Here is a 1,117,968-nt window from a genome sequence, read left to right on the forward strand (position 1 = left end):
CCACCTGCCCCAACCCTTCTGCCCCCGCTCAGCCCATCCCCACATACGCTCCCTGTCTTGCACCCTCCCATCCCCACTCTCCCCCGTCCCTGAAACCCCTCTGTCTGGAGAGCAACTTCTCTTCACCCCTGTTAAATCAGAGGCAGCTGAGAACATGCTGTGGGATCTGGCAGAGCTGGGGTCAAGCCTGGCTTCACCACTCACTAGATGTGCAGCCTGGGGCAAACTCACTGAGCCTCAGTTGCCTCATCTGTAAAATGGGCACAGCGACCTTCCCTCTCCAGAGGACTCTGAGGACGGAATAAAACACTAGCGCTCACCAGGCCGCTGCCCCAGGCCCCTTGCTGTGTGAGCTTTCAGCCTTTATTTCCTGTGACCCTTAGGAGGGACGGACTTCTCTGAAGAACACACTGCAGCCAGGTCGCATCGGGAAGGGCCTTTATGGTTCTCTGGAACAGAGGCTCCGTGGGGATGAGCCCGTCGCCGCCTGCTCTCTGGGGTCACAGGCCCGTGTTGGAGGAGAAGGGGGGTTAGGTGCAGAGACCGGGGGGTGGGGCAGTGGGGCGTCCAAGTGTTTGTGACACTTGGTGATCTTGGGACCCTCCCTGCCCCCACAGCAGAGGGGGTATGAGGGAGAAGGCGAGAGAATTCAGGGCACCCGCAGGTGGCAAGGAGGAGAGTCCCCCAAGGGGGTTGATCAGGGACGGCCCACCTCCCCCCCACTCTGATTACTGAGAACACACCCAGGCCATGGAGTGCTGGACGCCTCTCCCACCCCCGGCTTCCCAGGGGGTCCTGAACATCCCCTTCAGAGTAGAGCCGATGACAAGGTCAGGGCCCACCTGGGACCCCGGACACAGACCAGGCCTGGCATTTTCAGGGAGGCCAGTGGAGGGTGTGGCCCTACCTGGGTCCCGCCCCAGCCCTCAACCTACCTCTACCAGCTGCAGGCCAGGATGGAGACCTTCTGCTCACCCCAGCAACCCCAGCCTGGCGTCACCAGCACCTCGGTCCCCACCTGGGCCTCGGGGCCTGGAGGACCCCGCTTGACCACCTGCCCCTCCGCAGTCTCCTGGGCTGGGCCTCACTTTCCTCCACCCCTCTGGCTTCCAGAGCTCAGGCCTGTCCTATCCCTGAGCCCAGAGCTCGTCCCCTGCCTCCCCGAGCCTGCCCTTCCCTTTGGACAAGCAAGATGTTGCTGAAACAGGCTCCCCCTCTCCACCCCGCCACGAGCAGGGAGGGGCTCAGGGACAGCGGGTCCAGCCCTTCCTTTATTGATGGAGAAACCAGACGGGAAAGCCCACTGCACCTGCACGCCCTTCCCTGCGACCCCACGTCCAGGACCAGGGCTCCTGCCTGCTGCCTGGGAATCCTGGCCCCTAGAGACCTGGCTCAGGCCCCTCTTGAGTGTCCCACCCCTGGCGGGAGGGGGAGAGGGTGGAGAAGAGGCAGGAGGGAGGTCCTGCAAGCCTCCTCAGTCTAAAAAGGCTGTGGCTGTGTTGAAAACTAGAGCACCCCACCCTGGGGGTGCCCCCTGTACGCGGAGCCTCACCTGCCTCCTCCCTCCTGGGAGAACCGCCACCTCTGCAGAGTCTGGTCAGGCTGTGCCCCTGTGGGTCCTGCTGGGACTCGGGCCCTGCCCTCTGCCCCGTCCGCAGAGGGGCCGGAGCCCCCGACACCCAGGGGGGAGAGCGGAGCTGCACGAGGCACCCCCAGCCCTCGGCTGGAGAAGGAGATGCACTGGGAGGCCGGTGGGTGGGCAGATGGGTGGCAGGCAGGGAGCCTCCGAGAGGGCAGCGTGGTCAGGGCACCTCCGGGGGCAGCAGAGGCGTGTCTGAGTTCTGTGCCGAGACGCTAGCGGACTCTGGTCCGATGAGCCCCAGGCCGTACAGGTTAAGGATGGAGTCGGCGATGATGCGGGCTGTGCGCTTCTGGTAGCCGCCCGAGGTCACCATGAGGATGGGCAGCTGGCGGCCACGGACTATCCGGAACACCAGCTCGTCCCGCTTCACAACACCCTGGGCGAGGGGTGGGGTACGGGGAAGACGGGCTCAGGCAGGCCCGGACCCTCAGGGTAGCGGAAGTCCTGCTGTGGGTCTAACCCTGCTCCGCACTGCTGCTGCTGCCCCAGCCCCTCTGGCCTCAGGAGGAATGCCCGCGCCGCCCATGTTCCCGCTGCTGAGTCCCCAGAGCAGACCTGGCCCCCGCCCAGGGTCAGGACGCACCTGCGGACTGATGGCCAGCCCCCCGAGGCGGTCGCCCTCAAGGATGTCCGTGCCTGCGTTGTACACCACCACGTCGGGCTGGTGCTCCTGGAGGGCTTTCTCCAGGTTCCTCTCCACCTTCCGCAGGTACTCATCGTCCTCCGTGCCCCACTCCAGCTCCACCTTCCGCCTGATGGCCTCTGAGGGCGGGGGGAGACAGCGATGCCCCAAAGTGTAGATGGGAAACGGGGTTGGGGGGGACTGCCTGCTTTCCCATCTGACTCTAGCACTGCTCAGGTGCTCATCCACCCAAAACTAAGCTAAAGGAGCATGAGAGCTGCAAGGGGCCCAGAGGACAGTGGGTGCCGGTGGGGGGGTGTCATGGATGAAACACTGTGCTGGGGATTCAGGGACCCACGCCGGGTGCCTGAGCTCACTGCCTCCACGAGCACTCGCCTGGAGACACACATACCCCACATGCCCTCAGGTCTGAATCCAGTCCGCTCGAGATTCAGTTCAGAAACGGGTCCCTGGGGCCACAGTGTGGCTGAGTTACCCCCAGCAGAGCCGCAGGCGCTTCCTGCATAAATGTCCCCTCCCCACAAGGTGGGCCAGTCCCTTTGTCTTCAAAGCTTCATGGAAGAGTCTCTGCCTTTTAATTGATGAGTTTAACCCACTTGCATTTATTTAACAATGGTCACATTTGAACTGATTTCTGCCATCTTATCTTGTATTTTCTACTTCTATATTTTTCTGTTTCTTTTTTGTCCTTCCCAGTTTTTGACCAGACAGCTGCATACCTAGGAGAAAGTCCTACTTCACTCCCCAGGCGGTCACCCCAGTAGGGGGTTCACGCTGTGTTTATTGGGGGTGGGGGTGGGGCAGTTACGTGGTCTTCAGTGGGTCAAGCGACCTCTTTGGGTCTCAGTTTCCTTGTCTGAAATGGGGATGGCCTCCCCCTGCCTCAAGAAGTGAAGTGATGTCTGCAGGGCCCAGCACGCAGGAAAAGCCTGGCAGACAGAGCCTGGTCCAGGGGGACACGCTGGGGTGGGGGAGGGCACTCACGCTTGGCGAAGCGGTCCCCAGGGTAGATGTGGCGGTTGTACACGTCCATGATGTACACGCGCTTGTCGCCCATGAAGTCACGCTCGTGCCCGTTGCCCTGGGGGGGCACACAGAAGCCGCTCACGGCAGGCAGGTGCCTGGGACCAGGCCAGGACCCCCCCCCCAGCACACCCCAGGAAATGCCCCCTGCGCCTAGGGCTCGGGGTTGTCCTGGGGGTGGGGAGCCCCACTGCATGGGGCCAAGTGTCAGAGGTGGCCCAGGGAGGGGGGGACCCCAGCCCTGCCAGGCACTCACCTGATGGGCATCAAGGTCAACGATGGTGGCTTTGGAGATGCCCTCCACTCGGTCAAACAGGAACTGCTCAGGGCAGGAGAGGGGAGAGGTGAGGACTCTTCCGCCCCTGGGCCAGAGGGCACAGCGCCCCAGGGACCCCGGCCAGCAACAGGGTGGGCTGGGAGCGCTTCAGTGCTTGTGGGAGACCCAGGCCGCCGGGAGGTCTGTGTGGCTCAGAGGAGCCTGTGTGTGTGTCTGCAGAGGGGACCCCCTCCAGGCTGCAGCCGGAGCTCTATCTTGCCATCTCCGCCTTCTTACAAGGGCCCAGCCCTAAAGCCACCTCCTCAGGGAAGCACTTCCTTCCCCTGCCCTCCCCTCCCAACAGGTCTCCTTGCATCTCCCTCTCCAAACGGCCAGGGTCTACCGCCCCCTCCTCCCCATTCGTTCCCGTGCCATGTGCAGACAGGAGCCGCGGGCACCACGCCGACTCCCAGCCTGACTCCGGATGTGGGTGCTGGGGGAGCATTGGGTTCTGACAGCCATGGGGGCCACGGCCAGTGCTGCCCCTTCAGGCTGTGCCCTCATCCCCTCCGGCCCCGTTCCCTGAGGGTGAGGCCCACAGACAGGGCTGGGTCCTCAGCAGATGCCAGCCGCTGTCGCCACCATCAAGATCTTGATCCCTGTCTTCCCCCCGCTCTCCTGGAGCAAAGCCCTGTCTCCTATTAATAATCTAGTGGCGTCCTATAAGCTGCTCTCCTCCAGTCCCCTGCCCCTGGAGAAGGCTGTCGCCTCTGGACCGGTCACAGGCAACACAGACAAGCAGGTGTCACGTCTACGTTTGAGTCTCAGCCCAGCTGAGGGACCCAGGTGAGCGCTCTCCCATTTGGGACCTCGACTCCCTTCACAACAACGCGGGGTGAGAACACCAGACGGTGGGGGGATTCCAGGGAGGCTCTTGGGGGCGATCACTGCCCGCCCCGCCCGCCATGTGCGCTCGGACGCACCTTGATGGCAAGTGTGATGTCCGCGTAGGCGCAGAAGCCCCCGCCCCGGTCGCTGGAGCAGTGGTGGAAGCCGCCGCCTGCGAGGACAGTCGTGGAGTGGGCAGGGCCGGGCAAGGGCACGCCCCAGGTGCTCCCTCCATCCTCCCAGGGACAGCTCTGAGCCTCCAGGCTGCCCAGGCAAACGGACCCCCCCGGGGCAGGTCACCATCCCTGGGTCCCTGGGTCGGGGGCAGCTCTGCCATCACGGCATCAGAGTCGCCGCCAGCAGGCCAGGCCGGACCCCGGGGCACTCACCTACATTGATGGCCCAGCCGCGGTCCACCGCCAGCTTCCCCGCCTTCGAAGACAAGCACAGGGTGAGGCAGGGGTGGCCGCTCCCCTCGCTCACTCATTCGCGGACTCGCTGCCCCGTGAGCAGCGTCTGTGGCCAGCTCCGAGGTGCGGATGGGCTGTGAGGTGGGGTGCAGAAGGCACCGCCCCGCCCCCAGCGAATCCCCGACCGGCTGGCTTATGAGATGCACAGTGCGTAATGCGTGTGTGCTCAGTCATGTCCGACTCTGGGACCCCACGGACAGTAGCCCACCAGGCTCCTCTGTCCATGGGATTCTCCAGGCAAGAATACTGGAGTGGGCTGCCATTCTCTCCTCCAGGGGATCTTCCCCACCCAGGGATTGAACCCACATCTCCTGTGGCTCCTACATTGGCAGGTGGATTCTTTACCACTGAGCCACCTGCAGAGTGTAAACCCCTGTGTAACTGTGTGAGGGAACTGGAGGAAACCGAAGTTCAGTTCTCAGGCTTGCGCATGAGCTGACAACGCTTCTCACATGGCTTGCAAAGGGAAAACAGACAAAATTTTGCTCATGGAAATACTGTTGCTTTAGTCTTGAAATTCTGTAGGAACTCATCATTTTGGGGTGAGCAGGAATATTCTAATAAATTTCAAAAGTGCACAAATTTGCAAAGCTAAGAAGAAAATTATAAGGGGTCAGCCAGTGTTGATCCAGGTCTGGGTTAGATCACTGTACATTTAAATCATTTCTGCTTCTTTTCCTCACTGTCTGTGGCTAATTTTCATCGGAAAGACTGATGCTGAAGCTGAAACTCCGATACTTTGGCCCCTGATGTGAAGAACTGATTCATTGGAAAAGACCCTGATGCTGGGAAAGATTGAAGGCAGGAGGAGAAGGGGACAACAGAGGATGAGATGGTTGGATAGCATCACCAACTTGATGGACATGAGTTTGAGCAAACTCCAGGAGTTGGTGATGGACAAGGAGGCCTGATGTGCTGCAGGCCATGAGGTCACAAAGAGTCGGACACGACTGTGTGACTGAACTGAACTGACACACACGATGTGAAACCCAATTTTGCCTCAAGTGTTGGTGACTGCCACACCCCCGATGGGGGTGAGGGGCACCATCCACCGCTGAGGTCACAGGGGTTTGTTTTCATCTGAAATGTGAGAAGCTCAGAGCCACGGTTTTAGGACACACTCTGGGTGGGGGGTGGGTGGTTAAGGACACCTTTTACACACCAGCAAACACGCTAACAGGGGGTCTTGGGTGGGGGGAGCAGTGAATTCTATAGGAGAAGCTTTGGAAGAAAAGAGTTCCTCCTGCCGCCTTGAAGAATATTTACGACTTTGCTCAACTACTCAGTGGGCCAGGCATTCGGGAGGGAAGACCCCAGGTGGGCAAAGGCCCAGAGAGGGGAGGAGCCGGGGCGGGGGTCCCGCCCAGCCATTGCCCCCCACCCCCCACCTACCATTATGGTTCCTCCCGTCTGGGTCCGCAGGGGCTTGAGCACCTTCCTCTGCACCAGGAAGTTGGGCAGGAAGATGACTGGGGGGATCTCTGTGATGGTTGCAACAGCAAAGGACCACTGCAGGAAGAGAGGCGGGCTGTTTGGCCTCCCTCTGCCCAACGGGCCCAGAGGCAGCAGATTCCCTCTGGACCAGCTTCGGGGCACCTGCGGGGCTCTGGGCAAGTGCAGCTCCTCGGGTGAGAAATGGGGGCCCCTCCACCGTGGCTGAACTTCAGGCTCAGCACAGAGATGCTCACAACAGGGTGTTCTCCTAAAAGTGAAGTCAGCACAAGGGCCTCATGGTCCAAGGCCCTTGGCTGCCCTCTTGTGTCCAGAAGGAGAACTGCAGGGGACGACCAGTCACCACTGAGCCTACCCAGAACTGGCCTGACCCACACCCCGGGGCAGCAAGGCCCTGTGGGGGCACAGAGGGAGGATCTTCCTTTACAAGGTCACAGCAAGTCATCGACAGAGTCCGGACTGGACGCCCAGGGCTCCTGCTCCCCCTGAGCAGCACGCCCCTTCATCCACCGGGAGTCAGCAGTCCCTTCAAATGGGGCCGCATGCTCTCGTCCGTCCCCTGCTGCCGAGGCAGGAGGGTCTGGGGCACCCAGATCAGGATACAGCCTCCCTACAACCTCCCGGGCCCTGCACAAGTGTCCATGCACCCCAGTCTGGACCCTCTCCTGCCTGGCTGGGAACACCCACGATCCAGACCCTGCTTTCCACCAGCCCTAGGCAGAGCCCTGCAGGGACCCTGGCACCTGGCAGATATTTCCCAAGAGCCTGGGGAGGCGCCAGGGTGGGAGATGGAGCTGGTCTGTCCTCACAGACACACAGCAGCCTGGTGGGGAGGTGCTGACCTGCAATGTGACAGCTTTGCTGGGGGAGGGAGACCATGATCTGGTTGGACAGCTGCAAGACCCGTGTGTTTGTGTGTGTGTGTGCGCGCGCGTATGCACATGTGTTCATGTGTATGCACGTGTGAGTGAGCGGGGGCATATGTGTGCACGTGTGTGGAGGGGGCAGACCCAGAAATGGGAGGGCAGGGGCTCCACCTGTCTGTCACACCAACCCCAGCAGCAGCCCAGCACGTGGGAAGCAGGGAATGACTGTTCCCTGGAAGGGAGCGATGAGCCCCCGAAGGGAAACATCAACCACTGCCTCCCTCCCACCCCCAGCAAGCCAGCAGGGGACAGAGAAGGAAAGAAAATGAAGCCACCGCCCCCCAAAAGGAAATTAAGAAAGCAATTTCATTTATAACGACATCAAAAAGAATAAATCAACCAAACAGGTATAAGACTTGTACAGTGGAAACTACAAAATGCTGCTGAAAGAACTTAAAGAAGATCTGAATAAGGGGAAAAACATCTGTGTCTGTGGGTTGGAAGACCTAACCTTGTGAAGATGGCGGTTCTCTCCTAATTCATCTACAGATTCATAATCCCTACCCAAATCCCAATAGCATTTTTTGGTTTTTGGTCTTTTTTTGCAGAACTGGAGAAGCTGTCCTATAACCCTGGGGGTCCCATTTCCCGGGGACCTTTGGAGGCTCATCCCCGAGTACTCTGTGCACGGGGGTCTGTGTCTCTGCCCTCACAGTCTCAGGGCACCGTGGGGGCAGCAACAAGGTCCAAGTTGTGCCCAGACCCCTTGGGGCTCCGGCCACAGTTTCCGGGACATCCTTGGCTTCCAGACCCCACACCCAATCTGAGCACAAGAAAGTCCTACTGTTCCAGCTTCACAACAAACCCCGAATCCTTCCAGGTCCACCCCTGGCCACAGCTGATTCCAGCCTTGTCCAAGCACCCAGGCTCCCTCACTAGGATCACGGCAACCACCCGCTTCCTCTTGGGCTCCTGATTTCGTCCTGATAGCCCGGTCTCATCTATTCCCATCACAGCTGCCAAGCAAGCTTTGAAGACCTAGGTCAGATCACGTCCCCCTGCTTGAAACACTCCTGGGCTCCCACCACCCTCAGAGCAAAGTCGCAGTGACCACAGGCCCTCGGTGGTCTCGCCCCTCATCAATTTCTGACCCCGCCTCCTACCGTCTCCCTTCCATTCCCTCCAATCCAGCGGTGTCATTGCTGCTGGGACACTTCTGCCTCAGGGCCTTTGCCCCTGCTCCTTCTGCTCACTCAGAATGCCCTCCCCCAGATGCCTGCCCAGCCCACTCCCTCACTCTCCCCTTTGGGAGGCTGAAGCCCCCTCCCCCTCCAGGCCTGAGTCTCTACAACTGTCTTCCTCTGAAATGCCACATCACCTATTCATCACTCTTTGGTCTCAGCTCACACCTCACCTCCTCTGTGAGGCCCTCCTTGATTACTCAGACTACACAAGCATACCTCTGCCTAGTGACCCTCTTTCTTTTTCTTCTGTCGCACTTGGTGCTCTCTGAAATGCTTTTATACTGTTACTTCTTTATTTTCAGTCTTCTACCAGGAAATGCAAGTCCATAGCAGCAGGGAACCTTGATTATTGTGTTTTTTTTTACACCCAGTACACAGTCAAAATTCCATATAGAGGTGTTGCATGACTGAATACTTCTTCACTCTAGTAGGTCATATGGAAATCATCATGTTTCTCCTTTTGCTCTAGCCACCAGGGAGCTCCAGATATGTAGCTCGGCCATGGCCTCTTGGCTACGTTGGCATATCTGAATTCTCCTCCTGCCCTTGACCTCAGTTTTCTACTTGAGACTCTACCTGTGAATATTTGTTCATATTATCACTTAGCACATAGAAAGCTGCCTTCAGGGTGCTGGGGGGCCCAAGACCAGGCATGCGGTCAGCCCCCCATGGTTCCCTGAAAAGCCCTCCAAACAGATGGAACCCTGGAGCCCAGCCCCCGCCCAGCTTTCTCCGGGCACTGGCTCCAGCCCGGGCCCCCTCCGTCCTGGCCTTCCCCTGGCCCCACCCTCACCCTCTGGACTCTGGCAGGCCTGTCCTCCTGGCCCCACCCCTAGGCTGTGGACTGTGACCACGCACCTCCTGGTCCCGGGAAACCAGAGCAGACAAGCGCTGGGCTTCCTGCCAGGGCCTCACACACCTTGCTCTCCAGGGAGGCAGGTTTCACCCTCTTCCTGGTAATCTTTCAGGAGCGCATGCTGCCACGGCTCCATCTAGAATTCTCACAGCTAGGGCTGGCGTGCGGGAGGACGAGGGGCAGCAGGCATGACCAGGAGCCCAGGAGACCCTGCTGGATGGCCTGTCTGGGGTCTCCCCGGGGCCTGCGGGACCTCCTGGTGACCTCGAGCAAGTGTGGCCTCTTTGCAGGCTTGTCCATGGGGGGGAGTGGAGCCTGGCGACTTTGGGTGTCCAGTCTGGCTCTAAGATGAGTCTTGCTGGGAGCCCAGTGGTAGGTGTCAGGGTTCCATGCTCCTGGGAGCAGAGAACCTGGGGCATCCTTGACCCACCATGTTCTGATGCCGCCCCCAGCCCAGCCTGTCTTCCGCCCCGACAAAGGGGACCAACAATGCCTCCGCCCTCAGAACCACACTGATGAGAGCCACGTGGCTCCTCTAGAAAGAGGTCATCACAGGCGGCCTGCAGGCCGGATTCACAAATCTTCCGATGAGTTGCTACATTAAAAAATCAGGAGCCGTTGCTCCCTGATCGGGATTTCTGTCTTCTCTTTGAAAGCCAGGCCCACGGAGGAGCTGGGCGGCAGCCAGCGCCTGGGAGGGGCCGGAGCTCGGGTTCGCCCCGATACCACCCACCACCCACCTGACCACTTGTGTACGTTCCCACCTGGGCCCTGGGGTGCAAAGACTAGCTTTCGGCGCAACAGTTTCCAACATATCTCTAGCAGTAGAAGCCCTTGAAACAGAATCTTCAACTTCAGCCCAATATAAATATAGGCCAACATGGAACAGATGTGGTTGGATGGAGACAAGGAGCTGGGGTCTCCCACCCATCACCCCAGCAGGTGTCTTGGAGGCCTATCCACAGAGCCCAGATGGAAAGTCACTGAGGCAGAAGCCGCAAACCCCAGCGAAGGTTCGATCCCCATCAAGTGGCCATCCATGCTTTCATACTCCCAGGGATGGGGGCTCACAACCCCCAGGAGCAGCCACGGGCATCCCTGGTTCCTGCCCTCCTAGGACCCCTCACTCCTGATGGGGATCACAGACTCACACGCTCCCCCTGCACAGGGACAGGAACGGAGCCGCTCGAGACTGAGCAACCCCTCCTCCCAGCTGGCAGCCCCCAGGCCCCGTACCTTCAGCTCGTTGAGATAGCGTCTTGTGTGTACCACCAGCAGGTCTTCGTCCGAGGCCTCCCGCGCCTCCACCAGCATGCTGTCTGACAGAAGCTTCTCTTCTGGAACCACAAAGCGGGCACCATGCACCCCTGCTGGCCTCCAGCCCCAGCCCCTCCCATGGGCTCAGACATGGCCCCTGGCAGCCTCGCCCCAGGAGAAGGTGGCCCCTGCTGGCTTGTGGGGGGGGTCTCAGAACGGGCCACCTCTCATGCCAGTGTGGAAAGAGCTGCCAGGCCCTCGGGCCAGGGGGCATAGGATGTTGTGCCCAGCGATCCTCGTGTGCCCCAGGCCGCTGAGAGCCAGGGGGCAAGCTCAGGCGTGGCTGGGCAACTTGCAGAGGCGGTGGCACGGGGATCATGAATGCTGCGTCTCAAGGTGAGAAAAGCTCTTCTGACTGAGTCTCCTCCACCTTGGGGTGACATCATGGGGGGCGGTGTCGTGTGTGGGGGCCTCTCTTTTAACACTGGCCTGATCCTTGCTCCTCTCCCTTTTTTTAACCCCCTCACAAGCAGCAATCAATTTCACAGTCTGTCACAACAGTAAGCTGCCTGAGCTGGAATACACTGCTACTTTCATTGCATTTATTTTTTTACCGTGACCTTCTATTTATGGCAAATGAAACTGGCTTTTTCCATTGAGATGACATAATGTTCCCTTTTCAAACAGGCTTATTTAAGTTTTTAAAAATGAAGGCTAGGTCGATAAAAACTCTGATGTAAATAATGGAACAGGTGGTATGAGGTGATGGCAAGGTCCCAAGAGTGCTTTGCCAATGACTGATGTTTGGGAAACACCACACTATGTCGTCACCCCACACACATACACCAGACAAAATTCCCTCCTTTTTGCAACAGAAGAAATGAGACAGAGGGGAGGAAGCGCTCTGTCTAGGGCACTGTGAGAATGGATCCATGATGCTCTGGTTCTCGGGAAGCTGCAGGACAAGGTCAGAATCTACGGGACCTGTGCTAATATGTCACTCTCGGAAACCAACCCTGGTAGAAACCAGCTTGTTGTTGTTTAGTCACTAAGTCGTGTCCGACTCTGCGACCCCATGGACTGTAGCCTGCCAGGCTCCTCTGTCCATGGGACTTCCCAGGCAAGAATACTGGAGTGGGTTGCTATTTCCTCCTCCAGGGGATCTTCCCAGATCAGGGATCGAACCCGCGTCTCCGGCACTGGCAGGTGGATTCTTTACCATGGAGCCACCTGGGAAGACCCTAGACACCACCTGGTTCCTTACATTTCCCGCAAAGAGCTCCATGGAGAGCAAGTATCCCCCCGCCCGGAACATTTCATGGCTCCCTACTGCCTTCCCCCAAAGGACCAGCTCTTCTCTACGCAGTACCCAAGGCCCTTCACCACGTGGCCCTGCCTCCTCTCTACCCACATCCTCATCAGAGAAAGAAGCAAACTCAGAAAGATGGTCGGCTCAGAGGGATGGGGACAAGGCACCCTTAAGTGGCATTGCAGGGTGACATGTGAGCCCAGGGGCAATCTGCAGAGAGCCTCAGGCCTGCTGCGAGCAGAGAGGGAAGGATCTCATTCAGGGAGGCCTTGAATGGACCTGGAGGTCCAGTGGTTACAGCTGCGAGCTTCCATCCCCAGGAGAGAACAGTCAGGGGGAAGTCGGCTGGCTCCGCCCTGCCCCCCACCAGAGGTCGTCCCAGGGCTGCACACGTGTCCTCTATTCTACATAATCTTTCTTTGAATAAGCATGCCTGCTGCTACTGCAGGTGGAAAATCAGTATCACCTGCCAGAAACAGAAGGTAACCAAAACTAAAAACAAACAAAAACAAAAAAATACAAAGGCAACAGTGTCATTAATCTCCAATGTGACTATTTTCTGCAAGGTGCAGGGCCAGAGGCTCACTCTAGATTTGTTAAAGAGGAAGATGGGCTTAGGTGTTAAAGGTGGGCTAGCCCCAAAATGAAACATCCCCCAGGGTGTGATCAAAGGCATTGTGTGATGCAGAGATATTCAATGCTTCATCCAGTGCCACGTAACACTTCATGTAATACTTCCTACTTCCTTCAGTTAAAGAACCCCCAATATAGGAAACTGGAATATCATTTTTTTTTTTCACCAGTCTACTGTGATGCTTGAATTTTCAACCCTGGATTACAAACCACGGTTGAAACAGCGCACTCCCCACAGCATTACCCTACTCAGGGGACCCGCCATAAACGGGATGAGGCTAGAGCTCTGAGGTTCAACCTTTCTGGGCCCAGCTTCCTAGATTTTTCATCAGTGGGGTTGGAGCAAAGGTGGTCCAGCTCCAGGATTCTCGGACTTTGTGGGGTATGGACAGTGCATCCCTCCAAATGTCAGCTTCCCTGGCTCCATGGCAACCAGCTCCCCTGCTTCTGGGTCTCCAGGGGCAGAGACAGGGCTTAGGTCCCCAGGGAACGGGAGCCAGGGAAGGTGTGCTACGGGGCCAGGTCGAGCTCAGAGGTCTGTGTTGGAAAGATCCTCGTGACAGCACGGGTGGAAGGCAGTCTGAGGGTTGAGACTGGAGCGGGGAGGGTCTGAAGCTTGCGTGAGGGAAAGGCAGCATGGGGTGGTGATGGCAGGTGGGCTGCAGGGAGCAGACGCAGGTCCCAGGGGGGCCTTCCATACCTTTCAGGAAGCTGATCACCTTGCCCCATTTTCCTGCGTCAAAGGGGTGCAGCTTCTCCAGGCCCAGGAAGGTTATGTTGTAGCGCGGCGAGTACACGATGGGCCAGCGTGAGTCCGGCACATGCTGGTACAGCTGGGTTGGGTGTGGCCTTCGTGGTCACGGGCACAGACATGCACAGACAGGAACAGCCTCAGTGTGGGAGCAGCTGCACCTTGGCACCAGCAGGCACGGACCAAGCACACAGCCCTGACCCAGTACCACTAGCTCCCTTGGCGGCAGAAAAAGGGCCACAGCAACAACACTAAAATAGTGGCTCCTTACTGAGCTCCTTGAACCATCGGGTCCAAACCTGGCAGCAGCCCGGGGTGGGGGTAGGCACCACCATCTCACCAGAGGCTCAGAGAGAGGACCAGGGGTGCCCCAAGGTCACCCTGATCTGTGGAGCAGCCTATGAGCACCAAGTGTGTAAGCCTCAGCACCTCACCTCCACATGACAACAATTACAACCAACAGCTGTGTGGCCTTAGGCCTGGTTTTCCTCCGCTGCAAACCGTGCGGCTGTCTGTCGGGAGGACTGCGATAACGCACTCAACAACCGAGCAGAGAAAGCGCCCTATCCCTGTCAAGCGAGGGGGACAGTACCCAGAAACAGCAGCTCAAGGCTCTCGCAGGCTGCGGCCCAACCCGGAGCCAGGGATGGGGTCACCTCGGGCCCTCCGCGCCAGCTGACCCCCATCACACCTTCGCAGCCGCCGCACAGGGCACAGAGAGCCGGCTTGGCACCGTGGGGGCCTCCGCTCCGCTGCGGGGCCCCGAGGACAGACGCCAGAGCCGCCGCGCATGTCGCGGGCCCCCGTCCGGCCAGCGCCCCGTGCGCCGCAGATGAGTGGCGCTGGGCTGGCCGCGGCACGCGGGGCGCTGACCCGGGCCAAGCGGCCCGAGCGCCCGCCGTACCTGGGCCCGCACCTGGCGGGCTCGCCCGGCCGCCCGCGCATCGGTGCGCCCGCCCGCGGGGACCCCTGGGAACCCCCGCGGCCTGGCCAGCGCCCCTGCCCGCGCCCCCGCCCCCGCCGCACTCACATCCCGGGGCCGGGCCCTCCCTGCGCCGCCACCGCTCCGCGACCGGGCGGGGCGGGGCGCGGCCCCGCCCAGGACACGCCCCTGGCCTCGGCCGCCTCCGCTGGGGGCGGAGCTCGGAAGGCTCGGCCCCGCCCCGCCCCCACTCGGGCCTGCGTCACAGAGGGTCGGAGTCCCGCGCCGAGTTCTCAGGCGGCGCGGACGGAGGCCACGCCCCCAACGCCCTTCAAGCGCCAAGTCCTGCCTTCCGCGGGCAAACATCCATTGAGATCTCGCCCTGCTCGGAAGCCTTGCCCCTTAGGGGGAGGGCCGCTAGTCGCAGAATTGGAACGGGAGCGATCGCCCCGCCCTGGGGGCGGGGTCATGTTGTGCCCCGCCCCCAGCCTCCCGGCCTGTCTTCGCTGCCCCAAAGCCGGGAGATCCTGGGAATTAGGGACGCCCGGCTTCCGGGCGGACTCCGAGGCGGAGTCGCTGTGTGACCCCAACCCCAGCTGGGCAAGTGTCTGTGCTCTAGAGTCTCTGTTTCCACTAGCCAGATGAGCTCAGGGGCCAGGTGTTCTGGCCTTGACATTTCCGACTTAATGCGATGCATGACCTCTCTGCCTCGAGGTCCCCCACGCCCACTGCCCAGCCTCGTCCGGCAGCTCTGACTTGAGACAAGCGCTGCGCACACAGTCCTTCAGCCTCTCTGAGCCTCCGTGTCGTTATCAGTAGAACCAGACTGGTGATCCACTCTTCAGGGTACAGTTGTTTATCTGCACATCCACCCCTCCTCCACCTCGGGAAGCCAGAACTAGCCGGGCAACAGCTGAGTGTCTCTTGGGGCTGCGCCCTGGGAGGAGGCCCCAACAATAGAGCTCCAGAAGATAGAGACAATGGGCTTCTCTGTCGGCCTAGCCGCCCTGCCCAGCACACAGAAGCAGCTGACCCCAGGGCTGCCAGGCACAGGGCGGCTGGGATCCCTGCTGGCTGTGTGAGAGCGTAGGTGTGACGGGCCTGTAGGTTGGGGGTCCCCATGAAGGGGAAGGGCACGGACGTTTGAGGTGTCCTCCTCGTTCCTGTCACCTGATTACATGATAGCACTGAACTCTCAGAGCTCCCCTAGTGGCTCAGACGGTAAACAGACTGCCTCCTACTCAGGAGACCTGGGTTTGATCCCTGGGTTGGGAAGATCCCCTGGAGAAGGGAAAGGCTACCCACTCCACTATTCATGGACAGAGGAGTCTGACAGACTACAGTCCAAGGGGTCACAAAGAGTCAGACACTGAGTGACTAACCCTTTTCACTTTCACTGGACTCTCACAACCTAATACTGCCGGGGGACACCATCATCACCCCAAGCTTATCATGAGGTCACTGAAGTTCAGGTCTGGTTTAAGCCTAGACCCAGCCACCAGCCTGCCAGTGCTGTGGCCTTGGGCAACTGGCCCTTCATTTCTTTGTCTCAAGGTGAAGTGATGCCTGCCCTTCACCCCATGGGGAGATGGAGAGAATCCAAACAGATAATCGTGCTGATTATTATTTAAATAGCACGGAACATATGTTAGGCTCAATTCTAAAAGCTTTATGCTCATTTGATCCTAGGAACAAACCTAGGATTTGATCCAAACAGCAATCCTAGGAGTCGAACTATGGCTATCCCTTTTTACAGATGAGAAAACTGGGGGCACAGAATAAAGTACTTTGCCCAAAGGCTGGGGATGTGGACAGATAACCTATTAGCCACAAAAAGAAACAGTTCATATTTAATAATAACAAGGGAAAAAGTGCACACAGTGGTCCTGTGTCTTTGGGAGAGGCGGGCTTCATCTCAGGGAGCTTGCTCTGTGGTTTGCGAAGTCATGTGGCTGAGCCTCTTGTGACAGAACAAAGATCTGGGGCAGACTGAATTGGGTCCTGAGGCCAAAAGAGTGGGCAAGAGGGTTTCAGGTTGTGTCCTGTGTGGCTGAGGAGCAAGGTGGCCTGGGGAGCCCTGGGGCTCGGGAACACTGTCGAACGTCCATGCTAGCCTGGACCACTTTCCCACACTACTACTTGCTGGAGAAATAAACTAAGTTATTTGTGCTGAGTGTTTGGGGGCCTCTTTTTACAGAATCCTACTCTGTCCAAGACAGCCCCGCAGGCAAGATCTAAAAGCTTTTGTCAGGTTGGGAGGGCCTTTGGAGAGCAGCAGGGACGTTTGGACACCCTGGGTGGAAGGAAATCATCGCTCCCATCTCTGGACTCCTAGCAGCAGTTGGCTCCGCCAGAGAGGATGGGCCCCAAGGGAAGTCACTCCACAGCCGTGGCATCTCATTAGCCCACAGCTGTCAGGCCTGTCACTCGAGGGCCCCAGAGGGCCAGCAACAAACAGCGCACATGTTCTCGGGGTGTCCCACAGCTGCACGTGTGGAGGGACACACAGTGTCCCCACAGCCATAGGCACACACCCACCACATCACACCCAGATACACACACAAGCACAGGTGCGAAGCGGATGCAAACATACTAACAGCGTGGTCCGCCACGCCCCGCCCGTGGTCCAGTCACCCTGGCCAATTCTTTGGTTCTCCCAGGACGGGTTTTGTGGATTGTCCCAGGAGGAAGGTGGCAAACCCTACAGAGTGCCCCCGTGGACTCCTGACCCTGGAATGGAGAGTTCTTCACCCCGGTGCCTCTGCCCCAGAGGGGGACGTTGCTGGAATACAGCTCTTGGAAGAAGAGAAGCAGGAGGTAGGGAGGAGACGCAGACATAGATGTGTTACATGTTACTTCTAACATGCGTGAAACACAGATCTGTAAGCCCATAAACACCTATGGGAACATATTCACAGCTCCCTGGACTCCAAACCTGCTCCGGGGGACTATTAAGGGCTGGGCCCAGGGGCCACCAGCCTTCAGAGACCCCCTTCAGCCCTCACTTAGAAAGTGGGCTTCGGTCCAGCTGGTTCACACCAGCAGAGCCTCCGCTCAGAGCCTTCCCTGTCTGCGCTCCTACTATTTCAGAGGAGTGGTTCCTGCTCCTGCCGTCTCACCTGGACCCCACCTCCAAGCTCACCTGCCCCATAGGAGCTGGCTTCACACCAGGTGGGCCGGCCGAGAAGGGTATGGGGCTGCCTCTGGAGAGAGCTTCAGGCTCTCAGTGAAGTTACAGCTTCTGGCCTTTAAAGCCAGCAGTACTCCCAGCCCACCTCCCTCAGCCCACCTCCCCCAGCTCTTTCCCTGAGGATGAGAAACAGGCCCAGAGAGAGAGGGCGTGGGTTCTATGAGAGTCCTCATGGGCAACAGCAGTTCATCACACACACAAACACACACACACACACACACACACACACACGGAACCATTGCACATTTGTCTGGAGTGCAGGAGACTTTTCAAGGTTTTCTTTTTCAATACAGAAAAACATGAAGAAAATGAAAAATGGCTTGGAATGCCACTGCACAAATAATCCCAGTGGCATCTGAAAAATAAAGTTAATGTATGCACACATTTAGAAAATTTAAACAGTTCCCAAAAGATGATAAAATAAGAAATAAAAGCTTCTCTACCGCAGTCCTTCTCCTGGGAGATGATTCCTTTTTTTGCATTTCCTTCCTGAGTACTTTGGTAAATCAGCATTTTTACTGACTAAAAGAGAATTGCTCTCTGCCCACTGTTGTGTACTTTGCAAGTGTTGCACCTGAGTGACGTCTCTGAAGATCTCTCCAGACCAACACGTCCTGGTCTCCACCTCTCGTTGACTGGCTGTATTTCCGTGGCGAGACTGCAAGTGTGTTCATTTCCTGTTCCTTTGCTCTTACAAAGCTCCGGCCGCAGCTCCTCAGTGTACCTGGATGCGCAATATTTCCAGAGGGTCAGTTGGAAGTAGAAACCCTGGGATGAAGAGCATGTGCGCTTTTAAATCGGGCAGAGGTTGCCAAAATGCTCTTCAGAAAGGTGCCACCAATTTACACTTTTATCGACAGTATAAGAGAGAGTCTGTCTCCCTACACTCTTACTAATTTTGCCAGTCTGAGGAGTGAGAAGTCATATGTCAGTGTTTTCTTAACAGCTTTATTGAGATGTAATTCACCTGCTAAACAATTCACCCATTTAGAGTGTACAATTTAATCATCTCAATATATTGAGTGTCATGCCACCATCCGCATAATCAGAACATTTCATCACCACTCTCCAGCAAAAAAAAAATCTGTAATCACTAACAGACACTGCTGCATTTCCTCCTGTCCCCTAGCCCCAGGCAACCACTAATCCACTCTCTGCATCTATTGATTGGCCTATTCTGGACCTTTTATAAAATCAAATGATGTAATATATAGACTTCCGTGTCTGACATTTCACTGAGAGTAATGTTTTCGAGGTTCACCCATGTCATAGCAGGCCTCAGGACTGCATTCCTTTTGTGACAGAATAACATTCCACGATAGGAACAGAGCACGTTCTGTTTATCATTTATCAGATGATGACATTTGGGTTCTTCCTATCTTTTGGGTTTTGGGAATACTGTTGCTATGCACATTACGGTTCAAGATTTGTGTGCATCTATGATTTCCTGTCGCATGAACTTGGGCAAACTCCGGAAACAGGTGAAGGACAGGGAGGCCTGGTGTGCTGCAGTGATGGGGTTGCAGACAGTCAGACACGACTGAGCGACTAACACTTTCACACTGTAGGACCCAGATGGCACCACAGACTTGCTTGCTGTGGGTGTGGAACCCACACAGTGTCACTGGTGGGCAGAATTACAATTGGTGTCAGAACCTTACTGTTGACTTGCGCTCTTTGTTAAGCGTGGGAAGGTAGTCCATTGTCTGGCATGTGGATTCTAAATAGATTTTTCTAGTTTGTCATTCATTTGTTGACTTCATTTACCATATCTGGTGACATTCAGGAATCAAATGTTTCTATGTTTTGAAAGTTACAAACTTTTTTCTCCTTAGGCTTATAACCAGCTTTGGCGGGTCTTCCCCACCATGATTATAAACTTATTCATAACTTCTTCAGGAATCTTCACGGCTTTTCCTTCCCCTCCCCCTTTTATTGTCACATTTAAGACTCTGATCAGTATGGGATTTATTCTGGTGCCAGGAGTAAACATCCAACAGTCTTTCCAAATGCTGAAGTAATTATCTCAGCATCATTGGTTGAAGAACCCTTCTTGTTGCCACTAGTGTGAAATGCCACTTTACCATAAATTACACGTTCCTGGGTGCCAAGCCTGCTTCGGGACGTGACAACCACTGGTTCTCAATCCTGGCTGTGCAAGAGTTCCCTGGAGGCATTTAAGAAAATACAAAATTAAACACTGGTAAATTTGAAGTTTTTAGAAAGGAAGAAGACACCAGTATCCAGGTGCCACCCTGTTGGATCACAAGCTCTGGGTATAAGGCCCAAGTATTGTCTTTTTGTTTGTTTGCTTTTTAGAAGCATTTTAGGGGAGTCTAGCATGAAGCCAGGGCTGAGAACCACTACTCAGCAGTGCCCCACTGATATGTCAAGCTATTTCTTTCCCACCAGACTGTGTCTTTTTAGGGCTGGCCCCTGTCCCTGCTCTTCTTTTTTCAAGCTAATCTTGGCAGTTATTTACAGATGTACTTTTCCAGGTGAACTTTACTATCATTTTGTTGATTTGGGGAAGTGGGAAGCCTGTTATTCTAATTTGAGCCACACTGATCTAATATTCCTGACCCAGATAACCACGATGGTGTGATCACTCACCTAGAGCCAGACATCCTGGAATGTGAAGTCAAGTGGGCCTTAGGAAGAATCACTGGGAACAAAGCTAGTGGAGGCGATGGAATTCTCGTTGAGCTATTTCAAATTCAAAAGATGATGCTGTGAAAGTGATGCACTCAGTATGCCAGCAAATTTGGAAAACTCAGCAGTGGCCACAGGACCGGAAAAGGTCAGTTTTCATTCCCATCCCAAAGAAAGGCAATGCCAAAGAATGCTCAAGCTACCGCACAATTGCACTCATCTCACACTCTAGTAAATTAATGCTCAAAATTCTCCAAGCCAGGCTTCAATAGTACATGAAGCATGAACTTTCATATGTTCAAGCTGGTTTTAGAAAAGGCAGAGGAACCAGAGATCAAATTGCCAATATCCACTGGATCATCAAAAAAGCAAGAGAGTTCCAAAAAAAACATCTACTTCTGCTTTATTGACTATGCCAAAGCTTTTGATTGTGTGGATCACTATAAACTGTGTAAAATTCTGAAAGAGATGGGAATACCAGACCACCTGACCTGCCTCCTGAGAAATCTGTATGCAGGTCAAGAAGCACCTGCATACAGTTAGAACTGGATATGGAATGACAGACCTGTTCTAAATTGGGAAAGGAGTATGTCAAGGCTGTATATTGTCACCCTGCTTATTTAACTTATATGCAGAGTACATCATGAGAAATGCCAGGCTGGATGAAGTACAAGCTGGAATCAAGATTGCCGGGAGAAATATCAATAACCTCAGATATGCAGATGACACCACCCTTATGGCAGAAAGCAAAGAAGAACTAAAGAGCCTCTTAATGAAAGTGAAAGAGGAGAGTGGAAAAAGTTGGCTTAAAACTCAACATTCAGAAAACTAAGAACATGGCATCCAGTTCCATCACTTCATGGCAAATAGATGGGGAAACAATGGAAACAGTGAGAGACTGTATATTTTGGGGGGCTCCAAAAACACCGCAGATGGTGACTGCAGCCATGAAATTAAAAGATGCTTACTCCTTGGAAGAAAAGATATGACCAACCTAGACAGCATATTAAAAAGCAGAGACATTACTTTGCTGACAAAGATCCGTCTAGTCAAAGCTATGGTTTTCCCAGTAGTCATGTATGGATGTGAGAGTTGGACTATAAAGAAAGCTGAGCGCCGAAAACTTCATGCTTTTGAACTGTGGTGTTGGAGAAGACTCTTGGGAGTCCCTTGGAAGCAAGGAGATTCAACCAGTTCATCCTAAGCATTCAGTCCTGAGCATTCACTAGAACGACTGATGCTGAAGCTGAAAGTCCAATACTTTGGCCACCTAATGTGAAGAACTGACTCATTTGAAAAGACCCTGATGCTGGGAAAGATTGAAGGCAAGAGGAGAAGGGGATGACAGAGGATGAGATGGTTGGATGGCATCACCAACTTGATGGACATGAGTTTGAGCAAGCTCCAGGAGTTGGTGATGGACAGGGAGGCCTGGCGTGCTGCAGTCCATGGGGTCGCAAAGAGTCGGACACGACTGAGCGACTGAACTGAACTGATCTAATCTTCAGCCAACAGATATTTACTGAGCATCTACTATGTGCCATGTAGAGGAGGAAGTGGCAACCCACTCCAGTATTCTTGTCTGGGAAATCCCATAGACAGAGGAGGAGCCTGGCGGGCTACAGTCCATGGAATTACAGAGTTGGATATGATGGACCCCTTGGGCATGAACATGCATGAAGATTCCCAGGAAAATGCTGAGTTTGTCACTCAGGCTGTGTCATCTTCCCAAGCCCGAACTGGATGCCAGCAGGAGGGGTGGGCATGACTTTGTGGTCCCAGAGGGTTAGCAGGATTTCAAGGGGCTTTCTCCCCATTGAAATATTTCACACAGTTACAAATGTGGAGAGAATTATACAAAAGAGCCCCAAGTCCCATCATCTGGCCTCAGTAACAATCAACTCGTGACGAACTTGTTTCAGCTGTATCTTTGGCTCCATTCTGAAGCAAATCTCAGGCAACATATCCTGACATTCATTTATTGCAATTAAAAGAGATAAGTCCCCTGATGCCTCTGGGAAGATACTGAAATGTGTTTCCTAACCAAGCAAAACTAAGTGCAACCCAAGTGTATAAATGAACATTGACCCCTGCTACATGAAAGTCATTTACTTCATGCTGGTCAACTGCTCTTTCTATCACACTTGCCAAAGCAGGTCACGTGGTCAAGCCTGTCATCAGTGGGGGCAAGCACTACCAAAGCATATGGATGTTAGGAATCGAGAAAAAATGGGGCCATTATAACCGTCAATTGACCACAAGCTGCATCCTTAGCAGATGGGAGCATGATCTCCATGGCAACCAGCAGGGACCACTCCTGATGCTCAGCTGGTACCAGGATGACACCTCAGTGGAGCCTGCTGACCTGCCCCCAACACACGAGTCAGCACCACATTTAATCTCCTTGGGATGTCAGTGTGTCCTGGGTTTAGGAAGAGAGGAATCTTTGAATTGCCAACCTAGAGGAATGGGATCTGGAAATAGAAATGAAATTGAGGGATAAAAAATTACAGATACTAGCATTTGAGAGAATGAGAGAATAATGGCCTTAGGTGGAGTGCAGAGGGGCGGGGAATGCACTAGAATGCCATGAAGAAATGTCCAATGTTGGAGGGAAAAAAACCCTCCCACCTCCTTGGACTTGCCCGTTTGTTGGTCAGCAGGGCCCTTAAATAGCAACCGGCATCACCTCCTCATTTCACAAGCCAGGAAGCAGAGCCCAGGGAGGGGAAGTGCCTGGTCTGAGGTCGCTCACTTGAGCTGTGGCAGGGGCGAGGGCATCCCGAGGGTCTCTGCTGCACTGGCTGCGGCTGGGTTTGCGGCAAACACGCCAATTGCTTCTTAATTGGAGGCTCCTGCTTAATTAGCTGCTTCCTGAGCAGCCTGTGCACCCCGTCTGGAAATCTCAATCAACACCATCTCCTCTAATTGGTGTGACTGTGCTCTGCTCATCTTTCCACACTGAGATGTGCTTCCTGGTTTGGGGGGGGGGTCGGTTAGGTAGGACGGCTGGGGAGGGGACGGGTGTGCAGGCAGCGCTTGGAGAGGGACAGCTGTTCTCTCCAGCCTCTGCTCTGGGGACTTGGGGGCACTTGACAACTTCACACAAGGGGCAGGAACTGGGAACGGGAAGACTGCCTTCAATCCTGGCTTTGCACTGACTCCTCCTGTGTTCTTTTTTTTTGGCTGCACCCTGAGACACGTGGGATCTTAGATCTTAGTTCCCTGATCAGGGATCAAACCTGCGCCCCCTCATTGGAAGGCAGAGTTTTAAGCACTGGAAGGCCAGGGAAGTCCCTTCCTGTATGTTTTTGAGCAGATCGCTGTCCCTCTCTGGGCCTCAGTGGCCACTTAAGGTGTCCCCCAGATTAGGGTTACCAGGTTTAGCAAATAAAAGTGCAAGATGCTCATTTACATTTGAACTTCAGTAAATAACAAACACTCTTAACATTGGTGCGTCCCTGCAATATGGAACATGAAAGAAAGTGAAAGTGAAAGCGAAGTCGCTCAGTCCTGTCCGACTCTTTCCGACCCCATGGACTGTAACCTACGAGGTTCCTCCATCCATGGAATTTTCCAGGCAAGACTACTGGAGTGGGTTGCCATTTCCTTCTCCAGGGGATCTTCCCCACCCAGGGATTGAACCCGGGTCTCCAGGATTACAAGCAGACGATTTTACCGTCTGAGCCACCAGGGACTAAAAAAATTTCATTGTTTATGTGAAATTCAAATTTAACTAGGCATTTTATATTTTATCTGAGCACTCTACCACACATGGAAAATTCTATTCCATTCTGCTCTATGGAGGCGGCTGGATGCAGCGCTCAGAGCAGAGACTGGGGTAAATGCTGATCTGAGTGTAAAGCCCATATACCTGGCATCCATTCCTGTGTAATCTCGGGTAAGTCATTTCACATCTCTGAACCTTAAATTTCTGAATTATAAAATGGACATGTTACTCCCTTGTTGGTTCTCTCTCAGGACTGACGTCAGCATAAATGAAAGGACATTAATTAAAATCCCCTTATAGACTGAAAAATGTACTGCAATCTTGAACGTTTATTAAGAAGCTACTCCTACAATTTATAAAAGAAAATAAAAGAAGCTACTGTATGTAACACACTCTACCAAATATGAGAGATGGAGGTAACAGTGCAACTGGGAAGACATTTGTGTACGAAAAGGAAAATCCAAGACTATCTATTTTTCCACAGAATCCTTCCATAAAGGGAAATTCCATCATGCATGTGAATTATGACTGCCATGAACTGATAAGGAATTAGATGGTTGAGGGAAAAAATAATCTGTGCAGTCTTGGGAAAGAGTCACACCTGGACTTGATTCCAGAAAGAGCAGGAATAAATCCTGGGATACACTGGGCTTTCAAATGCACCTTTGGGCCGGGACCTGACTAATTCAAGGTGATTGAGCTAATCAGTTTGGGTGGAATGTTCTTATCTTTCCTGTGAGCCTTGGAGGTATCCCTGCTGTGAGGGAAGAGAAGACTAATTCCTACCTTCCAGAAGCCTAGACTGATTGGATGTAGGTCAGGGGAATTGCTTGCCTAGCACTCCCTGATGTCAAAAGGACCCATCTTGGCCACCCAGAGTATGGGAGAAAATAGTTGCAAATTACATAGTGGCAAGTTGGAACTAAAGAAGGTTGAGTGCAAAGAATTCTTTGGTTCAGGACTTCCCAGGTGGTGCAGTGGTAGAGAATCCACCTACCAATGCAGGACATCCAAGAGATGCAGGTTTGACCCCTCCATCGGCAAGATCCCCTGGAAGAGGAAACAGCAACCCACTCCAGTATTCTTGCCTGGGAAATCCCATGAATGGAGGAGCTGGACAGGCTATAGTCCATGGGGTCACAAAGAGCCCAAAACAACTGAGCAACTGAGGACCCACAAAGCGCATACTAGCCTGTCTAACCAATTGGGATGTTCCTGACTGAAGACCCCATGCAAGAATGGACATGTAGAACCATCAGTGGAGAAATCACCGCTGGGCCATCCTGACTGGGGCTCAACACCAGGCCTAGTTGTGTGTGTTGGGGAGAGGAGTATATAGGGTACTCAAACTAAGAATGCCCAGCGCGGTGGGCATGATCTGGGGACAATGGCTCAACACGAGATTAGGAACCTAAGATTTGAACAGTGTGGGACAGCGCTGTGGCCAGAACACTGGCCCAGGGCCAGGCTGCACAGCACTGGGGCTCCACAGAAACTCACAGTGTGGCAGGGACAGAAGAAATCCCAACCAAATTGCACCCTGAGAGAGGCTGGATCCAGCTCTCTCTCTCTTTTTTTTTTCTTTTTTATTTATTTTAATTGGACCACCTCTCTTTCAAGAGTTCCTTTGAATTGCTGGATTAATTCTTTGCCATCTTGCAAAAAGTCATGCTTACCTAGTATGTGCAGACTCAAGTCTGTTTTAGTTTGAAAAACTAGAGGGGGACTTTATTTCCACCCCCAAGTTGCTAAAGAAAGCACAGGTTACCCTTAGTTTTGTTATTTAGTCTTTTGCCTTCTTCTTTTCAATGCGTCACAGTCCCTACCTGAGGCTTCTTTTCTCCTTTTCTGGTTTGCTCCTAGCTCTGCAAAAGCATGGGTGTGATTATTGGGATAAGGTTTAATGATCTCTCACTTACAATGGAAAGGGGAAACTAGGTCAAATGCGTTGAAGATAGTTAATTCCAATTTGTTTCCCAACCTCGGCATCCATCCAGGACGGCCAAGCTGATCATTTGTCAGTACTCCCAGATTCCTCCTCCTCATCGGCCAGTTTCCCAGGAAGCCTTGGTTGTGCTGGAAATTTGTGCAGGGGAAGGGAAACTTGAGTCCGGGGGGCTGGCAGAGAGGCCCTCTAAGGGCCCTGTCTATATTGTCTGTGTATTAGAACTCCCTTTTTTCATGTTTTTTATTTTTTGTCTTTTTAACAATTTAATTTTTTAACAAACTATTTTTTGTGTTTGAATTTTTACAATGCTGTCTTGGTTTCTGCCATACAACAATGCGGATTAGCCATAATTGTACATACATCCCCTGTCTCTTGAGATTCCCACTCCTCCCCTCGCCCCACCCTTCTAGTTCCTGACAGAGAGCCAGCCTGGGCTCCCTGTGTTATACAGCAACTTCTCACCAGCTATCCATTCTACACACGATAGTGGGTACATGTTGACGCTAGTTTCTCCATTCCTCTCCCTCCTTCCCTGACTGTGTCCACGAGTCCATTCTCTACATCCGTGTCTCCATTCCTTCTTTGCAAATAGGTTCATCAGTACCATTTTTCTAGATTCCATATATATGTGCTAATATATTAATCCTATATTTGTTTTCCTCTTTCTGACTTACTTCACTCTGTATAACAGGCTCTAGGTTCACCCACCTCACTAAAAGTGACTCAAATTCATTCTTTTTATGGCTGAGTAACATTCCATTGTCTATATACATGTACCACATCTTCTTTATCCATTTATCTGTCGATGGACATCTAGGTTGCTTCCTTGTCCTGGTTATTGTAAATAGTGCTGCGGTGAACACTGGGGTACATGTATCTTTTATAATTGTGGTTTTCTCAAGTTATATGCCTAGTAGGGGGGTTGCTGGGTCACATAGGACCTCTTTTTTTATCTACTGTCCTTTCAATACTCACTCTTTCTTTTATAGAATCCTTCGAATTGACTGGGATAAAAACTTGGCTGCTAAAACCAGAAACAACAGCAAGCTTAAATCAGCTAGAGTTTTATTTCTCTCTCTCATAAAAGTCAGTGTGGGTGATCCAGGCCAGGTAATGAGTGTACAGATATCTCTTCAAGGCACTGTTTTCAGCTGTTTTCTATATATTCCCAGAAATGAAATTGCTGGAACATGTCAATTCTATGTCTAACTTGCTGAGGACCCACCATCTTGTTGTTGGTAGCAGCTGCACAGTTTTCAAAATGTTTTCTCTTTATAATGAAAACTCTGAGGATTTATTCTCCTAATAAGTTTCCAATACGCCATGTAGCCGTGGTCACTGTAGATATCGTGCTGTACATTACATCCCTATTTGTTATTTCTCATACAATTAGAAGTTTGTATCTTTTGACTACCTTCCTCCAATTTCACCCCCCTCATAACCTGAGGAAATCTGATCACTTTTTCTGGTTTTGTTTTGTTGTACATTCCACGGGTAAGTGAGATCATACAGTGTTTATCTTTCTCCGACATTTCGCTTAGCATCATGCCTTCAAGGTCCATCTATGTTGTCAAAAGTGGCGGGATTCCCTCTTTTATATGGGTAAACAATCTTCCACTGTGGGATATATATACTGCTTCTGTGCCATGCTCAGTCATGTCTGACTCTTTGCAACCCTATGGACTGTAGCCGCCAGGCTCCTTGGTCCATGGGATTTCCTAAGCAAGAATACTGGAGTGGGTTGCCATTTCCTCCTCCAGAGGATCTTCCTGATCCAGGGATCTCAAACCTGCATCTCTTCGGTGTCCTGCACTGACAGGTGAATTCTTTACCACCGTGCCACCTGGAAAGTATATATATATATATGCCACATTTTCTTCAAGCATTCATTCATGGATGGACACTTGAGTTGCTTTCATTTCTTGGCAATTGGAAATAACGCTGCTATGAATGTGGGGGTGCAGATACATTTTCAAGTAAGTGATTTCATTTCTTTTGGATATATTCCCAGAAGAGGAATTACTGGACCGTATGGTAGTTCTATTTTTAAATTTTTTAGGAACCTCCATACTGTTCTCCATACTGGCTGCACCAGTTTGCACTCCCACCAACAATACACAAGGGTTCTCTTTTCTCCATATCCTGGCCAATGCTTCTCAGTTCTTGTCTTTTTGATGATGTCCATCCTAACAGGTGTGAGGTGGTATCTTACTGTGTTTTTGCTTTGCATTTCCATAGTGAATAGTAATGATAAGCATTTTTCATGTACTTGTTGGCCATTGGTATATCTTCTTTGGAAAAATGTCTATTCAGATCTTTTGCCCTCTTTTAAGTTGGATTATTTGGGAGGTAGCTTGCTATTTTGTTGAATGAGCTCTTTATGTATTTTGGATATTGCTTTTGTGTCTAGCTTCATTCATTCAACATCATGCCCATAGGACTTGTTTTCATCTTCACGTTTGACGTTAGTTTGTTCTATTTTGCTGCTGACTGGTACCCACTTTATGGATATACTACAATTTAGCTATGAGTCCTACTCTAATGGGCATTTAGGTTACTTCCAGTCTGAAGCTTGTATGTAAACCTGTGAATATTTGCATATGAGATTTTTGTGTGTGTGGACATATCGCTTTAACTAGATAAATACCTAGCTGAATTGCTTGGTCACAGAGTTTGTTTCATTTTATAAGAATCTGTCGAACAAATCTCAGAGGCCATTGTACCCTTTCAAACTCCCACCAGTGAAGGATTAGTGTTCCATTGATCCACAGCCCTGAGAGCATTTGGGATTGTCACTGTTTATTTCAGCTGTTCTAGTGGGTGGGAAGTGCTATCTCATTGTGGTATTATCTTGTATTTCTCTTATGACTAATGACAGTGGGCACTTTTTCATGTACTTATTGGTCATATGTGTATCTTTTATGAAATGTATTTTCATTTTTACCTACTTTTTATTTATTGGACTCTGTCTTTTCAGTATTGTTTTGTTGCATTGTTTTTCTGGTCTGCATATTCTAGAAAAATTCCCTTGTCAGAAGTAAGTTTGCTGATATTTTTTGTCAGTTTCATCTTGCTGATTTTTTTTCACTTTTAAAGACAGCTTTGAGACATATAACAAACTGCACATTTTTAAAGTGTAAAATTTAATAAAAGTTGACATATGTACACCATGAAAACCGAGAGTACAATCAAGGCACTTGATTGTATCCGTCAATCCATCACCTCAAAGGTTTCGATGCCCCTATGTGATTCCTTCTTCTGCACCCACCCACTGATCTCCTTTCTCTTCCCGGAGATGAGTTTGCACTGTCTACATTTTTTTTATACATTTATCATACCTGTTACCCTTTTTGTGTTTGACTACCTTCAATCAGCATCAGTTCAGTTCAGTCGCTCAGTCATGTTCGACTCTTTGTGACCTCATGGACTGCAGCATGCCAGGCCTTCCTGTCCATCACCATCTCCCAGAGTCCACCCAAACCCATGTCCATTGAGTTGGTGATGCCATTCAACCATCTCATCCTCTGTCATCCCCTTCTCCTCCTGCCCTCAATCTTTCCCAGCATCAGGGTCTTTGCCAATGAGTCAGCTCTTTGCATCATGTGGCCAAAGTATTGGAGTTTCAGCTACAACAACAGTCCTTCCAATGAACATTCAGGACTGATTTCCTATAGGATGGACTGGTTGGATCTCCTTGCAGTCCAAGGGACTCTCAGGAGTCTTCTCCAACACCACAGTTCAAAAGCATCAATTCTTCTGCGCTCAGCTTTTTTCACCGAACAACTCTCACATCCATACATGACTACTGGGAAAACCTTGACTAGACGGACCTTTGTCGGCAAAGTAATGTCCCTGGTTTTTAATATGCTGTCTAGGTTGGTCATAACTTTTCTTCCAAGGAGCAAGCAATTGGCATAGCTTTTTTTTTTTTTAGAGATTTCGCTTACCCGGGTATTAAGAGCTGGCTCGGAACCCCGCCCACTCGGAGCTGCTTCCACTCTGCTTCACTCAGACTCCCTCAGACTCCCCCCTCCCTCAGACTCCCTCAGACTCCCTCAGACTCCCCTCACTCAGACTCCCTCAGACTCCCCCCTCCCTCAAACTCCCTCAGACTCCCCTCACTCAGACTCCCCCCTCCCTCAGACTCCCCCTCCCTCAGACTCCCTCAGACTCCCCTCCCTTAGACTCCCCCCTCCCTCAGACTCCCTCAGACTCCCCTCACTCAGACTCCCTCAGACTCCCCCCTCCCTCAAACTCCCTCAGACTCCCCTCACTCAGACTCCCCCCTCCCTCAGACTCCCCCTCCCTCAGACTCCCTCAGACTCCCCTCCCTTAGACTCCCCCCTCCCTCAGACTCCCTCAGACTCCCCTCACTCAGACTCCCCCCTCCCTCAGACTCCCTCAGACTCCCCCTCCCTCAGACTCCCTCAGACTCCCCTCCCTTAGACTCCCCCCTCCCTCAGACTCCCTCAGACTCCCCTCACTCAGACTCCCCTCTCCCTCAGACTCCCTCAGACTCCCTCAGACTCCCTCAGACTCCCCTCACTTAGACTCCCTCAGACTCCCCCCTCCCTCAGACTCCCTCAGACTCCCCTCCCTCAGACTCCCTCAGACTCCCCCAGACTCCCCCCTCCCTCAGACTCCCTCAGACTCCCTCAGACTCCCTCCTCCCTCAGACTCCCTCAGACTCCCCTCCCTCAGACTCCCCCCTCCCTCAGACTCCCTCAGACTCCCCTCCCTCAGACTCCCCTCCCTCAGACTCCCTCAGACTCCCCTCTCTCAGACTCCCCCCTCCCTCAGACTCCCTCAGACTTCCCCCTCCCTCAGACTTCCCTCACTCAGACTCCCTCATCCCTCCCCCACGCAGAGCTCCCTCTCCTCTGCCTCCCTCAGCATTGCTATTTTTAAACTCATCCATGTTTCTGTAGGGATCAATACCCAGTGCATTATCAACATATATGCCTTGTGTGGCCATACCACAGTTGTTTTTATTCACGCCCCCCCGCTGATGGATATTTAGGTTGTTTTCAGTGTGGAGCTAAATCAGCCTGAGCCACCGTGAACATCTGGATCCAGTTCTTTGTGAGACATAGCCTTCCACTTCTCTGGGTAAGTACCTAGAAGTGAGATTGCTGGGTATATGTTTCACTTCTTTAAAAATGCCAAGCTGATTTCCAAAGTGGTTGTACCATTTCACACTCCCACCAGTTTGGGATGAGGATTCCAATTCCAACATATTCTCATCGCCATTTGGTTTGATCCATCTTTTTCATTCTACCCTTTGTAATAGCTTTGTAAAGGTATCTCATTGTGAAAATATTTGCAAATATTTTCTCCAAATCTGTGGCTATCTTTTCATTGTCTTACCAGTGTCTTCAATGAGCAGAAATTTAAAATTTTGATGAAGTCCAGTTTATCTGTTTGTTTTCTTGTACGGTTTTGCTACTTAGAAATCTCTGCCTGCCCCAAGGTCATATGGGTATTCTCCCATGTTTTCTTCTAGAAGATTTATGGTTCCGACTGTATCTCAAATTATTTTTTATGTTTTTGTGCACTACTCATTAAAAAAGCTCGTGGTTCCCATTAAATTACTTTAGCTTTTTTGCCAAAATTCAGTTGACCATGTACGTGAGGGTCTATTTCTGACTCCGTTTTGCATCATAAATCTGCTTGTTTATTCTTAAATGTCAGTACCATAAAAGCTTGATTAGTTTATGAGTCTTGAAATTAAAAAGTGTAAATCTTCCAACTTTGTCCTTTTTCAAAATCATTTTGGCTCTCCTGATGCTGGGAAAGATCGAAGGTGGGAGGAGAAGGGGACAACAGAGGATGAGATGGTTGGATGGCATCACCGACTCAATGGACATGAGTTTGAGTAAGCTCCGGGAGTTGGTGATGGACAGGGAGGTCTGGAGTGCTGCGGTTCATGGGGTCACAACGAGTCGGACATGACTGAGCAACTGAACTGAACTGAGACCCTTTTCAGGGATTTGAGGATCAGCTTGTCAGTTTCTACTAAGCAGCTGGTTGAGTTTTTTTCTTGGATTTGTGTTAAAATTATAGGTGAATTTGGGGATGATGGACATCTTACAGATTTTTAATCCTCCAATCTGTGAAAACAGTGTATCCATCCATCTATTTAAATCTTTTGAAATTTCTCTCAGTGGTGTTTCATACTTTTCAATATAGAAATCTTGCATCTATTTTATTAGTTTCTAAATATTAATATGTGATGTTATTATGGTATTACAAACAATGTCCTTTTATTTTTTTTTTCTTGTTGCTAGTATATGTAAACTCAGGTTTTGTATGTTGATCTTATATTCTCTGTAAAGGAGCAAAATTTGCCAACCCCAAATGTATTACTATCTCTCTGGAGCGCAGATTATTTTGAGTTGAAAATAAAGGCCCTAAAGACTCTGGAAGAATCTTTGACATTCTCCTAACTGCCTAAAAGGCTTCCCAGGTGGCACTAGTGGTAAAAAAAACCTGCCTGCCAATGCAGGAGATGTGGGTTCGACCCCTGGGTCAGGAAGATGCCCTGGAGAAGGGCATGGCAACCCACTCCAGTATTCTTGCCTGGAGAATCCCATGGACAGAGGGGCCTGGTAGGCTACAGACCATGAGGCTGCAAAGAGTCAGACATGACTGAGTGACTGAACACACACACACACACACACACACACACACACACACACAACTGTCTAAAAGAACATAGATCAAGGTCCTGTTACAGGAAGGGAGCTGTCACCACAGTTAACTATAGATAACGTGAGCTAGGTGTGTAGGAAGGAGGAACCCAGCAAAGTCTGTTGGTTCAAGTTCCTCTCAGTGTTGCATTGCCTCTACTGATCGAGAAATCACTTGTTTACCAGACATTTGCTTTTTCATTGTCTCTGTGAATTGCCTTCCTGCCCTTTGAGGTCCCAAACCTAGTACTACCTCCAGCATCCTCTCTGTATTTAGCTGAAGGTGGTATTTAAGGTGAGGCTTTCAACTGTTTCACTAAATTAGTCCGTTTTCCTGGGTCTCTCCCATGTATACATATTATTAAACTTTTGTTTGATTTTCTCCTGTTAATCCATCTCAATTCGATTTAATGCTTAGACCAACCAGAAGAACCTAGAAGGGCAGAGGAAAATTTCTTCCTCCCTAACACCTACAACCTTGTTAAATTCATTTACTAGTGTTTTGCAGATTTTGCTTTTTATGATTCTTTGGGTTTTCTGTATGCAGAATGGTGTTGCCTGCGAATAGGAACAGCTGTATTTCTTCCTTCTAATATGTATTATTTTTTTCTCTAATTTGCTGCACTGGCTAGAACTTCCAATAGAATGTTGAATCAACGTGATGAGATTAGATATCCTTGCCTCGTGGCTGGTGTGAAGAAAAGTTTTCCACGTTTCATTATTTAGCAGTTCAATAACTATGTGTATTTCATAGATGCATTTTATTAGTTTTCTTCCTATTTCACTGAAAACTGTTATCATGAGTGGGTGTTGAATGTCCTAAACTGCTTTTTCTGCCTTAATGAGATGGTCATATGATTTTTGCCTTTTACCTCCTTAATGTGATGATATTTACTAATTGTTTTTTATATTTATTTATTTGTTTGGCTGCACCAAGTCTTAGTTGTGGCATGTAGGATCTAGTTCCCTGACCAGGGATTAAACCCGGGCTGCCTGCATTGGTAGCATGGAGTCTTAGCCAGTGGACCACCAGGGAAGCTCCCTGATTGAGTTTTGGATGCTAAACAAATCTCACATTCCTGGGACAAGTTTTCTTGGTCATAATGTGGTATATTTTTATATATTACTGTGCCGGGAGCCAGCTCATGAGATCCCCACTCATGACAGAGTCATGAGGAGAAGGACTGACGAGCAGAGCAACTCAGGCCTCAGGGATTCTCGAGAGGCTGCCTCAGCGCTCAGCTTAAAAATGACATCTCTCTTTCTGACGCTTGCTGTAATAAACCTCTTCTTATTTTCTATGACTTAGGCAAAAGACCTTTCCTGATTCCCTTCTAAAAAAGATCATTCTGAAACCTCATATCAACAAGGCCCCTGAATGGTAGCACCCTAAATAAAATTATCTGAGATATAGAGTATGCTGATCTAAATTCCTTTTGCTAACATATTGGTTTGTTTAATAAATGTACCTGTGCCTTTGGAGCTAATGTGCATGACTATTCCTTAATAATAAAACAGCATTGAGAGCCTCCGCACAGAAAGCCCCAATGGGCACAAAACCCTTCTCAGGAAAAAAGGCTTGTTAGGAAATATAAGAAATATTGCTTTATGAAGCTGTTACTTAGTCTATATTTACTCACCATCTTTTTACTCTTAACAGCCTATATAATAAAAGCATAATAGTTAAAAATTTATATAAATAAAAGTTTAGCTTTAATACAAATAATAAGACAATTGTAGATTCAACTGATGATTCTTACTTAGAGCTGACCTTCAGCTTGCTGTTCTTTGACTTTATGGAACTACATTCTTTTCTGTTAAGCTCAAGGCATAGAGTAAATTACCAAAAACAGGTTTTACCTTAAAACTTCCTGTGGATGAATTCTTTCCTGATGTGCCCTATACAAAAGTGTTCTAATTGATCAACCTTTATCAATAGAGAGTCACAAGGTGTTAGCAGGCCACCAAGGCCAGAAGATGATGTAAACAAAATGAGGCTTTTTGGTAACTAAAGACATGCAAACGGCTTCGATGAGGGTCGAAGCTGCTGGCCCATTGAGCTAACTTGATAGGCCCATTAAGATATACCCATTAAGCTGAATCGGTATGTCCCTTAAGCTGAATTGGTATGACTCTATACTTTACATTTGTTTCTATGTACCACAAAAAATATAAAAGCTGTCTTAAAAATAATAAAGTTGGGAGACACTTGGAAACACCGAGACTCGTTGTGTCTTCTCATTCGCATCGCCGACGCCGTCCATCCTGAGGGAACTCTGGACCCGCTGGAGCTGGACTCCGGCATTACTGGATTCTCTTTTCCAATATTCTGTGTTTAAAAGAGATATTGATCTTCACTTTTCTCTGCTTGTATAGCTTTGTCAGAGTTTGGTATCCAAGTTACATCAGCCCACTAAAAGGAGTAGAGAAGCGAGTTCACTTCCTCTATATTCTGGAAGAGAAGGTGTAAATTTGCATTATTTCTTCCATAAATGTGTGCTACACTGTCCCCAGAGAAGCCATCTTGAGCTGGATTTTTCCTTGTGGGAAAGTTTTTTATTGCAAATTTATTTTTTTTAAGTTAAAGGGATCATTCAGACTTTTTATGTCTTTTTTGTATCCATTTCACTGAGTGGTGATTCGCAGGGAATTTGTTACTTTCATGTAGGTTGTCAAATTTATTAGCTTAAAGTTGTTCATAATATTGAATATTTTAACACCTCCTTCAGTAGACAAAAAAAAATAATTGAAACATCAGTAAGGATATAGAATATTCAAGCAACACTATCAACAAACTGTCCTAATTGATACTTAAGGACTATGACACTGAACTCTTGCAGAATACACATCCTTTTCAAGTAGTCATGAAATATACATGGCACATAGTCCGCATGCTGGACCATAAAATAACTCCCAGCGAGTGAAAGTGGCTCAGTCGTGTCCGACTCTTTGCAACCCCATGGCCTCTGCAGGCCAGAATACTGGAGTGGGCAGCCGTTCCCTGCTCCAGGGGATCTTCCCGAGCCAGGGATCGAACCCAGGTCTCCATCATTGCTGGTGGTTTCCTTACTAGCTTAGCCACCAGGGAAGATAAGTTATTTTTGACAACTATTAGAATGGATGCTATTTTTAAAAATCCAGAAAATAGCAAGTGTTGGCAAGGATGTAGAGAAATTGGAGCTCTTGTGCATTGTTGGTGGGAAGGTAAAATGGTGCAGCCACTATGGAAATCAGTATGATAGTTTCTCAAAAAATTGAACATAGAATTACCATATGATACAGCAATTCCACTTCTGCATATACATCCAAACAACTGAATGCAGGGTCTTAAGAGAGATTTTTACAAATATGGGCACAGTAGTACTGTTCACAATAGCTAAAAATGTAGAAGCAACCAAGGTGTCCATCAACAGTCGATGGACACACTGCGGTCTCTGAGACAACAGAATATTCAGCCTTAAAAAGGAAGGAAATTCTGATGCATGTGACAACACAGATGAACCTTGAGGACATTATGCTCAGTGAAATAGCCTGCCACAAAAAGACGAGTACTGCATGATTCCACTTACATGTGGTACCTAGAGTGGTCAGATTCATAGAGATAGAGTGTAGACAGGTGGTTGCCAGGGGCTCAGGGAGAGAGGAATGGAGAGTTAGTGTTTACTGGGGACACAGTTTCAGTCTGATAAGATGAAAGGAGTTCTGGAGATGATGGTAGTGATGGTTGCACAACAATGTGAATGTACTTAATGCAGTGAACTAAGCATTTAAAGATGGTTAAGAAGACCATATCTGTTATGTGTATTTACCACATCATTTTTTTTTTAATTAGAGAGTTCCCCAGTGGTCCAGTGATTTAAAGCTTTGCCTTCCAGTGCAGGGGGCAGGTTTCATCCCTGGTCAGGGAAATAAGGTCCCACATGCCGTGGGGTGCAGTCAAAAAAATCTTTTTTAATTAAAAGGAAAATTAAAAAGCTATCCAGAAAATCTCAAGAATCTTTTAAATCAAACCATTTCTCAAGTGAGTCAGTGGATAAAGAATTTTCCTGCTAGTGCAGGAAATTGATCTCTGGGTTGGGAAGACCCTCTGGAGAAGGGAATGGCAGCCCACTCCAGTATTCCTGCCTGGGAAATCCTATGGACAGAGGAGCCTGGTGGTCTACAGTCCATGGAGTCACAAGAGTCGGACTTGACTCAGTATGCACTCAAAAAACAAAACAAGGGAAGATTCAAAATATTTTGAACCGAATGGGAGTGAAAACACAGCATGTCAGAATTTGTGGGTAGTCCAGAACCAGTGCTTGGAGGAACTTAGTAGATTGTTCTATTCGCCAGCTTGACTGGGTCTGGGGGCGCCCAAATATTTGATCAAACAGTGTTCTGAGTGTGTCTGTGAAGACATCTGTGGGTGGGATTAATGTCTGAATCAGTAGACTGAGTACACTGAATTGCCCTCCCGAATATAGTCTAATTAAGTGAAGACCCCAAGTGGGAAAAAAAGCTTGAGTAAGAGGGAATTTTGTGACCTGAGTGCTGAGCTGGGACTTGGGTCCTTTCCTGCCCTTGGGCTGGAACTTGCCTCTTTGGTTCTCCCAGTTCTCTGACCTTCAAACTTGGACTGGACCACAGCATCGGCCCTTCTGAGTCTCTGGCTTGCAGACCACAGATGTTGGGATTTGCAAGCCTCCTTAACTGTGTTAATTCCTTATAATAAATCTCTTGGAATGTACATATGTGTTTATGTACAAACACGTACACATTCTGTTCTGGTTCTCTGGACGGCCCTTATTAATACAATCTAAGCAGTTGTGTCAGGAAAGAATGAAGGTCCATAACCAGTTCTCTCAGGACAGGACGGAAGTCGAGGTTACTTGACCAAGGCCCATCAGCGGTGGAGGAGCCAGGGCGGGTGTGCAGACAGCCAGGCTCGGGTTGGAATCAAGTCCTCATCCTCAAGCTAAGCTGTGTCTTGGTGTCCCCTCCTGCCGTGGGCCTGTGTCCAGTGTGCAGAGAATAGACAGGGAGGGAGGGCGGCAGAGTTTAGTCCGAGGGATGGAAGGAAGCTGTGGGCAGGTGGATCCTGGGTTGACATGGGGCAGAGGAGTGAGCAGCTGATTCAGGTGGTGGTGAATCCTTCGTCCCTGGAGGTGCTATGGCTTGTCTCCACTTACAGGTGAAACCTATCATTCACGGTCGGACCGGAATTTCATGGCCACTCTTTAAGAAGCTACCATGTTCTGCCTAATTGATCATGTTTCTTTAAAAAGTGATATTATTCACAATTTTCTGGTCATTGGTCTAAAGACCATGAAGATATTTTAAGCAGGAACATGATTCATTTCCCTGTCTGGAAAGAAATAATTACTATATATAAAATAAATAACAAGGTCCTACTGTAAAGCACAGAGAACTATATTCAATATCTTATAAAACCTATAATGGAAAAGAATCTGAAGATATATATATATGTAAATATATGTATATATATCTGAGTCCCTTTGCATACACCTAAAACATTGTAAATCAACTGTACTTCAAAAAATAAATAAGGTCAGTTTGTTGTTTTGTTTTTTTTTTAAAGAAATAAACCAACAAGCAAAATGCTGTTGCCCTTAGATGTGTGGAGTGTTCTAACCTCACCTTGATCCCAGCCCCCAAATACAGGAACATGCTCTGGGGCCAGGGTCTTGGTCAGGCTCTGTGGGATCTCAAGCATGTCACTCTGCCTTTGCAAGTCAGCATCCTCGCGTGTAAGATGGGAACAATCACTAAAGCGTGTATGTGCTGGGCCTCCTGAAGACACACTCCCAAGTGCTTTGCCCTGTGCTTTGATGTTTAGTGAGGATGGAAAGATCACAGCTGACAATGGCATCTGGAAAGTTACCCACTGAGGTGCACACAGGGTGTCATTTTCTCCTGCCTGGGAGGAAAAGACCCTCATCTCAGAAGCCCAAGTTTCTTAGGATGTCAGCTCTTCAGCATCCAAATGCAGCCCATTTTTGCTGAAAGATACTCACAGTTCTGTGACAGGCAATCGTCTCATCCCACCTCTGGGAGCAGACACTGGCTTTGGAGAACAGCAGAGCAGTAGCTCCTTTAAAATCTTTTTTAATGACTAATAGCCTCTTCTCTGTGTGTCCATAAGCTGACCTGAACAAAAGCAAACTGAAGCTAATTAGTGTGGAAGAGATAATGCATATGGGTCCAGTTCCTGTTCACGTGGACATCTCACACTCAAAGTGAGAATGCAAACAGGAAAAGAATTCTGATTAAAAAAAATATATATCATTGGGAATATCCTTAGCCCTGACCTGGATGTCATGAGAACTGAGTTTTAAGTCCTGTTCTACCAACCAAGTGGTCATATGCCTTTTCAGAAGCCACTGGTCTTGCTCAGTTTTCAGATCTGTGAAACTGGGTTGATTTTACTTGTCTAGTACTAGGAACACTGTCTGTTCTAACATTGGTCTTTGACCCGGGACCCTTACACAGAGCTCTGAAATCCCTTGGAATTTCCTGGATGACAGGAGTGACTTTGTTGTTGTTGTTATGTTTTGGCTGCACCGCACTGCGTGTGGGATCTTAGTTCCCTGGACCAGGGTTATCGAACCTGGGCCCCCACTATTGGAAGCATGGAGTCTTAACCACTGGACCCCAGGGAAGTTCCTTTTTAAATTAAAAAAAAAAAATTTAAACAAAAGAAATTTTTTTTTTGTAATTTTAGGAGTCTTTGGTTATAATGAGGCGATACTTGGTGGGCTCCTGGATGGCTTCAAGATGGGGGCTGGTCTGCAGAAAGACCAAGCCAGGATTAGAAGCTTAGATCATTCAGCCTCAGCTCCCTAACCTCTGGGAAGGGGAGAGAGGGGCTGGAGATTCACTTAATGGTTAATCATACCTATAGGATGAGGCCTGCATTAAAATCCCCAAAGTATGGTGGCATGTAGACAAGTTCTGGTTCCCCATCCTGTAAGCTTTCTGAACCTCCTCCTTTTAGGTTTTCGTTCTGGCTTCCTCACACAGGCATGACTGATCACATCACTGACCATTGGCCAGCCATTCACATTCCAGCCCGTCTCCCCTCCTTGAAATCAGTCCCCTCCCCTCTATTCAAGCTTGGTTCCCCTGGTAACCAGCCCCATCCTTAGATGCTTGCCCAAGTTACCTCATCAATAAAAGCCCAGTGGAGGTGGAAAGGGGCTTGTTATGAATAACAGGATGCCGATTTCACCTTTATGGCTCTGAAGCTGAAGTTAAGAGGCCAGATATTATAACAAATGATGTTCTTACTGCTCTCATGTCCCAGGAAATTCCAAGGGTTTTGGAAGCTTTGAGCCAGAAGCTGTGGCCGAAGACTGGTTGTATATGAGAAATATATTTTCATCATCTGAATGACCAAATATATATGTGCTCTGCCACTCAGTGTAGTGTCTGACTCTCTGTGGCCCCATGGACAGCTAGGCTCCTCTGTCCAGGGGATTTCCCAGGCAAGAATACTGGAGTGGGTTGCCATTTCCTACTCCAGGAGATCCTCCTGACCCAGGGGTCATCGGACTCCCATCTCTTGCATCTCCTACATTGGCAGGTGGATTCTTCACCACTAGCACCACCTGGGAAACCCCCTGTTAAGTCAGAGTAGTGCCCTGGAAACAAGTTGACACAGCATTTCATCCATCTCTGTATCCCGAGTCAGTCATCAGAGAGGCTTGTCCCAGGGTTCTCAACAAGCTGAATGAATAAGCACTCCACTGACTTTGTCACTGTTTTCTTTTTCTCTGGAAAGGATGCTGTCTGCACCAACAGATGTCTCAAGCTAATCTTTCATACAGTTACAAGAGCTTAAAATGATGTTCTTGACATGGTATTTCCTCCAAACTATTACACTCATGTAAAATTAGGCAAAAGTCAAGAGCATCCCTGCTATAAAGTTTCACTATAAATTTAATACAGGTGTCAAATACTACTTCAAGAATTTAAAACAAAAGGTAAAAATTCCCTAGGTTACCACCCTACCAGAAAAATCATTAGCGTTTTGGTATATTCTCTTTTTCATTAAGTAATTTTTTGACTGGATTTTTGGAAGTTAGATTTTTAGAATATATTAGACTCTTAGAATTTAAGGAGATGTAGAAAAATACCCATAATAATAAAATAAGTGTCTATTGTCTCCAAAGTCATAATCAACAATCACTCATATTTATTTAACTTTTTAAATTAAAGAAATAAACTGTTATAAAGTTGACTCTTCTTACTATCATGACTTGGGTGGGAATCAACGAACTCAAATCAGTCAGTCCTAAAGGAAATCAACCCTGGATATTCATTGGAAGGAGTGTTGCTGAAGCTGAAGCTCCAATACTTAGGCCGCCTGATGTGAAGAGCTGCTCATTGGAAAAATCCCTGATGCTGGAAAAGATTGAGAGCAGGAGGAGAAGGAGAAGACAGAGGATGAGATGGTTGCATGGCATCACCGACTCGACGGACATGAGTCTGAGCAAACTCATGGAGATAGTGAAGGACAGGGAAGCCTGGTGTGCTGCAGTCCATGGGGTCGCAAAGAGTCAGACACAACTGAGCGACTGAACAACGAAAGCAACAACAAAGCTGGCTCTGATCACTATCGTGACTTGGGTGGGAATCCTTCCTGTATAAGTACTAGGTTCTGTCAGTCCTGTTCCATCTTTGCCTGCTCTCTGCTTAACCTGTGGGACTGGAAGCTTCCAAGCTATCTGCCCAACCCTTTTGTCTGCTGCATTTGGAGATTGTAAGGGAGGAGAGAGAAAGAAACTGTCCCTTCTGCACCAGCTCTGCAGGTTGGTGGTGCTTTCAGCTGTGGCGGGAGAAGGACCTTAGGCCCCTGAGTTCATGGTCGAGGGAACGGCTTCTGACGGGTGAGCAGTACCTGTGCGTTCTTGGCATCAGTCCAGGGGCAGAGACAGCCTCCTGATGTCTGAGTACTATTTCCTATTGTTCATCCCCTTCAACACACTTGAAAGCAATTATTTGCATTAAATACCTTTCTGCTCAATATAGCTAGAACAACTTCTATTTTCCTGACCAGGCATGGATGGGTACAATGCTATTGATTGGCATGTTTGTAAAATTTATACATAAACAGCATCAAGCTGTACATAACATTCTGCATTTCCTTTTTTAAAAAAATTAAGTTGTTTATAAATTATGCAGATACAGAAAAGTGTTCAGTTTCACAAAAGGGTGAAAGTGAACACTCATGGGACCGTCAGTCAGGTGAAGAAAAAGAGCATTCCTGAGAACAGAAAGCCCCAGTGTTCCCTGACGTCGTGCCTGCTTCACACAGTGCTGTGATGTTATGATCTCAAGGTCTCAGTCTGTAGGTCTGGGTCATCCTTTTTAACTGTTGTACAGCATTTTACCCTAAGAGTGTACCGTAGTGTACTTATTCATTCTCTCACATAGTGAAATTAGAGACACTTCCAATTTACTTATATTCACAAAAAAATTCTTGCAATATATATCCTTCTTCACATCTGCTTGTACACGTGAGACTTTCTCTGTAGCTGTTTTGTCTCACTGTGGGTCACAACCTATAAGCGGGGTGAGAGGTGAATGTAAGGGATTTCAACCAAAATTGTGTGTGTGTGTGTGTGTGTGTGTGTGTGTGTGTGTGTGGCAGAGTTTTATTAAAGTATAAAAAGGACAGGGAAAGCTTCTGGCATAGACATCAGAAGGGGGACAGAGAGTGCCCCAGATTTCAACCAAGCTTTTTTTTTTACAGCTTTATCGAGATATAGTTTGCATGTCGTAAAAACTCATGGATTTACAGTTCGGTGTTTCGTGGTATTTCGGAGTTGTGCAACCATCACCATGTGCTAATTTTCTTTATTTAGTTAGTTTTTGGCCCCTCAGTGTGGTGTGTGTGATCTTAGTTCCCCAACCAGGGATCAAACCAGTGTCCCTTGCGTTGGGAGTGCAGAATCTCAACCACTGGACCCCCAGGGAAGTCTCAAGTGTGTGTTAGTCACTCAGTCGTGACCTACTCTTTGTGACACCATGGACCATAGTCCGCCAGGCTTCTCTGTCCGTGGATTTCTCCAAGCAAGAATACAGGAGTGGTTTGCCATTTCCTTCTCCAGGGCATCTTCCGGACCCGGGGTTGAACCAGGGTCTCCTGCATTTCAGGCAGATTCTTTACTGTCTGAGCGAACAGGGAAGCCCAGGGAAGTCCCAAACCACCCTCTAAGTTTAGAACATTCTCAGAACCCCTCAAAAAAACCTTAGGACCATTAGCAACCATTCTTCATTTCTGTTCTCCATCCAAGCCTCCATTGCCAGGCAACCACTAACCTATGTTTATGCTTCTGTAAATTCTGGACATTTCACATAAATGGGATCATATGATATGTGGCATTTTGCGACTGGCTTCTTTCACTGATCATAATGCTTTCAAGGTTCACTCATGTTGTAGCACGTGTCAACACTTGCTTCCTTTTTGTTGTCGAATAGTATTCCATTGTATGTCAAACCCCACTCGCTTATCCACTCCTCAGTTGATGGACAATTGGGTTGTTTCCCCTTTTGGGTTACTGTGAATAATTTTATGAATGTTTGTATACAAGTTTTTGTGTAGAGGAATGTTTCCATTTCTTTTTGGGTATATACCTAGAAGCAGAATTGTTGGATCATAGGCAACTCATTGGAAAAGACCCTGATGCTGGGAAAGATTGAAGGCAAAAGAAGGGGGTGGCAGCGGATCAGATGGTTAGATAGCATCATCAAGTCAATGGACGTGAGTTTGAGGAAACTCTGGGAGGCAGTGAAGGACAAGAAAGCCTGGTGTGCTGCAGTCCACGGGGTCATAAAGAGTTGGACACGATTGAGCGACTGAACACCAACAACAGGGGCTTCCTTTGTGGCTCAGCTGGTAAAAAAATCTGCCTGCAATGCAGGAGACCTGGGTTCAGTCTCTGGGTTGGGACGATCCCCTGGAGAAGGGAAAAGCTACCCACTCTAGTATTCTGACCTGGAGAACTCCATGGACTGTATAGTCCATGAGGTCACAAAGAGTCTGACATGACAGAGAGACTTTCACTTTCATCAACAGGGCAGCTCTATGTTTAATTTTGCAGGAACTTCCAGGCTATTTTCCAAAGTGTCTGCACCATTTTGCATTCCCATCAGCACTGACTGAGGGTCCTTTGGGCCCAATGAGGCCTCCAGAGTTGATACAAAGATCATTTTAAAGGCAAGACATTTGAGAGTCACAGTTGCAGGAGGAGCCTTTTCAGAGCTTCCTTCATTTGATTAAAGGTAGAAACTTCTGGAATGAGGATGCCATAAACCTCCTCTCTAGGGCTAGAAAGAAGAGAATGGAAGATCCTCGTACCTGCTTGTGTGTTGTGCCAAGTCTCTTCAGTTGCGTCTGACTCTTTGTGACCCTGTGGACTGTAGCCCGCCAGTCTGTCCGTGAGATTTCCCAGGCAAGAATACTGGAGTGGGTTGCCATGCCCGCCTCCATCCCTTCCCAACCCAGGGATCGAACCTGCATCTCCTGCATTGGCAGGTGGGTACTTTACCACTAGCACCACCTGCTTAAACAAACATCACAAGCTTTCTAATTTCCTGTTTGCTCCTCTGGAAACCCATCTGTTATTCCATGGAAGCATTTTCCCGTATCCTTCTCCCCTATTAAGTCTTCAGCTATTTAGAGATTATGTTTTCTTGTGAACTTTCAGTACCTATAAAAGTCTATCTTTTTTCTTGCTACTCTGCCCCCATTGCTGAACCTAACATGGCAGGGGAAAGTTTTTCCTCCCCTCTGGTTCTGGTTCCCACATCCTCGCCAACACTTGGTATGTCTCTTTTTTGGTTATCACGGCCATCCCAGTTGACGTGAAATGCTATCTATCGTGGTTTTGATTGACATTTCCCTGGTGGCTAATAACATTGGACATCTTCCCATTGGCTGTTTGTATATCTTCTTCAGAAAAATACCTATTCACGCCCTTTGCTCATTTTTTAAATTGGGGTATTTGGCTTTTTTATCATTGAGTTGTTATCCAAGAACTTTTGAAAGAATGAAATATAGGGGAAAAGGCTTAGAACTATGTCTGGCACATATTAAACACCCAAATGATGAAATATGAAACAGAAGATATCAGAATGGTCACCTGTAGGAAGGTAAATACTGTTTCATGAAACTTTCGTTTCACTCACACAAAGTACTGTGAAATGGGTTACATGTGATTGTGTTGTTTTGTTTTTTAACTGCACTGAGCAGCATGTGGAATATTAGCTCCCTGAGCAGAGATCGAACCCATGCCCCCTGCAGTGGACTTGCGGAGCCCTAAACACTGGACCACCAGGGAAGTCTCTGACTTGTGTTTCTTATACTGTGGGTTGCACTCAAAAAAGTTCAAATTCTATTAGCAGGTGCAACCTATTATATACAGGATGGATTAACAACAAAGTCCTACTGTATACCACAGGGAGCTATATTTGATGTCCTGTAATAAACCATAATGGAAAAGAATATGTAAAAGACTATGTATATTCAGAACTGAGTCACTTTGCTGTACAGCAGAAATTAACACAACACTGTGAATCAACTATGCTTTGAAAATTTTTTTAATTGAGAAAAAAGTTCAAATCTCATATTCTAAGGTACATACTTATGAGATGAATTGCTAGGTCTTGAACTATGTCTGTGTTCAAGTTTACTAAATACAGATCCAAGATCCCTCCCCACCATTCTGAAATAAAAAACAAACCCCCAAAACCTCTCAAATCACTTTCCCCATAAGTTCTCATCAAAGTCCTTTGCAGTGAAAACTGACATACTTGTGTTAAGACTGTTTAAAGTCTTCTGTCCATTCAGTGTGAATTTTGATGTTTTATTTAAGAACAGTCCAAGTGTTGACAGTAGGTGCTGTTCCTGGATTCATTGGGAGTGGTGTTGTAAAAATGGGTTTCTGCACCTTTTACTTTTCAAACTAAATGAAAAACAAAAAATTCTGAAACAGGAGCTTCCCTGGTGGCTCAGTGGTAAAGAACCTGCCTGCCAATGCAAGAGACATGGGACTGATTCCTGGTCCAGGAAGATCCCACATGTGTCGGAGCAGCTAAGCCCATGTGCCACAACTATTGAGACTGTGCTCTAGAACCCAGGAGTTGCAACCTTGAAACCTTTGCACCCTGTAGCTCGTGCCCGACAGCAAGAGAGGACACCACAATGAGAAGCCCGCCTACTGCAACTAGAGAGTAGCCCCCTCTGGCCACAACTAGAGAAAAGCCCACACAGCAACAAAGACCAGCAGAGCCAAGAATAAACACATAAATTATTTTTAAAAATTCTGAAACATATCTGGTCTCAGATTTTCAATAAGGATTTGCAGACATATGTACTGAAAATCTCCTCCAATTGGCTGAAGCAATTTACACCTCCACCAACAGTGCAAGAGACTTCATTTCCCCTATCTTTGCTCAGACTTGATAGAGTCAGACTTTAGAAGTTTGGCTGATCTGATCAGTGAGAGAAGACAGCTCATTCCTTTTTTATTTTGCCTTTCCCCGGATTCAGGGAATAGGCAGATCTTTCTCCGTGTATTGGTCACTGGGACTTTCTCTCCTGGGAATTCTCTGTTTGTATGTTTATCTTCTCAGTATGATTTCTTTAGCTCTCTACAAATGGACTCTAACATCATATTCAAGCCCAAATATGCCTTAATGGCACACTGGTTATTTTGAGTTAAAATTACTTAGGGCTTCGCTGGTGGCTCAGATGGTAAAGAATCTGCCTGCAATGCAGGAGACCCAGGTTCGATCTTTGGGTCAAGAAGATCCCCTGGAGAAGGAATGGATACCCACTGCAGTATTCTTGTCTGGAGAATTCCATGGACCGAGGAGCTTGGAGGGCTATAGCCCTTAGAGTCACAAAGAGTCAGACACATCTGAGAGACTAACACGTGAGATAGATGTTAATACAAGAGGGAACCTGTGACCCTCCTCTCTGCCTTCCAGAAAGCAGGAAATAAATCTCTCCTGTAAAACGGTCACTGCCTGCATCTGGAAGTGGAAGGAACGCTTATTGCCAGAAATAGGGGATCTATGGCGGAGAGTCTATATAAACAAACCTGTTACTTCTTTAATTTACCACCCCAAGGCCAAACTCTGATTAGAGTTCCCAAAGCCTCACTTCCTTTTTCCTGTCAATTTCTCTCAAATTTATTGTTTCTTTGTCTAAAAAATATATATAAGCTGCTTGCTTTGGCCACCTCTTAGGTCCCATTACTATGAAACCTCTATGAGCACAAATTAAAATTTATTTATTTATTTGTCTTATGTCCATTTTATTATTAGCTCAGCCACAGGAACTCAATGGGAGAAGAGGGAGATTTCCCCTCCCCGATAGACACTGCCTTCCTCAGTCCTACAGAAAGCATTCTGGGCCCACAGAGTGAAAATGGGAGCAAAGAACCGCATCCCCCCCATCAGCTACTTAAACTCTGAGTTCATCAGAGTTTCTAATGGATGCAAAACCTAAACTATCCACTCAAGTCACGTTATGACTTAAAGGACATTACAAATTGACACATTCTAATGTGCACCTTTGTGTTGTAAATATTGTGATATTGTCAACAGTTTAGGGACTTCCTGTGAGTCCAGTGGTTAAGACTCTGCACTTCCACTGCAGGGGGCGTTTTTGTTTTTTTTTTTTTTTTGATCCCTGGTCGTGAAACTAAAATCCCACATGCCCAGGCCAAGAATCACAAAAACAAAAAACAAAAAGAACCCCCAAAACAATTTAGCTAAAGTTACCTGGCTGTTCTCTGAAATGATAACAAGTGAACCTGCTGCATGGGCAGGGAGGGAGAGTGCAGCTTCATACAGGAAGTCATCCTTGCTCTGACGCCTCTCGGCCGGAGGGCAGACAATCTGAGACCTGCTGCAAGGTTGATACAGCTGTGGCTTCTTCGCTTCAGTGAACATATGGAAAGTTATGGGAAAACCTAAAGTTCCTCTTGATCACTGCATTGGTGAGTCTGTGGGTAAAATGAAAGTTTCCTAATGTATTTTGTTTCCTGGGTTTGAATTTTTACTTATGTATAATGTAAAGCTCACTGGGATGAACATAGGGAGTGTGGGGACTGTGGCAAACTGGGGAGGTTGAAAATCCTTCTTTCAAAAGATGTTGGCCACTCATCTCTGGCAGGTCATTACCCTGTGGAAAGATGAGTCCCGTGTTGCCAGCACTTCTGATTTTTTTTGACTTCTGATGTTTTGAAAGAAATTATAAAGCTAGATTTTTATGTAGAAAAAAACCTGATTGTTAAATATTGGGAAACAATTCAAAGGAAAGAAATCTGGGTAGTGTTTTCTGAGGAAGAGGAATGTCCTCTTTGTGGAATAAGTACTTAACTACATAGTGTCCTAAGCCCTGTCCTAATGCTACATGTCTTATCAATCTCTGTGCCTTGGAGAGCATGAGGAACTCCATGTTATCAGTGAAGGTGTAAGCAATTACCTTCTCAGGTCCATGCAGCCAACAGGGAGCAGGGACGGCATCTGACCAGCATTTGCACAGGCCTCAAAGTAAGCTGTGCCTGAGGATGGGCTGGGGGCTGCCCACAGCATGAAGGTTCATTGTCCAGAGAGATTCTGAAGACAGTAACAAGATGGACTGAAGGTTGTCTGGTTTCCGTAACCACCATGCACAGGCAATATTAATGTCAGTGATAAAATACACACTGTATATTTATCACTCATCACACAGGGCTGAAATACACAAATGCCTAAAGCCTCTGTAGGTTTAAGTTCTAAAGAATTACTGTGGCTACTGTTAAGGGTTTTTTAAAATCCTTTTGTTGTTGTTGTTGTGGTAAAGTTCATATAAAGTTTATCATCTTAATGATTTTTAAAAAATAATTTTATTTATTTGTGTGTTTTTGGCTGTGCTGGGTCTTCCTTACTTCACGGGCTTGTCTCTAGTTGCAGTGTGCAGGCTTCTCATTGTGGTGGCTTCTCGTTGCAGAGTACAGGCTCTAGGGCATGAGGGCTTCAGTAGTTGCAGCTCTCGGACGATAGAGCTCAGGCTCAATAGTTGTGGAGAACTGGCTTAGATGCCCCGCGGCCTGTGGGATTGTCCCAGATCAGGGATGGAACCTGTGTCTCCTGCACTGGCAGGTGGAATCCTCACCACTGAGTCACCAGGGAGGCCCCCAAAACTGCAAATTTCTTTTTAATTGCATTCTTATTGAGTAAATGGACCCGTACTCCCTGATGTTATTTATTACTGCAATAGGCAGATATGTAAGTATGTTTTTAAAAAATATACTAATATAATTAAAAAGAATAATCTATTACCTTTCCCTTTTTGGCTACAATATTTGATTTTTAATAAAAAATAAAAATGTTTTTAATTAAAAAATCAAAAAAATAATTTTGTCTTATAAAGGTGTGTTAGAAAAAAATGTTCGTCCCTAAGAGGTTTGAGGCACACTACGGGAGGTTATGAAATAGCCAGCTGTGTCCAGACTGGAGGAGAGCGCCTGAGAGGTGGAAGGAGGAGGTGATGCTGGGAAGCAGGTACACCTGCGGGGGGGCTGAAGATCACGGAGTTTAGACTCTTCTGCCAAAGGCCTCTGGGAGGCTCTGGAGGGTGGGCCAGGCAGGCGTGTACTGTGATCTGTGTCGACCACTCTGGTACCAGTGTCTGCTGCCTGGTGGTGGGCAGGGCCCATCTGGCAAGCCAGGGTTAGGACATACTCTCCTCCAGTATTTTTCAAATTTATTTATTTGACTATGCAGAATTTCCACCTTTGTTATAGCATGCAAGATCTTGGTTGTGGCATGTGGCATCTAGTTCCCTGACCAAGGATCGAACCCAGGGCCCCTACAGTGGGAGCACAGAGTCTTGGCCAGTGGACCACCAGGGAAGTCCCCTCTCCTCCAGTTTTCGGTGGCCTGATGTCAAGACTCCCTGTGTGTCCCTCCAGGGCTGCAGATGTCAGGCTTGGTGGCTGGGATAGCACACGTGCCAGAACTTCTGAGGGACCTGATGGTGTGGAGCGTCAGTCAGCTTATCCTGCCTCCACTGTCCCATAGTGAGGTCTTTGGGGAAGAAGCAAGTAGGGGGGTGAGAATGAGGGCTTCAGTGGCCCAGGGGCAGAGAACTGGCCCAGGCATTCCCTGATCCTGGCAGGGGATGGACGTGGCAAGTGTGAGAAAACCGTCCCTCATGAGCATAAAGGCACAAATCAAAACTAGATCCTGTGAGCAGGCAGCATGTCTGAGCATTGGTAACAAGCAGCAATTTCTGTAATTAAGCGGTGCCATTCTCTTGAAGTTTTAGAAAGCATTTTGCCAGAGTTGGAGCTATTCCATTGCTCCCAGCCTTTTTCTTATTTTTTTTATTTCCCCAAATGCTGAGGTTTCCAGCTCAGAGACGGTGCTGAAGGCCCACAGTGGGACTCCCCCCACCCTTTTACTCAATCCTCAGTGACCAGAAGCTAGCTATGGCCTCATGCCGCAGGAAGACCACTGCTGCGGGGCTGGTCCCGCAGATGGATGGCATGGGGGCAGGCAGGCGTGAGTGAGGGTGCTCTAAAGAAGGACTGTTACCCCAAGAGGAACACAGACAACGCCTGGGGGGAGAGAGAGCTGGACGGGGAACCGAACCTGTAGATTAAAAGCTCATTTCAACCCAATGCAACATGTGAACCTTACTTGGATCCTGATTCTGAAAGAACTGTGAAAAAAGAAGCTGTGACAGTTGGAAGTTTGAACTCTGATTGGATATTTTATGACTGAGGAATTACTGGTCGTTTTTTAGATGTGGTGATAGTTTTGTGGTTATCGTGTACATGTAAAAGGGTCCTTATCTTTTAGTGATACACACACTGAAATAGAGATGAAATGGTAAGATGTCTCGGATTTGTTTCAAAATGGGATGGGTGGGGGCTGGGGTAGCTGCAGAAGGAGCAAGGCTGGCTGGCGGGTGGTCCCGCTGGGGGCTTCATTATACTATTCTAGCAACTGCTGTGAATGCTTGAGCTTCTCCACTGCACCATTTAAAAAATATACTTGTTGCAAAAAGGTGGGAGATAGATTGTAATATGACAACATGCCAATAGAAGCAGGTTCCTTGCCTTTGAAATCCCCTCTTGACTTTTATTCGCTCCTGGAGAAAGGTCCTTGTCGGCCAGGGCCTGGTCCTCTGCCCAGGAACAGAGAGCGCGGGCCTTGGGCTCCGGAAACAGTGTCTCCTGGTAGATTCACGGCATCCTATTGTTTCATTGTATTTATTTTATGGCTACTATTTGAGCCACTGATACTGCGTTCCTATTTACAGAACTGACAAAGTCTCCTTCTTAAATAAATGTGAATGCTTTGATTTGAAGACAAATAGGCAGAAAAAAAAAGAAGACAAATAGGAAATACCAGTACAAGTGGTTCTCAGATCTGCAAATTTTTTCCCAGTGGTAGGAGACAACAGGCATGGCACACACTGGTAGAAGTCATTGTCCTATCTCATTTTATTTATCAGGTAGACAAATGTGGGGTCCCTTCCTTCCACGGGGCTCTCTGTGCCTGCTCAGGCCAGGCCCCCTGTCCCCCTGAAACTCAGATAAAGCACTTGATACCCAGAGAAGGTACCCAGAGGCAGGGCGTGGACACAGCCCACACACAAAGGCAGGTGCTGCTTAGAGTCTGGGACCCAGACACCGTCCCTGACCAGGTTCATGGGCAACTGCGCGGGGGTGGGGTGGGGTGGGGTGGCGGTGGGCAGGGCTAAGGACAAAACAAAGAGCAAAGGGAAATGTTCTGTCCATCATTTTGTTGCTTCCGGTTGGTTGTTTTCCTCGGGGGAAATTTCCTGAATGCCTTCAAGTAAGCATACGGGTGGTCAACAAGCTATGTCTACCCAGGTTATTTTGTTAGGCCTGTTTGTACGCTTGCTTTTCCGTTTGTGTACTTGAACTTTTTTCTTTTTAGGTAATTGTAGATTCACATGCAACTTTTTTTTTTCAGTGTTTATGTATTTGGCTGTGCTGGGTCTTGGTTGTGTCATGTGGGATCTAGTTCCCTGAACAGGGATGGAACCTGGGTCCCCTGCATTGGAAGCCTGGAGTCTTAGCCACTGGACTGCCAGGAAAGTCCCTCCCATGCAGTTTTAAGACACAGACAGAGACATGTTTGAGACATGTTTAAGAGAGAGAGATCCTGTGCACCCGTTTCCCAGTCCCCCACAATGGTGACTTCTTGCAAAACTATAGGGAACTCTTTCAATATCTTGTAATAATTTATAATGGAAAAGAACTTGAAAAAAAATAAATGAGTCATTTTGCTATATACCTGAAACTAAGACAATATTGTATCGATAAATCAAGTATACATCAATTAGAAAAAAGCCCATATGACATATTGTAACCAGGATTTACCCTGCAATGCAGGAGACCCAGCTATAATTCCTGGCTTGGGTAGATCCCCTGGAGATGGGATGGCTACCCACTCCAGTATTCTTGCCTTTGAGAATACCATGGACAGAAGAGCCTGGCAGGCTACAATCCATTGGGTCGCAATGAGTCAGACACAACTGAGCTACTAACATGTTCACTTTTTCACAGTCAAGACACAACATTTCCATCACCATAAAGATTTCATATTTTATAGCCACATCACCACCTACCCCTCCCCTGTCTGGCTTTCACCCCTGTCAGGCTTTCACCCCTGTCAAGCACTCACCTGTTCTCCAGTTCTATAATTTTTCCATTTTTAAGAATGTTATGTGAATGGAATTAAGCCATATGTAACCTTTTGTGATTGGCTTTTTTCCACTCAGCATAATTTCTTCCAATTCCAGTTACTGAGTGTATCAGCTGTGTTTTCCTTTGTTGCCAAGTAGCATTTCATGGTGTTGATGGGCCCAGTCTGTTTAACCATCACCCATGGAAGGACTTCTATGCTGTTTTCAGTGTTGGGTTGTTCTGAATAAAGCTACTTTGAACATTGTATGTATGGGCTTTTGCAAAAACTAAGCTTTCATTTTCCTGGGATAAATGTCCAAGATAAATTACATTCACTTACAGTCAAGATGTTTTATCTACAAATCGTCATTACTAATTTCTCCTCCATAATCAGATCTGGAAAGGTGGGGTCATAGAGATTGATGCTTCCCAAGGCCCAGATGGGCTTAAGATCCCTGATGGCCCGCTGAGTCCCTTGTATTTACTTACCTGCTGGGCAAGGCTCCTGGTTTGCCAATTTAAGTGGGCAGATTGGAACATGACGGGTTATATCATGAATTTCAAATGTATACACACGTGTATTTGCTTATATATGCATAAAATCTGTCTAGAAGCATATCCAGCAGAAAGCACTGATTGCCTCTGGGAAGGGAACTGGGTGAGGGGGAGTAAGGGGGAGTCATTTTTACTATGAGCCTTTTCAGCCTTTTTAGCTTAAACCATCCGTTATTTACTAAAAAACGAATCAACAAAATATGCAGGCAAGAACGCTAAGAATTCCTCACAAATACCCACTCTGGGGCTGTTTTTTTTTCATAAACTCATTTCTTTACACAAGAAAACCCACTGGAATTTCCCCTCCCAGAGCCCTTAGCTCCACACAGGGAAGAGCCCAGCTCACAGAGATCTCTGGTCTGGGGCCTTTAGGCCTTGAGTGAAACTGAAAGTGAAATCGCTCAGTCGTGTCCGGCTCTTTGTGACCCCATGGACTGTAGCCTGCCAGGCTCCTCCATGCATGGGATTCTCAGGCAAGAATACTGGAGTGGGTTGCCACGTCCTTCTCCAGGGGATCTTCCGGACCCAGGGATCGAACCTGGGTCTTCCACACTGCAGGCAGGCTCTTTACCATCTGAGCCTCCAGGAAAGGCTTTGAGGGTGATCCCCAAACACCCCTCCTTACTGTCTCAAAGCTGGACGGTCCCTGAGGGGCAGGCTCAGGGCATCAGGGCCTCTCTGAGACCCAGTGAGATGTCTTTGCCCAACACAGGGGCCACCTCCTCCTAGAAGCCTTTCCCAGCAGGACTGATGTTCAGCCTCTCCCTCCACCCTCAGACAGGGTCATCAAAGGGCCTGAAAAGTGCAAGTGTTAGCTGCTCAGTCCTGACTCTTTTGCGACCACATGGACTATAGCCCGCCAGGCTCCTCTGTCCATGGGATTCTCCAGGCAAGAATACTGGAGCGGGTTTCCGCGCCCTCTTCCAGGGGATCAAGGGGCCTCCCGGGTTACAATTCAGGGCACACTTCCTGGACCCTTCACACATGGAGCCCCTGGGCACTTGCTCCGCCCTTTCCTGACCTCCCACTAGGCGGGGGCCTCCCCGCAGGAGCGTTCTCTCTCTCTCTGTTGAGGGCCAGGAGGGGTAGGGTGTGCTCCAGCGGCGGCGTTGTCGTGCTAAATCTGCCCTTTGAGTAACCTCCCCATGGTTTCCGGAAGACAGCGGGTGCAGCTCAGAGAACAGGGCTTTGGGGTCTGAGAGCCTCGGCGCTGTCCTTCGTGGCTGAGTGGCCTTCCGGCCAACTCACCTTGTTTCTTCTCGAGAACTGGGGATCACAGTGCCTCCCTGGGGGGAGGAAAAAGGGTCCAGGACTTCAGCAGATGGCTTATACTTGCGGAACTGGGCGCCTCTTCTGGATGCCCAGGCCAGGATGCCTACGCATTCCGGATTTCCTGGGAGCCTGTTCCTTCGCGTGTTGATGGGAGTCTCCCCCGACCGGGCGCGAGGTCTCAGGAGCCTGGCCGACTTGTTTGTCGGACCCTGGCCAGGCTCACTGGCTAGAGGCGCTGCACGGGGCCCAGTGAATGGCTGCGGGTGGCGGAGAGGAGTCTGAAACCACGGGTCTGGACGTGGAGGCCAGGAAACCATGCAGGGCTTCTCACGTGGTCGAGGGGTGTCCTGTAGGCCGGCGCCCCACCTTTTCTCCCTGCCCATGGTGCCTCCGGCGCAAGCCCCATCTCACTCACCCACCCACTGCGGGGCCCCGGGCGCGCGCCCCAGCCCCTCGCTCCGCCCCGCAGGGCCCTGGGCTGGGGATGGGAGCCCGGCCCCTTCAGTTCCCGCGCTCAGGTCCCGCCGCGGCCCAGGAAGTGGCCCCGGGCCGCGGCCCTTGCCCCGCCCTCTCCCTCCCGAGCTTATCACCTGCCGGCCGGGCGCGCGCGACCGCGACCAGGGACGGAGGGCGCGAAGGGAGCGCGCGGGCCGCCTGGCACCGGGTCGCGGGAGGTGAAGCGCGGCGAGGATGGCGGCTGGGGGCCGGGGGCTGCGGCCGCTGCTGCTCCTGCTCTCGGGGCTGCTGGCGCTGGGCCCCAGCGCGCCGGCGGCCAAGCTCAACATCCCCAAGGTGCTGCTGCCCTTCACGCGGGCCACGCGCGTGAACTTCACGCTAGAGGCCTCGGAGGGCTGCTACCGCTGGTGAGGCGCGGCGGGGCGCGGGGTCGGGGCAGGAGGCAGGCCTTGGACGCGGGCGGCCGGGTGGGCGCGCTGCAGGTGCGCGAGCGCGGGGAGATGGCCGCGGCCCCGGGCAGGTCCGGCGGGGCCTGCGGCGCGCGGCCTTCGGGCCGGGCCGGCGCCGGTAGGCGGGGAGCCGCGCGTCCCCCGCAGGCCCGCGCAGCAGGTGCGCCGGCGCGCGCTCTCGGGCCCTGGGTTGGCGGCCGATCGGCCACTGCCCCGGCTACTGGCCGCTCGTGACCCGGCGGCGTGCGCGCAGGTCGCCGCCACTGCGCATGGCGCCGCCCGGCCTCGGCGCGCTCCGGCAGGAGGGGGCCTGCCGGGGCGCGGGCGTGCGGTCGGGAGCCCAGCGGTCGCCTGGCCTCGCGGAGGGCATCTGGCGGGCGCGGCTGAGCGCCTCCGAAGGCCTATCGGTCCGGGGCTTCCGGAGGGACCCTCTGCTAGGGGAGAGGGTCGCACAGGAGAGCTGCTGGGCCCGGGATGCGCGTCCACGTGGTAGCACTCCCTTCTCGTTCAGTCTCCGGGAGGGGTAGCCTGCAGAGCCCTGGGTTGGGGACGCAGGCAGCTTGCTGGAGTTTGGTGGCTCCTTCCTGGTGCCGGACTGGTGTGGGAACCTGGCTCGTGGGGAAGCCGGGAAGGTGTGCGTGGGAGTTGAGTCAGCAGTGCAGCGTCTTGGGAAGGAATGTAAGCCTTTGATGAGAGATCTTTCGGACAAACCCTTGGTTTTAAACATATGATACACCTACACTGGAGAAAGAAATGGCAACACAGTTCAGTATTCTTGCCTGGAGAATGCCATGGACAGAGGAGCCTGGAGGGCTACAGTCCATGGGGTCACAAAGAGGCAGAGAGGACTGAGCGACTAACACTTACTTACACCTACATTACAGATGAAAGATGCAAAAGAATGGCTGGTGATTCACCCCAGGTTGCCCACAGAGCAGGGTTGGCCAGGATTCCTAGCTTGCTGCGGGCTCAGGAATTCTGCACCTTGTGGGGGGTGTGATCTGGGAACCCCAGGAGCTATTGAGACTAGGGGTCCACCTCACCCCAAGGTGGCTGGGTGATATGGTCCAGCCACTCCATCCCTTGGATGGAGAAGAAGGCAGCCTGAAGTGGCCTCCACTCAAAGCAGGTTCATTGCTAGCAGGGCGCTGAGTGCTGGGTGTGGCCGAGGCTCTACCACACCTCCCTGCCACCTTGCTGGAGATGAAAGGGAGGGGGTGCCACCCACATGCTGCACCCTGCTCCCTCTTTTGGTTGCTTGTTTCCAGGCTAGACGGTGTAACAGGTGTGATCGCATTCGAGTCCAGAGTGTGTTGAGTCTGTGGGGCCAGTAGTCTGTGCACATGGAGGGAGCGTGGTGCCAGGGCTCCGACTGCTTCCTCCTGAATCACTCAGTCCTGTCCAAATCTTTGCAACCCCATGGACTGTAGCGCGCCAGGCTCCTCTGTCCATGGCATTCTCCAGGCAACAATGCTCGAGTGGGTTGCCAAATGCTCCTCCAGGGGATCTTCCCAACCCAGGGCCTGAACCAGCATCTCTTGCATCTCCTGCATTGCAGGCAGATTCTTTACCTACTGAGCCCCTGTGCGTGCGTTACTAGTACCTATTCGTTTTCTGAAGGTCGCCTCCTGAAATGACAGTCCAGGTTAGCCAAATGCATTTTCAGGCTAGTGCCTTCCGCACCTGGTGGGTCGTGTTTCTGGCTTGGTATCAGAGGCTGATCTTCGCTCTAACTTCTCTACATCCCTGTCCAGGGCCCTGACTGTTGTCGGGGGATCAGCTGTCAGTCCAGACTTTGCCTGAGACTGTGCTCATTCTCTGGTTGAAGTTTTCTCTTGATATGCTGCTGCTAAGTTGCTTTAGTCGTGTCCGACTCTTCGCGACCCCATGGACTGCAGCCTACCAGGCTCCTCCATCCATGGGATTTTCCAGGCAAGAGTGCTGGAGTGGGTTGCCATTGCCTTCTCCGTCTCTTGATATGAGGGCAAGAAAAAGGAGGCGTACTATTACAAACAGCTGGCTTCAAATGAATCCCCTTGAATGTCCTTGCGTGCTACTTCCTGAGATTCTAGAGCTGTGTTTTTGTCTTTGAAGTAACAACTGTTTTTTTTTCCCCCAACTGCTTTTTTTTTTTGGAAAAACTGATGGATTTTAATTTACCTATCTAGCTTCTTAGGAGGAAGGGGGAAGAAAAAACTGAAAAAAAAAAAAAATTTCCTAATCTCTGATGCATCAGAGAAGCGCTAAGTACCTTATAACTTGTTTTGAATTTGATCCATAGTTTTTATTGCAAATGTGTGACTGCTTAAAGTGTCTTGGAGGTGTTTGGTGCTGTGATTTCTCCCTTAATGTCACAGGAAAATCTTCTGTTCTTCAAGCGTTGGAAATGTTTACTTTCAGTCCGCTCTTCCTAGTCCAGTCAGGTGTTGTTTTAGTTTTTGAAGAGTCTCTTCTGGAACTTTAAGAGTGGGTGTGCCGGCAAGCTTTCTATCCGCTGCCTTCTTCACCCAAAGAGGTCACTGTGAAGTCTGTGAGGTGGAGAACAGACAACATGAAAACCCCCCAGGACCCTGGGGGAGTTTTTGCTCAACCTTTGAATTTTCAGCCCAGCTTCCAGTTCACTGGATCATCGCATACCTGAGCCAGGGGCTTTAAGTTTACTTTTCCTGTTTCTTGATTTTATAGCATCAAATACTCAGGCAGTTTTAAGGTGAGGAGAGCTATAGAGATTATCAAGTCAAAACTGTTCACATTTCAGTCCGAGCCTCAGGAGGGAGGTGCTCTGGGGGACTGAGTGATGGTCTCCATCAAGCAAGAGCCCATGGAAGGGGACAGGGGACAAGGAATGGTGCCTTCTGACCCACCCTGTTTGGGGATTTGCAGCCTCTGGCTAATTGGCCAGACCTGACTGAATCCCTCCCGTCCCACCAGCATTGCTGGTTTTGTGACAAGTTCCTGATTCTTTTTTGATATTTCCTGTTATTGCTTGGGTGCACACTCAGTCAGTAAGTCGTGTCCAGCTTACCCATGGACTGTAGCCTGCCAGGCTCCTCTGTCCATGGGATTTCCCAGGCAAGGATACTGGAGTGGCTTGCTGACCTGGTGACCGGGGCCTGGCTCTGCCCCCCGCCCCAACCTGCCCACGGGTCCTGGTTCCCCCATGGGTGCTTGAGTCCCCCCTCCAAACCCACAGAAGGAGGTGATAGCAAGTGTGTTTACTGAGTGGACCTGCTTCCTGGGTGGTTTTCGTCCTGCTTCCCTTGCCTGTCCCTGACCCTCACCCCACTCTGCTCTCGCGGTGACTTCCGAGGTGACTTCCGCCCTGTCGGCTCTCCGTGTGTGTGTGTGTGTTGGGGGGGCGGTTAGCCGGTGGGTGGAGGAGGGGCTGTGTCTTCCTCTGCCCCCAGCCACCTCTTCTTTGCACAACCATCACTTCTCCTTTTTCCACTCCTGACCTCCCCTGTCCTTGGGTTCCCGGGTCCGGTTAGACACCCTCAAGATAAATTTCATTTCTGGTGCCAACACGTTGTTTCCACTTTTTCTTTTTTAAAAAAAATTTGGTAAAATACACATATCATTAAAGTGACCATCTTTAAGTGTCCAGATCAGTGACATCAAGTGCATTCACGTTGTTGTGCGGCCATCACCGCCATCATCTCCAGAACTTTTTCATCTTCCCAAACTGAGACTCAGTCCCCATCATCCGCTAACCCTCCTCCCCACCTCGAGCCCCGACATCCACATTCTAGTCTCCTTAACACCCTGTGATATCAGCCTGTTTTCTTCTTCACCCCCATCCCTGGAAGTAGCAACATTGTTTTGACTCATGTTTGCTTTTATGGTTACTGAAGATGGATCGCAGATGATACAGGCTTTCTGTTTACACTAGTGCCATACAGTTTCCTCCTTAAATACTTTTTCAGGACTTCCCCGGCGGCCCAGTGGTTAAGACTTGCGCTTTCACTGCAGGGGTGTAGGTTAGATCCCTGGTTGGGGAACCAGGAGCCCGCATGCCCCAGGGTGTGGCCTAAAGGGTGTCCTGGCACTTTTAAGACTTTTTAAAGTACTTTTTCAATAAAGAAGAATCAATTAAAAAAAAAAAGTAGGAAAATGATACAGGGTAACGTGCATGTAACTGGGTGTAGAAAGAGGGGGGCTGGGAACTGGGGAGGGTGCAAGTGTCCACGCAGCTGCCGTGGGGGGCGTGTGGCCAGACGCCCGGTCCAAAGGCAGGGATTTGGAGTACTGCAGGTGGCGGTGGCCAGGCAGCCAAAGAGCAGAACCAGTTTTTCTGCTAATTCCTTTGCATATTTTGCATGTTATTCCCCACTCAATCCTGAAAGCAAAATACCTCAGGAGTGACCACCCACTGCACAAATAGGGAACCAAGCGGAGCCGAGTTCAAAACCAGGTCACAGGCACTTGCCTGGTGGCCTAGTGGTTAAGACTTTGCTTTCCAATGCAGAGGGTGTGGGGTTGATCCCTGGTCGGGGAGCTAGGATCCCACATACCTCATGGCCAAAAAAGCCCCCAAACATTAAACAGAAGTAATGTTGTAACAAATTCAATAAAAACTGGAAAAAAAAAAAAGGTCCACTTAACAAAATCAAGTCACAGATTCATGCCTCCTCAGTCCTGGGATGCCCAGGAAATATGCCAGGCCTTCTCATCAGTGGCTGTTTTATACAGGTTCCTTCAGTGGAGTTTTAGGAAAGTGGACGGCACATTGAGAGGCAGTATTAAGGATGCAAGTGGGGTCGGGGTGATTGAGGACATGGAGTCATTTTTTGCTGAGGTCTGTCAGCCTGGACGCTCCTGTGGGCAGCCACAGGTAGAGGGGGTCTGCTGACTCTGTTCTGAACAGTCTGGGTGCATTTATCACAAGAGGGGAGGGTGGTGTCCGGGCCAGGGGTCTAGAGACCAGCCTCACTGAGGTGTTTCTAGGAATGTATCGTTGGGCAAGTCACTTCCCATCCAGGCAGGTGTTTCCTTGGGTGTCATATGCGAGTTTCAATGAGATTGTTGGAAGGCAAATAAAATATTTGTGCTGTGTTTTGTTCTGTGCCTGACACATAATAAATGACATGTTTTTTTCTTTTTAAAAAAATATAGTACCAGTAGTTTGAATGAAATGAGACAACACGTCTTGAAGAATTCAATCAGGGGGGTTTCACTTGGCTAGACTCTCCTGAGTTGCCTGCGTGTGACAGGAAATTCAAACCACAATAGTTTAAATAAAGTTTAAATAAACTTTGAAGTTATGTAAAGTTTAAATAAACTCTGTTTTGGCAGGGTTCAGTGAGGTCAGCAGAGCCTGGTCTCAGGTCCTAGGTCTGGACCTCTGCCCGGTGCTCCCTAGGGTAACTAGACAGCAGTTCCAGCCCTGCAAACCCCGTCAGGTCTGGCGGGGCACACTCTGGCTCTGGACCCCTCCAGCCCGGGTTCACACTGCTGACTGACCAGGCCTCCCAGTGTCCCAGGAGCCTGGGTGCCCCGGAACCTCATGGTCTGAGGGTGGAGAAGAGCAGCACCCGCGGTAAAGCTGGGCGCGTTACTGAGGAGGGGGCAGAGGCTGGGCAGCCAAAACCCAACGCGAGTCCTCTGTGGGGATGGCACCCATGCATGCACATTTACCCGGCTCTGTGTGTGTGTGTTGGGGGGGCGAGGACGCTATGTATACCCTGGGTTTGCTCAGCTGGGGTCTTTGACTGGAGCTGCTGTGATCTGCTGGGGGGAAGGGGTTATCTTGCTGGGATGTGGGTGAGAAATTCTAGAGGAAAGGAAGCAACCCTGCCACAGGCCGCCAGCACTGCACCCCGGGCCCCCCAGCCGTGGGGCGCCCCCACCCCGCCTCCTGTGCAGGACTTGGGGGAGGGTTTCAGAACACCTGGGTACCTTCCAGTCCACTTAGGACATTTGGTAGAATTAAGTTTATAGTTACAGACCTTCTCATAAAGAAAACTGCAATCCTGTGTTGCCTCACTTGTAAATTCTGTGAAACATTTAAGGAGGAAATAGTACAAATCCTTTATAAACTCTTGCAGGAAAGAGAGAAAGAACAGTCATTTCCTAGCTTATTTTTATGAGGCCAAATTTACATTGATTGCAAACCAGGCACAAATATTACAAGAAAAAGAAATTCACAGACCCAGAGTTCAAGATTCCTTAACAAAATAGCAAGTCAAATCCAGAAAAATATAAAAAGGGTAAAGTATTATGACCAACTGGGGTGGTTCCCAGGAATGCAAGGTTGGTTTAATACTAACCAATCAGTGTAATTGCTTGACCAACAATGAACAATTCTTCTATCAACCAAATGAAGAAGAAAAGCCATATAACGGTCTCAATATGTGCAGAGCACTGAAGAGTCACTTATGATGGAAATTTGCGGCAAATTTGGAGTAGAAGAGAATCCATAATGAAATGAAAGTGTTAGTTTCTCAGTCGTGTCCAAATCTTCGCGACCCCACAGACTGTAGCCCACCAGGCTCCTCTGTCTATAGAATTGTCCAGGCAAGAATACTGGAGTGAGTTGCCATTTCCTTCTCCAGGGGATCTTCCTGACCTAGGGATTGAACTCGGGTCTCCCGCAATGCAGGCAGATTCTTTACCATCTGAGCCACCAGGGAAGCCCGGCAACCTAATAAAGGGCATCTGCAAAAACTGGCACCAGGGTTGTACCTGCGTGCAACAGGGGCAAGAAATGAGCGTGCTGTGGACTCTGTCTTTACAGTCTCCGAGGGAGTCTGATGGGGCAGAGGGTCATGCCAGCCGTGGTCTCCGGGCCTTTGCACTCACCTGTGCTTTTGCCAGAATGCCCTTCTCGCAGTTATTCAGGGACCCCGTGGTGGCACCTCCTCCTCACACTTCCCCCCCGAGTGAGGCTCCCTTCAGCATCCAGGTGGAAACCGCAGCCTTTCCCTTCCCTGTCTTCTGTTTGTCCACAGCCCTGTTTTCTGAGATCTCACCTTCTCTTACTCATTTGTCTGTTCTTGTGCTCCTCCTACCAAAAAGGAAGCTCCATGAAGGGGGGAGTTAATGTATAGCTGGTACTTTGTTGTGTTCCCAGAGCCTCGAAAGTACCTGGAACATTGCACGAAACCCAATAAATATGGGTTTGTGAATGAATAAATGAGTTCATTAGGGACCCCAAGGAGGACCAGCTGTGGGGTCAGCATAAGCTCAGGGATGGCGGGGGGACCTAGGGGGAAGGAGCACTTTGGAGCAGAAGTCAAGCCTCAGGCTCCCGCCAGCGGTGAAACGCACCTCTGACCTGAATCTTTGTCTTTGCTTGGGGCTCTGAGGATGTCTGTCTGTGGTTGGGCGTGGGGCCCTGCCAGCAGGGATCAGGGTCAGGCTTCATTCAAGGAAGCGGATGGACAGGTCAGGCATCAGTGATCACAATCTAGAAGGACCCATGTTCTCTTCCTTCCTTTAAAAATCAAAAGTTCTTGTGGCTGGAATCTCACCAAACACCTCAGGGCCAGAAGCCCTTCATTTGGGCACCTGCTCCTGGTTCCTGAGTTTGAGAGCTTTCTATGTGCGAGGCCCTGTGATAAGATGTCTATCATCCTATCTAATCCACCCCAACCCTTTGCAGCAGGTATCATTTTTCTTCCTGTTGTACAGATGCAGAAACAGAGGCCCAGAGAGGTTGAGTTGTTTGTTCAAGGTCACACAACTGGTGTGTGGCAGCGCCCTCCTGTCCTGGGCCTTCACCTTCTCAGCAGAGAGCAAGGCCATCTCGCCAGCAGCGCCTGTGCCAGGAGCCTGGGGAGGCCCTTGCAGCTCCTCCTGCGGGCCTTGGGGCGAGTGGGTGGGCAGAGAGGGTGGGCAGGCCTGCTGACTGCCGGCTGAGATGCACGAGACGACAGGTGGACAGGCGGAAGCGGCTCTCATCCTTTCTGAGCAGTGGCATCAGTGCATTTAAACTGGGGGCAGAGCCTTTCCTGGTGACCCAGTGGTTAAGCATCCGCCTTCCGATGCAGGGGACGTGGGCTTGATTACCTGGTTAAAGAACTAAGATGCTACATGCCATGGGTCAACTAAGCCTGTGGGCCGCAGCTAGAGAAAAGCCTGCACCCTGCCACAAAGGACCGGTGCAGCCAGCATAAACAGAAATTTTAAAATAATTAAAACAGCAATCAGAAAAACTAGGGGCAGAGGAAGGCTCTTGTGCAGAAAAGCCATTGAGCCTGAACCTGCTTCTTTGGCAAACACGAGGCTGTATCCAAATGACCTGGCTGTTGGGGCCGGTTCCCGCGTGGGCATCTCACCTTCTGCCCCACGTGGACCCTGTCTTCTCTGTCGAGTGCCCAGCCTCTCTGAGCCCGCCAGGGTCAGGCCGGGGAAGCCGTTGTGGCCCACTTGGCATCTTTCTCTCTTTCCCTGCGCTCCTCACCTGGGCCCTCCCCAAGCAGCGTGGGCACAGCCTGGTTGTTAGAGCTCCGGCCAGCCTTGTGGAGGCCACTCGGTCATCGTCTGAGATACCCTGGAGCTGGCGGCTGATGGACAGACCTCGCCCCTCGCAGCTGCCCCAGGAATGCACTCTGGTATTTCCTCCCCAAACTTCAGCCACTCAGCCACTGTCAGCGGTGTTGCCTCTTTAATGTCCTGCCTGTACTAGAGCTTACTGTTTCCTTCAAAATGACTACCTCTGTGAACACTGGAGATGTTCCTCAGTATTAACATTTGGGAACTCATACGTTTGATACATTTGTTTCTCCTGAAACAGTAAAGATGAATGTGTGCTGATTAAAAGACATAAAGACTCAATCTAAAAATAGTTCATCTGTGGTGCTGTGTGTTTCTGGGGAAAACACGTGTGTAGTGTGAGGACTGTCTGATCTGGGGTCACACAGACATAGCTATAACCACTGGCCCTGCCACTTATGGCTGTGTGGCTTTGGGGAAATTACTCAACCTCTCTGAGTCTCAGTTTGCTTTTATCCACACATGTCTACTGGAGGGTTAAGTAATCTGATGGATCGAAGGATTCAGCTCTGGGCTTAACACAGGGTAGACAGTTCCTTTCATTATCTTCTGTGCCCTCCCTATATTGGTCAGGTTCTCCAGAGACCCAAAATTAATAGGAGATATATATGTGGCTTCCCAGATGGCGCTAGTGGTAAGGAATCCACCTGCCAAAGCAGGAGACGTAGAGACATGGGTTCAATCCCTGGGTCGGGAAGATCCCCTTGAGGAGGGCACGGCAACCCACTCCAGGATTCTTGCCTGGAGAATCCCATGGATGGAGAAGCCTGGGGGGGCCACAGTCCATGGGGTCACAAAGAGTCACGACTAAAGTAACTTAGTATAGATGAATGTGGGCTTTTTGTTCTAGTCAGGCCTCAACTGAGTGGGTGAGGCCCACCCACACTGGGGAGGGTAATTTCCTTTACTGGTCTACTGGTTTAAGTGCTAATCTCATTCCCAAACACCCTCAGACACACCCAGAATAATGTCTGACCCAGTAGCTGGGCACCTCATGTCCCAGCCAGACTGACACGTGGAATAAGCCACCGCACGCCCCCAGCACACTTCTGTTTTTAAAAAGAACCGTGTCTGGGTCTCTCTGCATTTGTCGCACGCAAGGAGCTCCTGCCTGTCATCCCCTCTTATCTCCACTCTCTCTGCCTGGCTTGGGCTGCAGGCTGATTAACCATCATGTCTGTGAAGGATGACCCGTCCTCCCTCCGTGGAGGAGGTGATTCTTCTCTTGCCAGGTCCCGGAGGCAGAAGCTTTCCAGAACTGCATACACATGCTCAGCTCTTCCCTTCCCAGCCCAGGAGGGAGCCAGCCTCCTCTGTGGGCAGCTCTCAGGTTGACCCAGAGCTCTGAGACGCAGACACAGCACTTCTGAGGGACTGAGACATGATTCGAACGGCAGGAAACATCCACATTTGGACTTGGACCCCTGTGTCCTGACCCTGGTCCTCAGAGAGGCCCTAAACCAGCCTCTCTTCCTTTTGAGCCTCAGTTCACTCTGGGGGCTGTGGAGGCTCAGTTGGTAAAGAACCCGCCTGCAATGCGGGAGACCTGGGTTGGACCCCTGGGTCGGGAAGATCCCCTGGAGAAGGAAATGGCAACCCACTCCAGGATTCTTGCCTGGAGAATCCCAGGGACAGAGGAGCCTGGCGGGCTACAGTCTGTGGGGTCGCAAAGGGTCACGACTGAGAGACTAACACTTTCACTTCAACACTTGACTCCTCCGTAAAATGAGGGCACAGCACCTCGTTAAATTACATCTAACATTGATGGGAAATACTGTTATTTAGAAGTTAGAATAACACAGGAAAGAACAGAGACTAACACAGTGAACACCCATATTCCTAGGGTCGGAATTAGGCATTGTTAACAGTGTGTGTGTTTGTCTACAGTTTGGCTTTTTTTCGATAAGAAGACGTTATGGGTAGAGCTGCAGCCTCCCTTTGCTCCCCCTCCTAGTTTTCACCCCCCCCCCCCCACAATCCCACTCAGAATTTGGGTTCCAGGGGTCCCTTTCCCTTTCGGATCCCTGAGGAGCACCTTCGAAAGTGCTTTTTCCACTGACTCACGCCAGACTGACTGACACTGGACACCAGGCCCCTGCTGGGCTCTCCGCTCTTAAAGGCACAGCCAGAGCACACGGGCCTCCAAGCATCCTCCAAGGGAACCAGAATAACCCTCTGCGGGGGACAGAAACACCCCTCCAGCCTGTCTTAAACCCTCTAGGTGGTTGGGATGAGCCCGCCAGCTTCAGATGTGGGGTCCTAGGGCCGGGTGAGAGGGGGTGGTGGTGGTGGGGGTGCGCTTTCCAGCCCCCCAGCTCCCTGTGAGGGTGGACCGTGGCTCCCTTGCCCTGAGTTCCCCTGCGTGAGAGCCCCCATCTGCTGGCTGGACCCTGCCGCAGCCCTGGGGGTGGGGGTGGGGGCAGCTGCACTGGCTGCTCTGTGTTATCTCCAGGCTGCACTTACTGCCCTTGTACCCACCCTAAGTGTGAAGAGGAGGGGCTTCTTTAAGAGCCCTTGGCCCAGGCTGGGATTAGGCCCCATCCCCAGGGCTCTCCTCCCCCTGAAGGCCTGCCCCGGGGCCACTCACTGTGAATGCAGGGGCCCCAAGGATGATTGGGATGTTTGGGGTTAAATAATACATGTCATTAAAATTAAGATCAACCAGTGATCAAACTCACCCCCTGCAGTGAAAGTGCAGAGTCTTAACCACTGGGCCACCAGGGAAGTCCCTTCCTACTGCTGTTTAATAAGGCAATGAGGACATTTTAAATGTGATTTGCTGTGTATTTCTTATCGGACAGGGCAGCTTCGGCTGTCCCTGTACCTAGCAGAGCCCCCAGCCCGGGAGGCCCTGGATGAGGGATGGGGTGCTCCCGGCCAGGCTCTGGGGGCTGCAGGCATCTCAGGGGCCACCCATGGAGGGCCTGGGCATGGGAGGAGGACTTCAGGCCCCTTGGACTTAAATGAGGGCAGTCTGCTCTTGTCTGCATTGATTTCTTTACTGGGAGAGTGAGATTAATTCACTGCCCTGAGGGAGTGAGAAAAGAGCTTGTCATCCCTGTTCTTGAGGAGCCTGAGGTTCGGGGTTGGGGAGGGATTTATAGCCTAGATTCCTGGCTCCCAGGAGCCATTGAACAAGGTACACTATGTTGTTTCTCAAAGTTAGAAGCAGAAAACGATGAACTGTCTTATTTTTTTAAAACAGACTCTTAAAAAGAGCAGTTTTAGGTTTATTAAACAATTGGAGCCCAAATTACAGCAATTTCCTGTATATACCCCCTCCCCGCACAGCATCCGCCACCATCAACATCCCCCGCCAGATGTGTGCACGTGTGTGTTCAGTTGTGACTGACTCTTTGCGACCTCATGAACTGCAGCCCACCAGGCTCCACTGCTCGTGGAATTTCCCAGGCAAGATACCAGAGTGGGTAGCCATGCCCTTCTCCAGGGGATCTTCCCGACCCAGGGGTCAAAGCCAGATCTCTTGCATTGCAGGCAGATTCTTTACCACTAGCACCACTTGGGAAGCTGTACCTACATGGACACCTTATTGTAATCAAAGTCTGTATATTATGTTACTGTTCACAGTTGGCATTGATTCATTGTAGCCAGCCAAATGTGTCGTGACTTGTATCATTAGAGTATCATACAGAATAGTTTTACTGTCCTAAAAATTCTCTGTGCTCAGCCTATTCATCCCTCACTCCCTTTGTCATTGACTTTTTTTTCTTTTAATGTGGAACAATTTTAAATTTACAGGAAAGTTGCAGAGATAATACAGAGAGTTTCTCTGTACCTTCACCCAGCTTCCCCTACAGTTACCATCCTTCAAGACCAGGAATGTTGAGAAAAGGGCAACAGTAGCGCTGGTGCTTGAGTTAAGTAAACCCTAGATGGCTTGGGTTGCATCAGTGTATCCACGGAGCTCCCTTCTTTGCCGCTGGATCTGAGCCTGCGCCCTCCGTCACCTTGGTCTGCTTGGTCTCTCAGATTGGAGCTCTGTGTTTTCTGTTCTTCTTTCCACGTCAGGTTTTTTGTTTTTGTTTTTTCAAAGTGATGTATAATGCTGTGTTAATTTCCACTCAGTTTTATGTGTCTGTGTGTACGTGTGGGGAGGTCTGATGCCCTTTGAAATCATCTTGGAACAACAAAGCTTCTGCAGTTCTGTGGTGTGGGGCGAGGCTGTGCCCAGGACCTGCTCGCTCCTCCCTGTCTGGGCTCCATCTCTGTTGTCTCCGTTGGTCTCTGAGATGCATCCTTCTCAGGGGATGTCTCTTAGTGCGGGGACCACAGGTGCATTTCCCTGGGGGCTTAGACCTCTGTTTCCCTCAGCCCTGCGTGAGGTTCATTCTCAGAGTAGAGGCGTTGCTACCTCCCGCTGTGTGCTGGGTGTTCGCACTGTCTGAGCATCCGTGCGGAGCTTGCATTGACTTGGAGATGTCTGTTGGGTATATTTCACGCCATTGCCTTTTAACAGCAGAAGTTTCCTTCTGAGTAAACCAGGACACTGAGGCTGCAGGCAGTGAAAGCCCAGGGCAGGGGTGGCAGCCTTGACTCGGCAGTGCCCACTCCCTGCTGGGCACCACGGGGCTGCACACAGCCCTGGGGACCACAGGTGCCCTTCCCTGGGGCCTACCCACCTGGAGCGCACCGAGGGCAGCCCTGACTGTGCTCTGCAAAGTGGGAATCAGATTAGAACGTTCACCTGCTCAAGATGGCCCAGGGGCTGGTCGTCGTCCTCAGAATAAATCCTAGCTCCTTCCTGGGGCCTCCAATGCCTGTTTGCCCTCAGCACCCCGTCTCCTTGCCCTCATCATCCCCCATCTTCCTGACCTCAGCACCTTGACCTCAGCATCCTTGACCTCCCGAGTGGCCCATGCTCACCCAGTGCTTCAGTGTCCACTCTGCTCCTCCTCACTCTCCCCATCTCACCCCACTGGAAACTGCTGTTACCCCAGGTCTCAGGTGAGAAACCTCACGCTAACCCTGGGTGCCTACTTGTCACGCTGTCCCTTCAGCCGGTTACTCCAAGGCCCAAGTCTCCGTGGGAAGTCACGGATTCTGCAGACCCATCCGTTTGAATGTTTACCTGCCCCTCTGCCCGCCTTCACTTGGACCTGAGTGTGCTGGGCCATTGTGCCTGTCGTCATGGCTCCCGTTGGCAGGCTCTGGGTTTGCAGAGCTTTTTGGGGATGGAGGTGACCGTCTGGGAAGCTGCCGTGTGCCCGGCCCAGCCTAGAGATCAGCAGGTACCTGGCCTGTCCTCCTCCCTGGGGACTGTAGACACTCTCCCCACTGAGAGTTATTTCCAGTTCCAGGGAATTATCCTGTCAGGACTGCTGAATGCAGGGGTGTTTCCAAGTATCCCGGCTCCTGTGGGATGAGCTCGGGGCGGGCAGAGCCTGTTCCCAGCAGAGGGGCTCAGCCGCCCAGCTCACCTGAGTCTGAAGCTGGTGGAGCTGTGAGTCTGGGGCAGACGGAGGCCGTGGCTCTGGCTTCTGGTCGCAGCCCTGCCGCTCCAGTGCCTCTCCAATGCCTCTCCAGTGGCTCCAGGGAGCGCGCTCTCATCTTCCCGCTGCAGGTCATCGACCCGGCCGGAGGTGGCCAGCATCGAGCCGCTGAGCCTGGACGAGCAGCAGTGCTCCCGCAGGGCAGTGGTGCAGGCCCGCCTGTCCCAGCCCGCCCGCCTGACCAGCATCATCTTCGCAGAGGACATCAGTAAGGGCTTCTGGGCCTGGCCCTGGCTGGGATGGGGGAGGCGGGGAGGCGGGGACACCCTTCTGAGACCTCAGGCTGCTGGGGCTGTGGAGCCGGTGGTCCGGCACACTTTCTCTTCTCTTGTTGGGTCACAGGACGCCTGTAGAGTGGGTGGGGGGGTCACCAAGCAAGCAGCACCCAGCCCAGTCCCTCCTGCCAGTGCCGTGTTCCACTTTCCCTCCCATGGAGGAGGGGGGCTTCCATTTCTAAGTTGTTACTTGTCACCAAAATAACTCGTAATGGACATTGATTCAAAATGAAGAGATTTGTGCAACGTTCACTTCCCCATGTTTAATTTACCATATTATGGTCATAAGGGGCTTCCCAGGTGGCACTAGTGGTAAAGAACCTGCCCTCCACTGCAGGAGACGTAAGAGTTTGATCCCTGTGTCAGGAAGATCCCCTGGAGAAGGAAATGGCAACCCACTCCAGTACTCTTGCCTGGAAAATTCCGTGGACAGAGATGCCTGGCGGGCTACAGTCCAGGGGGTCACAGAAAGTGCTCAGAAAACAATGAATTTTCCATTGTGCTTTCCCCCACTAAGATGGCATGAAAAGGTTCCCATTTTATTGTAGGGTTATTTTTAATGGCTGAGTAACTAGCATTCCCCATACTGGATATTCAGATCGTTTTCTGATGTTTGTTTGTGTTATATAAGAAAATGTTACACAAGAGAACAATTTTGGGTTCTTTCAGGTTATTTCCTGCCAAGGATAGAGTCCCAGCTTTACTGGGTCACAGCCTATGTAAATATTTTTAAGACTTTTGATAATGAGGCTGAATGACTTTCTCAGAAAGTTAAGCGTGTACAAGTAGTTTTATATGATGCCTGGGGAACAGTCGGAATGATTTTTTATCACAAGCTGTTAATTTTTTACCCTAGAGGATTCTCCAGGTAATGCCATTTATGTCTCTTATTGATGGAGCAAGCAAAAACATCTGTGTGGGTGTGCACACACTCTTATATACCAGAGTGAGAAAGGCATGGCGACCCACTCCAGTGTTCTTACCTGGAGAATTCCATGGACAGAGGAGCCTGGTGGGCTACAGTCCATGGGGTCGCAAACAGTCAGACACGACTGAAGTGACTTAGCACGTAGTTGATAGTGTTATGCAGAAACGGTGTACACACACACAAATGCACAAACTCGGAGTGTAATTCCTGATCTCAGGGCAGGGACAGGCGTTCAGAGCAGCATCGTCCTTTTGGGTGCTAACTCGTCATACCAGAGCCCTTGTCGGGGAGCTCAGTGGTCACAGCCTGAGCAAAACTAGGAAGTCTAGGAACAGTGTTTTGCCACCGTCTTAAAAAATCATGTATTCACTCATTTATTTGGGGCTGTGCTGGGCCTTGGTGGCTGCTCTGGCTTTTTCTGTAGCTGCGGTGAGCGAGGGCTGCTGGCTGGCTGCTCTTCTCCCGGCTTCTCAGTGCGGTGGCTTCTCTGGCTGTGGAGCATGGGCTCCAGGGCGCGTGAGCTCAGTAGTTGTGGCTCCTGGGCTTAGCTGCCCCACAGCATGTGGGATCTTCCCGGACCAGGGATCGAACTCGCGTCTCCTGCATTGGCAGGCGGATTCTTGACCCCTGAGCCACCGGGGAAGCCCCTTGCAGCTTTAAATGCTGGTGCCTGGGGTGGAAAAGTACAAGATGGACAACAAATGTGCCTGCAAAGCCCTTACTTCCTGGATGTCTGGGGTGACTCTCAGGCTGAGTGAGGCTCCAAAGGGTGCCTTGGTTCTTCCAGCCCTGTTTTTTGGGGGTCGTTGGTCATCCCCAATCTTTGCCAAAGCATGAGACCACCCACCCTGCAAGGCGCTGGAGGGGGTGTGGGCTTCCCACTAGCTGACCGTGCACTCCCGCCTGCAGCCACCGGCCAGGTCCTGCGTTGTGACGCCATCGTGGACCTCATCCACGGCATTCAGATCGTCTCCACCACCCGCGAGCTCTACCTGGAGGATGCCCCGCTGGAGCTGAAGATCCAGGCCCTGGACTCAGAAGGTGAGGCCACCGGGCTCTCCACCCTCCCCTTGCCCGCGGCCCACTCTCTCCTGGGGGGCTGCTCTGGCCAGAAGGGTGACGCGCCACAGGTCAGGACCGCCTCTGAATGGACACCAGGCCCCTGGGAGCAGCAAGGCTGCAGCCCCGACACCACAGGGCCTGGAGGTCGGCCCTGTACCTGGACGGACTCTGGGGGTACAGCTTGTCTTTGGGAAGCGACAGCATCGTCTGGGCAGCGGTGGGAGCTGAGAGCGGCTCGCAGGGTCAGTGCCGTGACCAGCAAAGGCCTTGAGGGCTGGGCTTGGCTTCCTCATCCAGACTGCATGTGAGCATGTGTGCCTGTGTGTGTGTGTGTTGTGGGCGATGGATGCGTCTACGCTGCCAGCCCCATGCACCATCTTTCCCTTTGTAATAGAGCATTGACTTGTTCCAGGCTGGGATTCTTCTTTCAATGTCTGTTTTGCTGGGTGGCAGACTGCCCCGGCTGTAGGCCGACCTCTTAGTCAAGGAACAAAGGGAGTATTTGTAGGTGGAGGTTTTGTTGAAGGAAGTAGGTCAGGCCCAAAGACATCTTTTCAACAAAGGAGCTTCTAAAACTTGCAGTCCAAGTCAAGTCTCACCTTGTCTTTGAAATCTCTCCTGATCGCTCTTGCCCTGCTTTTAGAAACACTTTTCCAGATTGGGGTTTCTCGGGCTCGTGGGGTTGACATTTGGGGCAGATAAGCCTTTGCGGTGGGGGCTGCCCAGGACATGCATGACAGGCTGGTCAGCAGCGTCCCTGGTCTCTGCCCTGGATGCCAGGGGCACCCCCTGAGCTGTGACAACCAAGACTGTCTCCCAGCCATCGCCAAATGTCCTTTGGGGTCAGAATCCTGTTTTGGAGTGTCTCCAAGCCGTCTTTCCTCTCTGCATCATTCATCTGGTGAGCTGCCCAGCTTCTCTGAACTGCCCTCTGATCGGTGAGACTGACATGGAGATGCTTACCTCGTTGTGAGGACCGACCTGGTGAGCGGATGGGAAGGGTCCAGCCCCGCCTGGCGTGTGGTGGGTGCTCAGTCCACTGGGTGTCAGTGGAGTGGGTTCTGCCTCCGGAGTTCTGATGGGTATTGGGGTGCAGCTGGGGTAGGGGGGCGTCTCAGGCTGGGGGTCCATGTGTAGGTGAGGCCCCACGTGCACCCCAGAAGGCGCTGTCTGTAATCACACGGGGGGCAAAGGGTGAAGGGACCACAGGTTGGGGGAGCAACCCCATGGGGCTCAGAGGCAGGGCGTGGAGATCACAGGTCAGGATGGTTTCTTAGAAGCTGTGATGCTTGAGCCTCGAGAGGTGAAGGGTCTGCCAGGTGGGGACCCTGTTTCATCCTTGAGACTGAAATTGGAGAGGCCATACTGCTGTCTCCTGCTGCTGAGTTTTTCCTGGGCGCTGGGGTCTGCGCCAGGGTCTGGGGTCTATTTTTTTGGCCTGAGGCCATCTGCAGGGTGCCTGTCTTGGGTTCATGTTTTTCTGATCTTTCCCAGCCTGCAGGCACCTGGTGCCTGGGCAGCACTGGGCGGCTCTGGTCCCCCAGACGCCCCCACCCCCGTCCTGACACCCAGGTTCTGCTCAGACCACCTCCCATCCCCTTCTGGATCTCTGCTTTCAGAGTCCCAGCCCCTCTGGTCACAGCCCCCCCACCCCCGCCTCCCCGTGATATCCTGTCCTCAGGGGCTCCCAGGGTAGGGTGAGTCCCTTCCCTGTGAAACCCCTCAGCGCTTCCCGACCCAGCCTTGGGCTGCAGGCACTTTTCACTCTGCCTTTGGGCAGGGTTGGGATCACTTCATTCCCTCTTTGACATTGGACTTTGGTCCAGCAAATGTTCGTTCATGTTTGCTTAGCGTTTTCCAGCTGCCCTCCTGAGACCAAGGTGGGGGGTGCCAGCTCCAGAGACTGGGTCCTGGCATTTCTTCATTACTGTGAGCACTTGGCTCACAGTAGGGCTAATAGATACTTTTGAAACAGACAAGCACCCAAGCCGGCAAATTCCTGCTGACCATGTGGGTCCTGCAGCCTGTGTTGCAGGGAGGCACCCTTGCTTGCTGTCCGCTCTGAGAAGTCACACTGAGACCGCTTGCTGTCTGCTGTGGCTTCATTTCGTCTCCCAGACGTCAGGGCCAGCTTCACGCAGGGCTGTGTGCTCCACAGGGCCCCAGGCTTGATTTAACGCTACACTGCTGCCGTCTTGAAATTTTAACGCGTTTCTTTTCGCGCTTGTGTGTGGTGAGTGGGGTCCGCTGGGACTTGGAGCCTCAGGGACTTGAGATCCTACTTCCCTGCCACCTCCTTGCCCCCTGGGTTCCCTGCCGCCTGTGCCCTGTCCCCTGGTATCCTGGGTCCTGCCGGGTCTCCCTCCTAGTGCTTGCCCCATGACGACAGCCACCTTCCATCCCCCTGGGCTGGACGCATGCACACCAGGGTGTGTCAGGTGGAGCACAGCCAAGGCCTTTCCTGTCCCAGGACCCGTCTGGTCCAGCGGCTGCATTTTGGCCAGAGTGAGCCTCTCCCCTGGCCTCACTCGGCTTCCGAGCACATCTGGGCACAGGCTTTAGAGGTTTAGCATGGGGGTCGGGGGGACGGGAAGGAGAGACGTTGACCCCATTTCCCTGGGGCCTGCTCAGCCGGGACGAAGTGTGTTGGTTCAGTAGCTGGCAGGGGGGACCCCAGTAGCTGGCATGTCCGAGTGTAACCCAAGTTGCGGGGCAGGGACTCTGGGTGCCTCTGAGGGTCTGCCCTCATGTTGGGGTATCTGTGCCCTTCAAGGAAGTGCCCCTTCATCCGGCCCTGGGTCTGGGGCTGCCTCTGCCTCCTTCCAACCGCCCCAAGTCTGACTTGCCTCCTGGCACCTTCCCTGCCTTTGGGATGAGGGCCCCGAGTGAACCAGGGCCCTGCAAACCAGGCGCTGACCCCACGTGTGCACCTCCACATGTGGGCAAAACTTCCAGAAGCCCACGGGCGCTTTCTGCTCTAGAAACGGTCCCACAGTCATCCCTCCCTTCACATCTGAACATGCAGACGGGAAAGGATTTTGACACTGAAAAACAGAGCTCCAGCGTAGCCACTGAAATGGATGAAGACAGGGATTTCCTGTCGCCAAATTCCAGGTTAAGAGACCCTCGGAGGCTCCTCTAGCCTTCGTCTCCTTGTCCTCAGAAGGCCGTGGTGAACTGGCTGACACCCTTCTGGCCCCTCGCTGGGGGCACTGTCTCCTTTCGGTCTTCTCAACAGCCCTAGACCTCAGAGGTGGGCTGGAGCAGACTCTCAGGCCTGTCTGACTCTAAATGCCTTGATCTTCGCACTGTAGAAAGAGCTTTTTGAGGCCCCCGAGGCTCTGTTTTGGGGGCTGGCCGGCTGGGGAATATCCATAGATGATTGAGGTGGAGCAGGAGAGACAGTAGGGTGTGGTGTGGAGTGTGGCAAGCCGGCCGGAGAGGCTGGGCCAGCCGCGGGTCGCTAGAGGAAGAAGGGCCCAGGCCGCTGGATCTTCGGACTTGTGAACTTGGAAGTTGGATAGATACATTGCATTTCTTCATTTGAAATTATGGGAACCAGTGGAAAGGGGTAAGATCAAAATCACCTGGGGTAAAGGCAACCGTAGCTCCTGGCAGGTCAGGCCTTTGAGCCCCAGTTTTCATCTTCTGCCCTGTTTCTGAGTGTCTGTGTAGCAGCACTAGGCATTGCCCTTACCCTGAGAAGGTGTTTACAGAGAGTTTCAGACCCTCCCTGAGTCCTGCTCCTCCAGAAATCATCGCCTAGTCACGTGCTGGCTTCCGCCTGTTCTCATGTCTGGTCCAAGGCATGCCGACGGCAGTCAGGACTTCAGAGCGGAGGCCAGCTGTGCGAGGCCCCCCTCCTCCACCCGGGACCAGGGGTCTTGGCATCTCGGGGAGGAGACAGGATGGGCACGTGAAACCAGACACCCGGGGTTCCTCTCCCAGCATGGGGAGGTGACGGGGGGTTGACTCACAGTCTCAGGAGCCACTGTCTAGACTGAAAAGCACTTACCCACTCGAGGGGTGATGGATGCAGAGGCGGGACAGGCAACAGGAAGGACACAGTGTGTCCCTGGGAGACCTGGGCTTGCAGGAGCTCAGCCCCACTCGGTCACGTGACCCTGATCCTTTACGCCTCGGTTTCCCCTCCAGGAGGGAGGCTGGAGATGGGGCCCCCTCCTCCTTGGGAGTTAACTCGGGTGCACCCCCCCCACCCTGCTCCACTCCTGCAGGAAACACGTTCAGCACCCTGGCCGGGCTGGTCTTTGACTGGACAATCGTGAAAGACACGGAGGCCGACGGCTACTCAGACACCCACAACGCGCTCCGGTAAGAGGCACCTGCCTTTGAAGGGAGGCGGGAGGGAGGGTGGGTTGGGGACTTTCACCCTCTGTCGCTGTTAGCGCCCCCGTCAGCGAGGATCCCAGGCCGGTCCCCAGGCTGCCGGCCAACGTGCACCAGGACAGATCAGTGTTCAGCCCGCACAGCTGTGCAGGAGCCTTGTCCCGGGGTGTGTTGTGGGGGCTGTTGTTGAGGATGCTGGGCTGTCCAGCTGTGGCAGAGACAACTCATCCTGATAACCGGAGCTGTCACGGGGTGCCGGGGAGGGGTGGGGGGGCCCCAAAGTGAGGTAAGTGGGTAACATTTCCAGCTGGGAGGTCCCTCCAGCAGTGACAGCCTCCAGGCACAGGAGGCTGCCTGTCCCAGCACAGGGCGGGGGGCCAGTACTGCAGACAGACGGACCCCTTGTGAGATGGACTCGCTCCTCATCTTGACTCGGCCGGTCCTCCCGACAGCATGTGGCTTATGTTCCACTGTTTGCTTGCCTCAGATTGGTAAGGGGTGGAGCTGGACTTGAACTGTTCTGATCTGTGTGAATCCTCACTGCGCCGAGTGGTGGCCACTGGCCCCACCCAGGCTGTTCACACTCACAGTAGGGAAGATGGAGGGTTCTGGTCCCTGATGCACTGACCACATCAGATGCTCGTTAGCTGTGTGGCTGGTGTTACCCCACACTGGACAGGGCAGACAGAGCGTTTCCATTGGTGGAAGTTTCTGCTGGCCAGCACTGGTGCGCTCCCAGAGCCTGGGCTAATATCCCCTGATATGAGGTGGCTCAGTGGTAAAGAACCCACCTGCCAATGCAGGAGACACGTAGACGTGGGTTCGATCCCTGGGTTGGGAAGATCCCCTGGAGGAGGAAATGGCAACCCACTTCACTATTCTTGCCTGGGAAATTCTGTGGACAGAGCAGCCTGGTGGGCTATAGTCCATGGGGTTGCACAGAGTTGGACGCGGCTGAGCGACTAAACGACAACAACAAAATGCTGCATTGTGTTGTGTTGTATTAAATACAATTTTGGGAGGAGGAAGACTTACTTTTTAAAAATTTGTAGCAATTTTCAGCCTAAGAAAAGTTGCAAGTACAATACAGGAAATGGATTCCCCAAACCATTTGAGAGCAAGCAGCCAGCCTGGTGGCTGTGACCCCGAATTATTTTAGTGTGCATTTACCACCTCTTAGGACATTTTCCTGCATATCGACGAGACAGCCATCACAGTTAGGGAATTAACACTAATGCCTGCAATCACTAGACCTCATTCAAGTTTTGCCAGTTTATCCCATTTGTAGCAAAACACGCAGCTCAGGGTCACCTGCCTCAAGTTGTCCTGTCTCTCCTAGTCTCCGTCAACCTGGAGACTTGGTCCAGTTTCTTGGTCCTTCTTTGACTCTCGAGATGTGGGACTTGTGAAGATTGTAGTCTAGATATTTTGTAGACCTTCCCCCATTCCAGGTTTATCTGACGTTCCTTCTGATTAGACCCAGAGCTCTGCATCTTTGCAGGAACATCACCAGAGGCGAGATTCCGCATTCTCACTGCATCTTATCATAAAGCAGCACTGACTTTGTTCTCTGTCGTCCCTCGGGCAGGGTGGTATCTGCCTGGTGCCCCACTCTGAAGTCACTTTCTACTCCCTTGCAATTAATAACTTTTTTATGGGAGTTATGAGTCTGACCTCTTATTTACACTTTCAAAAGTCCAGCTCAGGGCTTCAGGAAGCACTGGGGCTCAGCTCACGGCCATTTCCACAGCAGACACCCTCACACCCTGACACATGTAAGCCAGGTTGCCCTCCTGGCTCAGAGCTCTCTGGGGGCTGGGCTGTCAGCCTCCACCTCCTGAATGAGCTCTGGAACTCCCAGTGTCTTGTAAGCCCAGAGTGCAGGCTTTAGGTCAGAGAGACCTGGCGTCCAGTCCTGACCTTGTCGTGTCCTGCCTGTGGCCGTCATCAAGGACAGTGACCACCTGAGCACCAGCTTCCTCCTCCAGCAGATGGAGGCGTCAACCGTGCCCACTTCCAGGGGTGCCAGGTGGGGAGCATGTTGACGGGATGAGAGCCCGTCTCCAGGCCCTGCACACACTAGGTGTTCAGGAATTGCTGGCTGCCTGCCCTCCTCCACCAGCCCTGTTTCCTGCCCTGACAGCCCCCGAGCTTCCAAGCACTGGACGTGAGCCGAATGCTGACCCAAGTCCAAGAGTGCTAAGAGTGTTGGAACCAGAGTGTCTTGGACTTTTATTCAATTCAGCATGTGATTATTTACAATAGCTAGGACGTAGAAGCAACCTAGATGTCCATCGACAGAGGAATGGATAAGGAAGTTGTGGTACATATACACAAGGGAGTATTACTCAGCTGTAGAAAGGAACGCATTTGAGTCAGTTCTAATGAGGTGGATGAACCTAGAGCCTGTTATACAGAGTGAAGTAAGTCAGAAAGAGAAAGACAAATATCATCTATTAACGCATATATATGGAATCTAGAAAGATGGTACTGATGATCCTACATGCAGGGAAGAAAAGGAGACAAACATGAAGAACAGACTTGTGGACACGGGGAGAAGAGGAGGGTGGGATGATTTGAGAGAATAGCATTGAAACCTACACAGATGTACCTGGTGGCTCAGACTGTAAAGAATCTGCCTGCAGCAGGAGACCTGGGCTCCATCCTTGGGTTGGGAAGATCCCCTGGAGAAGGACATGGCAACCCACTCCAGTGTTCTTTGGCTTCCCAGGTGGCGCTAGAGGCAAAGAACCCACCTGCTAGTGCAGGAGACGTCAGAGACACAGGTTCGATCCCTGGGTGGGGAAGACCCCCTGGAGAAGGAGATGACAACCCCCTCCAGTATTCTTGCCTGGAGAATCCCATGGACAGAGGCGCCAGGTGGACTACAGTTCATAGAGTCGCAAAGAGTCACAAAAACAACACTACTGAAGTGACTAAGCATATACATTACCAAATGTAAAATAGATAGGCAGTGGGAGTATGCTGTAAGATGCAGGGAGCCCAAACCTGGTGCTCTGTGACAACCTAGAGGGGTGGGGTGGGGAGGGAGACGGGAGGGGGGTTCAAGAGGGAGGGGGCGTATGTATACCTACGGCTGATTCATGTAGATGTATGGTGAAAACTATCACAATATTGTTAAGTAATTATCCTCTAAAAAATAAAACAAGATCAAAAAAAAGAACCAAAACTTTTCTGTATGCGAAGAAAAAACATTTCAGCACGCAATACCTTGTGAAATGATGAGGAAATGAATCACCGCAGCGCTGGGCAGATCTTGGGGAGGATGAACATGTCTGACTGCTCTCGTTCGGGCGGAATGGGGGGCTTATTTATAGATCTCAGGCTGTCAGGAAAGACTCAGGCTGGCCCCGCTTGCTCTCCCTCACTCCAGGGGTTTCCCCCATCCCGAATTCTCCCTCCCTTCTTCCCACAGCCTAACTGGAGGGTTAGGGTAGGATGCAATGTGATCCCTTGTTTTCCTGACACTTGAGGGGTCATTGCTGAACCATTTCCCAGATGCAGGAGCTGGCCGGGGAGGAGACTGGGACTAGTGGGGAGCCCTGGCTGGGCCTCTGATCTTGGGGCTCACCTTTCACGTCTGTGAGACCAAAGCTTTGAGTGAGTGAAAGTCGCTCAGTCATGTCCAACTCTTTGCAACTCCATGGACTGTAGCCCACCAGGCTCCTCTGTCCATGGGATTCTCCAGGCAAGAATACTGGAGTGGGTTGCCATCTCCTCCTCCAGGGGATCTTCCCTACCCAGGGATCAAACCTGGGTCTCCTGCATTGCGGACAGATTCTTTACTGTGTGAGCCACCAGAGAAGCCCTCAGCTAAGTGGGCAGTCCTCAAATTTCAGTGCCTGCCTTTGATCATAATCACAGCTGGATGTTTATAAAATGCAGGTTCCCAGGCTTCGTGCAGACCAAGGGCCAGGCCAGGGACTGAGATCCCAGGTGTTTCCTGGGGACGCTGGAAGTTCTGAGGCAGGATGTTCTGGGGACGGTTTTCTAGGCAACACCCACTGGGTCATTTATGTGGTGCCTGGCAGCACACGGAGGAGCCACCTAGAGGGAGTGTGTGAGGTTCCTGGTTCCACGCATCAGGGCTGAGCACACGCTCCTTTTCCAGCATCCTGACATTCCTGGAGTCCACCTACATCCCCCCCTCGTACATCTCAGAGATGGAGAAGGCGGCCAAGCAGGGCGACACCATCCTGGTGTCCGGGCTGAAGACGGGCAGCTCCAAGCTCAAGGCGCGCATCCAGGAGGCTGTGTACAAGGTGGGCACAGGCAGCCCTGGGCTCCGGGGCGGGATCTGGACGCCTGGGCCCCTGGCGTGTCTACTAGCGGAGAGGAGAGGCCGTATGGGGACCAGGGTCTGGTGTGAGCCGTGCTTGGGAACGGTGGCCAGGGTACCCGCGCCGCCATTGCTGCACTCCCAAGGCGGCCCCTCAGTTTCCAGGGAGGCCCAGGAGCCATGAGGTTGGCGTTAACTGGCTTACTTTCAGCGGCTCCCCTGCCTGCTCCCCAGGCATTCGGGGCCCCCAGTGTCCACCGGCCACTTCACCTTGTGCCCCGTCCTTGAGCCCCAACTGCTGGCTGCTTTCCAGAAAGATCAGGTTCCGGGGTGCGCTGCCTCCTGCTGTGCTCTGGGGTGGTAGCTGGTTAAGAACTTCTTGGCTGGTTCTGGTCCTGTGGAACCTGAGAGCCCGTGTCTGGGCACCAGAGCCAGGCATGGAGACGTGTCGTCTGGCAGCAGCTGCCAGAGTCAGGGCACCAGAGATGGGTGCTTCCCCCCTTCTGTAAGAGCCAGGTGGGCTCGACTGAGGCTGGGAGTGTGCGGTGCCGCCCCTGCCCCCCCCCGAGAGCTCTCTGGGGCCCCTCTGGGCAGGCCGACGGGCCTCTTTCCCAGAAAGGCTGGGCTTGTTGGTCTGCTGTCTGTGCAGTGCCCTGGGTGGGGGGGGTTTCTGCCAGGAACGGTCTCTCCAATTGTAACAGTCCTGTGGGGTCCAGGAGCTCAGCACCCCCACCTCAGCCCCCAGCATGCGGTGATCTGGGGTGTTTCCTGGGTGGTAGCTACAAAGCTGGGTGGAGATATGAGAACTGCGGCACCGGTGGGGAGGAGTGGATCTGAGCTCCGGGGCATGGGTCCCGGAGGGTCCACTGGCAGGAACGAGTCTAGTGGGCGATGAGTCTCTGTCACATCACATCTGGGCATCTCCTTTCTTCCTTCCTTTCTTCTTCTTTCCTTCCTTCCTTCCTTTCTGATATTTTGGCCCCACCACATGGCTCGCGGGATCTGAGTTCCCTAACCGGGGATTGAACTCATGCCCTCAACTGCGGAAGTGCTGAGTCCTAACCCAATGGACCACCAGGGAATTCCCTGGGCACTTTCCACGGGCTGTGCCTGCTCTGGGCCCCGGGCGGTGGGTTTCTGCACAGCCGGGCCCTTCAGGGACATCTGCCAGTCCCCACAGCCCCTCTGGTCTTTTTTTCCCATAATTACATTTATTGATTTCTGGCTGTGCTGGGTCTTCATGCTGTGCGGGCTTTTCTCTGGTTGCAGAGATCGGGGGCTACCGTCTGGCTGCGGTGCGCAGGCTTCTCCCTGAGGTGGCTTCTCTCTCTGCAGAGCCTGGGCTGTAGGTGTGTGCGCTTCAGGAGCTGCCGCTCGCCGGCTCTAGAGCACAGGCTCAGTGGCTTTGGTGCCCGGGCTTGGTGGCTCCGTGGCATGTGGGGTAGTCCCGGATCAGGGATCAAACCCGTGTCTCCTGCAGATTCTGGCAGATTCCTCACCACTGAGCCACCAGGGAAGCCCCCGACTCAGGTCTTTAAGACCAGAAGTTTGGGGAGCTCATCTCTCAGATGCTGGTGGAGAGAGATGGAGAGCCTGACGTGAGATGTGAACCCTTCCCTCCTCAGGGAGAAGCCCGGCTTTGGGTTCCCTGTGAATGTGGTCTATACAAGGGGTGGGGTTTCTGATGAGACTGTCCCAAGGGCCTAGTTGCTTTGATGTGGTTTCCCTGCTGTCTGTCCCATGTGAAGGGGTTGCTCTGCCAGTTTTTAGGGGTTTTAGAGGAAATTGTTGCATGTGTAGCTGTAGACACGGTGTGTCCATGGGAGGGGGTGAGTTCAGGGTCTTCCTACATCATCACCTTGAGTGGGAACCTTAACTTCCTGTTAAGCGAGGATGCATGTAACATGTCAGAGGTGGTTCATAGAAAATCCAAAGAGATCTACAGACAGATGCAGAACTAGCCCGCATCCAGGGATGACCACTGCTCGTCCTCCAGGGAACACATGTCTGCATTTCTGTGGACAAGGATCCCTTGCTTTGCCCTCCATTTTCCCCAACTCTCAGGGTGATGAGCAGCTCCAAGACAGTGGAAGGTGCAGGCCCCATAGAGTCTGATCGCCCGGAGGTGCCCTGGACTCCATGCAAGTGGTCTGCCCCCGATTCCAGAGTCTGTCATGATGCTTCATGAGGAGGGAGTCTGGGTGGGGATGAGAGGTGGGCTGGCGGGGGTGGCCTGAACAGTGGGCGCTTGTCAGAATGCAGCTGTTCCTCCTCAGGTTTGCGTGAGGGCTCCCCACCTCCCCGGCCTTTGGGGCTCTTGCGTGGAGCCCCCGAGCCCCTGGCGCCTCTGTCTCCATAGCCATCACTCCTGGCTCCTCGTTCTTCTGTGTACTTCTTCCTATTTAAAACTGACCTGCAGGCTCCACACTGTAATGTGCTGTGCTCGGTGTATTTTGACACTGACCTCTGGACGCCTGCCCTCTCTATACCACAGGGCTCCCCTGGGGTTTGGGGCGTCCCAAGGTGTTGCCTTGTGTTCTCGGCCTCACCTGCCTTCAGTGAACAGACTGAAAAGCTCTAAAGGTTCTGTGTCTTGCCCACACTGACCCCCACTCGGGCTCACCTCCCCTTCTCTCTCTTCCTCACGCTAGAATGTCCACCCCGCGGAGGTCAGGCTGCTGATCCTGGAGAACATCCTTCTGAACCCAGCTTACGACGTCTACCTCTTGGTGGGGACGTCCATCCGCTACAGAGTGCAGAAGATCCGGCAAGGGAAACTTACAGGTGTGTCCCCACTCAGCGCCGCGCTCCGGCAGCCTTTTTATTGTGGGGAAATAGGCATGACGTTTTAACTATTTTTTAAGTGTGCATTTTAGTGATGTTGGTTACATTTACCAATACATTGCTGTACAGCCATCGCCACTGTCATCTCCAGAACTTTCTCCTCTTCCCAAACTGAAGCTCTGTGCCTGTTAAGCACTAACTCCCTAGCCCCCTTCTCCAGCCCCTGACAAGCACCCTTGTACTTTCCGTTTCTATGAATCTGACTGCTCTCGGGACCTCATGTAAGTGGAATCATGTAGTGTCTGTCCTTTTGTGGCCGGCTTATTTCACTGAGCAGAGCATCCTCAAGGTCCGTCCGCACTGTGGCGGGTGTCACAATGTCCCTCTTCTCAAGGCTGAGTGCTAGTCTGTCGTCTGTATAGACCACGTTTCGGACATTCATCCTTCGATGGACACTTGGTCTCTTCTGCCTCTTGGCTGTTATAAATAGTGCCTCTGTGAGCAGAGGTGAACAAACATCTCCTTGAGATCCTGCTTTCAGTCCTTGAGGGTATATATCCCTTTGTTTGAAGAATGTCAGAAGCCATGAGCTTCTGTCGGACTGGGTTTTATTCCTGGTCTGGCACTGGCTTCTGGGCGGCTTGGATGAGGCACTGCCCCGCTTTAGGGCTCAGTGTCTCTGTCGGAGCCCTCATGGCCTTTCTGCCTGTGTCGAGGGCAAGACGGATAAATGAATGTGCATTTGTTCCAGAAACTCTAAAGCTCTGTGTACGTGTGATGCATTCTTGGTGGTGAGTGTTCTTAATGCATCACCAAGCCTGCTAAGAATTATCATCATCATCATCATCATCATTTTGCTTAGTTTACACACGTTTCATGGTCAGAGCCCAGGGCGTGCAGGCTTGTGGGTACGAGAGTGTTCCATTCAAGGCCTGTGGGCTGCGAGGGGTGTCCGAGCAGGTGCCTCCCCCAGTTGCTGGCTTCCTGTCTGATGCAGGGAGCAGTTCAGAAGCATGTAGCTGCTCCAACATCGGCGCAGCCTGGGCCTGTTCCACAGCTGGGTCTGCAGATCAGGGCAGTGGGTCTGGTCCGTCATTACCGTGTGGCTGGTGCTGCCGGCCTGGGGAGGCCTCGGAGCGAGGACAGCCTCTCCTGCCTCGGGTCCAGCTCTCTCCCACTCAGGGTGCCCTGCTGAAGAGCATGAGACTGGGGGTCCTGAGCATCCCCGCGCGCTGGGCGCTCAGCGTCTGGCTCTTCTGCGAGTGTCAGCGTGGAGGCGGGGTGTATACAAAGCTGGGCAGGGTCCTGGCCAGAGGCTGCCATGCACCCCAGGACCTGGGTGTGGCCTTCTGAGACTCTTGAAGGGGAGATGGCTCAGGGGCAGAGTTCTCGGGATCCTACCCCTGAGTGCTCAGGGGGAACGCAGTGGGAACAGGTTGAAAGGCCAGAGGGCACCTGGGGGGTTTCTTGACAATACCGCCTTCCCCTGAGCACTGTCGTGAAGCACCTTGTGACCGGATGGAAGCGGTCTGGAGATATCTGACCGTGGTGAGCGTTTCCCCGGTGTTGTGCTTTTCACGTTATGACCCAACAACGCTGTGACCTGGATTTCAATACGACCCTGTTTTACGGATGAGGAAACTGAGGCACAGATGCCCAATAGTCACAAAGCTGTCAGTCCTTCGCCTATAATATCACGCCTGCAGGATCGAGGCGTCCCGGCCCAGAGGGAGGGCGAGAACGGCTCTCTGTCCTCCCAGGGCAGGGCGGGTGGCCTCTTTGCAGGGGTGGGTGAGGGTGGAGAGGTGTGCCCCCCTGCCCAGGGATGTTGGGGGAGATTTAATAAAGCGGACTCCACAGCTTACCCTTCAGTGTCACCGATGGACAGCACATCCCAAGACACCCAGAGGACTTTTGGGCTTGGTCACCGACCTCCAGTAGAAATCAAAGATGGAACCCAGAAAAGTTAGCCCCGGAGAGGAAGTAGTTAAGCTGCCTCCCTTGCATCTGTAGGGTAATGAGATGGAAAATGCCTCTAAAAATAAACACACCTGCATGATTGATGGCGCCAGGCGCCGGAGCTGGCGTGCCTTCCAGACAGATGCTTGGGGAGAACAGACGGGGAGGAGCCAGCACTGGGCCACTGTGAACAAGACATCTGGGTGGAAACGCGTTGTCCATTTTTTTTTTTTTTTGGATGAGTTGTTTTTAATTGACACAGAATTCACATTGCTGTCATTTTTAACGGGCTGCCAGGCAGGAAAGTCGGGGGACGGCGTCATGACAGGTGACCTGGATTTCGGCGAGCCCCGGTCTTGTATGACATCCCGCAGAGGGCTCAGAAAATGACACCCGGAGGGCAATTACCCCAAATCCGTTCTTCACGTTTTCTTTCCGTCTTTCTTCCTTCGAAATGTCATGTTCTTTCTTTTCTTTCCTATTTTTATTTCCTGACGTCTGCCTGCCTTCCGTTAAGTGACAGGGTAAGCTCAAGTGTTAGCCGCTCAGTCACGTCCGACTCTGCAACCCCGTGCCCCGTGCACTCTGTCCATGGGGTTCTCCGGATGTGAACACTGCAGTGGGTAGCCATTCCCTTCTCCGCTAAGCGGTGGCTTGCTTTCTCACGAGCCTGTTTGTTTATGGAACCCCTGCTCTGTCTGTGGGCACTGCCGGGGGGGGAGTACCGCAGCGGTCGAGGGGCGGCCCAGGGCCCACCCACCTGGAGCTCCAGTGACGGCCTGCAGTGGAGCAGGTGAAGGGGGCGAGGGGCCTTAAAGAGGGGTGTCTGTGAGGCCCTCCTCGGTCCTCAGTGCACTGATGCTGGAGTCGCAGGCACACCTGGTGCAGTAACCAATTGTGAGAACAAGGCGTGGGGAGGAAGTGCTGGCTGAGGAACGTGGTGTCTAAGGAGACCTCGGTGACAGGAATCCTGGAAATTCCTGGGGTAAATCGTGCTGAGGTTGAAAGATGGATGGGCGTGGAGCAGGGGTTCCTGTCCAAGACACAGCTATTAAAGGACCCACTGCACCCTGAGCCGTGGCTGCCCAGAGTGTACGCTGGGCTGCCTGCAGGGCTGGGCTCAGAGGCAGGGCCGTGTGCTTCTCCTCGTCCTGGGCTTGGACCCACCTCCCCTGGAGCTCCGTGGTCATCCCTGCAGCCTACACAGGGTGGGGGTGAGGGTTCTGGCGATCAGAAGCACGTCTGGAGGATCATCCAGGGTCGCCAGGGGTCAGAGACCGGCTGCCCTCCTGGCCACGGAAGGGCAGCCTGGGGCTGGCCCCATGCCCTCAGCGGTGGTAGCTGGGCTGGGCTGGGGCCAGGAGCAACTTCCTCTGTCTGTGGACGGACAGGCATCTTTCACGATTGCAAAGCCCTCCCTGCTCGTACCTGTGACAAGTAGCGAGGTCCTACAGTGCAGGAGGTGCTGAAGCGGTTCACCAGACAAGCCACTCGTTTTCGTTGTCTTAGGGCTTTGTAAATAGGGTTACATCTTGTTGTGCAAGATCCTTCCAGAGTCAGTTTATTTATTTCCCAAAAAGGGCCTTTTTCGTTTGGAGAACCTTAAACAAGGGAGGAAAATAGTGCTTCTAAAGTAGCACCAAGTGATTTTGCTCAGTGAGCAGTGTTGCCTTATTCTTTTGTCATGACGTTTCCTCGATGCAGGGCTTCCTTGGCTCAATGGTAAAGAATCTGCCTGCTGATGCAGGTGACATGGGTTTGATCCCTGGATCGGGAAGATCCACTGAAGGAGGAAATGATACCCCACTCCGGTATTCTTGCCTGGGAAAGCCCATGGATAGAAGAGCTTGGTGGGCTACAGTGCATGGGGTCACAAAAGAGTCGGACACAATTTAACGTCGAAACAACAGCAGCAATCCATGCACTGCAGCTGTGGTCTGATCCCTGGGTGCATTGTTTGCAAGCGTCTCGGCCACCACTGGGCTGTGTGGACCGGAAGTGGGCTGTGTGGACTGGAAGGGCTTCTCCATTCCAGGTGTGTCAGAATCCCCTGCCAGGCCTGTGCTGGTCCCTCCCATGCAGTCTCCTCCTTGCTCCATCCCCCACTCCTCCCAGCTCCCCGAGTTTGGTTCAGCAGGCCTGGGATGGGGTCAATTATTTGCAGCTTCCCAGGTGAAGCTGATGGTCCAGGGAACACACTTTGAGAACCCTCTGCTCCAGGGCAAATTCCTGGGGACTTATTGGAACACACAACCGGTACCCCAGGGCAGGTCCTTTCAGAATTCCTGGGAGTTCTGAAGGATGTTCTGGTTGAAACACCTCTCGGATCCTTGTCCTGGACGCCTCCCGGGGCAGCCCCCGCCTGGGACACCTTGGTGAGCATGGAAGCTGACTGTGGTCCCTGTCTGGAGGGCTGGAGCAGGCCTCACACACAGGCTCAGTGAGTGGGTTATCTGATAGGAAATCCTACAGACGGGGGAGAGGGCGTGTCCGAGTGGTCCTGCTCTCTGTGGCCTGCACCCCAGGTCTGCTGCCCGCCACTTAGGGGCCCCTAGCAAGCTTCCAGTCTTGATTTTTGCAGGTCCCCCAATGCTCACGTGAGGGTTTCAGGGGCGTCGTGGGATAAAACAGGGTGAGGTGCACATGAAACCTCTAGCAGAAGGTTAGACACCGAGGTCATGGGTTTGTAGAACCCATTATTTCCCAGGGAAATTGTTTTCCATCCTGGTCCAGATTAGATGAGTTCTCTTCCACAATTCAACACAGAGAAGAATACCAATGGATGGTCAGGACAGCAACATAGAGAATTCTTTGCAAATTATAGACCCATCTCTTGAAACCCAATGGGGCACCACAGACCAGCATCTCTTTGCAGACCCCGGAAGATGACCAGGTCCAGTGAGCCCTGCCCTGGGCCCCTCAGTGCAGAAGCAGCATCGCTTACTTCTGTGACAAGCAGAAAAGGGTCTGATGTTGGTATCCTGCCAGATGCTGGCAGTTTGAGTCAGAGGCTGCGCTTAATTTAAAAAAAAAAAAATCTGCTCGTGGCATCCACAGAAAACTGATTGCCTCTGAAAATTCATGGAGAGTGTCAGCTTTGTCCACAGGCATGGAGAATACTATTAAAATTTAAAGTGTTGAAAAAAAGTAGGCAAAAAAAAAAATCAAGCAGCTGTACTGACAGCAGGGTCCAGGAATTGCAGTGGTGGGGGTGGGGGGGGGGGGGAGAGACATTGACTTTTAACATTTCCTGTCTTGGCCCTCTCTGCCCGCTTTGCTCATCCCTGTTTCTGGGTGGCCAGAACTCTCAATGCCCTCCGATCAGTACGAGCTACAGCTTCTGAACAACGTCTGGGACCCACAGGGAGCCCCGGGCCGGCCTGTGGCAGTCTTGGCCCAGGACACATCGACGGTCACCGCCATGCAGCTGGGACAGAGTAGCCTGGTCCTCGGCCACAAGAGTATCCTTTTCCTGGATGGAACGCCTGCACCTGTGTGTCCTGCACAGACGTGCTGTTTGGAAGTCAAGCCACTTTTCTCCCTGAAACCTTGGTGAGGCTAAAAATAGCCCTGTTCTCCCTCAAGGTCTGAAAATCAAAAGGACCAAAATAGCACCGTGTCTGAACAGAATCACTCACCTCCGTGCAGGACTCCTTAGAGAGGCTCCAAGGTGGAGGCGGTGGCTGGTGCTGAGCCCCCTTCCCCGCCTCTGGAACTTTCTCTGGTCTCATCCTAGGGGCCTGGTCTAGGCTGTTCCCACACCAACGTGTGGGTTGTCATGTGTCCCGAACTTGTTCACGTGCTCCAGGTGGTCTCCAGGGTCCCTGTAGAGGCCCCCTTTTGCGTGGAGGAAGTGCCCTGTGGCCACCCATCCTGGAAAAGACCTGTGCTCCGCAGGGCCTTGGGCAGGGGCCCTTCCCTCCTTGCTTCTGCTTGCGTGATGTTGATAATGCTGGAGCCGCAGGAGCCAAACTGAAGCCTGCCAGCTGGTTCATTGCTCCTTAATTCAAAGTCCAGGTATCCGCATGCAGGGAGCTTCCCGGTTACCCAACAGCACAATCTACGTGGTGGAGCCCGGGTACCTAGGTGAGTGTGCGCGTCCTGGGTTGTCTGGGATTACAGGAGGTAAAGAGTCCAATAAAAGCAACAGCCTCCCAGAAAATGGCCTCACTTTGGCCAGATCTGCTGGCTGGGAGGTCTGGGCCATCAGCTCCCACCCTGACCCCCAGTCCTTTCCCTGTCTGTGTACAGAACAAGCGGAGGGAGGGTGGGCCAAAGTCCAGCAGGTAGCCAGCTCTTCAGGGAGAGAAGCAGGACAGAATCGAGTGGGGAGGGCTTTGTCTCCTGGTTTTATACCTGGGCTCTGCACAGACCGCACCATGGCTGCAGACGCTGGCAAGATGTCTTGGAGGGAAAGAGGGGAAAGCTGGAGGCCGAGAGAGGAGGGGAGGAATTCCCAGCCACAGAGGACCCAGAGGGGCATAGCCAGGCCCGGGGGCTTCCCAGGGGTAGTGCTCAGAGTGTAGACCTACTGTGGAGTCAAGGTACAGACCTACTGTGGATTCAGAATGCAGACCCTCTGTGCACTCAGAGTGCAGACCTACTGCGGATTCAGAGTGCAGACCTACTGCGGATTCAGACTGCAGACCCTCTGTGCACTCAGAGTGCAGACCTACTGTGGATTCACAGTGCAGACTCACTGTGCAATTAGAGTGTAAACCTACTGTGGATTCAGAGGGCAGACCTACTGTGCGTTCAGATTGGAGACCTACTGTGCACTCAGAGTGCAGACTCACTGTGGATTCAGAGTGCAGACCTACTGTGGATTCAGAGTGCAGACTCACTGTGCAATTAGAGTGTAAACCCACTATGGATTCACAGTGCAGACTCACTGTGAAATCAGAGTGTAGACCTACTGTGCACTCAGAGTGTAGACCTACTGTGGATTCAGGGTGCAGATCTATTGTGGATTCGGAGTGCAGACTCACTGTGGGTCAGAGCTGGGCCCACCATGGATAGGGTCAAGTTTGAATGGGCCCTGGAGCCATCAGTAGCGAATGTTCAGGTTTGGTCCAGGGCATCTGAGATCAGCTCGGGTTCTGACGGCTCAGGCCTGCTGCGGGCATTAGATCTGCCAATCACGGGCGCTGGTCCCTCCCTGGGAGGCGTGCAGGGGAGTGGCCGTGGCCACGGTGCTCACGGGGCCTGGCTTACCCTCTTCCTCAGCCGTAGGCCCCTGTGACCCCAGTGCTGAGGCTCTACGCACCTGCCTGTTCCATAGGGTTCACGGTCCACCCTGGTGGCAGGTGGGTGCTCGAGACTGGCCGTCTGTACGAAATCACCGTTGAAGTGCTTGACAAATCCGGCAACAAGGTCTACCTGTCAGATGTGAGTCCCCCTTTGGGCCTGATTGGGGGTGTAGGGGTACATCTCCTGGAGCAGGTGCCTGAAGAGCTGCCTCAAATCACCGGGCCCCCCAGCAGGCGGGCTGAGTTGGGGTGCTTCTTACGGTACTGCTGGATCCCTGGGAAACCCTGTCATGGGGAACCTCGGGCATCTCAGGGCCCCGTGAGTCTGCATCCTAAGGCCCAACTTCCATCAAGGTTGGAGCAGGGAGAGGAGGCCACAGGCAGCAGGGTCACAGAGGCAGTGATGGTGGTGGGGGGTGGTGTCTACTATCTGCCCTCCTGCTCCCTCCTTGTTAGCCCAGGGGCCTCACCACCGAGGATCCATCCTTCCTGGCCCTACAGAGGCTCAGGGCCAGAAATGCCTTTGAACTGTCCAGAGGCCCCTCGACTGAGGCCAAGCCCAGTGGCTTCCTGGTTCTGGAAAGAGCATCACACATACGGGCAGAAGGCGAGGTGTCTTGGCCGCATTTGTTCCTTTGTGAGCAATTTGCAGGATCGTGAGGATATCCAGACCTTCCTCGTGGGCTCTGAGGTTTCCCTTTGGCCTCTTGGCAGAAGCCACCACCTTCCTTGTGTTACTAGACTCGCTCCATCACCGTCTGGGGGGAAGTTAGCTCTAAGGGATACCGTTATCCTTCTTTGTTTCCTCGTTGGGACTACGGGGTCTGAGAGCCAACTGTGGCTTCGGCAACGAGCACCGGCTCGTCGGGTCATGAATGGAGGACAGGCTGGGAGGGGCTGAGGCTCAGGGCTCAGAGCTCAGATTCCTGCTTCGTGCGGCTCATCAGCCTGGCCCGACTGCTCTTTGGGGGCCACATGGCTTCTCTCCCACATCCTGACTCCCCTGAGTTGTCCTGCAATCTCCTCTCACCATCCTGTGCTGCCTTCCAGAACATCCGCATTGAAACTGTGCTCCCTGCGGAGTTCTTTGAGGTGCTGGCTTCTTCCCAGAATGGGTCGTACCATCACGTCAGGGCGACAAGGAGGGGCCAGACGGTCATCGAGGCAGCCCTCACCTCTGTGGTGGACCAGGCAAGTTGGCATCTCCCTGGGCCACCTCTGGGCCCTCTGCAGGCAGAAATGTCAACCCAGGGTGGACATGAGCCAGAGGAGTCGGGGCCCCAAGAGTTCAGTACTGTCATGGCTGCCATGGGGGTCCCTCCTACTCTAGGCTCCCAGTGGCATCGGGTGGGGGCTTTGGCCTTTCCATGTCCCCTGTCCTCTGTCCCTGCGGTGGACCAGAGCCCCTCTTCCTCTGCCCTTTGCTGGCTCCTGAAAAAGCCATCCCTCACCTCTGGGACTGGATTTAGAAACCCTTGTTGGGAGCAGTGTTGGGCCTGTGTGTCCAGTTGTGCACTGACTTGGACCCACGAGTGTTTCTTTGGCTGTTTTCGGTCCTTCAGAGTTTTTAAATTCCCACCCGTTTTTAAAAGGCGAGTTGGTTTCAGTGGGAGCAGATTCTACTGATTGGAAGCTCGGTGTAGAGGTTCTCATCTCCTTACTGCACCTCTCCTGGGCCTGGTGGAGGCCGCTGTGGCCTGGGGACCAGGCAGAGATTCCTACTGAAGCAGCCACTTCTGCTCTGGGGGCTTTGGGCGAGTGGCTTTCATGTCCCATGCCTCCGTTTCCCATCTGTAAAGTGGGGATAACCACGCCCATCCTGGCAGGAGTGCCATGAGGATGCAGTCAAGCAGTGTTGACTTGTGTGGCTGTTAAAGAGCCACTGAAAGCAGTCTCCATGGAGACAAAGAAGGCTGCAGGGTACCCGGCGTCTTCCTTCCCCCTCCCCCACAATCTGAGGGGGGGCGGGGTCTGCTTGAGTGCTGACCCGGCTGTCATGTTGGTGTATGACTCCCTCGCCCCCTTGCAGGATGGAGGGGTCCATACCTTACGGGTGCCTGTGTGGAACCAGCAGGAGGTGGAAATCCACAGCCCCATCACCCTTCATCCAAGCATCTTGACGTTTCCATGGCAACCAAAGGCAGGCGCCTATCAGTACACGATAAAGGTAACTGGGAGACCCTGTCTGGGTGACTTTCTTTGGGTGTTTCCATGTGTTGGGGCTTTAACTCCATTCTGTTTCTGTTAAATTACCTTCTATTGGTTGAAAGAATTTGAAATCAAAGTCTTTATGCTTTCTATATTTTCCAAGGTTTTCTATCACAGCAGGGTATTTTGGTAATTAGGAAAAAACCTTGAAAAATAGAAAAGAAAACATGATAAAGTCCTGAACATGGATTTAACTTTCACATGTGGTTTTTATTTTTCTTAAAAATAATTGCTTTCTGGAAGCAGTGTAAATATCTTTAGAGAAAACCTTGGAATTGGCGGGGGAGACGTCTCCAACTCCAGCGCATATCTGGTGTTCTTGGTCCCTGAAGTTCGCGTGTCCCCCTGGCATTAGTGGTGGGCCCAGTGCCCTTTGGGGCTGGGGTTCGTGGGGGCCGCCCTCCATTCACCCCGCTGTCTCCCTGCAGTGAAGACAGGTGTCCTGTGCTCTGGGACCTGCTGTCCCTTCCCTCAGCTGTGTCACCTTCCCGGCCCCTCTAGGGTTTGGGGGTGGTGGCCCCTGATGCGGAGGCTGCTGGGCTGTCCTTGACTTCACGGCAGATGCCTGGAGCAGGCAGGGTGTGTGTAGGAGGAGCAGGGATGTCACGACTCTGTGGCTGGGGTCTTCCCACTGCAGCCTGAGCTCAGGAGGTGCCCCTGGGTCCTGGGGCCACTGTCAGGGGCGTGTGCATACACGTGTGTGTCAGTCAGAGGTCCGTAGAATATGGGGGCCAGAAAGAGACAGAGCAGGGAGAGCGAGGGGTGTGGGCAGTGCCAGCTGGACGTTGGCTGATGCCTTGTGTCTCCATGCAGTGATGCAATGCCAACGCGTGTGAGCGAGGGTGTGTGAGAGAGAGAGGGATGGAGGGGCAGGGCAGGTGGGCTGACCCAATGATGCCTTCCCTCCCCAGGCCCACGGTGGCAGCGGGAACTTCAGCTGGTCCTCCTCAAGCTCTTTGGTGGCCACGGTCACTGTCAAGGGTGTGATGACCACAGGCAGTGACACGGGAGTCAGTGTGATCCAGGCACACGACGTGCAGAACCCGCTGCATTTCGGTGAGATGAAGGTGAGGCCTGGGTCGGGACGGTCACAGGGTGGCTTGGGGAGTGAGCGGAGCTGCCGTCTTAACCAGCCTCAGGAGTAGTTCAGAAACACCCTTTAGTCATCAGTCTTGTTCTTGACCGGAATTGTGGTGAGGGGGGTCAGGGGTCAGGTCCAGCCTGGCCCCTGAGCTCATGGACAGACCCGGGAGACAGCCATCCTCTCCTACACCGGACAAGGGTGGGACCACCAGGATTCTGAAGGGAGGTCAGAGGATTCAGAAACACGAGATACCCCGAGGACTCATTCTAGAAGGCCTTCCGACCCAAAAGCTGGGACTCTCTGTGTCACAAAGGCCTCTGGGTGCTGGGTTGTAAACTTATAGGGAGAGGAAGCCCCCAGACCCCAGGGGACTGGCCTGCTCCTTTCCTCTGGTTCCTGTTCAGATCCGAGTCAGGAGTCCCCACCATGGGGACCCTACACCTGGCGTCCGTCCCAAGTGATGTGGGACCAACTCAGCGCCGGCTGAAGGTGAGAGTGATCACCTACAGCCGAGCCCTGGACAGCCCCGCCTGGTGGCCTCCTGACCGCAGCGCATTCCTGACCGCCTGACCCTGATCTCAGCTGCTTTTATCACTCCATTTAGGGCCAAAATTGAAGCTCCATACATAGCGTGTCCAATCCCAACCTTCTACATTGTTTGGGACATTAACACACTGGTCGCCCTCGTCTTTTTATTTTGATCCACATACACCTACCTAAAGATCCATCTAACTCTCGTGAGCATGCTAAGTCATTTCTATCATGTCCGACTCTTTGCGACCCCATGGACTGTAGCCCGCCAGACTCCTCTGTCCATGGGATTCTCCGGGCAAGAATACTGCAGTGGGTTGCCATGCCTTCCTCCAGGGGATCTGCCCAACCCAGGGGTCAAACCTGTTTCTCATATGTCTCCTGCACTGGCAGGTGGGTTCTTTACCACTAGCGCCTCCTGGGAAGCCATAACTCTCATGTAAGGAGGGTTGTAACCAAGACAGCTTAGCTGTAGCATCACTTCCTAGTGTTTGGATGATCTGTGAGCAGCGAGCCCCTCCTGTGGCCAGAGGCTGATTCATCTTGGTGAATGTGCCCCGCCCACCCGCCCCGGAGCCCAGAGCCTGCTTGCAGCCCCTCACTGTGTAGTGGTCAGAGCCTGGCTTCCGGGACTGCCTGCCTGCCTGGTTCAGACTCACCTGGCTGCAGCCGGGCAGGCTCTCACCCCCCACAGCAGGTTCCTTATCAGGCAGAGACATTGGTGACCTTCTTGACAAGGAGGCTGGGAGGATGGGGTGAGCTCATTTGGCTCTTGGAACAGAGCCTGGTGTGTGGGTGGTTTTGTTTGGTGGTGACGCCTCTCACTGTGTGCTGCCCTCTTCTTTACCTCCCCACGATGCGCTGAGCTGTACGTGCCTCAGGGCCTTTGCACAGACTGTCTCTTCAGCCAAACTGGGTCTGACCGTCTCTGACACGCTCCCGGGTCAAGCTCATACGTCACGTTCCCAGGGAAGCCTTCTCTGCATCTCTGCCCGGAATGTCTCTCTGCCCCCTGCACAAAGCGTCATGTCCCCCAAGCGCAGGCTTCTCACTTGCGGGTCCTGAGTGCCCACATGCAGGAAGCAAAGCTGAGGAGCAGCTTTTCCTCCTCTGTGTAGCTGGCTGACCATACCCCCCACCCCTGTCCTGCAGGTGTACGTGATCGAGCCCAGCGGCATGGAGTTCGCCCCGTGCCCTGTGGAGGCCCGTGTGGGCCAGAGCCTGGAGCTGCCGCTCAGAATCCACGGCCTCATGCCGGGCGGGGCTGACGACGTGGTCACCCTGAGCGACTGCTCCCACTTCGACTTGGTGGTGGAGGTGGAGAACCAGGGCGTGTTCCAGCCGCTCCCAGGTAACGCAGCTCTGTGAGCAGCCGCCGACTGGCGGGGTCACCGCTGATGACGTGGGTTCTCAGCGTGGGTTGCCCAGATTCCTAAATTGGGAGCTGAGCCAGCGGAGGGGTCACAGCCTGAGAAATGGCATTTGTCCCCTGTCCACCCCCAGCTACGGTCTGCTCTGCACCTTTCTGCCGTGTGGCCCGTGTGTCGCTCGGCTTTCTGAGCCTCAGTCTCCACATCTAAAATGGGCGTCCTCCTCGGTAGACTCACATGTCGTGGTGTCTGTTGCAGTACCTGGAATGTGGCAGGTGCTCGGAATACACTGTCCATAGGGGTTCTGATGAGTGACAGAATCGCAACACCTTTGTGATCCCATGGTCTGCCCCTCCAGGGCCGTTGGAACCAGGCCCCCCCTGCCCCCCACAGGGCTGGGTGGTGAAATTGGTGGTGATGACAGTGGTGGCACTTGGTTATAGAGAGTCAGCCTTGCCGGGTGTGGTGCGTGTGCACTTGGCGTGCATGACCTCACCAGACGTCAGAGCCACTGTGGGAAGAGGGGCTGTGGTCAGGCCACGTGTTGGACAAAGAGACCGAGGCCGTGTCACTGCCTAGGGTCCCCCGAGGTCCCAAAGCCAGGTCCTCAGGATGGAATGCAAGGCTGGGTGTGTGCAGCACTCACCCAGAGCCTTAGTGCCCGGGAAACGAGGCCTCCCGGGGGAGTCGGCCCACGGAGTCCTCTAGGGTTGCAGGTGATGCAAGCCACGGACTGATGGTGAGTCCACCTAGGCAGGGTGAGGGTGTGGGGAGCAGTGTTCGTGGGCATGCTTGTGGGCTGCGTGCACACACAGCGGCCTGAGGTTGCGGAACCTCTCAAACCCTGCATCCCTGGGGCTTTGGGGCACGTGGACCTCATTGGCCAGAAGTGGGGGCCACCTCTGGTTTCTGAGCAGAGGAGTGACCACTGGATCCTCGTAGGGTTTAGGAAACTCGACAGTCAGAGGTGTTTCTGGGCTCGTGTGTGGGGCCACCATGGTTGTGGTCATTCACAGAACTGTTTGAAGGCAAAGCTGCTCAGACGTCATGGAACATCCCGGGACATCACCGTGTTCACATACTTCCCCGTAGCTGCAGTTGCATCTTCTCAGACTGTCCAGGGGAAACCAGAGCTTATGGGTCCTATGTCTTCAGAGAAGCCACTGTTTAGTGGGGAGGCAGACATCAGCACAGCCTTCCCAGGTGGTTCAGCGGTACAGGATCTGGCTGCCAAAGCAGGAGATGCGGGAGACCTGGGTTTGATCCCTGGGTCAGGAAGATTCCCTGGAGGAGGAAACGGCAACCCACTCCAGTATTCTTGCCTGGAGAATCTCATGGACAGAGGAGCCTGGCAGGCTGCAGTCCACAGGGTCACAAAGAGTTGGACACAGCTGAGCGACTGAACAACAACAACAATACATCAGCAAAGAAGAAAGAGGCTCATCCTCCTGAGAGGGGCCTGCTGCCCTGTCCCACCCCCACACCTCCTGGAGGGGCGTCCACGGGCTGCAGCGACGAGCTCCGGGGAACTGAGGAGAGGACAAGGTTGGGGTCCATGGTCCTGGTCCCAGCGCCGCCTTTGTCAGAACTGCCGACGGGCTCTACTCCAGATCTGTGCACTTCTCCATGTGTACATCCACCTTAGGGGGAAAAAGAACCCTCAAGAAATACTGACCTGTAGTTATGTGTGTGCGAAAGCATTCAGGATGAAGTGCACCGATGCTTGAGGCTCACTTTTAGATGCATAAGGTGTGGGACGGACTGTTGGGTGGGAAGGGGGTGGGGCGACAGGCACCCAGAGGAGCAGAAACAGATGTTCGCTGTGGAATCTAAGGGGCGGGGTGTGCCGCTTCCCCACATCATTCTTTCTAAATGTTTGGGGGAAAAAACTGTAAAATATCACCAGAATGGCTTTTTTTCAAACAAGTGGAAAATACCAAGTATTGGCGGGGATGTCACACGGCTGCTGGTGGCAGCGTGAGTCAACACAGCCATTTGGGGACGGATGGTTGGTGAAAGTGATGAAACTGAGCATAAACGCTCCCAGGCAGTAAGGACCAGAGGAGAAGTCCCGCTCTCTGTGGCACGCCAATCAAAATGCTGAAATGCATCCCCCAGAGAAATGCCACATGTGCTAATGGCAGCTCAGTGCGCCCCTCGTGGCCCTGCACAGCCGACAGCACGTTAGAAGCGTTAAACGCCAGGGCCAGGTGCGATGTACTCCTGGAATGCAGTGTCTCAAGTCTAATATTAACATGATGCACCGCGTTAGCAAAATAGAGGAAGAAAACCGTGTCATTATCTCAATGGAGGCAGAGAAATCAGGGCACAAATCTCAAAACCTTTTTATGATAAAATCAGCCTGCAAACTGGAAATAGAAGGAAATGCCACGAACTTAATAAAAGCCCTATATGAAAACCCACAGCTGACATCATACTCCGTGGTAAACGGCTGACAGCCTTTACCCTAAGATCCAGAACAAGACAAGGTCGCCCGCTGTCACCACTTCAACGTAATAGCGGAAGACCTAGCCAGAGCTATTAGGCAAGAAAAGTAAGTAAAAGACACCCAGACTGGAAGGGAAGATATAAGCTTATCTGTTTGCAAATGATCCAGTCTTAATATGTGAAAACCCTAAAGATTCTACCAAAAGAACTCTCAGGAGTAAAATGAATGTGGAAAAATAGTATCATGTGGAACCCCAAAGATCCAGAATAGCCAAAGCTATGCTGAAAAAAGAACAAACTTGAAGAGCTCATTCTTCCCATTTTCAGGACTTATTACAAGTCCTGAGTCATGTCCGACTCTTTGTGACCCCATGGACTGTAGCCCACCAGGCTCCTTTTTCTATGGGATTTCTCAGGCAAGAACACTGGGGTGGGTTGTCATTTCCTTCTCCAGGGGATCTTCCCGACCCAGGGATCAAACCTGCATCTCCTGCTTGGCAGGTGGATTCTTTACCACTGAGCCACCTGGGAAGTCTTATCATAAGTTATAGTGATTGAATCAGAGTGGCGGTTGCACAGACTTAGAGACCAGTGAAATAGAACAGAGAGCCCAGAAAATACTCCGAGTATACTCAGAAATACTCTGGAAATACTCTGCCAGTATTGAGCGGGAGAGGGCCAGTTACCAAGGACTTCTGCCAGCAGTTCCCTTTGTCTGAGTTCCAAGGCCAACAGGATTCGGCTGTGCTCTTGGAAGTCTGCGAGCAGTGGTTTTCCTCTGGGGTGGGGCACGAGGAGGTGCAGGTCATGCTGGTACTTGATCCCAGTCCAAGAAACAGGGCGTGTTCATTCTGTGGGGAAAAATGGTGAGCTGCATGCTTACGACGTGCATGTGCTTTTTGGTATGAGAATTTTACTTAAAAACGGTAAGTTAAAAAAATTGGATTTGTATCAAGCCCGGCATGAAAGAGGGCGTCAGCCCGTTGGGTCTCCCCTGACAGAGGCGCGTGCTCGCTGACCTCTGGTGCTCCCGTTGCAGGCAGGCTGCGTCCGGGGCCTGACCACTGCAGTGGCGTCACGGTGAGGGCCGAGGCCCCGGGCTACACCACGCTGCTCGTCAGCTACAGGCACGGCCACGTCCACCTGAGCGCCCGCGTCACCATCGCCGCCTACCTGCCCCTCAAGGTGAGCCCCAGGCCCGCCCTCCTCTCCTCCCCGGCGCGAATTATCCATCCACCCTGGCGAATGCGTGTTACATCGTCAGTTGTTCAGAGCAGCCGTCGGAGCAGCTCCAGAGGCGCTTTTCAGTCAGGATTCAGGAGTCTGTAGCAGAGCAGGGCCTGAGGGCAGACAGTGAGCGCTGACATCCATGTGGATGAAGTGATCCCACGGGGATCCAGACGGAGGAGCTCCTGGCCCACTCTGGAGTCACCCTGCAGGGTCTCCACAGGGCCCTGGGGTGGGGATGGTGGCGCTGGCGCATTGTATGGATTCTGGGGCCTCGGGGCTCTGGGTCCAGCCTGGATGTGCCCCTCACCTGACGCCAGGTGAATGTCAGTGTCTGGGTCCCCTGTGCATACGCATGCAGAAGGCATGAAGCGTGTTCCTGCTCAGAGCATGCCGCCTTCGCTGTGACACCAACTCCGGAGTCTGAATCCAGGTCCCACACCAACTCTGCAACTTTGGTTTAATTTCTCAGGGCCTCAGTTTCCTTGCCTGTAAAATGGGGCTAATACAGCATCTGCCTTACGGGGTTGTAGTGAGGAGGAGGATTTGAGCAAAACCAAACGGGCTGAGAACCGTGCCTGAGAGGTAGCAAATGCTAAGTAGGGTTAGTTAATGTGTGGGCAAGAAAGACCTGGCCCTTCCTCCGAGGTGAGGTCATGCAGCCTCACACAGAGACCCGAGCAGGGTGGGTCTGTGCCTCGGGCCTGTTGGTGTGGGGTATGTTTTCTTCTCCCCCTGCCCCACTAGAAGCAAGCTCAGGGACATTAGAAACCGTCATCTCTGAACCCCTAGCCCTGGGCACAGTGTCTGATGCAGGGCAGACAACAGCCAAGGGTTGCTGTGGATTGCTTGTTGAGGGGTAATCGACAGATAATACTGTGTTAGTTTCATTAGTGCCACACAGTGACTTGATACTTGTCTGTACTGTGAAACGATCACCATGATGAGCGTACTTAACATCCATCACCACACATAGTTACGTGGGTTTTTTTTGGCCTGTTCCTCTTGTCCTCGAAAGGTACCATCCTCTATATCCTGTCCTGCACCTTGCTCCTTTACTTGGAAAACAAAGCAGATAACTTGCAGTTCTCTTCGCCTACACATAAGAAGGTCTTTGCTTGCTATTTGGTCATAAAGATAGACCAGTTTATCACCCCGCTAATAAGTGTTTGGGCTGTTCCCACGCTTTCCCCTCTTAAAAAATAATGCTGCAGTGTGTAGTTCTGTGCCTCAGTTAGTATATTCATGGAGCCCTATCTTCTGAGTCCATTCCTAGAAGGAATACTGCTCAGACAAGGAATAAATAGGCCTGTGATTTTAGCAGACCCTCTGATTTTAGCAGACATTGCTGAATTTCCCTCTGTTGGGGTTATGCCATTTTCCTATCTTCCCCAGCAGGATATGAGAACACATTTCTCAGTAATACTGTATTTGAAAGTTGCTGAGAGAACAGATCTTAAAAGTTCTTATCGTCACGAGAAGAAAATATTTGTAACTTTGTGTGGTGACAGCCGTTGACTAGACATACTGTGGTGATCATTGACAATCTATGCAACTCTCAAATCACTATCTTGTACTAATGAAGCTCATATAATGTTATATGTCAATTATATCTCAAGAAAACAGCTACCTTTTATAAAAGAGTATGTGTTTAGGACTTCCCTGGTGGTCCAATGGCTAAGACTCTGAGCTCCCAAAACAGGGCATCGATCACTGGGTTTGATCCCTGGTCGGAGAACTAGATCCCACGTTCCAAGCTAAAGAGCCCATGTGCTGCAACCAAAAAATTTTTTGCACAGCCAAAAAATAAAAAAGTACGTGTGTTGCTACAGACTCATCAGCAATGTGTGTGCTCAGAGTTTTGATTCTTGCTGATGAGGCAGCAGAGAAGTAGTATCCAGTGTAGTTGTAATTTGCTCTTCTTAAAATATTTTACTTTTTTCTGCATGGTTTTTCATTTCTCATGTAGTTGAGATCACACTACAGATACGAGGGGAAACAGACATGCCCTTCCTATGATGGAGCGCATAGGCCAGGAGGGGAGACAGACACCCAGACAGATCCTTCCTGGCAGGACAGAGAGGACCAGAGAGTGAGCCCCCGCCCCCCAGGCCTGCTCCTCCCGGAGACACGCCGACTCTTCTGCCTTCTCCCACAGGCTGTGGACCCCTCCTCTGTTGCCTTGGTGACCCTTGGCTCCTCGAAGGAGATGCTCTTTGAGGGTGGTCCCAGACCCTGGGTCCTGGAGCCTTCCAAGTTCTTCCGCAATGTCACCTCAGAGGATGCGGACAGCATCAGTCTGGCTCTCTTTGGGCCCCCTGCCTCCCGGAATTACCAGCAACACTGGATCCTCGTGACTTGCCAGGTCTTGGGTGAACAGGTGAGAAGGCGGCCACCCCCAGGCCTACCTTGTCCAGAGGAGGGATGGAAAGTCATGTCCCTGAATACCCTGCTGTGCCTTGCAAACTCATTTTGCCTAATCCTCAAGATAGCCCTAAGACACGGCTGCAGGCGGTTGTACCCATTTCACAGGCAGGTAGACTGAGGATCAGGGCAGGGGGTGACTGAGTGAACGCCAGGTGGGCCGAGCAGGGTGCAGGACTCTGATGCATGCTGGCCAGTCCTGGGAGGCTGCACAGCACCCCCCGACCCGTCTCTGGGAGCAGGCCCAGTTCTGTTCTGTTTGTAGGGGCCCCAGGGCCCCCGCCAGAAGGTCCGTCCGTCTCCCATGCGTGTATCACTGGACGTTGTAAGCCCTTGGGATGGGTTATCACCTCCATCTGGATTCTGCAGAACAGCACCCTGAGTCCAGGGGCTCCCCGAGTCCAGGGGTTCCCAGTGGAGTGGGGGCTCAGAGCCTGGGTGTGCGATGCATTTTCTGCCCTGCCAGGTCATCGCCCTCACGGTGGGGAACAAGCCCAGCGTCACCAACCCCTTCCCGGCGCTTGAGCCCGCCGTGGTGAAGTTCGTGTGTGCGCTGCCCTCCCGGCTCACGCTGACGCCCGTCTACGCCAGCCCCCAGCTGGACCTGTCTTGCCCGCTGCTGCAGCAGAACAAGCAGGTGGTGAGTGGCCCCCGAGGGCTGGGCGACGGCCGGTGCTGCCCCTCCCTAGTCGGCACACCCGTCGTGCCCGGTGGGCGCTTGTCTGGGGGTGACGTGGGGTGCCCGGGACCTGTGCTGTGGCAGTGTCAAGAGAAAGGGAACCTCCCCAACCCCAGACTCGGCCACTGCTCTCATCCCTTGCGGCAAGAGCGACGTATATAAGTCTGGCCTCTGGAAAGACCCGGCCTCCTGGGTCCACTGTGAGGCCGGAGCTGGGGGCCGCTCAGGGCCCAGCCCAGTCTCATTCACGTGCGTCCGCCTCCTTTGAGTGATGTGGGGTGACAGTGGCCTCCAGGGTTACTAAGGGCATAAGGGGAACTGGACACATGTAGGTGGTCAGAAGGTGGCTTACGCGCCTCACCTTGCTCCCTGCTTCAGTCCTGCTGCGGCTTCCTGTGCGCCCAGAGTGACAGCTAGAATCACACCCCTGCCTCCTGAGGCCCGCAGGCCCCGGGACCACCCGTCACCTTCCCCGCCCCACCTCCGTCCCCTCTCGGACCTGGGGCGGGCCTGTGGTCTGGCTTGCTGTTCCCTGACTGGAATGGTCTCCTTCTGAACTCCCAGGCCCTCTCCTGCCTGCCTCAGCTCTTCACTCACACGTTACCTCCTGGGAGGGCCTTCCTCAGCCTTAGACCTCATCTAATGTGTGTCCCCGGGCTTCCCCGGTGGCTCAGTGCTAAAGAATCGATCCCTGGGTCGGGAAGATCCCCTGGAGAAGGAAATGGCAACCCACTCCAGTGTTCTTGCCGGGAGAATTCCTTGGACAGACGAACATGGCGGGCTACCATCCATAGGGTAGCAATGACTGAGCATCTAAACAATGGTAAAAAAGGGTGTCCCCAGCGTTTCCTCCTTTGGTTTGCTTCCCCACCCCCACCCCTGCCCCCAGGCACCTACATCCTCATGCTGTAGAATTTGCATGAAGGCAGACCTCAGAGATCGCCTGGGTTTAGTTCTAGATGCACCAATACAGCTTGAATATTGTGATAAAATGAGTCACGTGAACTTCTTGGTTCTCCGGTGTGTTTAAAAGTTATGTTTGTATTATCCTGGAGTCTATCAAGTGTGCAGTAGTGTTACGGCTAAGGAAAACCACGTACAGACCTGAATTTGAAAGTACTTTATTGCCAAACAATGTTGACCACCATCTGAGCCTTCAGAAGTGAGTTGTGGTAGTAATTTCAAAGGCCCCTGATCACAGATGCCCTAACAGATACATAGAGTAATGATGAAAAAGCCTGAAGCGCTGGGAGAATTACCGAAACATGACCTGGAGATGCAAAGCGAACAAATGCTGTTGGAAAACTGACAGGCTTGCTCCCTCCAGGGCTGCCGCTCACCTCCAAGCCACTGACCGGTACAAACACAGATTCCCTGCGGCTCGGTGCATCCGAGCTGTGCCTGCACTCATCTCCCTCTCCGGGGTTCCAGAGCAGGGCCCGGCTCGGGCTGGGAGGCGGGGGACAGTGGGCTCGTGTCCCTGTCACCCTCTGCTCTTCCTCTGCAGAATCACGTGCCTGGGGACCCCGAACCTAGGCGAGGAGGGCAGGGCTGGGAGGAGGTCAGGCGTGGAGAGCGGATGCCCCTCCAAAGTCCCCTCAGTCCAGCTCGTGCTCCCGCCAGGCTGGCCAGACCATCTCAGTTTCAGAGAATAAGATAATCAGATCCCCGGGCGTCCATCCTGTCCTTAAGCACTGGCCGCTCGCCAAGTGAGCCGCATCTGGCCGTCTGTCAGCAGTGACCTCGGAGTCAGCCCAGGATTGTCTCTTGGTTGAAAGATGGCGATGGGGCAGCGAGCACGGCTCTGCGTGGGCTTTCGTGTGTCGTAGATCTTGCTTGAACAGAGGACTGCCCTGAAATCCATCCTCCCTGGGACTGCAGAGCCCGCAGCCAGGCAGACAGGGCCTGATTTATGGTCTCGCAGGGACCTGAGGAAGACGGATCCCTGCCATGTATCCCGGTGCAGTGTCAGTTTCGCTTTATGCCCCTCCGGAGCCAGGGGCTGCCCAGGACGTGTTTGCAGAGTAAATCATTGGTGACACCGGGTGCTGAAACAGGGCTGACCTGCCACAGTGACAGACTGGGGAGACACTCCAGCCTAACCCCGGGCTCCTGAGCTGGGCGTCGGCTGGGAGTGCCGAGCCGGGGCTCGGATGGAGCCACTGCCCTACTCCTGCATTTGGGGGAGAGAGGCTGCACAACATCCAGGGAGGCCTGTGGGCTTTAAACTCAGACCAGACGGTCCACCCCAGAACCTGTGTGACCTTGGGCAACTGACTCAGCATCTCTGAGCCGCCTCAGCCTCCCCGTTTGTGAATTTGCGGGTGGTGTTGCCATCGCAGGACCAGTGAACTTGCAAGCATGCTTGACGCCTGGTCCCCCTGCCTCGGCACTGCAGATGCTTCAGGCCAGATCCTCCCTTCTTGGGGGGGCTGTCCTGTGTGCTATGCAGCACCCTGACCTCTACCTCCTGGTTGCCAGCTTAGCGCCCCCTACAGTCTTAGCAACCAAAAATGTTTTCAGACATCACCAAGGTCCCCGTCGAGGAGCATGGGCTGGAGTTGGAGGCCAGGTTGTGTAGGACTGTCAAGGGCACCTTGACAGCAGTAGCAAGCATCCCTTAGCAAGTCACCCCCAGACGCTCACCAGGACCCCCGTGAGCCCACAAGGTGCACCGTGTGTCAGGGACAGGCTTGCCCAGCCAAGGGTGTGGCCACGTGGGTGACCTCGGCTTCTTGCAGGTACCCGTCTCCAGCCACCGCAACCCGCTGCTGGACCTGGCCGCCTACGACCAGCAGGGCCGCAGGTTCGACAACTTCAGCTCGCTGAGCATCCAGTGGGAGTCCAGCAGGCCATCGCTGGCCAGCATCGAGCCCGCCCCGCCCCTGCAGCTGGTGTCCCGGGACGACGGGAGTGGCCAGAGGAAGCTGCATGGTGAGCGGCTGCCCCGACCGACGCGCTGGGCGCAGAGAGGGGCGGGCAGCTGTGGGCGAGGGGCTGGGACCCCCTCTGTCCAGGGATGAAGCCCAGGGAGCATCAGGACTCTCCTTTAATCCTTACATGCCTGTGAGGGAAGAACGGACTCTGGGAGGTGGGGAGAAGCTCAGGGCACACAGTGGCTGAGCTCAAAGCCCACGTTGTGCACGGACCCGGCTGGCGCCCAGACCCAGCTGCTCCGAGCTCCGAGACTCCCTGAGGCTGCGGCTGGAGACCCTCAGTGGCCAGGACCTGAGCCATCCCCTCCAGCTCCTCTAAGCCTCTCTAGGAAGCTTGCTCAGGGCCCGTTAACTCTTAAAGGTGCACACGGTGTACCCTGTCCCCTAATTTCAGGGCGGTGGGAGACTTCAGGCTACACACCAGGTAGAGGGAAGGAGGGGCTGCGTCATAGGCAGGAGCCAGGTCCCAATCCAACGTCGGCTTCCCTCTCACTCTCAGGCTTGCAGACCATTTCGGTTCACCAGGCCTCGGGCACCACGGCCATCTCTGCCACCGCCACTGGCTACCAGCAGCCCCACCTGGACACGGCCAGAGTGAAGCGGCCGGTACTGATCGGGGCCCCGGGGTGGGCCGTCCTCCTGCCTCCCCCACACTCTGCCTGGTGTTCCCCGGGTCCTCAGCTGGCCCACTGACCAGGGGGCACCTCCTCGCTGGCCTCCATGCCTCAGTCTCCCCTCCTGTGCTCCCTGCATGCTGGTGATGGAGGGGTCCAGCTGAAAGGCAGAGGGGCTCGCCCATCTAGACTCTTCTCCCCTGCTGCCCGATTCACAGCCCCTGCCGAACACACCCGAGTGGTTCAGCCCCGTCCCTTTCAGCCCGCAGCCCCCACTGCCTGGAACACCCCCCCACTTCCCTGGGGCATGAGGGGGTCGTCCACCCCGCGTCCTGGCAGATTGAGGGGCGGCTGATTTGACAGGACTAGGGGAGGTCTCACTGGGATGCGGCTCAAAGCTCGATGGGTGTTGCTGGGCTTGTGTCCCCGAGACAGCGAGGTCCCTGGTGTGATGCCAGCGTCTGGGGCTGCTCTTCCATGGGGGGCACTCGTGGGTCTGTCTGGCCCTTGGCCTCCTGGGTCTGACCGTGTGGCCTTGCCCCTCAGCACGATCCCCTCACGCCTGTGTCAGCCTCCATCGAACTCATGCTGGTGGAGGATGTGAGGGTCAGCCCGGAAGAGCTGACCATCTACAACCACCCAGACGTGCAGGTACGGCCGCCCCATTCCCCGCCCCACCGCCCCCCCGTCGCGACCCCTGGGGACCCCTCACCTCTGACACCAGCCCGGCCCCTCTGCAGGCGGAGCTGCACATCCGAGAGGGCTCTGGCTACTTCTTCCTCAACACCAGCAGTGCGGATGTGGTCAGGGCGGCCTACCAGGAGGCCCGGGGCGTCGCCACGGTGAGTGTGGGCTCCGCCCGCCTGCCTGCCTCTGCACGTCAGCCGGTGGGTCATGTCGGTCACGGCACAGGGTCTTCAGAGCCTCCCAGGGGTCACTGCCGACACCCTCGAGCTACCTTTGGGGTCCGTATTGTGTCTCCACAAACTACCCACGCTGTTAGCTACCTAATGGTTCCCGTTAAGTCGGCCTTTCGGGTAAGATGGAAATATAATTACATAAGCGATACTGTAAGAACCGGAAGGAATGCTGCCTTGACGGACACATCGGCTTTTTCTGTTTCTCCACGTTCCTTCCCTGACCCTCCACCCTCCACGGAAGGACTGAGGCTTCCACGGTCCTCAGGGCTTTTATTCAACTTTTCTTTTTCTCCATATTGTTCTGTAGGCTGGATGATGATGATGATGATGATGATGATTTTTTTGGCAATCATTTGTACTCAGCCATTCTCTCCTTGTGGGGCGTTTGGACTGTTTAAATTTTTTTTATTTTTTAAAAAGTCACCCTATGGGGCTTCCTTGGCATCCAGTGGTTCAGACCCCACACTTCCAACGCAAGGGGCACAGGTTCAGTCCTTGGTCAGGGGACTGAAGTCCTGCATGCCACGTGGTGATGCCACAAAATACAAAAAATACAAAAATAAAAGGGCTTCCTATGGCCATGACAAAGAGGAAAGGCAGACCAGCCCAACGTCCTAACTGTCTGTGTATCAACACGGTGAGCTATTATACGGTCATGAAAACGGAACTGTGTCTAAAAGGAAACCCTCAGGACTGAGTGTGTCAAACCATGGATGTGACGCGCGACCACAGGCAGCCGCGAACCAAGAGACCACGACACTGTGCGGTATCCCGGCTTCACAACTTTGCTGTGGGCTTTGGACCACTCGGAGCCTAAGACCTGCCTTCCCCTGGTGGAGGCTGGTTGACAGTGTTGAAGGAGTTTTACAGTCATCCCAGCGCCAACAAGACTTTGTCCCGGACTCGAGAGAGGCTGGGCACTTGGTGCTTGGCGCACGCTGGGGGTTGAGGCAGGTTCACCTGCAGTCTTGCCACCTGCATTTGCTTTTGGCACTGCCTGTCTGTGCGGGGGAGCCCTCGCCACTGACAAGAGCATGAAACACACATTCCGGGGAAGGCTGCCGTCAGACTTCGCCTTCACAGAGACCTGGTCCCACCAGCTCCTTCAGAAATGCAGCCTGGTGCCTTGCCCATGGCTTTGCGGTACATTTGTGTCCTAGCCTGGACACCTAGCTCTCTCAGCCGTAACTCCCTGCAGCTCCCTTTCTCTGACTTCCTGCATCCGATGACTGTCTTGATGAGGGTCACAGCATCAGTTGCTTCTGAAGTGGAACAGGTGTAGAGTAAGTGAGGCAGGTGAGCGGGATGCAAGGAGGACACTGCGGAGAGCTGGGCTAACCAACACCAGATGCTTTGCTGTAGTGTTGGAGGGTATTTGGGCATGGTGGGGACTGTGGCAAACTAGAGAGCAGAAGCTGTGGCTCAGCGATAGCTGTGACTTCTCATCGACCTTTAGTGTTTTTAGTAGCAGCTTTATTGAGGTGTAATTCACATACCATGCAATTCACCCACTTAAAGTCACAATTCAGTGGGTTTTAGTATATTCATAGATAAATGCGACATCACCAAAGTCAGTTTTAGAGTATTTTATCATCTCAAAAGAAAAAAAACCAAACCATAATAATCACCTCCGTGTTCTTCCACACACAGACACACATGAAAGTATGTTGGATTTTTAAATGTATTTGTGTCTCTGTTGGTGCACTCGGGCTTTCTCTAGTTGCGGCAAGGGGGGCTACTCCCCAGTTGCGGTGTGCGAGCTCCTCCTCGCAGTGGCTTCTCTTGTTGCAGAACACAGGCTCTCAGGCCTGTGGGCTCTGGAGCTGCCCTCTTGGCTCTAGAACACAGGCTCGTGGGCATGTGGGCTCCGGGGCTTCCCTCCTGGCTCCAGAGCGCGGGCTCTCGGGCATGTGGGCTCCGGGGCTGCCCTCCTGGCTCTAGAGTGGGGGCTCTTGGGCGTGTGGGCTCCGGGGCTTCCCTCCTGGCTCCAGAGCGCGGGCTCTCGGGCGTGTGGCCTCCGGGGTTGCGCTCCTGGCTCCAGAGAACGGGCTCTCGGGCGTATGGGCTCCGGGGCTGCCCTCCTGGCTCTAGAGCGGGGGCTCTTGGGTGTGTGGGCTCCGGGGCTGCCCTCCTGGCTCTAGAGCGTGGGCTCTCAGGCGTGTGGGCTCCGGGGCTGCGCTCCTGGCTCTAGAGCGCGGGCTCTTGGGCGTGTGGCCTCCAGGGTTGCGCTCCTGGCTCCAGAGCGCGGGCTCTCAGGCGTGTGGGCTCCGGGACTGCCCTCCTGGCTCTAGAGCAGGGGCTCTCGGGCGTGTGGGCTCCGGAGCTGCCCTCCTGGCTCCACAGTGCAGACTCTCGGGCGTGTGGGCTCCGGGGCTGCCCTCCTGGCTCTAGAACACGGGCTCTCGGGCGTGTGGGCTCCAGGGCTGCCCTCCTGGCTCTAGAACACGGGCTCTTGGGCGTGTGGGCTCCAGGGCTGCCCTCCTGGCTCTAGAGTGGGGGCTCTTGGGCATGTGGGCTCCGGGGCTGCCTTCCTGGCTCTAGAGCGCGGGCTCTCGGGCATGTGGGCTCCGGGGCTGCACTCCTGGCTCCAGAGCACGGGCTCTCGGGCATGTGGGCTCCAGGGCTGCCTTCCTGGCTCTAGAGCGCGGACTCAGTAGTTGTGCTGCACAGGCTTCATTGCCCCTCGGCGTGTCGGATCTTCACAAGTCAGGGACTGAACCCATGTCCCCTGTATTGGCAGAAGGATTCTTAACCACTGACCACCAGGGAAGTCCAGTATATTGGATTTTGTCCAATATTTTTTTCTGTGTTTCTTGAAATAATCATGTAGGGGTTTTTTTTCTTCTGTTGATATGATATGTTACATTAGTTGGCTTTCAGATGTTAAACCAACCTTGCATTCTAGGATAAATGCTACTTGATCATGATATATAATTCTTTTTATGCGTAACTAGATGCAGTTTGCTGGTATTTAATTGAGTGTATGCTCATATTCCTGAGAGATACTGGTTTGTGGCTTTCTGTGATGTCTTTGTCTGGTTGGTATCAGGAGCTCAGCCTCATGGAATGACTTGGAAGTGTTCCCTCTTCTAATTTTTGGAAGAGTCTGTAGAATTGGTAACAGCTACTCTTGGATGTTTGGTACAATTAACCAGTGAAGCCACATTGTCACGGGCTTTCCTCATGGGTAGTTTTTTATAGGAATTCAATCTCTTCACCTCTTATTGGTCTGTTCAGACTGTCTGGTTTTTTTTGAGTCAGTTTTGGTAGCATGGGAGTTTCTAGGAGGATTGTTTTTTTGTTACATTGTTTTTATGACTTTTTTTTACCTTCCCCCAGTGGGCAACCTTGGTCTTTAGCTCTCTTGTGGAGCTACAGGATAACACACCTGTTTTTCTCAGAGGCAGAATCACGGATGTCAGGGCCTCTTGGGTTTATCGCCGTAAATCAGAGCAAGAAAAAGCCGTCCCTTGGCGCCTGTGGACAAGTGTATGTTGTTAGAGGGAGTCTGGGTGCAGCTGGATACCTGAGATCATAGGAAGCTCCCCCGAGGCATTGTTATTCCTTTCGCCCAAGAAAGAATAATCCCCTGGCCATTCCTCTTCCTTGTAAATGAGTGGTCACCATCAGATCCTTCCCATTGAATGGAAAACCTCAAATTGCAAATGATTCCAACTGCTTGAAATATGTGTTGCTTTGCTTTATCTCTGGAGATTAAAAATAACTCCCCTGTAATCTAGAGGAGGGATGTGTCCAGTTCAGAAAAATGTGCGCAGTGCCAACAAAACTTGGACTCATTTTTACTCACACTTAACCTTGAACCACACATTTTGAGCGAGCCCTGAGAGCAGCCCAGGGGCCAGAGAGAGACCTTTCCTCCAAGAACAAGAGCCTCTAAGAGTCTGTGATGGACTAGGTAGGCTACTGCTGCAGATACTGAGTTCCCTGTCCATGGAGGCATTCAAACCAAAGCTGGCACGCTTGTCTGGAAGACTCAAGAGGGGATTACAGCATCAGAGTCAAGTCTTCCCAGAACTACGAACCCCCGCTCAGTCCTGCAACGTCCTATGGTGTACGGTCCCTGTTGGCAGCAGACTTTAGGCCTGTCCCTGCCAAGGCAAGCATGATGTCCCCCGTTTAAAGATGGTCCCAAAGAGCTCGAGCGAGAGCTAGAGCTACAGCAAGGAGTCCCTTGAACTGCAAGGAGATCAAACCAGTGAATTTTAAAGGAAATCAGCCCCGAATACTCACTGGAAGGACTGAGGCTGAAGCTGAAGTTCCAGTGCTTTGGCCACTTAATGTGAACAGCCGACTCACTGGAAAAAATCCCGATGCTGGGAAAGATTGAAGGCAGGAGAAGAGGATGACAGAGGATGAGATGGTTGGATGTTATCACCGATGCAATGGCCACGAACTTGGGCAAACCCCGAGAGACGGTGGGGGACAGGGACACCTGGCGTGCTGCAGTCCCTGGGGTCACAAAGAGTCAGGCACGACTTGGTGACTGAACAACAACAAAAGATCTAGAGTGGTTCTCTCTCCACGTGGTGGACGAGCCTTTGCCCACATCTCATCTTCTGTGGCTCTTGCTGAGAGGGGCTGATCCCTGCCGCAGACACGACCCTGTGACTCATCTAGGACTGTGTGCGGGATGTGCCAGCAGCGCCCGACAAGGCAGGCCCCGCCAGGATCGTGTTTGCCCAGAAGGTGTCCTGGAGTGGCCTCGGCCCCCAGGGTCTCTGCTTCCCCCGACCTCGGCCTGCGCAGACGCCCCTGCGGCTCCTGATGCAATCGGACGCCAGTTCCTTTGCCTCCTCTGCCAAGGGCACGAGGGATTTTTCATGGAGTGTTGACAGCCGATGACGGGTCCTTGCGGCATCTCAGAGCGCTCCTTCTGAAGGACGTTTACACGTTTCTGCAGCATCTCCCAGCTACTAATTAGCAGCATTCTCATTTCCCTTAATCACAGAGACAAGGAAGCCCACAACAGTTCTTCAATTAGCTCAGAGGAAATGTTTCTTTCTTTCGCCATCGAGGCCCATTCAGAGGCAAGAATGGCTCATGGGTGTGTGTCGGCTTCTGTGCGTCTGGGGGCATGGGCCTGGCGTGGGCGCACCTGGGCTGCTGCGGGGTGATGGTGCCCACAAGACGCTCCCAGGGCTGCACGGGCTCCCACGGCCCCAGACCCTCTGCCAGGCGCTTCTGTTTCCTTCTCGGCTGGCTTACTCATGGGAGGGTTTACCTGATTTAAACTCAGGGTTTCTTTCTTCTCGTCACTTCTTTACATTTCACATCCTGCCTCCTTGCAGAAGCCGTGTAGTAATTCTAAGAGCGGTGGGAAGGAGCCTAGCACTCAGGCCTTTCATTAAGGCAGTCACTCTGCAAAGACAGATTCCCGTCATGCACCAGCCCAGTTCAGGCTCTGGGGACTCAGCAGGGAGCAGTCAACCAGAGCCCCTGCTGTTAGGAGCCGACCCCTCTCCTGGGTCCTGGGATGTGGGGCTGGTCCCTGTGATGCTGTACCTCTGAGGAGTTGCTTCGGGGGGGAGGTCCTTCCTTGAGACGGGGTGGGTGGTGGGTGGCAGCTATGTGGCATGAACTCGGGTGTGTCCCACCTTTTTCTGGAGAAGGGACAGTGGGCAGAGGAACTGGTCCCCAACCCGGCCCTGTAGGAAGCCTTGGGGCTGGACGGAGCCCTTGGATGGCATTTTTCATCTCAGTGTGACCCTGGCCACCCCCACCAGCCTCGAGGGTGTCTGTGTCTGCTGGGAGCACAATCCTCACCTCTGGCGTGGGCCTGGCCACCACGAGACGTTGCTGGACACACACAGGAGACAGAAGCCGATGGCACCGGTGACATTTGGAGATATCCACAGGGTCCTTGCTCATCTACAGATGCTGCTTGTCAAGGGACAAGCGTGAAGTGTGACGGGCCTGGGGAGCGAGGAGCCGTGACGACGCATCAGCACCTTGGGGCCTGGCAGGCGCGGGCAGACGTTCCTGAGCAGAGCTGCCCCTGGCTCCACGGCAACTTCTTAATGAGCAGTGACGGGTCCCCAGCTCCAAAGAGATGACAGGGCTTCCTCTGGGCTCCCAGGGGGCAGTGTCACCCCTGAGGAAGGAGAATTGGTTCTGGGGGTGGATTCGCTCACCTCCTTTCCTGCACACATATCCCCCCTGCACGTCCTTCAAGAGGCAAGTGGGTCTGGAGCCCGGAGAAGGAGGTGGTGACGCTTGCACAGTGGGTGTGGGGACAGGACCCCCCCCACCCCCGACCCCATGCCACCGCCAGCCTGCCCCCTTGCCTCCTCCAGAGCAGTTTGTCTCCAGAGTGGCGGGCGGGCTCCCCCGTGGGGCACCCTTCACCATGTGGTGAGCTGGCAGGGGCTGCCGTGTGGGCAGCCTGCAGGGCCATGTGGTCCCTCTGTGGGCTGCCGTCCTCTGCCCTGTCACCTGGGAGGTTCCTGGACATCCAGCTGCTGAGAAATCAAGTGGAAGAGAAATCGATTTCCTCACCATCGTTTATATCTTTGTTTAAAACGTGCAAAATGGCTCTTTTGAAGGAGAGACAAAAATGCCTCCCTTGCACGCCCACCCCTGCCTCGCAGGTCTCTCCCCGTGGGTGCAACGAGCCATCATTTCTCTGCCTCCTGAGTGACGTGCTGCTCCCGATGGCGGTGACGTTTGCAGGGGGATCAGGTCGGAGTCCTCGCTTCTCCCTGGGATGTTTAAGTGGGTTCTCTTTGGGGGACATGTAATCAACCAGGTGAATCATCCACCACAGAAGTGGCGACTCGTGGCCCTGACCGCCTCCCATCTTCAGTGTATTTGATGCCAGGCTGGCTGGCTGTTGTTCCGGGTGCCGGCAGGGTTTCTGCTCTGGGATTTTTACTGAGCGACCTGGGTCCTTATGTGAAGCACCCTGGGCATCCTTCATCTCTGCTTGTTCCCCCGAGCCCCTGAGCCTCGAGCCCCTGAGCCCAGCGCTGCAGGCACAGTTAGCCCGGCCTTCTCCGGCCCAGTCCCCTGCCCGACAGCTCCCTTCTGGCTGCTGGTGGCATCCGGCTCTTGGCCGTGGCCGAGTGTGGGAGAAGGCACCCTAAAGGGGCACTGTGCTCCCTCCCCAGCGCCGCCCCTTTGAGGGTTCCTACCATGGGTGGACCTGTCTCAGTGTATGTCCACTGAGGGGGGTGGACTAGAATCCACACTTCCCAGACAGATAAGGGTCCCTGGGGTTTGCAGACTTCTTTCTGAATTCCGGTCTCGATGAAGCCGGAACTGAAGCCGAGCTGATGGAAGCACAGGTCTCCATACGTTAACCGGCACCTCACAGCGGTGGCCCTGGATCTCAGTGCAGATAACACGCCGCAGGGCTAGGCCAGGCTCGAGGCCCGAGGTGGCGGTAGGTGACACCGCAGCCTTGGGGCGGATGCACAGGAGGGCTGCCTGCTGACCAGGTGAGAGCGGCAGAGCTCCCCCAGAAGAAGAGGGGCAGGGGGTGAAGGTTCCCACCTGGACCAGAGGAGCCTTGGCCATAGAGGGACCTTTGGAGGGGGCTGAGGCTGAGAGGGAACCAGCAGGTGGACGCAGGGGGAGAGCCCAGATTTCGGGTGAATCGTGCAGCCCTGAGGGGCAGGCGGGTGCCAGCTGGCCGGAGGGTGATGGCTGTAGGGGAACGTCTTTCGCCGTGAAATCAGAGCCCTGGGCAGGGGCCAGATATGCCAGGGTTTCATAGAACATAAAACTCACTCTGGGTAGCCTTTGAAGGCTTTTAACCTATTTGGTTGTCTCCTGACATTTTTTTCCCCCCTACATGTTCTTAATATTAAAACTGTAGCTTTGCCAATACGAAACTGTTCGCTGTACCCACCCCCTACCCCCAGTGAATATAGGCCACACACTGCAGGCAACAAAGCCAGGCCAGATAGAGGTGGGAGGCCGTCACAGGTCCACCCGCTGGCTCCGTGACATGCCTCCACCTGCCCAGCCCCCAGACCACCCAGTTGAGATGCACTTCTAAGCAATACAACAAATCACTGCAAGTCCATCTGCAGCATGAGAAAGTGGTGATGATGCAGGCTGTCTGGGGAGAGGTTCTTCTGAAAGTGGCATCCCTGGAAGGAAGTAGAGAGAGAAGAAGGCTTAACAGGAGGCAAGGAAAGCTTGGAAGACAGGAGTTCAGATGAGCTCATTCACTCTGAACATTTTACACCGGCTCTACGTCAAATATAGTGAAAGCGTGTCAAAGTGTGAGTCGCTCAGTCACGTCTGACTCTTTGCCACCCCGTGGACTGCAACCCACCAGGCACCTCTGTCCATGGGATTCTTCAGGCGAGAATTCTGGAGTGGGCCGCTATTTCCTGCTCCAGGGGATCTTCCCAACCCAGGGGTCGAACCTGGGTCTCCTGCATTGCAGGCAGGTTCTTCACCATCTGAGCCTCCAGGGGACCCCTCAAACACAGCAGAGGTAGAGATAAATGTGGAGATGGGTGAGATTCGAGGAGCTCACAGTGAAGACGTGGTGGCCTCGGTGGCCCATTCCCAGCTTCTGAGAGTCTGTGAGTCCAGATTAGGATTCCTCAGTGAGGGCTTCATGTGGAAAGCAGCCACCTCACACCCTACCAGCATCACAGGAGACTTCTCTCACAGGATGAGAGGGGATCTCTCACAGGATGCTCCTCTCTGATGGGAGCTGCAGGGGCAGGTGGCCTGGACAGGCGATATGGGACCCTGGGTGTGAATCAGCCCTCCACCGAGCTCTGACCACCCCGCCTTGGAGCAGCTTCTGTTTCTTCTCTGTAATTTGTGCCAAGTTTCAATAAATGCTCCTTGAAATCTACCCCAGCACTAACATATTACTTCCCAAGCCTGTCGCCCAGCTGGCAGTGGGGGCTCACGACGAGGGGTGGGCAGGGCCACCTTTGAGTTAGGGTTTTCCGAGCAGCCGTGTGACCGCACCCCACCCCCACCTTGCAGGTGAGCCCTCTGCTCCCCGGCACCTCCACCGTCATGATCCACGACCTGTGCTTAGCCTTCCCCGCCCCCGCGAAGGCTGATGTCTACGTCTCGGACATTCAGGAGCTGTACATCCGCGTGGTGGACAAGGTCAGTGTCAACCTCCCTGTATGCTCCCTCTTTAGCTGCACAGGAGCCGGGAGCATGGTGGGGCTGTGGGGGGTGCTTTCCTCGTATCTCCCCACCCCTTGAAGCGCTGTCTCACCTGACATCCTGGGCTCAGTGCAGGGCGGCCTCTGGGGGTGTCCATCTTCATCTCGGTCGACACTCATGAATCCTGGCTGTAAATACCCCTGGAAGTTGTCCTCACGTTAGCCCCGGCTTGGGGATTCCTATTCTCTGGCTGCTGCAGGTGACTAGCCAGCCAGAGCATAAATTTTCTCCTCTGTCTGTACTTTTTGGATTCTCAGAAATTCAATGGCAGATGAATAAAGCGTATGAATGCCAAGTGCTTCTGCAAAATGAATACATAATAGATCTAGGCTTTTCTTTAATGTGAAGAAGGATTTTATATAACTCAAATACATGAAGTGATTGCAGCAAGGTTTCCAGAGGAATGCTGTCAGGGTCCTGTCTTCCTGAAGGAGAGAAGGGTTGGTCATTAAACGGGGCATTCACGCAGCTTAGACTTCTTCAAAGTCACTATTCTCTCAGCCTCGGATATGCCTTCTCTGATCTCGTTTCTGCTGGTGAGTTGCTTCTAGACTTGTGTTCTTTCACTAAGCACTTTTGACTCATGTTTCCCACAGTTTTCACCGCGTGCAGTATGTGCTGCCAGGTGTGAACTGCTGGTTCAATGAGCACTTATTAAGCCCCCACTGTATGCCTGTTGCTATCCTAAGCTGTGGATTAGCTCTCTAACTAGGCCCTTAGTTCTTTTTACTGAAGTAGAGTTGATTTACAACGCTGTGTTATTTTCAGGTGTACAGCAAAGTGATTCAGTTATATAGACACATATATATGCTGTGCTTAGTTGCTTCAATTCAGTTCAGTTCAGTCGCTCAGTCGTGTCCGACTCTTTGTGACCCCACGGACCGCAGCACACCAGGCCTCCCTGTCCATCACCAACTCCCGGAGCTTACTCAAACGCATGTCCATCAAGTCAGTGATGCCATCCAACCATCTCATCCTCTGTCGTCCCCTTCTCCTCCTTCCTTCAACCTTTCCCAGCGTCAGGGTCTTTTCCAATGAGTCAGTTCTTCGCATCAGGTGGCCAAAGTGTTGGTGTTTCAGCTTCAGCATCAGTCCTTCCAGTGAATATTCAGGACTGATTTCCTTTAGGATGGACTGGTTGGATCTCCTTGCAGTCCAAGGGACTCTCAAGAGTCTTCTCCAACACCACAGTTCAAAAGCATCAATTCTTCGGCACTCAGCTTTCTTTATAGTCCAACTCTCACACCCATACATGACTACTGGAAAAACCATAGCTTTGACTAGATGGACCTTTGATGGCAAAGTAATGTCTCTGCTTTTTAATATGCTGTCTAGGTTGGTCATAAGGTAGGACACTTCAGTTGTGTCCTACTCTTTGTGACCCCATGGACTGTAACCTGCCAGGCTCCTCTGTCCATGGAATTCTGCAGGCAAGAATACTGGAGTGGGTTGCCGTGCCCTCCTCCAGTGGATCTTCCCAACCCAGGGTTCAAACCCAGGGATTGAACCCAGGTCTCCTGCACGGCAGACGATTCTGAGCCACCAGGGAAGCCCAAGAATACTGGAATGGGTAGTTTTTCTAGGGGATCTTCCCAACCCAGGGATCATACTGGGGTCTCCTGCATTGCAGGCAGATTCTTTACCAGCTGAGCTACCAGGGAAGCCCATATATATATTCGTTTCCATTATAGGTTATTGTAAGATATTGAAGATAGTCCCTGTGCTATTGGTAGATCCTTATTGTTTATCTACTTTATATACAGTCATGTGTATTTGTTAATCCCGTCCTCATTTATCCCTCTCCCAGATGTTCTGTCAGAGTGGGATGTGACCTTTATGCCACATTTATGCTTTGGGCAAAGCATCTGAGTATCCCTCGAGGCCCCCGGAACACAGAAAGCATGTAAACAGTTTCCGGTTGTTGGTAGGCTGATAGTCTGGAGGTCATCGTGGGCCTCTGGGTGTGAGCTTGCAGAGAGCTATAGGCACCACAGGTGGTGGCATTGGTCATTCAAAGGCCATCCCAGAGTCTCTGTCCTCCACGATGTAGGTGGAGATAGGGAAGACGGTCAAGGCGCATGTCCGCGTGCTGGACTTCCACAAGAAGCCTTTCCTGGCCAAGTACTTGGCCTTCATGGACCTGAAACTCCGGGCAGCCTCCCAGATTGTCACGCTGGTGTGAGTTCTCGTGGGGTCGGGGGTCAGGGGAGGGCACCTGAGGGCAGCAGCAACGGGTCTGCCAGGGGGAGAGGTCCCAGCCCCTCCCTCTGCTCCAGGGCCCTCGATGAGGCCCCGGACGACTATACCGCCTCCTTCCGCGTCCACGGCGTGGCCATCGGCCAGACCAGCCTCACCGCGGCCGTGACCGACAAGGCCGGACAGAGAATCAACTCAGCCCCACAGCAGATTGAGGTAAAGCCGTTCCTCCTTGCGCCTCGTGGGCCCGGCCCAGCCCCTGGTGCACATCAAGGCCCTGTGGGGGTGGGAAGGGGGAATATGGTGTTTTTTGTGATCGGCTGGGACTTTTAGGAAAGTGAAAGTGTTAGTCACTCAGCTGTGTCTGACTCTGCAACCGATCCCCTGGACTCTAGCCCGCCAGGCTCCTCTGTCCATGGAATTCTCCAGGCAGTAACACAAGAGTGGGGAACCATTCCCTTCTCCAGGGGATCTTTCTGACCCAGGAATGGAACCTGGGTCTCCTGCATTGCAGGCGGATTCTTTACCATCTGAGCCCCCAGGGAAGGCCCCAAGTGGAGAGGCCATATTAACTGCTCTCCGGGCTTCTCTGATTAAAGGGGGGGGCCTTCCCCTGTCCTGGGAGTCTGGGAGCCCAGGAGTGAGGGGGCTGGGTTACTTCACTCTCTCTGGGACTCAGGGGGCCTGGTGTGGCTCAGAGGAGGGGAGTGACTTGTCCCAGACAGGGAAGTGGCTGCGGGGAGAGCAGGTGGGTCTGGACTCGAGAGTAGAAGCACACATGGATGGTTGGGGCCCTGGAGGTAGCAGGCTCTTCGTGGGAGCCCTGGAGCAGCCGTTCTGGGTAAGGGAACTTGGGGGCCCACCTGGGCTCGGCTGTGACCTGGTGCCCCCATGGCATCAGGCTGAGACAGGAGCCCGCGGCCACCGGGGTCAGGAAGTTGTGTCCGAGTTTATCCTTTGGTGGCAGCACTAAGCTGCTCCTGCCACGTCCTGTGTGGGCTCAGCCTCGCGGGCTGGGGGCTTTGTGCTGGTGGGTATGGGTGCTGCTTCAGGATGGAGGCGCGCCCTTCTCCTCCGGGTGAGAAGGCCACCCTGCATGCCTATACTCAGGCAGCCCTACGGAGACCACACCTCACGCACATGTCACCCCTGGGCTGACTGGCACGTCTTCAGGCAAAGCGGGGACTGTGGGGTTGTAGGAGGAGGACGTGGGGGCTTTGCCCTGCCACAGAGACAGAGCCTCTTTGTCCTGCCCCCCCGAGTCCCCCTTTCCTCATCTGGAAAATACGGAGGCCATGGGAGTAGAGAACTATTCTAGATGATTTTTCAGTAGAAATCTGGAAACTGTGCTAGAGTCAGCCTTCCAAAGGGGAGCTGGGGAACCTCGAAGGCAGCAGGTTGGAAACCTGGACGTGCGCCAGACTGTCTTGGGGACTTGCTGAAACGCACGGCAGGACCCACCTCTGATGGGCAGGTCCCGGGTGGGCCGGGGAGCGGGCGTTTTGGCAGACCCCACCAGAGCGGAACACGCCCCTGAGAACCCTGGAGCCTCAGGCCCAGGGGTACGTGAGGTCTCCCCCGGGGCTGGCTGGGACCCCAGGCCCTCATTGGCCCCCTTCAAAGGCAGGAGTCTGTACGTCTGTACACTGTGTTCCCTAGTCCCTGGAGTTAACGGTTGACCGCGCCTGGCCGTGTGAGCCTGGAACACAACAGCCTGTTTCCCTATTGTGTCTCCACGTCCAGGTCTTCCCCCCATTTAGGCTGATCCCCAGGAAGGTGACGCTGATTATTGGGGCCACGATGCAGGTAGGAGTTCAAGGCCACGCCCCCACCACCACCTGGGGCTTCAGAGCAGGCTGTGGGGGGGAGTTCCAGGGTGTCGGTGCCCTGGCCCCGGAAGGTGCAGTGTGGGCACCCATAGGGGGGCTGGCTGACGGGCGGTGCTGTCTCCCCCTCCAGATCACCTCCGAGGGTGGCCCCCAGCCACAGTCCAACATCCTCTTCTCCATGAGCAACGAGAGCGTGGCGCTGGTGAGCAGCGCTGGGCTGGTGCGGGGCCTTGCGGTGGGCCGTGGCGCCGTGTCGGGGGTCGTGCAAGCCGTGGATGCTGAGACCGGCAAGCTGGTCATCGTGTCGCAGGTAACGGCAGGGCCGCAGCAGAGGCACCCTCCACGTCCGCCCTCTAGGGTGGGGGTGCTCCGCTCTCCAGGCGGCTGGCGGGGCGCGGAGCCACGGCAGGGAGGTCCCCCGTCTGCTGGGCGTGGGCTCTGCTCCTGAGGACCACCCCTCTCCCAGGGTCTTGCTTCTGCCCTCGGAGCCTGCAGCACCTGCCTGTCACCTTCCCCTCTCACCAGGCCAGACCTGCTCTTGGCACCCCCACGGTTGCCCTTCTCCAGACTGAGGGTCCCTGAAAGTGAAAGTCACTCAGTCGTGTCCAACTCTCTGCGACACCAATAGTCCATGGGATTCTCCAGTCCAGAATACTGGAGTGGGTAGCCTTTCCCTTCTCCAGGGGATCTTCCCAACCCAGGGATCGAACCCAGGTCTCCCGCACTGCAGGCAGATTCTTTACCAGCTGAGCCACCAGGGAAGCCCAAGAATACTGGAGTGGGTAGCTTATCCCTTCTCCAGGGGATCTTCCTGACCCAAGAATTGAACCGGGGTCTCTTGCATTGCAGGCAGATTCTTAACCAAATGAGCTATTACTCCTTAAGGCGTGGAGCCCCAAGCTCTCCCGCCCTGGGGACATTGCAGTGCAGGATGATGGTAGCGGTTGTGACAGCAGACCCTGTTTTCTGTGCCTCCCTGAGTCCTCTCAGGACCCTCTGCTCTGCCTGGATGCAGCTGACCCACACCATACACGGCTGTTCTAGGGCTGAGCCAGTGTTGCCCACGTCAGAGCCCTCCTGCCTTTAGTTCACTCATTTCCGGCAGGGCTTGCGGACGTTCTCACAATAGAGGTGGGATGCTGTGGGCACTGACACGCTGGGGGGCTTATGGTGTGTGTTTTTAGAGGCACATGCTGGCTTGGCTGCCATAGACCAGGGTAACTGGGCACCAGCAGTATTTCAGACCTGGATTGATATTTCCAGGAGAAGAAAACCCGAGTCATTCACTAGTATCTTTGCTCAGCTAAGGGTTAAACTATCTCCAGGCCTCCTCGACAGAGTGGGGGATATTTCCTAGCAGCTTTTCTGGGTCGGCAGAGATGCTGGAGGCCGAGTCAGGGGGACCTCATCTGGGGGGCCCCCCATCCTCCCACCCACCCCCACCTCACGTGGTGGTTCTGGCCCCAAGCAGGTGGTGGCGGGTGTCTCGGTCTGCTCTTTTCCTTCTTTCCTGGGGTGGCACTTCTGTGGGCCTCTGGGAAGGACAGAGCAGAGCATGTCCCCTCCTGGGAAGGGCTCAAGGTGCCTGGATTCTGCCCCATGTCTGCGGCCGGCAGTGACTTGCAGGAGCATTGACTTGGTGGTCCAGCCATGCTGGAGCCCCAACTCTAAGAGAGGGCTTCCTTCCGGGTGATGTGACTGTGGACAGAAGCTGGTCCCTGACAGTGGACCAGGAGCACTGCTGAGTTCAGAGCATCTGAGCACACAGCTCTGGGCGCTGGGACCCCCTGCAGGGGGTGGGACTGACCTTGACCCAACCCTGAGTTCATTGATTCACGCCTTTCCCAGCAGTTCCAGTGTCTCTCCAAGTATCCTGGTCAGACCGCAAAGTCCTTTTGAATCACAGGGTGGATACTCCACGTCTATCAATTTTATAAAAACAAGAAAGTACCAGGCATGTTGAGAGTAAAATCAAGCACCAGGGAGGGCCTACTTCGTTCCTCTCTAAAGAAAGGGTTGCAGCCTCAGAAATGGGAGTTTCAGGGAGGGACCCATTGTTGGCATGTGGCCCCTGAGCCCTGCCAGCCTGAGCCCCAAAGCCCTCTTCCCAGGATCTCGTGGAGGTGGAGGTGCTGCTGCTCCAGGCTGTGAGGATCCGCGCGCCCATCACAAGGATGCGAACAGGGACCCAGGTGAAGTTCCCATCACAGGGATGTGGGCGGGCACCCAGGTGAGGTTCCCATCACAGGGATGTGGGCGGGCACCCAGGTGAGGTTCCCATCACAGGGATGCGGGCGGGGACCCAGGTGAAGTTCCCATCACAGGGGTGAGGGCGGGCTCCCAGGTGAGGTTCCCATCACAGGGATGCGGGCGGGCACCCAGGTGGGGCGGAACCTCTCCAGCTCCTGTCTGTGTCTCTGGAGCAGCCTCCGGCAGGTGTCAGGATCTGAGACCTAGTTCAGGATGAGCCTGGGGGAGCTGCTCCCAAGACGCTGTTTCCTCTGCTAGGATGATTCTGCAGCCCCTTGACCTGCTGAATTCTGTTTTTCATCTGGTCCAGCTTCACTCCCTGCCTCTCCTGCTGTGTTGCCCAGGCTCCCTGTCCTTCTCCCCCGTGCGCCAGCTCCCCTTATGTGTGGTGCCTACCCCTTCAGTCCCGCAGGGGTGACGTCCGTGTCTCCACCAGTCTGTCGCCTTCCTGCACCTAGAATAGCACCTGGCGCCTCCCAGGAGCTGGGGTTTGGATGGCGTGCACCTTTCTCAGTGCTTTGTACGTCATAGTCCATGTGGTGGGCATAACAGCCCCCCAAGGTGGTCCAGGGTCATCTCCGCATCACAGACGAGGAGGTGCACACGTGGCAGGCTTAGGGCGTCTGCTGAGGCCACGCAGCTAGGGAACTTTGGAACTGGGCGCTGACCCACAGCCGGACTCAGGTCCATGTTGTTTGCCCTTGGAACAGCACTTGGTAAATTCAGAATGTAGGAGACTGAGTCCACCCTTTGTGAGCAGGGGCCCCTACTAGACTGAGAAAGACAGGAACAGGGTGAGCTGTCCTGCCAGGGGGGCTGCAGGCCACCCAGAGCTCTAGGTGGTCATTCAGGAACGGGGTCCCTCGGCCAAGGTGCGACTGCCCACAGCCCTGGAAGGACGGGCGGGGAGGGGCTGGCGCTGTGCCGTGCCTGCCGCTGATTCGGGAGGACTTGATCGAAGTCCCCCTTGTGCTCAGGAGACAGGGCAGCAGTGGGCCCTGGGGGGCAGTCCTGAGACACAGGGCGTCCGGGGGCTCCGGCCATGGGATGGGGGTGGTCACAGGCCTCGCTTCCCCCCACAGATGCCCGTCTACGTCACTGGGATCACCAACAACCAGAACCCTTTCTCCTTCGGCAATGCCGTGCCGGGTCTGACCTTCCACTGGTCTGTCACCAAGCGAGACGTCCTGGATGTCCGGGGGCGGCACCATGAGGTACTCACCGCCCCCCAGAGACCCCACCCTCCACCCTAGATGGCGGTGAAGTGGGAAGGTTCTCCCCACGCGTGTGCCTGTCACGCCCTCGTGAGGCTTCCTACTCTACAGCCACCCTGTCCCTCCCTGGGGTCCCTCCTCGCTCCAGCCCTTCGCGTGTCCAGGAACCCGGCCTCCAGCTCCCCTCTCGTGGGTCCCAGGACAGGCTGCAGCCTTTTCATTTTAAGCTCCTTCTTGCCGACCAGCCGCACCGCCCAGGGGCTTAGAGGCAACCTTTGGGTGGAAGGCAGCAAAAATGACAGCCTGCTGGGAAAGTCACGCAGGTTCCAGAATGTCATGGGGTCCTGGTTGGGGGTCCCCAGTCTGTAGCTTCTGACCCCCTTTCTAAGATGTCACCTGGCACTGGCAGCCCTGGAGTTTTCTCCAGGTTTGTCCCAAGGCCCTACCCCGTCCCCTTAGGCTCTCCAGGGGGGCCCTGGCCCCTCTCCAGGTCTGTGCTGGAAGGTGCTGGAGAGACACACCGCCCCGTGTGTGTGAGCTGACACCCGTGCGTGGGGAGGGGGGACATGCCCGGGTGACCCCGTCGGTGGGCTGTGCACCGGGTCCTGGCCCTGTGATTCCAGGCAGTAACCCCAGGTGGGCCTCGGTCACACAGGGCCTGAGTGCGGCTGCTTCCCAGGGTCTCTCCTTGTCTTATATGTGGACAGTGGGGGCCTGGGGAGGAGGCTAGACAGGGGGTGATGAGGTCTCTTAGAGGTTGCCTGAAGCTCACACAGTGCAAGACGAATACCGCACCCCCCCCGACCCTGTGGGACCAGATCCTGTCCCCAGACCGTCCCCACGGTAACTTCTTCACAAATACCCCATAACAAGGGCTCTGTGGGCAACACCCCAAGCCTAGCATCGTCTGGGTGATCCGCCCTGAGCCCCACAGCCAAGGGTCTGAGAAGTCCTGCGTGAGAACGCTGGCGGGTCCAACCTCTCCCGCGGGCCCTGGAAACAGTGTGAATCGCAGCGTGGAGCGCCCCACGCATGTGCTGGGGTTGGCAGGCCCCGACCGGGGCAAGAGGGCAGCGGGGTGACAGCAGACGGGCGGCTCGGGGAGTCTGGGGCACCTGCCCTGTGGGGGAGCTGGGCCCGGGCCCCCTCGGGACGTTCCGTGTCTGTCGCAGGCGTCGCTCCGGCTGTCCTCACAGTACGACTTTGCCATGAATGTGCTCGGCCGGGCGAAGGGCCGCACCGGACTGAGGGTGGTGGTCAAGGCCCTGGACCCCACAGCCGGGCAGCTGCTGGGCCTCGCCAAAGAGCTCTCCGACGAGATCCAGATCCAGGTGAGGGTCGGGTGGGCAGGGGCCGCCGTCAGTGGGGGAGCGCTGGGCAGCCCAGGGTCCTGCTCCCCCGGGGCCGTGTGGGCACACGTGGCGGGAGTGGGGGCTGGGGCCTGCCCCTGAGGGGTGCCCGGCCTGCAGGGAGCTGTGGTGAGGCTGGTGGGGCCTGAGCTGGGGCTCCGAGGTGCTGTGGGAGCCCAGGGCTGGGGCGACCCTGGAGGGGAGGGGTTTGGGGCTGGGAGGGCCTGGCAGGGGAAAGTGGGGGACTCGGCCCGTGCAGAGCCCTGGAGGTTTGCAGTAGCTCTATGTGCTTCCAGAGCAGGAGGTGACTCTGAGCTCAGAGTCGGGGTGCCTTCTGGGGGGAAGAGGCTGGAAAATCTGAGCTGGGCATGCGTCTAATCACTTTTGTTTCACAAGCACTCGTGGAGGACAAGACGGAGGCAGATGCACGCCCCCCGCTTCCTGGGCCGGCTCCTGTGAAGCCCGCGGGGCGGGGGGGCGGTCCCAGGGAGCAGGCAGTGGAGGGTCCCGAAAGGCCTCGAGGGCTGTGCCCCGGGAGACAGAGGGTGTGACCCCATTGTTCACAGATGGGACCCGAGCCTCAGGACAGGGGCGGCCGGCCCGCTCAGGGCCCCTCAAGGGGGCAGCGGCAGGATGGAGCTGTCTACCTGGGCCTGGCCCCGGCTCTCTCTTGGTCCCCTGCCCTGAGCATGTTTAGCCTCAGGGACCCCCTTCTGCTGATGTGAGACTCAGTGATGTCCTCACCTGTGCGTGTGTGCTCACTCGTGTCTGACTCTTTGCAGTCCTGTGGACTGTAGCCCGCCAGGCTCCTCTGTCCATGGGATTCTCCAGACAGGAACACTGCAGGGGGTTGCCATTTCCTCCTTCGGGGATCTTCCCGACCCAGGGATCGAACCCAGGTCTCCTGCATTGCAGGCAGATTCTTTATCACTTGAGCCATCCAGGAAGCCCTTAAATGTAATGTCTGGGCCCCCCTAAATTGCAAAGAAAGACTGAAAGTGACTCCTAGATATCATGAAGAAAGACACAGGTTCAAACCCTTTCTTCAAGAGGAAACAAGCCATTTCTAGGTCAGGCACATACCCCACGCAGGGTGAAGAAGCACATTTCAGAGAGGGAAGTGCCTGTCTGCCCAGCCCCGCCCCGACTCCTGCCTGCATGTGCGTAGGGACTCACACACACACACAGACACAGAGACACACACAGACTCACAGACGTACACAAACACACAGACACATACACACACAGATACAGAGACACACACAGACTCACAGATGTACACAAACACACAGACACACAGACACATACACACACAGATACAGAGACACACACAGACTCACAGACATACACAAACACACAGACACATACACACACAGACTCACACACACACACAGACACAGAGACACACAGACACATTCACACACAGACACAGAGACACACACAGACTCACAGATGTACACAGACACACAGACACACAGATACATACACAGACACGTACACACACACACAGACACAGAGACGCACAGACACACACACACAGAGACACACATAGACTCATAGACCTACACAAACACACAGACACATACACACATAGACACAGAGACACATACACAGACTCACACACACACACAGACACAGAGACACACAGATACATTCACACAGAGACACAGAGACACACACAGACTCATACATACACAAACACACAGACACATACACAGACACAAACACATACATGCACAGACACACACACACAGACACATATGCAACAAACACTCACTGACTCACACACACATACACAAACACACAGCTACACACACAGCCACACACACACACACATACACACACACAAACACATGTTCTTCCCAGCTGAAAATAAAGTGAAGCGAGTTCTGACCCCTGACCTGGAATTAGAGACAGGGCTTTGTAGCTCCGAATTCTGTGACCTCAGTCGGGTCATTTAGCAGCTCTGTGCCTCGGTTTCCCTGGCTGACATCAGGTAACTTTAAAGCACATCAGAAACTCACTCAGAGACGCTGGATCCAGCCCACAGAGGTGTTCTATTTGGCTCACTCAGTGCTTCAAAACAGTTTTTTATTTGTTGCCAACGTTGAAAAATAGGAAGATTTTGTCTAAAAGCCCAGTGTGCGGCTCGTCCTGGAGACGTGGAGTGATGCCATCGGCCAAACTGGCAGGAGATGAGAGACAGGCTCCCACTGGTAGAGCTGAGCCCCCAGGTCACAGCCCCTAGACCCCCTCGTCGCCCTGACCCTGAGGCTGTTCACCGTGGTGCTGGCACGGGTGCTCCTCGGCGGGTCACGAGGCAGGAGAGGAAGGCCCCCCTGTGTCGGGGGGACCACAGGGGTTACCTGCCTGGGAGCGGCTCTGTGTCGGGGGGACCACAGGAGTTACCTTCCTGGGAGCGGCGGGAGGGGCCTGTATGGGTGTGTGTGTCCTGTGTGATGCACAGCCACAGAGGCAGCTTCCCTCTGGGAGCCGTCAGCCCAGCGGACGGGCTCACCTGGCTCCAGAACCCGGTGCAGCCCCCGAGGCCGTGCCCCGTGTAGGGAGCCCCACCCCTCCCATAGTGTCCCATGCATCCCCAGCTCTGAGGTGAGCGCACCAAGGATGCTTCCCTCGGGACCCTTTTTACTGAGAAGGGAGGCGCGCCTGAGTGTGTGGTCAGAGAGCAGCTGCTGGGAGACAGGGGACGCGGGCCAGTTTCCTCTTCAGAAATCACCCATTAGGTTTTAGACACAGGCCCTCAGAGTGTCCAGCTGGCCTGATCATATCAGAAGCCAGCGGGGAGCCCCAAGGTGTGCTCAGCACCCAGGCTCAGGTGTCAAGGGTGCCAGCAGCCCGAGGGTCCTTAGAGGGCCTTAGAAGGGTGTGGGCGCGCTGAGCTGCATGCAGAGAGGGGTCTGGAGTCCCTGGGGGAGGGCTGCCTCGTGGGCTCGGAGCTGCCAGGGAGGGGCAGGATCAGATCCCCCCCCGACATCCTCAGGTGCATCAGCCGCTGGCCGGAGGTCACCAGGCACCCTGTCCCGGTTCTGTGCGGATGCAGCAGGAGCCTGGCAGGCAGAGAGGGTGCGAGGTGGGGCTGAGGGGGTGCCTGGGGGGTGGTTCTGGGAGGGGCCGATGCGGAGGGCATGTCTGGCTGGGGGAAGGAGAATTCAGACAGGGCCTCCCCAGCCTGGCAGCATCGCCGAACAGGACCCTGGGCCCATTGCTGCGTGTGCCGCCTTCCACACACGCACCCTGAGAGCTCGGGGGTCTCGCGCCCCCGCCCCGTGAGGAGCCCCAGGGGCCTCCCCAGCGCAGCTGCTGCTCCTGCCCAGCGTGCCCTCAGCCTCGTCACGCTCAGCACTCGCTGCCACACCCCAGCTCCTAGCGGGGTGGCACGCCTCGGCCCACAGGAGACACGCCGACCCTGCATATGGTTCCGGGGGTCACAGGAGAACAGACTCGCCCTCTCCCCCAGGTGTTTGAAAAGCTGCGGCTGCTGAGCCCTGAAATAGAAGCGGAACGCGTGCTCATGTCACCAAACTCATTCATCAAGCTCCAGACAAACAGGTACATGGCTCCGCGTGGCTCCATGTGGGTCGCGAGGCTGCGTGCACATCCGATGGCTCGTTTGTCAGCGTCGAGGAGCTGCGAGTGCCTAGGGCCAGCCGCACCGCCCTGCCGGCCTCCTCCTCCTCCCGCTGGCAGGGACGGCCCCTGCTCGTTGGAGCGTCTCCCCATGGGCCCTTCTTCTCCTCCTCGCGGCCCAGAACATCTCACGCTTTCTACACAAATCCGCTTCTTCAAAGGCGGGAAAGTGCCAGCTTGGAGGGGTTCAGTCTCTCAAATGCCCCGTGTCTTTAAGACTTGCCACTCAGTGTAGTCTGGGAATTGGGACATCAGCTGGGGGGTGGCTCGTGAAAAATTCAGATCTCGGCCCCTCCTGCGTGGTGGGGACACCTGAGAATGCTGAGAAGCGGGTTCTGAAGCCTGTGGGCACACTAGACTCTTGCCCTGTGTTCTAAGGCGGTGCTTTGGGTAGCGATGCCTTGTGTGTGAACTGCAGTTGCAAAGTCGGGAACTGCAAGGACATTGGAGAAACACACACACACACACACACACACACGGTGGGCACACAGCCAGAAGTGTCAGTGCCCGGCTCAAGAGCTGGACTCTGGATCCAAGACGGATGACAGCGGTGTCCTCGAGGAGTCTGGTGGGGGAGAGGGGAGTGTTGTGTGAGAAAGGTTGTAATGGAATGAAGCCAGAGCCACAGCCCAAAGGAGGGCCTTCCATGCCAGGATTCTGGGGAGGCACGGCCCCTGTGGACATGCAGGAGTCAGGTCTCACAGGATGCGTAGGAGTCCTGCAGGTTAAAAGGAGGGCATTGATGGAGGGGGCAGGTATTTGAGGCAGAAGCAGTGACATTTGCTTAAGAAGTCATCTGCGGAGGATTTGTGGGGCTGCGGCACAGAGGGTGACAGGAGGGCGGGCCTGGGAGCTTTTCTTTCCTTCCTTTCTTTATAACATCATGAATATGTAAAAGAGTAAAAGAGACTGCGTCATCTGTCTTCTATCGGGTGCACATTATCGGTAACATTATCGGTAGTTTTCCAAACCGCATTCTTATTATAGCAACGGCCCGTTTTTATCTGGTTATTGGCCCGTGGAAATAGGACAGTGCAGGGCCCTCGCTCCCGTTTCACAGCTGAGGAAGCCGAGGCTGGGAGAGGGGACAGGCCCCTCTCCATGACCATCTTGCCACTTGTTGTCTGTGAACACGGGTGTGTTTTTTTTTTCCCAAGGGATGGCGCCGCCTCTCTGAGCTACCGTGTCCTAGACGGGCCGGAGAAGGTTCCCGTCGTGCACGTTGATGAGAAGGGCTTCTTGGCATCGGGGTCGGTGATCGGGACGTCCACAGTTGAAATGACTGCCCAAGAAGCTTTCGGGGCCAACCAGACCATCATTGTTGCTGTCAAGGTAGGGTCTCATCCACTTCCTTTTTGGAATAATAAAAGCAGTAGTACTGTTTTCCCTTCCCTGGTGTGCAAGTAAAGATACTCGCCTTCCAGTCAAGAAATTGTAAGAAAGTATTAAAGGTCCTAGGTGAGACTATAAAGAAAGCTGAGCACCGAAGAACTGATGCTTTTGAACTATGGTGTTGAAGAAGACTCTTGAGAGTCCCTTGGAAAGCAAGGAGATCCAACCAGTCCATCCTAAAGGACATCAGTCCTGAATATTCATTGGAAGGACTGATGCTGAAGCTGAAACTCCAATCCTTTGGCCACCTGATGGGAAGAGCTGACTCACTGGAAAAGACCCTGATGCTGGGAAAGATTGAAGGCAGGCGGAGAAGGGGATGACAGAGGATGAGATGGCATCACTGACTCAATGGACATGAGTTTGAGCAAACTCTGGGAGATAGTGAAGGGCAGGGAGGCCTGGCGTGCTGCAGTCCTTGGGGTTGCAGAGAGCCGGACTTGACTGAGTGACTGAACAACAATAGGTGAAAAGCTGCAGCATCTCCTGGGTATCAGAGCAGAGATCCTTGGAAATGATTGATGGCAATGAACTCCTTTCATAGATGAGTAACTGTGGCCCAGAGCCGTCCGAGGTTTGCCGGACTGGCACCCTGGTGTCCTGACTGGCCAGCAGAGCCTGGATCAGCAGACACCGAAGAGGGATGAACTCAGCATGTGCTGTGTCCTGCCCCAGAAAGCACTCGGTTAGAGACAGCACTGGGAGGGTGAGGAGGCCCGTCTCACAGGCGTGGAATCGAGTCGCCGAGTGCTGCCCGGTGGCTGGGAGTCGGGCTCTGGGCTCCAGCGCACGTCAGCCTGCCCCGGGTTGGTGCCCTCTGGCTCCCCCTACACCTAGCATGCCCGTGTCCCCCTGCCACTCTCTGCTCCTTAAGACGGGATGTTCTCCTCGGGCATCCCCTGGATCGGGTCCCGGGGTTTATCCTGAACAGAATTTTCTTTGCACATCTCATCACAACCACGATGTAATCCTCGCTGACAGAGCAAATACGTGACCTCTTGAATATTAATATTTAGACTCTTCTTGGGTCCTGGGCCTCTTTCCTTATTAGTATCTGTTTCAAGATGGGTGTCTAGCAGGGAACCCTCAACCCTAGTTTCCGAGTAAGTGAAAGTGACTGATGACTAGTCCTGTGTCACCAGATGGTATTGAGTGCCAGCTGTGTGCCCATCCCTGGAAACGGGGTCTTTGAGGGGCTGACTTTTTGGCCACGATGGATTTTACTGGAGATAGAGAATCAAGGCTGCCGTCTAAGGAGCTTGGGTTCCTGGGCTCCCGAAAGCCATCATCCCTTCCTTTCCCATCCCCCCTTTTCCTGGAGAACCTCTAGGCACCTCTGCAGCATGCTGCTGCTGCTAAGTCACCTCAGTCATGTCTGACTCTGTGTGACCCCACAGATGGCAGCCCACCAGGCTCCCCCGTCCCTGGGATTCTCCAGGCAAGAACACTGGAATGGGTTGCCATTTCCTCCTCCAATGCATGAAAGTGAGAAGTGAAAGTGAAGTTGCCCAGTCGTGTCTGACTCTTCACGATCCCGTAGCTGCAGCCTACCAGGCTCCTCCATCCATGGGCAGGGGCCCCCAGATACCAGTGCCGTCCGAGCGGACATTGTTTCTACTCTAAATACCTGGAGAGCCAGGTCCTCCCATGTAGCCCAGCATTCGAAGCCCAGGGGATATTTTTGCAACATGAATAATCTAATTTTTCACAGTCATGGACTCTGACTCTTGTGGGTCAGATTTCCTTGGAATGAGGCCAGCGGCCGCAGGGAGGAGGAGGGCCAGCCTCTGGGGTGGGACCCTCTCTCCATGACCCCAAGTCGGTCTAGCCCCCTGGTGTCCTGCGCTGGGGAGCAGCTGGAGCAGGCACCGGTCCTCGGGAGAGGGCTCTCTGGGGAGGCGTCCCTGGTGCAGCTGTCACCGCACCTGCTTGCTGTCCCCAGGTGTCCCCTGTTTCCTACCTGAGGATCTCCATGAGCCCCGCCCTGCACACCCGGAACAGGGAGGCTCTGGCGGCCCTGCCCCTGGGAGTGACCGTGACCTTCACCGTCCACTTCCACGACAACTCCGGAGACGTCTTCCACGCTCACAACTCCATGCTCAACTTTGCAACTAACAGGTAGGCGGTGGGCCCCCCGCGTTCCCCACGTGGAGTCACGTCTCCATCAGATCCAGATCTGACTCACACAGGTGACTGATGACCCTGCAGAGAGGTCAGCACTGCTGAAGGATGAGTTCGTCACTCATAGTTCCCAAGAGCGGGGAGTTCACCCCACTCTCAGGACCCTGGGAGAAGCACCGGGCTCGGCCAGGCACCAGGAGTGAGGGAGCCGTTGCCGAGAGTCTTTATTATCATGAGACACAAAGTCATTCAGCAGGGACGTCCCCTAATGCCCAGGAAGCGGAACCCAGAGGTTGGGGCCTGTGGCTGGAGGTTTGTACTAAGATTTTGTGGAAGCTGGGCTGTGGGGGAAACGCAGACAACCCTGGCCCTGCGGTCAGTGGATGCTCGGCACTCGCTGCCCCCTCTACAAAAGCCGATCGGAGAAGGCGCATGCCTTCCAACACTCAGGTGCCAGCGAGGACGGAGTCCCAACGGTCACTGACCTCTGCTGTGTGCAGGCCCACCTACATGCCATCTTGCTGACTCCTTGCTGTTGCCCATTTGTAGAGGCCCAGAGAGGTCAAGCCACTTGTCTCAGGCCACCCAGGCAGAAATTAGGGTTTGAATACAGGGTCCCATTTTCCCTGCAAGGGCAGTTCTTTTCAGCTGACACTTCGGGAATAGAACTGCAGCCTCAGGCCGAATATGAGGGAGGAGGGAGTGGTCTCCACTGAAGAGAGCCGCGGTCCCAGGCTAGACCTGCCCGCCTGTGAGTCCACTGGAACAGCAGTTCTCAAAGTGTGGTCCCCACACAGCAGCATCACCACTGCCCGGGAACACTTAATGCACGTTCTCAGGGCACCTGGGTGTAACAAGGCCTTCGGGTGATTGTCAAGCCTGAGGACCACCATCCCAGGGGATGTAGGCCAAGCCAGGAGGAGCTGAGAGGAGCCTCAGACCCAGAAGGAGGCAGTAGGGGCACAGCAGGTCATGACCAGGGGCTGGTGACCACTGCAACTTGGGCTTCCTGCAGGCCCTGGAGCAGACGTGTGCCCTGCGCTGAGCACACCCGGGGCCAGGCACTGGGAGAACGGGGTTTGGAGTCGGGCCTGGGTCAAGCCCGGCTCTGCCCTTTCTGGGGCCCGTGAGCCCCTATGGATGGGTTGCCCCTCCAGGCTGCCGTGTCTACACCTGTCGTGTGGGAAAATGACCTCGTCCCCAGGGCCACCAGCTGAGGCCTCTGGCCTGCGGGGTGCTCCGTGCACACAGCAGGGAGTCTGCAGCTCTGGGGCACAGGCCGCCCCTCGTCCAGCTCCCTGACTCCCCCGTGGAAGTCACGTGGGCCCTTCCGTGGCTGGCGCATCCGTCTCCAACAGAGCGGTCAGGCCTCAGGAGGCGGGGGCGTGGGGAAGGAGGCAATGGAGCAGGGGCCCTGACCCTCCACTTGCTCAGCCCAGCCGACCCTCCCAGCCCGCAGGGGCTGTCGTCCCTGAGTGCCCGCGTGTGCCCGCATGCCTGGCGCTGACCTTAGCTCTTTCCAGCTGCTGACCAGGTTTGCTGCTCATGTCAAGCCCACTGTGATGTGGGTACACGGTCAGCCCCACTCAGCAGATGAGAAAGCAGGTGGGCGAGGGCGATGTCCCTTGTCCCAGTTACTTGGTTGAGGGCCTCCTGTGCCCCCAGAGTGTCCTGGTTCCCGACTCAGGCAGGCTAGGAGCACAGCTTCATCACCTCCTCTGGGCCTCGGCATCCCCGTGGGACGTGGGGGTGCTGAAGCTGGCCATCCTATCTGGGCCGTGGATGGTGGGGAGTCCGTTTGGTATGGCCTGCAGGCCCCTCACCGAGAACAGCTGCTCCATGAACCTGAGCCGGGCGGCATCAGGGCTCAGGGGGCAGGTGCAGGGCCCGGTGCCGGCCCCTCCCTAGGAGCTGGGGCAGCTCCCAAGACTGACAGCCACGTCTCCCATGCCCAGGGACGAGTTCGTGCAGATCGGGAAGGGCGTCGCCAACAACACCTGCGTGATCCGCACGGTCAGCGTGGGCCTGACACTGCTCAGGGCGTGGGACGCGGCGCACGGCGGCCTCTCCGACTTCGTCCCGCTGCCTGTCTTGCAGGCCATCTCCCCCGACTTGTCTGGAGTAGTGGTGGTGGGGGATGTCCTCTGTCTGGCCACGGTTCTGGTCAGCCCGGAAGGTATGAGGGGTTCCGGCCGAGGGAAGCATGTCTTCGGTTGGGAGGCGGGAAGGGCTGCTCTGCCCTCCGGGGCCGGTGCGTACGTGGAGCTTGGTGAGGTTCTGGAGCGGGCATCGGAAAACCGCTGTCCCGATCGGGGCCATCCCACGGCCTCTTTCTGCACTGGGCTATAGTTGGTGCTCAGCCACACCCCCCAGCTCCCGTGCCAGTGGCTGTTTTCATCTGCGTGCCGAGTGGGAACGTCAGAGACAGTCAGGCATGCCCAGCCCCAAATACTTACCGTCTGGCCTTTTACAGGGACCTGGTGGCTCAGATGGTAAAGAATCTGCCTGCAATGCAGGAGACCTGGGTTCCATCCCTGAGTCGGAAAGATCCCTTGGAGGAGGGCATGGCAACCCACTCCAGTGTTCTTGCCTGGAGAATCCCATGGACAGAGGGGCCTGGCGGGCTACGGGCCAGGGGGTCGCAAAAGAGTCGATAGGACTTAGCAACTAAACAACAATAACAACAGACTCATTTTCAAATGAGGTTACACACTGCCTCTAAAGTAAAGCAAGTGTTATTTGCCGCAAATAGAAGGTGGTGGTTGAATGTTCTCAGCATATTCATTATATAACGAGGCTGGCTTTTCACTAAGGACCGCCGTCGAGTGACAGCTCAGAGTCTGCCACCTGCTTTGTTTGTGTAAAAAGGATTTCGTAGCAGGGTGGCTGAGCGGGGGCGATGCTGGGGGGTGGCACGCGGCGGGCCAGCCCTGAAGGACCAGCAGCTGGATCATCCCAGAATGGGAAATGACCGTGAGGTTCCCATTGAGGGGGCGTTGGGCAGGGGCCCTGGCCACTCAGGGACCAGGTGGCCGTGGCCAGGAGCCGGGGGAGGGGCGGGGCTTGCGGCAGCGGGGACACTGCCCGGTGACCCACGTGAGACGGGAATGGCTGGAATGTGAGGCGTGGGAAAGATGGTCACGTGCAGTTTCCCCTCCCAGGAGTCCCCGGGACCTGGAGCTCGTCAGCCAGCAGCATCCTTCATGTCGACTCCAAGACGGGCGTGGCCTTGGCCAGGCAGGCAGGATCCGTGACCATCTTCTATGAGGTCGCCGGGCACCTGAGGACCTACAAGGAGGTGGGCTTCGGGGCACACGTGTTTGACCCCCTGGGGGTGGAAAGCTCGGCTTGCCTGCTGACTGCTTCTGTTCTTCATGTAAGAAGCTCCAGCGCCTGGCGAGGCAGTCGGCTGGGGGTCACGAGCCTGGTTGGGGAGCAGGCCCCTCCTCGCAGGCCGCCGGCCCCCCATCCACGGCGGTGGGAGGACAGAGGCGGCCTCTTGGGGGCGTCCCTGCTCCCAAGCCGCCTCGACGGAGCCTCGTGGGCAGGACAGTCCGCGTGGGCGTCCCCCGGGGAGTGGCAGCCGTGGGCGGCCCCGTGCAGTGATTTGCCATCACCGGCCAAGCCAGCCTCCCCCAGCGAGTCACCTTTCGAGCCTTTGTGGAGGCGAACAAGACTGCTCTCTCTCCCATTTATCTCCAGCCGAGAATGAGTCAATGAGCGGAGTCTGGCTGCGTTCCACACGTCTCATTTTCCCAGCAGCGTGTGCTCCGTGGAGCCCAGCAGTGTCACCTAATAGCGGGCATGTTCAGCGCTGTTGCTGGGCCGAGCTAGTATAGACAGAGCAGTGCCCCCACCCCGAGAAGCCCTGGGGGGCGGCTGGACAGGCCTGGGAGAGGGGGACTGGCAGAGCAGGGCACCACCCTGCAAACGTGTGCAGGCTGTGAGAGCCAGCTCTGGGGCTGGAACTCAGGGTGTGGGGCAGCGGAGGCTGGCTTTGCGGTAGGATCACAGTTTAGTCGCTCAGTCGTGTCCGACTCTTTGCAACCCCATGGACGGCAGCACACCAGGCCCCCCTGCCCATCACAACATGCGTTCAATTCCAGGTAGCTCCTAGCGTGGTTAGGCGTGCAGGCTCTGGGGCCAGGCTCTGTGGGTTCAAATCCCAGCTGGGCACTGACAGGCGGTGTGACCCTGGGCTGTCGTTGAACCTCTCTGTGCCTCAGTTTTCTTACTGGCAAAATGGGGCTGACGTAGTTGTGTGGAATAAATGAGTCGTTCACGGGTGTGAAGCCCTTAGGATGGTACTTGGCGCATAACTGGTGCTTCATGGATATGAGCTGCTGCCATTGTAACTTAGGCCAGATGCAGTAGGGATCATCAGAGATTTTTTTAAGGCAAAGCATGATGTCCATCAGAGATACGTTTGGAAAGATTGCCTGGTGCCTGGCCGAGTCCGGGAGCCCGAGGGAGGGGGCAGTGAGGCCTGGCGCCCCTGAGTGGGACAGACTAAGGGTAGGTTTGGAGACACTCAGGAGGGAGGGTCATCGGAGCTTAGCGACCATTTGGGATGAGGAATGAGTGTCCGGATCCGGCCTGGGCGACAAGAGGGGAGCGAAGAGGGGAGCAGGGAGGAAGGGCGGAGCTGGGGGAGGGTGACGGGGGGTTTGAGGTGGCTGTGGCTCCTCCAGGTGGGGCTGGGGACCACTCATCTGGGCAGCTGTATCAGGAGCTCCAGGGCTGAATGCTGGAGACGGTGAAGGGTGGGGGGTGTGGCGGGTCTGGAGCACAGATGTGGGTCCTGAGGCCCTAGAGGCGGTGGGGACGCACAGGGCCTCCCGGAGCAGGAGCGAGTGGAGCTGGGCCTGGGGCCTCTCCCCGGGGTCGGGGAGGAGGCGTTGCATGGGAGGGGTGAGCGGGGAGAGACCACCCCTCAAAATGCCTATGTGAGCCTGCAGTTTGGTTAGGCCGGTTCATCTTGAATAAATGGCACTGAAGTAAAATAGATCCTTCTCTCTTCGCTGAAAGATTAGTTAACCGAATTGACCTATGGAGAAGCGGTCGTAGCTGTCAGGGGAGCCAGAGTCCTCAGTCCACCCCCGACCGCCGCGTGATTTCAGGCCTGACATGAACCCTGCCCCGTGCTGGGACAGGCAGCTGGCTCCACGGGGGCGTCCAGCCAGCCTGGGGTCTAGCCCAGTTCTGCCCCCATCCAAGCAGATCGCCTGGCCACGGAGCCTCAGCCTTGCCCCTGGTACCATGGAAATGGCAGTACCTGATCCCAGGTGCTCAACGAACTGCCCCTGCTTCCTCCCCAGATTGTGGTCAGCCTGCCTCAGAAGATCGTGGCCCGGTACGCCCGCCCCGTCCAGAGCAGCTTCCAGGAGGTCTCGACCTCCAAAGTGATGGTCACCGTGGGAGACCGGAGCTCCAACCTAAGAGGTAGTGAGCGAGGGGCTAGGAGGCCTGGGGGGCCCTGCCAGGCTGGGGAGCGGGCCCTTCAGATGGGATTCTGTGCCCTTCCTGCTCAAACTTGCCTCCCGCACTCCTGGGAGGGCATTCAACCCCCCACAGGTGGAAGCAGTGAGGGATGCTTCTGAAGGCCCAGTGCTGAGAAACTGCCTGTTTCTGGGCTTGGTGATGCAATGTCAGCCCCGGGCACCCAACTAGAGAAAGCCTCACCCTAGCACCACACAGCCCTGAAGAGCTGGCCTAGCAGACCTCACCGCTCATTCTGATTGTCATAATTCTCCCAAGTCCTGCCTCCAAGTCCTAAATGCGTGGAGCATTCAACCTCCTCCAACGCCCACAATAGCTTTGGACAGCAGCTGCCAGAAATAAGTGCGTCCACATGCTGTGCTGTGCTTAGTCGCTCAGTTGTGTCCGACTCTCTGTGACCCCATGGACTGTAGCCCACCAGACTGCTCCATCCATGGGATTCTCCAGGCAAGAATACTGCAGTGGGTAGCCTTTCCTTTCCCCAGTGGATCTTCCCGACCTAGGGATTGAACCTGGGTCTCCTGCATTGCAGGTGGATTCTTTACCAGCTGAGTACCAGGGAAACCCAAGTACATCCATACAGGTTGTTTTTTTTTAAAAAAAAAAAAAAAAAACAACACCACTTAACCGCTAGAATTAAATACCAGTGCTGTCAATCTGCTGCAGCTTTACTACATCGTGGCGACCTCTCCCCACTCCAGGGCAAGTGGACAGGACTGTGCAGCTGTCCAAACAATGCTCAGGGTACCAATGGGGAACTGGTGTCCAGGGATGAATTCCCATTTCCCCTGGTGGCTCAGTGGTAAAGAACCTGCCTATCAATGCAGGAGACGCAGGAGTTGAGTGTTTGATTCCTGGGTCCGAAAGATCCCCTGGAGGAGGCATGGCAACCCACTCCAGTATTCTTGCCTGGAGAATCCCATGGGCAGAGGAGCCTGGCGGGCTGCAGTCCATGGGGTTGCAGAGAGTCAGTCAGATACGACTGAGCATGTGTACACACACACCTGCTGACAGGAGCAGATGACACGCATTAGTGGGCCAGACCCAGCTGCCCGGCCTCTGGACGCTCTCTGGACGCAGGCTCTGAGCAAACGCTGAAATGGCCCGTTCCCTCAGCCTTTATAAGCTGTGGTCATCAAGAGGGATGTGGGCGCAGGTCTGGTTCTCGGAGCAGCCAGCCCCCGCGTGGTCTGTTCTGGCGTCCTGTGCTGGGCTCCGCAGGCGAGGGCTGAGGCGGGTGGCTCCGGGGGCCTGGGTGTGGCGCCCCTCACCCCCTCCCGTCTGCAGGCGAGTGCTCCCCCAGCCAGGCGGACGGCATCGCGGCCCTGCACCCAGAAGCCCTCCTTGGCTGCCAGCTGCAGTTCAAGCAGGACGTCTTCGACTTCCCGGCACATGAGATCTTCACCGTGGAGCCCGAGTTTGACGCCGCCCTGGGTGAGTCTGCAGGTCTGGACGTGAACGTGGCCTGCACGGCGGGTGTGCCTGTGATGTGTCTGGCTCACGATGGCCGTCTGTCCGGGGGAGCCCGGATCCGTCAGGAGCCTGACCTGGGGATGGATGTGCTCATCCTGACCTCTGGGTCACTGCCACCTTCGGGAGGTTCGCATTCCTATGCCAGGTGCCGGCCTCCCCTAGCGGCTGCCTCCACCCAGGGAGAGGACGCAGTTCAGAGCTGAGAAACCCGGTCCAAGGCCTTTCCTGCTCTTCACAACTCAGAGCTTGGAGGCTGCTCCCCTCGAGACCTGGGAAGGAAGGGTGGTGCCCTGCACTGCCGGCATGATGAGGCTCGGCGGCGGGGGCTCCGCGGAGGCAGGGCCCTTATTCACTCTTAGAGTCCCGGGCATCTCTGGAGTGTAGCTGCTCCACAGACCTGCTGCCCGGAGCCAGGGAGCTGGCGGCCGGCCCCATGGGCTGACCGCACGGGGTCACCATCTGGCTCTGAAAGGAGGGCCGCCCTCACAGGGAGCCGTGGCAGCTCAGGACAGTGCCCGTGACGGGCCTGCGCTGTGCCCAGTTCGAGCACACGCCAGGTCCACAGGCCCCCCCTGTCCACTCCGTGTCTCTGTCCCTCTGGCTGCTGTCTAGGATCCGGGGGTGCACCTGCGGGCACGCTGTGTGCAGGACCGAGCTCAGGGCTTAGCACCGAGTAGGCCCTCAGCTGTCCCAGGCCCTGTGGATTTGCCAGCTCGGCCCCACACGGGGTCAATGTTATCCCCACTCGACTAAGGACACAGAGTCAGCCAAGAAGCCGACTCGCCTGGGGGCTCCCAGCTGGTGAAGGTGAGGGAGGAGGAAAGGAAGGGAGTGGCCTCGAGGCGCCTGGCTGGCAGGAGCACAGGGAGCCCCCATCCCAGGAGTCCTGGTCTCCAGCTCACGGAGCCTCCCGAGGCACCCTCAGCAGTGTTCATTCCGCCCAGTTACCTGCTGTGGGCCAGGCATGGACCCCAGATAGTCCCAGCCAGGCCACCATAGAACCTCCTGCAGCACCCGGGGCGTCAGCCATAGAGGGGTCAGCCCTGCTGGACGTGGGGCCAGTGTTGGGTCGTGGTGTCAGCTCACCCTTCCCTCACCCCCGCTCTGAGCTAGCTTGGTGGGGTCCCAAGATTCAGAGATGGACCTAGCGCTCCTGTCCCAGGGGAGTCCGTGGATGGAGGATTCTAGGACACTGGGGAGCTCTGGGCCCAGAAAGGGGGCCCAGGGTAGGCGGGGACACTGAAGAGGGACTTCCCAGGAGGCCCCTGGAGGAGGGCATGCCTCACCTGGGCTCCAAGGGATGAATAGGAGTCCTCCAGGGAGAAGGAACCGCGTCAGGGCCTGGGTGGAGAGGGGGCCGGGTGGAACGGTGGCCCTGTCTCCACAGGCCGGTACCTGTGCGCGGTGACGATGCTTCGGCTGACGGACAGGCAGCTGAAGCACCTGAGCCTGAAGAGGACGGCGCTGCTGGTCACAGCGTCCCTCCTGGGCAGCGCCCCCTCCGCGGAGCAGGTCAGGGCCGAGGTGCCCTTCAGCCCGGGGCTTTACGCCGACCAGGCCGAAATCCTCCTGAGCAACCACTACACCAGCTCCGAGGTGAAGGTCTTTGGCGCCATGGAAGTTCTGGAGCACCTGGAGGTGAGCGGTGAGCAGGCGGGAGCCAAGGCCTCCGGAAGGACTGGGAAGGGGGAGGACCAGCTGCAGCCGTGAAGTCCTGGGCCGCCTCTCCTTGAAATGAGCACAGAGTTAGACACTCTTGACCATTCTTTTTTCCCCAGAGCAGAATCGCTGTCTCTTGTTGTTGTTCAGTCATTAAGTCGTATCTGACTGTGACCCCGTGGACTGCAGCACGCCAGGCTTCCCTGTCCTTCACCATCTCCCAGAGTTTGCTCAGAATCATGTCCATCGAGTTGGTGATGCCATCCAACCATCTCCTCCTCTGTCATCCCCTTCTCCTCCTGCCTCTGTGTCTCCGGGCATCAGGGTCTTTTCCAGTGCTGTCTGTCGGCCCATCTAATTGTGTGAAGGGTCGTGGCTATTCCTGTCCTCCGCAGCATGTGCTCAGCAAGCACGTCACATGTCCATGAGTGAATTCAGTGCAGGACACGTGGTGACCGAGAGCAGGGCGAGAAGCTCTGACCCCTCACCTATTGCAGACCCTGCACACCTGCGGACAACAGGTCCGCATCTCTGGGCCTGGGCCACCCCGTGTGCTGAAGGGTGGTGTAGGACGTGGGTTCCGGGGCCCGGCAGAGTGGGAGGAGCCCGGGGTGCTGAGTGCAGGGCTCGCCGGCGTCTCATCGGTCTTCTCTCGGTAGCCTTGGCTCCAGAGTGAGACAGGGATGAATTTGCTGCTGACTGGGGAGGGTCTGCTAGGCCCTGGGCTGGGCTGCTGGCATGTGACAGCCCATTGACAGAGCTCCGGCTGCCCCCTCGGAAAGCGAAGTGGAGTTTGGGGATCGCTCATTTAGCACAGCATTATTTAGAAGGAGCTGTTGATTAGAATTCCGTGATACTGATTTGTCCTTTTAAAAAACACCCAGCATAGACAGCGTGCTCCTCTAACTTTGTGGGTTGCGTGTCTGTCAGCTGGATGTGCCCAGCTAGCAGGGCAGCACAAGTGTCAAGAAGAAGTAGGGGTGTACCCCTCGGCCCTGGGGCTCCCCGGGTAGCACAGTGGTAAAGAACCCACCTGCCAATGCAGGACGCAAGAGATGCAGGTTCGATCCCTAGGTTGGGAAGATCCCCTGGAGGAGGGCATGGCAACCCACTCCAGTATTCTCGCCTGGAGAATCTCACGGACAGAGGATCCTGGCAGGGTGCAGTCCACACGAGGTCACAGAGAGTCGGACACGACTGAGTGACTGACCCAGCAGTCACATCCTCAGCCCTGACGTCTCTCCCAGGTGAAGTCAGGGTCCCCGGCCGTGCTGGCCTTCGTGAAGGAGAAGTCTCTGGGGCTGCCGAGCTTCATCACCTACACAGTCGGCATCTCAGACCCCGCGGCCGGCAGCCAGGGGCCTCTGTCCACCGCCCTGACCTTCTCCAGCCCCAGCACTAACCAAGCCATCACCATCCCAGTCACCGTGGCCTTCGTGATGGACCGCCGAGGGCTGGGTGCTCGTGAGTCACGGGACAGGACCACCGGGGGAGGATGGTCAGCGTGGTCCAGCCAGGAGCGGAACCTGGGAGTCTGGGGGCTGGAGGAGCAGAAATGCACATGCCCCCCAGAGTGAGCGACCAAGTCATAGTCACGCGGGCTTTGCTCCTCTCACCCTCCATCTGTACTCACAGGGCAGCTGGAGGGGCTCTTGTTAAATGTGACTAGATTGTACCCCTCCTCCTTTCAACACCTGGCATCTTGAGCACGGCCTTGGCTTTTGTGCTCCCGAAGGTGTGGAAGCTGAGCCTCCTCCCTGCTCCAGGGGGGTGGGTTCAAGCAGCCAGAGATGGACGGGGCTGGGCCCTGGGCTAACTGGGCTGTGACACAGCCCCTCACCCCCTGAGCACGGGCATAGCACTCGGGGCTCTGTGGGCGCTTTGGTGACTGTGTCCCTGGACTGCAGATGGCGCTGGGCTCTTCCAGCACGTCCTGGACTCCTACCAGGTCATGTTCTTCACGCTCTTCGCCCTGCTGGCTGGGACAGCGGTCACGATCATAGGTGAGCTGGGCGCGCTGTGTCCCCCCTCCATCTGCCCTGCCATTCCCGCCCCCGTGCTAATAGCCCCCCGTGCCTCTCTCAGCCTACCATGCAGTCTGCGCGCCCCGGGAGCCCACCACCACACCAGCCCTCTCCCCGAGAGCCAGCCCTCAGCACAGCCCCCACTGTGAGTAGCTGCCGTGCGGAGTGGTCTGGGGGTGGGGGGACCCTGTGTCTCATGAGGCCTGGCCCTGGGCATGAGTTGCAGCTGGGGTGTGAGCCCCAGAGGGCAGGTCCGGGCACTGGCGGGGGAACAGGAGCTGGTGGACGTTGGTCCTGGGCAAGGAGAGCTTTCCCCGGGGCAGACCAGGCAAGGCGGAGGCACTGGGGCCAGGGACCCTGTGTCTGCCGGTGTGTGCTCAAGCGGCTGGTTCCTACCCACTGGCACCGCTTTCTCGGGCTCTCAGCATGGGGCGGGTGGGCTGACTCAGAGGTGAGGGCTTGGGCGGTCCTGAGGAGCTGATGCTCCGAGAAGAATTGCATGACTCACTCCTCTTCATAATCCAGCTGTCTCTGTGGTCCTGAGGCCCTGGTGACCCCGCGAGTGGCGTCCGCTGGGGCTGTGCAGTATACAACCTGCACCGCTGTACCTGGTGGCCCTGTGTCTCCCGATTCCCTTTCAAGGGTTCTCTCCTCTACACAAAGAATCCTTGAGGGGTTGTCTACTGACCTACACGGGGGCATGGCCTGGCTTCAAGGGGCCTGTGAGTTTCTTGAAAGAGAACACAGCTTTGTGTATAGATGCATGTTGCTGGGTAACAAAACCTTCCATGTATCCTGGACCGTAGAATCACAGCCTTCGTCCAGGCTACCTCTCGGGCCCATGACGCCCAGGGGAGGCCGTGGACTGCTCGACAGCTCGCTTCCCTGTGTCGACTCTGATCGACAGAGTTGTCCTGCTGTTGACTGTCCTGTTGTTGCCCTGTTGATCCAGCTGTCCTGCAGTGGGCGCTCGCCTTGCAACTTGCATCCCCTGGCGCACGCCTCCCTGTTTTGTGGGAGCCGTGCCGGGGGCTTCACCTTGCCTCCTGAGCACTCCAGACCCACCCACACACGTTGGAGTCTGTTCCTGCAGCTTTCACTGCCCAGAGGGACAGGCCCCTTTCCCCGAGTGCCCCCTGGATGGGACGTGGCCCTGGGATCCTGTTCTCTGACCGGCAGGCTGTGCACTCTGGGAGGTCGGGAAGTGGCCCAGGCCACTGCCTGTGCAGCTCGGCAGGTCCCTGTGGACCCCACCTACTGGCCCCGGGAGACTGGGCCACTTCCTGACCATCGTCTGGCGCGGGCCTGCAGGGTCTGGGTGTGTCTGTCTCCCTTTGGCTGACCGTGTCTCTCTTCCCGCCTAGATTTTGCTGCCTCATCGCCAACACCTTTCAACGCACTGCCTCCTGCCCGCCGAACCAGCCCCGCCTTGGGGCTGTGGAGCCCATCGTATCCATCCCACTAGGCAGCGGGCCGAGACCCCGTGCCCCCACCGCCCCTGGGAACAGGCCTGCTGGGTCCAGCCTGGAGCAAACCCTGGCCCCAGCCGCCATTGCTGCCATCACCGCCAACTCCTGCCTGTAACTGGAGTCTAGGCTGTGCGCACGAGCTTAATCTTACATGTAGGAATTTAAGTTTGTTGTTTGGGGTTCTTTTTGCTTTTATTGTTGTTTTGTTTTACTCAGAGTCTTGCAGAGGCAAAGACTTTGGCTCACTCCTCGACCTGTTGTCTGGGGTTTCTCGAAGCACACGCAGCTTTTATTACTTTGGAGTCTCTAGGATCGCATCGTTCTCAGGACTTAGAGCAGGCGGCAGTCTGTGGACCAGAGGTCTGTAGATGCTGTGACAACAGTGTTCTCAGGGAAAGGACTGGTCTGTGATGTTTTTTATTAGTGTGAATTCTTTTCTCTCTGGAAATCCGACATTTCCCCCTGTCCAGCTCCTAGTGAGAAATGATTGGAGCGAATGGACGCGAGTGACCGGGGCCACCCCAGGGCTACACAAGGAGCCTCAGGGCTGGGACAGGGCGCCCAGATCAGCCTCAGGGGCTCCTGAACCTCCCGGAGCTGGGAGCCTTGCCTCCTGCCCCCATTGAGGGCCGCTGTGAATGGACAATCTCCTCTGTGGTTCTTTGTTTTCCCCAGTGGTGAACTTGGCCTCCACCCCGGAGGACAGCCCGTCCTGCCTGTCCCAGCTTCACTATCAGCACAGGGGCTTCAGAGTCGGAATCAGGGAGGCACCCTTGACCTGGATACAGGCATCACCCTTGTGCTCGGTCCTTCTGCCCACGCACAGACCCGTGTTCTCCGTCGCTCCTTCTGTACGAAGCGGATCTGAGCCTCCGCCGCCCTGCGGGACGGCCTCCCTCAAGGCAGCTCCCCAGATGGGCCAGGGAGGAGGCGGCTCGGAAAACGGCCTCCCGCCCAGCCCTCATCCATGCAGCAGCTGAGACCTCCGGGATGCGGCCCTCCCATGGCCGGGGAGCCGGGCCACCCCCAGGAAGACCCAGAGCCCGGCATGAGTGGACACTGCCATGGGGCCTCCAGCTTTGACCCTGAGCCGTACGCCTGAATCTGCCTCAGTCCTTCGGGGCTGGACCACACAATTTATTTTTTTAAAGCTAGAGACAGGAAGAATTGTGCCTTGCGTATTACTTGAGCTCAAACTGACAACTTGGATGTAAATAGGCACATTTCTACTTGGTTTATTTAATAAAGCTCCTTTTAATTTCTTAACATGAGTGTGATTATTGCCGGAATCCCATGCGTCCTGCCCGGAGGTGACCCAAGCCTGGTGTTGCTGCTTCCTGTCGTGTGCATCTGGGGAGCGGGTCTGTTCTATGGACCTCTTGTCTCTGGCTGCACACCCAGGCGTCCCTCCCCTCTGAGGGATCTCTGTGACCATCACCAACCCCACTGCCTGACCCTGGCTGGTCCAGCCCTGAGGATGGGGACAGACCTGGTTCTACTATGTCTCCAGAATCTGGTCTACAGGCAGACCTAGAAAGCATGTAACTGATACCATATGCCCCTGGTGGCTCAGATGGTAAAGAATGTGCCTGCAATTTGGGAGACCCAGGACAGAGGAGAATGGAGAATCTCCTCGAGAGAGATTGTCTAGAGAATCCCATGGACAGAGGAGGTTGGTGGGCTACAGCCTATGGGGTTGCAAAGAGTTGGACACAATTGCGTGACTAACGCACACATATGCACACGTTCTCAGCACAGGGCCTACCTGGCACACGGCACTCAATACAAGTCAGCACAGCCCTCAGGCATGCCCCCTCAGTGACACAAGACGGCTGCCAGGATCCAGGCATCACATCACGACTGGACATGGCAGTGTCCAGAAGAAGCACAAACTCTCCCTCTTTCTAAGGACTGAAGGCTTCTCTTCTGGAAGGCTCTTCAGCTGTTGCTCCCACCTTACCTGCTGGCCAGAGTCGGCTCCCATGGCCCTTCCCAGCCCCTGGAGGTGAGGGCCACTGATGATTGTTCCTTCAGGAAACAATCACGTGTGGTATTCCTTCAGGGTTGACTGGAGGTCGGGATGTCGACCCCCTCAACTTCTTTCAGATGAAAATGGAAAGGTATCAGGGTCTGCCCAGCTGGTCTCCTCCCTGATCAATGGGTTTTCCTCCCTTTGCCTATCTCAGGTACTCCCTGACAGAGCTGGATGGACACCCGGGCATACTGCCAAGAGGGCTTTCTTCTCCCCAGACATCACCGTCATCTTAAAGCACATGCTACTGGAAACAGCCAGACCCGCCTAGAGGCGAGGGCATTGACAAAACCCAGTGACTTGCCTCAGTTTTCTGTTCCCAAACTAACCAAGCAACTTTCACTCTCTAAAGGGTGCCAAAAAATGCTTTTAGCACCATTTAGTGCTAAAAATATAGTATTGCATATAGGTTTTTTTTCCCCCTCTAGAATTCCTAAGTTTGGCCAAAAAAATAACTCTGTTTCTCTCTGTCTCCTCCTATTTTTCTGTGTCTGTGTGTGTTGGGGGCGGGGAGAGGGCTGTATTGGACATGTTACATCTCAAGGTCCGAGACATCAACTCTGAGACAGACTACAGCCTGGGCATCCAGGTGGGTGGGAAAGGCGCAGAGTTTACAGGTGAGGTGGCCGAGGTGCAGGCCCCCCATCTGGGGTGGGAGGGGACTCGTGTTCCCCCGTCTGCAGAGTGGCCTTCCTAACATCTGGCTGCCTCCCTACCCGCCAACCCGCAGTGGCACCAGGATAACAGGTGGTACGTGGGCTGCACGTTTATCCCAGCCCTCCGAGGCCGAATGCGTCCCGCCCCGTGGAGGTCACGTGACTCACTTTGGCCAGTGGCGTGTGGGTGGAAGTGACCACGTGTCCATTCAGGGCCTGGGCTTAAAGAGGCCTCACTAGTTTCCTCGCTCCCTCCGTGTGCTTCTGCTGTTGACAGACTCACAAGGAGGCCCAGGGCATCTGAGAGGACCTGAGACAAACGTCCCCGTCTCCAACTGCCTGACCATGGGCGTGAGTGATGGCAGCTACAAACACACTGACGTTGGGGATGGTTTGTCCAGCAGCGTTATTGCAGTAGTAGGTGACTGATACAAAGTGTGGCATGAATTCCCTTCTGGCTGAACCCTGTGGGGCAGCTTTCTGCCGCTTGTCTCAGAGTCTGAGTGACATGGCTGCGGCCTGGTGACCCCTTCCCTTCAGCCTGTTGTCTCCTGGGCTCTGCCTGGAGCTGCCCTTCAGCCCATTCTGCTTGACGGGGCTTCCTGGTGGCCTTGACAGGAGCTGGAAGGGCACCTCGTGTCAGCGCCCCCACCAGGCACTCAGGTAGGTGCCTTGGAGGCTAATCACGCAGGGCCTTCCTACCCTGAGCACTGGTTTCCTCCTCCTTGGGCTTCTGTTCTCATCTCATCACCCTAGTGGGCCAGGTGACAACCAGGAGCAAGAGAGGAGGTGGGAACACAGAGCCCCCTGGGGCTGGGCTGGGACGGGCATGCAAGCCACTGCTCTCCAGTCTCTTGAACAAAGAAAGTCATGAGTCTAAATCTAAAATCATGGCTCAGGAACAGGCTACCTTGGCTGGGGCGTGCTGCAAAGTCACGGTGTGAGAGGAGGGGTCAAGGTCATTAGGAGAAAACAATCATGGGTCGTTCTTTTTCTTATTGTTCAAATCCCTTATTGTGCAGACAGGAAAACTGAGGTCGAGAGACAGGAAGGGACTAGCGGGGGCCACCCCTGAGTAGTATACCAGGCCCTTCTCATGATGGTCAAGGTCCCCCCTTCCACCCGGAGTAGTGACCCAGGACACGGACTCATCAGGGGATGGTGTGGGCCTTTCCCCCGTGACTAATTCTCAAGGAGCCCGTCTGGAGCCACAGTTTTAACATCACATGAGGTGAGCCATCTCAGCTAAAGAGAGAGCCGGGAAGAAAACCAAGGCAGAACCATGGGTTTGGGGACTGTCTATTCTCTTGTTGGGTTTTATGTTGTATGTAAGTAGCACATAAACTTCCGTGGGGAGGATTTCATTAGCAGACTCATCAGGTGACCACCTTCACGTGGGGAGTATTTACTGAAAGCAAATGGGGACAATCATAAGCACCAGGAATGTGGTGGCCCATTTTCTCATTGCTCCCTGGTTCCCAGGTACCATCGCCCCAGGGTGGCGTTAGCTCCCCCCTTGGGTCCTCCTCCACGTAGCGGGGTGTGTCGGGAGGCCAAGGACCTCAGAGCGCCTGCCTCTGCCTCTCACCAGCAGGAGGCCATGACCTTGAGGACCTCCTGTCCACTCCGGAGGCTCAGCTTCCCCATCTGCACAGTGGCAATAGTCACACGGCCTCCTCCTCCATAGGTGCGCAGTGTGGATTCGATGAGCTGTTGTATTAAACCCCCTGCGTGCTGGAGAGCTCCGTAAACGTGAGCTGCTATTCCTTCGTCTCCCTGGTGGTTGGAGGCAACCGCCCCTGCTCTCTTGGGGGCCGTGAAACCCCGGAGTCCCTGCTGCCACTCACCAGGCCAAGGGAATCGAATCACAGTCAGGTGCAGGCTCACAAACAACGGGACAGCCCAGGCACGTGGCCCCGGGAGTGCAGGGCTGAGGGTGGATGGCCTCGCCCACAGGACTCCACCTGCCAGGTGGGAGTGGAGCCCAGCGGGGCCCGTTCTTCTGCTTTTCTAGAGACTCCGAATTCCAGCTTGGGGGAGGTAAAACCTTCCAGCTTATACATATTGGTAATAAAGCTTAAAAAATGTATTTTTTTTAGAGAAATGAACTTGTGGGGGCCAAAGAAACCTGCTCTCAGGCCACCAGCTTTCAGTCTCTGAGTTTCCTCATAAATGGTAAACATTCTGGCACGTGCGTGCCCCCAGCCCCTTCTGTGTCCCTGGTAGACATTGCTAATCACTTCCAGAACTCTCTCTTGCTCGGGCAGGACTCTGCCTTGGACTCCCTACAGTCCAGCATTCCGGCAGCCACGGCCAGTTAGCTGGTATAAGCGGAAGTGAGGAGTCCCACCTTGCCCGCTAACCTACTCCCAAGCCGCTCATTTCAGAGGCAGGAAAGGACTAGTTTTAGCTCACCCATAACCAAAGACGTGAAAGGATCAGCTTTTCTCTGGCAGCTGACGAAGATAGAGGGACTTGGATAAAGGATGTTTTGTGTGCTGGAGTGTGTCATTTTTTTTTTTTTCTTCAAAAGTATAGGTTTGGGACTGAAGCATCTTAAAATGCAGAAGACGTAGGCCCCGCTTCCTGCCCCTACTGCCCATCGGGTCCAGGTTGAGGGCATTGATGGGCGGAGGCAGGGTGTTTGTGTAAATGTAGTACTTTATTTTCAGGAACCACTGAAACGACATTCGCCCCCACCCCCGCCCCGTGGGGGAGGGGAACAGGAGCTCATGGTCTAAATCAAAGGAAAATGATCAAGGCACCCAAGTCGGAGGCAGACTCCTGTCAGCTGTCAAGCCAGTAATTTTGTTCCCTAAGCCAGGAGGGGTGAGCTGCTGTTACCACCTCCAGGAGATGCTGGCAGCCTTTGTCAACGCCCTGCTTCCCCAGGAGCTGGCAGGGTGGGAGTCGGCAGGATGAGTCAGACAAGGCTTCTCTCTGGAGGGGCAGCGGGACACCAGGCAAGGCTCAGAGCTGCTCCTGTGGGTGAGGCGTGCTGCAGCCTCAGCGGAGGGATGCTGCTGTGTTGGCGGAGGCTCCTAGGAGGAGGGGAGTCAGAACCAGGCATGGGACATCGTCAGAGGGGCTGCTATGAGCCCCAGGTCAGAAACTGCTTTTGGAGGAGGAAATGGCAACCCACTCCAGTATTCTTGCCTGGAGAATTCCATGGACAGAGGAGCCTGGCGGGCTATAATCCACAGGGTCGCACTGAGTCGGGACATGACTGAGTGACGGGGCATATCAGAAACTTCCAGCCTCCTCTGGGGGCAGTATTGAGCAGTGGGGAGGGACGCATTGTGGCCTGGGTTCAAATCCTCACCCATTAGGAACAGAGTTATGGCCTATTGTTCTGGGTATAAAAAAGCTCTTGGCTCCCAAACTAGGGAATGCAGGGAAATGCTGATTTGGGGTGATGGGTCAGTGCAATCAAAGAAGGCCTCCTGTCTCCCCCAGGCCTGTAGCATTCCCCAGGGGTATGCGTGGCTGGGTTGAGATGTTCTGAATTCAGGACACATGGAGAGAAGTCAGTTAATAAACTTCTAAAGTTAATTCTTTCCAATCTAACTGGACTCTTACTTTTTTAAAGTTTCTCACTTTTCAAATGACAAAATGGATAAAACTCACTTTCAGTACAATTTCACTTAATTTCAGATTCTGAGTAGGTTATTTCGTATGACAGTTAAAACCTATTATACCAAGTCCTGGTATAAAATATTCTAATTATGGGTCAATCCTCGTTGTATTTCAACCTGTTAAGTGTTTCATATGTTCTATGTCCTACTCATAAAAGTATACCTTTAAACGAAGGATGAAAAGCTGCAGATGTCACCTTGGAAAGCGTGGGGGAGGACCGAGTTTTATCGAGATGCTATGAGGGAGCACACGAAGAGCTGCAAGCCACCCTGTGTGTGGCAGGGAGCCTGCCCCGCGCCGGCCAGGTGCCTGAGTCGGCGTGTCGTGGCAGAGGCTGCTCAGAGGGTTACCCTGGGTGTCACTGTGTGTGAGAGAGTGGAGTCCCCCCGGTGACAGTTGGCAGGATGACTGCTCCGTCCAAGGAGAGTGGGCGAGATGTATTTGGGGAAAACACGTGCCCTCACCTCACCTCTGCCCCTTGGCCCTTTAGCCAGGCTCCCCCAGACTTCCGGTCCTGACTGTCCAGCCAGGCCCTCCCCCTCCCTGGGCCTCAGCATCCCCCTCGGCTCTGATCAGATGCCCCAGCTCCAAAAGCCTGCGGGTCCAGGAAGGGACCAGACCCAAGGCCCGGGCCCTGCGTGCCAGCTTGCCCGCCGCAGCCGCATCCGCAGGGAGCACAGCTGCTACCCTGGGGCTGCCCTGCTCTTGGCAGGCGGGAGGTGAAACCGCAGAGACCACAGCCGGGTGGGGCTGGGAGGCCAGCTCCTCTGCAAACCATGGCCTAATTTAACCAGCACGCCGTGGCGAGGCCCTGAAGGGCAGCGCTAGCCGCCCCGGCGTTTCTGCCTGATTCAGAACACCTAAGCCGCCTTGGCTCCTCCCACCCCAGTGGGGTGATGCTCCGGTCAGCCCAGGCTAGTCGGTCAGCCTGCCCAGCTGTTGTTCTGGTCTCCCTTCTCTGCCGGCCTGACTCCCTGCTCCAGGGCAGAACTCTCCTCTCTGCTGCAATTTCCCTTCTTCCTCTTCTCCTCCTGCACCCCTCTTCCTCCTCCGCCCCCTGCATGCCCCCACTTCCCATCCTTCTCTTCCTCCCCATCTTTCTCCCAGCAACACCCTACAGCCTCACTGTGCAGACTCTGGCCCTCAGATGGGCAGCATGGGTGCCCCCCGGGAGCCTGTTAGAAAATGCAGCCCCTCAGGCCACACCCCAGCCCTGCTGGGTCAGGGCCTGCAGTTCAACAAGCCCCCCAGGTGACTTGTGTGCACTTCTCTAATTACAGAGTAATCAGAGTTCATTAAAGTGGCAAATACCGCCAAGAAAGGCAGCATCACCTGTGGCCCCTCTGCTGATTGCTGACTCTGCTTTTGATTTGCCCTGCTTTCTTCCCAAGGTTTTTTTTTTTTTTAATATTGGCGCATAGTTGATTTATAGTGTTGTGTTAGTTTCAGGTGTACAGTGAGGTGATTCAGTTATACATATACCCACTCTTTTTTGGATTCTTTTTCCCATATATAGTATTGCAGAATGTTGAGTAGAGTTGCCTGGATTAAATGTTAATCCCAAACTCCTAATTTGGCAAGGGTTGCCAAGAGGAGGGAACAGCCCTTGCAAAGATGACCAGAGAGACAACCAGGAGGCGGGGGGTGGGTGAATGTGTGTGTCTGTGTTGGGCAGACAGTGGCGGTTCCAGGGGAGGGCATTGCAGAGGTCAGTCAGGAGGGGGCTGCGGTGGCGTGGCTCGGACAGGGATTCTGCGGGTCTGCTGTAAACATTTAAGCGAGTGACATTAAAGGCTGGACCAGGCCACTGTTTTCCATGAGCAGACCCTGAAGTCAGAAAGCCTGGGTCCAAATTCTGACTGCACTTCTCATGTGCTCTTTTACTGTGAGCAAGCCAATGAACCTCCCTGTGCCTCAGTTTCCTTACCCCGAAAACGGAGGCCACAGCAGTGCTTCCTTCGTTTGAGCTGATGTGAGATTAAATGAGGGGATCCATGGAAAGCACTGGGAAGCACTGCTGGTGTGTAAAAGGCCAGCTGGAGCCCAAGGCCGGGTGGCGCACTGCTTTGAGCCTCAGCTTCCTCAGCAGCGGTGAGAGCCACCCTCTCCTGCAGGGATGCTTGTAAATATTCAACAGCCAACCGACGGGCATGTGCCTGGCCCTCTGCCTGGCAGGCTTGGCTTCTCTCGTGGAGCTGGCATTGTAATGCGGGTGACGGGAAAAAGCATAAGCAGAAAGCACGGTTGCAGAGATAGTGCTAAGTACCCCGAGAAATACCAGACAAGGTGGGAGGAGACAGGATGATGGCGGAGGGGACCCTGCTTCCGTTTGGTGGTCGGAGAAGGCTTTCCTGCAGCGACGTTTGAGTTGAGATCTCAGAGCCAAGGAATCGGCAGAGATGGGCAGGAGAAGTGTTCCGGCCAAAGGAACAGCATGTGCAGAAGCCCTGAGGCAGGAACGCACTGGGCCTGACTGTGGAACGGAGCAGGGGCAACGTGGCTGGAGTAGGGTCCCAGGTTTTAGCGAACAAAAATGCAGGGCACCCAGTTAAAGATCCGAACAGCAAAAGATTTGTTGTTGTTGTTGTTGTTGTTCAGTCGCTCAGTTGTGTCAGACTCTCTGCGACCCCATGGACTTGCAGCACGCCAGGCCTCCCTGTTCTTCACTATGTCCTGGAGTTTACCCAAACTCATGTCCAGTCGGTGATGCCACCCAACCATCTCATCCTCTGTCATCCCCTTCTCCTCCTGCCCTCAATCTTTCCCAGCATCAGGGTCTTTTCCAATGAGTCTGCTCTTCGCACCAGGTGGCGAAAGTATTAGAGTTGCAGCTTCAACATCAGTCCTTCCAATGAGTATTCAGGACTGATCTCCTTTAGGATTGACTGGTTTGGTTAAAAGGATTTTTTGATATAAGTATATTCCAAATGTTGCATAAGTCATTTGTTGTTATCTGAAATTCCAATTTTACTGGGAACCTCTATTTTATCTGGCAGTCCTACACTCCAGGGGAGGAGTTTGGAGGGGGGCTGATTCATCAGCCTGATAGAGGCTTGGCTGGCCTGGGGAGGTGGTTGGATTTCTTGCTAAGGATCACAGTTAACAGGGCTGAGGCCTTGGCCTCCGTGCTGGCCCAGGCACTAAAAGGGGTGGGCCTTGCAGCTCAGTAGGGGAGCTATCAGGGACCCGGGAACAAGAAGTTCGAGCCACTCGCTGTATGGAGAATTCTCCAAAAGATGATTCATCTCAAGTCACAGACAGGAGCCTGGGCTGCCTCGCACTCCCGGGAGGCGAAGACATCCCTCACAGAAAGGACAGGGAGGGGAGGCGGTCGGGGTAGTAGGAGTGATGTTAAAATTAGAACCACTGTGTTCTCCTAATTACAGAGGCAGTCGTCGCCCTAGGAATCCGTAATGGGCTTCCTTGCAGCCTTCTGGAAGGGGGAGTCCACCATGTACGTATTCACGAGGAACCGGGAGAGGGTCTCAGGGGACGCTGTGTACCCAGTAGGGGCACAGCGGGGAGGGCTGGGTCTGGGTGTGCATGCTGTTCTGCAGCTGATGGCGTGAATCCGTGACGTCAGGCCTCTCTGCTCCCTGTGGGCCTCGGGGGATGGATGGGGGGAGAGTTAGCTGCAGGAGAGACTCCCAGAGGCGGCATCTGGGTCTCGCACGCGGGCTCTGCTGGCCTCCCCGGGCTCAGCGCTTGCTGAATGAATGAATGAAAGAAACAAAGAAGGAATGAATGAGGGCACTTTGGCAACCCCTCCTTCTCATGGCGGGGCTATTTTAAGCCTCCTGCTAGGCCCTGTGTGGGCACCTCCACACCACGTCACCGCAAACAGATTAAAAGGCACCCACATGCCTCATTAAATAGAATTTATATATAACTACACGGCAGTGAGTGGAGATGCCATTGACTAGTTAACTGAGGTTCTGTTCTGTGGACACTTCATTAAACATTTATTCATTTTGACACCTTAGTACGTCTTTTCCCCCCATCCTCCACCCCCCACCCCCATCTGCAAAACATTGCTGGGCCCCCAGCAGCCTCCTGGCTCCCGATGCTCTGCCGCATGGCTAAGCAGGTGGCCTTGTCTCGGGATCTCAGCGCCCCCACAACCTGTCTGTAAGAGGGGACAGTGGATGTGGTGACCACCTGGCACGTCCTCCCACGCAGAGACTTGTCAGAGCCCTCCTGCTTCCTTCAGAGACAAGGGGGTGAGAGTCACTGCTGCCCCCCAGAGGGCCATTGACGGCCGTGGGCGCCAGCATCAGCAGCTGCTTTTATCCCCATTTTACAGGTGAAAAGGCAGAGGCTGGGAGGTGAGGACAACCTTTTGGGGTGCTGGTCTGCCTGAGGAGATGTGGACCAAAGCGCATCACACATCCTGGGGTCTGGTCCATTACCCTTCAGTCCTGACTGTGTGAAGGAGATGCTGACGGGTCTTCAACGCCCCCCCCACCCCGGTGTATGCGCTGTCGGGTCAGACTCTTTTTGACCCTATGGACTGTAGGCCACCAGGTTCCTCTGTCCATGGGATTTCCCGGGCAAACATACTGCAGTGGGTTGCCATTTCCTACACCAGGGGATCTTCCCAACCCAGGGATTGAATTCACGTCTTCTGCATCTCCTGGCAACTGGAGTCTTTACCACTGAGCCACCTGGGAAGCCCAGGCCTCTGTAGTGAAAGTACCAAATCCTAACCATGAGGCCACCAGGGAACTCCTCTATAAATATTTTTGTTTAAAACAGTAAAGAAAAAAATTAAATATGTGTTTCGTGTATACCCAGTAACAGCAAAATTCATGAAGGCAGCATTTAAAAAGAATTTTTATTGAAGTATAGTTGATTTACAGTGTTATGTTAATTTCTTCAGTACAGCAAAATGATTCAGTTATACATACATATACATTCTTTTGCATGTTCTTTCCTGTTACAAGTTATCACAGGATATTGACTATGGTTCCCTGTGCTAGGCAGTAGGACCTTGTTGTTTATCTGTGCTGTGTATGATAGTTTGCCTCTGCTGATCCCAAACTCCCAATCCCTCCCCTTCGGCCCCTCAGCAACCACACATCTCTTTGCTGTGTCTCTGTTTGATTCTGATTCATAGATAGGTTCACGTGTGCTGTATTTTAAATTCCGCATTTGATAAGTGATATCATGCAGTATTTGTCTTTCTCTTGTCTCTTTGCTTTGCTTCATTTGATAATCTCTAGGGCATTATTTCATTTTTTGGTGGCTGAGTAATATTCGATTGTGTGTATGTGTGTGTATATATACATATCACGTCTTCTTTATCCATTCCATGGACATTCAGGTTGATCTCCATGTCCTGGCAATTGTAAACAGTGCAGCTATGAGCATAGGTGTGCACATGTATATATCTTTTCAAATTATAGTCTTTATTCTGGATATATGTCTAGGATTGGGATTGCTGGATTATATTGCTACTCTATTTTTAGTTTTTGAGGAACCTCCATACTGTTTTCCATAGTGGCTATTCTCACGAACAGTGTAGCATTTATTATTTGTAGACTTTTTAACGGTGGCCATCGTGAAGGCAGCATCTGAATGACCAAATTGAGGGTTCCATGGGGTTGGGCTGCAATTAGCATACTGTGTGCTGTTCAGTCGCTAAGCTGTGTCTGACACTTTGTGACCCTATGGACCGCAGCACGCCAGGCTTCACTGTCTCCCAGTTTGCTCAAATTCATGTCCATAGAGTTGGTGATGGCCAACCAACCATCTCATCCTCTGCTGTGTCTCCTCAGACAAATCAGCCCACCTCTCTGGGCCTTCCCATTCTTGATAAGGATTGCTAATGCAGACAAGGTCCAGTGCTAAGGGTCTAACGCTAGAGATTCCTTTTTCTGATTGTCTTCCCCTTCTTGGAAGGGGAGGTCAACGCCTTCCATATAGGTCCAGCAGACAGTGGACCAAAGGCACTTGGAGGAACAGGCCCATGTCCTGATATTAGGTTCTGTGCACACAGGCGCTAGGAGCCTGGCACTGGGGATGAGAAACGCAGTGAAGGGCTTCAGTTCTGTGGAAGCTGTGTGCAGGGGCTCTGAGTCACCGAGAGGAGCAACGTTGTAGGACCAACTCAGGACCGGCTACCTGCTCCTACAGGGTGAGACGCCTGAGGAATGAGGATCCTTCCTGATTTGCAGAAACAAAGTGATTGACAAGGTGACTTTAATCACCAAGCAGCTTTATCTAGAAGAACCACAAATTGCTCCTCAGCTACTCAGAAAGAGAGGGGCTTGATGGCCATCTCTGAGGATTAGCAGTGTGGAGCACCAGGACAGGGGAGGTGGCTGGGAGGTGGTCAGCAGAGACTCCAATCCCCAGGGAGCTCTTGCGACACCTTAACTCTCATAAACATGTGCTCCTGGACATCTTGAAAATCCTGTTTGAGTCTCTGCCCTTTTTATTATTTTTGGCCATGTCATACATCATGTAGGATCTTATTTCCTGGACCAGGGATCAAACCCATGCCCCCTCCAGTGGAAGCTTGAAGTCTTACCCACTAACCACCAGGTAAGCGCCCCCCGCCCCCCGCTACCACCCAAGTCTTTGCCTTTTGATAGGAGAATGGAAGACATTAACCTTTATTGTACTGTTGGCTTGTTTAGACTTCCTTGGCCATCTTATTTTAATTGTAACTCATCATGATTTCATTGTGTTACATTTTTAAATTGATCACATTACCTATTTCATTTTTCACCCCTCAACTGCTTTGAAAATTATGCCTTCTGTCTCTGTTTGCCTAGTGAATAATTGTATATTTTTAACACACACACTTAGTTTTCTAATAATGTTTATTATTTAACAGTGTCTCTGCTCCAGCCTGGTCTTTGTGAATGCTGATACATCCCTGAGGCAGGGATTAGGGAGTGGGGGAGGGGCCGCACAGGGTCGTATGCATGGACCCTGTGCCAGGCGTTGTCTCCATGTTTCTGCATATGACCTTCATTTATCCTTAGAGCAGCCTGGAAAGGAGGGTTAGTCCTCCCATTCACGGATGAGTTAAGTGAAGCTCAAGAGCTGAAGATGGTGGTCCAGGGCTTATCAGCAAGTGGGTGGCCAAGCAGGATTTCTAAGTCCTGGCTCTTTCTGCCATTTTTTTGTCTGTCTGTCTGTACGGTCCACCACTTGTCTGTACTTCCTCAACAAGGAGTCAGTGAGCTGGGGTGTGGAGACAGAGTCAGAGGTGAGTGTGCAGGAGAGAGAGGGGAGAGCCCTCCTCCTGGTTGACTGGTGCCTGCTTCTTGCCAGTGGATTTGGGGTGTCTGAGAGCCCCACCGAGCCCTGGGGGGCACGCCCTCCTGCCCACATGCTCTGGGGAGGACCGCTGTGCTGATTTGGGGTGGGGGCTGCCTCTCTCTGTCACTCATTCATCAGATGCTTCCTGAGCCCTTCTGGGTGGCAGTTCCTGGGAGGGGAGCAGTTCGGGGATCAGAAGGAATCCAGGCGAGGTGAGAGAGAGCCGTACAGAGGAAATAGGATACCTGGAGAGTCTTTGTTTCTTATTATTATAGCCATATTTTGAAAAGGTAATACATGCATGGAAGACAATATCTGAACTTTACAAAAGGCTGCGGAGTCAGTCTTCTCTCCACCCCAGGATGTTGTTGTTATATAAAAGGTAAAATATACACGAGGAAGTATAAAAAAATCCAGCGGTGCCCACCTTTGGCATTATCTGGAGCGCATCCTTCTGGAAAGAGTCTGTACAAATTCATGCACACGATTCCGCGTGCTCCTTCAAGTTTTGGTGCTGCTGGGAGAGACCCACACCTACTCTTCTGAGCCTGACCCTCATCACTTCCTTTATCCTGAAGGTCACCCTTGTTGCCCATAGAGAACAACCTTGGCTGAGGCCACAGACACTCTGTGAAAGGGATTTCCCTGATTCCTTGGAGCTCGTGAGTGGGTTTGTTGTGGGATAAACTCCTGAGTTTGGAATTGTCGGGTCAAGGGAGTGTGCACATGAGAGTGGGGGACGGCTTGGCGCCCCAGCTGTCTTCAGAGGAACATGCTCTCCGAGGAGCGCGTGCCCTGTCCCCCCAGCTCTGACAGGCTCACTGCTTGTCCCAGAGCTCCATCAAACTGAAGACTGTCTTTTAAACACAGCAGGAGGAAGAGCCTCGAGAGAGGCCCCAACCCTGGGGGGGTGGGGAGCTCCTAGGTGGGCTGCATGCTGAGCCTGGAGAAGCTGGTTACCCACCTCCCGGCCGCCCACCCACATCGCCCCGCTTCAGATAAGACATGGGAAGAGTGGTCAGGCTCCTTAAGTGAAGCCGTGCTAACAGATATTGTGGAGTGTTTTTCCTTTTAATAGCTTCAGTGAGACATAATTAACATACTACACAGTTCTCCCTTTTAAATTGTACGAGTCAATGGTTTTCAGTACGTTCACAGAGTTTTACAATCACTTTTGGAACATTTTCATTACCCCATAAAGAAATCTTCATCTACCCACTAGCTACCCACCCCCTCCCCTCAGCTAGCACTATTCTACTTTCTCTCTATAGATTTGTCTATTCTGGACCTTCCATGTAAATGGAATCCTGCAATAGGTGGTCTTTTGTGACTGACTTCTTCTCCTTAGTGTCATGTTTTCAGGCTTCGTCCATGTAGCAGGTGTCAGTATTGTATTCTTTTTTTTATTAATAAGTAAATATTCAGTGTGGACAGACCACTTTGTATCGATCAATTGATGGACATTTGTTTCCATCTTTTTGCTCAATGCTGTTATGACATTTGTGTACAAGTTTTTGTGAGGATGTATGTTTTCAATTCTCTTGGCCATATATCTAGGAACAGAATTTCTGGATCATATAAGTGCTTAAATGTTTGAGGAACTGCCAGGCTATTTCCCAAAGCAGTTGTACTATTTTAGATTCCCCCCAGCTATGTATGAGCGTCCACTTTCTCAACATCCTTGCCAATGCTTGTTATTTTCTGTATTTTTAATTTTAGCTAACCTAGTAAGGGTGAAGTGGTATGTTAGCTTGGTTTTGATTTGCATTTCCCTGATCACTAATGATGTCAAGCATCTTTTCATGTGCTTATTATATTATTTTGAGAAATGTCTATTTAGATCTTTTGCCCATTTTACATTGGGTTATCTTTTTTAAATTGTTGAGTCATAAAAGTTACTTATTCTAGAAACAAAAGTCTCATCAAATGTATGACTCACAAAAGTTTTCTCCTGTTCGGAGGATTGTCATTGCAATTTCTTGACTGATGTCCTTTGAAGAATTGGCAGGTGGATTCTTTACCACTGTGCCACCTGGAAAGCCCTCCTGATGGTTTTGGTTTCATATACAAGTCATTATGATTTTGATTTGCAAATCAAATAATGCTAGTTGCTATAGCAACTAATGCAGAGAAGGAAATGGCACCCTACTCCAGTACTCTTGCCTGGAGAATCCCATGGATGGAGGAGCCTTATAGGCTGCAGTCCATGGGGTTGCTAAGAGTCGGACGTGACTGAGCGACTTCACTTTCACTTTTCACTTTCATGCATTGGAGAAGGAAATGGCAACCCACTCCAGTGTTCTTGCCTGGAGAATCCCAGGGACGCAGGAGCCTGGTGGGCTGCCGTCTATGGGGTCGCACAGAGTCAGACACGACTGAAGTGACTTAGCAACAGCAGCAGCAGCAACTATGAAGCTGAGCATCTTTTTGTATGCTTATTGGCCATTAATATATCTTCTTAGGTAAAATGTCTGTTTATATTTTGCCCATTTTTAATTGGGTTGTTTGTCTTATTAAGTTGTAAGCGTTCTTTCTACAGTCTACTCACAAGTTCTTTGTTGAATGTACATTTTGTGAACATTTGCTCCCATACTTCTTTTCTTTTTCTTAACAGTGTCTTTTTTTTTAAGTAGAGGGTTTCCTTTTCAAAGGAAACTACAAGTGAAAGCGGTCTTGAGGCCTCTGCAGCGGTTAGTTCTGTGGTGCCAGGTACGGACTGAGAAGTAGCACATGGGATTACAGTAGGGGGTCCCCTGATTGACGGACTCTGACGCCAGGTCAGGGGGGGAGTGCTAACCAACGCTCCCCCCACCCAGGGCTGTGACTGGGAGCCGGGCCCTGGGAGCCGGGATCGTCACCGTGACCTGATACACATCTGCCAGGATGTGGGGCTCTTCACATGGTATGTGGGCTGTTAGGTCCCTGAACAGGGATCAGACCCCTACCTCCTGCAGTGGAAGTGAGGGGTCCTCTAACTACTGAGCTGCCAGGAAATTCCCCTTAAGTGTCTTAAAAAAAAATTTTTTTTTTACAATGTTGTATTGGTTTCTGCCACACAACAACTCAGATCAGCCACAACTACACACATTCCCCTTCCCTCTTGAGCCTGCTCGCCTCCCCATTACACCTCTCCAGGTTATCACAGAGCACCAGACTGGGTTCCCTGTGTGGTACAGCACCTTCCCACCAGCTCTCTGCCCCACACGTGCTGGTGCGTATGTGTTGATGCTACTTTCTCCATTCGTCCCACCCTCTCCCTCCCCCAAAGTCCACAAGTCCATTCTCTACATCTCTGTCTCCATTCCTGCCCTGTAAATAGGCTCATCAATACCATTTTTCTAGATACCATATATATGCATTAACATACTCTATTTGTCTTTCTCTTTCTGACTTACTTCACTCGGGATAACAGGCTCTAGGTTCATCCCCCTCACTAGAACTGACTCAGATTTGTTCTTTTTATGGCTCAGTAATATTCCATTGTATATAGGCAACTCAATATCAGGAAAACAAACAGTCTAATCAAAAAATGGGCAAAAGATCTTAACAGTGTCTTTTGAAGACCAAGTTGGTTTTTTTTTTATCATGATAAAGTCCAATTTATTGATTGTTTTTCTTTTAGAGTTCATGCTTTTGGTGTCATACTTAAGAAATCTTTGCCAAATTCAAGGCCATTAACACTTTCTCCTGTGGCTTTTTTCCCTGGAAGTTTTATATATTTAAGTCTCACGTTTAGGTTTATGCTCTATTCCCAGTTAATTTTGTAGATTCTGTCAAGTGTGAGTTTTCATTTTTTTTGCAGTTGATATCCAATTGTGTCGGCAATATTTGTTGAAAGACTATTTTTTCCCTTAGTAGGCTGTCTTGGTATCTGTTAAAATCAATTGACCACATATGTGGGGGTCTATTTTCACACTCTTTTCTCTTATATTGACCTTTTTGTCTAGCTTTACACCAGGACCACTTGGTTTGATTACTCTTCTTTATAATAAATCTTGAACTCATGTGGTGTGCCCCCTCCACCTTTGCTCTTTTCGGCAGTTTGAATGGGGCAGCCTTTGTTAGATGAGACTTTACTGCATTGAATACCAGAGTGAACCCAGTCACTGTGATGATCAAAAAAGCCCCCCACCAAATTTCCAAAAGTTGTGATTGGGGGCAGTACCACCCCCCAGAGAGTCTCTTCCTTAAAGGGACAGGAATCAGATTAGCATCAGTAGCACTAAATGATAGAGGAAAATGGTAGAAACCCTTCCAAGTTTTGAGGAAATTGTTTTTAACCTGGAATTCTATACCCAGAAAAACTGTCAATCGCGTGTGAGGGCAAAATACATCATTTCAGACACACAAGGACTCTGAGACCTTCCCACAGGCTGTCTCTGGGAGAATTGCTAGAGAATGTTCACAGCAAAATACAAAATGAATCCAAGAAAGAGAATACATAAAATCCAAGAAAGCATGGACCCAATCCAGCAGGGAAATGCCAAGAAATCGCCAACGATAGCCACATAGCAGGCCAAGGAGGCACCAGGCCAAATTATAATGGTGAGTCAGAGAGCTCTCAGAAGGGTTTTTAAGGAGAAAAATGAATATTTTACAACAAAGGGTGATATTTAAAAGATAGATGGTCTCACTGAGACGCATTCATGGATAATAACAGTAAAAGTTACTAGATGATTATAACATGCCTCCTCTTCCCCTCTCTCCTCCAAACTTTTGTAGCCTCTATTTTCTTTACAGCTCATAGTAATATGTTTTTTTCCTGTCCCTTGGCCTTATATTCAGGTAATGATAACACTGGAAAACCCTATCACTGGTTTTTCAGGTTTAGAATCTCTCCACACAAAGCAAGGGGACATTCACTAGGGTGACACAGGGTCGGGAGGTGGGGAGACGAGCTTGGCGCAGGAGGCTTGCTGGCCGAGCTCTCAGGACCAGCACCAGGCCTGGGCAGCGGGAGGGCTGGCCGATGGGCCCATCCCAGCAGAGGCCTCCACGAGTCCCGTCAGCAGTTCTGGGGCTGGGAGCACTCTGCAGAGCTGGCCGACTGTGGACAAAGGCGCCGGGCTCTTGTGCCCCGGCGTGGACCAGTCACGGCCTGGCCTCAGGGAAGCAGGGGCGTAACCTTGGACGCGGTCCAGTCCATGGCCACAGGGCAATGTCCGAAGAGGGACACTGCCGTGAGCTGTCAGGTGCTGACGTGTCTGGCGGGTGGGGGGTGAGAGCCCCATCCTGAGGCGGGGTCCTGTCGACTGCTGCAGCGTCCACTGCACAGGTCTCCTTTGTTGTCCCCTGAGGGAATTCAGACGAGAGGCAGTGTCTAAACAGGATGACCTGTGTGTGTGTTCGCTGCTTCGTTTTGCAGATGTGTTAATGAAGTTACCTGGGTTACCTCTCTCTCTCCACCATCTGCCACCTTGCCCATCAATGCTCTGACATCATTGGCTTGCGTGGGGAGACTGTAAACGACGTCTGGGTGGCTAAGAGTCCAGAGTCTAATCCTTCGTCCAGAGGGAGGTCAGTTAGCTCACTGCATCTGAGGGCCCGTGGGGGCGGGGGGCAACATGGAGATAAAAACATGAGGTCAGCTTCAACCCAGAACTGCTGCAAGAGGGTGCTGGGGTGGGGTGGGGACAGGCATATGGCGGTTGGGTAGGGGGACGGGGGAAGCTGCTCTTCACCCTCCATCAGCTCCCCCCCCCCACAACCCTCACTCAAGTGCCACAGGATTTACACCTGAATTTCCTTCATCCCCAAACTGGCAGTGATCCCAAGTGTGTGACCCGAAGCTCAGGTCTCGCAAATAATTCATGAGAAGCCAAGGCCGTATCCCTTTTGGGAAGGCTCCTGGTATTTTTATAAAGGGAGGAAATATTAGAACCGGCCTGCAAAGATGTTGGTATATTTTCAAAATATAAACTGAAACGATAAACACATTTTACACACACAAGCAGGATGTAATTTTGCCCTAGAAAAAATAATTACAGGATTTATAAAAACAGCATTAATTTCTAGAACATCACAAGTAGCCCAGGAAAAGCACTTGGTGAACTTGAGGACCTCGAAACAGCTCCCGCTGCCATTCTCTCTTTCACAGGCCATGCCCAGGGGCCACCGAAGGAGGCCTTAGGGCCCTGGAGGGTCAGGGGTCTCTCTAGGCAGGGTCCGTCATCTCAAGGTAATGGGGTATCAACAAATGGTGTGGGATACCAAGTTTTATCAAAGCCAGTGTGATGCCAGCCTCAACAAAGAGACACTATACCATCAAAATGTACATTATTACAAGGTTTTTAGAAACTCATGAGATGTAGCTAAAGCTTTACCCAGAGGCAAATTTATAACATTTGCCAGAAAACAAACAGTGGAAAGAACTGAACCCTCCAAGAAGGCAGGAAAAGAACAAGGTTAGTCCTAAGGAAATTTAGAGTATGAAAAGGATAAAAGGTGATTAAAAGTCAAGAAATAGAAAATACTATCGCTGGGCAACCTGAGGCTCAGAGACTAAAGGAATTGCTGAAAGACTCGGGGCCACTGTAGAGGTGGGTCTTGGGACCGCAGGCCCGTCACACCAGACCCAGGGTGTGAAAGGAAGGTCCCTGCCCGGGCCTTGGGAGTTGGTCCACAGCCGCATTGTGGAGGCCTCAGGGCTGCCAGCCCCCTAGAACCGTCTAGGAAAACGGACGGCCTAGGAAACTTGTCCTGTCCTCCTAGGAAACAGAACGAACCCTGCGTTTTTATCACACTTGGGAAAAAATACCATAGTGCTTCTGAGTTCCTTATTTTGCTATTCACAGCCCAGTCGTCGGCTGAAAATATGTAGGAACGTCTGTTTTGCCGAATTTCTTGGTGAGATGTGGATCTCAGAACGACCGAGGCGGCGGCGAGGGAGCGCGAGTCGCAGCCCGGCGGCGGCGGGCGCGGGCGCGGGGCGCGGGGAGTGGGGCCGGCAGGCGGCGCCCTCCCTCCGCCGCCGCCTCCCGCCCGCTCCTCCCGCGCCGGCCGCCGGGCTCGGGCTCCCGCTCCGCCCGCGCCGCAGCCGGCACTTTGCAAACTCCTCGCCCGCCCGCGGCGGCCGCAGCTCCGCGCCCTGTCCGCCCCTGTGCGGCTGTGGGGCCGCGGGCGGCGCGGAGGCGCTCGGGGCGGGCGCGGGCGGAGGCGGGAGCCGGGCGCCGAGGCGGGGCCGCGCCGGGCCCCGCGCGCCGCGCCCCCCGGGCCGAGCCCCGCGCCGCGCCGCGCAGCACAGAGCCGCCGTCCCCGCCGCGCAGCCACGGCCGCGCCGCCGCCGCCCCGCCGCCCGCGCGCCTGAGGCGGGGACCATGGCGAGCGCCGCCGAGCCCCCCGGCCAGGCGGCCGAGTACCTGCAGGAGCTGACCCGGATCGTCGCGGCGCAGCAAGAGCTGCTGGCGCGCCGGCGGCGGCGCATCGAGGAGCTGGAGCGCCAAGTGGCGCGGCTGAGCCGCGAGAACGCCGGCCTGCTGGAGCGGCACCGGCGACACCTGGCCGGGTGCGCCCACCGCCCCGACCCGCAGCCGCTCGGCGCCATCCCGGAGCTCGGCGGCCACCGCGACAAGTAAGTGGGGACCGGGGGCGGCGGGCGTGTCGGGGGCGCGCGAACTTCTTAGCGGCCCCCCGGCGCCCCTCAGGGCTCGGCGTGGAGGGTGCCCGGCCGGGGGGCACCTCGGGGTACCCCCGGCGGGGTCGCGGCCCGCCCTGGGACGCGGTCTCTGCGGGACTGAGCTCCCCGGGAAAGGGGCTCCGGGGCGCTGTCCGGCGCTCCCGCGCGCCCGGCTGTCCGCGGACGGCCGGCTCAGGACTCGGGATCCAGCGACCCGGGAGCTCGGATGCGAGATGGTCTCGTCACAGAGGGCTGTCGGGGCGCAGCCCGGGGCTCTGGGTGGCGAGTCCGGAACCCCTGACCCGGAGACGCCAGACCCGGAGCGCGGGGGCGCAGCAGGCGCGGATCCCGCCCTAGAACGGGCCTGGGTCCCTCGTGGGTCCCTTCCCTCGGGGAGGGACTCTCTGCTGCCTCCAGCCCGAGACGCGCGGAGCCCTCCTCCCTCGGGACGCCTCCGTCTCCGGGTTAATAGCCTCCTGCCTGGCCCTGGGATTACCCGGGGCTATTTCGGAGCGAGGATTAAGCCTGAGACGCGAAGGGGCAAGAGTGCCCGGCCGCGCTGGCCCCGGCGTCCCTGCCGCGCGTTTGTCTCCCGTGGGTCCGAAGTCTCGTGCGCGGCCTCGCTCCGCGCAAGTCCCGAGGCAGGGAGCGCGGGGCTCGGGGGACGCTGCGGCTCGGGGCTCCTGGGGGGTGGGGTTCCTGCGTGCTTTGCGCCCTGTCTAATCCCTCGGTCCCCGTGTCTTTGGGACCGCCTGGCCCCCACACCATAGACTGGGGCGGAGGAGAAACTGTGGGGGGGGGGTTTGGGGTAGGGGGTGGGATGCCAGCGGGAGGCAGCTTCAGGGAAGGTTTCCTGGGAGGTTAGGGGTGGGCAGAAATGATGCAGGAAGAGTTACCCGGACTCCAAAATCCTTCGGGGGAAGGGCTACTGATTCCCAGGCGTCCAGGGGACACGGGGTTCTCTGGTCACCCGAGACCCTGTGTCCCCCTGCCCTGGCTGGGCTGTGCAGGCTGAGGTCGTGGGACAGAGAAGCTTCCCTGCTGCCTGGCTTCCTGCGTGGCCCTGGGCCGTGCTCCTGGCTCAGTGGGCCCTGGAGGAGGAGGGGCGCCTGGGTGGGTCAGGGCGTGGGTAAGCCTGGTGGCTCTGTGGTGCCAGGCCAGTGGCAAACTTCTTTCTGTTTGTGTGCTGGGAGGGAAGAGGCAGGATGGAACAGCTCTCAGCTGGCATCACTAGAGAAGGAAGAGACCCCCCACGCCACCTCTGTATCTCTGCCCCTGGCTCTCTGGTATCTCCGAGACCCCCTCTGTCACTCCGTCTCTACTGTGGTCACCTGGTGCTGGCTACAGGGCCTGAGCCCTGACCGCCCCAGGCAGGGACTCATGGAAGAGCCGGGGCCTAGAGGAAGTCGTCAGAGGCTCAGCAGGCAGGGCCCCGGGCCACGCTGCCCGCCTGACCGGGCACTGTCGGGAGGTGCCTCGCAGCAGCATCCAAGGGCTCATCCTTCCCCTTCAGAGTCACTTCTGGTGACCAGGTGTGGCTGGAGGATGCTGCAAGCCTGCTTGGGGACCCCCGCCCCCCAGTGCTGTGCGGGCGGCAGGCTTGGAGGGAGGGAGCTGGGGGTGCTGATGCAGGGCTTGGGTCACACGTCCCCAGCCTGACTTCAGAGCCTGTGATCGCATCTTTTTCAAGAGAGACGGTGGCAACACAGTTCTGGGTGGAGGGGAGCGTCCCAGGCTGGACGGTGCACACAGGGGCCTAGGGGTCATGCTAAGAAGCAGATGCTGACTAGTGGGTCTGGGGGCGGGCCGGGCTGGAGGGCCTGAGTGTTTCACAAACTCCTGGAGGTGGGGGTGCTGCGGCTTTGGGGCCACATGTGAGGAGTCAGGAGTCAGGCTGGGAACCTCGAACATATTGACAGGACTGGGGGTCTTCCCCATCCATGTCTTTCCCCAGCCTTTGAGGAGAGAGGGTACTGGAGCCCCCCCTCTCTCCACGGGGCCCGTGCCCCGGGCTGGTGGCACATACATACCTTCTCCCTTCTGGGGAGGGGGGGGTTGTTCCAGCCCCTACAGTGTGGGGGGAGTGAGCTGTGGGCTGCTTTCCCAACCCAGATTTGAGGGGCCCCTGCCCATCCGTGGAGAGAGGTGATTTATGCCTAAGGAGCAAGGGGGTAACCAACCCCCTGAGAGCAACCGGCTTTTATTCAGTGTCTACTGGATGCAGAGCCATTGATGATGTGCTGGAGACCCAAAACGGAGAGCAGAGAAGGCAGGCAGGGGGTACACAGCGCAGGCAGGCGGCCAGGCCCCAGGGGCTGTGGGACAGGTCTCCTCTCTTAGCTTCGGGGTGTTTAACGCACAGAAACAGGGATGATACAGTTGCTCCCCAGGCTTTTTCTGAGGATTAAGAGCAGATAAAGGGTGTGCAGGAAACCTACACAGTAGGTGCTTAATGCATGGCACACTCTTTCCTTGTCAGGCAGGTTCTCATTTCGGGGGGCCAGGTAAGCACAGGTCGGTGGGTGAGACCTCTGAGGGTTGTGGAGTGGGGGCATGGCACCCTGGGGGAGATGGTCCAGAAGGTGGGGTAGGGTGGGGGTCGGCTGCCTGGGGTAGAGACCAGGAGGTCTGTACCTGGCTGGCCTGAGCTGACGGGCAGTGTGAGCCCCCACCGTTGAGACTGCTTCCTGCTGGGGGACCCGCTCCACTTTCCTCAGTGCTAGTACCCCCACCGTCTCCCAGGCCCTGCCCCCCACTTTGCAGACCAGGGCCCCTGAGGTTGAGGGTCCGGTGAGCAGGCAGGCTCGGCTGGGCCTGGCTTGAATCAGCAAACCCTGGGCCCTTGGCCGCTGGACAGGGTGCCCCCATCTGCCTGGCAGATGCCAGAGTCCTGCTGGGGAATGTGCAGACGGAGGCCGCAGGACAGGCTCACACTGGATGCCAGTTGTCTCTGGACCACCTCCCCCAGGCAGTCCCCGGGGGAGTTCCTGGGCATGGGGGATACCTTTCTGCCCAAAGAACTTTAACCCTTTTCTCAGGAAGTCCTCTTTCCATCATGGCTGAAGGTTGTCATCATGAGTCTCAGCTTTGGGGAAAACAGAGTAATAACCGGAAAGGAATAGGATGCTTTTGGATACGTTGGGTGTTTCACTGCTTTTTTTTGTGACATCAGAGTTCACATCCGGGGAAGGCAATGGCACCCCACTCCAGTACTCTAGCCTGGAAAATCCCATGGATGGAGGAGCCTGGTAGGCTGCAGTCCATGGGGTCGCTAAGAGACACGACTGAGTGACTTCACTTTCACTTTTCACTTTCATGCATTGGAGAAGGAAATGGCAACCCACTCCAGTGTTCTCGCCTGGAGAATCCCAGGGACTGGGGAGCCTGGTGGGCTGCCGTCTATGGGGTCACACAGAGTCGGACACGACTGAAGCAACTTAGCAGCAGCAGAGTTCACATCCAGTGTTCAGTCAGCTCCATCCTAATGTTTCTAGAACCGGCCCCTCCCAACCCTCCAGGAATTCCGGCTCATAATAGATGCTCAGTAGATCCTGCTGAACATGGGGGGCTTGATTAGGATCCACGTGTTCTCCATTAGAAAGTCAGCGTGGGCTTTAGCGGGCACAGCTGTGCTGGTGAGCACGCAGACCCAGACGCATGGGAAGCAGGTGCGTGCGTTACTGCTGCGTCCACGAGGGCACCCTGTGTGCCCGCCCTGCTCCGGGTCTTTGCGTCTACCAGCTCCTTTCGTGGGCCCTGTGCTCCCACAAGGCAGGGACGGTGGCCTCTCCCATTTTACGGATGTAGAAACTGATGCTCAGAGAGGTCCCAGGACTGGCTGTGGCCCTCCCACCTGTCCCGTGTGGAGCCAGGAGTGGGGGACCCTGCTCTCACCCCCCACCGCCCGCACCTGCCCTTCATGGTCCCCAGTGATCAGACATCCGCCCGTCGGTCCTGCATGACCCCCAGCCCGCAGCGCTGGAGGAGGCCCAGCGTGCACGGTGCTTGTCCCGCCTCCTGGGCCCTTGACACCCAGGCTGGGTTCTCAGCATCACCTGAGGCTGCCATGAGGAGGGGCCCAGGGTGGCACGGGACGCTGTCTCCCAGCCTCTGCGCCTCAGAGTTTCCTGTAGAAGTCAGCCTCGGCCTGGCAAGGCTCGGAGGCCTGGTGGAGCTGCCTCCCTCAGCGCCGGCGTCCCTTCCAGCCCTCGAGGGCTGTGCATCAGTGGAGAGGACGTTTCTCTGGAGCTGCGAGCTGGTGACTCACTCTGGGGGAGGTTTACAGTGGCATTCGGTCTCTGCTGACTTTCCAAACGGGTGCTCCTCCGGTCCGTGCTGACATTAACCATGACAAGGACGCATCCATTTGGGGGAGAGGGAAGGGGTGCCGCTCGAGGGTGACCAGTGATGAGGGGTGGGCTGGAGTCGGGGACCCGAGCAGCTTACGGGCAGATCCTGGCTGGGAGCCTCCGAGAGCACATTTATTTTCAGAGCGGCCAGGGAACCCCAGACCCTGGCCGCAGGGTCGGAGGTCCTGGCCACCTCTGATTCCATCTCCGGAGCCTCGCACAGGCCGGGAGAGGCTGAGCAGGCTTTTCTGCTCTGCAAGGGCGGAGGGGGCGGCCAAGGGAGATACCGGGCTCACGTACTCGGTCAATGATGCTCTTGTTCTCCCAGCTGAGTAGCCAGTGCCGGGGAGGACGTCCCCCCGCGGGGAACGGGGTGCTCTGTGCCTGCAGGGCCTCAGTCCGGCTGAAGAACACGTGTTCATGTCCTAGGGAGTAGGGCGAGCCGTTCTTTCTCAGGCAGATGGTCGAGTCCGCAGAAACAAGGAGATGCTTCTCTGACGCTGTCTCCCGGCCGTCCGATAAGCTAAGCCAGTGATTCTGTTACAACCTGGAGGATAAATCCTGAGATAAATCTGGTTCAGGCCTCTGAGCCTGCGGAGACCTCAGGGCTGTGCCAGTGAGGTTTGCACTCAGGAGTTTGGGGTCAGGGGCAGTTTTGGTCAGCTGCGTGACTGTTTGTCAGCTGCTTTGTCGACGACATTGTTTTGACAGCTGATCTCGTGGTTTTTTTTGTTCCCTGCTTTCTGCTGTTGTAAGAAAGAGCCAAGCTTTGCCCGACTTGGGGAGGGCACCGTTCTGAGCAAGTCAGGGTGTCATCTGTGTAATTGGCCACAGAGCAGCAGGAACAAAGCGCCCGGCCGGGCGTTGGACAGGCTCTGTGAGGGGGACTGAGCTGACCTCACTGAAACGGAGCAGAAGCTAGAGATGAGATCACAAGGCAGCTGGGGCCATGCTCGTGGCCGGGAAATTCAGGGGCCTTCGAATCTTCCGCAGCCCCTCCGCCCACACCATATAGACGCAGGTCAGGCTGCTGCGGAAACTGCCCTGACTTCAGAGCGAGCTTCCCAGAGTGACAGCCTTGCTATGAATCTCCAAGGCCGTGGACCTTCGGTGTCCGAATCCTGCTCTTCCAGGAGTGCTGTGTTGGCGGGAGATGCCAAACCAGTTATTACGGATGCTGAGTGCTTATGCTTTACTGAGTAAAGAGCCGCAGCCTTGAGATTTTTAAACACCTCCTGCATCCACGTTCCCTGGCCTCATAGGGACTCTCTGGGCAACCCCATGATGACGCCTGCTCGGGTCTGCAGGCCCCCGTCAGCCTCGGGCACCTCCCAGTGGGAGGATGGATGGAGTAAGGCAGGCTTTGCCCCGGGTGCCCCCAAGCCAGTGGGCTGGGGAGGCAGCCCTGCTCCAGGAGACCAGGTGGTGGGATTGCGGGGTGCCTGGTGCTGCAGGACACCAGGGACGCTGGCTCGGGGGAGGGATGGAACCCAGAGAGCCCTTGAGGGTTGCTTTATTGTGAAATTTCCAAACCTATGGAAATGTCGAAAGGACTGAACCAGGCAGAACACCGCACCCCCCCACCTCCCCGATTCTACAGTGAAGGTTTTGTAGTTTGTTCATGACTTGCCTGTCCATCCGGGAGGCTGTGTGGAACCAGTTTGAGGCAGGAGCCGGGCCAGGCACCGCAGACCTGCTATCTCCTTGTCCCCCATGACTGCTCCTGGTGACTCAGCCCTGCCTGGTCCTTGGTCTCGAGCAGCGGCTCCCCCACGGCCTCCACGTGGGCAGGGTCAGAGACCCTGGGCTGGGGTGAGAGAGGGGCTGCGTGGTGTGCATGCAGCCCCCAGCAGGAGGCAGATGGCCAGCCTTAGGCGTCAGCCTCCAAAGGCTTCCTGGAGGAGGTGACGTTTGAGGCCAGCCTTGAAGAGCGAGAGAGAGGAGGGTCTCATGGCAGCAGACGGCACACGTGGGGGCACCAGGACAGGAAGTGGGTGCATGGCCTGTTTGGGGCTGGGCATGCTGCCAGTGGTCGTGCCGGGCCTGGGAGTGGGGACAGAGGGCCCGGTGAGGCCCGGGTGGGCACAGACAGCCCAGGGCACTTGCTTAGAACCGACTTCAGCCTTGTGGGGTGGGGGTGGGGAACAAGGCCGCTCACCCTCAACCGAGCGGTGCTTTGTCTGAGCCTTGTTGTGAGATGCTGAGCTTTCCTTGGAGGAAGCGAGGTTCACAGAGGAACAGGCAGCGATCCTGCGCTCTGGGCACCTAGACTCCCGAGCGCTTTGACGCTGATCAAGCCCTGGTAATAACGAAGCCTTTCCCGGTGCTCCAGCGCCATGACCCGTGTGGGCTACCGTCACCCCATTTTGCAGATGTGAACGCTGAGGCTCAGGTTGCTGGCGGTCGCCAGGGGCAGAGACAGAATTCGCATCCCGGTCTGTCTGCCTCTAGAACCCAGGCACTGTGGCGCCATACCTGTTCCCTGTGCGGTGTCGGTGTCTGGGGAGATGTTTGGGGCTGATTCTGGCTGTGCGTGGTCGGCTCACCCAGGCTTTTGGCTCCAGGAGACGGGACTGCCACAGCACCACCGTCCATCCTGGGACAGCCCTGCCTTTTCTCTTTGAGTGTCGGGTTTGGCCTCTGCCGTGTTCTGGTCTCCTTGGGGAAGTTACTTTACCACCCGGAGCCTGAGTCCTTTTCCTGCAAAATGATGGGGGTGGTGGCCCGCACTGGTGGGGTGGTGGCGGGCAGGAGGTGACGCGCGCAGGGGAGGGACTCTGAAGCTGTCAGGCACCAGCTGGGCTGGTGGTCTGCCTGGAACTGGTGTGTTTCCCCAAGCACATGGTGAGGACGTGCCGGCCTGCCGCTGAGGCCTCTCCAGGAGTGTTCAACCTCAGGATGCACTGGGCACGCAGGCCTTTGTGCCCCGCCCTGGCTCTGCCCCCCATCTTGTTGGCTTGAGGGGCCTGTTTTCTCTGCACAGAGAGTGTCAGACCACACGGACCCTGAGGCCCCTGGGCAGCCCTCTGCCTCCCAGGGGACCGGGCCCACTGCGGGCAGAAGACGGGGCTCCCGCGGACCGCATCCTGGCAGCAGACCCGGCTCTCGCGGTAGGTCATGCCTGCCAGGTGTCCGGGAGGGCAGGGCTGGCCTGAGGTGCCCTGTGAAACCCCAGCGTCCTCCTGGATGGCCTCAGCCCCGGCCCGTGGTACCAGGGCGCCTTACGGGGTGAGGGTGTGAGATCTGGGGACAGGCCTCAGGGCTCCCTGGCAGCCTGAGGCTGACTGTGAATGGGCGGGTGGCCCGTGAGGTCAGCCTGGGGTGAGACCCCACCCGAGGTCCTGGCCTGGAGGCCCCGCTCCTTCTGCTCCCCTTGGAGGCTGAGGGGACTCTCTCCGAGCCCTGGAGGGGACAGTGGTCACTGGGTCTCCCTGTGGGGTTGCCTGAGTGGACAGTGTACCTGGCGTGGTCCAGGTGCCTTGAGGAGACCGGTGTGTCTGCAGTAGAGGGACCGAGAGGACAGCGAGGGAGGGGAGGGGGAGGGGAGCTGCAGGCAGTGGGTGTGCAGGACCGGCAGCTGTGGAGGCCCTGAGGGGGAGGGCGCTGGACAGGACACCTGGCTCCGGGGGAGGGGGAACCAGTGAGCAGGGGCTGCAGGAGATGCTGTAGGACTTGGGGGTTCTGGGAGTGAGCCGGGGCACAAGGGTTCTTGATACAAGGAACAAGCCCCATCCTGTCTAACCCCCAACAGCTGCCTGTCCAGACAGAAGGGAGAGCTCGTTGCTTAACCAGAAAGATGAAGGTCCATCTAGTCAAAGCTCTGGTTTTTCCAGTAGTCATGTATGGACAAGAGACTTGGACCATAAAGAAGGCTGAGCACCGAAGAATTGATGCTTTTGAACTGTAGTGCTGGAGAAGACTCTTGAGAGTCCCTTCGACTGCAAGGAGATTCAACCAGTCAATACGAAGGAAATCAACCCTGAATATTCATTGGAAGGACTGATGCTAAAGCTGAAGCTCTGGTACTTTGGCCATGTGATGAGAAGAACTGACTCATTGGAAAAGACCTTGATTCTGGGAAAGATTGAGGGCGGGAAGAGAAGGGGACGACAGAGGGTGAGATGGTTGGATGGCATCACCAACTCAATGGACCTGAGTTTGAGCAAGTTCTGGGAGTTGTTGATGGACAGGGAGGCCTGGCATGCTGCAGTCCATGGAGTCGCAAACAGTCCAACACATCTTAGTGACTGAACAACAACAAGGAGCCCAGATGTTGGCCTTTGTTGCCGGCGGTGTCTCTGGACTGGTGAGAGAGTGGGGCTGGCTGACCCCCTGGACCCTACCTCCAGCACCCCTCACTCACCCCTCCAGAGAAGCAGCCCGGGCAGGGACGTTTGCCTCCCCTGGGGTGGCTGCCTGGGGTGGATGTTAACGAATACATGTTGAGTGAATGAATGAATGAGCAAGTCAGTGAATGAATGAGTGTTCCAGTTATCTGCGGCCGAGTAACAGATTGCTCTAAAATCTAGAGGCTTCAGGGAAGCCCTCATCATTAGAGCTGAGACGCTGCAGGGCGGGGCTGGCACGGCTGGGTCTTCTACTCCCTGTGCGGTCGCTGGGAGTTACTCAGTAGCGTCCAAATAGTGGGCGCACTAGTCTGGAGCATCCAGAACACCTTCCTCGGGGATCTGGGAGCCAGTGGAGACACCCAGAAAGCTGGCCCCGTGGACCAGTGTCCACACCTGGCCTCTCCAGCTCGGGGGTCTGAGGCCTGGAGGGAGACCTGAGGCTTCTCGTGGCTCGGCCTTGGGGATCCCACGAGGTCACTTCTGCCACCTGCTATTGGTCAAGCAGATCCCAAGGCCAGTGTCAGGCAGGAGGGGACTGGACTTGCCCCTCACTGGGGGGAGGAGCAAGGAGTTGCAGCCCTCCTCCCTCCTGCACTCGGGGTGCCCAGGCCCCGCGCTATCTTGTCCCCCCGAGCCGAGAGGGCCACGCTCTGTGTGGGCTCTGGCGCCGATCCGGCCCCTGGTGGGTTGCTCTCCGTGGTGCCAGGCGTCTGAAGGGCGTTGTCCAGGAGCCGGGCACCTGGGCTCAAAGTACTTCCTGGGCCGGCCTGACCAGATCCCCACCTACCACGCCGGGAACCTGCCCACGCCCGTCTGCACCCCCTCACTCTGAGCTGTATTTTTAACTCCGCCATATGGCGAAGCCGCCAAAACATGCAGGGAGGAGGGCGGCGGGAGGGGGGGTGGTTCTGGAGGAAATGATCACGGCTGATGCATTTGTGATAACTGCGGTAATTAAGAGCACACCCTTGCTCCACTGCTCCCCCAGCCTTGCCGGCGCCCTGAGCGGCCTCACTCCTGCTGGGTAGGGGCCGCCGTCCCGCGGGGACGGGGCCGTCACGTGCTGGGGGCTGCTGTTGCGGGGGTGTGCGGAGCTCCTGCCTGCATCTCAGTGAGCCCGAGGAGCACAGCCCTCCTCTCTCTCCGTTCCTCTTCCATCCTGAGACATCTTGGCCCAGACAGCATTTCCCCGCAGGCTCTCTCTCGCTCATAAACCTGCCCCAGGTGGGGTGGCCACTGGCCCTGCCCTCTGCTGCTCACCCCGACACATGCAGTTTTCACGTTCCGTGCCTTCGCTCACGCGGGTCCCCCTGCCTGGACGCGCTTCATCCCTGCCCCTGGAGACCCCTTGTGTCCCGTAGGGATCTGCTACCGTCTTGGGACTCCTCGTGGTTCTGATCCACGTTAGAATGAGTCTTGTCTTCTGCGTGTGCCGCAGCCCTGGGTCCCCTGGAGCATCCCATCCGACCTGCTCTGACGGTGCCCTGCTGGGAGCCCTGTCTCTCCCCACCATCGGGCAGGCTGCACCGGATCCTGGCTCCCTTCAGATGCCCTCCCAGCAAATCACTTATGTTTCAGATGAGATTTTAAATGAGAGCCTTCCCGGGTGGCTCAGTGGTAAAGCCACTCCTGCCAGTGTAGGAGATATCGGTTTGATCCCTGGTTGGGGGAAGATCCTCTGGAGAAGCAAATGGCAGCCATCTCCAGTGTTCTTGCCTGGGAAATCCTGTGGACAGAGGAGCCTGGCGGGCTACAGTCCAGGGGGTCACAAAGACTCAGATGTGGTCGAGCAACTAAACAAGAAAACAGAAGAACATTTAAGTCCACAGTTGACACGTGAACAAGTCCAGGGGCTCCAGAATGGAGTGTGTGCACCCCCGGGGCAGTCAGCACCATCCTTGGAGGTACAGGGGGCTTCTGTTTCCACTGAGCCTTGAATGTCATCCTGTTTTTTTGGGCAATCTTTTGTGACATGTGCGACGTTGCTGCAGTTGTGCCCACACATGATTAATAAAGACACACAGATGCAGTTATTGTGTGCAGGTGTGCCCACTCTCTTTTTGGGCAAGGAGGTCTCAGCAAAGCCTAGCGCCTGGGATCTTCACCTGCAGCTGCGCTTTCCCTGCTTGTCTCCTGGAGTCGGCTTTCCTGGCATGCGGTCTCTGCTGGGAGGTGGGCTGAGTGCCTGCTGCGTGCTCCCTGACCCCTTTTTTAAATCTGTGTGGCCTCCCTCTTCCAGATGAGGAAGCTGAGGCTCAGAGTGATGGAGCATCTTTCCTGGGGTTGCACAGCTAGGAAGTGGCAGGGCCAGATGAGACCAAACCCGTGTTCTGTTCTGCTCCGTGTTTGTGGTCCTGAGAGCCACCACCAGCCGTGCCCTGGGGCTCTGCCCGGGGGGTGGGCAGTGGCGGCGATGGGAGGGTGGTCCTGCTGGCAGGGTCTGGACAAGGCCCGCAAAGGCCCCTTCCTGTGGGGAGGGCTCAGGGAGCCCCTTCTCTCTCGTCCCCAGAGAGTTGAGAGCTCCAGGCCAGGAAGAGAGGGTGAGGGTGGACCTGCAGGACAGTGCCGAGCAGGACCGGCATCCGTGGGGTACGACCTCTGTATGACAAAGCCTGCCGATTCTGGTCCGTGAGGGAGAGGGCAGCTGGGGAGGAGCTGATTTAAGACCGTCTCCCTGGATTGTCATTCACCAGATGCCAACAGCCCCGTGCCCTGAGCTGCAGGAGACGGGGTGGGATGGAAGTGGGAGAGGTTGCCTTTGTTCTGTCCTCACCTCAGCCTGTCTCCTCTGCCTGGCCTGTTTTGAGTCTGGAGGGGCTGTCTTTCCCTCTCCGCTGAACCAACACTCCAGGTTCCATCCAGCAAGAGTTTCAGAGCCTTGTATGTGCAGACGTGTGCAGGGTAGGGGGTTAGGGGCGCAGGGAGGTGCCTCATTGCCTCTGGGGAAGCAAGTGCCCCCTCTGCCCCATGCAGGGTGTGGGGGCAGGTGTCAGGGGCAGGTACAGCCAGCCCCAGGTGGGCGTGTATCCCTCTTGCACTGCCCTCGGGGCTCTGCATGTCCCTCTAGGAAAGCTTGGTTTCTGACGTCTTTCAAGGTGACAGCTTCAGCCAGAGCTCACCGGTTTTCTCCCTGAATAGCTCTCCTCTGCTTTCATTTGATTGAAGCAGACTGTGCCCTCCCCAGCTTGCAAGTTCGTGGGGACCTCTCTGTACACCCAGCTGGGGCAGCTGAACCCCTGGTTTAATGACAGGGACCCCAGGCGGAGTCTGGACTGCCCTGGGGCCTGCAGGCTCAGCCCAGCATGGCCACAGTGCAGGCGGAGCTTGGCTCTCTGTCCGTGAAAGGCTGGTCTTGGTGCAGTCAGACCCACACTGCACTGGGGCGCTCCTCACATCTGGGACATCTCCAGGGCCATCTCCAGGGCAGGTGTGTCTCAGGCTGCTCTATCCTATGAGGAGGTTGGGGGCCGGGGGGGCCGCTCATGCCCCAGTTTGCCAAGTGCAGTTTGATTAAAACAAATTGCTGAGCTGGGAGCACGCTGGCCTGAGTTTGGGTCCTGGCCCCATCCTAGCAGGCTGGCAAGTTTCCTTACCTGGAAAAGTGGGCGTAAGGAGAGAGAGAGGCCTTCTCGTAGGACAGAGCTCGTCAGCACAGCACGGGCGACCGAGAGAGCTCCTTCCACAGTTCTCAGTCCTTATTATTTGGCAGGTTGTGGGGAAGATGGTGAAAGAGGTCTTAGAAGTGGAAAGGGGGTGATCCCTGGCCTGGATGGGGAGGATGTGTGACCCAAATAGCTGCCTCCCAGTATCTGCTTTCTCTTTATTAGAACTTCTCATTTTTGGTGTGTTTTGTGTTTTAATATGGCCACAATGCCAGGGAGAATAAAGAATATCTTTCCCAGCCAGTTAGATATGGCTGTGTAACTGCTCTGGCCAGTAGGAGATAAGCAGAAGTGTGCAGTTTCCAGGAAGTGTCTTCAAAAGGAAGAGGTGGGTCCTCTTCCCATTTCTTCTTCTTCCTATTGGCTGGAATGAGAAGGTGATGGCTGGAGCACAGGCGGCCGTTTTGGATTATGAGGACAATGGTTGCACTGTAGGGATGGCAGGGCCAGTGAGCTGGAAGGGGCCAGGGCCCCTGACGCTTGGGGAGAACTGCCCCATACAGCCTGGACTACTCACCTCCAGACTCTTACATGAGCCACGAGGGCTGGTTACTTCTTACAGTGTGAGATATAGAGGTGGCGGGTCGGGCAGGCCCCCCTGGACTGTGACCCTCAGGGGACGGTGTGTGTCTTGTGACAGATAGGGCACTGCCTGGGCTGCTGGCAGAAGAGGCAGAGACAGATACAGACAGAGGAACAGACGGGGAGACAGACCATCTCTTCTCTCCCCCGTGTGTTGAATTTGCCACAGACTCATCATTTATTCATTCATATAACTAGCACTTGCCAAGCCTCGTGTCTGCCTGTACAGCGTGGGGGATGCTGGAGCAGAGACGCTAGGGTCAGGGGGATGCAGGTGGTCAGCCCCCACAGGGGATGCAGATCTGATGGCAGATGGAGCAGGGAGGGCGCTGGGAAGAGAAGGGGTGCTGTGTCCCGGTCAGAAAATGCCTTTCACTACTGTCGAAGGTGCCATTTCTGCAGTTTGATGTTGAGACTAATGAGATTCGTTATAGAGATCGGGTGAAGCAAGACTGGCCTCGGCCTGGGATCACAGACAACAGGGTATGTCTTTACAATTTGCCTCCAGCTCTACCTACACACCCTCAGCACCCCAGGTGTCCCCTCCCATGCGTGCCCCCTGCCCCTTGGCTCCTGAGTCCCTCCACAGCAAAGCAGGAGCCCGCGGATGATTCTGCCTTGGTTCAGAAGCAGTTTGCGTTTGGAGAGAGGAACTGTGACAGGCAGCGGGGTGAGGGTGGGGCACAGGGCCCGAACAGAGGCCTGGAGGGCAGAGCAGGTTGCGGGGCGGCCACTCCACAAAGGCGAGTTTGGACCCAGGCTTATGGGGTCCCCCTGACCGCCCGGCCCATGTCGCCGGCTCAGCAGCTGGGGCCGGGAGCTTTGGGCTATTTATATCCACTCCAGCAAATCTTCTGATCTCAAGGATCCTTTCCAAAGCCTGCGTCGTGCTGGCCTCTTGCATGCTGACCGGCAGCTCAGGGACGAGGGCCGAATGCAGAGCAGGGCCGGCCTGAAGGGCCTCCTCGTCCACCCCCTGCGCGGGCTTTGAGCATTCGGCCGGAGCCGCTGGCTAGTTAGCCCCAGGCTTGGGTCTCTGCGCTGGGAAGTTGTTTCTCTGTCCTTAGGGCAAGGAGAGGCTGGCAGGAAACAGGTATTACTTGAGTACCTACTATGTACAAATAAAAAGTACACCCCCCCACCCCCGAAAGGAAAGTGAAAGTTGCTCAGTCGTGTCCTACTCTTTGTGACCCCATGGACTATACAGCCCATGGAATTCTCCAGGCCAGAATACTGGAGTGGGGAGCCTCTCCCTTCTCCAGGGGATCTTCCCAACCCAGGGATCGAACCCAGGTCTCCCGCATTGCAGGCAGATTCTTTACCAGCTGAGTCACAAGGGAAGCCCAAGAATACTGGAGTAGGTAGCCTTTCCCTTCTCCAGGGGATCTTGCCAATCCAGGGATCGAACCCAGGGCTCCCACACTGCAGGTGGATTCTTTACCAACTGAGCAACCAGGCAAACCCTTTCCCCTTGAAGGAGGTTGTTCATCTTTTTTTTTTTTTTAATTGTGTTAAAATGTACATAAAAGCTACACTTTAACCATTTTTAAGTGCATTTCCGTGGCAGTAAGTACATTCACACTATGCAACTGTCACCTCCAGACCCTTTTCTTCCCAAACGGAAAGTCTGTCCCCAGGAAGCAACTGGCCCGCCCCGCTGCCCCTGGTCTCCCACCACCCACTTTCTGTCTCTGTGAGCCTGACTCCTCTAGGGACCTCGTGTAAGAGGAGTTATACAGATTATGTCCCGTGTGACTGGCTCATTTCACCGAATGTAGCATCCTCCGGGTCCACCCGTGATGTAGCCGCGGTCAGAACGTCCTTTAAGGCTGACCAGCGTCCTGCCGTCGGCGTGGACCCCGCTCTGCCCGTCCGCCCGCCTGTCGGGGTCCTGGGCGTGCTTCCTCCTCTTGGCTACCGCGATGACGCGGCCATGGATGCGGGGTGCCCGTGCCTCTCTGAGGCCCTGCTCCCCTCCGGCGGTGGCGGTGCTGGGCCGTGTGCTGACGTGGACTCTCAGACCCAGGAGCTCAGCCCCACAGCACTGGCGGGGGAGGTGCTGGCGTCTCTAGTATGAGGGGGTGGCAGGGCAGTCCAATGCCCCCCACCACGGGCAGCTCTGAGCCCCAGCGGTGTGTGGCCGGTCCCTCCCTCCCTTTGCGGGGCCCCTGAGACACCAGCAGCCACCAGCCTGTCCTGCACCTTGCTCTCCTCCTCAGCACAGCCTGTCCTGGGCCTGTGATGGTCGCCTGCTGGTTCCCTCCATCGCTCCGTCTTGAAGCCCCCGGGGCCAGCACACAGGAGGCCCTTGGGAAGGATCCCGAGTGACCCGCGGTGGGTGGCTGGGCGTTCTCTCCCTTCCCTGCTGGATCTGGGTAGCCTGACACCATCTGCACCGTCGAGGGGCCCAGACCCACCCACTGCAGAAGGCGCCTCTGTCCTGGAGCCCATAGCTGCCCGGCCCGGCCCTCAGGCTGACGGTGATGGATGGCTCTCCGCCGCTCTGCTTATTAGCTCACTTCCGAGGGCTCTTGCGGCCCTGGACTCAGAGCTGCTGTGTGGGTTTGGAGCTTCTCAGAGGCAGAGACCCCACTGAGGGTGCAGGCGTGCCCCCGGGAGGCCCAGGACGCACACAGCCTCCCTCTCCTATTCCGGCCTCCACGCAGGCCTGAGGAGGCGTGTTCATAGACACACCCGGTGCCTTGATTACCGCCGCCGCCAAGCTCCTTCTCTTCACCTCCTCTCCGGCGCTGCGTCCGTCCTGGACCCCCCCACCCCCCCGGCGTCACTGGGTCTCCGTCCCTTGGCGTGCAGAACCCACAGGGCTCCCGTGGACACGTCGCTTTGCCACCAGCCACTGCCATGGCCGGCGAGGTGGGGGGCATGGCTGGCCTTCTCTGGAGAGGTGCCTTGCCAGATGGGGTCCTCACCTAGAGGGCCCCCAGACCTTACTCCGCCCCTCTGACTCTAGTGACCCACGGTGGGGCTGCAGAAGCTGGTGGTCCCGCCTCAGGACAGGACATCTCTGGGGCAGCCATACTCCAGGTGCCATGGGCTTGGGCAGACGCCCAGGCCCCGTTCACCCCAACAGCAAGGGCGTGTTCCCCAGAAGGCAAGACCGTGGCTGCACGCCCGTGGGGGCATCGCCGCCCTCTCATGCTCTTTGTCCGCCCTTCCCACCCCTCCCAGCTCTCCAGCTCTTGGGAGGGGTGGCTTCCGGTGGGTGAGCTGAGAGCAGCAGGGGTGAGGGGTGAGGGTCGTGGGGTCTGGGGGTGCCCACCACACTCAGCAGCCCGCCCCCGGGGACCGGGACAGGCCACTCCCGAGGCTTCTGGCATCCACGTGCTCCGTGCCGCCGTGGGCCGTGTAGCTGTCTGTTTCCATGCCCACGTCACCCACCTGGGGGACCTCAGGGTCAAGGTCGGGGTTGGCCTCTGGGTCATCTCAGTCTCCGCGTCCTCGGCCCCGGCTCCGTGCCTGGCACAGGACAGGGGCGTGAGCTGGACGTCAGGCAAGGGGCCCTTGTGGGTCAGGTAGACGGATGCAGAGCGGACGCCTCCAGGGACACTGGTTCTCAGACCGCCTGGGATGCCGGCCCTTGGGACAGTCCGTTAACGATGCCCCAGGAACTGGGGCTTTCAGCCTCCTTTGCCACCGGGTCCATGTTCTGACCGAAAACCGTCACTCGACGCAAAATCAGAGAGCAGGTCTTGCCTCTTACTGGATGGAAGTCAGCGAGGGTGTCACGAGGACAGGTGCCCGTCGGTGATTAATAGCAGATTTTACTCACCACCCCGTATGGATCTGAGTTTCTGCATCTCTGCACAGGCTCCCTCCAGGACTGCCCTCCCCCCCAAAATGTCAGCCTGGGATCAGGCAGCTCTGTACTTCTCTGCTGGCTTCCAGGTAGCAGACAGCATCAGGCCAGAGAACATGGTTAACACGCATCATACGAATGAGGGCTCCTGGCTTGAGGACTGCCACGTTCCTGCCCTCCGCCCTCCCCTCCTCCCTTCTCCCCACCCCTGCCAGGGTCCTCCAGGGCTGGGGGGCCCAAAACTCCACCGGGTCTGAGATCCAGCACCTGGTCTTGCCTCTGGCTGCCGGAACGCCGAGCCTTCTCCCTGCCAACACGACTCTTCTCTAATTAGTCATATTTTGAAAGCAGATCTGCTTAATTGCAAGCAGTACTAAATATTGGTGTATAAATAAAGTCATTAATAACTGTATATGCAAGGAGTCCTCCCACCGAGTGCCGCAACAGCTGGGCCCCTTGGATGATCCCTTGGGCAGCCCCAGCTGGGGGGTGGTGTCCCGCCAGCCCCCTGCTGGTGTCGATCAGTGAGCAGAGGTGGCAGCAGGTAGGGGAGAGTGATGGGGCGGGGGGGACTCTAAGTACTGGAGGAGGTGGTTCCAAAGCGCGGAGAGAGTAACGGGTCTCCCGAGATCAAGTTAACGTACGCTCAACAGTCACGGCTTAAACCCAGTGGTCATCCTCACCCAAGCCCGGGGGACCACGGCGCTGCCTGAGTCCCAAGCGTGGAACGCAGACGATGACGTCTGTCCAGCACACGGGGTGGGGTTGTGTGTTTCTGAGCACGTTTGGCAGTGTTCACTGAGCACCTGCTCTGTGCTCCATCCTTCCAGTGGAAGCGTCTCGGGCCAGCGCCTGCGTGGCTGAGGGTAGCGGAGGGGAGGCAGAGAGCTTGGTAGGGACGGGGGGTGGAGCTGGCTAGACGCCCAGGTTTGGGGACTGTTGTGAGCAAAAGCCCAAGACTCACACGTGGGCTGGAGGTGAGGTTTGGAATCCGGGAAGACCCCCTAGGTTTCTGGCAGTGGGTAGTGGTGCCCAATTCTGTGATCGGGCTGCGGGGCGGGGTGCAATTCTGGGGGTGGGTGGCTGGGAGATGCTTCAGTTCCCCTATTGGCTGTGCCTCGTGATGGCTGGAGCGCCCCCCCCAACCCTGTCATCGTCTCTGGATCCTGCATTTTTTTAAACTTAAAAAAACATAGTTTTTTAAAAGAATATTTTGGGTTTTTCAGGAAGATTGAGCATTCAGTGTGGGAATTCTCACACACTCTCTGTAGCTTCTTCCCCTGTCATTAACACCTTGCATTAGTCAGGTGCAGTCATGACAGTCGGTGAGCTGGTGCTGCTACATTATTAGCAGTAAAAGTCCACTTTGCTGAGAGCTCACTCTCGGTGGTGTGGGTTCTGGGGGTCTGGACAAGTGTGAAGACACAGAGGCGCTGTCACCATGTCGTGCAGACAAGCGTCACTGCCCTCCTATCCCCAGGCCTCCCCCTGTTCGTGCTGCCTCTGACCTTTCCACTGTCTCCGCAGGTTTGCCTTTTCTGGAATGTCGCAGAGTCGCAATCATACACGGCCCTGTAGCCTCTGCACATGGGCTTCTCCCACTTGTTGCCACCGTGGCTTTCCATGGCTTGATAGCTCATTTCTGTTCAGTGCTGAGTAATATTCCATGGTCTGGATGGACTACGCCTTATGTATCCATCCATTCACTGAAGGACGTCTTGGTTAGCATCCCTGTTTCACAGCGGAGAACACTGGGCCCAGAGAGGTTGTGGAACTTGCCTGTGAACACACAGCAGATCCCCGGGGCAGGCGCAGGGAGGGAGCAGGGGCCACTGCCTTGGGGGGGTCCTGGGGGGGCCCCCTGGGCTCAGCAGCTCCTCTCCTCTTCTGCTGCCTTCGCAGTGGGTGCCTGTCGCCGCTGTACGCTTGGCTCCTCTCTACTGCCCCGGCTATCTGACGTGCCTCGCCACGCATCCCCTTGGGTTTTGTTCCTGGTCCAAGCTCTGGCTCCCCAGCATGGCCCAATCCCCCAGGGGGCAGGGCACTGCTGGGAGGTGCCCCCATTTAATGGGCCCTCCCAGCTCAGCCTCCAGTAGCCTTTGCTGGCCATCTACCAGCACCCCCAGCAAGCAGGCGCCAGGCGGTACAGACCCAGGGCACAGATACGCCGTGGCCACCCCCAGGCAGCGATCTCCCTAGACATGAGGCTCTCGATGCTTCAAGAATAGAGTTGCTTAAGAGTATCATTACATTTATCACCCAGCATGCACTTGCATCTTGCATTTCAGAAATCCATCGCTGACTTTTCCTTATCTAATATTCGATGGATGTAATTTTCATGATAATGGAGTTGAATTTCGTTTTCTCTCAAACAGCACTGAAATGCATCTTACCCTCAAGTATTGCTGATGTTCTGTGTGACCCTGCTGCGAGCTCTTCCCACCCCCTCCTCGTGGCACTGACCGCCTGTAGCCACCTTGCAAGCTGAGTGGGCTGCAGAAGCATCTGACACTTTCCGGGACTGAGGGGTCACTTCTGGGGAGGAGCCAGGGGTCCCAGGGGGTGTCATGCCCTTTCTCTGGGCGCCCCTGCAGTCTCTGTGAGGTCTGACATCTCTTCCACTCCTGGCATCGGGTCCCGTTCCCTTTGATGACTGCTTCGACCTTCTGTGCCTCAGTGTCCACATCTCTGTAATGGGGATAATAATGGAGCGTACCCCTTAGGGCCATTTGGGGCTTATGTGGGTTAATGTTTACAAAGCCCTTAAGGTAGCATCTGGTCTGCAGTGAGTGTGGGGCTTCCTCTTTGCTGGTGCCTCTGGGCTTGTTAAGCTGTACACTGTCTGAGGCCAGAAATCCCCCCATTTGGGGGACTTTGAGGTCTCAGGCCCAAGGGAGGGTTTCTTGGTGGTTTTTTTTTAAACAGGTTTTTTTCTGATGTGTACCATTTGTCAAGCCTTTATTGAATTCATTACAATATTTAGTGAATATTTTTATATTTGTTTTTTGTATACTTCTTTCTTTATATATCCTGGAGAAGGAAATGGCACCCCGCTCCAGTACTCTTGCCTGGAAAATCCCATGGACAGAGGAGCCTGGTAGGCGACAGTCCATGGGGTCGCAAAGAGTCCGACGGGACGCAGCGACTTCGCTTTCTTTCACTTTCTTTATATATATGTTCTTATGTTTATATATTTGCTTCTGTTTATGTTTTGGTTTTCTGGCCATAAGGCCTGTGGGATCTTAGTTCCCCAACCAGGGATTGAACCCGCACCCCTTGCAGTGAGTCTTAACCTCTGCACCCCCAGGGAAGTCCCACCATGTGGTACTTTTGTCGAACCTGCCACCTGGCCTCTAATTCTGTGAGGTCCGGGAGTTATTCCTCAGCCCCCCAAGCAGGAGAGGCCGCCTTGGTTCGGCCACTTGATTCAGGAATCATTTGTAGTCCTTATCAGGACCTTTGTCTTCCTCTCCCAGGCTCCAGCTCTTTCACTCTTTCGGATACTGGTGGGTAAACCCTGTGGTTTCCATCCTCTGGGTCCTGCCTGTGACAGTCAGCTTCTCAAGATTTTCCCCCTACATCTTTCAGACTGAGAATCACAGCAGCTTTGGTTCCAGCAAGGCTGGGTTCTTTCAGTAAACTTCATTCATTCAAGAAATATTTATTGAGCACCTGCTGCGTGTGCCAGGCATCATCCAGGTGCTGCACAGTTACGACAGGGCACAAAACAAGAAAATCCTTGTCCGAACAGGCTTACACCGCAGTGGAGAGAAGCAGAGAAACTGAGATGAAGCTGGATGGTGTTTAGCGTGTTAGAGAGGGGCTGTGGAGGAAAACGTAGGAGCAGCAGAGAGAGCTGTTGGGGGGGATGTTGTTGGGATTTTAGACCAACAGGAAGTCAGGGGGTGAGCTGAGTGCTTCCTGGGGAGAGCTGGCCAGGCAGCGGGCACAGCTGGTGCAAAGGCCCTGAGGCAGGCTGATGGAGGAACCATGAGGAGGCCTGTGGGGCTGCGGGCGGGGGGAGTAGGGGTTCAGGACAGACGGAGGATCCATGGGGGCTGGTAGGAGTCGGGCTTTTACCCCAGGGACGGGGAAGCCATGGGCGTTTCTGAGCAGAGGAAGGACATGGTCTCGATTTGGACCACTCTGGATGCTGCAGGCGGTCAGGCCCGAGGGGGTGAGGACAGAGGCCACTGCGGTGGTCCAGGTGAGCCGTGACGGGGGCTGGTGCGGGCAGCATGCAAACCCAGGCACCTGGCTTTTCCTTGTTGCTGTTTGCTATGTCCCCTGTAAGTTTATGACGAGCTCTAGAAAGACCGAGAAGGAGGTGTCCTCCTGTACCTTGTTTGTGCCCATGTGGAGCCAGGCTCTAAAGCAGCAGCCACGGTGGCGGCCGACAGGACGCTCATCCACAGTAAAACAGAGTCTCTGAACCTGGATGTGAGGCAGGCGACGCTGCAGGAGGGCCCTCCCCGGACAGAGGGAGATGCCCAGAGAATGTCAGCCATGCTTGGCAGCTGGAACTGGAGTTCCCCAAGGGCGCACAAGGGTTCTGAGGACACAGGACACGGTGCCCAGTGTCTCACCGTCGGGAGCGGCCCCGGAGGAGGGCGTGGGGAGGACCGTCTTGAAGGGTGCGGGCCTAGCAGAGAGCGGGGGCCCTTCCAAGGGGGGTTTAGGAGCAAATTTTATATGTGTGTGTGTATATATGCACATTCTTTTCCATTATGTTTTATTACACAATATTGAACAAAGTTCCCTCTGCTGTACAGTATAACCTTATTGCTTTTCCTTTTTATATACAAAACCTGATACCTGCTAACCACAACCTCCACTCTATCCTGCTGTCGGGGTGCTCTCCTGTGTTCCCCGAGCCCCCCTGCCCTCATGGGGGAAGAGATGTCTCATGACATCTCATGAAGCCCCTCATGGGGTCCTCACGTATTGGGGAGACCCCACCCTGTTCCCCCTCAGGAGCGTCTCTGATTCTCTCCAATGTACACCTCACAGTTTCATGGGCTTCACTTGGACAGAAGGTTTTGCTGAGAAAAAGTTAAAACCATAGAAAGCCTGGAATCCTCTGCCATCTGCGATCCGATCCAGCGGGCAGATCACCCTGAGTCGGGGTGGCCCAGAACAACCGCCCAGCTGACAACAACCGCTCCGTGGAGGACGGTGACCCCCCCTCACCTCCCGGGCCAGACCACAGAAATGGGGTGGCCGCCCCCTCCAACCAGCCGGGCTCACCAGAGGAGGGGTCAGCCCCTCGGACGAGGACCCTGCTGGCCAGGTCGCAGCCCCTGTCTCATACCTGCTGGCCGGCCAGAGCCTCTGAGACCCTCAGCGTGTGAGAGGCAGCTGTGGGGTGAGGACTCTGCACAGACTTCCGGCAGGAGCACGAGACCGTTCTGGAGGTGGTGGTGGTGATGGACACTCATCGGGGTGAACACATGTGACGCCCCTGAGCCGGACACTTCCAGGCGGCCCAGACGGTCAGCTCCACGGTTGAGTGTGTTGTTGCTACTTAGTCGCTCAGTCGTGTCCAGCTTTTGCAACCCCATGGACTGTAGCCCGCCAGGCTCCTCTGTCCGTGGGATTCTCCAGGCAAGAATACGGGAGTGGGCTGCCATTTCCTCCTCCAGGGGATCTTCCTGACCCAGGGATCAAACCCATGTCTCCTGCATTGGCAGGCGGGTTCTTTACCACTGCACCACCTGGGAAGAATGTTATGAGTATCTGACCACAATAAAGTCTGTGTGTGTGTGTGTGTGTGTGTGTGTGTGTGTGTGTGTGTGTGTGTGTGTGTGTGTGTGTGTGTGTGTGTGTGTGTGTGTGTGTGTGTGTGTGTGTGTGTGTGTGTGTGTGTGTGTGTGTGTGTGTGTGTGTGTGTGTGTGTGTGTGTGTGTGTGTGTGTGTGTGTGTGTGTGTGTGTGTGTGTGTGTGTGTGTGTGTGTGTGTGTGTGTGTGTGTGTGTGTGTGTGTGTGTGTGTGTGTGTGTGTGTGTGTGTGTGTGTGTGTGTGTGTGTGTGTGTGTGTGTGTGTGTGTGTGTGTGTGTGTGTGTGTGTGTGTGTGTGTGTGTGTGTGTGTGTGTGTGTGTGTGTGTGTGTGTGTGTGTGTGTGTGTGTGTGTGTGTGTGTGTGTGTGTGTGTGTGTGTGTGTGTGTGTGTGTGTGTGTGTGTGTGTGTGTGTGTGTGTGTGTGTGTGTGTGTGTGTGTGTGTGTGTGTGTGTGTGTGTGTGTGTGTGTGTGTGTGAAACAAGCCTCACGGGGCAGGGGCAGCCGGGTGTCACCGAGAGCCCCAGGCCCCGCCGAGAGCGTGGGGCCAGGCACGCCCCAGAAACACCCGTGGATGAAAAGCGCAAAGCGGCGCTGGTTCGAGCCAGGCTTGGTCCCCGCCTGCCACCTGGGGCAGTTACTCACTCAGTGGAGCCTGGCCTGCGACGCGTGGGCGACGGCTGGTCACGCAAAGGTGACAGCTGGAGACGTGGTGACCTTTCCGGTGCGGGTCCTGGCTGTGGGGCAGCACGTGACCCACATCGTGCAGAGGGGCAGGTGGGTGCTCGGGACCCCCTTCACTCAGCGAGAGACCCTGGGCCCCGCCCTGAGCCCCAGGCAGAGGGCCAGGCCGGCTGCTGGGCCACAGGTCCCCTCCACACCCCTGTCCTGATCCAGCCTCCTAACTGACCCTGTGACCAGGAAGTCTGGTCCACTGAGCTCCAGCAGAGGTGGGGAGGGAGAGGAGGAGAGTGGCTGAGACGGGAAGGGGGTAGGTGTGCCTCTGGGAGGCGCTGGGCCCACCGGAAGCTCCACCCCAGCAGTGATGCGGGTGTTGGGAGGGGGGACCCTTTCTGGGTCAGTGAGGCCCCGAAACTGTCCTGCATGTACGTGGGGAGCTGGCTCGTGCCGGGGGGAGCGCAGGAGAAAACACGAGGAGGAGCCCCCAGCCAGGCCTGGGCACACCGAGATGCTAAATCTGCTTCCTAACCTACATCCGCATCTCGCTGGACCACGCCCACGTCACTTCCTCGGGCCGAGGACTCACAACCGCTGCGGCGTCCAGCATGGGAAAGAGAGGACCAGCTGAGCCTGAGGGCTGCTGCGCCAGCCGACCACGGGACGAAGGGCTCCCTGATGTCCGGGGCCTGCAGGCCGCCTGTCCACAGCCAGTCCAGAGCCTCCTAGCGATCGCATCGAGTGTCTTCCTGGAGCGACCCCTCCCCAGGGGGTGCTTCCTGGCTCCAGATAGGGGCAGAGGCTGTGGCCTCATCTGCCTCATCTCCCTGCCTTGCGACTCCCAGCGGCATGCGCGCGCTGGTGGAAGCCCTGGTTGGGCAGGTGTGCTGGGCCAGAAGACTGCGGGGGCCGAGGCCAGGCAGGCCCCCTCCCCCCGAGCCAAGGCCCCTCAGAAGTTCCAAGAACAGGTCCAACCATCCGGCCAGTCCAACCCCTGCGGGCCTCGTCTCCTCTGTTCAGAACAAGCCCCCACCCCCAGGACACCACATAGAAGTGTCCGGATTTGCAGCCCTCCACCCCTGCGGAGGTGGCTTAGCAGAGCAAGAAGTAGCCAAGAGCAGTGGGGTTCCATCCCACCTCGCTCGTACCCCCATTGTAGACCCTGGAGCCCCCCGCGTCCCCACCGTGAGACCTGGGGCCCAGCGGCCAGAGGCTGGCCTGGCCCTCCGCCTGGGGCTCAGGGCGGGGCCCAGGGTCTCTCACTGGGTGAAGGGGGTCCCGAGCACCCACCTGCCCCTCTGCACGATGCGGGTCACGTGCTGCCCCACAGCCAGGACCCGCACCGGAAAGGTCACCACGTCTCCAGCTGTCACCTTTGCGTGACCAGCCGTCGCCCACGCGTCGCAGGCCAGGCTCCACTGAGTGAGTAACTGCCCCAGGTGGCAGGCGGAGACCAAGCCCGGCTCGAACCAGCGCCGCTTCGCGCTTTTCATCCACGGGTGTTTCTGGGGCGTCCACGTGCCTGGCCCCACGCTCTCGGCGGGGCCTGGGGCTCTCGGTGACACCCGGCTGCCCCTGCCCCGTGAGGCTTGTTTCACACACACACACACACACACACACACACACACAGACTTTATTGTGGTCAGATACTCATAACATTCTTCCCAGGTGGTGCAGTGGTAAAGAACCCGCCTGCCAATGCAGGAGACATGGGTTTGATCCCTGGGTCAGGAAGATCCCCTGGAGGAGGAAATGGCAGCCCACTCCCGTATTCTTGCCTGGAGAATCCCACGGACAGAGGAGCCTGGTGGGCTACAGTCCATGGGGTTGCAAGAGCTGGACACGACTGAGCGACTAAGTAGCAACAACACACTCAACCGTGGAGCTGACCGTCTGGGCCGCCTGGAAGTGTCCGGCTCAGGGGCGTCACATGTGTTCACCCCGATGAGTGTCCATCACCACCACCACCTCCAGAACGGTCTCGTGCTCCCGCCGGAAGTCTGTGCAGAGTCCTCACCCCACAGCTGCCTCTCACACGCTGAGGGTCTCAGAGGCTCTGGCCGGCCAGCAGGTATGAGACAGGGGCTGTGACCTGGCCAGCAGGGTCCTCGTCCGAGGGGCTGACCCCTCCTCTGGTGAGCCCGGCTGGTTGGAGGGGGCGGCCACCCCATTTCTGTGGTCTGGCCCGGGAGGTGAGGGGGGGTCACCGTCCTCCACGGAGCGGTTGTTGTCAGCTGGGCGGTTGTTCTGGGCCACCCCGACTCAGGGTGATCTGCCCACTGGATCGGATCGCAGATGGCAGAGGATTCCAGGCTTTCTATGGTTTTAACTTTTTCTCAGCAAAACCTTCTGTCCAAGTGAAGCCCATGAAACCGTGAGGTGTAGGTTGGAGAGAATCAAGAGATGCTCCTGAGGGGGAACAGGGTGGGGTCTCCCCAAGACGTGAGGACCCCATGAGGGGCATCATGAGATGTCATGAGACATCTCTCCCCCCATGAGGGCAGGGGGGCTCGGGAAGCACGGGAGAGCCCCCCGACAGCAGAAAGCTTCTCCGTGCGCTGGAATATCGGGGGCTGGTAGCGGGTGTGGAGCAGCCTCCGGCTACCCTGGGGTCTCCAGACCACACCCTTGGGCCTGAACAAGTGGAACAGCCCTCAGAACCTGCTGGGGGTGTTTTGTTGCTTCCACAAGAACAGCCCTCCCCAAAGCCTTGGGATCCTTGAGTCTGGTCGGCAGAGTAGAGGGGCGGCATGGCTGCGTCCAGCAGAGGCCAGAAGCCCCAAGTGCAGAGAGCCCTGCCCCTTCCGGTGGATCTCAGCCCCAGCCCAGGCCCTGCATGCAGTTGGCACCTTCACAGGTCCGCATCTGCTTGTGGGTGCGAGTATGTGCGTGCGTGTGCTGAGGGCTGGAATCATGGGCAGAGGAAGCAGATGCTGTTTCCTTGAGAAGACAGAGGGGGTCCCAGCTTGGCGGCAGACAGTTCTGGGGCTCGTCGGTGCCTGAAGATGGTGCAATGCCTTTGTGAGGTAGTGAGCCTCCCGTTGCTGGAGTGTGTGCGAGCAGAGCGGGTGAGGAGTGGAGGCTTGATGGGGGTCCACTTGGGTCTTGGGGCCTTGCTTGACTGCAACTCTCTTCCACTTTCTGCACCAGGGGCCTCTCGGGAGCCACGGGTGTGCTCATTCAGAGCCTGGGTGCCATGTGGCCTCAGTTTCCTCATCTGATAAATGGGGGTGAATATGGGACCTACCTCTTAGAGTCCAAGTGAGGGTGCGTTACTACTCATGAGGCACAAACTTTCTTCTTTTAGTAAAACTCTCCAGACTCTCCGGATGATGTAAGTTGGAGTGGGGTCAAGCTTGGGGTATCCGTAGGACCACCTGCCGCCAGTTTCCCCAGAAGTGAGGGCAGAGCAGAGAGTTGGGTCCCATCCCTGGCAGGGGGCCCAGCCCCCAGAAGTGTCAGCTAAGGAGACAGGGGAGCTGGTCTCATTTGGAAAACTGGCCGATGGAGGTCGTCCGGTGGTCCGGTCTCGCACAGCCAGGCTGTGAGGGCCACAGCCCTGGGTGGAGCTGCCCAGGCCATCGGCTATTAGGCGCTCAGTCCAGACCAGGGCTCAGGCTCCCTTCTGCTGAGCTGGCGGCACAGTTTCTGCCTGGGAGCTGGCGGGGTGGTCCCGACCTTGAACTTCTCTGCGTCAGTCCATGGGGAGCAAGCTGAGCAGACGTCAGCTGTGCCGGCAGGGACACGGCTCACGGCCACCGTCACAGCCGCCCTTGGCGTCCTGGGGGCGGAGACGGAGCAGCTGCGTCTTTATTATTTTTTTTTAATATTCACTTATTTATTTTAATTGGAGGCTAATTACAGTATTGTAGTGATTTTTGCCATTCATTGACATGGATCAGCCATGGGTGTACATGTCCCCCATCATGAAGCTCCCTCCCACCTCCCTCCCCATCGCATCCCTCAGGGTCATCCCAGGGCATCAGCCCTGAGCACCCCGTCTCATGCATCGAACCTATAAAACTCCTAGAGGGAAACACAAGCAAAACACACTCTGACATAAATCACAACAGGATCCTCTATGACCCACCTCCCAGAGCAATGGAAACAAAAGCAAAAATAAACAAACGGGACCTAATTAAACTTAAAATCTGTGTCTTCAGCAGAGGTGGTGGGGCCTGTTCTCCTGGCAGCTCGCTGATCTCGTGTGCCTGAGGGCCTACTGAGAACAGGGTTCAAGACCCGCGCCCCTGGGGGCAGGCCCCGCCCTGCATGCACCCCACCCCAAGTCTGCAACTTCCCTGTCCCTCCAAACAAGCGCTCCGCTGAGCCCTAGTGGCCGTGAGCAGACAGGAATCTGCTCGGCTGTTGGTCACCAGCGCCAGGGGCTCGTTCCTCGGCTGCCCGGGCCGCCTGGGGCCCTGGCTCCACGTTTGCAGGTAGAGCGGCCAGCGGGCTCGCAGCCTTATGACAGCTGGCCTCAAGGTCGGCAGACAGAATCCAAACAGAATCCCTCCACGTCTTGCTGTCGTGTTTTCACAGCCAATGCCCCAGACCCCCACCCCAGCCGCCCACGACCAGCTCAGATTCCTGGGAGACCCTGGAGAGAGAGGCCCAGCCCCGGAGGGCGTCTCCCCAGAGAGGGTCCTCCAGGCCCGCCTCGGGTGGAGGTTGTTGTTGGAATGGTGTGGGGTGAAGAGACCCGCCCGTGAGCAGGGCTGTTTCCCAGGGGACCTGGGCTCTCCCATCCTCTGAGCCCACGGAGGAGGGGGCCTGCAGGCCCTTGCATGGCCAGCTCCTGCCGGCAGGGTGACCGAGTGACCTCGCCCCAAGCTGGGAGGGTCGGTCATCCTCTCTGACCCCAGCATGGGGGGAGAGCAGGGCCCCAGTGCCTCCCTGGAGAGGCCCCCAGTGAGGGAGGGGCTGGGCAGCCCAGCCCTGCTTCTCTCGGTGGCCCCCTCTGAGCCCTCCAATGTCATGGAGACACCTGGTGAATATCCTGAAAATCAAACGCATGGACACGCAAGACTGGCGCGTTTCACTGGACCCCGGGGCCCTGCCCCAGGCCAGGGGGCTCAGAGCCGCCACTTTCCACACGGAACCCCTTCCTCCCTCTGGCCCCAGAGCCTGGGCAGCAGTGCCTGTCTCGGCGTGGCGGCCGGCACACTCCGCACATCTCAGAGTAAAGCCCATGAGGAATGGCCATGGGAAGGGAGGGAGAACTGTCAGCTTTCCTGGGGAGAAGCCAGGAGGCCCGGCATGATAGGGTACGTCTCTCATTGGCTGTAAACGCTGGAGAAGAATCAAGGAACAGTGGTATGTTCTGTGTCGTATCGAGCACAGCCAGAGCTGCCTGGTGCCGGGGACTGGGCAGCTGGCTTTGGGCATCGGGCGCCCATCGGGCAGCTTGGCTCCATCCTTGCCGTCGCTGCAGACCTAACCTGCCAGGGATGTTTTTTTTTTCTTTTCTTTTTCCCAGCCGGACCAGCCCCCAGAAGGGATGATATGGAGGTGTTCCAGTAACCCCTCCTGTCCCGCCATAAGGATGTATCCCTGTCAGCAGCACCCGGACCAGATAATAAGGAGGAGAAGTAAATTTAGAGAAAGTTCCTAGCCTCTTCCAGGAACTGGGCTGGGCTCCTGGGGAGGGAAGGCCCGCGGGCTTCCTCCTGCTGGGGGTGGGGCTGCGGTGCGTGAGACCCGGGGGTCCTACCACCCAGTGGGGGTGGAGGACAGGGTCACTCTGCTGGCGCGGGGCCGGGCACCCACACCGTGCCCAGGAGCCCCGCAGCACCGAGGGCAGTGGAGACGCCTGCCCCGGAGAGGGACACGAGAGAAGTACCGGGAGCTGGGGAGGCCCACGGGCGTGCGCCTGGTTCTGGGAGAGCGGGTTGGGGTCTTTGCGGAGCCTGGGAAAGGGGTGCCGTAGGGGAAGGCGTGTGCAGGGGCACAGAGCGTGGGCGTGGCTGGCACGTGGAGGGACAGTTCTGCGGGTGGGTGGGTGGTGGGGGCGCACAGGGCATGGGGCACAGAGGAAAGGAGGGGCCTGGGGGGAGGTGGGCTCCATCCCACAGCGGGCCGTGGGCTGGAGTCTGTCCTGGGGGTGGGAATGGCCCCGAGATGCCTCCGCTGGGGGGAGATAGGCCGGTGTGCGTGCGGGAAGACCGCACACGAGCACGTGCGTGCGCGCGCGCACACACAAGCAATCCCTATCGAAGTTTTAAGGTATAAAATTAAACATAAGTATTCAGGAGCTAGAGGAAACTTGTGTTTTGTAAAAACTCCATTCAGATCCCAGGAGTCACATTGAGAGCATCCGTTTCCCGCCGCCCCCCCCAGACTATCAAATAGCGCCTCCCCACCCCCCACGCCCGCCCCCGCGCGGAGCCCCCGGCCCGGTTACCTCATCTCACAGCACCTCAGCCGGGGTGCCTGCGCTAGAATCACCCCTGCTTTACAGGGGAGCCACAGAGAGGTCAGGCGCCCGGCCCGGGGCCACACAGCTCCCTAGCGGCGGGCTGGGGTTTGAAGCGAGCCGAGCGCCCCAGAGCCCTTCCCGAGGGAGCCCAGCGTCTCCTACCTTTGTTTCCCAAGGAGCTGACGGGGTTGTGAGGAGCCAGAGCTGCAAGATGAGCAGGCAGGCTGCTGCGGGCCTGAGGAGTTTCCCTAGGGGCTGAGAGCCGTTCAGGGAAAGGGGGAAGGAAGCTTGGGGGTCGGGCCGGCCGGGTGGGACGGACCCCTCGCCCTGTGACACGCCCACCCGGCCGGCCCGGCTTGGGGGGCTAGCTCTGGGAGGCTGGTGGGCGGGAGGGTGTGCAGCAGGGGGTGGGGGGCCCCGGGGCCGGCCCTCCGGGGACCTGAATCCTGGTCAGCCTCGAGGGACCCCGCGGGGAGGGCAGGACCCCCAGGGCCTTGGTGCTTGTTTCCGTCTCCCCGCGGCCCCGCATGGCTGTGATGGCAATCCCGTCTGGTGGGTCTGAGTGAGAGTTCGGGAGTATCAGCAGGTGCCTCCAGGGGCCACCAGGGCCTGGCTGACACGTGGCCGTGGGGTGAGGGGCGGGGTGGGCCTGTTCTCCAGGTGTGTTCCCTGGAACCCCTGAGGCCAGGTCACCCGGGGAGGTTCTGAGACGCAGATTCCCAGGCCCCCACCCCAAACCTGCAGAGTCTGGGACTCTGAGGGACGCTGCCCTGGAATCTGCATTGTCCACAAACATCCCAGGTGATGCTTTTGTTTTTATTGAGATAAAACATACATAATATAGACGTTACCACTGTGACCGTTTTTAAGTATAGAGATCTGTAGCACTAAGCACGTTCACCACCATCCATCTGCAGAACTTGTCTTCCCAAACTCTGTCCCCGTTAGGCACCACCTGCCCGCCCCCAGCCCTGGCCACTGTCCTCTTTCTGGGTTTGACCGCTCTAGACCCCTCATATAAGTAAGGTCGTATATGGTCTTTGTCCTTTATGTCCGGTTTATTTCACTTACCATAACGTCCTCAGGGTGCATCCACATTGTCGTGTGGGTCACACCCTGCTTCCTTGTCAAGGCTGTGTAATATTCCATCACGTGGCTAGACCACACTTTGTTTACCCCGGCTTTAGGAGTCAGGAGGAGCTGAAGTTTGGGAAGCCTGGGAGTTGAAGTTGAATGAATGAGTCCGCTGGCAGTTCACGTTCTCCTCCTTGGGCTGACCTGTCATGGGTGGGAAGGGTGGGGATTTCCTTTAGCTTTTGTGTCTCATATCATCCAGTCATGTGATATGTGTGCTCGACCCAAGCTGGTTTTGTGGAGAGGCTAGGCAAGTCGCATTTTTTTTTTTTTGGAGTATAATTGCTTTCTAGTGTTGTGTTAGTTTTTGCTATACCACGTGATCAGCTATATGTATACATATATCCCCTCCCTCTCAGACCTTCCTCCCAGTGCTTACTGTATGCCAGGTACTGTTCTGTGTATTTTACACATATGAACGCAAGCTTCAAGTCAATGCCATAAGTACTATTTCTGTTCTCACTTGACACATGAAGAAAGCAAGGCACAGAGAGGTTGAGTCACTTGCCCTAAGTCACACAGCTAGGATGTGGTAGATCCAGAGAGAGTCATCTAGAGGCAGCGGCTGAGCCGGCCTGAGTGAGGCTCCAGAGAAACTGACTTTCTAGTTAAGAACTAAGCCGTGCAGAAGAGAAGTCAGGGATGGATTTGGGAGCAACATTCCAACAAGGAGGGAACAGTCTGTGCTGTGCAAAGGCCCTGGGGCAGGATCCAGCTTGATGAGTTTGAGAACGAACATTTGAATGAATGAGTTCCCCTTGGTGACGTCCTCCCTGTCAGAGCCCTGCTGAATGGTCTGTGGCTGTGATATTGGTGCCACTAATGATGGCTAACACGTCAGAAAAATCAGCTTGTGCTAACTGCTGTTATCGTGTATGTTGCGTATACATCAAGGGGCATACAGTCCTGATACCATGTTGTGATGCTCAGATCTTGGCGAACTGAAATAATACTCTAGCCTCAGAAATTAGCAAGCAACTTATCTAAGGGCTGTTTGGGGCAAGGCGGAGGGTGGGGGGTTGATCTCAGAATCGACACCTCTCTGCACAATACTATGTTTGCTGTGTGAGAGTGTGTTTCTGTGCCAGTGCTGCCAACTAACATTGCAGAGTTATTTGTTTTACAATCTGTACCTGTGCTTTCCGTGTGCCAGGCACCAGGCTGAGCTCTCGCAGTTACAAGAGAAAAACAGACAGACATTCTTAGGGAGTTGTCAGACTGAAAAGAAATTGTCCTTGGCACCACAAGGAGAAAATGTGCAAGGGGCTGCATTTAGCCTGAGTGGCCTGGGAGAAGTGCCGGGGAAGTCATGTTTACGCTGAGGTCTAAGGAAGGAGCCTGGCAGATACTGAGTGGAGGGAACAGTGTTCCAGGCAGAAGGAACAGCATGCGCAAAGGCCCTGAGGCACACATATGTTCACTTGTTTGGAGAACTCAGAGGACAGTGAGTCTGGAGCATGGAGGGCTGGGGTGAGAGGATAAGCTGGGGAGGGAGGGACACATAGGGACACATCGTGTGGCTCCTTGCAGGCCCTACAAAGGGGTTCTGTAATGTTTTAAAACCAGATTATTTAAAAAAAAATACTAAGGCAAGCTTTGCAAGTCAGTAAGATTTTGGCTTTTCAAAATTCCAAGGTCTATTGCAATATGAAATCAGTGAAAGTCATTGCTGAATTCTTTTTTTTTTTTTTAATGTTTATTTTTATTTATGTGCTTGGCTCTGCAAGGTCTCACTTGCGGCATGTGGGATCTAGGTCCTTGATCAGGGATCAAACCCAGGTCCCCTGCATTGGGAGTGCAAAGTCTTAACCACTGGCCCACCAGGGACATCCCCATTGCTGTAATTCATGTCTGCTTCTCACCAAGCATTTCACGCATGCAGCCCTACATTCTGACACCCACACCCAGGTCATCATTACTACCCACGGCCAATTGACACAGGGAGGCTTTGCAGGTATGTGGCTTAGCCAAAGTCACGCAGGTAGTCTCAGGGTTTGGGCCCGTGCGGCCCCCGGAGCCTGCGGAGAGGAAGTGTCTGCAGAGGGGGAGGCTGGCTGGGGGGCCAGGACATGGAGCAGCGCGGCCTGGTCCCTGCACGGGAAAGCTATCTGCAGAAGCCTGCCTGCTCTCTGCTATGTCATCCCCTGTCTGCTAAATGAGGATCTTTAGTGAACTTGAAGCTTTTGGCAAGTTCTTATGACAATGTGTTCCTGTGAGCCGGGCGAAGCAAAAGCAACCTCGAACTTCTTAGCAAGTGTCATCAAAACATCAGCTTATTCCCAGATGTTGCGCCCTGGGATGCTCGGTGGGGCTGCGAGCAGTGAAGACTGACTTTTCAGTTCATTTATTAGCGGGAGTCAGGCTGCCTGGGCCTGCTGGGTGAATAATCACAGCGCTTGCTGCCGAGTCCCCAAGAGTGAGGTCAGCACCGACGGCAGGAAGATGTGAGGGCTCCTGCTAGAGGGGGCGGCTGGTGGGGGGACAGGGCAGGGGCCAGGAGGGTCAAGATGGACCGCTGACTCCAGCTGCCACCCCAGCCTCAGTGGGGGCCCTGTCCGACCCTGCGCTGTTGTAGGATTACCCTGTCTTAACCATCTAGTGCGCTGAGCTCTCTCAGCTGCTCTGTCTTCCCCATATCCCTACCTTATTCATCAGCATGCCTGGGTGGCCCTCCCTTGGAATAGCCCAGAATCTGACCCCTCCCCACCGCTGCCTGGGCCACACCCCCGCTGGCCTCCTAAGTGGTCTCCTGGCCTGGCCCTCAGCCACAGAGACCTGGGTCGGCCCTCGTCCCTATCTGCTCGGTGCCCATGGCGCCTACCTCACCCAGGTCCCTGGGCACAGGCCCTGCACCTACTGTCCCTGTCGCCCTCCACCATCGGACACTGCCTGTCCTTTGCTCCTGCCCCCATGGCAGTGTGAGCTACAAGCAAGCGGGAACCCTCGTGCCTAGAATGAGCCCCTGTATGCAGTAGTCGCTCAGTAGTTACGTGTTGCAGGAATGAACAGTGATCTGAGTATGGTTTGATCATTTCGCACGTGAGTAAATTGAGGCATTGAGAGATTCAGTAACTAACCCGGGGCCACACTGGGTCCTAGATGGCAAGTGGTTTGGGGCTGAAACCCAGGCACACTGGTTTCAGAATCTACATTCTTAATTTCTAACTTATTGTTCATGTCCAACTTTAAAAGTGATGAATTAAAACATCACCTAGCCTTTCTAGATTCTTCTTGTATCCTGTGCATTAGATCGTCAAACCTTGCTTCTTTTTGGTTCTCTGTCCTGCCTCCATTCCTTTGCACATGCTGTTCCCTCTGGTTAGGATGCCCGTTCATTTAGAGAACTCCTATTCATTCTTCAGAACCCAAGCTAAGTTGCTCCTTCCCTGAACAGAGTTCATTTCTGTCTCATCCTTCCTTTCATTGCCCTGTGGATATTCCTTCATCAGAGCCCCAAGAAGCCATATATTTATGTGTCCCTCTGAATCCCCGTTCTGAGTCTGTCAGCAGCGGGGACTGTGTTTTATTTTCTTTGTCTCTCCCAGCCTGTGTCTCACACATGTTAGAAGCCTAATAAATATTTGTTGAATGTGTGACTGGAAGTGTTTCTGGCGCTTGCAGCCTGCTGAGTGAATATATGCATATCGAATCCTATTTGATGAACTCTCATTTTCACTCTGCCCGTATGTTCCAAGGAGAGAAAGATGGGTCCAAATCGTAACAACCTAATAAAATCCTATCTAGTGATAACTCTCCATGTCATTCATTTTGAGGGAAATGCTTCTGGTGAAACACTGTGCTGTCTTTGGTGTGTGAAACACATACATTGAATGTTATTCAATGTAAAGTTACATTAAATCCCCAGGATCAAAAGATACCTTGGGAACCACAAAGCAAATTGGTCAGAAGCAGAGTCTATTTGTTGTTGTTGTTGTTCAGTCGCTAAGTTGCGTCCAACTCTTTGCAACCCCGTGGACTGCAGCACGCCAGGCTTCCCTGTCCCTCACGATCTTCCAGAGTTTGCTTAAACTCATGTCCATTGAGTCGGTGATGCCATGCAACCATCTCATCTTCTGTCGTCCCCTTCTCCTCCCGCCTTCAATCTTTCCCAGCATCAGGGTCTTTTCCAGTGAGTCAGTTCTTTGCATCAGGTGGCCAAAGTATTGGAGCTTCAGCTTCAGCATCAGTCCTTCTAGTGAATATTCAGGACTGATCTCCTTTAGGATGGACTGGTTGGATCTCCTTGCAGTCCAAGGGACTCTCAAGAGTCTTCTCCACCACCACAATCCAAAAGCATCAATTCTTCGGTGCTCAGCCTTCTTTAGGTCCAGCTTTCACATCCGTACATGATGACTGGAAAAACCACGGCTTTAACTATACGGACAGAGTCTACTTGATTGTGTCCATGGGGCAGTGACAATCCCGTGGCCATAAATGAATGTGGCCATAAACGTGTGATGGTGTTAGCCAAGGGTCCTAAGTGTGGACTGAGGGAAGCAAAACCCTTTCTATCGCATGAGAATTTGACCTTTGGCAAACTTCCTACTTGTTTTCCTGGGAACCAGACAAACGCAGTCTGTCTTCTGTGTCGCTAGGCAGTGTCGCTTGAGATAGAATGTCTCCTGGTTGGTCATTGCACCTGGACAGGTCGGGGCCCCGAACGCCTGGCGGGCTGCCGGGCTGGAGCTCTGCGAGCCTGATGGCTCTCGTGCTGGCTGTGTCCTTCGGGAGACTGGACGCTTTGCCGGTGGAGCTGTCAGTGGAGATCCTGGGTCCCCATGGGGCATGAAGGTTTCCAACCAGGGCAGCCCCCACACCTGCCTGTTGTGCGTCTCATCTCCTTGCACCTGGGCGGTCCCCGAGATGGGGGTGTGGTGAAGACAGCCCCCAGGTGGCTGAGCGGAGGAGGACCCCCGCTGTACGCGTGTCTCCGTCCCGAGTCCTTGTCCGTGGACGGTGGCGCAAGACAGTCGTGTGGTTCTGAACGTGGAGTGAACCCTAGACCGCGCTCTGGTGGGCATCGAAGAAGCGGCTCCAGCGTTTGCCGAACACTAGAGTGAAGAGTAAGGGGACGGTGCTGACTGGGACACCTGGGGGTCTCGAGGGAAAAGTGGCTGGGCTGAAGGCCGAAGCCTCCCTGCTGGGTGCAGGGCCCCTTGCCCCGCTGCTCCTGGGAGGGCAGGCATCCTGGCCGCGCTGAGCCTGGGCCCTGGACCTGCTGAAGACCTTTCTGAGGGTCCCTTCCGCAGGGTCCCTCCTGCCCGGATGTGGCGAGCATCTTTCTTCCTGCTGGACCTGGAAGCCAGGGCACAGCCCGTCTGCTCCCTCCCTCTGGCTAATCAGGCTGTATCGGGAGAACTCCCAGTCTGGGTGGGGAGTTAGAGATGCTAGGTCTTATTTTTTGTTTAAGGTTGATTTCTCTTTATTTTTGGCCACGCTGGGTCTTCATTGCTGCACGCAGGCTTTCTCTAATTGTGCTGAGCGGGGGCTACTCTTGCTTGTGGTGCGTGGGCTTCTCGTGGTGACTTACCTTGTGGAGCACGGGCTCTAGGCTTGAGGGCTGAGCTGCCTCGTGGCCTGTGAGTTCTTCCTGCCCCAGGGATGGAACCCGCGTCCCCTGCGTTGACGGGCAGATTCCTCACCACTGGATGGACCACCAGAGAAGGCTCCGGGGTGCTAGTTCTAAGGGTCCCCATCGCCCCCTTGTTCCATGTCACCCTGGATGCCACTACTTCCTACCTTCCCCCCACTTATACCTTGCAGCGGTCTCAGCAGGCTTCTTATTGTCTCCATTTCTCAGATAAGGAACTAGAGGTTCAGAGAGGTTGCATAACTTGCTCAAGGCTGCCCAGCAGCTCTGTGGCTGGGTGAGGACTCAGCCCCACCGCACAGCCTCGGAGCCCAGCTCTGAAACCACCCCAGGGTTGGCCTCCCCCTCCCTCCCAAAGCTAATTAACGTCCTGGGATTCTGAATCAGCATCCCCTTGGTAGGCGGCTTCAGGCAGTGAATTTCTAGGGCACAAGATGTCCTTCTCCTTCTCTCCTTCTGCCGGAGTCTGTGAACTCAGAAAATGCCGAAATGGGCCAGGTGTGAAGTTTGGACTGGGGCCCAAAAATTAATAAGCTTTTCCTCTTCCCTCTAATGCCTTTGTTTTGACTTCCTCCACAGACTGCCACCGTCTCCCTGGTGTCCCTGGCATACCTCTCGTGGACAGAAGCTTGGACTCTGGGATCTGGTGTGACGGCCGGGGAAGGTGCGGGGCGGGCTGGGCGGGAGACGGTTTCCCCCTTTCTCTCCTCAGACAGAGCCGGACCACCCGCCTCTCCTATCCGTCGTCCATGCCCAGCTTCCTCTCACCCGGCAGGTCAGCCAGCCCCGAGGAATGCGGCTGTCCTTCACCATCTCCCTGACTTTGCTCAAACTCATGTCCTTTGAGTCGGTGATGCCGTCCAACCATCTCATCCTCTGTTGTCCCCCTCTCCTCCTGCCCTCCATCTTTCCCAGCTTCGGGGTCTTTTCCAATGAGTTGGGTCTTTGCATCTGGTGGCCAAAGGATTGGAGCTTCAACTTCAGTGTCAGTCCTTCCAATGAAGAAATTGGAGAAATTGGAACCGTCCAAGTTCCACACTGCCGGCAGGAATGCAAATGGTGTGGCCATCATGGAAAACAGCATGGCAGGGCCTCAAAAAATTAAGCACACAATTACCATATGACCCAGCAATTCCACTTCCGGGCATGGACCCAGAGTAATTGAAAACAGGCTCTCGAACAGATATCTGTTCGCCCATGTTCACAGCAGCCAAATGGTGGAAACAACCCAAGAGTCCAGTAACAGATGAGCGGATAAACAAAGCGTAGTCTCTACAGGCAGTGGAATATTATGCAGCCTTAAAAACGAAGGCAGTTCTGACACCTGCTGTAACATGGATGAACCTTGAGGACATCACACCAAGTGAAATAAGCTAGACACAAATAGACAAATACTATATGATTCCACTTACCTGAGGCCCCTAGAGGAGTCAGATTCATAGAGACAGAAAGTAGATGGTGGGTGCCAGAGGCTGGGAGTTAGTGTTGACTGGGGAAGATTCAGTTTGGGAGGATGAAAATGTTCTGGAGATGGTGGTGGGGCTGTTTCACAACAGCCTGGATGTGCTTAATGCCACTGAACTGCACACTTAAAGATGGTGAGTTTCATGTTAGGCATCTCTGGCTCAGACAATAAAGAATCCACCTGCAATGTGGGAGACCCAGCTTCGATCCCTGGATTGGGAAGATCCCCTGGAGGAGGGCATGGCAACCCACTCCAGTATTCTGGCCTGGAGAATCCCATGGACGGAGGAGTCTTGGGGTCTACAGTCCATAGGGTCACAAAGAGTCAAACATGACTGAGCAACTAACACTTTCCCTTTTCATCACAATAAATAGACAGTCCTCTGGGGCTGCAGGGGTGTGAGCTAGGCTGGCTGCCCCTCCTCCCCCCGCTGCTCTTCTCTGGGGGCTCCTGTCTCTGATAGGGGCAGAGAGGGTGGGAGTAGGTCTGGGCTAGTCTCTGGAACACATTAAGTTGCCCGGTTAGGCAGCTGCCGGGCCCTGAGGTCCTTTGTGACTCTCATCACCGTGGGCCGCCCAGCCCTGCCTTCCCGACCGTGAATCTCTGGCGAAACATCCCATCTACGGCCAATGCTGGTGCGGGGGCCCCTTTGGTTCAGTCCCTGAGCTGCAGTGGACTCGGTGTCATGGCTCGGGAGGCTCCCCCCAACCCTGTGTCAGAGTGTCTGTTCCTAGAAGCCCCAGGAGCACGCCGTCTGTGAGCTCGCGGTGGTGGGGGGTCCTAGACCCAGTACTGGGTGGGGAATGGGGCCCAAGGTGGCCGGTGGGCTGCAGGAGGGTAAGCTCTGCTGCTTACAAGGTGGAGGGCCTCCCCACGCGCCTCATGGAGATGCTGTGGGGGCTGCGGGAGGGGTCTGTCGCTCCTCTGCCCTTTCTGTGGCTTCTCCCGCAAGGTCTTGTGCCCATCAACCTCTGGCTGAGCCGGAGGGGTCTGCAGAGGGCAGTGGGCCGGCAACCTGCGCCCTGCGTCCACCCCAGGAACCGTGGGCAGGCGGGCAGGCGTGACCCTATTGGCGCTGCCCCGGCCCATGGGGCCTGACCCAGCACTCCAGGGGGCAGAAAAGCCACCCCACCCCAACAGCTTCCCTGGCCCCTGCTGGAGGCCTTCCTGTGGCCTCGGAGACAGACGCTGTGGCCGCTGCTGGCGCCCTACTCCCTGGCCTCCCTTCTGTCCTCGGCCTCCCTGCGGCCCCCACATCGTCTCTCCCCCATGGGGTAAGCCGCTCCCGATGCCGGTTTGAGAAGCAAGCCTTCCTGAGCTGGCAGCTATTAATAGTAACAAGCTTGGCAGCCAAACCCCATCCGTGCAGATCAGGATGCAGGGACGTCTGTGGGGCATGTGGCCAGGCACCAGCATGGCTGATTCAGCCATGAGCCCACGATGCCGGCGTCCAGGTGAGCCGCGCCCTTCCCAGCTGGACAGAAGGTCCTGTTAAGGTTGGACGTATCCAGCTCTGCTTTTCGGGGAACTGCTCCAAGACAGTTTAAAAACCTGAGGAGTAAGTCAGCTCTTGCCTTGAGGCTGTCCCTCGCTTTGCAGAAAATAGGCTTCACTATTAATTAGTCACTCGATTCAGTAATTATTAGGATGTCTGCCCCCCTGGGCACCCAGGTGTTGGAGAAGGGCCACCTCTGATCCTAGCCAATGTGTCCAGGTTTGAAATCTGGGGCTCTCAAAAGACGTGGCCCTGAAGCTGAGTGGTGCTGTCCCTGGGGTCCGGCCGCCCTGGCCCAGGCCCCACCTGGCTGGGTTCTCTCTCTGCAGACGCCTTCACGTCCTGAAGGCGCCTTCCTTGACCCCCTTGGGCGACGTCAGATTGGCTGACACACGCTGGGAGCAGCTGCGGGGTCTCGCTGAGTGAGATGAACGGTGACCTGCAGGCAAAGACTTACCATTGTGCTCCCTGGAGGGGCCCTGCTGTCCAGGGGCCACGTGGCTGGCAAGGACCGTCCCTCGGGCCGGGCAGGCCTGAGAAGGGGCGGGGCCTTGGACGAGCATCGGTGCTGCTACAGAGCAGAAAGCTCGAGGGTTTGGCGGGGGCTGCCTGTCTTGAATTATTTAACATCTTAATGAGTCCATTTCTCACGTCCTCCCTGCACTCCCCCAGGACCCGCCGGGCAGGCGGTGAGGCTGTATGAATATTAATGAGGCAACACGCTGCTCCGTGTGTCTGCTCCGTGCGCCTTCCCACCAGGGCGTGGCCTCCCGGATGACCGCGGGGCCATCCCAGCTGGGCCACCAGGGCCGCGGAGATGGTCCCAATGTTGGAGGTGGGGGTCCCTGGGGGTGACATCACAGTGAGCAGCTTCGGGGGGCACTCCTGCACCCGCAGAGTAGGCGCCGTGACTGCTTGCCAGGTGGTCCAGGTCTGCCGCCCTCGGCTTCCTCTTGCCAGTGAACTTGGTTGTTCTCAGTGCCTGGGGAGCCTTGAGGGGGTTCATGCTGGAGTTTGGGGGTGTGGCGTGGTTTTCAAGGCCTCTCCTGCTGCTGAATAAATTGTAGGAGAGTTCAGTAGGTTCAGTTCAGTCGCTCAGTCGTGTCCGACTCTTTGAGACTCCATGGACTGCAGCACGCCAGGCCTCCCTGCCCATCACCAACTCCCGGAGCTGGCTCAAACTCATGTCCATCGAGTCGGTGATGCCATCCAACCATCTCATCCTCTGTCGTCCCCTTCTCCTCCCACCTTCAATCTTTCCCAGCATCAGGGTCTTTTCTAATGAGTCAGCTCTTCGCATCAGGTGACCAAAGTACTGAAGTTTCAGCTTCAGCATCAGTCCTTCCACTGAATATTCAGGACTGATTTCCTTTAGGATGGACTGTTTGGATCTCGTTGCAGTCCAAGGGTCTCTCAAGAGTCTTCTCCAACGAGGGGCTGCCAAATGTCTGGGCAGCTGGTATGTGGTTTAGAGAGGGGTGCTGCTGGCCTGGCTGTGGGGAAGAGCAGGGGGCCTCAGGTACAGTTTGGGGGTGTTGCCAGGGGCCTCTGATCACGGCACGTTGCAGGTGAGAAAGAGAGAGGCAATACGGGGAATCCGGGGGTTCCAGCGAGTGTCTGAGTGACTGGGGTGGGATGGGAGTGGACACGGTGTGGGGGGAGTCCTCCTGCCTCCACTTCCCCCCATCGCACACCTGCTGCTGGACGAGTCATGCTAGAGCCTGATCAGGCCACCCTCGCTCAAGAACACTCAGTGGCTCCTTGTTGCCTGCAGAACCTGAGCACACCCTTGAGGATGCACTCAGGGGCCTCCCACAGACAGCCCTCCCTGCGCCCTACTCCTCAGGAGCGGACGGAATGTGGGCGCCTCTTTTCCCAACTTCTGCTCCTTTTGGTCTTTTCAGGACTTACCCCTTCCACCATCACTGGAGGTCAAACATCTTGTTTGTCATAAATCGGCCCAGAAGCTGCTCGTCCGCCGAGACTTCCTTCCCCTCCTGATGGGAGGCCCCGGACTTGCAGCTCGGCCTGCTGCAAGGGAGGGAGGGGTTCTTAGAGGGGTCGTCTTAGCCTTTTCTCTCTTAGCAGCTGGCTCCTTCGTCCATGCGTCTGTGTCATTCCTTCTCTGTTGAATGAGCCCCTGCTGTATACTCGGTGCCGAGCCCAGCCCGGGGGCGACTCAGGGCCACAAGGAATGGCCCAGGCTTCCAGGACGAGAAGTCACAGCAGGCCCAGCCTGCACTTGTCCCCCACCCCTGCCCTGAGCGTCTGCATCATGGGTGCACCTGGAAGTTCCTGACCAGGGGGCGCCAGGGGCTCTGCTGGGCCGGGCTCCCCAGCATGGCCCCGGGAGGGACCCCCACAGGTGAGAGGTGGCAGGTGCACCTTCCGTTTGGGTGATGAGCGAGGGAGCGTGCTGCTGCTTCTAGAAACCTCGACCCCTGCCCCACCCCGCGTGAGCCGGTCACTCCGTTCCACCTCCGTCCTGCCCCTGGCTCCCTGAGGGAGACCCACTCAGTGTGGCCTGGAGCCAGGTTGTCTGGTGGGCATGGCGCTTAATTTGGGAGCTTCTTGCTCTTTTCGGGCAAGCGGTAGTGTTTTTTTTTACATTTGAAGTGTGAATGAGAGTAAATATGAAATTTTTTTTTTCCAAAATAAATGTATTTCAGTTTAAAACGTGAGCCAATGTAAAGGAAAATAACTACGTAAGTAATAGTGAACACGCACGGGACTGGGGAAGCGGCTGGGGCGGGATGAGCTGGAGCGGCTTGGAGTGGGGTCCCGGCTGCATGTGCTGCTGTGGGGGTGACCCTGCAACCTGCGTCGTGTTCCCTCTGTCTGGTTGGAGAAAAGGAAAACGCGCTAAGAATGCAATGAAAATCCTCTTTAGGTACCTGTAATTCGGGCTTCCCTCTGTCCCCACACGAGCCCACGCTGTCCAGGGAGCTGAATGGTTTGCTGTGTCCCTCGCTGTGGACGGTTCTAGGTCAGGGAACCCACAGTCAGTGGAGAGAAGATCAGGAACTTGGGTTAAGGGCAGGCGTGGAGGGAGCTAAGCATGTGTGTGCAGTGTGCTGGGGGACCGCGCCCCGATTCTCCGAGATGCCCCCGTCCCCTGGACCCACTCCGCTCACCTTCACCCAGCTCTGATGCTGGGAAAGATTGAAGGCGGGAGGAGAAGGGGGCGACAGAGGATGAGATGGTTGGATGGACATGAGTTTGAACAAAGTCTAGGAAATGGTGAAGGACAGGGCAGCCTGGCGTGTTGCAGCCCATGGGGTCGCAAAGAGTTGGGCATGACTAAGTGACTAACACCTTTTTTGTCGCTAATTAAATCGATGTGTCCTTGATTTCACGGGGCAGCCAGGACATGTGGCACGCTCTGTCCTCCAGGTAAGTTCACGATGGCGGGTGGTTTTTTCCGGGACTTCTGCTTCCTCCTCCCCCGCTTCGTGTCTCCGTGCTGTGAGCCTCCCTCTAGGACTGTCTCCTGGTACCGATGGCTGTGCCGCCTGCCCTGCGGACGCCAGGGTAGACGATGGGGAGTCAGGAGTCCCCTTCGCTCGCATCCCGCCTCCCCCAGCCTAGGGGACGCCCAGCTGGCATGTGCAGCTCAGAGCATTCAGTAGGCGCTTGCACACCCATGCCGTGTCCTCAGACATGTCCCATGGTCTGCTCTGAACAGGACGGTCTCAGGGCATGGAAACATCCATTCACCTACTCCCTCGATCACCCAGTGTTTACTTCAACCCCAGGTCTATCTCAGAGCACAGGAGCACAGGCTAGAATCTCCCCTTTAGTTTAGAGTCGTTAGAGGATGTCGGGGGCTTTGCAGCATCTGGGGGTCCAGAGGATCCAGGTCCGTGGAGCCCTGGAGTCTGCTCCCGGGAACACTGCCCCGCTGGACCCCGGCCTAGGCCGCCCTCCCCCTGCCGGCGTGACTCGGTGGGCTTCCCTGCAGGACAGGAAGTGAAACCCCATGGTGGCCTCGCCGAACTTGCTCCCGACACCACGAGATGGGAGCAGGCAGGAGTTGTGGGCCAGCAGCGCGATGGGAACGTGGCTGCCGTCCAGCCCCGCCCCCGTGAGGGTGGCCACTGTCCTGGGTCTTGTGTCTGACCCTCTCCGCGCTTTGTTTTAGTATGCAATGCGTGCTGAAGAGCTTGCTTCGTTTTGCTGCTTTTAAAGCATTTTCTTAAGCTGCGCCTGCACACAGGGAAGGCCCATCTCCACGGCACGCTCACTGAGTTTTCTTTTTTAACTAATTAATTAGCATCTGGGGCTGGAAGGAGTCTTCATTACTGGGCATGGGCGTTCTCTAGCTCTGGCGGTGGGCCCTATTCCCTACCTGCAGTGGGGGGCGCCTCATTGCGGTGGCTTCTCTTGGGCAGCTCGGGCTCCCGAGCGTGTGGGCTTCAGGAAGTTGCGGCACGCGGGCTTGCTTGCTCTGAAACATGTGCAGTCTCCTCAGACCAGGGATCAAACCTGTGTGCCCTGCCCTGGCAGGGGCATTCCTACTTCTGCTCTACCGGGGAAGTCCTATGCTCACTGAGTCTTTATGTTCATATTGGAATCAGAAGATGATTGCTTCTTGACAGGAAAATTGTGACAAACCTAGACAGTGTGTTGAAAAGCAGAGATGTTACTTTGCCAACAAAGGTCCGTCCAGTCAAGGCCACGTTCTTCCTAGTGGTCACGTCTGCTTGTGAGAGCTGGCCTATAAAGAAGACAGAGTGTCAACGAATTGATGCCTTTATACTGTAAAGCTGGAGAAGACTCCCGAGAGTCCCCTGGACAGTCAGTCTTAAAGGAAACCAACCCTGAATACTCACTGGAAGGACTGATGCTGAAGCTGAAGCTCCAGTGCTTTGGCCACCTGATGCAAAGAGCCGACTCATTGGAAAAGACCCTGATGCTGGGAAAGATTGAGGGTGAGAGAAGAAGGGGACGATGGAGGATGAGATGGTTGGATGGCATCACCGATGCAATGGACAGGAACTTGGGCAAACTTCGGGAGATGGTGAGGGACAGAGAGGCCTGACATACTACAGTCCATGGGATTGCAGAGTCGGAACCAACTGGGTGACTGAACAGAATAAAAACATGCATGCGTCTCCCACAGACATGAAGGCAGAAAACATCCCCAGCACCCCAGAATTCTCCGTGGTGGCCCCTTCCAGCCACTAGCCCACCCCCATCGCTGACCTGACCTGCACCAGAGTGGACGAGCTGTGGGCATTTTGTGTTTGCGTTGTTGGAGTCACACAGGATATGTGTCCCGAGTCTGGCCTCTCTCCTCCAACGCTGTGTGAGAGGCACATGTTTCTGTGTGTAGTTGGGTGCACACTGCTTCCCTTTCACTGCCGTGGGGTGTTCTGTGACTTCAGGGCACATGTGTACACATTTGTACTCAGGACTGGGATTGCAAAGGGCATGCTTTCGGAGAATCGAATTTTCAAACAGCTTTGTGCTTCCCCACCAAGGAAGAAGGAAAGATCCTGTCTCACGTTTGACTTTCGTCCCTTGTTGGGTGCACAGCGGGACCTCCTTGTGGTTTTCGTTTGCATTTTCCTGTCTGTCAGAAGTTTCCCAGCTTCCAGAATTTGCTTCTGGTGAAATGTCTCTATAGGCCGTTTGCTAAATTTTTTTTAATTGTCTGTCTTTTTGTTACTGAGCTGTGGAAGGTTCTAAAAAATATATGCTGTGGGTGTGGGTTTGTTGTGAGATTGACGCGTGCGACTGTGACTCTGTGGGTTGTCTTTGCTCTCTCAGTTCAGTTCAGTCGCTCAGTCATGTCCGACTCTCTGCGACTCCATGAACTACAGCACGCCAGGCCTCCCTGTCCATCACCAACTGCCAGAGTCCACCCAAACCCATGTCCATTGAGTCGGTGATGCCATCCAGCCATCTCATCCTCTGTCGTCCCCTTCTCCTCCTGCCCCCAGTCTTTCCCAGCATCAAGATCTTTTCCAATGAGTCAGTTCTTCGCATCAGGTGGCCAAAGTATTGGAGTTTCAGCTTCAACATCAGTCCTTCCAATGAACACCCAGGACTGATCTCCTTTAGGATGGACTGGTTGGATCTCCTTGCAGTCCAAGGGACTCTCAAGAGTCTTCTCCAACACCACAGTTCAAAAGCATCAATTCTTTGGTGCTCAGCTTTCTTTATAGTCCAACTCTCACATCCATACATGACCACTGGAAAAACCATAGCCTTGACTAGACGGACCTTTGTTGGCAAAGTAATGTCTCTGCTTTTTCATATGCTGTCTAGATTGGTCATAACTTTCCTTCTAAGGAGTAAGTGTCTTTTAATTTCATGGCTGCAATCACCATCTGCAGTGATTTTGGAGCCCAGAAAAATAAAGTCAGCCACTGTTTCCATTGTTTCCCCATTGATTTGCCATGAAGTGATGGGACCAGATGCATGATCTTAGTTTTCTGAATGTTGAGCTTTAAGCCAACTTTTTCACTCCCCTCTTTCACTTTCATCAAGAGGCTCTTTAGTTCTTCTTCACTTTCTGCCATAAGGGTGGTGTTATCTGCATATCTGAGGTTATTGATATTTCTCCCGGCAATCTTGATTCCAGCTTGTGCTTCCTCCAGCCCAGCATTTCTCATGATGTACTCTGCATATGTACTCTGCATATAAGTTAAATAAGCAGGGTAACAATATATAGCCTTGATGTACTCCTTTTCCTATTTGGAACCAGTATGTTGTTCCATGTCCAGTTCTAACTGTTGCTTTCTGACCCGCATACAGGTTTCTCAGGAGGCAGGTCAGGTGGGCTGGTACCCCATCTCCTTCAGCGTTTTCCACAGTTTTTTTTTTTTTTTTGCTCTCTACGTACAGTGTTATGGTGATAGAATGTCTTAATTTCAGTAAAATTCAATGCATGTCTTTATATAATCTTGATACACCTCCTTTATTGGTGATACACCTTTTTTCACACCACCTGCGTTTTGTATGTTTTGAAGCCCGTCTCAGGCCCTGTGCTTAACTGGCACGTCTGTGGTGGAGATCCGCTCCCCTGGCAAGATCCCCACCGTCTAACAGGAGGAGATAGACTTGGAGTCCATCAGTGACATCCTTGAGTGAAAAGGGGGTGATGGGGAAAACCCTTAGGACATTGGGGATCTAGAGGAGGGTCCCCTAAATCATTGTGGGGGAAACATGGATGGCTTCCTGGAGGAGGTGACACGTTGGGCAAGGGGGTGGGCGAGAGGGGTCCCTCAATAGAGGGCAGAAAGGTCTAGAATGCCCTCCCCCATCTCCCAGGTCACTCCAGCCCTTTGCGGGTAGCCCCCGGACTCTGGGTTGCTGCCCTGGGCCAGAGTGTGACCTGGGATTTGGGGGTGTCCTAACAAGGGCCGAGCTCCGTGCCTCCAGCTCGAAGCCTCTGGATTGGGAAGGGGGTGGGACTCCCAGGAACCCAGCCCTTACTCTGTGCCCAGAAGGGGACAGCCAACCCCGTGAGAGAGGGGGAGGTCCATGCTGACATCAGGGCCAGTGGAGCGTCCGTGAGAGGAGGCAGGCTGCGTAGACACATTCAAGGATAAAAGGAAATGAGAAAGATGGGACAATGGAAAGACAGAGGGAAGGAAGGACAAACAAGTTACCCAGCACAGAACTGTGGTTTCTGTAGAATAGTGTTCTCTTTAGGAAATGCGGGCTAAAATCTTTAGGCATGAAGTATCATGATCCTGGTAACTTTTTTTTTTTAGCAATAAAAGTATACAAGTAAGTATTCAACTGAGTTTTCATGGTATCAGTTTGAACCATGAAATTGCTAGCTTCAGAGGTCAAAATGGTTACATATCAGCAATTTCTGAGCTCTTTTTAATCGGTCTCTCTGTTTGAAAATTTTTGTAATATGATGATAGGAGAAAAAAAAAAATCCCACCTCAAAATTAAAACAAAAAAACTCAAAGAACATAATGAAAATTTTGCGTAATTGCTTCATGCTATAAAGCAGCTTAAGAACTCTCAGTTGGAGAGCTCAAAAATTAGAAGATGAAAAAAAATCTGGATGAGATGAAAAGGGAGATTGAAGACCTAAGGAAAAGAATTGAAGATCAAAGCAGTATGTTTAAGGGGCAGATAAATACATCAGGAGCAGTGAGGAACAGAAGAGGCACTGCTGAAATGGAGGAAGTGTCAAAAAGGAAGACGAGATAAGCAGAGTGAAAGCAGCTGGAAGCAGGCGGAGACGGAGGTGGAAGCAGTCAGAGAGAGGCAGTGGGCAGCGAGGAAGCCCTTGTGATGCTCGGAGCAGAGCTGAGGGTCCTCGCGCTCGGACAGAAGAGGTGCCCAGTGAGGTTACTACCACCAGAGAAGTGAACGCCGTACCAGCAGGTCGGATGGGCCCACAGTGTCCTGGAAACATTTCATCAAATCCTCACGCCAAGATGCGGCCACATCAGACCAAAGGAAGAAGCGCCCGGCACCCTTGCAGAAGGGGCGTGTCAGCTGCAAGGATAGAAACACGAGGCTCACCTCGCCTCTGCTGCCTCGGTGCCGGAGAGGAGCGGAGAGGGTCCACACGGTTCTGAGCTGGGGGTCAAGGGTGTGCTCCTGGAGAACAGCGTGCGCACTCAGCCCCACTCTTGTTTGTGTGTAAATGCAATAGGCAGACTTTCTGAAAGATGGACCCACGAGAGAAGGGCATTCAGTCTGCAGGTGATTCAGAATGAAGAAGCCAGAGAGGAGGTGCTGATAAAAATTAAAAGACTGGTACTGAACATTTGATTCATCTATTTACAGAACGAGTGGGGAGTCCAGTTTGAATAGAATGTGCATTGGATAACCTGGATGATGTAAAAATAATAGTGGAACTCAGCAAAGTCGGGGGCGGGGATGGGCCGGTCTGTGGAACGTCCTCACCTTTCACCTGCTGTGTGTGGTGCCCCCAGCTCACCATGTCGCATCGCCCTCCTGCCCTTGGTTGTTCTCCTCTGCAAGCCCAACAGCTCAACGACACGGGGACTCTTCTCTGTCCTGTCCACTTCTTCATCCCCACTGCTTCCGAACAGCACTTGGCATATAGGTTGCTGGAAGGATGGGTGAGTGGGTGGGTGGATGGGTGGGTGGATGAGTGATTGGATGGATGGATGGATGGATGGGTGAATGGATGGATGGGAGGGTGGGTGGGCAGATGGGTTAATAGATGAATGAGTGTGTATATGGGTGAATGGATGGATGAGTGATTGGATGGATGGATGGAAGAATGGATAGATGGAAGGATGGATGAAAGGATGGGTGGGTGGGTGGGTGAATATATGAATGGGTGTGGAAGTGGGTGAGTGGATGGATGGATGGATGGATGAGTGATTGGATGGATGGAGGGATAGATGGGTGAATGGATGGATGGGTGGGTGGGTGAATATATGAATGGGTGTGGAAGTGGGTGAGTGGATGGATGGATGGATGGATGAGTGATTGGATGGATGGAGGGATAGATGGGTGAATGGATGGATGGGTGGGTGGGTGAATATATGAATGGGTGTGGAAGTGGGTGAGTGGATGGATGGATGGATGGATGAGTGATTGGATGGATGGAGGGATAGATGGGTGAATGGATGGATGGGTGGGTGGGTGGGTGGGAAGATGGGTTAATAGATGAATGAGTGTGTAAGTGGGTGAATGGATGGATGAGTCATTGGATGGGTGGATTGAGGGAAGCATGGATAGATGGGTGGATAGATGGAAGGATGGGTGGGTGGGTGGGTGTGTGGGTAGATGAATAGATGGACAAATGGTTGGATGGATAAACGGGTAAGTCACTGGACAGTTGAGTGAATGGGTAGATGAATAGGTGAGTAGGTGGGTGTATGGATGGATGGATGGGTAGACTGATGGGGTGGCCAGGAGGCATCTCCTGTCTGACTAGGAGGCATGGTTGAGCTATGTGGCAGCAGTTTTATATACTCGTAGGTCTTGGTACAGGTGAGTGTTTCTGGTCCTGTCTGGGGTTCTGATGGGCTGAGTGGCTGATTCTCGTGTGGAGGAGAATTTGTGGCACAGAATGGTCCCTAGTGTTGCAGGGTGGCTTGATTTTGAGCTAGACGCTGTGTCACCTTACTGCTCTGGTCTTACCGTTCAGGATGGGAGTGACCTGGCTCCACCCTGGGAAATATAAGCAGGAAGACGTTTTCTGTGCAAAACCCGTAACTTGGGTGGAAGCGGGAGAGTGTGCAGCACACAGGAGCATGAGAAGGGTCAGGAGCTCCTGCCGCGTGTCCCAGCCCTAGGGGGCTACCACACCCACGCATCACATGCAGTCCTCACAGACCTTCTGAAAGCTGAGCATCCTTGCCCCCATTTTGAAGATCAGAAAACCGAGGCTTGATAAGGACCCCCCACCCAGCTTCCAGTCGTCTGGGCAAGTTTTCTCAGCTCTCTGAGCCCCAGTTGCATCAGCTGTAAAGCAAGGATGAGAACGGCCCCTGCCTGGCAGGTTTGGGGTGAGGGAACTCGAGGAATCATGAGAATAGTCTGGAAGGGCTTTGCAGATGTCCAGCCCGAGGTGATGCTGCTCCTCTCAGTCCTGACTCGGGATTGCCCTGGAGCTGGTGGGCACAGCTGCTCGTCATGATGCCAGGTTCCTTTCTGTCACGGTGGCTCTGATGCCCAAGCTGCTAGCCAAGGGTTTTATTTATCACTGTCAACCCGGAGGCTGCGGGAGATGCAGGAGGCAGCGCCCACTCCCTGTGGCCCTGCCTGGGCTCCATGGGGACTGTAATCTCCCCTGACCAGCAGGGACTCATCACTGTGTCCCCTTCTGGGGGGAAAATGCCTTCCTCCTCACTTCTGAGTCTGGACAATACCCACCTGGAAGGGGTTCCACTCGTGCATGGGGGTTGGGGGAGCGGGCACCTCTCTGAGTGGGAGCCCGGGTCCACCACCAGTGAGGATGGGACATGGACCAGGGGACCAGGGCGGAAGGCTGAGCGTGGGGCGGGGGATGCCCCCCCGGGAGCTCCTATAGATGTCCACCTGCATCCCTGCCTGTTCCTGAGTGTATTGCTGACAGCTGGCACGTGGTGGGCACAGAGTAGATACGAGAGGATGGAAGCAGGGGGCAAGGGAGGGTTGATTTTTAGACTTGGGGCCGTGTGACCAGGGTCAGCCCTCTGCTAACAGGAGCCCCTGCCTGTCAGTTTCTTAGATTCCTTAGTTATTCAGTAAATGTGTTCCTGGACTTGTAGGTAAGCTACGAGATCAGCCCCCTCCCCCGCATCATCCTGATTCACATAACCATAGTGCGTGCACGCTTGCTGCCGCTGCTAGTGAGTCTGTGCGTTCTCGGGGTGACTGACCCTGACACCTCTGTGTGAGGGGTGCTCTCTGTGTCCCGGGCACTCTGTTCGCAGCCCTGTCTCCTGGACACCTGGAGGGCAGATGTCTTCAGATAGGATCGGGGCCTCTGCAGTTTGTGAGGGTCCCAGCTAGGAATTTGTCCAGTGCATATTGGCAAAGGGATGGGCATGGGGGTGCTGGGGAGACGAGACCCCCCCTTCCAGGGAGGAGTAACAAGGGTCGATGGGCAGAGGGGTGAGTTGGTAAAGGAAACCAGTGGGACTGCTGCAGCGCCCAGGGATGGGTGGCAGCAGGGAGCCGTTACTACTGTCCGCCTGAAGGGTGTGTGTGGGCATTCGCGTTCCTGTGTGTGTGTGTGGCACGTGTGGTGTGAGAGGGGCCCAGTGACACACTGCAGCTCCAGGAGACACAGGTGGTGCACGGTCATCGTTTCCAATTTGGGGAGTCCAGAACACTGTTAACATCGGGGAGACTTCCCGCCACTCTGTGCGTGGACCTTTCACAGGTGAAACCACTTGGGCAACTGCTCGCTGATGGTAAGGGGTGGGAGGCTTGTGTCCTGAGAATTCCATCAGGCTGACTAATACCCCACTGTGTCTGTGTCTGATCTTCTTGGTGGAAGGCTGCTCAGCTCACTCCTACGGCTTGGCGGTAGGGAGTCCTGTTCAGCCACGAAGAAGGACATCCTCCCGTCCTGACAGCAGGGAAGAGGCTGGGGAGCCTTACGCTGAGTGAGATAAGTCGGGGAGAAAGACAGTCCCACTGACATGAAGAATGTTTAAGACACCAGAGACTGGTAGTTGCCGGGGGCTGAGGGTGGGGAAGGGAGAGATGCTGGCTGACAGGGGCTCACTTTCCTTTATAAGATGAATGCGTTCTGGGGTCTAGTGTGCTGCACGGGGACCGTGCACGTGTGCTCAGCCATGCCTGACTCTTTGTGACCCCCTGGACTGCAGCCTGGCAGGCTCCTCCAACCATGGGATTCTCCAGGCAAGAATACTGGAGTGGGTTGCCATGTCCTTCTCCAGGGGATCTTCCTGAGCCAGGGATCGAGCCCACGTCTCATTGGCAGGTGGGTTCTTTACCACTAGTGCCACCTTGGAGCCAGATTTTAAGTTTTCTCACCACAACCCCTGCCCCCCCCCCAGAGAAAGTTAGCTATGAGGGCGGACGTTTTGATCAGTTTGATTGCGGTGTTTCACAGTGTACATTTCTCAGATCATCGCGAGCACTTTCAGTAGAGTGAATCTTGCCTGTCAAGGCGCACTTCGTAAAGCCGGGGTGGAAGAGTCCTGCAGGGCCGCTTTTGCTGTCTGCTCCAGTTACCTGTAGGGAAGAGGGTCTGGTGGGGGGACTTGGACCCTGCACCGCGGGAAGGAAGCCCTCGGGGGCCGTGCTCAGCCTGGCAGCCTCGGCCGTGGGGGCAGCTGTCCCGGAGGGGGTGTCCCTCTAGTCCTGCAGGCCCCCTGGGGCAGCGCGTGGGAGTCCCGACAGCCACCGCAGGCTTTGATAAAGGACGCCGGTGTGACCCTGAGCAGTGATGCGAGACCACCCCATGGGTGAGCTGACCGCTGACCGAGGAGCGGGCCTCTGCAGCCTGGGGGTGGTGGCAGGGACCCGAGAAGCCGGCCAGCAAGCAGGTGTTGAAGGACAGGGGCGCTGGCGGCCACCCGCTGGGTTCTCAGGAGCCCCGAGCCACCTGGGCAGGCCCCTGAGCGCCAGGCCTCTGTGGCTTCCGCAGCAGGGTGGGCTTTGGGGCCCACCTGCGGGGTGTAGCATGCAGGCCCATGCAGCCTGGGGGGCCTGGCTCAGGGGGGGCCGTCACTCTGCAGAGAGTTGTGTGTGGCCCCCACCCCCGATGCCCCCTGTAAGGAGTGCTTGCCGCACGCTTCAGGATGAAGGTTGACACGTATCGTGTTTTCTGAGTCCTAACAGCCGATGGGGATGGGGGTTGGCAAGGGGACGGCCCGAGTCCTGAGCCGCACATCTGCCCTCAAACCCCTCCAACAAAGGCCCATCAGGTCTTCCGCCCCTCTGAGAAGGGGCAGGCGCCACCTCCTCCAGGAAGTCCTCTTGCTCCGCAGCCCCCGTCCACCCCGCAGCTCTGGTGACACGGGGCTGCTCTCAGTCTCTCCCAGCCCCACCAGCAGGCAGCACATGGCTGTTGAATGCACGAATGACCAGATGCACTATTTTAATGTCAATATGAGATGATTGGATGGCATCACCAACTCAGTGGACATGAGTCTGAGCAAGCTCCGGGAGTTGGTGATGGACAGGGAGGCCTGGTGTGCTGCGGTCCATGGGGTCACAAAGAGTCGAGCACAGTTGAGCGACTGGACAACATCACCACATACATGATTTTATTATCAATGCAAGACAGGAACACAGAGAAAGTTTGGAAAATCCAGGCTAAAAAACAAAACTCCCCGGCCCGTCAGCCTACACGAGCCCTGCTGTCATCACTGCGTGTGTGCCCTTCTAGAACGTCTTTCCATCCGCGTGCTGTTTTCTCACCCGGCAGCAGAAACTGTGGGATTCTGCTTTCTTTCAGAATGGTGACCCCCTTGGAGGGTACGGGGCCTAAGCTTTCACGTTCCTCTCATCACAGTGTTTTGGGGGTGGCTAGTCTTCACCCCACCTTACGGCCGAGGAGCGCCGGCGTGGACAACGAAAGGGACTCGCCCGGCGTCTCACAGGAACACGTGAGTGCCAACAGCTGGGGTTGGAGCCGGAATCCAGGACCACGGCCTGTGTCCGGGTCCGACTCCGAGAGTCCACCAGGCCGCCCCCACTGTCGGCACACAGGCCCAGAGCCACAGGACAGGGCTCCCTGTGGCTGCAGAGGATTCCATCAGGCTGGCACTGTGTGGGCGCTGCGCCCCCCTCATGCCAGATGCCGGATTCGCCTCTGACTCTGGCCAAGCACCTCCCTGCCCCTGCCTGCCCCAATGGGCGAGTTCTCGGGCTGGGCCTCCGCGGGGCCTGCGTGGTGCTGAGCCATGGCCGGGGCCTCACAGAGCCCCCCGGGAAGATGTGATCAGACGCCAAGGCTCAGGCCTCGGAATTGCCGATTAAACGTTTCATGTTTACAAGAAGGCAGGGCTTATGCTTTGAGGGGAAGCAAAGCCCACAGATGGGCTATAACAGGCAAGAGAAGCAGCGAGTAAATTAACTTTTAATGCTCGGATAAGCCGGCTGACCACGGGGCTGAATTACACATGTCCTCTGTGGGGGGATAAGCGGAAATTGTTAGAATCAGAGAAACAGGCAGGCCACTTGGCTCGCTGTGTTCTGGGCAGGCTTGGCATGCGCTGCTCTGCTCTCCCTGGGAAGGGGGCGCCATCTCTGTCATTTCAGACATGCTGCTCCGACTGGAAACACTTCTGGGGCCGCAGAGCAGAGTCCCTGCAGCGGAGAGGCTGGGCGGGGGCCCGGGCTGCAGGCTCTGGCTGTGCTACCAGGGCCCATCTGGGGCAGGTAGGCTGGAGGCCGGCTGGGGCAAGAGAGAGGGTGGCTGGCCACTAGAGGGTTCACCTGAGCTTAGAGGCTGGACCTTCCCAGCCCTGACATGACACCAGGTCCCCCCAAAGTTTCCTCTAAATCAGCTGCTCAGAACATTAGCTCTTCCCACTGCCACACAAGGTGCCTCTGGACCTCAGTGTGCCCACCTGTAAAATGGGCACACAGATCCCTAGCAGGTTCGGATGTCAGACACCAGCCACACCCGGCAGGTCACCTCTTTTCACCTCAGTCTCCTTATCTGTAAGATGGGGCTCCCCCTGCTAACTGCCTGGTGCTGTGAGGACCTCGGCGCCCGGTCTGGCTACTCCTTGAGGTGCTGCCGATGGGGACGGAACAGCTCCATCTTGGAGTCCCTAGTCACTCTCTGTCTAATGACGCTTGAGGCCCCAGGGACCCTGTGCTCTGGTTGCAGTGGGTTTCCAAGTCACGTCTGTGGCTTCGCCCTGGAGTTGGTTTGAGCTGTAAATGCTGGCCGAGGGTCGGGGGGTGCTGTGTAGAAGCCCCCCGCCCTGCAGGAGATGGGCCAGGTGCTGTTTCCTGTCTCTAGACTGGAGATAAGGTGGATTCACGGAACGAGCGCCCGCTCCCTGCTCCAGCTCGGCAGGGCCCCGCAGCGCAGTCCAGCCTGGCAGGGCGCCGCTTTCAGGAAGCCCTCGTGGCTCTGTGGACGCGCCTGCGGGGGGCAGAGTTGAGGCTGTAAATCCCACCTGCACAGGAAGCAGGCACGCCCGCTCTAATGAAGGGAGACGAGGGCTCGATTGCCTCTCCGGGAAGATTTCTGTGGGTCCCGGGAGACCCACCTGTCTCCGCAGCACAGGGCGAGGCTGCCTTTGAAGCACCTGCGGTCCCAGCCTGTGATCCAAGACGTCCAGCCGGGTTGCCCTGCAGGTCCAGGTGGGGGTGCCCTGGGGGTGGGAGCCCTGTCTGCAGCAGCCCTAGGAACCCCCCCACTGATGACCCCATGTGTCTCTGCCCTTGATTCTGGGCTGGGTCTGCTGCCCTCTGTCACCTGCCTGGACCGCTCCTGTGGACGTGCACGGTCTCTGGATGGAAGATGGAAGCAAGGAGATCTGGGGGGCTGCTCACAACCTCCCCCACCCTGCACCTCCCCCTGCCATTGACTAGGAGGCGGAGCTGAGTGACAGGCGGCCAGGACCGCAGGCCTGATTCGGGGGGCAGGGAGGAGGACTCGGCCAGGGACCCACGCTCTCCGACCTTGGTACTTCATGCCATGTGATGCCAGCCCCCGTGGGGCAGCATGGCCTGGGCTGCACCATGGCTGGGGCACCGGCTGGCGGGCATCAAGGCTTGGGGAGACCTGGGGCGGAGGCTGGGCCTCCCTGCTGTCTCCACCGCTCCCCGTCTCGCTGACGATGCTGGTGTCATCTCGAGGTCTGCTGGGGGCTGTTGACTGTCAGAGCCTCTCCGTGTGACGTGGGCGTCCTCAGAGCCTGGTGGCCGGGCTCCCACTGTGAGTGTCCAGGGACAGAGAGAGACATAGAGAGATGGCCATGGTAGTGCGTCCGCCCCCACCATCAAGGTGCAGAAGGCGCAGAAGAGCATCTCCACTGCAGGACTCCCCTCGTTGCCCTTTGGTAGCCACACGCGTCTCCTTCTGCCCCCATCACATCACCCCTGGCAACCACGCATTTGTCTCCATCTCTGTAAGACTGTGATGTAAACGGACGCAGACTGCACATAACCTCTTGGGACTGGCTCTCTCCATGCTGGCTTGTGGCCTTGGGACCCATCCAAGTGGTGTTCCCTCTCGGGCGGCGTTCTGTGCTGTGGACAGTCCAGAACCTGCTTAACCGCCAACCACGGAAGGCCATCTGGGTTGTTCCTAGTTTTTGGCTATTACAATAAAACTGCAGTATACATTTCTGTAGAGATTTTTGTGTGAACAGAGGTTTTCATTTCCTGGGATAAATGCCCCAGAGCGTGATTGCCGGTTCGCGTGGTAATTGTATCTTTAGTTTTATCAGAAACCACTGCCAGCGTCTTTTCTGGAGTGCCTGCACCACTGTCCTGCATTCCCAGCGAATTCTCTCCAGCGTTTGGCGTTCCGCTCATTTTGACGTTCAGCTTTACCATGGGCGTGCGGTGGAACTCCCTGGTTTTCACTTGTGTTTCCCTAACGGCTGGTGATGTTGAATGTTTTCATGTGCTGATCTGTGCCACCTGTCTGTCTGATTAGGTGAAGTGTCCGTGTCTTTTGCCCATTTTCCAGCTGGGCTGGTGGTTTTGTTCGGTTGAACTGTGTGCACTGTTTCAATAATCGGGATAAATTTAACCACCACTCCTTTGTTGGGTGTGTTGTTTGCAAATACTCATCCCCGTGGATAGCTTGTCTTTTCACCGTCTTTGTAGAATCTTTCACGAGGCAAAATTGTTACACTCCCTGAGTCCCAACTTACTTTTCCTTTTCTGGTTGTGCTTTCAGTGTTGAGTGTAAGGCTTGCCAGTTCTAGGCCTTGGTTTTCTCCTGATGGTTTCTGGGTTTCCGTGGTTTTTTTGTGTTTTTGCACGTTAGCCCATGATCTGGGCAGATTTCACTCCTGTACGAGGCGTGAGGTTCGGGTCAGTGAACCGTGGGCTCAGTTGTCCCCCAAGAACAGTGCGCTTCTGCTAGTGTCTCAACGGCAGGCTGTACAGAGCAAGTTCTCTCTACGTGTCTGCGGTGATTTTTGTTCATCTGCAAAGGACTATTAAAATGCAAGCTACGATTATAACAGGAATGGTGATGGTAATTATCGTTATTATGGTCTTGGGCTTTGGGGTGGCTGGCGGTTTGTGCATGGAGTTCGTGTTTGCCTGAAGGGCCTCTTTCATGCCGATTAGAAATGGGTGGTTATTACAGACAGTTGGTCTCCTGCCTGAGTGTGGTTGTCTTTTGCTTTGTTTGGTTTTAATCCTTCGACGGGAAGTCAGAGCCCGTCTGGCTCATGACGGGGATGGGGTTGAGCCGTCCACGGGCCTCCAAGTGGCCTGTGACGCAGCAGCGGACGGACCCGTTCCCGGGCATCGCTGGTGCCGTGCAGCTGCTGCTCCGGGAAATGCGTTTCCTGGGGCTGAGCCTGGGAGTGGGCGACAGAGTGCTGAGGACGGACACGCAGTGCCCCTGCGATCGAGACAGGGCCCTGGCAGCCGGGCATATGTGGTGAGCGCCCACGGGTGTCGCCAGACGCTGATGAGAGGGTTGCTGGCGTCCGTCACGGGTGTGGACGTTCCTGCAGCTCCCACCCCTTTCACAGGGGCGTCGGGGCTGCAGGGTGGGGACACCGTTCCTACCGGGCAGTGGGAGGGACTGGGCCTTGCTGTCCTGGCTCATTCCTGGGGTCCCGCGCCCCCCAACCTCCAGGCTGGGGTGGCCGCGGGTCACTTGGCACCAGGCCCTGTGCTCCGGGGTCCACAGCCTGTGGGCAGGGTTCCCCACCCCTGCCAGGAGTTGTTATGAAAGTGAATGGCGGCTGGAAGGTTATTGCCTGGAAGCACGTTGTTTTGTTTCATTTTGTTTTTCTCAAAGATATGTATTGATCTGGGGAAGGTGGCGAGTGCAAGCGGATGGTGAAACACCAGGGCAGGACTGGGTGACCTCAGGAAACTTCCAGCCCCGGTGTCCAAGCTGCGGAGGTTTAATAAAAGAGAGGAGAAATATAATAAGGGAGCTGAATGAGTGCGCTGTCTGGGAGGGAGGGAAGATAGTGTCCTGCCCTTCCGGTCTCTCTGTCCCCAGGGAGGAAGCTGCAGCCCTGGACACAGTGACCGAGGCTGGGCTGGAGGGAGCATCACAAGCCATCAGGGTGCTCAGCCGGCACTAAGGTCAGCCGTGGTGCCGTCCTCCCTGAGCTCCGCCACGTCCTGGCTCTCAGAGAACTGACGGCTCATCCCCAGATGCTCACGCTTGTCTCAAGATGCCTGAGACGTCTCAGCCAGGTTCATCGGCGGGTCCTCCCCGAGTGCCAGGTGCTCCAACCCAAGCCACCAACTCCCCTTCTGAACTACAGAGTAGGCACGCCTTTTAAACACGCATGCATGCGTACTCCGTCGCTTCAGTCGTGTCCGACTCTTTGCAGCTCTGTGGACGATACCCGCTAGGCTCCTCTGTCTGTGGACTTCTCCAGGCAAGAATGCTGGAGTGGGTCACCATGCCCTCCTCCAGGGGATCTTCCCAACCATGGATCAAACCTGCGTCTCTTGTGTCTCTCGCATTGGCAGGCGGGTTCTTTACCACTGAGCCACCTGGGAAGCCCTTTCCCCAGATTGTCCCATCCCCCCAAATGAGTATGCGGGTGTGATATTTTCAGCAGTTGTAAACCCCCTTTTAGTTGGACTTTTCATTTCTTATGAGGACTGTATTTATACAGATTCTGTCCCTGTTCGTTCCTTGATCACAATTCACGGTCTAAGGAAATCTCTGTCCCAAACTCAAGCTCCAGGGTTATCACTATTTCCACCCACAGCAGGCACGGTGCTGGGCCCATGGCAAGGCCCTCGCAGTGCGGACGCTCCAGGGGTGGCGGAGAATCCACACGCAAAGAGGATGTGACTTCAGGCTGAGCTCAGGGCAGCGTGGCGGGGAGCACATTTCTTGAGGCGGTGATGTTTGATTGGATCCGGAGTGAAGAGGGGAGCAGGACAGAGCAGGACACGTGAGGTTCTGGCAAAGGGAGTGGTGGGTGCAAAGACCCCAAGCAAGAGCTGTACTGGCTGCACCCGAGGTCCCGCTGGGGGAACAGCTGACCACGACGCCAGAAAGAAGGACAGGAGTCTGGGGGTCGGGGGCAGGAAGCGGGAAGGTTCAGAGAGAGGGGCGTGATGGGGGTGCGGGGCGGGGAGCGGGAGGCTCAGAGAGAGGGGCATGATGGAGGAGGCTGGAAGGAAAGGGGATTGCCCATCCTCCGCTGGGGCCAGAGTCCATGGCAGGACACACAGGCACACCTCTGCGACTGCACTGTGTGTGTGAACTTTGTTGTAAGTGATGGGAAGCCCAGTTTAAACAGATGCTCCAGGAAAGCTGGGAGAGAGGAGAGGATTCACGCATTGGTTCATGGGGTTGAATTCCAGGGAAAGTCTGGCTTCGGGTGAGGCTTAATTCAGGTGTCAAATTCGTCAGCCCGGGGTGTCTGTGTGTCTTTCTCCTGCCTTGGCTCACTAGCGCCATGCTGGGGGCTTCTCTCCCACACGCCCACTCTGCTTATAAGTGCCTGCTGTGTGCCACATGCCGTGCTCAGTTCTAAGTGTGCAAAGATGTGTTAAAGGTGGGCTGTGGGGCCGACTTGTGTAGTTCAATTTACATGCACCCTCGGTGTGGACGTTGGGCCCGGTCACAACCCAGGGCCTCTCTGAGCCTCACATCTTCACTGCCCTACCGGTGGGGCTCACCGCGTGTCTGTGAGCTCCCGGCCAGAGCTCAGCTTCAAAATCAGTCCCCATGAAAGGGAAGTTCCTCTCCTTCAGACAGAAGGGAGGGGGTGGGAGGGGCAAGAAATGGAGGGTGAACTTGACCCCCTGATGCAACGACTCCCAAGTAAGAAAGCAGAGCCCTGTTTTTTTAAAGTGAAGATGTATTTATTTGGCTGAGCTGGGTTTTGGTGCTGCCACTGGAGGTGTGTCCAGTTGCGGCAAGCAGGGGCTACTCTCTCGTTGCGGGACGCAGGCTGCAGGGCCCGCCGGCTCAGGACTCTCAGTACATGGGCTTAGTTGCACGTAGAATCTTCCCGGACCAGGGATCGAACCTGCGTCTCCTGTATTGGCAGGCGGATTCGTTACCACTGGGCCACCAGGGAAGGCCGGCTGTGCCTTCCTGAAGTCGCATCTAAGGACACAGTCGTAATATTCTTGTTGAAAGACGTTCATACTCTCAAAACTTGCTCGTGAGCCGAAATTGCACCGTGGGGTGAACTTCTTCCCAGACACAGGTCGTCTGGGGCCTCGCTGTCCAGCTTGAGGCGGCCCCGGGTGGTTGCCTGCTGCTTGGGGTCTGGCCACCCATGTCCCCTTGAGGCTGCCCGCCCACTGAGGCAGCTGTGGAACCTTCCAGAGAAGCTGTGATTGTTCCCCAGTGTCGCTCGCGGTGAGGAGGCGACCACTAAACCCTCTGCCATGGCTCTGACGGGACTGGTGATCACCTGCTTTAAATCCTGCTGAGGGTGTCCGACTCAGCTAACGCGGTTTACACAGGATGATGGCAAAGCCAGCTGCTCCACTGAAGGGTGCCCCCCGTGGGGCTGGTCCACTGGGGCAGGCACCCTGGTGGCTCGGGGCTGACCACGGAGGCTTGGTTTTCAACCCGTGCTGATTCCGTGGGAGGTGGAAGCCCTTTAGCAGAAGCAGGAGACAGAACTCTCCAAGCGTCGGGGAGGGCTGAGAGCCCAGGGCCCTGCTGACCACGCAAGGCTCTGGGAGGGTCCTCTGAGCCCCCAGGAGGCCCCAGGCTATCTCCAGCCCAGAGAAGGGCTTGCAGGCCCACCCTTCCGGGCTCTGACCTCCCGAAGGACCAGGAGGACCCTCTGTCCAGCTGGGCGAGGCTGCCCTGGGTCTGGTCCGCCGGGCCTGAGACCCCGGGCAGACTTGGATGCTGAGATCACCTCTGCCCCAAGTGGGGTCCCGGCCAGGGGGGAGGGCTGCCAGACCCAGGGCTCCGGGCCCCACTGTGCTGGTGGGTAGTGTGCAGGGACATGAAGCCCAGCTCTCCCACGTCCTCACACACGTGATATGGCCAGAGGACATGAGACAGTTCCCCCCAAGGTGCCCCTGAGAGGAGTGTGGGCTCTTGTTTCAAGGTAACTGATTCGGAGCTGGCACGTATGGGGAATTCTCAAGTCCCTGGAAGTTCTCCAGTCTTTGTGAACACTGTGTAATTCCTTCCAGACTTCTCTTGAGAAAAAAAAAAAAAATTAAAAATGCCAGGGAGTTGGGTTCAGTTCAGTCGCTCAGTCGTGTCTGACTCTTTGCGACCCCATGGACTGCAGCACGCCAGGCCTCCCTGTCCATCACCAACTGCCGGAGCCCACCCAAACCCATGTCCATTGAGTTGGTGATGCCATCCAACCATCTCACCCTCTGTCGTCCCCTTCTCCACCTGCCCTCAATCTTTCCCAGCATCAGGGTCTTTTCCAATGAGTCAGCTCTTCGCATGAGGTGGCCAAAGTATTGGAGTTTCAGCTTCAACATCAGTCCTTCCAATGAACACCCAGGACTGATCTCCTTTAGGATGGACTGGTTGGATCTTCTTGCAATCCAAGGGACTCTCAGGAGTCTTCTCCAACACCACAGTTCAAAGGCATCAATTCTTTGGCGCTCAGCTTTCTTTATGGTCCAACTCTCACATCCGTACATGACTCCTGGAAAAACCATAGCTTTGACTAGACGGACCTTTGTTGGCAAAGTAATGTCTCTGGTTTTTAATATGCTGCCTAGGTTGGTCGTAGCTTTTCTTCCAAGGATCAAGTTGGGTTACTGCTGGCCTTTCAAGGAAATCGATTGGGTTCTTTTTTCCTCCTCCTCCTGGAAGTAACAAGGTGGCGAGGTTTTCTCCCCAACGCCGTTTGCCTGCAGTGTGGTGGGAAAGCATGCGGGGTCTCTGGGTCACAGGCGACCTCCCCAAGGGACAAGGGATGGTGTTTATCACCCCTGTTCATATTAATAGATCCGGAGGTGGGGGGACAGGGGGACACACCATCCTCCCTGGTGCAGGCCTGGAGCCACCACGTGCTGACCTTGGGCAGGTCGCTGAGCTCGTCTGTACAAAGGGGACGGTGGCAGTGGCCACCACCCCACCCCCACCACCGCCGAGAGTTGTGTGAGCAAAGGATGAGACAACTGATAGAGACCTCAGATCAGAACACGCAGCCCATCACCCCGCCCTCGTGAGTGCTGATCTCAGTGATTTCTGCTGTTCTCGACACCCCCGGGGCCCGGTCTAGCGGGAACCCACTCCTCGGGACTAAAGTGCTCTTCTGGAGTGTTTTACCCAGCACTTCTCCACTCCAGATCCTGCCGGGCTCCCTGTGACCTAGACCTTGGTCCTCACCTCTTTCCTTCATTCAGCAGCTGTCCACGGAAGACAGACCCACCGTGTGCAGCCCTGCCTGCCCCAGCCCGGCCCCCAGCACCTGGGCCAGCTGGAGACAGAGATGGACCCCCGTCCTCAGACGACTCAGCCCGGGTGGAGGGATGAGGAACGTGTTAGGCTTTCTTTTTTCACAGTGTGGTTTGGACGGGGAGGGTGAGTCCTCCCACCGACAGGCGAGGAAGTGTGGACAAGTGGCAGCCCCCGCCCCGGGTTCTGGGTGACTGAACACGTGTCCAGAAGGTGGCTGCCCTCCCATCTCCCCCCAGAAGCCTCGCTCGTTGTCCCCCTGACCCTTCAGCCTGTGCCCCGTTGGGGACCCCTGTCCCCTCTGTCCAGGAACCGGGCCCTGAGAGGCCCTTCTGGGCTTTGCTGACGTCCACCCCAGGGCCAGCACCATGCTGGGCTTTGCACGTGCTTCCTGTGAAATGATGTGCAGGGACAGACAGAAACACACACACGATGTGGGAGCTATTTAACCTGCAAAACACAGTCTGCTCTCCACCAGCCAGCCACGAGGAGTTTCCTTGTTGTGGTGTCTGACTCCTTGTGACCCCATGGACCTCAGCACGCCAGGCCTCCCTGTCCTTCACTGTCTCCTGGAGTTTGCTCAAACTCATGTCCATCGAGCCGGTGATGCCATCCAACCATCTCATCCCGTTGCCCCCTTCTCCTCTGTCCCTCGAGGAGTTTCCTGTATATGCCTTAATAGGGAGGAACAGTCAGATCTCAGCATCCTGACTTCTCCCAGTGGCTGAAGGGATCTTGGAGACGGTCACTTCTGCCTTCTCCCCTGCCCCGGGGCAGCTGTGCCAAGTCTGAGGGCAGCCCTGCCACTCCTCACCAGCTGGGGGTCCCCACCAGACACACTCTGGTCTCCCCCGGAATTCCAGATCTTACTGACAAGGACCCACCCCCCGCCATCCCTGGAGCCGGATGGGGTGTCTGCGGGAAAGAGGTTCTGGGAGACAAGCGAGGCCGGATGTGCAGAGGATCTGCCAGAGCCTGCTTGGACACCTAATTCACATTCTCAGCGCGTCCTCCCTTTCCAAAGATCATCCATCTGAAGGAGTTCATAATTCTCACCAAGGGGACAGCAGAAGCATTTAATGTGCGCAAGGCTTTGATTGGTACATTTATAAGGTTCCGGTTCGCTGCCTTCAGCCTGATCCAGGGCTATCGATTGTTTGGCCACAGATATCTTTTACGACTGAACGTTTACTGAGGGAAACCTCTCAGGCTCCTCACCCCTGGAGTGGGAAGCCGGGCTGACCATGCGGTTCCACACGCTGGCCCCGGGGGTGCCCAGTGCCAGCCTCATCGGTCAGGATGGCCTGGCCAGGCGACTAGCAAGTGCCCTTCCTGCTGGTGGCATCCTGACTCCGAGTGCTCACACGCTCTCGCTGGGAGGTGAATGCTCTTTGGGGAAGAGTTTAACAAGGGCAGCGGAGAGAGCCATCTGGGCTCATTAGACTTGAGTCTCCCGTTAGGACGCGAGGGGAGAAAAGAGCATTCTCGTGTGCCTCACTTCTTTGTTCAGAAACACTGACCTCCCCACCGGTCTCACCTTCATCCTGCTGGGCCTGCCCGCTGCCCTGCCACACTCCCCACCCAACCCCAGTGCCTCTCTGCGTCCTTCACACACCGTGTCCCCTCAGCCCAGCTCAGCCTTCCCACTGAAGGGACACATTATTCCCTGAACACTAGTTTCCCGGACGCACGTTTATCCCATGTCTGCTATGCACAGATGCTCTGCTCGGCTTCAAGAATTCAGTGGCAAAGGAGGGGAATTTACCTGGGGGTTCATCCAGGGCCTGAGGAACCCTGAAGGCAGACTGGGCATTATCTAGGGCAGTCAAGGGCTGAGGGGAGGGGGACCTCCTTTTTTTAAAAAAAACAAATATGTATGTGTATCTTTGGCTGTGCCGGGTCTTCACTGCTGTGCAGGAGTTCCCTCTGGCTTCGGTGAGCAGGGGCTTATTCTCTTGTTGCAGAGCACGGGCTCTAAGGCACTTGGGCTCCGTGGTTGCATCTCATGGGCTCCATAGTCACAGCTTCCAGGCCCTAGAGCACAGGCTTCACAGCTGTGGCTCTTGGGCTTAGTTACTCTGCAGCATGTGGGATCTTTCCAGACCAGGGATTGATTACCTTGTCTCCTGCATTGGCAGGTGGATTCTTTGCCACTGAGTCACCAGGTAGCCAGCAGGAGCTCGGGGTGGGGACAGTGGTCATTCTGCCCATTGACTCAAGGCCAAACCCTGCCCCTTCCCACGCAGCGCCTTCCTGAGCTGCGGTAGTCAGAGGACTTGAGTCTGAGTCCTGCTAAGAGCTGTGTGACTCGGGCCAGGGGCTTCCCCTCATGAAGCCTTGATTCTCTCATCTGTGAAATGGGCTGGGAGTGGGGAGCTGTGCACATCCTAGGACCAGCTCTCAATGTTTTGGGGACGTGTGTCAGTTCAGTTCAGTCGCTCAGTCGTGTCCGACTCTTTGCGACCCCATGGACTGCAGCACGCCAGGCCTCCCTGTCTGTCGCCAACTCCTGGAGTTTACTCAAACTCATGTCCGTTGAATCGGTGATGCAATCCAACCATCTCATCCCCTGTCATCCCTTCTCCTCCTGCCTTCAATCTTTCCCAGCATCAGGGTCTTTTCTAAAGAGTCAGTTCTTCACATCAGGTGGCCAAGGTATTGTAGCTTCAGCTTCAGCGTCAATCCATCCAATGAATATTCAGGACTGGTTTCCTTGAGGATGGACTGGTTGGATCTCCTTGCAGTCCAAGGGACTCTCAAGAGTCTTCTCCAACTCCACAGTTCAAAAGCATCAATTCTTCGGATGTGTGTAATGCACCTGAAATGATGCTATTGTGATCCGGGCTCAGTGAACCTGCGCTGCTGTTTTCTGTTTATAATCATTATTACTCCTTTTGCGCTAAGCTGATGATTTGTGGAGGAAGTGGAGGCTAGTGGGTAAGGTCACAGGCTTTGCAATTAAACTTGGGAGTCAAGTAACTGCCAGCTCCTCCACTTGCCTGCTGTGTGACCTTGGGCAAGTCACTTAACCTCTCTGAGCTGCAGTTTGTTATCCACAAAATGGGGAGGCTAATTTTAAGAGGGCCTTCCGATATGTGCTTGCGTTTGTTGGCCTTAAGACAGGCTGCGTACGTGAGTCTGCTTGCCCTGGTTGTGCTGGGAGACGAGGTGGAACTGGGCGGAGAGGGCGAGAGAGGTGGGCGCGGGGGAGGCTATGAGCTTGCTCTGTGCACGCGCCTGCTCTGGTTCATTTGCTCCAAGGAGCACGTGTTGCTTTTGCAGGTACAGCGAAGCAGCCCTGGCAAGCAGAAATGTTAAATGAAATAAAGTACTGTCTTCTTCCCAGGGCACAGTGAGGATTAAATGAGCCAATACCTGCAAAGTGATCAGAATAGGGCCTGGTATGTGGTTAAGTGCTGAGTAAATGTTAGTTGTTGTAATAGTAATAATAAGTATTATTTCGAGCGGCTCTGCAAAATCATGCGCATCGATCGTGTCACTGAGAGACGTGAGGTCCTCTTTAATACTGGGGGTGTGGGGTCCCCAGGGATGCTGAGAGTCACCTGTTCCAGGTAGGAAGTGGTCTGGTGAGGGCACCGGCTTTTGTGAATGGCCCCCATGCCCCCACCTGGTGCTGCCAGTCTGGGGGCTCCTCTGCACTGGGGTGGGAAAGGCAGGTGTGCCCCTATAGTCTGGTGCCTCAGATGCCCCCGGGAGTCCGACAAGCCCTGAAGGGCAGACAGGGAGTGTCTGGATGGAGACTGAGTCAGGTCCAAGCACTGGTGCCCACAGCTGTGACTTCTAACCCTCCTCCAGCCCTGGCAGGTTGGAAGGCAGGGGACTGGACGTGGGGTGACTCTGGAGGGCTGGGGGCTTCTCCTGGGCTTTTCCATTCCTGGTAGCAGTGACCCCCAGCACTGGCCCAAGGAGAAGCAGGAGGATGTGGTTTTATTTTAAGATGCAGAAGCCCTTGAAAGAGGCACGTCAGCAGTTCTGAGAATGGATCTCTGTAGATGTCGTTTGTATAACAAGTGTCTAAATCATCAGAAATGGGGAAGAAGCTGCAAATGGGGATGGGCAGAGATACCCTGGAAGCAGACTCCTTGCGGTACTTGTCTCAAGTTTATGACGACACCCTTGGGTTTGGGATTCTTGGAAGAGTGGGAGAAAGGAAGTGGGAAACCGGTGGGCATGGAGCTGGCGCTGATCCATGCCTTGCGGGGCCTAAAGCGTAGAACGTATACAGCTCGGGTGGTGCTTTTTAAGAAAAAGAACCCAGGATTAGATGTGTCAGATCTAAGATGGGGCCAAACAAGTGAGGGCCCTGGGGTTTCAGCATCCGTTGCACGCCGGGAAATCTGCCCCTGGTGGGAACCAAATCCAGGGTTTCAGTAAGATGAGCTTTGTCTGCGTGTCCGTCTGCCCCCCTGGGCCGTGTGACCTTGACCACCTCCTGTCTGTGGACCCTCAGAGGGTGCATCTGAGGGCCCCGTAGGTGCACATGGGGAAGACAAGACTGAGGACCTCCTCCCCAGGGAGAGATGAAAGCCGTGCGGCAGTTTAAAGACTCCAAGTCGGCCGCCGTACCATATTTAAACGCTGTTTTGACTCACGCTCCCATTAAGGTACTTAATAGCCGCCTAATGCGTCCCGTATTTTTATTCTTGTTTTGTAGCTAATTGCATATCATGGGAAGATACCAGTACTGTTGTAAACCCTCCCGTCAGGCCGGAGCGGCCCCCTCTCCATCGGTGGTGCTCCACCTGCTCCACCACGACCTCTGGGGCTCTGGCCTGGACTGCGCATGCGCCCGTGTGTGTGGGTGCGTGGGGGGGAGGGGGGCATCAACGCTGTGTGGGTTTCTCTTTAGAGCTTCTTCTCACCTTAGTTTGTGCTGAACAGACACACGCGTGCGCGCGTGCGTGCACACACACACACACACACACACACACCAGCCTCAGTGCCCAAGCTGGTGCCTTGGTTTGATGGCTTTGGTCCTAGCTCGTCTGTGGCCCACCATCATCCAGATCAAAGTCAGCTTCAGGTCTGCCTTGACCCAGGGGCTCAAATGATGACCTCAGGAGCTATCTTAACTCTGCTGTCTGGGCCCTGGCAGACCCCTCAGAAGGGAGAGAGCATCTCACACACAATAGTTCCTTTTTATTTTATTTTTTGGCCACACCAAGTGGCATGTGGGATCTTAGTTCCCCGACCAGGGGTGGAACCTGTGCCCCTTGCTTTGGAAGCACACACACAAACAAGTGTGTGGTCTTAACCAGTGGGCCACCAGGAGAGTCCCTCTTCCACAATAGTTGTGTTGTAAGTCCTGGCGTGGGTTTGCTGGACCCAGGTCACACGTTCATCCTCAGACAGGTTACTGAAACAAAAGCGGTGAGCTCTGTTGACTGGCGAGATCTAGGGCATGTGCTCACCTTGTGGTTATTCTGGTATTATAGAGGGTTAACTTCGCCTAAACCACATGGACTAGGAAAGGCCGGGTGCCTGGGTGAGGGTCTTCAAAATAAAAAAAGAGGTATTATTGGTGTCAGATGAGGAGACAGGGGGCAGGCAGGAAACGTAGTCACCCCCTGCCCCCCACCCCACCCCCAGGGCAGTAGACACACTGGGATCTGAGGGACGTGTTCACCCCACACCGAGTGGAAAACCCACTCAGAACCCTGAGAACCAGCCGTGCATCCAGGGCTCTGGGGCCTGGCACTGAGAGCGGATGGAGACAGGGCCTGAGGCAGGCAGAGGCTGTCCTGCCCCAGCTGCTGGCCTGGCGCGCTGAGGTGCCCGGGGGCTGGGTTGGCATGGAGTCCAGACATGGACAGGAATGAGCGCCTCTGGCGGAATCCTCCGGGGAGCTTGTTAGAATATAGCGTCTCGGGCCCGCCCCAGACCTCCTGTATCACGGTGCGAACGTTCATCAGGCCTCCAGGCGGTCGATGTGCCCTGCTAGTCTACAGACTCACCTCCTGGGACGTCCCTGGTGACCCGGTGGTTAACAGCCACCCTACAGTGCAGAGCACACGGGTTCCATCCTTGGTCGGGGAACTAGGATCGCACACGTTGAGGGGCTACTCAGCCCTCGTGCGCACTGAATCGAAAGACTCCGGGTTCCACAGCTGAGACCTGACACAGCCAAATACACTAAAAACAAAACTCATTCTTGTCTCTTAGCCTCTGCATTCAGGGGTGACGGGACTTACGTTAGGTCTTCTGGAGTGCCTCTGTGGCCAGGTGTGTGGAGGAGCCTTAAACATATCCATGCTCTGTGATGGAGCCAGTATTGCTACTTCTGAGACCTTACTGTACAAAATCACCAGAGGCAGGGACAAAGGATGCTGTACCCCAAGATCATAAGAAACTATCATGAACAATTACACACCGATAAACTTAGAAGAAATGGACAAATTCCTAGAAACATACAACCTACCTTGGAGGGTTCAAGAAGAAATAGAAAGCTTGAGCAGACAACAATAAACATGGAGCTGAAACAGGCGACTCAGAAACCACCTCCCAACAAAGAAAAACCCAGGACCAGATGTCTTCGCGAGTGAAATCTACCAAACATTTAAAGAAGAGTTGATATCAGTCATTCTTAAACTCTTCCAAAAAACAGAAGGAACACTTCTGAACTACTTTCATGAAGCCAGCATTACTCTCATACTAAAACCAGACAAAAAAACTTAGAAATCGAGCCACCATAGGATCCGGCAACCCCGCTTCTGAGTATGTACACAAGAGAACTGAAGTCAGGTTCTCAAGGCGGTATCTCCACCCCAATGTTCATTGCAGCAGTGTTCACAGTAGCCAAGACGTGGAAGCAACACGCATGTCCGCTGACTGATGAATGGGCAGACAAAGTATGGTATATATGCGCCATGGACTACTAGTCAGCCTTCAAAAAGGAAATCCTGGCATGTCACACTATCAGTAAACCTGGAGGATGTGATGCACAATGGAAGGCCAGAAGGACAAATTCTACATAATGACGTTTATATGAGGAATCTACAATAGTCAGACCCCGGCTTCCCTGGTGGCTTAGTGGTAAAGAATCCTCCTGCCAATGCAGGAGAAACAGATTCTATCCCTCGTCCAGGAAGATCCCCAGTGCTACGGCGCAGCTAAGCCCGTGCGCCTATACTCCTAAACCTGTGCTCTGGAGCCCGAGAGCCACAACTGCTGAGCCCACGTGCTGCAGCTACGGAGGCCCATGCACCCTGGAACCCATGCTTCACAACAAGAGAGGCCACCACAATGAGGAGCCCGTGCACCACAGCTAGAGAGTAGCCCCCGCAGTAAGACCCAGCACAGCCCAAATAAATACAGAAATTAGTTTAAAAGAATAAGATAGACTCATAGACGAGAGTAAGGAGAGTGGTAGTTGGCAGGGGCTGGGGAGAGGGGGAGGTGGAGAGGTGACGGTCGAAGGGACAAGGCTCCAGTCATGCATGAAGAGTGAGTTATAGAGCTTTGCACAACATGAGACCTGTAGACAATAATGCCACGTTATATACCTGGAACTTGGTTAAGAGGGTTGGCCTTCTATTAAGTGTTCTTATCACAAAAAGACAATAAAGAGGGTGGAGGAAACTTCTGGAGGTGATGGGTATCTTTATGTCATTGTTTGTGATGATAGTTTTACAGAAGTATTGTTGTTCAGTTGCTCAGTCGTATCTGACTCTCTGCGACACCATGGGCTGCAGCATGCCAGGCCTCCTTGTCCCTCACCGTCTCCCAGAGTTTGTTCAAACTCATGTCCATTGAATCGGTGATGCCATCCAACCATCTCATCCTCTGTCGTCCCCTTCTCCTGCCCTCAATCTTTCCCAGCATCGGGATCTCTTGCAGTGAGTTGGATCTTCGCATCAGGTGGCCAAAGTTTTGAAGCTTCAGCTTCAGCATCAGTCCTCCCACTGGATATTCAGGGTTAATTTCCTCAGGATTGACTGGTTTTATCTCCTTGCTGTGCAAGGGACTCTCAAGAGTCTTCTCTAGCACCACAGTTCAAAAGCATCAATTCTTCAGCACTCAGCCTTCTTTATGGTCCAACTCTCACATCCGTACGTGACTACTGGAAAAACCATAGCTTTGTCTAGATGGACCTTTGTCTCAAAGTAATGTCTCTGCTTTTAATCTTATCTCCAGAGTCATTAAGTCATATACATTAAATACATGCACCTTTTTCTATGTCAATTATACCTCAATATGATAGTTAAAAACAAAAAAGAGAGAAGATGCAAAGGAAACTGATCTGGTCTCAGGAGCTGTAGGCCTCATGGACAAGGCCATGGGGACATGTTCACAATTTATATTAAGTGAGCAAAGCTGGCACAGAATGATACAAACTGCATCATTTTAACTGTATGAAAGTAATGTAAAAAACAGTCTAGAAATAAACATGCAAATATATTACAGTACCTGCAGGTGGTAGGATTACAGATGATTTTTACTTATGTTAAGCTTTTCTGTATTTCTTTCACATAAGAAAACAATGACTGATGATTTCAGAATCTGAATTTGTATCAGTCACAGTGATTAGTTGCAGATGACAGAATCTACTCCTTCTGATTTGAGCAGAGGGAGGACTTATTCCTGGGTGTTAGGACTCAGATTCTAGGACTAGCAGGGGACCCCACAGCCAGGGGCAACATGGCCTGGACTGTTGCTTAGCCCCATCTGACCCTGTTGGCATGGAAACCCCACTGTCTGTAATGCCCAGGGCCAGACCCCCCTGTTCCCTACCAGCCAGGAGCCCCGTCCCCCCACCGCCCTGTATTGTTCACTTCTACTTCTTAAATCTCATACAGACATCTGTCCAGAGGAACTTAAGCCACCAGCCGAACCCTAGCTGCAAGGGTGTCTGGGAAATTCAGATTTCAGTTTTCCAGAGGCTAACATACCCAGGGCAGGGAAGGACGGGGTGGTACACTTGTTGAATGAGTCGGTCTGCTGGACTCACCACAGAAGTGAAACCAGAGGACAAAACGATCACTTGTAGCCTTGACCCTCTGAAGTCCACACGGCGGCTCAGTTATCCGTGGTGGTATCATGAGGACCGCAGGGGCTCTCTCTCAGTCCAGGGAGCTCTGGCTGCAGAGGCCCTCACCCCAGCCTCTCACTTCCAGCTGCCAGCACCCCTGTGCCTGGGGTCTTCTCTTGAGGCTGGCGACCCCTGGCCTCCCGTGTGGCAGGCTGAAATGTGGAGACTTGCTGTCCCCCGGGAGCAGACTCAGCAGGACCCCAGCAATCTTACCCCTTGGGTGGGGAGTCTGCACTGGCCCCCAGGGCTCCCTGGTGGACCGATTCTTGTTGCCCACAGTGGGGTCTTCCACGGTGGGAGGCAGGTTGATCACAGCCATAATTAATCCCCTTCTGTTCCTCTTCTCACTTCCCTACCCGCTAGTCTTCACCTCTCAAGCAAACTCTGGTGCCAGGAGAATCCTCATCTCCAGGTATGCCTTGAGCACCCAAACTAAGGCACCTCTGACCCGCCTTAGGTGCACGCATGTGAGGCCTCGTCCCGGCTCTGGATGACCTGCTGGGGAGTCCCCTGGGGGTGGGTTAAGGGCTTTGAGACCACTTCTGTGACCTCACTTCCGTGTGTGCCAGATTGGGCAGTCACCCTCTCCCTGGATCCCATGCCCGTGGGTGGGTGGCCAGAGGGCTCTGGAGTGCTCCCGCCGTCTACTGCCCAGTCCACCTGGTGCCACAACCACATGCACACACCGGCAGCATCTGCCCAGGGCCACCCCCCCCCGCCCCTTCGTGCCATGCATTGCTCCTTCTGTCCTAGGACCGGCAGCGGTATGCCACGCGGTTCAAGGGTATCCTTTGAACATGCTGTCCTTTGTGTAAATGTGATTTTGCCGTCTGAGGCTGTTAGTGCATGAGGTTTGGGCTAGCTCCGTCATGGGTTCTTCGCACAGCAGGCTGGCGCACCCTGGGCCCCGGGCATGGGGACACACTCTCCTCTGTGGACGTCACCCTTCCCTCTGCATTTGGCAGGGAGCTTCAGGCAGCTTTACTGACCAGCTCCTTGGACTGGGCATCACACTTCCTCACCAGCCCACGCTAGCTTTTGCTTCAGGCTTCCTGAGAACGGCAACAGCTTGAAGACTCTCCAGCCGACAGAGGGCTGGTCTGATGTCGCGAACCCTGGGGCAGGCAGAGAGCACACGGGCTGTTCCCATCATCAGCCAGGATCTGGGTGTTGTGGCTGCACCACTGGGCGCTGATGCCCACTTGGAAGAGAGTCCAGGATCCTTCTGGATGGAGCAGCTGAGGCCTGGGAACCGCCTGTTGTCTTATCGCATCTACTGAGAGCGAGGGACAAGCTGGGTGCTCCCAGGAGGGACCAGGCACCTTGGCCTGTGACAAAGGATCTGACTGTTACAGCGGACCGTTTGGCAGTTACAAGTCTGCCAACGGCTGGGCAGTGAGTGGGACCTCGCGGGGGAAAGAGTGGTGTGAGGTGGACTGTGGCCTTCTCCCCGGGGCCCTCAGCCTCCAGGACCCTCCGCCCTTCGTGTGCACAGCTGGGACATGCTGGCCCCGCCAGGCTGCTGGAGCCGGCTCGGACAAGCCGGCTCGGACAACCCGCCTCAGGGCCCGGCCCGGGGCTTGCCTCAGGGAGGGCTGAGAAAGGGGTGTGTCGTCTTTGGTGGCGCCGAGAGCCCGCGACACGGAGCTGCTAGACGGCCACCGCAGCTCGGACACTGCCCTGCGCCGGCCGGCTGTCAGTGAACTTGAAAGGCCACCAGGACGACATCGTCACCGGTGCAGCAGACAGAGGGCAGGGGCGCAGGCTGGTGTCCCGAGGTCAACAAAGCTGCCTCAGCAGGAGAAGCTGCCCCCTGCCTTCCATGCCCAGGGGGGCCGGGCAGCCTGTCTGCACGATGACTGAAAAGGCCGTCGGCCGTCTGACTTAGGGCTGAGTGTGTTTCTCCTTCTCAGGCGCGCTGGCAGTGAAATCCAATTTGTGATGCTTGGGGATTAGAATCCCCCAGGGTGCTTGCTGGCAGCCCTTCGCTCCAGCAGATCCGGGAAGCCCACCGGCCTCTTGAGCCCTGAGCTGCGTGCAGTTTAATCCCAAAGTCCCTTTCCCGTGGTTTAGAGCGGAAGGCTTTGCTGTTGATGGACGCCTGGGTATTTCTCAGTCTCCATGAAAGTTCAAGTGCGCGTGATACAATCTAATTGTCCGGTTTCTTGACATTCAGGCTTGTCTCCTTTGTAAAGCAGTGGAATTGATTTCTGGGTACTTGAAAATACAGCCGAGAGTGGGGAGACACGCCGCAAATACCAAGTGAGGGCTGCAAGGCAGGTGCCGCACCCACACGCATTCGGTGGTTCAGTCGTAGGGGCTGCAGCCTCACCGAGTTCTGGAACCATAGCCCACCCCCCAACTCTAGGGTTGATCCCAACCTCCTACAAAAACAATTCCAGTCGAAGTGATGGGCGTGATGGGGGCGGGATAGGAGCCCCAACGTGTTCAGGGGTGGCCCTGGGGCTGGGCCAGGGGCAGTCTGCGAGGCTGGAGAGGGGGTCCTGGGCAGCGGGACTCACGGGCCCCATGTCCACGGTGCGTGTGTGGGCCCCCTTGCCCCACAGTCTGCATTCTGAGGGTCTGTTCTCTCTCGTTGCAGGTCAGAAGGAGAAGACTCGCGCAGCATCAGGTAGGTGTGTCGTCAGCCTGTCTGTGCGCCTGTCCGTCTGTCCTGGGCAGGTGGCATCAGTGAAACCATGTGCTTCTCCTTCTCTCTGACACGGTCTGGGTGGGTCGAAGCCCTGCCCACTGCCCAGGCACCTTGGCTGCTCTGTGCCAGCTCAGCGTCCTAGACTGAGAGCGCCAGCTTAAGGCCTGGGCTTTCCTGGTCCCAGAGTGACCTTCTCAGAGGTCACCCGGCCTGCTGGTGGTCCTTCCCATAGGGGCTAGTGGTGGCCAGGTTCACCTGGGCTGTGATCTATGTAGGACCAGCAGCTTCTCAGCTCAGAGAGCCCCTGGGGCCAGGCTGGGTGTGTGGGGCAAGTGTTTGGGGAGTCCGGAGGGACGGGCCCCCTCCTGGGCTGCAGTGTGTCTCCTGGGTACAGGCAGCAGATTGATGGCACCCTCACGGGGCTTGCAGCCAAGAGCCCTGTGCCTGCCCCTCCCCAGCACCGGGGGCTCTGACTGGACCCAGAGGGGGTGTTTGTGCCTCAGCCCAGGGGCGGGAGCAGCGGAGTTCAAGGCTTGAGCTGGGGGCCAAGGAGGCCATGGGGGATGGGAGGCAGAGGCTGGTGGTGAGAGTCGGGGTGAGGAGGAGACACAGAAGGTGATTAAGAACCACAGGTCCCCCAGGCCCACGGGTATGGCTGGGACTCCAGGTGCCTCCCCGTGACCAAGTGGGTAGAGGAGGTGCTCGTGGGGCTGCAGCTGGGAGTGTTGGGTGGGGAGGGGTCCTCTGGGCAGATCCGGAGGCGGAGGTGACGGTGGCTGCGTCCTGGGGAGGCTCCCTGGAGTCAGAAGCCCCTGCACTGGGCTGCGGCTTAGCCCAGGAGGTGCCGGCGGGGTCCCGAGCCTGGGAGCCAGAGCGGGGGCCGCAGAGGGGGCTGGGGCTGATGGCCCTGAGTCAGGCAGGACGCAGAGGCACCCTCAGGGGGCCCAAACAGAGCGCCACACGAGGAAGAAAGACGGGTCACCCCAGGCCTGAGGGGCCGGAGGAGATGCCGTGAGAGACAGTGTCCAGGAGATGCAGGGGGCGGCCTGGTTGGGTGTTCTGGGACTGCCCGGTGTCCGTGAGAGCCGCCTGCAGCTCTGAGAGGGGTGTTCACTGGCTGCTGGTGAGGAGGAGGCCCAGGTGCTGTCCGTGAACAGAGCAGGTGCAAAAGAGCGTGGACGTCACATGACATTTCAGTTAAGGAAGTCAGATAGAAGAATGTGATTTCTTGCTTAGAACATTTGCATTAAAAAGCCGGGACAGGAGACGGAGGCAGCTAGTAGAATGTCCCCTCAGGAGGTGGGGCAGGGCGCAGGGCAGGCAGGGAAGGGCGGCCGCCAGCCTCCTCTGAGTCCTGGGACAGTTGCTGGGCTGTGGACTGGACCCGTGGACGACCTCTCCAGAAAACTCATTAAAAATCAAGCACCCTTGGCAGGGAGTGAGGGTCCTGGCCATGGGAGTGTGCAAAGACGTCAGAAGTGGATTGGCAAGGAGAAGGGAGAGTGAGGTTCCACCAGCCCCCACCACCAGTGTGGGATCTGAGAACCTCCCCTACCCCCATCTGGCACATTCACCGAGAAGGTGCTGCAGCTGAGATGGGGCTGCACTGCGGTCCCCAAGAGACCTGTGGGTTATTCTGGTTCCCAGTGAGTGGGGGTGGGAGGTGTGTGCAGGGGGAGGGGCCTTGCAAGGGGGGCCAGCGAATGGCCCTGAAGAGCTCGAGAGCCAGTCTCACCCCCCACGGAGGGGTGGGGGGTGTCAGGAAAGTGGGATTTGAAGGCCGTGGTGCTGGAAGCAAGCCCGTGGGAGGAGGATTATCTGTGCGGGGGAGGTGGGGACGCTCATGCGAGGACCCAGAGCCACATGGCTTGGCTGCCTGGTTTGAACAGGAACGGCCTTGGGACACGGGGGGCGGCATGCGGAGTGAACATATGTTCCCAGCTCCAGCCAGACGGTTCTCGGCAGGACGCCTGGAGCGAAGGAGCTGGGCAAGGAAGAACCCGGATGGCTGTGCGGGCAGAGCAGGCTACCTTTCAGCTCTTCTGTGAGGACCCCAGCCTGACGGCTCCAGTCGCGTGCTTCTGTGCACTCCTGGCTCGTGGGTGGAAGCTGTCAGGACGTGAAGGTGCCGGGTTCCGTCCTGGGCCAGGCTCCAGCCCGCGTCTCATTCCGGGGCTCCCGACGTGGGCCTCAGGCCTCGGCACACATCGCAGCCAGTGCTCTGGCGTGGGCAGAGCACACACACACGGCCCTCCGTTTGCTGAGGACCAGCCACCCCCGGACCACTCAGCTCTGACTCGTGATGGGCCCTCTGTTCTCCCCATGCTCGGGGACTGCCCCGCAGGACAGCTGCGGAGCTGCATGTCTGGGGAGGCATGCGGTGGGACGTCTTCTGTCAGTGCACCCAGACCCTGAAGGGCGGCCTCCCTGCAGCCCCCCTTCCCCACCAGAAGGAGTGCTCTGAAACCTGGACCCCCTGCTTCTCCCTCCACCATCCCTGTTGCCCCTCCAGTGCCTCCCACCCGTGCAGCCCGGTTTTCCACTAAGTCCCCCTCGACCTGCTCCCGCCTTCTAAATGTGACCACTGACTCCTTGCCTGCCTTCTGGCCTGTGGGTGTGACTCCTGCTGTTTCCTCCACCCTCTCCCGGGGCGAACCTCTGCCTTCTCGGAACCCCCCACAAGCTGCTGCCGCCCTGAAGCTTTGAGGGGGGCCGAGGCTGATGTGCTGTCCTCTTCTCCACTCCTTGAAGCTGAAAGTTCAGCCTCTGTGCACCAGTGCTGAATCGAATCTCAGAGACAAGGCTTTGGGGCTGAAGTAGAACAGAACAGCTTTATTGCTTTGCCAGGCACGGGGGAACACAGTGGGCTCCTGCCCTCGAAAACTGTGTGTCCCTACCTGGGAGGGTTGGGTGAGAAGTTTTATAGCAATGGTTCAAGAGTGGGGTTGCTGATAAGATGAGGGTGTGTGCAGGGCCTACACTCTGTTAACCTGGCCCCAGGTGGGCTCTGGATGAACTTCTCTGGTTCCTTTAATGTGATCTCTGGTGGTCTTCTCTGGTTTGAAGAATGCTGACATCTTCCACTGCTTGGGCTTTAGGTCCGTGAAGAGCTCAGAGAGATGGTTACGTGTATCCCTTGAGAGAAGCCAGGACCCTGCTCCAGGGTGCATGGCCATTACTTGACTGCCTGTCCCTGTCCCTGTGTCCCCTCCCTTCCCTGTTGGCAGCTGTTTGAACTGCCCTTTGGAACTCAGGGAAGGTCGTGGAGGCTGCACAGAGAGGCTCCCGTGCCCAGGATGCCCACCGGGTCCTGCTTGGCTTTCACACTTGACTTCTATGGCTGCTGCGCACCCTTTTAATACCCAGGTTCTTGTTGCTTTGTGTCCTAGTGATGTGAGCCCCTGTCTGACTCACCCGGGCAGAGTTAGGAAACCAGGATGAGGCCTTGGGTCATTTCCATGTCGGGCCAGCACCTCCAGGCACACAGCAGGCCCCAAGGACCTTAGTGGAATGAATTTGCCTTGGTATCACCTGGAGACACAGCACATCTTGCATAGAACAGGGAAAAACTCTTTATTCTGTTGGATTCAGGACCCATAAATATTTTCAGACCGTGAATTTGGAGGAAAAAGAAAAGTGGACCATTCATCTTGCTCAGTGGAGAATCCTTCGTGTCCCCACATCCACAACAAACCCTCACTACAAATAGTGGGCAGAAGGGGCCGCCTTTGATGTCTGGGTTTCATTTGCATGGCTAAGTGAGGTGTTGATGGATGCTGTGAGCTCTTTGCTAAATGTTAAGGAACTGAATCCAGGGAGAACCCCTGTTCCCCACCCTCCTTGGGGTGCCTTTAGACTCAGACAATCTGAGGCACCGCCTTTCTGCTTGGATGTCTCAGCCTCGCGGAGCAGCCGGCAAATGTTCTACCAAGAGAAGCCTGTTTGAGAATTTGCCTGCGCTTCTTTTCCCCGAGGCGAAACATTTGCAAGATCAGATGTATTCGTTTTCCACAAATGAAATGACTCATTTTTTACCATTTTGCAAACGTAGGACTTTGCTCCTTGTGCCCGGGGAGCATGTGTCTGCTTTTCACTGCATTCCAGGGGGAGCTCCCGAGGACCAGACTTGGAATCTTTTAATGATTTATTTAGGGTGAAGAAGGAGAGATTTGCAGAGTGTAGAGTTTGGAAAGAATGAAGAGTTGCATGGAGAGCCCAGGAGTGCTGATACGGTATTTAAGATGCAGAGGCTTTCTGCAGGGTAAAGCGTTATCTTTTCTCTCCCTGGCTCTCATCAACCCCTTGAAGTGAACTCATACTCACTGGTAGGAATTAAGTATAATACCATTTAACGAGTGTTCACTGTGGGTGGGGTCTCACCACATCTGAACTGACCTCACCTCTGCATGTGAATTGTTAGCCTCATTTTGTATTTCTAGGAATTTGTTGTTTTATCCAAGTTATCTAATTCGTTAGAGTACAGTTGTTCCTGGTACTCTCTTATAATCCTTTTTATTTTTCTACAATCAGTAATAATGCCCCCGTGTTTACTTCTGTTTGAATAATTTGCCTACTCGTGTTTTCTTAGTTTAGCTCACAGTCTGGTAAGTGGCTTATCTTTCCAAAGCACTAGCTTTGGGTTTTGTTGATTTTCTCTGTTGTTTTGCTGTTCTTTGTCTCTGCTCTAATCTTTATTGTGAGCTTCCTTCAGCAGCTTTGGGTTTAATTTGTTCTCCTGTTTCTAGTTTTCTAAGTTGCACAGAGTTAGGTTATTCATTTGTGATCCGGTCATTTCTCAGATGGAAATGTCCTGTTTCGTTTTCCTCCATCTCTAGGTTATTTCTAACTTCCCTTATGATTCCTTCTTTGACACGGGCTCTTTTAAGTGTGCTGTGTACTTTCCACAAATTTGTGACTTTCCCACTTTTCCTTTGTTCTGGGTTTCTAACTGCATCCCACTGTGCCTGGAGAAGGTACTGTGTACATCTGTCTTTTAAAGTCTGCTGAGACTTCAGCTGTGCTCTAACACACGGTCTGTCCCAGAGAAGGCCTCTTGGGAACGCGCGTGTTGTGTTGGTTGGTGGGGTCGCATATGTCTTAGATCTAGTTGGTTTATTGTGTTGTTCACGTTCCCCCTTCCTCACTTCTGTCTGGTTGTCCTATCCACCCCTGAGATGGGGTATTGAAGGCTCCGACTATTGCGTAGAAACAACTATTTCTCCCTCAGTTCTGTCCATTGTTCCTTCGTATCTTTTGATGGTCTGCTGTTAGGAGTGTAAGTGTGTGTGGCTTTGTCTTCCAGCTGTTCTGAATGCACAGTGTCTTCTTTGTCTCTTGTAACCTTTTCCGATTTGAAGTCTATTTGGGGCTTCCCCGGTGGCACTAGTGGTAAAGAATCCATCTGCCAATGCAAGAGACTCAAGAGATGGGAGTTTGATCCCTGAGTCAGGAAGATTCCTTGGAATAGGAAATGGCACCCAACTCCAGTACTCTTGCATGGAGCATTCCATGGGTAAAGGAGCCTAGCAGTCTGCAGCCCAGGGGCTGCAAAGCGTCAGCCGTGGCTGAACACATCCTCATTCAGACTCGGTATCTGGTGTCAGCACAGCCGCCCTGCTCTCCTGTGGCTGCTGTTTGCATGGACCATCTTTTTCTGTCCTTTCATGTTCAGCATTTTCGTGTCTTTGGAACTAGAATGAGACGTTTGTATCCTTTCTGCCAACTGGTATTCTGTTTGGAAATTTTAATCCATTTACATTTAAAATAATTACTGATAAGGAAAGCTTACTGCTTTTATTTTAAAGTTTGTTTTCTGTGTGCTTTATGCGTTTTTGTCCCTCTTTCCCAGCTTGGCCATCTTCTTTTGTTTTGAGCTGACTTTGTGGTGAGCCATTTTAATGCCCTCCTCATTTCCTTTTGTGTATATTCTGTGACTCTTTTCTTTCTGCTTACCACGGGATTGCATTTACCATCCTAAAGTTATAATACTGTAATGCCAATTTATACCAACTTACCTGTAACAAGGTATAAAAACTCTGCGGCTGTACAGCTCTGACTCCATTCCCTGTCAGTTACTGATGTCCCAGAATTACATCTTTATGCATTGTGTGTCCAAACACAGGCTAATGGTTGTTTGGGTTTTTTTTTTTTTTTTTTAGTACTTTAAGCTCTTAAATAGAAAAGAAAAAGTGGACCTACAAAGTGAAGTTACAGTAGTACCAGCTTTGCTAATTATCTGTGAGTTTACTTTCACCAGAGATCTTTATTTCTTCACAAGACTTTGGGTCACTGTCCGGTATCCTTCATTTCCACCTGAAGGAAACCCCTCATTGCAGGCAGGTCTGGTGGTAAAGAAATTGTTCAGCTTTGGCTTCTCTGGGAAGGTCTTAATCTCTCCCTCAGTTTTGAAGGACAGTTTTACCACATATAGGATTCTTGGTTGACAGCTTTTTTGAATACATCAGCCCATGCCTCAAAGGTTTCTGATGAGAAATCTCCCGATATCACTGGTGAAAATATGAAAGCTATCTTCCTTACAGCTCTGTAGACGCTAACAGTGTATCTCCAACCCAGGCCAGATCCCTCCTCTCCTATGTAGTTTTTCATACACGTCACTTCCTGGAGCCAGTAGCTCTTAGAGTTGATAATAAACGAATCCCCATCTGTTCTATTCTAATTGTTTCCTCTGTGTGGGTTAGTTGGATTGTGAAGGAGAAATCCTAAAATCTTGCCTCAACCTCCCAGGTTTCAAATACCGCATATTTGACGTGGTAACAAAAGAATAAAGATACTTATCATGTCTTATCATTTCCCTATAGTGTCATGATGCCAGCCGAGTTGTAGTATTAGAGACCAGACTTTTAAGGAGAAAGAATTTAACATTTTAAGTGTAGATGTTATGAGGTCTTTAAAAGTAAAAAATTATTACAGATTTTCAAACTAGAAATGAAAAGTCCACTGAATTATCCTACAGTTTTCATTTTGAATGAAGTAAATATCAATCTCTAATAACTCACATAAACAAATAACTGTTTGGGTCCTTTTGTTCTTTTCCAAGAGTAAAGAGGTCTTGAGACCAATTAGTGAGAAAATCGTTGTGGCTCATCCCCAGCTGTGATTGGTCCATTTCTTGCTCTGACCTCAAAAGGCGCTGTTATGATTGTTTGCAGGAAACCTGTAGAGGCCCCTGCTGGGCCCTGGTTTTCATTCTTATGACCCAGGATGCTGCCTCTGGTGACCTGACAACCTTGGCTCCACACTTAGCTTGCGTTTTCCTGTTGACCCCCGTTTTGTTTATTTTTCTTTATTCTCTACTCTCTTTTAAAAATTTTTTCTTTGTTCTTTTTCTCTTACATTATTTTTTTTTTTTCATTTTTAGTATAGTTAGTATAGCTAGAATTGTTGGTATAGTTAGTGTGAAAGTGAAAGTCGCTCAGTCGTGTCTGACTCTTTGCGACCCCATGGACTATGCAGTCCATGGAATTCTCCAGGCCAGAATACTGGAATGGGTAGCCTTTCTCTTCTCCAGGGGATCTTCCCAACCCAGGGATCGAACCCAGGTCTCCCTCATTGCAGGCGGATTCTTCACCAGCTGAGCCAGTTAGTAAGCACAGTTAGCACTGTTAGCATCACTAGTCAGTTAGCATTGCCCGCATTGTTAGTATAGTTAGTGTTGTTTGTAAGCGTAGTTAGTGTTGGTATCTTCACCTAGTATAGTTAGCAGGTGACCATGGTACAGGGCCTCACAGAGACCTGCCTGCTGACAAGGAGGTTCCTGTGGACTCTTCCAAGCTCCTCAAGATCACTGGCCAGTGTAGCTTCACCAAGGTGACACTGGCCCGGCTGGCCGTCAAGGTCCTTAAGGAAAATCAGGAGAGCTCCTCTGCCTCCAGGCACTTTTCCATGAAGGTCTCACATTACCAAAGTTCATACAGTTATCCGTGGGGACTGACTGGAGGAGACCCACGGGGCCCTTCACAGGACAGACAGGCCTGGGGCACATCGGGAGCTAATCTCCACCTATAGGACGGCCACCAGGAAGGGATCGAGTCAGGGACCTAAAGCCAGGAAACCTCCTCTCTGATGTGTGAGAGCAGCAGGCGTGGCCTCAGCAGGAAGTTCATAGGCTGAAAGCTGAATCCCTACTTCTGCAGCCCCCATACGCTGCCCTGGAACTCTTCCTGGGCTAAAACTACAACAGCCGCTTGGTGCAAGCATGGAGTCTGGGACTGTGGCCACTAGGTCCCTGCCTCCTAGGGGGGAGGACTTTGCGGAGCTGCGGCAGCAGGTACTGTGTTGGCTCGTTTGAGCATGAAAACCTCTTGGAGAAAATGATGATCATTGACCCTGGTGACAGAGGACTTTTAGAAGACGTCCTGAGAAATCCATCCATGGGTAAACACAGGCCATACATGAGCCACCCTGGGACAACAAGGACCCCCAGGTGACAGAGGTGATGAGAACCATGGGTGTTGAAGGGGATGAGATCCAGGACTCAGAGTGATGGTCACAGGTCTGGTCTCAGCTCCAGGAAACCCAGAGTGCAGGGCCCACCCATGACTGTGAAGAGCCAGGGGCACACAGGGTGGAAATGTGGAAATTGTGCATCACCGTCTTGCACCAACACCACCCCGTTTCCTGGAGGACCGAGGGGAACTTCTGCCCTGAGGTCTGTGTGTATAAAGACCCAGAGGTTTGTTATAGGATAATAAAGCACCGTGAACCAGCCAGTGTGGGAAATCAGAAAAGGGGGGAGGGGTGATCCCCAAAGAGGCTTGGTCTTTCCTCTGCAGCTGGCTTTTCTGACTGTCATGCAGGAGTCAGGCCTTTTCCCCTTTCCCCATCAGGGAGGGCCCCTGATGTGTGAATTTGAGCACAGGAAACAGTAGGCATAGGGCTGAAGAAAGCAGGGTGTCAGGCACACGCAGGGCAGAAATGGGGAGTTGGGCAGGACCACCCCCCAGAGGTGCACTGTGCTTGGCGGCTCCAAACTCACGCCCCCAGCTCAGGGCCTGGGAGCAGCAGGCCACGGCTGCCGCTGCGCACCGTCATTACTTCAAGCTCGGTCTCACAGGGAGGGCTATGGGTTTTTCCTAAAGAGCGGGATAGCCGTGAGCAGGCTACCGTAACACAGTTGCCTGCCACCGGACAGGACACATCTGGCCACAGGTGCCCCGGGAGTTCGGCAGGGCGGGGGGAACCTCAGTCACTTAGGGATCCCCACCAGCAATTTGCCAGCAAAACTCAACAGCAGCCAGAAGCCCAGGGTATTTAGCTGGTTCCTAAATTATGAATTGCTTAATGCAGTTTGTCTGGTCCACACGACAGTCTCATAAAATAGGACCTCTGGGTAGAGAGGGTTGGGGTGGTGGGAGGGAACATTAGAAGAGGTGGGGCTGAGGGGTCCCTGTGGCTCCCAATAGCCTTGTCCACTTCCCAGAGCACTGAATACCAACCTTTAGCTGGTCACACAGCCGCCCAGGACTACAGAGTTCCCATTTCCTTTTGCAGCGAGGCTGGCCGTGCGAAGCTCCCTTCCTTCAGGACAGGAAGGGAGGAGATTTGTAGAGCCTCTAGAATGTGTCCTAGGAGAGAGAAGCTGGCTCCTTCTGCCTCTCCCTCGGTCGTGCCCCTGGGAGCATGAGCTCTGAGGCTGGCTCTCATCCTGCCCCCGTGTAGACAAGGTGCTCCTCACGGATGACGGGGCATCAGGGAGAGGAGCTTCCGGGACCAGCCCTGGACTGTCTGCCTCCAGACCCAGTGGGAAGGATGCGAGCTTCCATTTGCCACTCAGCTGTGGGGCTCTCTGTTACCATCTCTGAGCCTTATCCTAGCCCAAACAGCAGTCCTCAGGGGACATTTCTCATTCCCTTGGATCTGGCTACTCTCAGGACCATGGCTGTCTGACGCTTGCCACCCTCACTCCCGTGGGTGACGGCCAGGCTCAGCTCCCCAGCCCACTCTCCCCGCTGGGTGCTTCTCTGGAAATCTACGGCGGGAAGATCGATGCTCCTGACTGAAGGAGTCAGCAGCTGATGTCTTCTAGGGGCACCACCCCCCGCGCCCCAGAGATGTAGGTTGTTTTGAAATATGCTGCACTGACTCTTTCCCGGCTAATAGCTGCAGATTCTAATTAAATAACCCAGGGAACAGGCCGTCTCACGCGTGGTGTAACTTGATTATTGCTGGAAAGATGAGTTCGGAAATGACAACTTCCCTGCTAGGCTGACACGTATAAAAGCTTAATTTGAAAAACCAGCCAAATTCCATGCACAGTATGAAAGCAGAGGCTAGACCTTGGCCAAGCCTTGGTCTGAGCTGTCCGTTTGGGGAGACGGATCTGTAGGGCCTCCTGGGTGTCCAGTCCTGTTTAATTTCTTATGTGCCCTCTAGTCACGGCTGTGATTTTAGATGGAGAGGAGCCCTAACATACATTGGTCAACTGTGCATGCTCAGCTGCTTTAGTCGTGTCCAAGTCTTTGCGACCCCATGGACTATAGGCCGCCAGGCTCCTCTGTCCCTGGGATTTTCCAGGCAAGAATTCTGAAGTGGGTTGCCATTCCCTTCTCCAGGGGATCTTCCCAACCCAGGGATCCAACCTGTGTCTCCTACGTCTCCTGCACTGCAGACAGATTCTTTACCACTGAGCCACCAGGGAAGCCCATACATTAGTCAACAGATGGAAGACATGATAAAAAAAAACTGTACAGTTGATTTGTTCACTTGTTTAAGTGATTGCAAAGTGTCATGTCAGGCTGGCTTAAAATAGAATGTATTCATAGAAAGCTTGCCTTGAGCACCTGCCATGTACTTGATCCCAGGTCGGGGGCTCGGGGAACTGTGAGGAGGGAGCCTGGGTGTCTGTCCATGAGAGACAAAATAATGCCAGATGAGGAAGCCAGGAGGTGGGGGGCTTTGAGGTGAAGTAGGGACACATCTCAGAGAAGGCAATGGCAACCCACTCCAGTACTCTTGCCTGAAAATCCCATGGACAGAGGAGCCTGATAGGCTACAGTCCATGGGGTAGCTAAGAGTCGGACACAACTGAGCGGCTTCACTTTCCCTTTTCCCTTTCATGCACTGGAGAAGGAAATGGCAACCCACTCCAGTGTTCTTGCCTGGGGAATCCCAGGGACGGGGGAGCCTGGTGGGCTGCCATCTCTGGGGTCTCACAGAGTGGACACGACTGAAGCGATTTAGCAGCAGCAGCCGCAGTAGGAACACAACTGGTGGGGGAGGTGGGCTAGGGTCTGGGGTGGCCTTGAAGCATCACTGTGATGTGATGTGGTGAGGACAGGGAAGGGTGTGGGTGTGCTTGGAACAGCTTGCATGGTGGCTCAGAGGTGTGGGGAGTGGGGGCATGTGACCCTGTCCCTGTAGCAGGCCTCCATCCCCCTTCCTCTGTGATGATGGGAATGGTGATGAGAGCAGCTTAGTGAGCCCTCCCAGGTCCTGTCAGTAGTTCTTTATTACAGATGAGGGCACTGAGGCCCAGAGGGGGCATTGGCTGCCCAAGGTCACACAGCAGGAAACCTGCTCTGATCCAGGCCGCACAGTTAGTGTCTTTACGGCTGGCTCTTGGGATGGACGTTGAAAGCAGTCTGACCCCAGCGCTCCATCGGATGCTAAGTTGTCCTCAGGAAACACCTCTCAGCGCCCACATGCACACCCCTGGGGACGGGGCTCGTTGCCTATCCTGAGAGCAAGCTGGGCCTCCCAGGGACTTGGCCTGAGATGGCCCAAGGGAGTCCCGAGGCTCTCTGTCCCCTGCTGAGTAGCTCTGGCCCCCTAACTGTCCCTGACAGGGGCCCAATGGAGGTGGCAGCCGTGAAGCCAGGCATGCTGCAGAGCTGAGGAAGCAGTGGGCGTGGTGCAGGTATATGCCGATGGTCAGGTGGTCACTCAGCAAACACTGGTTCAGGCCCTGCAGTGTGGCCAGGCTGGGCGGGGCCGGGGTGTCCAGCGGTGAATACAGCACAGCCCCTTGATGCAGTGCTCAGAGAAATGGGCCCTCGTGCCCCCACCCTGCTCCCCCAGAATAATAGCACTGAGGCTGCAGCTGTGAGTCTCAGAGGAGGGTGAGGGGAGGCCAGCTTGGGCACTGGCCACGAGCTGGACGGCCTGGGCTCTGTGATCAGGGGGTCACATCACCTCTCCATGCCTGTTTCCAACCTACAGAAAGGGGTGATGATACTGGTACCCGCCACCCCCCCAGATTCCCATAAGTGGGCTCTGACCTCTGGAGCATGAATGATGGTCTCTGAGGCGTGCACAGTGGGTCCGGCAGTGGGTCAGGCTGCCACTCCCCTCACAGCAGGCTGTGCCTATTCAAAGGAGGAGAAGACTAAGGCTGAGAGGAATTATGAGACCAGCTCGGGCTCACCCTTCCTCAGGCTGTGCTGGTGTCCTCTCTCTGTCCAGCTGTCCTGCATTCCCCTGGTCTGTCTGTCCCCTGTGACAACCCAGCAAAGTAGGTGCTAAGAATCTCTGAGCAAATCAATACGTGAATGAGACTCAAGCCCCACCTTGGGCTCTTGAGGCCTTGGGCCGCACGGGGACATTGGGTTTCCCCTGACCGTCCCTCACTTTACTCACACCCAACACGGAGAAGATGTGGGGGCCAAGGGCCAGGAGGCTCGGGAACAATCCCTGGAGGGGGTTGCCGGGCAGGCAGGGATCAAGGAGGCACAGAGAAGCCTCCGGAAGACAGTCGTCAGGCAGCGGAGATGGGGACTGAGGATGCCCAGGGGGGCAGGGGACAGAGTCCAGCCTGGCACCTCCCGCTGCAGGACAGTGAATGGGGGTGAGAACCGGGTGCAGCCCAGGCCCCCATCCCGGGCCCCCTCCTCCAGCAAAGAGAGGAGGAAATGATAAGACTAGTACCCCACGGCACCCCCTGCGTGCCAGGCACGGCTTCAAGGATTCTGTAGGCCCCTCAGAACCTTGTGAAGTGGCTGCTGCTTCCAGCCCCGTGGGGACACGGGGACAGGATAGAGCACACAGCGATACCCTAAGGACAGAGCTGGACTCTGCCTGGAGTGTGTGCTGGGCCCGCGCTGAGAGCAGCCTCGGCCTCCCTTTCACAGCGGTGGCCTGGCTCCTTAGGCAGGGAGGCTCCGGTGCCCGTCCCTGGCCTCTCTGTGGGACGCAGACGTGTGGGACCCGAAGGCTCTAGGGAGAGAGAGCGAGCGGGGCCGGGGTGTATCAGACCCCAGCACTGTCCCTGCCGGCCGTGTCACCCAGAAACACTCCCTGACCTCTTTGCGCCCCGCCTTCCCACCTTGACTCGGAGGACGGCTGTGCTTGGCGCACAGCAGGCCCTCAACCAGGGGAAAAAGCCAGCCGCCCCCACCGAAGACCTGACCCTCTTATGTGCCCCAAGCAGAGCACACATGTCGCAAGTCCCAGAGCTGACCCTGGATGAGCAGGGCAAGTGCAGTCCCTCAGCTCTTCCGTCCCAGCCCGAGGCCGTCCCCTCCTAGTGACAGCGGCCCGGAGCAGGTTTTAGCCTCCCAGGAAGTCTTAACTGCCCTTTCGTGACTCGGGGGGAATTCTTTGTTCCCCACAGCTTGGCTTCCAGGTTGTTCCAACAAGGAACAGAGCCCCTGCTCAATGTTTCAGCAGCAAGGGCCCCTACAAATTGCCCCATCACTTTGAGGCTGGGAGATGCGAATCCAGGGCCCGTGACCATCTGCCTGATGACTGCAGGAGAATCGTGCCCACCCACCACCGCACCCCTTGCAGCCGGCTCCCAGAAAAGTGGGTAGTGATCCCAGCCACATGCCGTTTAACCAGAACACAGCACCACCACCAATTGGAAACACCGATGTGAAAATGGAAAAGCCTGGACCACCATCCTCCAGAAAGCAGAGGTCAAGGCACCTCCGGACCCGGAGAAAATATTTACAGATCATGTATCTGGTAAGGGGTTGATACCCAAAGTATATCAAGAACTCATACAACTCAACAGCAAAAGGCCAAGAAACCCAGTTGTAAAATGGGATCTGCATAGATATTTTTCTGAAGGGGACGTGCACATGGCCAGCAGGTACATGAAAAGATACTCCACATTGCCAGTCATCAGGGAAATGTAAATCAAAACCACTGTGAGGTATCACCTCACACTTGTCAGAATGGCTACCACCAAAAGACAAGAAGTAACAAGTGCTAGCTGGGATGTGGAGAGAGGGGGACCTTCATGCTCTGTTATGGGATGGAGGTTGGTGTAGCCACTGTGGAAAACATATGGAGAGTCCACAAAGAAAAAGAAAACTGCCCTGCGATCCAGCAATCCCACTTCTGGGTGCTTATCTGAAGGGAAGGAGATCACCATGCTGAGAAATACCTGCATCCTCACTTTCCTTACGGCATGATTTACAACAGCCATTTCACGGAAACAACCTCGGCATCCACAGAGAAGTGAACGGATGAAGAATATGTGATGTGTGTGTGTGTGTGTGAAATCTTATCCCGCCGTTAGAAAAAGGAGATCCTGCCATTGTCAACAACATGGACCTTGAGAGCATTATGCCTGTGAAATAAGTGAGACGGAAGAAGACAAATACCATCCAGTCTCACTTCCATGTGGAATCTGAAAAGAATGAAACCCCAAACCCGTTGAAACAGAGGACTGACTGGAGGTTGCCAGAGGGAGGATCAGAGAAGCAGAAGTGGATGAAGGGTCAAAGGCACAAACTCCTAGCCATACAATGAACAGGACCTGTGGTGTCCTGTGCAGCAGGCTGACGCCAGTTCACAACAGCGTGCTGTGTGTTTGGAAGGTAGCGGTCTAAGAGAGCAGCTCTCAGCGGTTCTCATCACAAGGAGAAGCACTGTAACTGCAGTGCGGCGTGAGAAATAGACTTACTGTGGTGATCATTCCACAATATGGGCAAAGAGCAAACCATTCGGTACACCTGAAACCAACACAATGCTACACGACAGTTCTTGCTGTTCAGCCGCTAAGTCGTGTCCGACTCTCTGCAGCCCCAAGGACTGCAGCGCACCAGGCTTCCCTGTCCTTCACCGTCTCCCAGAGCTGGCTCAAACTCATGCCCATCGAGTCAGTGATGCCATCCAACCATCTCATCCTCTGTCGTCCCCTTCTCCTCCCTCCTTCAACCTTTCCCAGCGTCAGGGTCTTTTCCAATGAGTCAGCTCTTCGCGTTAGGTGGCCAAAGTGTTGGAGTTTCAGCTTCAGCATCAGTCCTTCCAATGAACACCCAGGACTGATCTCCTTTAGGATGGACTGTTTTGATCTCCTTGCAGTCCAAGGGACTCTCGAGAGTCTTCTCTCTAGCACCACAATTTGAAAGCATCAATTCTTTGGCGCTCTGTCTTCTTTGTGGTCCAACTCTCACGTCCACACGTGACTACTGGAAAAACCACAGCTTTGACTATATGGACTTTTGTCAGCAAAGTGCTTTTTAATACACTGTCTAGGTTTGTCATAGCTTTTCTTCCAGGGAGCAAGCATCTTTTAATTTCATGGCTGCAGTCACTATCTGCAGTGATTTTGGGGCCCAAGAAGATAAAATCTGCCACTATTACCATTTTTTCCCCCCATCTGTTTACTATGAAGTGATGGGACCAGGGGCCATGATCTTAGTTTTTTTGAATGTTGAATTTTAGGTCAGCTTTTCACCCCCCTTTTTCACATGCCAGCAAATTTGTAAAACTGCACAATGGCCACAGGACTGGAAAAGGTCAGTTTTCATTCCAGTCCCAAAGGAGGGCAATGCCAAAGAATGTTCAAGCTACCATACAGTTGTGCTCATTTCACAGGCTAGCAAGGTAATGCTCAAAATCCTTCAAGTGAGGCTTCAACAGCACTTCCAGATGTACAAGCTGGATTTAGAAAAGGCAGAAGAATCAGAGATCAAATTGCCAATATCCGCTGGATCATAGAAAAAGCAAGAGAATTCCACAAAAACGTCTACTTCTGCTTCACTGACTACAGTAAAGCCTTTGACTGTGTGGATCACAATTAACTGGAAAATTCTTAAAGAGATGGGAATACTAGACCACCTGACCTGCCTCCTGAGAAAACTGTATGCAGGTCAAGAAGCAACAGGTAGAACCAGATATGGAACAACAGACTGGTTCCAAATTGGGAAAGGAGTACTTTAAGGCTGTATATTGTCACCATGCATATTTAATTTCTGTGCAGAGTACATGATGCAAAATGCTGGGCTGGATGAAGCATGAACGAATCAAGACTGCTGGGGAAAATATCAACAACGTACCCATTATATCTCAACTTAAAAAGTGAGAGAGCAGGAGTGAGAGCATGGGCGACTTGTGAGCTGAAGTTGCATTTGCTCTGCAACAGCAGAGGGTCACACCTGGGACAAAGACCATAGGTCCCATGCAGCCTAAAATACTTACTGTCTGAGCCTTCATGGCAAAAGCGTGCTGACCCTGCCCTGTGGTCATAGCAGCCACAGCAGCATGCCTTGGACCACCCTCAGCCCGGTCAGCTCCCCTGCTCCACTGTCGCCCCATTTAATCCCCTCCCCTCCCTAAGAGGGAGAGACTTCAGTGTTCCCATTTTACAGATGAATAAATTGAGGCTCCTTTTGCTTTTAATAACTAACCAAGAGGAGGATGAGGTGGTTGGATGGCATCACTGACTCAATGGACATGAGTTTGAGTAAACTCAGGGAGTTGGTGATGGACAGGGAGGCCTGGCGTGCTGCAGTCCACGGGGTCGCAAAGAGTCGGACACGACTGAGCGACTGAACTGAACTAACCAAGGGGCGGAGCCAGCCTTGAACCCCAGTATTCTGGTTTCAAAGCATCTCCACATCTCAACTCCGATTTCTAGAAGGTGGGAGTCCAGGCACTGGGGAACACCCGCTGTTTCACACTTAGAGCTGTGCTCCGGGGCCAGCCATCCCAAGGCTGCTGGATCGACACTTAATCCATTTATTCTGCACTTCTCAGCCCTTGGCAGCCGCTCGCCTGACATGTCTGCCGGCTGAGTTTTTACAGGTGAATCATCCCTGCCTGCCACCCACCCTGCCCTCCTGTATGGCAGGCCCTTCCTCATCCTGTTATTCTAAATCCTTAGCTCACCAATCTGCAGAACTGTTAAAAGAGCCCCGCTCACCTGTGTGGAGGGCTTGACGAGGGGAAGGAAGTAGGAGTTGGGGGGGGTGGCTCTTATACTGAAGGTGACACGTGAAAGGGAAAGTATTTATGTCCATAATGGGACTCAATTTAATGCCAAGAACTTAGTCCCCAAGAGAAATAAAAGCTGAGAGGCTGAAGGTTACAAGATTGCTGACAAAGGGCCTTGACTGTTGGTTGTAAATGTGTAATTAAATTTAAAAAATGAGCCCCCTGGATGCTGACAGTTTGCCCCTCGTGGCTGGAAGTGGCCACCTGACCCTTAAGCCCCCTCAGTTCCAGGATACGATTGCCTGGGCGTCGGGGGACCTTAACTGGGGGTGCTGTCCTCAGTCCTGGGCACACCTGCCCTTGTGTGCCCCCAGGGACTGTGGTCTCCTTGTGTCAGAGTATTCCTCATGCCAGGCCCAGGAGACCCAGGTCATAAGAAGGAATGACATGTCTTTGGGGGTCACACGTACGCCCTCGGCAAAGCGTTACGGAAAAGGCCTCCCCACCCAGCAAGCATGCCGGCTGGAGGTGGGGAGCTGCCCACTGAAATCATGAAGTGGGTGATGGATTGAGATCCCACGCCCCCACTCACCAGTGAGCACCGCCCCACATCCAGCCTCTGTTTTCCTCTGTAGACTGGAAGCCAGTTTCCCTCACCCACACTGGGCCGCCCTGGGGTCTGCAGACGCCGAGGCCGGGCAGGGCGCAGGTGAGAGAGGAGAGGTTTGTGTGCAGCCGGTGTGACAGCGGAGCTGTCTTGGAACTGGCTGAGTTTATGTTCTGACATCCAGAAATAGGCAGCGGCCCCAGCAGACTCATTACTTAAGGTCATGTGTACTCTCTCTTGTCAATTGCAATCATGTGTTTGGACAGAGGCCTCCAGAGTCTATTAGCGACATTACTGCCCATCACGGAACTGCTCTCTCAGCTCCTAAGCGTGACGGCTTCTGCACACCTGTGACTTCCCACCTGCCCCTGCATCGCTCTCTGACTCTCAGCGGCTCCCCGTTGCCCGAGCCTGCTCCACTCCAGAAACAAAACCTCTTATGAGACCCTGGCCACCCTCTGCCCCTGGGCAGTGAACCGCCAGTGACCCTGAGCCCCCAGGCCATCCCTGGCGCTTCTGCCCACTGCGTGTGCTGCCCCTCCTGCTCTCCGTGCCCTTGTCTTTGACCTTCAGCTCCCTTGTCTCTTTCTGCTTTGTGGCAGGACAGTATCTGTGACTCAGCTAGAAGCGTTTGCCCAGCCCACCCTGCCTTCTTCCTGTGGATGCTCAGTGTGGAGGAATCACAGTTGGTCTAAGCCATCATGGCAACTGTTTCCCCACCAACACCACTAGTGATTGGTCAGGACAAGGGATCGTGACCCAGTTCTGGCCAGTGACATACTTAGAGGAAGTCTGTGGGGGCTTCTGCGAGAGATTTTCCTTCCTGAAAAGAAAACTCAACAGGGAAGAAGGTGCCCCCTTGCTTCTGGTTTGAGTGCTGGCTATACAGAGGTGATGGCGGGGGCAGAGGCAGCCACATTGCATCCATGAGGGAGCGACACCAACATTCTGGTAATGGTGGAGTAGAGAGGTGGGTGGCATCTGAGTCACTGATGACACTATTGGGCCCCAGACCCGGTCTGGGCCTCCCATCTCTCATATTGTCTTTAAACATGAAACGTTAGGTGCCTTTGTAATTTAAGCTACTCTCTGTAGGGTTTTCTGTTACTTCAGCCAAGCACATAACTAACTGATACAGCCTTCAAGTCTCAGGTAAACACTCTCTGTCCTTCACCAGTTACCCATCAGACTTGGGTCTGTGCCCCCTACCCTTCACCCATAAAAGCAGCTCACGTGCTGTGGTGCAGTCTGCCTGGCTGACCTGTCCACAAGTGGTCTGTGAACACCTCCGGAGCAGGCCTCCGACTTTTCTTCTCTGTGCCTCCTGAGCCTGCACACAGTGGGCCTTCAGAACCTCGGGACCTCGCCCCACCCCCACCATGGCTGGAAGCCTCCAGCCATCAAAACAGCTGCGGATTCACTGTGGCCCAAGTTCTGCTTGCGGACCCTGGGGGCTTCTGCAGCCTCTACAGCAGGAAGAGCGAGGTCCCTTGTAACCAAAGCCTTTCAGCAGTCAGATCTTGCCTCACATGTGCCTTCCAGGGCTGACCGGTGCATTCATGGTCAGCTCGGTCTCTCCTGTGGCAGCCACGGGGGCCACGATGCAGAGAAAGGAGCACGTGAGCTGAGTTTCAAGGGAGACGTGGACAGGGCAAGGTGGATCCATTTCATTCCAAACTGAGTATGGGTCTCTGCATGGTCTGGACAAGACCTCTGGTGAGCAAGTGGGGAGTAGGGTCTCCTAAGGCCCAAAGGAAGGAGGTCCCAGTAGGAGGGGATAGGGGTAGGGCGAAGGCTCTTGGGCACCCCCATGGACAGGAACTGCCCTGGTGGTCAGATAAGCATGATTCTGTTTGCCACACAAAGCAAGAGAAAGAGATGCAGAGCGTAGGGGACCTGGGGGTATGTGGTGGTGCTGGCAAAGGACCTCTAACCGCAGGGCTAACAGTCTCCAGGTAATGGTTGCCTGGTAACGGTATCACCACCTGGCTTCTATTACACACTGAGCACCTACTGTGTGTGCATTTTCAGGACTGTCCGTTGCTCTGAGTAGTGCGCAGGAGGCTTCCAAGGGGAATGAGTTTTGTCCGAGGAAGCATCTGAAGTTGAGCTTCTAGTCCCACCCTGCCCCCCACATTGTGACCCTGAGGATTCCGCCCCCCTAGGGGGCTTCCCTGCCTGCCATACAGGAGACCCGGGTTCGACCCCTGGGTTGGGAAGATGCCCTGGAGAAGGGAATGGCAACCCACTCCAGTGTTCTTGCCTGGAGAACCCCATGGACAGTGGAGCCTCGTTGGCTATAGTCCATGCAGTCACAAAGAGTTGGACATGACTCAGCGGCTAACACACACACACTGGGCTTCTGCTTTCTTCGTTTCTGCAAAATGAAGCCCTGGGGGAAATGAGGTCCTGGAGCCCCTCTGCTCTCACACCCTGTGGCTGGGTCTGAGCACCGCTGCGTCAGCCTGTGAGCACCATGGACAGTGACCACAACACCCCCCTCCAGGGCCGGGCTGGGCTGAGGTGAGTCCACACTCACACAGCTGTGCGTCTAAGTCCCTCCTCACTGTGTGGCTGCTGAGGGCACCCAGGGCAGAGGAGGGTCTGGGGTTATCTGTGCCTGGAGGACCCTGGGCTCTAGTTCCTATGTGGTGGCAGAGGGGGCTGCTGCTGTAGAAAATCTCGTTGGGGGCATTTGTGAGTACCGAATCCTTCCATCACTAAAAGTCAAGTTTGGGGCTCTCTTCACTACGGCTGGAGTGGTTTACTAAAAATGGAAAGTTTTATGCAATGCCTTTCCATCGCTCCTGGGACACACATCAAAATCTTAAGCCTGGTGTGGAACCAAGTCACAATTTGCCCACATTCAATGCCCCTTGCTGGGGAGTGCCACTTCTTTTTCTTCTTCATTGGTAACGGCAATATCCACATAGAGATGCTGAAGATCCATAAAAAGATGTGGTGTGGAGAAGACTTTTGAGAGTCCCTTGGACTGCAAGGAGATCAAACCAGTCAATCATAAAGGAAATCAGTCCTGAATATTCATTGGAAGGACTGATGTTGAAGCTGAAGCTCCAATACTTTGGCCACTTGCTGACTCATTTGAGAAGATCCTGATGCTGGAAAAGGTTGAAGGCAGGGGGAGAAGGGGGCGACAGAGGGTGAGATGGTTGGATGACATCATCAACTCAAAGGACATGAGTTTGAGTAAGCTCCAGGCGATGGTGAGGGACAGGGAAGCCTGGGGCGCTGCAGTCCATGGGATCGAAAAGAGTCAGACACGACTGAGTGACTGAACTGATATAGAGATGCTCCGTCAGCCCAAGTTCTGGGGGAAAGGATGTGAGCGCATCGCATGAGGGTAAATGAGCCTTACTGAAGGGCTCTGAGATTTGGGTTAGCGTTTGTTACTCAGCATAACTCAGCCCTAACTGTTGACACATAAGCCATGAACTCTTGCTTTTACGCCATCCCACAAGTGCTGCCTTCCACCTTTATCCTGTCTCCTTGGAAGGTTATTTATACCTTTTTGCCTGGTTAATACCAGTAAGATCTCAGTTTAAATGTGAAGTCATCAGGGAAGGATCGCCTGATCATGTTCAGAGTACCTTAAATTCATCTTGTTTGTCATTAGCTCTGTTTCACTAAACTGTAAGTTTCATGAAGGCAAAGCTTAGGTATTTAGCTCATGCTTTGGGGGTTTTTTTCAAGTATACTGTTGATTTATTTATGCATTTATTTGGCTGCGTCAGGTCTTGGTCGTGGCGTGCAGGGTCTTCGCTGCAGCACGCGGAATCTTCCATTGCGGGGCGCAGGCTTCTCTCTAGCTGTGGCCGTGGGCTTGGTAGTTGTGTCGAGTGGGCCTACTTGCCCCGGGGCATGTGGGATCTCCATTCCCAGACCAGGGATTGAACCCACGTCCCCTGCATTGAAAGGTGGATTCTTAACCACTGGACTACCAGGAAATCCCTAGCTCATGCTTTCAGGAGGCCCTGCTCCATCCCCACTATGTGCCAGGGCCCAGGCTGAGGGGCTAGAGATGATGGGTATGAATACCAGCCCTGAGCCTTGGGTGCACAGACCCACCCTGTCACAGGGGAGACGAACATACACAGCAGCTTTGAACCCATTGGATCATTCTGGTTGGAAATGAGTGTAACAGCGGCTGGAGGGAAGGCAAGGGGGACTGCCTGCAGGAAGGGGTGTTGCAGCCTGATTTGGAGGAGGACGTGGAGTTGTCCAGGTGGAGGGCTTGCTGGGGGAGTGGTGGGAATTGTAGAGCAAAAAGTAGTGTGCCCAGAGTTTCCAAGGCTTGAAAGGATGAACCCAGGAGCAGCCAGAACCAGAAATGAACATCTGGCCTCTGTGTTGCTGTGAACAGAGCTTTCCTGTTTTGGCACCTTTGTAGGTGAAAAGCAGAGTGTGGTGTCTGCTTCTTGGAGTCTGTGGACAGTGCAGATCGTAGCAGTTCCAGGCCCTTCTGTATGTTGGTGTCATGAGCACTCTGGTCTGGGGGTCAGGTGGGCCCGGGGTGGACATGCAGGTGGCTTTGTTCAGGATGAAACAGCCGGAGACCACTTCACTCACTGGAGATGTCTGGGTGCCTTCAGCTCCCGTCCTTGTTTTCTGAGAAGCTGCCATACAGTTTTTTTCTAGTAAACTGAAGCTTCCTGTGCCCACAGCCCCAGCAGCCGTTTAATATCTGCTTAAGATGAAGAAAAGAGAAGCAAGATGAATCACCAAAACACCATGTTGCTGGCTGTCATGTCTCTGATATGATCTTGTTATTAAAATAGTCTGCAGGAATCAGGATGAGATAGGGCAAACCTGCTGCTCAGGAGCTAGTGACCATGGTCACTCAGTGTCCCTTGAGCTGAGGAGGGAGGCGTGTCCACACAGGCTTGGGGCTTTAGGACCCTGCTGGGATGCAGAAGGAAAGCCCCCAGCCCCCCAAAAGGCAGGAGGGTGGGTTGTGATGCTGGAGGCCGCCTGTCTCCGTGGCCCTTGGTTTTCTCACTATGCAGAAGGAGAGTGAGGTGTGTTCCCCCACTCAACCTTCCCTGGTGTGAGGCGCATTCCATCAGTGCTCGGGAAAGCCCACTTATTCTGAGAAATCGTTGTCATCCTGGTGGCGTTATTTATTTCCTGCCACTTGTGAGGCTGACCCTGAGGGGGTCCCTGAACGAGGGGGACAGACACCCACAGATACTGACACGTCTGCATGAGAAAGCTGACCTGTGGGTCCTGGACCAAGAGGAGGAAAGTTAACTCCTGCTGGGAGGGAGCACTCAGAAATGGGAAACACCCCACCCCCCCACCCCCCGCAGACAGAGGGAGCTCAGGAACAAAGCAAGGAAGGCCTGGAGCCTGAGGAGGCCACGGTGGAGACAGGGGTGCAGTCCCTGTGCTGGGGGTGGGGTGGGGTGGGGAGATGATCAGGGCTCAGTGGGGCCGTGCCTTGGGGACTAGAGAGGGTGGGGGTCCTGCCTGGCTGCCTGTGCTGGGGAGCTGGCTGCAAGTCCAGTGAGGCTCTCCAGCACTGGGTAGACGTGAGCCTTCCCACGTGGCAGGTGGGAGCACAGAGACCAGGAGGATGGCGGGTGGCCAGCAAGGGGCTCAAGAGACCAGAGTCTACAGGGCTGGACGCGGTAGTAGCTGACCTTCCCCGCTGCCAGGGGCTGGCTGGGGCTGGCTCCAAAACCAATAGACTGTTTCCTGAGAGGTACTGCCCTTCAGAGCCTCTCTGGCCTGCCGGCTGGGCTTCGGACCTTCCAAGTCAGAGCTGGCTGGACCCTCCAAGTCAGCGAGCAGGCACTGTTTAGTAGGCCTTCCATGATCCACCAACCTGGGCAGCCTGCCATGAGTGTGGAGCTGGAGAGGAGGCCTAACCTGTAGATGTGCTCCGTGTGAATGAGTGCTGAGATCCATTAGTAATGTCTGCCATGGGTGAGGCAGGCAGGCCTCTGTTACGTGTGCCAGCCACTTGCCATTCCTGGTGCAGCCTCTTACCTCGCTTATGGAGAAACAAGCCTAGGTTCTTCCACCTCCTGGCCTGGCCTCTGGGTACCAACAGGGGACACAAAGGAAAAACAGTGAACTGTGCGACGAGGAATCGGTCACACTGGATCAGTCTGGATCCACACTGTGTTCCTCCTCTATTGTCTCCTCGCCTGTGTGTTCTTAATATTTAGTGTGTTTTGTCCATTGTAAGGGACAGTAAAACAATGAACCCACCACTCAACTCCAGATCTAGAACCTTGTCAATAGTTTGAGTCTTGACCTACCCGAGAGCCAGTGTCCTGAATTGTGTGATTGTTTGTTTGCTGCATCTGTCTAAACAATATGTGGTTTTGTTTGTTCTTGGGCTTCATAAAAAATGGTACAGTACATGTGGACTTCTAAGATTCACAATTTTCAATCAACATTTTACTTTTCTTAAGCTTTCTTCATACTGCTGTGTGTAGCTGTAGCTAGTTTTCACTGGTGTGAAAATAAACTGTGAGACTATTGAACGGTTTATTTTTCCATTCTCCGGTCAGTGTGTATTTGGGTCATTCTGGGTGTTTTCCTGTTATTAACAATGCTGCTAGGAGATCTTGCATGTGCCTTGTATCGTGCCTAGGAAGTGAACTTGGAGGGTTATAAGGTGTATGAATGGTCCCCCTACAAGAAAATGCCAAGGTGGTTTTCACAGTAGTTGTACCCGTTTTCTCTCATCCCCAGCATCTCTGTATTCCAGTGGGTCTTTGCCCTCTGAAGCCCTTGGTGCTGTCAGCTGCCTCACCAATGGCGTGTCTAGTGGGCGTCCAGTGAAGCGCTGGGATGTCAGTTGCACTTTCCTGCACACGAGCCAAGCCCATCGGTGCCTCTTCTCACGTTTTCATTTGTGCGCCCGTTTCCTCCTCTGCAGAAATGCCTGCCTCAGGCTTTTGACTCCTCGCTTCTCTTTGTCCTGTGGATTCGCAGGAGTTCCCGTGTTCTAGATACTCGTCCTTTGCTGGTTGTGCATATTTCAAAGGTCTTCTTGCCGTTTGTGCTTTCTCTGTCTCCTGTCTTCCGATAAAAAGAAAGCCTTCATTTTACTGTAGCCATATTTATCAGTTTTTTTCTAAGCCTGGTGAGGTTTTTGTTCCTTGTTTAAGAAATTGTTCCCAGTCCCAATTGTAGGAAGAGAACTCCTCATAGAAAACTATTCTAAAAGTTGTTGAGTTTTCCCTGTCAAATGCAGGTTTAGACTTGACTTGGGATGTGGTTTGAGGTGTGAGGTATGGATCCAGGTTCATTTTCCTGCACTGTTGGCTGAATGGGCCTCCTTTCTCCAGCCTCACATCTAGAAGCGTTTTGTCTAAAAGTCCTCAGCCCCGAGGCCCTCAGATCTTTGGGGATTTGTGAGCACCCTGCGGGCCTTCCTGCTCTCTCTGTCTTTTTCCCTTCTCCCTCTTTTTGCAGTTGCAATTTCTAGTGTGTGCGAGGGCCCCAGAAAGCCCAGTGTCCTGATTCCTGGATGTTTTTGCGGAAACACGAGCACAAAGGAGGGTTTGAGTCCATAATGACCGGATGATTGTGGGGGGTGACCCCAATATGGAGAAGGCAAGGCCTGTGTTCCTTCCCCTGGCAGTGTGGCCACACGCAGTAGGGCTGGTGGGTGGGGACCCGAGTCTGGGGCTGCAGCAGAGGGCTGAGACCCCCAGCCGACTTGCCATTCCCCTCCGGTGGGCTCCCCTGACCCGGCGTGGAGGCATTTCTGCCACGTTTCCCCGAAGGTGCTTCGCAGAGGGCTGCTCGCTGCTTCTGCTTCTCATCCCCGCCGCATCCCCCCTGGTGTCATGTTGACAGTTTAGGGACCTCCAGCTCCTGGTCTGGTAGCAAGGTAGAGAACTCGGGGAGCAGCACCCGTCACCCTGGAGCCTGGATCAGAGCGGGTGTCCTGGTGGAATGCCCCACCGCTGCCGTGGGGGGTTCCGAGTCATGGCCTCTGACCCTGCCCTCCCCTCCCTCCTCCCTACCTCCCCGGCCCTTGACACAGGGCCCACTCAGAGGTCTGGAGCCAGGAAAGGAGGTGGTCTCCCCTCCCTGACCTGCGATCAGGAGTGAGCCCTTGGTCCAGACCCCGCCATCTCTGCCCTGCTGCTGGCCTGGCCCATCCACAGCATCAGGAAGGCCCGGGATCCAGGACAGCTTCGCACAAGCAGAGGCTCGCGGAGGCCCACAGACCCTCACCCTACAGAGATAACGATGATGACAGCTTCATGTTCCAGGCCCGCGTCTGAGAAAGCCTTTCGTGGGGTTCTTGCAGCCCTGCAGAGAGACGCTGGTGTGCCCATCTGACAGGACGAGGCCAAGGCCCAGAGCCCAGGGTCCCGCAGCGGGCTGAAGGGTGGGCCGGGGTTTGCAGCCTGGCTGCCTGGTGTCAGACCCCATGCTCCCCGCACAAGGCCGCAAGGACCCCTGGACCTGGACCCGGCCCCCAGCTCAGCCCCTCCGAGACTGATCTGAGCCCACTCCCCTAAGCGTCTGTGCCCCCTTGCAGAGTCTAGAAGAGCTTTGCCCCTGAGCTCTGGATCTGTGATGGGCCTGGGCCTGCCCTGGCCTCCCTGGCCATAGGGAACATCCTTCTCTTCTGTGGCCAGGCCAGGCCGGGCCGCCTGCTGTAGGGTAGGGGTGCCCCGGCTCCCTGAGGTGGGAGAATCAGCCCTGAATGCTGGGCCCTTAATTTTAGAGTGTTTCACAGAGCAGGGGCTCCATGCTCCACGAAACAGACCTCTGGGGCCACCTCAAGTCCAGGTACCTTTGACAAAAGTCACCCACAGGAGGCTTACAGCAACCGTCCCGTGGCCGTACACCTGGGCTCATGCTGGTGAGTGAGAGCCCAGCTCGTAGACATGGCTGCAGCCCGTCTCTGCCCGCAGAGGAGCTGGTAGCTGCCAGGCGGAGAGGACGGCAGGCAGCAGCAGGAGGCCCAGGCTCTGCGCCCTGGGGGACCCCGGGGGGACCTTCCTTACCACCCTCCAACCCTCACTGGCTCCCGCTGGAGGCCTCGTGACTTGGGCATTGTTGGACCAGGTCATGCCATGTGCTCTGAAGAGAGAGCGAGCAGGGGCAGGGTGTAGGGGGCGGTGGGGCCCTTTGACAAGAAGCAGGCTGCTCTGCAGTGTGCTAAAGCACGGAAGAGGGGCTGCAGGAAGTGGGGAGGGAGCTGGTGGGCGCCTGGGGGAGCAGTCCAGCTCCGGGGAGCTGCAAGCACAAAGGCCCTGGGGTAGGGCTGGGTTTTGTGGGTTGGAGGCCTGTGGAGCTGCAGTGGTATGAGAGGGTGGGAGACAGGGAGCCAAGAGGGGCCCAGGGGCAGCGGGAGCTGTGTGCTTGGATTTGACCCTGAGTGTCACCGGAAGCCACTGGAAGGCTTTGAGTAGGGCTTGTACCCCAGGGAGCTTGGACATGGGGATGCCCAAGCTTGTATCTTGGTTGCGACTCTGTGCACTGAGGCCCAGGGTCCAGTCTGTAGGGCTGAGCCTGAACAATGGCTATTGTGAGGGCCAGGAGGCAAGAGTCTGAGGCCAGTCCATCTGTCTGCAGCCAGGCCTCTGTCCATGCATCCCAGAGCCTGTGCACAGAGACCTCTATGTTCGGAATTCTGCGGGGCCCGTATCAGCTAGTTGCTGCTGTGTAACAACCACTCAAACACAGAGGAGCTCACGTCAAGAACCATTTACTAGGGGAGTAGCTCGCGGCCTGGGCAGGCTTCTGGGCTCCTGCAAGCATGTGTGGTCAAGCAGGGCAGGGGGGCCCATCTGCGGCTGGGGGTCAGTGGCCAGCCGGCTGCTAGCTGAGGTAACCAGGGGCAATGGTGACTGGGCTGCGTGTCTTTCATTCTTCCAGGAAGCTAGCTGGGCTTCTGCACGTGCTGTGACAGGGTCCCAGGAGGGTGGGCATACAAGGCCTCTGGAGGCCTGGGCCCGACACGGCCACAGCGTCCTTTCCAGCACATCTGCTGGCCTGGGGCCAGAGCATGTCTTGGAGGCAGCACCAATTCAAGGTGGGGAAGCTGGACCCCACCTCAGATGTGGACAGGTGCTCAGGCTCAGTGCACAGGGAGTAGGTGGAGACAGGGGGATGGCAGGAGCCCAGTGCCCCCAGGCAGAGGGAGACCAGTCTACCGCGGGCTGGGCAGCAAGGTGACCCGCACGAGGGGCTGCGGACGGTGCTCTGAGGGGTTCACAGGCAGCCCTGGGCAGGTGGTTAGTTTCCAGTTAGAGAGGTTCTGCTCCTGAACTCTGACTTACCCACAATAAATATTATCAGCATAGACAAGCCAAGTGAGCTGTGACAACTCTGAACTCAGTGCAACCACCACAGAGCAAGAGAAAAGTCCTCGTCCCCTTCTCATGCACAGCGGAAGCGCAGGAGGGAGGGATGGCGGGGGCAGGCGGTCTTCCCTGCCTCTCAAGGGTGGGCCTTGCCGGGGCCCACGGCGGGGCAGGCCAGGCTGCTTCTGCTCGAACCTTCTCTGCCAGAGGACCGTCAGAGCCACCGCCCTGGCCAGGCCAGGCACTGTCTCCTTGGGGAGGAAGGTTGAAACCTTTGCAATTTGTAGTTGTCTGTTGTATTTAGAAACCCAAGCATCCCAGAGTCATAAATTACCTTGAACTAGTTTGCTAACCCGTGTGACTCATAGCTCTTTAAAGCGGCCAGTTATATAACTGGCTGAATAAGGCTCACCCTAGACCCCTCAGAGAGGCAGGGCTGAGCCAGTCCTGGCAAGGGTGCCGGCCACCCAGGCCTACAGGGGTCAATGCGAGGAGATGCTTCAGGTCCCTGCAGTTCACTGGCATTTCCATGGAAACGCACTCCTAGCAAGGAGCAAGGGTTTACAAATTAATGAGGCTGGATTCTCCTTCCCAGAGCGAGATGATGGGATCTGTGCCACATGAAAGGGGCAGAGAGCGCCATCTGGTTCAGCTTCCCCCATAGTATCCCTGATCATTCAGTGCCTGCTTACACCCTTCCAGGGACGGGGAGCTCATCACCTCTCAGACATTTCACACTGATGAAAAATTCGCTTCCTGTGGACTCCAGCACTCTCTTCTGGGGACACGTGTATCCATGCCTGAGACAGCCTGGACCCAGTGAAGGAATGACAGCACCCCTGGCCAGCCTCTCCTTCAGCACCACCAGCCCTCTGGACAGAACAGGTGCTAATGGGGCCAGCTGGTTGGACATGCAGCGTGTTATCCCCACACCGCAAGTTCATCTGGACCACCAGCATTGACATCAAGTTTAAATATCAGATGGTTGCAAGATACACGTGTCTCCTTTTCTTATCTGTAACAGAGCTTCGGCCCGCTCCCCATTCCTGTATTCAGATAGCAGAGGCGACTGTGCTGGGCGCATGGGGAGAAGGCTCTGGTGTAAAGGAAGTTTCCGCTGTAACGTGGGATCGATTTCCAGTCTCCTCCACGGTTCCCTGAAATTTGCTGGAGAACAAAACCCATCTGATGTTCTGAATCAGGCTTCAAACTGAGTGGGATGCCTGCAACATCCAAATAGTGAACAGAATATATGGGGCAACTCCCCCCCCTGGGCTGAGGAGACAGAGCTGGCCCTCCTGGAAGACCAAGGCAGCAAGGTTCACCCCAAGAAATGCCAGAGTCCTCCAAACAAATATACTCCAATGAAAGGGACAACCTGGAAGAAATGAACAAATTCTTAGAAAGGTACAATCTCCTGAGACTCAACCAAGAAGAAATAGAGCATATGAACAGACCGATTACCAGCAATGAAATTGAATCAGTAATTAAAACTCCCAACAAACAGAAGTCTGGGACCAGATGGCTTCACAGGTGAATTCTACGAAACTTTTTGAGATGAGTTAACACCTATCCTTCTCAAACTATTCCAAAAAATTGCAGAGCAAGAACACTTCTGAACTCGTTCTATGAGATCAGCATCACCCAGATACCAAAACCAGACAAAGATATCACAAAAAAAGAAAATTACAGGCCAGTGTTCCTGATGAATATAGATGCATAAGTTCTCAACAAAATACTAACAAACTGAATCCAACAAGGATTAAAAGAATCGTACACCATGATCAAATGGGGCTTCCCTGGTAGCTCAGCTGGTAAAGAATCCACCTGCAATGCGGGAGACCCTGGTTCGATCCCTGGATTGGGAAGATCCCCTGGAGAAGGGAAATGCTACCCACTCCAGTATTCTGGCCTGGAGAATTCCATGGACTGTATAGTCCACGGGATTGCAAAGAGTAGGACACAACTGAGTGACTTTCACTTTCACACCACGATCAAGCAGGGCATATCCCTGGGATGCAGGGATTTTTCCATATCTGCAAATCAGTCAATGTGATATATCATATTAACAAATTGGAGAATAAAAACCATATGATTGTCTCAATAGGCCCAGAAAAAGCTTTTGACAAAATTCAACATCCATTTGTGATAAAGTCTCTCCAGACAATGGACATACAGGGAACTTACCTCAACATATACAAAAAACGTACAGCTGACGTTATACCGTGGATCATAGAAAAAGCAAGGGAAATCCAAAAAAAAAAAAAAACAACTACTGCTGCTTCATTGACTACTCTAAATCCTTTGACTGTGTAGATCACAAGAATGGGAAAAGAGATGAGAATACCAGACCACCTTACCTGCCTCCTGAGAAAACTGTATGCAGGTCAAGAAGCTACAGTTAGAACCAGACAGGGAACAATGGACTGGTTCAAAATTGGGGAAAAGGAGTACATCAAAGCTGTATATTGTCACCCTGCTTATTTACTTCTATGCAGAGTACATCATGTGAGATGCTGGGCTGGATGAATCACAAGCTGGAATCAAGATTGCTGAGAGAAATATCAGATATGCAGATGATAGCACTTTAATGACAGAAAGTGAAGAGGAACTTAAGAGCTCTTGATGAAGGTGAAAGAGGAAAGTGGAAAAACTGGCTTAAAACTCAACATTCAAAAACGTAAGATCATGGCATCTGGTCCCATCACTTCATGGCAAATAGATGGGGAAAAAGTGAAAACTAACAGATTTCATTTTCTTGGGCTCCAATAATACTGTGGATGTTGACTGCAGCCATGAAATTAAAAGATGCTTGCTCCTTGGAAGAAAAGCTATGACCAACCTAGACAGCATATTAAAAAGCGGAGACAGCACTTTGCTGACAAAGGTCCGTGTAATCGAAGTTATGGCTTTTCCAATAGTCATGCTGGGATGTGAGAGTTGGACCCTAAAGAAGACTGAGCACTGAAGAAATGATGCTTTCAAATTATGATGCTAGAGAAGACTCTTGTGAGTCCCTTGGACAGCAAGGAGATCAAGCCAGTCAATCCTAAAGGAAATCAACCCTGAAGATTCATTGGAAGGACTGATGCTAAAGCCAAAACTCTAATACTTTGGCCACCTCATGTGAAGAGCCAACTCACTGGAAAAAACCTTGATGCTGGGAAAGATTGAGGGCAAGAGAAGAAGAAGGTGACAGAGGATGAGATGGTTGGATGGCATCACTGACTCAATGGACATGAGTTTGAGCAAACTCAGGGAGATAGTAAAGGATGGGGAAGCCTGGTATGCTACAGTTCATGGGGTCGCAAAGAGGCAGACATGACTTGCAACAACAGCGTCATACTCAATGGTGAAAAACTGAAAGTATTTCCTCTAAAATCTGGAACAAGAAAAGAATGCCCATTCTTGCCACTTTTATTCAACACAGTGTTGGAAGTCCTAGCCACAGCAGAGAAGAAAAAGAAATAATAGTAATCCAAATTGGAAAGGAAGAAGTAAAACCATCACTGTTTGCTGATACTATATAGAGATAGTATCTGTGATACTACATAGAGAAAATCCTAAAGATGCCAACAGAAAACTACTAGAACTCATCAATGAATTTGGTAAAAAAAAAAAAAAAAAATTGCATATTAATACAAAATTAATATCAGAAATCTGTTGCATTTTTATACACTAGCAATGAACTATCAGAGGAATTAAGGAAACAATCCCATTTATCATCACATCAAAAAGAACAAAATACCTGAGAATAAACCTACCTAAGGAGGTAAAAGACCTGTACTTGGAAAATTATAAGACACTGATAAAAGAAATTGAAGATGATACAAAGAGAAGAAAAGATACACCACATGTTCTTGGATTGGAAGAATCATAATAATATTGTTAAAGTGACTATACTCCCCAAGGCAATCTACAAATTCAATGCAATCTCTTTCAAAATACCAATCACATTTTTCACAGAGAAAATATTTTTAAAATCTATATGGACACAAAAGACCCTGAATAGCCAATCTTGAGAAGGAAGAACAGAACCGGAGGAATCACTCCCTGACTTCAAACCGTACTACAAAGCTACAGTAATCAAGACAGCGTAGTACTGGCTCAGAAACAAACACGTCGATCACTGTATCAGGATAGAGAGCCCAGAGACATACCCATGCACTTAAGGTCAATTAATCTACAACAAAGGAGGCAAGAATTTACAACGGCGAAAAGACAATTTCTTCAGTAAGTGGTGCTGGGAAACCTTGACAGCTCCATGAGTGAGATTAGAACATTCACTGACGCCATATATAAAAATAAACTCAGACTGGATTACAGTCCTAAATGTAAGGCCAGATACTATGAAATTCCCAGAGGAAAACATAGGGCAGAACACCCTTTAACATAAATTGTAGCAATAATTTTTTGGATTTGTCTCCAAAAGCAAAAATAAATAAGACCTAATTAAACGTATGAAGCTTTTGCACAGCAAGAAAGCCATTGACGAAAATGAAAAGAAAACCTACTGAATGAGAGGAAATATTTGCAAATGATATGACAGATAAGGGATTAATATCCAGCTTATATAAGTAGCTCATACAACTCAACATCGAAACAAACAAAAAACAACCCAATTAAAAAGTGGGCAGAAGAAACGAGTAGACATTTTTCCAAATAGGAAATGCAGAAAGATGGCCAACAGGCATATGAAAAGATGCTCCACATCACTAATCATCAGAGAAATGAAAATTAAAACCACAGTGATCTATCACCTCACATCTGCCAGACAGCTGTCATCAAAAACACCACAAATGACAAATGTTAGTGAGGATGTGGAAGCAAAAACTCTCCTACACTGCTGGTGGGAATGTAAATTGGTGCAGACACTGTGGAAAACAGTATGGAGGTTTCTTTAAAAACTAAAAATAGAATGATCATATGACCCAGTAATCCCACTTCTAGGTATATATATCTGAGAAAAAAACCAAAAACACTAAGGTGAAAAGGTACACACACCTCAATGTTCTTAGCAGCATTATTTACAGTTGTCAAGATAGAGAAGCAAAGTGTCTACCAGCAGATGAAAGGGTAGAGAAATATGGGAGATACACACACACACACAGACACACACACAGACACACACACACAACATACACACACACATGGGGGAATATTGCTGCTGCTGCTGCTGCTAAGTCGCTTCAGTCGTGTCCGACTCTGTGCGACCCCATAGACGGCAGCCCACCGGGCTCCCCCGTCCCTGGGATTCTCCAGGCAAGAATACTGGAGTGGGCTGCCATTTCCTTCTCCAATGCATGAAAGTGAAAAGTGAAAGTGAAGCCGCTCAGTCGTGTCCGACCCCTAGCGACCCCATAGACTGCAGCCTAATAGGCTCCTCTGTCCATGGGATTTTCCAGGCAAGAGTACTGGAGTGGGGTGCCATTGCCTTCAGCCACAAAAAAGGAATGAAATGTTGCCATTTGCAGCCATCTGGCTGGACTTAGAGGGTGTTATGCTAAATACACTGAATCAGACAGAGAAAGGCAAACACTGTGTGATATCACTTATATGGGGAATTTTTAAAAATATAGCAAACTGGTGACTATAACAAAAAAGAAGCAGACTCACAGATACAGAGAACAAGCTGATGGTTCCCAGTGGGGAAAGGAAGGAGGAAGGGACAAGATAGGGGTAGCCAATTAAGGGGCTGTTAGGCACAAAGTAAGCAACAGGGAGGGTCTAGTGGGCCATCTGGTCAATAGTTTATAATAGCTATTAATGGACTGTTACATTTAAAATTGTGAATCACTATGTTGTACACTTAATGACTTACATCATATTTTACAGCAAATATATTTCAATTTTTAAAAAATATGCCAGAGAGTGGATACATGTATACGTATGGCTGAGTCCCTTTGCTGTCCACCTGAAACTACCACAAAGTGTCCCCTTTGAGTGTTCAGCTGACCAACACCCATATGTGAGAAAATGTCCAGAGCCTAGGGAATTAACTGTCCAAAAGAAAGCAGACAACACAGTGCCTGGGCCTCGCAAATAGACAGGAAATGTGCTATTATGTCTGCCAATTAGTGAAGAGTTTGGGGGCATGAAAAAAGTGATAAAATATGACACATATGAAAAGAAAAAATAATCAAAATTGACCCAAAACAGACATTTATTCTAGAATTAGCAGAAGACTTTAAAAGAGTTACTATAACTGTATGTTCATGTCTGTTCATAACCAAGTGTTCAACAGGTTATGTATAGATAGATTTTTTAAAAACCCAAATCAAACTTGTGGAGATTAAAATTACAATAATACCATAAGCAACATTCAAATAATTCCCCCTAAAAGAGGCAGAAAAAGAAGAAAAATAAAACAACCCATGGGACAGAAAGAAAAATAGATTTAAGCCTAATCATTTTCAGTACTCACAGTAAATATAAATGATCTAAATATTCCAATTAAAAAGTAGTGATTTTCAGATTAGATGGTTTTAAAAAGTGAGAGTTATGTACTGCCTACAAGAAATGTTTTAAATATAGATACAAATAGGCTTAAAAGGATGCAAAAATATGTGAAACTAACGCTAATCAAAAAGGAAAGTGGAATGATTATATTAACATCAAAACAGACTTCAGAGCAAAGGATGTTATGAAGGACAAAGAAGGCCATGACATAATCATTAAGAGATCAATTCATAAAGAGAAAAATGACAGCCCTATGTCATTATATAACAGATGTTTGAAATAATAAAGGAAAAAAATGAAAAGACGGCAAGTAGAAATATACAAATTCACGATTATAATCGGAAATTTTACTATTCTTCTTTTAATACTTGGTAGAACGGAAGTAGATAGAATCAATGAGGATATAAAAGATCTAAACAACATCATCAGCCAGCTTTACCTGTCTTGACATTCTACCCCAAAACAGCAGGTAAACATTCTTCTCAATGTTCTGGAACATTTGCCAAGATAGACCAAATTCTGTGTGATAAAACTACCTTAGATTCAAATCATACAAAGTATGTTCTGTGACACACTGAAATTAATTAAACATCAAGAACTTCTAGAAATATTTCTGGAAAAATCCTCAAATATTTGGAAAATAAATAACATTTCTAAAGAACCTGTGTGAAAGAGGAAATCAAAGTCTTTTCAACTGAATAATAAAAACACTGCATATCAAAAATTTGTGGAATGCTACTTAAGCAACACATGAGGGACATTTTAAGGCACAAGATACCAGTAATATTTAGAAAGGAGAAACGGTCTCAAATCAGTGAGCTTAAATTTCACCTTAACAAACAAGTTTCGGGTTCTTTTTTTCTTTAAGAACAAATTAAGCCCAAAGTAAGTGAAAGAAAGGAAACATGACTATCAGAGTGGAAATCAGTGAAACAGAAAAGAGAGAAAATAAGTGAAACTAAACCCAGATCTTTTGAGAAGATTGATTCAGGTAATAAACCCTTAGACAGATTAATCCAGGGAAGAAAGAGAAAAGGCACAAATTCCCAATACCAAAAATGAAGGGATGATGCTTGGCCTCATTACAAATTAAAACCAAAATGACATATTTCTACACACCTATTAGGATGACAACAATTAAAATGACTTATCATAGCATGTGCCTATGAACATGTGGAGGATCTGAAACTTTCAGAATGTGAACTGGAGTGTAACCACGCTGGGAAACAGTTTAGCAGTTTCTTAAAAGGTTACACACATACCATATGCTCCAGCCATTCCACTCCTAGGTATTTACCCAAAAGAAATGAAACCACGTCCACACAAAAACTTGTGCTCTGGTGCACATAGTGGTCCGGTTCGTAAGAGCCAAAGAGAGGAAGTGAACAAACGCCCATCAGCTGATGAGTGGACGCTCCAGCAGCAGTATATCCGTACATTGGGATTCCACTTGGCAGAAAAACGCAGTGAACAGTTGATGCAGGCAACAACCTGGATGGATCTAAAATCATGATGCTGAGGGAAAGAAGCCAGACTAAACTGTGTGATTCCATTGGTAGAAGATTCTGGAGAGTGCAGATGAATTCTTATCCATCAGGGGCTGCCTGGGAGTGGAGTCAGGAGGTAGGGTTAGGCCCCAAGAACTAGGCCAGTTACATCGCTAAGGACAGTCCCCCTAGAGCCCTTTCCGGAGCTCTTGACACAATCCAGCCCACCGCCCGTCACAGCCTGGACGCCTCCTCCGTCTGCACCTTCTCAACTTAGCGAGTGTGGGGCGGGCGTTGCCTTTTCCCTCCCCGCCACTGCTTGCCACTCTGATTTCTCTCTTGTCAAAGAACAGCTGCAGGCACAGTTGTCCTGCAGCCTCTCCTGAGTCCCCAGCCCACACGGAGTCGTGAGCCCACCGGGTGTGTGCTGGCCACTGATCCAGGCCAGCCTCGCCCATGAGGGGCCGGATAGGGCCACGGACCACGTCCCCTCTCAGCCCCCCAGCCTGAGGATGTCGGATTCCTCCCCCGCTGGCCTCCCCTCAGATGCCAGTGTTAGCTCTGAAATCATCTGCGGGGCTGGGGAGACCCTGATGTTAGGACGAGCACCTCCCCGCGCCCGCTGCCCGCGTCCGTCACCACCGGTGATGCCTCCCAAACTCCTCTGTGCTGAGCCTGCCTCTCGCAGTCAGCCCACACAGAGCCTTCTAGGCTGGATCTTTTCCTTAATCATTTGCTCAGTGGGTGTCTTACTTGACATGTAATTGTTTTCCTGGAGAAAATTCATTCCCGGGGCCTTGAATGGTCTTTATGAAACTCAAGAGGGTGGTGAACCCCAGCCCTGCCCCTGGGTCAGGGGAGCCCCGGAGCCCCTCCCGCGGGAGCTCTTGAGGAGCCCCAGGCTGCGTCCCGCCGGTGGCTCCCACGATGTCTGCGGAGCGGGCCAGCTGCGGGCCCAGAAGGTCCCCAGGTGTCCAGTAATGAGCCCTGTGACCTTGTCACTGTCTGAGCTTTGGGGTCTAGGCTGCAGAGTGGAGGCGGTCCAGGGTCCCGGGAGCTGGGCACCTCCCAGAGCCTGTGCTGAGCCCCAGCGCCCAGAGCGTCAGGCAGTAGCTGCTGGACTTGGTGAGGGGCCACCCTGAGCTCTGCACGGAGTGCTGCCTGCTTCCCGATTCCCATCACCCTCCGCCTCTCAGAGGCCCCCTTTCCCCCTCCCTGCCTCCCTCTGGACAGTCAGCCCTTCCCCCAAGCAGCCAGAGGGGCCTGACAAGACCCAGGCAGCCCAGGCCCCTCCTGCCCGACTCTTGGCCACTCACAGCAGAGACAGGGTCCTCGCAGCAACCCTCACGGCCCACCCTGTTGTGTCCTGGCCCCTGATCCCAGCCAGCCTCGCCCGTGAGGGGCCGACGGTGGCCGTGGACCACGTCCCCGCACAGCCCCCCAGGTTGACGGGCCATCTGCTCGTCCTCTGTCTGGCCTCAGCCGTCCCTGGGCTCCCTGTCACTCACTGGGCTCCAGGCAAGCTCTTGCCCCAGGGCCTTTGCACGGGCCGAGCCCACAGCCTGGCTCACCCTTCTCCCAGATGCCGTGTGGCTCCCTTACCTGCTGCAGGCTTTTGTACCGTCAGTCTCCTCTGGGCAGCCCGCCTCATTTGCAGGCTGGCCCCTTCTCCGGGGCGCAGTTGCTGTTCACAGCATGCCACCCCCTGTCAGGTCTGGCAGATTGTCATCTCTCCGCTAGAAAGGAAGGGCTCAGCCCAGGGCAGGTGCTGGGAGCTCCTGCTGCCCCTGGGTGACCTGAATGGCTGGCACCCAGCTTGGAGAGGCCTGGCCTTCAGTTTAGATGGAGGTCCCCTTTCAGCCTCCAGTCGCCCCAGTGGTTCCCTGAGCCCGAAGGGGCCTTGGTTCTGGAGGGCTGCTCACCACCAGTTCTCGGGGCAGCCCTGTCTGGCCCCTCCGTGTCGCAGCTGGGAGCTGGGCAGGCCTGGCCCAGCACCCGTCCTGACCGCACCCCCTCAGTCCAGTGTTCACGGAGCAGGGCACCTCCCTCCTGTGGGCCAGGAGCTGTGAGCCCCCTTCCCTTTCCCCAAACCAGGCCTCCAGGACCCCAAGACCGCCATCTTCCAGAGGCAAAATCAGCCTGTCCTGTGCCTGCCTGGCTTCCCATGATGGCCAGGCTGGTGCCCCGTCGTCTCAGGGCTGGCCTTGGTTCACTTGTGTCCTTGGCAGATGTTGGGCACATCACAGGTGCAGGTCTGCACTCAGGGCCACCACCCCCCAGGGCAGCGAGCACCTTGTGCCCACAGGCCACCAGGAAGGTCCCTGTGGCCCCAAACTCCACGTCATCACCTGCCCATCCATCACCTGTCCACCTGTCCATTCAGCGAACAGTCACTAAGCAGCTGTCCGTACCGGCCCTGTCCCGCACTGCGTGCTGGAAACAGCCCAGAAGCCCGGCCTCCATGGGCTGCCCTCCTGGGCACCTCCTCTGTGAAATGAGAAACGGACATCACTTCCCCAGGAGGCCGTGAGGAGTCCAGGAGACTGCTGTAGAACGGGGATCAGCAAACTCCTTCTGTTTTAGGCTTCACGGGCCGCTCCGTCCCGCAGCTGTCTCCGCCAAAGACTAAATGTATGCGTCACTTACAAAGACAGACAGCGGCTGGACATGGCGGGGGGCCATGGCCTGCTGACCCCTGGTATAGAGTCCGGTGGGTGCAGGGTAAGGGGCAGCTGGTGCTGCGATCGTGACCGAGGATGACAGTGACCATGGGGAGGTGCCGTCATCCTCTGGGGATGAGGGCTGTGCTCCAGGGGCCGCAGGGTGCTGGGGGTACACAGGCCGGAGGTGAGACTTAAATGAAACTGCCTTCTGTTAAAATCTGCGTAAGCTTCGTTTCAGCTGGCGATCCCTGGGTCCACATGTAACCCCTAACCTGGCAGGGTACGTGCTCTAAGAGAGGAAAGCTAGGATTTAACCGGTGACTGAGGTCTGCCTGGAGCCCTGTAGAGGCGGCTGGTTTCATGGCACTTTGAGGGAAGCCTGGGCTGTGCCCTGGGGGCCCTGCGGGTCTCCTTGATCTGCCTCCTTAAATGTAGGACTCCTCGCTGGCCCTGTCCTCGCTCACTCCCCGGAGCTCTGAGGTCCGTCTGCTCAGTGCCCTGTCCAACCCCATCTTAGATCGCACTGTAAGAGTTTCTTAATTACACGCCTCCACCCTCTAGACTACGAGCAGCTCCTCCTCAGGGAAGGGAAAGGGAAGAATTGGCATTAGCTGAGCGTGTGCCACGTGCGGCCTTGGGAGGCACGCGTAGAACCCAGAGAGGTCCCAAGCCTGCCTGAGTGCGCACAGCGTAAGAGCCACCAAGCTGGGATCCGGAACGAGGGCATCCCCTGGGAGAGGGCAGGCATGAGGGACCCAGGCTGGGGTCGGAGAGACCTGGGTGGCAAGAGTTACTCTCCCGAAGCCTCAGTTTGTTCACCTGCAAAGTAGACGCAGTGACAGTCACCAACTCACAGAGCGGCCCTGGATTCTGTGAGGCGGGAGGGAGGTGGAGAGAAGGACAGGGTCCTGGCCTGTCTCTCGGGGCCCTGAAGGTCCCTGCTGCTGCAGATTGCCTGGCTGGCCCTGCGCACACTCTGGTCCCTGAGCTGCAGTGGCTGGCGGTAGGCCTGTGTGCAGGGAATGCCTTCCAAGAAGCGTGCCTCCGTGGCCAGAAACAGAATGCAGAGCCCTCCCAAGGGAGCCGAGAGCTGCTGGGGTGGACCCCTCTCCACCGCCGAGTCCTTGGCCGCCTCCCAGGCAGGGCTGCAGAGCACTGAGGGGCTGTGCTCAGCCAGTGGGGTGGAGCGCGGATGACCCTGGGTGCTTACAGGGGCTGACAGCAGGGCTGTGCTGTCCCCGCGAACCAGAGCCGGGTTCTGGGTCCACAGTTCGTCCCCCAGCCTGTCATCAGCTCCATCGTCGCCCACCGTGAGTGATGGATCTGCAGCGGCTCCCATTCTGCGCTGACCTTCTGCACAGCCCGCCTGTGAGATGCTGTTCACCACAGGTCCAGAAACCACCACCACAGCCAGCCCCCTGGCTGCTGTTTCCTTCCTTTCGTGAAAGGTTTTGACCCTTTATTTCCTAATAAGTGTCAGTCACTGTAGGGAAAAAACCCAGAACTGTATTGGTCTTCCTTAAGCCTGTTTTGTGGTTTATTAGTATCTCTGCTTTGAATTATGAAAGTGAAAGTCTTCCCTGATAGCTCAGCTGGTAAAGGATCTACTTGCAATGCAGGAGACCTGAGTTCAATTCCCGGGTCAGGAAGATCTGCTGGAGAAGGGATAGGGTATCCACTCCAGTATTCTTGGGCTTCCCTGGTGGCTCAACTAGTAAATGGGGGAGACCTGGGTTCGATCCCTGGGCTGGGAAGATCCCCTGGAGAAGGGAAAGGCTACCCACTCCAGTATTCTGGCCTGGAGAATTCCATGAACTGTATAGGTCCATGGGGTCTCAAAGAGTTGGACACGACTGAGCGACTTTCACTTCACTGCTTTAAATTATAAACGGTGAGCTGCAACATGGTGATGGTCTCAAGGCATCTTAGATGAGCTCCTTTCACGGTTCAAACCCCACAACCAGCTCCCTCTCTCTGCTTCCATCACCATGGAACTGTGTTTAAAATCTGTTTCTCATATTATCGGCGGAAGCAAGTTTACAGCTAAGGAAGCTTTAGCTTTGAGCCCCGTGGGTCTCTGGATTCCTTTTAAGAAGGGGTTGGAGGGACCAGACTGTGTTCCTGTGGGCTCATGCTTGCTATTTTTTGCTTACTTTTTTATTGGGAAAATCAGCGTAATGTAAAATCTGTCATTGGAACCATTTTAACATGTACAAATCAGTAGCTTTAAGAGCATTCACACAGTTGTGGAGCCCACCCCACCATCACCTCCAGAACCTTCCTGTCTTCCCAAACTGACCCCCTGTCCCCGTGAAGCACTCACTTCCCAGGCCCTGGCCCCCACCATTTACTTTCTCTCTGTGAACATGACTTCTCCAGGGACATGAGTGGAATCACACGGTGCTTGTCCTTTGTGACTGGCTTTTTTCACTGAGCATCACATCCCCACGGTCCCCATGTAGCAGCAGGAGTCAGAATGTCCCGCCTTTAAGGCTGAATGACACTCTGTGGTATGGATGGGCCACGCTTTGTTAATCTATCATGCGTTGATGGTCATTTGGGTCATCTCCATGTTTTAGCTGCCGTGAGTATTTGTACATGGGTGTACATATATCTGTGAGCTGTCTCCACGTTTTAGCTGCTGTATTTGTACATGGGTGTACATATATCTGTGAGCTGTCTCCACGTTTTAGCTGCTGGGAGTATTTGTACATGGATGTACGTATATCTGTGAGCTGTCTCCATGTTTTAGCTGCTGGGAGTATTTGTACATGGGTGTACATATATCTAGGAGAAGGCAATGGCACCCCACTCCAGTACTCTTCCCTGGAAAATCCCATGGACGGAGGAGCCTGGTAGGCTACAGTCCATGGGGTCGCTAAGAGTCGCATACAACTGAGCGACTTCACTTTCACTTTTCCCTTTCATGCACTGGAGAAGGAAATGGCAACCCACTCCAGTATTCTTGCCTGGAGAATCCCAGGGACGGTGGAGCCTGGTGGGCTGCCGTCTATGGGGTCGCACAGAGTCGGACACGACTGAAGCGACTTAGCAGCAGCAGCAGTACATGAATCTGTGAGTTGTCTCCACGTTTTAGCTGCTGGGAGTATTTGTACATGGGTGTATGTATATCTTTCTGAGACCTTGCTTTCACCTCTTTTCAGTGTATACCCCACAGTGGGATTGCTGGATGTAGAGTGACCTTTCTCACTTGCTGAGCAGCCCCCACCTCCTCACCAGCACTTTTGGTTTGCTTGTTTGTGGGTTTTGTGGGGGTTTTGATAGTAGTCATCGTAAGGCGGTGAAGTGGTATCTCACCGAGGCTTTGATATGCATCTCCCTCAGCTGAGCATCTTGTCTTATGGGTGCTGGTCATCTGTGTATCAGCTCAAGCCCTTGGCCAATTTTGAGTTGGATTATTTGGGCTTCTCTTGTTGAGCTTTAGTTCTTTATGTGTCCGGATATTGAGTACCATTAGACCCCTCGTTCACCCCGAGGCCCCTCATCCCTTCCCTGAGGGCCCCTTCCCTTGGCACTGGCCGTGGAAACGCTGCGGGGCTGGGGTAGGGTGCAGGCGGCGGCCGCTGGGGGCTCCCCCCGCACCAGGCGTTCGCCTGTCAGCTGCTGACTCGTGGGAAAGTGGGCAGCAGGTCTGGGCAGGCGTGCAGACGTCCCGTGAGTGGGGCTGGTAGCAGACCCTTCCTTGGTGGGGAGGGAGGAATGGATGGTGTTGGAGGGGTCCCTGTGGCCTAGGAGCTCAGCAGGAGCCTGTGATAAGAGTGGCTCCCACCCGGGGCGGCGTGCAGCTGTGCGACATGGGGCCAGGGCGGATTTAATCACAGCCACTCCGGGCAGAGGGAACAGCATGTGCAGAGGGAACAGCATGGGCAGAGGGAACAGCGTGGGCAGAGGGGACAGCACATGAAGTTGGGCAGATCAGATGTCGATTCATGCGGCCTCGTGGTGAGGTGCAGGATGAGGGTGGGGGGCTTCTGCTCCGGGGAGCTCCCCAAAGTCCTCCAGACCCCCCCCTCCCACCATGCCTGCCATGCACTGGCCCGAGGCATGCACCGAGTCAGGGAGAGGGATGTGGACCCCCAGCCGGCGGCCCCCGCTCCTTTCCGCCAAGCCACACAGGCAGCTCTGCCTGCCAGCCACACCGTCTGCCGGGCGGACCGCCTCACTACCATGGCCAGACTCACAGCTGAGAAGCTTCCGTGTCTGGAGCGGAGACCCTTGAAGTGTCCAAACCACCTCCGCTCAAGTGTTGCCTCCTCAGAGAAGCCCTCCCTGACCTCCCCATGCAGACTGTTCCTTTCACAGCTCTCAGGGCTGAGGCAGAGCCTCTGCACATCGGTCTATTTGTCTTGTTGTCTGTCCTCTCCACTGAGTGATTACCAGCACCTGTGCAGCACTCGAGGATGTGTGCAGGGTGCTGTGTGCTGGGTACTGTGTGAGACTACCATGGCTGGGTGATTTGCTGGGTACTGTGTGCCGAATGTTGTATGTGGGGTACTGTGTTCAGAGTACCGTGGCTGGGTACTGTGCAGGGTACTATGTTCAGAGTACCATGGCTGGGTGCTGTGCAGGGCACTGCGTGCAGGGTACTGCATTCAGGGTACAACAGCTGGGTCTATGTGTTGGGGGCCCAGAAGGAAGTCACTCAGTCTGTGCTCCAGGGGCCCCGGGAGAAGATTTCAGGAAGGACACAGAGGAGGGGACGACTCAGCTCTGCCCTAGAGGCTGAGTAAGGGTCCAGCTGGCAGGAGGACGGGAAGAAGGGCAGCCGGGCAGAGGGAACAGCATGGGCGGGGGAACAGCATGGGCGGGGGAACAGCATGGGCGGAGGGAACAGCATGGGCGGGGGAACAGCATGGGCGAGGGAACAGCATGGGCGGGGGAACAGCATGTGCAGAGGAAACAGCATGTGTGGAGGCACGGCCAGTGCAGGGCACAGCAGGGAGGGGAGGAGCCGGGCAGGTGGAGGGGACGGCAAGGGCTGGGGACATTGCAAAGACCTAAGTCACTCTATGTATTAGGTGGCTTGGGCTCCGTGACAGAGTCCCCCAGGCCGGCGGCTTCAGCAGCAGCAGCTCATTTCTCCCAGCTGTGGAGGCTGGGTGCCCGGGGGAGAGGTGCTGGCCTGTGCAGGGTCTGGTAGGCGCTCTCTCTGTGCGCGCAGGTGGCCGCCTTCCTGCCTTGTGGGCCCGGGAGAGGGACAAGTCTAAACTCTGGCCTCTGCTTGTCTTCCTCTACGGACACCAGTCCCCCGGGGGCTCCACCCCCGACCCTATCTCACCTGACCGCCTCCCGGAGGCCACCCGCACCCGCACCCACCGACCAGGGCTTCAGCAAGGAATGGGGGGACACCAGCGTCGGTCCGTCACACTCGGCTCTCTCGAGCTGGAGGAGCGTCCCTGCGGGGGTCCGATACCCACCACCTCCTTGGATAGTCTGTGGGCACAGGCTTGGGGCAGGGTCCACAGCAGAGATGGGTGGGGTGGGGTGCCACAGGCTCTGCCACGGTGAGGAAAGCGGGAGGGTGGCAAGGCTGGGGGCTGCCAGTCAAAGGGTCGGGAAGCCAGGCCCTCAGTCCAGCGTGGCTGCTGAGCCGCGTGTGTGCTGGGCCGGGCACTGCAGGGGTTGCGGAGCAAGGTCAGGACCCCCAGCCCTGGCTGCAGGGAAGGGGGCCTCCAGCCCGGCTGGGCAGGTGGGACTGGGGTCCCCTTTGGTTTGTTACTGTTTCCTGGTCTCCCCTCTTCGAGTCCCTCCAGCCCCCTCGTGTCTCTTCTTATGGGGTGGCAGCCGGGCACAGTCACCCCAGACCCGCCTTCACCCTTGTTGCTGGCTGGGCCCAGCTAAGCCCTCTAAGACAGGTTTATGGGCATCGCCTCTCTACTTGGCGCCCCGCCCCACCTCGAGGAAATCTCCAGACCTCGGTCATGCATTGCAGGGACCTGGCAAGCTGCGAGGCTGGGGCAGCTGTCTCCCTCTGCTCGGGGTTCGGGGGCTCAGCGGCCCAGAAGGTCCCTGAGACGACGGGGTATCAGGCAGCATTTTTGCGTTCAGGAGACAGAAACCAACTCTGCCTGAAATCTAGCCAAGGAGAATCAGAGATGGGTCAGGGCAGAGGGATGCCCACACGGGCGGGGCTGGGCTGGGCCAGACGCAGGCCCGCGGGAGTGAGCACCAGGCAGCCTGGTGGGACCGCGGAGCAGAACCCTGGGGACACACTTGTTGGGACACCCTTTTGGAATCACCCAACTGCTGTTGTATGGTTGTGGTTTTGTCCTTAATTTATTTTTTTGTTTGTTTTCTTTTTAAAAAAAAATTAATTGGAGGCTAATTACAATATTGTGGTGGTTTTTGCCATACATTGACATGAATCAGCCATGGGTGAACATGTGTTCCCCATCCTGGACCCCCCTCCCACCTCCCTCCCCATCTTTAATTTATTGTAATTGAAGTATAGTGGATTTACAACATGGTGTTAATGTCTGCTGTACAGCACAAGAATTGTTATACATAGATGACATTCTTTTTCATATGCTTTCTCCTCATGGTTTATCGCAGGATGTTGAGTATAGTTCCCTGGGCTGTACAGTCGGACCTTGTTGTTTATCCCTCTGCTAATACCAGACTCCGGTCCTCCTCTTCCCCACCTCACCCCCATAGCAACCACCAGTCTTTTCTCTCTGTGAGTCTGTTCTGTAGTTAAGTTCATGTGTGCCGTTATCTTAGATTCCTCATATAAGTGATACCATCTATTTGTCTTTCTCTGTCTGACTCAGTATAATCTCCAGGTCCATCCGCGTTGCTACAAATGGCATTAGGTCGTTCTTTTTTATGACTGAGTAATATTCCATTGTGTATGCGTATCACATCTTTATCCGTTCATCTGCTGATGGAAATTCAAGTTGTTTCCATGTCTTAGTTATTGTGAATAATGCTGCTATGAACACAGCATGAATCTTTTTGAATTATAGTTTTGTCTGGATATATGCCCAGAAGTGGGATTGCTGGGTCATATAGTAGTTATATTTTTAGTGTCTTGAAGAACCTGCTTTCCATAGTGGATGTACCAAGTGTCGTTTCTATGGGGTATATTTTACATTTCTATGGGGTATATTTTAGATTACAAAATATTCCAAACCTAGGGAAAAGAAAAATAAAAATCTATACTGTATATAACACTTCCTGTGTGCCTGGAACCATTCTAAAGCATTTAATATGGACAAAAATTCCTCAAATGCTCGTAACTACCCCCTGAGGCAGGTGCAGTGTTTTCAGGTAAAGAAACGGAGGTGCCGAGCGGCTGCCCAGCGGCCTGGGTGGGGTGGGTGGACAGCCCCGTGCGTCCCCACAGCCACCCTCCAGATGTGCTGGCCTTTACTTGTATTTTGCCTCAAGAGGAGGGAGGGGAGGATGGAGAGGAAGCTGCCCTGCACACCCCCCCGGGGTGGGTGGGCCCCTGCGTAAGTCTGCATGGAGCCCAGGGCACTGAGGACCCTGGTGGCCCTGTGTGAGCCCTCCCTGACCGCCCACGCTCTGGACATGCCCGCCGGGGGTTGCTGTCTGGAGGTCTGCATCGGAGGTCAGGACCCCAGAAGGATGTGCTGTCTCTGGGACCCCTGAGCTTGGAGGAGGCCACAGCCTCCCCACCCACACCCGCCATCCCTTCCAAGCACTTCCCAACTGGGGAGCCATCCCCTGCGGGTCCCTCCCCGCCACCCCACCCCCCCCCAGAGGGGCTGTGAGATCTGCAGGCTGGTGCTTCTTTTGTGAGATTCGTACAGATCCGGTCACAGGGTGCTTCTCTCCCTACAGCCTGCCCTGCATGAGTCCCCGTGGCGTTCTGAAGCTCTGTCCACGCAGAGAAGACTTGACCAGCAAGGGAGCCTGGCTTCTCTGCCTGGGAGCCAGGCAGGTCAGGACTCCAGACTCAGGGGGACGGGCTTGTCCCACCCGAGCTAGGGAAGGGGCTTCCCACCAAGACTGGCTCGCAATGGCATGGGGTGATGCCCTCATGCGAGACGGCAGCTGGGTTTGCGAGGCTGGAAAGTGGGCAGGACCATGCTCACTGTGGCCTGGAGGACTGTGTGGGCATTCATGTCAAGTCTACCCAAGTATCTGTGGGCTTTGACCTGTAATCCTGCCTCTGGGCAGGCTCCTGAAGGAACTCCTCAAAGATAAAAACAAGGACTGCCCCACCATGGAGCTTATGATGACAAAATACCTGTGGTAACATTGCTATCTGAAAATAAAGGTTTCGTTTCTTAGTTGACACTACAGCCACTCACATGAGTGTATAAGGGTCCTTAATGGGCTGCCCTGGTGGTCCAGTGGTTAAGAATCTGCCTGGCAACTCTGGAGACTCATTCCGATTCCTGGTCTGGGAACTAAGATCCCACATGCTGAGGGGTAACTGAAAGCCCATGCTCTGCAACTGGAGAATCTGTGGCTGGGGTCTGCACCAGCTGGCAGTGAACCAGGACTCCACCACCATGTCCATGCCCAGCGGATCCCGGAGTATCGGTCCGTTAGCCCAGGGTTATGGAGTCAGCGGTGGGCAACAGAGTCCTCAGGCAGGAGTGGAAATCCTGGCAAAACCAGGCTGAATGACCCAACCAAGTCAGAGCCACCATGACACCAGCAGACGTTGTACCGGCTGCCGGATGTGGGTTCTGGCTCGGCTCTGAGCAAAGCCCTGGTCCTAATCCTACCGGCACCTCTCACCAGCTGTGTGACCTTCGGCAAGTGACTTAACTGCTCTGAGCCCATTTAGTTTCTTCGGACATAAAGGGGAGCTAATGCTGAATTGGTTGCTGGGAAGGATAAACACGTGGGAAACATCTAACTGTGCCGGCCACATAGTAGACACTCAGTTCATTGTAGTGGCCACAGGGGTGGTGGTCATGGGGGTGACGTCCACTGCCTTTACTTACCTGGATGGTTTCTACAGGGTCTGGAGCTCAAGGTGAGAGGCGGTGGGAACTGGCTTTATTTTTCTCCGGTCACTGCTTTGATTGGCCCCGGCTTGACTTTTCAGCCCCTGGGTGACCACCTTTCAGTACCTGGGGGTGTGCAGAGGCCCCGCGTCTCTGTCTGGGCGTCACCTGAGCCATCTTACCCCTTTTCCACATAGAAAAAGGCACCAGCAATGAGCCAGCCATGGGTCTGCTGGCTTTGGGGCATTTTACATGTTTGTTGTGACTTTGGGTTGGCATTCCATTAAGATTTAAGCGTTTCCATAAAACCACCCAAGTCTTTGACTCTTTTCATCATTCCGGCTAACTCTGCACTGTTGGGTGGTTTCATGGGCCACGGAGCTGGCGTGGCCTTCTCACACAGGCTTGAAATGCTGCGGGAGGTGGTGTGTCCTTGGGGTTTTCAGGTTGTGACCTCCAAGACGTCTGCCGTCTGGAGACGGGTGACCACCACGATGCTGTTCAGTCACTGATTTCATAAGCCCAGCATGCACGTGCTCAGAGCTCTGCCTCGTGCGGACCCACAGGGATCACATGGGCGGCAGGGGGCGCCTGTAAGACCCCTGCAGCCCTACCGTGCATGTCCGGGGGGTGGCTGAGGGGTTTGCCCCTCCAGGCGGACCCAGTGTTGTGCAGGCCAGCATGTAGTGGAGGCCAAAGGTGAACGGGAGGGACTGTGATGACGCCTGCGCCTGGGGTCCCTGAGAGCAACTGAGTCCAGAGCCAGGGCTGAGGGGTCGGGAGAGAGAGGACGAGGGAGACCCAGGGCTGAGCTCTGACCCCCGCTGGGCCGTTTCTGCCTGGATGCTGCGTCAGCTGTGCGTGCGTGCTAAGACACCGCAATCGTGTCCGACTCTGTGTGACCCCATGGACTGTAGCCCGCCAGCCAGGCTCCTCTGTCCATGGGATTCTCCAGGCTAGAACACCGGAGTGCGTTGCCATTGCCTCCTCCAGGGAATCTTCCCGACCCAGAGATCGTACCCGCGTCTCTTACGTCTCCTGCATTGGCAAGCGGGTTCTTTACCACTGGCGCCACCTGGGAAGCCAGGTCAGCTGTAATCCACTTACTTTGTACAAGGTTTTAAGACTTCACATAAGAACAAAATCGCGGCTCTGAACCCAGCCTGTAGACTGCAGAGAGCCCGGATTTGAGGGTGAGGGAAGTTCGGGGTGGACTCAGAGGGACCCAAGTGACGGCCCCTGGTGTGCACTCACCAGAGGGCCTGCCCTCGGGGCCCCCAGAGGCCTCGCCCCTTCCCTCCCCTTTGTCCCCAGCCTGCTGTGTTCCAGGTTTGCCCCCACAGACTGGCCTCGTGTGCTGTGTTTCAAAGAAAGCAGAGAGCACAGAAGTCACTCGTTGATTCACTCGACAAACACGTCTACGTGAACAGTGTGTGTCACGAAGTTACACGGGGCACGGGACACAGTGCCAGCCCTTCAGGTGGGGGCGGGGAGCGGAGAGTGGAGGGACAGGTGAGTGCAGTCAGCCGGCCTGTGACTGATGGCCACGGTCAGGTGGCAGACCCTGTCCTGCTCCACCACGCACCAGCTGTGCGACCTTAGGCAGGTCATGCTACCTCTCTGCCCCCGTCTTCCCACCTAGAAAACGGAGATTCTAGCAGTGCCCTCGGGGATCACCGTGAGGATTAAAGACGCGGTGGGACCCTTAGGACAATTCCCGGCCCCAAAGGAGAGCTCTTACTGTGCGTGTAGCAAGCATTTAGCGAGCACCTACTGTGTGAGAGGCGGTGCGGACACAGCACTGATGGAGACGGGCAGCAGCCCCTGCCCCCATGGGGTGGGAGGCCCCGCAGGTGCGGGGGGCAGACCCTCCTGGGGCCACCCCCACTTTCCTTGCCCAGAGGCCGCAGCTGCTGGCCCCCGGGGGACCTCCGCCAGCCAGACCCCCACTGTTCTGCAGAGTCTGGAGGGCTTTTGCAGAATGCTGACCCTGCAAGGCGCCCTGGCCACCACCCAGACCTCTCTGGTCCTTGGCTCTGTCTGTGTTGCAGGATCTGGCCCTCCCCATGGTTGACGTTCAGGCCTGCAGCGGGCAGGGAACGGTGACCCGACAGCTTTAAACACACCTGCAGCTCCCCCGTGGCTCCAGCCTCGTGGTCCGCTGCCCGTAGACGCGGCCTGGGGTGGGTGATCTATGGGTGTCTCGGGTGTGTGGGAGGGGGTTAATTAAAACGGTGTCTGGGAGATGAATTTCTGGAAACACAAATTGGAAACCAGTGGAAGCTATTGATCCACTTAATGGGAAGCTGATAGTATCAGAGCGAGCAGACAGCTCTGGCTCGGGGCGATCGATCCCACGCCTTCCGCGAGCCTACCTGCTGGGGTGCGGGGTGGGGGGACACGGCGGGCTGGGAGGGGCTCCGCGCCCCCTGCCCCCCGCAGGACCCGGCACTGACTCTGGGTCCCAGCAGGGGAGGAAGAGGAGCTTCCGCTGGGGTCACAGCCCCCTCAGACGTTGCCCCCAGGCAGCCCCCTGGCCTCTTTATGCCTCATATTCCTCAGCTGGGACTCCTGAGCCCCAGCGACGCCGTGGGGTCACATGTGATGGCGGTTGGGCAGAGGCAGGCCGTGTCCTCAGCTCTGCGGCTCCAGACGTGAACAGCCCGCCCCAAACCCAGGCCCTCCTGGGGCTCACGTCTAGTGGTGCGACAGACAGCAGAGCCTGGTTAGTCCATTGTGTGATGACACACGGCGCCGCGGCCTGGAAGGGTGAGCACCGTGGCCTGGAAGGGTGAGAACCCGGCGGCCACGGCAACCGGCAGATCACCCCCCCAGGTTCCCGCCACCCCCCCACCCCCCAGCTAGGCGTCTGCAGCACAGGTCTGCACCCCTCCTCCGTACAGAACCCCGGGGACACCCATCCTTTTGTGCCCGTTTCTCAGATGTGTAACTGAGGCTCGGTGAGAGTGGCCATGGCCCGGTCCCTCATCCCCGCTCGGGCAGTGAGACATGGGTGCCTCGCACTGGGGTCCCCTGGGGTCCGAGCAGGGCTGCGTGGGCCCCAGGCAGGCTTGCCCATCTCTGGGGGCTCAGTCTGGGATCTGCTGGAGCAGGTCCTGCCCGCCCTGGGCCTAGGTGCCTTGAGGCATGGGCAGGGCTTGTGAAGCACCAGCTGGTGACGGGCTCCGTGCCCACGCATCCCTGCCCTCCCCAGGACTCAGCCTGGAAGCACTTCCTCGTAAAGGGCTCTCCCGGGGTGTGGGTGGGCAAGATGGCCTGTCAGTCCGTCATTGACTCCTTGACTCAGTTTATAAGGGTTCGTCTCTGAAACAGTGAAATTGGAAGACGGCCTGCGAATTTTTATCTCCAGCCTAGAGCGCCGTCCCTCCAAGGCTCCCCTCCACGGCCCCAAAACTTTGGGCTCCTACATCAGCACCTCCACAGGCACAACCATTCCCCACCCACACTGGGACTCCCCCATCCCCAGTCACCTTTCTGCCCTCTCAGCCCCCAGGGGAGCTCTGAGAAGCACAAACCACATCGTTCAGGTGTTTGAAACCTACCTGCAGCTTCCCACTGCATTAGGTATAAAACCCAGACCTCACAGTGCACCTGCCCTGCACCCCACAAACCCCTGCCCCCCGATGCCTTCCCCAGACACTGCTCCCAGAGCGCCCCCTCTCCCAATGCCCTCCCGCCACGTTCTGCCCCGAGCCCCCGCCCCGATGCCCCCCCGCGGCTCTTTGAGCATGTGGGGTGTCCTCTGGCCTCAGGGCCTTTGCACCGGCTGTCTGCACCACTCATGCCTCAGGTCCCAGTCTGGCTGGAGCCTTGTTGCTCTTCAGGTCTCAGCTCCTAGGCGAGCACCCCCGACCACCCCCTTACCCCTCCTCAGCGCTTGGCGCCCTCTCGAAGGACTGTTAGTGGAGGGCTTCACCATCTGCACCCATCCCCATGGCAGCAGGCACTGTCTGTCCTAGTCACTGCCCAATCCCCAGGGCCGAGGCCAGGGGTCACTAAACGTTTGTAGAATTAATCGATGAACAAAACGTGAGGCCCTGCAGGAATTCAGCCAGAGATACGGCCTGACTTGGCCCAGAATGCTGGGTGTACCAGCACTTGACGGCATGGTACCGAGTGCTCATCACCCTCACCCCCAACCACTGACCCGAGGATGGGTGGCCTGGGCCCTGACCCAGCTCCAGCTCCGAGAGAGGCGGGGTCTCGGAGAAGTCGCGAGGGCTGGTCTATGCTGAGACCCCATCCTCTGTGGGGGGCGGGGAGCCTCTCACCTTGGGGAGCCATGCCCAGCAGGAGGAGTCACCCCTCCTCCCAGAGGACAGGAACGTGAGGACCAACCTTCACCAGGCTGACGGGGAGAAAGGAAGGGCATTCTGGGCAGAGGGAACAGTACGCCCGAAGGCCCAGGGGTTGGGCAAGCGCGGTATCAGGACAGGAGAGGCGGGGGCCGGCCGAGCCCCGCTCTGGAAGGAGGAACGTGCTCCTTGCTTGCTTCCCTCCTCTCCCAGCTCAGGGCCCGGTGGCTCTTCATCCAGACCACTGGTGGGGGGGCGATCTCCGTGGCTCTTGCACCAACCCCCCGGCTCCCTGCCCCTGCCTCCACCCCTCCCCTCCGTCAGCGCAGGACACAGGGCTCCTTCCCACCTCCCTGGGATGCCCCGGCCCGCTCCCTCTGGCCTCCCCCTGCCCTCGCCCTGTGCCAGCCACGCCTGCCTCCTCTCGGGCCCTGGAGCGCCGCGGCCGCGCTCCCAGCAAGGGCCTTTGTGCCCCCGTTCCTTCTGCCCAGAAGGCTCCATGGCCCTCCCCACTAGCCTCCTTGCCGAGGCCCCTGCCCCCGTCTTGGCAGGTCACCGGGCCCCCCTCCCCTCTGACCAGCCTTCCTGCTCACGGGCCCCCTCTGACCTCCCGCACTGCCCTGCCTCTCGGATCCCGGCTTTGTCTTTTCTGCTGTCCCCACAGTGCCAGAGAGATGGCTGCACAAAATACCTGCCCCATCAGTGTCTGTCAAGTGAACAAGGAAACTCTGAGGTCTCCCGGAGCCCCTTACTCTACTCAGGCCACCCGAGGGTCAGGTGAGGCCATGGACCCCTGCGGGGGGACAGACGTTGGGCACCATCGCCCTAGGATGCTCGGTCTGGGCCTCCAGAGGCTCCCCCAGGGCTCAGGGCCCTAAATGTCCAGGTTCTCCGTGCCCAGGTAGGCCAACGGGCATGTCCCCCAGCGCCCGGAGCTGGTGCTGCAGAAGCGGGCTGCACGGATGCCCGCCTTCCTCGGTGACAAATGGCTGATAATTAATGTTGGACCTGTACGCAACTAATCAATTTAAAGTTGAGCGTGCAGCCAGAAGCGATCCTAAGAAAAAAAAAGTGTTCAGCACCACATCCTCCTCGTTCTCGCTCATCAATCACTGGTTTTGCAAGCAGCTTATCAAAATGTAGAGAAAAGCATGGCTGCAGACATAAAAGGCCCTTAAAGGCCCAGAGATGGTTTATCGGGGTTTTGCAGTTGTGGGTGTGGGGAACGGGGAGCGGGTGTTGGGAGCACAGAGCGGCGGGCCTGGCCCATTTCACAGAGGGAAAGGCTGAGTCTGGAGCAGGGCAGTGGTGTGAAATCTGGACAGAGGCGTGGCCAGGAGCCCCAGGTGCAGGTCCCGGGGGTGCAAGGTGCGCAGCCAGGCAGAGTCCAGGTCCCATCCGGAGGACTTAGTGATGGGACGGCACGGGAGCCCCATCCGATTGCTGATGGTGGGGAGAGGGTAGTCCGGGGTCAGGCAGACCCGGGACTAGAATCCCAGCTGTCTCCTACCCATGGTGTTGGGGGCCACGGTACCTCCCCTCTCTGAGCCTGTTTCCTCCTGAGCCAGGAGGACCCTCTCAGAGGTTTGCCAAGATGAGGGGAGGCTATGTATGTCAAGGCCTTAGGCATTTAGGGAGCATTCCTTGGGCATGCAGTTGGTACTCAACAAAGGACAGCTCTTTCTCTGGCAATCAGAGGCCCACAACAGGTCCTGGAGGGCAGCTTTGGTTATTTGTGTACCTGGGACGTGAAGACAGGATTCTGGGTTAGGCCAAATGAGTTGCCCTTCTCCAGGACAGTTGTTCAAAGCACCAGGAGGCAGCTGTGCATTTGCTCGTGCTTTTCCCTCTGTGGGAGGGCACTTTCTTCAGGTATCTCCTCTCCCCAGGGAACTCCTATACATACTTCAAAACCTACCTCCCATGGCCCCTCCTTTTGGTGCTGTCCTGATTGCTGAGTTAGCTTCTTACCTTCTTGAATTCCTGCTAGAGTGTGAGTCCTGGTGGGGAGGGTCTGTGCCCTCTGGCCTAGCCTGAGGTGACATTTTGTTCGCTGGACAGGCGATGAGTGACTAAATGAGTGACTAGCTCTCACCCCAGGCCTGAGATCACCTAGAGGCCTCCCCTCACTGGCCTCTGCCTGCTGTGAACTCCCTGAGAGCTGGGGCCCAGCTGGGGGTTCTGTTCGTGTCTGTTTCATACTGTCCCGGTCCGTTCTTGGTACGTGGCATGTACCCAGAGGGAGTCAGAGAGACTCAGATGAGAAAGAGGGGCAGGAAAGCTGAGCCTGAATTCTGCAAGCACCAACTCAGGGTCAGGACAGTGCTGGGCATTGAGGATTCTTTCTCTGCCTCCTACCAAGCCTGGGTCTCAGATGTAGGTAGTGAGGCAGAGGGACTCTTCTGGTGGAGGAGTCAGGATCTAAACCATGGATTCTGGACAGCTCTGAGAGCTCTTGCCCCTCCTTCTCTGTGCCTTCCAGGGAGTTGATGCTCAAATGAATGAATGGATGGATGGTTGGACTAATGGGTGACGGAGTTCTCGTGAGAATCTTGCTGCCTCCTTCCTGTCTCACCCCAGCCTCCCGCCTGGCCTGTCCCTGGGGCAGCTGGCTCAGCGCTTTTATTTAGGGCCATAGAATGCAGGACCTGTCAGATTTTCCTGCAGGGCCCCCGCCTTCCTCGGCTCTGAAGTGGCAGCTGCAGGCCCCTCCCACCCCCTGCCAATCAGACCCCATTGTCCTGCGGCATCTGGAGTGCTCTGCAAATTGCCAGCCCCAAAAGGCTCGCTCAGCATCCTTGGAGAGAAGCCGTCTGCACCTCCTTTCCAAGCACCAGTTCCTCAAAGGCTGGTGATTGCGTCCTCAGCGTGCCCACGGGGCCTGCCCAGCGCCTGGGAGTGGCGGAAAAAGCCCCAGATGGCCGGGGTGGGGGGCACGGGTGGGTGTCGGTGATTATCACTGACAGGAAGTGGGCTTGGCTGGCTGTGAGCAGGAAACACGGCTCTGAAATATCTCTCAGCCGTCCTCCCCCCAAACCTGTGCTCCTGCCTGTCCCGGCGAGGGGGGGGCGTCTCTAATGGGTGGGACCGCGTCACTGTCGCAGGGAGGGCTGTGAGCACCCTGGGCAGGGGTGGGGGGACGGTTCCAGCCCCACCCCCAGCTCCCACTAATGATCACGGTGGCCACCAACGCGGACCAGCAACGCAACCCCGGCGTGCACCAGGCGCGTGCCTCCTAGCGTGTGATGTGGTGTCCCTGGCATCTGTGTTCACGAGCCAGCGAAATGCATCCTGAGGCTTCAGTCCGCTCTCCCATCCTCCCGGAATTCCCAGCAGAGGCCCAGAGAGGTCGTGTGCTTTATTTCAGGTCACACAGCCTGGCGGGTGCAGGACTGGCCAGGAGCTCATGCTCGCTGGAGTCAGCTCGGGCTCCTCCTGGGCCCCTCTGCTCAGACCCTGGCCTCTCTCTGCCCCCAGTTTCTGTGGGTCCGAGGAGAGGGCAGGGCTGCGCAGGACCTCACCCTGAGCCCAGATCAGGGGTCCAGGCCCCTCCCCTGTCTTCGCCTCCTCAGGGCAAACCTCCCCCCTCCCGCACCCATTTATCAGACAAGGGGCCTGAGGGTGGGTGGGGTGCTTCCCCAGGTCCGAAGTTGAGCCCCTCCCTGAGACACTGCTCTTCCTCTGGGAGCTGGCGGCCTCCTAGAGGACAGTGCCCAGCGGGTGCGCCCCTGAACCTGGGGCTCTGGGGTCAGACTTGAGGTAGGGGCTCCCCGAGCACAGGAATGTGGCAGACGGGTCCCCAGCACACCTTGGGTGAAAATGTGTATTAAGTGATGCTGGTAAGGCACTGAATCAGAGGGCCGTGCGAGACCTGGGATGGGAACAGGCCCCCCCAGGAGCGGCGTGCTCCCGGGTGGAGGTCAGCAGGTCCATTGATTGGCCAGGGAGGGCTGCACCAACCAGGTCCTGAGGCCTGCGGGTGGCCGGGGCTCCGCGGGCCTTTAGGAGCACAGGGATCTGGGGCCCTCAGAGGCAGGAGAGGGCGCGGCAGCTGGGAACGAGGGCTGTTCCGGGGTGCAGAGCCGAGCCCCACAGGCCCAGCCAGGGGCCTGGACGCCGGTGGGGGAGGGGGCCCCTGGTGGGCTGTGCCTCCGGGTCTCCGTGGGTACCAGGTTTTGCTCAGGCCGCCCTTCCGACTGCATGGCAGCCCAGTGCTGCCCTCTGCTGGGATGTCTGAGTATTACACCCATGGTGTTGGGCAGAACCAACCCCAGATCTTCCCTGTTAACTTCATGGGAACGTCCCTGGGATCCTGGGTCCTCAGGGATGGCAGGCGCTCCCCAAGCTTCCTTCTGCCCTGATAGGTCCTTGGTCGCTTACCCCTAGGGCAAAGAAGCTCATCCCCTTTTGAGGCAGTCGGTTTCAGCTCTGCACAGCACAGATCAGTTTGCACTTGATTTCCTCCCAGCCTCAGCCCTGCCCCCTGGGTCTCAGGCCCGCCTCCCCAGCTGCCCCGATCCGGGCTGGGCTTTTTCAGTTGCTCCAGGCCCTGCCCACCCTGGCCTCACCCATAAGTCTTATGCCTGACCATCTTCCATACCGGAGCTTGGACCAAGAAGAGAGCCCGGAGGGAAGTCCAGACGCCCTCAGCTCCTGCACAGGATGTGGCTTCTCAGCAAGATCCCTGCAGACTTCCTGACTGTGCCCCTCGGGGTTCCCCTGAATCCAAAGGGAGGTTGGCCGGGGGCTAGTCTTGGGGACCAGCTGGGCATGAACAGAGGGGTAAGCGGCTGAGACCGAGTCCAGCAGAGGCGGGGCTGCAGCACAGGGCGCCCTGGAACGTCATGGGCTCAGCTCATGATGCCCTTCCAGGACCTTCCACAGCCCCGGCCCCTGCTTCTGCACAGGAGGGTGTTTCTAGAGAGCCCAAAAGGGGAGGGGAGACGAAGAAAGTAAGCAGGCTTGGTGGTGGAGGGGAGGAACCCCCAACTGCATCCATCACACAGGCCAATTGTCAGATACTGTCTGAGAACTTGCCGTGTGCCCGGCAGCGTCCTGAGCCTCGAGGACATGTCAGGGACTAAAAGAGTGCCTTGTGCTCATGGAGGCTGACACCTCAGTGAGGAGAACAGGCAGGCCGCCAAGAAACCCGATGCTTTCAGAGACGGATAAGTGCTCTGAGGACGGAGGCGCAGGGGGCCGAGCCGGGCAGGGGAGGCTCCTCTGAGCAGAGACCGGAGTGATGAAAACCTGGGGGAAGGCGTTATTTATGCATCCTTGCTTATTTTTTTTTTAAGAAGGGGTGAGTTAATTCATACAGTATAGAGTTCACCCGCTTGAAGTGCACAGTGTCCTGCGTTTTAGTGTATTCAGAATTGTGTGGCCATCACCACCATCAGTCTTAGGACCTTTTTGTCATCCTGAAAGACACCCTGTGTCTGCTAGCGTCACCCTCATCCCCACGCCACCCAGCCCCCAGCAGCCTCTCCTCCACTTTCTACCTCTGGTTCCGCCTCTTCTGTACACTTCAATCCTGTTGTGTGCATATGCGTGCTTGCTAAGTCACTTCAGTCGTGTCTGACTCTTTGCGGTCCTATGGACTGTAGCCCTCCAGGCTCCTCTGGCTGTGGGATTCTGCAGGCTAGAATACTGGAATGGGTTGCCATGCCCTCCTCCAGGGGACCTTCCCGGCCCAGGGATCGAACCTGCATCTCACGTCTCCTGCATTGGTAGGCGGGTTCTTTACCACTAGTTGTGTATATATAATTCATTTTATTGACCCCTCCTCAGCGGATGGACGTAAGGGCCGTTTCCCCTTTTATGGCTGTTATGACTAACGCTGCTGTGAGCATTCGAGTACAGGGTTTTGTGTGGACCTGTTTCCACTGCTCATGGGCGTGGATCTAGGTCACACGGTCACTCCGGGTGTAACACGTGAGGAACAGGCCGGCTGTCTTCCGCACAGTCCGCAGCATTTTCCGTCCCCACCAGCAGTATGTGAGGGCCCCCGTCTCCCCACACGCTCACCAGCACGTGTTCTTGTCCATTTTCGACCCTGGGGGGCGGGATGCCGTTTCCCCTCATGGTTCGGGTTTGCATTTCCCTAAGGACAAGCGATACCGAGCATCTTTTCACACGCTTATTGGCCATTCGTGTATTTTCTTTGGAGAAATGTCTATTCAGATTCTTTGATCCATATTTGCTTGTTTTAGAAAATAAAAGCCAGTGACTCCGCAAGAAGATTGCCAGAGAGCTCAATGGGAGTGGCCAGGGGTGGGGCCCAGATTTCACTGTAAACCGTATGTACGTTTTTGGCTTTTGAATCCTGCGAATGTATTATAAAATTACGTTTTTTAAGCAAATGTGAAAAATAATTACAGGAAGCCGTCCAAGGAAGTCCTCAGTGTCACCTGGATGCAAATATCTGAAGCTCGTTTAAGGAAACCCATTTGGGTCCTGACTGGTGCCAAGTACACGTGGTCCCCCTGCTGGCCCAGGGCCCTTGCCGACCCCTCACTCAGCCCCGGCGAGGTCCCCAGCTCCCCTCCTGTGGCAGGATGGCCGCCCTGCCACACCCCTCAGCTGTGAGTTAGATGAAAGCCCCTTCGGAGAGACAGCAGGACGGGAGTCTGGCTGCGAGAGGGGAAGCTCGGTGTGGTCCCCGTGTGCTGTCCCCGCAGCCAGGGTGGCCTGGGGACCACAGATGCCCAGGCTCAGTCCTTCTGCACAGGCGTGCCCCTGGCTGAGCACTGGAGGGTATGGGCCGCCCTGCCCAGGGATCCAAATCGGAGATCAGTCCCGAGCCCACGTCAGATGCAGGGAGTCAGGTCCCCCTGCGTGGCTCCCTCGCTAAAATACTTAAAAAACATGTTTCCCACAGGAGTTGCAGACTGTGCCGAGCCTTGGACTGACCCCTTCTGCAGCTCTGCTGTCCTGCCCCCCGCAGACCCCCCAGGACCTGCAGGGAAGGCGTTACTGCTCAGTGCGGCAGAGGTGTTTCTGCATATATATTCACATATTATGAATGGCCCCCTGGGCAAAGGCCCTGGGGCAGGAGAGGGCCTGCCCGGGGAAAGAGGCCACTGTGCCTGGGCAGTGAGGGGGGAGGGGACAAGGGACAGTCAGGGGACCACGCAGGCTGGGCGCCTCCTTGCATAGACTTTGGCTCTGGCTCTGAGTGAGGTGGGGGCCCCAGAGGGTGCTGAGCGGAGCAGCAGTGTGCTCTCGCTTTCAGCCAGAGGAGCGTCCGGCTGCCGTCGGGACATGCAGGTGGGGACCCAGGGCGCAGGGACTGCCGCTGGCCTCCGGGGCCCAGGCGGGGTGCGGAGGCGAAGAGAATCAGGGCCGGCCAGGGACGTGAGGGCAGGAGAGGCCCGCGGGGGAGCGAGGCGGCCGATTGCCCGCAGAGGAAGGCCGCGGAGGAGCAGGCATCGGTGCGGGCGGGCTGGCCTTCTCCTGAATGCCTGTCAGCAAAAGCGACTGGGAGGCCGCGGGCCCTCCGGCCCGGAGTCAGCGCAGAGTGCGGGTTGGAAGCATAGCTGTGGGCATCGTCCACAGATGGGGGTTCAGAGAGCTTGGGGTTGGATGGGACCCCCGGGGCATGAGGCAGACAGAGGAGGGGGCAAGGCGATGCCTTCAGCCAGCTCGCGGCTGTGGCCCCGCGGCCAGCAGGCGCCCAGAGGGTGCTCGCTCAGCAGCAGGGAGCAATGAACTGGCACGTGGATGGCCCGCTCCTTTGGACCCTTGGGTCCCCTGCCGGCAGACCTTCCTTCACCACTCCCGAGGAAGCGCCTACTCTGCGCCGGGCGCTGGTTCCAGCAGCGGGGTCAACAAGGGAGCTGGCAACCCCGTGGGAGCGGTGGACGATGACCGCCCAAACCCATCCGTGTGAAGCTTCAGGGCCGGGTTCCACCAGGCATGTGGCAGGCAGACGGCCCTGGGTTCCATTTAGGGTCTTGAAAGAGTCTCCCTTTAAAACGCCTTCAAGGGGCTTCCCTGATGGTCCAGGGGGGAAGAATCCACCCGCCGGTGCAGGTGACACGGGTTTGATCCCTGGTCCAGGAAGACTAAGCCCGTGTTCCACAGCAAGAGAAGCCGCTGCAACAAGAAGCCCTCACACGGCAACAGAGACCCAGTACAGTCAAAAATAAAGAAGTGAAACTATAAATAATAATGATGATATTTTAAAATAATAATAAAATGCATTCAAGTAAAAATAAAATCCAGTAAAGAAAGCAGTTACTTGGCGACTGCACAAAGGCCCTAGCATGTTGAAGGTCATCGTGGCGATGGAGGTCTGGGCTGTTTGTCTCCTTCCCTGCGAGGCCGGTGTTATCATCACATTTTACAGATAGGGAGACTGAGTCCCAGAGACATGAAGGGCTTGCCTGCAGGCCTCCTGCCCACCCTCTGGGGTGCTTCCTGCACCAAGAGCCTTTTCTTCTTTGAGCAGTAAATTTGGGAGGTCCCCAAAACAGCTGGGGAGCTTTCCAGATGCAAATATTCCATCTGGTCTATTAACTAAAATCACAGCAAATAAACTATAATCACAAGACCTGTTATTAGCGTGGAGGCACATAATTACCGGCAGAGTCACCGTTGGAAGAATTTTCGTCTGGGGGCTGGGGGGTAGCAAACCCTTGAAGGGTGAGGCGTGGAAACAAGCAGCTACAGGGTGGTACCTGCATTACCGCCGATCCTGCGGGGGGCGAGCCAGGGAGTGTGACGGAGGGCATTTGTTAATCCCTTTGGTGTCCCTTTGGTGGACATTTCTTTGGGCTTCCCTGGTAGCTCAGCTAGTAAAGGATTCACCTGCAGTGCGGGAGACCCTGGTTTGATTCCTGGGTGGGGAAGATCCCCTGGAGGAGGGCATGGCAACCTGCTCCAGTATTCTTGGGCTTCCCTGGTGGCTCAGCTGGTAAAGAATTCACCTGCAATGCTGGAGACCTGGATTCGATTCCTGGTTGGGAAGATCCCCTGGAGGAGGGCATGGCAACCCGCTCCAGTATTCTTTCCTGGAGACTCCTGTGGGCAGAGGAGCCTGGTGAGCTACAGTCCATAGACTTGCGAAGAGTCGGACACGACTGAGTGACTGAGCCTAGCAAGCATAGTGTGCAGGCCCCCTCACTGCAGTGAAAGGTGCTGTGATGATCACACAGGGGATGACCCTGCCCCTGCGGACCTGACATTCTCTTGAGGGAAGACAGATGTTGAAAAAAAAAAACAATTAAGCAGGATCCTTTCAAATGCTCTGGATGAAATGAAACGGCACCTGGGGGGCCGTGTCCGTGAGGATGTGTAGGAAAGGCGGCCCAGGCAGGTGGGGAGCTCTGAGGGTTCTGGGATGGTGTGAGATGATAGTGTGAGATGGGGGCCTGGGGGAGGGGCACTCAGATGGCTGGAGCAGACGTGCAAAGGCCCTGAGGCAGGAGCCAGGCAGGGGGCAGAGTGGGGGAAGGGCGCTCAGGCGCATGGGGCAGGGTGGGGGGGGTTATTCTGAGCATCCTGGGAAGCATCTGATCTGTGTTTGTACAAGCCGCTGCGGCACAGCGTGGGGAATGGGCAGTAGCCCCAGTCAAGACAGAGAAGGACTCTGGCGCTCCCAGGAAGAAGATGTGCTCTGGTTCCCTTCTCGTGGTGGCCCCCAGCTTCCTCCAGACCCCTCCCAGGGCCAGTGGGCCAAACTGGCACGGAGACAGACGGGCCCCTCCCCCCTGGCCATGAGCTGTCCGTCCCACAGCCCTCCCCGTGGCCATTCTCAGGGAGGACCCTGCTTTTCCGGTTTTCCAGGCTACAAACAGAGGCTCAGAGACAGCTTGTCACTCGCTGTGGGTCACACAGCAGGTGAGTGTTGGGGTGGGCAGAGTCTGTGTCTGCTGGGCGCCCTGCCAGGCCCGCCCCAGCCGGCCCAGGAGCAGCCCTCATCCCACCAGCCGGTCCTGTCTCTCTGGGCTGAGTGACCAGAGAACCCAGTCCTCCAGCCCTGGCTGCCGGCCAGACCGGCCCCCGCTGGCCTGGAAACCAGCCTCCTCCCGAGGCCCCTCCCTGGGTGAGGATGAGCGCCCCCTGGAGGTTGGGGAGAGGAGACCGCGGGGCTGGGCGCCGTGCGGCCACGCTGCCCGCCACAGTCCATGGGGCCCTGGTCCTGAGACCAGGTCTCACGACGGAGGTGTCAAGAGGCGGACCACCCCCTCCCCCACCCACAAAATGGGGTGACGACCCCCGAGTCAGACGGCAGCTGAGGGGACCCACTTCAGTAACGAGCACGGCACGACTTTGGAGGCTACTAAAGGCGCTGCGAGGGCGGGCTGTCCTCACCCCCGGCCACTAAGGCCCCTGGGGCTGCGGCCGTGCCCGTCCAGCCCCAGGAACGCTCTCACCTTTGGGGAGCTCGGGTCACAGGCGCCCTGGCGCCCACTCACAAGGTGTCTGAGCAGCCTCCGCCGGGGGCCAGGGAGACCCATCCCTAGACGGGAAGCGCGGGGAACCGGGCTGGGCCCCCAGACAGGCGGCAGGGAGCCGGGGCCCAAGCCCGCCTCCCACCCCGGACCTGCAGGGCCCGTCTCCTCCGCCAGATGCGACAGCTCCCTCAGTGGCATTTCGGCCGCTTTTAGGCGCCTGGGGAGTTTTCTGTAATAATGTATTTTCTCCTTGTTATAGTTAATTCATGTGGTAGAACATCTGAAAAGTAAATTAAAATGAGAAAGGAATTAAAGTTGATCAGTGACCCGTACTCAGGGCCAGCTGTCGATGTGCTGTTTTTCTGGCTGTGTCTCGGTCTCATTCTTAGGTGGGGATCGAAGACACGCTTTGAGAACCTACGTGTCTTTTTTCTTAAGCAACAGTCACTCATGTCCGTGCCTGTCGACATTCCCTCCGAAGCCTGCGTGATGACCCCGTGATGGGCGGGGATCCTGAGATGCTGACTGTAATTTGCCGTTTCAGGGTGGTGGTTGTAAATGGTGCCGTGATGAGCATGAGGCTTAGAGCCTCTTTTGAATTCTTTTTTGTTAAGACGTGTTGTTCCTGTGTTACCTTAGATCCTGGGGGCGTGGGAACGGGGCCTTTGTGATGGGACAGGGAGGATGTTGGACCCCTGGGAAGGATGCAGGGTGGGTGGTGGGCAGTGGGGGCCTGCGGCTGGGGCCGGAGCTCCCCGGGTCTCCCTGCCTCCGTCACTGGCTTTTCCTTCTCTCTTACGTGTCCGTGTCCCCTGGGCTCTGCTGACCTCCCCTCCTCACCCCTCTCACACCCTCCCCTCTCCCCCAGAGCTGAGCCTCCAGCCGGATCCTTAGAGCCTCCTGGACACTGTCCGTAAGTGGCCCCCAGGCCCCGACCGCCAAGGGGACGGTCACCTCTCTCCCATCCACACCTCTTCCTGTGTCCCCAAGTGGGTAAGCGGTGGCACTAGCCACCAGCATCAAAGCCAGGACCCCAAGTGCCGCCCTTGTCCGCAGGCCTTGTCCTCAGACCCCACCCCCATGAGGGTCTGCACACACCCCTTCCCTCCACCCCTCCCAAGGCTGTGTGCAGGCCTCCCTGCCCTCCCCCCTCCAGCACCTCGAATCTGCCCCCTGCCCCCATCCCCCGTGAACGTCTCATCACACGCCCCTCCTCGGTGCCCCATTCCCCCCAGATGAAGCCCGAGCCCCTCGTAGGCTGAGGCCCCCTGCTCCGCGCTTCTCAGCTCCAGGCCTCTGCACATGCTGTTCCACCTGCTGGGAACGCCTTTCCACGCACCATCGGCCAACGAGTTCCCACCCATCCTTCCAGGCTCAGCTTCCACCTGCTGCCCTCTGGGGAACTTCCGTTTTTCCTTCCCATTTCCCTTTCCCCCAAGAACTCGCCCCTCCTTGTCTCACTCAGATATCCTGTGGGATGTCTATGCAAACAGTCCCTCAATATTATAATACTTCTTCAGAATCCTAGCTGTTAAAAGGCACAGGAGTTAGGACTGGCCCTGGTGAGACGGGGTTATTGGTGGACCTGACCTTGCAGCTTCGGGCGTGGCTGCCTCCAGACACTCCAGCACTGACCCCAGGGCCCCGTCTCTCCCGCTCCCCGTCCAGCCCCTTCTCACGGGCCCACATGGAGCGGCAGCTCCCGTCTCTCAGGTCTAAGCTCAAGTTAAGGCTGGGAGAGTCTCCACCCCAGTCGAGTCGGGCCTCCTCCCAGCTCGAGTCCCAAGCCCGAACCTGAGCTAGGAGAGGAGTCAGCCCCCCCAGAGCCTCAGGCACTAAGGGGGCACCAGGACTGCTGCAGGAGGGGAACTGAGGCCCCGGGAGCCCACTCCCTCCCTCCAGGCAGGAGACTCGGAGCCTGTGTCTCACCTTCCGCCCTCCCTGCCCGGACGAGGCCTGGCCCCGAGGCAGTGTTAGTCAGCATTTTATGGATGAAGGAGCAAGTGGGTAGGGAATTAGTGCTGCTCTGTGGTCAGGAACGCTCTTGGCCCGGGGGCTGAGGGCTGGGCAGCGATGCCACCCTCCTGGTCCCCAAATGCCCCAGAGCCTGGCCCCACAAGGATCCGGGAGGAGACCAGCCCCTCGGGGCACTGCCCCTTCACACAGACCTCAGAGGCCTCGGCCCTCCCCCAGGGAGCAGCACAAACCCCCAAAGACAGACAGACAGACAGACACACACACACACACACACACACACACACACACACACACACACACACAGTGCTCCAGCTGAGACACGCCAGTGGGCCTTCGGGAAAGGAAGCTGGCAGGCCCCCGCCCGGCCATGACCGTGAACCTGTCGCAGGCGGTCCGTGCTGACCCAGCCTGTGAGCGGGGCCCACCGGCCCGCACCCCAGCCTCAGCTCGAGGCTTCCCAGTCTGGGCCGTCCGGACACCTGGGGCCTAGAGAGGGTCTCAGGAGGGCAGCTTCCCTTTCGCAGCCGTGCTTCCTTTTAATAGTTTTGTTTCTTTGCTGGCTGTGCTGGGTCCTTGTTGCCACATGGGCTTTTCTCTAGTGCTGAGCGTGGCCACTGGCTAGTTGGGGTGTGCCGGCTCCTCCCTGCAGCGGCTTCTCTTGTTGTGGCCTGCGGGCCTGTTCGTTCCTCAGCATGTGGGATCTTCCCGGACCAGGGATCGAACCCGTGTCCTGTGTGCTGGCAGGCAGATCCTTTACCAGTGAGTTACCAGGGAAGCCGCGTTTCTCGTGATCTAACCAGCCTGCCAGGTGCACGAAATTTACAGTAATAGCCAGAAGTTTTGCTTTTCAATGAAAATTACTTTAGATATAAAATTAATTGAACAATGGAAGCAAGGGGAGGATCGGGAGCTGTTGTGCGGCCTCTGTGAGCCGCCGGGGGCTTGGGGGGCCCTGCCTGCCCTCACTCCCGCCTCGCGGCCTGGCTAGGGGCACCGGGGGGAGTGGAGGCCTCAGCCCGGCTCTCCTGACCCCAGGCCCGGCCACTTTCAGTTCCGCAACCTTTCCAGGAGCCCAGCCCGGCTCTGGAACAACAGCGGCACCTGCTGCGCTCGCTGAGGCTTTGGGCCGAGGCCACGCGTGGGCCCCCCACCCCGAGGCCCGCAGCCGGCAGCGGAGCTGGCTCCTGGGCTTGACCACTGGCTGCTCTGTCTGCTGAGAAGGTGCGGGCAGAGGTGCAGCACCTGTTGGAAGAGGGAGGGGCTCAGCGCCCCGACACACTTGGGCCGTTGCCTCTGGCTCTGTGTCTGGTCGTCTTGCCCCACCACGCGCGCCGACCTTGGGACGGCCAGGGAGGCGCGCCTGTGCCTTCCCGGCCGCTGCATCCTGCACCCCCACAGGCTCCTGATGGGGGCTCCCAGGACCCCTGTCCCACCCGCTCTCGCCCTGTGGGTGAGCAGGATGCCGAGGCCTGGGCAGAAGCAGACACCGCCTGCCCCAGGCAGGTCCCCACGTCTCCTGCCTCCAGCTCAGCCCAAGTGCCGCCTGTCAGGGACCCTGTGCCCCAGGTCGGGGGACAGGGCACTGCGGGCGTTTGGTGCCCTGCAGAGGGGTTCTGCCCACCCAGTTTCCTGAGATCATCGCTGTGGCCGCTTCCTCCCCGCCTCGGCTCCCTGTGCGTGGGGAGCCGGCGGTACAGGGACACAGGGGGCTGTCCACAGCTGGCGGGGCCCTCCCAGCGCAGAGAACCATGCCTGTGGTTCAGGGACTCTGCACCAGCCAGCTCGTGGATCAGAGACTCCGGGATTCGCGTCCTGAGCGTCACGCACCCAGGGGACATAGAGAGTGACCCAGGGGACATAGAGAGTGCTGGGAAATGACCCCTGGGCTGGTTCCATTTGTGCAAAGCCTAGAAGCGGGCACAAGCTTTCCTGCCACTCACTGGGTATCTGGCTCTGCAGGAAAACTGACGTCAGACTCACCGTCTGCATCTTTACACCTTTTGATGTATTCACATTTTTGATTTCGTAACTGAACATGATACTGCTTTTTAGGGTCTTCATAATACTTGTTTCTTTCTGTGGGCACGTGTATGTAGCTAAAGACACAGAAAACATTCTGAAAGGTCCCGTCCTAACAGATCAGAGTGGGGGAGGCCGACGGAAATGGCTGAGGGCAGTGAGAACTAGGGGAGTGGTCAAGGGAACTTTGTTTAAAGAGAAGAGCCTTTCACGTTTATGTGTGCAGTTAAGGTTTTGCTCCTTTAAAATGTAAAGCTTGAGTGAGAAGGGGGAAAAACAATTCCAGACCTTGAAGGATTTGTGAGTCTGAGACTTGGAGAGTCAGAATGCAGACAGTTCCACGTTTCCACGGTTAGAGCAGGGTGGGGGCTCCGTGCCGCCCCCGGGGGAAGGAAGACGCTGGGACCCCCACCCCCGGCCTGAAAAGTCCTGTGACCTGAGGATCGGTTGGCTCCGAGCTCCTGCCCTCTCTGCCAAAGGCCATGTGCTCCTCTCCCGGGGCACAGATGGGCACTGGCCCCAGCAGCAGGCAGGATGCTGTGTGAAGGCGCCTGTCTGCCTGCAGGGCGGAATTTTCCAGTGGAGGTGGGGAGTCCTGGGTGAGAAACGTCGCCCTGCCACCTTGAGCCTCTGCTTTCTCTCCCGGTGTGGGTCATTTCCAGGGGTCCACAGTGGCCAGGTGGGAGCAGGAGGTGCATGCAGGAATTTCTGGAGTGACCCAGGAGAGTGGGTGACTGCTAGGGTGAGGGGTGGTCCCAGCGCCAATACTGTGTCCCAGTCTCAGGCCTGCAGGAGGTTGGGGGGTGAGCCTGCCTTTGGAAAGGCCCGTGGCCCCCACGCCCCACCCCAGGCATCCAGTTCGGTCGGGGAAGTACCACAACCGCTCTGTGCAACATCCCGCAGCGTCGCTTCCCGACAGTGTGCCCTTGGGCCCGCTCATGACCTCGGGCTTCACGTCCGCAAAGTGAGCGACAGGCCCCCTCTGATGGTGAAGGGGCAGACTAGGTGTGACGTGGGCAGAGCCTACACTCACGCTTGCACCTCTGGTCACGGCCCCTGCTCGGTGACCTCCGTCATTTCCCAGCAAGATGAGCCTGCGAGTCTCTAGTGAGAATTCAGAGCTGGGATCTCAGCTGCACAATTTTTGGAGACTCCTGTGCTGGTCACCCACCACCAAACATCCAGCAACCTCCCCCACTCCGTGGCTTGTAAACACCCGCAGTCTTGGAATTTGTGGCTGAACTCCAGGGTCTCCTTCGTTTGCCCTTTTTTGAAATAACAGACTAACGTATAAGAAACACACATGTAAGTCTGTGAGGAGGATGTGCCCAAAAGCCATGGGTGTGCGGGTAATATCATGGCCTCCAGGGAGGCTCCGAGGACCGAGGCCCAGGACCGTCAGGCCAGCCCCCTCAGCCGCTCTGAGCCTCAGTTTCCTCCTCTGGAAAATGGGCATGATAAAGTCATCGTCTTTGAGGAGGTCCTGAGGAGAGACGCCAGGGTCCAGACCGGGAGTCACAGGGCTGTGGGGTCGGGAATGGCTCCGCCGCTGCGTCGAGGTGAGTCCCCTCTGGGTGGGAGGGGCCTCGGAGCAGTCACTGAACATCGGAACTGGAGCACAGCCAACATGGAGCCCTGAGTTGTAGCTGTTGTTATTTTGGGGTCATGATTAAAATCCCATGCAGCTCCAGTGAGGGGAGAGGTGGGCGGTCTCTAAGGCAAGGCCAGCGCACTCATCTGACAGCCTTCTTCTCCGGAGGGAAGGCTCTGCTGGAGGAAGATGGGTCCTTCCCAGGTACTGCTCAGGAAGCGTCGAGCGGTCCCGATGCCCTCCACCTCCGCCATCCGGCCCCCGTCTCCACTCCGACCCTTTGTGAGGGCCTGCCGCCAGAACTGGGTCTCATCTCTGCCACTTGTCGCTGTGTGGTTTCAGGCAAGTCACCTGCCCTCTCTGAGTTCTGTTTCCTCCGTTGTAAAGGAAGGAATAAAAGTAAAGGATGCCGCCTACCCCTGAACCCAGTGGGTTTGGGAGCCCAGAGAGACTGGGAGGAAGAGGACGGCCCTCTGAATCGTCAGCCAGGGGCCGGGGCCTTCCTACCCTTTCTCTCGTGGAATCGACCCAGCGAGGAATGAAGCAAGTGCTGAAGGGCCAAGACTGCAGTCAGACCACCCCAGTGTGCCGCCCGCCAGCTGTGTGGCCCTCGGTGGGTGTTGAACCTCTGGCTTTAGTTTCCTCTTCTGTAAAATCTTGTATCTCACTGAGGTTGTTACAAGGATTGTAATGCACGTAAAAATTATATATAGTTAAACAATTTATGTATATAAAGTATATATATTATGTGTGTGTGTATATATATATATATGCCTTGTGGCTCAGCTGGTAAAGAATCTACCTGCAGTGTGGGAGACCTGGGTTCGATCTCTGGGTTGGGAAGACCCCCTGGAGAAGGGAACAGCTACCCACTCCAGTATCCTGGCCTGGAGAATTTCAGGGACTGTATATTGACTTGCCTGCTCCAGCACACTGGCCCCCTCAGTGGTTCTCGAACACGCAGAGCTCACTCTGCCTCAGGACCCTGGCACTAGGTCTTCCCTCTGCCTGGTTGCTCCTCCCCAGATCCTCCATCATATGGGTCTCAGCCCATGTGTGCCCTCTCTGACCGCCCGCTCCCCGAGTACGTGGACTTCCTTTCTCTCACCTCCCCCTCCCTCCCGCCTTTTGCTTTATTTTTATCCTGATCCTTATTACCGTTACCGTGCAAAATTATATCTGACCATGCTGACTTCCTGTTTCTTCCTTAGAATGTAAACACGGCATTTTCATGAATGAATGAGGGCAGGTACTTGGCCTTATTCGTGTTGAGTTGCCAGTCCCTAAGCTTTTGGAATGAGTAAGTGGGTGAATGAACGAGGGGACCCCACAGTTGAGCAGAGATTTGCCCCAGGATATGGCCAGCACGATTGATAACCAGCCATGCACTGGGGTGGCTGTTCTGTGTGGTAAGCCTTCCTGGCACCCCACGACATGGCCTTGATGATCCCATTTTACAGCAGCATAGATCAAGGCTCCCAGAAGAGAAGCGGCTGGCCCGGGATCTCAGGGCCTTTGAGAGGCAGAGCCAGTCTGGGAATCAGCCGGCCTGACTCCAGGGCGCCAGCTCCGTACACTCCGTGACACGCACGTCTCCGGGTCAAAGGCAGAGAGACGACACCCCGGGAAGCAGCAGCGCGTGCATTTTAGCAACGGATTTCCAGGTTTCCAGCGCTCTCCGTCTGCTGGGTGACTTTGCAGCGAGGGCGCCGCGGGGCGGCCGCGCCTGATGCTGCGGTTGCCATGGCGACGAGCGCCTCGGCGATTGGTCCAGCTCGGCCCGCACTACGTTGCTCCTGGGGCGCGGGGGAGCCTCTGCGCCGGCCCCTCCTCCGGATGCTGTTCCCCCCCCAGCCCTCCCCAACCCCCCCGCGCCGCCACCGCGTATGTGCGGCAGGGCCCAAGCCTGAGGTGGTCCCAGGTAGCTGCGAGGCCGACGCCCCCGCCCAGCCTGGCGACCATGGTGAGCCGATGTCCTCGCAGGCTCCCGGGCACCGTGTGAGCCCTGCGTGCCTGGGTCCTCCGGAGCCCGCGGCTGCCACCCCCTGCTCCTGACCCAGCCTCTGTGGAGGAGTGCGCCACCCCCGGGAATGTGACTCGCCCGCGATTTAATTTTATTCCCTTCCACTTCTCGCCTGAGCATCGCCTGAGCATCCTCTAACCACATAGAGCCTTCCCAGCTGGAGAGGGAGAGAGAAAGGGAAACTGCCCACCCCCCCAGACAGGATGGCGTGCAGAAGACGCTATTTGTGAGTATATGTGGCAGGTTTATGCCTGGAACTTGAGGCCGGAAGGGCCGCAGCCCAACTGGGAGCTGGAGCCTGGGCCCTCTGGGGGGAGGGGGGTTTGCCGTGCAGGTGGCTTGCAGAGGGAGCTGGCCACCAGGCATAGATGCCAGCATTTGTCCCCTGCAATTGACATGTTTGTCAGTGATGATGATGGGGTATGGGGGGGAGGCTGTTAGCAGGACTCTGTTGGGCTGTGAAATTCCCTGTCTCTGAGGGCTGATCACCCCCTAAATCTACGAATAGGGTCCCCAGACCTGCTGCTACCGTGTTGGCGTCTGGTTCAGCCCTCCTGTGTCCATTTGGAAATAGCTTCTCGTGCCTGGTTCTGCCGTGGTCAGCCCTTCAGCCGCGGCTGATGCAAGGTTGGCAGGAAGGTCAGGGTGGGTACAGGGTGCCGTGCCCTCCGGGGACGGGCAAAGGTCCAGCCTGCCCTCCCAAGCGGGGAGCACCAGTGTCACCTCGTACCACCCAGGTGTGCCATGGGCCAGCGGCAGGACACCTGTCTGCTGGGCCCTGGGCCCACGGCAGAGGCCATCAAAGTCTGCACGGGGCGGTGACATCACAGGTCCGGGTATTTATGGAAAGCCGAGCCCGCGCCTCCTGGGACGTCAGATGAGGATGCCAGCCTCCCTCGCAGCTCTCTGGGGCTCTGCGGCGTTCTGGGTTGAGCAGCTGGGTCTCTGGCCTTGCAGGACCCCTCCTCTGGGACTGGGGGCCGTGAGTCTCCTCCTGCCGTGGGCCCTTCGGGGCTGTGAAGCGACCTCAGACCCTGTGAGGTCAGAGGGCAGAGCTGGGCCCTCAGGCTGGGCTCAGTCCCGGGGCGGGGGGTCCTGGAGCATCATGTGGGGGGACCCCTGGGGTCACTCCAAGGCCTCGGACCCCCCACACCTTGACAAGGGCCCCTGGAGCCCGGGTGAAGCGGTGCCCACTGCTCTGCACCCAGGCTGGACGGCGCACTCACTTGGGGAGCCTGGACGAGAGGAGGCGTCGCTCCTGCCTCTGTGTTGTCTGCGGGCCCAGGCGCGGCCCTGGGGCGAGGAAGGCAGCCGGGCTCTGGTTCGGCTCTGGTTCGCTGTGATGTTCGTTTGCCTTCTAAGTGGAGAAGCCCATGGCTTGGTTTGTTGACGTGAGCTGATCACGCTGGGTTCTCACTCCCTGCCCCTGCTTTTTTTGGGAAACAAATAGTAAATCCTTCCCCAGCACGGAACCTCTGCTGTCCCTGGGAATAGGCTCCCCCCTGCCCCGAGACACCCCCTTTCCCCTGCCTCCTTTGCCTGGGCCTGGGAGCCCAAGGTCAGAGAAGTTCTCTGGTCTCAGGGGCCGTGAAACCCTGGGGGAGGGATGTCTCCAAGGTGGAGTGTGTGCAGCAGCCTCTGGACTCCCATTCTAGAGATGGGACAACTGAGGCTCAGCAAATCCCCGGGAAACTTGGAGTGCCCCGGCCTGAGGTGTGTGTGTGGGGTGAGGGATTGCATTTCAGCCCAGCTCTGCATTAGAATCACTGGGGAATTTTTTAAAACTCCGTGTCTGGGTCCCACCCCAGAGAGGTTGGCTTCTGGGTCCTGAAAGGGCTGCAGCCTCAGGAACATTGCGGTTCTCCCCACGTGATTTCGACGCTCAGCTGTGGGTGGTGTTCGTGGATGCAGCGTCTTCCCTTAGGCATTGCTGCCCAGTCCTGCCCGATTGTGATTTGTGAGCGCGCAGCTGCCATTCTAGTTCCAGGACCCCTCCCCATTACCAGTATAGACTCGCTGTGTCTGCTGGGAGCCCAGCAGCCTGCACTGGAACACACGGCCCCTAGCAGGGCCCACCAACCATACCTGTGTCCCCCACTCGCCTGGCAGGGGGGCTGCACTGTGGGGAGGGCAGGTCAGGCTCCCCGCCCCTGCCCCCTATGGGCCCTTTCTCACCGCCCTGCCTTTCCGTAGGGAGGGGGTGGCCGAAGTTGGGGGGAGTTCTCTGGTCAGTTCTCTGGTCTGGACAGCTTCTGTTTTGCAGAAAGATTTGCAGACCAGAACCGGGGCTCTCCTGGCACCTGCAGCTCAAGCCCTGGGCTTTCAGCGTGGGGGTTGGAACGTCTCTAGATGCTTGACTTTCAGGGTGCCTGGAGGCCGCAGCCCAGGACCACCACAGCCACCATCAGAGCTGCACTATTTGGCTTCGCGGCTTCTCATGCCGCTCGCCTCCGTGGTTCTCACCCGTGCTGTGAGATGGGGGGTTAATGATCCCATTTTACAGAGGAGGAAACTGAGGTCAGAGAGGGGTAGGCCACTTGACTGAGGCCTCGTGGCGGCCTCCAGCCCCGTGCTTGGCAGTACGTCCCCCAGTGTGCTGCAGACACAGCCGACCTGGACAGACTTGCTGCAGGTGGAGTCCTGCCCCGGGCCCCTTCCCCGCCTCCCCATCCTCCAGCCTCTTCCCCTCCACCCTCTGGGCCCCAAAGAGAGCTTGGGCATCCGGACCCTGTTGTTGTTGAGAGGGGGCAGGTCCACACTCGGGAGCTCCAACGGATGGAGCCGGCCCTGAGTAAACGGGACAGTGGGTGACACGGTGAGCAGGAGATTTATTAATGAAATGGGGAAATTGTGAAGCCTCCAAGATCGGTTCCTTAATCAACTTTGCTAGCAACCCAGGCCAGGCCTACACTGCAAGCTTAATTAACGGTGTCTTAATTAAGGTCGGCCCCCTCCCGACTGTAACTGCACTTACACGGCACTTCCTGCTCCGTGAGCACAGGAAGTTGGGCTGCCGGAGTTTGCAGTGGGTGTGCGAGACCCTCGGGGCTGCTGGGGAGCGGGGGCGCTGGAGGGGGGCGCTCATTCATAATTCATCCATCCACTCATTCATTCACTCTGCCTGGAGCCACCAACTCTAGATGGCAGACGCCACCCTAAAAACATTCCCCAGCCCCTTCCCCGCCCAGCACTGTCTCTGTCGGACCTGCTCTGTGTCCCCCTCTCAGGCTGCTTGGTCCATTCTGGCCGCTGGAGTGTCAGCTGCGCCAGGGCAGAGGGGCTGACCGTGTTAGCTGTTGCACGTCCTGCACCTCGAAAAGTACTGGGTGTGTAGTGATTGCTCAGTAAGTCTTTGTTGATTAATGAATGATGGACCCTGTGCCAGGTGTGTTGTATACTCGGTTGCTCAGACATGTCTACCTCTTTGTGACCCCCTGGACTGTAGCCCTCCAGGGTCCTCTGCCTATGGAGTGGGTTGCCATGCCCTCCTCCAAGGGATCTTCCCGACCCAGGGATCGAATCCGGGTCTCCTGTGTCTCCTGTGTCGGCCGGAGGGTTCTTTACCACTGAGCCACCTAGGAAGCAAGAAGGTACAGAGCCCAGTAAGATGTAGCTTCTGGAATCCTGTAGGCTGTGAACAGACAGTGTCAGTGCAGAGGGCCGCCGGCCAGACAGGACGACAGCCCAGAGATGGGGAGGGTTCCCACGTCCCACAGGGGAGGCCAAAGGGGGTGCCGGGTGATCAGGGAGGGGAGGGCACTCCGGTATGCAGGCCTCGGGCCTAAGGTTGCAAGCATTCTGCAGGCAATAGCTCATTGACCTTCACGGTGACCCTGGGGGTGGAGCTGTCGCTGTCCCCTCTGTACAGACGGTGCAGCTGAGTCACCGAATAAGTTGCCCCCGGGAGGGGGTGGCACGGGGGGTTGGACCCGACGGGCGGCCGCAGAGCCCCGCTCTGTGATGTTCCGACGACTTTGCTGGAAGTGATGGTGTCTGGCCCAGGCCCCGCCCCCGAGTGTGAGCTAGAGGAGGTGAGAGGTGAGCCCGGAGGCGGGGGCGGGGCCAGGACAGGAGGCTCCCAGAAGGGGCCCCCCTTGGGGCCAGGGGCTGTGGGACCCACAAAGGGTTCTGACCCGCGGTGGGGGCTGCAATTCCAGCACCAGACCATGGAGGGAAGCTGGGGGTGGGGAGGGCTCTCAGCTGTCCTTTCCAGCGCCCACAGCAGGGTGCCCACGCCCCAGAGGGCGACAGGTCCCCAGCCCAGGCCGTCGGAGCCGCTCCTGCAGGTCTGCTCGGGGTCTGGCCAGAGGCCAGGGTGGCCCTGAGGAGGCTCCGGGCTGTGGTCTGCAGGCAGCTCTGTGCCTGGGTAGGAAAGACCCTTCACCTCCTCACCTTTCATCTGACTCCACGCTCAAGTCAAGTCAGGTCTGGGGCCCGGAGGCCTGAAGAGGAGCCCCAGCTGGGCCCGGGAGACACACCCAGCCAGGGTCAGGCTGGGGTGCGTCCTGGTGGCCGGCCCTGAACAAGGCACTTTCTGGTGCCATCTCCTGCCCGCCTGGTGGCCGTCCAGCAGGCTTTGTCATCCCTCCCCCTGCTTTTCATCAGCCCCCACGTGCCCGGCCTCGAGGGCAGGGACAGGTGCCCAGAAGGTGGACAGACAGCTTCTGGGAGGCCCGGGGGGCAGCCAGGCGGAGCCGTGTGACAGGGCCCCCGCACCTTGTTCCCGGGCAGGCTCCTGACCCCTGGGCATGGGGTCCTACTCGCCCCCACGCATGCTCTCCTGGAGCTGGAGCGTGGCCATGGCTCCAGCCCTCACCCAGGGTGCTGAGGCCTTCTCGTGGGGCAGGGGCAGGGGCCTGCGGGCTCACTTGGTTTTGTCTCCGCCTGCCGGGACCTGAGAGGCGTTGGCAGGTGCTCAGCGCCCGCCTGGCTCCTGCGAGGCCTGCTGCTTTTTCCAAGGCCTGAGTCCGCCCTTTGCCCCGCTGCCCAGCTGCTCACTGGCTCCCGCTCTCTCTCCCGTTCCATCCACCCCTGCCCCGTGGCCTCTGAGGCCCTGGCCCTGCCTGAAGCTCACCGAGCCGGAGTTGGACACGGCCCTCCAGCTCCGCCCCTGGCCCGCTGTGTGACCCTGGGCCAACCTCTTGCCCTCTCTGGGCCTGTGACGTCCTCTGAATCCGCAGCGGCAGGGTGAGCTCTGGATGGTGCGGGTTGGGCAGACTCACATGGGAGGCTGAGGCGAGGGGCCGGAGCTAGCAGAAGTGGGCGCTGAGCTTCGGACATTCTGGCTCTTTCACACACGCCCAGTTCCTGCTTGTGTTCCGGGGGCTCATCGTCCCCTGGACCCACAACGGATATGCTGAGTCCTGCCTGCCCTGTGGGGAGCACCCGTGCTGGCCCTCTGCCAGGGGGTGCCCTTTCTCCCAACCCCTCGGACCCCGAGAGCCAGTTGTGCCCCTTCCTCGACTCCCCAGGGGAGCCCTGGGTCCTGGTCCTCTCCTCTGCCCAGGGCAGCCCCTCGGTTGGCACCCGTGGCCTGGGAGCCTTCCAGGGAGGCCTGGCCTCTGGTTCCCAGCATCTGTGTAGGCCTGAGCAGGTCAGCTATAACCTTCTTTTTTAAAACTGTCATAACATACACATAACAGAAGAATGACCAGTTCAGCTATTTTTAAGTGCACAGTTCAGGGCATTGAGTACATTCACTGTTTCACAACCGTCACCACCGTCCGTCTCCAGAACCTTCTCACCTTCCCAGACTGAGACTCGGTCCTCGTTAAACGCTCAGTCCCCTTCCCTTCCCCAACCCTGGGCACCCACCATCCTACCTCTGTCTCTGGATTCAACCGCTCTGAGGACTCGTGTAAGTGGATTCCTGCAAAGTCTGTCTTTCTGTGACTGGCTTACCTCGCTGAGCGTGTTTTCAAGGTTCATCCACGTTTGCAGCCTGTGTCAGGATTTCCTGCCTTTTAAGGCTGAAATAGTCCATTGTGCGTCTGGACCACACTTTGTTGATCCGTCCGTCTGTCTCTGGACACCTGCACTGCTTCCGCCTTTTGGCTGCTGTGAATAACGCTGGTGTGCACGTGGGGATGCCAGTGTGTCCTTGAGACCCGCTTTCAGTTCTTTGTGTGTATACCCAGAAGTAGAATTCCCGGATCCTATGGAAACTCTGTTGAACTTTCCTGGAGGAACCTCCTTACTGTTTTTCCACCACAGCTGCACCATTTTACATTCCTACCAGCATTGCACACGGATTCCAGTTTCTCCACATCTTTGCTCACACTTGCCATTGTGTTTTTTGGTTGTTTTGTTTTTGTAATAGGAATTCTCGTCGTGTGAAGTAGCACCTCATTGTGGTTTTGATTTACTCCTTCTTGAATAAAGGCATCTGTGAGTTGTGAGGTTCAGCCTCCTTCTCTGCTGTTGGACCATGCAGCCCCAAGGACCCCGACGTTGACTAGGGGGCCTGGCCCCACTGGATGCCTGCCAACGCCTCTGCTGCCTTTGTGGGAGCTTCTGTCCTGGAGCAGGGTGGGTGGGAGGGAAACGGGGCTCAGGTCTCCCTGCCCAGAGCCCAGTCCTCCAGCTCATAAGTAGCCCAGGGAGTTGGGTCCTTGGGGGTGCCTGGCACACAGTACGTGCTCAGAAATTTTAAATCACACCAGTAATCCCTGCTTCCATCATTTTTGGCTGTTCCTTGTTTACTCATGTAACTGAGAGATGATTCATTGATGTGGTACAGCAACGGCTGCACACGCCACAAAGTCAGCCCCCTCCCTGGTTCCTCGGCCCCGAGGCCACCGCCGTGTCCAGCTTCGTGGGGTCTCTCTGGGGAAGTGCTGTGCGCAGATATAAACACTGTACTACTGAAGAGGCTCATCCAGGCCAGGTACACTGAGCAGTTTCCAGTGTCAGCTTTGCAGTTCTGGATTTGGGGCCCCCTGAGGGGATGGAGTGACCATCCAGCCCGCGAAGGAGGCGACATTCTCCCTCTGGTGGGAGACCCTGACCGGTGGCTGGCAGAGTGGCCTCCATGGAGGAAGCAAAGCCACGGCTGGAGAGGGACTGGCCCTGGGCATCCAAGGTTCTGATCCCACCAGGCCTCCCCGCCGCCCGTGTGTCCTGGGCTGGCCGTCCATCCAGATCAGTTGTGTCGGCACCTTTGAGAGTGCCTGTCTGGCACGGGGCCTGGCTGCACTCTGGGGACAGTGACCCTGCCCAGAAGCAGGCGGACGCAGGTGGAGCCGCCAGCGCGGGGCGGACGGTGTGCCCTGGGCTTTCAGCAGGGGCCGCCGGACGTGTGGGCAGGCTTCGGGGCAGGCATGGGGAGAGGCGTCTGGTTGGTGGGCCGGGGAAGCCCACTCCCTACAGTCTAGGGGCCGGGCCTGCAGGGCCAAGACCCGCAAGGCTCTCCCCAGACCCCCGGGGAAGTGCCCTGGGCCGAGCCCTCACTCCACGAGCCGCCTCTGCTGCTGGATGCATTCCCGTGGCCATCACATCACGTCCAGTGGCTCTTCCAGGAACACGGCTGCTCTCACGGTCGCGGGAAGATCAGACGCTGATACGTCCGGAGCTCTGCCAAGAGCTGCCAGCGTTCAGAGCCTCGTGTCACCGAGGGCGGCGTCCCTCGTGGCCCCCGAGTCGGGAGCCAGGCCGTGCATCTGCCTGGGATCATAGCCGCTGTCCCCTCGGGGGCAGGAGACTGACCTCGTCCCTGCGCACCCACCGCCAACAGGCCGGCCGCCTCGTTGTGACCCGCTTCCCTTTCTTCTCTGTACTGTTACAGCTAAGGCCATCTGTTGATTTTTGTCTCATAACGTGTGTGGAGAGAGATGATATGACTTATGGACGTCGTTTCAGACTGGAGAAGGGTCAGCACAGGTTTGGGTGCTAAAGATGAGGGCGGGGGAGTGGACGAGGAATCTTTGCGGGGATGGAATAACTGCATCTTGTTGTGAGCCTGTACAACAAAGTGCATGGAACTAAGTTTGCTCACGCGATTACTCACTCTCACGCACACACGAGTAGGTGTGACACAGGCAGTCTAAGATGGTGGACGGTGGTGTCGGCATCGTGATGGAGGCGTTGTCCTGGAGTCTTGCAGGGCCATTACCTTTGGGGAAAATAGGGCAAAGAGCAGACAGCATCTCTCGGGGCTATTTTTAACAACTACTGGTGAACCTACAGTTAATCTCAAAATTGAAAGTTTAATTGAAAACAAAGGCCAGGGGCAGGTGTTGGGTCTGATGAGCTGGACCCTTGGTGACTGTGGGGCAGGAAGGCCAGTGACCACCGCCACCCCATCTCAGCCCCTCTGTGGGAGGCCTCCCTGACAGGGACCCCTGGTCCCCCAGGCCGAACCCCACCGGCCTCGGCCCTTGAGCTGCCAGCTGAGGCCTGGTTGGCCCCCAGCGCTGAGTTGGAGACCTTGGAGCAGCGTCTCGTCCACCCTCTCCAGACCCCGACCTGGAGCCGGGACCCTGCCTGCCCGCCCACCCCAGGGCTGCCCTGGGCCGGGCGGCCTGCCCAGAGCACCAGCGCAGTGTTTATGCGGGCCTGGCTCTCCCACCCTTGGTCCCCGGGTCCAGGAGCTGGGACAGACACACAATGGCCGTTCCTCCCAGTGCCATTTTGGAGACTAAAGTGAGCGCAGCCTACTAGGACTCCAAGGTGAGGGAAGCGAGGGTTTTGCTGAGTCTGTCTTCCTGCACACGGACTGCGTGGTGGGTCGGCTTCTGGCATGTGGACATGGCACAGATTGCAGGGCAGACAGGGTGGAGCTGGCTAGACCGGGGGGCAGCCGGGCGGAAGCCAGCCCAGGCGAGGTGCCGGCTTGGGCCAACCCCCCCCCCCCGCCAGACCTGAAGGCCAGGCTCACTGGGCAGACCCGGTGGGGGAGCCTGCCCTTCGCTCCTGTTTATCCGACTTCCCGGTGATGAGCTGGGGACCCGAGGGCCCCAGGGGCCTGAGATGCCCTGGGCTCCCTGTTCTGGGCACGCCTGACTCCTTGGGGTGCCCGGGAGAGTCCCAACAGAACAGCCTCCAGCTCTGCGGGCGGCGATCGGAACATGGCTAACTACAAGATGACGTACTGGCTTTGTCGGTTTCGCCTCTCATCAGCACGGTCCCTGCGTCTGTCTGGAATGGCTGATAAGGGAAGGGACATATTTGTCATCAGCCTGGCTCTTGCAGGGCTTGCCGGGCCGGGATAACCGAGCATCTGCTCACATTTGCTCCGTTCCCAATTCTGGTCCAGGGGCCACGGCCACAGGCGCCCCAGAGTTCCTCAGATCCCCCATCCTTGGTCTGGCTTCAGTCCCTGACCAGCTCTGGGGCTGCTGAGTGATCAGGGCAACTCAGAGGAGCTCCCTGAAACTGGCTGGGTCCAGGAGAATGAGGGGGCGAGGCGCTGAGGTGATCAGCGTGATTTCCAGTACCGCCCTCTGCCTTATGAGCTTTGGATGGACCCCTTTATCTAACATCCAGCGGCTGTGTGGCTTGCGGAAGACGACTTCACCTCTCTGAGCCTCGGGGCTTTTCTCTGTACCGTGGGGCCAATCACTGCAACTTTGCAGGGTGGCAATAAGGACTCAGTGATGTAGTAAAGTGCAGGGTGGATCCGTATTTATAAATATCCTTGTCCCCTCCCTCCCCTGGACTCTCAGTGCACGGGACAGGCTGGGACCTCAGAGACACAGTCCTGCGGAGGGTAAGGGAACCAGGCGGCAGAGGGAGTGTATCCACCAGAAGTCTCCAGGTTGTAAAGGTCAGAGACTCCAGTCAGAAGGGATTTTAATGGTCACTGTCAGTGGACAGCCCGGGGTCAGGCTTTGTTGTGGCTGGGGGTCTGGGGTCTCTGACACTCTTATTGCCGTCTCCTCTTTGCCTTCTGCCTAGAGTGTGTTCTCAGGACCCCTCAGGTCCTGCTGGTCAGCCCTGGGGTTCATGGCCTTCCTGAGACTGCCTCCATGCCCAGAGGAGGCCGGCTGTGTGCTGATTGGCCAGGCCTGGAGCTGGGCAGATGGGGTCAGCTCCGTCTCAGCCACTGCTCTAGGTGTTCAGGACAGGGTTCGGATGTGTATTTCTGGAGGGGTAAACTGAAGCTGGAGACAGTCCACCGGGCATGCTTGGGGTCAGAGGGCAGCAAGCCGAGCTGGCGGCCTCAGCTCAGCACAGGGCGATGCACACAGCCGGGGAGGCAAGCGCTTGGTGAGGCGGCGAGGAGGGGGTTTGTGGCTGCTCGTGTCAGGTAAATCCACAGGACCCCAACACTAGGGATCTGGCTGACAACCCCCAACCCAAGTCTTTCCCATCTCCCTCTTGCTTAGCGAGCTGGGACCTATAAATGAGAATCTTTTCTCCTGTTATTTCACGTTCCCTCTTTCCCCAGTGGTATATACTAAACAATTTTTCAAAAGCCCCAAAGCGGCCTAGGGCACTGTGTGTTATCCAGGGAAACTCACCATCCGTTTCAGATCCACGTCACATCCTTCCACCAGCACCTGCGGGAAAGGTACCCTGCCCTGGGCCATGCTGAGCCTCTCTGGGAGGTGGCCAAGCCCCGTGTCCCCGTCTGTGAGATGGGCTGTTCCCGGCCCCCGATGGACCGCAGGGAGCCCGTGGGTGCTGGGGTGAGAGCGGTGTCCCCCCAGGGTGGGAGCGCTGCTGGGGGGGTCCGCACCCCCGCGCTGGTCGGCCTCAGCTCCCCGTTGCCTGGAGGCCGAGCAGGACCCAGGGCGGGAGGTCTGAGACCGGGGGAGCACGCAGCTCCCCACAGACCCCTGGGCAGGGCTGGTGCCGGGCCCCGCTGACATGTCTGAGCCCTTGGGTGCCCCTCCGTCCTGGCCTCAGGAGTCTCCCACCCCCAGAACCCTTGGGCAGCCCCGCCTCCTTCCTGCCCTCGTTCCGGACACGTGCCCTGGCCGGCCGTCAGCCCGTGGCCAGGTGTCCCGGGCCGGGAGCCCCAGGTGCAGAAGGCGCAGGACGGCAGAAAGCGCGGGCGGTCCACAGGGTGGCCGGTGGAAGGTGGGGCGCGGAGCTGGGCTTGGGGACAGAGGGACTGTCCCCCTCCCCAACGGCCACGTCCGTCACTCTCACTGCAGATCTCGGGGTCCCCGCCCCCGCCCCACCCCCTCGCTCCCTTGTGTTCACACGCTGGCTACCACCTGCCTTTGTCCTTCCAGACCCAGCTTTCCCACCAGGCTGTCGCCAGCGTGGGTCCGCCCAGCCCACCGCTGGGTGCCCCCGGGCCGGGCCTCGGTGAGGGCAGGGCAGCCGCAGAGTCTGTGAGCGAAGGACGCCCCACACTGTCGCCTTCGGCCTGAAGTTTGTTTTTCTCTTCCTTTCATCCAAACGCGTGTCCAGAAGGTGCCCCCTCGTCAGGCGCAGGCCTGGTGAGGCGGGGACGATGGGGAAAGCTGGGGGAGTCTGAGTGGCTGGCTGAACACAGTGCCCAGGGTGCCTGCTGCAGGTCGGCCCAGGTCAGGGGCGGTGGGTGCATTGCAGGCGTTGCAGACCACAGAGCCCAGGGCCTGGCTCGGGGGTTGGGGTGGGTGGTGCTGCCACCATGAAGACGGGCCCCCCGGTGTGGGAGCTGCCCATGAGGGGCCGCAGGACGGGGGACCACTAGCTCGGTGTGTGTACAGACCGCAGGGGAGGTCAGAGGCTGCGATGGCCCCCAGGACGCCGCCCCCATCCACCCACAGGGCCCTGCGCCCCTGGGGCTCAGCCCACCAGCTGGCTAAAGGCACATCCTCCGCTCTGTGGCTGCAGCCACCCCGTGGGCTGAGGGCACAGAGGCCTCCCGCCCAGACCCAGCCATCCGCCAGGAGAGCTCTCCGCATCCCGAGCACAGGCAGAGGCGTCTCGGCACCTTGGCGCCCCTGAAACAGGCGCCCCCGCACCACAGCCCGCAGGCTGAGTTCTCCTCCCGATGAACAGAGCGGAGTGGGTTAGGGCTCCCCGAGTGTCCAGGGGCCAGCACAGCCAGGGGTCTGGGGGCTGCCCGCCCCCACGACTCTGCCTGCAGGTACCCACTAAGGCTTCAGGCCCCTCTGCAGCCCTTGAGAAAGTGCCCCCCCCCAGAGCTGGGGTCTGCCTCCAGCTGCTGCGCGTGGGGTCCCCAGGCAGCTCTGCAAACCCACCCCCAGTCCCCTCCCCTCCCCACCCACCTCCCAGTCCATCCGCCCTGCAGTCAGGGCACCCAGCTCGCTCCCTTGCAGGGTGGATGCCAGCTGCTAACAGCACTGCCCCGGGGCATCTGGAAGGACGGGGCCAGGTGCCCAGCACCCAGACTCAGCACAGACGCCTCACTATTCCCAGCACCGCCCCCCCCACTTCTGTTTCCCCATCAGGTTTACCTGGAAACACCCAGATCCAGTGGGTTCTGGAAATATTCCTCGTTTTTAATTTTCATTCGACTAAGGTGCATTAACACAGCTCACTTGCAGGAAGCGAGGCAAATGCAAACGGAAAGACTTTGGCAGAGTCTCGTTGACCGTGGGTGTCCACGCAGGCCCTGGGGACACATCCCTGCCTGACTGTTGCTTGCTGTGATCCTGAGACCAGGCCTGAGGCCAGCCGGGAGCTCCCGGCTGCTCACGGAAGGGTCTGTGTACATGTATGTGCCGTGCACACGTGTGCATGTGTGATGGTTGGGAGGTGTCTCTTTTTGAAAACTGAAATATGGTTGATTTTTAATGGGCTTCCCAGGTGGCTCAGTGGTAAAGAATCCATCCGCAAGCACGTGACATGGATTTGATCCCTGGGTCGGGAAAATCCCCTGGAGGAGGACATGGCCACCCACTCCAGTGTTCTTGCCTGGAGAATCCCGTGGACAGAGGGGCCTGGCGGGCCAGAGTCCAGGGGCTCACAAAGAGTCAGGCACGACTTAGCGACTACACAACCACGTGGCTGGTTTACTGTGCTGTCACGCAAGGCGAAGGGTCTTCTGTGTGTGTCTCTCTGGCCATGTGAGGTCAGCATGGGTCTGAAAGTGGCTTTGTGTTGGCAGTGCTGTCTGGCAGCCACAGGTTGGACCCGGAAGGGGAGCTGGCCCTGCACAGCCCATGGTCAGCTTGGCTGGGACACCGGGTGGCGTCCACTGTGCCCTCTGGCCAGGCAGGGTCCTTCAGCCTCGCCCTGCCGTGGAGAGGGGGCTGGCCTTCACCCCACACCTGGAGGGGCTATGGAACCAGGGGCCGCCCTTCCCCTGAGTCAGACTTCACCGTGTGCCTGACTGCTTACGTTTGCTCTGGGAATTTCTGCAGGGAGGCCCTGAAGCTTGTGGTGGGAACTCCCTGGGGGGCAGGAACCTCCCTGGGAGGCAGGTGGACACGGGACCTTTGGGAGGGGGACTTTCCTCTGGGTATGTTTTTGTGTTGTGTTTTTGAGAGTGCCCTACCGTTTTATTTATTTTTGGCTGCGCTGTGTCTTCGCTGTGGCTTAGCTGCCCCGTGGCTTGTGGGATCTTAGTTCCCGGACCAGGGATTGAACCATGTCCACTGCAATGGCAAGCAGATTCTTCACCCCTGGACCACCAGGGAAGTCCATGCCATACTTAATGAAAAGTGTGTAAAATGGTGGATTTGGGGGTGAGTTGGCTTGTTTTCTGGGGATCTGATGGAACACCAACCCCCCCAGTGGAGGGCTGCCCTCAGGATGTGGAGGGTGAGTGAGGTCAGGATGTCCTGGTTGGATCAGCTGCCTAATGGCTGCAGATGGTGAGGACCCTGGAGCAGAGGGCAGGGGACCCAGGTCAGGATCAGGGTGGGGCTGCTCCCCAGCTGGGCGGCCTCAGGCAGATCTCAGCCTGTCTCAGCCTCAGTTTCCTTGTCTGTAAAATGGGGCTATGACAGCGCCCCAGGCAGACTTGAGGTGGAGCTTCTGAAGAGGGGTGCTGCACGGTTGGAACCCCCCGCCCTGAGCTGGTCTGGACTGAGGCATCTCTGCTCCCTACCTGTCAGTGAACCAGGTCCAGGTGTGTCAGGACGGGGCTCCCAAACTCCACACCCAAGGCCACAGGTCTGGCCAGGCTCCCAGCCACATGGCAAGGCTTCAGCCCACTCCCGCCAGCCAGGGAGGCTGGACATGCCCTGGCCAGCGGCCCTGTACCTCCGGCCGGTGTCTGCCTCAGCAAGAGAGTCCTGGTGGGAGCCTCGGGGTCACGGAAGCTGGGATCTTGGGCATTCTCCTGGCAGGCAAGGGCAGCCAGGGGGCTCCCTGCTCAAGCTTCATCCCTGCAGTAGGTTCCCGGCCTGGCGCCCCGTGTCCCGCCTTGCCCCCTCCAGGGACCTCCCCTGAACAAGGCTGGACCCTGGCCGTGCTGATGCCCTGCACCCCACCTGGCGGAGCCAAGGCCTGGGCTCTGAGTCACCACTTCCACGGACTCTTCTGAGCAGGGGCTGAGCGGAGCCCTGCCCTGGCCCCCTTGTCTCGCACGCCTGGTCGGGGTGCCCGCATTTCTGGAGAGGGGCGTGGTGCCCCACCGGGTCCCACCCCGGGGCCCTTGCCCGCTGCCCGAGCTCTCTTTCCACACTGCTGTCCCAAGGCCCAGGGGCCTGGGCAGGGACGCCCCTCCCTGGGCAGTGGAGGGTTTCCCAGACTCCTGGCAGGCCAGAGGGCGTGGAGGCCAGCCCGAGGACAGTCACCCTGTGTGCCCGCGGGCAGGGCTGTCCGAGGCCCAGAGCCAGCACAGGAAGGCCGGGTGGGTGGGCAGGGCCTCTGTGGGTTTCTCCGAGCGGGGCCGGGCCGGGCTCTGGGGGCCTGGGCAGGGCAGCTGGCTGAGGAGGAGGGCAGCCTGCAGTCAGCTCCTCAGCAGGTCTGGTTTTCGTGGTGCTCTCCCCCGGGGTTCCTGCCTCGTCCGCTCCCAAGAGCCGCCCTGGAGTTTCCGAGGGAGGCGGCAGCCCCATTCCACAGACCAGGAGCCTGGGGCTGAGATAGCCCAAGCAGGGCACCCGGGGGGGCGGTGTGAGGCAGCGACCCCACCCGCGGGGACAGTGGACGGGACCTCAGGGCAACCTGGCCCCCCCTCCCCTCTCTGCGCCCTGCCCCAGAGGCCCGGAGAAGAAGGGGCTGCACACGGGGCAGCCGTGAGGGGTGAGCCCCGCCCGGCCCGGTGCTCTGTCGGGGGGCTGTCTGGGGGCTCAGGGGCGGCAGAAACTTCGGGAGCCCCGAGGGCGGCCAGGATGACTCTCCCGTCCCTGCCCCACGTGTCGTCCAGCCCCGTGGGCCAGCCTCTGAGCCAAAAACACATCCCTCCCCGTGACCCCGAAAGTCCAGGGCTGGGTCCTGCACACACGTCCACCACCTGCACAGAGGCCTCACCGACGGGACAGCTGTCGCCCCTGCGGGCGGTGGGGGCTGTGCCTGGGGTTCCCGGCTGCTTCCCAGGGGTGACGCAGAGGAGGGTTTGACGACCGGAAGATGTGAAGTGTTAAGGGCAGGGAGGGGAGCGTGGGCTGCAGAACAGAGTGCGCTTTTGTGTCTGGTCCCCGTCTGGACACACGTTGACGCAGAGGCCGGGTCCTGAGACGCCCTCAGACCCCGCAGCGCCTGGGGCTGGAAGGCGGGGCCCTGGCTCCCTCTCTGTGCCCGGCTGTTCTTTCCTACAGTTGGTGCAGTGGGTATGTGTTTCTTTTTTAGTAAGAGGGAGGCGTGGGGCCTGCCCGCCCCTCTGGAAATGGAGGTAAATTCCACAAATATCCCCAGCACCCGGGGCCCGTCAGTGTGTGGAGCCACCCTGCCTCTAGCCGCCTCCGCTGTGGGCTTGGAGGGGCTCCCAGGTGACGGCCTGCCCTCCGCCCCTCCGGGCCCTGCTCTCCGCGGCCTCCCATTTCCTTCTCAGGAGCGGACAGAGTCGCCCTCCAGCTCAGAGCTGTGGCGGCTGGGACCCCGCCCAGGCCCTTCCAGAAAGCACAGTGTGCCCGAAAGAAGCCTCACACCCATGAGAGTGTTCTTTCTCAATCTGACAGAACCTTCTAGAACTCTGAGGGTCCTGGGGAGTCAGCCAGTTCCGAGTTAGATGCATCTGGGGAGCTGTGGGAAAACAGAGGGGCACCTTCACTTCCCCAAACGAGACGCGTAGGTGGCGGGTAAGCCCGTGACACCACGGTCAGCGCCGTGAGCCGTCAGGAAACTCCAGCTGAAGCCACAGTGAGGTGTCTCCCTGGTCCGTCAGAACGCTCGGAAGTGGAGCCGGGGCCACACGCAGCGCCGGCCAGGAGGCTGGGGGGCCGGGTCCCGCGTGCGCGGCCGCTGGGAACGTACAGGGTGCGGCCACTCTGGGAGGCAGCTTGCGGGGGGTGGGGTGGGGTTCAGAGCACGTGTACTGTTACCAAATGCCGAAACCCGTCGGAGAAGGGTCAGGGCAGCTCCATCCCTGACAGCCCCCGGCCCAGAACCTGCCGCAGCGTCCTTCCCGGCGTGTGTGTGGGGCAGGGGCATATAGATAAACAGACCGTGGTGCGTCCATGTGGTGGGATGCTATCCAGCTGTCAAGAGGAAAGGACTGTTGATACACGAACGGTTGGAATGAAACCTCCAGGGAATTACATGGAGTGAAAAAAAAAAGCCAGTGTTGAAAAGTTCCATCCTGTGCGATTCTGTTTGTTGTAATGCCCTGAAATGACAGGATGATGGACAGATGGGGGTGGTGGGCGCAGGATTGGGGGAAGGGGGCGTGTGGCTCCGCAGGGAGGGGTGGGTGCAAGTGCCCTGCAGTGGGTGGTCCTGGAACTTGATTGTAGGTGGGGCTCACGCAAAGCTGCACACGTGGTAAAGCTGTCTGGGCAGCTGCAGTGGCCAAGGGCTTGACGGCAGGCAGCCTGTTTTTATGTTCAGTGTTATCAGAGGGGGAGGCTGGGGTACGTCTTACTGTGAACCTGTGGTTATTTCAAAGTGAAGACTTTTTAAAACAACACGCAGGGTACAGGAGCGCTACCCCAGAGGTTCGGACTCAGCGGTCTGGGTTTGGGCCCAGATCTCAGTCCACCTGTGTTTCTAAGAAGCATCCGTGTGTCTAGTGCACAGCCTGGGCCCGAAGCTCTGCAGAGGGAAACTGAGGCCAGAGAGAGGAAAAGGTTTTCCCAAGGCCACACAGCTGCAGGGGGAGGAAGGGGGCGGCCGGAGGGGATGACCCCCGGCTGCGAGGACTTGGGTTTTTCCTGCTGCTGCAGGCTGGGGCCGAACCAGGCATTTTTTGTTTTGTTTTTAGTGTAAATCTTTATTGGAATCAGGGAGGGCTAGTTGAACGGTCACAAATGGAACACTTTCAGATAGCCGCACCCAGACCCCCAAGCAGAAGCCGGACAGCCCCCCAGGGAGCCCCCTCGGGCCCTGCCAGTCACTGCCCTTGCCCCCCACTGCCCACACCCATGGGCCCCTCTCCCGACATTCAGCACATGCCGTCTTTCCTGTTGGTGAACTTGATGGGTGGCTGGGTGCTGTTTGGAGCCGTGCCAGGGAGTCGGACTGGAACGGCCAGTTTACTCTGAAGGGGAGGAAGTGGCCTGCACTGGAGTCTGGTTCGGTAGGGCTGGGGGCGGGGGCTTCAGGGAGGGGACTCTCCCCAGGGCACGACGCCTTGTGCAGGGGTGTCTGGAACGGCTGTCTCCTTGAGCCCATGCTGGAGGCGGGAGGGGGGCTGGAGCCCTGTCTGGCTGGCCCAGCCTGCCAGGTCCCAGGGCCCCCTGAGCTCCTTTGACCTGGGCACAGCAAGGCGCAGCAGGGCAGACAGCTCTGGACTGGGGGCCACCACCCTGCAGTAAGAGCCCACGACACAGGACAACTCGCCCCCAGACCCCGTTTCCCCCGTGATCGTAACGGGGGTTTTATTTATGTGGATAAAACAGGCATCTGTCCGTATAGAATCAGTGTGTTAATATAGCACGTTAACAGTTCATCTGTGTACCTCTGTATCACACCTTCCTGTGATACGTAACGTAATATGCTGCTGTTTGGGGTCCTCTGCTGGTCATAGCTGGATTTATGGAGCACTGACTGTCTGGCACTGTTCCCAGTGCGGTGAATGTATTAACCTATCTAATCTTCCTTGAGCACAGTAAAAGAAGACTGTGAACTGAGGCACAGAGAGGTTCGCTGACTTGCCCAAGGCCACACAGCTGGCCTGTGGCAAAGCCGGCATCTGCAGCCCGGCCCTCTTGGCTCTGGAATTCACTTCGCAGCTCTCACCTCCCCTAAGCACCGTTGGATGTGATCATGCAATAGCATGTGGTTAGGCAGATAGGCCTGCCCTGGACCTTCTGGTTTACCGGGCATTTCTCCACGGCGACTGTGTTACCTCCACCCCACGTTCTGGGGGAGGGTTGGGGGGGGCAAGACACAGGGGGGCTCCAGCACGTCCCAGGCCATGGGTTCCCAGTCCAGGCACTGGGTTGTGCCCCTCCCGGCGGCCACTGGGCTGATCGGGAGGAGGGTGATGGGCTGGGTGGGCCTCAGGCCGTGACTCTCAAGGTTGCGTGGACCTGGCAGGGCTCAGGGCAGAGGGGGGACGGTCCCCATTCAGAGCCCGACCCAGCTGGGCTGTCGGGTCAGTGGCACACCGCGAGGAGGGCTGTCCAGGGGGTCAGGCCGCCAAGCGCTCCCCAGGATAGGCAGGACATGGCAAGGAGGAGTGGGGAGCCTCAGGGTGTAGGTCTGGGCCCGGGAAGGCCCAGTCCCCATCTTCACGTGCCTGGGCAGCTGACACTGCTGCCTGGACGGGGTTGTCGTGCCCTCTTCCGTCCCTTGGCCCCAAATGTCACAAGCAGCCACGTGAGGTGACATGGTCGACCAACGCCCAGTCCATAGGAGCTGCTCAAAAATGCTCACGTTACTAGGGGAGGGGAAGAGAGAGGAGGCGATAGGGAAGGAGGGAGCAAGGAAAATGGGAAGGGCAGAGTCTAACTCGGGGACAGAGTACACAAGTCTGCCCGAAGGCGTTGACATGTGAGCAGGGTTTTGAAGGGTGAATAAGAGTTGGCTGCAGGATCAAGAGAGAGGGGATGGAATGGTGTCCCCAGTACGGGAGCCCCTGAGCTGCACGGTCAGCGTTTGTAAAGGGGCGGGGGGGTCACGAGTCCATGTGCCTCACGAGGGTCACGCAGGGTTTAGACGACGCGTTTGGAGAAAGGACCTAGCGCTCAGTATGCTCCTTGCGCCTGCCCAGGCGGCGCCGTGCTCTCAGGATGTAGTCGGAGCAGGACTGCAGTGGAGCAGGCCCTGCGGCTTGTGGCACGGCCGTCCTGGGCCCCAGGAATCCAGGCCCATGGCTGCGTCCCTGACACGTCACACCGGTGCTGCCTCACGTGGCTCTGAGCGGCCAGGTGGGGCAATTGTCTGGACCTGGGGCTTCCTAGAGACCAAGGTTCCTCACCTCTCCCGTCACGGGTCCCAGCCCAGTTCCCGGCCTGGGAGGGCGAAGGGAGGCCTACCTGGCCCGCCCCTCTCCATCCTAGAACGCCTCTGTCCACCCCAGAGCGGGCACAGGACAGTGACCGTCCAGGGCAGTGTCCGAGGGGGCCTCCTGACACGCCGCCCATGTCCTCTGTCTTCCCGACCCTGTCCAGGCCGGTCAACACACAGGCAGAGCTCCTGGGTGGATGGTGTGCAGCCCCGGAGTGGGGGGGACTCTGGGTCCAGGGGAAGGGGGAGCCGCCTGCGGTCTCTTCATCGGAGGCTGGAGAAGGGGGGCCACCTGGGGAAGGTCCTGGGGAATCTGCTCTGCAGCTCGTGGCGTCCGGCCACCAGCGATGCTTTCGCTGGACCTGAAGTAGCCGAATCGCAAGTTAGGGGGGGACGCAGAACAGGAGACAAGGCTGAAGCTCAGATGACCCGTGGTGGGCTCCCAGCGGTGGCCCGGAAGGGCTGGGCCCATGGTGCCAGGCTCAGGCCACTCCCAGCAGAGTCTGGTCATCTGGGTGTTGGGTGGGGAGAGGCCTGCGGGGCACCCAGGGCGGGAGGGCTGTGGCCCGCTTGGGGAGCAGTCTGGCAACAGAGGAGGGGTGTGGCCCGAGGACACGTCCTGCAGCTGCTCCCCAGGGCCGCAGGGCCCCGCCTCGGGGGCGCCCCCTCTGAAGGCCGTGGTTGCCGGCATGGCACCAGGCAGGGCCAACAAAGCCTCGTGTTTGTCCACGACGCTTCAGATACACTTGCCTGCAGGAGCTTTATCCTCTTTCTCCGTTTCACAAATGAGGACGCAGGCTGGGAGAGGTGCTTGTACCAGTTTGCGTTGCTGGGTGGGGTGACGCCTGACCCCAGGTAGGCTCGCTGGGAGCCCGGACCCGGAGCTGGACATCTGACAGCTGAGGCTCCTGGCATGGGGCAGGTGGCCCTCCCCGCGGTGCCCAGGCCTCTTCGGGGCGGACGGGCTGGTCTCGGACAAACACGCCAAGTGTCAGGGCTGCCCAGCCCCGGAGCGTCGGATATGCAGCGCCTTCCATCTCGGAGCCTGTTCCCTCTCAGGTGGCTGGAGGGCTCCCACCCCTCTGACTACCCTCTGTGCCTCCTGCCACGTTGGGAGCGGGTGACAGATCAGAGGAGGCACCGTCACGGCTGTGACTGGCTCCCTTGGTGGGGCAGCAAGCAGGACACACAAGGTCCTGCTTTCAGAAGGGGACTGTGATGGGCAGACAGCAGTGAATACGCAGATGGACGGCTCAGCCCCTCTGACACGGGCTCTGGAGGAGCACAGGGAGGGGTGACGGTACTGAGGGCCGGGGCTGGGGACCCGCTCTAGACAGTCAGAGAAGGCCTGGCTGAGTCGAAGGTCGTCAAGTGTGATGGGGGGTGGGGGGAGTGGAACCACAGGTGCAAAGGCCCTGGGGCAGGAGTGACAGGCACGCTGCAGGAGCAGGGAGGGTGAGAGCAGCAGGAGAGGGCACAGGCCAGCTCGTGCTGGGAAGGGGTGCTCTGTGGCCGGGGACGCGCAGGCAGCCCCAGGCCTCACCCCCGGGTGCAGCCCTGCCTGCAGAGAGCCGCCCTGTGGCGACTTGGGCCTCGGCTTCCCCGCTGAACAGGAAGCCCTTGGACCAAGCCCTGCACCGGTGAGGGGGGTGGACGCAGGGCAGTGTCCTGCTGACCTGTCAGAGAGAAAGACAGCACATGGTTTCTTCCATGCATGACCTAAGGCCTCCCCAGGCTGCTCACCTACCCTGGGACCTGACCTGGGCCTCCCTGGGGCGGCCTCAGCTGGCGTGGGCCCCCGTGGGGAGGGGCAGGGTTGTCTGGGGTCGCTGGTAATCCTGTCTCACTTCTGCCATCTCAGGAGCTCCCTGGAGACGGGAAGCAGCCTTTCCACTGACCAATACAGGTACTGTCGCCCCGTCTACCGCGGGCCTGCTCAGAACCACTGGCCGGCTTCCCCCATCAGTGCCTGGGGTGTGGGCCCCAAGGGGCCCATCAGGGATATTAGCCCCCATTTGTCACTAAAATCCCCCAGGGGCAGAGACAGTGCTGATACATCCCCTGCGGACCAGGGGTGGTCCCCTCAGCGTCCCAGATGAGCGCAGTGCTCCTCAGCAGTCCAGGGCTGGTGGTCCCCATGGGCTGGTCTGCCGCTGCGGTTCCCATGACGACCAGGGCTGCAGCCCAAGGGAGAAGCTGCCGGTTGCTCTCCGCTTCCACGCTGTACTTGGCGGAGGTTGTGGGGGTGGCTGGCATGAGGGTCCTGCATCTTGATGTTTCTGTGAGACGTTTTCAGAAGAAAGGTCTAGACACTTGGCGTAGGGGAAGCCTGCTGGATGGGGCAGCAGGAGGGCATGAGAGAGCAGGACCCGCAGCGGGTCCTGAGCGGGGTGGCTTCGGGGGGGTGGGAGGTCTGTGCTGCACGAGGAGGTGACCGGAAGTGGGCTGAGGTGCCTGCTTAGGAGAGGGCAGGCTTTGTGCGGCCGTGCCCAATAGATGTGGTCACAGGGCTGGGAGGGCGAGCCAGGGGCTGGAGCAGAGCCCCATGGGGCCTCAGCCTCAGTGAGAGGGGGCTTGGGCACCCAGACCTGGATCCGTCCAGCAGGAGCTGGGCCCCACCTGTGGGCGCAATCCAGGAGAGGTGGTTGTGACCGTCTCTGACCCCTCAGGCTCCGAGGGCTGCGCTGGGCCTGGGGGCACAGCTTCCCTGAGGGGCTCAGGGCCGGGCACCCCCAGGGGCAGAGAGCGGGGCGAAGGGCGGGGTGGTCCGCTCGAGTCCGCACACTGGTGCCGACGTGCACGCGGCCACGCCACACCCAGAGCCCATGTAACGGGAGCAGCTGTTGCTTCCGGGGCAGCGTCCCACCGCCCCGCGGCCGCAAGGAGCTCTCCGCCCACTTCGCAGACGGCGCTTGTTCAGGACGGTCAGCATGAGCAGAGGTGGGACTTGAACCCAGATCCCGATGTGACACCGCCTGACGCCGTAGCACATCCCTCGCCCACAAACACACACAGACTCCGGAACATTCCTTCCTGCCGCCCTTCCGCACTCGGACCCTCCCACCGTCCCTCTGCACGTGGGTTCACACGCACCCACGGCCACAGCCCGGCGTTGGCACCTACGTGGTTGCGGTCATGGTCAGCAAGTGCCGCAGTGACCGCCAGCCCTCAAGGCCGGTCACACTTGACCCCACAGGCCACGACTCCTCCCCGCGCCCCCGCGAAGCAAAGACAGCAGGGCCCCTCGCCCCCTTCACCCCAAGCTGTTATTTTCTGAGCCCCCACAGCTGCAGGGAGCATGGGAAACCACAGCAACCCCTCCCACTGCCTTTGCACAGCTGCTGTGTCAGGGAGCAACCAGGCAGAGAAACGAGGTTTTAACAAAATATGTCAGGTGGTGACAAGTGTGCGGACTGAAGGAAAATGCACAGCCCAACGTCGCGTGTTATGTTTCACCTGGACCTCACTGAGGACTGTAGCCCAGGAGGTGGCCTCTCACCTCAGGGACTGCCCCCAAGAGGTCAGGGAGGAGCCAGCATCTATAGGACTTCTCCTGGGAAAAAGTGTGGTGTGACATCAAAGACGACTGCTAATCACAGAAAAACAGGCGCAGCAAGTTAACGACCGTAGGGCTCCTCTATGCAGGGGTGATGCCGGACCCAGGGCTCCTTGAGTTTATTTCTGAGACGTGCACGTTAACTGTCTCCAGCGGCTCTCCTGTTTTCCTCCGTCCTGAATCCCCTCAGGGCGCACCTTCGAGGGGCTTCTGCAGTGGCTGAGGGCTTGATGGCAGCAGCAGCATTTGTCCACAAGCGCTCTAAAGGGCCTCGTGAGGGCTCCCCAGGTGACCTGGGGGTAAAGCATCTGCCTGCCGGTGTGGGAGATGCAAGAAACTCAGGTTCGATCCCTGGAAAAGAGAACAGCCACCCACTCTGGTATTCTTGCCTGGGAAGTTTCACCGACAGAGGAGTGTGGCAGGCTGGAGTCCATGTGGCTGCAAAGAGTCGAACATGGCTGAGCACACACACACGCAGAGGAGGGCATACTGATGGGAGGGTAGTCAGGGAAGGCGTCTTGGAGGAGGCGCTGAGTAACAGACGCCAGAAGGAAGGGGCCAGGGAGGAGCCACCGTTCGGAGGAGCGGCAGGCGCTAACGCGATGTATCCCCGTCCCCTTGGGACACAGGTGGACCGCGGCGCAGCCGGCCCGTTTCTCAGATGAGGAGGCTGAGATCCGGGGGCCAGAGGAGTATTGGTGCCAGCCCCGGGGCGGCCCCTCCGCCCCCCGCCCCACCTGGCCCTGTTTGCCCAGCGGTGCCCCCGGGCTCTGCTGCTCTGTGGGGGCCTCTGAGAAAGCCGGCCCTCGGGCTCTGGGGGCCCAGAGGCCCGTTCTCAGCCTGGGAACTCGGGAACAAAGGTCCCCGCCAGGAATAGCCTCCTTTCAGAGGCACAGCCGGCTTCCTCCGCCGGGCGTGAGAGGGAAGCTGATGTCCACTGGGGGAGGGGTGGGCAGCGCCTGGGAGGCTGACCCGCGGCGGCAGCATTCCGGCCCCTCACCCTCCCCTCAGTGGCCCCGCTCCGTCCTGCCCGGCCAGCCTGGAGATGCTGCCCAGCCCTTGCCAGGCTCCACGTGGCCCACTCTTGCTCTGGGGCTCGACTGAACCGTCGCGAAGGCCTTCCCTTCCAGCCATCCTCCGCAGCACTTCCAACAGCCGCTCAGCAGAGCCGCCGGGCCGGGTCACTCCTGGGGGGCGTTCTGTGCTCTGTGGGTGGTTCACTCCTGGGGGGTATCCTGTGCTCTGTGGGTGGTTCACTCCTGGGGGGCGTCCTGTGCTCTGTGGGTGGTTCACTCCTGGGGGGCGTTCTGTGCTCTGTGGGGCGTTCACTCCTGGGGGGATGTCCTGTGCGGGGCGTTCACTCCTGGGGGGCGTCCTGTGCTCTGCGGGGCATTCACTCCTTGGGGGGGGGGTCCTGTGCTCTGTGGGTGGTTCACTCCTGGGGGCGTCCTGTGCTCTGTGGGGCATTCAATCCTTGGCGGCGTCCTGTTCTCTGCGGGGCATTCACTCCTTGGGGGCGTCCTGTGCTCTGTGGGGCGTTCACTCCTTGGGGGGCCGTCCTGTGCACTGAGGGGCATCTACAAGCCTGCAGTGTCACCCACCCCTCTGTGCAGCCCGCATGTCTCCAAGCCCGTCCAGCATCCCCTGGGGACCCGGTGGGGGCAGACTCACCCAGGGGGAGGGAGAGAGGTACTTTCGGATCAGCTGGTCTGCTGATGATGGAGGCCAGGGCTCGGGGGAGGCAGTGTGAGCTGGGATCAGGCCCCGGGACTCCTGGCAGCCTGCACGGGACCTGCGGGCCCAGCGCTCTGGGGGTACCAGCTCCGGTCCGAGGCCGACGGGCCGGGACATCGTCCCTCACACGCAGGGATGGGGTCTCCTCACGAGGATGCCATGGGACCCATATTGAACAAACCCGGGACCCCAAGTAGCAGGTGGGGTGAGTGTGGCATGCTCAGGAGGACCCTTCCACCTGCTACAAGACCCTCCACTCCTGCAGCAAGCGCTGGGTGCCCACAGTGGTCCAGGCGCTGGGCCGGGCGGAGCTGGGACGCCCACACAGAAGTTGGGAGGAGAAGGCGGTAAGGAAGCAGACGCGTAAATCTATGGGATCCGCTGGGAGGATAGGACATCAGGAGACAGCAAGGGCGGGCGTCAGGGACTCCGACGGCGGGGGAAGCCTCCAGGCGGTGCTGGCCTAGGACCTGGGGGGTGGAGAGGAGCACAGGGCGGGCACCGCTGCCCGAGGGGGCGGGTTCAGGGGCCTGATGGGGCCTGGGGGAGCAGTCAGACAGTCAGCAGGAGCCAGGGCCCCAAGGGCTGCTGGGCGAGCGGGAGCTCAGCTTCTATTCTGAGGACAGCAGGCAGAGGACCACGTGCCACAGAGGGTTGACGTCTCGAGGTCCCCATGGCTGGAGGGCAGGGAAGGGCCACGGGGTGTGTGGAGCAGATGCCGGACTTGCCAGGAGGAGCCTGGTGGCTCTGCCTGGTCATGCCCATGACGCCGTGTCCCGGGCTGCAGACTCCCCCCAGCCCGACAACGCTCTGCTGGCCACGGCCCCGCAGCCGCCCCCCGCCCCCACCTCGCTGGCGACGGGAGTCCCCTCCCGGCAGCCAATGAGCGGCTGTCATCAAGGTTCCATGTTAGGTTTTATCAATGTGTCCCCGTCACCCGGGCAACCGTGGCGGGCTTGTCAGTCTTTGCCTGCCGCCTTTCAGAGCCGGGCTCCCAGCGCACCATGTGGCGACGTGGTGAGTTTCCGCTCACAGGGGATTCCGCGGGACGTAACTGACCTGGTGCAGAGGCCAGTGTTTGTCATCTGGCCTCTCCCCACCTGCGTGCCCCCCATACCTCCCTGGTCCTCCCAGTCTCGGCCACTTCGGGCCAGGCAGGAAGCTGGGCTACCGCCCCTCCAGGTGCCGACCCAGCCACTGGGAGCCGGGGCCCCGGCTGGAAGGAGCTTTCGGAGTAGCTGTCAAGAGCCCCGGGCCTCGAGGCCCCCAGGATGACGGGCCGGGGGCCCCCCCGCCTCAGCACAGCCAGGGCTGCCCCCGTTCCCCCTGTGGACCCCCGGGGTAGCCCCGAGGAACAGCAGCCCCCAACAGCAGCGGCGGCCTGAGTCCGACTGGGCGAGCCCCGCAGAGGAGTGCCTGGGCTTTTGTGTGCGCTCTTTGTATCGGAGGCTGGGGCGCCGGGCCCTGTGAGCTGGCCCCAGGCGACCGCGGGGAGCCGGGCAGCCAGTCCCGCAGCTCCGTCAGCCCTCCTCTGAGTCCCGGCGGAGGTGCCGCCAGAGTCCGGCCGGGACTGGAAGGCGAAAATGCTCAAGTTCAAGGCCTTTTGCCTGGATTACTGGCAGTTTCTGTGCCTGCAGCCTCTGCACGGAGTCTATAAAAGGTAGGTGCCCGGGAGAGCCTCTGCTACAGGGCAGCGCGGCTGGCAGGACCGTTCTCCCCGTGGACAACCACGGGGCCTCCCTGTCCCAGTGCCGGCCCCCACGGGCATTTGCTGCGGACCTCTGAGGACCACTTGCCAGCTTGGCTTGACTGTATCCTCCTCCCCTTCCAGCCCTGAAACTGGTAGGATTTCTGCAGAGGAGGAGTCACCCCTGAGCGCTCTGTGCTTGAGAGCTGAGCTTCATTGTTCTTGCTGCTGGAATAGGTCTGGAGCCGTCTGATCCCACCCCAGGGCAGTCCCTACCCTGGGCTGGCCGTGCCGCTATCCACATCCTCTGACCTTGCCGATGGCCTGTGTGACTAAGGAGTTTGACAACCTGCATCCCGAGCAGAGTTCTGAGACTTATTTGGGGAGTGGAGAGGCACACTGCGGGGGGTGGGTATCCCTGGTCTGGAAGTAGTCAGAAGACCCTGGAGTTCAAGTTCAGATCCCCCCCCAGCCCCCACTCGCTGTGTGACTTTGGGCAGACGGCTTTCCCTCTCTGAGCCTCAGCAGGCCCCATCTTTAGGGATTTGGACCTGGTGACGGGAGTGGCATTTGGGGACTGCTCCCTGAAATGACACGGGTGCAGACGTGAGCCCCAACGTTAGTAAACCCAACGGTACCTTCCGCAGGTGCGTCGTGCCCACACACACACACCTTGGCTGGGGAAGGCCGGTGCCCAGGCCTGTCGGAGGGACAGAGTGAGGGTACCGGCTCTTCCGAGGGAATTCGGTTTTCCTGACTTCACACTCGGTGCCGTTCACGGCTATTAGCGTGCAAGCAGCTCTGGGGAAGCGTGGGAGCCTTTCTTCTCTCTCCCAGGGCTTTCTGCAAAGGGGGCGGGTCTGAGGGTCTCACAGCAGCCTCAGAAAGGAGGTCCCCGCAGTTGGGTGGGTGCCAGGGAGGGCGACCCGCCGTGCGTCTGACCAGTGCGTCCTCCACACGGGCAGGTGGACCCACCCTTCCCGCCAGCTGGGGAGCTTGTCCTTAGGGGCCTGGGGCTCCAGAATGCTCCGGCTGATAGTGACTAGGTGTCCGCAAGGCCACACGTCAAGCTGTGGTCAGCCCCCAGCTCTACTACAGCAGGGGTGCTGGAGCTCTCCTTTGAGAAGGTGAGACCAAGGGCAGGCGGCCAAGTGTGACCGCAGGCTTTGGACCCAGGCCTCCCTTGTTCCAAGGTGGACTCTGTCTCGAGTGCTCTGCAGCTCAGGCGAGGAGGGTGCCAAGGTCCTGGGGCGGGAGGGATGAAGGGAGCCTGGCCCCACCCCTCCAGGGTCAGGCAGACACAGTGGGAGGAGTGGATCTGGATTTGGGGCTGCAGGAGGAGGTGACAGCTGAGCAGACGATGAAGTGTCTGCAGGAGTCAGCTGGGTTCAGAGGGGAGGACGGGTGTTCCGGGCAGAGGGAAGGGCTCGTGGGAAACCCCAGAGGCTTCCAGTGGGCAGGTGTCTTGAAGAGGGGGCAGCGAGAAGCCACGGAGCTGAGAGGGTGCCAGGGACCTGAGTCCAGGACCAGGGCCGGTCTCCTGCTCTGCATGGTGGGGAGCCCAGGAAGGGGCTGAGGGTGGAGTCGCAAGCTTGTGAGAGTCACCCCTGGGAGTCACATGGTCCCTGTGAAAGGCCTGGCTCGGCCTCCAGGGCCAACCACTGAGAGCCCTCTTGGACCCGCCCACCATGGGAGGGTCTTAGAGCAGGTGCGGTCTTCTCAAGGCTCAAAGACAAACGGGGACATCGTCCTCAAGGAGCTCCCAGCCTGCAAGGAGAAAGAGACCCACTAACAAGCCATGAAGGTTAAAGATGGGGGTAAATAGAGGGAGCACACACACAAAAAAATCTAGGGAGAAATCTAGGAAGGCTTCCAACAGGAGGTGTCATCTGAGCTGGGTCTGAATGTGGGAGCAGGATTTTTCAAGACAGGGAAGGGTGCAGTAGGTGGAGAGCACAGCACGAGCCGCAGTGTGGAGGGAGGACCGAGCCTGGCGTCAGCGGGGAGGCTACAGTGAAGTCAGGTGATGAGGCTAGAAAGGCAGACAGGCTGGGCAGCGATGCAGAGGCTCCCAGAGCACCTGCTCCCTGGGAGGTGTAGTTCTCAGCCCAACCAGCCCCGTGGAGGGGAGGATGCCATCGTCCCATTCTCCAGGTGAAGAAACTGAGACTCAGGGGGGAGAAGTCGCTGCCCCAAAGTCATACGGCCCGTCGGGGGACCGAGGGATTTCACAGGCTGCAGCGGCCAGCCAAGGAGATGCTCAGGCTGGGGTCAGTCCTCTCTCCATCGGTTCATGTCCATAGGGGACGAGAGTCTTCATGGCCAGACCGCATCCTGGCGGGGCGCTGACTGCTCCCCAGGAGTGGGGGAGGGGCTCGCCCACCTGCCACCGCTCCTGGGGGATTGGCAGGGCCAGCGCCAGGGGAGCACTTAAGATGCCTCACTTAGGGGCCTTAGGGAGCCGTGGTCGCTCCTTCCCAAACAGAGCCAACCCCAGGAACTTGGCGCACGGAGCCTCTTGGCTTTTTTCCTGGTGCCATATTCTGGTGTTTAAAACAGCGACCCAAAACTTTGGAGTATGAAAAGGCTGTTTTGCAGACAATGCATAATTAACCACTTCTAAACACAGGGTGTGCCAGGCTCCCTTGAAGCTGTTAATTATTCTTCATTAGTGATCTTAAATTCACGTAAAATAATCCTGGAGCCCTGCCAGAGGCTGGGGCTGAGGCAGAGCGGAGATTCTCATTCCAGCGAGAAAGCACAGCGGGACGTTCTCAGCACCTGTGCCTTCTGCCTGGGCGATGACCATCCTGCAGAGCCCCTAGCTGTGACCCAGAGGCCATCGTGAAAGGCGCAGGGCCCTGTCCACAGGCCCCAGAGCCTGGCGGACCTCAGGGGACTCTCGGCAGTGGGACAGTTCAGGTAGGAAGAAAAACTAGACAAGCCTATACCCACCACCTACCTCTGTGCCAACCATCCATCCATCCATCCATTGATCCCCTCAGTCAACCACCACCTCAGTTAACACCCCACCCCCGTATGGGGGTATACCCACCACCACCCAGCTTTAGAAATGACCTGTTCGGATGTGGTGGGAGGCCCTGTGGACCCCCTCAAATCCCACCCCTATTCCCCAGAGCTAAGCCTCAGCAATAGCCCCTCCCTTACCCGTTTGGTGTGTTTATTTCAGTTCAGTTAATTTCAGTCACTCAGTCGTGTCCAACTTTTTGTGATCCCAAGCACTGCAGCACGCCAGGCACATGCCCATTTTTATACTTTTGCTAACACAGAGCATCGTTCTACAAATTCTGCAACTTTACATGCATGATGTCCTAACCTGCAAGTTACTTTTTCTAACTTTTTAATTGTGGTGAAATATATATAACATAAAACTGACCGTCTTACACATTTTGAGATGTACCATTCAGTGGCATTAAGCACATTCACACTGTTATTGTAACCATCACCACATCATCTCCAAGACTTTTTCCCAAACTAGAACTCGGTCCCCAGGAAATACTAACTCCCCTCCACCCCCTGCCCACCCCCCATTCTACTGTATGTCTCTATGGACTTGACTCCTTTCAGGACCTCATAGGCTTCCCAGGTGATGCTAATGGTAAAGAACCCGCCTGCCAATGCAGGAGAGATAAGAGACATGGATTCAATCCCTGGGTCGGGAAGATCCCTTGGAGTAGGAAATGGCAGCCCACTCCAGTATTCTTATCTGGAGAATCCCATGGACAGAGGAGCCTGGCAGGCTACAGTCCATATGGTTGCAAAGAGTTGGACACAACTGGGCACTCATCAGCAGCAGGACCTCATCCAAGTGGAGTCATTCGGGATTTGTCCTTTTGTGACTGGTTTGTTTCACTTGGCACAATGTCATCAAGGTTCATCCCTACCGTAGCTTGTGTCAGAATCTGCTTCCTTTTCAAGGCTGTGTAATATTCCACTCTATGCGTACACCACGTTTGGTTTGTCTCTTTATCTGTTGATGGACTCACGTTGCTTCCACCTTCTGGCTGCTGTGAGTGATGCTGCTGTGAATGTGGTTGTGAAGATAGCTGTTCAAGATGCAACTTGCTGTTTTCACTCCACTCTTCATTGGTGAGAGTCATCCGTGTGGCCATGTATAATCCTCATGTTTACTTTCGTTGGTGTGGAGCACGTAGTCCATTGTTCTGCGGTTGATATGGAGTTTGGTGGTTTCTCATTGTTGATGCTCCAGGCAGGGCTGCAGTACGTGTTCCTGCACACTGTCCTTGCACACCTGTGTGGAGTGTGTAGGGTTTGTTCCAGGACAGTGCGTGAGTCTCTTCAGCTCTGCCGGGCTTTGCAGAGTTGCTTTCCGAAGGCAGTGTCGCTGTGAGTATCCTCAACAGCAGGTGGTGAAGGCCCGAGTCTCTACATCCTGATCTACCCTTGGTGTCAAAAGCCGGGTGATGTTTTTAATAAATAAAGGAGAGAAGGAGGAGACTGTAAGCGGTGTGGGCCTCCACCCCAGCTCTGCACAGCGTCAGGCGTCCCGGAGCAGGACCTGAGACACGCACGGATGTTCCCTTGGTCTCTGTAGTTCCAGGTCCTCCAAGGTTAGGGATTTTCGAGGGCGATTACACCTCTGTGTTTTCTTACCCCACAACCTGACTTTGGAGCCTTCCCTCTGAGCGCGTGGTGGATGCCACCCCTGGCTTTCAGATGTAGGACTAATTCAAGTTAGACCAGCTGTCAACTTGCTGCCCGATGGGCAGGTTTTACCATCCGCTTGTGTTAGATGTAATGGAGGCCAGGTGTATGGAAAACAGTGTGAAGACGCTTGCTTTGGAGAGAGGTCCCCAACCGTGGCTGCAGTCCGTGAACACAGCAGTCTGGCAGCTCTGAGCTCCCAGCCCGGGAAGCTGAACACAGAGACTCGGGGCTGGTCAGAGGCTGCCGGCCCCTGGACACACCCCTGAGCCCAGGCGTCTGCAGGTTCAGCGCCCGAGGCTTTTCGACTGGAGGGCACAGTGCGGGCTCTGACGTCAGAGGGGCGGGAGTCCGATCCGGCCAGTCCTTGGATCATCGTTACTGGGTTACTTCCTGGGCTGTCTGATTAGGGGCTGGATGCTGCCTGCGTGGTGTCTCCACGAATCTTCACGGCAGCCTCGTGAACCAGAACCTGTTTTGTCCTCATGTTTCAGTCCAGGAAACGGCGGCCCCAAGAGGGCAAGTGGCCGTCTCAAGGTCACAGAGATGGGGCGCGGTCAGCGCGGTCCACACGACCAGCTCCACGCAGTGGCGGCCACGCCCGTGGTCACCCTGTGCGGCTGCCCCGCCTGCCGTGGCTGTCGCAGACCCCCCCCACTCGCCGCGGCGCCCCTCAGTGCCAGTGTGCGTTTTCCCCTCTGGTCTCCTGCTTGACGTCAGACGGGGCTGCTTGAAGACGGGGGGCTGGATCCTCACGGGCCTCACCCCCTCACCCACTCACCTCGCGGCTGCTGCCAGCTGAGAGCGGGACACTTAGACGGGGCCTCCCCATGTAGCCTGGGCTTCCCCACAGCTTGGTAACTGGGTTCCCAGACCAAGTGTCTGGAGAAAAGGGGAGTCATTGTTCAGTTGCTCAGCTGTGTCTGACTCTTTGCGACCCCATGCACTGCAGCACGCCAGGCTTCCCTGTCCTTCACTATCTCTCGGAGTTTACTCAAACTCATGTCCATCGAGTTGGTGATGCCATCCAACCATCTCATCCTCTGTCATCTCCTTCTCCTCCTGCCTTCAATCTTTCCCAGCATCAGTGTCTTTCCCAGTGAGCTGGTTCTTCCCATCAGGTGACCAAAGTATTGGAGCATCAACTTCAGCATCAGTCCTTCCAGTGAATACTCAGGACTGATGTCCTTTAGGATGGACTGGTTGGATCTCCTTGCAGTCCCAGGGACTCTCAAGAGTCTCCTCCAGCACCACAGTTTGAAAGCATCAATTCTTGGGCGCCCCAGAGCAAGTGCCCCAGGGAAAAGGGAGTGAGGGCAGCAGAGCCAAGTAGAAGGTGCTGACTTTTGTGATCAGGCCTCAGAAGTCCCTTGGCTTGCTTGCATTCTGTTCACAATTGTGAGGGTCTCAGGACACAATGATTCCCCATCCCTTCTGCTCTCTGACCTCCAGGTCCTGAGCTGAAATGGACTTTGGAAGAGGACCTAATGGGCATGAGGGCACCCGGGCACAGTTGGCTCTCAGCAAATAGTGGGTTTTCTTTTTATGTATTTATTTTTTTATTCATGAAGTAAGTTCAGACAGAGCGTGGATGTGACTCAGGAGAGGGAGCAGTTATTTCATCTGGGAAACCCTGAAAGAGCAGACATGGGCCTTGAGGGCTGAAGAGGGTTTTCCCACCTCCACAGGGGAGGCGATGCTCTCAGCAGAACAGGCACCAGAAGTGAGGATGGCGGAGCGTGAGCGTTGACCCCGTGGAGGCTTTGCTGGTGAGCCGCAGAGGTCCCCTGAGGCCAGAGATGCACCGCACCCTGTCAGGGGGGCAGTGCCCGGGGACACGGACGGGCAGCAGGGTCGGGGGTGTGTGCCAGGCGGCGCGAGTGTGCGCCCCCCACACCCCTGCACCCCCCACACCCCACCCTGTCGGGGGGGCAGTCCCCGGGGACACGGGCGGGCGGCAGGGTCGGGGGGTGTGCCAGGCGACGCGAGTGTGCGCCCCCCACACCCCTGCACCCCCACACCCCCGCACCTCCCCACACACCTCACCCTGTCGTAGGGGCAGTCCCCGGGGACACGGGCGGGCAGCAGGGTCGGGGGTGTGTGCCAGGCGGCGCGAGTGTGCACCCTCCACACCCCTGCACCCCCCACCCCACCTCGGTGCTTCTGCTGGACCAGTGAGAGGCTGGAGTGAGAAACTCGCCAAAGGCTCACTTTGTCCCCATTGCCAGAGGCCTTGAGAAGCTTGTCTCTGGCTGAACAATCGGTACAGATTCAAGAATCCAGCAGCCAGAGCTGAACCCGCCTAAGGTTCGAGACAAGAATGAGTGTCATTGGGTGGGACGCCAGTGTGTCCTTGCTGTGCGCATCCAGAGGACGTTTAAGCAGACCCTCACTGCAAGGCTTCCCTAGTGCTCCAGTGGTTAAGAATCCACCTGCTGATGCAGGGGACACAGGTTCAATCCCTGATCCAGGAAGATCCCGCATGCCGCAGAGCAATGCAGCCCGCGCGCCACAGCTGCTGAGGCCCGCAAACCCTAGAGCTGTGCCCCGCAACGAGAGAAGCCGCGGCAGTCAGAAAGCATGCAGTATATCTGGAGAGGAGCCCCCGCTCGCCGCCACTCCAGCAAGCCCGCGTGCAGCAATGAACACCCAGAGCAACCAAAACTAAATAAATAAACTCAGAAAAGAAAGAAGGCAGGCCCTGCCGGCGTCAGTGGGCTCCAGGGCTCCCGGCCTTCGGGTGACCACTTCTCCCCCGCTGGCGGCTGGAGGCTGGTGGAAACGGGTGTTAGAGGCAAGCGGATTTTACTCAGCACAGTGTTGCTGCTGGGACAAGACCCACTGGGGTCTCCTGACAGACACTGCCTGCCTCCAGTGTAACTGCTGGACTTAGCATGTGAGATTTAGTCCGTACTGAGCCGTGGTCTGCACCTCAGCCGGGCCTTGGTGGCCACCGATGGATGGGTCAGCCTGTCCGAGGGGCTCCAGGAGCCCAGGCGACTCAGAGGAGGGGAGAACTGGGCCCACGTGCTTCTGAGCTGAGACCCGTGTCCTGTCAGGGCCTGCTACAGGCAAGGTCAGTAGTGAAGCCCTAACCCCCGTGTCTCCGAGTGTGCCTGTGTTTTTAGATGGGGCCTCTAAAGAGGCAATTCAGGTAACATGAGGTCACCAGGGTGGCCCTACTCCAATGGGACTGCTGTTCCTGTGGGAGGCGGAGATCAGGACGCACACAGACACACAGACGCCCGGGTCTGATAGTTAATTTCACGTGTCAGCTTTCCCGGCCGTGGGGTGCCCAGATATTTGGCTCTGCATTATTCTGGGTGTGTCTGTGAGGGTGTTTCTGGATCTGATTAACACTGAAATCAGTAGAGCAAAACAGACTGCCCTCCTCCATGTGGTGGGTCTCATCCAATCAGCTGAAGGCCCGAACAAGAAAAGCTGCGTGAGCATGAACTACGCCTGCCTGGTGGCCCTCGAGCTGGGACACTGTGTTTTCCTGTGTCTGGGACGCAGATGGAAGCATGGGCTCTTCCTGGATGTGAAGCCTCCCGGCACCGGGACTGAAAGTATTCCATCAGCTTTCCTGGCAGTTCTGAAGTTCCAGGTCTCCAGCTCACAACTGCAGATCTTCTGACTGGTCAGCCTCCATAGTAGTGCGGGCCTGTTCTCTCTGTAATAGATAAACATATTATGTGTTTACGTATGTGTGTGTGTGGATAATAAATATACACATTGCATATGTGCACATGCACCCTGATGGTCCTTCTCTCAAGAAGCCCGACTAGTGCATCATGCAGGACACAGTGAGAAGGGGGCCGCGTGCAGGCCGAGGACAGAGGCCTCGGGAGAGACCAGCCTTGCCAGCACTTTGGCGGCAGACCCCTGGCCTCCGGGACCGTGCGACGATGAATTCTGTTGTGTGAGCTCCTGGCCTGGGGCGTCTGTGATTGCAGCCCTAGCTGACTTCTCTAGGACCTCCCCTTCTTCATCCATGAAGCGGGTACAAGGACCCAGTCTCAGGTTTACCATGTCTTGTTGGGCACAGAATGCGTGCCCAGCAGCAGAGCCCATGTGTGTGGCGTGTGGTGGGCAGGGCTGGGACCTGGGTGAGGCCAGTGAGGCATTTGGCTGGGGTGCGAAATGTAAATGGGCAGCGAAGAAACTCAGCAAACAAGTAAACAAAACGTCAGAACTGCATGTAAAGACAGGCTGGTGTTCATTTCACGACCATGCGTTGCTATGCAGTCTTTTACAAGGGGCTATGCCCTGTGTGCCCTGCAGGATGGGTTATGAGGGCTGATGGCAACGTGCAAGAGATCAGGCCATGCAAGCTGTCTTATAATCATTTTTTCCATGTTAAAGTTTTATTAACTTTTGCCCTTGGGTCAAAAATAGGGAAGCTGTTTTGGTAGGTGTATATATGGTGCTCATTTCCTATTGGCTTCATTCAGGATCCAACACGCAGACCCTGAGCGGGCCGGTCCAAGGGCTGCATGGTCCGCCCGCAAAGGGCCGGACTGGTCTCCCCTCGAAAGTCGTCTGGGAAACACAGTGCCCTCCGTGTGTTGGAGAGGAGCTTAATATCAGGGACTGTTTCTCCACGGAGGCTGTCGCTAGGTCCGCTGGCGACTCTGAGTAAGATCTGAGGATTAGATAGTAGGATTGAACTGACATCGGAGGCTATACTTTGGTTATGTTGGAGAGCATCCTTGTTTTCAGGGAAGACGCGACGTAGCAAGGACTCGAGGGGGGCAGCTTCCTCTCAGACAGCTCTGATTGTAAGCGTGTGTGTGCACGCACACAGGTATGGCGAGAAGGAATATGATAAGCAGGATACACTGTTAACGTGGGGAATCTGCACGAAGGATGTGCAGAATTCTTTGTACTTGTCTTACAACTTCAAGTCTAAAATTCACTCAGCATACAAAGTGGAGGGAAAGAAAAAAAAACCAACAGTGTCAGGGTTTGCTGAGGGTCTCGCCTCTCGTGCACCCCCGCCTCCTCCTGGTGCTTCAGATCTCAGCCTGACGGACGCCTCCCCAGGGAAGTCCTCCGTCTCCTAACCCAGCACAGCCGTGCCTCCCTGGTGGCGTCCCGCTTGGTTCTCTCAGCGTCCTCACTGGCGTTGGAAATGACCTCCTTCATTTGCTTTAGCATTTGCCCTCTGGACCCCGCCTCCAAACGTCAGCTCTGTGGGACTTTGTCTTGCTCACCCCTGACCCACAACCCCAGTGCCTTGCATACAGTCGGTGCTCAATAAACACCTGTGAACAAGGGAAGATTTGACGATCATGGGCTGCAGGTCAGAAACCCTGGAGTCTTGTCACTCCTGGTTCCCTCGCTCAAGACTTTCCGTGTGACCTTGGGCAGTGGCTTCCTCATCTCTGCCCCGCGCTGGGGCTGCGGATCGCGTGACGCAGGGCGGCCCTCGCTGGCCCCGCAGCCGCGTCCCGGCCGAGGCCCCTCTGTGCCGCCCCCCATGCTGCTGCTGCTCCCTCCCTGGTGGAGAAAAAAGGGAGGTGAGAAAACGTGGCTCTCGCACCCGCGGCCCAGAGTCCGTGTGCAGGAGGGCCCAGGAGCAGCATGCGGGAGTTCGGCTCTCTCCCAGGCTCCTCGGAACAGGCCCGGGCGGGTGCGCAGGGCACCCTTGGCAGGACACAGGATCTCCCTGAAACTAGATCACACTGTCTTGTTTTCATGGCAACCTTTTACTTACAGCAAGTGATACTAGTTTTCCATGTAGGGAGTGATCTAAAGTTTCCTTTCAAAATACACGTATTTGGGGCGAAAGCCAGCTTCTTCACTTGGTATTTTGTGCCTTGTCTCAGACTTTTCATGCTTGCAGACTTAAACCTAGTTGGAAGCAGGTTCAAAGCCCACCTCCCCTCAGCCCCCCGTGAACCACAGGCTTGCACCAACGCTGCCACCTTTCCATCCCGCCAGCTCCCTTCTGCCCACCTCATGCTGCTTCCCAAGTGATCTCCAGCAGTGTCTTTTTACCGTCACTTGGCTCAGATCGGGAGCCTATCGAGACCCACGCACCGCAGGGGCTGCTCAAGTCTCTCTCCCTGTGGAAGCACCCGGCCTCCGTCAGCCTGCGGGTTGTTTGTTAGAGACGGCAGCCTGCTTGCCTCTCACCCACCCTCGATTCAGAGTCATGTGATCATTGCCCACGTGCCCTTTCACCTGTTCCTCTGTCTCCTGTACTAACTGGAAGTTAGACCTGGAAGCTTCTCCAGACTGTTGTTGTTCAGTCGTGACCCCATGGACCGCAGCACGCCAGGCCTCCCTGTCTGTCACCAACTCCCGATGTTTACTCAGACTCACGTCCGTCGAGTCGGTGATGCCATCCATCTATCTCATCCTCTGTCGTCCCCTTCTCCTCCTGCCTTCAGTGTTTCCCAGCATCAGGGTCTTTTCCAATGAGTCAGCTCTTCATATCAAATGGGCCAAAGTATTGGAACTTCATCTTCAGCATCAGTCCTTCCAGTATAGTGTCCAGCTTTTAAAACCAGTTGATCTTAAAAGCAAATATTAGCTAGTACTCAATGAAGTGCTGTAAGGGCCTTGGGAACTGTCTGTGACTGCAGGCAGGTGGCGGAGAAGGTTCAGGCACTGCCCAGGCAGGTCTGGGTGTTGGGAAGCAGGTGAGGCGGTGATGGCCTGGCCTGGGGTGAAGCGGTCCTCACCAGGCCTCTGCACACACGTGCACATGCACGCACACACACAGTTCAGGGGAGGGTTCCTGACTTGACGGGCATGCTGGGACCCAGGGAGCTGGGAGGCAGCTAAATAAGGCCTTTTCAGCACCGAATGGGGGTTGAATGTGCAGCTTTTCTCCTTTGCCTAAGAAGGATCTAGGAAAAGGCACAGCCTGCAGGATAGACCTTGAGAAGGACTTCCATGCCAGTCCAGTGTCGCGCGGTGGTTGTAACGGGCGCTCGCGAGCAGCGCTGGTTCAAATCAGGCGCTCCTGTTTCCTGTCTCTGTCACCCAGGGCGTGTCTGCAAGCCTGTCTGAGCCTTGGTTTCTGTGCCCTGCAGGTGAAATAATAGTAGAATCTGCCTCATAGGATGAGTTTCCCTGGTGACTCCACCAGTAAAGAATCTGCCTGCAATGCAGGAGATCTGAGTTCGATCCCTGGGTCGGGAAGATCCCCTGGAGGAGGAAATGGCTACCCACTCCAGTATTCTTGCCTAGAGAATCCCATGGACAGAGGAGCCTGGCAGGCTGCAGTCCACAGGGTCATAAAGAGTCGGACATGACTGACTAAGCTTGCACCCATATATGGGGTGGGCCTGAGAGTTGGATGAGTTCGTGACTCACTGGGACACGGGCCCCAGTGAGTGCCCACTAACCACTCGGCGTTGTCATACTGGACGAGGGTGAGGTGGCTCTTCATGGAGACTGGGACGTGCTGAGACTAGAAGCTCCGCGGAGTGTCACTGTCATCACAAGTGTGCGTGCAGCCCCACACACCACGGGCACGTTCACGCAGACTCGCCCGCCTGCGGGGCTCATCGGCCAGCGCCCGCCCTCCCGGGCCGGCTTCTGCTTCCCTCCCTGAGGCGGGGAGCGGGCATGCGGGGTGGCCTGTGGAGACCCCAGGGCTAGTGCAGCCCGGTCCCCTGGACAGGACGCTGGACTCAGAGCCAGGCGCCTAGACCCACCGCCCCCGCATGTGACCTGAGCTGGGTCACCGCACACCCCGAGACTTTGCTGCTCCATCTCCCAGAACTGGGGCCTGGGCCTCCGGCCCCTCTGTCTTCTGACTTCCCTGCATGGCAGAGCTGGGCACACACCCTAAAGGTCCCTGGTTGGTCTGCCCTCCCAGCACCCCCAGGGATGGGGTCAGGACTCTTAGAAGAGAGCCCCAGGGGGCTGGCTGTTGTCCAAGTGACCGCTGGCATCAGGCCCTGTCCTCGGGGCCTGCCCACGGCCAGAGCGCCCATGACCATGTCCAGGCCTCAGGGTCTGGCACTGCCCTGACCCCAGTTGGTGGTCCCCGTTGCCCTGGAATGGGCTTGCCCGGACACTCCGGAGCTGCCCGGAGTCCCGTTTTTCCCTCAGGTGGTGGAACTTGGTAAGATTGCACAGTCATCTTCACACTTCCTGCTCACCCGGCCTGGGGGCAGCTGACACACAGACTGTACCGTAAGCAGCCCCAGAGCCCACCGTGGACAGGTCACCTCCCTTCTCTGGGCCTCAGTGTCCTCATTTGCAAAATGAAAGGCTGGAGTATCAAGGGAGAGAGATGTTCATTCATTCAGTAGGTATCCAGTCATTAACGCTTCCTGTTGGCCAGAGTGTCTGCCGGGGGCAAGAGACGCTGATGAGCAAACCCACACCCACGCTCAGGTCACTGTCAGTCCAGTGGCGTCGGTGCTCTGAGGAGGCACACGCGTCTGTGGAGCTGGACCAGTCACGGCGACTTCCTGGAGGAGGGGGCAGCTCAGTGAATCTTGACAGGGGAGAAGGAGCAAAGGGTACAAGAGGCCCCGGAGCCAGGCAGCCACGGCTCTACTTTATTTGGTGAGCCCGGAAATAGCCCACATGGCCTTTTAGATTTGAACTTATTGCCAACATCTAAAATCCAAGAGTCTCTGAACAAAATCTGGATTTCCGACTAGTGAAAATCCAGAGCCCTCGTTCCTACAGAGCAACGGTTTTCCCTTTGGACGGAGTGTGGTCCTCAGCACCCGGTCCCACCCGATTGCCCCGGCCCGCTTCCCCTCGCTGTCCCGTGTCCACTCTCCGTGGACGGGACGTCCATCTGCCAATGGTTCAACCCCCTGGGCGTCAAGTCTGCACCTCCCCCCCAATCTGACCAGCAGCTGCCCCTGCCGCTCTGCGGGGTGAATGGCTGTAGAATCCATCACATGTCCCCGTGCCCCAGGCCGCCCCCTGAGGCCCAGCAGTGGCTCCTGGCTCTACGCTGGTCCCCTGCATCCTGCTCTGTGCGAGGTAGGCAGGGTGAGGCCCTGCACAGACGGGAGGGGGAGGGGGGGCGGGGCGGGCTCGCATGCTGGCCTCCGCGCCCCACCCCCCACCTTGGTTCTGGTGAAGTTCTTCTCTGGCTGCTCCCCCACCTCACCAGCCCCCGAGCGACCTCCTGGGCCTGGGAGGAGAAGGCGGAACTCAGGTTCCTACGTGACCTGGCCCGCGAAGCAGCCTTGGACCTCCATTTTCCCATCTGGGAAATAGGTGCATCCAGGGCCCCCTCCCTGCAAGGCAACCCCTACTGTGGGGTGCAGGACAGTCACGGGACTGGAGGTGGCTTGATTTTCAGCCCACCACACTAGGGGCACTGCTCCAGGCCCCGCTGGGAGAGGCTGCAGAGACAGAAGTCGGGGCTATGCTTACCTCGCTTTGAGCCTGCGCGTGCCCAGCCGTGGGTCAGGCTGGCGGCGCTGGGCTTGGGTGTCGTCCAGCCCAGGTGTCAGAACCCTAGTGAGTCTGCAGAAGACGGGCGGGGTGAGGACAGTTACGACTCGGGTGGTCGACGTGGGGCTGACTCGGGTGATGTGTGAAGCGCGGAGCCGCGTGAACATCCTCCCTGCCCCCGTGGGCTCTCAGAGTGGAGGCCGCAGACACGGAACCGCAGATGTGGGACCGCAGGGTGAGAGAGGCCGCACCCCGGCTCGGGACGGGGGATGACAGTGGGAGAGGGGGACCAGGGCCGGGTCATTCCTCTTCCGCGAGCCCCCGTCACTGCCGGAAGGCATCTGAATTTAGTTGCTTCCTTGGTGCTGGTCAGCACTCCCACTAGAGAGTCCGCCATGCTACGAGGCTCACCAGTGGTGTCTGGTGATCAAAATGTGTCGAGTGGATGAAGGAGCAAACACACAAATAATTGGCTTCCTGGAGGCGGTGGCTTTTGAGTTGTGCCTGGAAGGGCAGCGTATCAAGTCCTGGCAGAAACAGGGGGTTCACTGGGGTTGGTGCAGGGTGCTGGGCTGTGTGCAGCGGGGGCTGGGTTCAGGGCGCTTGCAGGGGGCGACCTGGCCCCTGTGGGGCAGTGGTTGGGTGGGGGGAGGGAGCCGTTAGAAGAACCCAGAAAGAGAGAGCCATGTGCAGGGCCGCCCACCAGGCCCCCTGCCTGCAGAGACCGGACAGTGAACCCCTGCCGGGGTCTCCCCCTGGCCACACCCACTGGGAAATGGAGCCCTGGGGATACAGCCCCTGGCCCTGAGCAGAGTGGAGGCTCCATCTGCAGCCCAAGAGTGCAGAGTTCCTGGCCCAGGGTGGGTGGGCCTGGGGTGTGGCTGGACTGGGGGTCACCCGCAGGCACAAGGAAGCTCTGTGATGGTGGCGGGTGGAGAAGGCCTCACCCGCCTGGCCGAGGTCAGCTGTGGGGCGGGTGCCAGGTGTCGGGAAGGATGCTGGGTGGGCTGCGGAAGGCTGGCCGAGGGCTGAGCAGGCAATGGAGAGGCCGTGCCGGGGCCCAGCCAGGGCGGGGGACCGATCACCCCAGCTCACCGCCAGGGACTGGGTGGGGCACCCGTTTGCTGAGTGAGACAGGCCGGCTCGAGGCAGAGGCAGGAGGTGGGGTGCTCGGAGCCTGAGGACCACAGACGCTCCTCACCAGGCCCGTAGAGGGGTCAAAGCCCACTGGGCCCGAGGCTGGACTGGGGTTCCAAGACCCTCCCTCGGGCCCCAGAGGGAAGACCCTCCCCGTCCTGTTCCCGACCTGCTCCTTGCACACTGCCCTCCCCACCCGGCTACTGCCTCCCGCAAGCGGGCACAGACCCCCGCAGGCCAGGTTCCCCGTGGCATTGGCATCTCCCAGGGAACAGACGCGTCCTTCCCTCCACTAGGGCGGCAGTGACCTCACCCCCAAGGGGCTGGGTGAGTCACGGGCTGAGGGCGGCCGGCCAGCCAGCTCTCCGCAGAGCTCGGCTTTGGCCAGGCCGCTGGTGAGAGGGACCGTGGAGGGCGTGAAGGCTTCCATGCGCTTCCCTCACCTCCTGGCGGCCCCGGCTCCACGGGGGAGGGAGGGGGAGAGCGGTCACTGGGCACCCACACTGCCCAGCGTGCCAGGGGCTCTCAATAAGACACGAGCACCCTTGTCCTACAGGAGATGGCCCTGAGAGGTTGAGTCCCACGCCCAGGGTCACACAGCTCATCTCTTATCACAGCCCGGAGTGGAGGAGCAAACAGGCTCAGAGACGATGCCTGTGGGGACAGGGGAGTCAGGGATGGACCAGGCGTCTGGCCTCTGTACTCGAGGACAAGCCACCAAGAACATTCAGGAGACCTCAGGGCCCTTGAAGCCTCGGTTTCCTCATCTGTAAAATGGGGGCAAGGACACCTGCCCCTTGGGGATGGGGGCGGCATGAGAGAGGACAGGAAGGGGCAGTGTGGGGACGGTGAGGCAGCCCCGCACCCCCCAGGCACTCTGCTGTGTGTCAGCCTCTACCCCCTCCAGCCCCAGGCCAGGGTTGGGCAAGTGCGGGGCTGGACCCGAGTGGTGGCCATGGACTGGGGCTCTGGGGCTTCAAAAGGCAAGTTGTCAAGGGCCACCCGTGAAGAGGCACGTGGGAGATGGCTCCTGGCTCGGCCCCCTGGGTGGAGTCACTCCAGGGGCTCCCCAAACCCTCAGACAACCACCCCAGCCCGTCCTTGCCAAGGAGCAGGCGTCCGAGGAGCACATGATGCCCTGAGCAGGCGTCCGAGGAGCACGTGATGCCCTGAGCGCTGAGAAAGCCGTGCCCGTCGCCTGGCCTCGGTTTCCCCATCGGTAAGGCCGAGGGAGGGAAGCCCCGCCTCGGGACAGAGTGTCCTCCAGGATGAGAGGAGCTGGAGAGGGCCCGCCAGGGATCCTGGGCTCTGGTCCTGAGCGTGGTGCTCCCTCTGAGAGCCCCTCTGCAGCACAGGGGCCATGGGGCTTGCTCCGCCAGGCGCTGGCCACAACTGGTGCCCAGCACAGGGCAAGTGTGCAAGGTGCGCCAGACAGATGCTCCACCAGAGCTGCACCAGAGCTGGGGCGTCAGGACCCGAGAGACATGGGACCCAGGAGACGTGGGAACCCGGAGCCTGGTGGGCCACCCGAGCGGCGTGGGGCAGGACTAGACACGGCTCCCAGTTGCCAAGGATGCAACACATCAAGGATGGAAACCTGGGATCAAGTGAGAGGCGAGGAGCTGACCGGGAGGATGGGAGGAGGGTTCAGGAAGAGCGGAGCTTGTTGCCGCCGCCTGTCACAGCTCTTGACCCTGTGGGGACGCGGGACGGCCCATACGGGGGTGGGGTGTTAACTGAGGTGGTGGTTGACTGAGGGGATCAATGGATGGATGGATGGATGGATGGATGGATGGTTGGCACAGAGGTAGGGGGATGTGTGTGGACGTGTGGATGGGTGGGTGGGTCCGTGGATGGTTAGCTGGAGAGGTGGGTGGGTGGACCTGTGAGCACAGGGATGGGTCGAGATGTGTAAACAGGCTCTGCTGCGCCCCCAACAGGTGTTGAGACAACTCCCACTAGTAGGATAGACCAGATAAGCCCCTGAAGGGAGAGCTTGCTCTGTGCGGCACAGGAAGTGCAGCCTGTATGGAGAGCAGCAGGGGGGCTCGCCCCAAGGGAGAGTTTCCTTAGGTTGGTGGAATGCCCAACTTTGAGAGGTAGTGAGGTTCCTGTCCCTGGGGGCATTCAAGGGCATTCAAGCAGACAATGGGCAGCCACTTCCTCAGAGTGCCATGGAAGACTCCTGTGACAGGTCTGATAACAAAGAGAGAGGATTTAAGTTCTGAGGCCCACAGGAGGCCATGGCCTCTGTTGAAGCCCAGCTTCCTTTCGGAGAGAAAATTCTTTCCCGGTGTGGGGGCCGCATGAGCGCGCAGCTGCCGTCCCCACTGTGGGAATCGGGCTGGAATCCGCAGCGAAATTCCCCATCCTGCACAGGCCAGGGCCGGGGCGGGCGGGGGGCCAGGCCCAGAACAAGGCTTTGACCCGGAGACCCGGGCAGGCCCGGCCCCAGCCTCCCTGACCTTCTGTGGGCAGGTGAGGCCCTCCCTGAGCCTCAGGTCCCTCGAGGATGAGATGGGAGCCCTGGCGGCCATTGGACAGCAGCTGTGTGTGGGCTCCGGGCCCACCTGCTCTCGGGGGCTCCCTGGGGGCCATGGGTGGGAAGAAGCCATGAGTCATTGTCCCCAGGGGCTTCTCCTGGGAAGCCCCTGCTGACTGCCGTGGGCTGGGCCTGGGAGCAGCTGGCAGGGGGCGAGAGCGGGGTGCTCCAGAGGGGGTCCCCTCCAGAAATGGCCGGGACCTGCCTCAGGCCCAGACCCCACACCGGCTGAGGGGAGCCTGCCCTCCAGCCCTCCTCTGGCCTATGGAGGCCCCAGGGAGCTGGCTGCTTCAGTCAGCCCTGCGTCCCACCGCTCCCCCCCCGAGGTCCTCACATGTGCAGTGGAGCTGGTGATAAAGTCCACTCCATCAGGCAGATGGGAGAACTGAGTGAGTGAGTCCTGGACCTGTGCTCAGGGCTCCGTGAGGCTGGGCTGGGTGCGGGACTGAGGCCAAGGAGGGGCCAGGCATCCCCGGGTCATCTCACAGCGAGGTGGTGGGCTGGCCGGGGCTGGAGACCTCATCTCCGCCCCCAGACGGAGACCCTCGGAGGTGGGCGGCCGCACGCCTGGGAAGGGGCCAGCTGTGTCTTTGTTTCCCGTCCACCCCAGGCTTCCTCCAGGAGCCGGGGCACACAGCCCCCTCGTCCTGGCCAGCGGTGGGCAGGGCCGCGGCGGGCGGGTGTTGGGTTGAGGCCTCTGGGGAGCTGACGGAGGATGCGAACCGCCCTCGCCTCCCGCCCGCCTCCCTCCCTGTCCCAGGCCGGCCTCTGGACGGAGGACCAGCCCTGGGCTCTGGGTGGACGCCCCTCACCCGGCCCGCCCAGTGACTCACTGCTCCCCTGGCCCAGGGCCACCACCGGCTCCTGGCGGAGCCGAGAAGAGCGAGGTTGAGCCGGCGGGAGCCGAGGGGCCGGGTGTGCGAGCCCTGCTCGGCCGGGCGGGGCTGGAGCCGCGGGAGGCTGGGACCTGCGGGGGCCCGAGGCTGCCTCCCCCTCCCTGCACGCTGGGCCTTCTCTGTCTCCTTCCCACCATGGAGAAGGAAGTGACCTGAGAGCCAGCCCCCCGGCCGGAGCCGTCCGGGGCTGGAGGGCAGCGCCGTGGGCCCCCAGCCGCCCGCTCCCCGCTAGCCAGGCATGAAGGGTGGCGGCGGCGCCGTGTGGAGCCTCATGTGGAAATATTGCATCTCCGTGAGGACCCTCAGGTACCAGGGAGACGTGCGAGTGGACGCAGCTGAGCCCGGCCGTCGTCTGGCGGGCGGGGGCGAGCGGGCACTGGCTGGCCCAGTTGCCTTGGCTCTGGGAGGTCCAGGGCAGCCCAGCCCGAGGGCTGGAGGCAGGACCGGCCACCCTGGCGCCCTCCTCCAGGGCTCTGATGGGGACGGAGCAGGACGCTGGCAGAGCTCCGGGGTGACCGGGTGCCCGGCAGGCTTGGTGTGGCTGGCGGTCTCCCCGGCAGGCACTTGCCGCAGCACCCTGCGCACAGCGGAGGGACCCGGGCCCTGTCCCCAGCCCCCTTGACTGTCTTCCTGGGTGAGATACACTCAGCACTCAGCACAGGACCGTTTGCCACCGTGGGCCACGTGTGGGCCCCCGCGCTGAGCCTGGACTCGGGCCCCAGGCTGCCCGTTTCACTGGCCTTGGCGGGTGAAGCGGCTTCACCTCTCTGGCCAGAGTTTCCCACCTGCAGATCCTAGAGGCTTAGCGGGAGGGCTGAGGGAGGGAACAGCGCCGGGGTCTGGCTCCCAGCCAGCTCGGGGTAAGCTGACTTCCCCCTCCACCAGCTGGGGGGTTCCCGGAACCAGGTGTGATGGGGGTGGAGACGGAGGTGCAGCAGAGCTGGCCCGGGGCGGGGGCACCCCCACACACACCCAGCCTGTCCCAGCCCCACTCCCTCCCCCGGGGCTTGGTTCCAGCCTCTGCAGCTGCTGAAAGGACTCAGAGCTGGAGCAGCGGCTAGGGATCTCGTGTGACCTCAGACAAGGCTGGACTCCACGTCTATAGGTGGTGAGCGGGGCTTCGAGACCCCGCCTATTTGGATAACACCTTGGGGCATATTTTTAACTTCAAGGGAAGGTTCTAGGAAGAATAAGGGATTGGAAGATCCCCCCCTCTTTCTTCCCACTCTCATTACCTGGCGTGTAAATTATAAACTCTCCCTTGCTTCCTCCTTCCGTTCCTGCCTTCTTTTCTTCCTCAAATACTTGTGGCCACTTAGATGAAATGCCTACAGTAAAATAAACAATAAAATGTCAGGGTCAGGAAAAGCACAGTTTAGGATATCATGACCTGGCAGGAAAAAAAAAGAACAGGAGAGAGATGTGCAGGGTCCTGCGGTCCTTTCGTGGAGATGAAAATGGCTGAGATTCCCAGCAGCCAAGGGGAAAAGGGAAAGCCAGCCTCCCAGGTCTCTCTCAGCGTGCGAAGCCAGCATGTCAAGGACCATGGTTGTCTCTGCTGCTAGGGGAGAGTGTGTGGGAGCCCAGGGCCTCACCCTGAGTGGACAGAGGCATTGAGTGGTGAGAGGCATTGCAGGGCCAGGCCAAGGGCAGATAGTGAGGGCTGAGACTTCTCTTGGGTGGGAAGGCCAGCTGGCTGTGGGAACGGAGCGAGGAAAGCTCTCCCCGGAGTGAGTCAGCAGCTGCCTGTCCCTCCTCAGACCCTGGGACAGACCTCCCTGGGCGGGCACCTTGGAGGCCAGGCCGGGCAGAGGGCGAGTCCCTGGGCGCCCTTCCCTGTGGCCGCAGCGGGATTTTCCTATGTCCTGTTCTCTCCCGTGGTTTCCGGGGACTGGCACTCGGGAAACCTCAGGGCTTGTTTACAGGATGCGGTGGGCCCAGGCCTTGCTGGGGGTGGGGACTGCCTGCCAGAGCCTCGCCCCTGAAGAGGAGCAGCCCCCCTCAGTCCCTCGTCTGCCGGGCGGGGGTCGTTGCACAGCCCCCAGGGCTTAGGGGGCTCGGTCAGTGCCCCCTGGTGTTTGTGGGCACTGCTGGCCGTATAGTGGCGACTGGCCGCCGGTGACAGAGGGCCAGCTCCAGGGGGGCTTTGGGCACCACAACTGGCCCTGGGTTTGCCACAAACCCCCAGTTAGTGCCTGTAGGGACAGGGCGCTGTGTGGTCGCTTGGCAGGACGGGCCTTGGGGCCGGGGAAGGCTTCAGGCTCCAGCAGATGTGCTCTGGTCTCTGGGGGCACACCCCACTTGGTTGGGGAGCCCCTGAGAGAGCCAAGGCCACTCCCAGAGACAGACAGACGGACAGAGCGGGCCAGCCCGCACTGGGGTAGGGGGATCCCAGCCCCCTGGGCCGCGGGGGTGGGGGTAGAGCTGAGTCAGCAGGTCTACGGGGCAGGCAGGGCGGGCGGCGGCCACAGGGACAGACTGCAGGGCTGCACTCCGACGGCGCATAGTTTCCCACTTGCGTCTTCAGATTCCGCGCCTCGTGCGCCTGTCGCCCTGGCCGGGCCGCTCACATCTGGAGAAGCGCGAGGTGTGTGGGGGGCAGGCTGCCTGGCCAGGCCTGGCTCCGCGCCAGCGCTGCGGCAGGGTCCCGGGGACTCGGGCTGAGGTCGCTGAGCGGGGCCCCCAGGCTCAGGGCATCTCTGGGACGGAGCTCCAGGGAGCAGGGCGCAGAGTCCTCCAGGCCCGCGGCAGCAGGGTGTCAGATGCGCAGCTACCGGCCAGCTGCTGAGCGTCTCTGGCCCGTTTCCTCGCCTATTAGATGGGGGGCTGTCCCAGCAGGCTTCGTGGGGTGATCCTGAGGGGGTCCCAGTCAGCACCCGGAGGCCGGTGACACGGTGCGGGGAGCCCAGGCTCGTGACTCAGCGCCACCCCCCAGCAGAGTCTGGAAGCGGCTCAGCCCTTTCTATCGCGTAAGTGACTTTTAGGGTTTTTCTGAGATTCAATGAGTCGGTGCCTGTGGGCCTGCAGGCGGGGTAGCGGTGTGTGCGTGTGTGTGTGTGTGACAGGTCGTGCAGGAAAATCACTTGTGCATCTGGCATTATTTGGGGAGCGAGAGATCGGTTTCTGCCCTGGGGGAGCCGGTGGGGCATTTGAGCTGCAGTGGAGGTAGGGGGTGTTTGAGCTGCCGGTTGGGGCGTGGGGAACAGGGCAGCCCTCTTGGGGTGCAGGCTGGGGATGGGGCGGTGGGGAGCTTGGCCAAGCAGACCCTGCCCCCGGCATCTGGGAAGGAGGGCTGGGGCGCAGCTGGCAGCCAGGATCTGGGGGCATCCAGGGAGCGTCCCTGACAGTGAGCCGTCTGAGGCCCCTGCGTGGGGCCTGTGTGTACACCTCGCAGGCGGGGGCTTGCGGCCTACATTCCAGGCTCTCCTGACACACCCTCTCTGGGCAGCCGGGGCGGGAGATCCGAGCTGCCCCTCCGAGCTCACACAGACCCTCAGGCTTCAGACCCCCTGAGCCCTAGCCCTGCCGTCTTCCCTCCTCTGCCTGCCTCCTCCACCTGCTGCTCCCTTGCCTGCCCCTCCTCCACGGAGTCTCTGTGCAGGACTTGAAGACCTACTCAGTGCCTGGCACCTACCCTGGGAGGGGCACTCTCTGCCCCCTCCCCACCGCCTGGGGCAGAGGAGGTGCCAGGGCCCTGAGGATCTGGCATTATTAGTTTTCTGTTGGGGTCACTGGGGGGCCCTTCTTGGTGGGGTGGCTCTCACCCTCGGGGAGCCGGACGGGGAGGTGGCAGAGGTGGGCACAGGCCACCCCAGCAGGTGCGGAAAGCTGGAGCACCTACTGTGCGCTGGGCCCCGGGGACCCAGCAAAGAGGACTCGGACGGCCGGGTCTCACGGGGCTGATGTCCGAGCTGGAGCTGAACGATAAATAAACGGATGAAGACGTCTTCAGACAGGGACTCTGGGAGGAGGATGAGACTGGGAGGAGTGATGGAGCGGCCGGACAGAAGGGGCCACATGACCTGGTGGTCCAGAGAGGCCTCCCCAAGTGCCCGTCAGCTGAAGAGCGGGCCCGTCCCTGCAGCGGAATGTTGTCAGCTGTAAAAAGGCATGACGCGCTGGTACACACTGTGACACGGACGAACCTCGAGAATCTCAGACTGAGGGACGGGGGCTAGTCGTGCAAGGCCACAGAGTGTCTGGTTCCACTTACACGAACGTCCGCAGGAGGCAAGTCCGCTGATCCAGAAATACACAAGAGCTTGTGCAGGCTGGGGTGGGACACAGAGGGGACTGCCTAACGGGTGTTTTTTTCTGGGATGGTGAAAACATTCCAGCCTTAGATGGTGGTGATGTTTGCACGGCTCTAAATACACTGAAAACATTGACTTGCACGCGTAATTTTTTGAATTTTTAATTTGGCTGCACCGCGAGGCATGTGCAATCCTAGTTCTCTGACCAGGGACTGAACCCTGGAAGTGCTGAGCCCAGCCATGGAGCCGTCAGGGAGGTCCTGTGAGCGGCACACTTTAAATGGGTGAATGTTACGGAACATGAGTTCTATCTCAGTGAAACTGTTTTTAAAACAAGACAGAGGAAAGAAGCACCTGGGTAAGGGGGTGGCCTTGAGCTGAGAGTGGCAGGAAGGAGCGAACTCAGCAGGTGTCAACGCCCTGAGCTGGAGCACTTGGGGCAAGGTGGGGGTGGGAGGGTGGGGGATGGATGTGCCCTCTGCAGGGCCCCGGGTCAGGTCGAGGACTTCAGAATTGGCTGAGACACGAAGCAGGATAAAGCTATGACCTGCTTTCTGTTTCAAAACAATCAGGCTGCCGCGAGGAAACAGACTGGGGGGTGGGTTGGGGGGGCTGGAGGGGCTGGAGGGAGCAGTTGGAGATGACGGGGGGGGGGGGGGCTGCCCCAGTGGGACGGATTGCCCCACGGGGGGATGACCTCCTGGAGGAGGGGTCTGGGCACGGCCTCCAGGAGTGGGGGATGGGCCGGGCAGTGACCTGCAGTGGCCAGGGGCTCTGCAGGTGGGGGACCGGGACCTGAGTGTGAGGAGGCCTCGGGGGGCCCACCCGGCCACCAGGAGACCAGCTGACCGCCCCACCCCTGGTCCCTTGTGGGCCAGAGCAGCTTTGAGGCTAAGTAGGACAGAGTCCTCCAGGCCACCTGTCGTCCGCCTTTGTCCTGCCTGCTCAGGCTGGCCCGCAGCAAGAGGGTCAGCGCTGAGTAGCCGGAGACCCAGTTGGGCCCCTGCGCTTCTGAACAAAGCGGCCTCGAGGAAACTCGAGTGGCCCTGAAACACGATCGGCCGCGAGAGACCGGCCAGCAGGGAGCTGTATTATTCATTGAGCAGAGCCCCTGGGGCCTGCCTGGTCTCTGGCCACCTGGACGGAGCGCCCCTGGGGCAGTGTCCGGCGGCTGAGGGCGGCGGGGCCCGAGGGTGCCCGGGGCGTGGTTTCCTGGATGCGGGCTGAGCAGGGAGGAAGTGGGACGTCAGGCCCCAGTCTGCGAGGCCCCGCAGCTGGTGCCCTGGGGCCGCGGACGCAGGCAGGGAGCAGGAAGACCGCAGCCCTCTCCCCAGGGACTGTGAGTACACCCACCGCCCGCCCCGGGGGGCAGGGACGGGGCTCGGGCACCTGGGGGGGCGCCGACTGTTCTGGGGCAGCGGCCGGGCGGAGGGTCTCTTTCAACCCCCCAGGGCTTCGAGCCGCTTCCTGGGACTGTTTTCTGCCCCCGCTTCTCAGCGCCTGGACAAGGTGGCATGTTCCGTGGCCAGGTGTTTCCCACAGTGGCCCGGAAGGGCGGTCACAGCTGCAGGAGGGAAGTTCTCTGGCTTACCCGGGGGTGAGACCTGCCCCAGGCCCTGGAGAGGGGGATGGCCAGAGCCCCTCAGCTCACCCATGCCGCGGTTCTCTGCCTGGGGCGCCACGACCACCTAGAGAAAGAGAGACTCTGGCCCATGCCCATTTCACAGCCGAGTCAACTGAGGCCCCAGAGGCCCCAAAGTGTCATGGGTGGAGCCCCCATCCCCCAGGGAGCACACGCTCAGGGCACACATAGGCTGCGGCAAGGGGGCAGAGGACGTCCCCGGGCTCCGGGACCTGGGCTTCCTGTCTGCCCATCAGTCCACCAGGGTCCACTTTGTCCTGAGTGGGCTCTGCCCCGGGGAGACGCCCGCCCGCTCCACTGACAACCGTGCCTTCTTTCTGAACTGGTCCAGTGTGGAGCCGTGAGGCTGGAGGGACTGGGGACAGTCCTGCTGGGGGGGCAGCTCTGTGCACTGGGAACAGAGACTCGGCGAGGGGCGGGTGGGGTGCGGCCCTCAGGAAATCCCCGGGTGAGCTGGGACCTGGCCACCTGGTCCTCAGGGAGATTCCCCGCCCCATGCGGCTGTCACCTCTGGTGACCTGAGGGTGTGTGTGCAGCGTCCCAGGCTGGAGTGCGTAGCGGACCTAGGGTTTGGACCCGGAGCAACCCCCACCCCCTCAGTGCATGGCACTGCCGTCTGTGGGGGACAGGGGTCAATGCTCCCGTGATGACCCCATCGCTGGGTCTGCTTCTACCTTTGCAGGCGGTTGGACTCCAGTCCTAAGGAGGGGGTCTCCGCCCCACAGGCCCCCTGGAGCCCGAACTGGGGTGGGGGACGTACGGCTGCGGGATGAGCTCCATCCAGGGCTGCCCTCTGAGCTGGGGCCGACAAAGGCTCCCCCTGACCCAGGCACAGGGCTGCCCGCTGACCCCCTGGGCCAGGGGCCGTGGCAGGATCCTGGCGGTCAGGTCCCAGGATACAGCGGCAGGGCCTGGCCAGGCAGATGGACGGCGGCCGGCAGAGGACCGCCGCCCCAAGGGCAGGCGGAAGCAGGGTGATCCGGGCCGGGACAGCAGGGCCTGGGCGGGCACTTTGGTTGGCTCTCGGGGGGCCCTGGGCAGGCGCTGTGGTTGGCTCTCGGGGGGCCTCAGACAAGCTGCTTTCCCTCCCGGGCCTCCCGTCCTCGCCTGCCCCCCAGGCCATAGAGTCATGAGCCGAGCCCCCTGCCGCTCCGCGCACTCTCAGCACCTCACATGTCCCTAAACCCAAGCATTCCACAAGCATTTATTGAGCGCCTACTTTGAGCCAAGCACTGCGTCGTCTCTGGGGGTCTGAAAGGGTCGAACAACCCAGATAAAAAGGCACAGAAGGGGGTGAATGGCGGGGCGGGAGGACCCCGCGGCGAATGTGGCTTATTTTCATAGGTGCGTGGGGCCCGTTTGACACAAAGCCGCCAGCAGACCCAAGGCACGGCATCACGGGTGTCAGAGCTCAGGGACGAGTGGAGCTGAAGCATCAAGAAGTAGGTAGACTGAAGGCGATTGGAAGAGCAGGCGGCAGGCAGAGGGCCACCGCCGTGCGGGCCCGTGGGGGCCCGGGGCCCTGAGCAGAGCGGGGCGGGCTGTGCTCCGCGTCAGCGCCCGGCCGTGGGGAGCCGCGCGGGGCGTCCTGGCCATTCCCTCTCCTGAAACTTCCCAAAGTCCCTGGATGGAGTCCCTGCTGCAGTGTGACCTCCTCAGCCCGGTTCTGCTAAAGCAGGGCCTCAGGCTCAGCCCTCCTTCCTTCTGACCCTCAGAGGCAGCGGGTCGCCAGTGTGTAGACGTCCGTGTCTGTCAGTCCTGGCTCTGCACCCCGTCCACACGGGCCTGGTCCACTCCGCTTTCTCTGCTTCGCGGTCACCAGATAAGTTCAGGTCGGTGGGGGTCCCTTCCCTGCACACCTTGAAGGGTCCAAACCCTTGGAGAGTTTTTTCCCTGGGCCTGGACACTTATCTGCAGGTGACACTTTCCCCTAAGGGCTTCTCTGATAGCTCAGTTGGTAAAGAATCTGCCTGCAATGCAGGAGACCCCAGTTCGATTCCTGGGTCGGGAAGATCCACTGTAAAGGGATAGGCTACTCACTTCAGGATTCTTGGGCTTCCCTGGTGGCTCAGCTGGTAAAGAATCCACCTGCAATGTGGGAGACCTGGGTTCAATCCCTGGCTTAGGTAGATCCCCTGGAGAAGGGAAAGACTACCCACACCAGTATTCTGGCCTGGAGAATTCCATGGACTGTATAATCAGTCCATGGCGTCACAAAGAGTCAGAAACGACTGAGCAACTTTCACTTCACTTCACTTTTCCCTGGAGCGTGGCGTGGGTGGGACACAGAGACCATGAAGCTGCCTGGCCCCCACCCTACACTGTCTCCTGGATACCTGCTGGCCTCATCGTGTTTGGAACCCCTTCTGTTTCAAGAGAGCCAGGGCTACGTAGAACCCCAGCGTCAGAGAGCCGGAGCATGTGGGCCTTCAGACCCCTGCTCAGAAACAAGGCCACAGTCGCAGCGGGAGGACCGTCCAGGCATGGGTGCGGGGTGTCTGGCGCTCCAGGGGCCCCCAGGCTGGGACCCAGGTCCACTGGGCACCGTCTGCAGACCATCAGCCAGGTGCAGGCAGGAGGGAGGGTCCACACGGCTGCCTTCACTCCCTGAGTCCCGTGAGTGTGGGCCAGGCCACCCTGAGGCGGCCTCTGACCTTCACCAAGAGTCTGTGGGGAAGCGATCATCAGCCTCCTTCAATGGAGGAGCATAGCAGCGCCTAGAGATCCCCGTCAGTGCAACATCGCCCGCCTCTAGGACAGCAGTGAGATGCTAAGGCTGGCAGAGTGGAGTGCCTGGGCTGCACCCAGAGGGCTGGCTGGGGCGCTGGGCCGTGGCTGGGCAGCAGAAGCAGGCTGAGGGCCCAGACTCCGCATGAGCCCATCTGTGCAGCCTTCTGGGACATGTGCCCTAGGGGTTCAGGTCACCTCACCAGCTTCCCGGTAGAGGCCCTTTAGCTGCAGGTGACAGAAAAATTGGGGTCAAACAAGCTTGTCTATAAAAGGGGCTTCTCCGATTCATGGAACTGTAAAGTCTGGGGGTAATGGCTTCAGGAATGGCTGGATCCAGGAGCTCTGTTTATGTACTGGGTTTGGACTCTTCAGCTCTCTGTTTGCTTTCCTCTCTGCTGGCTTCGCGTTGGCCTTCTCCACGTGGGTGCCTGGCACATGTGCGGAGTGCTCCCCGACCCCGTGGTGGGCCAGCTGCAGGTGCCCTGGGGGAGAGGAGACAGGAAAGAGGAAGCTAGGACACCGGCAGTCAGAGGTGACCGGCGGTGAGCCCCAAGGACTGTGGGAGCCCCGAGGAGCAGCAGTGGAGTTGATATCCAGACAGCTTCCCCCAAGGGTTCCTGGAGCAGGCGGCAGCTGAGCTAAATTTTGAGGCCGTGGAGTTGACCTGGGGAGTGAGAAGCGAGAGAGCAGGAGTCCTGTGGTTCATCCTGGGGCTCAGGCCAGCTCAGGACCTGCAGCAGGGGGGTGAGCGAGCTGTGCCCGGCTCCTGGGGCACCTGCCCAGGTCCAGAGGTCAGGACAGCTGCCTGAGGGTGAGAAGGACAGGGTGACAGGGCCTACGTGTGGGTGAAAGCTGGCCCGGGGAAGAAAAGAGCACTTAGTGAGCACATACTGTGTGCCCATAACTTTCTATCTGTTGCCTCGTCCCGGCCACACAACGGCCCTGGAGGTTCCTCGTCCCCTCTTTGCAGAGGAGGAGCGGCGGCTGGATCGGAACAAGGCTTTTCCAAGCCACCCGTCTTTCCCCACAAAGGCAGAATGTGCGCCTCACCCGTCGGCCAGGGTCAGCAGCCTCTGCTCGACCAGCAAGAGACTGCGGACTGTCCCTGGCCGAGGCACATGGGGAAGTCACCATGTTCAAAACAGTAGTGTGTTGAAACACCTTCCCAGCAGGCTGACCACCAGGCCTCCCATCACACTGGCAGAAAACACAGTCAACACGAAACCCAGAGGCCCGCACGCCGCGGTGGCCACGGACGGTCACCCGCTCTGAGCAGCCAGGAAACCCACTTGGCTCTGAATCTTAAAAGCGATTTTTTTTTTTGGCTGGGCTGAGTCGTCGTTGTTTTGCGCAGGTTTCTCTACCTGCGGCAAGTGGGGGCTGCTCTTGGTTGCGGTGTGCGGGCTTCTCAGTGCGATGGTTTCTCTTGTTGCGGAGCGTGGGTACTAGGCACTCCAGCTTCCGTGGTTGTGGCTCGTGGGCTCCAGAGCGCAGGCTCGGTCCTAGTGGCTCATGGGCTTAGTTGCTCAAAAGCATCTGGAACCTTCCTGGAACAGGGATCAGACCAGTGTCCCCTGCGTTGGCAGGCGATTCTTATCCACTGTTCCACCAGGGAAGTCCTTAAGCAGCGAATTTTTAAAGCCCTTCTCAGCCACCCCTAAAGCGTGTTGACTTTCAGCAGAGATAAGCCTGGGAGGTGGAGGGTTGGCGCCCAGCCCCCACGTGGGTGGCTGTGACTCCCTGGGCAGCCCCTGTGCCTCTTTGAGCCTCAGTTTCCTCCTCTGCAAACTGCAGATCATGTTTCACAAGGTGAGGATTAAATAACACCGTACGTGGGCGTGTCCACGTGTCATGACGTCGCAGTGGCTCCACTAATGTCAATGGTTACATGGAGTAAAACGGCTGTTCTCATTGTGATTATAATATTGTTATTTCTTAATTTTTAATAGTTGTTTTGGCTGTGACAGATCCCAGCTGTGGCATGCAGGGTCTTTGATCTTCCTTGTGTCACGTGGGACCTTTAATTGCCAGATCTTCCCTGTAGCTCGGGTGGTAAAGAATTTGCCTGCAGTGCAGGAGACTCCAGGTTCGATCCCTGGATCGGGAAGATCCTCTGGAGAAGGGATAGGCTACCCACTCCAGTGTTCTTGCCTGGAGAATTCCATGGACAGAGGAGCCTGGCAGGCCACAACCCATGGGGCGCAGAGTCGGACATGACTGAGCACCTGACGCTCCAAGGCTATTCCAGCTGCAGCAGGTGAACTCTTGCTTGCAGCGCATGGGCGCTAGTTCCCTGACTAGGGATCGAACCTGGGCCCCCTGACTTGCGGGCGCAGAGGCTTAGCCACTGGAGCACCAGGGAAGTGAGCCAACGTTTTTAAAATTGTCATTTTTGCAATCATGGGTTTGAGCCAAGAGGGATATTGTTTGCTTCGGTTATAAGCCACCAGAGGGCAGGCCCCAGGCCGATGAGACCCGACGGTCAGGAAGTGCACTTGGAGAGTTCACAGCAGATGGTGAACCTGTCACATCCAAAGTCAGCACAGGTGCTCTTTTCCTCAAAGATCCCATGAGACCACAGAAATGCCGCTGACCTTTACCCCTTACCCTTTACCCCTTACCCAGTGTATAATCGAGAGCTGAGGAGGCCGGCTCTGCTTGGTGAAAAGGGAAAGTGTTAGCGGCTTTTCACAACCCTGTGGTTGCTGACTCTTCACAACCCCATGGACTGCAGCCCAACATGGGATTCTCCAGGCCAGAATACTGGAGTGGGTAGCCTTTCCCTTCTCCAGGGGATCTTCCCGACCCAGGGATCCAACCCAGGTCTCCCGCATTGCAGGTGGATTCTTTACCAGCTGAGCCACCCGGGAAGAAGCTTTGTTCTGCGGAAAGGGGAGTATTTAGGAGAGGGTTCCAGGGAGAGGGTTTCAGACCAGCATCTGAGCCTGGTCCGGATTGTGTGTAGAGCCAGGCGGGTGAGAAGGCGGAGCCGCGGGTGGGATCTGTTGGTGGAGTCCTCTTGTGTGTCCAGGGAGCCATCAGTGTTGGGTGGCGTGGGGTCTGGAGGGGATGCGGGCAGATCGGGGCCAGAAAGGCAGGCGGGGGTCAGAGCCCCAGCGCTGTGCGCTCTGTGGGGCCAGGGTGCCGGCAGGGCTTCTGAGCGGGGAAGTTAGATTAACCAGTGTTCTTTTGGTTGCACGTGATGAAAGCAAACAAAAAACCCAGGCAGTCTTGAGCGGAAGGCCAGCGTTATTGCCTTCGATTTCTAAAACAGGCAGGGCTTCAGGTACAGTTTGATTCAGGAGCTCAAACCGTGTGTCAGAGACACGGTGCCTTTCTCCCTTCTTTCACGACTTCACCCCCAGGCAGTCTCTGCTCGTGGGGGCCCCCCGGCTCCAGGTTTCCGTAGTCTGTTAATGATCCCTGCAGAAACGGTTCTGACAAATCTCAGAAGAGCCTTGGGTCACATGCTCATGCCTGGGCCAGTACTCAAGTTAGGGATGGAGTCCATGGACACAAGATAGACTTAGGAGTGGAGGAGGGGATCCCCCAGAGAAAACTGGGGCACCCCAGCTGGGCTGGGCAGGCGCAGTCTTCCACCACCCCCGCTGTGATCTGATAAGATGCGCCAGGCGCTGTGCTTGGAGACTTGACCTGCGTCACCCCTTCCTGTCGGCCCCGTGAGCTGGGGTTTCTTAAGATCCCCATTATACAGGTGAGAAAACCAAGGCCCAGGGAGTTACAGCCACTTGCCCAAGTTCACACCATGAACAAACCGCCCGCAACCTCGAATCATCGTGACCCCAAAGCCCAGGCCCTTAACTGTCTGGTGCACTGCCTCATGGTAATGAGAGCTGGGGTTGAAGGGATGCCCGGGGACCTCGTATGGAGGATGGGGTGCAGGGGTGGGCAGGAGGCCAGGGCCACGCAGGCAGAGAGGAGGGCGGCCCTGGGGGGCACAGCTATGGGGGCATCCACAGCCCCTGGTCCAGATGCTGCCAGCCTGGCTGGCCTGTGGGAAACCACGCAGCCCTGTATGAATAGCTATGCCTCCTGGGGTCTGGTCCGGGAGTTTTAGCAGGAGGACATGAGGCATGAGGTTGCATTTATACTCCCACCGCGGGCACAGGCGCACTTCCGGGGAATTTCCGGAGGAAGTGGTCAAAGGGAGGTGACCACCCACCCGGCACGGGGCCAGGGAGGGGAGCAGGCCGGATGGGGAAACAGCCGCTCCCCACTTCCCTTTTCAGCCCTGAGACTCCCCAGGCGAGAGGCCCGCCTCCCTGGTGACATCACAGCAGGTCAGAGGTCAACCCACCCACAGCCTCCTTGCACAGAGGGGAAACGGAGGCAGTGTGGGCACAGCGGTCAGTCACCCCCTGGGGAAGTCTGGCGGCCTGAGTGCCAGTCCTCGATGCCGGCTGCCTTGCTGTGTGACCTCGGGAAAGCCTCAGGGCTGCTCTGGGCCTCAGTTTCACAACTGCAGCGTGGCCCTAAGATGACCTCCCAGAGGGGACGAAAGAAAAGGGCTGGAAGGCCTGGCCCCTGCGGGCATCAGTGAATACCAGCCGTGACGACTCCTTCCTGCGGTGCTGACCTCCGAGGGAAAGTGGCTGAGACCCCGCGGTCCTGCGCTCTGCGGGCCACGATGTGAGGCCTTGGCAGAGTCACCGCGCTCCTCTGAGCCTCAGTCACCTTATCTGGGAAATGGGGTTTTCCCTGGGCATCTTTTTCCCGCTGGGCAGTGAGGCGTCCCCTCTGCTCACAACTTCCCTTCCCGCCCAGCCCAGCACCCGCAGCCTGCAGGCTCTGGTCACGCCCTGAGTGGTCAGGCCAAGGTCCCTCATGCCCCCTCCTAGGCGACAGTGGGTGCCCCCGCCGCTCTGTCATCTGGGTGATCAGGCAGCCGTGGGCCGGTCATGGGAGGAGGGCCCAATGGTGCCTCTGGAGGCTGAGCCCTTTGCGGACAGCGCCCTGGCCGTCTTCTGGGGGCCCTCTTCTGGGGGCCTGCCTGCCCTCATCCTCACTGCAGTGGGTGCTGGGTCAGCACCCTGCCCATGGTGTGGCCTTCTCCTGCCGCCTGCCCCTCGGGCCAGGCTGGGAGCCAGAGGAGTGTCCATGGGGTGTCACTGCCCACGGGGTGAGGGCCTCCAGAAGCTGGATCCGGAGGATGGCACGTCAGGCAGGGCGACTCGGACAAGCATCTTTGCTCCTGAGTCTGTTTTGTTGTCGTTCAGTCGCTCAGTCATGTCTGACTCTTTGGACCCCATGCACTGCAGCATGCCAGGCCTCCCTGTCCATCACTATCTCCTCAGTCGCCCCGAGTCTGCTTGCTCCCCTGTAAGAGGGGAGAAAGGCACCCACCCACGGTGAGGGCTTTGTAACCCTGAATTGGTCAGAGCCCAGCTCCCTGCAGGCCATGGGCTCTCCTGAAGGCTGCCTCCCTCCCGCCCCGCTGTTTCAGGGGAAAATAAGTTCCCTGGGGCCGCAGATGCTGCTGGTGGGGCCCCCACCCCTCCAGGGAATGCTGGAGGGCTGGGTTCTGCCTCCCACGGCCCAGGCTGGGCCCTGAGCTCTGACCGCCCGGGGCAGCCGCCCAAGGGATCAGTGTGTCGTTTCGAGTTTCATTTCGTGACTGCTGTGTGACAGGCCACCCCAAATGCTGTGGCCCCAACAGCATGGACGACCGTGCCCAGGCCAGCCCGCTGGGGCCCCTGGGCTCCCTGCAAAGTCCCAAGTGGCCCCTCTCACTCGGCTGTGGTTATTAGGCTGGGGACACCTTGCCGCCCACCCGTCGGTGGCCTCCGGTGGGCAGCTGGCATCTTTGGCATCCAAGAGGGGGAAGGTGGAGCTGCAGGGCCCTTGAGATGTGGCTGGGAGGGTGGGGGGCAGACCCCACCTATGAGGGGACAGGGGACCGAGGGGAGGGGAGACGGACCCCACCTTGAGGAGGGTGCAGGGGCCGGGTCCCAGAGCCCGAGTATGCTGATGCAGGGAATTTGTGGCCATGCCTTGCAGTCGCAGAGTATACGTTGTTAGGATTTTGCTGGCTTCTTGCTTTCGAAGGTAGGGGTCACGGCTTCAAGTTCTAAAGTCATTGTATATAGAGTCAGGAACTAGCCGGTAAAACTCCCCCTGAAGACCCCTCATGTTGCCGTGGCTTGCAGAGCCACTGGTTCTGTGTGCCCGCCCTGCGAGGAGCTCAGTGACCATGGTGGGATGAATCCCTGGGCCACACCAGACGGGGGACCCCCACATCCCAGCTGGGGATAGACGGGTTCCCAACTGACCTGCTCACCTCCTGCAATGGCTCCATTCTGCGTTTCCCGTAAACCTCTAGAAGTTGCACTGCCCGGTACAGCGGCCGCTGGCCATGGGTGGCTACTTAAGGCTCAATTAGTGAAAATGAAATTTTTAAAGAAGTCAGCCCCCCAGCTAGCCCCGTTCAGAGCGCTCAGTGGCCACGTGGCTAAGAAGCCCCCTTCTCCCAGTCCCCACCTTCGTGGTCACCCCTGCCCTGTGCTGGCCGCTCGGGACTCAGCCCCATCCCTGTCACCTCGAGAGGCTCTTGATCTGCTGGGGGCAGGAGGGCTGGAAACGCACGGTGCCAGAGTGGGAACAGGGCCCCCGGAGACTGCTGAGGGGTGAGCCCTAGGGCTCCCCCTCACCCCCCAACCCTGTCCTCCCCCCATGAAGCAGGTGCAGCCAGCTGGGGGGGCAGGGGTGGAGGGGTGGGGGCTGGGGGTGGCTCCATGTGTCCTTCCCAGGCTTTTCTAGTAAAGGGAGTGTGCCTTTTCATCACCCCCAATGCCCACATACTCCCCCACTTCTGCACAGGAGGGTTAGTGTCCATGGCTGAAAAACCACAGCAAGCCGCGAGAACCTGTTTTAGATGAATGTGAAGTCTGTGAGTTTTATTCACGGCGCAGCATGTGTTTTGGTTTGAAAGATGTTAACGTGTGAAATATAGTATTTGTTTGGTCTGCCGGCAGTGTTGGGTGTGTATATGGGATGCAAGATCCCCTAAAATAACTCAGCCCCCCACCCCTGCCGAGAAGTGATGGACTCTCCAGGAGAAGGCCTCCCTGGGCAGCGCCTGGGGAGCAGGGGGTGGGGGACCACCTGATGGAATCTCCACGTGGCAGCACTTTTGGGTCTTGTGGTGGGAGGGGAGCGAGATGCCCCCTTCACATCCTGGCCCCCATCCCTGCCTCCCTGAGCACAGGCAGCCTGCAGGTCCCCTTGCCACCCGGTCTGCTGCTCGGAGGGGACCCAGCCCATTTGCCAGTCCGTCTAGGCCCCGGGCCCCGGTTTGGGAGCCTCTTTGCTGTGTAGGGACAGAGAGAGTGTGGGGGACAAAGAAGATTCACACCGTTCCCCTCCTACAGGCCCGCACCCCACCGAACATCGGCGTCACAGGGCAGGGGTCTATGTGGGTCTGGCTCGCAGCTGGTCCCTGGCACACAGTAGGTGCTCAGTACACATCAGTGGGTGGACGGATGCCCCCGACACCGCCTCGGGCTCTGGCTGTGTCTTCTCTTTGGGGATCCCCCAGGAGTACGAGGAGATGGACACCCCCATGGGAGGTGTGTTCACAACATTATGCGCGTCTTTTCTCCGCTGGGGGCCATGGCTTTATTCTCAGTGGTATTCAAGTCCCACTCAATATTTTTACCTGTAGATTCATTTAGTTATTTTGTAACAATTTCAGTCCTGAAGATGCCTGCAAGAACTGGAAAAAAAAAAATTCTTCCATGCACCTTTCACCCAACTTCATCATAAGTAACATTTCACCAAATTTCACTCTTTCGCAAAAAGACTTTTTTCTCCCAGAACTGTTTGAGAGGTCATCACAAACTTGCAACCCAGTGACCTTTACTCCTAAATAAAGCTTCAGCTTGTGTTTCCTAAGAGCAAGGACATTCTCTTATGTAACTGCGATCCAGTAGCCAAATTCATGAGACTTAACATGGACACAGTTCTGGGATCTAAAATACACTTTAAAGGGACTTCCCTGGTGGTTCAGTGGTTAGGACTCCACTGCAGGGGGGTTGGTTCTATCCCTGGCTGGGTAGCTAAGATCCCACATACTGTACCCAGTGCCACCAAAAATATTTTTAAAAATACAATTTACAGTCATGTTTCACCAGTCATCCAAATAATGTCAAGTCTTTTTTCCAGTTTATGATCTTGCATTGTATTTCGTCATCATGGGGTTTTTTTTTTTGAAGCTTTACCAAGGTTTAATTTATGTGCCATAAAACTCACTCGTGTGAAGTGTACAATGTAACAATTATTAGTATATTTACAGAGCTGTGTAACTGTCGGCACAATTTTATTTTAAATAATTTCAAATCTTCTTGAAAAGAAACCTTGTATCTTTTTTCCATCACTGTCTTGTCCTGCCCCAGTCCCCAACAATCACTAATCTTTCCATCTATCAGTTCAGTTCAGTTCAGTTCAGTCGCTCAGTCGTGTCCGACTCTTTGCGACCCCATGAATCGCAGCACGCCAGGCCTCTCTGTCCATCACCAACTCCCGGAGTCTACCCAAACCCATGTCCATCAAGTCGGTGATGCCATCCAACCATCTCATCCTCTGTCGTCCCCTTCTCCTCCCGCCCCCAATCCTACCCAGCATTAGGGTCTTTTCCAATGAGTCACCCCTTCGCATGAGGTGCCCAAAGTATTGGAGTTTCAACTTCAACATCAGACCTTCCAATGAACACCCAGGATTGATCTCTTTTAGGATGGATTGATTGGATCTCCTTGCAGTCCAAGGGACTCTCAAGAGTCTTCTCCAACCCCACAGTTCAAAAGCATCAATTCTGCGGTGCTCAGCTTTCTTCACCATCCAACTCTCATATCCATACATGACCACTGGAAAAACCATAGCCTTGACTAGACGGACTGTTGTTGGCAAAGTAACGTCTCTGCTTTTAAATATGCTATCTAGGTTGGCCATAACCTTCCTTCCAAGGAGTAAGTGTCTTTTAATTTCATGGCTGCAGTCACCATCAGCAGTGATTCTGGAGCCCAAAAAAATAAAGTCTGACACTGTTTCCACTGTTTCCCCATCTATTTCCCATGGAGTGATAGGACCAGATGCCATGATCTTAGTTTTCTGAACGTTGAGCTTTAAGCCAACTTTTTCACTCTCCTCCTTCACCTTCATCAAGAGGCTCTTTAGTTCTTCTTCACTTTCTGCCATAAGGGTGGTGTCATCCGCATATCTGAGGTTATTGATATTTCTCCCGGCAATCTTGATTCCAGCTTGTGTTTCTTCCACCCCAGCGTTTCTCATGATATACTCTGCATAGAAGTTAAATAAGCAGGGTGACAATATACAGCCTTGACGTACTCCTTTTTCCTATTTGGAACCAGTCTGTTGTTCCATGTCCAGTTCTAACTGTTGCTTCCTGACCTGCATACAGGTTTCTCAAGAGACAGGTCAGATGGTCTGGTATTCCCATCTCTTTCAGAATTTTCCACAGTTTATTGTGATCCACACAGTCAAAGGCTTTGGCATAGTCAATAAAGCAGAAATAGATGTTTTTCTGGAGCTCTCTTGCTTTTTCGATGATCCAGTGGATATTGGCAATTTGATCTCTGGTTCCTCTGCCTTTTCTACAACCAGCTTGAACATCTAAGCATTTTATATAAATGGAATCATATAGTAAACGACTTTTTGTGACTGGCTTGTTCCACTTAGCCTGTTTTCAAGGCTCAGCCTTGCTGCAGCAGGGATCAGGATGTCATCCCTCCTTATTCAGACTCTGTTGTAGAGATGGACCACGTGTAGTTTATCTACTGACCACAGTTGATGACATTTGGGTTGTTTCCACTATTGTGAATATGCTGCTAGGGACATTACCATACAAGTTTTTATATTCTAAATACAAGTCTCTCTTTGGTTTTATGATTTGCAGATATTTTCCTCCATTCTGTGGCTTATCTTTTGTTGTGTTAGTTTCGGGTGTACAGAGAAGTGATTCATATATATATATGTATATATGTATATATGTGTGTATATATGTGTATATATGTATATATATATGTATATGTGTGTATATATATGTGTGTGTATATATGTATGTGTATATATGTGTATATGTGTATATATGTATATATGTGTATATGTGTGCTGCTGCTGCTGCTGCTAAGTCGTTTCAGTCCTGGACTCGTGGCCATCAAGGGATCCTGTGGTGAATTTACATGCTGAATTGACATCATGTAGCTCTGGATGCAGTGTTCCTTCAAGTGTGCTGTGACAAACCTTGCAAACTGCCTTGTTAGGTGTCCACCCGTTCTTTTTTTTTTTTTCCGGAAAAATATTTATCTATTTGGTTGTGCCAGGTCTTAGTTGCGGGACGTGGGAACTTCTATCTGCATTGCTGCACGTGGAATCTTTAGTTGTAGCATGCGAACTCTTAGCTGCAGCATGTGGGATCTAGTTCTTTGACCAGGGATCAAACTCAGGCCCCCTGAATTCGGAGCTCGGAGTCTTAGCCACTGGACCACCAGGGAAGTCCCTCCACCAGTTCTGAAGTTTGAGAAGCCCTTAGTGTAGAGCCATTCCTCAGGTAGGAAAGTAGAGGCCCATAGAGAGAAAGGGATGTGTCCAAAGCCATGCATCTGTGAGAGCCTACAAGCCCGCACAGAGGCCACGAGGAGTAAGTAAGAGCCACTTCGGAAGCCCTTCAGCCCCCCAGCTCCAGTTTCCTCACTTGTAAGATGGACAGAGCATCACTGCCTCTCAGAAGCACAAGCAATAGACACAGTGCGGCAGAGTGTCCAGCTCAGAGCCTGCCTGACTCAGAGCGGGCACCGTGTGTGAGGCTGTGCCCACCACCTGGCCCTGCGCCCAGGTCCCCGTCCTCCAGGGCACGTCCTCTGCCCAGCAGAGCAGCCCTCAAGGGCCCCTCCTGGCTCCAGCCATTCCCCACTGAGCCCACCTCACGGTCCCCAGTGCTTAGCCACTGACTGGGCGTGGCTCTGTCCCAGGTCCTATGTCAATCGATGCTGGCGAAACAGGATTCCACCTCCATCCCCACCCTCGGGAACTGTGGGCAGCGAATAGACTCATTAACCGATGGTTAGAGGACAGCCTGGCAGTGGTGGTTTTTATTGTTAATAGCCAATGTTTCTTGAATTTCTCTGTGTGTGAGCCAAGATGTCTAGAGGAGGTGACATTTTTGCAGCTGGATCTAAAGGCTGGATCCCCAATTCAGCTAACAGGCAAAAAGCATTCATTAGGGATTTTTGCCAGTTTGGCGTGGGGAGGGCTAGAAGGGTAAATAGAGGCCAGAATGTGCCGAACCGTGATTGTCCAGCTGAATAGTGTGGTTCGGTGGGTAACGGGGGTCACAGATTATTGGGTGAGTGGTTCAGTCTCCCCACAGGAGGCACTGCTCCCCGCTTGCCCCCCGACATCTCCACCCTGCACATGGGCCCGGTGCCTGGTCCTCTGTCTGTGCCCCTAGGGACAGATCTCCGACCCCGACCCATGGGCCTGTCGCCAGGGCTGGTCTGGAGAGGAAATGTGAACCCGGAGTTTCTGGCAGGGCACCACGGGTGGGAGAAGGAGCAGGGAAGAGCACCACGGCCAGCCTGGAGGGGCTGCGGGCCGAGGTGGCGGACACCCCAGCCTCCGCTCCCACAGCCCATGGCCAGGGGCCCCACCTCCCGGCAGCATCCCACGTCAGGTGGCTCTGCCAGCCAGAAGGTTCTTGGGCTGACGTGACATCAGAGCTGCAAGGAGCTTGGGCACTTGCCTTGCCCTGGGCTTCCTGTCTGCTCCATCAAGGGGCCCTCGAAGCTCAGAGGATGATGATCGTCCCCAGGGAGTTAGCTCCAGCCCAGGTCAGAGCAAGCCTCTCGACTCCCTGTGTAGTCTCAGAAATGATTCTTTTTAAAACATTCTTTTTTAGTTGCATGTAGTCCATGCAGAGGGGCTTCCCAGGTGGTGCCAGTGGTAAAGAACCCTCCTGCCAATGCAGGTGGACGTAAGAGACTCAGGTTCGATCCCTGGGTCAGGAAGATCCCCTGGAGGAGAGGGAAGCAACCCACTCCAGTATCCTTGCCTGGAGAATCTCATGGACAGAGGAGCCTGGCAGGCTATGGTCCCTAGGGTTGCACAGAGTCAGACACGACTGAAGTGACTTAACACACAGAACACACGTGCAGAGAGCACAAAAGATACTTAAATGGAACATTTCAGTAAAACACCAGTCTCCTTCCCACTCAGCCCCCAATGCTCCACGCTCTTTCCCAGGACACCGCCATACCAGTTTCTCAAGCATCTGGGCCAGAGATAACATGTCCATACACCAGCATGTACTCTGAACCCCCTTTTCTTATGAAAAAAGCAACGCGCCACGCCCTGTAGTGCTCCCTGCTTTTTCCACTTACAGAAAACTCTTACACTTGGAGACCGTCCTTGTCAGTCACGTACCGAAGGGCGTCTTTTTTGACCGACATGTAGGTTTCTGCCGCCCGGATGTATCGTGACAGTCATCTGTTGAGCAATCCTTCATTGGTGCCGTCAGTCCAGTTCAGTCACTCAGTCATATCCGACTCTTTGCGACCCCATGGACTGAAGCATGCCAGGCTTCCCTGTCCATCACCAACTCCTGGAGCCTACCCAAACTCACATGCATCGCGTCAGTGATGCCATCCAACCATCTCACCCTCTGTCGTCCCCTTCTCCTCCTACCTTCAATCTTTCCCAGCATCAGGGTCTTTCACTGGTGTACTTGTAGGTAATAAGATTCCAATAATTTGTACTCACTTTAAAGGCAGTTGCTTAATTTTTTAAAGGCATGTAAAGAAGGAGATTTAATTAGCCCATGAGCCTGTGCCTATTTGCAGATAATCCCTGGTGACTTTTTAAAAATCAACTAACCCTCAATTGTTGCTACCGTTTAGTTTTTCAGTTGTGTCCGACTCTTTGCGACCCCATTGGCTGTAGCCCGCCAGGCTCCTCTGTCCATGGGATTTTCCAGGCATGAATACTGGGGTGGATTGCCATTTCCTTCTCCAGGGGATCTTCCTGACCCAGGGATCGAACCTGCATCTCCTGCCTTGGCAGGCAGATTTTTTTACCAGTGAGCCACCAGGGAAGCCCTCAGTATAAAAGTGTAAAATGAAAAGGAAAAGCTCCTCCCTCTCCCATTCCACACATCCTCCCAAAAGGCCACCATCGATATCAGGTTGTTTGGGTATGTGGGTATCCTTTCAGGGAGAAGAAGTAGGAAATGTCAGTACACATATATGTCTAACTTTTTACAATGTACACAAGAGGGACTGCAACATATAGCCTTCTGTCCCTTACTGGGAAGTCTCAGCCTGGGGGTGCCTTCCTGCCCGCTCCCTCTCCCCCAGGGCTGGACACCAGAGGTGTTTCTCTTCTCTGTTTGCTCACTCTGACAGCGCGCTGTGTGCAACCGCCCTTGTGTCTTTATGCCAGCATGCCGGATGCCTTTGCCAGGTCACCCTGCAAAAAAGCTTGCACCATCTTGCACCTCAGCCACCAGTGCTCAGGTGCATTCATCTCCTCCCACCTTCCACAGCAAAAGCATCATCAAACTTGTTCTTTTTTTTTTGCCAGCCTGGTAGACACACACGATGACAAACATGTTGTATTTCAGTTTGTATTTTTTTAATGTGCATTTAATTACAAGTGAAACTGAATATCTTTCCATGAACCATTTGTATCCTCTGCTCCTTTTTCTAATTGGTTAGTCATCTTTTTCCCATCTCTTTGAAAGAGCTCTTTATGTATTAGGGAAATTAACTTTCATCTCGTTCTCCTCAATGAACTTCTGTCATCTGTGCTGCAGATCTTTTTAAGTGAACGCTTTGTCTGTTTTTACTTTGCGGTATGTGTTATTCCATGTAGAAGTTCTCATTTTTATATAGTTAGATTTATCCGGATTTTCTGCCGTGGGAATACAAATATTTACACAGTGCGTCTTACACAGCCTCTGACACATTATCACAGTTGATCCTCAGAGCAGCCCTTGAAGTGGGGCAGGCTGAGGGTTTTTATCATCCCGTCTGTCTTGCAGATGCATTCAAATGAGGCCTAGAAAGGTGGTCACTGAACAGATTCTAAGACCCTTGTCCTTCCCAGGCCCCGCACCCTGACTCCCCGCCAGTCAGGTAACTCACTCTGGCATTGACGACAAGAGGAGATAGCTTCTCTGTGAAAGCATTTTTAATGATCAAAACTACAGGAATCTTTTCTGCAAGACCTCTTTTTTTAAAAAAAAAGTTTTTGAAAGTATAAAATTAGTTCATAGTTTTTAAAAACAAAACTTCCAGCGATGACATGGGGTTTGGGGTGGGGGTCATGTGTTGCCCTGAAGCCCACCCCCCAGGGGGACCACTGTCCTGGTTGCCGGGACCATCAGGGGTGAGGAGGACCCCCCAGGAGCTGGGCCATTCCTGGTCCATCTCTGCCATCAGCAGGGCCTTGTGTATTCCCAGAGAGCTCAGGTGCTCATACCTGCGCAAGACAAAGAGACTGCGGTGGTCCTGAATCCCACTTAGCTGAGGCCCTGCACTTGGCCAGCTGTGTGAGTGTGGCCAGGAGACTTACCTTCTCTGTGCCGCCCTTTTCTGTGAAACCGGGATCATAGTTTCCAGCTTAAGTAAATGAACAAAGTGTCCACCTCTCACCTCTGATCTGCCTGTTCCTTCCAGCATCCACAGCCTACTCCCCACCTGGCTCCCGTATCCAGAGCCATGAGCTGTCAGGGGGCACGGTCAGGCTCCCCCCACCTTGCCCCAGAAGCCCAGAGAGGGGAAGTGCCTTGCCCAAGGTCACACAGCCCAGGGTGGCAGGCGGGCCGGGGCCAGTCTCCTGACTCAACCACATAACGGCCTCCTCCCCTCTGGACCGCTGCGGCCCTGTCTCGCCGTTTCTGGCCACCAGGGCGCGCGCCCTAACCAGGCCAGACTGCGGCCGCCAGTGCTCCCACGTGGTCCGGGGCTGCCCGCTGACCACCCAAGGAAGCCCTCCTTAACCTGGGGTCGGGGCTCCCAGAACCGCCCTACACACCAGGCACCGCGCCCTCCTCAGATGCTTGTTCCCGGAGTACAGCCCTCCCGGAGTCCTGCCCCTTGCAGGCCGCCTACGCCACTCCGAACCCACGGCCTGTCCGTCTCCCTCCCCCGAGGCCCGGCCCAGCAGTCCGTGGGTGCCCAGTCCCTGTTTGCTGTGGGGTAGGGGGCGCCTCCGGCAGGCTCGGACCCTCATCCCCAAACCTCCCGGAGCGGGTTACAGAGCACCCCTCCCCCCCCAGCACGCTGCGCGACCCTGCGCCCGTGGCTGACCCTCTCTGGGCCTCGGTCTTCTCATCCGAGAACTGGGCGGCTGCGGGGAGGGGGTTGGGCATGGCCGGCGGGGACAGCGGTCCTCCGTGGGAGGCGGCTGCGGCTCCGGGGTGCTTATCTGGGGGGTCTCGGGGAGTCCGAGCGAAAGGCCGGGGCCACCCAGCGGCCCCCCACCCCGCCCCGCCGCGCGTGGGCTGCGCGAGACCCGCTCCCCGCCCGGCCCCGCCGACTCGAGCGGCCTCGACTGGCCGGGCTCGGGTGACGTCGGCGGCCGGGGCGGCACCTGCCCCCGCCCCCCAACCGCTGCCGGGGAAACTGAGGCCGCGCACGCCAAGGTCACGGCGCGGAGGCCGGCCGGCCGGCGGTGCTCGGGCTGGGGCTCCGCGCTCCCGCCCGCGCTCCTGCGGCCGCGGGGACGGCGGGGACGGCGCGGCGGCGCGCGCTCGGAGGCTGCGGGCGGCCCCGCGAGGTACGAGGCGGGCCGGCGGGGGGCGCGCGCGGCGGCGGGCGGGGACGGGGGCTGGGGGCCGGGGGCCGGGGGCCGGGGGTCCGCGGGGGCCGAGTCTGCAGCGACGCGCCAGCGGCGCCCGAGAGCCGGGCGCGGGCGGCCGGCGGCTGTGCGGAGTCGGGCCCGGGGGGAGGACCGAGGCCGCAGGCGTGGGGCCGCAGCGGGCCCGGGCTGGCGGGGATGGGGCGGGGGCGCCGGGCTTTCGGAACCGGACTCTGCGGTGTCGCTCCCGGAGACGCAGGCAACAGAGCCTCCTGGCCCTGCGGATCGCTCCTCCGAAACCTCGCGGAAGGCGCGATCTGGGGGAGGGGGCTCAGGACGTCCGTCCCCGCGTCTGCACCGCTGGCTGCCTCGCCTGGGCTGGGAACCGTGAACCCAGGCCCGGAGGGTCGCGGGAGTCTGGGGAGGGGAGATGTGGCCCCCACCGCGGCCTCCCTTCCCCACCCCCCTCTCTGCGCCTCCTCTCCGCGGAGAAACCCGGCCGCGGATCCAGGGTCCGGAGCCTGCGGGCGGGGAGGTTGAGGCATCTCAGGAATTCGTTGGGAACCAGATAGACGCTCCAGGGCTGGGCTGGAGGCGCCGGCCCCGGATTCAGCCCTGCCCCTGACCCTCTCATGACCTTGGGCAGTCCCTTCTACCCTGACCACGTGGGCAAGACGCTGGTCCCTAGCCTTGGGGGTCCTTCGGGTCAGACCCCCCAGGAGGCAAGGGGTCTGATTAAAGGACTGTGCTTGGGGGCTGGAACAGCCACATCCCAGATGGGGCAGGAGAGAGCAGGGTGTCTGGGAAGTGACCATGCGCTGTTGTGGGTATCAGGACACTCTGTCTCACCTGCCAGCCTGGGGGGAAACCCTCATGGACCAAGGGGCTCCGAGTGCGGGTAAACCCCTCCCCTGCCCAGCTAGCTGCCCCTGTGAGGAGGCAGGGCTGGTTGGCAGAGACGTGGTCAGGCTGTCCCCTTGTCCCCACAGTCATGGGGAACCCCCCCCCGCCCCACCCAAGTGTCTGCCAGGCAGTTGCCACTTTAAATCGCTAAGCTCTCCTCTGTCATAGCAGATCTGTTCCCAGAGCAAAGGGAGCGGAAAGATGACAGTGGGTGTCCCCTCCCCCGGGCCTATCCGGGAGCTTCAGCCCCCGGGGCAGCCAGTCTGCTTGCCTGGTCAGCTTTGAGCATGTGCCGCTGGTGGGAGGGGGTGGGGCCCTTGCTCCCCACTTTGGGGAGCCCCTGCTCTGGCTCTGCAGTCAGTCCCCAGTGGACAGGGTGCAAACCCTGGGAGCCACTCTCTCGACCAAGATGACCTCGGGTCACCCTCCCCTGCCCCCGGCTTTAGGCCTGGCTCATCACTTGCGCTGGCCCGGCAGCCAAGCCTCTGCAGCCATGAGTGGCCAGAGAGCCTGTGTGCAGTGGGGTTTGAAACGAGGGAAGAGAAGCGACCTCGAGGACCCCCCGGAGGCCAGAAGGAACAGGCCGGGAAGTGTCCAGGGCGCCGCAGCGCCACGGCCCAGCCCCTGAGCATCAGTGCTGCAGGGAGCACCTGAGGGCCCGCCTCCCGTCAGAGCTGGAGAAGCTGAGCCAGAGAGGGGCAGGGACGTGTCCAAGGTCACGCCGCACCCTGGGGCCCCCAGCTCTCCAGCAGTGCGGCCATCCCGCGGGGAGCTGCAGTCTGGGGGAGGCTCGGAGGATGCGGCGTCCCCCCCAGAGGTCCCCGCAGTGGAGGGACAAGGATGGGGACTCTGGCTCCGCACAGTTTGCGAGCATTAAGTCATTTTGAGTCTCTGTGACTGGAGTCGCCACCCTTTCCCGTGGTGCCTGCCCTTCCAGCCACTTCTCTGTCCGCCCCACTCCCGCCGAACCCACCACCACACCTATGATCCGAGTCAGGCCCCCCTGTTGGGCAGATGAGGTGCCCAGGCCAAGGCAGCACTGGAACACTCCCCACCCCGAGTCCTCAGTATTCTGACTCAGGGTGCTGAGTTCCTAAGCGCCCCTAGAAGAGCACAGTCATTCTCTGCTCTTACAGGGAGCTCCCATCACGGGGGTGTGCAGGCTGGAGCGGAACACTAACTGGTCATGGAGGGTTGACCAGATGTCTCATCACCTCCCTCCCCACCACTGCCCACCTCATCTGTCATAAACAGAGGGTCGGGACTGGGCTTGCTTGCTCCTGTCAGGAGATGTTTCTGATATGAAAGAAACATGATATGGGCAGGTCCCTGTAGAGGCCGGGGCTCCCACCTCCTGCCATCGCTCAGACCCGGTGTTCATGGCCACCATAAAGTGTAACCCAGACTCACATCTAAGGGCAACATCTTCCAGTGCCCACTACCTGCCCACTGGAGGCAGCCTTCAGCCTGCCCGTTCTGGTGCCTGCCAGGCCCACTCATCTATGCCACCCAAAAACCTTTGCTGGCCTTCACTCATCCATGTCACCTCTGGAGCAGAATCTGCCTGAGGTCTCTGGGTCTTCCTCCCCTGGGGTCCCATCGTCACTGAACCAGGGACGGGTCAGTGTGCAGGGCCAGAGGTGAGCCTGGCTTCAGGACACCCATGCCCCACCCACCCCTACCACCTGGACTCTTCAGTGGAGTACCACGCAAGCGCCGGCTTAGAAAGGCAGGGTGCAGGCAGCCAAGTTCTTGGTGACTTTTCAAAGAACTGAGTGTGTGTGGCCTTCTGACCCAGCACAATCGCAATTCAAACCCAGCAAACATCTTTTAAGCCTCTGCTCTGTGCCAGACCTCATCACGGGGTCTCACTTGTATGATCTCATTTCATTTGGGAAGCTGCGGACCCGTCTGCTAACGTGCCTGAATGCTCTAGAAGCGTCATCTCAGAACAAGGATGTCAGCCCCATGGCCAGCAGCATCCACAGGAGATGCTGCCACCTCTTGCCCACTGCAGGCTGGAGTCCCTTCTGTGACTCGGGCCCTTGCGCCAGGACAGCTGGGCAGTTTGCACACTCAGACGGCCTGGGGAGGCGCTCAGAGGGGCCGGACCCTGAGAATCCCCGCGGGCTCTGCAGCCCAAGACAGAAAGGCTCTCTATGGGACCCTGTCATTGGCTCTACGAGTTTGGGCCTGGGCTACTGCAATCCTGTGGGGATGACAGTCTCCTCTCCCCAGACTGTGAATCCCCTGAGGGCGAGACAGTGGCCCAGGCACCTGCTGGTCCTCAGTGCCAGGGGGCTAATGTGAGTCTTTTTTGTGTTCAGCCGAGTTGAAGCCAAACAAGAAAAAAGGCAGTGAGTTCTCCTCGGTGGAGGTATGCACGCTGAGGTGGTCCAGAAGAGTCCTGTGTCTCGAGTGAGATGCCCTGGAGGGCCATTTTAGCTCCAGGACTCCCAGAGCCAATGACTTAAAAAAAAAAAAAAAATTATCTGAGGACTTAGTGAGAGCTATCAGAATGGTAATGTAGGTTTGGGAAAGTGCTCAGTGCCAGGCTGTTCTAATAAAGCCAGTTGCCCTGGGGTGTTATGGTGACGCTTCATTATTCTGCTTCTCCAGATTCAGGACTAGGATCATGTCTTGGACTTGGTCAGGGGGCCTAAGTGAAAGTGAAAGTGTTAGTTGCTCAGTCGTGTCCAACTCTTTATGACCCCATGGGCTGTAGCCCACCAGGCTCCCCAGTCCCTGGGATTCTCCAGGCAAGAATACTGGAGTGGGTTGCCATTTCCTTCTCCAATGCATGAAAGTGAAAAGTGAAAGTGAAGTCGCTCAGTCGTGTCCAACTCTTAGCGACCCCATGGACTGCAGCCTACCAGGCTCCTCCGTCCATGGGAGTTTCCAGGCAAGAGTACTGGAGTGGGGTGCCATTGCCTTCTCCGTTTCTCCTATGGAGATGTTGAAAAGCTACTGAGTATTTCTAAGGCCTCAAAGTCCCGATAGAAACACCAGCTCCATTGATTTTCTCATTCAACAAATATTTCTGGAGCACCTACAGACCAAACGCTCTGCCCTCTGGGAGCTTTGATTCCAGCGGCAGAAGACCCACAACAAATGAGTAAACAAACCAAGAAGAGCGTTTCAGCTAGTGCTAAGGGCTAAGAAGAATGTGTCTGCCCCGGTCAGTGTTAAAGGGGCTTTGCCATGGAAGAACCCTTCCAGAAGGGAGAGGAGAGGAGCCCTCTTCACCCTCCCTTGGGCTCTGGGAGACTGAGACTCCAGTCCTGGCCCTGCGGGCTTCCCACTTGCTGGGCAAACTTGAGCAGGTTCCTTTCTGTCTCTGATCCTCGGCCCTGGTTTGAAATGAGATAGCAAATTAACCCCTCCGGCTCAGGTGCCCTGTGTGGCTGGGCTGCCTGTCCTGTCGGGGTGTCTGTCGTGTCTGGGGCGCTGCTGTCACAGCAGGGGGTCCCTGCCTGTCCCCTATGTCCCACAACACACAGGATCTCCATCTCAAACCGTCACGCGGCAAGATGGAAAGGCGGGCACAGGAGCAGCCCCCCGGCCCAGAGACGCAGGGCAGCCACAGCCCCCGCCGCACTCCCGAGGGCTCTCCCTGCAGCCGTCGCCCCTCAGAGACCGCACCATCCTGATTTCTGTGCTAATGCCATCGTGCTCTGTCTTCCCACCTGTCTGAGCAACTCTGTACAAGGTGGCCTTGTTCTTCTTTTGAGCTGTCTGTGCATAGGGCTTCTCAGGTGGCTCTAGAGTCGAGAACCCGCCTGCCGATGCAGGAGGTGTAAGAGACTCGGGTTCCATCCCTGGGTCAAGAAAATCCCCTGGAGGAGGGCACACCACCAGCTCCAGTGTTCTTGTCGAGAATCCCACGGCCAGAGGAGTTGGTGGGCTACCGTCCATGGGGTCGCAAAGATGGGGACACGACTGAAGAGACACAGCCCGCAGCATGGACGCAGATTTAGGCCGGAGATGTTTGTTCGGGCCTAGCTTCTTAGAGTCATGGGGAGCTGTCACTCGCCCTTGTCTTGGCTGTGTAGTATTCCACTGCGCCACCAGCCACTTAATTGTACAGTCTGTGTCTTCAGCTTGGGACCCACCTCCCAGTGCACATTTGGCCTCCTCTCTGGTGTGTATCTTGAACCGGGCCACGTGATATGCGCTGTTTAACGTCATCCCAGAGCCGACCGACCCTGTGGTCCTTCCCTCCCATGGCCCCCCCTCCCCACCCGCAACCCCTGTTGTCAGTCTTTGCCATTTTCGCTCACCTGGCAGGTGTGGAATGGTTCTACTCTGCATTTTCCTGATTGCTGATGGGGTTGAGCCATTTTCATACGTTTATTGGCTATTTGGTTCTCCTCGTTGATGGGACTGTTGAAGCCTCCTGCCTACCTTGGGCTGTTTTTTTTTATTTTTCTGTTGTTGTTGTTGATTTCGGGGATTCTTTAGGTATTCCAGATTCCAGTCCTTCGTTAGTTATATATGTTGTAAATAGCTTGCATTTTTCACTCTTCCTGGAGTCTTGAAATGAACGTCTCAGTTTCAGAGATCTTAATTCGAGTGATCTTTCACTTCATTTGTGTGAGTGTGTTTTAAGAATCCTTTCCTACCCTGCGGTCACGAATCCACCTTTTACATTAGATCTGTAACCTACAAGGAATTGGTGTTGGTAAATGGTGGGAGATAACAGTTCCATTTCACACACACGCATGCGTGTGCACACACACGCACATATGCTTGCACGCCCCGTTTCCCAGCCTGCCCAGCACTGTTTGGTGACACGTGTGTCCCTTTCCCCTACCTGCTCCACTCATCCCCTTCTCATGTACGCATACCTTTCGCCGGCAGGCAGGAGCCCAGGACCGCAGGCTGCGTGCCGGGATCCACGGCAGGGACAGCCCCCAGGCCTGGCGGACGGCCCTCCCCCGCTGCCCGCCTGCTCCTGCCAAACAGGTCTGCGGGGTCACGTGTCCGCTGGCGCTGACTCGGGCTCTGGCGGATTAAGCAGGGGCTCAGGGCTTATGACCCGCGCCAGCCGCCACACGGGCCTCGGGGAGGGTGGACAGAGCTCAGCTCAGAGGGCCGCAGAGGAGACCCCCGGAGGCCCGCGAGGCTGTGCTGTTGGAGGCAGGAGGTCCCCAGCCCCGGCACTGAAGCAAGGTGAGAGGGGGTGGGGCGGGCCTGGCTGCGTTCCTCCCGCCTGGTTCCAGGACTCTCCGTCTGGAAAGTTGAATGTCCACCCCCCCGCACTGCCCCTACCCCCACCAGTTCTTTCCATCCAGGGGGACCCAGAGCCAGGAGGTGGGGGCAGGAGCCCACAGAAAGACCTGCCAGGGTTCAGGCCGTTATGCAGGCTCACCTGAACACACACACACAGACCCACACAGACCCACACAGACACAGACAGACCCACACAGACACACACACACCCACACACACACAGACATACACAGACCCACACAGACACACAGACACAGACAGACCCACACAGACACACACAGACCCCCCCTCCACACAGAGACACACACACACATACACACACACCTGCCCACTGGCTCCCGTGAACACACTACACACACACAGACACACACACACAGACCCACACAGACACACACATCCACACAGACACACACAGACACAGACAGACAGACACACACACACAGACACACAGACACGCACAGACACAGACAGACCCACAAAGACACACACACACCCACACACACACCCACACAGACCCACAGACACAAACAGACACACACACACACACACAGACACACAGACACAGACAGACCCACACAGACACACACAGATCCCCCCACACACAGAGACACACACACACAGAGACACACACACATACACACACACTTGCCCACTGGCTCCCATGAACACACTACATACACACAGACCCACACAGACACACACACACACAGACACACACAGACACACACACAGACACATACAGACACACAGAGACACACACACAGACACACACACACATACACATACACCTGCCCACTGGCTCCCGTGAACACACTATACACACACAGACCCACACAGACACACACACACATACACATCTGCCCACTGGCTCCCGAGGAACTCTGTGTCATCTTCAGTGATGAAGGCCTGCCCTCTAGACCGGGGGGAGGTCACTGCTGACCTCCAGTCCGCCCTCCAGATCCCGGTGCCTTTCCCCCGGCAATGGCCAGGACCTTCCTGCTCCTGGAGTCGTCTGAGCAGGGGAGAGGGAAGAAGTAGATGTGTGCTGAGCACTGTCTATGGGCCAGGACCCTCCCCTTGGATGATCTTTACTCCTTTTCTGCAAGGTTGGGGGATTCGCCTGTTTAACAGATGAGGAGACTGAGGCTCTGCGAGGGGCTGTGGTCCAGCTGGGGCCGGGCTGGGAGGACGGTCCCCAGCACCTCGGCAGCCTGCCTACGTGAGCCCAGAGTCGCAGGCTCTGCCCACAGCCTGTCCGAAGACATAGGCCCTGGGGCCTCTGACAGCTCTGGGTGCCTGGGGGTGAGGGCGTTGGCCTGGGAGAGCTGACTTGGGCTCCATCCCTCACTTGTGTCTTGGGGGAGGTCGGGGCGGGGGGGTGACAGTAATAGGCCCCACCCCTCAGGGCTCTCTGAAATGCACTGTGCGTGAAAGGGCTTCCACACATGGCCGCTCCCAGCAGGCCCTGCAGACTTAGCTTTTTTTCGCACAGGGAAGGTCAGTACCTGAGTTCACTGCGTCCTCTGAAGTCCTGGGCTCCCGTCCCCTTCTTTTCGTCCTGGGCTTTATTTACACGTTTATTCCTCTGCGTTTTCCATTTGCTTAGGAAACAGGCGCGTGGTGCAATCGGTCGGCCTTCTGAGAGTATATGATGCAGGCGACCTGGGCCCCCCTCCCCAGAGCAAACCCTGCAGGCGTTTCGGAAGTGTGACGGCCAGCAGGGTTCCTGTGTGTGTGTTTTAAAGAGAACACCGGCCTGGGCTCTGCCCTGTCCTGTGACTGCCCTCTGCGCCTTTAAATCCACCCACTTGGTTAGAGGGCCCGGCGGCCTCCCTCCAGAAGCCGCGTGTATTTGTGGATGCTGGCACCAGCTCCTCCTCGTCAGCAGGCCTTCAGGGAGGCTGCAGCCTGGCACAGGGCAAACAGGGAGACTGTTGAGCCGCAAAGAACGGTCCCTCTGTGCCCTGAGAAGGCCCCGGTCGGGGCCCAGCTCCCCCTCCGGCCCACCCCAGAAGCGCTGGGCCTGGAGCTCGGGTGGAGCCTGGGGAGCTGGCCGAGGCCCCGCCAGCTGCCAGCTGTCCACCGGGTGACCTTGAGCCTCCTCTGCACTCCTGACTCCATGCAGAAGCCCAGGGTGCGGGGTGGCCCCAGTGAGAGGACCGAGGGTCTGTCTCCTTGGGGACCCCAACACCCCACCCCTCACCCGTCCCGGCCGGCAGAAGCCCATGATGTGGGCTGGAGTTTCCACTCTGCCTCTTACACTTTGACAGTGCTCCGGAGGCGGCCCAAGTCCCACTGCCATGTTCCCTGTGGGCCTTGTGACTCCTGGATCTGCTGGCGTCTTATCTCTGCTGTGGAAATCTCCCAGAGGGCTGTGGGCAGGGCTTTATCTCTCCCAGCCTCAGAAAGGAAGGCAGCAGGCAGCACCGCGTGGCAGCATACCCCGTGTGTGACTGCACGGCCTCATCAGAAGGGCTCCCTGCCCCCTTGAAGGAAGAGCGGGACCCACTGTTGGCGTCGGGGCCGAAGGGTCACAGTCACCGAGTGTGGCAGAGCTCCAGGCGCTGCCAGTGTGCAGTTGTTCAGGTTGTGCACTGCACAAGAGCAGCTGGCAAAGCAAGAATGCACTGCTGCCAAGCTGTAAGCTGGTGAGAGGCTGTGTCCACCAGAAGAGGGCGCCTTTTCTGAATTCACACACAGACCCGGCATGGTTACTGGCAAAGGAAAGGTGCTTGGTGAGGTGTCTCTTCTCCTCTGAGATGGGCTTCCTCTGCTCAGTTCTCTAGAATCTCCCTCCAGGACTCTGCTGGTAACCAGGGGAGAGGCACCTCCAAACAAGAGGCGGGCGGAGGCCGAAAGTGCAAGGGTTTATGGGCATGGTGAAGAGTTTGGTGCCAATTTGTCTATCTCTATCTCTCTTTTTAAGAATGTTTATTTATTCATGTAGCTGCACCGGGTCTTAGTCACGGCAGGCAGGGTCTTCAATCTTCACTGTGGCACATGGAATCGTTAGTTGTGTCATGTGGGGTCTACCTCCCTGACCAGCGGATTGAACCCCAGCCCCTGCACTGGGAACACAGAGTCCTAACCACTGGGCCACCAGAAAATCCCTGGTGCTTATTTCTTGAGCAGCGAGGAGCCAGGGTTTCAGGCAGATCAGTGACTCGTTAGATTGAAACGTCAGTGACGTTGGGTTTGTGTCTGGCACCCCCCCCCCGCTGTGTGACGGTAGAGGAGGTTGTGTTCCGCGGTGCAGGAAGGAGGAGATCTGAAGAGGAAGCTTGGGGGGTGTCCAGAGGTTGGCACAGCTGCCCCTGTGGGCCCCACGCTGTCCGGCCCGCTTGGGGCTGGAGGGCCAGACTGCAGTTCTCCAGCAGGACGGCGGGTGAGCTGGCCCCGCAGGGCCCTGTGCAGGACCGGTGGGGTCGGGGTGGCACTGCTCCGGCCAGGGTGGGGCCGCACCTCCCTCCGCTCTCCCGGGCACCCCAAATGGCCCCCGGACCTCCGGTCCAGGGGCTCTCACCCTCAGTTGCTGGCTCTCCGTCTTTCATCCCTCCGGGACCATCCATCAGCTGTGACCTGAGCTGACGTTTTAAGCTGATCTAAATTTGCCACCAAGCCCGACCAGGGGACAGCTGGGCGAAACCACCCCCTGCAGGGGAGCGCTGGGCTCCAGACCTCCGCTCCCTCACCTCAGCCAGTGTGGTGTGGATGACGAGACGCCCCGTCGCAAGGCGGGCGGGTGGGCACTGGCACACTCTGAGTGCCCAGGGACTGTTGGTCCAGCCAGGCCAGGGCACCCAGGAGGCCTGCAGGGCCTGGCAGTGCCTCCCTGCACCCCCTACCCTGGGGCCCCCGCACCTGGTAGCGGGGCTGGAAGCACAGGGGAGCCAATGTGTGTTCAGTGAAGAGGTGTCCTTCCGACCGGGGGCTGCGTCCCAGAGCGGGATTGCTCAGACCTGGGCCATCGCTGTCCGTACTTGGGTGCCCATGGGCAGGGCCGAGCCCCGGGAGAGGCCCACTGGGACCCCCCAGGGTGGGGCACTGCGGGAGGGGAAGGAGGAGTCATGGGAGAGGACTTGGGCTCCGGGGAAACCGCCCGGCTGCACGCCCAGCTCCCCGCTCTGGCTCCCCGTCCTGGGTCCCCGCGCTGCGCTCCGTGTGGTCACCCCTCACCAGGGTGATAATTACTGCAGACGTGGCTGAAAGGGAACAAATTGCTGTGCGCTTGTAATTACAAATTGCGTTTCTGACACTCCGGGGGTTTCCAAACCTTGATATCCGTGCTGTTTACACATACATTACAGTCGTTTATGGAAATTACCAGCGAGACCAGAGCTGTCCTGTGGATCGTGCTTCCTAAGAGATGCTCACTGTGCCTTTGCTCTGGGAGTCCCCCGGGGACCCGGGCTAGGCCTCGAGCCTCTACTCCTCTGTCGTGGGCTCAGGTTCTCTCTGCAGCCCGAGACTTTTCACACATGGACCCCCAGGCTGGAATCCCGGCTCTGCGCCGACCAGCTCGGGGGCCACCAGCCACGAAGCCCTCCGTGTCCTGGCTTCCTTACCTGGACTAAGTAACGGGACTCGATAATCGGCTCAGAGACAGTGGCGTCCAGCAGCAGGCCCTTGCCTCGGTGCCCAAGGTGCTCCCTGGGGCCTGTTCTCTGTTCAGGATGCGGGAGGGAGGAGGGGACCACGGCCCTGGAACCCCGCCTCCCATCCCTCTCGCAACCATGCAGCCCTCCCCAGCCTGCAGTGGCCGTGACCTCATCTCGGCGTTATTTCTTGCTGCAGAGAGTATGTTCTCAGATCCCTGGGTTTCTGTTAGTGTGGGACACAGGCCACAGGTGGGCATGAAACGATTCCAGGTGAGCCACGGATGCTACATTTGGTGACCTGGAACTGTCAGATGTACCCCAACCCCGAGAAAGCTGTTCCCCTCCAGGCTCTTTCAGACCCTCCGATTAGGTTACAGATTACCCATTACACCAGCCTCAGTGCTATGTCTCTTTCATGCCTCTTTATCACTCCAAAAAGGCTTAACTATAGGTCCTTCTTTTATAGGAAGTAATATATTTTATAGGAACTAGTATATAAAAAAGGCTGCAAGATAGACAGTGAGCACCCCGCCCCAGCCCCCTAGAGGTAACCAGCATCCAGAGATACGTCTATCAGACATATGTGTGTATGTGTCTCTGTGTGTGTTTTCCCCTTCCTTGTAATATATCTTGTATCTCATTTCATATCAGAATATAGCAAGCATCCTTCTGTTTTATAGCTGCCGTCTGTAACATGCATTTTCTATATTTTAATCTCTGTTTTAAACAAAGACAGAGTGAGCCTCAAGCACAGGCCTTCTGCTGGTAACAAGCTCTGAGCAGGGTTTTATAACAGTGTTTGGTTTGGGTGATTTACTTTTATGACAAAATTCAATGTATGCTCGGCATGAATGACTTTTTACTGATGGAGCAGATATAATGTATGCTGATATACAGAATACTATTAAGTAATTGGCACACAGGTGCCGTGTGGTCTCTTGGAAAACTAACCTGGGGATAAATCCAGGCCACTTCTGCTGGCTCCCTGCCCCTCCAGCACCCTCCTATAAAATGAAGCCCCTGCCCTATCCTCCAGCCTCATTCCTCACAGTCCACCCATCCCCACACTTCACACCCCCATATAGGCTGTTCCTGTACCTGGAGTGCCCTGCAGTGAGTTCCCATTCATGCTGCAGATCCCAACCCAGGCTCCACCTTCTCCAGGAAGCCCTCCCTGATGGCCATCCCTCCGCCCGCGGTTGTTCCTGCCCCTGTGCCAGGTCAATCGAATGATTGCACTGATCACCCACTTTAGTTCCCTGGAGCAGTGCGGGGATCCTCAGACTTCTGCAGACGTCAGAATCAGTGTAGGGCGAGAATGCTCATCTCTCGGAATTCCCCACTGGGACTGCGGCTCCTGCTGTTGCTGGGACCACACTCTTGAGTCTCTCACTGGTGGAGGGCAAGTCGCAGGCTGAGTGTCAGCGTCCCTGGGTCCTCAGCTCAGCGCCATCGTTAGTAGGCTGTGTGTCTTTGCACAAATTACTTACCTTCTCTGGGCTTTGGGGCCTCCATGAGAAACTGAGATGTGAGCCCGCCTTGTCGAGCGAGTATCGAGATCGTGTGAACACGTGTGTGGAAACTGGGCTGGTGCCAACCAGTGTTGGCAGGGCCTTACTTCCCAAGGGCAGGGCCCACGTCTGTTGTGTCTTGGATCCTCTGCGACGCCCAGCCTGTGCCTGGCGGGCACTCACTGACCACATTCAGGAATGCACCTGTGCCCAGTTTATTATTATTTATCAGTTTATTCAGCTAGTGAATCAGACATCGCACCTCCCGTATGCCCGCTGACTCCAAGTCCACGGAGCCGGGTCAAGCTGGATGAAGTCTTCCTCCCGCTGGGACCAGTGAAAGTGCAAGTCGCTCAGTTGTGTCCAGCTCTTTGCGACCCCACCGACTATACAGTCCATGGAATTCTCCAGGCCAGAATACTGCAGTGGGTGGCCGGTCCCTTCTCCAGGGGACCGTCCCAACTCAGGGATCGAACCCAGGTCTCCCACACTGCAGGCAGATTCTTTACCAGCTGAGCCACCAGGGAAGCCCAAGGACCAGGGAAGGAGGTGGTTAAATCAGTAACATAAAGCAGATTGCAGAGGAGAATGTTTAACCCGCTTAAGAGAAGCTGTCATTTTAGGAGCACTTAGTGGCGTCCGTTTGCAAACCAGGCATCAGAGCACTTGCTGTTGTAATAAATGAACGCATCTATTCATTAAAGCAGAGGGCTGCTGGGGCTTACTTGGCTGGCCCTTGGTGGCCGCGTGGATGCATCAGACAGGAATCCGTGCTGCTAGCAGAGTGGTCCATGCAGGGCAAAGCATCGTCACCCCCTCTCTACCTGCCTGGTGCAGGTGGCCCCCAGTGAAGCGCAGCTACTGGGAGAGAAACCCACATACATCAAGAATGGTCGTTCCCTTTGCCCCGGGGGGGGGTTCCTCTTTTTAGAGACGCTTTAGCTCACAGGTTCCTTAAGTACTGGGCACCCTGGTCATGAGAATCAGTTTTTGTAAAGATCAGTTTCGTGTGAAGAGGGGCATTGGCTCAGATCAAATAGGACCGGATGGGGAGCAGGGAGGGGGCTGGCCTCGTGGCTGGCCCTGAACCAGACTGAACCTGGTTCAACACGGTCCTTTAGCTCATCACAGATTTATTGAGCACCTACTATCCACCAGGCACCTTCCGGATGCTGGGGACACCCTGGTGACGCATCATTCCTGTGGAGGAGGGACAGTAAACCAGGGAGCAAGTAGCTGAGCCAGATAACCAGGCGGAGATGGACTTTAAGGGGGATTAGACCAGATGGGGGGCTTCCCGAGTGGCTCAGCCATAAGGAGTCTGCCTGCTAATGCAGGAGTCACAGGTGCTCGGGGTTCGATCCCTGGGTCAGGAAGATCCCCTGGAGGAGGGCATGGCAACCCGCTCCAGTAGTCTTGTCTGGAGAATCCCATGGACAGAGGAGCCTGGCGAGCTACAGTCCAGAGGGTTATAAAGAGGCGGACACGACTGAAGTGACTTAGCACGCACGCACACAGACAGGATGGGGAGAATGAGGCAGTGCTTTGTCTGGGGATGGCCTGGGCTGTTCTCAGGTAAAGAGTGGGCTCAGGCCAGTCCTGGACAGACCGGAGCCAGTTTCCTAGAGCTTGTCCCCAGGGGAGGGGGACAGTGCAAGTGTCATGGGTCACACCCCCGGCTCCCGAGGATCTGGCGTCCTTGTACCACCAGCCAGGAGGAGAGGGCTGAGCATGACGGGCTGTGGTGGGGACTGGTGATCATGTCCTGGGGCTGGCGGGGCACCTGGCGGGGAGAGGGTGGCGAGCGGTGTCATTCTGGCGCTGAGAGGATTAGGGAAGAGCCTGTCACTGGTGAAGGCAGTTCAGTTTCTTTCTTCTAATTTTCTTCCTGATATTGTTAGGCCCCTTGAATCTGCAAGAAATCCGGCAAATGGCCATTTCCCATCCACTTGAACAGACTCCTAACTCAAGTGGCCGCAGCACCTGGTAGCCATAGGCCTTTTGCCCATGGACCCTGTCTCCAGGGCTTCAGGACAAGCAGTCCTTATCACCTGGCTGGACTCAGCAGAGGGACGGGGAAGGGAGTGTCCAGAAACTGGCCCAGGAGCGGCCAGCCTGGGGAGGGATGCAGTGAGTGTGTTCTCATCTGTGGCCGCCACCCCTATCTTCCTTTACTTCTGCAACAAACCAACATCTGCTGTGCCAGGGGGGTGGTGGGGGAGGCAAGCGCTCTGGGGACCAGGCTCGGAGGGCTTCTTGGAGGAAGTGATCGCTGCTGGCTGTTTTGCCCACTTTGTCAGTCACCCAGCATCACTGGGCATCACTTGGTCGCTCCGTGGAGCGACCCTTTCCTGGTGTGGGGTTTCCTTTTCCTTGCCTCTGGGTCCCAAGCGTGTGGTTCTGTTGTCCGTAGCCCTCCTCGGGGAGCTTTCCTAGGCCCTTACAGGATTATTCATCCATTTGTCACCTGCTGGAATAATAACAACTGCATCCAGCGTTTATTGTTCATTTAAGCGCTCCTAATACCTCCAACCATGACGGTTCCCTCCCTCTGGGGCTTCCTTTGCCAGAGCACTGGGAAGGAGGAGCTAAGGAAAAGATGCCGAGTTCTTGGCTGCACCGTGCACTGACCTGGGGACTCAGGTTCCTCATCTGAACAATGGGCAGCAGCACCCGGTCACCGTGGCTCCTTCTGGCTCTCAAGTCCTAGAGTGTGCTCACATTAAGGCCGCTTTCATCTCACCATCGTGGTCTGGTCTTGGCCAACCCAAGTCCCAGTGAGTTTTTTGTGGTTGGACTTAAAATTCCTCTGGCGTGGTGACAGGTGTCTGAAACCAGGCCAGTTATGTGCAGCAATGGCCACATCTGAGCCCCATCACCAGGAAAATGATGGAGAGCCATTTAAGGCTTGCAAGCCATAATCAGTCTCTTTCAACTTTGTTATGGCACAAAAGTATCCATGGACAGTACAGAATTAAGTGAATGTGACTGTGTTCCAATTAAACTTTATTTAAAAAAGCAGACAAGGGGCCAGAGTTGCCTCCCAGGCCTAAATTTGCCTTTGATTTATTCACCTGAGCACCTCGGTGTTCCAGGCCCATAGTAGGCACAGGGGATGCTATAGAGAAGGACGCAGGCCAAGCTCTGGGCTGTGATGGGAGAGAAGGGGAAGGGGAACAGGACAGCATGTAAGGGGAGTTTCTGACTTTGATGGCGGGCAAGTCTGGGGGAGTTTCTGGGGGAAGTCGTATCAAAAGCTGAAACCCAAATCCTAGCTGTGAGCCAGCACCATGGAGGGTGTTGCTGGAGGGGTGACGAGGGCTGGAGATTGGAAGTAGACCAGGCATCGCAGGAGGAGGCCTGTGGGAGAGGGACTGTGAAGGTCAACCTTTGGGGGCGTAGCTGCCGCAGGTCTAGTCAAAGGAGAGCAGGAGGAAGATGGGGAGGGGGCACTGTCAGAATTACAGGGAGGGGGGTGAAGTCAGGTTGTGGGTGGGCGTATGAAATGGGCCAACGCAAGCAGATCAGGACTGAAGCTCAGGATGATACAGTGAAACATAACATTTTCATTCCTTTCTTGCATCTTACAGCCTTGTAGATGGGCTCCTACTCACCCCTCAAGACCCCAGCCTAAGTATCCCTTCATCTTTGGAGCCTCTTGTGGGGCAGAATTGCAAGCTACTTTCTCCAGACTATCATAACATCATACACAGGGCAGTGTCTTCCCAACTGTACCTCAAAGCACAGGCATGGAGTAAGCACTAATGTGTGTTTGCTAAATTAAACGAAAGGGCAAGGTGAATTAATTAGCCAGGGGAGAGGTGGATGATGAGCCTCCCTTTACAGTTGAGGAAACAGAGGCTCAGAAGCCTAAACACTTTGCCCAGACGGCACGTGTAAGATTTCTTGCCCGGTCTGGTCATTTCCACTCAGCAGAAAAATTGGCTTTCTCCACCTCTCCAGGCTGGAACTTTTCTCACTCGCCTCACGATTCCTTGAATTATTAATCTATGAGGCAGTTGACAGAGAGCAGAAGCAAAAGGCACACTCTGCAGGAAGAGAAAACAAGAGAATGAAGAGGCGTCTGGTTTCCTGGGACTCCATCCTCTGTAGTCCAAATGCTAACAGGGAAATTCAATGCCCTTTCTCTAAATCCCAGCCGGAACTCTGTCGCCAAGACTGTCCTGACAGTCGGCGAGGCCCTGGGCCTGGAGAAGCGCCTGGAATTCTTGGAGAATCCGGGTTGTGAGCGTGTCTGGAGCGCTTCACAGCTGAGGGGAACTCTCTTGGCCCCATTTATTACAGCCTATTTTTAGAGGGCAGGTCAGCCTCCGGTGGGAGGTCTCCACCCGCGCCCCCAACCAGACTATTTCAACCCTACCAACTGTGTCCCCGCCCATCTCCCCACCCCCAACCAGGCTGCTGGGGAAGGTCTTCTTCCAGAGCCCTGGGTGGCGGGGTTCCTGTCAGTCTTGATCCCAGCCTTGCTAGTGGTGGTCGGGTGATATACCTCTCTGTGGTTTTGATCACATTTCCCTAATGATTAGTGATGCTGAGCCTCTTTTCATGTGCTTATTGGCCATTCAGATATCTTCTCTGGAGAGATACGTGCTTGGATCCTTTGCCCATTTTCAACAATTCTTATTTATTCATTTGGCTGCCCTGGGTCCTCATGGCTGATGCGTGGGCTTTCTCTGGTTGGGGTGCTCGGGGATGCCTCTCCGTTGTGGTGTGCACGCTTCTCATTGAGGCAGCGTCTCTTGTTGCAGAGCACAGGCTCTCTGCACACAGGCTCAGTGGTTGCAGCTTGCAGGCTTTAGAGCACAGGCTCAGGAGCTGTGGTGGATGGGTGTGGTTGCCATGAGGCATGTGAAATCTTCCCGGACCCCAGGGATTGAACCTGTGTCTCCTGTATTGGCAGGCAGATTCTTAGCCACTGCACCACCAGGGAAGTCCCCTTTGCCCATTTGTTAATTGGGTTACTTGCCATTTTATTGTTGAGTTGTAAGCATCCTTTATCTAATATGGATTGTTGTTGGTGTTGTTCAGTCGCTAAGTTGTGTCCAACTCTTTGTGACCCCGTGGACTGCAGCCCATCAGGCTCCTCTGTCCTCCACTATCTCCCTGAGTTTGTTCAAATTTATTGAACAAATGAATTCATTGTTCATTGAGTCAGTGACACTATCTAACCATCTCATCCTCTGCCGCCCTCTTTGCCTTCTGCCTTCAATGTTTCCCAGCATCAGGATCTTTTCCAATGAGTCAGCTCTTCCGTTAGGTGGCCAAATTATTGAAGCTTCAGCCTCAGCATCAGTCCTTCCGATGAATATTCAGGGTTCATTTCCTTTATGATTGACCGGTTTGATCTCCTTATAGTCCAAGGGACTCTCAAGAGTCTTCTCCAGCACTACAGTTGGAAAGCATAATTCTTGAGCACTCAGCCTTCTTTATGGCCCAACTCTCACATCTATACATGACTACTGGAAAAACCATAGCTCTGACTATATGGACCTTTGTCAGCAAAGTGATGTCTCTGCTTTTTAATATGCTGTCTAGGTTCGTCATAGCTTTTCTTCCAAGAAGCAAGTGTCTTTTAACTTCATGGCTGCAGTCACAGCCTGCAGTAATTTTGAAGCCCAAGAAAATAGAATCTGTCACTGCTTCTACTTTTCCCCCTTCTATTTGCCATGAAGTGATGGGATTGGATGCCATGATGTTAGTTTTTTGAATGTTGAGTTTCAAGCCAGCTTTTTCACATACTAGACCTTATTAGATGCATAATTTGAAAACAGTTTCTCCCATTCTGTCTTCATTTATTTTTAATGTATCAAAGAAGACATCAGAAGTGAAGAGGAGGGGTGTGGAGGTGGGCTGTGCATTCCTGCCCAGCCTCTTGCCTGGGAGCCCTGTGGTACTAAACTGGTCCTGGGGCCTGCCCCTTGCCCAGCTGCAGGCTGAGCCAGCCCAGTCCTCCTCCTTCACTGTTCCCCACCCACCCCAGGTCCCCATCTGGGAATAACACTCCTCACTGGCCCCCCTGCAAATGAAAGATTTGAAAGGGCACGTGAAGAAGCCCCTGCATGCGTGGCTTCCCACAGCTTCCGCCCCCTGCAGACCTGCCAGCTGCCTGGCCCTCCAGGAGGTGGACCTGAGGGTGGGGCAGCCCGGGAGAGGTGGGGTTCTGATCCTGTCTGTCTGCTTGAGGTGTCTCCCAACTACATCTGAGCATTCCAAAAGTGCGGGTGCCACACACTGTGCCTGCCTTCAAGGTGCCCAAGGACAGAGAATACATAAATGTGCCAACTGAGAACAACATGCCATGATTGCTCATCGAAGGGAGAGCCATGAGAGGGAGGGAAAGCCTTTTCATTAACCCAGTTAAACTGAGCCTCAGTTTCCCCCTTTGATAAGCGGGACCAGTAGTAACTGCATCACAGTGTTGTACTGAGGACCAAATATCAGTAAAAGCCTCTAAAATTCTAGTCAGTATCACTTTAAGCTTGCCTGGGGGTCTGGACGTTGTTCTGTGGGTGGAGGAGGACAGAGGGTCTGGAGGGCTTAGGGAGAAAGAAGCTGCTTCTATCATATCCTCACCAGAAAGCCCCCCAAAGGGGGTCCTCAGGCTCAGGGGGGGACCCACTCCTCTGTCTCTTTAGAGCCCAGAGTTACGCCATCTGGGAAAGAGCGAGCCCCGTTTTATAAACCGAGGCCACAGTCAGGATTGGCAGGGCTTGGCGCCGTTAGCAGAGTAGTCTACAGTTGGCTGGTTTGGGGATTTTGTATCTGTTGTGCTCACACGCTCGGGAGGGACATATGTCTGCTAGGGGGCTCCGTCTTGGAACCAGTGAGTAGTCCTCTCAGGGGAGGGCCCAAGGCTAGGGCGGGGGATGCTGCCGCGGGCGAATCCCGCCCCTGAGCAGGCCCCGCCCCCGGCGCGCGGGTCCCGCCCATCTCCATGCGGCCTCGCCCCTCCTCCCGAGGCCCCGCCCCCTGAGAGCGGGCCCCGCCCCCGGCCCGGCCCCCCGCGGCCCCTCCCGCGCCCGGACCACATTCCTCTGGCCCGGCCTAGCGTTGCCCCTGGCGGGCGGCGGCGGGGCGGGCTCTGCCGGCCTGGGGCTCGGACTTGGAGCCGGGAGCGGCGGGGACCTGCGGGCACTGGGCCGGGCGACCCGAGCTGGTCGCGTGGCGGGCAGGCCGGGCGCGGGCGGTCGGGTGTCGGCCCGGGTCCCGCGCGCCCGGCCCCGCCAGCTCCCGCCGCGGCCGCCATGTGGTGCCTGCACTGCAACTCGGAGCGGACGCAGTCCCTGCTGGAGCTGGAGCTTGACAGCGGGTGAGGACCTGGCCGGGAGGGTGTGAGCGGGCATGCGGGGCCCCGGGGGCCCGGGAACGCTGGGCGGGGTGAGCTCGCGCGCCCCCGTGACTGTCGGACGGGAGCCCGCGCGGGCGAGTGCCGTAGGGGACCGCTGGGAATGGGTGTCCGGTGCTGGCGGGGGGAGCGCGGCCAGCGGGCGTCTGTGCCGCGCCTGGCTGCAGGCCTGTTGCTGCCGGACCGGGGCCTGTGTCGGGCGGACCCCGGGGGAGAGCGCGCGGGGCTGCGCAGGTGCGCCGGGGCGGTCGGGCCGGGGCACCTGGGCGTGCGCTGGGGCGGCTGGAGCCCAGAGGTGGGGTTCTGCGTGGCCGTGACTGAGCCACGGGGTTGGGGGTGTCGGTCGACGTGTGTCTGGTGTGGTCAGGGATGGAGTCAGAGGGGATGAGTGTGTGTCCCAGAGACCATCCCTGATCTGCTCCTAGGGCCTGTGGCTGGGTGGCTGGCTAAGCATCCGCGGGCCTGTGTTTACGGAGAGAGGGGGAGAGTGTGTATATGTGCTGGGAATATTGATTTCCTCGCTCTGCCCGCCAGCACAGCTGCCCCCCAAGCTGTCTGCAGGCCCCTCGAGGAGCAGGGCTGGGGGGCCGAGGGGATTTGTTGACAAACGGTCCTGGCTTGTGTCAGGCCTCCTGGGAGGGGGGACCCACCTGCAGCCGTCTGATCTCTGAGTTCAGAAATTCTGCAGCTCGTGTCTGGCAGTTGCACTGAGAATGCACATATGTTCCCTTCCGCCCCCTGCGCCCCCCACCCCAGTCCCTGGGCTGGAGGCTCCACGTGGGGTTGTAGGGGTGCGGTTCCCAAGGACCCACCGCTCCTTGCGTCTGGGGCGGAGGCCAGGCCAGCTGCAGCTGCAGGGCCAGCTGTCTGGAGTCGGCAGCAGTCCGAGAAGGCGGGGGCAGGGGGGGGTCCGTGATATTCACATCCTACACGTGCCGCTGCCGCACACAGCTGTCCACCCCGCACTCATTTGCATTCCTCTCCTTGCTGTCCCACATCCCCGTATCGCAGGGCAGCACGCTGGGGCTGAGCCTCCTGTGGTCAGCATCACGGCTCCGTGGTTTGTTGAGTGCCCAATGCGTACAAGCCCTGCTCTGGGTCATTGAGCACAGCTCGGAGCCACTGTCCTTGTGGGACCACAGGCCAGTGGACATAGCCATGAGCACAGCTCAGAGTCATTGTCCTGAGGGGTCTGCCTGTCCGTGAGGACTTGTTCAGTGTTACCCTTCCTGCTGGGATGTCCAGGCCACCTCTTCTGAATGTTTCCCGGTCCTGCATCCCTTCTCACTGGAAGGCCCTCCACGCAGCCAGTCTGAATCTTCCAGCTGCAGGGAGGCCCACTGGGGCCCATTTGTGGTCAGAGCTGGTGATGAGCAGCTGCTCCTCGGGCCTCTGCACAGGTGGGGCCCATTTGCTGCTGAGTGCCCGGGGGGAGGGTGGGAGAGGGTCAGCTCTGCCCTGGCCTGGGGAGGCTTAGCCAGCTTGCCCCCGACTCAGAGTCCTTCCCGGTGGCCCAGAGGGGACCCAGCAGGCTCCAGAGGCCTCGGGACACCTCCAGTGTGTAACAGGTCCAAGACCACCCGTCCTGGAATGGCTGTCCCCCCCCCCCCCCGCCCTGGCCAGCAGCACGCCAGGAACCTGTCCTGGGTGCTCCGTGGCCTAAGCCTCTCCCGCCCTCCCTTTCTACATGGACACAGTGAGGAAGGTGGGGACCGGGGTCCTGACCAGAGTCTTCCAGGGCGAGCCCAGAGTAAAAACCCACGTGTTCTGATGGCGGCCTGCACAGGGTCCCTGCCCGCCCCGCCACTGTCCTCGGGCCTTCGCTCAGGGAAGTCGGACTCTGAGCTGGTTGTGCTAATATTTACACAGCTTTGGTTCAGAAACACGGACAGGACTGCTGGCTGCACAGTCAAATGGTGTGAGGGCTAGACAAATAGGGCTTTCTCGAGGAGTCTGGACTGGGCCTGGGAGCTCCGGGTACATGTGTGTGCGGGTCTTACCTGGCTGGGCTCTATGGAACGTGGAATCACAGTTTGCCCGGCGAATCCGTGAGTCCAGGGCAGCTCAGGGCATCAGGAAAGAGGGGCTCAGGGAGGCAGACAGACTTGATTGCAAATCCCAGCTCAGCTCTGTGAGGTCATGCAAGTTTCCATACCCCGTGAGCCTCAGTTTCCCCGGCCATGACAGGAGATGGTGCCGCTGCTTCATGGAGGGGCCCGAGGCCCTCCCAGTGGGTCTGGGAGCCCTCGCTGGGCTGGCCACCCTGGCCTCTGTCAGAGGCACGGTCACCCGGGTCAGCGCTCGGCTCTTCCCACCACCCGGGACCTGCTGAGTTCTCTTCCTTCCTCTTTTGTAAATTTCCTCTGCATTGTGATGACGTGTGGAAAATCCGCCTGGTAATAAACCCAGAGGCAGGGCGACCGCACAGGGGTCACGGGCTTGGAGGTGGCCCGGGTCCCCTGGACTATGCATGTGTGTCTGTGCAGAGGCTGTTGAGTGGGCTTGGTCGTTGGTCCTCAAAAGCAAACGGTAATGAGTTTAAAGGTCGTTATGGCTCTTGAAGAATTAATTGGTCTGGCCTTAGAGTATCTGGCTGTTCCCACTGCGTGAGGGGAAGCCGGCAGTGATCATGGAGGGGGACGTGGCCTGGTGCCTTCCGGCTGCCGTGGCTGCTCCTGAGTTGAGCATGTGTCCCCCAAGCCCGGAGCCAAACCTTGTGCACGGCGCTGGGCACATGCCGGGCATGGCCGTCCTCCACGCACAAGGCACCAGTGGATGCACGCACTTCCAGGCCCTGAGGGGGCTTGTTCTCTGGAGAGACATGTGCAGCCTCAGGGGCGGCCACGACGCATTTCCTGTGTTCCTTTATTCACTCACCAAACCCTTACCAAGACCTGCCTCTTCCTGGCCCCAGGCTCGGCGTAGGGGAGCAGATAACACTCGTGTGAAGCCGTGTGGCCCAGCGCCCAGACCTCCAGGTCGCACAGAACCTGACTCTTCCCAGCCGCGTGGCTTCAGATGTATCGCCTCCCCTGTCTGAGCCTTGATTTTCTTACCCGTGAGATGGGGCCCCGGATACCTTGTGGGGCCTGTGCTGCTTGGCCTGGTGGCTGTAGATGCCTGGTCCACGCCCAGCGGTGGCAGCCCTCTGTCCCATCGCCACGCGCTCCCCTCTGCTTGCTTTCTTGCTGGGGTCTGGGGTGAAGGCTGGTTTCTGGAGTCTGCACTGGGGGCTGAAACCACCTAGTTGCTCTCTCTGTTGTTGCTCAGTTGCTCAGTCGTGTCTGACTCTTTGCAACTCCATGGACTGCAGCACGCCAGGCTTCCCTGTCCCTCACTACCTCCCGGAGTTTGCTCAAACTCACGTCCATTGAGTCAGTGATGCTGTCTAACTATCTCATCCCCTGTCGCCTGCTTCTCCTCCTGCCTTCAATCTTTCCCAGCATCAAGGTCTTTTCCACTGAGTCGGCTTTTCTCATCAAGTGGCCGAAGTATTGGAGCTTCAGCGTCAGTCCTTCCAGTGAATATTCAGGGTTGATTTCCTTTACAATTGACTGGTTTGATCTTGTTGCAGTCCAAGGGACTCTAGAGAGTCTTCTCCAGCACCACAATTTGAAAGCATCAATTCCTTGGTGCTCATCCTTCTTTACAGTCCAACTCTCACATCTGTACATGACTACTGGAGAAAACCACAGCTCTGACTATATGGACCTTTGTGGGCAAAGTGATGTCTCTGCTTTTTAATACACTGTGTAGGTTGGATAGCTTTCCTTTCAAGGAGCAAGCGTCTTTTAATTTAATGGCTGCAGTCACCTTCTGCCATGATTTTGGAGCCCAAGGAAATGAAATCTGTCATTGCTTCCACCTCTCCCCCTTCTGTTTGCCATGAAGTGATGACTCTAATCGCTTTTAACGCCTTCTTCGTACTTGCCCGGAGCGTCTCTGCTCCTTGATGGAAAGGGCTGTTCTTTCCATTTTATTTCCTTGGTTTGCAGCTTCTTGACCTGGAGATAGTTCATTGTGAACTTCAGGCCCAGGTGTGGAGCCACAGCCAGGGTCCCCTCCCTCCATGTATAGATGGGGAAGCTATGACGGCCTTGCTTTTTCCTCTTTGTTCAAAGGTTGTTATAATAATAAAAACAACAGCAACGGTTGCCGTTTTGGTGAACTCAGTGAAGTACTTAGTTCTCAAAGCAGTTTTTGAGAGTTAGGGGAGGGTTATATGACTTGTCCAGGTCACCAGCCAGTGAGTCCAGCAGCTGAGATGTGATCTCCGACTGCCTGACCCTGATGTCTGCACTCATTACAGCCAGGCTGTGCCTCCTCCGGGACTCAGTAATCTTAAACAAAACAAGTCACATCACAAACGGAACCTTTCGTGTGTTCCCCGTAGCACAGAACAGGGGTCTAAAAACCTCTGCTGTGGGGATTCCCAAGGCTTTCCTGAACTTGCCAGCTGGCTGGCAGGCGGGTAACAAACTCTGTCCATCCTCCTGGTGTCTTGCCGGACACCGCAGACCCCAGAGCTGCTTCCCAGACACTCTAGCTGGATGCCAGACAGATGAGGCCCCCTGCTCCCTACGACTTGCTGCACTCTGCGGGTAGCACGCTTGCCCCAGGCCAGTCTTGGTGTGCCGTGGGGTCTCGGGGACAAAGGCCGACTGTCCCCTGACGTGCCTAGGGATCGGTGTAAACACAGCCGGCCTCCGGGTGGTGAGGAAGCCCAGGGCCACAGCCTTCGACGTCACTGGGGGACACACGTGTGTGTGGGCTGCTGAGTTCCATCCCGTGGGAGGAGACAAGGACCAGTAAGAAAGCTGGAAACTTTGAAAAAGCCCCAGCGGAGAGCCTCCTGGTTCGGGTTCCCCAGGCAGCATGGGTGTCTGTCTGCATGCTGACGTGAGCACTTCCTTCTGGTGCCAGTCCCTGTCTCTAGCTGGGAGGCTTGGTGGTGTGAGAACTGGATGCATTTGTCCGAGGGAAACCTTGAAAACAGTGCCTCATCATACTAGTAAGAGCGCAGTACATGTGAGCTACAGCCGCTGCAGGGCTGTTCTTGATCCTGACCATTTCAGAGAAGGGCACCTCCCCAGGAGCCCGGGCATCAGGCATCATGTCACATCCCCTTTCTGGGCCTGGGCATCCCCCTCTGTGGATGAAGAGCCGTGGGACCCGGGGGTCATTTGTTGAGGGAGGGGGTTGGGGCCAGCAGCTAGGAGGCGGATGCTGTAGACGCTGTGTGATCGGGGGCACGTTCCTTAGCCTTGCTCTGCCTCAGTTCCCCCATTTGACGGGAGGCACTCCTTAGAGAAGTCAGTCCACACAGAGTGCTTCAACACTGCTGAAACACGTGGTGGATGGTAGCCTCGAGCTCTTTGCAGAGCCAGGGGCCCCAGGATGCTGTTCCTATCCGGGAGCGGGTGGCCACTCCTTTTGGCGGCGGGCCGACCCAGGGCTGCTCGTGGTGTGTGGTGGCATTGACCGGGGGCCCCGACGGAAGCCTGGTGAGGAGGGACCCGGCCGTGGGCTTTGGCGTGTGTGCTCATAGTCCCGCTCGCAGCTGAGGACTGCACCGCCCACGCAGGCTAGACCGTGTTGTGTCCAGGGCCTCGGCAGAGCTAGGGTGAAGTCAGCCACGGGATGGGGAAGCGGCCCCTCGAGGCTGGGCACACCCCCACTGGTGCCCAGGACTTGCAGGCAGGAAGGGGACTCGCACCTGGCTCTGGTGGGTCTGGAATTGACACAGGTTTGATCCACGCTTGAAACCGGCTACAGGATAAAAAGGACAGTACCTGACGTTTGGGTGACCTTTGAACCTTGCACACACCTGGCCTCTCTGACCCTCTAAGAGCCTTGTGAAGTGGCTGGTATTAGACCCATTTTACAGATGAGGAGACTGAGGTGAGAAAAATGAAAATCACGTAGTCCCGGCTTTGCACTGCGTAGATCTGGTCTTCTGGTTAAAGTGTATCTTCCTCCCTCCCTGACATGGTTGGGGGAGACGGGGCTGGAGCTCTCTGCAGTGGGGAGGGGGGCAGACGCAGGAAGCGCGGGTGGGCGAGGAGTAGACAGTGTGGGACCCGCCCCCCGGGGCTCAGATGCCGCCCAGCCGCCACGCGTCCACTTTGCAGAGCGGATGCGGCGCCCTGGAAGCTCTGGCCAGTGGCCTTGTGTCTCAGAGGCGTGTTTGCCATGAGGTCACCTAGGGGTGAGAGGAGTCCTCCAGATCCCCCGGGCCGTAGGAGTGGGGGCGCTGGGCGGTGCTGGGCTGGTAGCCTGCGATCAGGAAAGGCCACCTGCTCCCAGGTTCTTAGTACCTGCTCTGACTTCGCAGTGTAGAGCCTGGTCCAGCCCGGGACTGTCCCGTGCGGGTGGGCGGCGCAGAGGGGAGGAAGTGACTGGGAAGTGCTTTTTCCCTGTGCTGTGCGCCCGCCCGGGGCAGGCTCAGCTGGGCAGACCCGGGCTCTCTGTTCCCTCTGGCCCTCAGCTTTCTCAGAGTCATAAATTAAATGTGCTGGCCTTGTTACTTTTTTTTTCCTCCACTCAGTAAAAATGGCCAAATGGCCCAGGAAGTTAGATGACAGGCCTCGATGTGGACAGCAGATTCCTAGCACTATTTTAAACTCTTCACCATGGAAACCCCCCAAGCGTATGCAAAGGGCGGGATGGCCCCCACGGGCGCTTTTTCTTCCTTGCCCTAAATTAGGCAAATCGCAGTTGTGGGGATGTTAACTGGAGGGCCTGTTGTGTGGTTGGCCTCACCTCTGGTGGTGGAGCTGTTGTGTTGCCCAGGTGGGTCCCTCCAGCGGCCCAGCCTGGGGACCCAGAATCCCCAGCCAGCGTCTTGCCTTGGGGCCCGAGTGAGGTCCACCCCACGGGGCAGAGCAGGCCCTCCAATCAGGCCTTAGGCAGGACTGGGCTCTCTGCTCCCTGTCCCCGCGGGGCCTGCCTGCTGCCTCTCACCCCCCTGCGCCCCGTCTCCCCCCAGTCACACGGGCCCCTCCTCTCGCCTGCCCCCAGGTGGCCTGATCCACGGCCTCCAAGCACACTTCTGTCTGGCGTGGGAGACAGGGCTCCCCGCCCGGGTGCTGCCTGGGCGGCCCCTGTCCCTTCTGTCTGTCTGTCCTGCAGTTCCTGCCCTGGCTCCTGAGTCCGTCCCCCTCCCCACACTGCCCACCCCAGAGGCGGGAGTCAGCCCGGACCGCCCCCCCCATACACATGACCCCCCTCCCGGCACGGTGTCTCAGCCTGGCATGCAGCAGGTGGCTCTGGCTCTTCCAAACGGGTTCTTGTCCCTGCCCCCGCGTCTGGCACGGGGCTGGGCATACACAGGGCGCCTAACCAAATGCAGTCAGAGAGCCACCTGGGCAGCGCCCCACTCTGCTCCTGAGGTCGTGGGTCCCATGCTCGGATGCCTGTTTCTGAGCAGAGGCTTGAGAGGGCCTCGGGGTGTTGCCATCTGACCCTCACGGCGGCCTTGTGAACTGGACGGCACCCTCATCTTATGGCCGAGAGGCTGAGGCACAGAGGGGCCTAGTCGCCTGCCTCAGGGCACACAGCTCCTGCCTGCCAGGCACCAAACGGGGCAGGGCTCTGTGCCTGTTTCTGAGCAGAGGCTTGAGAGGGCCTCGGGGTGTTGCCATCTGACCCTCACGGCGGCCTTGTGAACTGGACGGCACCCTCATCTTATGGCCGAGAGGCTGAGGCACAGAGGGGCCTAGCCGCCTGCCTCAGGGCACACAGCTCCTGCCTGCCAGGCACCAGACGGGGCAGGGCTCTGTGCTGTTGTGCTGGTGGTCGAGAGGCAGCATCCTTCCCCTCACCAGGCCCTCACCGCGGGGGCCCCGGGGGCTGCATGTTGTTGAGGAGGACCCGTCGCCACGCCTCAGATTCAGGTCCTGAGAGGCAAGCGGGAGGGGGTCAGGGTCAGACAAGGCAGGCAGGCCACCCCCCACCCCCAGGAAGAGACAGTGGAGGCGGGGGCGTCAAGCACCGTGACCAGCGGCCCAGTGCTCGGTCAGCCCCCCTCCCCACCTCGCTCAGTCACATCCCCTCGGTGCCTCAGTTTTTCCATCAAGTAAATGGGCAGGTGAGAGAGCCCCTGCCTCAGCCTCCCGCTGAGGTGAGCCCCTCCTCACCTCCAGCTCTGAGCGGGAGCCCTCGCTGACCGCTGGCCCCCAGAAGATGACAGGGTGTCTGCGCGGTCCCGTCCTGGGGGGCGTCGGAGGGGAGGCAGGTATACAGGAACCCTGAGCATCGTGCTTGCCTCTGCTGAGATCCCAAGACTGCCCTCCAGGGTGACAGACGTGCGCCTCCCGGGTCAGCGGGATCCTGAGGCCTCTTGCGGGCGATGCCGCCTCCGCTGTGGGCATCCAGTGTCCCAGGAGGGTTGTGGACAGCTCCAGAGGCCAGAGCACATGGGGGACAGGGCCCTGTGGGAGGGGGTGTGGGCGCTGGCCCCCAGGAGTTGGGACCGTGACAGAGATTTTAAGTCGGCAAGGACCTGGAAGATTTGCAGGTTTACAGTGCTTTGTGGCAGTGGGGGGCTGGTCAGGCAGCTTGTGGGCCCCGTCTGGGTGGGACGGCACTGCTGGGCCAACAATGTCCCGGGCCCCGAGCAGGCCCCGCGCCCAGTCCCAGCCGACAGGGTGGGCCGCCGGCAGGAGGCCTGTGTGACGGGCCCCTTCTCCACTCGCCTGCTCTCCCGAAGCCTGTCTCCTGAGCTGGTGCCTCCTCCCTGCCCTGTCGGGCGTCCCTGGGGCCCGGCCCAGCCCTGTCTGCTGGAGCCTGCCACAGAGAGCTGCTTTCTTTAAGTCCCTTTTGCGCGTATGGAAATAACTAGAGGCCTCTGTATTTAATTTGGCTCAGCCCGGAAGATTTTTGGCCATGAGTGTATGTGTGTGTGTATTTGGAAAAATCTTTCCAAGTGTGCCCTGGCGTTGGAAGCCCGAGTCCTCCTGATGCAAACAGTCAGAACCAACAAGAGCCGCCCTGGCTTCGCTGGGGGGCGAGGGTCTTGGCAGAGGGCGGGCGGGAAGCAGTGGACAGGGAGGGGCGATGCCGTCTGCCCTTGAGACGCGGAGAGGGGAGCGGAGGTCCCAGCGCTCAGGTGAGCCGAGGGCGGGCTGAAAGGACGGGGCTCTGTGCAGTGACACCGGGGGGCCTGGCTCCCCGCACGTGCTGAGGCTGGTCCTGGCCTGGACACCACGTGTCCACGTCTCTCTCTGGCCTCGACAGAACCTCACAGACTGTCCACCGAGCCCTCGTCTCCCGTGTGCAGAGGCGAAAGAGCGTCCCGCGCTCACCTGGGCGTGTGCAGTTGGCACAGCGGGTCCTCAGGCGGTCCCCACGTGCCTGCTGGGTGGTGGCAGGACTGATGTCCGTTGCTTCGAGGAGGCCATGGAGGCCCAGAGCGGGGAGGCCACCTGCCCAGGGTCGCTTCCTGAGATGAAGAGCAGCATTCCCCACACGGACGGGTGAAGGGGGCTGTCATGGGTGGGCGCACCCCAGGGGGTCACCTGGGCGTCCGGGTTCGGATGGACGCTTTTTAGGACTTCCCTCATAGCTCAGTCGGTAAAGAATCAGCCTGCAGTGCAGGAGACCCGGGTTCGATTCCTGGGTCGAGAAGATCCCCTGGAGAAGGGAATGGCAACCCACTCCAGTATCCTTGCCTGGAGAATCCCACAGACAGAGGAACCTGCAGTCCATGGGGTCGCAAGAGTCAGACACGACTGAGTGACTAAACCACCACTGTCTGGGTGAAATGGAGGAGGGAGCACGTCTGGTGAGTGGAAGCTCGGTGCCCACGACCACCACGGGATCGTGGTCATCATCCGTGTGATGGCGCCACTTTGGGGGGACCTTCAAAAATCCAACTGTCGGAGGGCACAGCAGAGTGGAAGGCAGGGCCTCTCGGAGCTGTGGGAATTCCGGGGCCCTGCCCCGGGGACTTGGTGTTCTAAGTCAGGCTCCCTGAGGACGGCAGGTCCCGGGGCTGCAGGCCTGACTTCTGCTCTCTGAGTCAGTTGCCAGTGCTGGTCCTTGGCAAGCCTGTCAAGCAGACACGACAGGCGGGAGGGTGGTGTAGGGCTCAGAGCCCCTGGGTCTGGACGGGCTGCAGGGAGCAGCAGAGAGCAGAGCCCCTGTGGGCGTGGCCGACTCCACGCGGGAACCTGCGCCCACGTGGCCTGACCGTCGGGGGCCCGTCTGGAGCTCTGTGCTGAGACCCCGTGAGCTCCCTCGTGGGGACCCCCATCCTCCCGAGAGCTCTGCCTTCTCATTGGCCCACGAGAGGAGCCGCCGGGTGGACGCCAGGCCTCCGGGGCCGAGGCCAGGGTCCCAGATGGCTGGGCCCCACCCTCGCCTTGGTCCTAGCCCAGATGGCGCTGGCGAGGATAAAGAAGGGCTTTCTCACAGCCCATCTCTGCGCTTGGCCACAGGGCTAGCGTTTAAGGCCTGGTTCTCCCGTGATGCAGGCCTGGCCCCAGGCCTGCTGCTCAGCCCCCCAGTGTGTGGGGAGAGATCCCCAGGCCAAGTGGGACCTCCCGGGACTGAGGGTGATGCCGTGTGTGCAGCACTGCGCCAGCCCCCACCCAGAGCCCTGGGGCTCCCCCGCCAGCTGGAGTTCGGCCGCCTGAACGTGCATGTCTGCCACCCGTGGAGGGAGTCAGCTCCCACCTCCTGTCGGGGCCCCCGTGAGTGCCGGCCCGCAGGCCTCCCAGGGCCTGGCAGAGGGTGTCCCCGAGGCGGCCTACGCATGGCCCCTGTCGCTTTGTGACTCGAGGCCTGGAGGGCAGTGTTCTGGGTTCGGAACACGCGTCTGTCCCTCCGAGAAACGTGCCAGCCCCACAGCTGTTTGGGGTGGCGGCGGGGTGAGCGCAGACGCGGACCAGAGCAGCGGGCCCCGTGGTGGCCGCTGGGACCCAGGGGAGCCAGCCTGCCGGCCGGGCCCTGTGTCCCTGCTCGCTTGTGAACAAGGAGGGGTGAGCCTGGCTGCAGGCAAGGATGGTGAGGTGGCCTGGGTGCCATGCCAGGCAGTGGGGGAGGGGCGCCCAAGGATCCTAGAGTCCAGGCATTTGGGGTCCGAGGCCCTGCTCCGGGAGGGAGGTGGGGTGTGTCAGGCCCACCTCCTGACCCCCAGCGTCCTGTGGGCCTCATCCTTCGTGTCTCAACGTGTGCTGAGTGGATGGACGGGTTCATCGAGCCCCGCAGTCACAGGCGGCATTGCTCGTGTAGCATGGCCAGTCACTCGTGCAGGGAGGGCTCTCTGAGCTCCCCAAGCCCTGTCCCCAGCCTCAGGGGACTGAGCCGGGGGTGTGCCCCCTCCCTTGCCACCGGAGCCAGCTTTCTGAGGCGGAGTCGCGACAGAACAAGTCTTCAGACTCCCAGCCCGCAATGAAGAGCTGGGGGCAGCGGTGGAGGTGCGGGGAGACGGCACAGTAGCCGCAGGACCCCCTTCCCCGCCCCTCCTGCCAGGGTGACCCTCACGGCCCATGCTGGCCACACTCCGAACCCCGGGGCCGCACCGGACCCGACTGCAGCCTCTCGGGGCTGACCTCTGACCTCTGACCCTCTGGCTGTCCGGGCTATTTTGATGGGAGTGACTCAACGCGGAGCCGCAGGGAGGTCCAGCCCGGCTCCAGCAGGCAGGCAGACAGACGTTCTTTATGTTCGGAGCAAGGCCCTGTGCCAGAGACGCTGGAGACGCCCCCTTCCCGGGGGCCGGAAGGGTGACTTGGAAACAGGCTGGCAGGCCAGGGCGAGGGCCTGGAGGCCCAGCGGACGCGTGTTCCTTCCCTCTGGCCGTGCGCTGGAAAGAACAGGCCTGTCTGAGGAAGGGCGCGGCCCTGGCCCCCTGGAGGGGTTCCCGGCCATGTGCAGGGCTCCTCGCCCTGGCGCCCTGTCCCCTGATCCGCGGTGGCAAAGCTGAGGCTCAGGTGGGGGGCCGGACCCCCCATGCAGACTCTCACCAGCTCACGTTGGGACTCCATGGGGTGGTGAATGCCCTGCAGGCCCCTGGGACCCGGGGCGGTGCCCCACAGCGCGGGCATCCCAACATTGCACTTCTTCCGGTGGGCTCAAAGCCTGTCTCGCCAGCAGCAGCTGACAGACTGGGAGATGCTGGATGCTGGTGTAGGAAGCGGCACTCTAAAAATAGCCTCCCGCTCAGAGGAGTCCATTGTTCCAAGCCCTGTATTTTTATACGTGTACGAAAGCCACTCCTGGAGGCCTCTGTGCCTGTAATTAGAGCCGGTGCTGCGGCCCAGGAGGCAGAGCGGGGCTGGACCTCATCTCCAGCAGGACAGGCCTCGGGGCAGTGGGGGTCACGGCCGCAGTCCTTGCCCCGGAGGGGATGGGGCAGTCAGGCCAGTGAGCTGTGCCCACGTGGCATGGAAGGCAGTGGCTAGATGGCTGGGGGGGCCCTTCCCCGGCCCTCAGCCCCACTCTCCTCAGAGCCCCGTGCCCCCTCCTCCCCCGACCCCACCAGCCAGCGTCCCCCTCCCACCAGCACCCCCCAGCCCCACAGAGTGTCTTCCAGGACCCGAGGACAGGCATCAACATCCCCCTGTTCTGGCCTGTCACTGGCCCACGGTCCAGCCGCTTTCCCCATCCCCCGTCACAGCCGGCTCAGGCCTCTTGTCACCAAGGGCTGCTGAGGGTTGCTGCAAGGAAGGATGGAGGTGCCTTTCCAGGACACCACTGCCGTCCCCCCGCCACCACCACCCCAGCTGAAACCGGGACCCTCCCCCGGCCTTGCCCCAGCGCTGGGGTCCAGCGCCCCCTCCCCATCGAGCCTTGCGGGGTCCCGAACCCTCGGGTTCCTGCAGCCCCAGGCGTGACCCACCGGCCTTGTGCCCATGGTGGACCCCGCCTCCACTGCTCAGCCTTGAGAAACGGGGGTCCTGAGCGGAGAAGAGCCCTCCGTCACTGCCCAGGGTCCCTCCTGGTGTCCAGACAGAGGGTGCCTGCCTTCTAGGGAGCTTCCCGCCTCTGGCGCTGGGGCCTGGGCTCTGCTCCCCAAGCCTGCAGTGCCCAGCACGTCACCATTACTGTTCCTGATGCCAGCTATCGATGTAGTGTCCCCCGTGTCTCCGGCCCTGACCTGGCTGTGTCACAGAGCTGGCTTCAGTGAACATTCACGGACTGGAGTGGCCAGCCTGGGGCAGAGGGGTGGTTGGGGGGCTCCTGGGGAGGTCAGATCTTCCAGCGGGCTCCTGTGTTTCATGTCTACATCGTGGTCCCTGTGCAGCCCGCTGCCCACATCCGTGGTTTGGTAAATAAGACTTTCCGGGTCCTGAGAAAATCTCTAGAGAGGATAGAACTGGTGAGCTCCTTAAATCACTCTCCTCTTTAAACACTTCGTCTGTTTATTACTTTCGGCCGTCCTGGGTCTCGATTGTGACGCCCGGCTTCGCGTAGCATTGGCTGTTCTTGCGGATCATGGGCTGTTGCAGCAGGACCCTGTCCGGGCCCAGGTTTGGAGGCCAAGCACTCGCTGTGCGCACAGCCCTGGGGCAGTGAGGACCATTTGCTGGTGTGAAACTGGGCTCAGGTCAGGGGGCGGCACGCCTCCGGGGCACTTGGACCGTGCCTGGGGCTCTGCGCCCTTGGCATCTGTGAAGCAGGCCCAGCCCCGGTGGCCGCGGGACAGGCAGGCGGCTGTCCACCCAGGGCTGGTGGCCACTACTCAGCTTAGCGATGGATGCCACCCGGGAATATGTTCTCTGCTCATTTTATCAAAGAGAAGCCAGAAATCGGGATGAACGAATGTTCCTGGTGCCTAGTTCTAACGTAAGAAGGAAGAGGAGTTAAAAAAAAAAAAAAGAAGGAAGAGGAAGACGGTGAGCACCGCTCTGTGTAGACCAAACAGAGCCACGTGGGCTGGACTCAGCGGGGTGGGTATCCAGAGGCGGGACTGGAGGGCAGCAGGCAGGGAGGGGGCTGGCCGGGCCTGTTTCCTCTGCGTCCGACGGGAGGTGCCAGGCTGGGTCATTGGGATTCCAGACGGCCCCCAGGTCACAACTGGCCAAGACTCCTTTAGAAGTCCAGTCTCTGGGGCCACGGTGCTGGCTGACCCTTTGAATTCCGGGGATCTCCTGACAGGCAGGAATTGGCTGCCGAATCTCCCGGGGGAGTCTGGGGACCAGCCCGGGTTGGGGGCCACATGTCCGAGACCCTCTGCAGGTACCTCAAGTCTGCCCACTGGGCACCCTGGGAGGGGGTGGCTGTGCCCGGCCAGAGGGTCCTTGTCCTTCTTGAGCCTGAAAGTTATGGTGGGGAGGTAGAAAAGCTGCCGGCTTGCCTTTAAAAGCCCTGTTTCTAGACAGTTCTGAGTCGTGTTTGTGTGGGTTTTCTGCATAGAGGTAAGTTCAGGCGGGTTCCAGTCTCTGTGGCTCCAAAACCCCACTGTCCCCAGGCCCAGGGCCAAGGCCGTCTCCCATAAGTCAGTGTACACCCGGCCCGGGTCCCACTGCACAGACCTGGGGCCCGTGTGGCAGACAGCACAGCCCTCGGGAGTCTGGGCCCTTCTAACACGGCTCGGAGCGGCTGGGAGTGTGCGTGCCTCTGGGTGCCAGACGCTGTTGTGGGGCCCAGACCTCGTGGCACAGACATTCCCGTAGACGGCGGCATGGTGCTGCAGAGCTGCACCCAGGAGGGTGGGGGAGGGCTGGGGCTCCCTGAGACTCGAGTGGCCTTGGAGCAGAGACCTGGAGGAGGCAAGGGGGAGAGCCAGGTGGCCGTGTGGGAAGACCCCAGCAGAGCAGAAGCACATGCAAAGGCCCTGGGGTGAGAGAGCCTTCCGGGCCACGGAGCCCCGGGAGGGGCAGCAGACCAGGCGCCCAGTCCAAGTTGTGTCTCGATGGGTCCCAGCTGCTGAATGGGGTGGGGGGGGCGGTGAGGTGGTGGGGGGGAGGGGTCAGAGGAGCCGACTGGGAGGCTGTGGCCAGAACCCAGCGACGAGGCAGGGGCTGCACAGGCCGGGCCAGCCCCGACGCGGAGGGGTGGGGTGGGCAGGCTGAGTGGTCCGATGCTGGCTCTTTTGAGGGTGGCAGAGCCTGCTCTGCTGACGGATGACGCGTGGAGTGTGAGCAAGCTGGTTGCCAAGAGCGGCCATCAGGTTATTGACTTGAGCAGCTGGAAGGACGGAGTCGCTGTCGGCTGAGACGGGGCGGCTGGTGGGGGTGAGGGGCCTGCGTTCCAGGAGTCCACCGGCCAGCACAGAGGGCATGCCCAGGGCCGGGCACAGGTTCATTCAGCTCCTCTATAATCACGGTGTATCCCCACTAAAGCAGACTGGGGACCTGGGTGAAAGCCAGACCCTCCCACCCTCCACCAAGCCCTCAGGGCAGCCTCGACTGTCCAGAAAGCTCATCCCCTCCCTCAGCTTTAAGACAGTGCTCCTCACTGACCGAGCAGAAATCATGTTGGGTGTTCAGGTGGCTGTTTGGACAGCTGCAGCTCCAGCCTCCCCCAGTCCCTCAGCAGTGCCTGGAGGCCCCTGAGCTCTCACCGGAGGCCCTCGCTGCCTCTGTGTCCACATATCCTGAGGTCCTTCTACCCGACCTGCCCACTAGGGAAGGTACCCAGTGTCTCCCTGAGAACAGGAGGTCTGCAGCTCCCCCTCCCCGGGACCCATTAGTTCCTTCGGTGGCCAGCCAGCCGTCCATCCTAAGGACCACTTACCAGCTGCAGTCCCAGGTGTGATGCTTTAGGCCTCCCTGGAGGCGGGTGTGGATGACCGGTGCAGGAGCAGCCTCCCAGGAAGCCCGCTCCACCCCCTCCTTGCTGGCACACCAGCTCTGTGTCCCTTTACACACTCACCTCTCCCTTCAGATCCAGCCCTCTGTGTCCTTGTCCGCTGGTGCTCGGGGCCAGGCCAGCCCTTGGGGAGGGTGGCTGCCTCCAGGCCTGGCACGTCTCACAGAGTCGAAAGCCTGGGAGGGTGATCTGCGCTTGAATCCTGGCTGTGGTCCGAGCTCTGCAACGTTGGGCCCACCCCGAACCCTGAGTCTCCCTTCTCCCATCAGCAGAGGGAGGGGGAGCCAGGCCTTCTCAATGGGGTCACGGCAGGGATTATATATGCGGACTTAGCCTGTGTTGTGGCAAGCTGGCTGACTGTATATGGGGCATGACCCACCACAAGCCAGCTCTGTCCCTGAAGACTGGTTTTCCAGGCCCTGCGGGAATGCCTGCACTCCCCAAGGCAGCCCCCCACCCCACCAGGCGCTGAGCTGCTGACACTTTGCCTCCTGAAGCCACGCTACCTTCACCCCATCTCTGCTCCCGTGGTCCCTCGATGGGGGACACGGCCACCAGTCCCTTCCCACCCTCCCTCTCCTTCAGACCCTGCCCTGGTCTGTGTGCATCTGTCGCCCAGAAGCTAGCGCAGAGCAGGACCCGTCCCCTCCCCGTCCCAAGCGATAGACCTCTGCTAATGTGACCACAGAGCCGCAGGAGCCCCGGCGGGGGTGGGGAGGGAGGGCTTATGAAGACTGCTGTTGACTCTGGCTTGAACCTCTCTTTCTGGGAATCAGAAACCCTGAACAGAGCATGGCAGAGGCGTGAGGGAGCGTGTATGTCTGGGAGGCTGTGTTGCTCCGGCCTGGGCACTCTGCCGGGAGTCTGGAGGTGGCTCTGGCGTGGATGTCTGACCACAGGCAGGCCTGCAGATGGCTCTTCCTCTGCATGGGGCTGGCCCACTCAGAAGACAGTGGCTTTTCCAGATGATGTGACCACCGCTGGCGCCATGCATCCCAGGCTGGCTTATGTCATGACTACACACAACCCCCCAGAGAAGGCAATGGTACCCCACTCCAGTACTCTTGCCTGGAAAATCCCATGGACGGAGGAGCCTGGTAGGCTACAGTCCATGGGGTCGCTAGGAGTCGGACATGACTGAGCGACTTCACTTTCACTTTTCCCTTTCATGGACTGGAGAAGGAAATGGCAACCCACTCCAGTATTCTTGCCTGGAGAATCCCGGGGACGGCGGAGCCTGGTGGGCTGCCGTCTATGGGGTCGCACAGAGTCGGACACGACTGAAGCGACTTAGCAGCAGCAGTAGCACACACGACCCCAGGATGCCAGGCCCTGGACCCCCGCCCTGCCCCCAGGGGCACACACTTCCTCTCTGCTGCCAGCTGGCAGGTGCACCCAACAGGAGTCTAGTCCCCGGCACCCACGACCCGGCGATTCAGCTTCAGCACCCCACGCTCCTCATCTGCGGAATGGACACTGGCCCAGCGTGCCCTGGTCCCAGGGGTGGCGGGTGGGTTACAGGCCATGTAGGTTAATCACCCAACACGGCACCCATATACCCCAAGGGTTGACAGGGAGAGTTGCTCTGTGTGTGTGTGTGAGCAAGCTGTTCAAGCACAGGGGGTGTGAGTGTGGGCTCTGATCTCACTTGTGAGCTGTGTGTCCTCGGGGTGGGCCAGCCTCTCTGTGCCCGTGAAGTGTGTCGGTGGTCGCGGGGACTAAACAGCCCTGACTCTGTAGACGCTGTTATTTCTGTCGTCAGCATCATCGGTGCTGGGGGTGAGCAGAGGGTCCCTGCTTCTGCCCACAGCCTCCTAGGACTGGCATCTTTCTTAAGAAAAGTCATTCATGACCTCAGAGGCCATAGTTAGAGATGTCCATGTGGCCGAGGGCCCCCTGCCTGACTCACTCATCAGCTGGAGTGGGGATGTGGCATCTTGGCCTTGGAGCCCGGGTCCTTTCTGGGGACCCCTCCACCCCCCACCCCCCACCAGCAGCCCCTTCAGCAACATTTACAGCTCTGGCCATGGGTGGTGCCCGCAGAAGGAGGCCCGTCTAGCAGGCAGGGCGGGTGACCCTGGCCTGGGGACTGGCCCACCTGCCCCTCCCGCCTCTCACTGCTGGGACCTGCAGGTGGGGCCTTTTTGGTCAGAGAATAATTGGAGACCGCACTTACAAAGCGCTTTTCACGAGCCGAGGGCTTTGAAGGCTGTCTCCGTGTACTGACTGTACAGACGTCAGTCTGTCAGTGGCAGAGGTCCTTCTGCCCCACCTCTGACAGGTGTCTGCCCTGCTGCTGCTTGCACACCTCCAGTGACAGGGAGCTCATCACCCCCAGAGCAGCCCCAACTGCGTGAGAGCGTTCTTCCTCGAGCCGGGCTACGTGGGTCTCAGTTCCGTCCCCCGGAGCCATCCGCTCTGTCCTCTGCCCATGAGCCCGACAGAGGCTTGACCGCCGGCCTCAGGTAGTCCCTGGCCGTGCGCTCCAGCCCTCGGTGGGAGGCGGCCTCGAGCTGTCGTTGGTGTTGGCACGCGCCCCCAGTCTGTCGTGGTCCTGCGGGAGGCGGTGCTCACAGGCCTGCAGGAGCGAGTCAGGGACGGATCAGTGCTGTCTGCCTAGGCTCGCAGAAGGTGGGGGCGAGCCCCAGCCTTCAGAACCCACCTGGAGCTCCAGACGGTCTTCCCCTGTAAGCCGATAGCTGTGGTGGACGGCAGGGCTGGGGCTGTTCCAGCTTCTCAGTCCGCATCACTGACTGGCTTCGCAGCCTGTATTAAACTCGCGTCAGCCAGAAAGGTCCCCCCACTGTTTTTCATAAGAACTTCCATCAGGCCAGACCGTCCCCCTCTTAACGTTGTTTCTATTATATTGATGTGTGATTTATGTAAATCAGTCCCTTGTTGACAGGCATTTAGATTATTTCCAAGTTTTTATGATCAGACACAACACGGCAGTGGAATTCCTTGCATGCACCTCTGCGTATTGGCCTTGCTTCTTTCGTGAGAATCTCTGGGAAAGGGAGGCCGAATCAGGAGCATCTGCCCAGAGCGCTGGCCGCACCCCCGACTCTCACGAAACGTCCCGGGAACTGAACGGTCGGGAAACGGCAGTGGTGTGCACGGGGCCCGCCCGACCCTCAATCTGCACACAGCCCGGGGTCTGCACGTGGTCTCGAATCCCCGTGTGCAGCTGAGGGCCGACTCTGGAGTGTCCGATCCTGGCTGATGGACAGAAGCTTCCCCAAGAGAGGCGGGATTCCTGGGTGACGGGAGGTGGAGACCTGGCTGGGCGAGCGCCCTGGTGAGGAAGAGGCGTTCGGGGCTGCTGGGAGCTGGGCCAGCGGCCTGTGTCCCTGGGGCAGGCCGCCCTGGGCATCCAGAGCTGAGGTCTGGCCAGGACAGAGGGGCCTGAGTCATCGCCTCCGTGGATTCAGCTCCAGCATCTGCAGGGTTGCAGTTCGATGACCAGGTCTAGCTGGTGCCCTGAAAAACTGAGGCCAGCGTGCCTGTCAGCACCCGGGGTTCCCCCCGTAACGTGTCTTGTGCTCACCAGGGCTCTGGCTCGGATTAGGGAGACCCCCTTGGGGTCTAGCGTGTGTTTCTTCTCTTCAGGACCAGGGAGGAGTGATGTTCTCAGGCTCAAGACGGTGTATGGTCTGCTTGCTTCTGCCCAGTCGTTCACTGGAGGACAGTGTGTCACGCTGGTCGCAGTAGTGTGGCCTGGCCACTTCTCATCAGGACGGTTTGAGGATTTGATTTTTGGGGTATGCAGCAGCTGCCACATCACACAGCTCAAGTGGACACGTTCATGTGGAGTCGGCAGGACTTGGGGGCGAATAGAGGGCATGGGTGCCACGGAGTGGACGTAGAGGAGGGACTGGCTGGTGACTCAGCTCAGGACTCTGGCTTGGTCTCCGAGAGGTGACGGGGACCATCGCAGGTTAGGTTTGGGGCAGGCGGGGTGTGCCTTTGGGGTGGCGCACGTCAGAAGCCCCACTCTGGGGCCGGCGGGCCTCACCGACCCTGTTGGTCTGGTGTGCATGTCGGCTCTCGGGGAGCATAGCCAGCAAAGCCGCCAAGTGCCCTGTGCGCTCACAGAGTTTGGGCACTGATGTGGGAGGCAGGTGGCACAGGAAAACACGGGGAACATGTAAATTACACGGCGTGTCGACACTGCAAAAGCACTGAGTAAGGGGTTAGGAACACTGGGGCGGGAGGCGCGGTTTTAATTCGGTCGAGCAGTGGGGGCCTCCTTGGAAGGTGGCATTGAGCAAAGACCCCAGGGAGGTGAAGGCGTGCAGCGGGCTGAGATGTAAGACACGGGAACAGTGTTCCAGGCAGGGGAACAGCCAGTGCAAAGGCCCCGAGGCAGGGGTGTGCCTGATGCCTTTGAGAAGAGCAGACCACCCCTGCGGGCCAGACCCCAGGGAGGCTGGAACAGCCTGAGTGAGGGGAAGGGGGCCGTGGTGAGGTCAGGCCTGGAGAGCGGAGTCTCCACACTCAGTGTGACAGGCAGGGGGCACTTGGTGTGCCCCCTCCTTTGTTGGGATTGGTCTGGCTGCCATGGGAAGAGGAGAGGCAGGGGGCTGGGTGAGAGTCCAGGGACCCGCCCTGGCGGCCTGGACATGCTGAGAGGCGGGCGATGGGTGTGTCTGGGAGGTCAGGCTCACCAGTGCCTGCCATGCGTCCGTTTGGCCATGACGGAGGCCTGGCCCTCTCCCCCGAGCACCTTCTGGAACCTGCTGGCCTGAGATGGTCAGGAGCTGGGTTGTGGATGGAGCAGGAACCCTGGGCTGGCCCAGCTCCGCAAAGACCCCCTGCATCCGTGGCAGATCGGTGTACCCCTCCTGCAGGGGCTCCAGCCTCGTCCAGCAGGGACTCCACGTGCATGTCGCACCCTTGAGCCCAGACGGACAGGAGGCCCGTCCCCTCCGCAGGGTCCAGGGGCAGCCGCCTGCCCCTCCCTCCTGAGCGCCCTCTGCCCCAAACGGGCCACAGGGGGCAGGAGGAACGCCCTTCCACCCATGCAGATTGCTCCGAGACCAAGTGAGCACAGGCTGGGGAAGGGGCTGAGTCTGTTGCCCCATGACGGTGGACACCCTTCTTTGCCTAGGGGGTGTCGGTGCTGAGGGAGGGTCCCAGCGCCCACCCCTGCCCCTGGCAGGAGCAGGCCAAGAGGCAGGGGACTTCCCGCCCCGCCCTGTGCAGCACCTGCCAGTCGCTGCCTTGGGGCTCAGGGATTATTTAAAATCCTGGCAAGCTGAGCCCTGGCTGCTTCACTGCAAGGACACTGTTGTGTTTGCCGTCTCCCTCTTCTCGGGAGACAGAGCAGCCCTGATGGAAGGATGTTCAGTGGGGGCCCGTGGGGAGCGGTCCTGGGGTCTCGGGGAGGGGGCAGGCGAAGTCTCCCGTCAGCCACATGCTCTCAGGGGACCTGTCGCCTGGGGCCCCCTGGGGCTTCTGCCCCCACCCCTCCCGCTGTCCATCCAGGGCTGTCTCTGGGTGCGCCCAGCCCCCACCCCACATGGGCCCACGAAGCCCCGAGGAAGCTGCTGCCGGTGACTGATGGATGGCAGGGGTGCTGGGCCTGGGGTCAGGCCTTGGGCAAGCATGAGCCCCTGACTCACGGCCACATCGGGGGCTGGCACCCGAGGCTCTTTCTCTGGAGAGGACCCTCATCACCCTCCACTGCTGGGCTGCAGGATTTGCCGTAGGAAACCCACTGAAGGTCCCTGCGGGCCAGAGTGAAAGGCCGCCGCTATTCTTAGATGGACAGACGGACAGCATGTGTGGGCTTGGCAGTGGGCAGGAGTGGCACCCTGGGCACGGGTGCCTGCAACTGGGCCGCGCTGGCCCCTCCCCCAGAGGCAGCCTATAGCCTTATGTTCCACGCCAGGCAACGGGGCTCCGCCCAGGGCCTGGGACCACGGGGACCACAGGGGGCAGAGCTGGGCCGGTGGGCTGGGCACAGGCTGCTGACTGCATTGCTCTGAAGATGGGACCCTGGAGGAAGGAGTGCCCACAGCCCATGGGGCTCTGTGCCCTTCCCTCCCCTGGGCCACTTCCTGAGGGACCGCCACACCAGCCCCCAGGATGCTAGGATGCCCTGAAGGGCAGGAGTGGCCGGCACCGCTGGAGAGGCTGCTGGAAGGTCCCAGAAACTCGGTTGCATGTTCGTCACTGTCTCTGGGTTCACGTCTTCTGGGGTCGTGAGTGTGGGGTGAGTAACCACCCCTCCCACGCCCTCACCAGGCACTTGGAAAGTTGAAGGGTGCGCACAGGCCCGGGGACCAGGGCAGTGAGGTGGCAGGAGCCCCCTGTCCTGCACTCGAATCCCGACTCACCCACGGTCTTCCTGTGCGACCTCGGGCAGAGCCGGCGCTGCGCGGGTGTCAGTTTGGTCTCCCAGAGATGGAGTGAGGAATCGGTCCTCGCAGACTGGCTTTAAGAGTTCCAGAAGACACCTGTACCGCTCCATGTTCGCCTCCAGGCTGGTTATCACCAGCAGCACAGACGGGGCGGGCGGCTTCAGCACTTTTGCTGAGAGCTGGGGGCACGGCGGCCCTGTGTGTGTGTCCTAACCTTGGATCAGGCCCCTCTTGACCTCCTCGTTATCACATTCTCAAAGCCGAACTCCAGATACACGCTCTGAGCAGTTAGGGCTTGGAGCTTGTGGATGTTGGTGAGGAGGGACAATCTCAGCCCATTACAGACACCAGCACAGCACCTGCCCCTGCGGGCATACAGCGAGGAGTCACTCTGTTCATTGTTGGTCAGAAAGGAAAACAAGGACTTAATCCCGGCAGTGGGCGCCAGGGAATGAGGGGGTGGACCCCGCGGGCCGGCAGCGGGCATCCTGGGCCCAGCCTGCTCCGTGGGGGCCCGTCGTGGGGGTCGGACGACAGGGAGCGAGGTCCGTCAGGGAGGGGTGTCAGCTGTGGGGGGCGGGGGGCGCGCTGTACAGTGAAAGCAGGGCCTCTGCGAGGAGAGGGGAGCCTTAAGGAGGCGCGGAGCAGGGGGGGTCCACCCAGGGGAGGGCAGGATGTGGGGGGGGACGCCTGCCTGCGGGGCCCAGGGCTGTGGTCTCCCCCTCACCTCTGGCCTGTTCTCTCTCCGCAGCGTTGAGGGCGAGGCCCCCAGCAGCGAGACCGGCACATCGCTGGACAGCCCCTCCGCCTACCACCAGGGGCCCCTGGCGCCCGGCTCAGGCCTGAGCCCGGAGCCCTACGAGCACACGCCGGGTGGCGCCTATGGGCTATACGCGGGGCCGCCGGGGCAGCAGCAGCGTGCGCGCAGGCCCCGGCTGCAGCACTCGACGTCCATTCTACGCAAGCAGGCCGAGGAGGAGGCCATAAAGCGCTCGCGGTCCCTCTCCGAGAGCTATGAGCTCTCCTCCGACCTGCAGGACAAGCAGGTGGGCGGCCGGCCATGTGGGGGCGGGGTGGGGGTGGGGATGGGGCGGGGCCTGGAGGGGCGGGGCGGGGCCACCCCGAGCACTCAAGCCTGGACTCCAGGCAGGGGCTGTTCCCCAAGATCGAGGCCTCGGTCCCCGCCCCCGCGGTCTCCTCCCGACTCCCGGAGGAAGGAGGAACCGGAGGGAGCAGGCGGAAGTGGGGTGTTCTGTCCGACCTTGACCTCTGCCCCCTTCCTGCTCCCCCCTTGGCTGAGCTCCAGCTGGTGCTGGGTGTCAGGGCCTGACTCCGCCAGCGCGCACAGGTTTTGTGGTGGCCACTGAGGTTCCGGGGTCCAGGAGAGGCCTGGGCATTCGAGGGTCTGCTGGAGGGACCCTTGGGGAGGAGGAGGTCAGTCCACAACAGGAACAGCAGGAAGGCCAGGTCGCTCATCCCACCCCTCCTTTGCAGTTCCGTGTTCTGGGGGGACATTATCTCCTTACAGGCTGCGCCTCCTCCCCAGGGTCTTGGCCCAGACCCCCACGGGGTCAGCACCCGTGTGCACAGCGAGGGGCGTGCCCGGCCTGCCCACTTGGCCTCCTGGCCCCCTAGCCCCGTGGCATTGGGCCCTGTGGTCAGGTCCACAGCAGGGGCCTCTGTTCCATTTCTCCGCTGCACCCAGATCCAAAGTGGATCAGAACAGTTTATAGCAACAGACGTCTATAGCAAGACCATTAAAATAGAAGAGAGAAAGGTTAAGTGGAGGCCAGGGGAGGTAATAATAAGCTTCGTGTGGCCTTAATGTGACCACAGCTGTTCGTTTTTTCCCTCGCACGTTAGCCCAGTGCCCGCTGTATGCCAGACCCTGTGCTGGTCACTGCGGAGTCACCAGGGAACGGGGTGTGGCCACAGCCCTCGGGCGGACGCTGTGGTCCAGGAGACAGGTTAGCTGTGAAGACACAGGCTGATTGCAGACCAGGGATGATACAAACCCCACGGACAAAAGAAGGGGAGGGAGGCCGGGTGCCTGTGGGAGGAGGCAGCTCGGATGGGGTGGGGGGAACCTTGCCAAGGCCCCTTGGAGCTGGGTAACCGAGGCCGAGGCCTTCCAGGAGAAGTTGACAGCAGGTGCAAAGGCCAGAGGCGGGCAAGCTTGCCAGAAAGGGCAGCCAGGACGAGGTGGGGCCAGGGGGGTGACACTGAGGGCCACCGAGCGTTCGGCTCCCTGCTGAGCCTCCTGGCAGTCAAGGGGAAAATAGGAACGGGGGGATTACATGGGAATTTCCAGGTGGAAGCAAGGTGCCCAGTCGTGTGAGGGCTTAGAGCCTGGGGGGCACAGAGCCACCTTTTAGTGGCAGGAGCCCAGCGCATGGCCTTGCAGTAGCCGCTGGCTCTCAGCCTCTGCGTCTCCTGTGGTTCCCCGTCAGCGCAGGGGCCTGAGTCCACAAGGTGGTGGTTCCTCGTTGCCTCTGGGCTCCCCGTCTTGTCTCGTCTCAGAGCCTCCCCCCCCCGCCCAGCGGGCAGCTTCTGGGGCCCGTCTGCAGGCTGGGTGTGGGGTCGGGTGAGGGTGACACCCGTAGGTGAGCACAGACCGTTTGGGTTCCCTCCCTGTGCCCCAGTCAGCACTCAGACGGGGTCTTGGGTCGGCTCGGGCCCACAAGGGGAATGACCCTGGGGGGCTGAGTGAGCGCGTGCCCAGGTCGGTCTGTCCCCAGGGGAGGCCAGTAAGAGGGCCTGGGGGCTTTGAGGGGCACCGCAGAGCCCACGCGTGCCCCCTAAAGCCCCTTCTGCCCCTGCCCGGACCTGGGGGCTGGCTCAGGCCAAGAGCGTCACTGCTGGGTTCGCGAGGTCTAGAGTCAGCAGGACAGGAGGGGCCATGGAGCATGCTCTGGCCTGTGAGGGGCCCCCACCCCCACCGAGCAGACCCAGGGGACCCAGAACCCAGGTCTTGGGAGGCGGAGGGGAGAGGGCTTCCTGGAGCCCAGCCGTGGGCCTCCATCGGCCCCGAGGGCTCTCGGAGCTCGGCTCCAAACCCAGGAAACAGAGACGCCGCTCGCAGATGTGGAAGTGAGGTCATCCCTTTGGATGCTGTTCAGTAACTCCGGGGCAAGAGAAAACACAGACCCGCCCTGGCTGCCTCCAGGCCCGGCCGGGCTGTGAGACGTGGTTTGATCCTCGGCCTGCCCCTCCGCCCCTCTACCCCCAACTCCTCTCCTGAGGGGGGCTGCTCTGCCGCCCCTGCTTTCTAGAGGGCTGGCACGTCTGCGTCTGGGGGAGCTGACGTCCCTCACAACGACCGGGACCCACACGCGCCCCCAGTGAGGCTCCGAGCCCTCCCGTCCTGCCCGCTCCCCCAGGGGCTCCGGGCAGACATCGCGTCCACTTGGCTGCAGCCTGGTTCCCTCAGCGTCTGCCTGGCTTTGCTCCCTGAGCCTCTTGAGGGCGTGGCCATGCCGTCCTGCGCCTGGAGTGTGAACACCTCCTCCCGAGGACCTGGGGCCTTCCCCCTCGACATCAGGGGCTTGGTGGGCCAGCCCGCTCCTCATCCTGGGTCTTCTCTGCTTCTGGAAAGCAGGCTCCAGCCTCACCCTGGAGTGAGGCGTGGGAAGCAGCCCTCGGGGCCGTCCTTGGCCCACATGCCTCGCGGGAGAGTCCCACCGCCCTGCCTGCCTATGGTGCGGGCCCACCGTCAGCCTCCCGGAGCCCACCCCAGGGTCTGGAGGCCTGCAGGGGTGTGCTGGGTCTCTTCTCTGAGGCTCAGTTTCTCCGTCTGTACGGGAGGGGGTGTGGGGCCCCCACAAGCTGTCTGCCGCTCCCAGGAGTGTAGTCGAGGGTCCTGCGCCTCCTCTGCCCTGTGCTGAGCGTCTGTCTCACCTGTGCCCGCCGCTGGCCTGTGAGGCAGGTCTGACGGGCCTGAGGGGCCGCGGGTCCAGGCTTCTCAGCGTCAGTCTGCGGATGAGGACCCAGGCCCGCGGCCGTGGCTCCGTGCTCAGGGCCGACTCGAGTCTCAGGCTGGTCCCCTAACCTGCCCCCGCCACAGTCTCCTTGTCTCCTGAGGGGCAGCCTGCAACCTCCTGCAGCAGCTTCAAGTTTCATTAAACTGCATGGCCCCGGTGTGCCAGGGCAAAGGCTGCTGTGGACAGAGAAGTCTGGGAAACCACCACCCTTGAAAGGTTCTGAGAAGTCCTGCAGGGAGCGCCTGCTGTAACTGCAACTCACCACTCCTCTGCCTCTCTGGGTCTAGGAGCCGTGTGGGCACGGCCCCCGGCGGGTTCCTGGGTGTAGGAGCCATGTGGGCATGACCCCCCAGCCGGGTCCTGGGTCTAGGAGCCGTGTGGGCATGGTCTGCCCTCTGGGCCGGGCTGAGTCAGCCTCACGCTCCTCTCCCTCCCCGCAGGTGGAGATGCTAGAACGGAAGTATGGGGGCCGCCTCGTGACCCGCCATGCGGCCCGCACCATCCAGACGGCCTTTCGCCAGTACCAGATGAACAAGAACTTCGAGCGGCTGCGCAGCTCCATGTCTGAGAAGCGTCTGTCCCGGCGCATCGTGCTGTCCAACATGCGGGTGCAGCTGTCCTTCGAGGGGCCCGAGAAGGCACACAGCTCCTTCTTCGAGGGCAAGCAGGTCTCGGTGACAGATGAGGATGCCCCTCTGGGCTCCCTGGGGCCGGCCGAGTGTGGGGACCTGGGCCCGCCACCCCCGCCCGCCCTGCAGGCCCCCGCACCCACCGGCGACTTTGCCGACGCCATCACGGAGCTGGAGGACGCCTTCTCGCGGCAGGTGAAGTCACTGGCCGAGTCCATCGACGACGCCCTCAACTGCCGCAGCCTGCACGCCGTGGAGGGGGCGCCCACGCCCGTCGCCGAGCCCTCGCCGGGCCTGCACAGCGCGGCCGAGCCACGCCGGCTGGACGAGATGACCGCCTCGTACAGCGACGTCACCCTGTACATTGACGAGGACGAGCTGTCGCCGCCACTGCCCCCAGCGCAGGCCGGGTGCCGGCCGTCCAGCGGCGAGTCGGACCTGCGGCTGCGGGCCGGGGCCGCCGCCCAGGACTATTGGGCACTGGCCCACAAGGACGACAAGGCGGACACGGACACCAGCTGCCGGAGCACGCCGTCACTGGAGCCGCGGGCGCGCACAGAGCACCTGCCGCTGCTCACCATCGAGCCCCCCAGCGACAGCTCGGCCGACCTCAGCGACCGCTCTGACCGCAGCTCCAAGAGGCAGGGCGCCTGCGAGCGCGGCCTGGGCGGGCCACAGGGCAGCCCCAAGCATGGCCCCCACGGCCCCCCCAGGGGCCTCCCCCGGGAGGAGCCAGAGCCGCGGGCCCGGCCGCCACGGCCCCTGGACGCCCACCTGGCCGTCAACGGCTCGGCCAGCCGGCAGAGCAGGTCCGAGTCGGAGTACTCAGACGGCGACAACGACAGCCTCAGCAGCGCGTCCAACTCCAACGACACCGCCAACTGCAGCTCCGAGTCCTCGTCCCGCGACAGCTTGCGCGAGCAGGCGCTCAGCAAACAGACCTACCACAAGGAGGCCCGCAACAGCTGGGACTCGCCTGCCTTCAGCAACGACGTCATCCGCAAGCGGCACTACCGCATCGGCCTCAACCTCTTCAACAAGTGAGTGCCCCCCACCCTCCCACCGTCAGTGCCCGTCCTGGCATGGTGGGGTAAGGGGGCCGCCGGCCCGAGCGTCGGGCCCCAGCTGGTGGGCCGCGGGGCTCTTTGAGCATGGCCGGGTCTGGGTCCACGCGGGCTGGTCAGGGAGGAGGATGCAGGCAGGCCCAACGCCCTGCAGGGCGTGTGTGTTGGGTCCGTGGTGTGGCCGCCGTGCGAGGCTCTGGGGAGAGCAGGTCGAGGGCCGGCGACTGGTGTTTAACACAGACTATTCTTAGCGCAGCTGAAAATAGCCCGTGGAAGGGCGTGCAGGCTGCGCCCTCCCTGGGAGGGGACGCTGGCGGCTCTGGCTGCGAAACCTCGGGCCTGTCCTCTCTGGATTTGGTGTTGCTAGACCCCGGCCTGGAGCTGGCTCCTCCGGGAAGTGGGGATGTGGAGGGGATGTGGCCAGCCTGCCCGGTGGCTGCTGACCCACGTCCACTGCGCCCCCCGCTTCCTCTTCCAGATGCGGTGGGGGGACTTGGGGGTCACCCCCTGCCCAGCTGGGGCACTCGGAGAGGCTTGTCCCGAAGGGTAGCTGTGGGGAACTCTGGGGTCACACCCAGGCCCCTGGGGGGGCATCCCTGGTCCTCGAGCGGCTAAGGACTGCGCATCCCTGAGCCATCATGGGCACCCGGGGAGTTCTTGACACTCTGTCTGCCGCCAGAACACTGCGTGAATGGGGAGGCCGTCCTCCACTCTCTCCCGGGAGCCCACCCAGGGCTGGAAAAGCTGCCTGCCTAGACCAAGCACCTTGGTCTCTGGACTCCTCCTGGCGCTGCTGGCCCTCTGCTGCGGGCCACGCACGAGCTGGCCCTCCCACGTCTGTGTGCGCGCGGCTCTGGTCCTCACACTTCCTTTCTGTGTGTCCCCCATGGGTGTGACCTCTGCCACAGCGGCCTCGTCTGTGCGAGTCATGGGGTGTGAGCTGGAGATGAGCCCGTGTGGAAGGAGCTCGGAGTGCGCCAGGCACACACAGGCCGGCCTGTGCCTCCCTGCCATCCTCTTGGCCCCCGCAGACATCCCCTGGGCGCGGGCCACGCACACTGTCCTACTATGACGCTGCCACGCGGTTTGCTGCTGGTAGCCGGACCCAGGGCGCCCAGTGGCTGTTCATTGAAGTGGAGCCTGCAGCTGGACGTGGGAACCCATTTCCCCACACCCTGGACGGCACTCAGCCTTGTCTCCCGCCCCAGTCCAAGCGTAGAGACAGTGTCTCTTGTTTCACTTTGGATTTGCCTGCCTGCTTCTAAGGTGGAGCACCTGTATTTGTGTCTTTTGGCCGTTTTGGTTTTTCCTTCTACGGAATGCCTGTTCCTATTTTTGCCTATTTTTCTGTCATTTCTCTTTTTGATTTCCTCAATTCATTTCAGTTTAGTTCAGTTGCTCAGTCGTGTCTGATTCTGCAACCCCACAGACTGCAGCATGCAAGGTCTCCCTGTCCATCACCAACTCCCGGAGCTTGCTCAAACTCATGCCCATCGAATCGGTGATGCCATCCAACCATCTCATCCTCTGTCATCCCCTTCTGCTCCTGCCCTCAATCTGGCCCAGCATCAGGGTCTTTTCCAATGAGTCAGCTCTTCCCATCAGGTGGCCAAACTATTGGAGTTTCAGCATCAGCATCAGTCCTTCCAGTGAACACCCAGGACTGGTCTCCTTCAGGATGGAAGGGTTGGATCTCCTTGGAGTCCAAGGGACTCTCAAGAGTCTTCTCCAACACCACAGTTCAAAAGCATCAATTCTTCGGCGCTCAACTTTCTTCATAGTCCGACTCTCACATCCATACATGACTACTGGAAAAACCATAGCCTTGACTAGATGGACATTTGTTGGCAAAGTAATGTCTCTGCTTTTTGATATGCTGTCTAGGTTGGTTTGATTTCCTAGTGATTCTTTATATGTTGTGGGTACTGATCCTTTGTAATTACAGAAATGTTTTCCTGTCACTGGCTGCCTTTTCTTTGAACTTCTGAAGTAGAATCCATATACTTTAAGATCTGTCCTTATAAAGTGTCCAGTTCAGCGGTTTTTAATTATACATCTTTTAACTTTGTTTATGCTTTGTTGGTTTAACAGAGGTTACTAATTCTTTTTTACATTTTTTCTTATTGAGATGTAGTTGACACGTAACCTAGCTTCAGGCATACAGCTCAGTGATTCCCTGTCTGTCTAGATGTGTGGTCTTATCAACGTTCTCTTTGTGTGCTACTTTGGGTTTTTATGTTTTCTTTTAAGAGACTCCACCCCAGGTCATCATATAGGTTTAAAATATTTTCCTCAGGACTGTTGTAGTTTTGTTTTATATCCTTGAGTGCATCCACCAGGTGTTTGGTTTGGGGAATTGTACCAGGTGAGGGGTGTAGCTTTTATTATTCAGTGGAAATTAGCCAGTCGTTCGCAGACAGGTTGTTGAAGAGTCTGTCCTTCTCTGTTGACTTGAAGTCCCGTCTGACTCCTCCGTGAACCAGGTCTGTGCTTGGATCCTGCCGCTTCCTTGGCAGATATTCATGGAACACCTCCTGCAGGCCCAGCCCTGTGTTGGGGGCCTGGATGTGTCCGTGAACAGAATCAAAGATCCTCGTGAAGCTTCCTCCACGCTGGTGGTCAGGGGCTCTGTTCCTGTGCCAACCTGAGGCTTGCGGTTTTACATGTTTTCTTAGGGCAGAACCCCCTCTTCTGTTCTTTTAAGCAGCGGTCTTGGCTCTTGTTGGCAGTCACTCTTCCACACCGATTGTGGAATCAGCTCGTTAAGACTGTGGAACCCCTGGTGGACTTTGCACTGCAGCCCCTTGCAATTGGGGGGCCTCACCCCTTTACAAGTTGAGGGGGAGAGGCGAGGCCTGGCTGCAGTGGGTGTTTAAACTCAGATTGCTGGTGACCACAGTCTGTCCAGCTGCCCTGGCTGGGCCCAATGCAGGTGCTTGGTGGCCGCGTCCCGGGATGGGCCCAGGGCTGCAGAGCCTGTGCTGGGGGGCGGCGGAGCAGAGCAGGTGCGTGGCAGGCAGCTGCAGCTCCCCCCCTCGTCCTCAGAAGTGGCTTTCCCCCTCAGGGCCTGTTGGGGGACTGAAGGAGCAACCCCAGCCCTGTCCACCAGCTGCCTGCCCGGAGCCTCCCCAGGCCCAGAGAGAGCTGGTGGTCCGACCTTGTGTGGGGCCAGACGCCTGGGCAGGCTCTGGAGCCGCCAGCGGGAGAGTGACGGAACGCAGAGGTCCTGGTGGGCTCTGCCTGAGGCCAGCCTCTCCCCGGGAGGCCTGGCCTTGGCACCACTGTCCCTTGCCTTCCAGCCCCGACCCCTGCCTCGCCCCCTTCCCGCGTTCTCCCTGTAGCTATCCCTCCCCCCACCATCTCCCTCCCCCAGGCTCCCACCCATGCTCGTGCCTCAGGCGGCCTTCCCAGCCCAGACCCCCACACCAGGGGAACCTGGAGTCCGAATGACTGGTCCAGAGTGGGCGCTCGGCCGACCAGGGAGGAGAGTGGGAAAATGAGAGAAACCCGAGACAGGGAGGCCGGGTGGCCGGCAGGGTCGTCCCCGGGGTCGCATTGTCCACCTGGCGTCCGGATGTGCCTCCAGCCCCAGGGCCCGGGCGTGTGGGCTCCTCCTCGGGTCAGTGCAGAGCCCCGTGAGGGGCAGGGCCCCCAGGAGCATGCCTGGGGCCGCTGGGGGCCAGTGGGGCGCCCCGAGCCAGGGACCCAGGAGCAGTGTCCGCTGCTGGCTCCTTGGGCTCAGGGAATCCTCCCCTCCCCAGCCAGATGCCACCTGGGCCAGGAGACCCCCGACCCCCACGCCTGACCTCCAGCTGAAGACCCCGTCCTCTCGGTTGCTGGGAGCTCCTGGTCTCCGCCCCAGCCTGTTCGGTTGGGGTTCCTGTCCCACAGCATGTTCTGACAGCTGCCCAGTGGATGCGGCTGCTCTCAGCTCCGCTCAGGCCGAGAGCCGGAGCTCTCTGGCTCACCTGCGGCTTCACCGGCGCGAATACCGTCATCGCTGCCCCCAAACCATGTCCTAAGCTGCCCGAGTCGCCCCCACTCCCGCCTGACTGCCAGGGGCTCCTAGCTGGACCCCCCAAGGGCAGCCAAAGGGACCCCAGGGTTCACGCCTGCCCTGTTGCGAGCACGCCGGGCCTCTCATCCCTGGTCCAGGGGGGGACAGATGACCCCGAGGGCTGCCCACTGCCCCCCGGACTCCTCTGCAGATCCTACTCTGAGCCCCAGAGAAGCCTCATGCCCTGGGATCCTGCAAAACCCATGCACACTGCAGGGCCTCTGCATTCACTGTCGCCCCCACGAGGAAGTTCCCCCACCCCTCCAGTCACTCTGCCTCCCTCGTAGAAGCCCCTCCCACCCTCACTCAGCCCCCAGACGGGGCAGCAGTGGTCATGCTGGGCTCAGGGCTGGCCCGGTCCAGTGCCGCTGTCCGGAGCACCGCCCAGCACAGAGCTGGCACGCTGCACTCAAACCAGGGACGTCCCCGTCACACGGGGCTGCGAGCTCCTGGTCGGGGGGATACCTGGCAGCCGTGTTGCTGGGTGACCTTGGCGTGTGAACACGAGGAGGAGCAGCCAGGGCAGAGAGGGGAGCTCGGGGCACCTCAGGGTAGCAGCAGGAGGCTGGGCTGAACCAGGGCACGTGCCAGGGCCTCAGAGGCCAGGCAGGCCTGGGGTGAGGGTGGGGACACCCGGGTAAAGGAGCCTGGGCCTGCCCTCCTGCCATCGCCGCACAGGATACGGGCCCGAGGCTGTCTTGGAAACCCAGGTTCTCTGTCCAAGCTCCTGATTTCTAAATGTTGGCGACCCACTGGACTTGCTTTGTTAACGTCGTGTGGCCGTTCCATGACCGTAGGCTCCCCCGGGGGCTGCCCTGGGGCCGGCCATGAGGCAGTGTCACCCCATCCATGCATCAGCACCTGTCGCTGGGTGGCTGGAGGGGCCTGGGCGGGAATGGGGACGCTGGGCCATCCCTTCTGCGCCAGGACCCAGCGGCTCCATGGACAGCTCCCTGCCAAGCTCGGGCGCGAGGGTGGGATGTGTGGCCACCCGGGGTACAGATAGCAGGGTCCCCTCGCAGCCGGAGGCTGGCCCGCACGTAGAAACACGGGGTCGCAGGGCCTGCCATCAGTACCCAGCTGGTGGCCACGGGGAGCCCGGCTCTGACCGCCACGCCCCCAGAGTGGGGTGGGGCCGGGCACCACATGCCCCTCAGGGGCTCCAGGCCCGTCCAAGGCTCCTGCTCCCGCCCTATTTCTGATCACGGGCGCTTTCCCGTGAGGTCAGCCAAGACTGCACTGGGCCCCGAGGTCCAGGCCGAGGGAGCAGCCTGCTGGCTCACTGCCCGGTCCCCAGGGGGCCTCCGGGTCCCGAGGCGAGTAGACGCTCAGCCCCTTCCCTGGCCTCCGACCGCAGCGGGAGCCGGCTCTGGGCCTCCGTGTCCTCCGGTGTCATGGAGGTTTGTCTTAAACCTCCAGGTGCTTACCTACTGTGCTCCATGTTCCAGGCGCCCGCCCGTGTTAACACAGCCATCCCACGAGGGTGGTCGCAGCCCTGGGAGGCCAGGCGGCTGTCAGGCACCTGGACAGTGGGAGCAGCACGGGGGCTGAGCCAGCGTGGGGGTCCTCGGGGTGCCGGCCGTCGAGCCTGCCCTTGGACGGCCAGCGTGTGCTGGGCAGGGCCGCCCTGTGCGTGCCCCTCGCTGGCCCAGGCTGGGCACGGGGCCTGGGCGGTCCCGGGTGGTGGACTCGGGCTGGGACAGGGCCAGGTGCCTCGGAGGGGCGTGGGGGGCGGGGGCGGGCGCGCCCAGCTGAGCCTGTCTCTCGTCCCCCAGGAAGCCCGAGAAGGGCGTCCAGTACCTCATCGAGCGCGGCTTCGTGCCTGACACGCCAGTGGGGGTGGCCCACTTCCTGCTGCAGCGTAAGGGCCTGAGCCGGCAGATGATTGGCGAGTTCCTGGGCAACCGGCAGAAGCAGTTCAACCGCGATGTGCTTGAGTGAGTGGCCCACCTCTCCCCTGGACGCACGGGACCCCGGGCACCTCCAGCCCCATCCAGCAGGGCCGGCCCCACCCCTGGTCCCGCGGCCTCCGTGCTGATGTCCTGAGGTGCAGCACAGGTAGCCGGCCGAGCTCAGGCCCCATCCTCCTCCCTCTCCTGCCAGGAGATGGGGTGATGGTCCACTAGGCTGGCGGTCCCAGGCCCTGTAGAAGAAGGGGTTTCCGGCCCCTGGGAACCGCTGGCAGCTTTGAGAAGGCTTGTTTGCACACGCCTGCACCCCCCTGACCCTCCCCCAGACCGTCCTGAGAGGAAGGGCTCCGTGTCTGGGGCCCGTGATCACTGGGCGGGCACTGGGTACAGGCCCTGTCCTCACTTCACCCGCGGCGGGTGTCGGGGGTCCATAGCCCCCTTCCACAGATGAGGAGCCACAGCCAGCAGTAGGTGGCTCGGAACGGGAGCCCTTGGCCGTGACCGGGGGCGTGGCTCCAGGCCTGACATGGGCACATTGCCCACCCAGGCCCCGCACGGGATGGACGACCCGGCCGGTGGGCCAGGCACAGGGTCAAAGCACACAGCAGCTTTGCACTCGCTGCCACGCTGACACCCTGGAGAGGCAGCCTGTGCCCCCAGCTCCTCTCCCCACAGCCTCTCTACTCCGCATTTCCCCCCATAGTGTGGTTGGCGCCCCCTCCCCTTTGAAAGCAGGGAGGACCCGTCCAAGGAGAGCTGCTTAGCTCCTCCGTGAACGGGGCCCAAGACGACCGTCCAGCCCAGCCCCTGGCCTGCGGCCGGCCCTTTGCCCACCCCCACCCCACTCCTCCAAGCCACTGCTGGTCGGTAGGAAATCCGGGCATTGTTCTCCTTAGGTCAGACAATAGCTGCGGCCTCAGGAAGTAGCGAGACCCCCTCCCAGGCATCCTCCTCGAACACTGGTCAGCAGACCGTCCAGTGGGGCCCCTCCGCCTCCTTGCCCCGCTGGCCGAGCGTGCTCAGAACATCGTCCCAGTGGACAGGGTCCCTGGGAGTGGACACCGGGACCTCTGCAGCCCCACCGGGTGGTCGCTCGAGGGTCCCCAGTGCAGACCCACCTTCTCTGCTCAGGGGTCCCAGTCAGGCTGGGGGCGGGGCCGTGGCCAGAGTCCCCTGTCCCCCTCGCCCCCCACGGCCTCCTCAGCTCTGCCGTCCTTGTGGGTCAGCGGGTGGGCACCTCACTGCCCCTCGGAAACACCTGGGAGAGCCTGGACGCGGGGGCCAAGTCATGGGTCACAAGGCTGGGGGCGCCCAGGCCACCTCACTCCAGGCCTCCCTGCTGTGACCCCTCGGCCCCCAGCGGGAGGGGCACGGGGTCGCTGACCAGCTGCGGGCTCTCATTCCAGCTGTGTGGTGGACGAGATGGACTTCTCCGCCATGGAGCTGGACGAGGCCCTGAGGAAGTTCCAGGCGCACATCCGGGTGCAGGGGGAGGCACAGAAGGTGGAGCGGCTGATCGAGGCCTTCAGGTACAGGCCAGGCCAGCTGGTAAGGGGTCCCCTCTCAGAGGCTGGGACCCCAAGGGCAGAATCCCCCTTTAGGGTCAGGGGGCTCCTCCTGGGTGCCAGGCGCCATGTGACCCAGTGCTGGAGCCGGGGCCTCGGACGCTGGCTCCTGAATCCATCAGTGTCATCACAGGGTGGACTCTCAGTGACACAGAAAGCCTAGTTCTGACACCCTTGCCCTGTACCGGCTGTGTGACCTTGTGCTGGGTACTTAACCTCTCTGTGCTTCGGTCCTCACCTGCAGAGGGGGATGATGATAGCACCTACCCTGGAGTGGTTGGGCGGGTACACAACTCAGGATATGTGGGCACATTTAGCCCAGCGCCTGGCACCCCAGAGAGCCTGTGATTGAGGCCAGCTGTCCCTGCAGTCCTCCTGCACGCCGGGACTGTGCACACTGCCGTGGGGGCTCTGGGCCCCATGCTGGGTGTGGGAGGCCCAGCCCCCTGCTCTCTGCATGGGTGGTGGGGCCGCAGAAGAAGAGACTCCAGGCCCTGGGAGGGGAGCATTCAGACACTTCCATCCAGGAGGGCTTCCTGGAAGGGGCAGCTCTTAGCAGGGAACAGAAAATTGAAACCCACGTTGTCTAAGCTCTGATGGCTGCTGCCTCTGAGCTTAGGTCACGGTACTCCCCCTGGTTCCTCTTCTCCATCCCTGCCCCACCCGCCCAGCCCTCCACAAGGGCACCAGTGGAGGGGGCTTTGGGAAGGCGTGGGCATGTACTGGAGGTTGTGTGTTAGTGAGGCTGTTAGTTCAGCTGCCACAGCAAAGGTGCCGCAACAGGGGGGCTGAAACCACGTGGAGGTGGGCCACCCTCTGAACTGCGGCCCTAGGCTCCTGTCACCTGAGGTCCCCAGGGCAGGTCCATCCCCACTCCGGGCGGGGCGGAGGGCGTGGAGGGCACACCCAGCCTTTAGGGCACAGCCTTCCATCAGCCAGCACTCCAAGGGGACCCAGGGGTGTGGTCCTCAGCCCCGAGCAGCAGCCGTCCAGCTTGGCAGGGGCAGGGGGTACTTGACTCACGTGGGAGCAGACGGGCAGACGGTCAGGGCCAGCTCTGCTGGTCAGGGGTCCCCGCTGTGTACCTGATGCAGACGCAGAGACTCTGAGACGAGTGACCAGCCTCGGGTGTTTGGGGCCGCTGGTGGGTGAGGGGTGGCCTGGCCTCCTGCCCCGGCTGAAGTCTCCCCCCCTGCCCCGGCCCCGCCGCAGCCAGCGGTACTGCATCTGCAACCCCGGGGTGGTGCGGCAGTTCCGGAACCCCGACACCATCTTCATCCTGGCCTTCGCCATCATCCTGCTCAACACTGACATGTACAGCCCCAACGTCAAGCCCGAGCGCAAGATGAAGCTGGAGGACTTTGTCAAGAACCTCCGCGGTGAGCCGCCCCGGCCTGGTGAGCGTAGGGTGGGGGGGTCCCGTCCTGGGGGTGACATGAGGCCTGGTCTCGAAACGACCGCAGGGTTTGGGCCCAGGCTCACTGCAGGGCCAGAGGGCAGGGACGGCAGGCTGGGTGCTGGGCGCCCGGGGCCTCCGAGCACTGCCCCTCCCCAGCCTCCGGTCTGGCCTCCACGGCGGCCCCACGGCCCTGGACGCCACGGCCGCCCTGTCACCCACGGGAAAGCCGGCTGTGAGCTGCGTGCTGTTGGTGACCCCGGAGCTTCGGGGACTCTGGTTCCTCCTCTGGTTTAAGGCCTCAGCCAGGGAAGCGGGGCCTCTGCTGTGTGTGAAACGAGCCCCGAGGGCAGAGGCTCAGCAAAGACGGGGCTTCCAGGACACACACCTGCCGGGCAGCCGCCCTCACGTCCGTGGCCTCGTGGTTCGTGTCCCAGCATGATGGGGAGCGGTGGCTGTGTCACCCTAGTTCCCAGGGTGGGGGCTGAGCACCCCAGAACCAGAAGAGCAAGCTGCTTGTCTCCGGCTTGGGAGCCTGGGCCGTTCCCACCGAGGGAGGGTTCAGAGAGGGGAGGGGACTTGCGTGAGGTCACGCAGCAAGTGAGAGTCAGAGGAGGCGGGAGTTCCAAGGCCAGGCCAGCGCTTCTGCACGAAGTGCCCACCCAACTCATTCTCTTAGGGGAAGGTATCCCCACTCCACCACACACACACTGGACACACTCCTCTGAAATCACTCAGCTCTCCAGCAGGTCCAGCAGCCAGCGGCTGTGGGAGTCCAGGGAGAGGCAGGAGAGCAGCCTGGAGACCTGACAAGCAGTGTTTTGCTTTCACTGATATTTGTCTTTGAATTTTTTAAAAAAAAAATGTGTGTATATATACATGTTTACTTTTTCATGCATGTCAGTTTTGGCTGCACCGGGTCTCTGTTGCTCTGCGTGGGCTTTCTCTAGCTGCGGTGCATGGGCTCCTTATTGTGCTGGCCTCTCTTGTGGCAGCTCACGGGGTGTAGGCACACGGGCTTCAGTAGTCACAGCTCACGGGCTCTAGACCATGGACTCCGTAGTTGGGGCGCACAGGCTTTGCTGCTCTGCAGCGTGTGGGATCTTCTGGACCAGGGATCGAACCCATGTCTCCTGCATGAGCAGACGGATTCTTATCCACTACACCACCAGGAAAGTTCCTTACATTTATATTTTGAATGGGTCCTATCTTCACATGGTTCAGAAGCCCAGACAGTCACGTGACGCAGCAGTCACCCTCCTTAGAATTTACCCGAATGAGTCGGCAACTCCCCTCTACATGGAAACCAGCACCTGGGTGCTTAGGGCGGCGTGTTCACAGTTGCCCAAACCAGGAAGCCCCCCGGCTGTCCTTCAGTAGGTGCGCGAACCCTGGTCCATCCAGACCGTGGGCTGTTATTCAGCGCTGGAAAGAAATGAGCTGCCGAGTCTGGAGGAGGAACCTTAAGCGACATTGCCAAGTGAAAGCCACGCCTCTGCAAAGCCTGCAGGCGGCCTGATTCCAGCTACATCACACCCTGCAAGGGGCGAGGCGGGGGCGGCAGGGATGCAGAGAGGAGCCCCGAGGGTGTCCGGGGCGGTAGAAAGTCTCCCTGTGATGTTGTCACAGTGAACACGTGTTGCTGCACGTTTGTCCAGACCCATGGGATGGACACCATGACCTGTGGCCTCTGGCGACTGGGGCACATCTGAGTTGTAGCGAACACACCGCTCTGATGGGGGTGCTGATTATGGAGGAGCTGGGATGTGCTTTCGCCTTAATTTTGCTGTGAACTGGAAACTGTCCTAGAAAAAGAGCCAATTAGAAAAAACCCGGGAAGTGTGGAAGGTCTGCCACAGGGCCCCTCCCACCCCCGGCGGTCATCCATCGGCTCTGAGTCTTCCAGAGCTCCCCCGGGAGAAGGTGCGGACGCGTGCAGTTGGCTTCAGCCGCTTCTACTTGGCACCTCACTCTTGGGTCGAGGCCCAGCCGTAAACCTAAGGGCCTTTGCCGCGTCTGCTCACCTCGATTCTGTGGACACACAGTCCTCCCTGTCCCGGCGTCCCTAGTGAAGACCGCTCAGCCAGTTCCCCGACCGGGCACACGGGTTTGTCCTTTCTCCTGCAATCAGGAGGCAGAACCATGATGGATATCACATCCCAGGGGCCAGACCCACAAAGGCACTCAGTGGACCTGAGAGTGCCTGACATTAGGGCGGGGACAGGCGGGCCCGAATGGCCCCCCAGAGGGCTGAGCCGTCCCTGCCGAACACCATCCTGTGAGCCTGCGGACCGAGGGCTGGGGCTCGCATCTGTCCTGAGCTGGCCTGGGTCTTTCCGGCACTGCGTCCAGGGCCGTGTAGCAGAAAAGGCATGAGCGTGTCATCAGAGCAACCCGGGTTTAAGTCCCAGAAATGGGACAGCAGCCACCGAGACCCACTGAGCTCTCCAAGAGGGAGGAGGCTTGAGCTGCCCTTGTCCCTGTGAGCCCGCTGTGCTCTGGGGGGCCCTGTGTCTTGGGGGAGGGCTCCTGGCTCAGAGAGGCTCGGCATCAGGCTGACAAGGGGCCAAATGAGGACGTGGGCCCGCCCCCCGGCACTGCGGTGGGAGTGAGCGAGGCAGTGTTTACAGAGTCCCCCGAGCGTGTCTGGAAGGCCCCTCCTCGCTAACCCAGGGCAGAGCTGGCCTGGAGCTGGAGCTGGGGTTCCAAGAACACGGGTCGCGGGCAGGACGCATCCAGCAGCTGTGGGCCGGGAGGCCTGCAGCTCAGCAGCGGATGGGCAGGGACGCCGCTCACGGTTCAGACGCAGTGCCTTGGGGTGAGCCGGCCGCTGTCCCCTCCCAGGCGTGGACGACGGAGAGGACATCCCCCGCGAGATGCTCATCGGGATCTACGAGCGGATCCGGAAGCGGGAGCTGAAGACCAATGAGGACCACGTGTCGCAGGTGCAGAAGGTGGAGAAGCTCATCGTGGGCAAGAAGCCGGTAGGTGGTCTCTGCACCCCCCGGACACCCGCAGCCCTGTGACCCCGGGCCAGCCCCCGATGCCTCTGGAGCCTGGCCCCTCCGGTCAGGGCTGGTGAATTACATCACCTTTAGGGCCGTCTAAGCGGCCTCCCTCTGGGTCCCTCCGAAGAGAACCTGAGGCCTCGTCTGAGCTGGCGGCCGGGACTGTGCAGTGGCTCCCTGGTGCCCTGGGCGCCCCTCGAGCCCTCTGGGGGCGCCGGGAAGGTGCCACGGGAGGGTGTCCCCGGGAGTGCATGTGGGGCGTTAACCTCTCTTGTCCTTTGTTCACCATTTCCCCCGTAGATCGGATCCCTGCACCACGGGCTCGGCTGTGTGAGTGCCCTCTGCTTCCCCTTCCATGGTCCCCGCAAGCCCCTGGCCCCCAGACCCACCGCTCCGGCTGCTCCATAGCGATGAGAAGTTTGCTTGTCACAGTGCTCCCCGCCTCGGATCTCGGATCTCGGCGGCCCCGTGGGGAGGGCTGTGCTGTCGGGCCCAAAGCAGATGGTCTCTGTCCGTCGCGTCTGGGCCTGGTCGAGCTTGTCCCCAGGCCCTGAGACCCTGCGCCTGAACTGATGGCCTTGGGGTGGCGTTAAGGCCTTCCGCCGTCTCCCTGCCCAGGTGGCCCGGGTCTGCCTCTCCGGTCCCTTCCGCTGGCCGCCAGGTCAGGGCCCAGGACCCCCGTCACTCAAGTGACCCAGCTCCCTGGCCCTGTGCTCTGCCGTCCTGTCTCCCGCCCCTGAGGGCGCCAGGCTGGGCCCTTGTTCCTTCCTGTGTCCCTGCGGGTGGCCGAGCTCGGCCCTGGAGAGCCGTGTGTGCAGAGGGCGGGGACCAGCCCCTCGGGGTGGCGACCGCTGGCTCGGGTCCCCACATGGCCCCCCAGACTCAGACAGCGGGGCTGAGCTCCTTCAGGATGGAGGGCCTAGGGGCTGGGGGGCTTGGGCTGCATGGGACTGGCATTTCAGGGGGCTCCCCGGGACCAGGGCCCCACGCGAGCCTGGCGCTGAGAGCGGCGGGAAGGTGGTCCCCCTGGAGCTGGGCCTGCAGGCGGGCCCAGGGTGCGGGCTGACACGGCCCCTCCGCACAGGTGCTAGCGCTGCCGCACCGCCGCCTCGTCTGCTACTGCCGGCTCTTCGAGGTTCCGGATCCGAATAAGCCCCAGAAGCTCGGGCTGCACCAGCGCGAAATCTTCCTGTTCAACGACCTCCTGGTGGTACGTGGGCCCGCGGTCACGGGGCTGGGTGCACAGACCCCCGGCGGCTCAGGCCGCCTCGTCCAGGATGGAGCGTTCAGCCTCCATAGCTCCAGGCCTGTCCCGGCCCCTCGGCCTCCAGGGAGCCTCTTCCTGACGCTCCGAGCTGCCCCCCGGGGCAGGCAGGTGCAGTGCTGTCCCGTTGGCCTGAGTCTCAGCCCCAGGGCTGGAGGGCTGGATGTGGCAGAGAGGGGCTCCCCAAGAGGACATTGAGCTCTTGCCCCCAGAACAGGCAGCATCGGGTGAAGACGGTCCCGCAGCCCCCTTCTTTCCCGGGACCCCTGGCCCATGTTCCGGCCCGACGGGGGACCAGCTGCTCTTGTCAGGCCCCAAGCCTGGAGTCCAGGCATGCGGCTTCCTGTCCTTTAAGAGCCCCTGACCTTGAACAAGTCGCTGCGGACCTCTGGCCCTGGTGTCCTCTGCTGTAAAACTCATCCCTCAGCGGGTTTCACTGTGCTGGCATGGGGCCCGCGGGCATGAATGTCCCTCCTCCTAGCGGCCCCTCGCTGCCCCAGGAGCCTGCTGGCCGCGGGGCTGGGGGGCGGTCCTCACACAGGAGAACACGGCCCCAGGAGCCACGAGCACCCTGAGGGTGCAGGGTGCCCCTGCGCTGCGGGCCTGGGGCTCAGCCTCTGTGTCTGGCTGCTCTCAGGTCACCAAGATCTTCCAGAAGAAGAAAAACTCGGTGACCTACAGCTTCCGGCAGTCCTTCTCCCTGTACGGCATGCAAGTCCTGCTCTTCGAAAACCAGTGTAAGTGGGTCTAAGCACCCCAAGTTCGTGTTCCCACTTAATCAGCAGAGGGCCTGTTGCAGGCTCAGAGTAACCAGGGAGCATTTCATATCATCAGACGTGGGGCTCGTCACATTGACTTTCGCTGTTAACTTCTTGCAGATGATAAGATTTTTACAGTTAGGGCAGAGTGAGTTTATTTAAATAAAACTTTGGTGGAAAGACATCCAGTAAACGGCCCTGGTGACCAGGCGGGCGAGGGTCGTGCCTGAGGGGCCGCCGAGGTTCCCACTAGGGCCTGGGTCCACGCGCTCTGGCCTTGGCGGCTGTGTGGCATGGCTGTTTGACCTCTCGGGCCGTTGCCCCCCCCACCCCAGGCTGGAAGGCTGCCCTCGCCTGGCTTTCCCCCAGGGAGCCTGATGCCACACACTCTGTTGTGTCCAGCAGGCCCCTCGGGGAAGGGGTGGCGGTGGCAGGGACCCCCTGGGAACAGCCTGACCTGACCAAGTCCTCAGGCCGAGGGTCACCTTCAGGCACCCGGGTCTCACACAGGCAGCTCCTGGTCAGTCCCGGCCCACTTACGTTAGACTCGGTTTGAACTTTGTCTTCCATTTTATTGAAGTGGTTCTGAGATCTTCACGGAGGGCTCAGATGTCCTTGTCTTCTCCCGAAAGTTAGGTGTGGGCTCGTGAGGCCCGCGTTCCCACGTGGGGGACAGGCTTTCCCAGCTGCTCAGTCTCCCCTGGCCCGTGTCCTGATTTTAGGAAACCTGCTCAGGCCTCTAAGTGTTGGAGCTCGCGGCCCTGAAGCAGCTCTGAGCTGTGATGGGATTGTCCTCCGGGCCGAAAACCATCGCACTCTGGGCAGTGGGTGCTCGATTCCCACTGACGAGAGAGGGGGCTCCAGGACCCCACAGCCCCGAGAACTCGGAGGCGGCCCCGGGCAGGAAGGAGCAGGCGATGCTATCAGCCGTGGGGCAGCCACAGGGTCCCCTGAGGGAACTGGGGCGGGGTGGGGGCACCGAGGCCAGGCAGGAGAGAGCATGGTTGCCCGGGGTGACGGGACAGGTGACTGGGGACACCACCTCCGTCTCCTCCCAGATTCAGCGCCCGGCCAGCCTCACGTCCCAGGCAGAGTGACCGAGGACCCTGACATACAGGGTCCAGGCTGCAGGCCTGTCCGGGGAGAGGACCCGGGCCAGGCCCTGCCTCTGCTCAACCAGATCTGAGCCTAGCTCAAACTCGGAGCAGCGGGGACCCTGGTTAGGAGCCGGGGAGCTGTCTGGTGGTCCCGGCGGCCTGCACCATGGAGCCCCTCCTCCCTGTGGGGGTGTGTCCGGGGAGCCCCGTGGACACGCCGGCCCCACGCCGGCCTGAGGGGAGGCGGGGAGCCCGCACACAGGCCCACGCTCTCGCATCCTCTGCAGACTACCCCAACGGCATCCGGCTCACGTCCGCGGTCCCAGGGGCCGACATCAAAGTGCTGATCAACTTCAATGCCCCCAACCCTCAAGACCGCAAGAAGTTCACCGACGACCTGCGGGAGTCCATCGCGGAGGTGCAGGAGATGGAGAAGCACAGGATCGAGGGTAGGTTGCGGTCGTGGCCGCCGGGGGGCGGAGGGCTGGGGTGCCACCGTGACTCCGGAGCCTCGGCCCCTCTGACTTCCCGCAGCCACGTGCCCGGACAGCCCCCGTGCCCAGATCACAGGAGGAGGAGCATGGAGGGAGGGGGTGGGCAGGGGTCTCCGGGTGGGAGCCTGTCCTGCCCAGGGAACTACGTCACGGCCCCGAGGAGGCCCCGGTGTTCCTGGTCCCCCCCCACCTCCGTGTCCGGAGCCCTGGAGCTGAGCTCATCACACCGGAGCGTGGCCGGCATTGGTGTCTTCTGGGCCTGAGCATGAGGTGGAGTCAGGGCTGAGGCCATCGCCAGCTCCCCTGAAAGCCGACGATAGCCCCCGCCGCCCCCCGGCTCTGAGCCTCGTTCCTGGAATGTTCATGTTCCGGGGGATGCTCCCCAGCCTCCATCCACAGCCAGGCCAGGCTAGCCTGGCTGCGCTGTAGACCCAGGAATTTGGTCTCCCCCCGAGTCGCTGACCTCCCTGCAGGCCTTGGTGCTCTGGCCTCTGCGGCCTCCTTTGGGGTCTCCCTCGGTCGTGGGGCTGGGGGGGAGGACGTCACTCCAGCTCCTCCCCAGATGACCTTGCCCCTCCGTCTCCCCACCACCGGAGCAGAGCCCCCACCCCCCAGCCCGTTCCTCTGCGTCGCCCTCCTGGGGGTTGCCCGCCACTGCCCCTGCCTACCCTGGACCGCGGCCCTGCTCCCCTCATGGCCCTGGCGCTCTGTTGCAGCGGAGCTGGAGAAGCAGAAGGGCGTCGTGCGGCCCAGCATGTCCCAGTGCTCCAGCCTCAAGAAGGAGTCGGGCGGCGGGACGCTGAGCCGGGCCTGCCTGGACGACAGCTATGCGGGCAGCGAGGGCCTCAAGCGCAGCGCCCTCAGCAGTTCCCTGCGCGACCTCTCGGAAGCGGGTAAGAGCCCCCAGAACTGCCCCCACCCAGCGCACACGGGGGCTCGGCCACGCACACAGCAGGCTTACATCGGCCAGGAGGGTAGGGGGCTCGGACTGAGCTGATCCAGGTGGCCACCCCCAACCCACAGCAGCATCTGAACAGGCAGGGCGGGTGTCCGCCGGAGGCCCCAGGCAGGACAGCTGGGTGGGTACCCCGTCTGCCCCGCTTTTTATTCGTCCTTCCGTTTCCTGACCCCAGCTGTCACGCAGGGTGAGCCGGGCCCTGTTGCTCTGCGCTGCCTGTCCCGCGCTGCACGCTGACGAGGGCAGGGGGGCGATGGTCGCGACGCCGTGTCTGGGGCCCCATCGTCGCCCGAGGTCCCGGGGCTTGCTCTCCTGGCAGAGGTCCCCTTCCCGGGAGCCCCGGGCCTCCATCCAGGCCGGAGGCAACAGGGAAAAAAGCCTTGGCAAAAGTGTATTTCAGTGTTATTTCCTTGTTTCTGTGTGTGTGTGTGGTTTGCTGCCAGCCTCTTAACCCACAAGCAAGCCGCCTGGGTCTCCTGGGTCTCCTGGGCTGGGGGGTGTGCCTGGAGCATCGAGGGGCGCTGGGCCTCGGCGGCGGTGGCGGGGGGAGCCTGCTGCCCAAGCCTGCTTTGCCTGCCGGTGCTGTCAGGGGAGCCGTGGCTGAAGGGGGCAGCCTTTCAGTCCCGCACAAGGTGCATCAGGCCAGGCAGCTCCTCCCCAGAAGAGTCTGGGTCAGCGTGGAGCGGAGGCAGCTGGGCACGTGGGCATGTGGCCATGCCAGCGCTGTAGGCTCCTGGGACCCTCGACTTCCACCCCGGCCCCGGGAGCCCGACATGACCCGGGTTTGCTGGGGGGAGACCCTCTCGGGCTGGGATCAGCCTCCTCCCCCTTCCCCGGGGCCCAGCGGCCCCTCTCCCGCCAGGCGCTCACCCAGCCCAGCCCAGCAGCCTCGGACAGCACTGCGTGGGCAGCTCTGGGCCCCCAGAGAGAGCCGCTCGAGACCGCATCCCATCCCTACCCCCACCCAGCAGCGCTTCTTCCCTTCAGCATGTTCATTTCTCAGAAGTTTTCCCATTTTTTCCTTTTTTTTTTTTTAAGTTGGATTTTTTCTTTGCTTCTGTCTCATCATTTTTTAATTTTTTTTTTCCATTGTGAAAATGCAAAGTGCATGGCCAGCGTGAGAGTCAAGCAGGGCTTCTCAGCTCGGCTCTGCTGACTTCTTGGGCCAGACCATCCCTGCCGTGGGGGCTGCTCTGTGCAGGACACCTCTGCCCACTAGATGCCAATAGCACCCCAGTCACAACAATCGGGAACGTCCCTCCAAGTTGCCGGGTGGCCTCGGCACGGAGAAGGCAGAGTCTGGCTGGCAGCGTGGCCACGGTTGAGAACCGCTGGTTTTCCCGCGGCTCGTGACACCCAGCTAGACGTAACCGAATTGCTCTGGGGCGCTGCAGGCTGGGGCCCAGGGCCCGTGTTTGGGTTTGTGCAGTGGGGCCGCCTAGGGCCTCTAGGGGCCCCGTCCAGCCCCCCAGGTAGGAGCGGCCTCAGCGCAGCTGGTCAGTTACTCCGGCTGCTGATCGTCAGGACCTCAGGCATCTGCTGTCTGTAGACAGAGCCGTGTGCCCGGTGCGTGGCTGTGTGAGGGGCCAAGCTCTGAGCTCTTGCTGATATCTGTTGGGGATTCTCAGCCAAGAAGGACCGCAGAGGGCCAGAGTCCTTGGACCCTACGCCAAAGAGAGTCCCCAGGAAGAAGCCACCTGCTCCCAATGGTGGGAGGTGAGGTTTTGCAGGTGTTTCAGTCACCGCCCGGGACAGCCGCCCCCCAACACCGCGCCTCCACAGGAAGATAGGCCAGCGTCAGCCACCTCTTGGGAGATGCCACAGGTGTGCACCCTGTGCTGGACAGGGTCAGGGAGAAGCGCTTCGAAGCAGTGACGTCCCCGCCTGCGTGCCTGGCCAAGAGGGACTTGGAGGGGACGGCCGTGGCGGAGAGCCAGTGACGCCCAGCGGGGGCTTGTCTTTGCTCCTGGAGCGGCTGCCCCAGGCCTGCAACTGCCTGGCCGTCCAAGAGCCAGAACCCCAGGGATGGGGCCTCAGCCTGCCGTGAACCTCGGGGGCCCAAGAGGCAGGCGTGGTTTGACAGCCCAGCAGGACCCAGGCAGCCGGCTTGCCAAGAGGCAGAGGAGGGGTCCGGCCCCCGACCCAGCTCCCACGGAGCTGCGAGGCCTTGTCCGCTCTCCGTCTGTGTGGTCTCCCTTCCGCCTCCGCTGGGGCTCCTGCTCGTTTCAGGGGCGCCAGAGCCATGCCAGCCCGCGATCAAGGACTCCAAGGGCCTCCAGGCAGAGACTGGCTGGGCCCACACCGCACGCCGATTTGGGGGCTTTGGCTCCAGGTCCAGGCTGAGTCACCCTCTGGGCCTCTATCCGCCGGCTGCAGGGGGGGCTAGCACTGCCCCCAGGGTCTGTGAGAGTCACTGCCTGCAAAGTGTTGGTGGGGGGCCTGGCCCAGCGTGCCAGCTATTGTCACCCTTACCATTGCGAGGACCACAGACTGAGACCTGGGCTGGGGCCCTGCTGGCCTGCTGTCCCACTGCCGAGAGGCCAGGAAGCTGTGAAGAGCCACACCAGCCATCCATCCAGATGCAGCTTCTGAGCTGGCCGTGGCCAGGCTGACCGGGCCTGTACTGGCCCTCGAGAGGCGCCGGGTAGGACAGGGCCCTCCCTGAGGCTCGTGCAGGGTTCCAAGATGGGAGCCCCGGGACTGCGCTGTCCCAGCCCTTCCCCCTCCATCAGGAGATGGGGTATGCGTGTGCACACACCTACATGAGGTCTCCACGGGGCAGGTGTGCATGGGCGTGCCCGGGACTGGAGTGCAGACAAGCACAGGGACATCCCGTATCTCCTGTTGATCTGCGAAGTCGAAGAGATGAGTTCTGAGAAACTCAGATTCTCTCCTAGACGTCCGTGTAAGAGCCCTTCTGAGTCTTGGCCCACAGTGGGCAGGAGGGGTTCTGTTTAGCCCCAGGGGGCAGCCTTTGACGCCCCCACACCCAGCCTGGGCCTGGCCCAGTCTTAGTGGGAGAAGCAGGCTGGCTGGAGGGCAAAGCAGGGCCGGCCTGGTTCTCAGATGGGGACACTGAGGCAGAGAGTCAGCAGGGTCACCCCTCCCTCTGCAGAGCCCCTCCTCCAGAGGCTGGGGACTCTATTTCTGCCCCATGCGCCTGCACTGCTGTGCTGAGACAAGGCAGGAAGGGGAGGTCGCCCCTCGTCTCAAACCTGCTGAAAGATGAGGGACAGGTCACTTTCAGCTGGGGACAAGGGCCAGTGTCCGCTGAGTTGTCCGTGGTTCTCAGCACCCACACCCACTGTGTGGCCCGGTCCTGTGGGCTCTGGGGCTGGGGCCTGGCACAGCCTTCAGTGGACCTCAGGCTCCCAGATGGACTCAAGTCTGGGGTCAGCAGATTAAGACCCAGGCTCTGGACACCCCCCTCAGCCTACTGTTGTGTGCCCAGGCCCGAGGCCTGTTGTGGGCACATACAGCTGCCACCATTTCAACCCAAAGGGTCCAGACACACCCAGTCCACCCAGCGCAGGTCGGGGTGTGCGTGGGCCACACCACGGCACGAGGTCGCCCCTTCCGTCTTCCAGGCACCTGGGCTGATCCAGCTCGGAGGCAGCGTGGCCAAGGTCTGCCGCCTCATGTGGACAGGCGGACGCGGCGGTGTAAACTGCTCGCCATGGGAACAAAGTCACTCAGTCCATCGGCCAGAGCCTCCATCTCCTCCTGGCGTGGACAGAGGGCACCTGTCCCGAGCGGCAGGGCTTGTGGAAGCCGGAAGAACGTCTGGAGTCCCTTCTCTGCCCCCAAGAGCTGGCTGGAGGCTGGACCCGGCCAAGCCCTCCAACTGTGGCACCTTCGTCCCCAACAGCCTCGGTGTCCTGCAGGAACCCCTGGAGACATCGTCTGTAGGGCCCATGGAGAGTGGGGCAGGCTCTGGGCCTCCAGAACCAAGAGGAAGACTCAGCCTCCTCCAGCACGGCCAACGCGAATCACGGGTCTGCCCCGCGCCACGTGCGGGCACTTGGGCGTTGTCAGTGAGGGCTCAGGACCAGGAAGGCCTGTGGCGTCCCAGGGGGGCTGGCGCCCACAGTGGGGGAGCTGGTCTGCGGGCCCAACCATGCCCCCGGCCAGACACTGCACAAAGCAAACACGGCCCCAGAGAGAGGGGACCTGGAGCTCGCCTCCTGAGTCCCCACGCCCTGCAGGCAGCAGGCAGTGTGTGTGCTCATGTGCGTATGTGCAACGTACGTCCGTGAAATCCACCGAAGGGCAGGCAGTGCAGGACCAAGCTTGGCTCGTTTCAGCTGCTGGAGGAGCCGGCCCGTCCCCCCGGGCCGATGCCCCCCCACCTCCCCAGCACCCACCCCACAGGCCTCCAGTCCACAAGAGGGGGATAAAGTTGGGCTGGTTGGAAAAGATTTTTTTTTTGTCTTTTTGTCTTTTTATTTTTTTATTTTTTGCTTTTTAAGAACCGCGTTGTCTTTTTAAGTCATCAGCGCCCTGCCCCCGGCTCTGCCGAGCGGTGGGTGGCAGCGTGGGCCCGTGTCGCGTCTAACCTCTGGTATTGCATGTTCTGGGCAGGGAAGCGAGGGCGTCGCAGCAGTGCGGGATCGCTAGAGAGCAATGTGGAAGTAAGTAGGAGCCTGTCCGGCTGGCTGTCGTGTGTCCCCTCCTCGGTTTTTGCCTCTTGTCTTTTTTTTTTCTTTTTTCTTTTGCTCCTCCTCCCCTCCTCCACAGAGGCCAGATCCATCCCGCCTGCCTGGCACGTGCATGCCGCCTGCCTAGACGCCCGCGCCCCTCACCGCTTGTAGGGGCTGGAACGGTGGGGGCGGGTCCCGGTCTGTATGTCACGGTTTAGTCTCCGCTTAACCCCCGCCCCGCGGCCCCTGAGCATGGTTAACACCCCGGCTCCCCGCACTCCCCGCGGCCCCGCCCCTGGGCGGGAGGCACTGCCCTCGCCCCCCTCGCTGTCGGTCCTGCCCGCTCGGACTTCCATGCTGCGCCATCCCCATCGCTTCTCCTTCCTGGAGGTTCGATTGCTGTGTGTCTGCAGTCAGGGTGCCTCGGAATTGCTCAGCCAGCTCGGGGGCGGAGAGCCGGGAGAGAGAGGAGTTCAGTGTGGATTTCATGAGGTTCCATTCATCCTCCAGCCATCTCGACATTCCTGTTCTCATCCACGCTCAGCTTGCAGGCCTCTCTGTCTCCTCTCTTCCAGAGTTTGGTTGGCGTTAGGTAGCCGCAGTGGGACGCCTAGGCGGTGCCCACCCGCAGGGGGAGGCTTCCCCCAGACCCCTCCTGCAGCCCTCAGCATCCCCCTCCCCCCAGAAACCGCGGCAGCACCCCCCCCCCCGCCCCAGGCAGAGCACACGCCCTCGGACACTGAGAGGACCCAGGAGAGCTCAGGGCAGGGTGTCGGCGGGAGCGGCCCCTCTCAGCCCCACCCAGCACACGCCGCTCACAGACACCCGCAGACACAGTTCTGATCTGGAGGCGCCGGCCACCCCCCACGGCAGGGCACTCGGCAGGGCTGAGTCCCCTCCACGTCTCTCTCCCCTAAGGCCCCCTTGCGGGCCCCCCCAGCTGACCTGCACCGTAGTGTCTGGAAGTGGCCCTGAGTCCAGCCTCACGCGGCCTGGCCTCTGCGGCCAGCAGGTTGAACTAAGGCTTAGCAGTCAGTGGGTGAACTTTTTTTTAACATTTTTTTTTTTAAAGAATCATTCTGCCATAAGTGCTCTAAGCTCTTTTAATTTTGGTTTCTATGAATTTCCTTTTTAGGGGTCCATCATTAGCAGTCCTCACATGCGCCGGAGAGCTACATCAACACGAGACTGCCCATCTCGCCCACACCAGGCCATGCCCAACTCCTCCTCCCTCCTGGGCTCCCTGTTTGGGAGTAAGAGAGGGAAGCCCCCTCCCCAGGCCCACCTGCCCCCAGCCCCTCCCCAGCCGCCCCCCCACCCGCCGCACCCCGCGACCGGCCACCCCCAGGGGCCTGTGGAGGGCCCCCTTGCGGGCCCAGTGCATGGGCACCACGGCCAGTTCTGCCACCTGCAGCAGAACCCGCCCCCCTACCACCATCACCACCACTACCACCCCCCCCAGCACGTCCAGCACGCACACCAGTACCACCACGGCCCCCACGGGGGGCACCCCGCCTACGGGGCCCACGTGCACGGCCACCCGCTGCTGCCCTCAGCCCACGCGGGCCACGCCACGCACCACCACGGGCAGCCCCCTGCCCCGCCGCCCCCCACCAGCAGCAAGGCCAAACCCAGCGGCATCAGCACAATTGTGTAGACAGCCTGGGTGGCGGTCCCGGACCCCCCCGGATCAAGTGCACATCACACAGGCGCGCCCAGGGGTGGCAGCCCCAGACCAGACCCAGGGCACCTTCTGTTGGCATCTCCCCTCCGCACCCCCCCTGCCTGGACGGAGCCCCCGAGCCCCGGGGCTCGAATCGCAGGGAACGCAGCCCGCAGCCCCCGGTTTGAGTTGGCGGTGGCGCCGAGAGGTGGGCCTCGGCCACCACCAGCCCCGAAACGGTGCCGCCGGCCAAGTAGACGTTGAACCGAGTCCCGGCCCCCATCCCCACCAGCTCCCAGCTCTCTGCTCCCTCATTGTACTTGGGGGTGATGACCCAGCCTAGGAAAAGAAGAGATGACACAAAACACCAGAGACAGAACCAAACACACAACCCAAAACTTGCTGCATTATTGCTCTTTTATTGACAATGGGCAAAAATTAAGTAGACCTGATATGGTTGATGAAAATACGTAAGTAAACTTTATATAATATAAATATATAAATATATAAATACATATATACATATATATATATATACTGTATAGGTAGTATTTGTGTGTGAAAAGCAAACGTTTCAGTCCACAAAATTAGCAATAGAGACTTTACAAGGAGCCCCACTTACCTGATAGGAAGACAGAACCTTAGACAAACGTGTGCGAGATTAGACCAAAAATTAAAATGCTAGGGACAAACTCAGATACTTCCATATTTTCGTAAGAAGAGACGCCCCACCCCCCCCACCCCCAGGACTGGCTGAAATCTTTACGCGATCACTACTAACCGTGCCAAGTAACATAGCATCTAACTGTTTTCAAAGTCCGATATTGCTTTGTATAAATCCTTATTTTATTAACAGATGACTATCATAAGTAATCAGTATTATAACTGCTCTGTTATTTCAGGTAAGTGAATAGATTTTAAAAATGCAGTAAACTCCACCGTAGCAACTCGGGAGCACTAGTTCAGAACTGGTTGTCCCGGACTGTTGGTTACCCAGACTCTTAGACACTTTATATGGCTGCAAAAACTGTGAATTTCCATGATCCATATTTCTTTCGTATGCATCCGGTTTACTGCACACTCATTCAGAGCCCTCCGCGGGGGCCCCACACCCAGCAGAGAGGTGTTCATCTCCAACATGAAAGCGACCAACTCATGCTTGTCTCCCCAGCACCATAGCCCCCCTCATCCTGTCTCCAGCCGCAGCAGGCAGACCCCTGGAGAACCGAAGGCTGCTGCTGTTAGCATTTAGCGACCCAGGGCGGTGTGTGTGCTTCCCGTTTTGTTTTCTGAGTGGTGGCCGTGACCATCGTGATTCCATGTGCTCGCGCGCCCCCCGTGTTACGTCTCCGCGGCCCGTCTGAGCCTGGCGAGGAGCGTCCGGCCCCCCACCCACCGCCCGCCGGGGCCGCGCCCGGCTCTCCCGCTGTGCTCTGTCGCTTCCGTGTTGGGGGGCCCCGTCCGCTCCCCCCGGGGCCGGCGTCACCCACGGGCCGTCCTTTGTAGTTTCAGCCCTTCGAGCCACTGCAGCCGCCCGTGCTGTGCTCCTAGGCCGCGGACCGGAGGACCGCCCCGGGCCCTGCCGGGCAGGAGCCCCCGCAGGAAGGGCGAAGCTGGCGCGGGACTCCCATGGGCGCGGGGCCCTGGACTGCGGCAGGACAGCCGGGGTAGCCCACCCTGGCTGCGGCCGGGGCTCTGCCCACCCCACCCCACCCCACCCCACCCCACCCCTTTCTTGCATCATCCAGGTCTCCAAACCAGCAATTCTGCAAACCGAGCACTTTGTTAATCTCCACAGAGAGCAAATACAGCAATCTAGAGTTGAGCCTTTTTTTTTTTTCTTTTTTAAAAGAAGTGTGACTTTAACCTGCCCGCCTTTATCTTCCCGTCCGTGTGGTCCTCCTCCCTCCGGCATCCGCTCAGAGAGATGGGAAGCACGGTGTGTCTGTTCCGGTCCAGGCTGGGCTGGGGGGTTGAGGGGAGGCTCCCCAGTTGCGCGGACCCCGAAACTCCCTGGTCACCCCACAGAGCCCAGCCCCTGAGGTGTCCTGTCTTGCGGTTTCAAGGGCGCTGGCCTGACCGGGAACAGTCGGATTGTACTGCATGTCCTCCGGCGTCAGGCACTTGAGGCCACACTGTGTATCGTGTATTTGCAAAACTCTCAGTGTTACTGTTGACAAATAGTTGAAGTAAAGTGGTAACATATTAAATATGTCGGCTTTTCTTCACCGTCTGTACCAATTGTAGGATCTAACTGTAAACTCCAGGTTGTTCCAGAAAAGATGCAGGCACGCTGGCTGGCACCAGGCCGCCCTTTCCAAAGGGCCGTCACTGATGGGGACAGAGGGCAGCCTCTCTCTGTGGGCCATTCAGAACCCCCACCTCCGACCTCTTGGGTCCACAGGGCTGGGGGCTTCCAGCTTTCTGCTGGCTGGGTTCCAGTCAGTGAGGTTTCATCTGTGTGTGTTTCGGGGACAAACATATCACGGGATGAGTGTTCCCAGATGGCACACTGTTCCGTGGAGGAGGCTGCAGCTGGGCCGCCCCGACCTCATGGAGGAGCAAATGTTCCTGATGAGCTGGTAGTCCAGGGCAGCTCGCCTGGGACCGCTCTCCTGGGACCCCAGCCCGCCCCAGGGTCCGCCTGCCCGCACAGGAGGTGGAGGCGGGGCGCCGCCAGGCTGCGTGTCCTTTCTCGCTGTCAGGACGCAGGTGGGGTGTTTCACTCACAGATTATCTCAGCAGGAGACCCTTAGAGGAAGCAAGCCGGTACCATCACCCAACATCTTTTCTGGGACAACAATGAAGTCATGTATTTGTATTTTTTTTTTAAGTTTATGAATGGATTGTATAACAATGTAAAAATAAAGTTCATCCTAATATGACATGCGCCTCTTACTTAAAAACGTCCTCAGTCGTCCCGTGTAGAGCGATTTTTCCATCTCGCACTGCATGCCACAGGAGCCTCTCGGTTTTAAGGTGAGCTGAAGTGACAGCAAGTAGCACACGTGACCCTAGGAGCTGACTCGGCACCGCACGAAGCCGTGTCGCCACAGGTAAGCATGCACCTTACCATCTGCTGTAAAACACCACCGCCCTCCCTGCCTGAAAAACGAGTCCTTCCGTAAGTATCTTAAACATGAAAATGATGATCCAGGAAGCAGGTTGCAGAGTGAATCGGCATGGGGCTGGAATGGGGGCAAGGGGCCTGATCTCCGTGTGACCTGCCTGCGGTCACATGGCTTGCTCGGGCAGCATCGTCTCCTCTGGGACACTAACAACCTTCGCGTTGTCTCCCACGATTAGGACCAGGACTTGAGTGCAGGCTGTTGAGACCTCAGGGGCCCTCTGGCTCGTGGGAAGCCCAGCACCCACCGTGTAACTTTGGGGAGACAGGAGTGGTTTTGTTTCCCTGTATGTTCTGTTTGTAAGTAACAGACTCTACTGATGTAAAACCATAGCTGTGATCATGTGGAGAAAGCAAATAAATCCTTCAAAACGCTCGCATTCTCACTTTTTCTGGGAAGACCGGCCATTTCCCTGTTGGCCGGACACAAAGATCCCCCGGTGATGAGCTGGCCCGTCCCTGGTCGTGACCGCGGTGGGCTGCAGCCTCTGGGAAGACGCAAATTTGAGGATGCTGACAGGTGACTTAAGATAAAGGTGCTCATCGCAATGTAAGCACTGGTAGAAGATCCCAAAGGTATTTAAAATTTCTAGCAGCTTTGAACAAAATTTTGTGCTTTCATTGAGTTAGAAGAGATGGATCCTATGAAGCGTGGGGGTGGGCAGGGGGTGACTTGGCAGAAAAACACCAAGGGCCCAGCCCCCATCACGCGATGGGTAACATGACCTGGAAGCCAGGAAGGTGGATTCTGTTCTGGAAGCCGGGTTCTGCGAGAATGTGCTTGGCTGGTACTGTTTCTCCTTTCCTTAAACAGAGATCAGTTCCAAAGAATACCCCCCTTGAAAGCTTCAGTACTTACAAAACGAGGTAAAACCTCGTTAGAGGTTCATCTAATCTGTGGGCAGCACCAGAGGTTCATGTCAGTGGCCACGATCGGCAGGGGCCTGCCCTCCACAGAGAGGGGAATTCCCACGGGAAGATGTTCCCAGGTTTCTACAGCTGAGCCCTCCAGGGGAGGGGAGCTGGTTCCCGGAGTTCGCAGAAATCCTTCAGCCTGTGATGTCACCTCGCACAGAGCTGCCGCCACCTGCCGCTCAGCCAGCGCCGAGGTTTCCCGTTTGTCTCCCCACCAGCTGGCGGGCTCGCGGGGCAGAGGGTGCCTCCGGCCCGCTTCTCTGTGCACAGCACCCCGCACAGGCCCGCTGCGGTCTAGATGCACCTGAAAGCGTGCTGCTGGTTGGAAGGGGGCGGGGGTCACGGCCAGCCACCGGCTGATCTGAGGGTGTGTGAGTGGTCAGCTGTCTGCAGCTCCTGCCCCTGAGAGTCGAGCTGGGGACACAGAGGACGCGGTGGGGCCCCTCTGAGAGCAGTTCCTGCTTCCTGGCCATGTTCTGTAGCTCGCGTTTTGCTTGATCTCTCAGCAGCTTTCAACACTGTTCACACGCCCCGTGGTGAAACACACGGCATCTTCGGTTCTTTTCTCGCCTTTCTCTCGGGAGTGATGGGGCATCTTCGGTTCTTTTCTCGCCTTTCTCTTGGGAGTGATGGGGCGGTGTGGGGACACCTCCTCTGTCTCCTCTGCTGGCTGACACCCCTCCCCGGAGCCTGGAGTGCTGGCCTCGGGGTCACAGAAAGCCCTCTCCCTTCCTCCTCGGCACACTCCCGCACTCTGTTTTCCTGGAGAAATCCCCAGTTCAACTCTCCAGCCCAGACCTCTCCTCTCAACACCCACCTCCCTGGGGTCCTTCAGTAGCACCTCACACTCTCTGTCCAGGACCAAATCCATGATTGCACACAGAGCCGGGGCCCCCCCACCGCGTTGGTGAACAGCATCACCTCAAGGGGTGCAGGTTAGAGCTAGGAAGTGTTCTGGACGCCTGTCCTTGTCCCGACTCTCCAAGTCTGTGCTGTCACCAGGCCCTTTTGACTGACCTCCCTGTGTTCTTGCACCTACTTGTGCCTCTTCACGCCTCACCTGGCCTCAGGCTTGTCCCCTGGACGGGCTCCTGGCCCTCAACTCCTCTCCACTGCCACCAGAGGGGAAGGGTGCTGCCTGCTTGAAGGCACGTCAGAGACTTCCTGTTGCCCTCAGGGTTAAAAATAAACCTGCAGAAGCTCCTGGACACGGACTGCATGTCTGTCCCCTGCCCTCCCCCCTTCACCTTCGCTGTCCCCTTTCACTCCAGCAGTGCTAGCCCTTCAGATGCGCAGAGAAGCAGTGTTCCCCTTGCCTCAGGGCCTGTGCAAGCGTGACCCCTGCCATTCCCCAAACGGAGGATGGGGCTCGCGCCTGTGTTGAGTTACCATCTATTTCCTGCAGCCGGTTTCAGCCACTACCTACTCTGCGGTGCATTTGCATCATTGTATATTCAGTGGTGTGATCATCGGTTGCTCTAAATGTGACAGGGTCAGGCCCTTGCACAACTGTGATCCCAACAACACGTGGCACAAAGTAGGGCTTTCGTAAATGTTTGTTGGATGAACCGATGAGTTCCAATGCCCGAAGAAGGAAGCTTCGGCAGTTCACGGTGATGTCAGAGACCTGGGGGAGCGGCTGGGTTCTGCGCTCCCTTGTTAATTCAAGGAATAGTCTGGGCGATGGCTGGAGGCTTTTGCTTGTTATCTTTTAACGTCATCAAATATGGTTTAATATTTGGAGCATTTGGAAAGAACAGACTCATAACAGGTGGGGGGAGAAGTCACTCGCAATCCCGCCGCCCAGAGCGGTTACAACTGAGGGCTTGGTCTCCCTGCTTCCCGCCCTGTTCTTTGAGCGTGTTTCTTGGTCCCCTGGTTCAGACTTTTGGGGTGTGTCTCAAACAGTCTGCAAGTGTTGTTTGGTGCCCCTTGTGAAGAAAGAGTCCCACCATGGAAACCATCTAGGAGACGCTGGATCAGACAGAGTTAAACCGTCAGTCCTGCAGAGCCTCTTAGAAGAATGACATGTGCTGTGAATCTCTGAAAGACAGTCCGTGCTGAGTTTCCCAGACCTTCGTGTACTCCTGACCACACTCCCCGCGTACCTCCACAACGTGGCCAGTGTCCCATACAGGAGAAGCCCCATTTAAACCCGAAAGGTGGAGACCGCAGCTCTGGAGGCGTCACCAGCTGTGGAACTAATAGGAAAGAAAACATTCTAGTATAAAAAACCCCAGAGGGTCATGGAGACCACCAGAATTGGAATCCCTCCCCACATCCTGAGAACGGGTAAGAAAAAGAACAAATAAAACCTCTCTAGCCCAGACCGACAGCATAACCAGGAAAGAGCAAACATCACAGATTGCAATGAGTGGTCAGTGGGGGCATAAAAATCTTGGGTGAGCAGAGCTGCCTGGACCCCAGAACAGAGGTGGCGTGACGTCGACTCGGGCCCCACCCGTGAGGGGAGACCACCCTCAGAGCAGCAGCAGAGACCCTGCCTCCAGAGGAGAGGGGGGCGCCTTAAAAAAGACAGATTTCCTGAAGGCCTGGTGATGAAGGACAGAAAGGGGCAGCTTAGATTAGGGCCCTGTTCGAACAAGGTGCCGTCAGAGAATCGAAGTTGACAGATGTGTAACTAACCAAAGCAACATGAAAGAAAGGGAAACACACCGGATAAAACCTGCCAAGGGGAAGAAACTATTGCAATGAAGGAAAAAATTGAAAGCGATGCTCCTCGGAACAACTCCCTGGAAATAAATTTGAAAAACCTAGATAAAACTGATAATGAGGCAAAACTGACCCCTGGAGAGACAGAGATTTTAAACACAAATTGCCATAAAAGAATTAGGGGAAAAAAAACAGTAATCCAGTGGCAGGTCCAACTGCTTTCTTAGAGGAATTCTTCCAAACCTTCAAATTTCAGATAATCTCAATGTTACTCACACTGCTTGATCACAGCAATGGAAGGAAAATGTAGAAATATTTTTTTATGACATGACTATAGCAGTGTTTTCTAAACCTGGTAAAAGTTGCATAAATACAAAACCACAGACAACCAAAGTGAAAGTATGAATAAAACAATAGTAAGCGTCTAATGATGCATTAAATGTAAACAAACATACAGTTGTCAGTTATACAATATGGGTGTTAATCCATCCATGATTTATAGTTGACCCTCCCCATCCCCAGATTCAGCCAACTTCAGACTGTGTTCTCCTGTAGTGTTTTTGGTTTTTTTTCCCGTTTTTAGTGTTTTATATTGGGGTATGGCTTCCCCAGCGGCTCAGCCGACAAAGAATCCACTTGCGCTGCAGGAAACACAGGAGATCTGGGTTCGACCCCCAGGCCGGGAGGATCCCCGAAGGGGGAAATGGCGCCCCTCACCAGTGTTCTTGCCTGGAAAATCCCATGGACAGAGGAGCCTGGCGGGCTGCAGGCCATGGGGTCGCAAACAGCTGGACACAACTAAGCATGCACACGTAGTTGATTTTCATTGTTGTGTTTGTTTTGAGTGTACAGCAACCTGATTCAGACTCTTTTACCATATAGGTTATTACAGAATAATTAGTTCCCTGTGATCTACAGTAGATCCTTGTTGATTATCTACTTTATATATGGTAGTGTGGTCAGTCGCTCAGTCATGTCCAACTCTTTGTGACCCCAGGGACTGCAGCACGCCAGGCCTCCCTGTCCTTCACTGTCTCCCCAACCTTGCTCAAACTCATGTCCATTGAGTCGGTGATGCCATCCAACCATCTCATCCTCTGTCATCCCCTTCTGCTCCTGCCCTCAATCTTTCCCAGCATCATGGTCTTTTCCAATGAGTCAGCTCTTTGCATCAGGTGGCCAAAGGACTGGAGCTTCAGTTTTAGCATCAGTCCTTCCAGTGAATATTCAGGGTTGATTTCCTTTAAGATGGACTGGTTTGATCTCCCTGCTGTCCAAGGGACTCTCAGGAGCCTTCCCCAGCACTACAGTTCCAAAGCATCATTTTTTTGGCACTTGGCCTTCTTTATAGTTCAGTGTTCACATCCATACATGACTACTGGAAAAACCGTAAGTTTGACTGAACAGTTTTGTCGGCAAAGTGCTGTCTCTGCTTTTTAATATGCTGTCTAGGTTTATCATAGCTTTTCTTCCAAGGAGCAAGTGTCTTAATTTTGTGGTTGCAGTCACTGCATTGATTTTGGGGCCCCAGAAAATAAAATGTCGCTGTTTCCATTTTTTCCGCATCTATTTGCCATGAAGTGTTGCGACTAGATGCCGTGATCTTAGTTTTTTGAATGTTTGAATGTTGAGTTTTCAGTCTCCTCTTTGACCTTCATCAAGAGGCTCTTTAGTTCCTCTTCACTTTCTGTCTTTAGAGTGGTGTCATCTGCGTATCTGAGGTTGCTGATACTTCTCCCAGCAATCTTGATTCCAGCTTATGCTTCATCCAGCCTGGCATTTCTCATGATGGACTCTGTATATAAATCAAATAAGCAGGGTGACAATATGCAGCCTTAGTACTGAATCCTCTCTAAATAGTTAAAAAGTCTTCGTATTAAACCTCCCCTGGTCAAATGACCCTGAGATTTCTGTCCCCTGGACTCTGACAGATGCAAAACAGGCGCCAGGAGAGGTACCAGAAGAGAGCACATGATGACTATGGGAATCAGGAGCTGGTTGTGGGGAGCCCTGGACTTGAGTGCTTCCCATGGGAAAAGGGGTGCTGGAGGTCCAGGCACGCAGTGACTGTCACTTCTGATGACTGGATGAAATGCCACTGAATGGGCACCTTTGGAGCCCCAGAAAGACTGCCCTTGAGGCTGAAGACAGTAATAATGACGATTCATTATAGGAAAAAACAGCATTTATTGCAGGTGCCAAGCAAGGAGTCCAGGTAGCCAGTGCTTAAAAGGCCTGAACTCCCACAAGGCTTTGAGGCAAAGGTTTATAAAGACAGGGTGAGGGAAGGGGGTCATGGGGTGTGCAATCTGCTTGTGGACATTCTTCTGATTGGTTGGTAGTGAGGTCATCGGGATTTAGCATTATCAGCCTTCTGGTTCCAGCCGGTCTGTGGTCTATGTGCTTGTGGGCAGCAGGCAGTTAAATTCTCCCACCTGGTGGGGGTTTCAGGATCTGCAGAAAGGTCCTTCTCGGTCACAACAGTATTCCTTCAGAGCCTGTAGTCTTATCTGGTGTCAAAGCCATAACCAGGGAAAGGTTTTGAAAGAAATACCTTGGCATCAGCTTTGGGTCTGAAAGCCATCCTTTACCCCATGGTCTTCCTTCTCACTTTGCTTTTTAAAACCCATCTTGCGTGGACACGACTGAGTGACTGAACTGAACTGAACTGAACTTGTGTGTATGGAAATCGAGCTAAGTTCATTATCTTTAACACTCATGGGGAGCTAGCATAGTACAACTAGAATGTCTGGTGAGCGTTGATTCCCTGAAACATTCTTCTATCCACAGAAGAAGTGTTGGTGACCAAAGGCTGCTTTATCTCACAAGCTGGATTCATACACTTAAGTGGACTTTGCATCCAAGTCAGGGAAGTCCTTACTAATCCACGTTTGGGAAACACCCTTCATTCTAGGGAGTACATCTTAGTAAATGGCATCCCAAATGATCCTTTTCTTCTGACCTAGAGTCCAGACCCCAGATCTGGACTAGATGTCCTGAAAACCCACTGCGGTCAGCACCCAGAAGGGGAGCTGTTTGTAGGGCAATGCTGGGCACTTACTACAGTCTGGCCAGTGAGAATATTGGGTCTTCAGGAGAAAAAGAAAAAACAAAAAATATTAATTACAGTACATTACTGGGGAAAATGCTTCCCCAGTGGCTTAGTGGTAAATCTACAGTGCTAATGCAGGAGACACAGGTTCAATCCCCGGGTGGAGAAGATTCCCCTGGAGAAGGAAATGGCAACCCACTCCAGTGTTCTTGCCTGGAGAATTCCATGGACAGAGGAGCCTGGTGGGCTTCAGTCCACGGGGTTGCAAAGAGTTGGACACGACTGAGCCCGCACACACAGGGAAAAATACAAAATGAGGTCCTTAGGTGAGTTTCATTTGGTTATTTCTCCTACAAATTACAATTGGGGAAAAAATGAATTCAAGTGAGTGTCAGGTTCTATGAAGCAATTAAGAGGAGCAAGTTTTCCTTAAAAGAGAGCAGACACATCAATTAGCAGTAATTTTTGACTTAATGCCGACTCTCCATGGTCCTGTAATCGGCATTTACAACAGAGAGAGGATTTTGTGCACTTCATTCTCAGGACCGTGTGTGAATCTACAGGCCAGGCCCCTCTCGGAGGCAGGCAGGGTAGAAAAACAGAAGGGATACAGAGAACACAGCTGATTATCTCTACCTGGGAAGTCACAGTGTAGCCTGCTAGGTGTTTATATTGAGCTTTAATGGCAAGCCAAGTTTATTCTTTATCAGCTCCTGCTGAATGAGCATTGAAAGCTTTTTGAAATGCAGGGACTGACTTGGGGCCTGAGCTGTCTCTACTTCCCCAGCTCAGTGGGTGAACCATTAAGATGAATTTCCACACCCCCACCTATTCCCATCATACTTCATTATCCGGTTTGCAGTCTCACAGTCGCTGGCTTGAAGGATTACAAAAAAATGTTGTTGATTTCAAAGAAATGTTAGTGCTGATGCTGAAAGCCTTTGCTAGAGGCCCCAGGGTTTTCTGGCCAGAGGCTGACTTGAAAGAGCACTTTCTGACAATGACCCTGCCGGATCTAGGATCTCGTGGTGGGCTAGGATTCTGCTCCTGCAGGTGTCAGGGTGATGGACTGTGCTTCCCTAAATATGTTTCCTGGGAGTTAATTGTTCAAGTTGCAAGAGGAATAGTCTGCAATAAGTCCCTTTTGCAAGAACTGGCATTGCATCTTCTTCTAGGGCATTTCCCACGCATTAAAGATGCTGGCTTTGCCACCTGGCCATCTTCCGATAAGATTTCAAGCTCTGCTGGCCTTTGTGCAAACAGGTAAGACCCAGGTGAGTTAATAAGCTTATTTGGCTCTTACATTACAGCAGTTGCTTTGCAAATTCTGGTGATTTCAACAGAGCATTTGTGTTATTTGAACATGCTTTTCATAGCATAATAGTGGGGGAATACATGCTTGGTTGGATCTTAGGCTATTTTGACTTTTGAAACATAAGGAAAAATCAAAGGTGTGTTGTTTTTGTCGTCTTTAATGCTGTTACTGTTTCAACTCTCCTGAGATTTTTAAAGACTGTTATCACTGTGACCAAGTTTAAACTGAAGAGCCTCTATTTTTAGATTTTGTTGTTGTTCTTTAGTGGCTAGGTTATGTCCAACTCTTTGGTGACCTTATGGACAGTAGCCCACCAGGCTCCTCTGTCCATGGGATTTCCCAGGCAAGAATACTGGAGTGCACTGCAGGTGGATTCTTAGCCTATTTAGCCACCTGCAAAGCCTGGACTTTTTTTTACCCCGTCTCCCAGGGTTGCAAGTGTGTGGAGTGGGAGGAAAATTAAACATTAGCCCACTATATTTGCATAGGAATCCATGTTTGTGTTGATGTTATCGTTTGATAGGTGTTGCAACTGAGATTCTGGAATAGATCGTGCCTGGTAGCGGTGGAAGGGGAGAAAGGGGATTGGTGAAGACACATTGCCAGGCAGAAGGACTCAGACGAGTCAGTCCAAAACATTCCGACTGATGATCACGCGTAGGAAGGACGGAGCAGAACACCTGAGAACTGGGCACCTGAGTACCAAGGGCCGGGCTTGGCCCTCCATGCAACCTGGACCTCCCCCTGCCATGGAGCTGGCAGAGGCAGAGAGGGAGAGCCAAGGCGTGATGGGGCTTCCGACCTCCGTCAGAATGATTTCAGATCAGCCAGTAACAGGAGTGAGAGAGGACAAAGCAAGAGATCTTTATTTGCCCAGCAAGTCTTGCCAGCGTGTGCGTGGAGCTCGGTTGTGTCCGTCTCTTTTGAACTCCATGGGCTGCAGCCCCACAGCCTCCTCTGTGGCTGGCCTTCCTCTTTTGGAAGACCAATATTGGAAGAGCTAGGCTCCTCCCACCTTGTCCTGCCACCCGAGGCAGGACAGAGTCCTCTGCTTCCAGCTGGTGAAAGAGGAGGCAGCAGAGAATGACCACTCATTCTTCAATTCCGGTCTCTTACAACCGGAAGGAAGTCATACAGATTCCAGCCGGAGCTCGAGGTGTGCTGGCTCTGAGACTGCCCAGCCCTGGGGTCACTTTCGGGCCCGATTCAGTTCTGTGTGCCCAGAGCCGCACGTCCTCCTCTCTGAGTCTGGAAGGCTGCTCTAACAAAGAACCAAAGACCAGGGAGCTTAGACGACCAATCGGCTCATTCTTGCGGGGGCTAAAAGTCCAAGGTCACAGTGTTTGCAGGACTCGCTCCTCATGAGGGCTGAGAAGCCAATCCAGGCCTTGCTCCCAGCTTCTGGGGTTGGCTGGCCCTCTTAGCCTTCCTTGGCTTGTAGAAGCATTATCTTGAGCTCCGTTTTCACCTCCACACACACACCATCCCCCTGGGTACATGTCTGTGTCCACATTTCTCCTGCTTACGAGGGTGCCGGTCACGTTGGACTAGGGATCCACCCCACCCCACTATGACCTCTTCCTAAGTCAGCTCATTACACAGCTGCAGCGGAATGCCATAGGAAACCCTCTCTTCAGGAAAGGTCACGTTGTCAGCTACTGGGGTTAGGATTTCAGCTAATGAATCTTGTGGGGTGGGGGGGCACAATTCAACCAACAACACCTCGTCACCTTTATGGCTTTCAACAAGCCAGTGACTTCCATGTTCCCATGATAAAGGGGACAGATACACATCTGAAAGGGAAGGAAGCACATAAGGAAGGACAACATAATCTGTGAGACAAAGTACTCTCTGAAGGACACCTCTCTTTGTGCAGACTTTTGACGTCTAGACAGTGAGGTGTCAGCCAGCTTCTCTCAGCAGGAGATGGCACTGGTGGTTCCTGTGCATGACTCACCTGTGAGCCCATCATTAGGACGCCGAGGGCAGGAACCTTGACTAGACTCTCTTTTTCCCATGACTGACTATTGCCCTCACAGCCTTGGGACAGGAGAAAAGGCCACCTCTTTCTCTCCTGTTCTGTGTTAGTAAATTTCTCCATGACCTTCCCATTGTGTGGCTTTCACGCTGAGGAGGGCAGGAATAATTTCCTACTCAGATGATGTGCAGAGGTCCAGAGCCAAGCATCCTGGTGTGCTAAGACCAACTCCATGGCTGCTCAAGAGTGCCAGGTTGTTTGCTGATACGCCGTGTATGGGAACCAGTTATGACATTATCATAGAGGTATGTCCATGGTGAGAGTGTTTTAAATATGAACCGTGGAAATTCTATATCTAAAGCAAACTGTTTACAAATGACATCCTATTTCTCAAAGGCTAATACTCAAGTATAAGATGGAATACTTGAGTGTGTGCCCAGTTTTAAATTTTTATATTATTACAAGAAAAGCAATGATCATTTACTGTGGTAGATGCTATCGTATGGACTTAGCTAATCCTTATGAGAACCCTGTGAGGTGACATGATATTCACTTTTACAGACTGGGAAACTGACTTTACACACTGACAAAAGTAGCAGTGCTCCAAGACATTTCCCGCCACACGTGCTATCAGAGTGCATAGAAATTATGCCTTAATTTTTTTCTAATTTTTATTTTGGAAACTGCATTTCTCACTTGGTTAATTCAAGGAGGATCCGGCTAAATTATTGGATAACTTGATTGATTAGACTACTTTTTTTTTTGGCCCAAATGTTCACCAGCTCAAAGTTAAAAGCAAGTAGTGTCACTTTTTTGTTGTTTGCTTGTCTTACCTGCAGAGGTGGTTCATAGGCCGTCATTATCAAATGCCTTCTTGAGAAGCTGAATGCGGACGCTGGCAAATATTGACCACTATGAAGAAACCAAGTGATAAGGCTTAACAAGTTAAAGACAAAAACAGATGACACATTGCAGAAGTTGCCTGCAAGGACGGGTATTTTGCCACCAAGAATTTTTTTGAACTTTTTTTTCCCCTGATGGTGTGTCACTGATAAGGCTAGAGTAGGATAGTCAGTTTAGAAATCTCACTAGAGGATTAAAGACAGAGAATTTTAAGGGAGTTCGGGAGGCTGTTACAAGCTAATAACCACTCAAGAAAAGAATCCAATAAGCTAACAAAAATCTACACTACTTTAGAGGAAGATCCGGTGCATCCAAGTGCCAGGCACACTCAAGCCACACACCCTGAGAGTTAAAACACAAGACAAAAGATACAGGATCTGAATCTTGTTCCATGAAGAGTTAGAGTTAATGTTCCTTTAAGAGTAGCAGTTTTGCATTCAGCCAAGACAGAAATACAGGTGAAAGGGGAAAGAAACTGGATGAAAGGGGACATTCTGCTGAGACCTGAGATGAATCGCCACGTTTTAGACTATGTGACCACACTGTTGCTAATATAAATATGATTTAAATAGCGCCAGAACAGTCCTGGTTAGACCATGTAAACTCTAAGGAGGAACTAATGATGTTAAGCCTTGATGGCTGCCCAAGAATGAAGAGGAAGTTTGTCTTCCCTCCCCACTTTTTCTTAGATGATAAAGATGTAGCCCTCTTGTTTCTCGGGGCTGTGTTCCCTTGCCAGTCCACTTGTATCTCTCACAAATGTCCTGTGCTAACAGACTCACTCTTTGCCTATCACTTTGCCTCTCGTTGACTTCTTTCTGTGACCCGACTTCTTTCTGTGAACCCGAGGTTCAGTAAGTCCTGACACGAGTTGTGTGGTTTCAATTTAAATGACAGTGGGTTAGAGTCCCTCCCAAGAAGGAGTGTGGCTTCATCATCAAGTCTTTACCCGAACAAGTCCATCTTTTACTGGGCCAGGCACAGCATATTAAGATGAAAGCACTTCTCCTTACTCTTTGAGTTCTGATGGAGGCAGAAAGCATTTTCAATATGAGAAAGGCCTTTAGGGCATTGCTGGGTGTGTGTGGGGTGCCACTCCTCCCTGTCCTGTCCCTCGCCCACCTTCAGGCTGGCGTTTTCCAGGGACGTAGTAACTACAGGGTCTTGTCCAGGCTTCTTTCTGGTGCAATACCCCTTTCCTTTTCCTCTGTCTCCCAAATGTGTGACATACACGTAAGCTATGAAGCAAAACCAAAGGAATCCTCATGAATAGACCATTGACATAAAACAAGGACTGTAACCCGCATGTGCACGCCCTTCAGAGATACTCAATATCATGAATTTCCCCCATCTCCGCTTTAAAAATGGTTTTAAATTTATTTTTATTTAAAACATTATTTTATATTTATTTTTATGTTATTTATTTTTGGCTGTGCTGAGCCTCTTGTTTCTTGCAAACCTTCTCTAGCTGGGGAGGGTAGGGGCTACTCTTCCTTGCGTGCCTGGCCTTCTCAGTGCGGTGGCTTCCCTTGCGGTGGAGCACTGGGCGCCGGGCGCAGGGGCTTCAGTAGTTGTGGCTCAGCAGTTGTGCCTTAGTGACCCCTAGGCATGGGGGTGGATTCCCCGGACCAGCGATCTATTAACCCAAGTCCTCTGCGTTGGCAGGAAGAGTCTTAACCACGAGACCACCAGAGAAGTCCCCGTCCCCAACTCTTTATTCCCACTAGATCCCTGCAGCCCCAGCTAGTGACCGCGTTTGGCAAAGACCGCGGGTGTTGGACTGCGGTGCCCCGCCCCCCCCGCCGCTGTCCAATCAGCGAGCCGCCCGGGGCCCGAGCCCAAGGCCGCGCAGGCGCATTGGAGGCCGAGGCGGGGGGCCGGCGCGGGCGGATGGCGTCATCGGCGGCGCGAGGTCGGCGGGCCGTGATTGAAGTGCCGGGGAGGTGGCAGCAGCGGCGAGAGCGGCTTCGCGGGCAGCATGAGCGGCAGTGGGCTCTTCCTGTGCTCGGTGGCGGCGCGCTTCTGCCGCGCCTCAGCGGCGTTCACCGTGAGCCGACGCCCGCTGCTCACCAGTCCGCCGAGCCGAGCTTTCGCCAAGGAGCTCTTCCTGGGCAAGATCCAGAAGGTGAGGCGGCGCCGCGGTCTCCCTGCCTTCTGCCCTTTTCGCGGAGGGGCGAGTTGAGTCCGCTCCAGAGCCCCCACACGCTGCCTCAGAAACGCACCTGAGGGCGGGCGTGCCGGCCCCCCGGCTCTGAGGAGCCGCGTGCTCCTGCTTCGGGAGACCCTGGCTGAGGTGGGCGCTGAGTGACCCTCAGCTCAGCGTCCCGGCCCCGAACTGTGTGGGGGGCGGGGGAGGGGCCTCCTCTCTGCCTCTTACACGCAGCCCCCGCCGTGCCTCTCCTCCGTCGGCTTCCACGGCCGCGTCTCGGCGCCCCAGAAGTTCGTTTCCTCGGGAGCGCGGCTCCAAGGACGCTTGGCGTGCCCGCCCAGCCCTTCCACGGGTCGCGGGACCCGGGAGTGGTAGCCGCTTGGTTGCTGAGCACGCACCAGCCTCTAATAGTCAGAAGACCTGGACTCGACCTCGGCTCTGTGACTTTGAGCCCCAGGTCTTTCAGCCTTAAAGCGGAGCTCGCGGTATGCTCTGTCTCACAGGTGTGTGGGGAGGCCCCAGTGAGATTGTATATGCGTGGAAATGCTTTATTAAACTGCCGCACGTGGGGCAGATGTAGGAGACCGCAGATTGAGGAGTCAGTGCTGGCTGCAACACCTACTGGTGCTGTGAGCTTGGGCTAACCAGTCCTGTGAAGTTGCTCCCTGCTCTCATACAGGAAATAGTAAAAGCAGCCTTTGTCCCCCTCCTACAGGTAGCCAGAAAACCAAAGAAAAACGTGTGTGAAGTGCTTGGAGCTTGGCTGCGATGTTGGCTGATTCTGTACTACTTTAGGAGTCATTCCTTGGTTTCTCTAGAGCTTTGTCTAAGGTTGTCAGGCATTACAGGTGCAGACACCCAGACTGGAATGGTTTGCCCTGCTAAAAAGCGCAAAGCTAGGCCGTTAAAAGTTAGGGAAGCCATTTCCCCCAGAACCTGGGGCTGTGTGGTGCTCTTTCCTGGGAACTCGCGCCTTCCAGCAGCGTGAGGAAGAAAGAACACGCATGTCTTATGCTTCCCTTTCTCCAAACCTTTAGCACCATCTCCCCCATCACTCTCACCTGCTGTCCTTGCTTTTTGTTTATTGAGAAAATGCACCCATTTAGGTAAGAAGTTCCACCTCTACATTTACCTCCTTCCCACATGTGGTCTGCATTCTCTGCATCACAATGGCAAAACTGTCTGCTCTTAGCAAAGGCCAGCTAGACCCCCAAGTCTTCTCAGCTACTCAAGGGCATTGATCCCTTCTTGGCTCTTTGACATCGAAACATTGGCCAGCATTTCTGACCAGCTCAGTTGAAGTGGGAATGGTTTAGGCTCAGTCTGTGTATCGTCCTCATCTCTAACCATTCCTCTGATGATCTAATTTAGTATCATGCCATCAGTATCCTGAAGGTGCACATTTATTTCTCCAGATGAGATTTCTCCCCTGAGCTCCAGTCTCTTTGTATATCTACCCTTCCAGTCAAAAGCTGCACTTGGGTATTACTAGGCATTGCCTGTCTAACCCATCCAAAACTGAGTTCCTGGTCTCTCCACCCAACCCTGCCTTTCCCTCTGGTCGTCTTATTGGAGATGATGGTGACTCTACCGTTCCACTTGTTCAGGTTGTAACCGAACGTGAAGTCCGGCTGCTCACCTCTCAGAAGTCAATAAAGAGGCCAGATGGGTGGAAAGGAAAGTTTGCTTTATTTTGGATGCTGACAGCCAGGGTTGGAGTTGGGGGGGGGCGGCGGGTGGGGGCCTATCCGAAGCCTGGCTCTCCTCCCCCGCCCCACCTGCAGGGAAGAGCTGTTATAGACTGAGGGAGGGGGTTACGTACAAAAACTGCACAGTCAGCTCTGACAGTCATCTTGAAATTGGTCATCAGTGAACTGACCAGCATCATCTTGGTTGTTTTAAGTACAGTTAGACTTCAGTTCCAGGGTGAGTTCCCATTTCCATGAGGCCAGTTCTCGAAATTATAGCAGCTTATGTCATGGCTATAGTCTGGTCATCATGAAGTTAACTTCTTCCCCCAGGTGGAGGCTTCAATATCTATAAGACAGCTCGCAGGATATGGCTCAGAATATTATCTGTAGCCCTTGAGAAGGAACTAAAGGTCCTTGACTATGCTTAATGACTACTTATTATTTGGTCTCCTTTGACTGTATTCCCTTCTTTCTGCATTTTCTCACTTCTCTGATTAAACTTATTCTTTGGCGTAAGTATTTCCGCAGACGAAAGGCAGGCTGAGGACATAGGGCAAGGGCCACAGGGTCCTGCTCCACTTCAAGGTCAGATCCCTGGGGTGCCTCGTCTTCTCATAATCCACATCTAATCTGACAGCAAATCCTGTCTTCTCTACCTTCAGGGTCCATTTAGAATCTGACAGCTTGTAAGCGCTTGCACCAGTACTGCCCTGGTTCAGGCCGCCACGGTCTCAGCATTGTTGGGGTTTGAGCAGCAACATGGCACAGAGATGCCCAGAATCTCAACCTGGAAGGAGACCTTCACGATCACGCCGTTGTCCCCCTGCCCTCAGAGTGTTCCTGAGAATGCCTGCGGGTCTCCTGTGGGAACCAGTGGGAGGGATCTGGGTGACTCTTCTCCCCATTCACAGCCTCAGCCAGGAGCAACTTGGCTTTCATCTATGTTACATATGTGGTTTCTACATATGTAGAATAATTGGAAAAACCAGTTCCACTGCTTTCGAAAATTTGAAAATTGCAAATGAAATTGAACCTAGCACCCAGGAGACACCCCATGCAAACTATGAATATTGCCATCAGAGATTCATCCTCACATGCTCTCGAGACTTCTCTCCTGGCGGGTTCTCCTTTGGTTGGAGTTTAGGCCAAACTGGCCCCACTGTGTTCTCTTTTCTCACTTTGCTGCTGACTGATTCCAGAATCTTCTTCCTCTAGTGCAGCCATTGCAGCTGGCTCAGGTGAGCCCATGAGGCTGTGCAGGCCAGTGCAGTGGACCCAGCTTCTGTATTCAGCTAAAGAGCCAGCTTTGTTCCAAGTGGCTGCAGAGTGATGACAGCTCAGCGTGATTTCCTTCCAGACCCCCTGCGGGGCAGGGTCGAAGGTGGCCTGAAGGCAGGGATTCCTTTTAAGTCAGCTCTCAGTTTTGGGGTGGAATCCACCCTTCACCTGTACAGGGGGCCCGAGAGGAGAAAACAGACTTGAGAGCCTGTGGGCTGGAGGGAGGAGAGAGGACTCCTCTCCTTTCAAGAATTTTCTCCAAACACCTGGTGAGAGGTGCTGTGAGGAGAGGCCAGGCTCCTGGGGGCGGCTTCGGGGCTGGGACGTCACTTTTCAGCAGGTGCTGGTCAAATCCAGAAAGTCATATCGTGCTGGCAGCTGAAGGGGAGGGTGGCGCCCAAAAGCCGCTGAAGTCTCAGTGGGATGATTTTAACCAACATAGAGCGAAGGCCTCATGGGGAATCCAGGCTCGGGTGGAAGCACTGGCCGCTCCCTGGTCAATCGCTTCGTGTTTAGGACACATCATCTCTTTTGAGCCCCAGAGCTGCCTTCTGAGGCATCACCTGTAATGGGAGAAACTGATGCGGACAGGGCGACCACAGTACGTTCTTGTCAGTGGCAGCATTTTTAAGCTCACGAAATAACTAAGGTGAGCTTTGATGTTTTAGTAAAGAGCCTTCTCGTGCATTATCTTCCACGGCCCTCACAAAGACCACCTGCGTTTTCTGGGTGAGAAAATGGCCGTGGGGACGGGTGAAGGGATCCGACTAAGAACGCCCGGTTAGCAAGCTGCACAGCAGGGACCATGCTGGAGCTGGAAACGTTAGCCCAGGCTCCCTGTTTCATAGGAGAGTCCTCGTCACTTAGTAAGGAAAGCTGATCAGGGAGGAGGCTGGACCGAGGTGGTGGAGTCTGACGCAGTTCTCGTGTCCTGAGCTCCTGCCAAAGTTTGCTGTCCGGTTCCTTCAGCACAGAAGGCTCGGCCAGCCAATGTGGACACTGGCGTGTCCTTTCCCTTCCCTGTTGACTGATATGACAACTGTGGAAGGTTGCCCACAGTTACATTTTTACTATGTGTTCATCATTTTCAGAAAGAAGTTTTCCCATTTCCAGAAGTGAGCCAAGATGAACTTAATGAAATTAATCAGTTTGTGGAACCTGTAGAAAAATTCTTCACCGAAGAAGGTATGTAGGGTTCTCTTTATCATTACAGCTTTCCATTTTCAGGGTGATACTTCAATATATGTATATATATTTTTTAAACAAATTTTTATTTATGTATTTTTGGCTGTGCAGGGTCTTTGTTCCTGCATGCAGGCTTTTCTCTAGTTGCAGAGACTGGGGACTCCTCCCTAATTGCAGTGTGCAGGCTTCTCATTGCAGCAGCTTCTCCGCATTGTGCAGCACAGGCTTAGTAGCTGTGATCGTCCCAGGCCAGGGATCAAACTATTGTCCCCCGCATTGCAGGGCAGATTCTTACCCAACAGAACACCAGGGAAGCCCTGAAAATGTTCTGATATTTAATAGTAGAAGCTGCTGCTGCTGCTGCTGCTGCTAAGTCGCTTCAGTCGTGTCTGACTCTGTGCGACCCCATAGACGGCAGCCCACCAGGCTCCCCCGTCCCTGGGATTCTCCAGGCAAGAACACTGGAGTGGGTTGCCATTTCCTTCTCCAATGCATGAACGGGAAAAGTGAAAGTGAAGTTGCTCAGTCGTGTCCGACTCTTAGCGACCCCATGGACTGCAGCCTACCAGGCTCCTCTGTCCTTGGGATTTTCCAGGCAAGAGTACTGGAGTGGGGTGCCAGTGTACATTAATCAGAGAAACAGTACTATTGGCATATTTTGCTTAAAAGATCTTTTCAACTGCTCGTTAATCATAAGCTATCTAGTTAGTAGACTATTTGGTGAGGCCATTCTGTCCAGTGGGCTTCCCTGATGGCTCAGCGGGTAAAGAGTCTGCCTTCAATGCAGGAGACACAGGTTCAATCGCTGGGTTGGAAAGATCCCCTGGAGGAGGAAATGGCAACCCAGTCCAGTGTTCTTGCTTGGAAAATCCCATGAATGGAGGAGCCTGGTAGGCTCCAGTCCATGGAGTTGCACAGACTCAGACATGATTGAGCACAAGCAGGCATGCACACATTTTGACCAGTGAGGTGGTACCTCATTGTACTTTTGATTTCCATTTCTCTGGTAATTAGTGATGTTGAGCATCTTCTCATCCACCTCTTGGCCGTCTGTATGTCTTCCTTGAAGAAATGTCTATTAAGGTCTTCTGCCCACTTTTCTTTTTTTGGTAGTAGTAATAGTCACTGTTTATTGGGGTGTATATGTATCTTGGGTATTAGAAAGCATTTGAAACAGAAGAGATAAAATATGGAGGGTTGTAAATTTGGCAAGTGATACATTTCTTAGGGCTTCCCTGATAGCTCAGTTGGTAAAGAATCCACCTGCAATGCAGGAGACCCCAGTTTGATTCCTGGGTCAGGAAGATCCTCTGAAGAAGGGATAGGCTACCCACTCTAGTATTCTTGGGCTTCCCTTGCGGCTCAGCTGGTAAAGAATCCGCCTGCAATGCAGGAGACCTGGGTTCGATCCCTGGGTTGGGAAGATCCCCTGGAGAAGGGAAAGGCTACCCACTCCAGTGTTCTTGCCTGGAGAATCCCGGGGACAGAGGAGCCTGGTGGGCTGCCGTCTGTGGGGTCGCACAGAGTCGGACACTGCTGAAGTGACTTAGCAGCACTGGGGTAAGACAACATAATTTCCAAGCTACGCATAAGAAATGTGGTGGTTTAGTTGCTAAGTCGTGTCTGACTCTTGGAACACCATGGACTGTAGCCTGCCAGGCTCTTCTGTCCGTGGAATTCTCCAGGCAAGAATACTGGAGTGGTTTGCCATTTCCTTCTCCAGGGGAGCTTCCTAACCCAGGATCAAACCTGGGTCTTCTGCATTGCATTTACCAACTGAGCTACGAGAGAAGCCCAAAAGAAATGTAGCAACAGAAGAAACTATGGTGATGGTTTAAAAAAGAATGATATAGCCTGAAAGTGAAGTTGCTCAGTTGTGTCTGACTCTTTGCAACCCCATGGACTATACAGTCCATGGAATTCTCCAGGCCAGAATACTGGAGTGGGTAGCCTATCCCTTCTTCAGAGGATCTTCCTGACCCAGGAATCGAACCGGGGTCTCCTGCATTGCAGGTGGATTCTTTACCAACTGAGCTATCAGGAAAGCCCTAAGAAATGTATCACTTGCCAAATTTACAACCCTCCATATTTTATCTCTTCTGTTTCAAATGCTTTCTAATACCCAAGATACATATTCTGTTACTACAATCTAAGTTTTCATAATATTTTTAAGATAAGAGAATAAATTGTTTAGGTTTCCCGCATTTTTTTTTTTAAAGTAGTATAATCGCTTTACGATGCTGTGTTAGTTTCTGCTGTACAACATGATGAACCAGCCACAGGTGCACATATATCCCCTCCCTCCGGGACCTCACTCCCACCCCACCCCACCCCTCTAGGTCAGCACGGAGCGCCGAGCCAAGCTTCCTGCGCTGGTCAGCAGCTTCCGCTGGCTGTTCCCCGTGTGGTGGTGTGTGTGTGTCAATCCTAACCTCCCACTTTGTTTCACTCTCCTGTCCCCTCTTTGTCCACGTGGCCATTCTCCACGTCTTCATCTCTGTCTCTGCCCTGCAAATAGGTTCGCCGGTACCATTTTTCTAGACTCTCTATATTAGTCTATGCATTAATACACGATGTTTGTTTTTCTCTTTCTGACTTCCTTCACTCTGTATCACAGCCTCTAGATCCCTCCACATCACTACACATGACTCAGTTTCATTGCTTGTAGTGGCTGAGTAATATACCATTGTGTATGTGTACCACATCTTTCTCCATGCATCCACTAATGGACATCCAGGTTGCTTCCCTGTCCTGGCTATTGTAAATAGTGCTGCAGTGAACACTGGGCTGCGTGTGCCTGTTTGAATTAAGATGTTCTCAGGGTATATGCCCACGAGTGGGACTGCTGGGTCATATGGTGTTACTGAGTAGTGTTTAAGGGCCCGCCATGCTGTTCTCAGAGTGGCTGTATCTGTCTACATTCCTACCAACAGTGTAAGAGGGTTCCTTTTCCTCCACATCCTCTCCAGCTTTTTTTTTTTTTTGTAGAGTTTTTGATGATGGCTGTTCTGACTGATGTGAGGTGGTATCTCATTGTAGTCTTGCATTTCTCTAGATTTCTGTAGATTTGCATCTCTCTAATAATTACTGATGTTGAGCATCTTTGCTTTTTTTTCTCTCATTTTTTCCTATTTGACTTTCTGTCTGCTGTTTCTGGCCCACTTAGTATGATAATCTGTAGTTGCACCCATGTTGTTGTAAATGGCACTATTTCATTTTTTGTGGCTGAACAGTATTCCATTGTATGTATGTGGGCCACATCTTCTCTATCCATTCATCTGTGGATGGACATTTAGGTTGTTTGCACATCTCAGCTGTTGTGAACAGTGCTGCTGTGGACATAGTGGTGCGTGCATCTTTTTGAATTATAGTTTTTTTGAGGTATATTCCCAAATGTGGGATTGCTAGGTCATATGGGAATTCTATTTTTAGTTTCGTGAGGAAACTCCCTACCATTTCCCTTAGTGTCTGCAGCAATTTACATTCCCACCAACAGGGTAGGAGGGTTCCCTTTTCTCCACACCCTCTCCAGGATTTATTGTTAACATTGATCTCTCTGTCGTCAGCAAGAGCAAGCTGGATTCTCTCCACCCGTACTCAGTGCCCAAAAAGAAGGGGAGCGGGTTTGGCCAGTACAGATGTGAGAAAGGACCACTACAGTCCTCAGTGAAAAAGTCACTGCCCTGGAAACTGTCCAGGCCCAACAGCGGACACTTCCTGAATGGGGCTGGCGGTGGCTGGTCAAGGCCCTAGAAGGCTGGGGGCAACGGAGGCTTCCCCTGTAAGATGTTTGGCCGGTGTCTGCTGAGGAAACCCAATAAAAAATGACCACCCAAAGAAAGAAAAGAAAATGAGGGATGAAAAGGGTATTTCATGTGAATGGAAATGACCAAAAAGGGAGCTTCAGTACTCAGACAAAGTGGACTGTGAAACAAAGAGAATAAAAAGTTGAAGGACACTATATAATGATAAGAAATCAATAGCTCATCACCGTGCATGCACCTGCCAGCAGCAGGCTCCCCAGGGGGCACTAGTGGTAAAGAATCCGCCTGCCAAGGCAGGAGATGTAAGAGACATGGGGTCAATCCTAGTTCAGGAAGAGCCCCTGGAGAAGGAAGTGGCAACCCACTCGGCTATTCTTGCCTGAAGAATCCCAAGGACAGAGGAGCCTGGAAAGCTACAGTCCATGGGGTCGCAAAGAGTCGGACACCTCTGAAACACACGCTTTGGAACACCCAAATATCTAAAACGAACACTAACAGACATAAAGGGAGAAATCGATAGGAATCCAATAATAGGAAACTGCTGATGACAGAGAGATCAATGTTACTTCCAGACCCCAAGTCATTGCAGGTGTCAGCCACTATGGCTTCCCTCACCAGCTTCTTGGCTTCCTCCTCCATATCTGTCCTAAATTTATCTCCAAACATGGCCATGGCTATCAAGGAGCCAGAGCCCGTGGTGACATAAGACAGCTCAACGGCTAAGCATGAGCACCGACGCTGTAGAGGTGAGGCCCAGTGACATCTCCCCCAAAGCTAGTGCTGCCCCGATGTAACCTTGCTACCCGGAGGGTATCTGTCTGCGGCCGCCTCGGACTGGCCGCCACAGCTCTGAGAAGACAGCTCGTGCAAAGGGAGTGGAGCTCCAGGTTGGAGGAAGTGAGCTGGGTCGTCTTGTCTGTGCCCACAGCTGTCCCAGGACTACGGCAGTAACTGTTAGGAGATATGAAGTGTATTTTTGAGTTCTTGTCAACGACAATCATCCCTTTAATCACCCTTGTATCTCCTCCAAAAACCATGCCATCCTTATAGACCACCCCTGCAATGGTTGTCCCTGTTTTCCGGGCCGTTGGAAGCTTGTCCTTTATCTTTGCAAAACTGACTGCTAAGATGGCCTTTCAGTGGCAGTTAGCAAAAGAGAAACCCCCAACAAGTGGCTCATGCCCTCCACCCTCTCCCTTTCAGTCTGGGTGTGTCCTTTGCCCTCTGGTGGTCTCTTGTTGGCAGCATATTGTAGGCTTTTGTTTTTATCCAGTCTGACACTCTGTATCTTGTGAATGAAGCGTTCAGGCCATTAATTTAAGGTAATTATTGATACATATGTACCTATTGCCTTTTCACACGTGCTTCACAGTGGATTCTTCGTTTCTTTCTCTCCTGCTGTGGTGATACCTTTTATATGATGCTAGTGTTCTCTTCTTTGGGTTTTTGTTATTCTGTTGTATGTTTTTGCTTTGTGGTTGCTGTTTGTCTACTATGTTGCTGCTGCTGCTAAGTCGCTTCAGTCATGTCGGACTCTGTGCAACCCCATAGACGGCAGCCCACCAGGCTCCCCCGTCCCTGGGATTCTCCAGGCGAGAACACTGGAGTGGGTTGCCATTTCCTTCTCCTATGCATGAAAGGGAAAAGTGAAAGTGAAGTCGCTCAGTTGTGTCCGATTCTTCGCGACCCCATGGAGTGCAGCCCACCAGGCTCCTCCGTCCATGGGATTTTCCAGGCAAGAGTACTGGAGTGGGGTGCCACTGCCTTCTCCGTGTCTACTGTGTTAGCCCCTTCCTTTATCTGCTTGCTTTAGACTGACAGTTATATAGGTTCAAACACATTCTTAAAACAAAGTGCATTTTCTTCCTTCCTTCCTCACATGTTAAGATTTGGATGTCCCTGTTTACATCTTCCTGTTTCTCCCTTTGCTGTTCCGTTTGTTTATCATTGCTTTCACAAATAGGTGTTGTTGTTGTTTTTTTTAATCTGTATACTGGCTAATTTAAATGGTTTATTTTCCTTTAGTGATTTCCTGCTTCCTATTTCTTCCTGCTGCTTTTCTATTTAGAGAAGACCTTTTAATATTTCTTTTAGGATGGTGTAGTATTGCTGTACTCTTTTGGTTTCTGCTTGTCTAAGAAATTCTTTATTTCTCCTCCTGTTCCAAATGATAATCTTGATAGATTATTCTAGGTTGCAGGTTTTTCTCTTTCAAGGCTTTGAGTGTGTTTTGCCACTCCCTTCTTGCCTGCAGTGCTTCTGTGGAGAAATCAGCTGATAGCCCCATGGGGGTTCCCTTGTAAAGAACTGTTTTTCTCTTCCTACCTTTAGAATCCTCCCCTTATCTTTCACTTTGGTTACTTTTATTATGTCTTGGTGTAGGTTTGTTTGGGTTTATCTTCCTATGCCTGGATACCTATTTCCTTGTTTAGCTTTTGGAAATTTTCAGCCATAATTTCTTAAGATACATTTCAATGCCCTTTTCTCTCTCTCCTCCTTTTGGAACCCCTATTATGCATAGATTGGCCCACTTTTTATTATCCAATAGGTCTTTTACATTGCTTTCTTTTTCCCCATTTGACTTTCTGTCTGCTGTTTTGATTGGGTAGTTTCCACTAGTCTATCTTCCAGGTCACTTACTGTTTCTAATGCATTATTCGTTCTGCTGTTTATTGCCTTGAGCTCAGTAAATGAACTTTCTAATTTTTCTTTGCTCCTCCTCATAGATCCTAGTTCCTTTCTACACTAATCTGCTTACTTGCTGATAGTCTTTTGTAATTCCTTCAGTAGTTTCCTTATCTCCTTTTTGAAATCAGTGTCTCTTAGTCTGAAGAGGTCTGTTTTATTGTTCCCGCAGGGAGATTTTCTTGGTCTTCTACCTGAGAGTGGTTCCTCTGCTTCTTCGTTTTGCTCATATTTCTCCTAGCCTGTGAGTTTAGGAGGAAGAGTTAACCTACTGTTGTCTTGGAGGGAGTGTCCCTGGGTAGCCTGTGTGGGTTTAATGTCTTTTGGTGTGAGGGTTGTTTTTGCTTTGGATGCTTGCTGCCTTTTGCTTAGTGTGTGCTGGCCGTTACCTCTTGGATGGGGGTGCGCAGGTTCCCAGGAACATGGGGCTAGTGGCTGGCTCCCAGCCATGGGTACCCCCCCCACCGCCCTGCGCTGTGGCGGCGGGTCGCACGCCCTCACTGTGCACTCCTGGGGAGTGGGGGCAGGGTTGGCCCTGGGCTGTGGGGCCTCGGAAGCAGCAGCGGGCCTGGGGTCATTGGCCCAGAGCCCTGGGCGATGGCAGGCCGCACAGGCTCCCAGATGGTGGGGTGGTGACCTGCAGCCGCTCCCAGGACCCTCCGCGGTGGCCTCTGGAGTCTACGATGGCAGCCTGCACCTGCCCCTGGAGCACAGGTAGGTGGTGCCCTGCCCCCGGAGAATGCAGATGGCCGTGACAGCCCATCCCCCCCCATCGGTGCCTCACCTCTCTGGCTGGCCCAGGCTTCCTCCCAGACCCCCTTGGTTGTGGCAGAGCACACTCGAGCACCTCAGGCTGGCTTCCCACAGCAACCCCAGTCCTGTCCCCAGGTCTGACCTCCCGAGCCTCAGTACCCAGCTCCAACCCACCCCAGCCATGCTCTTTGAGACACTGTTAAGAAAATGAGAAAAACCACAAACCAGAAGCAGAATTTTGTAAAACATATACCAGTTAAAAGTCTTAACTCTAGTACATAAAGAAACTTCCTAAAGCTCAGTAAGAAAACCCAATTCCCCCAAAATGCATCAAACAGTTGAAAGACACTTCACCGACAAAAGACGTACAGTTGGCAAAATCAGCACATGAAAAAATGCCCAACATCTCCTCAGTCATCGAGGAAAGGAAGGTGTAACCACAGTGAGGTGTGACAGCACACTCACTGTTGTGCCTAGCATTGGAAAGCTGCCCATACCCAGTGCTGGTGAAAATGTGGGGCAACGAACTCCAAGGCACCAGTGGGCGTGTGAGGTGGTGACCACCTTGGAAAACAGCCTGGCACTTCCTTAGAGTTTGACATGAACCTGTCATGATTCAGGCAGTGCCCTCCTAGATATTTCCCCAAGAGAAATGTAAACACATGTCTGCACTAGACTTACAGAAAAATGTTCACAGCACCCTTTTTTGACAGCTAAGCCCTGGATACCTTGCTCAGTTGCTAAGTCATGTCTGACTCTTTGCAACCCCATGGACTGAAGCATGCCAGGCTCCTCTGTCCTCTGCTATCTCCCGAACTTTGCTTAAATTCATGTCCACCGAGTTGATGATGCCATCCAACCATCTCATCCTCTGTCACCCCCTTCTCCTCCTGCCCTCAATCTTTGCCAACATCAAGGTCTTTTCCAGTAAGTTGGCTCTTGGCATCAGGTATTGGAGCTTGGCATCAAAGTGTTGGAGCTTCAGCATCAGTCCTTCCAATGAATATTCAGGGTTGATTTTCTTTAGGATTTACTGGTGTGATCTCGTTGCAGTCCATGGGACTCTCAAGAGTCTTCTCCAGCACCACAATTTGGAAATATCAGTTCTTTGGCACTCAGCTTTCTTTATGGTCCAACTCTCATATCCATACATGACTACTGGAAAAACCATAGCTTTGACTAGATGGACGTTTGTTGGCAAAATAATGTCTCTGCTTTTTAAGATGCTGTCTAGGTTTGTCATAGATTTCTTTCCAAGAGGGAACATCTTTTAATTTTGTGTCTGTGGTCACCATCCACAGTGATTTTAGAGCCCAAGAAAATAAAATCTGTCACTGTTTCTACTTTTTCCCCTTTTATTAATGTTTGCCATGAAGTGATGGGACCGGATGCCATGATCTTAGTTAGTTTTTCGAATGTTGAATTTTAAGCCAGCTTTTTCATGCTCCTGCTTCACCCTCATTAAGAGGATCTTTGGTTCTTTATTTTCTGCCATTTGAGTGGTATCATCTGCATATCTGAGGTTGTTGGTATCTCTCCCAGCAATCTTGATTCCAGCTTGTGATTCATTCAGCCTGGCATTTTGTATGATGTACTCTGCATAAAAGTTAAATAATCAGGGTGACAATATACAGACTTGTACTCCTTTCCAAATTTTGAACTGGTCCATTGTTCCATGTCCTATTCTATTAACAACTGTTGCTTCTTCTAGTTGTTTAGTTGCTGAGTCATGGCCAACTCTGTGTGACCCCTTGGACTACAGCATGCCAGGCTTCCTTGTCCTTCACTCTCTCCTAGAGTTTGCTCAAATTCAGTTGGTGATGCTATCCAGCTATCTCATCCTGTCACCCCATTCTCCTCTTGCCCTCAATCTTTCCCAGCTTCAGCATCTTTTCCAGTGAGTTGGATCTTTGCATCAAGTGGCCAAAGTATTTGAGCTTCAGCATCAGTCCTTCTGATGAGTATTCAGAGTTGATTTTTTTTAGGATTGACTGGTTGGATCTCCTTGCAGTCCAAGGGATTCTAAGAGTCTTCTCTAGCACCACAATTTGAAAGCATCAATTCTGCTTCTTGACGTGCATAAAGGTTTCTCAGGAGACAGGGAAGGTCGTCTGGTATTCTCATCTCTTCAGGAATTTTCCACAGTGTTGTAATCCACACAGTCAAAGGCTTTAGCATAGTCAATGAAGCAGAAATAGATGTTTTTCTGGAATTCCTTTCCTTTTTCTGTGATCCAATGAATGTTGGCAGTTTGACCTCATTATAGAGGATTGGAATGCAAAAGTCTGGATACCTACCAAATGTCAATTAATAGGTGAATGGATAAACAAATTTTGGTATATGTGTATGAGGAATTACTACTCAGCATTACAAAGACATGAACGATTGATACATGCAACGCGGGACTTCTCTGATGGTCCAGTGGTTAAGAATCCACCTTCCAGTGCCGGGGACGCGGGTTCAGTTTCCGGTTGGGGAGCTAGGATCCCACTTGCCGTGGGTCAACGAAGCCCATGCGCTACAGCTGCTGAGCCCGAGTACTCTAGACCCAAATGCCACAACCAGAGAAGCCCACTCGCTGCAACCAAGACCCAGCACAGCAAAAATAAATATCTTTTGTTTAAAAAGCTGGTTAAGGTAGTAAATTATATGTGTATTTTGCCACAATATGAAAAGGTGGGAAAAATCAGTTAAGCACTTTGTGCGTGGGTCTGTGTGTGAATCCTCTGTTCTGCTTCTTGTTTTGTCTGTCTTCACGCACGTGTTAAGTTGTCGTCTTTCCTGAGCTTTGTCTTAGGCTTGGAGCCCGGCCGTGTTCATTCCCCAGCTTCTTCTTTTCTGAGGTCGTTTGGCTCCTCTGGGTCCTTCACATCAGCTCATAAATTTTAGAATCAGCTTTTCAGCTTCAACAAAAGGCCTGTGTATGATTGGGATTACAGTAAACCCACAGATCAGTTTCAGGGAGAATTCAGATTTGTAACAGTACTGAATTTTCAGATCCCCAATTGTGGAATATCTCCCCATTTATTTGATTCTTAATTCTCTCACCAACGTTTTGTGTTGTCATGGTCAGTGTATAGAGTGTGGACAAATTTTACAAAAAGCTTCTGATGGTTTCTCAACTTATCCTTCTTCTTTTTTGATGGTTTGTAAAAATATATCCATAAGTATTTAAAATTCTTTGATATTATCGTGATATTTTTAGAAATTTTGACTCCTGATTATTTGTTGTTTGTATATAGAAATACATTGATTTTTTTACACATTATTTTTACAGTGGTGTGAAAGTTAACATTTTTCTGTACATACTTCCTATTTCTGGAATTTTTCTTCATAATCTATATTTTATTTACTTCATATGTAAAAGAAATTCACACTTGTTAAAGGAGGTACAGGAACTATAATGTAACCCATTGTGTCTTAGTTTTTGCCTTTGAAAATCAGTTTTAGTTGAACTTCAGCAGATGTTGGTGTTTTGTGAAGATTTCTTAATTCAACCTCAGGGTTATCTCCTACAATTAAATAGTATGCAGTATGACAAGCGGCGTGATGATGTTGGTTGCTTTAAGGTAGTCATACCCTCCATTTACCCCTCACCCAGCCCGTTTCTCCCAGTGCTTACCTTTATGGAATGCATTGTGCAAGACTGCTCTCCTTTCTCACAACCAGGAACTGCACATCAGCCTGAATGCCGATTTTGCCCGTTTTGCGTTTACTGATTGTGTGTGTGTACTTTGTAATTTTGCCACGTGTATAGATCGTGACACACAACAGTTCCAGCACAGGAATCACTCATACATTCCTCTGACAGCCAGAGCCACCTCTTGCCCACTCCTCCCCCAGCTTCTGGAAACCACTAGTCTTTTCTCCCTTTGTATATTTTGTTGTTTCAAAAACATGGTACTAATCGCACCGTAATGTATCTACAACAACACGCAGTGTGTGAACTTGGCGCAGATGGGCTTCTTCGCTTTGCGTCGCCCTCCTGTAGGTGCTGTGCATCGGCGCTGTGCTGCTGTGCTTTCTTACTGCTCAGTACTCTTCATGTACGCGTTGCCACAGTTTGTTGACTGTTCTGAAGCTTAAGAACATCTTGGTTGTTTCCAGTTTAGGGGCTCTTATGAGTAAACCTTCTGTGGACATTTGTGTTCAAGCTTTGTGTGAACATGTGTTCATCTCTCTGGGACAAATGGCCAGGAATGAGGTTGCTGGGTCTTGAGGTAATTTGTGTGTTTAATTATTTTCAGAGTGCTGGCTTTACTATTTCACGTTCCCGGTAGCAATATATTCTAGTTTCTGTGCCTTTTTGCCAGGATTTGGTGTTGTCACTGATTTTGTTTATTTAAAAAAAAAAAAAAGATTTAGAAACTGTAGCCGTTCTGATAGATGTAGAGTGTTATCTTGTGGTTTTAATTTGCCTTTGCCTGATGTAGAAAATTTTCACGTATTTAGTTCCCTTGATACATCCTCTCAGTGAGTACAGTTGGTTTTTACAATTGGCTCTTGTACCCTGCAGCCTTGTTAAACTCGCTTAGCAGCTCACAGAGCTTTTTTGGTTGCTCTTGGAGGGTTTAGTACCTGGACAGTCACGTTGTTGGTGATGAGGGGAGTTTCATGTCTTCCTTTCCAATCTGGTTTTCTTTCTTTTCTTTGTTTGATTCACTGGCTAACATCTCCATTATGTCTAATAGGAGTGGTCAGAGCAAACTTCCCTGCCTTGTGCCTGATTTTAAGGAGAAAGCCTTCAGTCTGTTATCTTAAGTATGATGTTAGTTGTATGTTTTTTGTAGGTGCCCTGAACCGGGTTAAGGAAGTTTCCTTCTGCTTCTGGTTTGTGGAGGGTTTTCAATGTAAATTGTGTTGATCAAATTTTGTCCAGTGTTTTTTCTGCCTCTTTGAAGATGATTGGGTTTTTTCTGTTTATTCTTTTGACATGGCGAAATACTTTGCCTGGGTTTTGAACCCTGAACAACTCCTGCGTTGTCAGGACAGTTCTCCTTGGTCGTCATGTAGTTGCCTCGTTTGCATCCTTGGATTCACTCTGGAGACGAAGGAGACATGACAGCTGAATATAGTGTGGCTCCTGGACTGGATCCCAGGCCGGAAAACAGGGCATCAATGGAAAAGCCAGTGAAATACTGTATGAATGTCAATTTCGTAATTGTGTTGGTTTCCCCATGATTCTGTAAGCTTCTCTTAGGAAAAGCTGGATGAAAAGTATCCGGGAACTCTATATTATTTTGGTGACTTTTCTTTAAAATTATTTCAAAATAAAAATGATAAAGTGATTTCATATGAGCAGCATTTTAAAATACCATTTGACAGTTTTTGCCTTTTTTAATTTATATTCTATTGAGGTAACATTGGTTTGTGACATCGTATGTTTCACGTGTGCGATGTTACATTCCTACTTCTGTGTGTGCTGTACCACGCCCCCCACCAAAACCGGAGCTCCCACCCCTCACCGGACAATTGACCCCCTTACCCATTTCACCCTCCCCCAGTCTCTGCCTTCTCAGTGGTTTTGGGTATATGATTGTTCTAGTGTGATGTTATATATATAATCCAGTCCATGGCAGCCCATGGAATTCTCCAGGCCAGAACACTGGAGTGGGTAGCCTTTCCCTTCTCCAGGGGATCTTCCCAACCCAGGTCTCCCGTGTTGCAGGCAGATTCTTTACCAGCTGAGCCACAAAGGAAGCCTGCTACCGTTTTATCTTTGTTGTTTGTTTTTTTTTTTCATGTGTTGTTTCTTTTGTCTCTGGCTGCTTTTAAGTGGTTTTAGAGAAATTGATGTTAGTATAGTTTTCTTCACACTTTTCTTGGGGTTCTTTGACCTTCTTGGATCTCTGTGTTTATAGTGTTTATCAGCTTTGGTACATTTTTGACCATTAGATTTCTTTAAACTCGTTTTATCACCAGCCGTGGCACATTCCCCCACTCTCTCCTCCCCTTTGGAGATTATACATATATGGAGAGCGATCTGCTCGAGGTTGTCCCACAGTTCACTGATGCTCAGTTATTTTTTTGTCTTTCATTTTGTGTAGTTTTTATTATTATGTCTTCTGTTCATTAATTTTTTTTCCCCCTAGTATTTGGTCTACTGTTAATCCAATCTAGAGTTTTTCATCTTAAGCGGTCTTTCATCTCTGGGCAGTTTGAGTTTTTTTTTTCTTCTATATCTCTATTTACTGTGCTCATATTTCCTCCTTTTTTGAGAATTTAGAGTTTAGTTATAATAACTCTTGTAATACTCTTGTCTGATGTCATCGTTGTTATTTCTGGGTCACAGTCAGTTGACTGATTTTCTTGTTCTCCCTGCACTCAGGTTTCCCTGCTGCTTCCTGTGCCTTGTGGATTTCAGTTTGACCCATTCAAGACTTGCTTTGAAGTGTTAGAAGGAGCAGAGCAGCCTGCAGGGCAGTGTTTCTCAACACTTTTATTCATTATCACTGCCCTCTCATTGCCCATTACCCTAATCACATCCCTCTGTGGCATTTAAAAAAATTGTTCATTCGTTTATCTAGTTGTGGCTGCGCTGGGTCTTCGTTGGGATGACGGGCTTCTGATTGCGGTGGCTTCTCTTGTTGCGGAGCATGGACTGTAGGCACACGGGCTTCAGTAGTCACTACGCACGGGCTGTTACTCCGAGGCATGTGAGATCATCCCAGACCAGGGACTGAGCCTGCGTCCTCTGCATTGGCAGCTGGATTCTTAACCAGTGGGCCACCCGGAAGTCTCTCTTTGTGAAATTGTAATGCCACAACTATACTATACATGTTTCTGTCCGTATTATAGGTGTTTCTGTCCTTCATGCATAAGTTTTTTGTTTGCTTCTCTTCCTCCGGAACCAGTTTCCACCCCCAGGGGTCGGTGTTGCCCTGTTGAGAATGCACAGTCTCAGGCTGGTTCTCTTCGACTAGTGACACACGGGTCTTCTCTGTGTCCTCAGTACGCTGTATGCTAAGGCAGCCTGTTTTTGAACACTTTCTTAAAAGTTGAGCGTACCCTAGCACACAGCCCAGCCACTGCGCTCCAGAGTGCAGTACATGTCACAGCCCCAAAACCTGAATACATATGGTCCTTCTGAGACCCCCAACAGGTTTTGGGGCTGTGACATGTACTGCACAAAAACGGGGCTAATTGAAAATTCTTTTTCACTAGCCAAAGTAGCAATAAAAGATTTCAAAGGCAGTTCAACGTCTCAAGATAACTTGTACCACGCACTCAAATGTCCTTCGTGGGGTGAATAGGTAAAAATTTTTTACCCATACAGTAGGCCATTGAACAATTATGCCAAATCAAAGAGGCCAGACCAACAAAATGCTGTGTGATCCCATGTATATAAAACTGAAAAATGCGAACTAATCCATAGACAAAAAGATGAGTAGTTGCCTGGGGAAGGAGATGGAGGGAAGGATTGATCACAGAGGGACACCAGGAAGTTGGGATAGAAGTGTTTTTGTTGAATGTGGGGACGGTTTCATGGGCGAACAGACCTCAGAACTCAAAAAGTTACTCTATGTTTGTGCAACTTATTACGTGCCAATTATATACGCCAGTAAAGTTGTGGAAGTAAAAAAATGAGGGGTTTGCACTCCATTTAGGGAACCTATATTTCTCATTAGTGACCCATGTGTATAAAAATTTATAAGCATGGTTATGGTTGTTTTTATGGTTTATAATAGTGATGAAGTTTAATTTGTTGGCAGCTTATGGGAACACTTTAACTTGACTCATATGAAAGTCTGCAGTTGCAGACCTAACGCAATGATGGTTGAGTTTTGCTTTGCTGAACGTGTGTTCATAGTCGACAAACTGACTTGTTCTCAGAACCTGTGGACTCTGGGGAAAGAGTGTGGTTCTGAACACTGGGGCTGGGTCCAGAGACTGCCTAGAGTCTGGCTGTGTTGCCAAATGTTTCAGGGCAGTAATGACAGTTGTGTGTTTGTTCTCTTACTTTCTAGAAGGTACAGGTAGTAAATCAAAAATTCAAGTTTAGTAAACACCTTCAGGAAAGTTTAGGTCTCATGAATGTTTAGTTGTAACGGTTTTGTGCAATGAATACACCCAGATCAAGAAATAGAACATTACCTGTATTGGTAATTTGTTTTTAATGTTGGAAGGCATTTTTAAGGTTAACTTAATGTATCATGGCATCCAGTCCCATCACTTCATGGCAAATAGATGGGGAAACAATGGAAACAGTGAGAGACTTTATTTTCTTGGGCTCCAAAATCATTGCAGATGGTGACTGCAGCCATGAAATTAAAAGATGCCTGCTCCTTGGAAGAAAAGCTATGATCAACCTAGACAGCATGTTAAAAAGCAGAGACATTACTTTGCCAACAAAGATCTGTCTAGTCAAAGCTATGGCTTTTCCAGTAGTCATGTATGGATGTGAGAGTTGGACTATAAAGAAAGCTGAGCGCCGAAGAATTGATGCTTTTGGACTGTGGTGTTGGAGAAGACCCTTGAGAGTCCCTTGGACTGCAAGGAGATCCAACCAGTCCCTCCTAAAGGAAATCAGTCCTGGATATTCATTGGAAGGACTGATGCTGAAGCTGAAACTCCAGTACTTTGGGCACCTGATGTGAAGAACTAACTCATCGGAAAAGACCCTGATGCTGGGAAAATTGAAGGTGAGAGGAGAAGGGGACAACAGAGGATGAGATGGTCGGATGGCATCATTGATTTAATGGACATGGGTTTGAGTAAACGCCGGGAGTTGGTGATAGACAGGCAGGCCTGGCGTGCTGCAGTCCATGGGGTCGCAAAGAGTCAGACACACCTGAGCAACTGAACAACAACAATATGTCAGACAAAAATTCATGAAAATTATAATCATCTCATGTAATTAATCTGTCCTGTTGTCCTTGCCTGATGATTGAAGATGATAGCGACATTGATGGTTTTAAGAAATTTGTGAAGTTTCTGTTAAGGCTTGTATGATTTGTCCAGTTAAGTGCCTTGAGCACTGGAGGTTGTAGAAAGTATACTCCAAGCAGAAGACACATTTTTAACCTTTTTCTTTTTTCGTTGTAAGGGCATTAACCCTGCAATTAAGGAAGGCTTTATCCCATTAAAAAAAAAAAAAATGAAATTTGTCAGGGAACCAGAAAAGGCCAAGTGGCTGTCTTGGATTTCCCATAGCCCTGACTGTTTGATTTACAGTCATTGTTTATTCATTTTAAATTAGCTGGTTTAGGAGTAGACTGTTGTGTTTTAAGGACATCAGGATAGCAACAGTCTGACAATAAGGGGTTAATTTTTTTAAAAAGTAGAATGAGCTTTACCTACATGTACCATAATCTTCATAGATCATTGTGAAATAGTAGTTATTTTGTCAAAGTAACAAAAGGTTTCAAAGGTAAATACAAACCACTTAAGGAGAAGGAAATGGCAACTCACTCCAGTACTCTTGCTTGGAAAATCCCATGGACGGAGGAGCCTAGTGGGCTGCAGTCCACGGGGTTGCAGAGTCGGACATGACTGAGCGACTTCACTTCACTTGCTTCATACTTTCACTGGAGAAGGAAATGGCAACCCACTCTAGTATTCTTGCCTGGAGAATCCCATGGATGGAGGAGCCTGGTGGGCCATGGTCCGTGGGGTCACAGAGAGTCGGACACGACTGAAGTGACTAGGCACGCACAGATCACTTAACGGCAAAGAAATTCACAGTCTGTTATCAAAAGCTGCATTCCAAGAAAACTTTGTTCTCTTAACAGAGAAAGTTCCAGTCTGCTACGGGCTCATATTCATCGTGAAATAATAGCTATTCACTTAGTCAAAGTAGCAATAAAAGATTTCAAAGGCAGTTCAGCGCCTCGAGATAACTTGTACCATGCACTCTACTTTTCCTGGGGTCTACTTTCCGCACGCCTTTTTCACTTTCCATATTCATCACTTTATTTGCCTGTTCTGAAACTGCCACCTGTAGGGAAAGATTGAAGGCAGGAGGAGAAGGGGACGACAGAGGATGAGATGGTTGGATGGCATCACTGATGTAATGGACGTGAGTTTGAGTAAACTCTGGGAGTTGGTGATGGACAGGGAGGCCTGGCGTGCTGCAGTCCACGGTGTTGCAAAGAGTCAGACCTACTTCCTTTTCCCTTAATAAAATGTCATTCCATTTCTTAAAGCCTTTTAAGTTACAAAGACACATTCTGCTTTCCTTAAGTATCCACGAACCATTGGCAAACATAAATCACCCAAAGCTCTTAACTCATTTGCGTTTTCTTTCCTGAGACTTTTCTTCACATCAAGTGACTTTCCTTGTTGAAAAATTTATAACAGATAAAATAAGATCTTATTTAGTTTATATTGAACCAAGGCACAATAAAAGTATCACACCTAATGTTGGTAATTAAGATACGTCTAAATTATTTAGATAAACAGTAATACCAAGTATTAGTTTAATACTGAGTATTTCCCAGTTCACGCGAACCTGAACTTCATTTAGAATTGTTTGATTTGTAAGCCCTTACTTTTCCTCAGATCAATTAAATTTGAGCTCATTTACAAATTAACCTCAGCAATATTAACCAAAGACACACACTGAAACACACACTAATCCAGACAGAGATCTCGTCTCTTTGCACCCACACCACTTTTTTTCTTGACTTGAAGTTCTACTGGTTTCCCAAGGCTGAAGTCTTAGGCAAAGCGCGCTGTGTATTTCAAAGATTGAGAAGAGTTAACTTCAGGCTCTTTCCTAGGCATGTCTCTGTTTTCTCAGGTCAGAGCTTAAAGTATTTCAACATGCTAGCTTTTTTCTAATTGCATATGCAGAAAGAACCAGTTTTGCGATTTCAAAAAGATTTCATTTCAACCAGCTTTCTCCAGAGTCTGAAGAAGATCACAGCCATACTGTCTTTTTTCCCTCTCTGGTCATGGTCTCATAGCTAAAATTTAAAGAGAGAATGATCTAGAGAATGCTCACATTGGCCCTAATAGTAGGGGCAGACTGACTGATAAGATGTTATCCCAGCACAGATTGTCCCTCTCGGGAGGGGCAGGTCTCAGTTTGACCCAAAGATTCTGAAGGTCTGAGGGAAATTGAAGGAGTTGGGGAACCCTGATTCCCCCGCCACCACCCCACCACTCTGATGGAAGTCAGAAGAGGATTCTTTAAAATATGGGAGTTTTTTAGAAGATCTGGTGGAGGGGATGTAGAAGGGAGGGGCTTGAGGGAGTGGAGGAGCAACAGAAAGACTCCCATGCCCTGAGTCCCTCAGACCCGGACTCTGACCGAGGGCTGTGAAGTTGTGAATGTCAGGGGCCTCTGAGTCATTTCCTTGTTTCCGACGGTACAGGTCAAGTTGGAGGACTGTGTTATAATTTAGTGTGCCAGTAAGAGGCTGTTTTTCTTGGTCCCTCAATTTGTGCCGGGGCCAGGCTTCATTGCAAAAGAAAGGGAGCCTTTTCTTTTCCAGGTTTTCAGGTCCAAAGTTTTTCTAGTTCTTGAGAATATAGCCGAGGGGATGAGTCTGAGGGAGGTTCCTGAGACTTACCAGAAGCCATTCGTAGCCTATATGCCAGAGAATGTGGGTACTGAGAATCGCCAGCCACAGGTAGGCATTGTTTTTGCCCCAGTGAACCCTCTGTGTGACGGAGGCACCACGTGGCTAATGGCGCAAGTGGCCGAGTGTCCCAACAGGCACGTCTGACAGTGAGAGGCGACCCTTGAGCATGCGGCTGAGACACCGACCGGACAACTGGGCTCCATGCGACTTGGCCAGACCCAGCTGGGTGGCTCACAATTTGGTGATTGCCTGAAATGTGGAAGCCCCTCTTTGGGATGCCTCAGAGGCAGCTCCTAAGCTTCCAGGAAATGAATCCAGACCGAAGAGGGAAGAGTGAAAGTAGCAGAGAAAACAGGCTGAGGAATCCACGTTGTAGTCCTGCTGGTAAGCCGGCAGCCCTGAGGAGCGGGCTCGGTGTTCCGCTTGAGCTAACATGTGCCTGGAGAGTCCCATGGACAGAGGAGCCTGGCGGGCTCCGCAGGGTTGGACATGACTGAGCGGCCAAGCACAGCACACAGCACGGTCCTCACCCTAGTTAAGGAAGGGAGAGGAGAGGAGAGCCTCCCTCGTTTGGGGGGCAGCTGCTGGGGCCCACAGAGCCACCCTGGCCAGAGTTTCTCGGTTGCTTCCACAGCCACTCGCCTGTTAGCAGAGGGTTTGAGGAAAAAGAAATGAGAGAGTAAAGGAGAGTCAGAGGGAGAACCCCCAGGAGACATATGGGCCCCCAAAGGTCGCGGTCTGTGCACAGGTTGGAAAAGAATTCCAGACACGAGGCCCAGTGAGAGGAGGATAGAGTTCATCAGCACGGGAGACGCTATTAGAACAGTGGGCTGGCTCAAGCTAGAGCCGATGCATTTCCTAGGTTACTAGCCAGTTTCTGTCCTCTCAGGACAAAGAAAATTCCTGCTGGAAGGGTGGCATTCGGTGACTGGTTAGAGGTCAGGGAACTGGCCAGTGAGAGTTGGGGGCTCATGGCAACAGTTGCTATGAAGGTTAGTCAGTTCCGGAGATGGTCTAGGTTTTGGGTTACAGAAGCCTCGGTACAAACCTCACACGTCTGACCATGGTATGGGGCTCCAGAAGATGCACTGAGGCTTGGTCTGTGACTCAAGATGAGCTCCATCCCGGCCAGGGTTCCAGGTGCACTTGAGAAGAAAATGTATTCTGCTGCTGTGGGAAGGACATTCCTTCCATTTTATTGACATTAAATATCAGTTACGTCTGTCTGGTCTAATGTGTCATTTAAGGTTTGTGTTTCCTTATTCGTGTTCTGTCTGGATGATCTGTTTATTGGTATAAGCGGGGTGCGAAGGTCCCTCACTGGGGACTTCCCTGGTGGTCCAGTGGCTAGGAGCCCACCTTCCAGGGCAGGGGACGCGGGTTCCCTCCCTGTTTTGGGAACTAAGATCCCACATGCCGCGGAGCAAGCCTGTGCTACAGCTGAGACCCGACACAGTCAATGAGTGTTAAAATGTTTCATAAATACCTACAGCCCCCCAGTAATATTGTGTTGATTTGCCCTTTGATGGCTGTTAGCATTTGCCTTAGCATTTGCCTTATGTATTGAGGTGCTCCTGTGTTGGGTGTATAAACATTTATAATTGTTACATCTTCTTGGATTGAGCCCTTGGTCATTATGTAGTACCCTTCCTTGTCTCCTGCCACATCTTTATTTTAACATCTATTTTATCTGATATGAGTATTGCTACTGCAGCTTTCGTTTGATTTCTATTTGCATGGTATACCTTTTTCTAGCCCCTTACTTTCACAGTCTGTATGTGTCTGTAGGTGTGAGGTGAGTCTCTTGTAGACAGCATATGTTGGGTCTTGTTGGTTAATCCGTTCAGCCAGTCTGTGTCTTTTGGTTAGAGCATTTAATTCATTTACATTCATCACAATCATCCATCTGTGTGTTCCTATTACCATTTCCTTAATTGTTTTGGATTTGTTTTTGTGGATCTTTTTCATGTTTCCTGCCTACAGAAGTTCCTTTAGCATTTGTCATGAGGCTGGTTTGGTGGTGCCAAATTCTCCTAGCTTTTGCTTATCTGTAAAGCTTTTGATTTCTCTGTCAAGCCTTGCTGGGGACGGTAATCTTGGTTGTAGGTTTTTTTCCTTTTGTCACTTTAAATATATCCTGCCACTCCCTTCTCTTTTTCTGCTACTCCCTTCTGGACTGTCTTCCAGCCTGCTTATTTGTTCTTCTGCCTCAGCTACCCTTTTTATTTATTCCTTGTGGTGTATTTTTCATTTCAGTTTTTGTTTTGTTCATCATTGTTTATTTGTCCTTTAGTTTTTCTAGGTCCTTAAACATTTCTTATATTTTCTCGATCCATGCCTCCATTCTTTTTCCGAGTTCTTGGATCATCTTTACTAGCATTACTCTGAATTTTTGTTAGGTAGATGGCAGGAAAGTGCTGCAGTTTTATGCAGGGACTCATTGTGCATATTGGAAGTCCTTTGAAATGCAGTTCTTGCTAGGCTAGTGAGGTACAATCAAACAGAAGTGACCTTGGCTAGACAGTTTCCAGTTTTGAAGTTTCTATTGCTGGTGTTGTAATATACAGTATTAACATATGTAAAATACAACTGTTCTGTTTACTTCTATTTGTATAAACGTAGGTTATATGTTGTTTAATGAAAATATTTCCTCTTGGCAGTGGACTCTCAAAAAATTGACCAGGAGGGAAAAATCTCAGATGAAACTTTAGAGAAACTGAAGTCCCTGGGGCTTTTTGGAATACAAGTCCCAGAAGAATATGGTGAGTAAAGGGAACCACCACCCAACTGGTTCAGCTTTCAATAAAGCCCTCTGTATTTGTCCATGAAACGGTTCTGTTCTGAAAAGGTGGCCTTTGAAAACGCATTAAGTCCAAGGTCAGGCTGCAAAAATGCTGAAATTAATCAAACTGCCCTTTGAGGGCTAAATCTGGGGGGCTGGCTGGTGAGTGTGGGGCCTGGTGAAGGGGCTCTTCGGCAGGAAAAGCTAGTGAGTTCTGTGCTTCCCCCCGTGGGGGGCGGTGGGGGAGCACCCGCAGGTGTGTGTGCTCCCTGCGCTCCACGGGGGAGGCAGGTGGCTCTCACCCCTGGGCAGGCTGGCCAGTGGCCGCACAATCTCTCTGGCGGAGGAGCGGCCCCAGGCCGTCAGTGCTGCGTCTGGACGTTTCAGAGGGACAGAACATAGTCCCGCGTGGGCTCCGGCACAGACACGGCCCAGTGTGCACTCTCAGGATCCTTTCCTACAAGTAAGGCCTCCCCCTTCCTCTCCCCACCCTCCCTGCTCTCTGAGCTCTCCCCCTGAGCCCTCGCTGGGGCAGCCTCCAGCTTCATCAGCTCGGGGTCAGGGGTTTGGGAGAGCCGGGCACGTCTGTGGCTGTGAGCGCGGTGTCCACGCCAGGGGTTCAGTTTGCACAGCGAGGCCCAGACGCTGATTCAGCTCCAGGGCGAAAGTGCAGTCCGCTCCCCCCACATACCCTCCACCTCACAGCCAGCCAAGGGTGGGGACCCTCGTGCCTGAGAACACGTCCCGCTGGGACCCAGGCTGGAGCGGCTCCAGTCTGAGACAGAGCCTGAGATTTTAGGACAAACAATGTGATGCCGCATTTGGAGGCATATTTTCATCAGGGGGAATCTCTGTTTGTATGTGTGTCTGTCACCGTGTTTTAAGCTGTTCGAGTATATCTCCTACTTGTCTCCTGTTTAGTACCTCTTCCCACATTTCCAAATTTACAATAATAAGAGAAGTTACGGCCTATGGAGAAAACATGACCTAATCTGCTCCGCTGGTGGCGGGACACAGTGCAGGCCTCGAATGCATCTGCAGCCTGCGAGGTCAGAGCCCTGGGCTCTCCCCAGGCCTCCAGGCCCAGCGGGGTCCTTTGTCGGCAGCTCCCAGGCCCCGGGGAAGTGTCTGCCGCAAGGTGGGGGCCGTGTCCAATATTAGAGCAGAGCAGGAGGCTGAGCCCGAGCGCAGCGGTTGGCCTGTCATCAGCTGTGGAAAGGAAGTGTGTGCAGAAAACACGGCAGAGGAGAGCTGCCAGATGCAGCCGGCTTGGTGATGGTGTCTGCTTCCCTCCAAGGTCTCCAGGAAAGCACTTCCTGATTCAGGAGAAGTAGTTGCTTCCTCCACACAACTTTGTGTGAAACTTAAATACGTCTTTTTGTGTCTCTGTGTTTTATGCCAGCACACGTGTGTGTGTGTGACTGCACAGCTCCATCCCTTATTCTGTTTTATGTGTTCCTCTTGGGTGTGAAAATGCTCTTTCATGAGATGATAAAGTGGTCACATTTGGAACTATTTCATTTTCTTTTTTTTTTTTAATTCTTCCTTGGGAAATTAAAGCAACCACAACCTTATGTTCACGCCCAAAAGAGTTTTCAGAAATTTTCCCAGTTTGAAGCATTCTAAAGTCTGGTTGGAAATTTCTGCACCCAGTTCTCCTTCCTGCCCTCCAGCCCCACCCCACCCCCAGCGGTCTCACCCACCTGTCATCTGTCCCCACTCTTTGTCCCCTGCCCATGAGTTCACTGATGCTTTCTTGAAAAAGGTTTCCCTGATAGCGTAGCTGGTGAAGAATCCGCCTGCAATGCAGGAGACCTGGGTTCGATTCCTGGGTTGGGCAGATCCCCTGGAGAAGGGAACAGCTACCCACTCCAGTATTGTTGGGCTTCCCTTGTGGCTCAGCTGGTAAAGAATCCGCCTGCAATGTGGGAGACCTGGGTTCGATCCCTGGGTTGGGAAGACCCCCTGGAGAAGGGAACAGCCACCCACTCCAGTATTCTGGCCTGGAGAATTCATGGACTGTATTGACAAATACTTTTTTTTTTTTTTTTTTTCGAAAGATTTATTCGATTTAAAGAGAAACCAGACCATCTGACAAATACTTTTTGTATTCACAAAAAGTCAGACATGACTGAGTGACTTTCACTTTCACGAAGAAAAGTGTCACGATTTTTTTTTTTTAAAGAAGCAAAACTGACATCGGTGTATGAAACAAGTAGGAACAAAGTGTCTTGACTGACAGGTGGGGTGGGGGCTGCTGCTGGCCTTCGCTGAGCCCCCCGAGCCCGGGGGACACAGTGTCCCTGCGAGGACCTGGCCCTCCCCGTGCGGAAGGCGCCCCTGCACTGGGGCCGTGCGGGGGCTCAGAGGCCGCTCCACCCCTTGGTTGGTTTGTCAGACACACTTGAGGCCACCCCACCACCTCTGGAAGGTGAAGATGAAATGCAGAATACACAAGTTCGGTGGGGTTTTTGTTTTTTTTTTTTTTACTGTGCTTGTCCTTTTGCTCCTAAAACAGTGATTTGCCCCCCAGGGGACGTCTGGCATTGTTGGGAGACATATTTTATTGTCAGACCTGTGGGGAAGGGGGAACTACGGGCATCTCATGGGCAGAGGCCATGGATGCAACTCAACACCCTGCAGGGTCCGGGGCACCCCTGCAACACTCCAGCCCCCAGAGCAGCATCCCCGGGTGCAGAGACCTGTCCAGAGGCCGAGAGGTCCTGGGGGTGGACACGGAACACGGTTCACGTCCACAAAACCCGGGATCTGTGATAGTTGTTCACAGCATCTCAAGAGACTTTATGTATGTAAGGACTTTGTTTTTATATTAAAGTACACATCTGCATGTGCTTATTATAAAGCTAGAAAAAGTCTGAAAGGATATAGACAGAAATGCGCCGAGTGATAAGTTAATGGGTAATTTGTTTTCTTTGTAGCTGTCTATGTTGTGTTCCTTATAAAATGGTGAGTGGGCTGTACTTTAATGGGAAGAATCTGGGGCTGGAGTGTAAGCGAGGCTGTTCTGTTCCCACCCTAGGTGGCCTGGGCCTCTCCAACACCATGTACGCGCGGCTGTGGGAGGTCATTGGCCTGGACGCCTCCATCGCTGTGACCCTGGCGGCTCACCAGGCCATCGGCCTCAAGGTCAGGGGTGCGGGTTAGTGGAGCACGTGGGGGGAGGGGGCAGCTGGCTCCTTTGGAAACCGCCGCCTCCCCCATCAGAGGCTGCCGCCTCCATGGAGCCTGCCTGCACTGTGGGCTGGAAGTGATGCCTCCCCCGCTTGGTGTGCTGCCCTGGGGCCTGAGTGTGTCTGCCCTGCTGATGGTGCTGTCCTCCACTGGACTTGGAGCATTTTGGGGCAGGCCCCCCCGGCCCACAGCTCATTCCTTGGCTGGTTTTGCTCAGCATAGGAACCGAGGGAGTGGTGGAGAAGCTGCCGAGAACCCCAAGTCCCGCCCCAGCCTGTCCCTGTGCAGGGCTCCCTGACCTCCCAGCAGCTCCCCATTCATTTTACCGGGGCTGCCAGCTCTGGGCGGCCCCCTCTTGTGTGAAGGAAGCGTGTTCTGTGAGCACATGGCGCCCGCTCCTCTCTTGCCACCGCTGAATGAGCCTTGTGTGTCGCAGGGCATCATCTTGGCCGGCAGCAAGGAGCAGAAGGCCAGGTACCTGCCCAGGCTGGCGTCCGGGGAGCACGTGGCCGCCTTCTGCCTGACAGAGCCAGCCAGGTCAGCCCCGCGCCCCCCACAGCCTTCTTTCCTGTCCGCTTCCTGCTCTCGTCTCCACCTCCTTCTCCTTCCTGGTGATCCTTACAGATGAGAACAGGCCGTCAGCACCTGTTCTGTAACTGTTTTATGCTTTACAACCTTCCTTATTGGCTTTCCTGGAGGCTCAGTGCTAACTAAAGAACCCACCTGCCTACGCAGGAGCCCCAGGTTCGATCCCTGGGTCGGGAAGATCCCCTGGAGGAAGAAATGGCAACCCATTCCAGTATTCTTGCCTGGGAAATATCATGAACACAGGAGCCTGTGGGGGCTACAGTCCATGGGGTCCCAATAGAGTCAGACACGACTCAGTGACTGAACAACCACCCTCCTTATATAAAAAAAGCATTCAGGCGTCACAGTCACAGTGACTTTCAGAGTGTGCAGAGTGGGTGGGGTCATCCTCACTCTCCAGGCTGTGGACTGAGGTTCAGGGAGGTGGAATCCTCAGTCCAGAGTCTCCCAGCTGCTGTGGACTCAGCACTTCCGACGGCAGGGCAATCTCTGGCCTACTCCCCTGCCCTGGGGACCTAGGTCCCCTGCAGTCACCTCACAGGAGCTTGGCACCGTGTGAACCCACATCTCTTGTGTTTAGGCCTCCCAGATGTCCTCACGGACACATTCTCACCCGAGGTGAGAAAGTGGGGTTGGCCAAGTCCACCTTGCCACCTGCTTTTGTAAATGAACTTCTATTCGAGCAGACCTGCTTGTGTACACATTGTCTGAGCCTGCACAGCGGAATGCACTTATTACCTGGCCCTTTAAGAGCTTCTCAGCTCCTCTGTTGCACTCTGAAACTTCCTGCGGGGCCCTGAGGATGCTCGTCTGTTCCCAACCACCTGTGTCTGTCCCCGCAGCGGGAGCGATGCCGCCTCCATCCGGACCAGGGCCACGCTAAGTGCAGATAAGAGACACTACGTCCTCAACGGCTCCAAGGTACAGCCGTGTGGCCTCCGTGGCCGTGTCAGTGTCTGCGTCCGGACCTTCAGCGCCCCTCACTGGCCACTTCCCATGCTCCGGGGGTCGTCGGGGCAGACACATCACCCCTTGACCTTCTTCCTTTGTTGGAAGAAGAAATGGGCTCAGAGAGGTTCCGTGACCCACCCCTGTCCCGTCCGCCTCATGGCAGGATAGGCACCAAGGTGCCCTGGCTTCAGAGTCTGCAGACTTCTGGAGTGCCACCCACTTTGTTGAGCTGCGCTCGTGTGTCTGTTTTTTAATTTTTTCTGTTACACGGAATTTGAAGCACAGACACACGTGTACTGCTGGGAACGTCCACAGCTGTCTCCTACCTTCATTGCCGCCTCCATCGTGCTGCAGCTCTGGGTAGCAGCCAGGGCGATCACAGCACCACAGGACATGGAACACGTGATGATGGTTTCTGGGCTTCCCCGGGGGCTCAGTGGTAAAGAGCCTGCCTACAAGGCAGGAGCCACAGGAAACCCGGGTTCAGTCCCTGGTGGGGGACGATCCCCTGGAGAAGGGCAAGGCATTCCACTCCAGTACTGTCGCCTGGAGGATCCCATGGACAGAGGAGCCTGGCGGGCTTCGCTCCATGGGGTCACAAAGAGTCAGACAGGACTGAGGCGCCGGAGCACGATGAGTGCTTACCATCTCCTTAGCATCCATGGTTTTCTGATCGTCTCATACCTGTTCGGTTTGTTTTTCCTCCCAAACAAGTTGCTTGAATCAAAATCCTAGTAAGTTCTACACAGAGCCGTTTGTCGAGGAGTCTCTCCTCTTCCCCACCCTCTCCTTCTACCTCCCTCCCACCGCAAGGTGCCCTGTGCTAGAGCCAGAACTGCCACACACACACACCGCACACAAACAGAAACCCAGACACACGCACCCCTCCAGGGAAAGCCTTGCTCTGCTGTCTTGGGCTACGATGGGCGGCCGATGCTGACAGGTGGCCTGGAGTCGTTTGGTTTCTCTGGAGTCGTTCTGCTTTCTTTCCTCAGGTCTGGATCACCAATGGAGGACTGGCCAATGTCTTTACTGTGTTTGCAAAAACTGAGGTTGTTGATTCCGACGGCTCGGTGAAGGACAAGATCACAGCATTCATAGTAGAGAGAGACTTTGGTGGCGTCACCAATGGGAAACCCGAGGATAAGATGGGCATTCGAGGCTCCAACAGTGAGTGGTACTGTGCGCGTGTGCGAGAGATACAATGTGTTGTCCATGCACGTGTGTGAGATAAAACGTGTATGTGCACTTGTGTGCACGTGAGAGAAAATGTGTGTGCGTGTATGAGAGAGAAAACTGTGTGTCTGAGAGAAAGTGTGTGTGCGCGTGAGAGAAAATGTGTGAGATACTGAAATGTGTGCACAACAGAAAATGTGTGTGCATCTATGCATGTATATGTGAGAAAAACCATGTGTGTGAGAGATTTGGGCGGTGATGACTTCCAGGTGAGGTTCTCGCTGCCCGGTGGGACACCCAGCCTCGGGGGAGGCCGGGACCAAGGGGTCCTGGGTCACGGGGCTCAGTGCCACAGACCCCCATCTTCCCCCCCGGGACTCCTCCTCCTTCGCTTCCTTCCTCCCCGCCCAGGCCCGCCTGCAGCGCAGTAAGCACTCGGTTCACTTGAGGCCGGCGTCCTGTACGTGGCCTCTTGGCCTGGCCAGAGCTGCCACACGGCCCTCACGAGGCTGAGCCTTTCGGGTCCCTCAGTTCAGACCATGGAGGGTCTGAACGAGCAAGCGAGTGAGCTGCGTGGCCTGCGTGCAGGTCGGGGGCCGAGCACCCGGGGCTCCTCAGCTGAGGTCCTGGCCATCGTGTGTTCCAGCCTGCGAGGTCCACTTTGAGAACACCAAGGTGCCCGTGGAGAATGTCCTCGGAGAAGTCGGAGGCGGCTTTAAGGTGCGTTGCCCGCCATCCCAGTGGGTGCTGTGCGGTCCCGGGCCGCTCCCTGCTGCCTGGGCAGGGAGGCTCAGGCTGAGGGCCCACGGAGCAGAGAGAACTGGGGTCCGGGCGTCCCCCCGCCCAGCTGGAGGCCTCGTCTGCCTGGAGTGGGCCTGGGTTCCTGCCGCCCATTCTGGGAGGGCAGCCCATGGAGTGCAGGGTGTGCAGCCTGGGGTCCCGAGTGCCCACCGTGATTCTTTTTTCTTGGGGTTAGGGTTGATCGTGTTTTCGTTGACAGGTAATGCATGTGACAGCATTCACCATCTTGCGCACACGCGCTCTGGTGGTTTTCAGGACAGTCACTGGGTCAGTGCCCGGCTCCATGTCTGACCTCAGAAGGTTGCCGTCACCCCAGAAAGCAGCGCCGTGCCTTCCCTCCCCTGCCAGCCCTCGGCCATCACTGTTTTACTGTCTGCATCTGTGGATCTGCCTGCTGGGATGTTTCGTTGAGATGCGATCCGTGTAGGGCTTCTTTCATGCTCTGTAGCTGAGTCGCAGAGGTGTTGGGTGAACAGACCACGTTGTGTTCACCTGTCATCAGCTGATGGACACTTGGGTTGTTTCGTTTTCGGGCCATTTGAATCGCGCTGCCGTGAACGCTCAACGTGCATGTTTGTGTGGGAACACTGCTTGCCGTCCTGCTGGGGGCACGGCTGGAGGAGCGCAGGGTGGCACGCTGACTGCTCGCTGAGCGCTCTGAGGGCCCCCCAGACTCCTCCGTGGTGGCTGCCCTGTTTCACGTTCCCTCCAGCAGTGTGTGGACCTGAGGGCTCCCAGTTTTCCACATCTTGCCAGCATGTATGCTCGTCCTGTTTTAAATTTTCAATCTGGCCTGGGGTAAGTGTCTTCACCCTGGGCGAAGCTGCCCCCATCTGGGCTGTGCATAGGGATCAAAACAGGACTTCCCTGGCCTTAGGGATGTTAAGAGACTCACCTGAGGGCGTCAGCCAGGCCCTGGCCCCGGAGCGGAGCAGAGTGCGGGAGGGGTGGGGTGCAGGAGGGCGTCGTGTGCGGATGTCACATGTGGAGGGGCCCTGGGCTCCCTTGAAGGCCGTCCCCAGGAGATGCTGTCCACTGTTGACATTCTTGAGTTTACATCGCTAAAATATTTGTGCGCATGTAAGAGATGAGAGTGGCACTTCTCACTCACCAGCAAGCCCTTGTAGTCTTTACACACTAGGGAGTGTGGTTTTCTGAGGTTGAGACCTGCACAGTGTTGCCCCATGTGCTGAGATCAGTCACCGTCCCCGGGTCCCCAGGATCGAGCAGTTGACGGTTTCTCGCCTTCCCTGCTTGGCACCACACTGTGTGACCTGTGTCCTTGCACATGTCCTGCACGCTTGTCCCATTATCTCCTGAGGTTTAATGCTGAATTCCCGGGTCGGAGGGCCTGAACATTTTTAAGTTCTTGGTCTGTGTTGCCATGTTGCCTGCTGGAGTGTTGAGCTGTACATGAGGTCTTTGCCCAGTCCTTCTCAGCGCAGCATTTAAAGAATTTCTTTTCCACTGTTAGGTGAAAAGTGATGGTTTTAACGCGCAAAAGGAAATAGATTTCTGAAGCCCTGCTTTGTGATGAGTGGGGCTGTCCACTAGTCAGCCTCGATACTGAAAAGCACGGAACGCTGAGGGTGATTCCAGAGGTGGAGGGTGGGATGACGACAGGCCTGGGGAGCGGAGGCCAGCGTGCGGTCAAGGAGGAAGGTCATGGGGAGCAGAGGCGGCTGGCCAGTGGGGCGGGGTGCCGCAGGGACGGCGAGTCTGGGATCTGGAGCAGAGCTATAGGCGAGACGGCCCTGTGGTAGGAAGGTGACGAGGTGGCAGGATCCGGCTCGGGAGGGAGGGAGGGACACCTGGGCCCAGGAGGTCCTTCAGGTCGGGCGAGCCTGCCAGGCTTCCATCATCCCCCAGGAGGTGAGGCCTGGCGTCCAGCCTTCCCCTCCTGTTGTCGGAAGTGAAGTTCAGGATAAACTGCAAAGGGGCTGTGAGGGGAGCTTGTTCACGACTGTGAGCTGGCCTCCGAGAGCCCTGTGGGAAGATTCCAGGACCCCAGTTGGGGAGTCACTTCCCCTCGTAGTCCCGCGTCCCAAGACACAGGAGGTCTGACGTCAGGGCTCGGGCCCAGGGCCTGAGTGTCACTCTGCACTGGGACTTACCTGAGCCCCTGAGGGTAGGAGCTGCCCGCCCCACGGCCAGCTGCCGTGGACTCATCTGCCAGGACCCAGTCTGTCGCCCAGTGACTGGAGCAGATGCTTCCAGTCTCCCCATCCCTATAGGATCTGTGTTGAAAGAGTCTCCACCCATCTTATTGAGCAACTCATCATACATTCAAACTCAGAGGCATGTTTGCTTAATCCGAGTCACCTAGGTGGGCAGTGAGCATGAAGCTGCGTCCACACTGCCGCCCCCAGACGCAGCCCCGCCTGCAGGCCTCTGCCCAGGGCTACTGGGCTTGAGAGAGGTGGGCAGGCCCCAGGCCCTCTCGGGGCTTCGCGCTAGTGTCCACCGTGTGACTGGGTGCCCCACCTCCCGACCCCACCCCCTCACTGGACTGTGTCCCCTCTAGTCCCCAGCCCACCAGGGGCCGTGGTGTCTGTGCCTCTTGGGGTCTGCAGGGGGCGCCTCCCCGGACCCGTTGTCTGGCGCTTGAGTAGCGCTGCGTGCACTCGCCCCGCTGTAGGTCGGGAGTTGGGGTCGGAAGAGGACAGAGGTCACTGTGGAAACTGGAGGTGGGGAGCACGTCCGAGGTGGAAGGGTGGGCCCCGCACACGCCAGGCTCACCACTCGCAACCTCAGGCTCTTCAACCCTTAAAGGCGCCCTGACCCTGAGGTGCTGCCGGTAAAGTGAGGCGCTGGTGACGGACGCCCAGCTAGTCTCAGCCCTGGGTCCCTTGCCCCGAGGCACAGAGGTGTCCCCTTCCTTTCTGGGCTGACTGCGCGGACGTCTGTGAGCATTGCAGTGACGACGGCCTGATCTCGAGGGATGGGGACTGCTCCCCGGCCCAGGACGCTTAACTCCTCCAGGTGCCCCTGTGGTCTTCAACAAAGCCTCTGGCCAAAGTGGACAAGCGCTGTCGCACTCTGTGCCCCGCAGGGCCCTCGGCCTTCCCCAGCCAGGCCCTCAGGGTGACCCGCACTGAGCCCCCTCTCCCTGCAGGTGGCCATGAACATCCTCAACAGCGGGCGCTTCAGCATGGGCAGCACGGTGGCCGGGATGCTCAAGAAGCTGATCAGTAGGTGAACGGGGGCAGCCTGGCCCCGCCACCCAGCCCGGGGCTCCCCACGGCCCCGGGCAGCAGGCCGGGACGGTGCTGAGCCGGCCCCTGACAGCCAGCCCCATTCAAGCCTGGGGTCCGGGCTTGATCTGGAGGGAAGGGTGCCCCGAGGCGGGCCTGTGGGGCCAGGGCTCATGTCCCAGCATGCACGGGGTGGGGGGCATTCTGGGGGAGGTGAGGGCTGCTGAGCACACGTCCGACTGCAAGCCGGACACCCGCAGGCCTGGCGGTGGAGCTCTGCAGGTGTCTGCACAGTGGGTGCGGTGCGGCCGGGCTGGGGACCCTGGTCTCCTCGCCTCTGGATGGTTCCTTTCTTCTAGTAGGGTCCCTGAAACCCAGACCTCCCTCCCTTTGCCAGTGAAGTTAAAACAGCCTGCTAGGGTCTCAGGGACACGAAACATCACTGCTGGCTTTGCTTTGCCAGAGGGATGTGGCTGAGGCATGGGCATGCCGGGGGTTGCTCGCCACGGGGTGCTCGGGGGGTGCTTTGGAGTTCAGGGCGGCACTGGTTTACAGAAGAGGAGACCCAGGCTCACAGGGGGCAGCGATTTGCCCAAGGCCTTGCCCCCGTCAGCCTGCACGCTCAGGGCCCATCTCCCTGAGCTGAGCTGCCGCCACGGCCCTGAGCCCATCTGGACTCTGCTGCCTTGTCTGGAAAGCTTCTCAGGGCAAGACCTTCGCTCTCATGCTCAGAGGACGTGGAGCCCCTGGGATCCCGGGAGTGTGGAAGCCTGTCTGGGGAGCCGTGGGAGGGGGAGGCTGTGGGCTCTCAGTGCCTTCAGGGCCAGCCTGGGTTCCCGAAGTGCACACAGGCCACAGACCACCCTCCCGGGTGTGACCCCCTGCGCAGCGCCCCAGCCTGGCGCCCCCGAGGTCAGGTGTTGATGAGGGAGGAGAGGCCATGCGGCCACGTCCCCGCGTGTCTGATGCCAGGCCCTGCTGCCCTCCGTCCCCCACCCCGGGCACCACTCAGAGGGGACAAGCACCCTGCCCCGGAGATGCCGGAAGGCGGGGCTGTGACGTTCAGGGTGTTTGGTCTCAGGGGACCCGGCTCTCGTAGTCCCTGTCTGAGTGCGTGTGGGTGATGACTTAAAGCATTTCAGGACAGCGGAAACTTGTTTTCTGATCATTCCACTCTTGCTCAGAAATGACTGCTGAGTATGCCTGCACGAGGAAACAGTTCAACAGGAACCTCAGTGAGTTCGGCCTGATTCAGGTGCGGAGGGGCGAGGGCTGGGTGGGCAGAGTTCTCCGCGCAGGCACTGAGAGCCTGCCCTCCTGGTGGGGATTTGGGGCAAAGGCGAGCTTGCCCCCGGCTGGGCATTCCTGGCCCCGGGCTTGCTCTGCTGCTTGGCGGGCCTGGGTCTCCGCGCAGCAGGTCTGTCTAGACTGTTCTGAACACTCCAGGAGAAGTTTGCCCTGATGGCGCAGAAGGCCTACGTGATGGAAAGCATGGCCTACCTCACGGCGGCGATGCTGGACGCGCCTGGCTTCCCCGACTGCTCCATCGAGGCCGCCATGGTGAAGGTAGCCCGCTCACGGCGCTCCTGCCGTCCTGCCCCGTCACTCAGTCGCTGCCTGGGCTTGACGAGGTACCCACACCAGCCACCCCGGGACGCAGCTGGGAGCAGAGTGGCAGAGGGACAGTGCCCTGCTGGTCTGGTGGGCTTTGTGCCAGGTGTCACCAGCTGACCGCTGATCGTGGTGAGAGGAGCAAAGGACACCTTCACATCCACCGGAAGGAGCAGCAGGGCTGCCTTGGGAAGGCCTGCCTTGTTCTAGTTTCTGGCTTTTCTGTGTCTTGGTATCAAAATTGCCTTTTACGAGTATTTGGCTAAGGCAAATACCAGCGTGTCCTGTGTTTTGTTTTGGGCAGCAGGAGGAGAAGTCGGTTTGGGGCCACCAGTGAGATGTGATGGTCAGGGCCCCTCCCAGGGTGGGGGTCCCAAAGCCCAGTTCTCCGTCTAGGCCTCCCCACCCACCCACCCCCCCCGCCAGCAGCCCCGTGCTGACCTCGCCCCACATCTGTGGCAGGTATTCAGCTCCGAGGGCGCCTGGCAGTGCGTGAGCGAGGCGCTGCAGATCCACGGCGGCTCAGGTTACATCAAGGACTACCCGTACGAGCGCTTCCTGCGTGATAGCCGCGTCCTGCTCATCTTCGAGGTGAGCGCTGCTCTGCCCACCGGCGCAGAGCCCCTCCCACCTGCCTTCGCGCCTCTCTGCAGTGGGGTCTGCGCCTCCCCGGGTGCCTCCCCGCAGGGCGCGCCCAGGGACTCTGCTGCCGTGAGTTCACAGGCTGGCTGGAGGGAGGAAAGGCCGTGGGGCCCCAGAAATGCCTAGTTGGCTCATCCTGACCAGTGGAGGACAACTCCAGAATACCGGTGCAGAGGGGCAGAGGTGTGCCCCCTCCCAGAGGGGCCGGGGCCTCAGGGAGCCAGCACACAGCCTGGGGGCGAAAAGGCCTTTGATCAGGCCGAGGGGCCGGCAGGGAGTGGCATGTGCCGGGCCTCAGTGGACCCTCAGGCCCGCACGAGGTGGACGGAAGTAGCAGCAGACAGCCCTGCTCCCAGAGGCCGGGCAAGCGGGTGGCCGGCGAGTGCCAGCCACAGGACCCCAGCTGGCACTCAGAGCACTCTGGATCTTACTGCGAGGGTGGGGAAGATGTGACACGCTTGGGAGCAGAAAATGGCTTATTTGCATTTGTGTTCCAAGATGGTGGGTGGCAGGGGTGTGACCCGAGGCCGTGGTGGGGCCCGGGCAGGGTTTCAGGTTGCACGTGGGTGTGCGCTGGCAGGCCTGTGGGCACACACGAGGCTGGGCACCCTGGCGGCTCCTCTACGGAGAGGAAGACCGCGCTGGCTGCCAGGGCCCCGTGTCCTCTCCCGCAGTGGGCGGACGGTGCGGTCAACAAGGCCCCGGGGCAGTTTCCAGCCGCGTCCTGCGGCTGCCCCAGGACTGCTCTCCCAAGGCCCCTCCCCTGGCCTGGACGTGCTGGTCCTCCATGGCTGGTGGGGTGCTCAGCAGGGGTGCAGGGCCCTCAGCGTGAAGCCCAGACTGCCCAGGATGGGCTTGGGTCAGCCTGGAGGCCTCCTTGCTCCCGCCGCCTCTCCCGTAAGAGCCTCTCCACGGGACAGCCCAGCGGTGTGGCCTCAGTCCAGCCCCTGCGCCTCTGACCACAGCACCACCATGCACAGTGGGCACCAGCCGCCCTCTAGTCTGCCTCCCCGAGGTTCTGTGACTCAGGGTGCTGGGTGGGCCCCGTGGGTGTTGACACCCGGTACCAGAGAACAGCCAGCTACTTCCCAGAGGAGCCGGGCCTGGACCAGAGTGGCCACCGGGCGCTTGCTGTGCCCTGGGTCAAGCATCCCTGGCTACCCAGAGCAAGCTGCCTCTCCCTTAAACAGACAGAGTCAGGGGCTTGGGGAAAGACGTGACTCCTGCAGGGTGGTCGTGCATGGGGAAGGGCCCCCGGGGGCCTATAGTCATGGGATGGGGCAGGGCCCCCAGGGGGCAGTAGTCTACCTGTCACCTGGGCCCCTGTGACAGCCCTGCTCCTAGCTGCTTCCCAAGGGTTAGTGGGCAGTAGCATGGCCTAGCTGGCCACTGGGAGTGGCCTCTGACCTGGATCATGTCGGCCCCAGGGAACCAACGAGATCCTCCGCATGTACATCGCCCTGACAGGCCTGCAGCACGCTGGCCGCGTTCTGACTGCAAGGATCAAGTAGGTGACGCATCCACCCTCTGCCCCCCGGGTCTCCCTGCCCAGCAGAGGCCTGTGCTGGGGCAGCCGGAGGAGGGGACTGCCCCATCCCAGGACAGAGGGTGCAGCCTGGTGGGGCTCAGCTCACTCCTGGGCTGCCGGGGCGGGGTGGGGGCGGCTGCCTGGAGAAGCCCAGAGTCCTGCCCCGAGGTCACCCTGCCATCCTCCCACGTGGCTTTTAGAACTGGGGCGACGAGGTAACCCTCAGTCACCCTGGCATCTCCTGGCTGCCTCCTGACGGGCAGGCCAGGGGAGTGGCAGGGCCCTGACGTAATCGGGAGCCGCCATGGGTGCCCTGAAGCTGTGGAGCTGGTCTTGGGGACCCGGCTCACGGGGCCTGGACTCTCTGCAGGGAGCTCAAACAGGGCAACGTGAGCACCATCATGGAGACCGTGGGCCAGAGGCTTCGGGACTCCCTGGGCCGCACCGTGGACCTGGGACTGACAGGGAAGCTTGGAGTTGTGCACCCCAGCCTTGTGGTGAGTGGGCCCCCCGTCAGTATGTCCTTCCCAGAAGGAGTGTGGCCCCGTCCACACCGTCACGATGGGTAGAGCTTGGGCAGTGGGCAGTGCCGAGCTGAGCCCTCCCCTGGCCCGGCAGGACGGCGCCCACAAGCTCGAGGAAAACGTGTACTACTTCGGCCGCTCTGTGGAGACCCTGCTGCTTCGCTTCGGCAAGGTACCTGGGGTGTGGAGGCCGGCCGGCTAGCATCTGTGAGGCGACACTCCAGTGAGGGTCCACCGTGGGGACCAGGCCTGGAAGGAAGTCCTGGTCACCTTGGGGGGCTGGGGTGGGGAGCGGTGCTGGCCGTGGCTGCCTGTCCAGTGGGCCACTCAGCTCGCCAGAGGCGAGGGTGGAGGAACCCTGCTGGGAGGCACCTTCCAGTTGGCGAGAGGCCCCCTGAAGCCAGGAAGGGCAGCCCCACATGGCCCTGAGTCTTGAGAGCTGATCTGTGTCTGCTGTGGCTGGTCTCAGCCAGGCTCTGGGACGTGTCCCTGCCCACATTTGGATGGCGCTAAGGGAAGGCCCCGCTCTCCCTGGGGTGTAGAATGAGGTGCAGAGGTGGGCCCCAGTGAGGACTGTGGGGCAGGGGTCCCAGGGGCCATGTCTACCCCCGCCCTGTGTTCCCAGACCATCGTTGAGGAGCAGTTGGTCTTGAAGCGAGTGGCCAACGTGCTCATCAACCTGTACGGGATGACAGCTGTGCTGTCTCGGGCCAGCCGCTCCATCCGCCTGGGACTGCGCGGCCACGACCACGAGGTGAGCCCCCCACTTGGGCCCACAGCAGTGCTGCGGCTTCATCTCACTGCACTTTACTGAGGCCTGCGGGCTGAGGGGGTGCGCGTGCGGTGCCCTCCAGACAACCTAGAGCCGGGGGAGGTTGGTGGCGTTGCCGAGTTTCAGCCGTGGAAGGGGCCGGCGCGCTCAGCTCCAGAGGGAGGTCTGTGCTGCTCAGGACACGAGGCTGCTGCCTTTCTCCTTCCTGCTTGAGAGAAGAGGGGGTGATGGTTGGGGCCCCAGACCTAGGCGTCCTCACCCCTCTGTGTGTGCGCTCGTCTGGACGCACTCTGGCCATGGCTTCGGGGTCAGGACGCCCTCCTGCCCGGAGGTGTTGAGTCACCCCCCCGGGGACAGGGCTCGTCAGAACCTAAAGCCGCGGCTTCTGAGCCTGGCAGCCTGACCTGGCAAGGTGCCCGCTTGGGCAGACAGACAGAGGTCTTGGGAGTGCAGAGGTCAGCCTCCAGGGAGGGACTGCGTTGAGGCCCAGAGACTCCAGAGCTCTTGGCAGTCACCCTCGGGGACTTTGGTTCTGGCAGGTTCTGTTGGCTAACATCTTCTGCTCAGAAGCTTATCACCAGAATCTCTTCACCCTGTCTCAGCTGGACAAGCGTGAGTGGGCGGCTGGGCCTGTGAGGGGCGGGGGGCCTGCACCTGCTGAGCAGCAGAGGGCGCAGCACACGCTCCAGCCCCCGTGGGTGCTGATGCTGAGGTCAGCATGCCCCGTGCGGAGACGTCTGGGTCACCAGGGCTCTTGCCCCCCGTCCTCCCCGTGAGGCACGGATGCCTTCAGGGCTCCTCCCCAGGCGAGCTGACCTTGTTGGAGGGAACGCCCCAGCAGTGTTTCTACTGTCACAACACTCTCCTGTTTCCCCCCTAGACTCTCCAGAAAACCTGGACGAACTGGTCAAGAAGGTGTCCCAGCAGGTCCTCGAGAAGCGGGCCTACATCTGCTCCCACCCTCTAGACCGGACGTCCTGAAGAGGGCTCGTGTCCTCACGGCCACCCCGGACACGCCCACAGTGGCCAGAAGGTAGAGAACTCGGTTTATTACAAATTGACCATTTCTCCTCTTCACCCGACGGGCCTTTTCTGGGCCCCCAACCTGTGGGCACCGCTGCCGGACGTGATCTCAGCCTGAGTGGACACGGGGTGAGCACGGAGCTGCTGAGACTCGCCTGCTTGGGGGGCGCCCCAGAGGAGGCTGGCGGGCACAGGTCCCAGCACGGTGGCTACGTCTGTGAGGCTGCACGTTCTCCAAGAAACAGCTTGAAAACTGCATACGTGTCGTTGGTTTTAATTTGGAATGAAAGGCGCTTAAAACACGTGCCAGGAAGTATTTAGCACAGCGTGTTTGCCCTTCGAGTGTGGGCAGTCTAGACACGCGTCTCCTCTGAGCCAGCCTTGAGTGGACAAAAATTTGACCCTCAGGCCCGCCATCTGGGCTGGCTTCCAGGGCCCTTGGTCCTCGGCATCAGGGTTGTGAGCCTCGGCGCTGGGCCTGCTCTGGTGACGCTGCTGGGACAGCAGGCGCTGCTCCTGGGGCTCCTCGGCCTCTCCCTGAGCACAGCAGTGTCCCCCACGGCACGAGCAGTGTCTCCCTCGAGCGGCGTCTCCCCCGGCTCAAGCAGGCCTGTGTCCGGGCCCCCGTCTGCTCCTCGCTGACATCCTTGTTCCGCGTGCTCACCTGGCGGGCTTCGGGCTCTGGTCTGGCTCCTGGGTGGTTTGTCCAGAAAGCTCACCCTCCACATTGCCTTGAGGTGTCACTGGCTCAGGTGGGGCTGAGCGTGCGCCCAGGATCATGACAGCTTCTCTCCCGAAGGTCCGACTCGGGGCTTCGTGGGGCGGTCGTTTCCAAAGTCGTGAGTGATTCGCGGGCAAGGAGGCGCTCTGCCCAGGATGGAGAGCCTGTGTCTCCCACGTGGAGCTGTTGGGAAGGGCCCGGCTGCACGGGAGCCCCCCCAGGGCCCGCTCTGTCCCTGCAGTATGTCGTCTCCATGTCCCCATCCCCTGCTGGGCTGAACCTGTTCTTACCTGCGTGGAGGTAGGGAGATCACGCACTCAGCTGTGCGCCCAGAGACCTCATGCTGGAAGGGACGGAGAGCCGAGCCGGGCCTTCCCAGGCTGGGCCACCCACGTGACCCTGGGCCAGGGACCCCCGCACAGAGCGGGGGTCTTCCCGCAGCCCTGATTCTGGGGTGTGTGCTGAGGGCGGCAGCCTGGTCCAGGGGGGGAGGCCGGCCCCCGCAGCGCGTCAGCACGCGCTCCTGTTGCAGGCTCTGTCACCAGCTGCCCATGGGAGCGCAGGAACAGAGGAGATCCGAGGTGACCTGACCGAGCCTCCTGGGCAGGGCCTCTGGCAAACCTAGTTGCCAGATAGCTCTTTTCCCTGAACAAAGGTTCTGGCTCTGTTAAGTGGCACATTTTTGGCGCTCTCTCAGCCTGTAAATGTTTGGGGGTCCCTCCTCATGTACAAGGGGGTGACGAGGACTCAGAAGGGTCATCGTGGCCAGGCTCACGCCCTTCCCCGTGGAGGGACAAGTGGCCGGGTCCAAGAGGGCCCCGGGGAGCCTCTGGAGGCAGTTGTGGGTAACACGGTGCTGAGTGTGAAAGGCCTTGGGCCTGCCTCCCAGCGTCGCCCTCTCTCAGCTGAGAGGGCAGGTGCAGAGCGGAGCAGGGCCCACGGCCGCCCAGAACCCGGCGTGCAGTCTGCCAGCCCAGCCTGGGCCCAGGGCCTGCCCTCACCTGTCCCGGGCTTGGGCGCGGGTGGCGGCTCCAGGAATTCTGGCGGCCGCGTGTACAGGTCAAAGTCCTGGTGGCGCCGGTCCCAGCCCCACCTCTCCCGCTGCAGCACCGGCTCCAGCAGGTTGGCGAACAGGGCCTTCTCCCTCCACTCCTGAGGCGGGGAGCAGCAGGTCAGGGCGGCCCCACGGACCCCCACCCGATCCCCACTCTTGCACCCACCTCTGTGGCAGCACTGATGGGCAGCAGCTCGAGGGGCCAGGTAGTGCCCGCCGTCTGGAAGCCGCTGGGTGTGCGCCAGGCCTGGCGGGACTCCCTGTGGGCCCTCCTCTCCTCCTCCTCCGGGTCCAGAGGCCCCACCGTTGCTGACAGATACTTCTGCGAGTACGTGAACCTCCTGCCCGGCTCCTGTGAACGAGCGCAGATGGGCAGGCGGGCCGGTCAGGAGCCAGGGCCCTGTCCCCTGGGTCAGAGGCTGCTTCTGAAGTGGCCAGTGCTGGAGGGAAGCCTGCGCCCAGGCAGAACAAAGCGCTGCGAGAGCCAGGGACACGCGCCCAGGAAGACACCGGGCCCTGGCTCCCGCTGTAGGTGGAGGGTTCACGTCTAGTGGGAACACAGCCGCTCCCCCTGCGCCAAGATCCCCGCTGACCGCCAGCCACATGGTCAGAGGAAGGAGCCCATGGGGTCTCCCACCGCCCCGCCCTGCCCGTGGTGGGCACGCTGGGCTGGTTCGGGCCCCACGCCGTCACTCACCTTGGCCATCTCTCGATACAGCTCCTTCTTGGCCAGCTCCACGGAGTTCAGGGTCTGGATACTGTAGTTATGCACAGTGCGTGTGCCCGGGGCCAAGACCCTCATCACCCTCGCCGCAGACCTGGGAGGCTTCTTGCCGACTTGGGAGGCCGCCGAGATGTTTCTCTGGAGAAAGAGACGCCGGTCATCCCCTACACAAGGGCACCTCTGCAGCCAGCAGGCCTCGGGCAGGTGACCTCTGGGAGGCGGTCACACCACCAGGCATCTGTTCCTGCGAGCAGTCTGGAGCTCGCCCAGAGCAAGAGACACAGCCCCGCCGCCCACACTGGAGATCAGAGGACCGCAGCCGGGAGCCTTAGTCTGGGCTAGCAGTCTCATCTCGGGAGGCCTCAGCACGTCTGCGCGCCACACATACAGCTGGGGGACTGGCGGCAGCAGCCGGTGAGCGCCTCTTGGGGGGCGTCACATCCCGCCTCCGGCTGTGCTCACGGTGGGGGCCCAGGTGGCTGACCCATCTGCACTGGGGAAGCACAAGCCCCCTGCTCGGCCTCACCCCAGGGCCAGCGGGTGGCTGATGACCCGGCACACGGGGTCCTGCGTGTGCTCCTGACCCAGGGTGGGAAGAGGACAGTTGCCTGGGGGGGGTGCAGACAGCGGCCGCGACTTTGTCTGGGGGCCTGGGGTTCTCCGCCGGCCTGGGGCTGACGGGAGCGGTGGAGTCCCGACTGCCAACCAGAGTGAGCAGTGTCAGGCAAAAGGCCATGCGTGGAGCCAGATGGCTGGAAGGGACAGGACAAGAAGGTAAGATCGGGATCATAGTCAGTTAGCAACACCAGGCGAAGATGTGAGTGCTGAGGCAGGAGTTGACACCAAAGCAAAAACACTGGCTATGAAAGCCTTAGGGTCGAGAGGAGACGAGTCAATGTGATATACTGCCGCGGCGACACGGTTGCAGCATGAACCGGGGAGCTGGGCGATCCACCGGACAAGCTACCCGAAGGCAGCCTCGGCTAAAAGAGTGACAGTAAGGACCCAGAGTGTGGAAGGTGGAGATAGGAGAAGCGGCACCCGAGAGACGGAAAGGAGGGGCCCGGGAGCAGAGGAAAGGCTGCAGAAACAGCGTCGGAATCGATAAGCAGGATTCGAGTCTGGACACAGGATTAAAGACACTAGGGGAGGAAGGACAGGAGGGAGAGCGGGGGAGTGCGCGAGGGTGACACAGCGTCCCGGGGCGGCGCGTGCAGTCACATGCAGGCTCCTACGAGACCCGGGACGAGAGGCGGTCTCTGGCTTCCAGCCTGCTGCTGTTGGGCAATCCAATCTCAAGAGAAGCTTGTATAAATGAAGGCTGGGGGGGGGGGTGCGAAGTAAGTGACAGCCACGGAGGAGTATCCAGGGTTTTACCACAAGGTAACGGGTTCATGACGGCGGCGTCTGGCCTCAGAGCATTAGGTGCAACCGAGAGCGGAGCCAACATTTCAGGGCACGCCCTGGAGCTGCGGCGGATCCCAGAAACACAGGTGGCTCCACAGACGCCACAGGACCACATTGCTGGAAGCCAGGCCACTGCAGGAGACGCCTGCAGTGTGGGACGGTCCTCTGACCGCACTGCACCCTCGGGTGAGCCGTGAGCCTGATGGGACGGTCTGGACCCAAACTCAGCGACGTGCTGACCGCACAGACATGGTCAGTGGGTTCATCTCACGTGAAGGGAAGGAAGTGAGGAAGACTGATATCTGATCCTCTCTGGGAAAGTCTGGGTTTGTCTCCAAGGCCGGGGGGCGCTCAGTGTACGAACTGTAAGGGCGAGGATAAAATGACACGGGGAGCCTGAGCCCAGCTTCTCTGGCCCTGGTGTGGGGCTGGGGGTTGTGCAAGGCTGTCTCTCCTGGAGTCCTCGGCTTCTCAGTCCCTGATACCTTTCCTGCCCCAGGAGGAGGGGGGCGAAGTGCTGCTCTGATCCTTGGCGGCTCTGCATCCCCTCTGCCCCGCCCCCCACTGCCCAAGGGTTCACATGAGCCCCAGATCCCACAGGACTCTGAAAGGGAAGAAATAAAAATGTGAAAAAGTACACGTGTACATTTATTTCCTTCCTTCCTTTGTCTAACCTAGACACAGAAATCTGTAACCATTACTGCACAAAAATGACCTTCCTCCTACCTGATGGCTCTGCCCTGTCCCAAACGCATCCATAAAATAAATAAATAGACTAGACAACTTCCGTGCAAGCGCCGTACCTGAATCCAGCGGCTGTACGCTGACCACAGGCACAACACTGCCGATCGAGCTGGACTCCAGTGGAACATTGGCATCACATTCGACGAAGGCGGGGTAAAACCATGCCCCCTTTCCTTGCTCTGACCCCCCCGACTCGGGCCGCAAAGCCCATCCTCGGGGTGGGGGTTCCTACCGCCCGACAGCCCAGGAGGGAGCCTCTACCGCCTGCTTGCCTCTGCCTGGCGCCACAATCCCGAGCGGCGTATCAAGGCCTTGAGGATCTTGGAGGCCAGACTCATTTGGCCTCCTGCCTCCGGGGGCTGGGGTTCCCCGCTGCTGCCTCCCTCCTCAGCCGGGCTGCTGCAGCCCCGCCTGGGATGAGCCTGGAGGGCGGGGCTTGACGGGGAAGAAGCAGGGAGACGTGCCTGGGATGTTGGCTCGGGCACACCCCGCTCCAAGGCACAGCTCTGGAAGCCCCCCTGCCCTAAGGCACCGCTTTGCTTGTGGCACTGGAGGTGGGCAAGGGAAGGTGCTGCCATCCTGTGGACACTCCGTGGAGCTGCAGCTGGACCACCGGTGCTTCCTGGCACCTTGCATTCATAAGGCCGCTGGGGGGCAGGGGGCGGGGCACAGCGGCCATCCGAACACAGCCTGCTTTCAGGAAGCCACGGGCCACAGGGCTGCTTCCCTCACACCACTCTTGGAGGGAAGGAAAACAGGAAAAAAAAGAAAAAACCCTGCACACCTCCAGCGCAGGGAAAGCAGCTGGGCATCCTTCATAACGGCGGGGGTGCCAATCAAAACGACAAGGAGAAGCCAAAACCCACCCGTCCCCACGGCCCAGCCTCACAAGTCTACGAGAGCAGTACACGCAGGACAGGGCCAGAGGCACGGCCACCCACCCCCGAGGCTGTCACTGGGAATGTATACTGGCCACAGCCAGTCCAAGGGACGGGCTCCCCAGCCCCCTGCAAGGAAGAAAGGAAAAAAAAACCCCAAGAAACCTATCGAGACTGGATAAACCTGGGATCTGACCTGCCCACACCTGGGCCTGGATCCCGAGAAAGCCATCCGGCTTGAACTCAACAGAGGCGCCCCAGCATCCCCCACGGCGCTGCCTACAACAGGCAAGACACAGGTATGAGTCTCCACCGAGCGATGAACGTGTAAACCACACGTGGTCCCTCTAGAGGATGGACCGATTGATTACTCAGCCATAAAAAACCACCGCTGAAATTATTTGATTATGCCACTGGTAGCCACAGGGCTGGACCTTGAAGGATCATATGGTATGTCAAGTCAGCCAGACATAGCATATGATTTCCATTCTAGCAAAATGGAAACATCAAAATGACTAGTAACCAGAAACTCCCAGCTTTCCAACACAAACATAGGGTTTCAAAAGGGTACCTTGAGTGGCCAGTATGAATTCGGAGTTGAAGATTAACATATACAGAGAAATCTGCATTTCTAATAGATAATCCAGGATCAAGGACCTGAAGTTCAGCACAGGAAACTATTCTTGTGCTTCTGAAATAACCTCTATAGCTAAAGAATCCCAGAAGAATAGCTATACTGTACGTATATGTCATAACTAAATCAGGTGGTTTTACACTGCGAACAAGCATCATATTTCAGATGGACTCTACTGCTACATAAAAATAGCATGAAATTAAAATAAAGAGAAGTCATGCTTAGTTTATCCCCTCCGACCTCTCTGGCCCCGGCTGGTATTCCGTCCCTGGAACCTTTCCATCCTGGACTCCTTGGCGGGACTGTGGTGGGGCTGGAGTGCTAACAGCATCTGACCGTGGCAAACAAAGGACTCCTTGTGACAACAATATATTCTTCAACTGAAATGCAGTGGTTGTGCACGCCCAAAAAACTATTGAGAAATCTAAGGTTTGATTTAAGGGCACTGAAAACGTATAGATTTTGTGGATTTTAGTATTAGTTACATCTTAGTATAAATAGGAAAAATTAAATAATCATTGGGCTTCAATTAGTGATCTTAATATGAATAGATACCTAAAAGTATTTTAAAGTAGCAATTCCTAAGACATTAAAAACAAATAGGGAAAATGTTTTAAAACATTATAAAAAGTAAAAATTGAACTAATGAATTAGGTAAACAGTAAAAGTAGGTTGGTAAAGAATCCAAGAAGTGTTTCTTTTGGGAAAACCTAAGAACGGGAACACCAATGTAAAGAAACAACCTCCTTGTTGCTTTTCATAAGGAGCTCACAGATATAAAAGTTACAAACTTCTGAAAGATGTTTTTTCGCTAGAGGAGGGTCAGGGAACAGGGCAGTGGCTCCACCCACGCAGACCAGAGGCCCACACAGAGTTCAAGGCCTACTCAGACGGTGGTGGTTTTTAAGCCCTTCTGGTTGGTACTGGTTAAGGGAGGTCCTTGACCATCAGACCACACACCTGTCTTTCCTTCTCCTCACCAGCTTCGGAGTCTCCTGCTCTCTTCCTGTCCACTCACATTTTCTAACACTCACATTTTCTAACACAGATTACTCTATCTCCTGTGTTGCTTAGACATCACACAGTATCCACGACCTTGGCAGCTTAAGCGAGGTCACACACACAGAGCTTTCTCTGTGGTGACCTCTGGGGCCAAGGGAAAAGCCCTTTGAGGAAGCATGAGCTATGCCAGGGCCTTAAGGGAAGGAGGAAATGTAAAACCTGGCGTGGTCGTGCCCTTCACCGAGTACTACCTGGCCTGGGATCCCCGGGCAGGAGGATACACACAGGCCGGAGGCTGGGGGTCCCTCACAGACGGCCGCACGGCCCCGGTCCGGGAAGGCTCGCAGCCGGGAGCGGGGAGCGCCTACCTTAATCAGGCTCCGCTTCTGGTCTCTGCTCTTCAGGATCACGCTGTTCCGCCACTGCAGGTATTTCTCCTGGTGGGCGTGGATCTCAGACGTGAGGGTGGACTTCCGGCTCTGGAATTCCCAGAGGCTCCGGGCCGGGGCCGGGGCTGGAGCCACGGCCAGCAGCTCCCGCTCTGTGAGGTCTTCCTGGGACATGGGCATCCCAAACTCCTGGCTCAGCTCCTTGATCATGGCGGAGGAGGGCAGCAGGTCTCCCGTGATCACCTCCCTGAGCCTGGAGCTGTAACGGCAGATGCAGTAGATCCTGGAAAGCAGAAGTGCCCCCGCTCAGCCTCACCCACCTGGCACCGCAGATCTGAGCACCCCCATCTCACCAGGGGAGGGCGATTCTGTCTGCTACGCCCACGGAAGCAGGAGGAGGGAGGATGCCTCCTTCCTGGTCCTCCCAGCCCCCCACCTCCTGCCGCTCGGGTTCTCTCTCCAGTTCAGGTGGCCTTATTGCCCACCTCTCATCAAGCCCCGCCCCACTGTGCCCGGAAGGTCCTCAACAGGCTGCTCGAAGGGGTGTGGGGCTCAGGGCTCCTTCCTGCCCAGGGGCAGGGCACTAGGTAGAGAGCCCCGCGTCAGCACAGCTGAAGGACGGAGCAATCACCCCGCCAACAGGGGCACAGGGGCGCCCCCGTGTCTCCCGGCCCTCCCCCTCCTTTAGGGCCGGGCCGACTCCGGGGCCCGGGGATGCGCGGCCGCACGCACCTGCTCAGCGCCTGGAACACGTGCGGCGGGACCGCGTTGCGCACGTAGAGCGCCGCGTGCTTCACCAGCTGCCTCAGCGGCCGGAACAGCCGCACGCGGTACAGGACCGTCTCCAGGTCGGCGTAGAGGCGCCGGCAGAAGCGTAGCTGCGAGTTGTAGAGCGCCTTGTAGAGACCCTGCTCCGCCCGCGGGACCCTGCGAGGCAAGAGCGTGCCAGCCGGCTCCGGGCTCTGCCAGGGATGTTGGCGCAGGAAACGCCGCGAACCGGACGGCTCCGGCCCCAGCGCCCACCCCCGGCCCCCACCCCTGCCCCCGCCGACTCGCCCCCCGAACCCTGCGTCCTCCCCGCCCCTCCCGCGCCCCTTGGGCCCGCAGTGGTCCTGCATTCAAGGTCCTCCATCTCCTCGAACCTGGGGAAGCTACAGGCAGCCTGCACTGCCCACCGCGGGGGTCTGTGTGTTGAGTTGTGGGGGGCGGGTCCCCCTTTGCTGGTATCCTTGTTCAGGTTTTTTGCCCATTCTTCCACTGGGGTGTCTTGTTTTCTTATTCATTCACAGGCATTTCTACCCACTCAAGAGTACTAGCTCCATACGTTGCAAATACTTTTTTTTTTCTCACTTTGTGGCTTATTTTTATGGTGTCTTTGGATGAACAGAAGTTATTCATTTTAATATAGCCAAATCTGTCATTTTTATCCTTTATTCTAATACCTCTGTCTTATTTAAGAAGTCTTTATTCAGAGGTCATGATATGTCCTCCTATCTTATCTGAAAGCTTTACAACTTAGCTTCTTAAAAATAGATTTTTCTTCTACAAGAAAAGCAAGAATATACAGTGAGGAAAAGACAGTATCTTCAAGAAGTGGTGCTGGGAAAACTGCGCAGCTACATGTCAAAAAAGAAAATTAGAACATCTTCTCACACCATATACAAAATAAACTCAAAATTGATCACAGATCTAAATACAAGACCTGAAACCATAAAACTGTTAGGAGAACAGTAGCCTCTTTGACACTGGTCCTAGAAATATTTTTTTTTTTGGTCTGTCTCTCCTGGTAGCTCAGCGAGTAAAGAATCTGTCTACAATTAAGGAGACCTGGGTTCGATCCCTGGGTCAGGAAGATTCCCCGGGAGAAGGGAATGGAGACCCACTCCAGTATCCTTGCCTGGAGACTCCCATGGACAGAGGAGCCTGGTGGGGCACAGTCCATAGGGTCACAAAGAGTTGGACACAACTGAGTGATTAAACACAGACACACACTCAGGCAAGCGAAACAGAAGCAAAAATAAAACAAATGGGACCTAATCCAACTTAAAAGCTGAACGGGAGAGAACACTTGCAAAGTATATGTCTGATGCTGCTCCTAAGCTGCTGCTAAGTCACCTCAGTCGTGTCCGACTCTGTGCGACCCCATAGATGGCAGCCCACCAGGCTCCACCGTCCCTGGGACTCTCCAGGCAAGAACACTGGAGTGGGTTGCCATTTCCTTCTCCAAAGCATGAAAGTGAAAAGTGAAAGTGAAGTCGCTCATTCGTGTCCGACTCTCAGCGACCCCATGGACTGCAGCCTACCAGGCTCCTCCATCCATGGGATTTTCCAGGCAAGAGTACTGGAGTGGGGTGCCATTGCCTTCTCCGATATGTCTGATGAGGGATTAGTATCTAAAATATATGAAGAACTCATGCAACTCCTGTTAGAAAACCAGACAACCCAATTAGTAAATGGGCACAGGACCTGAATAGGCATTTTTCCAAAGAAGCTACACACATGGCCACCAGGTATAGGAAAATATGTTCAATATTATTATTCAGTTCAGTTCAGTCACTCAGTCGTGTCCGACTCTTTGCGACCCCGTGAATCGCAGCACGCCAGGCCTCCCTGTCCATCACCAACTCCGAGTCTACTCAAACCCATGTCCATCGAGTCAGTGATGCCATCCAGCCATCTCATCCTCCGTCGTCCCCTTCTCCTCCTGCCCCCAATTCTTCCCAGCATTATGGTCTTTTCCAATGAGTCAACTCTTCATATCAGGTGGCCAAAGTATTGGAGTTATTAGGAAAATGTAAATCAAAACCACAAGAGAGCACCTCACACCTATCAGAATGGCTATCATCACAAAGATGAGAAATAAAGCATTGGTGAGGATGTGGAAAAGGGGAACCTGGGTATACTTTTGGTGAGAATGTAAACTGACCACTAGGGAAAACAGTATGGAGGTTCCTCAACAAATTAAAAATAGAACTCCTAGATGATCCAGCAATTCCACTCCTGGATATTTATCCAACGAAAATGAAAACAACACTTTCAAAATATATATGCACCCCAATTTACAACAGCCCGGGTATGGCTGTTTTAAGTGCCCATCAACAGATGAAAGGATAAAGCTGTGATATACAGATACACTGGAGTATTACGCAGCCACGAAAGAGGATGAAATTCGGCCACGTGCACCAAGATGGATGGACCCATCTTGTGCTTCGTGATGTAAGTCAGAGAAAGACCAACACATCATGTTTTCACTTATGTGTGAAATTTGAAAACTAAAATGAACAACCAAAAGATTTTTTTGGTGAAATCTGAGTAAGAAGAGACAACTGCAGTCTAGTTCAATTGTAAAGTGTCCATTGCTTCCCTGGAGGCTCAGTGGTAAAGAACCCACCTCCAGTGCAGGAGATTTAAGAGACCTTGATCAAGAGTGCTTGATCCCTGGGTCGGGAAGGTCCCCCGGAGAAGGGAATGGCTCTCTATTCCAGTATTCTTGCCTGGAGAATCCCACAGGCAGAGGAGCCTGGTGGGCTACAGTCTATGGGCTCACAAAGACACAGATGCGACTGAGTCTCACACACACACACACACGACACTGAATCAACAGATGCCTCCCACCGGCGGCGACGCTGAACCTGAGCTTGCCTTTGAAAGCCCTCTCCACCGCCCTGACAGGCGGCCCACGTACCGGCTCTGGTGACGGTCCCACAGCCGCTGGAGACCGTGGTCGGCCAGGCCCTCCAGGACGAGGAGGTGGACCTTCCCGTCCAGCAGGTGGATGCCGGTGAGCACGTCCAGGTCGGGCTGCTCCTGGGTCTTCACCCGGATCTTGAAGGCGGACAGGATCTGCTGGATGTCTTCCAGTGGGTAGGAGTCCAGGGCCAGGGCCCTGGCGTTGATCATGGTGATGTCCTGCAGGAGGCTGTGCAGCAGGGAGGGCCGCCTGGACTCGAACACAAAGACCACGCGGCCGAACTGGGAGAGCGCGGGGTCGGCGTCGCCAGGCCCGATGCGCAGTGGCACCGCCACGTCCACCCGCAGCTTCAGCAGGCAGCTGGCCTCCAGGTAGTCCCCCGGCGGCATCAGGCCGGGTGGCGGGCCGTCCCTGGGGACCCGGGGCCCCGCCGTGTCCCCGCTCCTGCGGCCATGGCCCAGGGGGGCGGCCCAGGGCTCGCAGCCGTGCACAGGGGCAACCAGGTTCAGGTACTTGTGGCCAAGGAGGAGGTCGGCGAAGCTGACCCGGGCCACTCCGTGTGGGTCCCACATCTTCTCCTGGGTGTCAAAGGGGTTGCTCTCCGTGTCTCTGGGGGAGATGAGGGCCTGGAGGTTGAGGTACGCATCCAGGGGGTCCTCCCCAAAGAGGGTGGGCTTGCGGGAATAGCTCTCGGACTTGCGGTCCCGGTCGTGGACTTCCACCACCATGGGGGGCCCCTCCAGGTACTCCCTCAGGTCGCTGGGGTGCATGGCCCCCAGAAAGATGACGTTGACGTCCCGGAAGTCCACGTGGCTCCCGTGCGGCTGGCCCTCGGTCTGGTGCACTGGGGCCCTGTGGAACTGGTACCTGCAGTACACAGGGCTGCAGAGCCGCTGCGGACGGTGGGGCCGCTGGTCACCCCCGGTCCCCAGCCCCCTCCCCCCCACCGCCGGGCTCATCGCCACGCACCCGCCACCCCCGACAGCCCCTGTGGTGTTCGGTGCATCATCCACAAACCCTGAGGACAGAGCCCGCTCTGCACGCTGCTGCGAGGACCCAGGGCCAAGCGCACAGCCCCGAGCTGCCGGCTGGGAGGGCTCAGCGAGCCCCGAAGTCCCCCCCCCCCGTCCCAGGGCCAGGCACGGAGAAGGCGGAGAGGAGAGGCCTTCAGGACAGGGAACCCGTGTGTCCCAGACAGGCACGTGGGGGGCTGGCACGGGTCACCCTGAGCATATAAAGCGCCCACGCAGAACTGGGGTCTGGGTGTAAGAGGCCTGGCAGGCTGAGGCAGAGGCAGGCGCAGGCCTGTGTCCACACGGAAATGGAACCTTGCACATGCTGAGACTCTATCATCAGAAACTGCCCGTTCACACAGCGTGTGGTCCCAATGCACACGGCTAGTACCAGGGCATTGTTTATCTTCATGAAATAAAGGCCGATGCTGAAAATTATTTGAAAATAATCCTGGGTGGGTTGGTATGGCTTCCCAGGTACCCAGAAGAAATAACAAAGAAAACTTTCTGGAGAAATCCACTTCCCCCCCTGGCCTCAGAGAATTCACACTGAAAGACCTCAGGCTGGGGGACTCCTGGCCCCAGGAAGCTGATGTCCTCCGCGCCTGGCTGAGCGACCCTAAGTGGTGAGCGGGGCAGACGGCTGGCAAGAGCCGCCCCGACACCAGCCGGCCCGGCTCGCGCTTACCTCTAGTTGGCTGATGGGCACAGGCTGCGACGGGAGGGAGGAAACGCACTTGATCTTTATGGTCATGGGGTTCAGATCCTGCTTCTGCTCTTCCGTCATGAGGGGAACCTCTGTTTTCAGCGTCAAGAAACAATCCAAGACGTTGGCCGATCTCCCGCTGCCGTGGCTCATGACAGACTGCCATCCTGAGGACACACACGCAGGGCGAGACGGTTCCCAAAGAGACAAGGACAGGTGGACGGAGGAACTGAGAGCCGCAGACAGACCTACAGCTCAAGGAGGCAGACTCAAGATGCCGGTTGCAACTGGGAGACGCCTGCAGGCACCGTGTCTCCACCCGCTTCTCCCCTGGGGCCTCATACATTCCCTAAGACGATCTAAGTGTGTGCCCTTTTAAAAAGTTTTCATTTCTTTATTTCTGGCCGGGCTGGGTGCTGGGTCTTCACGGCCGCGTGGATTTTCCCTGCTTGCAGCTGAGCGGGGGCTGCTCCCTGCTTGCGGCGCTCCGGCTGGTCGTGGGGGCGGCTTCTCTTGTTGCAGGGCAGGGGCTCTGGGCGCACGGCCTTCGCTATTTGTGGCGTGTCAGCTCATCAGTTGCGGGTTTGCAGTAATGTGACTACAGACAGGAAGTGGGACTTGGCCTGCTACAGGGCATGCTGGCTGGGAGAACACTTTTCTCCTAAAAGGGTCCCAAACATCTCACCGGGAGGAGACATACTGGGGAAAGCAAAAAAAAAGCTAAGCTCCAGCTCTGCAAGCAGAGAGGCCTGGTTAGTTTCAAACCCGAGATCTGTTAGTCGTCATGTGACCTACAACCAGTCACACGCTCTGAGGCTCCATATCCTCGTGTGCAAGAGGGGCAGAGATTCTACCCCTTGTAGGGTGAAGAGGATGATGACGGGTTACGTGTGGAAAGGTGACGGACTCGTGGGCTCTGCTAGCACAGGCTGCGTGCACGGAAAGACTGATTCGATTCTGTTCACGATGCTGCTAAGCATATTTTTAGGGCACTCGCACTCACAGTAGCTGCTTCCAGAACAAGTCCTGGGCCCAAAAGGGGCACGTCTACAGGGACCACGGGCACCTCCTGGGGGACCCCCTCCCCGTGCCCTCATGACTCTCTGCAACAGACCAACTGCTTAAGGCCATCACTGATTATGACCTGTGTTCTAGGACTTCGTCAGCCTTTTCATAGAAGACTGTCTAGTTTAGAGGGACTCTCCAATGCAAGTTCAGCTCAGTTCAGTCGCTCAGTTGTGTCCGACTCTTTGCGACCCCAAGAACCGCAGCACGCCAAGCCTCCCTGTCCTTCACCAACTCCCGGAGTTTTCTCATACTCAGATGTCCATCGCATCGGTGATGCCATCCAACCATCTCATCCTCTGTCGTCCCCTTCTCCTCCTGCCCTCAATCTTTCCCAGCATCAGGGTCTTTTCCAATGAGTCAGCCCTTCACATCAGGTGGCCAAAGTACTGGAGTTTCAGCTTCAGCATCAGTCCTTCCAATGCACATTCAGGATTGATTTCCTTTAGGATGGACTGGTTGGATCTCCTTGCAGTCCAAGGGACTCTCAAGAGTCTTCTCCACACCACAGATCAAAAGAAACCTACAACTGGCTTGATGAGCCACAGCCATCTGCAGTCTGTGACCACAAACCGTGGCATCGGTGCCGGGGGGCAGGGATCCTCCTGCTTCCCTCGCTGGAGGCCCAGTGCCTTGTGTGCCGCTCCCCTGTCAGCAGACATCCTGGTAAAGGGGCAGCCTCCTCACCAGCAACCTATCTGATCCTGCCGTGGGCAGGGCTCCCTGTAGAGCCGTTCACACACAGCATCTTTTGTGATCCTTTCTACACCCCTGGGAGGAAGGGAGTCACCGTCCCCATTTCACAGATGAGGACACTGAGGCTCAGAGAAAGCAGGCAACCTGCTGGGAAGCGGCTGAGCCAGAATTCACAGCTGGCATGTCACTCCTGCAGTAACTGCCACCGTGTACAAGGCCATCACGGCAGAGCTTACGGGGAGAGGACCCCACACCTCTCAGCTTCACCTGCCAGACATGTCACTCCAGCAAGTGTGTCTTCAGTTGGGCGTCCCCCTCCCCCCACTGCAAAGTCAGGAGCCAGTTAGGCCGGTCCCCGGGGCCCACCCACCTGGAGCAGCAGCGGCCTTCGCGTTCAAGACCAAAGCAGCGTGAACCCAAAATGCTGCCCCAGGTGGGGGTCTCATGGCGGCTGCGTGGAGGCATGCTGTGTGAGGAGTCCCTGAAAGCTCACTTTGGGTGGAACTGATTTTCAAAAATCTATCTGAAAGTGAGAACTAAAACGTTAAGACTGTTTGCTCAAAACGTATCAACTTCAACCCAAGTGCCTGTGGGAACAGGAATTTTCCCAGCATCCCTGAACCTGGAGAGTGACCTCTGAGTCTACCTAAGCTGCCTTCAGATAAGCCAGAAGCAGCGATAGTTCACCCTGATGGTCAAAAAACCCACAGTGAAGTGAGGCTGAGATTCCTTTCTCTGAAACGAGGAGGCTTCCCTCCGTGTTACCTTTTTAAGACAAAGTCAGATAATTTTACCCAATCAGCTGATTTTTTCCATCATCTAAGCCCATGGACAGAATACCTATGTATTTTCAATCAAACTTAGTTTATAAATTGGGATGGATCTTGCAAAGTGCAAGACTCAAACCCTTGTTCTGCCCCTAAGCTGTGTGTCCTCAGGGAAGTTGTTTGACTTCTGAGTTCAGATTCCTCACTGAAAAAACCGTGACAGTGATCAGCACGCCCTGTATCAGCATCACCAGCACCACCAGTTCACTGGGTCCGAGTCTGTCATGAGAAGCCAGCGGCAAGACATAAATGCTGCTTACCTCACATTTCCTGTACTGGATGCCTTTAGGAGCGTGTTCCTACAAAGCTGCATTTTAGTTCGCAAACAAAACTGGGCCGTCTGTTACCCTCACACGTTTGCCTGGACTTGGCAGTCAGACCTACGTTGGAATCCTGGGTCCGCCTGCTCGCTGTGTGATCTCGGACAATGTGTTTGCCCTCTCTGTGCCTCCGTTTCCCGCCCTGTACCGTGAGGACGCTCACCCCCACTTGGCGGAGGTGGCACAGGGCAGGGGCACGGTCACCGCGGGTGTCCCGTCCCAGGCCCGCCTACCTGCCAGGAGCGGCAGGACCTCCAGCTGGATGGAGAAGCTGCCCTGCTTCGCACGGCCCGCCAGCCTCACGTCCACGTCCTCCTCCACTCGAGACTTCCTCCTCTTCCTCGGGATCTTCCTCCTGCCGTCTGACTCTTTCTGTTTAACTGAAATCAGAGGAAGGGAAGAACGTGGGGGGTGGGGGGAGCTCCCTGGAGTCAGAGGCTGTTCTCCGCGCTCCTGCCCCATCCCAGCGGCGTCCACCTGTGGTCAGCAGGCCGGCCGGCGTTACACGCAGGAGGCGACTGGGGGGTGTCCCAGTCCTCCCACCCACCGCTGCCCAGAGCCTGCCGTGATGCCACCAGCCACGGAAAACATCCCAGTTCTCCTCCACGTTGGCCCTTAACCACGGCGCAGGGCTGACGGCTGGGCCCTGGAGCTGAGCCATCAAAGGTCCAGATCCAGCTCTTTGCCTCCGACGGGGCAACCGCCGTAACCACTCTGAGCCTCAACCCCCCTGTCTATCAGAGAGAGAGGGGGGATCGTCCGTGAGAGGCTCAGCCCAGAACCCAGCTCAGATCAAGACGAAAAAGGAGATGATAAGACGCATAAGCCTGGGTGACTAAAACCACAAGCTACTGGTTCTGTGGCAGAAAGACCAATGGAACAGAACATTCTGGGCAAACACCCAGGAACAGACAGACACACACAAAGACAGGCATGACAGAGGCCCAAGGGAGCACTTCAGATCAGTGGGAAAGGATGGACTAGGTGACTAAGGATACTGACTATCCATCTGGAGGCAAATCAAACCACTGGGCACCTCATGCCATATGCAAAATGAGTTGCAGACGGAAGGTGGAAAAGAAAAACTTCAAACCCATTAGAAGCACACGTGGGAGACCAGACTGCCGTCTGGATAAGCACAGGTTTCTAAACTGTTCCCCAAGGGAAGAAGAGGTGAATGCCTGGTCCACATGACAAGGCACCCTACGTGAAGGGAAAAGGTAAGATACACCGTAAGGTACATCCCAGCCTGGAGTGTTTACAGTGAGTCACACCAAGCAGAATTATTCCAAAGACCCTAAAAAGTAAGGCTTGGGGATCAATAGGAAAAATCATTTCCACCCAACAGAACAACATAAATGAAGAAACGCAAATAAGGCGATGACTCCTAGATGCTCCCGACCCCACGAATCAGGAACTGGGCCCCTGACTGGGCCAAGCGAGGGTGACGCAAGGGTGACACAGAAGGGAAGTGGGAATTCTCGGATCTACTGTCAGGAGGGCAAAGAGGTACAACCAGGACTAAACCAGCGGCATCTCCAGAGTGATCAGCGAGCATGTCCTACACCCAGAAACCTGCAGGGGAGGCACCCAGAGCCTCCTGCCTGTGTGCTGGAGCCCCCAGCAAGGACGGTCACCGCCGCTGGCAGCAATACGAAACTGGTGACCATTCAAATGTCTCTTAGCGAGGCCAGGAGGGGCGAAGGGGCCAGACTGGCATCAGTCAATCAGTTTAGTTGCTCAGTCGTGTCCGACTCTTTGCGACCCCATGGACTGCAGCATCCATCACCAACTCCCGGAGCTTGCTCAAACTCATGTCCATCATGTCAGTGATGCCATCCAACCATCTCATCCTCTGCTGCCCACTTCTCCTGCCTTCAGTCTTTCCCAGCATCAGGGTCTTTTCCAATGAGTCGGCTCTTCACATCAGGTGGCCAAAGTATTGCAGTTTCAGCTTCAGCATCAGCCCTCCCAATGAATATTCAGGACTGATTTCCTTTAGAATGGACAGGTTGGATCTCCTTGCAGTCCAAGGGACTCTCAGGAGTCTTCTCCAACACCACAGTTCAAAAGCATCAATTCTTCAGTGGTCAGCTTTCTTTATGGTCCAACTTCCACATCCATACGTGACTCCTGGAAAAACCATAGCTTTGACTAAATAGACCTTTGTTGGCAAAGTAATGTCTCTGCTTTTTAATATGCTGTCTAGGTTGGTCATAGCTTTTCTTCCAAGGAGCAAGTGTCTTTTAATTTCATGGCTCCAGTCACCATATGCAGTGATTTTGGAGCCAAAAAAAAAAAAAAAAAAAAGTCTCTCACTGTTTCCACTGTTTCCCCATCTATTTCCCATGAAGTAATGGGACCAGATACTATGATCTTAGTTTTCTGAATGTTGAGTTTTAAGCCAACTTTTTCACTCTCCTCTTTCACTTTCATCAAGAGGCTCTTTAGTTCTTCACTTTCTGCCATAAGGGTGGTGTCATCTGCATATCTGAGGTTATTGATATTTCTCCCGGCAATCTTGATTCCAGCTTGTGCTTCATCCAGCCCAGTGTTTCTCATGATGTACTCTGCATAGAAGTTAAATAAGCAGGGTGACAATATACAGCCTTGATGTACTCCTTTCTCGATTTGGAACCAGTCTGTTCTTCCATGTCCAGTTCTAAATGTTGCTTCTTGATCTGCATACAGATTTCTCAGAAGGCAGGAAAGGTGGTCTGGTATTCCTCTCTCTTTCATATTGTTCCACACGCTCAAAGCTTTGACAAAGTCAATAAAGCAGAAGTACACGTTTTTCTGGAACCCTCTTGCTTTTTTGATGATCCAATGGATGTTGGCAATTTGATCTCTGGTTCCTCTGCCTCTTCTAAATCCAATTTGAACATCTGGACTTTCACGGTTCACGTACTGTTGAAGCCTGGCTTGGAGAATTTTGAGCAATACTTTGCTAGCGTGTGAGATGAGTGCAATTGTGTGGTAGTTTGAACTTTCTTTGACATTGCGTTTCTTTGGGATTGGGATGGAAACTGACCTTTTCCAGTCCTGTGGCCACTGCTGAGTTTTCCAGATTTGCTGGCACATTGAGTGCAGCACTTTCACAGCATCATCTTCTAGGATGTGAAATAGCATGTATTGACAAAAATACATCACAGAAAAAGAGGCAGGTGTCAGGGCTTCCCTGGCATGTCTGACTCTTTGCGACCCCATGGACTGTAGCCCCCAGGCTCCTCTGTCCGTGGGGATTCTCCAGGCAAGCACACTGGCGAGGGCTGCCATTCCCTCCTCCAGGGGATCTTCCCGATCCAGGGATGGGTTAAGGAGATGCTCTGCTGCAGTTACAGCAGAGTGAATGGGAAACGGGGGGGGGGGGGGGGGCGTGTCCTGTGTGCTGGCTCTAGGACACTGGAAACTCAACAGTTTGCTGAAAACCTGGTGAGGAAATCTAAGCCAAGGAGGAGGTGGACTCAGGGATCCGAGGATCCTCGCTGGGAGCCTGACTGTCGTATACACGCTTCCGAGAGCAGCTCCTGGGACCTGGGATGCAGTTTCCCTGGTTCCACCCTAAGAAGCACACACCTTCTCAGCTTCCAAAGAGTCTCTCCACACATGCCACAGCCCACATATCTACCCTACAGAGCATCGATCACACAGAGGGGTAATTAATTTTCTGGACGTCTCTGGTCAGTATTACAGATTTTCATGTCCCCCATTCCTTGGTGACTGAGATGGTAAAGAATCCGCTTGCAATGTGGGAGAGCTGGGCTTGATCCCTGGGCTGGGAAGATCCCCTGGAGGAGGGCATGGCAACCCACCCCAGTATTCTTGCCTGAAAAATCCCATGGACAGAGGAGCCTGGCGGGCTGCAGTCCATGGGGTCGCAAAGAGTCAGACAGGACTGAGCGACTAAGCACATACACATGACACAGTGGACCAGGAGCACAGAAATACTGGTGGCAAAAAAGGGCGGATGGCTCAATGGACGGACAGATGGTGAGAGAGACTGGGTAAGTTAAAAACTGCACGGAGTATTTTCAGTTTTGATTAACATGGCAACCTTATTGAAGAATTCTGAATTTGAAACATTTCATAATTCTCTTTCAGGTCCAGTCATACTATAAAGTTCCAAAATCCCATCCTGACTTACTCTGAAATTTCTGCTTCTCTAACAGGTTTGCCAATGATGGCTTCTCAATTAGCTCCTTCAACTCCATCATGGTTGCCCCTGCCAAAGAAGTAACCGGTTTGGAAGCACCCCATCTAGAAATGCACAAAGAGAAAAATAAAGGAAAGAGACAAATTAGGGATCGGAGCTAAGAATCTATTTACTGGATTGAATGTAAGTAGATTCTCAAAAAGATGACACTGTCTTCCTTTAAACTACTGCCTCTAAAATTTCAACATGCATTTAAGTCACCAGGGAATGTTACTGAATAAAATGCAGATTGTAGCTCAAGAGGCCTTGGGTGGCCCTGAGACTCCCATTTCTAACAAATTCCCACTAATGATGAGGCTGCTACTCTGCAGACAACCTTGCACTATCAATTATGATGATTAAAAATATATTATTGATTTTTTCAAAATCAACTGAAAACTCTAAAATATCCAGGAATTCACTTACAGGAATTACCCACAACATCTACAGGAAGAAAAAAATTAACCCTATTATATTAAAAGTCATAAAGGAGGAACAGAATTAGGTGAAAAGATATACCATGATCATGGATGGGGGAACTTCATCATGTAAAAATGTCAATTCTCTCCAAATAAATCTATAAATTCCTGCAAAAAAACTTTTAACCAACATTTTCAAATGATGTGTTCTGAGTCACTTTGCTGTAAAGAAACTAATGCCATGTTGTAAATCACCTGGACTTCAGTACAAATTTTTTTTTTAAATGACAGTTCTCTTGGTCCTTCCCATGCCATCCCCCCAAGTCACCAGGTAGATCTCCCTTCTCCCGTTGGTCCCCACAGCGTCCCCACAGTCTCCTTCTCTGGTCCCCCCTTAGGCTCCAGGAGGTCTGGGAGCAACTGCCCTCCCAGGCGGAGACGCAGTGGACTCAGCTGTCCAGTGGTATGCGTTGGGATCCTGGCTTTACCAACACCCCAAGGCCTCCTAAGGATTCTAGTTTTGTAACTCTGTGCCAATTACTTAGCCGCAAAGTCCCTTTATGGAGAAAATGGAGATGGTAATGCCACTCCCTAGAGTGACAAAGGTGAGGATGATATGAAATTCACTACGGCAGCAAAGGCAGGGGCCTGACGCCCAACACGGGCTGAGAGGACTCAGAGTGCCTTTCTCCATTCCGTGCCTCCCACCTGGGCGGCACGAGCTCCCGGGGAAGTGAAGCCACCAAAACTCCCCGCAACTCTGGGAGAGGGGCTTGCAGGGCAAGAAGAAGAGGAGGCTCCTTTCCCACACCCCCAAAACAGCACGGGGCCCTTCTTACTGGACTGTGGCAAGCTCTTCCGACCTGAATGGCTTTTCATGGTCCTCGGGGTTCTCGGGAAGAGTTTCCATATCTGCTGGGAGAGAACCCGACAACATGAGCCAGCGTCTCTAAGCCTCCTGCCCTGTACGAGCTCACCAGGAACCAGGGCCCTGGACACGTTTGCAATGCCAGCCCCTGAGCCGCAGTCTCCAAGCATTCAGCAAAATGTCTGTGGATACTACACGACTAAATGAGTGAATATACAGATAATTATGATTATTTGGACAAACGGAGGCAAGAGAAGGCCTCTAAGTCCTTATGTAATACTCCACAGAGAACAAAAAAGAAGCCCACTGTCTATTCACCAGGCCGCTTCAGCACCGTTTACACTAGAGGCTCCTGGAAACACACCCAATTTCCTCTGTTCCCACCGACAGGGAACAGCTCAGCAAATCACAGAGGTACTAGCGGGTGAAATACTATGAAGCCACCACGCATGAAGTTTATGGAAAGTCGTTAAGGAACTAGAAGGTGATGATGCAATCATCTCAGACTAGAAGATTATGTACCCAGAATAACCTCATCTATATTTAAAAAAAAAAAAATCTTAGCACAAAACCAAAAGAATCTTCCATAACCGGATAACCAAAATATTGCAATGTTTGCTCCTGGTGACTGAACGATCCATGATGTTCCCTGCCCGGTTTATACTTTTCTGTATTTACTGACTATTCTAAAAAACAAACAAAAACGTATATAATGTCTACATTTAGAGAAGGGTTTTTTGTAAGTGACCAAAAAGAAAGAATCAACAACAGTGATTTGTGGTTGGGGGGGGACCACACCCACCTCGGAGCACAAGGCGCCTGGCGGACGCCCCCTCCCCACCCGGGTCTGCGGTCAGCGGACCCCCGAAGGTCGCCTCCACTCACCGTGCACTGGCTTCAAGGATCGTGTCGGTTTTTCGAGCTTCTCTGGTATGTGGTCCTGGCACAGCTCCTCTCTGACATGAACGCCCTGTTCAGACAATCTTCTCTGACTTAAAACCAAATTTTTCACTTCCTCTAGAACATAGGAGGAGACGGCATCGGTGACTCGGCACATCAGAAAGGCACACTGCTTGCCCACTAGATGAGCGTCCCTGTCCCGGCGCTGGAGCAGTAAGACAGAGGAGGCCGCTGCCCTCCTGGGGGAGCCACCTCCAAACAGCAGGACATGCCAACCTCGGCTGGAACGGCTTATCCCAGACGAGGTCCCTAGGCCGGGGCCGGGGCTGCGTTAGAAGCGCACCCTGCGCGTGAAGGAAGGCGCCACCTGCCCATCTTACAGACGCTTCTGTCACCCTCGTGTGGTCAGGGCACCCATCCTTTACCAAAGGCGGGATCCCCGGCAAGGGCGACACCCCTCGGGGTCTCTCCCATCTGTCAGTGAATGGGGGGCGGACAGGGCAGTGCCCAGCACGTGCGGGCCGGCGGACGAGCAGAGCAGAGGGAGAGAGAGGGCAGACCGGGAGCAGCACTGGCAGATGGATGACACTCTGGGAACAAGAAATTAGGCCAAGAGCCCCTGGAGCCTCGAGGCTGGCCCTGCGGTGCGGAGAAGCCTCGCGTCTTCAGGGGCCAGGGCTGGACCCAGGGTGAAGGGGATGGGGACGATGAGAAAGAAGGCTTGGGGTGCCAGGGGCACGACGCCTTCGAGACTGGACTCGGACGTCAGACTTGGTTCCCAAAGACGGTGGGCAGCCGTGTAAAGCTGCAGAGCTGCCAAACGCCAGGGTGTCAGGGCTGATACAGGAAGGTCAGGGAGCAGGGTGGGGGAGACAGGAAAAAACGTGCGTGCAGAGAGAGCAGGCAGGTGAGGGGCAGAGAGCCCCGGGACAGCCACGCGCAGGCAGGGTCCCCACGCAGGCACTGGGCTGGGGGCAGCGGTGGCCAAGAGTGGAAGGCACAGCAGGAGCCAGCCACGACCTGGGCGTTCAAAGCGGGCGCCGGCCAGCACTGAGGGTGGATGGAGGTGTCGCTGTGCTGACGGACGCCAGCACTGGCCCCCAGAGGGCCAGATGCGCCCAACAAAGGCACGCTGGCTTCCTGCTGTTAACTGGTGAGACGCCACCACGTCCTGGAAATGTTTCAAGTCAAACACAGACACCTGACTTACCGAAAGATCCCACATCTTCCATAAACCCGGAAGGCTTTAGCCGATAATACTTGACTTTTTTCGAAACCTTTTCCTTGGTGTCCCAGACCTTCACGGTGATTTTGTGAAAATTTATTTTCTTCAGTAACTCCTTTGTCACGTTGATGTTGAAAGCTTGGGTCCACGACACCCAGACCCTGTCCCCTTCTTGCCATGGCCTGATGGTCTGTGTGAAAGGACAGGAGACTCTCAGGGGCCGAGATCTGGCCCTCCGCCAGATCTGTCTGTCTGTGTCCTGACCTCTCCCGGCTCCCAGCTCACATCGGGAATCAGGAAATGGGTGCCATGAAAGGGGGCCGTGCACCTCTGGGTTCCTCGGAAAAATAAAAGTAATTCCTGCAGAGAATGTCCTTCCCAGCGGCTCTCCATCCGGACCCAGAGCCTTGCCCTAGTGCAGTGAGCCCGTGTGCAGGCGGTGGGTATGCACACACACACACACACGTGTAGACACACGTACTCACGTGCACACATACAAAGAAACAGCAAGAGCTGCCAAAACTTTGGAAACACAAAAGAAATTATTAGGTTGAAAAGACCTGCATAGAAAATCCTTGGGTTGCTATTATTAGGTTCATGCACATTGCCATTCAGTAGATCTCGGCGTGGGGGGGCCAAGGTCCTGAATTTCCAGCAAGTTCCAGGGGAAGCCAGCATCCTTTGTGGCTCCCGCTGTTTCTTGTGGGTATCAGACTACATGCAAGACCACACACACACACACACGGAGACAGACAGACAGACACACACACACACACACACACACACGCTCACCTTTACTCCCGAGTCCAGGAACACTTTGGCCAAGGTTGGAAACACCAACACGTCGACTTTTTTAGGCTCCCCATCATCGGGCAGGAGGAAGTACTCGATGTGGTAGTAATGGTGAACCTTTGCAACAGGTTTGTCCGTTTTAGGCTGTCGCCTATATTTTTCAACCAAAGTCGAAAATTTCCCTTTATGACCTAGAGGATACAGATGGAGTGAGTCCCGTCCTAACCTCACGTGGGAGAGCACAGCCGTCTCCAAGACTCCCTGCTTCCAAGAAGAGCCGGAGGCTGGGGGGCCCTGTGCAGCCACCCGCGTGGCGTGAAGATGTGTGTCGGGTCCTCCGCTCATGACTCTGAGGTCAGCATCTCTGTACAGGTGTTAAAGCCAAACATCACAGCACAATGTGATTTGTGTAACATCAGCGGCGTGAACAAGACAACAGGCTAGGGGCTTGCGGGGGGGCGGGTAGCCTGCAGTGAGCAGGGAGGCACAGGGGCAAAGCTGGCAGACACCCCAGGCTGAGCCCACCAAAACCTCACCAAGGAAGCTGCGAGGTGTGGGGTGGCAGGGAGGGCAGGACACATGAAAGTGAGTCTGGGCTTGCCCAAGGGGCACAGCCTCCCAGGCCTGCCCTTGACTGTCAACCGGAGCTGAGTCTTAACACACCGCGAGAAGATGATTCAGGAACTCCATCAGGCTTCCTCTGAGCCGCCTTCTATAAAACTGACAACATGTAAAGCTGTCACTGTAAAATTTCAACAGTTTATTGCTCAGGAGGCTGCTGTACAAAGGAGGTGCCTCCAAAGGTCTTCAGGAATGAACTTCTCACAGCCGTCCTCAGGGGCAGTAGAAATGCTGGCGAAGGGGGGAGGTGATGAGGAAGCTAGCAGCGTTTCACAGACCTGCCTTCAGACTCAAGCCACCATGGGCCAGCAAGTGGACACACACACTCTCATTTCCTATTCACAGGTTCGCAAATGCTACAGCAGGTCAGCGGGAATGCAACAATAGCTATCCAAAAAGTTAAAAGACACTTACTCCTTGGAAGAAAAGCAATGACAAATCTAGGCAGCGTGTTAAAAAGCAGAGACAATACTTTGCCTACAAAGGTCCATCTAGTCAAAGCTATGGTTTTTCCAGTGGTCATGTACAGTTGTAGGAGTTGGACAATAAAAAAGACTGACCCTGAAGAACTGATGCCTTCAAACTGTGGTGCTGGAGAAGACTCTTGAGAGTCCCATGGACAGCAAGGAGATCAAACCAGTCAATCCTAAAGGAAGTCAACCCTGAATATTCATTGGAAGGACTGAAGCTGAAGCTCCAATACTTTGGCCACTGATGCAAAGAGCTGACTCATTAGAAAAGACCTTTATGCTGGGAAAGATTGAGGTCAGGAGGAGAAGGGGACGACAGAGGATGAGATGGTGGGATGGCATCACCGACTCAAAGGACATGAGTTTGAGCAAGCTCAGGGAGACAGTCAAGGACAGGGAAGCCTGGCATGCTGCAGTCTGTGGGGTCGCAAAGAGTCAGACACAACTGAGCGACTGAACAACAATCCAAAAAATATAAACACACATCTTAAACCCAGCAATTCCACTTCTTGAAATTCAGGCTACACAAGGACCCACACATATGCCCAGAAGTGTACATACAATGATGTCTACTGAATAATCGTGACCAAAAAATTGGAAACAACTGACATGTTCGCCAATACAGAGTAGGGTAAATTAGACACACAGGATGGAATACTACAATATACAGGTGTTTAAAACAAACAACGCTAAGTAAAACCAAGTCTGCTCATATCCTATAAGATATCTGAGAGGTACCATCAAATTTTTAAGAAGCAAGTTGTAGAATAGGATACATAGGGTCTCATTTTTCTAAAACAAACAACTTGCATAAACATTCATGGATAAGTTCATAAATATTCAGGTATTTAAGGAAAAAACATTGAAGCTAGAATTTTATACCTAACCAAAGACAGGTTCTTCAAAGATACTGATGCTGTAAAAATACTTTCAGGCAAGGTCTCTTGAGTAGAGCTGCACAGCGACCTATTTTATAAACGCCTTTGGAGAGAGGGCCAAAATAAGGAAAACAAGTCTAAGAGATGTGAAGGTTGAAGGTGAACAAATAACCACCAGTATTCTTTTGGGGAGAGTTTGCAGGTATCTTTTGCATGTTTGCATGGTATCAACAGACCAAAGATAAAAAGGACCATTATGGATAGAGGAGGTCACATACAGTGACAAAAAGTTCAATTTGCCAAGAAAAGATAGGTCAGTTTTGAACATGGGATGCATCTAACCAAACAGTTTACAAAATATCTGAAGCAGTCATCAAGAGAACTACAAGGCGATGCTGAAATTAATCATCCCGGGGGGATATTTCAAGTAGGACAACAAAAAAGATATGTCAAAAAATGGAGAACTGCTCGATATACTGAGGAATAAACCTACGTTAGGAGGCAAGAGACCTGTGCTCCAGAAACTGTAAGGTGCTGATGAAAGACTGCAGACAACCGGGGAGATGCACCATGTGTAACTGGATTAAAGGGGCAGTACTCTTAGGATGACCACACACCCAAAGCAAACTGCAGAGTCAACACAATGCCTATCAAATGGTCAACGGCATTGTTCACGTACCTAGAACAAAAAAATGTTTAAATTTGAATGGAAACACAAAAGACCCCGAATAGCCAAAGCATTACTGAGAAAGAGGGACAGAGCTGGAGGAATCTGGCTTCCTGACTTCAGACTATACAACAAAGCTATAGCGATCAAAACACTACAGTAATAGCACAAGGTCAGAAATACAGATCAGTGGGACAGAATAGAGTATCCAGAGATGAACCTCAGGCACCCATGGTCACCTAATAAATAACAAAAGAGGAAACAATATACAATGGAGAAAAGACAATCTCTTCAATAAGTGGTGCCCGAAAACTGGACAGCTGCATATAAAATAATGAAATTAGAATATTCTCTAACACCATACACAAAACTACACTCAAAATGGATTAAAGATCTCAATATAAGACCAGATACTCTAAAATTTCTAGAGAAAAACAGAGGCAGAACACTCTCTGACATAAACTGCAGTAATATTTTTTGGGATCCATCTCCTAGAGTGATGGAAATAAAAAAGAAACTAAACAAATGGAACCTAATTCAACTTAAAGGCTTTCGCCCAGCGAAGGAAACCACAGACAGAATGAAAAGACAACCTATGGTCTGGGAGAAAATATTTGCAAACAATTCTACTAACAAGGAATTAATTTTGAAAACATACAAACAGCTCATACAGCTTAATATCAAAAAAAGAAAAACCCAAGCAAAAAATGGGCAGAAAACATAGACACTTCTCCAAGAAGACACAGAGATGGCCAAGAGGCACATGGAAAGATGCTCCATATATCACAATCATTAGTGAAATGAAAAATCAAAACTACAATGAAGTGTCACCTCACACTGATCAGAATGGCCATCATTAAAAATCGACAAGTAGATTTTGATCCCATATATCTGAGAATCTGCATTTAAACCCAGAATTAGGGGATTCACAATCAGTTTATGGCGGGGGGTGGGGGTGGATGCCTTAATCTCTTCTTTATCTGCAGAAAGCATAAATAACATCACCAGGCACTACAACAAAGCTACTGGAGGTGATGGTATTCCAGTTGAGCTATTTCAAATCCTAAAGGATGATGCTGTTAAAAATTTGATGGTATATCTCAGATATCTTATAGGATATGAGCAGACTTGGCTTTACTTTGTTGTTGTTTGTTTTAGACACCTGTATATTGTAGTATTCCATCCTGTGTGTCGAATTTATTTTAATATGCCAACAAACCTACAAATTGCAGCAGTGGCTACAGGACTGGAAAAAGTCAGTTTTCATTCCAATCCCAAAGAAAAGCAATGCCAAAGAATGCTCAAACTACTGCACAATTGCACTCATCTTGCTTGCTAGTAAAGTAATGCTCAAAATTCTCCAAGCAGTATGTGAACCGTGAACTTCCAGATGTCCAGGCTGGATTTAGAAAAGGCAGAGGAGCCAGAGATCAAATTGCCAACATCCACTGGATCATCGAAAAAGCAAGAGAGTTCCAGAAAAACATCTACTTCTGCTTTATTGACTTCATCAAAGCCTTTGACTGTGTGGATCACAACAAACTGTGGAAAATTCTTGAAGAGATGGGAATACCAGACCACCTGAGAAATCTGTATGCAGGTCAGGAAGCAACATTTAGAACTGGACATGGAAGAACAGACTGGTTCCAAATCAGGAAAGGAGTACGTCAAGGCTGTATATTGTCACCCTGCTTACTTAACTTCTATGCAGAGTACATCATGAGAAATGCTGGGCTGGATGAAGCACAAGCTGGAATCAAGATTGCTGGGAGAAATATCAATAACCTCAGATATGCAGATGACACCACCCTTATGGCAGAAAGCAAAGAAGAACTAAAGAGCCTCTTGATGAAAGTGAAAGAGGAGAGTGAAAAAGTTGGCTTAAAAGTTAACAATCAGAAAACTAAGATCATGGCATCTGGTCCCATCACTTCATGGCAAATAGATGGAGAAACAATGGAAACAATGAAACATATTTTATTTTGGGGGGCTCCAAAATCACTGCAGATGGTGAATGCAGCCATGAAATTAAAAGATGCTTGCTCCTTGGAAGAAAAGCTATGACCAACCTAGACAGCATATTAAAAAGCAGAGACATTACTTTGCCAACAAAGGTCCGTCTAGTCAAAGCTATGTCTTTTCCAGTGATCATGTATCGATGTGAGAGTTGGACTATAAAGAAAGCTGACCACTGAAGAATTGATGCTTTTGAACTGTGGTGTTGGAGAAGACTCTTGAGAGTCCCTTGGACTGCAAGGACATCAAAACAGTCAATCCTAAAGGAAATCAGTCCTGAATATTCATTGGAAGGACTGATCTTGCAGTTGAAACTGCAATACTTTGGCCACCTGATGTGAAGAGCCGACTCATTGGAAAAGACCCTGATGCTGAGAAAGATTGAAGGCAGGAGGAGAAGGGGACGCCAGAGGATGAGATAGTTGGATGGCATCACCGACTTGATGGACATGAGTTTGAGCAAGCTCCAGGAGTTGGTGATGGACAGGGAGGCCTGGTGCACTGCAGGGAAGCCTGAGTCGCAAAGAGTTGGACATGACTGAGCAACTGAACTGAACTGAACTGAGCTTTTTGGGACTTTGAGAGGATTGTCTGTGCAGTCTGTACAACCCCTCTCTTGCCTGGCCCACAGTGGGCCCTAAGGTGACGGTTTCTCTCTGGACCTCTGCTCCTGGCATCGGCCACCCCACTTAGGGGAGCCTCAAACTCATGGGAAAAGGTCAGTGGTGCACCCCTTCTCTGCAGAGCACGTTGGAATTCTGCCCTAACACTTACTCAGGGTCAGCGGGAAGGCCAGAGAGATGACGAACTTGCAGGGGACAACGTGGGGCACGTCGGAGTTGATGGCACTGGCGGGCCCTTCCGAGGACGCACTGCTGAGCCGGTGGTCTGAGTCCGACTCCTGGGCCCAGGCCCTGTCCTTCAGGTACTCGTCGGCTTCACACTCACTCCCAGACTGGTGAAAGCTGCCCATGGAGGACACGGGCCCCATGCTGGCCTGGTCCTCATCCTCCCACTCCCAGGCCTGCAGCGACATGCTGCAGGGAGGCCCAGGCGGCTGCAGGAAAGGGAGGCGCTGTGGTCACCCCAGGGCTTCTGAAGGGAAGCCGGCATCCCGCAGGGGACCCACCCTCCTCCTCGCGTGCCCTGCCCCAATCCCCAGTGACCAGCCAAGGCCTCGGACACTGCCCGGCCCGCAGAGAGAACCCAGTCAAGACTGAAGGACACACAGAAAATGGTGCCGTCAGTAATCACGATAATGAGCACAGCCAGTTTCTCCAGCTGGCGGCCCACCCTCCCACCCCCAGGTGTTCCTCCTTTCACCAGAGTTCATCAGGGGGCTGCCCTGCTCCAGGTTGAGTCCCATTCCCCAGGAAGCCCCCTTTGCTCCCACAAAGCCGGCCTCGGGTTTGCTGTGCCCAAGCCCAGTGTGAGCTTGTCATCCGGGGACAGCACGCCCACCCAGGGGGGCGAGGACCGTCCAGGCCGGACACGCCCGGGCATTGAGTGCTGGGCTCAGGGCCCAGGCGCCCTCCACGGAGGCCGCCGGAAAACGCTAAAGAGGGATTGCCCAGATGCAGCGGGGGCCGGGGTGGGTGGGGTGTGTAGGGGCTACCTGCGGCACCTGCTTGGGGACACGCTGGGCAGTCACGTGGGCTCGGACCGCGGCGTCGGTCAGCTCCCACAGCCGCTGCACAGACGACTCGGCGAGAAGGCTCCTAGGACGCAGTCGGTGCGCCCTGCCGGTAGGAAGGCCCCAGGACCCGCCTCCTAAGGTTGACGGTTGCTAGGAGACGCACGCGGCCCCGGGGCGGGGCTCCCCGCCCTGGGGGCGGGGTTCTCCTGGGGGCGGGGCTCCTCGCCTCAGCCGCTGCACAGCCGCATGAGCGAGATTCCTCAGTTCAGTTCAGTTCAGTCGCTCAGTTCGTGTCCGACTCTTTGCGACCCCATGGACTGCAGCACGCCAAGCCTCCCCCCTGTCCATCACCAACTCCCGGAGTTTACTCAAACTCATGTCCATCGAGTCAGTGATGCCATCCAACCATCTCATCCTCTGGCGTCCCCTTCTCCCCCTGCCCCCAATCCTTCCCAGCATCAGGGTCTTTTCCAATGAGTCGGTTCTTCGCATGAGGTGGCCAAAGTATTGGAGTTTCAGCTTCAACATCAGTCCTTCCAATGAACACCCAGGACTGATCTCCTTTAGAATGGACTGGTTAGATCTCCTTGCAGTCCAAGGGACTCTCAAGAGTCTTCTCCAACACCACAGTTCAAAAGCATCAATTCTTCAGCGCTCAGCTTTCTTTATAGTCCAACTCTCACATCCATACATGACCACTGGAAAAACCATGGCTTTGACTAGACGGACCTTTGTTGACAAAGTTACATCTCTGCTTTTTAATATGCTATCTAGGTCGGTCACACGGTTTGTGGGATCTTATTTCCCTGACCACGGATTGAACCCAAGCCCCTGGCAGTGGAAGCACCAAGTCTTAGCCACTGGACCACTGGGGAATTCCCTGGGGCCCACTTCTTTTTATTTATTTCTTTGTTGCTGCGTGAGCTCTCTGTAGCTGTGGTGAGCGGGGGCTCCTCTCTGGCTATAGTGCTGGCAGCTGTAGTGCGCCGGCCACTCCCTGCGGTGGCTTCTCCTGTTGTGGAGCACAGGCTTCAGAGCGCAGGCTTCACTGGTCGCCGCGCGTGGCCTCAGCAGCTGTGGCACACGGGCCTAGTTGCTCCGAGGCATGTGGGATCCTCCCAGATCAGGGTTCGAACCTGTGTCTCCTGCATTGGCAGGCAGAAACTTAACCACTGGACCACTAGGGAAGTCCAGGGCCCATTTTTAATAGACAGAAGTAAAACGATGTCTAAACACTTAGCTAATCCCCCCAACCAAGACTCTTAAAAATGTAAAAGCTTCGACACTAAAAACAACAGCTCTCAGACAATCCCAGGTTCTCCAGGGGGCTAGGCAGGATGACACACACTTTCTGATAAACAGCTTGACGACGCTAAGGGTTTGTAAAGTGTCTACCCTCCTTAGCTGTGCGATAAGTCACCCCGGAGACAGAGCCAACCGTTGACAGTGTTCCTGGAATGGAGAGAAACCGCCGCAACGTCCACCTGTGTGGACGATGAAGCACCTCCTGGGTCAGTCCTAAGCGGGCGCGTGGACCAGCCTTCGAGAAGAATGCTGCCCAGGAATGGTAATGATGACAGAGCCACTTAGGAAGACAGCTGATGTGCAAAGAAAGATCCCAACAGCAGCATTCCAACTCATTTCTTTCTGTCAAGTTTAAGGAAGTACAACGGAAACGTCCTGTAAAATTCACCCTTGTAAGTGCTTTGACTGATGTGTAACAGTCATGTATACGTCAACGAAGACAGAGAATATCCCATCACTCCCAAAGTTCTTTCATGCCCAAATGCATGGAAAACATCTGAAAATAAACGCATCAGAAGAACTCTGTTCTTCTTTTGCTGGCACAACGGGGGATGTTTTTGCTTTTTAGCATTTTTCTGGGCTGTTTGAAGACCCTGTGAACAACATGCTATTTGGAATGGCTCAAACAATCCTGAGCTGACTTCAGAAACATGGCTTCTCTCCGAGGGCCTCTCCCGCACACAGACACACGCCCATCCCCCAGCCCAGACAAAAGCGCAGGAGACTTCCGAGTTTGCTCACTTGGAATCTGAAACAAAAACCAAGTGGGTCCAACCGGAATGATTTCAGAGGCGCCTGGTAACACAGCCCCACAGACAGACAGGCCTGACAGCCCCCCATTATCACTGCATGCTCCCCTGCCCCCGCGGAGCTGCGGGGGGCGGAGGCCAGGCGCCAGCTCCTCGGCAAGATATTTAAAGGCTTTCAATACGGACTGTTGAAATGATTCCCTCCCCAAAAGCAGTCGCCAGCTGCAGCGACAGGGGTAGTCTTGTCTGGGTCATCAGCTCTCAGCATTAACATGAGACTGAGTCAGATTCGTCTGTAAGACATGGCTCAGAAGTTCAGAGCCAGGTTCCAGACTCAATGTTCTAAAAGCGCACCGCAACCCCTTGGACAGTGGGACTCCCAGCCTAGAAGTTTCTACAGTCCAGTTAGGGGGTCCAAGCAATCATCAACATTTGGAATCTCATGGACTCCATCATCCCTGAGTGAAAGGATGCTCAAATCCCAGGCATGCCAGTGATTTCCTTCTGAAGCAGTGTGTTCATGTCTACAAAAATGTGTTCAAACAAAACAATGTAACCAGTGCCTACTTAATGCCAGGCCTGTGTTGGGCACAGGGGCCATATCGGATCTCTGGCTTTGTGAAGCTCAGCCCTCGAGGCAGGCCTGCAAATAAATGGCAATGGTTGCTTTTAAAGATACAAATTAAAGGGACTTCCTTGGTGGTCCCCTGGTTAAGACACTGCACTTCCACTGCAGGAAGCACGGGTTCGATCCCTGTTTGGGAAACTAAGATCCTGAATACCTCTCAGCGTGGCCAAAAAAAATAGAAAAAAATCAAAATTAAAAATTTTAAATCCTCTATAGACAAAGAAAGCATAGGAAGGGCTACTCACCACACCGTGCCCGGCGGCAGCCATGGGGAGGAAGCTGAAATGGGAGCTAGAGGTCATCTCTCAGTGTCCCCAGCACCGAGCGCCGTGGACAGATGGGCACACGTCCCTACCCTCGTGGCTGACAGTGTCTGTCACACAGGCAGACAGACTGACTCACCAGGCAAGAGTCTGTTAGGGGTGCAGAGGGCTTGCAACATCACCAAAGGCCTGGCAGAGGAGAAGACATTGGCGCAAGGGACTTGGAGGTGAGGGGGTGGGCTGTAAGCACCTAGGGGAGGCAGATGCAAAGGCCCTGAGGTGAGTCAGAAGGACTGCAAGGAGGTCGGTGAGGGAGGCGGTGCCGGAGGTGAGGGAGGGAGGGGACAGAGATGCGGAGGTGCAGCCAAATACATGCAAAAATAAAACGAAGCTGTGCTGACGGTTCTGTGCTCTGTAAATATGCCAGAAGCCATTTATTCATATACCTTAAATGGGTGAACTCGGTGGGCTGTAAATGGTAAAGAAAGTCTTTCCCCCTAAAAAAAAAAAAAGAAGCGAATATACTGCCCTGTGAAAAAGGAAGATGTTACAGTGAAAGCCAAATGCCTCCAACCCCTGGAAATAACCACGGAATCTGTCTGGGAACCCCTCCGTATTTTTCTATGCACTTAACACACACATGTCCGCACAGAAAATAGTACTGCTTTGTGCAGGTTCGTTGTGACGTCGGGGTTACATTGTACACGGCATGCTATACAACTCACTTTTTCACTCATCCTTGTTTGGTTGGTTGTTCATCCTGGGTAGAGCGGTGTTTCCGTTTCTCACTATTATAAACGACAGTGCAATGAACACCCTGCGCACGTGCTTTTCTAAGGTAGAAACCAAGATGTGGAGTCGATGTATAACGTATGTCAAAGTCTTGTTGTTGTTTAGTCGCTACGTCGTGTCCATCTCTTTGCGACCCCATAGACTGTAGCCCGCCGGGCTCCTCTGTCCGTGGGATTCTCCAGGCAAGAATACTGGAGTGGGTTGCAATTTCCTCCTCCAGGGGATCTTCCTGACCCAGGGATTGAACCCACACTGCCTGTATTGGCAGATGGATTCTTTACCACTGAGCCACCAGGGAACTGCTACCACTTTAACAATTTTTTTTAATGCACATACAAAACAGTTGAGAAGGACCACCTAACTCTTCCTGGCAGAGACACGCGGTGGGCAAAGTCTTCAAGAATGAGTAGAAATTGGCCAAACCGACAAAGTGCTCGCTCTGGGGTACTGCACCAGAGGAGACAGAATGCTGGTGCTTTTTCAAACTCCAGGATTTGATGTCTGAATTCCTAGACCTGTACATGACGCAAGATGCTGCCCATCTTATAGCTACTGACAGCTGAAGAAATCTGCTTCTTGCTCCCTCGAGGCTGGAAGACAGTTCCCACTGCAGATATCAGACTAGGACATGTCTACACCTCTCCTGGGCAAAAAAAGAAAAGAAAAGAAAAAGGGAAAAGCAGCCTTACTTTACCTGGGAGGCTGACTTTTTATCTTCCAGAAAGGTGCTCTAATGCCTCAGAGAAAATGTCTGGCCAGACAGCTACCTGATTGGCTAATTCCCCAGTTCATTGGTCAATGGTTCCGGTTACAGGGCCAACTCACCATTCTTAGGCACAATGGGCTGGGAAGAAAGAAGACCTCAGCTTTCCTACCCCGGCCCGGCCCCGGCCCCAACACACCCAGAGCTTAGAGAGCAAGGTTCCGGTTCAGATGGGTCTCTATCCACCGGGACCGCCCTAAGGCATCCCCTCATTCTCCAGGTTGGTTTCCCTCGGATCATTTCCACACGAGGGCCGTGCCCCCGCCCTGGTGGAGCTAGAAGTCGGTTTAGGGACCCAGCAGCTGACTTGAAGAGGAGGGGGGCTTCCCCGCACTTACGGGGGTATGGTGGTCCAGGCGAGCTCGCCGGGGCTCCCCTGGATTTCCAGCTAGAAGGGTGGAGGGGCGCGTGGGCGTGGGGACACGCCCCCAGCAAGAGAACCAGGCCGCCACCCTCCAGCCACCCCCCCCCCGCAACTTCCGTCCTGCACCTACGCCCACCGCCACCTGGGATACACTCTGCACAAGGAGGGAGTTGGAAAAGGACAGACCCTGGAGTGGGGAGAAAAGAGGAGGCACCAGGAACGCCCCGAGAGCGATGAGGGGTTGCCGAGATCGGGAGGGACGCCAGGCAGTGGCAGCCCCACGGGGACCTCGGGGCCGCTGGGTCCCCTTCCCCAGGCCCCGCCAAGCCCACCCCGGTAAACACAGCGCCGCCGCTAGACGCCGCCGGCTCCGCTCCAGCCGCCGCTAAGCCCCTCCTTTCGAGAAACCCGAGGGCCGCCCCTGGAAGTGGTGGGCGGAGGGACCGGAGGAGGGGCGCTCCGCCGCGCTGGAGCCCCGCGGCCCGGGCGCGGAAGCCGGCATGGAAGGCGCGGCGAGTGACCCGTACCGGCGGCCGGCGCGGCGCACGCAGTGGCTCCTGAGCGCCCTGGCGCACCACTACGGGCTGGACCGCGGCGTGGAGAACGAGATCGTGGTGCTGGCCACCGGCCTGGACCAGTATCTGCAGGAGGTCTTCCACCACCTGGACTGCCGAGGGGCCGGCCGCTTGCCCCGCGCCGACTTCCGCGCACTCTGCGCGGTGCTGGGGCTGCGCGTCGAGGGGGCAGCCGCCCCCGGGGAGGCCTCCGGAGATACGGCCGCCGGAGACACGAACTCTGGGGACGTGATCGCCGGGGACGCGGCCGCTGGGGAGGCCGCCGACGGGGACGAGGATGCCGAGGAGGAGGCGCGCCTGGCGCTGCGCGCGGAGCCGCCCGAGCTCACCTTCCGGCAGTTCCACGCGCGCCTCTGCGGCTACTTCGGCACCCGCACCGGGCCCCGTCTGCCCCGCGGCGCTCTGAGCGAGCACATCGAGACGCAGATCCGCCTGCGCCGCCCGCGCCGCCGCCGCCGCCGAGCGGCCCGCCCGCCCGGCCCAGACGGCGGCCCGGACGGCGAGCGCCTGGCGCGGCTGGAGGAGGAAAACAGCAGCCTGCGCGAGCTAGTGGAGGACCTGCGGGCTGCGTTGCAGAGCAGTGACGCGCGCTGCCTGGCGCTGCAGGTGTGCCCGCGGCCGGGGTGAAAGGGGGTGGGCGGGTAAGGACCGGACTGGAGGGCCGGCGACCGCAGCGGGTTGAGAGCCCCTCCTGGGCAGGAGGGGACATGCAGTGGGGGCAGCCTGGCTGGCTTGAGCCTACTTGCCTTCCAGCCGCTTCAACCCCCTGGGGGCCCCTCCCCTACTCACATCACCCATTCCACCCCCAAATCCCAGTCCCACTGAGGAAACCGTCCGCAGCCACACCCCGTCTCCTCTTGCCCTCTGATCCAAGCACAGACCCTTCCAGGAAACCCCGACGGTCTCACATAGGCCTCTAGAGGCTTCCGGGAGACCTAGGAGATAAGGTGTGAGGAAGACTCTGTCCCGCCCTTAAGGAGCTCCCTGCCCAACGGGGTCTACGGGCAGCTCTGTGCAGTCAGTCAGCAAATATTGGGGAGGCCTTCTCGGGGTCAGGCCTCGCGTCCCCGGTGCTAAATAGTGTCACACTGACAATCAGGCAGGCACAGGCCACCCGGCGCTGCGGGGACCAGGTGCCCAGAGAGGCACGGACCCAGGGCAGGCGTCTGCGATTCAGTCAGCACGCACTTGAGCACCAGCCTTGTGCCAAAGGCGACGACAAGAGGCGGGGGATCAGACGAGGCCCAGAACAGCCTCTGAGGGAGCTGCCTGCTCCCCACGCAGCCCGGGCACAGCCCCGAGGGGTAGGGAGAGGCCCGGAAGCGCACAGGGGTGGAGGCGCAGATTTTAGTGGCCCAGGCAAGGGCCGCGCCAACCAACGGGCATCCCAGAAGCAAAGCCTGGGGCGGGGAGGTACTCTTATTATGTGGAGTAAGATCGTCCAGGATTATTCGTTCTTTAAGTCTTTACCGAACACCTACTGTGTGCCAGGCCTATTTTAGGCACCAAACCGCACAGCAATAAACACAGCAGAAGAAAACCTCGCCCTTAAGGAGCCGCTGCCTAGCAGCTAGGAGTGGGGAGGGCCGGGAAGATGCACCTGAGCCCACGCAGTGAGGATCACCTCTGTGGGATGGAGGCGGAGTGCCCCAAGGGCAGGAGGTGGGTGGAGAAGAGTCTGGGGACTCACTGGAACGGCGCAAAGAACAGGGCACGAGCTTTGGGCCTCGGCGGCCCGCATCCATTACCATGCGGCATCCGTTACCACGGGACGATGCGAGCTCCCATCTTAGCAGAGTTAGGTTGAGGGCTAACCGAGCTCACACGGCCCCGATGGGTTTGCTCGCGCGCTCTGGGCCGGGTCGGGGTCCCGCGCGAGGCGCTCACCACCCGCTCTGCCGCCCTGTCCCGGCAGGTCGGCCTCTGGAAGAGCCAGGCGGGCGCCCGGGAGGCGGCGCGCGGCGAGGCCGAGGCGGCGGCGCGGGAGCTGCGGCAGGCGCGGGGCGCGCTGGCGGCGGCCGAGGCCCACGCGGGGCGGCTGCGCCGGGGCCAGGCCGAGGTGCGGCGGCGCGCGGAGGAGGCCCGGGAGGCGGTGCTCCGCAGCCTGGGGCGCGTTCGCGAGCTCGAGGCGCTGGCACGCCAGGTGCCCGGCCTGCAGCGCGGGCTGCGGCGGCTGGAGGGCGAGCTGCGCAGCTACAGGTGAGCGAGGGGCTGGGGTCGGGGACCCCCTTCCTCCCCACTCGTTCTCATGTTTCCCTGTTGTTCTGGTGTTCATGGATCCACCCATGGATCCACTCATCCATCCTTCCATCCATGGGCCTGTTCACCCATCAAGTCCCTCCATTTGCCTATTCATGGGCGGGGAGCGGGGCGGGCAATAGGATATATTTATTCATTTTTGTTTTGACTGATCAGTGGAATACTAATGATGGTAACCGCTAACAGTTCCTGAACACCTAAGATGAGCCAGCCTCTGAGCTAAGCACTCAGGTGACTTAACTCACTGAGTCCTCCCAGGCACCAGCCCTGGGAGGCAGGTACCATGATGTCCCCCTTCTCCAGGTGAGGAAACAGACGGGCAGGGACCCCTTGTGGTACCTCCACCAGGGCAGGACACTGGGCTTGGGGCCAAGGTTCAAATCCCGGCAGGACCTCTGATGTGACACCTTGGGAAAGTCACTGGCCCCCTGGGAGTCCTTGTTTCCTCTTGGGTGGAAAGCAGACTGCAGTTCCTGCCAACCCAAGTGGCTGTGAAGATGTCGTGAGGCCCTGGCTGGCTCATTTAGGTGCTCAGTGAACACAGCTCCCACCGTTTCAAATTCCAAGGCGCCCGGTGTGCCTGCCACATGTCCTGAGCCCGGCCCTGTGCAGCAGCTGTGTGAGGCAGCAGGGGTATCACCGTGAACGCGACATTCTGAAATCCTTGCCAGGAGGAGGGCGCTGAACGGGGGGTGTTACCTGGCGAGATGGGCCGGGGAGGGGAGGAGGGGAGAGTACCCCAGAAAACAGAAACTGTAGGCAAAGCGCACAGACAGGAGGGACCTGGGCCCCGGCCAGAAACTAAGAGTGGCTGGAAGCATAGAGCAGGAGAGGCAGGCAGGGACCCGGCCAACCAAGGTCACGGTGAGGACGTCAGCCTTTCCCTCGGGACAGCATGAAGCCATGAAAAGGTTCTGGCCAGGAGATCACAGGAACAGACTTGCCAAAAAGTCACTCTGTTGTGATACAGCTGTGACAGGGAGGGGAAGGGCCGGAGGCGGGGGGCTGCTGTATGCCTCCAGCCCAAAAGGAAAGTGGTCTGGCCCGGACTGGCGGGTGGGGCAGCCAGAGGGGGTGCTTTGAACCTGGTTGCTCAACGGGCAGGACCATGTCCTTGAGTTCTGAGGAGCTCTCAGTGGGGACACCAAAAAGCACAATGCTGGAGGGAAGAGGCCCGCTCTGGGCTAGCCTCCTGCAGCTCCAAATGTTTGGACGGTCACTTCCTGTTTGCAGAGCTGATGGGCTGGGAAGCGGGGCCTGTTGGCTTAAGGCCCATGTCCAGCCTTGGATCTTTCTCCAAGAAGAGAAATAAAGGGTCTCTTCTTTCTTTTGCCCTAAAGTAACTGTCCTTTACAGCATGGTTGTAACTCCAAACATTTATATAGCTCTTGACAGGATAAAACGTGGATCCACAGCCAATGCATAATTTAATCATCTCAAGACTGCAAGGGAGAGGTTCTGCCCCATCTTACAGACTGTGGGAAGTGAGGCTCTGAGAAGTTAAGTGACATACCCAGGGCCACATAGCCAGAAAGTGGAAAAGGAAGGTCTGTCTGCCCCCACAGCCTGTGTTCTTTCTTTCTTTCCACTTCACCTTCTTTGTTGTTGGCTCATGGTTACAAGATGGCTGCTGCAGCTCCAGTCCTCATGTCTGCTATCCAGGCATAAGGTGGACCAGGGACATTGAGGGCGAGAAGGATTTTCTGCTAGTGAGCTTTGCCTTGATATTCAGGGAGAGGCCCCCCCCTGCTTCTCCCTCTGGAACTTGCACCTCCTTCAACTTGGCCAGAACTGCATCACGTGGCTGCCTCTACCTGCAAGAGAGTCAGGTGATGCTGATATCCCAAACAAAACTGGGGCTCCTGGTTCGACCCCTGGGTCGGGGAGATCCTCTGGAGAAGGAAATGGCAACGCATTCCAGTATTCTCGCATGGAGAATCCTGTGGACAGAGGAGCCTGGCGGGCTACAGTCCATGGAGTCTCAAGAGTTGGACACGACTTAACAATGAAACCACCACCTTAGGAAGGGAAAAGGGAGCAGATACTGCAGAGGCTTCAAAGGCTATGCCCAGTGAATGAGGAAACCAAGGGCCAGATGGTGCCCTTCCTACGGTGCTTAGGTGATGGCTGTCGCTCATTTCCCAGCCCAGCCCCGGGAGCAGACCACCTCTGTCTGTTTTCTGTAGTCAGAGCTTGCAGGTTTGCAGGCTGACTTGCCCCCAGTGCTCTCTGTCTTTGAAGAAAGGAAAGGGAAGAGGGCAGAAGAGCCAAGAACACCGGTCACAAAACCAAGCTCGAGGGACCCAGGACTCAGCTGAGCTTCCTGACTCCAGACCAGACTCCTTCCCCTGCGGAGCCCCTCCTCAGGGGCAATCTCAGCCTCTCTTCCTCGCTGCTCAGGAGGAACTGCTGTGAGTTCTTGCTCAAAGCTGCACCTTCTCCTCCCTACCCAGGCCTCGCCCCCTCTCATCTTTCTGGCGTTGCTGTAACCCCAGCCCATCCAGTTCTCCCCGTCATGATGGGGATGGCCGCCCTGAGCCCAGCTTTGACAGAAGTCAGGACCCTGGAGGGCCCCCCAGTCACAGGGCGGGGGATTTCCCTCTCTGCCCCCACCGGGGCCTGAATCTGGGCTGCTTTCTAGATGCGTTTCTTAGCTCGAGGTTTCTCACTACACAGGTGGTGAGAAAGTGGGCCCCACACCTTAGGACAGCGTCCCGAAGCCGTCGGTGGGGTTTTCTTGCCTCCGTCCATGGATGAGACGGCCCCTGGATGGCCCCCCTTTCCTGCAGGGGCCTCCTTGTCTTCACACAGCACCTAGGTCCCCTGCCCCTTTGCCAGCTGGGCCTCAGAACCCCAGTCCTGACCCCTCAGGGGCATTTCAGCTCCACCTCCCGCTCCCTACACAAGCCAGGCATCTTACCTTCTTTTTTTTTTTTTTCATCTTACCTTCTTATCTGTGACCTTGGCTCTGCATTCTCCTAAATGGTAAGGTTTTCTCCAGCACGTCTGTGTGTTTGTAGATAGAAAGGGCGCTTCCCATAGCACCTCCATCCACCGTCTTGACCAGGAACCTAAGAACAGACAGGAGATATTTAAGCCATTGGACACACTCACATATTCGGCCCACATTTCCTAACCACCTTCCACAGACAAAGCCCAGTGCGGCTACGTTGGGTACACAGAATGGACACGGGCATGCCCACTGCCCTCTGAGGGTCCCTGGGCCCAAGCACATTAGGCCATGAACTTGCATGCTGGGCCACACACGTGCTTTGTGCAGAGGGGCCCAAGGGAGCAACTGCTGCTTGCAGAACCATGAGGGTCCTGGATCTCATACAAGTATTCCGCACAGCAGCACAGTCCACAGCCTCCTGGAGCTCACCCAGCCAGCCAGCCTGCAGAGAAGGATTGCTGGGTACATCACGGCCCCAGCAACCTCGAGGCTCCTGCTGCCCACAGCTGGCCTGCTCGGCCTCACACCACCTCATCCCAGAGAGGAGACGCGGCTCCTCCAAATCCCACAAGACACTCCCTCCTCCCAGCACATTTGTGAGCAGGGAAAGCACAAGTGATGATCCTGAGGGGAAGACGCAGATTACGATGCAGTGACGCAGTTTCACATGGAATATTTAACACCACGATTTATATGATATCGTTCAGCCCTCCATCCGAATACAGTGTTTCACTGTCCCAAGTGTCCCAAGCTAAGCCCAGACACTCTCCAGCTTTCTCTCCTCTGCTGTCTCTTTCTATCAGCCAGGTCTCTTAATGAGTGCCAGAAAGTCTGACTCGCTTAAAAAAGAAGCTGGCTTTTACTAAAGTTTAGGCGAGACCAGCTTCGGGCATGGCTGGATTCAGGTACTCAAACAACGTCACCAGGATACAGAAGCTCTGTGGGCTTCACTCCCAGGCAAGGTCTCTCCCTTGGCAGCCTTTGGGGCATTGACATCGACAAAGCTCCAAGTCCAGTAGAAAGATCATCTCTTGTCTGAGTTGGGCTGTTGGAGTGCCAGGCTGAACCTCAACGGACCAACTTGGAAGCATGTTCATACCTGAACCCACCAGGAGTCAGGGCTCTGACCGGCCAAACTTTAGTGACTGACCCACCAAAGGTACACATACCCACAGTGAACCCTGTTGAACTCTGGGTCCGAGATCCTCCCAGGAGAATCACAGAAGTGCATGTCTCAGAAATATTAAACAATACATACCCCAAAGTCAGCTCTTCCAGGCCGTTGAACGCTTCAGGGTGTTTGGGGGCACTCTGCACCCTCTCCAACCTGCCTGTCCTGTGCCTCAAAAGTTGCAGGGAGGATGGGCCAATCAGCCCAATAAGGAAGAGCTTATAACCGGTCTCCCGGCCCAGCCCGTGAACCCTGCGAGGAAGCAGGACAGCTTGAGGTTCTTAGGCCAGCACCCAGCCCAGGGCCCCAAGGGAGACGGTGACCGAGCGAGCGTGTGGAGCCTCAGGAACGTCTCGACAGCAAGGGCACGGGCGTGCAGTGCCGGGCGGTCGTCGGGCCGAGCCGTGCCGGGGTCTGACCCTGCTTCCAGCAGAGCCGCACTGCACTCGGTGACCGCGGATCCTCTTGAACTCTTGAGTCTCGGCCACCTGTCTGCCCTAACCCTAACCCTAACCCTGCCCTGGGCTGTCGAGGAGAAGCTGGCCCTTTAAGACACCGGGCCGGGCAGCCTGGGGCAGGCACTGCTGGGCGGGGGCTGGGCTCCTGTTCTGAAAGGAGACAGAAAAGCCAGCTCAGCTGGAGCTGAAGAGAGGGCCTCCACGGCTTTGTTGTGTTTGCAGGGAAGGATGAAAAGACCCCGGTGGGGGGGAGACGGAGGGAGGCAGGGGGCAGCCCACTGGGCCGCCCTCCACAAAGATGAGGGCTTTTCGGGCCACCCCCTTTCTCCCACCCCCACCAGGGCGGCCTGGCCTGGGGGGTTTGGGGGGACAACGTCAGGAGGTCAGGAGGGAGGCAGACAGGTGGGGGGCGGGCGGCGGGTCAGGAAGCCATCTGGGGCAGAGGGGGGATGCAGATCCCAGTATTCTGAGGCACCAGCGTGTGGGTGGCCCCTCGTGGGAACCAAGGCCTTTCCTGGGGACAATACCCCAGCTCACAAAGGGACAGTGCTGGCTGGGCGCCTGCCCCACCAGACCACCCAGGGCAGAGCCTCAGAGGGGATTCAGGGCGGGGGCAGGCTTGGGAGGCCCAGCCCGGCCTAGACTTGAATCCCAGCTTTCCCAGACACTGCCCTTGAGCTGGTCCGTGCCCCTCTGTGAGCCTCCCTTTGTGAAGTGGGGGTGGGACCCCAAGCCCCCAGATGGGTGAGGTTGATCAGTGAGGTGGGGGCAGGGCAGTGCAGACTGTGGGTGCAGCTCTGGGATGCTGACCTATGTACGTGCTTCTTGCCGCTGTGAGCCTCTGTATCCTCATTGGTAAAACGGGGCAGGAACAATAATTATTCTGATACCCACTTCACAGGGAATTTGAAGATAAAGTGCCGATACATACAAAGCCCCTAGAATACTGCTTAGTACTGAGAAGATCCTTGATAAAGTCGGAGATGACTATTATATCTATCCCTTATCACAGCATCCCCCATAAACAGTAATGGTAATGGGAGTCGGTGTTGTTGATATGAACCAGAGTCCAGCCCCGGAGAGAATCCGGCCCCAGAGAGCCTGCTGTGTGTGGGGACCACCACAAGCAGTGGACAATGTCGGCTGAGTGTCGGGGCCCACCAGAGTTGCAGAGTGTGGGCAAGCACAGAAGAGGCATTTGTGATGCCGGCTGGGGCATCTCTCGGGGGAAAGCCATCACTTGAGCTGCGTGCTAAAGGATGAATAGGAGTTTTCTCAGGCATGGCAGATTCAGGTTGCTGTGAGTGCAAACAAGGGCCTGGAGGTGTAAAGGTCTGGTGCCTCGAGGGAACAGGGAGACGGACTGTGGGTGGCGGATGTGAGCTGGAAAGTGGCAAAGAGTGTGCTGGAAGTGCAGGTGGGGATGGTGAAAGGCCTGAGCACCGGGCTGAGGCACGAGGCCTTCGCCCCAGAGAACGAGCAAGACAGAAACAGGGCCTGAAACAGGGAGTGAAGTGATTGCTCTGAGCTTCACGGCGGCCCTTCAGGCTGTGGAGAGAGATGGGCAGACAGGGAGACACGAGGCAGGGAGGCCCGTGAGGGGGCTGTTCCTGGGTGCAGCGCCTGAGAAGGGGCGGGCCACCAGCCCACACCCCGAGGCCTCACCTGGAGCTGGGCGGAGCCTCTCTGTTCTAAGATGCTTCCTGGAGGACGGAACCTTGGGGTCTGCAGGATAAGACACGGGAGAGCGGGAGGCAGCAGAAGCATGGACAAGGGGAACCTGCCTCCGGGTGGAGGAGCCAGCAAGGGGTCACCCAGAGTGAGTCTCAGTGTCCTCCCGTCACACTGGGCCAGGGAGAGCAAACACGAGCGGTGTCACCCCGGTGCCAGCAGAGCGCTCCGATGACCCATGGGAGGTCAGGGCTACACGGGCCGGATGCTGAGCCACGACCTCAGGGGTCAGGGCAGTGCACACCCTGCCTCGGGACTCGCACACGGTCACGTTCACGGTCACGGGCCCTGGGAGCCAAGTGCAGCCAAGAGTCCCACTGGGCACAGCCTGAGGAGGCAGTGGTCAGGCGACTGTGGCTCTTCCTGACTCCAGGGGGTCCTGCTGGGGCATGAGAAGCCCTCAGTGGGCGGTTAAGTGAAAGTGTGAACGTGTTAGTTGCTCACTCTCATCCAACTCTGTGACCGCATGGACTGTAGCCCGCCAGGCTCCTCTGTCCATGGGATTCTCCAGGCAAGAATCCTGGAGTGGGTTGCCATTTCCTCCTCCTGGGGATCTTCTCAACCCAGGGATTGAACCCAGGTCTCTGCATTGCAAGCAGATTCTTTACAGTCTGAGCTACCAGGGAAGCCCCTAGTTGGGTGTTATCGGACTGCTTATTTAACTTCTATGCAAAGTACATCATGCAAAATGCTGGGCTGGATGAAGCACAAGCTAGAATCAAGATTGCCAGGAGAAATATTAATAACTTCAGATACACAGATGACACCACCCTTATGGCAGAAAGTGAAGAGGAACTAAAGAGCCTCTTGATGAAAATAAAAGAGTTGGCTTAAAACTCAACATTCAGAAAACTAAGATCATGGCATCCGGTCCCATCACTTCATGGCAAATAGATGGAGAGACAGTGGAAACAATGATAGACTTTATTTTGGGGGGCTCCAAAATCACTGCAGATGGTGACTGCAGCCATGAAATCTAAAGACGCTTGCTCCTTGGAAGAAAAGCTATGACTAACCTAGACAGCATATTAAAAAGCAGAGACATTACTTTGCCAACAAAGGTCCTTTTGTCGAAGCTATGATTTTTCCAGCTATGGTCATGTATGGATGTGAGAGTTGTACTATAAAGAAAGCTGAGCACTGAAGAATGGGTGTTTTTGAACTGTGGTGTTGGAGAAGACTCCTGAGAGTCCCTTGAACTGCAAGGAGATCCAACCAGTCCATCCTAAAGGAAATCAGTCCCGAATATTCATTGGAAGGACTGAAGCTCCAATGCTTTCGCCACCTGATGTGAAGAACCAACTCATTGGAAAAGACCCTGATGCTGGGAAAGATTGAAGGCAGGAGGAGAAGGGGACGACAGAGGATGAGATGGTTGGATGGCACCACCAATGCGATGGCCATAAGTTTGAGTAAACTCCGGGAGTTTGTGATGGACAGGGAGGCCTGGCGTGCTACGACTGAGCGACTGAACTGACTGACCCGACCATTTATCCGCCTCACTACATCACCCTGAAATTGCAGCCAGAGTTTGCAAAGCCACACCACCTGGATCTAAACTCCAGTTCCAGCTACCACTTCTCACTACATCCTGATGCCTCACGCCCCACTGGCCATAGGTCAACACTGCAACCAGGACGGCACAGCGGCAGTCACACCACACCTCATAAGGATGCCCTTCCAGGAGCAGCTGGGAAAACGGCTCCAGTGATGGGTTCATCTGCTAGGGACCCCTTCAGCCGCAAGTCACAGGGACTCACCTCACAGTGATTCCAGCGCCCCAGGGCTAGGGGGTTCATTGTCCAGTCCTGACCAGAAGTCCGAGGCGGGCTCTGTGATGCATCTTCAGAGATGTCCCTCAGACATGCGGCCTTCACCACAGTATTAAAGGCAGAAAGCAGGTGGACATCGGTCCTCTTCTACCCAGGAAAGCAAGGCCTGCCTCCAAAACCACACGTGCATGGCCAAGTGAGAGTAGCAGCCAGACAGGGCCCACAGACAGGGAGCCCAGGACGAGTAGAGACAGCGAGGGAGGAGGAGCCGGCCACGGTCTGGTGAGCTGTTTGATGGACAGTGTCCCCCAGAGACGTCTACCCCCAGTAAATGCGTGTCCCTGGCTGAATTTCCCCAGGGTACAGCCTGGGCCCATATGTCCCACTGACAGCCTAGGGTCTGGGTAGGGGGCTCCTGCCAGGGGAATGGTCTCGATTGCAGCTAATTCGTGCAGTACTCGTGTACAGATGTGAGAGCTGAACCATAAAGAAGGCTGAGCGTTGAAGGATTGATGCTTGTGAACTGTGGTGTCGGAGAAGACTCCTGAGAGTCCCTTGGACTGCAAGGAGATCCAACCAGTCCAGCCTAAAGGAAATCAGTCCTGAATATCCATTGGAAGGGCTGATGCTGAAGCTGAAACTCCAGTAGTTTGACTACCTAATGTGAAGAGCTGACTCATTGGAAAAGATCCTGATGCTGGGAAAGATTGAAGGCGGGAGGAGAAGGGGACGACAGAGGATGAGATGGTTGGATGGCATCACTGACTCAATGGACATGAGTTTGAGTAACTCTGGGAGTTGGTGATGGACAGGGAGACCCGGCATGCTGCAGTCCATGGGGTCGTAGAGTTGGACACACTTAGCGACTGAACAACAATCTGTGCCGTAAATATGTCCTTCGGAAAGGGATGGCGATCTGGCCAAGGTCACCCAGGCAGTCAGGGCACAGCCCAGGCTGGACTCAGTCCTCAGGGGCCCCAGAGTCCCGGGCTCTCCTCATGCTTCCATTGGGGTGAGGCTCGGGAACAGCCTCAGCTCTGTGCCTCTAGGATTATGTTGGGGATGCTCTGTGACCCCATGTTCAGGAACCCTGCTTTTCCAGTTCCAGGCCAGGGGCAGCCTCACAGCACCTGGGTGGCCTGAGTGCCAGACCAGTCAGTTGCCTGTGGCCGTGACGGTGGTCCTAGGTGATGGGGTCCCCCTCTGGCCCCAGTGTCCTCCACTCTGCCCATGTGCACACCTCCAGCTGTGCCAGCCTCTCTGTTCCCCACACCCCAAACCTCACCCTGTCTACTTCAGGCGCCCTGACCACCCTGGGGGACTCCTGACAAATTCACATCCATCCAGCCGTCTTAGCTACATCCCATGACGTCTTCAGAGGCCCTGGCCTCTGCTCTGTCATCTCTCATTGCCCCTGGCCTTCCCATCTTCCACTTATTTCTTCCCATCTTTCATTTATTTCTGTCGTGACTTCACCGGTTCCGGGTGGCCCCGAGGAAGGCAGGCTCCCGCAGGTGGGGCCGCTCCACTCCATGCACTGTTTCCAGCATACACGGTGGCTGCCACATGTCCTCTGTCGGATGCATTACAGAGCAGAATTAACAGCCTGGACTGGAGGGGGGTGCTTGGACACCCCCCGTTCAGCTGGGGACCAGAAACAAGGCAGTCGAGAAGGCTGCCGTGGCCCCGAGCGCTGTCTGCACGCTCCGCTCTGAGGGATTTATTTTCAGCTCTTCCTCCAAGGTCCCCCAGTGAGCCCGTCTTCCTTCTGTTGTTCTCTTGTTTGCACACGCGAGTCTCTGTTTCCTGTGAGCCTTCGCTCAGGAAAGGCAGCCGGCCTGCGAGCCTCTGGGACCTCCGGCTGCCTGGCACCCCCTCTCCTAGCCAGGCCCCGAGTGTCCACTCTGCCCAGGAGCTTCCTGAAGCTTAGGGGCCGCTGGATGTCAGAGGGATGAACACAGGGAGGGAAGCAAAGGAGAGCGATGTTTTCCATCCAGCTCAGAAAGAGCTGAATCCCAGGGTGTTCGATGGTCTCCGACTGGACCACCTTGCTGAGCCATTTGGTTACAGCCCAAGTCATTCAAACACTAGCCCACGGCTGCCATGGGCGTTTTGCGGATGGAATTCCAGTTCATAACCAGTTGCACTGGAGTAAGAGAGACAGATGATCCTGGATAATCTGGGTGAAACCGATTTAATCACTTGATAGGCCTTTAAGCGAGGCTGAGGGCTTCCCTGGAACAAAGGGGGTCCACTGCATTCAGGGCTCCAGATGCCCTGAGCCCCTCCTCTGGATTTCAGACTTGCTGGGCTGGTCCCCCAATCACAGGGCCCACTTCCTGGCAGTAAACTCTTGAGACAGCTCTGCAGGTACGGACGTGAACATAGATGGGCATCCCGTACTGGCCCACCTTCTCTGGCTGAGCCCTGACTCGCGCAGGGGCTGAGGCAGGAGGGGAGCAGAGCCCCCATTTTGGTGTGCTTGCAGCGGGAGGCAATGCGCTGACAACTTCACATACACAACCTCGTGTAACCCCCAAGCAGTGCTCTGTTTATCACTGACCATGCCCCTGCAAGTAACAGAAAACTCTACTCAGAACAGCTTAAACCACAGGAACATTGATGATCCTGCATGAGAACCCCAAGGGAGAGCAGCTCAGTGATGTTTGCAGGTACCCAGTTCTCCATCTTCCGACCCTGTCTTCCTCAGCTTGTCATCTTGGTCTATCAGCAAAGGCCCCTCATGGTCACAAGTTGGCTGACATGGCCGCAGGCATCACTGCCACATCCAGAGACAGAAAATCACTTCCTGGTGAAAAATCACGTCCACCATCAACTCCTCTGTTCCCAGAGATTCTCCTGGAAGACATCTTCTTACTTCTCACTGGCCAGGATCACATCATACGCCTGTTCCTAAACAAACTTTGGCAAAAAGAAGGAATCACCATGATCAGCTTAGACCAATCAGATCTCCTGTCTGGAGGCACTTGTCCACTTAATGCCTGACGGAATAACTGAGATTGTGCCAACAAGACAGATGGGTGTGCCTGTTTGGTTTGTTGTGTTTGGTTTCCATGCAACCATAACAGATTACCACCAACTTAGGCACTCAAAACAACCTCCATTTATGATCTCACATTCTGCAGGCCAGAAGTCCAGGCAGGCTTGCCTAGTTTGTCTGCCTGGGCTGAAATTAAGGTGCCGCTGACCTGGGACTCAAGAGAAGAATCTGTTTCTGAGCTCACCCAAGGGGAGCTGAATTCAGGTCCTTATGGTTGTATGACTATAATCCCCATCCTTTGCTGGCTGCTGGTAGGGGTTGCTCTCTACTTACCACCTCCCGTGGCCCTGTTCATCCTCCAGCCAGCAATGACCCAAGTCCTCACACTTTACATCTCCCTGACTTCCTCTTCTGCACCACCCAAGATAGTTCTCTGTTTTAAAACTGTGATGTTCAGTTCAGTTCAGTCACTCAGTCGTGTCTGACTCTTTGTGACCCCATGAACCGCAGCACGCCAGGCCTCCCTGTTCATCACCAGCTCCCGGAGTCTACCCAAACTCACATCCAATGAGTCGGTGATGCCATCCAGCCATCTCATCCTCTGTCATCCCCTTCTCCTCCCGCCCTCAATCTTTCCCAGCATCAGGGTCTTTTCCAATGAGTCAGTTCTTCCCATCAGGTGGCCAAAGTTTGGAGTTTCAGCTTCAGCTTCAGTCCTTCCAATGAATATTCAGGACTGATCTCCTTTAGGATGGGCTGGTTGGATCTCCTTCCAAGGGACTCTCAAGAGTCTTCTCCACACCACAGTTCAAAAACGTCAGCCTAAGTTTTTTCAAAGTATATGTAAAGCCAGGGTCTATCCCTTATTCAACTCATTTTGGGATCTTCCAACATAACCATTATAAAAAGAGGGTGGCAGTTTGTCAGAGGTGGGGTCCTCTGCTGTGGGGGGACAGAATGAGTGGCTGAGGGACATGGCAGGGGTCTGGCTCCAGCAGTGCCCAGATCTCACGATGTGCTGCTCTCCAGGCATTTGCCAAAGTTCAGACCCTCTCCAAGGATCTGTGTCAATTTTTGCCATCTCTGCATCAAACCTGTATTATTATTCTTTAGTTGCTATTTTTCCTTAAATCATCTCACTCTTTTTACTTAATTGATTTAAAGGGATAGCCCCTGGGGGCTCAGGTGGTAAAGAATCTGCCTGCAGTGCAGGAGACCCAGGTCAATAACTGGGTCGGAAAGATGCCCTGGAGAAGGAAATGGCAATGCACTCCAGTTTTCTTGCCTGGAGAATCCCATGGACAGAGGAGCCTGGCAGGCTACAGTTCATGGGGTCTCAAGAACTGGACACGACTGAGCGACTGAGCATTTAAAGGGAAGTTGTATAATTGTCGGAAATATAGGACTAAGATGGTTTGATGTGCTCATCAATTGTTTTTAGTACACATTATACTAAATAACTCAGGTTAAAACCACACACACACACACACACACGCCACATCCCTCCTATTCACCTGAGTGCTGCCTATGGTCCCCCAGAACACGAGCGGAGGCAGGACCTCCCGTGTTCAGAAGCGCCGTATTTCATTTCAGGGCCATCAGCGTTTACTGGTGGATGAACAGGGGATTGAGCTGGGGGCTGGGGGCAGAAGGCAGATTAGGCAGCTCCGCGGAAGCCCTCTCTTTGCACCACAGAACCCAGGGAGGGTCCGTCCGCTGGAGGCCTGGAGCCGGGAGCTGCCAGGACCGGAGGGAGAACTCAGGAACATCTGGCCCTTGTCATATGTGTCGGAGGCTGAGCCAGGAGCCAGAGGTGGCTGCCGCCTCCAGCAAGAGGACAACGTCCGGGGCGGGGGAGCTCCGGGGGGTGTGCAGATGTGCGTGGCTGGAGAGGACACCCCCAGGACGAGGACTGGGGTCTGCCGGGCGTGAGGGCACGAGGGGATAGTGGGCAGCAGGGGCCCGCTGCCCCCCACAAGGGCTTGAGCAGGAGGCGTTCGGCGACTCCTATGGGGCGACCGGCCTCTCTGCAGACACGCCCCCAGCCCCTCTGCGTCTTCCCGGGGAGAGCGGCCTGCCTGGGCAGGGGTAGGGGTCACCGGCCAGGGAGGGCATCCACCAGCCTTTTCAGTCCTGCTGGCTCAGGTCTCGGGCCGGATCTGGTGCATCTCCAGCTGTCCTTAGCAGTGCCAACCTCTCTTTCCAACAAAGAAGCAGCGGCCTGGTTCAGAGGCAGACAAAAAACAAGACCGAGGTGGCGCTGGCAATTCTGCTGTTATTTCCTGTTTTCCTGGCTACTTCCTACCTTTGGAAGAGATACTGGCTTTTCACTGTTGGTGATAATATTTCCTATGAAAGGAAATCTGTTTTAGTCAACAGTTCAGCCAGGGACTCCAGATGCCTGTGGTTAGAGGAGGTCCTGCTCACTCTCTCGCTTGGAGGGTCCAACCCTCCGTGGGCTGGGCAGGGGATCAGCCGCATCCACAGGCCTGGGATGGCCCCAGGGTCTGAACGCTGATGCCCTTCTCACTATCTTTCTGGAGCAATCCAAGAGCAGAGGGAATCCTGTCGGGTGTGGGCCTGTGGCCACCTGACCCACCCTTCCTCTCATCACATGAACTGCTGCCAACGGTGTCATTCATCCATGCCCTCAGTTATTCATTCATTCATTCGACAAACCTCGACGGGCCGCTCCGTCCTGTGCTGGGCCCCTCCAGGAAACACCAACAGTCGCTGAAGACCACGGGAGCTCAGGGCGTCCAGGCAGGGAGGTGAGACGAGAGAGGGGGCGCTGGGGACCAGCCTGCTGGGCTGCACCCGGCGGGCCGAGGGAGCTGCAGGATCTCAGCAAGCTCCTCCTGCTCTGCGCCTCAGTTTGCTCATCTGTGAAATGGCAGGAATGAGAGTAAGTCTTTCTTAGGGCTACTGGGAGGAGTAGATGAGTTTTTCCATTAAAAGACTCAGAGCACACACTGCAATCTATAACAAGTAAACAGCAAGGACCGACTGTACAGCACAGGGAACTACACTCAGTAGCCTGTAATAACCTATGACAGAAAAGAAGCTGAAGAAGAATACGTGTATGTGTATACACACACGTATTCCTTTCCAGGTTTTTCATATTCTTTTTCATATATATATATATTTATATACACACACAATGGAATCACTTTGCTGTACACCTGAAACTAACATAATACTGTACATTCACTAGACTTCAATTTAGAATTAAATGTGCATATCGAAGGGGAAGAACAGAGCAGGATTCAGTACCCAGTAAGGTGTTGGCAGTGCTTATCAAAGATCCAGAGGGCAACAGACAGGAGGGTCAGTGAGTCTGGCTGTCCCGTGCCCCGAGGTCACCACCAGCCATGAGCCAGAGACCAGGCTGGACCTCGGAAGGCCCCCAGTGGATGCTGTGTTAAGGATACTGGCATCCCTTCTCTCGGCCGTGGGAGCCACGAGAGGGATGGGGTCGGAGCTGTCTTCCAGGAAACAGCCAGGACAGCAAGTGCTGACAGCCTGGGCATGCGGGGAGAGACAGACAGCCTTCACAGGTCACAGGCCCCCTCTCTGTGACCTTGGGGCTGGAGCCTTCCAGGAAGCTGGAGGTGCAAGTCAGGGGGGTCACAGGTGACCTCCGCCTGCCCCCGGGTCCACTCCCCAGACCAACCCCACACATCTCATTCTTATGGGAAACCCTCATTAAACCACAGGCCCCGTGGTCCAGTCCTGGGGCCAAGAACCGTCAAGTTTCTAGGCCCAGAATATTCCGGCAGAGCTTTCCACTACTGCTACTGCAGGGAGGGCTTGCAGCCAGTCCATCAAGGAATACTACACAGACAGATGCATCCTCTTAACCTGAAACGCTGGTGAGTGCCCTCCTGCAGGTCAAGGTGGGAAAAGTCAGCAATTCCATCTGTGTCAGCCGGACACATGCATGGGCTTCCCTGGTGGCTCAGAGGTAAAGAACCCACCTGCCGATGCAGGAGATGCAGGAGACGAGGTTCGATCCCTGGGTCAGGAAGATCCCCTTGAGGAGGAAACGGCAACCCACTCCAGTATTCTTGCTGGAGAATCCCATGAACAGAGGAGCCTGGAGGGCTCCAGTCCACAGCCTTGCTGTGACCCACCCCCCCGGGCTGGACTCTCCTTACGACCTCCAGGTGGCCAAAGCCAATGGCCACTGCTTGGGGGGCCAAGATGACACCCTCCTCTTGGGGGGAGCGGGAGGAGCAGATGCAGGAAGACAAGGAGGCCTTAGGGATTGCATGGGGCTTCCAGGAAGAGGTGACCAGGCAGCAGCCGCTGGGGGTGGTGGGGCTCATAAGGAAACAGGATCTGAGGGTCCAGGGCTGCAGGCAGATTTGGAAGCCAGGGTGCTGGCTGAGCCCTCGCAGGAGGAAGAGAGACGAGGTCCTTGGGTTTAGGGTCAGGACATGGAGGATGAGTGAGGGAAAGGGCGCTGGGGGGGGACGGGCACCTCCCGGAAGCCGAGGGCCAGATGTGTCCAGCCAGGGAGCGGGGTGGCTGACAGAACGTGAGTGGAGCAGGCAGAGGACGGGCTGGGAGGCTTGCTGTCTCTGTTCCAAGGTGGCGATGGCTCAGCTCACCCGTGTGACACGCGAAGGGTCCTGTGGCTGCAGATGGACCCCGCGGAGAGGGGCCGGCCATGCAGGCCAGGAGGATCAGCTGCTGGACAAGAGGAACACCCCATGTTTCTCTGCAGCCACGTCGCACCTCTTGGAAAATTCCAGAGCGTGTCCTCGTCCGTGGCGCTCTCTCTCCCAGCTCTGTTCCCACTGGCTTCCTCCTCCTGACTCCGCTACATGTGACCTGTGGTCCCCTAATCAGGGCAGCAGCTGGGCTGGGCTGCTCCGAGCTCGCAGCGCAAGCGTCCCCTGCACCTGGCGGGCCAGGAGCGTAAACCCAACTCCTATGCTTCTGAGCCATGTGGCTTGGGCCGGCCAGTCTGGGAAACGGGGGTCAGGATGCTCCCTGCCCCCATACAGGCAGGGTTTTGGGAGGACATGTTCAAAGCCCTGGAGCAGTGCCTGGCACCTCGCAGGGATGCTGAGAGATTTAGCTATTGTGGTGTTGATGCAGGAAGTCATCTGTGGAACCAGCTTCTAAGACCCCGGTGTCTGACGGGATGTGGGGAACATAGGCCAGCCTCTGCTAGGAAACTGTTCATCGGGGCTGTCCCTGCCATCTCATTTTGCTTGTTGAAGCCCTTAAATAATTTAGGGAAAAAAGAAGTTTCTCGCAGTGGGAAGACTTAGATACTGTCCATTGTTATGGTTGTTTAGTTGCTCAGTTGTGTCCCACTCTTTGCGACCCCGTGGACTGTAGCCCGCCAGGCTCCTCTGTCCATGGGATTCTCCAGGCAAGAGTACTGGAGTGGGTAGCTATGCCCTCCTACGGGGATCTTCCCGACCCAGGGATCGAACCTGTGTCTCCTGCATTGGCAGGTGGATTCTTTACCTCTGAGCCACCAGGGAAGCCCTTTCCGACGCTATTCAAAATTCTACCCACTGAAGCCTGTTACTGTTTACACACCTCCTCTGTCAGGAAGCTCACTACCTTCCCAGGAAGCCTATGCCACTCTCGGTCAGTGGTCTTTGTGAGAAAGCGATCCTGTACCCTAGACTCTGGTGTCTTCTCTTCTGGCTGTGATCTTAGCCTCTGGAGTTGAGACGGACTGTCCCCTGCCCAGTTAGACCTCAAATGATATGCCCTAAGTTCTAGTTTCTCTCTGAACCAAGAATCCGCATCCAGGGGGTCTCACGCTGATTGCTGCTGAGCCCCTTCCCATCCTCGGCTTGTACTGGGGGGCCCTGAATGCAGGGCATTATCAGTCAGAGTTAGTGGCTCATAAAACACAGAAGGTTGGAGCTCCCGGCCACCCCGATGGCTTCCTGTCCCTCTGCCCACTGGCACAGGGTAAGAACCCAATGGGAACTGGGAGGACCTCGGAGGCATCAGCTCCAGTGATCAGCCTGCAAAAGGGGCCCCCAGTCCCACTGCCAGTCCCTGCTGGCAGCGCTGGGGTGGGAACCAAGGACCCCCGCCCTTCTGGACACAGAGGCTCCTCAGAGGGTTTTGCTTCTAGTCCCATTGGCTAAAATCGCATCACAAGCCTATGTCTTAGCTGCAAGAGAATCTGGGTGACTGTCCACCATGGAAAGCTGACTCTGCCACGCTGGCCATCAGGTAGGGGGCCAGTGGGGTCAGCCACAGAGGCCACCACGGGTTTTGGCAGGCATGTCACAGGCAGCTTAGCCTTAACAGTGGGGAGGGTGGGCCCACAGCCCACACTCCCGCGGGAAACCGGCAGAGCCCCCACCCTCTCAACACCTGTGTCTCCCCCACTCACAGGTCAGAGGGCACCCAGCTCCGAAGTTCACCACAAGCCAGCCCAGAGCAAGACACCAAGAGTAGTGGACCTGAGGATGGTGGGACCAGAGGCCCAGAACCCCCTCCAGAGGGAGCCTGGAGGTCCGGCAGCAGCCCGGCGAGCAGACCCCCGGACCAAGGTTTGTCCCCGGACCAAGGTTTGTCCCGCATACCCAGGGTGCTGTCTGTGCTGATGCCGCCATCCGGCATCCAGACAGAGCCCCACCTTCTACCTGCTGAGGTTGGGCTTCCCCAGCGCCCCCATCAGGGCCTGAGAGCGGATACCCTGTAAGGGAGGGTGGGTTCCAGGGAGGCAGGCTCCGGCTCAGGGTGCAGTAACATGTCTCCTGTCAATGCAGTGCAGGAGTGGGTTGGGCACCCAGGGAGCTGGAGTGGGAGTAAGCTCCCTGTCATCAGAGGTATGCAAGCAGGACTGGCTGGTCACCCCTCAAGAAGGCCACAAAGAGGCCCATCGTGTTAAGAACCCGGGTCTGCTGGGTGTGCAGCATCAGGAGCAAAGGAAAGCAGGGAGAAACTATCTGAGCCAGTGCCCCAGGGCTCTCCCAGCTGGGCTGTAGGCAGGAGTGGACAGGCTGCTAGGCGCCAGCCCTCTCACATGACTTCAGAGGCCCTACGCTGCTCCAGCCTTGGGTACCGGGACAACTGTGACTATAGTGACACCACACACACACACACACACACACACACACACACACACAGAGCAGGAAATCCCCAGGAAGAAAACCAAATTGTCAATACTGGAAACACGATAACACGATAAAAAATTATTGACCAGTCACCTCAATTCCGGTTCCACTGGGTCTGGAATACTTTTTATCGAGAACACACAGAACGGCCCTGCAGCCACCCAGCAGGGTGTCCAAAATCAGGGCAGCCGAGCCAGGGGTGCCCAAACCTGCCAGCCCATTAGGATCACCCAGGAGCCTCAAAAATACAGGTGCCCGGGGCCCGCCCCTGGACACACAGTCCTCTGGGGCTGGGGGCTGTGCCAGCCAGGACATTGTCTATTCGGCCTGAACTGCTCTAGTTCAAGGGAACTTTCTGGTTCACCTAATTCACTTAAAAGCCCCAGCAGGCTTCCGCACAGTCCCATGTCAGCAGAGCCCCGTGCCCCCGGCCTCGCCCACCAGCCTCTGCGAGGCGCGCCCCTCACCCCCAGCAGCCAGGCCCATGCCCTCCAGGCCCTGGCGGGAGGAACAGGAGCGTCCCTCCTCCCTGGAAGTCTGAGTCAGGGTTTGGCCTGACGCCCCCGGCCCCCGCGGGGTCCCCAGCCCTGCCTGCACCAGTCACGTGGCTGGGCGGCTATGCTCTGACTGCCGGGTTGGACTCACGTGTCCACCCTGAGCCTGGGCGGAGCGGAGGCGGGAGGGCTCCCCAGGGGAGTCGGGGCGGCCCCTAAAGAGGGGGCTCCTCCCCTGCCTCTGTCCCTGTCCACAGCCCGTGCTTCTCCAGGGCTGGACGAGCAGCTGTTCCGCTCGGTCGAGGGCCAGGCCGCCTCTGACGAGGAGGACGACTGCGAGAAGTGGCAGGAGGCGCAGCGGCCGCCAGCCGAGGTCATGGCCCTGCTGGCTGGTCTCTCCAGCTGTGGGAAGGGGTACGTGCTCCGGCGAGGATGTCCAGGATCGGGCATACCCGGGGCTGGGCCCCTACGGTCATCCTGGGAGCACAGGGCGGCCCCTCTATGCAGTGACGGGCCTGAAACATGGGAGGCTGACCTCCTGATTCACATCCAGGCTGGGTCCCCTCCCTGCTGTTTCACGGTCTGTCCCTGGATCCATTGGTGGAAGCGAGCCCATGGCCCTGGGCACCTGTCCGGGAGAAATGAGCTGAGCAAGGGCACATTTCCTGGTGGCTTAATTCCCCCTGATCCTCGCTCTGATGACTACGGTCCCCGGACCTGCCCCACAGCTCGAGTGTGACTCCCCACGTGTCAGACCCTTTCCTAACCCATTGCTCTCAAAGCTTAAGGCACCCCCCTGCATCAAGTCACCTGACTTCTGAGCCTCAGTCTTCCCGTCTCTAAGATGGGACACTAACACTTGCCTGGTGGAGGATTTGTGAGGATTCGCCATCAAGGGTATAAAATGCCCCCATGGGGCCTGATCCCAGCAGGTACTCCACGGAGGTTGGGGGGCAGTGCTGACTCTTTTATTATAAAGTTCTGCCAATTTTCTTGGGTCATTATTATCACCAACCCGTTAAGTCAACAAGCATATGAAGCATCTATGATATGCCAGGCAAATTTGAGGGCTCCTGGTAAACAGCACTAACCAAGACAGGCCCCTCCTGCCCAGGAGCCTCTGTTCTCCTGAGTGGTGACAAGCGTGAGAAAGAGGAGGGGGCAGGACATGCTAGGGGGCCTCTGAGAAGGTGCTGTTTGAGCAGAGATCTGAAGGAAATGAGGGGAAAGCCTTTCGGGCAGAGGGAACAGCAGGTGCAAAGGCCCTGGGGCACATGGGAGGGGTCTCGAGGAGGCTGCTGTGGTTGGAGCAGAAAGAGCAAAGGTGAGTGGGAAGGAGGTAGGGGAGGTAATGGGCAGACTGGGCGAGGCCTCTGGCTTTTGCTCTGATGACACGGGGAACCGGGGGAGGGTGTGGACAGGGGATGCCATGGCCCCACCTAGCTTTCAGGGGAGACAGACTCGGTAATAACACCCCCCCAAGGCTGGAATAGACTTTGGAAAGCAGCCCCCTTGGTGCCAGTACTCTCCCTCACTGCAGGTGTGATGACCAGACGGCCAAGAAGCTGATGAGTTACTTCAGCCACTTCGGTGGTGCCAACCATGCCCGCACCCTTGGGGAGCTGGAGGCCCACGTCGCCACGCTGGTGGAGCAGCTAGGGTCCCGGGGCTGCAGTGCAAAGACTCTGAGGACGCCTGAGGAGGAGGTCAGCGGAGCCCCAGAGGCTGGGAGCCAGACCAATGGCTAGTGTCTTACAGGTGGAAGGACTGTGAGCCATCTCAGCCAAGTCCTGTGCCCCCTTCACAGATGGGTAAACCAAGGCTCTGAGAGGAGATGATTTAGATCTAATGAAGAATATTTTGACTGCACATTAAAGGATCCATCTCACACCAGCTCAAGGGGAAAAAAAATAACACAGGAATTTATTACCATATGGAGCTGGGAGAATGGTTTCAAAAGAACAGCTAAGATGAGCTTCAGGCACAGCTGGATCCAGGGGCTCAGATTATATTGTCCCCATCTGTCTGCTCCATTTTTTTCACGGGTGCTGTCCTCACTTTCCCCTGCTATAGAGGGGCTTTCTCCATGTGGTAGGGTGAGGGAAAGCAGGACCTCAGGCAGCTCTATGCTCCCATAAGCCTACTTAAAAAGCCCCAGAGGAACAATAATAGCCCTGTGCAGTAAATCTCAGGGAAGAAAGCCAAAGGTCAGCCTCAGTCACGTGCCCATACCTGGACCAATCTCTGTGGTAGGCGGGCAAGGTCCCGTGATTGGCAGCTCCATCAAAGCCAGATGAAATGGAAAACAGACACCTCCCCCAAGGAAAACTGGCTGTGGAGAGGAGGAGGGTGGGGCCAGCCAACACCAAGAGCGGTGTCCCCATTTCGATAAGACCATTTGGCATTTTTTCTGTCTACTCCATGGCATCACAGTCATCAAATGTGGAATGCTACGGACAGTTTTCATTTCACTAAGCCCTCAGCACAATGCCACTTTTGCAAACTGATTTTGATAAAGGAGTGTTACAGTTATATTCCTGAAACTCTAAATCTGTACTGTGGGTTTTTTTTTTTTTAGAGTTTTATGGGTGTGCTTTTTTTTTTTTTGAACATATCTGTGGTCTGATGCAGTTTCAAACGGCATAGCGCCCACCCCTTTCTAGTTAAATCTCCAACAGGAGGCTGGGGAGCTCAGTTCCTGAGATGCACAGACCACACTCCCAAGCCCACAGGCCCCACGCGCTCTCCTGCCCAAAGACGCCGCACCTTCATCTGCTTCTCTTTCCCTCCATTGGTGTCAGGAATGGGGGCTGCCTCATTGCTCCCATCCCTGCTTTAGAAGGCAGGTGTCCACGTGGCACTCTGCAACTCGCCACCCTCTCTCCCCCTGGTACTCTGGAGGCCAGGGCTGGGCCGTGACTGAGGCCGGGCTAGTTGGGCCCCTCTCCTGGGGCTCCCGTCTCAAGGGAGGTGGGCAATGGGTGGAGAGTGTCCTCAGCTGCAGCCCCCAGACAGGAGTCTCCAGCTGCTTCTCCTGCCTCACCCTCCATGCCCCCACCCCTCAACATTCTCCAGCCATCGACGCATTCTGGAGACAAGCCAATAGCCTGACAGTGAATTCCTGCTCGGTTCAAACTGGCCAGACTAGCTTGCTGCTTGCTACCAAAAAAATTTAGAAAGGACAAGCAGATGAATAAGAAGAGAAGGAAGGATGGAGTCCTTCCACCATAAAAGGGAGCACGTACATTCTTGCCTCAGCCTGACTGACCGTGTGGCCTTGGGCCAGGCGTGCAGCTTCTCTGAGCCTCGGTGCCCTCCCTGGGGAGACAGGGCGGTTCTATCTGTAGGCTTGGGGGCCAGATGGGATGACCCCTGTGGGAGGGTCGGGGCAGGCTGTGGGCGCTGCCTGGGGGTGGTGCTGCGTGCACGGGGCCGAGGGTGGCAGCATGGGCACTGAGCCCCTGGTGTCCCCGCAGGCAGAGCTGCAGCGGAAGGTGGTCGAGAATGAGCGCCTGCGGCAGGAGCTGCAGATGGTGGAGACAGAGAGGGTGCGGCTGTCCCTGCTGGAGGAGAAGCTGCAGGACGTGCTGGGACTCCTGCAGAGGCTCCGCGACCGGGTAGGCTCACGGGAGCTGGCATATCCAGGGCTGGGGAGGGGCCCGCAGCGGTGGGGCCCACCTGCGTTAGGCACTGCCTCTGAGCTGTCCCCACGCAGACAGGTGTCACCTCTACTTCCAGACACAGAAAGAGCTCAGGGAAAGTAACCAAAAAGAAGGGGAGGTTCTCTAATTCATTTTATGAAGCTAATATAACTTTGATCTCAAAACCAGAGGACAACTCGTATAAGAAAAGAAAATTATAAGCTAGTGTCACACTTAAATATGGATGCAGAAATATTAATCAGCATATTAGCAAAGCAAACCTGGCAGTGTTTAAAGAAACACAAGGTGATGAGTTGGATTGATCCCAGGAATTCAAAGATGGTTCAAGATCAAGCATCTATTAACACAGACCACATGGTTCCTTCACTGCCCAGCTGGTGGCTTCAGGCAGAGTTCTCATTTTCTCAGCACTGCTTTTTCACTGGTTAATATGAGAATAAAACAAGCTGTTGCAAGGATTAAAGGAGCTAACATGTCAAAATGCTCTTTTTCATGGTCATTTCCCAGGTGTCTACTTGGGCACAGGGACAATGGTCTGTCAGTACGTGATCTTGGATTAAGTGGGTCCTGCCTGCTGCTCCAGTTCCCACCAAGAGCCTGGGCAGTGCAGTCATCACAGGGATGGGGGCCAGGAAAGGACCATGGGCTGGGGGTGGAGGGTGGAGAATGGGCTCTACCTGCCCCCAGGGAGCCACACAGACGCCTGTAGTGGCCACGAAGTCCCGCCCATTGCTTGAAGATAGAGCAACCATGGCCAGTCCAGCCCTGTCTCCATTTCTTCTTTTCAAGAACATATCGAAAAAAGCCCTGGGGAAGATGTTGCTGAGCACGCTGGATGCTTGCAGGGACCCCACACACGGTAGGTGAGCCCCCCTGCCTGACCCATCTGCTAAGGCCTGGGCAGCATCCTGACCCAGCTCCTCCGTCCTGAGTGTCTTGCCTGCAAAATGCTGCCTCATTCCTGCGCAGCCCACCTGCAAAGGGTGCAGTCAGGAGACTTCCCTGTAGCTCAAATGGTAAAGAATCTGCCTGCGAGGCAGGAGACCAGGGTTCAATCCCTGGGTTGGAAAGTTCCTCTGGAGAAGGGGATGGCAATCCTCTCCACTATTCTTGCCTGGAGAATTCCATGGACAGAGAAGCCTGGTGGGCTATAGTCCATGGGGTTGCAAAGAGTCGGACACGACTGAACGACTAACACGCGGTCCTGCTCAGCCCACCTGCAAACCATACAGTCAGGAATGGGCTTCAGGAAGCTGAAGGTGCTATTTGAGAAGGACAGGGAGAGGACACTTTAGGGAAAAGGCCAAATAAAAGGCAATGTGGCCAGACTCCGAGGAAGCCAGGCAGCTCCCTGCTGCCAGTTTAGCCCTGGGCTTAGTGCGGAGGAAGGACTATTATCACACCCATTCCACAGATGGGGAGACCGAGGCACAGAGAGGCCAAGGGTCAGCCGCACTTAGACCTCAGATCTCTCCCTTAAGCACTAGGCCATGTGGCCCTCAAAGTTCAGGGCAGCACAGTTTCATCAGGGCCAGCTTGTGCCTGGTGACATCAGGAGGGGAGACTCACCGGTGATGAGCCTGTGCTCACTGGCCTCACCGGGCACCGCTGGGCAGGGCTCGGGTGCGTCCAGGGCCCTGACTGGCCCCGGGCATCAAGGAGGAGTTCAGAACCTGGGCACTAGAAGCTGCCTTCCCTGGGTCCTCAGAGGGAGAGAAGTGGCCAGGGCTGGGGAGGGCCCGGGAGGAGGGCGGGCAGCTCTGCAGGCCATGGGGAACAGAATGACCCTCCCTGCCGCCCACTCTCTCTTTCCAGAGGGGACATCTGGCCCCTCGGCCGTGCTGGACGCCCTGCACCGAGCTTTGGCTCGCTGTGAGCTCCTGCGTAGAGAGCCCTCAGCCCCTGCCTCTGCAGCCCCGGCCCTCACCCACTCCTGCCTCATCTCCTGCTGAGGTTGCTGGCCCGGCCTGTGGGCAGCCTGGCCACCTTCAGACCAGCCTCCAGGACCAGCCTGGCCACCATCACATCCTCAGAACCCTGGGGTCACCGGCTCCTTCTGAGACCAGTCCAGGCTCAGAGCCTGGCAGCCATGCCTTCCCTGGGCTCCTCCGAGACTCCCTTGCAGGGCCTGCATTCCTGCTGCCAGCATCCACATTGCCGACGGTTGCTGGATCAGCCTGTAATCTGCTGCCAACCCCCTGCCCTTGGAGCCGAGGAGCCTGCTTTTCTGCCCGGCCCAGTGTGGAACCCCTTCCCTGGGCTCCCAGGATCTCTTCCGTTTCCAGCAGTATCCTCTTCGTCCACACAGCATGACTGCTCCAGGAACCTCGTGCCCCACACTCCACTTAGGACACTACCCATGACCCCGGAAGTGCTGAAGGCTGGACATGGGGCTGCAGGAACTCCCAGGGAAGAGACAGTGATCACGGCAGGCTTCCTGGTGGAGGTGGCCTTGAAGTAGCTCTAGAAGAGCGGTTAGATTTAGATGGGCAGAGAGGAGGGAAGGACATTTAATGCAAGGGAACAGGGAGCGCCCAAGTGTGTTGCCGTAAAGCACCCCACGAGTACAGACCCCAGAGCCCCTCTTTCCTGAGCACCCAGTAGGTACCGGGCCCCATGGGTCACAGGCAGGAGCAAGACAAGCTGCCCAGTCCCATCAACCTTAAACCCTCGGAGGAGAAAGACACGTTGGCGAGCACAGCAGTGCAGGCGGAATCAGCGCTAAACTGCGGCAGACAAGAGAGTTCTGAGAGTCCAGACGAGAGAGGCCAGTCCGAGCCAAGGAGGACAGAGCCCTGCAGAGGGCAGGGCAAGGGCAGGCGCCCGGCGGGGATGGGGCCCTGATGATGCCATCTCCCAGGCAACGGGCGCATTGGGGGGGTTCTGACCTGCCTCCTGGAGGTGAAGGGGAGGGTAGCAGACGGGAGGATGCAGGACTTGGGAGCAAGGGGTCACCCGGGGGACACAGAAGAGGGACCACAGGGAAAGGAGGACCAGGGGAGCCTGGGCCCAGCAGGCAGTCCCGGGCGGGGCCACAGGGAGGGTTGGAGGACACCACCCAGCCCCAAGTCTGGCCACAGGAGTCCAAGTGTGTAGTAAGATCCATGGAAGTGGGCGTTCGTCTCCAAAAACTCAGCTTTACTGTATGTTAATGGAAAATAAAAGGGCAGGGACTTTCCTGGCGGCCCGGTGGTTAAGAATCCGCCTTCCAACGCAGGGGACGTGGGTTCAATCCCTCGTTGGGGAACTAGATCCCACATGCCACAGCTAAGCCAACGAGCCGCAAACCAGTGAGTTCATAAACCACAGCCAAGGAGCCCCCGTGACGCGATCAAGACCCTGCGTGCTGCCACTAAGACCCGAAGCAAGCAGAGAAATACATATTTTAAAATAATAATAGTGATAATAACAGGGACCGGAGAGATGTTCCTGAAGCACCCCCTGCCCCTGCTCTGGCCCCCTGGAATCGACAGACAGCAGGCGGGCAGGATTCTTGCAGATTCCAACCACACTAAGGTTCACCCTCAGGAGTTTCCTAATTAAAATCTTCTCTGACCTCTGCCTGACAAGCAAAGGTGCATCATCCTTGTACAGCCCTCATCTCACTGGAGACAAGTTTATGAGATGGACTAGCATGCAGAGGTGCCCAGAGAAGCTGAGGGACTACCCAGCACCACACAGCAAATCAGCACCCATGCCTGGGCTGAGGCCTGCTTCCTGAGCCCACATCTCAGACACTTCCTACCTCTGCCACCTATGTCTGACTAGGGACCCCAGGGCTTGGGGTCTGGATCAGTTACAGCGCAGGCTAAACCACCTTGATAAACGAGATCCCACAATACTCTGGGTCAAACAGGACAGAGCTAGCTCTCCTGTAACGGTCCAGAGGGGAGTGCATGACAGAGCAGCTCTGCTCCAGGTGGTCACCCACGGGCCCAGGCTCCTGCTCCAGGTGGTCACCCACGGGCCCAGGCTCCTGCTCCAGGTGGTCACCCACGGGCCCAGGTTCCCTCCGCTGTGCTGCTGTCATCCCCTAGGCTGTCATCCCTGGCAGAAGCCAATCACCAGCATCGCGTCTGCCCTCCAGCCCCCAGGAAGGAGCAGACAGGGAGGGGAGGCTCAGGCACTCTGGCTCACGTGTCCTCTAAGCTCATCCCATTGGCCATACCTAGCTGCAAGGGATGCTGGGAAATGTCATCTGTAGCTGGGCAACCACGTGACCAGCTAATGCTAACATTACTAAAAGAAAAAACGCAACCAACTGGACCAGGGGCCAGCCACACCCACCAGGCCACTCGCAGTGGTCAGCCTGCCACAACAGAAGGGGCTGAGCCGCCCACATACAGGGCACCCCTACGGTGTCCACTGTGGCCGGAGGAGAGTGCACTGCTGGAGGACCCACAGCCCTTCTCCTACAAAAGGCCACGTCTCCAAGGTCGGCTAACAACCAACCTACAAGGCAGCCAAAAGAGTAAATTAGGCAAATGAGGTGACAGGGGAGCATGTTCACAACAAAAGAACAAGATGAAACCCCAGGTTGGACTTCCCCGATGGTCTAGTGGGTAAGAATCTGCCTTCCAACTCAGGGTCAGTCCCTGGTTGGGCAGCTGACATGAGACACGACTAGAGGAGTCCAGGCACTGCAACTAGAGAAAGCCCAGACATGCCACGTGGTCAAAACAAAAACAAATGAAAACAGAAAAAGCCACTCCCCATTTCCCCACCAAGAAAAGAGACAGACCCAGAAGAGCAAAGTGGAGCAGAAACAGGCAATCTAGCCCAGAAAGAGTTCAAGGTAATGATCATTAAGAGGATCAAAGAACTCAGGAGAAGACGGGATAAACAGAGTGAGAAGTTAAGGCATTTCTAACAAGAGTTAGAAAATATAAAAGAACCCCCCAACAGAGATGAAAAATGTAGTAACTGAAGATTTAAAAAAGACACTAGAAGGAATCAACAGTAGACTAAATGATGCAGAGAGGTGGATCAGTGAACTGGCAGACAGAAGTGGAAATCACTGAAGCCAAAAAGAAAGAATAGAAACGAGGACAGTTTAGAGATCGTGGTGATAACATCAAGTATTCTCACGTTAGCATCACAGGGGTCCCAGAAGAAGAGAAAGAAGAGGGACAGAATTTATTTGAAGACATTGTAGCTGAAAACTCCCCTAACCTGGGAAAGCGAGGAGACATTCAGGTGCTGGAAGCACAGAGAATTCCAACAGGAGCAACCCCCAAAAGGACCACGCCAAGATACACTGTAATTAAAATGGCAAAAACTAAAGATGAAGAGAAAAACATTAAAAACAGCAAGGGAGGGGCGTCCCTGGTGGCCCAGTGGTTCACGCTGCAGGGCGGAGTGGGTTTGACCCCTGGTTGGAGAACTAGGACCCCTCATGCCACACGCTGCTACAAAACACACACACACACACACACACACACACACACACACACACACACACACACACACACACACACACACACACAAAAGCAAGGGAAAAGCAACAAGTTACAAAGGCTGGCTTCTCAGCAGAAACTGCAGGCCGGAAGGGAGGGGCTCAATATATATAAAGTGATGAAAGGGAAAAAGCTACACCCACCCAAGAATACTTTTCCTGGCAAGACTCTCATTCAGATATGATGGAGAGATCAAAAGTTTTACAGCACCACCAAACCAGCTTTATAAGAGATGTTCAAGAGACTTCTCTAAGCAAAAAAAAAAAAAAAGAGGCTACAACCAGAAACATGAAAATTATGAAAGGAAAACACTCATTGGTAAAGCCAATACCCACTAAAGGGGGCAAGTTAACCACATGCAAAGCTAGTAGGCAGATTAAAAGACAAAGCAGCAAAATCGATATCCACAATAAGCAATTAAGGGATACACAAAAGATGTCAAATGTGCTGTCAAAAACATCACAGTTGTCATGAGGGGAGGGGAGTCAAAAAATGCAGGGATGTTAACATGTGTTTGAAATTAAGAGATCAGCAATAGGGCTTCCTAGGTGGCTCAGGGGTGAAGAATCCGCCTGCCAACGCAGAAGACCCGGGTTCGATCCCTGGCCTGGGAAAATTCCACATGCAGCCAGAACTACTCAGCCGTGCGCCCACTCCTGAGCCCGTGCCCCAGGGTCTGGGAGCCACAGCTACTGAAGCCGCATGCCCGACGGCCTGTGCCCCACACGAGGAGTCACTGCAAGAAGAAGCCGGCTGCCCTGGGCCAGGGCGTCTTGTGTCAGTCCGTGGCTGGTGGCAGGGGAATCCAGCGACTAGAATAGCCTAACGTCTAGAGAGCTGCCCCCACCCCTCACAGGAGAAGCCTACCCAGCAACGAAGACCCAGCGCGGCCAAAAGCAATTGTTTTAAAAAAGATCAGCAACTTCATCATACACATGGAGATTGCTGTATATAAACCTCAAGGTGGCGAACTTCCCTGGTGGTCCAGAGGCTAAGACTCCAGCCTGCCAGTGCAGGGTGCCTGGGCTTGACCCCTGCTCGGGGAACTGGATCCCACATGCCGCAACTAAGACCTGGCACAGCCAAATAGATATTTATTTTTTTAAAAGAGGAAGAAGCAGGAACGTACAGAGTTTCAAGGAGAGCCTCACCAAAAGCAGAGGCTCCCTGATATCCGGGCCTGACATTCAAGCCACCATCCCGACCCAGAAGTTTCTCCTCCCTTGAGGCTCCTGGGAGCTCTATTAACCAATTAATCCCTTCCCTGATGCCTCTCAATAAAGCTGTAGAATTTACTGATGGAGGCCTTGCAGCTATTTGAATCTGAAAATTTCCTGGTAAAATGCACACAGTCTTCAATACTCTTCCTTTGAGATACTAAGCCAGGTTCCCTTTGCTCTGAGTGTGAGCTACACTTAGCCACTCGGGTCTAACAGAGAACAGAGGGGTTGATGGTGTGACCCCAGACACAAGTCGTGAAAGGCCTGGGCGGCCGCCTTCCTCCCCATGCCAGGAGGACACCCAAGCGTCCTGTGACAAAGGCCATGTGACAGCATCCCCCGGTCAACAGCCAGTAAGAAACCAAGGCCTCCAGCCATCAGCCCGGCTCACATCTCAGAAGCAGGACCCGCAGCCTGGGTCAGGTCTTCAGGCCGGGATCTGACTGCAGTATCCAGAACCGGACCTGCCCAGCAAAGCCACTCCCAAGGTCCTGACCCCCCAGGAACTGAGAGAATAAGTGAACACACGTTACTGCTTAAAGCTGCGAGCTTGGGGAACGCTGCTTTGCGCAGCAGCAACAGCTAACAAAAACACTTCTAGTGAAAAACCGTGCTGCCTCATTCACAGGGTGATTCGGGAGGGTTCTGCAGGGTGTTTAGGGATATCATCCGAGGCCTGACAATAACAACCAGCTGGCTGGGAGGAGGACACGGGCCCCCGGGACACTCAGCAGACTGGAGGGTCACTCCAGGGCACCAGCATGCTTGGGGAAGAGGCAGGCCTGACGGAGTCCCCTGCCACCAGCCACGGGCTGACACAAGATACCTGGCCGAGGGCAGCCTGGGGGCCTGGGGGCCGGAGGGGCAGGCAGCCAGGACTCAGGAGTGCAGCCAAGGCCCGGAGTGCTGGTGGGAGCACCACCGTCTACCGGGACTTCAGTGAGAGGACGATGCAAGGCACCACCATTGAGAGCCTCAGGACAGTGGCCAGAAAGCAGCAGACCCCAAGCGCAGGGCGGCTGAGTGGGCCCTGGGCAGCTGCCCTGGCAGCAGGCCCTGAAGCTGGCCCTGGGTGGGCAGAGGCTGGAAGGGGCTGCACAGACCAGTGCAGTTCAGTCTAGTCGCTCAGTCGTGTCTGACTCTTTGAGACCCCATGGACTGCAGCACGCCAGGCCTCCCTGTCCATCACCAACTCCTGGAGTTTACTCAAACTCATCCATCAAGTCGGTGATGCCATCCAACCATCTCATCCTTTGTCATCACCTTCTCCTCCTGCCTTCAATCTTTCCCGGCATCAGGGTCTTTTCCAATGAGTCGGTTCTTCCCATCAGGTGGCCAAAGTATTGGAGTTTCAGCTTCAGCATCAGTCCTTCCAATGAATATTCTGGACTGATTTCCTTTAGGATGGACAGTTTGGATCTCCTTGCTGTCCAAGGGACTCTCAGGAGTCTCCTCCAATACCACAGTTCAAAAGCATCAATTCTTCAGTGCTCAGCTTTCTTTATAGTCCAACTCTCACGTCCATACATGACTCCTGGAAAAGCCATAGCCTTAACTTCAGGAAAACCAGGAGGAAAGGATATTTACAAACAGCCTCCATGCCCACCACTCTCCTTTTGCCTTTTTCTAGCAAAGCTTCTTTGGGATTCTTCAAATGGTCTGCGATGCCTTAAAAATAAAGGTTTTGTAGGAAATTCTGCCCAACACCCTCTCTCACCTCCAGGCACCAAAAAGCACTGGGTTGACCTGAAATTGCCCCCACTCACGCACCCGCCCGGACCAAGGAAACAGCGCATAGTTTCACACTCTGGGCAGCAGATGGCGACGGTGAAGTGCGGAGCCAAGACGGGAGTCGGAAGCCTCCAAGCAGGCGGGGGGTGGGGGTGGGGGGGTGCTGCCTCGCCCCAGTCGCTTCCTCGGGGATGCCTGGGGTCTCCCCACCACCTGTACTCAATCCGGCTCTACCGTTTCCTTGGAATCAGCTCCCTTTTGAAGTCGACGTCAAGGACTTTGAAAAGGAAATGCCTGTTCTAAGTCAGCGGAGGCGGCAGCCTTACCTGCCCTGCAGAGACGGGTTCCGACCAGGTATGTCTGCTGAGCCCGAGGGGAGTGCCCTCGGTCCACGCCGGCCACACTCCAGCCCCACGCTTCATTCTCCCCCATTTTACGGACGAGCAAACTGAGGCAGAGCTCCCCCCGCCCCGGGCGGCAGAGCCGGCAGGAAGCACACCCGACGCCGAAGCCCCGCGTGGCACCACGACACACACCCACGTTGGTAGAGGTGTGTGCGCCTCGCCACGCAGCAGGCGCAACGCTTAGACACCACAGGGGGGCAAGTCTCAGACCCGCTCCGGGAAGGCGAAGGGAGTGGGGATTCACCCTCTGAAGCCAGAGACGGCAGAGAGAACTGGTATTGGAGACAAGACTTCCACTCCAGGCTTCCTCAGGCCTAGTTAGCATCTTTGGAGGGTAGGGTTTGGGGGCTTCTGATGTCAAAGGTCACTAAGTGGACCTTCAGGCAAGCCCTGTTGGAGGGTCTAAGGTCCCAACCAGCCTTAACTGACTCTAGTTCAGTTCAGTCTCTCAGTCGTGTCCGACTCTGCGACCCCATAGACTGCAGCACGCCAGGCCTCCCTGTCCATCACCAACTCCCGGAGCTTGCTCAAACTCATGGAGTCACTGACTCCAAGTTCCTGCCAAACAACTCGGGCGGCCCCTGTTAAGGTTTCTAGAGGCCTGGAGGATGCACCAGGGTTCCGGCGAATCCATGGCCACAGGTTACAGGTGTGATGGGCTTAAGTGATGATCGCCCTCGGACTCTAGGAGGGCTTCTGGGGTGGGGTGCACAGGCTAAAAGTGACAGCAGAGAGGCTGGGAGTCACAGCGTCTTAATCTCCTCTGCTTCCAGAGACAGGAAAACTGCTCCAGGGGATAATGCAGAGTCCTGGGCCGAAAGATAAAGGGCTTCCTAAGCACCCTGCCTTAGGAAACAGTGAAAAAACGAAGGCTCTCCCACCTGGTTTGAAACAGCCTAACAGCCCTGCTCAAGTTTCAGCCACACCTTCTCTGTGAACAGCCCCAGGACACTTACCCTGGGGGGCGAGGGGGCAGACACACAGCAGACAGCAGTGCCTCTTGGATTGCTGGAAGTGGGGGAGCTGTTCCAGGAGAGCTTCCTGGAAGAGGCCCTGCCCTGGGTGGACCTGGGATGGAGGGCACCAGAAAGAGAGAGGTGTGCAGTGGGGAGAGGGGACGAGGCTGACCTGCTGGTGGTCACGAGGTGGTGACGGGGTGCTGCAGAGGGGGACGCCATTGAGGACCTGATTTTAACCTGAAGACTCGAGGAGGCGGTCAGACCTTTGCCGCCAGAGGCAGAAGCGGGCGCCTGGGAGACGGCGGTCCAGAGAGAAGGGGCTTGACCGGAGCGGGAGGAGAGGTGGTCTGCAAATCTTACAGACGCTTCGTGCACCTGCGACGTGCAGGCGCAGCTGTCTTAAAAGCATTAACAGCACTGAGTCCCTGCCCTTCAGAAGTTCCTGTCTACCTGGGAGGAGACATTTCATAAACGCAGACAAAATGTGAACATAATTTTAGGTCCTGCAAAGTGCGTCCTGGTGGAAGAGGCAGAAAGAGCGATGGCACGTGTGGGCAGTTGTGGACGTGGGGGCGGGCTTTCCAGAAGGGCTGTGTTCTAGGCGTCTGTCACCTATGGGGAGGGTCAGGAGAAGGGGGCAGGGTGCAGGAGCTGTTGTAGACACGCGCTCGGGAAACAAACTCACTCAGAAGGACAATGCAGATAGCGGAGAGCAGTTTATTACACCGGCGGGCCCAAGGCCGAGTCTCCTCTTAGCCAAGGACCCCGACCGGTTTTTGTGAAAACCTTATATACCCTAAGTGTACGTGCCCAAACCCCCCTCCCCAAATTCCCTGAAACTAGTCTGAACAAAGGAAGAGAAAGATACAAAGTTAACTGTGATTCGTGTGCCTTAAGCCTAGGTGGTTTACAGTGGACAGTTATTAATAGGCCTGTGGTCATACCCCAATAAGCATAACAGAATGTATGATTCTATTTGGTTATACAGATAATTAGGGTATTCTTTTAGGCGGAGAGTCTAGCTACGAGCCCTGGGGCTCTTCCTTCCAGGGGCCTGGTTGTCCAGTTGGTATGTCGTTTCCAGAGATACTGGGCATAGAGCTCAGAGTCCACAGTCCGGTCCAAGATGGAGTCCTGCTTTCAAAATAGAGCCTGTTTTGTCTGTTTCCTCCTTCAGAGCCGTGACCTTGAACTGGTGAAAGGGGCAGGGTTCAGAGCTCAGGTTCTCTCTCGCTGCTGTCATGAAGCCCTGCAAATGTGGGGGCGACAGCAACTTACAGGCGCCCAGGTGCACCTCGGGCGGGAAACCTGGCTCTTGCAGGGTCAGCTGTCTGTGAAGCAGAGCCCTGAGGTCGCGGTGGGCTCCCCAGGTCCGGGGGCCGTCCTAGGAACTCCTCCAGGAGCAGAAACCCCTTGTGCAGTAGCAGGGCCAGTGCATGCATACACACATGCACACAACCACTCACACACATACCCGCACGCACACACTCACACGCATGCACACGGGGATTTTACAGGATAAAGAAGGCATAAGCACATACCCAGATGGAAGGAGTCCAAGGGAGGGGCCTCTGTGGGCAGGGGTGGGGGACCTGGCAGGGGGCCTGATGGGTCAGGGAGCAGAAGGCCCCCACTTCCCCCCAGGAAAAGCCTGTGGTCAGCTGGGCCGGCCACCCAGGCAGCCTCAGAAGGGGGAGACCCCTCAGGAAGCCCAGGGTGGCCCCCCACCCTGAGCCCACGGAGGCCTGTTGTGGGGAGATATGGGTGGCCGGGGGGCCCTTCAGGTCTGGGATCCCCGAATAAAAGATGCCACACCCACAGTGGAGCCTGCGAATGCTGGTGACCTGCGGGTGTACCCCCAAGGGCCTGGGCCCTGTCCGGCCCTATGTGGGTGAGAAAACAATACTCACAGGATGGAAAGGAAAGGCAGTTGGATATTGGGGTTGAGGACCACGTTTATCATCTTCCTGCTCATCGGCAGAGTCCGGTTTTTCCACAAGGAAAACGATTTATTTCTGTCGTTTTTTTAAGCCGTCCGTGTTGAGATAAGAAGGAAACCTCAGAGGCACGAGAGGAGAGAGTGTGGGCCTGACCGGGGGGGGGGGGGGGGGAGGGTCAGGTCAGGACGCACACCTGCCCCCCTCCTGAATGGGAGGGGCGCTCCTGTGGGTCTGGGGGTGGCGGGGGTGAAGTGCCCCCAGCCCCCTGCCCTTGACATCTCCTGCCTGTGGCCTTGGTGCCGCGTCACCTGCTTTAAGAACAGATCAGCTGGAGGGGTGCGGCTCCTTCCCTCCCGGCCAGGTGACCCCTGCTCACAGCCGAGCGGCCCCTCGGCTGGCAGCCTGGCCGCTCTGGGCCTCAGTGTTCCTTTAGAACAACCCGAACTATCTGAGTTTGAGGGTTTAGAACCGCCTCCCAGACCGGGGGCCTGAGACCTGCTTCTCAGCTTTGCTGTCCTTGGCTGACCCTGACCACGGGGGAGGCCAGTGGTGCCTCTCCCAGCAGCCCCCCTCTGGGCATCTCTCCTGGGTCTCTCTGGCTGCCAGAACCCCTTCCAACCTGTTCCCAAGCATTGCTGTGCCCCAAGGGTTACCACACCTCAGCTCCCCCATGGCCACGGGTATGTTTTCCCATCTCTGCAAAGTTGATATTTCATATTACTGACATTGTTATAACACTATAAAGTGTGTGTTAATCACTCAGTCATGTCCGACTCTTCGTGACCTCATGGACTGTAGCTCACCAGGCTCCTCTGTCCATGGAATTCTCCAGGCAAGAACACTGGAGTGGACTGCCATGCCCTTCTCCAACATAATAAAAGGCATATATTATTATTTTAATTTTATAATTGTAATATTTCAGCTTGATTTTAATTCATACTTTATAATGTTAAAAATATAATTGAATTAAAGATACATGTCTCTTTTGAAGAGAACTTTATATTACTAACATAGATGGAAAGCTGCAGTCACTCCCCTGAGTAGAATGTCCTGTAGAAATAGCTATACTGAATATACAACTAAGGTCTTTATTTCTAGCTCAAGACTGATGCAGCTCTTTGTTAAAAAGAAGGATCAGAAAGCATTAAAGTGGCTCAGTGGTCAAGAATCTGCCCACCAATATAGGAGATGGACAGAAGAGCCTGGCGGGCTATATAGTCCATGTGGTTGCAAAGAGTCAGACACGACTGAATGACTAAGTATGCTTGCAAAATGTTGAAAGATGTGAAAATGCAAGGCACCCTCCCCCAGGAAGCGTTCCCAACCTTCTTGGTTCTCCTACACCTGGGACTGAGGCTCGTGGAGGACCTGTGGTCCAATGGGATGCACTATTGTGCTTGCTGTGTTAGTTGCTCAGTCGTGCCTGACTCTTTGTGATCCCGTGGACTGTAGCCCACCAGGCTCCTCTGCCCATGGGGATTCTCCAGGCAAGAATGCTGGAGTGGGTGGCCATGCCCTCCTCCAGGGGATCTTCCCAACACAGGGCTCGAACCCGGGTCTCCCACACTGCAAGATGCTTCTTTACTGTCTGAGCCAACAGGGACGCCCAAGAATACTGGAGTGGGTAGCCTATCCCTTCTCCAGGGGATCTTCCCGACCTGGGAATGGAACCGGGGTCTCCCGCATTGCAGGCGGATTCTTTACCAGCTGAGCCACCAGGGAAGCCCCGGGATGCACTGCTGCTACTGCTGCTGCTGCTGCTAAGTCGCTTCAGTCATGTCCGACTCTGTGCAACCCCATAGACGGCAGCCCACCAGGCTCCCCTGTTCCTGAGATTCTCCAGGCAAGAATACTGGAGTGGGTTGCCATTTCCTTCTCCAATGCATGAAAGTGAAAAGTGAAAGTGAAGTCGCTCAGTTGTGTCTGACTCTTAGCAACCCCATGGACTGCAGCCCACCAGGCTCCTCCATCCATGGGATTTTCCAGGCAAGAGTACTGGAGTGGGTTGCCACTGCCTTCTCCGGGATGCACTGCACCCTCCGATAAACTGGGGTTGACCCGCGGTTCTGTGCACAAGTTCCTGGAACCCCGAGGGCCGCCGCCTCTACAGAGAGGCCCTCCGGGGCTGCACACAGGGATAAGCCAGGCTATTTCCACCATTTCCTTCCTCCCACTCAGGCAGGGGTCACCACCAGCTTCAGCCAGGGTGGTTCAGGCCATAGAAGGGGCGCCCTGAGGCAGGCCGGTCAGGTAAGTGGCCCTCATCACCCAGCACCACCTCCCACCGTGCGGGCCCTCCTGGGGGTTGGGGGGCTCTGGGTCCAGGCCCGGCAGAGAGAGGCGGTCTGTGGCAAGTCCAGCCTCTGCCCCTCCTAGCGGGGAGGCACGGGGGCATGGGCAGGCATTCCCTCTGAGACACCAGGTGCTTGGTTGAGTCAAGATTCACTGGTTTACTAAACAGACATTCCTTAGAAGCCTGCTACAGGCCAGCCCTGGTGGGAGCCCACCTTCAGAAGGGGAGGTAGCCTCCACCAAGCCCTGGAGGGGCAGTGAGCTGGGCAGATGACTGCGGTCCCTAAGAACCGAGTGCAAGCCTGGCCTCTGACAGAGTGCTGGGCAGTCTCCCTCTCTGGGTCTCCATTCCCCAACTCCAAGTAGGAGCCTTGATCTAGGGCTTTCCAGTTGGAGCCTGGTCTGGGTCCCCTTCCCCACCCCACCCCCCAACCAAGCAACCTCAGCCAGCTGCTCTGCGTACCAGGGACCCCAAGAAAGTTCACTCTGCTGTGAACCAGGTAGAGGGGTTTGCATTCATGGGCCAAGGTGTGGTCGGTGGTATGCACGCCATCCACCAGACCCAGGCTTAGGTGTGCGGAGTGCTGGGGGAGGCCCTGACCTGGCCTGCCGTCATTCAGCTGGCACCTGCTGCCCCCAGGCCTGAGCAGGGGCTGGTGTCTCTTGCAGGGGGCAGGCAGACCCACCCCTCCCAGGAAGGGACTGAGTCCACTCACCCCCCTCGCCGTAGCCACCTTCACCATCCTGCCTTCTGAGCATCCTGAGAGGGCCAGCCGGCCTGGGTCCTGAGAGCTTCACGCCCACGTTCCCACCACCCATTTCACGGAGGAGAAAGCCGAGGCCTGAGACGGAGGTGAGAGGCCCCTTGTTTAGTAGGGCCCCGCTGACCCTCGGGCCGGGGCGGGGTCAGGCCGCCGGGACCTCATTGCCACTGTCCCCGCAGCCCCCCTGCCCGATGTCCGCGTGGCTGGCGCTGCTGTGGCTCTGGGCGGCCGCCGAGGCCTCCGAGGACTGCCCGGCCGCGTGCGCCTGCCGCACGCTGGACACCATGGGGCTGCAGGTGGACTGCCGCGGCCGCGGGCTCGAGGCGCTCCCCGCCCTGCCGGCCCACACGCGCCAGCTCCTGCTGACCAACAACAGCCTGCAGACCGTGCCCCCCGGCGCCTTCGACCACCTGCCCCAGCTGCAGGTCCTGGACCTGGTGGACAACCCTTGGCGCTGCGACTGCAGCCTCGTCTACCTGCGCCTCTGGCTGGAGGACCGCGAGCCTGAGCAGCTGCAGCGCCTGCTCTGCACCGGCCCCGCCCACGCCGCGGGCCGCACGCCCGCCCAGCTCAGCGGCTCCGAGCTGGGCGGCTGCGGCTGGAGCCTGCGGGAGTCCTGGGCCGACCCGGGGCCCTGGTGGGACGCGGCGCTGGCCGTCGTGGCCGCGCTGGGCCTGGCTCTCCTGGTGAGCCTGCTGTGCGCCGTCCCGGTGCCCCGGGCCAGCCCCCGGTAGCTCAGGAGAAACCCGCCGCCCAACCAGTCCTTATCCAGACTCGGAGATGCTTCCCTCCTAGCATCCCGCAAACTTGCATCCCTGTATTCGGACAGCCACTGATCCGGGCTTCCCTATCCCCCAAGTTCCTAGTAAAATGGCTGGGTCCACCTCCACCTCCCGCCCTCCAAACACCCACAACCCCATCGTCTCCAGACACCCCAGAGCCCTTCCCCAGGTCCAGGGGCCAGGTTCTCATGCCCTCCTGGCTGCTGGCACCCACGCCCCACACTGGTGACTACCCACAACCTGGGATGGATGCTTGAAGCACCTGTCCCCCATCTGAGGAAACCAGGGCTCTGGCAGAGGATGCTTCGTCCAAGGTCACGAACCAGCTCCAGGCAGACGTGGGGTCTGAGTGGAGGCAGGTGTGGCCCCGTGTCTGTCTCAGAGGGGAGCCAGGGCAGGCGGAGGCAGCGCGGCCATGACCTCCGGCCAGCAGGGGCCTCGTGTGGGCTCGGAGGCCTGCCAGGGGTCTCTGGGCGTGTGGCCGCTGGGGCCATCTTCAAGCTTCCAGCCGAGAGAACCAGTCTGGGCGCGGATGGCTCATTAGAGAAATGTTTAATGGTTTAGGAATGTGTAGGTTCTGGCTCTGCTAAGTCTCCATAAAGGCAACTTTTCCATGTTTTAAAAAATAGATTTGCTATAAAGATTCATATATTCATAAATAGGCAATGAGAAAAATTCCCAAATGCAACAGCATCCTTGGGCTCAGGCCCTCCCCACCCCCTAGTCCAGTGCAGGCTCGGGGTTCCCTGAGGCCCCAGCCCTGCCACCTTCCCCAGAGAAGTAACTGAATTCAATATGAATTAGGACTTCCTCCAGCTCCGAGCCGGCTGGCATCTGTGTCCTTGGGGTCAATCCCCACCCTGCTTCTGGGACAGGGACCCACCCCTCTGGCTCGGGGGTCCCTGGCCTGCCTGCCCTCCTCCCGTGAATATAAACTGCACTGTCCCCTGGTCCTTCTTCAGCCCAGCCCGCAGACTGCCTCCTCCGCGGGGGTGGCTGGGACACTTTCGGCCCTCTGGCCCACTTCCTCTCCTGCAACCCCAGGGGGTCGGGGGGGGACCCCACCTGCTCCTGATCTCCGGTAATTATAAACAAGAGATTGCACTGTTGGGAAGAGGCGGGGCTGTGTCACCTCACACACTTCCCCATTTACTCTCACCCAAGTCCAGGGCCGTCTGACAAAGGACCAGGGCCGTCTGACAAAGGACCAGGGCCCAGAGGTAGTGAGGCCCCCGCCTGATGGGCACCCCAGAGCAGGGCCCCAGCAGCATGCCCAGACCGCGGCCCTGAGCACTGGCATGGGTGTCTGAGACAGAGGACTGGGAACTTCGCAGGAACTCCTTCTCACCAGGGGCTGTGAATGACACGGACTCAAGGGCAGGGTGGGGGAGCGGGGAGGGCAGCAAGGGGTCCGCCTGGACAGAGGCTGCTCCCAGGGGCACAGCCGTGTGAGGGTGGACCACATCCCAGGGCACCAGGGGGTCGGAAGGTGTTGGGTGGGGGAGGGCCCTTTCACAGCCCCCCCTGACATCAGCACGGGAGAGGCAGGGGTGTCCGCCTGCAGCGTGGAAGCTCAGGCCACGGAGCTCAGGGAGGTGTCCAGGGGACGGGGTGGGGCCGCTCTGGGCAGAGGGGGCAGGAGGGACATGGCAGTGGGGTGGGGAGAGAAAGCGGGGAGCCCGAAGTGACCCTAAGTTCCAGGCTGCAGCCCTGGGGCAGGGCTGCTCTGCACGGAGGCTAGGCCCTGGGACTCTGCAGGGAACAGTGAGGTGCCGCTGCCCTGGCTCCGGGTGAGGAAGGGCGCGTGACCTCACCGTCTGCTGCAGGCAGGGCCTGCTGCTCACTCCCCTGGGAGTGCCCCCCACCCCGGGCATGGCCCATAGCGGCAGAGAAGCCCCCGGCGCTGAGCAGCTGTCCCCCTAGACGGTCCCCATAGCCCAGGTTCCCTTCTTCCCTGAGGCCTGCGAGGCAGTCCTGGGCCCGGGCTCAGGACCTGTGCTCCCTGAACTGGGGTGCCCCGCCTGCCCTGGACCAGAGCAGCTGCCCTGTTCAAGGCAGCCTTCTCTCTCTGCTGGGCCTGGACCGAACACCCGGCTCCGCCCGAACATCAGCCCCGAGCAGAGAGGTCCTGGGGTTGGAGGACCTCTGCCCTTGGCCTGAGGAGCCCTTCTGAGACCTCAGCGCAGGCGCGTTCTCCTGTGCAGGCCGTGGCCAGGGGAGACCACTCACTCCCCTAGCCCAGGGGACAGTGCTGCTTCCGGGGGCTCCAGGGACCTGGGTCCCCACTGTCACGCTGACCTCAGCCCCAGCACACGTGAAGGCCATGAGGGCGCTGGGCCCAGACCCTGGTCGGCCAGGGCCGCGCCCTTTCCCTAAGCTAGACTGGCAGGGCGGGGGGAGCTGGTGCCCTGACTGTGGCAGCATCTCCGCACGGAGGGTGAGACAGGGTGGCCTCCACTCATCCCTGAAACGTCCATCCCCCCATCTCGCGCCTGCTCCCCCCGACCTCCTGAGAGCCAGGGCTAAAGGAGTCACTGCTTTGGCAACCTGAGTGGAGAAGCTCTGGCCCCCAGGCCAGCGGACGAGTTCTGTGGGTGATGGCCCCCGCTGGTCCTGGGGGAGACGGGAGAGGCAGGGCCTGCTGAGGAGGAGCCGGCCCGGTGCAGGGTGAGGGCTGGCAGTGACGGAAGGAAGGGGGCCAGGCGGCCCTGGGGGGACCTGGGGCCCCGGCAAGGCGCCTGGGAAGCCACAGCCCGCAGCAGCCTTGGGGGTGACACGGGCCAAACCAGGAAGTGCAGAGCTGGGGCACCATTCCCAGGCCCCCGCCAGGGTCCACGGCCCGGGGTCAGGCCACCAGGCCCCGCCTGCCTCTTCCTCCGCGGAGGCCCCCCACGGGGGCCCCGTCAGCACCCGCAGCCCCAGCTCTCTGCGATGTCCTTGCTGTCCAGCTGGATGTGGTCGGCGCCCTTCTCGCTGAGCCGTGGGCCGCCGTGCCGCACGACCAGCTCGGTGGCCACCCTCACGAAGGCCTCCTCCACGTTGCTCGAGTCCTTGGCCGACGTCTCGATGGCGCACAGGATGTCGTAGTGCTCTGCCAGGCCCTGCGCCTCGGCCAGAGGCACCTCCCGCAGCTCCCCGAGGTCTGACTTGTTCCCTGCGGGCAAGCGGGGGCAGTGGTGAGGCACAGCCAGCCAGGGGGCTCTGTCTGGATTTTAATTCCCTTACCCCATCCTTGGGGCTTCCCTGGTGGCTCAGACAGTAAAGAATCTGCCTGCAATGTCAGAGACCCGGGTTTGATTCCTGGGCTGGGAAGATCCCCTGGAGAAGGGAAAGGCTACCCACTCCAGTGTTCTTGCCTGGAGAATCCCATGGACAGAGGGGCCTGGCGGGCTACAGTCCACGGGGTCGCAAAGTGATAGTCGACGGAAGCGACTATCACTTTCACTACTCCCTCGTCTAACCTCTTTCTTCTCTGTGCCAGAGGCTTGTATATTTTACTGAATTTTTTCTATGAAATAGAAGCAGCAGAGTTGGGCAAAAAGAACGGGGGCCCTTAGAGCTGGAGGCAGCCGTGGGTAGAGACCCTAGCTTCCAGCCGCCTGCTGTGTGACCCTGGGGTGACTCACTCCGTCTCTGAGACTCGGCCTGCCCACCCGGGCCTCCAGCTTCTGCAGAGCAGGGACTGAAGGACACAGTGAGCTGGCCCCTGGCAGGCCCTCCGTCAGCTTTGTTGTTATTTGGTCACTCAGTCATGTCTGACTCTTTGTTGACCCTGTGGACTGCAGCCACCAGGCTCCTCTGTCCATGGGATTCTCCAGGCAAGAACACTAGAGTGGGTTGCCATGCCCTCCTCCAGGGGATCTTCCCAACCCAGGGATCGAACTCAGGTCTCCTGCATTGCAGACAGACTGTTTACGCTGAGCCACCGGGGTGTGAAGTTAAAGAAATCTGGTCTTGCTTTTTTTTTTTTTGGTAAAATTTTGTTATTATGTTTATTATTAACCCTCTCCTATTTCAGAAGGGGATTTTTTAATTTTCTGTTAAGATGGTGGGTTTTGGTGACTTTGCTCTTCTGATGAGAACAGTGCAGACTACAGCTGCTCTGAGAGCACGCCTCAGCTTCTCCTCTGAGGTGTAAGGGGATTCGTTATATTTTAGGTAATCTGGTCAGCTGCTCCTTGGCCCAATTTATGTAAGACTTTCTTGGAGAAGGAAATGGGAAGGCACTCCAGTATTCTTGCTTGGAAAATCCCATGGACAGAGGAGCCTTGTGGGCTCCAGTGCATGGGGTCACAAGAGTCAGACACAACTTAGCAACTAAAGTGACTTTCATAATATGATCATAGGGACAACAACAGCAAAGAGAGGTATTGTAAAGATCTAGGGAATTCCCGGGTGGGCCAGTGGTTAGGGCTCAGCACTTTCACTGCTGGGGCCAGGATTCAGTTCCAGGTCGGGGAACTAAGATCCTCCAAGCTGCGTGGTATGGCCGAAAAGCAAACACACAAACGCCTTGAAGAAAAGACCTACAACTCGTTTGGTAACTAAACAATGCAGAAGCTTTCAGTCGGGGGCACTTATTTGGCTCCTGATTTCAACAAAATGAAAAGAAAAGCACATGTCATATTTATGACCTGACCCCAGATCGGCTAGTTCACTGTGTTAGGAGACGTCAGTATTTTTTTAGACGTGAAAATAGCAGTTACCATACATTTTAAAGCACATGTGTCTTTTGTAGCTCTGTGCTACAACACCTGGAAATGAAATGGTTGTGTTGGGGTTTGCCCCAGAGTACTATGCGGGGCAGGGACAGAGGGCTGAGACGACTGCGGACGGGACTTGCGGGTGGACCTGCGGGTATCTGCTGACGTGGGATCGTCATGGTATTCCCTTCTCGTGCTTGTGTGAAATGCTCTGTGGGGAAGGTTTTGTTCTAAGTCCTGGATGAAAGGGAGGCATCCGGGCTGGTGGGGAGGGCTCCCTTCCTGCCGGGGGGGTGGGGAACAGTCCGGCCCAGTGCACCCACACTCCAGCCCAGGCCCATCTGTACAAGCCTGCTGAGAGGAACCAGCCTGAGGCCTGCGACAAGGGCCCCAGGGACACACATGGGGGCCACAGCGTCCTGAGTCCGGGCCTGGGAAGTTGATGCAGGAGGAAAAGGCGGAAGGCGGTCAGAGCGCGCCCCTGCAGCAGTGGTTCTCAGGTGGGTGCGCCATGTCACCTGGAGCCTGTTAGAAATGCACATTCACGGGCCCACCCACACCTCCCGATCAGATGCTCGGGGGGTCCGACTTCAGAGAGACCTGGAGGTGGACAGATGACCACCCAGATCTTCCTGATCAGACGCTATTGGGGGGGGCGACTTCAAAGAGACTTGGAGGGGGAGCAGGCAGGGTTCTGAGAAGACGCGTGAGGAAGAGGGCACCAGCCCTGGCCATGGTGCGGCCACGTGGTGACTGCCTCCAGGCTCCCCCCACCCAGTTCCCACTTTGGGATGCAACTTGACAGGGGATTAGCAGGAACTGCATCTTCTAGATCAGGTCCTGGCTCTGCGCCTGCCTGGCCAAGCTCCACCCGCCCTTCGTTTATAAAGGAGACAGACAGACAGACGGCCGGCCTCACCGATGAGCAGCTGCACGATGTTGGAGCCCGCGTACTTGCGCACGTCCTCAATCCAGTGGGGCACCGACAGGAAGGAGCTCCTCTTGGTGATGTCGTATGCCAAGATGGCCCCGTTGGCACTGCGGTAGTAGCTCTGCGTGATGGTGCGGAAGCGCTCCTGGCCGGCCGTGTCCCAGATCTGCAGCTGAAGAAACAGGGGCCCTGTGAACCTGGGGGTGCAGGGGACCGGGAGGCCAGGCCCCCAGACCCACACCCAAAGCACTGCTTCTGCAGGGCAGACCACTGGCAGGTACCAGACAGGACGGGCCAAGAGGTGGACAGGGTGGAGAGGCCTCCTGACCTCTTGGAAGGCAGCTCAGCAGCCTGAGCAGGACGGGGCGGACCAAGGAGAGGCAGGAGCCCCATCCCCGCCTCCAGAGTCCTGGGGGGCAAAAGGGTGGGCTCCGTGCTGAGGCAGGACGTGTGCTGGACCCATGTCTCGCCCTCTCTGCCCTGGACACTGGCTTGCTGCGGGGCCACGTCCAGCACCTCCCCCGCCATGGGGAGGCCCCCAGCCCAGGGGCTCTCTGCTCAGCCTCAGCGGAGCCGGGGAAGATGCCGACACTGGGACGGGGAGATGGGGGAGGCAACGGGCAGAGTCTGCTCCTGGGGCCTCAGTCATCAGCTGACCCAGCCTGTGAACCCCAATCCCAACTCTAACCGCAACCCCGACTCCGACCGCAACGCCCCTCCTGTGCAGGTCCTTGCTGCCCCAGCGCCCATCAGTGCTGCAGGACAGGGGCCCACATGGCAAGATCATCTCTGGCTTCCAGCAGGAGCAGTGGGCTGGTAGGAGGGACCCCAGGGTGGGGGTCTTCCCTGCTGCACAAACCACAGGCCCTTGGGCCCCAAGAAGGACACTGGCTCTGGTCAGTGAGCTGCAGGCCATCTGCTCTCCTCTGCGGGCACCCTGGGGGCCTCTCTGCCGGATTGTCAAGCAGTGTCCCGGGCGGGGACAGGCCTGGAGGCCTCGTGAAGTTCTGTGGGCAGGGCCCCCAGCCTGGGCACTGTGGAGGTGACCACCGCCTCCTGGCCCCACAAGAGTCGTCTGACAGCTGACACGCCCTGGGCCGCGACTCGCCAAACCAGACCCCCCGTCAGGGTGAAGGGCTCCAGGAAGCAGGCCCCCGGGCACAGCTCACGCAGGGGTGATGCAAAAGGCGGGACCCTCAGCACCATGCCAGCCCAGGATCCAGATGACCAAGGACTCCCCTCCACAACCCAGAGGGGAGCACAGATCACAAAGACAGAGGCCAAGCAGACACGGGAAAAAGCAACCTGGATGAAACAGAAACCGGCAGTGTCTCACAGCGATCTCAAAACAACCAGCAGTGTCTTCATCAGGAAAGATCCATGAAACGGGGCAGAGTGTCTCACAGCAGTCTCAAAACAACCAGCAGTGTCTTCATCAGGAAAGATCCATGAAACGGGGCAGAGTGTCTCACAGCGATCTCAAAACAACCAGCAGTCTTCATCAGGAAAGATCCATGAAACGGGGCAGAGTGTCTCACAGCGATCTCAAAACAACCAGCAGTGTCTTCACTAAGAAAGATCCATGAAACGGTAAGAGAACACTCAGTAGATGGAGCATTTGGAAAGGAAAAAAAGAGATCTTGAAAGTTAAAAATATTAACGAAAAATGTGATGTTAAGGGTTGAAAGACAAACTTGAAGAACTCCTTCCAAGTAAAGGAAAAACAAAAAAATGCAAAGAGATGCAAAAGAGAGAAAAGAAATTGTGGAAGCAGCCTAGATGGTTCGCCAAGATAGTAAGAGCTTCACGGGGGGAAAAAAAAGAACAGTAAATTCAAAACAATACTTCAAGAAAACTCCTCAGAACTGATTGAAAGGGCCCATGGAGCAGACACGATGGAGGAAGACAGACCTACACAAACTCTTGGCTGCAGGAACTCCGCGACAAGGAGGCAGAAGAAAGGACCCTTATACTTGCAGGGAAGAAAAAGAAAGAAAGGAAAAACGGGTCTCGAGGTTTCGCACAAGAGCCACATCACATTAGATATTCAATCAAACGATGCCTAGAATTACGAAGGGAGATGACCTCCAGCCCAGAATTCTCCCCTAATCCCTATGAGTCAAGTGCAATGGTTTAACAAAGGTGTTTTCAGGCACACAGGTATCAGAAAATTTACCTGCCACCCTTTCTCAGGAAGCTGCTGAAATCAACCAGAATGAAGAAAATGGGGACCCAGCAAACAGAGAACTGAACATAAAAGAAAGGGAGGTGGAGGGCCTGCACGGCGGGAGGGAGCTCCCCAGAGCCTGCAGTGCGGGCAGGGTCATTAGTGGCAGACAAAACCCCACTCCCTAAACAACCAGCAGACAGAGAAAATACAGAGGCTGCCGTTTGGGGGATGTAAACAGCAGGCAGCACGAGACCACGATCCCTGAAAGAAGCAAAACTCATGGAACCCACCATGATCACCAGGGACCCTTCGCAGGGGCTCCCCTGGCGACTGGACTGATCGCAGGATAGGGGTGAGTGTCCAAGCAGGGCACGGTGGTCCTGCTGAGCCCAGGAGGCAGACAGCAGTCTGGAGCAGCTGTTGTGACTGGGATGAAGAGCGATGCAGCAGGTGGGAGAGCCCAGAAGCCTGTGTCGGGGGGAGGGGCGTCCCTGGTGGGTCCCAGCCCACAGGCTCCATGCACTGGCTGAGACTCTAACCAGACAGCAGCTCCCCCAGGGGTGAGAACAGACCAGACGTGGAGGCAGAGCCATGCTGGGGGACCTTCTGACACAGCCATGGGGAAGAGGCCGCCTCAGCCTCTCGGAGTGACCGAGGTATGAAGCCGAGACATCAGGAAGCCTGCGCCCTACGTGAGGACCACAGCGAGAAGCTGGCCTCCTGACATCTGCCCAACAAAGCCTAAAGCCAAGTTCGAGGTTTGGAGGCCAAATTCCACCAAGGTAAGAGGCTACAGAAATACCGTCAGGCTTGCACCTGTCTGCCCTCATGAAAGATGAAGACCAGACACACGTTCAAGGTGATCAGCCAGTCACTGAGTTGACTACAAGGACCAGAATCAGTGCTCTTCAAAGATAACACAACCCAGAGTCAAACAAGGCGTAAACCAGCACTTCTAATACACAGTAAACGACATTACTAACCGTGCAAAAAACTAAATCATAAGGAAGACTGGACTCCCTTAAGAAAAGAGTGATCAATATAAAATGAGGCCAAAATAAACCCAATATTGGGTTGGGTACACAAAGAATTAAAGGAAAATATCACTCTGAGTGGGCAAACAGGGAGTTTCAGTACAGAAATGAAACATTTTACAAAATATTTGTAAAAACATATTTTAAAAGGGTGAAAACTTTAGAACTTAAAAGTACAGTAAGTGGAAAATTCATCTACTGAATGTAACAGCAGGATGGAAACAAAAGAGAATCAGTGAGCTTGAAGAAATTATCAACAGAAACTATTTATTCTGAAGAACAAAGAGAAAAAAAAATGGAAGAAAAATGAACAGAATATTGACCAAGATAAAATGATACGCTGGGCCATGACTCAAGCCTCAATATATCTCCAAAGACTGTATTCTCATGGAATATTCCTCTAAGCACAAACAATTGAAAACAGAAATCAAGAATGCCCTGGGACAGACTTCTTCCATAAGATGGGACTGAGAGGAAGCAAGACAGTGAGGAGAAAATGACACAGTATGTTGCACAGATGAGGAGAGGAGAGTCACGCTAATGAGGGGAGAGTCTGGAGCTGAACTAGTGGTGAACAGACACCCAAGCCGAAACGAGACGATCGGGGCTGCCAGGGAAAGCTAGAGCACCTGGGAAACAGGAAATAATCATGGCATCCGACATACGCTACACGGTTTAGCCCTGAACAGCTCTAATTAAAGTGTGTGCACTCAGTCATTCCAGCAAGCACGGAGTGGACACCTGCTCTGTATTCTAGGTACCACAGGAAACAGATGCAAATTCCTGTGGTCAAGCTTACCATCTAGTGCAGGAGACAGACGCTAAGACAGTGAGTAATGAGGATATACATTTGCTTACATAGAAATACAGAATGTAAACAAAACAGTTATTATAAAATGAGTAATAGAATCATCAGTATGCTAGACAGTGATGAGAGGGAAAGAAGCAGGGGAAGAAGTCATGAAATATGGTGAGGAATGGCGTTTTAGGTAGGAAGCTCTCGCTGAGATAGCTGTTGAGTACAAAGCTGAAGAAAGTTAGCTGTGTGGATGCCTGGGAGACATGCATTCCAGGGAGAGAGTGGTAAGTGCAAAGGCACAAGTGGTGCAAGAAGCAAGAACATGAGTGTGTCTGGAGCAGAGTGAAAAGGGAGAGGAAAACAGGGCACGGCCGAGAAGCGTGAAGGGGGCTGGAGTGTGCGGAGCCCTGCAGAGCCTCGCCTTCCCTGGGAGTCAAGGGGACAGCCAGGGGCTTTGAAGGCAATCAGATCTGCTTTTTAACAAGATTACTCTGATTACTGCATGGAGGTAGATCAGAGGAGGGCATGGATATGGGACGTCCCTGGTGGTCCAGTGGTTAGGAATTCGGTGCTTTCACTGCTAACGGTCCGGGTTCGATCCTTGGTTGGGCAACCAAGGTCCCACAAACAGCTGTGCAGCTCAGACGAAGAGAGAGGACAGGGACGGAGGGACAGCTGGGAGGTTACGGCCGTAATTCAGGCAGCAGTGAAGGTAGGGAGAAGTGGTCAATTTGGGATATACTGTGAGAAGAGAACTGAAAGGAACTTAATGCTGATCTAATCAATGTTGCTACACGCCTCCACTGGGAGGGTGCAAAGTGTGTGTGTGTGTGTGTGTGTGCGTGCGTGAGTGTATGTGTGTGTGTGTGTGTGAGAGACGGGGGTGAGGGCTGTGCTGAGAGTTAAAGCCTCATGCCTCTACTGGGAGGGTGCAAAGTGTGTGTGTGAGATGGGGGCGAGGGCTGTCTACTGGGAGGGTGCAAAGTGTGTGTGTGCGTGTGTGTGATGGGGGCGAGAGCTGTGCTGAGAGTTAAAGCCTTGTGACTCTACTGGGAGGGTGCAAAGTGTGTGTGTGAGATGGGGGCGAGGGCTGTCTACTGGGAGGGTGCAAAGTGTGTGTGTGTGTGTGATGGGGGTGAGGGCTGTGCTGAGAGTTAAAGCCTCGTGCCTCTACTGGGAGGGTGCAAAGTGTGTGTGTGAGATGGGGGCGAGGGCTGTGCTGAGAGTTAAAGCCTCGTGTTCCAAAGCAGGAAGTCAACAGAAGACGCCTGTGCGTGGGGGAGGAGGGGCAGCAACACCAGCAAGAGAGAGACGAGCGGAAGTGATCAGGAGACCTTTTCGTAAGAAGCCTTGTTGAAGCGTCATATTCAAGTATAACTGATGACAATTACAAATAAGTGAAAAACCAACACAAGAGCTACAGGTTATGGTATCTGGGTCAGCCCACTCGTGAAGTCTGGGCAGGGCCGGAGGACGTATTTTTGGAAAGTAGGTCCTTCCTGCGGTGGTGATCTTGCCATCCTAGTTCTCTGCATCAGAGCCGGGGGAGGAAGAGCCGGGTCAGGACGCAGCAGCAGGGTCAGCCCCACCCTCCCCAGCTTGGAGTCTCAGGCTTCGTCATCAGAACAGGTGCCACGAGGCTCTGCCGTGGGATGGCGGAGCCGGCCTGATCCACCCTGGGCCCCAGTGCCCTCGGTGCTCCGGGAGCCGGGAGAAGCCAAGCCCGGAGCACCTCGCCCTCCAGATGGCCGTGCACAGCTCCTCGGGAGAAGGCTCACGGATCGGAGCCACTGAGCGCCAGGCGGCCTCAGGCCAGACGAGATGCGCTGCCTGGATGCAGGTTGGGGAGACCTGCGGGGGGCGTGGGCAGAGATCCCCAGCCCCACGGCTCAGAGGACATAGGTGGCTTTGGGGGTGCAGCAGTCAGCCAAGGGAGGCATCCTGGCCTCGCGCTGAGTCCAGGTCCGTCCATCTGTCTGCCTGCCTTCCCGCCCAGCCCCCCGCAGGGCCCAGCACAAAGGCACTCATGGTGCGGGGTCCCCTCTGCCTTGGCAGCTCCTGCCCCTTCATGGGGGTCACCTGCCAGGCGGGCACCAGGCTCCCCGCAGACGACAGCCTGACCTGCCCAGTGCCGGGTCTGCTCCCCACACAGCGCTGCCGGGGAGCCAGCAGAACCCAGCAAAGGTCCTGCAGGCCATCCACCCCCAAGGGCACCCCCAGGCCTCCACACCACCCGCAGGCTATGCACACCTGGTGTGTCTGTCCCCCACTGGCCCTAACGCCCCACAGCGTCTGCCCACGTCCAGATCCCCGCCTGAAACGCTCTTCTCCAGACCCTCGCCACCCACCCCTGAACCCCGCAACCCTCCTCGGCCTCTCCACCGCCCGGCCTGACACAGGCACGCACCCCTCCTCCATGGTCTCTGTCCCTCCCGCACGTGGGTCTCCTGGGGGCAGGCGCCGTGTCTGCCTGGCTTTCTGCGTGTGCCCAGAACCTAGCACAGCACCTGGCATGCAGAAGGTGCTGGATAAACACACAGTACGTCAGCAGGATGGGCACCTGTCTGCCCTTCGAGCCTCGCCCCCCCGGCCTCCAGCAGCCCGGCGCCGAGGCCTGGACTCAGCAAAGCTCCCTGTCGGGTCGTTTGCATCCTCATGACCCTCACAGCGAGTTTCACTGCTCAGAGTGCAGAACTGGAGCTAAACCACCGAGAAACACCTGCCGGGCTGAAACCACCACCCGGGCACCCCACCCCCACCTGCCAGGCGTCCCCCACCTGTACTCACTGGACGGAAAGACCAGCGCTTCGGGCTGTGAGTCACACTGAGCCCCCTCCCCGACTCCCACTTCTCCACCTTCCCAGCCAGGCTCTGTCGTCTCACAGCCGACTTCGGGGGACTTCTCCGGGTTGCTGATACCCGGAGTGAAGGCCAGAAGCATCTCCGAGGCGCAGAGGGTTGGAGTGAGGCCGGGTCAGGATGGAAGAGGGCCCCGGGAGGAGGAGCTGCCACTCCAGGTCACCAGGGGCCAGTCGGGCGAGTCTCAAACAGGTGGGTGGGGAATTCAAGGGAAAGGACAGCCTCCAGGTGAGGGACGAGCCTATTTTCCCTTCGAAGTGCCACCTCCAAGGACTCCCGGTTCCCACTGTCCCTCTGGGTCCCCACACCCGTGATGAGAATTATCACTGTCATATTTCCTTTTCCAGGAGAGACTGCATTCACCTTGACCTTTGGTGAATTCCTACCGAACCTTCTGGGCCCCGGTTCAGGGTCACCTGGTCAGCGGAGCTCCGCCGACACAAGGGCCCCACGCTGAGCAGACCTGTCTTCTTCGTGGTCCTCAGCCCTCTGCTCTGGACTCTGTTTAACAGCACACAACACAGAGGATGCCAACTGTCCCAAACTCGGATGCCCTTGGGGGCCAGGCAGGGACCGTGCAATGCAGTAAGATGACTGAAAAGGATACCCTGCCTAATGTACATTCAGTTAAAAAAAGAGTCAGCAAATCGCCACTGCTCAGGCCAAACGAAATGGGCCTCACAGCAGGCGAACGGGCACAGGGCTGTTCGTGCGGGCTCCTGTGTGCCAGTCTGCTCCTTGCCACCGAGAACGGGCTGGAGAGGACGGACCCGTCTCATCCCGCTAACCTGGCACAGAGCAGGCGCCCAGCCAGGAAGGAAGCCCTCTGCGGGCAGGTCCTGTGGTCAGGCTGGTGGGCCAGGCGCTGCCCTCCAGGGAGGCTTCCCACGAGCTACGGTGGGAAGTCAGTTCCACTTACGAGGTTACAGAAACCTAAGAAGTAAAATCAGCTGCACCAGAGCCTGTGTCCCGTGCCGTCCCTCCCAGTGGACCCACGAGAGCGTTCTATCCCAACAGGTTTCCCCCGCGGGACGAGGCAGGCGGGGGCAAGTTCCTTACTTCTTCATAGCAGAAGGGGACGTTGGAAAAGTTAGTTCTCAAGACAGAACTCTGAAAACTGGTCAGATGGACCCAAACCCGAGTCCCCGTGCCGCTGGCCATGGTATCTCGGGATGTGGGGGGCCTGAGCCAGGGGGTGGTCTGCAGGCCCCTCCCCAGCCGGCTGCTGTCACTTCTACCTCGGTCCCCGAGGGAGAACTCGGCCGCGGCTTGGAAACAGGCCTCAGCCCGGAGGCAGGTGCACGGCCAAGAGCACGTGGCCTCGAGGAAAACACAGGACTTCCCCGGTGGTCCAGGGGCCAGGACTCCATGACCCCAATGCAGGGGCCCGGGTTCCATCCCCGGTCAGGGAACCAGACCCACGGGCCACACTAAGAGTTCACATGCTGCAACTAAGTCCTGGTGCAGCCAAATAAATTAAAAAAAGAAGAAAAAGGAACCCACAGGGGCCCAGGGAACTGACATGGGGACGGGAAGTGACCTGCCGACCATCTGCTGGAGGCCGCCTCTGCAGGCCTTGGGGATGAACCTTGTCCCCCACACACGGCGACTGCCCTCGCGTCCTCGTGAAGGCCCAGCCTGCCGAGAGCCAGGACTCTGCTTTTACAGTCGGTCCTCTTCTGGGACCAAAGGCCTCCTGACAGCATGGGAGGCTCCGCTCCAGTGGCTTCTGACCCTTCAGGGTCATCAAACCCACCCCACGGATCCAACATCGGGAGACACGGACGGTTTCCCCAGGAAACCACTTCGAGAGGGACCGATCCTGGCAACACATCTAAGTTCCCGGTTGCTGCCTTTTACACAAGCTGTGTGCAGAGTTACACACCTGGTCCACAGCTACTCTGGCCTCGGCCTGGGGCAGCAGAGGAGGCCAGCAAGACCAGGCGGGGGGGGGGAGGTGGCGGGGGGGGGGACACGACTGTGATGCAGAGAGGGGCCTGGCTGAGTGCGCCCAAAGTAGGCTGAGCGGCCCCTGACCCCCGGCACTGGCTCGGGTCTGCTGCAGTGCGTTCAACATGACAGCATCTCACAGGCTGTTCTAGAAGGCAGGCATGTTCTTCTGTCCACACTGGCCATAGGCTCCCCCTTCTCCCAACTAATCTGAATTCATCAGGATTGGTTTAATGAGCAGAAGCCATCAGGATGTCAATGTGACACCGCTAATCAAAATCTAAGAAAACATAAAATGCAAGTGACGTGCGTCAGTCTAGATGTTACCTTGGTCCCAAACCTTTCTGTGCGTGACTGTGGCGGCGGTACAGGGCGTGCCAACGGCAGTGCGGAAAAGGTGTCAGGCGAGGTTCTGGTTCAGGCCTGCCCACACAGCCTTCGTCTCCCCGTCTGCGAAATGGGGTCTCACAGGGCAGCAAGGACCACATGGAATAGAGCGTGAGAACAGAGGTGGAAATTGGGAAGATGGGGGACAGGGGAGAGGGCTGCCAGGTACCCCACAATCTCTCACGCCCAGAGCCTCCGAACAGAACCCTGCGACATCAGCTCGGCGAGGGGAGGAGAGAAGATGGGCTGAAACCACACCTCGCAGCTGACCCACGCTGACCTCAGCTCCCACCGCTGACCCTCCACTGTGCGTCAGGTCCTTCAGCTCTGGGGTGACCGGGGAACAGACCAGCCATGGTGACGCCACCTGTCCCAGGGGCCAGGCAGCAAAGCCCCCCTTCCAGCGTCTCCCCACCACACCTGCTGCCTTGGGACGGGCAGACCCCTGGGAGGCACGGTCGCTCTGCCGTGAGGATGACTATCACAGCACCCGGAACACACTCCCTCAGACCACCAGCAGGGCCCAGAACTTCTCTCTTACCCAACAGTCCTTTTGCTATTTCTGATCAAAATTAGCAAAGTCAGACTAATTTTATCCAAACAGGGGAAAGCACATGAGCAAGGCCAGACCACTGGCTGGAAGGGCTGAGGATGCAAACTTCAAACAGAAGCCCGTGCCTTCCACCCTGGCCCTGCCCCTTGCGGACCAGGACGGCTGCCGGGTTCAAGGTCCTATAGCGTGGGGCCCAGGGCCCTGGGGCAGAGACTGAGCTCAGTGCCCGAAAGCTCCGGCCACCTCCCCCGCACGGGGACAGTGACCCCAACAGAGCCCAATACAGGGGCGCAGCCCTCCGGGGCCGACCCGCATGAGCGTCCCCTGTGAGGTGCAGACCGGTTTATGTAACAGGACTTTGTGTTGTCCCAGATAAGGCGGGAGAGCCGCGCTCGGGCTGTGTCCGGGATTTAGAAGCGGCCGAGATTGCCTGGGGGACGTCAGGTGGGGAGGCCGGGCAGGTTAAGAAATAATCTTAATAATAATCCCTAGGGAGGAAAATGCTAACAACAGCAACAATAAAATAATCCCTTATGTTCGGAGTTCCTTGGTTTATCCACAACAGCACCTTCAGGATAGACAAGAGATGGGTTAACACCGACTGCCTTCTTAAAGCGGGACAGAAATGGAAAAGAGTTTTTAACTGCATAGCCTTTTATGTCTATGAAATTCTGATCCATGGGGATGAATTATCCAAAGACATACAAGGGGAATTTTTAACTATTTTTAACCTATTTTGAGTGGGTTCATAGTTGTCCAGCAACCCTGAGAGGTAGGCAAAGAGAATCGTCCCATTTCATGAAGGAGGAAGCCCAGGGCTCCAAGCAGGGAAAGGAACTGGCCAGGGTTGGGAAGAGGCTGAATGGAGCCAGACGAGAGACCCAGACCTCCAGACCCCCAGTTCAGGGGTCTCCTTCAGAGACGCCACTGCTGAGAGGCCCGCAGCCCCCAGAGCCACCCTCCAGGTTCAGCCTACAGGCCGGAGCCCAGTGAACGCACGGCCAGAGCCTCCCACCAGCAGAGCACTATAGGAGCTCTGGGCGCTGCCTGATGTTCTGTTAGCTGACAACACCCCAAAAAGTCCTTAGGGTTTCAACTTCAAACCTCATTCCTGAAAATCTCGGAAATGCCCAAGTCTACACGCTCTTCTCCAACTGTGGTGGCCACAACTGCCTTTTCACTAGTCATTAACATGCAGAATCTCAGGGTCATCGTTATGGACTGAGAAGGACTCAGAGGGGCAATCAAGTGTAAAAGTGGGTGCTGGACTTAGAGCCAGGGAGATCCTGGGTCCAAAGCCTGGTTCTGCCACTGATGTGTGTACGGCCTTGGGCATGCTGATCACTTCCCTTATTTTGGCCTCAGCTTCCTCCCATTAAATAAAAATTAAGGACCATGCATGTAGTGAGCATTGTACATCTCACACTGTGGCAGGTGTGGGATTCACAAGGTGTGGGGTATGCAAGGCAGACTGGACCCACGAACAAGGCAAGGTCAAGTCCTGGTAAGTGCTATGAATGTACCTTTGAACTTACCCTGCAATGGGATGGAGGCCCTTGGAGGTCAGGAAAGGCCTCTCTGAAGAGGCGGCCAGGGCAATGGCAACCGAATGATGAAGCTGCTGTTACATGCAGATCTGGGGGCAGAATGTGGGCAGGCAGGGCGGCAGGTACAAAGGGCCTGAGGCAAGCATGTTGGAAGGACAGAAAGGCGGAGGCTGGACAGTTCGTTTGAGGCAGGAAGCTGACGTGGGCAAGGCAGACAGAGGCCCAGCCCTCTAGGAAAGGAGCTGGGATGTCATTCTGATTGCAAGAGAAAGTGACTATTGAAATAAAGGGATTGAATTCAATCTGTGATGGTCCTAACTTTCTATTTCTTGGCAGCAGAACTCTTTGTTCAAATAAAGACAAGTAGAACCTAAATCGGAGAAGGCAGCGGCACCCCACTCCAGGACTCTTGCCTGGAAAATCCCATGGATGGAGGAGCCTGGTAGGCTACAGTCCATGGGGTCGCTAAGAGTCAGACACGACTGAGCGACTTCACTTTCACTTTTCCCTTTCATGCACTGGAGAAGGAAACGGCAACCCACTCCAGTATTCTTGCCTGGAGAATCCTAGGGACGGTGGAGCCTGGTGGGCTGCCGTCTATGGGGTCGCACAGAGTCGGACACAACTGAAGTGACTTAGCAGCAGCAGCAGCAGCAGCAAAACCTAAATATAAAACTAGACAAAAGTACTAGCATTGCTCTACTGGGTGAGAAGCTAGTTAAGGCCCTTTTGACCTGGCAGCCTCTTGGCCTCCCCACCTTCAGCCCACGGCACCCCAAGCACTGTGGCCCAGAGGAGCTAGAAGAGTGCTGGGTGATCTCTCTCTGAGGTTCCTCGAGCGCTAACGAAAGCCGGCCAGCACAGGCAAGGCGGCTTAGGAGATCACACTGGATACTTCTGGACCCCAGACAGGCCTGGGAAGGTTTTAAACTACATTTCTGATGTGGACGAGCCTTCTGCAGAAACAACCATGAAATCTGGCTCATCAAAGCTTCCAGTTCAAGTCACACTGCTGAAACCAGAGGGAAAACAGATGGGCAGCTGCCAGGGCCCGGGGTCGGGGGAGGACGCGGACACAAAGGGACACCCGGGAACGTTCTGGGTGGATGGGAGGAATCAGCACCCTGTACGTGCTGGTGCTGGCGCAGGGCTGCCCGCGCTTGTCAAGATCCACAGACCTGGGCACCCAAGTGAGGGAGGCTTGTTGTGTGTAAGCGGAACCTCGATAAACTGTTTTTTTAAGTCACATGGCTGGAAGACACCCCAAAGACATCTTATGGGTGAGGAGCAAGGACCTGCTGAGTCCAAGAGCCCAGACTCCAGGAATCGCAAGTCTGTCTCCCCGCCGCCAACCCCACCTCCCAGATTCGGGTCACAGTCTCTTCAGTGCTGAGGCTTCAGGTTTCTCTGGCTGCAAAATGTAAATAATTGCCTATTTTTACATTGCCTGTTTTTACAACAGGCTTTCCCATTCCACGCAAACGGAAGCAGCAGTCGGGTGTAGGGGAAAGACCGCGATGTGGTGGAGTCAGAAATGCTGGAAGCAAACTTCCTGTCTGTCGTCTCCCAGCTGTGTGCCCGGGGAGGCCCGGCCCGTGCGAGGCGGGGCTGAGCACCAGGGCACATCTGTGCGACCACCGGCACATGGCAGGCTCTGGGGAGGGCCGGCCACTGCCACCCTAAGGGGGCTGCCCTGCCTACACCGTCCTCCCCACCCTAGACCCGCCCGCTGCCCCTCGGGAAGAACAAACTGGAGGTGACCAGCAGGAAACAAAACCGCTGAGCGCTGCCCTGCATTGCACAACCTGCGCAGGTACACGGTGCAGCCGGGGTTCCGCACAGGCTGTAATCTCGCCAGGTAAACAGGAACACCCTGCCCCCTCCCTGAGCACACTCAGCACCCGGGGAGGGGAGCGGCGTGCCCCATCCTTCACGCCCGTCCTTCAGCTGGCCACTTCCCCGGGCTGCTGGCAGCGCCTCAGGGCACAAACCATCCCGGACATACTCCACCCAGCCCACAGCTCTTCCCTCCACCTGCTCCATAGGGTGGTCCTGAATAATGACTCAAAGCTGCCAGCCACACCTCGTTCTTTCTTCCTATCCTAAGGAGACCCAAAACACACAAACTCAAAAGACTATAAAAAAAAAAGGAACCCTGGGGGCAGGGAGTTTCTACTTTCCCAGTCATCTACTCCAAAGGAGCCGAGGGCTTATAACCGCTACTGGCTGACTTTTTCTCCACTGTGAGGCAAGCAGGAGGCGATACCCAGAAATTATCCCTATTTTGCAGAAACAAAGAGCTGAGCTTTCTGGCAAAAGGCAACCGGTAGCAGATCCAGGCAGCCCAGCAAAGCGGGGCCCATGGTATGGGGGCTCAATCAGAAAACACGGAGGTAAGGCGGGGCACCCCTGCCCAGGGCTCCTGGGAGCCGGGCTGGAGCCGTGGGAAGGCAAAAGCACTAAAGAGAGGAAAGGATGTCGGTCCAGCGCGGTTCAGCGAAGCTACCCAGCAAGAACAATGGTCTCTCAATCCACCAGGGAAGGCTGACACCCAGGTTAAGAGACCGATGGGCGAATCACAAACACTAGTTGTCAGACCGTCGCCAGGACGCTTCTGGCAACTACATCCTGCCGGTTCTGGGGCGCCATCCCCGGAGCCCGGCGCTCACCCCCATCTTCCGGGCCGAGAAGTTTTCAGTTCCCGTCGGGCGGCAGCTGGGGGAGGGGACCTGGGCCGCCCGGCCGAGTCAAGTTCCACCACCCGGTCCACAAAGACACTGCAGGGAGGCGTGGCCAGGCCGGAAATTCTGACAAAAAAGTTTTGGCCCTCCGGTCCCAGAAGCAACTACTTCCTGCTCCCTCCTAGTCGTGCGGGGTTGGGGGGGGAGGGTGTCCCTTGCGGCCTGGGGTCCCCACCGAGGGCCGAGCTGGGGGCCTCGACTGCGGTACGGCAGGGACAGGCCGGCCCGACGCCCCCGGGGCCCACACCCGAGGCGTCCCGCCGCCGGGCACCGGAGGAGACTAGAGCAAAGTCCCCGGGGGTGGGGGTGTAACTCGGGGGGCAGGGCCTTCCCTCCACACCCCCCAAGCACGCGCACTCCCGCGCCCCGAGGCCCGCAATCTGCGCACGGAGGCCGGCCCCGACGCCAAGGCCCAGGCCTGCTCGGACGGGAGGAAAGGCAGGGGGACCGGCCGCCGCGGAGCGGTCAGGCGCTCGCCGCGGCCGCGGCCCCCGCCCCCGCAGGGGAGACCCTCCAGGGCGGGGGCCGACCCCTAGCGCCGTGGGGGCCCCGGGCCCGGCCTCCCACCTTGACCCGCTGGCCCTGGATCTCCAGCGTCTTCATGGTGAAGTCCACGCCGATGGTGCTGCCCTGGCGCTCCGAGAAGGCGCCGGTCTTGAAGCGCTGCACCACGCACGTCTTGCCCACGCTCGCGTCGCCCACCAGCACCAGCTTGAACAGGAAGTCGTACTGCTCGTCCGGGTCCCCGGGGCCCGGCCCCGCCATGGCGCGGGAGCCCAAAGGCCGGCGCTCCGGACGCTGGGGCGGCCTGGGCTCGCGCAAGCCGCGGGCCTCCTGGCGACGTGGAAGCGCCGCAACACCTGGGGAAGGGGCGCCACCGCCCGCCGGCCGCCCCGCCCCGTCCCGCCCCGCCCCGCCCCGCCGGCCTGGCCCCGGGGCCGCGGCTCCGCCCGGGACGCGCCGGGTCCGGCCCCCCGCGCCGCGCCAGGCCAGTCCGGCCCTGCGGCCCGCGCCGGGCCCCGCCCCCGGACGGGCTCCGCCCCCAGCGCGGCCCCGCCCCTAGGCTCGACCCAATCAGAACCCACCCTCAGGCCCGCCCCAGCATGGCCCCGCCCCCAGCGGCCCTCGGACCCGCCCAGTCCCTGAGCGCAGCCCTCAGTAGGTCAGCACCCTCGGCCCCGCCCGTAAGCCCGCCCACAGCGCCCCCGTCCCCGCCGCGCCCCCTCCGCCTACTGACGCCCCGGGCTCTCCTACCTGGACTGTCCCAGACTGTCTGGAGCGGCTTCGAGGGCAGGGAAGGGTCTCTGGGACTGTTGATTTAGCCGTTGGGCCCAGAATGGCCTCCTCTAGAATGGATCTAGCGTAGACAAGCACGGCGGTGTCACTTCGGGGCTCATACCAGTGGGGCCGACAGTGCATTTCCCTGTATTGAAGAAGAGAGAGGCCTGGGACACACTGCAAGAAGGAAAAGAGAAGAGACCAAAATCCAAGCTGGCTACAGAACCGAGAGGAGAACTTGTGGGGCCATGTGCTCAAGGTGACCCCCCAGAAAGCTGGGACAGTGGGATTAGGGAGACCTGTTTGGTGGGGGCTAGTTTTGGGGGATCCAAAGGGCTGGGGGATCCCAGCCCAAAAGGCTGCAGAGCAGTGGTGGAAAGTGAAAAGTGAAGTTGCTCAGTCGTGTCTGTCGCTTTGCGACGCCATGCACTGTAGCCCACCAGACTCCTCTGTCCATGGGATTTTCCAGGCAAGAATACTGGAGTGGGTTGCTCTTTCCTTCTCCAGGATATCTTCCCAACCCAGGCATTGAACCCGGGTCTCCCGCATTGCAGGCAGACGCTTTACAGTGGTGGAAGCAGCTGCCCAAATGGGCTGGCTCAGTTGGGAAATTGGGTACAGTTGAGGAAACTGACCCACCTGATAAGACTTACCTGAGCTGAGGAATGAGGGAGAGGTGTGGGAAGTTCTTTGGAAGGGCAGACCAGCTCCTCAGATGGTCCGGTCCACCAGGGCTCTTCAGAGAAATGAGACCCAATTGCCTATAAGGGGCTTTGTTGTTCAGTCGCCCAGTCATTTCTGGCTCTTTGCGACCCCATGGACTGCAACACGCCAGGCTTCCCTGTCCTCCACTATCTTCCAGAGCTTGCTCAAACTCAAGTCCATTGAGTCAGTGATGCCATCCAACCATCTCATGCTCTCTCACCCTCTTCTCCTCCCTCCCCCAATCTTTCCCAGCTTCAGGGCCTTTTCCAATGAGTGTGCTCTTCCCATCAGGTGGCCAGAGTATTGGAGCTTCAGCTTCAGCATCAGTCCTTCCAATGAATATTCAGGACTGATTTCCTTTAGGATGGACTGGTTTGATGTCTTTGCTGTCCAAGGGGCTCCTAGATCAAATGGGACCTATTCCCCCCCAGTCTCCACAGTCATCCGGATGGAAAGGAACTGAGAACACTCCTGCCCTCTTCACACAGCACCCTTTGTAAGGGGGCCGCCTTTGCAAGGGGGCTCCTACAGAACTCCAAGTCCATGGAATTTTAAATTTTGATTAATGCCTGTTATGGGTCAGGTATTCTTCTAAGGCTTTGGAATATTTCAGTGAACGAAGCAGAGAAACATCCATACCCTCCCCAGCAGAAAAGGGAAGAAGGACTTCCTGTAGCTTACGGAGACCACAGAGAGCAAGTCCACTAGGACCAGGGCGCCCAAGAGCCCTGACCACCTTTACTGGCTGAGCGAGGAAGAGACTGGGCCAGGAGGCAGGGCAGACCCCTGGAGAAGCGGGAAGAGTTACTGAGCTCCACTCCCATGGGAAACACCCAGTGGCACTAGGCAGTGCCCCCCAAGTGCCAGGGAGAGCAGGTCTGGGAGCCCAGCTTTGGTGCAGCAGGTTGGGGCCATAGGGCACAGCCTCTATCCAGGGCAGAAGCAGACTGGAGGGCCTGGGGCAGAAGGCTTCCACACACTGGGCTAGCTCTGGCTAGCTCTGGGACCCGTTGAAGCTCAGGGCCCCAGAAAGCAACATCTGCCTTCAGCTCTGAGTGGCCTCCCACAGCACCAGGCGGAGAGGGGAGAGGGAAAGGTGTGTCCAGGAGACAGGACAGGCTAAAGTCCTGCCACTGGAGGCAGGGCAGAGGAAGGAAGAAGGCTGGACAGCTGGGTGCACGGGACATGCGGTTAGCTAGGTGAACTGGCCTTTCCTGGAACTGGTTTGTGGGGGGAGAAACGCTGACCTGGGTATGGATTTTGCCAGAAAACCCAGCCACCATTTGCATTTGTGGTGTGATGGGACTGTTGTAAAACTGGACTGTCGTGAGGGCTGCATGACCCAGATTTATTAAAATCATTAAGTTGTATGCTAGCAATAGGTTTTTATGGTCTGTCAAGTATATCTCAGTCACGTTAAAAAATTACCTGCATTTCCTCTCTTTGCTGGCAAATTCCTGAGTGGCATTTTATCTGAAACTGAATTATGCTCCTTTGAAATGCAGTAATGCAAAAATCTTGATCTCACCTAATGCCCCAAATCTTAAATAAGTAACACATATCCCCCAAATTTTTCACAATGTGTCAGGAAGGACTTCCCTGGTGGTTCAGTGGTTAAGAATCATCTTGCAATGCAGGGGAGGCTGGTTCAATGCCGGGTCTGGGAACTAAGATCCCACATGCCACAGAGCAACTAAGTCTGCCTACTCCGACTACTGAGCCACGCTAGAGGATCCATGTACAGCAATGAAAGATCTCCCATGGCGCAGCTAAGACTCAATTCAGCAAATCAATCAGTAAAAATATATTTTAAAAAAGTGTCATGAATTTAACATTCTTGGGCTTCCGTGGTGGCTCAGTGGTAAAGAATCTGCCTGTCAATGCAGGAGACACGGGTTTGATCCCTGGTCCGGGAAGATACCACGTGGTGTGGAGCAACCAGGTGTATGCGCCACAGCTACTCAGCATACGTGCTACAACTACAGAAGGCACCGCGATGAGAAGCTCCTGCACCGCGACTAAAGAAAAGCCCGTGCCTCAACAAAGACCCGCAGAGCAGAAAAGAATGTAACATTCTTAAAAGCAATCGGTGGGTTGACGGGATGAACCCGCACTGTGTGTACCCTGCCACACGGGGGCGCCACCCTCGCCGCAGACGGAAGCATCTGCTGTGACCCCCGCATCCCCCGGGTCAGAGCTCCGCCAAGAGGTGGGAGGGCTTTCTCCCCTTCCTTCCTCCCTTCTTTTTCCACCTTTTCCTGTATACAGTCCCCGCTGTTAAAATATACAGCCTCAAACAACATCATCCGAATTTTCTTTCATGGGCAGAGCCCAAGCTAGGAATGAAAATGTGCCCGGATCAGAAATAAAGGTGGGAAAACACTGTGAAGACACCAGCCATGACACTGTGCTCCTAATGCCAAAGAGTGCCTGCTGCAAAATAAGAGAAAATTAACAGCAGCAAGAACGCAACAATATGCTGCAGCAGCTGCTGACTGAGGAGCCCTGGGCTGGTGCTGGCTGAGGGCTGGGAGGGCCCCTTGGGGCAGCCCCTGGTGGACAGGGCAATGTCGGGACGGGGCACTGCAGCCCCACCCCAGGGCTCTGTCCCCCCTGGAGGACCACCCTGGATTCCTCCCCTCACAGCTTCTCACGGCCCCCAGTCCCCACCAAGCGGGGCTGCCAGACAGACGCCAGGACAAGTCAGACCCTGGGAACCCCTACTCACCTCTCCCCCTGCCCCGCGGCCCCTCACTGCCGTCTGGGCCCACGGAGGGACGGGGGAAGGGGGTGGGGTGGGCACAGTTCATCCTCCTGGGGCGGAAGCCCAGGCTTGGTGATGCCGAGAAGCCCTGTTTGTGGGGGAGGGAACCAGACTGTGAGGCCAGGGGTGGGGGGCAGGTGTGAACCCCCCCACTGTGGACCGTCTGCTCTTTGAGGGCCCTGACACCCCCAGGCGGATGCTGCTGTCGGGGCTTCGATGAGAGTGAGGGGGGCCCCCACCGTCCTCCCGCAGGGCTCTGGGAGGAAGCAGTCAGGCGCTGATGCCGGCAGAGATGGGGTGCGGCAGTCTGGGGGAAACAAAGCTGACCCCAGCGCCTGCTCACTGCAGGCTGGCCCAGGGTGTCGGAGCAAGAGAAAAGTTTTCATCTCCTGGCTTATAAACTGCCCAAGAACCAAAGCATGGGGGTTGGGGGCAGAGGGGTCAGGGGGGCAGAGTGCAGGGGAGGAGGGCATTCAGGGGAGCCGGGCTGGGGCGGGGGAGGGGAGAGCGGAGAGCGAAGTGGACACATCTGTGTTTTGGAAACTGCGGGCAGAGCCAAAGCTTGTCTAAGCCATGAGAGAGATTTCATCAACCAATGTTTCCTGGGACAGGTTCTGCTGCCTCTGAGTGTGAGCTTCCGTGTGACCTCGGTGACCACGCCCGGCCAGTGGCCACACTCCCCAGACATTCCAGGTCTAGGGGGACCCCTGCGGAGTCCTCCCTGGACAACACAAGCCAGGGCCCGATGGGCAGGAAGAAGCCTGGGGCTGGGCCCGTCTCCACCGGGGATGCCTGTGGGTCATAGGCAAGCCAGTTCCGCATCCAGTCCCTGGTTCCCTCACCCAGGGACACTGATGCCCATGCTGTCTGCACGCCTCCCGGGAAGCCATTGCGAGGCCCTGGGCATCTGGAGGGAAGGGAGGGAAACCCCTCGCTGGGCCATCTGAGCAGGGCCCGCACCTGTTGCCAGGGGCTGGGACCCGGGCCAGGCGGCCTCAGGGCCCCTCCTCCCCTCTGCCTGCCCTGTGGGGCTGCCAGGACACGGGGTGAACGCATAGGTACCAGGTCCAGTCCCGGCCTTTCAGATGGGGACGCGGAGGCCAGGGCCCAGAGGGACCTGCTCCAGGTGCCCCACGATTGCTCCTGAGCCCCGTCTGGGCCAGGCCTGGGTGGGTACTGGGTCCCAGGGCCAAGTCTGTCCTTGCCTGTCCCCTGGGCCCCCAGCCCTCCGGCCTTGACCCCTCCCAGCTCTCCGCACACACCTGCCCAGGGGCTCGGCTGAAGGGGCCCCCAGGGCGGTCCGCAGCCCAGTCCCGTCCCTCCCCTCTTCCTCAGAGCCCTGAAGCCCCGGGTGGTCTTCCCCACGGCCACTGCCCACCCGGCCCGACGCCCTTCATCCCCGGATTAGGATTTCTGTCAGGCAGGTCACAAGCTGACGGCCGCCCCCTCACTCAGGCTGGCACAGCTCTGCAGCCCTCAGCCTTTCTGAGGCCCACAGGGCTCTGCCGACATGCCCAGGACCCCTCTTGAGGGTAGGGACCCCCCAGCCTCACCTGCCCGGAGCTGGGGCCCCTGCAGTGGGTTCTCCCCACAGGGAAGGAGAGACTAGGCAGGGACGGGAGGCCTGAGCCACCCCGGGGCACCCTCGGCGCTTCCACAGGCCCGAGCTGCGGGCCCCTCTCAGCGCTGACCCACGGCTGTGGGCACAGGCCAGGCTGGATGGCCCCGCACCCTCAGTGCCCGGATGGGCCCCCGCCCAGTGAGCCCCCCTCAGGTTGTAATGCGGACAAGGCCTCAGGACAGACAGCCCGGAACCCGAGGTTGCCTTTCATACAAAAATCTTTAATAAAAATAGCTCTGCAGAACCACTCCCAGATGGAGCGGCAAATGTGCTCTCCTGCCAGCTGAGGGGGAAGCAAGGCCGGCTGAGGGCGAGATGGGCGGCCCCGAGGGTGGCCAGGGCATCTTCTCAGCACGCAGGAGGCCTTACAGACGTGTCTGCGTTCTCAGGAGCATCCCCGACTGGCCCCCCACCCCCGCCCCACTGACAACACTCGCAGGCCGCTCGCCAGGAGCAGCCCGTCCTATACGCTCAAGACATGCGCGTGGGCTGTATGCGGCCGGGGCGACGCCGAGGGGTCCAGCCAGCAGCCCTCGGGGGGCGCATGGTGTGAGGGAGGCCGCAACACGGCCGCCTAGCAGCCCAGGAGCCGCCGGGCCTCCTCACTCTGGGCCTGCAGGGTCTCGCTGGTATACTTCTGCAGCAGCTCCATCTTCTTCCTGCGCACGAGTGCCTCCTCGATCTGCAGGCGGCAGAAACGGGCTGGAGCGGCGGCCGGCCCCGCAGGCCCCACGGCCACAGCCCCCAGCCCCCTCCTCCCGGAGCACGTGAGTGACAGGGAACCAGTGTGCACGGCGTGCACGGCAGGGCAGGCCACTGGCCCTGAGGCGGATGGACTCCCGCCTTCTCCGGACCCACACCCTACGCTACGTGCAGTCACCGGCGCCCCTGGAGTCAGAGCTGCCTGCAGGGACGGGAAGGACCCAGAACAGCGCCCGGCAGCCACAGCGTCCTACCTCCTGCTGCGATGGCACTGGCACGTGTGCGATGAACTTCTGCTGCCCGTCCTCCCCTCCTCTGTCCGGGCCGCCCTCCTCGTCAGACTGCAAAAGACAACAACCAGAGGCTGTGCGGAGGAGACGCCGCGAGAGGTCCCTGCCTGCAGCTGTTTAACAGGAAATACAGTCCTGGGGATGTGCCCTCCTCAGAGACACCCCCAAGACACAGCGCTAAGTGCAAGAGGCAACGAACAGCATGGACTGTGTGGCCTCTGCCCAAGGAGGGAAAGCAGCGGAGAAGCCAGGGGCCTCAGTGAGGCCTCCGGGGCCCGGAGGACACAGCTGCGAAAGGGGAGCTGCGTCACATCTTCATGTTTCTCGGGTTCTGAGTCTTGTGAATATATTATCTTTGCGACGCCATGGACTGTAACCCGCCAGGCTCCTCTGTCCATGGGACTCTCCAGGCAGGAATGCTGGAGCGGGTTGCCATTCCCTTCTCCGGGGATCTTCCTGATCCAGGGATCCAACTCAGGTCTTCAGCCTTGCAGGCAGATTCTTTACCATGTGAGTCACCAGGGAAGCCCCGAATATATCATCTATTTTTAAAACTAAACTTATAAAAACGGACCACATGCACAAAAGCATCACTCAGAAGCTGCCTGAGTCAGCAGTGCTCACTCACGACTAAGGAAGGGCCCTGGGGGCCCGAGGGGAGAGAAGGCCTGTGCGGAGCTGGGTCCGCCTCCACCCCCCCACCGGGCAGATGCAAACCAGAAAGGCTGTCGTGGCCCCAGGATCCACACCAGTGACGGCAGACACAGCCCTGCACATGGGTCACAGCAGGCGGACTCCTCGTGGGCGCCGCGCCATCAGCACTTACAAAGGAGCCCCCCAGGCCCTAGGGGAAGGACACGAGGGAACTCTCACGGCTCCTTAACAGCTGCCTTAAATCTGTGATGATTCCAACACGAATGGTTTTTACACCCTTCGGTGCCTTTCCATGGCTCTTACGATGAAGGAAGACCCGTTCCCTGGGGGGTCAGGGCCCCTGCTGGTCCCAGCTCACCTCCCGCAGTCTCCGCTCACGCCGAGGGTCCCACCCTGGGCTCCGGCCGCCAGCCAGTCCTCAGGCCCCGACGCTCCCCTGGGGCCGTCCGTGCGCCGGTGACGCCTCCTCGACTTCTGAGCTCAGCTGAGGGTCCCCTCCCCAGGGGAGCATTCACGGCCCCACCCGCCCCGCGCTGCTACCCAGAGCTCCTGTCACACGTGCCGTTTTCCTATGGGACCTGCTGACCGGGCTGCCCCCCGGGTTTTGAGCTGCAGATGGAGCGCATGCGCTGCTCTGCCCCTCGCGTGGGCCTCACTCACTCAGTGGCCAGTAAGTAAACAATCATCCCTTGAAAAAGCCAACAGGTCGTTTGCACCCAGAGAAAACCTTCACAGGGCACACGGCCATCCTGCTTCAAACGCCTGCCTGAGGGCACGCCCCGCAGGTCTGCCGGATCCTGTGCGACAGTGACCGAGTCACCAAGCTTCTCTGAGCCTGCGTCCTTGCCACTGCTGTGATGGCACGCCATGTGATGTCACACAGGGCCTGACCCGTCGTGCAGGCCTGGCTGACTCCCCTCTCCTGGCTCAGTCCACAGATCCACTCCATCCTGGGCCTGCCCAACAAGGGAGCTGGGAGCAGGGGGCCCTGCCTGCGGGACCACAGCTCCACCTCACCTGGGACCCCCTGCGGGAGCCTCTGCTCTACTCTGGTTTCCCACGGTAAGGTGGGCGTGGGTGGTTAGGACCCACAGAAGAGCTACCGGCTCCGCCACTGAAGCTCAAACGATGAGGTCAGGGGCTTCAAACGTGCCTACAAATCCAGGCCCAGCAGGTTCAGAGGGCCCATCTCTGAGACGCAGGTAAGTCACTCCGACGTGGATGCAGGTCCCCAAGTGCCCTCAGAGGTCCTCACTGTGACCCTGAGGGGACCTTCACCCCCTGTCCAGGAGCAGACTGGGCCTTGACCCCAACCCAGGCCTGGGCACCCTCCCCCACACCCCCACTGTCCACGGCGCAGCGGCAGTCGCCCGTACCTCCTCCTCGGCCACAGCGTAGATGTTCACCTCCTCCTCCTCCTCCTCCTCCTCCTCCTTCTCTCCTCTGGCCAGCCGGGCCTCTCGCTCTGCTTTCCACTTCTCCACTAATTCCGCTCTGTCTGCAGACGAGGGACAGAGGGCGTCAGTCGCTCTGGCCTCCGAGAAAGCTGCACGCCACGCGGGGCAAAGGTGACCGAGGCCTGCCGTCTGCAAAGGGTGACCCTCCTCCGGCCCCGGCAGGTGGGAATCAGACGGGGGTGCAGGGGGTCCCCCGGCAGCTCCGGGGCGGCTGGCAGGGGACACGCCCAGATCCTCCCCGGTTCAACACCCTGAGGTTCCTCAAAAAGCCAAAACCAGGACTAACATATGATCCAGCAATTCCACTCCTGAGCTTATACATGAAAAAAACAGAAGCACTAATTTGAAAAGACACAGCACGCCAGCGTTCAGAGCAGCACCATTCACAAAGGCCAAGGCATGGGAGCCGCTGAAGGACCCAGCGACAGACAGACGAGTCAAGACACATAACGGAACCCTACGCAAAAAAGAAAGACAGTGTGCCATTGGCAGCAACACGGGTGGACCTAGAGATTATCGCACCAAGTGAAGTAAGCCAGAGAAAGACAAATCCTGTAAGAAATCACTTACTTGTGGAATACTAAAGAATACAACAGGATATAGTGTGCAACACAGGGAATACAAAAAATAGTTTTTGAATAACTTCCTAGTGGAATATATCTTTAAAAATTGTGAATTATTATACTGTGTACCTGTATATAATATTGTACATCAACTACAATTTTTTACAAGGTCCTCACAGAAAATAAATTCCTTAGAAAAAGAAAAAGAAAACTTCCTTTCTCAAAGGCGAGAAAAGAAACCGGATGGCACCCGTCACGAGGCGAAGCACCCGCAGACCTACGTTTCTTTTCGTACTCCTGCTCCAAGGGCACGATGACACCATCGTCTTCATCGAGGTAACCGTAGTATTCAAAGTCGATCGCCTTCATGAGCTCGGCCCGTGTCTTTCTTGGAGGAGGAAGTGCTGAAAGAAGGAATTCATCAGCTTAGCCGGGTGCCCCAACACAACCACGCTCACACCTCCTCCCCACACAGCGCTACGCAGGCACAAGGTATGTGCGCTCCTGAAAACGCCACAATAGCTGATGAAAAAACATAACAATTCAGATAAGACTAAAGAAACTACAAGCAAAAAAGATCTACGAGAAATTCCTGAAGAAAACACATTCAGACTAAATATTACTGTTTAAAACATGTAGTAATTCTGGAAAATCAAAAAGGAAATGAAAATCCAGTTAACTGGTCAAAAAATAAAAGCTGATTAATTGAAGGAGAAGAAACCTGTAAGTATGAAAATTTCAATGATTAATAGTAACTGAATTCAACTGTCAATTTCATTAGTAATCAGGGAAACAAAAAACAGAAATAACAGCAACAATGTTGTGAAGAGGCGGAAGTAAGGCAAAGTCTACCCAGGAGGGGTGGTCACAGCCAGCACGCGTCACCCTGAGACTCTTTCGTCCTTTGCGTCACTCGGCTTCGTAAGGAGAACTGTGGCGGGCCACGGATGGGCCACGCACGACGGGCACAGGTACGGGGAGGCCCCCTTCCATTGCCCCACGCAGGTACCAGCAACCCTGCCCAGCCCTGCACCACGAGGGCTGCACCTGGACGAGCTCGGAGCACTGAGTGCGCTCCGGCCGCAGGAGGGAGCTGGGATCCAACCAAAGCCAGCAGGGCGCACCCTGGGGCCCGTGCCTGAACTGTCTGGGGGTGCGGGATGGCGGCGGTGGTGGTGAACTGTCGCTGAGAGAGGACAAGCTCTAAGTGGATAATGGACAACCTGCCACCCCAAAGGAGACAGAGACAGAAGCGCTCGCAGGATGCAAGCCGAAACGGCAGCAGGAGCAAGGGCTCTGGGACCAGCATTCCTGAGGACAAACGCGTCAGTTACAGGAGCCAGGAAACGGGCTTCTCTGCCTCAAGGGGGCCGGGCTGGAGTCACCTGTCACTTAGGCTGATGTGATTCAGCTGATGAGATGAGCACGGAACGGCACGGGAAGGCCTGGAAGGGAGCACTCCAGACAGTTAACGGCGATGGGGCATCCCCAGCAGAGCACTGGGATGGCAACAGAGGGGGCTGGGCTACCATTTAAATTACACGCCTGAGGCTAAATGGGGCACTTTCTTCTTTAAAAAAAAGAGGAAATCGATGCCTGGAATATATAAGAACATAAGAATAAATTTAAAGCCAAAGTAAATGCAAAAACGAAAACAAAAAACCAGCACAACCTCACTTTAGGAGCCTTAAAAAACAGAGAGGGAATACACCCCAACATGTCAACAACCATCAACTGTGAGATGTGAAAACGTGGGTGTTTTTTCTGATTTGCTGTATTTCACAGGTCTATAATAAAATGTTATTGCTTTCATAATAAATGGTATGATATTTAAATTCAGAATTATTTTAAGCAATGTCAATGACACATGCAAAGCCAGTCTGCACATGTAATGAATTTAAGAATTAGCAGGGCTTGGGAGTTCCCTGCTGGTTCAGCAGTTAGGATTCCAGGCTATCACTGACAGGGCCCAGGTTCAATTCCTGGTAGGGGAACTGAGATCCTACAAGCCTCCCAGGGAGGCCAAAAAAGAGAACAATTGGGGTTTCATGAAGGCAGAATTGGAAGGGATCAGCAGAACGCAGCAGCTGGAGGAATCCTGGTCTCACCCTTCTCTGCTTTCCACACTTTTTCCTATGCAATGCTTGGACTGCTTTTCGAAAGTCAAAAATAAGATGCAGCAAACCCCAGACCAGCGGGATTCCGGAGGTGCCCAAAGCCAGGGCGTGTGGTTCAGAGCCTCTCTCCTCCACCTGTGCACAGCGGTTTCGGCCCAAGGTGTCGCCTATCCTTCAGTTACGAGTTTTTTCAACCCAACAAGTAACTGAAACAGGAACTTGACTGACTGGACTGCAGCGCTGCCCTGACAAGTGCCAACTGGGAGACTCTGCATTCACTCAGAGACGAGTCTGTGCAGGGCCTGCAATTTGCTGCCCGCAGCTCTGGGTTCCCGCTCCCGCCTAAGGTGCGCCCTGGGCTTGCCACTTCAATGCCCAGCGCTCAGGGGTTCCCATGTGAACCCTGGCAACGATAATCCTGACGACGCGGGGCTGCTGCACAGCTGAGCACACAGAAGAGCGCCCTGCACACGCCTCACTTCCCACCAGCACCAAGATCTGGGCCGGCACCCTCACAGACACCGGCTACTCACGTTCTTTCTCAAACAGCTCTCTGACGCCAGGCAGGTCTTTTGCTGCTCCAAAGTACTTGTAACCTCGATTTCCTGGGACTTCCTTCCCTTCGTGGTCCAGCATTTTAGGGCCAACTTTCTTATGGGGAAGGAAAAAGAGAAAATGGATCTGATGCGTAAACCTACTATTTCCACGTTTGCAGATACAGTTGAAGACAGTGATGCTAAAAGTAGCAAATATTAATGGACACAGAAATACACTTCGGTACTTTCTTTAATCATTTAAAAATCAACCTAAATACCTAATGGTAAGAGGATGATTTCAGTAAATTATAGTATGCTCATGGGTGGAATATATTCTATAGCTGACAAATGATGGTTTGTATGAAACTCTTACACTGGCTTAGAAACGGCTTATAACACAATGTTAAGAAGGAAAAAAAGCTTTAAAAAGTTGCAAAAAATCTAAATGACAACTTGTAGAAGAGGACAAATGAAATATCCAGAAGATGGAATTCTGTCCATTAAAAACGATGATGGTAACACCTGCAGGCTACAGGATGTGAGTCTGGACGAGGCTCTGTACTGCAGGGGAGAGGCCATGAGGCGTGGAACACGTTGAAACAGCCAGATGACTGAACCAAAGGTGAATGCCCCTAAGTGTGTTACTTTTACACCAAGGAAATAAATTAAACATCAATTTCTTTAACATTAGAACATTCCAGAAGGAAACAGACAGAAACATGACTACTGACTTTGGGGGCTTTCGCAACCCTTCCAGGACGGGGTAATCAGTGGTACTGACGCCATCCAACAGGGAGCAAAACCACCATCACGGGAGTAACGGAGATGTGGGGGCAGTGTTCCCAGCACACGTTTTCAAGGAACGGGAAAGTAAATGCCTCAGTTCAGGCCAGGCACTGTCCTGAGAATTATGGCTCTGTGTTAAGAGGGGGCCAGATTAACACACAGAAACACTGCCCATGTTTCTTACATAACTACTTGACAGTCCACTGACCAGATACAACTGGTTCAAAGACCTGGGCAAATGGGGCAGGTCTGGGTCATGAAATCCACTACATGGGTCACAATTATCGATTTTTTAAAAATCAAAATAGAACAGAATAGAAAAGAGCCCAAAGAAAGCGCAGAGCGGCCTGTCTCCAGGGGCCCCTCAAGCACAGAAGCCGCAGTGGAAGGGCTGTCCCAGTTCTCAAGGAGCTCAGAGACACACGTGTGGCGCCAAGGTCATCTCAAACAAGGGGCCCAGGGAGACCGAGCGGCTCACTCTGGACTCCTGGCCAGTACACACTCGCAGGCCCGTGCTGGGGACCTTCGAACACCACTGGCCCTGTGTTCTCACGGTTCCTGTGCACACACACCAGGCCCTTTCAAGGCTCCTTTCATTTCTCAAGTGCCTCATCTATGGCAGGCCTGCGGGGGCTGCAGTGAGACAGGACCCACCCTGCCTGCAGAAAGCTCCCGAGCCCGGCCCCGAGCCGCTGCTTCCTTACTCCATAGTCAGGACCGCCCAGCTCCTTGATCCGGACCTCCCAGTGTCCTTTCTCCCGCAGCAGCTTGTTAATTTCATCATTCAGGTCGCGAATTCGGAATTCACCTAAACCAGCTAAAAGAGAAATGTCATATCACTTCCTGAAAATACTGCTTCATGTCACACACGTTAAGAGTGAATGTCAATACCGACAGAGGTGGGCAACGCAAAATCACTACTTCAGCTTACAAGAAAATCCATGCACGCCGAAATCACGGAAGGATGACAATTGTGAACAGTTCCAGCGGTGCCAGAAAAACTTTGAAAAAAAACTTCCTCCTCATTAGCAACCAGAGAAATACCAACTGAAGCCGTTCTGCACTCCATTTACAGCAGCACTGAAACATCACATCTCAGCGGTGGGGGCGCTCAGCGTCCAGTGTCGGCCAGGACGCAGGGAGGCAGCAGCAGTGCCGGTTCCCTCCTTCCCGGAAAGCAGCCTGCCGGTCCCGGGAACACCTCTGACAAGGAGCCCACGGGGCGGATTTAAGGGGACAGCACAGGAGACTGCTGAGGCGGGAAGACGGTTAAAGATCCCTGACGGGTTGAAGTGAAGCGTCCTAAGCCCATGCGAGGGAAAAGCCCTCCTTTCCTCCACTGAATCGCTTCTGTACCTTTGTCAGGTCAACGGACCACACACGTGTGCTCCTATTTCTGGATTTCTTGTTCTGTTCCCCTGGTCTGTTTGTCTATCTCTCACCAGTACCATGTTATCTTGGTACCTTTAGCTTTACACTGAATCTTGAAATTAGGTATTATGGATACTCCAGTTTTGTCTTTCAAAATTCTTCTGGCTACAAACAATTTCACATGGAAAGGCAAACTTGCAAATTTTACAGTACATCAACATAAACCGAAAAACCATGCTGGGGTTCTGTGATAATTTTAAAAAGGAAAAGAACTGACCTCTTTCTGATGTTGAGTCTTCCCCTTTACAAACACTATCTGTGTCTCCATTTCACTGGTTCTTTACTGACATCACTGCTTCATAGTTTTCACCATACAGACCATGCACGTATCTTATTAGATTTTATATGTAAGTATTTCTTGCCTTTTGATGTTTCTGTAAATAATGCTCTAGTTCCAAATGTTACTACTAGTACACAGAAACTGAACTGACTTTTTTGGTATGGACTTTCTAGTCTGTCATCTGGCTAAACTCAGTTATGCACTGTGGAAATCCTTCTGTAGATTCCTTGGGAAATCAACACAGAAAATTAAGTCATCTCGGAATAGCGCATTTTCTTCCCTCCGTCTTCGGGTCTTTTATTTCCTTTCCTTGCTTTACTGTACTGGCCAGGAGTTCCAGTACAATGTTGAATGGAAGGGGTGAGAATGGATCTCTCCACCCTGTTCCTGATCTTGGGAGGAGAGTATCCAACCTTGCAGCATTAAGCATGATGTTCCCTATAGGCTTTTTGGTAGAAGTGTTTTACCACGGAAAGAAAAAAGTTCCCATTGATTCCCAGTCAGCTAGCTCAGTTTTTATGAATGAAATGAGAAACTTTGTCAAATACTTCTGCATCTTCTGAGTTGATATGGTTTTTCTTCTTTAAAATGATGACACAGTGAATTAATTTTTGAATGCTGACTCAACCATGCAATCCTTTGTTGAGATTTTTATGCCCAAATTCAGTAAGGAATATTGGTCTGTAGTTTTTTTCTCTTCTTGTAATGTCTTTTTCTGATTTCAGGATCAAGGGAACACATACTAAAATATATAAAAAAGTAAATGAGGAAGTGTTCCTTCTTCAATCTTCTGGAAGAAACTGTCGAGTTGGTATTCCTTAAATATCTGAACTGGCCAGTGGAGCCATCTGGGTCTAGAATCTTCTTTGCTGGAAAGTTTTTAACTATGAATTCAATTTCTCTGATAAATAAAGCCCCCTCCAGATATCATGAAATGTCTGGGGTGGGGGTGGGGGGGTTGGAGGGGGTAACACTGCCGATGGTTAAGAACCACTATTTCGTTAGCATGTGTCTTTTAAGGAGTGGCCCGTTTCATCTGAGTTGCTGAGTGATAGCCCTAAAGTTGTGTCTAATATTCCCTTACCCTTTGAATGGTTAGAGAGTGTAGTGACAGTCCCAATTGCATTCGTGCTGTTACTAACCTGTGTCTTTTCTGCTTGATCAGTCTAACTGGACTAGAAGTTTATCAATTTTACTGAACCCACTTTTGATCTATTTTCTCTACTCATCTTCTGTTTATTTCCTTCCTTCTGCTTACTTTGGAATTAATTTGCTCTTCCTTTTTGGTTTCTTAGGGGAGAAGCTTGGATCACTGACTTGAGACCTTTCTTATTTTACTTTCATGCTATTAAATTTTCATCTAAGCACTGCTTTTTCCATACCCTGAATTCTGACATTACATTTTCATTATCATTCAATTAAAAGTATTTTATTTTCTTGAGGTCTTCCTTTAGGTATATGGGTTGTTTAGAAGTATGTTTAATTTCTAAACATTGAGGAAGTTTCCAGGTATCTTTCTGTTACCGCTTTCTACATTAACTGTGTTTTAATCAGTGAATTATACTTTGCAAAATTTTAATTATTTTATGTTTGCCAGCATTTATTTTACAATCCAAAATATGCTCTATTTTGGTGAATGTTCCATTTGCTCTTATAAAAGAAAGTGCATTCTTCTTTGTGAGGTGAGTGCTTTATCAATGGCAGTAGGTCACACTGATTGATAGTACTGCTCAGCTCTTCCATGTCCTTATTCACGTTCTACCTTTTGGTTCTACTGACTACTAAGAGAGGAGGCTGACGTCCCCACGCCTGACTGTGGACGTGAGAGAGAATCAAGCACTTTAAAGAGAGAGGCTAGCTTACCATTCTGAATTTGAGCCACTTTTTTTGAGATCTCCCCAATGATCTATGAAAAAAATAAAAGGTAACACATTTTTATGACTTTTGAATAAGTCTGAAAGGATAAGAAATATCTAATTAAAAATTCTTAGAAATGTGGTTTAAGGGTCATGCAGATAAATACAACCCGAGACGCGTTCTTTCTGCTAAGATGGGACCCGCCCAGGCCCCACCTGTCGTCTCCACTTCTCGGCTTTAGGCAGTTCAGTACATTCTGAGGCAAGGAAGGGCCTTCGCTCCTAAGGAAAAGCAAAATACACACGTTGCCACTATCTTGTACGAAATGACAAGCTTCATGCAACAGTCACAACTGCCTCAGGCCTGAAGCCTGAAATGTCTAACGTCTAAAGACATCTGCAGCTTCAGTGTCCGGTAGTTTCCATCAAGCCTTAAGGCTCCCTCTGCAGTCTCTCCTTAGGAAATAACTGCATAGGCCAAAACACTCACTGCATCGTACCTGGGATGGGGGTCAATACACAATGTACAAGTCCACTACACTTGACCATGAGCAATGTGGGGGTTAATCTGAGTCTAACTCTGTCAGCCCTCAGGATCCGTGGTTCCTCTGCAGCCACAGATTCAAACAACCACAACCGTGTAGTTCCACACATAGTAGTTATCGGGGAAAAACATCTGTGTATAAGTGAATCCACGCAGTTCAAACTTGTGTTGCTCAGGGTCAAGAGTCACAGAGAGATTTGAAGTACACCTGGCTATACCCATTTCATGGCATATTTTTACTACCTTAAGTGATGACAGCGATCAGTGTCTAGAACAAACGTATACATGCGTGTCTGTGTGTACACAGGGGTATGTGTGGGTACAGGTGCAGGTGAGTGGATACTTTTTAAAAACTAAACAAAAATACTCAAAGAACAACATATATTACCCCTAACCTGGCTGAGTCTCCATAAGCGGAGGTCATCCGCTGGTCTCGGGCTAGAGCTGCTTCCCAGAGCACACCCCACTTTCTACTACTCAGTATGAGCCCGGGCTGGGATAACAGGGAGACCCAAGCATCACATCACCGAGGAGACAGATCATCACACGGCCCCGTGACAGGGAGCTTCACCTGGGCTTCAAGAGTACAGACTCTTAAGATACAGGGAGGAACAGACGAGAAGAGGAAGGTCTGGAGTCTGCTCAGGAGGGACATTTCCCACGCTCGTCCTTCCTACTGGAAAATTCACCAGGAAGGTTTAAACCAACCTTTACTTTTCCCTCTTCCAGCTGAGCCTGGCGAAATCTTGCTAAGGCCGTCCTACCGGGAAGAGAGAAGACCGTTAGATCCCGCTCACAGGTCTCTCATCACCCAAGTTCCTGGATGGGTAGGTCTGCTCATGACCACGTTAAACGTCACTCCTCACTCATATACACACATACGGTTTCCACGTTCCAAAGAGCAGGGCCCATAAGGGCCTGTGTTCCTGAGCACCCCCATACCCCCTCTACCCACACGGCTGGTAAGGACTGTGGGAAACTCAGCACCCCGCTGCGGTCTTAAAAACACTGATATGATGGGCTGCCGCTCTCACAGCCCCGCCCCCCCCCCAGTATAAGTTCTGGGAGCGGTGAGAAAACACTTCAGGGGAGAGAAACACATGGGCAGATATACGCACATTACTTCAACGCAGGGAGAGGAAGAAACGTGTACCCAAAGACCAAACAGAAAAAGAGCTCCCAGGTGGCAATTAACCAGCATAAAATTTACAGACAAAAGGGACTTGATACTTACATGGCCTTTTCCGCGTTTCGGGCCTGAAAGGAAAAGAGGGGAAGAAAAACGGCCATGTTTAAAAGAGCTTTTTCTTTTACTTTTTAGAAAAAGGTGTTATTTAAAGAAAAGCTTCACCAGGACACAGTCAGAAGCATAAACACAGCAATAACAACAAAAATGAAAAGATGTCCAAACCCTGTGACTTGACTTAGCTGCTCCACCTAAACGCTACTCCTCCACCGTGACCACTCCCTTGGATCTGGCTACTCTTCCTTCAGAATCCACCTGTGTCATCACCATCCCAGACAATTCTCCAGTCACCCCATCTTCCCAGCTAGGCTGTCCCCCCCTTTGTCCGGGTCTATACCTACCAGGCACTTTCCACCCAGCATCACAACTGTCTGCTCTCTGCCAGTGGAATTTGAGGAAGGGAAAGACTGGCTTTTACAAGTGAGTTTTATGGAAAGATTGTTGCACTTAGGGCAAGTCACTTATCCCTGAAACACAGTGGCAGGCAGGGAACACGTTTTCTGGGTTGCAGTGTAAGGAGAGTACTTGCTGAGTCCAGGACCTGAGTGTCACTCTCCACTCTCCCACTTAGCATCCCTGAGAAATTCTCTCTCAGGCTCAGCTTCCCCACCTCTAGGCAGGGATCGTATCTTTTACCTCACAGAGGCGTCAGGATGGTTCAATCAGATAAATACACGAAGACGTCAGCAATGCAGTTTACAGGTGCTCAGCAAGAGTGAGCTCCTTAAATTTAAGTCTTTCTGACTTTTTCTTCCAACTGACACAGAAATAAACTTGCCAAGTGCTTGGCAGATAAATGAACACGACATCTACTAAGGAAAGAAAGAGAGGCTCTCCCAGGAGAAGCCATCTTCTTGAAGGCTAAGGTTGTGTCCTACCTACTTCATTAAAGCCTATAGATTCTCAGTATTTAATGTAATTTGTGAAACACCACGCTGGGCACTAGGAATCTGGCCACGGTCCTTCCTTCTGAGGGAACTCAAAGGAACTTCCCTCCCCAGCACAATGAATCATTTGACAAAGGCATGTAACCAGGATTACAACTCAGTGGACATCTGTTGCTGCTGTTTGGTCACCCAGTCGTTTCTGACTCTGAGACCCCATGGACTGTAGCACTCCACGCTTCCTTGTCCTTCACTATCTTGCGGAGCTTGCTCAAACTCGTGCGCATTGAGTTGGCGATGCCATCCAACCGTCTCATCCTCGGTCGCCCCTTCTCCTCCTGCCCTCAATCCTTCAGAGCTTCCCTGGTGGCTCAGACGGTAAAGAATCTGCCTGCAATGCAGGAGCCCCAGGTTCGTCCCCTGAGTCGCGAAGATGCCCCGGAGAAGGGAATAGCTACCCGCTCCGGTATTCTTGCCTGGAGAATCCCATGGCGGGCTACAGTCCACAGGGACACAAAGGGTCGGACAGGACTGAGAGGCTAACACTTTCAATGGACATGAATTCGGGCAAACTCAGGGAGCGAGTGGAGGACAGGGGAGCCTGCAGTGCTGCGATCCACGGGTGTGCAGAGTCGGACACGACTGAGCAAGCGAACAACAACGAAATCCAGGGTTATGGAAACCCACAGAAAAGGAGAGTATGTGATGGCCACAGTTTGCCAGAAACATCCAAAGCTTCTCCTCTGCATGGGAATGGAGAGAGGAGACCCCTACGCTTGTCAGAGTTCGGAAACGAGAGCCTAAGGGCTGAGGCGGCCAGTGTGAAGGAGTAATGGGGGGCGGGGGGCATATTCTCCGAGGGCTGGAGAGCGGCGATGGGTGCTTTCTGCGCACTGGTTTCTTCTCAACCAACAGACTTCCATGACGTCTTCGTCGACTTGCTACGGCGCCTCGCGCCTCGCACGGGCGCTTCGCTTGGTGAGAACGTCACGGTCACCAACGGACCCGCGCGTCCTCTCGTCCCTGGACCCTGCCCTCAGGGGGCTGCCCCTGCCTCCTCCGGCCTCACGCGGCGGGAAGGCCCTGTGTCCCGAACGCGGGCGCCGGAGCCCCCGGGCTCCCCGGCCCCGGCCCGCCGCTCTCCTCCCTCGCTCCCCGCCCCGCTCACCATGCTGCGAGGGAGCGCGCCGCCCTCAGGCCGCGCGGCCCCGGCCCACGGACGTCCGCCGCCCCGGGAGCGGCCAATCCGGACGGGAACTGAAGGTTCTAGCCTTCCCGCACCACCGGCTTCCCAGTCGGAAGGATAACTAGGGGGACCGGAAGTGAGGAATCGGACGCGAAACTCAGAATTGACCCGGGGACGGGAAGGAAGTGAAGGCGCGCTCCCGTTGGCAGCCTTCCCTGGGCGTCAGGACGTCGCACCGACGTGTGCGCACGAAAATTAGGGGCGGGCAGAACTGCGCTTGCGCAATAGAACGGAAGCGTTTCCGACTGGGACGGGGCGGGTTGGGGTGGTGGGTCAGGTTTTGCTCTCGCGATAACAACGGGGAGATTTCCCGTGATAACTCGCGGTTTGGCCGTTTTCTCTGAGGCTGCTTGGGCCCCTGTAGCTGTGCGTTCTTGCTGTCCAGTCAGGTCTTGGGAGCGGAGACACGTACTGTTCAAGTTCCTCGTTCTCATCCCCCGGGAGTGGACGGGGCGCCTTCCCGCGGCCCGCGTGCTCACCAGGGGCGGGAGTTTGCCTCGCCTCCCAGCTCCCCCTCCCCCCTCAGGCGTTTATTTCGGGTCTGTGCTTCTACTGAGATTTTCTCCTGGCATCGCGGGGTCTGTCCGAGCTGGACCAAGGCTTGAGGTCACCCTTTTAAAATAAACGTAAGGCCCGGGGGAGAAAAGGACCGTTACTGCAGGAGCTCAGTCGGTGGGTACTGGGCACGTCGCGGGGATCAGAAGGGCATTAGCCCAGGACCACGGAAGCAGGGAAGAGGCCACCGCTAGGGATGGACCCGGTGGCTCCTCCCGCAGGGCCCCGGTGGCCACTTAGGCCAGTTCCAGCACCTCCCCCTCGGCCAGCATGGTGCTTTGAGGAAGCAACTTCCTGCGACACGGGGCCTAATCTTTGCTGGGTGCTCCGGCTGCAGCCGGGAAGCACAGGCCATCGGGGGACGCAGCCAACGTTTGGTTCAGAGACGAGACAGACGAGTGCTTGGAACAGACACCAGGGGCTCGAGCCTGAACCATGACAAGGTTTCTCTTTTAAAACTTTCAGGCTCTCTTGCCACACAGTCCATCGTCCACCTCCCTGACAGCTAGGTGTGGACTTGCCAGGAAATCCTGGCCTATGGGAAGGAATGGGAGGAATGTGTGTCACTTAGGTGGTGCCCTGAGAAGTGTGGATGTGCCTTGCCCTTTTCCCTCCGCTGCTGGCTGGTGACTGTGGGAACCTTGAATGAAGACATGGAAGTACTGTGAGCTTTAGGGGATTCTCTTCCAGGCTAATGGCCACTTCAACCATTTTAAGCAGAAGCCCGGAATACAGATGGGTTATCCAGAAGAGATGTGCAGAGAAACCTCGTTAGACGGAGTGAATTCCCATGACACACACAGGTGACCCCCAAGGTTGAACATTTCACACTAGCAGAACCACTGCCAGCTTGGATGGCAAGGGACAGAGGGTACAAAAAAGGGCTGTTAACCCCCCCAAAATTCTAGGGGCAGGAAACAGCAGCCATGAACAGGTGCTACCCTGCATAGAAAAGGAACCGATGGCTCCTGGGAAGCAGCTCAAACCCCAGGATGTGCGCAGGCCTTAAAACCTACACTGCTTGCCCTGCTGTATTCTGTAACTGGTTGAAACCAGTGATGCCTTTTCCTTCCGGTCTCCCATCTTGAAGGGCAGTGTCCTGTGTCTTTTTACTGCGGCCCTATGCCTCCCACTCATCTTGGGGAGCAAGTCACAAGGCTACCGATAGGAGTGATGCCCCAGGCTGGATCATACCCAAATCTCAGCTATACCTGATAGAGGACAGTGAGACTGAGGCCTCTATAGCCGACCAAACACAGCAGACTTGTATCTTTGATGGGATGACGCTTTTGGTGATGTTAGGATGAGATGGCGACAGGGTCCATCTGAGAAGTAGCGTACCCTCCCTTCATGTACACGTCCTGGTCCCCCAGGCCCTGAAAGTTAATACAGACTCCTTGTAATCTGAATGGATCTTGGAGCCTTGTGTTCTTAGTGGAAAATAAAGATATGACAGTATGAGACTAACACAACTGAAAGAGGATTCCATCTCAGGTAGCGTTGCAGGTTTTAATCAACTTTGGGCTTCTTTGTCCCAACCTAGAGTTAACCAGCCGAATATACCAGAAACTCCCATGCTCATGAGGGGATGGTATTCTGTTGGGTCTAATAGGAGAAAAGAAGAGTAAAAATGAGTTACGGTAGAATCCTTGGAAAGGGGTATGATTGGAACACCCCAAAGTTTTAAGAAAAATTTCAGTTACTAATAGAACTTTAATCCATTATACTTATAGTGTTTCTGCTTCAAATTTTCAAAGCCAAATTGCATTTATAATCAAAGTTTAGGTTGGAGACTAATTTTGAGTCAAGGTCTAAATGCCCAAGAAAAGCGGATTTTCACAATGTGGCTCAGGGTTAGACAAGAACGCATTAAATGCAGTTTAAAGCAGTGGACAGTTCTACTCAATAAAGCAGAGCCCAGTTGCTGCTGTGGCCCCCGGAGGGACAGGGCCCTCATCCAGTTTCCTGCAGCACCACCTCCTTCCTCTGCTAGCTGACCAGCTTCACCTGCATGACCTGTTGCCTCCCAGAGTCTGGAGTTAGTGGCCACTTATGCATTTGATAACTGGCTCATCCTGCCCCAGTTCAAGGTTGCCAAACAGAGGTATTTCTCTCAGCAGCATGCAGTGTGGTGGCACTGCAGGAAGTTTGAAAACAAATAGGTACCATTGATTATTCGACCCTTGACCAATGATGTCTCTTGTCACCCAATCACTATCATAGTGACTCTGCAAGATAGCTTTTCTTCACTTTACAGATGAGCTCAGAGCTACTGGCTGAGTTTGAAGTATGAGCCAACCACTGACCCCGAGCAGAGATCTGTGTGGTCTGCTGCCTACATGCTGCTACACAGCTTCAAATACAAGCAAGGCTCTGCTGCTAAAACCAGGGGAGTTTTGGAGATCTGGGTACAGAGGTACTGAGATAGCCCTTGGGGGAGGTGAGAATTGACTTAGCCAGGTTTTAGAAGTCACACACAACTCTCACGGTCGGTGACTGCCAACTCAGACCTCTGCTGTATCTGCCCAGGTTCCTGCTGTCGAATATTTCACCCAGAATATTAATGAATAAGCAAATGGCCTCAGCTTGCACAAGTGTCACCTCATCTGCGTTTAAACAGACCACATCATTTGCACAAAGAGTTTCACTTACCCAAATTGAAAATACCACATGGAGGCACTAAAAGAAAGGCCCATCCCAGGCTTCCCTGGTGGCTCAGTTGTAAAGAGTCCATCTCCCAACGGAGTTTGATTCCTGATCTGGGACGATCCCTCAAGCCTCAGAGAACTAAGCCCGTGTGCCACAACTACTGAGCCTGTGCTCTAGAGCCCCAGAGCCAAAACTACCGAAGCTCACATACCCTAGAGCCGGCGCTTGTAAACAGAAGCCCCTGCAATGAGCAGCCCACACCCCACAGCTATGGAGTGGCCTCCACTTCACACAACCAGAAAAAGCCTGTGCAGCAACGAAGGCCCAGCACAGCACCCCCAAAAAGAAATGCCCATCCCTCTAATAGATCAGCTGGAAATCTCCTCTAGACCTTGATACACTCATCCGGCTCTAATCAATCCTTGGTTGGATGGCTCCCTAAAGCTCCAGTAATCAAACAAGGCTGCCTAAGACATGGGAGTGCTGAAAAAAACAGGCCTAATGCACACACCTCTGTGGCCTGACCAGGAAGTATAGATGTAGTTCCCATCTCCCAGACTGTGACAAGGCTTCCCTGGTGCCTCAGATGGTAAAGAGATTCTGGCTGCAATGCAGGAGACCTGGGTTCATCTTGCTCCAGCAACTATCGTGACAGGGCACGAGAGGGCAAGCTAACTGCACCTGCGAACCTGAAGGAAGTGGAGGGCTCGGCTGTGAGGGAAGGGCCGCGAGGGAGGGTGGTGAGAAGTGCAGGTAGCCCTGCTTGTGAAAGAAGCCAATCTCGGTGAACTGGGGAAGTCCTACTGAGAAGTCACCTAAGTTGTTACCTCTGCCACCAAATTCTTTGCCCAACAGTGGTCACGCAGCAGTGTTCTCCGGTGGAGACCAGAGTGGCCGGGTTCCAGGCCAGGGTTCGTGGCTCATACTGCCAAGTACCTTCCATGGAAAACACAGTGATGAACACAAAAGCACCCCGACAGGCTGAAGTGCGTGCGCTTCACTCACTGCAGCTGCCTCGGTCACCTCAGGCCCATCTAGGAAGGTATGTTTTCACAAGCACAAGAGCAGAAACCCAAGTGTGAAAACACCACGTTTGTGATGTTGAAGACACCACTGTGACCTTCATTACCATCACATACGTTATCAGCCTGCTCAGGAGACAGGTCTGACACCAGTTTGCTACCAAAACCTTTAGCGAGATTACAAGTAGTCAAGTTCATTGTCAAGGTTAGTAGCAGTGGAAATGAACAGATGGGAAGCTGTTACGTTCAATGTAATCTCTTTCAATTCTAAGGCAAGTAACAAGGATAATTACATGGACATGAACCTTTGTAATTCAGAGCACAAGCTCTAGACGAGTTCTCAAATTGTAACCACACCACTGGGGCCATGACCTTGCCTCCTTATCCCGGGAGTTTTCAATCCAGTGGTGCCCTAGAGTCACCGAGCAGCTTACAAAATACTGCTCAGTACCCAGCCTGAGCAAGTCATGCCAAATGCTAGCCTTTTATAATTCTAACAGAGATGTTCTTTAACACCTACTCTATAAAACTGTTAGAAATGTTTTAAACGGCTGCAGCAGTTACACGAGTCCAATAAAAAAATCAATGTGCTCAAAATCTTTTGGACAACTAGAATTTCTACCAGGTTTGAAAAATGATCGAGTTAAGTTTAACAAGGACTGTCACAACCAGTACTAATACATAATTAAGGGAAACGGATCCCAAAACAGGGAGCACAGAACAGATGGTACAAGTATACGCTACTGACTTCTCTGACAGCCCTGAATTCTCAAGATTTTGCTTCTGACACTTAAAGAGTAGACAACAATGTCTCATTAGAAGCTAGGTACCTCACCTACTGACCGTGCAACTGCTTTAAGTCAAGGATAGCCTGTTCCATGAATAATTTAACATATAAAATAGTCAAAATAACTCAAGCACAACAGCTACCAACATCCCAGATAAAATCCTTCAAGGCACTGTTTTCCCTACAACTGTAACAGAACTCTATTTCTATCTAAAAATCAACTCTTCCTTAGTGGGTGATACTCATTATTTACCAGAATCCTCAAAACCCTGAAGGGCACTGTATCCCTTAGTACAACTTGGTTTTGTTGAACCAGGGAGCAACAGTCATTTCTCCCAACTGTACACAAAGAACAGTAAATGCTAAAATCATCAGGCGAATTGATAAGATTACTGACTTTTCAAGGGAAACGCTTATCATTTCATTGCAAAAGAGGTCAAGTTCTGTATCAGCAGTAAAACTGATGCAATGCAACATCACTGTTTCATACTTGTGCCAGCAAACTCAACTATCAAAGGGACTTCACTGGCTGTTCCAGGTTAGACTCCAAGCTTTCATGCAGGAGACAAGGGGAAGTAAGATCCCACATGCGGTGCCGCTCAGCCAAAAAGAAACGAAACCCAACCACACAAGCCAAACAGAACTGTTAAGCTTGCACACTCACAAGGAAATGAACTGGCTCTAGGAGCTCACTTTCTTGCTACTCTGGCGAGTACAGCGCTACAGTGACCCACCATCACACACTGACCAGGTTACACACAGCGTGCAGAATGCACAGCACATTCCAGGTGGAGAAACCACCTAGCAGTGTGAAGGGGCAAATGAACCGCCTTGGGAAGCACGGGGCACCAACTAGGGGGCAGGGGGACAGAATCATTTAGAGGGTGTAGGAGAGGAAAGATACTTGAGGTTCCAGGCAGCACATTCTTCAAGCAACTGAAGCTTCTAGGAACTCATCTATCAAGTGAGCTCGATAAATGACTTCTGAGGTCCATGTCAACTCTAGATCAGACCTCAGAGAAAACACAAGGAGTCCAACATTTCAGGCCCTTGTGAAGCCCGGGGACATGTGAGCTGCGAGAACCGTGCTGGTGGGGCTCCCGGGCGGCCCAGTGCAGGGGTGCAGGTTCACCGCTCCAGGAGCAAAGATCCCACACGCCTTGCGGCCGAAAAAAACATAAAACAACTTCAATGCTGTAGCAAATTCAATGAAGACTTTAAAAAGTCCACATCAAAAAAAACCAATCTTTAAAAAATCATCCATGGTGTTAGAACTGTTCGGAATCAACGTGGACCTAAAGGCCATCATTTAATGGATGAGAAGAATTAAACTGTCTTTATCCTTGTAGAGCTGACAAAGCATCTGAAGCCTGCGCTCCCTTTAACAGCTACGTTTCCTTACTGAAGAGGAGACTGAGTTAGTACAAAAAGAAAACTCCAAAACTGTCAGCTTCCGGTCCTCCACTCCCCTCTTTAATATGGCATTTTGCACTATATACATTAATGAAAAGTTGAAACAAACAAAAAGAACTTTAGTCAAACTCCCCTTCCTCCTCCAGCTTTATTGGATAGTTTAAAATTACATTTCTATTTTCTAGGACTTCAGTTGCTTTTTCCATCTGACTTTTAAAAACTGATTACAGCAAATGAAACACAGTTGTCTAAGTGATATAGTATACAAAAATAACATCTTGATTTCTGTGAAAATGCATTTCTTTGCAATTCCTGAATAGCTCCAAATTATGCTAACTCTGAGCATAGATGTTTACTCTGGGTTTTAGATTTAGTCTTTGAAAACATGTGTTTTACACCATTGCCATCACCATCGGTTTACCCAGCCATCGACGCTGTGGTGAGGTTGTTCCTACTCAGGCTTTTATCCCGAGTGTTCTCGCACAGCCATTAACACGCGTGTTTGTCTTTTTATTTTGTTTACTCCCACTCAACTGTATGTTCTATGTAGGGCCTGATACAGATGTTACTTGATGTTATTTAATAGCTACTGAGGTCAGACAATCCAAGGCAGTCATTATGCTAAAATTAAAGTTATTTATGGAAGCTCACAGACACTTCCAGGATTGGTTTTACCTCCTACATGGGAACATATTCGAGAAACCCACAACGGGCTTCCTGGTCTGATTCAACTCTTCCCATTCATCAATCCCTATTCACCAGTGGCGCGGAAAGGGGGTTCTTTAACAAAGCATTATACATTAACACCTCTACCAAACTAAACATAAACTTTTTTTTTGTAGTTAAATGCAGAAAGTCGATTTTTTTCCACCCCTTTCCTCCTTTTACACTGCAAGTAAAGCTCACTGGCCTGGGAGTAGCCTCTATCTGCCAACCTTTGGCCAGTGAAGAGGATTCAGAGAAAATAATACAACCATCAATCAGAAAAGGAGGGGCGACAAAGGATAGTAATTAAGCTGTGGCCTCAATCGTGCATTCCCGTGCGAGGTGCCCTGACTCGCCGCAGCGGTAACAGTTGACTTCGCTCGTCTTGCTGCAGTTGATGGCTACGTGACCAGTTTCACCACACCTGAAAGAGGAAATTAAAACAGCCTTCACAACAGCACTCAGAAAATGTCAGAGTGTACTGAAGGATTAGCTACTGCCAAACAAAAAGCAATGATGAGTGAAGTATACATTTGTTTTTCAGACAGTAAGTCTAATTATTAACCCCTAAACTAAGACCAAGCAGGAGGAACCTGATAGCAAAGCTACTCAACTGAGCAGTCCACAGCGTAAAATCAAAAATTTTGCCACAGGAGATCATCCAACATCACCACCAAAACACTGGCCAATATGGTTTATCTTTACACAACCCCTAAGATTTCACAAGTATGTACCTATCAAAACTTATGAAATTTTATGCTTTAACATGTACATATATTATTATGTTACAGTCACAAGCAGACACTTCTGATTTCATGACAAAAGATGTGTGTATGAATTACACATACAAAACATACACTTTGTAGTTTTCTAAAAATGTCTCTGAAGGTGCCAAATTATGACACCCTAAGGTTCTTTCATGCACGCAAGCTCTTGTGTGGTCAGGGCCACGCCGGGGCCGCAGCTCACCTGTAGCACTTCACCTTGGTGCAGTCTTTCTGGATGTGCCCGAACTCGCCGCAGGAGTAGCACTTCTGCTCGTCCGCGTGGTCGCAGTCGCGCGCCAGGTGCCCGGGTTTGCCGCAGTTGTAGCAGCACTGCTCCCGCTCCCGCTTGGGCTCCTTGCAGTCCTTGGCGATGTGGCCGCCCCGGCCGCAGTTATAGCAGGCTTCAGCAGTGAGGGAAGGGCAGAGCTAGACTGTAACACCTCACAGGTGCTGCCAGGCTCCGTGCTGCACCCCAGGGGGAGCCTCCTCCAGCACGGCTCCCCTCGCCCAGCTCTGGGAGGTGGCAGAGGAAGGGTTAAACACTTACCATCCTCCTGAAGGTCACAGTCCTTGGCAAGGTGACCAGACTCACCACAGCGATAACAGATGTCTGGAAGAGATGAGGAAACAAACTGGAAACCTATTTTGAACAGAAACAAAACATACGTGGCTAATTAGACCAGTCTTGATACTCATGAATACTGAAGCACTCCAGAATTTTTTATTCGACAAAAATACCTCTATCCGAGGTAAAACCACCTCTGCCACGGCTTCTCATTCCACGACCGCGGCCCCCACCAGTGGGGCACTCCCGGGCCCAGTGGCCAGATCGTCCACACTTGAAGCACTCATTGCTGCTCATGGCTGCAGTCAGATCTTCAAAACATTAAAAATGACAACGTTAAACCACTCACCACTACTTACAGCTTTTATTCCCTATTTAGTGTATTTCTGGATAATTATTCTTGAGGAACAAAAGCCAACCAATATACTCCTTAGAAAAACAATCAGATAACTATATACTTAGGCATTATTATTATGAAATATATTAAAAAGTGAAACAAAAACACTTTGCATAATCATTAAGATTATGCATACACGTTAACCCAGTTTCTAAGGGGACTTACAGGGTTAGTGTAAATGAATATCCATCATTAGAGACAAAACTTGATTGTGGGCAGCTGAAAGTCACATACGAGTTATAAACCTGGACCGACCCTGTGGACCCGCACCATTGATTGAGCAGAGGTAACAATCCCCCTGTGCACCAGAGCGCCTGACACGGCACCTTACGACATCGCAGCCCTGCCTGTCGACAGCACTCAAGAGCAGACGTGCCAGAAGAGGCGCAGCAAATTCTGACTCGAGAGGTACAGTTTGTTAAAAACAGTAGAAAAACGACAAAGAGAAACACCGAAGTACAGTCCCGGTAGCACTGGGGCCATGTTCCCCTCTTCTATTCTCCCGTTTCCAGTTTTTCTTCTGTAATTTTACATCTAAAACAAGGCTACTTGGAATTCCACAGCAGACTCCTTTATTGGGTATTGTTTCAAAATAAAAGCGAAACTCCAACTATAGCAAATGCATTTTATGTTTCTTACGTAACAATCTAAAAATAAGCAGGGGCTATTCCTAGAAAAGAATAGAACAGAACAGAATGGAATGTTGCAGGACAAACTCCCATTAAACTGGCCTTTAAAAAACTAGCTAAAAACAATCTGACCTTTATATTGCCACACTTCCCTGTACCTAAACATGTTTTGCCCTTAATTCCAGTGTCAAAAGAATGGTGCACAACGTTTTGAAACTTGATGGAGCAAAATCTAGTGACTAAAATGATGCTATAGTTTCAAAAGTTCTCACTGTCAAATATCCAAAAGAACTCATACCTATCCCATGCATGTGAAATCAGAGCCAGGATAAATCTTCAGAGGACACTTTCTACCAACTTGCACACTCGCCCTGTACACGTATCACCAATAGCAGGGAGGAGAGTGCACCTGAACAGGGCACGCACACTCCCTGGAGTCACGATGCACATTTCCAGTCAGAAGAAACCAGGCCGTGAAGATTAAAAAGGCATTTGGCAAAATTACACCTGCTTTCCTATATGGGTGCTGGCATTTTAAGTCAAGTGGAGGGCTGGTTTCGAGAGAAAACACTCGAGATTAAAGTGAATAGCACATAATACAATCAAAGGAAAACGCAGCTTATGGCACTTCGTCCTCCCCTCAATCCCACTTACATTCTGCATCTTTGCTGGCTTACTGAGGATCAATCTGAGCACAGAAGGGATTCCCAGGTGGCCCAGAGGTAACAAACCCACCTGCCAATGCGGGAGATACCAAGAAACACAGGTTCACTCCCTGGGTTGGGAAGATCCCCTGGAGTAAAGTCCCACGGACAGACGAGCCTGGTGGGCTTCTGTCCACAGGGTCGAAAAGACAGATACTACTGAGCATGCATGCAAGTTTGACCACTTTAACTCTTGGTCCCAAGGAGTTCTTTCCACAAAGGATAACTTCCTTTCACAAGGTAATCCAGGCAATCTGACAGGCTCTAAGCATTTTATAATTTTTTATTTCAATGAGATATTTACCTTTCAGAAAAATGGCAACCCAATATTCAACATGCATTTTCAAAGCTAAAGAAATAATAGTTCTGGGTAATGTCTCTTTTACACTGCTGCTTTACAAGGACCTTTTGCTTATTTCACAATGGTAAAGTACAAGGGAAATACATTATAATGAATCATCAGATGTTTATCAGTGGAAGAAAGTTAACAGTTCAAATTTTAGATTTACTTTCAGCCTACAGATGATAGTTTAAAAACTTTAGCTTCCCAAGAAGTGATTAACCCATGTGTGGATTTTTCATGAACTGCTTCTTCCTCTTTGGCCAATCTCAGTGAGCTGTTCTACATTTTTACCGAGAGCGCTCTTAGTAATTAACATTAATCCAACTGACTCCCGCTGTTTTAAAGGCATGCTACCTACCCTAGGAGCCAGGTTGCTATCCTAGTGCTCATCTTACATACGAACATGTTCAGTTACAAGGTCTTTAGAGAGTTTCATGCCGTTCCTTAGGAAAACTGGAGGCAGTAAGGGAAGACGGAGCTGCGAATTAATTATGGTTCCGTGATTCCCACTGCTCTTGGCTCGGAGTTTTGCTGCACTGTCTGCCTCCGCCTCTCGCACCTGTCACAACGTTTTCCAACCTTCAAGAGCCAACTCAAATAAATGCCAGCTCTATATAAGAACTTGACCACATCAACAGCCTGGAACTCTCCTTTTTCCTACTAAGACTCAGGGCACTTTGCCTGCTCTACCATTTTGCTTTTTATCATACTCCTTGCGGGTACAGACCAAGTTCTTCACCTTTGAATAATACCCCATACGATCACCCTTTTAGTAGCAGTTATGTAACTCAGGATTTTAACTGCTAAGGTTTTTTTTGGGGGGCGGGGGGTTGTGGGGGGAACCAATAGCCATTTGCTGAATGAAATAAGCTTGTCTTTCTTGTACCGACCCAACCCAACCCAGTAAGTACTGACAAAAAAAAAAACCACCTAAATCTTCGCTATCAGATCAGGTGCTGCACCATTGATTTAAAAGAACGATGCTGGAAATTCCCTGGTGGTCCAATGGCTAGGACTCAGCGCTTTCACTGCCATGACCCAGGTTCGAGCCCCGATCAGGGGACTGAGATCTCACAAGCAATGCAGTACGACCACAAAACAAAGAGTAACAATGAATTTTACATCCTCATTAAGGACTGACTACAATCTAGATTCAGTATGCATTCCAGATTGTCTATTACAATCCCCACATGTAACTGAGAAAATTTCACCCCAGGTCACTAAACAGTCAGTAGCCAAGCCAGGACCTCTGCTTGCCACCCAGACTCTTATTACTTCAAGAATTCAGCAAGACCCCAGTAATCTTTTATGGAACGCTGCGAAACAGATATATACTCATTTAAAAAGCAAATACTGTCTTTTCACTGTCACTTGGGAGTAAGAGAGCCTATTTTTCTTCTCACCGCTAAAAATCACTGCTGCTATCTACACCCATGTATTCTCACAACGTAAAAACATTTGGGAACCACAGGGTTAACCACTTAACTACTTGCTCTGCACCTCAGGACACCTGACACATCTGTCTTGATCTGTAACCAGAATTGTTACCAGGTACCTTGGGCTTAACACATGCTCAATTAAACTTTCAGGTATTTATGTCTACCGCTCACAGTTCCTCTTTCCTTTCCACGCTTCCCCTGCTGAGGTTAAAGTGCAGACAGGCAGAATTCACTCCGAGGAGTTCCCTGGCAGCCTCCTTGTCAGGATTCCGGGCTTTCACCGCCAGGGCCCCGGTTCTGTCTCTGGTCGGGGAGCTAGCCCACGAGCCTCGCAACACGGCCAATCTACACAGCAGGCTTAGAGTGGGCCTAACTCCGCTTACACTCCAGTTTCCCAGTCTATAAAGTCTACTTCTTCAGAAGTAAAAGGGACAATTCCAAATGAGCTCACATTTCCAACCCCAGGAAGCAGTATGTTTTGACCACAGCGAACTGAATTTTTATGACCCAAGTCACACTTAAGATGTGGCAGGGCCCAGGGCCCGCCTGGCGCACTCAAGGTGCGACCTGAGAAGGGCCCTGTGAGCGGCCACATGAGCTGAACCAGGAGGTCCGACTATTTCGATTCTGCACTCATCTAGGCTGTGAGGCTTAACTCCTAGTACCAAAACACTAAAGGTTACACCAATTTGTCTTCATTGAGGTATATCTACCATATTTTTGATACTAACAACAAAGCTTTGTTAGTAAACTGCTTTGATTAAATCTTAACAGTACCTGGTCAACATTAACACTGAGTTCCAATGAGTAGGAGCCAGTAACAGTCTATAAATACATCTAAAATAAGCAGCAGCCAAGGGGGAGGAGAGAACCGGCGTCAGTGGTTGAGGAGCACGGGTGAGACTGCTCTCCTCACACAGCTCTGCTGATTCCTGTCTGCTGTTTCTCCACTCATTGTCCCCAAGCTCAAGGCTACCCCTGACTCATCCACGTGCTGACCAGAGAGGCCTCTGCACTCAGAATGCACTCACCCATCATTACGCTCTACTAAGTCAGTTCGGAGTACCAACGTGGTACTGAAACACTTCAGTCTGAAGTAAAAATAAACAAAATAAAGGAAGCAAGTGATATTGTGTACTACCTGCATTCTGCCCAGAAGAAAGCAGAAGCGAGTACAATACTTGGGAGCAATTCTGGCTTCTTATCCTGCATTTACTGTGTGATCTTGGTTACTTACATCCATTTCTGCATATCCGGAAAGGTTTTAATTAGCAGCTAAATATCTACTATGAGTCAAGGGTTAACATACATATTATCTACACTCCCTGCAACTCTGCAAGTCATGTATCCTTGTTCCCATTTCACTGATAAGGAAACTGAGGATCCTGAGACCAAGTAACTTACCCAAAACCACAACACTAGAAAGTTTGAGTCGGGATTTCAACAGTGAGCTCCAAGTCCTCTGCAGAGGTTTTTTGTTAGGATTAAGTGATAAAGTTCACGAAAATGCTATCAGAAAAGTATACTAAGTTAGAGAAGTCAAAATAAAAGAACAGAACTGATACATTTTTTAAAAACCTACACCCATGAAAGACTTTAAAGTCATCTTAGATTTTAACCTTCCTCAAGGCAGAATTTAGGAGTGGCAGACTGGCAACCTGACCTCTCTAGTTAACACCCTCATCTGTAATTAACAAGCCACTCCAACTGAACACCATACTGCATTTTCAGTCCCCTTTAACAGAACCCACCCACTCACAATGTGACCGTTGGTGGCTACAATCTTTACTGAATTAGACCAGCGTCTTTTTAACATGAAAATGGTGCACACTTTTCTGGAATCTCTCAAGAGCATGCCTTGACTGCAGTAGCATCTGACACTGCCAGCACAGGAGTTCTATTAAAACCTGCCAGTACAGAAAGGGTGCTCTCCACAGAGCAGGCCAGGAGGCCTTGGCACCAGTCTTTTGCTCTCCACTTACTGTCAGAAGGCTAGGAAAAGGAAAGAAGCCAACAATTTTTTAAAAAGAAACTCTCATTCCTGCAGGCACGGGAGGAGGAAAGCAGAATCCCTCTCATGGTCAAGCATTTAGACAAGAGACCAATCACCTCAAGTAGTTAAAACTGTGGTTCTCTTGTCTTTAAGCTTTCCACGTAGATGCCACGTACTTTAATTAAGATTTCAAGAAAAGTCAAAAGAATCCTCATCTATAGTACCTTAAAAAAGATATTCTGCCTGTTCCAGATGTTCAAATCTAAGTGTAATAAATGCCCCTTAAACTGCACATTTAAAATACCTAGTTTGTTGTCAGTAAGAAAAGGACTGTGGACCTTTGGTTGCTAAGAAAAACTTACCCAAGTTCTCTGTGACATATTAGATAACTACATAAATATATACCTTTTTAATTGTTGCCAAGAGTTACAACTTGGAAAAAGCTGTAAGTTCTTTATTCAGCCCGTGGGAATATAATAAATTTATATTCCAGTACATAGAGCTCCTCCTAAACAAGAATCAGGCTCAACAAACTAAAACAACATCAAACTAGGAACGTGGCACTTCGAAGGTGTTTGATTAAGCCATGACCACAGAGTAATTTTTAAGAAGTATTTGAAAGTAATTGCTTTGCAGAGAGGAAAAAAGTCTTAGAAGTAGGAACAACCTCTTATTCATCTCTTTAAGACCCTCAAAACCTTATATTCAACTAATAGGGGTTCAGCAAAATAATAAAAAGTTGCTAACTTAAGATTAACTCACTGAGGCAGAAATTAACTAGTTATGTTTCTCTCCAAAAGTGAGTCAAACAACAAGAAAAAGGGGAAAAAAATCTTTTCTTAAAAACTTGTCTTTTGGGGGTACAAGGACGAAAATCAATCCTCCTGAAAAGAAAAAAGGGGAGTAAAAAAAAAAAAAAAGGCAAGCTAATCCAGACTGTCGGCTTATTTACCTTATCCTTTTCGTGGGTCCTTCTGAGCAATGCCTGAAACATACTATATGAAGTCACAGATGAAAACCAAGCGATGTTTTCTTTTCCTAGGACCCCCAGGACCAGATGTAGTCACTTCCTTTGGAAGTGTCCTGTGGCTGAGGCCATGTGGTTAACATGTGGCAACAAGCACAAGCCTTATCCATAATAAAATCAACACCCGAACCCAAATGTGGGCCGTTATGCCTTTACTAAAATAGGTTTTCACGTTTGGAAAAACCAAATGGAGGTTGGTTAACTCATCTTCTCGCCTCGTTTTTAAATTGCATTCGCTTCATCTACCCGGGAGATGATGCAAAGGTTACTGCTGCTGCCATGATTTTGGAAGTTTGGCCGATTCATGTGTTTGCCGATAATGGGGTTTTTTCTAGAGGCCTCTCGAACTTAAAGTAGTGTTGAGTCAAGGAAAACGAGCTTTATCTGCCCTTTCCCCAAGTGTAACGTAAGACCAGTAACTTAGCACGTCCATGACGATAAAAATCCAAGAATCCTGAAGCTGCCGCGGAGCACCGAGAGTCCCGAAGGGCCTTCCGGCGGGGTATCCCCCGCCCTGAGCGGACAGCTTTTCCGAGGCCCCTCCTGGGCCCGAAGAGCCCTTTGGCACGTGGCCCGCCAGGCCCGGCCCCGGCCCCCCGCCGCCCCGCGCCCTCCCCACACGGCCCCCTCCCCTCCCCTTCCCGCCAAGCCACCCCCGCCCCGCGGCCCGGAGCCCCCGCCTCAGTCCCAAGGAAGGGCGGCCTCGTACGCCGCGGGGCCGCGGCCCGGGCGCTGCCGGGTCCCTGAGGCCCCACCGAGGCGGACCCGCGTCACGGGCGGCGGGCAGGGGGCGGAGGCAGCCGGCCGTGAGGGGCAGGCCGGGACGGGGCGGCGGCGGCCTGCTTCCCGCCTGACGCAGCAGCGGAGCAGGCCGGAGCGCGGCCGCCATCGCCGCCGCCCGGGCCCGGCCCTCCGCCCGCGGCCTACCCCCGCGCCGCGGTCCCCGGCCCGCTCGCGGTCTCACCTTCCGCCTGGCAGGGACCCGCAGCGGCCGAGACTCAGGTGCAGACGGGGAGGGAGCCTCGCGAAGCGGCGGCTGTTTATTTTCAGGGTCCCTGCCTGCGCCACACGCGGGTCTGCACACGGCCCCGCACACGCCGCTGCGCACGGCTCGCCGACGCCTCGCCCACGCGACCAATCAGCTTGCGGCGCTCGGCCGTCCAATCAGAGCCGCCCGCGAGGCGGGCCGCCGCGCCCGACGCGGCGCTGGGGGCGGGGCTCTCCCCCGGCTCGCGCGGCCCTTCCCGCCGGGCCTTGCGCCCGGCCTTCCCGCTTCCAGGCTGGGCCCGGCCTTGCGGGGGCGGTCGGAGTTCTGGCTCGACGACCCTCCTGGCGGCGGCGGTGGCGGCGGCCAGAGGCGCCAGGAGCGGCTTTCTGTGCTTCTGGGGGCCGGAGGCCTCCTCCCGGGGGCGGGCTCAGCGCCGCCAGAGCCGGGCCCCGCTTCCGGGGCTTCTCGGCTGGGGGGAGCCCGGCTGCCGGTCCCGCCCTGGGGAGCGGGCGCGGGGGAGGCACCGCCGCCCCAACACCCCTTGTCACGTGACGCGTGACGGCCCCTGCGGCCGGAGGGCCACCGCGCCCGGGGTGTCATCGTCCCTGCAGGCCTTCAGGTTTTCTCCAAGAGACGCTCTGAATGTAGCGTACACACGCTGTCACGGTGAAATCAAGTTAAACTGTTCGATGTAAACTAAGAAGTTACAGACCTTGGTGTCTCATTTTGGAAAGGCTTTCATTAAAAACATGAGGAGAAAAATGGAAGAGTTCCCAGTCTCTTGAAGCCCAAAAAGGCCCTAAAATGACCACAGCCTCACCCTAAACTCCGTGTGCTCTGGAGGTCTGCCTGCGGCCCAGTTTGGCCGTTGCAGCCCGGAGTGTACTTCGCATTCTTGGAGAGTGAGCGCTTGTGTCTATTCAGATGTCAAAACTGGGGTGACCAGTCCTTGTTTCCATCCGCAGGTGACTGTAGACTTCAGCTCTTCATTTGCCCCCAGTTGCACCTCACTGAATCCTAGTACCAAGGCTGTATGGCTTCTTAAAGCACGTGGTGAGGAGGTAGTGCAGCAGTGTGGTTAAGAGCTCAAGTGTTGAAAGGGTTAAACCTGGTTCAAATGAATCACTGTAAAGCACTCAGCAGAGGTGGGAGCAATTATTGGACTGGATGGACTATTTTAAGGACCCATGATTTTAACTCGTGTTAATCAAGACAATTTAAAGTTAAAATATTTTAAAATTCACTGTGAAAATGTCCAATTTCCAATAACGATTGAATTGCCTAGCACTTTCTGCACTGAGGTACCCATAATGCAAGGGTACTCTGTGCTTACATAGTTTTATTACCAAGAAGCTTGCACAGCTTCATAGATTTCCCTTCTGTAATTGATTACTCTTTATAATATCTTCAGGTGAGTTGTAGAGTGGCAACTGCAGACACTTACCTAGTGATTTCCTAAGGCCTAACAGTGAGTCAGTGTAACGCAGGAGGCTTTGTAGGAAGTCCAGCCTGGGTGCCTCCATGCCACACTAGGAGATGAGTTAAAATTGTCACAGGAACCAGAAATTAGTATTTTCTGACTTAATTTTGGTTTACCATTCCAACCGAAGTGCTACATAAAATATTCATTACAGACACAAGGACTGAATGTTCCTAATATTTTTATTTTTAAAAAAGGTGGGTGTGAAAGATACTGGACATAATGTTCTTCTACACGTTTTAGAAGACTTAAGCAAAGGAAACATCATGTGGCCTTTGCACTTTGGCTCTGGAAGGAGCAGCTAATGGCTCTTTTCTACCTGGCATCCAGCTTTCTGTAATGACTATTTTTAATAGAGCCAGTCTGGTCATAAATCATTCTGACTGACCCCGGGAAGGTCTGGGATGAAGTGACTATTGTTGCATGGATATGCCCCTGGGTACACCTGTTCATTAGTGATGTTTGAAAACAAAGGAAAGAAAAGGCTACCCCACTTAAAAGATAAACTGCCATCTGTATTTGAAGAGTTTTCTATATTTCCGTCCCCTGGAAATCTGCTTTACCCCTTCCTGCCCTCACATGTCCAGTCTTCCCCAAGGTATTGTACTCAGCTCTGCAGGGGTTACACAGGTGAGTTAAGACAGACCGTGCCCTTGAAGATCTTGCAGGATGACAAGGGCCAAAAGCAAGTATTCAGTGTCCTCAGGACCAACTAAGATGCTGTGATTCAGCATGATTCAGGATTCCTTCAAATGAATGCCTGTCGAGCAGCAATGACTGCCAACTCCTCATTTCCGCTTAAAATGCCCAACTGTTCCTAGCACAAGCCCTAGATCCTGTTGTTAAATGGAGATGATACTGTGTCTGTCCTTCTAAACCCTTCCATGTCTTGTTTTCCCTGCCAACAGGGAAATAGTCTCTGACTTTACTTGGAAAGTATGCAGCTAAGGTTGAGGAGAATGAATTGTTTCCACCTCTCATGTCAGCTTCTGATCCTGAAATAGGAATTAGTTATACAGTACTGCTGCTGCTGCTGCTGCTAAGTCGCTTCAGTCGTGTCCGACTCTTAGCGACCCCACGGACTGTAGCCTACCAGGCTCCTCCGTCCATGGGATTTTCCAGGCAAGAGTACTGGAGTGGGGTGCCATTGCCTTCTCCTATACAGTACTAATCATACCTAATAGTTAACATAGAGAGTTCTTATAACATGTGTGGCTGCGTGCTAAGTCACTTCACTCACGTCCAGACTCTTTGCAACCCTATGGACGGTAGCCCACTGGACTCCTCTGTCCATGGGATTCTCCAGGCAAGAATACGGGAGTGAGGTTGCCATGCCCTCCTCAAGGGCATCTTCCCAACACAGGGATCAAACCCATGTCTCTTATGTCTCCTGCATTGGCAGGCAGGTAATTTACCACTCGTGCCACCTGAGAAGCCCCTGTTATAACAACAGTGCCTGGCATAAAGTAATTACTTATAAAGTATTATCAATCATTATTGTTATTATCATTATTTATTGAGTACTTACTCTATGCCAGGCATTGTTTATAATCTCTTTGTAATTTTTCACAAAACCCCCTTGAGATAAGTACTTTTATTATCCCTATGGGGAAATTAGTCCAGAAAATATAATCTGCACAAGGTCACAGAACAAATAAATAACTGGGCTGCCTTCAAACAGAGGCAGCCAGAGTGCTTCACACACAGCTTCTGGCCTCCATAGTTATTGAGACCTAATCCTACAATTGCCCATAGACTTCTTAAAGTGACAGAATAGGGAAAGACAGCTGATGACAAGGAAAATATGAAACACTGACTAATAGTTTAGTGACTTTCCATTGGTTGGCTTCCTCCTCTGTGACCTTAACAATGACACGATTTCTACTTCTGCAAACTAACTGGTAAAAGAAAACCTTTATTTGCAAATAAGTTTTAAAAGTTTCAAAATAAAACCACCATTGTTTTTTTTCTTCCTAAAAGAAAAGTAGATGCGCTTACTTAAAAAAGTAATTTCATATCAATAAAGGACAGAAATGATATGGACCTAACAGAAGCAGAAGATATTAAGAAGAGGTGGGGACTTCCCTGGTGGTCCAGTGGCTAAGACTCCATGCTCCAAATGCAGGGGGGCATGGGTTCAATTCCTGGTCAGGAAACTAAATCCCACATGCTGCAAGTAAGAGTTTGCATGCCACAACTAAGACCTGGCACAACCAATAAATAAATATAAAATTAAAAAAAAAAAGAAGAGGTGGCAAAAATACACGGAAGAACTATACATAAAAGATCACAGTAACCCAGATAACCTCGATGGTGTGATCACTCACCTAGAGCCAGACATCTTGGAGTGTGAAGTCAAGTGGGCCTTAGGAAGCATCACGACAAACAAAGCTAGTGGAGGTGTTCCAGCTGAGCTAGTTCAAATCCTAAATTCCAGCTGAGTTATTTCAAATCATAAAAGATAATGCTGTTCACTGTTTACAATAGCCAGAACATGGAAGCAACCTAGATGTCCCCCACGTGTCACAGAGGCTGTCAGCTGCGCTTATGCCTGATGAGTGCAGTGAATCACAGTGGAGGGAAGAGAAGGGGGGCCCAAATCTATACCACACCCTTGATTGTTGGGTCTCCAGCCCTTTTCTGTGCACGTCAACACAAATAGCCATTCTAGTTTATGAATTAGTCATTTATGAGTTTGGCAAGGATGAATCAATTGTCAACTTGTCAACTTTGAGAAATGTACTCAGGCTCCAATTTAAGAGACATGAACTTCAGACTCTACATTTTCATAAGGACTATAAAAACATCCTCTAATTATGTATTGTTACTACAGAAGAAAACGTGTGAATTTACACCAGGCTGAAGAAAGGCTTTCAGGTATCGAAGATACAACAGATAACAGCTGTTGTTCCCTTGAACCATCCCTACCCCAAGCCCCACTTCCTTTCTCTTCATTCCAAAATCAAACAAATGATATATTCTTTGGCTCATTTTTTATACTATAAAAATAAATGTATGTCTACATTAAATGTATAAACTTGGGCAGACTATTCAAATATAAAATTTTTCTAAATATGTAAATTTTAAAATATTGTATTATACATTCTATAACATACTATGAATCATGTGTACAAATTAGATAAAATTTACATATAATCTATAATATGAAGTATTTAATTATATGATATAATTTTTATATATGGTTTATATATATCAAACAATACATGCACAATTAAAATTTACATAAATAGTATCATATCTATCTGCTAACTTATTTGCCTTCCCTTACAAGAACGTAAGGCCTGGATACGACTGAGCGACTTTCAGTTTCACTTTTTCACAAGTACGTAAGATCTGCAAGGCAGGGGCTTTGTCTTGCTCTGTTTTCTGCTTTACTTCCAACTCCTAGAATGGCTCCCTATACTTGAGAAGCAGCCAAATGGTTGCTGAAAGAATAAATATCAATCTTTATCTAGCTTTTTAAATTTAATATTATGTTTCTGAGATCTCTATCCACAAAAACATATATACACACTTATATCTGTATTCTTTCTTAGTTCATTTTTTTTTCAGTGCCATGTATTACAGATATGTGAAGTGAAGTGAAGTCAAAGTCGCTCAGTGATGTCCAACTCTTTGCAACCCCTGGACTGTAGCCTCCCGGGCTCCTCTGTCCATGGACTTCTGCAGGCCAGAATACTGGAGTGGGCAGCCATTCCCTTCTCCAGGGGATCTTCCCAACCCAGGGATCCAACACAGGTCTCCAGCATTGCAGGCAGATTCTCTACCGTCTGAGCCACCAGTTTAGCTCAGTTCAGTCGCTCAGTCATGTCCGATTCTTTGTGACCCCACGGACTGCAGCACACCAGGCTTCCCTCTCCATCACCAACTCCTGGAGCTTGCTCAAACTCATGTCCATTGAGTCGGTGATGCCATCCAACCATCTCATCCTTGGTCGTCCCCCTTTCCTCCCACCTTCAATCTTGCCCAGCATCAGGGTCTTTTCCAAGGAGTCAGTTTTTCGCATCAGGTGGCCAAAGTATTGGAGTTTCAGCTTCAGCATCAGTCCTTCCAATGAATATTCAGGACTGATTTCCTTTAGGATGGACTGGTTGGATCTCTTTGCAGTCCAAGGAACTCTTAAGAGTCTTTTCCAACACCACAGTTCAAAAGCATCAACTCTTTGGTGTATCTGAGGTTATTGATATTTCTCCTGGCAGTCTTGATTCCAGCTTGTGCTTCATCCAGCCCAGAATTTCACATGATGTGCTCTGCCTATAAGTTAAATAAGCAGGGTGACAATATACAACCTTGATGTACTCCTTTCCCAGTTTGGAACCAGTCCTTTGTTACATGTCCGGTTCTAACTGTTGCTTCTTGACCTGCATACGGATTTCTCAGGAGACAGGTAAGGTGGTCTGGTATTCCCATCTCTTTAAGAATTTTCCACAGTTTGTTGTGATCCACACAGTCAAAGGCTTTGGCGTAGTCAATGAAACAGAAATAGATGTTTTTCTGGAATTCTCTTGCTTTTTATGTGACCCAACAGATGTTGGCATTTTGATCTCTGGTTCCTCTGCCTTTTCTAAATCCAGCTTGAATATCAGGAAGTTTTTGGTTCACGTACTGTTGACGCCTGGCTTGGAGAATTTTGAGCATTACTTTGCTAGCATGTGAAATGAGTGCAATTGTGTGATAGTTTGAACATGTTTTGGCATTGCGTTTCTTTGGGATTGGAATGAAAACTGACCTTTTCCAGTCCTGCGGCCACTGCTGAGTTTTCCAAAATTGCTGGCATATTGAGTGTAGCACTTTAACAGCACCATCTTTCAGGATTTGAAATAGCTCAGCTGCAATTCTATCACTTCCACTAGCTTTGTTTGTAATGATGTTCCTAAGGCCCACTTGACTTCGCGTTCCAGGATGTCTGGCTCTAAGTAAGTGATCACACCATCGTGGTTATCTGGGTCATGAAGATCTTTTTTGTATAATTCTTCTGTGTATTCTTGCCATTTCTTCTTAATATCTTCTGCTTCTGTTAGGTCCACACCATTTCTGTCCTTTATTGTGCCCATCTTTGCACAAAATGTTCCCTTGGTATCTCTAATTTTCTTGAAGAGATCTCCAGGGACCCCCTGACTCTTCTGGTTACACAATCTCCGACTATCACAAATAAAGCTGCTGGCACATTTATGAAAAGGTTTTTGTGTGCACGTAATTTTCACTCAGTTTGTTGTCCTCTTCATATAGTGTCTCCCCATCACAGTGAGGTTGGACACCCTTCATGTGTTTGTAGGCTATTCAAGTTTCCTCCTGTGAGAATGGCTGATTTTGCTCATTTTTGCTATTTTCTTGTTGCCCTTCTCTTCTAGACTTGAAAGAATTCTATTTTCTGTGTACTAGTCCTTTGTCAGTTATACGAGGCTGTTTGTTGACAGTTTGGTGATCATTGTTTCTCAACATGACATAAAGACTGGGAATTGATAAAGAACATCTGAAACATGGATTTGGATACTGATGCAAGGACAGAGGGGTTCATTCAGGCTGCCTACACTGAACTTGGGGAGACGGCTACACGTGCCCCCTCACCCCCACCATGCTCTGTAGCATTTCCTTTGCCTCTGTTACATGCCAACAATATGCTTTAACGGCAGAGAGCATCACAGCCTCTGCCTGCTGCAGGGCAAATGCCAGGCATCCTTACGTTTTTGCCTCATTCAGAGGAGGCATTTGGACGCACGTTGAGTCACAAACCCCTGCTTTTCAGCATTTCGACCTGCCCCGGAAAACTGCTGACTTCATGCTGTACTTCCTTCCGTATGCTGCCGTTCTCCCCAGCGCTGCAGCCAGCTTAGAAGCCTGACTCACCCTCCAGCCAGTCACCAAGAATGCTGATGATTCTGGTACGGTCAGTGCTCTCCAAGTGACTTTGATGGGGAAACAGCTTCTGGACAAGCCCAAGCCAGTGCTATCTCAGGTGTCAGGGAGGGCTTTTCTAACTGTTTCATCGCTCAGCCTCTTACTCTTCCTGCCTTGGCAGGAGTGGAGGCCATGCTCCTGCAGTCCTGGCCATGAAGCTGTGCACTAGATGAGCTGGCACAGCCTGCACTCTCCTTCTGAGCTCAGCGAGCAGTCTCTCCCAACTGCACTGGAGTCCTGGCTGGGCATAGTACCCGCAGTGCAATGGTCTGCAGAGCTGGGTTAACAAGTCCAAAGTCAGCTTGCCTTTCAGTTAATTACCCTATAAAGCATTCATTGAACAAAATTATCTTGATTAGTTTCTCTTATGCACATGGCAACCCACTCCAGTACTCCTGCCTGGAAAATCCTATGGACAGAGGAGCCTGGTAGGCTGCACTCCATGGGGTCGAGAAGAGTCGGACATGACTAGGCAACTTCACTTTCACTTTTCCCTTTCATGCATTGGAGAAGGAAATGGCAACCCACTCCAGTGTTCTTGCCTGAAGAATCCCAGGGACAGCGGAGCCTGGTGGGCTGCCCTCTATGAGGTCGCACAGAGTTGGACACAACTGAAGCAACTTAGTAGCAGCATGCACATTATGCTAAGTCACTTCAGTCGTGTCTGACTCTTTGCAACCCCATGGACTGCAGCCCGCCAGGCTGCTCTGTCCATAGGATTCTCCAGACAAGAATACTGGAGTGGGTTGCCATGCCCTCCTGCAGGGGATCTTCCCAACCCAGGGATTGAACCCGGGTCTCCTGCATTGGAGGCAGATTCTTTATCACTAGCACCACCTGGGAAACCCACTCAAAGATCTGTGGTGAAGCTCAAATAGATAAAATAAGTGAAAATGCTTTGCAAATTCCACCATGTTTTATCAAGGTAAACTGAGATTAAGATCAGTTATTTTTGGCCTCACACATGTCATGGAATTCTTTTTTCTACACTGATTTATTACAAATAACGGAAATATTTTGGACACTTGAATAAGTAATCATAGCATTTCTATTGCACTTGAAGAGTGATCGGAAGTAATTTTTCCTTTTGTTTAGGGGTTGGTTTCCTTATTTGATGTAATAAGAGTTCTCAGGGGACTAACTGCTGCTGCTGCTGCTAAGTCGCTTCAGTCGAGTCCGACTCTGTGCGACCCCATAGACGGCAGTGCACCAGGCTCCCCTGTCCCTGGGATTCTCCAGGCAAGAACACTGGAGTGGGTTGCCATTTCCTTCTCCAGTGCATGAAAGGGAAAAGTGAAAGTGAAGTCTCTCAGTCGTGTCCGACTCTTAGCGACCCCATGGACTGCAGCCTACCGGGCTCCTCCATCCATGGGATTTTCCAGGCAAGAGTACTGGAGTGGGGTGCCATTGCCTTCTCCGCAGGGGACTAAAACTGACTCTAAAAGCTACTGATGCTGAAGATTTATACAAAATGAAGTTTGCTTTGGGGGGCACAGCATTCAGAGACGGCTCTGGACCAAACTGAAATGGGTGGTGAATTTGATTGTCCCTGTGTTTCCTGACTTCTTCTTTCTGGACACTCCCCAACCACATCTAGTTTCCTTGGGACTTCCTGAGTCAACCAGGGCCACTTTTTTCTCTCTTCAAGGCTGACCAGCCCATTCCATCAGGGCCTAGGATGTCATTTAGTATGCTAGGATAATAATAACCTCATTTACATAGTACTTCATAAAATAATAAAAATTCAGTAATTTAGAGTGAGAGGATCATGTACCACACTCTGCTGGGCAGTTCCACCTTTGCTACGTTATTTAGTTGTCATCTTATTATTTGAACCTATGAGGTTTAGGAACCTTATAGATTCTAGCACGACCTCCCTAGATAGGCTCTAGAAATGTTTTTCAAATAAAAGTAGCTGGCTGATTTATTTATTCAGCTGTGCCAGGTCTTACTTGTGGCACACGGGGTCTTCTAGCTTCATTGCAGCATGTGGGACCTGGTTCCCTCACCAGGGATTGAACCCGGGCCTTTTGCACTGGGAGCACGAAGTATTAGCCACTGGGCCACCAGGGAGGTCCCAGGATCTGGATATTTAAGTAGGAGGCATTAGCATCCTGACCAACTGTTTTTCACAGGTGAGATGCCTGGGTGCTTTTACATGATATATGACTGGGCATCAACTACAAGTGGGTCGCATGGTAATCAAGTCTGCTCTCACGCCTTTTTCATTCCTTCCAGCGCTGAAGAGAGGTCTCAGCACGTAACTCCTCTGTGACACTGTGCCTCCCCTTTCAGAACGAGGGGCGCCTAGGTCAAGTGGCCATCCCAGATGTGATCACTTTATTGTGAGAACATAATATACAAGTTAGAGTGTTTTCTCACTTGTGTAGTAGAGTCTGCTCTTTTTGTCTTTTTTAGACATACACACATATTTTATTTTCTGGCAGAACCACCTGAGAGAAAGTTGCAGACTCTGCATATTGTGTTTACAGGGATAATTGACATATAACATTATACTGGTTTCAGGTGTACATCATAATAATTCGATATTTGTATATATTGGAAAATGATCACCACAAAAGTCTAGTTAGCATCCATCACCACAGTTACTCATTTTTTTCTTGTGATGAGACTTTTAAGATCTGTTCTCTTGGAGGGATAAATCAGAAATTTGGGATTAACATATATGCACTACTGTATATGTATAATAGACAGTCAACAAGGACCTACTGCATAGCACAGGGAATTATTATTAATACTTTGTAATAACCTGTATGGGAAAAAAATCTGAAAAAAAAAAAATATATATGTATAACTGAATCACTTTACTGTATACCTGAAACTGATACAAGATAGTACATCAATTATACTTCAATAAAAAAATTTTTTAATTCTTACCAAAAATTAAAAAGACTTATCAGGACCCTCCGCCGGTGGTCCAGTGGTTAAGCGGTGCAGGTTCCATCCCTGGTCAGGGAACTAAGATTCCAAATGCCACATGGCAAAGCCAAAATTAAAAAAAAAAAAAGACATTCTTTCAACGACTTTCAAATATGCGATGCAGTATCATTAACTATAGGGTTTCTCCAATGGCTAGCAGAAAAAATCCCCTGCCTGCAAGACAGGAGATGTGGGAGAAGTGGGTTCGATCCCTGGGTTGGGAAGATCCCCTATAAGAGGAGATGGCAACCCATTCCAGTATTCTTGCCTGAAAAATCCCATGGACAGAGAAGCCTAGTGGGCTGCGATCCATGGGGTTGCAAAAAGCAAGACACGACTGAACACACATGCATCTTTAACTGTATCAACATGCTATACATTATGTTCCCAGGACATTTATTTTATAATTGGAAGTTTGCACCTTTTGACAGCTTCACCGATTCTCACCGACCTGCTCCCCACAAACCCAGCAACCCCCAATGTGTTCTCTGTTTCCATGAGCTCAATTATTTTTTAACTTTACATATGAGAGCTCATACAGTAACTGTCTTTCTATGATTTATTTCACTGAGCATAATGCCCTCAAAGTCCATTCATGTTGTTACAAACGGCAGAATTTCCTTCTCTTTTTTAATGACTGAATAATATTCTGTTGTTTATGGGTACATAATTTCCTTATCCAATCATCTACCAAAAGACACTTAGGTTGCTTCTGAAAGCTCATTTTAAATAAGAATAAAATGTGAGTCAACCTAAAAATACAATGAAGTAAATGCGAGCCGATAGTGTGTGTTAGTTGCTCAGTCATGTCCGACTCCTTGCGACCCCACAGACTGTAGCTCACCAGGTTCCTCTGTCCGTGGAACTCTACAGACGGGAACACTGGAGTGGGTTGCCATTCCTTTCTCCAGAGGATCTTCCTGACCCAGGGATCAAACCTGGGTCTCCTGCGCTGCAGGCGGATTCGTTACCATCTGAGCCACCAGGGAAGCCTGAACGAGAGCAGAGGAAGCACACAAGCGTGAACAGTCACAAGGATGGTGGATGTGACAAAAACGGTGGAGCCGGTGTGGGAGTCCCGTGAAACCCTGAGCTGCTAAGGAGGACCGCTGTCTGCCGGGCTGCTCACAGAAGGGGCTGTGGAGATGTCCACCCCCGAATGCAGTGTATGCTTGAAAAATTCAGCGTAGGTGGCAGGTCTTTTTGACACAGGCAGCATCTCAAGTGCAGAGTAGCAGTCTGACTCTGTGTGTGTGTGCACGACACATCCGCACGCAGCACCTTACACACTTTCATGATTGGAAGATTGCAAGAATAACACAGTGGTGGAAGCCTCTCTCAAACAACCCAAGCATGTTTCTGCCTTGAGGGGATCTGAGACCCCACTGCAGGCAAAGGTTTGTCTTTGATTTTCTCTTTTATGCCATTTTCACACTCCCTTTCCCAGTCTATTATCATCCCAGGACACTCAAGTAGTGGCCCCGCTGAACAGAGCCCACAGACCCCTCCGCTGCAGAGGTTAGGGGACATTCGCCAATGGTTTTAGCTCTTCCAGAGTTTCTTCCACTGGTTCCTCTTGGAGACCCTGTTAAATCCTTTATGGTGGATTCCTTAGAGGCTGACAAATACAGTCTCCTCAAGGTCCTCCATGTATTAACCACAGACACTTACCTACTTTTTCCTCCCACAATCTTTTAAGACCTTTGTACATTCTTCTATGAAGGACAGTTGAGTTTACATAGGGACATATGTTTACATATGTCCCTATTACATAGGGGACATAAACAATAAAACTGTAGTTTAAGATCTGCAAGGTGGGGGGAAGAAAGGAAATCTGAAAAATCAAGTCATAGCGAATTTTTGAAAAAACAAGTGTTAGTTTCATTACAGGATTCTAAACTGTAGACCCTCCAAGGTCAAGGGGAAGCAATATGGAACTGAGGTTTACATAAGCAGTGCCTGGCAGTGGATCCTCACTGGGTGAACAAGGATTTTATTGTCCCTCTATGAGGCACTCCTGAGGTTGCCCAACTGCCCATGGGCCTGAGGGCCAGCATTTCTCAGACCTCACTAGAAAGTTGCTAAGACAAGGCATTTTCCACAGGCCTTTCCTGTTTCCAGGTCCCTTCCAACATCATTCCGGTGACGTCACTGGCATGGGTTTTATGCTGCCTTTGCAATGATGATACAGCAAACAATGTGGAATATCCAGAACTGGCGTTAATACAATAGTTTTAACGTTAATAGGGAATGTTGACACTTGGCTCACCAGAGGGCTGTGACTTTAGAATCATCTATGTCAGAAGCACTGTTTACACTGTGAAGTGCTATCCATTTGTTAGTTATGATTATTACAACATCAGAAAACAACCTAAGGACCTCACAAGGAGACTGTGCCAGGTCATTTTTACTCTGTGACTAAGTACTGCTTCTTCAACATTTGTGGTCAGTTAATCATTTTGGCAAAATACCTCAAAACTTGCCATCTCATTCACTCTTACCATCAATTGAAGACTTTTATGAGAATAAAGTAGGAAGAATAGAGCCATTTTTAATATCCAGATATGCCATAAAAGTCACTCTTTTATAGTATACAATTAGTTTTAGTACTTTCCCAGAGCCATGCAACCATCACCATTAACTGAATGCAGACTTCTTCTTTTTTTTTTTTTAGGGCAGCTTTAGGTTCAGAGTAAGTTTGAGTGGAGAGTACGGAGTTCCCCCACCCCTGCCCTGGAAATCCTGGCAGCCAGCACTCATTTCACTCTCTCCTACTTTTGCCTTTTCCAGAGTGCCATAGAGTCGAAATCTTACATTTTGTAGCTTTTTCAGATTGGCTTCTTTCACTTGGTCATATGCATTTCCTTTTTCTTCACAGCTTTTCATGGCTTGATAGCTCATTGCTTTTTAGTGCCGAATAACACTCTTTTGTGGTACCGAATGTACCACAGTTTGTGTATCCATTCGCTTACTGAAGGATGTGTGGTTGCTTCCAAGTTTTGGCAATTATAAACAAATATGCTATAAATGTCTGTGTCCAGGTTCTTCTGTTGACATATGTTTTCAACTCCTTCGGGGAAATACCAGGCACATGACTTGCTGCTGGATCGTATGGGAAGAGTATGTTTATTTCTGCAAGATTCTGCCAAACTGCCTTCCTGCCAGCAGCACGTGAGAACTGGTGTTGTTCCACATCCTCGCCAGCGTTGTCAGTCTTTGATTTGTGGCCTTTCTGACAGGTGTGTAGTGGTATCTCATCAGAGTATTATTATTATTAATCAATGTATTATTTCTAGCTGCGCTGGGTCTTTGTTGCTGCATGCAGGCGTTCTCTAGGTGTGGAGGGCAAGGGACTCTCTTCGTCACAAGGCACAAACTGCTCATGGCCATGGCTTCTCTGGTTGCGGAGCAGAGGCTCAGACAAGAGGGCTCAGGAGTTGAGGCAGCACAGGCTTAGGGGCCCCGTAGCACATGGGAATCTTCCCAGACCAGGGATCAAATCCATGTCCCCTGAATGGCAAGGCAGCGTCTGATTCACTGGACCGCCAGGGAAGTCCTCTCACCACTGTTTTAGTTCGCAGTTCCCTGATGACATACGATACTGAGCATCTCTTCACCGTTTCCAGCTCTATGTCTCCTTTGGTGAGGTGCCTATTCAGCTGTTGGGTCATTTTTAAATCGAGCTGTTCTTTTTCTTATGGCTGAATTTTAAGAATTCTTTGTATATTCAAAAGATTTAAAAGTTTCTCTGAGACCTCTTTAACCCATGTGTTCTTTAGAAGTGTGTTGCTTAATCCCCAAGTACTGAGGGGCTTTCCAGATCTCTCTCTGCTACTCCTTGCTGCTTTAATCCCACGTGGCCTGGGAATAGGCTGGGACCACGTTCCCACCCTGTGTCACATGGAAAAGTCACCGCCTTGAGTGCTAACATCACTGAATCTGCAGCATCTGAGCCAAGCCTGACTGTAACTGTAATCTGGAAGGTTTAATCATCAAAAAAAAAAAAAAAGTCTAAATGTCCACCTCCCTATGTTTTAAGCTGATTTATACCATTTAAAGTAAAAGGCTCGGGACTTCCCTGGTGGCCTAGTGGGTTAAGCTTTCGCCTTCCAATGCCGGGGATGCAGGTTCGCTTCCTGGTCAGGGAGCTAAGATCCCACATGCCTCACGGCCAGAAAACCAAAACAGAAAATAGAAGCAATAGTGTAACAAATTCAATACAGACTTTAAAAAAATAATAAAATTATAAAGAATAATAATAAAGTAAAAGGCTCAGTGTTCACTAAACGAAAACTAAGCAGATTTCTGTTTAATGAGCCAGGGTCTAAATGTACCAAGCTCTGGGGATTTGGACTACATTCTCTTTTTGAATTTTTTTTATTGGGGTAAAATATACCTAAGTAAAATTTACCTTCTCAACTGTTTTTCAGCACACAGTTCAGTGATATCAAGTCCATTCACACTGTTCTGCAGCATCACCACCATCCGCCTCCAGAGCTCTCTCATCTTCCCAAACTGAGCCTCTGTCCCCATTAAACACTATCTCCCCACCCCCTCCCCACCATTGGGAACCCCCCACCCCATCATCCTACTTTCTGTCTCTATGGATTTGACTGCTTTAGGGACCTCATGCAAGTAGACCATACAGTCTTTGTCTTTCTGTGACTGGCAGAATTTCCTTTCTTTTTACATCTCTATCTGAATTTTTATTTCTCCATTTTGTTTCAAATTAAAACTTCAACAGTACAAATCAGTCCTGATTTAGCAAATGAACGTGCTGTGCAAAGCTGGCATAAAGACAGGGTAACCAGCATCTCCAGAGGCTGCTGCCTTTGCAAGGATGGTCATTTGCTCACGGAGCTCAAACCTCTCTATTGACTGTGGCTGAGAAGTGGCAGAGCATTATTTAGCATTATTATTATTTCTTTGCCAAAAGAGAATCTAAATTATGCTGAATCAGAGCAACTGTACACATTGTTTGCTTTTAGATAATTTACTTTATCAGGCAGGCTTGGAGATACTCAGCCTGTGTCCTGGAACTGTGCTTCTGAGAAACAGATACAAATGAGTTGGCAGAGTCCATAAACAAAATATTTCAGGCCCTCCTAATCTAGGACAAGGCAACTAATATATTAATAAATTGTGGTTTGTACTGCATTATATAACTCTTTATGAAAGGTGAGCATTAATTGATGCAAGGAAATTTCCAGTCTATAGGAAAATGATAACATATAAAACAGCTAACGATTTATTCTTATAACTTAATATTCTACTATATATACTTTTTTCATATAATATTTTCTAAATATGGTAATTTTATCACCTCTTCCTATTGTAAATTGATCAAACCAAAAAGTCAAAGCAATAACTGCTGGTGCACTAGGAAAAAAATCCAACCAGAAAACACTGCTTTCTTACATTGTTATCACCTTTAAAATGTGCTTATAGTCTATATGTATAAGTATACATTATACATATTTTATTATTATGAAGAATATGTAAAACTATCTTTATGAAGGTAAAACTGCCTGGTATTTACTGGCTTTGACCGAACTGAAAAGACTGCCTCACTGCCTCCAAGTGTATAAACTGCAACAAATAAAAGCTTCCTTGATGATTTTATCAACATCCACCATAGGAGGAAAATTCAAGACAAAATAAATACTAATAGTTAAAAATGAGTGATTTCCCTGGTTGTGCAGTAGATAGGAATCTGCCCGTTCAATCCTTGGTTCAGGAAAATTCCACATGCCATGGAGCAACACGAAACCTAAGAATATCAGAAGTATTGTGAAAATACAGTATGTAATCAAGTTCTTTTATTCCAAGTATCAAGACAGTCTTCTGAAAATAGTAACTCAGATTTCACATCTCCCGACATTCTCCACAAAGCAACAAGTTCAGAAAACTTCAGGGATTTCCTGATGATCACAGAGCCAGGACACCAACCCTTCCCCCAAATGCAAGCAGGAGAAAAAATACAAGACAGAAACATGCTGGAATAGGGGAAATCTGTTTTGCTTAGCAATTTTTATTTCTGAGCAATTTTATACAGTGGGTTGCATTAGGCTTAAGGAGAGAGGAGATCACTACAGAATTAAATACTGACACCAAAAAGAAAAGAAACCCTCAGGTATGGTGCTGAAATAGCCCAGAAATAAACAGTTTACACAGGAGGACTGATTTCCTAATCCCTGAAAAATACTACAGCAGGCCAGGAGGGAGATGGCTTGGGGAAGGTTATTTTCTTCCAGTCTTGCTCCCAACCTGGGAGGAGCTCTTGTGCAATATCCCTGGAAATGTAAAATGGTGCAGCCACTGTGGAAAACAGTTTGATGGTTCCTCAAAAAGTTAAACATAGAACTACTGTATGACCCAGGTATTCCATTCTGAGGAATGGAATTCAATTACCATTCAATTAACCAAGTAATTGAAAACAGACTCAAAATAAATATGTGCAGGCCAGTGCTCACTGGAGAACTGTTTGCAGCAGCCAAAAGGTGGAAATGACCCAAGTGTCTATCAACAGATGATGAATACATAAACAGTGATATAGACACTCAATGGAATGTTACTCAGCCATCAAACAGGAATGAAAACAGAAAATGAAGTGCTTACAAGGATGGAAACGACCTGGAGCCACCTTGTACTGCTGGTGGGAATGGGAAACGGTACTGTCACTGTGGAAAACACTTTGGTGGTTCCTCAAAGAAATGAACATAGAATTACCTTATGATCCAGCAATTCTACTTCTGGTATATACCCCAAACTATTAAAAGCAGGGAGCTGAGTAGATACTTGACATCAACTGTTCATAGCAGCACTATTCACAGCAGCCAAGGGGTGGAAACCACCCAAATAACCAACAGTGGATGAATGGATAAACAGAATGAGAGGATAAACAATGGATAAACCAATATTCTGCTGTAAAAATGAATGAAATTCTGACACATGGATGAACCTCAAAAGACATTAAAAGTGAAAGTTGCTTTTAAAAAGGCTTTTAAAAACCTTAAAAGTGAAAGTCACTCAGTTGTTTCAGACCCTTTGTGACTACACAGTCCATGGAATTCTCCAAGTCAGAATACTGGAGTGGGTAGTCGTTCCCTTCTCCAGGGATCTTCCCAACCTAGGGATCGAACCCAGGTCTCCCACGTTGCAGGCCGATTCTTTACCAGCTGAGCCACAAGGGAAGGCCCTAAAAGACATTATGCTCAGTGAAATAAGCTGTCACAAAAGAACAAACACTGTTTGATTTCACTTAGATGCGGTCCCAAGAGGAGTCAATTTTATAGAGACAGACATGCGGGTTGGCAGGGGCTGGAGAACTGTCGGAGGTGGGGGAAGTTAGTGTTTAATGGGGACAGAATTTCAGTTTGGGAAGATGAAAAAATTCTTAAGATGGATGGTGACGGTTACACAACAACATGAATGTACTTAATACCACTTACTGAGCACTCAACATATGGTTAAATGGTAAATTTTATATTCTGTATGTTTTACCAAAATGAAAACAAAAGCATGATATATTCAGCGCACACACACAAAAGGATGAAGTTCTGATCCATTCGCTAACACGGGCAAATCTTTGAAACATTCATAAATGAAATAAACTGGACATAAAAAGCAAATACTAAACTATTTCACTTACATGAACTACCTGTCTTAGGCAAATTCATAGAGGCACCAAGTCGATGAAAGGTTACTGAGGGCTGGGAGCAAAGGAGAGTGGGGAGCTATTGCTTCATGGGACAGAGTTTCTGTTTGAGGTGATGGAAAAGTTTTAGAAGTAGATAGTGGTGATGGTTGCACAACACTGTAATTAATGCCACTGAATGGCACAATTTAAAACAGTGAAAATGGAAAATTATACATATATATATATCTCCCCACCAAAATGAACAAGTAAACAAAACCAAGCAAACAAAAGTCCCTTCAGTGGTACCAGAGCCTTGTGGAATTCAAAGCACACGCCCATCTGGTGGGCGGGGCCCTCCTCTGCCTTTCCAGGCTCCTGGCTGCTCCTGGCTGACGCCCAGTCCTTCTGGCCCAGCTCTACTGAGCCTTCTCCAATTCCCAGTCTGAGAGTCTTGCCTCGTCCAGTGAGTAACTGGTTGCTTCTGCACCACCTACTGCCCCACCCTGTCCCTTCCAAGGCATCAGCTCTGAGTCATCTGGGCTCTCACTGGGTTGTCTGCTTGGTAATCTTATGAACTCAGAGAGGTAGGAAAGTGAGCAGAGGCAGGGCTGGCCAAGGTCATGGCTTGGGACACAGAAAGGCCACTGGACTGGGCATCAAGAGGACAGAGGTTCTGGGTCTCCTCTGCCACCAGCTAACAGAGTGACCATGGACCAACCATTGTGTCTCAATGTTTTCTCGTCTATAAAATCAGAGGGCCGGACTGGGATCTCCAAGACTGTTTTCAGTTCCAGGCTATGGGGACTAAACTCGGGCACAAAACACAGCAAGACAGAAGCAACCTTCTTCAAAGGAGAACGTTTTCCTGACATTTTCAGTTGATGATTTTATTCTCATCAGGGCACCTGGGGCAGCCTTTAAGGTTTTTTGAGACATAAATGAAAAAAAATTTAATGCACCCAAGTTAAGAGTTTTGAGGCTGTTCATTTCAGTGTTCATTACAGTATTAGGATTTTCCTAGAGAAACTATCCAGAGGTAATAGCAGTTGTTCTTTCTACTCTTAGCCTACAAACATAAGCCTGAGATATTGGAATAGAATCTGGGTGTTGTAATGCATCGTTGAATGTAGAAGCAACTAGGAGGAGTCAACAAAACAGGTATGGCAGTGGAACACTACACAGCGAGGAGGCGGAGTCAGCACAACTCCCTGCCACAGCACGGCGTGTCTCCCAATCAGAGATGCTCTACATCGCCCCTCTGTGAAGCATTCAGAAGTGGGTGAAGTTGGGACTTCCGTGGGGGTCCAGTGGTTAAGAAGCCACCTTGCAATGCAGGAAAAGCAGGTTTGATTCCTGGTGGGGGAACTAAGATCCCACATGCCCCGGGGCAACAGAGCCTGAGATAAATACATTAGGTATTTATCCTAATGAAATATTCCATGATGTGCACAACTATTTACTTATAAGCATGTTCAGTGAAGATAGTTGTTACAGACTGAATGTTTGTGTCCTCTCAAAATTCATATTGAAACTCTAATCAGCAATGTGATACTAATAGTATTGGGCTGTGGAACCTTTAGAAGGTAATTAGCTCAGAAGGGTGGAGCCCTCTTAAGGAGGATTAGTGCCCTTATAAGGAGAGGTCAGAGAGTGAGCATGTTCCTTTTCTGCTATTTGAGAGCACAATGAGAGGAGAGCTGTCTGCAAACCAGGAAGTGGACCCTCACCAGTTACCAGCTCTGCCAGAACCTTGATCTTGGGTTGTCAGCCTCCAGAACTATGAGAAACAAAAGCCTGTTGTTTAAACCAGCCAGGTAGTTACAGCAGCCCAAATAAGACTGAGGTTATTGTTTACAACATTGAAAAAGAAGAAACAATCTACATGTCTTAAGGAATAGGTTTTATATATATTTAAATATATATAATGTACATATATACTGATATAATAGCATACGTGGAAACATACATCAGTATACACATATGCTATTATATCAATTCATATGCCAGATATTTACCACATATATAATGTATAATATAAATAACACACAAGTATATTTACATATTATATAAACCTATATATTTATTTAAGAGATGTCAGTGTCATCAATAAAAGCTTCCCGGGTAGCTCAAACAGAAAAGAATCCACTTGCAATGTGAGAGACCTGGATTCAATCCCTGTTTTGGAAGAACCCTGGAGAAGCGCATGGCAACCCACTCCAGTATTCTTGCCTGGAGAATCCCCAAGAACAAAGGAGCCTGGCGGGCTACAGCCCATGGGGTCGAAAAGAGTTGGACACGACTGAGTGACTAAAACACGGACACAGTGTTATCAACACAATGGAATGCTTTCTATACAGCCATTTAAACTTTTGAGGAAGAATGTTTAATCACTTAATAATAGTAACTAGTAATAGTTTCAGCTGGAGCTGAAACTCCAATACTTTGGCCACCTGATGCAAAGAACTGACTCACTGGAAAAGACCCTGATGTTGGGAAAGATGGAAGGCGGGAGGAGAAAGTGACGACAAAGGATGAGATGGTTGGATGGCATCACTGAGTCAATGGACATGAGTTTGAGTAAGCTCCAGGATTTGGTGATGGACAGGGAAGCCTGGAGTGCTGCAGTCCATGGGGTCACAAAGAGTTGGACACGACTGAGCGACTGAATTGAACAGTAACTAACATTTACTGAACCCTAATTATGCACTCCATGTGTATTACCTCATTTAACCCTCACATTATAACTGCCTGTGATAAAATACATGTTGTTTATAGATGAGAATACTGAAGCACAGGGAGTGAAGTAACTTGTTCAAAACCACCTAATTAATAAATGACAAGCCCAGAAATATATCCATTAATTTATGTTTAAGTAAAAAATAAGGTATATAACAATATGTGTAGTTTTATCTCATTTTTATTGCTATAGTTTTAACTTTTTTCAAAACGTGTCTTTGCACATATCTGTAAGACGTAACAACATATACATACAGACCCAACACACATAACCTCTACAGAATGCAGTGGTGGGATTATGAGACACTGTGCTTTTCTTCCTTTTGGCTAATATGTGTCGAATGGGTCTGTGCATGAACCAGGCACAGGCTCTTTTCTCAACACGTATTTATTGGCTGCACCAGCTCTTACTTGCAATGTGCATGATCTTTTACTTGTGGCATGTGGGATCTCGGTCCCTGACCAGGGATTGAACCTGGGCACCCCTGAATCGGGAGCCCAGAGTCAGCCACTGGACCCCCAGGGAAGTCTCATAGGGCACAGGATCTTAGCAATTACTAGACCATGGGGGGCTGCCTTATCCAAGGGTGAATCCACTGTTGCTGTTTGCATGTCCCTAAGACCCTCCGCAGAGCCAGATGAGTGCCGTCATCCCTAGGACCGACGTGCTAGGGGCTGCTCATGTTCACGGAGCCCTCACATCACAGCTGCACGCAGCGTGAGAGCCCCGGGTGGTGGCATCTGTGCCAAAGCAGCAGGGCGGCAGGCTGTCCTCCAGGCTCCAGCTCTGGAGGTGGGGGAGGCCTTGGCCTGGGTCCACCCCACAGTGGTCAAAGGCCTGGGCAGCTGGGGGGGCCCCCTAATGTGACAACACCTAGAAGTTACAGGATCAGGGAGGGCCTCTGCGCCTACCCCACAGAAATCTGTGTAACAGGAAGCTTGGGAAGATTACATACTTGCATATCAGACAATCTTGTGTTCAGTTCAGTTTAGTCGCTCAGTCGTGTCCAACTCTTTGCGACACCATGGACTGCAGCACGCCAGGCCTCCCTGTCCATCACCAACTCCCAGATTTTAGCCAAACTCATGTCCATCGAGTCAGTGATGCCATCCAGCCATCTCATCCTCTGTCATCCCCTTCTCCTCCTGCTCTCAATCTTTCCCAGCATCAGGGTCTTTTCCAGTGAGTCAGCTCTTTGCATCAGGTGGCCAAAGTATTGGAGTTTCAGCTTCAACATCAGTCCTTCCAATGAACACCCAGGACTGGTCTTCTTTAGGATGGACTGGTTGGATCTCCTTGCAGTTCAAGGGACTCTCAAGAGTCTTCTCCAACACCACAGTTCAAAAGCGTCAATTCTTCGGTGCTCAGCTTTCTTCACAGTCCAACTCTCACATCCATACATGACCACTGGAAAAACCACAGCCTTGACTAGATGGACCTTTGTTGACAAAGTGATGTCTCTGCTTTTTAACATGCTATCTAGGTTGATCATGGGACTTCCCTGGTGGCTCAGAGGTTAAAGTGTCTGCCTCCAATGCGGGAGACCTGGGTTCGATCCCTGGGTCGGGAAGATCCCCTGGAGAAGGAAATGGCAAACCACTCCAGTGTTCTTGCCTGGAGAATCCCATGGACGGAGGAGCCTGGCAGGCTACAGTCCACGGGGTCGCAAAGAGTTGGACACGACTGAGCGACTTTCCTTCCTTCCTTTCCTAGGTTGATCATAACTTTCCTTCCAAGAAGTACACGTCTTTTAATTTCATGGCTGCAATCACCATCTGCAGTGATTTTGGAGCCCAAAAATATAAAGTCTGACAGTGTTTCCACTGTTTCCCCATCTATTTCCCATGAAGTGATGGGACCAGATGCCGTATCTTAGTTTTCTGAATGTTGAGCTTTGAGCCAACTTTTTCACTCTCCTCTTTCACTTTCATCAAGAGGCTTTTTAGTTCCTCTTCGATTTCTGCCATAAGGGTGGTGTCATCTGCATATCTGAGGTTATTGATATTTCTCCCGGCAGTCTTGATTCCAGCTTGTGTTTCTTCCAGCCCAGCGTTTCTCATGATGTACTCTGCATACAAGTTAAATAAGCAGGGTGACAAAATACAGCCTTGACGTACTCCTTTTCCTATTTGGAACCAGTCTGTTGTTCCATGTCCAGTTCTAACTGTTGCTTCCAGACCTGCATACAGGTTTCTCAAGAGGCAGGTCAGGTGGTCTGGTATTCCCATCTCTTTCAGAATTTTCCATAATGTATTAGTGTTCCACACAGTCAAAGACTTTGGCATAGTCAATAAAGCAGAAATAGATGTTTTTCTGGAACTCTCTTGCTTTTTCGATGATCCAGCAGATGTTGGCAATTTGATCTCTGGTTCCTCTGCCTTTTCTAAAATCAGCTTGAACATCTGGAAGTTCACAGTTCACGTATTGCTGAAGCCTGGCTTGGAGAATTTTGAGCATTACTTTACTAGCGTGTGAGATGAGTGCAATTGTGCAGTAGTTTGAGCATTCTTTGGTATTGCCTTTCTTTGGGATTGAAATGAAAACTGACCTTTTCCAGTCCTGTGTGTTAGGTTGAATAATTTTATGACAAATATAAGGAATATGAAAAGGCCCAAGTTTCTATATCAATGCTGTCATAGTAAGTGGTATGACTATAACTCAGTTCACTAAATAGCTTTGACGATGTCTATTGTCTAAAGTTTCTTTAATGAATGTAGGAAATTTTGCAACATGTGTTTTTAAACAAACAATCTGGAGGAGGGGCAATATAGGGGGAGTGAGAGGTAACTGTTGGGTGTAAGACAGGCTCAAGGATGTACTATAAACACGAGGGATATAGCCAATAGTTTGTAATAATTGTAAATGCAAAGTAACCTTTTAAAAATTGGACAAAAATTTTTTAAATTTTTAAAGAATCAAAAAAATTTTCCAAATATTTTAAAAATATTTTGGAAGCATTCATTCATTTAATGAATATTTGGGAGCTGGCCACAAAGGAGAAGAGACAAGATTCCCAGGTTGTGAGTTTGCGGCGTCCTCTCCTCCGCCTACAGGCAAGCCCCTGGCTCTCTGCGCCAGTGCCTCACGGGCGGGCGCCCTGCCTCCCCGCTCTTCTCTGACTCTTAGGGGTGCTCCAGGCCAACGCGAGCGCCCCCCTCCCTGGGCTAACCTGCAGTATCCTGATAGCCGTGATAGTTTATAGTTATCGGGAGCGCCTCTGTGCCCAGCACTCTGCCTTCCTCAGCCCTTACTCCTTCACACGGCAGAACACAACGATCGTCTCACTTGGAAGCTGAAAAGCACTGAGACACCGAGTGGTGGGTCACTCATCAGCCCAGGCAGACCAGCCCCAGAGCCTGCACCTCCTCTCAACCGCTGACCCTGCTGCCATGTCCACCCCCAAACTGCATGTACACCCCACTGGGCTGGCTGGGGAAGTCCTCAGGGGAGAAATCAATCCAGGCATTCCTGAATAGCAGCGGTTCAAGGTATGACACATCAGCCCCGGGTGTGCCTAGAACCCCTGCTACCTGGTTTGTGGCAGAAAAAACCCCAAACAATGGTGCCCCCTCTGTGCATCCCCATATGTCATCTAGGGGTCCAGTCTCTCCCCTCTCCCCACTTCCACATCCTCTTTACAGCTGCCTAAACAAGCTGGGGGCTGAGTGGGTGCAGCCACCTGGGCACCAAGTGGCCAAGACTTACTGTTACAAACTCCGGTTTTTCTCTGGAATTCAGCCCCTTCCTCTTCTTTCATCTCAACTGCCTCCGCTAGGCCCTCACTGTCACCAGCCTGCAGATGGCCACCACTCACCCAAGTCGAGTCACATTCTAGCCCTCCACTGGCTCCACACTGACCAGGAGACAATGCCCAGCCTGTTGCCTGGCAAGCAAGGGTCTCGGTAGCCCAGCCCCCGCCAGCCTTCCCAGCTCCATCGCGCATCTCCATCCTGCCCCCTCATTAATGTCACCTTGCCACTGGACCCATCCCCAGGCTCAACCTGCAAAGGCACTTCTGCCCTCCTCCAGGGAAACCCGCAGTGGTGGGCAGAGGCTGGCTGCAGTCAGGGAGACGATGTAAAGGAGGGACTAAACAGTGTGAGTGCTAAGACCATCCCGAGAGAGTGAGGGGACACGGCTTGGAGGAGATGTTTCCCTGCATCTTGAAGAATGAGAAGGCATTCACTGGGCTGAGAAAAGCAGGGAGGGGTTCCGACATCAAAGGCTGAGAAAGTGCCTTCGTAAACTGGGAAGGGATCTGTGCTGTACAAACATTATTCACAGATGCGGCCGGAGGACCAGGCTCCCAGTCAGGTCAGAGCTGGGACCCAGTCGTGGCTCCACTGCTCAGCTCCAAGCTTCTTTAGGCAGCTGTAAAGAGGACGTGGGAGTAGGGAGAGGGGAGAGACAGGACCCTCAGATGAGGTGTGGGGGTGCACAGAGCAGGTAACATCGTTTGGGGTTTTGTTCTGACACAAACCAGGAAGCAGGGCTTCTAGTCACACACGGGGCTGATGTGTCATACCTTGGACCTCTAGGTCTATCACTGGACCCGATTTACACTCAAATAATAAAATCATTCAAGATGCTGTGCCGGTATTTCTCTATTGGGCTTCCCTGATATCTCAGTTGGTAAAGAATCCGCCTGCAATGCAGGAGACCCCGCTTTGATTCCTGGGTCGGGAAGACCTACTGGAGAAGGGAAAGGCTACCCGCTCCAGTATTCTGGCCTGGAGTATTTCTCTAGATTACTGACATATTTTTAAAATCACATAATAGAGAATTCCCTGGCAGTCCAGTGGTTAGGATTCTGCATTTTCACTGTCAAGGGCTTGGGTTCGATCCCTAATCAGGGAACTAGGATCACAAAAGCTATGCAGAGCAGCCAAAAATAAAAGTTACAAAATACATTCAAAACCTAGGACATTACTCTCAGGAAATTATTGAAAGTCATTAAATTAATAATTATTAATTCATCGTTAAATCAAGTATCTAAGAGAAGAATAATTTTAATTACTTTATGGGCTATCTCTGGGTGTGACATAGTGCCACCTTAACAGTTACAGTTGTGAAGACGGTAATACATGAGAAGGGCTTTCCCGGTGGCTCAGTGGTCAAGAATCTGCCTGCAATACAGGAGCTGCAGGAGATGCAGGTTCAATCCCTGAGTTAGGAAAGTCCCCTGCAGGAGGGCATGACAACCCACACCAGTATTCTTGCCTGGGAAATCTCATGGACAGAGGAGTCTGGTGGGCTCCAGTCCACAGGGTCGCAAAGAGTTGGACATGACTGAAGTGACTAAACACTCACGAATACGCGAGAAATGCTTACATCTTAAGTGAAGGAATAGAATACGACAGTATATAGATATTATGCTTATCAGGGAATCCAGAAGCTATAAAAGCAAAGATATGCGTATTTGACTACTTGACATTCTAAGTTTTAAGACAAAAAACACTTTAAAGGTTAGAAGACAAAGGATAGAGCAGGAAAAAAATGATACTATCTACAACAAAGGTTAGGATCTTTAGTAAACAAAGAGTTGGTACAAATTAAAATCCAATAGAAAAATGAGTCAATGGTCTGACAGACAATCCATAAAAGAGAAAATGCAAGAAGCACAACCCCAGAGCTTCCCTGGTGGCTCAGTGGTAAAGAAACCTCCTGCCAATGCAGGAGACACAGGTCACATCCCTGATCTGGGAAGATCCCACGTGCTGCGGAACGACTAAGGCCCGGGGCCACCACTATTGAGCCTGTGCTCTACAGGCTGAGAGCCACTACTGCTGAGCCCATGTGTCACCATGACCGCAGTGTGGGTGCCCCAGAGCCCGTGCTCCGCAACGAGAGAGACGCTCACACGCTGTAACTGGAGAGAAGCCCCTGCTCACCGCAACTAGAGAAGAGCCCTCCTCACTGCAGTGAGGCCCCAGCACAGCCATAAACAAATAAAAACATGGAAAAAAAGAAGCACAGTCTCGGCACTCAAGGAAATGCAAACTCAAGGCAGCAACAAGAGCCTCATTTTCATCTGAGGAATTGGCAAAAACTGAAAAGAATAACGCCCAGTGCCTGTAGAGATTCAGAGAAAAAGACATTCCTGTTCATTGCTGGTAGGAATGTGGCCAGCTGTGACTTCTCTGGAAAGGAACTTAGTTCTCTGAAAACCACACTTGACAGCAAAAAGGAAGAAACTTCTGACATGAGCTATGAGGTGGATGAACGCCCAGGATGTTGGGCCAAGTGAACAAGCCAGACCTGGGCGAGACACGCAGGCAGATCCCAGGTACGTGAAGTCCCAGGAAGGGGAAACCCTCCTGGGCAGTGGGTGGAGGGAGGCGCTCCTGCAGAGGTGCAAGAGGGACCTTTTCAGGGGATGGAAAGTTTTGTACCTGGGTTTTGTTGATGGTGAAACTGGTGACTATACTCATCAAACCTCATTGACTCTTACAGTTAAATGGTAGCATTTGAGCGCATGACCATGATGGCTGCAAAAAGCTGATTTAAAATTTTTAAAATACAAATATGTATGTTTTTTTGATCTTGCAAATCCCATTTTGTAATAGCAGGCCTACAGATATAAAAGTACCCATATAGAAGAATATATGCCGATGGATGTTTTATTGCAACATTTTTTAGAGATAAAAAAATTATGGATGATAGAAATATTTATCATCAGGAAAATAAATGAATAAATTACAATACATCCTTATCATAAAATAAACCCACCTAAAAGAATAAGTTAAATTAGTATCTTTTGGTCTTGAGGAATATGCATGCTATGGTTTAAAAAAAAAGGCAAGTTGTCAAGATATATGCATAGTATTCCATTTTCGTAAAAAAATAAAGCGTATATTTTTAAATATGGTATGTATAGCTGAAAGACAGAGGAAAAATATGCGTTGAGCACACTAGGCTGTTAGCATTTATTACTTCAGGGGATGGGATTGGAGTAGGGCATAGGGCACATATGATTTTCCTTTCACAAAATTTTGAGTTATTTCAGTTGTAACAAATCAGCATGAATTACTTTTGTAATTCTTTCAAGTCTTAAACAAAGTTTAAGAAAAAAGTAATAAAGAGTATAAAGAATCACTAAGCGTTTTATAATATAAAATAGGATAAAAATAATAAATAGAATTCGAGCTTTTATTACTAGTGGAAAAAATGAAATATGCATGTGGATAAGGATTTGTAAGGAGAACTCACTCAAAACAGGTTTTTAAGAGTTTTGTAGAGTGTAGGAGTACACATTCTTTTTTTTATAAACCTGTGAATGCTTGTGGGCAATAACCAGAATAGTTCTATTATGTAAAATATGCAAAATACAGATGCAGTGAGCAAAGCATAGATAGAAAATGCAAAAATTAAAGTGGTTCAGTAAGGATGGCAGGTTTATGAATAATTTTTTTCTCCTTCCCCAAACTGTATGTAATATTACAATACCTAAGAATAAAAAGTCACCCTTCCTCTCTGAGAAGCAACGTACTCTTTATGGAATTGTTGACATTAGGTGAAAAGATAACACAAATGTTATCAGCTTTGTCAACATGAACCCCTGTATGGACAAGGACTAGAAAGAAGAAGGCTGAGATGTCTGAGGTTTCTAATTTCTATTTCCTTTACTATTACTGCAAAAACTGCAAATAAAGAGTAGGGGAAAGCCACTTGCAGCGACATTGATGGGCTTAGAGAAGATCACACTAAGTGAAGTAAGTCAGACAAGGACAAATAGCCTATGACATCACGTATTTGTGTAACCACCCCCCCAAAATAACAGTACAAATGAATTTATGTACAAAACAGAAATAGACCCACAGACATAGAAAACCAATGTATGGTTGCTAAAGGGGAAAGTGGAGAGAGGGATAAATTAGGACTTTGGGATTAACACATCCTCACTATATATAAAACGGATAACCAACAAAGACCTACTGTGCAGCACAGGGAACTCTATTCAATATCTTGTAATAATCTATAAGAGAAAAGAATCTGAAAAAAAACAGATTTATGTATGTGTAGCTCAATCACTTTATTGTACACCTGAAACTAACACAACATTGTTAGTTTCAAAATCAATTGTTCTTTACTAAAAATGAATTAAAAAAAAAAAAGAGTCCAGGGAAAACTTTTATTCTGTGTTTTCCTAGTTGCCAGAGGCTCTATCTTCTTTTTCCAATTATAAACGTCTTTTAAATACTAGCTGATTGGGTCATCCCTAAAACACATTATCGCAAGCTGCTGACCTTTGGAAAGCAAATGGGGGGGCGGGGAGGCCGTGATCCGTATTCCCTCTCAGTGAGGGTCATTCCCGCTGGGTTCCAGCCCCGCCTACGGCAGGGAGTCGCTGGGACGTGTGGAGCTGGTCGAAGCAGTTTATTCCGGGAAGGAGGGCCAGGCCTTCCCTGGCAGTCTCCTCCGAGTTCTCTGGGGATGTTTGTGCCATGTCTAAACACAGACTGCAGATTGAACATGACCCAAGCAGGTCACTTGCCCTGCAATTCAAAAAACAAACTCAATCCTAGACTTGATATGGTTCAAATCAACTGGACCAGGGGCCTCTCGGATTGCGAGAGGCTCTAGCCACTTCTAATCTTCTAAGAGGAAAGAATATCAAGTCAGGGTTCCAAATTGTGATATATTTTAAATGTTTAGATAATTAACACTTTCAAAACACACACATTGCATTTTTAATAGTGCTATTCTAAAGGGGACTACAGAATTATATATATATATATAAAAGTAACTATATGTGTGTGTATATATATATAGATGGAGATACATGTATTTCCTTTTTGGAAAGTATAGACGTATTTTAAAGTCAGGAAAAAGGATGACTTTGTTTGTTTTTCGACTGTGCTGCACAGCTTGTGGGATCTTAGTTCCCTATCCAGGGACTGACCTGGGGCCTGGCAGTGAAAGCACTGTGTCCTAACCACTGCACTGCCAGGATATTTTGGAAAAAGTTATTTTAAAATGATATATTAGTTACATTTTCAAATAAGATGCTGAGTATTTTTTTTCTTTAATCTCTAGCAACCGTTTCTAGTAAACAACATCTAAATTGAAAATAATAGATCCAATTGTTCATTTGAAAAAGTAAGGTAAATACACAGGGAAATTTTTATACACATTGTGTAATATTCCCTCTATATATACCTATCTGCTCACGGTGTACTCCAGGTGTACTGGTTTGATAACGGGAGACAAAATTCAAAGTAATACGATAAGCATTTTCTTTCAATCCTTCTTCTCATCTCCTGCTCATCGAGGCCCTTGTATGGAGATGGAGCTCTGGGAGAATGCGCAACCTGGCTACCTGCCCAGGGCAGGCCCTACTAAGGAGCCGGCAGGAGCTGCAGGGGGTGAAGCCTGTGACTCGGTATCAAAGGACTCAGGCTGGAATTGCAGTGCTGCTGTTTCCTGCGTGGCTGAGCCTACATCTTCCACAGAGAGATGGAGATAAGAAGTAAAACCTGCACAGGCTTGGGGGAAGGTTAACCAGATGCTCAGGGCCGCTCAGCACAAGATTTAGCATGAAGGTTGCTCAAATGTTTGCTTCCTTGGACGGACTCTCCCTGGCTGGACGAGGGGATTACGTGGGATGATGTATGTGAAAACAAATGTTGGTTATAATTAGAAATGGGCAACAGCGCCCTGGAGTCTGTGTCAAGATGGCTTGTCTGTGTGTAAGATGGTGGCCGTGGGAGGTTTGTGCACTGCCTCCCAATGTCCGGCTCAGGGGAGTTAGCCTCCAACACTACAATATTTTTTAACTTCCTCTGACCCCTGTCCCCCGACCTTTTGGCAGCCCCCAGATCTTGACAGCTTCTCAGAATGGTTCTGGAAGTGCAGCGGAGGTCTGGGAAGGGGCAGGACGATGGGCAAGGAACTACATACTTCCGGGCGCATTCAGCAGTGCAGTGAGGCCCGTCCTGCTCCCTCCGACCTTTCCTCCTTTCTCCGATACTCCAGATGCCCTAGTCTTTCACTGTCCCTGAAACACGTCAAACTGAGACTTGGTCAAGGTGCATTCCTGTGCCCTTCCTCCGCCCTTGGTTCCGTCCTCCTAGAACATTTGCAACTGGATCTCCACGAGGTCGGTGCCCTCTCGTTTAAGTCTCAGCTAAGCTTCCTGCTTCAAGGAAGGCCTCTCCCGATCCCTGTATCTAATGTACCCACCTTCAACCCCTACTGACTCTCTGCCCTGTTATGCTGTTTCGTTTTCTTTGCACAGCTTGTCATCATCTGAAACTGTCTTATCTGTACATGGACTATTGGATAGCCCTCAGAAGCAAGATCCCACCTGTCTTGTCCACACCAAATCCCCAGCATCTGCACTCTCAAGAAATACTTGTTAAATGAATAAAGGATTGAGATCCTTCATGGCGTCTTCCTAACTGAAAGGAGAGCTTCATCCTGTGTGATCCATGGCAGTTTATTTACTGCTGTATGCAGGGCTTTTCCTGGTTATGGTGGGTCCATGCATCCATGATGGTCTCCACTGACCACCAGCCCTCTTCCTCACATGTAAATTCTGGAATTGGACACATAACTTGCTTTGGCCAATGGGATGGTAGCAGGTGTGCTGGGCACAGAGCCTTGATAAACATTTGAATGCTGGGGTCTGTCCTCTTAGGATACTGTCTCTTGAAGTCCTGAGTTACTCTGTAAAGAGGTCCAGCTACTGTGATGCCATGGAGGCACAAGTGTTCCAGTCCTCCCCCTGTTCCAGCCACCTCAGCTGAAGCCCCAGAAGTCTGAGTGAAGATGCTCTTTGGAACCTTCCACCTCAGGAGACACCTGGTAGCGAGGAAGAACCACCCAGCTGAGCCCAGCCCAGAGTGCAGAGCCAGGGGAAACATGAAGTCACGTTTTAAATAAGCTTGACATACTGACTTCAGCAATAGGTAGCTGAAACACCAGTTTACTTTCTATTTTGGATGGCTGTGTGAGTCCACAACTCAGAAACAGAGGTGGCAAAGGGCTGCAACATGGTTAGCTTTGCTTTTGCACTTTGCCCCGCATCCCACACAAGTTAGTCAATAGTTTGTTGAGAAGTTTATTGAACTCTCCATGCTAATCTCTGTGCCACTTATGTGTGTGATGGAGAGGGTGCCGGTCATTTTCCCCATGATTTTAAGGTCATGCCAGAGGTGTCAGTGGGTCCATCCCACGCCTTGTTCCCGACCACAAAGCTTGTGCAGGGCTGCGGCAGCTGGGCCTGCAGGGGTGAGCCTCCTGCAGATGCTGCAGCCGGGTCACCGCCCTCTCCCTGGGCCTTCCGTCCTGGACCCTTCCCTTGGCACCAGCTGCTCTCCACGAGAGAGAGCGAGAGAACAGGGTAGGTCTGCCTAACCTCGACGTTCATTCATGTCGTAAAAGACAAGAGACAAACCCTGCTCTATACTGCCTTAAACCTATGTTTAAGTAGAAAGCCTTATTTTTTCCCTTATTTTTCCCTCTTGGAAGGAATTAAGTAAATCCAAAGTGACGACACAGTTTATCTCAGATTAGAAGTTATTATTGGTGGTTTGAAAGCAAAAAAAAAGTCAATTAATTTTACAGTTAAAAATGAATACATTAAAATTTTTAAGGAAGGAAGAAGAATTCTTTTTATTATTAGAAAAGTCAAATACACAGACTAAAAAGATCAAATAATTGTTAAGTTGCCATATTCATTTTATATGTGAATGTGTGTGTGTGTGTGTGTGTTTTCCTCAAAGATTTGGAGGTAGTTTCAGTTCTCCTACCCAACCACCACAGCATTGTCACACCTAAAAAACCAACCATCGTGAGACACAGTTTTTGAACATGGGGCTTGGGGGAAAGAGAGCACGCCTTTGTCTGCACTTCTTATCTTGGAGCACAGGCTAGTTGGCCAGGGTGCGAAGCCAAGTGTGGGAAGAGGGAACGGAAGGGCTTTCTGATCCCTGAGGCCAGGCAAAGGCGTGGAGCTGCTGGGCTCCAGCACCGGGTTTAAACCCATTTATGGGAGCGTCCTGGTTCCTGGATTCTGAGCGCGAGTGATGAACTGCCTGTGCGTGAGTAAGCCCCAGGCCGACGTGCCCATCAGCAGCGTGGAAACGGCATGAAAAACTGAATCAAGCAGGTCTTTGAGAGACAAAACAAACCGTAGCCACGAGTCAAGCATGAGGGGGAAACAAAAGATTCAGTGCAAACAATTTCTGCTGTGAACGAACCCAGGCCTTCCCAGGGGGCGATGTGGGTGGGGACAGCTGGACTGAGACAGGAAGTGGGGCTCAGGCAGGGAATTCCTGGCTAGATCCAGAGTGTGCTGAAGGAGCACCTCGCAGTCCCCACCTCTGCTGGCTCCCAACGCTTCCTGGCCAGGAAGGCTTTTGCATAATCTCTCTGCCTTCCCTGCAGCCCTGCCTCCTTTCCTCCACCCCTGGGCTGTGTCTCCCCCGACAGACTGTTTCTTTATCTGCCCCTCATCGCGGTCATCCCTATAAAGCAGAGGCGGTATCTGCTTGCAGGGCAGCTCTTGGGCAGGGCCACACGGGGTGGGGGGGTGACCGTGGCTGGTGCACTGTCAGGCACCTTGAAACAGGCCCTGAGTAAATGGAGTCTGAGTCATTTCCTGGGGAGCCCCCGCCCTGGGAGGTTCCAGTGGGAGCAGGGCAGGTGGGAGCAGAGAGAACCCGGGTTCTTTTCCCTCTCTCCCTCTGCTGGGGTAGGGTGCGAGCCGACAGCTCTCCCTCCATGCCCCAGGGCACACCAGGCAGCCCCAGGCCTGGGTCAGTCTCCCGGCTCAGCCACATCACCCCTCCTCCCGGCGGCAGAGGCCTGCGGTTGCTGCCACTGGTCCCTGGGCTCCCTGCCTCCTGCGCCCCTTTCCAGCTCTTCAATCACCTGTGAGACAACCTCCTTGTATTAAATTCTGTCTGTTCTAAATACCCACAGTGGTTTCAGTTTTCCTGGCTGGACCCTGGCTGGTACACGTGTTAAATGTTCAGATCAAGTGTGCAGTAAAGGGAGAACTCAGCACGCTTGGGAGGTCCAAACCCTGCACATTCCACAGCAAGGACTGGCCCGACTGGCTCCTGGGAGGTAACATGCAAACCCTTGCAATGTCCCACAAGGTAAGAGTGCCTTTGTGTACCCAGGGCCTGGGGCCACCCCAGACAGCTGATGCTAACCATGTGATGTATGGTAAATGCCTATTTTTACTGCCTGGGGCCGCGGTTGGAGGATGGTAATGGAGACCATGGTGGCTCAGTGACAAAGAATCCGCCTGCAATGCAGGAGATGCAGGAGACCTGGGTTCAATCCCTGGTTCGAGAAGATCCCCTGGAGAAGGCACAGCAACCCACTCCAGTATTCTTGCCTGGAGAATTCCACAGACAGAGGAGCCTGATGGGCCACAGTCCATGTCGCAAAGAGTCGTACATGACTGAAGTGATTTAGCATGCATGCATGCAATGGAGACCGTGTATCTGCGGTCAGCCGTGGGGGAGCACTCTGCTTACGAGACTGCCCTTCCACACAGACCCTGAACGCTGGGGACTGGATGGGAGTCCCTGGTTGGCCACACATCGTGTGTGCTGTCACACACGGTTGCTGGGAGAACTAAGCACTGTCTGCAGGTCTCCTGTGGTTAGGACAGCCAGACATTCACACCTGGTAGCTCCTGCGCTCGGTTCTGTATACTTTTTCCTTTCCTGATTTTAATCTCTCTTCTTCTACTAGAAGGGAACTGTAACCATGAGTTGAACAGCTTTCCTGAATTATGAGTCCTTCTACCAAGTCACTGAAGCTGAGGATAGTCCTGGAGACCTCCAACACACCAATTAAACAGGAAACGTTTTTTCCACAAAGTATCTCGGGCCCCAAAACTTAAGTAATGTATCTGAACTGGATGCAGGTTCCACTTGACTCCAAGGCCCTGGCCCCTGTCACCATGCACCACGGACTGCCTCTTGTAAGGACGGAGCAGGGTGAGAGATGTGGACACAGGAAGACTGCTTGACAAGGAGCTGGAGTAGGGCTGCTGGGGCCCCTCCTGGCTCCCTGTGTCAATAGGCATCTACTGATCTCTGATCTCTTAGACTAGGCAACCACTTGCATGCCAGGGAGGGACTGGAGAAGGTTGCTGTGGGTGAGGCCACTCTACTACAGATACAGGAAGACCAGGAGCAAAACAAGGTGGAGGTGACCGCAGGAGCCCAGGGAGACAGGGCGCTAGTGGGGAGGAGGGACAGGGTTGATTCACCAACCACATGGCAAGGAGCTGTTGGCATCTTCACTGGGCATCTCGCTCCCCTCCCCTTCCCCAAATCAGGGTGTCCTGGCTTCCACATGGCAGTGGTGAAAAGTGAAAGTGAAAGTCGCTCAGTAGTGTCCGACTCTGCGACCTCACGGACTATACAGTCCAAGGAATTCTCCAGGCCAGAATACTGGAGCGGGTAGACGATCCCTTCTCCAGCGGATCTTCCCGACCCAGGCATCAAACCAGGTCTCCCGCATTGCAGGCGGATTTTTTACCAACTGAGCTAATCAGAGCCAGAAACATAGCATCCTCTGGTCCCTTCCTTCCCCTTGCTTCACCCCCCACGCCCAAGTGTGTGCGCTCAGTCGCTCACTCGTGTCCAACTCTGTGCAACCCCATGGTTTGCAGCCTGCCAGGCTCCTCTGTCCATGGGATTCTCCAGACAGCAATACTGGAGTGGGTTGCCATTTCCTCCTCCAGGGGATCTTCCCTTCCCAGGGGTTGAACCCGAGTATCTTGTGTCTCCTGCACTAGCAGGTAGATTCTTTACCCAAGTCTGCTTCCGAAATCTATCTGCGAGGGCCCTCTTTCCTCTGTCCACCTGGCCCGCCTGAGCCCACCCCAGCGCCACCTTTGCCCCCGCACTGCTCGTGCTCGCCTGGGTGCTGGCCTGCCAGTCGCCTCTCGTCCCTCCAGTTTCATGTGAGACGTGCTCCTCAGAGAAGCCTGCCCTGCCTGCCTAGGGAGAGGAGGCCCCCCTCATTGTCCTCTTCCATGGCATCCTCCTCTGCTGTCATTTACAAGTTTCCCCACTTTCTCTGACAATCACAGCTAAGACTTGTTGGCCTTTACTGTGTGCTAAGACGCTGCTCAAAGCGTATGACTTCATATTAGCTCACTTGGTGATCATTTACACAATTCTGTGTTAAATTAACTTTACAGCTAAGGAAACAAGTTTAAAACTACTGCCTTGACAAGCCTGGGGCCTGAGGAGGGCAGGGAGCCTGTCTGGGTTACTGCTGAGCCAGAAGCCAGGCATGCAGTCTGGCCCATAAACAGGATCTCTGGGTGTATTTGCTGGAAAGAATGAGAAGCCTGCAGAGGGCCTGGATATGGAGAAGGGGAAGGAAGGAATCAAGGCTGGATCTCGGTCTCTAGGTGACACAACTGGGTGGTACCGTGGACAGAGGCAGGGCTTCCAGGGTGGCGATAATGGTAAAGAACCAGCCCGCCAGTGCAGGTGACTAGGAGATGCGGGTAGGATCCCTGGGTTGGGAAGATCCCCTGGAGAAGGGCATGGCAAGGCAACCCACTCCAGTATTCTTGCCTGGAGAATCCCACGCACAGAGGAGCCTGGTGGGCTACAAGTCCATGAGGTCACAGAGTCCAACAGGACTGAAGCGACTTAGCACGAACGCACGAATGATGAACAGAGGCGCGGGGTTGGCCGGATCGGCCGCTGTGCAAACCCTCTGCATGTGGGCTGGCCCTGATTACTTGATCCTCCCTAGTAGGGTATGACAAAGGCGAGGTAACATCACACCTGTAGTCGGGTTACAAACATTCGGACTTCCACCTCACTAGCCATCTTGCGGTATTGCCCTCCGGTGTGCACACGCTGAAGAAATGTGTCGACGCATGGAGAGGTCCGTGTGGCAAGGGGCCAAGGGCAGCCTCTGGCCAAAGCCCACAAATGATGGACACTCTCGAGCCAACGGCAGACGAGGGACTGAATCCTGGCAATAAAGACCTTTCCTCAGCCTTCAGATGAGACCCCTGCCCCTGTGCAGCCTCGTCAGAGACCCTGACGCAGAGGACCGGCTGAGCTAGGTCCAGATTCCTAGGCACAGAAATTGTGAGATAAGAAAGGGATTTTTTTTTAAAAATTTATTGTGGTAAAAAGTACGTAGCATAAAATGGACCATCTTAGCTATCTGAAGTGTCCTGTTCAGCACTGGTAACTACTGGCACAGTGCTATATGACAGTTGCCTGGGATGTCTCCTTTTTGCAACTGGAATCCTACAAACACTGAACAGTAACTCCCTCCCGCCTCTCCCCAGACCCTGAAACTCCCATCCCACTTTGTGTCTCGGTGACTGTGATGGCTTTAGGTGCCTATGGACGTGGAATCAGACAGTAGCCGTCCTTTGTGACTGCTTCATTTCAGTGAGTGCGAGGTCCTCCAGGCTCATCCAACTGGTAGGGTGTATCAGAATTTCCTCCGTTTTAAAGCTGAGTAATATTGCCTGACGCTGGGAAAGATTGAGGGCAGGAGGAGAAGGGAACGACAGAAGATGAGATGGCTGGATGGCATCACCAACGCAATGGACAAGGATTTGACCGATCTCCAAACATCTCTTTGAGACCCTGCTTTCCCTTCTTCTGGGTGTGCCCTAGAGGTGGAATTGCTGGCTTATGTGGCAATTCTGTACTGAATTTGGGGGAGCCTCTGCACGTCTTCCTTCTCATATTTCCACCAAAGGAGCACAAGGGTTCCAATTTCTCCACATCCTCACCAATGCTAGCTGTTTTGATCTTTTGATTCTGGTCATCCTAAGGACATGAGCTGGTATCTCATTAAATTGTGTTATTTTAGGCAGCTAAGTTGTGGGGTGACTTTTGTGTGAGTTCAGTTCACTTTAGTTGCTCAGTTGTGTCCGACTCTTTGCGACCCCATGAACCACAGCACACCAGGCCTCCCTGTCCATCACCAACTCCTGGAGTCCACCCAAACCCACATCCATTGAGTCGGTGATGCCATCCAACCATCTCATCTTCTGTCGTCCCCTTCTCCTCCTGCCCTCAATCTTTCCTAGCATCAGGGTCTTTTCAAATAAGTCAGCTCTTTGCATCAGGTGGCCAAAGTATTGGAGTTTCAGCTTCAACATCAGTCCTTTCAGTGAACACCCAGGACTGATTTCCTTTAGGATGGACTGGTTGGATCTCCTTGAAGTCCCAGGGACTCTCAAGAGTCTTCTTCAACACCACAGTTCAAAAGCATCAATTCTTCGGTACTCAGCTTTCTTCACAGTCCAACTCTCACATCCATACATGACCACTGGAAAAACCATAGCCTTGACTAGATGGACCTTTGTTGACAAAGTGATGTCTCTGCTTTTTAATCTGCTGTCTAGGTTGGTCATAACTTTCCTTCCAAGAAGTAAGTGTCTTTTAATTTCACGGCTGCAATCACCATCTGCAGTGATTTTGGAGCCCAGAAAAATAAAGTCAGCCACTGTTTCCATTGTTTCCCCATCTATTTGCCATGAAGTGATGGGACCAGATGCCATGATCTTAGTTTTCTGAATGTTGAGCTTTAAGCCAACTTTTTCACTCTCCTCTTTCACTTTCATCAAGAGGCCCTTTAGTTCTTCACTTTCTGCCATAAGGGTGGTGTCATCTGCATATGTGAGGTTATTGATATTTCTCCCGGCAATCTTGATTCCAGCTTGTGCTTCCTCCAGCCCAGCGTTTCTCATGATGTACTCTGCATATAAGTTAAATAAGCAGAGTGACAATATACATACGGCCTTAACATACTCCTTTTCCTATTTGGAACCAGTCTGTTGTTCCACGTCCAGTTCTAACTGTTGCTTCCTGACCTGCATACAGGTTTCTCAAGAGGCAGGTCAGGTGGTCTGGTATGCCCATCTCTTTCAGGATTTTCCACAGTTTATTGTGATCCACACAGTCAAAGGCTTTGTCATAGTCAATAAAGCAGAAATAGATGTTTTTCTGGAACTCTCTTGCTTTCTCGATGATCCAGTGGATGTTGGCAATTTGATCTCTGGTTCCTCTGCCTTTTCTAAAACCAGCTTGAACATCTGAAAGTTCACGGTTCATGTATTGCTGAAGCCTGGCTTGGAGAATTTTGAGCATTACTTTACCAGCGTGTGAGATGTGCAATTGTGTGGTAGTTTGAGCATTCTTTGGCATTGCCTTTCTTTGGGATTGGAATGAAAACTGACCTTTTCCAGTCCTGTAGCCACTGCTGAGTTTTCCAAATTTGCTGACATATTGAGTGCAGCACTTTCACAGCATCATCTTTCAGGATTTGAAATAGCTCAACTGGAATTTCATCACCTCCACTAGCTTTGTTTGTAGTGATGCTTCCTAAGGCCCACTTGACTTTACATTCCAGGATGTCTGGCTCTAGGTGAGTGATCACAGCATTGTGATTATCTGGGTCATGAATATCTTTTTTGTACAGTTCTTCTGTGTATTCTTGCCATTTCTTCTTAATATCTTCTGCTTCTGTTAGGTCCATACCTTTATTGAGCCCATCTTTGCATGACATGTTTCCTTGGTATCTCTAACCTGGGCCCTCAGCAGTGATTTTGCCAAGTCTTAACCACTGGACTGTCAGGAAATTCCCCAAAGGTCCAATTTTTATTACTAACAATGACTTACCTGGATAAGTACTGGCTGTGTTTATAAGCATCATGTAATTGTGGGTGGACATGAGGAGTTTGAGCAAACTCCGGGATATAGTCAAGGACAGGGAAGCCTGGTGTGCTGCAGTCCAAGGGGTTGCAAAGAGTTGGACATGAGTGACCGACTGAACAACAACAACAAATGAGTGAGTGAAGGAATGTTCTCAAAGCCTGAGCAGGAGACGTGGGGAGAACTCATCTTAGAAGGCTACAAGCAGCCCCTAAAGCAAAGGCAGCCTTGAGTCTCCCTGTTGTCTTGGCACAGTCAGGGTGGCCAGGACTCTGCCCTGAATCATGATGGTGGCAGCCAGGGCCTGGCAAGGGGCCCTGCTCTTGGCAAGAAGTCCTGGCACAGCCTCTTCCTGCGGTAGCTTCTGAAAAAAGAGAGAGTTGGTGCCACCTAGCGGTAAAGAACAGGGACCACAGAGGAAGGCTGGAGAAATCCTTAACACAAAACAGTTATTTTATTGGGGGTGGGGTATGGTGTCAGGGTGGTGGTGGTGGTGAGAAGGTATCATTAAATACTATCTGCCTTTTTAAAGTAAATTTTTATTAAGATAATTGTATGCTCATTAGTAGTTGTAAGAAATAATACAGAAAGATCTTTCATACCCTTTGCCCAATTTCCCCCAATGGTAAGATCTTGCAAAACTAAGATCAATGGAATAGAAATGAGAGTCCAGAAATAAATCCATATATTTATGGTCAATTGTTTTGTGACAAAAGTGTCAACACAAGTCAGTGGGAGAAAGAACGATCTTCAACAAATGGTGTTGGGACAACTGGATGGCTGCATGCAAAAGAATGAGGTCAGACCCCAACCGTATACCTTACACACAAGCTAGCTCAAAATGGGCCAGAGACCTAACGGTAAGAGGTGAAACTATAAAATTCTTAAAAGACCACATATGGGTAAATCTTCATGACCTTGGATCAAGCAATGATTTCTTATATATAAGAAAAAGACAGTAAAAACGTAAGCAACAGCAACAAACGAAAAAACTGCATCTCATCACAGTAAAAAGTTTTTGTGCTTCCAAGTACACTGTAAAGACAGTGAAAAGACAACCCATGGAATGAAAGAAAGTATTTGTCAATCATATACCTGATCAGGGTCTGGCTAGGGTTATAAAGAAATTATAAGTCTATGACAAAAAGATAAATAACTCAACTTAAAAATGAACAAGGTATTTGAATAGACATTTTTTCAAAGAAGATGTACAAACAGCCAAAAGTACCTGAAGTGATGCTCAACATCATTAACCATCAGGGAAATGCAAATGAAAACCACAATGAGATATCACTTCATATTCACTAAGATGACTATTAATAAAAAAGATACTGTTAGTGAGGATGGAGAAATTGAAACCTTTAATACATTGCTGGTGGGAAAATACAGGGGGAGCAGATGCTTTGGAAATCAGGCAGTTAGGGAAAATGTTACAGTTACCATTCCACAGCATTTGTACTCAAGAGAAATGGAAACACATGTCACACAAAGACTTGAACACAAACCTTCACAGCAGCATTATTGAAGAGCCAAAAAGTGCAAACAACTCAAGGGTTCACTAACTGGTAAAAGTTAAACAAACAAAATGTGTGTATGTGTGTGTGTGTCCCTAAATGGAATATTATTCAGCAATAAAAAAATGAAATATTGATTCATGCTATGACATGAACCTTGAAAACATTATGCTAAGAAGCCAGACATACAAAAGGCCACATGTTGTATGATTCTATTACATGAAATAGCCAGACATGCAAATCCACAGAGAAAGAAAGGAGGGTAATGGTTCGGGGGAAGGGCATGAGAAATGGAGAATGACTGTTAATGGAGATCGATTTCTTTTAGGGATGGTGAGAATGTTCTGGAATTAGTGGCAATGGAGGCACAATTTTTTAAAATATATTACAAACCACCAAATTGTACACTCACAAAAGAGTGAATTGCTTTTAAAAAAATGTTTAGGTTTATTTATTTGGCTGCGCGGCTCTTAGCAGCAGCCCGCGGGATCTTCCATCTTCACTGCAGCATGCAGGATCTTTTAGTTGCAGTGTGCGAATTCCTAGCTTCAGCACGTGGGATCTAGTTCCCCGATCAGGGATCAAATCTGGGCCCCCTGCATTGGGAGCTGGGGGTCTTGGCCACTGGACCACCACGGAAGTCCCCAAAGAATGAATTTTAAGGCATGTGGATTATATCTAAATTTTTTTTTTAAACTAGCAAAATTAATTAAAAAAAAAAAAAAAGAGAGAGAGAGAATACCACAACCAGGATAACATTGGTATTGGTTCAATCTACAAACCTTAACTCAGATTTTTCTAATTTCTCCTGTACTTCCCCATACCCTGTGTTTCTACAAAGGATTTAGCAATTATCCAAAAACTGTACATTACTGTTTAAAAGCAATAAAACCCCCACAATTATATACGACCTCATACTCAGAGTTGGGGTCACAACCCATGATTCTCATGGTAAAAATAAGATGTTATAAAAATTGCCCTTGGTATATAATTCTATAGAATTAATATCATAACATAAAAAGGTATTTTATATTTATTTGTATTTTACTCAACATAACTTATCTGTATGTCATGGTCTTAACCCAACAACGCACATCTCTGGGGTTCTTTCCTGGTTTTTAACCAAGAGGCGTACTTATTTCAACTGAATTAAGGAGACTTTTACAGTCTGTTTTTCCCTGCTAATGTCTCATTTAGTTTAAGAAGTTTGGATAACTGTCTCCCAAGCCATCAGAAATATCCCTTTATATAGGGGTGTGGAATATTTCATCCAATGGATGCATCATAATTCCCTTAAATATCCCCTTACTGCTGGACGTTTAGGATGTATCCATGTTTCACATTTTCTTGCGGCAAACTGCTGCAGCGAGCAACTTAATTTCTTCTTTTGGATGATTTCCTCCGGGCAAGGGGTGGAGTTATTGGTTAAAGACTTTGCGCATCTTTCTGACTCCAGACTTATTTTCCGATGGCGCAAGACCCACGGTTCCCTGTGGCCCCCGACCGCGGCCTCAGCCTCCGCAAAGCCAGCCTCCGGGGGCGCAGCCTCGCGCTTCCCCGGGTCCCCGCGGCCCGCGGGCCACGCCCCCGCCGCCCCTGGGGCCCTGCCGGCGCCCGGACTCACCTGGGCTCCCGCCCTCGGGCCAGCGCGCGTCTCACCTCGGCCTCGGAGTGTCCTCCCGGCTCCGCTGGGGGGGCCCTGGGCGACGCCTGTCTCCCCTCCGCGTCCCTGCCCGCCCCCAGCGCCCGGCGGCGCGTGCAGTGGGCGTTCGATCAGTGCCCGCGGGTTTAAAGAGCGGGCTGCCGCAGCCACGCCGGCCTTCAGTCACTTCAGTCAGGTCCCCGCCGGTGAACCGCGCCCCCGACATTGTTCGCGCGCCGGCAGCGGCCCTGAGGCGGCCGGGCTGAGGCGAGCGGCAGGAGTCCGGTCACGCAGCCGCTTATAGAGCGCCTACTGTATGCCGACACTGTCCGGCGCGGGAAATGAGAGACAGTCCCCGCGGTACAGTGCGAGTGTGTGACAGGTGTCAGGGGCGCCTCCAGGGGGCAAGGAAGGCCGCCGGGGGAGCGGCTGACGGGAGGCGAGGCTGGCGGGCCTCCCGGAGGGGCTGACCAGAACAGGGGGCACCCGGGGAGCGGGCGGTTGCGCGGGCCACGTACGGCCTCGCCTCCGAAACGCCTGCTTAGACTCCCGCCAGGAGTCGGTGAAGCGGGGACGACGGCACTGACTGGAGGGCGTGAGGCTCGAAGGCTGAGGTCCGGCCGCCCCGAGCCGGGACTGGGTTAACGCCTGACGCGGCGGCGCGGCCCGGATGTGCGCCTGCGCCGAGAGCGCAGTGCGCCTGCGCACAGCGCCGGGCGACGTGGCCGGCCGGAAGTGGCCTGTGCGGAACCCCCGCAGCCAGCCGCCGCGTCCATCCTTGGCTGCCGCTTGGCTCCCACGGCGACATCGCCATGCTGAAGAAATTCGACAAGAAGGACGAGGAATCGGGTGAGAGGGCCAAGGCCTTGGGGGAGGCCGGACCCCCGCACAGGCCCTCCGCTCCCTCCCTGGGAAGCCTCCCACCGGACCTCCGTCTCGACGCTAGGCCCCGGGAAGCCCCGGGGACTTGAACGAAGGTGCAGCGCCCATCCGCGCCCGGCTCCGGAGAGCCCGAGCGGGCTCCGCTGCCCATCACCCGGCAGCTCTGGCCGCGATTCACTGGGTGACCTTGGGCGGGTCTGCACCTCCGGGCCTCTGCTTCCCCTCCTGTCAGGGGAGGGGTCCAGACCCGGTAGTCCTCTGGGGATTCGCTGGGGCTGCGCCCGTGCTGGGGCGTCGTAGTCGGTGGTGCCCGGATCGGTGGTTGAGAACCCTGACTCCGATTCATTTATCCAGCAAACGTATCGAGCGCCCGGTGCATGCCAGGTTGCACTGTGCCCTGACTCTGCAGCAGCTAGTGAGACGCGCTCGTGAGCAAGCTAGGAATATAAGAATGGTCGCAGCGGAGTGGAGGCAACAGACGTCAGTCAGATACTCAAGTGTGTCATTAATTATAAGTGTGACTTCTGCTGTGTGCAGAAACCCTAGTCACTGGAGATGGTGGTCCTTCATGCAGTAGGGGCTCAGTTAGGTACCAGTTGCATAACTGAATGAAAGACATGACACTCTGAAAGGCACACGAGGACTGTACCAGGGCTGCTGGGTGACTGGGAGTTTGTGGTTTGGGGTCAGGGGAGCTCCCTGGAGGAGGGTGGCTGGATCTGTTGGCAGCCTGTAGAGCTTTGACTGCCGTTCAGAGGAGCTGGAGCTTGAATCTCTGGGCCATTGGGATGTCTTTCTCCACTGTCTACATCTGGGAGAGTTTTGAAATTCAGGGTCACAACTTGTGCTCAGTCCTGTCTCTTCTCTCATGGAAGGTGGAGGCTCCAACCCATTCCAGCACCTCGAGAAGAGTGCAGTGCTGCAGGAGGCAAGTGGCATTTGCTCCGCTGGGTCTTCCATCGAGAATGTTCACCGTCAGTGTGATCAAAACGCTAGCACATTCAGGGTGCTGGTTTATAGGACATTAGGGGAGAAATCTGTTCGTGGAAAGACGGGGAGTTCATTATGCTGATCCTTTTCTTCATCTTTGTTTCTCCTTCCATTTAATTCATAAGCTTTGAGGGTTTCTCGGGTGGTCCAAGGGGTAGGGCTCTGCGCTTACACCACAGGGGACACTAGGTCCAGCCCTGTTTGCGGAACTAAGATCCTGCCTGCAGGCCACGCAGCGTGGCTCCCCCCCCCAAAAAAAGCCTTTACTAAGTATTCATTAGTCTCTAAGTCAGCACATCTCCAGCTAATATCTAGGGAGGATTTCAGGAGTTGTTAATAGATGAGTTAAAAAAATAAAGCTCCTTCCATGTGAAAATAAGGTAGGACAAGTGTATTTCTTTACCCTGGGCCTTCTCAGATCTCTAATGTGTTTGAGGACAGTCATGGAAGGGAAATAAACTCAGCCGGAAGGGAAATAAACTCAGCCAGAAGGTAAATATCATTGGTCGCTTCTTCTCAGGCCCGCGTGTTTAATGAAACACCCATCAACCCTCGGAAATGTGCCCACATCCTCACCAAGATCCTTTACCTCATAAACCAGGTAACAGGGTGAGGCTTGGGGGTGGGGAAAACGGTACTGGGGTGTGTTGGGGGCAGGGGCAGAGCCCCTGTGTGGTTGCAGCCAGTGGCCCATTGCTGGGTCTCCTCAGGGTCCCACTCTGAGGTGTTGCCCTTGATGCAGCCTCTGCCGGGTCTGACGCTCCGACCTGGGCTGACTTAGCAGGAAGAGCCTTCCAGCCTTTCTGTCCCAAGCTGAGGCTTCTTTCTGAATTGAAACAGGGGGAGCACCTGGGGACCACGGAAGCGACCGAGGCCTTCTTTGCCATGACCAAACTCTTTCAGTCCAATGACGTAAGTGCCGCCACCCCAGCCCTCCTCCCAGGGGGCAGCGCTCAGGGTGGTAGGAGGACCTGCGTCAGCGCGGCTGCCCCGTGCCAGACTGAGCCAGGGGTCACAGGGGTTTTCTCCTCTCCTGCCCAGCCCACCCTCCGTCGGATGTGCTACTTGACCATCAAGGAGATGTCCTGCATTGCAGAGGATGTCATCATCGTGACCAGTAGGCGAGTCCCGGGTCCCTGATGGCTGCACCCACGCCGAGCCCGTCTTCTCCCGAGCTCCCACCGCTCAGTCCTCCTCAGTCACATGTTGCCAGCGCCCTTGCCTCCTTTCCTGTCCCCTCTCCCTCTCCTTCAGTCACTCTGCCCAGCCATGGCAGCCTCCAGGGTGGGCAGTTCTGCTTGTTCTCTGGCCTGGACTTAGGCACAAACCGTCCCTTCCCTGTTTACTCTTGGTCCGCTGAGGCGGCCCGGAGCTTCCATGGCGACTCCAGCGAGTAGCAGGAGAGCCCGGGAAGAAGTGATGGGGGTGGGGGGCGGTGGGGTGCATGAAGCCCACAGGCAGACTCGCTCACGAAGGACTGCTGTGCTCAGGAAGCATTCGGCTCAGGGGTCATCCCCGGGCTCCGTTCTCGTACTTCTCCTTGACGCCGTTTAGGGGGCTGCTACACACGCATGTAAAGGTTCACTTAGAGAATGTGACAGACATGGCGTCTGCAGCCCCAGAGCTTCCAGGGAGGTAACCCCACAGACAGGCATTAGGGGGGTGTGACGGCTGTGAGAGCAGGCCAGGAGGACTGCCAGCTTGAATCTGGATCAGGAAGGGCCTCCTGGAACTGGGGGAGTGGAGTCCTGCGGGGTGAGGGGGGCAGAGCAGGACGGAGGTGGGGTGGTGGAGTGCAGCTGCCAGGACCTTGGGAGGAGTCCGGGGACTTCTCCGTGGCCACTCGACAGGGACAGCAGCAGGAAGCCCTGCCCGGGAAGGTTGCCATAGGAGCAGGGCAGTGACCCGGGCAGTGTGGAGTCTCACGGAGACGCCTTGATGAAGGGTTAAGAGCCCAGAGCGGACACCCGTTAATAACGGAGACCGGCCTGCTGACCCGGCTGCGGTGGGTGGGGCGTGGGAGCAGGCCTGGCCCCCGCATGAGGCCCGCACCTTGTCCCCGCAGCTTGACCAAGGACATGACCGGCAAGGAGGACAGCTACCGGGGCCCGGCTGTGCGCGCCCTCTGCCAGATCACCGATGTGAGTGCCCGGCTCCGGGGAGGGGCGTGGGACCCCGGGGACCCGCCTGCTCCCCTTCTCTGGTCCTCACCGCTCCACACCCTGTCGTCTGCGCCCCCACAGAGCACCATGCTGCAGGCCATCGAGCGCTACATGAAGCAGGCCATCGTGGACAAGGTGCCCAGCGTCTCTAGCTCCGCCCTCGTCTCGTCACTGGTGTGTAGCCTGGGCCGGGGCTGGGGCTGGGGCTGCTCGGGACACTGAGGAAACATCAAAGATCGCTTTCCCAAGGAAAACCAAAGTTGTGTGGCCCCAGTTCTGAGAGTCCCACCCCCTGCTCGGTGAAGAGTGCCCAGGGGACTCTGGGTGGATTGAGGGCCCAGTTGGCGGCCTTGACCCATGCCTGGGGTAACACGTTCTGGGGATTTGAGCCTGGCAGGAAGTCCGCCAGGGCAGGGGGAGTGAGGGTGGGAGCCGTGCTGCGTCTGCGCACCTCTCAGAGGCGTCCTGCCTGCCTGCCCCCTTCAGCGTACCCTGTGCCCCACAGCACCTGCTCAAGTGCAGCTTCGACGTGGTCAAGCGCTGGGTGAATGAGGCCCAGGAGGCAGCGTCCAGTGACAACATCATGGTCCAGGTGAGCTGCAAACGGAGCAGGGACGCTGAAAGTACTCAGGCACTGGCCGGCAGGATGGACTTTTACCATGGAGGTCCTGGCAGCCCCTGGCTGGAGCAGGCTTTAATCCTTTTCTCATGGTGGGGAGACTTGGGGGTTTGGGGAAAAGAATCTAGGGCACCTCTTGCAGGGGGAGTTGGCTTACAGACTTGATGGGCTCATTCTAAAATATTCGAGTGGTTTGATAACCACCAAGTATTGTTTTGGGTGTGCTATGCCATCTGCCTGGTGCCTGGTGAGGGTTCAGTGGGAGCCTCTGCCGTCCTGCCCAGACCTGCAGGCCCCCCGTGTGGACACCTGTTCCTTCTCCCCATGCTCTTTGTACTGGGTCTTGTTTCCAGGGCCAGCTCTGGCCCCTCAAACCCTGCAGGATCACAGAGGCTTCTTCCCACGTAGAAGGCCCTGAGTGCCGCCCTAGTAAGGACTCAGGAGGGCAGAGGGGACCGGAGTTAGTCTATGTGCCTCCCCTCCCCCTGCTGGCTTCGCAGCAGCAGCCACGTGTCCTGGGGTGAGCCAGGGAGCAAAGGGCCTGCTGTGAGGGCGCCCGTCCGCACAGCCCCTGACGACACGTGTCCTCAGCCCAGGCTGGCTCCCGCTTCCTCTTTCCGGTCAGAGACACCTGGTCTCCATCCCCCTGGCTCCTGGCGGGGTTGGGGGACACCATCTTCCTGGCGCCTGCAGACTCCCAGCTGGCTTGGTGGGTGTGGCCCACACCTGGGCTCTGGGAAGCGCCCACGGTGCCCACCCAGAGGCGAGCGGGTCGCGTGGCCTCAGGCCTCACTCGGCCTGCTCTGCGCTGCCCCACCAGTACCACGCTCTGGGGCTCCTGTACCACGTGCGAAAGAACGATCGCCTGGCCGTCAGCAAGATGATCAGCAAGTTCACGCGGCACGGCCTCAAGTCCCCCTTCGCCTACTGCATGATGATCCGCGTGGCCAGCCGGCAGCTGGAGGACGAGGACGGCAGGTAGCGGCACTGCACCCCATTGCGCGGTCCCCGAGCCCTCGCCCGACCCCCGGGCGGCCCCCAGCGTCCTCTTGCCGCCTGTCTTTGCAGCCGCGACAGCCCGCTGTTTGACTTCATCGAGAGCTGCCTGCGCAACAAGCATGAGATGGTGGTGTACGAGGCCGCCTCGGCCATCGTCAACCTGCCCGGCTGCAGCGCCAAGGAGCTGGCCCCAGCCGTGTCAGGTGCCCAGGCGACCCCACCCCGCCACGTGCAGCCGGGTCTCCTGGGGGCGAGGCCCTGCCCGGGGGTGGGGCGGGTGTGCTCGCTTCCGTTGCGGGGGCCGTGCCAGTTGGGGAATAGCTGAGCGGGGCATTTGGGTCTGAACAGTCTCGGAGCCCTTGCCCTGTCCCTGCCCCTCCCGGGGGCCCCACGGTTTCCAGGCTGCCGCGCAGGGGGCAGCCCTTTACTGGCGTCTGTCTCCCCACAGTGCTCCAGCTTTTCTGCAGCTCCCCCAAGGCCGCCCTCCGTTACGCCGCCGTCCGCACCCTCAACAAGGTGAGCTCGCAGAGTGGGGCCGGCCCTCCGACGGGGCTGGGGGAGGCGGGGCCTGGGCCCAGGAGACCTGTCGCCTGGTTCCCCATGGCAGGAGGTACAGCCCTGGCTGGTCTCTGTACCCCAGGTGCTGGCGTGAGCCCACCTGAAGGGCCAGCAGAACGGCAGGAGGCCTTCTGTGGCCCGTCCGTGTCCTCATCTCTTTCCTCCCGAGCAGGTGGCCATGAAGCACCCGTCCGCGGTCACAGCCTGTAACCTGGACCTGGAGAACCTGGTGACAGACTCGAACCGCAGCATCGCCACGCTGGCCATCACCACCCTGCTCAAGACCGGCAGCGAGGGCAGCATCGACCGCCTCATGAAGCAGATCTCCTCCTTCATGTCCGAGATCTCGGACGAGTTCAAGGTCCATAGTCCGTGCCCGGAGCGCAGTGGGCCAGGGGCCTGACGGGGAGGTACTGGTGGAGATGCGCGAGGCGCTGCATCTGGCCTTCGTTGGCAAGGCTGGGAGCTTCCAGGCCGGCCGGCTGAGCCCGTTAGTGTCTCGCGCGCACTGTGTCGTGTGCTGGGCAGAATCGGAGAGAGGCAAGCAGAACAGTGCACACTCCGTCCTGCTCACGGAGCTCGCTTTCTGGGGCGAGAAGGTGGAAGCCGACACCGGTGTGGACAGGATCGTTCGACATGCTGGTGCAGCGAGAAAACCCTCAGTGTAGCCATTCCCAGGGGAGCCGCCCCGGGAGGACCTGGGAAGGGCCAGCAGGAGCGCGTGTGTGCGTGCCCTGAGGTCTGAGTAGACGCGCAGACGGGGGACCCCCAGTGTGGATCGGGGCCTTGGACCATGCCCTGCCCCGGGAGGTTGGGGCTGCAGGGCCCCGGAGGCAGGCAGAGGTCCGCTTGGCTCGGCTTCACCAGGGAGGGGCTCTGCTGGCCCTGGGGACTGAAGGAGCCGTGCGGGGCCGGGCCGCGGCTCACGCCGGTCTCTGGCACAGGTGGTGGTTGTGCAGGCCATCAGCGCGCTGTGTCAGAAGTACCCCCGCAAGCACGCCGTGCTCATGAACTTCCTGTTCTCCATGCTGCGGGAAGAGGTAAGAGCGGGTGCCCGGGCGCCAGGCCTCCCGTGCGGGTGGTGGCCTGGCTGCTGGCTCCTGGGTGGGCGGTCCTGGATCCACCTGTTAGCTGGCTAGCTTCTGGTGCCCGCAGCCCTTTCAGCACCTCGTGTGCAGGTAACGCAAACATGCCCCGGTCACTGTGGTTATAGTCGCAACTGACAATGTGCCACCCTGGCCATATAGACCCAGCAGATGCCCCGAGGCAATGCTTAAGCAGAAGATGGGTAACTGTCTGTCTGGTGTCATCTGGTATAGAAATATTCTAGTCATTGCAATTTTTCATAGAAAAATTTTCTCCCACAAAAATCAGTCCTTGGTGCCAAAAAGGTTGGAGACTGCTGTCATAAAATACACATGACACAGAATTCATTGAGGGCTTCCCTGGTAAAGAATCTGCCTGCTATGCAGGAGACCTGGGTTTGATCCCTGGGTTGGGAAGATCCCCTAGAGAAGGGAAAGGCTACCCACTCCAGTATTCTTGGGCTTCCCTGGTAGCTCAGCTGGTAAAGAATCCACTTGCAATGCGGGAGACCTGGATTCGATCCCTAGGTTGGGAAGATCCCCTGGAGAAGGGAACTGGCTATGGACTCCAGTATTCTGGTCTGGAGTACAGTCCATAGGGTCGCAAAGACTGAGTGACTTTCACACTAGAATTCATCACCTTAACTGTTTGTAAGTGTATATTGTTCAATATTGTTAAATACCTTCACACGGGAGTGCAGTTAATCTCCAGAACTTTCTCATCCTGCAAAACAACTCTGTTCCCATTTAATGATAACGCCCTACTCTCCACCCCTCCAGCCTCTACACCACCCATTCTGCCTTTGTCTTAAAGGTGGGAAGAAAATCAAGTCCCAGATGTTTATGTTAAAGCATCTGCAGTTAGACTGGGAACGGCTCCGGCGAGCATTCAGCCTGAGCCTTTGGTTTTTACACAGAAAGGAGGTAGCAGTTGGGGAGCCAGGCTCCGGCTGGGCCGCTGGGCTCCGCAGAGCCACTTGGCGCTCAGCTTCCTGTCACCCTCGCTCACAGGGCGGCTTCGAGTATAAGCGGGCCATCGTGGACTGCATCATCAGCATCATCGAGGAGAATGCGGAGAGCAAGGAGACGGGGCTGTCCCACCTGTGCGAGTTCATCGAGGACTGTGAGTTCACCGTGCTGGCCACGCGCATCCTGCACCTGCTGGGCCAGGAGGGGCCCAAGACCAGCAGCCCCTCCAAGTACATCCGCTTCATCTACAACCGCGTGGTGCTGGAGCACGCGGAGGTCCGCGCAGGTGCGTCGGAGCAGGCTGCCCCCGGGGCGCGGCGCCCAGGGCCCTGTGGTCCTGAAGGACGGGCCCAGGGCCGTGGGCGTCACTCGGTGAATGTTCATGACCTCTGGCTCACCTCAGCAGTTCTGTTTCACTCTATGTAGTCGCTTACCTTTCTCCTTTTTTTGCCTCTCTCCTTTCTTTCTTCTTGGTATTTAGGTTTTTGTTTTTAATAACAGCTTTATTGAGATATAATTCACGTAGCATACTCCCTTAAATGAGTGTGCACTTTCCTGTGCAGCCATCCTATCCCTCATTTTACTTTGACTTACTGTTCTTTTCTTCTCATGCCCACTCTGGACAGACGGTCCCCAAGCAGGTGTTACTTTCTCAGTTGTAGTTCATTCTCTCTCTCATTTATGGTCAAGTGAGGCTTCACTGCACCTGAGGCCATTAGGATATAGAAATTGAGAGCAGCCCTCGTGGCCCCTTTGTAGTTAGAGCTGAGAAGGGCTGCTGGGGCCCAGGTCAGGGCCACCCCCCGCCCCCGGGAGAAGCGAGGCCTGGAGGCTGCTTGTCATGTGGTGTTGGGTTGGGCCTGCGACTCGGGGCTGCTCAGCTCCGGCTGGCGTGTTCTGAGCCCTAATGTGAGTCGTGTTTGCCTTGTGAATGCAGGCGCCGTGAGTGCTCTGGCCAAGTTCGGGGCGCAGAATGAAGAGATGCTGCCCAGTATCCTGGTGCTGCTGAAGAGGTACGTGCAGTGTCCCCTCGGGCCGGCGGCTGCTCCTCGTCTCTTTAGCTGGAAAGGAGGAGAAAAGATGCACAACTACTGATTGTAGAAAACAGTGGAAATGTAGAAAAGCGTGAAACGCAGTGCTGTACAAAACCCCCCCCACCCAGGTGTTAACTCGAGGTGTTTTCTGTTTTAAAAAGCAGCTTTATTGAGATATAACTCACAATCCATACAGTGTGCCCATCTTAAATGCATAATACAGTGGGTTTGTTATATTCAAAGTTGTTTAGCCATAACCACCATCTAAGCTGAGAACTTTTTTTTTGACCGCGCTGTGCGGCTTCTGGGATCTTAGTTCCCTGAGCAGGGATCAAACCTGGGCCCTCTGCAGTGGAAGCACAGAGTCCCAGCCACTGGACCACCAGGGAATTCTCGAAAACACTTTTACCACCCCAGAGAAACCATGTACCAGCGAGTAGTCCCCGCAGGCCCCGCCCCCAGCCCTGGCCAGCCCCTTGCTCACCTTCCGGCTCTGGATTTGCCTATCCGGACTTGCTCTGTAACCGCAGGCGTTCAGCGTGTCGCCTCTCACGTGTCTGGCTCCTTCACGGGGCTTCCAGGGCTCACCCGTGGTGTCACACGTGCCAGTACTCCTGCGTGGCGTGAAGAGCCCTCGTTTGTTTATCCGCTCATCAGTCGGCAGGCATTTGGGTCTTTTCTGGTTCGTGGGTGTCATGACTCGCGCTGCTGTGAACATTTGTGCACGAGTCTCTATGTGACTTGCTTTCAGTTCTCCTGGGTGTGCACCCAGGAGTGGAATTGCAGAGTCACGTTCGAAGTCTTTTTTGACGTGTACTGCCGGATACAGGCGCATGGCTCCCTCCCTGGGTGGGCTCTGGGAGAGTGTCCCGAGAGAGTGAATACCGCCACCCCCGTGCATCTGATGCCCGGGCACCACGTCTGGTGATCAGGGTGCAGAAGCCCTGCCGCCTCGCCCCGCCCTCTGCTGGAGCCCTGTGGCGCCCCCCTGCCCCCGCATGGGCCCCCGTCAGGAGCTCCCTGTGTTCTGGCCACAGGTGTGTGATGGACGACGACAACGAGGTCAGGGACCGGGCCACCTTCTACCTCAACGTCCTGGAGCAGAAGCAGAAGGCCCTCAACGCAGGCTATATCCTGAACGGTGAGTCCTCCCTGCCTGACCAGTCCTCTAGCCCCCTCCCCGAGCTGCAGCCTTCCTGGGCGGGGTGCCGTCCGCTGCACTCCCCTGGCAACTGCAGGGCATCACTGTCGTCTCAGGAGACCCAAGGCCCCAAGGGTGGAAACAGCCCAGAGAGCTGAACTGCTTGTCAGTCGTACAAACCTCCACGTGCCGAGTGCTTCACCCTTTATCCAAGCCCCTGTCCTGTGTCCATTTGCTCCTCGCAGCAGTCCTGCAGAGGAGGGTGTCCTGAGAGGTAGGGGCTCAGCGGCCTCGGTGGTTTCCTCAGGGTCCTACAGCCTTAACCCCGGGCCCCCGTCTCGCTCTGGCCTCTAGGTCTGACCGTGTCCATCCCTGGTCTGGAGAGGGCACTGCAGCAGTACACTCTGGAGCCATCAGAGAAGCCCTTTGACCTCAAGTCTGTGCCCCTGGCCACCGCACCCATGGCAGAGCAGAGGACAGGTGAGGCACACCTGTGTCCTTTCAGAGGCCCTTGGGTCCAGGCTCCTCTGGAGGGCTTGCCTTGCCCGCAGGGCCACCGCAGCTGCCCAGGGTGGAAGGGACCGTGCTGGGCAGAGGGAGTTGCCCTGCCTGCCTCTGGCCCCGGGAGAGGAAGCCCCTGCACACAGACACTCGCACTGTGTCTCGTGGGCTCTGTACTTCACACTGGGGGTGGGAATTACAGTCCCTGAGTAACAGCGCTGTGGTCCACGTCCCCTGCGGTCTGAGCTGTGGGTCACCACGCGTGCTTGGTCCTGCAGAGAGCACCCCGGTCACCGCCGCCAAGCAGCCCGAGAAGGTGGCCGCCACCCGGCAGGAGATCTTCCAGGGTAAGTGAGGGGGCTCGCGGGCCGCGGCTGGGACGGCGGCTCTTCCCCCAGGAGCCGAGATCAGATCTCTCCTGCATGCTGGCTCTGAGAGTGTTTAGATGGCGTGCTTGACCCTCAGGTGGAGGTTGTTGCATCCATTTGGTATCTGAGGATTTGGATGTTCAAAGAGACACAGTGATTTGCCCCAGTTTGCACAGCACCAAGGGGAGGGCGGCAAGAATTCCAAGTCCAGCTCCAGCTAGCTCAGAGCCGCCTGGGCCTTGTTCTGAGCGCTGCAGGCCCTGGGCCCAGTCGGTTCTGGATTCTAACACCGCTCAGCAGAGTCGAGGGACACGACACGGTCCTGTGTCTCGGGCTCCAGTTGTGCTCCGTCCACCTTGTCTAGCAGGGTTTGGTGAGGATTCCGTCTGTCCCTCCGCTCCTGCATTTCTAAGGGGAGAGGCTGTGTGTCTAGTTGGCAGACCACGTTGTCCACTAGATTCTTGCCTTCGAGGCCCAGCACTTGCCTCTCGTTGTGGGTGACCCCCACCCTGACTCCCCGACTTGTCTCCTCTTCTGTCGTCCTGCGTGCTCTCTGCGGCTTCCATCTTCTCTCTTTTCTGTCCGTCACTGCACTAGTGCCTGCCTTCCTCATAGCAGGCTCCCGATGACTGTTAGATTCAAGTCCACCTTTTCCATCCCACTCCCGAACCTGTCTTCCACCAACACGCCGTCTCTCAGATGTGGCTGAAGCAGGACCATGAGCTGGCTGGCGTCACTCTCGCCGGGGGCTTTCTCTTTGTGTTCCTTCCCTCTTGCTGCCGGCAGAGATCAGCATGAACTTAGTGGTTTTACTCAACGCTGCTTCACCCCTTGTCCTGAGGTCTGAGTTCGGCCTCTTTATGGGGGGAAAGAGCAGAATAATAATACCACCTGCCTTCTCCCTCTGTCCCTGAAATCCTACTAAGTCTAGGGCAGAGTATCACTGCCTCAGTTAGAGTTCTTTTCCACGTGGAGGTCAGTGTAACCGGGAAGACGAGTGACGGATCTTGAGTAGTTGTCCTCAGACATCGGTGTGCGTCAGAGTCACGAGGGGAAGCTTATTTGAGATGCAGGATGGGGGATCTCGCCGCGGAGTCTCTGACGGGCAGGTCTGGGGAGACCTGAGGATCTGCACTGTCGCCATGCCCACACCCCCGGGTGGTTCTGGCGCGGTGACTCCTGAGCACAATTGGGGGAGCAGAGCTGGCTGCCCGGTGCCTCATTCACCCGGGTGCGCTGGGGCCGGAAGCTGACCTGTACCAGATGCCCGCCGGCCACTCTGAGCCGGGCTTTCTGTAACACTCTGAATCTGCCCCCTCTCCTTTTGGGCCACTTGTCCTAACAGCCCGTGTCTGAGACCAGTCTGTCCTTTTGCCTGGTTCCGTGGCCAGCAGTGTGATCGTTTCCTGTTTGTCTTTTCCCCGTCTCCCTCTTTTGAGCACCCTTGCTGAGCTTCTAAGCTTGAGGGGGTATCTGGATGGACGAGGCTGGGCCGTGGGCCTGACACCCATCGGTTGGTCTGGCTTCCCGTATGGGATGGCGGGGAGAGCCTTCATGGAATGGTACCAGCCAAGCAGCATGAAGGCAGGGAGGGTGTGCTTGGGTGTGTCGGGGAATCAGGAGTGAGCCCTTCAATCAGGGGGAGCCCTGAGTACCCCCGGGCCCGAGGGCTGATCAGAGACCTCGCTGAGCTGCTGGGTGAACGTGCGGCCTGTGGGTTTCAGAGCAGCTGGCGGCCGTGCCCGAGTTCCAGGGGCTAGGGCCCCTCTTCAAATCCTCGCCTGAGCCCGTGGCCCTCACTGAGTCGGAGACGGAGTACGTCATCCGCTGCACCAAGCACACCTTCACTGATCACATGGTCTTCCAGGTGAGCCGGGGGAGGGCCTCCCATGGGGTCCTGGTGCCCCCACGCCGAGTGGCTGGAGCCCGGCTCAATGCTGGGTCTGCCTCCAACTGCTGTGTCTCGAGTCCTTCACTCACGGCCTGTGTGGCTCCTGCGTGTCCACATGAAGATGGAGGGTCTGGGCGGGGGCCTGGGTTGGGAGTTGGGGTGGCTGTGGGGTGCCAGGCAGGGCTCCCGACTCCTCCTCTGCAGCTCGGGGGGCCCCCGCCTCCCAAGCTCAGCATCTCAGCCCCTCTGCTCCCTGGTCCAGTTTGACTGCACAAACACACTCAACGACCAGACCCTGGAGAACGTCACGGTGCAGATGGAGCCCACAGAGGCCTATGAGGTGCTGTGCTACGTGCCTGCCCGGAGCCTGCCCTACAACCAGCCCGGGACCTGCTACACGCTGGTGGCCCTGCCCAAGGAAGACCCCACGGCGGGTGAGCCCCCCTGGCCTCCTGGGAGCCTTGGGTCGGGTGGCATGGGCGGCCCGTGCGCCAGCCATTCGTCTCCGGTCAGAGCTTCAGCTCCTCGAGGCGGGTCCAGAGAGGAAGACCAGTCCGCCCTGGGGCTTTGCACAGCAGCTCCTTTCCTCCTCACACACCCTTCAGGGCAGCACTGCTGTCTCTGTCTTAGAGGGTAACCGAGATCGGGGTCAACAGCTTGCCTGAATTCACGAGGCTGGTGAGAGGCAGAGCCCAGGTCCTCAGGCAGGACTCTGTCTTGTCCGTGAAGGAACCAGAGAGAGGCACACAGGACCATCCAAGTCCACTCCTTCCAAAGAAACGGGCTTTTCCAGGCCTGGGACGGTGGGCCTGGGCGGCACGTGGACGTGGCCTCCCTGAAGCAGCTCTGCCTCCCTTGCTCCTCTTTCGTCGTGAGGGCAGCATGTCAGGCTGCGACCTGGCGCTCCTGCCTCCCCATGCCAGTGCCCTCGGGCCAGACTCGTGGGCAGGCTGGCACGGGCCGCCCTCCCACAGAGGGCCCCCCCCGACGGCGCGCCTTCCCCCCCTCAGTGGCCTGCACGTTCAGCTGCATGATGAAGTTCACCGTCAAGGACTGTGACCCCACCACCGGGGAGGCGGACGACGAGGGCTACGAGGACGAGTATGTGGTAAGCGGCCAGCGTGGGGCCCTAGGGCTCACAGCCAGTGTGCACGCGTGTGCTTGCTGGTTTCCGTTTAGACATCGCGAAAGAAGTTTTTTTTAAAACTTAAAAAAAATACATGTTCAAGTGTAACAAGAAAACCTGGGAAATAGAAAAACAAAGTACACACAGACAGGAAACCAGTAACCGTGGTCCTTGGGAAAGGCTGGGGGGAGAGGAATCGTACGACCGAGGTCATTATGTACGTTACCCATCTTGTTGGGTTCACTTAGAACCGGGGTATAATTTCCTATCAGTACAAATACTTCATAAACACAATTTTTAATGACTTTAAAATACTCCCTTCTATTGATATATCTTATTCACTTCACTTTGTATTCCATTAACATTGGGCATTTGTGATTCCAAATTCTCACTATTTGTAAGTGCTACATTAAACACCCCTTTTAGTATAAATTTGTATCTATGTTTCAGATCTGCCTTCTTGGGACTAGAAGTAGAATAATTTAAAAAAAAATTTTTTTTAACAATTTTTTCCTCAAAGTAGGATAATTGGGTCAAAGACTCAGCATGATTTTAAGGCTTTTTGGTTCATGCTGTCAGCTGCTTTCTAGAGAAACGGGTTCAGTTTGTATCTGCTGGCAACCCTCTGATGCAGTGAGATGCCCCGTCCGGCTCCAGCTCCGGGGTAGGATGGACCAAGGGCAGGGTCGTTCTCGATTTGCCCAGGGCGCTGTGGCTCCGTGCCATCTGAGTGCAGACCCTGATGGGCAGCCTGGGATGGAGACTGCTGGAGCCCTCGTGGCCAGAGCGGCAGTCGCTGGACCACACCCAAGGGGCACCTGTGTCCTCCCGGGTCCACGGCTGAGCCAGCAGTGACCTAAGCTAAGGACAGGAGGGCTGCGCATGAGGCCCGGCTTCTGCCATAGGGGCTGCGTCCTACCTGTGAACACCCTCCCCGTGCGCGGGAGTAGGGGCTCAGCGGAGAGCTACTGGCGCATGAGCGGGAGCCTTTCCATACGGACGGTCCAGGGTGGGTGTGCAGAGCGGCCCGGCTGAGTCACAGGAGGCGGGCTCTGGGCATCCCTCGCTCCCCGCCCCAGCCAGACAGCCAGCCACAGGCGGCTTCGGAGGGTGCGCTCTCACAGCAACACCCCAAGAGATCCAACCAACAGATGGAAAATAATCAGAGTGGGTTCCAGAAAATTCCCAAAAGCACAACTTGAGCTTGTCACACAAGGCAACCATTTACATAGCATTTGCACTGTATTTACAACTATTTAGGTAACATTTACACTGTATCAGGTATTATAAATAATCGAGAGGTGACGCAGGGTATAAGGAAAATGTGTGTCGCTTAAACGCAAATACGTCACTGCTTACATAAAGGAGTGGAGCCTCCAGGAGTTGGGTGTCTGAGGGGATCCTGGGACCAGTCCCCGCAGATACTGAGGGACGGCCGCGAATGGGTGAGGGCGCCTCCTACTGCGGGGCCACCACCCGGCCGTGAGCACCTCCTCAGGCCGCTGGTCCAGTGGGGCCTGGCCCCGGAGCACGGCGCTCTGGAGGCTGCATGGCGGGAAGCGGGGTGGGCAGAGCCGAGCGGAGGCGCTCAGCTGGCTGTCCCTGGAGCCGTGTGCCTCAGGCCCCCCTCCCTGCCCCTAGCTGGAGGACCTGGAAGTCACAATAGCAGATCACATCCAGAAGGTCATGAAGCTGAACTTCGAGGCAGCCTGGGACGAGGTGGGGGACGAGTTCGAGAAGGAGGAAACGTTCACCTTGTCCACCATCAAGACACTCGAAGGTAAATGCCGGGGCTGCCAGTTCTGACTTGCTGGCCTTTCAAAACCCTTGGCCCCTGTTGAAGTGTTCCTCCTCCCCCATCCCCCAGATTCAGGACCTAGTCTAGAGCGCATAGTTCAGATACATAAAATAATAAAACAGTCGCTCAGTCGTGTCTGACTCGCTGCGACCCCATGAATGATACAGTCCACGGAATTCTCCAGACCAGAATACTGGAGTGGGGAGCCTTTCCCTTCTCCAGGGGATCTTCCCAACCCAGGGGTCGAACCCAGGTCTCCCACACTGCAGGCGGATTCTTTACCAGCTGAGCCACCAGGGAAAGTTCATTAAAAGCTGCGCACAGTGGGATTTGGGGCTGGGGGAGTGGTGATGGCACAAAGGGGAGATAAGTGGGTTAATAACTCGGGGACTTCTCCCTGCAGAGGCTGTGGGCAATATCGTCAAGTTCTTAGGAATGCACCCTTGTGAGCGGTCTGACAAAGTGCCGGACAACAAGAACACCCACACGCTGCTCCTGGCTGGTAAGCGGCATTTCTCGTGGGAAGGGCGGGGGTGCCACTGAGGAACCCGGGCATTCAGAGCTCACAGCGCTGAACATCACAAGGTATAAGAAGACCTGCTAGAGACGTCTTCCCCCAGCTCTTGCTGACAGTCACCTAGTGTCCCTTCCCACGGACAGCCAGGGAGCTGCTGCACAGGACGCCATGTACCTCCCTGTGATCATAAGGATGTAAGAACAAGTATACACGTGGCCCTTTTCAGACTCAAACGTTTATATACAGATGGTGGACATGTTGCTCTGCACTTGGGTTTTCACTTGACAGTGCATCTTGAAGAGCTTCCTCTTTTTTTTTCTTTTTTTAACAACGTGAAATTTACCAATGTAATGATTTGTAGGTGTTCAGCAGCATTCAGTACCTTCCTGCTGTTTCGCAACCATCACCACCATCCACCTCCAGAACTTTCCAGTCATCCCAGACTGAGCTGTCATTGTTCTTGTAGCTGACTACTGTCTCACAGAACCGGTACACGTACTGACGAACACCTAGATTGTTCTGGTGTTCTGCTGTTCCAAACTGTGCTGCAGGGAATAATCCCGTACATACGTGTATACTTAGGCACTTTACTCTGGAGGTGTGCACTCTGGGTATTTGTAGGGTAAGTTTCTCAAGGCTTTACCAGGTCAAAGTGCGTTCTTCATCTCGGTAAGTATTTCCAGTTGCCTCCCATAGGAACCATGCCTTCTCTCCCACACTTCGACCAAACAGTGTGTTCTCAATCTGTATGGTCTTTGCCAGGCGTGTTAATGGTGTCTCGTGTGGTTTCACTTTACATTTCTGTATACTGAATGACATTCAGCATCTCCTCAAATGCAAAGGGCCGTTTGCATTCCATTTCCTGTGAGTTCTTTTCATATCCTTTGATATGAAACATTGTATGTAATTTTATTTATATCATATATATTTTTCCACTGGGTTGGTTATTCTTTTCTAATAGGAGTGGGATTTTTAAGCACTTCTGGAAATTTTCAAACTTACACACATGGAACCCTCATGCACTCCTCTTCCAGCTGTAGCAACGAGCATCTCTACCCAGGCGAGTTCTCCACCCCCAGATTATTTTAGAGCAAACTCCATACATAGACATCTCATATGTAAATGTTTCTGATCCGTTGGTTCTCCAAAAGCTAATGATCCAATACGCTTACTGCACCTGAAACAATGAACAAAGGGAGATTCTTTTTTCTGAGTGTTTATAAACAGGGTTAGGAAGTGGCTCTGCTTCAGTGCCCTGCTCACAGCTGACCGCCCCCAAGCCCACAGTGAGGCAGCCCTGTCCCCTGGGTTTTGCAGACACCTGCACTGCGATTTTGCCATGGTGGGGCTGTCCCCCGGTCTGTGCGCTTTGATCCAGTCGGGACGTGTGAGAGCCTCAGTGATGTCACACAGAACCATACATGTCCAGTGGTTCATTTGGGCTTGGCAGCAGCGTGACATGCAGACTGATCTCTGCCGAGGTCACTGATGATGCTGCAGCTCCGAGAGGTGTAGTGACGTGCCCAGTGCCTCGCGCAGCTCCCATCTCACCCCAGAGCTGCCTCTGCCAGCTGTGGCACGCCCCCCCTCAGCCCAGCCCCGAAGCCCCCTTCGGCCTTACACGCCTGCCTTCTCTCCTCCCCTGCAGGCGTGTTCCGGGGTGGCCATGACATCCTGGTGCGCTCCCGGCTGCTGCTTTTGGACACGGTCACTATGCAGGTGACAGCCAGAAGTTCGGAGGAGCTGCCTGTGGACATCGTCTTGGCATCTGTGGGCTAAGAGGCCAGCTTGCGTCGGACCACGTCCTCCCCTTTCCCCAAACACTACACAGGAGTCGCGCCTTCCTCCTGAACCCAGTGGAAGCTCCTTTCCAGCCTGTGTATTGAAAAGCAATTAGGAATCACTGAGGGTTTTTGTTGTGTTCTTTGTTTTCTTAAATTGACCCCTGCCCCAAACCCCCCTGCTGATAGTGACTCTTTAAACAGGGCATGATTTTAGCTCGTCCTAGAACTTGCTGCCTTACCTGCCAGGGAAGGGGCATTCCAAATGAATAAAGTGCTTGCACCACCTGAGTTTATCCCCTTCGGAACCATCATCTTATCCCTACAAATAAATCAGCATGTATTTATTGAATGACTGCTACTTCTGCAGACTCATGCTTAGGGATCCGGCTTCCCTGCCGCCCATAGCCCTTTGCCACTGTACCTACAGGAGGCAGGACCCTCTCACTAGCCTCCGCCCAGGCCCCATACCCAGGAGCCGAAGCAGCATGGGTTTGCTGAGGGGATAACAGCAGCAGACGGGCACTGAATTTGTGCCCTTAAACCACCCTCCTTCTGTAGGAGATCAGTGAGGTCTGGGAGTCTGGGTGGGTCACCAGGCCTAGTGCCCGGTCTGAAGTGGGGGTGCACTCCTGCTGCTGGAGGAACAGCCCCACAGAGCGGAAGCCCCTGGTTTCCGCAGCTGGGCTTTTAAACCCAGGTGTGGCAGTTTTATAATACATCTGTTTTGCCTGTTTTTAAAAAACATTGGCGGCAACCGTTAGAGATTCATATTTGGAGTGGGGGGAAAGTGGGAGCCTCGGAAAGTGTTCTGGTGCCCGCCGAAGTTTGAGTGACCTGTGATTCCTGGAATTTTCCTGATGGTTTTTCAAGTTTTGCCCCAAACCATGGGCAGTTAGTATGACTGCCAGGTAAAGACAACGTTTTCTGATTTCACACCCACAACGACCTGGAGCCCTGGTTCCCGCTGTGCGGAGCAGGGCCCACAGGCCCCTGGGTCGTATCGCTGGCCTCCGGACAGCCTGGATCCTCGGGCCCTTCCCGGCCCCTGCCCGAGGTTAGCCATGGGGGCAGTTCACCCCGCAGGGGCACGGCCAACACGGAGGACGTGGACCCCGAGATTATCCGTCTCCTTGTAGGGCGCTTTCAGGAGAGCCACATTCCCAGGTCCAGCCCCTGGGCACAGTGCGGGAATGGGTGCAGCGCGTGGCCGGGCTGAATCGCCGGCGCGCGGGGGGCGGAGTCTGTCACGGGGCGGAGCCTGTCACGGGGCGGAGCCAGACGGCCGCTGGGGGCGGGGCCTGGTGTGGGTGGGGTCAGACGGTTGATGGGGCGGGGCCCGGCGCGGGCCCGCTGGCGCGCAGAGAACGGAGGTTGGGCTGCGGGTGAGAAGCGGCGGGTGCGGGCAGCGGCGGGGCTCGGCCAGCGGCGGGGCTCGGCCAGCGGCGGGGCTCGGCCTTCGGGGTCAGCGGTCCTGGAGCGGGCGGAGCGGGGCTGGGGGCGGCGGAGCGGGAAGCGGCCCAGGCGGGGAGGCTCCCTTCCGTCGCCGGGCTGGGCCAGGCCTCGAGGCGGGCGACGTCCCCGGCAGCCGGGCGCGCGGGCGGGGGCTGGGGCTGGGGAGAGGCGGGCCGCGTGGGGCGAGGCTCGAGTCCGACTCCCCCCGTCTCCGCCCGCAGGGCCCGCGGTGTGGGCGCCGAGTATGTGCGGCCGGACGTCCTGCCACCTGCCCAAGGAGGTACTGGCCCGGGCCTGCGCCTACCGGGACCGGCATGGCCACCAGCGGCTCCCGGAGTGGAGGGACCCCGACCGGTACTGCCCCTCGTACAACAAGAGCCCGCGGTCCAGCAGCCCGGTGCTCCTGTCCCGGCTGCACCTGGAGAAGGTGAGCGCCGACCTGATCTTCTGGGTCATTTAGATATCTTAAAGAAAAAAAGGAGCGGGGCGGGGCGGGGATCGCTATGCCCCTTAGGAGTCCAGCTTATCAGAATCTCTAGGCTTAGGGCAGGGTTAAAACTAGTCTACAACACCTCTGATGTTTCTTGAACGCTGAAGTTCCTATCCTTTCTGCTTGTTTTATCTGTACCTGAAGCTAGGAGCAGAGATGTTTGGTTTGGTATTCTAAAGTTTAATTGCTTTCTTTGTTTGTAGAATCTACCCCTGTAGTGTTGGAGTGATCAATAATTTATAATGTTTTGCTTCCTTGCTTTATCTCCTAAAAGAGAGAGAATGTATGTATACATGCAGTGTAATAAAAATGCTTCATTCCGGAGAATAGTTTCTCCAAGTCTTATGTATTTTAAATACCTTTGATATGTTTTTTAAAATCCTGATTGTTTCCATCTTGGATTTTTATTCTATTTGGTCCCTAATGCCTGAGTCACTTTATGAAGTTGCTTGTACCCCTGTTGCATACTTTTTTCTTTTTTAAATTTTAGGCCCCACCATGCAGCATGTAGGGATCTTGTTTGCTCACCAGGGATTCAACCTGAGCCCCCGGTAGTGGAAGCAGAGTCTTAACCACTGGACCCCCAAGGGAAGTCCCTGTTGCGTGCTCTTCAGAAGTGTTGTGTTTATATGGTAATCAAAAGATTCATCTTTACGTTAGGAAGATAACTGATTTTTACAAGATAACTGATTTTTTTGGTTGAGTGAAGCTATTTACATGAAATAGTTTACTCTTGAGCCATTTTTAGTCGGTGCATACTTCCTTATTGAAACTAAAAAAACTTTTTAATGAGCAGAAAATCAAAATAAAATAAATACTGTGGAAAACCTTGACTGGGAAAGGAAATAATAAAACATTTGAGAGGAAAGCATAATCTGGAGACAAGGACTGACTGTGTGCGGTTTCTTAGTGGTTAGCCCTGGTTCTCTTTGTACCACCTCGTTATAAAACGAATGTTAGCTGGAAGAAAACTTAACCAGGTGTGTAGACAGAAGTTCAGGAAGACTGTGAGTGATCCCAGGTTACCTTCTCGGTGAGGAACAGCTGGTACCAAGGTCCAGTCCACCCTTCCACTCCGGTGATGCTTCCTGGAACTAGGAATGGGAAGGTGGGGCTCCTGAACACACAGCCCTCCTCTCCTGTCAGTGCTGTGCATTTGCTGATGTAATGTTTTGACTCCGCATCTCATAAATTTTATAAAGATCGCTAGGATTTCCTGATTTTGATAAATAGTTGAGTTTTCGTTTATCTGAAAATGAAAAATTGTGAAATTTTAAAGCCAGAATAGAACCATTTCAGCTCGTTAATCCAGATCATCAAAGACCGGCACCTGTGTGCAGATTGTAATATTTGCATTTGAAACCGCCGATTTGCGCCCTACTTCCTTTCTAACCCCAGTGCTACCAGCTGTTCTGATCACAAGTCCGAGAGGGCAGAGGAGAAGATGAGTAATACTGAGCAGTATTTTCAATATTTTGGCTTAGAAGTACTTTCTATTCATCATGCCCCCCATGGGGCAGCCCCTTACCTGGGTTTGGTTTACAGTTGTCGAGGGAACGCACTCAAGTTAAAGGCGATGTGTGGCATTTGTAAGAGGACGATTTCCCAGCCTCGGCACTGCTGACACCTTGAGTGAGATATTTGCTGGGGGAAGCTGGCCTGTCTATGCACTGTAGAATGTTTAGCAGCATCACTGGCCTACTTTGGAACCCCCCAGAATAATACTCATGTTGCTTTCGTAGTCCTTTGTGGACATACAGAGTGGTGAAACATGAGTCCCAAACACACATTCCCAGCTGAGATCGAAGCTACACCTTGTTTCGGCTTTTATGCTGTAAACAAGTGCCTTTTTTGAGACCTATTTACTGCTATTTTTTTTTGCATTTCTGTGCTTTTTGCTGGCAATCTCACTGTTTAAAATTGTCTCCAGGCGTAGTGGTAAAGCGCAGGCTAGGATTCCTAAAAGCAAGAAGGAGGTAAATGCTTTACAGAGAACATGCACGTGTCAGAGACGCTTCACTCAGGCATGAGTTACTGTGGTTGTTGGTCATGAATTCAAAATTAATGAACCAACAATATATGTTAAATAAAGTCTAACATATAATAGTAAATCTGCTGAACAGAAATACAGAGAAGGCAAGGTTGTATATGGACCAGTTAATGAAAAGATCACTATAGGCACCTGGCAGCCTAACTCTGTATTTCTGCCAGAGCAGCTAGCTCTTGGGTTTCCCTAACTCACTGCAGTGACTTTGCGGAACCTGACTGCACGTGGAACAAGCGTGGCCTCCGTGGTGTGGGGGGGAGGGGTTAGCTCATTAATATAGGCAAGGTTTTGAAAGAAATGAGACAGGCTCTTGTGAAGAGCACCGTTGAGGCATTCAGTTCGCTTCAGTCGCTCAGTCGTGTCCAGCTCTTTGCGACCCCATGGACTGCAACGCGCCAGGCTTCCGGGTCCATCACCAGCTCCTGGAGTTTACTCAAACTCATGTCCATGGAGTCGGTGATGCATTAGCTTGGAACAAGAAGGGAAGCCCTTCTAAGATCCTATTACTGACGGTTTCCCGTGCTCTCGGAATCCCTTGCTCTCAACTGTTTTCATTCTGCTTTTGCCTCTCTGGATGCTTTTTCTTGGACTGCACTTTTCCCTCATTTCTCCTTTTTCCTTTTTTTCCGTCCCCCGCCCCCAACCTCCGGCAGGTTTCCTCCTGTGGTTGATTTACTGTCTAAGAAATTTCATCCTCATGGCTTCACCAGTCACCTTTCTGTAGATTTTGCTGTTTCTTTTTAGTCATAACCTCAGAAAATATTAAACTACCATGTGTGTACCTACTCCATGCCACACATCTAACCAGGGTCTTCTTACGAAGACCTTATTCTTGCCTTTATTCCAGGGATTGGCAAAGCATGGTCTTCAGATCAAGTCCTGTGCACTGCCTGTTTTTATAAATACGGTTTTATTAGAATACAGCCACGCTCACTTGCTCTTCGGCTGCTCTGACCTGCCAGTGGTGCCAGAGTTGAGTTGAGTGGCAGCAGAGACTGTATGGGCTCAGAAAGCCACAAATATCCACTGTCTGGTCCATTACAGAAAAAGTCTGCTTTTCCCTTCTCCGCCATGCCGCCTCTCTCCTCAGTTTTAATTCCACATGCTTGTTGGACATAGGAAGCATCTCTCTGCGGATTTCATTCTGGTGACCCAGAAAACCTTTCTGTTTTGTTCACCAGTGAGGAATTAGGCAAGGCCTTTGCAGGTACGGTTTGTCTCTTCCCTGGAGTCTGGGGTCTCAGGAGGCAGAAAGCCAGGGTCCTCTGATCATTTCCCTACATGAAATTTTCTGGGACAGAGCAGCATCCACTGATCTGTTGCCTTTGGCTGCTGTGTCCCTGCAGTAATATGTATTAACATACCAAAGACTGTAGGGTTTGCAAAGTCTGCAATACTCGATACCCAGCCTTTCAGAGAGAAGTCCACCAGCCTCTGGTTCAGAAGCCTCTCCCCTCTCTCACCTGCCAGTTGTTGGCTCTCACCTGGGCCTTTGACCAAAGCGCCGGCTCGTGGCCGGTCCCCCAAGTCTGGGCTGTCTCACGCCTGGTGGTCTTAGCGTCGCTGGATTTCTTACACGGCAGCTCAGGGCACCGAAGGCAGGGTCTGGGCCAACACGGAGGAGGCCGAAAACCCCTTGTGACCTGGCCTTACAGCATCTCTTGTGCCACATTCTGTTGGATACAGTCAAGACACAGGCACGTCCAGAGTCAAGGAAATGGAGCATGGACCCCCCCCCCCCCCGCCCAGCTCTTGACGGGAGAAGTCTCAAACACTTGGGGACCCCTTTTTTTCTAAGCTGCCACAGACTTCCCATTGTTAACCTGAAATTCGGCCTGTGATCTTTCCCCAAATCAAACTCCTCTGGGGAGTTTTCTCTTTTGCTCAATAGTGCCATCCCTGTCTTCTTTGTCCAGTTCGCTGGTTTCCTGCCTTTTGGATGTCTTTGATTCTCACTGCTGTCACCAGACCCACTGTACCACTGCAGCAGAGCCCAAAATGCACTCTGCTCACTGTGTGCACCAGCCCAGTGTCTGTACCGAGAGAACAGTGTGTGCGTTACAATCTGTCGGTCTCATCAAATTCTCAAGGGGCCAGGTACCCCCAAAAAGTTTAGCAACCGTATGTTCAGCACGGGGGCCCCAAGACCACCCTCTCATTTGGAGGTTGGTTAGAAGGCAGCATGTAACGTGGCTACGGTTTATTACAGTGAAGGGATACACTGTAGAATCAGCAAGGGGAACAGAAGCAAGTAGAAATCTGGAGAAATTTGTGCCCAGGCTTCCTTACAATCTCTCCCTGGCAGGGGACACACCAAGCAAGTTCTTTTTCCGGCAGTGCAGAAGGTAGTAACTCCTGGGCAGTGTTTCTGCCCAGAGAAACCCATTAGACACTGAGGCCCAAGGTTTGTTGGGGGCTGGTCACGTAGGCGCTCTGCCTAGCCAGCAGCAACATCCCAGACGCCCAGAAGGAAAGCAGGTGCTCAGCAAGAACCTCGTTTTCTGCCTGAAGCAGGCACAGGATTCCAGCCCAATCAGTTAGGGAAAGGGGGAAGCTCTCAAAAGCCAAGTTCTCACATGCTGCCTGAGGGCCAGCCCTGTGAACGGGCTCTCCTAAAAATAGCGTCCTCAGGCTTACTGTAAGCTAGCTGCACGAAACCACTTCCTGCCCAGTCTTGGCACGGCCTCTGATTTCACCTCTGGCCCCTCCTCCCATCTCTTCTCTGTCCCAGTCCTGTTCCTCTTTTGGGGTCTGATCCGAGAACCCCCTCACCCGATCCCCCCCCTTCTGCCCCTCCCAAGGAGCTAATCACTTCTGCAGGTCCTCTCTCGCAGATCACCGTCCGCCGAACTTTCCCAGCACCCCTGTGCGCACCGCTTACGTGGCCGTAGCCTGCAGCATGGCATCACTGCCATTGCTCACTGTCTGCGTGGCCTCACGAGGCATGGTGCACGTCCTTCTGTGTGTCCCCCAGTCAGAGCATGGACCTTCCGTATGATGACTGTCTGTCATGTGTGCTTTGTGAGGTGCGGGGCCTCGGAGCCTGTCTCCTGTCGCCGGCACTGATTCACAGTTTACAGGAGCTAAACCTCTTTGTACCCCGACCCTCCCAGGCAGAATGTCATCCATCCTGATAAACACGGTTGCCTGAGAACGCCAACCACTCACATCGTGAGAAGTCATTAGAACTATTTGCACGTAGGAGCTCTCCCTTTTCACAATCATCTACTCTCTGCGTTTTGACACTGCTGGTGGTGGTGGTTTAGCCACTCAGTCGTGTCCGACTCTTGTGACCCCGTGGACTGTAGCCCACCAGGCTCCTCTGTCCATGGGATTCTCCAGGCAAGAATACTGGAGTGGGTTGCCATTTCCTCCTCCAAGTAATGTAGTGCGTGTCCTCCATAAGGCTTTGCAGCTTCCTTCCCGTCTCCTCGCTGCACCTTACCCTTTCTCGTGGCAGGATGCAGACTCGTCCGAGCGGGTCATTGCACCCATGCGGTGGGGCTTGGTCCCCTACTGGTTCAGAGAAGCGGATCCTTCCAAGCTGCAGATCAACACCAGCAACTGCCGCAGTGACACCATAATGGAGAAGCGGTCCTTCAAGGTAGGAGAAGGTGCAGGCGCCGGCGGGTTCTCGGTCACAACCGCCGGCGCCTTGGACGCCTGCGCAATAGCTCCAGGCTGTGTCCTGCTCGTGGCTGTAGAATGCTGGTCTCTGTACCCCAGTGAGACAGAGCGGGTCTTTTTCTCCCACTCAACTGTGGGCTGCCGGGCCCAGCTGGACACATGGTACCCAACCAGAGGTTCTTGTGTAGCGCTCACGTCGCAGGACAGCTGGACGTCCAGGTGGCTTCTAACCCATGTGTCCCGCCCTCGGCCGGGATGCGGGGACAGCGGGAGGCCCGCCCACGTGTCTCGCCAGGGTGCGCAGTCAGGCATCTCACACGGCACTCTGCTCACCCTCCAGGGAGCGGGCACAGGCCGCAGGGCTTTATGGCCTCACCTTGGAAGTCCCAAGCATCACTTCTGCTGTGTTCCTTGGTTTATACCGAGCCGGCCCAAGATCACCGAGGGAGGGGACCTCATTGCGTGTGAATCCTTCTGGGTGGGGCTCGCTGGGGCGGGGGGTGGGGGCCCAGCTTTGGAGACCGGCTCCCACAGTGCCTGTTTCCTCTTAGGCACGTTATTTAATCTTTCCAACACCTGTGTACGTGTGACTTCATACTTATGAAACGCAACGTGCAGAGGAATTACCACTCTGAGGTCACCCATGCTCTCCCCCAGGTGCCTCTGGTTAAGGGGAGGCGCTGTGTCGTCTTAGCGGACGGATTCTACGAGTGGCAGCGACGTCAGGCCTCAAACCATCGGCAGCCCTACTTCATCTACTTCCCCCAGATCAAGACCGAGAAGGTAGCAGCAGTGGCGTGTCCGTTTCTGGCTCTCCGGGCTTCTTGGATGTTTGGTTGGGTGTCTTTCCAATTTTTTTTTTTTTAATTCTCAGCCATAAATTATCTACTCAGATTTTTCTTCTGTCCCATTATCTCTTCTTTCTGGAATTCTCATTATACGTGTGTTAGTGTGATGTCGTCCCATAGCTTCCAGATGTTTTATATACTTCATTCTTTTTCTCTGCGTTTCAGTCTGGGCCATTTTTACTAATCTGTTTTTAAGTTCACTCTTCTTTCTTATTTACTCTTGAGTGTGGTCCTGTTGATTTCTATATATCTTAGCAGTTCCTTGGTTCTTTGGCTGTTTTGTCTATCTTAGATATTTTTTTACTGGTTGCCAGACATAGGAGGTAGGAAAGAGACTGAGACCAATAATGTTTGTGTCTGGATGTGGACATGTGTGTCTTCCCTTAGGCTGAGTTGATCTTGTCAGGAGCCGAGCTGGACTTAGGTTTTGTTGTGCACCAGAGGCTTTAACTGTTTGTCTGGTGTTGCCTTGTGTTCAGGGTAAGGTTGGTTTTCCAGAGGGTTTTCCTCAAAAGCCCTGCTCCCCGCACTTTGAAGCCTGTGCTCTCGGGACGCTCTCCCCAGGCACCTGCTTCTGCCCGTCACTTGGGCCTGCTGGTCCGCAGAGGCTGCAGAGCCTTCCCTGCTGTCTGGGTTCAGCCTCGTCTCACGCAAAACGTGGCCCCGGCTCTCAGGCTTTCTCGGTGAGCCTGCTTCTCCCCAGGGGAGCAGAGAGCTGTTCCTGTCACCCTTTTGCAGCCTCAGCGGATCTTCCCTTGACTCTTAGGAGTAACAGGGTTTATCCCTTCTTCCCTGGCCCCTTAAGCTTCGTGTTCCTCGGAGGAGAATGGCGGGGTGAGGCTTCTCGCCGTCTCCGAGCACCTGGACACGCCGGGCAGGGAGTCTTCCTCCATCCCCGGCCCTGTCTCTCTCGTGAGCACCCACGGAGGCTGGTCCGGACACCTGCAGCCCTGGGGGTCCTGCTTGCTCGGGCGAGCCCGCGCTCTGCAGAGAGCAGTTTGATGATCATTGTATCTGAATTCTTAGCTGCTGTATAAAGGAGGCCTTGTTTGCCTTCTGTCACCACTGGGAAGCCCGTAGTAGGGTCTCCTCTCCCTTCGGATGACCCTGTCTTTGCTTTACAGTTCAGGCTAAGTGGCTGCCCTATGACCTGAGCTCTCTGATGAGTTTAAGGAAAGTTACAGTTATGGAGAGTCTCTAGCTGTTCTTGTCGAGAGAGAGGCTGGAGGTGACGCTTTCTCCAGCCTTCAGAAGCTGGGGGCTGAATCTTGAAGGCAAGTAGGAGTTGGCACATTGAGCACAGGCAGAAAAGACCTTTCGGGCAGGAAGAGGAAGGTTACTTCCACGAGCCCTGAGGGCTTTGTTTATAGACAGCTGGGCGGGACGCAAACTCCCCTTGTGCACGAAAGCCGGCCTGAATGCCCACTGGAGGTGTTAGACTGTATGGTAAAAGGGCCATAAATCTACTGCCTCAGGGAGGGTGTGCCACCAAACCCCTGTCCTTCTCTGAAGGCGGGTCCCAGGCCTCCCTGCTGAAGGCGTGGTCTGAATGGCGTGATCGTGCCCAGCCTGCAGGGGAGGGCGGCCGCAGAGTGCCTGATCTGCCCTGGGTTTGCTTCCAGTCCGAGCAGGTGCAGGTGGGTTCTGCAGCCAGTCCCGAGGACTGGGAGAAGGTCTGGGACACCTGGAGGCCACTGACGATGGCTGGGATCTTTGACTGCTGGGAGCCCCCGGAGGGGGGAGACTGCCTGTATTCCTACAGCATCATCACAGTGGACTCCTGCAAAGTCATGAACGACATCCACAACAGGCAAGTCACACCCCCCGCGCCTGCGTTCAGAGGGATTCAGGGCAGGGCTTGTCGTCTTTGGGTTTAAACAAGCAGCTTTCGGAATTCAGAGTTTCTGTGTGCACAGATTTAGAGAGTCGGAAAGTAAGCCAGTTGCTTCACAAGATACGGGCACAGTCTGCGTGGCTGTAACATGACAGGCGTTCCTAAAAGTTAGCACGCTGTGCAGAACTGTGCAGCGAAATCCAGAGAACTTACAGAGAAGTGGGAATAATGGGACAGCACTTAAACATTTTGTCAGTGACCCAGTTAAAAAAATAATAGGAATCTAATAAAACCCGTACTACAGCTTCATTCATTCTGTGGCTAAGAAGTACAAAGAAATTACAGTAAAGGTAGCGCCATACATTAAAAAGACCTGAAATCAGCTTGTGCTGAAGGAGTCGCAGCTTGTGACTTACTGTGACATGGTGGGAGGAAGGTGATGTGAAATGATTGTCTTTTCCGGTCTTAAATCCTGGGACATGTTCTTCTGCCTTTGAAATGTTGTTCCTCCGAGGCTGGCCTTCATAATAGATACCTATTTAATCAGAACTGAACGTTCTGATGCGATGGACCGCCTCCCCCAGTTAACTTCAGTGTCACCGCTGGAAATGCCTCAGCGGCGTGCCTGAAGCCACGCAGACAGCCACCATGGCCCTGAGAGGAGCCGCCTCTGCTGATCTGTGGTCTTTGTGTACAGACAGCGCGGTCTCTATGTGAGAAAGCGCCCCCCCCGCCTTTTTTTTTTACTGTTTGGCTTTCAGTCAGCATACTGAGAAATCTTCCCGTCGCATCTGTCCCTTCAAGCCTGGTTGGTGCGGCCTCTTCACGGTGCTTGGAGTTGTTCCGGCCGTGGATGTTCCTTTCTTCCAGCCCCCTTACTGTTGTGGATCCTTTATGTCTGTTGCCCAGGAGATACCACGTGTTCTGTTCCTGCTTTCAAGGTTGTCATTTAGTCGCTCCCTTGTGTCCAGCTCTTTGCAACTCCAGGGACTGTAATCCTCCAGGCTCCTCTGTCCATGGGATTTCCCAGGCAAGAATACTGGCGTGGGTTGCCATTTTCTCCTCCAGGGGATCTTCCCGACCCAGGGATCGAACCTGCATCTCCTGCATTGCAGGTAGATTCTTTACCACTGAGCCACCTGGGAAGTCTGGCTTTCAAGATGGTTTATTATTATTTCACCCCTCTCTCCAAGACTTGAAAAGTTTTCCGTTTTCGTGCACTGCTTAGAATGTCTGAACCGGGAAGCTTAGACATGTTTGAGGTGTTGAAAGAGCAGTTTTTTGAACAGAAGAATTACAAGCACAAAGTAAGAGCAAAACACCACTTTGGAGTGTGATATGCGCAGAGCCGAGGCAGCTGTCAGTGTCTGAGGGGTGTGGGTTCCGTGTACCCCTACAAGGTTCGGTTCAGCAGGGTGAAGTGTTCTGTGTTCACACTGCGTTTCCTCACAGATAAAACTGTGTATAAGCAAATGCAAAATGTGCACTATGCTTAAATCGCTCTCTAATAGTCAATCACACTGAAATAAATTTTCATTTTAAAAACAAGCATTAGCAGAACTGACATGCTTGTGTAATGACTTCACAATTTTTGCCAGGTCTCAATGCCCTCAGGGGTAATTTTATGATGATTTGCTGAAAAGAATACAGTGTGGCACATATTGAATGATCTATTTTAACCCCTTTGTCCTAAGCATTCTGTCTGAAATGATGCCTTCCTGGGATATAATAGTTCTAGTTTTGCTAATTCACCTTAAAATAAAGTCCTATTTCGTCAAATCTAAGATTTTGTTCCACAATTTTATACAGTTAAGAAAAGTAACTGCTGCCAATTACTGCCAATGAAGTTGTGATACAGTGCAAAGATGCCATTCATTGTAAATCTAGATTTCAGAGATTTTAAAGTGCTATTTAAAAGTATATCTTGGGAAGATTCCCTGGCAGTCCAGTGGTTAGGACTCCATGCCTCTACTGCTGAGAGCATGAATTTGATCCCTGGGAAACTAAGATCCTGCAAGCTGTGTGCTGCAGCCCAAAAATAAAATAGTAAAGCAAATATGTGTTTAATTTGTTGAAGTACCAATAATTATTAAAAGTAATGTTCATGCATTTATCTCCTAAGTTCAACCGTACTACCCCACAATGAAGTGTGTACATGCTTTGCACTGGCCTAGAACATAAAATTGGAAGCTAAACAAGGGCTCTTTTCCTAACATCTCCTGGGTACCAAGAGTTGTCTGAGGTGGCCTCTTCGCTTTTCTGAGCCATGGTTCCCTTTCGTTGACATTTTTATAAATAGCTCTTCCTTACGTAAACCTGCCTTGGGAGGGAAGGCTGGAGTCTTAATGACAGACAGGTTTCCCAGGCTTGGTTTTCCCTTGAAGTCCAGGCTGGAGTGTCGTAAAGGTCACCAGTCTGCTAGCATGTGTGCGGGAAGGCACCCATTTGTAGCATCGGGCACGGTCTTTGCCACCACACTCTGAGCTGGCTCTCCCGTGCTGAGCTCCGTGCCCTGTTGTTCTCAGGGGCACGGGACAGCGTGCAGGGCGCAGACATGGAGGGGGGCGGCCTGTGCATCAGCTGACTAGACACCCCCCCCCCCGGTACCCCCGACCCGTCTTGCGCTCACTCCCCAGGATGCCTGCCATACTGGACGGGGAGGAGGCGGTCTCTAAGTGGCTGGACTTTGGTGAGGTCTCAGCTCAGGAAGCTCTGAAGTTGATCCACCCCACGGAGAACATCGCCTTCCACCCAGTGTCGTCCATGGTGAACAGCTCCCGGAACAACAATCCCGAGTGTCTGCTCCCGGTCCACCTGCTCCCGGTCCACCTGCTGGTCGGAAAGGTAGGGGCCTGGGGCGCCCGCCGTCCCTGCCGAGCACTCTGTCTGTTCCCAAGAGCCTGTTAGTGTATCCTGGGGACCTTTACAACCAGAGACTGAATCCAAACCACCCACAGTTCATCTTCCTTGTGTGCAGCAAGGTGGCCCAGGGCCGTGACTCTCAGAGCTGGCTGCGGGTCGGCCTGGGGCACGCCTGTCAGTGTTCAGGCTGGGCTGGGCCTTCTGTATCTTTACGAAGCTGCTCGGGTGGGTCTCATAAGAAGCCACCTCTGAGGACTCCTCATCTGGAGGGTGACTGTGAAAAGGACAGAGGGGCCCTGACCACAACCGTCTCTCTTGCCAACCGAATGGGAGACGTGTTTCTGTCTGTTTTCTCTGCTTTCCCGGCTGCAAGATGGGGGGATTTCAGTCCTCATTCTCCTTCAGGAGACTGGAGAACGTTCCTGCGAGGAGCGCGAGCTTCTTAGAGTTGGCAGGGATTGCGGCAGTCTATTTTGAAAGGAAGGTGGACAGACAAGAGGCCTCGGTGATAAGAAGCCCCAGAGCAGGAGTTGGCCCTGCTGATACCCGGGGATGAGGAGGTCCTCCTCGGTGGCCAGAGGACAGGGACAGCTGGAACCATGGCCCCCCGCCCCGTTTCCCTTAAAGCCTCTTAACGTTTTCACACTCACAGTCAGCGTCATCCTTGTTCTCTCGGTTCTCTCAAAGCCTGTATCCCTGGTAGGGCTTTTCATTGCTACTGCTGCTGCTGCTAAGTCGCTTCAGTCGTGTCCGACTCTGTGCGACCCCATAGACGGCAGCCCACCAGGCTCCGCCGTCCCTGGGATTCTCCAGGCAAGAATACTGGAGTGGGTTGCCATTTCCTTCTCCAGTGCGTGAAAGGGTAAAGTGAAAGTGAAGTCGCTCAGTCGTGTCTGACTCTTAGCGACCCCATGGACTGTAGCCTACTAGGCTCCTCCGTCCATGGGATTTTCCAGGCAAGAGTACTGCAGTGGGGTGCCATTGCCTTCTCTGGGGCTTTTCATTACCTATCTCTAAAAAAAATGCAACTGTAGATATACATTTTAACCAGACACGTCCCCATGTCTGCCAGTCTTCTCTCCAGAAGAATTCACACTCTGGAGAGCTGGCATCCTGTGCTGGGCTCGGGTGCAGGGGGCAGCCGGCCCCTCTCGCCCACCCTCTGTCTGAGGGCTGCGTCTCCAGCTCGCTCCCCGGCACGGCCTGCTCAGGCTGAGTGCTGCTCTTTTTCCTGAGCTTGCTTCATTCTCTGCCTGGGTTTGGACAGCCTGACTGCTCTCTTCTCTGGCCGGTCTCACCCACCATGAGCTGGCCGCTCTCCCTTCCGGCCCTTGGAACCCACCCTGCTCCCCTCTTTGTTCCCCCGGTCACATCCCCGTGCCCAGGTCAGGCCCTCAGGCAGCATCTCTTGCCTGGTTTCCCAGGAGCTCGAGCTGGGGGTCTGAGCTGCCGATGCTTTCTCCTAGGAGCTCAAGGTGAGTGCCAGCAGCCAGAAGATGCTGCAGTGGCTGGCCACGAAGTCACCCAAAAAGGAAGAGCCCAAAACACCCCAAAAGGAAGAGCCCAAAACACCCCAAAAGGAAGAGCCCAAAACACCCCAAAAGGAGGAGCCCAAAACACACCAAAAGGAAGAGCCCAAAACACCCCAAAAGGAAGAGGCAGATGTGCCCCAGTGGTCCAGCCAGTTCCTGCAGAAGAGCCCACTAACCCCTAAGAGAGGCAGCGCTAGCCTCCTGGAGCGATGGCTGAAGCGGGGGCAGGAGGAAGAGCCTGTGGCCAAGCGGCCTCACATGCAGTAGCACAGGCCTTCCGGAGACCACGGCCGAGGGGCACGGCGCTGAGTACTGCGTGATCACAGGTCGTGTGTTGGTCTATGTGTGTGGGGTGTGTGTGTGTGGGGGGGAGTTCCAAGGCTAAGATGTGCAGTGCTGAATAGTGCGTGATCACAGGTTGTGTGTTTGTGTGTTGGAGGAGTTCCGAGGCCGAGAGGTCCTGCGCTGTGATCACAGGTTGCACTTGGGGGGGGTGTGGGTGGCAGAGTGGCTCCCGTCATAGCTCAGTGTTAGTTCAGGGTTTTGGCCTCCCGGGGCACTGCATGCTGGCTGTGACCAGGACTGTCCGGCGGGGTGGGCGGGCATCCTGGGAAGAGGTGCGGGCCACCCCATTAGCTTCGAGGGAGGGGAGGGAGCGCTGGCCCACAGCCCTCTCCAGGTGGCCGGGTGGGCCCTCCCTGGGAGCCTGTCCCTGCTGGCGATTCTCAGCAGAGGCTGTATTCTGCTCAGCCTGTGGGCTCTTTCAGTGTTTGGGAGTTAAGTTCTTAAAACATTGTCTTTTTTCCTGAATAAACTGTATTTGATAACCTGTCTAGAAAATGCTGCCGGGGGGAGGAACTCTGATCTGTTTCCTCCTGGCCACCGTCCCGGGGAATAATTTTGTCACAAGCGTGGGGGCACTGGGGTTCTGGTGGGCAAAACTGCTTTTTTGGAAACAATAAAAAGACTTGGCAGGGGGCTCTTTATTGAGTGTCTTTTCACTCTTCATACCTGGAAGTTGTCTGAATCCAGTAGCTTAAAGCAACCAGACAGAGTGCCTGCCAGCACGAGCAGTGCAGGCCGGGCGCGAGCCCTGCCCAGGCTCAGGTGCGCGGCGCCCGGGGGCAGGAGGGCACGGACCGGGACACGGGTCGGAGGCGGCCACCCGGTCGGCGCCCCTGGGTTTGCTCTGCAGGCAGATGTCCGTCTGCGCGGCTGTGGCCGTCCGTCCGCCCCGCCCAGCTGCCTGGGTCCGCGAAGGCAGGATGCACGCAGCCCTGCAGGCTCTCCCGGGCGCCGCGTCTGGATGGGGGGTGCGCCGAGGCGGAGGGGCCCGCCGGCTCCAGGGCGAGCCTCCGGAATTTCCGCCCGGCCAGGATCGGCCCCACCCCGCGGGCGTCCCAGCGGCTGCTGCCACCGGCGCGTCCGAGCCCCGACCCGCGAGCCCCGACCCGCAAGCCCGACCCGGGTCTATGCAAATCAGGGATCGCAACGCAGCCAATCAGAGCGGGGCCCGGCGCTGCTCCTGCCAATGGCGGGGCCGGGGGGCGGGACCCGCGCGGCCCGGGCTCCCCGGTTCCTCTTCCGGGGCCGCGGAGGGTGGGCTGGAGCCCGCCCCGCGGGGGACTGGCGCCTTCCGCAAGCTTCCGTCTCCTCTGGGTTCTTCTGCTTGGAGTAAGAGATTTTACAAATGCAGAGAACATACAGGAATGTCGACTGTTAAGACTTTTTTGTTATATTTACTTCGTTTAGTCGAGCAGCAAAAGGGAAATTTCCTTGGTTTTCCGCGCTCTTGTTTTCAGAGTTGTCAGTTTGATGGGGGCTTTTACCAGACAGCATGGAATGTTCCCAGAGTGTGTGTGCTTTTCATTCCGGTTCTTATAACCTCGACAAAAATGTGATGTTTAAAGGCGCATTCTCATATCAAAACATGGTTTTGTGATTTTCAAGTCTACCTAAACGGCATCGCGGGCATTTCCTTCTGCGGGTTCCGCCTTGTCTGAATCCTCAGCGTTTCTAGGCATTGCCAGGTCGCTCCCCAGATTTTCGCTGGACTGCCATTTTCTCCCCTCTGCCAGTCCTTACTCCTGCTTGTAAGAATCAAGTCTCAGGAGAAGGGCATCCTGCTCCTGCCTGTCTCCGGTGGCCACGGAGACCAGGCCCCAGCCATTCTCCCGGCAGGAGGGACAGCCCCTTCACGGGGCTCTCTGACCCCTCAGTGGGCTCCCAGCCAGCAGGCTCTCCCCAGCCCACCCTCCCTGCGGACACAAGGCTTGGCTCCAGGCCTCAGAGGAAGCAGAGGGTCCCCTAGACTCCAGATTCTGTTGCAGTGGGCAGATGTCTCCCCAACTCCTGTCTGCAGTCCATCTGGCTCTGGCTCCATCGCTTCCTGTAAAGCTGTGTACCTGAAAAGCTCTGCACCTAAGGGGAACAGACCCAGGCAAGGGAGGGACTCGGCCCGCAGTGCACAGCTTAGTGTAGGGAAGCCAGGGGCAGATCAGAGGGGCTTCTAGCTGGGGGTGTCTCAGCTTGCAGGGTGAGGACAGGACCCTGCTTTCCACCGGGAAAGCCCAGGGGTAGGTTGGTGATGGGAACCAGAGAGGGTGATGGCTGACCTCAGCCAGGAGGAGGGTAGAGCCTCAGACCGTGGGGAAGGAGCTCTGGCTTGGGCTGCATGGGAGGTCCCCAGTACATACAAAGCTGCCCTGAGACTTGGTTTGTCCATCTCTGAATCAGGAGAGTGGGTGCTCACAGTTGAACTCCCAGGAGCCCACAGCAACAGGTGCTGGTTGTTGGAGAGGCTGACCTCATCACCACCGCAGGGCTTTCCTCTGGCTCATGCTCTCCATCAGGAGACCACCATCCAAAGCTGTTCGTCTTGTGAAGCAGCCAGAACAACCCACAAAGAAGATCAAACTGAGTGATCACACAGGTGGGGCCCGCAGGCCACACCATGTCACACATGATTTTGTTTGTTAAGGAATTTGTTTTGGTAAAATACACACCGTGGCACCCGTTTTTCAGTGCGCAGTTCAGTGGTATGAAGCACGTTCACACTGGTGTGCAGCCATCACCAGCATCCATCCCCATAAGTCTTTTCATCTTGCAAACCTGAGATTCTGACCCCATCCCTGTCCCAGCCTCTGACACCCACCATCCTACTTCCTGTCCTTTGTGTACTTGACTCCTGCAGGCCCTCACGTAGGTGGGATCATGCAGTACTTATCCCTTTGTGACTGGCTTATTTCACTGAGCGCAGTGTTTTTCAGGTTAATCCATGTTGTCGCAAGTGTCAGAACTTCCTTTTAAGGCTGAATAATATTGCATAGTGTGTCGAGACCACACTTTGTTCATCCATCAGCCACTGATGGACACCTGGGTTGCCACCTGTTGGCTGTTGTGGTTAGTGCTGCTATGAGCATGGCTGGGCAGATCTCTGAGTCACTATTTTCAATTCTTTTGGGTGTGTCCCCAGAAGTAAAATTGATGGCTCAATTCTATGATTTTTTGAGGAACCTCCATACTGTTTTCCAATAGCTGCATCATTTTACATTCCTGCCATCAATGCCCAAAGTTCCGGTTTCAAGTCCACATTTTAAAAGTGGGAGGTTTCACACACACACAAAATGTACAGTCTCCACATAAAAACTTCTCAGGAGGTGCCTCTGATGACCGAGTCCCATGTGGGACCACAGGCAGCCGGGGGACCCTCCTGCCAGGCTCCCTGGATAACCCACTCCCCTCCCTGCCTCCAGAGGGCAGCTCAGAAACTTGCAGGTGCTTCTGCTGTCTAAGAAAGCTCTGGCTACCTTCTACCCCCCTGTTGCCTGGAGACCATCAGAAGGGCTCTGGGGTCTGCGCACCTCTGTTTGAGACCCTGGTCCCGGCTGGCAGGCACCCACCTGATGGTGGGGAATCGCGATCTCTTTGCATGGCTGTGGCTGGGCCGCACGGGGCCGCCCTCACTTGTATGTTTCCCTGTGGGGCAGCCACAGGCAGATTCTTGCCAGATTCGGGAGGAAGCTGCCGCTGTGGTTGCCGGGCTGCCCACTTACCTCCTCAGTGGGAAGCGGCACCGGAGCTGGCAGTCTACTTTCCCTGGATTCTCAGGGTTCCTGATTCCCAGGCCAGAGGTGGACATGTTCACCTCTGGACGAAGAGTCTCAGCTTCTGCAGGACAAGGACACCCCCGTCGCCAGGGTCAGAGGCAACATGGACTTGGGTTTCGGTAACTGTGCTAAGCACCAGGCCCGGTCCAGGCAGAGGGCAGCTTGAGCCAGAGTTGACTGGGTCAAGACCCCATCCTATGGGTTGCTCGGGCAGTTTGGCCTCGAAAGGGGCCTTTGCAGCGTCTGCAGAGCCATCCAGGGCCCAGGGAGTGGCAGGATCCAGAACACAGAGGCAGACCTGAGATCTGAGGAGGTTCCCAGAGAGGCAGGTCCCAACCCAGGGAGAGGAAAGAGGCAGCTTCTTAGGAGGAGAGAGAACTGCATACCCAGAGGTGGTGGAAAACCTGAGACCCTGGCCAGAAGTTCAGACAGCGCTGCTCAGCAGATGAGTGAGCAAAAGAAATCTCTTTTGGCTCTGTTTATAGATGAGGACACTGAGGCTTAGAAAGAGCAGTCTTGCCCCAGACAACAGACTGTGGTGGAGCCAGGTCCAGAGCCCTGCCCTGCCACTGCGGGCCCCCAGCACCTCCTGCCCGGCAGATGCAGGCCTGGGCCATGGCCCTGCCCCTGGTCGCTTGCCTCATCCAGGAAGCCCTCCTCCAGGGCCTCGCAGTGTCATGTGCCTTCAATGTTCACCTGGAATTGAGGCCCCTTGAAGCCAAGTCCAAGAGACACAGTAAGTAGATTCCCCCGCCCCCGCCCCCTGCTCGGTCCAGGAGCTGAGTGTGGTGTCCCGAGCAGAAAATAGACCTCCTGCACCAGTAAGGTGGGTGTTGGAACACCTCCCTCATGGGCTCTCTGGAGGCTGAGGTCTCTGCACAAGGGGTGTTTCTTCAACTTTAGGGTGTGGAACCCACCCACGGAGGTGCCGCTCAGCTGAAGGCAACTTGGGCAGTTGAGAAGGCGCCTGTGGGTGGAGTGAAGGCCCCGGGAGAGCGTGTGTTCAATTTTCACGGGTTTCCTGTAGGCCACGCAGGCTTCCTCTTAGTTGCAGGAGCCACTCTGTAGCACGGAGCATGGGTTCTCACTGCGGTGGCCTCTCTCGTTGCAGAGCACGGGCTACACAGCACAGGCTCAGTGCTGTGGCTCACGAGCTTAGTTGCTTCGCAGCTCACGAGATATTCCTGGACCAGCGATAGAACCTGCGTCTCCTGCCTTGGCAGGTGGATTCTTAACCACTAGACAACCAGGGAAGTCCTGGGTGACTGGTTTTGAGGAAGAGCAGTTTGAATGGATGACAAGGTCCAGGATGTGGGCATGGGAGGATAAAATGAGTTGAAGGAGTGAGACTGGATTGCAGGTAACAGAAACGCAAGTCAAACCAGCTTATGTAAAAAGCAAGCATCGGCTCCTAGAACAACTGGGTCTAACTAGCTTCAGGCACAACTGGATCTGGACCTTGCATTAATATCCTTAGGGAAGCTGTTTCTCTGTGTATTGGCTCCAGCTTTCTGTCTTGGCTCCTTTTTCAGGTGGGCATTCTCCGTGTGTTGACAAGGGTGGCCACTGGCAGCTCTGGCCCAATGTCCCTACCCTTAGTGGTCCTGGGTGGAAGAGCACCTCTTTCTCACTACTTCCAGATTGACTCATTGAGGTCAAGAACTCATTTCACCGATCGTTGTGGCCAGGCAACAGGTTAAAGAGTCATCAGCCGGGTCTCTGGTCACGTGACCAGCCTTGGGACAGTAGGAGTCAGACCTCAGAGCATTGCGGCTAAAGAACAGGGGGCAGGACTTTGTCCCTGGGAGAAAACGAAAGTGCGTTTTATCGTCAGAAGAGGCGCGCCAGTGCTCCTGGAGAAACAGGCCTTAGCGTGGAAAAGGCAACAAGCCAGGGGCCAAGCCTTCAAACAGCAGAGGGGACGGGGTGACAGGAGAGGTGGGGTCGGCATCAGAGCTGGAGACCACTGGGAGAACTAGGGGGTGAGCAGTGCAGGGCAGATCGAGGAGGGAAGTCTGTAAAGACCCTGCAGAACGGCTGACCTGCAGGGCCACTTGGGGTCGTGGCTGTAGGGAGGTCATCAAAAGGTGGAGTTAGCAAGGGTAGGAGCTTGGGTCGGGGGAGCTCTGCAAGGAGAAGCTGCTTGGTGTGAAGAGCTTGGCCAGAAAAGGCCGAGTTCACTGTCCTGTCCCTGCAGCCCACCAAACAGCCCCCCCCCCCGCCCCGCACACCCCACCCCTCACACCCCACCCCTCACACCCCACCCCTCACACCCCACCCCAACCTCAGGGCCACCTAGGAGAGGGCCAGAGAGCCAGGCCACAGCCCGAGGCTGACTTGGACAGCTGGGGTGAGCCCAGGTGGCATCTGGTTCAGGGACAGAGAGTAGAGTCTGAGGGCTCACGTTTAGTGGGTCAGGAGCGCCATCCCCTGGACCCTGGGGAGGCCAGGGCCTCTCAGGGCTGCTTGCTGCTGCTGGCCTATTGGCTGGCTCTGCAGACAGCTTGGGACTGACCCGGTCTGGCACAGTGGCCCTGCAGCAGGGTACTGGGCACAATGCCCCCCAATCAGAGCTGCAAAGCAGATGAAGCTGTGGCCAAAACCTGGGCTGGCAGGGTGGGTGTTTTTCCGAAGAATCCGGACAGCCACGCCAAGTCCAGCATTCCTCCTCTGCCCCAATGGCGGCCTGGTCGCTTTAGAGAGGATGACGTGGTCCCCTCCCACCCCCAGCAAAAGCGTGGACAGGACGGGCACCTGGGCTGGCTTGGCCCAGGACAGAGCCGGGCAGTAACACTGGCAGCTGGCCCTGCAGGAGGCAGTGCGCACCCCCAGCAGAGACGGGAGAGGTCAAGCAGGTCTGGGTTGCCTCTTGGGAGGGTCTGTGCTGTTACCCTTCCCTGTGCTCCAGAGGGCAGTGGCTGCCTGGCAGCGGTCAAGGAACTTACTGGCCCAGGACTCTTCTCTCGATTCTCTGTGGCTCTCATCTAGCCCAAGCCCAGGCTTGCTCAGCCTGGTCTGTACATATACACTATTCTGGAATGTTCGCTGGCTTCCCCACAGCTCGAGTTCTCCCGTTTTGCAGGGTTGTTCCCTAATAGAAACATGTTAAAATAGGTCTGTTTAGCGCCCGACTGGACGATCAACTATTCCATATGATGAACACACAAGGGTAGGGGCGTCCCAGGGCAGAGTCTCATTCCTGCCAATTTACCCTTAACTCTGGATCCCACGTATGCTCCAGATTAATTTACAAGCTCCAAGAGCGTCAGTCTTGATGAGACCACTTCTTGCATCACGGTGGGTGAGCCTGGGTCCGCTGTCCATCACATCAACAGGGAGCCTCACTGAACTCGAGTTCACCAAGCTCTGTGAAGGTCCACCCTGCAGTGACAGCAGAGCCCCGCAAAGCCCCTGCTCTCCCAGCCCCCGGGTGATGGACGAAACTGCCATTCTACCCAGGTACACCCATGCCTTCTTCTGGGACCAACCGCCCATCTCCCCGCCTCCGTCTCTAACGGACTTGGCGCACAGGGGGCCCTCCGCTAGACCCATCCAGCCCAAGCTCAAGCCCCACGGCGGCCCCGCCCAGCCCTACTCCACTCGAAGACGACAAGAGCGGTTGAAAGGTTTAAACAATTTATTTCGCCCCAAAAATGGAGACCGGAGGGAGAGCAGCCGCGCGCGCCCCCGCGCCATTACCCGGCACGCGCCCGGAGGCGGGCAGGGCGGGGGCGGGAAGGGCTGCGCCGCCGTGGCGTCCTCGCGCGCAGGGCCGGGGCGGGCAGGCGCAGCCCGGCCATTGGCGCCCCGGAGCCGGTAACCAAGGCGACAGCCAGGGCCAAGGGCGAGAGCCAATAAGGGCGTCGCCAGGGCCGTTTCAAAAATCTAAAGCAAACAATAACAAAAAAAAAAGAAAAAAACGCTCCCACGTTGGGGGATGGGCAGGCCGGCGCGGCCCGGGCCCACTGATGTCGGAGCGCACACGGCGGTTCGGGCTCCGCGCAAAACCTACGTGCACTCGGGGGTGGAAAAGTGGGCGCCGGGGCCCCGCGCTCACTTGCGGCCCTTGGGCACTTTGGGGACGCTGGGCTTGGCCGCCTTCTTCACCTTCTTCCCCCCCGCAGCCGCCGCCTTCTTGGCCTTGCTGCCTTTGTCCTTCTTGGAAGCTGCACCCTTCTTGTGCGAGCGCTTCTCGGGCTGTGGGCCCTTGGCTGGCTTCTTGTCCGCGCGTCGCGGGGCGGCCGCGCCCGGGGCCGTCTTCTTGGCCTTGTGCGCAGCGGGCGCCGGGGCCGAGGCAGGCGCCGGGGCTCCGCGCCGCTCGCTGCCGCCACCCTCCAGCTTCTTGCGGTTGAGCTTGAAGGAGCCGTTGGCGCCGGTGCCCTTCACCTGCAGCAGGGTATCGTTCTGCACCAGCGCCTTGATGGAGTACTTGAGGTAGGTGCGCCCATTTTGCTGGTCGAACCACGCCACCTTCTTGGCCTCCGCGTAGATCTTGGCCAGCGATGAGCCGTTGCGCTCGCCCAGCCGGCGGATGGTCTCCACCACCAGCTGGCTGTACTTGCCCGGCTGATTCTTCTTTTTGCTATTCTTCCTCTTCTTGGACGGGGACAACGTGGCCGAGCCTCCGGCCTTCGCCGCCTTCTTGGCCGCCCCCTCGGCAGTCGTCAGCGGCAGGGCCTCTTCGAGCTCCACAGACATAGTGGCGAGCGGATTGGTGGCGGGCGGGGCGCGGAAACCCGGGGGCCGCGCCGGGAAGAGAAAGGCGAGGGGCCGCGGGGGCGCCGGGGGGCTGGGGGCGCGCGGCGGCTCCAGGCGGGAGCGGCCGCGGCCGGGCCTGGGGCCGGGCGGCAGGGCTGGGGTGGGGGCCGGGACGGCCGGAGCGGGGGTCCCGAGTCGGGACCGGAAGCGGGGCCTGCGCGAAAGCGATCGGAGCGCAGGAGTCCGGCGCGAAGTGGCTGGAGCAGGGACCGTCCGGGAGCGGGGAAATCGGCCTAGCGAGCTGCCGCCACCGCTGCCTATGCCGGAACTCGCTGGGCGTGCGCGCTGCGCTCTGGCGGGGAGGGCGCCGCGCTCCCCTTTTATGGCTCCAAGGCGGACCACGTTGAGAACAACAACAGCCTGGTCCGGGGCCGGCGCCAACTTGTGCTTCTTGGAGCCCCTTCCCCGGCCGCTGGCTTCCCAGACCCGGCCTCCCCGGCGCCGCCGTGCCCGCCGCTGTGCACCCCGGACAGGCCCCGAGCCCGCGGCGCGATGGAGAGGCGGCCCGCGCCCAGGAAGGGCTCGCTAGAGGGGAACGGAGGGGCGCACCCTAGGCTGAGGGAGCGCGAGAGGAGGGGGGCACCCCGTTTGAGGCCGAATAGCGCGGGCCCCCAGAGAGGCCCCGCAGCCCGGAGCTCCGCAGCCGACAGCAAAGAGTGCTCCACGGGCCCCCAAGCCCAGATCGCATCCAGGGAACCCCGGGCCTGCCCGCTGGACGAGCTTTAATTTGTCCGAACTAACACAGGGCACGCCCTCGCGCGGTCGGCTGGGGCAGTGTGGAAGGAGCCGGGACGCTTCGAGGGGGGTCTCCGCCTGAGTGCAAGGGGAGGGCGGATGCGGGCGCCTTCCTTTGCGCACCCGAGGCCTCCTTAGGCCTCGAGGGCCCAGGGCACCACGCGGGAGGCGGCGGGGACGACTGCAGGTGCTTCTCTGGGGACATTCCCTAGGCGTCCCCCCCACCCCCGCCGCCGCCGCCGCGGATGCTACAAGTGCCCCCATTTTATGGTGCGTGAGTAGCTTCTACCCTTACCCCAAAGCCACAAGGCGCCTCCGGCGGGGGCGAGGGGAGGCGCTGGCCCCCGGAGGATTTCCCGAGGAGGATGGGGCAGGGGAGCGGCTCCTCGTTCTGGGCACCCCCCCCCCCCACTTCGTGTGGGGAGCGCAGTTGAGAGCGGGGACACTCTCTCTGGGCACCAGGCGGAAGCTTGTGCAAGTTGATGGCCCTGCCGCTGGGTCCAGTCCTGGGAGTGAGCAGGAGGCATCGGACTATCTTTCTCCAAGCCAAAGGAGCCCCCACTTGGGTAAAGCTGAGACACGGGGAGACACTCCAGGAGGAGGGTGGATCCCTTTTAGGGTGAGTGATTTAGGCCCGATCCTGCGCCCTGCAGTCTCCTGAAGCCCAAGCATGGAAGAGAGGCGGGCCGGACGGAGTGGGGGCGTAGAGCAGAACCGCGGGCCCCTCGGAGGTCTGTGCGCACCCCTGCCACAGCGCTTGTGCGACCCCGCTTACTCTCCAACAAGCTGCGTTTATAATAAGCCCCAGGGGAGGAGGACTTTGAGCCAGGGAGATGTGAGGCTGGTGGGATTTGCAGGGGGACGGGGGAGGTCAGGGGCTGGGAGCCACAAAAGGGGGCAGTGAGTACACCCAGCAGGAGAGAGAAGGAGGATGGGTCTCAGTGTGGGCTCCTGTGGAGCAGCCGAGCCCCTTTCAACCCAGAGGCTGGGAGCCCTGAGTCCAGGGGGGAATGGGGACCTGTGGACACTTGAGCAAAGACCTCGGATTCCAGAGATGCAAGGTGTGTGCAGGGCGAGAAGCTGCGAGATGGAGACCCCTTGTCCCCCTCCTGGGGTGGACCAGGATGCACGGAGGTGGAGTGGGAGCAGGGGCACCCAGAAGACAGCTGGCCCAGGGCAACCAGGTGACTGGCGAGAAGGACTCAGGTCAAAGGGAGAACAGAGGGTGAGGCCCCCAAGGGACCCCAGACTGAAACCTGCTCATCCTGTGGGGGCAGGCAATGGGCTGAAAATGTGAATCTGGAGCCGGTTGCAGCAGCAGGCAAGGCTGGGTGAGGGCCCTCTGCCCACCGGCCGGACATCAGACGGAAGGGGAGGGTGTGGGCTGGCAGGAGACAGCAGCTGTCCACTGGAGACAGAAGAAGAACCATCAGAGAGGAGGGGGACCAGGCATGGCCTGGGCCCTGGAAGTTGAAGAGAATTTCTAGAACAGAGGACCTGTCTGCACAGGGCAGCCCCTCAGGAAACTGGTTGAACTTGAGCCCATTGGCCAGCTTCCGTCTGCTCAGAACCTCTGCCTGAACTTTGCCTGTTCAGCCCAGTGTATTTAAAAAGGTGAAATTAGTTTCAGGATTAAAAAATCAGGCCATTTCACACAAAAATGCAGTCCCAATTTCAGATTTGCCTTTTAAAAAAATCTGCAGATTGGACCTGGGTCAGGGCAGAAGCGGGGTGGGGGCTGAGTAACAGTGGGCTGATGTCCAGCACCTGATCCGTGAGGAGGGGGTCAGCGGGAGTGGGGGGAAGGCTCTGTGGCCTTGAGGGAGGCCTGGCCATACCAGGAGAAGTGAAGGACTCAGAGCAGAGAGTGGACACATGCAGGCCAGGCAGCGTAGTCCAGACCACCGGGAGGATGCGGCATTCATGCTCCAGAGGCCTCTCCAGCCCTTTGGGCCCCGGGGCTCAGGGACACCGACTCTGGGCTCCGGGAGCTGGTGGGATGGAGTGGTTTCCTCCCACTGACCTCAACATACAGATGAGGAAACAGAGGCCTGGGCCCACGCCTTCAGGAGCACGTGGCCCGCGAACCCCACACTCCCGGGGAGCCGCCTGCCATCCCTGTAAGGACAGGACAGGTGGAGAAGGCCTCACGTGGCCAATGGAAAAATGACGAAACGTGGGGAAAGGGGCCTCTGCAATTGGCCAGGGCCTGGCTGAGAGGGCCGCCCCTTCCCCAGGGCCTAGGGTCCTGATGCTCCAAACACCATCCATACACCGGTGACACCCATCTCTCTCCTGAGCAGCAGACAGTGGCTGCCCACCTTCCCCTCTGGGGTGTCTGAAGTATCGCATCTGTGTCTCCCATTTTCTCCTGCAATCCCGCTCTCCCCCACACTTACAGAGAGTAGGGGCCGCTCCCCTCTCAGCCGCCCCACCCTCTGGCTCTGGCCTTTTTGTTTCTTGTGCCCGGGGCTCCCACTCGGGGCCTTGGCACTTGCCACGTGGCTGGCCCTTTTCCTCCAGAATCCATTCAGAGCTGCCTCCAGGCCCGCCGGCCTGCTTTATTTTCCTCATAGCCTTTATCCTTATCTGACCCTCTGTTGCCTATTTGTGGGGGGGTGCTTCTGAGAGCCAGCTGGACTGGCCCTGTTCCCTGGGGCCCAGCTTCCCTGGGGCACACCCTGCAGCAGAAATGTGGTTTGGCCTGGACCCCAGTTCCCCCACACACTCCCCGTGTGAGCCACCTGCCTGGGCCCTGGGAGGGCCCTGTCACCACCTCTGTAGGAGTCCACACACAAAAGGACCCACAGAGTGCGGCCCCTGCCACACACACACCCAGTTCCTGACAGCCTAGGATGGAGCCCCAGGCATGGGGCCGAGAGGTCTGAGGGGTCGCAGCCCCTGTGGGAAAGGCCCAGCGGGTTCCGGGAGTAACAGGAGGGTCTGTCTCCCCACACTATGTTTTAGACAGCGAGGCTGGCTCCAGCCTGGGCCTGGTTTGGGGTTTAAAATGGAAGTTAAGAGGCATTAGGTGCTTTTTAGTATCTAAGGGGAAATGGGGGAATTCACCAGGTGTGAGGGTGGGGAAAGGTCGCCTTTAAGATGCAAATGTGTATTGTGAAGCCCTGAATGGGGGTGCTCTGGGGGTCTCTGGTCTCCCTCCTTCCCCCCAGTGGTGGGCGGGCCGGCCTGTGGAGAGTGGACAGCTCTTGGAGGAGGCAGGACAAGGGACCCAGAGGCCACCACGACCTGTCCCCAGGGGCAGTGGAGCGAGCCCCTGCTGCCCACTCACCTCCGCTTCCCCTTGGGGAGCTCCCCCCCGCTGTGCTTAGAAGACGGTGTGTAAAGAAGGGATGGGCGCTGTGTGTCGGGGTCACAGGGAGGCCCCCCCGGGGTGGGGGGGCACTGAGGACTGGGGGTGCGTAGTGACAGCCCCCCCGGAGCCGACAGCTGACGCGGGGCCTGGCAGGTGGGGCCATCCCCTTGGACGGGAACAAAGGCTCGTGTCTGGGAGGGGTCCCCCCAGCTTCCCCTGGCCCGTTCTGCCAGAGCTGGGGACGTGCTCGGTCACACCGCCTTCTCCAGGCCTTTTACATTTTTTTCCTTTAAGAGATGGGTACCTTTTTCTTAGTGAAGTTACAAGTGGTATAAAACCCGACTGGGGGAACAAGGCTGTGACGTGAAAACCAAGACGGCGTGTCTTGGGCTCTGGACACTGGGTCCATGTCCTGGGGGCCTGTGCTCAGCAGCCTCGGGGGGGCCCCCACCCTGTTCTGTCGTGCCCTTGGCGCAGGCCGGGCGGTTACTGATGTGTTTCCCTGACTGTCCTTTGTTCACCAGCCCAGAAGTAGCTGCCTGATTCACTCTTACAAATCCACTTAAGTGTTGATGCCCCGTGACCCGGCAGGCTTCCAAGCGTGCCCCCCCAACCCAAGTCCCCTGTGAGCACCCATCCTGGGCCTTGTGAATCCACCCGGCTTGGCCTGCGTGTGTGTCTCCCCACCCATTCCCGCCCCACATTTCAGGCGCAGCCATCGGGCCACCCCTGGTGACCTGGCCGCCCCCTCGGGGCTTCCTGGCTCCCCCATCGAATTCAGCCTTTCGGGGGCTTGGATGGACCGGCGTCCTGCCCCCTCACAGCCTGCCTTTGCCCCCCCACCTCCTTTTCTTCCGAAACAGCCACAGCCCCACCTCCCCGAGGGGCCTCCCCTGCAGGGATCTCTGCCCGGCTGGGGGCAGGGAGGGGGGCAGGCTCTGGGAAGACAGTGGCACTGAGTGGCCTTCGAGCCATGATCTGTGGGCAGGGCGGCCCAGGAGAGGCTGGCCCCTGTCCGTTTGCCTCCCTCCTCCGGCAGGGTCTCCTGGGGCCGGGCCGGCCCGCCCGTCTCAGTTCCCGGGGAGCGAGCTGGCCAGCGCGAAAGGGAGGCCAAGGCCGGAACTGTTGTCCAGGCTCGGCCATGGTAGAGTTTGACATCTCTTCTCCATGGGGCCCCGGGGATCAAGGCCGAGGGGCTGGGGTAGGTCACGTCCAGACACTGTTCTGGGAGGGACACCGGGACCAGGGCAGAGCCTGACAAGCAGAGAAACCATCTTCCAGTGTCGCCCTACTGGCAGGGTCCCCCGGCCGGGGAAGATCGCAAAGCATTTGCTGTTTACCTCATTTCAAGGGGTGGCACCACTCCCCTCCCCCCACCTTCTAGCACTTGGTTTTAAACCATTAATCACTCTCTGAGATTGTCCTGTCTTGTGCCTGTCACCCCCAGGAGAGCAGGGATGCTCTCAACCCATGCTGCACGGGGCCTGACACATAGTAGGCCCTCAATAAATATTTGTTGAATGAATGAAATGGGAGTCAAACCCAGGTAGGCGTAGGGTTAGCATGAGGGCCTGCAAGGCTCACAGAAGCGCATCTCAGAGCCATCGGGCTCACCCAGTCCTGGGGGTCCTGACTTTCTTTCCTGGTCTAGAACCAACTCCGGCTGCCCTGAAAGCTCCCTAACTGCCGTTTTCTGGGGGTGCCCCTCCTCCTGCCCCCACCTCCCCCCCCCACCCCACCGCTTCCTCCCCACCAGAGGCCTTTGAAGAGGAGAGTGGGAGCTTGTTGCTCTCCCATTCAGGACCCTCAGCACCCTCCCCCGCAACTGGCCACAGCATCCAGGCCCTGCTGACCTCTTCGACTTTATATCCCCCAGCTCACCTGCCCTCCCTGCCACAGCCCACTTCCCACTCCAGCTCCTTCAACCCTGGTCATCCCAATTCCTTCTCCCATTAGGTTTTCTCGAGCTAAATTATCTTCTGCTTTAACATCTGCCCCCAACACCCCTCTGTCTTGTTTAGCCTCGAATATGAGACTCTAGAAGGGGCTCTAACTGCTATTTCAGAAGATGGGTGCATGGGGACCCACTTGTGAAAAGGAGGCGGCCAGCAAAGCCAACTAGACAACACCTCCTCCTAACTTGAGAGCCTGACATACACAGCTCTCCAAAAATGAGCTCCCCTCCGCTCCTCCCCTCTCATCAGCCACTGCTTCTTGAAGGAGGTGGCCCCCCCTGAATGCTTTGGGACTGACATCGATGGGTTCAGGGGAAGGGCCCCCCTGGGACCTGAAGAAGCTGAGGTACAAGGTGCAGAGAAGGGGCCAAGCCCACCCGGGGCTTCTGGGTTGTGCTTCAAGTCTGATTCCCAGTCCAGTGCTCTTGCCCTTCCTGACCTCTCATCTGGCCAGTTAGCTGGGGATGGGGAAGGGACAGCGAGGCCAGGCCAGGCCCCTGCATAAGGACGGACGTTGGCCATGTGCCTGCCTTGTCCGGGTGAGAAGGCTGTCCTTTGGGGCCAGGCCCCAGAGCCTGGGAACATCGGGAGGGGACCTGGGGGAAAGCCCGAGCTGTCTCCTGGCCTCTGAGCTCACCCTGGACCTGTCCGCCAGGCATTACCAGCCCCAGAAGACCAAGAAAGCCTCCGAGTGGGTCTCCCTGTGGCCAGATCGTCACAGAAACCACCATTTTCTCAGAGCCCCCACTGGACCCCATCAGATCCTGCCTACCCCTCCTTAAACCCTCAGGTGGTTTCCTGTCGCACTTAGAATAAAATCCAAGCGTGCTGCCTTGCTGTCCTGCCCTGCACCACGCCCCCGCCCACCCCTCCACTTGGGGCTTTTGTGCTGCTGAGCCCTCCTTCGCCTCCCCCTTCTTGCCAATCAGGTGGATACCACCTCCTCCGGGAAGCCCTCCCTGAGCACCCCATCTGAAGTAGGGCTATCCACCCCCCACCGACTTTCACTTTTCCAGGTTTTTTCTTCAAGCACTTGTCACTACTGTAGCTTCTGCATTTATATCCTAAGTCTCTCTTCCCCACCCAGCTTCTGCTTGTCTGGCTTGTGGGTCACTGGACCCTCTGTAGGCGGCACATAGTAGATGCTCAGTAAAAGTTTGTGTGAATCAATGAGGAGAAAGGGCCCTGACTAGGAGGAGTTCGGCGATGTGGCCTCTCCTCTCGGCCCCCAGTATTGACTGGTTGTCTGGAGAGTGTGGGGAGCTAGACGGCATCTCCCTCTGCCACACAAGCACCCTACGCCTGCGAGGGGCCCGCAGCGGGCTCAAGCGGAGGGAGGAACATTTCCAACGGGACGCTTGTGGCCTGGAGCCCTGGGCAGGGGGCTCCGAGGACTCGGGGGCAGCCTTCTGTGTGGGCAGCGGGGAGGTTCTCGGCAAGGACAGTCTTCACCCCCGGAGAGAGTAGCGGCCGCACCCGGGGTCGGTCGGCAGAGGCCTCTGGGGACAGAAGGGGAAGGGTCCCCGGGGTGAGGACGTTCGTCTTTGCCCCAGGGACGCGGGAGCGGGCGCCCAGCCTTCGCATTTTCCCCAAGTGCCCCCGGCCCTTCGCGCCCGCCCGCCTGCCTCCAGCCGCGCCGGAGGTCTGGGCCGCGCGGGCCGCCGGCGGGCGTTGGGCGCGCGCGCCCGCGGCCGTCTCCATGGAGACCGCGCGCGCCTCCAACCGGCCTCCCGCGGCGCGGGGGCGCGCGCGCCCTGGGCGGGGCCGGCCCGGGGAGGGGCCTGGGGGCCTCCCGCGCGAGGCGGGCTCGTGAGGCCGCTGCGGGAGCAGCTTTGGGAAAGGGCTGACCCAGAGCTGGCGGTCGCTTGTGCAGGGCCGCTCTGGAGGCGGCTCTGAGGTGAGGGTCCGTGCGGACACCCCGCCCTGGGGCAGCCGCCGAGGACGCCGTCCTGCCGGCCCCCACCGCGGTCTCCGGGCTCTGGAGCCTCAGGGAGCAGCCTGGGCCCCTCTCCCCCGGCCGGGAGACCAGCCGCGGGTTCCTCACAAGACACCCTGCCGCCCACACACACGCAGACACACACGTGTGTACATGTCCACAGCGGTTGGTGTCCTCACAGGACGCCCCTCCCCCTACACACACGCAGACACACACACACACACGTGTAGATGTACATAGCGGCTGGTGTCCTCACAGGACACCCCTACCCTCTACACAAACACACGTAATGTCCACAGCCCCAGTGTAAACTGGCTCACCTGGAGGCTGGCTCCTCCGGGCATCTGGCCAGGTGACAGCTGGCGCACACCTGACCTGCCGCCACTCCAGCTGGAAGAGCTGGCTTCCAGAGTGACCTCTTGTCCGTCCTCACTGGCCGTCCCTGGCGCTGCCTTCAAGGATGTACAGTCAGCACCTGCTGGCCTTTGCCAGTTGGGAATCTGTGCCCCCAGCCCCTGTGGGCACTGTGGACCCCGGGGACCAGGGCATCACATATTTGCCTGATGGTGAGCCACCAGAGCTGCGTCCTCACGTGGGTCCCCCCCCCCCCGCCTGTGTGCTTCCTTGTCCCCACTCCCCATTCCTCTCTCTGGAAGCTTGTTTATTCACATTTTGTCGAGGGAAACCAAAAAACCCCAGAAGAAAACCATAGACAAAAGCAACAATTGCAACTATCCCAGGGTCCACTGACTTACAGGCCTACTTGACCAGGTAGAAAATACCAGTGAATGAGGTGGTTTGCAAGGCCTGGTGGGCCCATAAGAGGGCAACTGAGAGCAGCCCCCGCTGCTACGCCAGGCAGAAGGGAGGCTCAGGGCTGCAAAATACTCTGAAGACAAGTAGGAAAATGATATTGTTTAGTATGTAATCTCTTGTGGTTTAAATGTTTGTCGTTTAGTCGCTAAGTCGTGTCTGACTCTTTGTGACCCCAGGGACTGCACCCCTCCAGGCTCCTCTGTCCATGGGATTCTCCAGGCAAGAACACTGGGGTGGGTTGCCATGCCCTCCTCCAGGGAATCTTACCGACCCAGGGATCGAACCTGCGTCTCCTGCAGTGGCAGGCGGGTTCTTGACCGCTGAGCTGCCTGGGAAGCCCTCAAGTGTACCATGTACTTGAATGTTGGTATGTACTGTGAAAACAGTCCACAGTCACCGTACACAGTTCCAGGATATTTTTTTTTTCCTGATAAGGACTTTTTAAGACCTACCCTCATTGTGAAACTGTGTGGCGTCTGTAGTTAAATCCATTTCACCTGTAACCTGCCTTGACGCCTCAAGCTCATTCTAGTCGTTGTTGCATAGAGTCGCGTATCCTCCATGCAGCTCAGAGCTTAAACAACACGTCTGCCCGAGTTGTCCTCCAGGAACTCGGCTTCAGCTGCACTTGGTGTGAGCTGGACCGTGGGACCACGGCCCCTCCAACTGGGCCGACACAGGTGTCCACAGGGTGACCTTTTGAAGCTGCAGACGCCGGAGCCTGGCTCCACCTGCGCAGACCCACGATGGGACGCGATGCGCCCACCTTTCCCCACCAGCTCTCCCTGCTTCTTATTCCTGATTCCATCATGCCCCAGCCCCTTGCCTGCCGGGAGGTTCGTTCTCCTGTCTCCTTGCTTGGCTGCCTTGTGAATAAACCCTCAAACCTCGGCATCTCAGGCGTCTCAGTGGAGTGTGGTTTGCTCCGCGTCAGGTAAGACAACTTGGTTCAGCGGTGTTAGCAGCTTTGCAATATGCAATTAATTGGGCGTGATTAACTCCAGTCACCATCACGAGCGTTACAGTCCCAGGACCTGGAAGCCTGTGCTTTTCGACTTTTCACCCGTGTCACCCACCCCCATTTTCCACTTGTGGCAGCATCCAGTCTGTTCTCTGTGTCTGTGAGTTTGGCTTATTTTTAAAATTTTATTTATGTAATTCATTATATTTCTCACTGCTCCATTCAGCAGGCGGGATCTTAGTTCCCCAACTGGGGATGGAAACTTGGACTGCCAACCAGGTGGCCCCTGCCATGGAAACTCGGGAGTCCTAACCATTGAACCTCCAGGGAGGTCCCCTGCAGAAACTTCATAGTTGAATTTTTTGGAACACTTTTTCTGTATCATTTGAGATGATCACGTTGGGTTTTCATCTTCACCCTATAAATGTCGTGTATTGATAGACTTCGTATATTTGCATTCTAGGAATAAATTCCACTTGGCCACAGTGTATAGTCCTTTCAGTATGCTCTAGCAGTTTCCTTTTTCAGGGAAAACAGGAAGAGAAGCGATCCCCTGATAGGATTCAGGTGATGCCCAGGGTAACCTGAGCGATGCCCAGGGTAACCTGAGCGGATGTCAGAGCTGGAGGGTCCTCTTATCCCAAAAGGGACCTGGAGTGGGGGGTAAAGCCAGCTCCGTGCTCCTCTGCAGCCCCTGGACAAGACGACCCCCAAACAGCCCTTCCAGGGGTGGAGGCATGACTGGGGGGAGAGGGAGGGCGTGTTTCTGCGCTGACAGCCGTGCTGGCTTCCCATACAGACCCCACCTCGGTCGGCGGGCCTTTGCTCCCCTAAAGCTGGGGCTTTATTACAGCCCTCACCCCTCCTCCTCCCTGGACTCGCCGTTAACCCACAGACTAGACAAGACCCTGAGTGGGGGACAGCTCCTTCCCCTGGAGCTCCAGCGAAGCGATGAGTTCCCAGCGACAGGGACCCCTCCGGCCGCGCAGCGCGAACCAAGGCAGGACTCCCGCCCGACGAAGGAGGGCGGTGGGCCGGGCTGACGCTCGCTCGCGTCTCTTCCAGATGCCAGGAAACCTGGCGGTCGGAGGGAAGCCGGGCAGGGCAGCCACATCAGCTCCAGGCACGCCAGGGCTCTGCCAGCACCGGCTTCCAGCCACACGCTTCTCGGCCCACACAAGCAGGCACACGTGGGGAGAAGGCAGGCAAGTGCGCTGGGGCCGCAACTAGGAGCCGCTGGAGAGTTGGACTTTGCACATTTGAAAATACTGGTGGGATGCATGTAGAGACAGTGGACCAAAGAAATACGAGCAGAGGTACCAGCTAGGGGTGGTGATCAGGAGAGCTAGTGTGTAGGTGAGATCCTTCGGTTTTTAAAACTGTTTGTCTTTATTTTTGGTTGTGCTGGGTCTTTGCTGCTGTGTAGGCTTCTCTCTACTTGCGGCGAGTGGGGGCTTCTCATTGTGGGGGCTTCTCTTGTGGCGGAGCAGACGCTGTAGGCACCTGGGCTTCAGGAATTGTGGCACGTGAGGCTGGTTACTCCACAGCATGTGGGATCTTAGTTCCTGGACCAGGGATAGAAACCATGTCCCCTGCATTGGCAGGTGGATGCTTAACCACTGGAGCACCAGGGAAGCCCCATCACAGCTTCTTTGTCCGTCTGTCGGTGGTCATTCAGGTCGTGTCCTTGCTTCGGCCACTGTGAATAGCGCTGCACTGAACACGGGTGCGTGCGTCTTTGTGAATCACACTTCTGTTTGCACAGACATGCCCAGGAGTGGGGTTGCTGGATCGTGTATTAATAGTAGTTGTATTTTTAGTTTTCTCAGGAACTCCCATACTGTTTTCCACAGTGGCTGCACCAATATACATTTAGGTCTCGAATCCATTTTGAGTATATTTTTGTATATGTTGTTAGAGAAGGTTCCAATTTCTTTTTTTTTTTTACATACAGCTGTCCAGTTTTGCCAGTAGTGTTTCTTGGAGAGGCTGTTTTCCTCCACTGTGTAGTCTTCTCTCCCTTTGTCTTAGGGTAATTGACCACAGGGGCAGGTTTATTTCTGCGCTTTCTATGCTGTCCCATCTTTGTATATTTCTGTTTTGTGCCAGTACCATTACTGTTTTGATTACTGCAGCGTTGTATTGGGTTGGCCAAAATGTTCGTTTGTTTCTCTCTGTAAGATAGCTCGGGTAGCACTCAATTGTCTTCAACTGCATTTGAAACAATTTTGTTCCATTGTCTGGTGACAGCTGTCATATCAGTATGCATTTTAAAAAAATCAAAATTGGTGAATTTTTGTGTAGCCATTTTAGTATTGAAGATGGGAGGGGAAATAGCAACATTTTCAGCACATTGAAAGTGAAAGTGACATGAAAGTGAAGGTAAAAATACAACTGAAGCACACGGAGAGCTTTGTGCCGTGTATGGACAAAGTGCTGTGACTGACCGAACGTGTCAGAGGCAGTTTGAAGCTTCCTGCTGGAGATTTCTCACTGCACAATGCTCCGGGGTTGGGTAGATCAGTTGAAGTTGATAGCAATCAAATCGAGATACTGAGAACAATCAATGTTTATACCATGTGGGAGATAGCAGATATACTCAAAGTATCCTAATCAAGTGTCCTGAATATTCACTGGAAGGACTGATGCTGAAGCTCCAATACTTTGGCCACCTGATGAGAAGAACTGACTCATTGGAAAAGACCCTGATGCTGGGAAAGATGGAAGGTGGGAGGAGAAGGGGACGATAGAGGATGAGATGGTTGGATGGCATCACCGACTCGATGGACATGAGTTTGAGTAAACTCTGGGAGTTGGTGATGGACAGGGAGGCCTGGTGTGCTGCAGTCCATCGGGTTGCAAAGAGTCGGACACGACTGAGCAACTGAACTGAACTGAACTGATCCTAATTAAGCCTTGAAAATCATCTGCATTTCTGCATGCAATTTTCTACTGAACATGATGAAGTGGGGAGTGAGGGAGTGATGAGAATGGTCTAGGATTAGTGTTTGTGGTTGCACAACACCAGGAGGATCCTAAAACTGCTAAACTGTGCACTTTTGGGGGGTGTGTGTACTATTTTATTCACGTTCAAATTCCACCATCAGACACTGAACTTAAGTACATGTTAGCCGTATTTCAGATTTTTGAAATAAAGATAGACAGCCAGCTTCAAGGGTGCAATGTATTAAACTGTGCCCAGTATATTAACAGACAATCCAGGGCTGGTATAACTGCAAACCTTATACATCTACTGGCAGTGAGTGTAGGGACAAGCCCAGCACCTGGAGGAAAAGCCTGTTCAGGACTGAATAGAGGCCCTTGGGTGTTGTCAGAATCCACCCTTGACCTTCAGACTTGGACAAACCACGGCGCCCATCCTTGTACAAAAAGCACTGGATTCAGGGCAGACGGGTGCACAGTATAGATATTACGAGCTTGGCTCTGGCCAGTTAAGACTAGGGGCAGGTCTGCAGCGTGCACGGCTGGCTGGAGGTGGGACGTGTGCAACTCCAGTCTGGGGTCTGTGGTCACAAGAGCATCCAGTCGAGAGACAGAGTGCTGAGTGCTTTCTGCAGATCCCCCTGCCCCCCTAGTTTCCAGACAAGTCCCCAGGACGCTCTTCTCAAATGTGAATCGCACCCTTCAAACAGGTGAATCCCCTGGTCTGTGGGAAAGAACGCGGCCTTGCCCGAGGGACGTCTGGCTTCGCCCGCGGTCTCCGGGAGGCACCCTGCATCGTCCACGGCAGGCGTGTGTCTGGTTAAGGTGGGGGCTGAGGCCGGAGCCCCCCGAGAGCGATGGAGGCTGGCAGGGAAAGTCCGGCAGTGTGAGCCGGGTCCGGGTCGTGGTCACGCCGTGCCCCGTGTGTCAGTTTATGAGGGTGCATGTGTCAGCTCTCCTGGGTGGACGACCAGGCGTGAGGGGGCCTCCCCTGGCCCCCCACGCCCTGCTCTTGGCCATCAGCTCATCAGGCCAGGCCCCATCCTGACACAGAGGCTGGGATGCTCCGTGGGCCATCATCAGTCATTAACGGAGCCCCAGTAAACACTGGACACCAGGGCGCCTGAGGGCCACTCTGTGGAGTTGGTCCTTTCATCCTCTTAAACATAGCTTTTCCAGAGAAAAAGCTTTGAATTTTGATGGAGTCCAATTTATTTTTTTTTCCTTTTATAGAATATGCTGTTGGAGCCAAGTTTAAGAGTTCTTCACCAAGCCTTCAGTTCAGTTCAGTCGCTCAGTTGTCTCCGACTCTTTGGGACCCCATGAATCACAGCACGCCAGGCCTCCCTGTCCATCACCAACTCCTGGAGTCTACCCAAACCCATGTCCATCAAGTCAGTGATGCCATCCAGCCATCTCATCCTCTGTTGTCCCCTTCTCCTCCTGCCCCCAATCCTTCCCAGCATTAGGGTCTTTTCCAATGAGGCAGCTCTTTGCATCAGGTGGCCAAAGTACTGGAGTTTCAGCTTCAACATCAGTCCTTCCAATAACACCCAGGACTGATGTCCTTTAGGATGGACTGGTTGGATCTCCTTGCAGTCCAAGGGACTCTCAAGATTATTCTCCAACACCATAGTTCAAAAGCATCAATTCTTTGGCGCTCAGCTTTCTTTATAGTCCAACTCTCACATCCATACATGACTACTGGAAAAACGACAGCCTTGACTAGATAGACCTTTGTTGGCAAAGTAATGTCTGCTTTTTAATATGCTAACTAGGTTGATCATAACTTTCCTTCCAAGGAGTAAGCGTCTTTTAATTTCATGGCTACAATCACCATCTGCAGTGATTTTGGAGCCCAAAAAATAGTCTGACACTGTTTCCCCATCTATTTGCCATGAAGTGATGAGACCGGATGCCATGATCTTAGTTTTCTGAATGTTGAGCTTTAAGCCAACTTTTTCACTCTCCTCTTTCACTTTCATCAAGGGGCTCTTTAGTTCTTCACTTTCTGCCCTAAGGGCGGTGTCATCTGCATATCTGAGGTTACTGATATTTCTCCCAGCACCAAGCCTTAGGTCTTGAGTATTTTTTCTGTTTCTTTGAAAAGTTTCATAGTTTTATAGTTATAGTTTCATAGTTTTACAGGTTATGATTCATTTGGAGTTGATTTTTGTATGATGTGCAAGGTTTAGATGGAGTTTTTCCCTCAGGTAACACGTTGTTAGCTTTGGGCCGTCATGACTTGATATTGTCTATACTGTGAAATGATCACCACCCATCGTCACGTGCACAGAAGTTTTTGTGATGAGAATGTGAAGGTCTACCCTCCCAGTGACTTTACAATGTGTCGATTTATGAACTACATTTCCCGGGCTGTACGTGACCTCCCCAGGACTGACCCTGTACAGGTCTTCATAACCCACTGACTCCCTTCACCCACATGCTCACCACACACGCTGACTGGCTCCCAGTGTGTTCCCTGCGTCTGTGAACTTGGGTTTTTACTATTTTTTTCCCTAGATTCCACACGTTCAGGTAGTAGGCAAAATTAGGGCAATCCATGTGGAACACACACTCATTCACAGGGTGAGAGACTGGCTCAGGGTCAGGCTCAAGGTCAGTTTCAAGGTAAAGATCTGGTTTGAGGTCAAGTATGAAGTCAACCTCAAGTTAGGACAAGACGTGGTCACAGTGAGCCTTTGACAGTCATTTCAAGGCCCGGAAGTGTCAGAGTCAGTATCAGTGTGACAAATCATTGCTGTTTCTCAAAAGGAACTTCCTCTTGTTTGTTGGAAGTGAGATGAATGTAGACACACCACCACACACGCGTCTCAATTCACATTCTGATTGGGAGGCAGAGCAAATTCAAAGGATCTAAGGAGTATGACAGACAAGAATTTGCATTGGTGCAAACACTCCAAATCCCATTCTCTTCAAAAGCACCTTACTCCTTGTTGGAGCAAACTTGCTTCTCTCAAGAGCACGTGCAGTCTTGGTAGGAATACAGGAAAAGATATTGCACTGGTGGAGTTCAGTCTCTGCCTACGTCTTACTGTGGATAAACCGAATCTAGACAAGTGTAGCTGTGTGTGCACAGTGCATGAGGAAGATGATGGGGGGCTGACGGGACGTTAAGATGGATTAGTCCCAGGTTGGAGAGGAAGTCGTCACAGTAGGTAGGGCTCAGTGTTAACTTCAAAGTTGGAATACAAGGTCAGGAGGAGGGTCAGATTCAAGGTCATTTCAAGGGGGACCATGTTTAGGATGATTGCCAGTGAGGAGATGAAAGTGCGATTTGAGTCAAGGTCAGTTCAAAGTCAAATTTGACTTAAAATCAGCTGGCTGTGGTTGGGTTCAGGGCCACAAAGTTATGTTCAAGCTCATTCCAGAGTACGGCAGGCCTGTGCAGGAGCATGCAGAATGAGCTGTGTTGTAAGCGCAGTCTACCATCAAACATTATCTGAGAAAAGGGACTTTGTTTCTTCAAACTTATTTTCTAAAGATAATTTTAATAACTTCACCGAAGAAACTTCTGATCCAATACATTTTAGTTGTTTTAAAATAAGTTGGTGAGTTTATAGAGCTATGCAGTCACCACTCTGTAACGTGGAGGTCCACTCTTAACAATGCCTTCATTACTCTGGACAACTCCACCGAGGCTGTCTGAAGCCAGGCCCCCATGTCCACCGCCACCCCACTCAGCCCCAGGTCCCCGCAGGTCTGACTGGTTGAAATTCAGCTGTTCTGAACACTGCACGTGAAATCACACCGTGGTTAACACTCTGCGTCCTCCTCCTCTGCTGAGGCTGAGGTCCGTCAGTTCCTCGTTTCCGCACAGCGCATCCACCGCACGGACACACCACGCTTGCGCGCCCGTTTGCTAGCGGAGCTGCTTCCGTCAGTTCAGGTCACCTGCTCAGTTGTGTCCCACTCTCTGCTTCCATATTTCATCTGTTATGAACAATGAATGCTGCCAAGAGCACGGAGATAGGAGGGTTTGAGCAGGTATGATTCTATTTCTCTTTGATTCACAGGAGTGAAGTTGTTGGGTCATATGCTAAGCTTATGTTTAGCTTCTTAAGAAACTGGTGGAATTACCCAGCGGGGATTGTACTATTTTCATTCCTACCAACACTGTGGGGAGGTTCCATTTTCTTTCCAAGTCTTCATAACGCTTGGGATTCTTTCTTATATTATACTGACTCTGGTCCATGTGTAGTGAAATTCCTGTGTGTGTGTTTATGTTTTATTAAATGTTTATCGGGCTACATCGGGTCCTAGTTGTGGCATGCAGGCTCAGCAGTCGGTGGGGTTACTTCCTTGGACACACGTAGGATCTCAGTTCCCAGAACGGGCATTGAACCCTAGTCCCTTATATTGGATGGCAGATTCCTCACCACTGGACAACCAGGGAAGGCCCTCCATTATGGTTTTAATTGGCATTTTCCTAGTGACTAACAGTTTTGAGAACAGTTTCTAATTCTTAGTAACAGCTTGAATGTCTTCTTTGATAAAATGTTTATGTTAGTTCCAGTCTTTTGCCCATTTTAAGTTTGTTTTCTTATCATTGAGTCATAATTATTATTTAACGTATTGTAGATGCAAGGTCTCCATAAGATACATGATTTGCAAATAGTTTCTCCTATTTTTGGCTTACCTTTTCATTCTAAAGGTGACTTTAATACACACATGGTTATAGCACTATTAAATATATATTTAAAAAACATATAGTCTTCCCTGGTGGCTCAGACAGTAACGCGTCTGCTGCAATGCGGGAGACCCGAGTTCGATCCCTGGGTCGGGAAGATCCCCTGGAGAAGGAAATGGCAACCCATTTCAATACTCTTGCCTGGAAAATTCCGTGGACTGAGGAGCCTGGTAGGCTACAGTCCATGGGGTCGCAAAGAGTCGGACACGACTGAGCAACTTCACCTTCACCTTTAAAAAACAAGGCAGGTCACTGTATGGATCATCACTGGTTTTAGGAGGTGGTTGAGGTCAGAGGGCAAAGTCCATTTCCCTGTCTTGTTCAAGGTCAGGACCAGAGGGCTACAGCCTGGCTTGTGAAGTGAGCACCACTCGGGGTCCACTCACCACGGCCGGCACCGGGCCCCCCGCACCCAGCCCAGGAGGCGGGGCCAGAGCGCGGGGAGCCGTGTGCCGCTAACGGGTGCTGTCATGGTGTGAGCGTCCAGGGTGTGAGCCCAGAGCGGCCGGAGGAAGGAAACCACCGGGGGCCTGAGAAGTGGGGCGGTAGCGCCCAAGGTGTGGTCTGCCAGCCGCCACCCTCCCACCGGCTGATTCTCGCGGCATCTGCCATCGCAGCGTAGCTCATCTGCGCTGGAACGCGGGCCCCGCTGCCGCACCCTCCTGTCAAGAGTCAGAAACCCAGAACCACACAAGGGCCGCATGTCAGCGGCCATGTGGGTTAAACCACAGCAAACCCAAAGGCCACTCAGGCTCACCTCCTGCAGGCTGCTCACGGCCCCACCTCTGCAGGGACAGCGCTCTCCCCAGTCGGGGTCCGTCCCCCCACTGTGATTAGACACATGGACGGCGCACACCAGGGGCCAGTGCTGAGGGGCTGGATGGGAGGAGGCCTGCGGACGGTGCTGGGGGCTCCTGCTCGAGAGAAACCGCCGTGAGGGCGACCAGCTGCAGGGCCTCCCCTGTGCCCAGGCCTGGAGGAAAAGACGGAGCGAAGACAGACAGTCTTTGTTCTTGGTACATTTTATTGGCATCACGTTCGTCTCTTTACAGAAGAACTTGGCCCACACCCTGGGACGCAGGCCCTTGGAGGGGAGCTCTGTGAAGCAGGCTACAGTGCGGGGGCGAGGGGGGTGGCCCCACCAGGAAGTGGGGGCTGGGGGGGCTACACTGGGGCGGCGGGGTGGGGTGGGGGGAGGGTGTGCTCACCGAGGATGCCACACCCCGAGAGGAGCGCCTTCTAGAACAAAGGTACCGTCGCTAGGACAGTCTGGGAGGGCCTCCTCTCCCTCTTGGACGTGGATGCTAATCTAACGGGAGTTTTAAAGTGTGGAACAAGAAAGAAAAAAAGGGAAAATGAGAGTTTTAATTTGCGAAACAGCTGTTTCTCCATTGCACACACCAAGGTATTATGCAAATCACCTCTTGGAAAATTTAGATACAGAAGGGAACTGGACAGTTTCCCCCTGGAGAGATGCAAAGCTTTTTGGCTCTGAAGTCTTTGATAAAAGGCGTACATGATTCTCGTGTTTACTGTACAGAATACTGCATCCTGCTGGACTTCTCAACTCTTGAGATGCTGAACACGCTGCAATCCAGACCAGGTTCAGCCCTCTGTCTCTACGCCTGCATCACAGGACTTAAACACATAACCCAAGAATTTCTTACACTGATTTATACATTTTAATTGGTTGCATATATTAACATGTACTATAAGATTCTTTTCTACGAAGCATTACATAATAAATGGATACTGTAAAAAGATCTGATTAGTTAAAAGTAACAAGCATTAACAGATACATACAAAACTCAGCCTGATCAGACTGGGTGTGAGCCTGTGATGGAGCGCAGGGCACCAGCCTTCCCACGTGGTGGCCTTCACAGGAAGAGAGGGGGTAAAAAGACCACAAGACGGTTAAAAAAATCAGAACTAATTAGACACAGATTAACTGTAAACAGTTCTCTCTCCAGTGGACAAAAGGAAGAAGCTTCCAACGCAGACTCCACCCCAAGCGGGTGTGTACCGCCGGCCCTGCTGCTGCCGTGGAGCCCGCGGGCGGGCGGGCGGTGGGGTCTGTCGGGCGTGTGCGGGGGTCAGCGGTGTGCTGGGCTCTCTGGGCAGCCGGCTGAGAGATGACTGTCTGTGTGGAGAGGAGGGGCTCGTGGAAGAAGGCCTACGTGTGTTCTCGGTCGTGAAGGACGCTGTGCTCTGCTCTCTCCGCCTCTTCAGCAGCTGCAGCTCTCGCCCGAGGGCTTGGGGCCGAGGTTCTTGTCCAGTTTGATGGGCTCGGGGAACTCGTTGTACAACTCCACTTCCGTTTCCTGGGCGGGGAGAGAGGCGGTGAGCCTGGGCCCAGGGTGGGTGCGCGCCCCGCGGGTGGGGGGGCCGGGAGGGCAGGACGGGTGATGGGGGACAGGCTGACGCCCTCCGTCCGCACGCGCCCGCTCTGGGAGCTTCTGCCAGTGCCTGACGCAGACAGGGTCCGGAGCCCCGGCCCTCAAACACCCCGCGAGCTCCCCCTGTGCGCCTCTCTCTGGACGCAGGTCTGTCCGCCGTCTCTTCAGGCCTTCAGGAGAGCCCGCCCGGGACAATTCCCTCACTGTGGGGCCCACAGGACAGGGACTGGGGTCACTTCACGGGGACTCGGGCTGAATTAACGTGTTTCCAGTGAGGGGCAGCTTCCTACTTCCCAGGAAAGAAAAATCACCTGTCCCTTAGACACAGAGCACCCAAGGGTAGAGGTCCTGTAGGGAAACCACTCTGTTCAAAGTGCTGTTCCAGCAACCACGCGCAGAACTATCTGTATCTTAAGGAGGCCTCTCTCCCTGAGGGATGAGCATGGGCGCCGTGCTGCCTGGCCCACTCACAGGTCAGCGCCATCGGGACCTTCCCGGCCCCCGGAGGCGAGCTGCCTCTGTCAGCAGCGGCCTGTCCCACCCGCTGCTCCCAGCCCTGACCAGCACTCATCTGCTTTCTGTCGTAACAGAGGCCTCAGCGGAGATCGGATTTGCTGGCCCCTCAATTATGGACTTGTGGCCCCAAAACTGATAGAAAATAAAAGTGTGTTCCTTGAGCCGCCCAGTCTGTGGAGTCCAAAACCTGGGAAGGTTTTATTTCTTTATTTCTTGGGGGGGAGGACGAAAGAGGAAAAAGTTGTACCTGGAGTAAAAGTCTTAGTTTAAATGGATAATGAACCATACACAGCCAAGAATAAAGACACAACTAGTGCGGGCAGAGGCAGTGAGGTCAGGACGGTCCACGCGGGGAGCACGCCGACTGCAGACGGACCCCGATGCAGGTGAGAACCGGCTCCAACAGAGGGCAATGCACACTCCACCAGCAAGTGCTTTACTGTGGCCCAAGGCGCTGAGAAAAAGGCACACCTACATAACTCTCACCCCACCTCTGCGGATGGCCGAGTCCCGGGCGAGGACTGCGAGGACCCCCTCTGGAGAGCGTGGGCGGTGCTCTGGGGGAGCCACCGCGGTGGCCGGAACCGAGGGTCACCACTGTCCCCAGGGACAGCCAGGGGCCACCTTGCCAGTCAGACAGTCTTACTCCCGCGACTCCAGCTCGTAGGAATACAAGCGCTGTAACAGGGCTCTAGGGGCAAGAGTGTTCAGGGAGAAAAGAGCTGCCCAGCAGCTGTGGCGTCAGAAGAGCCTTCACCTGGCACATGCCAACAAGATGCCACTGGTATTTTTTTGGGGGGGCGGATACAGCTGAATAAACAACACAGAGAAAATGCAGGGAAACCTTATCCAAGGAATACAATTCCTAGAGCCTTTTGGGTTAACTTTATGAGGATCACTTAGGACAATTCCCAACAGAAGGAGCGCGCCGAGCAGGGCGGCCCCACACACGGGGGCCTCAGGGCCCCTGTGCAGCTGACTCACAGACAGCGGGGCGGGGCAGCTCTCAAAGGCCCCGCCACCGTCTCTGGCTGCACAGAGAGCCCACGGGAGAGAGGATGCAGGATGAGGTGGCCAGGCCGGGCTCCGTCCCCGGAGGAGCCGATGGCTGCAGACACCCACCTGCTTGAGTGCGTTTCGGGCGATCGTCTGGAAGGCCTGCTCCACGTTGATGGCCTCCTTGGCGCTGGTCTCGAAGTAGGGAATGTTGTTTTTGCTGTAGCACCAGGCCTGTGCCCGCTTGGTGGCCACCTGAAGGAAAGGCAGGGCGCAGGTGCCAGGAAGAGCAGGAATTCCACTGGAACGACCCCAGGACCCCCGTCCCTGGCCACCACCCACCAGCCCCGCGCCAGCTAACCACAGGAGGGCTAGATTTTACCACTCTCAGCTCCCGACCCTGAGCTGCACTTGGAAGCAGCTTGTGAAGGGAGGAGGATGCCAGCCCAGGAGGAAGTGCCCGCCTCTCCTGGAGCCGCAGGGCCCCCACCCAGGACAGGCCTGGTCTGCAGGCCTCCTGTGACTGCTCAGGGCACCCGCCTGGGCCCCGGACCTGAACACACACGCAGGCCCCAGAGCCCCCAACCCAGCCACGTCCTGTTCCCCGACTCCTCCCCACCTGAGCCTGTTTTGAGATGAGAGAAGGACTCATTCACTTAGGAAAGAGCTGACTGGTCAAAAATAAACTCAGCTATACTTAAGAGAACTTTGTCTACGTTCCCCAGAGAGATGCTACTGGAAAGGAAGCCAGAGCAATTTTACTCAAAGCCCAACGCACCTCCCGCACACGCAGGATCTGGGGAGGCCCCCGCAGCGCCAGGACGACCTGGGGACAAGCGAACCCTCCTCTGGGTCAGAGGCAGAGGCGCTAACAGGCCCACGCCACGGCCGTGGGGTGGTGTGGGGGTCTCAACTGGCCTCCTGGGCCCCAGTCCCCAAGGGCAGCTGGCCCGGGCAGGTCCTCTGGGGCCCCGCGGCCCTGACGCACTGTCGTCTGCCCGGGGTGTCCTCAGCTCAACAGCGTGTGAGCCAGACCAAGTGCAAGTCTGCCCCGCGGCCAGGAGACCGACATCCCACAGGGCCTAGAGGTCAATCCCGGACCGGAGCCGGGAGGGCTGGCAGGGGGCAGCTCCACAGGGCGCTCTGACCCCTGCACACCCTCCCCGCTCTGCTCCCGGGGAGCCGGGCCCCACCCAAGGGCGGCCAGATGCCCCCTTGTTAGTTGTACCCTTCCCTTGCATGGGACACACACAGACAGAAAGATGGGGTGATCCTTGGGGCAGGTGGTTCTTTGCCAGTCAAACCTGAACACCAGCACTGCCCCCGGGACCTCGCCCCCCACTTAAAGGCGGCCCCCACCAAGGACCCCGCCGTCGCCAGCACGCACCTGTCTGTTTTCGAGGTCAATCTTGTTTCCCAGCACGACGAAGGGGAAGTTCTCGGGGTCCCGGGGACTGGCCTGGATGAGAAACTCATCTCTCCAGCTGTCAAGGGTCTTGAAGGTGTTGGGGGCGGTCACGTCGAACACCAGGACGCAGCAGTCCGCGCCTCTATAGAAGGCCACGCCCAGGGACTGGAACCGCTCCTGTCCGGCCGTGTCCCAGATCTGCCCAAGACAAACCGTCACTCCTGGGGGCGCGGCCCAGGACGGGGGGCATGGGGACGCCAGGGCCACCCCGAGACGAGCACCTCAAGACGGACAACAGCTGAGTGCACGCGCCCGAAGCCCAGAGATGCTCGAAACATGTGGGTCCTGATCCAGGTGGTGGTCACACGAGGAGGTATGTACGGAGAAGCTGCACCCCAAACCTAAGAGTTCCGTACTTGGGGACTTCCCACGGGTGATCATTTGTTCAGCGTACGTTTACTTTTATTTATCTGGCCACACCGTGAGGCTTGCAGGATTTTAGTTCCCCAGCCAGAGACTGAACCTGGGCCCACAGCAGTGAAAAGCACAAATCCTAACTAGTACGCCATCACAGAACTACCAAACTGAACATTTGTTTACATTTACATATTTTACTGTATATAACGTTTACCTTAAAAAAAAAACCAAACATTTTTATCATATCTCAAGAGACAAAGAAAACAAAAGTACTGTGTGAGGAGGGGAAGGAAAGGGAGAGAGAAATGAAGGGAAAGGCAGTGAGGACTCAGCGCGGAGGCAGGTGCTGACCACGGGCACCACGGTTCTCAGCCCTCAGAGCTTCCCATCATGCACTGCCACGCCGGGCTGGGATGCAGGATGCACCTCCTTGACACTCCAGACCCCAGCAGGGCCCCGGCCCCGGGGCAGAAGGCACGCGGTTACCTCTAGCTGACAGCAGTGGCCACCTGCTGGACCCTCTGTCTGTCTGTCTGTCTGTAGGAAAGCACTTAGCTTCAGAACAGCACGAGAATCTGAACCATCCTCACAACCCAAGTAAAAACTATATCCACAGCACTGGCTGGGACTCAAGGGCCTGAGTTTTAGGTCGACGTGGAGTGTGGACTGAGACACCCGTTTCATCTAATGAACCAGACTCCGCAAGAGGAGGCCCAAACTCCATGCAGCCGGCCTGGCCTCCTGAGACCCACAGCACTCACGGAACACGCCAACCTGCCGTGGCCACACGGACGGCTTCCGGGTCAGGGAGGAAGGCCTCCTGCACAAAACCAGACCAGATGTCCGCCTAGAGGGAGCGAGCCCACACAAGGACACAGGGGCACAGGGCCCTGTTAGGGGACTCCCATTTCTGTCATGCCCCCAAGCTGCAATCTCATCGCGGACCTCGCCCTCCTGCCTGGAGTGCACCTCTGAGGCTCTCTGCACCAGAGTCAAGGGAGGTGCGCCCTCCTCCTCGCAGCTGGGCACCAGGGGGACAGAGCAGCCCGCCCAGAAAACAAGCCACAGCCGCCGGACCCGCTGCAGCCTCGTGCAGCCTCGCCGCTGTGCTTCCAGGTGGTTCTTGTTCCTGTCACTGCTTTCAAGTTTATCTTGAAAAGATTTTTCTTTCAATATGGTTTTTCTAGTCTTTTTTTTTTTTTTATCTCTCTTGGAATGTGGGCTTCCCTGAATCCATGGACTGGTACCACGTCTGCTGTGGAAACTTCCTAGCAAACACTCCTCTTTGATCTACCTGCTCTTCTGAGACGATGAAAAGTCTGAGCTGCTCACCAAGCCCTGCTTCTACCTTTCCCCTTTTCCATCACTCTCCTTCCTTTCAGCCTTCGTCTGCTGTATCCCATCTGCTGAACACGCTCTAATTTCTAATTTTGGGTTACCGTGTTTCATTTTCAGCAAACCTACTGACCCATGCCACCTGCTTAGCTTCTTCTCCACAGATACACGAGGTGGCTCGATTTCAATACAAAAACCACTCTGAACTGCCAGGGAGGTTTCCACTGGTCCTTGCTGTGTTGCCTTCTCTGAATCATCTTTGTTTGGCACGCTGCTGAAGGCCCATAAAAACAGGAGAGGATTCCTCAAGACCTGAAATGAGGATGCCTCTGTCCGGAGACGGTGTTTTCATTCACTTCCCGTCTTTGAAGCTGGCTGAAGAAGCCTGAGCGCCATCCTTCTGTTCCAATCCGAGGACCATTTTCTTTAGCGCTCTTTCCAGACTCTGCTCGGTGCTCGCACTGACTTCAGGAAACTAAGATCTAAGCTTTTGGGGCTTCATCAGACTGGCCCCGAGCCGGGAGGGGCTGAGCCTCGTTCTGCGGCCCCCGTGGCCAGGAGAACCACCGCTGTCCATCTGCTCCTGCTCCAGGACGCGGGGGTCTTCAGGCAGCATCTGAGCCCAGGACCTGGATGCAGCCCTCGGCCGCAAAGCTGAGAACTCACCTGTCCACCTGCCGTCCCCGCACCCGTACCTGTCTTCTCTCCCTAAGTGCTCTGAGGATTCTGGTTTCTGGCACTCCAGTTTTCTTTGCGGTAATTTGCTCAGCTTAACCTTCAAGTTTTTCCTCCACTGTGTTTAACCTGAGGTTTACCTGTTCCGTTTGTCTCAGTTTCCTAAGCTCCCACATCCCCGTCTCTCAGTGACCCTCTTTGTCACGGTCTCCATCCCTTGTTAAGAAACCTCCCCTCTCTGTGAGCTCTTTCTGTGGCATAGTACTTCCTCAAGGCTCATCTTCTGTCTAGAAGTTGTACATCTCTCAACAGGGTGGTCTTATCTTTCTCTTCGCCAGGAGTGACAGAGGGTTATGTCAAATCCTGCAGACAAAGCTCTCTGTGCTCCGCAGAGTAGAAACGTGTACAGCGAGACGGGGTGTCCCCAACCAGAGGTAGGGCAGCAGAGCCCCCGCCTGCACCCTACATGCCAGCATTACCCCTTCCGGGGGCTGAGGTCTGGGGTCCCGTTTCCACAACTTTCCAAGGCTCCAGAAACCCTGCGTGTCTGTGAGTCCAAGGGGGTCTCAGTTCCAGAGCCCACCCTGTGCAGGCCACCTCTCATCCCAATGACGGACAGGACGCCAGTCCCGCTGTAAATCCACAAACCACCGCGGCAGGAGCCCGAGCTTCTCACCAGCTTCCGGTTCTCTCTCTTGTTATCTAGAAATCTTTTCTCTCCAGCTTGGCTTATCCGAGCTTCAGTTCCACACACAGACTGAAAGGTTACTGACTCCAATGCCGTGTCTGTTTCTGCTGCACCACCTGTGCTTTTGTCTTTTTTTGTTACAAAAGGACCGCCACACTCCCAGTGGTTACAATCCTGCCACCTGGTCCTCACCCCACACCCCACCACCTGTTTATCGTACACCTGGAGGTCTGCACCCCCGAACCCCAGGGCCGGTCCTGCCCACCCCCCGCACGCCGCTGTGTCTGGCGCAGTGGGGTGGGAGCCACGTCAGCCCCGGCTGGAGGAGCGCGGAGCGTGTGCCCCCGGGAGCACGTCACACAGCTCGGGGTGAACACGGGTGGAAGCTCCCGCCGTGGCCCGCACCGCCCAGATGACTCAGCGAGCCGGGTGTCGGCCAGGACCACACGGCGTGGTCTTCCCAGGACAGCATTCAGGGCAGAGAACAACACACAACTGCAGAGGTAGGGCTTCTGGACACAACACCTGGGCTGGAAGCAGGTGCTCAGGATGCCAGAAGCTGGGACGGAAGGGCCCGGCCAGCAGAGCCCCGAGCGAGCATGTGAGACTGGTGGGGTCTAGTTCCTCCCCGGGGGTCAAACCCAGGCCTCTGTAGTGAACATGAGGAGTCAGAACCACCGGACCACCAGGGAAGGCCCAGAACGTGAAGCCTCTTAAGGAGCCAAGTGAAGGAATCGTGTTTATCCCACACGTTGAAAGGAAAGCCCCTGAAATCAGATTAAGCTGCTACATGAAGAAGCCAGACTGGCTGAACAGAAACGCAACTTAAAGGGCCACGGAGAGCACAGCTTAGAAGCTGGGGAAATCACTATAATGGCTGCCGTAAGAACCTAGGAGAGACTCAAGGATTTTTCAGCCTAAAGCACTAGGCAAGGGTGCTGAGAAACACAACTTAGACATTTTGGAGACACAAGACAGGAACCTGTAAGCTGCCAATTTTATAGCAAAAAACTAAACCAAAACGACAAAACCCAGGGAGTCCACTTAAACTTGAACTTTGGGAAAAAAAGGAAAACTGCTGGTGTGTCTCACAGTATTGAGGACACACTTGGTGTCTTATGCTGTACCTGGCAGTCCCACTGTAAGTGAATTACTCGTGAACAGAACCGTGAGATCTGAACAGAGGGAGGGCAGCGCCGAGGCAGAGGCAGGCGCTTAGCCTGGACAGCCGGGCTGGGCCGGCGCAGGGGAGGCGTGCTTACCTGCATGGTCACTAGCCTGTCATCCACCATCACCTCCTTCGTCAGGAAGTCTGCCCCTATTGTGGCTTTGTACTGGTTACTGAACTTCTTGTTCACATACTGGTTCATGAGTGAGGTCTTCCCGACTCTGAAATTGGAGAAAAACCACAAGTGTAAGCCAGGCAGGACGGCACGAACACCGACTCTGACGCGTGCAGTCTGGAAGGACCTGTCTTGCAGAACAAGGGCCTGCCCCTCCCAACAGGGGGAGCCTCCAGTTCTCCCAGTGACGATGTGCGCTCACAGGGACGGACACGGGTTACAGGTGGGGGTCAGGTCTGGAGAAGCTGCTGGCAGAACCTAGTGTTACCATCTGTCTCCTTCCAGAAGGAGGCCGACAAACGCGCTCCTTCTAAACAAAGCTCCAGCAGTGAGACCCCTCCACTTGTCCTGAAGTGTCTCTGCCGTCTTGGGCCTCTCCATTTAGTGCTGGTCATTCAGTCCAAGAGAGTAATGGCCAGAGGAAGCCACTGGCTCCCAGCAGACATTCACAGCAGCCAGCCCATCTGCTGCTGCTGGTTTAGTCGCTAAGTTGTGTCTGACTCTTGCGACCCCATGGACTATAGCCCGCCAGGCTCCTCTGTCCATGGGATTTTCCTGGCAAGAATACTGGAGTGGGTTGCCATTTCCTTCTCCAGCGGATCTTCCCGACCCAGGAACCAAACCGGGGTCTCCTGAATTGCAGGCAGATTCTTTACCGACTGAGCTATGAGGAAAGCCTAAACCAAGTTTAAAATTTGAAGCAGAAAAAGCACCAGTATTTCACCAGATGGGAGTCCACCGAAGCAGGCTCCCCAGAGGTGTCTCAGCAGGAGAGCAGGGTGACGCTTCCGGTAACGAGGCAGGACAGGCCGGGAACACCTTCCTTGCCACAAAGGAATACACTCGCTTCACCCGCAGAGGACCTGGGAGGACTGACAGCCCAGGGCAGTGTTCCCCGCCCGGCCACCTGCACCGGAACCTCCAGGGGAAGACGACAGGAAATCTGTCGTCAGGCAATCTGTCGTCAGGCAAGCCTGGGTAACGGGCCGAAAAGCAGCACTTTCAATCCTGACAGTGGACCAGAGGGATCGGAGAGCGAGCGAGAGCGGAGACGGACAGAGTGTGTGGATTTACGGATGCCGGCCAGCGCGGGCCCGCGGCTCGGGGCAGACGCTCACTTTTAAAACCAGGTGATTCAGGAAGCTAGCCAGGGTAGGAAAATCACTGCCTTTTAAAAAGAACTTTGGAATAGGATGCACACTTGCATTTATTATGATTTAAAAGAGTATGTAGCCTCCAGTCTAAGTTTTCAAGGGTCACTTCAGATGCCAAGTCTGAAAACCTCACCTGCGGCCCCCCAAATCTTCCCAGTGATCACAGAACTAGTCAGTTACTTGGTCAGTGGAGACCCAGGCCCAGCAGGAGGCGGGTGCAGGCACGCCTCACTTGAAGGCGCTCTGCAGAAACTGCCTTCCGCTTGCGTTTTCTTTTTTGCAGACTGCACGTCTGTGGCAGCCCTGTGTCAAGCCAGTCAGTTGGCACCACTTTTCCAATGACGTCTGCTCCCTTCATGTCTGTGTCACATTTTGATAATTCTCGCAGTAGTTGTAACTCTTCCATCATTACTTTGTTATCTGTGATCAGTGATCTTTGATGTTACTATTGCAAAAATACGACGACTCACCAAAGGGTCAGCGGATGGTTAGCATCTTCTGGCAGTAAATTATTTTTAAATTACGGTATGCACAATGCTCCCTAGACATACCGTTACTGCACATGTAAATGATGACAGTATAGTGCAAACATGACTTTTCTATGCCCTGGGAAACCAGAAAGTTCACATGGCTCACTTTACTGCAATACTGACGCCACGGAGGTGGTCTGTAACAACTGCAGTGTCTCAGGGCTCTGCCTGTGCCGCAGTGTGCCCCAAACCTCCAGCGTGGGCATGCTGCCCATGGCAACAAATCTACATAAAAACTCTCCTCCCTCCTCTCACCAGCTAGGGAAAAGGAACTGCATGAAATTATCATAAGTGAGTTCAAACAGCCACTGTTTTCTCCAAACTGGGGACCAAGGGCCCCACAGCCAGTGTCAGGCAGGCTCTGCTGTGCCCCCACGGCACGGAGACCAGGCACCACAGAGACCAGTGCGAGAGCTCCCAGCAGGGTGTCAGCTCAAGTGCAGGAGGGACGCTTACCCAGAGTCTCCCAGGATGATCACCTTCAACAGCACTTTCTTCCTCGAGGTCATCCTTCAAGCTGGAAGAAGGAGAAGGCACGTGAGCAGGATGGAACTGTCGAGGGAAGCCCCTCCCTGCCGCCTGGCTCCCCGCTGCCGCCCAGGGCCTGGACAGAGCGCAGGCTCAGCACTGGAGCCGGACCAGGAGCACGCCAGGGCCACCCTGCACCCGGAGGAGCCTGCAGGAGCGAGCGCGCTGCCGGGACACTGGGGCAGCATGGGTGAGCGTGAGTGCTGCTCACCAGGCCTCCTCGGGGGCGAGCCCTTTGTCTACCGTGAAGCAGCCTGCCTCTCCCCACCGCTGTCTACCCTAGACGCTGCCTGTCTTCAGAACACGGACCCTCCACGCAGCTGAAGACCGCTGACAACCTCACAGCTGGGCCTCGGCACCTGTGGTCCTACCTCTGCACTTCAGCCACACGGGGCTGTGCAGTCTGTATTCTTCCAAAAAACCCTCACAGGCATCTCTGGTGGTCCAGGGGTGAGGAATCCGCTGGCCAATGCAGGGGGCACAGTTTCCAGCCCTGGCCCAGGAAAATCCCACGTGTGGCAGAGCAACTGGGCCCGGGAGCCAGAACCCGGGAACCCCAACCACCGCGTCCCTGCGCCCAGAGCCGAGCTCCGCCCTGGGGAAGGGTCTGCGGGGCAACGAGGGCCGGCATAGCCAGAAACCCTCCTGCAAGCAGATGCGCATGGCCAAGGGCCTCGCTGTGCAGGGGCACCTGGATTTGACATTTTAATGTGCTATTATATTCATCTCTCTTCTCCTTTTCCTAATGATTTCCGTCTAGACCGTTTTATTCTCCACTATCTCCAGTGCCAAGTAGAGAGTTACCAAATATTGGCAGAAATAGCATTTGACTTTGCAGCTTGAGACCATCTTTCCCCAGAAAGCCCTTCAGGAAGTCTTCCGGAGCCTGGACAAGACAGCGTGGAAGAGGCCTCATCGGTGTTCAACCCCCCGCCACAGCCTGACCCCGGACCAATTTCCTTATGGGGACAGGCCTCATGGTCCCCAGGAGTGCCTCAGAGACCTTTGGGGAAGAGCGGCGTCCAGGAGGGCAGGAGTCCCGACCCCGGACTGGTGTCAGGGCCGCACGCGAGGACCGCGAGGAGCACCCCTTGGCGCTGATCCCCACGAGAGGGCTGGGGGCTGCTGCCACCTCCAGAGGCAGGAGCGCCCTCTGAAATGATCCCACGCCTTCTGGGGACCCAGAGCCCTGGCCCCTTTCTCAGCAGACACCAAAGGCTGGGTGGCGTCCCCCTCCCCGTCAGGGGAGCGGGGACCTCGGGGCTTACACAGGACCGAGGGGGAGGGCGTGGCCTCAAGAGAGCCTGGTGTCCTTCCAGTCTGGGCAGACAGGCCGCTCCAGACGGGGCCTGAGAAAAGCTGCCTTTGCTTTCTTCTCCGTCTATCTGCCTGGCTTCCTGAAGGCTGAGGCTGACGGCACTGCCTGTCACAGAGGCGTGACTCAAGAAGGGAACTCCTGGCCCCACACTCCCCAGTGCTGTGACCTGGGACGCGCCCGTCAACCTCTCTGCTGGGAGAACAGTTCTCAGGTCCGAGGAAGGATGGCAGGCCTGGAAGAGAAAAACGCTCAGGACAGTGAAGAGAGCCCAGGAAGCGGTCACTGAATGCCGGTGCTACGGTTTCAATGTGCACCAAGGGCAGAGACGAGTGAACGACCGAGTCCAGAAGGCAGGGAGAGAAGCGGCACCTCACAGAGCCCGTCAACCACGCGCCTCGTTTCCAGATGCCGGCTGTCAGCTGTGCTCTTCCAGCTGGCGGTCACGGGGTGGGGGGGTGGGGGGGGACGGGGACAGAAAGTGCTAGAGCGGCCAGCACCCCCAGGGCAGGATCAGAGCGAGGGAGGCCTGTGCTCCTCCCTGTGCCCCTGAAAGGGCGGTTCTCCGCAGCTTCGCTCAGTGTGGGGATGGGAGGCAAACCAGAGGCAGTGAGCAGGAGCCACAGCCGAGCCCGGGGCAGGCAGTCTCAACCCCCCAGTTCCTGTCTACACAGCGCCCTCCCGCGCCAGTCAGGGGTGGGACTAGACGGGTCACGCCAGGCCTGCTTCCTGCAGTGTTTTCTCCATCACATCTAGGGCTGGTGTTGGTTTTTCCTACCTGCAGTGAGAGGTTCAGCCCCCAGCATCTCCAATCACCCATGAGACCGCCAGCCTCCCCAGGGACTGCCTTGACCAACGTTGAAGTGTCTCACCTCGAGGTCTGGTGCTGAATAGGGGCTGAGATCAGAGTGTGACAGCTGGGACTCGCTTCAAATCCAAAGGGCAGATCAAGGAAAGGTGTAAAAAAAAGATGACTTTGCAAAGAAATTCACCGATTCTCAGAGTTCATTCAGTAAGTTTCACTTTGTACCAAGCATTCTTTCCTAACATCAGAAAGAAGAGGTAAGAAGCACGCCCCACCCTCGCTGACCCCACACCAGAGCTCACGTTCGCCTCCTCTCGGTTCCGCTCAGAGGCAGCAGGCGGGCCCCAAGTCCCTTCCTCCTCACACACCCGGTCACAGGCCCGGGCACCCACCTGAGGTGCGTCCGGGAGGCCCCCAGGCCCCTCCGAGCTCGTGTGGCCTCGCACACAGGCCGGAACCGTCTCTCCCAGCCTGCCTCCAGGACCTGCTTCCATGACTGTCTCAGTGTCTGATGTTTCTCTGAGTGTGTTAAGCATTTAAGCAGTCATTCCTACCTTCTGTTTGACATATCAAAGCTCCAGGGAAACCAGTGCCCTACAGAACACCTCCAGAGAAGGCGATGGCACCCCACTCCAGTACTCTTGCCTGGAAAATCCCATGGACGGAGGAGCCTGGTAGGCTGCAGTCCATGGGGTCGCGAAGAGTCGGACACGACTGAGCGACTTCACTTTTCACTTTCATGCACTGGAGAAGGAAATGGCAACCCACTCCGGTGTTCTTGCCTGGAGAATCCCAGGGACGGCGGAGCCTGCTGGGCTGCCATCTATGGGGTCGCACAGAGTGGGACACGACTGACACGACTTAGCAGCAGCAGAGAACACCTCTGAGCTTCCACCCGTGCAGCCCTCCTCTGGGACACCGCAACGCCCGCTGGGTGTAGGTCTCGTAGGCTCAGACTCCTGAGACCCTCGCCGGCCACACAGGGCGGAGGACCACTGGCCAGTCCACACAGCAGGCAGCCCAGGCACAGGGAGGTGGCCTGGCCCCAGCACCCCCACTCTGAGCCCTCATTCCTGGGGCTCCCCACGAGAGACATGTCCAGGACAAGACCACTGTGCTCCATGAAGCCCAAGGCTGGGGGCCCATTAGGTGCGCCCACCTCCCCCCTCACCTATCGGATGAATCACCAAGCCGGAGACATGGGACCACAAGCAAGCTTCCCACAACAGAGGCGCCCGTCTGCCTTCAACACGGTTCCCAGGCAAAGGGGTAGGAAGTCAAGGAAAGGTCAAATTCTCACTCACGGGGAAGGTTTCTGTCCATCTTAACCCAAGATGTTTAAGAATGGGATTACTGAGATTAAGAATGCGATTAACTGTTTAAAAATGGGATTACTGAGTCAAAAGTATAAAAGCACTTTTATGACTTTTGCTAATTCACTTTCCTGAAGGATTTTCCAAATTTAACTGCAACCATTGTTGCAGTAGTTAACAGATATAGGAACTAAATGAGAAAAATGACAATTTTACTGAAACAAAGAAAATCAGAATAAATGAAGAGGTATCTCCTATAGGAAGCCTTAACGTAAAGATAAAAGTTCTTTCCTATTTAAATAATTCCAAGGATTTTGGGGGAATGTGATGAAGTCATTCTATCTTTCTCAGTAAAAAATGAATCAGAGTCCCTCCCAATCCTTTTAAAAAAGAGCAGTGACAGGGAATTGGCCTAACCATCTTGAAAAGTATGTTCTAAAAATACAGTATTAACATGATGGGCTGAAATTCCAGCATTACAGAACTCACCAGTACAAGGCTGATGAACCCCCCCTCAGTGGTGACAGCCAGGCTAACACTCCTACGGCCCATCTTCCCAGACTCCCAAACAGAGCAGAGGTGCAAACGCCAGCAGGTCTCTCCTGGAGGGTGGGTCACAAATGACTTTCTTTTCTTCATATTCACTTACTGTCGTCTTTCCAGGGGCAAATGACCTTCAAACTCAAAACGCTATTTCCATTTTGAAGGAAAATGTTCACTGTTGATTTTTCCAGTCAGTTCTGCTTGCAAGAGCATTCCTGTCCTCCAGGACACGCACCTCCACGCAGCGCCTGTTAACAGGCGAGGGGGGGTCTCGCCCAGCGGCCGGCCCAGAGGACACCACCGGCTTCACACTGGCAACCGCTAAGAGCTATGCTTTTGTACATAACGTTCTTTGGGATCAAAGAGCAGGACACTTGTTTCTAGAAAAGAGCGAAGGAAAAAACAAAACCAAAGCAAAGCTTGAACACAGCTTTGCAGCAAGGAGCAGTGCCTCCAGAACCCTCACTGGCAGCACCTGCTTTCTGTTACCCTCCCTCAGCACCATCTTCATGGACTTCTAAAGACACAAACTGCTCTGAAAAATCCTACAGAGTTAAAATGTATAAGTGGATCCCCGGGGCCTGGGAATGGGCACTGAGAGAACACCCGCCAGCCCAGGAATCTCTCCCAGAGCCTTTCTAGAAGAAGGGATACTCACAATACATCCTCTTTCTTCTGTCCTCAAACACAGCATGATCACTGCACATCACTGTTCCACGTGCTGCATGGATCCCTTCCCCCAGGGACACTGTTTCTCGGGTAGGAAATCAAAAGCTAGACTCCGCCCGACACACACACCTGGAGTCACTGCTCTCCTCATCTCTGAAGCTAAGCAGCCAACTGGCCATAAAAGCAAAGCCAATAAGGAAGCCGCAAGCAGGCAGAACCATCAGAAAAACAGCGTGACCCAGCCCAGACTCAGGCCGAGGACAGAGGGCCGGGGAGGGGAGGGGCAGGGAGCTGGGCCGCCTCCACCTCTGCCGCCATCCCCGGGGCAACCTCTCAGCTAGGCGCTGCCCGTGCTGGCCACGCGGGGGCGCAGCCTGCGCTGAGTCCCGGGGTCTATGCAACGTGAAGCCCGGGGTCCACTGATCATGCAGCCTGTGTGCTCCAAGCAAGCCTTCCGCTGTGATGGTGTCCAACAGGCTGCAGGTCTGACGTCCCATTTACAGCCAGCACCTCCAGGGAGACACGCAGGAGCAAAGAGCTACCCAGAAGGCTTCAAGAGGACACCGGGAGGGCCCGAGAAGACGCAGGAGACACACGAGTGAGGGAAGCACACTGCTGAGCTGCGCGGGCACTTCAAGGGCAGCGACCTCAGCTGGGGAGTGAGACAAGCTCTGCTCCAGGGGGAGATGACAGCCTGGACTGGAATGACAGAAAGGGCACCAGGATGTCCCGGGCAGGACGACCTGCTGACCCGCCAACATTGCCCCCAACAGGCCCCGTCTCCCCCAGTGCTCCTTCGAGGGTGTGCCTGCCACTCCACACTGCCCCCCAGGGGCCCTCTGCACATGAGGACGGGGTACAGTCCCGGAGACGGACCTGGGGAGTGCAGGGCCTGGGGCTGCCCCGAGCGCCTCCTCCTAGGCTTGGCCCACAGCGACATGCCAAGCTCCCCACGTGAGCACAAGGTCAGCACTTTCTGAGATGGGGACTCCTAAACCCCTACCTACCGCTCAGCAGGAAAGACCTGGCAGGCATTCTTATCAGGGCACATTCTCTGGAGCCGCCACAGCATCGACTTACATCATGGGGAGCTATCGTCGTGGGGCGGGGCCTCTCGTGTGGGGCGGGGCCTCTCGCTGCGGCGCACAGACTCTCTAGTTGTGGTGTAGGCTCAGTTGTTGCACCACGTGGGATCTCAGCTGCCCGACCAGAAACTGAACCTGCACCCCCTGCCCTCAAAGGCGGATTCTTAACCACTGGACCACTGGGGAAGTCCCTATGAGGGCTTTCCTAACTGTGTGAAAAACGTACCTAGTCACCCAGTATTCCTAGTATTATTACTTCACTTTCCAAATCCCATCACCCCAGCCTCTCACACTAACTCGCTGACCTCTGCTACACTCGCAAGTCTATCTGAGGTCCTAGTTAAACATCTAAGACAAATCACAGCTTCATTTACGTGCATCCTGAAGTCAGTCACACTGTACCCACTGGGACTGCATCAACACCAGCAAACGCTGCGGTGCGGGTGTGTCACTGGAGGAAGACTCAGTGCCAGGGAAGAAAAAGCACAACTGACGAGTGGGCACTCAGTGACTACCCACTCGGGTTTCACCTCCGCTTCTACTGTCCTGCAGTAACAGTTCAGGCCCGTGCGCCCGAGAAGCATGGCTCCCTGCTCTCGAGATCCTAACCCAGGCTGATCAGACGACCTCAGACTAAGGCACCCTACGTCCTGACACCCTCCTCCATGCCTCATACTTTTAACCACGTCCACTCACGAGCCCGTCTCTTTCCGGAACACTGGTCACTAACTGCAACCTAGGGCAGTAAGCACTTTGGCTTACTTTGGCTCAGACACCTGCTGAGGGTTCAGCACAGTGTCAGTTACTGGGTTGGACACTGGGGTTGACCTATTCCCTGGTGGTCCAGTGGTTATGACTTCATGCTTTCAACGCAGGGGGTCCAGGTTCCATCTCTGGTCAGGGAACACCTGGTACAGCCAAATAAACAAGAAGGCCACCATGATTCCTTGTAAGCTGAACAAAGCATTCTGTTTTGTAGCTTTCAAGTGGTCAACGGGAAGCTCCAGTGGCCAGACGCAGCTGGCTATTGCACATCTCCTCACTGGACAAGGGGTTCAGCGTGACTCTACACATGGGGAAGCCACGTGCAGAACAAGCCCAAGCACCTGACACCGACAATGGGCCCTTAGGAGTCACTTTACCCGACCCTGCACCGGGAGAGACGCCCCCGGGGCACCCCCGTCCCCCGCCCGGCCCCCGCCTGCACACCCAGAGACCATGAACTACGTCCTGCGCAGGGAACTGTTCTGAGAGGCTGCAGCAGGACTAGGCACACCCACAGCCTCCAGCACCGGTCTCGACACCTTTCCTCAACTCCTGCCCACGCAGGCTGCCTCTGGGTCCTCGGCTTCCCGGCTGCCGCCCTCTGCCTGGATCAGACTCACTGCGCCTCTTACAACACCTGTCTCTTTGTACACGCACCATCCATTAGTGAAACACAGTGATGCCGTAAGAACGCGGAGAACTTTACAAATGTCTGAGAGCTCCCTCAGCATGGAAGTCCTTAACTGCACAGGAAGGTATCACCAGCCTCAGCAGTCATCCCAAATGTCCAGGAAGTATACTGTCGCTGGGCTAAGCTTCACGACCATGCCAACCCTCTGTTGGTCCAGGCCACGCATTCCCCATGCGGGCGTTACTAACTATGGTCTGTGGTCCTCCAGAAGCCAAGCATAACAACAGACACAGTACATCCACGGTATTAAAATTTCACTGGGGCAGGGGCTGTGAATCAGCAAAGGCCTAGGGGCAGAAGGGAGATGTGATATTGAAAAGTGGTTGAGGAAGGCTGGTCTAAACTGGGCGGTCCCATACAGCAGCCACCAGCCATTTAAATGAAATCACATCCAGCTGCTCAGCCACACCAGCTGCACGGCTCGCCCCGCTGGCCTTTGCGGACACAGAATACTCGCGTCTCCACAGCGGGTGAGCTCTGTGGTGTCTGCAGCGTGCTGCTGGCCTCAACAACCCTGAGGATCTTACCAGCGCTGGTGGGTAGTCCTCACACACCTCCATTCTCAGCTGATGGCCATTCATTACTATCTAGCCCATCTTGTTTCCCTCTTGAAAACACAGTAAATACTAGCTCTTCAACAGCAACTTTAGGCACGTGTGGGCTTTTCATCAGAATACCACAGGAATATACTGGCTGCATCCTAAGCACTTCGAAATACTTAGAGCCACTGGTCGTGGCTGACCAGGAGTGTCCACACAGTACCCCAGGTCTTCTGTACCCCTGAGGCTGCCTGTCTGAAAGCCGAGAGCACTATGGATGACAGCAGGAGCGTGAAGGACCAGACAGACCGCACTGACCGGAGCAGGCGGCCTGCAGAAGGTCAGACTAGGAAACGTCGCCCAGATCTCAGAGCCTCCCGGGACCAGGGTGCCGAGCGCCCCAGCAGATCCTCTGCGGGCCTGCACGTGCCTGTGTAAGGCGGCCACATGTGCTTTTTTCTCAAGGACTCTTGCAGGAACCACGGTGACAGGTGTGCCACAAGGCTAGAATGACTCCTAAACAACTCCTTCCCAACCACTTCTCAGTCAAGATGCCAAAATTTGAAAAAAAAATCCAGTCAGCTAAGTGACAGTCTGTCTCCACACTTGGCAATTTTTAAGGCTCCACACCACACAGAGCACAGAATGCAGAATATAACACGTGTGGTCAGGTTAGATGCTGACAAGTTAACGCCGCCGACCATGGACCTGCGGCCCGGAGTTCAGACAGGGAGGCCCAGGTCACGCAGTGCACCACCGGGACAGCGGTCAGAGAGGCAGAGTACGTTCCACCAGCGAAGAGCACATGCGCGTCCTTCCCTCCCAACAGAGGAAGGGCGCGAACTGGGGCAGACAGACCCCACCAGCACCCACAGGCGGGCGACGAGCCGGCCGAGAGCCTCCCTGGGCCGGCAGCATCGTCCCCGTGCCCCGTCCGTGCCCCATCTCCTCCCAGTGCCCCCGCTGCCCTCCGGTCCACAGGCCCCAACAGGACTCTCCCTGCCAGCGGCGCCTCCTCCTCAACGGGGACACAAGGAAGGCTCTCGGTGGCTGCTGGGACCCTGGACAGGAATCCGAGGGCCCTTCCGTTCTGAAGGTGCTCCAGCTCAGGACTGGCTTGTCTCTCCCACACCGAGAATTTCAGTTCCCCAGTGCCCACTGTCACACCACCCAGACCCTGCCACCGCTTCAGGGAACAAGACCACAGGACTACACACCTGCGGGTACACGGCATTTACCGCTTTGACATGGAGTGGGGTGCTACCCTCAGGGAAAAACAAGCTAGAGCAGCAACTCTCACCCAACGTTTAGGGGTCACAGTCTCCACACCTTGAGCACTGCCTGCTTCCAAGTCAGATACTAGGAATACAGACGTCCCAGGAGCCCCACGCTTTGTCACAGGGCCACTGTCCTCAGAACAGACCCATGGAGCAAAGACCACATCTCACATCAAGTCATCAAACTACATTAAATCAAATATGTAACCACGGGAGCTTTCATTCACAAAGCCTCCTCCCCAAAACATCTTTAAACAAGTGTTCAAAAATTTCAGTATTAAACGAAAAAGTAGCCCGATTTGGCATTATGAACTCATATTCTGTAAGGAGACTTGCGGTTAAAAGGGTGTGGGATGCCTCCTGCGGGAAACGGTGCACGACTCGGACCCCAGCTCCCAGAGCACCTTGGGGCTGTCTCACTCCAGGCCTTCACTGTCCCTGACCAACTGAACGTGTAGAAATGATGGCAAAACAAATGATTCTCAGACACACAAAAGGATTCGACCAGGACAACCTTCTGGTGTGGAAAAGCCAGTTTTGTGACCAGTCGCAGGTTCCTTACAACACTGCTGACCTCCATGTATATCTGCTCTTTGTTCATTTCGTAAGTGACAGTCATGATATTATCTTTTCTTGAAAACTGTCTTTTAACAAGACACAACACCTAGGAACTTCCCTGGCGGTCCAATGGTTAAGGCTCCAAGCTTCCACTGCAAGGGGCACAGGTTCAATCCCTGGTCAGGGAACTAAGATCTCCCACAAGCCACACGATCAAAAACAAACAAAACCCCAATATCCACCCCAAACAAGGCTACTCTGATGCCTGTCTCTGAAGAGTGATTCTATTAAAGTACTAACTGAGGTTGTTATTTAGTCGCTAAGCCATATCTCACTCTCTGCAAGCCTATGGACTGCAGCACACCAGGCTTCCCTGTCCCTCACTATCTCCCGAAGTTCGCTCAAACGCATGTGCATCGAGTTGGTGATGCCATCCATCTCATCCTCTGTTGTCCTCTTCTCCTTTTGCCTCCAATCTTTCCCAGCATCAGGGTCTTTTCCAATGAGTTGGCTCTTTGCATCAGGTGGCCAAAGTACTGGAGCTTCAGCATCAGCGTCAGTCCTTCTAATGAATATTCAGGGTTGATTTTCTTTGGGATTGACTGGTTTGATCTCCGTGAGAATCTTCTCCAGCACCACAATTCAAAGGCATCAATTCTTCAGCACTCAGCCTTCTTTATGGTCCAGCTCTCAAGCCCATATACGACTACTGGAAAAACCATAGCTTTGACTATAGAGACCTTTGTTGGCAAAGTGATGTCCCTACTTTTTAATATGCTATCTAGATTTGTCATCGCTTTCCTTCCAAGGGGTAAGCATCTTTTAATTTCATGACCGTTTTCAGTGATACTGGAGCCCAAGAAGAGAAAATTTGTCACTGCTTCCACTGCCTCCCCTTCTATTTGCCATGAAGTGATGGGACCCGATGCCATGATCTTAGTTTTTTGAATGCTGAGTTTCAAGCCAGCCTTTTCACTCTCCTCTTTCACTCTCATCAAGAAGCTCTTTAGTTCCTCTTCACTTTCTGCTATTAGAATGGTATCACCTGCATATCTGAAGTTGTTGATATTTCTCCTGGCAGTCCTGATGCTAGCATGTGAATTATCCAGCCTGGCATTTCACATGATGTACTTTGCAAGGGTGACAATATACAGTCTTGATGTACTTCTTTTCCAATTTGGAACCAGACCGTTGTTCCATGTCCGATTCTAACAGTTGCTTCTTGACCCACACACAGGAGTATCAGGAAACAGGCAAGGTGGCCTGGTATTTCCGTCTCTTTTAGAATTTTCCGCAGTTTGTTGTGATCAGCATAGTCAAAGGCTTTAGCATAGTCAATGAAACAGAAGTGTATGTTTTTCTGGAATTCTCTTCCTTTTTCTAGGATCCAATGGATGTTCATAATTTGATTTCTGGTTCCTCTGCCTTTTCTAAACCCAGCTTGCACATCTGGAAGTTCCTGGTTCACCTACTGCTGAAGCCTAGCTTGAAGGATCTTGAGCATTAGCTTGCTAGCATGTGAAATGAGTGCAACTGTAAAACAGTTTGAACATTCTTCGGCATTGTCATTCTTTGGGATTGGAATGAAGGCTGACCTTTTCCAGTTCTATGGCCACTGCTGAGATTTCCAAATTTGCAACACTTTATATTGAGTACAACACTTTAACAGCATCATCTTTAAAAATTTTAAATAGTTCAGCTGGAATTCCATCACCTCCACTAGCTTTGTTGGTAGTGATGCTTACTAAGGCCCGCTTGACTTTACACTCCAGGATGTCTGGCTCCAGGAAGTGATCACACCATTGCAGTTATCCCAGTCATTAAGATGTTTTTTGTAGAGTTATTTCTGTGTATTCTTGCCACCTCTTCTTCATCTCTTCTGCTTCCGTTAGGTCCTTACCATTTCTGTCCTTTATCATGCATATTCTTCCATGAAAAGTTCCCTTGATACCTCCAGTTTTCTTGAAGAGGTATCTAGTCTTTCCTAGTCCGCTGTTTTCCTCTCCTTCTTTGCACTGTTCACTGAAGAAGGCCTTCTTATCTCTCCTTGCTATTCTCTGGAACTGTGCATTCAGTTGAGTATGTACCAGTTAGGATTCTCCAGAGAAACAGAACTATGGATCCAAGGATGAAGGAACAAAACCTAATGGTTCTGCTGGCACCATTTAAGAGCCTATGTTTTAAAAGTGAGATTTCAAATGTGCTGTTAAAAATAAACTTCACATACATGAGATTCACGTTTCTCCAAGGATGTATAAGATCATGGAATGCACACATGAGATGTAGCCTTTAGACTAGTGAGGAAGTTCTCACAAGATTACAGAGTTTCATAGCTTTAAGTCTTTTATTTTTTTGGCAGCGCTGAGCAGCATGTGGGACCTTGGTTCCCTGACCAGGGATCAAACCCTTGTCTCCTGCAGTGGAAGTGTGGAATCTTAAACCACTGGATCACCGAAGAGGTCCCTCACTTTTTCACTTTTTCCTCTTGAGATTTAGATCTTTGAGACTAAAATATAAGACATGACACCATAAAGCTCCTGAGAGAGAATGCACACAAAACATTCTCTGACCTAAGTCATTCCAATGCCTTCTTAGGTCAGTCTCCCACAGCAATAGAAATAAAAACTGAAATAAACAAATGGGAACTTACATGCTTTTGCACAGAAAAGGCAACCATAAACAAAGAGAAAAAAATCTACAGAATGGGAGAAAATATTTGCCAGTGATATGACTGACAAGGCTCTAACTTCCAAAATATACAAACAGCTCACACAGCTCAGTAACAACAACAACAACACACAACAAGCAAATGGCCACAGAGCAACGAAGCCCACGGGCCGGAACTAGAGTGTGCATCGCAACAGAAAGGTCCACGTGACAAAGTGAACAACCCCCCCCCGTGCCACAAATAAGATTCGACACAGACAAATAAACTTTAAAAAAAGGAAAAAAAGGGCAAAAGACCTAAAGAGACATTTCTCCAGCCAACAGGCACATAAAAGTATGCTCAATATTGCTAATTATTCAAGAAATGTAAATCAAAACTACAATGAGGTACCACCTCACACTGGTCAGAATGGCCATCATTAAAAAGTCACAAATAATAAATGTTGGACAGGGTGTGGAGAAAAGGGAGCCCTCCTACACTCTTGGTAGGGATTTATCAATAAGCTGGTGCAGCCACTATGGAAGTTCCTCAAAAACTAAAAATAGAGTTGTCATATGATCCAGCAATCCCACTGCTGGGCACATATCCAGACAGAACTCTAATTCAAAAAGATACATGTGCCCCAAGGTTCACAGCAGCACTGTTCACAACAGTCAGGATCTGGAAACGACTCAGACGTCCAGTGACAGATGAGCGGACAGAGCAGACGGGGTACACATAAACAACGGAATACTACACAGGCATAAAAACAGTAACAGCATGTGGGACAACGTGGATGCGACTAGAGATTATAACACCAAGTGAAACACGTCAGAAAGAGAAATACCTTATGGTATCACTCACATGTGAAATCGAAAATATGACACAAATACACCTGTTCATGAAAGAGACTCACAGACAGAGAAAACAGAGGTTTCTCTGTGGTTGCCAAGAGGAAGGGAGGTAGAGGAGGGTGGACTGGGAGATTAGAATGAGCAGAGGCAAACCATTACATACAGGATGGACAGCAACAAGGTCCGACTGAACAGCACAGGGAACTATACATTCAATATCCTACGACAAACCATAAGGGAAAAGATTACGAAAAAGAATATAATGTATAACTGAGTCACTTGCTCTACAGCAGAAGTCAAAACAACATGGTAAATCAACTATTCTTCAATTAAAAAAAAAAAAAGCTTTAGGTCTCTGATTTAATTTTGTGTATGACAACAGGTCCAGATACAAATCCGTCTGCAGGCAGACATTTTCCCGGCACCATTATCAGTCGTAGAAGGCACTGCTTTCACCACTGAATGCACTTGGCATCTTCGCCAAAGGTCAATTCACCTTGAGTGTGAAGATTAATGTCTGGGCTTTCTAGTCTGTTCCGCTGGTTTACACTGTATCCTATTCCAGTATCTCACTGTTCTAATTACCACAAGAGTTTTGCAGTTTCAAAATCTCGAAGTGGGAGACCTCCAACTTTTGAGCTTTCAAAATTATTTTGACTATAGAGGGTCCCATGGCTTTCAGGACAGGTTTTTCTATTTCTGCAAAAAAAAAAAAAAAAACAAGTCATTGGGAATTTTGACAAGGATTGCATTGAATCCGTAGATGGTTTCTAACAATATTAATTTTTCTAATCCATAAAGGAGATGTCTTTTCACTTACTTACATCTTTTAACTTCTCTCAGCAACGTTTATAGTCTTTCATTTAGAAGTCTTTTTCATTTACCAAGTTTAAATTTATTCCTAGGTATTTTATTCCTTTTGATGCTACTGTACATGGAACTGTTTCCTTAATTTCTTTTTCAGATTGTATCCTGAAATTTGTTGAATTAGTTTAGTAGCTCTAAGAGGTTTTAGTTTTTTAATTTTGGGGGTATGAACTCGGTAAGGTACTCCACATATAAGATCACGTATCTCTTTCCTGTCCAATTTGGATGCCTTTTCTTTTTCTTGCTGGACTGCTCTGGCTGAACTTCCAGTACTGTTTTGAAGAGAAGTGGTTAAAGTGGGCATACGTGCCTTGTTCCTGATCTTAGAAGACAAAGTGTGTCCTTCACCACTGTGCGTGATGTTCACTGTGGGTTTGCCATATACGACTCTTATTATGTTGAAATGATCTCCTATTCCCAGTATTTCTAGTGTTTTCATTCTGAAAGGATCCCGTCTTCCGCATCAGTTGAGATGATGTTTTCCCCTTTCCTTCTGTTAACGTGGCATATTAATGACCGCTATTTGGTTGTGGAACCAACCTAGCATTTCAAAGAATAAATACAACCAAGGAACCAATCCCACTGGGTCATGGTACATAAATCCTTTTAATAGACTGCGGAATTAAACTTTACAGATATTTTGTTAAGGACTTTTGCACCACTGTTCGTAAGAGATACTGTTTCCTTTTTCTGTACTGTTTGTCTGACTTTAGTATGACAGCAATGCTGGCCTCCCTGGTGGCTCAAATGGTAAAGTGTCTGCCTGCAACGCGGGAGACCAGGGTTCAATCCCTGGGTCTGGAAGATCCTCTGGAGAAGGAAATGGCAACCCACTCCAGTACTCTTGCCTGGAAAACTCCATGGACTGAGGAGCCTGGTAGGCTACAGTCCATGGGGTCACAAAGAGTCGGACAGGACCGAGTCACTAACACTTTCACTTCACTTTCAATACTGGCCTCATAGAATGAGTTAAGAAATGTTTTCCCCTTGAAGTTACAGAGTCTGGGATGAACGTGTACACAGGGCTGTTATTTACAACGGATCACCAACAAGGATCTACTGGACAGCACAGGGAACTCTGCTCAATGTCATGTGGCAGCCTGGATGGGAGGGGTTGGGGGGAGAACAGATACATACACATGCATGGCTGAGGCCCTTCGCTGTGCCCCTGAAACTACCGCATTAACAGGCTATATCTCAACACAAAAGAAAAAGCTAAAAGAAAAAGAAGCAACGCTCCCCCCTCTTCAATACTTGGGCAGAATTTGAGAACTGGTGTTAGCTCTTTAACTGTTAGAATTCACTAGTGAACCCATTAGACCCAGGGCTTTTCCGTCAGGAAGCTTCTGGTAACTCATTCCATCTCCTAGCTTGGCAACAGTACGATCCCTATTTTCTACTTAGTTCGGCAGTTCGTGTATTTCTAGGAACCTGTTTCATCCAGGCTATGCAATTCATTCTCGTACAAGTATTCCTAGGACTCTCTTAGAATCCTTTTTATTCATAAAAATGGATAGTTATATCTCCACTTTCTTTTCTGATTTTAGTGATATGAGCCTTTAAAAAATTCTCAGTTAATCTAAAGGGTTTTCTGCTCTAACCTGGATTATTTCCTTCCCTTTTAAGCTTTGGGTTTAAACTGTTCTTCTTTTTCTAGTTCCTCAGGAAGTGAAGTTAGCTTGTGGATTTGAGATCTTTTTTAATGGTAGCATTTATGGCTATAATTTCCCCTCAGTACTTCTTTGCTGGGTCCTGTAAGTTTTACTATTGTGTGTCTACAGGGTCATTGTTCCCAGACCAGGGACTGAACATAGGCTTCCAGCAGCGAAAGCTCTGAGTCCTAACCGCTGCCAGTGAATCCCCATCCCGAAACATTCTACGATTTCTCTTGTGATTTCTTCTCTGGCCCATTAGTTCTGTAAGAATGTGTTGTTCACCCCCTATGGTATCTGCGGGTTTTCTAGTTCTCCTCTCGTTACTGACCTCCACCTTCATCTCACTGCGCCCCGAGAGGCACTCTGGGGACCTCCCTGGAGGTCCAGCAGTGAGGACCTTGCCTTTCAACGCAGGGGCTGCAGGTCCCACCCCTGGTGGAGGACTAAGATCCCACGTGCCTCATGGCCAAGAAATCAAAACATAAAACAGAAACGACTGTAACAAATTCCATAAAGACTTCAAAATTGGTCGACGTGACAAGAAGGAAAGAAAGAAAGGTACTTTGTATGCCAACCTACGTTTTAAAACCTTCTGAGACTCATCGGGGCTCAACGTGCACTCCCACCTGGAGAACGCCCTGCGGCCACTGGCGGCAGCGGGCAGAGGCCTGTGTCTGCTGCGTCACTCACGCCCTCCCCTCTCTCCCGTACCTGCCGTCTGGGCCCATCCACCGGCAGTGTTACTGTCTGTCACACTTCTCTCCCTTCGGCTCTGTTCATCTGTGCCTCGTGTATTTTGATGGCTGTGAAACGGTGTGTAAATGTTTATCACTGTTTCACCTTCTTGCCGTACCGAATCTTCTACTAGTATGTTCTGCCTTATAAGCTTTCTTTTGACTCAAAGTGTACTTCACCTCAGATGAGTACAGTTGCCCTCTCTTTTGGTTACTATTTACATGAATCCTTTCACATTGAACATTTTTCTGTCTTTGGCTCCGAAGTCAGTCTCCTGTGGAGAGCAAGTAAATGGTTCATGTTTTTCTATCCAAACTGCCAATCTGTCTTTTGACTGGTGAGTTTACAGTTAAAGGAATTACTAATAGAGAAGTACTCATTTCAGTCCTTTTCCTGTTTGTTTTTCATATGCCTTATTGCTTCTTTGTCCCTCATTTCCTGCATGGCCACCTTCTTTTGTTATTAATTGATTCTTTATAGCAAAACACTTTTAATTCCCCTCTCATTTCCTTTTGCGTATATCCCATAGCTAGCTTTTTCCTTGTAGTCATGGAATTACATTTAACATCCTAAAACTGCAGCAGTTTAACAGGCCAATTTATACCAGCTTAACCTCAGTAACATACAAAACTGTTCCCATACAACTCGGACCCCATGCCCTCTCATTCATGGATGTCACAAAATCACATCTCTCTGCATCACGTCCTCCCAAAAGATGAACAACTGGGGTTTTAAGTATGTCAGTCCCCGAAATCGAGTGGAAACAAAACAGTGAGTTATAACAGCACCGGCTCTTCTAACCGTCTGTGTTTCCTTTCACCAAATCTTTACTTCTTCATGGGGCTTCAGGTCACTGTCCAGCATCCTCCAATCTGAAGGAAGCCCTTCACTGCAGGCAGGTCTGTGGTAAAGAACATGCTCAGCTTTGGCTTGTCTGGAAACCTCTCAATTTCTCTCTCAGTTTTGAAGGACAGTTTTGCCAGTTACAGGTTTCTTGGCTGACAGCTTTTCCCCCTCTGTATTTTGAACACAGCAACACAGCCTCCAAGGTTTCTGATGAGAAATTTACCGATAATCTTTGATTTTCAGCTCACTGTTTTTCTCAAAATACTTTTCATTTCGTTAGTATCATCAGAATAGTTAGCTTTGTTAATAGAGTCAGTACTGTCAGTGTAGTAGTTAGCACAAGTAGTATGCCTCAGACACTGCAGGTCTGGTTCTGACCACCGTGAAACAGTGAGGCTGCAGTAAACTGAGTCACACGGACTCTCTGGTGCATGGAAGTTATGTCACTATACTGTCATCTATTAAGTGTGCAATAGTGTTATGTCTAAGAAAATGTACGTGCCTTTATTTCAAAATACTTAATTACTAAAATTACCACGCATCCCCCAAGCCTTCAGGGAGTTGCAATCTTTCTGCAGCAGCAACATCAAAGATCCCTGATCACAGATCACCATAACAAATACAATAAATAAAGTTTGAAATATTTTGAGAATTACCAAAATATGAGAGACCTGACCTGAGCAAATGCTGTGGGGAAAAAAATGGTACTGACAAGAGTCGCTCACACAGGATTGCCACAAACCTACAATTTGTAAAAACACACTACTTGTTAAGTGCAGTAAAGCAAAGTGTGTTAAAATGAGGTAGGGAAGTAGCACTGCCAGCACAGTTACGAACAGTAAGCACAGTTAGCAGGTGACCGTGGTGCAGGGCCTCGCTGAGGCCTCCCAGCTGACAAGGAGACTCCTGTGGACTATTACAAGCTCCTCAAACTCACTGGCCCATGTAGCTTCACCAAGGTGACACTGGCCCAGCAGGCCATCAAGGTCATTGAGGAGAAGGAGCAGAGCTCCTCCGCCTCCAGGCACTTTTCCATGAAGGCCATGGCATGAAGGTTTGGGGGATTTAAAAATTGTTTTATTTATTTTGGCACACGGGTTTAGTTGCTCTGTAGCATGTGAGATTTTCCCGGATCAGGGATCAAACCTAAATCTCCTGCATTGGCAGGCAGATTCTTCATCACTGAGCCACCAGTGAAGCTCTACTTTCTTTCTTTTAATTAAACTATACTTGACTTACCATGTTGCAGTGCAGTGCTTCGGTCATACCTATACATGTTCTTTCTCATATTCTTTTCCACCACAGCCCATCACAGGATATTGAAGACAGCTCTCTGTGCGGTACGGAGGGCCTTGTCCTTTACCCACTCTCTGGACGCAGCCTGTGTCTGCTCCCTCACAGCCCGCAGCACCCCCACCCCCCACCCCCGGCAACCACAGATCTGCGAGTCTGGTTCTGTTTCGTAGTTTCTTTCGTTTTGCTCTGACGACGCCGGCTCCTCCTGTCCTGTGAGCCTCGGGCCTGAGCTGGGTCACGGCTGCCTCTGGTAGCCCTCATCAGTCGAAGATGGACCAGGAGAGTTTAATCCATTTATGCTCAGGCTGGGCTCACTTCTCTTCAGTCTTTCCTGTTCCTCACGTGGAATAACTTCAGCTGCCTCAGCCTTCAGCCTGCTGGTTCGCTCTCCTGCCTGCTCACACAGCTCTTCAACCCTTCTCTAAGACTCCCCTTTCAGTCACTGTACTTTTCTGTTTGAGAACTATTTGCTTCTCTAGAATTGCTTTTCCTTGACATCCTCACCGAACTGTTCAGACGCCTATTCCCAATCTCCTTCACTTCAATGCCCGCGGTCTCCTCTGGCTCCCTGAGCACATTAACTGGTTGAGTCAATGTCTTTGACTAGTACCCCCATGTCACTACCTCCTCTGGGAGAGCTTCCGTCAAGCTCATTTTTCCTGTGAATGGCCACACATTGCCAGTTCTCTGTCAGTTCAGTTCAGTCGTCCAGTCGTGTCTGACTCTTTGCAACCCCATGGATCGCAGCACGCCAGGCCTCCCTGTCCATCACCAACTTCCAGAGTTTACTCAAACTCGAGTCTATCAAATCAGTAATGCCATCCAACCACCTCATCCTCTGTCGTCCCCTTCTCCTTCTGCCTTCAATCTTTCCCAGAATCAGGGTCTTTTCCAAAGAGTCAGTTCTTCATATCAGGTGGCCAAAGTATTGGAGTTTCAGCTTCAGCATCAGTCTTTCCAATGAATGTTCAGGACTGATCTCCTTTAGGATGGACTGCTTGGATCTCCTTGCCTTCCTGCGGTTCTCTGTACGGCCCGTAATTTTCTGTTGTTGAGAGTTTCAGTGTGGTCTTCTGGAGATCTGTCTCCCTCCCTCCAGGGCTGCTGCCTGCTGGGACCTAGAACCTTCATCCTGAGCACACCACTTGCCAAAGACCAGCAGCCATCTCCTCACAAGGCTTCATCCACCCAGACCCCGGGGCTCCAAAACAGCCAATTCCAACTGTTCTTTCCGGCTCAATGCTGATCTGGTAGAGGGACTGTCGCTCAAGTTTCCTATCCCATCATTTTACATAACGTCACTGTGGTCTACAGTCTTTAAACATCAGTGATTCTGTCCGATTTCTAGACCTTGATCAAACTCATCCAAGCCCTTGAATCACTGCAGTTCTCTCAGCAGAAAGAAAACACCAGGTACATGCATATCCTTCCAGCAGAAGGTATGATGTGGTTCCTTGTGTTGATAAACCATCAGGATGAGTCACCTTTCCTTCAATGTAGCTCCTTCCGTAAAGCTCTTGTGACCACAGGAAGGGATGAAGGCAAAGATCCGTTCATCTAACAGCACAGACCCCAACATCAAAATCCCGCCTCCGGGGTTTACGCACTATTCAGAACACTGGAGGTGGACCTAGTATTAAGAGGTGGCCGACAAGGAGTGTGGCATGAAGTCTACCTCTAGAGTTTTTATTCCAGGACAACTTTCCAGGGCCCAAGGCTGCAGCTAAAATCAATACTTCCAACTCTGTATTCTAACCCCAACCACATTAGGAACATGAATATTTGCCACAATATTCAGCTTCTTCTGTCTTAAGCATCTTTCTGGAAATACACATAAGAAAAAAAACAGAGAGTCAGTACAGGGGAAGCATTTAGCTCTCCTACCAGAAATCTTCTCTCTCTAAAGCATGCTTTTTCTGCAGCAGTTAATTTGTATCAGTGAGTAACCCACAGGCTACAATGTTTGAAAAACTGATGTGCTAACAGCCAGCAAATTCCATCCAACAAGTCCTTCCTCCAGTAACAGCCAAGCGGCATCAACAACTGACCATCGGTCACCCTGAGTGTGACGTGACCACCGCCAAGCAGCGGGGGAAGTGAGAGCTCCTCTGTCACCAGAGGCAGGGGTGGCCAGGCCTGCGGCCCGCCAGCACCGCCCAGCAGCGCCACTTCCTCCTTTGCTCCGGAGCAGAAAGCCCGCTTCCTCTCAGGACTGCCGCCCGGCCCTGCTCACCCCCTCTACCCAAGCAGGTCAAACAGGCTTCACTGCTTTCAGAGCCCTCGACCCGACCAGGCTGGGCCGCATCACACCCCCGCTGTTCCAGCTGCAGAGCCTTTCCACCACAGGGATCGCCACATATTTAAACATGTAAACGTGGATCGGCTGTCGTGACAAACTGTGGTTAGGGCAGAAACGAGATCACCACAAAACTGCTTTCAGCCCCATCACGGCATCTCTACCTGGGCTCTCGAATAACCACACGGCTGAAAAGCACGGCCCCCCAATGCCACCCCACGCTGCACACGCACTGCACTCAGTCCCAACTCGCCGGACTGCCCTCTTTGAGGCCAACCACCACCTCACACTCAGTGAGGCCCAGAACCCAGGCAGCCTGCTTCCAGGTTCGACCACAATGACACGTGTGGAGGGTCTCAGGTACCCTTCTCTCCTCCCCTCCACGCCCCTCCCTCAGCCAAGAAAGAGCCCACAGAGGGAAAATACTGCCTTCACTGCAAAACACATACTCAAAACACGTCAACGATGGCAGGCAGAGTCACATGTACTATTAACGAACATTCTAAAATGTAATCAGGGTTTTTTTTAAGGGTACAAATTAGGCTCTGACTGTGCTAAGCTGAAGCCTACAAACTGTCCTTTGGTAGCGAAAACCAAGGCATCAGAGGGTCCACCGTGGTCTCCAGGTGGAGGGACTGAGGGACGCAGACTTGTTTCCAAGGCTTCCATCTGGACCGATACAGGACACCCCTCCAGGACACCTGGGCACCTCCCCAGCACGGCCACCCCTTTCCCAGACCTGACCGCACGCCCCCCCAGAGGACCCCTCCCCAGGCCTCTCCACCAGGCTAATGAGGGCCACGAGGCTTCCCCCTGCCCTCCCTCGAGACCGCGGGCACCTGGGAGTCTGGAGAGCAGACAGGAGTTCATGTGCACAGACGATGAGCTACACTTTTAGAAGTCAACAAGCAAGAGAGAGGGAAGAACTGGTTAACCAGTGTACTTTTTCCTGTCAAAAAGGTCACTGTTTTTCCCAACTCAGACTGCTAACATTTCCTTAAAAGTCATGAAAATAAAGACTGGCCCAACTCTTTTTTTTTTTTTTTTTTGAAATTTACACATTTTATTAAAAGAACGAAAAATAAACAACATGGAAATAGCATACTAAAATGAATTGCATAATGCACACTTCCAAACACAAACAAGCAGTATACAACTATAACTTGGAAAAACAAAAACAAAAAATCAAAGCATCTGACCTGATAACAGTTGAGGAAATGAGCTATTGCATTTTGGAGGCAAAATATTAGGGGAACAGTTTATATTTATATTATGATCATTATTTAAATCTATAATTGTTGCACAGGGCTAATAATTTTCATATTGTATGTGAAAAAGTGAAGTCGCTCAGTCGTGTCCGACTCTTTGCGACCCCATGGACTGTAGCCCACCAGCTCCTCCATCCATGGGATTTTCCAGGCAAGAGTACTGGAGTGGGGTGCCATTACCTTCTCCATGGCCCAACTCTTAATCTGTGAAAATTAACTTATAAAAAGAAACATTTTTTAATACACTAAGATCCTACATGCCACCCCTGGACAAAAAATAAATGAATAGAAAGTTTGAGAAATCCGTCTGGAGTGCACGTTATGAAGTGACGGTGTATGCTCCAATGCTGCAGGAGACCAGAGAGGGCAGGACGTGAGCCGCGGAAAAGCACCACAGCATCATTACACCCGGCTATTCGCTTCCCAGGTCATCACACCAGGCAACAGGGACACACGCTGGGAGGAAGGCTGGTGCGCTGGGGCCCAGCCCAAGGCTCCCCGGGGCTCAGGAGCCAGGTTCCTCCTGTCTGTACAGCAGGCAGACGACGGGGGGGCGGGGAGGGGGTCGGTCCCTCCCTCCACCAGGCCATCTCGGCAAAGGGCATCTCCTCAATCTGATGAATGAATCCGTCAGACAAACTAACCAAAGACACAAGACAGGCGGTAGAAGGGGCACCAATTCAACCAGCAGCAGACCCGTCTCTGAGCACAGCTCCAACAGAGCTCTACGAAGACCGGGAACGATGAGCTTACCAACACGTGTCACGAAGCAGAGAAGCCGGCAAGACGGCAGCAATGTCCTGGAGACAAAGAACGGAACAGAGCGTCTAGAAAAGACACGTGGGGAGGAAGTTAGCGTGTGTGATGAACACATGTCCAGTTGGTGAAGAAAGGATGACAATGCAGGGAAATGCCAGAGCAAGCACACACGTGGAAAGACCTGTCTGACATCACATTACACAGAACTTTCAAACATGCTAAGTACTAGGGGAAAAAACCAGCAGAGGGAAGGGGAGGCCTAAGTATAACACAGAATCCAGAAAATGAAACAAGTTAACGGGTGTGACTATTTCAAGTTTCTATACCACAAAAACACAGCATCAACCAAACCAAGCCAAGAGAAGGAAGCCAGGAACACTGCAACAGGAAAATAGACCATGTTCTTCTTATACAAAATATATTCTTAAAAGCTATTACATAAAAAACATTCTTGCTATGTATTTTTAAAAAAACCCTCGCCTGGGCTTTCACGAACAAAAGCCAAGCAACAAAAGAAAAATAGCTAATTCCCTTTTTACAAAATTTAATCCATTAATCAAAGAAATGTAAATGTTGAACAATGAGGCACCTTTAAAATTTTCCCCAGTAGTCACGCTGGCAACCACTAAGACAACTGACAACTATATAAACAGCATCTTCCAACTACAAGTAGCCAAGTGCACAGCCTTCCTAGGGGCAGGATGATAACAAGCACCAAAGTCTAAGGACGTACAGCCACAGGATCTTAGGGATACAATCATGTGAGTGGACAGAGGCAGAGAGTAGACGATTCTGTTGCGGAAAAGAGGTGGGAGTGACTGAGAGGATGGTTCCACTTTGGTGTGGGCAGTGTGATACGGTCAGCACTGTGCACCGACAAGGAAAGGGGCTGCGTGCGCAGGGGGCAGTTTTCACAAGCAGCTGCGGAGCATGTGTGCTGAGCGAGCCCTTCTGGAGGCGAGATAGAAGTCTGGAAGCACAGGCACCAAATAATCCACAAGGGTAACAGAGAACCCTCCCCGCAACTCCTATGCTGCATCTGTGATGGAGAAACACGCCGTTCTAGGAAGACCTCCCCACCCAGCAGGAAGTGAACAAGCAGCGCTCCACAGAGGCGGCGGCTCTTCAAATGGCTGGAAGGGTCTTTTGCACTTCAGTGACGCCATCTTGCAAAAGCCACCGCAGGTGAGCAGGAGCCCGTGCACCGTCGGGGCCGTCCGTGAGGGACACGATCCGAGCCCCCAGTGGACGCCTGAAGCCACGGAGAACACTGGAGCCCACACACAGCGGGCCCCTCCTGTACCTCTGCCTGCGGCCACGTTTAGGTCAGGCACAGAACGCTACCAACAGCACACTGCACTGAACGCACCGAGTGTGTCTCTCTCAAGACAGCTGGCCGCACCGTGCCCCCCGCCTCCTCGTGTGAGCTGAGAGGTGAGCTGCCTGCCTGACGAGAGGAAGGGAGGCGGGCGGTGTGGGCCCTGCGCCCGACCCACCCTCGGACCCCACAGCAGGAGGACAACCGCTCGCAGTGAGATGGGCAGGGGGCCACTGCGGGGTCCAGGCCTGGACGTCTGAGACCCCAGGTGGGGAGGGGCAGGACGGCGTGAGGTTCCGTCATACCGCTCACAACAGCATGCAGTGTCAAATGACCAACGGTTTACTTGTGGAATCTTCCATCTAGTACTTCTGGACCGTGGCTGACCAAAGGTAACTAAAAGAGCAAAAAGTCAAACTGGGAATAAAGGGGGGGTGCTGAATTCTCATTTTGCAGCCGTGGAAACTGAAGTTCAGCAACTCTCTTCAGAGCCATCCTGTGGCCCTGCTTAAGGATGCCTCTCTAGTCCCCTTGGCTTTGGGTCCACTGACTCCAAGCAAGGTGAGGGATTCACAGCTATGTGCGACTTTTCACCAGGGAGCACGGGGTGTGGAGGGGGGTCCTACTAAAGCCTCTTGCGGAATGTATTTTAGTTCTTTCTTTCATGTGGCTACCTTCTGGGGGAAACCACAGATTGGTCTAGGATCTGGAGCTCCTGGCAGCCTAGTGTTAGGATCCAGGCTTTCCCTGCTCTGGCCCGCGGTCAATCCTTGGTCAGGGAACGCAGGTCCCGCAAGCTGTGTGGTGCTCTCCTCCCAACAGGCTTACTAGTTTAAACAAGCAGTCTAGGGTCTCCCCAAGAGCCTCTGAGAGCAGGTGCAGCACCCACAAAACCTGTGCAAGACACACGTCTAAGACCCACTCGAGGCTTCAGTGAGAGGGGAGACTAGGGAGAACGCAGCCAGGAAAGCTACAGAAGCGAGGCCGCTGGGAGCCGGGCGCGGCAGGAGGCACAGGCGAGAATGGACATGCTGGACGCGGTGGGGCCCGGATCGAAGGCAGCAGGAGCAAAGCGCACTCAGGGCAGGCAGGTTCGGCAGGCCGGACGCGGCGGGGCCCGGAGGACACAGCCGTGCAGCACCAGGACCACCGGGGCACACAACAGGGAGGATGGGGCGGGCCCTGAAAGCGTGGACGGCACGGAGGACCCGGGCCCACCCCTCCCTTCCCATCGACGCTGTGCTCAGCGCACTACCAGGCACACGCACGGGGCTTAGCCCGCCTGCCCGAGGGGACAGAAGGACTGCGAGCGAGGGTGACAGGCGCCCAAACGGCCAGCGGGGCGGGACGGGAACCCCCCACCAGGCGCCTCCCCAGCAGCTGCGGCCCTCGAAGCCAGTGGGTCAGTCTCCCCCACTGCCCAGCACTGCCCAGGCCTCCTGCTCCCGGCACCCTGACACGCTCCAGCCAGAAGTGACAGCCGGGCCCCGCCGGCAGCGCCCCTCAGAGCTGCGGGAAGGTGACGCAGACCCCCGGGAGAGCCACAGCGAGCACCCGCAGTGCAGAAAGCAAACCCCAGGTGGTCTGCGGCCACTCGGAGGTGCTGTGTCACTACCGAGTAACACGGCTGTTTCAGACGCCACGTGAACTTCACTACCCGAAAATGTACATATCAGAAGAAACAGACTTGTCAAAGCTTCCCTCTTTCCAAAACATTTTTAAATAAACACAACACCGTATCACTAAAACTGACAGAGGCTGCACTTCCACAGGAGGGGCTTCCGTCTCGGTGCTGTCGGGGTTAAAGACACGTGTGCCGACCTGGAACACGTGACACTGGCCCGTGATACCGAGCATGTTCTTTCAGGCGGGTCTCTCATCTGGGAACAGACGCTGACAACTCAGATGCTGCTGCAAGGGGAGCACTAAGCTCTCTAAAATGTAAAGAAATTGTGTATATATATATATAGATACACACACACTTTTTTCAAGGTGTCACATTCATGTGGAGCCACTTTTCACAGAGAGTCAAGCTCCCTGGAAAGTAATTCTTGTCACAAGGACTTTGCAGCCCCAATCAATAGACTTTAAAGTGATGCTCCCACTGTTCTAAAGGCAGGTACCAAAGCAAGAGCTAAGAGTCCTTATTAAGACACCAGAATGACAGTGCCTTTTTTTTTCCTTTTTGGTGTGGCAGACTGGAAGACAAGAGAAAGCACCACACACTGTTTTTCAATAGTTTGAACATGTGACATCAGCTTTAGATTATCTAAGGCATTTACCTGATAAAATACCACCCATAAACTACTCAGAAGTGCCCACAGAGGTGAGTTGGCTGAAGAAGAAAACCAAACTACCTGCTCTTTCTCCAGTCAATCCCCCCAAACCAGTCCCTGATTTTAACCTGTGTTGAAGGCACATCTGAGGAAGTGCCTCTTTGAAGGCTGAAGCATGCCACCTCTATTTCAGTCCCAGCCACACTCACCTCTCAGTGTGTGTGTCTCTAGGTAAACTGTACCATCAAAGTCACCCCTCACAGATGACTGAGACACCATCCTTCTGACCCAACAGGGCTGTGCAGGTCAAGGGAAAGGACTATGGCTGAGCCCAGCACGTTCAACACCACCCTTCACCAGGCTCCGGGGCTCATCTACTCCCCACCCGGATCTGCCCCACAGCCCCTCACCGGCCCCGTGCCCCCGGGTCCCAGCGCCACAGCCCCCCACCGGCCGCGTGCCCCTGCCTCCACTCCCTCTAGTGCCCTGCCAGGCCCCCCTCTGAGGCACTCTCCCAGACGGCTCCGCAGCACCCTCTGACCCAGCCACGGACCTCTTCTAACGTTTCTGCAACTGGCATCTGTCTCGTTTCTACAGCGACTCCTAAACCTCTGGTGCTTTCTATCTGATACTCCCCGCAGCTGTCAGCCGCACTTTGTTATAGACAACAAGACCGCGACGAACGAACACAGAACGCATAACTTATCATTCAGGAAGGCGATCCATGTTCATCACTGGCCCAGAAGCAAAACTTACATGCTACGAACAGCAACCCAGTGTGCAAAGTTAGAACTGGAGAAATACTATAAAGCTACTGAGCAGTATTTCAAGACTCATCCTGGAGCCGTGACTCACCCCTGCCCTCAAGGAGGTGAGTGTGGGCGAGGGGAGGGGCAACAATACCCCAGCAATCCCAGGTCTACAGCCGTCACTGGGCCAGAAAGCTGCTGGTCAAACACCAGCTACCGTCTAAATGCTCAGTCAGAACATGCAGTAGAAACCTAGTCCAAGCATATATATGAGGGAATCCAGTGTTTTAAGGACACAAGCATCAGGCCAGAGAAGAACTCTACTATGGCTACCTTTATACTCTACAGGTGACGCTCTGAAGGCAGCTCCCCCCCAGGAATGAGGCAGATGATAAACGTAGAAGCTCCCACAGCACACTATGGAGGGCTACCTGCTCCCCTGATGAAGCCACCGTGTTTTTCTATCCCGGGTGGATTCAAGAAGCATTCACAAGAAGCAGTCCCAAAATCTGACGCATCGTGCTCCAAAACCAACCTCCACACCCGCTCAAAGACTGCCCATGCTAGTACTGGATAGGGGTGCAATGCTAGTACCCCAGGGGCAAAACGAAGATAAGTCAGCAAAGATGCGGAGTATCTGGAGCCCTGACACACCGCTGGTGGGCGTGGAAGCGGCAGGACTGTGGGAACCTAGCAGGGTCCACCACAGCGCCGCACACACGGTTATGGCTGAACCGTGCCCCGCCCCCACTCCAGTCCTAACCCCGCTACATCAGAATGTCAAACCGTGACTGTAGCTGGAGATGGAGCCCTTACAGGGTGAGGGAGGTTAAACCAGGTCCTGCGGGCCCTAATGGATCTAACTGGGGTCTTGAGAAGAGGGGGTTAGAACACAGACCCCTACAGAGAAAAGACAGCGTCAGCAAACAGGGAGAACACGGTCCCCACGAGCCAAGGGAAGGGGCCTCCAAGGAAACCAACTCTGCTAGTACCTCAAATTTGGACTTCCAGGCTCTGAAATTATGAGACAATAAATTTTTTGTTTTGTTACAGTGCCCTACCAATCTACAGATACACAAGCTAAAACCCAGCCTTTCCACTCCTAAGTACTGACATAATGGAAATGCACGCACATATCCATCAGAAGACAAAGGCAGGACTAGTCACACAGAGTTTTTTTTTTTGCCACTCCGCTGGGCATGTGGGACCCGAGCCCCCTGGCCAGGGATTGGAGCCTGGGCCGCCTGCAGGGGGAGTGTGGGGTCTTAACCACTGGGGCACCAGGCAGCTCCCAGTACAGCACTATTTCTAACAGCCACACACTGCAAGCTACCCAAATGCCCATCAGGAAGTTAATAAAACCGTTACGGTGTATCACATGGAGAGACACTAGGGAGCAATGGAAATGCAGTCAGGACTGCACCCAGCACAAAATGTCACAGGCAACACTGACTCAAAGAAACGGATACCGAAGGGGACACAGTGCATGACTGGCACAGAGACAGACCAAACCAAAATGACAGCGCTTAAAAATCAAAGAAAACATCAGCAGGAGAGGACGACGATGACCTCAAGGAGGCACACCGGGCCTCCTGAACCTATGAACCCTCCAAGCTTCTCACTTACTTGTACACGCTTCATACGGCCCACTGCAAATGCGGAGTTTAGTAAAAAGTGGAAATGACTAACTGCAACGCCTTACTGATCCACTGTCACCACAGCAAATCAACCTCACTTCCATACTGGACTCACCAGGCTCTTCCCTTGCTGCCATTACCGAGTCAGAATGCACAGCTTGTGTCCTGACCCCCAGCTCCCCTCCCACCTGTCAGCGAAGCCAACGAATACCCACGGTTACTTTCTCACACCATCTCTTTAAAACTCAATCTCATTAAAGGGAGGCATTAAAATATGCATTCATAAGAATAAAATTACCAATTAACACTCTGGTCTTCCTCTGCATAGTGAATTACATTTTTCTTCTTTTTCACTTCTGTATTTTCCTAGCTTTTTTTTCTTTTTTAAGCAGTGACTAGTTTAATAATCAGCAAAAGAGAAATGTCACTTTAAATAAAAAGTAGGGCTTCCCTGGTGGCTCAGACAGTAAATAATCCACCTGCAATGCAGGAGACCCGGGTTTGATCCCTGGGTCCCGAAGGTCCCCTGGAAAAGGGCATGGCAACCCACTCCAGCATTCTTGCCTGAAAATCCCACGGACAGAGGAGCCTGGCAGGCTACAGTCCATGGGGTCGCAAGGAGTCAGACACGACTGAGCGACCAGCACTTTTCAGTGGAGAAAGGATAACATTTTTATAAAGAGTCGAAAGCTGAGGGCTTTAGAGCAACCGTGGATAATCCAAAAGCCAGGCTGGGGTGTCAGAGCCTCAGCTGTGTTCCAAGAGACCCCAACCAGCATGCAAGTAGCCGGGCCTCCTGAGCACCCAGGTTCGGCCACCCCGAGCCTGCAGGGCAGCTGTGAGCACCAGCAGAAACCCTGTGAACTGTGAGCACTTCCCAAACACTAACAAAATAACACCAAGACGAGTATCGTGTAGCAAAGTTCCTACCAAAGTGCTCCTTAACAACCATCAACAGCAAGGCACAGGTCAGGGGATTTTGGCATGTCTCTCAACCTGTGGGCTGCCCAGGCAACCCTGAGTTATTACTGCCCGCCCCCCCCCACACACGTAAGTGCCCAAAGAACGGTTGGTGACTGAAAGCCACATGTAAAGGGCACCATTTTCCGCCAAAGTTCTGTGCTGTTTTGTTCAGGCTTTTTAAAGGTTAATTCATAGTAGCTTTGTTGTGTACTCGCAAACAACTCAAATGGAAATCAATTTTTAAAAATTAAAATTGCATACCAGAATGGGAAACCAATGGTGTCGGCAGGCTACTGCTTCAAAGACTCCCCAGCAGAGCTGGGCCAGGCCAGGAAGGCCAGTAGCAGGCAGCAAGCCACGCACACCCGACAGGGCGGGGCGACCATGGACGCCGGCTCGTGGCACCTGGATGCAGGTTCACAGGCAAGCCTCGCCAGCCCCACGTCCCTCTCACGGCCTCCTCTGGGCTGCTCTGCTGGACAGCGAGCCTCCAGCGCAGCCAGGAAACGGACCAGGGACTCAGACCGCTCTCCTCAGCAGTGATGACATCACCAGAACAGAGCAGCCGGCGAGGCTGCGATCCCCTGCGTGGAGCGCTGCATTTCCAGGCAGGAGAGCTCAGCCAGGACTGCGTGTCACCCCTGGAGCCAACTGCCGAGCTCGCTTCCTCCCCCACAGAGACATTCTGCAAGTAGCTATTCTTAAATTTGTTTTTGAAAGCACAGCCTGGAGTACTGAAATTGAAACTAGTGGGAGACGGCGCTGAAGAGCCTGCTCTGATTTCCCCACTGCATCACTTTTACCTTTGACTCACAAGTCACACTGACCACAACCACCATTAAGAAGTTTTAAAACATAAACGCAAACTATTTTTGTATGTGATGCCGTACGTGGGAAGGAAAAAGCAGAAAACAGAGTGAAGAGACGAGAGCCAATAACTGAAGAGATCAACACATTGCAGCAAACTGCAGACGGAAGCAGAGTTCCGAGACGGCATCCCCAGCCGGGTGTCTAATCACACACAGGAGCGGATGCTGGCAGACAACGGCCACCCGAGACAGGCGAGACGTGAGGCCACACAAAGCCAGGAGCTGCCAAGTGCAGTGGGGAGCAGGGAGCTGATTTCCAGATGACATCAGCGCTGGGAGAACCCCCACCTGAGCCTCACTCAGGGCTCCTCCTGACTTCCCCAGAACACCCTGCCTGTACACCTCCCAGTCCAATAACTGGTCAAGTTCTCCTCAGTTGTATGTGAACTACTAGGTGGAGAACCAGACAACTCAAGATAGCAGTAACGATAAATATTTAGGTCCAATTTCGGAGAGAAACAGTTCATAAAATGATAGTCCCATGTGCGGGATCTGGGTTTGCTACACCTTCGCGTAGAAACACCAATGCCAAATGAAAGGGCAAGTATATTCTTAGTGCAGGTCCCTTTGGAAATAAATTAACAGCTAATCAAATAACCAAAACCTTTTTTTGTTTGCTTTTGCTTTATTTAGTGGTAGAGTAAGGAACTGGATTCAAAGCCACACTTTACTATAAAGCAATGGTCTTTGATTATGGGGTTTGGAGGGGAGAGTGACTTAGACTTGTTTGGCACCAAAAAATACTTTTGCCTCAGGAGACTGCTTACAATTACCTGGAAAAACGTACCAATAAAGCTATTTTTAGAGTGTCCTCTACATTCCACTCCCCCCTTCTGCTTGTTTACTCATGCGATCCTACAGCAAATGTAAAACTCGCACCCCCTGTGAACGAAGGAGAGCCGAAGGGCTGGTGGAGATGGGGTGGCAGGGGGTTACCTAGGGTGACCCTGGTACATTAAACTTGTGCTGTCAGCCAAAGACACAGCCTCAGCCCCACAAGAGTATCTCTGCTCAGAGACCCCCCAACAGCTAACACCCGTCCTGGAAGGTTCTGGCTACACAAACTACATGTGGAGTGAACAACAAGTGCCCCAGAGCAAAAGAAGAACAAGTTTAGAGCTGAAAGTTACTCTTCAAAAAACATGATCGGTTAGAAACTGTGATATTATCTTCTACACACCCTCTTCAAAAGCAAACCAAACGCCGCTGTTAAAATTAACAAAGCCTTCAAGTTAGGGCAGAACACCATGCTGTCCAGATTACCACAGAAAAATCTCCACATATACAGTACCGTCATGCCATTCCACAAGAGAATTCCTGGCCATGATCACTCACCATTTTTAAAGTTCTTGAGGACAGAAACCAGGCCTATCTCCTTGAGTCAATACTCAGCCATGCCTGATACTCAGTAGATACTGCAAACATCTGATGAATGGATGAAAAGCCACTCATCACCATTACTCTGCTCCCAACACAAACAATAGTTATGGCTACCACGCAGATTACTCACTTCAATATATCAGACCGGGTAACAAAAAAAAAAAGAAAGAAAGGTGACTACAACAAGGTAGTAGGCACCAACTTCTAGCTTGGACAGGACCTTCAGGAGAAGTACTGAGGACTGACTTTCCAGCTCTTAAACCTCAAAACTGAACAAACTCTCCTAAGTCTGAAGAGAGAAGCACACTAACAGGAGACTTTATTAATCCATGGATGAGAAGTCATGCGGGTCATCAGCTGCTTCAGTCACAAGGAAGAGACAAGAGCCTGTTCTTTTGGAATCCAAAGAGAAGATACACTATTTTCAACAGTAAAGAACCAACTGGCTGGACACCCATGCACTAAGGCTTCAGGAAAGGTCCACACGCAAGACTGCCAGCCCAACTCATTTGACAGAAAACAAAGGTGACAAAAATTTTCAAACCTCAACTAACAACTCTACTAGAATTTTAGAGTTCCCAATTGGCTGGTGCAACACTACAAAAAAAAAAAAAGCGTTATAACTCACAACTGAAAACGGAATATGTTGTGGTTTTAAGGCAGAACTAATGCTACCAGAAAAGGTTTCCAACGTGACATCACCAGGAAGAAAAGACGCAGAGAGAGGCAGATACCGGGTGGCAAGAGATAGATCACAAGCTTCAGGGACCGGGCACTCCGATCTCCGCTCCGCGCGCGACCTTGGGCCAGTGACTTAACGTCTCCGATCTTCGACTTCGCTATCTACCAGTGGCTACAGCAACATACTTGAGAAGGCTGTGCTAAGAATCAAATACAACAATCGGTGCAGAGATCTCGCCACGCCGTCCGACAAACAGTAAGCGCCCCAGTGTCCGCTGTCTTTATTCTCAATCGCCCAGTTTCGCGAGCCATCCCTCGCCGGGAAGCCTGCGCTGAACGCACAGGCGGGCCCCGCCGCGGTCCCGACCTAACACGGCGCTGCACACGGCAGCGGCTCGCCCCCAGCAAGTTTGCAAACTTCTTCCAGGCTTCCCCGCGACGCGCTTAAGAGAAAAAGCTCCGCGTCCCGGGAGCCCGGGGCGCCCGGGGGAGCTGGGGGCACGTGACCGGCTCTCCGCGGACTCCCGGCGTCGGGGACCCTCGGCCGGCCGGCCGCTCGGCGGACGAGACGGCGGGCACACGGGTCGGCCTGGCATCGGGGCGGGGTGGGCGGCGCCCCCGCGGCCGGCCGGCTGGCCACCGCCCGAGCGCGCAAACCGGGCCGCTCCGGCCGGCCGGCCCGAGAGGAAGGCGTGCGCGGCGCCGGCCCTGGTCGCGGCCGGCCGCGGTCACACCCGGCCACCTCTCGGCCGGCCTGCCGCCGGGCCCGAGGGCGCGGGGATGCCCGAGGGCGCGGGGATTTCCGCGGGGCCGGCCGGGCCTTCCCGAGACGAGGACGGCTCGCGCCGGCTACCGAGGCCAGGGAGGGGGATGGGGCCGGGCCGCCGCTTACCGCGTCCGCTCCGCTGGGCTCCGGGCCGGGCGCGTCGCGAGGGCTCTGCCGAGGAGGAGACGGGGGGTGACGGGCGCGCGGAGAGATTCAAGCTGCGGCTCCTGCGGCCTCCCGGGCCTGTCCAAACCTCCAACGCCGCCGCCGCCGCCGCCGCCGCCGCCGCCGCCTCGGGCTTTATGGCCAAGACTCCGGCTCCGCTCCCACTTCCGCCACCGCCGCCGCCCCGAACGGAAGTACCTGTCACGAGACGCTCGACGCCAGGGCTGCGGGGGAGGAGCCCCGCCTCAGCCGTGAGTCACGTTCCGCCGTCTCCGTCCCCGACCCGAGTCACGTGGCACAAACATGTCTGCCCCCAGTAGCTGCGGCCATCTTGGAGGCCCCGCCGGGAGCAGGACGGCGCCATGCTGGACCCACCCACCGAAGCCTCAGCCCCTAAGCAGCTCAGCTTCAAAAGGAGCGAAGAAATTGAACCCGGAGAGCTCCGCGGAGGGTGGGACACCCCACCCAGCTCTAGCTCCACGTGTACACCGTAGGAGCTGGTCAGAACTTGGCTCCGTCTTAAACATGCTCTTCTCATAGCCTTTTCCTAGGTTGGTTCTTGCAAACTTCATTCTTTTGGTTGCTGGATACAATAACTATGGAATCATTCTTGATTACCGTAGTGGGTTGAATAGTGACGCCCCAAAAGGTATGTCCACATGATGGAACCTGTGGGTGTGACCTGATTTGGAAAAAAGTGTATTTGAAGGTGTAATTAAGGATCCGGAGATGAGACCCTCCTGGATTACCTCCTTGTAAAAGACAAACCAAAAGGAAAAGGCCACGTGCAGATGGAGTAGCCACAACCGAAAGGATGCCAGCAGCAAGGGGGGTGGGGGGTGGGGCCGAGTTTGACTTTTGTATTTGAGAGAATCTATTTCTGTTGTTCTAAGCCACCAGCGGTTCCAGGACACTAAAGCTCTCTCTCTCAGACCCTTCATCCACAGCCTTTGAAAGACACCCAGAATGCGACCCCTTACTCTCTCTGCCACCACCACCTGCTCAGAACCACCATCCTTTCTCACCTGGATTATGGCAACAACTTGGCTTCCGGCTCCCACCCCATTCCCTATCTAGTCTCAACACAGCAGTCAGAATAACATGTCATTCTCCTGCTCAAACTATTCCCATAGGTTAGAATAAAAACTAGAGGCTTTACAACCAAAAGGTCCTATCCTGGGACTTCTCTGGTGGTCCAATGGTTGGGACTCCCCATGCAAGGGGCCTAGGTTCGATCCTTGGTCACGGAACTAAGAATCCCACATGCCAGAGCGAAGGCTTTATGGGCAACTAAAGATTCTTCAATAAAGATCAAAGATCCTGTATGCTGCAATTAGGGCCTGGCACAGCCAAATAAATAAATTTTTTTTAAAAAAGTGTGATGAGGAGAAACACAGCAATGGCAGTGGGTAGGGAGTGACCCCAGCCTCCCTGTCTCCCAAAATCAGGCCACTTCCTTGTCTACCTGGTTTGATGCTGAGATTCCAATGCCTGGAACAGTGCCTGAGTCGTGACAGGTATTCAGTGAGTATTCACTGAGTGACTGATAAATTCATTCCTCTGCCATTTCCCTAATTCTCTCCTTTCACGTAAGGAGCTCCCACCACTCCCTTGAGACTAGTCCAGCAAGATTATATTAGTAAACACGCAGTCATGGTGCTGTATTTCAGAAGGTAACCCTACCTGCTTCAACAATAGGCCTCCAAGGAGTCAGATTTCAAACAAGACAGAAGTAGGTGGCTCTCCTGCACGCGCAGACATAGGCGACCCGGTGGCCACACTGTTCACAAGGGGCTTGTCACTGTGGAGAGAGCTGGGAGCAGGGGAGGAGCTCTGTAGAGATGGCACACCTGCTTCTTAAATGCCTGGGTGCAGAAGTGACACACACCACCTCTGCTCACATTCCTCTGGCGAGAGCTAGTTGTGCTGCATACCTGGATACAAGAGGACCTGCAAAACGGGGGCGGGTGAGGCTCCAGCTATGCGCTCTAGAAGAAGGAGAATGAACCTGGCCGGGAGCTGTCTGACCTGCTGCAGATATAGTGTGGAAAACACTGGATACAGGACACCAAGGAATGAGGGTGGTGCAGGAGAAACACCTGAGGTTGCCCAGGAGATGGAGTAGCCAAGGAGGGCTTCCCAGAGGAGGTGGCGCTGAGGTGACTCATGAAGGATGAATAAGAACCTGCTGGGCCAAGAGGAAGGTGACTACCCTGGAGGGACGGCTGTGTGCAAAGGTTTAGAGAAAAGAGAGCATGTCATAACTCGTTCCAGAAATTGCTGACAGGTTAGTGTTCCTGGAGAACAGAGTTGGAGGGAAGGAAGCAAGAGCCGTGAGGAAATTCAAGCACAAAGGCCGGCTGGTGGTGTGTCCTGAGTGCCTTTGATCCTGAGGTTGATGGAGCCTTTTCCTGTTTTCCTGCTATCGACAGTCCAGATCCACAATTGAGGGCAAAGAGTGTGGAGCAGCTGACATTTAGCAGGACTGGGACACCAGCTAAGACGGGTAAGACCCGGCCCTGCCTCCGCGCAGGCGGAAGTGGCAGGACTGGCCCCGCCACCTGGCTCACCTCCTCCCCCACCCCACAGAGGAGAGGGGAGAGAGAATTCATGGGGCCACAGGGCCGCTGGGGATCACTGGGCTGCCCCCCACCCCTGTTACCAAGGTGAGGGGCCTCTGTGAGACTTACAGCTGGGGTGGGGGGAACAGGACCCACGGGACTCTCCTTTCCCGGGGAATCTCCAAATGGATCCTGCCCTCCACCCCCTGGCAGGGGCAGGAGAGGACTCCAAGAGGAGAGGAGGCTGCAGGGTGGATGCTTGCACACCCGCCTGGCCCGGGCGAGGCCACCCTGTAGGCTTTTCCTGGAGTCAAGAGATCGGTCCAAAGGGCAGCAGCTTGAGCCACTGTATCAGCGATCCGTCACTACAAAACAAAACACCCCCAAGCCTAAGTGCCGTAAACCTGTGCTCATCTCTTGTCTCAGGACTCCTGTGGGCCAGGAGGTCAGACAGTGGGTGGTGAGTGTGACCCCTGTATCCGCCACGCTGCCTGGGCCGCGGCAGGGGGACTCGGCTGAGGCATGAGCTGAGGGCTCGCGTGGGGCTGGCTCACACGACGGTGACCGATGCTGACACGTGGGCTTCTCTCCATGCAGCCTTTCCACGGGGCTGCTCGTGGCCACACAATGTGGCAGCTGGCTTCCGCCCGAGAAAACCACCCGAAAGGCCAAGGTGATGCTGTAACCTGTGACATGACCGAGCCTCACAAGTCCCCCATCATCACGTCCACAGAACTCGGTGGGCTCACACGGGGTAGCTCTGACTCAGTGCGCGAGGACCACGGAAGGACGTGCACCCCTGACAGGAGAATCATGGGCGGTCATGCAGGCGGCAGACCACGGCTCTCTTGCTGGCTCTGCAGCCGGGAGGACTGGCCAGGGACGGGGCACCCGAGGAGGATGAGCTGGAGGGACAGAAGAGTTCTAGCCTGGCCGGCTCTACCCTACCATGGACCCAAACTAGGGGAAGGCCCATGGAGCTCTGCAGGTAGCTCACCCATGGCCCATACGCAGTGCAGGGCCTGCACAGGTGTCGGGGCTCCCAGAGCACAGAGAAGCAGCCTGGACCTGAAGGATCTGTTCAGAAGATGGCCCTTCCCCCATGGTGCTCAGCTGTCACCTTTGACAGAATTCAGATGACTGTAGACTATTTCTAGACTGTCCTGTTCCATTGATTTGTCTGCCCGACTTTATCCCAACACCACACTGGATTAATTACTGTACTTACATGGGAGGTCCTGAGATCTGGCGGGTAAGTTCTCCAACTTTCTTCTCCTCCCCTTCTGGATGGCCTTCGCGATGGTTGGCCCTTTGCATTTCTGTATAAATTTTAGACTCAGCTTGTCAATTTCCACATAAAAATTCTGCTATAGACTGGAATCATATGGCATTTATGATCCACTTGGGGAGAATTTTATTGAATTGTATACTTATGTATTATTTGAATGCTTTTTCATATATGTGTTACACTTCAAAATATTTGATGTCATTAAGAAATCTGCTACCCATGGCATGTGTGTGTTAAGTTGCTCAGATGTGTCCAACTCTTTGAGACCCTATGGATCATACCCCGCCAGACTTCTCTGCCCATGGGATTCTCCAGACAAGAATACTGGAGTGGGTCGCCGTGCCCTACTCCAGGGGATCTTCCCAACCCAGGGATTGAACTCATGGCATATATCGTATTTATATTACAAGACATTGAGACTCTTCAACCGTTTAACATTAAATTTCTTTCAAAACTTCACTTTTTTTCCCAAGGGATCTATGTTCCCTTAAATTCTATCATTTGCATACCATCTTCATGATTTTTTTGATATATCGCATGCCATCAATACTGCTAATTATGAAAAGGGAGTTGATTTTTAAAAATTTAAACTTTTTGTAAACAAACCTTTGTATCAGCATCATAAGGGGATGAGTCTCTCTTGCCAAACAGAGGAGATAACTGGCAAGGTGAACATCACAAAAATAAGATTGTTGACTTATAGCTAGCTGCTATCTGCTGAAAATCTTGAGAAGGAAGCCTACATGCTTTCTCTGTTCAAAATGCATATTTGCAAGTTTTAGAGAAATGCGACATGCGCATTGCCAGCATACTGAGAATTTCTCCCTGAGGTGATCAGGAAGGTTGGAAAAATACTGGAAAAGGAATAATTCTGTCACTTTCTGGTTTTCTGGAGCTCACTGTAGATCCACATGCAGGTGTGAGAAGTAGTCCAGAGAGACGGCCTGTACACTTTACTCGGCATCCCCCAAGGGTTCCCCCGCGAGGACGCTGACACTGGTGGTATTTTGAGCTCCTCAGTCTTGCCTGTACTCCCTTCTGCGTGTGTGTGCACATGTGTGCATGCTGTGTGCATCCCCCGTGCAGGTCTTTGTATCCACCGTCACCCAACTGTGTTTTATCGCCATTCTAACTCAGGAATCCGGCCAATGGAGCCAGCCCCCACCCCTGCAGGCCACCTGCCTGCTGTGTCTGAGGTGCAGTGTGGCCCACTCCTGTGCTGCCCCCTGGAGACCCCACCCACATGTGAACCTCGATGCCTCCCTGCACTCCCCCGCTCCCCACCCCCGGTCACAGCAACTTCCACGAGGCAGGGAAGCAGGATCTTACCACGTCCCTGAAAGGAGAGGAATGTGAGCGCTAATGAACAGCACTGACTGCTTGGACAGTATTTGAATATTAATGACCATCATCTCATGGTTAGATGTTTCTCCCCCTCTGAATGCACTGGTGAGCAGCCTAAAAGGCCAGGTCTCTAATCTATTCTTGGAAGAAACAAGGCAAATAGAACACAGAGGGTTACGTAAAACTTTCAAAATGACCTGACACAGGTATTCCCCACTTTTTAAAAGGTCGCTTTATACCACTTCAATTTTAAGAAAGCCCTACGTTAGTACCTGTTTTTACTAACCAAAAGAAATCCAAAGAGGCTTTTCACTTTTATAAGAAAAAGGCAAAAAGTGGAAATAGTGTTTCCCGTGAGTTCTGCTGCAAGCTGTTAGAGGCAGCGCAAGCTCTGAGCAGCAGGAGCGGCAACCCGCCTGGCCAGGTCCTCTCCAGGAACCGCACTCAGCCTCTCCCAGTCAGCTGGCCAGAGCTGGGAGCTGTGTCTGCGAGCGTCTGATCCTGACTCGTCTGTGCGTCTGAGAGCAAGACGTGTCCCAGGCTGGCTGCTTCTTCCCTTTACGCCGCTTGGCTCTGCTGTGTGTTAACAACACAAGGGAATCACTAACTCTGGCCCGCCCCAAAGGGTGAGGGGTACACAGGGAAAGAAAACCATTTGGGGTCACTTTACAGGCTACCTACCAACCACCTAACAGGCGAGACTGTCTGGTAGCCTGCTTGTTTTTTGTTAGTTGGAGATAGTTCGTATTCCACAAAACTTACCACTCACCAGTTTTAAAGTGTGTAACTCAGTGGCTTCTAGTCTAGTCACAGGGTTGTGGAAAGACCACCACCTACTCCACGACATTTTCAAGACCCTGTAGAAAACTGTGCTGTGAGCAGCCACTCCCTGTTCCCTCTTTCCCAGCTCAGAGACCACTGATCTACTTTGTCTGTAAGCATTGCCTATTCTGAATATTGCACATAAATGCACACATGAAATATCAGGATAGTACACATATGTATGTCTATGGATTGCATACGTTTTGTGGCCTTTTGTTCTTGGTTTCTTAGCAATAATGTTTTCAAGGTTCATCCATGATTATTGTACGTCATTCCTTTTTATGACCGAGAAAAGCTCCACTATATGGACAGGCACATTTTGTTTATTCAGTCATCAGTCCATGGACATCTGTTCTCCTTTCCGGCTACCAGGAATCATGCTGCTATTAATAATATTCATGTACACATGTTTGTGAATATATGTTTTCAACTCTCTTGGGTATACACCTGGCTGGTCATATGATAACTCTACGTTAATTTTTTGAGGAACAGCCAAGCTATTTTCCAAGTCTGCTGCAACATTTTACATTCTTACCGGCAATGAATGAGTTCTAGTTTCTTGATATCCTGGACAACAACTTGTTAATGTCCACTTTTCTTTTCCTTTACTCACCCCAGTGGGTGTGAAATGGTTTCTCATTGTGATTTTGGTTTGCGTTTGAATGAAGTTGTGTATATTTTCATGTGCTTACTGAACTTCTATATACCTTCTTTGGAGAAATGTCCATTCAAATCCTATGCCCATTTTTCAACTGGGTTGTCTTATTATTGAGTTGTAACTGTTCTTTATATATTCTGGGTACTATATCCTTTGCATATATATGATTTGCAAATATTTTCTTCCATTCTGTGGATTTTTTCACTTTCTTGACAGTGTTCTTTGACATATGAAACTTTTAAAATTTGATGAAGTCCCAATAATTTTATCATTGGCTGCTTGTGGTTTAGATGTCATACCTAAGAAACCACTGTGTATTCTAAAGGCAAAAACATTTCCATGTATGTTTTCTTCTTTTTTATTTTTTTGCCCACACCATGCAGCTTACAGGATCCCAACTCCCCAACCAGGGACTGAACCTGGGACCTCGGGAGTGAAAGCGCAGAGTCCCAACCACTGGACCAGCAGAGAATTCTCATGTTTTGTTCTAAAAGTTTTACAGTGTCAGTGGTTACACTTGGGCCTTTGATCAATTTGAATTCATGTTTGTACACAGTATGGTTAGGGAGTCAACTTCATTCTCTTGCCGTGGCCCCAGCACTATCTGTTGACAAGCGTGTTCTGATCCCAGTAAATAGCCTGTCCCCCTTCTTGAAAACAGTTGCCTACAGGTGTATGGGTTTACTTCCAGACTCCCCAACTTGTTCCATTAATCCACATGTCTACCCTGATGCCAGCACCATACTGCCTGGATTACAGGTATTTCTCAAATTGGGGAGTATGAAGTCTTCCAAATCTGTCCTTATTTTTCAAGACTGTCTTGATTATGTTGGGTCCCTTGCATTTCCATATGAGTATTAGGATCAGCCTGTCAATGTCTGAAAAAAAAAAAGGCAGCTGGATTTTGATACAAATTGCATTGAATCTGTAGATCAATTTGGATTTTCGCATGTTGAACCAGCTTTACATCCTGAGATAAATCCCAGTTGGCCATGGTGTATAATCCTCTTTATATGCTACTGGATTCAGTTTGGGAGAAATGACAACCCACTCCAGTATTCTTGCCTGGAGAATCCCATGGACAGAGGAGCCTGGCTGTCTACAGTCCACGGGGTCACAAAGAGTCAGACATGACTTAGCTACTAAACAACAACAAAATATACAATCACAAAAGGTATTGGTCTGTAGTTTTCTTGCAGTGTCTTTGGTTTCGGTGTCAGAATAACTCTGGCTTCAGAAAATGAGCTGGGAAGTGTTCTCGTTTTGTTGTTGCTGAAAACTGAACATTTTAAAGAACTGAATGTACAGCTTTAGAAATAAGCTCTCCTCCATCCCCAAGGCCTGTTATCATTACTGCTTGTTGTCATAGCTGTTTGTCAAGCCACTGTGCTGCACGGATTCTATAGCGTCTGCATCCTTCGTCACATAAGGCCACTACCATCTCCAGTCAGTTAGGTTAGTGGTCGGCTCGCGGGACAGTCTTCTTTAAATGTCTGGAACAAATAATGCTCCCAGTCTTTGCCACGAGGCTCTGAGTGCGTGTTGGGACAGGCTTTCGGGGTACAGGCAGGAGTTTACGGCTCCACCTTAGGCTTCATTGCCTTGCGTGTGCAAGGCTTTGAGGTCAACCAGAGGTGAGCGCTTAGGGCCTCCTCAGCCCTCCCCTGAGCTAGTGCACATCCCTGGGCACACAGAGCCACAGGTGAGCGCGGCCACCCACGCGCCCCAGAGTACCCCGGAGCCTCCAAAGCCCTCAGGGACTCTGTTCCCTAACCTGCTCTTTCAGGCTTTTTCTTTCTTTTAGGTCTGGTGTTTGACCGGACTCTTATCTGCTGCCTCTAACAATCACATAGTTAAGACACTTGTCTGTAATTGTTCATTAAAAACAATTAATTTTATTTATTTGTGGCTGTGCTAGGTCTTCGTTGTGCGGGCTTTTCTCTAGGTGCGGCGCATGGGCTTCTCTTGCGGTGCCTTCTCTTGTGGTGGAGCTCGGGCTCCAGGGCACACAGGCTTCAATAGTTGTGGCCTCGGGGCTCCAGGGCGCAGGCTCAACAGTTGTGGCCCAACTTAGCTGCCCTGCGGCATGTGGGATCCTTCTGGTCTAGGGATTGAACCTGTGTCTCCTGCACTGGCAGGTGGGTTCTTTATCACTGAGCTGGCAGGGAAGCCCCGTGATGGTTTCTCAAAAATGCCCTCTATAGAGAGAAGACTTCCCACACTGAGTGAGCTCCTAGTCAGCCTGGCCCCTGAGGGCTTCCAGGGAACCCCGGACAGGTCACGTGAGGGCCCCACTTGAGAGCGTGTCCTGGAGCGTGTTCCAGCTCCTCTTGTCCCTCTGGCAGCTGGCGGGCAGCACCGGAAATGCAAGCTGTTATTTCTGAGATGACTGTGGACCTGGAGAACACGTCTAGGGCAAAGACAAATCTGAGCATGCTCTCTGTTCAATCGTATTCTTGAATAAATGTTCTCCAGGCTGTTTCAACAATTTGGCTAATTGCCACACTTTTAAAAAAAGTTGATTCTGACAATTTTTGCCCATTTTCGGGTTGACTTTATGGAGGAGGCAATGTCTGTAATCGTTACACTGCCATTTTCACTGATCTTGCTCACACTTGCTTGTGTTTCAAACTTGCAACTAAACCTGAATTTTTCTCAAATGTGACTGATTATTTCAAAGAATCACCTTCTTATGACTGATTAGCACTCCATTCTATGAGTACATTATTATTTCCTTAAACTGGTCCACATGAAGAGGTGGAGGGCTCTGGGGACATGCAGGAGCCAGCTGGTACTGACTCTCAAGAGCCACTTGAGTACACATTTTCCCAATTCCCCATTCAGTAAGGTTCCACTGGTAGCTTGAAATCAGCCATGGGGGAAATGCTTACACCACAGAAATTGGCAAAAATTACAAAATATTTCCCCCCACTCCCAACTGACTGGCAGCAGGTTATGCGTTTAACTACACACCAGCGCTTGCAGGGCTTGTAACAGAGAGCCACAACAGGACCATGATTTTCTTTTTTATTTTTTTGGCTGCTGTGGCATCTGGGACCTTAGTTCTCCCACTGGGAATGAACCTGTGCCCCCTGAAGTGAAAGCACAGAATCTTAACCACTGGACCACTATGGAAGCCCAAGACCATGTTTTATTAATCTGTGTATCTCTAAGACTCAACAGTCTTATTTTATAATCTTTCTTGATTTAGCATAACTTCAAAGCATAGTATTCATTGACACACAACTGTCATTATTTTAATGGATGCAATTTTCCTTTGACCTAATGAATTTCTTTAATCTCTCTCATGTTGATTTATTATTAGATCATTTCCAATATTTCACAGTGATGAACACTGTCATGTAATGAGCTTTCTGTACCTTGTTGAAACTCCTTTAAAGCTGGGAACGGGACTTCCCTGGTGGTGCAGCGGTTAAGAATCCGCCTGCCAGTGCGGTGGACACGGTTTCCATCCCTGGTCCGGGAAGATCCTACAGGCCGTGGAGCAACTAAGCCTGCATGCCACAACTACTGAGCCTGCTCTCTAGGGCCCAGGAGCTGCAAGTACTGAAGCCACTGCAAGGCGAAGCCGTCACACTGCAACTAGACAGTAGCCCCAGCTTGCCGCAACTAGAGAAAGCCCGCAAACAGACTCAGCACAACCAAAAATAAATAAATAAGTAAAACATAGTTTAAAATTTAAAAAATACATTAAAAAAGACAACCCTCCCCGAAACAGGCTGGGAACAGGCTACCTTGCCACGAGAAAGCCTGAGACAGAGTGGAACACACATATGACCTCCTGGATCATTACCGCTTTTACCTGGTGTCTTTTCTGGGTCCACCTCCCTGTTACAGGGACTCAGGCAGAACATACCTGCACCACACAGTCACAGGCAGGTGCTGCCTTTCAGGTTTTCATGCTGTCTCCAGATGAAGTCATGTCTACAAGACAGCAGGGCCTGTGTAACTGCAGAGTTCTGAACCAGGAATAATGAGGGTGCTCTTGCAGCTGCTTTAACAGAACCAAGACGTGTGTGCACCGGACAGAAGTTTCCTTCTCCTCTATTAACAGCCCAGCTGCACAGGGTCAGGGAACTAAGCTCCAAGTACCCTGCTGCTCAACTGCCCCTGGCCCCCGCCCTCCCCCCCACTCCCCAGAGACACTCATCGAGGCCTGGCAGTGACTCTGGAAGCATCTAACGCCCTGGGTTAAATCCCTTTCTGATTAGAATTGCGGAAATGGCTTCTGTTTCCTTAACTGGACCCTGACTGATGCAGAGGCTTGCAGTCAGAGCTGGTGATCAGCCACATTCCACCTGAAAGGTGGCTCAGTCCAGGCTCTGCCTACATTCTGGAGAGCCTCCTGCTGTTATGCCAAAGAAGCAACGTGGACACCCCCCATCAAACAGCTCCCCTGGCCTAGCCGGTCCCAGTGAAGCACAGGCCACTTCTGAGGGGGCTCAGGGTGAGCAGACACAGCCTGCACTGCAGAAATCCTGCTGCTGCCGGGTTACCTCTGTCCACACGCAGGGTAAGGGCCATACCAGCCCGGCCATGACTCAGGCCAGATGAGTGTCTGCAACAACGCATGGAGTGAGTTAAAATGCCTTTCATCCTAGAGACTGGGGGGCCTCTTTCTATTCCCTATAAAACAAAGCCACCGGCAGTTCAATCAGAGACTCCGGGGGATTGTCAGGGAGGACTGCTGGTGTGCAGAGCACAGAGGAGGGGCCCCCACGCTACACCCGTGACCCCACTGGGGACCACAGAGGATTTTTTAAATTTAATCATTATCTACTTATTTTAAGGTGAAGTAGGAAAATATGACATGTGAAACAAACCGAATTTCATGAGCAGTATTTCTTTAGGACATGTTAGAAAGGAAAACCAATTATGGAAAATTATTAGGGAAATAATAGCAGAAGTGGCATGAAGAGATGGCCAGAATCATGCAGGTGGCATGCCGATTCCTAAGATCTGGAAGTCCCACCGCGAGATGACATCTGGTCCTTGTGACAACTGCAGGAGTTGCTTAATTCTGCCCCCACGTTAGGATGGAGAGTGAGGCCCAGATGACTGAAGTGACCTGTCAGTGTCACATGGCTGCCAGCGGTCGATGACACAGTTGGGATTCTGCCCTGGCTGTTTCGGTCTTTGCTCTCTCCCACTCCCACTATATTTGTCATATGCAGACCCTGAAACGCAGCAGGAAGAGTGACTTTGGAGAAGTGAGAAACTCTTTCAGGCCACTTCCTCCTGGTGGCTGTCGCATCCCCTAGGTCCTGGTTCCCCTTGGAGGGGCTGGTGTGTTGCAGAGAGCACCCAGGGGAGGTGCCAGGTTTGGGGGCTGGACGTGCATGCTGGCCGCTTCCTCCAGGGCGCAGGCCACAAGGAAGCGGGCACCTTCACATTCAGCAGCAGAGAGGAGGCAGGGGCCTGTCCGAGTCTCTGTGGCTGCTTCTCGGCCTCCTCTCGGGGCTGCAGTCAATATCGCAGGAAAACAAGAGAGAAAGGGCAGCTGGAGTGGTGCAGGGGTTGGGAGGCTGCCTGAGCACAGGCTGAGTCCCTTCTCAAAAGCCAGGGACCCACGTGGCCCAGGACTCGGGCTCAGAGCTGTCCGAGCCAGCCTCCTGAGGAGCCAGCGCCGTGGGTGCGCCTCCTGCGCTGGGGCTTTCGGTGCTGGCCCAGGGCGCCGGCTGGGGACCCACAGGCTGGCCGGCACAGAAGGAGGACATCTGCTGGGCTGGGCTGCAGCTCACTGCTCTTTTCCAACCCAAATGACTTCTGTTTCCTCTGTCTTAGATTCTCGTAACAGTTGGAGGAACACTGCCTTTGCATCGCCAAGGCCGCAGGCTTGAAGAACTGTGCGCACGGCCTCCTTCCAACCCTGGCTCTGCAGTACCCAGGGCAGAGATGGACGGGATGTGAGCAATGACCAAGGGACCTGGGGACCAGGGGAGCAGGAGGGATGGCAGGTTCTGGATGCTGGCCTTGACCAAACCGTCTTTTTAAGTGCTTCCTTATCGTTCTCGCCTAGCTTAAAAAAAGACATGCTGGCAGAATGCCTGGGTAGCTCAGTTGGCAGAGCATCAGAGCTTTACTCTGAGGGTCCAGGGTTCAAGTCACTGTCCAGGCACCCAAAATAAATAAATAAGTACACAAAATTGAAAAACAACCTACATGTCCAACAAGAGAGGAATGGACAGAAAAGATGTGATATGCATATACAATGGAGTACCACGTAGTCATAAAAAAGAAGGAAGTAATTCCATTTGCAGCAACATGGAGGCACCTAGAGATTACCATTCTAAGTGAAGTAAGTCAGAAAGAGAAAGACAAATACCATATGCTATGACTTAGATGTGGAATCTAAAATATGACACAAATGAACCTATCTGTGAAACGGAAACAGAATCACAGATGTGTGGTTGCCAAGGGAGAGGGAGGGAGTGGGAGACTGGGGTTAGTAGATGTGTAAGGTTTTGTATACAGAATGGATAAACCACAAGTCCTACTATGTATGAGTATCCCGGGGTAAACCATAATGGGAAAGAATATTCACAGTATATGAATGTATAACTCAATCACTTTGCTGAACAGCAGAAATTAAAACGCTGTAAATAAAATAATGTAAACAACTTAGCCCCATACTCACTCACTCATCATGGGACAGTAACTTTACAGTGGAGAAGGCTGGAAGACTTCCAGTGTAACCAAGTGACCCCACCTAACATCACCAATACCGGGATAAAGTAGCACCAGGACCTCGTGACAAGGTGAACTGGGACAGACACAGTACTATATACAGCGTTCCTGCCGAAAATGCAAAGGCTGCGTGTAACAAGAAGGAAATGTCAGGTAGACCCACAAGGAGGGACAGTCTAAAAAGTAACTGGCCTGTGCTCTTTAAAAATATCAAGGTCAGAAAGACAAAGAAGGGCTAAAGAACAAAGAAACTGTTCCCGATCAAGAGTCTTAAGGGACATGAAACCAAATGCAACACATGGTCCTCGAATGGATCTTGGAAGCGAAAGTCACTCAGTTGTGTCTGACTCTTTGGGACCCCTTGGACATAGTCCATGGAATTCTCCAGGCCAGAATACCGTTGTGTGTAGCCGTTTCCTTCTCCAGGGGATCTTACCAACCCAGGGATCAAACCCAGGTCTCCCTCACTGCAGGCAGATTCTTTACCAGCTGGGACACAAAGGAAGCCCAAGAATACTGGAATGGGTAGCCTATCCCTTCTCCAGTGGATCTTCCCGACCCAGGAATCGAACCGAGGTCTCCTGTATTGCAGGTGGATTCTTTACCAGCTGAACTACCAGGGAAGCCCTATGGATCTTGGACCAGGAGGAAAAAAAAGGCCAGAAAGGACATTATTGTGACATGGGAGAACCTGATCATGGGCTGTACATTAGATAACAGGATTGTATCAATGTCCAATTTCTAGAATTTGATAATAGTACTCTGGTTTTGTATCAGAACTCTGCAGGGGCCACAGGACTGGAAAAAGTCAGCTTTCATTCCAATCCCAAAGAAGGGCAATGCCAAAGAATGTTCAAACTACCACACAGTTGTGTTCATTTCACATGCTAGCAAGGTTATGCTCAAAATCCTTCAAGCTAGGCTTTAGCAGTATGTGGACTGAGAACTTCCAGATGTACAAGCTGGGCCTCAAAGGGATAGAGGAACCAGAGATCGAATTGTCAATTCGCTGGATCATGGAGAAAGCAAGGGAGATCAAGAAAAACTTCTGCTTCTGCTTCACTGACTATGCTAAAGCCTTTGAGTGTGTGGATCACAACAAACTATGTGAAATTCTTAAAGAGATGGGAATACCAGACCACCTTACCTGTCTCCTGAAAAACCTGTATGTAGGTCAAGAAGCCACAGTTAGAACCAGACATGGAGAAACTGACTGGTTCAAAATTGGGAAAGAGTACGACAAGGCTATATATTGTCACCCTGCTTATTTAACTTATATGCAGAGTACATAACACAAAATGCTGGGCTGGAAGACTCACAAGCTGGAATCAAGATTGCTGGGAGAAATATCAACAACCTCAGATATGCAGATGATACCACTCTAATGGCAGAATCAAAGAGGAACTACAGAGCCTCTTGATGAAGGTAAAAGAGGCAAGTGAAAAAGCTGACTTGAAACTCAAAATGAAATAAACGAAGATCATGGCATCCAGGGCCATCACTTCACTTCGCTTCAGTCGCTCAGTCGTGTCCCACTCTTTGTGACCCCATGAACCGCAGCACGTCAGGCCTCCCTGTCCATCACCAACTCCCGGAGTCCACCCAAACCCATGTCCATTGAGTCAGTGATGCCATCCAACCATCTCATCCTCTGTCATCCCCTTCTCCTCCTGCCCTCAATCTTTTCCAACATCAGGGTCTTTTCAAATGAGTCAGCTCTTCGCATGAGGTGGCCAAAGTATTGGAGTTTCAGCTTCAGCATCAGTCCTTCCAATGAATATTCAGGGTTGATTTCCTTTAGGATTGACTGGTTGGATCCCCTTGCAGTCCAAGGGACTCTCACTTCATGTCCAGGGCCATCACTTCATGACAAATAGATGGGGGAAAAGTGGAAGCAGTGACAGACTTTATTTTCTTGAGCTCCAAAAATCACTGCAGATGGTGACTGCAGCCATGAAATTAAAAAGATGCTTGCTCCTTGGAAGGAAAGCTATGACAGTGTATTAAAAAGCAGAGACATCACTTTGCTGCCAAAGGTTTGTATAGTCAAGCTTATGTTTTTTCCAGTAGTCACATACAGATGTGAGACTTGGACCATCAAAAAGGCTGAGTGCCGAAGAATTGATGCTTTCAAACTGTGGTGCTGGAGAAGACTCGTGAGAGTCATGTGGACTGCCAGGAGATCAAACCAGTCAATCCTAAAGGAAATCAACCCTGAATATTCATTGGAAGGACTGATGCTGAAGCTGCAATACTTTGGCCACCTGATGCGAAGAGCTGACTCCTTGGAAAAGACCCTGATGCTGGGAAAGAGTGAAGGCAGGGGAAGGGGGAGACAGATGAGATGGTTATATGGCATCAGCGACTAAGCGGACATGAATTTGAGCAAACTCCGGGAGACAGTGAATGACAGGGCTTAGCGACTGAACAACAGCCAACCTGTGATCTTAGGAAATAAACCCCGAAGTTAGAGGTTAAACAAAGATGTTTTCAATTCACTCTCGAGTGGTTTAGAGAGAAGGAATGATAAAGACAAAAAATTCACCTAAGCAGCCCAAGGTCAAGTCAGACGACACAGCATGGAGGGCGGTGAGGGCCTCTCCTCTCCCACACCCTCTGCCGCCGCCTCCCAGACACAAGCACCATCTTTCACGACTCTCAGTGCTCAGATGATCTGCTGTACACAGACGGATGGTCTGTCAGGGTTTGATCTCGTTTTAAAAATGGGGTCAGAGATGACATGTTACTCTGCAGTGTGATCTTTTGCGTGGTTTTGAAGTCTTAAAAATCAAAGCAATGCATGCATACGGTTAAAAAACAGTAGTACTAAAGGCCTTTAGTAAAAGCCAGCCGCCCCAGCCCTTCCTGACCCCAAGGCTGCTCCTCAGAGCAGTTACTCCTGATTGCTTTTTTCGCTGCTTACCCCATGTGTCCATGTCCTATCGTTCAAGAGTTGTGTCCGACTCTTTGCAACTCCCTGGACTGTAGCCCGTCACACCCCTGTGTCCATGTTATTCCTGAGGCAAGAGTACTGGAGCAGACTGCCATTTCCTCCTTCAGGGGATCTTTCCAACCCATGGATCAAACCTGCGCCTCCAGCACTGGCAGGCGGATTCTTTATCACTGAGCCACCTGGGGAGCACTGCTGTGAACATACTTGTATAAATACCTGTCTGAGGATCTACTTCCAGTTCTTTTAGCAATATGCCCAGAAAAGGAATTGCTGGATCATATGGACATTCTATAGGTAATTTTTTGAGGAACCTCACACTGTTTTCCACAGCAGCCACACTATTTTACATTCCCACCAGCAGTGTATAAGCGTTTCAATTTCTATTTTTTTTAAAATATAATTCCTAATGGGCCTGGAGCGTTACTGTGATTTTGGGACCACGGGTCGCAAAGAGTCAGACATGACTGAGTGAGCACAGGCATGCCTTTCTGGAAAGAGCACTGCGCATGCCCAGCAGATGGAGGCAGCTCAGCGGGCGCCCACCCACCCCGCTCGGGAGACACGCAAGGTGTTCTGCTCAAAAACGTCAGTGGGAACGGGGCTTCCTCCGGGCAGCTTCTCCAGCACCCCCCAGGGGTCCAGGACACGCCTGGCCATTTCCTCGAAGGGGGCCACTGAGAGCATCATCACACCCCCCTCCCCTAACGTTCAGGAAGAGAGAGGAAGCGCGACAGACCCCTCAGCCCCCGGGGTTCGGTTATCCTACCCCCTACCCCCCGTCAGGGCAGGTCTCCTGGGGGCCCTGTCCCACCTTCGCCGCTGTGACCTGGGCTCCGTGCCCCCCACCAGCCCCGCGAGCACGGCACACGCCTGGGGTGAGCTGGACTCTGCAAGTGAGGGGACGCCGGTGCGGCTCTCAGCCCTCGGATCCTGACTCAGCAGCAGGACGGCTGTCGGTCCCCGCTTCCTCGATTCCGCCCAGCACTGCCATCCCCCTCAGAACATCCACCTCTGCTCTCTCGGCCTGTGGCTTCTCTTCCCAAGGCTTCATCTGTTCCTCAATTCTAATGGATTCTTCCATCGCAGACAATGGCCTCGAGTTCCAGCTCCGGTAATTCCCACTCACTGGCGCCAGGGACAGTCTGCTGGGGACATCTGGCCTGGTCCCTTTCCCGCTCCGGCTGGCACAGGAGGCTCACGCTGCTTCTCTGTGTCTCTGTCATCCTTTTGCCACCGACACGGCCACAACTACCACTCTGACTGACCCCTCGAGCTTTGGTCACTGGAGCTGCTGAGAGTGGAGACACTCTTTCATCTTAATAAAGTCACTGTTATTTTGCATGTGTCCCAGCAGAGGTAGCTATGTCTTACCTCTGAGCTTTCTCACCAGCGCACCTCGGCCAGGAGAAAGCCGTGTCTCGGAGGTAGTGAGGAAGATCAAGCAACAGAGACCACAGCCGTGACCAGGAGCTCCCTCCCTACTTTCTCCATCACGTGTAGAAGGGACTGACGATGGCACATATTGTTCTCGGTCCTGGACAGGGGGAGAGGCCAGCCACACTTCAGAAACACTGCGTGCAAGGTCTCGGTGAGACAGACGAGGGCAGAGAGCAGGAGGGGCAGGGCTGGGGCTGGGGGAAAGAGCTGGGCTGGGGAAGGACGCGTCACAGGAGCTCAGGGCAGACACTTCCGAGCCCCTTGCTGGAGGTCTTGGTCAGGCACGTCTCTGAGGGACAGAGCAGCGATCAGATCTGGACTCCAAGTGAGGAAAGGCCTTTCCACAGACAGAGCTGCTGAGCAAGGACCAGCTGAGACCAGGCACGTGAGGGGGGGCCATCCAGAACGCCAGGAAGTGAACTCGACTGTGAAGGGCTTTTCAACCTCGAAACTGTTGATGTTCTAAGCATCTGATGTGGCTCTCAACTGTGATGTTGTCAACCTTGGATAAAGGACCCGCCCAAAAGTGGGACAGGAAGCCATCACGCCTCAGTACCTGTCCATGCCCAGAGGCTGTGGTCCTTCACAGAAGCCAGGGGCTGTTTGGATGGAACTCGAGTTCATGAAAGGTCTCAGATGTTTCTGTGTGTGTGTGTGTGTGTGTGTGTGTGTGTGTGTGTGTTGTATGCTTAGTTGTGTCCGACTCTTGCAACCCCATACACTGTAGCTCTCCAGGCTCCTCTGTCCGTGGGATTCTGCAGGCAAGAATACTGGAGTGGGTTGCCATTTCCTTCTTCCAGGGGCTCTTCCCGACCCAGGGATCAAAGCAGGGTCTCCTGCATTGCAAGCAGACTCTTTACTGACTGAGCTACAAGGGATGTTTCTATTAGATAATTATTAGATAACTACCGGAGTCCATTTTTATTAAACAAGTACTACTGTTCTTCTCCATAATTAGTAAACTGATACATGCGTAGAACAACAACGGTGACAACAAAAAACTTGGTAAACTCAAGAAGACACCAAGGGCGGACTATATAATTCTGCCACCCAGAGATAACCATGATTAGCATTTTTGATATAAAAATATCAAGTCTTTTTTGTGTGTGTACATTTTCCTTCACAGTTGTATTCGATTTTACATGCTATTTTGATGTGGGTTTTGAAGATTTTTTTGATGTGGACCGTTTTTTAAAGTCTGTATCGAATTTGTTACAATAACGCTTCTGTTTTTCTGTTTTGCCTTTTTGCTCCTGAGGCATGTGGGATCTTCGCTCCCCGACCAGGGATCAAACCTGAACTCCCTGCATTGGGAGGTGAAGTCTTAACCAGTGGACCGCCAGGGAAATCCCTCGATGTGTGTTTTTTTTTAACTTAGTTTGACAAAAACTTACAGAAGAGTTTATAGGAAAACTTATACAGAAAACTTACAAAGAACCCCTGTAAATACCCGTGTTCCCTTCACCTAGATTCACTGCATTCCTTTTAAAAATTACTTGCATGCTATGGACATGTTTCCATATCCGCGGTCATCGTGGCCGATGTCCACTCCTTGCCAGGTGGCCTCGTGTCCACGTGACCCTCCTGTCCTCACCACGACTCTGAGATGAATACTCTCATTATCCAAGCCTCACAGATTAGGCCTCCAGTGCTTCCAGTATTTCACTTCACAATCGTTTATTAAAGGTCTTTGATTCCTATCTTTCTGCACCTATTTCTTAGGTTTTCAACGCCACCCTTAAATAAGATTATCCACAACCTCCCCCGAGCCCACTGGTGGGGCAGAAGGCATCTACGACAGTCACAGCGCCTTGAACATGCGTCCCATCACCAGCCACAGCATGGCCCATGAGGCACTATGACTAACTACGTCTCTTAAACCATCTAATGATCTTGTGAACAGCTTACTATTGCATTTTTCATGATTCAGAATTACTTCATCAAATGTAAGCATATAAAACACACTCTATTCTCTATTATAATGCTATTGGACATTACTTCAAGTTAAAATATGTATGCACTCAGCTTCATAGCAGCATTATTCACAAGAGCCAAAAGGTAGACACAACCCAGCTGTCCATTGACAGGTGAACAACAAAATGCAGTGTTGGGGCAGAAAAATGTCCCTTCTCCCCTTCTAGGTTCTTTGGCTGGTCTAATGGTTAAACTGATGTAAGACAGATTAACTGGAGACAAAGCGATTTCATTTCATATTCATGGGAGCCCCATAAAAATATGAGACCCACAGGCAGTCAGGCAATTAAGGCTTACCTGCCTCCCTGAGCTGAGGAAATGGTTAGGGGCTGGGTCTGCAGAGGGGAGGGCCGCCCACATGACGACGAGAGCACATGTCTGGTGATCACGTTTGTCCTGCCACACAGGTAAGTCCAGAAGATTAAACAGCTGTCTCTGGTAATTGCTGTCTTTAGGGGTTGGCCCCCTATTTAAATTCTTTTAGGCAGATAAAGAAGAGGTAAAGGTTTTTCCTAAAACTGCTGGGTCTTGATTTCCTTTGGCTCAAAATAATTCACATGACAAAAGTGGCACGTTTCGGCTGGTGTATTCTGCTCCTGTCCGGTGCTATACACACACAAGAGAACATTACTCCGCCTTTAAGAGGAAGGAAATTCCGACACACGCTACAGCGGGTGACGCTCGAGGACACGTTATGCTAAATGAAATGAGCCGGTCACAGAAAGATAAATAAGTGCTCTCACTCCCCTTATATGAGGTCCCTGGAGCAGTAAACTCCACAGACACAGAAGGCAGAATGGTCATTGCCAAGGGCTCGGGGGAAGGAAAAATGGAGAGGTAGTTTACTGCACATCATTTCATCTCTTTGTAAAATGAAAAGACTTTTGGAGATTGTTTATACAACACTGTGAATGCACTTAATGCCACTGAAATGTACACTTAAAAATATTAAAGCGGTAAATTCTACATTATGTGTACCTTACCGCTATTAAAATTTAAAAAAAAATTTTAGATCTATGCGGTATGAGTTTCATATTAAATGATCAATGAAGTCAGCACTGAGCCTCAGACACCGAGGCTGACACCTGTGAGAGGCACTGGAGGTGCTCCAAAGGGCTGTCTGTGAACTGAACGGAGCAGGTGGCTGCTGGCAAGGAGACACCTCCGCCAATGGCCTGCAGACCATACCTGCAGCCTCCCCATGGAAACAGGAAGCCTGGGGCCCTGAAGCCAGCAGACCTGCCAGCCCTCCAACTTCTCATAGGCTTCCTGTGGTAACTGTCACTCTGTGGCCGAATGCTCCCGCCCCGTGGAGAATACTTCTGAGTGCAGCATTAGTTCCTTAGTGCTGAGGCCGAACTAGAGACCAGGACTGAGTGCCTGTGGTATGCCCTGCTTCACATATATTGTTTCTAATGGTCATTTTCACAGTGAGGCTGTGAAAGAGGTTTTGTGATTCTCTGACTCATGAGGAGACTGAGGTCTGGAAAGGTTATGTAACTTACTCAACAGACACAAGAAGGAGCAAAATTCTTTCCATTACACCATGTGGCCTCTAAGTCTATAAAGGTCCATAAGGCAACTAGCCTATTTTTTTAAGTTCCTATAAGGCCCCAGAGGCACAGGATAACATGGTTAGATAGCATCACCAACTCAATGGACGTGAATTTGAGCAAACTCCAGGAGATAGAGAAGGACAGGGAAGCCTGGCGTGCTCTACTCCATGGGGTCGCAAAGAGTCGGACTCGACTTAGCTACTGAACAAGAAAAAGGACAAAGGCCCTAGACACAGGAAGCAACTCAAGGTCGTCCCCAACAGTAATTGCTGCTTACTGAGCATTTAGCACAGGTGAGGAACCTGGCTGACTAGTTCCATTACCATATTTAACATAGCTTGGAGTGGCACGTGTAAGGGTGCCAGCCTGTCTAGCATACTAGTAAACCTCAGGAACGGTCAGTGGCTTCAAGAAGGAGGACATTTCTTTCACATTCAAAGTGGTGATTCCCAAGATCAACATTGATTCTAAGACTGTTACTACTTTATTTTTTAAGCGTTGAGAAGAATTTTGGCATGATTTTAAGGCAGAACTTGCTTCAATTATTTTCCACAATACTAACCCTAGAAACATAGGGCCTCCCCCATGGCTCAGCAGTAAAGAATCTGCCTGCAATGCAGGAGACGAAGGTTTGAACCCTGGGTCAACCCGCTCCAGTATTCTTGCCTGGAGAATCCCCACGGACAGAGCCTGGCAGGCTATGGCCCATGGGGTCACAAAGAGTCAGACAGGACTAAGAGACTAACACTTTCACTTTCAAGCTGTTATACATAAGAAACTCTTGTTCTATCCCCGGGTCAGGAAGATCCCTTGGAGGAGGAAATGGCAACCTACTCCAGTATTCTTGCCTGGGAAATCCTATGGACAGAGGAGCCACGAGGGCTGCTGTCCAGGAGGTCAGAGTCGCACAGGACTGGTGACTAAGCGGGCATGCATCTAACCCTAAAAACATAGGAAGATATTCCAGCAAAAGGACTTACTACAAATATGTGTGTTCACAGCAGAAATAAGTGATAATATTTATTAATATTAATAAATTAATAATAATAAACTTATTAATAAATTAGTAAATGTTATTAACTATTTATTCATTCTGTCAACAAACAGGTCTTGAGCGCCTTCTATGTGCCAGGCCAAACCCAGGCTCCTTCTCCTCCCCTCAAAAACAAAAATTATCTGTCTTTCAAGTGGGCTCAGGCCGTCTCGTCAACTAACCTTTGCATCAAGTATTGTGGCACTGACGTTGAGAAGTCTATCCTCACAACCTCGTGAATCTTTACTAAACATCGTGGTCTCAGATGAAAAAGCCCATTTTTTTTTTTTTAACGTTGCCTTCCCGCTTTACGATGTGACAACCTTAGGAAAAGACTTTGTATCTTCAGATGATACACTTAAATATTCCCAAACTTGTCGTGTACCCTGTCCCCGTCGCCATTTCGGTCCTTGGGAGTGACCCTGCCTAGGTGAGACGTGGGTATCCCTACCCTCGTTAATCTTTCAAAAACAAAACAAAACCCGCCAACCATGACCTATCCTCACACGTTTTCCCGCACTTTGCTTTCCCTCACTTAGTGTCTGCTGGGTTGGGTCCACATTAGTGTAGGAGCAGTCCTGCGCTTTCCAGCCACGGCAGCTCAGTCCTCCGAGAGGAGGGACTAACTCGTGTCACCTGGTTATCCCTGTTTTCGCGGGCAAGGCGGGAAGATCAGCCTTCGCGAGGCAGCTGGGGGGACTGGCGCTGAGGCGACCTAAACTGCCGGGGTGGGGAACACCTAATGTGGCCGCGGGTCTTCCTCAGCCCCGAGCCGAGTCCAGAAAGGGCAGGGCCGGTTGCCCGTGAGGCCGCCCCACCGCCCCGCCGAGCACCGAGGCCCAGCGAGAGCACCCAGCGACGGCGGCCAGGCCACTTCCGGCCGCGCAGTGGGGGCCGCCATGTTGGGCTCTTGGCCACCTAAACGACGACAAAGACGGCGGGACACTGCGGAGGCTGTCTTTCGCGGGGAGCCTACTGCGATCCCAGCTCTCAGATCGCTGGGTGTCCCAGAAACAGATCGGCCCCTCAGCGTTCCGTACCGCCACACAGGAAGCCGCCATCTTGTACAGCAGAGCCCTCCATTTCCGGGACCGGCCGCTGACGTGACTCGCGAGCGGCGCGACAAAGACGGCGCGAGCGCCCTCTGGCGGTAGCGCCGCAAAAGCGCCGACAGCTTTGACCCGGCGAGGATTCTGCTTCCGGGTCTCTGAGAGGTCGGGACGTTGACTTAAGCGCCGGGCAGGGGCGTGGCTGGAGTGGCCTGGGGAGCATGCGCATCGACGTTGGAGCGGGTGGGGCTCGGCCTGCTCGGGTTGCGGGCCCTAAGTGAAAGTGAAAGGTGAAAGTCGCTCAGTCCTGTCCGACTCTTTGCGACCCCATGGAGTGCAGCACGCCAGGCCTCCCTGTCCCTCACCAACTCCCAGAGTTTACTCTAACTCCTGTCCATTGAGTCGGTGATGCCATCCAACCATCTCACCCTCTGTCGTCCCCTTCTTGCGCCTGCAATCTTTCCCAGCATCAGGGTCTTTTCCAATGACCCCATTGGACAATGAGAGTCCTAGAGGTTTATTAGTCTTCCCCCGCCCGTGAGGCCCGTGCTATATACTGTTACCGCTTACACGCGCCCTCCTTACCCTCTCTGCTAAACCCTGGGGAAGACGGCCTGGAGGTCTCCCCTTTCTGTAAAATGGGGAACAGTACCTGGTCGGGGGGTTGTTGCGAGGCTTGAGTTTTTGGATGACAGTACGGGTTCATAATGACTGCCTGTTTCTTCTCCCTCGGTGGTAGTGAGAACAAGCCTATGCAGGACCGCCTGGGCCGCCCTGGGTCACATCTGGAGGAGCCTCCTGGGCAGGGGCAGTTGATACAGCACAGGGGGCAGCGCGGTGCACGCGGTGGGGACCCTGCTGACCGGAGCTGAGGAAGCTTCCGCAGAGGGTGGCCACGGAGCAGACAAGGCGTGAAAGTACCTGCTCAGCTGCCGAGCCCAGCAGCGCGTCGGAGGGTGTCCAGGTGTCCGTGAAGCAGACGGTGGTGGTCGTGGGAAGCACTGTCCCCAGCTGCACCAAGAAGCCAGACCACACAGCCATGTTCCTCTCCTGTGGCTGGTGACGGCTTGTCACGGGCTAGTGTTCTGGTACCACCTGGCTACCAGCTCTCTCAGCCTGCAGCGACCTGACAAGTTGGGCGGTGCCCAGAGGCCGTCCTGGCTCTGTCAGGAGTCTGGCCGCCTGGCCTCCCTTGGAGGGCTCCTGCTTGTCTTCTTCCATGAGGAGGACTACATGTCTTTGGGATTCACACATCAAGATGCACAGTACTTGCATGCTAAGTAAGAAGCTCAAAGATAGTGATTTAAAGGCTCCTTAGATAAGATTACCCGCTCTACCTGCTTCAAACCAGCAATCAGACCACCTCAATTTCCATCAGGGTAGTTTCATCTTTCTGGAAATTAGATGCATTCCAGGGCTTCTCTTTAAAGTGGAAAATCACGTTTGTATCAGTTCCTACAGGGGTGATGTGAGTTAGCGCCTTAATGGAGGTACAGTGGTTAAGGGCAAGTCTGAGTCGGTTTTCACCCTCCTCCTCATCACATGACCCAAGGGAGATGCTGTTTCTGTTCTTTGGAAATATACAAGGTTTGTTAAGCCAGGTGTGCACATCACTGATATTACTACCTTGTTGCAGGAGAAATGAAGTAAGGAAACCTCATCTTGTTTCTCTGTGACTGTCCAACACTGAAATTGTCTAATATTGTCCTGGACATTCATACTGGACAACACTAACCAAAGCAAACAGGAACAGCAGGCCTTTCCACTTGTATCCACATAATGTGAATAATTAATCCTTCATGCAATTGTCTTTTTCTCGGCTGTGCTGCTTGGCTTGTGGAACCCTAGTTCCCCAACCAGGGATCGAGCTTGGACCTTGGCAGTGAAAGCACCAAGAGTTCTAACCACTGGACTGCCAGGGAATTCCCCTTGCAGTTGTCTTTTAGAACAATAAAAAAGATTGTTCTTTTAATAGAATATTGTTCTTTTAATAGAACAATAAAAAAGCTACAAACAAAAGTACATTATGTTATTGCTTACATTTATCTTGATTGGTGCTCTTTTCGCCTGCATTTGGAATCAAGTTACTGACTAGTGTCATTTCACTTTAGCCTGAAAGACTCCCTTTATTATTTCTTGGAATGCAGGTTTGCTAGCAACAAACTCTCCATTTTTGTTTATCTTGGAATCATCATTGCTCCTTCGTTTTTATTTTAGCATTATAGTGTACTACATTAATTGACTTTTTAAAACAATTTTTATTTACTTATTTTGGCTGTCCTGGGCCTTCCTTGCTGCTCGGGCTTTTCACTAGTTGCAGCAGCAGGGGCTGCTCTCTAGCTGCAGCACATGGGCATGTCCTTATGATGGCAGGAACAGGCTCTAGGGCACACATACTTCAGGAGTTATGGCACGAGGGCTCCGTGGTTGCCGGGCTCTATAGCACAGGCTCTGCATAGCGTGGCTCATAGTGTCATTGAGTTAGGCAAGTCTGTGGTCCATGTGATCAGATTGGTTAGTTTCCTGTGATTGTGGTTTTCAGTCTGTCTGCCCTCTGATGGAGAAGAGTAAGAGGCTTATGGAAGCTTCCTGATGGGAGGGACTGACTGAGGGGGAAACTGGGTCTTGTTCTGATGGGCAGGGCCATGCTCAGTAAATCTTGAGTGCAATTTTCTGTTGATGGGCAGGGCTATGTTCCCTCCCTGCTATTTACCTGGGGCCAAACTATGGTGCAGGTAATGAAGATAATGGCGACCTCCTTCAAAAGGTCCCATGCATGCAGTGCCACGCTCAGTGCCCCGAGCCCTGCAGCAGGCCACCACTGACCCCCGCCCCTGCCAGAGACTCCTGGACACTCACGGGCAAGTCTGGGTCAGTCTGTTGTGGGGTCACTGCTCCTTTCCCCTGGGTCCTGGTGCACAAGGTTCTGTTTCTGCCCTTCAAGAGTCTATTTCCCAGTCCTGTGTAAGTTCTGGCAGCTATATGGTGGGTTAATGGCAACCTCCTCCAAGAGGGCTTATGCCATACCCAGGTCTGCTGCACCCAGAGCCCGTCCCTGCGACAGTCCACTGCTGACCCCGTACCGCCACAGGAGAACCTCAAACACAGTTCTGTCTCAGTCTCTGTGGGGTCCCCGTGTCCTGGTGCGCACAAGGTTTGTTTCAGCCCTCTGAGCATTTCTGGCGGGTATGGGGTATGGTTCTAAATGCAATTTCTCCCCTCCTACTGTCTTGCTGGGGCTTCTCCTTTGCCTGTGGATGGGGGGTATCTCCTCGCAGCTGCTTGAGCACTGCACAGCTGCTGCTCCAGCACCTACAGCCTTGCTGGGGCTTCTCTGCCATTGGACATGGGGTATTGCCTCACAGCCGCTCTAGCGCCTCACAGCCGCTCTAGCGCCACACAGCCGCCACTCCAGTGCCTACCATCTTGCTGGGGCTTCTCTGCCATGTAGGGCTACCCAAGACAGACAGGTCATGGTGGAGAGTTCTGACAAAACGTGGTCCACCGGCGAAGGGAATGGCAAACCACTCCAGTATTCTTGCCTTGAGAACCCTATGAACAGTATGAAAAGGCAAAAAGATAGGACACTGAAAGATGAACTCCCCAGGTCAGTAGGTGCTCAATATGCTACTGGAGATCAGTGGAGAAATAACTCCAGAAAGAATGAAGAGATGGTGCCAAAGCAAAAACAACACCCAGTTGTGGATGTGACTGGTGATGGAAGCAAAGTCCAATGCTGCAAAGAGCAATATTGCATAGGAACCTGGAACGTTAGGTCCATGAATCAAGGCAAATTGGAAGTGGTCAAACAGGAGATGGCAAGAGTGAAAGTGGACATTTTAGGAATCAGTGAACTAAAATGGACTGGAATGGGTGAATTTAACTCAGCTGAGCTCAACATTCAGAAAACTAAGATCATGGCATCTGGTCCCATCACTTCATGGCAGATAGATGGGGAAACAGGGGAAACAGTGGCTGACTTAATTTTTCTGGGCTCCAGAATCACTGTAGATGGTAACTGCAGCAATGAAATTAAAAGACACTTGCTCCTGGGAAGAAAAGTTGGCTTAAAACTCAACATTCAGAAAACTAAGATCATGGCATCTGGTCCCATCACTTCACTGCAAATAGATAGGGAAAAAGTGGAAACAGTGAGAGACTTTATTTTTCGAGGCTCCAAAATCACTGCAGATGGTGACTGCAGCCAAGAAAGTAAAAGACACTTGCTCCTTGGAAGAAAAGTTATGACCAACCTAGATAGCATATTAAAAAGCAGAGACATTACTTTGCCAACAAAGGTCCATCTAGTCAAAGTTATGGTTTTTCCAGTAGTCATGTATGGATGTGAGAGCTGGACTATAAAGAAAGCTGAGCGCCAAAGAATTGATGCTTTTGAACCATGGTTTTGGAGAAGACTCTTGAGAGTCCCTTGGACTGCAAGGAGATCCAACCAGTCCATCCTAAAGGAAATCAGTCCTGGATATTCATTGGAAGGACTGATGCTAAAGCTGAAACTCCAGTACTTTGGCCACCTGATGTGAAGAACTGACTCGTTTGAAAAGACCCTGTTGCTGGAAAAGATTGAAGGCAGGAGAGGGGGAAGACAGAGGATGAGCTGGGTGGTTGGCATCACCGACTTGACGGACATGAGTTTGAACAAGCTCCAGGAGTTGGTGATGGACAGGGAGGCCTGGTGTGCTGTAGTCCATGGGGTCACAAAGAGTCGGACACAACTGAGTGACTGAACTGAACTGAACCGAATAGCACAGGCTCAACAGTTGGGGCCTATGGGGCTTATTTGCTCCACAGCACGTGTGATTTTTCTGGGACCAAGGATCGAACTCATGTTTCCTGCACTGGCAGTCAGATTCTTTACCACTGAGCCACCAGGGAAGCCCCGTCACTCGACTTTTGAATGTTAAACCATGCTCATATTCTTGGAAAAGCCCACTTGATCATGGTAATAATTATTTTTATATGCTGCTGGATTTGGTTTGCTAATATGCTATTGAGAATATTTTCATATATATTCATAAAACATACTGATCTGTAGTCTTTTTCACTTATAATGTCTTTTTGACTTTGATCCCAGGTTACTAATGGCAGGGTAAGATTGAAGGAGGAAACAGAGCTGGACTCCATCTTAGGCCAGGCTGTGAACATTAGGCTACACGCATGGTCACCCTCCCAATGGACTCTGAACTTTGTGCCCAGTGTCTATAGAGATGGCATACCAATGGAAAACCAGACCCCCCTGGATAAAAGCGCCTCAGGACTTGTACTTGGACTCTCCGTCACCTAAAAAAATATGCTAATTCTCTATGTAACAGAACAAAGTTGTAAATTCCATTATGTTTATTGGGATATGACCACAGGCCTATTGATAAATGTCTACTCTTTAACTCTCTAGGCTTATGACACATGAATCATGGGTTAACTTTGATTATATCTTTTACCTGGTCCAGACTAGTTTCAAGGAATTAGGGGAGGGGGGTTTGAGCACGTACACTTAGGGCATGTAAGGTTTTCACAAAAACTGGTCGGGGTCCTTGGCTAAGAGGAGACTCTGCCTTGGGCCCACTGGTGTAATAAACTGCACTCCACTATCTGCAATGTCCTTCTGAGTGAGTTTGTTTCCCAGGACGCGTCGCTACGACAGGATGAGCTCCTGCCTCTTCCGTTTCTGAGAAGGGCTTGTGCCCCCAGGGTCCAGGGAGGTTCGGGTCCAGGGAGGTACTGAAGAAGCACACACAAAGAAACCGGGACCAGAGCCAGCTCTGAGGCCTCCCAGGGCAGACGAGTCAGTTCTGCAGTTTTCAGGTGTAATTGCTGCCTTCAGGTTCCAGCTTCTGGGACAGCGAGTCTGGCCTAGACTGGGGTCTCATTCCCTTCGTGCACCAGTGATGTTTGGTGCACTTGCCTGCGGAGTTCCGTGGCCCAGGTTGCGCAACATCTTCCAGACATCTTCCCTCTCGCTCTTCCTCACCAAAACTAGGTTCTCCGCTAAAAGGATGTCTTCCTGTCCCTCCTTCAGATGGGTATGCAACTCAAAGTTCAGTCAAGTCGCTTCTTGAGACAGTCAATGAGTTAATGAGGAGAATGCAAGTGTCTTCAGGTTTACAGAGAATTGGGGGGGGCAGTATTATCTAAGCTAAAAAGTAACATGCCGCCCACTCATCTGCGGCACTTCCGGGGGACGGACGCAGCTGCCGCTCGGCCTTCCGGCGGTAGGGACAGCAAGCACCGCCCTCTGGGACGCGAGGCCGCGGCGCGCGCAGGCAGGCGCTCGGCGGGCCGCCCGTTGCCATGGAGACCGGGTCCTCGGGCGGGCGCCGCCATCTTGGGCGCCGGCTGGGCCAATGGGCGGCTGCGCCGTGGCGGACGCGTCGTGGCGGACGCGGGGCGCGCACGGGGGCGCGGGGGACGGGCGCCCTGCGGCTCAGCTCAGTCCCGGCTATGGAGGCGCCCGCAGCCTGCCTGCTGCAGCTGCTGCTGCTCGCGGCCTGCGCCCCGACGCCGGGCCGCGCCTCCTCGGACGCGCCGCCGCTGGTCAACGAGGACGTGAAGCGCACGGTGGACCTGAGCAGCCACCTGGCCAAGGTGACGGCCGAGGTGGTCCTGGCGCACGCGGGCGGCGGCTCCTCGCCCCGCGCCGCCTCCTTCCTGCTGGCGCTGGAGCCCGAGCTGGAGGCTCGGCTCGCGCACCTCGGCGTGCAGGTGAGCGGGTCGCGGGCGGCGGAGCGGCTCGGCGTCCGCCCCGGACACGTCAGCACTGGCCTGCGGCGCGGGCGGCCGGGCCCCGGGCCTGCGGGGGTGCGCGCGGCCGGAGCGCGGGGTCACGGGGAGCCGCCTCTGGCCACAGCGGTCGGAAACTCAGGTCTCCTGCTTCCAAGGTTGTGTCTCTTTGAATCCGTGGCACACAGAACGCATTTCTTACGGCTGCGAAGAACGCTTTAAAAAACAGTTCTCTCATCTCTAAGTTAGTTTAAAAACTCGTGCGAGTAATGCGGTACAGAAAAGGAAAGTCCAGTTCTCTCCCTCCCGCGACCTGTTCTCATTCTGACAGTAAAGCAATAAATGGCTCCCTAGTCGGCTTCTGTTCTTCCAGGCATTTCAGTGGTCAGTTTTACGTCCCTCGAGGAGGCAGTGTTGGCTTTGGGCGTAGAGAATATACATATACAGAGGTGTACCTTTTATTGCTGTTCCCATTAGACAACATGCATTAAGTGATTACCCAATTATTAGTTGGGAAAACAGTCATTACAGTGTCGCACTGCTGAACCCGGAGCTGTAAAGTGGCCTTTATAGAGATCATGCTTCCGATATGACTCCTGTTCCCTTTCATGCCTCCTCCATGATGTAGGACGCAGTTTTACTTCGAGCTTTGTGGAAGAATGGATTAAAAAAGCACCTCCTACCTAGCGAGGTTGCCAGTGTAACAAGACGACAGCAGAAGCTATCTGGCCATCATGCCTGGAGAGCGTGCTTCCAACCTGGGTCACTGTACTAATGTCTTACTGAGAATTTCCCCGGTGTTGGGTGTTGTGGTCGGTATTTTAAGTACATTCGCATTTATCTCTCACAACAGCCCTTTGATGTGTACTCTCACTGCAGGTGAGGGCTGGAGTCTGGGGGCTGAGTCGTTTAAAGCCCTGCTGCAGTCTTAGGGTAGAGTCAGGGCTTAGGTTAGTTTGTTTCAAACTTCCTTTGTGTTCTTCACCCTACACTGCCTCTTCTGGCCTAGGTGGCGCTGAGGCAGGGTTCTGCAGGAGTATAAAATCTGCAGTCCCATCACTAGATTTATCTAGAGTCATTTCTTTGATTTGGAGTCCAAAAGAGAGGCTCTCCTGTACCTCTTTGTCGGTGGGGGACATAACTGGATGATAAACTTAACCAAGACGATGTGTATTTTCCAACAACTGACTGGGAGTCTTGGTGCGGTTGCTTGCAGTTTTTTCAGGGAATTATTTTCACCCTTACATGTAGAATTTCAGAAGCTGGTGGAAGGGACTGCGGCGGCGATCAGTGACTAGGAGCCAGTGGTTCCTTGTCTCTTTGCCACCAAAGACATTTTTCCTTTCATTTGCATTCTATATTTGAAATCTTTTGTCTCTCTAATCTTTTGTTAGTTTAGGCAGTGAATCTGGTAAATACTTAAAAATGAAGAGGAATATTTCTTAAGACAAAAGCACCATATAACTGAACAATGAGAGTTCCTGATAAATAGTATACTAGAATGTTCCCATTGTGATAAGAGTCTAGCCAAAGAAGTGAAATTGGTTTTGTTCATTAGGCTGTATGACTGTGTTGAGGATGACAGTATGATAACTCTTAGGCTTTTTGAGATGCTACAAATAGCTTTCTCATTATAGCTTTGTGTACTCTATTGGGAATCACTGCTTCAGTCCTGAAAGGTGGTCTTAAATTTTTTTCTTTTGGTGGAGGCTAGGTTGGCAAAGAGATCAGTGGTGGGTGTATAAGTTCTTTCCTTATCACCTGCTCCACAGTCTCATTCGAGATGCCTGCTCTTCGTCAGAAGGACCCTGCAGCCTGCTGGGGTTGGCATCCTCTTCATGGTTGCCAGTTGGGTTACAGGAAAGGATAAGGGTGAAGGAGTGTGTCGTGCCGTTGCTTGTGCCACTGTTAATTTCTTTTGTGCAAGTAAAGTCAGTTTTCATTATGCATGAGACTTTTCTACTATAACAATAAATAATGCTGGGTTTTTTTCCCATGCCTATTTATGTGTAAATGAAGAAGAAAATCTCCAGAAAGAAACCTTTCCGGCCTTTATATTTGGGAATGTGAAGTGTAGTTGGAAGTATAATTTTAATTTGTATGTGTGTATTTTATCATTCAGGAAAATACTATGATTTTATGGAGCATATTATACAGCTTATTCAGTGCAAAAGTCAGTCTTTTGAAGTGTTCCTGTATTTTGGTTGAAAAATTATTGTTGAAACCAGAATTCGATCTTCACGAAGTTCTGGCAGCTGGAATAGTTTACTGTGGACATTCTGAGGCAGTTAGTTAATTGCTGACTCAAAATTTAGAGGCTAAAAGACAAAAAAGAATAACTTCCTTTGTCCTCTTGCAGGTGAAGGGAGAGGATGAGGAAGAGAACAATCTGGAAGTAAGAGAAACCAAAATTAAGGGTAAAAGGTAAGGTGACAGTCGGAATCTCTCTGTCTTGCCTCCTTCGGTTGCAGGTTATCACGCCAGGGTTGAAATCTTAACAAGAGAGTCGCTTAGAACGTGCCCAGTGTGTTAGAGGCTGTTTCAGTTAGTACACCTATAAGCATCTTTTAGTGTCAGCCAACATTCCATGTGTGGCTCCACTGGGATGTTTTCAACACTTACCCTGTTGTTGGACGTTTGGGTTGTTTGACATTCTTTTGTAAACAACCTTGAGATGAACATGTAAACATTTGTTATTTTTATTTTGTTTGAGAGGTTTTTTTTGGCCACACTGCCTGGCTTGCGGGATCTTCCCTGAGCCACCACAGTGGAAGCCCAGAACCTAACCCCTAGGCCACCAGGGAACTCCCTGGACGTTTGTCTTAAAAGGTTTAAATTGATAGGTTGAAGGTAATCTCTTAGAGGCAAGAGGTGTTACCTTGGTACAAAGTATTGCTGTGACTTTGAGCTGTTCTTTTTTCAATGTTTTGGTCTCATTTCTCCTCATTCATCCTGCAGCGGGAGATTCTTCACAGTCAAGCTCCCAGTGGCTCTTGATCCTGGGGCCAAGATCTCAGTCATCGTGGAAGCCGTTTATACCCACGTGCTTCAGCCCTACCCAACCCAGATCACCCAGTCGGAGAAACAGTTCGTGGTGTTTGAGGGGAACCATTACTTCTACTCTCCCTACCCAACCAAGACACAGACCATGCGTGTGAAGCTCGCCTCCCGGAATGTAGAGAGCTACACCAAGCTGGGGAACCCCACGCGCTCCGAGGACCTCCTGGATTACGGACCCTTCCGCGACGTCCCTGCCTACAGTCAGGTGGGCCCTTGCAGCACTCGTCTGCTCTGGAGTCCTGGAGGGACTGCTCGTTGAGAGGCTTGGGTGGGACTCCAGGGCCCTTTGTAAAACCAACCCCAGGATTTTAACCTGCTGAGAAGTGACTCTGTGGGGCTCACTGTCCTCCTCCTGGGAGTTCAGGTAGAGGCTGGGGCTTGAGGAGGACTTTTTAAAGGAGGTGGGACTTGGGGCAGAAGCAGACAAAGCATCGCGGGCAGAGGTGTCACAGTGGCATTCGAGCTCTACCTGTAAGGCTTCAGCCAGCCTTTCTCTTTTTTTCGCTCTATACTCTCAGGGTAGATTTTTTTTTAAAGTTCTCAAAGCAAAGCATATGGACATTTAAAAATCTCTTGTGGTGTACTGCCAGATGGTTTTTCAGAAACTTTAGCCAGTTTGTTACGGCACCAGCAGTATGAGACTGCCAGTCTCCCCACACCCTTGTCAGTACTGGCATTAAATGCAATCACATACGATTAATAATTCAGTTGGATTTTTGAAAATCTAGTCATAGAATGAATGAAGTGGCCAGAGCTGTAAGAATTAAAATATACCTTATCTTGTCCATTTTTGGGAAAGAAAGGTATTTTGCTTGTCTTTTCTTTTTTTTCTTTCCAGCTTTAGCAAGATATAATTGACATACAGCCCTGAGTAAGTTCAAGGCGTACAGTGCAGTGATTTGACTTCCTCATGAAACAGTTATCACAAGGAGCGTAGCACACATTCATCAGCTCTTACAAAGTTAAAGAGACAGGTACCTGTTCAGACCTTGGCTCCAGTTGTGGCGCTTCATATATAAAGTTCATGCGGCGAAGGGCTCTGAGATTTAAAAAAATTAAACTCTCTTCTTGTGATGAGAACTCTTAAGATTTACTTGCTCTCTTAACCTTCCTGTATAGTGTGCAGCAATAGTAATTACATTTATCATGTTGCACATTACATCCCTAGGACTTAACTTACGTCATCAGTGGAAGTCTGTACCTTCTGACTGCCTTCATCCAGTTCCCCTTCCCTCCACCCCCACCCCTACCCCCACCCCCCGCCTCTGGCTGCCACAAATCTGATCTCTTTTTTTGGGAATTTGTTTTTTGCTTTTTGAAGTTTAATTGACCTACAGCACTTCATTAGCTTCTGTTACGTGACATAGTGATTCGATATTTCTGTGTATTTCTAAATGACCACCACGGTAAGTGCAGCTATGATATGTCACCATACAAAGATACTAAAGTTGCTGACTATACACCCCACAAATTTTGCGAGTGGAGTGTTTTTCCTCTCGGCATCCCTCACCTGTTTCTCTCCCTCTCCAGCTCCCCTCCCGTCCCCTCTGGTAACCGCCTGTTTGTTTCTATGACTCTGCTTCTATTTCCTTTGTTCGTTTGTTTTTTAGATTCTACATATAAGTGAAACCATACAGTATTTGTCTTCTCGGAGTAATATTTTACTTAGGTAATACCCTCTAGATGTATCCGTGTTGTCACAGATGACAAGATTTCATTCTTTTTTGAGAGAGTAGAGTCCCACTCTGTGTATGTACCTCACACCTGTATGCGTTCATCGGTTGATGAACACTTGGGTTGCTTCTGTATCTTGGTTGTTGTAAATGATGCTGCTATGAACTTTGAGGTGCCAGTATCTTTTCTAATTAGTGTTCTCGTTTTCTTTGGATAGAGACTGAGAAATAGGATTGCTGGGTCATATGGTAGTTGCATTTTTAATTTCTTAAGGAATCTCTTTCTTTAATTTAAATTTTTGAGGAATCTCCACTGTTTTCCATAGTGGCTGCCCCAGTTTACATTCTGACCAGCGGTGCATGAGGGTTCCTTCTCCACATCCTTGCCAACACTTGCTATTTGTTATCTTTTTAGTAACAGCCATTCTGATAGGTGATATCTCACTAATCATCACTTCCCTGATGATTAGTGATGTTGAGTGTCTTTTCATTTGCCTTTGGCCATCTGAATGTCTTCCTTGGAAAAATGTCTATTCAGCTCCTCTCCCCATTTTTAAATTGGTTTTTGATGTTGAATGGTACAAGTTCTTTTTATATCTTGGATACTAACCCCTAATTAGCTGTGTCATTTGCAAATTTCTTCCGTTCATAGGTAACCTTTCATTTTGTTGATAGTTTACTTAGCTGTGCAGGTTTTTTAATTTATATTTTCTGGTCTTTTTGTCATTTTACCTTTAAACATTTTTTTATTCAATTTATTTAAAAAGAAACAAAATAGTTCACCCATTTCTGCAACGCATGTCTCTGGCAACCACCAATCTGTTCTTTGTATCTGTGACCAGAAAGATTTTCTGATACTAACTGCTGGGCCTCTGGGTGTTTTTATTTGTAAAATGGGGATAAGTAGTACTTACTTCATTATGATGTTTTGAAGATTAAATGAAATTGTATATTTATTTAGAGCTCATAAAGGAGTGACTGTCACATACATACACGTTAGCTATATAACAATATATTATCTTAAAAAATCTCTTCTGTGAATTTTTCCAGATAACTTTTCTCCAGGTTAGAAAAATCCAGTAATACTATGTGTCTTGCTCAGTTTTAAGCTATTTGTTAGCTCACTGGTGAGAGATTATGTCTTCATTAGCTCTTACATGTATTGATATTTCCTCGTTACAGTTTTTCTTTATTTACAACTTAAGATTTTTAAAGAAGCATGGAGTTTTGTGTTTAACCATCCTGGCGCTGAGGTGTACGTTGTCTGCAGTCAGTTTGCCGTGAGCTGGTGTGGCTTCCTGTTCCCTCACATCCTTGAGCTCCTTGTTCCTTCCTCTCCAGGACACGTTCAGAGTGCATTCTGAGAACAACAGCCCTTTCCTGACCATCACCAGCATGACCCGCGTCATCGAGGTCTCCCACTGGGGGAACATTGCCGTGGAAGAAAACGTGGACCTGAAGCACACGGGGGCTGTGCTGAAGGGGCCTTTTTCGCGCTATGATTACCAGAGGCAGCCAGACAGTGGAATCTCCTCCATCCGTTCTTTTAAGGTGTGGGGTGTTGGGCTTGGGCCCTGGGACACACCGTGACTATCTAGTCAGAGAGGGAGCTGCGGCCCAGCCTCATTCCCTGGTCGGGGGGCTAGCAGCACAGCCCCCTCCCCCAAAAAAAGCCCTCATTCATGTAAGTAAGCCATTTAAAGAAAATGGGAATAATGGAGAAAGGAAAACAAAACCAGACCCTAGTCTTGCTGACACTTATATATAATATCATTTTTAAAAAACATTTGATCGTGTTGCGTATATAGTTTTATATCTTGTTTTGTCTTATAAATGCAAACTTATAAGCATGTTCACATGCCTGCATAAGACAGGAGGGCTCAGTGAGCAAAGGCATTATATTTCCCCTCGATTATCAAAATGGGCTTACAGATTTGGAAGCAAATAATTTAAAAGTAAGTAAAAATTTTAAAAAATTGTAAAAAATACTAGGTGGAGAAACCCCTTTTGTAAATAAACCATAAACCGTCTAGTGATTTGATGTGATTTCTTCCATCTTCAGTTTCCCTTCCTGCAGAACAACTTACAGATTATTTTTAGCTTTGTAGTAAGTCCTTAGCATTTGCAAAGGTATTTATGAGAATCTGGCTATTTGCCAACCTTGACTGGGAAGCAAATGAGGTATCTTGAACTCCGAAGCCTGTTGGGGGCAGTTGGGCTTCCCTGAGCTGGTTTACGTGGAGACGGTTTCATTACGGAGTGCTGTGGGGAGGAGCTCGGGGCAGGACATCTCTCCTGGGCTTGGTGGTACTTCTCTGGGTCAGTTTTTGGAGTCTTCAAAAAGTGTTCTCGCTCTCTGCAGACCATCCTTCCTGCCGCTGCCCAGGACGTGTACTACCGCGATGAGATTGGCAACGTGTCCACCAGCCACCTCCTCATTCTGGACGACTCTGTAGAGATGGAAATCCGGCCTCGCTTCCCTCTTTTTGGCGGGTGGAAGACCCATTACATTGTTGGCTACAACCTCCCAAGCTACGAGTACCTCTATAACTTGGGTCAGTCTTCAGTAATTTGAGGGTAGAAAAGGCAAAGGCTGTCTTTTTCTTTCCTATGGGTTTTGTCATTGTTGTGTGTGATGATCTGCTGGGGAGAGCATGTTCTCGTCATTCTCAGGAAGGCTGGCATCGGGAACCCCTTCTCATAGGTGGCTTCTGTGTGTCCAGCACACTGACAGCTGTCTCTGGAGCCCAGTCAGACGCAGGGAGCTCCTTCAGCAAGAGTCGGCTGACGTGTTCTTTCATTAGTGGCGGGCAGTTGGTGGTGGCCGGCGTCTCCTCGTGTGGTGCTCAGGGCCTGGGTTCTAGTACTTGCTGGAAAGGCGCACAGGAACCACCCACTGCTGTGTCTGCTCGACCCTCAGGAGACCAGTACGCGTTGAAGATGAGGCTGGTGGACCACGTGTTTGACGAGCAGGTCATAGACTCTCTGACTGTGAAGATCATCCTGCCGGAAGGGGCCAAGTGAGTGTGACCTCCCTTCCCGTCCCTCCTGGTCCTGCCCTCTTGGTGCCTCGGGGACGCGGGATTCCAGGGCGCAGAGGAGGGGCTCCTGGTGGTTTAACCTGGGACATTCACAGCAGGCCCGGGTGATGGCCCGAGGCAGGCGGGTGGCCTGTGCTGTGCTCCTCGCAGAGGGAAGGACAGTGGAGACAGTGTCCTGTCCCGGGCTGGTCACACCAGGTTCAGAAGGGCAGAGTCTCAGAGAGTGTATCAGGTTCCGTGGTTATGGACAGAGGAGCTGTCTTTGGCCAGTTTAAGCAGAAAGCAAGGAATCTGGAAGGGTGAGGGATCTCATCAGAAGACGGCCTCAGTTGAACCAGGTTGGGGAAGGACAGAGCCCAGCATTTCCAGGAGTCCAGCCGGTGGAAACCAGTGGACCCTCGGAGGGCCACCTGCCCTTGGCACGGGGGACGAAATGTGCTCACACGCAGGCCTTTCTGGCAGCGGGTCCGTGGTCTCGGGGCCAGGCGAAACCCGTGCTGGGAGGGGAGTGGAGTGGACTAGAACTTGGGACCCTGGAGGGTCCCTGGGCCTTGGGATCTGCGTGGTGGAGCCAGCTGGTGAGCGCGGTTTGGGGCTGTCTCGCCCTGTCTCCTGCAGGAACATCCAGGTGGACAGTCCTTATGAGGTCAGCCGCGGCCCGGACGAGCTGCACTACACGTATCTGGACACGTTCGGCCGCCCCGTCATCGTGGCCCACAAGGAGAACCTGGTGGAGCAGCACATCCAGGACATCGTGGTAGGCATGCGCGCCTGCTCCCCGCGAGCAGCCGCGGGCAGGGGCCTGGAGCGGGCGGGGGCCGGCGGGCGTGTGGGGCCTGGCGAGGCCCCTTCCCCGGGGCTCAGGGTCTGGGAGGACTCGGTCAGCAGCGCTCTGCTCCCCAGGTGCACTACAGCTTCAACAAGGTGCTCATGCTGCAGGAGCCGCTGCTGGTGGTGGCCGCCTTCTACATCCTCTTCTTCACCGTCATTGTCTACGTCCGGCTGGACTTCTCCATCACGAAGGTACCGCGCTGCCACCTGCGTGGCGTGCTTGACGCGCTTACCCTGCGTCCGTCTGGACGACACGCTGTGTGGCCTCGGCTGATCCTTAACCTTGGAGCCCCCTCCTCCTGTCGCTGTCATCACAGGCCCGTGATGTTGTGGGGGCAGGCTGCCGCCAGGCGGCGAGTACCGTGGAGAGGGTGGCGGGCAGAGCGTGTGCTCTGGAGCGAGGCGCCCCACCGGGCAGGAGGTGGGAGGGCGTCTGGCTGGAGGGAGCGGCGTGCAGGCAGCAGGGCGGCCTTCAGTGGGGCCTGTGGGTTGGAACAGGGACCTTGGTCCAGCTGGTTCTGTGGACCCCCAGGCTGTCCAGGGTAGGGGTGCGCCGGGCAGCGGCCAGTTAGCTCTGTCACGTGGAAGGGCTGAGTCCAGGTTTTATGCTGACATATGCTCGTTTCCTAAGGTATAAAAACTGCTTATTGTTTGATTAATTTAAAAAATGCTGAGTTTTAAGATAATTCTACATGTAGACATTTTGCAAGAACAGTAAAAATAAGTTGTGTGCCCACTTCACCCGGACGGAGCAGTTAACACTTGGCCCCTGCCTGTCTGGAATTTTCTCCCTGAACCATCTGAGAGGGAGGCGCCGACCCTCCGCGCGCATACACGGGTGTGTACAGCCTGCAGGCGCCGCCTCCAGTGGCTGGAGCACCCAGAGGCTCGACCTCGGGAACGTGATGTCCCGTGATGACCACCCGTGCCCTGCACCTACTGCCCCAAGGGGGGCTTCTAGAGCGGGTGGTTTTCATACTTGAGACTTCTGTTGAGGGTGGTGCGCTGCATTTAGTTGTCATATTTCCTTAGTCTCCTTTGATCTGGAACATTTGCAATTTAGGTTTCTTACGGTTCTCCCTGAGAATTCCTATTATGCATTTTTGGTAAGAACGTGATAAACTGGTGCTGTGTCTGTGGTGTGTGATGTCAGGAGGCACCTGGTGTCAGCTGGTCCAGGGTTGGTGATGTTGACTTCTTGGATGACTTGGTGCCTGTCTGGTTTCTTCGCCAAAAACTTACTGGTTTTCTCTTTGCAATTAACATACAGTCTGTTTGAGGCTATATAAATACTGTATACGTTCACCCATTAGTTAACAGTATTCGTTATTGGTTCTCGTCTGAATCTGTTCCCAGTTGTGGTGGCTGAAAAACTACGGGGCCTTTCACCTTAGTAGGTGGCTGTCCACTGTAAGGGAAAGCTTTCCTTGTTGGTTGGTTGGTTGGATTCAGTGTTGCTTCGTTGGATCACTGTCCACTGCTCTCTGCAGTAGGCCCGTGGTGAGAGGTTCTGGGGAGCGTACGGGGCCACGTCTAAAGGGTGTGGTGGCCAAGGAGCTCGGGCTTCGTCCTTAGGCTCTGGAAATACTTGGAGGTGCTGAGCGGGAGGGAGATGCAGTAAAGGTCCTGGAAGCCCCCCGGCCGAGCTGTGATCTCCCCTCCCTCAGCACCTCCCTGCCCTTTCGTGGGCCCACCTGGCGTTAGTGTACCTTTCACCCTGTCTGTCCCTCCTGCCGGACCTGGATGTGACCGTCTGCCTCGTCTTCCTGTCCCCGTGCTGCCCACTGCTGAACTGTCCAGCGTCAGTGTCGGCGAGTGTGGTTCTCTGGCTTCCCAAGAAGATGCTTTTCTGGCTCGCACAGCTGGTGGCAGGTGCTCCTTGGGAGGCCACGGTCGGAGTGGGCTCAGGCCTAGATGTCATCACACACGGTGTCTCTCCCTAGGACCCGGCTGCGGAAGCCAGGATGAAGGTGGCCTGTATCACAGAGCAGGTCTTGACCCTGGTCAACAAGAGGCTAGGTCTCTACCGTCACTTTGACGAGACAGTCAACAGGTACAAACAGTCCCGAGATGTGTCCACCCTCAACAGCGGCAAGAAGAGCCTGGAGACAGAGCACAAGGCCTTGACCGGTGAGGTGGCGCTGCTGCAGTCCAGGCTGAAGACCGAGGGCTCTGACCTGTGTGACAAAGTAAGTGCCTGCCGCCGCCAAGCACCCGGCTTGATTCTGCCTCGTTCCATGTAGCCGACGGTGTAGAACACCCCAGCTCGCCACCCGCTTTTGGGGCAGGCACACCCGTCGTGTTTCTGTGTTGCATGTGCCCCCTGGGGGTGTGTGATCTAGGGTCTCGGGGCTGGATTTGGAGGCAGCACTGCGGGCCTGCACAGCACTGTCCACGTGGCCCGTGTGGACCTGTGTGGACAGCTGCTCCTGCAGCTGCTCAGGCTGTGGGGAGGAGCACGGACTTAGAATGATGGCTTTGGATCCAAACCTGGCAAGTTACCTAACTTTTGTGCCTCAGTTTCCGCATCTCTAAATTGGGCAGTGGGGGGAGCTGTTGTGTCCTTGCTGAGCTTGCAGCCGTCGTGGGTGTCAAGCCTGTCAGTGTGTGTGAAGTGTGGGAAGCCCGGGGATAAGGCCGAGAGCCCCCGACCACCTGCCTTCTCCTGTCGCCCTGTGCTGTTCTCATCAGCGCACCTGCCCTTTCTGACCCACTTATTCACGTCCTCAAGTGTATACTGTCTGTTGGCTTCCCGGGGGCGGGATGCCTGTCTATCTTGTCTGCTGTTGTCCAGAGCGTAGAGTCGTGCCTAGCACCACGGCTCATAGATATTCACTAAGTGTCGAACGAATGTGGCTGTAAAGGCCTCAGCCTGACACCCAGTCAGTGGTAACGCACATTGCCTGCCCCTGCTGTTGGTTCTTTGCCTGACAGAGTCCCTGGCCCAGTTTGGCAGCGGGAGGGAAGAGAACGAATGTTCACCGAGTGCCTGTGTGTGCCCAGCACCGTGCCGGGGGGCTCGTGTGTTTTCACACTTGATCCTCACAGCCTCCACGGCTGGGGCCGGGGTGGTGAAAGGCCTGGCTCATGGTGGGCAGAGACTGAAGGAACAGGGCTCATAGGGTGTAGCTGGCCTTTCCTTCCAGCGTCCCTGTCTTGGGAGGTGGTGCAGGGACACTCTCAATCCTGCCCTGCTCTTGCCTCGGCCAGGTGAGCGAAATGCAGAAACTGGACGCGCAGGTCAAGGAGCTGGTCCTGAAGTCGGCGGTGGAGGCTGAGCGGCTGGTGGCTGGCAAGCTCAAGAAAGACACGTACATCGAGAACGAGAAACTCATCTCGGGAAAGCGGCAGGAGCTGGTCAGCAAGATCGACCACATCCTGGATGCCCTGTAGCCCTGCAGAGGGCAGGCTTGGGAGTGAACATCAAGGCCAGCACAGGCTGTCTTCTGGATTTTGCAAAATGCTTTCAAGGAAGACAGAAGTCGGGCCCTGCCTCAGGCAACGCAGGAAGCTTCCTTTTTGTCCCTAAAATATTCCTTTAAAACAACAACAAAACTTAAATGTCATGAAAAACAAAATAGCTTTGTCTTTTGAACGAAGAAGTTTTTGAGTTGGTTTTGTTTATTCTGAATCCTAGGATATTTTTGGCACCTGTAAGCCCCTTGTTTTACGGCCTCCTAGTTCCTGATGTGTGGTATTTTACAAGAGTGTATTTTTTAAAGCACGAGTGACCAAGTGACAATAAAGCTGGGACTGTGAACTTGGGCTTTGTCATGCTGAAAATCTCTCATAGTTTATTTCTTAACTTTGGGGATAGTACTTTCATGAAGTGCTTTTTATCCACTAAAAATCGATTTGCAAAAAAAAAGACGGATTTGCTCCTGGGAGCAAGTTTGTGTGGCAAGTATAGGTTACATTTTACCTATGGGAACCCTGATGCCACAAAGGGAAAGTGGCCTGGGTGAGGGCCCAGAACCGTGTGGAGTACCCGGGTCACGAGTTCTTTCAGGCACTAAGGCGACAGTGGAGCAGAGAGAGTCCGTGTGGAGAGCAGTGACATGATGGACAGACTCCGTTACAAACCGGCAGGCGCTCTGAGGGTACACACAGGAGAGCCCCGGGCGGGATGGCCGTGGGGGAAGTGCCCCTGAGGCGGCACAGCGCGTGCCAAGGCCCGGGGCCTGCGGACCTGCAGGGAATCCAGGGAGGGGGGTACAAGCTGCAGCGCGGGAAGAGCCCAGACGGGACGGGGCTTCGGGGCCTCTTCAGGCTGTGCGCTTCACCCCAAGGTCAGGGGAAGGGCAAGCAGTGAGGGAGACACGCTCAGCTTTGACTCCGGCTGAGAGCGAGCTGTGCGGAGAAGACCTGAGCGCCCGCTGTCTCCCAGGCACAAGACACGGGCCCGGGCCGGGGCGGTGCTGCGGGACACGGCCGCGCCGGGGGACGGGCCTCCGCGGGAGCCTCACGCCCGCCCCGTGAGGTCCTGCCCCTCCTCCGGGGGCGTCTTCCCCGAGCCCTTCTCCCACACCGGCCGCCGGCAGCGGGGTAACGGAGACGGCCGCCGCCGAGCGGGCTGCAGCGACTCTGTCGGGCGCCTCCCGCCTCTCGCCCGCTGAGTTCGGGTAAATCCCTCACTGCGGAGCAGGAAGAGGAAGGACCGCGCGGCCGAGGCCGAGGGCTCGTGCCGGAGGGCGCCCTCTGCCGAGCCGGCGGGCCGCGCCGAGGCCGCCGAGCGCGCCGTCCAGGGCCGAGTGCGCAGGCGCAGAGGGCCCGCCGGGGAGCACGGCCGGGGCAGCCGCGCATGCGCAATGCCGCACCCGGCCTGGAGGCGAGGGCGCCACCTAGGGGCGCGTGCCGGGAGCGGCCGCCCGGCCTGGACCAGAGGTGCGCCGGGGCGGCCGGCGGCCAGGCTCGTCCATCACCCCAGCGCGGCCCGTCTGAGGCCTGGGCGCCGGCCGGCCCAGCTCCGCGCTTCCTCAGCTCCGGGCCGCGGGCAGCCCTGCGCCTCCCTGGCCCTGGCTTCCCCCGTGGCCAGCGGGGCCTGGCGCCCCCTGCTAAGCCAGGGGCGAGGGTGGGCTGGGCTGGCCCGGGGTGCCCGCGAGGTGCCTTAGACCAGGACACGTCCGCTGCTCGCGGACCAGCCTCCTCCCTGGGCCTCTGGTGGGGGGTGGGTATCCCTGGGCCACTGGCGGTCCAGACCCCCAGCCCAGCCTGCCGTCCGGCCCATCATCCGACGCCGCTGTCCAGCCCCGTGGTCCAGCCAGGCTCCTCCGTGGCCAGTCCTCGAGCTGGCCCATGGCCGCAGGGGGCCAGTGGAGGAAAAAGGGGCCAAAGAAGCGGGCCGGGTGTCAGCCTCCCCCTCCATTTGTCTTGGAGGCTGACACGGAGAAACCCCAGAGGGCCGAGTGCGCCCTCACAGTTTCACCACAAGTATCCTGGCCGGGCGTCTGGCGCCGAGCTGATAGTGCAGCCCGCCGCAGGCCCGCCGGAAGCGCTGCCAGCGGTTGGGGCCGCGGCCCAGGCAGGAAAGGCCCCCGCGGCCACCCTGCGCCGGCTGCCACCCAGACAGCGGGGCCTGAACCTGGGCACCCACCGGTCACCTGCCTAGGTGGCCAGGGAGGCAACTCGGAGGGAAGACGGAGCCTGCAGACCGGGCCAGGCCTGAGCCAGCGCTAAGGGCGGCCTTCCCTCCCATGGCGGAGCCCCCGTGGTGCTCCCGACCTGGCCCTTCACGTTCGCAGCCTCCCTGCGATCACTGGTCCCATGGTCGCTGCGACAGGCCAGAACCAAGTGCAGGGAAACGTGTGAACAGAGAGCCCAGGTGGGCTGCGGGGAGAGTGGCAGATGGGGCTGGTTAGAGGAGCGGTTTCCTCATCTGGAGGATCTGCAGGTGCCTGGACTCCAGCCCCCCTGTTGCCTTCCATTCAGGAGGTGGAATCCAGAAAGATCCATCTTAAGATGAGAAAGGCAGGAGCCCCTTTCAATGCTGGAGGGGAGGGAGGAGGTCCCTGGGAGGGAAAGGTTGCTGATCAGGAGAGAAGGGGCCAGTGGAGGGAAGGGTCTCGAGTTGCAGGACCTTGAGGGCCAAAGGGGGTTTCATGGGAGATCTCTGAGCCGTGGGCCATGCCTCCCCGCAGCTGCGTGCAGGGAGCCAGTGGAGACCCTGTCGGTTCATTTCATAGTTGTCTTCACTGTGTGTCAGGCAGGGTTTCAGGACTGGGGACACAGGAAGCAGACAAGACCCTTTGTGACTTTCAGAAGGATGAGAACCTGGAAAATAAATCCTTGCAGGTAGTGCTGAGTGCTCTGAAGGAAATGACATAGGTGATGTGATCAGCGGAGTTGGCTGCAGGCTTGGGGAGGCTCCCAGGGCTGGCTGGAGGGCTGAGCGAGCCCGGCAGGTCCTGCTGCCTCCGCCCCTGGTGTCTTTACGCACCCCCGACCCCCTGCCAGAACCTCCTGCCCCCAAGTCTTCCCTCTGGGTGGCCCCACATCCTTGGGCAAGTCCCTTCCCTTTGGGCTTGAAGTCTTCCTGCACAAGCCGACATCTGAGGGTCCTTCCAGCCCTGACACTCTAGGGTGGATGTTGGACCAGCCTCTGCCGGGGAGGGGGAGGCGCGGGCCTTTGTTTGTTTCCTGGACCGGCGGCGGCAGCTGGGTGGTTGGAAGAGGGACCATCAGCCTGCTGGGGTTCCGTCTGGGTTCTGCAAGTCACCTGGGACCTTCCCACCCATTTCCTGATCGAGACAACAGACCCCATCATACACGTGTTACGAGATGCAATGTGTAAGCAGGAGTCTGGATAGGCAGCTGTGACTTACTTGTGTGTGTCTCTGGGGAGGGCGTCGGGGCCCTTTCGGGCTTGTGAGTTGCAGGTCCCAGCAGAGCTCGACTGGAGGGCCCGTCCCAGCACGTGTGTCCGCTTGGCTCTAGAGCTCACTGTGTTTCTTGTTAGTGTCACTTGGGTCAGGTTTGGGATTGATTCTTGATGCCACGTGTACGTTGTACGCCAGGATGTCCTGACCCAGAGAATCTCACCGTGTGTCCTCTGCCTCTGGACGCCCCCAGCCCACAGTGCCAGCCCCCACAGGCCCGTCAGTCCCCACAGGAGGGCTCACAAGCTCCCCCGGGATGGCCACGGTGTGCCCCCACCTGGGGGTGCCCCCCTTGCTTGGTGTAGTTTGTACCTGTTGAGTCCCTACAGCAGACCTGGGGGTCGTGTAACTCATTTCCGTGAGAACAGGATCCTAGGAAGGAGAAGAGACTCTTCTGGGGCCACATGTCCATCAGGCAGGTCGGGGGCCAGGCTGGTGGCAGGGACTTGCAGAATGGCCGCTATGAGCTGCCACCCGCCCAACGCTGGGAGCCGCGCCTGACCTGACCTGGCCCAAGACAGGGGCCCCCTGCAAAGCTCTGGGCTGCTCTCGAGTATCGGGGTGGTCCCCAGAAAGCAGCCATGCCCACTGTTGGGAAGGAGAGTCTGGGGGTGACTTGAGAGAAACCCTGATTGGGGTGGAGGGCTCTGGGGACAGACCCGGGAGCATATGAGCCTAACATTCAGCAGCATAGCATCTCTTTCCAGGTACTCGTTAGTGAGGCAAGTGATTCCAGCCCTCCATTGGGTGGGGATCCAGATTGTCACCAGGGAGGGGGCCAGAGGGCCGCGAGCTCCGGGCAGGATGCTGGGCTGCTTTGCTGGATCTGCCACGCTCAGCTGCCCTGTGTCTTCTCGCCCCACCTGGGAAAGGGGGTAACACTCACTGCTAACTCAGAGTCACTGTTGGCACGAGGCTTGCAAGAGCTGATGGGCCCTGGGCTGCAGTAAGCTCTGGGTGGGGTCTGTTGTAACAGGAACACTTACGTGGTGGAGGGGTTTGACTGCTGGTCAGACACCCTGTGACTCAGCTGCCGTTTCACGGGAACTGAGCCCCTTTTCTCGGGTGCCACACTGCCCTGGGCGCCCGGCCTTGGAGCCTCGGATCTCACACATACGATGGGGTGCCCAGGATTGCTGTGGAGGGCGACACCGCGAAGAGGGGCCCCTCTCCTCGACCAGAGTCCAACCCGGCTCCTCTGAGCCCTCTTCTCCCCTGGGCATTGACCTTCAGGCTTCTGTGTCCCTCTCTGCACTGTCCAGGTTTATCAAGAATCCTGCCAGGTCTGTTTAGCTGAACCCCCACCCTGTGTATCTGATGGGCTCCTCACCACTCGCCACCCTGCCTTCAGCGAGGCTCTGGGGAGGTTGGTTTGGCCACGACCCCCCCCACCCCCCACTGCTGTTTCCTCTTAGTCATTGCCATCCACCGCCCGCACCTGCTCCTTGCCTGTCAATTCCCTTCTCCTGGCTGTGCGGAGGGCCCCATCTCTTCCCCCCATGGCAAGACCCCCCGATGTCAGGGCCTCTGGAATAATTTCTTCTTTAATAGGGGTCATGGGAGACCATACTTGTAGAGCACACAGCAGGTGCTCAATAAATGCTGGAGTCCACTTCACCCCCCAGGCCAGCCTCTGGACTCCCGTCGGTTTCCTGTCCTCCCGTGGGCGGGTTCTGGGGCTCTGGACGAAGCTGCTGCTCTGCCGTCGGGGCCTGATTTTCCTTGCGAAGTTGGGCAGCTGGGCCCTGACCCCTGAGTGGTGAGCGAGGTTCAGGTTTGCTCCAGAGACCCTCCGAGGCTGGTGTGGACTGTGACCCAACCCCCATCACCGCCAGAGGGAGCCCCTGCCCGGGAAATGCACACACTGTCTCCCGGGCGCTGTGTGCTGGTCGCAGTCGGCTGTGCCCGTCGGGAGGTGTGCCCGGGCCCCGCCCGGAGGAGCACTGTTTGGGGGGGACGGCGGTTCTACTTAGAAGGGCGCAGCAGCGTGGTGCCCGCCCAGCAGGTGAGGTGCTGCCCGCTTGGTCCCCTCCCACACTTCGCGGACCTCCCTGTCACCTTGGGGCATCCAGGAGCCGCCATCCATGACTCTCTGCAGACCGAGCGAGCCGACGGTGGCGGAGCTCTTAGACGGGGCCAGCCAGTCCATGCCGGCAGTTACCGCCGGGTGCTGGCTCCCCTGCTCCAGGCAGGGCCTGTGTGGGGACTCTCACACCCCGGGGTCCTCTCCGCTGCCCGGCGGGAAACTGGTTAGGGAGGGTCGGCTCGGGGTCCCACGTGGTGAGTGCGGTTCCCAGCGGGATCCGGGCCCTGTGACCGGCTCCCAGCAGGGGCTGGTCAGGCCACGTTGCTCAGGCCTCTGTAACAACCAGCGCCTTTGGCCCAGGCTCCCCTGAGAGCCCGCAGGCACCCCATGGGCAGAGTGCCTGAGGCGGCCCCCTGGACTCCGGGTGGCAGCTCTGGGCCAGGTCCTGAGGGGACCTGGGGACATTCCCGGGGCTGAGGTACCCGCTTTGGAGCCGCCCTGCGGTACCCTGGAGGTTGTGGCTCGGTGATGGGACAGCTGGTCTGGGAGATGACCTCCCTGGGCCCCAGCTGGCATCCAAAGCCCCCCGGACATGTGACAGGCTCATTCCTCGGTCCGGTCCATGCTGGTACCAGGCCCACCCCCTTGATGCCTCTCTCACTGAAACTCTTTCTCTCCTCCAAGGTCCAGCTGAGGTCCAGCCCTCCATAAACTCCATGAAACCTTATCCAGTGACCGCGACAGCCACTGATTTCCTTGGTCAGCGAAGACACGTCCCTCCTAGTCCGCCTGGAGAAACTCCTATTCATTCTCTAAAGCCCAGCCCCCAGCACGCCCCGGGAAGGCTGCCCCCCTCTTTCCTAAATGGGGACAGGTGTGCCTCACCGGGCTTCCTGTAGGTTTGAGCTATAACGTTGTGACACAGTCAACTGCATCGGTTTGCATTCAGTCATTAAAAAATGCTTCCTGTGTCTTAGAAATTGTGAAAGTAATAATACCTGCTCGTGGTAAACACTCAAGCACATGAGAGGGGTGGAAAGGTGGACGCTCCCACCTTGCTAGCAGCCCCCAGTTGCCAGCGTCCCTCCCAGAGGAAAACTCTTGCCAGCACTTCCTTGCACTTCCTGCAGGGAACTCTCCGTGCCTGCACGACAGGGCCCGCAGTTTCACGGCTCTGCAGGGATCTGTCTCTGCCCACCCTTCCACACCCACCTCCCAGGGCCTGGGGTGGGCTCCACCTTATGTGGGTGCCCAGGGCTGCTCTGAAGACGCTGCCCCCGCTGGTTTTGCGTCCTCCCAGCACTGATCGGCCGCTTGTATCCTGGGCTCTGGTGGATCACTTTGTCTCTTCCTCCCTTGCAGAATGTTATTATCATTATGGAAAGCTGAATTCGTTTTCCACATTCAAAAGTCAGGAGACGGTCCCCAAAAGATTGAGGCCGGGGGCTAGGGCTCAGAGCTTCCAGAACAAAGCTGGGAATATAGCTCAAGAATGGACTCAGATTTAAAGGTGGAAACCCGGTTACCCCAGCACCAAACTAAGTCTACCAGTGGGCCTTCGGCCAAGGACCCTGCATGCAGGGCCTGGAGGAGCCCGGGTCACCTGAGGCCCAGAGCTGACTCGGAGGCTCAGGCATCCACCCGGCCGGCTGCGGGAAGCTTCCAGGCTGAAGAGGTCTCTAGAGCCAGCCCCCCCATGCTCCCCTGGCCTCGCATCTCGGCGTGTTCCCACTTGGGGGGCCGGGGCCCGGTACTGCGGGCCGGGGAGCCAGGGCCCGCCTTCTCTGGCCGTGGCCCCATCTAGCTTTCCTTGCCTTGTGCGCGGCACCACCCCCCCCCCGACCTGCCCCTGCTCCGCGGTGGGGGGCAGAGGGAGGTTGTTGACGATTTGTGCCTTGGTCTCTCTGCCCAGGGCCTCCTGGTCAGGTGGTGCTTATCAGGGTTCCGCTCCTGTCAGATGGGCCTTCCGGAGCCCGTGGGCGCGGGCTGGGGGGGCGGCGGGAGCCCCCCTGAGGCCTGGAGGCAGCCTCGCGTCCCTGGCCTTCGCATGCCCTGCCCCCACCCCACCCCCGCGGGCTGCCCCCTTTACCACATCAGGATACAGTACATTGCATGAATTCCGGTCTCAGTGGAATTATTTCAGAATTCTGGTCAACCGCAAACTCGGGGTGTTTCACAAACTGTCCATCACTGCCGTGTGGTGGGCAGAGCCCGGCCCGGGGCGTAACGGATGCAGGAGGGTGGCCACCTTCCGTGGGGGCGGCAGGGCCCCCCTGGGGATGCCCCCGGGCCTGTGGCAGGTGCCCCCCGTGTCTGCCAGGGGCTCAGGCCCGGGGCAGGGGCTCGGGAGAGGCAGCTGGGGCCAGGTCCCAGAAGGGGAACGGCGGACGGGACGGGGGGAGCGGCCACATTGGGGGTCCACTCGGGGGTCCACCCCCGCCGTGGTGGGACCCGGGCCGGAGTCTGCGTGTGTCTCCACTGCCCCCGGGGCTGTGGAGTTGGGGCTGTAAGGCTTGCCCCCAGCTCAGCCATCGGGAATCCTCTCGACACTTGAGGATGATCTCGGAGACGCACCTGTGAGGGGCCTGCCCTGAAGTCAAGGGCTTTCTAGAGGGCTCCCCGCTGTAGTGGGAGCGACAGTCACAGTGTCAGTAACAGCCATGATGCTGACAGCGGAGGTCATGCCTACAACCGGGGGTCCTGGGGGAAACCCCGCTTCAGGGACGGACATCCGTGGTGGTCACTCTGGTGTCCACCCAGCGACAAGGCCCGGGAGAGGAAGCATCTTTTGTCATCCCGGCCTCAACTGATGGGCATGAAACAGCAGGCCACGGGTCCCACTTCTGCCTCCTGCTCCCCCAGGCTCTCTGAGGGGTCTTGAGCCCAGGCCTCGGGGGAACAGGGCCTGCGGGGGCCACGTGCCCGAGGTGTGGGCCACGGTCTGCAAGGGCCGCCTTGGGGCCCAGCTGGCCCTACCCAGGGCGCTGGCAGGAGGGGTGAACGCAGCCCTGCAGTCAGGGTGGTCCTGGCAGGCCCAGGCGGGGCCTTGTGGCCCACTCTCCTTTCTGCCGTCTTTTGTCCCCGCCTCCGCGCGCCCTCCTGTGGGCTCAGATCCACTGTTCCCCATCTTTCCACAAACAGCAGCGCGGACACAGCATGCGGTCTGCAGCCTCTGGCCCCTTCCCTTTATTTTGGAGAAAACGTGAATGTCAGTTATATATAGATATAGTTTTTTTCCAAAACAAATGACTACAACTTTTTATTGAAGTCTAGTTGGTTTACAATGTTGTATTAGCGTCAGGTGGACAGCAAAGTGACTCCGCTATAAGTATATATTTCTCATTCTTCAGATTCTTTTCCTATTGTAGGTTATAAGATATCGAATGTAGTCCCCATCTTTGTTGTTCATTTTATGTATGTGTATCTCTTAATACCAAGCTCCTAATTTATCCCTCTCCCCGCCTTTCACCTTTGTAAGCATAAGTTTGTTTTCCATGTCTGTGAATCTGTTTCTGTTTTGTAAATAAGTACATTTGTGTCATATGCTAGATCCCACGTATAAGTGATATCATACGATATTTGTCTTTTTCTGTCTGACTTGCTTCACTCCGTGTGGAAACCTCTGGGTCTCGTGGACACTTAGGTTGCTTCCATGTCTTAGCTCTTGTAAATAGTGCTGCTGTGAATGTTGGGTTGCACGTATCTTTTTGAATGAGTCCTCCAGATATATGCCCGGGAGTGGGATTGCTGGGCCATGAAGTGGTTCTGTTTTTGGTTTTCCAGGGAACCTCCTTACTCTTCTCCACAGTGGTGCACCAATTTCCATCCCAGCAGCAGTATAGGCGGGCTCCCTTTTCCCCACACCCTCTCCAGCCTGTTTTGTTTGTAGGCTTCTTGACAATGGCCATTCTGATGACGGAGTGAGGGGGGACCTGATCGTACTTTTGATCGGTGGTCTTTGTCACCCAGGTCTTTCCTCCTCGGCCATCACCCGGAGCTGCAGCTGAGAGCCATGTGGTCCACGGGTGAGCTGCATTTGGGCTGCCCTGGGCCGGAAGGTGGGCCGGCTGTCCTGGGAGGGAAGGGCACGATGGCACAGCCGCTGTTTGCACCGTGAGGGCAGCGGAGAAGGGCTTGCTGAGAGCTGCGTCTCCACTTTTGTTAACTCATTCGATGCTGCGGCAGCCCCACAAGGTCGGTATTGTCGCTGTGCCCATTGGACAGTAAGGAAACCCAGCCAGAGAGGTCACGGAGCTCCTGGACACACGCTGCTGGGAGTGAAGGGGTGCGGGGCCCGGGCTGTCCATCTCAGAGACCCGCCCTGGGGACCTTGGGTGGCCTGGAGTCTTTCAGTCACATCAGGCTATGAGGTGGCATCGATTTAGTCCGAGTTGTCGAACGAACATAACATTGTAGAAAGTTCTCAAGGTCACAGGAATAAAATGAATAAAAATCTTTGCCTGCCAAACTACATGCCTGCCACTGCCACTGGAGGTGATTTTGCCCAGTGGACGTTTGCATGGATGTAGCTTCCCGTCTCCCCTCCCTCCCTCCCTCTCTTTTTCTTCTTATGGATTTCCGAGGCTAGATTTCCAGAAATCGTTGACCATGGCAAGGGGGATAAGTTAAAAAATTTGTAAATGGTTCCCGGCAGCGCGTGTGTGAAGTCCAGCCTTAAGCGAGGGGACTCCCATTGGAGGAGGCTGCGTGTGGGAGTCGCCGATCAGAAGCTGGATCTTAGATCGCTCTTCGGAGGCTGATGGGAAATGCCGGGCTCCCAGGCGTCCTTATCGCCATGGTCATCCTCATCGCGTTATCTGAGGCCCCTTCAGGAAGCGTGAGGGCGGGCAGAGACTTGGCCAGAGTCAGCCTTGCCTGGGGGACTTCCCGTGAGAGTCAGAGGCTCCCACGGAGGGCGAGGGTGGACCACACAGAGTGACCGTCCCGAGCGCATGCTCGGGGCCGGGGCCGAGCCCAGGGCCTCTGCCGCCTCAGCTGTGCGGGTGCTGGGCCCCAGGAGCTGCTGTCCAGGCCGACAGTGCCTGACGGGGCCCTGCAATGAGCAACCTGACGAGGCGGCCCTGGCCCAGCGGGCAATGCACACGGTGAGCAGGAGCAGGGCAGCGCGCGCAGGTGGATTCCATGTGCGTCAAGTAACACCCACGGTCCCTTGGTTTCCTTTCTGTTTTCCAACTTTCGATAGAGATGGGGCACCAAGAGCCATGTCTCCACCACAGGAAGAACAGCAGTGTCCAGGCCTTTAGGCCTCAGAGAGCATCTCAGCTCCAGTGCCGGGGTGACAGTAAGGAGTGGTGGGGACTATGCACCCGCCGAGTGTGGCCGACCCAGAAGTGCTCTCTTGGAGGATGAAGCCTCTGCCCTAGCCAGGCCTCTGCCCCAAAGAGACCCGCTGGGGACGCTTTCAGGGGGTCAGCTGGGTCTTCCTGGGCGTTTCCTCCTTAAACGGAAGGGGTTCCAGGAAACAGTGGGAGGGGCGCCCTCAAAAGCTACAGCAGCCTGCTCCTTCGATTTGATTTTCTGAAGGAAAGAAAAGACTTGAATATTCTTGATGCACCCTGGACACCCTGTTAGCAACTTTCATTGACTCGTGAATCTGTATCTCAGCATCTCTCCATGGAGATCTATTTTATTCCCTCTGTTTAAAATCTGAATATATTTTAAAAGGTAACACATTTTGGTGATCTGAGATTCAAAAGGCACAGAAGAGCACACGGTGGAAGCCCCCTCCTCCCACCGCCTCCCCCAATTATATTCCGTAGACACAGCCAGCATCTTGGCCCCTCGTGAGTTCTAGACACAGCTTTCCCAGGTATGAGCATATGTGTACATAGATTTTCTCTTTAAATTGGGATGTAATTGACATGCAATGTTATGTTCATTCCAGGCGTAGGACGTGATGATACCATACACGTGTACATTATAAAATGATTGGGCAGCAAGGCTAGTTAACACTCATCACTACACATAGTTACAAAATTTCTTGGGAGCTTCTTTTTTAAAAAATTTTTTATTATTTTTCGGCCACACCCCATGGCATGTGAGCTCTTAGTTCCCCAACCAGGGATTGAACCCACAGCCCTTGCAGAGGAAGCTCAGTGTCAACCACTGGACCTCCAGGGAAGCCCCTCTTGGGATCTTCTTTAAGTTCTACTGTCCAAGCAGCTTTGGAGCATGCAGCACAGCATTGGTAAATAACTCTAGTCACCGTCTTCCGGGCTTTCCTCTTAGCTCAGACGGTAAAGAATCTGCCTGGCATGCAGGAGACCCGGGTTTGACCCTTGCATCCGAAAAATCCCCTGGAGTAGGAAACGGCAACCCACTTCAGTATTCTCGCTTGGAGAATCCCATTGACAGAGGAGCCTGGTGGGTTTCAGTCCATGGCGTTGCAAAGAATCAGACGCGACTGAGCAACTAACACTTTCAATTTCATAGTTGGTGTGTCTGTGTTATGTTCCCGGGGCTCATTTATATTTATTTCCTTTATAACTAGGAGTTTGTCCCTTTTGATGTCCTTCACCCATTCTCCCCACCCTCCCACCCCTCACCTCTGGCAACCACCAGTCTCTGTTTCCATGAGTTCAGGGTTTTTTATTTGTTGTAACGCTTTCCGTGTAAGCGAGGTGGTACCGTATTTTTCCTTCTCTCTCTGGCTCATCTCACTTAGCAGTTTGCCCTCTGGTTCCATCTGTGTTGCTGCAAATGGTGGGATTTCCTTCTCTCTCTTTTTTTTTGGCTGAATTGTATCTCTCTCCCCCTGCTTCTTATACCAAGGTTCTGCATCTTGATTTTTTCTCTTGAACGATGTCTCTTGAAGACCCACCGATAACGAGTTTCTCCCCTCCCCTTTCCAGCTGTGTCGTGCTCCATCATGATGTGGGCACCATCACTTACATCTCTTGTTGGCATCTGTCTACACTGACCCCTGTGTCTGTGAGTGTCCCAGAGGAGATCAGAGGCTTCAGGTTGGGGTGCTGGGTGATGGCACCGGGGAAGCGCTGGGGGTGGGGCTCCAGGTGCTGCTAGGGACATGCGTGCCCGCAGAGGTCAGGTGCCTGGAGCGCTGGGGTCTCTCTGCCCACTTGTCCCAGGGTGGGGTGGGGATGTCAGCGTGCTTCCTGCCTGTGACATCTGCAGGTTGGTGACTCAGATGCTCCTAGCGTTTATCTGACTTCCTTTCTGAGCTTCACTCGTTCCAGCTTCTCCTTCTTGCATCCTTCCACCCGGGGATAGGCACCCAACCTGCGAGTCCGTGAGGACCTCCAGGTGCTAATGAGTCAAAAAAGTCGTCCCAGAGCAGGACTGTCAGAGTTCAGGCCCCTTGCTGGGTTTGCTTCTGGGCCTCTGGGGGCTGAGGACACTTGGCTAAGATCTCCGACTTGAGATCTCATGATGGGGGCCGGGGGCCACCCCGTGTTCCTCCTGGGGCGGTGCAGATAGAGCCGCGGTTCTGCTGTGACAGTTGACAGGCGTGTGCTAAATTGGCAACAGCTCAGGCCCGAAGAGACAGCTGGACTCCAGCCCGGAGTTACATTTACCTCCTCGATTATTTTTGGCGATGTGGGTTTTGAGAAGGGAAATCAAATGCCAACAATTTCATGGGCGTCCCGAAAGCAGTCTGTTCTGTCGAGTCAGGGAATATTTAAGTGAGGGTTCTTCCAGAGTCCCCGGGCCCCGACTCAGGCCTTGGGGAATGGTTTGAATTTGGGTTCTGGTTTACGTCCAGGGTGCGGGGAGTGGGGGGAACATAGCGGACCCTGACCCTTGCACTTGTTTATGGGCCCTTTAGGGTCTGACCTCTGGAAGCACTGGAGCTGATGGCCTTCCACGCAGCCCCAGCGGCAGGGGCCGGCTGGCAGGGCACCTGGCCAAGGCCCGGAGCAGCTGGAGATGGCCCCCTAGTGGCAGCAGAGGGCGGTGCCTCCAGGTCTGGTCTGCCCGCTCCAGGGCCCGCTGCAGGGTCCTGGCAGAGGAAAGCCAGTGTGGTTCCATATCCAGGACATCCCAGCCTCGTGGACAAAGGCCTCACAGGGACCCTGTGTCCTGCCAGGCCTCCCTGCCGGCTCCGGGCTGACCCCAAGGGCCTCCTCATCCCCCACCCTCTGACCTCTCCCCGACATTCAGCCTTTTCCTCCGAGGGAGGAAGCTAGTCCCTCCCGGTGAGGACTAAGTGTTCCTTCACGGGCCCCTCCCCAGCAGGGACTGCGGGGCGCGGGGAGGGTGGGGGTCCCACAGATACAGCGTGCGGATGGGTCTCAGCCTCAGACCTTCAGCATTTTCCCCGAAAGAGGTTAAACACCAAGAGGATGAGAAGACAAGCCGCAGACCGGGAAAATCTTCGCAAAAGACGCATCTGATAAAGGACGGCTGTCTAAAACATACAGAGAACTCTAACGGGAAAGCGAACGACCCAACTGTTTTAAAATGGGCAAGAGGCCTGAACAGTCAGCTCACCAGAGAATATGGGCAGAGGGCAGATAAGCCCACGGAAAGACACGGCACCTCGTGTGTCATCAGGGAAATGCAAATGGAAACGAGGAGACCCCACTGCACACCTGTCAGAATCCGGACACGGACAACACCCAGGGCTGGCGAGCGGGGGGCAACAGGAACTCACACCTGCTGCTGGCGGGAAGGAAGGTTGCTGCAGCCACTTCGAAAGCCAGCTTGGCGGATTCTTACAAAACTGAACTGACTCTTACTGTATGATCCAGCAATCATGTTCCCTGGTATGCTTCCCAGGCGCCTATGCTGTGTCCTTGTGGGTTCATCACTTGTAACAAAGCCTCCTCATTGGGGGTGGGGGGACACTGATCACGGGGGTGCTGTGTGTGTGGCAGGGGAAGGGGTGTGTGGGAACATGTACTTTCCATTCGATTTTGCTGTGAATCTCAAACTGCTCAAAATATAGGGTGGTTTAAAAATTAAAAACAGGAAAAAAAAAAAAACTGAGGTTGAACACAACTGCAGAAGCCCCCCGACAGGGCTGCAAGGAGACACTGCTCCTCCCTGGGGCGTGACTTTGTGCCTCTCAGCAGCCCCCTCTCCCTTAGAGCCTCTCCAGGCTAACATACACCTGTGCCCGTACGTCTCGGTTGCTTCTGTGAGTGTCATCCCCAGGTATCATGGTTTAGTTGTTCTCACAACAGCGGTAGCTTTGTTACACTAAAACACGTGAGCCAGAGGCCCCTGCTTAGTCCCTCTCACAGGCCGGTATGTCTGTGTGTCCAGCCCTTGGGCCCTTCTTCCCTTTCCCCACGGCCAGCTGGCCTGCCCCTGAAACGCCAGCCTGGCGCCGTGTTTGTCCTCTTGGGGGCAGCCACCGCTCAGGGAAGAGATGGCCCAGCCCTGGAGCAGCTACAGCTGCCCTGGGCCATGTCCTCTACGTCCAGGGCAGGCCTGGTGGCCTTTGAAGGGACAGTGGCTTGGGGACCAGCCTTCCCTCAAGAGGAGACTCTGGCGTGACTCCGCTTCAGCTCGGATCTCTCCCGCCTCTCCGGGGGGCTGTCCGGGGGCCCCCCCGGGCCTGGTCTCAGGAACACGGCCTTCAGGCCTGGTCCCCTGAGTACAAGCAGCAGTGGACGCGTAGCGGTGGCCACTGTGTGCGGGACCCTGTGCTCTGCTGGGGGACATGGAGCGCATGGAGTGGGGTCCTTGCTGCGAGGGCTGGGCTGAGTGGTTGGCCGGGGTGGTCCTCACGCAGGAGGAAGAGCAGGTGGGGGGCGGGGGCCTGGGGGTGCGGCGTGAGCAGGAGGGGTGCGGGCCTGGCCCCGACCCCGTCCCCACGCTGGCAGGACAGAGCTGCCGCTGGTTATCTGGCCTCTTGGGGCCGCAGGCTCATCCCCACGTCGTGGTGGTATTTTTCATCCTTTCTCTCTCGCTCTCATTTTTTTTTTTAATAAAAATAACTATGAAGGGTCCAAGACGCCTTTCTTTCTCGACATCCCAGCCCTCAGGTCCCAGCAGCGCATCAGTGGCAAAGAATGTCCCCTGTCACCATGGCCGCTCGCCTTTATTTGAAGTGTCTGGCTGAGCTATCTCCCCGTGACATGCTTCTTTCAGAGCGAATTATTCACGGAGCCTGCTGCCCCCCCCAACCCAGCCGCTCGGTCCTCCCGCAGGTGTGAAGACAGGCCCGGCCTTTGTGCCGAGGACGCCGCCCCCCTACACTCCCCCTGGAGCCGGTCCAGGCCTGTCAAGGCTCCTGCGCTGCGGGCTGCCGGGCGTGCGGGGCTGACGGCCCCTGTCATCCAGGGACGGCCGCGCGGGGGCCCCCTCCCGCCCCAGTCTCCCCTCCACCAGGGGCGGCCCCGTCACTCGGGGGCAGCGGGCATGTGGTGGGGCAGCCACCTTGCCTCGAGTCGGGGGAGGCAGCCAGGCAGGGGCCGGGGCCGGTCCGGGGCCCCCATTTGGGGTGTTGAGCCTCCAGTGAGAAGAGCTGATGGCTGAGCACAGAGCCAAGTGGGGCAGGTGGGCCAGACCAGGCTGAGCCAGCCGGCGGTCAGTGCGGGCTCCCGGCGACGGTCTCAGGTCATCCAGCAACGGGAAAATGGTCCCCGGAAACAGGTCAGCGTCCCCAGCCTCCTCCGGACGCCTGAGCGTCCCCCGAGAAGCGGGGGACGTGGGGTCACTTTGATCCAGCAGGACAGCAGCAGGCACATGGGGACTGGCTGGTGCCTGTGGTCAGCTGACCCGCCTCTCTGGCCTCCATCTCCTGCTCTGTCACTTGGAGGGGAGCTGCTGCGGGAGGAGGGGGTGCAGAGACCCTGAGGGATCCCCGTGTGTGCTGGAGGTGTGCGTTGCTGTCACTAGTCCGGGGCACCGGCCTGCTCTGACCTGCCCGGTGTTTAGTGCCACTCACTAAGGCGGGAGCGCGTGGGAGTCCACACGGAGGTCTGGCCACACAGGCAGCTGCTCTAAGGTCGCCGCAGGCTCTCCTTTCCCCCCCCCCCGGCCCCTCGCTTACCCGCAGCTAGTGCTGCCCCTTGGGATGCCCCTCGGGGTGCCTTGCCCGGACCCTGGAGCCGTCTGAGTTTGCGGGAGAGCCCTGAGGCCCAGGACAGACTTGTGGTTGAACCCAGCGCTTCTCTTTACCAGGAGCCTCGGTTCTTTGCCAGACGGGACCCCCATCCCCTCCCAGGGAGGCGCAGAGGGGTGTGTGTGTGCCCCCCACTGCGCCTGGCATGGGAGCGGCTCCCCCACAGGAGGGACGACGCGGGCCCTGGTGTTTGGCGGTCCTTGCTTATTACCGGGCCAGCGTGCCGTGCCGTCAGGCCCGCGAGCTCCCAGCACCCGCCGCAGCCCAACAGGGGCCAGGGGTCCATGGGCCTGAGAGACACAGAGGGGGTCCCCTCCTGAAAGCCCCTGGGTCCGGAAGCAGGCCTCTGGGTGGGAAAACAGACGCTGGCACGCTGGCCCCTGAGGTCCCACCATCAAGGCAGCCACCCGAGCAGTCAGGGACGCAGGCTGCAGGAAGCCGTCTCCAGCACAGACACCTGCGCCCTGGTGAGGGCTCAGCTTTGTTCTCCGCCCAGAGCTGAGTGGGGGGTGGGGGTGGGCCCTTTCTCTCAGGAGCCTCCAGCTCCACCTGGAAAGGAGCCCATGGAGCCTTCCCTCCACCCAACACGCCATTTCCCAGGGACGGAGACCCTGGATGACATGCATTGAATAAGCTTCCTTCAGCTCAGGCTCCACGGACGTGCGCTCAGAAAGGCCCCCACTGGGCACAGGATGTGGACTTGCATTGGCCGGTCACCCACAGGTCTCTCCTACCAACTCTTGTCAGCGCAGAGCAGGTCACCACTTGCGTGTGCCCCGCCTGGGCTCCCCGGTGCAGGCAGACACCCAGGGGACGTGCCCACAGGCCAGTTTAAGCACTGGCACTTAAAGATGGGTACAGGGTACCATCACCCCGCAAGGAAGGGACTTCTGACCCTAGAGGGAGTCCTTGCTCAAGCAAGACTCTGACCAGCATCATCTTCTTAGGCCAAGTGAGGTCGGGTCAAGGCCGGCTCCCTAAGTGAAAGCTGTGCCAGGCCCCTCCTGAAACCTCCCAGGCCGGCAAGCAGCCTGCAGTTGGGCTATAACAGTTAGCTTTAGGAGTACCACTGGTACCCCCGCACCCACCACGGCACTAACAGCCATTCTGCCCCGGGGAGACACTGAGTATACGATCACTGCGTCTTTTCTGGAAAAACCACTGTCTCCCTTCTTTTAGGGACGGAGAGTAAGTGGGCCGCTGTCTGGTTGGAGGGCCTGGGAGGTCCATTCCAAAAGGCCTGGGCTGGAATCGGGCCTGAGGGCCGCTTCCATTTTTCCTGCAGGAAATCTGAATTGTGAGCGAGGCCCAAGAGGCTGCCCAGAGTCCCAGAACAAGGCGCTGGGTGGACAGGCCTCCTCACCCTGGGCTGGCCCTGCGGCCATCTGGCTCCAGCACGCACAGGGCTGGAGGACTGTCCTGGGGCCTGGGGCTGTGGAGGAGCGGGGAAACATGCTCCCAGGCTGGGGAAGCGGGGCTTCCATTCCCTTCTCCGGGTGGCATTCCCACAGCCAGCTCCTCCCGCTCTCAGCCCTTGCCGTCCCCCGCCCGCTCTGGGAAGAACCACGATGAACCGCTGTCTCTCTCTCTCTCTTCTCCGATTGGCCGCCGGAATCAAAGAGCCCTCTGGTGACTCAGGCGTTTCCCATTGCCCTATTGAGCATCCTCTGCCCTCAGCACCGAGAGTGTTCCACGTCCTATTTGGAACTGATAGGAAACCCTTTCATTGTTTCACTACATGGATATTAGCGCTGATGAAGGAAGCGCTCCATCAGATAATCGGCGGCTGCAGGGAGCTGCTTTCCAGCGTCCGGGCCCCTGCCTCATCGCGTCCCCGCTCCCCGCACCCCTGATGCCAGCCCCCGCCCCGGGTACCCCCAGCCAGGAGGAGGGGCCCTGCCAGCTGAGACATGCGGGGTCCCAGGCAGCGCCAGTCCCGCCCCCCCCACAGCCGGGTGAAGCGGGGCCCTCGTGCCCGCCGATTAGAGAGGGCTGACAGTGCTGGTCCCCCAGCGCCCACCGGGCCGAGATCGCTCGGCACCCTGCAGACGCCTCCCGCCCTCGCCCCCCACCCATGCCAGGTTCCCGCTGTGCCCCTCCGAGACGTGCCCCCCGCAAGATCCCTCCCAGCAGCTTCCCTTGGATCTACTTTTCACTTTCTGTGCTGAACAAAGGGGTCTGTTGCTAACAAGTTGTAGGAAGAACATTTGCCTGACCACAACTTTCTAGCTGGATGTGTTGTGCGGCAACTAGATATGTGCAGACGCTGTGGCTAAAGCTTGACCCTCCCACGAACCGTCCACCCGCCCTCCTCCCACCCCTCACCGTCTCCACTGCCCCCGGGTTGAGCGCCCGACCTCACAGACGCTCAGTAAAAACGTGCGTGAATGAATGGCTGTCACCTTCCTCCCCCCAGTTAGAGATGAGGATCTCAGACTCAGAGAGGGTCAGTGATTTTCCCCACACACACAGCAGGACCTGAACCCCAGCTGAGCCTCCTCTTCCTGGGAGAGGCTGTGTCAGGGGTGAAACTCGGACAGAGCCGGGGGAGACAGAGGAGATGGTCTCTCCTGGGTCCGCTTCGGTTTCTGAAAGAAGGCCTGCTCCTTGACAACCTCTGCTCCATTTCCCAGAGCTACAGTGACGAGCCCTGTCCCGGTCCCTGGTGGAAGGTGCTACCCCCGCCCCCCAGGAAACAGGCGCCCTCGGGTCGGAGCCGTCTGGGCGAGAGGAGCAGGGAGGACTGCCCCGTGGGCTGCTCTGCTGGCCCAGTTCGCGGTCCCAGCCGAGTCCCAACCTCAGTACCAGTTATGGTGCGTGTGTGTGGGTGTGTGTGTGCTTGGCATCATCGCAGCCCTCAAAGTTAGCTCTGCACGCGCAGGCGTGTCTGTGCCTTTAGCAGGGGTGGGACCTTGAGGCCCAGGGAGGCTGATGGCCTGCAGACCCGCCGCCCTCACACCGAGATTCGCAGGCGCCCAGACACCCAGCAGGCCAGGGCCGGGGGAGGCTTGGGCAGCGAGCGATGGACGCTGGCTGCACTCTCCACGCGGGACCCTCGAGGTGGCGGGGGGCAGGACGCAGGCCCGCGCCATGGCCTCCAGGGGGCCAGGCTTCGGGCTGTGCGGGCGTCTTCCTTGCGCTCTTGCTGGGGGAGGGCTGGTCCAGGCCGGCGCGTCCCCCGGCGGCCGTGCTGAAGATGAATGGACGCCCGTGTTCCCCGCGTTGTGTGACGACTGCGGCCCGAGCCCCCGGCCCAGGTCTCCGTTCGCGTCAGGCCCAGTGGTCTGGCGGGCGTGGTGGCCGCGCCAGGCTTGGGGCCTCCTCGGGCGCCCGCGGCCATCTATAACTTGTTTATGTGGGAAAGCGGTTCCGCCATCCAAACAACAGCCTTATGAAAGAATTTCAGGAACACAATTAGTTCATAAATTGAGAACTTCCTGTCTTTGTTGGGCTGGGGGTTGGGCACAGTCGCTGGTTTCCAGCCCTGAGAGACACAGTAGGTTCAGAGGCCTGGAGCCCGTGAACAGCACCCCAGTCCCCCCCGGAACACTGTGGCTGTTCTATCATTATTATTATTATTATTGGCTGTTATTGCTGTTTCATGCGGAGGCTAATCTGTGTGGCTCAGGACGGCAGAGCCGGGCCCAGGGCGCTGGAGGTGGTGACTTTCTCCTGCGGGAAAGGCTTTCTGGTCCATCACGGCTTCAAGCCTCACGTGCTCGTCCCTCGGTGTGTTCAACCAGAGGCTCCTGAAGAGTCGGACGCGGGGCAGCTGGACTCACGGGACACGTCGGGCCCGCGGCTGCGTGGACGGAGCAGGAGGCGGGCAGCAGCGGCCGGGGCCCTGCTTCAGGGGCTGCGGCTTTGGGCCGGGTGGGCAGGCTCTCGGAGTGTTCCCTTCTATCTTTTTTCACTGAAGAGCTCCCAGCGGCAATGCCAACACCAGGTTCCTCTGGCTGTTAGGGCGAGAACTAGAAATGATGTTTGTATAGGTGGAGAGTGGGTCAGGATGGTGGCATGAAGAGACCTTGAGAGAGGCTGAATGGAGGGAAGTGGCTAAAATATTGGCCAAGATTTTTCTCGAGACCCTAGAGTGTCAACTGCAAATAAGTCCCCGCTTCAGTGAGCGCTGAGGACGGGGACAGACAGGCTGAGCTGGACGTGGGGTGCTGGCCTGGGCTGGGCCGAGTCTCTCTTCTCCAGGCTCGGTCGCCTGCATCAGCCCTTTCCTGGTGTTCTGAGGCCCGAGTTTGGCTGTCAAACCGCCTGTAGTGACGTTGTCCTAACCAACGGCTTGGTTTTGGACCTCTGGTTCTCTCTAGGTGGGACACGCTGTTACCAAGCGTCAGTGCTGTTTCTGTCTTGCCTACTGGCTCGGGGTGGAATGGCAGCTGAGGTTTGCAGGAGCTGAACACAGCAGTTTAACAATCTGCGTGCATTTGGAAACAGAAGTCTGTGTTTAGCATTTTGGCTGGTGGTTGCCACCTCCGCTCTCACTGCTGCCTGCCTCCAGGAGTCCTTACTGACGGCCCTCCTCCTTTGGACTTTCATCAGTGGAAGGGAACACTCTGCGATTTAAAATAAGGCACTCCTTCTCCTGGGGGGCCGGAAGCCGTGACTTCTGCCTCTGAAAACTCCGGCAAGAGTTTCGCTGCTTTGTAAAGATGATTGAGTGATAGGTACCCCCCTCCCCATTGAGGACACTTAGAAAAGCTGGACAACACCACAGCAGAGAGAAATGCCAGCTTGAAGGTGCTGGAGAGCTGACAGCAGCGAAGAACCACTGGGCCAGGAGCCTAGTGTGAAGTCAAACTTCTGGAAACGTGAGTTCAGCGCTTGGGGTCACCTTTTCCTTGAGGCCGATTTCAGGAGCAGGTGCAGCCGTGGGGTGCGGGTGCGGGCTGAGGTAGGGCAGGGCTGCTGGAGGTGGTGGGGGGCTTGAAGCCGCACCCCCTCACCCCACCCCCCGGGGACCGAGGGCTGAACAGCAGGCAGGCAGACCTGCACCGCCTGGCAGGAGCTGCTGCTCCGTCTCCCGTGATTTCAGCTCCCAAGACTAGATTTAGGGTTTAGGGTCTAAGGCACTAGAGAGCCTTTTTGGACGTATTTAATACGTGTGAAGATATTTAATACATGTAAAGACACTTAATACATTTAAAGATCTCTCTGAAGGAAGATTGCTGCATTTGAGGGCTCAAATTATTTGTACCAACAACGTTTAAAATTTTAACAGCACCCAGTGAAAGGAACCTGGAGAAGGCAATGGCACCCCACTCCGGTACTCTTGCCTGGAAAATCCCATGGATGGAGGAGCCTGGTAGGCTGTAGCCCATGGGGTTGCTAAGAGTCGGACACGACTGAGCGACTTCCCTTTCACTTTTCACTTTCATGCATTGGAGACGGAAATGGCAACCCACTCCAGTGTTCTTGCCTGGAGAATCCCAGGGACGGCAGAGCCTGGTGGGCTGCCGTCTATGGGGTGGCACAGAGTCAGACACGACTGAAGCAACTTAGCAGCAGCAACAGCAGCAGTGAAAGGAACCAGGCCAGACAGAGACAAGGCCATGTGAATGGAAACCAAGAGAAGCCACAGACAACAGAAAACAGACAAGGAGAAATAGCCAGAAGCACAGAAAGAGCGCTGGACAAGCAGAAGAAGCTCAGGAAGGACGTAAAAGATTCAAATACCAGGACTGGAGAACTTCACCTGATGGACACATGGCTACTTTAGAAGACACTCTTTTCAAGCACATGTTGGAAGTTTACCAAAAATGTGCTCATAGTAGGAAGCAAGTCTCAAAAGTTTCATTCAAAGAATTGAAATATTACAAGACGTGTTCTCTGACCACAATATATTGAAGTTAGAAATATTGATTTAAAAATCACTAAAAATAACTATTTTTTAAAAGATGAAATGTTATGCATTTGTTACATAGATACTAATATAACTGAAATGTTATTAATGCTTACAGTAGACGAGTTCCAAGTTTTGCACTAATAAAATACTGTGTCCTGAAGCAATCTAAAGAGTATAGAGACGTATGTGAGTGTGACACTTTAAATCTGACTAAAATTTCCAGATGTTAACTATGCACAAGATTCGAGGAGAAATTCCATCAAAAAGAAAGAAGCTGAAGACAAATGTGGATGCAGGTGAAAATGAGTCAGCCTGGGGTCAAACCGAGGTTTCTTTGAATACTTCCTCTCTCAGCCTCTCAATTTAAGAAAATTTAGTGACTTTTGCTTTAAAAATTAAGCAAAACAGCATCAACAATGAAAACCAAACCCCAAACCATAAGGGCCAAAGGAAAAAAACACTATGGCCATAAAAAATATATTTTGAGAGAATGATATATAAAATACCAAACATAAAACTGTGTGGAATGCAGTTACAGTCATACTTAGAGGGAAAATTATAGCCTTAATACATATATTAGAAAAAAGGGGAAAGATTGGAAATAAATGAGCTAAGTGGTCCTTTCTCGTCCTTCCTCAGGTTTTTAAAGTTGCATTGGGAGAACTTGACGTTACAAACAGGATATGAGGTCATGCTGTTTTTGCAACTCACCTGAACGAAGGCTAACATTTCTGCGTGACAAAATGTGACACATATGTCCGCAGAAGTCCTCATCCAGTTTGACATGTCAACAGCATTTAATATGAGGGTCACTCTTCCGTTCTCTTAATTCTTTCTCGGGACTCTTTCTTCACTTCGTTTTCAGGCAGTGCTGAGCAGGAGCCAGTTCATATCAGCTTGCAAGAGTTGACTGTGTGCCAGCAACTTGCCCAGTGACACCACAGTGATACTCGGAACAAGCCACGGCACGGGCGTTTCACCATCGAAACTGGAAAACACTGCAAGTCGGTGCATCTGTCTATGATCAACCCATCTATCCATCCATCCGTCCATCGTCTACTTATCTCCTTACTGCCTATCATCTATTTATCATCTATCTGTAGTGTATTATCCATCTATCTATCATCTTTCTGTTCTTGTCCAGTCGCTACGTGGTGTCTGAGTCTTTGCAACGCCAGGCTTCCCTGTCCTTCACCATCTCCAGGAGCTTGCTCAAACTCATGTCCATCAAGTCAGTGATGCCATCCAGCCATCTCATCCTCTGTTGCCCCCTTCTCCCACCTTCAATCTTTCCCAGCATCAGGGTCTTTTCTAAAGAGTTGGCTCTGCATCAGGTGGGCAAAGTACTGGAGCTTCAGCTTCAACATCAGTCCTTCCAAAGAATATTCAAGGTTGATTTCCTTTAGGATCGACTGGTTGGATCTCCTTGCAGTCCCAGGGACTCTCAAGAGTCTTCTCCAACACCGCAGTTCAAAAGCATCAATTCTTTGCCTCTCAGCCTTCTTTACGGTCCAACCCTCATATCCGTGCATGACTACTGGAAAGATCAGAGCCTAGACTATATGGACCTTTGTCCGCAAAGTGATGTTTCTGCTTTTTAGTACACTGTCTAGGCTTGTCATCATCCGTCTCTCTACCATCTGCAGTCTGTCTGTCTATCACCTACCATGCAGGTTCACCAGCTCTGGAACCCTACTCTCTCCTCGCCTTTGCTGGCTGATCAGAACCAGTCCTCCTCACGCAGCAATGCCGAACCTCAGACTCAGTCCTCAGACCTCTCTTCCGCCTCCTCCCTCCCTCGGGGATCTCACTCAGTCTCGTGTCTTTACACACCACGTGCACACTGACAACTTCCCACCGAACGATCCCCACCGCTGACCTTGCCCAGCTCCAGACTCGTGGACCCCTCTGTGGACTCCACACCTGGGGACAGGCTGGACTTGCAGGGCCCAGCAGACAGGTGCCTCGAGGGGACAGAGAGGGGTTAGGTGTGTGACAGAGGACATGGATGTTTGTCTGAAGGTCTCAGTGTAAGATTTAAAAAGTGACAGTGATGTAGAAGCTTTCTTTTAAAATACCATTTTTTTTTCCTTTTTTGGTTGTGCCACATGGCTCGTGAGATCATAGTTCCCCGACCAGAGATCAAAGCTGCACCCCCTGCAGTGGAAGGGCAGAGTCTTCACCACTGGACTGTCAGGGAACTCCTGACACAGCATTATTTTTCACAGCCGCAAAGTACAAGCTACCCAAAACGCCCATCAGTAAGTTAACAAAAGCACTGTGGCGGTGGGACATGCCTGGTGGGCCAGTGGTTGAGACCTCGCCTTCCAATGCCAGGGCTGAAGGTTTGATCCCTGGTCAGTGAGCTAGGCTCAGGTATGCCTCATGGCCAAAAAAACCAGAACATAGAACAGAAACAATATTGCAACAAATTCAATAAAAGTCTTCAAAAAAAAAAAGGAAGCACTCCACATCAAAAACAATCTTTAAAAAACAAAAGGCCACACACACACAAAAGCATTGTGATGTATCACAAAACGAAATAGTACAGAGCAGGAATCTATTGGCTGGAGCTACAGCAGTGATTTTGTGACCACGAGGAAAGAGAAACAGAGAATTTATTAGCCCAAGCATGGTTCAGCCGCTGAACACTTTGGATTTCCCATTATGTGAAAAGAATAAATCCCTATCTGCTTGAGTTGCTGAGATATTTTTGTGTGTGTCAGAACACAATCAAGGCTGTACCCCAGGTTGTCATTGGCTTAGCCCCCATCATGGTCTTCCTAAAACAAGCATGACTGTGCCCCTCTTTGGCTGGAGATGCCCACCTGGGAGATGGCGTTTTCCTCTATCAGACGAGCAATGATGAACAAGATGGAGAATGTTCCATGTCTGTGGCAGAGGTGTGCAGACAGGGCTGAGCGTTTGCTGCTGGCAGACCATTCATGGGTTCCACGCCCGGGAGAAAGTGGCTTTCCCAAGTAAAGACACTCGCCAGCTGCTTGCCAGCACCCCCTCAGGGTGGACAGAGCCCAGCTCCCCACGCCCGGACCAGACAGTGCTGCAGTCCTGTGACTGGGGAGGCCAGGCCCGCGGGCGGTGGGGTCCGGTCCAGCAGCGGCCAGTGCTGTCGTGACCGCTGCCGTGGCTTCCACCCAGCTGGACGGGCTGCGGCTGGGCCCGCCTGATGGTGGTGGAGCTCAGGGCCATCTCGCCCGCCCGCCCGCTACAGCCCGGCGGCAGGAAGCATTCCCAGAGCACCTGTTTCCTGAGGACCCCGCCGGGGGCTCCCGGGCACCATCTGGGCGCTGCCCCACATGCTGTTTGCATTAGGAGTTTAGAAAAACAATTCGGCTTTGACTAATCACTGTCTAATTTTTTCAGGCGCATCCCAAAGTCTCACCCCTGCCCCTGCCCTTTTTCCTTGCCAGCGCTTCTCCGGGAGTCCCTGGGCTGCCGCACACACAGCATACTCACACACACTGACCCCAACTTCATATACACACCCACACACACTACCCACCTACACATAGACTCACTCACATGCACACACAACACAGTAACACACACGCACATCCCAACTTCATATACACACTCATTCACACACTACTCACCTACATATCTGCTCACACACATGCACACCCCAACTTCATATACACACTCACACACTACCCACCTACACATCCACTCAAACACACTCACCCCAACTTCATATACACACTCACACACCACCCACTCATACATCTGCTCACTCGCACAAGCACATGTGCAATGCACTCATAGTTTACACTCACAGACACACACACACACAGAGACGCCTCCCCCTTGCACAGTTCTGGAAAACAACTTCTTCTTGAGAGGGGACCCTTGGGGGTGGCAGGAGTGGTCAGCTGAAGGCGTTGGTCCTCAGGACCCAGCCTGCAGAGTGGGTTAGGAGCCAGGCCCTGAGGCAGATGCTGGGTTGAACCCCAGTTCTGCAACCATCCCCCTCTGGCCAAGCTGTCCACCTGTCCAGGCCTCGGGCCCCGCCTCTGGTAAATGGAGCCGTGGCCGCTGGCGCCTCTGTGCAGGCTGCGTGTGGAGGGCAGTGCCCGGAACAAAGCGCCGTGTGTGTTTTGTTTAAAAACATTCCCACAAATCAAAGTAACATCAAAACTCGTGCTGAAATCTGGATTTTCCTGCAGACTTTTCTGATTGCATAATTCTGAATCAGTCCCTGAAGCCAAATGTTTGTCCCCTCGTGGGGCCTGAGGCCTTCCATGCCGCAGAGGACGCCGAAGGACCACAGAGGGTGCCCAAGTGCAGAGAGGTTAAGTTGTTTTTCTGATAGTACCCAGTGCTCTGGAGACAGGCAGGTCTGCAGGTTTTGTGCTGTGCCCAGCAGGTTGGCGTAGGGGGGGCGGTCTTCATGCCCAGCCGGGATGGGGTGGGGGGACTTCGTGAGAACGGTGGGCGTGGCTGCAGGGAACAGGGGGGCCTTGCAGAGCCCACCAGCGCAGCTACACACCTGTTGAGGTGAACGGGGCCCAGGCTCCAGGAGGCTCCAGGGCGGGGGGCCAGGAGTGGTGGTGGCGCCAGGGTGTGTGTGGGGCGGGAGCCTGCCTGGTAGTGGGTGGGCGGGCACCTTGGGGCAGTGCCCAGCCCCCCCGCCGGTGGAGGGCTTCCTGGGGCGGGGCGCTGGCCGCCCGGGCCTCAGGGCCCTAGCGGGGCTGCCGTCTGAGAACAAAGCGTCCTGCAGGAATTCCGGCCCCGTCCTGGAGCCTGGCTCCCTGCCCTGCCCCCACCACCCCCGCCCCCACCCCCTCCCCACCTCGCGGGCCAGTTCCCAGTTCAGGGGCGTGGAGGTCGCCATCAGCATGTAAGATGGGGACCTGGACGGCCCCGGGCTGCCACAGCTGCTCCGATGAGCACTCACCTCTTCCCTTCCGGACTCAGAAGTGCTGGCCTCGGACCCGGGCCGAGGGCGGGGGAGGGGAGCTTCCTGGCCGGCGGACTGAGACTCCCAGACTGTTGAAGCCAGAAGGTTTCCTTCCTGAAAAGGCACAGCAGCCCCTGCTTTCCGTCCCTCTTGCTTCTCTCCGGAGAGAGCCGCCCCCCACCCCCATCCCCTCCCCCACTCAGCCCCCAGCTGTGGGCCTAGCCCCCCAGGATGACTGGCCCATGGCGCAGGGGTGAGAGGGGGTCGCAGTAGCCCACGGGCCAGCATGCGGTCCTGGTCCTGGGGGCAGGCAGCAGGACGCGGCCTCTTGCTGGCCGGCAGCCGCCACCTGCAGTTTCTCTGGAGCCGCTGCAGCCAGGCAGGTGCTGTGACTACAGACAGCCCATGTGGTGACTCAGAGCCCAGAGCTTCCTAAGGCCGCCTGGCCTGGGTTTCTCAGCGGCCTGTGCTGATCTCTCTCCCTCCCTCCCCCTCACCAGACCATCCATCAGCAAATCCTGCCGGCTCACCTTCCCCAAAAGTAGCTTTGTTTGGGGAAAGCCTTCCCTCCCCGCCCCTACCCTCTGACCTCAGCTCCCGCCCAGGCTGCATTGGCCCCTCCTGCTCCTCACACCCACAGCAATGGGTTCAGAGTTGGACATGACCCAAACTTGACCAGACAGCCCGGCTTCCTGATGAAAGGGCTGGAACCGCGGTAGCCATCTCTCCACCGGGAGGAGAGTGTTGCTGTCACAGGAGGTGAAGCAAGCAGGAAGGTGAGGAGAAGGCCAGTGAGCGGGACAGCAGGGACAGCATTTGGAACTTCTTCACCTGGGCCTGACCCACCGCTGGGTTTTCCAGGTACTTACACGTCAATGGTGCTCATTCATATTAGGTCGCTGTCAGGTGCCACAGGAAAGTCCTGCCTCCTCTAGAAACTGACCTGGAGCCCTCTGGAGGTTTGCTCCCCCTCCCCTCTTCCCACCCTGCCCTCCCTGTCGTCTGAGAGGCCCTGTCTTGCTCCTCATTCTGGCGTCTGGCTCCGGTCCCTGAGTCGAGTCCCCTCCCCGGCTGTTTGTCTGGCCTTGGTGGGCGCTGTGCATGGCTCCTGCCCTCGTGGGGAACCGGAGCTTAGCAGGGCTGAGCTTTAGTGCAGTAGTCACTCATTTGTGACATCAATGGCCGGAGCCTCGTCAGCGAAACTGGCAGGTAGGGGCTACATCTGCGTCGTCAGGAGTCCTAATTGTCAGAGTTTTCAGGTCCTCCCCGGCCCTCCTCGGGACCCCTCTCCCCACTCCTCCCGCCGCGTGCTCCCTGGACAGTCCTTCCCGAACGTTCTCCCAGGGCTGTGTCCTCATCCTCCAGTTCTCAGCTCAGTTGTCAGAAGACCTACGGCCCCCACGGCCTCCTGACCCCACACTGCCTCTGGCTGGTGGACCTTGGTCCCATTTCAGGGCCGGTAGCCTGCCCACCATGGCTCTGCTCTCCCAGCATCCCCTCATCTGTCAGGCAGGGGCATCCTGCCGGCTCACCTTCCCCAAACATAGCTTTGTTTGGGGAAAGCCTTCCCTCCCCACCCCTCCTCTCTGACCTCAGCTCCCGCTCAGGCTGCAGTGGCCCCTCCTACTCCTCACACCACAGCAATGGGTTCAGAGGTGGACATGACCCAAACTTGACCAGACAGCCTGGTTTCCTGATGAAAGGGCTGGAACCGCGGCAGCCACCTCTCCACCGGGAGGAGAGTGTTGCCGTCACAGGAGGTGAAGCAAGCGGGAAGGTGGGGAGAAGGCCACTGAGCGGGACAGCAGGGACAGCAGGGACAGCATCTGCTGTATATGATCTGCCCGCTTGGACTGCAGGCAGCAAACAGCATCCCTGGACATTTCTGCTGGTAGCCTCGCTCCCAGGGGCTCAGACACCAGCGGAGCCAGGCCCTCCCCTTCCCCGATGGGTCCTCTCCGTGCAGGTCTCAGCAGGGGGACGGATGGCCCTCCCCTCCCCGCAGCCCGGGCCCTGTTCTCCCAGGTCCCCATCCTCGTCCAGTGCTGCCCGCCTGGGTCCTCGTCTCGCCTGTGTGGACCCCCTGGGATGACTGCTGTGGGGGGGAGGGGTCAGACTCCGCTCTGACTGCAGGCTGGGGCTCCGGAGGCCGACACTGACCGCTGGCCAAATGGACGAGTGGACGCGGGGCTGAGCCTCAGGCGTCCGGAGAAGATGGACAGCAGAGGCCTCAGGCAGGTCCTTGTGCTTGGGTGGGTGTTCGGGGCCCTGGGCCAGGAGACGAGAGGCCCAGGTCACACTGGGCTAGGGGCGGACTGGACTGTTGTGCTCCTGTTGTGACGAGCCCTGAGCAGCATCCCTTTGGTGTTTGGAGGAAGACATTGGCTTGTGTGCGGGCTCACATGTTGGGGGCATGTGTGGGCCATGGCCAGCGGCCCCCAGGTCAGCTCTGCTATTTCTCAGTCACAGGACCTGCAGAGAAGCAGGTGACTGCACGCTAAGGGATGTCCCTTCAGATGGGCATGGCCCCCTTTAGGCCAGGGCATCTCCTGTCCCCTTCCGATGTCCTGCTGCAGGATGGTGGCTGTGGGGGTGTCCGTCTCAGGCAGAGAGAGCCGGGTCTCTGACGTGTGGACCTGCCTTGTGGGCCCCGAGGCTCCTGCCCCCACAGCAGCGGGTTCTCTGCCCAAGGGTCCCTGCGGCCTGACCCCCACCCCTGACCATGGCCCCCTTGCCACGTCCCCCCGGGCTAGAGGTGCAGCTCCCAAGATGGGGTGGCTGTGGGGTGTCGGGGGCACAGGTGTGCCTGGCACTGCCCCTCACGCTCACTCGCCCTCTCCTCCTGTCATGCCCCCCGCCAGAGGCCTGCTGAGGAGCGGCCTCCTGCCCGCCTCCCCCACCCCTGCATGTGCCAGGAAGTGCCGCGGATTCCCCAGCTCTGACAGACACGGCTGCTGCCCTGCGCGGGGAGGCCCGAGGCTGCTGGCCTGGCCTGTCCAGGCTGCCCTTCCAGAAACTTCCAGCCCCTTCCTGCCTGGCGTCCTGCCCGAGGCCTTCCTGGAAGCCAGGCCCACCCCGCCCCCAGCCCAGGGCGCCAGTCTTTCCATGGTGTGAATCGGCCGACCTCTCCCAGCATCGCTCCTCCTCCTACTGAGAAGTTCTCACTGATGGGTGCGTAGGCCCAGTCTGGTGGCCGCCCGCGTCAGCCTGGGTCCCTCTGTCGAAGGACCTCCACGCCGGGGCATGGATGGCGGACCAGGCAGACAAGAAATTACAGAACTAATAGCCATAATCACATGCTGTGGGGTTTATAACATTTATGGATGTAGTATGTTTAATATAAAAGACCTGATGCTGGGAAAGATTGAAGGCAAAAGGAGAAGAGGGAGGCAGAGGATGAGATAGTCGGATGGCATCACAAACCCAATGGACATGACTTTGGAAGCCTGGCGTGCTGCGGTCCATGGGACATGACTTAGCATCTGAACAACAACAATGAGTTTAATATAATACTGTAAAAAGGAAGAAAAGGGAGCATTATGTAAGAGTAGTGTTTCTGTATGTCACAAACTAAATTAGTAAAAATATGAAGCTGTTGGTAAGCCTTAGAGCAGTTTACTAAGGAAATAACTCAAAACGATGTAGTGAAAATACCATTAAAGAAATTCAAATGCTACCTTCACTTAATGCAGATGAAAGCAGTCAAGGAAGAGAAGAGGAACAAAAGAATAGGATACACACAGAAAATACAGAGTTAGACAAGCCATAGAGACAGACAGCAAACCCGAAAGCTGGTTCTTTAAAAAAGATTCAAGAAACCTAGTAAACTTTCAGCTCGATTGAGACAAAGTGAGAAAAAATTCAAATGACCAGAATCAGGAGGGAAAGAGACATTACTACTGACCTTACAGAAACAAAAAGGATTATAAAGGCACCCTGTAAGCAACAGCATGATAATAAACTAGGTAACTCAGATGAAATGAACAAATTCCTAGAAAGACACAGAATACCAAAACTGACTCAAGAATGAATAGACAATTTGACTAGGCCTATGTAATTTGTGCGGAGAAGGCAATGGCAACCCACTCCAGTATCCTTGCCTGGAAAATCCCATGGAAGGAGGAGCCTGGTACGTTGCAGTCCATGGGGTCGCACAGAGTCGGACACGACTGAAGCGACTTAGCAGCAGCAGCAGCATGTAATGTGTGAAGAGATTGAATTATAATAATTCTTTAAAAATTACCCACGAAGAGAGGCAGCGCAGGACCAGGTGGCTTCAATGGTGATTTCTACCAAACATTTAAAGAATAATTAATATTAACACCAATTCCTCACAAAATCTTCCAAAAGTAGAAGCAAATGGACCGCTTCCCAACTCATTCTGTGAGGCCAGCCATCACCCTGATGACAAAAGTGGACACAGACATCATGTGAAAAGAAAACTACAGACCTGTGTCTCATGTGAATATGGATGCAGAAATCCTAAGTGAAACGGTAGCAGACTGAATCCAGCAACGTATGTAAAAGAATTATATACATGACCAAGCCGGATTCGTCCAAATTTGGTTTGACGTCTGAAAATCAATCAATGGAATGTGCCATATCAACACAGTGAAGGACAAAATACACATGGTCGTCTTAGTAGATGCAGAAAGAGTTTGATAAAATGCAACACCCTTCCGTGGTAAAAAAAAAAAAAAAAACACTAAAAAAAGCTGGAATGGAAGGGAACTTCCTCGAGCTGATAAAGGGCATCTTTAAAACCGCATCACTAACATTATACTTAATAGTGAAACACCAGATGCTTTCCCTTCATCTACAGGAACAAGACAAGAATGTTCACTCCTGCCACTTCGATTCAGCGTTGTTCTAGAGGGTCTATCCAGGGCAGTTAGACAACTGAATGAAATAACATGCATCCCCATCGGAAAGGAAGAAGTAGAAATTTTCCTTATTCATAGATGAAGTGATGTTGCATATAGAAAATCCTTAGGAAACCATGCAAAGACTATTAGCTCTAATAAACAAATTCAGCAAATTTGCAGGATACAAGATTAATATACAAAAATCAGTTATACTTTTATACACTTAGAAAGGATAATCTGAAAATGAAATTGAGAAAACAATTCAGTCAGCAACAGCACCAAACAAGAATAAAAGACTTAGCAATAAATTTAATAAGTGCATGATTTATACTTTGAAAATTATAATACATTGATGAAAGAAACTAAAGTTCAAATAAATGGAAAGACATTCCATATCCATGGATTGGAAGACTTAATATTGTTTCCCTGGTGGCTAAGCTGGTAAAGAATCTGCCTGCAAAGCAGGAGAACTGGGTTTGATTCCTGGGTTGGGAAGATCCCCTGGAGGAGGGCATGGGCCACTCCAGTGTTCCTGCCTGGAGAATTCCATGGGCAGAGGAGCCTGGGGGGCTAGAGTCCGTGAGGTCATAAGGAGTCAGACACGACTTACTCTAGTGAGTGTGTATACATTGAAGTTTTGCACAAATCACAATTTAACTCAGGGCTTCGGTCGCAGCTGGCCTTTCTAAGAGGGAAAGGGCATGGGAGAATGTGTCCAGGGTGTGTTCCCACCTGGAGTCAATTTAAGCGCCTCTTGAAGGTGCTGAGCCTCAGGTATGATGTGTCAGCCTGGGGGTTTAAGGTGGTCAGCTGGTGGAGAGCCCTGAATGGGATGTGCGTTGATGAGGGGCTGAGGTCTGCCTCCCTGTGATGCCCCCGCAGGCCCCAGCTTTGTCACCTGTGCCCCTGAATGCTACCTGCTCCCCCTAAGCTGGACGCTTCTCCAGGCAGACCCCGCTTCAGCTCCTTACAGGAGGGGTCCCCAGCCCCCTCCCCATTCCAGCTGTCCCCTCCAGCCCCCTCTCTAAGGCCAGACCTCTTCTCTGGGGGTTCTGGGAGTCTGGGGGGTCTATCTCCTGGAGCTTGTGAAGGACAGAGGAACCCTAGAATCCCTCAGGGGAGGAGATGCCAGCGTCGAGGGGTCCTGTGGGTCACACGCTCCCACTTCAGGGAAGATCCGTCACGGTTCCTGCCACCCGCAGTCTGGCCACTCTGGACCCTGAGCCTGTGGCCAGGGTGGCACCGCTGGGCTCCTCGCCTCCCAGGAGCACCGCGAGGTGGTTTCCGTAAGTTGGCGGCGATTGCATAACTCCTTCACCAACTGCCGTGCCGGATATATTTTGCAACCCAGCCTGCTGTGCCACACGTGTCGGCTGGCACCGCCAGGCCTCCCGCAGAGGCCGGAGGAAGTCTGAGAGTGAAGCACACTGATGGCACTGCCGGGGACCCGCTCCCGGCCATCCTCGGGGATGCTCCCAGGGCCCCACCGTCCTCCAGCCAGAAAGCAGAGCCGTCGAGCCCACGGAGCAGTCCCAGGAGGCATGGATCTCCGAGGAGCCGCTGTCACCTGCCAGGAGCCCTTCTTGGTGTTCACAGCAAGATCGGCCCCAAAGGCGCGCTGGAGGGAGACTGGCACAGGTCAGCCAGCAGGCAGACCCCACAGGTGCCTCTGGGCATCCTTCGGAGGAGGGCGCAGCAGGAGTCGGCTGGTGACAGAGGAGCAGACAAGAAGGCCACCAGTCTGGAGACACGGCCATTTGCCTGAGCTCTTGGGGCGTCCATGCTCCAGGGACTGGCAGGTGATCCTGACCCTGCTGGGATGCTCCCACTTCCTGGAGAGGTTCTCGGCAGAGTCAGCAGGCCCAGTGGACCCGGTGACAGGCCTCGGGGTCTGCACTCATCCCCCACCTGCCTGCCGGGGGCTCCCAGCCGCATCCATCACTTGCAGCTCAGGGGAGCTGTGTCTCCCAAGGCCAGGCCCCATCTTGGGGATGGCCGGCATCCAATGCCTACCTAGTATAGGAGTCTAGAGGCGTGGCCCCCTCTTGCTCCCTCTTGGACCAAGGCCACCCAGCCACCAGGGCTCCCCGAGGGTTGGCAGAGCCTCGTGGTGACTGCATTGCAGCCCAGCTTCTCCCTGTCCACTCGGGCAAATAATAAACCAAAATAAAACAAATCTACAAAACCTCATATACGGAGATGAGAGGTGAATTAACAAAGCGGAGACGCGTAGCACAGTCATGAATCAGAAGTCCTGCAGTGCTCAGGCGTCAGTCACCCCGACTGCCCGACACATTCAGTACACGCCAAGTCAAAATCTGATGGACTTGATTAAAAGAAAAATTGACAAGTGAATTTTAAAATTTATGTGGAAAGGCAGAGGACCTAGGAGAGCCAAAATAATCTTGAGAAAAAGAAACAGTACACAGTCTCCCCTTGAGACTTTTTATAAAGTATAGCAAAGAAGACAGTGTGATATTGGTATTAAGAGAAACCTGTAGATCAGTGAAAAAGAAAAGAGTCCAAAAATAGACCCCACAAGTATACCGTCAACTGAGTTTTTTTAAGCAAATTTTTATTGCAGTGTAATTGATTTACAGTGTTGTATTAGTCTCAGATGCACACAGTGAATCAGTGATACGTACACATATGTCCACTCTTTTTAATTCTTTTCCCACATAGGCCATTATAGAGTATTAAGTAGCATATAGTAGGTTGTTATTCCTTATCTACTGTATATAGTAGTGTGTATATGTCAACCCCAATCTCCTGATTTATCCCTCCCTGGCCAGTTGATTTTTTACAGAGGCACCAAAGTAAATGGATGGAGGAAAATATTGCTTTTTAAACATGGTGGCTGAACAATTAAATATCTTTATGGAAAAAGAAGAATTCCAGCTCTTACCTTGCTCCATACTCAGAAATAACCCAAAGGGATCATAGCTCTAAACCTAAGAGCTTTAGGTCACATACTTAGCACACATTCTGTGTTAGTTTTTCAAAGTTCTTACTGGTTTTTGGATTACAAAAGAGATGTTTTTTTTATTACAATCTAAACCATGTCTCTCCCAGAGAACCTTGAGGAGTGCACCTACAATTATCATATAGGGTTTTAAAACAACCTAGCGGGATTATACCTGTTGTTCTATAACTTGGTTTCCCCCCACTTGAAATAAAGTGTGAACTGCATTCCCTATCAGCACATGCATGTCTACGCTCATCCACTGAAAAAGCTGCAGAACAAGCCAAATAATTGTTGTCGTTATTCAGTCGCTCAGTCGTGTCTGACTCTTTGCAGCCCCATGGACTGCAGCACGCCGGGCTTCCCTGTCCATCACCATCTCCTGGAGCTTGCTCAGACTCATGTCCATGTTTATATCAAATGTATTTAACCAGTCCATATTTATGAACGTTAAAGCTGTTTTCAAGATTTTTTTCTTTACAAATGAGGTTGGTACATTTATCTTCTCATATGCTAGTAATAGTACTTCTGCGTGATCTGTTACTAAGTGTATGCATGCTTTACACTCAGGTGGCTTCCGGCTAACTGGTCGTGCATACAGGCCTCACCAATCTATATTCTATCAACAGTGGAGAGCAGGATTCACGTTCCTGTGGGTTCAGGCTCGCAGTCAAGGGTGATATCACTCTTGATGCTTGTGTGAGTTTTCGTGCATAGCCAGTCTGCTAAATGACCGGTGGCATCTCGTTGTTTTTAATTTTTGTTTATTTGGTTGCAAAGGAGGGCATGCTTGCTTTTCATATGTTTATTGACCATGATGTTTCTTCTTAGGCAAATGGCCTATTTCTCTGTTGTTTGCCTTTTCCTTATTGATTTTTAGGAGCACTTTGCATATTACAGATATGACTGGTACTTCATTATATGCATTGCAAATACTAATTCTCTCTCTCAATCTGTTGTCGATCTTTTAAGTTTGTTTATAGCACCTTTAACTATACAGAGGTTGGCACTTTTTATGTAGTCCGATGGATCAATTGTTAAATTTTTTTAAAAAATTAATTAAAGTTTTTTTGGTTCCACTGGGTCTTCATTGCTGCACACAGGCTTTCTATAGTTTCGGGGAGCAGGGGCTACTGTTGCAGTGCGCGGGCTTCTCAGAGCGGTGGCTTCTTGTTGCAGACCACAGGCTCTAGGCACGCAGGCTTCAGTACTTGCAGCACGCGGGCTCAGTAGTTGCGATGCAAGGGCCTAGCTGCCCTGTGGCGTGTGGGATCTTTGCAGACCAGGCATCGAATCTGTGTCCTCCGCTCAGGCAGGAAGATTCTTAACCACTGGGCCAGCAGGGAAGCTCAATCCTTTTTCTTTATATTTTCTGCTTGCTGTGTGATGCTTAGAAAACCCCTTGCTACCTCCAAGTTACAAATGAAGTTGTAGTATGTAGTGAATGCCCGTGTTTCAACTATAACGGTGATGTTTTAATGCTTCAGCTAGGTGTTGGCTACATAAGTATCTTTTACATTCTTCAGGTACTTGTGTGTACCTGAAATATTTCACAGTCTGTTTTTATAATGAAATAAAGGGAGGAGAAAACCAAATACATTTTTGATGGGGATGCACTACCAGAAAAAACTACAAGCCTGGCAGAAACAAACCCACAAAACAAAAAAAAACAAGACTACGTGACATTGTCTGAAATGTCTGAAATCAGCACCGTCAGGAATCGGCTACCACCGAGCAGATGAGAAGCCCCAGTGCCCACCGCAGACGTGGCCATGGAGTGGGGGTGGGCAGGGGGCGGCCACCCAGGGAACTCTCGGAGAAGTTTCAAGCATGCTACGACACGGATGGACCTTGACGGGATCGTGCTAAGGGAAAGAAGACAACAGAGTGGAGTGCGTGGGTCCGTGCACCTCAAACATCCACAGCAGAGACAGAAAGCACATTATTGGTTGCCACAGGCTGGTGGGGACAGAGAAAGGAGAGGGACTGCTGATGGATAAAGGGTTTGGGGGTGATGCAAATTGTCTAAACTTAGATTGTGGTAATGGTTGCACAACCCTGTCAATATACTAAAAACCACTTACCACTGCCTTTTCCATGTTTTAGCGTGTTTCAGGGCTCCGGTCCTTTTTTACGGCCAAGTAATATTCCACCGTGTGGCTGGACCACTGTTCAGCTGTTCATCACGTGATGGGCCTCTCTCCACTCTGGGGCCGTTGTGACCACACAAGTACAAGCCTGTGTGTGGACACGTTTTTCTGTGTCTTGGGCGTATACCTGGGAGCTGTGCTGCTCTGGTCGGTGTGGAGAACACATTTCCTAGTGTTCTTGCTTGCAAGCCTGGAGACGTGCTGTGGTTCATGCCCCCTGCTATGGTCATGCCCTCTCGTTTCGCCAGGGGTTGGAAGGCCCGACTATAAGAAGTAGCAGTTGTGTTCTCCTGCAGCCTTGCCTGGGCACGGGAACTGCAGCTGGGTGCACTGCAGTTAGAGTGCCTGGAGCAGTCCTGTCTGCATGGCTGTTTCCCACTCCCCTGCCTCTCTCTGTCCCTCAGTCTCTATCTCCCTCTCTCCAGAGAGCCTGCAGCACCCATCTGCTCTTGGCTATTACCCACGGCTGGCCTGGTCCTCACCAGGAGGTGGTCCAGGAAGGCTCTCAGGGAGGGTGACCTTCGGGCCGAGGCCTAGAGCATGTGAAGAAGCCATGTGGCTCTCTGAGCAAGTGCAACAACATCAAGTGCAAATGTCCTGGGGTAGACGTGTGCCAGGTCGGCTTGAGGCACAGCCAGGAATCCCTGCAGGCTGGATGTAAGCAAGCAAACGCATGAGATCAAAGTGTCAACAAGCGGCTAGGTCAGATGGTGTGCGCTCCTTGGGGCGAGGAGGAGCAGGCTCCCATTTTCCCAGGGTCTCTCTGCCGTGGCGGTCTGAGGGGATAGTGGGGAAGCCTTCCATCCAGAAGCCTAGTGCAGGAATCCAGGAAAGATGTCAGCAGGTTGGACCAGGGCTGTAGCTGTGTTGACGCTGGGAAAGGTCAGAGTTTGGAATAACCGACTGAAGGCAGGTGCACAAGGAGGAGGGGCGGACGTTCCCCGTGACCTTGGCTCACGCCTCACTGTCCTCTAGGGGACCACTGCTCCGACCCCGCTCCCGTCCCTCCTGCCCACAGAGAGACTTCCAAAACTCACTCTGAACCCACCCGCCAAAGTTTCCCATCTTGATAGTCAACACATTTATTGCCATGTGCATCAGAAAACACTAGCCCACCGAACCCATTATCTTGTCAGTAATATAAAATTATCTCTTAGTGACAATTTACTGTATAAAGACATCCATCAATTTAAAGAAAGGGGTGAATGGAACAGCAGAGGAGGTGATGCACTGAGGCAAACATTCCTGCAGAGGGCAGTGGGTAACCCCGGGCCTTGGGGAGGCCCCGGACACGCCTGGGCACCCCCCTAGCCCCGCGGGCAGCTGCCTGCCTGCCCAGGTGCCCCGAGGCCGCCACCCTCTGGCCTTTGCATTTCGTCCGTCCAGGTTTCATGTGCTGCCTCCAAGATTTTTGTTTTTGTGAGATTGCTAGTCATTTATTTTTCACATTTACATTTTTAATCCATCTGGAATCTGTTTGGCTCTATCTAAGCGCAGTCCAGTTTTCTCTTCTGCCAGAAGAATGTTCACTTGTGCCAACACCACTTATTTCACAATCTGCCCTCTTCCCACCGAGCTGAACTACTACCTTTGTCGTATATTATGTCCTCATGTCCGTGGAAATCTATTTTTGGATTCTCTGTTGTTTTCCATTGTCTGTTCCTCTGCCAGAGCCATATTGATTTGATTACAGTGACTCTAGACTATGTTCTTATTTCCGGGAAGGCAAAAACCCCATGTCACTCTTTTTCCAGTTTTCCTTGGTTATCCTGGGGCATTCATTCTGCCACATAACCTTTGAGGTTGTTTTATCCAGTTTTGTTTTAAATCACACTGTTGGTATTCCAGTTTGAATTTTGTTCAATTTGTGCCGAAAATATGGGAGAATCGACAGTTTTATGGTATTAAGTTTTCCCATCCAAGAACATGGCCTGGCATGCTCTCTTCCAGACCTTATTATGATATCTTCCAGAAGATTTAATCCCATTTCTGTCTCTATACTTCTACTTCATGTGCTTTATTTCCACAAACAATATACGGTTCTGTTTTGTGTTTAAAATTCTGCCGGTTCTTCCTCTGACCAAAGCCCTGTGCCAGCCACACAAGGTCCGCACTGCACGGCGTTCCATCCATGTGTGCTGCCGCTCGTGGCTGATCCAGCTCCCTTGAGATGGGCCATTAGCCCTTGTCCAGAGTTTCTTTTTAATTTCTGTTTTGTTTTTTACAAATAGTGCCCCATGAATGTCCTTGCCTACATCTCTTCTACTCATGTGTGAGGGTTTCTGAAATGCCTCAATGAGGAAATGCTGAGTCACATGCATTTCTGTCTTCAGCTGTACTAGATACAAAGGACTCTGCAAACTACTTGGATCAACTCACCTTTCAGCCGAGAGGGCCAGAGAATTCTTCTTTCCCTGCACTGTAGCCAGTGATGGAATTTTCTCCAACTTCTCTTCTTGGCAGACTTCTGTTCCTCTCTCTATTTTCTAATCAAAATATTTTGTTCTTTAACCTTCATTTTTTTATATAGGATATGTGTATATCCATTTGTATCTCCATCTCCATCTGTCTATCATTTGTGTAGTTTTAAACAATGATCAAAGCTTCCACAGTAAAGTCCTTCTCTTCTCCCTACCCCCAGCCACCCAGACGTATATCCTTTTGTAGATGCAACCACTGTTAACAGGTTCTTTTGTTTTCCATCCAGAGAAATTCTGTCAATATGTAAGCAAATCTGTGTGGATCCTCTCGTCTTATCCCCGTTTTGAATCACACCACACTTAGGCTTCTGCAGTGCGCTACTAATTCTCTCTTGGGATCACTTGATATCCGTATAGAGAGCTGCTTCTTTCTTTTCTTTTTTCTGCCTTTCTTTCCTCCCTCCCTCCTTTCTTCCTCAGCATAACAGTCCACTGTTTGGCTGTGTGACAGTACTTTTAAGAGTCTCTTCCAGGAGAGCATCTTGAGTTTCCAATCGTGCCATAATGTGTAAGGCTGCCATGGATTCCCTTACAGATTGCACAAGTCTGGGAGCGTATCTCTCAGAAAAGTCCTATAAATGGAACTCTTGGCTCCAAGCATAAATGCATTTGTAAATTCCATAGTATCACATTTCCCATGCCACCCTGACAGTGCATCAGTAGACACTCCTGCCAGCTCATCTCCCCCCACCCCCTCGAGGAACACAATATGCAATCATGTGTTTTGATACTTGCTAATATCGCTAGGTATCAAGCGGTATCTCATACTGGTTTTTAGCTTATTTTTATGCATCTTTATCATGCTATGATTTATGCCACATAAAGCTAGCTTAGTTGTATGTTTCAATGAGTTTTAATAAGTTAATGGAGTTACAGCCATCACCACGGTCTAATTTTAGAACACTTCTCTCATTCCAAATCTCTCACATATTTTAAATTTTCTTTTCTCTGAGATTAAGCATGTTTTCATTAAGATACTTTTCTATTTCATTTTCTTTGAATATTCTTTTTATACCTCTGCCCATTTTTTAATTGTACTTTTTTTTCTTATTGATTTGCAGACACTCTTTACATATAATGTTCCCAGCCTAGGGCAAGTGCCTTTCCTCACTCAGGCACCAGGGATTCCAATTCCCCTAGACTAGACTGGGACGAGTGGAAACTCTTGATGTGCCTGTACCTCCACCACAGAGTGACCGTACCTGGTTTTATTCCACCCCACCCCCCGACCTCTCAGCACAGGAGGCCCAGAGTATGTCTCTGCAAAAAAGCCTTGGTTCGATATTTGTAAACGCGTGGTCTTCCCCTCTTACGGTTCCTCTCACAATTTGCAACAGTGTGTTCATAGGTGTCAAGTCTGCTCACTCACCGAGGCAATCCCTAGACAGGTACCATCGCCATTTTGCTCAACACTGTGTCCCTAGGGTGCAAAACACTTGCCGAGCGCTTTAAAGTGCCCACTGGATCTATTAACTCACAAACACTAAGTCGTTTACAGAACCGAGGGAGACGTACACTGGAAATACCACCAAAGCATGCAGAGAAGGAACTCAAGAGCAGCGTGGCCACAGCCCCCCCCCTTATTTCTATGAAGGACACATCCCTGACCCAGGGGCCTGCAGTGGGGCCCGGGGCTGGTGAGACCACCTCCACCATGCCGAATGTGGGCCCGGGACAGCCAGGTTTTCAAGCGAAGCTGGAAACAAATCTCTTCATGTGAACTCTTCCACTTCCAAATATAGGTAGTAGTGGGTTGTTGCATGCGACTTGCTTTCAAATACATGCTCGTGAGGAATTCTCGTAACAATGCCAGGGCCTGACCAGGCTCAGAGTAGGAAAGCAGCTTGCCAAAGGCCCCCCTGCCGGAAGGGGCTGTGTGTGCTGGGGGCTCCTGGCCCCAGAGCCTGAGCTGCTCCAGGAGGAATGGGCACTGCTGAGTAGTTCCTGCGGAGGGAAATGGGCAGGCCAAGCTCCGCCTGGAAGCCCACTGGGGCCATGGCCTCCTGTCGGCCAGCTCACAGCAATTCATCATCACACCTGCTGACAAGGCTGGGGCAATTATCTTGTATTATGAGTGAAGTCTCCTGCGGCCCAGGCCGGGGGAGAGGCCGGGCTCCCTGAGGACCAGGCTGCTGTCCCTGCCCTCTCAAACACAGCACACAGTGGGGGTCCTCAAGCACCCCCTCCCAGACTTGGAGGCTGCAGCAGGTCAGTGGAGCCGAGCACCCCAGGGACCAGGGTGCACAGTTAATGGGTGGTGGGCAGGGTGTAACCGTGGAGCAGAGATGCTGGGGCTGGCCCAGCTGCCTGCATTCCCTGGACCCCCAAGGATTCCAGGGCTGAGCTGCTGCGGGGAACAAGACAGCCCTCGACCCCTGGGAGCAAGCAGAGACAGACCGGCCGAGTTTACATTGTGCCCAGTAGGCACTGTAAGAGAAATACTCAGTACAGACGGAGAACAGAGGGGCAGGCAGGGCGACACCCGGGCAGAGAGCCTGGGACGGGAATGTTCCAGCCCCTGTGGCCGTAGTAGGAGACTGGGACTCCAGGTCTGAGGGTCAGTGAGGCCTGTTAGGTAGGTTCTAGAGGGTCCTTCTGAGAGATGATCTTGCTGCCAACTCGGCTGCATGGCGTTGACAGGCGTCTGTAATTTCCTGCCGATCCATCCATCCTTTCGACAGACACCTGGGAGGCAGGTCCCGAGGCCCGGCGGGCCTGGGGACGCCCGGTTGGCGGACAGAGACCCCGGCCCGCGGACCCCGGCCCGCCGCTCCCGCGCGGGGCCGCCAGGGGGCGCGCAGCACCCACGCGCTGGGGGTCATGGGCCTGGCCGGGGGGCGGGGCAGGGGCGGGGCGGCGCCGCAGGTGGGGTGACTTTGGGTTTGACCTGCCTGGCGACGAGCTAATCCCGGCGTATAATAGGCTCCGGGGAGACAGGGAAAATGGCTGCGGCGCTATCTGCGTCGCCATGGGGACCATCGCGTGTGCGTGCGTGTGTGTGTCCATGTCGGTGCGCGCGCGCGCGCCTGGAAAGCACAGCCTTTGTCGGCGGGGGGGGGGTCGCTCGCGGCGCGGGGACCTCTGGCGGCCGGACTCCGGTCTCTCTCGCCGCAGGTCCTCAGCGAGGGGGCTCTGGGGCCCCGGGCAGGCGCGCCCCGAGGCGGGCTGGGACCGCTGGCCCCTGGGTGTTGCCGAACTCCTCGTTTGGGTCACAGGCAACTCATGGTACCTGGCACACATCCCCTCTGGCTGGAGGGGGCCCGGCTCGTGTGTGCAGGGGGCGCCCACCCACAGGCAGGCCCAGGGACAGGCCCCTGCCCCCTCCCCAGGGCACACAGCAGATACATAAGGCCGCAACCCGTGCACAGAGTCACGCGTGGAGGCACGCGCCTAGGAGCACGCGGGCCCGAGGACCTGTGGCACACCCACGCCCGGATACGCACCGCCTGGCCTGCTGTGCACTCCTAGACAGCCTTGCGGAGGGCAGACACGTGGAGAAACCCCCAACCACACCTGCACCCGCAGTCTGGCACGACCGCCCCTTCTCGCACGTGTCTGCTCACGCTGGGGGACACGCATGCCCGCACGCTCACGTAGCATCCCTTCCTCAGGCAGCCTCACCTGGACCACCCCCTGCACTCGGCCTGAGCACACAACCCGAGCACACAACCCGGCGCTTCCTCATCTCACACTTGTTCAACGTGCCCGCAGGTACGCCAACACCCCTGCTCGTTCGGTGCTCACCCCCTGGCACACCGCCCTGCTCATCTACACACGCCGGGCACACCCGGGGACACACACTTGGGTGCCCTCGGCAGGCAGGCAGGCCGGCGGCCCGCGTACCGGGTGCCCGAATGCCCCCCGCGGACGGCTATCTGCCTGCCCATCAACGCGCGGATCTGCGGTGGTAAATGATGCATTCGATGGCGGACGCATTTGTTGTGAGCGCTCTGAAAGGGCTCCGATAATCTGGAAGGCAGAGATAAGGAACACCATTTATTCCGCGGCACTTTGGAAACAATTCCCTAACCCTGTACAGCCCCATTCTCGGGCAGCCTCCGGGAGCCGGGCAGATAACGATTGGCTATTCATTATCTTCGCCGGGAACAAAGATTAGCCGGCCGAGATGAAAAATTACCCCCGGACAGCGGCGCAGCCCCACGCGGACCCCCCTGCCCGCGCCTTGGGGCCCCGCCCGCCCGCCGGCGAGCTCCCCGCTCACGCCCTCCGGCCGGTGGGCCTGGGCACTAGAGGATGCTCGGACGTGCGTGGTGGGGGGTGGGGGCTGGGGGGGGCCGGCTGGCGGGCCGTCTCCGTCTGCCACCCCGCCCAGTCTGTCTTTCACATCCCCTCTCTCCCCTCCTTCCCCCGGGGGCCCTTTCTCCGCTTGTCCTTCCTGCGGAGGTCTAGGAGCCCCCGGGGTGCCCTCCTCTCTGTATCTCTCCTGTCTCTCTGACCGTGTCTCTTTCTCCGGTTAACACTTTCACTGCTTTTCTTCCCATCTCCAACCCTTTCTGCCACTTTTTTTTTTCTTTCTGCTACTTTTTGCTTCTTTATATCCCTGAGGGTCCCCCAACCCTCCACCAGGCCCTCTATTGCTGTTGCTTTTTACAGTCTGTCCTGGGGTCTCCCTGCTTTGTCCCCTTTACCTGTCTCTCTGGGCCTTTCAAGCACAGACTTTCCATGTCTCTCCATCCACCCCAGGGAGGCTCCAGCCAGGCTGGGAAGGGAGATGGTAACTGGGATGGAGATGGGGAACTCCCCCTCCCAGGGAGCAGGGCAGACTAGGAAAGGCCCAGTAGACACAGCCCCTGCTGGGTTTGTGGGGGTGCGCTCCTGCACGACCCCCCCCGGCCCCCCCAAGGAGGCCACCTCATTAGAGCAGTTATTCAGCATGGCGCTGGCTTTGGCAGATAAGCCTTATCAGCTCATCTCCCCCTCCCACAGACAGACAGTAAGTGCCCTGGCAAATGGCACCCTGGTTCCGCTGGCGGCCTGCCCTGCTAGTCAGGGAAGGTGCGCCGGCAGACAGTCTGGGGAGACACACATAGTGTCATCCAGAGACACACTCCTCCACAGCCCTCAGACACAGAGCAACACTGGGAGGAGAGCCACACATGGCTCCCAGACAGATCCACGCACACGGATGCCCACAGCCCAGTTCACAGACACAGGGGACCCAGAGACACTGCTGCTACCGCCCACTCCTGTGTGTGTCCACAGGGACACGCAGCAACGTGTAGACAGACACTTGGAAATACTCACTTCCTATCACAAGGTCCACGGTCCCAGCGATCGCACAGATATACAGGGGCACATATCCAGTTCCAGAGCTACTCCCTCCCGAGTGCACTTGCGGGGTCACACTCTGAAACAGCCACACACAGTGCCCAAACTCGCAGGGACCTACAGAACAGAGACCAAGGGCACAAAGTATCCAGGACCCACAAGAGGAAGCGGACAGACCAATAGCCTCAGCTTTGCAGACTTCCCTCCAGTGTGCTCACAAATGTCCACAGACGCACGCCGGCACTCAGCCCAGAGGACGCACACAGGCAGCACGCTCACCACCAGCTTCCAAGAAAGCCCCGCACGTGGAGGATGCCCGCTGACCCAGCAGCTTGGACGCACCTCCTCACTGGGCGCACTGGGGCAAACACTTCCCAGTCTTTTGGAGGCAAAGCACTTTGTCTTTGGGCCAAAGGTCCCCAAGGGCACTTTCACTCTCCCTGGGCAGCTGGGATGGGACTCCAGCCACGGTGCTGAATCTCCTGGTAGGAACTTTGGAAGTTCAAGAACTGGCCTTCCTAGCTCCCAACCCCAGGAGTTTCTTGGGGTGAAGACTCCCCGCTCCTCCACCCAGCCTTCCAAGAACAGCCCTCTGCCCCCACTGCCCACTCACTCCAGGGCTCTCCTGGGAAGGGCCACGCGGTGCCTCAGACTCTACTTCTAAAATCCCCTGGCTGCTCTGGAGTTGGGGTGGGCTATAGGTGGGCCAGGGTGAGGGCTTTGTTTACACTCAGCCTGATCAGCCTGGGAGTGAGGGAGGCAGTCGTGTGAATGCCAGATGTACGTCAAGCTACATTTGAGTGTGTGCATGTCGGTGTGACCTAGACCTCCTGCCCGAGGATGTCCATCCATGCCTAGTGTGCTAATGCGTGTGCATGGATGTATGTGTGGCCGTGTGACTGGAGGTGGGTTGGAGGAGGAGGAGCAGGCATCTGTGTGCGTGCGTGTGTGAGCGCGTGTGCCCACGTCTCTGGAGGTCCCAGGGGAGAGTCTCGGAAGACAGACTGCTGGCCTTTCTGAGCGCATCCCGGCTTGTGCGCCCCTGCCAGAGTGGGAGTGGGCTGGAGTGGAGGCGAGTAGGGAGAGGCACCCTGAGTGCACACCGCCCACTGGCCGCCGATGGCTGGACCAGGGAGGCTGGGCCCCGAGCCCCGGGCACCCTCCTGACCCCCCACGGTGCTCCCGCCTCCCCCCACAAAGTGCTGTCGAAATAAAAGCAGATCGCGGCAGCGGGGGGCAGGGAGGGCCAGCGCCGCCGGGCTCACCGCTCACGTCTCCTCGTGGCTGCCATCGCCCTGTCATCCACCCCACAAACAAAAGCCGCCCGCCGCACACCATGAGGCCGCTCTCCGCGCCGCCCGGGCCCCGCTGGTGACGTGGTCTGCCCCCGCGGCTCCCTGGGCGCCCCGCTCCGCCCCGGCCCCATCCGCCCGGGGGCGCCGCCCACCGCATCTCGCTTGGTAAGTTGACCCTTCGCCTGGCCAGGGCCCTGCCAGCCCCCAGACTCAGCCCACCTGGCATGCTAGTTCCGCTGTCCGCCTGGCCCGGTGCCCCCAACATGTGGCCTTCAGGGCTCACCCTAGCCATCCGAGCACCTGGAACCCCAGGTCATAGGGGCCAAATTGGAGAGAGCATTCCGGGAGTTGTGGCCAGCAGGCCCGACTCGGGCGGGAGCCTTCCCATTTCTCGGACGGAGCCGTAGGCCCCGAGTCCCGGTTATTCTGAGAGATGCAGAGCACACCCTCCCGGAGCTGGGCCCTTTGTGTTGGCCGGCCCCCACCTCCAGGCCTTGGCGACGATGCGCCCGAGCCGGGCAGCCGATCGCTGGCTGCACCTGCCGGCTGGTCCCGTGCGCCGGCTTTGCGCGGCTTAACCCGGCGCGCTCTTGCGTGCGCCCCCGCGCCGCGCCCCGCCTTCCTTTATCTTGTGTGGCTGGGGTGCGGGTGGGGAGAACCTGGGGTCTGAAATTCTCCCCCCCCTCCTCCCTGCCCCATGCTGGAGTCGGAATCCTTTTAGTGGAATTTCAATCAGAATGGGGCGGCCGTCGGCTTGGGGATCTGCCTCCGGGGAGGCGGGAGGCATAGACGGCGGGGGTCTGGGTTTGTCTACACCCAGGGCATTTAGAATCATTCCGCAGAGGTCAGGCTTGAACTCCAGGTTTCCCCACCCACGAGGGGAAAGGTCTGGCATTCAGGGCCCCCGGATGCCGTGGCCGCTCCTTTCCCGGAAAACACGGAAGGAAATTCGTTGTTTTGGAAAAAGCCAGGTCTCCAGGGGTCGGGGACATCTGGCCGTGAGCTCTGGTCTATGCAGGCTCTTCGCGCTGGGATTCGTTCATGAGTAGGCAGGATCCGAGAAGCAGGAAGGGCCAGCGGCAGCCCAGGCGTCTGGGGCGCGTTTCCCAGCCGGGTTGACAAATTGCAGACAAATTGCATCTAACGAAACGGATTTACCCGTTGTCCTGCTGCCGGGCCGCCAGACCTACAAGCAAACTGTGGTGATTCGTGGAGGAGGGGGAATCGCAGCTAGATTGTCTGCAGGTCTCAGCAGGGCCCCGCGCTGTCGGGCTTAGAGGTGGCGGGTAGAACCTCCCAAGATCTCCCAGGAGCCTCGGCCCAGGGTGCAGACACATGTAGGACGCTGGGCCTTGGTCTTTACGAGTCAAAAAGGCCCAGAAAATAGAGGGAGTGGGAGAATTAGCAGGGAGGCGGGTGGAGAGGGAGACTTGGAGTTTAGGGGGCTGGAAGTGAACCTGAAAGAGCCGGGGCAGCAGTTGATTCCTGGTCCCTGCACAGGGGTGCCCCTCTGGAGGATGGCTGAGGCCCGATCTCAGGCCTTGCCTTAGAGACTTCTGAAGCCCTCTGGCCAGAGCAGTCCCCTCTTCCTTCTCAGGACCCCTCAAGCCACACTGCCAGAGTGAAGCTGGGGGGCTGCTGGGGGGCAAGTTAAATATCCCTATGGAAGGCAGCCACTAAGCAAATGGATTTCTTTCAACGCCCTGCACTGCTGGCCAATTAGATGACCACGGGAAAAGATGAGAAGAATTTGGTGACAAAGAGAGCGCGAACTTATGGTTCCACAGCGGAGCGAAGTTGAAACAAAGAGCGAGGAAGAGAAGGTTGCCCAGGATGGGAGAGCCCTGGGCAGCTAGGCGCGGGGCTGAGGCTCCGGGTGTCTGCACCCCCAGCTCCCTGTGAAAGCACCCAGGCGAGCCACACTCCCCTGGAGAGTCTCCAGTCATTTGGAAAAGGTCCTTAAAAAACTCAGTTTTTGCAGCTGCCCTTCCCCGGTCCTTTGTAAAATCTTGTTCCCATGTAAGGAAAGGGACACAGCTTCAGTGAGACCAAAGGGCAGCGACCCGCATTCGCAACAATCCTTGCGAGTGAACAAAAAAAAAAAAAAAAAAGGAGAAAGAAAAAAAAAAAAAAGGAACACGTGCCTACAAAGTGGGTGTCTGGAGACCCCCAAAGTCCAAGGCTCTAAGTTGACATAAATCCGCTCTCTGCAGCCCGGGTTTCCCCACCCCAGCCCAGGCTATCCTGGGAGCTGGGAGCTGCCTTCAGCCTCCCTGGAGGTTTGTTCCCCCAGCAGCGATCCAGTAGTCTCACTGGTCAGTGGGGGAGGCCTCTGGTTAGCGTCCATCGGTCTGTCCAGCGGACACACTCACGGGGTACCCCCCATTACTGGCCGGCTGGGGGCCGAGCTGCCTGGTGCCCTGCTTTCCTCTCCCCGCGGATTCGTTCCTGCGGGAGAAGGCAGCAGTCCCGGGTCCAACGCAGGGGCTGTTACCGTGAAGGCCGCGGCTGAGCGGGCCGCCTGCCTGCCTGCCTTCTCCAGGAAGGCGATCCCTCCCCACTCCCCGTTCCCGGGAGACCGGTCTGGGTCCCCCTTTCCCTTTTTTCCTCTAGGCCGGGATTGCGGGAAGGGGGGCTAGTGCGGCTCTCCGGAGGCCCCCCGCTCGAGTATTGCTTAACTGTGCTGCTAAGCTCCTCTTCGCGGCGATTTTCTGAGCCGCCGAGCGGAGTAATTAAATCCCCGTTCGGGCTTGAGCTGCCCCGGGCGGGCGGGCAGAGCGGGGCTGCGGCTCGAGCAGCGACCCACCGGGCAGGTCACTCCATCCCTGCGGTGGCCGGGACGCTGCCCCGAGGGGCTTCAGGCTGCCCCGGAGGAGCTTGCAGCTGAGCTCGCGGTTATGCAACTGCAGACCCACCCAGCCCCGGAGATCATTTGAACTGCGCTTTGGGGGGAAAAAGGCGATTACCTGCTCTCCTGAAGACTCGGAACGACCGTCTCCTCGCGAGCCGACGCTGGGATCGCGGCCGGCGGTAAGCTTCCGCTCGGCTCCGGCGTTCATCGCCTCGCGGCCAGCCTGCGAGTCCGGGGCCTCCCGCGCTCGGTCCCCGAGTTTGAACTCCATGGGGCGGCCTGGCCGGACACCGGGGATTGTCCCTGGTGCCGTGTTGTCTTTGAGAAGGCCCTGCTGGGCTCTGAGGCGGCCAGAAAGGCTGGAGGCTTCGCGGCGATCGCGTTTTACCCGTTGATGAGTCGTAAGCTACAGGCAGGGAGGAGAAACAGACGTACCGAGAGACCGCCGGTCCGGGCCAGGCCGCGCGCGTTTCGGGCGCGCGAGCCGGGAGGCGCCGAGACCACTCACCTGCCCGGGCTGGCAGCCGAGGCTCGGCGCTCAGGGCCTCGAGCTCTTGCTCCCGGCCCCGGTGCGCCTTACCCGGTGAGCGCCGACCTCCTCTCCTGCAGAGCGGAGTTCTGAGAAGCCCGGGTCCCGCGCGCCCCGAAGCAGGAGGCACGGAGGGAGGCCAGGGCAGACGGGTCCCCAAGGGCCAGAAACGCTCGGGTTCCCTCGGCCCAAGGCTCTGCACCCCTGTCCTCCCGCTCGTTTACCTGAGCCAAGGCCTCGGACAGAAAGGGCCAGCGGGACGCCGAGGCAGGGGGAGGCCCCCGTGGCGCTGCCGGAGCTGGCCTTGGAGGGGGTGACGGGGGCATGCCGGCGGAGCCCGGCCTGGCCTGGTGCCCCCCGAGCCGAGGGGACCGAGGGCTTTCCTCCCTCTTCAGATTATTAAAAAGTTCATTTCCTGGCGAATCGGGTGACGTCAGGGGCCCGGCGTCGCGGTGGCGGGGCTGCCGGCCGGAGAAGCCGCCTCCAGTTACCCAATTACCGACTGTCAATCCCGCCGCCCCTCCCCCCTCCTGCCGGGGGTGGCCGGGACCCCGGCTCTCCCCCCTGCCGCGGGCCCACCTAGCATCCCTCTGGGCTTCTACCCCCTAGGGCCGTGGGCCCAGCGAGGGGAGAGGGGCTGGAGGACGTCGGTGACTCCCCGTTACCCCCGCACCTGTTCCAGGCCCGCTCCCCAATTTCCCTTTCCCGACCCCGTCCCTGGGCGCCTCGGTCTCCTGTCTGTACAATGGGAGCGAGCAGAGACAGCGGCGCGCGGGCCGGGTTTACCCGCGGCTGCCTCCCCGGACTGGACGTTTGTGGAGAGCAGTTCTAGGTGGCTGAGGTCTTAGTTCTCAGACCACTGTCTCCTTCTGCCCAGGGGCCGCCTTAGGGAGCCCCCCACCCCACCCCCCTAGGAAGAAAATGCCTCCTCCTGCCCCGAGGCGTCTCCTTCGAGCCGGCGCCGGCGCCAGTCCGGGTCTGCACGGCCTCGCCCCAGGCAGTTCGGCCCGTCGGTCTGCGAAGGCCACGCCCGGGAAGGGGGCGCCCCCTCCCCCTCCCCGGAGCCCCAGCCAGGCCACCTCCACCGGGTCCAGCGGTCCTAAGCGGCCTCTCGCCCGAGGCCCAGGTGCCCACGGGGGGCCCTGGAGTTCCTGCCCCTCGCCGCTCCTGACCCGCAGCTGTCCTCCGACCCCCGGCCTCCGGTCTGGCCAGAGCCCCCGCTGGGGGATGGAACGGCCTGGGGAGGTAGGTGGACCACCGTGGCCACGTCCAGTGGTAAAGGAGGCGGGGTCCGAGAGAGTGGACGGACTGGGGTCCCCGGGAGAGGACACCCGAACGCCCAGAGGGTGCGCGGCCCAGGCTCCCGGGGAGGGGGCCCGGTTGGAGGTTAGTTACTGGGAGCAGGGCCCGGAGGGTAGGGGGACCACGCGGGCCCGGAGAGGGGATGCAGCAGCCGGCCGCGGGGCCCGGGTCCTTGAGGGGGGCGTCGGCAGCAGGGGCCGCCGGGAGGGGGCGGGCGGGTGCGGGGGGCGGCCCGCGGGCGCGTCCGGAGTCCGCGGCCCGGGAGCCGCGGGCCGGCCAATGGGGGGCGGAGGCTGGGCGGCGCGCGGCGCTGATTGGCTGGCGCGCGCTTCTTAGGCGCGCGCGGCCCCCTCTTCATGTCTGTGCCGGAGCCGCGAGCTGGCGCCAGCGCGGCCGGACGATGCGGAGCGGCCGGAGCCGGGCGGGCCCGAGGCCGAGGCACGCGCTGCCCCCTGTTCGCACCCCGTGAGCCCCGCCGGCCCGCCGGACGCGCCGTCCCCGAGCCCGCGCCGCCCGCGCCGAGGCCGCGCCCCTCCTGCGCCGCTGCGTCTGTAAGTTCGGGCTGCGAGAGCGGTGTGGGGTGGGCCTGGGGCGCGCCGGGCTCCGAGAGGTCACTGCGGGGGCCGGGTCGCGGGTGACCGCTGTACGGAGCCTCGGTGAGAAGTTCGGCTTTTGTCGCCGGGGAGCGCGCGGGGGGCTAGAGCTTGGCCCGTGGGGCTGCGTGTGTGTGTGTGTGTGTGTGTGTGTGTGTCTGGGGGGGTGAGGTCAGCGCCAAGAGTAGTTTTGTGAGTGTCGCCAGCATCATGCGCCCCGCGGGGGCTCCCCCGGGCGCCAGGCTTTAACTTTTTAGTCTGTGTTTATGCGTTTGTGCACAGGGATGGTGCGGGGCGGCATGGTGCGGGGCGGGATGGGGGGTAACTAAAGTGCGGCTCTCTGCGTGCGTCGGGGTCACTGATGCTGGGGGTTTGTCCCCGCGTGTGACTCCGTGCGCAGAAGTGTGTGGCTCTGGGTACTCGGGTCACCGTGTGAGCGTGCGTGGCTGAGCCGGCTCCCCTCGCCTCTCCTTTCGTTTTGAGCTCTGAGCTTTCCTCCTACCCGGGACTGGTCCGCGGCTGAGCTCGGCTGGGGCGCAGCGGCGCGCGGGACGCCTCACGGCGGGGCTTGGGGGGTTGTCCGGCCGCCGCGGCGCCCCTTATGGTCCCCCTCACGCCCCCTCCGTCGTGCAGGCGCGCCGCCACCGCCTCCGCGGAGACCCCGCGCCTCTGCCGCCAGCCATGGAGGTGGCTCCCGAGCAGCCGCGCTGGATGGCGCACCCCGCCGTGCTGAACGCGCAGCACCCCGACTCGCACCACCCGGGCCTGGCGCACAACTACATGGAGCCGGCTCAGCTGCTGCCGCCCGACGAGGTGGACGTCTTCTTCAACCACCTCGACTCGCAGGGCAATCCCTACTACGCCAACCCGGCCCACGCGCGGGCGCGCGTCTCCTACAGCCCGGCGCACGGTGAGCCCCGGGCCCGAGGGTGACCGGGAGCCGGGACGCCGAGCGCCCGGAGCGGGACGCGGGGAGGCCCGCTGGCTGCTTCTCGGATGTGGGGTCCGCACCAATCAGGGCCGCTGAGAAATCGGGGCGGGAAAGGAGGGGACAGCAGTCTCTTGGGGAGGCTCCGGGGCCCCTGGGGCTTCTGCCTGTTTCCAGCTGGCCTGCGGGGGGCCCCTCCAGGCTGGTTCAGGGGGTCCTTCTGCGCCACTTGTCCTTCAGCTGGGGACTGACGTTCCTGATGAATTGCCGGTTGGGGTGTTATGTTTCCGGTTGTCTTTGGGGAGGGGTCGCGGGTCGTGGGCGTCCTGGCTCCTCCTGGTGCACCCTGACACCCCCTCCCCCCGCAGCCCGCCTGACCGGAGGCCAGATGTGCCGCCCGCACTTGCTGCACAGCCCAGGGCTGCCCTGGCTGGACGGGGGCAAGGCAGCGCTCTCCGCCGCCGCCGCGCACCACCACAACCCCTGGACCGTGAGCCCCTTCTCCAAGACGCCCCTGCACCCATCGGCTGCCGGAGGCCCCGGGGGCCCCCTGTCCGTGTACCCGGGGCCCGGGGCTGGGGGCGGGGGCGGCAGCAGCTCGGTGGCCTCCCTCACCCCCACCGCAGCCCACTCGGGTGCCCACCTCTTCGGCTTCCCGCCTACGCCACCCAAAGAAGTGTCTCCGGACCCCAGCACCACTGGGGCCCCCTCGCCGGCCTCGTCCTCCGCAGGGGGGAGCGCCGCCCCCAGGGGAGATGACAAGGACGGCGTCAAGTACCAGGTGCCGCTGGGCGAGAGCATGAAGATGGAGGGCGGCAGCCCCCTGCGCCCGGGCCTGGCCTCCATGGGCACCCAGCCTGCCACTCACCACCCCATCCCCACCTACCCCTCCTACGTGCCAGCCGCCGCCCACGACTACGGCAGCGGGCTCTTCCACCCCGGAGGCTTCCTGGGTGGCCCGGCCTCCAGCTTCACCCCGAAGCAGCGGAGCAAGGCCCGCTCCTGCTCAGGTGAGCCAAGGGCCCAGGGCCTCCCTGGGGTGGGGAGGACTCGCACTTCGGTGGGAGGGGGCTGAGACCCTGGCGAGGGGGCGGCCTGGGTCTCTCCCATCTGGAGGTGGCTGGCATCCATCCCTGACCGACCTTTGAGTCCCCAGGACGGGGGAGAAGGCACCCGCAGACCTTGCCCTTTTCTTAGGTGCTCCTGGTGGCCCCAGAGTTTGTTTCCTGTCCCCATTCCTTACCCTCCCCTCCAAGGTGGGCCACTGCCTGCCCGGGGGTACCGCACCCCTTCCCTGAGCCTGAAGCGAACGCTCCCACACTGGGTGTAGGGAGCACAGCGTGGCGGCTCAGACGTGTGTGTCCATGTGTCTGTGAGGTCCGTGCTGCGCCGGGCGCCCTCTGCCCTCCTAGGGGCTCCAGACCCTTAAGGAATCTAGATCTGCAACTCCGTCAGGCCGGTCTTGGGATCTCATGGCTCCCAATCTCCTCGGGAGAGTTCCCCCAGGCCAAATTCCCAGACCGGTCCACTCCCTGCCCCCTGGCGGGTCCTTCCCTCTCCCTCCCGAGGTCTGGGGTGTCAGGGGCCGCGGGGACTGCTGGAGCCGGCTGGGGAGCAGACACCCAGGGCTGCTGTGGGGCTCCTGCCGTCCTCACCTCCTTCCAGCCCTTCAAGACCACTTTTAGAGTGTTCGCTCCAGAGTCCAGAAGCCACACGTTCCTGCCCGTGTGGGCTGCCGATTTAAACGACTTGGGGAGAAACGTGCAGGGTCACCTCACACTGAGGCCGCCGCCCGTGTCCACTTGGGTCCTACCTTGGGGGGCCCTGTTCTGCTCCGACCTGCTTGCCGGCCTTTTAAGTAGTCCTTTTTCTCAAATTTGTTTTACGTTCTATTCGAATTCCAGATGGTCTTTTCACAACAACAAAACAGAATGCCACCAAGCAGCAACCCAGCAAGGTCACTTAGTCCACTTAGCCTAAAAACGAAAGGGCTGGTTATTTACTTCGTTTGAAAGAGTAGCAACTTCCATCCCAGGCCAGGGCCTCGGCGGAAGGCAAGGGAAGTCGGGGAGAGAGAAGGAAGTGACCCAGGACGGGGGACGGAGAGCAGAAACTCAGAGCCGGGACAGGGACCCAGGAGAGGCAGACGCAGCTGGGGAGAGAAGACGGGGCCCAGCCTCCGGCCTGGCTCGAGCTGGTGCCCCGAGCAGAACCCCCGGGGCCGCTGCCCTCCCTGCTATACGCGGCCCTCTGAACTCCACCTCCTGGTCCCTCTCTAGCCTGGCTGGAACTAAGAGTCCGCCTGCCCCTGAAGCCGCCTGGCCCATGTGACCCTGTGTCCCCCCTCCCCTTGCAGAAGGCCGGGAGTGTGTCAACTGCGGGGCCACGGCCACCCCACTGTGGCGGCGGGACGGCACCGGCCACTACCTGTGCAACGCCTGCGGCCTCTACCACAAGATGAATGGGCAGAACCGGCCGCTCATCAAGCCCAAGCGGAGGCTGGTAGGAGCCGTGGGGGGCCTGGGGGTGGGAGAGCACCCGGGGCCAGAGTGCCGACCTGGGCCGGAGCCCGCGGTTAATTACACACAAAAACAAGCCTTCAAATGCAGGTGCTGGAAATCTTTTATCATGAGAATCACTTGCGTGGCAGTTGGGGCAGCTCGGCTTTTAGGCTAGATTCTTTTCAGACCAGATTTCCCCTGGGCAGCCCACCTGGTACCTTCAGGGATTTCCACCCCCCAACACCACCACCAGAGCAGAGCATCCAGGGGCCCAGGTCCCGTCCCCTGGCCCCTGTTAAACTTTTAAAAATAGGGCCGTGAAGTCATTTTCCCTGCAGCCTGGGGCTGCTCTCCCTGGCTTCCCAACACACAGTCTCCTCGTGCTTATTTACATAAAACACACACACCAACCACCAAAAAAAAACCTGCCCTTTATTATTTTTCCATGGAGTCACCTATACTGTGTATTTTCATTTGAGTGATTTAAAAAAAATGCCCTTTCGGATCTCCTGCCGGAGTTTCCTATCCGGACATCTGCAGCCCAAAGATAAGGAAACTTCGCGTATCTGTTTCCGGACTCGGCGAGTTTTCAGTCGCTCTCCTCGGCTCAGTCCTGCCTCTCGCTGGGCTGTTTTGAAATTTCTAATACCCTCCACTCTGCAAATAATGCGTAAAATGCTAAGAATAATAAATATATTTTTTCAGGGCGAAGTGATTTACGAGGGAGGCTTAAATCGCTTGCCGATTCGGGGGCCCCTGTTTTTTTTTTTTTTCTTTTCTGGAGCGAGGGCGGGGTGAGGGGCCGGGCAGAGGATGCGAGGCCAGCCCCTGAGTCAGAATTCCAGCTCCGGCCCGCTTACTCACCCTCACCCCTCCCCGCCCGCGGCTGCAGGCTGGCCCCTCTGGACCAGGCTGGGGCCTGGGGTCACGCCTGCCCCTGCTGGCCTGGGCTCCCTGCCCCCAGCCTGCCCGCCCGTCCGCAGTTCCCTGGGACGTGCTGCTGCTGTGGGGCTGGGGAGGGTGTCTGCTTTCTGGGGTGAAGCTCCTCTCACCCCGCCTCTGGGGCGCCTGCCGCCACCTTCTCCTCCAGGAGCCCAAGGCTCCGGGTCAGGCCTGCATTCCCCGAGGGGCTGGGGAACAGGGCGCTGGACATGTCGATCGGCGTTGTCCAGTGAGCTGTGACTGATGGATGTCTTCTGTGGTTGCCTCCAGCTGTGCTGGGATTAGGGATCCCCTCACATGTGGCCACTGCGACTGAAGAGACTATTTCTAACCTGGTTAAACTGTAGTTCAATTGAATTTAAATGGCCACGTGGCCAGTGGCTACGGCACTGGACGGTGTGCAGCTCGACTCTCGAGTGTTTCCCCTCCCTGCCCTGGGCAGCTGCGGGCCCCGTCCTCTGGCCCAGGACTGTGGATTTTGTGGGAATGCAGCCCCCGCTCGAGGCGCCCAGGGGGACCAGGCAGCCATCTAGACCGGATCCCTCTCCGAGCCTCGGTTCCTGTCTGTGGCATTCGTGTTTGGGGGGCTGGGGGAGGTGGCTGCTTTGCTCTTGCAGCCCCTTTGGTTCTGAGAGTGCTTTATTCTGAAGTTCTGTGACGGTTTAGGTTTCTGATTCTGAGATGCCGTGACTCCTGTGAGATTTGCACTCCTGGGCTCGGGGTTGGGGAAGGGGGCTGGGGTGGTGTGAGGGTCAGGAGGGAGGTCGCGGGGGGCCGTGGGATCCCAGCTTGCCGACCCTGCCCCGCCCCTCCCAGTCGGCCGCCAGGAGAGCAGGCACCTGCTGCGCAAATTGTCAGACGACAACCACCACCTTATGGCGCCGGAACGCCAACGGGGACCCCGTGTGCAACGCCTGCGGCCTCTACTACAAGCTGCACAATGTGAGTCGCCCCGTCCGGTCCGCCCCACCCCTCCCCCGGGACCGCGGGGCTTTGTGCCGCCAGGAGCCGCCTGGGCTGCCATCCCCAGCGTGGCTTGGCTTGGGAAGTGAGCGTCAGAAGGGCTTCCCACGAGGGGGGCGAGCTTGCTGGAGGACACCCCCCGTGGTCGGGCATCTCTGCTCCAAAGCAAAGCTTGAGCGGGTGGCTTCAGCAGGGTGGGTGGGCCGGGGGCAGGCGCCTTTCTTGGGAGGGAGGCAGGGCTGGTGGGAAGACCCTGGAGGGTGGTGGGCCTTGGGAAGGGGCCCCCACACCCTGGCCAGGCTGGGGGTGTGGTCTGGCCGGGAGGGGAGCTTCGGCCTCTGAAAGCTCTGTGTGGCCCCCCAGGTGAACAGGCCGCTGACCATGAAGAAGGAAGGCATCCAGACCCGGAACCGGAAGATGTCCAGCAAGTCCAAGAAGAGCAAGAAGGGGTCCGAGTGCTTCGAGGAGCTGTCCAGGTGCGTGCAGGAGAAGGCCTCCCCCTTCAGCGCCGCCGCCCTGGCGGGACACATGGCGCCCGTGGGCCACCTGCCGCCCTTCAGCCACTCTGGACACATCCTGCCCACCCCGACGCCCATCCACCCCTCCTCCAGCCTGTCCTTCGGCCACCCCCACCCGTCCAGCATGGTGACCGCCATGGGCTAGGGACCGCCCCCACAGACCGACGGACGGACGCTGGGGACGGCGCTTCCAGGGTGCCCAGTGGCCGGCCCACCCCGAGACCTCAGCCCTTGCCCACCCAGCTGGACACACGCGGCCTCATCTGTGGGTGCCCCGGCCGTCACTGTGAAGCTGCTCCCGGGCAGGGAGGCGCCCAGGCCTGGCTGCGCCCAGGCGGGGTTTCCTCCGAGGACGACTGTGAGTGTAAAGGACGACTCTGTGAAGAGACACGAGGGGGCGAGGGGCACTTGGGGGCCGCGGAGAAGGCAGGGGAGTAGGCGGAGGAATTTATTTTGCTCTGGTTCCTCATGAGGACGGCGAGACTTGGTTCTCGGGGCCAAGTGCCACGTGGCCAGCCCGCCTGCCCGGCTCTGGGGGGACCTGGGCCCCCTCTGCAAGCTCTGAACTCAGCTGGGCTGAACCTCTCCAGGGGGGCCGCGCGGGCCCCGGAGGGCAGAGACAATCACGGGCGGCCCTGTGCGGATTCCCAGGCCAGGGCTGGGTCACAGGAAGGAAGCGCTTTCTTGAGAGGGGAAACGTCTCCCACATTGCTCCCTGGTCCTGAGGCTGGAGCCAGCCTGACCCAAGCGCCCTCCATGGCCCCGAGCCTCCACCGCTGCCTTGGCCGGGGGGGACTCTGTACATACGTCCTTTTTATGCTAGCCTCTGAACCCCCTCTTCTCCAACACCGACGCAAAAGAGAAACATATTAAAAAAAAAAAAGAAAACCTGCATAAGCTTAACTCGCTGATGAGTTGTTTTATTTTTAAACTCTTTGGGTCCAGTCAATTGTATGTTGCCACGAGAGCCCTTGCTGTGGAAAAGAAGAAAACCTACAAACCAAGGCTGTGGCTGGGAAAACTCTCAGATTGCACTGTCCTCGGACGGGGAGCCGGAGCCGAGGCTGGGGCCTTGGCTGCTCCAGGCTTCCGGGGGCTCATCCCGCAGGTGGTCCAAGCCTAGACGCAGGCAAGGCCGCCACACTGCCGGGGTCCCGCTGCGACGCGCTGTGGGTGTCTGGACCCTTCCCAAGGTACAGCTGTACATAACCGTGTCCGAGCAGAGAGTCTGTGCGGCCGCGGCGGGTGCGGCGGCTGGCCAGGGCCAGCCCAGGAAGACGACTGCTGATGCTGATGTAGTCCAAGTGCAATAGGGGGGCACCACAGCTGGAAGTAACTTATTTTGTACTAGTATCTGCATAAGAAGAAGAATCGGCAGTATTTTCTGGTTTTATGTTTTATTTGGCTCGTTTTATTTTGGATTAGTGAACTAAGTTATTGTTAATTATGTACAACACTTATATATTGTCTGTAAAAATTGTATGCTATCTTCCTATTCCTTCAAAGTGAATACTGTTAAGAATAATAAAATACTTTTTGTGAATGCCTCTGGCCTGTCTCCTGGGCTCGCGGGGCTCCCGAGTCCTGCCTGGGTGTGGAGATTGTTAAGAGCGAGCTGGTCCTACAGCCCTGGGATTCAGACGGAAGGGCTCCTGGAACACGGGGCCCTGCGCCTCCCCTGAACGGCACCACCTGAGCTTCCTCACCACCTGGTGGGGTCCTGGGGCCTCGGTGGGTACGGGGGAGGCTCAGGAAGGCTGTGGGCTCTGCACCCTTTAGCCACGTGCTGGCCCTTTTCCGAAGGGCTCAACAGGGCTCAGGAAAAGCCCTGCAGGGATGGGCCCCCCCGCCATCCTTGCGAGCTCCGGTGTCTGAGTGACCTGCTCACCAGTGTCCATGTGTTCGTGTTCACCGGCGAACCCGATCAGCGGTGTCTTTGATCACTGATGTCACTGACTCCTGTTCTCTAATCAATGATACTGGTTACTGGAGATAGTCATCGTGACTGACATTCCTGATCAATGACACATCTGATCACTAACAGCTGATGACCAACTCGTGATCACCCGTGTTTCATCAAGGCCCCTGCTCGGGGATGTCTCTGGTCACTGACGGTGCTCAGCAGTGTCTCCAGTGGCCGGCCCTGCTCACCGGCCACGTTTCCTCATCACCACCTCTCACCACCAGTGCTGCACCCTCTTCAGCAGCACCTCCACCCGGGGTGCCTGGCTGCCGCCGCCCCTGACAGCCAGCACGTCTGATCGCCCCTGCTGCTGACCACCATCGTGCCCTGTCACTGCTGTCCCGGGTCATGCAGAGTGTGGTCACCAATGTCACCGATCAGGACTTTTCTAATCAGGGCCGGGTCTGATCACTCACACGTGATCAGCGTCTGCACGCCCACGCTGCCCCAGCACCAGCGTCTCTCGGCGATGTCCTTGGTCACTGTCTCCAGTCACCGTCCGTGTGCCTCAGGACCACAGCCCCTGGTTGCGGAGGGGCCTCCTTGCCATCAAATCTTCCTACTGCCCACTGAGTCATTGCATTCAACACGGATGACTGCCACGTCTTCTCTTCCAAGTCCCTGATGACCAGTGTCCCTCATACCCCGATCATCAACCTCACAGGTCACCGGGAACACCTCAGTCTCTAACCACCAGGGCCGTGACCCCTGAAGATCACACACCACAGAGACTTCTGGGTGGTCGCGGTCACTGACAAAGTGACACTGATGCCCCCATCACCTCTTCACTCCCCACAGCCCTGGTCTGTGACTCATGGTATCTGCTGCCAAGGGTCCCTCTCGCCAGCAGGATCTCTGATCTCCCTAAGGTCACGTCCCTCCTTAAGTCCCTCTGCTCACCATCCATGACCCTGACCCCCACCATCTCTGCTCCCCGGCCCCTGACGACGCATATCTGAAGGCCAGCCGCCTGCTCCCAGGCAGCCCTCAAGTCCACTGCCCAGGAGGTTCCCCTTTCATCCTCAGTCCAGACCGCAGGCTGGAGGGCGTGGGCTCGAGTGCCTGCTAGGGCTCTCAGATGACCCCCCCCCCCAGTCAGGACAGAGGGAGGGGAGTGCCTGCCTGGGGCCCTGACTCAAGCCTCCCCCGCCCCTGCTGTGCCGCACCCCGTCCGCCCCCTCGGTGGAGCGGGAACATCCCGCTCTGTAGTCCCCGGTGGGCTCTCTGCGGCTCCCCTCCCGGCCGCGGTGCTCGGCCTCCCCTCCTGGGGTCTTGCTTGCCTGTGCCCTGGCTCCCGACTGCAGGAGAGGGTGAGTCACTCGGACGCTGCGTCGAGCACGCGCGCACACCTGGCACTGCTGTGGTCTGGGGCTATGCGGCCCACACGACCAGCAAGAGTCTCCGCTCCTGAGCAGAGTACATTCCAGACTGTGAGTGGCATGGTGACCCCGCCCGGCCTGTGGCCAACGGGCCCTCAGCCCAGAGTCCAGGGCCCCCACTGGGAGCCCAGAGACGAACCTGCACCCCGAAGCCACAGCCCAAAGCACAGGGCACAGAGCCTGACCCCCGACCCAGAACTTAGCACCGACCTGCGGGGACTCAGCCTGAGGCCCTGAGCCCGGACCTCAGAATCCCCTGCTGTGGGCCCTGAGCCTCAGTCCAAGGCTTGCAGCTCAGAACCAGAGCCCAGCCCTGACCCAAGGCCAGAATCCACAGCCCAGGACGACCCCTGGAAGAGGCCTCCCTGTCCCCAACGCTTCTCTAGCACCTCCGTCTCCCTCCTTCCTTCTGCCGACGGAGTCCCTACAGGGGCCCGGGCCATGGCTGCAGGAGGTTCTGAGAGCCGGCTGGACACTGGGCCGCTGGTGGGCGCTTCTCAGACACTCGTGAGCCAGACCCGGTCACTGCTCCCACACATGGGAACCAGCCCCGTCGGTTCTTGGCATGGGGGTGGGCCCAAGGCACACGAGGCTCCTTGCTCGGGGGGCCTGTTGGCAGGACGACAGGCTTGCAGGGCTGGGTGGGGGGTGGCGGTGGCCCCCGCAGCGGGGGGCTCGTGCTGGACCCGGAGGCCCAGGTTCTAGCCCCAGCAAGTCCCTCCTGAGCAGCAGCACCAGGCCTGGGGCTCCCGCTCCCGCACTGCTGTTCCCACCCCCCAGCCATGTCCCCCACAGCCCAGGGTCATTGTGCTGGAAACAGTTTCGGTTCTGTGGCCTCGGAGCTCCCAGGCAGGGCGGGCGTGCTGGCGGGCTGCTCCGGGCGATGGTGCCTTTATGACTCTGCGGGCGGCGCCGGGCGCCTGGGGTGGGCCGGCCTTTGTTCTGTCTGTTTGCACCCAGGGGGGCAGGCGGCCAGGCCCTTCCTCCTGCGGGGCCCCTTCTTCCCATTTGTGGGAGGAAGGACCCAACTCCTCCTTGCAACTCTTACAATCCAGTTCGGTCCCCCAAACCCCCTCCCCCTCCTGGTGACCCTCCGCCAGGAAGAGGGCAGGGAGCCAGCGTTCTAGGCCCCAGGGTCCCAGACCGACCCCACCCCGGGGAACTAGGCGTGGGAGGGGTGCCTGCGTCCAGCTCACCTAGGAGGAAGGAAAGGTGAGCCACGGGACTGTCCCGGAGGGGGCGGCGCGTCCTGAGCCACAGCAAGGCCGGCAGATCAGAAGGTGGCCTGGTTTGTTTTGCTTTTAGGCAAAATGATGAAATGATTCCAAACTTTATCTGGAAAAACTAACAAGACCAGCAGAACAAGTCAGAAAATTAGGGAAAAACAGAGCGCAGTGTGTGTGCGTGGCTTTCCACTATTAAACAAGATTCTATGATCTCGGTCGGTCAAACCTCGTGGCTGTGCGGACAGAATAAGCCGATCAACGGCTCAGACTCGGGTAAGCCCGAAAGAGACCCGATTATTTACAAGGTAACAGGTGATCAACGAGGTATCCTGGATCGATGCAGGGGGCAGGGCTATTCGGTCCCGGGGGTCGGAGCACCCAGCCGGCAGCACCTCCACGGGTGAAGGCCTGCTCAGGTCTGGGACCAACAGCCTGCAGCCGGACCAGCCAGTGGACAGATTTTGTTTGGGCTGCACGATGTTTGACAAAAACATGATTAAGTTGCAAATATTTTTAAGTCAGGAGATTCAGGGAGTTCCCTGTCGGTCCAGTGGTTAGGGTTCCGGGCTTTCACTGCCTTGGCTTGGGTTCACTCCCTGGTCAGGATACCGGGATCCTGGAAGCCGTTTGGCACAGCCAAGAAAAAAAAAAAATTGGAGATTCACTCAAAAAGAGCCCGAAGAGCTGGTGTCGAGGAGCTGCGTGTGTGCAGGGCCGTCTCTGCACTGCTCCCCTCAAGAAGCCCTGCTCCATCCCCACCTGGCCCCTCCCGCCCAGGCCTGTCTGGGTCTCGGGGACACGGGGCTTGACGCCCAGCGTCCCCCGGAATCTATGCCACATCCTGACTTCTCAAGGAGTTGTTCTCAAAACCATTCACTGCAACCTACCCAGCTGGGTCACCCGGGTTGGTTCTCCGACAGAAAAATTGGCCAGGGAACACTACAAAGCCCTAGGTGAAGTCCAGCCTTTGAAGGAATCGAAGAGAAAAAAGGGCCCATTTTAAGGAAATGTGCTAAGACTGCAAACCTTCTGGAGCAGGGAGGGAGTGGGGATAACGCCTGGGGTCGTGCGGTGCATCTGAAATGAGCCCTGAGACCACATTCCAGCTCCAATGCTAGAACGCTGAGTAATCTTCCAAATACCTTTGAAAAGAAGCTCTGACACAGGGTATCATTACTTATAAAACTGAGAGGCTGGGTACAACCTACATGCTCAGGAAGAGGGCATGATGAGCATTTACTCACTGAAGAAGTAAAAGCAGCGACTCAAGCAGGTATTTATTATTGGCACCTATGTTCACAGCAGCTTTATTCACGGCAGCCCAAAGGCAGCGGCAACTCAAGTGTCTGCTGATGGATGAGTGGATAAAAGAAATGTGGTCCATCCACACAGTGGAACATTACTCAACCTTAGAAAGGAAAAGAACTCTGACACCTGCTACAACACGACCATGAACCTTGAGGATTTCATGCTCAGTGAAACGAGTCAGTGACACAAAGACACACACTGGCTGATTCCACGTGTCTGAGGTCCCAAGAGCACCCAGATCCAGAGAGACAGAGGAGAGGCTGGTTACCAGGGCTGGGGAGTGGGGGGCGGGCGGGGCGTTGTTTACCAGGGACAGTTTCGGTTCAGGCAGATGTAGAGGTTCTGGAGATGACGGTGGTCAGGGCTGCACGTGAATGGAAAACCCTTATGGGCAGTGACTGGACACGTTACAACGGTAACCTTTATGTTAGGCGTATTTTACAACAATAAAAAAAAGGAGGGAGGTGAGGGAACTACAGGACACCCACTGACAGCCTTGAAAGGGGTTCCTGAAGGCGATGCTCTGAAGCCGAGTGTATATCTCTGTGACAACAGTCGCTGCAACGTCTGGGGAAGGAATTGTCCCCAAACGCTAACAGGTGGTGACGTCTCTGTGACAGACAATTTCTCCTTCTTCTCCTCATTTTCCAACTATTCCGTAGTGAGCTTTAACAGCTTTAATGATAAACAGAATTATTTAAGAATAACCACTGCAAAATGGGAGATAAAGACTTTGCAATTAGACAGATATGCAAACGCTCAAAACAAAAAAATGCAACAGTTCAGTTCAGTTCAGTTGCTCAGTCGTGTCCGACTCTTTGCGACCCCATGAATTGCAGCACACCAGGCCTCTCTGTCCATCACCAACTCCCGGAGTCTACCCAAACCCATGTCCATCGAGTCAGTGATGCCATCCAACCATCTCATCCTCTGTCGTCCCCTTCTCCTCCTGCCCCCAATCCTACCCAGCATTAGGGTCTTTTCCAATGAGTCAACTCTTTGCATGAGGTGGCCAAAGTATTGGAGTTTCAGCTTCAACATCAGTCCTTCCAATGAACACTCAGGATTGATCTTTAGGATGGATTGATTGGATCTCCTTGCAGTCCAAGGGACTCTCAAGAGTCTTCTCCAACACCACAGTTCAAAAGCATCAATTCTGCGGTGCTCAGCTTTCTTCACCGTCCAACTCTCACATCCATATATGACCACTGGAAAAACCATAGCCTTGACTAGACGGACTTTTGTTGACAAAGTAATGTCTCTGCTTTTTAATATGCTATCTAGGTTGGCCATAACTTCCTTCCAAGGAGTAAGAGTCTTTTTAATTTCATGGCTGCAATCACCATGAGCAGTGATTTTGGAGCCCAAAAAAATAAAGTCTGCCACTGTTTCCACTGTTTCCCCATCTATTTCCCATGAAGTGATGGGACCAGATGCCATGATCTTAGTTTTCTGAACGTTGAGCTTTAAGCCAACTTTTTCACTCTCCTCTTTCACTTTCATCAAGAGGCTCTTTAGTTCTTCTTCACTTTCTGCCATAAGGGTGGTGTCATCTGCATATCTGAGGTTATTGATATTTCTCCCGGCAACCTTGATTCCAGCTTGTGTTTCTTCCAGCCCAGCATTTCTCATGATGGACTCTGCATATAAGTTAAATAAGCAGGGGGACAATATACAGCCTTGACGTACTCCTTTTCCTATTTGGAACCAGTCTGTTATTCCATGTCCAGTTCTAACTGTTGCTTCCTGACCTGCATACAGGTTTCTCAAGAGACAGGTCAGATGGTCTGGTATTCCCATCTCTTTCAGAATTTTCCACAGTTTATTGTGATCCACACAGTCAAAGGCTTTGGCATAGTCAATAAAGCAGAGATAGATGTTTTTCTGGAACTCTCTTGCTTTTTCGATGATCTAGCGGATGTTGGCAATTTGATCTCTGGTTCCTCTGCTTTTTCTAAAACCAGCTTGAACATCTGGAAGTTCACAGTTCACGTATTGCTGAAGCCTGGCTTGGAGAATTTTGAGCATTACTTTACTAGCATGTGAGATGAGTGCAATTGTGCGGTAGTTTGAGCATTCTTTGGCATTGCCTTTCTTTGGGATTGGAACGAAAACTGACCTTTTCCAGTCCTGTGGCCACTGCTGAGTTTTCCAAATTTGCTGGCATATCAAGTGCAGCACTTTCACAGCATCATCTTTCAGGATTTGAAATAGCTCAACTGGAATTCCATCATCTCCACTAGCTTTGTTCGTAGTGATGCTTTCTAAGGCCCACTTGCCTTCACATTCCAGGATGTCTGGCTCTAGGTGAGCGATCACACCATCGTGATTATCTGGGTCGTGAAGATCTTTTTTGTACAGTTCTTCTGTGTGTTCTTGCCACCTCTTCTTAATATCTTCTGCTTCTGTTAGGTCCATACCATTTCTGTCCTTTATTGAGCCTATCTTTGCATGAAATGTTCCCTTGGTATCTCTAATCTTCTTGAAGAGATCTCTAGTCTTTCCCAATCTGTTGTTTTCCTCTATTTCTTTGCACTGATCGTTGAGGAAGGCTTTCTTATCTCTCCTTGCTATTCTTTGGAACTCTGCATTCAGATGGGTATATCTTTCCTTTTCTCCTTTGCTTTTCGCTTCTCTTCTCTTCCCAGCTATCTGTAAGGCCTCCTCAGACAGCCATTTTGCTTTTTTGCATTTCTTTTCCATGGGGATGGTCTTGATCTCTGTCTCCTGTACAATGTCACGAACCTCTGTCCATAGTTCATCAGGCACTCTGTCTATCAGATCTAGTCCCTTAAATCTATTTGTCACTTCTACTGTATACTCATAAGGGATTTGATCTAGGTCATACCTGAATGGACTAGTAGTTTTCCCTACTTTCTTCAATTTAAGTCTGAATTTGGCAATAAGGAGTTCATGATCTGAGCCATAGTCTGCTCCCGGTCTTGTTTTTGCTGACTGTATAGAGCTTCTCCATCTTTGGCTGCAAAGAATATAATCAATCTGATTTCGGTGTTGACCATCAATGCAACATGTAATAAAAAGACAGCTCCCTGCTGACCCCGCCCCCCTTCCCCAGCCCCCGCAAAAAAAGAAAAAGAAAAAACAGGCAAAGGAGAGACCAAGAGGTCCTTCCAACAGCCACGTAAGTAAACACCTGGCAATCACCTGGACGGGAGCTCAACCCCAGAGAGAATCAGGTCCATGCAGATTTCGCATGGAGGCACCGCTTTTAACCTCTCCTCTCAGGAAGATGGAAAAGGCGGGCAGACTGTGGGAATGGCCACTGGCGTGTGCCCTTTGTGGGAATGCTGACTGGAATCCCACGTGCTCCCTGGCCCAGCAAGCTGGTCTCAGGAGCACTTCACAGAAATACTAGAAATCAAAAGTTCAACTGCAGGGTTTTTTTGGGGGGGGGGAACTGCAGAACAATATAAAATGCATGACTTTTTTGTTTTAAAAAATATTTGTGTGGGTATAGAAAGAAATGTGGGAAGACATGCCTCATGACAGTAGTTGTTACTTCTGGGAAGTGTGAGAGGCCACAGGTGGGGAAATGGTAGTTTTCACTTTAGAAATTTGTGTTATTATTGTAAGCTGCCACTTGTGTTATGTAGAAAATAAAGAATCATTATCAGAACCTTTTTTCTTTGCTCAGCTTTGTTTCTGGTTGGTCTCTCTCTCCAGGGGGTTCTCCCCTTCATATCTGCCTGGAAAACTCCTCTTCACCCTTCAAAACCCCAGCCAAAGATCCTAGAGGAAGCCTTATCTGACCTCTCCCTCCCCTCAGCCCCTCAGGGCTCCCTAGTCCCTAACCAATGTCACTGCCTGGCTGTGGGGCAGACAAAACTGCCTCTCCCTTGCTGTGCAGTCTTGAGCAAGTGACTGAGTCCCCCTGAATCCTCACTCCTCATCAGTAAAGGCAGACCACACCTTGCAGGGTTGGTAAAAGGGTAAAATAAGGAAGGTGAAGGGTCCTCCATCCTTGGAAAGCCCACCCAAGCAGAAGATGGCCTTCTGGGGCCATTTCAGCTCAGGTGGGCTTCAGAAGAGCCCCAGGGCTTGTCTCTACCCCTGGAAGCCCACGTGTTTGGCGACCTCTGTTCTTGCTTCCTCAGGGCACCTAAAGCTGGCACGGATGGGAGTGCTAAGGGGACGGCCCTGGCCATTCAGCAGGTGCTTTCTGCATGTCCCCCCAGCCTGCCCCCAGCAGGGTGGGGTGCCCCCAGATGACCCTCCTGCAGGGCTGGATACACTGTGGACTGCTCCCTGGGAGGGGCGGGCAGGGTGGCTCCCACTGGCATGTGGGCTGGAGCTGGAGGTCCTCCCCCAGAGAGGGGACTTGGGGGGCCCAGCCCAGCTGCTTCCTTCTAGCCATCTGGCCCCCTAGCCCCTCACCCCAGCCCTCACTGCAGGGCTCCCGGGGAGACCCTGGGAAGATGCCGGCTTCTTCCTTCTCCCCAGCCCTCCCTCCGGCTGTGGCTGTGCTGATCTGGGGGAGGCCATGATCCAGGCACGGAGCGGATGCTGGGGGAGGCCCCCTGTCCTCAGGAGACAGATGCACGTCACCCCACGCCACCACCGTGCTGCCCGGTCAGCCCACACCCACGGGCAGCACCCTGGCTTCCTCCCTCACTCCCAGCCCCCTGCCCGGGCCCTGCCACCTGTCTCTTCTGCCACGGGGATCGCGTGCAACATTTTCATTTCAATGGCGAATACCCAGAAAGAGAGTCAACCACACAACACCGCCAACCCACTCCAGGATCCTTGCCTGGAGAATCCAGTGCACAGAGGAGGCTGACAGGCTACAGTCCATGGGATCGCAAAGACGCAGACACGACTAAAGTGACTGAGCAGACACGACTAAAGTGACTGAGCACGCACCCCACCGGGTACTGGTTTTCTATTGAATGTAAGAAACCGCCGCCAACTCAGAAGCTCAAAGGCGCACGAGTGTCTGTCCCACTGTCTGTGGATCAGGAGCCCAGGGCTCCACATGGCTGCAGATGAGGTGCCACCAGGGCCAGCCTCTCAGCAGAGGCTGGACTGTGGAGACACCCGATCAGCTGTCAAGCTCCTCGACTTCCCCACAGCTGCACCATCTGGCAGCTCCTCCTTCTAAGTCGGCAACAGACAAGACGCTGTGGGAGGGACCCACTGGACGGAGCTTGTATAAAGCTCCATAGTCCCAGAAGGACACCCCCTTGTAAGTCAGAGCCCCCTCTTCTCAGGGAGTGGGAGGAGCCTAGAACTGCAATTACTGAGTCAAGGGACTGCCCCCACCCCCCGCCGCCCCCCACCTGTAGGCTAAGGCCAAGGAATTTCCAAACTTGTCCAAGTTAACATTCCCACCACAGGTTGTGGGAACTTCATAGCCTCGCCGCCACTTAGTACATTTTTTTTTTTTTATAAATTTATTTATTTTAGTTGGGGGCTAATTACTTTACAATATTGTAATAGTTTTTGCCATACATTGACATGAATCAGCAATGGGTTTACATGTGTTCCCCTTCCTGGACCCCCCACCCACCTCCCTCCCCATCCCATCCCTCTGGGTCATCCCATTGCCTCAGCCCTGAGCCTTTGTCTCATGCATTGAACATGGAATGGTGTTCTGTTTCACATATGATAATATACATGTTTCAATGCTATTCTCCCAGAACGTCCCACCCTCACCTTCTCCCTCAGAGTCCATACAATTGTTCTATGCATCTGTGTCTCTTAATTCTGTCTCGCATATAGGGTTATCGTTACCATCTTTTAAATTCCATATATATGCATTAGTATACTGTATTGTTGTTTTTCTTTCTGGCTTACTTCACTCTGTATAATGGGCTCCAGTTTCATCCATCTCAGTAGAACTGATTCAAATGTATTTTTTTTAATGGCTGAGTAATATTCCATTGTGTATATGTACCACAGCTTCCTTATCCATTCGTCTGCTGATGGACATCTAGGTTGCTTCCATGTCCTGGCTATTGTAAACAGTGCTGCGATGAACATTGGGGTACACGCGTCTCTTTCAATTCTGGTTTCTTCGGTGTGTATGCCCAGCAGTGGGATTGCTGGGTCATATGGCAGTTCTATTCCCAGTTTTTTAAGGAATCTCCACACTGTTCTCCATAGTGGCTGTACTAGTTTGCATTCCCACCAACAGTGTAAGAGGGTTCCCTTTTCTCCACACCCGCTCCAGCATTTATTGCTTGTAGACTTTTGGATAGCAGCCATTCTGACTGGTGTGAAATGCTACCTCATTGTGGTTTTGATTCACTTAGTACATTTTGCACATTGCATTTATACTAGTTTATTGGGTATGAAATAGTCTCTCGCTGTGGACAGGTCTTTCTGGAACCTGCGACTGATCAAGTCCCTCCCCTACTCCTGATTCAAACCTTCCCCAGGGCTCCCCAGTCTGGGACACACCCACACTCTTGGGCCTGGCACCTGAGCCCTGTGGTCCAGCCCTCTGCAGCCTCTGTACCCTCAGGCCCGGTAACTCCTTGATGTTTCAAGGTTCTGACTTTATTAATTTATTAGGAAATAGCCAAATAGGTCACCCGTATGCTTTTAAAAGTTCATATGAATGAAAAGAATGCCTCTAGTCCATCAGTTCAATTGCTCAGTTGTGTCCGACTTTTGCGACCCCGTGGACTGCAGCACGCCAGACTTCCCTGTCCATCCCCAACTCCCAGAGCTAACTCAAACTCATGTCCATTGAGTCGATGATGCCATCCAACCATCTCATCGTCTGTCGTCCCCTTCTCCTCCTGCATTCAATCTTTCCCAGCATCAGGGTCTTTTCCAATGAGTCAGTTCTTTGCATCAGGTGGCCAAAGTACTGGAGTTTCAGCTTCAGCATCAGTCCTTCCAATGAATATTCAGGACTGATTTCCTTTAGGATGGACTGGTTGGATCTCCTTGCAGTCCAAGGGACTCTCAGGAGTCTTCTCCAACACCACAGTTCAAAAGCATCAATTCTTTGGTGCTCAACTTTCTTTATAGTCTTAACTTTCACACCCGTACATGACTACTGGAAAAACCATAGCTTTGACCAGACAGATCTTTGTTGGCAAAGTAATGTCTCTGCTTTTTAATATGCTGTCTAGGTTGGTCATAACTTTCCTTCCAAGGAGTAAGCATCTTTTAATTTCATGGCTGCAGTCACCATCTGCAGTGATTTTGGAGCTTAGGAAAATAAAGTCTGTCACTGTTTCCATTGTTTCCCCATCTATTTGCCATGAAGTGATGGGACCGGATGCCATGATCTTAGTTTTCTGAATGTTGAGCTTTAAGCCAACTTTTTCACTCTCCTCTTTCACTTTCATCAAGAAGCTCTTTAGTTTTTTTTCACTTTCTGCCATAAGGGTGGTGTCATCTGCATATCTGAGGTTATTGATATTTCTCCTGGCAATCTTGATTTCAGCTTGTGCTTCCTCCAGCCCAGCGTTTCTCATGATGTACTCTGCATGTAAGTTAAATAAGCAGGGTGACAATATACAGCCTTGACGTACTTCTTTCCCAGTTTGGAACCAGTCCGTTGTTCCGTGTCCAGTTCTGTTGATTCTTGACCTGCATACAGGTTTCCCAGGAGCAGGTCACATGGTCTGATATTCCCATCTCTTTAAGAATTTTCCAGTTTGTTGCGATCCACACAGTCAAAGGGCTGGGTCCCCTTCAAAGCTGGTCGTGTCTCTGTCTTTCCGAGCCTGGGGCAGGCCGTGTAGGGTGGCGGAGAGGGAGGGGACTCAGCTGAAACAACCTTAGGGGACATCGTGCCCTGATCCCCAGGCACAGCAGCGCTTCGAGCCTCACGGGGGGTTGCGCGTGCTTATGTACACGCGTGTGCAGAGTGCATGCCCTGTTGGCTGCCCCATCAGAAGCAGAGGCTGTCTTTCTCTTCTTTCCTCATGGCACCTCTCACTACCCGACATTATATGTAACCTTCACTCATTACCAGTTTCTCGTATCTTCTACACTAGAGCCACCTCCACAAAGGCAAGACTCCATCGAGTGCCTTCACGGGCATATACACCTGCAGCACCCAGAAGAGGGCCTGGCACACAGCACAGGTGTGATAGGAGCTCAAGAAATGTGTGAGATGGATGGTGGGCGGATGGGTGGACGGATGGACAGGTGGGTGGATGAGTGAATGGGTGGATGGATAGCTGGGTGGGTGATGTATAGATGGAGGGATGGACTGATTGGTTGATGGATAGATTGGTGGGTGGGAGAATGGATGGATGGGAGGATGGATGGGTGGGTGATGGATACATGGAGGGATGGAGGGATGAGTGGGAGGATGGGTGGATGGGAGGATGGACGGTGGCTGGATGGATGCAGAGGAGGATGGGTAGATAAGTGGGTGGGTGGGTGGGAGGATGGATGGTGTGAACGCGTTCATATGTATGCAAGCTTCAGACTTCTTTGTTCTAGACTTTTCCCAAAAAGACCCAGGAAATCGCACAACTTGGAAGCCGCAGAGGCCCGTGGGTGTTGGCGGAGCTTCTGGGGGTTGGATTTTCCTAGATGCCTGGAACCAGCTGCTGGAATTCAGATCAGAGCCCTTCCCAGGGCTGCTGCCGGTGGGGGTGGGGAGGGGAGGGTGGCTGCCCTTGGGGGGGTAGTCCCACATATAACGCCTTCTCTCAGGTTGTAATCGCCCACTGGAGGCTGGACCTGAGCCTCCAGAGACCACGCTGCCCACCCCAGGGGTGTAACCCGGGTGGGGATGAGGGGGAGGATGCAGAGACTCGGTGGGCACCTGTCATTGGCGGGACACTTCCCTGGAGGTCCAGGGGAAGGCCGACAGGTCCGAGCCTCGTCTGTGCTGAGGCCATCCTGGGGTGTCTAGAGGGGGACAGGCCGCCCCCCCACCCCGCCCGCCCAGCGGCCCCGCTCTCGGCCACCAACCTGTACGTCCCTCCACCACCTGCCCACGACTCCTCAGACCGCCCGTCCACCATTCCTGCCTTCACTCATCTGTCCTGTCCTTCCGTCCATCCACCCTGACCTCGCCCATCACCCACACTTCCGTCATTAACCTACGGTGGCCAGCTCCTCCGCTCTCCTCCGCTGTCCTTGCAGCAACCCGACGGGGAAGATGTTATTTCTACCCCCATTTGACAGAGACCACCGAGGCACAGAGAGGCGAAGTGACCTCCTCAAGAACATACAGCAAATAGACAGCACCACTGTTTGACCTGACGGGCCGAGCGCTCAGCTTCCCCGTCCATCCGTCCGTCACTCAGTCCCTCCACTCACCGGTCAGCATCCACCCAGCGGCCCATCCGGTGCTGTCGCCCATCCATCCTGGAGGTAATGCACTTAGCGCGCCGGGGGCCCTGAGGGGAGACAAGGCCTGAACTGCCCATCTGGCTGGGCTGGGGGCGCGGGGAGCGCTGGGGGGGCTGCCCCAGGCCGGGCAGGGCTGCATGGGGCTGGGGGGAATTAACCGAGTGACTGCCAGGATCATCTAATTAGGGACGCTAGTGATAAGCAGATAGGATCCGGGGTGATTAGAATCCTTTTAAAAAGCCACTCCATTAATTACAGAGACAGAGAGGGGCCTCTGGCCGCTGAGAATACCAACCGGCTGCCTGGCCGCCCCCCTGCAGCTCGCCCTGGGGCCGCTGTGTGAACTTGGGTGCACCCTGCCCTCTCTGGGTGTCCCGGGCACGGGGCTGGACACTGCGGGCCAGCGCCTGGTTACCCAAGGTCCTCTTTCTTGCCCTGGGCTGGGGCTCCAGGTGGGCCTGAGACCAGGGAGGCCAGGGGCTCCCCAGGGAGCAGGAAGCCCTGCACGGAGAAGCCTCGCCACCCACGGGCGGTCGAGGCAGAGAGGAGGGTGGGGGACGGCTGGCCAGCGTTGCCTCAGCCTTGAGCCTTGGCAGGTCTGCGGAGGGGCCCAGGGCCCACCGCTCCTGCAGTCTCCACAGACACTTCTGGCTCCTGGGCCTCGGAGGACGCTGGTCCGAGCCCAGCAGAAGGGGAGCCCTCTGCACAGAAGGGGAGCCCCTTGCACAGAAGGAAGGGGAGCCCTCTGCACAGAAGGGGAGCCCCCTTGCACAGAAGGAAGGGGAGCCCTCTGCACAGAAGGAAGGGGAGCCCCCTGCACAGAAGGAAGGGGAGCCCTCTGCACAGACGGGGACCCCTGTGTATGCAGCCATCCTTACGGGCACTCCCCTGGTCCCCGGCCGCCCTCCATCCTCGCCCCGCGGGCTCCTTGCCCGGCTGGCCCTCCCCGAGCCTCCTGCCGTGCGCCTCGCTCCCCACAGCCCCCGCCCGCCCGCCCACTCTGGGGGCCTTGGGCTAGCCCAGGACCTGGGGGAGAGCAAGGCAGGGAGCCCGCTGAGGAGCTCGGGCAGCAATCAGCGGTCAGGGGAGGTTCCTCCGTGGGAGGCCAGTGGAGGCTGGGGGAGCCCCAGGCAGGGTGGGGAGAGGGGGCCTGGGCCAAGGTCGTGTCTGGGGGATGCCCCGGGGTTTCACCACCCTGGGTCCCACGTCCGGCCTTGCTGTGACCACCTCATGCTGTGCTGACCATGCTGTTACAGGGCCCAGGCTTCCACCAAGTTCACACCCCTGTTATCATCAGGACGGCAGGCCAGCATCCGCGCCTCCCCCACCCTCCCACCCGCACGACGGTCATCAGCCTCACACCGGGGTCGCCACCCCGCACCCCAGCAGCCCCGGCGCCACCTGCCTCTGATGTCGCCCGCCTCTGACGCCGCCTACCTCACCCTGTCCCTGCCACCCCCGGCCAGCCCGTGTCTGTGCTGTCGTGGGCACCTGCACTCTTATCCCCATCCCTGTGTCGCCGCCAGCATCCCGACCTCAGCAAACGGCGGTCACTGTGGCCACCATTACTGCATCGTGACCACAGCCTTCTCCCCACCCCCACCCGCATTGCCCCCATTTCCACAGCCACCACCCCCTTCACCTGTGCCACTGCCATGGGGTAGACAGTTACTGACCATGTAACAGGCATGAAGACGTGGCACCTAAGGTCACAGCTGCCGGACAACCTGGGGCATACAGACCAGGGAAGCAAGTCGCTGATGATCGCAGTCTGTGGCTCCAAAGCAGTGGCTCGCGAGGGTCACCCGGGAGCTGCTTGAGCCCTGGGACAATCTGGCGAGCGTGCCCTGAACACCTCAGCCTACTGCCCCGAAGCATGGCCTCCGGGAGGGTCACCCAGAAGTTGCTGCAAACTTCTGGGCTGCCCTCTGCCTGCTCCTGCCTCTTTCTCGTCCACGTCCCATGCCCCTGCAGACTCCAGCCATAAGGGGCTCTCCAGGGTGAGATGGAGGCCACGTAGGAGCGCGCTGGTCCCCGTGTGAGCACTGGCCGGCGGGACCGTGGTCTGCAGGGCTGTCACCATCGCCCTCGGCACTCCCGCTCCTGCTCAGCGCTGCTCCCCGCCGCATCCCCCCACCCCTGACAGCACCCCGACTGGTCCCTGCCACGAGCCGCCACCACCATCACCGCCCCCAGCAGGAGCGAGGCTGGCCTCCCCCCCAGGACCACAGCTGCCTCCGTCCACCGCAGGGTACTGCCCTCTGCCAGGACCGCGCCTCTCAGGGTGCTGTCTGAGACGCACGGACCTGTCCTGAAGGACCGCCACTCTCCACTCCGCTGAAAACGGCCTTGCCTGCGTGCCGTGGGCAAGAGTGACATTCGCGACGTCCCAGGAGGGGCTGTGGGAGGGTCCTCAGTGTCTGCCAGCTCTTGAGGTAGCCTCCCCCCCACCGGAGACCCCTCAGTCTGGGCTCCAGGAGGAAAGAATGTGTCTTGCAGGCCCAGCAGCTGTCCCAGGGGTGCTGACGAGTAAAGCGGGCAAGAGCCAAGCATCGGTCCTAAGTCTCTGCAATGTGGGGGAGGCTCTGGCCACCGCCTCTGCCACCAGGCCCCTCCTGTGGGCCCCTTCCCTCAGCCCCAGCGGACAAGCCTGCCAAGATCAGGTTCCCACTGCAGCGACAGGCCCCGAGCTTCCCGCCTACAGAGCTGCCTGCACCTGCATCTGCGTCCAGCGGGCTCAGTCCACCGCCACGCGTGTCAGGCGTGCCCGCGCGCGGGGGGGCGGGCTGGGGATGGAGGGTGAGCCGTCCTCTGGGCAAGGGGTGTGAGGAGACTGCACTTGTCACTCCGGGGTCCCCACCGTCTGCTTTCAGCCCCCCCAGCATTTGGGGTTGATTGGAACATGCTGTCCCCACGAGGTGCTTGGAGCCCAGCACCCGTGAGCATCAAGGGAAAAGGAACCATCGAGGGGGAGGAACAGGAAGGGGTGCAGACCAGAAATGGGAGCAGGGAGACGCTGTCCCACTAGCTCTCAGTGGGCCCCGCTGACTCTCCAGGGGGTGCCTCCATCTCTCCTGGAGGGGGCGTGGGGCACAGGGGAACCAGTGTGTTAACGCGCTTGTTGATGCTGCTCTGGATGCGCCCCAGTGTCAGAACAACAACAAAAGACAGGACCGCCCCCCGGGCACCGCGGTTTCCTTACTCCCGGCAAAGCGCCGCAGACAGCCGTCCTCCCCCAGGCCGGAGGCCCCACCCTCAGGGTGGGCAGGGGCTGCTCCCCCAGCACCGTCCCCAGGGCGGGCCGGTGTGTGGGCTCGGCTGTGTTCTCTGCCCACCGCCCCCCTTTGCTCTCAGTGCGTCTCTGTCTTTCCCAAGGACTCCTGTCGTGGATTTTGGACCTGCCCAGATAATCCGAGGTGATCCCTAATTGCATATGGAGAGACCTTTTTCCCCAACAGTAATACAAGCACGTTCACAGGTTCTGCAGTTCGGACAGGGGCCACTGTTCGACCCACCGTGCTTACTGATCTACGCTTCTTACCAGGCCCTGCCTTTCCCACCAGCACTGAGCGGAACACCCCTTCCAGGGTGCCGTCCACCACGGCTCAGCACCTCCTTCTCTCACCAACTTGTTGTGTGACCTTGAGTCTGATGCCACAAGTCTCTGGGCCTCATTCATTCAAGGAACATGTACTGTCAGCCAAGCGCGGTCCTAGATGCTGACAAACACCCCTGCCTCTGCGGGGCTCATCTCAGAGGACCTGAGGGGACCACGGGCGCCAGCAGAAGGAACTCCAGCCCCGATCCCCACCGGAGCCGATCCCCTACCTCGGGCCCCTCACTCAGCTGACCACCCAGCTCAGTTCACTTGCACCCTAGGGGTCCTCACTCCCCTCCCTGACACCCAACGCGGACCCCGGGGCCCACCTCCGGAGGCTGTTCTGGGCTCAGCCCCGTGGCTCCAGCAGCGGAGCTCCGAGTGTCGACCCCCAGGCGTGCCCTCATGCTTAGGGCCGACCTTGTACCCGGCTCCAGGTGCTGGGCTCTGCTCCGCCCAGGCCCAGGCCTGATGTCACAAAGGGCCGGGCAGCTCTGCGGGGGGCCTTGTGGCTGAGGGGGGCCCCCAGCGGCACTGCCCTCCCCTCCCCCCCGCCCCTCTAGCGGAGGCGCCCACGTGTCCCCCGGTGCTGGTACTATGAAACGGTAGTCAGCCGGGCAGAACCGCCCCGGAGCCCTAGAGTCCAGCCAGGCCCCCGCCGAGCGATCCGCACTGCCACTGGTGCCCCCACCCACCGGCCACCTGGGCCCCGGGCCCGCGTCTCCCCGCCGCCGCACCCCGGCCCTCGGCATGGCTAACTACTACGAAGTGCTGGGGGTGCAGGCCAGCGCCTCCCCAGAGGACATCAAGAAGGCCTACCGCAAGCTGGCCCTGCGCTGGCACCCCGACAAGAACCCCGACAACAAGGAGGAGGCCGAGAAGAAGTTCAAGCAGGTGTCCGAGGCCTACGAGGTCCTGTCCGACTCCAAGAAGCGCTCGCTGTATGACCGCGCGGGCTGCGACGGCTGGCGGCCCGGCGGGGCCGGCTCCCCGCACGGAGGCTACACCTTCCGCAACCCGGAGGACATCTTCCGCGAGTTCTTTGGCGGCCTGGACCCCTTCTCCTTCGACTTCTGGGACGTGCCCTTCGGCAGCGAGCGCGGGGTCCGGGGCCACGGGCTGCGCGGGGCCTTATCGGCTGGCTTCGGCGAGTTCCCCGCCTTCATGGAGGCCTTTTCGGCCTTTGACAGCCTGGGCCGCGGGGGCGCCGGCCGGACCACCTTCTCGTCCACGTCCTTCGGCGGCTCCGGCTCGGGCGGCTCCGGCTTCAAATCGGTGATGTCGTCCACCGAGATTGTCAACGGCCACAAGGTCACCACCAAGCGCATCGTGGAGAACGGGCAGGAGCGCGTGGAGGTGGAGGAGGACGGGCAGCTCAAGTCGGTGACCATCAACGGCAAGGAGCAGCTCAAACGGGTGGACAGCAAGTAGGCGCCGCCCGCGTCCGCCGCCTGGCAGAGTTTAATAAACGTGCTGAGTGAGCTTGTGGGCGCGGTGGCTCGCTTGGGGCCGGGGGGCGGGTGAGGACGGCCGGGGACCGGTCAGGCGTCCGGCGCAGGCAGACCTCGCCAGGGCGCCGCGCTGGCTCCGGGCTGGCGCCTCCTGCGCCTGCGTGCAGGTCCGTGCGTGCGTGTCCGTGCGCGCCCGTGCGTGCCTGTCCATGTCCGTCCGTGTCCGTGCGCGTCCGTGCCCGCGCCCGTGCGTGCGTGCCCGCGTCCGTGCGCGCGCGTCGTCGGGGTTGTGAGGGTCACGACGGTCGCCCGCCTCCCCGGCCCACAGCTCGGGTTCCCTAACCACCATGGGCGTCCGCCGCCGGCCCGGGAGGCGCTGCACGGCTTCAGCGTGAAGATTTCAAGCCTCGCCCTCCCCACGAGATCCCAGCGGCCCGGCCGCTATCCCTCCGTCCCCGCCACAGGGCAGCATCCCAACATCCCTAGGGGCCCGCGAGTCCCCTCGGGTGCTACAGGGCCCTGAGCAGGAGCACACAGCAGGTGACCTGCTGCCCCTCCAGGCTCAGGCCTCCTGGGTCTGGCCCCGCAGAGCCCCGGGGATGGGCTGGCAGCTGGAGGCCCCCTAACTGCGTTAGCCGAGGGGCAGCAGAGCCCCGTGGCGCACAGAGGGTCCCACCGCGGCTCCCAGTGGTGCAGCCGGACTGACTTCATCAAAGCCTCCACGACAGCATTAACCACCCGACCTCTGCCCCCGCCGACCTGCTAACTTCACCAATTACTGGCCGAGCGCGGCCGCGTCAAGTGGGCCTGCTTAGCCCCGACAGCTGCCCGGCAAATCCAATTACTGTCCAGCAGCCCACCAGCGGGCGCAGGGTCCCGGGGCTGGGTGGTCGCAAGGCACGGGGCATTCACAGGCAGCCCAAGGACCTCGCCTCCATGTCTCCCCCCAACGCACAGGCTGGTTGTAGAGGTCCCCTGTTCCAGTCCCTCCGAGTGGACAGAGCCTGGTGGCTGCCAGACCTGGCTCAGCGGGCCACACATCCTCAGCCCCTCTCTAAGCCTCAGCCCCTCTCTGCATCCTTGTCTCTGTCTGTAGCCCCATCTGACAGACGGCAGAGCTGAAGGCCAGACAGAGACCCACGGAAGGGGGGCAGAGAGGGGCCTGGGAGGAGGGTTCCAGGCATGGTGTGGCCTGTGCAAAGGTCCTGAGGCAGGAGATGGTGAGGCCTCCGTTCAAAATGCAGCCCCCATGCTCACTGCCTCCACTGGGCCCACGTCTGCTCATGGCTCACCCGGACAGTGCCCCAGCCTGCTCCCCTCACCCTGCCCTCATCCCTGCAGCAGGAAGGATCTTGTGAAAACCTGAGAGGTTCGTGAGACACTCAAAGGAAAAGTCAAGCCCTCGGGGTGGCCCCTGAGGCCCCCACGACCTCCGTGGTCTCCTAGCACACTCTGTGCTCCAGCCCCAGCGGTCTCCTCCCGCTCCTGCATGCTCACCAGGGGGACTCCTGCCTCGACACCTTGGCACGGGCCTGCCATGCTGGGAACCCTCCTCCTGGACCCCTACCTCCCCGCCGCCCCTGGGTTCCCGCTCACCTCCCCACCCTCCCATCCCTGCGCTGGAGCCCCCCCTCTTCCTGAAGTGGGACTTTTGCCCAGACTGAGCCGGTTCCTGAAACACCCCACTCGACCCAGGCCTCTGCTGCCACCACACCCTCGGGGAGACCTCACAACCCCTCTTCCACACTTCTCTCCTGGGTCCCCACTTCCCTCCAGGCCCTTGAATATCCCTTACTGCTGGGTGGACATGACAGCATCCCAGCATTGCCCCTCGGGCACTAGGTTCAGTGACGCTGGAGCCTTTACGAGTGAGGGCAGCAAAGCCCTGGGGAGGGACGCACCATGGCTCACAGGGCAGGTCTGCAGTCTCCGACCACGTGTAGTCTGAGGCCACCTGGGACCCTGATGGCCCAGGGTCTCCACCAGGGCTCTGGCTTCTCCGTGGACGGGAAAGGGCCATGTTCTCAGCCCTACTGAGCCCCCCAGGGCTCCTCCTGTACCCTCTCCCCAGAGACACTCACTGACTCCACAAAACAGGGATGGCCACTTGCGCCCATTTTACAGATAGGGAAACTGAGGCTCGGAGACTGAGAGACATGGACGAGGTCACCCATCTGCACTGGAAGCCCATCCACCCTCCTCGTGTTCCTCTCACCCTGCGCTGCGCGCAGGCCTGGGTTGTGGTGGGTGCGGCCCGGGCAGCCTCCTGCCTGCCCCCCTCCCCTGGCCAGTCGATGTTATCACAGCTGATTTAATTTCAAAGACGGATTGAGCTGCGGCGGGAGGGGGAGCAGCTAATCGCAGCCGCCATCTGCCCCGTTGTCATGGGGATGGGCTCCCAGCAATCGCCAGGGGCTGGACCCAGATAAGGGCACTGGAGTGGGCGGGAGGGGGCTCCATGGGCAGGCAGGGGCGGGCAGGACGGTGGGGGCGAGGGGGGACCCAGAGACCCTCGAGGGGTGGGGCCTTGGAGCCGGGGAAGAAGCTCGAGGGTGCCCAGGCGGGAGAGACGAGGCGGTATCGGGGGGCAGTGGGACTGACGCCCAGCGCTGCTCGGGGTAGGGCTGGTGGGCAACAACGGTGACAGAGACCGCCCCGTCCAGAGCCCGGCTGAGCCAAGCTCCGGCCCTAGCGTGGCCCCCACTGCAGTCCTCTCTGCCACCCCCCCGGGAAGTGCTGGGGTGTGTTCAGACCTTTCCGGTCTGCCCCCTTTGCCACAAAAGGGCCACAGACCCCAGGGTCCCTCCCTGGCCAGGCAGGGGCCGAAGCTCAGTGCAGAGCAGCCGCCAGCGCCCTCGGTCTGGCCTCCAGGACAGTTGCGTCATCAAGACTCCTGCCGTCAGGGATGGCCTCCCCCTGCAGCCAAGGGTGGGGGCTGCTGAGCACCTACCGCACACCTGTCTGCCACACGGCACCCCCGCCTCCCAACCGCCCTGCGGTCTTACAGCCCAGGAAGGAGCCCCACAGCAGCTTCATCAACAGATACCGGCCTGTCTTCCCTGGGTCCGGGCCTTGGGGGGCGCGGGGACAAGCCTCAGGGCTCTGCTGCACGCCCACGAGCTGTCCTGGCTAAGACCCGGCCTCGGACCTGTCCCCAGGGCAGCCTGCCCCCCACCCGCACAGTCAAGGCCTGGCCCGGCCCCTCCTCGGCCTCTGCCCCTCGGCAGGGCCCCTCCCCGGGAACCTGCTGTGGGGGGAGCCCTGGCCCCCTGCTCCCTGCGCGGACCTCCTGCAGGCCCTCCCATGCTGTGCACCTCTGCGTCAGGACTGCAGGTCTGGATGCCCCTGGCGGCCACCAGGCGTGTCCTGAGGACCCTGGGGGGCACCGTGGGGCCCGGGAGCCCGAGCGCCTGCCCAGTGGGGCCCTGCCCACCAACCACACGGCGCTGTCACCCCCCCCAAAGCAGGAACCTGCACCACCAGCCACTTGAGCCCCCAGGCGCCGTGGTTATGCCTGCGGTCACCCGAGCAGCCGGTCAGGAAACCCCTGGGGTCGTGGGGTTCCGGGGTGGCAGCAGGGGTATGTACCAGCTACTTTCCGCTGCAGACGCCGGGCCACCCCGTGCCACCCCAGACCTGCAACACGCCTGCACGCCCCTCTCCACCGCCACGCCTCCGGCCCGGCCACGCCCACACCCAGCGTGTCCTTCCAGCCATCATCCTGCGGCCCCGGTTTCTCCTTCCTTGGGATTGTGGGAACCAGTCACTCGCAGGTTGCCGAGTCTCTCCCCTCTGACGTTCAAGAGGCCAGCTCCTCGAAGGCAGGGCTGGTTCCTGCTTCGTGTCCAGTGTACCCAGCGCGGTGGTGACCGCAGGGCCGAACACACTGTCCCTGCATCTGGAGGAGACAGGGCTGGTGTCCTGGGGCCCCGTGGCTCTGGGAGCGGAGGGGTGGGCCGCCCAGGCCCCTTCCCCGCTCTGTGGGATCCTGTGTGCCTGCCCTGCCCATGTGGCCCCGGAGCCCGGATCTTCCTTCCAGCCCCTTTCCGAAAGCAGAGCGAGGGTGTTAATTGTAAGAGACTGATTCCCATACTTGTTTTAAATTGATATTTAATTAAAAAGTTAATTATTAATTAGGCTTATTGATTGCCTGCCAGTTGCTGGCTGGGCAAGGCTGGCTGGCAACATCGCCCGGCCTGTGAGTGTCTGCACATCTCCATGAGCCCAGCCAGCATCAGCTCAGCCATGAATCTCGCTGCTGGGCCTCCTCCCGGCAGGCCAATTGGCTCAGGAGCCTGGGCACAGCCCGACACAGGGCTACGGGCTGGCCTTGCCCGCTGTCTAACTCTGTCCCAGGCTGCAGCCTGGACTCACGGAAGCTGCTCACGCCTCGAGCCGAACGTGGATGTGACGTCTCCCTCCCCAGGCCTGCCCTGTGCCAGGCCCCTGCAGAGAGCTGGTCCCTCTGGCCATCGGGCTGCCCACCCAGACCCCTGACGGTCACCCAGAGTCCTTGCCTCGCGGACTCCGCCTCCTGCGGGCTCCATGGCTCTAAGCCCTCTGCTCTGGGCTCAGCCTCACAAGCCCGCTCTTCCTGGAAGAGGTGAGGGAGGTGTAGGGTGAGTGCTCCCTGCAGGGGGCACGCGCCCAGGCCCCAAGGCAGCAGCTTCTGCTGAAGGGGGAGCAGCTGTGGGAAGGCCTGGGTCCCCTCCGAGGGCTCTGTCCACTCTGAGATGGGACGACGGTGGGGCAGGGGGAGCCAGGGGGCCTGTGGAGTGTGACACGCGTGATAGGCGGCTGTGAGCTCGGGTTCAGGAGGAAGGTCACCCCCGGTGCCATCGCCACCTCCAGACTCCTGCACTCCCCTAGGGAAGATGGGTCTGCGCACCCGCTACACCCCGGGCAGGGCGCTGCGTCATGTCGACGCTGTGACGAGCGGAGATCATTCCCACCTGGGAGAGGACTGCAGTCTAGAGGGAGAGAGGCTTTGACTGCTTGTTACGGAAAGGACACAGACAGACCTGGGCTCATTTGCCCCAGACATGAAGGCGAGAAAAGGCTGCCCCAGGGCAGACGGGGGTGGGGGGGTGTTCATTGGGCAGAGTGCCCGTGTGTGCCATGCGTCTGCCAGCCGCGGCCCCGTGGAGACCGTCCTGCAGACCCGGCTGATGGCCCGGCTCGTCCTTCCTTGCCCAAGAGCTGCTCTGACCCAGCGTGAGGACGCCTGCAGGACCTGCTGGGCACCTGTGTGCATGAGCCCTGGAGGCCGACGGACAAGCGTTGCTGGATGGGGTGAGGGCTGCAGCCATGCCCCTCTCGTCCCAGGGGTGGACAGTCCTCAGCACATCCATCGAGGTTTCTCAGCTGGCCTCCTCGGGGTCCGTACCCCACTGACCGCGGCCAGCACCACCTCTTCCAGCTCGCTTTCCCCCTTGCCTGGCCTTGTTCCCCAACCCCAGGCTCCCCCTGTTCCCCAGGGCCACTTCCCATAACTCTGTCCTGCACGCAAAACCCATTCTCCAGGCAGATCCAAGGGCCACCTTGCCCAAGGCCTGTGCTGAGCTGAGGGAAGCCCTGTCCGGGGGACCAAGGGCTCCTTGTGTGGCCTTCCCCACAGGGCTCCTCGCCCTGAAGTGCGGGGACCACAGCTGTTCCCAAGGGCTTCGGGGCCCCAGAGGTCTACTGGTCAGGGTCCTGGCAGGGGAGGGGTGACACCAGAACCAGATGGGAGAATCAAATGAAGGGACTCTCGCGGGCGTGGTGATGTTAGAGACAGCAGGAGGCTGGCGGCCACTGAGGCCGGGCCACCAGGAGGTCTCAGACACAGCCAGGCCTGGGCCCTGCTGAAATGTGGGGTCCCGAACAACCTCACACCCGGGGAACCTTAGTCCGCCTGCCTCTTGGCGCCAGAAGCTTGCCGTGTGCCTGCGGCAGGTCTCATCTGGGCAACCTTAGGCTGGGAGCCCCCTCCCCAGGGTCATCGCTTCATGTGCCACTCTCACTGCAGGGAAGGGGTTCAGACAGGGAGCCTGTGTGGCCCCCTCAAGGCCGGTGCCAGAAGCTGGGACCAGACTGGCTCGGACCCCAAGCCACCCTTGAGTGGGCGGGGTCCTGGCCACCCGCTTCTTAGCCTAGCCGACCTGCACACGCCTTATCTCAGCCATCCATCAGGGCCACCTAGACCAACCAGTCCTGCCAGAAACCAGATCTGGGCACGGAGGCCCCTCCCTGGAGGTGTGTTCAGGCGAGCCCCCCACCTTCCAGGGTCTCTCCCACCAGCCTGAGCAGAGGGCGGGGGCCTGGGCCTCCCCCACCCTCTCCTGTGACAGGCAAGGGGGAGTCTGGGCTGGGACTGACGCCCCTCTCCCAGCCATCAGAGCTTGGGTGCAGGAGGGTGGGTGTGGGGGCTGGACAGACCCAAGGCACCCGGGGACGGGGTCTCATCTCCATTTGTTGGTCACATCAGGAGCCCCGACGTGCAGGGTCTTCGGCCTCCTCAGGCGGCCCTGGAGGGTGGCGTGCCGATGTTCCCGCCTCCAGACAGGACACGGAGGTCGGTGCCCAAGGTCACACGCAGCAGGAACGCCCTCTGAAGATGAAGTCCTAGGAGTGAAATCTCTGGACCAGAGCTTCCTTGGAACTACCGGCGTGATTGGGATTGACAAACTGGTCCCCGGTTGGGGTGCCCTCAGGGACGACCCTGGGAGGGAGGCCCTGCCCACTGCCCAGCTGGGCTGCCTGAGAGGACCCACTCCTCTGGTGGAGTGTCCCAGACCCTGAGCATCAGGCCCACGCGTGGTGGTCGTTTCTGCAGCTTCTGGCGTGAATCCCAGGCAAGCATCGGCTGGGGCCACAGGGCGGATGCAGTGACCCTTAGCACCGGGACGGCTCAGGGCCTGATCCCACCCAGGAATGTTCCTGCTCCCGGCCTGGCCTCAGGCCTGACTCCTGACACCGGGCAGTAAATAACTTTCCATTTGATCACCTCTCTCCTGGTGCCTCTGGCTCCGGGGAAAGTGGGCGTGTCCCCAGGCCAAGTCCCAGCTGCCCGCCCTGGGAGTGGGGGGTAAGCCCTGGGGGGCTGCGGTCCCAGTCATCAGCCTCCGCGGCCCCAAGGCCACGCGCTCAGCCCCGTCACCTGGTCACCTGCCCTCAAAGCACAGATGGGAAGACTGAGGCGGGGGCGGGTCGGGTCGCAGAGCTCAGGAAAGGCCGAGGACTCTCCGCGGGAGGGATGGGGGCTGATCCTCAAATGTGCTCCCTACCGCGCAGGGGCGCGAGGAGACAGGCCCAGAGACGCCCGGTCCCCGGCCCGGGCTGCCCAGCACCAGGCAAATCCGGTTGCGGCGGACGCTCAAGCGGGTCTGGGGCCGTCCGGCCGGCCGGCGCGGGGCGCGGGCGCCCGGGTCAGCTGGGGAGCGGGCGCGCGCCGCCAGCGGGCATCTGCATGACAAAGCGCGGCGCCGGTGGGAGCGGCCGGCCGCCCACCCGCCCGCGGTCGCAGCTGCCCGCTAAGCCGCCGCCCCGCGCCCGCCGCCCTCCCGGAGCTGGGGCCCGCCGAGCCGGGGCGGGGCGGCACGCGAGCCCGGCGCTCAGCTGTGTTTGTTCGGGGGCCGCTGCGCGGGGCGGGACAAAGGCCGGTCGGCCCGACCCCGCAGGTGGCGTGGGGGAGGGGAGGCCCACGGGCCCCAGCCGCCGAGGGCCGTCCGGTCCAGCGTCGCCGCCCCCGCCCCTCCACTGCCTTCTACACTCGCGCCCCCCACCCGCGCGTCCACGTCCAGGCCAGGCGGGACGCTGGAGGTCATGTCCCCAGTGGGCCCCTGCTGCAGCCCCGAAGCTGAAGCCGGGAACCAGCTCTCTCCGCCTCTCTATCCCAGCCTCCAGGGGCCTGGACCAAGCCCAGGCGTCCCTCTGCCCCCTCCCTGTGCCTGAGGGACCTTCACCGTCCTCCCAGCCCCACTGTGGCCTGGTCAGGCCCCTCACCCCTGCCTGGACCGCCTTCCTGGGCCCCCACCTCCACCCCCAGCGGCCTTAGCGGCAGCCAGGAGGCTCCTGTGGACCCCAGAGGCAACCTCACCTGTCCCCAGGCTCACCTGACTCAGGCGGAAAAGCTGAAGCCCCCACAGCCCCCAAGGGGCTCATCTCCCTCCCACCCTGCCCCCCACCCCCGACCCAAACCCCCCCTCCACTTCAGCCTAGCTATTCCTGGAGCGGCCAGGCCCCAGGGCCTTTGCATTGCCCTTTGCCCTGTTTGGGTCACTCCACCTGATACCTGTTTGCCTCTTGGTCCTATTCTCTCTCCTTGGCCTCCTGGACACATGGCAGTCCTGTGGGGTGACCACTCATTCATTTCCTGTTGCCCGCGGAGGGTAAGGCACCAGGGTGGACACTGTCTCTTTCGTCCACTGCTACGACCCCCAGACCACTGACTCGGAGGCGCACCTGGAGGCGCCCAGCAGACATCTGCTGAATGAATGGATACCGTAAAGCTCTGGTCTTCCACGGCGGCCCCTTTCCAGGTGGAAGCACTGAGGCGCACAGAGAGCAGGCAGCCTCCTCAGGGGTCACATAGCCAGCAAGTCTGGGAGGCAGGACTTGAACCCACGCCCCAGCTTCCTAGGGAGGGGGCTTCCGTGGTGGCTCAGATGGTAAAGAATCTGCCTGCAATGCGAGAGACCCAGCTCCAATCCCTGGATCAGGAAGAATCCCCTGGACAGAGGAGCCTGGCGGGCTGCAGTCCAAACACTTTGCAGTTTTACTTTTCACTTCTGAGAGAGGTCTTGAACTAGAGGCCCACAGGCTGGTTTTGGCCCTCAGAACAGTTTCAGGAAAAGTACAACTGGTTGTGGCTATTTAAAAAAAAATCGAGGTTTTGGGTCAAAACCCAGACTGCCAGCTTTTCTTGGTGAATTTGAACCTCTGGCCACACTGGGTGCTCAGGCCCTGTGTGCCCGGTTCCACCAGGCTGCTCACAGGCCAGGCTGGCAGACACCCCCCCTGCCCGGGGCGCCCCTCCTGTGAACGTCCCGTCCTCTGGGCCCCCGCCCTTGCAGTCCCTCTGCCTGGAATCCTCTCCCAGGATTCACTCCTTGGCCCCCTGGTTCTTGTCGCCAAGGCAGGTCTCAGTCCAGATGACCCCTCCTCAGAGAAGCCCGCCCGGATTGCTCTGGCTAACGCTCGTTTTCTGAAATCGCTCGCGCCATCTCTTTGATGTGTGCTTTCCCTCTTTCCCAGCGGAGTGGCATTCCTGGGAGGGCAGGGCCCGGGTCAGGCTTGCCACGCCTGTCAGGACGGCGCCTGCCCCGGGGCACTGGGTGCACACCTGGTGACTGACCAAATGAATGAGCGAGGGGCCGGCCTGCAGCGCCTGGTTCTGGGCACTTCTTGGAACTTGGGGCTCACACCCGTGCCCCCTGCTCCCAGACCTCAGCAGGAGCTGTGTGAGGGGCAGCACAAGCTCGCAGGGTCAGGCCTCAGAGTGCCTGCTCTGTGACCACCTCCGGAGGCTGGGGGAGCCTCTTCCACCTCAGCCCCAGCTGCCCGGCTCCCGAGTCTTCCGGGCCAGCGCTGGGGTCGCCCGCCCGCCTCACTCATGGTCCGGCCACGCTGCCTTCAGGAGTAGAGGGGATGCCGGGGGCTGACCGGTGTACAGGCTCGCTCGAGATCCCCTGTGTGACCTGAGCAACTCACCTGGCCTCTATGAACCCAGCTCCGCTGCCCTCTGTGAACCTAGGACCCCCACCCGCCCTGCCTGAGACCCATGCTGGTTCCTGGATCACACAGGGCCGCCAGCACCCAGGGGGCACTCGGGACGAGGGTGCCCCCGGCCCATATGCAGCCTCCCCAGGCCAGCGGGCTCCTGGATCCCAGCCCGTGGTGGTCACTCCTCCCTGTGTGCTCACTCGGGTGTGGTCTTGGGTGACCTGTGAGCACGGGTGGGAGTGTGTGTGAGTGTGAGACGGTGGGGGCGAGCTGCCTGGGGTGGCCGAGCCAGGCCTCCTCAGCCAGGGGCAGGTGGGTAGGAGCGGGGTCTCCCGCCTTGCAGGCAGCCCTGGAGGCAGGAGTCTGCTGGGCCCCGCTAACCGGGGCTGGCCGCTCCGCCTCGGCCGGAAGGGACTGGTTGGTGTCGGGGAGGAGAGCTTGACCCCGGGGAAGCCGGTTCCCAGGCCAGGCCCTGCTGGTCACGCTCCAGATCCCAGGCCCGGCGCCCAGGAGGGAGGCTGGACCCTGGTGTCGGGCACCGCGGCCCCGGGGGCTCCCTCTGACCCTCCTGCTCGGGAGGTACCTACCCACCTCGTCCTCCCCCTCGGCCACAGCCTGGCTTCCTGCCCACAGCAGTGCCATGTTCTGCCAGGGCCCGCTGAGGGCAGGGGCCTCTTATGTCACCGCCCGGTGCCCAGGGGACACTGGGCACCACTCAGCTTGCAAGAAGCCCTCTGCGTCTGCTGGCCGGAAGAGAAGGCTGTGCCTGCGGAGATGTGGCTGCTTGCACCCTGGCGCCAACCCCTGATGCCGTGGGCGCCCCGCTTTCAGATGGGCCCCAAGGGATGGGCCCTTTACCCACCCACTTCACTCCACGCTGGAGCCATTTCTGACACCCAGCCCCCGAATCAAAGGGATTTCCGCGGCCCCCTCCCAGGAATCTGGGCTCGGGTGGGGGTGTCCACCGTGCGCCCCTGGAGATGCCTGCCCGGCCGCTCCTGAAGCGTCGAGCCTGGACACAGAGACCGCGTGACCAGGAGACACACGCACACACTCGGGGACCCGACTGGCCGGCAGCTGTGGCCTTGGACCCGCACCCAGAATGCCAACCAGGAGCCCCCAGCCCCGGCCGGCCTGAGAGTCACTCCGATTGCCCGAGGGTGACAGACCGGCCGTCCACTCACGGGGCTGGCGCAGGGCGTGGCCGTGCGGCCTGGGATGCGTGTGGAAGGGTGGAAGCAGCTTCTGTGTGCGTGTCTGTGACTGGGTCCACCTCCCTGTGTGTGAACATGTGTGACACGCAGCCACACGGCGGCCTCCCGCATGATGCTGCATGGCTGTGACCCCGGCCCTGGGCCCTGAGTCGGGGGCCCAGGCTACCCACCTCGGGGGCTTTTGTCCATTTCTGAAGTGACAAGAGACGTATAAAAGGGCTTTTAATTAAATCAAAGGAGGAAACGGGCCGGCCGGGCCGCTATTATGTTACCAAACGCGAAAATGAAAACTTATTTTTAAAGCTCTGGTATTAATTTGAGATTATTCAGATAGTTAATTAAAAGTGCAGCATGTGTTAAATATTATTTCAACAAAGATTATCATCGGGTCTCCATGTAATGCGATCCGCGGGCTTGGGGAGCATTATGCAAATGCTGTGTGGCCGGGAGGAAGGGCCCACGGTCTGGGTGCAGGCTACTCGTGGCCCGCTCCCTGCAGGGGTGGCCTCGCAGACCCACCTGCGGTGGCGGCCAGGCGCCCCTCTCCAGGCCTGGGGTGACCGGGAGACCACGACCCTCTTGGGGCCTGTCAGGCAACAACAGGACCCCCACAGTCATCCAGGTGGGTCTCGGGCCTTCAGGGGACCAGGGCGCACAGCTGCGGGTGTGGGGGGTGTGCACGAGTGTGCTGGCCGGGGGTGTGGGTGTATCTGAGCACTGGTCCGTCCGTCTCTTGCACATGTACCCCGTGCACAGGACACGCCTGTTTGCACTGGGCCAGGGGGCGGCCCCAAGCACGCCTGCTGTCCCCTCTCGGAGCCCCAGCTGTAAATGGGGGTCGTGGTGGGGCGCGCCTCGCGGGGAGGATCACGGGGGTCACTGGGCGTGAGGCACACGCCCGTCTGCACACAGCGCCGCCAGTCTGTGTGGAGCTTGACCCCGAAACAGCCACGTTTAAAGAAAGTGAAGCTGACTTTCGGGTTTTATTTAACCTGGTGTGTCCAAAAGCGTGTCGGTTCAACAAGCGATCCGTGCAAACACTGCTGGCCGTGGCGGTCTGCGTTTGCTTCCCATGCTAAGCCCTGGAGGTCGGGGGGTGCGGGGCCCGCAGACACCCCCGGCTAGGCCAGGTGTCCCGGTCGGGCGCCTCTACGCCGGCCTCAGAGGCGCGGGCCGCTCCTGCCCTCTGTCGGCCGTCAGCGGCAGCGCGGGGCCCGCGGCTCGCCCCGCCCGTGGGCCTGTGCAGGCCCGTGGGTGCCGCGGTGCCATTTCCCACCAGGGGCTGCGGCGCGGATGGGAGGGCAGGGGCTCAGAGAGGGCCCGCCACCACCCAGGGTCACACAGCATGACCGCAGGGAGGGCCCCAGCTCTGCCCGCCTGGCCGTGACCCCCATGGTCCCTCAGCTGTGATCAGGGTGTGTCTCTGAGGTCTCCTGCACGGCCCGGGCACAGGCAGGGCCCAGTAAATCCATCCCGGGCACGGTACCATGCCAGGACGCACCTGTCCCCGGGCCCGGGGTCCTGCTAAGTGCCCTGGACCTCAGGCCAACGGCTCCCCTGGTTTGCGAGGACCTCACCGACCGTCCCCTCCTCGTCACTCTCGGAGCCCCGACACGAGCCTGCATGTTCACGACTCTTGTTTCTCGTCTCCCCTCTGCTGAGCTGGCAGCGCCTCACCAGCCACCCCCCGCCTGGCTCAGCGCCTGGCCCCCCGGGGAAGGAGCAAGACAGCTGCGTCAGGAGGGAACACAGCTTGCCCGGTCACCGGGAAAGTCGGACACCACTAACCTCACATCCCAGCGTTCTACATCCAGCCCCTTACTCAAGAGAAGTCAAACTCAGGGTCCTAAAAGTTCAGTGGCTTATTCACAGTTGCCCCAAACTGGAAACCACCTGACCACTGCCCAGCTGGTGGGCACGCACACTGTGCAAGCTGCCCAGCTGTACCGGGAACCACTGCCCACACTGCAGACGGCGGGTGGACCCAGAGGAGGAGACACGGCCACGGCCACGGCCACGGGACATTCGAGACGACGCACGACTGTAGGGACAGAGAACTGACCGCAGCAGGAGCGGTCACAGGCGCCTGCAGGATCTGGAGGGGGGAGACTCGCCTGTAATGGACCGAGTGTGTTTTCCCAAACTAACAAACTGTGCGTGTGAAAGGGGCATTTTTTTCCTGTACACAGCCAGCAATGGTTTCCAAAAGCACAGCTAGTGACAGACTTTTAGAGTCTTGGGTGCTCTCAGGCCCCCCCACCTCTGGGCTGGATGGTGAACTTTGATCCTGCAGCCTGGGAAAGCAAAGGAGCGAGTGGCCCCCGCCTCCTAAGCAGGTCTGCTCCCCACGATGACAGGCAGGCTGGGGGTCTGCAGAGGCTTGAGCGTGGAGCCTGGAGGGTCCCAGTGGCTGCCCCCACGACGCACTTCCCATGTGGCTGTTGGTGGGAGTCATAGTGTTGCGCTCTGTGCATTTCTTACATGTTTGAACTAGTTCCCTAATAAACACGACAAATACTGAAGTGATTTAAAACAAGAACAACATGATTCCCCCTGCAGAACCCTGCCGGCCTCTGCTGCAGCCCTGGGAGCCGACAGCCACCGCGGGCTGGTGCAGAGGCGGCCAGGGCCTGGGCCAGGCCGCACACGAGTTTCTGGGTGTCCCCGTCCCCGCCGCCCACCGCCAAGGCTCCAGGCGCACTCTGTCCCACAGCTCCTGGGGGTGGGTGCTGGCTTCCCACCAGAGAGGACCAAATGGTGAGGGGCCACTGCTGAGGACCGGCTGTGAGGCCGGGAGGACAGTGTTACACAATCCCTGCGTTAAACAGTTGGAGACAGAATTTACATGCCATAAAGCTCCCCAATGAAAGGAGACAGTTCAGCGGTTTTCGTGTGTTGACAACATGGTGCAACCATTTCCACGATCTAAGTTGAGGACATTTTGTCCCCAAAAGGGAGCCACACCCACGAGCCGTCACCGCCATCCGGCCAGGTCCCCCGGCCCTTGGTGGCCACAGGCTTCTGTCTATAGCTGTGGGCTTGCCTACTTGGGACTCTTCTGAAAATGTCATGATCCGATGTAGGACTTTGCTGCCTGGCTTCTTTCACTGAGCCTGTTTCCAAGGTTCATCCTTGTGGAGCCTGTGGTGCTGGTTTAGTCGCTAAGTCGTGTCCGACTCTTGCGACCCCATGGACTGTATCTGCCAGGCTCCTCTGTCCGTGGGATTCTCCAGGCAAGAATATTGGAGTGAGTTGCCATTCTCTTCTCCAGGGGATCTTCCCAACCCAGGGATTGAACCCGGGTCTCCTGAACTGCAGGCAGATTCTTTACCAACTGAACTACGAGGGAAGCCCATGTGGAGCCTGTACCCATATTTAATTCCACGTTTCACTTCTCCACTCATCCGCTGATGGAATCGGGTCCTCTGTACTGTTCTGTCCTGACTCACACACGCTTTCATGTGGACCAATGTTTTCAGCTCTCTTTGGTGCAGGCCTAGGAGTGGAATTGCTGGGTCATATGGTAACTTTATTGCTCCTTTTTTTTTAATTTTAAACAGCTTCACTGATATAACACACACCACACAATTCACTTCATGTGTGTAATTCTGTGGCTTCAGTACAGTCACAGAGCTGTGCTCCATCACCACAATCAGCTTTAGATCCTTTGCAGCACCTGGAAGAGAAGCCCTGTCCCCCACGATCACCACCCTCTTCCTCCCATCGTCTCCTGGCCCGAGGACACACCCTCTGTCTCCACAGACTCGCCTGTTCTGGGGAGCCCACACGTGGGGAATCACAGAACACAGCTTCCTTAGTGTCTGGCTTTTTCTCATCGGCACAGTGTTTTCAAGGCCAACCAGTGTAGCATCGGCACTGTACCCCTTTATCACCACTCTCATCGCTGGACAACGGTTCAGCTGAATCTGTCTCACAAGGCAGCATTCCGGGTGGTGTGCAGGTGTGCCCAGCTCGTGCTGTTCACCGATTCACCAGCTGATAAATGCCAGTGCCGCTTGCACTTTGGGGCAGTAACTGTTTCACTTTCTAGGAGACCCCCCAGCGGCGGCCATGGAGCACACAGTGGGCACCAGCTGTGTGCCCCTCCGTCCTCACCGCTCCCCAGCAGGGCAGGTCCCGCCAAGCGCTCGTCTTGCTGGGGCCCACATCTGCTTGTGCTGTTGAAAGCGGGGTGCTGGGGGCCGTGGGGGATCCTGCAGGAAGGACCTGGATGCTGACACTCCCTAGAGAGAGGCCGGACTGGGACTCCCAGACTTGAGGCCAGTGCCCCCCAGAGGGGGCAGGCCGTTCCAAAATGCCCCGAGGCCCTGGGCAGCGTGCAGGTAACTCCAGTCCTGTTACTGGTCAAAGGAATCAATGAGGCAACAAGCCTCAGGCAGCAGCCGACAGCAACCGGGGCGTCTCGGGGCGCGGGGTGAGGGCGGGGCGGGCTTCTCAGAGGTGCTGGCTGGGGGACGCCACCCCGCAGCCCAGCCCTGGGGTCAGGCAGCTGCAGGTGCTGACTCGGGGCCCCGTGTCCCCCCGCGAGGAGCTGCTCTTCTCGGCCAGGGTGGGGGGCAGATCGCCCCGTGTCTGGAGGCGTGCAAGCAGGAGCTGCGGCAGTGGGCTCTGCCTGGCCCGGGGTCCCGGGCGCACAGGCCGGGTGACGTCCCCCCTTGGGAGCACATGGTGTCCACGGGTGGGCTGGGGAGGGGTGCTCGGGGCTCCGGAGGCAGCTGGCCCCTCAGTCCTGTGGCGATGGTGAGATAGGCGAAGGCCGGGGAGCTGCACCCTGGAGGAATGCGACCGCCTCCCGCTCATAAACCTGCTCCTCCCGCCTCTCGTGTGCTGGAGGAGGTTATGCAGAGGTCACCAACAGGAGAGGCTGGCACAAGGTACGGCGGCCAGCTGCAGGCTGCCCACTCCCTGGGCTGCGGGACCCATGGTGGACCAGCTCCAGGCTGCGGGGCCCTCGGTGGACCAGCTGCAGGCTGTTCGCACCCCCAGGGTGCGGGGCCCAGGGTGGGCCGCCAGGCAGTGCAGGCTGGGCGGGGAGCGGAGGTGAGCATGGCAGGTCTCAGGGCTACACGTGGCCAAGAGCCCAAGGTCAAATTCTTGGGGCTCTCAGGGGTACTGCCCAGAGGCCGCACTGAACACAGGCCCTGAGCCCTCAGGGACTGCAGAGACGCGAACGAGACCGCTGGCCCCCGGCCTGAGCGGGGGCCACTCACAGGGGCCCCGGGGTTGCACGCCCCAGCTGTGGGTGGGCCTCGGCCCGGGGAAACTGGGTTCGCTCAGAGGCTGTGTGGGCAGGGAAGGCGGAGGGCATGGCCTGGCCCCTGTGCCCTGCCTGCTGGGGACAAGCTTGGGATACCCGGCCTGGGGACCTGGGTGTGGTGCCCTTGGCATATGCCCCTGGGCTGTTGTTTTCTGCCCCTGGGCCCCAGTTGAAGGTGCAGAGATGGAGGCCGTGGGGACCCAGCGTTTCTCTCCAGGGGGCCCTGTCTGGGTCCCGGCCTGGGCTCGGCTGGCTGTGCCTGGCGTGGTGAATGGAGGCCCGGAGGTGGGGGTGCCGTGAGCCGCGGGCACAGAGCCAGGAGTCCTTGGGGGACAGGCTGCCTCTCGGGGCCATGATGGACGCTGGGGCGGGGGGTGGCCCTGGCGCCACCGGAGGCTGCTCTCCCCCGCCCCCCTTTGGCCCACCTGCCTGCTTGAGCCCGCCTCCAGCAGAGCCACTCTCCTGTGTGCAGTGAGGAAGGAAATTGCAAATTAATCTTTATTTCCATCTTGGAAGAAAATCTTAATTCTCTTCATGGAAATGATCCCCGTCCTCCCAGGGAATCAATTACGGGCTTCCACTGCAGTCAGCCCCGGCCAATCGGAGCAGGGCCAGCCCCAGGTCCCGCGCCCCCATCTCTGGGGCCCTCCCCAGGGTACACGCAGCGCTCAGGGTGCCCCGGCCCCTCTGCGTGTCTCTCAGAGTCCACCCCGCTGTCTCTCCTGGGGTCTGTGTCTCCTTCTGTTTGTCTCTGTTCGTCTCTGTCTCTGTGGCTCCCCGTTTCCAGCACCCAGGGGGCGTCTGAGCTGCAGCCTCAAGGGTGGGCCCAGGTCACCGCCCAGCCCTGCCCCCAGGGTGTCCTTGGGAGCTGCCAGCGTCCACACTTGTGCTGGTGGCGCCTCAGGCTGGCCACCCCGTCCAGGCCTGGCCCCTGGCGTCGCTGTGAGGGTTTCCGGCTGGGGGCGGGTGGGGGGCGCCCTGCCGGCCCGTCGGCCTCAGTGTTTCTACCCGAGATGTGGGCCCCCCGGGGGGTCCCCTCCCAGCGCCTCCACCGCCGCGAGATGCTTGTCTCTTTATCAGTGGCTCCCTGTGACTCTGACAACGGTCTCTCCTTATCAGCGTCCACAGGGTGGGGGCGGCTGCGGCCCGCCCCGTGTCCACCCGCGCACCCAGACCCCACTTTGCGACAGGACCCGCCCTGGGGGGCAGAGGACCCCATCTGCCTCCGTTTCCCTGTGAGGAGGGGGCCCAAGAAGCGGGGCGTCTGCTCCCCAGTCCGTCCCCGGCTGGAGCCCCCCCACGCCTGGCAGGGACCAGGGTGGGGGCGCCCGTCGCCCACCTCCCCCGAACCCTGAGAACCAAGGGCGCCGCTGACCAGAGGCCCCACATCTGATTGAGGGCAGGTTGCTTCAGGCTGGTCCCTGCCTCTTGCACAACAGCCTGCCCACCCTGCCTGCCCCCGGGGGTGCCCGGCCACCTCCGCCGGACTCGCCCTGGCTGAGCATCTCCAGCCGCATCCAGACCCCCTCTGCACCCCTCCCGGCCCTGCAGAGCATGGCCCGATTTTCCTCCTCTCCCGTTTGGCCTCACTACCCCCCCGCCCCAGGTGCCACGTCTCCTGGGAGCCGTGGGGCTGGGCTCAGCACATCCAGGAGTCCTGTACCCCTTCCTCTGTGGGCTCCTACCTCGGGGCGGATGCGTGCTCCCCGGTGCCAAGGACAGAGGCCATGCAGCTCCCCTGCCCAGCCTGACTGCGGCCCTGCCTGCCCGTCCTCCCAACAGGTCCTGCCCATGCAGGCCTGGACGGGACCCTGGGCTGAGGTGGGGTGGACAGGACAGGGCCCGCCTAGGGTGGGAAGCGGGGGTCGGCGCGCTTGGGGCCTGGCTCTGCGGCCCAGTGCTGCAGGCCTCGGGGAAGCTGGGCCCCCAGGACCTGCCCAGAGCTCCGGGGAAGCCCGGGTCCTGCGTCCGCCTGGTCCACTCCCACCTCCCCCATCCCCAGATGGGGTGGATGGCTCCCCGAGGCTGTAGGGTGGGCTGAGAGGGTATGGCCGCGACTGGGGGGCAGGTGCCCTGCTGGGTGGCTGCTGCAGGAAGCTGGGTACCGGGCTGAGTCTGTGGGTGTTCCCCCCCGGGGACAAGGTGGGAGGCAGCCCGGGTGGTCGGCTGGGCTCCTGGCCACCCTTTATCTGCAACCCAGCTGTGGCCGCAGGAAGCAGCCGTTTCTCTCTGCCGAGCTGTCTCCCCACCAGACCCAGTGATAACGGGGCGGGGGGGGACGGTGTTGAGCAACTCCCCATGGGTGCACGACCTCTAACCTGCTGGCCCGGGGGGGTTGGGGGCCCAGGGCCGCCCCGCCCGCCGAGTTGGCACACAGCAGGTGCTCAGTAAGTGCACACTGACCAGCCCCAGGCGTCTTCCCAACCCCATCCCCTCCCTCCCCTTCCTCCCCTGAGGACTCGGGGCAGCCTGCACGCCCCTACCCTCTGCCTGGCTCCGCCCCCACTGGCCCATCACCAGCCCGCCCTGGGTGTCTGCTTCCAACCCATGAGGCCCCTGCCCCCAGGGAGGGCCTGGGGCTTGGCGAGGGGTGCCCAGAGCTGGTGGGAAGTTGGGGGCTGGGGGGCTTCTCTTGAACGCTGAGCTGACACTCTCGCTGCATCCACGGCTGCGCCCCCGCCCCCCTGCCCTGCTGTAGGCCCAGGGCTGGGGTCGGCTGCCCTGGGGGGTACGGTACCCCATGCCTGGCACACTGCGGCCTGGCTGCCTCCCAGCCCTTGAGCCCTTACCGGGGCTGAGCTGGCTGATGGCTGGCCCTACTCTGTTATCAGCCAAACGCTAATGACTCTCTTTAATCAGAGCTGCTGGTGTGGAGGCTCCCAGGGGCCCAGCCAGGGCTGCAGGACGTGACTTCACACAGCCAAGGGGGACAGACACGGCTGAGTTCAGAGCTGGAAGGCCGTGGCCAGGACTGGCCTGTGCCCCCGAAGGGAGCCTGGAAATTCCACCCGCTGTGAGGAGGCCTGAGGCCTGAGGCCTGATTACCCGAGGCTGGGCCGGGCCTGAGAGGGTCCTGGGCCCCCTCGGGGAAGCTCCAGTGTGCGCAGTGGGGAGGTGAGTCCCCGCCCACACCCCACCAGGCCCCAGGGATAAGCTGGCCCAGAAAAACGCTGTCACCCTGCGCACACCGGACCTGACACCCGCCTCGTCACCCCACTCCCACAGGCACGCCAGACACCCAGCCTGATGGGCAGGGCCCCCGGACGGGGCACCCCCTCCCCAGACAGGCCCGCGGGCACGCGCCGGCCGGGCAGGAGCCGGCGAGGACAGAAGCTGCCCCCTTGCCTGCCCTGGCCCCCAGGCCTTCCCGTCGACGAGACTTTATCTGTCAAAACTGTATTAACCCAGAAGCCTGTTTCCATCAGAGTCACGATTCCAGAGACGCTTCCAGATAAGCCTTATCGCCCAGCTGGTGCATTAGCCCCGCCAGCCAGCTGGGGGCCTGCGGATCACAGCCGCCTCTCCCCATGGCAGGACGCCCGCCCTGGCCCGTTCCCTGCAGGCAGCTCTTTCTGAGGCCGCAGCGGAGGCATTGGGGCGGGGTGGGGGCTTCTGGGGGCGTCCAGACCCTGGGTTCAAAGCCCAGCTCCACTGTGCATGGGCAGCCCCCACTTCTAAACTGGACCCCTACTTCCCAGGGCATCTGGCGGGTGGGGCGGGTGCAGACGCCAGTGGCTGCCACAGGGGCAGCACTCCGTGGCCCTCTCTTCCTCAACGCAGAAGGTCTGGGGGTGCCCGGAGCCATGGGATGGGGCACTGCCCGCGAGAGCACAGGGCGCCAGCTGCCCTCCCGCCTGCCCGCCGCGCTCCCCCTTGAAGGCTGTGCCCAGCTGACGCGGCTGGGGCGCTTGGGTTTCGACCGATGCCAAGCCTGATAGTGTCCCCTCTCAGGCCGCCGGCCACGTGGGCAGGCACGCTGCTCCAGAGCTGCACACCGTGGCCGGGGGCCTGCCGCCCTGTGCCTCAGTGTCCCCGCCCGGGGCCCTGAGGGAGTGGCCACGGGGCCTCTGCCTGAATTCACCCCTGGGGACCCCGTCCTGGAGAGATGGGTGCAGCAGGGGCAGGGGCTGAATGGGAGCAGGGCCTGGAGTCTGGCTGGTGGTGGGGAGTTGGTGACGGTCCCTGGAGGCTTCCCAACTGGGATGTGGGGGCCGGGCCTGGACTCTCCTTGCCTGCCCCGCCCTCTGCTACTGTCATGGACGCTGACCTCCCTCCCAGCACGGCCATGCACATGGGTCCAGCGGGCCCACGGGACCCTGCCCGCCAGGGCCCTAGCTCAGGGCTGACCAGGCCCTAGTCACCTGACTACAACCTGTCCCAGGCAATACTTTTAATGCTGTGCTTGCAAATTAAAGCATGATGTACCGATTACCAGGGTAAGAGGGAGGCCTCTGTGTCTACCTGCAGGCCAAACACAGGGTTGCTGGAGCGTCTGTCTGTCCCGCGATGTCTGTGAACGCCTTGATGTCCTGTGATGTGTCAGTAGGGATGGCTGGGCTGCAGGGGGCAGAGGAGCCAGGCTGGGGCTCTGCGGGGCTCTGCTGGGCTCTGAGGGGGCTCTGCGGGGCTCTGAGGGGGCTCTGCGGGGCTCTGCAAGGCTCTGCGGGGCTGAGGGGGCTCTGCGGGGGCTCTGCGGGGCTCTGAGGGGGCTCTGCTGGGCTCTGAGGGGACTCTCAGGGGCTCTGCGGGGGCTCTCAGGGGCTCTGCTGGGCTCTGCGGGGCTCTGCTGGGCTCTGAGGGGGCTCTCAGGGGCTCTGCGGGGGCTCGCGGAGGCTCTGTGGGGGCTCTGCTGGGCTCTGAGGGGCTCTGTGGGGCTCTGCGGGGCTCTGAGGGGCTCTGAGGGACTCTGAGGGGCTCTGAGGGGGCTCTGAGGGGGCTCTGCGGGGCTCTGAGGGGGCTCTGCGGGGCTCTGTGGGGCTCTGAGGGGGCTCTCAGGGGATCTGCGGGGGCTCTCAGGGGCTCTGCTGGGCTCTGAGGGGGCTCTCAGGGGCTCTGAGGGGGCTCTCAGGGGCTCTGTGGGGGCTCTCAGGGGCTCTGCTGGGCTCTGCGGGGCTCTGAGGGGGCTCTGTGGGGCTCTGAGGGGGCTCTCAGGGGCTCTGCGGGGGCTCTCAGGGGCTCTGCTGGACTCTGCGGGGCTCTGCGGGGGCTCTCAGGGGCTCTGCTGGGCTCTGCGGGGTTCTGAGGGGGCTCTGTGGGGCTCTGCGGGGCTCTGCGGGGGCTCTGAGGGGGCTCTGCTGGGCTCTCAGGGGCTCTGAGGGGCTCTGCAGGGCTCTGTAGCGCCCTGCAGGGCTCTGAAGGGGCTCTGCAGGGGCTCTGCTGGGCTCTCAGGGGCTCTGCGGGGCTCTGAGGGGCTCTGTAGCGCTCTGCGGGGCTCTGAGGGGCTCAGCGCCCAGCCTCGGAGCTCCTGGTGCCGGCGTGTGGGGGCAGCCCCCGGCCTGCCTCCTGCCCCGTGGCACTGGCCTGGCCCCTGTGGCTCCCAGATACCCCACAGGTGCTCCTGGGAGATGCCCTCCCTGGACGTGGCTGCTCTCTCAAGGTCCAAGAGATCCCCGGGGGCCACCCAGGCTGCCTAAGGGCCTGACACTTCGTGGACACCCTCAGCCCACTGGGTGCTGAGTCTGGGTCCCTCCCGCTGCTCCAGGCCCATTAGGAGCCTTGGCAGTTCCTCTGACGTTCGCCTTGGGAGAGTGGGCGCCCGTGAAATCAGAGGGACCAGCACAGCAGGTGGGCACCATGGGGCATTTATTTGCTGCTGCCAACCGGGCAGCCTGGTACCCCCTGACCCTTTCGACATGGCTCTTCCTGCGAGAGGCACAAGCGCGGGGCCTCCGGGGAGCACCCAAAGGCAGAGGCACGTCTGGCACTGTGGCCTGGCCGGGTCTGGGGGCCGGCGGGCACTCAGGGAGACTGGACCATGCGCTTGTGGGTGTCGAAGACGTAGCGCTTGAAGGACAGGCTGAGGCCCACAGGCTGGGCGGGCTCCGGCCGCTCCGCCTCCTCCAGCTTGGCCGCCTCGCCCCGGCCGGCGCGGCCCCGCTTCTTGAGGGCGGACGTCAGGATCTTCTTGGACTCGGGGCTCAGGCCACCTGCGAGAAACAGAGGGGAAGCCCGTCACCGCCACTGGCCCTGCTCCACTGAGTCCCCCACTCTGCAGTGCCCCCCGCCCCTCCAGGGAAGCCAGGACCCCAGCACCGGCCCCGCCCCTTCTGCGCCTCTGCCCCCCCATGCTGGTCCGGCCACCAGCCCATCTGGCCTGGGGCTCAGCGAGGCTCCCGCCGGTTCCTAGCCTCCTGCTGTGCCCACCCTGTGCCCAGGCCCCTGGGGCAGCCCCATGCTTGCTGGCTGTGTCCTCTCCTGCCGTGAACGGCCTGTTGCCCTAGGTGCTCACGCTGACACTCTCCCGCCTGGGGTGACTCTGTAGGTGGCATCATCGGGGTGGTTCTGCCCCAGGACCCCAGCGGATGGGAGGGTGGAAGGAGGGGCCAGTGGAGCTCCGGCTGGCGCCCCTTCCCTGAGTGCTAGCGGATGCTGTCCCCTGACTCCAGGCCAAGTGGGGCGGCCCCCACGGCTCCTCTGAGCACCCACGCCTGGTGCAGACCCGCTGTCTCCCCTGCTGGCTGAGCAGCAGCAGAACTGGCTTCCTATCCTGGTCCTCTATGTGGATGCCCTGCCCTCCCCAGCGCCAGGGCCCCTTTCTCCAGGGTTTGTCTTTACGAGGAGCCTGCCTGGGGGCAGCAGGAGGTAGCCTCTTAGTGGGCCGCGGGTGGGGGCCACCCTACGCAGGAGCCCTGGGGGGACGGGCCGAGGCTCGGGCCAGCCTTGCACCAGCGGGCACCCCAGGACCAGCTGCTTCCCTTCTGTGAGCCCCGCGACCCTGCCGGGGGTCCTGGTGGGAGTGAGCTGTGCCCTTTGCCTCTGGGCAGCGAGGGTCCCGGCAGGCTGTGTGCCCCAGGACGGCACTCCTAATGCACACAGAGGGGCTCCATCGGCCACAGACCCCCGGCTGGGGGTCCGGAGCCTGCAGGGTGGGGGTGGTTGCCCCCCACCCCGCCTGCCCTGCCTGCGCCATGCCTGGGGGTCCTCCCTACCCTGGCCCTCCCTGCCCAGGTACTGGCTGGCTCCCTGAGGAGCGGAGCCGGCGGGAGCGCCCACCTGCGTCACACCAGGAGGACCCCTGTCCCCCTGTCCCCCACATACCTGTGGGGAGCGGGGTCTGAGGGGGCTGGGCTGGGCGGGTGTGTGAATTCTGGGTCACATCTGGGGCTGAATGCGGGCTGCCACCCCTGCCCATCACCTAGGAGCAGGGGGTGTCCACCCAAGGCAGACTGTGGGAAACGGTGCTGCAGGGGACCCGCACTAGGACAGCTGTGCCCAGTCCTGCAGCTGCGGGGCATCTGGAAAGGGGACCAGGGGGCTGGCTCAGGACGATCGCAGACTCGGTTGGGGCAGCCCTGCCCACTGCACAGGGGCTCCGTCCGCCTCTCCACCGCCCACCTCAGCCTGCGCCCCCCAAGGGGGCTGGGCGCTCAGCCAACAAGGCTCTGGGACAGGGTGGCCGAGGGGCCCACTGCCCCGGGGAGCCAGCCTGCTGCTGGGCAGCGGGCTGTGGAACCGCAGGCCCTGGGCTGGGGTGCGTGGCACGGAAAGGGCCCCGGGCCAGCCCTCCCGCAGGTGCCAGGCCGGCAGTGCCCTCTGCCTCCTGGCTCCTCCTGCAGGGCAGGGGCTGGCACCAACCCTGGCAGACGGCACGGGCGCCCGGGCCGTCTGGTGCCGCGAGGTCTGACGGCTGCAGGGCTGTGGGGCTCCCGGCGTCCGTGCCTGGCAGGGAGACAGGCGTGGCCCAATCTGCGGGCCATCTCGCTGCAAGGACTCTTGTTACATCGCACAGACCTTGCGCCGCCCGGAGCAGCGGAGCCGGGAATCCACAGGGCGCTGGTGAGGTCGTGGCTGCCTATCTGCTGGCCTCAGATGCCAGCCCCACTTCCCTCTGCTCCGTTACGGGGTGGCCTGGACACAAGGCCAGCATGCCAATCAGCAGAGATCGTCCGCTGGGGCAGCTGGGCTGTTGGGGTTCCTGGCAATGCTACTGGGAGCCACCTTGTTTCGCGGTGGCCTTTCCCCTCGACCAAGTGGCCAGTGGTGTGGACTGAGGGCAGGTCAGGGCATCGGTGGTCACCTGAAGGCCTGCACAGAATTCTCCTGCAGGCCACCAGGGACCGTGCCGAGGGCTGGCTCCTCCAGGAAGGACTGGGGGGGACCCGGTGCTGGGCACCGGCCACATGGAAGTGCTGAGGGCCGCGGTCTGAGCATCTGGTCCTGGGGGGGGAGTGTGACTCCCGGGGAAAGCAAGCGTGCAGCCCCGTGCTGGGGGCGCTGTGGGGCCAGGCCTCCGGGGGGACCACGGGCTCTGTGTCCGCAAGGTGCCCGAGTCAGGCTTGCGGGCAGACAGGGAGGGTCTCAGGCCCTTCCTTGCCTCTGTGGAGGCCACGGTGTCTGATGCTGAGGCTGAATTCTGGCGGCCCTTCCTACCGCCTGCCTGCACAGGAAGCGTCCCTGGAGCCACCCCGGGGACCGATGCCCTGGGCGACTGCTGACCGGGGGCTGCCATGTGGACCTCCGCCCAGGTGACAGCGCCTCTTCCCTCCTTCGACATCCGGGTCCTGAGTACGGCCCTGTGGCCACCGCGCCAAGGCGCCGCGTCTGGACACATGCCCCGCCCTCTGTGCTGACTCCTCCTCAACCACCGTCCCAGCCAGGCTGGCGGGACCTCCTGGAAACCCCCCAGGGCAGGAGCTCCCCAGCAGCCTGTCGGGGGCGAGGGCTGGGACAGGGGTCTGGCCTGCGAGTGCAGGCAGGGTGTGTCGGATGAAAACACAGGGTGAGTGGGTCCCGCCTGGGTGTGCAGGGCAGCAGACAAGGGGAAAACCCAGCGGAAAATGCCATCCACCGGGCAGGCGGTGGGCAGGAGGGAGGGCCACCAGGTTCCAGGCTCACACAGCTCCCGAACCCAAGCTCAGGGTGACCCTGCCCCTTCCCCTAAACCTGGGGACCCCCCCTGGGCTCAGGGCGTCCTTGTGCCTTCTCCCTAAACCTGGGGACCCCCGGGCTCAGGGCGACCCTGCCTCTTCTCCCTAAACCTGGGGACCCCCCCCGGGCTCAGAGTGACCCTGCCTCTTCTCCCTAAACCTGGGGACCCCCCCCGGGCTCAGAGCGACCCTGCCCCTTCTCCCTAAACCTAGGGACCCCCCTCGGGCTCAGGGTGACCCTGCCCCTTCTCCCTAAACCTGGGGACGCCCCCCGGGCTCAGGGTGACTCTGTGCCTTCTCCCTAAACCTGGGGACTCTGGGAGCCCGGCCGGCCTGCCCCACCCCCGACCAGAGGGCCCCACGCCTGGGGGCGGCGGGTGTGACCCTGGGGGTGGCACTGCTCCCCCCACCCCACCCCCTGGCTCCCCTGGAGACACTCTCCCAGGGCCGGGCTGGCCTTTCTCAGCTAGCGCCAGCCCCACACAAAGGCACAATGGGCCGGAGGCCACTGGCCGGGCCGGCTCGGTAATCAGGGAAGAATGTGGCCGTGCTGTTTCCCAAGGCCAGGCCGTGGGTGCCGCCCGACACGGCCATCAAAGCCGCCAAACTGCCTCCAGCTGCTGGCGTGGCTTTCATGTCAGGGGCCAGCCCGGGAGAGGGGCCTCCACGCTGGTGGGCGGCCCGCACCCTCTAGTGGGAACTGAGCCCTGCGTGCGGCTCGGGGTCGCCGCCCCCTCGGTGGCCCCTTGGCCGGCCCAAGCCCAGCCATTCCAGCCATTCCCGGGGCAAGCAGCTCTGGGCACGGCTGAGACGCCGGGGCGGGGGGGCGGTGGTTTGTGGGGGTCGCATTGTGGGGTGACTGGGGCTGGGGAGCTCAGAGGCACACAGGGACAGGGCGGGTGTGGCTGAGGCCACTTAGACGGGGCCCAGGCTGACCTGGGCCAAGGAAAGGCAGCCGGGCGTGCGGTGGAGCGTGGCGCGGGGCGGACGGGCGGGGCAGAGCCGCGTGAGGACTGGCACCCCCGGCTCCCTTCCTGCTGAACCCCGACTCGGGGGATGGCGACTTTGGACGGAGCGCCTCCTCCAGGAGGCCAGGCTGCTCACGTGTGCTCCCAGCCTCGAGCTTGGCGGGCTGGGCGGAGGGGGCCTGGTTTCCCTCCTTTCCCTTCCTGCTATGGACCCCGTATGTAAACAAAGATGCAATTTGCTTTAAAAAGATAAGGTGATTAAGCTTTTATCAGACGTGTGCTCTGCCGTCCCTGCGACAAAGGGAATCAGGGGAGGCGGTGGCGGCAGGCCCTTCCTGGAGCGGGGCGTCTGAGGCTCCCGCGCACTCGACGGGTCCACGCAGCTCTTTGATGGGCAGAGGCGAGGCAGTGGGCGCCCGCACCCCTATTTTGATGTCTTAATGTTGTCTAATTCCTCCTTTAATTTGTATTAAGCTTCTTAGCAGCAATGATGAATTCTTCAAAAACAAAAAAGGACCCTTTGCAGAAATCTTCCCCACACTGTGTAAATTGAAATTACAATGCAGCTAAGGCTTTCGAGACTGGGGGTGTGTAGGGAGGGAAAGCAGGGTGCTGTGAGGAAGGAAAGACTTTGTTTTAAGGTGAAAAAGAAAACCATCCTGAAATAGGAAATGACTTGGTTGCGAGAATCAGACAGAGGGTGGATCACGGGGGCGGCCTGGGCAGAGGCATCCGAGGTCGCCTGGAACGTGCACAGCTGGTGTGGGGCTGCTGGGCACCCGGGGACCCCCCAGCACCAGTGTCGGCTCCCGCTCCCCTTGGCCAGGGCAGGCGTGACAGGGCTGTTCCTGGGCTGCAGCCTGGAGCCCCAGGCGGGCCTCGGACCCTGCAGTGGTGGTGGGCGCCCCAGCGCGGGGGCTGAGCAGGCCCGGGACCAGCCTCCTGGCAGGAGCCTCCAGACTCTCGGGCTAGCTCCCTCTCTGATCTGCCTATGGGTCGGCAGCCAGAGATCCTTCCAGAACAAAGACCCCAGCGCCCCTCTCAGAAATCTTTAGCCGCTCCTCAGGCTGGCGTCCAAGTTCTCCAGCCTGGCCTTGCCAGCTGTCTCCTGCACACCTGTACGCCCGCACCTGCGGCTTCACCCCTGCCAGCCCCCTCCACACCCCTGCCAGGCCCCCGCCTTGCCTCCTACCCCGGCACAGCCCCCATTACCCCTGCCCAGCACCCCCACCACAGCAAGCACCCCCCGACACACACAAGTCCTGAGGTGGGCCGGTCTGCAGAGGACACAAACATACACACACGCGGTGCACATGCCTCCAACAGGAGGCCCCAGAGGCAGGGCCACTGCTGCGGAGGCTCTGGTCAGCTCCTGGTGGCCACGCGCTGGCCTGCCCCCTGGCTCTGAGCGGGGGCTCCTGGGTCGGGACAAGCCAGCTGCGGGTATGCACCCACTTGCCCTGCCTCCAGGAGCCCATGCTGCTTGCAGACCCTCTCGTGGGGGCCTCCTCCACCCACAGCTTCCCGAGGCTGGTGGGTGCGGGCCTGGGACCCAGTGGCCCCACCGACACGGGCCCCACCGGCGAGAAAGCTGAATCTGAACACTCCAGACACTCACTCCCTAAACACATACACTCTCTAACAGCAGTTAATCTTCAATTAAAATACCTAGAGCAGAAACTATGATAACTGGTTTAAAGGTAGAGCTTATTGACAATAAAAGTCTTCTTCCTATTGCTTTTCTTAAAAAAAAAATCTACGTATTAAAACTGTCACTTTTATGAGTCGGGAAAAAGACTCATCCGGGGTAACGAAGGGGCACAAAGGATGGGGTGGTCGGCTCCAGGGCCCACAGGTGGCGGCCTGATCGCGCGTCGGCCCCGGCTCCAATGCGGGCGGGCACCGGGGCTGCAGTCCTCACTGCCACGGGGGGTTGGGGGTGAGAGCCTGGGTCCCTCCACACTCTGGCTCAGACAACAGGGGCTCCAGGGGTCCACCCTCCCTGGCCGGGGCAGAGTGGGCTGGCCAGCTCTCGCAGGCCCAGGGGAGGCAGCTGTTGGGGGGTGACCACCCCTCACCCCGGTCGCCCCAGCATGCCCTCCAAGGCTGGTGGGATGGTCACTGCGTCCCCCCCGGCATGGATTTGACAGCCGTCCGCCACGTGTCCACGAGGGACCAGGGAGGAAGCAGCTCTCATGCCATGTGACCGTGAGGGTCCCCGACCCTGGAGGGCCTGGCACGGGGCAGCAACACCTGACTCTCAGCCCGTCCTGGCTCCCCTGCCCTCACGTTACCTGGTCACTGCGTCTGGCCTGATCTTTGTTCCCCTCTCTGCCCCTCCACCCTGGGTCAGCCCTTCCTCCTGGAGCCAAGACCCCCAGTCATCTCTGATCCTGCCTCCTCAGAAGGCACCCCACGCCCCACCCAGCGTTCCCTCGATCCCCATATCCTGGGCGGCAGAGCCAGAGCTCCTTCCACCTGGAACAGCCCTCCGCAGGCCACCTCCCCGCCCCCTTCAAGCGAAGCTCAGTGCCGCCTCCTCCGAGAAGGCTCCCGCCCTGCCCAGGCGAAGCGGCCCCATCTCTGCACACAGGCAGAGGTGTCTGGGGACTCCCTCCTGGGGCTCGTGTTCTCATCAGAGACAGAAAAGAAAAACGGCAGCCCAGGAGAAGGCGACAGGCTCCATGGCGTCTCTGAACTGCGGGGCCCATGGGAGCTCACGGGATGCAGAGCACTCAAGACAGCGTCCAGCACAAAGTGCGGTCTACGCAGCACGGAGCACGGACGGGCACACCCATCAGCCCCACCCGGGGCCCACCAGGCACGCGTGACCGCACACAGAGCCGGGCTCTGCCCTCGCCCACGCGTGGGCGCCACGCGTGGACACAGCGTGTGTGGACACCTCTGCAGGGCACACACCTATCGCCGCCGTGGGAAGGACGGAGGTGCAGCAGAGCGCTGGGCAGCACGCTGAGCTCTGGGGGGCGGCGGGGTGCGGCTCAGCCAGCGAGGGGCAGGGAGGAGCCGGGGGCTGTGCAAACCCACCCTCGTCGGCCTGGCGAGCGGCTCCCTGGGGCGGCGGGTGCCCAGCGAGACCCTGAGCCCATCCCCCCGTGGGCACCATGGGCTGGACCGACCGCCCTCCCACGAGGCTGGGGGCGGCAGTGGGGACAGGAGTGAGTCTTCCTCTCCCACTCTTCTCCGCGTCCAGGCTCAGCCCAGCGCGCTGCGAGGGCGCGCAGGGAGAGGGCAAGAGTTGAGAGGCAGGAATTCATGAGCTCAGAGGGCGGCCGCCTTTGGAAGGGTGGGGGCGGGGGCTCCCTTTGCCAAAACAATAATTAATTTTTTTTTTAAAGCAGCTACAAAGCCATGATTAAGCTTAGGGCCCTAAAACAAGCCCATAAAATCGAAAAATATTTATCTGGAAGGGTGGCAAGTCCAATAAAAGTTTTATGAATGTTTTACAACTGCCCTGTCAGGAAGCTGGCCTCTCAGTCACCCCCCTTCTATGCAAAAACAACACACACACGAGTGCACTCACGGGCACAGACACACTCACAGGAGCGCAGACTCACACGGACATACACTCATGGGCACAGATTCACACACAGGAGTGCAGACTCACACACACAGGGGCACAGACACACACACAGGCACAGGCTCACACTCACGGGCACAGACTCACACACAGGAGCACAGACTCACACTCACGGGCACAGACTCACACACACGGGCACAGACACTCACAGGAGCGCAGACTCACATGGACACACACTCACGGGCACAGACTCACACACACGTGCACAGACACACACACAGGCACAGACTCACACTCACAGGCACAGAGTCACACACACAGGCACAGACACACTCACAGGAGCACAGACACACACAAAGGCACAGACTCACACACGCGGGCACAGACACACACGGGCAAAGACACACACACACGGGCATAGACACACACTCACGGGCAAAGACACACACACATGGGCACAGACACACACACGGGCACAGAAACACACACATGGGCACAGACACACACTCAAGGGCAAAGACACACACACGGGCACAGACACACACACGGGCACAGAAACACACACACGGGCACAGACACACACACACGGGCACAGACACACACACGGGCACAGACATACACACACGGGCACAGACACACACACGGGCACAGACACACACTCATGGGCAAAGACACACACTCACGGGCACAGACACACACACATGGGCACAGACACACACACGGGCACAGAAACACACACACGGGCACAGACACACACACGGGCACAGACACACACACGGGCACAGACACACACACACATGGGCACAGACACACACACGGGCACAGAAACACACACACGGGCACAGACATACACACACGGGCACAGACACACACACGGGCACAGACATACACACACGGGCACAGACACACACACGGGCACAGAAACACACACACGGGCACAGACATACACACACGGGCACAGACACACACACGGGCACAGACATACACACACGGGCACAGACACACACACGGGCACAGAAACACACACACGGGCACAGACACACACACGGGCACAGACACACACACGGGCCACAGACACACACTCATGAGCACAGACTCACACACAGGTACAGACTCACACTCACAGGCACAGAAACACACAGGAGTGCAGACTCACATGGACACACACTCACGGGCACAGACTCACACACACGGGCACGGACTCACACACGGGCCACAGACACACACTCATGGGCACAGACTCACACACAGGCACAGACTCACATTCACAGGCACAGAAACACACACACGGGCACAGACACACACACAGGCCAGAGACACACACTCATGGGCACAGACTCACACACAGGCACAGACTCACACTCACAGGCACAGAAACACACAGGAGTGCAGACTCACATGGACACACACTCACGGGCACAGACTCACACACATGGGCACAGACTCACACAGGGGCACAGAAACACACACACGGGCACAGACTCACACACGCGGGCACAGACTCACACTCACGGACACAGACTCACACACACGGGCACAGACTCACACACACAGGGGCACAGACTCACACACACGGGCACAGACTCACACACATGGGCACAGACACACACACAGGCAAAGACAGACACTCACGGACACAGACTCACACACAGGGGCACAGACTCACACACACGGGCACAGACTCACACACACGTGCACAGACTCACACACATGGACACAGATTCACACACAAGGGCACGGACTCACACACATGGACACGGACTCACACACACGGGCACGGACACAGACACACACACGGGCACGGACTCACACACACGGGCAAAGACACACACTCACGGACACAGACACACACACACGGGCACAGACACACACACACGGGCACAGACACACACACATGGGCACAGTCACACACACGGGCACAGACACACACACAGGCACAGAAACACACACACGGGCACAGACACACACACGGGCACAGACATACACACACGGGCACAGACACACACACAGGCACAGACACACACACACGGGCACAGACACACACACGGGCACAGACACACACACACGGGCACAGACACACACTCACGGGCACAGACACACACACGGGCACAGACACACACATGGGCACAGAAACACACACACGGGCACAGACACAGACACGGGCACAGACACACACACATGGGTACAGACACACACACGGGCACAGACACACACACACGGGCACAGACACACACACGGGCACAGACACACACACGGGCACAGAAACACACACACGGGCACAGACACACACACGGGCACAGAAACACACACACGGGCACAGACACACACACGGGCACAGACATACACACACGGGCACAGACACACACACGGGCACAGACACACACACACGGGCACAGACACACACACACGGGCACAGACACACACACGGGCCACAGACACACACTCATGGGCACAGACTCACACACAGGCACAGACTCACACTCACAGGCACAGAAACACAAAGGAGTGCAGACTCACATGGACACACACTCACGGGCACAGACTCACACACACGGGCACAGACTCACACAGGGGCACAGACTCACACACACGTGCACAGACTCACACACACGGACACAGATTCACACACACGGGCACGGACTCACTCACACGGGCAAAGACACACACTCACGGACACAGACTCACACACGCGGGCACAGACTCACACTCGCGGACACAGACTCACACACACAGGGGCACAGACTCACACACACGGGCACAGACTCACACACATGGGCACAGACACACACACAGGCAAAGACAGACACTCACGGACACAGACTCACACACACAGGGGCACAGACTCACACACGCGGACACAGACTCACACACACGCGCACGGACTCACACACACGGGCAAAGACACACACTCACGGACACAGACTCACACACGCGGGCACAGACTCACACACACGGGCACGGACTCACACACATGGGCAAAGACACACACTCACGGACACAGACTCACACACGCGGGCACAGACTCACACACGCGGGCACAGACTCACACACACAGACACAGACTCACACACACGGGCACAGACTCACACACACGGGCACAGACACACACACGGGCAAGACACACACTCACGGACACAGACTCACACACACGGGCACAGACACACACGGGCACAGACTCACACACACGGGCACAGACTCACACACACAGGGGCACAGACTCACACACACGCGGACACAGACTCACACACGCGGGCACAGACTCACACACGTGGGCACAGACTCACACACACATGGACACAGACTCACACACACGGACACAGACTCACACACATAGGGGCACAGACTCACACACACGGGCACAGACTCACACACACGGACACAGACACACACACACGGGCACAGACTCACACACACGGGCACAGACACACACACGGGCAAAGACACACACTCACGGACACAGACTCACACACACAGGGGCACAGACTCACACACACGGGCACAGACACACACACACGGGCACAGACTCACACACACAGTGGCACAGACTCACACACGCGGACACAGACTCACACACGCGGGCACAGACTCACACACGCGGGCACAGACTCACACACACATGGACACAGACTCACACACACGGACACAGACTCACACACATAGGGGCACAGACTCACACACACGGGCACAGACTCACACACACGGGCACAGACTCACACACACGGGCACAGACACACACACGGGCAAAGACACACACTCACGGACACAGACTCACACACACAGGGGCACAGACTCACACACACGGGCACAGACACACACACACGGGCACAGACTCACACACACGGGCACAGACTCACACACACAGCGGCACAGACTCACACACGCGGACACAGACTCACACACGCGGGCACAGACTCACACACGCGGGCACAGACTCACACACACATGGACACAGACTCACACACACGGACACAGACTCACACACATAGGGGCACAGACTCACACACATGGGCACAGACTCACACACACGGGCACAGACTCACACACACATGGACACAGACTCACACACACGGGCACAGACTCACACACGGGCACAGACTCACACACACGGGCATAGACACACACACACGGGCAAAGACACACACTCACGGACACAGACTCACACTGGCACACACTGGCAGACACACAGGCTCAGACACAGCTGGCAGACCTATGGCCCACACAGCTCCTGCCAGCTGGGGGCTCCTGGCTGGGCCCGGGGCTGCGGGGAGGGGACCCTGAGCCTGGGTCCAGGTGGCGGTCGGGCCCACACCCTCCTCCCGAGCCGCAGGCCTGCCGGTGGCTGCAGGGTCTGCCCTTGGCAGGCAAGGCCCAGACCCCCAGTGGGCTGCGGGGAGGACGGTCCCCTCAAGGTCAGCCCAGGGCCACCAGGAGGCCAAAGGCTGCCAGGCTTGTTCTTCATGGTCCAGGAAGTGGGGGCCAGGAGCCTGGTCGGGGGGGACGCAGCCAGGGGTGCCCACAGCAGCCCCACCTGGCTCTGGCGGCAGCTCCATCCTGAGTGCGTGGATGGAGGCCCGGCCGACCCCTCTGCTTGGGGCTGAGCTGCGGGGCCTCCGCAGCAGCCCAGTGACCCCTTCATCACAGACCGGGTCTCGTGGAGACGGCGCTTCCCCACGAGAGCTCTGCGTTCCTCTGACCACAGGACCCCTCGTTACAGACGGGAAGGGGCTGGCGGCAGAGATGGGGCCCAGCGGACGAACAGCCCAGTCTCCGCTTAAATGCTGGGCTGTCCCTTTGCCCCCCGCCCGGTCTTCCCACAGAGCCTGACACTTAGGGCCGACCTGGGCCTCCAGGAGGCCAGGCTGAGGACGCGGCTCCAGAGCCCAGTGACCGCGTCCTCCGCGAGGCGGGGGCCAGGCCAGCCGGCCGCAGGGCCCCCCGGGAAACGCCTGCCTGTGCTCAGACGTGGCAGGTGGGTGGGTCGGCGAGGACCCCCTGGGGCTGCAGCACCATGTGTGTCCCACCCGCGAGACCCAGACAGGAGCCACAGCAACCTCAGCAACGTCGCCTGTGCCAAGGATGTGGCCGCAGGAGGAGGCGCAGGGGTGCGCGGGCGGGGCTGCCATTCGGGTGGGGGCAGGGCTCGAGCCTGGGAGGCACACGCGAGTCTGTCTCATCTCGCTGGTTTCAGGGGATTCTCTTCCTTTGAACTGTGGTGTTGGAGAAGATTCTTGACAGTCCCTTGGACTACAAGGAGATCCAACCAGTCTATCCTAAAGATCAGTCCTGGGTGTTCATTGGAAGGACTGATGCTGAAGCTGAAACTCCAATACTTTGGCCACCTGATGCGAAGAGCTGACTCATCTGCAAAGATCCTGATACTGGGAAGGATTGGGGGCAGGAGGAGAAGGGGACGACAGAGGATGAGATGGTTGGATGGCATCACCGACTCAATGGACATGGGTTTGGGTAAACCCCCATGGTGGGGGTGGGTGATGGACAGGGAGGCCTGGCGTGCTGCAGCTCATGGGGTCGCAAAGAGTCGGACATGACTGAGCGACTGAACTGAACTGAACTGAACTTCTTCTGGTCTTGCTGGTTTCAGGGGAGTCTCTCCTCATCTCGCTGGTTTTGGGGGAGTCTCTCCTCATCTTGCTGGTTTCGGGGGCATCTCTTCTCATCTTTCTGGTTTCGGGGGTGTCTCTTTTCTTCTCTGTGGCCGAAGTTTTTCCAGGGTTAAAAATAACCTTTTTTTTTAGAATATCAAACACTGGTTAAAGGTGAAAGGGGTGCAGGGATCCGCTCTGCTGGGGGCCGTCCGTCCCCTGTGGATGGGGAGGGAGCAGGCTGCCGCCCCGGCCTGTGGTCCTGCCGCCACACACTGCCCGAGGCACCCCAGAGGCCACGGACTCATCCCTGACCCCTGGGACACAGCTCTGCATCAAGAAGCTGGGAGGAAGCGTCGGGCGCCGTGGGGATACGGACGGGCTGGCCTTGGCCGGGGGCAGGCCTGGGAGAGGAGAGCCCTCAGCCCCTGGCCCCGGCCTGCTGGGCACAGGCTCCCGGGGGCCTCTTCCCGACTCAGCCCGGGGGCCTGGCCCCCCTGGGGCACAGGGAGCCCTGGCATGGCCCGCGGGGATAACCAGGGACCCGGCCGGGCGAGGGGCCAGCAGATGGTTTCTGTCCATGGGGCCGTGTTCATGTTAACTGCAGATATTTTTACCGTATTGTGTTACTCCATCCATCTTTGTGAACGGTCCGTCTTGTAAAATTCTTTTAATGATGTTATTTTTTCTTGCCTATCTTCATCATCTACAATTATTTATAATATCATTGTCTTTGTTTCAAATACTGGGTATAAACATTGTTGTAACAGTTCTTCGATGGGGTTCATATAATTTTTACAATTGCTTAGAAGTGCTTCAATGGCCAAATAGGGAGGAGGCGGGCCATTCTTCTGGGGAGAAGAGGCACCCCAAGGGCTCGCTGCGCTCGGTGAAAGGTCCCTCCCATCAGGATGCTCTGGAGAGGGCGGCGTGGGGCTGGCTCTGGACTGGGCCTCTGAGCAGCCATCCCCACAGACGGAGCCAGAGCCCCACAGGCCCCTGTCGGGTGAGACGCCAGGGAGAGACGGATGGTTTGTTTTCACTTTACAGGGATTTTCTGAAACCTCAGCTCTCGCCCCTCACCTCTCTGCAGCCCTCTTTTCTCCCTGCCAGGCTGCTTTCTGGAGTCTCCTCAGCTGGCTGGGGACAGGACCTAGGGGGAGGCTGCTGACCACCCGGGGATCCCCCTGGGGGGTGTCCACACCTCAGGGTCACTGCCCTGAAGAAGCTGGCTTTGGGCCCTGGTGGGGCTCCCCGGGCAGAAGGCAGCGGTTGGAGTGGGCTGGCCTGGGGCTCGGGCAGAGGCTCTCCAGCCTGCTGGGACCTCGCGGGGGCTCCCCAGGGGGTGTGCAGCCTCCCTGGAGGCGCCCCCACACCGCAGACCCTGGCTGCCTTGGCTCAAACATGCGCGGTGGCCCCCTCCTGGAGTGAGTGCACGTCCCTCCCAAGGCTCTCACCGAGTCCCAGCCCCCTGCGCCGCCCACCGGCTGGAGGCAGCCCGCCTGCCCTCCGTGACGGTGCGGCCCTAGAGGTGGGGCTTGGGGCCCACGTGGGCCCTGCCCTCCAGCTCAGGCCGGCCGCAGTCCAGCGAAGGGTGACGCATCCACGCGGGAGGAGCCCGAGACCCTCACTGCCTTCCCAGTCTCCCGACGGTGGGGCCCGGGTCTGGGCTTGGTGCAGGGGTCTGAGCTGAGTGGGGTGGTCTCCGTGTCTTTGGCCCTGAGTCGTGGATGCACCCACCAGCTGGTTCTGTGAACTCTCTGTGCGAAAGAAAACTAAAGAGGACCAGGCCTCCACGGTCTCCCATGGCTGCCATTCTCACTTGGCTCCTTTCTGCTTTTCTCTGCAAGACTTTCCTTTCACGCGGTTGGGCGGACGCGCTGTGTGCAACCTCGTGTTCTGAGTCCTTTCAAAGGTGACGTCAGACAGCAGCCACGCCGCCCCTGCCTGCTCTGGCCACATGTCCCCTGCGGGGGGACTGGCTCCCCCGGGACCCCGGGGCTCCTACGGGGATGTGACGCTCCAGGATGGGCACGGTCCTCCTGGGTCCTCCTCCCGGGAAGGGCCCTTCCAGGCGCCCTGGAAGCAGGGGGAGCGGACCGGACCGCGTCTCTGGCTCTAGCCAGGGTGACGGTGGCTGCGCGGGAAACGCCGTCCTCAGGGGCGTGAGTGGGCACGTAGGGGTCGCCACGCCTCCTCTGTCGACATCCAGGCAGCTCAGCACATGCACACCAAGTGTGACGCAGTGCCGACAGGTGTGAGATCTGAGGACCGTGAGTGTTCACTACACTTTTCTTTCCACTTTTCCCTACGGATCAAGTTATTTTTAAAAGTTGGGAAGAAAAACCCTCACAAAAGACCCATCTTACAGATGAGGAAACTGAGGCTCAGGAAGGTTAAAATTCCAGCCAGGATTTCAGGGCGGGTCTGGTACACTGCAGGCCCTTGCTGTTTGCAGGAGCCCTGCTTCCTGCCTCCCGCGCAAGCAGGGCTGCAGAACCTGCACACACCCAGCCCGCACTGTTTCCAGAAAAGGTTGGTGTGGTCTCGGGGGGCGGGTGCCCCTAAGGGGGTGTCCCAAGCACAGGTTCCTGCAGGTGCCCGAGAATCCACTCCAGGCAGTGTATGCAGGCGGGACTCAGTGTCTGGGGTGGTGTGTGTGGGGAGGACGTGTCTTACAGGAAAGAAAACAGTTTCATTTCGAGCCCAGAGGGCCGGCGCAGCCCAAAGGTCCCCTGTGTTAAGCCTGTGGGAGCACGACCACACCCGTGACCAGGACTCCAGGCCCCTCCCTTGGCACCAATGTGAGTTGCCACTTCCCCTGTGCGCGTGGTCACCTGTGCTGCGGCAGCCTCTGCCTTCCTCAGACAGTCGTCCAGTGGATGCTTAAAACTGTGAATCCAGTCGAGACCTGCCTCTGGTGCTCCCAGGCCTCCACCCCGGGCTGACTCCACTGTGTCTCCATGACCCCTGCCCCCGCTTGGGGGCCCGCCCCCCGGGTGCTGCCCCACGGCCACGTTCCGGGTCCCTCGGAGGCCTGACCTGGAATCAGGGGAGGGTGACCGAGTGACCACCGGCAACATCCCCCACCCTGGCCACCCGCGGCCCAGCGGGTCCCCAAGCTGTCTCACGGGGAGGGCCTCGGCCTTCCGGGCCTTACAGATGGAGGCAGCCCTTTGGAAGGGACAGCTTTGTCAACGGGGGCCCTTCCACCATGAGGCCCTGGACTTTGGGGGAAGCTCCTCGGGTATCACAGGGAGGGGCGGTCCCTCGAGCCCATCCAGCTTCGAGGTCTCAGAGGGCAGCGTCCGCAGTGCCACAAGGCGCTGCTCCCTCATTACAGCTGAGCGAGGCCACATGAGCCTGACGCCCGCGTCCGTCCTGAGGCCCAAGTAGGGGTCACGGGTCGCGATGGGCAAACACAGCTCAGAGACAGGTTTCCTGTAGTTCAGACCATTCTAGGTTTTCATCAGGAAGTTCCACATAAAGTACATCAGACGAAGCCTGACTCCCTGGCCTGATTCCCTGGTCATTGCAATCCCTGCTTCTCCTTCTCACCTGCAACCTGGCCTCCGATCCCTGGCCTGGCCCTGTGGGCCGTGCGGCTCCCCGTGAGAGGCCCAGTGCCCTGAGCCTGGGGAGAGGTGGGACGGGACACCCAGAGGACTCCCTGGCTTGCGGAGCCAGCAAGAGGCCCATCCACCACTGCAGCCTCCACGTCCCGCGGCACAGCGGGACCCCAGGCAGCAGACCCGCACCTTGACCCCATGGGGACCAGGCCCGCCTTAGAACGAGCGGGAGGCAGGAATGGGGGCGGCAACTCCAACCCCAGAGAGCCGCGTGCCCTCCGAGCTGCCAGTCACCCCCGAGCTGCCGGTCAGAGCGGCTCCATGCCCCACGCAGGCTGGGCAATGTGCCCTGGGCGCTCAGACCAGATGCGGTGCCCACAGACACCGTTTCTAGGACCTGCTGGCTCTCAGGCACTAGGTGGTGGGACCAGAGGCCACGAGGACCCGTGGGTTGAGCCTGGCAGGGTGGCAGCTCCCGCGAGCGGGAGGAAACTGCCGCACTCACCAGGGACGTGGACCTTGAACTTGCCGCTCTGTCCGAAGGCGCTGTCGATGACCCCCAGCTCGCCAGTGGACAGGTGCACCCTGAGTCCCACGAACAGCTGGATGTTGGTTTCCTTCTTGAACAGGGAGCGGCCGATCACGCTGTGGTCGTCCAGCACCTGTGCCCACCCACCCGGGGAGAGTGTCAGTGCCCGGGAAGGCCGGCTGCCGTGCACACGGGCGCTCAGCCCACATCACCGCTGATGACCAGCCCCCTCCCTCACCGCCTTCAGGGACACGCAGAGGTGACGGGAGCCCACGGCCATCCCGCCTGCCCATCCTGGAGACGACAGCTCCTCAGGAAGGCCAAGGGGGTGCTGTCCACTCCCGAGCCCGCCCCGCACTCGCTCTGGCGACCTCCCAGCCCCGCCTCGGGCAGCTCCGGCCCAGGCCTCCTGCCAGCTCCACTCCACGGCCTCTGCAGAGAGGGGGAAGGGGGTGTGCATGTGTGTGTGTAAGCAGCAGCTCCACCCGGCCTTGGAGTGCCAGGGAGGCCTCCTCCTGCCCTCTGGGCCCCAGGCACTGCCTGGGCAGCGTGCAGAAGGCAGCTGGTGCAGTCAGCGGGGACCTGCTCCTGGGGCCCCGCAAGCCAGGCTCAGGAACATCACACTTCTGCCCACGATGCCAAGATTTGGCCAAGGACCCGGATGGGTTGCTCTGAAGAGCAGAAACTGCCCCATTTACCCTAAAAACCTTTCAGAAAAACACACCCTACCCTACTAGATTCATCAGCCAGATACCAGGCACGTGCGTGCCCCCTCTCCCAGTGACAGGCGGACGGGACACAGGCCATGGGGAAAGCTGTCAGCTTCGCCCCCACGAGAACTGCTCCATGCCCTCCACACTCGCAGACCCGGCCCTGCCCTCCACGTGGCAGCTGGCAAGGCAGTCTGAGGGGGCCCCGGTCCCGCTGCGCGTGCACTGCACGGAGCAGCCGCCCCGACCTCCAGAACTGGGGAGTCCAGGTGAGCAGGCGTCACCAGCCTTGGACAGCCAGGGTGCCTGTCGCCTCTGCAGGCCCCCAGCTGCACCCTCGTGGAAGGGCCTGCACGTGAAGCTCTGTCCCAGCCTCGCGGGGAGCCCGGTCAGCCAGCAGGGCAAGGATGATAGCCAAATGGACCCGTGGGTCCAGACCAGCCGTGCACGTCCCCCACCCTGGGGGTTGGTCCTGAGCTCGGCCTCGCTGCTGAGGCTGCCGGCCGGAGGGGGAGGCCCTCAGAGCCCCGCGGACCCCGCAGGCCCTTGTCTGCAAGGGTTTTCCTGAGCTCAGGGACATGGTCTGAGTGGCTTGCGGATGCAGGAGCGGGCGACAGCGGGGACAGATGCCCGCTGGGGAGCCAGGAGGGGCCAGGGCACCCCCTGCACCCAGAACACAGTCTCCAGCAGTGAGGGGGTGGGGCCGTGGGTCCCCGCAAACCTCTGCCGCAGGACTCGCGTTCAGTGACCCCTGGGGTCAGAGGGCGAGGCCTCCTGCAGGCAGCGGTGAGGCCCAGGCCTCCGCAGAGCTGCAGGAAGGCCGGAGGCGGCCTCCTGTGGACGGCAGGAGGCAGGGGCTGGGGGAGAGGCCAGGGCCCGGCCCCTCCGTGTCTGAACACGTGTGTGCCCCGACGGTCAAGCTCGTCTCTATGCGCCCCCAGCCTCAGCAGAGTGCTCGGAGATCAGATACCAGCATGCGCCACAGGGAGGCCAGCTTCCCCGTGAGCCCACCCGGGACATCGGGCGGGGACCGCGCTGAGCCTCGGCAGTTAGACGGCTCCGAGGGGCCATGGCGCCCATGAAGGATCCTCCTGGTAGGCTGGGAGTGGCTATGGGCCCACTCCCCGAGTGCAGCAAGCCTCACATGGAGTCCACGCCGGGCACGGCCCCTCCGCCCGGGCCTCCTAGTGGGACTTGGCTGGCAGCGCACCTGATTATGTCGTCACGCGTGAGTCTGTCTCCGGGCCGGCTCTGTGGCGTAGCCTGGGACTTGCCCAAGTCCTGAGGCGACTGTTCTAACTCCAACTAGAGGACGGGCGCCAGGACAGGGGTGGTCGCTGGAAGGGGGGCCTGGTCCGCCTCCCCCAGCCCTGCAGCCTGTGCCCAGGGCTTTTCTGAGCCTCGGGGGCTTCTTCTGGAAGGGCTCCCGTCAGGAGGGAGTGCTGGTGTTGATGAGAACAGGGAAGACCTAGTAGCAAGAGAACTGCCCAGGGGCCAGAACCTCGACCGGCAGAAGGTGACGCTGGCGGCAGCAGGGGGCGCAGGGGCGGGCGGCCTCTGAGGTGCCCGGGAGCAGGAGGGCGAGGCGCCCGGCCCACGGAGGACGGGCACCAGGAGGGCCCCACGGGGAGACCTCTGCCACCAGCAGGCCCTCGGAGCCACCAGAACCAGCAATGCCCAGGTCCCCAGATGAAGGCGACAAGGCTCGTCCATCCTTTCTGACCTAAGGAACACGCTGCCAAGACGGCGCCTTCCCCCAGCGCGGGGCAGGGCGGCCAGGCCCTTTCCGGTCTCGGCATCCCATCCTGGGGGTGGTTGTGAGGGAGACACATGGTCTCTGGGGGCGACTGACCCCACGTAACCCTGCTGGGCAAACCCAGGGATGGAGACTGGCTTTCAAGTCATCCCATTGTGTCAGGCTGCATCCAGCCTGAACGCCCACTGACAGGACGCCCTGGCCCACTCCTCCAGACCAAGCCTGCCCAGCACCCAGGGCGCCGACCAGCAGGGACAGGCCCGGTGTCCACGGCCCTGACTCACGGCCCCTGCCTCCTTGACCCTGTCCCCATCAGGGCGCTAACGTGGGCGGAGCTCCTCTGGTGCTGACAAAGGGACACCAAAGCGCCATACTCCTGGATGAAAAGCGGGTGGACACTTGGCTGGGCACCTCACAAGGGCCAGCCTCACTCCTCAGGCCAGGCCCTTCCACGCGTGGTCTCACCAGCTTTCCACCAGCTCCGTTAGAGAGGCCACAGCTCTGGGCTGGGGGCCGGGGGGACTGCTCCACAGCCGGGCCAGGCCCGCACCTGCTTGGGACATCGGATCCAGAGCCAGCACTTTTCACCATGGCCAGCCACCCTGATCCTCTATCTATACAGAAAAAGCCATTTTCAAAGGGGAGCTAATGGGCACTGGCTATGAGATGCCATGGGGAAGGCTGGAAAGACCTGGGCGCTGGGCCGGGGCCAGCACTTGCAGGCGGCCATCCGATCTCCCCGAGGGGGCTCTGCTCAGCTGCAGCTCCAGGAAGAGTCTCAATTTCCCTAAGCGGCCTGGGAACTGGGTGGGGCCCGGGGGGCTGGGGGCAGCGCTGCCGGACGGCGAAGAGCCCATGCTGGCCAGAGGCAGTCTCAGGCCACCCGCGCCCAGGCCGGAGTGCTCCCCGGGGCCCCGGGCACAATTACCGAGCCGTCAGCAGTGGAGCGGGGCGAGCTGGGAGCCGCGGCAGAGCCGCCCCAGACTTCAAAGCTGGCCAGCGCGCCTGGTGGCGTCTGTGCGTCCACACTTGGTTGGGCCGATGCCGCAAGCTCCTCTGCCCAGCCCGCAGGCCCTGCCCATCCGGCGCCAGCGGGGGCCAGGCCCAGGGAGGCCGGCACACCCAGGCTGACCCTGGCACGGCGGAGAGAGAGGTGCCAGCTAGGGACGTGGGCAGCTATGCCAGGAGGGAAGTCCGAGAGAGCAGACGGGGCCCAGTGCTCGGGGCCGGCCCTGCCCACACGGCAGAGCCCCCACCGCGGCCCTGAGGGCTGGGGTGCACAGCCCCCGTTTCTCCAGCAAGGAACCTGAGTGAAAGAGACTCGCCAATGCCCGGCCGTGCCAACTCTCACTGACACTCATCTCCAGGCGGCTAGTGTGGGGCGCACAGGGCAGCGTGGGGGCACATGGGTGGTGGTGCGCCGAGGCCCCTGGGGTCAGGGCTGGGGGCAAGCAGAGGACAAGGCACAGGGGTCAGAGATGCGGCCATGGACCCCGCAGTCACAGGCTCCAGGGTCCTGCACACCCCACCCATCGCCCGCGTCTGCACAGACTCAGGGCTGCACCAGGACGGCCAGCCCTTCTCTGCCACTCGGGGATCAGGACCGCGGGGCCTGCGGAGGCCCCAGGCAGGCCCCACGGGAGCCAGAGGTCCCCGACGCAGGGGTCTCAGTGTGCGGCTCTGAGCCTGTGGACACCGGTCAGGTCCCGGACCACCTACACCCCATCCCTGACCCCCGGAGCCGACGCCAGGGAGCCACAGGGACGGGGAGGCCTGCATGCGCATCTGCTCAGGGCCCAGCGGGCGGGGGCCCCCAGGTGGGGCTGCGGGGACAGCTGACGGTAGGGGGCCGCCCAAGGAGCCACCCGCCTGCGCTGACCAGCTGAGCCAGGCAGCTGCAGGGCCCGCCTGTGTGCTGGCCTGGCTCCCACCGGCTGAGTGAGAGGACGTGGATCCAGCTCCCCATCTGAGGACCCAGGGGCAGGTCTAGGTCTCCGCGGCCTTCCAGGCTGGGGGGCTGGTGGGTGCGGGCGGAAGGCGTGCTCACCCGCTCCACGACGCCATGCTTCTGCTTCAGCTTGTACACCCGCAGCGCAGGCAGGGCGCTCTCCGCGTAGTTCCGGTCCTCCAGGCCGTGCAGCAGGACCCCGTGGAAGGCCAGCCGGCACGAGTTGGCGTGGATGTCGGCGTCCAGCCTGGAGCCGATCACCAGGCACAGCCGCGGGCAGGTGACGGGCTTCTCGAACTCCACCAGGGCCCACTGCTGCCGGGGGCAGCGGCCTGCGGAGGCCTGGCCCGCCTTCTCGTCGGCCTCAGCGGCGTCGGCCGCGGCCGGGCACAGGTACTGCTCCTGGAAGAGGTACTCGCGGGAGAAGTCGAAGGAGTCTAGCGTGGGCTCGCGGTCGAGGCTGTCGGGGGCGGGGCTGAAGAACATCACCCGGCCCATGACCGTCTCATGGCCCACGGTGATGTGGAACTTGGCCTTGGTCTGCAGGGGCCCCCGAAAGTAGGGGATCTTCTCCACGGAGACGACGGCTGCGTGGACCGTGTGCAGAGACTCGGGGGCGCACACCAGGCCGCGCTCCAGCAGCTTGGGGTCGAACTGGGTGACGCAGATGCCGAGCCGGTCCCCCTGCATGGCGGAGCTGACAGGCGTGTGGAACATCTGCATGGACTTCACTTTCCTCACCACCTGGGCGGAACAAGAGAGCGGGTGCTGAGTCTGTGCCTCGGGGTGGGGGGCCCCGGTGGAGAGGTCCGTGTCCCAGGGCTGCCAGCAGCCTCGCACTCCCAAACAGACGCCCTCACGTGGAGCAGGTCCATGGGGCGCCGGGCCTGGCTGTGGGCGGTGGTCACGGCAGCCTGACTGCACCACCACGGCCCCCTTTCACTCCCCCACCAGGCTCCGTCCTGAACTTTCTTCCCCAGCCCTCGGTCTAGCCTTGCTTCCCCCGCCTGCCTGGCCTTGCCCGGCTGCCTCGAAAGTGCAGGACAAACACAGCTGCCCAGACCCCCGTGGGCAGAGCAATGCCCCAGCGCCTCCCGGCCACGCCGCCCGCTGTGCCGCCCCTGCCTGCTTGGACCTGCCCGCCGCCAGCCTGCAGGCTTCACCGGGCAGAGCCGTTCCTTGTTCACCAGACACACGGGCCCCGGGGCTGCTGCGTGCCAGGCGCTGTTCTGGGTGTGGGGACAGGGCCAGCTGTGTTCGCAAAGAACGCAGCATCCAGAAACAGCACTACAGGTACGTTCATAGCAACAATGCCTATTAGCATAAATAAGATAGACACAGGGCGTTTTGTGTGTGTGGGTGCGTGTGACTCACACGCCCACAGTCTGGGCATCATTCATGCGCTGCTTGGAGGAACAACACAGCGGGATGCTGGGGCCCAGGCTGGGGGCTGGGGGAGTCTGGCTGCGTGGGGGCAGAGGTCAGGGAAGACCGCTGGGGAGGCCGTGTCTGAGCTGACACCCTGATCACAAGAGCCAGCTGTGTGAGGGCCAGAGAAAGTCTACTCAAAACCAGGGCACCTGGAGGTGCGGAGGCGGTGGGGGGCTACAGTGGGGGTGAGGAGTGGGGCACGGCTGGAAGCCACCAGGGGCGACAGATCTTACCTGTTCCCAAACCTTCACACACCCACCCCAGCAGCACACTTCTGTGCCCAAGGAAGGAGCGGATGCAGAAAAGGCCCTACAAACATGCAGAGCACGACCAGCGCCTCTGCAGAGACCCACGTCGGGGTGACGAGACAGTCCCAGGACCTCTGCTTAGAGCAGCAGAGGAACAGAAACCCACCACCAGCACCCTCACACGGAAGGCAACACCGACCGCTAGGTTGCGGGCACCCAATCTATGAGGTCGGGGTGTGGAACCCCCGTTTCCTCCCCGTGGTGGCGGGGCTGGGCTGACGTGAGCCACAGGAGCTCAGTCCTTCCCTGTGGAGCCTGAAACGCCAGTGTTTGTTTAAAGACCATTAACCACCTAACCAGGAGGTCAGGGGGCAGAGAAAGTGAGAGGCACGGTGTCAAAAGCCACCGTCAAGATCAATCAGAGAGAGACACGAGGCACCCCTGAACGGTCCGTGCGGGCGCCGGGCCGAGGCCTTTCAGGAATGTGGCGCGGGGTGACCGAGTGACCACGGAGTGTCACCTTACACCAGCCCTGCCCGGTCCGCGGGTCCGCTCCCCAGCACTGCGATGCGCTCACAGCCCTGCTCAGGGTCCCGCCCCTGCAGCGTGACTGTCACACCGTGTGCGCGGGGGCGCCTGAGCCTCCACGGGGGAAGACGGGGGCCCCGGAGCAGGGCCAGCGCCCGCAGCATGCAGCGGGACCGGCAGGACGCCAGTGCTGGCCGCAGAGATAGGGGAAGGGGCCGCGGGGGGTGGGGGTGCCGTCTCCTGGGGCAGGAAGGCCCCCCCAGCGCCTGCAGCGCCTCGGCCTGTCTCCCCGGCAGCTGGAGCTTCTGCGGGGGACGGGCTGGGAGGAGGGGAGGAGGAATACCATCAAGCAAGCCAGCTCTTTTTCAAACTCAAGTTCATGCCTGCTAAGCAGTTTGGCCCTTTCTGATTAATAAACAAGCTTTACCATCCCTGGGTCAGTTATTCTTCATAAAACCCTACGAGGCAGGACAATATTTTTACATTCAATTTTATGGATGAGGAAACAGAGGTTTTTGATGTCTCCAAGGTCACAAGGCAAACAGGCTGAGACTTGGCCCGATAAGCTCCAGGACCTCGAGGCAGGCCTGACCCCCGGCCTGACCCCTGACCACCCGGCCAGCTGACCTGGGGCGGTGCCGGGGGCCGTGGGGTGGACACCCCCCCCCATGAACCCAGGGAGAAGGCTCTGGAGCTGGAGGCAAGGCCCAGCCCCCTCCACTGCCCCGGCTGAGGTCAGCTGCGCCTCCTGATGGCCAGCCCGGTAGACTTCAGACCTGGCCCCTCAGAGCCCCTAGGCACCCCTCTCTGGCCAGCAGGGCCCCAGCGGGACGGGCCCTCCCACCGTGGGGTCTGAGACGGACTAGTGGGAGGACAGACAGACGCCCTGTGGGCCCCAGCCCCATGCACTCAGGGGCTCTCTCCATCTCCTGAGCCTTCCCACTGTGGTTTCCGGCGTCTGGGGCCCTCCGTGGGAGGCTGGGCTCTCAGTGACCGGGGCACTTTCTAAGGCCACTGAAAACCGGCAGGGAAGTGGCCCAAGGCAGGGTCCCGAGGGGTTCGTCTCTGCCCTCCACAGCACCAGCCTGGAGGATCGGACACCCAGCCAGCAGCGGCGAGGGCAGAGGAGAGACACAGCATCTGCGGGATGCTCGTCGAGTGACGAGCTGGTCCTTACCGTTCGCCCAACTACCCCCCCAGATGGCTACGGGGATCGCACTTGATAGACCCGGGACCGAGGCCCCGGGGGTAAGGCATGTTCCGGGGCACCCGATCTACCCGTCTGGAAGCCCCTTCTCCCATCACACCACAGACATCGACCCCACCAGTCCACGAGCACCGCAGCCCCTGACCCAGCTCTCTGCAGCACCGTTCCTGCAGCGTAAGACACAGTGGGGCCAGAGCCACCACGCCACACTGCGAAGGACCAGTGCGCGGGGGCCGCTGACATCCTCCAGAGTCAACAGATGCTGGAGAGAAGGGGGCTGAGCCGTGCTTCTGGTGGGCAGAGGCTGCTGTCATAATGGCACCGGCTGTAATGAGATTGGACCCCTGTTATCCGTTTTCGCCACTAATGAGCCTGGACGCTCCTGGCTGTGCCAAAGGCGAGGGTCAGGGCCCTGTGACTGCATCACCGCTTAATGAAATGTAAGTCGGGAGAGGAGAAGCGACACACAAGGTCGACACTAATAAGCTTACACCAGGATCAGTTACTGCAATTCAAAGAGGTTCAGACCGGAGGGAAAAATGAAATAAGCTTTTAAAGATCCGTCTAGGTTTGGCTCCATCAGACCTAACCAATTTGGTTTAATAAGGTTTCAATTTGGCTGCTCTTATTTCTCCCTCTTCTTTGAGCCAGGCGGGGAACAGATAAGACATCCCCCGCCTAGCGCATTAACTGCATCTTGCACAAGAAGCCAAACTCAGGACGCTGCTGGGGAGAGGGCGGCCTGGGCTGTTGGGGGCAGAGGATGGGCCCCGGGGGTCAGTTCGCACCCACTTGTATTCTAGAGGAACGAACCATTCAGAAAGCTGCCGGGGTCAAGCGAGGTGCCCACTGCCTGTGCTCTCTCCTGGGACGGACCCAGCTGAGCCGCCACTCGTCCTCGGTCTCAGGGTGGAGGTGAAGGCCTCCACCCAGTCTTCACGTGTCCCACCATGGGCGTTCACAGCCTCATGAGCACCCCGCGACATACACGCGCTTGTGAGTATACGGGGCAGGGCTGTGCCGCTGGCCCCATCGATGACTCGTCCCCTTACCCTGGGTGGATGTCTGCTCATGTTGGGAGACGCCTCTGCGTGCATAACTGCCTCCGGATTCGCCTGCAGGTTCACCCAGCGGCCGGCCGGGCCGCATGGTCTCTCCAGGTCACTCCTGACTGCTGCGGTCCTTCCTTCCCTTACCCACGCCCGCACTCGTGGGCACGCCGCCGCGGGGGCCCTTCCTGTTGCATCTCCCCTGTGCTCCCTAGCACCGCCCTGCAGGTGTCGGGATGGAGACCCGTGGTGGGGCGCACGCCTGCCTCAGTCTCCCTCATCAACCACTGCCGCGGCCACTTGCCCCCAGCAGCGCCGGGAAGCGCCTCCAGGGCTGTTTGCTGCCACCTGGCTGTCGCTCACTGGGACGGGGCCCCTTGGGGTCCCTGCTGCCCCCACTTCACCCCGAGGCAAAGGGGCGAAGCTCCTCCCCACAGTGGACGCCCGGCGGCCCCCAGGGCATGCTCCTGGGGAGGCGACATCGCAGGAGCCCAGGCCGGCCCCTCCCTGTCCTGGCAGCGCTGGCCCGGCCCCTCCCTCCTGGCCTCGTCCCAGGAGGCTGCACTGACTGCCCAGCGGCGGGCTCTGCTCCATGCGGACTTCCCCTGGGGCCTCAGCCAAAGCCAGCTGCCCCCGCGGAGGAGAGCGAGGAGACCTGCCTCTCAGGGGCCCCTGCTCAGAAACGAGACATGCCCCCTAAGAGGAGGAGGCCGTCTTCAGAAGCCTGGGGACCACACGCACCCCCGGGGCCCAAGTGCAGGCTCAGACGGGGGCTCTGCCTGCCAGCGCATCTGTCTACTCCAGCCACCGCCCTGCCCCCCAAGTGCCCGGCCAGGCTGCGTGCCCGGAGCTCAGTCACCCCCGGGCCCGTGCGCACCGCCCCAGCTCAGGCCCTGCCCAGAGTCTCAGGGCCCCAGCGAGCACCGGTCAGCAGTGGCAGGCCCCACGGGCGTCACCACGCCTGCACATCTGGCTCTACTCTCTGTGCCTGCGCCGGGCGGACGGCTGTCCATGGCAGGCCGTGCCATCATGCTAGCCGCTGGTCCCCTCCCGCTGCTGTCGTGGTGGGCACCCGGCAGGGAGGTGGGGGGAAGAGGGGGATCGGGTTTCCTACCACGGGACCCAGCAAAGGCCCCGCCCCTCCACTGCAACCTCACAAACTCACCCAGGTTCTTAGCCACCCAGTCCGGCAACAATGGAAAACTGTAAAAGTGACAAGGGGCCTGCCAGGAAGCTCCACGCTCCTCCTCCCAGCCACCCTCTACGCATTTGTCATCCCATAAAAGTTTAAATTGAATTACAACGATGTCTGATTCTCCTGTTTTCCATACAACTGGGGCTTTAATTGTTTTTAACTACATCCTCGGGCTTTTTGGGGGGTAAGGAATCCTTGGGAGGTGAGCCAAGGGGGCCAGCTCTGACCCGAGGCTCAGCTGGAGAAGCGTCCCAAGCAGGGACATGGCCACACTCGGGCCGTGGAGAACCAACCGGGAGGCCTGGGTCCCGGGCAGATGACGGGGTTTCAAAGGAGGAGCCCACTCAGACGAGACTGGGGGAGTCTCAGAAATGAAAGAGTAACCTCTCCCTCTTGGGCCCTACGGGGCAAGCTGCGGGGCTCACAGTGCCGGGGGAGCCTGCCAGCCCATGGGCCCCGGCGCCCAGCGGTCCCGGGAGACAGCGGAGGGGGGCTGGTGCAAGACACTGGCTGCTGGGGGCACAGAACTGCTTCTAAGTTTCAAGGTTCATGGAAATTTTTGTGTTCAATGCCTTAATAGGTCCATGTTTGTTATAAAATAAAAATAAGGTTTGGGTTTAACTGCCCCCTTGGAAACTGCCACTGCGGAAAACTGACCTGCTGGCCGTGGGCTGCCAGCCCATGGCCAGTGGGGCACTCACCCCGAACGCCCGGCCACAGAGAACTACATCCGGCAGGTGTGCAGGCTCCAGGGTTGCAGGTGACAAAGGTCAGGGGCACTCACCTGCTCCTGGCACCAGGCCCGGCTCGGAACCCCAGCCAGAGCTGGCGAATTGGCCGCAGCGCACAAAGGCACCTTGGCCCGCCGAGCCTGGCCTGTGAGAAGCCCTCTGTGGGGAGGGCGCTGAGGATCCAAGCAGCCGGCGAGGCAAAGAGGCTCAGCTTCAGCCGGCAGAGTCTCTTCCAACCCAAGAGATCTCCCGAGGCACTGGCAAAGCCTAGGCTGACTAAGGTCTGCCTGGAAATCTGGAGAGGGTTCTCAGACATGAAAGGTTCCCCAGTGCAGACAGCCAACACCTCCACCTGCTGGTGGGGCGGAGAGGAGCTCTGTCACGTCATCCGAGAGGCGCAGGAGCCGCGAGTGAGATGAACGAAGATTAAACACGGAAAGCAAGAACTCGGAGTGGAGGAAGCCAAGCAAGTGAGTGGCCCCGGGTGGGGTGGCGAGTCGCGTGGCGTGTCCCATCAAGGGGATGGCTGGGCGTCAGGGGAGCACCGGGCACACGAGAGGCGCAGCACAGGTGAGGCGGTGGTCACGGTGGGGGCGGGTGGACCCCAGCCCCCTCCACGCCTGCGGCCTTGGGGGCCCAGCACCGCTCACCGCAGCTCCAGACCAACGGCCAAGGTCCACTCCGGTCTCTGGCCCGCAGCTCGTGGTCTGCAGACCCTCTGCTGACGCACTAGCCAATGGGCCACTCAGACGTCTGGGGACCTCGTCACCTCCCCCCACCACTGCTGACATTCAGGGAGCACCTACGGTATACCCTGGGCAGTGTTCCAACAAGCTCACGTACCCCAGCCCACTCAGCCCTCGCAAAGGCCAGAGGAGCCGTCGGTCTCACCACGATCCCCATGGAATGGGAGCAGACGGGGCCCAAGGCCTCCCCGACGGCAGTGGTGGGGCCGGGACGCAGACCCTGCCGGGGAAGCTCTGGGCCCGGCCTCGTGGAGGACACGGGATCCTGTGTGTCCTGCCCACAGAAGGGGCTGGCACAGCACTGGGGCAAAGCTGCCACATGAACTCACGCTTGAGGGCAAAGGCCCCAGCGGTGCCGGCTCTGCAGTCAGACTTCCCAGGTCAGCTCCCTCGAGCTAGCCCATGACCCTCGGCACACAGGGCTTGCCCTCTCCACTTCCTCAGATGGAAAATGCACCTGCCTCCCCAGGCAATGGGGGCATTACCCTGGGTCACCCGTGTGGAGTCATTCTCATGGCATCAAAAGCTAGGAACTGTTTAGTAAAGATGAGCCATGAACACGATTACTGTTAATACTGTGTCATCAGCAGAAAGGAGACGTGTACCCCAGCTTCATTGGGGTTGCCGTGACAATGAAATTGTGGGAGGACGTAAGGGCCAGGGCTCAGCCCGACATGGGGCTCTGAGGCCCATGTCCCCTGAAGCTGAAGGACCGCGGGCTGCAAACGTTTCTGCTGAAGGCCAGACGGCCACTGCCTCGGGCTCCCAGGCTCCGTGGGCTCCGTCATAGCGCAAAAAGCTTTATGTCTGAGAGGAGGCAGTGGGCAGTGGCTGGCTGACCCTGCCCGGCTCTGAGCTGCCTGCGAGAGACCTGCGGCAGCCAGACACCCTTGCCTAGGCCCGGCTCTGCCCGATGCCCCGCGGCTGCTCCCGAGCGGCTGCGCCAACAGAGCTGGACACCCCACGGGGCAGGCCGCCGTCAACCGGCCTCCCTGGGTGGTCACCTGTGAGCACTTTCCCAGCTCTGGGCACACGGCACAGGCAAGGCTTGGTCCTGCAGCCCGGGCCAGGGGGCAGGGGAGACGGCTGTGGGAGCAGAACTCGTCTCCTCGTCTGCAGCCTGCACACGAGAATTGCATCATGCCCTGCGGAGCGGACACAGAAGGATGCGCGGCCGCCCCCGGCTGGGTGCTGGGAGATTACTACTCCTGCCGTCTCCTAGGAAGCGGGGAGAGGTTGATCCACTCAAGAGGACTTCCAGGAGCTTAAGGGTGGGAGCTTTGCGCAAAGTCTGTTTGGGGTAGACCGGGTAACACACAGGCCAACGGGAGTCATGTTATATCGCAAATAAAAATCGGCCCATGAATATACATAATCCCCAAGGTAATTCTCCCAATCTCACGACGGTAATGGAGCCACCCTCGCTCACTGAGGCATGAATATTTACCGTCCTCTGGCTTTACTGCTCTCGATCTGGGTTCAATTTTGCAAATTAAAATGAGGGCCGTGTGGATAGAGAGATTACAGGAGAGCCTCCTGAAGTCTGCTGTCCCCGGCGACGCAGCCGGGCACGGGCAGCGGCCCCTTCCCGCTGGCAGGCGCCGCGGCCTCAAGGGTCAGGAGCCGGAGCCACGGGGCAGGGGTCGCAGACGGGTCGGGACTGGGTGCCTGGGCAGCGGGCTGATGGGCCCTGAGGGCGGAAACGTGTCCCCGAGGAAGGAAAGGTGTGTGGTCAGCCCAGGGGCCTCGCCTTGAGCAGCGGAGCGAGCAGGGGCTTTGAGGCAGGCAGACCGAGGCTCAGAGCCTGGCCAGGATGCGGGGCTGGGGAGCATCACATCCCCACTCCGGCCTCGGTGTTTTCATCTGTGAAGTGGGGATAAACACCACCTCCCTCCAGGCCAGGCGAGAGTGAGAGGCTGTGCAGGCACCGGGAGGGCGGGCTCCAGGGGTCTGCGGCCCACAGGCAAGGGCTAGATGGCCCACCGGAGCAGGAACGCCAGCCACTCTGCCATGCCCCTGGCAGTCCCGCCCCCTTCCAGCTGGGGAGGCAAGGGCAGCCCTGGCGTGCCCACTGGGCCTTGCCGAGAGCAGGCACGTCCTGCTGTGTCCTGGGTGAGAGGGCAAGGGGGCACGGCTGGCGCAGCAAGGGGCGAAGGGCACCTGAGGGGCGCTTAGGGAGCCCGCTGTCTGCCTCTCCCAGACCTGGTTCCCTAGAAACCGAAAGCCAGAGGCAGAACCACTTAATCTGCCCCTGTGGCTCCGAAAGCCAGCTGGGACAGAACCTGCGTGGATTTGGTCCAAAACTCCCCTGCAGGGATGGCACCATCACTGCCGGAGGGCCGGCTGTAAACGTGGGCCCACAAGGGCCAGGCCACCCCGGCTCATGGGGTCCTGGGCAGCCGGGGTCCCCACGCACCCGGACGGCTGGGCCAGGCGGCACACAGGCCAGACCCCTGTGCACAGAGCCCATTGTGTGACCGGCCCTCTGCAGGGTACGAGGAGACCAGATGCCAGGACATAAGCCCCCCACCCCAGTGCTTCTGGCACTGGTGGCCACTCCCTCCCAGGCACCACACACCAAGGGCTCTCCCGGGGCAGCCAGGACGCAGGGCTCGAGGGAGGAGCCACGGTGCCCAGCTGGCAGGGACTTGTTTGTGGGGGCCTTGAGGAGGGGGGCAGCTCATGCGGAAGAGGGGCGCACGCGGGGCGGGGGACGGGGGTCCGTGAGCGCGGGGGCTGCAGGGCCCTGGGGGTCAGGCAAGGCTGGAGCCTCACCTGCTGGCCGGAGGAGCTGGGGGGGAGGTCAGAAGACCCCCGGGCAGCCCGCGGGGACAGAACCCAAGAGCAGGACAGACGGGGCCGAGGCATTGCTCACCTGCGGCCCGCAGAGCACTCGAGGGGCACTGCACACTGTGGGCCCTGCCATGGTGCTCGTGGAGTGAGGGAAGGAGCAGAAGGAGGGTCTGGACATGGGAGGTGGGGCTGGAGGCAAGGCCAGGCCGCCGGGCGGGGAGCGTGGGACCTGCCGGTCTGCGGGGCTCACGAGCCGCTGGGGCCCGGGACCAAAGGGTTACTGGCTGCGCTCGGAAAAGCTGGAGCCCCAGCCGGACTAGACGTCGTCTATTTTCCTTTCTGCTCTCTTTGAGACCCCAGATGTGCTCCTGCACATCAAAAGGGAGCAACTTATAAAGTCAAACTAAATCAAGGGCTTTTGTTCTGAGGCATCGTTGCCGAACTAATTATTCCTGTATGTTGTTTAATGAAACAGTGGTGCCATACATCAAACCAGGGAGCAGGATGAGCACATGAGTTACAAGGAAGGTCGGGGCTGGGATTATAAATTTAACTTTTCCTTAAGAAGAGATGAAACAAGCTGGCCAACTCCCCGCTGTCGAGTGTCACACAGGGAGAATGATGGCACTGCGCGCTGAGGGGGGCCGGCCGGCTCGTGGAGGCTGGGGTACTGGCCGCCCCCGGAGCGGCCCGCTCCTCTGCACCCAGCTCCGGGCGGCCCAGGCACTCCTCATCCCCCGCGCGGGGCCTCCGACCCCTGGGACCACGTGACACCACACACGGGCCAACCGGTCCAGAAAGCTGGGATCAGCCCTAAGGAGGCGCTCGTGGAGGACCGTGTGCGGCCAGGGCCCCGGGGCAGCCGGAGAGCCCGTCCTGGGGGACGTGGGGGCGTGGCGCCTGCCTCCTGTGGACCAGACCCAGCGCGTCACAGGAACACGGCCACAGCCAAGGGCCACGGGGACCCACGGGGCCTTTACTCCCGAGGGTGCGGGTGGGTGTGTGCATGTGCCTATGCGTGTGTGCCTGTATGTATGTGTGTGTGCATGTGTGTACATGCGTCTGTGTGTGTGCATGCGCACACAGACATCAAACGGATGTGCACATGCTCTTAACACTGGTTCTTTCTAGGGAGCAGAATCTTAGGAACTTGACTTTCAGCTTTAGGGGACAGTGTGTGAAGCTTTCCACAAGTATGCATTTCCACTATAATTGAATAAGGCAATACATAACACCGTTCTTCAAAGCACGGGTCCACAGTGGCCTTGGGACTTCCCTGGTGGTCCAGTGGTTAAGAATCTGCCTCCCAATGCAGGGTATGCGAGTTTGATCCCTAGTCGGGGAACTAAGATCCCACATACTGCAGGGCAACTAAGGCCGTGCACCATAACAAAGATTCCACGTATCACAACTGAGACCCAGCGCAGCCAAATAAAAAGTTAAAAAAAAAGAACACAAAGGGCCAGACCCCATGCCAGACCCACACGGAGGGTGCTCAGAAAGGGCTGTGCTTCCCGGCGGCGTGAGGCGCTACGGAAACAGCGTGCCTCAGGCATCACCAGCATCGCAGAAAGTGCTTCAGGAAAATTTAGGAAAGAAAACAACGTAAGGATAATAGTAAGAAACAATGAAATAGCAACGAGCCAAGTGCTTTCAAAGATACAGGATGTATGTGTGAAACTGGCGCTCCATGCATCAGAAATACTGACATATTAAGTAAAAATTAAACAGAGAGATGTCCGCCATATACAAATATATAGCCTATAACACAGGAAAGTGAATTAAAGGGATCACAATCATATAAAAGTGATCGATAGAATTATGGTCAATTTCTCCCTTTACTCTCTTCTGTATTTTTCCCACTAGGTATATACACTGCTTTTATAATCAGGAAAAAAACGTGTTTGACAGAGAAGAAAAAATTTGAAAAAGTGCATCCAAGTCACGGCCCGCAGTCCTGTGGCCTGGGCAGGGCAGGAGACGGATGGGCGGGCTAGAGGCGCTGGCAGGCTGGGCGGCCTGGGCACGATTTCTTTGTGTGGCTGCACTGGGTCTCAGATGTGATATGTGGAATCTTTGTCACAGTGCACGGCCTTAGTTGCCCTGCAGCACATGGGATTTTAGTTCCCCGACCAGGGATCAAACCCGCATACCCTGCATTGGAAGGGTGGGGCCTCCAGAGGCGGACCCTCAGCCTCCTGTGCCAATGCTGTGGGGGCCGCGGGCCTCTGCCCAGCGGGGAGCGGCTGCAGTGTGGCCGCCCCCAGATCCCCTTGTCCTGCAAGGCATGTCCTGCCTTCTGAACCCATGAGGCAGAAGCCGCGGCAGGCTGAGTTTGGCTGGTGGCCTTGCCCACCCCTGACGACCTGCCTGCCCTGTGACCTGAGCGTGTCTGGACATGGACCCCTGGGCCTGCAGCGGTGAGCCTGAGCGCCCTAGAGGCGCCCGCGTGGCCATCGTCACCCCAGCCCACAGCGGGGAGGCGGCAGCATCTCACCCGGACCCTGTGAGGCACCCAGGCGTTAGTGGGTCGCCTGCAGCGGCGCCAAGATGGGCACAGGCAGGAGCCGGGCCCCACGAGGCCACAGGACAGGACCGAACCTGAGTTCAACCAGCAGCTGCCCGAGTCCCCAGGCCAGGCCGCCTTCCTGGGGAGCTGACTCTGCAGAAGGGGGCAGGCGTCCCCAAGAGACACGGTGAGCCGAACACTGCCTCTGCACTTCACAAGATGACACAGCTAAATGGTCAGGAGGGAGGAGAAAACCTGACCCCCCTCCTCCCCCGGGCCTGGCACCCTGCCCTGCCCCGTGACCAGGAGGCTGGGGGCCGCAGTCTCCCGCCCGGCCGCTGCTGCACCCCAGGGAGACGTGAGGCCCACCGTGGTGAGCTCTCCTGACGGGACCCCCGCCCCCCCGCCGTCTCTCAACGGCTCCTCATTAGCCGACGTTCCAGTTTTCAACAAGCAAGGACGGCCCTGTCCTTCCTGGAGGGCGCGGGCTGACCCTCGGGAATGCTGGCACGCTCCCGGTGGGCGCTCAGCCGGACAAAGGCTCCCCTGTCCCGGCCGCAGGGCACACGTGGGCAGCAGGGTTCCTCTCCTGCTTCCGCACGTGGCCGCGGCGGCAGAGGGACTGGGCATCACGGTGGTTCCCAGGGCTGCTGGGGCTAAGCCAGAAGGGAGGACGCGCAGAAGACGCTCAGCCTGCAGCCGCCAAGGAGTGGCCTCCTTCCCGCCACGGCAAGTCCCCTTGTAGAACCTTCCTGACACAGGCCTCCCGGCTGCCACGCCCGAGCAGCCGCGGCGACGCTCTGAGCATCTGCCACTCGGCCCCCGGGGGCCAATGGCCACGCACAAACCTGACGGTGGCCTGGGCACCATCTAGGGGCTTGGACCCCAAGATGGAGCAGCCGGGGAGCTTCGCACAAGGAGCAGAACCAAGCAGGAGAACTGACTCCCACGTGGACCTCACTAGGCTCCGGGCCAGTCGGATTTTGAAGGATTTCCAAGAGCGTCTCCAGCAGCTGGGGGAGAGCGGAGCAGCCGACGCAGGGGAGCAGCTGCAGTGGAGGGTGGGTCAGCGGCTCCTCAGAACCCTCTCCAGGGGCAGGGGGGGCCCTGCCGAGCTCCCCGGGCATGGGCGCTGCACAGGCTCCATCCGCGCACCGGAGGCCATGTGTCCTAAAGGCAGTGAGCCGCGGCTCTAAGCTAAAGGCCGCCCTCTCTCCCCCAAGAAGGCCTGGGTCCCTGCCTTTCCCAGGCTCTCTCCTCGCTGACCACCCCTCAGACTCTTGCTTTGCGGGGAAGTGGCTCCACCAAGGCAGGGGAGGGGCCGGGGGCGACCACAGAGGGGAGCCCCGGGCCCCGCGGCGCGACAACCCGTCACATGCCCCGCGTGCCAGACGCTGCATGCTTCTGAAAATGGCAGGGCTCAAACTCCTGTAAAGACAGCTACACGCCCGTAAAGGAAGGCGCCGTCAGTGAAAGGAGCTGCTTGGTTAGTCCTTTTCCACAACACGTTACCGCTGCTTCACGTGACTTTGGTCTGAATCCAATGTTTAATGTTTAGAACTTTTTCGAGGGTTCTCTCCCGTGCTGTAAATACCTTTGCTCACTCACTTCCCACTTAGCTCATGGTGCTGTGTAGTTTGTCTCCTTACCAGACATCTCGAGAAAACCTGAAAGCTTTTCTGAGCGGGCTTCTCCCCACGGAGAGCGCTTTCCCACGGCCTTCCCCAGCCCTGCCGCACACACACCAGGGAGAGAAGGGGACACAAAAGAAACCCTGCGACCTCCTCCCGGCTTTACCCCGTACAGGCCAGGGGTCCTGGTTGGCTGCCCTCGCGAGAGGCTGGGCATCGGGGGGTGGGGGTGGGGGTCTGTGCGCCCCTCAAGGTGCAGATGCGCGCGCTGCTCAGGCCCCTCGCGGCCGCGTTAAGCTGCTTTGTTCTGCTTTTCTTTCCTTCCCTAAACGTGTCTCTTTCCCTGAGTCCCTGTAGGTTAAAGTCAGTCGAGAGGGCTGGGAGCCAGAGTGCAGGGTGTGGCACCGGCCTCCGGGAAGCGCCATGCTCCCCTCCGGGCGGGGTCTCCAGGAGCGGCAGCCCCGCAGGAGGGCACTCGGTGGGCTGGACCCACAGTGCCCCGCGCCTCAGCCACTGGTGCTCACTACCTGCTCGCACCTTCACAGCCCAGTCACAAGGGCTGAGGGCAGAACCCATCCATGGTCTGTCGCAGCTTAAACTCCACAGTGAATGAATCCCCAAGGTGCTTCCTTGCACCTGTTCCCCGTCTGAAACCTGGGGAAGGGGCCTCACCTGCCAGGACCCAGGGAGCTATCAGAAGCGGCAGTCCCCTGCCCACCCCCTGCCAGGAGGGTCTTGACCCTCGACTTCCTGCCCAGCATTCCTGGCTGAGCCAGCCTGGGGGCCTCCCCCAGGCTCTTACCAGCAAGGACTCACCTGCAGGCCCCGTGCTGGGCAGATCTGGGTCTCTGGGCAGGTTCTTGCCCTTTCCGTACCCGCCACTCGTGACCACCTGTCCCTGGATGGACGCGGAGCCCTGGGAAACACTCACCCAAACCTTGGATTCCCTGCAAGGCCTCTGCCCTCTCCATCACAGGGACGCTCAGTCTCCGCTGGGACCTCCCAGCAGCACATGGCCCCAGTCCATGGTCCAGGTGGTGACCAGGTACGTGGGAGGCCCCCAACACCACCCTTTCCAGCTAGAGAGGACAGAGCTGCCACCCAGGGGCACAACGGGCGCTGGGAGGAGCCGCCCCATGGGCTCTGATGCCAGCGCTGTGAGACGTGGTGACACTGGCCTCCGCTGCTCGTCTGCACGATGGGGCTCAGAGCACCGGCCCCAGAAGGTCCTTCAGAGGGTCAGAGGGTGGAAGGCCGGCTGAGCACATGGCAGGAGCTTGGTGGGTGTGTCTGCCCCTACTCACGCCTCCCTGTCCCCTGGGTGCCCAGATAGGGGCTCGCACCACGCCAGGGCGGACCTGGCCCCAGAAGGCCTGAGCTCCCAACCTGGCCGGGCCGGCCGGGCCCCTGCAGCCCGAGTGGGCAGGACCCTTGCCATCGGGCGCCCAGAGGCAGAGCCAGGCTGGACACTGGCTTGCAGCCCCTTCTCCCAAGGCCAGCTCCGGGCCAAGACAAAGGCCTGAGCTCACTGCTGAGGGCTCGGCTCCTCCAGTCACGCTTCTCTGCCCGTGCAGAGAGCCCCTGCTCCTGCTGGAAGGTCCCGCTCCCCGGCCTGCTCCCCTCACCCATAGCTCAACCGCCAAGAGGGACCGAGGGGTGCCCAGGGCGGTACTGGGACCACACGGGGCAGGCCCACGGCTGAGGAACTGAGGCAGGGCGCTCCCCCGATGCGGGGCGCACCTGCAGCCGTCTTCAGCATCCCCCAAACGGAGCGGGGCCAGGCCCGGCCCTGCAGACAGAGGAGGCCAAGCCCAGCGATGGGCGCCCACGGCAGCAGGTGGTGCGGCTGGGCCCTTCCCACGCGGGGCGGGCTCGGGCCGCAGGCTCGTCTCGGAGCCCAGGGCCGGGTGCGCCCTGACTGTCCCTGAGCAGACAAAGCAGCCGGTCGTCCAGCCGACCGGACGCAGGCCCTGGAGGAACAGAGCCAGGAGCATGGACACGGCCGCCCCCCAGGGCCACACTAGGCTGGGGGCTTCCGGCCGTAAGTCCTCGGACCTCCTCCCTCCAGCAGGCCCCGGAGTCCCTCCTCCCCCCAGTGGCCTGAGGCAGTCCACCCCCGGGAGGGTCTGCGGCGGACCCCTCACCTTCGCGACCCCCATCGAGGAGGCAGACCCTCCGCACATTCAGCACCGAGGTCGCGGCCCCAGGAGATGCGGGCTCGGCACTGGGTGGCCTTTTCCCCCAAGTCTCTGGCTCCATCTGCTGTTTCTGGCGGTCACGAGGAGCCGGAAGCAGTGTCCAGAGGACGGCCCTCGTGTTCAGAGGACGGGCGGGGCAGGGGGCGCTGCTGAGGAGACTGTTTGCTTGACCCTGAGCCCGCCGCGGTCTGCTTCCAATTAAGTATAAAAGTGAACCTGGTTACTAGGTTACCCTACTTGCCACAGCTCGTCCATAAAGCCAGAAATCATTTCACACAGGGCGACCTGGGCTTCCATCGATGGTGCGATGGCGGCTACAGGGATGAGCAGAAAGAACGCGGGCTGTGGACATGGGGAGCCCTGGGCAGGGGGTGATCTCAGCCCACACACGGTCGGTCGGGCGGCTCTGGAAAACCCACCTCCCTGGACCTGCTTGGCTCGTCTGTCAAAGTCTGAGGAAGAAATATCTTGAAAAGGATGGCGCTGGCAACATACCCTGTACAGTAAACCGCTCACGACGTTGCGGTTGAAGAAAGCCGCCCACTTCACAGACAGGGAAGCTGAGTGCAAAGAGCTCCGTGGAGCTTAAATATGCATCTTGATTTTTCCAGGCCACGGTGTGTGGTGCTGCAAATAAGAATCACCTCTAAAACAAAATGACTCAGAGATGTTAGATGCAAAAAAAGATCAAGATTACTTCCCTAACAAAAAAGAGGCCTGAATTGCCAAATTGAAATCCAACAAGCCTGAATTCTGGGCAGAAAAAGCTGAAATGAGCCTAAGGGCCATTGGTGATTCAGGAAGGTCTTAATCCACAGGAAGAGGTGAGTCGTGAAGGGTCAGAGCCCACAGCGGAGCACAAAGTGTTGGGAGCAGAGGATTAAGAAGGAGCAGACCACGCCAGCGGCCCCAGCGAGCCTCCCGCAGAGCACGCAGGGCGAGCCGGTCAGAGAGGACGGGGCAGAAGGAGCCGTCAGCTCACACCGACACCCACACACACGGCGGGAGTTTATCTCAAGCTCGGGAACAGATAAGTCTTCTTTTTAAGAGCCCCTGGAACATGTACAAAATCATGTATTAGGCCATGAAGAAAAACTCAATAAACTCCGAACAGCCAACATGACACAGGCCACGTTCTCCCCCAACGATGCAATAAAAACTCTAAATGCACAACCAAACGAACAGGAAAAAAAAAAAAAACCCAACTGGGAAACAAAAGATTTTCTCATTAAACAGCTCTCGGGTCAAAGGAAGGCTGAAAACAGAAGTGGCAGAATATCTAGAAAGCAACACAAACACACCCAGTGGAACGCAAGTGTAACAGGGCTCAGAGGGCAGAGAGCCTCACACTCGGTAACGGCCCGGACCGATGCGTTTAGCTTCTGAGTGAGGATGCCAGAGGAGCAGAGAGCCAACCCAGGCAGAGAGGGGCAGAGCAGAGACAAACGCCCAAGTCATTCATTCAGAAAAGGAAACAACGGAGTTGATACACAAATGTAAAAGCTATTTCTTAAAAAATGGTAAAGCACAAACACAAAATATTAGAAAGAAAAAACAGGGAATGACAACATATAAAAAAATTAATAAGAGTTTTACTCGCAAAACTCACTGCAAATAAATTTGAAGATATAACTGAAATAGAAAATTTTCTAGTAAAATCTTTCACCAAATTATCCCTGGAAGAGATGGAAATCAAAAAAACCAACAAAAAAGAAAAAAGTTTACTGTTATCAAAGTGCTAACCCCCCAAAAGCACAAAGTTCAGACGGTTTCAGAGCCCTTCAGCCTTCTAAGGAACATACAACTTATTTAAACTGTTTAAGAAGAATAAAGAAGGAAAGCTTCCAAATTCCCCCCGTGAAGCTGGTATTCTGATGCTCAAACCTGAAGGGACAAAAACTGACAACCAGACCTTGTGATCATGACTATGAACACAAACGCTGCGACGACTGGAGTGGCAAGTACAGCTCGGTGGGATCTTAAAATAATGATATGCTGACTAAGCAGGGTACACCCGGGGCTGTAACTCTAGAAAAATGACTGATATAAAAGAGCATGGAGCAGGCCAAAGGACAGAAATCACAAATCACTCCGAAAGATGCCAAAGAGGGTTTCAACAATATTTGACATTAAACTTGACTTTAAAAACTTAGAGGAAATGAATATCTGCTTCTTAGAGAAGGAAGATACATGATACTAAAAGCTAGGTCTCCTTTGGATAAAACATTAGGCACATTCTGATTACAATTATAAACAAAGGAGGCCTGCCACTTAGCACTGTTCTGGGACCACTGAGCAATGTAATAAGACAAAAGAAGGAAAGGGGAGCTCTAAGTGTTGAAAACAAAGAAAGGAATTGTCCCTGTTTGCAAGGGATATAATTATATACCTAGAAAACTCAAGAGAATCCATGGGAAAAAATAAGAAAAACTACAGAGAAATTTGTTTCAGTAAAGTAGTGTGTTACTCATTAATATTAAAAAATCAACAGTCTTTCTGTACAAAGACAAGTTAAAAATTACAGTGAAAGGAAAGATCCAATTGATAAGAGCAACCAAAAAGATGAAATGCTTAGGTAAAAACTGAAGAAATGTGCAGGATCTAGTTGAAGAAAACTCAGAATCTCCAGGTAAATGGAAAGACACAGTGCTGTCAGACAGGAAGCCTACAGATTATAAAGATGTAAACTCTCTTTGAATTAGTCTACATTCAGCTCTATTTCAATTACAATATCAAAACTGCTTTTTGGCAATTGAAAAAATGATATTAAATTTCATCTGAAAAATAAACATGCAGCAACAGCTACAAAGATACTGAAAAAAAAACAGATGGAAACATGGGGTTGGGAAGAGGCAGAAACCAGTCTCAGCTGCTAAAAGTCTGTTAATACGAAGCTGAGAGAGAACCAGAACCAGAGAGAGAGAAGAGAAACAGTTTGACTGGAGAACAGTGAATAAATCCGTGAAAGACAACAACACAACACAACATAGCTCAGAGAAGCATTTAAACAGCTGATAACCAAGGTGATGTTTCAAATGGCGCTGGCACCACCTTTCAACTGTATGAAAATAAAGTCAAAGATGAACTGCAGACGAATGAAAGAGTAAAAAACAACAACTTCAGAAGAAAGCGTGAGTTTGTCGTTTTGGAGGCCATCTTGAGAAGGTCAGAGCACACAGCAGAGTCCTGAGGGGCTGACACGTCCGACCACGTGAACGTGGAAAGGACCAAAGACGCGTGGGAGGGAGGGGAGACCAGTAATTTACAACACAGCCGGACGGTTAGTTTCCTCCTGGTGGAGGGTGTACAGTCATGAATGTGAAAGAGACAGCCCAGTGCAGAGACGGGCAGACTACCCACGGGCAATTTACTGACAGTGAAGCACAAATGGCCAACAAACAGATGCACAGATAAGCTCGTTCGTAAATTAGGGGAACGGCACTTTGCGGGATCTGGTAAGGAAAGTGTGACTGAGGACGCCCGACGTGGGCAGAGATCTGGGATCGGGGGTCTCACGAGAGACTGCAGGAATGCCACGTCACACCCCTCTGCTGAAGCGGGGTGAGGCAGTAAGCATCAAAACTGTAAATGCAGGGATCACATCGTGGGGGACTGATCCGTGGGCATTCTCACACAAGTCCATCGGGACATCCAAAACAGGCCGTTTATGCAGCATCAGCTGTAATTTTTAAGAGGACGACTGTCCGTCAACAGGGGTAAGCAGCGGGTGAGTAAGATGCAGTATGTTCACACGACACGATATATAGCCAGCAGCAGCTAAAAGGGAGACAGGTGTGAACACACATGCCAACAAACACCTCAAAGGTTACGATAAACAAAGGGCAAGCACTTTTCTGAATTATTAACAGAATTTTACATGTATATATGTATGTGCGTGTAGATACACACACACACACACACACACACACACACACACAGAGCTATTAGATGCCAACATTGCCTAAAATTTTTTCTGAGAAAAACATAGAAAAATCAGTAAGCCTGGCTGGGGTGGGTCTGGGGGTAGGGTGGGGACATCCCCTCTTCAGCTGTGACCTTCGTGCTCTTCGAGGGCTGTGAGCGGGCACTTGGCTGACCTTACAGAAACGTCAAGGAGCATCTGAGAAATGAGACACTGAACCTTTTTCTCTTTTTCTTTTCTGTCCAAGAAGCCTTTTTCTTATAAGCCACACTTTTTTTCCCATAATTATTTTAGGATGTTAATTTTTTTAACCACATGGCTGAAATCAGAACACGGCATCGTAGGGTCACCCTCTCCTGCCACCAGTGTCGCTGGGGTGTGGGGTGTTGACAGCCCACCACGTTTCTTTCCCTGCTTTGTGAACGCGACCACTAGTGTCCCCCTGTTTTAGTACAGGCCCGCAGGTACAGCTACGTGAACGCTCTGCTGTCAGTGATAACAGGAGCTAAGTGCTATTAAAATAGCATCTTCCTGCCACAGGAGGACCAGGGAGTCCTATCGCTCTGGGGACACCTTCCCGCCTGCCCCCGATCCCATCCCCCATTTGGACCAGGATGATAAATGCCGCACCAAGAAAGGTATCATTATAACCAATCCGCCAGGAAATGGAGGGAAATGATTTAATTTTGACAACTAAATGAGCTTTGACAAATGACTTAACTAACACTCTAACCAACTTGCCCTGATAAAAATCGGGCAGCTTTTCCCCTTCGATGAGAAAACTCGTCTTCTTTCGGTAGAGGTCAGCAGCCACCCGGGCCCGGGGTCAGCAGCCACTCCGCACAGCCCACCTGCCCTGGGCCCCTGCTGGCCCTGAGACAACCCAGCCCCCGTACGTCACCCGGGGCCCCCGTACGTCACCCGGGGCCCCGGTCCCCCCACCCAGCTCCTGTCTCTGCAGCCTGAGGAGGCTCGAGGTCGGGACGCAGGGGGGGCCGTCCAAAGCGGACCCTGGGCTCAGGCCACGGGGGGCGGGAGCGGGCAGCTTGCGGGCTGGCATCTGGCCCCGCCCCTGCATTCTGCCAACCTCCAGCTGGGGGGCTCCCTGCGACTCAGCTATCAGGTCCCAGCACCCCCTGCCCCCCCCAGACACCCGTCCCGGGGCCCCGGGCACACGGCCCCCAAGTCCTCAGCCGCTCCGGGTGGCCACAGTGCTGGTCATGGCACGGCCCTGACAGGGCGCACCCCTGGCCGGGTCGAGCCTCCTTGGACGCTCCTGCAGCAGCCGACACGGAATAACAGTCACACAGTTCATCTCAGGGCCTTTGTATCATTACTGCAGCCTCTCAAGACTCAGAGCGCGCGACACACACAGGGAGCGTGTGGCGTCTGTGCTGGGCTGACTCCCTGGGGCCACACACACACCGCTCGGGACCCCGCACCCCTTCCTGCCCCAGGGCCCCCACCCGCCCAGCTCCTGGACCCCTGCAGCCAGCGAGCACTCAGACATCGGCAGGGCAGCTGGGAGCTCCTGCACCAGGGTTTCCAGTGGAACTGGGACCTGCTTTGAGCCCAGCATCTGGGAGAGGGGCCAGGAGACCCGGGTCAGCAACTTCACATGCCGTGAGTCTGCCCTGCTGGTGTTTCCAACTCTTAGAGGACGCACTCTTTCCAACCGCGGGAGAGTCCCTGGGACTGAGGCTCGCGGCCTGAGCGTGAAGCCCCTTGAAGCCCTGCCCCCACGCCTGATGTGGCCCCTGGGAAGTGGGGGGTCGGGAGGCAGGAAGCCCTGGGATCTGCGAGGAAAGGTCGCAAAGACTCCAGATCACCTGGAGTCTCGAGCTCTCTGCGCCCACGGCTGCCCCCCCACTGCAAGGCTGGAAGGCTCTCTGCCTCTTCCCACAAGGGATGCCCTAGAAATAGAGGTGGAGGCCCTGCAGACGCCAAGTCCTCAGGAAGTTGTCAAATCTACACATAACCAAGGGACGGGGTGGGACGCCGGAGCAGAGACCCCCACCTCCCAGTCTCCACGAGCCTCACGGGCCAGCCCACGTCTCCCTGACCTCCCCGCACCCCTGCCCACGATGGTGTGTGGGGGCTGCTCTGTTGGCCCCCACGACGCACTGTGGTTTCCCAGGAGCTCTGTGCAGCCTCGGGGGCCTGGGCGAGGCCCTCCCTGGTGACACACAGCACGAGGGGCAGCTGGGCGGCGGCAGAGGCCACAGGTCCCGCCACCCGGGGCCCCCTGGGCGCACCCTGCTGCAGGGTCACTGCACGAGGCTGCCGTAGGGCAGACATGGGGGGCACAGGGTGGGTGTGGGATGGAGGGGGCGGCCCCACGAGTGCCTGGGGCTCGGGTGCACACGTGCGGGCCTCGGGGGCCAGGCCGCGAGAGGAGAGGAGGCCAGCTCCTGGGGGGAGCCCCACGGTGGCGGCCCAGGGCGGTCAGCTTAGACTCCTGACTTGGCCTCTGCCCCACCACCTCCCTACCAGGGAGGGCCGGGAGGCCGGACCCTGCGGGTCACGTCCCCAGGTCTACAGGTCCAGGGGTGGGCCTCAGCAGAGTGACGAGGGACGCGCTGGCCTGGGAGGGGACAGCCCCTCTAGCTCTGCCAGGGCCCTGCCCCCAGAGGCCCCGGGCTAGGTCAGCCCTAGGGACCGGGGCCAGCCCACCCCCACTTTCCTTCATCCCCCCGAGAGACGCGTGTGCGGGCTGGGGACCATGCTGGACACACTGCTGTGGGCCTGCTCGTCCCCCCCGATGGGCCCCACACGTCCCGTGCTCTGTGGGCAGGAGGACCGCTAGGCTGAGGAGGGTGGAGGACTTCCTGGGTGTCCACCACCCCCGGGACCCCCGCGTTGATGGGGGTGGCTCTGCTGTGTCGTGGGGCATCTGGCTAGCGCTGTGACCTGAGAGGAATCAGCCTGGAGTCACACAAGCCCTTCAAGTGTGGGTCCTTCCCTGTCTCCCACCCCAACCCCAGCCCCAAGGAAGAGCCAAAAATGTCTGAAAAGAGCAGTGACTGTAGGAAGGCCGCGTTGTGCAGTTGGGGATTGTTGACTTTGTAAACAAACCAATGGCAATAAATTATGCTGAACTTTTAATAAGATGCACATCATATTAGGTTTGTATTTTTGCCAAAAGAGAAAAAAACGATGGGGGAAGTAGAGAGAGAGAGAGAGAAAAATGCCTTGAAGTAAAGATCACAAAAGGGTTTCCTGTTATGAGATGCGGATGCATTTCCTTGACCAGAAACAGACTGATCAAAATGCCAAATCAGAAATTACGAAAACTACAAACAGGTGACAGGCTTGAACTCGCTTCCTCTGCTGCCCGGGCCCAAGGGCAGCCTGGGGGTCAGTGCAGCTCGGGGACTGGACAGCGGCCTGGTCCAGCGGCACCAAGGGCCAGCGCTGGGCAGGACACATCTCGGGGTGCCTGGGCCCCCGAGTAGCGGCTCCTGGAATCGGCCCCCTTTCCTTCACTCAAGTCTGGGCGCCCGATGAAACACTCCCTGACCAGGCGCGTCCCTGCGGCCACACGATGCCCCCGGCCCACGGGACGTGCCCGCTTGGGGCACAGTGCAGGCCTGAAGCGCACACAAGAGGCGCTCAGTCAAGATGGCAACCGCACGTAACAGAGGGGCCGTCGGCATCTCTGCTCTGTGACGACGACCACGCAGACGGGGGTCACGTGCAGGGGTGCAGTCTTGGCTGCTCCCTGCTCCCGCGGGGGCTCACATGCTGCTCCCCCAGGGAAGCCCTTCCCTCCTCCACTGGGTGACGCCGGAGTGGCCGCTAGTCTTTAAGGGACCGTCCTCAAGCCCCTGGGGTCCCTCCCCCGACAGACCTGAGCTTCAGAGCAGGGCCGGGTCACTCAGGTCTGGGTACTGCTAATACCTCAGCCCCTCCATGCAGAGGAGAGAGCTGACCTGCCATCGGCTGGTTCCCAGTGTGAACACGTGACGGAGCCAACTCACTTTTCCCTCTAAGCTCTCCTGGTGAGGACGAACTTTCAGGAAGACGTGGCTCTCCCCACCAGCCCTTCAAATGCCAGGTCCTGGTGGGTCAGCCCTGGGGGCACAGCACGGGCTCTGGGGGGAGGACGCCTGGGGGCACCTGGCCGAGGTCCCCAGCCTGGCCCCGGGGGGCTCTCCACCCAAGCACGCCCGGTCCACAGGGGCCTGAGTCTGGGCAGGGCACAGCCGTGGGCATGGAGCAGCCTTGTCGTATTTATTGCTACTTTGAGGCAAGAAAAAAAATAAGGCAAAAAGGTAGGAAAGGGTCATATGTGTTTCCAGGAAACATGACTGTTTACAAAGAAAGTCATAAGGATTCCACAAAACAAGCACTAGATTCAGCGAGTTGACTTTAGAAAGACTGCAGGATACAGGATCAACATACAGAAACCGATTTTATTTCTTCACTCTAACAGCAAACAGAAAATTTTAAAGCACTGTTTAAACAGTGTCAGATAAAATACTTGGTGATAGATTTACTAAAACACTGCAAAACTTTGCACTGAACACAACAAAACACTGCTGACAGAAAATAAAGACCTAAAGCAATGGGAAGGTATACCATGTTCATGGATTGGAATATTTGATATCTATAAAATGTCAATTGTCCCCAAGTGTTCTATAGATTCCATACAAATGACAATCAAAATTCCAGTACATATTTTTTTTAATAAATTAAGTTGATTTGAAATTTTACATGCATGCAAAGAACCTAGAAAGGACAAAAAAAAAACAAAACTAAAACTAAAAAGAACAACAACACTCACTGATTTAAAAATTCACTATCTGACTTCAAAATTCACTGTAAAGCTACAGTAATCAAGGCAGACTAGAAGTAGAATAAGGGTAGACAGATGAACAGTACAGAACAGGGTCTACACACAGACCCGGACATACTAACTGATTTTTTTCTATAAAGATCCCACTGCAATTCAATGGGAAAGGTAAATCTTTTCAATAAATGGTAATGACAGAAACATACAAAAAAAATCATAAACTTCAATCGTTTCTTCATCTCATACAATAAAATTAATCTGGGATGGAACATAGAACAGAACATGGAATATACAGCTAAAACTATAAAGCTTCCAGAAGAAAAACATAGAATATATTCCTAACTGTGGGGTGGGCACATGCAAAGATTTCTTAGAGACAAAAAAAAAAAAAGACAAGCCATGTACTTGAAAATTGATGAACTGAAGTTCTCAAAATTAAAAACCTTCGAAAGACATCATCAAGAAAATAAAAAGGCAAGCTACGGCCTGACAGGAATCACCTCAATACAGGTTATCTGACAAAGGACACGTCTCAGTAAACAGGAACTACAGACCCACAGAAAGATAAACAACCAGGTACAGAGACGTGTGAAGGGCTGAGCAATCATCTCAGAAGATGACCGACCAGCCGACACGCACGCAAGAGGACAGCGTCCCGCTGATTCCACCTCGCGGGGCTCCATGGCCACAGAGCGGGGCGGAGGCAGTAGGGCAGCCCGCGGCGCTGGGAGGGGGGCGAGCACAGGCCGCGGGCGCGCACAGGCAGCTCTGTGCTATCGCTACGTGCTGGTGAGAAAAGAAGGCAGAGCTTGGTCCTCAGTCTGTCTTAGGAGACAGAGCTTCCATGGGGAAAAACCAAGGCACAAAACAGTGTGCTTACCAAGGTATCATTAATCTAAAGGAAGAATAGGGGAAGGGCTTGAGAGTGCACATACTCCTGGAAAGAAATTGGGAGCGGTGCAAGGGAGAGACACGTGCCTTTCATCTTTGTGGAGCGTGGATGTTTCCATCAGGAGAAAGCCATCATCCAGGTTAACGACAGACTGGAGGGGGTATTTCGCCATCTGATCTGCCAAGCTAGCTCTCCGAGCTCACACCGTCTGCAAGAACAGCGACCTTCCTGCAGCCAGGGCCTGGGGCTCAGGGCCAGTGGGCGCCCACGGACACAAACAGCACCTGGGGTGTGAGCTCACGGTCCAGCAAAAGTAGCTCAGCAGACAGGAGGTGGATGGAGGGAGGGCGGTGGGGGCTGGGGGCTGGGCTAGTCCCTGTGGGGAGGGGCTCCACTGAGCTCACGTCGGTCTGGAAGCACCTGCATGGCCGGGTGGAGACAGAGACGGATGGACACGTGCGTGTCTGTAATTACAGACGTGTGCGCACGGCTTGTGTGCACACTCGGTCTCTCAGTTCAGGTGGGCGAGAGGCCCAGGCGCAGGGACAGCCCAGCCCCAGACCCTGGCCTCTGCGCCCGGTGCTCCCCGGGGAAGCAGTGGGCTCCCTGTGGAAAGAGCTGACCCTGGGGCCAGGTAGGGGGCCTGCGGCAGCCTGTAGCCCCAGGAGTGAAGGAAGGGCTCAGAAGGCACAGGATGGGGCTCGTCCAGCAGACACAGGAGCCTGACTAGCGGGGACGGCTGAACAGCAGGGTAAGGAGGTACCACGCTGCAGCCCAGCGTACGAGACACGGATACACACCGAACAAGCCAACAGCAAGAAGCAACAAAGCTCCCGTAAATAAGAATCCAAATAGTTTATACACACACCTCCCCCAGGAGGGACACTGTCACTGCCCCACCGGCAAAGGTGCACCAACAGAGGACGCAGGCGGGAGCAGGGGCACAGGCGTGTGAGCGCCGCCCGGGGCACGAGGCAGAGCAATGCCTCTGCGGGGGCGGCGTCTGCGTCAGTCCCCGACAGGAAAACGTGCAGCTGGCTGAGCACATTCGTGGGCTCACGGATATTATCACGCTCCCTCTTCAACTTACGAATGTAAAGGTGTTGGCTAAATTACGAGGAAGTACACAGAGGCACAGGTAAGGCACCAAAGCTCAACACAGGCTGGGGGACGGCGTGAAAGGGGCCGGAGAACCTGGGTGGTGTCCACAGTGAGGGGGCGAGCGTGAAGAGGCACCACACACACACACACACACACAGCACACAGCACATCCCACGGTTCTGCAGAATGCAGGCCTCCTCTTTAAACTTCTCAAATGACCTCACTCCATCCACGGCTCCAGGGACCTGCCGTCCAGGACGACTCCTGGCTCCGCTCCTGCTCTGGACGTTGGAGCACCATGCGGTCTGTCCGCACATCTCGGGCACCATGGCCCCAACACCACGGACACCTTCTCCCACCCCCATGCCCCAGCATCCAGTGTGTCGCTTGCTGGGCATGGCCATCCTCTCTACCAGCACCACCCTGGACCGAACCTCCACCATCCCTTGCCGGGACCAGCCAGCTCTCACACCCACTCTGGCCCCCACAGTCAACTTCTCCTCCCTCCTCCTCTGATAATGCCCCTCAGCGTCCCCTTGCTCTTGGGGTTAAGGCAAATGGGAGGGTTCCCCCCTCATGAGGTGACCCCAGGAGTGCCCAGAAGCCCACCTGGACCCTCTCTCACATCTGGCCTCTGCCAGGCCCCATAACTAGGCAAGCAGCCCCATGGCTTGCACAGTGAATCCCCTCCCACTGGACAGGCTACCAGGGCCCCCTTCGGAGAAGCAAACAGACCACACATTTCAACGCCAACCCTGCAATGTCCACTGGTTCATCTAAATGAGCTGAGTCATCACGTGAAGATGAAATTATGTGCAGTATTCTAGGAAGAGCTGAGAAGTTCAAGAAAAGAGGGGAGCATGAAATACATTCTAGAAGATTCCCAAACGCAGATAAAGACGTAGCTACTTTTGTTCTATACAGTCAGCTTCATAACTGCACGATCTTTATTTACATATTGAAAAGGAACAGCTCACAGTTGTGTGTGTGTGGAACACACGGCCGCACACGTATCAGGGCCCCATGCACCACGCTGTCCCACGTGTCTGCGCGCCCTCGAGTTGGCTGAGGGTGCTGACAAAGGGGCTCAGGTGGGACTGGAGGTCACCTCCACACCCTTTTCAGAAGCTTTAAATTTTTAATGATGAGCATTTTCTTTTAACGTGAAGAAAACATTAAGACGTGAGTCTCCCCGCTCCCATGTGGGGAGGAACAAAGCTGTCTCCAAACCCCCCTGGCTGGACCTCCCTGCGCTGGTCCCAGGCTGGGGGTGGAAGCGGGTTCCTGCAGGCTGGTGGTGGTGGGGGAGTGGCCACATCACACAGCCATAATGTCGGGGACACCAGCCCCGACACTGGGAGACTGTAATCGTGCCTGGGTCCAGCCTCAAGACGGCACCCCGGGTCCATGCAGCATCACTGGAAATGAAGACTGAGCGCAACTCAAGGGGCTCCCGGGAGCCGGAGTTGGCCCAAGGCCACGCCACATGGAGCAGAGCGAAGTCCAGACACGGAGGTGCCCCGACAGCCTGCGGCCCCAACTGAGCTGAGCTGGGCAGGAGTGGGCGGCTGCAGGGAGCAGACTCAGTGCCACGTCAGGCTGCTCCTCCGTGCGGGCCCCTGTCTCAGGTAAGCCAACCTCAGAGAGCCGACACCCCCACCCCTCTGGGCACAGCGCGCCCTCCAAGCAGGAAGGGCTTTCTAAGCAGCCCCGCGTGCGCACAGTGGGTCCCGACGGCGGGAGAGGTGTCTGCGGAAGAAATTTGCTGCTGGCGCCGGGGCAGAAAGCAGATCACCTAGGCAGGAGCCCCACTCAGGCCCAGAGCTCCACCTTACTCCCCTGGCTGGGTCTCCTGAGGTCAGCGCCCAGCTTCTCCCACCTACAGTCCTGCCACTGCTGTCTCCTGAATGACGGCACTCTCCCTGCCGCAGCCCCCAGAACCACCCCCGTGTGCCGTGTATGTTCCAGGGCCCTGAGGGGTGTGCACAGACCCTGCGCGCGTGTGCGTGTGTGTGTGTGTGCACGCGTGTGTGCGCGCGTGCGAGCGCGCGGCCAGGCGTGGCTCAGGCGTGTGTCTGCTTCCAATTGTGTTGGAACAATTCACCTGATAAACAAAAACAGATCCAAAATAACCTTTGGCAAGCGGCATGTTTTTAAAAGAAAGAGAAGGTCCGAATGAACTGGCAAGGGCGATGCTTAAGCAAACAGACATGGTCAAGCCAAACATCCAAGCTGTGCATCAAAAGCGCTCGCGGCTCCTGTGACCCGCGGCTGTGGCCGGGAAGGGGCTGGAGCGCAGGCATGCCGGGCCTGACGTGACCATGTCTGACCCGACACGGGCACACCAGGCCCGACGCAGGCAGCCCGGTACTTCACCAGGTCAGACTGTCTCCTCCAGTGGCCTCTGGGCGGGGGACAATGAGGGTCAGTGGGCAGCACAGGACCCTGTGGGGGCGTTGAGAGTCCCCACTCCGGGAGACAGTCAAGTTCACAAGGCGGCCCTTCGGAAACCCATTCGGGCCCGCAGGCCAAGTCAGAACTGGGCCTGGCTGCCTGCTTGGGCTCGCACAGGAGACAGGCCAGCATGCGCACCACCTCCCTGGGGGCTGCCCGCCTCCCCTCAGCAGGGTCAGGGGCTGGGCCACCCGGCCTGTCCGCAGGTGAGGCCCCGAGGGCTGAGGGAGGAGAGGAGACGGACAGGCAGGACAGAAGCCGCTCCTCCGCTGAGTCTGGTTTTCGTTCCCTAAAAGCCACACGAGAAACACGAGTACAAGCTTGTTGTAAAGGTCTGAACGCCAGCCACCGGGACGAGAACATGGAAGCCACTCTGCGCCCCAATTCCGCCACAAAATGGACCCACGATGCACAGTGTCCTGAACCGCAACTCAGGTCTTTCCTGACGAGTTTACACACAAACATGTGTATGCACACACGCTTCTGCACACGTCTGGGAAGCATGCCGTACATGCATGCGACCCCTTCACCCACAGAATGTGTTCTGAGGGCCCAGCACAGACCGGCGGGCACCCATGCCATCGCAGGCCTGGTGGTCCCAGCGCGGTGTCTACACCCACACTGACGTCACCCTGTCAGGGATGCTCACGTGTGGACACCCTGGGCTCCGTGGCTGCTGCTCTGGGAGAGGCAGGGGAATGGATGGGTGGCCGGTCCTCCCAGGAAGCAAGGTCTACAGCCCCAATGGCAATCAGGGACGCTGACCAGGCAGAGGGGCCCAGGCCACGCACAGAACTGTAATCGGGGACGCTGATCAGAGGGGCCCGGGCCCCGCACAGAGCTGTAACCGGGGACCAGGTCCCACCCCAGCCCCGGGATCCTGGGCGAGCTGCCCCTTCCTGTAGACCATGTGGCCACCTTGTTTTCCTGAGCAAACGTCTGCCACGTGCTTGGCCCGGTCAGTGCCCTGAAGGCTGCGTCCGGCAGTCAAGTGACCAGAGACGCCCCAGCACCGCGACGGGGGTGGGGGCTCCCGTGATGGGTGGGTGGGGCCCAGGGCTGACTGTGGTCCGACCACAGCACCTGAAGGGTTAAGCGGCCCTGCTGGGCCCTTCCTGCCGAAAGGACTGCATTAGGTGGGAGATGGGCCGCGTCTGGATCGCATTAGCGGAGCTCTGCTTGGCAGCGTTCCCCGGCGGGCGGCCTCCCTCCCTGCCCGACCACTCGCCGCAGCTCAAAGCAAATACCAGGATCCACACATAAACCCGCGCACTCCCTCCTGTCTCTGAGCCCCGTCTCGAATAAAACAAGCTCTTAAACTCCTGACCTTCCGCCCAGTCACCCCGCTTGTCTCTGGCGGCGGCGGCAGCGCGGGGGCTGGGGGCACGGCGGCCCTCTCCGCGGCCGGACGCTTCGCAGACCGGTGCGGGCACCAGGCAGGTCAGGGCAGCTCCGCCTGAGGCCGGCCCGGGGGCCCGTCACCCTGGAGAGTGTAAGCAGCCCTGTGAGGACCCTCCCTCCTTCCTGAGGTGCCAGCGTGGGGCCTCTCGGACCTCACCTTGCAGAGCTGGACGGCTCCCAGGCCAGGGCCAGGAGGAGGGCTGGGGGCCTCCAGGCATCAGGAAGAAAACCTCAGGAGCACAGCTGTCTTGTCTTGCAAGAGGCCCCCAGGCTGCGCTGGGCACACCAACAGTGCACGATTTCGTGCCTTCCCACACATCCGAGCTTCAGCCCTGAGACCTTCCCTCCAACTGGATGCCCCCAAAGACCCCAAACTTACTAAAATCCAGTGCATGCTCACCTCCGCTTCTGCCCCCACCCCAGACTTCTCCTGGCTCCCCCTCCACAACGGCCGCACCAGCCCACCTGCTTCTCAAGCCAGAGGCCTGGGAGCCGCGCTGGACATGCCTGCCCCCGCACCTGGCCCCATCAGCCCAGCCCTGGACTTGGGAATGCCGCCTCCCAAACCGTCCTGAGGCCCACCATGCTGCTGCCTGCCGGACCCAAGTGTCCCAACCTACCTGGGCCACACGGCAACCCCCAACCTGGCCCCCTATGGCCTGTCCCGCTGTGTGCACACACGCATGCTCTGTTCTGCAGCCTTCAAAACCTCCTGCACGTTACAGGGACCACCGTCTTCAACAGGCTGAAACCACCGCATCCCCAAGGTCTGCTCCCACTACCTCCCTGCCGGTCTGACTCACCCATCTTCAAGCATCAGCTAAAGTGCCCCTCCCCCACTCAGGTCGGCACATTCACTAAGCTGCCTCTCAGCAGGGCCACTGCAGGCGTGTCCCCCGCCACCCTCACATGGGAACCTGTCACCTGCTCTCCGGGAATCTGCCCTGTCACGAGGACCACAGTTCCACCAGGGCGCGCGGGCAGAAAAGGAGAGGGTGCTCGTGCAGGAGAAGAGAGGGCACGCGGGCAGGAGGAGAGGGCACACAGGCAGGAGAGGAGAGGGCGCGTGGGCAGAAGAGGAGAGGGTGCGCGGGCAGGAGAAGAGGGCGCGCAGGCAGGCAGATGCAACAACCCACCGGACATGTCCTAACCTACACATCCCTGCGTGTGTCCTCATACACAAGGGTCACAGCAAGCGAGGATGTGACTGCGGCTGGCTCAGTCCCCCAAGGCTGGCTCGACTCTGATTTACCGCTGCCCAGAAGCACCTCATTTAAGTACTTTTGAAAAGACAAAAAAAAAACCCAAATTATAATGGCCAGCATTTTTTTTTAAACAAGAACAGGTTATACAATAAAGCATTTGAGCAAAACTTCAAACAAAAGCAGGCAAGTGCCTTTACTTTAGAGAGACATCTCACTTGCCGTTTCCCCGGGATTATTACAAGTTGAAGCCTGTGCACAATTAAAGCGATGTTTATGGTGTTTTTATTATTGTTTTATTTCTTAAAAGAAAGAATGATAAATATTCAGTGTAAGTGGTACACTGACTCTATGCACACTCAGGAAACACTCAACTTTCCTTTAATGAGGAAAGTAAAACCAAGAGGGTCACGGCAGCGGCCGAGAGGACGGCAGGCAGGAGGGACCACGGCCCAGGGGGGCCGCGTCTCCCCGTGGGGCCGGCCCGGGCCGGGGGGGCTGGGCGAGGGGCCTGGCCAGCCTGGAACTGCTCCCTCCCAGATGAGCCTTCCGTACCAGGAAACGGCTGAGGAGGAGGTGGGCACCAGGCAGAGGGCTCGGCCGTAAGAAGGAGGTGCCGGCCCAGGAAGCCGGGCCCGCAGCCCTGGGCGCCTGGCTTAGAGTCAGCACGGGGCCTGCTGGCTGGGGGGCGCCGACGGACGAGGCCTCGAGGCCGCCGCCCACTCCAGTCCTGCCCCCGGGCCCTGGGGAGCAGCGTCTACACGGCCCTCTGAGGTTGTCAACTGCATCAAAAGCCTACTAGGAAACAAGCTGCTTATTAGCTCTCTGGCTTTCTCCCACTGCTTCGTTCACTAAACGGTTTCTGGAGCCTGCTCTGGGCTGGGCTCTGGGTTGGGTGCTGAGGGTGCAGAGCCAGGCAGACGCGCTCTCCACCCTCGAGGAGGTTCTCACGGTGGGACCCCAGAAGAAACACACGTGGGGGCGCGTGGCCGCCTGGGGTGCAGCCAGGAGCTTCCAGGAGAGACCCCTGCGGGCGGGGAGGGTGCAGGTGAGGCCTGGCTGGAGGCAGGGGTGGCGGAGGTTGGGGGGGGAGGACCGACTCCTCCGGGAGTCCCTTCCCGGGGATCAGCTTCCCAGCGGAGGCAGAGGGAGGGAGCCGCCGTTGGGTCCTGTTTCAGAATGTGTCTCCTCTGTGGGGTCTGAGTGAGAGGTGGGTCCACCTGAATGCAGGCTCCATCTGGAGTAATACGCGACTGAGTTCTGAACTGCCTCTAAAAGCCCCATCATTAAACAGGTGTCCACACCCCTGGTGATGTCCGCTCCTCGTCACCCTGACGGGGCTCTCAGTGGACCCTCAGGCTCTGACATGCACCCCACTTCAGGTGCCCACTCGACGTCCTGTCCTCGCACATCCAGGAGAGGACCCACATTCCCTGCGCATGGACCCACACGGATCCCCGTGACAGCAGTGCCGAACAGCAAGGCGACCTCCCAGCGCTGGGTGCTCTCCGCCATCACCCCAGTCGGGGACGGGGGGCCCTCAGGGTCTGGGCTGTGACGGCCGGTGGAGCAGAGGGCGGAGGGCCCTGCCTGTGGCCAGCCCCTGGTCCCTCTTCCCTTCCTCACGGTCTGCACCTCTGACGGTTCCTGATGACACAGCCCTGAAAGCGGATCGCCAGTGGACACATCACCAGCTGAGCACCCTAAGACCGCGCCTTACTGGAGGGTCCCCCAGCTAAGCATGGAAAGGTCCTGGGAGCCTGAGGGGTGCGGGGTCTGGGGTTTAAGCTGTGAGGTCTTGGTTCTCCTCCTTCACCCCCTCAGCTAATGGGCCCCAGCTGGGGGCAGACACGGCGGCAGGGCCGGGCCGGGGTCTGGCGGGCTGCGGGCTGCGGCCGGGAGGGGACAGGGCTGTTTACTTGGAGGGGCCGGGCTGCACCGCCCGGGGAGTTCAGGCGGTCAGAGGCGTCCGAGTCGATTAGGGAAGTCTGACAGGGATGTCATGGCCTTGGGGCAGAGCCATCCACTTCAGAGCCGGCCCTGCAGGGCCTCAGCGCCCTGGGCAGACAATGGTGAGCCGGGGCTCCCAGGGCAGCAGGCACAGTGCCCAGAGCCAGCCTTTGGCACTGGCCAAGCGGCTTCAACTACTGGCTCCTTGGTCAAGGCCTTTCTCCAGGTCAGGTGGGGTCACGGGGAGGGGCAGGAGAGCGGGGTCGGCCGTCAGCGAGTGCCAACCACCCGCAGAGCCCCAAGGCCCAGTCACCCGCATGACAGTGGGGAGGGTGATCTGTCTGCGATGCCACAGTAAGGGCCAGCCTGAGGCCCCAGCGGGTGGGAAGAGTCTCCTGACCTCAGGCCTCTCCCCTGTAATCCCCACTCACTCCTGGGACCACGGCGGGTCACCCCAGGCTCGGCCTCAGAAACTGTGGGTGGGCGTCCTCTTGCGCCTCTGGAGCCACGCGGCCAAGGCCCAGGTGTCAGCCAGGCTGAGGCCCCGGGGCTTCCGACGGGACGCCCCCATCCCTCCTGGCTGTGGGCGGCCGGGTGACCCGGCGCACCCCTCAGCTTGGCCTACAGTGCCCCGGTCTCAGCCCCCAGCTTCACATGCCCCCTCTCTGAGAGTCCCTGCATCACTGGACGCTTGTCATCGCGTGGAGAGCCTGCCCTACCCAGGGTGCGAGCCTCACCTCTCTCTCATGGGGGCTCTGGAGGACACAGTGCTTGTGGGGCACAAGCCACCCACAACTGCCCACCCTCTGGTCCCCCAACATCACACCAGCTTGTGTGCAAAACACTGTCACCCCTCTCAGTATCCCAGATCCTCACCCTGTTACAGCCTTAACTGTAATGAGCTCCAAACTCTCCTCTCAACATCACCAGCTCACGTCTCACCATCTAAGCCCCTAGATCAGGCCTGAGTGGTCTGGGGTGCTCTGTTCCAGGCAAGACACCTCCCTGTGTGGATGGTGAAACTGGACAAGTTATCAGCTCTCACACGGAGGCACACGGAGAACATGGAAGGAGCTCAGAGCTCATGGTCCCCGGCAAGTCTGAAACCCAGCAAAACAAATTCCAGTGGGCGTCCGCGCCTGCCCTGCAGATGACCCTCCAGGCCCACGGAAGCCCCACGGGACGCATCCCTGGCCTTGGACACAGCCGAGATGTGGCCTTGGACACGCCACTGCCCGAGTCTAGCTTCCTCTGAGGACCAGAGAACTTCCCTGGGCCCCAGAACGCCTGGGGGTCTCCCAGGTTCTCACTCACCCGCGTTTCCCACCCTGTATTCCCTACGGACGAGAGGACGGGCAGCCTATCCATGTCTCCTTTCCAGGAAACAAAGCCCCCTGAGGGGAGGCATCAGGGCTGCTAGACACCGGGCCAGGAGGGACCAGAAGGCGGGGTGGCGAGGACCGCCCCGTGGCCACCCTTCTCTCAGGTCTCCACGGAGGACGCAGCGCCTGCCGGCGACGCTGGCAACGCACCATCATCCGGGGGTCCTCAGACTGTCCCGCCCTGGGCAGCCAAGGGTCTGACTGCATTTAACGTGGAATCCCTGTGGTGAGCACACGGACTCAAGAATGAGCGCCCACACATCCTTGCCGCCCTGACTCGGGGGCTTGCAGAAAGCGGAGGGGCTCTGCCCGGTGCCCGCTCCCAGACGCCCCCGGAGGCCTCCCGTCTTCATCGAGAACACTGCCCGCGAGGCTCCAGCCACCGGGTGCTGCTCTGGGCACTGAGGCGAGTGCTGGTCCCAGGAGGCGAGCAAGATGACGGACAGAAGACAGAGCGGCGGGGCTGGCAGCGGCGGCACACGGGGCCGGCGCCTCCCCGCCTGCTCGAGAGGGGCCCAGGGGAACGGGCAGCGAGGCCAGACTGACCTTGAGGGCCGGGATCTCCACGCTGTCGCCGAGGCTGACAGAGCCCGAGAGGATGGTCCCCGTCATCACGGTGCCTTGGCCTTTGATGGAGAAGCAGTGGTCCACGGACATGAGGAATGGCCCCGAGGGGTCCCTCGTCGGGATGGAGATCTGGGACGTCAGGAGCTGGAAAGACAGGCTTGTGCCACCCCAGTGGGTGGGGAGCTGGCGGGCAGTGCGGGGGTTCCCCTTCCCCAGGCCTGGTGGACACAGAGGGACTTCAGCCCCAGGCCTGGCGCCTCTACCGCGGGTCTGCCTCTGGTTCTGCTGGCTCGTCCTGCATGTTCCCGCCCTCAGCCACCCACTGTCTCATGCTCTGAGGGGCTTCAGGGGGCGGTCAGGGCCGACGAGCAAGAAGCAAAGGGACAGGCAGACCGCCTGACTCTTTCTACTTTGCGCCTTTCTGACTTCATTAGAGAAGACACTGTCAAGAGCTGTCTGGTCCCGAATGGTCCAGACTCCTGGTCTTGTGGTAACGACTCTTCTGGAAAAAGACCAGTCTGTGAGCAGGCCTGTCCCAGGATCCGATACCAGTGTGATCTGGAGCTGACGACAAAGTCACCAAAGCTTCACCCAGAAATGGTTTTGCTTAGTCAGCAAACTCGGCCCTGTATAATCACAGAAACGGAGGCCGCGCAGGTGGTCACACCTGACCCAGGTCTGCAGACCCAGGGCAGGTGGACCCCGGAGCCAACCCCGCCGGCCGACCTAGGTCTGAACCCCAGCTCCACCTCCTGCTCACTGTGCGAGCTCAGGCAAGTCACTTAACCTCTCTGAGCCTCAGGCTCTTTCCTGCCAAAATGCGGATCAATACCCGAAGCCTCCCAAGGCTCGTTAATAATCATGTAATTGCGAATGTTCATAATCACGTTTGAGTAGAGCTCCATGTGGCTCCTGGAATGTGATGACCAGCCTCCCCGTCAGAAGTGCTCTGACAGGACCGGGGTGGAGACCCCGGTTCTGCTCCGGTTTAATGCCGTGAGGAAGGGCAGGGAGGTGGAGCCCCGTGTGGATGAGGCCGACGTACCTCAATGAGCTCCGGGATGCCCTGCGGAGCTTCCGTTTCGGGGGCGTCCGGTCCCCCAGGCTTGGCCGCAACGGGTATGACAGGCGCACCCCGGAACCTGGAACAGAGACACACCCGCCAAGGTCACCGAGCACGTCTGGGGCCGCCCGAAGGACCAAGTGTGATGGAGGCCTCTGCGCCCGCCCTGCCGGAGGGACTGCGAGGCGGCTGTCACACTCCCGCCCGGCAGACCCGATGCAGAGGCCCGAAGGAGCACCTCGTGTTGAGCCACAAACGTTAAAGGGGGGCCCCTGGGTTTAACCTCCTTGCTGAACCGTCCTGAGGAGGTGCAGTGAGGCCCAGGCCCCGGCCCTGAGTAAGGACCCCCTGGGGGAAGACCCCTGGGCCCTGCCCAGCCTCCTGCAGGGACTCAGGACTCGCCCCGCAGGCCCAGACCACAGCCTCGGGCCTCCCAAGCCCTGCCTCTTTAAGCAAAGACTCCCACTGAGTAGACATTGACCTCTCCACCGGAAAACAAACAAACAGAAAAATACAAAACACAGTAAAGAGAAAACATTCAACTTGTAATCCCATCATTGTGGTATGCTTCTTCCAACCTTGGTCTCTCCACGCATTGCCAAGGAACTACTTTTTGCATATTTTGGTTGCATTAGTCATACAATTTCATATCCTTCTAGCTTATTTGCCATTATATTAGAAAGACTTTTCTGTTGAAAAATAACAACAACAACAACAAGACTTATTTGACTAAGCCAAGAATATGACACAGATGCTCTCACTGAAACCCCAGAAACACAGGAAGGAAGTGTCTACATTTTACAGACACAAAGGAAAGGCTCAGAAGGCAAGCTGGTCTGCTCCGAACCCCGCCGTCAGCGGCAGGGCCAGGCTGCAGGCGGCCACCTCCAGAGCTCGGGCTCGCGACCTGGGCCGCCGCCTCCACCCTTAACAGCTGCACCACCATGAGGCCCGGAATGCACACGCTTTCCCTACGCATGTGACTCATCCAGAACATTTCAGATTTTTCACTGTTACAAATAACACTGAGATAAACATGCTGGTGGATGTGCCTTGATTTGGGGGACATTCATGAGGTGTATGTCAAAGACTCAACAAACTGAAAAACCAGTGAAGTGTGGAGTAAAGACACTCAAAGCGGCTCTTCATAAAAGCACTGGAAACATGATCAGAACCAGCCTTCTCAGAACCCTGAAGATCAGCAGAGGCCCGCAGCCATCTGCGGAAGGTTCAGTCAAGAGAAACAGCCGAATCTCAGCACAAGCCCCTCAGCAAGGGGACCGCTGGGCGCTGTAACTTGCCTCATTCCCACACACCCTCCTCAACCCTGCAGTAGCCTCGAGCACCCGAGTCTCGGTCGGACTGGAAACTAGCGGCCCGACGGCCACTGCGAGCACCAGCGTGTCTGCACCCCATCGAAGCCCCTCCCCAGAGAAACGGCGTCATTTCTCCTATTTGGCGGCTCCCTGGGGAAGCCAGCTCTCAGCCCCAAGTGGGGCGCAGGCTCATCTCTCGGCCCAAAGTGGGCGCAGGCCTCGGAGACTGTCCCACGCGCGCACCTCAGCCCGCACTCCGCCAGCCCCGGGCCCAGGGCCGCAGACGGGGGAAGGCAGGTGCTGAGAATTCCAGCGACGAACCATAAAGCTTTCGGAAATTCAATTATTGTTTATCCAAACCCTTTTGGGCAATGCACTATAACAGAACGCAGCAGCGTGCTGGTCTGGTCTGGCCTGGTCCCAGGCTCCCGAGGACCTGGCCTGCTGCTTTGCTGAGCACGCCATGTGTCCTGGCTGTTGGCTCCTGGGGGAAAGGCGGCCCCCTGCCCAGTTCAGACCTAGGCTGCTGTCTGGGCTCTAGGGGCACAGGGGTGCTGGCCAGACACGGCAGGAAGAACCCGGAGCGCAGCCCCTCCGCCCAGCAGCGTGGGGGGGTGGGGAGCTGGCCCCAAGTGTGCCTCCTCTTCCCAGGCGCCCCACCCCCACCCCTGCCACTGCGGCTCCTCACGATGTGAGCCGGGCCCAGACCTGCTGACTGTGCATGCAGGCTGACTTTCGTCAACACACAAGACCCACCTCAGATCAGCTAAAATCACACACACGGGTATCTGTGTGTGTGTGTGATGCACATAAAAATGTACACAAAGGGAATCTGAGCTTTAGGTTTGGAATAGCAAAATGAAAAGTAATGGTATTAAAAAATATGAGTGATACTTATGATTCCTTACTTTGCTCACAAGTCAAGCCAGACACAAAGCTGGGGGTTACTGTGAACAGCTGGCTCCGAGGGAAATCCCCAGCCCAGGGCTGAGCACATAGTAGGTGCTCCTTACGTTACAGCTAGTTACGAAGCCCCTTGACGTCCGGGCCCCACACCCAGGGCTCCCTGATGATAAACACGCTGAGGCCAGACGTATCAGCTCGCACTCCACAGAGGAAGAAACACGGAGGCCGGGAGAGGAAGTCAGTGCTGGAGACCACGTCAGCTGCAAGCAGGTGTGCAGCTCGCGCCGTGCAGGGGGCCGCCGGGTCCAGGGGCTTGTCACCCCCCAGGCCCAGGGAAGGGGCGCTGTAAGCAGACAGCTTGGTTAGAACAGAAATAGGAGGAAACCAGAGGGGGTCTGGGAGAAAGAGTCCCCAGGATGCTGTCAGACGACAACCTCGGTGGAGAAACAAACAGAACAGCCTAGAACACGGAGCAGCGTCAGATGATAACAGCCACCTCAGAGTGTGTACGTGTGTGGGAGGCTGACGGGCCCACGGGAAAAGGCACTGTGGTTCCATGTGTTGGGAAGATACGGGTACATTGTTACCTTCTATTTTTATTTCTGTTAACAATGATAAATGCTTATGCAAGAGTAATTTTAAATGCCTTCAGAGATAAAGAAATCACAAAGAGAAATAATCAAAGAGCTTGACTACATAAAAATTAGAAACTTCTGCACGTAAAAAAAAAACAAAATGGAAAAACAACAAATGTTAAAGACTTACTTAATAGGAAAGGTGACAGGCAAAGGGTTAATTAATGACAGCCTTATTGATATTAAACACTCCTGAAAATCAAAAAGTAAGCATTAAAACTGCAAGAGGCAAACAGACAAAACATACAGGCACAAGTTAAACACACAGAAATACAACAACTTATATACATAAGAAAAAATTTTCAATCTTACCAGTAATTAAAGAATCACGTATTATTATAACAAGAGTGAAACAACATTCTATCTTAACGTTTTCAAATCTTTTTTTAAATTAGACACTAGAGTTCACCTGTGAGAAACGTCAAAGCACCCAGAGATGCACAAAGGGTTTGGAAGGGCTCCTGCCCTTTGACCTGGTACTCTCTCAAGAGAATAAACTGAAAGCACAGACACAGTTTAATGATGGTCAAAGGTGTTTATCAAGGATTATTTATTTACAAGAAAGAAAACTTACGCCATTCCCAAGGGTCAGCAACAGAGTGACGGTCGCACAAAGAACTGCTCTATAAAATGGTAAGTAACAGAAGCACAAGTCAGGAATGTACACACCTCATGACCACAGCTGTGCGCTTCAAGGGGGAGACTGAATTCAGCCGAGTTGCACGGTATGAGGTCAACACACAAAAATCACTGTGTTTTTATATACTAGCCAGAACAATCCGAAATGGAAATGAAGACAGCAATTCCATTTATAACAGCATCTAAAAGAATGAAATACTTAGGAATAAAGCTAACCAAGGACATGAAAGGCTTGTATACCAAAAACAACAAAACTTGGATACAAGAAATTTGTAAACATCTAAATAAAGAGAAAGACATTCGTGTCAATGAACTGGAAGACTTACTCCTGTTAAGGCGTCCATTCTACCTAAAACCATCTGCAGATTCGATGCAGTCCCTATTATAATTCCAACCACCATTCTGTGCTGAAATGGAAAAGGAAATCCTCAAATTCAGATGGGAATTGCAAGGAGACCCCAAAGTCAAAACAGTCTTGAAACAGAAGCAGAAAGTTGAAGTGCTCAGCTTCCTGATGCAAGCTTTCCACAAAAGGGCAGGGACTAAGGCAGTGCAGTGCTGGCCAGGACAGACAGGGACCTCTGGAGCCCACACATAAAAGGATAAAAGGGAGACATATGCTGCTGGGAACACTGGACATCTGCAAACGAATGGAGGTGAGCCTTTGATGTGGACCATATATAAAAGATAACCAACAACGGAGGAAAGACCTATACTTAAGAACTAACACAATAAAATCCTCAGACAAAAGAAAATTGGGGAAAATCTTTGTGACATTGAATGTGGCAACAATGTCATGGATATGACACTAGAAACACAGGCGAAAAAGAAAGAAAGAAATTGGATTTCACCAAATTAAAAATTTTGTGCCTCGAGGAATACTATCAAGAAAGTGAAAGACAGCCTACAGAATGGAAGAAAACATTCACAAGTCTGACGTGGGCTTAGCCTTCAGAATACGTAAAGAACTCCTTCAGCTCAAGAACGAAACACCCGACTAAAGAACGGGCAAAGGGTCCGATGGCCATTTCTCCAAGGAAGACAGACAGCAGCCCACACACACGAAAGAGTCCCCACAGTGGTCACCAGGGAGAGGCGAAGCGAGGCCACGGCGAGGTGCCGCTTCACGCCTCCTAGGAGGGCTCCGAAAGAAAGGGTGCAGAGGAGCTGGAACCCCAGCGCACCGCGTGGGAAACAGCACAGAGGCCAGCAGGGCCCGGGGACAGAGGGGAGCAGTGACTGGTCACAGGGACAGTTTACATGAGGACCAGGAACAAGGGTTGCAGACAGAGGTGACGGGTGCACAGCCCTGTGAAGGCGTTCAACGCCGCAACAGTGCGTGCACAAAGGGATAAAAGCATAAACATCATGCTATGTCTATCTGACTATACTCTCTGAATGTGGAAGACAGGGTGGGGTGATACACAGGGCGGTTAGAAGACAGAAACGGGATAAACCACATCAGCAGCCGCCGCTCTGAGAAATCTTTTCGGGGCTTCACTTTCTCTTGACAACTTTTCTCTATTTCCCAAAGTTTCTTTCAGTTACTTTCTGGATAGGAAAAATTAAGTACCGTGTTTTTACCACTTTCTAGGTTTTGATACATACATAGGTTGGCTGTCCAGATTTCTCATTTCTAGACAGAAAGTTGCTTCACGTTTGAAGCAGCTGTTACAAAGGATCTACCTAACAAGGGACTGTAAGGAAAGGAAAATTGAAAGTGAAAGTCGCTCAGTCATTTCCGACTCCTTGTGACCCCATGGACTGTATAGTCCGTGGAATTCTCCAGGCCAAAATACCAGAGTGGGTAGCCTTTCCCTTCTCCAGTGGATCTTCCCAACCCAGGGATCGACCTGGGGTTTCCTGCATTGCAGGCGGATTCTTTACCAGCTGAGATATCAGAGAAACCAAATGAACAGATGTGAAAGTCGCTCAGTCATGTCCAACTCTTTGCGACCCCACGGACCTCCAGTCCATGGGATTCTCCAGGCCAGAATACTGGAGTGGGTATCCTTGCCCTTCTCCAGGGGATCTTCCCAACCCAGGGATTGAACCCAGGTCTCCCGCATCGCGGGCGTATTCTTTACCAGCAGAGCCACCAGGGAAGCCCTATAGCCGCCGAATAGGGCTGAACGGAGCTCTCAGCTGCACGGAGGTAACAGCTCAGTTCTTCCCATGACAGGGTCGCCCTGGCAGGCGCGCCCCAGCCTCTCCACCCCCAGGCGCCGCGTGAGGAGAGCCGAGGTGTCAGCGGCCCTTCAGAGGCCAGTCTCCTCTGCATGTGCGATGAAGGCTGTGACTGACCTTCACCCAATAAATTAAAATAGGAAGGGTAATTTAAAGGTGTACGTGAGAATTTTCCTTAAATTTACCTAATCTAAATGGCTGGTATTAATTGACCCTTAGTAGCATCCTAAACACTTCCCAGAAGGTCTCGTTTACAGCAAACAATGCGGACACTGTACTGGGCTTTTAGGCAGGAGTCCCAAGGACCTGTCTCCCCTTTCTGACAAGTAAATAAAATGGCAGGGAGATCAAATAACTCACTAAAAAGAAGATATAACTTTTTATCTTCCTTTTTACAGTCTCATATCCACTTCCGCTGGGAATAACAAAGTCTGAATTCTTATGCAACACTTATCTAAATGTGTCGATTTTATCGGATTGATGAATTTTGCTAACAAAAGGCAGCGCTGGGAAATCTTTTATGACACATTTGGCCCATTCTCGGGGCTGAAGCTTTAATTTAACCAACCGGAGAATTCTGAGCGAGAGCTGCAGGTGTTAGAGCCGAAAAAAGCATCATAGAGGGGAAAGCATATCCATCTTTATGACGGGGAGACAAAACCATCTCTACTGTGTGCTCCCCAGGCGGGAGGAGCAGGGGCTGAGGCTCGACGGAGTCGGGGGCCGCGTGGCAGGCGGCGCCCGCGGGTCCGCCCTGATCAGAAGGTGCTGGCCGCGAAGGGGGCCCAAGGACACAGCCGGGCGCGCGGACACCCATGCTCCGTGGGCGTCTTCTGCCCCACGGTGCCCCCACCTCTCCTGCCCCCAGACCCGGAAGAACAGCAGCTGGAGCGGGACAAGGCCGCCTGGCCGCCCTCTCCGCTGTCTGCGGGACCCTCCCCACCACAGCCTGCCTCTCAGTCACTCCCCTGCACAAAATTCAACAACTCCCCACTTCCCACAAGACAGAATCGTAAACCCCTTGGCATGAAATACTCCAGAGGGCCCTGTGATCCAGCCTTTATCCATCACCCCTCCATCCACCTGTCCGTCTGTCCCTCTAACTCCGTAAGCCTCTGTGACAGTCACGTCCAGCCACCACCCAAACCTGCCCCCCTTCCAATAACCAGGTCTCAGCTGAGCAGGCAGTGAGCAGGCAGGGCTGAGTTCTCACCCACAGGGTCTCAGGTCAGGGGAGGCGGGGCTTGTGGCTCTTTCAGGCGGTGTGATCCCCGGACCCTCGTGGGTCGGGAAGCCTCCCTCCCACGCCTCGTCCTCTGGCGCGGGCACTGCGGCCTTCACCCCGGGTGCCAGCCGGCGCCCCGGCACCCTCGTCGCAGACCTACTTGGTGCTCTCCAGGGTCCTCTGCATCTTCTTGGTCATCTTGTCGATCGCTGCCTGTCTCTTCCCTTCGGGCAGGAGGTCGGTCTTGTTCAGCACCACGACCAGCTTCTGGCAGGCGATCTGCCCGATGACGAGGCACTCGGCCGACTGGGTCTGCATCCCCTTGGTCACGTCGATGACCAGCATCATCAGATCGATGATCTGGGCCCCTGGGGGGAAAGAGGATGAGGTCAGAGGGGAAAGGGGCGGCTGACTCTGCAGGTCCAGCAAAACCAGCTGAGGGTCAGGGTGTGGGGGAGCAGGGCGGTGTGAGTGGCGACCGCAGCCCCCAGACGCCGGGTGGGGGGTCACCTGGCCAGGAACGCTGGCCCCCTCCCAGTTCTATAACCAGACTTCCTCATCTCTAAACGAGCAGCCGGGCAGGCTCGCCGGGGGCTCCAGAAGCCCGTGTGCGCAGCGGCCTGGCAGGTGGAGGACCTGCCTGTCCTTTTGCTATGGTCAGTGTTATTTTGTCAGCCCACTGGGGGAAAACCAGAACCTCCACGCAGCCTCAAGTCGCTTCTTCCTGATGCTGGCGCGGAGGGCCTCTAACTTGAGCTTCTTGCCTTCCATATCTCTGCCCTGCCTGCTGTCTGACAGCCCCCCAGCCTCCGTGCTGGGCCTCGGACCCCCGCCACCCTGCGGGGTCTCTGCCCCGGCCCCTGCCCAGCCTCTCCGAGTCCTGGCTCTGAGTTTCCCGTCACTGAGACTCGACTGACAGCCAGACTAGGATTGCAGCCCCCCTGCCTCCCACACCGTCCCAGCCTTCTTTTCCTGCCCTACTTCCCCAGGACACTTAGCGTTCTCCGTCTCGGCAGGCACTGGGCACTGCCTGCGGCTGGCCTGGCCTTCCCGCCCGCTGCCGCCTGCGAGGGTGGGACACGGATGGATACTGTTTCCCCTTTGGGTTGGACTGTCACTCTCTGTTGCCAATTTAAAGAGATGCTGTAAACACTGAGAAGCTATCCTGGGTAGGGAAGGTGCATTCCAGGGCTCTCCCCAAGTCACCTTTGGCTTTTATGAATCTTTCCCTTACATGCAGAAATGTTTCCTTTTTATGTGGAAATGGTCAGTCTTTCCTTTTTTCCCTTTTGTTTCTGGGCTTTGTATGTTACCTAAGTATTTCTACTTTTAAGATTATATGTATTTTTCCCACTTGTTTTCTTCCAGTCCTTTCATAGCTTTAAATGTTTATGTTTCAGAGACTTCACTGGCAGTCTAGCAGTTAAGAATCCATCCTGCAATGCAGGCAACATGGGTTTGGTCCCTAGTCGGGGGACTAAGACCCCACATGCCGCAGAGGCACTGAGTCTGAGTGCCACAAGCAGAGGGCCGCACGCCGCAGCGGAAGGTCTGCCAAGACCTGAAAGACGCAACCGAGACTCGACGCAGCCAAATATGTGTATGTGCACTTACAAGTCTATGCTTCAAACTGACCCATTTGGAATTTATTCTGGTGTAATATGCAAGGTGGAGCCCTGACTTGAGTGTTATCTGGACGGCGACCCATCGTCCCTGAGTCACAGTAACGTGCTCTCTCTCCTTTGCAGACCCGGGCAGTGAGACTCAGGGAGGAGAGGCACACACGGGGGACCCTGCAGCCGGCACCCCTTCCCCGGCGGCCTGCCCCCAGCCCCCCAGGTGCCATGTCGCGAGCCTCCGGCATTTGCTGGCTCCCGGCTCTTCCTTCTCTTGGCAGGGGTCCAGCACCTCTCTTTGTCTGCTGTCTTGTCCTCGCCTGTTTATTTTTTTCTTGTCTCCTACACGGCTGGCTTTGTTGCTCCTCCTGTTCCTCCTCTGCTGACATGGCCCTGTCGTTCTCCCAGGCTCCTCAGGGGGTGGTGAGTGAGCGGCCCCGCGCCCCCAGGGAAGGTGCTCGGCCCGGGTCGTCCTGAGGACGCTGGCAGCTTGCCGCTGCGCCCTGTCCTCTCCCCGTCCCTTCGTCTCCTCGGAGGAGCCTGGCCCACCTGCTTTTCGGGACTCTGCAGGGGCCCAGAGACTCAGGAATGCAGGCCCTGGCCAGCAGGCAGCTGACGATGGAAAGAGTGGACGTTTCAACTCGGACAGCTGCGAGCTTGCACCCTGGTTCTGCTTCTTGCTGTCCTGCACCCGGACCTCTGCCTCCCCTCTGTGAGAAGGGGGTCTCCTCCTCGCGGAGCCGAGCTGAGGGTCAGAGCTGGTGCGCAGCAGCCAGGACTCACAGCACAGACGCCAGGCGGCCCCAGGGTTGCCACAACCGCTGACTCCCAAAGACTCTACCCAACCCTCCTCGGGCTGAGTGTGGGCAGTCCGTGCGGCTGAGCAGTGTCCTTCCCCGGGCCGCTGTCCACAGCTGGCCCCGCGCAGCCCGCCCCCAGCCCAGGGGCCTGTCCCCGGGGCCAGCGGCTGCTCCTGGGCTCCTGCGGGTCCAGCGCATGCCGGGTCTGCCAGATGCAGGGTCAGCTCACCACCGACAGGAGCTGGTCAGACTGCTGTGGTCCCTCGCTCTCCTTGAGAACAGGGAGCTGGGCCTCGCAGCTAAGGCGCCGTGGGCCCCGGGTGACCTGGGGGGACATGGCCAGCCCGGCCCAGGTTTTCCGGCCTGGCAGCTCCCTGCTGGGCAGGATGTGTGTGTGTGTGTGTGTCTGTGTGTGTGTGTCTGTGTGTGTGTGTGTGTCTGTGTGTGTGTGTCTGTGTCTGTGTGTGTGTGTGTCTGTGTCTGTGTGTGTGTGTGCGTGCGTGCAGAGGGGAGCCCCCTTTGCAGGTCAGGTTCAAACAGCCCGGATCTCCTGCCTACCAGGGCACACAATGCTCCAGGCCCCTGCGAAGGGCCTCACGGATGCAGCTCAGAACTGTTCCACGTGGCCCGGACTCCTCTCCCTCGCCCGCCGTGGAAGAACCATCCCAGCAGCGCACGTCCCAGGGTTCCCACGGCCCCTCACGAGGCACCTCCTGCAGCCTCGCTGCTGTCCAGCGATTCACCCGAGGGTCCCCACACACGGAGGTGCTTGCTGTGCTGGGAAACGGTCCTGGTGATGGCAGGATGCCGGCTTCCACCACAGCTTTACACTGTGGACTGTGTGCACCTATACCACTTCTTGAATATTTAATATCACCAGTTATTTTTAAATTCAATATTACTTCTTGTTGAGGATGCCCATAGCTTTTGGTTAAAAATCAGACTTGGGTTAACGATCTGGTTTGCTAAAATGGTCAACATTTTATTTTCAGTTTCTCCTGCTGAAAACTTCCCCCCCGCAACACATTTTCCTCCTTTTTAGTCCCAGAAGGAAAATTTCATCTCACAGATAACTTGTTAAATGCTGATCTTTGTAGGTTTTTCTTTACTTTTATTTCCGAAACAATTAAGATATATAATCTATGGAATTGGAAATGGTAATTTTTAAAAGTACTGAGAAACTTCAGCCCTGTTCTAATTACTCTGCAAACCTTTAAAGGACTCTGCAGTCCGCAGAAGCAGATGGAAAGTGCTGATAGACCGAGAAATATAGAGGGGCACTTGTGAGCTGCGAGTTTGCGACTTGTGTTTCCCACCCACTTGCTCCTTCTGTCCCTGCAGCCTCAGAGTGATTTCCTACCCTGGGTTCATGGGAATTGGAAAAGACACTGTTTGATTCATTCTGTGGAAATACTGGGGATTTAGAGAAAGACAAGACGGGCCAGTTATGTCACTTCCTGTCCCCGGATCAAAGTGTGATGAAGAAACACTGACCGGGGCTGGTGCCGGGCGCGGGTGGCTCCCAGCTCTGACCCGGCTTCCTAGGGGCCCCTCGAGTCACTGTGACCTCGGGACCCCTCAGGAAGCCCTGGGGTCGGCCATGCCAAGGTCCTACTGCGGAGGCGGCGTGCGGCGCCGGAGTGAGGCCGCGGATGAAGCCCGAGCGTCCGGGTCCCGTCTGCACCAGCCCTTCTGGGCCCGACAGTTTCCTCCCCCATCCCGAGGACCCCAGGAGGCACCAGAGGCGGGTGGGCAGGTGGGTGGACAAATTGAGCCTCCCCTCCCAGCCCCCTGGCCACGACAAGGCACTCAGGCAACTCTACACGCCAGCAGGGAGTGGGCCCTCAGCGTCAGGACCGCACTCCCGGCCAACCGAGGGGAGGGTGGGGAGGCTGCCGTCTGCCCGCTCAGCCCACAGAGATGGATTACGCCCTGCCCCAACTCGAGCCTGTGCTGAAGGCTGTGAACACAGGTGAAACCCAGGCCCTGGTCTGTGAGCTGCAGGGCGGGAGGGAGGGTCTGAGCAGAGGAGCAGGAGTCACAGTGGAGGTGGGGGGGGAGACGCCACAGGGCCGGCCTGATTCTAGGGTCCAGTGGAGGCGGGGGTGGGGAGGACCACGGGGCCGCCCTGATTCTAGGGTCCAGTGGAGGCAGGGGGCGGGCTGAGGGGGAGGCAGCTGGACTGGGGCTGGTTCCCGTTCAGAAGGACAGCCCATGTGGCCGACGGGATCTTAAATGGAAACATGAAACGCTCTTTAAGAGAGTCTTTAAGAGTAGATCTTTAAGAGAACTTCTTGAGAGGCAGGGCTGATAATGATGGGGCGCGGAGGGAAGACCTGGAGCTCTTCACTGGCGGTCTGGAGAGCAGGCGAGCCTGCATCAGGGAGGGCGTCCCAGTTACCCGGCGCCCCACCCACGGACACTGCTACTAGTATTGGGCACTTCCGTGTGTTTAAAGTGAGTCCTTTTTTTGGAACTCAAATGCACTTATATTAAACACAACTTTGCTGCTGCTACTGCTAAGTCGCTTCAGTCGTGTCCAACTCTGTGTGATCCCATAGATGGCAGCCCACCAGGCTCCCCTGTCCCTGGGATTCTCCAGGCAAGAACACTGGAGTGAGTTGCCATTTCCTTCTCCAATGCATGAAAGTGAAAAGTGAAAGTGAAGTCGCTCAGTCGTGTCCGACTCTTCGCAACCCCATGGACTGTAGCCCACCAGACTCCTCCATCCATGGGATTTTTCAGGAAAGGGTGCTGGAGTGGGGTGCCATTGCCATGACAGTAAATGCATTAAACTTCCTGTAAGTAGAAATTAACTGGACTTCACTGGTGGTCCAGTGGTTAAGCATCTGCCCTGCAATGCAAGGGACACGTTTGATCTCTGGTCTGGGGCTTCCCTGGTGGCTCAGACGGTAAAGCGTCTGCCTGCAATGCAGGAGACCCGGGTTCAATCCCTGGATCGGGAAGATCTCCTGGAGAAGGAAATGGCAACCCACTCCAGTATTCTTGCCTGGGGAATCCCATGAACGGAGGAGCCTGGTGGGCTGCAGTCCATGGGGTTGCAAAGAGTTGGACACGACTGAGTGACTTCACTTTCTTTCTTTCTGGGAAGATCCCGCATGCAGCAGAGCAACTAAGCGCACATGCCCCAAGTACTGCAGCTCGTGTGACTAGAGCCCACACTCCACAACTAGAGAGACCGCTGCTCGCCGTGGTTAGAGAAAGCCCCAGCGCACTGACAAAGACAGAGAGCCACCACAAGAAAAAAAGCTAACAGAGAAGATAAACGACTAAGCAAAACACGGTCCTGCCCAGGAGTCTGCTGCAACTCGAAGCAACGCTCTGAGCCCCAGGCCTGCTGTGCACAAGGGGGTCGGCAAGAGCGCGTGAAGGACACGCTAGACCTAATCAACTTTCTCCCTACAACAGAACAAGGGCTGGATGACAGTCAGGAAAGGCATGACCTTCACCCTCTCCAGGCAGGGGTGTGAAGCGGGTGCTGGGCTCACACCTTCTCCCTGCCTCCGTCTCCCCAGCCACCCTGGACACCCGGGACAGAGCGAACACAAGGCTCGCGGCGCCCTCCCTGGAGGGCAGCACAGCAAGAGCAGGCAGTCTCCGATTCCTCTGGGCAGCGGGTCGGCCGGCACGCCTGCCCAGATGGAGGGGACGTGGGGGACACGGGCGCGCGGGGTTCCAGAGCCACCGCGCGCCGGCAGTCCCAGCCACACTCGCCTCCCTAAGCGACGGTGCCGTCGTCTACCTGGGGTAATCTTTTTAGCTGACTTTGCACAACAGTGCGACTCCTGTTCAAGAGCAGCGAGAAGGAGCAGAAAATGGAATTTGAAATGTAGAAATAAAATAATTGTGGGCCATGAGCTATAATTTGATTTCATGCTTTACAAGGAAATGAAAGAAGGCTTCCTTAAAATGTGGGGTTTCTGCTCCCCTCCCCTCCCGCCTGTAACCATTTTAGGATTTCCTCTCGCACCGAAGAGAAAATAGGATTGTGGAGAACGCTTGGCTCTCAAGTGTCACTGCCACTCAGGGGCCAGCTCGGTTTAATGTGAACTTCCCATTCTGGGTAAGAGGAAATTCTTCAATTAATAAACCGGGTGTGCGGAGGCCACTCTTTAAGGTTTAATCAATTTCATCTGTACTTAGGATAAAAAGACTGACTATTCTACTTTTTTTTCCTCGTTTTTCCTTCTTTAAAAAAAATAATAAAATGAATGTTTTATTTTAAATTCTTTGAGGTTCGTATCTCCTGTTTCAGGAAATATTGTCTATTTCATGCAGTGAGTATGAAAACTCCCCCCTCCTTTTTGACTTTTGCTAAGACTCTTTTTTCAAAAATAACTAAATTATCCCCTGCCCTCATATACTGTAACAGCTTGGGAGATGACACGAATTATACAGGATTTTGGCAGACACCTCGGAGGGGCGGGGGAGAGAGACAGATCGCCAAATATGGATGGGAGAGCTCCATGTGGACAGCCACTGAGGTGGAAGCGGGAGCACAAGCCTGCAGCGCCCTCGCCACCAGGGACATCTGGGCCGGGCGGCCTCAGCCAGCAGGCGGGGACACATGGCCCACGGGCACCAGACCTCAGGGTGAGCCAGGCCCGCTCCCCGGCAGGACCTGCTGAGCAGCCAGAAACAAAAGGATCTGGGACAGACAACTTCTGAGCCTTCACTGCCTGGGCCCTGGATGCGCAGGGTCCGCTGGGATTTGGGCCCCGCGGTGGAGTCTGCACCTCCACTCCGCTCCCCGTGAAGCAGCGGGCGTGTGCTCATCAGCACGACGGGGAGCAGGCCGCTGAGAGCCGCAAGAGCCCCGACCCAGGTCCTCTCCGCACTCATGCATGCCTGGGGAAATGCTACTTTTAAGTCCGTGTTTTTCACTAAAACTCTGCAATTCCGGGGCCCATCATGGGGACGAGCCTGAAAGCCTCATCACTGCCACACGGCTGCACGGACCATGGGTCTGAACGGGGCTGGTCAGTTGCAGCCAGCAGCTCATCACTGCGAGGGAAACCTGGGGCTCACAGAAGCGGCCTCCGGGGCTCAGTGCACAGTGGGGGCTCATGCAGTGGGTGGGGCACCCAGGCAGGGGGGGCCTGGGGCAGAGCTGGCCCCACCTGGCCCAGGGCCCCTCAGCCTGCCTCCTCCTCAAGTGGCACTGGAGATAATTTCTCCTGAAGACACAGCCTGTGATCCCAAAGAGGAAACGTCCCTGGGTTTCGGGCTGAGCCTTCCCTCCCCGCAGAGGGGAGTGAGGGCAAGGCCTGCAGACACAGGTCACTGGACGTTGGGGGCACACGGGCTCACCCTCAGCGCCCTCCCTGCCTGCCCGGGGAGGCCTGGCCACGGAGCCTCGCTCTCCCACCTGTGAATTGGGCTTACCTGTCACCCACGGGGCCCCGTGCGGACCTCATAGCCCCGGGCCTGGCATGGCGGGTGCTGAACCCATGGTCCCGGCCTCACCGACCCCAGCCCTGGACGAACGCCTGTCCCGAGGTGGGGGCAGTGGGCAAATTCGAAGGCCCGCAGGGCTGGTGGGGGCCTCGACCTGGAGCGAGAGGAGGCCGCGGTCACTCCTGGGGCCACGCTGCAGGGACGGCCACCCTCGGCTCCAGCCCACGTGGCCAGAGAGGAATGTGGGCCTGGAGTTGCCAGATCTTCTGATTTTTCAAAAGAAGCCAAAGATCTGGACCACTATATGAACTGTGCCAATTTTTAAATGTTGACAACCAATTCCAAAAACATGTTTAAACTGTATGGCCCAAACAAAACATGTTTATTGGCCAAAGCCGGCCTGCAGCTCCCAGGGGAGGGAGGTCTCTGGAGGGGGCTGGAGGACGCGGAGCAAACGCCCACTTCTTTGGCCAGTGAATCCTGCTGAGCCCTGGGCCCTCCTGCCCCAGATCTCAGAAGGAAGGCAGGTGCCGGGGAGGGTTCCTCCAGGAGGAACTGGCAGGGCCCCCGTGGTCCCCAGGCGGGCCCCCCAGGGGGCTAGAGTGGGGCTTGAGGCCTCGGGCCTGTGGCCAGACAAACCTCAGCTGAGCCCCGAACTCTCGTGGGCCCCAGGGGCGGCGTCCCCAGGCCCCATGCAGCCTCATGGCCTCCGCTCTCCGGCGAGCGTCCCCCCAGCGTCAGGCAAGGTTCTCACGCTGTCTCAGCGCCCGGGACACGGGCAGCCCGGGGGGGACCCGAGACGACGGCTCTCCCGGGAGAGTGAGGCAGAGCCCTTGGCGGCCCTGGGCCAGAGTGTCCCTGAGGACAGACGCCGTCCGCAGCGAGCCCCGGGCTGGCCTGGTCACAGGAGCCGCACGCCATCCTCGCCGCTGGCGTCCAGCGGGGCCAGGTGCCCCGTCCAGCCCGTGTCCTGCAGGCGGAGGCCCAGAGCAGCCGCGCCCCAGCCAGGATGGAGAGCGGCGGCGGCGGGCACACAGCCCATGGCCCTGGGTCCATGAGCACAGGGCACCCTGAGTGGGTGAGAGTGTGGGATGGTGCAAGCCCCCCAAGGGGCAGAGGGCAGGGTGCTGGGGCTGGTCCCCCTCAGCCTCCCCCACGAGCCCCGGCCGGGCCATCAGCCCTGCGTCCCAGGACCTGGGCACCCGCACTCACCCGGCAACCCTCCCGCCTTGCCCCTTCCCCTGGCGCTGCACGCAGGGGTTGCAGCTCAGACGCCACCACCCCGTCTGGACCAGGCAGCCCTCCCCTGAGGTTCCAGGGGCCCACGATGTCCAGCACAGCCCCATCCTGTGTCCCCCAGGGCCCCCGCAGCCCCCCTCCACTCGGAGCTGGCGGTCAGCAAGCCCCTCTGCAGGGAACACAGATAACTGGGGGGCAGTGAGGCCCTGAGCAGGCCCACCGTGAGCCACGGACGGACTTCTCCCTGGCTTGGGGTGTGACGCCCCCAGGCACACAGAGGGGCCCGTGTGCCAGAAATGGTGAGGAGGAGGAGGAGGGGGCAGGGTGGGCGGCCATGTCCTAGGCAGGAAGGTGGGCAGTAGGCACCAGGCCTGGACCTGCAGAGACCGCGTTCCTCGGGAGAAGAGCCCCGGGACCCCAGTGACGGGAGGAGGGGCCCTCGGGGGGCCAAGTGGGAGACGCGGCTGAGACTCCAGGTCGCAGGTCCCGCCACCCCCTCAGGGAAGGGGCCCACTCCGAGCACCAGGACATCAGGGCCATGTTCTGGGAGTTCTGAGCGGTGGTGCTCGGCGCCATGGCCTCAGACACAGGCAGGCCCTTCCCAGAATGAGGCCCCAGCCACGGTGAGGCCCGAGGCAGGGAAGGTACCGCGGGCACAGGGGCTGGAAGGGTGAGGCCAGCCGGCTGCCCCGGCCGACAAGGTCTGAGCGTGGTCTCAGGAATCTGTTTACTGGGGAAGCAGGAGAAAAAAAAAGAAAGAAAGAGGGGGAAATCTACCATAAAAAGTAAGTAAAATCAGCAGAATTCCTTCATGAAAAGGCTGGAATTAGCATATGGCCTCAGCTGCCAAGTGAGGCCACTGAAGCAAGCAATGAAAATGAGTTCAAGACACAATCAGACGTTTTTCTGGACAGAGTCAGAGGGACCGAGCAGCGGCCGCCCCCCCGGGCCCTCTCCCCGCTGCGCTTCCCTCCCAAGCTGCCCCCGCAGCCTTCACTGGGCCACAATGGGCCCCTCCGCGCTCTGTACCCGGTGCCAGCGTGGCCCACCCCTGCCCTCAAGGAGCTCTCAGTCCAGGGGGGAGACCCACAGACCCACAAGGTCAACGCAGGGAAGGACATCAAAGCAAGATGCCATGTCTGTGCTGAGCAAGCACCGAAGAGGGGAATTTGGCTGCTGGGGAGGGAAGCGGGGCGGGGAGGGACAGGGAGGGGCCAGTCCAGCGAGGACGGGCGGGGCTGCAGGGATGTGTCCTGTGTCTCCCGGACCCTGGGGACGGGCCAGACCTCTCAGAAGGACCGGAGGCGCCGACCGCTGGCTCGGGGACCAGACCCCGCTCTGCCGCAACAACTCGGGATAACTGTTCCCCCTCCCCCTGGAGTGCAACACACAGCCGCCCAGAGGACGGAGACATGTGTCCTCGTGGGGACAGTCCGTCAGGCCCACCGGCCCAAGGGGCTCTGTGCCTCCTTCAGGGAGTCCTGACGGCGGTGAGCAGCACAGGGCCCCTGGGTGCCTCTCTTCAAGGTGGAGTGACTGTTCCCTCCAAAGGGACCACCAACCTCCCGTCTGTGATCACGGCGGGCGGGCTGGCCCCTGGGCCCCGGTCCTGAGCATCTCCCCAGGCCCCGGTCCTGAGCATCTCCTCGTCCCTGGGCTCTGTTCCCGAGCATCTCCCCGCCCCTGGGCCCTGGTCCTGAGCGTCTCCCCGCCCCTGGGCCCTATATCCGCGAGTCAGAGCCCACTCTGACGCCTCTCGCACCCAGGTGGCGAGCCTCTCAGACTCAAGCCGGGAGTGACGGGCCGCACAGCACCCTGCGCACAGCCCGGGGCGGGGAGATGACACCCAGCAGCGTCCCCCAGGGCTCCTCGCAGCCAGACCATCTCGAGGTTGGGGCCCCTGCCATCCCCGCCCCAGGATGAGGTCTTTGAGAACAGACACAGAGAAGGTGCCACCCCCACAGAACCCAGGACAGGGCTGCCAATCACAACGTTACTGTGCAGGACATGAACCTGGACCAGCCGAAGGAAGAGATGCGTGGGCCACACAAGCCCCCGCCTCCCCGATGGGCTCAGGACGCCTCGCCCGCCATCAACCTCTGTACCAGCCAGAAGGCCCTGCGGAGCCCTAGGCCCAGACTTCTGCTGGGGTCTCACTACTTGGGCGTGAGTGATTCAGACCCTGGCCACGAGGCTGGACTCAGTCCGCCTGCCCCTGACCTCAGAGGTCAGGCAGTGAGGCTGCTGTCCCCAGTCACACCGCTGGTCTCTGTCTCCCCCAGTAGGAACTCAGATGCGCTCCAGGGGCCCCACCACGACCACCGGGGTTGTGCCAGGCCAAGACCAGATTCCCTGTTGGACTATAGTAAGGTTGAGCAGGTGCACAAGTCACTGCCCCCCACAGCTGCTGATGAAGCCATCTCCTCTGACCACTGCTCTGAAGAGCAACCAGAGACACAAACAGAAGTCACTTGGAGAGCTCTGTACCTGACGTGCGTGCTCCTCAGGGTGGGGTGGGCAGGGGGGCCGGCAGGACGAGGGGCACCTGGAGCTGCTGAGCGAGCCGTCAGAGCCCATGTGATTCAAGCTCCTCACCAGGGAAGACACCATGTCAGATGCGCGCAGGTGGGGGCTTCCCGGGTGGCCCAGCGGCTGAGACTCTGAGCTCCCAGTGAGGGGGGCCCAGGCTTGATCCCTGCTCAGGGAGTGAGACCCTACGAGCTGCACCTGAGGAGTTCACACGCCGCAACCAAGCACCGCACGGCCACACAAACAAAACTGAAAACAGACGCTCACAGGCGTCGTCTTTAGTGACTAGACTCTCAGCTGCCCCTCATCCTCTCCTCTATTTTGAGAATCAGATTCTCAATATGCATAAATGACCAGGGCGGGGAGAGACTTTTAAAAAAATAACCTGTGAGGAATAAAATCACATACACTCACTCCCAAGAAGCGTTACTAAGCTTCGTGGGCGGCAGTCCGCAGGAGGCGGAGGGGCCGGGCTCTCAGGCCAGGGCGGCGGGCAGAGGCCCTGGGGGACGGTGTGTGCGGCAGACACCACACGCTTCGGGGGGCCCGGACCCCCCAGACCCCCCATGCGGGTACCGAGGGCCCGAGGCGGCGTGTCAGGCGGGCTCACGGAGGTCCATGGGGCGGTGGTGTGTCCAGGGAGTAGCCGGCGGGGCCTGCTGCTCTGCCCCCCATGAGCTCCTTCACAGCAGCCTCCCTGCTTCCCTCTGCGAGCATCTCGGCCCCCTCAGCTGACGGGAGGGGAGAGGGTCCCAGTCTCCTTGGAGGCTGGGAGGCTACAAGGAAGGCCCCGAACCAGAAAGAGCACAGCACGCTGACGCAGACGGCCACCAGCTGGGAGCCGGGGGAGGGGGCTCTGCCCTGCCCTCGAGTGCGCTGCCAGACCCCCGAGGCCCCCGCCGCCCCAGCACCACGCCCAGCAGAACCGGGGAGACGGGAGAAGGATGGAAGGAACAGAACAGACGTAATGAGCCCGGACACGGGCCCTGCGCTCGGCCTGGGAGCCCACCCATCTCCTGTCTAAAAGCAGCCAGAGCAGAAACTGTTCTGAGCTACAGCTGGTGTCTGGGCCGCTTTATCAAGCGCGTGAGACACGGAACTGATTATTTTTCTGGTAACAACGAGAACAGAAAGGCTGAGAGCACGGAGTCTGTCACCAGCTGTTTCCGGAGCGGCTCTCACAGGCCCGTCTGGGCCGGGGCCGGTCGGCATACAGGTCCGCGCGGGCAGCCCGTGGCGGTGGGGCTTTGTGTTTCACTCTCCTCTGGATTTCAGGGCCGTGAGTCACGCAAAGCGTCCTCTTGTGCCCTCAAGGCCACGTGCAGAGAGCCCCGTAAGAGGGACTTGGGATGAGAGAAAGCGCGCGTGCCCTGCGCCCCTGCTGCGGCTCTGCCCCTCCCGGGACGGGACCTGCCCCTGCTCACCCCACTGGCCAGGCTCTGCAGCTGCCCCGAGCCCCAGCGCCTCAGGTGATGTTTATTTTCCTCTTCCTGCGCTGTTTCCCAAAATTGGGACAAGAAAATATACTTCACGACAATTGCAAATACTTTATAACAAAAACTACTATCTACTAAGACGTTAGTGCGAAGATGCTTGGCTATGTTTTACCCGCTGAGAGTCCACCGCAGACGGCTCCCTCGGCCACGCCAGGGACCTGAGGGCCGTCTTCAGGACACTGCCAGCGGGGCAAAGTCTGCCCCTACCCCCGGAAAAGCTTCCAACCTCAGTGCCCAGTCCTGCAGCCCAGCACCAGGCACAGCCAGTGGGACCACTGGGCCCTGCTCTGCCTGTGACCCTGGCTTCTGCAGGCAGCACCAGGGCCCCGGCGAGCGTTCCCGGGAGGTGGGGAGAGCGGGCAGCATGCCAGGGAGGAGAGGTGTGGGGAGACCCCCGTGGAGGCCTGAAGGGGCTGCCTTGGGGGGGCGGGCTCCCCTGGACTGGGGAGGGAGGAAGGCCTGCGCAGACCACCCGCCGCTCCAGCAGGGGCTCAGGACGCCCAGCCTGAGCACAGCCCTGCCATTCGGAGCCGGTTCCCGCCCCGGGCCGCCGGCCTGCCGTGGACACGACACACCGCAGTGCAAGTCAGGCCTGGTGACTGGCCAACCTTTGATGTCCCTCCAGGCCACAACTGGCCAGGTCCTCAGATTTGTTTATTTTTCCTGTATAACTTTTGCAATGTTTCAACTAAACAGACAGTTTTTATCAACAATTCCCAGAGCAAGAAAAATAGCCGAATGCTTGGTTTGTAACGGAAGCCGGTAGGTCTGCGGGGCTGGCGGCCGTGAGAACAGCTCCCGCTCTGAGGGGCTGGAGACCCACACGGGGGCCCCACCTGTGGCCGACTCGGTGACCCCGCACCCTGGCCACTGGCAGCCCAGGGCGCCGCTCTCCTCTGGGACCCTGGTCCCGGCGCAGCCCCCGTACGCGGCAGGAACCCTGGGCCCAGTGCCAGGCAGAGGCTGGACCCGGCTGGCTGCTCGGTCTGTCCTGAATCTTCGGCCAGGGGCGCCAACCGGCAGAAAGGAGCCGCGCTGAGCACCCGGGGCGGCTCCCCAACCGCACAGCAGCAGCGGCAGGAGGCGGGCCTGGATCCAGCTGTGCCTGAACCCGGCCCACAAACCACGCTGGTTCCAAGCAGCCATTTGGGCGGATTTCTGCCCTTCGCAAATGAAGGCTACACACCAGCAGGCTTCACCGATTTTCCTCCCCTCAGCATCCTGCCTTTAACCTTTCAGGGCATTTTCCAAGCAACCCCAGTGCCAGTTTGCATACTCGTCTCACCCAACCTGCCAGGGCCGTGCAGTGCGCATCCCACGGCTCTGAGCTCACAGCCGAGGCCGCCACCGCTGTCACGGCCCTCAGGGCTGCTCCCGATGTCACACAGAGGGGAGGGCCACCTCCTCAGAGCCCAATCCTTCCGGGAAAGGCCCTGCGGCCTCGCTGTGTGTGGTCCCATCCTAAATGTGTCACCTGGATGTCAGCCTGGGAGCCCGCTGGGCAGACACCCAGCCACAGGGAGCGTCCACTGGGCATCCAGGTGCAGGGAAGGGCGGCGGCTCGGGGCTGGAGGCTGTGCAGAGCCGCGCCGCCACCGGGGTCTCACGACCGAACACCCCGCCTTCCAACTCGGTTCTCCCCCCGCCCGACACCACCCCACAGACACTCCGGGGTCACCCGATGGCCGTGGGTCTGTGCTTGGTCACGGTCAGCGGAGAAAACAGTCTCAAAGGAGCTGTCACAGACTGAGGCAGAATTCTCCTTAGATGCCTCATTTGATGCAACTGAGGAAGCTGAAACTTTTCAATTTCATCGTATTTCTAACCAACTTACGTTATATTAGTGATCTGTCATCAAATGATTTTTCTTAGGCCGAAATTTTTCCTTATCAAATCGCAGTGTAATGTTAAGGATGGTCCAGAAATGCAGAGTCAGCAAGGGACCATGACGGGTGTGCAGGCGTGCCCCTCCACACGGCGCCTCCCCCACGCCACGCCCTCCAGACACGCACACATGCGCTGCATGCACACACCTCCCGCCTCACCTGCGGCTCCAGCGAGAGCACAGGGCGAGCTGCATGTCCGCAATCTCAGCGGCCGCGTACGATGGGGACAGGCCAGGAAGACTCTTCTGCTGTTGTGACGGGCTGTGACAAGACTTGGGGTCCGGCGGTGAGCACAGCCCCTGGCAGAAAGGGGGCCTCCCCTTCAGCCCTTCCTCTGGGGCCTGATGAGGATGCGGACAGTGTTCGAGCCTGGTGGCTGGTCACCCATACGGGGACCTCCTGCCTGCCCTGGGGCCCGCGGGGGCCACTAATCCGGGGCCACAGATTCCAGCCAGAGGAAGGACCCGACACCGCCCGGATCCCCGGGCAGCCCCCCAGAACGCCTCACATGGCATGGGCCATGACACCAAGTGCCAGAGGGCTGGCGGAGCTCCAGCCCCTGAAGTCATCAGCGCGCCTCCCACTACAGGGAGGTCCTCCCTACAGACTGTCGTCCCAGCCACGCAGGTGAAGCCAGATCCGCGGGGCGAGACTCAGAGAAAATTGGGTCAAAGGGTAACAAAGCCTCTGGAAGAGCAAGTTTCAGAAAAGTGGACATGTGCTCACGGCCCTCTCTGGAGTTAGTGAGTGTGGGAGAGCTGCAGGCCACTTAATGGTCTAATAAAACGTTTACAGGCCAAGCTTCTCGCAGAAAAAGGCCGCCTGAGACTGGAGCACCCTGTGCCAGGGTCTGAGGCCTTCCATCAGGCAGATTTCACTGCAGTGGCAGGAATGCACCCCTAACGACAGTAAAAATTAACAACAAAGGAGTGTGCAGAGAAGACAAAGATTGCCAGGGTGCACTGTGAACAGCTCGAGTCTGGGGTCACCAGCAGTAACCAAATGATCAGAAGCCAACTGTCCCAGGCCGGGACAGTCTCGAACTTCTCTCATCCCTGAGCACCTCCACGCCACCCTAAGATGCCACGTTCACCCAGTGACCGCAACTGTCCTAACGGGACAACCCTGACCACGCAGGACAAAGGTTCATTCCTCCACAGCTCTACGGCAGTGGCTGTGAGTGAAACCTGCATCCCATTCATTTTTGCACAGTTCTGTGCTGCTGTGGTTTCAGCCCACACTCTTCCCCGACCTGCCCGAGGCATGGCTGGAGAGCTGTAAAAACTCGGCCACCAAGGAGGGCTCACATCAGCGCTCAGAGAGGGGACGTCTTCCTGTGTCCCCCGCCACGGGATTGGAGGCTGGCTCACAGTGGGCGCACAGTAAAGGCAGGATGAACAGGGGAGAGGTGATTAAGCTTTTCAATCCCAAGTCTGCAGACCCCGGTGTGTGAGCTGGTGTGCCAGGGCACACCGTCTGGAGGTACGTGTGGTCCTGAGAGTTTAGACACAGCCTTCATTTCCTTGATGGTTCAGTTCAGTTCAGTTCAGTTCAGTTCAGTCACTCAGTCATGTCCGACTCTTCGTGACCCCATGAACCACAGCACGCCAGGCCTCCCTGTCCATCACCAACTCCCGGAGCTTACTCAAATCCATGTCCATCGAGTCAGTGATGCCATCCAACCACCTCATCCTCTGTCGTCCCCTTCTCCTCCTGCCTTCAGTCTTTCCCAGCATCAAGGTCTTTTCCAATGGTTCTTCGCATCAGGTGGCCAAAGTATTGGAGTTTCAGCTTCAGCATCAGTCCTTCCAATGAATACTCAGGACTGATTTCCTTTAGGATGGACTGGTTGGATCTCCTTGCAGTCCAAGTGACTCTCAAGAGTCTTCTCCAACACCACAGCTCAAAGCATCCATTCTTCAGTGCCCTGATGGTAATGCACTTAATACATTACTTTGATAAAACCAAGACAAAGACTATAACTGCCAGGTGGGTGGCATGTCTATTAAAACGTACTTACCCCTTCGGTCTCTACTTCTAAGACAGAAACTCTCAGAGAATCCACAAGGTGCGGAGAGGTGTGTTCTAGCAGAGCCAGGAGCAGCGTGGACTCCAAGTGCAGAGAGCCTGGTGCCCACGGGCCCTGAGGGCGGCAGACGGCTTGGAGGCCAGGGCGCTGCACAGGAAGGCCGTCCTCTGCTAGAGCCCCGTGACCCAGGGTCCCCACGTGTGCAGCCGGGCTCAGCCATGTCAGCATCCACCCTGCTGCCCAGGGAGCACCTTCCTGAAGCCGAGGGCACGACTGCCCGGTCCCGTGCTTCTGGCTGTTTTGAGAGGCCTAAGGAGTTTTGCTTTTATGTAAATATCACAGATATAATTCAAGCACAAGAACTATTCCCAGGAGGAAAAGCTGAGAGGCTGTCGGAAGATGTAAACTTGATAAAGACTAAGCTAGCCCGAGGCAGACGGGGCTCTACCAGCTCTGGACGAGGGGTGAGGATGGAACCGGGTGCTGGCTGCAGAGCTGCGTGGAAGCACGTGTGACTGAGGCCCCGGGGACGCCGCGGGCCAGGACGGCCACTGCCCACCCGGCTGCAGCCCCCAGCCCAGCACCGCTCAAGGCCACGGGCATCGGCGCTGCCAGGGGAGCCAGCACACTTCCAGAAGGCCTGGACGCAGGGACACTGGGGCGGGACCCACACAGACACGAGGCCATGGTGGGGGGGAATAAAGGCTTAGAGATGAAAATCACAGGCAGAGTCTGCCGGCTCCATTTTTAAATAACTGAAAACACGAGTCGGGCCTGAATGTGCTCATTGTTCAGCAGAGGGGTGTCCACACAGGCAGGACTGGCTGGCGGCAGCGAGGCCTTCCCACCAGAAGGAAGGGTCCCCAGGAGGGGAGGGGCCCGGGCCGCCCAGGGAGGGTGGCGTGGCCACAGGGAGAAGGGGCAGGGGAGGGGCAGGGGCACGTGGACTCAGGGGCCGATGACCCAGGGCTTGCCATGAGCCCTGCTCAGGGTTAGGGAGCGCAGGTAGGTTCTGCCTTCTGGGTTCTGAGGGGAACCCGGTGGTGCAGATAAGAGGCGTGAACACAGACGTGCCCGTGGCCCTGCAGTGCCACATCTATGCGCGAGCCCCAGGGAGTGACCCAGCCCAGGACGGCCCGGTGCTCAGACACACCCTGGGCACCACTGTTCACGAGAGCACAAAAACGGAACCAACCAAAGTCCAGAGCCGGAGGGGCGGCTGAGTGTGTGCGCACTTCTGCCTTGGTGCTAAGGGGATGCACAGCGGCTCCCACACACATGCGGGACACACACGCGGGTGCGAGGGAGGGAAGTACATAGCAGAGAGAAGGCTGTGTTTCAACGGCGAGGCCGGAGCTGGGTGCCGTTTCTTGCTGCTCTGTGGAGCCCGCCGGGGCCGACCGTGTCCCCAGGTCACAGGTGGGGAGCCCAGGCTCCAGAGCGAGCAGGACCAGGGAGTCAGTGCGGCTTCTGAGCACATGTCTCTGAGCCAAGGCGGGGCCGCTGTCCCCTGAGTATTCACACAATGGGACGCCTGCGGGCATGAAACCACAACTCTTAGACAAGGTGATTAATGGTGTGGGGAAAACTGCCTAGAATACAATGGCAAAGTTTTAAAAGCTGCAGAAAAAACGTACATAAAATTTATAATTTCAACCATGTCAACTGGATGATGACTTTCTTCCTTATAATTCTGCCTATTATCCAAATTTTCTAAAATAGGTCTGTATTAGTTTCACAGTCAGAAAACAATGGCTTTGTATTTGAGACTGTATAAAGGGCCTCTGTGTTCCCATGTCAGAGCACGCGTCCCACCCGTGTGCCCAGCAACTCCCTCCTGCTCCATAAAAACCCTGCGCGTGCAGGAGGGGCCAGAAGACCCAGCACAGGGTCACCTGTGCGTGAGTCCATCGTGCAGTTCATCATGAAGGAACGCTTCGCTTCGCTCCGAACTTTCTCTTCCTGAGCCGTCTGGGCTTACGGAGGTCAGAAGACGATCACTGTGAACGAGCTGCTTCCTCCTCATGTTTCTCCCTGGGCAGCGACCCGCACACAAGCCGGCTGAGAGGCACCGGCGGGGAGGGCTGCCCACTCTCTAGCCCCACACAGGCAGCCCGTGACCCGGGTCCAGCCAGGCCAGAGCTGCCTCCACAGGCCTGGCGTCCCAGCCCTGCTGGGACAGTCCTGCACCTTTTGCTGGGGAGACAAGCCGGAGCGCCCCCCTACCCCGAGCCCCGTTTGGCTCTCTGGCCACCGTGCGGACGTGCTGGCCCCTACCTCGCAGCAAATCCTTGTGGCAGACCCCCAGCTCAGAGGGCTCTGCCCTCTGCCCAGCCCCCAGCCCAGCCTCCAGGGCCAGAGCAAATGTTCATCCATCTTCGAGAGCAGACAGCGTCCTGCAGCTCCGCCTGGGAGGCGCCTTCTGCCGCCGAGGACAGAGCGCCCCCACACTCCGACGGCAGAGCTGCCAGCGACAGTGGCTCCGGGGGGCTTTGGGACGCTCCTTCTTCTGCTGTCACCAAACATGGCGCTCAGCAAGACCCAGGCTCAGCTCTCTTTCCTGAGGCAGCCGAGTAACAAGCCCCCGAGCGCGCGGCAGCTACTTCTGTAAACTCTGCCCCCTCCATCACACGGAGCTACCCGTGGGCGAGCCTTCAGCCCCGTACCGTGATGGCAAGTCAGCTGGGTTTTGGTGATCTCAGAGAAGGAAAAATAATATTTTAAATGCTTTAGTAGTTAAACAAATACGAGGAAGGCAGATTTTCTTCATGTTTCCTCAGCAAAAGCCACAGAACTGCCTGGCCTCGAAACCTTAAAATGCATTTAGATGAAAGGAAAAGCCCCAAAGCGCCAACCGATGCTGAGCGGAGCCCATGGGAGGCGCCGCCCTGCCCCAGCGGGCCCTGTGCGGGGCTGGGTCCAGAGACCTGCGGGGGAGGACGGGCAGACCAATGATGCTCATCAGACATTCGGAGAAATAACACGGGCAAAGACAAACCCGGGAGAAGCCCCTCCTTCATAATGGAAACCAACCGACACTCCGCTCCCTGAAGTCGCTGCTGGACCGACATCTCCGGGAGCCGGGCACTCCTGAGCCGGGCAGGGACGGAATTCCTGGCCCCAGAGTTTTCCTGTTTTAAATCCCTCCGTAAACACCGTTTCCAGGAAGGGTGGCACAAAGGCTCGGTTGCCCGCCAGGTGGCTGCTGTGAGAGGCACGAGACCGTCTCTGAGCACACAGCGCCGGCTCATGTCGACGTTTCCTAGAAGGTGAATTACGAAATCACAGATAGAAGGTATTTAAGGCTCTGGAGAGATTTTCCACAATCAGTCCCCAGAAAGGCTGGGCCAAGCCCACTTTCTAGTAACTCCTGCTGAATGGACCGTGGTCCCTGCCGCCCTGAAGGTGTCTAAGGCTTAGATGCCCGAGGGGCCGTGTCCATCCTGCAGGGACAGGAGACAAGGCTGCTGGCCGGCACCGGGGCCACCAGGGAAGGACCAGGGAGGCAAGGGGGGGCCCCGCGGGGCTGGGAGCGGCTGCCACCCCAGCCCCGCCGGCCTCGAGGAGAAACCTTCTTCCTTTAGAGAAAGGGCGTCCCTGTGACGCCCTCCTTGCAGGGAGGCCGCCTGCCTGCAGGAGAGCCCCTCGTCTACACCCAGGAGAGGGCCTGGACAACAGGTGGGCAAGGCTGGAAGGATGGCTCCCGGGTGGCCCCAGCAGAGAGGAGCTGCAGGCAGCCTGCCCTGCTCTGCGGCTGAAATGTACAAGGACGCTTGGAAATCATCAATTAGATGTGATTCTGTGGAATAATAATGCCAAAGGTTGGGGTGGAACGCATTAGCTATGCATTCCAAATACCTGATCCCCGGCCTGGCCTGCAAGGCAGATACTCTCCCATCCAGTACAAAGGGTCAACACGGCACCGCACCAAGCTTCCGCCCGGGGCCACGTGGTAGCTCACCAGGGACCCAAGGGCCGCACTTGACTGGCATAAAACACAGCCGAGCAGAGCCCCTTTCATCTGCCCCACGCCACGGGGCCCCGAGGCGGCCGCGGCCTCGCCCCACCACGCCCCACGCCACCCTGCTCCTGCCCCGCCGCCACGTGGAAGGCGGTCAACGGTGCCCAGCGTCCGCTTCCTACCCCAGGCGCCCCCTCCCTGTCTCCTGGCCCTGCCTCAGCGCTCGAACCCAGGACCAGACAGCACATCACACACTCGAACAGCTGCAGCCACAGAGCCAGGAGACCACAAGTGCCGGCGAGGCTGTGGGAACGCCAGGCCCCCATGCCGCTGCAGAGAACACGGGGGGCCCTCAGAAAGCAGGCGCAGAGTCTGCCGGCTGGGGGGGCCCTCAGAAAGCAAGGGCAGAATCTGCCGGCTGGGGGGGGCCCTCAGAAAGAAAGGGCAGAATCTGACAGCTGGGGGGGGCCCTCAGAAAGCAGGCGCAGAGTCTGACAGCTGGGGCGGGGGTCCTCAGAAAGAAGGTGCAGAGTCTGACAGCTGGGGCAAGGGTCCTCAGAAAGCAGGTGCAGAGTCTGACGGCTAGGGGGTCCTCAGAAAGCAGGCGCAGAGTCTGACGGCTGGGGGGGCCTCAGAAAGCAGGCGCAGAGTCTGACGGCTGGGGGGGGCCTTCAGAAAGCAGAGGCAGAGTCTGACGGCTGGGGGGGGCCTTCAGAAAGCAGGCGCAGAGTCTGCCGGCTGGGGGGGCCCTCAGAAAGCAGGCGCAGAGTCTGATGGCTGGGGGGGGCCCTCAGAAAGCAGGCGCAGAGTCTGACGGCTGGGGGGGCCCTCAGAAAGCAGGCGCAGAGTCTGACGGCTGGGGGGGCCCTCAGAAAGCAGGCGCAGAGTCTGACGGCTGGGGGGGCCCTCAGAAAGCAGGCGCAGAGTCTGATGGCTGCGGGGAGCCCTCAGAAAGCAGGCGCAGAGTCTGACAGCTGGGGCGGGGGTCCTCAGAAAGCAGGCGCAGAGTCTGACGGCTGGGGGGGCCCTCAGAAAGCAAGCGCAGAGTCTGACGGCTGGGGGGGCCCTCAGAAAGCAGGCGCAGAGTCTGACGGCTGGGGGGGCCCTCAGAAAGCAGGCGCAGAGTCTGACGGCTGGGGGGGCCCTCAGAAAGCAGGCGCAGAGTCTGACGGCTGGGGGGGCCCTCAGAAAGCAGGCGCAGAGTCTGACGGCTGGGGCAGGGGTCCTCAGAAAGCAGGCGCAGAGTCTGACGGCTGGGGCAGGGGTCCTCAGAAAGCAGGCGCAGAGTATGACGGCTGGGGGGGCCCTCAGAAAGCAGGCGCAGAGTCTGATGGCTGCAGGGAGCCCTCAGAAAAGCAGGTGCAGAGTCTGACGGCTGGGGCAGGGGTCCTCAGAAAGCAGGCGCAGAGTCTGACAGCTGGGGGGGCCCTCAGAAAGCAGGCGCAGAGTATGACGGCTGGGGGGCCCTCGGAAATCAGGCGCAGAGTCTGACGGCTGGGGGGGCCCTCAGAAAGCAGGCGCAGAGTCTGACCCAGCAGTGCCTCTCCTAGGTATAAACCCAAGAGAGCAAAAACATACATCCACACAAACACCTGAACACAAATGTCCACGATGACTCATAACCGTTGAAAAATGAAAACCACCCACATGTTCCTCAGATGATGAACACACAAAACGTTTCCTATGCAAACTATGGGATGTTATCTGGCCACAAAAAGAAATGAAGTAAGACTCCTGCTGCAAGGTGGACAAGCCCCTAAAACACTCTGCTCAGCAAAACAAGCAGACACAAAGGGCCATGTATTACACGGGATTCCATTTATACAGAATGTCCAGCAGAGGTACCTCCAGAGACACAAAAAAGATTGTATTGAGCAGCTGCGAAGGCAAAGGGGGGGGGATGGGACTGACCGTGCTGGGCTGGGGTCTCCTTCTTGGGGGGGGGATGGGACTGACTGCTGGGCTGGGGTCTCCTTCTTGGGGGGGGGATGGGACTGACCGTGCTGGGCTGGGATCTCCTTCTTGGGGGGGGATGGGACTGACCGTGCTGGGCTGGGGTCTCCTTCTTGGGGGGGGGATGGGACTGACCGTGCTGGGCTGGGGTCTCCTTCTTGGGGGGGGGATGGGACTGACTGCTGGGCTGGGGTCTCCTTCTTGGGGGGGGGATGGGACTGACCGTGCTGGGCTGGGGTCTCCTTCTTGGGGGGGGGATGGGACTGACCGTGCTGGGCTGGGGTCTCCTTCTGGGGGGGGGATGGGACTGACCGTGCTGGGCTGGGGTCTCCTGGGGGGGGATGGGACTGACCATGCTGGGCTGGGGTCTCCTGGGGGGGGATGGGACTGACTGTGCTGGGCTGGGGTCTCCTTCTGGGGGGGGATGGGACTGACCGTGCTGGGCTGGAGTCTCCTTCTGGGGGGTAGACCATGCTGACGGTGGTTGTGCTGACGCTCACACGATTCTGTGGATACCAAACACCCCTGAATCGATACTTTACATGGCTGAATTTTATGGTATAGGGATTAAATCTCAATAAAGCTGTTATAAAAACAGTTTTCAAAAATATATACTTATCATACAAAGGAATGTTCTATTACAAATTAAAAATGTCTACCTTGTATCATTAAGTAAAAAGGAGTTACTTATGAAGTACTTCAATTACCAGATTATGAATACATTTTTAAAAATTACCCAAAGAAAGGTAATTCTACACAAATAAAAATATACCATACATCATGTAGTGACATAGCAGGGATGGGGCATTACCTGTATTCATACTAAACGGGAAAAAATAAAAAGTTTATAAGTAAAGGTTCATAAATAACTTTTATAAAAAGTTATTCATAGCCTCAGTCAGTTCAGATCAGCTTACATCCAAACTCCCAAAAAGACACTGGACTTTTAGAGGTTGTGGAATTTTAGAATCACATGTCAGATACGGTGGATCCGCCTTGTACAGGACACAGCCACAGCGGCTCACCCGTCCTTTAGACCTCACGGTGCAACCAGGCTTCTCAGAGGAGAGTGAGGCAGCACAGACCACACGCTCCCCAGTGTCACAGAAACACGCAGTGAGTTCCACACAAGTAACTCTGTAAGAGACGAGGAAAACAAACAGCCTGTCCTAAGCACGGTCCAACACGACGTCGCCGCTAACAACCCTGACAAAGACCAAGCAATACCACGGGGAGATCGTGCTTTAAGTCAGAGCAAAACACAAAACTACAGAGATGGTTGTAAATAAATACATCCTGGCACATACAGGTGCGTGTTTACGTACTCAACCTATGCTTTGAAAACCTGGAGAATATACAGATAACGGAGCGTTACTCAGCATCAAAAGGAAGGAAATTTTGACACAACTGCAGCGTGGATGAGGCCTGAGGACACAGAGCTCAGTGGGACGAGCCTGTCAGCAAGGCTGTGTCTACAGCTCCTGGAGGCCTCTGCTTCCGGGAGGTCCCGAGAGGGGTTGGGGCACAGAGACCCCCGACGCTGGAAGCACCCCCGACGCCGGAAGCGCCCCCGCCCCGTCCCCGCCCAGCCTCCACCCGGCGCTGCCACGGGCAGTGGCACAGGAACCAACTTCAGGTGGGGTCAGAAGCTCAAATTCCTCTCCCGGAGATTTACGAACTGGCCGGGTAAGAAGGAAACAGCCAGCAGCTGAGGGCGGACCTGCTCCGTGCCGAGCCCAGTGGGGGTGCTCACGACACGCGAGGGGTGAAGTGCTGCCTCCCTGGTTTACAGACGTGGAAACAGGTGGCGGGAGATGGGGTGTCTGTCCCAGGTCACGTTCCTAGGAAGCCAAACTCCAGGAGCTTTCCTTGGTCCTCGGGAAGACGTGACCGTCTCCGGAACGCACGTGTGCGCACAGGGCTGCAGTGCGCCAGTGGCAGAATGCGGAGTGGACACCAGACAGCAGGCCACTCTGGCTGCATCCACGGGAGCCCGGCACAGCCCAGCGGCTGAGCCCGTGGGCTCCAGGGCGGCAGTGTGACGTCGAGGTCCAGGCCACTGCTATTAGAGGTCGGCCCTCTGCAGGGACCTCGCTGAAGTCACTCAGAAGGATGGGGCTGGGGCTTTATTGGGACCAGGTGAGACAACAGAGGTCAGGCCAGAGGGGTGATGGCAGTGCCGACTGACAGCGGGAGGTGCGGGCTAGAGCGTCGCCCCTGTTTTCTTACAGCAGCCTCACGGGGAGGGTTATGAGCCCCATTTTCACTTGTGACCAGCTGAAGCTCAGAAAGGTTAAGCAGTAGCCTGAGGCCCCTGAGCGAGGCATAAAGCAGTGGACCCAGAATTCAAGCTTGGGTCAGTGGGATTCCAAAGAGATGACAGAGCACACACAGGGTAAGTGGAAAGAAGGCCTTTTGCTGTTCCTTCCATCAGCCACTCACCAGAGACACAGCCCTAGAGGCCAGCCGGGGCAGCAGAAGGACAGGAGGGTGTGGGGGGGTTGCCACCAGGCAGGACTGCCTCAGGACTGCACCCCGGGACCCATGTGCAGAGACAGAGGACACCCCAATTCCACACCCCAGGACCCGCGTGCACAGAGGCAGAGGACACCCCAATTCCAGCACCCCAGGACCCACGTGCACAGAGGCAGAGGACACCCCCGATTCCACACCCAGGGACCCATGTGCACAAGGCAGAGGACACCCCCGATTCCAAACCCAGGGACCCATGTGCACAGAGGACACCCCGATTCCACACCCGGGACCCATGTGCACAAAGCAGAGGACACCCCCGATTCCACGTGGGATAGTGAGCAGCGTCACCCCAGGGCAGCTCCCAGACATGAGGCCGGAAGACATCCTGCTCCTGTGTCTTCCAGTCCCCTGTGCTTCCCACCACGGGCGGGAGGCGCCTCAAGGAAAACAGAGCACTTTTCATAAAACCTCTGGATCAGTCACTTTCCCACTATACAGTGTGGGGCACCCTCTGAGTCATCTCTTCTTCATTTATTAAAAAGCAACAACAAACACAAAACAAACTTTCCTCTCAGAAATCTTGCAGGGATCATTGCGGACCACGTAGTGGAGCAGGGACTCAGCCGCAGCTTTGTGACCGTCAGCCGCCGTCTGCAAACTCAACCCGGGGACTTCCTTCACTGGGCAGAACAAACCAGAAAGGACTTGACAACGCCAGCCCTGCAGTGCTCACGGCCACATCTCATTCCTTGGACCTTCCCGAGGGTGCGGAGCCCACCCCCTCCCCGAGCCGGGTCGGGGTCCACGGGACAGGCCGTGCCGGGCCAGCACACTCCTCCAAGACCTGTCAGAGGAGAGACGCTTCCCACCCGTATCGCAATCTCACTAGATGCCACCAAGTTCTACTTCCATTTTACATCAAGGCTCTTGTTTTGCTTTCTGCGTGTGTTCTGTTTTCCCTTAAAACTGAAATCAGGCTGGAGGCTTGCAGGAGGATCCCTTGGGAACCAAGGACCATGGCTGAAAACATAGCAGAGTGCTCAGAAAGCGTGCCGTCTGCCAAGTGCATGTGATCTGCTGGGAGGAATGTCGGCTGGAACGTGAGTCTTGGTGGAGGGCGGCAGACAAACGGGCAGACTCAGAGTGCGCTCCGCACGGCTGGGGCGTGGGGCTGCAACAATGACCACCATCGTCGCCAGCATTGTATCCTTCATCTGCAGAAGCAGGGCTTGGAGGGAACCCTGCGGCCCGGTGCCAGGGAGGGGCCGCCACCCACGTGCGCCCGGAACGAGTCCCCGCGTCTCCCGCGAAGGACGTGGGGGGCCATGTCCTCAAGTGCCCCGACATGGCTGGGGCTGCACGCTTTGAGGGGAGCTCAGGCCCTGGAAAGGGAAGAATAACAGCAGACGGTGAGGCTGGAGCTTCCAGAAGGAGAGGGTCTCCACAGAAAACACAGACCTGAAGGCCGTCACCACCCTGGGAGCCATTCTGCTCTTCATTTTGCTTTAGTCACTGATGACGACTTTGAAAGACTGAAGTGTCCTGCTGTACCAGGCCTCCCGCCTTCAAAAATCAGGCCGTGATATGGAGCGGTGACCCGCCAGCTCCCCGAGCTGCGGCGGCGCCCCCAGCTCCGGCCCATCACAGGCCGCCCGGTTAGGCGGCATTTCCCGCTCGTGGGGCCAGGGGCGGGGTTGCCCGGCCACCCGCCATGTCGGCTCCCCGGGGCACACGCGCCTCCTCACCCCTCTGCAAGGCTTCGCTTTCCCGCTCTAAAGACAGGGGACTAGACGAGGGACGCCTGACCCCGGACTGCACAGCCTCGTGTGCAAGGCCCAGTGTCCCTGAGAAACACACGTCGTGCCGGCTGGGAGGCGGGTGTGAGGGGCTGCCTTGGACAGGGGCCGGGGCTGATCCGGGAAGTAGCCAGGCCATCAGGCTCGGGAAACCACGGCGGCTGAGGGCGCCGGGCCAAGGGAGGGGACGCAGAGGCAGGATCCTCCCCAGGCTCGTCCTCACACTCAGCCTCATGGGACGAAGCAAGTTCAGGTGCTCGGATCACCTCGGTTTTTTTATAACAAAGAAAATGAAGCTTTCTCTCAACCTATATGAGCAAAACCAAAACAATAACACCCCCCCCGCCCCCGCCCCCTCGGGCTTCCTCTATGCTACGTATCATGCAGATAAGAGAGCAATTTTTTCCCCATTTAATGCAATTATTCCATCGTGTGCATTTTACTGGTTAAAATCTGCAATTTGAAGTCGTCACTCTCAGACGGGAACCTCAAACAACAGGTTTTATCTACCTCCTGAAAAGTATGGATCATGGGGAAGGAGTTTTTTTGCCCTGATAAGACAGTAATCCCCTACCTTGCTGACTCAAATGAGCTTGCATATTAATTTGCTTCAGACACCTCCAGTCCTTGCTGAAGTGGCTAAACTGTGGGCCAAATTCAATAATCCAGCACCCTCCCATTCAATGCCTCACCAAGATAAGTTTGCATGTTTAATTTAGAGGTACCGATCGCTTTTCAATGAAGTGCTAACGCCAGCCAGCCCCGCTGCCGCGGCCCAGGGCTCTGACAGGCTCACTGCAGACTCCAATCTAAACACTTCGGACGACGAGGTGCACAGCCCACGTCTCTTCCGAGTGGTGTCTGTTCGTCCAAATCACCGAACTCAGAAACATGCCCTGCTAGGTTCATTTCCCTCACGTACAGGCAAGGAGATCGAGCTTCAGATACGCAAATATTATCTGGGCCAATTGTATCTGATTAGCAAGAAATACTCAGTCCTCCGGCCAATGTGAATGCCCAGCTACTCAGCTGAACTGACCTAAGGCATTTTTTCCTTTCTCTTCGGCAACTGTGTTCCATGTTTGACCCCTCAAATTTATTTTAAGTAGTTTTGCAAACAGCTTCCTCCCCCTCCTCCCCCGTGCTGCCGGCATCTCACGTTTCTTGAGCACAGAACATGTTTTGTTCACCCTGGAAAGTGGTACTTGGGGAAACGGAGAGACCGCCTCGGTCAGGTCGGAATCAGAAATAGGCCCCATTCATCCCAGAGGCTCAAATGGGACTGGGGGCTTCCTTTCCTTTCACGGGAACAAGTCGGTATGAACACTGGCGTCCCCCAAAACTGGGATTCACGGCTGCCCTTCCAGGCTGTGAAAGCAAGTCTCCCTCCCGGCCGCGAGGTGCAGATGCTTGCAAACCCAGGCACACTCCCTGCGCAGCTTCTCGTGCGCTGGGCCAAAACGCACAGCGGCATCTTCTCTCACGGAGACCCACACTGGTTCAGCAGGAGTTTTTACGGGAAAATAACAATTCCAGTAACAATAGCAGGGGTTGGGAGTTTCAACCGAAGAAGGCAGAGCTATCGGTGAGAAGCAGTTTCTGGACCTGGTAAAGAAAGGAGGTCTGGGAGCCTCATAGGAGAGGAGCGGGAGGCCAGGCTAACCCGGCTCGGGTCCTGGGCTTCTGCGATCGCAGATGTTCCTCGGGAAAGACTCTGGAAAGCTGCACAGTGAGTGAGCTTCACAGGAAAAGAAAGGTGTGTCTCTGAACCTGAAGTCTGTGTGCCACCTCTACCAACATGCCAGCCCCCCGAATGCACCTACCTCCAGACAGACACATGCAGAGACATCACCGTTAAGCTAGCTTGAGTCTGAATGCAGCCGGGGTACCGCGGTTACGGCTTAGAGAATGTTCGCCCCACGGCCTGTCTGGGTGCTGCTGACTTCCTGTGAAGAATTGTCTTCAGAAGCTGAATTTTTCGTGCTTCTCAGCCCCCAAATATAAGTTACTTATGGAGACTGCTTCCAGTTTCACTTCATGTGCTGAAAATATCACGGGGAAAAAGTGTTTAAAAGGTTCACTTGTGGGAAAAGAAGACAGTTTTCATACTTCTCATTAGCCCAAGAGACTCTCCTTTAAAACAGCCTCAGAGTCCAGTCCCTCTGTAACAAAGCCCTCAAGGTCCGAGTCATGCCTGGTCCCTGCGGACCCCGGCTCAGCACTATGTTCTGGGCGCACCATGCTGGGCCTGGGGTGTCCAGGCACACATCGACCCCTCCTGAGCCCGAAATCTGCTCTCAAGGGCCACGCGTCTGTGGACAGCACCTCTGGAGACCCGGACACTGACCATTTACACAAAGAACGTCTACGCACGGCTCACGGGGTGACACCTCCAAACAAACCCCGGAGGTGCCACGGGCCCTCTCTCCTCTGGACGCGTCACCCGCCTCCTCGCAAATCAACCTTCCTGTTTATAAACACCAACTGGAGCCTGCTTCTCGGAGACACAAACCTCTAGACTGTAACGCCCCCCGTGGGCTCAGCCCCCTGCACCACAGTGAAAGCGGGCAGGTCTGTAAGTTCGCTGCACTGAGACTGGCTGCCCGTGGGTCTCCCCGCGTCTCTAAACGGAGGTGTCATCTGCTCAGCCAGACAGACAAAGCTTCCAGAAATGTCACTCATGCAAACCTGGGGGAAACGGAAACTCAGCAAGGCCATTTAAAAGCCTCATAAAGGGTTAATGTTTGTCAGTTAGGAAACTTCAAAATACATCAACATTATGTATTATATTTGACATACCGGGAAACATACACTCCCCCAAATAAAAGTAAACTTGGGGGGAAATTGTTTCCCCAACTGAAAGAAAGGCACCCCATCCAGTCTTTGGAAAAACCTGAATTTTCTGAATTTTTCCCCAGGTGTACCCACAGGCTGAGCTCAAGTTTCAAGCACATTAGGCTCTGTCCTGGTACTAAAATCAGGAGTGAACGAAAAGAGCTTTCCAAGGCTCAGTCACGTGAACTCACCTACGAACCTCCCGCGACACGGAACTGATGGTCCAGGGGTTCGTTCACACAACAGAAGGAACCAGAGCGTTTCAGGGAAGCCCACGTTCACGGCCATAGAGACGGGACCCGTTGCCGGGGGAGCAATGCTCACAAGCAGCAGCGTTTACTGAAAGCTCGTCTTGCACCAGGCTCGTTTCTTCTCACCCTTAGGACGACTCGTTCCTACTTTGCCGACCGGAAGTCCAGGCCCCGGGAAGTCGGGGAATCTGTCCAAGGTCACACGGCTAACGGCTCAAATTCAGCTTCTCAGACTCGAAACCTCAAGGTTTTTAAGCTGTTCCGCGTTTCCACTTATGCAGTTGTGTGCTGTTATGTTCTGTGTACTTTTGCTGGAATATGGATGCCCAGATCACTTTAAGGAAAGCTTGTTCCCCATCACGTATTTTGGGTCCGCTCACATTCAGCACAGACAGGCACCTCTCAGTGTACACACACAGAACAAGCTAGGGCCTCCGGCAGCCCGGCCTCCCCTGGCACACAAAACACGCTAATTTCTAACAAACGTCCATGTCTCTCCCTGCTTTCCGGCCCTCTTCGCCGCTGCGGGCCCTTCCTCCTCCCAGTTCCAACTGCCTCGCAGTTTTATAGCCAGATCCACGTAACGAAGCACTTGGACTTCAAGTGTGTCAATTCAGTTTCTCCAGTGACATCACGGCCGATGTCAAGGTAGAGCCGACAATCTTACATTCCCACCATGTCAGATGCCATCCATCCCGCCTTTCTTTCCCACCAGATACAAGGAGACTTCTGATGAATGGTTTATTTTTACATGAACTGTCTTTTAAAAATTAAAACATCACATCACACTCAGCTGTGCTCCTAATACCTAGCGCCACTTACTGAGACCTTGTAGGTTGCAGAGAACTCTGTCGGTCTGAGTCGTGCACTGAGATAAGGGCCACAGCTTATGCGGTAGAGCCTGACAAAGCCCGCACCGTGACTCCTCAGTTTGAAGACGAGGAAACGGAGGCTACGAGCAGCCACTGCCCCCCAAAGGGTTCCCACTTGGACCCTGTCCCCTCACCCGGGCTGTGCAATGGTGTGAATGGGAGGCGGCACTGGACTTTACGGCCCCCCAAGACAACCAGCGCCTGCCAGCCTCCGCCTGGCCTGCGACCCCAGGCTCCCGGGACCCAGCAGTCAGCCCCCAGCTTTCTGTCCATGTCCATTCCCCCCACCAAGCCCTGGCCGCACGGCAAGGGACGGCAGCCTCCCCACGACAGGGAGCCTCCTCGCGAGACCCAAGACCAGCCCCGGGGCCAGTTCCGGCCACCCTGCTGCAAACGCACACGAGGTGCTGACCAGGAGACCAGAGACCGCCAAAGAGGAAACACTCCAGCATCAGCGCATCTCCAGTATTAGACGCTGTCCCAGGCCAGAACCTGAGCCCGACTTGGGGAGAAGGAGGGTTTTGTTGCAGTTTGAGTAGGAAGCAGGGGGAGGGAAAAAGAGAAAGAGAAAGAAAGTCAGCCGATGATGCCATTAGACCCGGGTGGGGGGGGCAGCTCTGTCCTGCATCCTGTGGAACCGCCAAGCAAAACAATGAATCTATTTTCCCTCCCCTTCTCTGCCTGAAAAAATGCAAGAATTTCGCTTCCTTCTTTGAAACATAGCTCTTGCATAATTTCAGAGCTCGCCCGGCTGTCTGAAGTGCTGAGGGAAGGGGGTGCTCGACTCTCTCAAGCTCTCAGAGGGGGGCGTCCCGTGCAGACCCTCAATGCTGGTCTGCACGCTCCCGGCAGGGAGGGCACCAGGCCAGAGCTGACCGTATCACAGCTGCCACTGGGATCCTAACGGCAAGTCCCATAAAAGAGCCATCATTCCTTTCTGCAGTGTGTAAAGAGACGAGGGTTCAGAAAAGTCAAATGCCCAGTCACACAACAAGCTAGCACAAGAGCCAAAATCCCCTTTCGGTCCTGGTGGCTGCAGGGCCCAGCCTGGCAGCCTCTGCCCCTGGGGAAGGTCAGCCGCGGACCACCTGGAGGACACGCAAAGGACCCAAGGTGACCGTGTCTGCAAACCAGCAAGTCTTACTGGCTCCAAAGCTGGGCATCCTCAGGGCTGAGCCGACTTCACTAAGGGAGGCGAGACGGCCCCCGAGCACACAGGGTGCATGGAGGAGGAAGACGTGCTGGGAACCTGGTCAGGGATGTCCGCTCCGTCCTCAGCCCTCCAGGCCCATGAGGGTTCAGAGCAGCCTCCCCCAGGGCAGCCCCCAGGCGTGTGGGCAGACCCCAGGAAATGGGGGGGGGCTCGGAGGGCAGAGGCCAGAGCAGGCATCTCCTCCAGGCCGCAGGAAGCCTTTCCCAGCCTCCTCCTAGTTCCCGGGTCCACGAAGCCCCTCACCCACCCGAGAGGCACAGGCAGGCCCCGCGCCCTCTCACACAGGGGCACACAGCCCTGCTCTCTGCTCCTGGGCCACGCTTCAGCACGTCCCCTCCACCCGTGGCTGCCTCCCGGTACTGCGGGGTATTGGGAATCAGCTCCAGAGGCAGGAGTGCAGAAGCAGCCTGTGTTTTGAAGGGCGGATCATAATTCAGGTTGGAAGCTGACACTAATCACTTGATGTTCACTTGAAAAGACCAGATAGGCTGTGCAGGAACATTTCAGCAGGGGCACCGATAAGGAGAGGGAAATAAAAATTATTGGTATTTACTCGGGCTGCAATGCTAGAGGAAGGACTTCTTTTAAAAGGAAGTACTTCAGAATGGCTATTCAATCTGAATTTTCCAGATAGCACGGGGAATCTGTGCTCACAGAAAGCTCCCTATCTGCCATCGCACGTCTGCGGGGCACCGCTCACGTCCTCCACGGCAGGAACTCTCACTCCGTGTTGCTCCGTTACGAGCTGACAGTGACCTGAAGCACACATGGCATTCAAGAATTTGCCTGGAAATTACTCCCAAGGAACGTCTGTACCATTCCCTGCTCGCCACTCCTGCCTCGGGCACCAAAGATGGAAGCCAGCTCAGGATCCCAGGCGGAAGCAGCTTTCCGTCCCCCTCACAAACCAGGCTCCCTCGGAAGTGGAGGGTTCCGGCGTTTTTCACAAATTGTGTTCCTGGGGCAACATGGCAGGAGGCTCTTTTGAAAGCCTCAGCTCAGGCTCCCTGCTAAGAAAAGCCAGAAGAGGGGCTTCACAGGGATACGAGCAAGAAGCCCACCCAAGGCTCCCGAGCAGGGCGGTCACAGTCAGATTCTGTGTCAGACACCGCTGATCTACGGACGACCCCGAGGGGACAGGCGTGCTCACACACCCACTGTGCACGCCTCGTCTGTCCTGTGGACACAGTCACCTTGGAAGACGGACGCTGTAACTAGAAAAGGTGAAAAGAGGGGACTCATACAGGCCAAGCCTGGGAACCCAACTTTCCTCCCGATGGCTCTCAGAGGCTCCACCTAGACCCCCACCCCCGGCCACAGGCACGCAGAGGGGCCTGCGACAGAGAACCCGCAGCCGCCCCCGTCTGAGCCTCTGGCCTCACATCCAGCACCCCCAGCCGTTGGCTTCCTGTAGCGGGGCAGAGGGTCGACGTCATCACAGCCTCTCCAACCACGTGCCGGCAGTTCTGCAGCCCATCCTCTGATGCACCCAGTGGAGCAAGCGGGGTGACCACCCGCGGGCCAGGGGCGCAGCCGGCGGCGGCGGCGGGGCGGGAGGTGGCCTTGCACTGGACAGCCCGGAGCCGGGGCGGGCCACACCTGGGCTCCACCCACTTCCTGGGGGGGCTTGGCTGTCCCCTCCCAGAGGCACCTGAAGGCTGCACTTCCAGTCTGAGGGGAACAAAGAGGCTGTGAAACCCTGAATGTGGGGGGCGGGCGGGGTCAGGAGGACTGGGCACCAAGACGTGTCTTCCAGACTTGAAGGCCGCTCCGGGAAACATCGCCGAGGAGCTGGAAACAGGCAAATCCTTGTACAGGAGCAGACGTGGCCAACCGAGTTCAGCCAGAACCGTGACCCTGGGGAGGCAGGCAGATCACCTCTTTTTTCTCCTGGAAAGTCCCTGCATTGGCTAATACCACAAACTTGCAGAAAAAAAGAAAACCAAGTGAAGAGGGCTGACAACTGAGTCCACATCTTCAAATGCTTTAAAAGTTAAGCCCGATAATCTTTACACTGACGTGAAAGGGGCGGCATATACATTTGACCCCTTGCTTCAAACAGAAACCCTCCCATATGGCTTTTAATTGGAAGGCGGTTGTTTTGCTTTCGCAACACTCTTTAACCTCTGCCATTGTACGTACAAAGCTGCAAACCATATTTCCATTGATTAAAAAAAAAATGAAAAATAAACGTTGAAAGAAACAATATTTTTCTTTTTAAGGAAAAAAAAAAAAGACAGCAAGCAGCTATTTTCTGGAGGGGTCAGCGCTTAAAGGCATACATGGGAAGCCACCCTGGCTGCGGCTTACGGTTTGTTTTGTCTCGGAAAAGCCCGAGGTCGTTCTAACTCCGCTGACCTGTTACCCCACACGGATGTCTCCACCCAGGACCGCAAGCAAACACTGCCCTCTTGTGCACCGAACAGGCCCGAGTCGGCAGGGAGATGGGGACGCCTCCGCCCAGCGCTGCCTCTCAGGCCCGGACGGCTGTCAGGAAAGGGTGACACACACGTGTCACCAGGGAGCTTGCTCCAGTGTCGCCTTCCAGGACAGACGGTGAGAGAAGAGGAAGATGGAGCGAGTCAGCTGACGAAATCAGACCCACAATAACTGCCTCTTATCTTTCCTAGAAAAGAGGCATTCCTCAAAGAGAAACTTCATGGGTTTCCATGGCAGGTTTTCTTCTTTTCTACTTTAGTAACTTCTAGAAATAACTAACGAATCTGCAAAACAAGTGTATAGTACTTCTTTTAATCTAGGAAATATTTGCCAGGAAAATATTCCACTTGATTCCAGGGGGGAGAAATAAACAGGTGGGGGGACCCCAGTTGCTGCTTCTCAGAGGAACCCCCAGAGCTCAGTCAGGGTTCTTCTTCTTTCTGACGGGCCCCGAACTGCAGGGTGACCTGCAACCCGGGGTCAGGGCTCCGTGCCCAGAAGACCACCCCGGCATCTCGAGAGCCTCACGGGGTGTAAACCACGTCCCTCAGCACAGGACCCGACAGGAGCAGAGGCCAAGATCCAGCCCAGCGGGAGGCCAGCCTGCCGGCGGGAGCCCACGAGGAAGGCCCTGGGCTTCTCGAGGTGTCTCCAGGTCTGCTCTGAGCCACAAGCCACCTGGACACTGTGCCCACACGCAGCCTTGCGGGCACGGTCAAGATGGGCCAAATCTCAGGCCAGACTCATTTGGGGGAAAGTGACAAAGAAAGTGAAAGTCGCTTAGTCATGTCCAAGTCTTTGCCACCCCATGGATTCTCCAGGCCAGGACACTGGAGTGGGGAGCCTTGCCCTTCTCCAGCGGATCTTCCCAACCCAAGGATTGAACCCAGGTCTCCTGTATTAGGATTCTTTATCAGCTGAGCTACCAGGGAAGCCCACTTCAGGGGAAGAAAGTGCAAGAACTGCCCCCAGTGCACCCCCTTCAGCCCAGTGGGCACCCGGAGGGAAGGACAGGGGTGCCAGCAACTTCAGCTCCTCCAGTCCCTGCCCGCAATGCCCAGCGCTTGGCTTGGCAGTCCTGGCATCCTGGCTTCTGTCCAGCTCACATTAGCCAGGAGAATCTGCCGCTTCCTGTTTCCACGTGGTCCTGCCCTCCACCCTGGGAAGAAAAGGGGGTCCAGGGCCAGACACAGGACTCGGTGCATGAAGCTGGTGGGGCCCTCCCTCCTGGCCTCTGTCCTCCGATTAGGACCACAGGACACGCGCTGCCTTGTCCTCTGGCAAACCTGAGATGGACACAGACTCCAAACAGTCACATCTGTCCAGACAGGCCAGCCCACAGCAGGTTCCTGTTGTGGACACTGGCTCTAACAGTCAGCCAGACCGACCTCTGACGCGTAGGGCGGCCTCGGGACCCGCCTGCCTGCTGCTCCGTCTGCGCGTGTCCTGCGTGCTCCTCCCCGCACACTCACAACACACAGCACTGCCCCCATGGCAGACACTGGGCTCCACTTCTGTCCTGCTCACCCATGTAAACCCCGCTCTGAGCGTGCGTGCGTGGCTCGGGGTTTGCAGAATGAATGAATGACTGAATGCATCAGTACACCTTTCCTTCCTCAATGTCTAATCGTAAGGAATCAGGTCACCTCACCAGATCTTCAGGGTGCTATGAATCCTGGGAGGAAACCAAGCCACAAGGGCGGGCTGGGGGCTCCAACAGCCCCCAGCCTCCTGCAAAGAGCAGCTGCCAGGACACAGGAGGAGCCGTCAGGACGGAGGTGGGCAGGGTCCACCTCAAACGCCGGGGTGCCTCGATGCCATGACCAAGGCGCCACACACTCCCGGGGTCTCGGGGCCTTCCTGTGGGGAACACGGGGAGAACTCGATGGAGACCCTGGCAGGCTCCACATCCAGCCTGCGCCCTCTGGCCTGGGGAGCCTGGCCCCTCTCCCCAGGAGGGTGCAATCACAGGCGCACCCTGTCAGGGTGAGGGGCCCCGGCTCTTGTCCAGCCTCCCGGGGTCCTGAGGACCTGGTGCTCCAGGAAGGTCACCGTCAGGGGGAACTCGAGCCTCAGGCTGGACCACCAGGGGCAGGAACTGCTTTTGGTCATGCTGCCGACAAGAGCTGGCTGATGTGGGTCACCGCTGGAAGCCACCACGCCGGCCCGCCCCAGAGGCCCCCCACCTCCACAGCTACTGCAGGACCCCACGGGGCCCACAGGCTCGCATTAGGTTCATTTCCCCGTCCCTGAGCTTGGGGGCAAGTTCAGAAGTCCTCGTCCTGTTGCAGATCAGGTCTGAATTAATACCCTTCCTCCAGAGAACTCCAGTAGCAAAGTGGAAACAGACGCCCAGACAATGGCCTTTGAGAGCCCCAGCAGGGACGGCTGGTGACAACGCAGCCCCAGGCTCTCCAAGAAACCTTAAGGTTAAAGGTTCACAGAGGCAGAAGAATTACCAAAGTACAAGTTTGTTCAAATTTCCTCCGGCAGATTTAAACAACCAGGGTCAAGCTGAAGATCGCCGGTGAAAAACCTATGAGACAACCCAGCCCCTTTGAACTGCGTGGAGAAAGGAAAATATACGGTGTGGGAGGGATCTCTGTTGCCGCTTTTAAAAATGTTCTTGAAAAGGTCACCCTGTTAACTCCAGAGCGCCGCGCTGAAGGATGCCTGAGACGGCTTCCCTAAGACAACAGGCTGCGGGCCCTCGCCGTGTGCGGCGCGCTGCTCGGGGTCGCCGCGGCCCCGGTCCCGGTGTGCTGACCCTCTGCGGGCCATGAAATTAACCATCAGCACGGCAGAAATCTGCTCCGAGTTAAACTACTTTGCTACGCAAAGTGGCCTGAAAATGAAATATGAGGATTGAATTTCCACTGAAAGATTAACTCGTCTGACCTCCAGGCAGGTCTGCTCCGCAGTGAACCCTGTGTGGCCGAGGGCTGCCAGCCCCACGGGAGGCACGGTGCGGGCTGCGGGCGGAGGGGCCGGCCTGCTCATCCGCGCGCCCGCTGGTCTGCTCTGCGCCTGCGCGGAGGCCCTGCCCTTGGTCCTGGAGTCGGATGACGGCAGGACCCCCGCCTCGGAGGACTCGGGCCCAGCGAAGGCACGGACCACGGAGGGGAGAACACGCGGTCTGGGGGCCCAGCGGGTGGGTCAGGCCCTCCCCCCGGCCAGCGTGGGGACGGGGAGGCTTCCCAGAGACGTGGCAGAGCCAGAGAGACCCTGGTTTCTCTGTCCAGAGACCCGCAAATAGCTCATTAAGCCTGGGGTCCTGAGAGACACAGCCACCCTGGCCTCTCAGGAAGGGCCCTGTCAGCCTACTGCAGTTTGGCCTTTACACCAACAGAGAGAAAATGAAACCCTTTTAGGCAGGGAAATAAAGTAACCGTATTAGCCGTTCAGAGAGAGTTCTCTGCTCGGGCGGGAAGGACAGCTTGCAGAGGGGCTGGAACCCGAGATGCTGCAGGCAGGTGGCGCTCACCTGGCACAGGATGGGCGGAGGCCCATCCAGGGAGCGGCCGTGCTGGGCAGAGGGACAGGCGGGGCGCGCTGGTGAGGACGCCGGTGGAGGAGCAGGAGGGGGAGCGGGGGTCACGGGAGCCCCTCCCGCCCCGCTGTGGAGAATCGGGGCGGTGGTCAGTGTGAAGGGGGCACTGGAGTCTGGGGACAGGGAGTCTGGGGGCCTGAAGCCAGCTCCACAGGTGCCTGGAGAGCAGGTGGAGAACCGCCTGCTGTGACAGGACTTCAGCACCCTTGAGTCAAACTGCAGTGTCACTGCGTGAACTGCACCAGCCACGGGCAAGGACTCTGCAGTCGCCCGCGGCTCCTGGCTGTTGCTGGGCTGTGCTGTGAGGGGACACACCGGCAGCCCTGAGCGGCCTGCTGGCGGTGCTGGGCACGCCCCGCACCGGCTCTCCAAACACAGCCGCGTGCAGCCAGTGGGGGCCAGCCCTCCCCACCCTGCCGACGTCGCTGGGGACCCCAGAGTCCTCCCAGCCTCCCGTGCTCTGCCCGCCCGTGGACTCCAGAGGTGCTTGGGGAAAGCAGCCCCACTTATGGAAAGCCTTTTTTGTCTAGGGCAGAAGCTCTGAGGACCGCCTCTGAACGGATCGCATTTTAGAGAGCAGGGAACACCGGGGTCACACACACAGGAGGATCTCGGGTGCCCAGGGCAGAGGGCCCTGAAATTCACCTGGAAGTGACGCCAGCAGAGTAAGCGCCACCCTGCCGCAGAGCCGGGAGGCAGACAGCCTTCATCCCAACACCAGGTGACAGAGGCTGAGCCTCCCACTCCTGGAGCTTTACGCCACCGAGTGACCCCAAGTGGCAAAGGATGGGCCCCGTGTCCAGGGAGCCCAGCAGGTCAGTGCTGGCATTTCCTAGTACTAACTCTAAGAGGGAACAGTCAGGTTTATCTGCAGGTAGCACCTGTGCGTGCCAGCAAATAGACATCCTCAGGAAGTAGGTTAGAGACAAAGGAAGCGATCGCAGTCTCCTTGAAGCCCCGAGACACAGAGGCATCATCCTAGCATGAGAGATATGGCACAGGGAAACTCAACTTCTCTCTCAACAGCAAAACTTGTTTCTTCTCCTGCCAAGAGAGGATCACCACGTCAACTAAGTCCCCCTCCCCCCCAGCCTCAGCCACTTCAAAGCAGCAGGAGCCTAATCACAAGAAAATAAAGACCCAATTAACAACACACAAAACTCCAATAATCCAGGGAGAATGGACGCACAAGTCTGTGCTTTGGACAAACTGACTTATGTACAAACTGCTGCTCAGGAGCCGGACTCGCCCCAGAGCAGTGTGGGCTGATCCTACACACGACCTGGAGCTGCTCCGACCGAGCAACGGCAGCCTCGTGTCTGTCGGCGACCCCCGAGTGTGGAGGGAAACCCCTGCCTTGGGGCCGGTTGGCAGGACGTGGTGAGACAATCGAGGGCCCAGAGGAGCATCTGTCTGGACAGGAGATGCTCCCAGGCACTGTGCCGCCCCGCCGCGCCTCCTGGGGCCCTGTGAAAGCACCGAGGGCCTCCCCTGACAGGAGGCGCCCCAGGCTCCGGAGCTCCGGCCCCGTGGACTCTGCACTGGGGTGTACACTCGCTCACACCTGAAGTGGTGGACTTCTGGGCTGTTACATAAAAGCTCCTGCTTTTGACATGCTGGCAATGAATTTTTGTAAAAAAAGACTTTGTGACACAGGGGCCATCAAAACATACCTGCACAAGACCCCCGTGTGGGGTGAGACCCTCCATGGGCGGACAGACGGGAAAAGCCTCCTGCCAGCACTAAGGACGAGGGTAGGCGGGTCCAGGAGGAGGATCGGAGGGGACCTAAGAGCCCCCCAGAAACACGCAGATGGCACTTCCAGACTCCCCTCACCCCTCACAGCCGGAATAATGTCGGGCACACATGATCCTCTCAAACTACGTCCATTTAATTCAACTCACTTATTTGTTTACCTCAAATAGTACTGAGCAAAGACAACCCAGAGAAGGGGAGAAAATATTTGCCAATCAGATACCTAATAAAAGATTGGTATCCACAATACATAAAGACTCTTACAACTCAATAACAAAAGCCAAATGACCCATCTGAAAAAAAGGGCACAGGATCTGGATACACAGCTCTCCAGAGAAGACGTACAAATGGAACAAGAAAACGTCAGAGAAATGCAAGTTTAAGTGTCAGTGAGCTATCACCTCACACTCACCAGGATGACTATGGTCCAAAAGCCAGGCAATCACAAGTGCTGGCGAGTTTGTGGAGAAACCAGACCCGCACACGCTGCTGGTGGGAGAGCACAGCGGAGCAGCTGCTGCGGAAGACAGTCAGCAGTTCCTCGAAAAGCAGACACAGTTACCCTCTGACCCAGCAACTCCACTCCTACAATATAAACCCAAGAGAGTGAAAACATACGTCCACACAAACTTCTGAACACAAATGTCCACAGTGGAGTTTCTCATCATCGCTGAAAAGTGGAAACAGCCCAAATGTCCTTCAACATGATGACTGGACTTTTAAAAAGCGATCCATCCATACAATAGGTACTATTCAGCCATAAAAAGGAGGAAGGGGGAAGGGGAGTTGAACAGGCATGGTTTTGCTTTTATAAGAAAAGAGCTCTGGAGATGGAAGCTACTGAACTACAGACTTAAAAATGGTTCAGACGGTACAATTAAAAACAAAAATGGATTTTTAAAAAAGGAATGAAGTATCATGCACACTATAACATGGATGAACCCTGGAAGCAACACACTTGGTGGAAGAAGCCAGACACAAAAGGCCACATCATGTGTGATTCCATTTACACGAAACTCCAGATCAGGCACATGGACCGAGACGCGGAGCATACGAGAGGCTTCCAGGCCTGGGTTAGGGAGCAGGGCAGGGACCACCATGGCTCAGCCCGGGTCAGGGAGTGGGCTGGGGATTGCTATGGCTGTGTGGTTCTTCTCACACTGATGGAGCTCAGGCTGCGGCACTGACCACACAGCTCTGGGAACAGGCTGAAGACGCTTAAATGTGTACCTGAAATGGTCAGATTTTATGGTTTGTGAATTATATCTCAGAACAAATGCTTAACAAAACAGCCTTAACTGTCCACTGCCTGGCCCAAGAGCCACCCGGAGGCCTCTAGGCTCATGGGAAAAGCAGGTGGAAGGCCTCCCAGTCCCCATGGGTCCCCCAGAGCTCCAGAGACTGTTCTTCCCATCACCTTCCACAGCATGGCCTCAAAGGCCTGCTGGTCAGAGGGAGCCTCAGGCCCAGCCTGGCCCAGGACCAGCCAATGCCAGGACAAGCATGCAGGGAATGGGTCTCAAGGCTTAACTGACTGGCTGGTTTCTGGGACGCCTGCCCAAATCTTATTCCAACCTGGATGGAGTGAATCTGAAGACAAACCCAAGAGCCAAAAAGGAACGGCTAAGTGAGAAGTTTAAAAGCAATTAATTTTAAACAATCACAGCTTTACCAAAAGCTGTGGCTATGGTTTCCTCCTGACTTTGATTATAACCTTCCAGCAAAACATTTGCCTCGCCAAGGCAAGTCTGCATTATTTTCTATTCCTAGCATGACTAGAAAATATTCTTTGATTTAACATTGGATATGTTTTGTTCTCAAGGGCAAGCCCCACGAGAAGAAAAATGTACCCCAGCAGAATGAGATATAACTACCTGCTTCCATTTTTCTTCCCAGTTGGTTCCTGCTCAAATATTCTGCATTCATTTAAACTCAAGGCCATGTCTCTGACGTTTTGCGGCTCCCACACTGTCACCCAAAGCCCAGCAAAGTCACCTGCTGGCCAGCGGCCGCTGCTGCAGACGGAGCTTGACTTGGGTCTCCTAGAAACGCCGAGGGCTCTGGCCTTGGAAGAAGGGGTCTTACCCGGCGCACACTGAAGAGCAGGGGATGAAAGCCAACGGATTCTAGGAGCCAGAGGAGTTAGAGCTGAGGAAGGGCCTCCACTTATGTCATCGCCCTTAAATATGCCTCAGCGTTTGAGGACAAGCGTAAGGTGCTGTAACTCAACACAACGAATTTCTAGACAGATCCATTGAAAGACTAGGGGTGAAGAAAACAAGAAGTGTCTTTTTTGCTTGGTTGGTTTTGCATGAGGAAAACACTTGAATTCCTGGGGCGGCCAGGCCCCTGTGTGGCACCTCTGCTTGGGCCACGCGGCCTGCTCGGCATTAAATGCAGACGGCCCATGAGCAGAGTCAAAACCTGGGGGAAAACACACGGTCATTCGCACACGAGCCTTCTCGTGGGTCCAAAGAGAGCATCCCAGACAGGCTGCAGGCATACTCCTGGAGAGACGGCTGAAGGCACTGTGCTGCTCCATGCTGTCCCCTGAGCTCGGAGACGTGGAAGAACAGAGAACGGAAGAAGCTTAAGTGTCATAAAGAATGCTCTCTCCCAGGCTGCAGAGACAGGCTCCCGGGGGCTGCCCACTGCCCTCCAAGGCTAGGAAGCCCAGGCCACGCGTGTAAGCCTGTGACAGCTCAGTAGCTCTGGCCAAGCAGGCCCAGCGCGGGGCAAGCCCGGCAGAAGCACCACTGAGGCGGGGGTATGGGAGGCTGGCAATCAGGGTGACGGGCGCGGCGCAGAGCAGCCGTTCATTACCCACAGGCACAAGAGACCAGACGACACTGCGCTGTTAATCCTAGCAGCCACAGACGACTACAAATGGCCAAGCCCAGCCGCCAGCATTTGTCAGACCTCCTCCTTCCCGCCAGGGCAAGAGCAAGGGTGGGTCCAAGTCCCTCAGCCCCACTTAAGCCCCATCACTGAATCTTGCTGAAGTTCCAACTCTGAAAGATTTATACTCTAAAATGGATCAGAGGAAAATACTGCCCAGAAACACCACCACGGGGGCTAGCGGAAGGGCACCTTGTCCACCCACACTGAGAGTGCCAGCTCCGTGGGCTGGTCAGCGTGGCTCGGGATGAGCTCTGACCTGCGTTCTGCTCACTCTCTGCTCCGTTGTCAGTCCCCAGGGAGGAAACCCTGCTGGGGACTTGTTATCACCCCTGTCAGCCTCGGGGCTGGCATAGGGCTTCATTCATTCGGAACTCACCGAGTGCCTCCCATAGGCCTGGCTCTGGTCATGGCACTCAGAACAGGCTGGTGAGACAGGCACTATTCCCGCTTGCTCCCACGGTGGACAGAGGCCCTCAACAAGCAAGCACATCAAGCGTACAGTACAAAGGGCTCGCAGGAAATATAACGGGACACGAGAAAGTAGGAGGGCAGAGAGCCAGGGACACTAGGTCAGTAGGTCCGAGGGGGCCTATCCGAGGCGGTGACACTCAAGCTGAGACTTAAGTGAGGAGGAGTCAGATGGTCCGAGAGGAGGGAACAGCAGACGCAAGACCAGCCCATCCAACAAGGAGAAGGCCAGTGCGACGGGAGGGCAGGAGACAGGGACGAGGCTCAGGGGCGGGCAGAGGCCAGACCGCGGTTCCCACGAGGGCAATGAGCAGCCTCAGGACTGTCTTGAGGCTGAGAGCTGAGCTGATCTGACGACCATCCATCCATCATGTGATGATGGATCAGCCGAGGGAGGAGGAGAGGGCCCGTGGTCCAGAGAGGAAGGACAAGGTCCAGGACGCAGGGGACAGAAGCCAGGATTCAGCCTCTGCAGCCGTCTCGAGAAGACCAAGACGTGTGAAGCCTATAAGGCAGGGGATTCACACGCCCAGGTCACCGGAAGCAGAGCCGCTTCCAACCCCTGTCCAGGGAACTCCCGTTTCCTCAGCGGAAAGATGGGGCGGCACTCCCCCAATACACCCCTTCACTCAGCATTGCTGCACAGACACAGGTTTGTAGCCACAGGCTGGCAGATACTCAAATGCAGTTCCCTTTCACTCAAAAGAAAAAGCCACTTTTTTCTCACTTCCCCGAGGGGAAGGCAGGCATCTGATCTATTGAAGGAGGAAGAGCAGCAGCCTGGGGCCCATCGCCTCCATGTGCTCAGGTCTTGCGTTAATAACTGTAAGAAGTGCCTCCATTTCCTCTCCTGAAAACAGGAGACATCTCAGACTGCCCGCAGCATGGATCAGTCGGGAGGTGCCAAGGTAGAAATATTTGACACTCATCATACAGCCGGGGCCCTGTATGCCCAGTGACCAGTGATGCTGTCCAACAGCAGGTCAATGAAACCATCCGAACAATCTGTGCTCCTACATGTGCCGTGGGCCCAGGGAGTGCCGTCAGAAGGAACAGGAGGAGAAGACAGGTGGGAGATACCAGGGTCCTGGGTCCACAGTGAGAAGGAAGAGTCTCTGAGCTACACACCCTTTGTGCCATGTGCTTGTGTTAAAGCACTGTTTTTCTATATAAAAGGAACATGTTTTAAAGCCCTGTCTGTGGAGTCCAGTGTACTGAAATGGGTGTGAAAAGGTAATTTCCCAGAGGTACACTAGTGACTTCCTCTGGAGAGACGGGAGGGGTTAGTAGGGGCCTTCCACCTGGTCTGTGATGTTCTATTTCTTCAGGAGTAAAATGTATTCATGTACTACATGTACTGTTAAAATTAATGAGATGGTACATCCCAGGAGGGCATCTGAGAAGTACCCACCAAGACCCTCTGCCCAGGCATGTCAGTTCTAGGGGCTCTCCTCACAAACACACAAGCTCACCCACCAAAGACGTCTGTTCTAGAAAACTCACTGAAGAAGCATCATTAGCAAACACGGCAAAGGACATATATGTCCATCATTAAGACATGAAGAAAATGGTAGGGCGAGTGTACAACGGATTTTCATGTGAGGTTGAAAAAGAAAGATGTATTGTGGTGTGAGAGTGTGCTTAGTTGCTCAGTCGTGCATGACTCTTTAAGATCCCATGGACTGTAGCCCACCAGGCTCCTTTGTCCATGGGATTCTCCACGCAAGAACACTGGAGTGGTAGCTGCTTTACACATAGGGACAGGCAGCTTGGAGTATCCAGTGAAATACTGCATGTGGTGTTACCACCTTCTTTACAAAAGAAACAAGAAAAGGAAGAACAGGAAGAGGAGGGGTCGACCTATACACAGACTCCCTGTCTCCACGTGGAGTTCCCGGGAAACAGAAACGGCGCGCGAGGAGGGGGGCGGCCGACCCCCGGGACCGGCAACAGGGCACCAGGGGACAGCGAGTGGACGCCTTCCGGGCACCGTGCGGGTCTCTGAGCTTCCCCAACTTGTGCTGCGAACGAGTGGACAAGCGTGTCACGAACACACGTGGTAAAAGGCCCGCAACGCTCGGGGTTGTCGGGGCGGCCCTGCCGCCCGCCCGCCCCCGGCCCCCGGCCGCGCTCACCGCCGATGATGGTCCGGATGAGGGACGCGTGCCCCGGGCAGTCGACCAGCGTGACCTGCAGCCGCGGCTCGGCCTCGGGCTCGGGCTCGGGCCCCGCCCCCGGCGCCGGCCGCAGGTGCGCGGGCAGCGGCACCGAGAAGCACGAGAATCCCAGATCGAGCGTGATGCCGCGCTCGCGGCTCTGCGGCTGCTTGTCGAAGGCGGCGGTGGAGGCCGTGGTGCTGAGCGCGCGCGCCAGCGCCGTCTTGCCGCTGTCGATGTGGCCCAGGACGCCCACGTTCACATTCACCCGCCGGCCCGCCATGCCGCCGCCGGTCCGCCCGCTAAGCCGGCCCCGCCGCCGCCCGCGCCCGGCTCGCGCGTTCCGCCGCCGAAGCTTCCGGCCCCGGCCCGCCCGCCCGGGAGCCCAGGCAGCCCGGGGCCGCCCTCCGCCGGTCCTCACGTTAGCTCGCCCGTTTCGAGGGCGCCGCCCGTCCACCGCGCGGGGACACGGCGCTCTCCCCGCGCGACGTGCGGGGCGCGGGCTGGGTCCGCGGCCCTCACGCCCACAGGCAAGGGGTGGCCCACGGTCAGCGGCGCGGACCACACTTCCAAATGCCTGCCTGGGCCCGGCTGGTGGCTCTCAGGAGAGAGATGGGCAGGGTTTAAAGTGCCCAGAGGGGTCCTGCACGGACGAGGTGCCGCTGCTCAGCTTCAGCCAAGCGACACCGGCTAGGACTACCAGCACCGCCTGTCAGGAGTGTTTCTGTAGGAAATCCCAGGAACATTTGCCTGGTGAACCCCTGAGTCTTGGGGCTGTGGGCTGCAGCCATGACCTGGCATGACCTACACCTAAACGCTCACCGGCGGCAGGGCTGCGGTGCCAGGTCTTCCTGTCTCCAGTCCCACCGCAGCTGGCTCACACGCAGCTCCTTCCCCAGCAGTGGGCCTCGGGGTGGGGCCTGAGCCCCCTGGGGGAGTCCAGCCCCATCTCCACAAGCGCCAAGGAGGTGGCAGCTCTGGGTTGTCTGAAAGTCAGCCAGATTAAGACTGTATCCTGGGGGCGGCAATGTGCGGGCATGGAGCAGGGAAGCACAGAGCTCTGCCTTGGCAGGTGTGCCAGGAGGAGTGTGAGGGACACCCTGCAGGAACTGGAGTGCTGTCGCCAGCAAGATGCAGGTCCCATCACACCTGCCTCTCTGTCCTTTGTCCCACTGCTGGCTTCTGTCCCAGGGAAGCCACTTTGCTTTAGACCAGCCTGGTGCTCTGCTGCTCACCCCCGTCCCAATGAGCTGAGGACCTTTGCACATCTTTGCTTGCCCCCAAGACTGGCTCATGCAAACTGTTTGAGTGGAGCCACCTCCAAATCTCTAGCCCACAAAGATACCCTCTTCTGCTGCAAACTCCTGAGTCCCAGCCTGAGTTCCAAGGCTAGGCCCAGTCCCTGGGAAATGATTGACAGGGAGCGGCCTGCAGAACTGCGATTATTTGGGATTTCTTCTTAATGTTAATGCAATGCTGGTTCTTTTCTGTTCCTTTAATGCTATTTTGTATTAAGGTAGTTCAAAGTTCTTTACAAACAGCTAGTAATTAATTCAACTTCATTAAGGCCATTTAATCCAGGATAAATTATAAATTTGCCCAGAGGAAGTTATTATACTTTGCTCTTTGATTTGAGTTTTGGCTTTAAAGATTCTTTTAGGAGTGAAATGGAAATTTCCGTCTTCTCTGAGGCTATCCACCTTGCCAGTGACTGTGTTAACCATGTACTTTCCTCGGCATGTCCCGTACTAACCTCGGATCAGGTTGTCACCAGGCCGCCACTGTGCTCCACAGCACTGCCAACGCTGAGCAGCACTGCTAATGCCCCCGTAGCTGCAGGGCGGGAGCTGATATCCTGGCAAGAACTGGTCCCCACAAGTTGGCATCACACCCCGTGTCCCCCGTTTACGAGCTCTTTAAGGTCTGCAGGGGTCCCCCTCTCCCTCTTCTCCTGTAAGCCTCCTCAGCTGTCCTCGGAGGCATCACGCTCTTCTCCTCCTGGTCGCCATGGGGGCTGACCCCACTCTAGCTCCAGGCATGGACCTGAGACTCGGGTCCCTTTCACTAGACATGGCCACTGGTTCGGCAGTGAGCATGTGACCCAAGTTCGCACAATTGGAGAAAAATCTGAAGTCTTTTTCCAGGACAAGCAGTACAAAAGTATGCTCTCTGATACGGACTAAAACCTGTGGAAATCAGTCTGGGCTGTGATGGGACCCCTGCGGGGGAGGCTGGCCGTGCAAAACAGTGACCTCCAAAGATGTCCACATCTTGGAACCTGTGACAGTGTTGGCCTGCATGGCCACAAGACCTGGCAGCTGTGACTCAGTTAAAGATCTTGAGATGAGGTTGAGGGGGGGAGGCTTACCCCAGATTATCCCGTGGGCCCTGGGAGGGAGGAGGGAGAAAAGGAACCAGAGACGGCAAAATGAGAAGACGTTGCAGGCCGTTACTGTCTTTAAAGGTGGAAGCAGGACATGAGTCCAGGAGGTGGGCAGTCTGTAGAAGCTGGAAAACCCAGCCTGTGGGAGCTCCCCAGAGCCTCCAGAAAGGAACCCAGCCTGCCCACACCTGGATTTTAGCCCAGTGAGGCCTGTTTTGGACACTGATATGCAGAACTGTAACAATGCATGTGAGTTGTCTTATGACACTGTTTGTAGGAACTGGTTACTGCAGACATAGTAAACGAATATGGACATTTAACTAGACTGTGGAGACTATTTTCACATTTATTAAATTAGTGAATGGCTCATAATTCCCTCCCACCTGGTCAGAAGATCACAGTCTGACAGCTAAAACTTTACACGGGAAACAGCCTTAGGACCTGTCCTCTGGTCAGACCATGCTCCCCTGACCTCTGACCCTGCTGCCACGTGACACCAGTGGGACAGGGTGGGGGAGGGGTGCAGCCAGAGCCCTCGGGACCTGCAGGCTTCAGCTGCTTCCCCAGCGTTTACTGCCAGGTTCCCCTGCTGCAGTGGGGCGTGTCTGCTGGCATGGACACAGGTCCCAGCAGAGAAGGCTGGCTGACTCAGGCTCCACAGCAATTCCCAGGAGAGTCCTCCGGGGAAAGCAGGGCCAGATGACTGGAAGGCAGCACACACGCAGGAGGCAGATGTCAAAGGGACGAAGAGCCCGTGCCTCTGCGTTGCAGAGCACGAATAGCACTCTCTGTGCCGCTTCCAGTGCTCAAGCCCGATGCCAGAGCTCTCACTGAATTCTCTTGATAACCCACGGAGGTGCTGTTAGGGCTGTTTCACAGCAGAGGGAGGAGGGCCGTAAGAGGTGACTTGTTCAGGCTCTCTGCTCCCTGCCAGCTGATCCCTGTTTCATGTCAGCTTTCTTCAACCCCCATGATATGAGCCATCTTCATCATTTATGCAAGATCCAGGTATACATAGTTTTCTTTAAGTTTGACTTAAATAAAAGTATTTCCCTATACACGGAAAAACATTATCACTTGCCACAAATAGGTGGGAACCACAAAAATCTCAATAAAAAGTGAGACTAGCAAGTATTAAAAAGGGAGAGTCATACTTCACCTCCTAAGATTCACTGAATCAGAATTAAAAAGGCACAGGAATTTCCTGGCCGCCAATGGTTAGGACATGGATTTTACTGCTGTGAACCGGGATTTAATCCCTGGTCAGGGATCAAGGTTTGATCCAACAAGCTGTGCAGGCAAAAAAAAAAGTGTAAAAAAAGAAAAAAAGGATTAAAAAGGCAGCAATGTTCTCACTTTGTGGATCAACGTTATTTGGTTGTGTGTCTGCACCACCTCCAAGGTGCCAGCAAAATCATCTGTCCCTTCTGTCCCCAGAAGTCAACCTGGAGATGAAATAACAAGCATACCAGTGCCCTCGGCAACAATCGGAAAGGGAGGTCATTCCAAATGCTGGTGAGAATGTGGGACTATAAGACCAGAGACGAAGCCAATTAGCTTAAAAGGGGGCCTCCTTCAACAGGGACTTTCTTTGGCTTTGATTGTGATTGGTTTGGATCTTGGGGGGCATGGCTCTGAAGTGTACCCCAGACCCTGGGAGTTATCTTGCTTATAATCATCTTAATTATCTTCATAGGGCACTGTATTCTTTCAAAAGCTTTAAACGTGTGTTCGCAGCCGCTAACCACCAAGCAAATGATCTGAGACTGAAATGTCAGGAAAAGAATGAATTATTGAGTTAAAGAATGTGACATCATGAGCTGTCAGCACCGCACAGAAGTTCAGCAGAAACTGCAAGGGCTCCAGAGTGCTAGCTGAGAGTAGTGCTAATGCCTTAAAATTTTTATTGCATCTCTCAGGCTGAGACACTGATCAGAAGGAGGAAATTGTTAAAAAAAACAAGACAACAGGCCCCCAATACAGTCAATTCTGCTAAGCCCAAAGTCACCAAAACTTAAGTACAGTTTCAGCACTCTTTCCCCTGTGAATGGTCTTGGCTCCCCTGCTCATATACTGAGGTTGTTTCTGGATTCTCTATTCTATTCCATAGGTCTGTGTCTGTCCTTATGCCAGTGCTGCACTGTTCGATTACTGTAGGCCATTATTAAATATCCTATTAGGATACGGTCTGAGCACTCAGCTGAGGCTGGAGAACATGATGGGTGTGTGGCTCCACAGGCCCCTGAGTGACTGCCTCCCTCCATACGCAGCAGTCTTCTCAAGGTGTGGTGAAGGCAGAGGCAGGCTTGACCTGGACTTGTGGGTTCAAAGGTCAGATGTGAACGAATTCAAAGCAAGGAGGGAGCAGAAGCACTGGAAACCAAGCAGCTGAGATGATCAAGCCTGGATGAAGAAATGAGGGGTCAAGGGATGGGCAGTGAAAGAGCAAGGGCCAGGGGTTAGAGCGAGCGGGCGGGCCAGCAAGCAGGCCGGTACCAACACGGCACAAGCTGGGACGCAGCGTCCACGCAGTCCCTTGTATATGTCACAGCACAGGCCCACGGATGGAAACCTAACTCGAGCCATGTTAAGCCCCGAGGTCCACGCTGTTCACCCTGCAAGTGGGGCAAGGCTGGATCTGGGGACGTAAAGGACTGCCTCAGGAGTCTCTGCCAGCTGACCTTTCCTCTGTGCTGGCTTCATTCTCAGGTGGAGTCTTCCCATGAAGTGGCAAAGATGACCTGGAGACCCAGGCCCAAGGCTCTTTCCTGTTGTTTCCCGTAAAGGCACAGGACTGAGTGTCACTGGACTGTCTGCTCACATTTCTGAACCAATCACTATTCTGGGGACAAGGGGACACTTTGATAGGCCAGGCCAGGGTCCCGTGTCCATCCCTGAAACAAAGCTGAGGCAGGGCCAACCCATCTAAGCCATGAGGTGCTCAGTGGGGGAAGGGTGGTTCTCTACAGAAAATTAGAGTGAGGGGGGTCAGGAGGTAAGAAGGGTGCTGGGCAGCCATAGTAATCATGTCTACTGCTATGGCCTCACCTACCTTCATGCACCTTGGAGACTGGCCTGCTGTATCATCTTCTGTTGAAACAGAAGGAACTGCCTGACTCTGCAGCCAGGTCCAGTTTCTTTGCACACTGGACCTGGAGTCTAGGCCTGGAAAGGCCTTTGCTCAATTTGTGATTTTGGACAAACTCCATCCTCCTTTAGGGCCTCCATTTCCACACCTGCAAAAAGAGAATGCTGGGTCAGATCAGATTTCTGAACCCTTCTTTAGCAGGAAAAAAATGCAACAGCTTTGGCAGAAGAGGAGGTGGGGGATAAAAGTTTCCATTCACTGACAGAAATCATTACCAAGTCCGGTAAGATCCAGTGTGTAAAATACATGCAGTAAAACTGCATGACTTTGTGTGTACGTGGGGGTCCAGAACTGGTAAGAAGCCTTAGCTATGAGCCAGACTATGTGCCAGACACTGACGTTAAAATGACGAACAGCACCGACATGGTCTATGCTTTCACAATGCCTGCAGTTTAGTAGGAGAGACTAATACTGACCCGATAGTCATGCAAGTAACTGGAAACCTAGACTCAAAAGTTATGATGGAGAAGTACACGGAGACGTGACAGTCAACAACCGCTGCAGCAGGATTTGACTTCAGGTCTGTCTCAACCCTGATGCAAAGCTCCCCTGAGCTCTGGGCAAGTCCCTCCTTTCTCTGGACCTGAGTCCACTTGTCTGTGACGTGGCAAAGCACCATCTGCTTCTGAGGACGTTAACCCACCGTCAGGGTTCCGTGCAGGCATCACCAAACCACCTCATGGTGCCCTCCTCAGCTGTCCAGCTGTTCCAGGTGGCCTGCTCTGGGCTTGCACACCACACCGGTGTACCTGCTCTGGCACCTCACTGTCGCAAGCTTCCCAACTACGGACTGGGCTTCTTAAGGCTGGAGATTTTGTATTTAAGTCTGTATCCCAGTGCGCTGGAGTGTTTGGCTCACAGCAGGTGCAAACAAATGTTTGTTGAACGGGTGGGTGGATGGGAAGGGTACACTGTTCCAGGCAGCGCTGACATTATCATGGAACTAGACAGGACGCAGCCGCGGGATGACCGTCTAATCTGAGGGATGGGATGAGAGTTCCACAGGCTGCCATGCCTTAAGTCCTCAGCAGGAATTCCAACTGCTGATTACTTGCTGCGCGTTCTCGGGTGAGTTGCGGGGCCTCTTTTCGCCCGCATCTTCATCCGGACTAGGAATTACACTAAACGTCACCCACAGACAACATAATCTAAGTAAAGGGAGAGGTGGAGGAGAGGGGAAGCAGAGGACAGGCCCCCTGAGGAAGCTCAGCACGGCCTCCCCGAAGACGGTGAGAGGAGTGGCTGTCAGAAAACAGCTCAGAGGACGCAGGTCGAAGCTTAAGTTCTAAACCTGTCTCTTCATCTCCACCACAGAGGTCGAATCTGAGCTCCGCAGAGCTGTATCGATTCGAACGCGCTCACGGATCGGAAGGCGCAGAGAAGAGCGAGACACGCACCCCTAGTGAGGTACAGTGCCGCCCTTCTAGTTCCTACCCAGGAAGGAAGCGCCGGCCGCGGGGGAAGCCAACCCCAGGACACCGCCGGAAGCTGGTGGGCGGGGCCTCCCCGGCAGCCGCGACGGACGCAGCCAGGAGCCAATAGGGCGCGGAGGAGTTCCCACCGCGGCCAATGGGGCGCCGACCTAGGCGGGCAGGGACCAACCGCCTGGTAACGGCCTCGTGGTTACAGGGTGCGCGCTGCCTGGGCTCTGCGGGCTCCGGGGCTCCTGTTGACAGGATGAAGATCGAGGAGGTGAAGAGCACCACTAAGACTCAGCGAATCGCCTCCCACAGCCATGTGAAGGGGCTGGGGCTGGACGAGAGCGGCCTGGCCAAGCAAGCGGCCTCGGGACTCGTGGGCCAGGAGAACGCGCGTGAGGTGTGGCGGCGGGCGGCGGGGCCGGGGGCAGAGGGGCGGGGCTGAGGTGAGGAGACTGAGGCGGGGGCGCTGAAGCGGGGCGTGAGGCTGAGGTGGGCGTGGGGCTGAAATGGGGACTGAGGTGGGGATTGAGGTGGGGCGGGGGCTGAGGTGGGGACTGAGGTGGGGCGGGGCTGAGGTGAGAACTGAGGTAGGGGCGCTGAAGTGAAGCGGGGGCTGAGATGGGGACTGAGTTGGGGGCGCTGAGGCGGGGCGGGGCTGAGGTGAGAACTGAGGTGGGGGCGCTGAAGTGGGCCTGGGCGGGGCGGACCTGGGCCCAGGCCGTCGGCGCGGCGCGGGGGTCGGCCGCGGGGGGTCGGCGGGGAGAAAACGGGCGAAATCCCTGCTCTCCCCGACCTTGCGTTTCGGACACAAACGTTTAAACCGCTAAACAGAAGGAGTGTTAGACTTTGGGGATTGGTTCTGGGGGGCCTCTGCGGGCCCCAAATTGGGGTTTCTGAGAGCGCATTGGGAGGCTCTGGGATTTTAAAGTCAGAAAGTGACCAGCCTTGGCAGGTGACAGGTACCGAGTCCTTTTTGACCATTCCAGTTAAAGCCCACATCTACTAAGTAAGTGATGATGGTGCCCAGTCCTTTCACCTACATTATTATCACAGAACTATTCAGGCTCTTTCTTTTTAATTGTTTTTTTTTGTAGATGAAAAAATTCAGGGTGGGAGACGTCACTTCAACTATCCACTGGCCACTCAGTTTAGTAATAGTAACACTGGAATTTGTGCCTGTGTATTTCTGACTCCTGAGACAGTGCTCTCTCTGTAGTACAGTCCCCCTCAGCCCATTGCCCATGGACCTCTACTGTGGCTCAGCAGCTATATAAGTCCAGGTTAAGACTTGCTCTCTAGCCTAATTGTGCTAAGAAAGGGCCAAAGAGAATCCTTCCTTTTGAACACCATCCTTCCAGAGGGGAAAATGTGACAGGATTAAGGTGACTGAAGTTTCTCTTTATCCAGCTTCAGCTGTCTGAGAGGCTGTCACTGCAAATAGTTGTTGAGTGATCTCCATGTGCTAAGCAGCCCCATTTCCATTGTCTTATTGTTCCCCTCCATCCTTATACTGTCCCTCCTCTACTTTTTCATGACACTTTTCTGACATACGATAAAATTGAAAGACTTGTGTACCTGTGTGCCAGGTTTCTACAAGTAACATTTTACACTGTTGCTTTATCTTCTATCTGCTCATTTATCCATCCAGCAATCTGCCTTTCCATTTCAAACTCCGTTGTAGACATTAGTATACTTTACCGTAAATCCGTTAGCATTTGTGCCTCTATGTTATGAATTCTGTTTTCGGATAAGGAAATTGTGTTTGACAGAGATTAGGTTATGGGTCTGAGATTACTCAGCTGGTGATTGGTAGACCTAGGATTTAAAGCCAAGGCAACCTGACTCCAGAATCCATACTCTTAACTCGGATGCTGTATGCCTCCATATGAATATGAGCTTCCCAAGGATAGAGACCGGGTGGTGTTAAATATCCAGAACCTGGCTTATTATAGGGACTCAGAATTTATGTACTGATTTATTAGTCATCCCACCTCTGCTACCATGTCCTTGTTTGAGTCTGGTCACATCACCAACCTCCTTGATGTTTAATAGCCTCATCTGAAAAAATGAGAGTTACAGTTTTTTAAAGGCCCTTCCAGTTCATACTTTTTAAATTTTGGAATTCACTGGAAGTATCTTACTGGAGAGAAGGAGCCTAAATGGAGGAATATTAAAGGGAAAAGGAAGTGTGTGAATAAGAGTACATAGACAAGGCTTGAAAAGTCTTCTACCTCTTTTGAATTGCCCAGAGAGTTCCAATGCTGAGGATTATATCAGAGGTTACTATGGAAAGACCACAGTGGCTCTTTTATCTTTTTAAAAATGCGACCTCTGAAGAATATCTTCTAGGCTGTGTAAGTATACTGTGCTTTTCCATCTGAGCCAGAAATGGGATAGAGCACATCCACATGCTTTCCTTGATCCTGTGTTTTTGAGGGGCTGTCTAAGTGTGAGAGCAAGGTATATCTCCATAGTCCATGGGGAAAAGTGAGAGAAGAGATAGATGTATTCACAAGACATTGTCAGCAAGGTACTGCCCAGGGAGAAAAGCTGTGACCTGCCTTGAGACAAATAGAATGCACCTTGTAGAGAGTCATGCTTTAAATCAGTGTAAGAAATCTTGTGTTATGTAGTCTCAAGATATAGGTGTTCAGGGAGTGTGACTTTCTCAGCCTTGCTCCAATATAGTTAAATGTTCTAAAATGCACAAAATCAGTAACCCATTTATAGAATTTCTGTGTATGTACATACATGTATGTGTCAGTATACAGTTGGCCCTTGAACAACATGGGTTTGAATTGCATGAGTCCACCATATGCAGATTTCTTTCAGTATATAAGTATTAGGACACTTGGCTGCTGAACCACAGATATGGAGGGCTGACTATATAGTTATGTGCTGATTTTCGACTGTGTGGAGATTGCGCATCCCAACTTCAAGGGTTCATGGGTCAACTATACATATGGATGTATGTGATTATATATATATATATATACGCACACACACACACAATGTATATGCTGTACAAAATGGCTTAATACTCAGAATATTTAAAATATGCTAACAAATAATTTAATCTTGAGGATTTGAAAGGCATTTCTTGGAGCTTATGATGCCATAGATTAAACATCGCTTGCAGCATTCGCTTGCAGCATTCTGGGATAGTTAACTGATGGCCAACTAGTAGAATATGTCATTGATTCTTAGTACTTAGTGTTAATTAGTACTTAGTACTTAGGTTAATTTGAGAATCTAATGAAGGCTGTGGATCCTCTCCCTGGAAAAATGCACATGTGAACATATAAACACAGTTTTATTTCCAATTTCTAGAGGGCCCCTGGAGTATATGCCACAGCTCCCATTTCCATTCTCCATATAGCAGCTATCAAGAATCTTTAAAAACAAATCTTCAGAACATGACATGTAGCCTAAGACTTTTTCGCTGGTTTCCCATTACACACAGAATAAAATCCAAACTTGACTATGGATTGGAAGGTCCTATTCTAAGTTCTGCCCCTCCTGTCTCCACAACCTCATCTTCCTTGTCTGCTTGTTTTCTGAACTCTGGTTCATGCAGCCTTTCTGTCCCTTGGGTGTGCCAAGCTCATTCTTGTATTTTGAATTGCCGGGAACACTGACTTCTGCCCTGCCTGGAGTTTCATGTATCAAATATAATGTCGAAGAGGCCTTCCCAGATCACTCTATAGAGTAACCTCTGCCCCCAGCCACTTGCCCTTTTGTTGCCCTTTTTTCTTCATAGTGATTTTGTGTTTGTCTCCTCCACTAGAACAGGAGCTCTGTGGCCCTCATGGCCTCCAGCACCTAGAACAGCCCCTGTGGTGTCCTGGTACTCAGTGAATGAGTCTGTGAATTGTGTGCACCAGAGACTAGACTTTTTCCTCCTGTGAAACATTTTAATATTGATTTACTATTTCTTTCCATTGTGGTATCTAGGCATGTGGTGTGATAGTAGAATTAATCAAAAGCAAGAAAATGGCTGGAAGAGCTGTCTTGTTGGCAGGACCTCCTGGAACTGGCAAGGTACTCATTTTCTCTCATTTTAAAAATCTGCCCAAGAGGTTGATCTTAATGTCTAAACCAAATTGAATTTGTGTCTTAACTGGTCTTTGTTTAGCTGAATTGGTTATATGTATGTTTTTAAAACTGATGTGCAATAATACAATTGAGTATCTAAAATCCATGCTTCTAAAATTCAAATTATCCTGGCTGACCTCCAGAGAAAAGAGAATGAAGTCCTCAGAGAGGTCTCATTGTCTGTAATTTGTCTTTTATCTCTTTCAAGTCTCCTTTGCTTTGGAAATACATTTCTGTTGGCCTAGGGCGTCATAAAATCTTGGGAGTGACATCTTATTTGGGAGGGAAAGAAAATTGGTCAGCAGGCAATTTTCCAAATGCTGACTTGACGCAACACTGTTCTGGCTGTGAGAGATGGCAGGAGAAGGGGAAAAGATTTTTATCTTCAAGGATTTTTATCTCCAAGGGCCTCATAGGCTCTCCAGGGCGGAGAGGAAACCATGGCAGCAGGAAAGTCTTCAGTTGAGCACTGAGCTGCAGGGCATCGGCTGGCCATAAATGCAACTGGCATTGCAGCAGAAGGTGGCACTTGGGCTAGTATGGCTGGAGGAGTTGAGGCTTGACATTTGCTCTTGGAGCTGGGAGAGGGTTTGGCTTTGCAGGAAAGAGAAGGGCCTTCTAGGCCAAGATGCCTAACAGCTTGTGGTATCTGTAAGGAGCTTGGCCGGGTGCTTGAAACACACCATCTAGGCCTGTTTGTTCTTTAAGAGGGCCGCTTGATGCTTCCCTCATAGTTCAGTTGGTAAAGAATCCACCTGCAATGCAGGAGACTCCGGTTTGATTCCTGGGTCGGAAAGATCCGCTGGAGAAGGGATAGGCCACCCACTCCAGTATTCTTGGGCTTCTCTTATGGTTCAGCTGGTAAAGAATCTGCCTGCGATGCGGGAGACCTGGATTCAATCCCTGGGTTGGGAAGATCCCCTGGAGAAAGGAAAGGTTACCCACTCCAGTATTCTGGCCTGGAGAATCCCATGGACTATATAGTCCATGAGGTTGCAAACAGTCGGACACAACTGAGCAACTCACTCACTCGCTTGATGCAGGAGAAGAGAAGCTTGGAAGTGAACTTGTAAAGAAAGAGGTTCCAGCCCTGGTGCTGAGACCCCAGGCAGATCCCTTAGCCTTTCTGAAGCAGTAGCACCGCCCTCCCTGTTGAAGAGTTATTAAATGGGTAGTTGTAAGATGATGACTTTATCATTTTGAAGTCATGATTGAATTGACGGTATATCTTACATTGGTGTCTTTAAGTTGAGGAAGAAGCGCTGTATTTGTGGACAAGTCAACTTCAAAGGGCTGTAAACGTGAGCCTCAGCTCCCTTTCTGCCCGTCACTGTGTGTGTTAGTCGCCCAGTCGTGTCCGACTCCACGCGACCCCGTGGACTAGACGCCACCAGGCTCCTCTGTCCATGAGATTTCCCAGGCAAGAAGACTGGAGTGGTTGCCGTTTCTTCTCCAGGTTCATCACTGTATTTACCATTTATTTGCTTACTATTCCTTTTCATCGGAGAAGGCAATGGCACCCCACTCCAGTACTCTTGCCTGGAAAATCCCATGGGTGGAGGAGCCTGGTAGGCTGCAGTCCATGGCGTCGCTAAGAGTCGGACACGACTGAGCGACTTCACTTTCACTTTTCCCTTTCATGCACTGGAGAAGGAAATGGCAACCCACTCCAGTGTTCTTGCCTGGAGAATCCCAGGGACGGCGGAGTCTGGTGGGCTGCCATCTATGGGGTCGCACGGAGTCGGACACGACTGAAGCGACTTAGCAGCAGCAGCAGCAGCATTCCTTTTCATATCTTAGACCTTTGCGCTCCTTCCATTTTCTTCTTCCTAAACCACATCGTTAAGAAAGTTCCTTCTAGAAGTTTATTGGTGGCAGAGTCAGGTATGTGTTAATTGTGTTGCCCTTGTTTGGAAAGATAGTTTTGTTGGATATATAATTCAGCTGACAGATGCTTTCTCTCAATGGTATTTCCTACCTTTTCGCTACTAGTGTTGCTTTTGAGAAGATTAATTTTGAGGATTTTGTCTTTTTTCTCTGGATGTTTTTGGGATATTTTGGTTTTGGTGTTTCACTGTGGTATGTCAAAGAGTGGATTTATTTTCATTTATCCTGCTTGATACAGATCTGTGTATGTAATATGTCTAATCAACTGGCTAGCCTTTTCTTCAGTTGCTGCCTTTCTCTGGTCTCTTTCCTCTCCTGAAGTCCAGTGAGGTGACGCTCCACTGCAGAGGTCCTCCGCCTGGACCACCTTTGCCCTCTGGGACCCTTTGGCATTGTCCTGAGACATTTTCGATTGTTACACTTGGTGGGGCAGTGAGTACTGCTGGCATCTGTGGGTGGAGGCCATGGGGCCTACAGGGCATCCTGCAGAGCATAGAGCAGTCCCTGCAGCGAGTTCTCCAGCCTGAAGTGCCCTGGGCCAGAGCCTCTCAGTTTGTCCTCAGAGTCTTGAACCTCTTTTATGTTTTCTGTTTCTTTGACTCTGCTGCATTCTGAGTAGCTTCTTTAGACCTCTATTCCAATCTGCCTTGTAACCTGTGAGAAAGCTACTCTTCAATACCGTCCATTGAATATTTTTCGTTTTGAAAAATTTGAAATCTACAAAAGAGTGGAAACAACAGTTTGATGAACCCCTCTGTACCCTACTCGTAGGTAACTAATGGTGAATATTTTGTGACATTTGTGTTTTCTGTATTTTACGTCTGAACCATTTGAAAGTAAGTGCCAGGACCTTCTTTGCCATGATACTGTTATCCACGAAGAAATGTAATGTTGCTAGTATTAGCTAATATTTAGTTCATATTAAAATATCTGTAAGTCGTTTCAGTTTTTGGCTCTTTCATTTTGTGTGCTTTTTTTTGTTTGTTTCGTTTTGTTTTCATATTTTATACTTCTTATTTGAATTATAATCACATATCTCACATTGCATTCACAATAGTTTCTTTAGTCTCTTTATCTAGAGCAGTTACCCTTCCCTGCATTTTTTTTATTCCTTTTACAATGTTGACATTTTTGAAAAGTCCAGGACAGTTGTTTTGTAGAATGTCCTACAGCTGTCCTACAGCGGTTGTCTGATTGTGTCTGAAACATTCAGCACTTCGGCAGAACGCTGCATAGGTGGTATTGTGTCTGGAACCTGCATCACAACAGAAGGCTGACACCACACCGTGTTCTCCTTTGAGGGGACTGGCTCCCTCTGAAACTCACATCTTCTGGGAAGTGACACTGAGATGTTGGGAATATCCTTTTACCCGATGGCTGTAGCATTCTTCAGTGGTCTTTGCCTTATCAGTTATCACACTGGCGGTTGCAAAATGGTGACTTTCTAAATCTCTTGTATCCTCTGTTAATAAATATGTGCTGTGCTGTGTTTAGTTGCTCAGTTGTGTCCAACTCTTTGCAACCCATGGACTGTAGCCCGCCAGACTCCTCTGTCTGTGGGGATTCTCCAGGCAAGAATATCGGAATGGGTTGCCATGCCTTCCTCATTAATACATATATTAGCTTGCTTTTTTTTTTTCTTTTTACTTTTTTTTGTAATGAAGAAGCCTCGCCCTCTTCTTCTTATTTCTAAATTTTTTCATTTCTTCAAAATCTGGCTGTTTTTGATAGCCTCTTGTTTCTTGTTCATGAAACAATTTCTTATTCATTTTATATCCTGTGTCTGCTTGTGGACTTGTATTTGATCAAATCTGAGGCTTCCCTGATCTCCTGATTAGGGCCAAGTACTTCCTCAGAGGACTTGTGAGGGGCCCTGCTTGCTACCAGCCCAGGGCACGTGATGGGAATTTTGTGGCTTGGGTTTTCTGGCCATCAGGCCGTGTAGAGTCCAATCCTGACTCTGTCTGAGAGCCTACTAGGGAGACCTCCTCAGCCGGAGCTGTGTTGAGACTGACAAGCTTGTCCTTGGCCCTTGGAGATTTTCTTTGTGGTCAGCTTGTCTACTGACATGTGTTCTTTAAGGCTTCTTTGTCTCCATGGTTTCTGGCATCTGTCATACATGCACCCAGCTCTCCAGGCATGGTAGTTTTTCTCTCTGGATCTATCTTGACTATTTACTCATTCTGGATGTTTTGTAACAGGAGTGGCTGTGGCTCTCTCGGCCAGTTTGCTTGAACCATGAGTCCTTGGTGCTTTGGTAACATCATACCATTTTCTTTCTAGGAGACACGAGAGGCTCTCGGCACCTGTGGGCTGTCCAGTTCCTCTCCACATGTTCAAGGCATGTGGTAACTCCCCTGTGTTACTGTGTGCCCAGGGGCCCCAAGGTTTAGGCGACTTAGCTGAGTGGCCGGCAGGAACGTGGTGCTTGTTCAGAATGTGGCCATTCCCCTCTTGAGGCTGCACACTCATAATAACGGGGCTTTGTGTTTGGGTTTTAGAAAAAGATGTTCATATGAGATTGAAAATAAAGTTGATTTTTTAATCTTTTGGCAACAACCTCTTTGTGCCACTTGCTTCAGGGTGGTCATGCAGAAGTAGGTCCTGGAGACTGGGGGCCTGATGCTTGCTAACTGACTTTGAGTGAGTTGGAAATTTCTGAGTTTCAGTTTCTAAATCCATAAAATGTGAACTAAATCATCAAGTTCATAGGCTGGTTGGGAGGGCTCAGTGAGATCTCTTGTGCAAGTCAGTCAGTTAGTCGGTTCACTCAGTCGTGTCCGACTCTTTTGACCCCATGGACTGCAGCATGACAGGCTTCCCTGCCCATCACCAACTCCTGGACTCAATGGACTCAACATCCTTTGAGTCAGTGATGCCATCCAACCATCTCATCCTCTATTGTCCCCTTCTCCTCCTGCCTTCAATCTTTCCCAGCATCAAGGTCTTTTCCAATGAGCCAGTTCTTCGCATCAGGTGGCCAGAGTATTGGAGCCTCAGCTTCAGAATCAGTTCTTCCAATGAATAACCAGGACTGTTTTCCTTTAGGATGGACTGTTTTGATCTCCTTGCAGTCCAAGGGACTCTCAAGAGTCTTCTCCAACACCACAGTTCAAAAGAATCAACTCTTCTGCACTCAGCTTTCTTTATAATCCAACTTTCACATCCATACATGACCACTGGAAAAACCATAGCTTTGTCTATAGGGACCTTTGTTGGCAAACTAATGTCTCTGCTTTTTAATATGCTGACGATGCTTGTCACAGCTTTTCTTCCAAAGAGCAAGCGTCTTTTAATTTCATGGCTGCAGTCACCATCTGCGGTGATTTTGGAGCCCCCCAAAAATAAAGTCTCTCACTGTTTCCATTGTTTCGCCATCTATTTGCCATAAAGTGACGGGACCAGATGACATGATCTTCATTTTTTGAATGTTGAGTTTTAAGCCAGCTTTTTCACTCTCCTCTTTCACTTTATGAAGAGGCTCTTTAGTTCTTCTTCACTTTCTGCCATAAGGGTGGTGTCATCTGCATATCTGAGGTTATTGATACTTCTCCTGGCAATCTTGATTCCAGCTTGTGCTTCACCCAGCCTGGCATTTCATATAATGTACTCTGCATATAAGTTAAATAAGCAGGGTGACAATATACAGCCTTGATGTACTCCTTTCCCAATTTGGAACCAGTCCATTGTTCCATGTTTGGTTCTAACTTTTGCTTCTTGACCTGCATACAGATTCTCAGGAAGCGGGTAAGGTGGTCTGGTATTCCCATCTCTTTGAGAATTCTTCAGTTTGTTTTGATCCACACAGTCAAAGGCTTGAGCATAATCAATGAAGCAGAAGTAGATGTTTTCCTGGAACTCTCTTGCTTTTCTATGATCCAGCAGATGTTGGCAATTTGATCTCTGGTTCCTCTGCTTTTTCTGAATGCAGCTTAAACATCTGGAAGTTCTCAGTTCACATCACGCAGTCTTCATGCAAGTCACTCTGTCCTATATAGTAGGTGCGGGTATAGTTCATACAGTAGCCACATCTTATGCCATCCTCCTGAGAGCCTTTAAATGGAAGGGACTGGACACCACTGAGGCATTTCTTAACCACGCAGTTCTCATATGTTACAGGAATATATTGGTCATTTCTTCTGTATTTGGCTGCGGTGGGGGTCTGCACTGCATCAGGTGTGGCCCTGTCTTCAAGTTCACAACTGAGGGAGGGGAGTTGGGGTCTGTAGTGTTAGGGGAAGAGAAAGAAGAGTGACTGGGAAGGTGAGTAGTTTGGATGGAAGGTAGGCCTGGGTGCCTGCGGCTCTTCCCACGGGAGTCCTGGTTGAGTGTGCTGCTACCTTACTGTCGTGCTCTAGAGATTTTCCCCTCATTCTCAGAACACAGGAGGGCACAGCTTGAGAGATATCAGCCTCGAGGGCACAAACTCAGATGCCTGCTCCCATGGGCAGTGTGGCTGAGTGAGGTGCCCAGGAGCCAGTACAAGCCCTCACTGGGGAGGCAGCTGTCTACTCTCAGTGCAGCCATGTGGTCACTGGGGCCCATTGTGGCCAGAGCTCCTTGCTTCTCAGAAGAGGCTAAATAATTGTATTTTTCTATGAAATTTCCCTACATTCAAGCATGGGCAACAACTAAGTTGAAAAATATACCTGAGACTCTGCAGGCTAAAATAGGAGCAGTCGGTGGGCAATCAGCTTGCTACCAGTGACTAACCCAGGACTTTGATTTGACAGGTGAGAAAGTCAGGCACCAGCCTGGCCATGTGCTTAGGGTCACACTGAAGATTAAACCATCAGCAGAGAACAGAAGAGGAATTTTTACTGGGCCAGTTTTAAAACTGTCTCAGAGATCCATGTCATTCTTCAGCAGCAAGCTTCTTGTCTTCCTTAACCTGTGCTCCTTGAGAGCTGACCTTACCTGGGCTTTTTTGTCAGAGTTGAGGAAAGCTGAAAGCAGCATTTAAGGTTCTGGCTCTTCGTACTTGATATTTGATCATACATCTGTTAAGTCTTCATCTGTTCAGCAGCTGTAGTTATTTTAGCAAAAGTCATTTTGTAGTTTATATGGACATGTTCAAGTGTGACTTTACCAACTGATAGCCTCAGAATCCCAGCCTGGGTGTCATTCTCCACGGTTTGTGGGGCCACTCAGCATAAAGTGAGCATCCGGTCATTTGTTCCTTGATTACTGATTTGTGATGGGCTGTAGTTGATGGCTTCCTGAGTCTGTAAAGATAGAAAGTAGTATCTCAGAGACCCAGCAGAGGTGTTCTACTGCTAAGTGGTCAGAACCGTGTTTTGACATTGAGGGAACAGTTTTGGAAGCCTCTGCTGATTCTTACGGGAACATGATCTCTGCAACCCTGCTGCCCGACTTTAAGGGTCCACTCTGGCATTTTCTGGATTACGGTACCAAGGACGAATTATTTAATCTGTGTCCCAGCTTCCTCATTTGTGAAATGGGGAGAGTAGTGGTGTCCGATTCGTGGGGTTAGTGGGAGGGGCGTCTGCAGCATCGGGAGCTGGACCTGTACTGGCCGAGTCTCAGTCGTGACAGCCATTGTGATGACGGAGACCGTTGGAGATGCCACTCACATTAGAAATCGACTGTCCACAAGCGTCATCAAATGTTTATTGTGAAACATGCAAGCGGTATTAAAACTAAAAGGACTAGAATTTCAGTTCCTAGTTACTATTTCTGTTTATAGCATATGTTCCTGAATTATTATATTTCAAGAATATGAAACAAGTGCACTTCCTTTGTTTTCTTGTGTAGACAGCTCTAGCTCTGGCTATTGCTCAGGAGCTGGGGAGTAAGGTCCCTTTCTGCCCGATGGTGGGGAGTGAAGTATACTCCACGGAGATCAAGAAGACGGAAGTGCTGATGGAGAACTTCCGTAGGGCCATCGGTGAGTACCTGCACGCCCTCCAAGGCTTGTCCTCACCCGCCTCCTCCTGGCGAAAACGCCTCTAGGACTTGTGTTTGTGGCGCTGCTCTTTTTCTTTTGGCACCATTAGTGTTATCTTTCCAAATGAAACAAAACCCCAGTTTTTCTAGAAAAGTGCTTTAGCAACCAGCAAACGTGGGCCCCAGCTATGGTTTGGGGTTTCATCTGACAAAGTAGATTCTCTTGGCAGCCTTATTGTGCTTTCAGAGATGACAGTCCACTGAAAAGGTTTTGGACGTGAGCCAGCAGCACTCTGTGTGGTGCGGTCAGAGCGCCCGGCCTGCATGCCGAGCCGGTCAGTGACCAAGGAGCTGTGTTGGGCTGCAGAGCTTTGCGGCAGTGGTGCCGACCTCGCAGGGCCTGGAGCTCCCGTGCTGAAGGCTTGTGATGTGTCAGGCCCTCTACTGACCGTGGCCTTTTACTGCCCAAGAGGAAGTTCTCTGCATTTTGCATCTGACAAAACAGAGTCTCATAAAGTTAAATAACTTGCCTGTGGTGATCTACCTAGTAAGTAGCAGCAGAACCATAGTCAGAGCCTACACCTGTCTGACCCTGGAGCCCATGTTCTGACTTGGTGCTGTGAGCAGAGAGTGACTGCTCTCCCGAAATGTCCCTCACGCCAGCCAGAACTTCTGGGGCATTCTCCTGACCCCGTGCCTGCGGGTCTGGGTCTGGGGAAATCTTAGTCTCCCTCAGACCTGCATTTATCTCTAGGATGTACTTGTTGAGTAATGGGTTATGAATACTTGTCAGAGCACCTGTGTCATTGTGTAGTCCCTTTGGTTGTCAAAGCAAGGTGAGTATTCTTAACAGGGACATTTACTAGAAAACTTCAAGGAAGTTTTCTTCAAAGTTTAAGAAAGAATGGATTTGTCTAAGCCCAGAATTCTTTCCTCAAGAATCCAGCGTCTAGTTTAAGGGTATGTTGAATGGGCTTTTACAGATTATGCTGAGTGAAAAGAGAAGCAGTTGAGAAGTGGTTTGGGGTTCACAAGAATCCCTGTGGCTGGGATGGAGAGGGAGGGCAGAAACAAGGAGCTGATGAGGGGTCTGAGCGAGGTGGTGGGGTGTGGACCAGCCTGGTGGAGGTAGAAAGAAATGGTTGGATTCTGGGTCCAGTTGGATGGTAGAGCAATGAAATTTCCTGAAAGATTAGACGGGGGGCTGGAAGAGAGAGGAAGTGAGGGTGATTGCCGGGTGCTGCCATTTTCAGTGGAGGGGAAATGTGGGAAGGAGGGTCTGTTGAATGTCACTGTGGGTGCAGCGGACCACGTCCCTCAGTGTCACCCTCGTTCCTGGCCCGTGGCAGGGGGTGCTCAGTGATGTTTTTCTGAATGAGAGCAGGGGTGCACTTTGAAGCAGGTAGAAGGAAACAGAGGCCTCTGCATCTCAGTTCCATGTCTGATCGATAGATGTTTGGTTTACACAGTGTTTTTTAATAACTCTTGAATGAGTTGCCAGTGTTTGGAAATTGGGATATGTCCTGTAAAATGAGAAAAGCTTTCATTCCTGCACAGCCATGGGGGTCCCAGCAAAGCAGGCTAAGTTCTGGATTTTTTCAAACTGCAGAATATTCTGACTGAAAATATTTTTTTACCCTGAAACACTGGATTTTTTTATGTACCTATTTTAAATTGAAATATAACATACACATAGAAAAGTGTAAAAATACCTATCTTTTAACAGTAATGAAGTAGATGCTCATGCAGCCACCGTTCAGCTCAGGGTACAGAGCATCAGCCATGACTCCTGCTCTCCCAGGTCATAGCCCCTCACCTCCCCACGTGTCCCCTCACCTCCCCACGTGTCCCCACAGAGCGTGAGAGTGTCGTGGCTTCTGAGCAGTCATATCCCTGCACACCCATGCATGTGTCCCAGGCAGTCTGGCTTAGTTTTGCTCCATTTATAAACTTTCTCTGGACAGAATTCACTTTAGGTGCTGTGCCTTGCTTCCTTACAGCTTTTATCTTTGTAAGGTTCAGCTCTTGTTTTATTAGATGTTGTGTTCTCCCTGGAATAACAGTGGAAATGGCTCACAGGACCCTCTTCCTGGTTTAACTTCTTTCTGAGTACTTTTCAAGAATTTAAGGAACATGTGCCAGAGATTTGATTTAACTCAGTAGCCAAAGAGATAAAAAGTAAGATGTTACAATTGGTTCCAGTATCTGAGTACTTTTAAAATACATTTTTATTTATCTAGAAAATTATTTTCTGAAATTGGTAAAAGGTGACAAAGCTCACCTTTACATGAATGCGTATGTCTGAGTTGCTTTAAGTTAATTTAAATGCCTTAAAATTTGAAAAAAATAAAGATAGATTCCTGAGCATCTGTCTTGTGATTTGCCATTTTTGAGGGGAGGAGGCAATGTGATTCTTTTGATGGCAGCAAGGTGAAGAGGAATTTCTTGATCCTGCCGCAGAATAGAAAGGCAGGCCATTGACTGCCTTCAAAAGGAACCCTATGCATCTTCCTCTGCCTTTGAGTTCCTGTGAAGTGGCAGAGGGGGTGGGGAGGAAGCAGTAAGCTGACCAGAAATAAAAAGCAAGGAGTCTGTGCTGTTTCCTTGACGTGATGAAGATCCCTGTCAGGGATTTAGAAACCTGAGCCAGCAGATGAAACCTGTGTCGTTTACGATGTCATTGCCAGAGAGAGCGCCAGCCCAGCCCCTTTCCTGGCTAACAGCCGGTTTCATTGTCCGTCCGCATGTCCCTTGGCCTGCTTGTCAGCACAGAGCAACTTCTAAACAAGTGCAGGGCTAGTGAGAGACGGGAATGCCTTTCTTCCCCACTCAGGAATCTCGTGTCACCGTCGTCTGCCAGGAAATAGAAGGAAGCCCTCCATATGAAGGAGCTTGTCTCTGTGGGATATAAGTTTTGATTTAAAAAAAATCAAGGTTCATTGTAAAAATATAGAAATTTCCATGTTGTATCAATCTTCTGGTGCATTCATGTCAGTTGGAAATCTTTTGTCTTCATTCTCAGGAACTAAGCATCAGGTGCGGTAGAAATGAAGTTCAGCCTCCCCTTTGGGGCTATTCTAAGACTTCCGTTTGTAGTTGGTCAGGTCGAATGAAGGAGAGTAAAACTATTTCTTAACTCTAATGTCTGAGTCTTTGTCCTGATTGGGTTTCTGGGCAAAGAAGGAAAACAACCCAGTGATAATGGCTGGGTTTGAAAGTGGGAAGTGACTGAGAATGTGTGACACCACAGGCCAGTGGGATCTTTCTCTGTCAGGACAGAGAAGTTTGACGGTGAGGCACCCAAGCCATTACAGGGCTTCCCACCCTCACCAGTTGATGTCTCCACGTCGTGAGCAGAACAGAGTTCTTGGTTCATTCTGTAGATGAGTGTCTCAGCTGGGGTTGTATGTTCTGATCATCTGGGGAGCTTTAAACTCATAGTGATGACAGGGCCCCGAACCCTGAAATCCGGAACGCAGTCAGGTTGGGATCAGGTGAGTGCAGGGTGAGCATGTGACTGGACACAGTAGAGATTTGGAGCCGTACTCTCTCAGCTTCAGCCAACAGTGTTCTTCCTTTGCTGGTCCTGCGGCTATTATTTACTTGAAGTGAAGTGAAAGTTGCTCAGTCGTGTCCAACTCTTTGCCACCCCATGGACTATACAGTCCATGGAATTCTCCAGGCCAGAATACTGGAGTGGGGAGCCTCTCCCTTCTCCAGGGGATCTTCCCAACCCAGGGATCAAACCCAGGTCTCCCGCATTGCAGGCAGATTCTTTATCAACTGAGTCACAAGAGAAGCCCCATTATTTACTTAGACATTTCTTTTTATTTCTTTTTAACGTGACTTGGTAGTTTGGTGCATACACACAGAAGGGTGCACGGAACATTGGTGTGTATCTCGATGGGTTGTTATAAGTTGAAAAGCCATGAAACCAGCACCCAATCAAGAAAGAGATGATCGCCAGCACCCCAAAGCATCCGTATAGTGGCAGCTCTCCTTCCGTTTCTCAGTTTCATCCCTATGGTTACGAGTAGCCACGATCGTTTCTCATTGCTCCATGATATTCTTTTGTATGAATACATCACAGTGCAGGTGGGTCTTGCACTGTGGGCAGACGTGGGGAAACATTGCCAGTGTTTGGCAAGTAAGCATGGCGTTGCGTGACCGTTGCTGGCTGCGTCCCTGAGTGCACACATGCACCGCAGCCTTGCGAGTAGAAACCTTGGAGTTGAATTGGAGGGTCAGAGATAGTCACGTGTTCAACTTTAGGAGATAATAAACACCACATTGCTTCTAAACCAACTCACACTCCCACCAGCAGTGTTCTGCATCCTTACCAACTCTTGGTGTTGCCCGTCTTTTTAATTTTAGTGATTATGGAGGTTGTAAAGTAGTATTTCATTGTTTTTTCTTTTATTAAAATTTTTATTTTGGAAAGCATCAAGAATCCAAGAAAAGTAGTCAAGTGGTAGGCTGGCTCCCCATGGCCCTACCTGATTGCAGACCTGCTTTCTGACCTATAAATATTTGTGTGTATCTCTGGAAAATAAGGACTTAAAAGTGCCATTTTCACCCCTAGAAGAAATTAACAATAAATTCTTATATATCAGCACATAGGTAGTTAATGTTTGAATTTCAAGTTGTGCCATAAGTGTCATAATGTGTTTCTTTTATAGTATTATTGTGCGATTAGGATACAAATAAAGGTCCATATGATGGATTAGTTGGGATGTACCTTAGACCTTTTAAGTCTGTTTCCCTTATGTTTCTATTTTTACCTTTGGGCAAAGTATAAACTAGATAGAGACGGCAGGGAGGTCATACTCAAGGGCTGGCAGAACGGGAGTGATGGGGCCTGTCGGCACATGTTTGACTGGAAGGGGAAGGACGGGGCAAGTTTCATGGGAAGCGCTGTCAGTGAGTTGGCCCTGTAGTGTGGTCGGAAGAAAGGGGTCCTGGAGACTCGGATCCAGTTCTCGGTTCCCTGGAGAGGGACGGACCCTTCACCTCACCCCTGGGGCTGTGTCCGCGCAGTGCTTCCCTCCCCAGGACTGTGTGTGAGCGAGGCTGACTCGCTGATTCTTATAACGTGGAGGTTTTATGGCTAAAAAGACTGTTGAAAAAGTGAGAGCACATCGAGTTTCTCACCGGGGTTTGTTCTTCTGGCATCTCTTCCAGGGCTTCGGATAAAGGAGACTAAGGAGGTGTACGAAGGTGAGGTCACGGAGCTCACCCCATGTGAGACAGAGAATCCCATGGGGGGCTACGGCAAGACCATCAGCCACGTGATCATAGGCCTCAAGACGGCCAAGGGGACCAAGCAGCTGAAGGTGAGTACGTGCCTGTGGGCACTGCTCTGCCGAGGCACCCCCTGTGTGAGCGCATCTGTGCAGGGGCAGCAGATGGCACCTGTGGGCAGGGCTGGCACACAGACGACTCAGGATGGCTCCTCCTTGTTGACGCTGTGGAAATGGTGTGTGTTAGGAGCTGGGCTGTAGGGCCACCTTGTGTCCCGCCAGGGGACCGCATGTCTTGGGCTGGCCACTGACTGCTGGGCCCCAGTGCTGGCTCAGGAGGAGCAGCACCAAGGGATGTGCTGAGAGCTGAAGTGCCACGGCGGCGGGGTCTCGAGGGGCCCAGTGCGCAGTCCTGGCTGCAGTCCATTTTGTGCGTTAGGACCTTGAAACCGTGATGGCTTCCCTGGTCGGTTCTACCAGGGCTCTGTGGAGAGAGTGGTGGTGGCAGTGGAAAAGGTCCTGGGTGAACCTCCCACCCCTGTCCCATAAGCCTTGAGGAAACTCTAGTATAAGATAATGACTGAGTTTGAAAGTGGGAAGTGACTGAGAGTGTGTGACACCACAGGCCAGTGGGAAGTGGTAGCTGTTGATGTTGTGAAATGGAGCAATCTGATTGTGGCTTTGCCTTATTAATAATAAGGAATAACCTTTTCTTCACAGCACTTATTTATTGTATGTGTCAAGCCCTGGGCTGAGTGCATCAACAAATCTGTGTGTGTGTGTGTAATTTCCCTTATTTTACAGATAAAAGAGCTCTGAGGCCCATGAGGAGGTTAAGCATTTATCCTAGGATCTCACAGCTAGTTAGGGGCAGGGCAGATTCTCCGAGTCCTGCCGACGATGCTGCCTGTGCTATAACTTGCTGTGGGACCTTCAGGAGTCAGTGGAGCTCTCTGGGGCTCCATTTCCCTATCTGTAGACTGCAGTAGGTTGACCGTATAATGTCTCCATCTTTGCTTTCCTCTGCGATTTTATTGTTCTTGGATTCTGTAAGGTGGTTTCTTGGTCACTGCTTTATGGAGATCATAAAAATGTCACTTCTCCAAAGCGCCATTTTTCTTTGTCCTAACAGGGTTTCCATCGCAGGAGCTTGCCTCTGCAAATATCTCTCTTAAACCTCCCCCTCATCTCTCCCATTCTGTATTAATTACATTTCTTAGCAGGATCTACCACCTTTCCAGTAATTACATCTTTAGTCAATTCATTTGGGAAATTAACTGATACAAAAATGCTAGACGCCAAAAAAAGAAAAAAAGAATGTGTACTATCCAATGCAGGATAGATAACAAGGTGTATAGTTTAAATCTCAGTTATCCATGAAGCTGTTTTGTACAGTTTCTTTAAGAAAATAACAAGAGGATGAATTTTGCTTTCAAAATGAGTACTTCCTGCCATATTGAGCATCTGTGCAAGCTGTTTGGAGAGACGGATGTTTCAGTGTGAAGGACAAGCCTCGGCCTTTATGGAGTGCCGCCCTTGACCCAGCCCCAGTCAGGGGCCTGCCACACCCCAGCCTCACTCACGGCAGTGGTCCAGGAGAGTGGAGCCCTGGACTTCTTCTGTGGTTACTGTTTGTAACAACTTCATTGAGGTCTCATTCTAAGTAAAATTCACCCATTTTAAGTGCACAACTCAAGGAATTTTAATCGGTTTACAGAGTGAAATAGCTATCATCACAATCCAATTTTAGAACATTTTCATTACCCCAGAAAGAAACCTCATGCCTATTTGCAGTAACTTCCCATTCCCACCCCTAGGCCCTGGCAACCACTAATCTACTTTGTTTCTGTATATTTGCCTTTTCTGAACACTTCATAAAAATAGAACCATACAACATGTGTTCTTTTATGTATGGCTTTTCCTACTGAGTCCTGGTAAGTTTTTCTTCTAACTTTGTTTGAGAGTTGAGAGTAACAGCTCCCCTTGAAGTTTAACAGAGAGAAACATTTCTAAATAAAGACTCCTTACAAAAGATGCTCTCCCAGAATATCGATCACCTAGGTGGCCCGAATCTGGACGATCGGGAGAAAGGCAGCTTTTCCCAGATGTGCTGCTTTTCCTTTCTGGAGATAGAAGCAGTTGGGCCCAAGGAGCAGACACTGGGATTTGCATCCACTGGCTTCAGAGAGATCCTGGTTTTATGTTTCCTTTGAATGAATCGCATTTGTGGTGTGATTACGCCTGGGTGCTGTCATGTGGGCGAAGAAAGTGAAGCTCAGAGAGCCTTGTCTAAAACCACAGGCCTGCTGAAGGACAATCGTGGAGAGTAAACAGGTTCTTTCACTGCCTCTGGTGCAGAAACTGCCACCCCTGCCCGAGGTGGGGAGGGCCAAGAATCGCAGCAGGGAGAGCAGTCTCAAAAGGGGGTGTTAGGGTCTTTGGTCCCATGGACAGCATGGGCCCCACCTGGAAGTGGTTAGAGCCATGTTTGCCAGTTTGCAGCCTCTGGAAAGGAAGGAGGAGCTTAGGTCTCCGTTTGTGCCCCTCTCCTGCCTGCTCTCTGGGACACTCAGACTCTAGAGCCTGCCTCATGTATCCTCACATACACACATTCTTTCTCCATATGGTCATTGACTACCTCAACTCTCATATGGGAAGCTACCTTACAGTATGTCAGAATATAATGTGAATTATAGTTCTCTGGTTCACTTTTTTTTCTTTTTTTAAGCTGGACCCCAGCATTTTTGAAAGTTTGCAGAAAGAGCGGGTAGAAGCTGGAGATGTGATTTACATCGAAGCCAACAGTGGGGCTGTGAAGGTAACACCACAAGGAGACCCAGGGGGCGGGAAGTGGCCTTCTCTCTCCATGGTGGGGCCTGGGGTGTGTGGGGAGGGGCGCTGGATCTGCCGCCCCTTTATGTTTAGTCAAGTTTGCTTTCCTGTTATCTGCATTCTTTAACCTTCTCATGATGAAAACAGACAGTCTGTTAGAAAAATACTAAAACCTGTTTGGAAGGGGAGAACAGTGAGGAGGTGAAATAGTGGTAGTCATTTCCAAATTGAAATGTGCAGGGTATTTAATCTTCCTTTTATCTCTTTGGTATTTTCTTCCCAAGATATATGCATGTGGAAAGGAATGCTGCATTAGTATCTGATTTCCAGGGTTCTGTACAGAGTTCCTCACTGTTTAATGGATGAGCATAATACTTCGTATCGTACACTAAATCACCCACCTACAAAAGAGTCTGAGCAGCCCCTCCGTCTCCAGTTAATCTACTGGATTTGCCCTTTATCGGGAATTGCATACAGTTAAAACAAGGAGGGAGATTCTGGGAGAAAGTGTCTGGTGTTCTCAGCTGGGTTTTTGGAGCCCAGCGATGAGCAGATAGCTCCTTCTCTTGGCAGCAGGGGACCAGGCCGCGTTTGGAGTTTGTCAAGGCAGCTGTTGGCCGCAGTTGGGACTGGAGACTTTTATCTCACTCTAAGTGGCGTGGGGACTTGGCAGTGGGCCTCACCAGGCACTCAGGCTTCTCTCTGTCTCCGTAGAGGCAGGGCAGGTGTGACACCTATGCTACAGAATTTGACCTTGAAGCTGAAGAGTACGTCCCGCTGCCCAAGGGCGACGTGCACAAGAAGAAGGAGGTCATCCAGGACGTCACCTTGCACGACTTGGACGTGGCCAACGCACGACCCCAGGTACTGCCCCCTGGGTCCTGCTGGGCAGCCGCCCGCCGGCCCTGCTAGTGGGGGAGCCTTTTGTGTGCTAGGGGCTCCTGGATGAGCTGTCAGTCTTGCCGCTTCTTAGGGCAGACAGTCCTTTTCTGTCTGTAATGTTCAGCAATTAACATCGACAAGAGCGACGAGGGGCTCCTTTGTTCCAATTCAAATGCTCTAGTCACAGATGGCTTCCTGCGCATTGTTCCTTCTCCCAGCCCAGCCTCTGGCCTGAGCTGGCCAGCTTCTCCCTGGCTTCTCTCCAGCACTGGCTCAGGCCTGGGATGCTCTGGGTGTGAATGGCGGAGGGCAGGAATGTTCTTTGAGCCCTTTGCAGGATTTCAGAGAGCCTCACAAAGCGGTCTTCCCCCTGCTTAGCAGGACCCCCAGTTTTATAGCTTTGAGCTGGAGCTGTCCCTGCTCCTCATGTGAGTAGAAGATGGATGCTTGTGTCCTGACTAATAAAACGTGGGGAAGCACGGGATGACTTTCTGCCGTCTCTGGGGAATGTACACTTCAGAGAACTGACTCTTTCCCTGCTGGTGGTCTTTGGGTCTGGTTTCCTCTTCGTCCTAAAAGAGGCTATCCCCCTAGCAAGGGAACAGGCTTTCTAACCTGAAATCCGATCCGTGGATGTTTTGTCCCATGGAGACTTGGCCAAGAAACTGCTGAAGAACCTCCCCTCGGTCTATGCAGTGGCTGTCCCAGACCAGCCTGTGGGGGCCACTCGCCCAAGTCAGCTAGGGATTGTGTTGCTCCAACACTGGTTGGCTCAGCTAATAGTCACTTTGGGTCTTTGGGTTTTCTATGATTTAGGGCTCTCTGATTTTCTCTTTGCTCCTCTGAGAAGAGGGCATAATATTTCCTAGCTGACGGGCCTGCTCTGGGGATTAGATGTCCTCAGTGGTCAGGAAACATTTGCCACCTTTCACTGCTGTATGTTCAAGGACCACCTGTGTGCCTGGTAGGGCGGGCAGCCCCAGGTGATCATGGAAAGCTGGCTTCTGGCTGCCAGCACGGAGGCGCTGGCGGCTGGAGAGCCTGCTGTGGGGCGGCCTGCTGCACGGTCAGGCTCCAGGCCCTGAGCAGCTGCAGTAGCTAGGCCTGGTGAGAGGCCGCAGGGCCAGAGTCGATGCCTCCCCACAGGGCTGGGGCAGTGGGACGGGGTTGGAGCTTCCTAGGAAGCAGGATGTGATTCCTGGCAGGTGGGCTCAAAGTGAGTCCTGGAGAGTCAGATGCCCAGGGAAGGGTTGGCAGTCCTTTGAAGTCAGGCAGGCATTTGGGACCGGGAAGAGACATGGCTGGGATGGGGGTTTTGCTAGATTCTGGCAGGATGGGGGAGCCTCTTAATATCCCTGTGTTGGGAAGCTCCTGAAGCTTCCAGTGCAGGAGCCAGGGGTCTCTGCTTCTCAGGTCCCCTGTTGAGTTGACCAGTTGATGAGGGGCCCTGGGTGTGGTGGTGATGAGGCGTGTGCAGCTTCCTTAGGAAGCGAGACTGACTCCTGAGCCTTCTCTTGTGCAGGGGGGACAAGACATCCTGTCTATGATGGGCCAGCTCATGAAGCCCAAGAAAACGGAGATCACAGGTGAGACGAGACGCAGTGCTGGGTTCCCAAGCCTGGGGGTGTGTGGGGTCCTGCCTCATCTGACAGCGAGGGCTGTGCTGGATCCTCACACGCATGCCGAGAGGGAGACAGGTGGTCACGGGCGCAACCCGCCTGCAGCGCACTGCCCGCTCGCCTCAGTGGCCCCTGCCTGCCTCCGCAGTGAGGCCACAGGCTGGCTGCCCCTTTTGGGCCTGTGATTTACCTGCTCCTCTTGCTAACTGTATGCTCCTCTCTTTTCTAATTACCACACATAGCTTTGTCACTTGAAAACTGTCAACGTTAAAGCTGTTTTCTTTCAAATTTCAGCCAGTGGCACAATGTGAACCCCCAGAACAGTGTCCTTATCGTAATATGGCCTTTCCAGCCCCACTTTGTAGCTGTGGTGGAAGGTGTTGGGTGTGTGGGCTGCTCCTTTCTGCTGATGGTACAGGCGCTGGTTTGGAGAAGGAGAATCATGACCTTGGACAGTTATTCAGCTTTTGAGATGCTCGTCCCTCTTCGAGCTCTGAGATGGGACCTCTCCTCAGACCTTGTCATTCCTCACAGGTTTTCCTCCAGAGAGGATTCTGAATGCACCCTATTCCTTCTGGGTACTTGATTGAAAGTTAATTAACCCTAGCTTTGTCACACAGGCCACGAGAAAGGGTTATTTCCTCAGTGTAGCACAGGGAAATTTGCATATGAAAACTGCCGTCTTCCAGGGCACTGGTGTGAGATAATAAGGCCTGGTGGGGAGTGTGACAGACCAGACCAGTGGTGTGTGCCCTGGTGAGGACAAGCGTTTACAAACTTAACACAACTTCAGGGGAGCGTGCCAGTGTTCTGGCCTTTAGGTCACATTAGCGCTGTTTTCAGGTGAAACTGAAGCCTGGAGTGGGGTGGTGGCCTGATGGGGGGGGTCACACAGCTCACACTCAAGCCCAGCCCTAAACTTGGGCTCGGGTGGGATTCGGAGGGAGCGAAGAGAAGGGCGATCGCCTCCCCATGGCACTGACTCCGCCTGTCACCCTCGTCAACCCCTAGATAAGCTCCGGGGGGAGATCAACAAGGTGGTGAACAAGTACATCGACCAGGGCGTGGCGGAGCTGGTCCCGGGCGTGCTGTTCGTGGACGAGGTCCACATGCTGGACATCGAGTGCTTCACCTACCTGCACCGGGCACTCGAGTCCTCCATCGCCCCCATCGTCATCTTTGCGTCCAACCGAGGCAACTGCGTCATCAGGTACCTGACACCTGCCCCCAGGCTCCTTGGTGTCTCCTCTCCAGGGTCAGTTTCACCCCATCACGTCCCCTGTCGAGGTGGGGAGGAGGGCCCCCTGTTCATCCTGAGGGAAACACTCGGAGTGGCTTGGTTTCACTCCAGCACAGTCACCCTGTTTCTGCATGTGAGGGCTTCCTTGTGGTAACTGGGGTTCCCATGGGTGTGACTTGGTCATCTGGTTGGAGTGGGCAAAAGAGAGGTCAGGTGGGCTAGCCCTCAGCAGCACGGCCTGTGCTGACTCCCGTCCCACCTGAGCTCCCCGAGCTGTGTGTTGCGACTTCACTTTTCAGATGAGGGGACAGAGTGGCAGCATGGCGTGCCCCTGGCCACAGATGGGACAAGAGCCCAGGCCTCTGACAGCGAGGCCTGTCGTTTCCTTCTGGCCCAGACCTTTTTCTGGGGCCACACTGGCACCTCCCCCCAGTCCCCAAGGCCCATCTTCAAGAAGGGAGCCCAGGGGCGTTCCTGGTGGTCCAGTGGTTAAAATCTGCCTTGCAATGCAAAGGACATGGGCTCTTTCCATGGTCCAGCAAGATCCCACATGCTGCAGGACAGCGAAGCCTGTTTGAGCCCTTACTCTGGAGCCCACGTGCCCAAGGGCACATGCTCTTCAACGAGGGGAGCCACTGCAGTGAGCAGCCTGCGCATCTCCACTGGAGAGTAGCCCCCACTCAGCTCAACTAGAGAAAGCCCACGCGCAGCAACAAAAGCCCAACTCAGCCAAAAACAAGTAACAGTTGTAGAAAAGGAAGGGAGCCCAGAGGACTCGCCCCTCTGCAGCGCCTGATTAAGCACCGGTGTGTCCAGCAGCTGGTGCTCTGCACTCCGGGGGTGTTGGGCCTGCTCCCAGCAGCGCTGGGGCATGATGGGGTGGTGCCGGGCCCTCTGCAAGCCTGCCGCACAGCGGTGAGGGCGGCAGGGCCTGGAGACCGCATGCCCCTAGCACAGGGGGAGCAGGAATCGGAAGAGAGACCCGAAGACCATGAATGTCTCAGCACAGAGCTGCAGCCAAAGCGAGTGAGGAGGGCAGAGCAACCTGAAGCCTAGACCTGCCTCTGTAGAGGAGCTTTGTCTCCTCTGAGCTTATGCGGAAGCCATGCTGTTGACTCTGGGGCAGGCCCCCTACTCCGGGGAGGGACCATTCTTGCTCAGAATGAGGGTTTGTGTGCACGGTGCACGTGCAGGTGGCAGTGTCGTCAGCCCCTCTCTGGATCCCTGCAGTACTGTCACCGTCACAGGTGTCTCCTGGTCTTGAAGGGAAGGCAGCTTGGGCCAGGTCCAGGCCAGCCGGGGCCTGGCTACCTGGGCAGCATCTGGAAACGACACATGGCCTGGTGAGCCTGGTGTCCGGCCACACAGACCCTGTGTGTATTTTCTGGACTTTGCTTTGGGCCTGGCTTCAGTCTGACAGCGGGCAGACGGGCCCAGCCTGGACAGATGGCGCCCCCTGCCGAGGGAGCCCCGCTGCCAGAGCAGATCCCGGCCGGGAGCTGGGCCGAGAGCTCTCAGAATCAGAGGCTTCTTAGTCTCTTGCCATCTAGGGAAAAAAGAGGCACAGCAGGGTGGCCCTGACCCCAGAACCCTCCAGTGGGGCCTGGGGAACTTGGCCCCAGCCCCATCCAGAGGGATGTGTGTTCCAGAAACCATTTTCTCTAATACGCTGTCTGAAAGAAACTTTGTACCTAAGAGTCAGAGCTTGAACACATTTCCACAGTCTTTGGTCTTTAATTCCTGAGAAGTGCTTAGTATTTTTTAAGCAGAGTTTTTGTGGGTTTTTTTTCTGTTTAAATTTTTAGTTTTATGGACTCAAAACTATAAGAAAAAATTTTAACACATATTGATAAATTCTGTTCCTTTGTGTTTTTTTCCTAATCTTTTTTTCTTTAGACTTTTTATATTTACTATCTCTGAAATGAAGATAATTATCATGAGTGTTGTAGAATTTGGGATATTTGAAGATGGCAAATTAAGATCTTTTAAACTTTTCCCAGGAGAATATCTAAATAGGATTTAAAAAGAGAAGCATACAGCCTAAACAGAATTAAATAACTGAAAATTAAATGTAGTTTTTAAAGGTTATTTTGTTTAATATGACAATTACAGGTATACCAAGTACTAAGATTTTAATAGTGATAGAATTTTATCTTTATAATTGTTTGCTATTATTTTTAGAATTTTTGTTGGTGAAAACAGTACATTGTTTTTCTGATGGTGTCTTAATGTTTGTATTTGCTACTAGTCTGTTTCCTTTTTTGTTTGAAAAGGTCTTAATTATTTTTAAGTATTAGATTTAACAATTATTAATGTAGCATTTTATTTTATTTTTTTTTCATTGTGGTAAAATGCATATACCATAGTTTGCCGTTTTAGTTATTTTTAAGTGTACAGCTCAGTGCTGTTCATTACATTCACAGTATGGTATAGCTGTCACCACCATCTATCTGCAGAACTTTCCATCACCCTGACAGAAACTCTCCCCACTAAGCAGGAAGTCCTGTTCCCTTCCCCTAGACCCTGGTAGCCTCTGACCTACCCTACTTCTGTGCGTTTGCCTCCTCTGCATATTTCCTGTAGGTGGGATCACACAGTGTTTGCCCTTCATGGCTGGCTTCTCTCCCTTACCATTACAGTTTCAAGGTTCATCCTGTTGCAGCATGTGTCCACGCCAACATTTTATACTTGCAATAATCAATATACACTTACACTTCAACTGACTGGATAGAATGTCAACAGATACTCTTTTACTGAAGTTATATTTCTAGAATGTTTGCTTGTATAGGAAACTGAGTATTCTGATATTGAAAGTTAAAGCTAAATGACCTGCCCTTTTTCTTGGATGTGTTGATGAGTAATGACCGTAGACTGCAGTTGGTCAAGTTGGGGAGGCCAGAATCGGGGGCCTGCTGCTGTGGCTCCCTAGAGTGGAGGCAGGAGCTCCCGCTCAGCTCACTGGGCTTCCAGACACGGCTGAAGCCTGGCACACTTGCCACAGGGTCTGCCCAGCACACAGCCCATTGGGAGCTGGTGCTGCTCAGCCTGGTGGGATGGCCATTCACTGGTTTGGCTAAGGATTCGAGAGAGAGAAAGACAGGCAAAGGATGTGATCGGACAGTTCCCAGAAAGAAACAAAATAACTAATGAACATAAGCGGAGGCATTCAAATGGTTCATTAATAATCAAGGAAATGCAAATTCAGATGAGGTGTTAGACCTTCCTTTTCCTAGACCTTTAAGCAGCAAACTGTTAGAATGCTCAGTGCTGGTACAGTGTAGTGGGGCCAGATCGCGCGTGTGGCTGCAGAAATTAAGACATTCCTTCGTTCATCCATTCATGTTTTTAGGGAGATATTCAGAGTTGTGTCAGGCTCTATGAGAGATGCTGAGGAAATGTTCATGGCAGTGTGCCTAAAACACCATTAATTATAACAGCAACAACTAGGAACTACTTGAATGCCCAGTAGTTTGGGTCAAGTGAAACTTGTCATGGGCTATAATACCGAAACAACACGGACAAAAGCAAAACAGAAAAAAATCTACACACTCAGTATAACTTAAGAAAATTTGGCAGATACCTGTGTGAACATTTTTAATGTGGTTTCAGTTGGCTTTTTTCCTCCTCCTGCAATTTCCTATGGTGTTGATATTTGCAAAAATAACGACGTGGTTTCTGATGCCACCTGAGTTAGCCTGTGTCCTCTGCGGTCCTGCTTCTGACTCTCGGGATGAGAACTAGCTGCTTTGTTATCACTGGGGCCTCAGCCATGTTTCCACTGTCCAGAGAGGCCTGAGTAACTTGGAACTTGTCGGCCTTGCAGGGGCACGGAGGACATCACCTCTCCTCACGGCATCCCTCTCGACCTTCTGGACCGAGTGATGATCATCCGGACCATGCTGTACACCCCACAGGAGATGAAACAGGTGGGCAGCCCCGCCCCCGCCCCGCCCTCTTCTCCCCACCCTCGCTCGCCCTCCGGGTCCCCGACGCCGAGCAGGATGGCACCCGTGAGTGGCCCTGGTCCCCCACCACCCCCTACGGAGCTGCCGGCCGCGGGCATGTCTCAGTGCTACCAAGCCTCGGCCCTCCTGAAGGATGCGTGAGCCAACGGGACGTTGCCTCCGGTGTCCCAGAACCTCAGCTGCCTGGAGTCCTGGCGGTCCTCTCTTCTACTCCATCTCGCCTGGTAACCTTAGGACAGGGACAGTGGGAAAACCAGCTGGAGGACCGCCAGTGAGGAGGTCCCAGCTCTGAGAGAGGGGAGGCAGAGCACCACTCAGTGATGGGCCCACCCTGGCGGCAGCCCACCAGAGCCCACAGCAGCCTGACTCCCGCGGGCAGAGCCCAGGTCCCAGCGGAGGGCACATGGGTGGGGGTCGTGGAGTGATGCTCACAAGGAGAGGCGCGCAGGGGAGCACTGAGCTCAGGGCCCACACGGCGGCTCTGCATGTGCCGAATCAGGAGAGGTGAGGGGCTGTGCGGGACTGGCCTCGTCCCCAGCCCGCAGCCCCAGCTCTCCGTGCGAGCCGCAGCTGCAGCCGTGTGCCCTCAGCCTTGGCAGCCCCGTCCCTTTTGGGCCTTCTGAGATATCCTCTCCCCCTGTGACGGCTGAGCCCCGAGTGGCGATTCCAGGACACAAAGCCGGCCGTGTGCTGTGGGGCCCAGCCATCTGCTCTGCCCACCCTGACCCCAGATGGTCTCACTGGGGCATAGGTCTCTCACTATGGGGTCAGCGTATGGCCACGGCTGGGGACCTGGAGTGGCCCAGGGCTGCACTGACATCTTGGGGACTCTGCCAGACTCTCTCCTCCCAGAGCACTCTTCTTGGATGTTGTACTGAGTCGTTCAATCCCGTCACTTGAGGTAGGGAGGACAGTTATTACTGATGTTCTTAAAGAGCAGGGTGCTGAGACGTAGACTCGTTAGCTTGCCCAGGTTCACACGGCCCATCTGTAGTAGGACTGGGACTGGGACCCAGGCTGTCTCATCCTGAAGCCCCCTTCCTGATGTCTCTGCCACCAGCCTCCTCCCCGTGAGCAATGTCTCATCTGGGAGGGAGTCTCTGTGGCAGTTGATCAGCAGGCCGCTCCTTTCGGAGCTCAGAGGGCCTCTCCTGGACCCTCCTCAGCAGCCCCCTGCCTGCCTGGGCCTGTCTGGCCTGGCCCTGCGTGTCTTGTTGACCAGCGCCCAGGAGGGCCCATGACGTGTAGAGCCAGAGCTCTCCCTGTGTGACCCGCGTGGATCGGACACCCAGGTGGTTGTAGTTGACAGCAGCAGCTGGGTAGGAGATGGGGTCCATGGCTAGAGGCCTTGTCCCCATATAACAGTCTCTTGCTCTTGGATGAACACTGTGTTGAAGCCAAGGCTTTCACTGACTAGGAGCAGAAGCAAAAGCAGAGGAGAAATCGGTCCCTTCCTCACCCCAACTGTTGTGGCTGGGGTGGCGCCTTGCACCCCCACGGCGCTTCGTGGCTGAGTGGTGTCCTCCACGGGCCTCTGCCTCTGCTCACAGGACAAGCACTCCCTCCTCTCAGGGCCGTTGTGAGGCCCCAGGGGAGAGCGCGGGACTCAGGGAGGAGTGACTGCTGCTCACAGGCTCCTCACAGCAGCTTTCAGTGACCAGGGCTCCAGGCTGGCATCGCAAGATCAGCCAGCCAGCCTCTGTGGCCTCCTTTCCACCCAGAGTACGCTGCCCTACCCCCTGGCACGTGCTTGCTGCCCCAGGGTCCGGAGGCTCAGCGGGGGGAGGGAGAGGACAGACCAGCTCCAGGACAAGCCTGACTTTGCTCATGCCATTCAGGGGACAATCTCAGCATTTCTGCTGGAGCTTGGGTGGGTTTGTTAAAAGCAAAGTGACGTAACTTGTGTGCTCTGCCACCAGCGCCGACACCCTCATAAAGTATCCCTTGCAGGTTATTAAATGATTAAAGATCTAATTTATGAACTGTCGCTGGTAAGCGGTCTGGAGCAGGAGCGCCTGGCATTGCTGTGACCTGCTCCAGGGAGATGAGAGCGCAGTGTCCCTGACACCCTGCAGTGCTGGCCGCTTGGGCTAGGCTCTCCCCACCAGGCTCCAGGACCCGGTGTTTGCGTCTCCCTAGAGTTCCCCAAGGCCCCGGGGGACTTCTTCGTGGCAGCTGTTGGCCAGAAGCTCTTCTTGCTCAGAAGTGCAGAGCTGCCCTGCTCTGACGGGCGTGATGGAGGGGCATCCTTTGGCGGGAGCCTTCCGGCCCTCCTTTCCCCGTCGTCCGCGTGCCTGTCTGGTGACTTCTTTGCTCAGCTGTGCTTCCCTGCAGCACCCAGATGGACCCCTCATGCACATAGATGCTTTTGACTGAGATCACACCTGACAGCCCACTGGCTGAACCGATAAGTTTGATGTTGCCAGTGCAGTGTTTGTGAAATGTTTAAATAAGTGGACAGCATTTTAGCGCTCAGGACATTTCATACAAAAGTCTGAGTTGAGACCTTCCTGCCAGCAGCACCTGGCCCTTGGCCCTGGCAGCACTGCTTACTGCAGAGGGGCTGCCTTCCCATCCACCTTGCCCTTGCCCGCTCGCCGCTCAGGTCTGCGGGACCTTCTTCCGAGCAGGGTCTTCCCTGGTGACACCTCCTAACCCTCTGGTGCCTCTGCCCTGGTGACACTTTAGCCTGGGGCTCAGTCTTTCCCACTTCCATGGCTGTTCCCGGGTACGTTTTTATGGCTTTAATTTAAACAAGGGCTTCTTGATATCTTGTTTACGAAGCTGCCAAAGTGAAAAATTCCTGTATTATATGAGGCTCGACGTCCCCGAGTTATCACGGCTGCACAACACGGAGCATCATTGCCCCGCTGCCCCTTATCAGTCAGCGCTGCCGCGCGGGCAGGGTCCTGGCGCCACGCGCTGCCGTCCCCACCCAGCCTGCCTCCCGCCAGCTCCCAGGGTCTCAGTGCACGTGGCAGCCTCTCCTTGACAGACGTGATATCGCCCGTGATGTTATGAGGGCTGGGGAATCTTTAAAAGTAACTTTTTAAATTTATTTAACCATCATTTGTCAAGCAGAGAATAAGTGTCTCTCCTTGTCGACACGCTTCCAGGTGGTGGTGCCCGCCCTGGGGAGGGAGGTTGGCTGCCCTAAGGGAGCCCCTGAGGAGCAGGGCAAGGAGCTACAGGCTGCCTTCCCGTGGGTGTGTGGGTGCGTCCCCAAGGGGTGCGAGGCCTGCAGTGCCCATGGGGGTGGCTCTACCCCACCCGCCCAGGTTGGACCTCTATGCTCTCAGGAGGTGGGACAAGAATGTTGAGGTCGGCCACTGTTGATCACAGTTTTTCTCCCAAAGATCATTAAGATCCGAGCCCAGACAGAAGGAATCAACATCAGCGAGGAGGCGCTGAACCACCTTGGGGAGATCGGTACCAAGACCACTCTGAGGTGAGCTGGCTGCCGGGCCCCATCTGGATGGGGGTCCCGGCCCGGCCCAGGGGCAGAACGGCCCGCTGGCGGTGTTGGGAAAGCTGAGCGGCAGGCAAGTCCTCCATCCCCGAGATGGTGCCCCTGCCCAGGGGCCCCTGGGGTGCAGGAGAGGGACAGGACTGGACACGGGGGTGGGCAGGCGGCCCCCTGCAGCCCCAGTGCCTCTGGCGGGCAGGGAGGAGCACTGACAGAGGCGGCTGTCCTGACTGCTCACCGGCGGCCAGAAGCCGGCTGCTGTGGAGGCACCCCCTGAGTGTCCTGATTCCTTCCTGTGAGTCACAGCTTCCCAGTGCTTAGCCCGGCCCTGGTTCCCTTGGCGTTGGCTCCTCACTTGTAAGGGGGATGCAGAGCTGAAAGGTGGCTGGGTGGCACGGTGCATGCAGAAGCGCCGGGACGTCCTCGCCTTTGGATGGAGCATGTGCTCTCAGGGGCACGTGTTCCTTTCCCCACCGTGTGCCCTTTCCCCGTCTGGACCTGGCATTGCCTCCCCACCGCTGTGTGCACCCCGCTTTGCGGCCCTTTCCAGTAGCACGGGTGCCTCCTGCTGGAGCACTTCAGGTGGTGACAGATTCAGGCAGTGGGGCTTACATCGTGTTAGTGACTTCTGGCTCCTCTGGTGGGGTGGTGAGTCCAGATCTCTGGGAAGTGACCACTGTCCTTGTCTGCTGTGTCTGCAGCAGCTGGCACAAGCTCCCGGGGCTCATCAGTGCTCCTGCTGGCATGAGGAGGGGCTCTTGCCCGTGGCCCTGATTCAACCCTGCCCTGGCCACTCTAGGTACGCGGTGCAGCTGCTGACCCCGGCCAACCTGCTGGCCAAGATCAACGGGAAGGACGGCATCGAGAAGGAGCACGTGGAGGAGATCAGCGAGCTCTTCTACGACGCCAAGTCCTCGGCCAAAATCCTGGCCGACCAGCAGGACAAGTACATGAAGTGAGGCAACTGAGGGCCTCTGGCGGGGACTGCAGTCAGCCAGGCCCCGGTCCAGCCCGTGGACAGGAGGCTCCACCCACGCTGGGTTCTGTCCCCACCCAGGCGGAGAGCGGTGCTGTGAGGTTGGCGTGGAAAGGTTTCCTTTTAAATTATTGTAACTCCTCCCATGGTTGCTTTGAAGGAACCCTGCCGCTGGTGTGTTTTCTAATAAATCCTTATAGGTTATTTTGACGACATCTGACTCCCTTAATTTTTTAAAAGGAACCTTTGTGTTTCAGAGCAGCTGGAGAGGTGTGGGACTGTGAAGACGGCCCAGGGGTCCCTTGCCGTCAACGTCTCGCCGCCGTGTGGCATGTGTCACGTGTGCTGAGCCCATGGCACACGTCCTGTGCTCTGTGCGCGTGCCCTCCGCGGTCTGCTGCCCTCTGTCCACCCCAGGAGCCGTCCGGCGCCCACGCCACCTTCCATTGTCACATCTGCGTTTCCTTGTCTTTGATGACCTGGACGGTTTTGAGGAGTGCTGGTCAGGTACTCTGTCATATTGCCCTTACTGGGGCTGCTTTGGTGTTTTTCTCATAATTAAACTGGGATTAAGGGTCACTAGGAGAAAGAGCGCAGGTCAAGGGCTGTTGCCAACACGTCTTGTGAGGTGTGCCCACTAGCGGGACTCCTGCTGTGGCACAGGCCTGGACCCCCTGGCCCGGCCTGTGCCGTCGGGTCCTCTGTCTGCCTCCCTCACCATCCTCCTTGGAAGGCGTCTCTGAGCACGGCCCTCCCAGAAGGCTGGCACCTTCACTTCACCTTCTGGAGGCTGAGGGTCTTTGCCCCAGAGATCATCTGTTCTCGTTTGTGTCAGGATGGACTTCTGGAATTTTTACTTTTATTATTTAATTTACTTGGCTGCATTGGGGCTTGGTTGCGGCGTGGAGCTCCCTGGACAGGGCTTGAACATGGCCCCCCTGTATTGGGAGCACCGGACCACCAGGGAAGCTCCCGGATTTTTATTATATATTTTGGGGTTATAACCCAGTATGACGTTATTTTGTTGCTCAAGTTGTTCAGCTTTGATCACCGGGATCCCTTTTAGCTGGACCCTGTGTCCCTGCGCCGTGCCCCCATCACGGGGACGACGTCTTTTGTCAGGGTCTGGGAGGGAGGGCCCGTGGCGCGTGGACAGACGCCACCTGGGTATCCTTGCCCGGAGAAGGGACACAGCGCGCTCTGCCGGGCTGGCCCTCGTCCCTGCGCCCGCTGCTCACCGGAGGCAGCGCTCAGCACAGGAGCAGTCCTCACCGGCAGGGTCTCCGGGTGGGTTCGTGCGCATGAGAGGGGACCCGCCGAGACGGGAGTCTTGAGCACCACCGTCACGTCAGCCTGGACGCCTCAGGGGCAGCACGGCTGCCCTCCCTTTACTGACGTCACCAGAGCCTGAGCGGGGATCCAGGCAGGAGGCCAGAGTGCCGGGGTCCTCAAACTCCCACTGCCAGAATGGGTCTTCTGTGGGCCCTGCTGCTCCCCAGCAGGGGGGTCCTGAGTGGGGGGTGTGAGGGAAGTGGGCACAGGGAGGGATGGTGGGGTGCTTCCTGAGGCCAGGGCCATACACTGGCCTGACCTGGCTACCCCTCTCCCCCGAGTCCGCGCCCATGTCTCTGGTCTCCCAGCTTAAGCCTCGCCAGACCCACAGAGGCATGAACCGAAGATGAAGATGATGCAGCGAGAGCTCGACCTGCTGGGCCGCGTGCTCACAGCAGCCCCCCGGCAGTGGACTGCGGGGCCCCTTGCCCAGCTAGTGACGATTCGTCAGGTGGTTGGAGGCCTGCTCCTCAGTGTGCCGAGCTGTCGGGGGGTGGGCCCTCGAGCCCTGGGGAGGATGGGCGTGTGTGTTCACCGCCCCCTGTTCACACTCCCCAGGTCTCCTGGCCTCGGTGGTGCCCAGAGAGATGGCCTGCTCGTCCGCTGGCACTCACAGTGAGGGAGACAGGTCTGGACAGGTAGGAAGGCTGGGTTATTTTAATTTCCCTCCTATTTTTCCCAGCAAAGCTTGTGATTATTACATTAATCTTCCAGGCGAAGTTTTTACGACCAATCCCTCGCCGACTATGAGAAGTTTCTCCATCCATTACCAAGAGGGAAACAGACCCTGGTGGGGAGGAAAATATTTGTTACATCTTATCTGGCTGACACACAATCTACCAACAATTACAGCAGCCCCATTTTTTGCACTATTTCAGCTCCGACGTGAAGAATTGTTGTAATATTAACGTGAGGCGGGGAGGAGGCTGTTTGTAGGAAGTGGCTAATCTTCCACGCTCTGGTCCCAGGCTGTTGTGGGTGCCTCCTAGCAAGCCAGTTGGGTGAGCTGCCTGTATCCCAGCTCCCTGCTCCTGTGCTAATGGCCAGGAATGCATTTGAGGGCCAGGGGCCTAAGGGCTCTTGGAAAGGGGGTCCCTGCTTCCATTTTCTCAGCCCACGTCTTTTCACCACCACACCTCTTAGGTTACACCCCCAAGATTGGTTCTTAGAGGATATTGGCTTTTAGAACTAAACAGAGGATGGTGACTTCTTGGCTAGCAGACCTTTCTCAACCATCTTTCTAATAAAACGGAACTCCGCAGTGGTGGGGGGGTGCGTTTCCTGTTGGCCCCCCATCTCAGACCCCAGCAGGCGTTGCCCAGGAGAGCAGCAGACACGGGTGCCCCACAGCGTCTGCACCAGCCTGAGCAGCGCCCGGTCTGGAGGGTTCTGGCAGAGGTGACAGGTGGGCGGGAGCAGGGGTCTGGGGGCCCCAGCAGGCGGGGGCACAGCTTGGGTTGTCTTTGACCCTTGCCCTTGATCCCTCTGGTTCTTGAGGGATCCTTTGGTTTCCTCCTGTAAAGATGGACTAGTGTGTGGACTTGGGGGGTCTGGTGTGGGTGCATCAGGCACTCCATTTATTGAGAAGAGACCCACAGAAGCATGAACTAAAGATGAAGAGTCCCGACCCCTGTCCCTCTTGGAGGAGGAGGCCACACTTCCTCCAACAGGAGCCAGAAGCGTCTGGGCACTGGGCCCTGCCCCTCCAGGTCCAGACAGCTCATCCTGGGAAGGCTGGAGGTCCCCTGCAGCTGGACCCTTCAGTTAGGCCCACAGGCTGGAGAGGGGAAAGAGCTGGCAAGGGTCTGGGCCTTTTCCTCAATGTCCACTACTTCCAGGAAGGGTGTGCTGGCCCCCTCCTCAGAGAGGTGCAGGCTGGGCAACGGGATGGGGGCGCTGGTTTCCCGCCTTGTCTCAGCCTAGCCCTGCCCTTTGGCGTCTGGTAACAGGCCTGCTTAGAGTAGAACGGGGTCCACTCGTCCATTCCTTGTCCTGCCTCCGTTTTCTGGGGACAGGAGGCCCCGGGGAAGGGGTGCCGGGGCGGCCGCGGGGCTGGCTGTCGCCGGCTGGCCCCGTCGCCCTGGCCGTCACTCGCGGCAGGAGCGGTGATTAATGGCCAGGCCGCGCCGCCCGGGCCGCCGTCAGCGCGCGTCTGTGGCGATGGATGCGCTGTCAGGCGCCCGGCCCGCGCTGACCCCGGCCCGGCCGGCGCGATCAATGGGCGGCGCGCGCGGCGGCTGGGCCGGCGCGATAAGATGAGCCGATGGGCGGCCGGCTCGACACTGCCGTCGTCGTGTGATTAATGGGGACGCGGCGGTGCGGGGGACGCACGCGCGCTCACGGGCCCGGCGGTCCCAGGACACGCGTGCGCCGCCCTGCGCGAGGGCTGAGCGCGGAGACTGCTGTTCAGCCTCCGCCCGCGGCCGCCAGCCCCTCCCCACCGCCCGGCGTCTGAAAACCTGGGGTCTGGCCCGATTGCCCGCATTCTCCCCTGGCCTCGTGCGCGAGGGCTTACAGGCTCCAGACAGCCGACGGCATACGGCTTGGGAGGAGCGCGAGCCGGTGCTGCGGGGACGGCTAGGAGGGCTTCCCCGAGGAGGTGACGGGAGCGAGCAGCAGCCGGGCTCACATCAGGCCCTCCTACCCCTTTCCGGGGTCTCTGCAGCCTACCGGCCGCGCGCCCCACGCCTCTGCGAGGCCACAGCGCCCCCGCGCGGCGCCCGCGCACAGCGCCGTCGCCCCGCCCCGCCTCAGACCCGGGGTGGCCAAGCCCGGCTGGCGGGTGGGACCCTCCGGACCCAGGATGGAGACGAAGCCCATAGAGGGGCAGGTAAAGAGTGTGTGTCCAACTGCCCACGGGGCAAAGAGCATCAGGGAACCTTACTGAACCCGGCTTTTAATTTAAAAAATCTCCCTTGCCCCCTGGCATCAGCCACCCTCTGCTTTTGAGCATTTTTATTAGGAGCCAGGGAGATTTTTCATCTCCACTTCTTTGCGCTTTTTTCGTTTTTATACATGTTTACTTACATACCGCTCAGGGCAGTGCGATGCCCCCCACCTCCCTGAGGGTCTGTTTTGGGGCAGGGAAGTTGGGGGGCACAGCCCAGGGGGCCCCATGGGACTGTCTGGAAGCAGGCACTAGCAGGTGTTGGTCTGTGCAGAGTCTTCTGCTGACCCTTGGACAGGAACACTCGCCCACCCATTTCCCCTGCAGCGAGGTTCCTGAGGACTTAGCCTGGTGGGGAACTGGGCCCAGTAAAACCCTTCAGCTGGAGCAGGCTGGGGAGGGTGTGGGGCAGAGTCGGGGGTGGAGGGCGGCTGTGGGCCTGGAGCAGAGTGGCTGGGCGCACCCCAGGAGGCTCCTGCGTGGACGGGGTGGGGCGGCCTTCTGCAGGCCCCTCTCTCCTTGCCCCACAGAGGCCTCCGGCAGAGGCACCTGTGGGAGCTTCCTGGGGCCTGTTTCTTCTTGGGTGGGGTAGGAGGAGCCCACCCTCCAGGAAAGGCCCCACGGGGGGAGTGAGGGCAGGGGGCTCCAGGGCTCTGCTCCGCCACGGGCAGAGCCGAACGGCAGGTGGGGAGGGCTGCCACGCTCCACCGGGAGAGGGCCGCTCTTCTGACGGAGTTTTCGGGGTTTGATGGGGGTACCCTGTCTCACATTTCAGTGCCGGCTTCCACAGGCCAGGCCGGAGCACCTGTCCCTCCAAGGGCCCCAGGGTACAACCTGCCTTGCCGGCACAACCCCTCAGAGATGTTTCCTGGATGAGACAAGGGCCAGGGCTCCATGTGGACAGCTCAGGAGGAAGGCCCTGTCCACGGGTTGTCGGGGGCCCCTGAGGAGGCGGGGGTGGAGGGCTTGAGGCCTTGTCTGGACGAGAGCAACAGCTTACAACACGGGCTCACATCACTGTGGAAACGCCTACTGTTCAGCTCAATGGAAACTCTTCTGCACAGCACGTTCTTGGGAGCGGCCATCGCGCCTGCCACCGCCGCCCAGTGCTGGGGGTCCAGGGCAGAACAGAGACCTGCCGAGGCGACAGTCTGTTGGTGACCAGGTGTCGGACACTGGTCACAGATAAGGGCAGCAGCCTCTTGGCCTGGACTTGGAGGTGCTGGAAGCTGCTATGATCACAGCAGTCAGTCCACCACCTGTTCCTGGGAGGGGCTGGAGTCGCCCGCACGCGCTCAGCACCAGACACCTGGTCAATGAAGCTTTCCAGGTTCCCATCGAGGGGGAAACCCAGGTACCCCCATGCAGAACCAGGACTCAAGTCTCACACCACCCCTGTGCCCCCAAAGGCAGCCAAGGCCAGGCCCTCCTCTCACCAGCTTCGGCAACAGAGCTGAAAACCAAGAGACCACCACCAGGCAGCTTGTAAAAAGTTGGCTTTATTTGTCTCTTATTCACCTTAGCTCAGTTATGCCACTTGGGCGTCCACAGTGACAGTCCCCTGGAAGTCGAGGTCAGCCCGCCTCCATGACCAGTGAGTGTGGGTCAGACGCCCGAGCTGTGCCGTGGTCAGAGGCTGCAGCGGGGCTGCGGGGCACCAGGTCTCCGCGTGGGACTGGGTCGGACAAGGCCACGTGTGGTATGGTGGGTGCCCTGGCCTAGGGGGGACGGGGTGGGGCCCATCCTGGCTCTGCTGCCAACTTGCCACGTGGCGCTGGGCAAGTCTCCTTGTCCCTCAGCGGTCTGTTTCCTGGGGAGCACGACCAGTGAGGTCTCGGAGCCCCTGGACTCAGATGCATGCCGAACTTGCCACCTCTACTGGCTCTGGGAGTCAAAGGCCACCGTGTGCCCGCTGCTGGTGGGGTTTGGTCTCCGAGGGGCTGTACTCACCCAAGGGGCTCCCTCCAGGGAGCACCCCTCAGGCTGCAGTACCTAACTCTGCTGGTCCCCAAGAGGGGCTTCCCTAAAGGCCTTTGAGAAGGTTGTAATTCCTAAGATCTAGGTCACCTTTTATTGCAAACAGAATTTGTCTCAGACATAATTCTTTTTATATCAAACATGGGCGAAACTTAGAAAAAACCACTGTCTCTGACCCTGATGTCGCCGTGGGTCTAGACCTAGCTCCTCTCTGCTGGGCGGCTCTGGGGACGGTGGAGGTCAGAGGCATCCCATCATTTACTTCACTTGTGTTTGGTCCTAAGCACAGTAAAAATGTTTTAGAAAAATACAAACGGGAAGTCTTCAGCCTAGAAGGTAGTGTGTGAGGCCGGCCACAGCTCCTCCCCTCGAGGGGCATGTGGGAGAGACACACCAGGGAGAGCAAGTTCAGTGATGGCCGGGGAACTGGACCGCCAGCACCCCGGGGTCCTCCGCACAGTGGACACGCGCTCAGCCAGGCACGGCTGCAAAGCTGTGGCATCACAGCCTGGCTCCATCGCCGAGGACAGACGGCAGAGCCAGATCAGCCCACACAGAGATGCACAGATGGGCCAAGAGGGTCTTCTGGAAATTCATCCCTCTTTTTTGGAAGAAACTCTTGTCCTAAAAAAGTAACTTCAAAAGGGAAAGTGATTGTCTTCCAGAGAAACCGTTTTAAACCAGATGTTCCGGCCAGACTGTGAAGGGGACACGCCAGTGAGCCACCACAGGCACCAGCAAACACACACCCTGCTGCCAGGGGCCGCCCTCCTGCCCCGAGACAGAGACGTTTCAACAAGGTTTGCGCTTCTAACCAACGAGACGCTCCCTTCGAGCGGGGCAGCCGAGACTGCTGCAGTCGCCGGCAACACTGAGAAGGTGCAAAGGCTAACACAAAAGTGACGTGGACACGGGGGACAGTAACGGCCCATCCCAGCCTCTGGCAGCGGGCTGAGCAAGACCTCACTTCTGCAGTTCCGCTGCCAATGCCAGAATGAAAAGCAAAATTTTAAATTGGAAAATTTCTAGCACTTTACAAAGTGGAATGAAAAGAATATAAATTCAAATGCATGACTAAACTGAAGTCCTTGTGCCCTAGCAGCGCCTGAGACGAGCCCCCACAGCGTGGCTTCCTGGTCCCCCTTCTCGGCCGCGGTGGGGCTCGCCGCCTGGGCCGGGCCCAGAGCCGCAGCTCAGAACAGAAGGGCCCCCATGCTGCCGACCTCGCTCTGCTCCTTCACAAAGATCTCAAAGTACTGGTAGATGATGGTGACCGCCAGCAGGATCCCGGTTCCAGACCCGATGGCGCCCAAGAAGTCAGCCAGGACCGAGAGGGCCCCGATGCACAGCCCGCCGAAGGCCGCTGCTGTGGGGATGTACCTGGGGAGAGGCACGCGTCAGCCACAGGCCGCCTGGATTCCTCCGGCCTGACCCAGGCCACGGGAGGGGCTGCCCAGCAACCCGCTTACCTCTGACTCAGGGCCCTGACGCCCTCAGGGGTCACTCCACGACCCCGTCAAGTTTCATCTACTCAGGCAGCCTAACGGTCTAGACTGGGGCTTGCTGTCTAGTAAGCTGCCACACAAGTCACTTGCGGCTACTGAAATAGGACCAGTCCAAATCGAGATGTTGAAAATGTCACAAAAGATTTTTAAGACAGAGACATAAGATGTCTCTTTATGACTTTTCATTTTATTTCTTCTGAACAGCACTATAAATCTACAGGAGTCAGAGAATTCTTAAAGGAATGAACGAAACTGCCCACCGCCTCTGTTAGGCATCTGAAAATGACCTGGCATTTGCCATACTGACTTCCTGTGGTTGAGGCAAGCGAGCTGTGGTCCCCAGGATAGACCTGGCCCTGACGACAAAACCCGTTCCTGGAAACAGTTTCACAGGAAACCAGCCACATTCGTTCCTTCATTCATGTACCGGGGAACAAGTGAGCTGAAATAAGGTGGCTTAGGAATCTAAGACGCTCACTATGGCCCACCCTGCTGCCCATGAGGCAGCCCCACCGTGGGGGAGAGGCCTGCAGACTGCCGCATCCTCCTCACCCCTCCCACGCGGGCCTGCCACACGCGGACCCCTCCCAGTGGCCTGCGCCGGCCTCTCTGACCTCACACGCGCTTGGACGCTCCTGAGACGCCTGACTCTCCACCCTCCTCCTGGAGTGCCCCCAGAACCCTGCCAGAGGACGCGCTCGCAGGAGCACGGCGAGGAACCTCTCGGTCAGCACCCTCAGCTCACCGTTCGCCACAGGCTCCTGGTCCCCCGCTCTGGCCGCCCCTCTGCAGGGATGCTGAGCTGAACTTGCCAGCATCCAGCACTAGCAGGCTCGCGGGCACCTGAAGACCCCGGGACCCCGGCAGCCTCAGGGTCGGCACTCACCGGTTGAGCTCGTGGACCATGGACGTCTCTCGGTGGCCCCTCATCACCATCTGCTGCTCCTTCAGCTGCTTTGCAACCTGTGTGATGCCCACGCGCGAGGGCAAGGTTCAAGTTCAGACATGAGTCTGAGGCCAGGGAGACACTCACCACGTTAGCAGATGCAGGCGCTCCCCCCAGCACCCTCCCAGCACTGGGAAGAGGACTGGAAACCGCCGCCAAGGAGGCAGAAGGGAAAGTCAAGTTTCCTCTGCCTGCTGCTTCCCAGATGAGCACGGGTTCCTTTACCCCGGGGTCTGGCCACGGTCGCTAACGCCTTGGAACTGGCCCTCACAAGGACTAACTCCCGTATGTGTTCACAGGCCCATCTCAGGAGGAGGGCCAAGCCAAGACCCCTTACACCAGCCGCAGGCGAGGACACTGGTTCTGCGTGAACCACCTCCCAGAGACTGTAACTCCTACTCACGTCCTTGGCAGAGGAGCCCGAGACCTCAATCCACGTCTTGGAGAAGAAGGCGCAGGAGCCCAGCATGAACACGATGTACACCACGGCGTGGACAGGGTCTTCCAAGACAGAGCCAAACGACTCGGGCGGGGATAGGTAATAGCAGAGGCCCCCCACAGGGTAGGCCCGCGCTGGCCCGCCGGAGGAAGTGTCCTGGGGGGGTTTCAGAGAGTGGTGAGGGCCGCTGCTCACGCCTCAGCACACAAACAGTTCTGAGCAAGTGTCCACAGTGCAGCTGTCTTACCCCAAAGAAACGTCACTAAACCTGTAACAGGCCCAACTAGAAAGCATCTTAGAGTGAAACGAAACACCGGTCGTGAGCAAGACACACGGGTGCCAGCCCTGCCTACCCGCAGCCCTCACACACCAATGTCCGGCCCTTCATGGGCTCCTGGCACCGCTATACTTACAGACCAGGTGCCCAGCAGGCTGACCAGCAGGTTGCCGCTGAAGCGGGCGGACAGCATCTGGGAGATGACGTACAGGTTGGACACCAGGGCGGACTGCAGTATGATGGGGATGTTGGACGTGTAGAAGAGCTTGATGGGGTAGGTGTTGTACTGGCCTCGGTACCGGGCCGACTTGATGGGCAGGTCCACGCGGAAGCCCTGAGGAGCCAAGCAGAAGCGAGGTTCTCACTGCCGTGCTCCAGCCTCGTGCAGGGCTCAGACCTGGGGCCTCCACGCCGCCCCCCACCCGCCACCGCACTCGGGGGCAAACGGACAGGAGGGCCCAGAAAAGCTGCTTAAAATGCACCCAAACACAGCAGTGTTTTTATCAAAACACAAGTCCACCGCATTACAGGGACACCAACGTGGAATACACAGGAAGTGCTATCGGTGGCTCGTCAGTGTCCCCACTGCCTCCCCAGCAGCCCGGGACAAGCCCACACCCAGCAGGGCCCTTCTCGGAGGCGCTCACTCGCTGAAGAAAGGCTAGGCTTCCCTACTGGTCTATGAATACAACCTTTCCCTCTGAAACCCTTGGAAAATAACAACAGTTTCCCCTATGTACTTGTTTGTTTTCTTAAACAATCTTCCAGTGCCTAGAACAGAGTTCATAATATTTAACATAAACTCAACAATCCAACCCCAAGACCCTAAGGAGCTAACTTGTCCTTAACCAGCATTATACTAAAGGAACAGATGTGCTCAGTCCTCAGCACTTGGTGGTATAAACACCTGTATGTCAGGATACAGAGCGGCTGATCAAAGAATACAAACATGAGTCCAACTATAGAAAAGCCACGGGCAGTTGAGGTCTCCTGTCCAGAAACAAGTTATGCAGACTCACAACGTAAGAGCTGACAGCTTTCGCGAGGACAAGGAAACTGCCTATAGGCGCCTACAAACCTCAGGTAAGCAGCAGCAAGGTCTCAGACCTTGATTACTCTCATTTCTCTTGAATTAAGACCGTGAAATATTAGATCTGTCTCACCTTGTTAGTTCACGCAAGTTCCCGTAAGTCTATGGAACTCACTCCGTCAAATGCCACCTGCTCACTTCACTGCTATACGATGGTTCACACCACCCCTGGGGTGTGGGCATGGGAAATGCAGACCCTCCTAACTCCCCAGGGCTGGATCCGAACGCACCTGGAAGTAGATGACCACCGCAAAGACAAAGATGGTGGCGATGAGATTCATGAGGTTGGGGAGGTTCTGGCGGTAGAACGCCTCTCGCAGGGCTCGGACCTTGTCGGTACGGGTGGCCAGCAGGTGAAACAGCGCGATGATGGCGCCTTCAAACTCCATTCCTGTTACAGGTGAAGGTAGAGGGAGGAGCTCAGGGCGGCCCTAAGCACCCTGGTGGCCAGAACCGAGGAGAATCGGGTCAGCTCCGTGACACACGGTGCCTGCTCCGGGAACCGCAGGGCAGTGAGGCCTCTCTGCCGTTTCTGTTCTGCAGACTTCAACCTGCAGAGGGGGGCTATTCTGCCTTTTTGAATTAACTGATCTTACTTTTGTGGCTTGTGAGTCAATGGCCATCCGGCATGTGGAACGATCGTCTGAACACCAGGTTTCCCTGGTGGCTCAGACAGTGAAGAGTCAGCCTGCAATGTGGGAGACATGGGTTCCATCCCTGGGTCGAGAAAATGCCATCCAGAACTGGCAACCCACTCCAGTATTCTTGCCTGGAGAATTCCGTGGACAGAGGAGCCTGGCGGGCTACACCATGGGGTTGCAAAGAGGCAGACACGACTGAGTGACTAACACGTCCAACGTCTGAACAGCTGTGTCTGTGGAGCTCCAGCTTAAGGGGTCCTGCCTGATGGGCTCAGAGCTGCCCACCCCCCATCCCTGGGGGCTCCCTGGCAGCACAGCGCCCAGCTCTGTGGTCAAGCTGCCCAGACGAGGCAGGCTCGGGCTCTCTGCTCCTCACCCCAACAGCCAAGCTGAGAGGACAACACGTGTGCCCACACACGGCTGATTCCTGTCGGAGCTCACGCCTCCCCACAAGAGAGCGCCCGCGGGGGCAGGCCGGCAGAACCAGGAAGAGGGCCAGGAACCAGAGCGCGCCCAGAGGAGGCGCAAAGAAAAAAGCCAGAGCAGCCTTCACTGGTGTGGGACCTATTTCAGTCTAATAACAAGATTATGTGGGTTCTGGAGGCCAGGGACTGTTTTTGGCACTCACTTCAAAGAAAACAGTTAAATGTGTGCAAACGTTTGCTTTTCCTGGGCCTCTTCTGAGTGAATAATGCATTTAGTGATGAAAAACTTTCCTAGTAAGTCACACTTCCCTGAATGTTCACAACTTTTCCTTGAACACACCCTCTGTAACCTGGCGCCGTTACTCGCAGTCGCCACGCACCTGCTGTGAGCCTGGAGTCCCGCAAGTTCATGCTATTTGTCATTTAATCCTGGCAGCCAAGGGTGTGGCCAGGATCTGAACTCGGCTTGCGAGTGCCCACATCCCTGCCTCTTGCATCCTCTTGCCTCTTACAAAGCTGCCCCTTGTAGAGGCTGGAAGCAACTGGGTGTCCACCAGGGAAGCCCTGCTAGGAGAGCTGCCCTGCCCGCGCAGTGATGGCCAGGCTGTGCCAAGTGAGGCAGGGCCGGCTGTCCAGGAGGGCAGTGTTTGCAACATGCTCTCCAGGTGAAAAATACAAGGGACACATTGGTGTCAGCAGAAACCTGTATCTTCAAAACCTTTACAGATACACAGACAGAAAAATCAGAAGCAATGTACCTAAAAGTGATCCTTCTTCCCTGAAACGGGGGAACGCTGGTACTTTTCATCGAACCCTGTCCACAGGGCGCCCGGGGCCTCACCTCGGCCGGTGTTGACAGTGGTGGGGCTGAACGCCTTCCACACGATGGTCTCGCAGATGTTTGTGGCGATGAACAGGGAGATCCCAGAGCCCAGGCCGTACCCCTTTTGCAGAAGTTCATCCAGAAGCAGAACAATCAGGCCAGCCACAAAGAGCTGTCAGTATCAAAAAAAATAAAAAGTACAGAAACCTAAAGAGATTGCGTGACTGCTCCCCATAGCATAGTTCTGTCCTTCCTTGGGAACTAGCTTCTCTGATGTGAACCCCTGAAGGCAGAGGGCACACCAGCCGTCGGGGGCTCCTCTGTGAATTCAGAAGGGAAGACAGGGCCCGGGCCTCTTCTCAGGAGGCTTCTCTTACGCCTGACTCAGATCTGCTATTGGGCAGGTGTGAGTGTGAGGGTGCCCCAGAAGCGGGTGCCGGCCTGACGTTACCTGGATGGTGATCAGCAGGCAGATCCCAGCGCCCATTTCGGAAGGGTCTCCATACATGCCTGTCATCACGTACACAATGGACTGGCCGATGGTGATGATCATGCCGAACACTAGAAATGAGAAGAGAGCTGTGTGCTCAGGTGGCCGGCACGCAGCCCTGGAGGAGCCGGTTACAGACACCCACTCTGCGCCAGGAGGACAGAGGGGAAGACAGCAGACCCTGCCCCCAAGGAACTCGGCCAGCAAATGCTTGACAACCATGTTGACAAAGTGACAGGAACGCACAATAACACAAACTTTCTGAACAAAAGGGCGTGAGCTCTCTTAATTCCACCTCCTCCTAGACGCATCTCCTCTCAGTGACGGGCGGAGGAAAAGACTTGAAGCATCACCACCCAGCTTCTCACAACAGATGTGAACACAACTGAGGGGCGTCCCCAACCTACACACCACACTGAGGGCATCATCAGGGGCCCAGGTCCCAGGAGCACTTGGCCAGGCCGCCCAACAGGCTCGCGCTTCAGGGCACAGAACACTAACTCGGTGATAAGGTGAGCCTTCCCAGGTTGTATTTAACGTTATTATTTAAGGAAACACCTATCACGCCACCAATTCACTCAGCCCACTCCCCCACCACACAGCTCTCCCGGAGCTCTCCTAAAGGAGGCTTTCCTGTTTATGGACAGTCTTGTATCCTGTATCATTCACTACATTCCACTGGGATGCACAATAGAATCTACACATTTTTGTTGGATTCCACGATACGACATGGATCTTAGAGTATGCGACTGGGATTCAACTACAGCTTTTCTGCTTAGTTTGCCCCCACCACCAAAATATATATATTCTACTCCAAAGTGCCTGTCACATATAGTCCCTTTCTGACTTCGTAAAAGTGCTCAATAAGACCGAATTCTTAAGGCAGAAAAAAGAGCAGAAAATTTTTTTTTATGAAGTCCAAGACCAAAGAGAAAACAGCTGATCTTTACCTCTGAAAAATAACGCACATATATATTTTAAAATCCTGATTTGTGTCTGAAACTGACAAGTTTAAACTGAATTAGTCTTTTGTGCTCAACTCTTTAACCTACTAACTTAAGATCTTAAAACATGTTGGTGTGGAAGGAAATACGGCTGGGTAGGAAAGTGTAATAATTATTTCCTGATTAATACCTGTCAATCCACAGTCAGGCTTAACTTGGTTAATTCTGATGACTGGTCATGGTTACCAGGGCCACTTATGATTTACTACTGGGAAAATATCACTGTCCCCATTTTTACAGGTGAGGACGGTGGGACGCGAGCTGCATCTAAGTGCCCCAAAGTCACACAGCTGGTACACGGCACAGCCAAGCTAAGGGGACCATAATTCCTCTAAAGTGAATCCTTTTAAACTCCCACAAGGAGAAAACCCACCCTGCCAGGTACTACCACTGGCTAGACACTCACTGGTGTCTCCACACGCGATATTCAAACGAATTCTTACCACAGCCCTGCTTCTAGGTGGGGAGGCCAGGGCGATGGTGGAGGGCGGGCCCTCCGGCCCGGCTCCCCGCCTAGAGCACGCAGCCTTGGGCACGACGCCCTTGCTCTGCCTGCTCCAGCCCCTCCCAAGTGCCCTCCTGCTAACACAGGCCACACAGGGCTGGAGGGCCAAGGGGATTTACAGCAATGATGCCCCCACCCCTGCCAAAGACAACCAACTCCACCCCCCGAAAACCCCAAGCCAATTTTTGATCACCCAAACATCGTACCAAATTCAAATTCTCAACTACAGACATCTGAACGTCATTTAAAGTCCCACTTACACTTCTGGGCTCCGTTGAAGAGGGCTCGGTCTTTCGGGGTGTCACCAACCTCAATTATTTTGGCGCCAGCCAGGAGCTGCATGATGAGGCCGGAGGTGACGATGGGCGAGATGCCCAGCTCCATCAGCGTGCCTGAGGAAGGGGGGGCAAAACAGAGCTGACGTCAGTGTGGAGAAGCAAGACGCTGGTAAGAAAATGATCGCACGCAGCTGGACTAGGTGCCCTAGCACAAGCCCAACGTGCTTCAGTCTGCCAGCAACATTTAATTCAGGGAATAACCCCAAAACATCAGCAGTTAGAGGGTAAGTCAATTCATTCTGTTCAGTCTGCCAGGTAACATTCTGTTTAGGAAGTCACATGGCATTTAAACTGATTGCTACATTTAAATTCATGAAAACAGATTCATGCCGGTTGTACAGAGATAAGATAGGTTTGTCTCTTCATCAGCTAACAAAAAAGGATAACATTAGAATAATTTCCAGAGTCTGGAGCTGAGGGCCATACAACTGCATCTAGTTTGGAGTAAACCTCCATTTCCATTATACTAAAACAAGCTATACTGCCAACTGATTTAGAACTTAATTTGAACCATATTTTAAAAATGAGTTAATCAAAAGTAGTATCAGCATAAACATTCAAAATCCCCCCTCACCCCAAACAGGTAACTGGTTACAATATACAATACACTGTTTATGCATTTATTTCTTTGGACACGTATATGTAACCTGTAGATATGGACAAGACACAGCTGAGAAACAAATTACATATTCTAAAGAATGTTATCAAAACAGGAGAAAGACAGAAATGTCATCATTTCAGCCGTTTAAAAAACACGCTAGTTTTTCCCTGTTTTTTAAAAACCTCTGCCATGTAGACTTATCTTCCTGCTACAGGTTTCGCGCTGCATACAAAGCAGTTCTGAAGAGGGCGACATGCTTGGTGCTGAACCCAGCGTTCACCAAGGCTGTTTTTAGCACAGCAGGCGAACACTCTCTCCAAACACACTGGACTCCATCTAAAGCCAAGCCTGTAACATAACTGAAGGCGGCCAGTCAAGCCCACGCAGCACAGGGGTGCAGAGGGCCAGCCCTACCTCTGTTGGAAGCGAGGATCACCCTCATCCAGTAGAAAGGGTCGGCTGAGTCTGAAGACATGATTCCAAACAGGGGGATCTGGAAACAAGCAGAGAGGAGCCAGGCACATGCTTCTGGCCCACTCACACCCCATCCAGACCCCAGACTCCAGCCCTGTGCTCACCTGGCAGCATACCAAGAAGATGAAGAGGGTGATGGCAGTCCACAGCACCTTCTCCTTAAACTGAATCTATAGTAGAACAGAGCAAATCAAGACAACGAGTTATCATCATAAGCAAATTAACAGAAGTGGACTCCGATCAGATGCCTCTCTGCTCACAGAAAAGCAAACCTTGGACACTCCACACTTCGCACCAAATGTAAGTATGTGTATTGCATGCTTTCTGTGTACGTGTGTGTGCGCGCGCGTGTGCTCAGTCATATCCAACTCTTTGTGATCCCATGGAATGTAGTCCGCCAGGCTCCTCTGTCCATGGAATTACCCAGGCAAGAATACTGGAGTGGGTTGCTATTTCCTCCTCCAGGGGATATTCCCAACCCAGGGATCAAACCCACGTCAGATTCTTTACCACGGAGCCACCTGGGAAGCCTTTCTGTGTATAAAGCACAGATGCAAAGACCTGCATATGCATCATCTCATTTAATCTTCACACAACGTGTAATGTTATCCTTACTGTTTCACAAGAAAACGGAATCTTAGAAAAATAGGCTTCCCTCATGGTTCAGACAGTAAAGCGTCTGCCTACAATGTGGGAGACCCGGGTTCAATCCCTGGGTCAGGGAGATCTCCTGGAGAAGGAAACGGCAACCCACTCCAGTACTCTTGCCTGGAGAATCCCATGGATGGAGAAGCCTGGTGGGCTACAGTCCATGGGGTTGCAAAAGAGTCGGACATGACTGAGAGACTTCACTTTCACGTTTGTCTCAGATCCCACAGCTGTAATGGATTTGAGTAGCAAGCCTGCGCTCTTAACCATCAGCAATGAACAGTGTAGGATCTGACCCACAAAGAATGCTGCAACAGAAAGCGATTCCTAAACCAGACCCGCCCTTACAGCACAGGAGCATCACTTCCCACTTGAAAGGGTTTTGTAATGGACAAAATCTTGCTATGCGGGAGTCAACTAACCTGCAACCGGTGTTTCTTTGTGTCTTCTCCATGAACTAAGGGTAAAACAATGTAATATACACTGGAGAAGTAGGGAGAATTGCATACTCAACTGACTCACTAACTACTGGTAGCATCTGTTTAACAAGAGTTTTCACATCTCCTCAGGTATGTCAGTAGGATAGGTGACTATTCAGAATCATTTTACAGATGACTGAGAAGCATCGCTGGGGAAGCTGAGACACCCTGCCCAAGCCCCCTCTGCTCTGAAACCTAAGTGTCTTCATCGCACCTGCTGCCTGCACAGCAAGCATGAATGGCTTTAAAGGCTTAGAAAACACACGGGTTATTCTGTGGACGAAGAATCCTAACGGAAACACCTTGTGAGTGAACAAAATCGTGTTCTTCAAAAACACTTTTTAAGCCTTGTTCTAAGTGAGCACGGCTCTCTGGTCAGCACAGGGCTACAGCGCCTCTGCGCTGCCCACTGTGGACAGGGCTCAACAGGACAACCGCACCACGGTGGGGGGATCAGACACTGAGATACTCCACGTGCAGCTGGGGGTAGTCCACAGAACTCCTCCTCTTGGGAACGCTCCACGCACCCCTTCCCACCGGTCATCAGATCCCAGCGAAATCAGGAGGCAGCCAAGGAAAGCAACACCCTGTCAGGCTGACTGGTAACATAACAAGCTAGAAATGATTCTTTATGGGGAAAGATAGTGGACAAGTCTTACAGGACTCCTCATTCCTAAATAACCAAGTCTCCTCTCCTGGAAGCAGCCCAATTCAACAGCAAAACATCAAAAACTGTTTATCCTAGTTTTGCCTCCCCTACCTCTGGAGTTCCCTCTCTTGGCAGAATCCTCTCAACCTCTACCCCAAAGCAATTTTCTAATCTGTCTGGCTCCCTGCCCACCCTTTCTGTTCTATCAATACTGAACACCCTCCCACCCACTGGTCTTCTCTGCCTTAGCACACTCCATACACCTTATGCCATTAGAATTCCTTTCCCTTCCTTCAAAGACACTTCTATTTTCCCTTCAAGGCTGCCATCAGACACAATGTCTTCCAGAGTTAATCCCTTCTGGAGCCACTACTGAACCCTGAACAAATTTCTACTGCTCACCACCACACTCAATTACACACAAGGCCAAGGTCACACATTAAGAGGCTGTGTGAGGGTGGATCCCAGGAGAGCCTGCCTCCAGAGCCAGCCCCTTTATACTGTGCTGGGGACACACACACACAACTTTGCGTATCAGCCCATCAAAGCCAGCACATACGTGGAGGAGATGCAAAGAATGTGAGGACAAAAACATATTCCTATTAATTCTCCGTAAGAACCCGATGAAGCTTTCCTTCTTTGTTTAACAGCTTTGCTTACACTGGCAACTCTCACTGTTTGGGCCTGAAGCTGTGCACGTGCAAAAATTCTTGATAAAAGAGTCCACAGAGCTCTACATTTCTCTCTTTCCATGTTTTAACGAACCTGCTGTAAAGACAGGGGTCACACACAATATGCCCTCGTTCTCCGTACAGTGGAGGCGCATGGAAAACGGACAAACTCAGTTACACATAGTAAAGTGACTGCTCTCAACTCCCTGCAGCCGCTGGACAAAAAGAGCATCTCCGGGAAGGAGGACGGCCGGCCATCCGCTCCCGCTGGAGCGGGAGGAGGGAGAGGAGCTCAAACAAGAGGGTCTGAGGCTCTCGAAGCCTTCCTCACTCAGGCGAGGGTCCTCTTCGGGGCAGCGCAACCCCCGGGTTCGGGCCACCCGAGGAACGTCCACAGAGGACGCTCCAACCCAAGTTCTGCGCGGCTCGGGGGAAAGCACGCCGCCCGGACCAGTCTCGGGGGAAGGGGCGTCCATTCGGCGCGTCAGGGCCGCTTCACCGGGGTGCAGCCGTCTCCCCGAGCCTTGCTCCAACTCACCTTCCGCTCCGGCTTCTGAATTTCGGGCAGGATGACACAGAAGGGCTTGATGACTTCCAGAAACTTGACTTTGTGGGGAGAGACAAGAGGAGAGTTAGGGCTGGGGGGCCCCGCACCGCCCCGGGGAGCAGGAGCGCGGGGCCGGAAGGGCTTCCCTGCCAGGGGAGCGGAGTCCCGCCCGCGCCCGTGCTGCCCCGAGGGACTCACTCCCCATGGCGGCGGCTGCTCGGCTCCGGGTCGCGCTCCGGTCCGCCGCGCTCCGAGTGCCGCTCCGCTGCCGCTGGGCCTGCTCTGTAGCGCCGCGCCTCGCCGAGAGACACGTCAGTGCTAGCGCCGCAGCGGCCGCTTCCGCTTCCGCTTCCTGCCACGCGCCGCGCCTGCGCGCATCGCCCGCGCCGAGACCACAACTCCCGGCGTGCAGCGGGGCCGCGCGGCCTGTCGGGAGGGAGGCCGGAGGGGCGGGGCGAGGCGCGGAGCCCGCCGAGAGGGGGCGTGCGCCTGCGCAGTTGGGCCCGCGTGTTGGGGCCCGGAAGACGTTCCCCAAGCCGGCGTGTTCCCCCACGCCTCAGGGCAGCGGTGGTTCGTTTCGCGGGTGTAGACCATGAGCTTCTCGGTGCAGGCCTGTCCTGGGGCCGTCTGGGTGCCTGGCGCCCGGCAGGTGCGCGGCGGCGGGACGACGGGCATCTTTTTGTGGGCTCATCAAGCAAACCCGCGGCCGCTTGGGGCGCGGGCCCCGCCGACTGCTGGGAGGGGGCGAGGCTGGCGGAGTCCAGGGGGCCCTCCCGGAGGAGGCGCCCCGGGAAAGGGGCCGTTGCAAGCGCGGCAGACGCTGCGCCTGCCCGAGGTCTCCGGGGAGAGGAGGCCTGCTTGGCGGAGGGCTGTGTGAGGGGAGCGAAAAGGGTTAAGGCTCTTGGGGCCGTTGGGCGGAGCGAGGGGTGTTGGACGCGGAGTTTGGGCTTTATGTCCGCGCAGCTGTGATCGCCGGTGGCACGCGAGAGGTAATCTGAGGAAGGAGACTCCGAGCCGTCAGTGTCTGGAGCAGGCTGGCGCTACTGCCTGGGGTTAGGGGAGGTTCCCGGAGCGCAGCTTGGAGCTGGGCCGGATGGAGTAGGAGAGGCCGGGGAGGCGAGGTGCTTTCTGCAGTATTAGTTTAGGGATTGCTGTTTCTCTTCCCTTCCTTCCCATTTCTAGCAGGTAGCCAGGATTTGTAAATCTTTCCCTCAGGGTTTTTCCTAAGACGGGAAGTCCTTTTTTGGAAACCTAACCCGTGGGTGGAAAATGCAGATGCCAGCAGGAGGTGGGCAGGAATTTCAGTGAAGTGATCAGGTGTGGTAGCACTTGCTATGCATCCCCCACAGAATAAGTCCGACCCTCGGCCTGCTTCTGAGAGCAGCCCCATCTTCCTGTGCAGGAACCCTTTGTAGTAACTGCTGCAGTTTTGTGTCAGCCCCTGGACGCAATTCGGCAGGTAGCTCAGAGCTGATAGCACATGTGACCCTGCACCATCCTGATGGTGAGACTATTGAAACACTTAATGGTAAAAATTATCATAGTAATTGTACTGTTGTTGTTCAGTCGCTCATTCGCATCTTTGTGACCACATGGACTGCAGCACACCAGGCTTCTCTGTCCTTCACCATTTTCCAGAGTTTGCACAAACTCCCATCCATTGAGTCAGTGATGCCATCCAGCCATCTCATCCTCTGTCATCCCCTTCTCCTCTTCCTTCAATATTTCCCAGCATCAGGGTCTTTTTCAATGAGTCAGCTCTTTGCATCAGGTGGCCAAAGTACTGGAGCTTCAGCATCAGTCCTTCCAATGAATATTTAGGGTTGATGTCCTTTAGGATGGACTGGTTGGATCTCCTTGCAGTCCAAGGGACTCTCAGGAGTCTTCTTCAACATCACAGCTCAAAAGCATCAGTTCTTTGACGCTCAGCCTTCTTTATGGTCCAGCTCTCTCATCATACATGATGACTGGAAAAACCATATCTGTGACTATACAGACCTTTGTCAGCAAAGTAATGTCTCTGCTTTTTGATACTTTGTCTAGGTTTGTCATAGCTTTTCTTCTAAGGAGCAAGCGCCTTTTAATTTCATGGCTGCAGTAACTGTCCGCAGTGATTTTGGAGCCCAAGAAAACAAAAGTCTGGCACTGTTTCCATTGTTCCCTTGTCTATTTGCCGTGAAGTGATGTGACTGGATGCCGTGATCTTAGTTTTTTGAATGTTGAGTTTTAAGCCAGCTTTTTCACTCTCATTTTTCACTTTCATCAAGAAGCTCTTTAATTCCTCTTTGCTTTTTGCCATTAGGGCGATATCATGTGGATGTCTGAGGCTATTGCTATTTCTTCTGGCAGTCTTGATTCCAGCTTTTGCTTCGTCCAGACTGGCATTTCACAGGATGTACTCTGCATGTAAGTTAAATGAGCAAGGTGACAATATACAGACAATACACTCCTTTCCCTATTTGGAATCAGTTTGTTGTTCCATGTCCAGTTCTAACTGTTGCTTCTTGACCTGCATAAAGATTTCACAAGAGACAGGTAAGGTGGTCTGGTATTCCCATCTCTGTAAGAATTTTCCACAGTATGTTGTGATCCACACAGTCAAAAGCTTTAGCATAGTCAGTGAAGCAGAAGTAGATGTTTTTCTGGAATTCTGTTTTCTCTTTTTCTATGATCCAGCGGATGTTGGTGATTTGATCTCTGGTTCCTCTGCCTTTTCTAAACCCAGCTTGTACATCTGGAAGTTCTTGGTTCATGTACTGTTGAAGCCTAGCTTGAAGGATTTTGAGTTACTTTGCTAGCATGTGAAATGAGTACAGTTGTGCGGTAGTTTGAACATTCTTTGGCATTGCCCTTCTTTCAGATTGGAATGAAAACTGACTTTTTCCAGTCCTGTGGCCACTGCTGAGTTTTCCAAATTTGCTGGCATATGAAGTGCAACACTTTTAACAGCATCATCTTTTAGGATTTGAAATAGATCAGGTGGAATTCCATCACCTCCACTAGCTTTGTTCGTAGTGATGCTTCCTAAGGCCCACTTGACTTTGCACTCCAGGATGTCTGACTCTAGGTGAGGGATCATACCATCATGGTTATCCGGGTCATTAAGATCTTTTCTATGTAGTTTTTCTGTGTATTCTTGCCATCTTTTCTTAATATCTTCTGCTTCTGTTAGGTCCATACTGTTTCTGTCCTTTATTGTGCTCATCTTTGCCTGAAAAGTTCCCTTGGTATTTCTAATTTTCTTGAAGAGATTTCTAGTCTTTCCCATTCTGTTGTTTTCCTCCATTTCTTTGCATTGTTCACTTAGGAGGGGTCTTTTATCTCTCCTTGCTGTTCTTTGGAACTTTGCATTCAGATGGGTATGTCTTTCGTTTTCTCCTTTGCCTTTGACTTCTCTTCTTTTCTCAGCTATTTGTAAAGCCTTCTCAGACAGCCATTTTTGCCTTTTTGCAGTTCTTTTTCTTGGGGATGGTTTTGATCACTGCTTTGTTCACTAACAGAACAATTGTACTGTTACAATTAGCTAATGAGAGGGTAACAGGCAGGAAGGCCAGGGGTCTCCAAACGGAGGAAATAGGCTGCAAGTGTCAGACATTTTTATTTCTCTTAAACGGCAGGAGGAAACAAACTTCCCTTCTCTATACTAGAAATTTAAAAGAGGTTTCTCTTAAAATACTGTGTTGCCATGACACCTGGTTCCACCTGAAGTTAACTATTCTCAAACCTTGAGTTAACCAATGCATTTTTCTTATGGAGATGTTTGTCTTAAGCTATGTTAATGTACTATGCAATTACCCCAAACTCTGTTTTCTAGTCAGTTACACCTAATGGCTCAGAACCTACTTGACAAACCAGTATGTTATACTCAGACATTGTTCCCCTAATCTATGTAAATGAAACTATTTGCATGGTAATCTGCCTTTCTGCAAGATTCCAGTCAATCGTTTTATGGCCAGGGATAACTCGTCTGGTGCCAAGATTATCCCAAAATTCATCTTATGGATGAGGGGCCTCTTGCCATTCTGAGTTTTAAGACAGTCCTTTCTTTCATTAACAAACTGCTAGTGACTATATAACATCCAGCTGAAGACTAGCAGAGGGGTACTCTTTCTGCCCCCTTCTGATGCCTATGTCAGAAGCTTTCTCTATCTCCTTTATACTTTAATAAAACTTTATCACACAAAAGCTCTGAGCGATCCAGCCTCATCTCTGGCCCTGGATTGAATTCTCCTCCAGAGGCCAAGAATCCCGGCCGTCTTTTCGTGGTCCAGCAACAACCTTTCACTAATATAAATTTTCATATAAACTGAGTGGTTTGTGCTGACAGTTTTAGGACATTGCTGCTACTGCTAAGTCGCTTCAGTCGTGTCCGACTCTGCGACCCCATAGACGGCAGCTCACTGGGCTCCCCCGTCCCTGGGATTCTCCAGGCAAGAATACTGCAGTGGGTTACCATTTCCTTCTCCAATGTGTGAAAGTGAAGTCGCTCAGTTGTGTCCGACTCCTAGCGACCCCACAGACTGCAGCCTACTAGGCTCCTCTGTCCATGGGATTTTCCAGGCAAGAGTACTGGAGTGGGTTGCCATTGCCTTCTCCGTTTAGGACATTAGTACCGTAGAATATGAATCTGCTGTTGTAACCATTGCCTTCTCCGTTTAGGACATTAGTACCGTAGAATATGAATCTGCTGTTGTAACCACATCTGAGGAACATTCATGGCACAATTTCGTCTGTGTCACTGAAGGGACTGTGGCTAAGTTGTTTGTGTTAACAGAATGCAGATTGCTTTAGGAGAATCACTGACTTAAAATTTTCTCTGCACAGTGTAATTCTTTTAAATTATAGCAGCAAGTATGCAGTGTTTTTATGCTTATACACTTAAGATTATATTATAAATATTAAGAACCAGAGATGATAAAATCTGGATAATTTTTAATATTTTTAAATACAATAAATGTGAGTCTTGTTAGTCTGCAAAACAAAGAAGGAATTATAATAGTAGTGAGTCCCAGCCTGGAACTTGTTTTGATACTGTGCAGTAATCTGCACAAAATAAAACTTGTGTTAAATACATATTGTTGGGTTGGCCAAAATGTTCATTTGAGTTTTTCCATGATATATTACAGAAAACCCAAATGAACATTTTGGCCAGCTCAACACATAAAATCTGTAGTCCTGGAATAAAAAATGACTTGATTTTTTTTCAACCAGAAATTTGAGTTAGTGCTAATGATAAGTTTTGGCTACAAATAGTGCTCAAAAGTTATGTGTTAAAAGAACAAAGTGCTAAATATGTACATTTCATCAGGATGCTGTTAAAACATGTGGTTCAGGTGAAAAAATTTGTGATAGAACTTAATTAATTTTGGATAAAGCAGTCAGTTCAGTTCAGTTCAGTCGCTCAGTCATGTCCAACTCTTTGCGACCCCATGAATCACAGCACGCCAGGCTTCCCTGTCCATCACCAACTCCTGGAGTCTACCCAAACCCATGTCCATTGAGTTGGTGATGCCATCCAGCCATCTCATCCTCTGTCGTCCCCTTCTCCTCCCGCCCCCAATCCTTCTCAGCATTAGGGTCTTTTCCAGTGAGTCAACTCTTCGCATCAGGTGGCCAAAGTATTGAAGTTTCAGCTTCAACATCAGTCCTTCCAATGAACACCCAGGACTGATCTCCTTTAGGATGGACTGGTTGGATCTTCTTGCAGTCCAAGGGACTCTCAAGAGTCTTCTCCAACGCCACAGTTCAAAAGCATCAGTTCTTTGGCGCTCAGCTTTCTTCACCGTCCAACTCTCACATCCATGCATGACCACTGGAAAAACCATAGCCTTGACTAGACGAACCTTTGTTGGCAAAGGAATGTCTCTGCTTTTAAATATGCTATCTAGGTTGGTCATAACTTTCCTTCCAAGGAGTAAGTATCTTTTAATTTCATGGCTGCAATCACCATCTGCAGTGATTTTGGAGCCCCCAAAAATAAAGTCTGACACTGTTTCCACTGTTTCCCCATCTATTTCCCATGAAGTGATGGGACCAGATGCCATGAACTTAGTTTTCTGAATGTTAAGCTTTAAGCCATACAAGATCTAAATTAAGTAATTCCTGTATTTTTCTCAACAAATTGTGTTTCTTACCACGTGTCATACAAATATCAGAAAGAGCTGCAGATTAATAAAATTGAATCTTGATGGACAGCTTGAAGTGCAAGAGCAGCGGCAGCAGTTTGGAAATAAGTAAATTGTGTGTTCACTCTGATACAAGCTGAAGCTCAGAGATTTTAAGAATGTTGGTGTTTAATGAGAGAGGTTTTAAATGGGAATATAAATATTTTAGTTTTATGAGAAAATAGCTTAACTATTAGAGCTGCCATCGTTTTAACGGACTATAGAATGATTGAACATATGTAAATTGTAGTCTGTCAGACTTCTGTTAACAACACCATTGGCTGGGTGACTTCTAAATAAAAGACTTGTATTTCTCACAGTTCTGGAGGCTGGGAGGCTGAGATCGGGGTCCAGCATCTTGGGGCTCTGTGAGAATGCTCTGGGTTGCAGACTGCCGACTCCTGGGGGACCGCGGAGCAGAGAAGAGCAGGCGCTCTCGTGACTCTTGGATGTGTGTGCTTGGTCGTGTCTGGCTCTTTGGATCCCATGGACTGTAGTCCACCAGGCTCCTCTGTCCATGGGATTTCCCAGGCAAGAATACTTGACTGGGTTGCCATTTTCTCCTCCAGGGGATCTTCCTGGCCTAGGGATTAAACCTGTGTCTCCTTCATTCTCCTGCATTGGCCACCTGGGAAGCCCAAGATTTGTATTTGTTTAAAATCCTTGCAAATGGCTAGAATCCGTTACTGCAAAGGAGTGAAGGAACTGCAGGAGTTAAACCAACTCTAGCTCTGTGTCTGAAACCATGGAGCTCTTCCAGTTGTCCCTCCAACAATTCTGCTTCCTGAAAGTGGAAGCAGCATGTTGGGACTGTTTGGCACAGACGGGTCACAACACTGTAGTGGGTAATGGAAAACAGCTCAGCCATGCAGGGCACCTGCTCGGGGAGAGGGAGACAGCTGGCTGGAAGGACACCTCTCAGTGCAGCTGCCGCCCAAGACCCTGGCTCCCCTGGTGAGTTACAGCCCCTGCAGAAGGAATGAAGGCTGATATCTCAGCTTGCATGTTGGAATGCCCTCCCAGGGGCGAGGTCGGAGACTCCAAGAAAACACACTGCACACTGGCTGCTACTCTGGGGCCAAACACCAGCTAAAAAGTGAGAACCTCAGAGGAGAAGCGCTGGTGTTACCTGAGAGCTTGTTAGAAATGCAGGTTCCCAGGCTCAACGTCTGACTCAGAATCAGCGCAGAAGGGGCTGAGGAAGTGGTGTTGCAGCAAGTTCTCAAGGTGATTCTTAACAGTTTGAGAATGACCCAAAAGAAGGGCTCTGGTCCGTACAACGTCCACCCTTCCCACCTCACCTAGCCCTGATTACCCCCCGAAGGCCCCATGTCCTAAAACCATCACATTTGGGGGGAGGGTTAAGACTTTTAACATGAATTTTGGAGATACACTCTGCGACCCCTATGGACTGTTGCCGGCCAGTCTCCTCTTGTCCACGGGATTCCCAAGGTAGGCTTACATTTGCATAACAAGTAAAGGAAACTTTGAAACAGATGTAGGTAAGAAGTAGGTACACTGAAACAAAATGAAGATCAATTCCAGGAGAAAAACTATTGGATTGTTTAATAATATAAAAAGGGTTTTGGTGAGAAAATGAGTGATGAACTTTTCAGTTGAATCTTGAAATTTGGCTAACTGCTTTGTGAAGCTTCATGGATGGAGGCTGAACACAATAGTAAATTAAGCCTGCTGGTTAAAAGGTTCTTCAGAAGTGATTTTTATGACTTAGTTGTAAAAAAGAAAAAAATGAATATTTGAGTCTCAGACTGTTTGAGTTGCCTGGAGGTTCTCTGGAAGACCCCACTTGCAAAGCTATTTTTATTTGAACTGACTTGGAGCTCAGAGTTTATCCAGTGCAAAAACCCTTTTCCCCAGCAGTGGTTTAACATCACAACTGCCTGCTGGAGGGAGTGAATAGGCCAGAAATTTAAAGGAGAAGGAGGGGAGCGGGCAACCAGGGGTCCTGGGGCCTTTGAGAAGCCCTAAAGCATCTGCTCTTCTGGAAGGCCCTTGGGGTGGAGCAGGCCCGTGCCCAAGGCTGTAGGAGACCTGGGAGGCGCTGAGCTGTCTCACGGACCTCGAGGCCCCACAGCAGGAGTGAGGGCTGGGGAGACCTGCCGAGGGCCGGGCCCCTCAGCACACTGCGAGCCCTGTCTGATCACCAGCTGACCACTGAGCTGTCTCCACAGAGACGTCAGTGCTCACATTGCTTTACAGGATCAGTTCAGGTAAATCAACAGATAGCAGCAGAAACTGAAGCTGACCTTGGGGAGGGGAGCGAGTCCAACTTGCAGAGTTGCTACTTTATGTTGCTTAGAATACCACACTGTCAACAACATATTATGAAACATGCTAAGAAACAGAAATGAAAAGAAAATACGGGCTACACACAGGAAACAAGAGCCGTCATAGAAGCCATCCCTAAGGATACCCAGACATTGGACTTAGTGGACCAAGACAAAGTCAGCTGTTTTAAATATGTACAAAGTTAAGTCAGGTCTAAAGACTTAAACATTTCCCTCGTGGCTCAGTGGTAAAGAATCTGCCTGCCCACGCAGGAGATGAGGGTTCGATCCATGGGTTGGGAAGATTCCCCTTGAAAGGGATATAGCAATCCACTCCAGTATTCTTGCCTGGGAAATCCCATGGACAGGAGCATGGCAAGCTACAGTCCAAAGTGTCACAAAGAGTCGAACACCACTGAGCAACTACACATGCATGCCTGTGAGAACACTGTCTCACCAAATAGAGAGAATCAATAAAAAGAGAAGTTGGGGAGTAAAAAAACGATATAATTGAAGTGGAAAAAGTCACTTAAGGGCTTAACAGATTTCACTAGGCAGGAGGAAAGAATCCAGTCTTAGGGACAGATCAGTTGAGGTGATCTAGAGGCAACGGAGAGCAAACAGGCAGTGTATGACAGTTGCTGGTACTGATGGCAGTGAGACCAAAAAAGGGCTCAGTCTGGTGCAAAAAAGGGCTTCAGTCTTTCCTGAAGACTGTAAGGTATATTTGGTATGCAGTCAGGTTCCTGTTATCCCAAAGTGTGTCACAGGTCACGGGATAAACTGGACTCTAAAACATTCTGCTAGCGTGTCTGTTGCTGGCAGGCATCATGTTGCACACAGTCCCTTGGCTTGTGCATAGTTCCCTCCTTTACCGTCTCTGTGACACCTTCATCCCCTCTCAGAAACCACATTTAAAGTGCAAACAAATTCAGTCTGATGTACATAGAAGCAAATCTTTACTAACAGGTCACTCATTACACTTGACTGCAGTCTAGTCCCATACATAAGTTTATGTTTTTTTTTAATAACATGATACAAATACCGTTGATCTGGAAATATACTTACTAGAAAATATTCTTCCATGTTGGATAAATGAAATGTATGCACAAGAATGACATATTTCCAAAACTCTTGAGGAACCATGGGACCAACTTGTATCTGTCTCCTAGGGGTTCAGCTTGGATGGGCAACAAAGCCAGAGGGTGGACACTGTCGCAGCCACGCGTTCGGGAAACAAACTCACTGAGGATAATGCAGATAGCGGAGAGCTGTTTATTATACCGGCGGGCCCAAGGCAGAGTCTCCTCTTAGCCAAGGACCCCGACCGGTTTCTATGAAAACCTTATATGCCCTCAGTGTACGTGCCCAAACCCCCCTCCCCAAATTCCCTGAAACTAGTCTGAACAAAGGAAGAGAAAGATACAATCAAAATTAACCCGTGATTCGTATGCCTTAAGCCTAGGTGGTTAAGAATGGACAGTTATCAATAGGCCTGTGGTCATACCCCGATAAGCATAACAGAATGTATGATTCTATTTGATTACACAGATAATTAGGGTATTCTTTTAGGCAGAGAGTCTAGCTACGAGCCCTGGGGCTCTTCCTTCCAGGGGCCTGGTTTTCCAGTTGGTATGTCGTTTCCAGAGATACTGGGCATAGAGCTCAGAGTCCACAGTCCGGCCCAAGATGGAGTCCTGCTTTCAAAATAGAGCCTGTTCGGTTTCCTCCTTCAACACGAACAACAGGACAATCAGTGATTGTTGAGTAACAGCAGTTAACAACAATATCATTGGGAGGGTTTGAGGGTAGCAGGTTAAGTGGCAAATTCAGAGCCGGTACAAGAGACAAAATTGCCTATAAGCCCATGAAACCCAAGATATGGTTGAGCAACTGACCTGCAGGGCGGGTGTTGCCGTCGCTGCAGCTGGGCCTCACGACACCTAAAACCAGATGCCAAGAGCCAGCGTTTCTCACCGTCGTGCGTTTGTGCTCGTAACCTCATGCTTCCCTCTCGCATCGTCTTCCTTCATAAAGCAGGCGAAATAAGCACCCTGATGTACAGTGTCAAGTGAATCCTGGGGCCTTGAAAACACGTGAAGCAAGCTTGGGTGTGTGCTGTGGGGTGGTGGGGACGGGGGCAGAATGAAGCCGGATTCAGCCCGACTCGCCCCAGCCTGGTGCCAGGAGGAATGTGAGCCCAGCCTTTCAGGCCTTTCCAGGGAGGCCCGCCCCACCCAGGAGGGCAGGAGTGCCCTCGAAAGCCTGCCCGGGCTTGTGGTCCTGAGGCGTCCTCTCCCCCACGCAGGCTCTGGGCACAGGGCGAGGGGGACGTCGGGTCTCGCCCGGCTCTGAGTCTCACCCGGGAGGAGGGAGGAGACGGTGACAGGGTGGAGGTGAGCAGAGCAATGTCTTCTCTCTGCTGGGAAGGCGGGGTCTCAGCAAACACGACACCCCTGTTCTGATTATAAAGTAACTCAGGGCATTAAAGGTGTTAGAACATGCGTAAATGTACAAACAAGTGACGGAAAGTCTCCCATCATCTTCCTGTCTGGAAAGAAGGTCGCTTTCTTTTCTCTTTGTTCCGTACCTATTTGTAATATAATTGTGACCACATGTCTTTTTCTGTATTGCTTTTGTATCTTAAATCATTTTTGATTTTCAAAAATTTTTATATTTAGATAAGTATTCTCAATGTTACTATGTACTGTTTTCCTTATATCACTAACATTTTTTTTCCCCATAAACCACATTTGAATATGGGAGGTGCCTCCAGGGAGTTACATAGTGGTGTTATATCCATGGTGCTATATAGCGATTTCCCTGAAGTTAGGGGTGTAGAGTCTTCACTGTTTTGTTTTTTTTCCTGTTACAAATCACACTGGGATGAATCTCTTCATGACCAAAATGTTGCCTACATACCCTCTTATTATTTCTCTGAAATAGAACTCTGAAAGTGGGAGTTTATGGCTGGGTCAACAGCAGCAAACGTTTTTCAAGTCCTTGGCATGTGTTACCAAGTTTCTTTGAAGATGAGCTGCACCTATTTTGACTCTGAAGCGATATTTGGCAGGTGATATTTTAAACACGAAAGGCCCATGTTCTCAGATGGAAGAGAAGAGGGCCGTGTGTGGGCCTCTCGGGATGCAGGCTGACCTGGCCTGCAGGACCGGCTATACCTTCTAGAATATTCCCACCCTGTCCCCACGGCCTACCCCGTGCTTGGCGCCTGTGGTGTCCTGCATCCTCCTCACCTGGACGATGTAGCTCCCATACTTGAGTTAAACATAGACATTTTTGTTGTTCTCTTTTGAAAGTCAAATAGCTCTGAGAGGAGAATGTACCTACATAATAGGTTCCAGCCCACCAAAGCCCGTCTGTTCCCGACCCTTTCGAGTTGGTCCCTGGCCAGGGTCCTTTTGCGCTGGGTGGTTGGAGCCCACAGAGCGAGAGTGAGTTCAGTTCAGAAGCAAAGGAAGCCTTTGTCTTAAGAAGGGACAGGTGTGGGCTTGCGCCCCCAGAGCCCGCGCTCCCTGGCTGGCCATTCTAGCGAGAGGGGGGCCTGCAGCACGGGGTCTGCGCCCCGGCGTCTCTCACAGCCCGAGGCGTCCGCGCGGTTGTTGGACACCAGGACCTCCTCTGAGGTGACAGGTGCGAGGGCCCTGCAGCCCAGGGAGTCCCTGACCCTCTGCCGACCCCTCGAGCACAGGGGCTGCTGCCGGCGCCTTCTGTGGGGACACTGGGCCGGCATCTCAGGGGAGAGGTGCCCCAAGGTGCGGGCTGGCTGAGCCTCCTGTCTGGGTGCTGCCCTGCCCCTGGGCTCTGAGAAGTGGGGTTGCCCTGGCCCTTCTGCGCTGGCTTCAAGCATCGGGTGCTGGTGGCTTCGGGCCGCTTCTGCTGTAGGAGTCGGGCCACCGGGAGCTGTAGGGCTGGGGGCAGTCCAGCATCCAGTGCCGCTCCACCGTCCCGAGTGACTGGGCTCCGGGGGTCAGGTCGGGGGCCGTGTCAGCTGCTCTGTTTTGCCCGTCTCCTTCCCGAGCCCACTTTCCTCCTGGGAGAAGGTGAGTATCACCGAGGGAAGTGGCTGAAGACCAAAGGGGCTGCGTGCATTCTCGGCTGCAGGAGGGACTTTGACCCAAGGGGGCCTGACACCAGGCGCCCCGCAGCGAGAAAGGGTCACTGAGTGCCAGCGGCTCCCAGCGGGTAGATCCAGGCCTGTGGGGCGGGGGGTCACCTTCCACCTTCGAGACCGGCCGGGGTCTTGGTGCTCAGCCCAGGGTGTTGGAAGAGCACTGTCGTCGGGATTCCAAGCTCTGAGTCCGAAGATGCAGCCTCAAGCCCAGGTCTCTGATGGGTCCCGGAACCGAGGGCAGGCAGCCTAGCCTGAGCCGTGCTCCCCTGAGCTGTGTCTGGCGCTGAGCACTCAGCACGCCTGTCAGGAACTGGTGGCTTTCCTTTCCATCAGGGTCACCCTCTTGCTTCACAAACCTCCTCAGTGTCTTGTTTCCTGCCGTGTTGTACAGAGTCCTCACTTTCCTAATTCCTGGAAATCCGAACCCGCCTCCCTGCAGTGCTGTGGGCCTCACGTCCGCATCCACCACTGACCTCCGCAGTGTCTTCTGGCCCAGCGTCCACTGCATCTCCCAATAACTGCCCTCCTGCGCTCCCGGGCGGCCCCATCCCGCCCACCCACCACAGGCTTCTAGAGCTCACGTGTCCTCCCAGCTGTCTGTATCACTAACGAGCAGGTTTGGCTGCTTGCTACAGAAAACCCCAAATAACAGCAGCTCGGACACTTGGCTTCTCTGTCAGTTTCAGGGAGTCTGGAGGTAGCTGTCTCAGCGCTGCCTCCAGGCTCCCTGGTCTCAGAGGCCCACGCCCCTTCTGTTACTGCCCCGTCGCCTGTGACACCTCATCGTCCAGCATACCTGCTCAAGCACCAGTCTTGCATCTACATTCCAGCCAGCCAGCAGGAGGGAGGAAGGGAAAGTCACACTCCTTTTAAAGACCCTCTTCAGAAACTGCACACACACACCTTCCACGTAGCTCTCATAGGCCAGAATCCAGTCACTTGTCATACAAGGGAGGCTGGGGCCTGCATCGCTGAGCCTAAGATATGTAGCAGGATAAGTGTTCACATGCATCTACACCTGGATTACCACGTCCAGGACCAAGACGGGGACCTCGGTGCCTCCACAGGCTCCTTGTGTGGTCCCACTTTCTAGACCTCCCCCAGGTACGTACTGTTCCAGCCTCTGCTGTCGTCGATTTGTGCACGTTCTGGAGCTCTGAGTACACGGAAGCACTCATCAATGACTTCTGCACGTTCTGGAGCTCTGAGTACATGGAAGCGCTCATCAATGACTTCTGCATGTTCTGGAGCTCTGAGTACACGGAAGTGCTCAGCGTGGGACCTTTTGTGTCTGGCTCTTTTCGCTCACATGTCTGTGAGAGTCGTCCGTGTTGCTGTGCGCGCAGTGATTTGCTCTTTTTAAGAATCCTGATTTTGGCCGTGCTGGGTCCGTGTTGCTGTGCGCACTTCCTCTTGCTGCAGCGGCGGGGGTTACTGTGGTCGCCGCGCGCGGGCCTCTCATTGCAGTAGCTGCGCTTGTCTCGGGTCCCAGGCCCGGGAGCACAGGCTCAGCTGCTCCGCTGCCTGTGGGGTCTTCCAAGACTAGGGGTCGACCTCATGCCCCTGCACTGGCAGGTGGATTCTTTTACTGCTGAGCCACCAGGGGAGCCCCCCAAAGTTCACCTTTCTTCCTGGACAGCTGTGCAATGTGTGGCGAATGTATGCAGTCCCTCAGCCACCACTGTAGTCAAGATGCACAAGAGTTGGGTCCAGTGTGCCTCTGTGGTTAGCGCCCTCCCCCCACCAGTCTCAGCTCCTGATGACCACGGACGGGTTTTCCGTCCCCACAGTTTTACCTTCTCTACGCCTCCATATGAATACAACCATGTCGGCTCTGCGGCTGGGTCCTCCGGCTCTGCCAACGCCCGATTCACCGAGTTGTTGAAGCCTGTCTGTGCCGAGCTTGCCTCTTCACAGCTTTGCAGACCCACCAGCCGCGTCCGAGAATTCCAGTTGCCCTGCAGCCTCACCAGCAGTTGCTCGTGTCAGGTTTTTAATACAGTTTGTCTTTCTTGTGTGGCATCTTACGGTGTGTCTTCTATGGGAGGATATTGCTGCACGGTGTAGTGCTAGCTTCCACTGTAGGACAACGTGGATCAGCTATATGTGTACATATACCCCTGCCTCACGGACCTGCCTGCCCGCCACCCAGCCAGGTCATCACAGAGCACCGAGGTGAGCTCCCTGCGCTGCACAGCGGCTTCCCACTAGCTGGCTGTTTCACACACGATCGCATATAAGTGTCACTGCTACTCTCTCAGTTCATCCTGCTTCCCTACCCTGTGTCCACAAGTCCGTTCTCTACGTCTGTGTGTCTCTTCCTGCTCTGCAAATAGGAGTGTTGGTACCATTTTTCTAGATTCCACGTACATGTGTTACTATATAGTATTTGTTCTTCTCTTTCTGACGCACTTCACTCTGTATCTGTGTGTTAGTTGCTCAGTCGTGTCAGACTCTTTACGACCCCATGGACTGTAGCCCACCAGAATCCTCTGTCCGTGGGATTCTCCAGGCAAGAATACTGGAGTGGGGTGCCAGCTCCTTCTCCAGAGGATCTTCCCAGCTCAGGGACCAAACCCAGGTCTTCCACATTGCAGGCAGATTCTTTACCATCTGAGCCACCAGGGAAGCCCTTCACTCTGTATAACAGGCTCTAAGTTCTTATTGTGGTTTAAAATTATATTTTCCTAGTGACTCATTCTATTGAACCTCTTTTCATGCATATTTGCCATCTGTAGATGTTTTTGTTTTTATTTTTGGGTGACTATTTTTTCAAGAATTTTGACCATTAAAAAAATGGATTGTTTGGATTTTCTTATTGAATTTTGAGATGTTCTGGCTAAAGATCCTTTATTATCAAAAGCAAGAGAGTTCCAGAAAAACATCTACTTTTGCTTTATTGACTACGCTAAGCCTTTGACTGTGTGGATCACAACAAACTGGAAAATTCTTAAAGAGATGGGAATACCAGACCACCTGATCTGCCTCCTGAGAAATCTGTACACAGGTCAAGAAGCAACAGTTAGAACTCGACATGGAACAACAGACTGGTTCCAAATCAGGAAAAAGTACGTCAAGGGTGTATATTGTCACCCTGCTTATTTAACTTATATTCAGAGTACATTATGTGAAATGCCGGGCTGGGCGAAGCACAAGCTGGAATCAAGATTGCCAGGAGAAATATCAATAGCCTCAGATATGCAGATGACACCACCCTTATGGCAGAAAGTGAAGAACTAAAGAGCCTTTTCATGATGTGAAAGAAGAGAGTGAAAACATTGCTGTAAAACTCAACATTCAGAAAGCTAACATCATGACATCTGGTCCCATCACTTCATGGAAAATAGATGAGGAAACAGTGTCAGACTTTATTTTTTTGGGCTCCAAAATCACTGTAGATGGTGACTGCAGCCATGAAATTAAAAGACGCTTGCTCCTTGGAAGGAAAGTTATGACCAACCTACTCAGTGCCCTGTCCGGGTCTCCTGGTCATTTCACTGGGCCTCAGTGTCCTGTCCAGGGTCTTCTGTTCATGTCACTGGGCCTCAGCGCCTAGTCCAGTCCTTCAGCTCATTTCCCCAGATGTAGATTCAGGGCCTCATGGCCCTTTCCTGGCCTCCTGTTCATTTCCCCAGATGTTGGTTCAGGCCCTGTCTAGGTCCTCCTGGTTCATTTCACCAGATGCAGGGTTGCCTACAGGTACACTGCCGGTGGAAATTTAATATGCTGTCAACACTTTGGAAAATAAGTCTGGGTGTTCCTCAATGACTAGATGACTAATGATTAAATTAATCGAATGATTTATGGCTTAGCCATTGAATATTCTTCATATGAGTTTTCCTCCGTGCTTAATCACTCAGTCAAGTCCGACTCTTTGCGACCCTATGGACTGTAGCTTGCTAGGTTCCTCTGTCCATGGGATTTCCCAGGCACGAATACTGGAGTGGGTTGCCATGCCCTCCTCCAGGGGAATCTTCCTGACCCAGGAACTGAACCCGCATCTCCTGTGTCTTCTGTATTGCAGACACATTCTTTACCCGCTGACCCAGGAATGCTTAATTATAAGCCTCAAAGAATTGACAACAGATGTTCAATCAAAAACTTGCACAGGAATGTTCATAGCACTATTCGCAATAGTCAAAAAGTGGCGGCAGCCCAGCAAATAAGAAATAGATAAATAGGAAATTCCCTGGTGGTCCAGTGGTTCAGATTCTGGGCTTCCACTCCAGAGGCCTTGGGTTTGATCCCTGCTCAGGGAAGTTCCACATGCCCTGGTGTGACTGAAAAAATAAAAGGTGGTCCGTTCTTATGGCCGTAGCAGAGAGAAGTGAAGTGCTGAGTCTCCCTACAACGTCGCTGAGCCCTGAAAGCATGGTGCTCGGCCAAAGGAGACAGTCCCAGTGGTGGGGCGCTGTGCGAAGCATCCAGAACACGCAGTCCTAGAGACGGAAGTCAGGTCAGTGTTTTCTGGGGGTGGGAGGTGGGGATGGAGGAAGTGAAGGGGTGCCTGGAAAGTGTGTGTTTGTGGGGGGGGTCTCTCTTTTCTAACGAGCCCGAGTAGGCTGATTTCAGCTCCTGTTTGGATCAGAGGACACAGGAGGAGCAGGGATCTGTGGTTGGCAGTGGGGTCTGTTCATCCTAATGTCACAGCCCCAAGTGCCTTTTCCCCGTTATTTCCTTCTCTCCTTGGGATTTCTTTCTGGGGTGATAAAAAATGTCCTACACTTGGTTGCACAGCTCTGAATACACTGAATCACTGTGCATTTTGAGTGGGTGAGCGTTACGATGTGTGAATTTAATCTCAATAAAACGGCTACAAAGCTGCACTGGCCTGTTTCACTCTTCTGCCGATGATCGCTCGACTCCTTAGCAGAGCCTTTTTTTTTTTTCTTTGCTGGAAATTCCCCGTTTTGACGCCCACTGGCCTGGCCTCGGTGGAAGGTGTTTCTGGAAGCCGGGCACACAGTTCTCGGGCTGCCGCAGCCTAGCGTGTCTTCATCTCTGGACCCTGAACTCCTCCGACTCCTCCATTCCGCCTCTGCTCAGCTGTGCCCCCGACTGGCTGACCTGGGGGCAGTTTGCGTGTCCCTGCGGCCTCCCTCCCCAAGCTGAGGGGTGATGGAAAGACACAGAGAAGGCTGATCTGGAACTCGGCCCTCTGCTTGCTTGGCTGAGATGTAGGAATGGAATAAAACTGGCAGGATGAGGGTGGGAGGAGAAGGAACCGCAGGTGGGTGGTGGCGAGCGAATGGGGGAGGCCAGCTGCTGGTCCCGGGCAGGGCTGGGCTTTGGCTAACAGAGCCACGGCCACATGTCCTGTCCGTCTGCCAGCTGTAGGCCAGGCCAGCCAGGCGAGGGGCGCAGGGACCAGGTCTGCAGGGGACACCAGGCCTGCACCCGGGTGGCTCGGGCCTGCTGGGCCTTCCTGGAGTCCTAGGGGAGGGACAGGAGGGGCCAGGGGGACACCCTCTCCCTGCAGGAGGGCCTGGGTAAGGGTGGGGTGAGCTGGAGGGCCGGAGCTGGGGTAGAGGGAGGTGGCTGCCCTCGAAAACGCAGTCTCGGCCTTCTCCTGGACTTCCCGATGTAAAGCGTCTGGGCTGGGGCCTAGGTCCCTAGGGTGCGTACCCCCAAGTGATTTCTGTAACCCTACAGGCCTCAGTGCAAGAATTGCACTTTTAAAGGATGTGGAAAACACACCCCACCCCAACAGAAACCAGCAAAGACTGTAACTCAGACCATCTAGCCCACAAAGCCTGAAATATTTGCCATTCAGCTCTTCACGCAGAAAGTTTGCTTATTACTGCTGTGAACCCTGAAGTATGGGGTCCACCCCGCCCACCGAGTGCTTCCTCGGGTGCTAGCCTCCTCTGCCCGATTGTCCAAGGAAGGCTGGTCTTTCCGGTGTAAAGGGAGGTGAGCTTAGGTTGGAGAAAAGTAAAGACGCGTGTGCCCCGTGGGGACCTGTCCTGGACACAGGAGGTTGTAAGGTAGCTGAAAAAAAAAGGAGCTTCTGTGTCAGGGTGCACCTGTCGTCGTTGGCTGCCCTGGGAGGGGGCCGACGTGGTGGGGGCTCGGGTTAGGTACCCCACTCGCTCCCCTGCCCCCGTCTTCTGAGCAAGGGTGTCTGCCGAGCCTCGAAGCCTCTGTGTCCACCTTGCCCCCTGCCTGGCTCATCGCAGCCCCCAGACGACTAGCTGGAGGACTGACTCCCTCGCTTCTGTCAACAGGGTCGATCTGAGCGTCTCCCCGACACCAACATCAACAAGCGCAGCTCCAGGCAAGTTGAGTGACCAAGACCACACGTTGATCAGTGGGCGCCAGGCCAGGTTAGTCCAGGGAGCTCTCGCTGTGTGGGTCTCCCTCCAAACAAGGTTCGAGAAATGCTGTAACCAAACGATTACAAAATGTATCATAAAAGTAAGACAAAGTATAGAGAACAGGGTAAAAGATGCTATGGAAACCCTGATGCTGGGAAAGATTGAGGGCGGGAGGAGAAGGGGACGACAGAGGATGAGATGGTTGGATGGCATCGCCTACTCAACGGACATGAGTTAGAGTAAACTCCGGGAGTTGGTGATAGACAGGGAGGCCTGGCGTACTGCAGTCCATGGTGTCGCAAAGAGCCAGACATGACTGAGCGACTGAACTGAACTGAAACACCCAGGACAGACAGATACTACCCCTTGTGGTGAGTGGCGGGGGTCAGAGTCACTGACCCCGCAGAGCCGCCCCCTGAGTCGTGTACCCCCGCTCCGGGCCACCAGCCAGGTCACAGAGTCCTCCCGCTGACTGTTACTCTTCTGTTATACGCAGCCCTGCCTCTGAGTCACGCAGGGCACTCTTGTGTGTGTTTCCAGCCCGACCACAAGGTGTTGCACACAATTGCTGGTTGGCTGCCTGTCTGCCCTCGGCACTGTATTTCCGAGGCTCCCCCCTGCAGGCGGGTGCCTGCTCTGATCTGCTTCACTTCTGTGGGGTTTGCAAGCAGGACCATGCCTGGACACTGATGCATTCTCCTGTCCTGGGCGCTGGGTCACTTCCTGACCCCACATCGCGGAAACCCTGCTGTCAGCGTGAGCTCAGGCCACTGGACTCTGCCTCCGGGGGTGGGGACGACCCGGTGACACCACGCCGCTCCCCACGGGGGCTGCTCGGGCCCCGCCTGCACGACCACCACTTGGGGTCAGCCCGGCGCCCCGGGGGCTGCCTCCTCTCCGGCCCACACCAGCATGAAGTGGCTCCTCCTCCTGGGTGGACTTGCTGCTCCCCGAATCCAAGCGAATGAGCTCCTTTTCCTGGTTTCCTGGCCCCTCTAGGCTCCCTTTCTGTGAAGCCTGCTCATCCCTTTCCCCATTCTCCCAGGTTTTTTTTTTTTGGCTCATCCCCGGTGCGGGCTGGCTTCCTGGGGGTCCGAGCTGCTCCTGAGAGCAGCCGTCCAGGCGGTGTCCCCAGCAGCTGGCCCCCGGGCCCTCCCCGAGGGAGTGAGTCCTGGCGTCCGGCTGCAGCCTCGCTGTGGGAACACTGCCGGTGCCGCCGCCAGGGGGAGCAGCTGCTCCACTGACCGCGTGTCCCCGCGGCGCGGCTCGAGGCTCCAGGACACGCCAGTCCAGCCCGGGAGGGCGCGGGGCAGGCGGGCACCCCAGGAGGGGCCAGCCGGACAGCACTCGGAGCCGGCCCACCCAGCCCGGCCAGGGTGGCCCCCTGCCTTCACCCTGCCAGCCACGCCCTTTCCGAGCGGGCCCTGGGCACAGGCTGCCCCTTCTGTCCACCTGCCCCATGGGAGGAGCCTCCCAGGAACCCCCACCATGGGCAGCACCCCCCCCTCAGTTAGGGTCACTTTGCTCCAGGAAGCGAGTCACTCACACGACGGCTCGGGGGTAGTGCCAGCCTCCGTCTTTGAGCCAACTGGAGGTCACCCCGCAGGCGAGGGGGCCTGTCCCTCACTGTCCCGCGACCTCGTCCCCAGACTCCGAGG

The 1,117,968-nt window shown here is 55.5% G+C and overlaps 23 protein-coding genes, 17 long non-coding RNA genes, 1 other non-coding gene and 1 pseudogene across 135 annotated transcripts in view; 24 read left to right on the top strand and 18 right to left on the bottom strand.

Annotated features, from left to right (window-relative positions):
* HDAC11 (histone deacetylase 11) overlaps positions 1 to 14,428 on the bottom strand; it is an 18,700-nt gene extending 4,272 nt beyond the window's left edge. The window contains exons 1-11 of one of the 9 annotated variants that reach the window (XR_014064397.1): positions 14,321 to 14,428; positions 13,240 to 13,388; positions 10,577 to 10,677; positions 6,315 to 6,431; positions 4,842 to 4,884; positions 4,548 to 4,624; positions 3,565 to 3,627; positions 3,270 to 3,366; positions 2,226 to 2,404; positions 1,553 to 2,018; positions 422 to 494 (exon numbers count right to left, since the gene is read on the bottom strand). Coding sequence is in view for 4 of the 9 variants with exons in the window: in XM_081526481.1 (XP_081382607.1) it covers positions 1,803 to 2,018; positions 2,226 to 2,404; positions 3,270 to 3,366; positions 3,565 to 3,627; positions 4,548 to 4,624; positions 4,842 to 4,884; positions 6,315 to 6,431; positions 10,577 to 10,677; positions 13,240 to 13,388; positions 13,725 to 13,732 (1,050 nt within the window). In the remaining 5 variants the exon portion in view is untranslated. Of the gene's footprint in view, positions 1 to 421; positions 495 to 1,253; positions 2,019 to 2,225; positions 2,405 to 3,269; positions 3,367 to 3,564; positions 3,628 to 4,547; positions 4,625 to 4,841; positions 4,885 to 6,314; positions 6,432 to 10,576; positions 10,678 to 13,239; positions 13,389 to 13,724 lie in introns of those variants that run through there. The other 8 variants (XR_014064400.1, XR_014064396.1, XM_081526484.1 and 5 more) reach the window with 8 other exon arrangements.
* A 15,817-nt stretch (positions 14,429 to 30,245) lies between these two features.
* Positions 30,246 to 144,782, top strand: NUP210 (nucleoporin 210). 3 transcript variants are annotated; one of them, XM_081526488.1, is made up of 40 exons: positions 30,246 to 30,841; positions 68,952 to 69,088; positions 70,993 to 71,124; positions 75,381 to 75,477; positions 79,625 to 79,775; positions 82,444 to 82,576; positions 87,838 to 87,996; positions 88,553 to 88,621; positions 89,817 to 89,923; positions 90,835 to 90,975; positions 91,814 to 91,951; positions 92,904 to 93,059; positions 94,760 to 94,958; positions 98,465 to 98,610; positions 100,811 to 101,032; positions 101,543 to 101,716; positions 104,497 to 104,689; positions 105,191 to 105,297; positions 105,852 to 105,956; positions 106,046 to 106,147; positions 115,202 to 115,330; positions 117,444 to 117,571; positions 117,670 to 117,805; positions 119,333 to 119,395; positions 119,549 to 119,728; positions 121,530 to 121,610; positions 122,751 to 122,882; positions 124,055 to 124,213; positions 127,710 to 127,801; positions 129,037 to 129,211; positions 131,214 to 131,389; positions 133,348 to 133,568; positions 134,554 to 134,690; positions 136,711 to 136,834; positions 138,179 to 138,325; positions 139,752 to 140,002; positions 141,271 to 141,487; positions 141,931 to 142,026; positions 142,109 to 142,192; positions 143,412 to 144,782. In XM_081526488.1, the coding sequence occupies exons 5-40, from the start codon at positions 79,677 to 79,679 to the stop codon at positions 143,510 to 143,512; spliced, it is 5,079 nt and encodes a 1,692-aa protein (XP_081382614.1). In that variant the 5' UTR covers positions 30,246 to 30,841; positions 68,952 to 69,088; positions 70,993 to 71,124; positions 75,381 to 75,477; positions 79,625 to 79,676; the 3' UTR covers positions 143,513 to 144,782. The 3 variants fall into 3 exon arrangements, with proteins under 3 accessions (XP_081382614.1, XP_081382612.1, XP_081382613.1); XM_081526486.1 differs by lacking the exon at positions 30,246 to 30,841 and adding an exon at positions 54,586 to 54,835; XM_081526487.1 differs by lacking the exon at positions 30,246 to 30,841 and adding an exon at positions 54,586 to 54,835 and having other exon boundaries at positions 101,543 to 101,713.
* An 8,440-nt stretch (positions 144,783 to 153,222) lies between these two features.
* On the top strand, positions 153,223 to 451,184 carry IQSEC1 (IQ motif and Sec7 domain ArfGEF 1). 17 transcript variants are annotated; one of them, XM_081526489.1, is made up of 16 exons: positions 164,329 to 164,682; positions 238,641 to 238,670; positions 329,866 to 329,910; positions 420,568 to 420,862; positions 424,237 to 425,465; positions 431,322 to 431,483; positions 432,863 to 432,985; positions 434,234 to 434,400; positions 437,262 to 437,401; positions 437,726 to 437,755; positions 438,510 to 438,635; positions 439,327 to 439,426; positions 440,832 to 440,993; positions 441,755 to 441,931; positions 446,578 to 446,627; positions 447,772 to 448,647. In XM_081526489.1, the coding sequence occupies exons 1-16, from the start codon at positions 164,429 to 164,431 to the stop codon at positions 448,291 to 448,293; spliced, it is 3,612 nt and encodes a 1,203-aa protein (XP_081382615.1). In that variant the 5' UTR covers positions 164,329 to 164,428; the 3' UTR covers positions 448,294 to 448,647. The 17 variants fall into 17 exon arrangements, with proteins under 17 accessions (XP_081382624.1, XP_081382617.1, XP_081382619.1 ...); XM_081526498.1 differs by lacking the exons at positions 164,329 to 164,682; positions 329,866 to 329,910; positions 447,772 to 448,647 and adding exons at positions 153,223 to 153,294; positions 449,806 to 451,184; XM_081526491.1 differs by lacking the exons at positions 164,329 to 164,682; positions 329,866 to 329,910 and adding an exon at positions 153,223 to 153,294.
* On the bottom strand, positions 160,723 to 165,347 carry LOC145520328 (uncharacterized). Its single transcript, XR_014064410.1, has 3 exons — positions 165,224 to 165,347; positions 162,496 to 162,648; positions 160,723 to 162,404 (listed from the first exon to the last, which is right to left on the bottom strand). It is a non-coding gene; the product is annotated as an uncharacterized LOC145520328 (long non-coding RNA).
* On the top strand, positions 355,948 to 358,023 carry LOC145520329 (uncharacterized). Its single transcript, XR_014064411.1, has 3 exons — positions 355,948 to 356,009; positions 356,448 to 356,598; positions 357,024 to 358,023. It is a non-coding gene; the product is annotated as an uncharacterized LOC145520329 (long non-coding RNA).
* Positions 451,185 to 464,166: 12,982 nt separating the features above from the next.
* Positions 464,167 to 506,337, top strand: ACAD9 (acyl-CoA dehydrogenase family member 9). Of its 3 annotated transcripts, XM_081526541.1 has the most exons (18): positions 464,167 to 464,387; positions 468,472 to 468,565; positions 489,956 to 490,057; positions 493,118 to 493,224; positions 493,706 to 493,806; positions 494,700 to 494,778; positions 495,804 to 495,978; positions 496,631 to 496,704; positions 499,901 to 499,976; positions 501,164 to 501,234; positions 501,426 to 501,545; positions 502,053 to 502,181; positions 503,660 to 503,739; positions 504,131 to 504,257; positions 504,379 to 504,456; positions 504,910 to 505,038; positions 505,596 to 505,668; positions 505,937 to 506,337. In XM_081526541.1, exons 1-18 carry the CDS (start codon positions 464,241 to 464,243, stop codon positions 506,035 to 506,037), a joined length of 1,863 nt encoding a protein of 620 aa, XP_081382667.1. In that variant the 5' UTR covers positions 464,167 to 464,240; the 3' UTR covers positions 506,038 to 506,337. The 3 variants fall into 3 exon arrangements, with proteins under 3 accessions (XP_081382667.1, XP_081382668.1, XP_081382669.1); XM_081526542.1 differs by lacking the exon at positions 504,379 to 504,456; XM_081526543.1 differs by lacking the exons at positions 464,167 to 464,387; positions 468,472 to 468,565 and adding an exon at positions 487,394 to 487,679.
* Positions 472,315 to 478,282, bottom strand: LOC145520838 (proteasome subunit beta type-7 pseudogene; annotated as a pseudogene).
* Positions 479,875 to 484,628, top strand: LOC145520320 (uncharacterized). The gene is made up of 2 exons (XR_014064403.1): positions 479,875 to 479,987; positions 482,096 to 484,628. It is a non-coding gene; the product is annotated as an uncharacterized LOC145520320 (long non-coding RNA).
* LOC145520330 (uncharacterized) lies at positions 492,113 to 495,665 on the bottom strand. Its single transcript, XR_014064412.1, has 2 exons — positions 494,596 to 495,665; positions 492,113 to 493,886 (listed from the first exon to the last, which is right to left on the bottom strand). It is a non-coding gene; the product is annotated as an uncharacterized LOC145520330 (long non-coding RNA).
* Positions 505,076 to 536,766, bottom strand: CFAP92 (cilia and flagella associated protein 92 (putative)). 26 transcript variants are annotated; one of them, XM_081526530.1, is made up of 16 exons: positions 536,623 to 536,766; positions 535,773 to 536,055; positions 530,347 to 530,537; positions 529,540 to 529,744; positions 528,315 to 528,446; positions 527,425 to 527,473; positions 526,095 to 526,207; positions 522,184 to 522,330; positions 519,025 to 519,209; positions 517,318 to 518,216; positions 514,365 to 514,559; positions 513,612 to 513,915; positions 508,552 to 508,716; positions 508,021 to 508,206; positions 507,802 to 507,952; positions 505,076 to 505,261 (listed from the first exon to the last, which is right to left on the bottom strand). In XM_081526530.1, the coding sequence occupies exons 2-16, from the start codon at positions 536,032 to 536,034 to the stop codon at positions 505,179 to 505,181; spliced, it is 3,267 nt and encodes a 1,088-aa protein (XP_081382656.1). In that variant the 5' UTR covers positions 536,035 to 536,055; positions 536,623 to 536,766; the 3' UTR covers positions 505,076 to 505,178. The 26 variants fall into 26 exon arrangements, with proteins under 26 accessions (XP_081382656.1, XP_081382651.1, XP_081382649.1 ...); XM_081526525.1 differs by having other exon boundaries at positions 527,401 to 527,473; XM_081526523.1 differs by having other exon boundaries at positions 505,076 to 505,264; positions 527,401 to 527,473.
* A 5,205-nt stretch (positions 536,767 to 541,971) lies between these two features.
* EFCC1 (EF-hand and coiled-coil domain containing 1) lies at positions 541,972 to 569,855 on the top strand. The gene is made up of 8 exons (XM_081526550.1): positions 541,972 to 542,679; positions 543,989 to 544,272; positions 561,797 to 561,954; positions 563,273 to 563,429; positions 564,556 to 564,721; positions 566,492 to 566,632; positions 567,467 to 567,536; positions 568,493 to 569,855. The coding sequence occupies exons 1-8, from the start codon at positions 541,999 to 542,001 to the stop codon at positions 568,627 to 568,629; spliced, it is 1,794 nt and encodes a 597-aa protein (XP_081382676.1). The 5' UTR covers positions 541,972 to 541,998; the 3' UTR covers positions 568,630 to 569,855.
* On the bottom strand, positions 545,694 to 563,232 carry LOC145520326 (uncharacterized). The gene is made up of 6 exons (XR_014064408.1): positions 562,615 to 563,232; positions 558,098 to 558,301; positions 556,933 to 557,639; positions 552,406 to 555,339; positions 547,279 to 547,403; positions 545,694 to 546,146 (listed from the first exon to the last, which is right to left on the bottom strand). It is a non-coding gene; the product is annotated as an uncharacterized LOC145520326 (long non-coding RNA).
* A 5,377-nt stretch (positions 569,856 to 575,232) lies between the features above and the next one.
* GP9 (glycoprotein IX platelet) lies at positions 575,233 to 582,332 on the top strand. 4 transcript variants are annotated; one of them, XM_081526571.1, is made up of 4 exons: positions 575,233 to 575,438; positions 580,566 to 580,637; positions 581,320 to 581,532; positions 581,623 to 582,332. In XM_081526571.1, exon 4 carries the CDS (start codon positions 581,635 to 581,637, stop codon positions 582,175 to 582,177), a length of 543 nt encoding a protein of 180 aa, XP_081382697.1. In that variant the 5' UTR covers positions 575,233 to 575,438; positions 580,566 to 580,637; positions 581,320 to 581,532; positions 581,623 to 581,634; the 3' UTR covers positions 582,178 to 582,332. The 4 variants fall into 4 exon arrangements, with proteins under 4 accessions (XP_081382697.1, XP_081382698.1, XP_081382696.1 ...); XM_081526572.1 differs by having other exon boundaries at positions 581,349 to 581,532; XM_081526570.1 differs by having other exon boundaries at positions 581,410 to 581,532.
* Positions 582,333 to 582,760: 428 nt separating this feature from the next.
* RAB43 (RAB43, member RAS oncogene family) lies at positions 582,761 to 602,804 on the bottom strand. The gene is made up of 3 exons (XM_081526559.1): positions 602,467 to 602,804; positions 587,848 to 588,031; positions 582,761 to 585,379 (listed from the first exon to the last, which is right to left on the bottom strand). The coding sequence occupies exons 1-3, from the start codon at positions 602,662 to 602,664 to the stop codon at positions 585,129 to 585,131; spliced, it is 633 nt and encodes a 210-aa protein (XP_081382685.1). The 5' UTR covers positions 602,665 to 602,804; the 3' UTR covers positions 582,761 to 585,128.
* Positions 593,112 to 595,681, top strand: LOC145520317 (uncharacterized). The gene is made up of 3 exons (XM_081526585.1): positions 593,112 to 593,702; positions 594,727 to 594,913; positions 595,069 to 595,681. Exons 1-3 carry the CDS (start codon positions 593,607 to 593,609, stop codon positions 595,176 to 595,178), a joined length of 393 nt encoding a protein of 130 aa, XP_081382711.1. The 5' UTR covers positions 593,112 to 593,606; the 3' UTR covers positions 595,179 to 595,681.
* A 311-nt stretch (positions 602,805 to 603,115) lies between the features above and the next one.
* LOC145520331 (uncharacterized) lies at positions 603,116 to 606,182 on the top strand. Its single transcript, XR_014064414.1, has 2 exons — positions 603,116 to 603,436; positions 605,769 to 606,182. It is a non-coding gene; the product is annotated as an uncharacterized LOC145520331 (long non-coding RNA).
* A 2,285-nt stretch (positions 606,183 to 608,467) lies between these two features.
* On the bottom strand, positions 608,468 to 622,895 carry ISY1 (ISY1 spliceosome associated protein). Of its 6 annotated transcripts, none has more exons than XM_081526555.1 (11): positions 622,782 to 622,895; positions 620,718 to 620,740; positions 620,192 to 620,243; positions 619,156 to 619,221; positions 618,947 to 618,989; positions 616,077 to 616,189; positions 614,584 to 614,701; positions 612,215 to 612,337; positions 611,290 to 611,411; positions 609,224 to 609,310; positions 608,468 to 608,949 (listed from the first exon to the last, which is right to left on the bottom strand). In XM_081526555.1, the coding sequence occupies exons 1-11, from the start codon at positions 622,782 to 622,784 to the stop codon at positions 608,842 to 608,844; spliced, it is 858 nt and encodes a 285-aa protein (XP_081382681.1). In that variant the 5' UTR covers positions 622,785 to 622,895; the 3' UTR covers positions 608,468 to 608,841. The 6 variants fall into 6 exon arrangements, with proteins under 6 accessions (XP_081382681.1, XP_081382682.1, XP_081382678.1 ...); XM_081526556.1 differs by having other exon boundaries at positions 611,290 to 611,407; positions 612,211 to 612,337; XM_081526552.1 differs by having other exon boundaries at positions 620,055 to 620,243.
* Positions 622,896 to 629,403: 6,508 nt separating this feature from the next.
* Positions 629,404 to 638,948, bottom strand: CNBP (CCHC-type zinc finger nucleic acid binding protein). 12 transcript variants are annotated; one of them, XM_081526584.1, is made up of 5 exons: positions 638,819 to 638,948; positions 631,517 to 631,633; positions 631,305 to 631,367; positions 630,960 to 631,158; positions 629,404 to 630,414 (listed from the first exon to the last, which is right to left on the bottom strand). In XM_081526584.1, exons 2-5 carry the CDS (start codon positions 631,617 to 631,619, stop codon positions 630,297 to 630,299), a joined length of 483 nt encoding a protein of 160 aa, XP_081382710.1. In that variant the 5' UTR covers positions 631,620 to 631,633; positions 638,819 to 638,948; the 3' UTR covers positions 629,404 to 630,296. The 12 variants fall into 12 exon arrangements, with proteins under 12 accessions (XP_081382710.1, XP_081382709.1, XP_081382705.1 ...); XM_081526583.1 differs by having other exon boundaries at positions 631,299 to 631,367; XM_081526579.1 differs by having other exon boundaries at positions 631,305 to 631,397.
* Positions 638,949 to 646,146: 7,198 nt separating this feature from the next.
* LOC145520332 (uncharacterized) lies at positions 646,147 to 652,209 on the top strand. The gene is made up of 2 exons (XR_014064415.1): positions 646,147 to 646,230; positions 650,140 to 652,209. It is a non-coding gene; the product is annotated as an uncharacterized LOC145520332 (long non-coding RNA).
* A 13,105-nt stretch (positions 652,210 to 665,314) lies between these two features.
* LOC145520321 (uncharacterized) lies at positions 665,315 to 671,215 on the top strand. Its single transcript, XR_014064404.1, has 2 exons — positions 665,315 to 665,843; positions 669,795 to 671,215. It is a non-coding gene; the product is annotated as an uncharacterized LOC145520321 (long non-coding RNA).
* A 10,896-nt stretch (positions 671,216 to 682,111) lies between these two features.
* On the top strand, positions 682,112 to 700,163 carry COPG1 (coat protein complex I subunit gamma 1). 4 transcript variants are annotated; one of them, XM_081526536.1, is made up of 24 exons: positions 682,112 to 682,239; positions 683,148 to 683,200; positions 683,783 to 683,863; positions 684,103 to 684,174; positions 684,304 to 684,383; positions 685,328 to 685,403; positions 685,506 to 685,598; positions 685,930 to 686,016; positions 686,864 to 687,021; positions 687,112 to 687,271; positions 687,391 to 687,558; positions 687,773 to 687,961; positions 688,545 to 688,640; positions 689,697 to 689,940; positions 690,592 to 690,667; positions 691,726 to 691,829; positions 692,184 to 692,309; positions 692,609 to 692,677; positions 694,423 to 694,565; positions 694,852 to 695,023; positions 695,600 to 695,697; positions 697,357 to 697,495; positions 697,917 to 698,015; positions 699,679 to 700,163. In XM_081526536.1, exons 1-24 carry the CDS (start codon positions 682,203 to 682,205, stop codon positions 699,807 to 699,809), a joined length of 2,751 nt encoding a protein of 916 aa, XP_081382662.1. In that variant the 5' UTR covers positions 682,112 to 682,202; the 3' UTR covers positions 699,810 to 700,163. The 4 variants fall into 4 exon arrangements, with proteins under 4 accessions (XP_081382662.1, XP_081382663.1, XP_081382665.1 ...); XM_081526537.1 differs by having other exon boundaries at positions 687,463 to 687,558; XM_081526539.1 differs by having other exon boundaries at positions 687,112 to 687,245; positions 687,491 to 687,558.
* Positions 698,256 to 699,907, bottom strand: LOC145520323 (uncharacterized). Its single transcript, XR_014064406.1, has 2 exons — positions 699,652 to 699,907; positions 698,256 to 699,207 (listed from the first exon to the last, which is right to left on the bottom strand). It is a non-coding gene; the product is annotated as an uncharacterized LOC145520323 (long non-coding RNA).
* Positions 700,164 to 701,166: 1,003 nt separating the features above from the next.
* Positions 701,167 to 715,484, top strand: HMCES (5-hydroxymethylcytosine binding, ES cell specific). 5 transcript variants are annotated; one of them, XM_081526549.1, is made up of 8 exons: positions 701,167 to 701,196; positions 701,488 to 701,693; positions 707,264 to 707,407; positions 708,088 to 708,222; positions 709,916 to 710,088; positions 712,749 to 712,956; positions 714,441 to 714,501; positions 714,598 to 715,484. In XM_081526549.1, the coding sequence occupies exons 2-8, from the start codon at positions 701,511 to 701,513 to the stop codon at positions 714,771 to 714,773; spliced, it is 1,080 nt and encodes a 359-aa protein (XP_081382675.1). In that variant the 5' UTR covers positions 701,167 to 701,196; positions 701,488 to 701,510; the 3' UTR covers positions 714,774 to 715,484. The 5 variants fall into 5 exon arrangements, with proteins under 5 accessions (XP_081382675.1, XP_081382670.1, XP_081382671.1 ...); XM_081526544.1 differs by having other exon boundaries at positions 708,088 to 708,213; positions 709,901 to 710,088; positions 714,441 to 715,484; XM_081526545.1 differs by having other exon boundaries at positions 701,172 to 701,275; positions 708,088 to 708,213; positions 709,901 to 710,088; positions 714,441 to 715,484.
* On the bottom strand, positions 702,498 to 711,178 carry LOC145520318 (uncharacterized). Its single transcript, XR_014064401.1, has 3 exons — positions 710,529 to 711,178; positions 705,288 to 705,476; positions 702,498 to 703,005 (listed from the first exon to the last, which is right to left on the bottom strand). It is a non-coding gene; the product is annotated as an uncharacterized LOC145520318 (long non-coding RNA).
* A 6,750-nt stretch (positions 715,485 to 722,234) lies between the features above and the next one.
* Positions 722,235 to 723,667, bottom strand: H1-10 (H1.10 linker histone). The gene has a single exon (XM_081526557.1). It carries the CDS (start codon positions 723,311 to 723,313, stop codon positions 722,669 to 722,671), a length of 645 nt encoding a protein of 214 aa, XP_081382683.1. The 5' UTR covers positions 723,314 to 723,667; the 3' UTR covers positions 722,235 to 722,668.
* Positions 723,668 to 731,126: 7,459 nt separating this feature from the next.
* Positions 731,127 to 733,577, top strand: LOC145520322 (uncharacterized). Its single transcript, XR_014064405.1, has 2 exons — positions 731,127 to 731,881; positions 733,319 to 733,577. It is a non-coding gene; the product is annotated as an uncharacterized LOC145520322 (long non-coding RNA).
* An 8,175-nt stretch (positions 733,578 to 741,752) lies between these two features.
* On the bottom strand, positions 741,753 to 786,491 carry RAB7A (RAB7A, member RAS oncogene family). 7 transcript variants are annotated; one of them, XM_081526565.1, is made up of 8 exons: positions 786,281 to 786,491; positions 754,920 to 754,974; positions 754,217 to 754,282; positions 752,661 to 752,721; positions 750,440 to 750,566; positions 746,042 to 746,260; positions 744,781 to 744,909; positions 741,753 to 743,067 (listed from the first exon to the last, which is right to left on the bottom strand). In XM_081526565.1, exons 4-8 carry the CDS (start codon positions 752,711 to 752,713, stop codon positions 742,972 to 742,974), a joined length of 624 nt encoding a protein of 207 aa, XP_081382691.1. In that variant the 5' UTR covers positions 752,714 to 752,721; positions 754,217 to 754,282; positions 754,920 to 754,974; positions 786,281 to 786,491; the 3' UTR covers positions 741,753 to 742,971. The 7 variants fall into 7 exon arrangements, with proteins under 7 accessions (XP_081382691.1, XP_081382690.1, XP_081382693.1 ...); XM_081526564.1 differs by having other exon boundaries at positions 754,001 to 754,282; XM_081526567.1 differs by having other exon boundaries at positions 754,920 to 755,090.
* On the top strand, positions 774,515 to 779,033 carry LOC145520327 (uncharacterized). Its single transcript, XR_014064409.1, has 2 exons — positions 774,515 to 777,924; positions 778,132 to 779,033. It is a non-coding gene; the product is annotated as an uncharacterized LOC145520327 (long non-coding RNA).
* LOC145520319 (uncharacterized) lies at positions 785,424 to 806,070 on the top strand. The gene is made up of 3 exons (XR_014064402.1): positions 785,424 to 785,644; positions 798,798 to 798,919; positions 805,813 to 806,070. It is a non-coding gene; the product is annotated as an uncharacterized LOC145520319 (long non-coding RNA).
* Positions 786,495 to 790,393, top strand: LOC145520324 (uncharacterized). Its single transcript, XR_014064407.1, has 2 exons — positions 786,495 to 788,825; positions 789,478 to 790,393. It is a non-coding gene; the product is annotated as an uncharacterized LOC145520324 (long non-coding RNA).
* Positions 799,059 to 799,131, top strand: TRNAK-UUU (transfer RNA lysine (anticodon UUU)). The gene has a single exon. It is a non-coding gene; the product is annotated as a tRNA-Lys (tRNA).
* A 3,791-nt stretch (positions 806,071 to 809,861) lies between the features above and the next one.
* On the top strand, positions 809,862 to 815,099 carry LOC145520335 (uncharacterized). The gene is made up of 3 exons (XR_014064416.1): positions 809,862 to 809,992; positions 810,442 to 810,982; positions 814,795 to 815,099. It is a non-coding gene; the product is annotated as an uncharacterized LOC145520335 (long non-coding RNA).
* A 1,044-nt stretch (positions 815,100 to 816,143) lies between these two features.
* On the top strand, positions 816,144 to 828,802 carry RPN1 (ribophorin I). Of its 3 annotated transcripts, none has more exons than XM_081526588.1 (10): positions 816,144 to 816,419; positions 818,797 to 818,861; positions 819,396 to 819,702; positions 822,512 to 822,721; positions 823,533 to 823,725; positions 824,091 to 824,190; positions 824,830 to 824,968; positions 825,115 to 825,234; positions 826,986 to 827,293; positions 828,215 to 828,802. In XM_081526588.1, the coding sequence occupies exons 1-9, from the start codon at positions 816,159 to 816,161 to the stop codon at positions 827,283 to 827,285; spliced, it is 1,695 nt and encodes a 564-aa protein (XP_081382714.1). In that variant the 5' UTR covers positions 816,144 to 816,158; the 3' UTR covers positions 827,286 to 827,293; positions 828,215 to 828,802. The 3 variants fall into 3 exon arrangements, with proteins under 3 accessions (XP_081382714.1, XP_081382713.1, XP_081382712.1); XM_081526587.1 differs by having other exon boundaries at positions 826,986 to 827,281; XM_081526586.1 differs by having other exon boundaries at positions 826,986 to 827,231; positions 828,253 to 828,802.
* A 32,121-nt stretch (positions 828,803 to 860,923) lies between these two features.
* On the bottom strand, positions 860,924 to 878,612 carry LOC145520336 (uncharacterized). The gene is made up of 3 exons (XM_081526589.1): positions 878,175 to 878,612; positions 877,782 to 878,072; positions 860,924 to 862,345 (listed from the first exon to the last, which is right to left on the bottom strand). The coding sequence occupies exons 2-3, from the start codon at positions 877,935 to 877,937 to the stop codon at positions 861,806 to 861,808; spliced, it is 696 nt and encodes a 231-aa protein (XP_081382715.1). The 5' UTR covers positions 877,938 to 878,072; positions 878,175 to 878,612; the 3' UTR covers positions 860,924 to 861,805.
* A 1,247-nt stretch (positions 878,613 to 879,859) lies between these two features.
* GATA2 (GATA binding protein 2) lies at positions 879,860 to 887,485 on the top strand. 2 transcript variants are annotated; one of them, XM_081526591.1, is made up of 7 exons: positions 879,860 to 880,048; positions 880,724 to 881,000; positions 881,387 to 882,028; positions 883,375 to 883,520; positions 885,278 to 885,403; positions 885,788 to 885,900; positions 886,888 to 887,485. In XM_081526591.1, exons 2-7 carry the CDS (start codon positions 880,772 to 880,774, stop codon positions 887,063 to 887,065), a joined length of 1,434 nt encoding a protein of 477 aa, XP_081382717.1. In that variant the 5' UTR covers positions 879,860 to 880,048; positions 880,724 to 880,771; the 3' UTR covers positions 887,066 to 887,485. The 2 variants fall into 2 exon arrangements, with proteins under 2 accessions (XP_081382717.1, XP_081382716.1); XM_081526590.1 differs by having other exon boundaries at positions 885,788 to 887,485.
* A 17,730-nt stretch (positions 887,486 to 905,215) lies between these two features.
* DNAJB8 (DnaJ heat shock protein family (Hsp40) member B8) lies at positions 905,216 to 906,189 on the top strand. The gene has a single exon (XM_081526592.1). It carries the CDS (start codon positions 905,458 to 905,460, stop codon positions 906,136 to 906,138), a length of 681 nt encoding a protein of 226 aa, XP_081382718.1. The 5' UTR covers positions 905,216 to 905,457; the 3' UTR covers positions 906,139 to 906,189.
* A 21,948-nt stretch (positions 906,190 to 928,137) lies between these two features.
* EEFSEC (eukaryotic elongation factor, selenocysteine-tRNA specific) lies at positions 928,138 to 1,039,901 on the bottom strand. Of its 3 annotated transcripts, XM_081526593.1 has the most exons (9): positions 1,039,580 to 1,039,901; positions 994,123 to 994,330; positions 987,037 to 987,133; positions 985,865 to 986,135; positions 952,264 to 952,290; positions 951,477 to 951,490; positions 950,159 to 950,803; positions 945,622 to 945,778; positions 928,138 to 928,498 (listed from the first exon to the last, which is right to left on the bottom strand). In XM_081526593.1, exons 1-9 carry the CDS (start codon positions 1,039,881 to 1,039,883, stop codon positions 928,311 to 928,313), a joined length of 1,911 nt encoding a protein of 636 aa, XP_081382719.1. In that variant the 5' UTR covers positions 1,039,884 to 1,039,901; the 3' UTR covers positions 928,138 to 928,310. The 3 variants fall into 3 exon arrangements, with proteins under 3 accessions (XP_081382719.1, XP_081382720.1, XP_081382721.1); XM_081526594.1 differs by lacking the exons at positions 951,477 to 951,490; positions 952,264 to 952,290 and having other exon boundaries at positions 985,971 to 986,135; XM_081526595.1 differs by lacking the exons at positions 951,477 to 951,490; positions 952,264 to 952,290; positions 985,865 to 986,135.
* Positions 953,283 to 955,825, top strand: LOC145520871 (uncharacterized). Its single transcript, XM_081528291.1, has 3 exons — positions 953,283 to 953,913; positions 954,277 to 954,469; positions 954,595 to 955,825. Exon 3 carries the CDS (start codon positions 954,759 to 954,761, stop codon positions 955,803 to 955,805), a length of 1,047 nt encoding a protein of 348 aa, XP_081384417.1. The 5' UTR covers positions 953,283 to 953,913; positions 954,277 to 954,469; positions 954,595 to 954,758; the 3' UTR covers positions 955,806 to 955,825.
* LOC145520343 (uncharacterized) lies at positions 1,019,878 to 1,028,188 on the bottom strand. The gene is made up of 3 exons (XR_014064420.1): positions 1,024,187 to 1,028,188; positions 1,022,984 to 1,023,202; positions 1,019,878 to 1,020,746 (listed from the first exon to the last, which is right to left on the bottom strand). It is a non-coding gene; the product is annotated as an uncharacterized LOC145520343 (long non-coding RNA).
* Positions 1,039,902 to 1,043,757: 3,856 nt separating the features above from the next.
* LOC145520342 (uncharacterized) lies at positions 1,043,758 to 1,046,575 on the bottom strand. Its single transcript, XR_014064419.1, has 3 exons — positions 1,045,548 to 1,046,575; positions 1,045,036 to 1,045,219; positions 1,043,758 to 1,044,386 (listed from the first exon to the last, which is right to left on the bottom strand). It is a non-coding gene; the product is annotated as an uncharacterized LOC145520342 (long non-coding RNA).
* A 175-nt stretch (positions 1,046,576 to 1,046,750) lies between these two features.
* RUVBL1 (RuvB like AAA ATPase 1) lies at positions 1,046,751 to 1,078,874 on the top strand. 4 transcript variants are annotated; one of them, XM_081526598.1, is made up of 11 exons: positions 1,046,751 to 1,047,041; positions 1,050,507 to 1,050,593; positions 1,058,310 to 1,058,442; positions 1,063,623 to 1,063,774; positions 1,066,410 to 1,066,499; positions 1,067,228 to 1,067,377; positions 1,068,918 to 1,068,981; positions 1,070,026 to 1,070,224; positions 1,074,078 to 1,074,180; positions 1,077,576 to 1,077,667; positions 1,078,485 to 1,078,874. In XM_081526598.1, the coding sequence occupies exons 2-11, from the start codon at positions 1,050,546 to 1,050,548 to the stop codon at positions 1,078,642 to 1,078,644; spliced, it is 1,191 nt and encodes a 396-aa protein (XP_081382724.1). In that variant the 5' UTR covers positions 1,046,751 to 1,047,041; positions 1,050,507 to 1,050,545; the 3' UTR covers positions 1,078,645 to 1,078,874. The 4 variants fall into 4 exon arrangements, with proteins under 4 accessions (XP_081382724.1, XP_081382725.1, XP_081382723.1 ...); XM_081526599.1 differs by having other exon boundaries at positions 1,046,751 to 1,046,995; XM_081526597.1 differs by having other exon boundaries at positions 1,046,751 to 1,046,949.
* A 5,489-nt stretch (positions 1,078,875 to 1,084,363) lies between these two features.
* SEC61A1 (SEC61 translocon subunit alpha 1) lies at positions 1,084,364 to 1,097,711 on the bottom strand. Of its 2 annotated transcripts, XM_081526600.1 has the most exons (12): positions 1,097,608 to 1,097,711; positions 1,097,401 to 1,097,468; positions 1,094,520 to 1,094,585; positions 1,094,356 to 1,094,434; positions 1,093,263 to 1,093,394; positions 1,091,455 to 1,091,564; positions 1,091,022 to 1,091,175; positions 1,089,345 to 1,089,505; positions 1,088,161 to 1,088,358; positions 1,087,712 to 1,087,903; positions 1,087,249 to 1,087,325; positions 1,084,364 to 1,086,237 (listed from the first exon to the last, which is right to left on the bottom strand). In XM_081526600.1, exons 1-12 carry the CDS (start codon positions 1,097,612 to 1,097,614, stop codon positions 1,086,051 to 1,086,053), a joined length of 1,431 nt encoding a protein of 476 aa, XP_081382726.1. In that variant the 5' UTR covers positions 1,097,615 to 1,097,711; the 3' UTR covers positions 1,084,364 to 1,086,050. The 2 variants fall into 2 exon arrangements, with proteins under 2 accessions (XP_081382726.1, XP_081382727.1); XM_081526601.1 differs by lacking the exon at positions 1,094,520 to 1,094,585.
* Positions 1,097,712 to 1,117,968: the final 20,257 nt, after the last annotated feature.

Source organism: Giraffa tippelskirchi, chromosome 9 (genome assembly GCF_054371585.1).
Source record: "Giraffa tippelskirchi isolate mGirTip1 chromosome 9, T2T-mGirTip1v1.2.pri, whole genome shotgun sequence".
Taxonomy (NCBI): domain Eukaryota; kingdom Metazoa; phylum Chordata; class Mammalia; order Artiodactyla; family Giraffidae; genus Giraffa; species Giraffa tippelskirchi.

What these genes read in the sequence shown, in the direction of transcription:
- NUP210 (XM_081526486.1), top strand. Translation starts at nt 54,663, where the DNA reads ATGGCGGCTGGGGGCCGGGGGCTGCGGCCGCTGCTGCTCCTGCTCTCG. An exon ending in CCGGCAAGGGAAACTTACAG is followed by an intron (nt 82,577 to 87,837) that starts GTGTGTCCCCAC and finishes CTGGGTGGCCAG; the next exon opens with AACTCTCAATGCCCTCCGAT. An exon ending in CCTGGTCCTCGGCCACAAGA is followed by an intron (nt 87,997 to 88,552) that starts GTATCCTTTTCC and finishes TTCAAAGTCCAG; the next exon opens with GTATCCGCATGCAGGGAGCT.
- IQSEC1 (XM_081526489.1), top strand. Translation starts at nt 164,429, where the DNA reads ATGGCGAGCGCCGCCGAGCCCCCCGGCCAGGCGGCCGAGTACCTGCAG. An exon ending in CTTTCCACTGACCAATACAG is followed by an intron (nt 329,911 to 420,567) that starts GTACTGTCGCCC and finishes CTCTCTCCGCAG; the next exon opens with CGTTGAGGGCGAGGCCCCCA. An exon ending in CGGCTGATCGAGGCCTTCAG is followed by an intron (nt 432,986 to 434,233) that starts GTACAGGCCAGG and finishes GCCCCGCCGCAG; the next exon opens with CCAGCGGTACTGCATCTGCA.
- ACAD9 (XM_081526541.1), top strand. Translation starts at nt 464,241, where the DNA reads ATGAGCGGCAGTGGGCTCTTCCTGTGCTCGGTGGCGGCGCGCTTCTGC. An exon ending in AAAATTCTTCACCGAAGAAG is followed by an intron (nt 468,566 to 489,955) that starts GTATGTAGGGTT and finishes TCCTCTTGGCAG; the next exon opens with TGGACTCTCAAAAAATTGAC. An exon ending in GTGAGTTCGGCCTGATTCAG is followed by an intron (nt 501,235 to 501,425) that starts GTGCGGAGGGGC and finishes TGAACACTCCAG; the next exon opens with GAGAAGTTTGCCCTGATGGC.
- CFAP92 (XM_081526508.1), bottom strand. Translation starts at nt 536,034, where the DNA reads ATGTCGCTGCAGGCCTGGGAGTGGGAGGATGAGGACCAGGCCAGCATG. An exon ending in GGAAGATGTGGGATCTTTCG is followed by an intron (nt 528,447 to 529,539) that starts GTAAGTCAGGTG and finishes CCTATGTTCTAG; the next exon opens with AGGAAGTGAAAAATTTGGTT. An exon ending in AGAGAAGCAGAAATTTCAGA is followed by an intron (nt 522,331 to 526,094) that starts GTAAGTCAGGAT and finishes CTCTGATTTCAG; the next exon opens with TTAAACAGAAAGAGTCAGAC.
- EFCC1 (XM_081526550.1), top strand. Translation starts at nt 541,999, where the DNA reads ATGGAAGGCGCGGCGAGTGACCCGTACCGGCGGCCGGCGCGGCGCACG. An exon ending in CGCGCTGCCTGGCGCTGCAG is followed by an intron (nt 542,680 to 543,988) that starts GTGTGCCCGCGG and finishes CTGTCCCGGCAG; the next exon opens with GTCGGCCTCTGGAAGAGCCA. An exon ending in TGAGGACGCCTGAGGAGGAG is followed by an intron (nt 564,722 to 566,491) that starts GTCAGCGGAGCC and finishes GTGTCCCCGCAG; the next exon opens with GCAGAGCTGCAGCGGAAGGT.
- GP9 (XM_081526571.1), top strand. Translation starts at nt 581,635, where the DNA reads ATGTCCGCGTGGCTGGCGCTGCTGTGGCTCTGGGCGGCCGCCGAGGCC.
- LOC145520317 (XM_081526585.1), top strand. Translation starts at nt 593,607, where the DNA reads ATGGCCGTGCACAGCTCCTCGGGAGAAGGCTCACGGATCGGAGCCACT. An exon ending in GATGCGCTGCCTGGATGCAG is followed by an intron (nt 593,703 to 594,726) that starts GTTGGGGAGACC and finishes CCACCTTCCCAG; the next exon opens with CCAGGCTCTGTCGTCTCACA. An exon ending in GTCGGGCGAGTCTCAAACAG is followed by an intron (nt 594,914 to 595,068) that starts GTGGGTGGGGAA and finishes TTCCTTTTCCAG; the next exon opens with GAGAGACTGCATTCACCTTG.
- RAB43 (XM_081526559.1), bottom strand. Translation starts at nt 602,664, where the DNA reads ATGGCGGGGCCGGGCCCCGGGGACCCGGACGAGCAGTACGACTTCCTG. An exon ending in TCCAGGGCCAGCGGGTCAAG is followed by an intron (nt 588,032 to 602,466) that starts GTGGGAGGCCGG and finishes CTGTTTCTTCAG; the next exon opens with CTGCAGATCTGGGACACGGC. An exon ending in CATCGTGCAGCTGCTCATCG is followed by an intron (nt 585,380 to 587,847) that starts GTGAGGCCGGCC and finishes GCTTGCCCGCAG; the next exon opens with GGAACAAGTCAGACCTCGGG.
- ISY1 (XM_081526551.1), bottom strand. Translation starts at nt 621,091, where the DNA reads ATGCTGGGTGGAAAGTGCCTG. An exon ending in AGTGGCTCAAATTCAGAATG is followed by an intron (nt 616,190 to 618,946) that starts GTAAGCTAGCCT and finishes TTTCTCTTTTAG; the next exon opens with CTGGTTTAGGTGAATTCCGA. An exon ending in GCAGGAGTACGAAAAGAAAC is followed by an intron (nt 611,412 to 612,214) that starts GTAGGTCTGCGG and finishes CCTCGTCTGCAG; the next exon opens with ACAGAGCGGAATTAGTGGAG.
- CNBP (XM_081526573.1), bottom strand. Translation starts at nt 631,619, where the DNA reads ATGAGCAGCAATGAGTGCTTCAAGTGTGGACGATCTGGCCACTGGGCC. An exon ending in TGGTTTTACCTCGGATAGAG is followed by an intron (nt 631,398 to 631,495) that starts GTATTTTTGTCG and finishes TGTTCAAAATAG; the next exon opens with GTTTCCAGTTTGTTTCCTCA. An exon ending in CCTTCAGGAGGATGGTAAGT is followed by an intron (nt 631,159 to 631,298) that starts GTTTAACCCTTC and finishes TCACTGCTGAAG; the next exon opens with CCTGCTATAACTGCGGCCGG.
- COPG1 (XM_081526536.1), top strand. Translation starts at nt 682,203, where the DNA reads ATGCTGAAGAAATTCGACAAGAAGGACGAGGAATCGG. An exon ending in GTCATCATCGTGACCAGTAG is followed by an intron (nt 684,384 to 685,327) that starts GCGAGTCCCGGG and finishes TTGTCCCCGCAG; the next exon opens with CTTGACCAAGGACATGACCG. An exon ending in CTGATCACATGGTCTTCCAG is followed by an intron (nt 694,566 to 694,851) that starts GTGAGCCGGGGG and finishes TCCCTGGTCCAG; the next exon opens with TTTGACTGCACAAACACACT.
- HMCES (XM_081526544.1), top strand. Translation starts at nt 701,511, where the DNA reads ATGTGCGGCCGGACGTCCTGCCACCTGCCCAAGGAGGTACTGGCCCGG. An exon ending in CCCGGCTGCACCTGGAGAAG is followed by an intron (nt 701,694 to 707,263) that starts GTGAGCGCCGAC and finishes TTCTCGTGGCAG; the next exon opens with GATGCAGACTCGTCCGAGCG. An exon ending in CCCAGATCAAGACCGAGAAG is followed by an intron (nt 708,214 to 709,900) that starts GTAGCAGCAGTG and finishes GTTTGCTTCCAG; the next exon opens with TCCGAGCAGGTGCAGGTGGG.
- H1-10 (XM_081526557.1), bottom strand. Translation starts at nt 723,313, where the DNA reads ATGTCTGTGGAGCTCGAAGAGGCCCTGCCGCTGACGACTGCCGAGGGG.
- RAB7A (XM_081526560.1), bottom strand. Translation starts at nt 752,713, where the DNA reads ATGACCTCGAGGAAGAAAGTGCTGTTGAAGGTGATCATCCTGGGAGAC. An exon ending in ACAGGCTAGTGACCATGCAG is followed by an intron (nt 746,261 to 750,439) that starts GTAAGCACGCCT and finishes TGTCTTGGGCAG; the next exon opens with ATCTGGGACACGGCCGGACA. An exon ending in TTGACCTCGAAAACAGACAG is followed by an intron (nt 744,910 to 746,041) that starts GTGCGTGCTGGC and finishes CCTTTCCTTCAG; the next exon opens with GTGGCCACCAAGCGGGCACA.
- RPN1 (XM_081526586.1), top strand. Translation starts at nt 816,159, where the DNA reads ATGGAGGCGCCCGCAGCCTGCCTGCTGCAGCTGCTGCTGCTCGCGGCC. An exon ending in ACGTCCCTGCCTACAGTCAG is followed by an intron (nt 819,703 to 822,511) that starts GTGGGCCCTTGC and finishes CTTCCTCTCCAG; the next exon opens with GACACGTTCAGAGTGCATTC. An exon ending in ATCCTGCCGGAAGGGGCCAA is followed by an intron (nt 824,191 to 824,829) that starts GTGAGTGTGACC and finishes TGTCTCCTGCAG; the next exon opens with GAACATCCAGGTGGACAGTC.
- LOC145520336 (XM_081526589.1), bottom strand. Translation starts at nt 877,937, where the DNA reads ATGGAGTTCAAACTCGGGGACCGAGCGCGGGAGGCCCCGGACTCGCAG. An exon ending in CCGAGTCTTCAGGAGAGCAG is followed by an intron (nt 862,346 to 877,781) that starts GTAATCGCCTTT and finishes CTCTGTCACCAG; the next exon opens with CCGACTCCTGCTGCGCCCTC.
- GATA2 (XM_081526590.1), top strand. Translation starts at nt 880,772, where the DNA reads ATGGAGGTGGCTCCCGAGCAGCCGCGCTGGATGGCGCACCCCGCCGTG. An exon ending in CTCCTACAGCCCGGCGCACG is followed by an intron (nt 881,001 to 881,386) that starts GTGAGCCCCGGG and finishes CTCCCCCCGCAG; the next exon opens with CCCGCCTGACCGGAGGCCAG. An exon ending in TCTACTACAAGCTGCACAAT is followed by an intron (nt 885,404 to 885,787) that starts GTGAGTCGCCCC and finishes GTGGCCCCCCAG; the next exon opens with GTGAACAGGCCGCTGACCAT.
- DNAJB8 (XM_081526592.1), top strand. Translation starts at nt 905,458, where the DNA reads ATGGCTAACTACTACGAAGTGCTGGGGGTGCAGGCCAGCGCCTCCCCA.
- LOC145520871 (XM_081528291.1), top strand. Translation starts at nt 954,759, where the DNA reads ATGGAGACCCGTGGTGGGGCGCACGCCTGCCTCAGTCTCCCTCATCAA.
- EEFSEC (XM_081526593.1), bottom strand. Translation starts at nt 1,039,883, where the DNA reads ATGGCGGGCCGGCGGGTGAATGTGAACGTGGGCGTCCTGGGCCACATC. An exon ending in GCATCCCGGAGCTCATTGAG is followed by an intron (nt 986,136 to 987,036) that starts GTACGTCGGCCT and finishes CTGTCTTTCCAG; the next exon opens with CTCCTGACGTCCCAGATCTC. An exon ending in GTTCAAGGTCCACGTCCCTG is followed by an intron (nt 928,499 to 945,621) that starts GTGAGTGCGGCA and finishes TGTTTCTCGCAG; the next exon opens with GTGGCCTGAGCCCCGAGTCC.
- RUVBL1 (XM_081526596.1), top strand. Translation starts at nt 1,046,809, where the DNA reads ATGAAGATCGAGGAGGTGAAGAGCACCACTAAGACTCAGCGAATCGCC. An exon ending in GACCTCCTGGAACTGGCAAG is followed by an intron (nt 1,050,594 to 1,058,309) that starts GTACTCATTTTC and finishes TTTCTTGTGTAG; the next exon opens with ACAGCTCTAGCTCTGGCTAT. An exon ending in CAAGAAAACGGAGATCACAG is followed by an intron (nt 1,068,982 to 1,070,025) that starts GTGAGACGAGAC and finishes GTCAACCCCTAG; the next exon opens with ATAAGCTCCGGGGGGAGATC.
- SEC61A1 (XM_081526600.1), bottom strand. An exon ending in CTTCAACGGAGCCCAGAAGT is followed by an intron (nt 1,091,565 to 1,093,262) that starts GTAAGTGGGACT and finishes TCTCATTTCTAG; the next exon opens with TGTTCGGCATGATCATCACC. An exon ending in CACTGTCAACACCGGCCGAG is followed by an intron (nt 1,089,506 to 1,091,021) that starts GTGAGGCCCCGG and finishes CACCTGTAACAG; the next exon opens with GAATGGAGTTTGAAGGCGCC.